The sequence below is a fragment of the Rattus rattus genome, chromosome 4, assembly GCF_011064425.1.
Source record: "Rattus rattus isolate New Zealand chromosome 4, Rrattus_CSIRO_v1, whole genome shotgun sequence".
Lineage (NCBI taxonomy): Eukaryota > Metazoa > Chordata > Mammalia > Rodentia > Muridae > Rattus > Rattus rattus.
Window position 1 is genome coordinate 74604939 of NC_046157.1, and position 1153433 is coordinate 75758371.

The 1153433-nt window shown below is 36.7% G+C and overlaps 2 protein-coding genes, 1 long non-coding RNA gene and 2 pseudogenes across 3 annotated transcripts; 2 read left to right on the top strand and 3 right to left on the bottom strand.

Moving 5' to 3' along the window:
* The first annotated feature begins 33723 nt into the window (after window positions 1-33723).
* Window positions 33724-971927, top strand: Cadm2 (cell adhesion molecule 2). The gene is made up of 11 exons (XM_032899174.1): window positions 33724-34428; window positions 495460-495501; window positions 677222-677248; window positions 752293-752442; window positions 824624-824776; window positions 827308-827445; window positions 859120-859290; window positions 872811-872901; window positions 890256-890434; window positions 968531-968656; window positions 969777-971927. Exons 1-11 carry the CDS (start codon window positions 34368-34370, stop codon window positions 969893-969895), a joined length of 1257 nt encoding a protein of 418 aa, XP_032755065.1. The 5' UTR covers window positions 33724-34367; the 3' UTR covers window positions 969896-971927.
* LOC116897714 (eukaryotic translation initiation factor 4E-like) lies at window positions 94166-94689 on the bottom strand. The gene is given in 2 exon segments (XM_032899173.1): window positions 94166-94330; window positions 94332-94689. Coding segments are annotated over 2 exon segments (393 nt in total). The 5' UTR covers window positions 94560-94689.
* On the top strand, window positions 131944-274888 carry LOC116897716. The gene is made up of 2 exons (XR_004387624.1): window positions 131944-132881; window positions 274741-274888. It is a non-coding gene; the product is annotated as an uncharacterized LOC116897716 (long non-coding RNA).
* Window positions 672006-676460, bottom strand: LOC116897725 (annotated as a pseudogene).
* Window positions 971928-984770: 12843 nt separating the features above from the next.
* On the bottom strand, window positions 984771-985265 carry LOC116898015 (annotated as a pseudogene).
* Between the last annotated feature and the right edge of the window lie 168168 nt (window positions 985266-1153433).

Here is a 1153433-nt window from a genome sequence, read left to right on the forward strand (position 1 = left end):
AGAAGCTATTTGTTTTTGTTGTTGTTTTCTAATTTTAAAAGTTTAATCATGCATTTAAAATTATGCAGTTGCAGCAAACAGCTGGCTGAGATTTAATAGGACCGGAAAGTATCCTCTTGAAGGCAGAATGCAGTTAGTATACAGTCTTTTAGATGCATAGCCTGTGCATCTATGTTTAAATAATGCATCTATGCACTCATATGCATGAGTGAATTCCAAGAACCCATTTGCAATAGATAATTTCTGGGATAAAATATTAGTTTTGTCCAATGGAGTGAAACTTGATATATCAACCCTACTAAACAAGTCAGGTTTGCCTGGGAATAGTTTGCCAATACAATATGGACTTCATTTGCTTTTGGTTTTTGGTTTTGGGTTTTTTTTTTAATCTCTCTCTCTCTCTCTCTCTCTCTCTCTCTCTCTCTCTCTCTCTCTCTCTCTCTGTGTGTGTGTGTGTGAGTGTGTTAACTTAATAGGGCTGTGTGTGTTAAGTCTGTTCATATTTTGTTTATTGGAGTTTTTGTTTCTATTTTAAAGAATTATAAAGAGTGTGAGGTAATGTGGGGAGGGAGTAGGGGTGGATAAAATAGGAATTGTAAAGCAATGTATACCAAAAAGGAATGTACCTTTAGGCATGGAAGACCCTTGCTTGTTTCCACCTCTTAATTTCCACAACCAACTCTTGGTGCCAGTCCAGAGAAGAATGAGTAACAGACATAGTGAAGAAAAAGCTCAGTGTTAGAAACTTTTCATCTCAGATGTACTTACGTAACAAATAAATTAATTAATTTTTTCACTAGTAAAATTGCACTCTTCATTTTATTACTGTTTACCTTATTTTACTTCATATATCCTGTTTTGTTTTAGTTTTAGATCTGGAGGGTTTTGCTTAATAAAATAAAGGTGTGAGTCAAGGCTGCATAAATCAAATCTATCTTCTCTGTTTCCCGATAGGGTGTTCTTTTTCATGTTTTGGAAATATTTGTTGGCTAATTATGGCTTTTTGAGGCAGCCTTTCTATGTGTAACAGTCCTGGTTGTCATGGAACTATCTCTGTATATCAGACTCATCTAGACCTGAGAGATCCACCTGCCTCTGCCTGCCTAGAACTGTGATTTAAGGCATGTGTCACCTGTCCCCAGCTATATTTTGGTAATTTATGCATCTCAACCTTTTACATTGTTATTACATCTTTTATGATAATAAGTGATCAAATTCTTAATGTTACTATTACTGTTATGGGACCCTAAAAACCATATTGTTATGAGAGAAAAATCTAATGATGATTTCTGTTCTGATGTTAATAATGTTCTGAGTTGCTGGTTAGCCATTTTCCAATCTACCTTTTTAATTTTCTGTACTCCCTAAGACTTAAACATGTTGAAATTCGTCTAAATAATTGTGATCTAATAACTTTAAAAGTTGAAGGGCAAATTACTCACCTCTCATATTCATTCAAAAACAAATGGTGTTTAAGTTCACTGAGGAAAGCTTAAACAAGATAGGCTGAAATTTGGCAATCTCATGTGAAGCAGTTGGTAAAATTCTTCATGCAAATTAAACATTTATCAGGAAATAAATCTGCTTAATTGAAAGTACAAATGATAACAAAGGCTAATAACTATATGTATAATATGGTGGACGTAGAAGACCAAACCATCTGTAACATGTTCTTAGGTCAATGTCCAATCCATAGCAATGTCCAAGGACATTTTAATTCTATTGAGAATAAGGAGGTTGAAATGTGGCAGCAAATGCTTGATTAAACCATGCTTAAACATTTAAATATTTAAATAATGGTCCGAAAAGGTTATACCGATTGTGGGGAACTAATTAACATTAACATTTTTCTCAACTATGATTATTAAGTATGGACCCATGACTCATGATCTTAGTAGAGAGGGACACAGTATTAGAATTCCCATTAGTATGCTCATGCCTCTTGATACAGTATGCACTCTGTAGTTCATTGACCAAGGGATAACTGCAATGTTAATCATTATGATTAATTTTTTTCTTTTTACTATCCTTTCAGGTATCCATGCAAAGTAAGTTAAGAACAACAACAATACAAACTTTTGGAAAGTATTTTACATTAAAACGCCAGTGGGGATATTACTGGTTCAGGAAGTGTGATCTGTCTATCAGGAACTAGGAGTTTCAAAGCAGTTGATTTTAATTCTGAAGTATAACTAGGAAGGGTTCATAATTTTTGAAGAAAATGATTCTATGTGTTGCATAATCAATGTGGTATGTAATCTTAGAATTGTATCCTGAATATACACATGTGTGATCGTTAGTGGCTGTTCTTAGCTGTCAACTTGACTAGAGCTGGGCATACCTATAGGATTTTGTTTGTTTGTTTGTTTGTCTGTCTGTCTGTCTGTGATTGGCTCTTTGGAGTGTGAAGATCCACCTGAAATGTGGATCACTGAAGGTGGAAAGACCCCTGCCAAATTGGGGATACACTCTCTGATGGCAGCCCATATTAAGATGCATGGAAGAAGGGAGCTTTGCTTTCCCTCTGTCTGTGTGCCTTCATTTGTGCTGGCAAACTCATCTGCCCTATTGTTGAGGCATTCATTTGCTGGTGTTAGAACATACTTCTTCAGGATTCTAACACAGACCAAAGAGCTGCAGTTTTCTGGAACTCCAGGACCAGAATGGAACTGTTAACACCTTCAGGCACATGAGCTGAAAAACTCCCAGATTTTTGGCCTTTCCTTCAGGAGACATCCATTTGTTGGACTACTGGAACCATATTCTCTAAGCCACTTGAATAAATCAAACACATTTATATTCATTCATCCTATCAGTTACATTCCTCTAGAGAACGCTGAGTCATAAAGACTGATTATGACACCATGATACAATTTTAATGATAAAGAGGTATATCCCATGAGTAATGAAAGAAAATAGTTTCTTGATATATAGTCTACGAATGATAAACAGTGGTAAAATAACGATTTATACTACTACATAAAATAACAGCAGAATCAATTTGAAATGATTCACTCCTCTGTTGAAAAAAGTTTTACAGAAGGTAGATAAAATGTTCCCAAGAACACAACACATGAGACAGAGAAATCTTTCAATAAGACTGACTTCATTGTTGTAATTCTTGGCAGATGTGTGTGTGAAATTTTTACAGTAGGATATAATTGTTTAAGCAGAAGGCTGGTGAGTTTAAGACCAGTATAAACAATAAAATAAAAGTTGATCCCAAATTTTATAAAGGTATGAAAAAATAAATATAAAAAAGTAAGAAATGTGAAAGTGTTACCTATTTTGGCTTAGAGGATTATTACTATTTTTAAGAATGAAGATAATTATAATTAAGGTATGTAAATATTTAGACATAATACTGATGAATTTATAATAAAGTATGGTAGATTATTACCATAAACTGTATATTCATTGTGAAAAAAAAAGAATTGTATGGGGTTTTTTATTTTAATATCTACTCTATTGCTATGATCTAGAATCAAACTTATACTATCTCTGAGGCACACCATTATAATACACTTTCGAGATTATAAGATTTATAGAAGTAGCATATGTAATGGTAATATCATAAAACTTACAAAAAAGGAATAAAGGTAGCTAGATTGTTATGTATCCTAGGAATATCATTAGAATAAATTTGGATCAAATTCTAATAAATAAAAATGTTCATATATAAAGACTTTGATATATACCACATCTTAAAGTAAAAACATTTTGAAGGCTAAAACTCTTGAAAATATTAAATATATTTAAATGCTGAGTTAAAATAATAAAAAAAATGAACTAAAAGTGAGACAGTACACAAATAATCAATAAAAGGGGATCAAAAGTAGAAATGTAGCTACATGGAAACTTTTTAATATGACTGAATCAAACAACTTACTGGAAAGGCATAGATCATCAGACTACACTTAAAACCAAAAATTTTTGAAGGTTACCTGTTGGACGCATTTAGTCTCAAAGAAATGACAAAGGTGAGATAAATTGGATGGGAAAATGAATCACATTATCAGTTTTTCTGACCAATACCAGTTTTTCTGGACTTTTGTGGACTTCTTACCATCTTTTCTGAACTGATCTTTGAATACACATGAGAAAGCTTGCTAATTAGCATAGACTAGTAAGAAAATCAATTTCCAAACAAAAATTTGACTAGGGAGTCTTTTAATAATTAAAAGGAATATTTGGTGGTTATAAACCCATGTAACTAGTATGCTATCTCCAATACTCGTGAAGCAAACACTGGGGAAAAGATGGGAGAAGACAATTCAAGACTTGATAGATGAATTTAGGAGAAGATGAACTAGATAACGATATATTTTAACATGCAATAGATATCTACAGAACCACAAAGATACAAATAAAGATACAATAAAATTTGTATCTTAGCAAATAATAAGGGAATAACCTCAAAGATATAAACAATCATTACAGCAGAAAAAAAGAAAGAAAAAGAAAAAAAGGAAAAAAGTCCACAAATTCTGCTGATTTCCAACTATGTTGAAATAGAAAAACAAATTTGGTTAACTTACTATTTGAATAGTAAAAATGTTAAATTATCAATGAAGCAATTAAGTCCAACATGGATTTACTAAATTTGAATGTTCTGAGAGACATGGTGTGCACGTGAAATTCCAGCATATACGGCAGAAGAGGTAAGAGTATTATGTAGTTTGAAGACATAGGGTAGTAAGATCTTGCCAATACAAATATAATTTGGAAAGAAAGGAGTTGGAAGAAAAGACAAGGGGAGAAGAGGGGAAAGGAGAGAAATAAGACAATAAAAATTACAGCCAAAATATCTTCTAGAGAGAAACTATAGGTATAAACCCTTGAACTCAAAACCTAATAGCAAACATAAAGAGGGGACTGCACTAATTTCCCTTGGATTCGATTCACTTCCTGTTTGCATAGGACATCACAAAATTTGTATTCCTATTAGAAGGCAAATACGTACTTAAGGTTTACCAGACACCAGAATTACTGATCACATGTGTCTCTTTTCAAGCTATACTATGCACTTTTCTGATCAATTTAGTAATGTAAACAATAGTACTGGATGTATTTTAGATCCTGTATAAGGCTCTCGAAGTGAGTCTTAACTACTGGGAGACTCTCCAAGTGAGACAGGAGAACTGAGTTCTATGCAAATGCAAGAGGTTTATTTTTCCAGCATATCAGGGTCGACCTTCAATTAGTACTTTGTGGCGAGTGACTAGAAGACGACCCCAAATGACTATAACAAGCAGTTTTTATACTTTTTAGGGGTACAGGTTACATCAGCAAGTTTACAGTTACAAACTTATTGGCTAAGCATATTGACCTTTGAATCTATTAGCAAGCATATGACAAGCATTCGAACTCTATTTGAGACCAGAGAGTAAAGTGACTATCAGTCAGTACATTCTGTGGTTTTTCAAGAAGGTTCCTGCTTCTCCCCAGAACTGTGGGTGAAGAATGGAACTTGGCCTAGCCTTGACCTGAGGCAGGAAGCTGGCACCTGTCCTAGTCTTGACCTGTAGCAGTGGGTGTAAGGCTGGTGAAAGCCCCTAGGGTCCTTCACCTGTTTATGCTATTTTAATGAAAATTATAAATATTATAAATACATAATAAATGTAATATTTGTAACATTAATATCATTCATCATATATTATTACATTAATAATTATACAATCAACTATACATTATAAATGCATGTAATTTAAATATAATTACATATAATATTAATATATTTAATAATATAAATATAAATATTCAATTATAACTATAAATATATGTAAATGTTCTTTGGTTCAGCATTAGAGTGAAAAAGGAAAAATCATTCATCATGGTGGTAGCATATTAAATGATTTGGGTCCTTATACAAGATCTGTTCCTAACTGTTCCTTGAATAGTAGTCAATTGTGTAACTACAAAATTACAGATCAGAACAGATTAAATACCATCAGCAAGATTGGTGAGGAGTTTGAGTTTTGATGTTAAGCAGCTGCAGCAAGAGTCATTGCATTGATAATTTGCTTATTTATAGGAGACTGAAGGTGACAACTAGATTTATCAACAACATTTAGAAACAAAACCGCTCTGGACATAGAGAGTTTAAAATATAAAAAAGAAGAAGATATTTGAACACAGCCCATGAATGAATCTGTGTAGAAGATTTGTGAGAGTTTGTGAAGAAAATCCAACAAGACAAAATCTTGTAATCTCTATCTCGGCACTAACATGGATTTGTCCCGGGAGTGCACCTTCATGCCCCTCCCACATATCCCGGAGTGTACCTTCATGCCCCGCCCACATGTAATACAAAGCAGTGAGTTCTGCTTCTGATTAACCATCATCTTACCCATTGTCATTCAGAAGGATGCTTCCCAGCACAAGGTTTACAGGACATCTGCAGCCTGTGACTTTGAACTTGTAGTCGCATACAACTTGAACTCAAGTGAACTCTGTTCCCATGACCTTGCTTATCTGCAGAATGTCTTCATAATATAAACTGACTAGTGCCCTGAATAAAATTGGCTATTATATAAAAAAAGTTCCAACTTCTCTGTTTCTCTCCTTCTCTCTCTTCTTCCTTCTTTCCTTCCTTTTTTAAGATATTTATTTACTTTACAGATCTCAGTGTCTTCTCCCTACTCTCTTCCAGGTCACTCCCTCTCACCCCCTTTCTCCCCTACCTCCACTCTCATCCCCTTCTCTTCAGAAAAGTGGAAGAAAAGAAACTGAAGCAAATGGCAAAAAAAAGTGTAAAGAATAAAGTTTGATCAGAAAGTAATAAAGCAATGAATGAAGATCCTAGTAAGAGCACTAGTGGAAGGGGAAGCCCTGGGTCCCTAAGACTGAACCCCAGTGAACTAGATTGTTGGGGAGGGCGGCAAGGGGGAGGATGGGAGGGAATACCAATAAAGAAGGGAGGGGAGGGGGATGTTTGCCTGAAACCAGGAAAGGGAATAACACCAAAATGTATATAAGAAATACCAAGTTAATAAAAAGAAAAAAAAAAAAAGAAGTTAGACTGCAGGAGTCAAATAACCCTATTAAAAATAGGGTTTAGAGCTAAACCATGAATTCACAGCTGAGGAATGCCTAATGGCTGAGAAACACCTAAAGAAATGTTCGACATCTTTAGTTATAAGGGAAATGCAAATCAAAACAACCCTGAGATTTCACCTCACACCAGTCAGAATAGCTAAGATCAAAAACTCAGGTGACATTAAATGCTGGTGGGAATGTGGAGAAGGAGGAACACTCCTCCATTGTTGGTGGGATTGCAGACTGGTACAACCATTCTGGAAATCAGTCTGGAATTTCCTCAGAAGAATTGGACATTGAACTACCTGAGGACCCAGCTATACCTCTCTTGGGCATATACCCAAAAGATGCCCCAACATGTAACAAACACACATGTTCCAGTATGTTCATAGCAGCCTTATTTGTAATAGCCAGTAGCTGGAAAGAACCCAGATGCCCTTCAACAGAGGAATGGATACAGAAAATATGGTACATCTACACAATGGAATATTACTCAGCTATCAGAAATAATGACTTTATGAAATTCAGAGGCAAATGGATGAAACTGGAAAATATCATCCTTAGTGAGGTAACCCAATCACAGAGAAACACACATGGTAGGTACTCATTGATAAGTGGCTATTAGCCCAAATGCTTGAATTGCCCTAGATGCACAGAACACATGAAACTCAAGAGGGATGACCAAAATGCCTATGCTTCACTCCTTCTTTAAAAGGGGAACAAGAATTCCTTTGGCAGGCAATAGGGAGGCAAAGTTTAAAACAGAGGCAGAAGGAACACCCATTCTTTGCCTGCCCCACATGGGGGCCATAATTATACAGCTATCCAATTAGATAAGATGGATGAAGCAAAGAAGTGCAGGCCGACAGGAACCGGATGTAGATCTCTCCTGAGAGACACAGCCAGAATACAGAAAATACAGAGGTGAATGCCAGCAGCCAACCACTGAACTGAGAACTGGACCCCCATTGAAGGAATCAGAGAAAGGACTGGAAGAGCTTGAAGGGGCTGGAGACCCCAATGAAAAATTCCAACCAACCAGAGCTTCCGAGGAATAAGCCACTACCCAAAGACTATACATGAACTGACCCTAGGCTCCAACTGCATAGGTAGCAATGAATAACCTAGTAAGAGCACCATTGGAAGGGGAAACCCTTAGTCCTGCCAAGACTGAACCCCAGTGAATGTGATTTTTGGGGGGAGGGCGGTAATGCGGGGAGAATGGGGAGGGGAACACCAATATAGAAGGGCAGGGGGAGGGGTTAGGGATTAGTTGGCCAGGAAATCAGGAAAGGTAATAACAATGGAAATGTAAATAAGAAATACTCAAGTTAATAAAGATAAAAAAATGTAAAAAAATATTTTCAAAGAACAATTAAAAGGATAGTATACTTAATAAATTCTTAGGGGGCTGGGGACTTAGCTCAGTGGTAGAGCGCTTACCTAGGAAGCGCAAGGCCCTGGGTTCGGTCCCCAGCTCCGAAAAAAAGAACCAAAAAAATAAATAAATAAATAAATTCTTTGGAGAAAAAAAAAGAAAAGAAAACTCACAATACCAGTAAACTCTTTTTCCCCTCACCCAACCACCCACACCTTCCAGTCTTCCTGCCCTAAAATTCCCCTACACTGGGGGATCCAGGCTTGGCAGGTCCAAGGGCTTCTCCTCCCATTGGTGCCCAACAAGGCCATCCCTCTGCTACATATGCAGCTGGAGCCAGGAGTCTGTCCATGTGTACACTCTGGGAAGTGATTTAGTCCCTGGATGATCTGGTTGGTTGGCATTGTTGCTCTTATGGGGTTGCAAGCCTTCAATCCTCTCTTTAATTCCTCCAATGGGGACCCGTTCTCAGTTCAATGGTTGGCTGTGAGCATTTGCCTCTGTATTTGTCATGCTCTGGCAGAACCTCTCAGGAGATAACTCTATCAAGCTCCTGTCAACATGTACTTCTTAGCAACAGCAACATTGTCTGAGTTTGGTGGCTGTATGTACATGGGCAGGATCCCCAGCTGGGGCAGGTTCAGAACGGCCATTCCTTCAGCCTCTGCTCCAAACTTTGTCTCCATATCTTCTCCTATGAGTAGTTTTGTTCCCCTTTCTAAGGACTGAAGCATCCGCAGTTTGGTCATCCTTCTTGAGGTCTGTGGATTGTATCTTGGGTAATTCAAGCTTTTGAGTTAATATCCACTCATCAGTGAGTGCATACCATGTGTGGGTTTTTGGTATTGGGTTACCTCACTCAGGATGATATTTTCTAGTTCCATCCTTTTGCCTATGAATTTCATAAAGTCATTGTTTTTGATAGCTGAGTAATATTCCATTGTGTAGATGTACCACATTTTCTGTATCCATTCCTCTGTTGAAGGACATCTGAGTTCTTTCCAGCTTCTGGCTATTATAAATAAAGCTGCTATGAACATAGTGGAGCACGTGTTCTTGTTATATGTTGAAGCATCTTTTGAGTATATGCCCATAGTAAGGTCTTTTTCAAAGCAAAAAGACTAAGAAATATTTAGACAGGTTAATGAGGAAAAAGTATAAAGACTCAACTCACTAAAATAAAAATGGAAAGAAGCAAAATTACTATTAACCTCCTCTCCCCACCCCACCTTCTGTGTGTGTGTGTGTGTGTGTGTGTGTGTGTGTGTGTGTGTGTGTGTGTGTGATGATTAAGAAGGAATACTGTAGGGTATTTTGTGCAGAATATTAATGAATGTAGAAACATTGCTACATTCCCAGAGCAGTAAGATGAAAGTTAGCCAGCTGAAGTGGGAATAGACAATCCAAAATGCCCACAACAAACACTGTAAGTTATGTGTGGTAAAGATGTACTCATTAGAACCAACCTAGGGCCAGAATTTACATTTCTGAATTCTACCAAATACTTAAAGTGTAAGGGTCCACAAGTCACAGAAGAATGACACCCCTGACTCAAGTAGTATGTAAATTCAAAAAGTGTTTTATTCTGCAGAAGTCCAGCATGCGGGGCCCCCATTACTAAGATAGAGACACTTAAGTGAGCTTGCAGGCCCGATTTAAAGCACATTACAGAATTATGGGGTAGGTTACCTCTATGTTAATCCATTTGGTCTATCTGTACTGACATTCCATTACCTAGGTAGGGGAACTGGAGACTTGTTGGAGAGGTCTAGGAACTATACTGAGGAAGTAAGTAGCTGAAGAGGTCTGGAAACTGCTGTTGACCCATTGTCCTTGCCTTAGGGCTGGTGGCTGGGACATTCCATTACCTGGACGGGAAGGCTGGAGCCTGAGTTTTTTTTTCTATTAGTAATTGACTTGCCTGGACTTGCCCAGTTTTTAGGTCTAGTCTCCATAACTGCCAATTTGAAGTCTGTCATGGAATCAGCCTAGCCTTTTCAAAAGGTGATACAATATCAAATTCTCATAGCATCTTTAAAGATATAGAACAAGAAACATCCTTACAAACCTTTCTAAGCATCAAATTTTCTTCAGATTCCAAAAACAAGACCAGAAACGATAAGAAAACTGATGTTGCTTATTAGTATGGTCATACACAGCATGAACAAAATGTGAGGGAAATAGGAAACACCCCAGGGGTCATAAACAGTGACCAACTGGCATTATTCACAGGAATGAAAGATTTTCTTTAATATCTGAAAGTAATCATGAATACTATAGGAGTTAAATTCAAATGAGCATGGACAACACTAATGAGCATTTCAAGGTGTAGCCCCATTAGGCCTAGCCATACACAGAGAATTATAGATAATGGAGGGAAGTTAGATATGAGAGGTGTGGACCTCTTCCAGGAAAGAGTACACTGAATAGTGTCCATTACCAAATGGTCAGCCCTTAAAACATTTGCAAACAATGTTATGCAGATGGAACAGATTATGTTTAGTAATATATACTAGTATATTTATTATATGTATTTTAGTATACATATATATTAGTATATTTAGTATATATATGTTAGTATAGTTTAGCAATTATATGTATAGATAATACATAATACATAGATAGATAGATAGATAGATAGATAGATAGATAGATAGATAGATAGATAATATTTGCATGCAGTAGTAATTAGTGAAAGAAGAAGCCATCAATTTTAAGGACAACAGAGAGGGGTAGGTGGGATTGTTTGTTGGGTAGAAAGCACAAAGAGAGAGCTGGAGAGGTTTAGAGCATTAATTGCAATTCCAGAAGTCCTGAATTCAATTCCTAGCCACCACATAGTGGCTCACAACCATCTCTAATGGGATCTGGTGCCCTCTTCTGGCATGCAGGCATATATGCAGGCAGAACACTGAATGCACAGTAAATAAACGTTTAGAAAAAGAAAGCACAGAGAGAAATGGAATTTTATATTAATATTAAAATGTTCAGTTTCTTTTCAAAAATAAATAAAAATATTAAATAAATAAATAATAATATACCATATCACTTCAAGAACAATGTGAATGTTTCTGTAGATGTAAATAAACTGAGACAAGAAGTAGCACATTCAGTGACAAAACCACTAAATAAACTGCCTGCTTTAGAAGACGAAAATATCATATTTGAAGAGTGCTTCGCTGCTTTCAGCACCAATAAGGGTGAAGACAATTTTTCTACTTTTTGCCATCTTTATATTGAAGGTGATTCTATGCATGGAAATGAGGCAGTAGAATGATGTTTTATCTGCATTTAAACTTTTGAATGGAGTGTTTCAGACTTCAGAAACTGATTCACGGCACTGTATTGCATCTAATAAATAGACATTAAAGTCCTAGGTCATGGTAGAAAATGCATCACAGCACTTACTGTTCCTGCATAACTTAGCTGCTTACAGGACGAACCTGTAGAACTTTTGTTACGACGTTGACAATGATGACTTCTGAGTGCCATAAAACGTTTAAACTACTACCTAATTATGGACAGTCTTGGGGACACCTGACACAGTTGCTGAAGGAAACTCATGCGTAGGTCAACAACTGTATTAAAAAAATATATTAATTAATTCTGGCGGGGGGATCCTTCCTGCCTTAGACCATTTAAGTTCCCAAATGAAACACACCAGAGAGAGAGAGAGAGAGAGAGAGAGAGAGAGAGAGAGAGAGAGAGAGAGAGAGAGAGAGAGATTTTAATATGTCTTATGCAGCACAATAGCTGGGCAACTTTCCCATCTATGACCCCACAGTTTTACTGACTATTTACTATGTTCTATCTTGGCTATTCCTAACACAACTGGGCAGTCCTCTGGGCCATGTTCTCTTGGTACAGAGGCCACACAGAGACTCTTCTTGTTTCTTTACCCATGGCCACCCTCCCTCCTCTCTCTTTCTTTTTAGATTTTCCAAGCAGGAGAAGTCTAAAACCCCACCTACGACTTTTCTCCCCAGGTATTGGCTACTGACATCTTCATTTACCAATCAGAATTAAGTAAGGGCCCGGTCCCAAAGTCTACCTACTGACCCAAATCTTGGAGGCCGGCACTGAACATTACAATAAAGGGTAAAAGATAAAGCCTTAACAGATAACACCATAAGATCTATTGCGTCTGAGTCACAAAACCTGAACGTAATAAGAACAGGATGTGTAAAGAATCATGTCCATTTTTAACTGGAAGTGACATAGAAATGAAAATCAGACAGTGCCACGCGCTGCTGGATGCGGCATCACAGACGCAGTCTGCCACGGGGACTATTGTGACTACATTTTGCCTGTCAGAAAGAATAACTGTTTGAAATTGATAAGTATATTAAAGTAGTTTTTTTCCTGGATATTTGACATGTGAACCATAAATAATTTAAAATATTCTTAGGGGAAGGATTAAGTTGGTTATAATAACCAGGAAACTAGTGACGACAAAAAGGAATCTTTGAGCAGAAGAGAAGGAAATAATCCACCCTCATCTGAACTTTTAATACAGTCTGACAGTGGGGCAAGGGTGAAGGCAAGATTTCTTTAATATAAATTTCCAGAGATATAAAGCAGACAGATATGGTTGAAAGTTTAATTAGTGTAAAAGACTGAGAAATTATTAAGAAACATTTGAGTTTTATAAATCCTCTGAAAGTAACAGGAAATATAAAATGAACATAGATTCATCAAGAATTTAATAAGTCGAGCTAAAATTGTGATGTTTAAAACAAGTGAGATATTATTCTTGTTATGCACTTTTAGGTAGTAATTCCAAAAAGTTCTATAATTTTCCAGAATCCACATGAGCTTTTTTTTTTAAGTAATATTTTAGCACTTACCATTTTTGTTTATTTTCTGATAATAAATACAATTGAAATTCTAGATTTTTAGGCATTTTAATTTTATATCTCTTATATGCTGACTTAAAAAATGATATACAAATATTTCAGTGGCAACAAGTTTTAATGAGCCCAGTCTTTCTTAACCTCTGAATATTCTTAACACAGTACCTCTGATGGATCTAAAGGATATGTGAATTAAAATCTATTGATTTACAGATTGAAATTCAAATTTGTGTATAATCAAAAGGAAATTGTACATCAAGGGATACTTTCTCATAGAAGCATAATAGGATGGCACAAAGCAGTAATTAAGAAAGAGTTTTGAAAAGTTAATGGTATGCCAAGGGAAAGATAAACTTCAGGATAGCATGGTGCTAGAAGCATTTGAAAACTCTTTAACAGTGTTAATAAAGTTTAGAAATGTTCTGTCAGTAAGCTAGATCATGCAAAATTTACCCCCCTCCACCCACACACAGAGAGAAAGAGAGACAGAAACACAGACACAGAGACACAAAGACACAGAAACAGAGATACACACATAGAGAGACCTATTCTTGAATTCCAAAAACAAAAAACAAAACAAAACAAAACAAGAACATGGCTCATGTGTGAGGAACAGAACTATCTGTAAGTACCTTTGAAAGAGGCAAAGAGAAAATAATAACTTAAGCTTAGGTAACTTTAACATAAAACTGGGGCGGAATGGAAGAAATGTTTGAAAATTGTTGCAAACATGTTAAGTGCTATTTTTAAGAAATGAAGATGCAATTATACCTTTAATTTCAAAGAGAATAATTGACAAAATAAAAGTTGAAGGAATTTCTGATAAAACAAATTACAAAACGGCAAACCTCTCTAAAAAATGCTATTTGCACCAGAACGTTGCCAACTTTGAAATGAGCATAATGATCGTTAAAGATTAACAATTTAGAGAAAGCGCTTTTTTCCTAATCTACAGTTTTTAACAAAAGTAAAAGCTTAATGGAATCCATATAGAATTAAATGTCAACACGAGTTTGAGATCTTTAACAAGAAAACATTATAATACAAACTCAAAGTTCAGCAACAGAGTTTGTGTCTTTTAAAAGGGTTGTCATTCAAATGGACTGGCTTCCCCCAGTAAGAGTATGTTGTGTAGGTAAGATGGTGAAGGGAAAGGCTTTAAACACACATGCGGGTACAAGGATATGTTGTGAAAGTTCTGATATGTTATTTCAAGATGAGCACAGTTGTAATTAACATTAATTTCATTTAGTCATAGACAACATATATTTTAAGTCACAAAACACCAGTGAGAGGGTTCCTGCTCATTCCAAGTTAACATAAAATAAATAAAAGCAAAGCGCTCTATCACAGTTGATAATGTGCTGTTTTCTACTTCTATTCATAAATGATCAGTTATGTATTTTTCATTTGCCCTGTATTCAAGGGAAATTGACGGGGGTGCACGTGATAGTGAACTATGCACATGACTAGAAGCAGAAATACAGTCAATATATAATTTGAGGCTATGTATTAGAATTTTGTACGTTTCATTTGTAAATTTCCAATGGAACCTAATAAATAACATCTACAGGTAAGGTAGAAACATTCATTATCTGGTGAACTGTTTTTATTATATATTTTTACAATTTTATTTTTGTATATATACTAATATATAAGGTACATATACAATGTGTTATGATTACAATTAGCAACCCGTACTCTCTAGTATCCTTTTCCTCTAAAGTCCTTGCTACTTCATCCCTAGGATTATAACAGTAGGGCACCTGACACTCCTCCAGAAACCGCTGCCTGTTACTCGCTGTTCAGGACCGCGCGAATGCCGTGGCACTACCCCTCCACATGGTGAGAATGCCGTGGCGCTACCCCTCCACGTGGTGAGAATGCCGTGGCGCTACCCCTGCACATGGTGAGAATGCGGTGGCGCTACCCCTCCACGTGGTGAGAATGCCCTGGCGCTACCCCTGCACGTGGTGAGAATGCCCTGGCGCTACCCCTCCACGTGGTGAGAATGCCGTGGCGCTACCCCTCCACGTGGTGAGAATGCCGTGGCGCTACCCCTCCACGTGGTGAGAATGCCGTGGCGCTACCCCTGCACGTGGTGAGAATGCGGTGGCGCTACCCCTGCACGTGGTGAGAATGCCGTGGCGCTACCCCTGCACGTGGTGAGAATGCGGTGGCGCTACCCCTGCACGTGGTGAGAATGCCCTGGCGCTACCCCTCCACGTGGTGCGAATGCGGTGGCGCTACCCCTCCACGTGCTGCTTCTTTGGAGAGCTCAATCTTGTTCTGATGTCCACAGCTGCTCTCGGTTTATGATTGCAACAGCGATGTCATATCTGAATTGCCGCATTTCGTGCCACGCTTACCCACCATCTAACTCTTTAATTCTTTTTTCTTTTTCTTCTCTTTGGCCTCTGGAACTTGGCGAGGCGGGATGAAGTGGTCTAGATTTAAGGCTAAATGCTTGCTAGACATTTTATTCTCGGCCTTCTGACCAGATACAAGGCTCAGGATTCAAAATGGGACTTGGCTTCCCAAGAAGTTATAATGATTATAAACATAATCACGTAGAAGACGATTTGGTAACATGTACATTGGTGGAAAGAGCAGTGGCATGTTTCCACCCTGATATATATCCTCCCTCGTCACAGGCCTCCCTAGGTTTATAGTATGTGTACCATGTTGCAAGCAGTGGTCCTGAAGGACAGAGGTAAATGGCTGTTGTTCCTGAAATAGTCATGGAACTCCTGAACCAGGCTTGCCTGCAGCGTAAGTACTGCAGCGCACGTGCTCCACAGATGGGTTAAGACCACTGCTGAGTTTTCGTCAGCAGCTTGCCTCACACCTCTCAGCGCTGTGAGCTGGAGCTAGAAGTTAGGACACTTCCACCTCAGGTCTATCTTGATTTCTCTGTGCACTCCAAACGAAGTATGTGTGCTCTTCAAGTCTATGGTTTTACAAACCCTTTGTTCCGGGCAAGTCCTGTAAGACAGATTGACGAAGCTAAACTTAGACTTTCACATATGAAAAAAAGAAAGGGATTGTCCTAGATGGCGATGCTGTGAATGCTCTAGACATGGTTCAATCAATTTGTCGTGCAAGGCCATATCCAAGTAAGAGTTTTAAAACACAGATTCCTAATCATGCAATGTAGTTTCTATTCTCATTTTTAAAACTGTGTATTTTATGTGGAGAGCACCTGGAAATACAATGCAAATTTTTAAAACTTCTTCAAGGTTGCACCTGATATAATTGACATGTATAATGACTGCTATAAAGTTGTTCTCTTGAAATAGTCTGAAGGAATATCCTTTTTTATGACCTTATTAAATCTTCCAATACAAAAAATATACTGCCGTAAAACATAATTTAATGAAAGGGTCTGTGTTACATTCATAACATCCCATTTCTAGGACTGTACTGCCAGGTGACAGAACATGCAGTTCCACATCTAAGAAGTTTTTCTTCCTTTCATGCTAGAAATAAACCCCCTCTTCCTAAATTTACCTCACTGTGGATAGAATTGATAGAGGCACTACCCCAGTGTGGGAAACACTAACAGGAAGTAGGCACAGGTGCAAAAGGCAGCAGAGGATTTCGGGAAATGCCTTTTATTCTTTTTCTATGACATTATCACCAGATATTCAAACCATCATCAATTATCTTAAACAGGAGGACATGTGTGGAAAGTGTTCATTTTGTTACATTAAGATACTCATGATTCTCTTTTTCCTTTAATTCCTTACTTTGTTCATCGAGAATCTTATAACAAAGAGTGGTAAGCTAGGTATATTATAAAGCAGGCATAAATACAGCAGGCATGTATTTATGTATTATTTGATTTATTCATTTTTTATTCCTTTTATTTATTTTTTTTTTAAGTCTAGTCTTTACTCCTCTCAGGGTCTGCCCTCCCACAGTTCCTCATCCCATTTCTCCTCCTCCCCCTCTCTCTAAGAGGATGTTCCCACCTCCCTATGCCCCACCCGACCAGGCGTTCCCACACTTGGCTGTCTCAAGTCCCTCCAGGGTTAGGCAAGTCCTCTCCCACCGAGGCCAGACCAGGCCTCCTCGAAGCAGCAGGCATTTGTTTCTCACATTTCAGAAGCTGGGAAATTCAAGTCAAGAAACGAGCGTGCTTTGTGGGTGAACAAGGGCATTTTGCTTCGGAGATAATGCTCTCTTACTGTGTGCTCGCACAACAGAGGAGGGGAATGAGCTCTCTGTGGTTTTGTCCATAAAATACTATTTGAACAGGCTCCAGGATCATGGCCTAGTTGCCTCTGAATAGCCTATTTCCAAGCATTGTCATTTGGAACCGTAGATCTCAACCTAGGAATTCCTGGGGAACTCAAACTTAGGTATGTAACAGTTGTTATAACTTCACTGTGAAATATTTTGGGGTGAAGCTTGAATTCAAGAACCTTTGGAGAGAAAAACTACAGAAAGTGTGGTTAGTTATCCTTTTCATTTATCCTTGTTCTACAGTTTCTGTATCCATCCTTTCTGGCTTATTTTTATAAATATTGCTCCTGTGGTGAGAGTCACCACAAAATTTTCACCTGCTGTATCTTGAGCCACTTCTTCCTAATCCTACCCCATCGAGGTCATATTCCTATCTTCAGAGAAGCAGCTCTGAAATGTAAGTATGTTGTTGTAAAAATAAAAAAAAAAGTATAGGTGTCTTTCACCTCGCTGGGTCTGCACCGCGGTGTCTGCTAGATATCTTGGCGGAAACACATCCCAGCCGCACACTTTCCTACACTCAAACCCTCACGTAAAAGAACACACAACACAATAATCTTAGATGCAATTGATAAGATATAATTGCCCACTTAAACATACAAAGCCTCGTACCATCTATCACTTAGGAACATTGATAACAACCTGTAAATACACAGCAGAATCTTAACATCACCTGCCATGGCTTCTCACCCTCCTCTGTCCTGTCCCCTTTCTCCTCCAGTCTCCTCCTCTTCCTTCAAACTTCTCTCCCGCCCATCCTTCCTTCTCCTCCAATGGCAGGCCTCCTTCTATCCTGTGCCTGCCCTCACCTGTACTTTACAAATTCAATGGGGAGAAGGTTCTGGTGAAGTCACCTGATTCCTGAGTAGGTGACTAGGCAGCTGTCCCTGGGGCAGTGGAATTAGCATCAAAATACAGATAACTCAGGGCAAACCACAACATAAGTACTACAAACAGTCGGTAGAAACGTGAGCACTCCTTACTCGAGGTAGATCTACTGCAAGATGACCTTTGGCCTCCGAAGACACCTTATAGTGTGTTGTGTATTCCACGAGGACATCGTCCAACATGGCCTTACTTTTCTCTGATCCTTTCTGTTACATCATGTTTCCTGTATGATTTTACTTAAAATAACTACCATGAGCTAACTTGAGAAGTGAAGGATACATATGGTACAGTACTCTGAGTGGGAAAACATCTTCATTACAGAAAAAAAATCACTTACAATTATTCCGTGTGAGTATAGTATACTTTTGGAGCATTGTAGCTATTCCTTGCTGTGAGTCTGACGAGAGAGTTGATCGTGAGGACTTTGGTCCCTGTATTTCCTCTGTCCTAGTGGAATTTGGGAAGACTAATTTGATCATGCTCAGCCGAGTATCTGCAATCGCTTTTCTTCTGTTCGTTTCTGATAGACACGCGGCAAAAGCATTATTTTTCCATATAATGAGCCATAGATTGTTGCATCATACCCTCCTCTGAATGAACACAAACATACTTCCAACCACGCTCGACTTAACTCTACACAGGTTAACATTGTTGACCTAAGTGATTTATTTCTCTGTTTGTTTCACCCCCAAGCTGATGAACAGCAATACTGAGATACTCGATGTCCCTGCAAATAGATTCATAATTAAAGCATTATAACACACACACACACACACACACACACACACACACACACACACACACACACACACCACACAAAATCCAAATGACAGTTTGAAGCAGATGTACAGTTGAGAATGATTTTGGGGCTGGGCTGAGGGAGGGGTGGCAAAGACACAAGATTTTGAGCTTTGTGCTCTAGGGCGTTTGACCTCAATGTGTACAGCAGCTTATATTGGGTCTATCGGGTATTTGCAGGGATGCTCTTGGCTTTTAGCTTCTGTACACTGGGCATGAGGCTTTAGCATACAGGCTGCCTTGGCAGATGACAGCTATGAGACAGGATTAGCACAAGCGAAGGCATGGGCTGCAAAGGCTTCGCAAAAAAATGCAAGGAGAGCTTTGGCCAAATTTGGAGGACTTCAGGATGCTGGCTACCACATCTTGATCTTGTACTACACTTAGAGTATATATTCTGGCAGCCAGGGCCTTAGCAGATGTCTTGGTGGATGCTGGCAGACCACAGAGGCCTCAGGAAGCAGACACAGCTGAGGCAAACACAGAGTTATTGAGAAAAGAGTGTGTTCACAGGGAGTTTAGGCACAGGACGGCAGAAAAACCTTTGCTAGTGTAAAACTGCACTTATGTTATGCTGGTGATAGCAGTATCAGGAAAGGTTTAGTGGTTAAAAAGATGAGTTCTGGAATTTAAAATACAATAATGAGTGGATTTCTGACTTACTTAATTGTTCTAGAATAGAAGACACTGATGGTACAATAAAAATAACACTGAAAAAAATTAACAAGAACCAACATTCTAGTGAGCCCATCAATATAGAAAATAATAACAATGAAACATAACTAATCTTTGTATACTAACAATGTGTAAAATGTACTCTGTAGGATGCTGCCTCATAGTCTGCCCAGGAGCTTTGATCAGAAACATCAGCTGCAGCTCCTATCATCAGGGATCCTTACAGTCCAACTTGGAGGGTAAAAATGAGGAGGGGTCCCAAGACTTAATGATACTGTATAGTATTTGGAATGAAAGAATGGAAGCTCCCTGGAGTCAATACCAAAATGGCAAGAGGTCAATGTTTTATAGAGAAATTCACATGTTGACCTATCACTTGAGAGAGGTAAGATTTAATGTAGATTTGGAGAGAAGGCAGAAAATAAATCCCCAACTCCAGGGTAATTCAGCATTGACTACAGATTCTCTCATTTGCTGGTTTTTACAGCAATCCTTCATTTTATGCCTTTCAGCACCAAATCCAAGTTGAGAGAACAAAGGGATGAACCATTCCAGATATGCTAGACAGCATCTAACGAAGGGGCGGTTTTGAGTTTTGTGTTAGGAAATGTCACATGACTAAACAACACTTGTAAATAAGTTAGGATGAAGGGGATATGCCCTAAGCAAACATAACTCATAAGAAAAAGAAAACCATATCCATTACTACAAGGGAAAGTTCTCAGAACTACTGAAGGGACAGATTCTGGCATTGAGAACTATTCGGACTGATAAGTTGAACAGGAAAAAAAGTTACACGTTGGGAATATATTATCAAAATAATAGAGGTAAATTTGTGTTGGAATAGAATATATCCCTTTTATGACGCCTTAACATTTGAATTTGTGAAAGTATTTAGTTTTTGTGACTTTAACTGTCTTTGAGAAAACTCACAACTGATTGGAAATTTTACTTGATTTGGAGTGTGTCCTGTTTGATGATATTTTATTGACTATCTCCATACTTTTATTTTTGGCTTTTGGATTATGTTGACTCTTTGCATAGTAGGTCTAAAATGGGCCACACTTGACTCCGTGAATATTCCTATAAACAATGGAAAATTGAACAGGAAGAAAATATTCACACAGTGGATCCTAGGATGGGAACACTGAATTTCAATCCGTTTGCATCCTGCAGTGGTCCCAGGGCAAGGAAGGGATTTAAATCATTGGGATTGAAAGCCCTGAATTGCAAAGATGGAAATAGAAATATGCTCTTGCCAAAAAAGTTAGCTTGAAACCTGTTTGCCATTACAAAGGGTTGCCACATGTAGCAGAGTTTTAATTCAGCAACATGGCTGCCCTGATCATGTACAGAGGCTGTCTATGCCTGTGTGATCCAGGTAGAATGCAGACAAGTCACACTCCTTTAATCCCTCTAGCTGGAAATCAGATATGCCCATAGCGCATGTTTAAACAATGCAGTCTAATTGAGGGTCAGACAAATTAGTGGCTCAGAGAAAGATTTGACAGTTTAGGATACGCCCAACTCTCATGAGTACAGCACAGAAAAGAGAAGCTCATTGAGAGGAGAGCAGGGAGAGTTCAGGGGTTGGGAGTCCGGTGAAAGAGCAACGAAACTGAGCTCCTGGAATTTCATTTGGTGGTTCATGGGATGGAGAGGCCGTTTTTACTGGGACAGTTTTACAGAGACTGGTTGCAGAGAGAGTGAACCAGAGAATGAGAAGAATCCAGAAGGTTAGAACATATTACCAATGTTAGTATGAGGCTAAGCATAATTCTGTCAGAAGCTGAGAGAAGCCAGTTTGAGTCATTCAACTTGGGCAGGAGTTTGAGCCAGAACCAACCAGCCAGAGTTCAGAAAGAACTAGAAAGGAGAAGCAAGCCTATTCAGAAGCAAGTCTCCCAGACGACAACCACTTCTAGCAAATAAAAATTAAATTTACAATGACACCCATTATTTGGGAAAAAAACAGCAAAATGAAACAAAAATAAAAAACTTCCTGGCATTTTAAAGATACTGATAGTAGGAAGGTTGTATTTCCTATGCCTTAAAAGTTTTTACCTGTCAAGGACTCTACTGTACTAGGAACCCTTAGCTTTACCTAGTGAAGGCATTCCAGAAATGTCTTGTTGGGGATCTTCGTGCTCGTATTCTTTCCTGTGTGTGCTGTCTACATCATGCTTGTAGAACAAGCACTTTTATCCTCTGAACCATTTCTCCAGCCCCCAGGATTATATTCTTGATATTATTTTCTTCTTTGTTTGCAAGTTTTGACCCAAATGCTCACAATAAGATAAAGACTTTTCATCTAATTGTTAGCTCTGTGTTCAATACTAGCCAACAGTATATCTCCCCACCAATCTTCATTTTCTGCATTGAAAAGGCTAAGCCTTAAAGTAGATGTGTGTGTGTGTGTGTGTGTGTGTGTGTGTGTGTGTGTGTGTGATATGCATAGACAGTTCTATGTATGGCTAGGTCTCATAGCTATTTTATTTACCAACAAATGATTTATTTGCAAGATAATATTTTATTCTTGCTATAATTTGTAATATATCAAAAATATTTCAGAACACAGGTGGTGATTAAAATTAATTTTTGTTAAAATCATAAATACAAGTATCATTTATACAATGCAAACCACTGTTAAATTTAGAATGCTGGAAATCAACTATAATTCACAGTTCCTCCAATACATAAAGCCAGCAGAAAATGCAACTTTTGCTACAGGCTGTTTCTTCCAAAACACATGGTAGCTGAGAGCAAAATTCGCTCTCATTTAAACCACTGTATCTCAGGTTATAGAGAATGATGTGATAAGTCTCTAGGAGAAATGTGAAGACGTGGGAAAATATTAGTATATTAAATTATATAAACAAGTAGGTATGGTTATAGACACTACTTTTACTCATGCTCCAAAGAACCAGCTGACCACATTTATAGAATAATTCTTTAGAAACATAAAATCATAGTGTTAGCATTGAATCTGTTACCTGAAAGTTATTAATTTAATTATTTAAAACTGAAGCATTGTTTAATAATTTTTGAAAAGTGATGTTCTAGAAAGCCCTCAGGAATGAGTACATTTTTATGTCCTTTTCTTTCAAGTGATGCAAAGTAGTAGATATGTTAGGAATAAAATACCTCTAGGGTATTTGGAATGCATACCAATAATGAAAGCCTGGAACCTAGTTTATGAGTTGTAAGGATAATATGAACTATAGAAATAATAGGAAGACAAGAGGGAAAATGAAAAAAAATATAGAAGCCTTGTGTGCCTAAGGAAAGGCATTGACATTTTCAAATGATATTTGATAATGCCATTTCTGTAAATATGTTTTAAGTACAGAAACCTTTTGCATGAAAGACCTGTGGAAATTTTGTCTTGGGAAATCTTGAGAGACATCTGAAAAATCTTCAAAAATAGTGCCAGGTTTTCACTTTAAGGAATGTTTGTACAGACATTTTAATATATACCGAGGCAGCATGTTGTCCTGGTATTCTGGAAACTTCTTTTCCATCATCTTCACCATCAAAATTATCTTCATCATCATCATCATCACCACCACCACGACCACCATTATCACTAATTTCCATGACAATAGGAAGGACTTTTAAATTGTGAAATTTGAGTACACAGAACAAAGTTTATGTCATAGGAGTAGTAACCTGTGCATACTGAAAAGAAAGGAATCAAAATGCTCAAAGTTCAAAGGCAAAATTCTTGCATCATTTCTTTTACAAGTTGTACAAATCATTGAAGTGTTTCAAATAAGATGCTTTGTTTACAAAATAGTCAATAATATTGGGTATCTTAGAGAAATTTGATAGGATTGAAGATTATGTGGGTGGTATAAAATATGTTATGTAATAACGACTCATAATAATATATTTTTATTCACCTCCATAATAAGTATTTATGGAAAAAGAATATTGTAGAAATTCACAAAAATATTTATGATATTCTTATGTTGCTACTTGCTGAGAAATTAGATCATATAAACTCGATTATAGGTGAAACATTTTAGACTGAATGATTTTAGAAATATTCTAAATTGTCATTTTAGCTTCAATTCAGTTCCAGGTGGACTTGCTTTGTTACACACATTTTTTTTTCTTTTAGAAGAGGCTTTGTCTCTTTTAAATTGAAGTATTATTTTATCCCATGAAGTTGGCTAGATATGTATGTAGGCATGTATGTATGCATCTCTTTCACCCAAAATCACAGGAAAATAAGCAAAAACAAAATCAAAATATAAGCACGACTTTAGAATTTCCTGCATCACAAACTATTTCTCCAGAGATGATCCAAGACAATCAAAATCTGACCTTTTGGTTTAGCAAGAAGCTAACTAGCCACCCATACACAAACTATATTCAGATCAACCTCAAGCTTTTACATTTCTATCTTAAGCACTAAAGCCATTGTAAATATTGCACCCCTCATTTCTGTTTCCACATTGCTCCAATTCTTCCTTGAGCTGCTAAAATCATGGTGGCCATTCTGCTGCAACAATAAAACTTAATAGATATTAAATATCCTCTTATCTTCCTGAGTTGAGGTTTGTCTTAGTATGCAATTTCAAACATGTGGAATGTCTGCCAATAAGTTTCGATGCAAATTATAAACAATTCATTCTACTCTTTTCTGAAGTAATTCCTGGTGAGGTTCTTGATGGCAGTATGCATGACTTAGCTTTTTGAACATATCTGAAGAATATTTAGGTAAAGACTGATATCTTTAAAGCAAATGCACTGTGGTATTGGTTTTTCTCTGGTCTTAGAAGTCCTTTATGGTTCTCTGACAAATTAGAGAAGTAGTAATAAAAAACTGTAAGAAACATAAGGGAGGTAGTTATGGGGGTGACACACAAGGGGGCTTTGTAAGGGTGAATGTGTGAAGCCAGGATATAATTCCAACAGCTCGAGAAATCGTGTTCTCACTATAGGATGAGGAAGCTGGAAATCTGTACTTTATTCTTGCTGCTTTTCAAGAGCTGATTGACAGTGAGATACATAGAATTATGAGCTATCATACAAAGTAGAGAAAAATCCTTTGGTTTCATAAACACCTGAGGATAATCCCTTTCAAAACTGTGCCAGTAATAATAACTTTTCACTTCTGCATGATTATTTCTTCATCATCTATTTAATGAGACCCCATTGTGCTGTGTGAAGTGTTAGAGATTATTGTATGCCACTTTACTCCTAGGCGTATGAGTAATCAGTTGGCATTATTGTCAAGATAAATTTCTTTTCTACCACATTCCATTATTTTAATTGTATTTGCTAACTGACATCTGATTCATCTTGTCTGTCCAGAATTCATTTTTTTTAGAAATTATTCATACCCCGTCTAATAGGAAATTTTCATTGGATTTTTTATTTACATTTCAAATGTTATCCCCTTTCCCCAAGCCAACCAGCCACCCCTTCCCACCTCCCTGCCCTGACATTCCCTACACTGGGGGTTTCAGCCTTGGCAGGACCAAGGGCTTCTTCTCCTTTTGGTGGAGGAGAATTTAATCAAAATCAGCACCTTCAGTGGCACTTAAGGACTATTGGTCAGGCTGTGAAGCATAGTTCTTTAATTTTCAGACTCCTTCCATGTAAGCAGGCGAAAAGGAAGCTCTGATTTCTTGGCTCTTCCCCCTTTCTTACAAGGAGATCTAACTTTGGGGACAAAATAAGTAGATTTTACTTTCTACATTGGGTTTATTCCCTCCTCACTGGCATCTCTAGACTTTAAAATAAAGGAGGCAATGGCATTTCAATATTTTGTTTAGACTAATATGATTTCGTTTATGTAAACTGCAACCAAAGGATTAATAGCTTATCAACTTTGATTACAACATTGGGCCACAGTCTGGCCTTGGTGATCATGTAACAAAGAGAAGATGATAAAGACTTGGCAAAAGAAATCAGTTTCTATACATGTAATAATCAAAAAATAATACAAAATCAATGCATAATGAATTAAAGGCATTTCTGGCAGTCTCCCCTTTGCTGAAACTTTTTTTTCTTCTCTTAAGCCTTTATTCTGAATACACATTCTGTACACTTTATGCTGTGTATGCTCCCACACAGTGTAGTGTCAACACACACACAGCCTCAAACAACAGGGCTCAAATTCACCACCACAAAGCACAGCATTCCATTGCACATACAAAGTTGCCTACTTTTCTAACATGACATGCAGGGAAAATATGAACGTTAAGTATTGTTTTTGCCTGTATTCCATAGTCTAGAAATATAAAATGAACATAGATTTTTATTGTATTGTATTATAATGTTTGTTTTTTAAAACCTCTGTTTTAGTTGCTAAGTTTTTTAATGAATCTTTTGGCTTGGGATAAGGCAGAATTTGTAACATTTTATAAAACAGCCCAGGCCTCACCATCCATCTGACATTTTGTCCTATGTATTTATGTTAAGCATCATTCTCATTATTGATGGCCATAAAATTCAAAGTATCATCCAACTCGATAAAACGCTAACTATATTTTACATCTTTCAATATCAAATATTCAACCAATATTTATGTAAAAACCTACCTCTCTCAGAAGTTTGCTTTATTTTCATCTTTCACAAATGATAAGATTCCATGTATATAAAAAGCTGAGTTAAAATATGTTATTTTGTGTAAATTGTGTATCCAAATACTAATGTATATGATTTTCTACCTCGAGTTAGAGAAAAAATCTTTAGGTAGAAAGGGTCACAACACAAAAAGTTCATGAAGTCATGGGCAGAGAAGGGGTCAGAAGGACTGAAAGACATGTGGGCAGCAGGAGACTACGGCCAAACTATGTTTTCAGGCTGCAACAGGGAAGTCGTATATATGAACTCATATTGATTATAGGAGAATCCCAACATAAACAAAGAAAGAGCTCATGATGCTTAGTCCCCAGGCTGAGAGATTCCTTCCAACTGACAATGACAATTGCTGAGATGAGAAATTGAGAGATTCCTTCCAACTGACAATGACAATTGCTGAGATGAGAAATTTTGTCTTTAAGGGTGTGATTCATGGAAAGGTGACCAGGTCTGGGAGAAGATCATGTACTCAAAAGCATATGGGGTGGACAAATTGAACTGGATGTTTTTTGTTTAACTGTCTTTTGCTTGATTTTTTGGTTTTTGGGTTTTGTTTGTTTTGTTGTTGTTTTTGCTGTTGTTGTTGTTTTGAGACAGGTTTTTTTCTGTGTAGCCTTGGCTGTCCTGGAACTCACTGTGTACGACAGACTGTCCTCAAACTCACAGAGATCTGCCTGCCTCTGCCTCCCAAGTGGACTAAAAGTGTATATCACCATTGCCGGATAATGATCTTTCTTTTAACTAAAAAAAATAGAAATTAAAATATAATTACTTCCTTTACTTCTTCTCCTGTGTTCCTTCAATGCTTCCTATACATCCATTTGCTCTCTCAAATCCATGGCCTCATTTCCTTTGTTAACACACACACACACACACACACACACACACACACACACACACACACACGAATACACATGCTCATGCACACACATGTGCCTAAATTTATACCTACAACTTGTTCAGTCTGTACTTGTATGTATATGATTTTAGGGCTGACCACTCCTGAGTAATGAATTTGGTGGCTCTTCTCCAGGGACAACTTCCTCCCACTCTCAGCCTTCCTTAATTGCATGTAGTTCCCTGTTTAGGATTGAGCCCCCATGAGACTTAAGGCTTACTCAACAAGAGGGAATGAATGCCTAGTACTGGAAACCTAGCCTACTACCTGGCCTTCTTAATTACATCTACTACTGTGATAAAACCCCGTAACCACATGCCTTTGTGGAAGGGAACAGTTTAATTCAAATTACAATTACTGAGGGGACTGAGGGTAGGAACTAAAACAGATCAAAACCTAGAGGCAAGAGCTGAGGCAGAGGCCATGGTGCTGGTTATTGGCTTACTCTTCATGGCTTGCTGATTCCAAACTCATATATTATCCAAAACTCCCTGCCCAGGCCACTGATAATAGGCTAAGCCTTCACGCATTAATTCTCAGTCAGGAGAATGTCCTAGAGATTTGACTACAGGCCAATTCTCTGGGGGGGCATTTTCTTAATTAAGATTTATTAATTAAGAATATTTCTTTTCAAATGACCCCAGTTTCTAAATAATTATCCTTTGCCCACAGTTAAGTAGAGACTTCACCATGGGTTGTGAGGATAGTTGTCGTGTTGTGAGGATGTTGTTGTTTTGTTTTATTTATTTTTGACACTAAATGTGTGGGTAGGGAAAGGGCAAGAATCTGGAGTAGTTGTGGGAGAAGAGGGAAGATGGCCGGATATGGTAACAGATTCTCAGAGCGGGGAGAGCCTGGGGTGCAACGATGGCTGGGTTGGGAAGACTCCAGTGTAAGTACAAGAGAGAGCACCTGGAGTTGCTATAACCAGGCACAAGCTCTGAGAGCCAAAGTCTGATGCCACATGTCGGAATTACATGAGGTCTTACCCTTCCAACCCATTCCTGTTTTATTCACGTCCTAAGCAATAAGTGTAACATCCACCTGCTCTGGAGAGATATAGCTTTTTCATTGAATCTATGAATCTAAACAATGATCTAATTCAGAAATCCCCTTTCTAACAGAATGGAAGAAATGATGTTCCAGATACATGAGAGTCTCTTGGCAAAGGAAGTTGATAAGTACAATGAAACACCAGAAATTGAAACTACAACCATTGTCTTTTGAGGGTCACTATTGAAACTCTTGCAAATACTTCGCTTCTATAGACAGGCAAACCAATTTCTTAGAGTATATCCACTTTGGAAATATATGTTAATAACTTCCCAGTCACAGAGGATAGGCTGTAGGCTACCATAGGCATGATTATAATAAGAAATCTATATACCCTTTTCCAAGTATAACAATGACAAGCATGCATTTAAAGCAATAAATAAAAATAATATATATTGATAATTACAGTGATTCAATCTGGTTGATGTTTATTTAAATATGCACATAGTTCACATTCCACATAAGAGTTTGAATCTGTAGTTGGTAATGGCTCACTGAATCTGTGGAGTGTAGAAGGGAGGATAAGAGAAGATAAAGAAATAAATTCTCTTAAAAATAAACATTATAATACCTAGAGAACCTTTATTGATACTGTGAATATTCTGCATATATGTGTATGCAGTCGCAATAGTCCTTACTAGCCAGTTAATTGGGCAGTTACATTTTTATTTCTGTGAAGAAAATCCATAGTTTACAAATAATTTAATTTAAACTAATTTAAATTGAATGTTAAGTAGCCACTTATTAGTTACTACCTAGTTGGTAACATAGTATCCTAATTTTGACATCACTTTAAAGATACATATCTTCAACTATCCTCTGTATATTTAGTAATTTTTAGGTTAATAACTCAAAATGTTTTATTCAATTTCCCCATTCTCTCACTTGACGATGCCTAGTCTTTCAAATTCTCTGAAAAATAGAATTGTATGATAGCAAGTTATCTTGGAATTACAAAGACTCAAGTTAAATAACAGTTGTTTTTACATTTTTTTTTATTTCTAAGTTATATGAGCTCATAATGCTACTCCTTTAACTACATTAAATGGAATAAAAATATAGAAACCATAGTTTGTTTCACTATTACTCTTCTAGTTGGCTTTTTCCACAGAAGTAACCTATAAAAATTTTAATGGAGGTTCTATTAAACAGTAATATAAAATATAAAGAAAATCTTAAAACAAGATAATTAAATTATTTGCCCTAAATTATTCACTAGCATTTAAAAGTATAAATACTTTTTTTAAAAAATTACTATGCAGTGCTCAGCATCTGGTCCAGTCCCTCATCCAAAGACCGAGTTCATCATGGAGTAGGAAACGGGAAGATTGTAGAAAGCCAGAAGCAGTGAATGATTGCAAAGAAAGAGTATTTTCCAGACACAGCAGGGGAGCTGCACATAAGAACTCCCAGCTATTTTAACAACTTGCACAAGGAAGGTAAAATCCAGCATGGAGAGGGCTGTGGACCCAGTGTTCTACTCTTATTTGAGGAGCCATCAGCAATTAGTAGTCAGTGGGAAAATCCATCTCATTTAGGGTGTTGTCTGTGATAATACACACAGGTCCAAGACTATGTGAACAACACAAATTTAGAGCCATTAAATATATCGAAAACACAAGAGAACACAAATTTGGTCAGGTAAGAAGTGTAGGGTAGACCCGGGAGAAGTTGGAGAGGAAGAGCATCAAACCACATTGTATGGGATTTTCAGATTTACACCAAGTAAGCCCTGTGTAGATAAACCCACTCCTTCATCATGACTATTGGGTAATTACTGTTTCATTTTAGATTTTAACTTTATATCCAGCTACCATGTCCAAGTCTCTACACTTTTTTTTTTTTTAATTTCACATTTAGTTTGGGTGAAGAGAAAACACCATACAAAGGCCAACAATGACTTAGAAAATATGATCTCCAGTTCTAAAAGATCATGCAGCAACATACCAACCAATAGGTACCTGGCGTGTCTTCACTCACTGGTAAGGGGAAGGGGAAGGTCATCTGTAAACTCCTTACTGAGAACATCAAGGGTGAAACATCTTGGTAAATGGAGTTGCATTCATGATGGTCCCTTTCTTGTTGCTGCAATTTACTCTACCATACTCAGGTGTATGTGCACAGTTGGGTGTGAGTTGACAGGCCTGTGACTGATGGTTGCCAGAGATCAGAGACATTGCTCTTTGTGGAGCTGGAGTCAACCTGGGAAGCCAAGGTGGGTGCTGGAAATTGAAGTGCAGACTCCTGCAAGGGACATGTACAATCCCAATCTCTGAGTCGTCTCTCCAGTGGTCAAATAAGAGGAGTTCCAGTGAAGAAAGCTTCACTTTCCAACTATGGACCATTATCAAGCTGTTTTAAGTAGATGTGAAGAAGCTATTTCATTTTATTATACTTTTAAAATAAAAACAATAAAGGTTGTTTCAATTTAATGAAATTCAAGGGTTCAAAAAGTCATTTTCAGGATGTTTCTATTTATCTGTGGCCATTTGTAAAACTTCTGTTTTATATAGTGCATGATTTTAAATTCCAGATTCATACACAGATCATATAAAGCAGGGTGGGTTTTTATTCCAGTTTGGGGGGAAAATCTAGAGAAATTTGTTGTACATCTTGGTGAACTTAAAAATGTACGGATGGATGCACATCTTAAAGCAGAACTAGAATATATGTGGACAAAGGGTTTTTATTTTTTCCCACTCTATTGTGATTGCATAATTTAGGATGAAAGCATAGAAAATATTGATTATGTCGTGACTTAGTATATGCATATCAAAAGTAGAAATGGCCCATCATTAAGTTGTCAGTGGCCGATTACCTGTGAGTTTTTTTTTCCTTCTCTATTATACACCAGTTTTAATATAATTTCAAAACTTGAGTGATAAGCCTGTCGGTGTGGCCTGGAATAAAGACTGATCTTGAAGGAGAAGACAGAATGGTTTTAAAAGACTAACAAAAGTTAAGCAATTGTACATTTACAGGATATTACTGCTGCTATGGCTTCTCATATGACTCCTATGTATTCTGTATTAATACTCTACAGTATATAATGTATACTATGCTCTATCTAATCTATACCTTAGCTATAAATTCTGTAGTGTTTTGCAACAATGGTGGCTAACATCATATATGACACACCAGAGAGCAAGGAGAATAAGAGGAATGCTTCCAATACTCAATGAACTAATTTTCTTCCACAATGGTCTACATTTTCATCAGGCCATGAAATCTCTTTTTCTAGGTCAATTTACTATCAGTCAATTTGCTATGAGAGTCAATTTAGCATGGATTTTTTAGCTTTTGAGTCCTGGGAATCTATAATTGTTGTATATTTAAATGCTTAAATATTTCACATACATTCAACGTCTAAAAAGCGAAACATAAAACTTTTACCTACATCAACTCTCAGGAAATTTCTACATCAGGACAAAATTGAGGTTGCATAATACTTTTTCTAGTTTGTTTTTAATAACTTTTACAATTAAATTTGTAAGCAATTTACTTTGTCCCCAGAAGGAAAAAATAAGCATTATAATCATGATAATTCCTAATTCTTTCTCTGGAAATATTTATAAACTACAAGTAAGTGTAGCTTCTGCTGTGAGGACTATGTGAAGAGAGTTATAACGTCCATAGTACAACTGAAAGAAGAAATTGAATATATCCCGAGACAATACAAATGGACATGGTCATTAACTCATCACAGGGGAGTATTATGAATTTTTCGTAAACATTCCTGGGAAAAACTGAACGAGCCATTTTTCAATTGTTGCTTTCTACTTATTAATCGTTCAAAAAATATTTTACTAAAGTATTTTACTAAGTAGTTTTGTCATGAAATGAAACAAAATATAAAGCTTCACTCTAAAAGGGAATTTCCCTAAGTAGTTTCACATTTAAGATTTTTGCAACTAGGAACACATGAATAGATGTCAATTTTGGTAGTTTGTAAAATTTAATCACTGAAGAAACAGCTAATTTGTGCATTTGCTGTCACAGTGATGCTATATTCCGAGAATAATAGCTATACATGCAAAATGAATATATAGTTGAAGACATTTAATTGTATTGTAGAGTATTGGGTAGTTCAAGAAAAAAAATTATTCATGCTATTACAAATCCATAACATTTGAGAGGGCTTTCGTTAAAGTACTGAAGTAAAAAAAAAATCACTGAATATTTGATAGACTTTAAGTTTTAAAACATATTGTGTATATGTTTTTTGACACGTATGTTTGCATAGTGCGTGTGTGTGTGTGTGTGTGTGTGTGTGTGTGTGTGTCTGTGTCTGTGTGTCTGTGCGTGTGTGTGTGTTTTGTGCCTTTTCCCATACAGGCCAGAATAGTGCAACAGATCACCTGAAACTGACATTACAAAAAGTTTTGAGCTGTGATGTGTCATGTGGTTACTAGAAATGGAACTTAGTCCTCTGGAAAAGCAGTACGTGCTCTTAACTTCTGAGCCATCTCTGTCACTCATGTTGGATACTTTTAGAAAATGAATTAGATTAGATTAATGGCATCTAAGAATACACTACTTTGAAAATGTAGCATGTCTGATTTGGGACATAAAAAATAACCCAATCTCAGTACCACTCACAGTTATGTGGAGAAGTGGACGTGGTATATGTAAACTTTCTGAAGAAAAACAACAAAGTGATTTTTCTCTCACTTCTAAGTCGGTCTCGTCTTCCCCAAGTTCTTGCAGGCAGGTAGGTGTTCAGCGCCCTATACTTAGCCTCTCCCACGCCCTCTGTAATCTCTCCCTTTTGCGGCTGGGAGCGTTAAAGATTGCTACTGCAGCTGGTGAGTGGGCAGGTGAAGCCACCATCTGCTCTAGGAGTCCACATGCTCAGAAGAACTTCGCACCCAGGACCATGCCCAGGCACAGCGGATTCCAGAACCTGGTGGTGTGGGATGGGGTGGTGCTGGGTGTGTGTGTGTTGGGGGGGCGAATACAGTTAACCCCGCCCCCTCGCGGTGGCGATTGGCTGAAATCTTCTCCTGGGCTCAGCACAGGTTCCTGAATAGAGCCGTCTTCCGTGCAAGTTAGCACGTGGCCACCTCTGAGGAGGTGATACCAGTCCTGAGTGCGTGAAAGGGGGCTTCAGAGCTTCCTGCCCGAAGGGTCCTTGAGAAGCCTGTTTGTTTTTCCCGGCGCTTGTCTCCTCCCACCCTTCTCTGTCATTGGCCCGGTGTGGTGGGTGGGTGTGTTCCCATTGGTCAGGGGGCGGGGCCTATCCCTGGCCAGGGTAGGGGCGGGGCCTTCGCCGCGCTGAGCTTGCCCTTGTGTCTGGTGCTCGCTAGAGCTGCTGCTGCCGCCGCCGCCGCCGCCTCCGTCGCCGCCGCCGCCGCCGCTGCCGCCGCCACTGCTGCTGCAGCCGGAGCATCCGGGAGCCGCCGCCGCTGCTGCCACCGCTACCAAGCGCTGCTACCACTACTGCCGCCTCTTCTCCCAGGACTCTGACACCCGAGCGCGAGCGGCGGTGCTGCCAGCTTGCTGCCCCTGTCCCCCACCCCTCCCTTCCGTGACCTACCCACTCCTTGCAGCCCTCGCCTGCACCTTCCCCGACACCCCGGCATCTCTGCATCACCTGCCTAAGCAGCCTCCGGGCGGGCTCTGGGACTTGCCGCGAGCTCCGAAAGGAACGCAAGCTCCAAACCGGTGCCGGGCCGATCGGTTGTCGGGGCTGCACCAGCAGCAGCAGAAGGAGAAGAAACTATTTAGCCCACCGAAACCCCATTCTGCGGGTGCTCTGCCACTGCCGCTTCTGCTGCCGGCAACCAGCTTCCGCGCGGGTTCGAACACCGCAGCAGCGGTATCGTGGGTCCGGCGGGAGCCGGGAGGACGACACCAGCGGAACCCTTGCACTGTGTGGTTCGCCTAACCAGCATCTCCTTGCCCCCTCGATCCTTCCCCCAGACCCTTAAAAGAAGGGACCATGATTTGGAAACGCAGCGCGGTTCTCCGCTTCTACAGTGTCTGCGGGCTCCTGTTACAAGGTAATCCCCGCCCCGCTGTGGGGAGCATCGCTTCACGCCCGTTCCCCATCCTCCCCATTCCACCCCGTATTTCCACTCTCCCCTGGCAATCCCCCAGTGCCCGGCGGTTTCCAGTCCCTCCCCCTCCGCCCCGGTGCTGCAGGGGGCAGTGGCAGTTTGCACCAGCCGTTGCTTCTCTAGCGCTGGCTCAGCCCCGCTCTGGTCGCAGGCAGCTCCTTACCCGGCACCTTTCGCCTTTTCATTCACCTGAGCTGCCTTCCTTCCACCCCACTCGATCCCCGCCAGCATCCCCCTCCCACTCCGGGTGGCTGGCAACTTGTGCCTGTCTCAACATTCCATTCTCCCATTCTCCCACCCACCCTCGCCAGCCACCTCCCACATCACGCTCTTAAGCGACCCTTTCCACCTCTTGTCGTCTCTTTAACCTCCTCCCCTTTTAGGGTCGCCTTCCTCTTTCCCCTCTTCCCACCAGCATCTCATCCATGTGTCTTTAAAAAAGTGTGTGAGAGCCTGGAAGCGAGCTACCGCGACGGCAAGAACAGCAGCAGCGGCGGCACCGTGTGCATTGCAATAACATCCCCGCGGTGGGGGGGTGGGGGATTGTGAGACGTGTCATTCACCTAGGAAGAGAAGGGAGACTCTGTCTTGTCTACAGAGAGAGAGAGAGAGAGAGAGAGAGAGAGAGAGAGAGAGAGAGAGAGAAGAGAATGGAAAAGAAATTTAAAGCGGAGCGAAGGACAATTTAAAAGACATAAATCCACTTTATCAACACATCGACTTTTTATTATCCAGTCTGCGCGGTTTGCTTTTTTTTTTTTTTTAAGCAAAGAAATGTATGCTGTCTGGCAGCTACTTCACTGCTTTGGATTTTCGCTCAGAATCTATCTACCTGTCTGTCTATCTATCCCCTGTCTGCCGCTTCTTTCCGTAATTAATATCATCCTTTCAACGTGAAATGTAAAAGCCCGGCGTCTGCAATGGAGGGAAACCACACAAAACAGTTATGCAAATCACTAGTCCTGATGCAAGGCAGCTAGGGGATTTGGGTTCATTTCTCCCCAGACCTTCTCTTTTGCAGGATGAGGGTGGGGGGACTTATGGAAGGGGAAGAAGATGCTAATTTTGAAATAAATCGCAAGGCGTGAGTTGGAGTGCATGAGAGAAGGCACTTTGGGGTGGTGGAGGAGGCAGAAGAGGCGAGCATGTGCAGGACCGAAAGGCGGAAGACCGTTGCTTTAAAGAGTAGCACAGGGATGCGGCTTGAATGGGAGAAATCGGAAGGATGAATGCGAATGCGAGACGCTGGTCGATAAATTTTATTTTTTAAAGCTGTTTGTCTCTTTTCTTGATAAATCGTTTTCCACCTCCAACCCTTCTGCCATCCATTGGTATTTGACAGAAAGATTAGTTGATTAATTTTATTTGTCTCTGGGTAAAAGGAATGTGAAAGTAAGACACACATATAGACCCCACCGGCGATCCAGACCCAAACATTTTTTATTTTTTGCAGGATTTAAATGAGGTCAATGAACCATCTTTCAGCAAGTTCTTGGAATGTAGCCTCTTTCCTGCTGTCTTCTGGGGGTATATATTGGGACAGTATTTTATTTGTGCATATTTATGAATGTGAGTGAAGTAATGGGGAGGAAATTACTGAATCAATTAACTAACCATGTACAGATGTTTCCTTGAATATATTGTGAAGATTTTTTAAAATGTATTCTACATGGGATATAAATTTAAAATGTCATGTGCGGGAGTCACCAAGAAAGCAGGTAGTGCATTTTCCGGCTAACACCGCCTGCTCCCTTTTCTCAGCACTCACTCCCCCACCCTGTACTAGTACCCAGGTGGCTGACGCTTTACTTGGATTTCTAATCCTGCCGAGAAAACATCCTCTCGGAGTCCCTAGTTCACCTCTCAGTAACTTGGATTTCTCAGCTGTTTTCTCCCTCCTCCCTCCTTCTGTGCGTGCATGCCTGCGTGCGTGCGAGTGTGTGTAAGTGTGTGTGAGGGAGAGTGTGAGTGTGAGTGTGTGTGTGTGTGTGTGTGTGTGTTCGCGGGTGCGCGCGGGCGCGCGCATCCCTCGCGGCACGCCGGCGCCTGCACGCACCGGTTAGAAGAGAGATGTGGGGAAATCAGTTAATTTGGTGATTGCGATGGAAATCCGGAAGGTCTGGATGTGTTTTTCTCTGCCAGTCTCACCGACTGGTCATTGCCCATGCGGCTGGGCTGGTGCGAAGGGATTATTATGGAGCATGTGGCACTGCACTTGGGGGTCGCCTCCTTGCTTCCTTCAACATTTCTCTGTGAATTGTCTATTCAGTGCACTGAAAAGAACTGTCTGCTTGTGCTTCTCTCTCTCTCTCTCTCTCTCTCTCTCTCTCTCTCTCTCTCTCCCTATCTCCCTCCCTCATTCACACACACACACACACACACACACACACACACACACACACACACACACACACACCCCACACACAGGGGCTGTGTGGCTAGCTTCTGGGGAGAATCGATACTTTCTTAACCCAGAAAGGAGACATTCCATCATAGGCATGGGTTTCTTATTGAGTATGTAAACCAGTGACTAAGACAGAGATGCTTTTCCTAACAGACAAGGGGAGATGGGGCTGAGAAGAGGTATGAGTTTGGCAGGAGAAAAATGCACTGCTGTTGCAGCAGCAGCAGCAACCTTAGGTTCAAGTAAGTAAGTAAATAGTAAGTAAATATCCCCTACAGCAGCCAGGGATTGAGCATCAGTTCCATGATGTCTCAGGAACACCTTAGTCCACACTAAAGAGGATTAAAAGGAAGAGAAAGGGGAGAGAGTGCAAGCACACTTGAACTGCCTTCTTCTCTACATGGCTGTCTCCCATCTATCAAACACTAGCTTCTCCAGACACATCATACTTTGTTGATGTTGTCAGTTCTTCCTCAAACAAATTGCTCACGCCTGCCTTTTCTTCCTTTTGGCTATAAACATTGCTTTCAGGTTCTGATTTATGTTTTCCCACCAGCCTGCTGTTTGATTAGGTCTTGGTTAGCCTGGGCAAAGGCAGGCTTTATTTCCTGAACACAGGTCTTTCTCATGTACAGGGAAGAGAGGTTCTGTGGGGATCTAGTGAGGAGCTGATGTTCCAGAGGAGGAGTCTGCCCTGTCTGCTCCTGGTTAGGACTCTGCAAAGGTTACAGTCACTAAGTCTGTAGCTTCCTATTTTCTAGGGCTTGAGGCAATTTGGTAACATTCAATCAGTTACTGCTAATCAACGTCTGTAGTTCTTAAAATGCTAACTCTATTTTTACAGTGTGTACCATGAAAAGAGACTTATACAACCCTATCTTCTCTGTGCCTCCATGTTTTAACTCTTCGTTTTATACTGTCACTATTTTCTTTTTTCACATTTTCTCAAAACAAAGTTATGATTTTATTCCTTAATATGAGGAAGAAGAAGCCAATGGTCACAACCTAATCATGTTAAGATTAAGCCAGGGTTGTTGCAGGGGGTGGCTTTCCTAGGTCTCTTCAAAATCACTTTAATTTATACCCAATGTGTTCATTCAAAACAAATAGATAGAAAATAAATACATTCTAAATCAATATTTGTTTCTGACCAAAATATAACATGGGGAGGGGGGGGAAGCAATGAGATTCAGCTTTAAGGTACCAGCTCTGTTTTCTTATTTTATATCAAGGAATGGGGAAACATGGTAAGCTTCAGAGTAAGAAGTGCAAACGCGCCTGCCTAACACATGTAACTAGGAGCTCCTTGGTCCATGAGATAGATGTTGCTTAGTTTACCTTTCCTGAAACCACATCAGTTCCCATGGTTGGAGGGGCACTGCTGAGATGAAGGGGGTCCTGTGCACACAGAAAACAAACCCAGAAAGAGAAAAAAAAATAGAGAAACAGAGGACAGTCATGTGCAGGGATATCTGGTTTCTCTGAATTCTCAACCCGCCTCTTTCTTGCAAACAGTCTTACAGAAAAATGTTTAACACAAATACAAGGGTTTTAGTAGTTTTCCTGGGGTATTCTAATTAATAATTTGCTATGCTTACTAATAAATACCATCAGACTAGCACTAGGGTGATTATACTTATCCTGCTTTGTGCACATTAGCGTCATGAACGTCACCAGATTCTTATAGATAGAAAGTGCACTGTATGTTAAACATCTTCCTGTCACAATAATGCTTCCTGAATCTCTCTTACCTCTTTTAGATGTACACGAACAACTTAAGGATATCTCTTATGATCAGTGAAGCTAGAAGACCATGCACTCACGCCTCCCTTTCTTGTTCACAGGCACTGGAGAGATAGATGTATGTGTAGGTGGGAGCCTTAGTCTGACTGGGTGAAGCAGCTGCCACCCTAAGGGGCATCAGTTAAGAAAAATCTCCTTGCAAAGCATTCTGGGTTTCTTGGCTGATTTTGTCTCAGGATGAGGATGTTCAGTGCTTGTCTCCTATTTCTGTAACTCTTATGATGCTGGATAGTTTACCATGGCACAGAGAAGCAGCATTCGGGATGCAAAGACGGATCCCCATGTCCTCCACCGGTGGATCTGAAACTTTCAAACGGCTTTCTCTGCAATAAAACAGTGAGGTCGAATCATGTTTCTTAAAGAAAAAAAGATACGTAAATCACTTCAAAAGTAAAATTTAGGTTAAAAGTTGTTGGATGACGTCCTAATTGTGTATTTTAAAGTGGCCCTAAGTATTGCTTGCTGTCACCATCCCCTTTAAGACAGGGAGCCTACTAGTAGGATGCACTCTGATAAAGAACAGGTGAATCACTTAATCAAAAGCCCCGAGGATAAAGAGATAGTGTAACATAGATTTCACATAATGTCGTCGTCGGCATCACCACCACCACCACCACCACCACCACCATCATCATCATCATCATTTTAGTTTTCTGACATGTGTCCTGAAAATGTACTGAGAAAGTTCTTACTTTGGTGCATTTTGTTCATTAAACAACTTGGCAAAGTCAGTCCTTCTACATTGGTGACTGGGTAGGTTGAAGAAACAGGTGAAACAAATCACAAATCCGAGTACCAAAATTCCCCAGATGAAGTAGAAGACCGTTGCCAAATTTGCAGCTATATTTCTAATTTACTCTATTTATTGCTCTAGGAACCAGTGGCGAAAATAACTCTGGTCTCTCCAAGGGCAAAGTCAGTGCACACTTCTGCACAGCTTTCATCCTTGCTTAGCAAATATCTCCTAAATCAGATGGTATTGAACAATGTGTGTTTTCCAGTCAGGCCTGGTCATGTTTGTGTCTTTGCCTCATAATATAGCAGCACACATGCTTTATTACATATATGAAAAAAATCGATATGTTGTAGGTCTAAATTTGTTTTTAAAACAGTGGTGTCTTAGAGAAAACTTAAATGTAAGCAATTATAGATATTTATGGGCATATGTACTGTTCTACGAATTCAATTTAGCTAGTTGTTCTCAACATTCTTTCCTCACACAGGTAGCTATTTTTATTTTTCAAGATTAAAAATCCCCGATAATTTATGTTTAACTAGATCATAAACTCATGCTTTGACAAAAAAAAAATGCTTAATTTAAATTTACTGGCTTAACGTAAAATATTTAAAAGGACAAGTTCAAGTTCATTGCCCACATGTTACTTGAAAATGTCAAGGTTTGGGAGTATACTCCTTGAAGTACCAAAAAGGCATGTTCCCTAAATTCCTCCCTTAAAGAGGTAGTGAGGATCAACCTGATGTTGGAGGCACTGAAGCCCCCTGCTGTGTGAGGACGCTAATGACATCTTAGGATTCATATGTTCAACAGCAGCAAACACAAGAAAGCAGTCATGTGGCAGGGAGGTGTATTTCTTTAGCTTGTGGCAGACGTGAACAAAGCTTTAACCCTTTAAATCCTGAACTATTTCAGAGGGTGTCATCATAACCCTCTCATAGCAATACAAAAGAGGAAACAAGTTATGTTCAAAGATTCACAGGTAACTCCTAGTGAGATTATTGTATCTTTTCATTAAGTTCTGGTGAACATTTCACTTTCTTGGCAACCATCAGGCCGGTGGGTCAATTTAATGAAGATGAATAGTGGCGTTAAAGCAGGAATCCCATGCTTCACCTGTGCACTGACAGAGAAGTGTTCTGGGTAAGGACTCCCCCCCTCAGGTTTAGTCTTGCTGCAGTGGTACACAAAGCAGATTCTGTTTTCTGTTGGTTTATCTGTTGTTGTTGTTGGTGGTGGTGGTGGTGTGGTGGTGGTGATGTTTTAATTTTTACTTCTTATTTTGAGGAGGAACAGGAATTAACCTTTTAATCGGTGTTCAGATAAGTTGCTGCCAATCTGTGCCATATGTGTTCATGAGTCCTCATTATTGAAATGTTGGTTTTCTGTAGGAATAGTCATCAAATGACTTCCTAAAAATAGCGAGGGCTAAGCAACCACTGTTATTTTCAGCACACCATGAGATCCTATCGGATAACAGTCAGAAAGGCAATTCTACTTGCATCCTATTTGCTACAGAACAAAAACATTTGACATATTGTACATATTGATCTTTATCCAAGAAGTGAGGCCACAAGCTCCTCTTAATGTGCTTGCTGGGTCTTCTTAAGGAGATATAAAATTACTTTCCTCTTAGAAAAGGTATTCTTTTTAAACATTATGCGAGTAAATACTCTTCTTAATTAGTCATGAATTAAATAAAGTGGAAGTAAGTGAAGAACTTACTGAGACTGGGAAATAACCCTCACTTACCTAGTCAATGTATACTCATACTAGTTCAAACTGAAAATACACCATTATGTTTAGGAATAAAGGTCAACCTTGTTAGGTTTTAAATTAATTAAAATCTGTAATAATGTAGTTTATGAAGAAAAGATGAGTTAACTTCCTTCTTAGTATTTATTCTCTTCTTCTCTTTTAATGAATATGTTTTCTTCACCAGTGATAAGATGGAATTCTTCCACTGAAAACAACAATTGGAAAATTTCAATGGGGTTGAAGATTTATTCTGAATCTTTCATACTTTTGAGAGTAAACCACTAAAACTTGTTGCTGCCTGACTAGATGAAAGAAGTTATCAGATCTTTCCTAGATAGAGTTGATAATTCATTATTCACAGTATACTTTAGAGGTATGAAGTAAATATTAAGACAGTCCTTATTCACCATTGGGATAACTCTTTGTGAGTGAGCAAATAAATTCCACTTAAATATTTAAATATTTAATATTTATTTCCCACCCATTTCAATACTTCACAGGAAGACTGTGTCTAGTTATAGTTGGGAAATTTACAAAATAAAAATAAACATTCTTTTCCTTTTAGGAATACAAAAAAAAGTGTGATCAAGCAGTGCCAATGATTTTGGGTTATAGGGAAATATAAGGCCCTTTAGAGGCTAAATTGAGTCCCTAATGATGATTTTATACACACACACACACACACACACACACACACACACACACACACACACACACACACACACCAGTTGCATTGCTTATCCTTGGGAAGAGAATGGAGAAACACCATTCCTGACAAAGATATGCTATGAAGCACATGGTGCTTTATTGAATCTATGTAATTTATAAAAACCAATTAAATTCTTCTTGCAAATGCAATATTTTTGGCATCTGGGATAAACCTGTCTGAGCTTTAAAATGCAGGTGCCTTAATAGTACTTATTTAAACATCAAAGCCTGGAACATTTAGTGTGTCATATATACTTGTACTTTCTTCCTAAATTTATCTTTTATTTCAGCTGGCCACTTATTCCTCTTCCTGTAGGAAGTGTTCACGATGCCTCTACTTGATGTTCAGTTTTATACCTAACATATCCTGTTTTCCAAACTACATATATAAGCTGATGCTGAAATGAATAATCATAAATTATAAATCAGAATATATACGTTAAATAAGTAATATGTATTATAGATATCTGAATATCTATATACATGTATTTATATGTGCATCTTTAAAACCAAATTAAAATGTGCACAAGCTTTAAGTGCCACTCCTTTGCTATAGCTTTCTGTTTTATTTGTTGAAGTTTGAATGGTAACCCAGGTTGCTTTGTGCTCTCCAGGAATATAATAACCCCTTTCCATTACCACCCTACGGACCTGGAATAATGCACATTAAAAGAAATGAATGAAGGACGGTGAATCGTTAGAGAAGAGATCTTTTGTGAAATGATGGTTTCTGAGGACATTCCAGCAATTGAGTTTCTCAACTACCAAAGGGCCGATCTCAGTGTTTTGCAGTTACCATTGCATTTTTAAAAAGAGTTCCACCACTTTCGTCTCATAATATAAGAGGGGGGAGAAAAGAGAGGAGGAAAGGAATGTGAGTCAGCCAGCCAAAACTACACAGCAATGCCTGGCAAGCTGAGGAAATTAGCATATGCTAGGCGAGTATTTCCCTCTGTTGTTACATAATCCCTTTCTAATAGGAAATCAGTTCTCATACTTAACCCTTTTGGAAAGATGAGAATTCTCTCATTGTTATGTTTTTGGCTTTGCTTAGATTATTTTCTCACAAATTGCGTAAATCATCTAGTGAAGGGCTTTTATATCAACCCACCCCCCTTTTCAGCCAGTCTCCTGTACACAAATGTTCCATTCTGTGTTCAACTCCAGAATTCAAGGAGCAACGTTTCTATAGCCTTCTCTGAGAGGATCTAATTAGCATCTGAGTCTCCCTTTACTCATGTGCAGGCTTCTTTAGAAAATACATTAGTTCTATGAGGTTTCCCTGAGGATTCATAATACTCTAGTTTGTTACATGTACTCTGATATTCAGTGTGCCTTAATTATGCACGTGGCCTCATTTCAAAGCCTTCTCGGGGATCATATGGGATAGAACAGGGGTCTAGCTGTAAGTTCACTGTCACTTATTAATGTGTAGGTGGTATTCAGAGGAGGATGTTTCTGGAGGCAATTATATATCTATGGAACCAATATAGCAAGCAGTTACATTCTGCTTTTGGTAGTGCCTCTGCCAAGGCAGAATTAAATTTACCACTGTGATTCATACTATAGTATCTATTGTTCCCAAGTAGTTCTTTGCTCTAGGAATGAAAGAAAATAATAATAGAAATGCACATTGTTTAATCGGAATAAGGGACTGTTCATTTTACTCTCCCACCTGACAAGGGGACTCAAAAATGGTTCCTATGTCAATAATCTGCTCCCTAACTAGCCCATTAACACGTTTTGCTGTGGTGGGGTCCTGATGTTTTGCTGGTTGTCGTGTGAGGCTATAGATTTTTAGATAGCATTAATTGCCTGCAATCTTTATGGACTGTCAAATGTCAGTGCAATGCCAAAATTGAGACATGATATTTCCTGGTTTTTATTTGCATGCAAGTGAAACACCCTGTGCATTTAATGAGAGAAGAGAGGGTTTTAAAATATTCTTTTTTCTAAATCTCGTTAAAGAGAACTTGTCTGTGGATGGAACGTTAGAATTAGCTTGCTTTAATGCATGTTATCATTCATAGAAACAGATTGCTTGCTTCACCTGATATTCAGAGTACTTTAATATAAATTGTATTATCTTATGTACATGCATCCCTGTGCTTTATATATGCCATGAGAGATATTGGATTAATCTATAAATATGACTTTTTAAAATTTATACTTAGACAACAAAAAACCTTTTCTAAACTGACCTATTAACTATTTAAGTGAAAAACTGTTTCCCTGTTTTTATACTTGCATAATTGGAGCCATTTACAGATTAAAAACAACTGGCACAGCCCTTTTCCTATAGGGCTTGTCTGACGAGTTTGCTTTAATAGACAAAAGAATGCCGTTTGCCCTTTATTGATTATTATGAGCATTTCTGTCTTTCTAGTTCTTGAAAGATCCAAACCTTTTATTTTGTTCAGCATATGACCTATATAACCCTTTCACATGTTTTTAAAAGAGAATTTAGAAGGTTATGTACTTAGGTCTCCTCTAGGACCCGTAAACCTCCAGAGTGCAAGATAGACGCTATAGTTTTCCTTTTACTGCACGTTTACCTTAGTTGGTCTGTCTCTTTTAAAGAATAATTTCATTCCATTGGCTGGTGAGCTGCCTTCCAATACACTTATCTATGAAACAACTCTTCAATAAGATTCAGAAATTTATGTATTTAAAACTGCCAACCTGCCGATACCGTCTTCTCAATAAAATAAACATTCTATTAGGAAGAAATGTTAAGAATAGTAAAGAATTCTGAGAGCTGATGTACTCTCAAAACTGTAGATTCACATTGCTTTCAGGCCTGGCAGTCACAGCACTATCTGTCTGTCTGTCTGTCTGTCTGTCTGTCTGTCTGTCTGTCTGTCTATCTATCTATCTATCTATCTATCTATCTATCTATCTAATTTATATTTGTACTTCCTACAGATTTCTACTCCCAGTTCCCCAAGTGTTTCTGATGCTAGTCTGTTTAAACGCGTGCACCTCTCCTTATCAGTCTCCTAATAGCTGTCATTTCCAGATAAATGTATCAACAAGGAGGAATTAAAAACTGACCTTGATCCAAGAGATTATGAATACACTGACCTGCTTTTGTTACTGCCAAGCTAGTGAGTGGCATTCTCGGATTAGTCCCTAAGGGGGACAGGGGAATTTAGGTGCATCTCAGACTGCAGAGTTGCTTCACGGAAGTGTGCAAAAGATTGTGTTAAGTGCTTAGTCATGCTTCTCCAGGTGGAGACCCATGTGAGTTATGACGCATCTGGTTAGTTTCTCTTTTAACATCTTAAAAGCAGAGGAAGGGTAGGATGGGAATATTAACTGCTTCTGGAAAAGAATTTTAAATACAGTCATGAGACCCCCAAGAGGAGAGGAAAAAAAGGCTCTAAGATTTGCAGTGACTACATTTCAATGTGAAGTGTTTTAAGAATGCTTTTCCTAAAGGTCCCAGGGAAATGCAGCTTTTCTTCACATTTTCTTCTTTCTTTGCATTTAAAAAACTTCAATTTCCCCAGTGTATTTTAGAGCTTTGACTGTTTCATGACTCAGTGTTTGAAAATAAGTTATTAAGAAAGCTAACTTAATGTTTACCAGGGGCCAGATGCTAAAACCGCTCTATCACACCCTTGGAGGAATATCCATTGTAAATGAATGCTGAAAATAGACTCAAGTTGCTCAGTTTCCTAAGTATTAATTTCACTATGTGAAATTGATATTAACAATTGTATTCTCCCAAAGATTTCACTAGTACTGCAGCCTTACTTGTATTAAAGTGAACCATAGAACAGAACATTACTAATGTAACATGTATTTGGCAAGGGCTGATTCACTTTCCAGACCTGCAGGAAGAAGATGATTTGGGAAGCAATTATTGGTTGATTATTCATATAAAGATTATTTTGATATGTTACTGATTTCTGTTAAGATAATATCAATGTTTTTGGTAAAGATGATATTGGAATCCAATTGTCCTTAAAGAGAAATTTTTGTCAAGTAAAACCCATACCAGATAATTTCCTGTCTGCTTGTATATATATACATAATATATTAATACTAACTAATCTATAATCTATAATATATATAATATATATTAATCTATAATATATATAATAATCTATAATATATATATAGATTAGTTAATATTAATGATGTTTTAATGTTATCATTTATTTCATTCACTTACATGTAATAGTTAAGACAGAGATATTAAAACATGAGAAGTTTATTGGTTTGGGAAACCTTGTAGAAGTGACAAGTGAGTTTAATTTTAAAATTATTCTCATTTTATCTAATTTTTAGGTTAACCTTAGACAAACCCTCATGAATCCAGAATGGATCATCTTAAAGGAAATGCCAGCATATATTCACCTGCAGTACTAAATATGTTTAATGTATGTGGGCAGACTGTAGAGACTTGGGTTTTACAAAAAAGAAAGAGACCAGTGTATGTTTTGGCAGAGGCTCGTTGTGTTTTAGAAAACAGAAAAAGAAGCTAGGGACATGTTTGGTGGAGGCACAGTATTGTGTGGGGGAAGAGGGTGCCTCCTGGGGCCCATGCTGAGGCATCCCTAACCCCTGAGATACCAGCCATATGAAGTTACAGTATAGAATAGAATAGCGTTTGTTTATTTAGGGAGGGGAGTTGAGAAGGAAGGGGAGAGAGAGAGAGAGAGAGAGAGAGAGAGAGAGAGAGAGAGAGAGAGAGAGAGAGAGACAGAGAGAGACAGAGAGAGACAGAGAGAGAGAGAGAGAAGAGAAGAGAAGAAAAGAGGAGGGGGCAAATAGCCCCTTTTATAGTAAGTCAGGCCTACCTGGCTGTTGCTAGGTAACTGTGGGGCGGAGCCTAAAAGCAATGCTAACAAGACTAATTTCTTCGAGTTTAGCAATGGCCTTACTGGCTGGTAAGATAGTTTTTCCTCTGAGGACTTCCTCACCCTGTCCTGTGGTACCGTGGCTGCTTAACAGAGGAGCGAGGCCATAGTGCACAGGACCATCCTTGATGTCAACCGGAGCTGCAGACGTTGCGTAGTGCAGCTGCCATGCAGTGGAGGTGCCGGTGGCCGGTGTGTGTCCACAGTGTTGCAGTGAGACTTGTTTATTTTGCAGAGGAACGGTATTAAAGGTATTACTGTTATGAGTAGGTCGTGGAATTCAGGAACTTCCCCGAAGAGGAACCCATTGTGGAGTTCTGTAGTGTGCGGCTCTCACTCTGCCATTTTAGCAGCCTTCAGTCAGTGAACTTTCCTTGTAGCTGTGTCTGTGTAGATTTAGAGGTTGGGCTGACTATGCTTTGATGCAGGATTGGAACTGTAAAGGTGGGGGATTGGATCCTCCTTACCAAGTAAAGCCACTCTGCAATACAGTGTACATAACATTTATTTGCATTAGCAAAAAAACAAATACAAATAAACAAACAAGCAAAAGAGAAAAGAAAAAACCCCACAACCTTCTGTCTGCCATTCACTATTCTGAGATTAAACATTATACTCAGATATGTGTGTCAATATAAGTTGAAGGGCTTTTTCATTCTCTATTTGTACATTTTGTCAATTAATTTTGTAGACACCAGCCTGAGGTTAAACACACCTCCCTCTTATTACGTTATATGTGCAGCTCATTCCCAAAGTTAGGAATTTCAGCAGTAGAGCGAGCTCAGCTGAGTGCCTGAGCAAATGCTGCTCTTACACTAGACTTAGGTTGGGTTCCCAGCACTCACTGAGCATCTCGCAGCCTTCTGTGCTCCTAGGGACCACACATCCTCTTGTGCTTTCCTCTGGCATCAGATGTGCAACAGAGCACGTAAATTCATGCAAACAACACCTTGGATACAATTTTGAAAAAGTTAAGACTTCGTTTGTGAATTACTTTCATTATTAGAATTAAACTGAGTACCAATTGGTAATTTTGAGTTTAGTATCCCGTTCTATTGACTCAATATTCATGTAGTGTAAAATATACATATGAAAATTTTACTAACCTTTGCTTTTCTTAAGCATAATTTATCCGTCGACTGTTTAAGTCCTGGGCATATGGTTGAACACGGTTGAAACAGTCTCTGTCCTTATGGAAAACACATAATAAAACATCAAGTGATGTAACCTGTTCCTTTTTTTTTTTTTTGAGAATTAAAAATAAAAAGTCCCTTCCTGTTGCAGCATCTTTTCAAAAGTAACTGAATGTGGCCATATCAACCAGGTGTTGAAATCAATGATTTATCAACAATGGTATAAAATTCACTGGGCTTTTAACATTTCTTTATTTAAGGCTGGATTAAAGGACTCATTTCTTCCAGCCCTTTATCCTGAAAACATTCTCACTATGATGCCAGTTTCTTTCTTTCCTTTCTCTTTTTTTTTTTATTAACACAACTTGAAAGAAGCTGACAAGTGAACAAGAAATATTCAAGCACGCTCTATTCTAAGTGATTTGTTCAAGAGGATGATGCATTTAATTTCATAAAGGCACAGCGGGCCAGAACAGTGGATGACCGGGTCAAAGGAGAGAATATGGGTTGCGGGGAGGTCTGTGAGGGGGAATCTATGTAACAAGGAACAATATTTAGGTTTTCAGAGCTGGAGTTCTGCTTGAGCAAGTCTGATGTTACCAACCACAGTCCTTTAAAGAGCTGCTGTGCCTCAGGGAAAACATGTCTAAAGTGCCCTCTCTAGAAACAGTGCTCCTTGTTTGGTGCTGTGCATGCATGTGTGTGTGTGTGTGTGTGTGTGTGTGTGTGTGTGTGTGTGTGTGTGTGTGTGTATGCGTGTGTGTGTGTGCGTGTGTGTGTGTATGCGTGTGTGTGTGCATGTGTGTATCTCTATATATATATATGTGTATTACATCAGCACACACACACCAGCTCTTGCTTACGTTACGAAGCATTCCGGAGTGTTATGCCCGATTCCAACCTGCCCTTCTACAACGTGGTTTTCTGAGTCTGCCAATGAGTCCTGCAGATTCACCTCTGCATTTAACTGAAATCTGAGCCATGCGGAGAACAAAGCTAGGAAGGACATGAACATGCCATTTAATAACTTCAAAAATAAATTCTCATAATAATTCGAAATATAGAAAACAAAATGCATAACCACTAGGACAAACTAAAAATATTCTTGATAGTTTATTACTTCTTTCAACATTGAACTTCCATAACTTGCAAAGAGGAATGACATCATAGTCCTAACAGAGCATGTGTTGTTTCTCAGTATTACTTCTTACTGGCTCGTGCTAAACTTAGACCAGACAATACACATACAATAGATAAGGTCACAGCCTTCTGTTTTTCTTGCTGCATACTGGAGAGATTGTAATGGTAGTGGCCTAGCGTATATTTAGGGACTTACTTATTTGGATTACGTACAACAGTAAAATGCACAGCTAGGAAAACTTCAGCTTACCCATTATCTTTAATTTTACCTTCTTTTTTATTTCATAAGAAACTTTAAAATTAAAGCAATTTAAGTAAATACTGTGTTGCAGGTGATAATTTTCTGGAGTGTAGTTTCATACCAAATGATTTATTTTGAATGTGTGCTCAGTTTTACAGAGTAAGCGAGAGATGCATACCTGGAAACTTTGGAGAGGGAACGAGGTGGTGCTACAGTTTTGCCAGCTTTGTCTCTCCTGACCTGCTTGGCCCTGCTCTGGGGTTGTTAAACACTTTCCTGCAGTAAGTGTTAAGACACAGCCTCAGTCTCCTAGTCAGATATTTTCTCCTAATTGGCCAAGTGCACACTGCTATTAGATCTTTGTTCTCAGACGTATTTTGCAACATAGAGCCATTCTTCTAAGTAGGAAGGTATAGCACACTTCAGGACTTTTTACATGTCTTTAATATTTAAGATACATTAAAATTTGAGATAATCCAGGTTTTATGTTTCATTGTCTTTTAAAAACCTTATACTTTTATGTGTCAAAATCCTTAGAATTATTTGAATTGGAGTTTAAAGTGCTGACATTACGTATACTTTTACACACACACACACACACACACACACACACACACACACACACACACACACCATACTGGAATCCTACTGTAATATAGTTTCTTGTTATGAATCACACCTTATTTCAGATACTATGATATTTCTAGAATTCAAATAAAACTTGGAGTGTATCATAGTTTTTCTTTTGAAAAATATCCTGGTTTTTTTTTTCCATAAGAAACTATGAGTTAAGTACAAATTACAAAATGGCAATGATTTGCTAATATTGTTTGTGAAGTTTATCATCTAATTCATTCAAACATAAAAGTCTGTTTGTGAGATAATGATGATATTCTCTGAAGTCTTCCTGTGTATTGCTGTGTAGAATCATTTCAAGAGAACAGGAATATTTTTAAAAATAATTGTTCCTATTGTCTTTAAGAACTCAAAACAATGAAAATAATTACCTTAGCAAATAATGAGTGTTATGAAGAAAATTCTGCATTCCATCCTACCTTCTAGATCCTTTATCAGTGGCACTCAAAGTCACTATGTAGAATTTGAAATAATGGCTGTCTGTGCTTCCACATTATGATATAAAAAAATAAACTGGTAAAGTGGCATCTTCTACTACGACAACAGTAAGTGACTGTTCACTCGACCTTGGGGCCTTTGTCTGTCTGTCTGTCTGACATTTCTAAATGAAATGAACCCACAATGTTTGAAGATTTGGAAAACTTCAGAAATTAGATCATATACCCATGAAAATGCCACCTTTTTCTGCATGAAAAGATGGACCGAGAAAGGGTTAGATATTGCCTATGACACATTTCCAAATACAATAAGTAAATGCATTATCTTTCAAAGAAGGAATTGTGTTTGGGGTAATTATATTTTTATTAAAATACTTTCTAGTTTTAAATATAATAATTATGAGAAAAAATATTATAGAATAGAAACTTTAAAGATATAGATTTTTTTCAACTCAAAATACTTAAAAAACTAAGAAAGAAAGGAGAGATATGTGAGATGGTTTGGAAAGAGGAAAAGAATGCGGGAACTGAAAAATTTATATTATAATCCTCTAAAATTAAAAAAATATATAAAAGCAAAAGTAAACTGATACTTAATATCAGAACTTTGACACATATTTTGGAAGATGACTGTTTTTCTAACTATACTATTGTTTAGAGAGAGTAAAAGACTTCAGCCTTAGTCTAATAGATTTAGCTTGTAGAGAGCTTCCTAAGACCAATGCAAAAGCCAGTGCACAGTAAGTACCTTCTTTTTAAATCAACAAAGTTGGCTGAAAATTTTCCAACTCAAAATACTTGAAATATTGAAAATACATTCAAAATATTGAAAATAATTTCAAAACATATTGAAATTTACTTTTGGTGGAGATGAAGATTTTTTTATTCATTTTCTTTCTGAAGTATTATTAAGCGTATGAATTATCCAATGATTTTTTTTTATAATGTGGAGGTAAACTTACATGGGAGAACTAATATGTTTCTCCTTGGGATTCAAAGCTATAGCATATCATGACAAAATTCAGGAGATAGGAAAGCATTTCAGAGAATAGAGGAGAGGAGGAAGGAGTTCAGTGGGCGTGGGAGGGAGACGAGTCCTGACAATGAGATGGGGATGAATATGATGGACACGCATCAGATCTATGCCCACAAATGTCAACACGAAACCCATTATATTGTATCCAGTCAGTATATACTGCTATAGCTTTTCAATGCTTGATGCTTTTTTCATCATTTTTTAGGATCAGTCTTTATTTCTTGAAGACCTTTCATTAAGATAGGAAGAAGAATACCACATAGTTATTTTCCATGATGGCTAATCTTTGACAATATGGTATAACCATTGAGTGTGCATGATCAACGACAGAAAGCAGATGGCCCTGGCATGTCGGTTTACTTTTCCAAAGGCTCCTACAGAAACCTCTCCAAAGGCTTCTTTTTATCTTTCTTTGTTTCATCGATGATAAAAGATTCATGTCTCATGGATCTAAAGGTGTTTTTGCTTTTAAAAGTAGACCAAAAATACAACAAAAAAGTAAATACCAAAAATACAACAAAAAGGCAAACCAACAATACGTAGAAAACTTCTGAGTTTCTTTGAGATCAAAAGCCGCAAAGCTGATGACACAACTAGAGAAAAGACTGAGTGGTGGTAATTAAGACCATAAAAGCAAGAATATCACGGGATAGACAGAGATATCTTGTATCTTTATGGATACTTTTATTACTATGATATAAAATTCTCCTAAGAAGATTTGATATATAATTATATGCCAGATCCTCAGGGTTCTCTGACATTGTGACATCAGTGTTAACGATGAAAATGATTCAGTTAGAACTTAGTACAAATTTGGGATTCTCTTTCGTTTTCAATATGGTACCTAACAGAATATCATTGCTACCAAAGAACCTTATGACCATTAGTACATAAGCGTAAGTGTATATAACCAAGTACATATAAGATGAAACCATGGTCAACTATCAAGGAAAGTATCTTACCCCAAACTTTACATACACTCACATGCAGTGTACCTGAATGTGGACACTTTCTAAGTATATTTTCACTGGTTGCTTTTGATTGGGACAGAACCTAAATGGTCTCTAAATGAAGGTACATGGTGAGTAGGCCCTGATAGGTTTTCCAAGTGAATCTTGAAGGAGACTTTTTCTCTGTCTGTATTTTACAAATGGTCAACTTCTGAAAAATAGCTCGTACATGTTAGGATGTATAACTAGAAATGCCTACCTAAATAGAACTGTTCTTAAAATCAGGAAAATAGTTTCATTTCACTGATTTGTTTCCACAAGATAATGACAACCAAACAAAACAAACGTTACAGAAGCAGTCTCTGCATGTATCTCTAAATGTGTCACTTGCCAGGCATTTAAAAGGAAACACTGCCTCGGAGCAATTACAGAATCCTGAAATTTCACAAGAACATGACATTTGGGGAAGCAGCCTTCTTCATCCCAAAGTATAAGTAAGGGGTTGTCAAAAGACAAAGCATGTGACAAAGAAAGACAGGGAGGAAGGAAGGAAGGAAGGAAGGAAGGAAGGAGGGAGGGAGGAAGAGAGGGAGGGAGGGAAGAAAGAAAGAAAGGAAACAGGCAGTAAGGAAGGAAAGAGAGAACAGGTTTCTCTATTCATTTAAGTTTGCATAGCTTAAATGTTAGCTATGTGCAGACATTAAGAAATGAGGCCAATTGCTACTGGAGAGACAGCTCGGTGATTAGGAGAACTGACTGCCTTTCCAAGGGACCCAGGTTTGATTCCCAGTGTTCACACCATGGCTAACAACCGTCTGGAACTCCCAGTTCCAAGTGATCTGACACCCTCTTCTGGCTATTCCATGTGCCAGGAGCAAAGGCACACATGTAGCCCAAACACTCAGACTCATAAAATTACAAAAGGAAAAGAAAATGAAATGTTTAGGCCATCTTTACTGATCTAAACATGAAGAGATGTTCAAATTTCAGACTGCCTCCTTTCCTGTTTTTGCACTGAATCATTATCAGAAACAGGTATACAAGTTTTCTCTTGCTAACTTTGTAAATTTTTTGCTTTTTTTAAACTCGTTATAAGGTACTGTAAGTAAAGATATCCCTGAGTTTTTCTGAAAACTTGGGTGGTTGATAGGTTGACTCTTCTACGTTTTAACAAAATAATCCTTTGAGAAGCTGCACATAGTGACTAGAAATCAAATGAATAGTATTTCAGAGCCCCTAGTTATCATTGTCTACTATTGGTTACAATATTGATGTGTTGTGATGCCTCACGTTCTATTGGTATTTTCTCCTTTAGAATATTTGCTGTGGTGCACATTATGTAGGAATTAAGCCACACCACTACTTTGCTCCTCTTTTTGTTTAATTCACCACTGTAGCAGTTTAGCATATCTACATCCTGCTCACATAGATATGCTTCATAAGGAAACGAAGCTGAAGAAATGGAATTGTGGCTGAATTAAGTTGGAAAAAAAATTCACCCAAGGCTCATAATAGGGTTTGTGGCAAAGTTTATAAAGGATACATGTCTCTGCACAATTCGATGAAAGTTTAAAATGAACTCTACGGCACTTTGGACTTAAAGGTGATCTCATTTCAGCTCTATTTAAATCTTTGTTAGAGGCTGCACAGCGTAAATGGGAAGTACACGTATGAGGAAGACTAAATGTACCAATGACGTCTTTGCCGGCGGCAGTCTCCATCAAGGGGAAGCTCGCTAAGGGTCAGGTGCTCCAAGGGTTTAGGCTTGGATCCTTTCCAAACATCCTTTTCAGCTTGAAGGCTGCCTCAATTTGAGCAGCTAAATCAATATAAGTGGAAGTGGTTGCTAAAGGGGAGGTATGGTTATGTCTTTGCCGTTAAGTGGAACATTTTAATTAGACAAAGGTGTTGTGAATTTATGACTCACATATATAATATGTGTGTATGATGTTTATTAGATTCTGAAGATAAAAATATTTCTATGTATTTTAAAATGTTTTGTACATATATGGAATGTTTCACAGCCGTATTTGTATATAATCATATATATCAATAAATATTGTATGCAATTCTTTGTGTATAGCATGTGTGCGGATGTATATACTTTTTCTGTGTCTTTGACATTTTAATCCTATTTTCTATAAAAAGAGCTGTGATATAGGCATACCTTTGAAGAAGTTCTCATCTGGTAAGACATTTTTCTAAGAAACATCTAAATTACCGGAAAAAAAGTTTAAGTTTGAGGGAAACTAGTTTATACCAGGAGGAAACTCTAATAAGGAAGGGTTATTTTAAACCATTTTCTCTAAATTAACTTTAATTTATTAGGATTCAAAACAAAGACAGTATTCTTAAATTATTCTAAGAATCCTTTCGATTTTTATTTAGAAATTATTTCCAGACTACCATATTATATATTAAAGTGAAATATGGTAAGATATTTCTTGGTGTCTAAAAGAGATGGATTTATACACGTATTTGATGACTTAAAGGTGGACCCTCTTCAAGATAAAACAGAGGAGCTCGATGGCTTCAAATCATGAAACGGTATAGCTTGTATGAAATCCATAATCTCACTTTAACCAAGTAGATATTTTTCCTTAAAAACAAAAAGCCAAATGCTTATTATTTCCATGCCGAGTATATCATTAAATAAAGGTTCCATTGATTGATTTAAAGGAGATTTCATAATACTTTAATCATAATTGCAAAATAAAGTAAAACTCCATTACGGAGCAAGGCGAATGCAGGGAGTCAGCAATGGAGGTCAGTCCTCAACCTAATTCACTGACAACCCCAGATGCTAGGCTAAGCTGCCAACACAGTCGCTTTCCCCTCTGCCAGAAAGTCAGCTGCAGCTGCAGGCTGCTCTTTTATTCCCCCCCTTGTCCCTGCGCCTTGCTGGTAAGCCTGTGGCTTTTACAATTGCTGCAGAGAAGACAGAATTGAGAAATGTAATTCAGGATGGCGATCACCTTACTCCCTCTCTTTGTGGGTTTCAAACCCATTTATTAGGAACAGCAAAACATAAACAGATAAGAGTGGGTATATCCATGTTAAAAAATCTCAGTCATGTTTTGGAGAAGAACATGGTTAACTTTTCTTCTGGTTTTGCATTCTGTCTTCCTCATATGAGGAGTTTCGGATAACGTAATAATAGCAGGACTAGTGAATCACGTGAAGCTTCTGTTCTTACATGGTACCTTTTTCTGTATTTGTGGAAGCAAAGCTGGACATCATGGGTGCAGAGGGCAGTGCTGGATGTCACTATAGAACCCAGTAGGCCTGGCCTTTGCTAATACTTTTCTGTGCAGTATTGAGCAAGTGATTTTCTTCTTTTGGTGTAAAGTTATTTTATGTAATAAATGACAACTATGGTATTTATCTCACGGGGTATGTAGTTTTCAAGGTAAACCATGCACATTCAATAAGTTAATAGAAAGTGTAAGAAGACACTCAACAAAACAATGAATCCAAAATTTTGCATAAAATCCTCAGGATTTTGGCTGCAGTTTGTTCAGTGAGGTTTTTGCATTTTATTTTTAACAGAGCATTCTAGGAGTTAAAAGTAAAACTAATAGAACCACAGGGGGAGAAAATTGAAGAATATTAACACTATGTGCTTTAATTTCAAAGTTTATTTGAGGTCAAGTTGCTACGGAAAGGTGTGGCACAGAAGGGTGGATGGAGGAATCTAGTGCATTGCATTATTGTGAGAGTGGACGGAGGAATCTAGTGCATTGCACTATTGTGAGAAGATATTTAAATACACACTGGCAGGAAAAGCTCAGTCACTTGCACTTTGAACAGCTTCCAGCTACACAGGCACCGTGCAGAGTGTGTCTGCATTCACACTAGAGAGCTTTTCTTCATCTTTTCCTCCTTTCCTTTCCCCTTTTCTTTTTTCCTTTCAACCTTGGCTTCTCTGAAAGTAAACCTTCAGCTGCTCCCTGCGCGCTCTTTCATTGCGGAAATTAGGAAGAATATTCCTGGAGTCTGATTTTGATGCAGGTGTGTTTCAGAAATGAAATGAGCTCTGACATCGACACAGTAGTGAACAATTTTACAGAGATGTTAGTTTCTGCGAAGGGTTAAGAAACACCTGTCGTCTGGTAATACCAGCATCAATGCAGACCTGCACGCCAAGCATCGGGGACAGTTGTATTTTAATGAAATGCATCAATTAAGATGTATGGGAGTCTTTGCTTATGTTTCCTTACTCTCTTGTTTTAGGTGAGCCAACGTACATACCACATTACGTCATATAGATAATATAACCCTTTCTTCCCAGGGCCAGCCTAGGATGTTGCAGCTGGTATGTTTTTATATTTAAGATACCAAACTGACAGTGGTGAGCTGGGGTAGTGTGTAGATTTGTTGGTCCTTCTGATGTTCCACTGGAAGGACAGGTTAACAGGGAGCTAGTAGCTCATTTTAGGATTCCTCATAGAAGAAAGACCATAGGATAGGTACATTGTCCAGATGGTTTTTGAATTAGTAAAATTTTGTGTTCCAAGACATACAGAGGCACAAATTCATTTTTTAATATTTTGAGTTAAAATATGACTAAAATGAATTTTATATGTTCATTCAACGTCATTATAACTTCATACATGTGTTGATATCTGTGTGAATAAATTGTTATAAACCTGAGAGGTGAAACAAATTCCTGTCAAACATTTAAATTAATTTTCTTTTCTCCATTTCTATTATTACAATAATTTCAATGCTGTGAAAACTACCTGAGTAAATGTTATAGAAAAGGCAAATGAATGGATTTAGATAGAGGAAAGGTTTAAGATTGAGAATCTGTGTATATTTTAAATCTGTATGGTAACTATATTATTTTGTTATTTTGAAAAATTTATGAGAATTTGAGGTAGGCCTTAAGAATTTTATTCTGAAGACATAAAACTTGTTTAAGATAAATACGAAATTTACTTTCCTACATTGAGTAATTTGACTATTTATTTAGTATCTGACACATGACAAATGGCAATGGCTGAAGTGCTGAGAGTACTTACAAAGCCTACCTTTGAGTTGTCTTATGAACTTACTGAGGCCTGGACAATTTGATTGTGACAGTTTTCTATTTAAATATGAACACCTTGGAAGTTTCTTTCAATAAAAAGAAACAGTAAAATTGGTAGTGAGTTGCCATTTATGATTTTTTAAAAATTTCCAGTAAATATATTAAATATTATATATTTTAAACTGTCATTTTCATGTCCCAAAAAAAACAGCAATTTCTTTCTGCTCTTAGAGAGTTCCTATTTCTGTCTCTCTCTCTGTTTCTTCTTAAAAATACAAACACACACACACACACACACACACAGAGAGACACACGCACACATACACACAGACACACAAACATACCTTCCCTCACACACACAGACACACACATTCAAATACACACAGACACACATTCACACACACACAGAGACACACACTACACACACACACAGACACACATTCAGACACACACACATAGACACACACACACACATAGACACACACACGCACACACATGCTTCATTGTTACTCTTTATTTAGAATTTTACTATTATGTCCAAATCTTATAAATAACAGTTTTTAATAAAAACAAATAATATGGGGAATCAAATGATTTAAGCGACTGCTGATGAAATAATTCTGGCACATTCCTGGGAAAGCATTGTATTTTTCTCTTGTGCAACTTCTCTGAGGTGTCACCAATCATTGTCTATCTTCCTGTTCTTTCTGCCTAAAGCCAGACAGGGAATTAGGAAAGGGACAGAAGTGCTCTGCACACAGTGGCCTTCGGTGGATAGTACTGGTGACTAGCCACCTGCCAGGGTGCAAAGGCATTTCATCCATATGATTTTGGCTTTTAACTTGTCAAGCGAGGCGTGGCAACCGGAAGAGTTTTTCTGTCAAATATTAGCCTTTGCACTGCATTACAATCTTCAGTTTTCATGCACAACATGAGTGGGATTTGAAGTATCACAAACAATTTTAATTTTTAAAGATGGACCAAGAAAAGTATATTGTCTATTTAAACATTCAGAGAATTCATTATAGTTATCTGAAAATTGTGGATTCAGATCTGTTAGTTGATAGATACAATACCTAATATTTTAAATACTTTTTGGCAATTTTCTTAAATTTTTCCCATTGTGGCTTAACCATATGCTATAAATGCAACCATAACAATTTGGTATGTTTAAAGGGAACTAAAATACAGAATTTCCCCAAATGGAGTATACTATTTCCATAGTTTCAGCAGCTGGAAATATTGAATTCATCTGCTAAAGTAAAACCGAAGTCTCTCCAGCCTGTGCCCCACTGTCTTTCTCTTTCTTTTTTTTTCCTTTTTTCTTTTTTTTTTAAACAGAATTATACTTATCTCCTTTTACCTAGGGCCAAATTATTACATTTATTTCTAAAAGATTCAAGGTTTTATTTTATTTTGTTTTTATTTTTTCCCACTGTCTTTCATTTAAGGCACCAGTGTTTAAACCAAGAAGCCGGTCATTTCAGACATGTTGAGTAAGTAGGGCGGGTGGGTGGTGGCCCACACCCTTAATCCTAGCACTCGGGTGCCAGAGGCAGGCAGATCTCTGTGAGCTAAAGACCAGCTGCTCTACAGAGCGAATTCCAGGAGAGGCAAAATGTCACTAAAAAATGCTGTCTTGGCAAAAAATAGTAAGTTAAACCCGAACCCAAACAAACAAACAAAACCATAAGAAAAACTATAAAACAAACAAACAACAACAGGACCTCCTACGTGTTTATCTACAGTTTTCCCATCTAGGCTAGATGCGTAAGCACTGAGTCAGCTTCTGACATGAGAACAACACATTATATTTTGCACATTAAGAAACTGTTTTGACCTGCATAAGATGTTCCATAAATAGCTAGAAAATTCTTAAAAATTTCTCACAAGTTTAACATAAACTTTTATTCTTTATTCCATGAATATGGAACTAAGAATATTTTATCAATATTTCAACAATACATTATCTGGAACATGTACCACATGAAACACACACACACACACACACACACACACACACACACACACACACACACACACACACACACACACGCACACACACACCCCTGCAAAGGTTTCAGGGTGTTGCTCTCTCACCTATAGTTTTGATTACACCAGCATACCTCTATCATTTCTTCTATTTAGTTTTACGATCAATGTTAAAACCTCAGTATTAAAAAAAAAAACAAAGGATGTTTACACGTACTTAAAGTCTACATTCATCTGTCCTAAGGCCCACACAAGAGCACGGAGGCCAGTACTGATTCCTCAGGATACCCTGCCTGAGCTTGTTCCTTTTACAATGTCTTATTTTTAATTCCTTTTGAATATTTTTAAAATGAAGTACATTTTCATAACCATAACAACCACAAAAGCTGAGCTCCTTGACGATCAGTTATTTGGCCTCTGTAACCCTTGTGTCCCTGGATCTCCGTAGCTGTGTGTGCTATCCTAGCTACCCAAATATCGAAGTTAAGGTAAGAACACTTGATGTCCTTGACTCCTATCCCAGAGAACATTGCATTAGCTCAACACAATTTCCATAGACCATTTCCTTTTTCACACTTGTCCTAACCTCGCCTGCTTCCTTCAAGGTTTTAGATTTTAGTGGATATGTTCTCTTTCAGCCCTCTGTCCCCATTTCTGTCCAGTCTCCCAACTCTCTAGATTCTTATTTGTAAAATCAATAGGAGGAAAAGCCCTTGGTCCTGTGAAGTCTTCATTCCCCAATGTAGTGTAATGCCAGGGCGTTGATGTTGGAGTGTGAGAGAGTGGGAGCATCCTCAGAAGCTGGGGGAAGGGCTGGAGAGATGGCTGGGCTGGAGAGATGGCTCAGCCGTTAAAGGCTAGGCTCACAACCAAAAATATAAGAAGCTGGGGGAAGAGGAAGGGGTTATGGGAGACAGGGAAAGGGAATAACATTTGAAAGGTAAATACTTAAAGTAAAAGGGCAGACATTTTGGCTCATCTACTGCGAGAATAAACACCATTCTCAGCAATCAGACTATCCACGTTCCAGATAATGTAGACATCACTCTGAAGTGGCCCACAGTCATTGCGAAGGCCCTCTGTGGAGGGACTTCAGTTACATCAGTGTAGAGTGAGTCTCCTTGGGGAAAAAAAGAAGGAAGAAGGAAGCAGAGGGGGGGGGAGGGAGAGGGAGAGGAAAGGGGGGAGGAGGAAGAGGAGCAGAGGGGGAAGAAGAGGAAGAGGGAGAGGAGGAGGAAGAGGAGGAAAAGGAGGAGGAAGAAGAGGAAGAGGGGGAGGAAGAGGAGGAGGAGTAGAGGAGGAGGAGGAGGAAGAGGAGGAGAGGAGGAAGAGGAGGAGGAGGGAGGAGAGGGGGAGGAAGAGGAGGAGGAGAGGGGGGGAGGAGGAGGAGGAGGGAGGAGGAAGAGGAGGGGGAGGAGGAGGAGTAGGAGGAGGAGGAGGAAGGGAAGGCAGCGGTAGGGTAATGGTGGTGGCTGCAGCAGCTGTAACAAACAGTGGGCTAACCAAGGAACTGGCCAGTCAGAACCAGCTGCAGTTGTGTTCAGAACATGATCAAGGCGGCTTCCATTACAGGATGAGGTCTGTGTATGCTGGCTTCCCTACCAATGTCATTATTCAGGAGAATGGGTCTGTGATTGAACACTGAAGTGCCATGGGTGAAAAATCCATCCATAGGGTTCAGATAAAGACAAGTGTTGCTTTTTATGCCTCTCAAGCCCAGAAGAATGAATTAATGAATTAAGAATGAATTAATTGATGGAAATGATATTAAACTTGTTTCCACCTGGGCAGCCCTGATTCAGCAAGCCACAGAGTTAAAAACGAGGATATGAGAGAGTTTTTGAATGGTTTCTATGTGTCTGAAAAGGAAAAGTGCATCAGGCTGAAGAGTAAGATCTAAATTGCCCACTGCAGAAACGAGATCCTGATTACAAGTACAGTTTGGGCTCATTGAGGGACAATAAAAGACTTATATAATGGGGGAAAAGTAAGAGACCAGGTTGGTTTGCTATTTAAAGCTCTCTATAGGACCAGACTTTTGAACACCAATTTAAACACAAATTATGTAGTTTGATATAAAGGGCATTGTCCTTGACCCACAAGTGCTGGCCACCAGTAGTTAACCGTAGCTATTCACTGGGAATCCCACCTTCTCTGAAACTGCAGGACTTACAAACATCTACGAACATCTTATGACCTTCAGTGTAATACCCTGCCAGAAAGCGAATGAGGTAATGCTGAAAAGTAAAACACACTTGGTGCACAAAGCTTCATGAGAAAGAACTCTGTGGAGACATTTAATAGGTAGTGAGGTTGTGAATTAATTTCATTTTTAGAAACCAAAAGAAACATAACAAAATCAAAAGAAATATTTGTTGTGTTTCCTAAAGTAATTCATATTACCAGCTAGAGAATTATGTTTCTAAACTTGATCAGTTCTGATTTTAATTGTGTAACTCTTATTTATTTAGATACTGAGTTCTGAATTTTTATCGGTGTGTATATTCTATCATTTTAATATAGTGCCAGTAATATCATTTTATTACCATATGAACTTTGTCACACTTGTAATTTAGTGTTCACAATTAAACTCGTAAGGCATCATTCTGGATAGCAGGTATTTCAGTCCTTATTAAACTCAAGAAATATGAATGAAACTATTGATCGGAAGAATTTTAATAATGTCATAGATAATGTTTCAAATATCATCAGAAATGTCATTGTATAAATATTTCAGTAAAGAAAAATGGTTAAACTACAGGTATATTTCGGTACATCAGTATTTAAATATTAGAAAGATTTTAGAATAAGACTAAACGGCCAAGCTGATATGGTGACTATAGAGAGCAATAGTTTGTTCTTTTTCAGAGAGATTTGAATCACTCTGGAGATTAATTTTTAATCCTGGCTCATTAATAATAATTAAGATGAGTAGAGAAAACTGCACATCCATCAATGGTTGCTTCTTTGATACTAAGTGATTATGCATACTTCATTTAAGATATTTTATATATTTTCCACAGTTCCAGATGTATAGGAAATGAGCCATAATGTCACTAAAAGCGAAGTATTTTATGCTATTTTTCACTCTAATAAAAGCATTTATTTGAGTAGTGTTGCTGACCTGATAATTGCCAGTGAGTCAAAATGGCTGTACTCCAGTTAATGCATCAGTAAGTGACGTACCTTCCATGCAATTAAAAGATTCCAGTCTGAGCAAACGAATGATCTTATCCATATTGACCACTTTAAATTCAGGCTATGATTTCATATTTTTAAAGTGGTCCCTGGCTTGGCTGACCCCATTAGTGGGATACAGCTCTCCTTTGACACAGATAGTGGCTGCTGAGTCAGCATCTCCACGAACGTCTGAGTGAACTCCATCACACGGCATTGCCCAATTCTGGAGAAGTCATCACAGTTCATGAAAATCAGGATGATTAACATGGAGATGAAGGGATCTCTGGAGGGAGGTGAAGAATGGTAAATCATTCAGTAGGGTGAAATGGTCGCTGCAGCTAAAGTGAACTTGATATTAACTTTTGTGCAACAAGATGCTTATTCAAAATTTATCAGATGTGTGACCTGACTTGATTAGTGATTAAGTTTTTTTTTCCTTTTAGTTTTATTCTTGCCATTAATTTTGTCCCTGACACTCTCATGTATCTAACTGTCAGAACTTAATTTATAAGGACCCTATGTCCCTACATCCTCTACTTCTTTTTTTTTTTTTTAAAGATTTATTTATTTTATTAATATGAGCACATTGTAGTTGTCTTCAGACACACCAGAAGAGGGCATCAGATTCCATTATAGATGGTTGTGAGCCACCATGTGGTTGCTGGGATTTGAACTCAGGACCTGTGGAAGAGCAGTCAGCGCTCTTAACCACTGAGCCATCTCTCCAGCCCCCACATCCTCTACTTCTGCTGAAGGAAATGAAATTCTCAGATGAGTGTACAGAGAAGAGTATTGTTGGATGCTCTTAAATGGAAAACCTTGTTATTTTTTAAAGCCCAAGAACAAACACTGGAGAATAGATTGAAATTAAAAAAAATCTTACCCATGTAAAATGGGAATATATAAGCTAATCAAGTCTTTTAATAATGTCACAAGTTAGATTTTAAAATATAACTATGTTTTTCATATATTAGTAGTCAGAAGACAGTATTAAAAATTGAGCTGTAACTACATATTCTAGTCATATTAATATTATTCATATTCAGAGGGTATCACAAGATTTTAAATTGTAACTTTGAGGTTCAGCTGATAGAAATAAAGAGTCTTAGAGTGGTTCGCTAGGTTTGTTTTTGGTTTTGTGTTTCACGTTGGTTTTATTATGAGTAGAGAGAGCTAGTCTCTCAGGTTTGGACTCCAGCATAATGTGTTACCAGAATGACTCCCCAGATCCCCCCTTAAAGTGACCTTTTCCCTTTGCGTTCACTGATGAGTTAGGAGAATCTTCACAAGGACAACGTCTAGCCAGGTGTGTTTTGTGCTGTTCTTTTATTTCCTTTGTTGGTAGAGAAGACTCAGTTCAAATCCATTTCTCTTTTAGAGAATTTTCCTCTCACACCCTAAATTCCTATTTGGCAAAACTATGTCTTATTTTTTTTAATTGGATAATTTTTATTTACATTTCAAATGTTATTCCCTTTCCTGGTTTCCTGGACATAAACTCCCTCCCCCTCCCCTTCTTCTATAAAGGTGTTCCCTTCCCCAACCAACCCCCTTACCACCCCCCCACAATCCCCTATACTGGGGGTCCAATTTGGGCAGGACCATGGGCTTCTCCTTCCATTGGTGCCGAACAAGGCCATCCTCTGCTACCTATGCAGCTGGAGCCCAGGGTCAGTCCATGTTTAGTCTTTGGGTAGTGGTTTAGTCCCTGGGAGCTCTGGTTGGTTGGCACTGTTGTTCTTATGGGGTTGCAAACCTCTTCAACTCCTTCAATCCTTCCTCTAATTCCTCCAACGGGGGTCCTGTTCTTAGGTCAATGGTTTGCTGCTAGCATTCACCTCTGTATATGAAGATATTAGACATCACCAAGTATGTGTTCTATAGGTTAGTTTCCTCTACAGACAAAGTAACCTTTCATTTATCTTCTATGTTAATAAAAAGGCAGGAATTTGTTAGTTCTGCCATTGTTGGTGTGAATGGGTACCATAAATTAATCTCAAACCTGTGTAGGTTTTAACGACCGTTTTATTAACTGTGATTAGTAATATATATTTACTCAATGTTATGGCATAGACAGAACTTCCTAAGCTGTCAGCAACTGTATCTGTTTATGCCTATCCCAGCTGTCTCCGGACTCCTAGACCATGCAGTGCCTTCCTGTCTCCTAATGTACCACAACTGTTCTGGGATGCATCTGTTTTCCTAATTGGTGGAACTGATAAGGATAAATGAGCCCGCCTCTCCCCCTGCAGGGTTGTGTGGGCTGTCACAAATGTACTGAAAGCAGCCCTTAGTTGGGGTTGAAAGAGGAGAGGACCACCAGGGAAGATGGTCATTTGGATCTGTGGCCACAGCTTTGGGGAAACAAAACAGAAGTAAAATGAGACTGCCTGGGTTGCTTTGGCGACCCTTCCCAGCATCCCCATCCACTCCTGAACACCTTTCAGACAGAGTAGGCTTTGTGCTTTCAGCCTATTTGGGAGTGTTTGAGAGGCACAGAGGGGACCATTCCCTTCCCCTAAAGTACATTTTACTGCACCCCGGTATAAAATTCTTTTGGTGCACAGAAGCCTCTCTAGTTTGCCTTTTACCTATGGTTTCTGTTTCCTTTTCCTTCACCAAAGTAGTGATGATACTGGGCCAGGTCAAGTTGCATCCAATGCTTCCGTATGCTAGTTTTGTAAAACCCACTCAGTAGTGTGCGTCAGTATCCACTCATTCGTGATAGCATATTTGTAATGTTTCATTCATTGCCTGATCTACGGCTTGAATCACATTCCATATCGACAAAAAGTATTTAGAAAATATCTATTGTCCCCAACAAATTTGATGCTCAATAAACACAGCTCTGTTTGTATTTTCGTTACATGGATCAAACTGCAGGCCGTTATCACAATGTTTATCCTTTGTTCCGTTGCTTTAAAAACTAATTAGGCATCCACTTGCCTTTAGAATTGCTTTTATCTATGTAACAGCTCATTTCTGACCATCCAGTTCCTAATACTCGGTCATTTAGTATGCTTTGGATAGCTGGTATATTTTACTTTCAAATAACAAGCCTTTTCTGTATTTCTTCAAGTACAATATGTAAATATTACATTGATTTCTTCTTAATTTGTTAAATTATGTATTTCAGGGGATATGCGACATTGGACTTATGTTAAAAACTATCGTTGGTTTTGAAATATGAATGGCAAGGCAGTAGCTCACTTAGGGAGCAGTTTGTAGCTGATCTCGAGTTCCAGATCTGTTTTGCACAAAGAATATGTTCCTAAGTTAGTTTCTTCATATTGAAAATTAGTAGGTAGATTAATCTTGTACGGTTTTAAAATATAATCCCACCTCTATTGTAAAGCAGACTCCTACACAACATTTATGTTTAATAATTTGATGCACGATTATCAGAATGGTCTGAGAATTTTTCACCTTGATTTTATTTTCCTACTTGTCATTAGGGATTTTTTTCCATTATACTTGACCTTAAACCTTCATTAGTCTCCCCCCCAAATTTATCAGGTTGGCATTTTAAAATATGTGGTTATTTAAATAGATAAGCCATTAACTGTAGTAATTAAAATTAATATATTCTGCAAACAGTTGAGTAGCTGCTTTTGTGTTTATAATGGGAAATCTGTGTTGTTATAAATGGTTAAATCACTGTAATTTTACTGTGCATTCCAATGGAATATGAATATTCTTTCACAGTTTTACATAGCTTTATGTTCATATTTTATAAAGCATGGTTGCTTAGGTACTGTACATTATTAAAAATGTTTTCTTGATTGACAATTTGCAAATTTTAGTTCAAATTAAACTCTTAGTAAGCAGTGTCTTCCCACTAAACTGTATATAATTTGTACATTGCATAGTTTTACGTGTGCATCTTGGTTCCACGGCTTTAATGGTGTAAAGTGAAATTAGCAGAAGGATGCAATTCATAGTGCTAGTGACAGAATTAAATGAATTTTTCATGAACTTTGTCACAAACCACCAAGTGGTATTTATTCTTTTCTTCAACACATAAAATTGCCATACCTACATTTTATTAAGGAAAGAATGTAAGTAAAACCCAAAGAATTTGGTTATTTAAAAAAGAAGAAAGATTATTATGAAGATGATTGAAGAATACTTAATACTCTACCTCATTCACTGATATGAATATATGTTAGATATGCTAACAATATCCTGCTCTAAGAGGCATTTAATATTTAATGATCTGATTACATTTAATTAATCATGAGAGAGTATGGATTTAAAGAATATATTCCTGTCCATTAGTAAGGACATTTCATGTAAATGAATGTCTATGTAATTTTTCAAAGAGTGAATACATTTAAAATGTATTGAACATAAGAAAGTATGTCTAATTTCCAAAATATTTGTATTTACTACAGTACTTTACTGAAGTACTGTATGGGCTCTTTTTATTTCATCAGTTGATCTAAGGTAACTTTATAGAAATTTGCTTTGCAAACACTGATGCAATTCGAAGTAATTAAATTACTTGGTACATCACTATACCATATAATTTCAGAATTAAAATATAAACTATTGATTGCAAAATATTTCCTGCATTAAAAATCAAGTTTTAGTGGTTGAGAATGCTGACTGCTCTTCCAGATGATCTGAGTTCAAATCTCAGCAACCACGTGGTGGCTCACAACCATCTGTAATGTGATCTGATGCCCTCTTCTGGTGTGTCTGAAGAGAATGACAGGATATACATACAATAAATAAATCTTTAAAAAATCAATTTGTAAACTTTATTGATGTATTTTAAAGTACTGCTTTAATAAATGTCATTCTCCTCCACCAGTGGAAAGAAACTCCAGGTTTTTATGTGTTTCTTTAAGTTGTTTATCCTACTAAATTAAGATACTTGTCATATTTTTAAAATATGTTCAATGAACATGACTATTAAGGATTATCACTATATAGAAATCAAAATGATTTGGAATTTATACTTAGCCTCTTTTTTCTTGAAAGGTTTTCAATCTAGCTTATATATTCAAATAGAAAACCAAAGGCAGAAATAATTTATGGATCAGTTTAAACTGACCTTCCTGATCCTCAGTTCGCCCTGCTCTCCTGGATGTGAAATTACAAATAAGGAAAACCTTTTAAATTTTGTTATTATTTTCTAGAAAGTGAGTCATTTCAATCTCTGATTATTGTATTGAAGGATGATGAAAAGTGATCCATATATGAATTTAATGAGGTACAGCTTTCTAAAATAACTTCACCCAACCCTGAATTTCCCTGTCTTGAAGTAAGGCTCAAGATGTCATTCAAGATGATGTTTAAACTCTTGGGGTTTGTTTGTTTCATTTCTACATAATTTTGTATTCTGCACCTTTACACCCTTATGGCCTATTCATATCTCTACAGCAATTTTCAAAGTTCTATTTTGTATTTACTTATTAATTTTTAACCTGGGGCTGAGAGTGGTACAGCATGGATAAGAACTAATGATGTGCTTTCTGCAAACAATATTGAATGGTGAAAGAGTGGTGTCCATGCCTTGTAACACTCAGGAGACAGAGGCAAGTAGATCTCTGAGTACCAAGCCAGTCTGGCCTATGTAGTGAGTTCTAGGTCAGCCAGCACATCTGTATTTAAAAAAAAAGAGATCTTGTATTTAAAAAAAGTTATAAAATACTCTCCTTGACTTCAATATTATGCCGACACTCTTTGTTTTAGTTTCATACTAATGGTAGCTACGATCTCCAAATCTCTCCTACTGTACATACTTAGAAGTTAATTCAAAAGCTTACTCTATCCTGACAATAGTAGGGGAGTTTAGGAATGTATCTAAGAAAACAGAGTGCAACAAACACAGTCTTTTCAGCTAGATTTTATGTACGTTAAAGCACAGTTAACCCCTATATTTCAATTAGATATTGTACACTGCCAATTCTAAATACAAGTACATAATTTCAACTCTCTCACTTCTTGAAAGTAGTTGAACCCCAAACAAATATTGCTTGAGGGGAAAAAATTCTCTAGAGTAACTTGACGCTCAGTACTGTAATAACAGAGCTCCACTAACTGGCTATAGGGATACTCTTGGAACAGACTGTTAGGCAAGAAAAAAGAAATTGAAGGGGTGAAGACATGACCCCACATGGAAGTGTAAGGGGTAGTTCCAGGTACCATGAAATAACTACGTATGCCAGGTGTAACTGTGAAGGGTGAGCTGTAAGAACAGGTCTCACTGCACACACTGGTCCTCAGTCACACAGCATTAAGGAAGTGTTGAGCAAAACCTTGTAAAGGTCTGGGTTATCCACAGAAAATACAATAATTCCACAACTCTAAAGTGAAAATCTGAAAGCCATTAGCAGAACCACACTGGGTGATCCGAATTGTCGTTTTTCCCCTTTAAAAAAGACCATTTTAAAAGGAGGTTGAGTTCTTTATTTAGCTCATTCCATGCTTGGTTTCCTTAGGGATCAGAACAAAGGATGCACTGTGACCCTTGTTTCCTGCCATTTTCTCTAAATGCATCTTCACCTGACACTAAGTATTAATGTTATGGTAGCATTAATGTTAACACAAAAGCAGCAAAATTAGGGTTACAATTCCTTTTCTCTTGATGAAATCATATTTCACTAATGATACATACGCCCACCAAATAGGACCTATTCTTTGAAATTGTTATGCATGTTCAAATGCTTGCAAATTAGCGTCAACTCTGGACTTTCTGCCCATCATTTCAGCTTTCTGAGATTCCAGAAAATGAGACAGGATGCTGTAGTTGTTAGGTAATTTCCTAGGTGTGTGTGTGAGAGCATGCGTGTGTGTGTGTGTGTGTGTGTGTGTGTGTGTGTGTGTGTGTGTGTGTGTGTGTGTGTGATCAGATAATTCCAATGGCTTCCTTTCAACACTGCAGGCTTGTCATGTACACTGTATTAGAGTGTATAACTAACAGTTCTGAAGGAATTTGGCACGGGCATTTCATTTCCACTTCTAACTCTCTAAGTCTGATGAGTGCTTGCCAAGATCAGTATAAATACATCCTAATAAATATATTTTCATGAAATTTCAAAGTTCCCTTATTTCAAGTGTCAATATTATATGTGTTATGATAGATTCATTTAGTTAATTATGGTTTTAATTGATATTTTAACAAATACATTTATGAATACATTTGTAGCAAACTTCAATATTTGCAAATGATTGAGACAGACGTGATTCATATGTGATTATTCATTAGGAGACACATTTAAAAGCTTAATTTGATTCAAGATTTCCATGTCCTTCCAGGAACAGGATATTTAAAACTTAGAATTTCATCCTTTTTATTATCAATGCCTGCTCCTTTCAGAGGACACACGAGGAATTCCAGAATTCCATTTAATATATTTCATGTTACTAGAATAGGAAGTGCAAAATGAATATTTAATAAATTGTGTTAAGATAAATTTGTTATTTGGGGTTATATATAATTCTATTCTTTTAATCAGTTAGAATACATAGTGTTTGGACTGTTCATCTGCAGATATTCATTTCCTCCTAAAGATTTAAACACATCTAGAGCTGAGGAGACAAATCACTCATTGTAGGTCTTGTCTTACAAGCTTGAGGACCCGTGTTTGGTCCCGAGAACACCTGCAAAAAAGCCAGTGTGATAATGCTTGCATATTATTGCTCCCAGGACTGAAAAGCTGAATAATAGGTCTTTAAGACCCGATGGGTAGCCAGTATAGCCAAATCAATGAGTTCCAGGCCAATATCAGACCCTATCCCACTGAAAGTTGACACACATATGCTGTTCCCTGACCTACATGTGCACAAGTGTAGGCTCACTAAGACAGGCATGCTTGTGAATTCATATACACATACACATAAAACAAATTCTATCCAATGAGGAGCGTTAACAATTAACACTAAATTTTTATTTCAGTTGTTATGGTAGGATGGTACATGCTATAACAGGGCTATTATTTGTCATATATTTATGCTAATGTGATTTTAAATTTGATATCTAGGGAGAATTGTAGAAATAATTTTTAGATGATAAGTGGAAATAGAGAGGAAATACAGTCTACTTTAACTCAGTCCATCAAGAATAAGTCACGTAACTCTTGGCACATTTCAATTTCTAGGGTTAGTCTACCTTTGAAATGTGTGAGTTAATGGATTATTTGTAAAATTGAAATTTGCATAAAATAAGCATTGCTATTCTACAGCAGTTACAGGAACTCTGTGTGTCAGTATAATTTAGATTGACTCACTGATATGTTTACATTTAGAAGTGTGTTTGTAAGAAGTGTGTTGTTAGAAGTGTGAAGTATCTTTGTAAGCATAAGTTGCCTTTCTGAAGGAAGACCATGTCGTTGACCTCTAGAAACTGCTAGAGATGAAAATCCTGCCTTACACATGTCCTCTGACAGGGAAGAACTATATCCCGAGGCTTCCCAGAATTGTATACTGTCTTTAATCTTTCCCTTGGCTTGCTACTGCACGCATTGTTTTAAAATATGTATGCAACTTTACTTCTATGGCAACCACTGTCTTGGAATACTTTGAGCTGGTTACAGAATAGCTGTAGTTTAAAATTAAGAACAAATGCCTGGTTTATAATTTGAATTTATTTTGATATGTGGATTTTATACATTCCCTACTTATTCTTAGACTAACACAGGATTCTTTTCAGTGTCTATTGTCTACCAGGAGAAGAATTGTGTAACTTGATAAAATCCCATGACAAGAGAGACTGAGTGTATTATCTCAGGTATTAGGAGGTAGGAGAAAGGAGGCTCCACAGCCCTTCCAGAGCAGACAAAGTCTGATCCCTTCGTGTTTCCACTTTTGGTCCTTGAAGTAACTTTCTTCATGAGTACAGGTTTAGATTTTATATATATATATATATATATATATATATATATATATATATATATATATATCTCCTGTGAAGTTTATGACTAAAAAGGGTTTGAATGTTTTTGTAATGAGTAAAATATCTTTACATACAATTTATGTGGAGGATGAAGAGTTTATTTTTTTAGAAGACTGGTAAATGCTTTATTTTTGATGTTAAGTTGGCTCACCAATGTACCAATGTAGGTTATGAGGGTAAATAATTATATAGATAAATACTGTACCTATTTCTCATAAACAGTGCATCATCTTATACACACCTCAATTGCATAAAAAGTGTTTTAGTGTAGTTTGTGCTCAGTTCTCAGCTAATTAATTTAATTTAATTTCTTTAAACTGATTATGGAGACAGTACTTTCTGATAAGAATGAAAGGTAATTCCCATATTTTTACTTAGTTTTGTAGATTGCCACAAGATATTTTTCATCTGAAAAGTGCATTCAGTTTCCTCATTGATAAATTAATTCTGTGCATTATCTATTTTAAATTAATTTAAAGTGATACTTTTGTAGTTTATTCACATTTTTCATAAACCTAGCTGTTCGTCTCACACAGGCTTCCCTTTCGTTTGGTCTAGTGGTTTTAGAATATGGCCAATTTGTCTAATATTAGTGGCTCGTTAATTTGGGATAATAGACAAAATCTTCAACATGAAAAATACTTTAGCAAAATTCCTTGGATCAGTCTCACTCAATAAGTTTAAAGAGAGAACGCTGTGGTCCTCAAAGCTTCCTTATAAAACATTTCATTAACTGAGAGGGAAAGAGATAACAATTAACTTCAAGAAAGTGTTAGAAGACACATGTTTAAAAAAATGCTGGAAACAGTATTAACTGTGTGTCAACTCTGGCACCTCCCCCAGTCAATGAAACTAATGTTCATAAACATCTTTGGATCACAGCACGACACTGCTTCATAACCATGCAGCAGAGTTCTGCCTTGAAATCAAAGACACAACATTTACAAATTCCCTTTATCTTCACAGTATTTAGAAGATGCTGTATGCAGGGTGTTTGCTCAATAAAACTTCAAATTGCTTTGCAGTCTCCTGGGATGGATTTTGACATCTTGTAAGGAAATTCAGACTGATGTGCCCATGTTGAGAATTTGCACAATTAAAGGGTGTCGTTTTCTCTCTTATCCCGAGATTCAAATGATGCCGAGAAATCTTCAATCTGTGTAGTAAGGGTTTGACACACATCAGGATTTGTGCCTGATTTCCCCACAACTTCATTTGCTATTTGATTACAAATTAATGTGTTCCTCATATAATGTATTTTAAATGTATTTTTCTTTTAAATTATTTTTAATTTTATTTTTATATTTTCATCATATTCTTTCCCCACCTTAAAACATGCACGATGTAAACTTTTACTCCTTCCTCATCAACGTCATATCATGAACAAAGAGAAGAAGACAGGGCCCATTTTCAAAAGCAGAATGGTCATCAACCAGTCTATTTTCTATAAAAAGTGACCAATGAGTTTAAGTATTTTTCAGGCCATAAGAATGTTTCTCTATTTACATGTGTTCTTTTGATATTATCATTAGTTTTGTGGCAGTCATATGGGAATGATTAAATTTTATATTTATTTGATTCACATTCCCTGGTTTTACTTTCTAAGAAATTAATTGTTCTACAATAGTATGAAATACCCTTAGCAGTACCATATGATGAGAAAAAAATCTCCTAGCCTTTCTATGATAATAAAAAAAATGAATGATTTCTGGTTTATATTCATTGGTAATGGTCGTCCCTGCAGCTCGCTGAGCAGTGCCTGCAGAGTGGTACTCCCACCATGTGAGAGCCGCTGTTGACAATTAAGGGAAGTCTACTCTGAAACTCATTTCCTTGGTTGTCATTCTCATGGACTTCATGCTATTTGACAGTGGGATTAATTTTTTCCCATGTAAAATTGAAAGCAAACATTTTCCTTGATTTGTTGGGCTCGGTGCTTTTGTAAATGGGCCCTGTCTTCTTTTCTTTGTTCATGATATGAAACGTTGACATGTAGAATTCACAACACAAAAACGAAATCTCACCAAGTCTGGCTTTTTGTGTTTTCCTCCATGAATGCTCATTTCTATGGTACCTGAGAATGCTTTTCTTTCTTTCCTTCTCTTTTAAATGAGGTTCCAGTGACTTATGGAGATGGTTTGTGACAATTTGTCTCTTAGTATAATTTTCCAACAGTCCCCTTCTGGTTTTAGTAGCCTTGTAAACTGAAAGGCAATTTTGCTTGTGTATTTTAAAATGCTATTTAAGGTTTATTATTAAAAAAGAAATGCTTCTACTATCAGCCGAAGTATAGCAAGTGTGTATTCTGGGCCCTGTGATTGCCATCCAATTTTAAGCCCTTCAGGTATCCATTTTAATACCTGTCAAACAGAACTAGATGACAAACATTTAATGATAAGTGAAAGATACAGAAAAACGTATCTTACAACTATCTAAGTATTGAACAAAACACAGTGTGGAATGTTAGTGCTGTTTCTAATTGAGCAGGAGTGTGGCTTCCCCTCACAGCACTGTAAACATTTACAGCAATTTTGACTATCAGGACTAGTGCTAACCATCATTTAGCAGCCCTCCCCGTTTCTCGGGCTGTGTAACAGCCCTGCACAAAGTTTGCCTTCGAGGTTTCCAGGAGCAGCAGAGGGCAGGGAATGTTTTCTTCTGCGATAGGAGGCGTGCAGCCAGGGGCTCAGATCTACTGTTTTCAGCTTGGCATTGAGAGCGAGCCACCTGGTTGACTGCTGGGTCTATATTTCACTACACCGTAGTGAGCACACACAGAAATACAGTCTCCAGACATTTTCCATGGAGGTTGTGAACGTAAGTAGTTGAAAGTTCTAGGTGTATCAGGGGGAAGTCAAGAGGTTTTCCTTCTCAGAGCTAGAACTCTTCCTAACTATGACTACATTATCAGTGTTTCACAGAGAACTTTTACTGTAAGAACACCATGCCGGAAGGTTTCCATTTGTGAAGCTAATTTTAACATAAATCTGTCCCTTCCTAATTGCAAACAGCTTTAGAGAGTTTCAGGCCTGCCACCTCATTATCTTTGTGTGGAGGAGCAAAATCAATCCCTGCTACGTTCTAGGGAGTTTCTGGAACACTAAATTGAATATCGGACAGTACAGGGCTAGTTTCCTCTATACCAAAAGTCTCAACATTTTTGTGAACCAATCAATAAGTAATCTTAATTTATGCCTATGTTTACTTGAGGTACAAATTTTATTATCTGTTGCTGATTTGGTGGGAGAGAACAGTGCTCAACATGAGGAAAACTTGAATAGAGCTTGCCAGATACACTGGTTTTCCCTCCGAGCACACCGTAGCTTCCTGCCCTCGAGGACAGTGTACAGGAGGTTCTTAAGATGTTTGTGGAGATACCTTAAAGAATCAGGTAATCCTCATAACACACCAACCATGAGAAAAACTAGAGGGCACTTGTTTTTAGTATCAGTTATACATAAGAAGACAGAACATTGCTGGATTTGACCAAAGCTAAGAAGGTTTGGATCTGGCAAGTTATTTTGTTTTAGCAGTTTGTACATGGCTAAAGATAAACATGAAATCATTGTGAGTAATGATTTTAGGCTGACTAATAAACTTAACTAGGAATACTGAGGCTAGACTCATATGGTAAATAAATGTGATTTAAAAATGAATTTGAGTCAATGTTGACTCTTTCTCCTGGTATTAATTATAAAAGTCTATGTTTGAAAGAGAACCATGAACCAATCTAGTGTAAAATTCTCCTACATCTGGGAGATTTTTGTACCCAATTTCTGAAGAATTTACAACAAAACATAACAATTTTCAGTATTTTTCATGGTTGAAATATTTCACAGAGTCTGACAGTTCTGATTGTTTTAGCACAGTATGCTTAGTTTCTATTTGTTGTATTTCTTTACTTATATTATAAAAATGCCCAATAATTCAGAAGTTTCCAACATAATACTTTTAAAGTGAAATATCCTTTCTATAGGGATTTTCATTGCTATTTTCACGTTTCATATATATAAAGGCAAAAAGCATAGTTTCAAATTTAAAAAATTAAACAGTTATAGTTGAATAGTTTTTAGCACATATTTCTTCATGTCAATCTACTGAAGATAATTTCTTTTGCTTATTTTCTGTCTTCTCCTGCTTTGTTCCAGTGTCTTTATGAAACTCATATCTCCAATTGAGTGTGTGTGCATGTATAGGTGTGTGTGTGTGTGTGTGAGTGTGTGTGTGTGAGTGTGTGTGTGTGTGTGTGTGTGTGTGTGTGTGTAACCATAATTATAAGTCTGTGGATTGAAACGGGCTGTTTGAAGGTCTCACTCTCTTGCTTTTTCGTTTTTATCTTCTTCGTCTACCTCAGTACTTTAATTCTGTTGTTTTATTGCAGTCGGATGTTTTCAACTTCCTATGAAGCAGTCTTCTATAGCTCTGTAATTTTAAATTTTAAGGTGTTTGCACTGTCAAGCTTTATTTCTATCTTATATGTCTAAAATACCTTTTCTCCCTTTCTCTGCCTTTCTCTGTCCCCCCCACCGGGGAAGGGCACATCAAATATAGGAGCCTAAAGGAGCCTACCTTTCCTACACCTTCACTTTAAGATAATAGCCAATATACCTACCAGTGAGAAAGATGGATTCCTCTCCTTGTGTATTTAGTGAAGCCTCCCTGAGGACCTCTTCTCTCTGCTGACAGTCTCTTCTATAAGGATGCACTGTTGATTCTGCCAGCCTTGTGGAGGAAAGATGCATATCCATAACCATTAGTATTCCAGGAGCCTCGGAACTGTGTATTTGATATAATCTGTTTATTAAGGAGCACTTAAATGTCCTCAGTCCCAACTTACGCACACCTAGCTTTGATGTAGGTAAAGGCCTTCAAATAGTTTCCTAAAAGCTGAAGGATGACCCAAGGGTTCAAAACTGCTGACTCTTACTTTAACTCTAGCCAAACATTTTATAATTAGCCGGTGATTCCCTACATGATCCCTTACATTTCTTTTTTATTCTGCACTATCATAGTTGATTCTGCTCCAAGTCCAATGCATTCTTTATTCTTAGCATGTTAGTCATTTAATTTTATTAACTCGCCAACTAAGCATAGACCATTGTCGTGATGAATACATGTATACATACATACATACATACATACATACATACATACATACATACGTATTTGGTCTGTGTATTTTGCCACTTTTCTTCTCCTGCTACTCTATGTGCTTTCTGTTCCTTCCTGGGGTCTCTTCTATGCCTGTGTGGTATCTTAGGCTTTCTAGTCTTTCTCGAGGTTGTGTCTCCTGCTGTGCACTAGTATATGCATTTATGTCGGTGAGTGGCAGGGAAAAAATTCCTATAGCCTTAATCTTGTCAAAGTCAGTGTTAAAGATCAGAATTAAGAGTCGGCTTCACTTTCCGTCTATCCGAATCAGGAGCAAACACATTGCAATGGCATACAGAGACATTCAGAGCTATCATGACCAGGTCCCAGATCTGTTTTTAAAGAGAGACACTGTGTTCCAGAGTCTGAAGATTATTGTAGAGTACCTCTCAGTGTTTTGTGTGTGTGTGTATGTGTGTGTGTGTATGTGTGTGTGTGTGTATGTGTGTGCATGTGTGCGTATGTGTGTGCATGTGTGCATGTGTGTGTGCATGTGCGTGCATGTTTGTGTGCATGTATGTGTATTGTACATGTGCATGTGCATGTATGTGCGTGTGCATGTGTGCATGCGTGTGTGTGTGCATGTGTGTGTGCATGTGTGTGCATGTGTGTGCATGTGTGTATATGTGCATGTGCAGCATGTGTGTGTGCATGTATGTGTATGTGTGCATGTGCATGTGTGTATGTGTAGTGCATGTGTGTGTGTGTGTGTGTGTGTGTGTCCTTTTTTACAAGTTAGATTTCTAACAACTTAGCAGTGAACATCATATCTGGAAAGTGTCTGGAGTATCATTTGACAATGTTTAGAAATCTTTTTTATCTACTTTTTTTTGGAGAAGGCTGTTATTATCACTAAAATGGCCTTCTGACAAATTCCCCCAAAATGAAGGAGCAGAGGGCCTAGGGACTAAAAACAATATTCTTATATTCTCAAGAAAACAATCTTTTTCCATACTCTTCTATTCCCAGTTAGTATGAGGTCACATGATGTCTAAAACATAAAGTATTCCAGATTGGTTTGGAGCTCCAGGACCACATATCCCATCATGCTACACTGATTTATTTAGCTTGTTGGTGTTTGCAAAGACGAGTTTTGTTTCCCTAAGGAATGGTAAACACTTGGATGTTGTATGGGGAAAAACCACTAGGATGGTAGTTGAATGCATTAAAATATTTGATGCTAGGAGACAAAATTCACCATACTTGGCGAAAGATAAGATCGGACAGAAAGACGATCTATTTTTGGAAGCAGTCTTTTGTTGCAGTCTGTTAGACAGCACCAGTTAGCAAGTTTTATTATTGCCAGTCTGTTAAAATGTGACTACTTAGGAAGGGATAGCTGACTTTTCTGCTGTGCTCTGCTCATTTTGGCAGGGTATTATGCAATAATAAAGAACTTCCAAGGAAATCTTTGATGTATTTTTAAAAAAAAAAAAAACAAAACAAAAAAAAAACCTTCGTTTCTTACTGAAAAAGTTGGAAAGAAGATATAACTAAAACAAAATTTTAAGTGCTTGCTGTGAAATGGAGGTGGGAATTTAGGTATTTAAGATTTTATTACTTAACCATATTGCCTTGAAATAGATGGTTTAATTTACCCGTGCATGTATATTTTCTCTCTGTAATAAACTCAGTTGTAATAAATAACTCTGAGCATAAGTATAGATTTTAATAAGTAAAACTATTACACATTCTCTCTCTCTGTCTCTCTCTCTCTCTCTCTCTCTCTCTCTCTCTCGTGCGTGCGTGCGTGCGTGTGTGTGTATAATTTTCATGTAAAGCATATTTTTTGGCTGTCATTTAGTTTTAAGAAGTATTTGAGTTCCCATTGGTGGTTTTCCATTGTGTCTGGTAACCTGTTATTGTATATAATCAATTATCTGGTAACAATTATGAGTTATAAATTACTTTTTGTAGTTGTCCTTCATTTTCTATGTAATATATTTAAATTATTTTAAACTATTCAACGTCAGGATTTAAAAGAAGAAAGTAAGGAAAGCTTGTTAGGTAACTAACAGAAGTGGTGGTGGACACTCAAACTAATAGAAGAAAACCTAGGGAAGCATCTGGAACACATGGGCACTGGAAAAAATTTCCTGAACAAAACACCAATGGCTTATGCTCTAAGATCAAGAATCGACAAATGGGATCTCATAAAACTACAAAGCTTCTGTAAGGCAAAGGACACTGTGGTCAGGACAAAACGGCAACCAACAGATTGGGAAAAGATCTTTACCAATCCTACAACAGATAGAGGCCTTATATCCAAAATATACAAAGAACTCAAAAAGTTAGACCGCAGGGAGACAAATAACCCTATTAAAAAATGGGGTTCAGAGCTAAACAAAGAATTCACAGCTGAGGAATGCCGAATGGCTGAGAAACACCTAAAGAAATGTTCAACATCTTTAGTCATCAGGGAAATGCAAATCAAAACAACCCTGAGATTTCACCTCACACCAGTGAGAATGGCTAAGATCAAAAACTCAGGTGACAGCAAATGCTGGCGAGGATGTGGAGAAAGAGGAACACTCCTCCATTTATGGTGGAATTGCAGACTGGTACAACCATTCTGGAAATCAGTCTGGAGGTTCCTCAGAAAATTGGACATTGAACTGCCTGAGGATCCAGCTATACCTCTCCTGGGCATATACCCAAAAGATGCCCAACATATAAAAAAAAGACGCGTGCTCCACTATGTTCATAGCAGCCTTATTTATAATAGCCAGAAGCTGGAAAGAACCAGATGCCCTTCAACAGAGGAATGGATACAGAAAATGTGGTACATCTACACAATGGAATATTACTCAGCTATCAAAAAACAACGAAGTTTATGAAATTTGTAGGCAAATGGTTGGAACTGGAAAATATCTTCCTGAGTGAGATAACCCAATCACAGAAAGACATACATGGTATGCACTCATTGATAAGTGGCTATTAGCCCAAATGCCTGAATTACCCTAGATGCCTAGAACAAATGAAACTCAAGACGGATGATCAAAATGTGAATGCTTCACTCCTTCTTTAAAAGGGGAACAAGAATACCCTTGGTGGGAAGAGAGAGAGGCAAAGATTAAAACAGAGACTGAAGGAACACCCATTCAGAGCCTGCCCCACATGTGGCCCATATATATACAGCCACCCAATTAAACAAGATGGATGAAGCAAAGAAGTGCAGAAGTGTAGATCTCTCCTGAGAGACACAGCCAGAATACAGCAAATACAGAGGCGAATGTCAGCAGCAAACCACTGAACTGAGAATAGGACCCCGTTGAAGGAATCAGAGAAAGAACTGGAAGAGCTTGAAGGCTCGAGACCCCATATGTACAACAATGCCAAGCAACCAGAGCTTCCAGGGACTAAGCCACTACCTAAAGACTATACATGGACTGACCCTGGACTCTGACCTCATAGGTAGCAATGAATATCCTAGTAAGAGCACCAGTGGAAGGGGAAGCCCTGGGTCCTGCTAAGACTGGAACCCCAGTGAACTAGACTGTTGGGGGGGAGGGCGGCAATGGGGGAGGGTGGGGAGGGAACACCCATAAGGAAGGGGAGGGGGAGGGGATGTTTGCCCGAAACCGAAAGGGAATAACACTGAAATGTATATAAGAAATATTCAAGTTAATAAAAAAAAAAAAAAGAAGTGGTGGTGGAGAACGTGTAGGCATTTCCAGCACAAGGTCTTGGGGCTGTTGTAGAGACAACGAAAGAATGGTTGTGAGGCAGGGACATGCGGGGCATGCCTCATGGCATGTGAACATTTTTTTCTCTAGCTTAGAATCTTAGCTGATCCTTTGAAATAGTGCTTTTTTTAAGATGGAGAAAGGTTGAGAATATGAACAAGGTACTTGAAACCCCTCATATAAGAAAGGAAATACGAGTAGCCAGTTGAAGTGCGCAGGATTTGATCCAGTTGAAGAATATCATTTCAATCCTTGTTAACATAGTCTTATTTTATCTCAAAGGATAGCAGTGTTGCTCACAGACTTTCAGCACCAATGATTAACTTCGTCATTCAGATCCCCTTTGTCAATGAAATTGATAATTATATGTAGGAAGTATATTGGATAGTTGTGGCCTCGTTATAGAATTCCTTGAAGAAGAAAACTCCATCAGGAAGGTTTGTTTTGACTAACTGTCTAGGATGTGGTATGTTTTGTTGAAGGAACTTTTGCATCCAGAGTTTTAGGCGGCTGCTCCCTTTGCATTGGCTGTCAGGAAGCGTAGATGGATGAAAGTCACTGTCGAGCTTGCTTACTCCGAGTGATCAGTGTGGCACTCAAGGATACAGAATCCTATCATGCGCAGTTAAAGTGGCTATTTCTACTTCAGCCAAACTAATCTAGAGGCTCACTCAAAGGCTTCCTGGGGCCTCATCATGTAGATGATTCTAGATCCTGTTATGTTGATTATTACCATTACTCATCACAGTGTTAACATTATGTACAGAAACCAAAGACATTTGATGTATTGTTTATCCGACTTAAAATGACCTCATACTGACCGAACACTGTAGTTTAAAACCCACCAAAGCTGTTAATCAAATAGTGTGAGAAACAACACTTTATGTTGGTGGCAAATTTAAGGCCTTTCCAATACATACCTGGACTGATAGGTATGCTGAATTTGACAATCAAACATTACATAAAATGTGATGTGTGGCATTCCTGGAATCTGGAATTAGCATATCTATACTAATTGAATGTTCACACAGAAAGCATTTAGTCATCTTGGTTTAACGATTTAGGTGGGCACCACTCAACCCAACTACTACACTTGGAGAAAGACATGGATAACATCTGAAATGATACTGTGGGAATTTTTGTATTCCTATTAAACTATATTCATGAAAAAGGCCAATGGGCCACTGGCGATAGTTTTCTTCATGGAATATTGCTTGTAGAATTGAAATTGCATGGTGCATTTATCTCATAACATTCATTGGACATTTATGGCCATTTGACTTCACTACATATACTAATAAGAAGAAAAATCTCCAGTATGCTTTATTTAATTACAAACAGCTTCATTGAGATTTAGTCCATGAGTCATACAACTCCTCCATTTAAAATATATCATACAGAGGGAGGAAATTATGTAGTTATATTTTAATTAAATTTAGAAATATGAAAATACATTATCCAGTGGTGTTCGCTTGCTCACAGAGATATACAATATTGCCATAATCACTTCTGGATCATTTCATCACGTCCAAAAGAACCTTTACTGTCTCTCCCAGACATTCTGATTCCTCTTCCTTTTTTCCAAGCTCCATTACTCTCAGAAAACCTAACACCAAGCTATTCATCTGTTTTATGCACACACACACACACACACACACACACACACGTGTGTGTGTGTATATATATATATATATATGTATATATATATATATAACATAATGATACAGTAATGAAATATCTATTAGTGAACCTTCAACACCAACACCTTAATGGCTCTAACAGTCACTCTTACAATGTATTCTCTTTATAGATCATCTTAGATTTCATAAGGGAGTGAGCTGTAGGCTTTGTCATTCTCCTTCTATTACTATTTAACAAATATATATTTCTTTAGGTTAACCCACGTAATCACACACACACACACCACACACACACACACACACACTACACACACACACACACACACACACACACACTACACACACACACACACACCAATGTATATCATTTTAAAGACTGAAAGACGTCTACCACATATATATACTGTACAATAGCTCTTTCCCCCAACCATACTCTACAGCATATGCATTATGCATTCTTAGTATAAAATATATCTGCTTACCCATTAGGTTGTTTTCATATGTTGGTTGTTGAAAATAGTAACACATTAAACAATTTTACTTGAAGTAGAAAAAGTCCTAATAAATGTTGTCCTGTGCTAACACAGACATACACATAGACGGTAGATATATGGAAACGTGTCCAATATTGTGACTCATCAGATTAATGCAGATCGAAAGCACAATGTTAGAAAGACAATTGCAAAGTTATCATAGAAAAATAAGAAGTCCAAGAGACATTAATAACAGTAACATTTGAGCGTTTATGCTGATGAGCCGACTGCGTGCAAGGTAATGAGTCTGCAAAAATCTCATCCAGAGCTGGGAGCTTTTATATTTTAAAACAAGAAATAAAAATATAACTGTAGAATCTAAATAAACTTTGATTTTAAAATCCGAGGTGTTTTGTTGTTGTTTCTCTTGGCATTTTGATTGTATTTTTAAACAGGTCCAGTTTTCACCGGCCTGACCTGAATTGCATTAATTCATAAATGTAAGGATGTTTTTTTATTTTTATATCTTTCTAATGGCATTGTAGGCTTTATTTTTCAATTACCAACTCTGAGTGATTTAGCAAAGAAACATTTAATTCCTTAACTTAAAATGGGATTCGATTATGATTTCACCATTAAACTTCTTATGGGATTTTAACCGAGTAGGAGTCTAATATTAATTCTAATTGCACTTCTATTAATAAAAAGGAAAGAATACGTTCTCCTACTAGAGTGTACAGATGCGTGGCCAGGAGAAGTAATTGCCAACAGCTATAGGCAAGGAAATGCTTTTAAGACATCATTGAAATGCAGATACCAACAATGCTACATAGTCAGAGAGCTGTGCAATCGAACCATACAGGAGATCAGTGGTGCAGGCGGCTGTCGGGAATATCCTTGGCAGAAATAAATAAATTAATAAATTAAAAAAGAAACATAAAGCATAGTCTGAGTTTAGTCCAAGTCCAGAAGAGTTATGAACGAGACAGGCCTTTGAGAAGGAGGCTGAAGATTGGAATCAAAGGGCATATTTTGAGTGTGCCCAGTGGGGAAAACACTTTGGCAACTACATTGACTGTTAGAGCCACACAACCTTAGATCACATTCACTGTCAGCTTTTCGGAAAACCTAAAGGAAAACATCAAAAGAGCTCCTTTCCCCCCAGTGCTAGGTGAGCAAAGAAACAAACAGAACATTGGGAGTGTTTTACTTGGAATCACAATTAAACATTTGACGTATTCTAGTACAAAGAAAAATTGAAATTACCATTAGTCTGACATTACAGACTGTCTTTCCTGGATTTGCACCTTTTGTTTTGTCTAAGAATCACGTATGGCTAAAGAAAGAAATATATGTATGTTTTGGTGGCTTGGTTACTCTGTTTAATTAATATTTGTAAGAATAATAGTTACTGAATACACACACACACACACACACATATGTATATGTTGAAATATACCTTCTTGGTATCGCCGCTGATTTTTTTCTTTTTTTTTTTCTTTATTAACTTGAGTATTTCTTATTTACATTTCGATTGTTATTCCCGTTCCTGGTTTCCGGGCCAACATCCCCCTAACCCCTCTCCCTCCACTTCTATATGAGTGTTCCCCTCCCCATCCTCCTCCCATTACCATCTTACCCCCAACAATCACGTTCACTGGGGGGTCAGTCTTAGCAGGACTAAGGGCTTTCCCTTCCACTGGTGCTCTTACTAGGCTATTCATTGCTACCTATGAGGTTGGAGCCCAGGGTCAGTCCATGTATAGTTTTTGGGTAGTGGCTTAGTCCCTGGAAGCTCTGGTTGGTTGGCATTGTTGTTCATCTGGGGTCTCAAGCCCCTTCAAGCTCTTCCAGTCCTTTCTCTGATTCCTTCAACGGGAGTCCCGTTCTCAGTTCAATAGTTTAATGATGACCTTCGCCTATGTATTTGCTGTATTCTGGCTGTGTCTCTCAGGAGAGATCTACATCCAGCTCCTGTCGGCCTGTACTTCTTTGCTTCATCCATCTTGTCTAATTGTGTGGCTGTATATGTATGGGCCACATGTGGGGCAGGCTCTGAATGGGTGTTCCTTCTGCCTCTGTTCTAAACTTTGCCTCCCTATTCCCTGCCAAGGGTATTCTTGTTCCCCTTTAAAAGAAGGAGTGAAGCATTCACATTTTGGTCATCCTTCTTGAGTTTCATGTGTTCTGTGCATCTAGGGCAATTCAAGCATTTGGGCTAATAGCCACTTATCAATGAGTGCATACCATATAGCAGCCTTATTTATAATAGCCAGAAGTTGGAAAGAACCCAGCCGCTGAATTTTAAGGTCAAAATTGATGAATTTTTTATTGACAGCCTACTATATTGATATTATTCAGAAACTAAAATAAAATAGCATTCATACATTTTTTATCCTTTATTTAATTCATATAAGTATACCTCTGTACTGGATATCTTCATAAATATTGTTCAGAATTTAAAATGCTTATTCAAACTGAGTATTAGTATCTACTCCTGTGCATAGATAATGAAACTTATCTATTATAGCATTACATCCTATTTCCTCAAGAAAGTTATTATAATATTAAATTTTATATTATATCAAGTAATATAAAAATATCAATGTAAATCCACTACTGAAACAAGAAAATTTAAATCCATACAAACTCAGGAAGAATTCCACTTTGCTTATTCACAAAAAACTATGCTATAGTCCGTTTAACTATTAACAGTTTAATTCAGTTGGCAGTAACTTTTCTCCGTAAAGGGAAGGATGGAACCTATTTCAGAATCGTAAACTAGAAAAATTCTTGGACTTGGGTAATTCTTTTACTCTGCTCTTGTATTTTGCAGGAAGAATGATGCATAAACAAACGGTTTAGAAGGTCTGCTCATTAAGGCAAAACTCCAAAACTCAATATTTCAAAATCGACCTTTTATAGAGCCATACAGAAATTACAATATATTTCTACAAATAAAATCCTACTATTCAAAGAATGTGTTTTGATTTGTCTATGCAGAAGTTGGCAATGTGAACGCATTCTGAGACGTATGCACAGAGATCAGCAACCTCAAGAAAACAATGCAATGTGTAAAACAAACAAACAATCACATACAGAAAGGAACACACTCTGTACCACTCTTCTATATGTCACTAGACCACACGGTTCATTTCTATTTTGATTCATGCAATACTAGGGTCTTTCAAGAATTCCTAAGGCCAACTGGGACTTCCTACAGATACCCACTGTATGAACCGTTAATGAGTACTAACATGGGAATACAATATATATCCATGAACCTGGTGCCAGTAGCTGCTATGACTGTTTCTCTTGTTTCTGCAGGGAGACATGGACAGTAGGCAGACTCACAGGAGCATATTAAGATGGGGCTAGTTCTCAATTTAGGAGTAATAGGAGGATGCTGACATTGAACACACTTAGACATATACTTGCCAGCATTATCACCAATAATAGTGAATACAAAGAAGTGTATATAAGAGATAATACACGAAGGAAGATAGACATTAAAGCATGCAAGACAGAACGATTTCTGGAGCAATACATCTGATATAGGATGTCATCATTAAAGGTCTCCCCTCACAGCTCAGGGGACTTTGCAGAAGAGGAGGCAGACAGATTCTAAGAGCAAGTAAAGAGGAGGCCCACCCAGGCCGTCCTTGTCTGTAGTGTGGCTTCTGATCTTTCAAGGGGGCAACTTCAAGAGAAAATAGGACTCATGCTCATGTGAACTTGCAGAGACTGTGGTAGCATGCATGGACCTCCACAGGTTCAAGCCAGACTGGATCTCAGTGCTGAGTCAGCGAACTGGATGGACGCTGTCTCCCAGCCCTAACCAGGAAGCTACCTGCAATGGACACCTGCTTGCAAAGGAAGAATTAATTTCTACAACAGAGTCTCACTGGGCACATTAACAGTACATCCCTCGCACAGCAGTAGAAGGCTACTTTTGTCTCATGCTGCTTCGTTTGGGCAATTCCCGTCATAGTGTTCATTTACTAGTGTATATGTTTTCCACTTTTGTGTTTTCATATTTGTGCATGTGTTTCATGTGCTTTGTCTTCCTCTGTTATTATGTTGTTTGTTTTGTTAGCTTTACCTGTTTCTTTGCTTTCAGAGAAAAAGGAAAGGCATGAAATTGTTTGGATGGGGAGGTGGGAAGGACCAGAAAGGAGTGGAAGAAAGGAAACTATGGTCAGAATATATTGTAGCAAAAAAATTGTGAAAATAAAAGAAAAAAATCTACAAGTGAATTTGATAGTTCTGCTTAGGCCACAGGTAAAGAAGAGTCACATGTCCTGATTTTCCTTTCCAGGACGACAATTCTGTAAATGAGTAGCATTGATAATTCAGTTGTTTCTGTGTCAAGAAAGTTTACCTTATCTAGTCCAGGATCGCTGTCAGCTCATGTTGCTCCTGCACCGGCATTTCAATAGCTAAACGTGTAGGCATGCATCATCAAGCCTGAGTCTGAATAACTGTCACTCTAATGGTAAAAGAATAGTGAGAGAAGAAGAATTATAAAGAGAGTAATAGAAAGCTTTCTAAAAATGGAAATTTATGTAAATGATGTTAACACATTTTACAATGTTAAGTAATGTGTAGAAACTATCAATAGAGAAGATAATCCCAGTATATCACCACATGACAACTCCAGTGACTTTCACCCTCTCAAGAACATATTATGAACCATTAAGATAATACAAATAGATAACAGGACAGCAAGAAAATTGAGATCTAATCACACAGTAACTACAATAATTAGTATGCATGATCCAAGAATATCTAAAACTCTTATGGTATTGTGCTCAAGTGCCACCCTTATAAAATTAATAGAATTTCTTAGCTAGACTCCATTATTCTTCGTATTTAGAACTAAGAGCTTGCCTACCTTCAATATTCTCTGATCTGTCATTGAGGTTGGAGCAGAAATAAAATAATTTTGTAATTATTGATTGCACACATTTTAGAATCCTACTAATCATTGTCATTTGACCTGCCTTTAAGATTTCTCTCCCTCTCTCTCTCTCTCTCTCTCTCTCTCTCTCTCTCTCTCTCTGTCTCTCTCAAAGCATCATTTCCGAGTTTCACTTAAAATTATTTCTCACATCATAGCTTGTCCTTAAGGATTATCACATATGTGTTGGGGAAATGGCACTTTTTCCTTCTCTTAATGTAGTTAGAATACATATTTCAGAAGGTATTGAGGGAGTACCTTTTTTCATAGTTTTCACAATATCCCCAAATCACTATGATAAATTTTGACACTCTGACTTGAGTCCTTTTTCCACTTTCACTTTGGCTTGACTATTTACCATAATTTATAAAATATATCTTGTTATTTCTCTTCATACTCCTGCACCACTTAGCAGGATGTTTTCTTTAAAAGAGGCAGTGTAATTAGTTTACTTTTTTTTACATATAGTATTTCATCATGTTTTCCACTCCTCTCTTTCAAGATCCTCTGCGAGTCCCTACACACCAACTTCCTGTTTATTTTCTCTCTCCAAAATAAAAGACAATAGAATAAAAGGAGAAAAGAAAATCAGAACAACCAAGCTGAAACAAAAGTCCAAACTAGTCAAAATAAAAAATGTACAAAAACCATTAAGTCTGTTTTGGATGGAGCAATTCCTCCTGTGCATGGAACCTTCTCTAGAATGTACTTGTTATACCCCAGGGACAATCTTCCTTATCCCAGCAGGTATCAGTTGCAAGAAGTGTCTTGCTAGGGATGGTACTTGTGTCTCTTTTCCCCTCCACATGTGAGCAATATATTTATTATTATTACTATTACTATTACTATTATTATCAATATCATTATTATTATTATTTAGGTATCATGTGCATTTTTCCGTGATTGATGTCTCCTAAGTAATGCTCGCTCTCTCTCTCTCTCTCTCTCTCTCTCTCTCTCTCTCTCTCTCTCTCTCTCTCTTTCTCTCTCTCTCTTTCACACACACACACACACACACACACACATACACACACATACACACACCATTCTTCTTCTACACAAACTTTTACTGACAAAGTAAAAAATCTGAGTAAACTTATTTCGTGCAAAATAACATATGGTAATAGAATAATTCTTTAGTTTCATAAGAATAATAAACACAACAATTATTCATAAGCTATATAACTTTGTGACTTATTTTTAAATTAACATAGGCAATAAAATAGAAAATGTAAATACATTTGTTTAACAAAGAGTCCGTAGAATTTAGCAATCATCTGGGCATCAGAAAAGTAACAGGCAAGTTTGAAAATGAAAGTATCATGGGTTCTTGAGCATGCTGTTTCTAGGAGGATATACACTGCTTATGCAATCGATTTAAATCTGGGTTTTGATCCTACTGAGTAGATCCATCCAGTCCCTAAAGTACACAGAACAATTTCTCACTTTTTGCTTGATATTTTAAAGGATAAATAAAATAATTTTTAGCTTAAATTTAGGTACTTTAGATGCAACTTATTAAGATATTCAATATGGGCACCTATATCTTTGCTACAGTCAATTTTAAAGCTAAAGGTATCTGTTGAGTTTGTTGGAATTTGCTTCTGACAACACTCATAATGTGTTTCTTGAAATGAACTTGTGTTATTTTTCAGATTTATTTAAAATGTTCAATTCTATTAATTTTTTTCCTTTCTTTTCTGGCATTTAAATGTTTCATAAGCACTGCATTTCCAAGATAGCTTACCATCTATTTATAAATATTTATTTGATCATCATAAATTTTTATATGTATAACATTTCTTAAAAAATTTACTTTCTCTAGTATGAAATATTGCATATTTTTTAGCATGTATAAGAATATATACTTACATATTTCCTATCTCTACAACATGCAAGAAATCTGTCTACTTTTTAAACTAAATTTTGAGTTAACATAAAAATTGTGCATATTTAAATATTTCATGCAGACAATATAGAATACTTTAGACAGTTCATATATGTGGACATAGAATATGAACGAATATAAAAGACTTGACTTTCTTCTAATAAAAATATTCCAGATTTGTAAAATGAAGGTAATATTATGGTTATCAAGTTTTTTTGGAATTTATTTTTACATTATTTAGATTATAAGGCATCTGATATTGACCTTAATAAATATGACTAATAAAGTCACAATATAAAAGCATCAGTAAGACATGTAGAACAAATTGTGCTGCTCAAGACTATAAATATATATTATTGCATATATGATGAATCATGATATATATTTGTGTATATATATACATATGTATATATATATAGGTTTATGTTGTTTGCTAAGAATTACAATACTTTTAGAGATATGTAAACAAGGCATGACTATCAGTACATCAGAATTCCCATTTAATTTCCCAACAATTGTTTAAAAAATATTGTCTTTGTTCAATGATTGATTTATAACTCACTTGTTGGTAACCAATTTTAAAAACTTTGTGGTCAAACTTAACTGAGAATTACTGTGGCCTCCAGTGGAAAGGGAAGAAGGACCATGACGCAATGGAGGAAAACTTCTATAGTCTCCTTTTCGCCTGGAACTATTACACACACTGAGTTCAAGAAACAAAAGGGAAATCTGGAGATAATAATTCCTTCCATTTTTATTGATGAGCCAGATGCTGTCCTGCAATGACCGGCTGTCATCACTTTTATATTCCACATGATCATCTAGAGCCCCGAATGTACCTGGCATTCTCATTTTGAGAACTACTAGAACAAATGTAATCAAGGCTTAAGATATCATGGGTTATGTATAGTATACACTAAGTAGTTACAGTTTTAGATAGAAACACAGGATATAAATACACAAACATTATCTTTAGAAAGTACAAAATTTGCTCAGTTGTTGCTATACAAAGTTGATGGATTTATTGACAGCTCACATGACGCCACGAGTGTGTTTGGGAGAAAGAACTGTGAGAAGACTCCATTTATTCAACTGAGATAAGCATCAAAACAAAGTTACAAAGACTTTGTTGGGTTACTTCAAGCAAGTGAGTCTTCAAATGTTCTGCAACAGCGAGGGAGAAAACACATTTATTGATTGAAGACCAAACTCCTAAAGAACGATTAAGGTTTTCTGAGGATAAAGTAGATAGTTCCATGTTGAGAGTGCAAAGAGTTAAGGCACTCTATAGTATATTTGTGGAATTCTAAATTGTCTCACATCAGAAATTAAGAGTACTGTATCCTAAAACTCTAGAGAGTATTGAGGATTATGTCACATGATAGCTTGAAGAGTTACAACATTTTGTGGAAGATCTGGGAATACATCTAGAACAGGATGACAGCAACACACACTTGAGTGTGACTAACTTCACATATTTGCACCTCACATGAATGCCTATTCATATGTACATCAAGAAATGCTTACAAAAGCAGAACCAACAATTTAGAGTACAGAATGAGTAAGGATAAAAATGTAGGAAATTAGAAAATAAACAAGAGCTCCTGGAGAGACTTTAATGAATTATCTTCCAGGGCTGTCTAGGACCTGAATTTAGGTTAAAGACACCAAATAGTCGACTGTACCATTTCAAGGAATAAATTATCTGTAACATACCTTAAAGAAACTTTAAGAAAAATCAGGTGATTTGAATTTTCTAAATGGAAGTTTAAAAGAATATAATTTTTAGAAAACTGAACAATATTAATCTAAACAGAAAATACAAGTGATGGGATGTAAAGATTTGATGGAGGTAGAGTGCACAGGACTGGATTGAAGGAGAGATTTCTGGTGAGTAAATGAATTATGGGCATTACATCCCTCTTGAAGCAATGGAAAATGGAAACTGTGCCAACCAGGGGAGAATATGGAGAAGATTTTAACACCAAGGTTTGAATATTTTTTGAGGTTGCCAAATATGGGAGAAACATATTTGACAATACTCTGTTAACTTAGAGTGTGAGGTCAAGGTTGTGATCTATGAGGCAGTATATTGTACTTTTTTCTTTTATCCTCATGCTTAAAGAAATGTTTCCCAAGTTAAGTTCCCATTTCAGCTATAGGAGAAAATAACTTTTATCCGGATGTAATTTTGCTAAATGTTAATTTTTAAACACCAAGTCTCAGTTCTATATTTTTCTTGCTTCATTTTTACAACATCCTGCCAAACAAGTTTTCATATAGCATTTCTCGCCTTGTCTTGATTTTAAAACTTATTATTACCACTATAACATTTTTCAAAAAAGTTATGAATATAATGAAGTTCTTTATGAAGTAAACCTGTTAACACTCAGACTTTCCCCCATGATATGACAGAGAGACTATTAGATTACTTGAGATTTGTGTTATTGTAAACACAATTTAAGTTCAGTGATAAACAGAGAACTATAATTAGCAATGCAATAACTCTTAAAGACCAAGAACCTGAAAATTATGAGAAGTTCATTGTTTTTTAGAAAACATTTGTTTAATTACATTTCTCTTTCTTGTATAAAGAAATGTTGTTTTCTAGAATAGTAGCATGCAATTTGGCCTTGTAACACATTTCTTTTTTTTTTTAATTAAAAAAGCTAAACAAAGATGTTCATTTTAATAAAATAAATAAAAATATAATTTTTGACAGAAAAATATTTGAATTACAATATGATTAACTCATATGTCCCTCCTTATTCTCTTTCAAATGCATGACTTCTCTTTAACTCTTGTTACATAAATACAACCTTCTTAGTCTACTTTATGTATATGTTTCTGAGGATGAACAAATGAGTATTTAGAATAGGAAAGTAAATTGACATATTCTTCTCTGGGAAGATTATTCCTTTTGCTCTCAGCATTCATTAGTTGCTTGTAGTTCTTTCGGTAACGTCGAGTCCTCTGAACTTTCCCTCATCCCCTTTCCAGTGTCTAATTTGACCTCCTTGCTCAGCTCGTGTTTAGGCAGCCGTGCTAGTGAGAATCTATATGGAGCTTCTGAAATCCGTAGGGAACACAGTCTCACAGCACATTTGCTACTCCTCTGGCTCCTACAATATTCCCCCTTCTCCACAATGATGCATGCACCCCAGGTTCCAAAAGCATCACAGATGTATCAGTTGAGACTCAGCTCCACAACTCTGACTTTGGTTGATTGCTATTTTCTGTACTGGTCTCTACCTGCTGAAAATTTCCCAGTTTTGTTGATGATTTCCCAGTTTTGTTGATAATGCTCTCTAAGAGCCAGAGACTATCTAAGGAAAAAAAAACAAGCAGGAGATATGAGAAGATGCCTTCTTTTGGTCATGGCTGTCTGAAAAGACTATGAAAATATTACAGTTAGTTGGTATTGACCTTGGTTTCCGCCAAGATAATGAAAGTCAGGTCACTTTTGCTGAAGAATCATGTATTTTATACCAAGGACCCAGATACCTCTAAACGTGAACTGAAATGAAAAGTCTCCGTCCTAAGGTCCAGCTTCTATGACATTATACAAGCTTCTCAAGGAGAAAAGCAGCCCACAGTCCTACCCAAGTATGAGGCCTAAGAACCACACCATGATCACTAGGGTGCATGTATCCTGAGGATATTGTAGTGGCACACATAACTTAGTTATAACTAACGGGTGTCTAACAAGAGAAAAATCACATCTTTCACTGGAAAGCTAGCTAATTAGACAGGACTAGTGAAGTCCTAGATCTTGGTGTTGACCCTCTCACTTCCACTTTACCAAAATGGCATAATCCTTAAGTACATTACAAGTATTTCTCCTTATACCCACAGATATGTATATTCTTTTCTCTTCATCAATAAAAGACTTAATAGAATAAGTTAAGGTATAGTCAGTGAATGTTCTGGAATAATTGATTATAGGATAATCATTATCAGGTTTTGTAATTTCCCAATAATTTTTTTCACTGTACACATTTTATTTACAGTTTTGTACACGGTCTTAATATGGATGGGACCGCTTTTCTACTTGAGCCATTGTAACCAAAGCAAAATAACCTAAGTAATACGAAGTGCTAAAGTACAGCATAAAGATACAAAAGCAGACAGCTAATTCTAGTTAGGAATGTAATTATGGTGTTACATTTTTATAGTCCACAATTAGGTTTAGGGATCACACAGACATAGATCACTGATTTGAATGAAATGCATAAATTTGTAGCAAAGCTTTGTAGTTACAAAAAACAAAAAAATTACCAAAAGAATGCACAAATGTAATCTTTATTCCACCTTTCTGTCATATTCCTGGATCTTTTACCAATGTTACATGAGGAAAAAAACAAAAGCAAAACAAATGAAAAACTGAAATCAGAATCACTAATGTTATCAAGGAGGGAAGCAAATAAATTAACATCTAGCAGCCATCAGCAAGAGGACAGCAAGAACGATGCTGTGACAGGAAACAGAAGGTTGCTAGAAAGCTACACTCAGACTCTCACACCAGCAAATCTGCTCCTGCGTGGGGTGGAACAAACCCAGATCTTCTCCTGCTAAGGTGATAGAAATGCACGGTCTTTTTCGAATACTGTGGAAAGGCAAGTGTGTGTTGTGGTAATTCTGCCTGGCTGTTACAGAGCGGGCCAGGAACACATCTGTGGGTTCTGGGGTGGCGTATACTGTAATTCTTTGATTGGGATAGTGGACACACTAGCAAAAATTGGGGTGGGGAGGAGAATGAACACAGAAGTACAAGACAAAGGCGAATGAGACTTCCCTTATATCTTAGCAACACTTGGATGGAATCAGCTTCAGTGCAGTCCACTCTGCCTTGATGAGGCTTGGGTTCAGCTCCCAATCTCGATTGCGTGACGCAGTCTCCTGTGAGAATACTCAGAAGGTGTCTTCTTAAACAACAAACCTATTTTTAGTGGTGGAGCTGCTCTTTGTAGCTGTGTCTGCGTGGGACTGATAACCAATCACTATCTTCGGAGGAAGTCCTAACCTTTCCTCATATACCCTCCCTACGTGCGGGACTGCATCTCTGTTTTCATATTCAGTCATCCATACTGAATATGTTGTCAGCTCTAACACTGACAACAGCTCCACACACGTCATCACTGTAGTCATCAAAAGATTCTCCAATAAGGCACAGCAGTGTCTCTAGCCAAAAGCGATCGAGGTCACTTCGTCTCTGCTGCTTGTTCAATGTAATTAGCCATCGTCCTCCCCGTTTGTTTTTCTCATCTTCCCACATAGTCTCAATACCGTCCTTAAAAAGTGAGTAGTCACAGCCAGACATTAAATTACTAGACAACTGGATATGGTTGTGTAGAGCCCAAAAGTCTTCAACATTATCAAAACTTAGAGATCAATCGAAGGTTTGCTTGCCAAGTTTTGCTTTTATCATTTTTAAAAAACCAGTGTGCCCACCTGTTCTGCAGAGGGTGTTTAATATACTGCTCTGGGCTAGCAACCTCCTGATCAGACTCTGGTTTTTCCTCTTCTGCAGGTGGGGGATTAGTGGTAGGGGTGGTTTCCGGTTCCGCAGTCGACACTTTAGGTCGATCTGATCCCCAAAAAAATTTTGAGTTGGATAATAGCAGGCACTATTACTAAAAGTCTTGCTGCCTGGTCTGTCTGCATTTGTTGCTTCGCATTGCAGTCAAGGTGTTTTGTGTCCGGCATACACACATGGTGGACAGTTTAAAAAGGAAACAAACCTTAGTGTGCGTTCATGGGTATTTCACATTGCATGTCAAACTTACTAGGTTTAGCATGCATCTACGTGCGTATTAGTAAAGGGGCTCCTCACAATGATAAAGAAGTTACTTCTTGACTGATAAGTGGAAGAAGGACCTAAACAAATGGGTAATGCTAATTCTCATGATTCTAGTTTTTCCTTTCATGGACTGCTCGTGGTATCGTACCCTTTCGTAGGTTCCAAGTGTGCTAATCAGACTTGCACCATCCACAGATTACATTTGCATCCACCCATAATTTTTAAGTTCTGATTTTTATTTCAATTAATATGTGTTAATTGCTGCAATGAACAGCTTCTATGTATCGGCAATTTAATGTGGGGAAGTTAATTTTCACTCATTTCTCAGGCTGGAGAGATATGGAAAGCTTTCCTTTCTGAGGTCATTTGGGATACCAGACTACCTTCAGCTCTTTTAGTGACCCTGTACTTTTAGGAGTCCTATTGCCCAGGTTGACCAGTACTAGATGAGAAGAGTAGTGGAAAAATGTATAGCGGTTTCTTAAGTACAGAGCTCACATGTTAACATGTAATGCTACTAGCCAGGAAATGTTACAGGAATCTGCTATTGCAAAAATATGCTCGACATTTAGTTTTTGATTAAAATATGGTTATGGACAAGAAGAAAAAGGCTTTTGGTTATACCTAAAAGTCCTCATTTATCATTGAAAAAATGTATCTTGGGAAACTATTGAAACCTGGGCAACACGGGAAATTTGGTCACTCTGACATTGTCTATTATCGACACCACAATATGGAATGCCTGCTTTGTGAATATATGTTCGCTGTCTTATTAGGGAAACAAGTCTGGGAACACTAAGCCAAAACATTATACATTCAGTACAATTCAAACTTAAAAGCATAGAACCCACTGCTATAAAATTTGACAATAATAAATGGCCAAGAGTGAGACATGGCAATTATAGAATATTACTAAGAATAAAATGTTGTAAAGTAAGTAGAATATTCCATTTGTAGTTTTAGAACTTGAGGTAGAGAAATATTAAATGTCATGTCCAAGTTCACATTGTGATAGAAAGCAGGCAAGATTTTTGTAAAGACACGGATCCTAGGCAGTTGCCCTCACATCACTGATCTTGTGTGATGGGTTTACATGTACAGGAGGTTTACATGTAAGCATATCTGCAAACAAATGTCTTCATGTAATAATGTAAAGACAGCAATGTGGTGTAAGGGTATGTAGAAGAAATTGTCTTCAAAGAAAACTATAGCAGATTTGGCAAAACATTGTGCTTTAAAAAATGACTTATTTTTTTCATAGTGTTGGCTGGAATGAGTCCAATTACTTTGCTAGTTGGACAGTCTTCACACTGTGCTGTGATTTAAATGAGATGAATTCTGAGTGTTTGTTGGAAATCTAAGGGTAAGGGAGCCACTCTCCTCACACTTTGCTAAGTTTAGCTGGTCATTGCTTCACTTGGATAATAAAAACCATAAGCAGGAAAGTGTAGGTAGTATTTTAGGAAACACGTTGAAATAAATCAAGGGGAAAAAAAAAGAGTGTCATAAGGGTGTAAACACTGTAAGTTATTAGGGATTAACCTGGAGTTTCCTCCTTTCCATAACTCAGCATATTCTATATTCATAACATTTTAAGTATCTTCTTCGATGTTAAAGTTCTCAATGTAAGTACTGACATCTTAGTTAGTAGATTATCTTTTCCTTTTTTAAAAAAGCTCTTGAGATTATAATAAAATCTGGCCTTTCCTCTTTCTGAAACCTCCCATATTCTCTTCACTTCTCTCTTTAACTTTCAGGGAATTTCATTTTAACCTTGTGCATAGTTTTTATTCATTTAACTTTGTGCATATATGTATATACATGTGAATTCCTAAATATAACGTGTTCAATCTGTATAATGCTAATCATATGTATGTTTTTGGAGTGACCACTTGATTACTGGATAACCAGTTGATGAGCTCATCCCAGAAGAGGGCTGTCCTAATTTGAGCATCCTTTAGTTGTCAGTAGTCATTGTGCAGATCTCTTGTGCTTTTCGCCATCCACTTCAGAATGTCTACTGCTGTTGTCTTTGCTTGAGAGGAGCATAACACACTTGGAGCAACATGGATCCTCATATGAGGACTGATGCAGTTTCACAAGTAACGTTTTTATAACGCTGCTAACTTTCATGCCATTAAAGTACTGAAGAGGAGAGGAAAAAGGACATAAGAAAATGTCCTTAGGACCAAAAGCTTATTAATATCGCAGGACAACATAAAGGCTGGTTGGCCTGGGACCTAGGAAAAGTATCATGATACTGTAATCACCTTAATAGTTTTCACATTATTTCAAACTCCCCATATGTTTTCCAAGATTCCTTATATGTAAATGTTCTGAACAGCACTGTCTTTATCACACACATTAGTTCTGATTCTTTACTGAGTGTTCTTGGCATGAGCACCAGCACATGTATGCTACTGCATTTTGTTGTTTAAGATTTATTTATTTATTTAATGTGTGTGAGTACACTGTCGCTCTCTTCAGGCACACCAGAAGAGGGCATCAGATTGTATTACAGATTGTAAGAAAGCCACGTTGCTGGGAACTCAGACCTCTGGAAGAACAGTCAGTTTTCTTAACCTCTGAGCCATCTCTCCAGCCCAATGCCACTACTTTCACATTGGGTTATATTCTTCACATTTGCCCTTCCCTGAAGCAAGGTCTCTATGTCACCACTTCATATGTGAGGAACCTTCTAAATTACATTCTAAATCTTGATACACATTGCTGAAGTTGTTGTATTATATGTGTGCGTGTATGCATATATATACATATATATGTGTGTGTGTATATATATATACATATATAGACATGTAAAATTCATGAGCATGTGCACTTGTGTGCAGAGGCCAGAGGCTGCTGTCATGTTCCCAATAATTCATGGTTGTCTCATTTTAGTCATTAGTAGTGGTGACCTGAATTTCTATCCTCATACTTACCGGTTGATCTATCTTGTTGGACAAGCCCTTAATATTGTCATAATTAGAACATTGAAAAAGTCTCAAAACTGCTTCATTGTTACATTTTATAAATTCTCATGTTGCATAAACCAGTTCAAACCTAAAGTCCTTCAATAAAATATGCGCCTGTATATTACCTAAAATTTATATTTTAATCTCTTCCATAAAATTAACATTTTAATCTCTAAAATTAAAAAGTCCCTGGTTGGTGGCTCAGTGTCTGAGAGATATCAGGGGTCCAGGTTAATTGAAACTGCTGGTCCTCCTACAGGGTCGCCCTCCTCCTCTGCTTCTTCTCTTTCCCTTAATTCAACCAGAGGGGTCAGCAGCTTCTGTCCATTGATTGGGTATAAATATCCGCATCTGACTCTTTCAGCTGCTTGTTGGGTCTTGGGGGTAGGAGGTGGGGACATCATCCTGGAGACCCGGGGGGTAAGGGGTAGGATGGGACAAAGTATGGGATATGGAACAGTCAGAGGGTGGACCAGGAGGGGGATAAAGTCTGGGATGTTAAAAAAATTAATAATAAAAATAAAAATAAACTGTCCCCTGAGTTGATTGTATTTTTTTTCCCCAGAATAATTCCTAGTCTAAGCAAAATGAATTTATTCACTGAAGACAGTTTTGGCCTTAGAACTATGACAGGAAGGAGAATTACCGAACCACTAGATACGAATGTGGATCCAGTTGAGAGCGTAAGAAAAGGATATACCAGAGCTTTTACTCGGGCTTTGTTCCTGCTGCGTGATCTTTGTTGTTTTCTTCCGTATGATCCTGCTTCAGCTAGGATCTCCTGTCTATCAGCTTTCCTTATGACCCGCGAAGGAATGGGTTCCGGGCTATTATGTCTTCTAACTTATGGAGCAGGCTTTTTATTTGTGATGTCTCGGGCAGTTTTTCTTCTTTCTCTGTCCCAGAAACCCGGCTCCAGAGATTGCAGCAGTTGTTTTCCTGTGCCTGCCCCGTCACTTCTCCCGTCGCTCACTACCACTCGTACAGATTGGATTCCTAATCTCTTGAGTCGAGGAGAAAAAAAATGTCAGCCTCCCTTTCCTTCCTTTTATCAGAAATTTTAAAGATCAGGACCACCATTCTTTTCAAACCAAGAATATGAAGTATGTGTTGCTAGGGAAAATAACATTTTACAGTTTAAAACATCAAGGTGCAGCCTAGATTGACACTCCATCACAGATTAAGTGACTGTTCTAACAGAATGCACATATTACATCCCGTCTTTTCTATTTACCTTATTTAATTATTTTCCACCTAAAATTAGTGTTTTAAAAGTAGAAGATTAAGGTAGGAATAGTACAATTCTGTCTCATTCATTCATTTTCCAACTTAAGAATGTTTTCACTATCCTTAGCAGATTATTATACACAAAAGTAAGAGTGCAGAACTGACTACGCCAGTCACGTTACACACAAGCAATGTTTTCAGGTACTCTCACGGAAACAATAAGCACTGGCGGACCGTATTTTGTGAATAGTAAGTATGAAGGCAGAAAGGATATATTCACTTGTACAAGTTTCATTATTCTTAAGCATTAAGGAGTTTGATATAAAGCATTTGACTTCTCTTATCAAAAACGTAAAGACAATTTTTGTTGTAGAAGGCACAGGTATCTCATTTTTTTGTACATGTCAAGAGGCAAACCTACACAGTAATGATAACCCCTTTTAATATCTCACACCCGAACCTATATAGTACCACCCACTGTGTCTCTTTCTGTTCTCATATGGTTCTTCATATGACTCTTTCCTAAACAATACATGGTGAAGAGAAACAGAATTTAAATTCAGTTGGTTGATTTATGTAAATATTGGTTATAGAAGGTAGTATTCAAATTCCCAATGCTTGGCTTAGATTCATCTCTTTGACCTTTTTCTTTTATCATATGCTCAAGAATCTAGATAAATATAGAAATATCTGATTGTGTATTAAATGATGGAAGATTATGAGCCAATACCCATGTGTTGTATGCTCTGGTCACAATGAGATTATTTTACTCATATTTATATAAAACTATACAGGCAGAACCATAAAATTATTCTGAGATGCTGATTATATATGGATTCGTTGTGAAGCACAAGAATAAATATTGTGTTAATGAAGTTTGAGTCTTCTCTTTACACACACACACACACACACACATTATTCTTAGAAATTAATTAATTTTGCTATCATTTTAAATGAATTAAATCCCTGAATTGGAACATCTGTGTTTGAAGGTACTAATGAATAAGTATTAAGATAAATATTTAGTTAATTGATGAAGAAAGCATTGATCACTACATAATGCATCATAGGCTTATTAAGATCATCTATATGCTGTAAGATATATGGTCCTCCGTTCCCAGAAGCTATGGAAACCAGTGATTATATCAATGTATCATTACAATTTAGGCCAAACTTTCATTTTCCTGTTTAATTCCTCATTATATAATAAGCCTTGTTAAATAACATTAAAATTTAAAACAGTAGTATGCCATCCTCCAGTTTTTAGAAAGGTTAATGAAAGCTAACTGTTTGCCTGAGATCAAATGGAAGTAATTACAGCATTAATAATCCTTCCTCACTCATCCTCTTCCAAGTCCAGAGGCGCAGTGACCTGTAAAACCACGAAGTAATTTGTGTCCGACTGAAATAAAGTTCTTTCACTTTCCACTTGAGTTACTTAAAATTATGTTAGTTTATGCTCTTTGTTATCTTACTTCCACCTCTGTTCCTCAGGCTCCTGGGAGGTTCTCTGAGAACATCTGGAAGAAGTTGTTTAAAAAAAATGTTTAATTTGGAGCTTAGATATTGGGAATCGAGAGTTCATCTTGATAGATTTTCCTTTGATGAGTATGAAGTGTCCTTCCTTATCTTTTTTTTTTTTTTTTGGTAACTTTTGGTTGAAAATCAAATTGAACTTCATTCAATATTTGAATGGTTACTCCAGCTTGTTTCTTGGAAAGAGATGCTTGGAAATTTTTTTTCCAGCCTTGTACTCTGAGGTAGTGTCTGTTTTTGTCACTGAGGTGCATTTCCTGTATGCAGTGAGGTGAGGGAGGGAGGGAGGGTGGGTGGGGAAGCACCCTCACAGAAGCAGGGGGGAATTGGATAGGGGGTTTGTGGGAGGTAAACCAGGAAAGGGGATAGCATTTGAAATGTAAATAAATAAAATATCCAATATAAATGTTGCCTCAAATTTTAATTTGTCGAATAAAATGGATGTTTATTGATAAACATGAAGAGATAATGGCTAGATGGCAGATTAGAATAGAAGTTGTTGGAATAATCCGATTTGTCATATCAAGACAGCTATATTTTATTAAATACAGATATTTCTTAAACTTTAGTCATGGAAAACAACCAAATGACTTCTGGTTCTAGAAAAATAGGGTTTATTTGACTGCACTAAACTCTTAAATAAACTGAGCATGCACCCTTCTCAACTGGGCTTCATAAAGCATCGCTACACATACTAATTCAACAGCTTCAAGAAGACATTTCTCTGAACTGGACAGGATTCTGCTCCTAACTGTGTTTGTTCTGTGCCAGATGGATGAGCCTCATATCAAATGAATTTCCCAGTTCTAAGCACTTTATATCACATTTTATAAAAACCAAGAGGGATCCTATAAATCCACAATGGCAAGGGTTTTGTACTGTTGACTTAAGCTCTTCTTTTCTGGATGAAAATAGTAAGCTCCATAAAAGTAAAGTGACTTGGCTCAAAGATCTGAGGTTCTCCTGGCCACGGTTCTCACCCTGCTTCAGCTCTCTCTTCAGATAGCATTCACAGACCTCTGAAGGGCTCTGTGCTCAGGGCAATGGGCAAGTGAGGACTAAGTCCACGGCAGGGGACAACCTTCAGTCTCAGATCCTTAAGAGTCATATTAACTCAATCGTGAATAGTATAACTGCTCTCTAGCCAAGTACGTCATAGCACATTAAAATTTCTCATAAATTCCATGCAATAACAATGTAAATACTCTTGACTTCTGTCCATTGCATAAAGGTAATATCAAATGCTCCTGTACTTAGATGAATCAGTTTTATTTTATAGGCAGTGGCAGAGTTATAGAATTGGAACATATTGCTTAAATATTAATGCATTTCTACAAATGGATGCAAATAATAGAGCAATCTGCAACCTCACTTAGAGCCATTACAATGAACCTGAAACAAGTAGGTTTTGAAATATTTCATTTACTTTTCTACTCGATAGTTTATCAAATTTTGAAGTTAATCCTCCTGATAGTTTTTTTTTATTTTATCCAAATGATGGTAATTTTCTATGTATGTGATACCAAACCCCCATGATTCATTATAGTAATTTAAACTGTAAGAGGAATGGAAACCAGGCCTGGGAGAAGCATGCCTTCTGTGCATCCCAAACGGCAATGGAGCAAATGCTGTAACTGTTCTCCAAAACATCATTAATTGAATAAAGAAGTCGCCTGAGGGGAAAGGAGCAGGAAGTTTCTTATTGTAATAGCTATCAACTCTTTTGAAATATCTGCTTCGTATATCAAGTTGAAACCCTGATAGAAATAGAACTTTAGTTTCTTCATTAATCTGGGTTCTTGAAAATGGACACATTTTATGATATTGTAAATAAATGTGAATACTGTGTAAAAGATCTTGGAAACAACTCTCTACTTTTTAAAACTCACTTTTATTTTTGAGATTGAAACATAACTACATTCCCCGCAATCTGTTTATTTACTTTCCCCCACTCTCCTTAAAATCGGTGGCTTCTTGTTTTCACTAATGATTTGTATGCCTATATGAATTTACATACATTCCTAAATATGACACTATATTCCATATTATTTTACTTATGTGTATCTTTTCTGGCCAGACCTTTTGGCACTGAACAAGTAGTTGGTGTGCTTATCCTTGAGAAGGACCGCCTCTCCCGCTCCCAGCTTTCCTCTGTGGACTGTGGCTTTCTGAGCAGAGGCTTTGTGGGTAACATTTTCTGCAGTACTATTTTTCAGCGACATTAATGAGAAACTAAAGCAATTGAATTATCAGGGATTCTTCAGGGTACCTTTCTCTTAATGCATTTTTCTTCTACATGGCATCTTGATATTTAGTCATGGTGCACTTTCATTGTGCTCCCCATCTTAAAGAAGTAGGCAGATGAACAGAAATGTCATCAGAATCATTCTCATGTTATAAATATATAAGTAAGTGTTCTTTAATAACAGCCATCCTATATACATGACTTATGTAATTTAATAGTTCATACTGCGTTGTAAATTTAGTTTTGTAAGTGGAAAAAGGAGCAAAAGTATTCTAACAATTTATTTTTATTTGAAAACCAGACTATTAGAATAATAGTGAGAGTCTGTAAAGAGCTCCACGTAAAATATTTCTACTTAATCCTTAACATAAAATGTTTTTACTTAATCCTTTAATGGAACTTTTGGGACATTATATCTGCAGACTAAGCATGATAAATATGCCCATGGTTGTATATTATCAGTAGAGGTGCAGAACATCTGATGATGTTTTATCCAAATCATATTTAACTCTAATAAAAATATCAATCACAAAAGTATCTCTCTTAAATTTCAGTTTATAAAAGGGTCCTATTTTTAATATGAACATACAGAGTACATTTTCTCCTTTCAGGGTGTATTGCTATTATACAATTAAACTAATACACTATTTTAAAAGAGACCAATCTAGAGAAGCACACTAGAATTTCTAGTTGTGTGTTACTTCGTTGTAAGGAGTTCTTCTTAGAAACTCAATGGGATAGTCTCAGTTGTACATTCTCATTTTGACTTTGCAGAGTAGAAATTCCAATATAAGAAGAGTTGTGCATATGTTAAATCTGCACAATTAATAAATTATAAAAGCAGGATTTAATTTGTCAATTAAATTGACTTACTTTGTCAATATCTTTGTTCTAGTGGTCATGTAATAGATTATTATAACCTTCTCTACCAACTAATTTTCTGATTAAGGACACATTCTTACCTCATCAATTTCAAATTTTTTTTGCAAAGGCATGTGAGGCAAAATAATCACTACAGAAAATCTCTTAAAACTGTGTAACAAAATTTTATGTAATTTATGATAAAACTATTGATAACTTCAATAGTAAATGTATATTATACTAAAACCTCTAAGGAGTAAATATCTGGATTCTTTTGGGGACCCCTGTTAATAAATAGAAAATATTTGTTGATATAAAAAAATAACAATTCAGTGATATGTAACATTCATCATACACATGTGACAGCTGGTTGGGGAAGAGGTCAGAAATCTGTCTACCTGTGAACGAGTTTCAGTTTTCCTAATAACCGAATAAAACCGCAAATAATTAGGTAACAAGGTAAAATTATCTTTGTATTATTAATTTCCATTCTGGTTCCATCACATAACTGTCACATGAGGTTTTTTTTAAAAATCCAAAATATTTTCAGAATCAATAGAATGTGCATAGTTTATTGATTGTACATTCAGGTTTATTCATATAATTTATTACTTAGATTCAGCAATTTAAAAGTGCTACAGTTCCTGGATATAATTTGGCTGATGTCTTAAGCATTACTTAAGGTTTTTAGACCTTAATCTTGGTATTTTATTAAATCTAGTAGTAAAAATTGTATGGTAGAATTCATTTCCTGTCTTAAAATTATTTAAAAGGTGTTTTGAATAAAATGGTAAATATGTCTTTGTTTTCCTCGGGTTAAAATAAATTTGGCATAAAAACAGTCATTTTATTTGGTCATAGCAAATCTTGTTCCATTTATTTAGAGTTATTTATACTCAGAACTGTACTACTCCAAATAAAATTCTAAGTGTAAAATCAGACCTGTTCTTCTATGATATGGTGGGAGGACCTCCAGATATGGGCGAAGGTTCTGGTCCTTAAAGTTGTTCTCTTAAATGTTATCTACTTGATAAAATTTCAGGCCATATTCTTTTAGCTTTATTTTCTTTATTTTGCTATATTTCAATGACCTAAGAGTATACAATGAACATTTCATCTTGAAAGAAGCATAGATCAGATGTGACCAAGGCTTGTAAGGCATGAATGCCTACATCTCAGGAATGGTCAGGGAGTTCTTTCCCGCTGTATCCAGGAAACGTCATAGCTGTTTCACTGAGTTCTGTTGCTCTGTTCATCTGTAGACACTTTAGAGCTGTTCTCAGTCTTCCCATCTCACTTTGAAATATCAAAAGCTTGAAACAAAGTAGTTACAAAGAAACTTCTTTGAAAAGTTTCTGTTTCTCTGGGAGTAAATCTATGCTTGGAAAATGTAAATTCAGACTAATTTTTATAAAAATATTTCAATGAAGCCTTCATTCTTTATCTTCCTTTGTTGTTGTTTGTTTTTTGTTTTTGTTTTTATTTTTGCACTGAAGAGCTGATAAAGCTGATGTATGGATGCTATTTCTTTACTTCTCAAAACTGAGTTCTTACTTGCAAAGAGCTAAGGAATTTTAGTAAAATAGAACTCAAGTTGTTAACATTCAGTGACATAAATGTTTATTCTATTTGTTGCCTCAAGCAAGGGACAGTGTCATTTGTAGCACTTGTGTGTTTTAGATCTATCTATCTATCTATCTATCTATCTATCTATCTATCTATCTATCTATCTACCTACCTATCTATCTATCTACCTATCTATCTATCTACCTATCTACTATCTATCTACCTATCTACCTACCTACTATCTATATACTATCTATCTATCTATCTATCTATCTATCTATCTATCTATCTATTTATCCACCTATCTATCTATCTATCTATCTATCTGGCTCTATCTCTCATTCTATCTCTCTGATTCTTTTTCTCTCATCTCTCAGTCTCCACTCACTTTCGTCCTGTGGTCCATGTGTGAGTCTTGCTTATTCCAGTGTATACTCTTTCAAAGGAAAGCAAAAGACTCAGGGCGTCTTCCTCTACCAGGATCCATCTTATTGCCATAAGTCACTTTCTCTCACTGAAATAAAAATGTGCAGTTGTTTCATTTCGACTGGCTAGCAAGCACATATGCCTATGTACACCACAAAGGCTTAGCTTTAATATTATGCCTGGCTTTTGACACAGATGCGGAGAACTCTGGATTAGGTCCTCATGCTTGCAGAGAGAACTCTTACTTGTCCTCTGAGCCATTTTACTATTCCTTGTATTTAATATATTAAGCTTCTAGACACATGCCCCCACTGTATGTCTCAGTCTTAATATAATTGCTTCTCTTGTCTCGGCTTTTAGAACACATATGCTACTCATGCCTACCTCCTGTCTTTATCACTCAATCTCTCATACATTAAGTTCTTTCCTAGTCACTTATATTGTAAGTTAGAACAGTTCTTTTCCCATGAGAAATTATCATTTCTTTGTTCTCTTTTTGTCATCAGTCTTTCCTGTCCTAGGAGCTAAATTGTGAAAATATTTTTAGAATCTGCTAGAAAAAGTGGCAAGCCATATAAACCAGAATACTTATCTGTGGATAACTTGTGTCTGAGAATGATTATTCATCCTTATCATTGTTAATGATAAAGACTTCATTTTCTATTGTTAATATGAATCATACTTAATTATGAATGTTACTGTAAATAGTATGTTCTCTCAATAAGTTTACTTATTTGAGCAAATAAAACAGCTTGAATATGACTTTCTGTGCCCTCCTTTGCTTTGTCATTGTATTCATTTCTATGAGCTGTGTATATATTTATTTATTTTCTTCCATTCTCAAGAAAAGAACTCCATTTTTATCTGATATACATCCTTCTCAACCCATGTCTATAGACTTGGCTCATGGAATCTGCTATATTATTATTGAAATTACTTTTTCTGAAACTCTATCATTTCCTAATAAATGTTGAACCTAAAATTATCTACTTGTCTGTTAATCCTGTAAGGCAGATATTAAAAAGTAATATGCCAAAATAGTTTAATTTGAGTGTTCTTTCTTAAAGGGTTTATTTAGAGATGTGTAGAGATGATACATGGGTAGGAAAATGTAAGTACAGCTACATTATACATTATCCTGGTATACGGTGAAGGTGCTTGGTGATGGATTAAGAAATAGTGTCACATAGGAAAAGTATTGGCCAGTGATTGATGTAAACGTGGTGGGTAGTGTCCTACTCACAGATGTAGGAATACAGAACATAGCAAGATAATTTAAGAGGTATGTGTTCCCAGTTCATCTGAGCAGCTTGTTCTTGAATGATAGGTTGTATCCCAAGGAGCTGTTGGAGTATCAATAAACATTCTGCAAAACCTCATTGTCTTTGTCTTCTTAAGCTGTGGGACATGATTCATATTTACTAATCCAAATGCTTATTTTCTACCTTGTCATACGGTAGCCTAGCTTTTCTATGTTCTTATGAAATCTCTAGATGGCCAACATAAGAATATTTCTTTAGTGTCAGCTTACACTAGTCTCTGTGGAAGCGGTGTAGCCTGCTTTGTATATGCTGACTCTATGATTTCTTTGTACATATTTGGATGCATACTCATTGTGTAATTAACATTCATTTACATGACATTTGTCTTTCTACTACTGTTGATATTCCTAATGAAAAAGATCTATGTCATCTACATGTCAAAGTTTGTTGAGACTCATATGTTTGGAGTATGAATGAATAGGTGGCTTTGCTTGACTATGTTTGAAGTCTACATATATATTTTTTTTCTAGAAGATTCAATACTCTAAATTTCTGTTTAATTTTTCTAGTTACTTAAATTGGGAAAGTTGACCAGGAAATAATGCCACAAATACCACATAGGCTTGACGGACAGTTGAAGGGAATGCGTGGGCAGAGGACCTTGTAGTTATTATAAAGAAGAAACCTTTCTCTGCTCCATCATCTCAGTAACATACTGGGAAAGAATATACATGGAATATTATGCAGAGGCATTTAGAATCAAAGAAGAAAAGAATGCTACTCACGTAGCATATACAAACCTTATGGGCTTTATTTCAAAACAGAAATACAAAAGTTTTGTCCTGAATTCTGTTTTGAATTTTAGCATGCTCAGTTCATCCTCTGTTTTTTGCTTCGATATTATGTCCTTAATTGATACATTGCCATGGAATATTTGCAAGTTCCTCCTTTTAGCAACGTAAACTAGAGTTTGAGAACAGTGCTGGAGTAGCTTCTGTAAAACTGTTGATGACCATGCTTCAACTGACGGGACAGTGTTTTCTGTATATTTCCATTGCTTATTTCCTCCACAACATCCTGACCTGACACAATTTGTCACCTAAGGGGGTCTATTAAATCTTCTATTGCGGTAACAATAGATCTTCCCTTCTGCCAATTTAACTCAAGACACCCCACCACCTTTATATTAATAATTATGAGAACATAGCAGCTCTTTATTTGATTTTATTTTTTACCTCACAAACCTTACCCTGGTTTTTGTTTCTGTTATTCTGGGATATATTAGTATATGTTCTTACAATAAATATATTTTCATAGCTATTGAAATTCTGTATAAAAGTTTAGAAAGATAAGGAAACTTCTACTCCATTAAATTGCCACTGCATAACTTTTAATTTTTGTTTTACTCATGCCAAACAAAAACCTATGTTTATTTTTCATGCCCTATTTATTTTATATGATTAAATCATGTTTTTAATGTGAATGTAGCTTGTCATAAAGTCTCTATATTCTGCCCATAACAATAATAAAATGGTGGTTTTATTCCCTAATCACACATTTCTTTTCACATTTCGTCATTGGAATTTCCCTCTCCAAGAGCTCACTGCATGGAGTTTATTTTTAGGGAGTCCTTTATGTTTACACAATTTCCTTTCAAACTCTTAGAGACACCTGTAGCTAAACATCATTGTGGAGAATTCTGGCAATAATGATAGAGCTGTTAGGTAATAGAAATAGAATTGAGAGGGAGCAATATTCCATGCAGAGTATGATAAACGCTTAACATTGAATTTCTATGGTATTCCTTTTATACCAACCAAATTATCTATATTTTATGATGTGGTTGTAATGAGTGGTAAAGTATGGAGCAGACCAGGCTATAGGAGACAAGTCACTTAGGATGCATAAAAGTAACTTTTATTTGCCTTATCTAATTACTGTCTCGGTGCTTACTGCCTCTGGCTACTCACCATGTGCTGGGAGCTTTTAACCTCCATGCTATGTTTTCAGCCTCTGAGATTCACAGTCAATATGTTCATGCTTTCTAGTTCTTTCTGAAATCCGGCTCGCTGGTTCAACACTGTTCTAGTTCAAAGTAGTCTCCAAGCTGACTGACACACTCTCAGTTCTCTGTTTCACACTGAATTGCGCTGCTTGTCCTTAAGCCTCTCTGGCCATTCGCTCTAATCTTCTGGCTCCTGCTTATCATCTGGAATGAACTGCCCCAGCTGCGGTTCACACTGAGTGGAGCCGAACTGAGCTCCTCTACACTGCCTCCTCTGCTAACGGAATGAGCAGAACCAAGACCCTAGGCTGCTCACATTTTCTCTCTCCGTGCACTGCTCTTAAATCGCCTCCCTACGCTCTCTGTTCCCATGAGACGTGGGCTTATCCTCTTTCTGACTCATTCTGTAAAATCTTCCTTTGATTCATCACTTTGTCTGCCCTTCAATTGTACAGCACTGTCAAACATGGCCGCTTACTTCTCTAAACAAAGCGTACCTATACTGTTTGGTATTAGAGGTGCATGCTGAAGACCTGTCTACATTCAGCCAGAAAGGCCATGTTGCTGGAGTAAAATTCCTCTAAAAAAAATTCCTGTGTGGTAGGGGACAAGAAAGTAAGAAAGTATGAATAAATAGCAATTTGAGATTTTACGGAACATTTTTGAAGACAATTATACTTTTTTAAATGTGTTGTTTGCTGTAGGGTCAAATAGAACATAAGAACAGTGTGTCTGGATCAAATAGGAGCTGCGTTATGACCAAGGAGTTGCTATTCAGCCATAACTTATATACAGAGGACCCAAAACAAGGTCCCTGATCTCTGTAAGCTTCCATGAGTCCTAGTCAGTTAATTCTGTTCTCATGGTATACCCACAATCCCTCTGGTTCCTCCCAGCCTTCTTCCCCTCCTTCTCAGGACTTTCTGAACTCTATGTAATGTTTGGCTATGGTACTCTCCTGTCAATTGTTGGATGAAGCCTCTCTGGTCTTTCTGATGATGCTAGGCTCTGAACCTAGCATATTCTTCAGGCAGGACAAAGTATAGGATGAAAGTTTGTGTGGCTGTGTTGGTTCCCAATTCTTCTACTTGAGGCCTTGACCGGTTGTAGAAGATGGCAGTTCACGTGCCACATCCCCATTAGTCGGAGTGTTTTCTGGACTCACTCTCACAGGTGTCATGGAGTTTCTATTGCACTAGGTGTCCATCTGGCTCTTTGTTTTCCTGAGAAGAGGCAGAGGGGATTGAATCTAGGGTGAAGACTGGGGAGAGAGGAAAGAGGAGAACTTCATCCAGGATGTAATTTATGAGAGAATAAAATAAATACATAACAAAATCAACAACAAATTACTACTTAGATTCAATATTTTAAAAAAGATATTTTAATGAAACTTACTTTTTTTTTACAGTATACAATAGTTTATTCAGGGCGTGGGGAGGGAGTTGAGAATGTGGTAGAGACAGAGAAAGTCGGGGTGGGGGAAGGAGAGGAGGAGAGGCCGGCCATGAGCACGTGGAGAGAGAGAGAGAGGAGAGGTGAGTTGGGGAGAGAGAGGGGAAGAGGTAAGAGCAAGAGGAGAGAGCATAGCTCAAGAAATAGTTTTAATGAAACTTATTTTGGATTCTCTTTGATCCTTTTATCCAGGAGACCTTGCTGCTTCTATATGTGTTCCTTTGTATATACTGCCATTTCTCTAATGTATCTAGTCATTATACATTAAATAAATTATATTTATATAATTTTTTCAAGTAGTTTTCTTCAACCATTCATTACCTAAAATAAATGTATGCTGCTTTAAGCAATCTAAAATTATAGAATGACTAATAAACTACTATTCATACATTTTACTACATGCAAGGTGGCAAGAGTACTAGGCACTCTACCTGGTAGGCATGATCTATCTCCTTACCCTAGTGGTGGAGTTCTTCCTAGTTTAGAAATCATACAGAAGAAACTACAAGTACTACACTTAACCTGGCAAGGTAAGAATGCTCTATGGGTACCATGTTGTTCTTTTGTAATCCTTAGTTGATTTGTTGTGTAATCTATTTCTTGGTGTCTCTCCTTCTGTAATACAGAAACACTATGAATAGCTCCATGATAAGACAGATATTTTCTGAAAAAACAAGAAATTGGAAAAAGATGGCACTAGAATTTAAAGTAGAGGCCTAGTGAACAAAATCATGGTTCAGAAAAGTGTGTGAGAATAAAAAAAGATAATTTATAATTATTATTATAAGCATTTGGTTTACATGTGTCGGGGAAAAACATGATTTTGGCTTGTCACAGCTACCAAAGAGTATGCAGGCTCTAACAAAGGCTCCTACCAAATGGTCATATCCAGATTGCCTTTTAAAAGGACACAGTTATTTTTATTTATGACATCAACTTAAGAGTGTTTGAAATTTAGGGAAAATAACTTGAGGATAACTCTTTTTTTCACTGTAGAACTGATTAAGGTGTTTCTAGTAAAATCCCAGTGTGGGACCTGCATTGAGGCTTGATTCTGTTTTATTGTCAATGAAAAGCTGGCTGGAGACAAGAGTGCAGTGTACTCTATGAATGGCTTCTGTTCGCGAGCCTCGTATGTTCCCGGGCCTGGTCTTCTGATTCACATTTTCCACTTCAGAGAGTAGGCACGTAGATTTGCCAGATGAATGCAAGTGTTCCGCAGCCGTGAGGATGCTAAGTACTTCTGTGTGGACTTGCCCCAAGTTCACTCTGAAAGCACATGCCCTAGGCCTAGATTAGAGAGCCCCAACTATATGTTACCGCTGCTTTTCTATTTCTGTTCATAGTTGCTTTGTACAGAAATGTTTCTTTCGTTCCTATTCAAGTGCTGCAGGAGGTGCAAGGTTCCTTTGTCAGCCTTTCAAATGATCTCTATAGTGGCCTAGAGGGCGGGAGTCTCCTTCTATGTCTCTCTTAGAGAACATCATCTGGTCAGACTGTGTGGTGGCCCTTTTTTCCGTTACTGAGAAGGCTTTTTGAAGAAAAAAAAATCTTTTCTTTTTATCATATTGCATCATATCTGCCTTAGGACAGAGCCTTGCCTGTGAACTTTAGAGCTTCACATTTAAAACACAAGTCTCCCACAGTCTTAGCATACACAGGAGTGATCCCATTGTGCTCTCTCATCTCTCTCTTTTTCTGTTCATCTCTTCCTTCTTTGTTTGCAACTCTCTTTAATAGGTCAATGTTTCTCAACCTACATTTGCTCATGATACTGAATTTTAAAGACACTGGATTATTATTCACCGATGACCGCACAAGTTGAAAGCATGCTGTCTTTGATTAGCTGTGAAGGATGAGACAGATAACGTTCCTTGAGCAATCCGATTTTAAAACCAAAATACCCCCAAAACGTGAATGGCCACAAAGTCAAAAGTGCTGAGGTTAGTAAATCTTAGTCGGATCTTTACCTTCAGAGCTTTTAGTAGCAGTTCCACAAGGTCATCTATTATGAAAGTATGAAAATTCAACCGAATTGAAGTTCACTAGGAGTAAGTCTGAATGGAAAGGAGCCAAAGAAGACAGTGGCTGAGCAGAATTTTCAGTTTGTGAAGTCTGTGGCAGATTTTTCTTCCTGCTGCTTCTTCATATACAAAAGGAAGTGTTCATACATAAGACCAGAGAATTCAGCCTGAGTGCATCCTGGTGTGTGTCCCTCAACAGAGCATTCAATGCTCTGTTGTAATATGGCTACTTTAGTGACTTAATATTGTGTTTTTGTGCATTTGAGAATATATTATTAATACAGTTCTTAGAAATTATTATATGTGTCCCTTATAAACTATGGTCATGTGTGGAATTTAAGGATATGTGTTCCTCTATCAGATCCCACTGGACTGAACTGTTGGTGGAAAATGTACTTCAGTGGTGAGCAGAATTGCCTTTGGGTATATATACACTCCTGGACTCAAAGTAATATTGACCTTTATTAAAAAGAGAGTGTGGTTGTTTCACTTAAATATCATAGGTGCTCATTTTAATGGTAATAAGTAATATGACTGCCTGACATACAATAAAGTCTCAGCAAAACTCAAACTTTGAATTCAATAAGATTTATGCACAAAGCAATAATTTTATAAAAGTTCTCTGGAGTTGATTATATACAGAGATTGAAAGAGACATGATGTATCATCAGGAGATTTTCTATACTCGTGTGGAAATTTAATAACATTTCTTTACAAACATAGTGAAGAAGCAAATGTGGATATTTGCATCAAAGTTGTTTCTGGAGCATTCTTTCTAAAACTATTCCATTATTTTGTATATTTAATACTGTCTCTACTATATTCCACAAAACAAATAAGTATATACAAGCATAGAGAGGGAAAACTAAAAACCAATTTCAAATGAAAGAAATATTTGAATAATTTCAGAAAGCATTTTTAACAGTAAAGAAACCATATACTAACAAGTAGTAAAATATATTTCTATGGCTTTCAATAAAATAGTCAGCCCACGAAGATGCTTTACTTTTTATTTTTATTCTTAATTTTATTTATTTATTTATTTTTACACTCCAGATTTTATTCCATTCCCCCTGATAGTTCCATATCCCATACCTCCTCCCCACCCATCCACCCCACCATACTTCTAAACTTCCTAGGGCCTCCAATCTCCTGAGGGTTAGGTGCATCTTCTCTGACTGAACCCAGACCTGGCAGTCCTCTGCTGCATATGTGTTGGGGGCCTCATCTCAGCTGGTGTATGCTGCCTGGTTGGTGATCCAGTGTCTAAGAGATCTCAGGGGTCCAGGTTAATGGAGACTGATGGTCCTCCTACAGGGTTGCCCTCCTCCTCAGTTTCCTCCAGCTTTTCCCTAATTCACCCAGAGAGGTCAGCAGCTTCTGTTCATTGGTTGGGTGCACATATCTGCATCTGATTCTTTCAGCTGCTTGTTGGGTCTTTTGGAGGGCAGTCATGATAGGCCCCTTTTTGTGAATGCCCCATAGCTTAAGTAATGGTGTTAGATCCTAGGGCCTCCCTGTGAGCTGGATCCCACTTTGGGCCTGTCCCTGGACCTTCTTTTCCTCAGTCTCTTCTCCATTTCTATCTCTGCATTTCTTTCAGACAGGAAGAATTATGGGTCAGAGCTTTGACTGTGGAATAGCAACCCCATTCCTCACTTGATACCTTATCTTTCTGCTGGAGGTGGGCTCAATAAGTTCCCTCTCCCCACTGTAGGGCCTTTCATCTAGGGTACCCCCTTTGAGTCCTGAGTGTCTCTCACTTCCCAGGTCTCTGGTGCATTCTAGAGGGTCTTCCCATCCTCTTTTCCGCCTGAGGTCACCTGTTTCCATCCTTTCTGCTGTCCTTCATGGTTTCAGTCCTTGTCCTGCCCCCAATAACAGATTATGTTTCCCTCTACCCCCACCCCCAACTACTTTCCTTCCTTGTCCCTCCCTCTCTCCTCCTTAAAAGCTTAACTTTTATAAGAAGCTTGCTTCACAACAAATCACCAGAGTTCAATGATTAGAAATCATTTATAGTTGAAATGACAGATGTTAATGGATATTTTTCTGTCAATCAGATGGTTGACATGGCATGAACAAGCCTGAGCATGTACATATCACATACATTAATAATAATAGAAGCAATAATTATAATGTAATGATGTACCGTTAGTGGAAATAGATTATTAATGAAGGAAGTATCTAAGTACGTTCGCTCTACCTAATGATTTTCCCGTCTACTATCATGTTGGTGCTTTTACAAGGTGATTCATGTATTCTATACATTTTTATATCAACAGTATATTTAAGGCAAACACATATATTTACCAGTACTTTGTTGATCTATCACTAACAAATTTTTGTTTCTGCCTTCCTGTTTCCCCCCTCTTGATCTGAACTTTCTCAGTTTAGTCATATCAGCATTATCTTTATTGAAAGAGACTGTCAAAGGCAAACTGCAAAGGATGAGGCCGTTATGAATGTCTGTTCCATCTTCCATGATGTCTGCTGAAAGGAACTGCTCCACCCACAAGGTTCAAGTGATTCTTTCACTTCCGACTCTTCTTAAGTGGACAATAATCATGCTCACACACACACACACACACACACACACACACACACACTCACAGAGAGAGAGAGAGACAGAGACAGAGACAGAGAGGAGAACGTAGAGAGGAAGGAAGGGAAGGAGGGTGGGAGAGAGGAAGGGAGGAAGCGAGGGAGAGAAGGAGAATATTAACATTGCCCAGCAATAATATAAAATAAAACTTAATATCTCCTACAAGTTTAATAAAGATAAAAGGTTCTAGATTGAGAATTAAATTTAAAAGGCTGATCCCAAACTTTGGGACTTTATGAATGTTCTGCCATGATTCTGAGATCTACTGAAACAAACTGTTGATAAACATTCCATGTGTTATCAGCTGACATATATATGTGTGCACATATTAAATACCCAGAATGTATAACAAGCCCTGCAGTAAAGGAACACTTCAGTCAAATACATTAAGAGAGATATAGGTTGTCTCTCTTTAGATGGGATAATACTTAACATTTGTTCTTCCCCCTACTTTTCATTACATCTGAGAAATTATTAAATGCATGCAACCTTTTGGACAGCAGTTGTTTTGGGGTTGTAGCTGGACAGCACGTCAACTATTCCTTCTGCACATCTATTTTCTTTAAAGTTAGTCCTCTCTGCTTTGACTTCATTAGCCTGTAGGTTTATTTGTTTAAATCAACAAATCTATCCTCATTCTGCCACTGTGTTACCTGAAACTTTCGGAGTAGAGAGATTCATTAATGGACATTATAGTTTGAGAGTATCATCTATAGACAGAAATTGTTTCCCTCTTCAAATATTCTTTTGAGTAAAGAAAAGCTACCAGGCTAATTGCTGGAGGAGAAACAAGGTACCACCCACAAACACAGCTCAAGTGTAACCCTCTTGTGATCTGCCATTGTGGGGAACTGATTATAAGATTTGGAGTAGCTGGCGTTCAGGTTTGCTCTTAGATTATGGTACCTGATGGTAACAGGCAGTATTCAAACACCAAATAATAAGTATGCACGGTTTAGTCTTTACAGAGAAAAGTCATCCCACCCCCCCTTTTTTTTACCAGATTCAGCACTTTAATAACTGTTGTGACATAATACCTTTCTATCCAGAAGCAAAAATATACAAATCTGAATCAATGTGCAGGGAGACTTTGCTGCATGAACATTTTATTATACGATATAAAAATAATATTACAAAGGTTTGGCAAGATGTCAAACCCATTGTACAAAATCAGATTTAAATATAGTATCATGTTTTAATCTAGTTTTCCTTTTGTCAAATTGACAGTCATCTTCTGTCATGTAATTAAGTGTCAGTTTGGACCCTCAGGCCTCTGAGACAAATTGGTTGTATTTTTATATGTTAAACACCGACTTAATTCAGTTCAATCTTTTAATTCTTCTTCCTTTAATTACTTAGTAGCTAAAACTAATAACTGGTTTTGTTTCTTTAAACTTATTACATAGTCTTGCCAAAGCAAATTGCTATATCTGATTTCATGTGAATGCCAAGTTGCTTAGCAACTTAAATCTGCCTTATATTTCATCTTTTTGCTTTCTCTCAAATCTCAAAATCTTTATCAGGATGTAATTTTAGGTCTATATCTCTATTTCTTCAGATTACTTTTTCATACAATAAAGAATATGTTTTCCTTTGAGTTTGCAATTGTGTGCTTCGGCGTGACAAGTGGTGAGGAGAGAGAGGGAGATAAAGGAGGGAGAAAATTGTCCCAAATGGAAAACAAAGAGAATGAAGGAATACACTTATCATATCCTATTTTCTATATTGTTGACTTTAAACTCTTACTCTTTTCCCACTGTAAGCGATTTATTTTACTATGCCTCGTTTCATCTTCCAGGTATCAGTGCACCAGTTTTGAAACTCGAAGTGTGAGGATTTAGGCATCTATAGTCGTCTCTGCACAATTTCATGCATAATTGACATTCAGGCTCAGAAGACTTTTAAAACTGATCCTATTCAGAGCCTTGTGTGCTTTATCCCCAGAGAGAAATTATCCCGTTGGGAGGTTTCTCAACTTTGGCAGGACAAAAATGGTGTTACTATTTTGTACTTTCATGTCCATGGCAGACAGGCAGGGACTTTTCAGCCAGGTCCATAAACTAATTGTTAAAGTGATGGAAGATGTCAGCATTTAAAGGGAAAAACGTCTTAGAATAACTGACAGTTGTCAGTTTGCTTATTTCCTCCTCTTTGCTGCCAAAGGTACCAATCCATAAAGGCGAATTTGAAGGAAGAAGATGTGTTTCACATATCCGTAATATGGAAAGGAGATGAGTTTAAAGAATTAGCGTACATCTTTCCTGCATGTAATTACTCTACATTACTCTATCAGTCACTCTTCTTCATCTGTGGCCAAAATAATATTTAGTGATTATTTTATACCCACTCTTACATATGCATACTCGGAACTGTGTCTCCAAATCAGGAGAACAGACAGTGACAGAAGAGGGCTCATACACTAATTTCATGCTTTCTTTCTGAGTAGATGCTTCAAGCTGGCTAATATTTTTCCAAACATGAAAGGAATCTTCAAATTTAAACCTTAATATTGGATTCTTTGTTTTAACAACACTTCCTTGTTTTGAATGTGTATGTGTATACGTGTATATAAATACACACACACATATCTAATGTTCTGTGTATATCTAATATACTGAGCCTCAAACTCAATTAAAATAGTTTGTTCAGTGAAAACAAAGCTAACTCTAGGTCCCTTTTTTTTAAATTTTTATTTTTTGGCTGTTTTTAGATTTTTCCCAAAAAATTGATTCAACTTTGGATGTACTGCAATCTATGACTAAGTATCTATTGACAGGGCTTTATTTTTCTGTTTATCTTTCTCATATTAAATTTAAAACTAATAACCTCTTTCCAGTTATAATTTAGGAAGGATGACATATGAAATATCTTCCTTATATGTTATACTTTCGTTTTAGTTTCTAACCAGGTGCCTCTTACAGTAATAACTTAATAAGCCCTCCATTCTCCAACTGATCTGAAAAATATGCTTCTGTTTTATGGGATTTCCTGCTGAAAACTGGTCAAGCATCTATTTGCTCCATATATGTTATTAAACTAAAGAATTTATTCTACCCAAGTCTAAATTTCTGAACATAAAAAATTATTATAGGTTTTTTCTCATCAACATGGATCACATAAAGGCAGCCATGTCATGTAGAAAGCAACTATAGCACTGGAGGTTACACAACAGATAGCATCCCTGAAGATTCCTCACCCGCTTACTGGCGGCTTCACCAAGGCTGACCTCATTATGGAGAAGCTACCATGTCCCCCTCCTTATTCTTCCTCAATTCACATCCTCCGTGTTCATTGAATGGTATTATATACATGGATCTATATTTGTCTATTTTCTCAAAAACATGTAAGTATAACCATCTGTTACTTGTGTGTATGTTTTCAGGGAGATGAGTTATTGTTACATCAACAGTAGGGTGGTCCTTTTTGGGAAGGACAGTTATCTACACTTAGCAGCTTCCGTGGTTAAATATCAATGAGGTTACCATTGCCTGTTGCAAAAACGAGCTTCCCTTCCACAACCAAAGCTGACTGCTATGGGTATTTTAATGGACATAAAGCATTTGATCAACAAAACAATGGCACTGGCCCTCCTATTGTAGCCTACATCTTCCCCAGAACAGAAATTTACCCTGATTCATAGGATTAGATAGGAGCTCACTCTTAGGGATCATGGTATAGACCAATCAGAAAGCTGTTGGTTGTACCTGTAATAACTATGATACTATTTCAGCAAGAAAGCTAGTTGTTTCTGGTATTTTGGAAGCTTATGAAGAAGGGTTGTGAAAAGTGTCCCCCAGCAGCTTGAATCACACATTCTGACTCTACAATACCAAAAAGTAGGATCAGCACTGTCAGCTTAGAGTCATCTGGATTTGTCCATGTGCGTGGTCAGTCAATGTGTGTGCTACCTTCTGCACAGGAAAGTAGCGATGCTTACATTTATGGCATCTGTCCAACACCAGTGCCAATAGTGTTTATGTATGGAAGTCAGTCTACCCTGATATTTGTATCTTTATTCATTCAGTCATTTTATGACTCATTAGAATGCTGCTGTCTTTCTAAACACATAAGTGGTGCCTTCTTTAAAGCACTTTGCTTATTATTTTCATTTTCCTTGAAAATTTTTAGAATTTTATATTTTTTGGGTATTGTACGTATTTACATTTCAAATATTATTCCCTTTCCCCCTCTCACATACCCACTCCCCCTGCTTCTATGAGGATGCTCTTCCTCCCACCAACTCTCTCCCACTTCAATACCCTGGCGTTCCCCTACGCTGGCGAAAAGAGCTTTCACAGGATAAGGGCTTCTTATATTGATGCCAGACAATGCCATCCTCTGCTACATATGCAACTGAAGCAATGGGTCCTTCCATGTGTACTCCTTGGTTTGTAGTTTAGTTCCTGGGATCTCTGGGGTGCCTGGTTGGTTGATATTGTTGTTCTTCCTATGAGGTTGCAAAAATCCTTCAGCTCCTTCCACCATTGGGATCCTCTTGTTCTATTCAATGGTTAGCTGTAACCATTCTCATCTGTATCAGTAGGGCTCTGGCAGAGCCTATCAGGACACACCCATATCTGGCTCCTGTCAGCAAGCACTTTGGCATCATAGTGACTGGGTTTGTTGGCTGCCTATGGGATGGATCCCCAGGTGAGTCAATCTCTGGATGGCCTTTTGTTCAATCCCTGTTCCACTCTTTGTGCATGTCTTTCCTCCTGTATTTTGTTCTCCCTTCTAAGAAGGATTGAAGCATCCACATTTTGGCCATCCTTCTTTTTGGACTTCATATTATCTGTGAATTTTTTCTTCAGTATTCCAAGCTTTTGGGCTAATGTCCATTTATCAGTGAATCATACCATGTGTGTTCTTTTGTGATGTGATTACCTCACTCAGGATGATATTTTCTAGTTCCATGCATTTGCCTAAGAATTTCATGTAGTCATTGTTTTTAATAGCTGAATAGTACTCCATTATGTAAATGTACCACATATCCTATATCCATTCTTCTGTTGAAAGACATCTGGATTCTTTCAAGTTTCTGGCTGCTATGAACATAGTGGAGCATGTGTCCTTGTTATATGTAGGAGCACCTTTTGGATATATGCCCAGGACAGGTATAGCTGGGTCCTCAGTTAGCACTATGTCTAATTTTCTGAGGAACCTCCAGACTGATTTCCAGAATGGTTGTACCAGTCTGCAATCCCACCAACAATGGAGGAGTGTTCCTCTTTCTCCACATCCTCGCCAGCATCTGCTGTCACCTGAGTTTTTGATCTTAGCCATTCTGACTGGTGTGAGGTGGAATCTCAGGGTTTTATTAATTTGCATTTCCCTGATGACTAAGAATGTTGAACATTACTTTAGGTACTTCTCAGCCATTCGATATTCCTCAGCTGAGAATTCTTTGTCTAGCTTTGTGTGCCATTTTTAATAGGATTATTAGATTCTCTGGAGTCTAACTTCTTGAGCTCTTTGTATATATTAGATATTAGCTCTCTCTTGGATGCAGGATTGGTAAAGATCTTTTTCCAATCTGTTGGTTGTCATTTTGTCCTAATGACAGTGTCCTTTGCCTTACAGAAGCTTTGCAATTTTATGAGGTTCCTTTTGTTGATTCTTGATCTCAGAGCATAAACTGTTGGCATTCTGTTCAGGAAATTTCCCCAGTGCCCCTGTGTTTGATGCTCTTCTCCCACTTTCTCTTATATTAGTTTTAGTGTGTCTGGTTTAACAATCGTCTCTCCAGGTAATAAAGCTTTTTAGGGAGGGTGGTTAAAATGTCCTAAAATTCACACCTTCTGCTCAAATCAAATGCTCTTTACTGATGTATTTGTAGTAAAAGGGAAACATTAGAGAGGATCAATATGGCCTTAAAGATTTCATCAACTTTATTGTTTCATCAAAAAAAAAAGTGTCATGTATAGTGAAAAAGTAGAGGTGCTACTCCAGTCATCTCTCTATGATTCACATTTCTTCTCCATGACTTATCTCATTTCCTCCTTATCAGGAAATCATGTTCTTTATACCATCCCAAAGGGTTCAGTTCATGGTCAAGGGGAAATCTTGTCATACCCTCCATTTCTGACATGCTTTGTTTGATAAGAGTTCCCATTGTCTTTCCCTCCTGCACATCTTGTTACTGTAAGGCTTCCATGCTGGGCAAACAGTCTCCTATCTGAACTTCAAGAAAGTATATGTTCTTGAAGGGGTCACATGTCCAAAACATACTTGTGGAGGATTAATTTCCGCAGGTGATTTTAATCCTTTCGCTGCATCCCTCTTATGTCTGTTCATTTATGTCTTAAAGTAGCTGTTTTCAGGTTTTAAGTCTTCTGGAGACACTCCAGCATACCATTTTGGCTTCGTTTTAATCCTAAGAGGTTCAATCTTGGACCATAATCTCGGAATAATCCATGAAGATCTCTTCTCTGCGTTTGTCTCCTATTATCACGTCTTAAATACATTAATTTTGTTTAGTGTGTATTCCTCCCGGGGTAGTTTTGTACCCAACAGTTTGCTGTTCCCAGACTTTCCGAGGCAACATCAGTCAACTCCTGGGACTCTTACTCCTGTGAGCACATAGAGAGACCTGATTGCATCCTGTTGGGATAATCTTGTGTACTGTGTAAAGATTGTCTTTGTATTATTTCAAACACTGATTTTTGTTTCAGCAGAGTGCTGAGTGTATCTGAACTTTGGTACTGCCATTTTTAGAAAACATCATCTGTCTCAGTGTTTTGTAGACATTCTTCTCCATCACCTAATGGGTTTAATGAGGAGCTGAGTGCCTATAGTAGGGTAGGAGAGGAAAAGCACACTATTCAAGCAGAGATAGGAACTCTGGGAAAGAATCAGGTGTGTGTGGTGTGTAGGGCGATTTCACCAGCCAGGCATGGAGGAAGGGACAGGTGCTGGGAGAGTTATGGCCACATGAAAGAATGCAGATTAAAATAAATGGGTTAATTAATTTATACAAGCTAGTTGGGAAATAGCCTAAGCTAAGGCCTGAGGCTCCATAAATAAATATAAGTCTCTGTGTCATTATTTGAAGCAGGTCTGGTGATACTATCTACAAATGAGAAGAATATTTTCCTCCTAATACTTTTTTTCACCGCGCATACCTCAGCCTCTAAACCATCCTGAATGGAATGATCTTTCCCAAGGAGACACACAGTGGTTCTGAATTTTGACCAGTTCATCTCAAATTCCCACCACCAGTGAGTGCATGGGCAGGTTCCAGTTCCTCTCATTATCTTGACCTATCTTATTTTCTCGTTGATTGACAGCTCTGCTCATCTGCCTCATTCTGTAAAACATTCTGTGAACCGAAGATGAACATATTCAAAGATTTATTCTGTGTTTCATAGAGAGGAGGACAGTGTGTTTCCTCCTAGTTATATCCGGTTAAAACTGAACTGACTATGGGGATCTATCTAGGGATAAATGGAGTTAATCACCAAAGGAATGCTGTGGGACTAAGAGACTTGCAGTGTAACCACTAAGGGAGTTAAGGCTTTCCCTTTACCCATTAGAGTTCTGAATGATGGAACTCAGTTTTGGCAAAGGATTTCAAGTTAGTTGGAAGGATCTGTCCTTTCTCCATTATGGAGGGATAAATTCTAGAAGAAATTACAGAGGTTGGCAGATCCACTTTCTAAAATTGTGACCTCTCCACAGTGAGGATATTTTCAATCTAAGATATTTTTCTTTTTTATAGTTTCTGCCAAATCTTTTCTGGGCTATGTTACTGCATACTATTCTACCTTTTAGGAAAGCCTTACCAATCAGACAGGGATGGTTCCAAGAAATGCAGTTGCCAAGAAAATCAGTGAAATTCTTCGGAAGATACTTGGCATCAGTGTTAAGAATATCCTATTTAAAAAATTAACAAGTTTTAGTATCTATTTTGTGAAAGAAAAACCAGCTAGTGAATGAATCTGTGTTAAAAAAGAATAGTAACTCCTTGAACTAAAATGTTTCTAAACCTTTTTAAAAGTGGACCCATACAAAGAATATCCTTTGATTCATTACAGCTAGTAATGTATACAAAGCTTGGCACTTCCTGAAACGCCTTTATGCTATGCATAAAATTTATTTCTTAAAAAGACACATAGTTCAAACCTCTCTTATTGCTACAGTAGATTACCGTGTCTGATTCTTAATATATTTAGTATTTACGTGTCATTTATATATGTATTTTCATATTTATCTTCTATTATGTTAGTTTTACTCCTGGTACACTATCAGTAATATCATCGATTGTTACGTTATTTGCATAAGATGCATATTATTTGCTTTAGGATTTAGAGGATCACATGGTTGAAGATATTACATAGCCATTTAATAGTAAATATCTGTTATATTATTGAAAAAAAATTAAAAGAGAACAGAATTGCCTACATTACAGAACAACGTAGGACCAGGTTTTTCTATAACTTGTTTACACACATACATTTCCCACTCTGTTTTCTTGCTTTGCGGTATATGGGTGTGGTGTTCCGCAATGTAGGTTGTGGACAATCTGTTCTGCTAGGCAAAAAGTTTATTACACCCCTTTATTTTATTCACCTTGTCATAATTTAAATGAGATTATTCAGTGGCTTGATTTTGGTGAACAAATAATGCAGTACATGAATCTATTTTAAAAATAAATGTGAACAGATGTAGGGAGGTTACAGACACCTTGCATTTTCATGAATGAACATTCAGATTAAGGTAAGTGGCAGAATGAATTACTTGTTTTAGCAGGATTTTAGAAAAAGGGATATGCTGATAAATGTCTAGACCTCATCTGATACAAGAAGATGTAGTTTAAGTTCTATGAGTAATGGCTATTTTCTCCTTAACATTATATACTAAAAAGTGCTCACACACTTTAAACAAAGTGTATTCTTCTGCTATCTCTTGTGTAATTTAGTGGCATTCTTTTCCACAGCATCTCTAAATACTGTCTAAGAAACATATGATATTGTCTTTCTCTACTTGAGTGCCCCTAAAGATTGAGGGGTGGAAGAATAGAAGAAGTCAAGACAGGTACAAAATATCCAATAAAAAATAAAATGCAAGTATGAGCTCAGTAAAAAAAAGTGTATGATCTGCGTGCTAATCGTAGGTGGTAATTAAATGTGAACAGATGTAGGGAGGTTACACACACCTTGCCATTGGAAGGTTCATTTGGAAATGAACCAGCAATCTTCAGTAGTCTCATTCCTGGGAGGGCCAATTATTTTTAAAGAAATTTAATGATTGCCACTAAATCCCCTGTCATGATTGTTCACAAACACGGAAGCTTTGGTATAGGTTCGTGTAAAACGAGCAGGTGATATTGTTGTGCTACATTATTTCAAAATACTAAAGTTCATGGAACCAAACCTTCGCTGTCTTTGTATGTCGTATTCTGCATCGATTATGGCATTGTTTTATGTTTTAAGACATAGAGCCCTCAGTTCACTGTGTCCCTAGGCATGGAAGCAAAGGCAGCAAAATCTCATGGGGTCAACTAGAGGTATTGGTACTTCCTGTTGACCATGTCCTCTAGAGTATAAGATAGAGTGCGTTAGCTGCCGATGCACAGCTATACTTTAATTTCTGCTCTGTTTTTAGCAAAATAATGCAAACTTGCTTTATCTCTAACTAATAAATCGAATCAAGGCATAACCTTTGTGAAGAGCCACAATTTAAAAACAATACCTTAAAATCCCCATGTAACTAACAATTACCAATTATTAAGTATTACATAAAATATGAAATTACTCTAACTTTTGCTGTTGTATTTCAACTGTGATAATTCTCTTTGGTAAGGAAATTTTCTAAAATGTTTTAGGATTAGATAAATTTCTTAGTGACATTAGCATACATTGTCACTAGGTTATATATTTCCTTATAATGTCTGCACCCCATAGGAGACAAGAATTTCTCCATGATATCAAATGTATTTCATTAACTTTGAACAACAGCTTATGGTATCCTGAGAATGAGAAACCAAGTGTTCTGCAAAGTTCATCCTATGATATGTACTCAATTAAATTAATTTATTTTGTATATTTAACGAGCAAGATGAGCTACAATTATTAGGAACTTTGTTGCCATGTTCCATATTTTGTATCTTTGTATGTCATAGTAATCCTACAGTAAAGTCCATTTGATTTTCTGTTACATTCATCTTTGGATACAGCTCTCTCTCCCTCTGAATGCCACCAAAGGCACTGAGGGAATTTGTCCTGTGGTAATGTCTTCTCTGAACCCCCACTCATCACACTTTTGTTCATTCTTCACTATCCATTTGTGATCATCAGGCAAAGGGCATTGTTGCTAGAAGATGCTTCTGTGTGTCCAACACTACAGAATGGAAATTGCAATTCAAATTCTTTTTTATTGGATATTTTTATTTATATTTCAAATGTTATCCCCTTTCCTGGTTTCCTATCCATAAATCCCCTATTCATGCCCCTCCCATGATGGCTTTGACATTTTTGGTTCTATGTACTGAAGCATTGCAAGAAAATTGATGAAATATTCTAAAAGATCATTCATGAACTTGCCAATGATCGTACTAGAATTTGCATAGATGTGTATACATTTTTCTACCCTATGTAGATTTAAGAAACAGAAGTGTACAATAAGAACTTTGATGGAAAAATAAAAACAAGCAATATAACTAATTGAATGTTGCAGGATATGTGATCCCACTGTGAAGAGTAAGGCTGTGTAATTTACAAGGAAATAAAAACTGTTTCTCATTGAATTGTGACTCAGCCTTAGCACACACTTTTACACTTCTGGCAGGAATACAGACAAGCCCTTAGCGTACATCTTTAATCGCAAACAATGAAGGTAAAGTTCGTTTATAGAAGGAAGCACCCATGTTTGAAAGTGATGTCTAATTGAGTGGCAGTCAAAGTGATGAATAAGACAAAGATTTGTCAGAATAGGATATGTCCAAGTCTCATGAGAACAGAAAGGAAAGTGGGGTGCTCTAAGCGAAAGCCAGAAGGAAAGCAAGGAGAATGCAGTAGTCCTGGAACAGCTTTACAGAGACAGGGTGAAGAGAGAGCGAACAGACATGGGTGAAGACAGAGTGAGCCAGAGGAGAAGGAGCCGGAAGATTAGAACCAACTGCTAGTCTTTGTTTGAGATTAAGCAAAGAAATAAAACTGAAAGCTGGGTGAAGCCAGTTTGATTCAATCAGCTTGTAGAATAGTTAGAGTTGAGTTGAACCCGAGTTTACAAAGAGCTGGAAAGACTGAGTTTATAGCATAAAGTCTTAGAGGCTGAGAACATTCTAGGCCTACGATAGACTGTATGACTGCAAGAAACTTGCAGGAATAGCCCTAGGTTGGCAGAGAGAGGTAGTAAGTTTAGGGAATAACAATTACTATAGAAAAAATTTTTTAAAAAGTTACTTTTACCCTTGAAATTAAACTCTATTCTAGAAATTGCACTAGTGTTTTATCCAAATTATATAGTTATATTTCATAGATGTTTTTACAGCTAACCTTCCTACTGACTAAGTAGAAAACTAAAGCTCAGTAACTTGCAAGAAAATGTAAAATTTTAACGGTTTATTGGAATTCCTCCATTTCTTCATTATAAATTAGCTTATATACAGTCAGCCATTATCATCTTTAAATTGCCAAAAATATGGCCCATAATTCTGACATATATCTCAGAATTTGCATGTCAAGTTCAAAAGAATATATACAAATCCATTTTTAACATACACATGTACAGTACTATGATAGTAAGTGGATTTGGTTTGTGTAATTGATGAACTGAAAAGATGAGTCATAGTTGGTGGAAAGGGGAGTTGGAAATATTACAAAATAAATGGACAATATAAGAGATATAGTATATTTCTAAATCTTTCTTTCTATTTTGTAACATGTACCCTTGGCTTATAGATACAGTGAACCTTCTCAGAACTTACCATATTGAATTTAAGCTACTTAACTAATGGGCTGAGAATTTCTGAAAAAAAAAATAGAATTTTGCTTCTACTTCCCTGTGAGCACATAACAATTTCAGGCATACTCTATATGTCTCACTAATATTTGTATGGTAGATTTTCATTTATGGAAATATGAGTGATAAGCTTCCTAGGTAAACAAATCGAATGAAATATGAAATTCAGTAAGTGCAAATCTCTCAGTGCTTTAATCCCCAGTAATGAGTTTGTTCTATAGGAATGAATAGAAAATTATCATTGTTGCAATAAAGTAATCTTATTCAGTAAACCATAAACATATAGGGAAAATACAGTTTGAAGAAGTACATCAATTTACCTGATATGATAATTGAGATTTGGTGACTGAGGTAAGTAAGTATGCCTTCTTGATAATGAGCTAAAACTCAACCCTGTAACGATTTGAATTTGGACAACTGAGGAAAGTATGTAGGTCAGAAGCCCACGATGTTCTTCAGAAATTTTAAGGTGTGTAATTCTGAGAACATACCTGTGGAGTAGGGAAGCTGCATCCATTCAGGTAGTACCCAAGATTCCATAGCACCATAATGACTTGTACTTGAGGTTTGCCAGAAATGTGCCCAAAAGTGTTTTCTAAAAAGCAAAGCTAAAATTCAGGTTCAACAATGGTTACTGTATGTTCGATTACTGAGTGTCAGCAAGGGGGAGTTTTCAGTGAGAAAAGAGAAGAGTAAGTGTGCATTAAATATGCTCAAATACAGAACTCTTAAGGATATTTGGGGGGGTGGAAGATTCATGTGGTGTTAGTGAGAATGAAGGGATAGAATAATATTTGTGTTGGAGGAAAGGATATGTTTACCTTTAGAGTATTGCAGTGAATCATTTTGACAAGTACAGTGGGTACATAGCTTACTGGAGTTGGCATTAAAATGGTCTTATCACAGATATTCATGGTAACACTTTCTCTGAAGCTGAAGCCATAACTCAACTTCCTAGAGTCTGGAGGGGAAAAGTAAAGTGATGCGTGCATCTATCCTTTCAGTAATCACACCAGACGCGGGAATGGTGACCGATTGTACACAAGCTACACGTTTAATTCTTCCCAGCGCTTGTTTCCTTGTGATCTGAGTGTGTGTTCTTTGAGATTCTACATAGAATCTATATTTAGATTGGAGAAAACAGCTTTTAAAAATACATATTAACACCTTGACGATGTGGTGTTCAGTTGTTCCCGAACACTAACGATATGGGGAAAGTGAGCTAGATAATTAAATTCCCATCCAACTTTTTCGGCAGCACAATCTTCGGTGATCTACTTGTGAGCTTTTCATCTGCTGTATTCATGGATTTCAAAAATGCAATTAGAGAGAGTGTTTCCATAACATAATTTTGCATTTCCACCTTAACTTCTTAGGCTAGAATCACCTTCTATTCTAAACATCTCATTCCAAAGTGAGAAAGAGTTCATCAGCTTCTAATGTGTGTAATAAATATCATGTATTGCACTGTACTTACAATCCTAGTTTATGATCTATTTTCAGAACTAGAGTGGAACATCAGGTGTTATAATAATCAGAATCCACAGTGTTTGATCATGGATATTTTATTATAATATATACTCTTTATAAAGTTCACTTGACCTGTTGTCCTTAAGAGAAAATGAGGCATTGAATTCAAATTGTCTTAGAGTCACTCTTTAAGGTTAAATACATAATTTATATAAAGAATCTACAGAGTTTCCAGAATATAATATATGCTACCTTTTTAAATTTTCTTTTATTTCTCTTTTACATTACGCCAAACACCTGCATTCTAAACTGCAATTGATTCTTTGTTCTTTTTAAGAGTAATTTAAAAATAAATATTATTGTTAGAGCTTTGAGATGTTATGTCATCTAATTTCCATCAGAAGATGACAAACCATAAATTTCAATGTTATTAACTCAAAATTCCATCAAACATGTAGAAAATCATTTGAGTATATTTGATCTACAGGCAAGATAAATAACATAAATAAATAAATAAATCAGAAAACTTTCAATACAATACTGAAAATGCAGCACACACACACACACACACACACCCGGGTTGGCACACACACACCTGCACACACACACACACACACACACACACACACACACAGACTGACATAACTGGAAAATGAGCAAAATTTCAAGCACTGACTACAAAGAGATCTCCCCTATGAATTATCTAATGGGTGAGCACTTATATACACAATGGTTTTGTAGAGCTTTAGTCTTTGAAATGTTATAAACAAGCAACAATAAGTAGCAAAGAAATTAGTAAGACAATTTCACAACTGTAGAAATAGAGAAAAGAAATACAGTATTAGCCCAGATATTAAATAACTAGTCAGAACATTAAAACAAAAATAAAAAACAGATGTGTATGTAGCAGAGACACTTCAAGAATTTAGTTATCTAGCTAAACACAATTTTTTTCGATGCAATTAGAAAGAGCGCTGTCACCATACACACACGCATTCATATACTTCAACTTAGTAATGAGGCATTCAAATTTGGGAAACTATGTTTAATTGTCCCATCTGAGTCTTCCTTCAAATTCCTCTAAAAGAATACAATTATGGCATATAATGGCTGTCTGATGAGAAATGGGGGTGGAGTTGATTTCTCCTGGCTAATTATTGCCAGGTGCATATGTGCAAGGTGGAAGGGGTTGTGCTTCTTCCTCCTGTCTGTCTGGCTGTGGGGAAGGGAGCACGCGGTGTGATCAGAATTTACTCTAGGCATGCTGAGAAGCTTGCCAGGCTGTTTCCTATTATGCTAAGAGCAACAATCACCCCCAAAGCTCATATGGAGTCTTGCCAGACTTCTGGGATTCAACATGGCTTCAGGACTTTATCATCTGTCAGTTAATATGTCCTGACATTCAGAAACTTTGTGCAAGACCTTCTATGTATGAAATTAAGGTCATTAAGAGGCTCTAAATATGGTTTGGAAAATTAAGGCATAACACATGTTAATATCCCCACCCATTATTTTCTTTTATACTTTTTAACCTTGACTAGAGGCAATTTTATTCAATATGCTATTGAGACTCTTCAATGATGTGTGTCAGAACAGAGATTTTCCTCCGTAAAATTGTAGCTTACTATCATATTAAAATTTTGGCTTAAAGCAGGTAACTCGGATGGAATAATACACGGTTACTATTTTAAAAATGGGGGTATTTTAGAGAATCTCTGTGTTTATCAAGATCCAAAGTCTCAAAAGTACACATTCACAGAACGTTTCCAAACCTCATATTATGAAGGGAAATGTTAATTCTGTATCGACATGAACTTAGAAAGGACACTCACCATAGCATCACTACCGCATGATTCTTGAAGGATATAAACCTGGCCATATTTAGTTTTGAGACTCTCTAGAACTTTTAGTAGATGTCTTTGTTCTTTAAATCTTCCTATTTCTCATTGTGACAAACTTCAATAATAATTTTGTTTTACACTGATGGTTTCTCTTTCAGATCATACTATTTGCTTTAATGTGATCTCCTTTTTTTAAAAAAAAGATAAGGGAGACAGGGATTTCGGAACAGAAGGAGCAAGGGCATTATATTATTTCTATGGAACAACTGGAACACAACATTCTTGATATATTTCAATAAAAGGGGCTTGTTGCAATTTTTAGGCTTTCACTATTTACAGTCCATATCAAAATAAAGTTAGTTTGGGATAGCCAGTTTTCTAGAAGTTTGAATGTAATTGGAATGAATAAATTACAGCTGGAACTTCAGTGTAACTGCTTAGCATGTTCCTGCTGAGGACATCATTAAACACAAGATGAGGAACGCTGTGCAAACTAAAATTTCCCCTCCATCAAATTGTATACCATTAAAAATCGATGTGTACAACGAGATTCCACTTTGGAACTTACTTGGGATTCAAGGATATTGAAAAGGCACCTTGTCCCCAAATGATGATGAGCTCATACATGAACTGAAACATGCAGTAACATGGGTGGGAGCATGTTTCCAAATCCCAGCGATTTCTCTTACTTCAACAAGTACTGACCTAAATCAAGTCTTGCCACTGATCTAAATCCATACTATATTTTCAAAATCACAGTCTACTCTAGACTCTACACAGGGGTTCCGTAAATATTTGCCTGAGAAAATTAAACCAGATAAGTCTCAAATTCTAGCAGGGAACAGTGTTGATTTTAGCTATTCAGTTCCGATCTCCCATTCAAAATATACCACGCGTCTGGTATTCAGTAGTTCATCTAGCTGGAGTACTAATTTTATAGAATGTTGTTTTAAAGTAATGCTACTTTGCTTCAATCGAAAATCAATTCATAACTTGAAACAACAGTGACACTTCTTTTTTTTTTTATGTAAGGCACTTTTGCCCTTGAAGTAAACAAATATGGATTTTTCAATCGCTCTCTTGAATTCTTAATTCACATAACATGTAATTTAAAAACCATTCCACTCTTAACCATGTATTTCAATTAGTTTAGATTTGCAAAATGTTTATGTTAAGTATATAAGCAATGTCTTTTATATTACTGAAACCATATAATTATATTTTTCAGACATGAAAAATGAATTAGTCCTGTATTCTAAGTGGTGACAATTTTTCTTGTTTGTTCTAATTTCACTGAAATAGCCACAGTAAGTGTCCTTGGCACCACTTAGAATAGCTCCTTTGGTTCTGAATAATAATAATCATAAAAACCTTTTCCTTAGTGTGAAAAGACTGGCCTCAAGAATTAACACTAGTATGAAGGGTTTTTCTAGGGAAATAGCACAGTTAACCACAGCTACATTCAATAATCATTTGTCAACCTAGAGGAGAACTGATTTACTGCATATAATTTCAGCTAAATTTTTAAAGCTAAACTTAAAAATGTGGATTATTGGATGAAAATAGTTAACTGCATCATAAGACTTTAACAGTGAAATGATGACATAAGGCAACTAGGTGTGTGCTGTCTTTCAATAAAACTGAATACTACTGGTCTCTGATTTGGCCTCTCTGATGACTCCTGCTGTCTGAATACTTTAAAAATCATTTTGATGAACTGTAAAACATGTTCACTGAAGAAGCGAGATCAGAAAAATTAACTGTGATTGAGTTAGGAGAAGCTAAAACTGATAAAGAACAAGACTGTAGTCTTCAACATTCAGAATGTTATACGGGGGAAAAAGGAAGTGATTTAGTAACATAATATTAGTGGGGAAAGAAAATATTTAAACAGTTTACAAGGAAATAGCATATAGAAATTTGAGCTGTTTCTTACATGAAAATGACAGTTTTATAAGTGGAAGTTTCCAGGATGAGGATAAAGTCCAGATCATTTAATTGTTCAAAAGAGAAATGATTCAAATATTGGCTTAATGTCCATGAACTTAAATGTCCTTCCTTACACTGAAGTTCTCTGACTATGTAAAACTTTTTATAACTACGCCTTTACCATCTGGAATGGCTGCCACCCTCATGTTGAGCCAGCAGAGCCAATCAAATTCGGAGGTCTCTGTTCAGATGGAAATGTTTTTAGTTAATTGAATTTCTTATTTTGACAGAACAGATTCCTGTAGTCCTCGTGATTGTAACGAACCTTCTGTGATATTTCTTCTCTTAAAAGAGCTAAGTAATTTCAGAGTGCTTTGTCTTGTTACCACACTTGCCATCTATGGTTCTGTTTTTGTCATCAATATTAGAAGATCCACATATATGAAGGGGACATAAGGTAAACTTTCTTTGTTTACAAATAAAGGCTGAGTTGATGGCATATGATTTAAGCATTGGGAGGTGGAAGAAGAAAAACTAGAAATTCTGGGTCAGTTTTGATTACATAGGGATGAGAGGCCTGATGGAGCTACAGGAATCTTGTCTCTACAAAGGAAGTTGGGAGTTATGCCCTGAAGATATCATAAGTTATCAAGTTGGACATCAGGAAAATCTTTATGGGTAGATCATGGAAACTTGGTATTTAAAATTGACAAGGTCGATATCTATCATATGAATGGGCAGAGACACAAGAGACCTGCTAAGTTTTGGAATGGTTGCAGGAAATGGAAGAGGAAAACCTAAGGCCCACTGTAGATTGTGACTTTAATGAACCGAGAAATAATTCTCAAGATGTGACTCGAGGATGTAGGATATGGTTTTAAATCTTAGACATTTTGTACTTAATCCCACAGGCAGCCAGGGATAAGCAAGGGCATCGGGAAGGCAAGCCAGAGTATTATCGTTAAGCAGGTTAATCTTATGAATTATGTAGCAGGGAATAAAAGGGTGGCAATGCTAGACTTAGAATAACCAGTTACAAAGTTATTAGAATTGGCCGGTGTTAGGTGAAAAAAAAGAGAAATGCGATCTTTTGTTCCTAAGTCATGCTTCGAAATCCTCGAAGGTTATTGGTTAGAACCAGTCAGAAGAGCTCTTAGAACTATTTGACAACCAAGTACGCAGATGTGGGTTTTGACTGCGGAAGGATGTACAAGAACCCCCGATGAGAAATGACACTTGCTTAAAAACACAAAAACGCGCTCTTCTTTGCGATGCCTCATGTACTTGAGAAAATAGCCTCGAGACCATTCAGACAGCAAGAACGCAATATTTATTAAGTATCTGAGAGGCTTCACTGCTGTGAACAATGATTACAAATACCTCAACAAGCAGAGGAAGGGGCCCATGAAGAGAATGTTTAATGTACTTAATACCAAGGGCTGAAAGGGTTTTCACTTTGTCCCTAATGCACTGCAAGTGTTTTAAACTACTGAGTTTGATGGGGCCTGTCACTGTACCGCTGCCATGACCCCATAGGACAATCACTCTGTTCATTTTCAGGCAATGCATTTCTACTTGGAATAATGAGCTTGAAAGCAAGCAGAACAACTGGAGTTTCCTCTAAATGAAAAAGGACTGTATACTCTTAAAACTGAGAGCTCAATTGACTGCTCACGGAACTTTAAAAACTAATGTGACATAAGCTTTAGGGCTTAATCATGGCACATGGATCAAGGACACAAAACTCTTCAAGCGGCATGCTTTTTTATTCCAATAAAGCCATCAGAAACTTTCTCTTCTAAGTCATGAGAAATCTGTTTTCAGACATATCAAGTTAATAAAATGAAATTGCATGCATGCCTTACTTTCCCCCCTATCATCATCCACATTATTAGAAAGTGGGTTTCATCAAGTAGGATTTATTAAAAGCTTGCATGCTCTAAGTGCTTTCATTTGAAATTCAACTGACAATTCTCTTACATATTTTATATGCTTATTTTGCCAGTGTGTCCATTATTGAGCTTTTATGACAGATTTTAAAAATCTGATGCATGTCCTGAATTACTTGCATCGTAGCATGCCATGTCCATTGTGACAGAATGGTATCGCGTCTTGCGATTCAGATATCTGTTTGCATACTATTGATAACTTTTCTTTTTCTAAATTTTAAAGTGACTGATAATGAGTGTTAATATACCCAAGGGTGGTATGCCTTTTGTGTTTAGCAATGTGACATCTAGAGTCCACATGTCTTTGAGTGTTCCCAGCATTCTCTGGTTGCTTCTTAACTGGGCACTGTCCTGTCTCTTCCCCTATAGTTATTAGATTGCATTGTAGATTATCTGGATCTCTATGCAACACTTAAATAATATAAAATATGACCATGTCAATGTAAACTTAAGAATTGGTCATCTAAGGTGATATTTTTGAAAAAAATATTGCTTAGGTGATTCTTTTTGAGTATATATCTAGCACTATCCCCCCTAAATATCCTCTGAAGATTTCCTCTTTCCAAGTTAACCTTTAATATGGCCATCTATTAATCAGAAGCAGTATGAATTCATTAGAACGCAAGGGAGACTGGGACACAGAATTCATGGCGAGGATGGAGGAATGGAGTTTGATCACCTTCATTCTATATTCCCCTAAACATCAGTAATCAATCAAATGTTAAGTACCTAAGTTTTTTCTCAGATTCTTTACTTTAGAGATAAGGAATAATTTGGACTACATCAGATCTAGAGCATGTAATTTTTTCTGTTGCTGTAAACAAAGCTTCATGACTTAAAGAAGAAAGAGTTTACTGGGTCTAAGGTCACGGGTAATTAATATCAATAGGGAGAGCATTGCAGAAGGCAGCAGATACGGCAAGCGATAGGAACAGGAAGTTTGGTCTCATATATTTCCTATGCTACAGCACAAAGAGACAACAAACTACAAATGAAATGAGACATTAGGGTCCCAGAGCCTAGCTCTAGTGTCATATCTCCTTCCGTAAGGAAAGTATATCCTTACATACCCTCAACCACCCCAATGAGCACATCAGTTGTTGACCAAGTACTAAAGGACATGAGTGTATGGGAGCAGTCTTATTCAAATCCCCATTAATTAATTATAAATAATAGTAATTACTATAAATATTCAGATAAATGATTTATTTATAATTTTAAGTATTATAATCTTGTTAGTGTTTCCTAGATATAGGGAAACAAATGAGGTAAAGGTATAACTTCCGGATACAGGCACACCTATTCAGTCCTACCTCTCATAAAACCTGCTTGGCACAGAGCAATTTGGGGTGCATTTTCACCTTACACAGCATAATGATGTGAATTAACATTGATAAAATTTCTGGTACCTTCTATTGTACAGGAGTATACAAGAGATAAAATTAATGATTGGTTATTTTAACTACTTTCTAATTTTCCAATTTTGGTAACTGAAAAATCACAAAAATGTAATTATTAACATTGCCAAATATTACATGATGTGAATTTTGCATAATTCATCGATTTCTGTGTTTCTCAGATAAGTAAATACAATGCATACATTTTTTTGCTTTAAATACCGACTTCTAGTCTCCTGCAAATTTTGAAAAGCATTCTGTGAAGGTGATTCCTGCAGAGAATAGATGAGTCTAGGGCAATTTTTAAACGTTGGGTTTTAAAAAATCTTTACAGAGTTTTACTTGCAAATGTGTTTGAAAATATCTGGTTAGACAATTTTTCAAATTCCTTGTTTGGAAATGTTACAAATGAACAGAATATATTGACAGATTTCTTAAACAGATGAAATTCAAACGCTGTCAACAACTTATATGAGTACACTTATTATGCATAAACACATTCACTCACCAACTCCAAAGAAATATTTGGTAAAATTGGAATGCCACATTTGTAGTAAAAAAAAAATCATTCGACACCAGTAAAAGTCATTTAAGGATACTCACTCCTAGGAAATTCACTACCTCCTGAAATACTTTACTGTTTTGTACTTTGTTCATGAGGTGTTATGCAAACTTCATTTTTTAAACAAGTATTTATACCATTTTAAGTCTTATATAAAATTAAAATTGCTGATCGTATTAGATCATTCTACCAAGTTTTATTAGAGTTACCATTTCAATATTGAAACAGATTTCTAGGATTAAATACCATTTCATCATTTGGACTTTTGTTGTAATCAGCATGCGTTATATTTTCTATAATTGATTGTCCATATTTCCGTGTTAAACATGTTACAAGAGATATTTGCTTGCTTACAAACGGTGCAGGCATCTTCTACATGTTGATGAAAAGACTGAGGAGAATAAGGCAGTTTTCCTATAGCAATGTATTCTCACTACTTCCTTTCAAAGTGGAAGACTCAACCACCCAAGCATATACAGAATGCTCACCCAGACTCAAGATGGGTATATATTCTGAAAGAGTTTCTTTGCATCGCAAAAGACCTATCATGTCTTCCAAAAACACTATTCTTCTAAGGTTTGCTTTTAAATTTTTGAAATTATAGCATGATTACATCATTCCCTCCTTTCCTTGTCTCCCTCCAAACCTTCCCATCTACTCCTCAGTGTTCTCTTTCAAATTCATGGCCTGTAATGTCCTTAAATGTTGTCACATGTGTATGTGTGTATGCATATGTGCATACGTGTATTCCTAAATGCTTCCTGCCCAACCTGTATAACACTTACTTGTGTGTGTATTTCAGGGCTGATCTTCGTGTAGGGTTGAGACCTCATAGTCATGCCCCCGCCCATCGACATCAAGATGTCTGTTTTTGTGGACATTTTTTGGGTCCTGGCTATGCTGTTACCTTAGTGAGATTTTACCACCAAACACAATCTCAGAACAAACTCTATGATCCTTCCTCTGTCCTTTCGAATCTTTCTGCCCTCACGTTACAAATGCACACTGAGCCTCAGATGTGGAAATACAATTATCTGTGGGTATAAACTCAAAGAAAAACTTCCACTAGGAGGCTTTTCCTGCATAAATAAATATTGAACATTTTGCAAACAGTGTTCTGATACTAAAAATTAAAATGAAAGTGATTAGAAGGAAAATTGTCTTGATAGATAAGAAACAACTAAAAGACAACTTAAAATAATTTAAAAAATGTGTTTCATGAACATTTATGCATTAATACCAATAGCAGTTGGTATTATAATTTATAGAATTGCATATATTAATATTTAATGGACTTTTTTGAGAAGTAGAATTTTTTAATTTTGTTTTTAAAGGTTTTTCTTTTATTGAATAAAAAATCATTCTATATGAGACAAATTGGCAAGGCTAATAACAAAATTTTATTTTATTTTTTCAATTTAAATGATTTTGATTATTTAAAGTTTTTAGTTCATGATGTATTCTGAAATATCTAGTTAATAGGAAACAAAATCTAATGAGAAACAGTCTACATTTAACACAGGCTTGCATATTTTTTAATATTCTTACAGTTTTTGAGCACATAGAATTTTAAATTGAAATCCAACAAAGGTGTCTATGAGATGAAATTTCTGACTATTTCATACCTAATAATGATTAGACAGATGTTGACTATAGAGAGATTTTCAATTTGAATATGATTTAGATGAATGATATCATAAATTCATAGGTATTATTTCACCATAATAATAATTTGTAAATTGTTCTAAATTGATTAGATATTAGTGGGTTGCTTACACTCAAACTGAAGTGACATTCGTGGATACACAGCAGAGAAATTCAACATTTCAATCTGGTAAATGAACATGTGAAAATTAAATGATAAAAGGATATTTGAAAATATCTTGTTGGACTTATTTAACCTCTCAATATATTTTCAATTACAAACTACAATTGAAGTTGGCATTGTATTACCAAATTATACTTTCAAATTTCTATGTAGTCACCATGTTGATTAGCAAGCACTTTAAAACATTTATTTTTGCTTTTGTGGTAAACTAATGTGATACTGAGTCAAAAGATGCATACGTATATACATATATATGTAAATTTATTAGTAGCATTCATTAAAATTTTGACAGAAATTCAATTACATTGATTCTCTCTCCTTAACTAATAATTTAGATTATTATAGATGGTTTGATTTAAATTAAATTTGCTCGTAGATGGGAGGCATGCTTCCTGAATTTAATGTCTAAGGAACCAATGACAAACTTTTTACTGCGCTAAAGGGAAATCCTCAGCACAGAGCAGATTTATTAAACACTGAGCTGATGTCATGCGTTTAATGTCATAGGCACAGGGACATGGACTGACATAAGTCTTACTAACTGCGAAGTGGGTATACTTTGAAACATATAATATCTGGATCATAGGACAAGAGATGCTGTGAATGTCAGAATGAAAGCAAAGGGATCTAATAAAGTGCCACCTTGCACTGGGCTTCCTTACTTTAGTCCTCTTTAAAAAGAAATTAATGAGGTGCCTTCAGGATAAAGGGAATTGTATTTGAAGTGGACTATTTTATTAATATTTTGAAATGGAGTAAAGCTTTTTTTCCCCCAACTAGTCAATTATCTGAAAATGAGAACAGAAGTTCCACCTTGACAAGCAGAATGTCTTAAAATAAATACTGGGGGTGTATTAAAACTCATTAGAAAATGCATGGGAAAAAATTTTCCCGTTTCACTTGACAGCTCACTCTAACGCATTAGCAGCTTCCTCCTGGGTGTTGGAATTAATTCTGCCACAAATATATTTAGTCCCTTTCAGGTCCCCTCCACAGTAGGTTTCCACACTTCCTTCTTCAAGACACTGCTTTCTTTTTCTCGTTTCGTGCTGTGCTGAGAAATGACAAGATATTGAAGGAAAACTGATTACTTTGGGTAGTAGACATAATCTCTTCAGTTGTTTTGGATACAGTTGCTTCTTCTTGTCAAAGGGATTCTCGGGGACTTTCTCGCCTCTGCCAAGCTTGCACTAGGAGGCAAGTCGTATTGAGTGTAAAAGCATTGTTTCCAGTGTCACATGCAGTTCGTCTAACAGTGCCACTGTCATTCATCCTTGAAAAGGTGTTTCATATCAATATAGATTAAGAAATAGAAATGCTCTTTTAACAAAAATATTGTGCGGGAACATTTTTAAGTGAATTTCATGATTACAAAGACCTCTTCTCCCACTTTATGTCTGTATTCTTAAACTGATTAAATAATGGACTTTCTTTTTGTGCCCATATATTATATTATTATATATATACATATGAACGTATATGTATATATATTTGATTCGTGTTTAGTGAAGAAAAATGGAATCTTGTATATACAAAAAGACTAGCACAGGCTTTTCCATGTTATGTTCTGAATTTGATTTGTTGTTGCCGATAGAGCAACATATTTTTGTGGGTTGGATTTCAGTCGCCATTTTTCTTAATCTTGTGTCCTTTTATTCTTATTTCGTTTGTGAGAACAAAGGATAGGTAGTGTGTAGGGACAGATTTCTCCCTCAAACTTTAGAGAAGTGGCAGTTTGCAGGGAGGATTTCAAACGGATGGCGATGACAACTGTTCGATTCCTCGTCCCTCAGAGCATAGCTCACTAGAAGAGCTGCGTCACCTCTGCTGGTGACTGAGTAAGATGTGATCTAGAAAGGTGAATTGTAAGTCTTCTTTTTAAAAAATAATATTGTCTTCTAAGAACTTAACAGGCAGTGTGTACCTTGAAGTGCACTGTATGCTGCAACTGACAATGTTGTCAGAAGAACGCCCATCTTTCCACAGCAATATCTCTAAGTGTAGTAGAGGAGAGATTGCAGGGTGCCTGTCATCGGCACATGCACAGGATTTCAAAACAAGACTCCACGTCTCAATTCTTTAATTAACGATGAGGAAATTTGTACTAATTTTTGTATTTCCCCCCATGGATTGGTCAATCAATCTAGTCTTTTATTATAGCACAGAAACAAATAAGATTATGGTGGCTTGGGTTGGGGATTTAGCTCAGTGATAGAGTTCTTGCCTAGCAACCGCAAGGCCCTGGGTTCGGTCCCCAGCTCCGAAAAAAAGAAAAAGAAAAAAAAAAAAGGATTATGGTGGCTACTGTTTGAAATGACCTTATCTTCTAATTTTGCTTCAGGCATTTGCCTTGAATTTAGGTATCTTCACATTAATTTCCATAAGTCTAGTGAACAAAGTCAAGTGTTCTTCATTTCCAAGTTCCTAAAACTACTTAGGGCTGGGTTAACTTGTTCCATTTCAATACAGTGAGGGGTGATTTGTCCTTTTCAGTTTAGAGTAACTTTTATTTATTCTTGGAATAATCAACGTTTAACCATTATTAATTTTTAATTATTGAAAATCACTGCTCTGTCTGTTCTTAAAATCCTCATTTATTTAGTAAATAGACTGAATAAATATCTTAAGTGTACCTTCATGCTCTAAACTTCCTTGGTTCATTATTGTGATTATAAACTATATTAAGCTCATAATTAGCAGTTGCTCTCTTTGTTTACTGAAAAATGACTTTAACATAGATAGGAAATTTTCCTTTCCAAAAATGTTGAATGTTATAAAACTGATCTTGAGTTCTTGATAAAATTGATTATAATGTTTTATTTGTATTTGTTTTTATTTTTTGTTTTTTGCTTGGTAGTCAACCTTAATGGTGTTTACTATAGAAGTGGACTAGAACTATGGCCCAGATCTAGAACACTATTTCTCAGCCTCTGGGTCCCGACCCTTTAGGGGGGTAGGAGAAGACCGTTTTATTGGAGTTTTCTACGACCATCAAAAAACACAGATATTTACATTAAAAGTCTTAACAGTAACAAAAGTTACAGTTATAAGGTAGCAACAAAAGTAATTTTATGGTTGGAGGGTTACCACAATATGAGGAATTGTATTCTAAGTTCTCATTAGGAAGGGTGAGAACCACTGCCCTAGAAAGACTCACGCCAGAGGATGAGATTTCAAGGAAAAGATTCTCAATTCTTAACCTTTTCATTCCTATTGACTCATTCATTTATCTTTTTTTAGTGCTGGTGACCGAATCCTGATCCTGTGTAGTATACATACTTCCCCCAAAGCGCTACTCAACAGCCCCACTTTATAGTAAACTCACTGGGCCTCAAAACCAAAGAAATCTTCTGACTGTTAAGGAGAGGACAAGAGTAATTAGAATCCATTGTAAATACATAAAAAATGTTCAAGAGCAATTTTATTAAATTTTTTCAAAAGAATAAAGTAGTCCGAATCTTACAAAAAAGAACTATGGCCTAGATGATAAATTAAAGTTTATAATTTTGTTTATGAGCCTAGTTTAACAGCCGAGCTATCTTTACAACCTCATAGGAAGAACAAAAATGTCAACCAACCAGATCCTCAAAAGCTCCCAGGAACTAAACCATCAACCAAAGAGTACACATGGAGCAACATATAACTCCAGCCGCATATGTAGCAGAGGATGGTCTTGTCGGGCATCAACGGGGAAGAGGCCCTTGGTTCTGTGGAGGCTTGATGTCCCAGTGTAGGGGAATGCCAGGGCAGGGAGGTGGGAGTGAGTGGGTGGGTGGGGGAGCACCCTCATAGAAGCAGGGAAAGGGAGGATGTGATAGGGCATTGGCAGAGGGGAAACCGGGGAAGGGGATAACATTTGAAATATAAATAAAAGATACCCAATATAAAGATTAAGGAATAACAAAATAAATTACAGTTTACTTTCTACAGTAATTTCAAATTTTAAAACTATAAAACTTAAATTCACCCATGTTAGTGCAGTGTATTGGTCTGAAGGGTAGAAAAGTAAGCAGCAAATAGGATAAGCCCTTCCATTTCATTATGTACAGTTCCGGTGTATTCCAGAGCAATCAATTGAGCAATTAAGAGGTAAAATACTATAATTAAATATAAAAAGGTCTGGTGAATAATTCAGTGCAGTATGATGCCACCAAGCCCAATAACCTAGAAACCCATAAGGTTGTGGACAGAGGCAGGTCCCTCAGTTAACTCTGGATCCACAAGTGTGACACGCATGTATGCCCAAACACACGCCTACACATGGATGTGCCAAGCACATACCACAGATAAACTAATGAATACAATTTTAATAACGTTCATTATAAAACATGCATATAAATAAAATACCTATTTTCATGCAGGTAATAAATATCTATAATAAAAAATAGAAAAGGTTGGGCTGGGGAGGTTGCTCAGTGAGTAAGAAAACTTGCTTTGCACATATGACTTCCTAAGAAGAGCTCAGAGATAAGAGTGTTTGATGATTGCAAGGCCCTGAGTTCAATCCCCAATACTGGGGGAAAAAGTGAATATGATGACCAGCGTTCAAATTTCCAGCACCCACCTAAAGAGTAGACTGTGGCCACATGTATTTATAATCTGTGTACTTGGATAGGAAGAAATGCACAATGATGGGCCTTTGTGTCTTTGAGCTTTCCCCATCTCAAGAGAATAAGGTGGAGAGTGATAGAACCAGATACTAAATATCTTGCTATTGTCTCCTCAAGCATGAGAATGTGGGCCAACCACTCCACATGAGATCTATTTTACAAATGCTTCAATGTAAAAAAGTAAAACAACATTATGAGAGAGGCAATTCAGCAATTTCCTTTGGGGAAGACAGTCTTGGAAGTTCTGAAGATGTGGTTTAAGCCTGTTTGCCAGGTGGCTGGAGGAAAAATCATCACAGGATTCATCACACCCCAGTAATAAACTTACCAGAACAAGATTCAAACACACACACACACACACACACACACACACACACACACACACACACACACACACACACACACACACACACACCACACACACACACACACACCACACACATTCACACACACATTCCACACACACACACACACACACACACACACACACACACTCACACATACACATACACACACATACACATACACACACATCACACACACACACACATACACACACACACACACACACATACACATACACACACACACATTCACACACACATACACACACTCACACACACATACACACACACATTTACTTTCACATCGATGATGATCAATATCAAGCATTAACAAATTTACCCAATGATTAGAAAAGGGAGGCATAGCAATAGAGACCACAAGAGACCTCTAGACAGTAGCATCCACACTTAGAACTCTGAAAGAGAATCAGCTCAATCATTGTAAGGGCCAAGGTGGTTGGCCAAGCACTGGATGCTGTGGTGACTGGCTATCACCACCAAGCATGGTTTCAGTCCGTATACTGTATACAGAGTCCCCTCAGCACAGTGACACAGCAGTAACACACGGCGTCAGTTACTCAGGTGTGTCAAGAGAGTACTTTCACAACTTGCCTGTTACCTCAGTGAAAACACACTTCTCTCTTTCTCAGTACTCTCCCATTGCTTTGTCCCCCCATGACCAGGTTGCTTTCCCTCCCTTTTCTTCTGTGAAATCTCATAAGTAACTCAGGAATTAATATCACCATTTACTCCTATACACAGACTTTTGTCATACTTTTTTTTATTAAAAGATTTATTTTCTATCATGTTAATTGTTTCCTCAAATTAAGACAAATAAAATACATTTTACTTAGAAAAGTAACGGCCCTAGCACTGGAAACTGTGACAGTTCAGAGGAATTGTTTTTCTGATAGGTTTCGAGAATAACAGCTTCAAGGATTTATAATAATCACAATGAGTCCCAGCATAAGAGGTTTATTTTACTAAGTACAAATTGTGGCAGAGCTGAGTCACAACCACATATAATCTTTACTTATTAGTTTCTTCTCATCTGCTCTATCAACACGGTTAGGCGAGCAGCCAATGTACTGGCAAGACATTTCTTAAAAAGTGGTAAATATAGCAAGTTTAATTAAAACAAATTAATACATAGTTTTACGCCATTTTATCACATGCAACAATTCCTGGATATTTCTTGTAAGTTTATTAGGCTCCTCAAGATCACCTATACTCATTTATTTGAACTACAGAAAATGGTTGGATAATTCTTATGACCAAGAGACGAGGCCACGTTCATATGGCTAATCCTCAGTGAGAGAACCCTATAACTTACATTTTCTGGTTACAAATTTATTCTGCTGAGGTGGGTGGTAAAAGCCCTTGCAGTACTTTCAAAGATGAATGGCACATGAAGTTCAACATTATAGCCTAATTTTTCTTCTCAATGTAGTTGAACTGAATTGCGCACATTGGTTTATTTATTTTAATTCATATATTTCAGATAAATTTCCATAACCCAGTTTTGTCCTTAACCATGAAAGCTATTTTGCATAATTAGTAGTTCATTCTTTGAATTGTTTTGTCTTGTTTCTCTTAAAATAGATTCTAGGTAATAAGGAATATAACTCAGGCTGACCTTTAACTCAAAATCCTCCTCTCTCTGCCTCCCAATGCTTGGGATTACTGGCATATATCACCATTCCTTAATAGCTGTTCATTTTTATGACAGCTCATTCTTGTTTCTTCTTGTTTCCTCAGATTCCCCTAAGATTGTGCATTATCATGGAACAAATTAATTTTAGCACTCAATGTTCTTCATCATCAGGTCCAACATATGTAAGATTATGCATTAATCATTTGATTTATGTTGATATATGTAGGCTTAAAATGTTTGGATTGAAATACTCCACTGTTAAATTAAAGCACTAACTTATTTTAAAAATTTATATATTGGGGCTGGAAAGATGGTTCTGCTCTACAGTTAAGAGCACAGAAAACTCTCTCTCTCTCTCTCTCTCTCTCTCTCTCTCTCTCTCTCTCTCTCTTCCTCTCTCTCTCACTCCCTCCCTCCCTTCCTCTCTCTGTCCTCTCTCTCTCTCCCTCCCTCCATCTCTCTCTTTCTGTCTCTCTCTCTCTCAATTAACTTATTTATTTACTTTATATCTTGATCTCAGTTTCCTCTCCCTCCTCTCCTTCCAGTCCGTCCCTCTTCCCCACCCAATTCCACACCTTCTCACCTTCTCAGCAAGGGAGGCCTCCCATGGATATCAACCATTCTTGACAAACCAATTATAGTAAGACTAGGTACATCTTATCCTATCGTGACTAGACAAAGCATCCCAGTTAGGGGAAAGGTTTCTAAATAAGCAATGCAATCAGAGATAGCCCCTGACCCCACTTTCTGAGTCCCATATGAAGACCTAGCTGCCCAACTGTTTCGTATGTTCAGGGCCTATGTCTGTCACATGCATGCTCTCTGGTTGGCAGTTCAGCCTCTATGAGCACTTAGAGAGCCAGATTAGTTGATTCTGTAGGTTTTCAGGTGGTGTCTTTGACTCCTCTAGCTCCTTCAGTCCTTCATCTCCCTTTCTTTTTCTATTAATCAGGTTATTTATTTACTTCCTATCTTGATCACAGCTTCCCCTCCCTTTTTGCCTCAAAGTCTGTCCCTCTCTCTCCACCCCCTCCCCCTCCTTCCCTTCTCAGAAAATGGGGGAGCCCTCCCATGGATATCAACCAGCCTTGGCATATCAAGTTGCAGTAAGACTAGGCACTCCTTTTCTATTAAGGCTAGACAAGGCAGCCCAATTAGGGGAAAGGGAGTCAAAGTCAGGCAGTGCGGTCAGAGAGCACCACAGCACTGCTCCTGCTTTAGGAGTCCCACATGAATAACCAGCTGCACAGCTGTTACCTATGAGTAGAGGGCCTATGTCTGTCCCATGCCCACCCTCTGGTTGGCACTTCAGTCTAGGTTACTTGATTCTGTTTGTTTTCTTGTGGTATCCTTGACCATTCTGGCTTCTTCAATCCTTCTATCCCTCTCCTACAGGATTCCCCAAACTCTACATAGTTTGGCTATGGGTCTCTTCATCAGTTTCCATCAGTTTCTGGGTGAAGCCTCTGTTCATCTCCCTTCTTTCTCCAAGGATCAGAGTTTTGTTCCAAACACCAAAGTCTGGAGACAACACCCACTATGACTCAAGCTCCAAGTATTCTGAAGCTGTTTTTTTTTTGGGGGGGGTGTTCCTGGCCACTGCATTAATGTACAGTTCCTATTACCCCCTGAACACAAGTATGCATAATTTAAATGCTAGGCAAAAATTTAAAATTTAGCCCTATGAATGAAATTAGTTCTTTTAAATTTTCTGAAATTGGCAATTGCTAATGTCTAGGTTTTTATGATATCAGATGGTTTACAAAAGTTTCATTTAACTTACAAATAAAGAAAGTGTTGCTGTCTTCATTTCTTTTCTTTTTTTAAACAAATATTCTGAGAAGGGCAACTTAAGAAAAGATGAGTTTATTTTGACTCATAATTTCAGATGCTGTCTATCATTGCATGGAGGTCCCAGCACCAGAGGCTTGAAGTGGTTAGACTGCATCCACAGTAACAAATTAAACAAAGACTCTGTCTCCTAGAAAAGATGAGAAGTATCACAAATGATACCTTAACAATAGAGCTACTTAAACAAGACTTGATGAATGACAATGTCAACAGACTGGCTAAAGCAGAAGCCAGGAATCTAACAGGGTCCCAGACTTAAACAAAAAAGCCACATGCAATTATTGACAGCAGACAAGGGAACAGTTGGCCTCTCCCAGGGATAAACCCCCAAATTGGTTTTCAAATACAGAGTGGCCAGCCAGTCCAGAAATTATATACATACAAGCCATATTAAAGGGACTCAATAGATTGTATTTATATGTTTATGCATATGTAACAGCAGTAGCAGAAAAGACAGAGTGGAGGTAGGAAAGGGCTGTTTGGAAGACAGGACAGGAAGTCATTTAATTATGTTTTAATTATAAATTCATTTAATTTAAACATATCTCTATAGAAGCACATATAGTGTGTGTGTGTGTGTGTGTGTGTGTGTGTGTGTGTGTCACTGCTCAGATATCTTTCTTCATGTATACAGTCCATGAAAGAGCTCCACCTACAATGCCCAGGTATTTCTACCTGTAAACATACAACCTACAGGTGTGCCCAGAGGCTTGTCAGCACTATAATTCTAGATATTGTTAGGTTGAAAACACTAATCATTACGGCCACTGATATGCATGTTCTGTGTGTTTAAAAACAGTGTTTGTTGTCTCTCTCTGTATGGGATAAACTAGGTGAGATCCATCCTAACTATATGCTGTTGAGAGGAGAAAAGTTTACATGTGTTGTTAATTATAATCTGCAATGGTTTCTTAATCTAATTGTATAGTAAGAGTTTTGATAAGAACTTTTCTTTTTTGTTTGTGAACTTACAGAATGCATTTATAAATTTACCTTACCTTAACAAGCATGTACATAGGGAGTCATGTGGTACAGCTGACCACATGGCGGGCTGTTTAATGTAGCTAGTGTTAGTTCTGTAGACATGAATGACCAGTCACAGGAGAGCTTCCTTTGTATTTTTTTTTATTCAGCATGCTAGTCAATGAATTTACATTCTCACTTGTCATTCCTGTAGGTATTTGTACCAATTAATTCATCTCCAAGTGGGAAAAGAGTTCTGGGAAAACACTGGACACAAATAATTCAGATTGTCTTTGATTTTAAAGATGTAAAAATATTCCTATGCTTTCTTCTTAATAAGTTTAATTACTATAATATTTAATGAGATTGACAGTAAATAAAATACATGTAGGACATATTTGGCTCCACATCAGGATGACAGTCACAGACAGGTGCATTTATTTATTACGTCACCCTCTTGCCAATTCTGTTAAATTGTATATATGTTTGTTTTGTAATTTTTCTTCCTTCCTCACTCTGTCCTTCATTCTCCCCCTCCCTTCCTTCTTCTCTCCCTCCATCCCTCCTTCCTTAGTTTGTAGAGGTGTTAGTAAGACAAATGGATCAACTCAGCTTACAAGAAGACATAGACAATCATAGACGCATGTGTAAATACAAAACTTTCTTTCATTTCTTAATATATTTGAAAATATCAAAAGATCACTGTCTTAGCTATCCAATGACTTCAACTACAATATTTTCATTTCAGCTTAACAATGGAGGCCTGTGACAGACTATCTCTTCACATAGATCCCCTCCAAGAACAAAAGTAGACTCACATTCAGAGTCTTGTTTCTGCTGACTCTTGTTCCATCCTTCAGGTGTCTACTGTCTCTCCTAAGAGGGTTCTGATCACCAACACCACTGAAGCAAGAGCAAGCAGGGGGCACCACAGCCAGGTTCTGCTGTAGATATACAAACCTGGGTCTTTAATGCATGATATCCATCCATGTTGCTTAGCTGTTCAGTGTGATCCGAGACTAGAGGTTTAACCACAATGAAAGGATGGAACCTCTACTATTAGAGATTCAACCATTTGCCAAAGGACTCAGAACAAAATATCCTTCTTATCAGAATTATTTTAAATATATTGTGATTATGAATAATACAAAATAGATAGGGTAGATGTTTCCTATAAGTAGGTTTTCGGGTCATACACACACACACACACTCACACACACACACACACACACACACAAGCACTAATTAGAAGGTTACTTTTGGTGAGGCCTGGTCACCAGCAGACCACTTTCAGAAGGTCTTTCTATGGTAATGAATTAGTCACTTTAATGTAAGCGTGACTCAAGTCAGTGATTTGCAGTAGTAGAGACACTCTTTCATCAGTCTCAGCAACCATTTACTTCTTCTCTGAAGTGCAGTTTTAAGTCTCTTTCTAAATGTGTATTCTATTTTTATATTATGCCAATCAAATATGCTCTCAAAGGAAAGCTGAGTGAATGGTTCAATTATGGCCGTCGATGCCTTTCCCCTCTATTTCAGAAACAGTGCTTCTAAATTACTGTGGGCAAAACTTGGATATTCCCTGTGGGGCAGAATAATGGAAAAGAGGGGGGTTGACACTAGCTGCAGAGTTCACTCTTTAAGTTTTAATGCTGTTCCCCTGGCTATACTTATGGGTTGTATTATTCATTTGTGACATGGCTATGTTTTCGGGACATTGCATGTACTTTAATGCCCATTTAAAAGCTATGTATGCCTCCCAAATGATTTTTTCCATAAATACACTGGTACTTTAGCAGAATATACATGAGTAATCACATTGACTAGCAAACATTGCATGAGATTCATACTTTCATGTTTTGTGCGCAGGAGTCAAGAGACGATTCTTTCATAAACTAAACATGACATGTTATCTCTGTGAGCTGTTTTGAGCTTTCACATGAGCACCAACAATTTCCTCTGCCGATAAATCTTTAAAAAAAGTCTTGAAAATTATCTATGTAAATATGTCTTTTTTGTTTTTTAATAGATTTTTAGTATTTATAATTTTCTTGATATTTTCCACTTATAAATTTTGGTGTGCATTAATATATAAGTGTTCCCACATAATACACACACACGCATATATATGTATATATGTGTGTGTGTGTGTGTGTATTTGTGTGCATGTACACATGTATGTGTGATTATTTGTGTATGCATATCCCACATATAGACATATATAGACATATATATCCTGTATACATTACATATGTACGTATAACATATTAGTAACTACAGCATGCACAGCTTGTTCATAGTTTCTGGGGATCACATCTCTGGTCCTTGTGTTTGGTTAAAGGTCCTTTCCTGGTTGAACCATCTCCTCAGTCCCATCTTGTATTTGTTAGCTACAAGGAAGTGATACAACGGAGAAATAATAGTTCACATATAGATAGACTTACACATATATAAATGCATATATAATACTTCTGGCAAATGAATACTCTGTAGCCTGAAAGGAAAACCTTATAGAAATGGGAAACTACATGTGTAAGTTTTACAAATGATCAGACATAGCATAGCTACTATCACAGTCGTTTTATTTTACTGACAGTGAGTTCATATGTCATGAGACTCCAGTACGATGATATTAACTTCATGATGTCTATTGCATTCTATCAGGCCTACATGTTGCCAAAACTTTGTTTTTATCCACCATTTTAGGCCAAATTTAATAATTTCATTCTTACTGGATGCTAATATTTTCATATAATCACATGACAATGTTATGTTTTAAAATTCTCCTAAGAGATATATTTCTTTTTATTAGTAGTCAATTTCCTCTAAGGGTATTTTATATTGTATAAATGATTGTTACATGTTAAACATTAACATTTAATCATATATGTAAATATATTTTTTATACAGTATACTTGTTCACTACTGGTAGTTTCTTTTTATTTTCTCATCTAAGCAATGCCCTTTAATCTTAACATTGTGAATGTCTGAGCAAAAGAAGTTTACTTTCAGTATATGACAAAATGATTGAATTTGAATTTGAACAAACAAAAGGAAATCGGAATGAAATTCTGCTTTACTCACTTAACAAGTCTCCCTGGTATACATTAGAAAAAAAATCAGTCTTTTTCCAAGTTTCTGGAAACATGGAAAATTATTTTCATTTGTGTGTATGGGGGTGGGGGGGGGGAATGAATGATACCAGGAGAACATGGGCAATCAAATCAACTAAGCAGGGCACACATGAGCTCACAGAACTGAAGCAGCAGGCACAGGGTCTGTACCAGGTCCTCATGTCTATGTTACAGGTGTTAGCTTGGTGTCTCTGTGGGACTCCTGACAGCAGGAACGGGTGGTGTCTGACTCTTTTGCCTGCTTTTAGAACTCCTTTCCTCCAATTTGGTTGCCTTGTCCAGCTTTGATAGGAAGGCCTCTGCCTTGTCTTATTTTGTTTTGACTGACTGTCATCTCTTGAAGGCCTGCTCTTTTCTGAAGAAGAAACAGAGGAAGAGCAGATCCGGGAGAAAGTGGAGGTAAAGGGGAGCTTGGAAGAATAGAGGAAAGAGAAACTGTTGTTCAGATGTATGAGAAAGAATATATTTTCAAAAAAATTTAAAAGACTACTCTTGTATACTCTATCATAAGGAAAAATAATAGGTTTCATTTAAAGAATTTCAGTTCTCGAATTAAAATTTTTTCCATGCTGTGTCCAGTCTTTCATTTAACTCATAAATAAAGTAAAGTTGAATAAAAAGAAAAAAAAAACTGGTCCCCTGAGATGGCTCAGCAGATAAACATCCCCACTCATCACTTGTCACTCTCAGGATGACCTGAATTCGATACATGGGATCCTCATAATTGAAGGAGAAAACTAAGTTCTGTTAAATGGTCCTCTGACCCCGCTGACACACACACACACACACACACACACACACACACACACATACACACACACACGCACAGACACGTACACGCAGACGCAATGCATGCAACACCATCAGTCATACAGACACTAACTCATACATACAGAAATATATAAATAACCAAGTAGTGGGCACTTGCTGTGGTTGATACTGAAGTTATTAAAGATGAAGATTCCTAAGTGTGGCTTAGAAAGAAAATACAATTTAATACATAATCTTCTGAAAGGATTTTAAAACCACATTATTAGAAATGGTTCTCTCTCTCTCTCTCTCTCTCTCTCTCTCTCTCTCTCTCTCTGATATTTTATAATTTATATTTCAAATGTTACCAGTTTCCTATCCATAACCCCCCTATCCTATCCTCCCTCCCCCTTCTTCTATGAGGGTGTTCCCCAACCTGTACACCTACCCCTTCCTGCCTCCCTGCCCTGACATTCCCCTACACTGGGGGGTCCAGCCTTGGCAGGACCAAGGGCTTCTCCTCTAATTGGTGCCCAACAAGGCCTCCTCTGCTACATATGCAGTTGGAGTCATGGGTCTGTCCGCGTATAGACTTTGGATGGTGGTTTAGTCCCTGGGAACTCTGTTTGATTGGCATTGTTATTCTTATGGGGTTGCAAACCCCTTCATCTCCTTCAATCCTTTCTCTAACTCCTCCATTGGAGACCCTATTCACAGTCCAATGGTTGGCTGAGAGTATTGCCTCTGTATTTGTCATGCTTTAGTAGAGCCTCTCAAGAGACAGCTATATCAGGCTCCTGTCAGTAGATTTGGGCTGTTTGAGACACTGGAAAAGAGTGACAATTCAACTAATTTATGATAATCATGGCTATCATTTAATCATTGTAATAGTTTCTTATTTTTAATTTTGAGGAGTAACTACCTGACTTTTGCTGTTAAAGTGTGGGAGTTAGGCATGTTGTTGTGTGTGTCACTATGTTCTCACAGAGACAGCAATGGCTTAGGTGCGTGTGAACATACATTCCCTTGATTGAGAAGGAGAGAACAGCCTTGGATATCAATCCTCAAAGGCTCCCCTCTCTGTTTCTTATCTAGGATCTCTCTTCTGGAACTATCACCTGAGAGTAAACCCTTGGGATCCTTCCACCTCAGCCTCCTCAGCACTGCGATCATAAGTGTAAACCCATGCTCATAGATTTCTGTGTGCTCTGCAGGTCAAGCTCAGGTCTTCTCAGGTAGCAAAGCTTTGCTCACAGATATATTTCGCTAGCTTGAAGATATTATTTTTAAAAGAAGGATTAGACAGTCATGTCAAAATGAAATAATAGTACTTTTTTAGAGTCTAGACTATTTCAAGTTTTACAGAAAATAAAGTCACCAGAGGTTCGGGCTTCCCTATCATAGGGATTGCATGTGCCTCTCCAGGAAGCCTGCTACTGTGCAAGCATCTCTGTTGACAAAGTGTATTTTATTAGTGAACATCACTTTGTGTATAAAAGCATTTTTGATTGCTCATTTTTTAATCACCATGGTCTGAGCACACCGGTTTATATTTTCTTCTTTGTGATATCACTATTATAGAAATCTATATAAATATAACCATACACTGTCATAATATTACATAGTGTCATCTTTAACATATTTATACCAATTTAAAAGAAGTAAATAATATACCTTTGATAACATGAAAATTTTATCTTCATTTCCAAATATTCTTCTTCAACATGAAAATAAGATATATTCTTCTATAGAATATTAACTATGAAACCATATTTGTGAGGAGTGAAGAAAGCCTCCTGAAAACTGAGTGATTTATAACACCAAAGTGATATGTCTTTCAAAGATTAATTATTTTTTGTCCTCTAGTTGTCTAATAGCTTCCACTTATTAAATATCCCCTGATGAGAAATTACTGCTTTTACCATCCAGGATCCTATTTTAAAAACTCTACTTCTCAGATATTAGGAGAGATCTAAGTGAAAAATAAGCCCAATGAATGGCTGTTCAATTAGGGTGTAAAACCTTTTTAAGTGCCATTTCAAAAAGTCAGACTATGTACTTGATAGAACTTAGAGGAGGTTATGTGCCAAAGAATTACTCATAATGATTTAATTCCTTCATTTTATAGATTACAGCTTCCGCTCTTCCATTGATGCGCAATGGATTTATGTGTTTAACTCCCATTAACTCTAATGGGAGCTTTGTGCATTAAACCAAAATATGGATTTTAACAAGTCTGCTCCCATAGTTCTTGTCTAGACCTATGTAAAAAGTTCAAAATTTGATACTTTAAAAAAAAATCTCTATATAAGGATACTTGAATTATTTAGCATTTATTCAGAGGGGTTTGTTTCTCACTTAGAATTTTGTAAGAATGAACACAACCAACCACAGAGTGGCATATGATTTATTTGGGATTAATTTTGCAAGTTGGTATTGAATTACCACAGGGCTTGTAGGTCTTGGAACTGACAAGAACCATACTTGTACAAATAATATCGTTCGTTAGCATTTGCCCTCTTGGCTTTCCATCCTTAGTACATTATGATGATTTTATATTTTGATCCCAGTGTGATCATGGAATTGCAATGTAAAATGTCCAGATTATTTTTTTCCTGACACATGGGTTTCACAGGCAGGTTTAGACATATGTTTGTTGGGAATTTGTACAGAGTCTTTGAATTTTATTTCTAATGATAGCGGGCAATTAAAAAGGAAAGCTCAAAGGTGAGTTACAGTGGTGTATTTGTAGGTGTCATGTTATCTGTCCTGCTCCTCTTTAGGTGAATATGAATATTAGATGAAGCAGATTTCAAGAAAATGAATGATGTCTTCCTGAGTAGTTAAAGGATGTAACTGTGCTACAATACACCTTGGAGTACACATAGAATGCAGAACATAGATTCACTTTCAAGAAAAGCACTCACGACTGCTCCACAGAAATTGTCTACTGAGGAAACCTTGAGGCTGGACTCATGGCTGAGTGCTTTGGTAATACGAACAAGAGTCTGAAATAGGAAGATAAGGTATGAGGACCACAGACATCTACTCACTCTAGATAGGGAGTTTCCGACAGATCAATATAAGCAGTCTTCCAAAATCCAGCTTATAGAACTAATCATTTGTATTGGCGTTATTTATAATTGTCTGGCTTGAGGGTTATCTACTGGAGCAGGATGATTAAATGCAGCTACATCAACAAAAAGACCACCCCAATACAAGTGATGACTTATGAGAACTTTAAACCTAGAGCTTTCTGCATAAGTTTCCTCCAGGTGTGGTGAGTTTTCTGCACCAGCAGTTTACTGCTTCCATCACATAGAGCGTGTACCCTACAGAGTCTTGAAAGTTTCAGCTTTCCCAGGCAGACATTTATTTGTTTTCCTAGACCCAAGAGCCTTTCTCCTGTTTCCTGGAAGAAAAGCATCAATTCTGTGGTGTGCTGTATGACAGACATACACAAATTTATATCACCCATACTGTAAAGGACTAATAAGAACATCATTTGGGCTTACTAGCTGCCAGCCTATCTGTAGACTCAGTAAGAGAATCAGTTTCATGGTTATACTATGGAGGTATATGCAGCAGGAAACTTTAATTCCTCCCATGGATTCAGCATGGCTATGCATAGTCCTATGCATCTGCACACACATGTATGCAAACACCGTGCTCATACGTGTACATAAACAAATAGGAATATGCATGCATTTGCACACACAAGCACATACAAAGACACACACACACACACAATCCACACAACTCTTATTCATAAAAGGTATTTAAGAAACATAATTGCAATTATTCCTATATGTCTGTCACTGAAATTCCTTCAATGAATTTCTATTTTTCTCATAGCAACAAAAATTTTTATCATTACTGCTTATGACCTAAAAGCTGAAATGCAAGTTGAAAAGCATATTATATTATTTTAATATGGGGATAATTCACCTTTATACTTTAATATGCTTTAATGTATTTTAATTAAGTCAATATAGCTATACATTATAACATTCATATATAGCCATGTATATTCAGAAAGATTCTACTGTGCTTATTTTTCAATTGCAGATCCTTTTCATAGATATAACTCCTCCTGATTTGAGATGTAGATTTTCCCCACAATCATTATCTTTTACTATTTTTCATAACATCAACATGTTACAAATATTTTAAATTTACCCCCAAATTGCATAATATAGTACAACTATATCCCCTATAACATTCGAACACATAGTAGCAAAATCCTTTGTCTTCCAGTCTCGAATAATAATTTTGGAGAAAAGAGGCCAACATTTGAAATGTAAATAAAGAAAATATCCAAGAAAAGAAAAGAAAAAAATTCTTCAGTTACATTATCCATATTTTCAGTTTTCATGCTGCAGGCTATCTGTTGGCATGTTGCCGTAGTGTGTGACTTTGCTGTGTTTAATCCCCTGTTTATTTCTCTCCCTTACTTTCTGCTAATGTTTCTCACTCTTCTCCGACCCCGTTGGCCGACTGTACAGTCAGCCCGCACAGGTGCTCCAGCAAAGTTCTTCATCTTTCTCCTTCTCTTTCAATGTGGACTTCACTCACTCCCACAGCTCCTTCCAGGATTCAGACATCATCATTCACGTTACAGCTTCTCGGTGTGTGACTTACCCCAACCCTAATTTTTAAAAATCATCCCAACATCTCTCCATTTATCATGTACTCTGCTCTCAGTTTTCTTCTGAAATTTACCATTTGCAAATATAATTAATTCCTCCGTTTGTAAACTTTCAGATAATTTAACATCACATCCACTTTATTCACTGATATATATCAAGCACACAAATTTTATTTAGTGCACATATAATGTATGATCAGTATTTTTAATATCTAATTTATTACAGTTTAGAATTTAATTTTCTTTTGTAAATTTTATTCTTTTTGGATAGTTTATGTATTTACATTTCAAATGTTATCCCTTTTCCCCTTCTCCCATACTCCGTCTCCCCTCTCCCTGCTTCTGTGAGGATGTTCCCACTCCCACCCACCCACTCCTACCTCAACACCCTGGCCTTCACATTGGGGAAATGAGCCTTCACAGGACAAAGGACTTTTTCTCCTATTAATGCTGGCCAATGCCAACCTCTGCTACATATGTGGCTGGAGTCATGGGTCCCTCCATGTGTATTGGTTGGTGGTTTAGTCCCTGGGAGCTTTGGTGGGGTCTGGTTGGTTGATATTGTTGTTCTTCCTATGTTGTTACAAACCCCTTCAGATCCTTCAGTCTTTTCTCTAACTTTTCCATTGGGATCGCCTTGTTCAGTTTCATGGTTAGCTGCAACTATCCTCATCTGTATCAGTAGGGCTTTGGCAGAGCCTCTCAGTGGACACCCATAATATCTGGCTCCTGTCAGCAAACACTTCCTGGCATCAGATATACTGACTGGGTTTGGTGGCTGCATTAGTGTGTGTGTGTGTGTGTGTGTGTGTGTGTGTGTGTGTGTGTGTGTGTGTGTGTGGTGTACATTTGTATGTGTGTATGTGGTATACATTTGTGTGTATGTGTGTGTGGTGTCCATTTGTGTGTGTGTGTGTGTGTGTGTGTGTGTTTATATGTGTGGATTTGTTCAAGAGAACTGATTGCCCATTGACGTCAGAAGAGGTTGTGTGTTTCACATATTAATATTAGGCTGTTGCCTTCAGCAAGAGCAGTGCATGTTCTTGGATGGGTGAGCCATATCTCCAGCATCAAATCTGAAATCTGAGAATAAAATCTATGATATAAAAATGAGACTATAGATGGGGAGCTATGGCACTATCATTTGGTGTAAATCAGGAAGCTATCTTCAGTATTAAATGTCCATCACAGAACAGATAAGCCCAAGAGACCACTGAAGATGAAGCTTGTAAACTGAATTTATGCTCTCCTATCTGTCACCATGTAAACACAGAGAAAGCAAGTATTGGATGCAGTGTTGAAAAATTTCCCTCAATATCATGAGAAAAATAAAATACATATTTATAAATTCCCTTCAATTTTTACAAACCTATGTTTCTGAGGAAAAGAAAACTTTCCCAAAAGAAAAGTATATTGAAAATGAACTTCCAAAAAGTTTTAGCAAATCAATCTGCTGCCCACACACTGCAATTTGTCAGAGCTTTGTAAGCAATCCGATGCTGTATGAAATTTACAAGTTCTTCACTCCAGGGATCACCATAAAAGCAGAATCTGTAATGAAGAAACAATGAACAAATAAATGGGAGTCGACTGGCCCAGCCAATACTGAAGCCTATAAATAGGACGCTCATGGTGCTGGGGAAGCACATGTTTTAAGACCACAGGTGTGAAACATTTACCAAAAGTCTAATTCAGGCCCTCGAGTTTCTTTTATGTCACGAGGGGTCAGAAAATCCTTTAAATGAACAGGTTTAATTATGCCCGGGAATATGACTGCAAAAATTTCTTTATAAATAGATGTTTCTATAACATTCCAAAGATTATAAAGGATTCAAACAAAAAGAAAACCAAAAGGGAAAAAAAAAAGGTTCACTTCATGAATAGTGTCACAGTGTTTATAATAGTGAGTTACAGGTAATAATATTCCAAATTTCTTCTGCTCTCAATATTTTATTCTGTCTCTCATTTGAAGTAGAACATCTCTAAAATTCATGACTGAGGGGCTAGAACCAACTTCTGGTTTTATAATTATATACTGTATTATGCTATGAACAGTATAGTCCACGTATATTTAAAAACACACATGTATATGACATCCAATTTTATGTTCCATTCACTTGTAATTTGTACTCTTAAAATGTCCTACGTAAATTGACAATAAGTAACACTCCAATCTTTAAGGAAAAGTTAGTTTATTGGTTGATATGGAGAAAATTAACAGTTTATCGATTAGTGAAGCTTATTGATTTGGAAAGTACGGTATTCTTACAGGAAGAAAAATTTATAAGTCGTGAGATTTTAACTCCCGGTGGCATGAAAATAATCACCCATAAAAGCATCCATGTCGATCTTCTGTATATCACCAATATGTGAAAGGAAATAATCTTTGCAGTTAATGGGGAATTTGTGTCCCCAGCAAACCCTCAGGAGGGATACAAAGGCTCCATTTTACAGTCGGCTTCTTTGGTCATCTTTGATCTAGGATAGTTCATTGTAGTGACTGCTTTTTTTTCAACTAATTCGTTCATCGTGGTATTGTCAACACTCTGGTTCCTTGAGATAGAATACAACCCTGGGCCAAGGATCACCTTTTCCAAGACACTGGAATTCCTCTTCTCTCCAGAGGAATCTATGCGTGCATTTGAATGTTTCCATTCAGTATGGAAATGCAGTCGTTATTCTAAAGGCAATTGCATATTTTCATTTTGGAGGTGCTCTTTTTAAATTTTGGATTCTCATTTCTTTTTTTCTATATTTTTAGAAGAATTTTAATATTTTATGTATATTCCAAAGAAAAAGATTCATATTATTTTCTAGTAAATTAGGTCCATAATTACGAAAAACACCAATATTCAAATATTTTTGTGCCCTTTCAACAGTCTCCAACATTTCCCAGTCACTATTTATTTATTTATTTATTTATTTATTTATTTTTACAGTACAGATTTTATTCCCCTCCCGGTCCTCTGTTCCAACAGTTCCACATACCATACCCCACCCCATGTCCCACCCCACCAGACCTCTAAACTTCCTAGGGCCTCCAATCTCTTGAGGGTTAGATGCATCTTCTCTGACTGAACCCAGACCCAGGAGTCCTCTGCTGTACATGTGTTGGGGGCCTCATCTCAGCTGGTGTATGCTGCCTGGTTGGTGATCCAGTGTCTGAGAGATCTCAGGGGTCCAGGTAAATTGAGACTGCCGGTCCTCCTATAGGGGTTGCTCTCCTGCTCAACTTCCTCCAGCTTTTCCCTAATTCAACCAGAGGGGTCAGCAACTTCAGTTCATTGGTTGGGTGCACATATCTGTATCTGACTTAGCTGCTCATTGGGTCTTTCGGAGGGCAGTCATGATAGCTCCCTTTCTGTGAACGCCCCATAACCTCAGTAATGGTGTCAGGTCTTGGGTCTCCCCTTGATCTGGATCGCACTTTGGGCTTTGCTGGACCTTCTTTTCCTCAGGCTCTTCTCCATTTCCATCCCTGCCTTTCTTTCAGACAGGAAGAATTATGGGTCAGAGCTTTGACTAAGGAATAGCAATCCCATCCCTCACTTCTGATTTCTAAATGAATACACATTTTATTTTTTTAATATTCACTATACAAAAGCAATTATATGTGATATTGAATGGGAATTAATCACTATACAGGTAATTTGTTTTGTCTACATATATGAAATATACTTAATTTTTAAATTTTATTTACTTTGGTGTTTTGTTCTTCATCCACATATGTCTGTGTTAGAGTGTTAGATTCCCTGAACTACAATTAGAGGCAGTTGTAAACTGGGAATTGAACCCAGCACCTTTGAAAGAGCCACCAGTGATCTTAACCACTGAGCCATCTCTCCAACCCCTTAAGCCAAGATAGTATCATTTCTTGGAAGTATAGTAAAATAATTTTTTGTCAAAATAATGTCAAACCATAATTAATTTTATTTTATATTCATAAACATTTTTCACATCAAGTGCACTTTTTCCCATATTTCCTACTGAAATGTAATTTAATATAAAATGTTAAAAGTGATTTTAATTATCTCGTGAATAGTTACAGTGCTTATAAAAGAGGGTAGTGTAAAGTTCGATTATTGCACAACAGAAAAAAATGTGACATAATGTCTGCTTGGAAAGACGCCCGTCATGTGTGCTGGGCCACACTTGTCTTCTTAAAACACATGAGATACAGAAGCTCTAGAAGCTTACGATTAGCCAGGGATGCCCATCGAGTTCCAGCCTCTCCTGTATTATAGAGTAAAATCCCTATCAAAGAAACAATTAGAATAAAAAATAAATAAATTCATTTTGCCTCAGAGTTTCTAAACCATCGGTTTATAGAAATGGAAGTAGCAACAGCCTACTAAAATGGTATAAATTTTATGAGAAATTTCATGAGATATTTATATGTCTTACTGTATGTCTTATATCAAAGACCTAAAAAAGGCCAAGAGTAAGTTACTTAATACCACCTCTGCATCTATTCCCTAGGAGATACCTCAGAAAAATGGATAGACCCAAAATCTTCTTGTGAGGAGGTTCTGGTTCAATGCTCAGTGATTAATAGCTCAGGATTGTTTGACCCATTCCTCTATCATGAAGCTTTTCCTTGTGTTTGAAAAGAAATTACTGGAAAGGGTGGAAAACACTAGTATTCAGACATTTTTAAAATATGGATTTTGTTTTCTTCCTCCTGGCCTGTGTTTGGAATCCAAATATTCATCTGTATCCCTCTTTCTATGTAGTTGTCACAATTGTCACAATGAAGTATAGGTGGTTCGATGCTTATTATCTTACCTATTTAGTGTTGTCCAGTGATTGTAAGTGGACACTGTGATGGATATTCCCTCAAATCAACTTGTAATACAAATTTGTGCATTGACTTGTTCAGCAAACGTGGATTAAGCCTTTAAACCTTTTAAAATAATTTCCCATAGCTCCAGTACAAAACAATCAAGCAATTTTTTATACAGGCCTACATACATGCATACCCACATGTGCACGCACACACACACACACACACACACACACACACACACACGCTTTCAGCATGAATGCTTAAAATGCATTATCCAAATAAAACTAAGTGAGGTACATGAATTCTATTAAACACCCGAAAAAGTTATTCCAAAACAACAAGGTGGCTCTTTGTGTGAATAAAAAAGGCTGGCTGCTCATGACTGAGGAATGGAGTTCAATTCTTGGAACCTAGGAAGGAAGGAAAGAACCAATTTCTGAAAGTTGTCCTCTTGCCTTTACATGCGATGTAAAAGGCAATATTTTGTGTAACTTTGTTTAGTATGCCTCGTGATAGGCACCAAACTTACGATGTTAAAACTTGGTCACAATCATAAGCATGCATGCACACACATACACACACAGGGAGATAAGATAAAATATATTTAATTCAATTAAAACATTTAAAGTTACCCACATGGTTGCTAAGTACATATAAACGGTATTTTCCTCTACTATGTATGTCTCATATATATATACATATATATATGTATATATGTGTATATATGTGTGTGTATATATATCTTAATCAAACACAATAACATTTATTTACTCAGAATGTATTTAATATTGTATATTTATGTATTATGTATTCTAGAGATATTTGAGGGGTAAGGTGAATATGAATAACAATAGCAAATATTGATTCACTTTTATACTGGATTCAAGCAACCACAGACCTCTGTGCTGTCAGGGACTTCAGGAGGGAATCAGCACTGATCAATTCCTTCAATTTTTACCTGAAGTCATGGACAGAATACAGCTTAGACAAGCTTCCATTCTTTAATTGACTTATTCAAGAACCACTAGCTAAATAATTCATAATAAGTAAATTTGGCGCCTATCACGAGGCATACTAAACAAAGTTACAAAAAATATCTCGGTCTAGAAAGCACCACATATCTCTTATAACATTATATATTTTGCATTAATCTACAGAAACTTCACCAGTAACATTTAACTTCCCCTTACAACCTCTTGTGACATTGATGACATTTAATTTATAAATGCAGAAACATAGAAATTGTGAGTATGGTTAAAACCAGTAGCACTAATTGTCTTAGTCGTATAAAACTATTTCATCAGTGATAAAGACCCGGGAGAGCTGCTCTAACCGCTTTCAGCTTGTTGTGCCAATAGCTTTCTTTCAATGATCCTATTTTTTACAGGTTGTTTTGCAGAAAGGGGGAAAAAGCCCAGAAAATCCATATTTAGTAGTCAACAAATAGCACATCCGTCATGTAGTTGGATATCTTAGAAAACAAATCTTATTGAACTACGTGGCACTAATACAAATGGGCTCTCTCTCTTCCTGCTGCAGTACGAAGGTTGTTATTGTGATTTAGGATCACACGCTATCCTTTCAGAGTTATGAAGGAGGCAGAGACGCTCGCGTTTTAATTAACAGCATTGTACAATGCACATACAGAGCGAGTTTCCATGTAGCTCTATAGAAATCCAGGGTAAGGATGCTTTGTAGAGTTAGATCATCAGGGCAAAGCTTTACAGCAGTCAATGAGACAAAGAACATTCACATGCAGATTTTTTATCTGGTGAGAGCCCAGAAACTCTTGTTCAGTGTCTCATCCCTAACTTTCATCCACAGGAACCTGGTAAATAGATGTTCTCTAAAAAGGGTCCCATTATTTCTTGCTCTTTTAAAGCGAGCCTTTTGCAATCTATTAGAGGAAGATATAGCCATTCTCCCCCTGGGCATGTTCAAGTGTATGCTGGTCATCACCTAATGCTATTTGCAACCCTATGTTTTTCTTTCCTGTCAAAAGGATTTCTTTCATTTCATTCTTGCCATAGGGCTTTAAAAATAAATTTACTGGAGCCTGCACTTCTAGGGTTTCTAACAACGCAGAAATGTTAACAACTGCAGTACATCCACCTGTACAAAAGGCACTGTTCCAAGGAGTTTAATTTTTATAAAAACAAACTTTCATTTAATTGTTTCATTGTATTACAGATACTGAGAAAAATGTAATAATTGCAAATGAACCAAGTTTAAAATAGATTTAAGTTATAATTTGATTTTTATCCACAAAAATTCATTAGTGATAATATTTTTTCTAAGTGCATCTATTTCCATGACATAGAAATTTCCATGACATAGAAATATTAAAACATTCGTAATTCAATAATTGAATAATAAAAGGCATTTTATTATACACTGCACAACGTGTGCTAAAGCATTGATAAAATCAAACTAATATAGTTTGCGGATTTTTTCTGTTCACAGATAAAATTGATATTTTCATTAAACTTTTCCACTTAAAGATATTTGTGCTTGTACATAGATAGAATAAGTTACTTCCTAATTCACCTCATTGTAAAATAATTACTAAAATTTAAGAACCAATATTGCATATTTAATAGGACTATTATAAAAGGATGTTTAAATATGCATGTTCATTGCTAGCATGATAGACATGAAGGAGATAAATTAGTAGATTAAAATGATATCTAACTACATCAGTCTATAAACTAAGGATCTGAGAATAATGGTAGCCAATAAATGGTCATACCCATGATGGGAAAAAATTCAAATTCTTTTACATCCATTTTTTTTGTTACAATACAACGATTGGACACTATACACTAGGATCATGAGGAATAAACATAGGACCAGTACATTTAACTAAAATTTCTGAATTTATTGATATTTTCTACAAAGTCTTGCTTTTCCAAGCAGCAATCTCACAATGTAATATAAGCCATTACACTTGAAATAACAATTATTATGCTGATACTGTTTAAACTATGAATCGGGGAAGGAAGACCACTGTGGAATGCATGTATTTTGCTGCTACTGTTTTGATATTGTAGTAAAGACTAAAAACTAAAAATCAATAAAATTTTCAAGGTAATTTTGACTTAGTGAGGCAAAAGAAGCGTCACCATATCCCAAACAAATACTGTGTGTGTGTGTGTGTGTGTGTGTGTGTGTGTGTGTGTGTGTGTGTAAAAATCATAGATGTCTTTTTAACATGTGAAAACTGAATGTGAAATCAACTGGGTCAATTACTTTGGGTGAGGCAACATGTCAGAGGTTCACCTGCTCTTCACTGGAGAGGCATTACCTTATAAATTATACAAAGATAGAAGTGTAGCTACATTTAGAAATTTTACTACACGTCACTTGCCTCTTATATGAGCCATTAGCATTTACTTTAAGGCGGCATCCATTGCATTATAGGTTGAAAACCATAGGTTGAAAACCATCACTTGCAGATATATTGTAACAGGCATGCTGCAGTGATGGTCTAGGACTACTTTCTTTACATCCAAAAGCAAAAATGATTTTCTACCTGCCTAACTCTATCCCAAAGGCTACCAGTTCTACCTGGGTCATAGCTCCCATCACCTAGAAGGGAGAGAGTATGTCCTATCCTTTACTGTGGCATTTTCTCTTGAATACTTGAAGTAGTTGAAAACATTCTTTGTTTATGCCAGCTAAAGAGCTTATCAAATTTGACCCAGTTGTTTTAAAAGTATAATAATTATCTTTTATACTTTCCATGAAAGATACTTATTTTCCAAAGAGAAAAACAGAATCGTGGGTCTACTTTTTCATACTTAGCAATCCCACTTATTCCTTTTCTTTTGGGGAAAATAAGAAATTAAGGATATGGCAAGAGTGCACTGACTTAGCATTGGCCTAGTGGTTCTATGCTGACAAGGGCGGGGCTGATAAACTACCACCACTTCAAAAGTGACAGTGACACATGATGGTGAAATATGGCTCAGTGGATCTTCTGACAGCTGGCACCCCATTATCTGCATTGCAGGTGCTTTGGGGGGCTCAATAGGAAATACATTTTTAAATATTTCTAAAATGAAAGAAAAGGAAGCCAAGGAAAAGATCTTTAAGATGTCACCTGTATCTTTGGAAACCGTTGGTAATCTAATGCAGGGGTGTTACAACAGGTGAAAGTGCGTCACGAGAAGTTACATGTATGTCACATGACTTTTCCCACGAATTCCAAGACTATACACATTAAACAGAGCAGAAAGAGGCGGGAAGGTTAAATTCTTTCCTCACTTGGTCCAATCTGTATAGAACAAATTGTGGTAGCAACCAAAGCTTCTAGCTGCACTCAGGTTACTTCTCTCATGTACCACGGAACTTGGATACGTTATGTTTGAGAATCTTAAGAGGGGAACAAGCCTTGTGAAGTATGAAATGGGAAAATAATGATACTGCACAGCAATATCATACTTTGCTAAGTATCTTATTAAAAACCATGAGGTTTGTTTTTCCAGAACCAATTATATTTCATGACCAATTTCTAAAGCATTTGAAAGATTTCCTTTGTACTCATGAACACGACATATTATTTTGAAATATTTGGATATAAGGCAGCTCTTTATGAGGGACAGAGTTACTTCACAGTTGGAAAGGCCATGGTCTTTCTTTAGAACAGTGACTACAGATTGAAAAATGCGAAGCCCTTCGTTCCTCATGGCTGTATGTCCTCTCAGTCAGTGGCACAAATCAGCGAACTTTTCTGAAACTCTGCTTGTTTATTGACCTCCGGCATGGAGTGGACTCCATAGCCTGGTGTTTGGGTGCTCGAGTTCATAACAATGGTGTTCAGATATATGGGACAAAAGTGCGTAGATCTCTTTTCCACTGGCACAGTCCCCAGCTGAAGTAATTTTTCAGTACAATCGAGAACAAGAGTACATTGCAAACAAAAGGGTCAAAACCCAAAATCTGAGAGAAGGAAAGCACTTGAGATTATGAGGATACGTGTAGCAGCTTTGTGTTTCTTTTTCCCCCCATTAATCTCACTCTAGCTGTTCAGAGGAATCTAACTACCTGGATACATTCTAAATATTTTCTTCCAAATCTGTACACACAAAAATTTCCAAGTTGTCGCTTTGGGTTTTTCGATTATGATTTTATGACACCCAAAATGATTTAGTGCTTGTTATATTTTGGCCTCCTGTGTTTCTTTTACTCCAGATTGACTTTTTTTAAATAAAAGAATATATACATATATCGATACTATATCTATACAACATAGTATCAATTATCCAAGTACTAATGTTTATTTATCAATCATGGGGATTGTAAGCATCAATTTTCAACGTTGGTAAGGCTCAGGAAAGGCAGTTTCATCATGGAATATGAATATGCTTCTTGATAAGACGGAAATGAGATGCTCATCTTTCACCTTTGCTTTCCCATTATCTCAGACTAAATCAGAACATAGATAAATTCATTTCATTAGAAGCATGTCTTTTTCTTTTCTAGTCTCTTTCCACTAAATTTTGACAAGGGCCACCTGTAAGGTGATTGATTTCAGAACTTCATTTACTATAAAAGGAATTTGAGATTTATTTATCTTATTATTTTATGGGTATAGGTGCTTTTCCTGCATGTAAGTGTGGGTAGCATGTGCATGGCCCTTGCCAGCAAATAACCAGTAAAAGAAGGAGGAGGAGGAGGAGGAGGAGGAGAAGCAGGAGAAGCAGGAGGAAGAGGAGGAGGAGGAAGAGAAGCAGGAGAAGCAGGAGGAAGAGGAGGAGGAGGAAGAGAAGCAGGAGAAGCAGGAGGAAGAGGAGGAGGAGTCATCAGATACCCTGATACTGGAGTTTCAAGCCAAGTTAGATATCCTATGCAAGATGTTACTGATGTTCTTATCCACAGGAACAATTCTCCAATCAGAGCTCAAATTCTTAAAAAATCGACAATTATTAAGGCCAGGGAGATGGGTCAGCAGTTTAAGGCTCTTCCTATCAAGCTTGGGGACCTGACTTTTTATCCTTAAAGCCCAGAAGAGACAGACACTGACACATTTTCCTGACTTTCACATGCTTGCAGTGATCCATGTCTACCTGCACTCACATATGCAAATGAATTAATATAATAAAATTTTTTTAAAGAGGGAACTCCTTTATTTGGTCCAGATATTTGTAGAAACTCAAAGCCAGCTACAAATAAAAAAATTGAAATGTAGCTTTTTGTAGTGGTAGTAATAGTATTAGTATTAGTAGTATTAGTAGCAGTAGTTAGTAGTAGTATTATTATTAGTAGTAGTAGTAGTAGTAGCAGCAGCAGCAGCAGCAGTAGTAGTATAGTAGAGTAGGAGTAGTAGGATTAGGAGTAGTAGTTGTAAGAAGAGGAGGAGGAGGAGAAGGAGGAGGAGGAGGAGGAGGAGGAGGAGGAGGAGGAGGAGGAGGAGGAGGAGGAGGAGGAGGAGGAGGAGTTGTCGTTCTTGTTCTTGTTTTTGTCGTTTTGTATTCGTGTCCAGGAGAAGAAATACTTTTGAGAAATTTCATTTTTCCCTTACTTTGTGTTTCTTCTTTGATCCTCAAAATTCTACATAAACTATTAAGGAAGAAAAATAAAAGCATCTAAACACCAACTCTTATAGGTGTATGTGCTTCGCTGACACACAGCGCCACAGCATGTGTTTGGGAGAAACAGAGAATGATGCTAGAATTCAATTTAAGAGCCTATGAAAGGAACTAGCCTGTTAAAAATAAACCTATAATGATCGATCGGGTTTCTGCCTTCCTTAAATACTTTCGCTGTTGCACTGGCTTAGTCATTAGCATGCAATGAAGTCCCCAATTATTATCTGCCCTGCTGTTCTCCACTCTCACCGATTGTCAGTTTTCAGTTTTGAAATGTATTGCATGATGTGAAAGGCGTCATTCTTTCCGCCACTGGTCTGTGGAGCTGCTATGCTTTCTGACTTCCTCAAGCTTTTCTTGTTACAAAGTCAGCGCTAATAGCAATGCTGTACTTTGGGTTTTCTAAGCACTCACACTGTGAAAGAATTCACTGAGGTCTTTCTTATGTGCACCAGAGTTTATTTCTTTCTGTTTTCCACTTAGGATATTGAAAATGCTTATATTAACATTTGCCTTCAGCCAAAAAGAAAATTACATTTTGTTTTGTTTCTCAAAAATGGTGCTACTTTTGTCCCCATCGAGACTCATGACTGGCGCTGATTTTTATTTCCCTTCATTATCCAACTAGCATCTTAAACAATTTATTTAAACTAAAGCAAAAGAACCTTAGGTTTTGAGCCTATAATTCGGGGCTCCATGACACAGTAGCCACCAGCCACACAAGTCACTCAACCGTGGCCTTCCAATGTCAGAATCCGATGGCTTACATGAAACAAAGTGAAACCTCTTGTTCATGACTACCGTATTGATTATCTTACAGACTGGTAAGATGCTCTACTGAATTACATACAACATGCTACTGGAAATATCATTGAACGTGTTGTTTCGTGTTTTAAATGAGGACTCCAAAGGAAATTTCTAGTTATACAAGTGCTTCTTTGTAATCTGTTTTAACAGAAAAGCTCATGTACAAGATTAGTGTGGTGTGTGTGTGTGTGTGTGTGTGTGTGTGTGTGTGAGAGAGAGAGAGAGAGAGAGAGAGAGAGAGAGAGAGAAAGAGAGAGAGAGAGAGAGAGAGAGAGGTGTTTTGAGGGTATTTATTATATCTGCATTTGCATGCAGATAGCCATACAGAAACATACACATATCCCGTCCGTGAGATTATGTAAAAGGCATGTTTCATATCCATTCTGACTAGTGTTCTATTTAGTAGTTCTTTGTGTGTTAGTATAAGAGCGTACAAGTAGACATCCGTGTATATATGGCTGCTTGATTATAAAGACTAGAAGACAGTTTCTAGTGTCTTCCCTCAGGAGCACTTCACCTGACCATTACAGTCATGTTCCCGTTCAGAACCTAACGCAGACAAGTATAAGGAGCCGACAGGAACCAGCGATCCTGATAGCTCTCTGCTAGAGTTACAGTCAGGAGATGCTGTGCCTTGATTTTTCAAAAGATTCTAGACTCGTAATTATAGGCTAGCACTTTTAGCATCTCTCCAGTCACAAAAGGCATAGTTTCACAGAACATGCATTTGCCACCTATCTGCTAATTATGTCTCTGTTCTAATTAACATTCTCATCATTTATATTTAATTATTAGTAGAGGTCTAAGCTTTATTTTCAGTAATTCGTAGGTCATGTTTATTTCTCCCCGTTAACTATTGCCACCAAGTTGCATCTTGACCTACAGACGTAAGTTCCTTCACTGAACCTCTGGTCCATTTGCCCATCATCCGCCCACCCCACTTCTCTCTGGTACCTGAATTCCACTTCTTGGCTTTATATGTCTGAATACTTTATGTAGTATAGAGTCTTCTCTATACTATTTGTCTTCGCTTGCACTTATTCACATAGTACAATGTCTTCCAGCTTCTATTCTCTTTTCCCCAGTCAGAATTTTAAGTCTGATCTATATTTTATGTGTTTATCCTCATTCAACTGCCCGATACACGTTTTGCTTCTAGATTTGCTCATCCATGATGTTTATTTTAAAATATGGGAAGACACTGTTATTAATCGAGACGTTACATTGATACATTTTTTTCTCCCTTTGGTTTCTTGATGTCTCTTTTTAATTGGTTATTTTACTTATTTACATTTCAAATGTTGTCCCCCTTCCCAGGAAAACCTCCTAGTCCCCCCACCCCCTGCTTCTATGATGGTGCTCCCCCACCCACTCACTCCATCTAGCCTCAGTGCCCTAGCAAGCCCCTACGCCGGGTCATCGAGCATCCATAGAACCAAGGGGCTCCCCTTACATTGATGCCAGATAGGGCCAGCCTCTGCTACATATGCAGCAGGAGCCATTGGTCTCCATGTGTTCTCTTCAGTTGGTGGCTTAGTCACTGGGAGCTCCGGGAGTGTCTGGTCATTTGATATTGTCATTTAATCATGTATATGCATATTTGTGTGCATGTTTTGTATACGGTTAATTGCATGAGTGGAGGTCAGTATAGACCTGATGCTTTAGATCTGGCAGAGCTGCAGTTTTGGGTGGTTGTGAGTAGCCTGATGTGGGTACTGGGAACTGAAGTCAAATCGCCCTGAAGAGCAGTATACAGTCTTAGGTACCAAAGCATCTCTCTACCCCATTTTGCTACACATTATAATCCAACAACTTTTTATTTAAAACTCTCTACTCCCTCCATAACCACTTCCTACTTCTTTTCTTATATTAGAGCTTTACAAATACGTATGTTTTCAGCTTTTAACAAGAGATAAATCCAAGAGAACCTGGATTTCTGCTAGATAGGCATATCATGTAATCTAACAATTAACTGTAACCTCATAGTAATTTCTCCGGCTGCATGCTTTGTTTTCTATGTACCCATGTAACCACTCATCTAGAGGATTTAGAGCAAAATCTCTGGAAACTGGAGTGTCAGACAGTGAGGACAAAATTTGTGAGAAATTTATAATTTGCAGTCATAAAAGTCCAGATTGAAATTCTTTTAAATCAGAATAGATTTTCAAAACATTCTTCTTTCTAAAGATAATTCTGCTAGCCATAACCAAATTTTGTGGTTTAAAATAGAAAAAAGAATTAGAGAACACTACTAAACAGGAAAATACTAAGACAGGAGATGAAGCTCTGTGTTTACATAGTCTCAAGAATGGGTTTTTAGTCTCAGAAATAACTCAGGGACAAATATGAAATTTGTTAGGTATTTTATATGTAGTTTTTCCTCGTTTACGAGGCACTAGCATTGTATGTTTTCAATCAAACATAGTTTTCAATCTCAGAGAAATCTAGGAGCTCCTCTTAAAGAACAAATTCAAATCTCAGTCTTTTCTGGTCTGTACCTTGTCTTCCTTAACCGGAGATCAGGAAAATCCGCAGTGTTCTTGAGCATTATATTGCACAATGTTTATTTTCAAAGGAAAATATGCACTTGTTCCCTGTAATCAAGTATCAGATCATCAAAACTATTTTTATTGTAAATATGTCAGATGCTCACTTTATGATAGTATATCCAAAATCATATTTTTATGAAGACATCATACTTTGTGCAACTTTTGATGTGTCAGAAATTATAGTTTGCACTTAAAGAAGCTATGAATGATTGTCCAGTTTTTGTGAGATTCATCAAAATGGAAGGGATGCAAAACAAAAGCAATGGTGTACTGGCTTAAAGGAAGAATTTTTTTGCAACGTGTGCATGTAAAATAAAGGATTCAATTGGCATTCCAGAGCCGTTTCTTTAGTGAAGAAACAGAAAGGTCAAAACCTTCTAGTGACAGGAGAAAAGGTAATCCTTTTGTAAGATCTAAAAGATGACCCTTACAACCACAAATTTCAATTAAAAGAAAGGTTAGGGGGAGGTTGCTGTCCTGAAGTCTTCCGTGACATGATGCCAGGAGTCATATTTCAAGATGTTTTATATGAATGGGAAATGCTCTCAATTTAATTGTAGCTTTTTTTTTATCTTACATCTGGAAGAGCTTGTCATATTGTAAACAAACCTTATGTGACGTACAGGCATATTAAAGCTATCCTATTTACATATCTCCAAACAGACAGAGCTATTCTGGCTCAAACCTTATATGGCCTTTTCATGCATTGTAGGGAATTATGTGATAGATTATCAAACAAATATTGTAAGTTTCTATTTAGTTATAAATTTAGGATTTTTTTTTTTACTTTTTGCACCAAAACTTATTCTGAGAAGTAAGGGAGCATGAGGTGTGGGCTTTTTTAATACATTGCTTTGATACAAAACTAATTACTCTAGCATCTATAAACAATGTATTTGCATCTCTCTGGGTACTTCACATTTTTTCACATATTTTGTGAATAATTAAGTGATATTCACCACTGTCAAAGATAAACGTTTTTGCAACTGTATGACGCCATCTTTCTGTTCCTCACACATCTTCACTGTATAAAGAAGCCAACAGAGAGATCTCCTGCTCCCTTTGAAGCTTTCTCAGATTCTCCTTGGCAGTTCCCAACAGTTCCGCCAAGTCTGTGTTATTATGTATAATAAGCACATAAGTGTTTATGCCACTTTGACTGCAGAAATTATCCTGTATTCATTTTTCCATGTTCAATGCACACCATGATTCTCAGTAATAATCTGTTTATCAAGTGATGATTGTTCAGTAAAACAACAAATTTCTAATTTCTTTATAATTAATTATGATTAATAATAATAAATTTCCTTATTCACTTTACATCCTGTTCACTGCCCTCATCCTGGTCTCCCCTTTCCACAATACTTCCCCCATCCCTTTACCCTTTGAGTGTGTGGGGGACCCCTGGGTATCACCCCACCGTGGCACATCAAGTCTCTGTGAGGCTACACACATCCACTCCCACTGAGGCCGACATGGCATGCCAGGTAGAAAAGTATATTCCATGGACAAGCAACAGATTTCAGGATAGCCCCTATCTAGGGATTCAGGACCCACATGAGGACCAAGCTGCACTTCTACATATGTTCAGGGAGACCTAGGTCTTGCCTGTGTAAGTTCTTTGGTTGGTGGTTCAGTCTCTGAGACTGGGTCTAGGTTGGTTGATTCTGCTGGTCTTCCTGTGGAATTCCTATCCTCTTCAGTGCCCACTATCCTTTCACTATTCTTCCATAAGAGTCCCTAAGCTCCATCTACTCTTGGCTATGGGTATCTGTGTCTGTTTGCATCGCCTTCTGGGTGGAGCCTCTCTGAAGGCAGCCATGCTACACCATGCAAGCTTAACAGAATATCACTAACAGTGTTTTTCAAAAAGAGAAGAGTTCTACTGAGGGGCAGGTAAAGGAATAAAATTTTCTGGCTACTTTAGTAGTCTTGCTTTCTTCTTAGTATTTTATCCTAACAGATTCATCTAAGAATCTATGTACTTTCTTATTTGATTTAATCTGCCTGCTTATCCAAATGCTGAATTCATATTGCTACCTGGCACATTCCTTCCCCAATAAGAAGTGGCACAATACTCCAAACAGCTGTGACAAATCCGTCTAAGGAGTGACTAGATTAATAAATGTTCAATTAAAATGTCTTTCAGGATATTAACTGTACAAATTTCAAAGCTGTGAATAAACACTACTGAATAGTGTTAAATACAGACCTGGGATGATTTAAAAAGAATGAAGACTCTAAAATGTATTTTTTTATACTGGATACTTTGCCTGAAATTTTCTTGTATTTGTATCAGAACATAGTATGATCATCAATTGAAGAATGACAATAGAACTGATGGTCCTCCTAAGTAGATAGTAAGTTCATATAAACAACCGTAAGTGTATGTATCTACATAAGAATTTTAAAAAATCAGAGAAAAAAATATCAACATGAGAGTCTAGCTAAGACATGTATGGAATCCAATGTGTCCAAGAAAACACACTATACATTATTAAACAAAATGAAGTCCTGCTGACTGGACTTTAAATTATCTTAGAAAAGGCAGCTAGCCCTGTATTACATTGAGCTATGTGTCTATTAAGAGATAAAATTGACAGGTAATTATTCTCTCCACTGACGATTTCATGATTAGAGGTATTTTAATTGCTGCTCTCAACTGCATTAAACGTGTGCTTCCATAGCATCTCAATCCCAAAGCCGTCATTAGGAGATGTGTTTAGTAAGCACGGGAGATGTGTAAGTCAACTAGGGAAACTTGTCATGAGATGGAATCGGTTGTTGATGGCTTTAAAGGGTGATTTATTATATAGAGCTCTTGACTACCTGAAGTGCCAGACATAAAACTGAATATTTTCTGTGTAATTACACTGAGTAATTATTAATGACAGACTTATTCGGCGACACTTAGACCAGCCTTCCGGGTGATGTGGCAGCAGAAGTGGTGGAGGTTGTCCACAGTCTGAAGGAACCTGATGACACAGTCTTAGAATCTGAACATTAACTCATGTTCTTCAAGCGCAGTTTTCTTTCTTCTTCCTTTATAATTTTTGTAGAGCAAATTTCTCTCCCTCGCAAATTACAGACCTCTCTTGCTTCTCTGGAAAATTGCCCCTATTTTCCTCTCTTGGGTATTTCACAACAGCCTCACAATGAAGTAATTTGAGCATTTACAAACTTGATACAATGCCTCATTCCTCACATCCAAGTCATTTAAATTCTTTCCTCAGCGCCTGCTTCTCCCAGATTGTGTCCAAGTTTAGCAGTGGAGACCCGAAGTTCAGTGATCAGCTGAACTTTTGACTCACATAAATGACTTTCAATAAATTTAATTAAATTTATATTAGCAGATTAGACCTGGGCAGAAAGATTTCCGTTTCTGTTATTAGAGAATATTTCAAGTCTAAAGATGGAAACCATTTTTACCTCTAACTGGAGCATGTTTTGTCTTAATTAGAGCCCAACTATTTACTTTTAGGGCTTCCAGATTCTCAGTGATGAAAACAAGGTTTGGGTTTGAATTTTTAATCCTCCAAAAAAAAAAAAAAAGAAAAGAAAGAAAGAAAGAAAGAAAAAAAACCAAAAATCAAAAACCAAACCAAACCAAAATGAGTGCAGTGTGTGTTGTTCTTGTGCCTGCATGCCCACCGCTTTTCTGTCTACAGTGTGTTTATCTTCATATATTTAAAGCATCTCCTTTCAGGCAGTGAAATGTAGATTGCCAAAAAGTTTGAATTTCTCATTCCCTTCACACCCCTGCTTGCTGAGTTTAGAGCTGTCCCTGGAATCTGTGTCATGGTTGTTTAAATGGATTTTTTTGTCTGGTGACACGATGCAGCATTGTTATGTGATAACCATTCAACTCCATTCTAGTTTACCTCAAAAATATTACCTGTATGTTTATAATGTTGCTTGATAGAGTAGACTTCTCCAAAAGTGTAAAATGTAAATAATACACTCTTAGCTTCATTTCTGTAGTTTGGTGACCACAAAGTATTGAAAGGATACACACACACACACACACACACACACACACACACACACACACACACACACACACACACACACACACAGAGGACAGGGGAGAGAACTGATATTTAACTGAAATAAAATATGATCTTTCTTTCAGTCAGTTTGTTTCTAAAACAGTAGGAATATTCATTTGAGTTAGCTCATAATTTTAAAAAAGAATGGAAAATTTTCAGTTTTAATTTTTTAATCTCTATGGTTACCTTCATTATATGTTACCAGTTTACAACTAACAAAGTTAATTATGTAAGTATACTTAAAACTTTTGTTATTTTGTTATGTTGCATCAATATTTTCTGATAATTCCACCTAAACAATGACACTAACCAAGAACATTCACCGACTGGAAGTTGTAAATGAAGTGTATCAAAGGCATTCACATGTATTTTGCTCTTGTGGTCACTGTGTTTATGTATTTTTAGAGATAATATTATATGCTAACATTATATATTAGTAGGGAGGGGTTTGTGTGTTAAAGATAAAAGCAGTGAAGAAAAATGGTAACTGACTTGTACATTATCTAACATCTCTCTTCAACTGTTGTTAGCTCTGCACAACAACAACATAAAAACATAAACAAACAAACAAAAAACAATAGACTAAAAACCAACACGGTTTCTAACTGCTTGAAGGGATGGACATCTAACTCATGCCATGGTGGAAATGCTACTTCTCAAGTATGTCTGGGGCAACACTAATGACCTAGGCTGCTTGTCAAAATGCACTGTACAGGGAATGGAATAGTTCTCTTCTTTTCACTGAAGATAGAAAACCAGTCTCATGCATGACACTGTGAATATCGAGGTGTAGAAGATCACAGAGTAGTGGAAACTGTGCTAATGTGTCAAGGACGCCACGGGTATTCGAGGTCAAGAAGCTTCAGGAACACTTCTCTCTATATATACATATATATAGATATAGATAGATAGATATAGATATAGATATATTGGGAAGAAATTCTGTATCTGTTTGCTTACCTTAAGTATACTTAGGGACTATATGTTCAATTTAAAGGTAAATAATATATTTAATTCTTTTTTTTTTTGGTTCTTTTTTTCGGAGCTGGGGACCGAACCCAGGGCCTTGCATTTCCTAGGCAAGCGCTCTACCACTGAGATAAGTCCCCAACCTCTAATAATATATTTATTATATAATAATACAAAAATAAAAAGGCATCATATTTAAACATTGCATGCAAGCAGTATCATGAGAAAACACTTGAAATATTCCAAAACCTGAGTGCTATTATGAATAAGAAATGGTCTCTACACTTCAAAATTTTTGATATACTTTAAAATAGGACCTGTAATTCACCTATATTCAGATAAAAGTGCTGAGCTTTCTTATTTTTAATTTTAGAGAGGCTTAAATTAAGACTATCTGTTGATAGTTAATCATAGCATAAAATATTTAGTATACTAATGTTTGGACAAGTTAAAATATTATATCCCAATATTTCTCTGTCTTGTAAATGGCATTACAATGCATGTGGTAGATGTTTCCTAATGAAAACTGATTATAAGTTTTGCTTCAGCAAGTAATTTCCAACTAATGAGTATGAAGAAAAATATTAAAATATCAATTCAGAGAACTGATTATGTCTTTTAATCCTAGGACATGGTGATAATTGATTAAATAGTAATATATGTGACAAGATTCTTAAAATTTAGCCTGTTATTAGATATATTAAGTGTGTAATATTCAAAATAAATTTGTCATATCACAATTATATTCAATGGTAATTAGCAGTTATTATTTCTTACACTTATTGATTTGGGGCTTGATTATAAATAGAGTCCTACTTGACAGATCATGTAAATAATTCAGTCTTTGCACCAGTTCAGAATTTTGGTGGTCGCTAAAAATGGAAGTTCACCTATCCGGACCCGATCTTACATAATTTGTGTGAGCCGAGGGGCACTCTGCACCTTTATAGGGTACGTATTCAAATGTGAGCGAGTGTCTGCAAGCAGAGGCTGGCGAGAGAGCATGCTCTTCTCCACCATGTCTGCTCTTCCCCTGAGGCAGGCTCTCTCAATGGATGTGAATTCCACTGTTACGGCAAGGAAAGCTCACTCAGAAAACCTCCTTTCTCCACCCCCATAGTTGTGAGGTTACACTTGTTTTTGTGACAAAGTATTCTTGAGAATGGTGCAGGGAATCTGATCGTGCATCCTGACCTCTTTGTAGCTGGTGCTGTATTCAGCTAATCCATCTCTCAAGGCCTTGCAGGTCTGTTTGTCTGTCTGTCTGTTTGTTTCGCTTTTTAATTAATTTTTTTCATATAATATACTCTAATCATGCTTTAAAATTTTTCCTTTTTATTTATTCTTCTCTCCTATTGTATCTCAACTCCAGTTTCCCCTCCCTTGCTTCTCCCAGCTCCAATCCCCCCACCTTTCTTCTTTCCCACACCACCCACTCCTCCTCCATTTCCCTTCAGTAAAGAGCAGGCCTCCCAGAGATATCAACCAAACATTGGATACCAAAGTCCACTATGAGTAAGGGCAAACAACCAACACAGAGTGCAGTGTTGCCTAACTTCTGATAGCTTAGGTAACATGGCCAATGCTTTATTATGACATAACCTGTGTTTAGGTGTTGTTTACAATGGAAGGTTACTGTGAGTACTTTTAATTTGTTTGAGGTATTTCGAGATATGGTAGGTTAAGAGCAAATATGCTATTCAACACATGGCAAGAACACGATATATTAAAAATTTGATGGATTTATTAGGATCGAATTCTATCATAAACCCAGAAGCATATGTTTAACTTTATGTATAATCAATCCTTTATGTGAAAGCTAGCTTGATGTCAGCTCATGTCTATATAAGGAAATATTATTTGGGTTCAACATCACATCATTAGCCTCTAACACAGCTACCGAAACCTGGCATTCCGTCTTCTCATAACCTCACAGGAGTCCAGTTTATATGGGTGAGGGAATGGAAGAATGTTAGGATTTTACATGGGTGAGGGAATGAAAGAATGTTAGGATTTTACATGGGTGAGGGAATGGAAGAATGGTAGAATCTTATGCCAGATGCATGGTGATTCTGGATGGAGCTTTAGGCGTCATGGTATCTAATTGGACGCTAACCTTCTGACTCAGATTTGATATATTTTTCTAAAATACAGTGTGGCCTCACTTCAGTAGTGATGGTTTTGTTTGCCCTTCATAATTCTGAGTCAGTTCTCTTTCATCCTAAAACCTCATTTGAAAAAAAAATAGCTGTAACCTTTTACGATGTCAGTTTAATGTTTCAAACTTTTCATTGTTTTCCTGTTGTCTTAATAATTAACATAGCGTTTCCTTGAGATTCCAGCCTGACTTCCCTTACAAAATTCCCTTTCGAAATTGGCATCTGTGAGCTGGATTCAATCTTCATGACTTAATAGTGGTACTGAGTTTTAATTCACTTTAATTGTAATACTGAGTTTTTAATTTAACTAACTCACTGATATTAACCAAAAACCTGAATTTTAAGGACTGTGGAGATGGCTCCATGGTTAAGTGTGCTTTCTGCTGCTCTTCCAGAGACATCAGGTTCAAGTTCTAACCCCCACAGGAAGCTCCCAAGCATCTCTAACTACATTCCAGGGATCCAGTGCCATCCTCTCAGCTCTGTGGGCATCAGGCACACAAGTGCTATATACGCATGCGGACAAAACAACCGCATCAATTAAAAAAGTTAAAAGAAAATAGAATTAGATCATACTATGTTGGTTAAACGAAGAAAAGGAATCTTAGCACAGGCTTTTACAATTTGTGAGGATTTAGTTATAAGCTTAATTTTTAAAACAATATTACAAATTAAAGGAGACAAAAATAAGTCATGAGTGGTTAGGAAAAACTAGATATAAAGAAGAAAAAACTCATAAAAGTTTGACCATTTGCATAAAGTAATGTTTCTAAATTCTAGTTTAAAAGTATTCTTGTGATAATCATTGCAAATTCTAATAAATGGAATATTAACATGTCAAATATCAAGTGTTATATATGCTGTACTCCTTTTTATGAAAGCAAGGGAGTGTTAGTTACTGTTTTTTTCCAAAGCATTTTCTCCCCTGAAGAGCTCACCTGCTAGGAATGAAGCTGACTTTTGGAGGGAAGAGGAGAAAGAGACTCTTCCTGTGGGAGTGTTGTGAGGCAAATGACAGAAGCTCAGGCAGCAATGCTGGGTGGGAGGACAGGTGCTTCGAGGACAGATCCTCTGATGAATATGTAAGTGATATCACCATTTGTGCTCAGAAATAATGGGTTTCCATTTAAAATGAAATTAAAATATAATGAAGCAAATGTGGTGTCTGTCAAGTTCATTACAATAAAGTCCTAAATTTATTCATACTTCTCATCTTGATAAAACGCTGAACTGCAAGATCAATAGTGTGCTTGCAATGTCTGCCCCAATTCTAATAAAACAATGACAAGTTTGTATGCATGAGTGTGTATCTACTTACTTAACTCCAGTCAAAAAACCAATATAGTCTTCACACACACAATAATCAGCTCAAAGTTTTAATGAATTTAAGGAAGTGAGTTAATGCCTACCTTCAGTACTGATATGGTTCAATCATGTAAATAAATTAAATCCTTATTTTTGGCCAACTATTTTACAAATGTTTGTTTTATAGTAACATAAATATATACAATTATATAATTTCAGAGCTGCATATAAACATCATTAATGCCATGGTTTATTGCAAGACAAATGTAAAAGAAGAAGCAAACAAAGTTATACAAGTGTTATCTTTCTATTTATTTTAATATTTTGATTGTGTCTTGTCTAAAAATTATGTTAGTTAAGTAGTTCACAAATGCACATAAAATAATTATTAGTATGTCTGGTAATTTAATGTGCATTTGACCTGAGAAATTTATTTGAAAACTCATATTAAAGAAATTTGCTTAAATTTATTTAATTTGACTTTCCAAAATAAGCAAACTTCTTCATCCTTAACTGTTTTTAAGTCATGGTACACAACACTCAGTGTCTCGGTCTCAGCAGGGAAGCCCTGGGGAACAAGGCATGTGCCATTAATTCACCAGATCACAAAGAGATCCAGCATTCATTTACCATCTCGGCACCACCATCAAACACACAGGAATGTGGGCTGGGAGCTCCCAAAGGTTCTCCAAGTACATTTTTCCTATCAGTTGAATCAGGGGGCGAGCAGGAATTCTACACTGCAGTGGGCTAGAAAGACCTGGCACAAAACAGAAAGTGTTATTGTCTATATGGTTCTCCACTCTGTAATGACATTTAATGTTGCACAGTCCATTATTTCTAACAGATACTGACTCCTTTAAATTCCGTTCATATTTATCCTCCTGTTCTTTCCTTATGATCAGAAAATTTGGACGGTCGAACTTTTGGGCTATTGAATTGACATGTTTTCTTTGGAGATGGAGGTTGCACAGGTGTCTTCCTGCAGTCTTAGTTGTACTTAAAATGTTATCGTGTGTGTGGCTTGATTGTACTTTCGGCTACACTCGACAGATTTTCACTCACAGTAATCACTTCTGCCAACGCTAGCACATTGTCACCTCTTCATTGTCCCTTCTGTCAAATTGACATCCCAGTGATAAAAAGTAAACATAGAGTTATCGAATTCCTTTTCCTCTGTCTCTTTATCCATGATGCCTCTTTTTTCCCCACAGAACCTCAGAGTCATTAGTCTATGAATTTTATTTTGCATCTGAATTAAGGCGTGGGCATGAGCAAAGTGCTACTCTTTAGACGTCAGCAGTGATGTTTTCTATTTTCTGTTATATAAATTATACTTATGGAGACTACACAACCACTTACTTAGAAAACATATATGTGACAAAGGAAATGGCTAACATTTGCAAAAATGATTTCTCCACTTAAGGATTGATCCTAGTTCTTAGGTTACCAAGAACTAAATGGCAGGAGACCTCTTAGCACCATGGTAATACCTTTCTTAGACTTGTTAATGCTGTCATTTCCACACAAACCCCCAATGCAGGGAAGAAATGATGTGACCATAGCATTACATAATGAATTTGGAAGTAAGAGAAAGATTACTGATTGAACACTTTCTCTTTATTTCTTTTCTTTTTTGGGGGTGGGTAAATGGTACTTTTAAATTTTTATTATTTAAGTGTTTCATGTGTATATACAATGTATGATTATCATATATGTCCCCCATTGTCTTGAGCTCCCTCAAGAACTCAATACATTTGCTTCCTATTTTCACATTCTCCTCTTCTTCCTCCTTTTTTCAACCCTCTCTTCTTCTTTCAAATATACCCCAGTTCGTCTGCATCCGATTAGCATTACCCACAAGCACATAAACACTGGTAGTTGAGTAGCCTATCAGTGGCCACACCCCCAAACAAAAAGTGCTTTCCCTCCCTCAGTTGCCATCAACTGCCAATAACCCTTCAGCATAAGGAAGGAGTTCTGAGGCCTCCCACCGCCTTCAGAGCTGGAATAAGACTCCCTTAATCCTGTGCAGGTGACCACAGTAGCTGGAAGTTCATGAGTGTAATGGCCATGCAAAACTGCAGAACAATTTGTTTCACTGTTACCTCATGGAAAATAAAGTACTGTCAATTTTAAGACCTAGAATCTTTATTTATTTATTTTTTGCTATATTATGAATGAGATAGGCTTCAGATACCATCAAGAATAGACCTCACTTGTCATGGGAAAATATCTAACAACACTCAGTTCATAAAGATATAAAATTGACATGATCATAGTAAGTTACTTTGGGAAATTTTGCTGCGGTCAATGAAGAATGCACTGAATTAAGCAACATGCACATAAAATGAACATGCACACGAGTAAACACACAAAACTCCTGCAATCTCTCCATACTAACCACCGGGGGTCTTTTTTCCTCATAAACATAGTATAAAGTCCTATAAGAAGAATTCTAGTGTATCAGATCATGGAATGCACTTAATTACTAATTTAATGAGTTTCTACATCTATTCAGTATTTACAATTCTCTGGTTCTTCTGCAGTGTGCTACTGGTAAACATTTTATTTTTATATCCATAATTTATCTGCCTGAAATATTCTTCAGGTTATCAGACTGTTATTTTAGGGCTACATTTAACAACTGTCAGTATAGCAGACAGTTGGAATACTGTATCCATTTAAGAACATTATTAAGAGTATATGTTCAGCGTCTCACACTGGTAACAGAGGCTTATTCTTCAATCGCTTTATTTCAGGAGCAAATATATGATTCCATAATACAGAAACAACCTTTAAAAATAAGATTTCAGAGACAAATTAACATTGATAATTTCAATATGATGGATTCACTGATAGTGATGAATAGATAGTAAAAAAGAAAGTCAGATTTTTCCAAGATTTATTTTGGCTTTGAGATTTAGCTGAATGTATGTCTGTACACCGCACGCAAGGGCTTCTACCTAGGGAAGCATCTGCCCTGCCTCGTGCCTCACAATCTTAGCATTAGTGGTTAGTTCGCCCATAGGTGTTTATGGGTTCCAGGACAGTTGCTCATTTCATTCATCCAGGTAAAAGTTGTGTACTGAGGAGAAATATATTTTTTAAAGGTGTAATACCCCATATAAGAGTGTCTATTAATCATCTTTGCAAATTGACCAGGCATTAAAAGGAGCATAAAGTTAGCATTATACCGACTAAACAGGCTTTATACCGTTTTGCCTACTAACTGTTGTTGCAGGCATAATATATATATATATATATATATATATATTCATTCAAATGATTTGGTTCAAATAGTTAATGACTAATTTCTTCTCATAGACTACCATCCCTTTTCTGATCATCTTATGATATATTATGATTTAATTATGTTTAGAAATGTAATGACTCATTCCATGCACATTCTGGATATACTTACATAAAGACATAATTTTCATTAATATATTGATGAGGTATTATGTACAGTTATGAAAAATTGAGACTTATATGTAGACTGATAAAAATGGCTTAGGGAAAGAACTACTCTTTGTCATATAGAAAGCTACATGATATTTAAACTATGCATGTGCATTCTTATGTCCACACAGACATACCCAGGACACTGTCCTAGGGATCTCTCTGTCTAGACTTCGTGCCTCAGCTCACCACAAGCCTAATATTGATAGGATATTTCTCAGCCTGAGTAGCACACCAATTTTCAGTTGTGTAATATTTGAAAGAGCATGTGATACTCTTTCTGAATGATTTTGCTAGTGAATGATATTTTTATGAAAAGGATAAGTTTAATCTGGTGTACTCATTAAGAAATATGTTTTCCTTCTTTTATTATTGGTTGATTTTTATTTATATTTCAAATGTTATTCCCTTTCCCGGTTTCCCGGCCATAAGCCCCCTATCCCATCACCCTCCCCTTCTTCTATAAGAGTGTTCCTCCTCCCCAACCACCCCCTCTTCCTGCCTCCCCCCATCCCCGACATTCCCTTACACTCAGAGGTACTTTACATCCTGCTCACTGTCCCCCTTCCGGTCACTCCCTCCCACAATCCTTCCCACTTCACCCTCCCGTTCTCCTCTGATGTGGGTCACCCCTGCATATCCCGCTCACACTGGCAGTTTAAGTCTCTGTGAAGCTAGGCACTTCCTCTCCCCCTGAGGCCGGACTAGGCAGCCCAGCTAGAACATATCCCAGCTTTTGGGATATCCTCCACCAGTTGTTCCGAACCCCATGAAGGTCAAGCTGCACATCTGCTACATGTGTGCTCTTAACGAGAGGGCCACCCCTTCAGCATCACCTCGTATTTGACCCTCAAAGAATTTTCTTAATTCTTTTTCAAACATGAAAACCAGTGGATTGATACTGACCACAATACTTGAATATGATCTGCCTAGAACAGTGCAGTGCAATTAAGAATTCTAGAATAGTTTCCCTGTAGCCTAAATCTCATTCATGCTTTGAATAGCTCCGTAACATTATGAAATATACCAAAGCCTCGCTCATAATCCTATTTCATGTGATTTACTACCCAAGCCATGACTACTGTGTTCAGGTCAAAGTGGCACTGCTTCTTTCACCATAAAAACAAGTTACCACCGCTGTATTAAATCCCAGCCTGTTATCCAAGCCCAGGCAATCCATTTATTTTCATTTTTATTCCACAGTGTATTTTATAACCTAAAAAAGCAGTCCACTCATGAGCATAATGTTACCCCAAAATTTGTAATAACCTCTTTTGTCTCATCTAAATTCCCTAATAATATTTCTTTCCAGCCTAGTTTCAATGAATATTTTTCCCGTCTTCCTCTCACCCTGCTCTATTGATCATGTTATTTTGTATACATACTTTAACCCATTCGCAGAAACCGTCCTGCCCTGGAACCCCATCGGTTCCCTTCCCTGCTCTTAAAGTATGGGGGGAGTCATGGCGTGAATGATAAAGATAACACATTTGGCCACTATCGTCTTGTTTAATTTAAACGATCTTAGTTGCACAGAATGGGCTTTGTTCTATTATTTTTGATCTGCGTATCTCCTGAACATTCTGGATAATAGACCCATTGCTCTCCGCTGTCGTTCCCAGCTCCAGCCGGGTCTCTTTCCCCTTCCCAAATCCATGCTTCCTAGCCTTGTGCCCTACTGATGTTGTAGCAGCTGCTCTGTGTGAATGGCTGCTTCTCAGCCCAGGGAGCGAAACTCTCACACAACAGCGCAGGCTTAGTCAGCAGCATCTCTGAGGAATCTCCAGGAAGCAAGCCAGAGCTTCCAGAGCCAGAGGTGAGTTTATATTAGCGCCTGTCTACCAATTCTCATCCTTGAGGCTCAAAAATAAAGTTTCATTTATTCCATACTGTTTTTCTTATTGTGTCTGAGTCTCTGCTGCTCTCATGCTGACTGAGGAAGCCTGAACCGTTCTGATCTGGCTCTGAGTTTAGTGACTATTGTGTTTTCTCTTTTAAGGTATCTGTTACTCTATATTATTTCCAGAGTAAAACACTGCTCTACTATAAAAAAGTAAATAAATCCCAGTATTAGGTTAATGGTTTTCTTGTAATACTATTTATTTTCTACCTCAGGATGCCAGCGTTCTTTTACAATAGCTGTTGTGCTAATGTGATTTTGTTGCTGCTTTAAATCCCATTTGTTCTGCATGTCTAATTAAGTTCTGCTTGTCTACACAACTGATCAGTCATAGGTTACATGTTAAACAGGGCAAGCAACTCATTCAAGTTTGCAATAATTAATATAATTGTGTGTTCTCTTACAATGTTTTCCTTTCCGTCATTTTTTTAAACATTGAAAATATTCAAAATATATTATTTTTAAAATACTGAGATTACACCATGTTTGTCTTAACCACATCAAAAAAGAGAAAGAACCAAAAGTTTCTGGTTTTGTTTTTTTCTGAGTGTAACAGGTTAGGACCTAAATTATATATTTTTGAGTTATTTTTAGTTTGCTTGCAGCACATATATTTTAAGCATCACAATATCCACGTAAAGAATCTATATCATAGTATAGAATTACGTCATATATACTTTATTACTTCATCATTTTAAGTAATTTCCCTGGACATGACAAAGTACAAGAAACACCAACACTATGTGAAGATGTATACATTTTATACATAAGACTTATCAAAGATGAGAAAATAACAAAAACCCCTTACCATGTTTATTTTCAAAATTATCATTTTAAGTGCTATAATTCAAAAACTTGGAGACTACCTTATACAATCTTACCTAGTGAAAATTGTTGTTATTCAAACAAGGTAATTATAATGCTCTGTCAAATACAATTTATTTGAACTTCTGAACAAAAGTTAAGAAATTATTTAGACTGATCTGTAAGTATATGGTTTTCTCATATATATATGAGAAAGTAAATATATAACTCATTTTGGTTTCATTTTAAACTTACAATTTGAACTCATTATTATAATAATATCACTGATTGTGTTTACTTTAGATATATTATTGTATTTAAGGTTTTCAAAAATAATGAAGTATAATTTGTAAAATGTGTTTGTAAGTCCAGTTCTATTCAAAGGGCATACTTAAAAAGTGTCTTAAATCTTTTTCAGAATTATCCAATTACCACTTGGAAAATTTCTACTCTTATATTTGAATTTAGATATTGGTGGGCAACACTCTAAATTGCCAGTTTTCTGGTTTCTAAAAAAAATAGCCATTATATAAAATGTAAATGGTAGATAAGATTATATGCTCGTTACTTTTGTGACATGCAGCTGCTTAGTACATTCTTCTGAATATTTCTTCACAGTCAAAAATGAAGTCGTGAATGTAAAATTGTCCCTGCATTCGCTTAAGCTTCTCTTAATTTGAAGGCAAGCTTGACCACACAACAGAGTCAATGGCTCATTTTCCTGATTCTTACTATCATGTTCTTACGTGAAAACCACGAAAGCATGTGAAATTCTGAATTGTTTTTGTTCTGCTCAGCCCTGATAGCCATTGATTATCTGGCTTTGTGATGTGCCTTAGTTTAGGAGCTCCCTTTCCTGTCTCCCTGGTCAAATAATGTGGCATTCTGTACCTTCATAGTGTGCTTACCAAGGTAAGAGTTAAATGTTTGCATTATAGAACAATAAGATATTCCATAAAATGAAAAGTATACATTTTTCTAAGGAATCCAAAAACAATATATTTTGCATACACATCATTATGTAATTTGATAACTCACCCCAGTTACCTCCACACAAAACACATGAAAAATAATTCTGATAATCAAGTACATAATCCTAACGAAAAATCAAGGATACTTTCTTCTTATGCTTGGGCTGGTCCCTGCGTCTTTTTTAAGGTGTGTGATCAGAAAACAATCTAAAACAAGTATTTCTTCTGTTTTCAGAGGAGGCTTTTGTTGAGGAACAGGCACAGCTGTGAGGTGTTAAAAAAAGCAAAACAAAAAACCAAAAACCAAAAAACAAAAAAAAAAAAAACCAAAAAACAGAAAACTAGTAGTTACAGAATATGCTCACTTAATATAAAGCATAGCTTTGTAACCTAAAATTATTTTAGTAGATAATGTGACAATTTTTGACATGTCATTGGGATGTCACACATTGAATTTCTTTGTTAAAATTAAAAGAATATGAGGAGCTATCTAGTAATTTTTATTACTGTACCTTTTTGACAGATTTTTATACTTCAAATAATAATGCGTTTCAGTTTTATAAAGAGATACAAAGAAAATGCACACATAAACATTCATACAAAGTTATCAAGACTGGGTTCACCTGAGATTTAAAGATGAGATGATGTAAGATCCATTTTGAAAAAAATAAAACAAATTATAGATTTCAGCCTATGCACATTCTGTCACTGAGTAACAGTGGACAGCCGTGCATTTACTAGAAACCTGAGCTTTAGACAAAACTGTTGGTAAGGGACAGAATAAATAAACTCACTTCTTCCATGAATAATTATGGCAGAACATATATGCCGCTAATCCCGACTTTTAGTCACAAATTTACAAAGAATACAAACATTCAAATGAATAAATTTCATGACCTTCTTTAATGTATTATGTTGTGAGGTATAATGTTATTATATAATATTATATAATACATAATTAATACTACAGAGAAACATTTTAAAATTTTGGACAGTGATTTATAGGAGAAACTGAAAGGTGAGATTATAAGAATCAGATGTTATAAACAAAACATCAACAAAATCTCTGAAATCCTCATACTCCTGTGCAAACAGTTTTTTCCACATGGAGAGGTTTAATGAGAGAAGAAGAGTAGAAGAGTAGAGGAATAGAGGCCGGCCATGAGCACTGGGAGGGAAGGGGGAATGGGGAGAGAAGGGACAGGGACAAAGCGGGCACAAGATCAGAGCAGAGTAAGAGCACAAACAAATAAGTTTTAAACTACCATAGCCAAATGTTATTTTCCAAAGTTGACATCAATACTGTCAATGACTTTTTATTATCAATATCTACAATACCTCTATAATTTGTTTGCCTATTGAAACAACATTGCAAAGTGAATGAAAGTGATACAGCTGTAATTATTACACGACTGAATCTGAGTGTTAAAATCTCACTACCTAAAACAGTGTCCACACCATGTGGGATCAGCTGATGGAGAAAGAAGGAAGGTTTCGAAGGATTTCTACTTGAAATCTGTGGCCATGAATTTACTGATACAATTTAGTGATTCCCAATGTGACCATGTTGATATAATAATTACAATTCAAGTGCCACTGTGAACACAATGGCATTATTCAACATTTCCTGTTCTGAACTGATAAGCTCTAAATAGTTTTGATTTATAGAAAAACAGATACATTTGAAATATTTTTAAACATACATATAATTTTAAATAAATATAACTTGCAATACAATAGCATAATTGTTTTACATATGTGTAAGAATTTGCTTTACCATGAATGTTTGTATGATCAATCAACTTGATCAGTATATTTTGCTAGTATGCATAGGTCTTGTGTCAAGATTGATTATTATATTTCGGTAAAATATTTTTCCTTTCCATTGATGGTTTGAGGTTCTATCTTGGTTTTCAATTAACAAAATAACAACTACCAAAACTAACAACTCTGCATGCCCTACTTTCAGACCATCATGTTTACCTAACACACTATAAAAGTGAGTGGCAGACCTCTGTTACTTCTCTATTGAAGATATGCTAAGGAAAGCCAAGATATTTGTTGACAAGTAGTATATTGTTCTATAAGATACAGACATTGCATACACATCTAGAGAAAAGGGTTTTGAGGCAAAAGTATTTTAATGGAAGAATTGAAAAGAAGAAATGCATACCAGTTGTATAACAAATCCCTGTATTTTCCCGTTTTTAGCAGGTGTATACAAACATCCTATTCCATAGAGCAGAAAGAAAATATTTGGGGAAAATTTGATTGCTGACAGCTTTGTTCTTTTGCCTACCTCAATTTGTAGCTCAACACATATCTGAGTCAACTCAAGAGACACAAAAACCCTCATTTCTTAACCAGATGTATCTGCAAGTGCTTACAATTTCCATTCTTTTATTCGTGTATATTTACTGCTCAAAAATCAAGGACACAGGCTCATCAAGAAGAGGATATCTATATCTATATCTATATCTATCTATATCTATCTATCTATATCTATCTATATCTATATCTATGTCTATATCTATATCTATATCTATATCTATATCTATATCTCTCTATCTCTATATCTATATCTATATCTATATCTAGATATATATATTAGTGATGGAAACCAATGTAAAGATGGACTAAGACTTCTTTACAAAAGTTTTTCCTTTTTAGTCAACAAGTCATGCTTGGCTTCAAAAGGTGGCAATGATGGACTGTCAAAATGAAGACATAGTTAAGGTAATTCAAAGACTTTTCTACTTTGTTTAGTTTGAAAGACAAACATATGCCTTTTTAGGGAGAAAAAAATCTACAGTCATCTGCACCGAGGTATGGGTGCTAATTACACAACTCATTATTTTGGTAGCACAGCACAAAGAGCAGAAGGATATAATAGAAAGGCAAAATAAGAGGAAATACCTCAAAAGATTTTTAATTTTAGATAGTTTCCTGAAATGTCCCATATGGTGTGGTGTGAATCATTAAAGCTAAGAAAGGATGATGGGCAAGCTCGGCACCACTTAAGAATTGTTCATAAACATCAATCACATTTCTCCTATTTTTTCTAGAAATTTCTAGATATAACACATATTTTTGTTGCTATTATGCCTTTATTGTCTTTGTTCTTGCGTTTCTGCTTGCATCCCTCGTGGGCAGATTGTAAACTTTGATGTCAGGTAAACCCCGTCCTCAGTAGGATACTTTTGGTTAATGAATTTATCATGGTAGTTGAAAGCTGATTAATAAAACAGTAAATAGTTTTGATTTGTAAACTTCTTGATATATGTCAAGCTAACTTCTTTTGTTAACATTGTGCTATCTCACTTCATGTGAGGACAGTCTTTCGGAATTCCTTCTACTGTGGAGCTAAAACGTGGGGAAGGAAGTAGTTTAGTATCTTAAAATGTATATTTATTTTGGGCTATTAACTACTACACCAGATGTTTCTTTCAATACTTTCAAACTTTTAACTATGATAAAGAATATGTGTTGATATGGAAAGAGGCCATAGTTTAATCTCAAACATTTGGAATGGTGTCTGCTCCAACTACACTACTAAACACTAAACTCGGTCTATACAGAGAGAGACGTCAGTAGTCTGTTTTGGGGGAGGGAAAAGAACTCTCTGGTCCTTCCGAAGTTCAGGTTTTGAGCTTAGTGTGTGGAGAAGAGGAGGGCAATGATTCATGATCATAGGAAAGGGACAGCATGGAACTAATTGTCAGATATATGGAACGGGCAGATGGTATCTGTCTAACCAAAAATAAAAATAAATAAATAAAAAAGTGGAAAACCTGAAAGTAATTGGTTGTGAATCAGGATATGTTAAGTTCCAATGAGCAAGAAGTTAACAGGTTCCCTGGTCCTCCTACTTGATTTAGTGTATTAGAGAAATTAAGTCATGGATGCATACTGTCTTCAAAGATGGATTCTGGACATGGAAATTACTGGAACAGTAATCAGACAGAACAGACAAAGTTCCTGAACGTTTCCTTCTGAAAATAACCTGGGGACAGTATGATGAATTGGTTCTTGCATTGTGGAACTGTAGTGCTTGTTGTCGATAATTGGCCTAAGTAGTTCAGGGAGCAAGCGAACTCCTGTGAGATAAATTTCTGTTTAAAAACTTGCTCTCCCACCTATTAACTGTGTGATCCCAGACAAACACGTTAACCTTTCCAAGACTTTGTTCTGTGATTTATGAGACCAGGATTAAAATTATTGCTGGTTAATATATTGCTTGGCAGACAAAGGCACACCACACTTTTTGTATCACCATGCATTATCCTCAGTTAGAAATGGACTAGAGGAATCTGGATCATATACAGAAATATTCACATGGAAGTTATCCACCAAATGAGATTCACATAACCAAGGTGGAACATTTTACACAATACCCTTTCGCTATCTTTAAACATTCTGCAAGTCTTAACCAGTCTTAAATGTTATTTCATTTGTATCTACTTAGAATGCTTGAAACTTCAAGTGGGTGAACAGCCAATGATGAATTAATAGCCAATTTACTTCTGATCAATTTCTATTCTATCTTTAACTACTTGAATGCTTTTCTTTTAAAATGATGTCCCACTTTTCTGTACCCTACAAGGTCTGTTCTACCTATTCTGGTAAATGACAGTTAATCTGAGAAGGAAAGTACTTTCAGTTAATAAGCAGAATTTAAAAATGACCCTTGAGAGCAGGAGATGAATTGCTAATTAGAATTATCACTGTTGCCCTGATAACTTTGTTCGAAGGTCTGAATTATTTCAGGACATTAAAGGTAGAAAGTTCATTAATGTTTTTAATGCATATCTATTATTTATGAAGCAAGCATGAGCGGGCAAAGGGATACGAATACAGTACATGTGTCTCTTTGTCTATTTACCAAGTGGGTGATTCTCTCTACTTGGAACAAGATAATCCTCTTAGACTAGATTCTGCAGCAAGATAGATGAGGATGAAGAGTTAAGTCTCAACCTGAGCTCATAAATGTGTGCTCTTGAAGATGTTAAAGGCCTTCACCCGATAAGGTTTTTCTTTTGTATTTGAGATTAGATTGGAATCTCATCATCTCCCACTTCTGTTACCTCCCTCCCAGTCCTCTCTTATGTCCCTCCTTGATCTTTCAAATTCCCCAATTCCATTATTTTAATTAATATCATTTTCATTATAATGACATTGAAATGAATGAACTGTACTCAATGTCGTTTCAGGTTTATATGTATATCCATATACATTTCTGAATATAACCTCCTCCGTCTCTAAAGTATTACTTGTAGGGATGCTTTCAGGGCAATGATTTGGTACTGGATAACAAATATATGTACTGTTCCCTGTAAATGGTTACTTCTCTCAATGTCAACCACTCTTACTTCAGAGTTCTTTATGAAGGGCTGAAACCACTTTGGCATATCTGTTGGTGATGTTCTTTTTCTTTTTTTCCTCCCCCCACCTCCACGCCCTGTTGTTGACATTCTTGTTCAGGAGACATTTAGATGGTCACATTGGTGAGAATCTATGGGTGCGACCTCTTACATTATTAGGATATACTCTCACAGCAAACTCTCTGATCTGGTTTTTACTCTCATTCCACATCTTCTGCATTGTTCCCTGAGGCTTAGGGATAGGCATTGTTTTATAGATGTATCCACTGGATCCGGGTTCTATAACTTTGTAATTAGTTGCAGATATCTGTGATGGTCTTTCATTTCTGATTTCCTTGTTTGTAAAACTCTAGTGTACTTGGTATCTTTAGTATGACCAATTAAATAATGTTAATTTGCATTATAAAGACCTAGATGGTTGGGTTTTTTTCCACATGGAAATGAACTTCTGCTTGCTATTGACAGTGCTTGACTTCTTTCTGAAAGTGTGTTCTTTTCACTTTGTGTGTGCACGCATGCACGCTCACGAGAGAGAGAGAGAGAGATACAGAGAGACAGAGAGAGACAGAGAAACAGAGAGACAGAGACAGAGAGAAACACAGAGAGAGAGACAGACAGAGAGAGAGAGAGACAGAGAGAGAGACAGAGAGAGAGACACAGAGAGACAGAGAGACAGAGAGAGTATAAGTGTGTGGAGGTCAGAAAAGTGGTGTTTGGACCTGGAATTATTGGCTGGTGACCCAATCAGCATTCATCCTGAAAACTAAATTCAGGGCCTTTGTGAGCTCTCCAAGGATGCTTACCCACCTTCCTGTTTCCCCAGCTCCATTTTTTCACCTGATATTAATCAAAATCTTCTCCTTCCTACTGAATCTATGTGAGTTAGTGACCTGGTGCAGCTGATGGTGACCACTATAGATAGACTGGTGGGTGCTGGAGGAGACTTGTCAGCCGCGAGAAGCACAGTGAAGGACGTAGCACCTAGACTGGGGAACAGTAGTGTGGTAGGCACCGGCATTGAGGTAGACCTGAGGAATGGCGACACTGAATGTAGGTGAATTTAAATCAGGAGACATTAAGATCAATATTGTGGCATGTTTGAATAGAACTAAGATAGAATTCTTGGAAGAATAAGAGATATGGTAACCCTGAACCGATATGACAAAAGAACTTAGGACTTCATGTGTTTTATCCATAGGACCCAATGTACCTTGACTTTGTAACTCCTACATGTGTTATTAATAGAGATTTTTATTTTATTTTCAAACATGTAGATTAAATTTCAAGTTTCTGATATGAAAGGTGGATTGACCTTCATGATCACTGATGGTGGGAAGATAGCTTAGGTAGGAAACTATGCAAACGTGAGGAATCGAGTACCATAAAGAAAACCCATGCAATAATCTGGGTGTGGTGGTGTGTGCTGTGCAGCTGGAGACAAGGTTAACAGCTAGCCGGGCTAGACTACTCGCAGACTTTCCCTGAGGGAGTGTTAAAAAGAAGGTGGATGGTACCTAGGAAAAGACACCCAAGGTTGACATCTGGCTTACAATTAGACACACAAATAAAAGTATTCTTAAATCTAATAGTATATGAATCTAAATTAGACAATGAATTAAAAATAATCAACAAAGTAATTTTCATCACAAATATATAACCTTGCCGTAGGCATTGTTTTCTTATAAAAGTTATAATATGAACATTGTAAGTAAAACAGCTACAGGTACAACATTTACAATGTTTCTCTTTCACAAGTTATGGCAGCTATGAGGTCACAATTACACAGTTTTTGAAAAGTAGAAAGAATGCTTTAAGTTTGATATAAATGAAAAGAATCTCAATAAATGTCATCAGTCTGGGAAAGAAAGCCAAATTACTCCTAAGTCTGAATATGGCTAACTTAATTAAAACTCAATTAACATTGTTATTGTGTAACTAATGGCTTGAAAATGGTAATGTCATAAGTCATCAATTATAAATTAGTGTAAAAGAGAGTAGGTACTACAGCCTGGAATGTCAAACTAAGCCTCGGGGTGCCTTTAAAAAATACATTTGTCTGAATTATATTTGTCAGATTATAGCATGGCACTGTACTTGATTAAGAGTGACAAACATAATGTAACTGATGAAAAAAACATTTTTTTTTGCCAAACCGAGTTTGTAGAGTGCTAATGGTGATTAAATACTTTAATCAATATGTATCTTTTTAATAAATTATTTCTTTACCTTAAATTTTAGTAATTGATTAGGAGGTAATATCAGCTAAAAAGTCTTCAATTATAATAAATAACAATAAAATATATATTTTAAATTTAAGAAAATTTTAAAAATTAAATAATAATTTCTTCTTTATTTTCCACCTATATGTGAAGTTAGTGGCTATATTTTATATTCTTAAGAAATGTATTTATATATTCTGACATGACAATTAATTTGGCTTCTCTAATGAACATTTTAAATAGCTTGTCATTGTTCAAAGTCTTTTTATCTCACTACAAATTTGTTTCTTTACATTCTCCATTGTTTTGTGTTTTTCATATTTGTGTGTCAGACCAAGAGTCTGTTGTGGGAATGGTTACCTCTCCTCTAAAAATATCCAATCTGTTTACTTGTAAATTTAACATTTTAATTTATACAATTTTCTCATTTCTTCTATAAACTATCAGTTTCAAGGATTATTTATTAACCTATTTAGATCTGGATTTCCCCAATGTTATATTCCTATGAAAGTATAAAATATTAGCTTGAAGTGATACAGCTAAATATATTGCTTGAAAATCCATTATAATGCAAGAGTGTCTATTCTGTATGACTGTCTTTATGTGAGATGTTGAAACATGATTATGGTGGCATTAATTTATGTGTATGAAAATATTCCTAGATTGTTCTAGTAGATATATGCAATTTTTTAATAGAAAATATTTGTATGTTCATGTTGGTATAAGGGGCAGTACCAGGATTCAGGAGTTTGAGGCAGGAGAATGAAAAGTTCAAGTCTAGGGTGGGAGCCGAGTAAGACTCTAAAAATTAGACAATCCACAGAAATAGAATCTAATAATGTTTCCCTGTTTAAAGTTTAAAGCTCACTCGACACAATCAGAATATTCATCTTTTATATAAAACAAACCAATTTATATCGAGTGTTCTGTTAAATTGACTTAATTTTTCGTTTTCACTATCATTTCTCTGAGAGGCTAGGTTAGTTTGATTGTTTACTTAAGGTTGATGCATTTGGGCTAAGAGGCTTCCTGGTGCAGCCACGTAGCTGTGCAAGATGGATGGCCCTGCGGCTCCGGAAATCTCAGCTGGGAACAGTCACTTGACAAATCTTTATGGTAATAAACAGACAATTCTAGTGGAGCATACTGTGAAGCAAATTCCAAAGTGATTTTTCTGGGAAGGTGTTTAAACCCCTTGACAGAGTCTTCCCCTAGAATTCTGAGGCACTTTGGAATGCAAATACTCCACTTGAGAGGACGATGGAACTCCTGTTGCTCTCCTTGATTGGGTCTTTAGGCCGCCTTTCCAGTAAATGATAGAAAGGAAGAAGAAGAAGAAGAAAAAGGATGTTCTTTTGATGAGTTAGTCCCTCAGTGGAGTAAACCTGGGGAGAAACGCTCTGTGGTACCCAGTCATAATGCCTTCCTTGCCTTGAGTAATTCCAAAGCACTTACCTTTATTGAGACATAAGGGAATTTACAATATGCTTCCTGCTTTCCACTTAACCGGGAACGGGTTTGTGGTTTCTTTGGGAAAAGCATCCATTGGACCTCTATTGAGCTAATCATTGGGTTTTTGGTGTGGTGTTTGTTTGGTTTGGTTTGGTTTGGTTTGGTTTGGTTGTTTTGTCATGTGCTTCTAGAAGCAAAAGTTGAACAAGAGAAAAAGTAGAAGAGGAGGGGAGTAGAGGACCATGAGCACATGGAGAGAAGGGGGCGGGGAGGAATGAGGAGAAAAGGGACAAAGGGGAAGAGAGGATAGAGGACAAGAGCAAGAGGCAAAAGAGAAGGGGGCAACCAGCCCTTTTTAGAGTGTCAGGCATGCCGGGCTGTTGTCAGGTAACTGTAGGGGTGGAGCTTAGACAGAATGCTAACAATGACAGTCTGTGTTAATAAATGCTTATCAATCTGATTTTATTATATAGAATTTACCAACTATCACTATGTATTTTCTTATAAAATAAAATAAAATAGAACAAAATGAACATAAAGAAAAAATCTTGATCAAGTCAACTGGTATTGAACTGTTTTCATTGATGCATTGTTTATCGAAAGCATCATTGTATTTTCTTTGAAAATAGTTTGAGGAAAAACTATCATTAGTATCTAAAGCAAAGGCAGTATTTTGTCAATAATTTGAAAGTCAGATTCATTTTATCCAATGTAGTTCCTCATTTTTACTTGAGAATAAAAAGTTTATGTTTGAAAATATTCAATTACATTATCATTATTACTTTTGGAGGACACACAATGTGTTTAATATCATTTGTTACTCTTAATCACAAAAAATCAATCGAACATTCTTTATCAAGAGGAATATCTAAAAAGGAATACTCCAAAAAGATATCATTGTTTTCTGTAGAAATATATATATTTTGATAAGTCAAAGTGACCAGGAATTTAAATATTTAAAAAATAATAAACATGTATCATGAATTTTGTAGGAAAAGATTTTTTACCTAAAACAAGAGGAAAATATCTTGTAAAATACATTCAACATAGTCTAGGTATTAATAGACAGGGTTTATTTATATATTTTTATAGAAAAAATGAGAATATATATATACACACACACATATATTTATATATATACATATATATAAAATCACAGGACATATGCATATATGTATGTGTAAACATATATTAACATATAACACAAAATAGTCACGTATGTACTGTTTTTAATTATATTTTTGGTTTGGTCACTTATTGTCCCACAATATTATTATAATTATTGTGTTTAAATATTATATATATGTAATATATATAATATATATCAATGTGATATATCTATAGTGACATTTACCAAACTTGAATAAGTAATGGAGACTACTAAAGGCAATAGCCACAGGAAAGAGGAGACATATTTAACAGCATATTCATCTTACTGAAATAAAAGGAGTAAGCCAAATATCTTTTAAATTTATTGTTTTTATTCTTTAATCCTTTTCTACAGTCTAGATTTCATACCCTTCTCAGTCTGCTCCCTGCACCCCAACTGCTCCCCATTCCATACCTCCTCCTGTCTCCAAGAGGATGTCCCCACCCTATCCCTCTTCCCACCTCACCAGGCCTCCCCATTCCCTGAGGCCTCAGTGTCCAAGGTGAGGTTCATGTTCTCTCACTGAGCCAGACCAGGCAGAAGCCAAATATTTTTAGTGTGCTTAGATGAGTTTTTAGAAAGGACCAGACAATATTACAGAAGATGATAAATGGGAAATTTTAGGTACATTGTTATGTTCTAGACTTTCTCAATTTTTTTCCTCTGTCCTTAAGCAGTCAGTGTTTGTTAACCAGAGTTCATCTGACTTAGCATTCCACGTTCCTATGTCCAGGAAGAAAGGGAGATATCTTCCTTCATGATTACCTTTCAGAGTAAGGATCCTAGGTTTTTGAGAAATATATTGTATCTTGTATTGCAAAGGTATTTAAAGAAAGCTTGCATACATCTCAAAGGAATAATAATAGAGTTTCAACTGAATGTTTGCTTTAAAAAAATAAAATGAAAGATCTAAGAAGAGGTCAGAGGCTCCAGTCAGAAGAAATGGAGTTCAGAGAGTAGGCATCTAAGTCATTGAGCATATAAAAATATTCAAATTTCTTAGCATCATGTTGTTTTTAAATCTGGCAGATTTTTAACAGAAATGGATTAATTTAGATTAATAACAAAATGATGGCTGAATATTTCCTGAAGGTTTCTAAGTATAATTTTCAAAGGGTGTATACACGTCAAACCCTAATGGATATGAGAAGGAATTTTGGAGGAAAGAAAACACATGCAACAATGTAGAAGCTGCTGAGCTGCTGTATCACTTTGCCTGGAAAACTGCCTTTGTGTTGATGGCAGATTTACTGTGCAACAATATTTTGTGTTTTAGAGGCTAGAAATTAAATTGACAGAAGGAAACATTGCATTAGATTAACATGAATGACTTCTGTTTTCTAAAGTACTTCTCAGTAATTAAACTTAAAAGTATACTTTTCCACACAAGACTATAAAATAATAAAGAAAAGTACAAAACTATCAATTTGAAGCTTGTATTCTATATGAATATTACACTATTTGTATATGAGAGAGGTGTAATGAATCACTATTATTCAATTAAACATGTCTGGGGGAGAAATTTAATAAAAGAGGTTTTAAAAATTATTTTAAAATATATTATATTATTTTATTTTTGTTAACCTTTTTATAATTTTATTTAATCTTTGTTTTACACTCCAGATTTTATCCCCTTCAGTGTTCACTCTCTGAGTGTTCCTCATCCCATAACTCATCCCCAATTCCACTCCACCTCCTCAACCCCATCTCCACGAGGAAGTCCTCATCCCCATAACCCCCACCCTGCCAGACCTTCCCACTCCCTAGAGCCCCCAGTCTCTTGAGGATTAGGTGCATCTTCTCTGACTGAACCCAGGCCCAGCAGCCCTCTGCTGTACATGTGACGGTGCCTCATCTCATCTGGTGTATGCTGCCTGATTGGTGGCTCAGTGTCTGAGAGATCTTGGGGGTCCAGGTTGATTGAGACTGATGGTCCTCCTACAGAGCTGCCTTCCTCCTCAGCTTCTTCTAGCTTTTCCCTAATTCAACCACATGGGTCAGCAGCTTCTGTCCATTGGTATAAATATCTGCATCTGACTTTTTCAGCTACTTGTTGGGTCTTTTGGAGGGCAGTCATGATTGGCCCCTTTTACTAAGTGCTTCATAGCCTTAGTAATAGTGTCAGGACGTGGGCGCTCTCCTTGAGCTGGGATCCCACTTTGGTCCTGTAGCTGGACCTCCTTGTGATCAGGATTTTCTCCATTTTTGTCCCTCCATTTCTTTCAGACAGGAATAATCATGGTCAGAGTTTTCGAATGTGGGATGACAACCCCATTCCTCCCTTGATGCCCCGTCTTTCTGTTGGAGGTGGGCTCTACAAGTTCCCTCTCCCCACTGTAGAGCACTTCATCTAAGGTCCCTCCCTTTGAGAACTGGGTCTCTGGAACTTCTGTTGGGTCCCCTTACCTCCTACCTCCCAAGGTTGCCTGTTTCCTTTCTTTCTAAAGGCCCTCAGGGCTTCGGTACTTTTCTCCCACTGATCATGTTTCCCTCTTCCCCATCTTGTCCTACCCAGGATCCTCCCTCTCTTCCACTTCCTGTAATAGCTTTCTTCTCCCAAGTGGGATTGAGGCGCCCTCACTTGGGCCCTTCAGTTTGTCAACAGGGATAAATGTAAGGTCTTTAATTTAACACTGTTCTTGATAACATTTAGAGCCAGTTTAGAATAAGAAAGCATTTCTACTGCCCAATATATAAAGTTCTTTCTTTACAACTAGTAACTTATCTATTAAAAAAAATGCCATTTGATTCGTGTTAAGAGAGTTATAGGAGCTGAAGACATCTGTGGTAAAGAATTTCCCCATGATGCATTTGCTCTGTTTTTAATCCTCAGGATAGACAGAGGAGCGAATGAAGAGGGGAGAAGGGGAGGAGGAAAGGGAGAAGGGGAGCAGGAAGCAGAGAATGACACATGTTGTATCACACTTTCTTTTATGTACACTGAATAGAAATATACAGGGGAAGATGATGTGTTTATATCAAGGTTATAGACTGCAGTGGATGTTTGATAAAACAGTCATTTAAGCAAAGAGAAATAATCAATATTTATTATGGCTTTTATGTGTATAGACACAAATTTTCTATAACTTCACTTGGTTAATAGTTTTAAAGAATTTTATACAGATCATGTTTTCCTTGAGATTGCAAAAGGCAAAATGATTTGTTATTTATTATTATTTTCTTTTACGCAGTGTTTCACTATGTAGGCCAAGATTGTCCTGAACTCTCAGAAACATACATGTGAGGAGGTGTATGTCTTTAAAGTGCTTGGAATAAAGTTGTGCATTATTCTAACTGGCTATAAATAATTGTGTAAATCACAATCAAACCATTACTATGTCTGAGTCTGCTAGGAGAAACGTCAGTGACATACAGAATAGATTGATCTAACATTTCTGTGGCTATTGTGTAGGTGAAAGAAACTAAATAAAAACCCCACATCACTTCTAAAGCTCTGTGTTCAAGAGGACAGATAGGAGTTGATATGAGGCTTCCTCAGAAGTATTTTAAAAATGGAACATTAGAAAACATTTCCTGCTTTGAAGTTTGTGTGTGCCTTACATGTGTTGATTCTAATGTGGTCTTTATTTTATATTCGAAAATGTGCAGCAATTTTCCTTCCCCTCAATTATCTGATTTTCTATTAAATATGCTTTACAGAGTCAACTTTAAAAATCATACTGATATATTAAATTTTTGCCATTTTCTTTTTATTTTATAATGTGAGATATCATCATATATTATAAAAAAATTACATTTTTACATTGTGCCAGGTCTCATTCAATACAAGTAAAAGTCAGCTATAATATTGCTTATTATTTGTGTAACTCTCAAATGTGTTGTTATTTTTAGATACTGAATCATAGTTGCCAGATATTCTCTTAAACTATTTATCTCTAGTATAGAAAATAACCAGCTGATTCAAGAAGTTAAAAACCAATTTCATTACGCAAATGACTAAACAGTATTGCGTGCACTGCTTGTTATTGGATAGTAAGTTAGGTATCTGTCAACAATATCATGCTTTCATTATGTAATATACAGGGAGATTTAGAGAACGTTATTCATACAGTTGACATTCAGGAGGTGAATGACAAGTTGTAAATGATATTAGTTATTAACATTTTTCATACTTCTAAAAGTCTGTATATAATGACATTCATAAGATAAATCTAGACCAATGCATATTATATTCTAGAAAAACAGCCATCTGCAATGTGGAGTTTTATATTTATTACATTTCTTTTGATTTGAAGCATTATTCTGTGTGTGAGATGGGCCAACTGAAGCATGTCATTAAAATTCTGATTCTAATCAGGTTATCTAAACTACTACATGTCTTTAACCAAAGCCGTTAGAGTATGTGAGAGATGTTGAAATGTCTTTCTGTAAATGGTCTATATTCTAAACTTTCAATTTGAATGAAAGCGTGTAGGATGTTTGGCTACTTATCTTTAGGTAGAAACATAGCTAAGGGAGAAGGCAGATTTTAAGCATGGTGCACTTTAAAAAGTTTGAAGATGTAGTTCTGAATTTTATTTGAATATAATTATTTAGTTAATTATTCGGTAAACTTAAGCCAAACATCTTCCTTTCTAAATATTCCTTAGATTTAGAATATCCCCAAGTGGTTTCAGCTTAAAATTAATCCTTGTAGCTAGTTCAGACTCATTTCTCAATGGGCCAGGTATCTTTTGGGGCTCTAAATAAACTTTAAGGTTGCTACATAGCTAGCTTTCTCCTAATGTGTTTCTGTATGTGAAATGTGTTTCTAAACCTTACTTAGTTTTAGCACTAATTCATTATTGTAACTATAGTTCTTCAAAACATGGCCAGATACTTCCTACTGATATTCCTACTATATAATAGAAGGTGGCTAATTGAATCTCAATACTTACATTTATATTTAATTAGCCACAAATAGATTGAACAAAGTTTTCCCTATTTACTGCATCCTCATTTTTAGACCTTAGACTATGGCAGGTGGTTGTTGATTATAGTGTTATAAACAGGTATGGAATGTTCCATTATTACAAAAACTGCTTATGTACATCTCTCATTTTTGTTGAATAAAGCATTTCATTTTAATAAAAATGTTTGTGTAAATTCTTCATAGGGTTGTTAAGTAGCAAGCCTAAAACTGGATTCCAATTTATTTAAGAATAAGTAATGTTTTCCTCCTAGAATCCCCTTACTCAAGGACCATAGGCTTTCTAAAATGCCCAGGGTTTTATTTCCTTTTCTTTCATGAATGTGACAACATGATTAAGAAAAGATTTCAACACAGGTCAAGGTAATTCATAAAGGAATGATAATCAGGGGCTCTGAAATTTCCATCTAACTCTTAGATTTAAAGGTATGCATCTAGATTCCTCTATGTAGAGTTAATATTTAATAATGTTCCCCAGTGTAGCTGCATCATTTAGTATGCCTCACAAGCTTAGCGGTGCTAGTTAATAAGCTATGGAAGCAAAGTAGGTTTAATTTGGGTCGTAATAGTCTTAGCGTATTCTTAGAAACCTCGTGACTAGCCAGAAGCAGATGGCATTGTTTAGATAGATCTCTTGTAGCTCACAAAATATACCACTGTATTCTACTTCCACTTTTCTTGTTAGTTAATTTGGAATTAGACTCCACAAAGATTTAATACCTGAATATTAATTATTGAACACCATAAAAATAAAATAACACATTTTCATGGAGGTATAAGTGAAAGCAAAAAATTAAATATCGCTTTATAGTATGCATATCTTATATTGGTGGGAGAAAGAATATTTCATTTATTTATATATTCTCCTCCAAAATATATGGTTTGATGAATATCATTTTGTGATATTGAGTTCAAAATTACATAATCATTATTTATAGACTTCCTCATTTGCATGTTACTGTAGCCCTAAACTACATTTTTTTTTCTTTTGGAATTATTTTTCTCATAGGCACAGTAAGATATATTTACCCTCAAGAATGAGCAGTTCAGTCGTGGTACTTTGATCTGAATTGTCAATAAAATATTATATGAAAGCCTTTTTTCATTGATGATTAAGTGAGAAGAATGTAAGGTATAACAAGATATGTCAGGAGCATCTAGCCATTTTTCAGTAATTTTCCAAGTTACGCTCCACCTACATGCTATACGCTAGTATAGTTCAAAGGCTACACTAAGGAATAAGCCATAAAACTTTCTTATACAATCATTCACATTTTAAATATTTTTCCAATTTGAAAGTTACATTTTCCCATGCTAGACTACTTACTACTTCTACTTATTATCTTCTGGCTTTCTTCCTTTAATTACCTTTATTTATGGAAATACACATTTAAAGAAAAATAGCTATACCACCTGCATTCCCTTATAATACAGTGTATATATACACACTATAATTTTGTTCTTATAATTCAGTAAATTAATTTGAAATTATTCTAAAATACTTCATGTCACATTTGAATAATAGTTCAATTAAAACTTAATACACACTATTAATCACTTACTTAGGTTTTCAATATTCCATTCAAAAGACCTAATAATACTATTGATTTTTGGTCAGCATTGCATCTTTATCCCCTACAAACCATTATACAATAAATGTGAGTGCTAAGATAGTCACCTACTTCAATTAATAAATCTCTCCACGAAATGTGATCATAATTTTTTTACTTGAGCCCTCTTCAAATCTTGGTAAATTGTTTCCTTAATATACTGTGTTTTCATAGTTGTAACAATGTGGCTAAAACAATGAAAAAATAACATCCTTGCAAAGCTGTTATTTACACACAGATCCTTATTCATGTTCTATTCATTATGTATATATGTATGTGTATATGTACTATCACCTATTTATCTATCATCTATCTATCTATCTATCTATCTATCTATCTATCTATCTATCTATCTGCTATAAATGTCAATGCTCTAGCACCCCAACTATAACTCCTTACTTGTGAAATGTTTCAAATAAGTAATGGTTATTGTTTTAAAAATGTGTATAATTGTTGCTTTTCAATTCTTTAATACCTTTGTCACCAGGAACTAAATCTAATAGGAATCAATCAACAGTTGACATAACAGATTATGTTAGCCATTAGAAAATAACTTTAGCTCCTTCAGTCTTTCTCCGAACCCTTCCATTGGGGTCTCCAGGCTCAGTCCAATGGTTGGATGTGAGTATCTACACCTGTCTTAGGTGCTGGCAGAACCTCTCAGAGGGACAGCTATACCAGGCTCCTGTCTGCAAGCACTTCTTGGCACCAGCAAGAGTGTCAGGATTTGGTGTCTGCAGATGGTATCGATTTCAAGGTGGGGAAGTCTCTGGATGGCCTTTTCTTCACTCTCTGCTCCATTTTCCCCCTCTGTGTTTCCTTTTGACGGGGACAATTCTGGATTAAAATTTTTGAGATGGGTGAGCGACTCCTTCCCTCAACTAGTGGCCATACCTATCTACAAAGGTGGTTGTCTCTTCAGGTTCTATCTCCCCTCTGTTAGGTATTTCAGTTAATGTCATCTCCATTGGGTCTTGGGAGCATCTCACATCCCTGGCATCTGGGACTTTCTAGTGGTTCTTCGCGCCCGCCCGCATTGCCACCTATTTCTATTCATTCTCCTGGCCCTCTGAACCTCTCTCCTATCTCTTCCCATACCTGATCCTCCTTCCCACCTTCCCTACCCTGGTTCCTCCCTGCCTCTGCTTCCTGTGGTTATTTTATTGCCCCTTCTAAGTGGGATTTCATCATCCACACTTTGGCCTTCCTTCTTATTAAGCTTCATATGGTCTGTGACTTGTATTATGGATATTCTGCGCTTTGGGCCTAATGTTTAATGTTCACTTATCAGTAGGTACATACCATGTAATGTCCTTAGGGTCTGGGCTACCTCACTCAGGATGATATTTAGATTTGTTTTTAAGTGGGTTGCCAAGGACAGAGGTTTGTTATCTGCAATAAGATCACAGTTTAAATTCTGAATTTTATGGACTGTTTATCTCACAGACGCTATGGTGAAAATTCAGGAATGATGTAAATTCATTATTTTTGTATTACCTATACATAATACACTACAATATAAAATGGTGGTCCTTAGAGAGCCTTTGACAGTCTCATCAAACATTTTTCATGAGAGAAGGTTGATGTCCTACTAGCATCCTTTGGATTAAACTAAGTGGAAAGAAACTTGAAGCAATCCCCCTAAAATTAAAGACAAGACAAGGCTGCCCACTCTAGTCCTATTTATTTAATATATTATTTGAAGTTCTAGCCAGAGTAATTAGACAACAAAAGCAGATGAAGGGATACAAATTGGAAAAGGAGAAGTAAAAGTATCACTATTTGCTATGATATGAGATGATATGGTATGGTATGATATGATATGATGATATACATAGGCAATGCCAAAAATTCTACTAGAGTATTCTTACACTTTATAAACAACTTCAGCTAAGTGGTTGGATATAAAATTAACTGAAATAAATCAGTAGCCCTCCTCTACACAAAGAATAATTGGGCTGAGAAAGAAATTAGGGGAACAACACCCTTCACAATAGTCACAGATAATGCAAAATATCTTGGTATAACTCTAATAAAGCAAGTGAAATATCTGTATGACAAGAACATCAAGTCTCTGAAGAAAGAAATTGAAGAAGAACTCAGAAGATAGAAAGATTTCCCACGCTCATGACTCAGCAGAATTAACATAGTAAAAATGGCCATCTTACTAAAGTAATCTACAGATTTAAAGTAATCCCAACCTAAATTCCAATTCAATTCTTCACAGAGATAGAAAGAGCATATCTCAACTTAATCTGGAATAATAAAAAAATAAAATAAAATAAAAAAGAGAATAGCAAAAACAATTTCCAACAATAAAATACTTCGGCGGGAATCACCATCCTTGACTTCAAGCTATACTACAGAGCAACAGTGATAAAAAGCATATACATCTTTATGCATGACACTTTGTCTAGGAAGAAGAAGCAGTCAGGGAATATACTTAAAGAAAGTGAAAAAATTACACCTGTATATTCTTAAAGTATGCCATTTTATCAAGTCAAATTAGCATTGAAAATAAAATTGTTCACATTTTATCAAACTATTGATTTTTGACCACCACCTTTGGCTACTTCCATGAGACCTTTTCACTTACAGTGGCTGGCATGACATTGAAAACAATGTTCACATGTCCTTTAGATAAAACACATACAAACATAGTTTATTTTAAATAGCTAAATACTCTTTCTCCAGTTTTACCATCTTCATATCTTTGTTCACAAAACAAACAAATTTATTCTCACAATTATGGATTGCCAGGTTCCAGAAAACTGGAGTGTTCAAATAATTTTAACAGAATGTCCAAAATCTCTAATTAAGGTCAATTCCTAACTAAAATGTAAATTTATTCAATTTAATATTCATGAAGTTAGATACAACACAATTTATTATGCAGTATTTCTACAAAGTTTTCAATTTAAAGAGATTAAGTGCTGCTGTGTAAGTAATTGGTCATATGGAGTATGTAGACAAAATAATTTATTTCAGCCCTAATAACTTAAGGGGTAATAAATTAATTATGAGCTCACAAAGAATTGTTTTCATAAGAAGACTTTTTATTTCAACTTCTCATTTACCTTAAATTGCCTGTGGAAATTGCTAGCCATTTTTATAGGGTATAAGCCAATTTGTAGAAACCCTAATAATATCACCTTATTAATGTACCATAATAATTTATCATGGTTTTAACAAGCAATTGTAGAACTTGATTTATATAAGGTTATATATTAAAATTATAAATAATAATAACTCAGCGAATGTTTTAAGAAGTAGGAATTTCTGATAACCCTTAGAATTTTTTTGTCTCAAAAGACAATGTGAGCACATGAATATATTTAGTGAGTCCATACAAATTCAAGCCTTTTGCTTCTGATTCTATTAAATAATGGCCTACATTATACTGAATAAGGACATTATAAATTTAATTTATATTGCAATTTTACATTTTAAACATGTCTAAGCTATGCTCAAAATACCATCAAGTAAAGAAAGCGAATATTCTGAGGAACAAGAAAATAATGTGTATCCTCTTCCATTTTAGGTTATAAAGGTATTGAATTTTGATTGCAAAGTAACTATTCCTATATGAAGGCAAGTGTTTAGAGGAATTTTTACTAGATCTGTAATTTTCATTATTTTCTAGTAAGCAGTAACTCCATTAGTGGTTTACTACAATTAACATATTTTAAGAGTATTCTTATTATGTCTTTCTTTATTTACAGGCCTATTTATGGTAAAAAGAAACCATAACTTTGAACATCGATTTCAAAAGCAATAAATACCCCCATCTCTTTGTTTCCCTTATTTTGTTTCTGTCTCTCTTTTGCCCTCTGCTTCTTTCTCAGTAAGGTATACTGATTGTATATAATTTAGTTTTCTGGAACTTGAACTTAAATCATCTGCAAACTATGAAAATCCTATACTAAATAACTAATTGAAGAACCATAGTTAGCAATGTTATTAGAAAAAAATTAAACAGTTGGCCTCAACTTACAGATATTTTATCTTAAAATCCAAATAAAAAATTTATAACCATACTAGTTGTAAATACAACTGTCTTAAATAAAATATCTACTTTTTAATTCAATTAATTAATTACAACTAGTGTGTGTGTGTGTGTGTGTGTGTGTGTGTGTGTGTGTGTGTGTGTGTGTGTATGTGTGTGGGGCGTGGGGTTGCATGCTTGTTATTGTCACATTCATACCACACCATGTATGTGGAGCATCAGATGAAAATGTGGGCATCAGCTTTCCTCACTCCAAATTGTGAGTCCTAAGGATAGAATTAAAATCATAAGTTCTTGAAGGAATTATTCTAAGCCACTGATGCATCTCACTGCTCCAGTCAACACATTTAGGCATTGTAAAAACTAACAAGTTCACATTTTAGTTGCTGTCCAAATCCTGAACTATCTGTCAACTTGCTCTATTTGATGCCTTTTTATAAAGTCTTCAAATAATTTATTCCAACATGCTACCTTTTGGCATTTTGTTAATTGTGAAATTCTTCTCAAATGCTGGTAACATTAATATGCTGGCATACTGCCACATTTTGTGTATTTTATAAATATTTTGTATCCAACATTTTGCATATTTTCAAAATATGCAAATAAGACAGTTCCCACTATTAAGTAAGAGCAATTTTAGAAATTAAATATTTTTTCTCCCAAAACACAACTGTAGGATCTGTTATCATATCAAAACTTAGTAGCATGAATAATTAATTTGATCTACACAGGAATTCATAGGATTTGTTTTGATTCTTCTTTCCTGAGGGTATATCCTAGCATTAAAACATCCTGTTACTCAGGGAAGCCAGTTTCTTTCAAAGAGACAAGTTTCTTTTAATCGGTATGCTCAAAGAAATGACAATTTGTGATTTGTTATTTATTACACAATTACAAATAAACTATCTTGTGGATATTTCAGTTCTCTAAAGTCTTGACCTTCTTAATTTTATTGTTGTCAAAGCATTATTTTCAAAATCCATAGAATTTTGTTTATTAGAATGTATTTGGATGTAAATATACCACAAATACTTCAAATAATATTTAAGTTGTATATGTAATACCACAGAAGTTGTTCACTCATTATTTAAGTGGGTCTTAGAATTTACAAAAGGAATGTTTGGTATTAGATTTATTTGTAAATATTGATTCCCCTTCTTAAGGGTTTAATGTGACCACTCATAATTAGGCTATATCAGAATATATTCTAATTCATACGCCTTTCTGCTGGGACAGACTGCTAGCTAGTCTGCTTCCAGGAAGTCACCACATCCTGAGGCATCACAGGAGATCCGCTGCACTCAGAGCATGTGACACCACACCCTGAGGCGTCACAGGAGATCTGCTGCACTCAGAGCATGTGACCCCACATCCTGAGGCGTCGCAGGAGATCTGCTGCACTCAGAGCATGTGACACCACATCCTGAGGCGTCGCAGGAGATTTGCTGCACTCAGAGCATGTGACACCACATCCTGAGGCGTCCCAGGAGATCTGTTGCACTTAGAGCATGTGACACCACATCCTGAGGCATCGCAGAAAATCTGCTGTACTCAGAGCATTATCTGCTACCACAGCTAGAGACATCCCACGAGATCCATTGCACCCGGGACACCACAGTCTGAAGACCTCCCAGGGTCTCTGTGGCTTGCAGGGCAACTGACCCCAAAGACTGAAAGCCTCCTTGGAGTTCTGCTTCACACAAGGAAGCAGAAACCACAGTCTGTAGGACTCTCCCCCGCATGGAGAATAGCGTCACACAGGACAATAGCTTGGCTGCTCCTCTGAAGACCCAACAATCTGAAGGCCTCCTAGGAGACCTACTGAAGTCGGGGAACAGATCAACAGCTTCTCTGCTCCTCTGAAGATCCCTCAGTTGGAAGGCCCCACAGAATGTCTGCTACGTTCAGGACTGCAGGCCGGCCAGGAGACCTGAAGCAACCAAGGGACAAAAGAGGCAGACTCCAGACAGATTCATCCAGACCAGCAAACATCAGGGATAATCACATGGCAAAAAGCAACTGCAAGACCATAAGCAACAGAAGCCAATATATGTGGGCATCATCAGAGCCAGTTCTTCCACGAGCAAGCCTGAACACACAACCACACCTGAAAATCAGGAAGCTGACCTAAAGTCCTATCTCATGAAGATAATAGAGCCCTTTAAGGAAGATATAAATAACTCAATGAAAGAAATACAGGAAAACACAGGTAAACAGGTAGAAGCCCTTAAAGAAGAAACAAATAAATCCCTTAAAGAAATACAGGGAAACACAATCAAACAGGTAAAGGAATTGCATAAAGTGGTCCAAGACCTAAAAATGGAAGTAGAAACAATACAGAAAACACAAATTGAGGCAAACCAGGAAATGGAAAACCTAGGAAAGAGATCAGGAATTACAGACATAAGTATTACCAACTGTATACAAGAGATAGAAGAGAGAATCTCAGGTATGGAAGGTACCTGAGAGGAGATTGACACAACTGTCAAAGAAAATTCAAAACATAAAAAACTCCTAACCCAAAACATCCAGGAAATTCAGAACACAATGAAAGGATAAAAATCTAATAATAATTGGAATAGAGGAGAATTAAGATTTCCAGCTCAAAGGACCTGAAACAAAATCATAGAAGAAAACTTCCCCAACCTGAAGAAAGAGATGGCCATAAAGGTACAAGAAGCCTACAGAACACTAAACAAATGGCACCAGAAAGGAAAATCCTCTTATCACGTAACAATCAAAACACTAAACTCAAAGAACAAAGAAGGAACATTAAAAACTGCAAGAGAAAATGGCTAAATAATATACAAAGGTAGACCTATCAGAATTACACCAGACTTTTCTACAGAGACTGTGAAAGCCAGAAGAGCCTGGTCATGTAAATTCTAAGAGAACACAAATGCCAGCCCTGGTCACTATATTCAGTCAAACTTTCAATCAACATAGGTGGAGAAACCAAAATATTCCAGGACAAAACCAAATTCAAAGGGTATCTATCTACCAATCCAGCCCTACAGAGGATACTAGAGGAAGGAAAACTCTAACTCAAAATTTCCAATATTTTGCTTAATATTTTTAAATGATTTCATATTTCTGAATTCAGCTAAATATCTCTCAAATGTATAATCTGAACTATATTAAGTAAAATCATTTACCTTATTGGCTATATTAAGTCATGATTTTTGAATACCAAGATAATTTTGGTTAATTTTCACAACAAAATGATGAAAAAATGTTTGTGAATATATTTGACTAAATATGTGTATTAATGTTTTATTTCAGAATTTTGGATTTTGGTATATACCTTTTAAAGGCTTTCCTTGATATAATAAAATTATCATAGAATTACTTCAAAATCGAAGGGGCATTTGTGATCTTGATCCTTTTCTAAGTGACCAGGGAAAATAAGCTAAGTTTGGCTTTATCATACACATGATAGAGTATTGTAATTATTTCCCTAATTTCTGCACTGGGCCAGAAATGATCATTTACCCAAGCCATGGCAGTTTTTGTTGTTACTATTTGCTTTTAATCATTTACTCTTAAGTATTATTTTGTAATTTTTTATAGATATTATCTTTAGATCTCTTTTCTGCGGTGAATCCTGATCCTTAGGAGGACAGGTGTGGTTTGGACCTCCTGTTTTGATGTAAGCACTCTATCTATACATCAGTCAGTTACAAGGCTATACTTGTCATCTTCTCCTGCAAAAAGACTATTATGATGAGGTTTGAAGATGCACTCATTTATGGGTATAAAACTATGCCTTAGGAGTTAGTTTAATACCCCACTGTCAATTTGGCAGTCATATTAGTATATTCTTCCTGGGGCCTATTGACTCTGTAGGCACAGGATTTTAGCCCTGATAATATTTTCTTGCTACTGCATAGCCTTAAATGAAACAGAAGATAGTTGATTAATCCTAAAACACACCTGCCACTTTTATATAGTGGGCATATCTTGGCAAACCAAACATTATTGCAGCTTGTAGATCACCTGTAGAATAACAACCCCTTTCTGCACTGTGAAAGCTAGCCAGTAGGGGTGAAGTTTCCTGGTCAGTACCAGCTTGATTACTCCATGTTTTACGATGCAAGTATACAACATTTTGAGGAACCGAGGTTTAGCATCAAGAACAGTGGAATGAGCTGTTTGTTGTGATGTGGGTGCAGCAACTTTTAAAGACACAGTGCATTAGTAGCATTATCTTGGGCTTTTATATTTGTAGCGTGTGGTGTTCGGTGGAGGCATTGTCATCCCATTATAGAGTAAAGCAACAGATGGCTAGATTCAACCTTCCCGCCTTTGCTGGGCCATGCACTATTAATAGAAAAACACACGTGCAACATGAAAGTTAACCCGATCCAGTTAACCCGAGAGTCACTAATTGCCTTTGAGATGGAAGGACTAGAAAATGCACAGGTGGTAATTTAATACACATTAACATGCATAACATTTTTATTAGCAAATACTAGCTTTTTCTTTGTGACGATACCAAATACAGGCTAGATGTCTCTCCCCCAACCCCCTAATGTGTGTTTAATAGGCCATAAGGAAACCAAGAAGACAGAGGCAGCAACAGGACCTGCTGAGCCTGAGTGGATTGCATGAAAGGAGCTGTATATCCCAGAATAGTATTTAAACTTCGCTGCATTCTCAAGCACCTTCTTAACAATGTTCTGGTAAATCCTCTCATCACTAGTAACACGCCTGGAAAGGCTCCCAGTGCTTTCCCACCATTATCTCACTTAATTCCACATTGATCCAGCAGTAGCATTATTGTCAGAAGTTGGGAAGATCAGGTTTGGGTGTCTTAGGAGGTTAAATAACTTGTTCACACACACCCAGTGAATGGAAAGTCACTTAATAGGGAGAATGTGGACTTAGAGCCAACAGGTTACACTGGGTCTTATGACTTATAAAATCATTGCCGCCTTCTCAGCTGTGTGTCAGCATATCACAGCTTGTCTTGAACCTGGCAGGATTCTCAGTCTTGCTTTTAATTAGCTAATTATAGACTTTAGTTATCCAAATTATCTGTTCTCACTCCTTAGGGGTGTGGAGCCTAGGGACTTGTCTAGACTCTGCTCCCAAGAAAGCAGGTCCCTGCTGAAACCAACTCACAAATAAGGATCGAGGTACAGCGCTCATCATCTTCTTCCCTCGACCACAGTTCATGGCAGCAAGGGGACCTTTGTGCTAGAAATAACTAAACCCATGATTGATGATGTTTGGTGTGTCACTATCCTGTGTCGCTTTCAGTTTCTTGGAAGCCCTGTAATTCAAGTAAATCATTTTATTTAACACTTTGAAACATGAGTGTTGACAAGTACTGAGCAAGAATATTGTGTTAGAAAGCAGTCATTTCCCCTTCAGAATGGTACAGTTGAGACCTAAATTCTACAGCCTGTGCTTATGGCTCAGTGAGTGAATGTGTCTGCTATCCAAGGGTTAGTACCAGAATTTGACTCGCCCCAAACACACGGCTTGTTAGCACACAGTTCTTGTATGGCAAGATGAAGGATCTAGGCAGGAGTGCTTTCAGGAACTCACAGACTAACAAGCTTGGCATCAGCCAAACAAGTGACCTTGTTTTCATAGCAGAAAAAGGTGAAGACCAACACCCAGGCTTGCCCTGTGATCTCACAGGTACTTTGGGGCACACGTGGATTACACTTACCTGGGCACCAGCTAGCGTATGTACAACTATGGTCTAAGATTACATGAAAAGTAATTTAAATTCTGTTAGTCACTGCTTCCATAACTCAGGGCAAAGTACACAGAAACCTGATTAAATCCCTATTCTTACTATGCTATCCAAGGATAATACCAGTGTACTCCAGATCAAACACCATTATTGGAAATTAATTATTTCATTCATGTAAATTGCTTTGATAGGAAGTTGCATATTACAGACATTAAAAAAAAACAAAACATTTGTTCTGTCACTAGCAGGGGTTGACCATCAACAGGAGTCATCTCATTGATGCCATTACTGACAAAAATGGTGTCTTAAAATTACTAATAAACGTTCCCCCAAATGTCTTAATTGTTGCTTTATATCAAACTTCATTCTATATCCTATTTCAAATATAATCATTATTTTAACCAAACACTTCAAATAAAAATATATCTATAATCCATTTCCAAATCTCTGTTATCCCAGAATCCTCTTTTGAAATATATTTGGGAGGAAATTTACTGAGAAGTCTCTATGAATTAGACACAGACCCACAACGATATGGGATTGTTTGCAGCTTGTGTATATTCCTTGGCGAATTAGCCCATTTTTACAGCTAGTGGTGCCTGTGTTTTCCCAGCCTGTTATCACCTGCTTCTACTATTTCATATAGCCCTTTAAACATCCTAATGGCTGAATTTACTGTTCATGATAGCCCGTACAAGAGTGTTTAGAAGTTATCTTTCATTCTCACTTAATGCCTATTGGGCTCCTGAAAATCCTCCATGAGCTTCTCTATTTAGAGCAAAGGAGGGGTGTTGGAGCACACTTCGTTTGTTGGAACTAAAGCTAACGTTAGTATGCAATTCCTGGAATCCCACTTTTTTATTATGCTTTTGGCTGAAGAAAATCAGAGAATCTCACAATTCCAACTAATGACCAGGGAGGTTATATTTTCTTTTCTTTTTGACAAACATCCACCATCACCTCATTTTAGGAGTAAATCTTATCTTATTTTTAAGACCGTGGCATTACCTATACAGCCCTACGCAGCTACTGCCCTTACCAGGAGACAGTTCAGATTTTTATCCACTCCTAATGAAAATATGTTATATTTCACGTGCTAGGCTCACTACCAAGCATGCCTTAAATTCAGTGCTGTGCAAATAAGAATGGGCCATGGAGTATGTCTCATATGACTTGGCTCTGGTAAGATTTCACCATTCTATATGTGCATGAGTAACCCTGCATTACCCACTGCTTGCTGTGTGTGCATAACTACCATGGTATATTAAAATCATTGTTTCATCAAAATCGTTTAAATGCTATGGCCTCACAGGTATTTTGAAGAAGAAAATGAACTAAACGTTCCAGATGATGCAAAAATGAGTATAAATTGCATCAAATTTAGGAAATGATCCACTTTTCATCCCTGAAAAATGAAGGATCACAAACTATGCACCTTTTAAACAAATCTCTCCATGGAAAATGAAGGGGGCATGGCAGAGTCAATCTGTTAATTTCAGCCACATTAACCAGCAGAGAGCCATGCTGCTCTGTCTTAGCATCACCGAGAGCAGCGGCTCTGATGAATGGATTGTCAACCTCTGAGTGGTGCTCAGTGAGGGGCAAAGGCAAGTTCTGTTGACTTGTTGGACTTCAAAGTATTTTTCCAAATTGCATCATTACATCATTTGATAATATATTAAAATACATACTTGAGAATACTCTTGGAGAATGGAGAAAATGAAATACATATTTTATTTATATTCTGGGTCAAGGCATCTGCCTAAAAGTAAACAAACCCAGGCAAGAACTGGCCAATACTAAGCAGGAGCTTTGCGTGGTTGTAGTCACAGAGTGTCTGTGTGAAAAGGTACCAAATGGCCTTCCTTTCTAATCACAAACAGGTATTGAATGCTGCTCTAGTTGTTTGGCATCTGACAAGTTTTTGTTTTAAAATGAATGGAACCTTAAGCTAGTATTAGCTTCAAAAAGAATCAAATTTCACATTTAAATACTAACTTGGTTATCAAAAAGTTACATTGTCAGATATTTCCATTCTGATGCGGTATTTCCCTAGATTACCACCAATCTTACTTCTTCTGTGCCCCTTTAACTTTAATCTCTTGCTTCTGATAACATACGTCAGAAAAGGCCATTTTATAATGCAGGTCAAAACAAACAAACAAACAAACAAACAAGCAAATAACAAACTAACTAGACTCTTCATGGTGCACGAGGTTGTTTTGTGATCTCGCTAGTTCTTTCTGATGCTGTCCCCAATACTTTCTCTGTGATTATCCTGACTTCTGCTATGCTAGAAAACAGTTTTAGCAACTCCTTTGGTTTCTTAGTTGTTTCTGCTCATGTCCTTATTATTCTTAAATTTCTTTTGAATTCTCTGCACTGAAAATATATCCTATCCTTCAAATGCCAAATCAGTATGATCTTTTAAATAATCCCCCAGCCTACTTACATTTACTATTGTTTATGCACTCAAATCTTCACACACACACACACACACACACACACACACTTTAATGTACACATCTTTTTATCTTCTTATTAATATATAAGGTACAAATGAAAAATATTGATCTGCTATTTCAAAGGCAAAGCAAGCAAGCAAAAGAATGTACTAACCCATGCAAATTATTCTTTAATAATGATTTTATATTAGCCCTCTTTTGACTTTTTATTCACACATCATGGTAATTAAAAGTTTTAAATTATTCTCAAATAACTAATTCTAAATGTTATTCATAAAAGTAAATATTGATTCATAGATATAGAAATTCCCATATAATCATTGATTGCATACTTTTTATTGACTTTGGGGAAAAGTATCTAAACAAAACCAGGACATGTAACATTTTAAAAGTTCAAGATGTTCCTTTTGTAAAGGATATAAAATTTTACTAATGGTTTGTTTGGGTATCTTTTTACCCGAGCAGCATGCAAAAATACAAACACTGGATTCAATGCATTGTTTCATGGAGGATGGAAAAACAGGTGTATTTTTGACACCATAATTTCTATTCACAAAGGTTTGATCTGTGAGTCATTATTTCTTCTATATCACTCTGCAATAAGAAAAAAAAGATGACTTCAAAAAAAGGAACAGAATTTGAATAAGATAGTGTGTTGAGAAGGAAGAAAACATGCATAAGAGACACATGAAGTCCTACTTGTAGGAGCCCTAATTAATACAGTTCTGGGGTCAGAAGACTGGTTATACTGTGACCTTATGTGCAGAGACGGAGCAAGAATGGGGGCATCTGTATGGAAAGAGCTCTGCAAGGCTATCCTTGAAGTTAAATTCTTCCCACAATCAAAGGCTATAGGGAACAGCCCTGGAAAACTAGAGCCTTTTAAACACTATACGTGGGGTGCAGCAAGTCTGATTATTATGTTAATGTTGTCTTTAGTGACCCCTTTCGTCCTCATCATGAGGCTCAGGCTGCCCTCTAGCTTTTGGCCCATGCTTCCCTCTCAAAGCATTCCGATTACAGATGGGCAGTGTCATTTTCTCATCAGGTAACTTTTGAATTATTCACCACTTTCAAAGGTAATCTATGCACTTGCCAAAATGAGGAAGCAGTTGAATTAAACATATATGTAGCTTTACTTTCCGTATTTCTGTAAATTTGCTCATAGTATTAATTAATAAGAATTTCATTTAGGAGATGTGTAGAGATTTCATCTTACAATAGAGATTTATCAATGTTTATATTAATCACAAAATATAAATTAGATACATATAGGAGTAGAATGATACTGCTATTGGATTGAGGAAGAAATGAATTTAGGGACACATATGTATACATCATGTAGCTGTTGCTGAAACCAAGATTCAATATAGAAATTGTCAGCCTATATGAAAATTCTATATTACCTACAACTTACTGCTAGATAAGGGCAACCCCACCTCAATTAGCAAAGTCATGTACTAACTATCGCTACATGTAAATAGACATGTCAATTTTACAAAAAAAAATATTAGCTTAAAACGAGGTTAAAATAGGTTGATTTTCTAAAGTACACAGACAATTCAGTAAGTAAAAATTTCAAGGTCAACAGATATCACATATCCCCACACTACTAACCAGTAACCAGATAATTTTCCATTCAATGGAGAGAAGGAAAGTAGCGTTCAGCTTATTATAATTGAAGAAAGTGATGATTAAACAGAATTTTAAGTTCCCAGTTTAAAAATTCCAACCTTCAGAAACATGGTTTGCATTGTTTGGATATGCATGTTTTCATCCAGGGAGAAAATATACATCTTAATTTTTGGCCACAGGCCTGGTGTTTAAAAATGCACAGCATTGTGACTTAGAATAAAATGATATACAAATTAAAAATATAATTAATACTCTTAAAATGAAAGGTTATTTTTTTCTAGCTACAGACACTGGTGTCAGGGTCCTTGTACGAGCAGCTCTCCTTCCTTAATGCAGCTGCATGTGATTCTCCTGTGTTAGTGTGTGTGTGTGTGTGTGCGCCTGTATGTGTATGTATATTTGTGCATGTGCCTGTATATGTGTGTGTGTTCCTCTGTGTGTGTGTGCCTCTGTGTGTGTGTATGTCTCTGTATGTATATCTGTGTGTGTGTGCCTGTATGTGTGTGTATGTTCCTCTGTGTGTGTGTATGTGATCTGTGTGTGTGTGTGCATGTTCCTCTGTGTGTATGTGTGCCTCTGTGTGTGTGTATGTGTGTGTCTGTGTGTGTGTGCCTGTATGTGTGTGCCTGTGTGTGTGTGTTCCTCTGTGTGTGTGTGTGCCTGTGTGTGTGTGTGTGCCTGTATGTGTGTGTGTGTGCCTCTGTGTGTATGTGTATGTGTGTGTGTGTGTGTGCCTGTATGTGTATGTATATCTATGTGTGTGCCTGTATGTGTGTGTGTGTTCCTCTGTGTGTGTGTGTGGCTCTGTGTGTGTGCCTGTATGTATGTGTCCCGAGCTACGTCTCGCCAGCAGGAACGACTCGGCACACACAGGATCCTTCTGCAGAAAAGCTTTACTGCGTCTTGAGAGGGAGAGCATAAGCTTACAATGCGGAGACGCCGAGTGAGGAATAACCATCCCTTATATAGGAAACTATCCTCGCCTAGGACGTGTCACTCTGTGACTGGTCGCTGCCAATTATGCCAGATGCGTACCAAACGTCGTGTCCCTTTGAGTAGGGAAGTTACCAGGCGCCTCGTGTGCCCTTTTTACTAGGTGCGTTCTGCCAGATGCCGGTGCCATCTTGTAATGGAGTATGTGAGGACAGCTCCTCACATATATGTATATCTGTGTGTGTGCGCCTCTGTGTGTGTGTGTGTGTGTGTGTGTGTATGTGTGTGTGTATGTGTGTGTGTGTGTGTGTGTGTATGCATCCATGTTTGTGCTCCTCCTAAGGCTTCAGCTTTATTCAGATGACCAGTGCAACATCTTCCTAGACACAACAAGTCTAAACAATATAGCAAAGAAAGCCATCCTATTTTCAAGGGATATGTTTAGAAAACAAAGATCATAATTCTGATGTGTCTTTTTTATTAATCATTTTATTCATTTACATTTCAAATGCTATCCCCCTTCTCTGTTAATCCTGGAATAGCCTCCATCCCATCCCCACTCACCTCCCTCTTCCATGAGGGTGCCCTTCCACCCATTCACCCTCTGTAGACTCATCCTCTAACACTGCCCTACGCTGGGGTGTCAAGCCTCCCTCCTCTGCTGTTGATGTCAGATAAGGCCATCATCTGCTACATAGGTTGTTGTTGTAAAATTATAAAAATGGGGCTTTTACCCCTCTAGATCCAACACCACAATTCCCCAAGATATCTGATAGATATCTTAATCTCAGTCAGCAAAGTCTCTCACCCTCTCTGCTCCAGCCCATATCACACTGCCGAAGGCCTCTCTGAGCCTGGCGACAATCTCTCTACCCATCCAGTTCCCAAGGCAGGTTGTCACCATGGCAGAAATATACATCATAATTCCGTGGCCGCTCAGTGTCCCAGCCGCCACATATTCTCTTAAACTTAAATCAATCATCACATGAAAGAACGCACAACACAATAACCTTGATCCAATTGATAAGATATAATTACCCACCTAAACATACAAAATCCTGTACAATCCATCCCTTAAGAACATGCATGACAACCTGTAGAGGTACAGCGTGGAATCTTAACATCAGCCTCTCCAGGGCTTCTCCACAGCCCTCTCCTGTCTCTTCCTCCTTTCCGTTCCAGTCTCCTCCCCTTCCCTCAAACTTTTCTCCCGCCCGTCCTTCCTTCTTGTCCAATGACAGGCCTCATTCTATCCTGCACAGGCCATCACCTGTATGACATCCTCCAATATGTATCTGGAGTCCTTTAGTTCCTGGCAGCTTTGGGTGGTCCAGATAGTTACTATTATTCTTTCTGTGGGGTTGCAATGCCCTTCAGTTCCTTCAGTCCTTTCCCTAGCTATTCCATTGGGATCCCTGGGCTCAGTCTGATGGTTGTCTGTGAGGATCTCCATCTGTATTGGTCAGGTGCTGGTAGAACCTCTCAGGGAACAGCCATATCAGGCTCCTGTCAGTAAGCACATTTTGGCATTAGCAATAGAGTTCGGGTTTAGTGCCTGCAGATGGGATGGATCCCTAGGTAGGGCAGTCTCTGGATGACCTATCCTTTAGTCTCTGTTCCATTTTTCCCACTGTTTTTCTTTGGACAGGAGCATCTCTGGGTTTACATTTTTGAGATGGATGGATGGCCCCATCCCTCGTCTGGCCTATCTACTGGAGATGGTCTTTAATTGAGTATTTTGGCTAAAGCCATTGCCATTGGCTCCTAAGAGTCTCTCGCTTCCCTGGAGTCTGGGACGTACTAGTCACTACCTCCAGCTCCCCTTCCCCCTATGCTACATGGTTCTATTCAATTTCCTGAATCTGTGTACTTCTGTCCCTTCCAATATCTGCTCCTCTCTCCCTTCCCCTACCCCTTCCTTTTACTCCAAAAGCCTTGACTGCGTATCCAGTGTATCTGCTTTGCAGCTTCGACTAGACAGAAAGTATCGTTTTCTTGCAAGCCCTTTCTTCATGTTATTGCAGTGATGCCTCACAAAAAATGTCTCTTGCATTTGTCCTTCAGTTAATTGTCTTGGAGCATCTGATAAGCTTAACGTACTATGTAACATTATCTCTTAAAAATAATGCCCATGAAGTAAGGTGATAGTGGATTTATAGATATGTTTTCTTTTTACAATCCCTTGGGACCACCTTTATTACTTGCATTTTGCTGTTGTTATTATTAATGATAATCCCGGTGTGTTAAAATAGCAAATCAACTCTTGAATCTACCTTATCAAAGAAGTGCAAATCTCTCAATTGCACATACTATTTTCCCCCTTTTCTTTCAGTGTCTTAACAATGGATACTGGTCAGTTGAATTTTTTGATAGCTCAAAAGAAGCTAACATGGTCTTTTCTGGTACATTGGCGTGTATATCTGAGTGAAGGTTAAGGTTAACTTAATTTCTCACTTCAGTTGAAAATCAATTCTTCTACCCTTTTGTCATAATCCTATCAACTACACAGAGAAGCCGCTCTATTCTTGAGTTATATTTGAATTTGCACAGGGAATTAAATTTTAGCTTTCAGAAACTGAAAGGTTTTATAGGATGACGGGACCTTTTTGTCCGTATTTACCTTAGTAAGTAGTGACCCTGAAGCACTAAAGGGGTTTTCATAAGGGGCCTTTCCAAAGAATAAAGGGCATCTCAGGAAGAAAGGGTGAATATGTGGGGAGCCTGCCTGCAGACAGATGGTATACAAAAGCCACTGCCAACCTCATAGAGAAAGAAACAACTGTACTTAAAAAACATTAAAATTGTAGGTATTAGCAGTAAAATAATCATTGAAATTCACATAGTAGTTTTCACGAGTAGGCAGTGATTTTTCCATTTGAAAATCAAACATTCTTCTTATTAAGTTATGCAAACCATACAGGTATGACAAGAGAAATTGCCCTTCTTAATTTCTAAGTTCACATTTCGAATTGGTTTGTTTGCTAAAATTCATTCTACTATAGCATGCCAATCAAATTGCAAAAGATCCATATAAAAGGCAATCAATCTAGGCTTGCCCACCAAAACATATGAAGAGACAATGTGTTTCATTGCATACTGAATTTCACATTCGGACTGTGCTTCTGACTCCCACGAGCAGAATAATGCTATAGTGGACTATGGGAACGTGCTGCAGAGGAAATTGGTGTATTATGTTCTATACTCAGCTCCCAATTTATCATAAAACTAATGTTGATTGTGATTTTTGGAGTGCCACAGAGACTTCTCGGTTATTAGAAAAGCCCTCAAAACTGTGGATGAGGATTAGTGTACTCATGCATAATCTAGTTTATCTATGAATTGTGTTATGGAGTCCGTGTGACATTCATGGTTTTTTACTTTTCATTTGCCATATCTGGAAATCTTTCTTCAAGTATTTCCCCAAAGTAAACCCCCAAGTATGTTTTTTTTTTTTTTTTTGAATCTTAGCACTAGTGAAAACTGTCAGGGTTTACTTATGCTTGGCCCAGGGAGCAGCACTATTGGATGTAGCCGTGTTGGAGTAGGTGTGTCACTGTGGGTATGAGCTGGACTCTCACGCCAACTGACTGGAAGTAGAATTCTCACCTCCTCCTGAACCATGCCTACCTGGATGCTGCCATGTTCCTGCCTTGGTGATAATAGAATGAATCTCTGAACCTGTAAGCCCGCCCCAATTAAATGCTGTCCTTATAAGAGTTGCCTTGGTCATGGTGTCTGTTCACAGCAGTAAACCCTAACTAAGACAGAAATTGGTACCAGGGAATGGGGTATTGCTGTGATAGGCCTGACCATGTTTTTCTTTGGAAGAATGTGGATTTTCAGACATTCGATTTGGAAAGCAGTGGAATGATTTAAATGGGATTTAGAGGGCTAACCTAGTAGGAATATGGAAGACTTTTGTTACTGAGAGTGATTTGAATTGTGCTGAGCTGGGCCAAAAGGTTTCAGTGGTGTTTTTGTGATATTTTGGTGAAGAATGGGGCTTTTTGTTCTTGTCTGATGAATCTGCCTGAGGCTAAGGGGAAGTGACTCTGATTAATTGCATTGAAGAAAGTCTCAGAAATGCCCATCAAGAACAGCACAGCAGTGGAGTGGATCAGCCTGAGCTTAGAGTTGCTTAGAGCAACTGACTGCAGAGCAGGAGAAGGAACAGCGGTCCTTTTGAGGAGTCCAGAAGATCAGGTGTGGATCCCAGACACTGAAATAAGGTGCTGTAACATGCAAATTGCTTTGGAGACCCCAAAATGTTTGAGATGCCAGAGGTATGGGCTATCTTATGAGAAAAGTTGCTAACAGGGAATGAAACCAGCCCAGGAGAAAGAAGTTTGATGCAGTCAACAAAGATTGAAAAGGAGTTGGAGAGCTGACAATCTCTTTGAAATCAGATGCAGATTTTGGACTATGTCCAGGTGGTTTCCTGTCTTGCTTTTGAGATTACATTTAAGTGACTGGATGAATCTCAAAAGAGACCTTGAACTTTGAGCTTTAAACATTGTTGAGATTGCTGTAGACTATAGGGACTTTTGAAGTTGGACTAACTATATTTTGTATTATGCTATCTTTAGGTATGACCCCGATAGACTCAGATGTTTGAATACGCCTATGGGGGCTAGGTATTGGAAAGTCACTGTATATGCTCAGACCAGGGAGTGGCACTATTAGAAGGTGTGGCCCTTTGGAATAGATGTGTCACTGCAGGAGTGGGCTTTAAGACTCATGCTAGCTGTCTGGAAGGTAGTATTCAGCTAACAGCCTTAAGATGAAGATGTAGAATTCTCACCTCCTCCTGCACCTTGCCTACCTGGATGCTGCCATTTTCTCTTTTTGATAATAGAAAAAACTTTGAACCTGTAAGCCAGTCCCAATTAAATATTGTACTTAATAACAGTTGCCTTGATCATGGTGTGTGTTCATAACAGTAAATCCCCAACTAAGACAAAAACTTAATTTTACATAATTAAGAGGTCCTCATCATTTCAATGACAATGTAAAACAAAAACATTTGTTGTTGAGAAAAATTAAACTTATATTGCATTGTCTGATATTATACCAGATCTCAATGCACTGAGAAAGGCACCAAAAGTCATTCTGAGCTTCATGCTAAAAATTCTATACCATAATGATCTAGTTAGCATTTCTTTCTTTTGTCATGGTACTCCATTTTTGTTTGCATTTGCTTGAAACATTCCACCCTGTTCCTCAGAGCTCGTGTACCTTCTGTACTTTCTTATGGAATAGGGACACTTTCCACTATACACGCCTCCATACCCTCACATTCCGCTTGTAATTGTTTCTCATTACTGTAGCTCAGCATCTCACAAGGAAAACAAGACCTTAATTTAGCTCAGATTATTAGAGGCTGGAATGCTATAGAGCATAGCTCAGGGTCTGACAAGGGTCCTTCTTTGAGAAACACATTAGGGCTAAACTCACCATGTGTACCATTCTGGTTTTATGAGATGTTTCTCATCCTCTGGAAGCCACCACAATTACTGTAGGAGCTATGGCCTCTTTTTTTTTTTTTTTTTTTTTTTTTTATTAACTTGAGTATTTCTTATGTACATTTGGCAAACATCCCTTCCCTCCCCCCCTTCCTTATGGGTGTTCCCCTCCCCACCCTCCCCCCATTGCTGCCCTCCCCCCGACAGTCTAGTTCACTGGGGGTTCAGTCTTAGCAGGACCCAGGGCTTCCCCTTCCACTGGTGCTTTTACTAGGATATTCATTGCTAACTATGAGGTCAGAGTCCAGGGTCAGTCCATGTATAGTCTTTAGGTAGTGGCTTAGTCCCTGGAAGCTCTGGTTGCTTGGCATTGTTGTACATATGGAGTCTCAAGCCCTTCAAGCTCTTCCAGTTCATTCTCTGATTCCTTCAACGGGGTCCTGTTCTCAGTTCAGTGGTTTGCTGCTGGCATTCGCCTCTGTATTTGCTGTATTCTGGCTGTGTCTCTCTTAATCTAAGTGAAGCAATTGAACATAGGGTGTCTTTCATGAATGTCACAGTCACATTAAATACCTAACCTAAGAACCTCATTAGAATAATACTAAGCAGAAACTCCAACCTGAGATCAGTAGAACCATCTAGATCAAAACCACCTCATGTACCCTGAAACTCATGTCTTTCTCAGACACAAAGTACAATTATTTCAGTTTCATATAACCCCTAGTCTTCAATTCATTCCAGCATAAATGAAAAGTTTAATGTCTATGTGTCACTGAGGCAAGTAGTATATTGTTTATTCTCTCTGACATAAAGGTTATTAGGTCATTTAAATTATTAAATTTTAAAAATATGAAGTGTTAAATAGGATCTCTAAATGTTGCAATGTAAGTATTGTATATAAAGACTTTAGGAGGAATATAAAACGATATGAATAAGTTGCTTAATGCATAGGATTTTTTCTTTATGAAGGAGGAACATAAAGGTTTGTTTATTGGGGTTGGGGATTTAGCTCAGTGGTAGAGCGCTTGCCTAGCAAGTGCAAGGCCCTGGGTTCGGTCCTCAGCTCCGAAAAACAAAACAAAACAACAACAACAAAAAAGATTTGTTTATTACAGAATAATGCTGGCACTATACATTGGAATTTACTGTTCAATTTCAGCATAGTTTAAAGTACTACACGTTTCAAAACAGCTGGAAAGAACAATTCTGAATGTTCTATTCCCCCCAAAATAAAGAAAACAAATACATACACAAATCTAATAAAATAAGTTTTACTGAATTGACATTTATGTAATAATTAGTCTTCTCATGTAGGACTAAGACTCTGGGGGATTGTATAATGAGCTAAGGAACTTAATAATTTAAGAGCAGCATATCTTAGGGGACATGGAGAAAATAAATGCTACTTCTGTTTCTGAATTTCAATATAAATGATTGAATAATCTGTACCATAACTTTGACATCCACCCTAAATTATTACCCAGTTGTCTGTTTCTAAGGACTAAGACAAAGTGAACTTGTAAAGCAGCAGGATGGATGTGCATCTTGATAGAACCATTTTTAAAGTCTTAGGTTTGTTAAATATAATATAGATGAAACATCTCGTTTGTCCTAAAAATAGTGGGCTATGTTTTCTAATATTTATCACTTTAAGTGAACTAGGAAACGTTTTGTCACAGAACTTATTGGTTGAGTTTTCATAAATAAATTGCTGGATATGCAATTTTTGAGTGTTTGCTTTATAAGTGTCAAAATTATTGAATAGTTTTATTTTAAGAAATAAATGAACAAACTTGGTGTGTGTCTGTGTGTGCATGTGCACACATGTGTGTATGTGTGTGAAATGTGTGTCAAATAGTTCATTTCTAGTTGTTGCTCTCTAAACTATTTAGGGAGACTGGAGGTTTATTCCTCTGTTTCGGGGCTACACTTGTGTACAGTTATGTTCCAGGCATTTTCAGTTGCAAAGCTTACAGCTAAAATGGTACCAAAGGCCTCATTAAATTGCAGAGAATCCGTTGCCAGCACCATGGTACCTACTGTATGCTTGTATATTTATACATATATAAAATAACACACACACACACACACAGACACACACACACACACACACACACACACACACACACACACACTCAAGTGCTGGCGAATTCCATTCATTTTCCCAATATAAATAGAAGAAAAACGTTAGTCAGATCACTGGCACAGATAGGAAAGTGTAATGACTTAGAATGTTGAGGAATAATTAATACTGAGCTTATGATATCATTTAAGTATGTTTTCAGTGCTAGATACTACACACTTGATAGGCAAGGGTTCCAGAACTCATCCGGCAATTTGAAGCATTTTTATAATCTAGTCTTTAGATACAAGTCAAAGTTCTTGTCAAAAGTGATAGTTTAGGGAATTTATTATCAGAGAAATGCTATCACATGCACAGATGCATGGATGACAGACAAATCATAGATATATTGATAGGTAGGCAGAAATGTGATAGATGATGGAGGGTTTAGATGGATGGTAGTGTGACAGGTGATAAATCGCTGAATACATGAAAAATATTGAGATGATAGGTAAATGAGATAGAGGTGCATAGCTAAATAAATGATACATAGAATCGATTATACATGAGTAGATGATGGATAGTTTATAGATAGGTAGCTACATTATATGTTTATAGATGATTGATAAAGATAGTAAACTAGATATACAGTATGTAGTCTTATATAATAACCTAAATCTATTTATGTTTTGAAGACTTTGGTGACAATGTTCATGCTAAAACTGAGTCCTGTTATTGAGCCCATTTTATTTTAGGCAGAACTAATGTGAAATGGTCAGTGGGTCATATTATATTTCGAACTCTTGTTTTCTTTGTTTGTCTCTGTAATTCTTTCCATACGTACTCACAGGTCTGCATCTGAAGGCATACTTAATTACAATGGGAAAAGCAGAAGAAAATGGCAGATATCAAAAAGTGGAATAGTATATATTGATATCCTTCGACGATGTCCTTTCAAACAGTTAATAAATGTATCATTATAGAGATCATCAAATTGTAATTGTAAATGAATATTTTGTACTAGGAGAAAAAGCATAACAGATATATTAATGTATGTTTAGTAAGCCTTTAATCTACTATTTTTAATCAAGTACCAGGCATCTGTATCTAAGACACATTTCATTAGAGAAAAGCATGTATTTCTTTGAATTTTGGTATTTAAAATATTCTCCATTTTTATCTAAATAATGATTTAGGGACATGTCTCCTGAGACTTGCTCAGAATGCAATCAGGCATGTCTTGATTTGTACAGGCAAATCCCTACGAATGCTTTTATTTATTTTAAAATGAGAACATATTGCCAATGAACAGACACATTAAGATCTACTCATATGAGGAAGTTGCACTTCACGTGTTTAAACATGATGAATAATTATTTTTGTGAATTGGCAAATTCAGTATAGCATATGAATTTCCATTTTTAAATTTCAACCTATGTGAAACATTCTCAAGAGATTATTTTACATAGGGGTAGTCAACTTATACTTTCCATGTTAAGACCTATAAATACAGATACATATATGTACACATATTATACCTGAGTAATCCTTAGTTTGAGTAACCACTTATAATAGGACATATAAAGTACCCCAAATCCTGAGGCTGTCAGTAGATAAGCCATAAAGTTACCCAGAATAAGAAGGGATCTATAGTTTTGTATAAATATATCTAGTTGGGACTATACAGCTATGTTTCAAATCTACAAGTTACTTGCTAGTATATATAATGTGACTTAATGAGTTCTATAGCACTTTCATGTATAGAAAGTATGTAACAATATATGGTATATTACTTAACCACTTTTGTAAGATGTTTTCTATTCTATAGACAGGAATTGTTTAATCAGAAGATTGTGACATTCTGGTGGATGAAGAAATATATCTTGGCAATTTTGCTCTAAAATGGACTAGACAACCAGCTCTACAGAACAAGACCATATTAAAAATATAAACAAATAAGCAAACACATAAAATTTATTCTATAATAATGCTAATAACATTAACAATCTTATGGCACAACAATTGAGTTAATGAACTTAGAATTAAAGAATTTAAGAATGAAGTTAAGACGTAGGTCCTAAGTTATTTTAGAAATTATTCTTAATGCTATTCTGCTTTAGGCGTCACTTAATACATTTGCAAGAGAGAAATAAATGCTTTTTCATACTGGTGTAGTGTGTGCTTAGGGGTATACAATTTTAGTATTCATTACATCATAGTGACATATTTCTAATAATAAAAATGGAAAGCTAAATATTTAAAGATCCATTAGTTTTAATATGTCTTAGGGAAAGAATAAATGTGATAAGTTTCTGATAAAAAATATCTCTTAAGACAGGCAAAATTTCTTCTTTCATTTAAAGAAAATATAGGGTGTAGTTTATAATAAGTCTAAATGTTATTTGAAATAATTTACTCTAGGGAAAAAGTGATACAATATTTGTCTTAAACAAAAATTAAGTTGCTAGACAGTAACTTTTGTTCTATGCAGGTAATGTACTCAGTAGACATGTACCACTTATCTTGGAACAATTTGTCATATTAGACACAGTGCCAGGGATACACTATGAATTTTTTTAAAAAAGTCAGCTTAATAGAGTTCGTCTTGTCTGTTGTCTTTGTATAAATTTACTTTATTTTTTACTTTATTATCTCCTCATAATGTAGACTCAATTAAAACAAAACATAATTATTTAAGAACAGAGGTTTAAAAGGATGTTCAAGCCCATATTACCATTTATAAAACAAAAATTCAAGTATGCATTATATGGACATAGACCTTTAGTCTTTCCTATTGAGTCTGCCTTGGCCTTTGACACGTTGAGTAGGAAGGTGACATAAAGGCATAAGTGCGAATCTGGAAATTTTTTTACTTCCTCGGCATAACTACCATTTTTGTTACAAATTTTAGCTTTTTATACTTTGCTTATATATTGAAGTACAAGATGTTAATTAAAATATGACTTAAAATAAATTCAGTGCAATTTCTATCACTTTATCTTTGAAAAGAATGTTATTGCAGAATCTAGACTATGAGATAAAATATTGAAATTGTTTTGTATAACATACATAAACAATAAGAAGTATGTTAGCATTTGAAACCTCATAAGCAATGAAATGTATATTTCTATAGAAGAAGATTAAATTACTGTATAAAATTCTTAATTTTTTTAAATATTAGGAATTTTTAAATCAAAACAATGACTTCTACATGTTAAATTTTTGTTGTAAGTTGTTTTTAATCATAAAATTATTAGCAATGCAAGATATTTTGAGCATAATTTATTTATATTTTCTATGTAGCTTTTGTCTTTCTTAGATGAACATGTGAAAATAAATACGTGAATCATCAAGTCTATGACTTTTATCTTAATCATATTTTTAATCAATCTCATATTTTATATGTAAAATACAAATAGAAATAGGATTGTAAGATTAATATACTTGCATAAAATTTTGTCAGTGTTTTTTAGTTTTCAAATAACTACATGAAGATTTTTTTTAATTTAGAGAGAATATTTTTAAAGTTTCCAGAATTGAGGTTAAATCCAAGAAAAAAGTTGAAGCTGTTTTAAAAATTGATTCATTCAACAGTTATGCGTGATGTGAAAAAGTACAAAATATAGTTGTAAAGATAGACAAGTATTAAATTTTTCTTAAATATCAAGGAATTTTTGTTTGGTATCAAAAACACCAAATGCTCTTACTGTAAGTAGATTGCCTTAATTGAAAAAAATCAATAAAATAAGATGTATAGGAAGCTTCAAATATCTGACCATTTGGAAATTATTCATTTTATAAATCTGATCTTTTATGGTAATGAGAAAACATTTATTATGTGGACAAACAAGGAAGAATTAGAAATTCCATAATCATTTCATGGGGAGGAAGTTTTCCTCCTAAACTAGAAGAGAGTTAGAAGTAAAATTCACACCCTGACCTGCAGAATTCAAATGGGTACTTTGCCAGTACCTTGCCCAAGTTTAAATATTTTATATATTAAGCTATGGCATTTCAAATTCCAATAATTTACTCAGTAGTGCAGAACACCTTTCTTTTTTCTTTTCCTTTTTTTTTTTGATTTCTTTTCTTTTTTGTTTGTTTTTTTTCCATCTTTATTAACTTGAGTATTTCTTATTTACATTTCGATTGTTATTTCCCTTCCCGGTTTCTGGGCCAACATCCCCCTAACCCCTCCCCTCCCCTTCTATATGGGTGTTCCCCTCCCCATCCTCCCCCCATTACCGCCCTCCCCCCAACAATCACGTTCTCTGGGGTTTCAGTCTTGGCAGGACCAAGGGCTTTCCCTTCCACTGGTGCTCTTACTAGGCCATTCATTGCTACCTATGAGGTTGGAGCCCAGGGTCAGTCCATGTACAGTCACTGGGTAGTGGCTTAGTCCCTGGAAGCTCTGGTTGGTTGGCATTGTTGTTCATATGGGGTCTCAAGCCCCTTCAAGCTTTTCCAGTCCTTTCTCTGATTCCTTCAACGGGGGTCCTGTTCTCAGTTCAGTGGTTTGCTGCTGGCATTCGCCTATGTATTTGCTGTATTCTGGCTGTGTCTCCCAGGAGAGATCTACATCTGGTTCCTGTCGGCCTGCACTTCTTTATCCATCTTATCTAGTTTGCTGGCTGTATATGTATGGGCCACATGTGGGGCAGGCTCTAAATGGGTGTTCCTTCTGCCTCTGTTCTAAACTTTGCCTCCCTATTCCCTGCCAAGGGTATTCTTGTTCCCCTTTTAAAGAAGGAGTAAAGCATCCGCATTTTGGTCATTCTTCTTGAGTTTCATTTGTTCTAGGCATCTAGGGTAATTCAAGCATTTGGGCTAGTAGCCGCTTATCAATGAGTGCATACCATGTGTGCTTTTCTGTGATTGGGTTACCTCACTCAGGATGATATTTTCCAGTTCCATCCATTTGCCTATGAATTTCTTAAAGTCATTGTTTTTGATAGCTGAGTAATATTTCATTGTATAGATGTACCACAATTTCTGTATCTGTTCCTATGTCGAAGGGCATCTGGGTTCTTTCCAGCTTCTGGCTATTATAAAAAAGGCTTCTATGAACATAGTGGAGCACGTGTCTTTGTTATATGTTGGGGCATCTTTTGGGTATATGCCGAAGAGAGGTATAGCTGGGTCCTCATGTAGTTCAATATCTAATTTTCTGAGGAACCTCCAGACTGATTTCCAGAATGGTTGTACCAGTCTGGAATCCCACCAACAATGGAGGAGTGTTCCTCTTTCTCCACATCCTCACCAGATGTGTCACCTGAGATTTTGATCTTAGCCATTCTCACTGGTGTGAGGTGAAATCTCAGGGTTGTTTTGATTTGCATTTCCCTTATGACTAAAAATGTTGAACATTTCTTTAGGTGTTTCTCAGCCATTTGGCATTCCTCAGCTGTGAATTCTTTGTTTAGCTGTGAACCCCATTTTTTAATAGGGTTATTTTTCTCCCTGCAGTCTAACATCTTGAGTTCTTTGTATATTTTGGATATAAGCTCTCTATCTGTTGTAAGATTGATAAAGATCTTTTCCCAATCTGTTGGTTGTGGTTTTGTCCGAACCACAGTGTCCTTTGCCTTACAGAGGCTTTGCAATTTTATGAGATCCCATTTGTCGATTCTTGATCTTAGAGCATAAGCCATTGGTGTTTTGTTCAGGAAATTTTCTCCAGTGCCCATGTGGCAGAACACCTTTCTTTTAATGACCTTGTCCTTTTTTATTCTAAAGGAGTACAAACACATTAAAAACTCTTAGTGATGTGGTTTTTACCAATAGTTAATCTGCTATTAAATCACTCATTATCCATACATTCCCTAGATATTTTACACATATAAATACACAGTGAATTAGAATAAGTGTTGGATTTCTTACATCTTAAAATCTTCTGCCTAAAAAGAATAAAGCACTCCAATCATACCATATTCTATTGTGACATAAACACTATGTTAATGACAATGATTACAGTACTCAATTCGCTTTTGTGTATGCTGTGTACACTGTCAAAATTATCAACTGTTCTCACATTAATGACAATACCTGTATGCTATTTAGGGAAATATAAATTTAAGAATTGGTATTTTAATATTCTTTGCTCTACGGTATTTATAGGCATATATCTTAAATAGGTCCAATTTATTTACATTTATATATCTTTATATAGATAGATAGATAGATAGATAGATAGATTCATATACATGGCTGTAAATGTATTCACAGAGAAGGATATTTTGCATGAACTATAATCTCTAAATTTGCATTTGTGACATTTAGACAAAAGCCATCCTTCATTCTACTTTCTGACTTATTATAAATATTTCTCACTTATATTATTAACATGTATTAATCTCCACATAAATATAAATTCTAATTTAACACTCCATGAATGTGTCTTAGATTCTTCTTAGATATTTCTTTCATAAAAATAATGACATTTATAATTTCCTTATATTTATCTTTGGAGTATAAGGTACAGTAAAGCAAAATACACTCCAATTCTTGCAAAGTAAAGCAGGCCTGTGGTACGTACAAGAAATATAAAAAGTACAGAAGTGTTTGAAACTCTTAATAGTCAAAATTTTACACATATACATAGTTAGATTATCTACATATATATTGAAACTCTAGCAAGTGTTTTTTCATTTTCCATGGAAATAATTAAGTATAATTTCCCTTTGGAAAACAAAATGTCCCAATATTGTTATTATTCTATAAAAGGCATCCAAACGAATTTTAAAATAAGATTATTGAGTCTTTCTAAGCATTCCAGGTACATTTTGACAATGTGTGTTGAGCAAGAAGATGAGAGTACTATTTATAGCGGAAGTTTTGAGACAGAATTTTGTGTTCACTGAAACTTTGGAAGATTACTATTTTGTGCCATAGAGAATTCAAAAGATTTTTTTCCCTTGCTGACAGTGTGTTATTGTTGTAAACTAAGAGCCCTCAATAAAAAATGTAGGAAACAAGCTACTGTCAGAAATTCCAGTGTGAGATCAACCATTTAAAAATTTAAATGACTATCTTTTTTTCATTTTGCCTCTCCCTCATAATTGGCATCTATCCAAAAACTCTGAATATGGCTCAAATTATTTACCTGAAAGTACAGAAGAAACCAATCCATCCGGGAGCTTTGTAAAAGTAAGTTGTGCTAAAGAAAATTAGATGTCTTGTGAGTAAAATATTGTAATAATTTCAATGACTATGATGGAAGATTGGCAATATCTGCTTTTATCATATCTGCAAAAATTATTCATGCCACTTTTTGAAGCCCTGAATTTCGTGGCTTTGTGTATTAAATCTACCTTATGTTGGCTGAAGCTGACCCTGGTTAGCATTCAGAGAAAAACACCAGTTGATGTAGCCATCCCTAAGCACATTCCCTGATTTAGGTGGAACTCATTAAGAATCTCATATATATTCCTGAACAGGGAGTTAGATAAGAATGGTATGCTGAAATTTGTAATATATATGTATAATATATATAGTACATATTATATATGACATATATTATATATGACATGTATCATATATGATGATGTATAAAATATATGATATATATAATCATTGCCCCAAATATAAAAGTTCTTGTAAATTATATTCATTTATATAGCCTGCAATATTTAGTTCTGTACCAAGCAAGAGAATAGTAGATCAGCAAAATCATGTGAGAAGTTTGGGCTATGAATTAATTTAGTATATATTGATAATATATAAAAGAAAAAGTTTATAAAAACCAAAAGTATTACTGTATTAAACTTGTTTGAATCTGACACATTTGTTGAATAATTTGTTTTACTCTATAGGGAAACAGCAATACTTTTATGTGAATATTTCCTATGTTATGGTAACAGGAAACCAGCTAGCAATCTTTGAAATACAGTAAGCTTTGTGGTATTAACCACTGAGCCATCTCTTCAGCTCATAAATCTTCATAAATATGTACTATCCTTAAATGACTTTCCCCAAAAGAAAACAAGCATCAAACTTTAGTTTTATTGGTGGGAAACAAAATACTTGCATACTTTTTGTACATAAATGCAATTTACGACTTCAGACAAATCATTTCTTTGTGTTTTTATTAAGTGTGGACAATATATATATATATATAGTGTTATTCATTCTAACATATTTAAATTTAATTAAATGTGTATTTATATATATGTATATAGATATTTAAAACATGTATAGATTTTTTGTTTTATTAAATTTGAGGCTTGCTGATCTAAACTTTATTCTGTAGTCCAGGGTAGGGTAGTCTCTAACATAGCACTCCACCTTTTACACTTTGGGGTGCAGGGATACTTTGTTCTTGATTTCTTGAGTGAAATCACAGTGTTCAGTGGTGTAGCCATTTCTTAAGTGGCCTAAGCTCCAGTAAATAACCCTCATTGTGTTCTCATGCTAACAACTCTAATTAACCTCTCTAAGTCGGTCTCTAGCACACACAGGATAGGGGAGAGGGGGACAGGAGAGATACGGAGAGGAAGAGAGAAGGGGACTTGGAAAGTGTATGAAATGCTGAGTGAAGAAATGAAACAACGACCATTTTACAAATATGCAGGCAAATTTTACGTTGGAAATGATTTAAAACACAAACATAGACGTTTCACTCAATATTGGACATATGCCTGCAGTAAAACAACACAGAGCAACCTGTGGTTCAACATGCAGCACTACCAACAGCAACTGTAAATAAATACTATTTGGTCAACTATCCTACACTCCTACAGTTCTAATTTGTCTAAATTCACATGCAAAGAAGTGTAAGATTAAGAAAATGAATAATAAGTGGTCCTTTTTAAAACTAGTCATATTCACCTTTTGCCTTTCTAACGCAAATTGTGTTATGCCTAAATGAGAAGCCCACTCAAATGATGAATTAGCTCCGTGTTGTTTTCAACATTAAGTTTTTATTTTTGTGCTGCAGTTGCTGTGCACTGCCTACTGTCAAAAAAAATTAGGTTACCGTGGGATGAATATTCTCTAATGATGAGATTGCCAGATTGCAGGCCTGAGTGAGACCCAGTTCCTATTCTTGGAACTCGTGGATAATACTCAGCTTAAACTTCTGCCTGTCTCTTTAACAAGGATCACGCTTGTTTCCTCATTATAAAAGCTGAGTTCGATTTGTTTCAAGATATACACTCAATCACTAGCCAGAAATTTATAAAGGAGCTATATAGAGATTAAAAAAAATAAAATGGAATAATTCTCCATTAAGAAATGAAACATCTAAAAAAGTATTACTAAATAATTATTCTAATAAAACGTATCACTTTTCCTTTAGGGTAGAGGCGATTAACCCTATAGCCTCCTGACAGCTAAGTATATACTTCGGAATTGAGCTATAGTCTAATCAAGATCATTGCATTTTAAAATTTACTTAGCTGTGATTTCTCTCTGCAGGTAAACTCCCGGGCAAGGTTCTTAATGGAGTCTGGGGCTGAGGTGATATTTAGAATTTGAGTAGGAGAAGACAGTGACTAGCAGAGCGGCGCCAGTAGGACTGAGGCTTTGAAAGAATGGGGTGTGTGTCGTGCAATGATAAGTGCAGGTATAATTGAGGTGAAAAGGCTGTTATTCCGGTGTTACTCTATGAAGTATTTTCTACTGATTAGAAATCAAAATATCGAAATTTTTATTTCATGGACAAATAAATCTGTCTTGTGCATATACTTCACTTTTCTTCATTTTTATAGACATCTAGGTAATTATATAATCTGGAGACTGTGTCCATTGTTGCCCTAAACATGGATGTCTGAGCATCTCTCTAAGATGCTACCTTAAATTCCTTTGGGATCTTCAAAGTAAATAATTTATGTACTATTGTGGTACACATAGATGTTTAGGTGTTTACAAGAAAAACCACCACCACCAATAAAAATCCAGAAGGAAGCTATTAAAAGTACAGCTATATTTTATTTAAAGGAAGTCTGTGGAAGTGTGAGAACATGAAGCATTTGAGCCCTTCAGTAACACGAACAACTGAAATGTTGAGGCCGTACTTATGGCGCAATTCTCTGCCCTTTCTTTTTGTCATTCCTGATAATGCCCGATTCTTTTAAACATAATCCATGCCTGCGTACTTTAGTCACATTGCTGCTAGACATCATTTTGTTGACATCCTGACATACATCATTAGTTCCCTAGGATACAAATTGATTTTTACATTTCAGTTCATAGTTAATAAAATTCTGAAAAACAAGAGATGCAAACATGTTCTGGCCAGAAAAAATATATATTAATGATATTCCCAGTTTTTCATGGCTGTAATATACTTGAAGGTCTCTGTGAGTTCTGCTCTTTTTGGTGCTATCTTACCACACAGGATGTCTCAGTGTTAGAAGTTTCATTCTTTAAGTTGAGCTGAGATTTGCCTCTGCCCTAATTTGTACTTTTTTGCTTTTCTAATATGCACACAAATTTAATCATTTTTACCCATAATAAATAGACTTTCAAATATTTGATGTACCCTATTGTGATCGTTAAGCCTGTGAAATAGCACTTGAGCAGTAAATGGTCACATTTATACCTTGTGTTTACTTATTTATATACTTACAGACTTTCTAGCTAACAATCCTCAGAAAACTGAGATTCTCATTTCCTAGGAACACTGTCTATTGTTTTTCACTTGCCACGTTTTCCTATCACCTACTGATTCACTTCCTAACAAGTTTTTGCAATGTGTCCCCAGAACGCCATAGCAGTGACTCCATTGGGTTTGAATGTGATACTTCAGCTGCTACCCAGCTGTATCACTTTTCATTGTTCTGGTTGAGGAATCCCAACTGCATCTTGTGATAACTTCCAAGATTAAGAAGGTTGTTAAAAGGTATGCAGGAGCTGGTGTTGGTTAAGGAAATACAATATACAATGGGTATTACAATACATGGTGGGTATTGAATACATAGCTACTGTGGGAAAAAACAATTTATAGTGCTTGCTCTCTCATATATATAATGCAAATAAATATTCCATCAGTATTTGGTACCATATAATGAATAATGACAAAATATAGAAACGATCCTACTGAGTGGGTTGATAATTATAAGAGGGGATTAGTCATCCTTAGAAATAGGGATGTTTTGACATTTGCAAAATGGATGAACTATGGAAGAAAAGAGTTCTCTAATGTTGATTGCTAGAAGATGGAAGAAAGTGAGAATGAGGAGTGGTCAGTAGGGCTTCCTTTCACTTTCAATGGAAGAAAAACAGTTATGGAGGTGAATGGTGGTGATGGCTGAAGAGCAGCTGTAGTATCACATTCAATTGATTGCTAACAATTACTGTCTGGGCCTGATACTTCATCTCATTTGTCAGTTGAATCCTAGAATCACCTTGGATAAAACTATAGCTCCCGTGTTTGTCCTTGGGATTATCTTGAGTAAGTGAATTGAGTTGGTAAAACCAGTCTACTTTTGGACCTTCAATATAATATGAGCATCTGCTTCATACACTTGCATGATTTGACCTCCAAATCCATGGTGGATTGAACCTTGAACTAAAAGCAAATATAACCCTCCTTCGCTTAAGTTGCTTTTGCCAGGGTTCCCCCAAAGGAATCTTCCAAATATTTCTAGTTGGAAAGTTTGCGTTGAGTATATCTGTCACAAAAGAGATAGTCATTTACAGAGAAGAGTGAATTAATACAATAAGTAGGGTCTTAGAAAAAGAGGGTAAACATGGCCCTGAACAAGTGCATACTCCATATGTTAAACTCATCAATAGTTACAAAGAGAAGAGTTGCTCTGAGTCCTGTTATGTTAGGAGGTATGGAGCATCATGGTTAGAAAAGAAAAACATTTAAAGCTGTGGGCCAATGCAGGTCACCATCTTGCTACCAATGGGTTTAGAAGGGATGCCCTGAGCATCTCCAGAGTAGCCTGTCTTTACTCACTAAGCCCCTGGCGAGTCTGTCCCTTCCCATACTGCGTGCTTCTCTAAGGCCCCACACCTCAGCAGTTGTGCAAACAACCCGCACCATTTTACCTAATTTCTTGCATTTTTTCCCTGCTACACTGCTATTGCATTTATCTTCAAACTGAATGTACTAAAGCAAAATTAGGCCAATTCTCTTAGGGATAATTTAAAAAGTGCTGTCTCTGAGATATTTTCACTCACTGAGGTTCTTAGATGAATGTCAGAAAGCTCACTTCTTCCCCCTATCCGTGCGGTGCAGTTTGCTGTGGGGTTTTATAATTTTGTGAAACTGAAGGCTTGATTGCTTTGGGGAAATTCAGATGCAGATTTTACCTTGAAGAGGCAAAAGCATTGCTAAATGATGGATCAAGTGTAATGGGATTAAGGATTTTTTCCATCCTTTTTATATTAATTACCCATCCATAAAGGGAGAAACTAATCACCTTGTCCCTGACTAATGCTCTGTAGGCTTTTGATATGTGTTAGATGAAACTATTACAAGAGATAATGCTGGGAAAATTATTTCCTACTTTAGATACGGATATAATGCTAGAAATGGCAGGATTTAAGTTTCTGAGTCTAAATGATTATGAAGTCATGAAATGGCACTCCACATAGGGAAGCAAAACTGAACAGGTATCTTTGATGTTAAAAATAAATGTGTTATGGATATAAGTGGACTAGCTACCCATTAGCCAAACTGTGTAATGGCAACACTGTTGCAAATTGAACCTTGGCCCAACCAGTATGTGGCTAATGAAAAAGACCCATGCTCTGTCTTTAGCAGAAGTGTGTTCACTTAGATCTCCCAAAGAAATAAGGTTTACCATAGTCATTACTGTAACAGCAGGTGGTCTGTAGTTAATATTTTCTATATAACATTACCTATTTCAGTTATTTCTTTTTCAAAACAATACCCAAATATCTGGGAATAAGTCAAACAATAGCTACTGATGTAGAGGAAGTTGTATTCCACAGACAAAATAAGGAAACAGAGAATCCATGCTAACATATAGAAACAGGGAAGTTGGGTTGGGGATTTAGCTCAGTGGTAGAGCGCTTGCCTAGCAAGCGCAAGGCCCTGGGTTCAGTCCTCAGCTCAGAAAAAAAAAAATAAATAAAAAAAGGGGGGTTAGGGATTTGGCTCAGTGGTAGAGCGCTTGCCTAGCAAGCACAAGGCCCTGAGTTCGGGTCCCCAGCTCCAAAAAAAAAAGAAAAAAAAAAAAAAAAAAAGAAACAGGGAAGTAACTTTAAGTCTAATTAGGATAAATAAGAAAATGCTAAACACAAAATACACATAATCCATGAAGATATAAATAGGCAAACAAAATAGATGTTTTATATATACTGAATATAGTTAAATATAAAAAATGCCAATTACATATTTCATGAACAAGTTAGGACCATTTACCTTCGTGGCCCTATTGAAGGCAATATGGAAAGTGCATTCAAATTTCTTTAAGTGATATTCCCTATAAACTAATAAAGAATTGTTGTAAACTAAGACACTTTTTTTTTTATTCTTTTTTTTGGAGCTGGGGACCGAACCCAGGGCCTGTGCTTACTAGGCAAGTGCTCTACTACTGAGCTAAATCCCCAACCCCTAAGACACTTTTAAATATCAATATATTATTTAATTTCCTCTAAACTACACATTTCTAGAAATGCTTTGAGCCCATTTACTGATGCACAATGTTATTCCCTAATTAATTTAATTCAAAATTTTATAGAATTAGAATTTTTGAAAGGAGGAAATCTTGTGTTTGTTATAAATTCTGAAGGTACAGAATCAAGGCAGTATACATTTGCATCTAGAAGTGCTATTGGCCTTAGCCAAGTCTAGAAATACATAGGCAGAAAAAATGTATTCTATAGTAGACTATTTCTAACCACAAAAAATTTTAGATATTTAGTATTATTTTCAACTATTTAAATTTTTCTATTTATTATAAAACCATTTTCCTGTTATAAGAAATTGTGAAAACTCATCTCTTTATTGAAACATCAAGTCTCAACTCAGTTCTGACTGTTGTTTGTGGATAATAGAGGTTCTGATAACATTACTTCCACAAGGTTAATGTATTGTCTGTTTGATCACCTATGTTTGGAAAATGCAGTTTATTGATAAGAATAAAACATAAAATCATGCTTTACAATCTCATATACCAACAAACAAACAGGGAAAAATATTTATATGAAACATTTTGACCCTTACAAAAACATAAGACTAGTGTGATTTTGTTATCTCTGAAGATTTCTTCCTGGTTATTAATGTGGTAGTGTACATGTTCAAAACAGAAAATGCTTAATATTAATATTAATATTCAGGAGGGAAGAGTCTAACACAGTCTCCATACATGCAAAAATCTAATGAATACAATTAAATTATATAAATTGTTACTTTAAGATGGCTCTAGATTATACTATGTCTAACTATAAATTCTATGATATGCTCTGTGAATACTATTTTCCAGGTAATGTAAATAAGCCACACCATTTTCCAGAGACATGAAGGAAGTATTAAGGAGGTAGAAGGTAAAAACTACCAAGTGTGGTTTTGCGTCTTTGATTTTTATACTGAACATAGACACAGTGTAGCTTTTTATACCAAAGAAAAATTGCCTATAAAATTGAATACTGTAAATGAACATCAGTGCAGTGCTTATCTTCGGTCTGTAGGTTACTTGTCTCTGACTCTTGGTGACACAAGCAGTGTCAGCCTTAAGTTTGCAGATATTTGCTCCAGTTGGAAATGCAAGAAACACAAAAAGCCGAAGAGAAAGTGTGTCCTAATCTCAGTAGTCCTCTGATGGTTTATTACCTGCAGGTCTGAGAAATTACAATCATGCTATCCTCTTATTAGTTGCAAATCTCTAAAGCTATTTCATTGTGTTTATCATTTTAGTTGGTTTAAACACTTTTGGGATTTCTACTTTGTAAACATAATGGTCTTCAGCAGAATAAATAGATGATAAACTGAACACTGTATACTTCTCTACCTCATAAAAATGCTACCTTGCTTTAGAAAAATCAAACGAGATTTGTAATATAAAACAAATAGTATGAGTGATAAACAGCCTTTGCATTAAAGACAAGGCAAGATAAAATAATTATTTACAATGACAATGGGGGCAGGGCATTTCAAAAGTCTCCTAATCAGATTGGGCAGGACATAAAATTCTGTTCTGAAAAATGAAAAAAAAATATTTTTGTGTAGTTGTTGAATGCATTATCTAAAAAAGCAATAGAGTCTAATCAGTGGATGATGTGTTGGGAAGGTAACAAAAGGTGCCATGAAATGTAATAAACCGAATTAATTTAACCAAAGAGCATCATGTATATGTGGGGAAATATAAACATACATTCTGTCTTAAAATTAACATATGATAATAAAATAACCCTTCATTTAATGCTTGGGCTATGTCAGAAAGACAGAAGTAATTCATCAAGATAAACGTTCTGTTCCCCAGTCTGCTTTCACAACCTAGGGCTAGGCCTTACAGAAGCTGCTCTGGCTGAGGTAGTCTCAGTCATCCTGTCTGACAGCATGAGTAGGCTGGCTTTGTAACAACCTCACAAAGAACTAATGTAGTAAACACTAGAGAAAGCCAAGCTCTAAGACAGAAGAATGAGAACATGGTATGTTTAGTTCTATTCCTCACAGAATATGTAATATGGAACATGGCTGAGTCTTTACACTGGTTATCTAGGGATGTTCTCTCTCTCTCTCTCTCTCTCTCTCTCTCTCTCTCTCTCTCATGTTGGGAAAATTTGTATACAGCTTACAATTCTCAGAAGTAGAATAGCTATGATGTTCTTCGAAAGAATCATGGAATATTTATTTTAAGGTTGGTTTCTAACTATTCTTCTGCTACTTATGAAGAGGAAAGGAAACCACGTTTTCCTCTCTTTGGAAATAGATGCATATGTCTTAAATGATGAACAAACTTCTTTTTCACCATTTAGTCTGTTCACCACTAACCTACAACAATTAAATCATATCCTCATATTTCATGTTATAGTCACGTACTATGTGTAGTTGGAAAAATGGCATCAGAAAGATAAAGCCACACAATCCTATAAATATATAAATGAGCTTATGGAATTAATGTGTGGTGATTTATACAGACACTCAGCACATGTTCTATCAATAACAATCAATAACAATGTTGGTATTTTCTTGACAAAATAAAGAGGGAATACATTAGTCTCGATTGTGTTCGGAAGAACGGGAAATTCCTCCGCAATGGAGCCTCTGAGGATTTGGTAAGAGCAATTGAAGAGCTGTGAACTGCACTTCAGCGTCTTTAAAATAAAAGTCTCTAATAAATGCTTCTTCAGCTGCTCCTAAGGATAGCCGCCCATAAGGACAGATAAAAGAAGACTGAGTGGATGCTTAATAAATATTTGTTGACTTGAATAGAGTAAGTCATTGATTATGCTTCAACCACAGACATATCACAGAGCTTTTAGGAGATGCTACTGTAGCATAGCTTGATCTGAGGAGGAGTCACTAAGTGGGCGGTGGCTAACCGGTGCTAACCGGTCCTATCAATTAGGAAAGAGTTATTGCTGTGAACCTGATGCTACACTTTAAAAAAATATTGTGGACAATAAAGTAGCCTACAACTGGTAGAATTATTGAACTAGAAGAAATGGAGCTTTTCCATGATACGTTTTTTCATTTTCATATAGTTATAAAGACATATATAAATACATTCTTTAAAATAATTTTCTTTGTGTGTTTATTACAATTCATTTTCTACATGGTACAATGATTGATTAGAAGCCTGGAAGTCAGCATGCTTCTGGAAATTATGATTTAGATATGTGGCTGGATAGTCCATAATTCCAAAGGCTTATAATGCATCTTCAGAAGCTTGGGAATGCCTCTGTCCTGTGCACAGTAGAGGCTGCCGTGGAACCTTATTAGTCTAGACATTTAAAACAAGTTCCAACATTACAGTGGTCTCCGAAAAGCAAAGTTTCTTCTGGATAAGAGAATCTGGCTAGGCTGGCTGACAAATTACATACACAAAGCTTTACTAAATTCTACAAATTTACACACACATCTGAAAAGAACAGGCAATTTTTCTTGAAGTATTTCGATACTCATGTTTCAACATTTTCACATGCTTTGAAAAACTTAATCAACCACTGCTGTGTTATCCTTTATTAAACATCTACTTCAGGAGTTTTTTCTTTCTATTCCCTTAATGAAACACACCAATTTACTTTTGAAAACACAGTTAACCTTTAGGACCTAAATTAGAACCTCTATTTGATTATTATTAAATATTATTTCAGATTTAAAATTCAGTATTTTGGAATATATATCTCATGGTCTGAAAGTTCTTTTTAATAAGTCTCAAATAGTCATTCCCTGGTCTAGAGCTACCTTTTAAAGATGTCTCTGACAGAATAGTCCAACTGCCTGATATAGGGACCTGAGAGTGAAAGGCTTTCTCATTGTTAAATATTGGAAACCTCTGATACAAAGGCAAACTCCTAGAATTTAAAAGGATTTTCAGTAATATATTTTCTACATGTTAAGAGTAACAATATTTGGGGTTGAGGATTTGGCCCAGTGGTAGAATGCTTGCCTAGCAAGCGCAAGGCCCTGGGTTTGGTTCCCAGCTCCAAATTAAAAAAAAAAAAAGATTAACAATATTTGTACAAAAACTATATACTCTACAAATTCTTTCTTACAACTTTTAGAAACTTGTCCACTAGACTTGATTACTCTTCAAGGACAACATTAGATCTTACCAATGATCTAAAACTTTGTTCTTCTGTCAACGACCAAGAGTTCAACTTACCGATTTCTTTTCTTTTCTTTCTTTTCTCTTTTAGTATAGAAAAGAGTTTATTCGGGTTATGGAGAGGGGAATTGAGAGGGTAGTAAAGACAGAGAAAGATAGAGTGAGAGAGAGTAGAGGAGTAGAGAAGTGGAGGCAACTTACTGCCTTATTAAATGTATTTGGCTGCATGAACAAAGGAAAATTGCAGTTGGCACTCTTCAAGTTCTCAGTTACTTTCCTTGAATAATATGAAGAATTGAGATATAATTAATGTTTATTAATGTCACTGTGAAAATGTAATTTGTGTTTAAAAAAAGAGCGAATTTGAAGACCATTTTAAAGGCTGTAGAACTGTGTAGACAGGTTAATAAATGTGTGCAGATTAACCGAGTTCCGGTTCTGTCAAGTGAATCACGATGTGTAACTCCAGATCCAAGAGATGGCAGGGTACAGCCATGACAAAACACAAGTGCGCACACGCATGCTTGTACCCGCCCACTCAAAACATAACACACATACACATAAACTCAAACGTTTTAAAAAATCTTAAGATTTATATGAATTTTCCCTTTTTATAAATAAATTACATTAACCATATTTATACTTTAAGTTGTACTTGGAGCATTTTATTTGAGCATGTACAAATGCTGTAACATTCATGATCCGATTTCAATATTCCTGAATACATGGCATATAATTATTAATATATGTCTGCTTTTTATAATTTTTTTCTGTATGAGAGTCTGCATTCCTTTCCATCTGTTGCCAGAGGAATGCTCTCTAATGATGACTGGACAGGGCAGAATACCATTAGGACACACTTTTTTTTTCCTATAGTATTTGTTTTTACTCTAGGTCTCTGGTTCTTTGTTAAACTAGTATGGGAGACAAAGTCTAAATTTGAGGCTTCCATTAAATTCCTCCCTGCTGATTTAAGGAAATCCTGCAGAGATCACAAGGGCCAGGGGAATACCAGGAGAGCAAGGCCTTCTGGATCATTTGAGCAAGGCACATAGGAGCTTGTAGAGACTGCAGCAGCCAGCACAGCAGCTCCCTGGGTCAGCAGAATGGCCTCTGCATATTGCATCTTCTAGTTTAGTGTTTTTATAAGACTCCTAACTGTGAACTAGGGAGTCCCTGACTCGTGGGGCTGTTCTCGGGACTGTTTTTCTTCCGCTGTTTTGCCAGACTCATTTTCAGTATGATAGCTTTTAATCCACCTTTCCGATTTTGTTTTGTCATGTTTGGTTGTTATTGCTTAGAAACCTGTTCTTTTCTAGTGAGACGGAGAATGGGAGTAGATCTAAAAGGGAGGGGAGATTGGTAGGGACTGGCAAAAGTGGGGAAAGAGAAGTAATAATCAAATTATATTATATGAAGAGAGAATCTATTTTCAATGAAAGGAAAAAATCAAGAAGAAAACAAAAGAAAATATTTTCAAACAATTTATTCTGATTCTGGATTCTCCTATCCCAATTCTTTTCAGTTCTTTCCAATCATCCTACCTGCTCGACCACATGCCCCTTCTGTTTCTCTCTAGAAAATAAACAGGCAAGTGCACATATAGCAATAATACAAAACAAAACAAAACAATAATTAATAAAATACAAAAAACATACAGGTACACACACATATAAATATATAAATTATAAACTAAACATACCTTTTTTATGTCATTTTGTTCATCTTAATTTTAACAAGTACATTATGACATTCTTATACATGGATACTTCATTCTTGGTAAGAATGCCCCCTAATATCTTTTATCCATAAAGTTTGCAAATGAGGAGAAGAAGAGAAGGTTACTGAAGTTTTAATATATTGCTACAGAATGTAATCTATTAATATTTTATATATTTTAACTAATCACAGTTTATGAAATTAACTGTGGTTGAAAACATAAAATGACATTTCATGCCTCTAACTACTTCTGATCTGAAATAGGGACTTGACTTTTAGTGGTTGTTTAATTTTTTCATCATAATTATACCCATTCTACCTTCCTTTTTCTATCTCGAAACCCTCTCAAGAAAATTTCCTCCCAGGTCTTTGAAATAAATAACCTTCCTCTTTTAAAATTGTATTTGTCTGTGTGTTTGTGCATGTGCTTGCATACACGTTTGTAATCTCAAGTACAGGGCTGCCTATTTGGTGTTGAATATCTAACTGATGTGCTTTTGCCTAAGAAGGTTTTCTCTCTTACTCATCATCTTTCCTGGGCTGCTATAGTTCTCTGCCTGTGGTTGACGCCTCCTGAACTTTTCTTGCTCGGGTCACGTTTAGGCAGTCATGGATGAGCCCTCCTAGGTATAGCTTTTGGTATTGTCATATTGTAAGACACACTCTCACAGCCAAGCCTCTGCTTCTCTGTCTCTTGCAATGTTTATGCCCTTTCCTACCAATGATCCCTGAGCCTTCGGTGCAGGGAGTTAGGTTATAGATGTATTGGTTAGGACTGTGCTCCATACCTGTATTTGTTATAATGTCTCTGTCTGTTTTCATAATGGTCTCTATATCTTGCAAAGTAAAATTGTTTGCCTAGAGAGTGAGAACTGTACTTATCTGTGGATGTAAAGACAAATATTTAGAAGATATGTAGGAATTATGCTGCCTTTGTAAATTTAAGTTTCAGATTCTCATCTAAGATCCATGAGTTAGGGTTATACCGACAAACATGTCACTTTTGTTGTTCTTAGATATCATAGCCTGCCACTGCCTTGAAAGACAGATGTTCTAATCTTACAGTTTACAAAGATTCTGCTGTCAGCCTCCGATATGTTACATTGAAATTATCAATTGTATATGAGGAGTAGAGAGAGACTTAAAAATTCAAGAACTCATTTTTTTTCTCACTTACAATGAGCTAATGTGAACCAAGGATTCAACAAAATTACTTAAGTAACTGGATATGTATTGTTGTTGTTGTTATTATTATTATTATTATTATTATTATTATTATGAGAAAGAGAGAGAGAAAGAGAGAGAGAGAGAGAGAGAGTGGGAATGCAAGTGAACACATGGTGTAACACACAAATGGAGGCCAACCAAAGCCTCTTGAATTTGTCATCTCTCCGCTTCGCTTGGTTTTATAGGATCTTTTATTTGTATAGGCCAATGTAATGGCACATTAGCCTCCTAGGGTTCTTCACTCTCTGACTCTAGGTGTTCATCGGATTCTCTTGACTACATGCTACCATGCACATCTTCACAGGATTCTAGGGATATAGATTACAGAACTCACTCTTGCGTGTCAGGCTGTTTGCACAATGAGGCAGTTCCACAGTTGGCCATAGCTCATTGTCTTGGATAAGTGCATCATTATACTTATTTTAAAAGGCATTTAAGTATGTACACACAATTACTTTGAAAGTAATCGATGTCCAAAACTTAACAGGTATCACTGAAAGATCTTGTAGAACCTGACTGTTGTTTCAGACTGACATAGTTTGGAAAAAAGAAAGATATAAAACAAAACAAAACAAAACAAAACAAAACAAAACAAAACAAAACGAAAAAGCCCCGCAAACCTCAGGATGCTGAGTATAGGTTAGAATCCATTTGAAATCAGAAGAACACCTTAGCTTACGATCGGAGCTGTTCTCAGAGGATCTTCCGGTTCAAAGATTCTCACGAAGCTTCCCCCGATCGTCTCTTCTGCCACTGTCTAGGCTCCACTTCAAAGTTAACTCAAGAGGTGTCCAACCACAGGGCCTTCCGTGTCCAGAAATAGCATTGACTCTTTCCCATCTGAGAGCCTACCTGGGTAGCTAGAAATAGCAGGCAACCGATTCCCTTCAGAACAACAAGGAAGAAAAAGGCACAAAGTGTTTGCAACCCAATCTCAGAAGTGATATCAAACTACTTGATGTAGGCTGTTTATTTTCTTTTTCTTCAAATAAGTCCTGAGTTCAGAACACAATCAAAAAGAAAAGACTGCAAAAAAGATACAAGACTTCAAGAAGCAAAGACCACTGGGGTTAGTTTTAAAGATTGCTACCTAGCACCAGCTCTCCCGGGGATGTTTCTTCTTTTTCAAACCTAGATTTTTTTTTTCCTGTTTGGACTGTGTCAGTCTGCAGCATAATAATCTTGGTTTGGTTCCCTTTACAATATCTAATTTAGCGTGTGATGGAACTTTCCAACCACATCTCTGTAATACAGGCCTTAGTAGCTAACACTCATTTGCTAAGTGAATGCTCTTGGCCTTATGGGAGGAAAGGCAATGCTTTCAAATGGCAAAGCTGTATGGCAGCTGTACTTAAAAATGAATTGAAAAAATTAATAAGTAAAATTTACCCAGGACACTAAAATATTCCCTACACTCACAAAATTAATACCTGAAGAGGTTTAAGGGGAAGTTAATAATTCTGAGCAGGACATTTTTAGACATGGCAAGCAACAAGAAGTGATGGGAGTCTGCTGAACCAATTAATAGATGTCTACTCGGAATCGCAGGGCATACCGGGGGAATGTACTCCACGTGATGCTGTCCTCCACAGCTAGACGGCCGTGATTATTATTTCTCAACATCCTGCATAAGCTTTAATTTCCCTTGATAAACTAGGGTTTATTGTTCTCATAAAGTTTTCCTAATAAATACAATGAGATTTGAAATTGCACTAATTCATCAGTCAATTACATACAAGACCCATAATGTTTGTTTAACTTCATCTATTTTTCTTATTTTATTGATTATTTTATTTATTTGCATCTCAAATGTTACCCCCCTTCCCAGTTTCCCCTTCACAAGCCCCCAGTCCCCTCAAGGACCATAACATAAATATGTAAAGAATCCTAATGTATAGATTTCTTGAATTCAAAAATATTTCAAAAATAAAATGTATCTATTAGTGTATTTGCTATTAGTATAAAAGTGAGATTTAATCCAATAATATTTCATGAATATCCTCAGAGAAAACAAGACTAGGATCCTCATAACTGTCTTTTTATGGATAATTGCTTTAGTTTGTGTTTAAAGCAAATAAAAGACAATTATAAAAGGAAAGAATAATTTAAACTCCAACTAATGCAATGTCTGCTTTTTTGTTTCTGTTCTATTCCTTTTCTAAATCTTGACTCATCAATACTAAATAACTAATTGTCATATTTAATATACATTACTCATCAAAAACCTTAACTATGTTTAATAAAATGCAGTGAATTTAAAATTTTTGAGCCAGAAGGTTTTCTAAATATTTTGCTGATATGAACATTTTATCTTTCATGCAACAACTATAATAATTATTTTCAAATATTGAGAACTGAAATAAGAATAAATTATATGATTCTTCCAATCTCATAATGTGAAAACTTGAGGTGTGCAAACTTATTTATTTGACATGGATGATGGTTTGGTTATAGGCACAGCTTTCTGGCCATTAGCACAGTAGGTAAAAGGGCTTCATTATATTATACAACATCCTAATGCATGGGAATGCATGCATCAATATTTCCATATTAACTAGCTGAGGTATCAGTTATCACTAAATTAAGGAAGTCTAATAGCAATAATGTTCTAATTTGTTCAAACACCAGTCATGAGGAATCAATACTTGTAAATTTCTAAACACGGTTATTTTGAACTACTTCAAATCTCCTTTGATTTATGTAATACTAAGGGTTGAAACATCTCTTTATTCTACTGAGAGATCTCATTTGGAATATGGAGTGAAAGGACACAGTCATTTTTCCTGTAACATTAAACCTTAAAAAAAATCTATACATAGAAAAATAAGGCATAATGTCTTACAGGAAGGCAAAGATCAGTAGCCTATAAGATCAACTATCTAGTGTACTAAAATGCTGTAATTAAAACCACAAAATTTAATTTTCAGGACCTGAAGTAGTTCCTTCCTAGAAATTTTTAATGTTTCTTCCTATATTTGCATAAAAATTATGAAATAATTATTATTCAATTATTTGGTAAACATGACTCTCATTCCTTTTTTTGCTTAGTACTTAATTTCTAATATTGATATTCAAATAAAAATACATTAGATAGGCACTTAAAGTTTTTATTTTCCTTTTCTTTATTTGTATACTTGGGTATTCATTGATGATTCCCTTAGTCATCCTAAAGTTAGAATAGCACATGCCTGACATATGCCAAGCCCCTTACAACATGCCTTGAAGGACACTGGAAGAAATCCAAAGACAGTAAAATGAGAAAAAACGTATCAAAAGTTGAAAAATAAATGTGTGTTACAATTAGTGAAAAAGTGATAATTACTGTAATGTTCAAAAATTAGATTAATGATAGAAAAATTCAGACCGTCTCACACAGTTAAAGGACGAGGTTGACATGTAGCTGTCTAAATCTTTCCAGATGTGCAGTGATTCAGTTTATCTTAGCTTAAGTGATGGTAGCTTCAGAGCTTCCAGAAACCATTTTAGAATATATATATATAAGTATGGCTTTCTTTCCATGTATCTCCTGTTAGTGCAAAACAAGCATTGAGATGCAGGGTATTCCTGATGGTTACCACACTGTGTGTAGAAATCATTTAGATCACTGGTTCATAGCCTTCCCAAAGCAACACTTTAATACAGTTTCTCATGTTGTGGTAACACTGACCATAAAATGATTTTTGTTGTTACTTCTTATCTGCAATCATTCTAGTCTTCTTAAGCATAACACGAACAGCTTATAAACAGGATATCCAAAATGGAACCTCCCCCTTAAAAGGATCCTTCAACTTTGAAAGGTGATATAACCCACAGATACAAAATTTTTAAACAAATGTACTCAAGGATATGATAACTGATTCTCCTTCTCAAATGGCCTAATTTTGTGCACATGATACTTGATTTTGAGTAGATTTTCCCATCAAAGTCATCAATGCTTCTTGTGGTTAAGTCATTCTTTCTACTCATGATTTGTATATATTTAAAATCTACTTCTCCTATCATGATAGGATTTTCTGACATAACATTGTCATTCACAGGAGGGCAGTCAGTGGGTCATGGGTCCATAATTCCTGTATTTCTTATAACCTCAACTGTCTGCACCTTCATCTAGCATTCATTCTTTCTATACTCTTTCTAACCTGATGCAATTCATTCTTTTCTATTATTTTTACCTACCTCTACTGAACCTACCTCTGAAAATATACCACTCTGGACAACAGAAGAAATCCTAATTTTACTAGGAAATATAACAATCTCATAATATTTAATGTATCCAACAAATGTTGGCACTAATTGTTTAAAAATTATTCAATTCTGATTTGGAGGTTCCTAGGAGGTCAAAGGTAGCCTGTTTGGACCCTTGAAACTTAATATCCAGTTGAGAAGACTGACAAAAATCAGATAATTGCCTAAAATTATGAGCAGCTGCTTCATGAGTGTGAATATTTAATGAGGTTATGATTTGATTTTGCCCATGTAGCATTGTTAGAAGAGACCTCAATAAGGTATTTTAGTAGAATAAATATGAAAGGTAAGCTGACTAAAGGACAGAGGGGTTATAGCTGAAGCCATTATACAGTTAAATATGCTCGGCAAGATTGAGCATCTTGGTTGGTTTGAACCTCAGAATATTTGTCAAAAATTTTCATGAAAAAGTTCAAGGGAGGAAATACAATATGCATAGCTATGGTGGCTAAAGATGCAGTATTGATCACATTGGGATTGAAAATTGATGACAAATTTTATGTAGGGTTACATTTTATTCAGAATCCTTTTGGAAGAGAACATAAAAAAGAAGTGTTGATCAGAGGTAGCACTAAGGTATGTCTCATAAACTAAGTAAAATATATAGAGTAACGGTTGCTTTTCAGAGCAGTTATGATAATAGAAACTGTTGTTCTAAGAAGGCTGAAGAATTATTCAATGAAACATTGCAGATAGCACTATACATCAAGGAAGAATGTGGATATAGAATTAGATGATATCAGCTAGATTTACCCATGGGGGAAAAGTTGCTTAACAAGTCGAGTGAACATCATCTTATACGTTTTGATACACTTGTGGTTCTACGGCTTCATTCTGGGCAGGGAAGCTGCAGAATGAGCATCATATGGAGCCTAGGTAGGAGCAAAGAAAGGACGAGAGAAGGCTTGTGGTGTGTCATAGCCCATTTCATGTACACCTTCTTCACCCTTGGACAACCTACTGGTTCAGTTCCCATCTATTACATGTCCATAGCAATCAAAACTGCAATCAAAGCTTTGGCATAGCTGTCAAAACTGGCAGTCTTGTTTGTAAACTTTTAAAATGTGGACCTAGAGAGGTCATCCTCAAACTCTGAACCTCACACACACCTGAAGAAACAAGCACTGGAACAAAATGACAGGAGGTGATTGGAAGCAACAAGGTCATTAGAGACTATAACCAAAATGTATGGCTGTTATAGGAACTGAGTTATTATTAGAGGCAGTATCCTTGCTAGGACATCACAGATTTCACAATAGCCTGATCACATAACTTGAGAAACTATGTAATCCTATTATACCTATAGAGGGCATTTTCTTCAAATTCTTTTGAATGATTTCTACAATGGAATCATTACAAAGATCATTAAAAATACTGCTTTGATTGGGACATGCCCTGAGGCTATATTGTACAAGTGCTATTAGTTACCCTTATGGACTCTAAAGTATGAGAAGCAGGGACAGAATATTGAAGTCTGGGTTTGCTGTCACTAGGGCTCATTTGCTGCACATGTCACAATGCCCTTGTTCACACCATGTCAGGAGAAAGCCTGGGGTACTAAGAAAGCATCACTTGAGAGGGAAAATAGGGAGTTAATGTAGGTGTTGACTTGTTCCACGACATGAGACTATATGCCCTTTATTCACTCTAAATTCTAGTTAAAGACATTGGAAATCTTTATGTTGGGTGAGAGGGTTCCCAGCAGGTGGTTTACTTATGATTAATGATTTACGGTTTGTGACTATTCACATTGGTAAGTGTGCTGGATATTTTTAATTGCCTACTCTTTCCAACCTTCAGCCTACCTTATGACAGCCTCCGTTCAGTTTAAACATGTTGTTATTGAACATGATTTAAAATGAGTTCCAAAGGTATAAGGTGGTTGCTTGCCTTGACTATTACAGACAAACACCACAGACAAGCTTTTCTTCCATGCTAACAAAAACAAAAACAAATTACAGTTTTCAGTTAGCCTGCTCGATATATTCAGTTTTTGAAAAAGCAGTAAGTACTAGCATATTGGAGCTATTTTATGAATTTGTCATGAATTATATCTCAAAATATAATTTAGTATCTATGTCACTCTAAACAATGCAAAGTTTATAATGTTAGACTTTATCCAAAAGAGAATGTAAGTTTAACATTATCTTTAAGTGTCTGCCCAGGTTATATATATATATATATATATATATATATATATATATATATATATATATATATATAAGGGAATATATATATATATATTCATTCTAGACATGAAGATGAATTAGAGTTCTGCATATTATCTCAAAGTACTTTCAGTTTGTTTTGGTTGATGATGGCCATTAGCAGCCACAGGGTGCCACAGTGTGGAAATAGACACTATTACTAGAAAACCTTGATGCCTAAAATTTATCATTTGAGAAAAAGTCATTTAAATAACTATATTCTTTCCCCTATCCTGCTTATTGCTGCTAAAAATGACCATCTTAATTATATCATAGAGATTCAGAAGAATTGAGATGATTCCATCTCCTGATATGCCTGGGTTGGTTGTATCTCACTTTTTTATTGGGTATATCTCTTTATTTACATTTCAAATGTTATATCTTACTTTTATTATCTTTCATGATGAGCAAAGGTCACACATAAAGTCACATTTGTACAAAGAAAACCTACACTGACTTTAACACAACTTATTCAGTCCCACTTACATATCAACAAACACATGCTCAAGGAAGGTGTTTCCCTAGGGTCATTCATGTGGTCATTATGTTCCATTCTGGGCCAAAATTCCAGACATTCTTGAGTTCACGAGGCTTGTGTTTCTAATACATTTACACACAAGCCTCTTAATATACTTTGTAAATGGTACAGATCAGCATACAGGGATTATGCACCTTTGATTTTATGTTTTCTAGCAATCATTTCTATGTATTTTCAAGTGTAATGTTGTATTATATTTTGTGCTTTATGTTGCCTCTCTTAACAGTATGTACGTCTAGGTTTAAAATTCTAATCTGCCTATGAGTCTGCTTTGCATGCTGGCATAACTACTGTAGCCTGAAATGTGTCTGAGGTGCAGTGGCTTGAAGTCTTGTGTTTGCATTACTACATTGTATTATTACTTTCAAGAATGTCTTCCCTGACTCATGTCAATACTTACTTATAGCTACAGAGATTATTCAAAGTAGCTAATGATATATTTTATTTAATTCTGATTAGCATTAATGTTCATCCTTCTGTATTAGTATAACTCCTTGAACACAGAAATACCCAATCTAAAAGGATTGGAAATATTGGCTTGTTTCATAGATAGAGTAATTTTATAATTATCTTTTATGCCATCATTTAGTCAAGGCTTAATATCCTAATATACCCAAGTACCCCTAAACGAACATCTGGTATCTATTTATCAGCAAAAAATCTCAAATTAAATTTTAGTGTAGAAATTGTAGCTTATAAGAATGTAGCCACAAATGACATTTCTTACATCCTCATGTATGTAAATATGTCTCATTTTTGTACCTGCAATTTAATTTTATTAAAGTCTTACCTTATGTGAATGGTATGTATATTATTTTGTTGAAACAATAGTCCTCAATAAACATTAAATGACACTTCAGCTTTAAGTAGCAGTTTACAATATGAATTAATTAACTTAATATGGAAAAATCATGAGAAAGTAAATTAACCACATGTATAACTTATATTTAATTATATTTCAAATCATAATTGCATATCTAATATATACTCTCATATGCTTACCTTGAGAATTGTAATGAAAAGTCACATCTATGAACTCTACATAATTAATGTGGAATTATCACTTCTTTGTGTTTTTGTTGTATTGCTTTTGCTTTTCTAGATCTGCTTTCTTACTTTCATTTAGCAATTTAGGTAGATGACTCTTAGTGATTTCCCTCTTATTCTCAATAAGCCATTGCAAGAATAAAATCAAACAAATATTAGTTCAGGGATGTAATGATAAGAATTTAGGTATCTGTCTTACAAGTGTTCATGTAGATTGCATGAAATTTTATGCACTAAAAAATTCCAATACAATGTATTAAGAAGAAGAACAAATGTGGTATGATGGTAAGACACGTAAAACCATCTGTGTCATAACAGAACAGTGCAATGTAGTGAGTCGTTAATGATCATGCGATGGAAAGCTAATGTTAGCAATATTGCTAACCAGGCTTCCTGTAGTAAAGGATAAAATGTAGGCACGTGGAAATTAGGTAAGAATGAGAGTGACGTGTAATTCCACATGTCAAAAATAAGGTAAGTCACCTCAGTGCAGTGAAGGATAAAATAACAAAAACATTTAATGTAGAATAACCCTTAAATACCTTATTCCTAAGTGTTTAACATGAAAGCACATACAAATCATGCATTTGTGTACATGTGAAAGACAGAAACTGAGAGAACAAGCAAGGTGTACTGGTGAGGTATGCAGTTAGAAAAAGCAAATGGAAATTTAAGAATGAAATAAAAAATGACAATTCTTACATACTTCTGTCTATAGTTAGCACTGAAAATTTATAATTTCAAAGTAGATACACTGTTTCTTATGCTATCAGAATCTGGCAATAACCATATTCATTGCAAATCTTTCTTGAATCCACTTTTATTTTGCATATGTACTGAAGTAGTGAATAAAATTGGCCTCAGGAATGTAACTCTGGACATATTTAATCATCTTAATAAATAATAAGGCATAGTACATTTCCAACATTAACCTTATAACTTAGAGACTAGTGATTATCTCATGTGCCAATTTTGTGTGTGTGTATATATATATATATATATACATGTATATACTTGTCTGCATCTATGCATATATAGGTGTGTGTGCGTGCGTGTATGTGTGTGTCTATGTACATGTATGTGCTTATGCATGGCACTTTAAAATTACATTTTTTCAGGACTCACCACTAATTCTGAAAGAATCAAATAAACTATACATAAATGACTGTCAGCTTTTAAAATGTGTATTTATGACCTCTATACTATGAAATGCATAGAATCTTGGTCAGATAAGTTTATATGATATGCATATTAGTGCTGAGCAAATACCAAAGACATATACTCATGTGTCGTCTGTTGAAGCTAGAAATAGATCTATTACATCTTAAGTACTCTTTGTTCTGTTGAGTGAAAGCAAAGCTCTGAAGGATTGACTTGGATTCTTCTACATGTCACTCTTTATATGATCAAAGGCAATTTTTTTCTTGATAACTCTTATTCCTGGTATTCTAATATAAGTTATGATAAATGTCCTTATAATCATTACACAAAATGTAAGGAAAAATTATTAGTCTCATCGACTTACTCAACTACTATTTTCTTGGAATTACATTGTCTCCAAGGAATTTTTTTCTAAAATAAAGTTATCTTTATTTAGGGATCCAATGAAGTACTTGAAATATGTGATAATCTCTGGGTACTACACACTCAAGATGTGGAGGGAATGTAGTGGGAGTTCATATTTTGTTGGGCATTGAAGGCAGATTATGTGAAAAACTCTTGAAATCACACATAGGACATATTCTGCAATTGTAAGAAATGTATGACCGTGAGGTTCTGAAGATCTTCAACTAGGTGAAACCAGGCAACCTAAAATATGATGTGTGACAACAAGAAATGAGCCAAGTTATCTTGTAGATTGTGTACTTTCCAGGATTTAGGTTCTGCTGGAAGGTGAGCTCCTGAAAATATCTGTAACAGACATTTTAAGGAGGGTTAGTCTTTCTGCATATCTGGAGGGATTAGCTAGACCAGTTAATTGGTATGACCGAGCTCAGTTTTAATGGGAGCCACACTGCTCTGCGGTCTGGGAAGGGAAGGAAAGGGAGTCAGTAGCTGAGCGCCAGCGTCTGTCTCCCTCTGATTCTGGAACAGAGATGCATTTGATCAGATTTCCAAGTTTCTGCTTCTACACTTCCCCTGGAACGTTACATTGTATACTCAAACTCTTGCCCACATAAGCACGTCCTTCTGCAATTAGACTTTGATGAGTGTTTTCTAGACACGAAGCAACTAAAGCACAAGGCCATGACTCAGGTATGCCAAGACACCCATTGAGGTTATGAGATACGTATAGAACTGAAGAATCCGAAGCAACTGTGTTCTCATCCTGTTATTTGGTAGGATTTAAATCTGTACATTCAGATTTTGTTAACAAAATTTTATAATTTTATACCTTTTAGAACGAGTAAAGGCTAAAATACACTGAAATTCTGGAAACTGAGTATCCCGCCAGAGTCTCTTGTTAAAGAATGTCTGACTTCCTGTTATTGGTGTTTATTTTAATCTAAGTATTTCAGTATGACATAACTAATAACAGTTTTCAATTAGTTATACAAACATGTGCTCTATTACCAGGTAAAAATAAATAGGATTTTATTTTATCAGTATTTCTGTGATTGTCAATATATATGTTGTCATTTTGTTTTGTTGTACTGTCAAGGGAAGGCCTTGGTTATGCTAGGTGAGTGTTCTGCTATTATCCTAGGTCCTATGTCCTAAAATAGATGTAAATTCAAACTACGAATACTTTTTAAATATTTAATAAGTTTTAAATATGTCTAGCAATATCTTGTTACTTTTATGCTAACAAAGTGCTCTGAAGATAATTTTTGTAAAACCTATTCAGAGAACAATTTATCCAAACATTCTAAAGGTTTCTATCATAGCAGTTAATGACAGCAGATGCTTGGCTTTTAGCATTCATGTTTGTTAGCTCTACTCAAGTAAAACAGGTTGTAATTTGAATAGATTTATTAATTAATTTGAATACTCTTAAGAATATCATTCTCTTTCTTAACATGAGGTTGTCAATAAAGTATAATTTAATTACCATTTAAAATGTTTTAGTACTTTTATTTAATCGGAGACATAAACGAATAGTGAGTAAGACAATCAGCTCTATATAATTAAAAATGTCTATAAAAGTTTTAATAATATTATTCAAATACAACAACCAATATTTAAATAATTAAAAGTGATGGCTACTATAGATGGAAATGACAAAGAATTTTTCTTGGATATTAAGTCACTAAAAGCTTAATATTCCTATTTGCAAACTCAACTACACTGTTTATCCCACATTAGGCTACGCACCATATTAGACTTTGGCAACTGAAATCTCATCATGATATTCTAAACATACATCTACATGTAGGGGGTTGTAATAAAAAAATAAGAATTTTCTTCAGAAAGAGAAAATTTATGATTTTGATTTGGAAATAGTCCATGCTAATGGCACTGAAAAATTAATTTGTGAATAAAAATGTTAGAATTGATTATGATATTTACACAAGAGAGTAGTAGTTTTTCTTATAAATATAAGCACACTACTGAAGACATATTTCAGGAAATCTGTTTCAAAAACTTACCTTAGGGCCAGCTGGTTAGAAACTTTTGGCCAGGTCTAGCAACTTGATCTCCATGCCTGTGATCCACATAAAATGTTGGTAGGAGAGAAACAATTCCAAAATATTGGAAGGAGATAAACAGCTCCCACAAATCATCCCCATCCGAGTTGCATGCATACACTTTGTCACATACATGTACACACACACACACACACACACACACATACACACAACACACACACACACATGCATGCACATAAATATATGTAATTAGAAAAATTCTTACGTAGATTAATAAATAAGCATCATCACCAGAGTTAGCTTAAACCTTCCTTTGTTTATTTGTATCCAGTTCAATTGCACAGAGATTAACATTAACATTTTCACTGATATAGGGAACATTTAAAATATTGAGCAACATACAAAAAATTAAAATATTTAATCATGCCACCATGAGAAATCTAGTTTATAAAGAGATAATAGTTTAATAATTTCTGAATCAATAGCAAGTGAATCAAATACTATACATAGATACTTTATTTTGATGAAATCTAATAAAATATTCATGTTTACTTATAATATCTAAATAGCCACATGTTTATTTGGTATGACCATTATTTGATCATTGGATGTTGACATCAGATTGATTGCCCCAATATCTGGATCTGCCTAGGATTTTTCTCTTACACCTATGTGTTTTTCTGTTATATACAATTATTTATTCTCATGAAGTGCAGTTTTCTCTGCATAGTCATGCAATCTAATTAACCTAGCAAACAAAATAAAAATCTTAAACAAACAAGAGCAATGAAACAGAACAGTGATAGCAGAAGCAACAACAACAAAAATTACAGAGAGGATAAGATACAAATAAAACTCAGTGGAATTGTTCCATGCACACTCAGAACCATTTGAGATTCTAAGTCAAACTCATTTTTAGTTTTGCTGACTGCATTTCAGAAATTTTCTATTTTGTTGTAATACATGATATTACTTATTATTTATCAAATGATCTTCTTTTCTTCAACTGTCAATCATACAATCAAATAATACTGGTATAATTTAGGCTGCAAATATCCTTAATTAGGTACCTTTTTTTATGTTTTTCCTGTTTCAACTTGGAAAAATGCTTTTAAATTTCTTTTTCTTTCTTTTAAAGTTGAAAAGTTGATTTACAAATTATATTCTTTGGCAATACATAAAAATACTTTTTCATATTTTGGTATTTTAAAACATATGAACTATTGAGTGAATGGAAACATTGAAAACTAACAAAGGTCCTTTCTAAAGCAATTTGGTGAATTTCCATTTGAAGTTGACTCAGTCAATTTCTTGGCCTCTTCTAGGAACATCACATACACAAGAGTATACTTTAATAATATCAGAGTATTTCACAATTCATAATATTCAGCACATGTAATTCAATTCGCACAAAAATATTTTATATAAGCACAGGACCTCCTGTCAGAATGATGTTCTTCTTTTTATAGGGCTGCACTTTTCAGATCAATATTTCTCCAGTCTGTTCCATTTCCTCCAGCATATGAAAACACAATTGGGTTATCTCAGGCTACTTTTCTACCCTCTGCCTTAATTTGCGTTTTTAGAGCAATTTTTGCTTTGCCCTTTAGTAACTGCAATTTCCATATAAAAGATCTTTAGTTGACCATCTAAACAGCCATAATTTGTTCAAATAAGTTTGATGTCCTAGAATTCTTTTATTTTTTGTTTTATTTCTATCAGCTGCCATAGGAAAAAACATGTTTTGCTGTTTTCAATTGTCTTTTTATTTGTAATTTCTTTTCTTTTTCTTTTTTTTTCTATTTATTCTTTAATCCTTTTTCACGGTCCAGACTTTATCCCCCTCTAGGTCTGCCCTCTGATTATTCCTCATCCCATAATTCCTATCCCCACCCCTGGCTCCAAGATGTCTCCAAACTCCCAGTCCACACCCCACCAGACCTCCTCACTCCCTAGGGCCTCAAGTCTCTTGAGGGTTAGGTGCATCTTCTCTGACTGAACCCAGACCCAGGAGTCCTCTGCTGTATATGTGTTGGGGGCCTCATCTCAGCTGGTGTATGCTGCCTGGTTGGAGGTTCAGTGTCTGGGAGATCTCGGGGGTCCAGGTTAATTGAGACTGCTGGTCTTCCTCTAGGGTTATTCAAAATGTTACTTTCCTCATTTTGATATTATTTATGTTGTTAACATAAAAAGTTATGAACCTGCATTATAGCTATATACCCATGCAATTCTTCCACCAAACTTTAGAGTCTCATAAGGACTATTCTATTAATTTGCTCCTCTTTTCTAAAATCTGAAAAATAAGGACTTTCATATTGTTTATATTGAATTATTTGAATGATTCAGATGTCATTTAAAAGCATCAATGTTTTCCATATCAGAGTAGTGACATGTCTTTTCATAGAAATGCAGTGGGTGTTTAGAGTTTTCTGTCTGTTTTTGATGTATATTTTCCATGAAGGTAATTTCACAGGTCATATGAACAGAAATTTAATTTTTCTATCCTAGGGATTTTTGCATTAATGTACTACTGTTAATATTAATACAAATTTTTAATACAAGTTCAATAGTTAGATTGTCATCAAAAATAGCAAAAGTGAAAGATATATGGCCTCAGATAAAACTTAACCATGAGGAAATTGTGTGTATATATACAAGCACACACACACACACACACACACACACACACACACACACACATGCATACATATACAACTAAAGGGAAAACATGTAGCACATTTTTTAAAAAAGGGAAACTTTTACTCACAAGGTGACCTGGGGAAAAATGATAGTCAGGGGTGATAATTTTTCTGATTTAATAATAAGGAGATATAACTAAATAATTGGCTTGTGACGGCTTTAATGACAACCTAGCCTAGGAAGGCTGTGAGTCTACACATTGAAGCAAGCAGTTAAAATGTTGACTTGAAGAATGACAGAGGTGGCAAGGAAGCATTTATGTGGAGACAGGCAGCTTGTCTAAATATGGCTAATATTAAATACAGGTGATTATAGCATTTGAAATTGAAATTAAAAATAATCTCTGATTCACTTATTTTAAAATTGCAAAATCCTCTCAGCTGCAGATTTCTCCAGGTGCGGGTACAGTTGAAACAACAAGCAGATCCACTGATTTAAAAATAACATCCACGGGTGTCACCTGATGTCACTCCAGACAAGAAATGATGTTCCCAATCAGAGAGAACGCTCTGGTATTCATCCCTACACCTCCTCAACCTGTGCTACATATTTATATCATGAATTTTAAAATCATCTTTTGGATCTTGAACATATTAAATAGATTACGCTTTCTGAAGGTTGTAAACACAGACAAGAAATGGAACCACTTTCATTTTAGAGATTGTATGTGTGCAGAGTCTCATTCAAATGTGCTTAAAAACATAAGATGTTTGGATTCTTTTTCTTCCAAACTACTAGAAACAGTGTCAAATGTGTGTGTGCGCATTCCTCCACTCTGTTTTAATTTATTTTGCTGTTGTTGAAAATAGAGTCTTTTCTTAGACAATACATCCCCACGAGTTTCCCCTCCTTCAACTGCTCCCAGCTCCCATCGCTGAATATCCACTGCCCTTCTGGTTCCCTTTTAGAAGAGAGCAGGCCTCATGTAAGAGATACCATCCCAGCTTCTCAACTACACAGACTGAAAATACATTTGTCAGGGCACTTAGGCAAGCAAGATACTGTTTCCATGCTTGTACTTTTCCCAGTAAAAACTCATGAGGAAGATATTTCATCCACCCATGTATTAAGTAGCTAACACTCTTAAAGGGTTCAGCTTATTTTCAGGGATTTAAAATGAGATGTTTTCACTTCCTTTTCCTTGTCCCTTTGACAACAGGGTATGCAGAAAACGCAGAATGACACAAGCATTTACTAGTTTTATTCTTTTTACAGAACGGTTTCCCTCAAAAAATTTAGACATAAAACCTGCTTTCTTGAAATACATTTCTTCAACTGATGGCCTTTACTCCTAAATAATCTAAAGCTGAACAAACCACTCGTTAGATCATTGCAGGAATTGTCTAACATTATTTGACTGTAAATAACTGCAGGTAATACAAGCTAAAAGACAAAGGGAGGCTAGATAATGAACAAAGATTGGGGTATCATCGTTATTTCTAGATTTTCAGTATTTCCATGTATTAATTCTCAGAAGTTCAGGAAATATGGGTGGCAACAGAAATAGAACTGAAAAGGTTGAAGGGAACATATTGCAGAGATAAAAAGGAGACTTTGGGGCATCAGGCAAGAAGAGGCACACACTGCTTTGTAGTGATTGGTATGCTCCTGGCATTCAGTTGTGTTTATGTATACACGCATGCTACCTGGACGTGTGGAGACAATTCTAGTATATCTTTCCAGCAAATAGCATAAAATTAACCTGTTTTTTAATTCTGTAATTAATGTCTTACACAATACTGCTAGTTGACCTATGATATGAAAATAAACACGTTTCCAGAAGCCAGGCTCCCTTTAAAGTGAATCTCCTATGGTTGAGATGATTGGGTTTTGTCTACTCTTTCTGTTCATCCCACAGCCAAGGTTTCTATCTCCTTGTCTAGCCAACAGCTTTCCTAAAACATGTGATATCGATTTCTTCTGTATCTATCCATCTCTCTCTCTCCCTCTCCCTCTCCCTCTCCCCTCTCTAAATATGTGTTTGTGTGTGTGTGTCTGTCTGTCTATCTATAAAGTCTAAAAAAGCTAAACTGCATTCATATGATTAAACCTCTCTTTTATTTAATATTCTGATACTTTGTGTTAATATGCACCTTGATGTATGTACATATCAATATATGTACATCTCTATCTATATATCTACATCCCTCTATATATGTATATATACAACATATATTATCTATCTATATCTATGTATCTATATATCAATATATCTACATCTCTATATATCTACATCTCTATATATATGTGCATATAACACATATTATCTAGCTATATCTATGTATCTATATATCAATATATCTACATCTCTATATATCTACATCTCTCTATATAGAAAACATATATTATCTATACTTACCTATCTATATCTATGTATCTATCTATGTAAGTATCTATCTATTTGTATGAGTTTTTCTTCCATATATTTGGGAAAACAGAAAAAGTTAATTTATTACTGATTAAATATATAGAGAGAAAAAAATGAGACTCCTATTTAGCTTATGATCCATTAAAAATGGAGACAGTTTTCTGATGCATACTTCAATCACTATTCTTGCGTTCTTAATTATAATACATGGATGTAGACCAGGAAGCTTCTCAGAAAATCATTGATTTCATATCTTTCTCATAAAAAGCTTTAGACCTTGTGTTTCTTGAGAAGTATAAATGTCCTCGTAATATTTACAATCAACTTTCTGGAGTGAGTAGTAAAAGAGAAGTATAGTATATCATATGTCTATGCAGAACTGAATATTGTTTCTCATGAACTCATATAGTGCTTCTAGTGATTGAAGTCTGCATTTTAAGGACAATAGTACAACTAGAACAGGTGCGACAGGACTTATGAGACTCTTTCCAAACTATTGTTTTAATGGAAAATTATTTCCTAAGACTCCAGTGAATATATCTGTAAATTGTTTTATAGCCAAAGCTTGCCAGTTTTTTAAAGCAATCTGTGTAGACTTTTAAATAACTACACCAAGCTCGAGAACTGCCTAGGTGGAGATCTGTGAGGACATAATATAGGTTACACTCTTACTGAGAGACTGAGTAAAATAGGACAAACGTAAAACCTACACAAAGCTCTCAAAAACTAATACATTGCCCTTAATTAATTTTGTCTCAGTTAACCTCTTGATGACAAGGATTCATTAAACTACAAATTTGATGTTCCAGAGGACTCCCTTAATTTGTACAATGCATATCTTCTCATTAAAATGGCGAATTCTTAGCGTTTCATACCTCTGGGTAATAAAAAGATATATTTTATAAAATATACAATAGTATATTTTATATGAGTGATGTATAGAAAAATGATAAAAGTCATTACAATAATCATTTTCCAAATCACAGTATTGTCATCGGTACTTACTCATTAAAGTTCTGCTTTTCCCACAAAAAGTCTTAGTACAGACTAATTGGTAATATTTTACTTCCTGAAATAAGCTATTGGGTAATAGTGATATATATATTAGGGAGATGTGCTTAGCATTACAGTTATACCAAACATAAGTGATGTTTCTGTCAGGTCTGTATGCTTCCAAAACAACAGACTCCCTTCATCGGGAAGGGAGCAACTTAGCTGTTTAGTGCTCTCAATTCAAAATCCATAATAACATTAACATAAATTGTAAAATGTCATAGCACTGTAAAAGATTTTACTGGCTTATCTGCACAAATTCATAAAATTAGCATAGGGAACCTCTTCAATAATAGTGAAAGAATTAAATTTAAAATATCAATGTGTTGAAATGTGTACAGCAGTATGAAATCATGTAAAACAGTTACAAAGGTGTCAAGCATGCCATTCTAAGCATGTATTACCTACCATACATTAAATACTATATCTATATATTAAATAGTAACTACTCAGTCAATTTTAATCCAGAAATATTTGGTTTGATGTTATTAATATATTTTCACCTTCATTTACATATTACACTGTGGGAATTCCTTGTGAATAGAAACAAATTGTCTTTCCCTATTAATATCAGAGTCATTATAATCAACGTGATGTGTTGCAGGTGTTTAAAACATTGGAGTAAATATCAAAAACATTTGGGGGACTCATCTGTGGCTGTTTAGTTATTCGTGTCCTTACAAATTTAATATTTCCAATTATTCCTCTTTTTTTCAGGATTGTTTTAGCTTGTATTTAAAGACCATGGCAAGCATAACTGGAAAGTAAAGATATAATTTAAAAATAATTATGTTAGGATGCTATTGTATTTTAGTTAGTTATTTTCAAATCGATAAATTTATGCTTCAACATTTAGAAGATTTTTGTAAATGGTGGTCATTTTTTCCTCCAACCTCATACAATTTGAGATTAACTATTCGGATTCCCTCATAAAATTCAAATTTCATGTATCTTTCCATGATAAACACTGTAATTCAGTTGTAGAGGCTTTATACTGCAAGCTTGATGTGCTAGCTTTAATTCCCATTTCCAATCGACATTATGATGCAATTGGAAATCTAAAACTTATATATTACATTTTGACATTCAGTAGCAAAATATGTTTATTTTGTATATAATATAATTATTTGTTTAATTCATGACACAATAGATTATACAGTGCTTCAGGTAAAATGTGAGCTAGTGTGTGTGTGTGTGTGTGTGTGTGTGTGTGTGTGTGTGTGTGTGTGTGTGAATGTTACTTGAATTTGAGTCAAACTCCAAGCCTAGTCAAATCTACTATGCTCAGGGACATCATTTGCAATGACATGATTATTGAAATTCTGTAAGAGAACTTAGGATTCATGAAAAGGGGAGCAAATGGCAAGCCTAGGTCATCTGTGATGTACCCAGCACTCTGCTTTCTACAGGAGCACAAAAAACTCTTTTCCAATTTTTTCCCCACATCCTCCTGCTACTGTAGGCTGCCAGTGAAGATCAAGAACAATGTGCTGACATCAGTAACATTTAATCAATTGGACATAGAAAAGATAATATGCCTAAATCATATCTCTCTTTAACTAGCATTCATAACACAAAACTGTAATTTTTCTCTTTGTGTGGATGAGACCAAGTGTATTTTATATCACAATAGAGACTTATGCAGAACAAATATTTTTTAAATTTAAAAGGAATGTTGTTTTATTTTTCGTGTTAGATATAAGATGATCTTATGTCAATCTTGCTTAAGCAAACGTCATAGAAGTGATCATTTTGAATATTTAGTAAAAGTACTCATATGAGAATTACAAAAGGAAATAGCATCGTTGAGCATTTCAATCTAAACAACAAATGTACACACCTAAAGGAAATATATGTTTCCTAATCAGAAACTTTATATTGTGATTTCTTTGCTATCATATATTCCAGTTAAAATTGAGTGAGTTGAAAATTCCATCCACTATTGAATGCAATGCCCTAGGAAACAGGTTCCAAAAATACACTGACCTTGTCACAACCTCAAACACTCACTTCTAAGTGGTTCAGCTAAACAGAACTGCACTTGCTATGTCACAGAGGTACTAATAGTAATTTTAGGTGACTGTCACTTTAAAAGTAGCCATCAACTCTGCCTAAATATACATTATTTTTATATAAAAACCCTGGTATCATCTTTCAACATATATTTCAAAGGCAGCTGATCCAGTGAATAAGCCTTAAAAGCTACTACATTTTCTTGTTATGCTACTGTGAAAGAAAATTGTAGTCATTAGTCAAAATGTGAATAAAATTGGTTATGTGCTACATAGTGACCTTGATATTGATTTTTAAAGAAATATTCTTATAAACTGCATGAGGCCAAAACAACCACTGTTTCACAACCTCACCTCTATAAAGAAACTATTTTCCATTTGAGTACATTATATATTTGACAGTTAAAGAAAGAGCATATTGGCCAAAAAAAAATTGTAGGAGATGGGGGTATAATGGAGTTGAGAACTGATATTATGGTAATGTAACTATTACAACTTTAGGCACAGAGATTCTTTTACATTTATCTTAAGCTTTGTGGAATATTGGATGAGAAGTCCTGCATATAGAGTAACACAGCTAGCTTCAAATATTACAAACTGTATTAGAGATTGATAAAGTTAACCCTTTAATAGTTTCCCTTGTTTCATTGCACTGTTCAGTTAGTAGTTGTACATTTGAATGCATGCACTTGTTTTCTAAATTTCTCAAATAAACTCTAGGTCTATGTAGGTTTTCTAAGCAAACACTAGTATTTTGAAACGAAGACACCCATGAGCCTCAGGCAATCTCTAGGTGGTTTTAATACTTAGGATTTCAACTGAGAAAGGTGTCAATTAGCTCCAATTTTGAGGATGACATTCATGAAGTGGCCTCTAATGTAACATAAAATATTGAGGGAATACTGTGACATGTTTCCTCGGGATATATACAGAATCCAATGTGTGCCACATTCTATACCACTGTCTGCCTGAGACAAAGACTGCCAGAGCCAACATATTTAAATAGAAAATGAAATCTCAATCTTTAAGTTTGGCTTTACAGAGTCAATCATACCGTTCGACTCTTCAGAAGACTGTTGGTGTCTGACTAGTTAAACACATCTTTTGTTTTTAGATCTCTTGTGTGCGTATGTGCATGCAGGCATGCAGACTTGCATGGCTGTTGTTATGGGTGTTGCTGCTTAGCAACTGAACTAAAGAATACAAACAGTATTATAAAATATTTTATGGAGCATTTATAAATGCAAGTAATGTATGTTTGGATAAAATTTATTCAAACCCATTTCCATCAATTTGTGCCACGTCTCCCCATGTGGTTCCTACCTATCTTAATGCTTGTCTTTCTCCTTCCTCCAGCTTCACCCCTCACTTCCCTTTCTTTTTCTCTCCCCTGGGGTATTTAGTGCTGTCTCTATGTATATGAGTGTGGGGTCAAATATTTCAGCCTTTATATACTATCAAATACCCATCTCTGAAAAAAGAAATTAAAACCTGGCTCTTCTTTCCCAAGAGCCATTTGCTTGCAATAGCTCAGATGCAGGTGAAACCTCATTAGGCCCCTTTACCTCAGCCACCTCTAACTTGTGAATTATTGTGCATTCTGTGTTTCAATCTAAGAGCTAACATATAGTTATGTGCTGTTATATACAGTGTCCTCTTTCGTTATACCTATATATCTTCTCTTGTCTTTACATTTTTATCTTCCCACCCCCACTTTGTGATATCCTTTAGTCATAGAGTAAGGGTGAATTATAGATGTCTCATTTACAGTGAGCATGCAGTCTCTTTTGCTCTGAATATTGAACAACTCTGGTACTACTTATTAAATGCCATCCACTGCAAAAAAAATTCTTCAATAGAAGGTGAAGAATTGATTAATCTGTGCATTTAAAGGTAACAAGTTAGGGGGTAGTTTTTACTCTTATGTCTATATACCAAATCATAGTAGTATGTTTTTTTTCTCTATGGCCAATGACGTAGTTTGCCATAGAATTTAGGTCAATTAACGACATACACGTTTCTTGGTAAAGTGATATTTTCTTACAAACAGAAAGCAAACGGTTACTAAATTTTGTGTCACTAATGCACTGGTAGATATAATGGTCTGGGACAGTTATTATCCCAATGTCCAGAGTTGACAGTTGGGTAAAGCTGTTAATGAGTTTCCTCTTCTTACCTCATAGAATTCAGAGGACATTCTAATTCTATGAACACTATCCAGTGGTTTTAAATTTAACTCTACACATAGAAAACAATATGCAAATTATTGTTGAGTTATTCAATCATTATATTAAGAAAAAAACTAGCACACACAAATATAACAAATGGCCAGAGAAGTGGCTGAGAAACATGTAAGGATTAAAAGTAGAGTTATTGAAAATTTAACTTTAGAAGTATCTCAGTTGTTTTAAAATGTTGATACCATTGTCCTAAGATCAATAAGTGAAGTTACTGGGAAATTCAATAATAGAAAAACTTCCATGAAAATTGTCGCCATTTAAATTAGACTGTCATTGTTAGATGACTAATGTCAGGAAGAAATCTCCTTCCTGGAGAATAACAGGAATTAAAGACTGCTATGCAGAATTGGACGTGAACACCTCTCCAGATTGTGCCATTTTGATGTTCTGTGAATTTAAGAAATAATACATCCATTTGTGTAACCTAAAAAGTGTTCTCAAATTGTCAATTTTCCGAGAATGAAAGACACAATTCTTCCAGACTGATTGTACACAATTGTCAGTTCACTCCAAGTTGGTTGAGGCACAGTAAGTTTATGTGGTAATCTGTGCCCACACTGCTGCAAGATTCCTCTGTAGTGAGAAGTGAGCAGGAAAAGAATATACTTACACATTCCATGTGCGTTTATAATAGAGTTGAAAGTGGACTCGGGAGACTTATGTTTTCCATAATTGTCAGGAAAGGCCATAAAATGTAATCAAATCACAAAAAGCTATTTACTAGTGTTCCAAATTTTCTTCATCTACTTCATATTACTTCTATCTATAGTAAAACAAAAAACAACTCATAATAAATTCAGAAGACGATTTAATAATATGTGAGAATCATCTGAAAATCAAAATTGGAGAGTTATGCTTGTCTTTACAGATAATAGTTTTATAAAATTGTGATCAGAATAAGACAAGTGAATTTGGAAGATATTATAGGGAAATTAAAAACAAATAAATGTAGAATTGAGAGGAAAAGGTGATCATATTTTGGAGGAGTCTTAGCAAACATTAGTTGGATCGTCCGAATTCTGCGAAGACCATCACGGCAGCTGTAAATGCTACAAGGAAGGTATAAAATCCCTTCAACCTGAATTATCCCATCCATTACGGGAGAAAAGTGATTTTATTGATCATTAGATACATTTTGAAATTTAAATTTCTACTACTATTTTAAAATAATGCGATCTAAAAATAGAAAGCGTATGAAGGAAGCCAGTGTGTGGATGAGTGTGTGAAGGCGGGAAGCACACTGAGAACCAGGAGGACTACCAGACTCACTGGACGGTGGTGTAGGCGTGTCGGGTGTTGCTTTTGTTTCCTGTCTTATTAAATTACAAACTCGAGTTGAAGACCAGCACACTTACACGCTGTGCTTGTTGTTATGGCGGCTTGTCGTCCTATCAGATGTCTGAGGAGGAAACTAAGTTCCCGATGCTGGTAGTTCCTGGGCTCAGTATAACCAAGCAGCGAACACAGTGTAAGAGCCATTTCTCACTCTTACTGTAAGACACTTATTGAGGGTGACAGGTATTTTCTTCTTTGGCCGTGACATTGGATTAAAACACAAGTGGCGCTGACAAAGTATCTTTGGAATGTGCTGCACTGAAATACTTATTTTTTCTTCCTTCTTTTCGAACAGGGCTTACCTGCCTCCCAGTCTCATTACTACTTTTTCTTGCCTTCAGTCTCTCTGACTGACATGTATCTCTTGAATCACATTTTTTCACAGCTAATCCTATTATGGGTTTGCTATATGTAGGAACTAGAATAATTGAGTGCAAAATCATATTGTTTTCATACTTTCCCTATTTAACTTACTGTAAATTGTGGATAATATATAACTTATTTCGTAATTGTGAAATTAAATGTAGTCAAATAAGATTGAGGAAACTTTTTAAATATTGTTAGTATTTGACATTGTATTCTGGATAAATGAGAAATCATTCAGGACAATTTGTGTGCCATCCTTTTACTTTTTTTTTAGGACTGTTATTCATTATAATTGATGCCTTAGCATAAAGGGAGGGAATGGGGGCTTATGGACAGGAAAGTGGGGAGGGGAAGAACATTTGAAATGTAAGTAAAGAAGCATATCTAATAAAAAATTAAAAAAATAAGATTTAAGTTACAAATGGCAGAGAATGGAGACAAGATGGACTCAAACTAATAGTAATCGATTTAATATATAAATATGTATATATATATATATATATATATATATATATATCACTAATTTGTAAAAATCGAAAGTGTCTTGTGTGCCATCTTTAATACTCAAACTACTCCATAAACTTAAACATGGTAACTATTTCTCATGTATTTACTGTAATCATCATAAGAACTCTTTCCTTATACACTTTTCAAATAGATATAATCAGAACTACCAGAGACTCAATGCACTCCATTATGTTCTATTAGTATGAAGGTACAAGATCATCATCTCACCCATAAATATATTCTTATGAATCTGGGAGTCAGAAAGTTCGATATGTGGTAAAACTATCAGACAAAATTTAAGTAGATTTGTTCCAGAATTCAGATAACAGGTTAAATAGACCGTTGGGCATAGAAAAAGTTCAGAGAACACCCCTTTATAGTGTGGGTTTTCATTTTTCTTTTTAATAATGACATTAGAATCTACTGAATAAATGCTCTACATAGAAGACATTGTGACTAAGATTTAGGGTCAGTCTTAAATCTAGCAGCTAAATGTAATTCCTCCTGTCAAAAAGAAATGCAGGGACAAAGAGTGGAGCAAAAGATGAAGGAAAAGTCATCCAGAGACTGCCCCACCTAGGGATCCATCCCATTTGCTGGCACCAAACCCAGACACTATTGCTGATGCCAAGAAGTGTTTACTGACAGGAGCCCAGTATAGCTGTCCCCTGAGAGGCTCTGCCAGAGCCAGACCAATACAGAAGCGGATGTACACGGCCAAATATTGGGCAGAGCATGCGGAACTTCCCAATGGGGAAGTCAGGGCAAGGACTTTAGGAGCTGAAGGGGTTTGCAACCTCACAGGAAGAGCAACAAATCAGACCCCAGCAGAGCTCCCAGGGACTAAACCACCAACCAAAAAGTACACTTGGGGTGACTCATGGCTCGAGTTGGATATGTAACACAAATTGCCTTATCTGGCATCACATCACGGGAGGGGAGCCCCTTGGTCCTGTGGAGGCTTGATGACTCAGGATAGGTGAATGCTAGGCTGCTGAGGAAGGAGTGGGTGGGCGTGTGGTGGAGCACCCTCATAGAGACTGAGGGGAGGGAGGAGGGGACAGGGGACTTGTGGAGGGAAAACTGGGAAAGGGGATATTATTTGAAATGTAATTAGATACAATAACCAATAAAAACCAATCACATTAAAGAAAAGAGAAAAAAGAAAAAAAGTATAATACAGAAACTATTATTTTTTACTTTGTTAGACTTTCAATTAAAAGTTACATTTAGATATTTAAAAATGAGAAAGACTTTTAAATGTCATGAAAATTTCAATACATAATAAAATACAACAGACTTCCAGAAAAAAAAATGTTGAAACTCTTAGACACCTTACTACTGTAGCTTACAAACAACACATTCTGCCTTTCTAGAAATTAATCCATAGACTAATCTGTGGTTAGGTTTTAGATAACCATGACCTTCTCAGTACTAATCGAGGACCAGTAATTCTAATTGTAGGTAATCAGTTGACCAGTCATTATCAGTGATTATGCAAGGAAAGTTTAGTGATGAAGCCCGAGTGGGATTTTTTGAAAATGGTGTATACAGTGCAGGTGCTACAGATTTTATCTTTGTTAAATGAGTAAATATTTCACCTGGAAAAAAAGCTATATAATTTGCTTACTTCAAGGTACATAGTGTAAAGATCTTGGACAAAGTTAACGATGATAAACACCAAAGCTTGCATATTTGTCTTAAATATGATAGTCCAATTACTTGGATTGATGCACGTTTACACATTATCAATCATGAAAGAAAGAAAACACAAAACATAACTCTTTGCTAAACCTAAATGACATTGTCTATGATCATTTACGTTCCCTACATAAGTAAAAGTAACCGAGTGTTTGAATTTCAAAGTTCACAATTATCGTCTTGCTCTGTTATGGGTAATAAATATGACCTATCTGAGGATGCTGAATTGGTGACTTTATTTAGTATTCACAGTAAGCATAGATGGTATGAAATTGTTGACGCACTCAAATTAAGTTTTTAATCCAGATTATACAACAGATTTCTGCTTTAAAAACTTAGCAAAGCATGTGGGAGGGAAGGGAGCTCCTCCAGCAAATGCTTCCAGAGTCCCCTGACCTGCTGTGATTATTAGTACATCCCATTACCGGCTCAATTCACTATTACATATTGAGTATAGAGGGGATATTGGGAGAAATGAAGTATTCTGTATAACATTTGCAGATATTATATGACATATATTTGATTTTTTTAAATCAAAGGTACTCTGCTCTATTTGGGAACTGCCTTCCCTCATGAATACAAGAAGCAAGATGTATATTAGAATCTTTTCAAATCTTTGTCTGCAATAATACATGTAATCTGTGTAGTTATTTACAGAAACACATAGTGGTATATCATGATTTCTATATACATTTAAGATTATTTTGGAATTCTTTCTTTACAATTACATGTTAAAATTATGATAACCAACAGTCACTGTTGTTCTTCTTTGTTTTCATATCTATCTTAGTTTCCCAGTCAGGTTGGACTTTATGTTATTACTGCTTCAGCCTCTTGCAAAGCCTTGATCACTCACATGTGAAGTCATGCCCCACTCTATTTTGTATTCAATGTTACTTTAATTAATAAAACATCTACATTGATATTGCCTTAATTTCTACAGTAGAGGATATTGCCTTCTTTTAGACAGTTGCTCTTAATAACATGTTTGATTATTAGCTATGCATCTCTAATTAAAGGGAACCCTGATAATATTTTATTTTATTTTCATCTGGGAGTAAACAGTGTGTGTGTGTGTGTGTGTGTGTGTGTGTTTGTGTGTGTGTGTGTACAAGTATGTATTTATGGTTTAATTCTCAAGTTATAGTTTAACCCGATAATAATTTTCATTATACTAGTTTCATGCACACATATAATGTTTTGTATTATAATCACTTATATATCCTTGTATGGTCATCCTTCCACTTTTTTCTGATATTCTTTCTCCTCTTAACTTTCCCTTAGTTTACTTTCACATGTTCTTTGGTGATCCAATGCATTTCACTTAATTGTTTATCAGGGTGTGGGTTATGATTGGTTTTCTGGTATATACGAGGGTAGTAACCCCTTGAAAAAATGTCCCTCCTTCCTCTCTTGCTGCTGTGACCTGCTAATGAATTTTCATGAAATGGTAGAGACTTGGGTCATAGGATGTCTCCTGTGGTAGAATTTTGATGTGTGCAATCTTGTTTTCATTACATTTTTTAAAAGGTGTTTGAGTAAAGGTTAGGGTGACCTATTCATCATGCATCTATGGAGATCACCATGAGGAGCCCTCCGAATCTAATCTAGGTTGTCAGGCTTGGTCAACCATCACCCTAGACATACATTATGTATAGGTTTTGTGCAGGTACTCAGAACTGCTGTCTGTTTGTGAGAGCAAGGGCAAAGTCATAGTCTAATAGTTCGACAACACTCTTCCATGTCCTCCATTTCTTAAATTATCCCTGTCCTCTTTTCCCCAATGTATCTTGAGCAGCAGAAATGGGGCTGTCAAGACTAATTTCTGAACATGCAACATTCACCTGTTTTCAATAGATTTTCCATTTTTGAGTCTCCTTTATGAACAGTACTAAGTTAGTACTGTTCACTGCTATGACAGCAAGTGCGTCTCTCAACCAAACCTTAATCTTCTAGCTTATTTTATTAAAAAAATTTGTAAGTTCAACATCATCAAAGAGAAGCATGTATGGCAGATCAGTAACTCCCATCACAGAGCCACTTTCCCAGCTTCTTGCGATCTTAATTTTACAACTACGTGTTAACTTAAAGTTTTCTTAATTTTCATAACTTTCATTTCATGTCGACTTTTCTATTTTCTCTAAATCAGACTCATGACTCTAATACTTGTTTATAGCAAGAAAAAGTAGGTAAGAACTAGTCTAGAAAGAAAGCTGTGGTCTCAGACCACTGAAGTATAGCAACGTCTACCGGTTCATTCCCCCCAGGCTACAAAAGTGAAGTTTTTGGTTCCCTGGGGATAACCTGTCTTTCCTCTGAGTTCTTGGAATGCAGTAAAGAGCCCAAAGGGAAAAGTCAACTAGTCCAATCAACAGCTCAGATGACAGGGAACAAATGCCTGACTGTGACATTATTGTTAATGAAGTTATTAAAAATCGTGCTATAATACAATGCACATACAGTATTAAAATATTTTTCTCAGGTAGTAAGGGGTATATTTATTATTGATATTTTTCTAGAAAGTTTACTAGAAATTTTTTTGTAAAATCTTAAAACTATAAAATACCAAAATATAATTTACTCTGTTACATGAAATATCCTATCAAACTATTGATAACAGAGCATAATACGGGATATCATGATGTTGTCATGTCAAAATTAACATGCCATATTAATATTAATATACTCTTTTTTCTCCCCCTCTTTTTGTTTTTATAGGTGAGTAACTGAAGGTAAAAAAGCAGAAATCATGGATATAAGTATTATATGCTCCTTTGTTAATGTCCTGTGGGTAAGTAAAGGAAAAAAAACTGTTTAAAGTCGCAGGATAGATACTGTACTTGAAAGGACACAGATTAGCATTCTACGGGGTTCTAGCGTTAAAACTCTCTGACATATTTTAAAGTGATTTGTTTTTAGACACACAGCATTGAGGATTTGTCCCATTTGCTAATGTTTGTAATTGTCTCCTTCAGAATTGTAAGTAAACAAATATGGCTGCTTCAATTTAAAAAAAATATATTTATTTATTTTTTATGTATATGAATATATGTAGCTGCCTTCACACAACCAGAAGAGGTCATTGGATCACATTACAGATGGTTATGAGCTGTCATGTGGTTGCTGGGAATTGAATTCAGGACTTCTGAAAAAGCAGTCACTGCTCCTAGGCAATGAGTCACCTCTCAAGCCCAGATGTTGGAGATAAATTAAAGATTTAACTTTAAAGAGCTAAAGTCAATGGATATGGTGTATGGGAAATATGCATGTAGATATAATTTTAGTTATTTAAACTCCATTAACATTGAGAGATTAAGTTTAGGATTATAAAATAAAATGGTATTAAATATGGAATATTTAGACTTAGTAACTAGAATTCAGATTTAAGAAAAATAAAAATAGAAGAGATTTTCAATTTCAAACTAACTTGAAACAATATATTGTCCTTGTCAAGATTACTATTGTGATCATGCAATGAATAAAGCACCTTGAAGAAGAAGAACTCATTTCCCTGACACTGCACATTACGGTCCATCACTGAGGGGGTTAGGCCAGGAGTACTGTAGGCAGGAGTCCATGCAGAAGCCTTGGAGAGATGCTAGTTCCGGGCTTGCACTTCATGATTTGCTCAACCAACTTTTTAAAAATCAATTCTGTCGTGATGTAAAACATAAAAAGAATTTTCAGACATAAACTTCAGAAATAATGTAAATACAGATATCTTGTTATGGGAAAACAAAGTGTTAGAAAAATACTATAATTAAATATTAAATATAATGGATCATTGATATTATATATTAATATTTTTAACCTGTAAACTTAAAATTAAATGTTTACTGACTTTAACGTTTGATTGTAACATTAATAGATTTTATTACTTTAGTAATATAATTCGGTGAAAAGAAAAGATATTTGTAGTGTACATTAGTTTTTTTGTTTTTTTAATGTGTGGGGTTTTTTTTTGTAAGACTTTTTTTTGCTTTTTCTTTATTTTTTTCTAATTCATTATATGTAAAGAATTATTTATATTAAGTGATATGATAATTGTTCCGGTCATGTCACCAGAATTTAGTGTAAAATGTTGATTGACATGTTAGATAATTTCTTAATTACTATTTTACTTGAATATATTGATATACAAAGAATTTCATTCATGAATTATCTCTAGGTTTAGAAATATTACATGAAGGTTTCTTAACTGGCCAAATTAGTTTTAATAAAAAATACAATTTTGTGATAGTATCCACATAAACTATGACTATTTATTTGTTTTATCAAATAGAAAATGTTTTAAAAGGTCTTGGATACCATTTTAACAAACTTGGAATTTGTTTATATATTAACTTTAAAAATTCTAGTATTAAACTCTTTAAGTAGGTTAACACCAAAAAGATATTAAATCTCATCAGAATAATGTATTGACTTCTCTACAGGATATAATTAAAATGATATAAATTCTTGGGGACAAATTCCACAGGAAATTCTCCTCTGTGTTTACCATGAGAATGGAATTCAGGTATCAGTGTTGTGTTTAGTCTTCATTCTATGCATTTTCTCAATTAATGTTAAAGACTGAAAAGACCAGGGGTGGGGGGGAATTTTATAAGATTTTGCACTTTGGCAACATCTGTGTTTTCAGAATACCTGTTCATAGACATTCGTGATTCAAATATCCAAACTGAATGAGGGACCACGAGTCCATGAAAAAGTAAATCATTGTGTTCAAAATCAATCTTTGTTTATTATTTGGGATTGACATCCAGGGCAACCATGTGTTTAATTTTATAACTAATAGATTTTTCCTGCTCTTGACATTGGCAGAGGAGCTGCAGTAAACTTTTATTAAGCACCATAAACCAAAAAGTATGACCTATGGACATGCTATGTGAAGTCCAGCAACTGAAAAATTGAGAGCACTGCAAAGTCGATTAGCTAAGAACTTGACTCTGCATTGGGGATACAGCAAATGCACCGGAAGGCTATGATTTCAGAGCATCTTTTTGCTTGTTAAGGGGAAATAGTGTGATGAATAGAATTGTACAGCAAACATGCGCTTTAAATGAAAATTTGAAGGACAAATGATGGGATAAGGGACATCTAGATAATTCATAAAATGCAGGTAGATGATAAGATTAGTTTATAATATCAAGATTAAATTTGTGTTTTTTTTCCTCTGAGTAAAGTAAAAAGAAAATAAAATCAATTTAAATAATCAATGGGTCAAAAGTTTAATGACTAAACATAATTTTGGTTATTATAGCCCCATGATAATACAGTTACAATTAAAGCAGAAATGTATTATATGATATGTAGCCATGACATTTATTTGATTTTTTTTAGTGGGAGTGTACGGTTTACAATGACACTACCAAGACTAATGACGTTATTTAGATAATGCCAATTCCTGATATTTTGTTTTGTCCTTGCTTATTTTGTAAAGAACAAAACCAAGTAAAACTAATTTTATACACTACAAATAGACAGCCAATCCCTCAAAAATATTAATAATAGAAAATAAAATTGTCTCACCCTCTCTCTGGTTTTTCCCTTCAGGTATCCTGTGAAGCATTAGTGTAGGGGATTGGAATAAGGCCCTTGTGACCACCAAGACAACTTGAGTCAGAGTATATCTGGGCTGAGGTGATTAAACAATCAGAAATTCAATTATATTATTTATATTCAAATAAAACATTAAAATTTGAAAATTACACCCAAGTGTTCTTATGAAGGAGTATATCCTATAAAATCAAAAGTTCTTTTTAGACCCTGTAAGTATGTTGATAAAAATACTTTAGGGAAATTAAAATGAAGGCCATTGAATTTTCATGTTATTTTAGGGGAAGCTTAGACTTTTAAAATAGTGTTATCATTTATCATCACTACATTAATATCTTTGAGATTCTTGTGTATTATAGCAAAATATACACAAATACACACCATATTTATCTTTGGGGGTCTATGTTATCTTGCTTAGGATAATTTCTTTTTCCAGGTACACCCATTTATCTGTGAATTCATAATTTTATTCTTAACATTTGAGTAACTGCATTCTGTCAATATAGCATTCATTTTTTAACCATTTGCTGTTGATGGACATCTAGTCTTTGTTTATTTCTGGCTATCATAAATAGAGCAGCAATGACCATGGTTGAGCATAGACCCAGATTAGTATAGTTGGACTTCGAGGTAGAGCTATTTCCAGCTTCCTAAGGAAACTAAAGAAAGAAAGGGACCTATAACAGCTGCACAAGTTTGCACTCCCACCAGAAATGGTGAGCACTCCCCTCATTCAACACCCTTACCAGCAAGCTGTAATTTGTATTATTAATCTTGGCTATTCTGACTACAGTAAGATGGAATTTCAAAAAAGTTTTAATTTTTATTTCTGTGATAAACTGTGGTGTGTGCGTGTGTGTGTGTATGTGTGTGTGTGTGTGTGTGTGTGTGTGTGTTTGTGTATGTGTGTGAATGAGTGATTCAATTTCATCATCATGGTCCTCAAACACAATAGTAATGAAGAAAAAATCATGTTAACCTGAATTTGAGGAGGAAAAAACAAACTTAGAGGAGTTGTAGAAAGGAGTGTGGGAGATTGTTGTAAATATTGTGTTCATTTATTACATTTTCAAAAAATGAATTAAAATTATCACAGAAAAATCAGTTCCTCTCTTAAGGACACTGGTGAAGAATTTAGCTTATAATTTTTTTAATAAGTATGAAACTTTAAGTTTTAGAGGAATTAAATTAGATTTTGTTTCCTATGTGAGGTATAAGTAAATTACTATAAATTAAAACCACACTAATTCTGATTCTAGTTCTAGAAGAAGCTGCACACATTTAGCAAGGACACACTTTCTATTTTAAATTTTAGGTTGATAAGTAACTGGAAAAACTTGAAGTTTTAAAAATAAGAATTTTAACTATAATGTTTTCTTCAGTGTTTTATCATATCCATATTAGACTGTAGCCAATGTATTTCAATATCATTTATATTTAACAAAGGACCCAAACATTTTAAACTCTTTTCATATGTATTCTAATATTCTAGATGTTATTTTTATTTTTAATATATCGAGATTACAGCTAAATGATTGCAGAAAGTGTATATCGTTCTTACCTGTACCCTGTTTCAATATATTTTCTTGAATCCTCATCAAGAATGAACAAGAGATTTAAAGCATACTACTTATCACTCAGGTTTATGCCCAGCTGATTAAAGGGTCATTTCCAAAGCACCATCCTTCACACATTAGTAGTGTCAAGTGGCACTTCTTTGTTGTAAAAAAAGCATTAATTGCTTGTCTGAAAGTAATAATACTTTGCATGTCTAAAGTATTTTATGCTCTTCTATGTGATTTTCCATGCATTATATCATTTGGCGCTGAAAGAGATCTTTATCATTATGTTGTCCAGATGGAGTGGGGATATCAGAGTGTTCAGCCAGAACTAATGTCCCCTCAACCAAGGTGAATATAGAAGTGAGAGGGTCTTGCTTATAATGATGGAAGAAAGTCAACGCCTCCGTTTCTAATTTCTATTAGAATTAAAGCTTTGTGAGTCATTATATGTTCCCTGGGTTTCTTACTGTCTGAATATAGACATGAATAAAACTTCGATGATTTACATTGTATTAAATCCAACCATTCTTACAATATTTTTATTTAAACATTTGATCATTGAATGTGTCCATAAATCACTATGAAATAGATTCCTTATATTGTGGCTAATCCTGAAACTTCTCATTAAAAGACTACTACAATAACAATGTTTTTCCAATTTTATAAACTAAATTGGGAAACATTTTTATAGTTAAATATGGTAACCTGAGTCTCCATTTAGGCTAAGAAAACTATTTTAAACCTTCATACATTTATGTCTAAATTTAATTTTTATATGAAAGTTCTAGTGCAAGCTTAAATACATTGAAGGATTCTTCAGTCTCTAGTTTATACAATGGTGTGACCAAAACAAAACAAAACAAAAAAACCAAAATACTTAACTTACCAAGTCTGTGTCCTTGACTAAAGGGTAGTATATCTCTTGGTTCTCTTTGAATAAACAAGGTGAAACATTAGCCAAACCATTACCCAGAAAATCTTTTTAAAGAAATCTTTAACTTAAAAATCCTCTAGCTCGACCTGTTTAAACTGAGTCTGAAAGTCTTTCTGTTCTACACCACTGACAGCTTCAACCTAAATAGTATTACATAATATCTTAGTTCAATTTTCTCAGGCCTTTTTATAGCCTCACAAACACACACAAAAAGGAAATATGGCATAAAAACTGTGTTTCTACAGCAACAATTTCTTTCAGTTGTTTGTACAATTTAACTATTATTTCTCATTAGTCACAATTTACTGTTTTCTAAACCGTGGTTTACAGTGATAACCTACGAGGGAATCTGCAGATACAATTGAGTTCTTTTCATTGGAAGATGCCAACTGCAAGAACCACTTTTATAGGCCCCTGGGGATGTTGGACACCTTTTAGATCATTGAGTCTATTATATCTATTTGTTGTGTAAGTCCTTCATTTTGACCCTTATCAAAACCCTGCAACCAAAACATTAATTTGCTATTATCTAGAAAACTATAGAAAAAGTATTACAAAACTTTGGTCATTATTTGCAGAGTATAGCCAAGAGTTAGGATCTGATGGCAGGTAACAAATCATGGTGAATTTTATGTCCCCCCACAAAGAAAATACACCGGATAAGTCCCCATTATTACATCTTTTTTACAAAAGACAAAAATGACACCTGGAATGAAGTATATTTTCAAGTCATATAATAGCTTTCCACATGATTATTTCCAATCAGGACTCTTGCCAGGAAACCAGACAATCTCCTAAGAAGCTGGGGAAACCTAGGCAACAAAATTGAAGTTGCCATGTGAACCTTCAAAGAAAAGAAAATCCCAGTGTGCCTTTCATAAACCAGGGTCGGTGCTTTGCAGGAGACAAGACAAAGCAATAATACTGAAATACACGTCTAGAAAGAACATCAGCTCGTGGACAACTTATCTGAGGCTATCCTTGACAAGTTTTTCCCATTACTATGAGTGTACTCATATCAAGTCTCTTATTGGAAATGACTACACTCATACACTAGAAACTGTATTCACTACCAGTCACTTTTATAAAAAAAAAACATTTTTATTGGATAGTTTATGTATTTACATTTCAAATGTTAGCCCTGTTCCCCATTTCCCCCTTTCCCATCTTCTATCCCCCTGACTGTACAATGATGATCCCTAGCCCACTCACCCACTCTCACCTCAACATTCTGGCATTCCCTACACTGGGGAAGAGAGCCTTCACAGTACCAAGGGTTTCTCCTTCTACTGGTGCTAGACAATGCCATTCTCTGCTACATATTTGGCTGGAGCCATGGGTTCCTCCATGTGTACTCTTTGGTTGGTGGTTTGGTTGGGGTATGGTTGGTTGACATTGTTCTTGCTATGGGGTTGCAAACCCCTTTGGGTCCTTCAGACCTTTCTCTAACTCCTCCATTGGGGTCCAAATGCTCAGTCTGATGGTTAGCTGCAAGCATCTTTTGTTTTTTAATTTTATTTTAATTTATATATATTTATATATTTATATTTTTTAATTTATATTTCAAATGTTATCCCCTTTCCCCTACCCAACCACCCACCCCTTCCCACCTCCCAATCCTGACATTCCTCTAGACTAGGGTTTCCAGCCTTGGCAGGACCAAGGGCTTCTCCTCCCTTTGGTGCCCAATAAGACCTTTCTCTGCTACATATGCAGCTGAAGCCATGGGTGTGTCCAGGTGTACTCTTAGGATGGTGGTTTAGTTTCTGGATATTTGGTATTGTTTTTCTTATGGGGTTGCAAAATCCTTCAGCTTCTTCAATCCTTTTTCCAACTAATGCGGACGCCTTTCTCAGTTCAATGGTTGGCGGGGGGCATTTGCCTCTGTATGTGCCATGGTCTGGTAGAGCCTTTCAGGAGACAGCTATAGCAGGCTCCTCTCAGGTTGGACGTTTTAGCATCAGCTGTCTGGGCTTGGTGGCTGTATTTATATGGCCTGGATTCCAAGATGGGGGCAGACTCTGAATGGCCATTCCTTCAGTCTCTGCTCCAAACTTTGTCTCCATATATCCTGCTATGAATGTTTCTGTTCCCCTTTACAAAGACTGAAGCCTCTGCACTTTGGTGGACCTTCTTTAGCTTCGTGTGGTCTGTGGACTGTATCTTGGGTAATCCGAGCTTTTGGGCTAATATCCATTTATCAGTGAGTGCATACCATGTGTATTCTTTTGTGACTGTGTTACCTCACTCAGGACGATATTTTCTAGTCCCATCCGTTTGGCTATGAATTTCATGAAGTCATTGTTTTTGATAGCTGAATAGTGTTCCATTGTGTAGATGTACCACATTTTCTGTATCCATTCCTCTGTTGAAGGGCATCTGGGTTCTTTCCAGCTTCTGGCTGTTATAAACAAGGCTGCTATGAACATAGCATGTATCCTTGTTATATGTTGTAGCATTTTTTGGATATATGCCCAAGAGAGGTATAGCTGGATCCTCAGGCAGTGTAATGTCCAATTTTCTGAGGAACCTCCAGACTGATTTCCAGAGTGGTTGTACCAGTCTGCAATCCCACCAACAATGGAGGAGTGTTCCTCTTTCTCTACCTCCTAGCCAGCATCTGTTGTCACCTGAGTTTTTTTTTTTTTTATCTTAGCCTTCTGACTGGTATGAGGTGTAATCTCAGGGTTGTTTTGATCTTCATTTCCCTGATGACTAAAGATGTTGAACACTTCTTTAGGAACTTCTCAATCATTCTATATTCCTCAGCTGAGAATTCTTTGTTCAGCTCTGTGCCCCATTTTTTTCAATAGCGTTATTTGATTCTAACTTCTTGAATTCTTTGTATATTTTGGATATTAGCCCTCTTCTACATCAATAAGGCTCTGACAGAGCCTCTCAGGAGACCTCCATATCAGGCTCCTGTCAGCAAGCACCTGGCATCAGCAATAATGTCTGGGTTTGGTAGCTGTTCTTATCTAGTTCCCTTCTTCAGATATGGTACATACAAATTCCTTACACATAAAGATTACTCATTATAGATGCAGTTGTTATCACATAAATCACTACACTCTAAAGAAGTGTGTTATTAGCTTTACTGCATAGAATTCAGATGCCAATGAGTTTACTAGGAAGATGATATTGACTTGCTTGGAACGATGATGACTTGTGGCAATGAGTGCAAATCTACACCTACCTACTAGGTAGAGTCTAGGACATAACATTCTGGTTTACCAGTTCTTATATCTAGGGTTTCATCATATATGCCATTATATATCTAGATGCTTAATATCACAAATAGATTTATTGTGCAACTATGGTTGGTAAGTCCCCAGGTACTTCTTATTGGTGTGAAATAGTCTCCAGACAAATGAAAACATATTCTTTGAAGTTATGGCTGGTGATCAGTAAATAAGATTGAAAACAGTTACCAAGAATGTAAGTAAAACATACTTAATAACTAAAATTACAGTGATTGAACAGGCTGTTTAAATTTACTCAAGGCATTTTGTAAAGGAAGTAAAGATTGAAATCTTAATGCAGTGGCTTTTAGGTTTAGAAAAAAATATATGACTAAGTGATTTCACTAAAAATAATCTTCGGAGTTCTACATTATTTTTATATTTTTGCTGTTTGTACTTTTGGTCATATGAGAGAGCCACCTTACAGCAACGACTTTTCTTTGTGTTCATTTACCTTTGCGTTTTATTTGTATTGACTGATGGAAAAAAAGTCAATATAACAAATATTGATTTTCTTTCAATACATTGAGCTTTAATCAAATCTAACAATTGATTACTAACATGGATGAATCAATATTATATTAACTGAATAATTTCTTGATTAGAATTTGTATGTAATATTAAATATTATTAAGTCAAGGTAATGGTGAAGACATAAATAATGAATCATAGTGTGAAAGGCATGAATTTGAAGGGTGAGAAGCATTAATATCCACCAACATTAGTTTAGTTCACCCACAGAAAATAACTTACAGTAGAAAGATAGCTTTTCACAGGTACTCCCAAATGGCAAAACAAAATATAAATGTAATAAACTTTATTTGGTATAATTATTATGAATATACAGGCATATATAGATACATATTATTAAGCTTAAGCATACATATCCATATTATTATTTCATTTTCTCTAATTTTTTAAAAATTTCTTACCCATGGGAAACAAGATAGAAAAATTCCAGATCCCCATGACCCCAAATTCCTTTCTATCAGAGTTAGAAACCTGATAAAATGTCCAGTGGAAGTTTGCTCTTAAATTGGAAAAATGACAGGATTTATAAAACATTAATTCAATATTTTATTTGTTTAGTATAAAGAGTGATATTTTCTGCAAAATAATTGAATATTTCTGTAAATGTTTTGGACTAGTAAACCAAGAAATATATTTTGTATTTATTTAGAAATTGACCCCTCATATGAACATTATATATTATATTATCTTTTTTATCACTCATTCAACAAAGGCAGTTTTCGGTGAAAGTTCTTGATAATGATGAAGCTATTTTACTTAATTCTTTATCAGATGTGGTCATGGAAATGTGGAATGAATTAATTTTGATTGAATGAAAAGATGTTTTATATGAGTTACTATTCAAATGACATTAGATATAATATTGATATTAGATCATTGCGTTTCTAAAATTGTATACATGATTTGAGTCTCATTGACAAAAATATACTAATTTTATTCATTAGAAATTTTATTTTATAAATGTTTTAAATTCATTTTTATTATATTGGAAACATAATATTAGTACTATGTTGTTTCTAATATTTAAATATTGAAAATTACTTTTTGAAAGAAAATAAAAATTGTTTTCTTCATTTTGATTATTCATATGTGAGATATTAGTCATGCCCATTCATATTCAAACATGAGTATTCATTCCTCCTGTCCCTTATAGCAATAGGCATTTATAATGGTTATGGTCAACTACAGATGTGACGCAACTAAGAAAATATTTTAAATTATAAATGAATCAATTAAAAAATAAAAAGGATAGTATATTTTGACTCTGTAACATTTATTGAATATAAACTATTACATCAGACCATGGCCCTGGGCTATAAGAGGTCATAGGACACCATTTTGATGTACTTAGAAAATCCATGCTTTCCTTCTGAGTGAATGAGAAGTCATACGGAAGACTGTTTTAATTTACAAGAGTCAACAGTGAAATCAGGCAGCCTACTTTATGTGGGGTGGAGATTGGGAATGCAATGTAATTAAGCACATGGAATGTATTTCTATGCAGAGTAACTAATTTCAAGGGAATTATTTATTATCTTTTGTAGTTAATCTTGTTTTAATACTAAGATTTAAAATTTTCTTTATGCCATGTGGAGAAAAATAAATAGTGTTGGAAATGTATTAAGGGAACTTTATTTTAAAATTTTATTTATACTTTATTTAACCTATTATTCTTCATATGAAGCTATTTTCTGTCCTAACACGTTCTACATATTTAACAACTTCAAACCTTGGCAGTTATAAATGTATCTCATATATTTAATAAACTAAGGTGATAAAATGAGGGAACTTATTAGGTAGGCCAATCCTAATTTTATCAAAACTTCTGTCTACTCAGAACATGTTATTTTTGTTTGTTTGTTTGTTTGTTTAGATTGGGTTTTTGTGTGTTTGTTTGTTTGTTTTTGTCTTTCGAAAACTGTTCATCAATATTGAACTCTTGCAAAAAAACACTAAAATTGAAAAAAATCACATCAGGATTCTGATGGCCTCAATAAATTAAGTAGTAGCATGAGTTGGGTGAATGCTAAGTTACTCAAAGTTGTAGTAAGTCAATATTCATTTATGTCACCACAATATCGTGCTGCCTTCCAGTTGGAAAATGTAACATATTTGAAACCAAAATAACTTACCTTAGGCATTTTGTAACTGAGGATAAATCTTACTACAGCTACATCATATTTTTTTAAAAAAAAATCTATGTTATTTAAATGTATTTAATGTATTTATTTGATATCCTGCCCCTCAAAAAGATAATTGAAAATTATTAATGCTTTGAGTAGACAATCCCGATTAGTATAGTATATTCAGAGTTATTAACCCCTGATTACTTACAAATGAAACAGGATAGCTAATTTTGCAAAAAAGAATCTCTGTGAAGGATTTTCATTAAATTTTGATGAATTACCTAAAAATTACATTGTCAGTCATGTGTAATAGCACACATGAAATAAATTTGCTTTATCTAAAGAGTTCAAATTCAGTCCTAATTTATTTTGTATATATTCCATTACTCATGTTTATGATATAAATATGATATAATATCAACTTGGATGGTATAGTTTTAATTCAATGTCAATCACCATTTCTTTTATTTCTTTATATTAAAACAATGTCTTTTCCAATGTCCTGAAAAGTCTTTCTATCAATATTCATCACCAACTTCAGAAAAAAAAAGACTCAACAGTCCATGGGTTTGTGGAAATGCATATTTTAAACAGGTCTAAATATTACAAGATACAAACATGTATCTATATGTCACATAGCATCTCAACAATTCGGATTATTTCAATGTTTTTAATCATTGGTAAATTGAATGTGTGTGCATTCGACCTTAAACCACACTATACAATTGAAAAGACTTTAATAGGTTTATTTTGATTAAGTGCATTATTTAGTTTACTTTATCTTTTACTTGACAAGCAAATAAAAGTATTAACGTTTTAAGTAGAAAGCAGCATTTTATTTTCTCTATACAAATTACCTTTGTTTTGATGTCTGAAAAGAACACTTCAAAATGAAAGCCTATGAGATAGTATTGCTATGCATTTATAAACTTTCTATATGCTATATAGAGAGTAAATTAATGTATTTTAGTTTCACTAATGATATTCATGTGATGTTGCCAGGCCTCGTTTACACTTGAACCGAAAACCAGTTATTTCTGATGTTTCAAGATATTTAGTCTTTCAATTTAAGGATTACCTCAAAGTAATCTAAGGACACCTACAAGTTGACTGCCCAGCACTTTTATTGACCTATGTTTTTTAAATAAATAAATATTTAGTAAAGCTAAAGTAATACTGAGAATATTTCAATGTTTTTGAGAATATTCAAATGTTTATTTTATCAGCAGATACTCAGTTTTATAATATTAAATTCCAACTATTTGAAACATTTTAATGCTTATTCCACTCTAGTTACTATATTATGACCAACATGCAACATGTATTTAAAGTAATTCTCATTATTTTAAACAGGAAATGTTAAAAGTCTAAAACATATCCTGAATATCTTAAAGAGACTTTTTCATCGGTATGCTCTGGTGTAGGTCAAAGGATAAACTGCCAAAATGAAACGTCTTCCCTGCCTCCCTTGAGCATTGTATGTCTTTTCATAGCACACATTGATCATCCCACAACACGAGAAACTACCATGCTAAATCCCATGCAGCCCTCACCACAACCCACCTTCTCCATCACATCAGATTAGCGAAACAGAGAGAGTAACTTCACCTCCTAAGCGAGAGTTTTCAAGTGTTACTCTGATTCTGGATCAAAGCATCGTATAGTGGTTTAACTTCTAAAGTTTTGCAACACGCCTGACAAAAAAAAAACAAATCAGAACTCATAAAACCACTCATGGACACAGTAAAACAATATATGTTGGTGTAGGGTCAAATGACACTACTACTTTTGGACATACCAACAGGAAAAAAAAATAGAATGTCTAAAGTCGCATGATGTCAGTGCTCATAATGATCATGTGGCTTGAGCGATCAATTTCGTACAGTGAAGAATGGAGCGGTATTAGACTTTTTGAACGCTGAATGTACCACGTGACTAGTGTCGTGTGAATAATATTCTCTATAAGACTTCAAAAGTTACTGTATGAAAAATCGCTACACAAAATGTGGCAGATTTATGTCTTTTGTAATACTAAGTATCACCTGGATTGCACAAGCCATGTTCCAGGTAAGTATTCTTTGTGCATTTATAAATATTATTACACTTAATCCTCATGCGGGATTAAGATTAAATAGATATTATTTTTTAAGTAAGGAAAAGTCACAGATACTTGAACAATACCTCAGCCCAGTGAATCTGGTGTCAGTGAGCACTGTTCTCTGTACATATCATTGAAGATTGATCTAGTCAAGAGCTATTCTGCTCTCGCCCTGTCTTTTTTATCTCACCTTCACCCCATCCTTTGCTAGCCATGGTGTGCTTTTCCAGTAAGACTGCTGATGAATACAGATACAGCCCTAAGTTAATGACCTTGTTATATGAAAATCTGTACAAGTCTAAAAAAACCCAAATTTTCTAATATTTTTGCTAGTCAGCCCATAAGGAAAATAAATGTTTACTTTTAGAAACTGTAAAATGCTTTATCTTTATTACAGATTATGTCCAATCAAATAAACCAAATAATACTTGATGATGGTTACAGTTCCCGTAAGTTCAATCCTAGCAATCAGAGACATAGAGTTCTCTGAGTTTGAGGCTAGCCTGGTCTATAAAGGTTTTCTTGCCAATAAGACCTATATGGTGAGGACCTGTGTCAAAAAAACAATAAACAAAAACTGAAAAACAAACAAAAATCAGTATATTCTAAAAAGAATGCAATTTTACTTTTTAAGATTTTGCTACCATTCAGGCTCCTTAGATTTGCATATTTCTAGCAGAGCGTTCCTGTTCACTTAGCTTGGTTACCTGCTACAATGTACCCTGTCGATACATATACAATAGGGGCATGATTGCAGGGGAAATGTACGCAGGTGTGTGCATACATGCAGCTCTCTTAGAAATCAAAGTTATTGTGTGAATACGATCTGACATTTGGGAAGATTTTCTACTCCCTGCTCCTGGAACGTTTTTGTAGCTCGGTTTCTTAATGATGGATACATTCTCTGCCATCTTGTCCTAACATCTGATTGTCCTTCCACCTTCCCTTTTCAGTAGTCTTGATTCTGCTGCTTTAAGTGGCAGAAAGGAACTATTTGTAGTGTTTCTCATCTTCCTTATCTTATATTATCTTTATTTATTGCTTTCTCCAGTGGATCTTGTCAATTATGCCTTTCATCTGTATTGTGTTGATGTCATTCTAGTGTTTCTGTAACTCCCCAGTAAAACTCTTTACTTCCCCAATGTTTGCTACGTCCTGTTTTGCTCTACCTCTTATATGACTTAGCTAACAACCTCAGCACTCCAATGTTTCCAGATGTATAAACCAGGAATGAAGAAAGAGAACAAGCCAGCATTCTGTCCAGAACCAGTTAATAATTAGGAAAATGTAAGTGTGTAATTTGATAAGACTCTCACTGAGACCTTACTACCTCTACAATAAGATAGGCTGTTGACAAGAACTGAGTATCTTTTAATTTGATTATGACATTTTTGTTAGAACACTCAAATGACAGTGTCACAACTGGAAATGTCCCCTTCAGATGCCACATACATATCCTAGGCTCTGCTTATTCAGACTGCACTTTATTTCCAAAACCGTCCCCTAATATTGAGTGAAATCATTGGATCTCTGTATTATGGTGTGGTGTTGTTGTTGTTGTTGTTGTTGTTGTCTTTAATTTGATGCACATTAAAGTTATCTGAAATGAGAAAACTTCTCCACCAAATGTCTAGTAGTACAATCTGTGGAGGCACCGTGTGATTGATTGTTGACGTAGATGTGAAGGAACATATTCACTGTTTGCTGTGTCAACCCGAGGCAAATGATCCTGCAGTGTAAAAGGACAGAAACTGAGCAAACCTCATGAAGAAGCCTGTGAACGGCAGCCACTCCTGGCCTCTGATTTAGTCTGGACTCCAGGGTCCTGGTTGACTTCCTGCCTCTATTTCCACAGTGATGGCGTGACCATAGATGCGTAAGCTGAAATAAACCCTTTCCTTCTCAAGTTGCTTTGGGCCAAGACACTTTATCACAGCAATAGAAAAAGGAAATTAAGACTTATGGGTATCCTTTATTTACGTTTGTCGATTTTTACGAAGGCTGTTAGGAAGGATATACCAGAAACATGTAAGAGGGAGAGGTGGAGACTGACACAATGTGGGAAGTGCACAGAGTTATATGCTGCTCTCACCCCCTCGGAGGCTGAATTAATACATGTTCTCTGCACTTCGTCTTTGGGTTCTATAGAAGCTGTATTCGTTAGGCACGGTTAATCATTACTCTTGACGCATAATCAGATCAACCTTCAGCAAGTGTGTTCACCCTCCTTGGAGATGGAGAACACTGTTTCAGCCCTAAACTACCTAGCATTCCGTTGTCATTTACGAAGACTCATCACTCCTCTAAGCTATCTGTAACATAGCCACCTGTCATCACGTTATGGTACAAAAATATCCATCACTTCCAAGATTTGTTTTGTTTTTCTCCAGGATTTGTGTGCCTAAAAAAGGGGGATTAAAAATAATTTCTGAATATTGTCATTAAAATATAAGTATGAAAAGGTCATGATGACACAAAGGAAACAGTATCACACAAAGTTAGTAACAATTGAGGTTTGATCACTCTCTTGATAAAATGAAAATGCCCGGCAAATATTCGGAACACTGTCCTCGGGGAAGTGCACAGGGGTGTCAGAGCGGAGTTCCGAATTTCGATCGATGGCTATGCAGCTATCTGAGAAACTACCGACCCACATCTCTCCTTCTCTCTGGTTTTCCTGTTTTCCAACCTTGCTTCCCAGTGGCCAGCACATCCAAGAGTCAGAACCAATATGCAATTTAAATGCAGTATGCACCTTTGACACAACCACTGCATTATTATTTCTTAGGCATTAGGTGAATAATAGTGCAAGTAATTGTGAGTTTTTTTTATTTATTGAGAATAATATTAACTCAGAATTAGCCACAATGAAGATTCTATATTTATTCATCATAAAGTTTAAATCACAGTTACATGGATTTTATTTTCTTAAGTGGGAATGTGGCAATCGTGGTTGGCTCCTCATGTTCTTCATCCCCCATAAATGGTATATTTAACACGACATTTAAGACACAGCCCAGTGTTAAACTCCCCAAGCCCATGCCAAACACTATTGTTATTATCCCAATAGATAACTTTGCGCTCTTAGGAGGAGGCCTCATTCATTGAAAGGTTAGGCACAGCAGGACTCATCCAGATGGAATCTGGCTCTCAGCTCCACTGACACTGTTGACCGCTTCCCTGGGTAAGTGAATGACTGACAGCAGGGCATGAACGTCCTGAGGATACAGTGCCAACCCTCACAGCTAGGTGATTCAGCCTAGTCCCACTGTACACTGTGCAATGCTGGTCACAGAAGCACCTCCCACAGAAACCTTTGGAGAACTGAACAAAATAGAGTTCTTGGGAAAGATCTGGCATGAAAGAAGCAGTATAGATGTCATTTCACAAGCTGAATCTCACGCACAACTTGGCTTCATCATAACTGGTTGGACTCAAGTGTAAGAATAATTCATATTCCTGTCTGTCAAGAAAATTTTTGCCTGTTCTATTATTTGACTTCTTCCCTTTTTTATTGTTACTGTGCAGGTTTTCAATCAACCAATTAATTAATGACTGTAAGATAGGGTATCGCCCTATCATTCTGGCTGACCTGGAAGCTCACCAAGTAAGGCAGTGTAGCCTCAGCTTTGACATTACTCCTACCTTGACCCCTGGTCTCTGAGATTGTAAGAATGAATCACCACAACCTGCTATTTCTGTCCTGTTAATCCAACTTTCCTATACAGAGAAACAGTTCCTATACAGAGATGTATTATTGATGCTGTTTCTAGTTTTCATTACATACAGTAAACACTCTAGAAAAAAACTTTCAATGTAATAGATTGAAAATATTTTTTGAATTAACTTATTTTTCCAAAACACACTAGCTCAGTGTGTGAAAATACCTAGACTGTTCTGAGATGGCATACATCACTATAGGGAAATCTGAGCAGAAAACGTGTGTCAGCACGTTCTCCTTTCCGCTTGGACCGCCATTCCATTTCTTGGCTCAGCTTTCTGGCTCCGCATCCCGAATCCTCCAAGTTCCCATCTTGAGCTCTTCCTCTCCTGCAGTCCCTGTTTAGCAGCTCTCTTTTCTCCTGTGGACCTTGACTTCACAGTTGTTTCTCTCCCAGCCATATTTTGATTTGAATTTTTCCCTCGTGTTCCTGTACCACTGCTCTGCCACTCATTCTAGCAAGTCTACAAGGGACGTGTCGCTTTCGTCTGTCGGAAAGATAAAATAAAGCTTCCTGATCATCGTACCCGTAGGATGGAAAGTCTGCATTTATGAGCTATATAAAGCTTTTATGGGGGATATAAATCTGCCGGAGCTAAGGCACCTGTGGAAACCATGAGTTCCTATTCAAGAAGCACTGCCACTCTGAGGCCAAAGGGCAAATCTAAACAAATACAAGACGAGTTTCCTAGATAGCAACTCTTCCCGAAGTTCTATGAAATAGTTCTGCTTCAAAGGGGGAAGCTGCGGGTCTTCAGCACATCCTTAATTAATTTTTTTATCTCACATCTTCCAGGAATCTCTTTATCCCCAAGCCCTTTAACTGCTCAGAAAGCATATGTTTGATTAATACCAAAGTTTTGTAGATGGTTAAGTCTCATTACAAATATATTAACTGCTCAATGGCATATTTACCTCTCACCCATACTTTATAACCATTCTTCTACTGTATTGCTTTTGTGATTTCCATACTCATACTAAGTGGCTTTTGCCACATTGTAAAAAAACTGTTTGGTTTATTTTCTGTGGGTTATTTGTTTTTCTCCATCTTTATTAACTTGGGTATTTCTTATTTACATTTCGATTGTTTTTCCCCTTCCCGGTTTCCGGGCCAACATCCCCTAACCTCTCCCCCTCTCCTTCTATATGGGTTTCCCCTCCCCATCTTCCCACCATTACCGCCCTCCCCCCAACAATCAACGTTCACTGGGGGTTCAGTCTTAGCAGGACCAAGGGCTTCCCCTTCCACTGGTGCTCTTACTAGGATATCCATTGCTACCTATGAGGTTGGAGCCCAGGGTCAGTCCATGTATAGTCTTTGGGTAGTGGTTTTTCCCTCTGTAACTTACATCTTTGGGCAAATTGAAAAAGATACATTTGTGTTACTGTTTATGAAAATAGCATCTGAAAATGCATTTTCTTTAGCCCACATCGGAGGGAGGTTTACCATAGGTCAGAGGTGGATCTAACCATCTCACATACATTAAATAATTGTGTCTTTTCTAGGTACTTTAAGAGCTACATACAACCAACCACCTTTTATTAATTGGAAAATCGAGAAATTTCTCAAAGTTCATGCAGCTAGTCAATGGTGCAGCTGGGCTTTAATCACAGGAGATGTTCAGTGTCTTAATCTTTCCAATAATTTTGCAGCTTTAAAAATTTGTTTAATTTTGGCTACAAAATATAAATACGCAATTAAATTATCTCAATTACTGTTACAAATTAAATTGTGACATGCTGATGTAACTCTATAGCCTGAAATAATGCCAAGGAGAAAGGGATGGGGGAAAATTAGACATTTTTCCTTCTAGTATATTGTATCAATCTCTTGCCAATTCTGTTAGTTTTCTAGAGAGTGATAATTATGCTTCACATCTGAAGATGTTATTTTGAGTTGTTTTTGTCTTTGGTAGAAGATAGTTAACATGTAGGTATTCAGTGACTGGTCAGTGTGAGAAGGCAGAGGATCTCAGTCTTTGCCAGAAGGTGGGTGTCCTAGGAGATGTGAGATGGACTGCAGGGACCTGTCTCTCCTGTTTTATATCTATCCCCACTCATGTGTGGGACAGACTATTAATGACATAAAGGGATTGGAGATAATTTATGCTTAGAATGTGCATGATGTAGAAAATGTTACTATGACACCAAAACCTGGCAGAGAAAACATACTATAGATGACCTTTGCTGGTTATTAATACCCTAGAAATGTTCAGGGATGTTCTTGACATGTGGCTATTGCTGCTGTGCTGCTCTTCAAAGGGTTCGGTTTTTTCTGAACCCTTTTCTACTTCCTCAGAAGCTTGCTTCTCCAAGTCGTACTGACTAGCTACCAAAACAGGCCAGTTTACGTCTTCCCTGTCATTGGCTTGTTTTACTATTCCATAGACAGGGGAAGTATTCTCAAAGAGAGTAGAAAAATGAAAGGAATGGAACCAAGCCTTAAAACTATGTGCAGATGGGGTGAATAATTTAGACTTCTGGTTTGCAGGAAAAGCCAGAGTAGTTAAGCAAAATCAAGTATGCCTTTGTAGAGTGACTAACACGCCCTACCCAAAAGGATTTGTAAGGACTCAAAATAGTGTTTTTGTTTTTTGTTTGTTTGTTTGGTCTTTGGGTTTTATTATTTATTTATTTATTTTGTTTGTTTGTTTTTTTGTTTGTTTGTTTGTTTGTTTTTTCTCGAAAGTAAAACAGTACTTCATCTAACACTTGAAAATTTGAGCTCTCCCATCTTTGAAGTTTTCTTTGGCCACCCTGTCCCAAAGGTTTATCCTCTGTGCAAGTTGGAACAACAATTAAAGAAGAATGAAAGATGACAGTTTATGTGTGCCAACAAGAGGTTTTCTCCAGACTTTATTATTTTTCATTTTTCTTTCGTATTGGAAGGAGGGAGACGCACAGAACAGTGTTCCAAGGCGAAAGCCGTGGAGCGTGGAAGTGCGTGTCGCTGTCACAGTGATCGAGTGAAGCTGCTGTAGAGATAATGGAAACTTTCTTCTCTGCGAGGGCCCGAGTGAACAGCCGTCCCTGGTCATTCATCAGCATTGATTGCCTTGGCACGTGCCGTGTGGATAGGAACTTTGGGCTTCCAGAGGGCGCATGAAAAAGCACAATGATGCACTTTAGGGAATCGCTTCAGCTTCTGCTAAATACTGAGGCATAAGCACAGCACGTGGTGACCAAAACAAGTTAGCTCACAAGTGTGATGCAGGACAATGCTAGAGAGTTTTGGTTTTGTTTTTTTGTTTTTTTTTTTTTTTTTGTTGTTGTTGTTGTTGTTTTGGTTTTTTTTGGTTTTTTTTTTTGTATTTTTTGCTTCTCCGTGACTTTCTAGTTGTGCATCACACGGTGAATCTAGCTTTTGTAATTCATGATAAGCTTACAGTATTTTTATTTTACCCCTGAATGTTTGCGTTGTTCGAAGAATAAGAAATATGTCATTAAAAGTAATGGTTTGGTGACAATAGCTTCACCGAAACACAATTTTCTGAACATGTGTGAGCCCACATACTGTAATTTGGTTTTTTTTTGTAAAGAGTTAATCAGAACATGTAAATGATGCCTCCAGTAGCTTCCACTTTTATTTTCCCTTAAATATTAACAAATTTTATATGCCGGAAAGTGAGTTATATGGGAGCTTGCATGTTTGCTTTGGACAATTTATACAAGCAAGATGAAGTGGAGAACTGAGACAATTATGGCAATCACTCATACCAAAGGAGTACAGTGGCCCCAATCACTCAAATGCAGAATTTCTATCAAAGTGTTTCTTTAGCCTGAATGATATCGACAATTGTCTTAGCGCTCCATTACTGCTGACTATAGATTTCCAATCTGATTATGGGTTTAACACAAGATGAGAAAAATAGTAGCATGTAATTGTGTTTTGAGAACTTGGCTCATTCTGAAGTCATTGTCCCAGGGTTCCCTACTGCACACAATCAAAAAGGTTAGTCTTTTGAAAAGGAGTTACTTCTTGAAGCCACTTGAATGTTATTCAGACCAGAAGAGGAGAAACTCCTTTCTTGTTCATGTGCCTGTGCAAAGGTCCTTGGGTCTCAGAGCGTTTTAAATATTTTCTCTCTTAGATGAACTATGTTCCCTCATCAGTGAAATACAAAAAACTGTGAGTTTTTTTCCCCAATAAATGTGTGATATGACTTAAATTAGTTTTGCATACATGGATATGATTCTGGCTCATATTTTTACTCTTACTTTTTACTTTATGTGGTAAAGAGAAACAAGAGTATTCAGGCAATAGAGACATAGGATGAAAAAAATCCCTCCCAAATGATTCACATTTATTTTTCTTTTTGAACGTGTCTTTGTCCTTTGAAATTTCTCGAAAAGGTTCAGGTTTTGCTGAAGGACATATTGATGCTTCTGGCACTCTTTTTCTTTTCTTAGAAAAAATAAAATTAAAAATATACTTAATCAAAATTACAGAGTGTAGCTGTAGTGTGAGGGCTGATGTGCTGATGGCTTTAAGTCACTGTGGCTGCTGTGGCGTCACGTCTCATTACTTCCATCACACGGGCACCCACATTCCACGGCGGAATGTGCCCATGGTTCCCTGTTATTTCTAGCCTTTGACATACCACACGTGCATACCACATCTTAAGTAGACTCATCCTAGTACAGGATATCTCAAGGATATGTCCAATTTCTAGTTCATTATTTTCTTTCCTTCCCCTTCCCTCATCAAACAGCCAAATGTACACAGTGTTACTTACGATCTTAAATCTACAGTAGATATGAATTATTTTCAAAACAAGCCATCAACAAATTATGTTTTTTTCAGCAATTACTAGTAAGGTACTTTTTGCGATGCCTGTTGGTTCCATGTGTGTGGAAGTTAAGTCCATGAGGAAATGTCTAACCAGTAAGTTTGCAATCCATTCTCAGAACTGTGACAACAGAATTATTGCTTGGACTATAGAGTGAATTATGGTGAGAAACTGGTTTTGATAGTTTTTGTTTTATTTTTTATGAAGAAAAATGCGTCTTCTGTCTTTGATTACCTATTCTATGATTCTGGCTTTTCCTGGCTTCATTTCAATGATATTTCTGTCACTGATTTTCTAACCTTCATTTCTGAATCAACTTGAAGAGAAAGACTCTTGGGAATCATTGATTGTATATGATCTCTTTTCTATCTAACATATTTAACCTTCTTATAAAAGGTCTATATGTTCCTTGGTAAATACTGTGTTTTATTTTCTATAATACAGCTAGTTTAATGTTTATGCATTCTATACCATTATAGTTATATCTATTTAATAGCAAAAATTATTGCAGTATTCTAAGAGAGTATTCTTCAGAGAGATGGAGTGTTTATGTTTTTATTAAATTAACATACAAAGGAGTTCACAAATTTATTCAGTAACTCAAATAAAACCGGCTAAATACTTCAGATAAAATGGTTTTATCAGGGATGCCACAAACTTTATATTCTAAGATTTTAAAATTGTCTTTATCATTTATGAATATTTGTATCATTCACTCATGGTAATTGACATTTTGAAAAGAAATTTGAAGTAACTTGTAAGAAATCACTTAGGCAGGTCAAACCTTACCAAACCATAACAAGTTATTAGGGAAGGCTTATAACCACAGATGGCAGTTATCATCTTGTGTACCTTCATGGCTTCCTAAAGATAATAACTAAATATGTTCATAAATATACAAATAAAGCTTATTCATATATCTTGTTTTAGAACCAGTATAGTGAGTAACAGTATATTTAGAACCAGTATATTTCACTGTACCAGAGTTCAATGAAATCAAACGTCATATATTTAAACCAAGCCAAATTACTCTTGGATAAAATGACACATTAAATATCTAATATAGTTTCAGATTTTAATGTGATTCATATTAGATATTATAATTTTCTATCAATAGCTGAGAAAATGTTGAATTTCAATCTTGGCATCCAGCAGTCTAGACTCGTAATGACAGGTCTTTCCTGACATCTGTCAAATTATTGATTAAATATTCTGAGGAGAATAGACATCAAATTGACATAAATTGCTTGTTCAATTGCATTAAATTTTGTTTACTCCATAAGACTAAATGTATCTTATTCTTGGAGAATTTTATAGTAGAGCCATTATTAATAATAAAATTTATTTAATAGTTTTATAACATACAAAATGTTTTATAAATAGGCTGTATAATTGTAAGTCAGTATTTTTAAGGCAGCATAGGAATATTTGAAATTCAAGGCCAGTCTCATCTACATAGAGAACCCAAGTAAGCCTGAGCTATAAGAGTTATTCAAATAAACAAAATTCTGAATTAAACACTATTATCCACATACAATGGTATGAGAGTTGAAGCACAGGAAGAACTTCTCAACAATAATATTTGAATTTGTTGGACTATGAATGAATCATCCTGATGATCAAGGAATTTTTCAAATACAATTTGGCCTTTAACAACCTCTCTAAGTTTTAATGGCATATCTGTTATTTTAATTAAAAAAACTACAAAGCGATTATTGCTAAGGTTAAAATTAAAATTTCTACATAGTTTGAATAGATTAAAATGTCTTCTGAAAATAATGTAAAATATTATTACTTAGATGAGTGTGGCCATACACACTTGTCTTCAGAGACCTAGGAATGCATGCAGGCAGATCTCTGAGACCCAGTGTCTAATCAGATTACCCTACTTAATGATATACAGAACAATGAGGGATCATGTCTCAGAAGAAACACACACACACACACACACACACACACTGTGTGTACATATAAGAGTAGCGATACATGTGTATCATACACATAGATAGATAGACAGACAGACAGACAGATAGATAGATAGATATAATTATTTAGAGTAGAGGTATGTATATATGTGGAAAGGTATACTCTATTCCTATATGTATACACGGGACCACATGTACACATTCACATACAGAGATAAAATTGCTATGTATCCAATTTTAGAATTAAAGAAACATATAAAAGTGCATACAATATAGGCATGGTAATCTCGTATTATTAAAGCACAATTCTTTTGTATCCTACAATGCAACAGATGTTTCATATAGAGTATGTTCTTTTCTTATTGTTTTACATTATTTTTTAATTATAGTAGTTACTTAATTTTGAGGAGATGAGCTTTGAAGTTCCCTGCTTAACTGGAATCACTTCTATGTTTATATCATATTGAAAATTTTCTTTCCTAAAAACCATACTGGCAACATTATGTTCTACTTTGAAATAGTTATCATGTTTTATTTTTAGTTCATAGTTTTAACATCCTGATTTTCTAGAATGAATTCTTTCACAGGAGGGATTCAAAGGATTAAATAAAATGTCTGTGTCGATAGTTACAACTTTCTCTGATAAGAATAAATGGCAGGTAACATTATGAATATTTAAATTCATTCTAATGCATATTTGCTTAATTCTTATCTCTAATTCCTTTGAAGTGACATGCCCTTTATTACTTTCAGCTTAAGTTTCTTCTTAAGTAAAGTATGGAGGAGATGGGCCTTATGTTCTCTGATATACTTAATTTTTGAAAGTCTCTCATGGAAATAGTCATAGTTCAGTTTGTAGTTTGCGGTTAGAGGAAAATTATTAGGTTTTCATGTATTAAAATGTCTTCAGAGACTTCTCTACTTGATCTGTGGATGTTTCTTTTGAACTCCAATCCAGATCTAAAGCTTGCCTGCAAGTTATAGACGTTGTTCACTACAGTCCAAATAAAGGGAAATTATATTTGTGAGATTCTTTTCTACCTGAAACGCATTCTTCTGCAATTGCCTTCATTTGAAAGGTCTTCAGTCAGTCATACAAATTACATATTACTGTCTTGTAGAGTATAGGGCAATGGGTTCTGAAAGGCCTGAAATATGAAAATAATCTCTCACTTCTTTGAACATAATTGTTTACTGAACTAATTTCCAGACTCCAGGGCTATTCAACTTCAGGTTTTTCTCCTTTGAGAGTTTTTTTTTCTATATTTTGGACTCATTTTGCTAGACCATTTATTTAAGAACTACACATTTATTCCACAATTATTTTTTAAAACAATCAGCTTGTTGCTGGATATATAATAGCTTCAGGGCTTCCTGTGGAGTTGTGGATACAATCTCTCAATTGTGTGGAAATGTTCTTACTGAACCAGAACACTACTGTTTTTATGTCCACTCTTAAAGCTTTACACTCGTGTTCTGATATAATGGTTCCTAGTATGAATTAATAAATATTGTTTTTGTTCACAGTCTATTAAAATTTCTAGCCTATTTGCCACAGTATGATTCATCTTGGGTGGGTTGGGTATTTTCACTTTTGAAATAAGACATTGTGGCATTGTGAGAAACATGGTCTTGAGGGGAAACAATGTCTTAAACAACTACAACTGTTTTGTTCAAATCATCTGAGGTTGGTGAATGCCTCAGTGCCTTCAGAACTTGAAACACCGGCCTGCTGGCCTGAGATTAATCACTGAACCGATGGTGGACAGAGAAAATCAAGCCTGAACATTTCCTCACATATCTACATTTATGATATCTATACAGCTCCCCACCTCATATACTAATGTTTTAAGTTTAAAAATTATATTATATAAACAACTTGAGTGTCATATATCAATTGATATTAAAGGTTACATTGGATATGTTTTCAATGCATTTGGTATGGATATTATTTATTTTAAATTCTATGCAATCAATTTGTCTTAATAGACATTTTATATTTTTTTCTTGTTCCCATTACTTTCTTTTCTTTTTTCATTTGAAGTTATCAAAATATTTAAGACTTGATAAATGTTTGCAGAACTTTGCAGTTCTTGGTTTAGCCTTCTTTAAAACCCCCAGGATTGTTACTGACATATAAATTGGAACAAACTGGGGCAATGACCCAGTGTCAAATGAACCAGCACACTTTTAAACATGTATAGTTAAAAATGGCACTTATAACCCTACAATCATTGATAATACTACAGGCGAATGCCAGAAATTTGCACTTTCTTCCTGGTTATTTTAAAAGCAATACTTACATTTTTCAAGTCATTTAGTCTTTAATACCATCTATATTTCATCATAAATTTGCTTTTTCTCAATTTTATATAACTAGTCCAAATGAGTCTACATAAACAAATTTCAGTGTCTAACCAGAATAGATTGTGCTCTGATTTTGTCAAACATCTTCTGAAATGATATTTAGACTCTGTGTGTTATGAAGATCTTCATCAATGCAAATTGATTTAAGGTGTATGCACAACGCCTTTAGAAAAACACTGAGAACTGAGGAAGTGCAGACTGGCACATGAAATTTCAGAGAATCTTATTTTTAGAAATATGCCTAACCTAAGTTAATCCACATTAACTTTAAATTTGTATATTATTGTCACAAACATACAATTTAAACTGGTGGAATAGTTTAAAAATATTTCATTAAAATTATTCATGCTGTCTTATCGGGGCTATTTACTCCTTTCTTATACTTTCAAGAAATGTTAGTTTTCCTTACAAATGATATTTATGAACTTTTCTTATTGCAGCACTTTAAACTCTAATGCCTGAGAAGAAGATTCCAAATTATAGTGTATTATGTAGAACACTTTGAAACTTTAAATGGGAAACATAATTCTTATTCATAGCTTTCAGTTTTGCCAAACTACTTTCTTTGTATCATATAATAAATATATGTTTTCCCAGTCTCTTTTCTCTGCCCTCCAGTATTAAGTCTGAAGAAACTTTATTATTCATTCACATGTTCGGAGGTAGCTGTTTCTACCTTAATAGAGCCAAAATTGTCAACTTTTCAAACAGTAACTTGTTTTCTATGCCCTAAGGTTTGAAAGAAAATAGTCTCATAATGGAAAATGGTAAGCAGACTTTCTGAATGCATAAATGTTTCGATTCTTTACCAGGCTGTGCTGTGCTACCTGGGAGATGGTGGTGAGATGGTCTTCTAACAATAGGGAATGGGGTATGTGGATGAATAGGCATAAATAATCATATGTTCTTTTGTTCAGTGAGTGTTTTGCAATCTCAAAATTAATCTTTTCATATACAGACACTACTTTCACCTACATTTTAATTATAAATGAAAGTAACTGGATTTAGAAGTGTTTTAGTGAAGAAGTGATGATTTTTATGACTATTCTATCTAAATATTGTAAATCACTCCTGAAAAAGGAATGAGTTTTAGGTAATAGATTCATTCTTTGTGAGGGAATCTAACAGACAAGTACATTTATGTGCAACAATTAGGCTTCCTAGTGCTAATTATTGGGTTTACCCTCATAGAAACCATATACAAGCAATATCAGAGTTAATGGTTTTTAACTCTGTAATGATTCACTGGATGAGTCAACTTTTCATGGACAAAGATAACGAGGAGGATATTTTCTCTAAACATGCTTATTGAGTAGCCAAGACCAGGGTTTAATGGTCTCTGCAAATATCTCAAAAATATCTGAATAAAATAACTTTAAGTTAGAAATGTAAGAGCATGAATCAGGTATTTAATATTGAATTGTAATTAATGATCTGTTTCCATCACAATCCCTTGGGTAATCCTCAATTCCATTGCTTTAATAGTACAGCACGCTGTTAATTTTGAAGAAGAAATAGAGGAGAAAACCAATAATGGATCAATGACATGGCATTGCTGCTCAACCTAAAGAATTAGTGTTTATTTAACAGAACTAGTAGCTCTTCATTAGTAACCAGCAATAGCACTGTAATCATGTTGAGGAACTCTCTAACTTATGAAAGAATAACTCCTCCCCAAGTAATGAACATGGGGATTTAACAAGGCTTCCCAGTCAAAGACCAAACACCTCTATAGAAAGATGCAAGCTTTTATGTTTTGAAGGGACTTGTATATGTTACAGACATATATCCGTTATGTTCAAAGATCACTCTGTGGCATTTGAAACGTTATGAATAAAGTGACTTTAAACAATAATAAATTCATTTGCATGAAATGATTTTGAAATTGTCTCTTATGTCTGGGTATAAAACCCATGGTTAATGTTCAAAAAATTGTAAGAGCTTTTCCTGGTACACCTTGTGGCCAGGGCTTCTCCCAGCAGGAATTGAGCATCACTGTTCATCAACAACCCTGCTCACTAGTGCAGAAGAAGCAGCATAGACTCTGGATCAGGTTTGAAGATCCTTGCTTCTCTGCCGTGGAGACTCCTCTGTTTTCTTTTTTCCTTCTGCTCATCTTTTAGATCCTTGAGAAGGCTACTGAGTCTTCCTAGGGAAGGGATACAGGATTAATTCAGCTTAATAAAGCACGTTTGTTTGCTTGTTTTTTTGTCTGTCTGTCTGTCTGTCTTGGCCCACTTGAGAGGACAGAGTTAGCCAGAGCAAGGTTGACTCCATGACAGGCTGCAAACTGGCAGTTTGGGAGACTAGGACTAAATTTCCATTTCCCAGAACTGGAAAAGTTCAAAACAAGTTAATTCCAGGAAAAGCACCCCTCACAGTTAGCCAATCAGAAAGCTTCCCTGAGTTCACCTCACAGGTACCCAGTCAAGAGCTGCAGAAGCTGCTCAACTATAGTCTAAGCGCTTGAGCCAAGTTTAGTTAATCACCAAAAGTTCCTAAAATTTACCAGAGCCTTAAACAATCAAAAGGCACCTATACCCCTAGATATAGAGCCACCAATCAAGGGAAAGGAAGGTAAAAGTCACCCAGTCCTATCCTAAGAGGTATTAAATCAACCCTGCAAAATTTACACCTCCATCTTCCATCCCAAATTGTGGCAGAACTCAGCACACAAGTTCTCTGAAGAAGAAATGCTCTTTGCTATTTCATACTATTTGAGTCTTGGTATCATTCTTTGAAAATCACAGACCCTTACACACTTATACTCTATCATGCAATATTTTTAGCTTATTTTTTCTTACTGTAGTCTCTCTATACTCTTTTCTCAACCAACTATGGTGTGATTTCTATGAAAGCAGTGATATATTTCTAGGACACTAGTTTGAAGAATAGAAGCTAGAACCCATTTTATTTTTTAAATGCTTTCTTTCATACATTAAATCCTATCCACATGTTTCTTCCACTCCACTCCTCCCAGTACTTCCCCCTATATCCACATGCACCAGATCTCTTCATCCTCTGTTTGCCCTCAGAAAATTCCAGGGCTCCCAGGGGTTTCAATGGTATAAGGCATAACAAATTACAGTAAGAGTAGGCACATACCTCATATCACAGCTGACTCAATTGCTTTGTCTCAAACTAACTTTGGCAATAGATTCTAATCTTCTGGTTCCTTCTTATTCTCTTGCTTGTTCTGCCTTAACCTGCGTCTATCTTTTTCTCTCGGCAACCTGACTCTGTAAAACTGTCTTGGAATATTGGCCTCTGAATTGAACTCAACTAAAATCAGCTACTGAACTCAACCAATTCCACTGCATTGCCTGAACTCAATTCAAATCCCTTCCTCCTGTCTGTCCTCCTGAGAATTTGGCATATCCTCTCTCTGACTCATTCTGTCAAATCCATCTCTGATTTATTACCAAGTCTACCCCTAAATTATACGTCCCTTTCAAACATGCCTACTTCCCTATAAACTAACCCTACCTACATTGGGATTAAATGTGTGTACTGAGGACATATCTGTAGTCCAGGTAGAGCAGCCATGTTGCTGGATTAAAATTCCTCCATAAAAGAAGATGGTAAAAATTCACACACACTAGGGTTAGGTGAAAAATAAATATTCTTGGTAATATGAAAATTATAATAAATAATAGCCATGTATATGATTGTGTTTGTAGCATTAACAAAAGCTTCCCTGAGAAAATGATTATTAACCTAGTATCTGGAGATGATATTGGTTCCCCCCACCCAAAATGATAATTGTTCTGATATCTAGGAATGATTTGGTTACCTGGAAAAGGAGAAAAGGCCAAGAAGGCTGCTATAACAGTCAACAAGGAAACATCTAAAAAGGTAGTGGCGGTTTGGAACAACTTCCTACAATGTATTCACCTTTATGAATACACATATTTTTATTGAATTTGAAATACATCTACATTAAATTTTTTTCAATAGAATCTAATGATAACATTATTGGTTTATATTGACATTAATAAAAATCAAACTGTGAATCCTTCATTCAAAGTGGAAAAGTTCATTTGAAAATGGTTATCAGTTTGGGATAGCTTCTAAAGTAGGATGGAGGCTTGGGGGTCTCTTTTCTCAGCACTAGAGCCCCATTTGGGCAGCCCCATGCATGTCTTATGCATGCTGCTTGAATCTCTGTGTTTCCATGTGTGCACACATCATGCTGAGTTGCAGCGTGTCATTTCCAATTGTCCCCCATACCTTCTGGATTTTACACTATTTTTGCTTCCTTTTCTGTGGGGTTCCTTGAACTCTGAGGGGAAATTTTTAAGAGATTCCCTATTTAAGGGTGAGTGTTCCAAGGTCTTTTATTCTTTTGTGTAATGTTTGGATACGGGTCTCTCTGTATGTTTCCATTTATTATAGAAGGGAACTTCTCTGACAATGGATAAAGAAGGGACTGATCAGCTTCTACAACCTGTGCAACAAAGTGAATAAATAAATTAATTAATAAATAGTTGTACTGGCAATTTCTTCCACTTGTACACATAAACATCACTAAAGGGAATCCTGAAACTGCCCTATCTAAGCACCGAGACATTCTCTTTTCTCCTGCTCTAGTCATAAATTTGATGAAAAATAAATTAACTAACAACCAAGTTTTTTAAATGAGCATGCCCAGAAAAAAAAACAGAAAAAAGAAAGAAAGAAAAGAAAGTAATGAAGTTGATCATTGGTGTGTCTGACCTATGTATTCCAGCTCTCATTTATGTTTTTCAATTTTCCATTTTAAGCCAGGAAGGTTAATTGCCTTTACCCTTGAATATTTCTTATTACACAATCACACTGATTGAAACACCATATGAAGCTTTAGAACCTAGCAGTGTCAGGTTAAAAGTCACCATGTCTAAAGGGACGAATGATTAGCAGTTGGTCTGGGAAAAATAGCTTTGTGAATGGAAAATATGTTCATGTTCAGGTTTGAATACTGCACAGCCTAAAACACTGCATACACCATTCTGTTGTATGATAATACTATACTTACTTTTACCTGTTTATATAAACTATTTCTAGAGCACAATATAAATTTTAATGTGCTCGTCAGTGACAAAATTTGTAGAAGAATACATCATCAAAATGAGCTACTCAGTTTTCAGACATGAAATTATGACTCAAGCATGTGTCGGAAACACCAAATTTAAAAGTTGATTCTGTCATAAATTTTGGAGGTAAAGTCCAAATTAGGTTTCTCCAGTCTATTTCCTTTGTCACAGATACAAAGTTAGAATCACAGAAAATGTAACTGTGTTTCTCACAATAAAGAACATACATAAAAATCATCTCTCCTAACCTCAGACGGAGGTGTCAAAACTGGGAGAACTCCTGGGTTTTTGTTTTGTTTGTTCTTTGTTTGTTTGTCTTGTTTTATTTATTGCCAAAGTCCTGAGAATCTGAGACTTGCAATAAAAATTAAATGAATGAATGAAATCTCAGGAGTAAGGACATAGATCTCCAAAATGTTAAAGTAGAAAATGATCATTTTCTGATTATCATGTATCACAGCATACTCAATTCCACTAAAAACAGAAGGAAATACACAATAACCAATTAGGGGAAACTTTATATATACTAAATATTATACTAAAAACCCATGCTTTTTCCTTTCCCACTTGTCCCCATATCTCTGGATATCTGATAAAGTTTATTGACCATTCAAGGACTGTTCCTAAGTCATCTAGTCTCAAAACTACCATTGAGAAAGTCTTTCCATAGGGTCCATGCTTTGCAAATGGAAGAAAAATGTTTCAGTGAATGATCCAAGAAGCTAGGCAGAAACTATAGAGTCAGGCATAAACGTGATGGATTCTAAGTCAAAGCCCAATAGTCTTCCCAGTGTATCAAACAACTTCAGAAAGCAGAACACAGTAAATAGCTTTCTCACTTTAACAGTAAAACTTCTTTTAAACGGGAAAAAATATAATATAAAAAAGCAATCATACATAAAATCATCTTGCTGGTAGAGAGCTTATAGAACTCATGCCCATTTTTCCTGATGAAAAAGAACTATGTTATTATATACCATTTTAAATCACATTTACTTCTATGCTGAAAAAAAATATTTAAAATCATGTTATTGTTAAGAGAAAAAGGCAGCTGTTTATATGATTCTATTCACACAGCTTTCTATAAAAATCCTTTTCCCTCTCAAACTTTAGAAAAAGGTTGAAAAGCTGATATCAAATAGAGAAACTTGAGTTTATATCAGATTCATAATTAGGCGGTGACACAAATGACATTTTGTCTCTTCAGTACCTGAGCAGAAAAGGAAAAAAAAAGAATGAAATCATCACCCTTCACGTGATTACTATCCACAGTTATGTTTACAATCACAGATTTGTAAAGTTTAGTAGTTGAGAAGCCTGTCCATTTGATTAGACCACAGTTTCATGGGGCCCCCTCCCTCACTTATGCTTTCAAGAAGCACACATCATTATCAGCCCCTCGAAGGTCGTCCTGCCTTTGCAGATAGAACTGTGAACAAAGCACGCACACACACACACACACTCACTCACACACACACACACACTCACACACAACACACACACACACATACACACACACACACTCACACACACATACACACACACACATACACACAGACACTCACACACTGACACACATACACACACATATCCACACAGACACTCACACACACACACACATACACACTCACATACATACACACATACACACTCACACACCACTCACACACCACACACACACACACTCACACACACACACACACACACACTCACACACACACTCATACACACACACACTCACACACATACACACACACTCACACACACACACACACACACACTCATACAAATCCTTGCTTTGCCTACTTTTGGATGGGGAACTATTAATATTATTAAGGTAAATTGATGATTCCTAAAAGTAATTATGGTGAATAATATATAGACTACAGTAATAAAGATTGTCAGGGATATTGTGAGAGAAACTCTAAATATTGGAAGGTTTTGGTTCAGAAATGGCCTCATTAGACAGAAATACTTGATGCAAATAAATGTGACAGATTTTTTTTTATGTTTCTGATGAAATTGACAGGGTTTGCAAAAATCCGGTAGCTATGAATAAAGTGAATAATTTATTAAAAATTTAAAAGAATGATAGCGGTCATCTCAGTCATGTAAGTGGCATATACACACATAATATATGAGTCCATGTTTTCTTGAATAAACTATATAATCCATATAAACACATAGACCTCTGCATTTTAATGCCTTGATTGGGCATTTAATTACTTATATTTCTACATCCATATGGCTTATGCTCTCAGAAAGTTTTATTTTTACACATTTCCCAAATGTTTTCTATTACCTGTATGTGCTAGATGGTTCCTTTGATAGTGAAGTCATGGTTTTCTTTAACTTTGGTGAAATTCAGGCCACAGTACAAAAATAAATTAACATAAAATTGACCCTAATTTCATAGCTTGAGAGCCATTTTTCTTTTTTGAATACAGGGCAAGCTCATTTTGGACAAGCAATATTTAATGTAAAAAAATAATAAAGGAGTTGAGGGTCATTGTGTGTGTTCTATAGTATTACATAAGAGTCACAGCTGTTGCTGGTTTTTCTGAATAATTTAAATTTCATTTGTTAGGTAGTAAACCCCTGAACTAACATTTTTGTCACTTAGTCAAAGCAGAACACTGTACTCATAAGTACAAAACAAGACACTTGTTTTTAAAGATATCAAAATGGTGTGAATGTTATACGATGAATTAAAACACTATGCAATTTACTTTCTGAGCTGTCTCCTATAAACAAACATGATACAAGCAAGCTATACAAACTCTTAAGTGCACACATAGATGATTTCTTTCTCCTTGATGTTCATTTGGGTTTTGTTTTTCTTGATTTTATTTGAGATGGCCATCACTAAGGAACTTTACCTACCGCTTAATACCACTAGCTATCCCCAGCACTTTTTTGATTCTCCATATATGCACTTCAATGTAATTGGAAGTCATAGCTCAAGATCATTTTGAAAACAATGCTTTGAATCCACAGTAAAATCTTTGGCATCTCTGTCAACTCTTCATCCTGACACTCTCTCAGCTTCTTGAAATTTGACGTTTTAACCACTGGCCCCGTGACTTCTCATTTTATACAGTAGACACTTATCTTGTTAGCTTTTGTTGATTTATAATAGTGTTTCTGGTGTCATCATAGAATGGTTTCTTCTTGGTTCTCATCCTTTTAGGACTGTACTAAAATTAACAATAGCGTGAGACCTAATTTTGCAGTAAAGTAACAGCAGCGTAAGTAACAGCGTCCTCATCGTGTGCTTTAGGGTCCCATACTGGAGTGAAGAGCCTAAAGCAGTTCTCCCAGAAACGTGCAGAGTACAGACTCTCAGGAGAGACAGCAAAATTCACAGAAGCATGTGGATGGAGGATCTCTATTATCTGTCCACATACAAAGAGCAGGACAACCTACCTCGAAGCTCATGAATAGGTTGAGAAGCCTCAGCTTCGAACATGAACTTAAAGAACCATACTGGAAAACGGCTCACGTCAGACCCAGATGTCTGAGATGACTGTAGTACAGATGTAAGAACAGATGTGGAGGGACGAAATAATTGCAGAAAAAAGGGCAAGAAAAAAGCAGCATAAATATATACTTTTAAGGAGTAGAAATATAATCTTTATCCTGAAAATTTGCTAAGTTTTCCTTCACCTGCCATGAGGTTTACAGGATGGAATTCAGATCATCAGGCTGGGTGTTAATCCTCGGTGCCTTCCTGCCTGAGCCGTAATAAGGTCCTACCTTGGCTTCTGATTTTTTTTTCAAATATTACAAATCATTCTGCAGACTTAAGAAAACATCCAATTTTTAAATCCCCATAATTTATAAGTAAGTAATTAGAGACAAGTAGACTAAGTAGCAGGCTATAGTGAAAATTCTGCTTATTATTGTTTGCAGAGGTGAAAAAAGTTTTATTTGAATTGGAAAAGCTGTAGAAATGTACTTGAATATAATATGTTAAGTGGGTTTTTTCTTTTTAGTTATATTAATCTTGACTATGAGGTGCTGATGGTGAATTACTGCAATAAAAATGCTAAACGTTCCTAGACATCTGGAGATTCTTGTAGTGCTAATAACCTTTGCCAGCAAGTTAACTGCTCCAGAAAAATGTAATCGCAACCAACAACTATGTCTTCACAGAGCTAGCCTATTACTATGTTTTCTAAGTGTTTAAAAAGGCAAAATGAAGGCATCATATTACTGGATCCTTCATCTCTTAGGGTCATTCCATCCATATTTCTTATTTTCTTGGAGATGCTTATTTCTTTTTAGGAATATTGAAATTTTATATCATTCAACTAGTTATTTCCAAATATTATAATTAAAGCAATGCATTTGAAGTTACACAAATGTATCTTCTTCACATAAAATCCCAATATTTTCCCCTTTTCTCGCTGGGTTCTTGATACTGTAACTTGTATCTACTATAAATTCATTGATGTATATTCTCATTTGTAGTTGTTGTACGTATAACATCCTTTTCTTTAAATGCTTTACTAGAGTGGAAAGTGAGTTTCCTCCCCGCTGGAGTAATGTAGAATTTGTCCGCACTGTTTCCATTACCAGTGCAATTTATGTTTTCTGCGTTATTATGTTCCTTCTCATTGTCCGTCTGCTTCATCTTGAGAAAGTCCTTTTGGCAATTCTCTTGTATCTGATACGTTGTTCTCTTCTTCCTGTCTCCGACGTGCTAAAACAGACATGTAAAAATATGAGTATGATATTTCATGAGAAAACTTTTAAAACAACCTGTTTAGGATGTTTTAGGCTCCTGAATCCCAGAACTGAAATGTCTTTACCAATTACACTTTAAGTTAAAAATTGTTCTTCTCATGTCTTTCCACTTTCTCTGAGTGATAAATTTTCCTGAATTATTGTCTCTTTCAGGTCATTAAGTTTACTTCATATTTTACCACCTTAAATTAAACACCATCTAATGACTTTTTAATGCAGTCATCCTTTCTGCTATTGAATCTATCTGCTATTGAGCACCTCTTGTCCAACTTTTAGTTCAGTTACTAAATTCTTTAGTTCCATCAAGTTGAGTTAGTGGTAGTGTTTTTCCCTCAATTATTTTTTCTGTCAAGCATTGTTCTCCTGTTTTGGTGAGCAAAAAATAAAAATAAAAAATAAAGTCCATGTTAAAACATTTTGTTTTTCTATTTCATTAAGAGCATTCTCTGAGGATTCTCTCCCTCACTGTAGGCAACATTTTTCTCTTTCTTCATTATCTCCCCATTGCTGGTACTCCCGTACCGCATATTCCCATTACTTCCTCTATTCTCATAGATTGTCCTCCTGTAGGAGAAGAGCATTTATACATTTCTGAGAGATGATGGATGCTTCTTAAATGTTTGTAGGAATAGAACTCAGTTATTGTGGCTTCTGTGTATGCAGGTTGCTGAAGATCCTGATGTTCTAAGTCAGATGAGATTATAGTCTTTAGAAAAATCAAACATGGGTGCTTCCGAACACTTTTGCCCTGTACATGGACGTAACATTTGGGAAATGTTGCCTTTTAATCTGACATGAACTGTTTGAAAAAGTTGGAATAACAAGATGAATGCCAGATGAAATGACTTCTTGATTCTCATGTCTTGGGGAATTGATAACTAGAATGTGCGTTGACTGCCGAGTACTTTGAGCTCAGTTATACAGAAGTACCTATTTGAGAACGCATTAAATATGCAAATGTGGACTATGTGGTACAGTGTTCTATTCTCAATGAGATGCTTTAGGATGAGGATTATCTGTTATTTGACCTGAGTGGTTTTGCTTGGTAGTAAATAGTAATCTCTCTCTACTTTGTGATACTTACCATGATGCTCTGCACTATGCTCTAACACCTTCCTCATCCAGGATGATGGGACAGAGTCCTTTGTTGAACATCCAGTTTTTCTGACAAAAAGATACATGAGCTGCATAACTCCTTAATTCTTCAGATAGATTTTTCTTTATTTACATTTCAAATGTTAATCCCTTTCCTGGTTTCCCACCGTTAAGTCCCCTATTCCACCCCTCCCCTATTTCTTTAAGGGTGTTCCCACTCCCCAACTCCCCCCTCCCTGCTTTCTTGTCTCCCTGCCCTGACATTCCCCTACTCTGGGGATCCAACCTTCACAGGACCAAGGTCTTCTCCTCCCACTTCTTTTTAATTGTACTGCTCTGAGTGGAGAGAAGGGGTTATGGTTTAAGCATGTGCTTCTTTTCCTAATAGCTTCAGTATGTCTGGATTTACTATTTCCGGAATCCTCTCAGCTGACTTGTAGATTGCTCATGAAATGAATTGACCTGTGTCTTACTCTTTAATTAACATGTCTGTGGTGGGAAGAAGAGTGCAGAGCACCAACACATCTTTTATTTTTATTTTTGATATCGCTAATATTCAGAGAGATATTTATCTTAAGTCACCTGACATAATAACAAAAAATATTTAAGAAAATGTCAATTACATGGAGAATGTATGAGTCTACTTGAATATATGACAAAATGAAATAGCTTAATATATATTCAAGTATGGAAAACTAATTCAGAAAAGGAGAAAATCTCTATGGCACCTTAAGAAAAGTACTGTTGTTAATTCTCTGATAGTCCCAGGGAAATTCACATAAAAAGAACCTTGTCAGAGTGAGAGTATAAACAAATGAAAAGGAAAGCAGTAAGTTTATAAAGCGTGGTCCAAAGAGCAGCAGTGTGGTCCAGTAGAGTTCCAAATAGACAACTATACTCTGAAATTAAAATTCAAATAATTTCTCAAGTCCTATGCAAATGCACGGTATTTAATACCAGACTTACTGAAACAGCTTCAAGCTAAGTAATTGGGTGGCTTCCATTTTGAATGGGGAGGCCTATGAGGCATAGATAATGCCCATTTGCTCGGCTTTCACTGTTAATGGTTTGCCATGGAAGGGGAAGATACACAAAGCATGTAGTTTAGAGTCAGCATCTCAGAATGGCCTAAGCTCCCAGCATTCTCCTGTCTCATATTCTTACTGCCAAGTTTAGAGGAATGCACTCCACACCTGGCTGGAATTTCATAATTTCTCACAGTCTCTGCATTAAGCCTTGTTAAAAAAAGAAGAAGAAGAGGAAGAAGAAGAAGAAGAAGAAGAAGAAGAAGAAGAGAAGAAGAAGAAGAAGAAGAAGAAGAAGAAGAAGAAGAAGAAGAAGAAGAAAAGAAGAAGAAGAAGAAGAAGAAGAAGAAGAAGAAGAAGAAGAAGAAGAAGAAGAAGAAGAAGAAGAAGAAGAAGAAGAAGAAGAAGAAGAAGAAGAAGAAGAGGAAGAAGAAGAAGAAGAGGAAGAAGAAGAGAAGAAGAAGAAGAAGAAGAAGAAGAAGAAGAAGAAGAAGAAGAAGAAGAAGAAGAAGAAGAAGAAGAAGAAGAAGAAGAAGAAGACGACGACGACGACGACGACGACGACGACGACGAAGACGACGACGACGAAGACAACGATGACGACTTTTAGGGGAAAGAAGCATATGCAACTGCATACTTTTTGAGTAGTAGAAATATAATTTTACCATAAAATATAGTAAATATCATCGATTAAGTAAATCTAAAGAGTCCAATATAAGTTCTAAAATAAGAAAAGAACCAAACTGAAGGGAGATCATGCACTTCTCAATTTTTTTTGTAAAAATGGTTACTTTAATGAACACTTTTTAGAGCAAAATTGCAGCCTTCATAATGGAAAAAATAAAATAAAGAAGCCACCCAAAGCCCTGACTTCTGAGAATTGTTGAGTGACTGCAGGTTCTGCATGGCAGACCTGACATCTAAAAGATTACTCTAATTATGTCAGAAGTCATGAATAGTCAGGTTAATACAGTACACAAGGAAAATACCAGACTGTGTAGGCTGAGGGAAGGCCTATGAAGCCCAGCTATGCTTGTTTGTTGTTCTGTCTATAAATCCCATTGAGTTAATGTCTCTCAGGGGAGGAAAAGAAAACATATTCAAATAAACCCTACACAAAAGTAAAGTCTCTTCACCTAAACGAAGCCCATAATCTAACCTGTCAACAAATTATTATATATGTGAAGTCTGGAAGTCTGTATGTGAAAATGAACTTAAATATGGATAAGTAACATACATATTAACATTTTATTCATTTAAAGTTTCAGAAAAGATATTTACAATTTAAAATCTTCAACAGCATCACATAAACTAAAGCCTATCATAAGTATTTTTTCCTGCTAGACATATATAACCTTCTGGAATGTTAATATTCTCAGCATAGATTTTTGGAGAAATTTACAGTAAACCTTATTGAATTTTTCAACATACTATTATTTTAAAATGTATTTTAATAGGACAGCACTTAAAAATACAACTATTATTTTTGGTTTCTGTTGCAGATTTTCAGATTATTTAATCAATCAGAATTAAAAGTTTTAAACCTGTCCAAAGTTGACCAAACACACACACACACACACACACACACACACACACACACACACATATATATAATATATATATTATATATACTACATATAATATATGTATTTTACAGGTCCTAATGAAATAACATGATACATTTTCATCTTTATGTGTCAAATAATTTGATTACAAACAAACAAATTAAATTTTGTTTATGGAAAATTATCTTCATTAGTATTCTATAATGGTTATGAATCATATTATTCATTTGTTAGTAATATATTTTCCATTCAGTTAACTTTAATACTTTTATTACTTTTACTATTGCATTTATTAATATTTATGATAATTTAAAATCAAACATTACTGCTCATCCATAAATATTACATGTTCAGTTATATACTTAGAGTACAATCATATTTGCATTATCCAATTCTACAAATGTAAGTGTTGCATATGTTATGCTCATTTCTTATGCATTTGAATAGTAGTAACAGACTTAAATTTACTTAATAAAAGAAACTGAAAAATATAATGCCTGCCTATGGCTTGTAATTGTGCCTTTAATGATTCAGACAATAGAGTACTATGGTCCATGAGTGTGCAAACATTCTATCGAATGAAAACACTTAACTGTGCCTTTTGGTACTATTCTCGGTTGCTAATGTTGTGACTCTGCTGAGACCCCTTCAGTAAGAAAGTTGAACTGATGGATGTAATGTGTGTTTCTCAAAGCTCTGCTGAATAGATCTACAGTGCCTTCCTAGAGAACTATAGTGAGGACTGTGTCCATTTACAACAAAATAGAACGAGAGATATAATCTAGAAGAAATCATTGTACTAGGCAAGAGAGCCTGACTGCGGAGAAAAAACAATAATATAAGATAGTTTTTAAACATCTGCGATTCAGAATAGGCATGTTGGTACATACATTTAACTCAAATACTTGGGAGGCAGAGGCAGGTGGGTCTCTCTGAGTGCTATGTCAGACAAGTCTACATAGCCAAGTCCTAGGAGAGCCAAAGTCACATACAAGGAAACCTGACTCAAACAAAGGCAATACTTCATGAAGGTAACTTTTTAATTTACTAAGATTTTGTGACAATGAAAATACAACAACGTGACTATAGTATACTTAGCAAATTGATGACAAAATTTATAATATGGAACTTAACAGAAAATAAAAATCTCCCATAAATATTGATATAAAGTTTCTAAAATAAACTGTGAAAATAGGATACATAATTAAAAATTAGCAAAAAAAAAAAAGTGAAAAACCCACACCAAAGGGGTTGGGGATTTAGCTCAGTGGTAGAGCTCTTGCCTAGCAAGCACAAGGCCCTGGGTTCGGTCCCCAGCTCTGGGGAAAAAAAAAGTGAAAAATTAGCAAGGTTTTTTAAAACATGTTTATTAAGAACATTATCATCATAGATGCTGATAATACATTTTCCTTTTAAGAGATAACTCTAATCAGCTAAAGACCTGACCTGTTATCAAATACAAATACTTACTTATATTCAGCATTTAGTAACTATTCATCTAATAAAAATATCTTTAAACATCCTTTAAACCTAGAAAACACTTTAGCTCTACATTCAAATGTATCATTTTGTTGCTAAACACTAAATCATTTAATTAATATTGATTAGGCTACTCTTTTACTCTTCCTGTCTAAATACAAATTATTTCTTCTATTGTAATGGGTTTCAAGCTAGAAAAACATTACAGGGGTATATTTTCTGTGTTAATTTATAATTAGGTAAAGTCGTATACACATTTTATGATTTCATAATTTATAGTTCAGTCATTATTCATATAGGCATTTTGATGTCCTCGAAATTTGGTCTGATCAATATTCAGAAAAATGCAGACATATCCTTAAAAGCCTCATTGTACAAAATATGGTTTTGATAGAACTGTTAATATTTGCTATTTGTTGCTTACATATTTTGCAATTAATATAGAATATAATTAAATAAATTCAGATGTAATAGAATCTTGCTATCAGTGAATAAAATGGCAGAATACTAAGGAAAAAATTAAGTGAAAATGTAATTAAATCAACAAGGAGTTAATTAAATCAGTGCTGCAAATAATTATTGCATTATTTTCCTTCTAACCCATGGAGAAATGCAAAACTGTAAGTTACTTATACAAAATGATTTTGTCTAAGCTGTCCTTTACAAATCATTGGATAAACCAATGACCTGATTATTCCACAAAACAATGCCATTTCTTTTTTATTATCACTTTTTATTGGATATTTTATTTATTTACAATTCAAATGTTATCCCCTTTCCCTGGTTCCCCCTCCGGAAATACCGTATTTCATTCTCCCTACCCCTGCTTCTATGAGGGTGTTTCCCCACCCACCCACTCACTCTCTCCTCCCAACCCTGGCATTCCCCTACACTAGGGCACCAAGCCTTCACAGGACCAAGGGAGGACCTTTCCTCCCATTGACTTCCAACAAAGCCATCCTCTTCTATCTCAGCTGGAGCCATGGGTCTGTCCTCCGTACTCATTAGATGGTAGTTTAGTCCCTGGGAGCTCTGGTTGTTGATATTCTTGTTCTTCCTATGGGATTGCAAACCACTTCATCTCCTTCTGTCCTTTCTCTAACTCCTCCATTGCGGACCGCATGCTCAGTATTTGTCAGGCTCTGGCAGAGCCTCTCAGGAGACAGCTCTGTCAGGCTCCTGTCGGCAGAGCACTTCTTGGCATCCACAGTAGTGTCTTGGGTATGGCGTCTGTATAAATTTTGGTATTTCTAGCTGAATCATGGGTAAAGAAATATATTTATTTTGTAATAGCTTTAGATGGCTGTACTTTATATTCCATATTGCTCAACTTCTATCTTCATCTAGAAGTTAGTCATTTACTTTGTTAACCATACACTAATATTTTAAAGTTCCCATGGTTTTTTGTCCCATTCCTTTCGCAATGATAGCACTAAAACATAGAGGATAGTCAAAGCCCTTAGCTACAGAGTGGATTATAGCTCAGTTGGTAAATTACTTGCCTGTCAATCTGAGGCTCTGATTTCTGATGCTAGAAATACATGTTTCATCCTCAAAGCCTCATAAACCATTCAAGGTGGTGCATGCCTGTAATCCTAGCATTTACTAATGTTCTGTGACAATAATGATAGAATATCAGTAAAAAGGCCACAATGCAGATTGTCTGTTAAAATATGCATGAACCTCATTCTTTTGGATTTTACCATCGTTAAACACTGGGATATTCAGAATTATTTCAAGATTAGTAAGCCTATGTCATATTAAAGGGTTTCTTTTAGATCCCTTAAAAGAACTGAATTCATACAATGTGAAAAGTTACAAAATTAATTAGTGATAGTCTTAAGTCTCATGTCAGATTCTTAGAAGTCATGTGTTCTTGACAAGGCACACAAACTTGTAATTCTGTTTTTTCCCCTCAAAAATGGTTTTACTTTCCACCTTGGAAAAGCATGTGAGAATTAGACAGTGCAGGAATGGTAAACTTATTGAGAAGCATAGGCTGGGTTGCTAGTAGTAATCAATGCCTTCTGTGCAAGACAATTAGTAACCATTATTATTTTCAGCCTATGAGATGTATTTTTATTCCTGTCTTTTTCATGTCTGGTTTGCATAAGTTTGCTTTGTTTTCAGTGGTGTTGTATGAAACACCTGTCAAAGAAGCTGTGTGGAAAACCTGTAAGTGTTTCTAAGCTTGGTAAAAAGAAATATAATTATTTTGGATAAATTGATTAATGTCTTAAAATTAAGGAAATGTATTTTTCATGCTTGGCTTGTAAGATACATCTTCAGAATTTGTGATATATTCAATGACGTGCATATTTTAAGTAATTGCATGGTGAGAATGGGAAGCGAGCCAGTCTGTACCTGATGTATATGCTGATGCACGAGATTTAAAGATAAACTTCTAATGCAAATATGACTGTAGCAGCTTAGGTGTATGCTTCTTTGAAGATGCATAACTAGAGTGAGTTTTATTACCTCTGGGATTCTGCTTTAAATTTGCTTATTTCCTATGATGCTTAACTTCTCAGAGAAAGATTAAACTGCCAACCTTGACCATTACTGCTTTCTGTATCATCTCTTGTTTCATTCTAAAATCTACATTCAATATTTAAGCAAACCTCTTTATATGCTGCCACATTGTGAGATGAATACAGACCAAATTTTGCTTGCCAATTTTGAAATTGTATCTTAATTACATCATTTTTCTCTTCTCTTTTCTCCCTGTGTGTATCCTTTTTCAAGTCCTCCCTTTAATATTTTTATTGTTATGGACAGAATCTATATGTTTGTATATCTTTATATTTCTAAATCCACAGGTCAAGTCTATATAGTGTTTCAGAGCTGGCTGTTGTGCCCAGGCCATTTATTTTTGTTGATAAAAGTGCCACATTTGAATGCATGAACAGTGGTCATATCCCACTTACATTTCGGCAGGCAACTGCTACCACTGAAACCTTTCATGACTGTTTTTCAAATGTTCTTGAGTATTTGCTTCATATCTCGAAAGCACTTTTCCTTTCTTACCAGCAGGCAAAGATTGCAGGAAAAGTTTATTTTGATGTTTACACGTTCCTTAAGAGTGTCAAGACAATAGGTGTGACACAACTTCCATTCGAATTACAGCTTGCTTGTCTCCGTGTTACTAATTAAGGAGGGGAAAGCACATAGAGTGCACTTCTTTTTAATTATACCAAGTCTCTATGGAATTTCTTTTTTAAATGAGGTTACTGACAGGAATGTCAATGGGTTAATGAAAGGGAAAGCTGCTGTGCGTTTTGTTTCAAACTCACTTTAGGTTTTAAATACTGTGTGGCACTTGAGTCTAGGACTTGATTCTAGGCTAACAATAAACTGCTAAGATAAGAAATACCAATTATCTCATTAATTTGTAAGTGTAGACAGCCAGTCGAGCCCCAACATGAACCTTCCTTATTGTGTATGATCTCGGTTAACTCTGGACATAGTCTAAATTGATTTGTTGACTGCCAACTTCCCCACCTCTTATTCCTGTACAATTCACTCACAAAAAAGCTATAATTTCACTACAATATGCAGCTTGTTTTCCTTCCTTCTCTAATTATTGTCTGAGGTTTAACTAATTCTGCACAGAAGAAAATTGGTCTTTGAGAGGTAAAGGTACCCAGGACATCAAAACAAACACAGCTTCTTAGAAATGATTTTTCCCCTCATATCTAAATCTGTCAAGTTATGATAACCACTTAGTTCTAATGTTTTTCAGGGTAATTTGCTTTTATTAACCCATTCAGTCCTGTCATTTTAAAGCAATTAAACCACCACATTTTAAAGATCATGGAATAGGAGATGTGAAATAAGTTAAACAGATTATATACCCAGAAAGAAGTAAATCCAGGCTATAATTTATGAAGTATTGTTGAGGGAGTAGCTAAAAACCAGTACAAAAGTCTGTATAAAATATCACTCTTTGTATCTTGTATAAAATATCACTCTTTGTATCTTTGTTTACTCTAACTACTGCCAAAGTAGTTATATTTTAAAATCATGTATTTACTGGAATGTGTGATTAAACTGATCAATAACAATAAGCAGTAGTAAATATAATATTCATCTGGATAAAACTCTTCAAAGATGTAAGTCAATAATAGGAGTTTATGACACTTTGGGTATAGCTGATACCTCAATAATGTTTTAAAGAATATCTGAACTTGAATTACGATGTAATTTGTAAAACATAATTCATAATTTCCAATATTAACAAAGTACTAAGAGATAATATCATTAATAAAGACACTACAAATGTTCTTTTATTTATTTATTATAGGGGGAATCCTTCTAATTACATAGGTATATATACATACATACATGCACATGCACATGCACACACACACACACACACACACACACACACACACACTCGTATACTGTATACCTTGAAAAGAACATGGTTTTAGTAAGATATTTGGGCCCTATGCACGTTACTTCAGTCTATGTGAGTTCATTAAACTTAGTCCATTTTGACTTAAAGGACCTTGTTTTTCTGTCCCTCTAGCTTTTTACATTCTTTCAGCTTTCTCCTCGTTGGGGGTTCCTGAGCTCTGAAGGAAGTGTTTTGATGGACATGTCCTATTTAGGGAAGTGTGTTCCAAAGTTTTTCACTCTCTGTTTAAGGACTGGCTCTAGGTCTCTGTGTTGTTCCCATCTACTGCAGGAGGAAGCTTCTCTGATGAAGGCTGAACAAGGACAGATGGCACTCCCCTTCTTTTCTTATCTTTGAGCGATCATTTCTTCTGGAGCTCTACACTGCTCTCTCACCTCCACAGTACTCAGTCACTGGCTTGCCTGCTTACACAGCATTGTTATCAGATCCCCTTCAGTTCCTGTATGTCTTGGTATCACCCGTTTTCAGTGATACAACTCACTCATTTGTTTCTCTTTTTATGATAGTGAACCATGTTTCCCAAATGCAATTCAACCCTATGAAACCTGTGACTTCCTTATCCACTGTGAACACGTTCTGTCCTTCTTTGAAATGCCCATGCGTGCTAAATGTACATTGGTTGTTGCTTTGCCTTTCATTTGATAGTTATTTCTATAAAGGCAGGAGATTCCAAATCAAAAGAGATAAAGGAAAGCATTTAAAGGGACACAGGAAACTTCTTTGAGCCACATAAAACCAAGGACAGATTCCCCTTTCTAGACAGATGTTTTTTGTTTGTTTTTACATTTTTTTAAATTTTATTTTTCTTGGATATTTATGTATTTACATTTCAAATGTTATCCTCTTTCTCCCATCTTCTATACTCCCTTCCCTCCCCCTGCTTCTATGAGGATGCTCCCACCCCCACCCAACCACTCCCACATCAAGGCCCTGGCATTCCCCTACACTGGGGAAAAGAGCCTTCACAGGAACAAAAGCTATTCCTTCTATTGATGCTGGACGATGCTGTCCTCTGCTATGTGTCTAAAAAAGACAACATTTCATGTTTTATTGAATAATTTACATATTTACATTTCAAATGTTATCCCCTTTCCAGGGATATCCCCTATTCCATCCCCTTACCCTTTCTTCTATGAAGGTGCTCCCCCTCCCATCCTCATCCCCACCTCTCTGCCCTGGCATTCTCCTACACTGGGGTATCAAGCCTTCACAGAACCAAGGACCTCTCCTCCTATTGATGCCAGACAAGGCCATCCTCTGCTACATATGTGGATGGAGCCATGGGTCCCACCATGCATACTCTTTGGTTGGTGGTTAGTCCCTAGGAGCTTGGAGGGGTCTGGTTAGCTGAAATTCCCAACTAAAGGGCGGAAGAACCTGGAGAGACCATATCCAGGGGTTAGGCAATGTCCCTGGTTGGGGGATGGTGCAACCCGCTCATCTCCAAATTTTTAGCCCAGAATTGCTCCTGTCAAAAGGAAATGCAGGGACAAAGAGTGAGCAGAGACTTATGGAAAGGCCATCCAGAGACACCCCCATCTGGGGATCCACCCCATATACAGACAACAAACCCAGATACTATTGTGGATGCCGAGAAGTGCTTTGCTGACAGGAGACTGTTATAGTTTTCTCAGAGAGGATCTGCCAGAGCCTGACAATACAGAGGTGGATGCTTGCAGCCAACCATTTGGACTGAGCATGAGGACCCCAATGAAGGAGTTAGAGAAAGGAGTGAAGGAGCTGAAGGGGTTTGCCAACCCATAGGAGGAACAACAATATCAACTAGTCAGAACCCCCAGAGCTCCCAGGGACTAAACTACCTTATTTCAAATTCAGGATTAGAATCCTATGCAAACCGTGAGGGTATCAATGGTGTATTTATATTTTTTAAGTTATCCTGCACTAAAAATCTGCATTCATGAGAATTGAGAAGATTGTTTCAATTTTATCCACACAAAGCCCTAGCATAATATTGTACTATTTCTTTGGCACACTATTATACTTTTCATGCATCATTTACTCATTTTAAATCTATTCCTATATCCCTTGTTTTCTGTATCTAAAGAAACAAAGAAAAATCGCTTTAAAAAGAACTTGGGGAGCAACGGGATTTTATATTACTTTATAGAAAAACTAATTACTATATGGTACATATAAAAGCCATTTATAAACTGTATTTCTAAGAGATGAATTAAATTGCATATGAGTTAAGAATGAATATATAAATATGCCAGAAACAAATGTAATCTAATTATAACTTCTAGGATTTATTGCCTTTATGTCATTCTTTCACAGCAGATGCTATCACATAGCTATGTCAATTATATACATAATTCTGGTTTCAAAATTAAGTGAAACTTTAAAGCTGCTTCCTGTTTTGTGGAGTTAATGTATGCAATTATTAACATGTTCCATATTGGAAGCTCAATAATGGTCTTTAAAAGAGAATTACAGAATCTGATACAGTTCAATGTATGTCTGTGTTTGACGAAACACGGTTATCTATGTCATTTTCTTGCAGTGTTTTCTCTATTAGAGGGCTGTGCTAGCAGCTCTCCTTCTAATTTATACTAAGTTCAAGTTTGGGAGAATGTGCTATAGTGGTGGGAGGATTACAAATACAGAGCAATTGCCTCACTGCTTCCTGTCTGGTCTGTGCTATTGATTTATGATTGTTCTAGAAACCTATGGGAGCTATAGTTCAGAAAACATAGGTTTTGAAAGTAGGGAGAGCAAATAGTCATTATGTTGCTCCCTTTCCTAACCTGCAGTCCTCTGACTGAAACAGAACCTAAAGTAAAAAGTTTTCTATCTTATCTACCAAATCAGCTGAAAACAAATACTTTTCAAACCTGAATAATATCTTGATAAATAGAGATATATTAAAGGTTTTTTTTAATTTATTCATTTATTATATGTAAGTACACTGTAGCTGTCTTCAGATACACCAGAAGAGGGCATCAGATCTCTTTACAGATGGTTGTGAGCCACCATGTGGTTGCTGGGAATTGAACTCATGACCTTTGAAAGAGCAGTCGGGTGCTCTTAACCTCTGAGCCATCTCTCCAGCCCATATTAAAGGTTTTAATCTTAAATTTTCTATTATGTTTTATTTATTGTTTGAAGTGTATATATATATATATATTGTCTTCATGTATATCTATATATCATGCATATGTATAATATTAATGACAGTGAAGTAATTTTTTCAGATTTCAAATAGAAAAGAATGGAAGCTCATAATTGTAGAATTTCGAGGTTTTGTCTAGTTGCATTCTATTATGTTATATGAGTGTTATTTAAATATTTCTTTTTGCACGAGTTTAATACACTCTTTATCAAACATGGTGTCTGAAGAATACTGTGGAAAATTACAAGTCACAGGTGTACTACACAGCAGCCTGCAGAGCTGGGATCACAGTGCCATTATCGTATATTTATAGTATGCTAGTACTTTATTAAAAATGACTTTCCAAATAGTTCAATTTGAACAACATTTCTGCTTAAACTTCAGAAAAATTAAGGATGTATGTGGTTCTTTGATATATACATTTTAGATGCATGTCTTTCTGTAAGTGAATGTTTTAAGCGATCCTTTGTTTATTCCATTTAAGTGGTTACTTAAATGTTTCTCTAGAATATCAGGTGTGGTGCTGTCCTCTGAACAGTATATTTTATTATGTGTTATTGTCACACACACACACACACAGCTGAATTATTTAGCTAGAAGTTGTGTAGCTCACAATGAATGGAGCCCCTCGCTCTGTTCATTATTTATCCTGGTCATTCAAATGTCATTACGTCCTGTTGAAGTGAAAAATCATGATTTTCCTTTTCATGCTATTTTAACTACAGTTATATCCAAACTCACATCACTCATTTTTCTAATAGTTGTACCTTTTTTGTTTCCAGAATTTCAGACTATTGCCAAACATGCCCAACTTTTTCTTACTTTCCCAAACTTGTTTGTCAAAATGATTTTATCCTCTAAGTAACAGCAAGTAGGGAAAAAGGAGGCCATCCATTTGAAAGAGAAAAAGAAGGGAAAGATAGTGGGTGTCAGGATGGAAAGGATAGAGACAATGAGGTAATTTTTAGTACCAAAATGAATAATTTAGAAATTTAATGTTTTCTAACAAAACAATAAAATCCTTCAGCATATATGTAATGTGTAGTGTTTTAAATCGTTATGTGAATGGTGGATAATTTTATTGTTGAAATATTTATATTTTCAATTTTCACTTAAATACCTGATCAATAGTCATCCAACATGGTTTTCAGACATGAAAACAAAAGGTTAGATTTGGAGAACTGGATTTTGTTTTAGCTATGTCTATGAGATGCTTTAAGAATGTGTGTGAAGAGATTCACATGTACAACAATGACTTCAACAATATATTCCACTATATTCACATACATGTACATCTTGAAAAGCATGTGCTAACTTACAAGAAAAGATCATCTTTCTTAGAATGTTTATCATAGATTTTCAATATAGACATTGGATTTAAAGATTAGATGTAAGAATGCGTTTCCTGTCCACATCATCCCTACACAACCACTAGCAATTCATCTCAGGGTCTTGTGTTTGCTGCAAAAGTGTTCTACTATAGAACTACTTCTGGAACACCTTTATAATTTAAATATTAATAAAAGATATCACCGTACAGACCAGGAGACTCTTAAAGTCATTTTCTTCCTGCCTTGGTCTCTGCATCTAAGAGAATGCCTGTGTACCACAAGGCATGTCTGTGATAAATGTTTTCATTCACAACCATTTGTGTTACAACTACACACTGAAACATGTCAAGTTACATGTAATAATGAGTCAGGTAGAACTTAGAGGTTTATAAAATGAAGTAAAAAAAAAAAGAAAAAAAAGAAAGGCCACCTAGTTCTTTAGTAGCTGTTGGCAATTCTGTAATCGAACCTACCCCTGTCTCTTATTCATTGATTTCTGGAAAGCACTTCTGTATGTTTATATACATGTAAAAATACATTTCTCATGGCAGCAATTGCATTGCCCCAGCGGCTTCCGTAGGATGACATTTTAGACCTCAGATATGGAAGTGTGCGCTGGAGCTGTATATGCTGCCGATCAGGGAAATGTTCTTTCTAACAAGGATGCATTTTATTTGTCTTTCTCCGGAGCTCTGCAGTAGTGTAAGGGTTAAAGCCTGAGAGGTTTCGAAAGCTTCAGTGAATGTGTTAAGACTGTTAATGAAGCTCCAGAATCTAAGGACAAAATTAGCTCTCACACCCACACTGCGCAAAGTACACCAACTGTCTGATAGAATTGCATCATGACTTATACCTGGGGACACGGGTATTATATTCAGCTGAATTGATGAAATTGGGAAGACAGATGTACCCAAAGGACATTTTAAGAAGCTTGTACCTACATAAATTGCTTGTGAAAAATCTCTAACATTTGAATAAGAAACCAATGTAAAAGGTTTTCTGCCTGCAAACTTCAGGTCATACGATATGTATTATCTAGAATATCCTCTAAGAGGAGAGAACATTTGACTTTCTCTTGGCATTAAATGAACTACATAATTTTCAGCCCAATGAATACCCCAGCCTGTGCTTTATGCCTAAGTACTTAGGACAGCAGTTTGATGTACGATTTTTATTCTTTGCTTTGTTTGCCTTAAAGCATTAAGTGTGGGCTGTCTTTGCAGAGTCACTGGCATACAAAATGAGGTGCAGATTTCAATAACTTAGGTAACTAATCACTTAGTCATGGAGTCACAGACTGAGAGGCTGTATCCGTGAACGCCACCCAACACGGGATGACTGGCGGCTTCCGATGCTCAGACATGGGTATCTGAGGGACAGGGCTTCATAATGGCCAGTGATTAATCTTAACAGTTGATTTTTTAAAGTATCCCTAGAACCATTACTTTTCAATTTTTAGGACACATTTAAGCATATTTAAGAATTCTTTCTCACAATTAAGAAATATTTCACTTGCAGCTCTAAAATAAAAGGTCTTGGTAATTTGGACAGCGTAGATGACTATTTATATTTGTTTGTAATAAAACAGATGCCCAAATTAAAACTATTTTGATTGCCAGCACTGAAATAAGGAGATGGAAGTAGGGGATTACTGCTCTCACTTGGGCCTTTCCCGCCGCAGAGATAATCGGTGGTCTTATTTTTTTGTTCAAGAAATTTCAGACACTAATTCTTAATTGCATACAAAGTCATTTTAGTTACGTAGTCCCGGAACCTAAGATTCTTCCTACTGCAAATGTGTAAAACATAGGTATTTAAATTTTTGACTAGTAACCTTTAAAATAGTAAACATTATCTGACACATCTGGTGTCTACTTCTAATGTTTGGTTACTGACCTCTCCATGCATACATAGTCCATCTTCTTGGAAACTTATAAAGCAATCCTGATCCCAAGAGGATTTGTTAGTAGAAGGACAGGGTGCATGGCTATGGGTGGCATTTTTTGACAGGCTACTGTCTTTCTTTTGTTTATTATGATAGAATTATTTTAAATTAATGGCAATGGCATATTTAAAATTCATCATGACCTCAAACTCCTTTTTTCCTACAGAATATATTACCTTTTCCCCCCGTTGGCAGTTCACATATATAACTCGTTCTTCGAAGCTTCCTTGTCCATACTCTGTCTTCTTAATTACACTGTAAGTCCTTGAAAGACTGTCTTTTACTTGTGGCGCTTCATGGCTGTTTAAAATAAACCTTATCCAAGATGTGCAACAAAAGATTAATTAACAGTGAAAATAACGATGGTTTTAAAGTAAAACAAAATTATTTTAGATAGTGAAAAGCAATGTTACTGTAGCAGTTAGGAGTTTACAAAGTATTTTAAATTTGTTACATTTTGAATTTCCAGACAGGTACATTCTCTAATTTCTATGTTCGACTTCTTTAAACATATTCTTCCAATACGTCTGTGGCAGACAAGTATTAGTTGTATAAGAGGAACTTTAAACTGACCTTTTAAGGACCACCGTGATGGCATAGATTTAGTAGAATGCATGGCTCTTGCAGAGGACCAGAATATGATGGACCAGGCTCAGCTGGAGATCTCACAACCGTTACAACTCCAGTCACTCCTGAAGTTGGATTCAGGGATCCAACGTCTGTCCCCCCACAGGCAACTGTGTCAATGTGCGCACACCCACACACAGTATATAAACTGAGTAAATCTTTCAATATGAAATTTCTGTTAGAAAACAGTACCTGCCTACCCACTTCTGAGGGCAAAGTCCCCTTTAAGGGAGCTGCTATTGGATTTTCTGACCCTGCCCTGCTTTCTTAAGCTGTACTTGAAAATCATCATTTCTGATTACTTTTTAATCAAAAGAGAAAATTTTTATGTGACCTTTCTTTTAGTTTACATAAAATCTTGATGTGAATGAATCATACAGAAGTAGATCCAATAATAAAACCTTATGTGTATAGAAATTAATAGAAGGAATTTCTCGTCGAGTTTCAGATATAATAAGCAGGCTTTCTCAAGAAAGGATCAAGGTTTTCAAGAATTAACAACAAATTATAACAGAAGTTATACTTGGCTTGTCAATTCAGCAAATATCCCCTGAAACCAGCAATCTGATCACTAGACCTAATTGTATGATATAGCACCATTGCATATCACACTTTCCACATAGGAACGCAGGCGCCGTAGGTGTCTGGAGTCTTTTTCAGTGGCACAGTTCACCTCCCCAGACAGAGGGTCTGTGCTTGACCTGCAGCTCTTCAGGTAAGTGAGTCTCGATGGTTAGCCAGCCTCAGACATCATTCTTTCTTTCCCTGACAGTACTGGCGTTACTGCCTTGCAACAACGGACATTTTATTGTGGGTCTGGGTATCAGAATTAGGTCCCCATGGTTTCAAAACAGGCACTAGAATGAATTAGCTCTTTCTTAACCCTCTTAACATTTACTTTGTTCTGATTTGTTGAACAAATTTAAATATGTTATTTTGAATAAATTTCAAGTAAACCAATCTAACAAGCCTAAATACCTGTATCGCTCCATGCTTCGCCTTGTGACATGTAAGTACTACATTTAGATTCTGTTTAGGACCTAGCAGTGACTATCCTTCCATAGAAGCCTCTTACTGACCATGATAAAGATGTTGCATGAAGCTTCATGTTTGTGATGTACAGAATGTGACATATATCACACAATGGTTTTGAAACGAGAAGCCCACACTATATTGCATCATGATATTCAAGAAGAAAATACTCTCTGATTTATCATCCACAGGCTACTCAGTACTTGTCTTTGATCACTGATTATATTACAGATTTGCAAATTACAGATTTTCATGATTCACTTCATATTAAATCAGAATTCTGTATATTAATAAAATTTATTCATTTACTATATGACTGCATTCAATTCAGAGTTACACTAAAACATACCCATCTTATCTAAAATTTTCTTTTTTAAGAGCTGAATAATATTCCTTTGTATAAATTCACCATATTTTATTTTCCATTATTCAGTTTATGGATGCTTCCAATTCTGGCTATAATGAATTGAGCAACAATGATCAAAAATGAGCACATGGCTCTGTTAATAAGATTTCGAGTCCTTTCACAGGACTGTGGTAGCATGTACATGTCCTTCACAAATTCAAGCCAGAAGAGCTCCCAATACTGAGAGATAGAAGTTGATATGAGGTCTAATCTTTAACAAAAAAAGCCTTTTCAGTTGACACCAACTGGCAGTCAAGATTCATCCTTCCCAGTGGACGGAACCTTGTTATGTCACTGGTTATAGCAACCACACTGTACAGGAGACACATGCCCAGGAGGAGTTGGCTAATACAAAACCTATTCCATGATTATTTTGTAATGTTTTGTTTTGGCTTTTGTGCCCTTTAGGTTTTGGTTTCTTTTTTTTTTTTGTTGTGCTTTATACTGTGGAGAGAGAGAGAAGAGAGAGAGAGAGAGAGATGGCAGAGACAGAAACAAAGAGACAGAGAAAGTCAGAGAAGGAAGTGACAGTGAACATAGAGTGAGTAGAGAAGTAGGTAAGATTAAGATTAGGAGTTGGGAGAAAGAAAAATATGATAAAAGTACTGTATGAAAAATAAGAAAAATAAAATAACAAAAAATTGTCATGTTGACACCACAAATCTATTGTTATAATATCAGTTCATGGTGAGTAAGCACAAAGTAATTTCCTATGAACACTGGTCAGATACAGAATTATAGTGCATGCATACTTCTGAAAGGAGGTATAGTCTATAGAAGTCTCAATTTGATCAAATATTGAATAATAGTAAATTACACAGGTCACAATTAGAACTTGATTTTTATTAGTTATTTTATTTATTCACATTTCCAATATTATCCCTCTCCCCAGTTTCCCCTCCACAAACCCCTCTTAGGGTAAGGACTGAAGGAGCTGAAGGGGTTTGCAACCCATAGGAAGAACAAAAATATCAACTAAAAGGTTACCCCAAAGCTCCGAGGGACTAAACCACCAACCAAAGACTACACATAGGGGGACCTCTGGCTCCAGCTGCATATGTAGAATTCCAAATTTTATCACCATTGATAAGTATGACATTTTCCCCCAAAATAGTCTGAAAACATTGTGATATAGAACATTTTTATGAGATATTGATATAAGCTTAACTCAATGTTAAGTGTTAATGTTAGGTGTTGGCTGATGCTGAAGATAAAGTCTTGAGAAGACTGCTCAGATGAACAGCCTTGAATCCTTGCTCTTTCCCGACTTTCAAGCTGCGCCTTAGAAGCTGCAATTGTTCTAAAGTGTCTTTGCCGAAATCTAAATAGACTGTAGATGACAAAATAAATACAGATTTACTATGTATTTAATACCTATGGAATATTTACAGTTACTGTCATGTACAGTATAAGCTCACATCTTACACACCCAGCTTACTTTACCCACAGATGCCGACCGCTGCATATCTGTGCAGTTCAGACTTCATGCCTCGCACCCCTATGATGTCATACACAGTGTCTCCTCTTAAAGGCATAACTAATTAATCTTCTCCCTCTGTAGACAATGGACCTATTATTGAACTTCAGATAATAATGATTTTTTTAAAGTTTTCTCACTTTTTTGGTGATACTCAAATCACATGTGGAAATTTTAACCCTGTGACATAACAGATTGTGATATCCTAACAAAGACTGATGCTCGTATGTGTAGAAATGGTTGAATGCTTTCTGTTCTAAAAATGTAAGAACTTGAGTGAATTAAAAAGGTAGATTAAAAAGTGTAGATATATGGAATTTTTTTTGATGTTTTTTAGAATGAATATCAGAGTGGAGTCATACTGAGCAAGGGAAAGATGAGTTATTCAGGCAAACACAGTAAAACTTATGCTTCCTGATTCCTGCACTGAATGCACTCCATGAGAACACACTTCTTCAAAAATGCCTGTATACATCCTATCCTCATCTACACAATAATTGTCTTTATTGCGTAGAAAATCCATGCTTACTTCTCGTTGTGGTGGTGCTTTGTAATCTAGTAGCAAACACTCTGGTTTTCAAGGTCACCAAGTTGCTTCCTTCTGTCATCTTCTCAGAAATGATAGGTGATTTCCCATCATGAATTTTGCAACTCACAAAAATAAAGCATTTCTAGAAAAACACTAGTTTTAGGACTGTTTTTTACAAAAAAATATTACAGTTTTCTTTTGTCATTAGAATTGAATTTCATATACTTATGATTCCAAATGCTAATATTAAATTTATTTTATTGACTAACACATATGTAAATGTTTATATGAAAATTTCAATGTAACATACATATCCACCCCAAGTTATAAACTCATAAGCCTTAATTTTGCAACTTCAGTAAGCTGACTTCTCACCCTGAGCTAGGCAATTAACAATTGGTACCAATTTCAATTACCAGAGTCTTCTCAATGGTCAAGTGACAATGGCTTTACTCCCAAGATTGCCTACCTAATGCATTCCAATGTGGCCAGATATTTATCCAGGGAAATTATTAATTTCCATAGAGCTATTAACACAGTGTTAGGGGATATTTTTAATTGTTAGGTCTTTATTACCACCTGTACAAATAGTATGTATAGGGAAGGGCATTCCTTTCCTATAAAGTAGGATTTTTGTCCTGTACCACCTGCATGCATAAACTTTATGCTACATTAATTTAGTGAACAGGCTTAGTTCACAGATTCCTTTACCCATAATGATCTACTGAACCAGGTTAAACAGAAAATAATCTCCAAAGCTTTCACTGATACTATCTTAGTATTAGGGCGTTCTCAAAACTCCTGAGAAGGTAGACACATTCTGTGTGTAATAATTCTACATGATTGGCAAGGCACAGCAAGGTCTGACATACAGTCCCCACACTCAGAGAATGGATCAATACCAAGAAGTTAAAATTAGTTTCTCGTCCGGCTTATGGTGATAGTTGTAATGATTGTCTAGATGAAGTCTTCTATGACAAATTATATCTCTCATAATTTATAAACAAGGGCAATAAAGGTTACTTTATCTAATTGTTAGAGTTAGGTTTACTGTGCTTCTGAAAATTATGGTTTTCTCTAAATATGCTTACATTACAATATAAAACAAATCTTTGTGTGTCAAATATGACATAAATTATTTTATTTACTAATGAAGTTAAATTCATCGACTGTGACCTAATAGGCATAAGTGGTGCAGAGGGGTGGACTCGATTTTTAACACCCCAACATGTAGTTAATACCTGCAAGCACACAAAACTTATTTAAATTTCCCTTAGGTAACATTGCATGATATAAAAAGCCTATACCATACAATTGCAGGTTGACTTCTGTAAGTCTGAAAAGTCTATTAGTACAGCTGTCAAAACAGCAAAGCTTGTTAATGTCAGCTCCCATGCCCTCTGTGCTGCTGTTCTTCATGGGATTCCTCAGTGTACAACACAGAAAAGGCATTTTAATACTGAGAAGAAAACTCACTTTTCATAAACCTGATGAATATCTCAGTAAAAATCAGCAGGAACTAGATCTCTACGAGAATTGTATTCCTCTCTAGACTTTCTAGACATCATCACTATATCGTCGGGTCACCCGAAAGGTACCTTCCAGACATTTTTCTATAGTCACCTTCAGAGACAAAATGTGAAGATAAAATGATGATATGGCATTGTGCCCTTGGTTCCTTATCAAAGGTCAGTGTAAGAAATGGCTACATGAAGAATGCCTTCATTCTTTCTTTTAAAACCGCTATTCAAGATACTGTCCATTCCAGTGTTTAATGTCCCTTAGACAAAGACTCTTGCCATAAATTCTTCTTAGAGTTAACTTTAATGGTTTTGCTGTATCTGCTCTCTTGTTTTAAAGTATCTCGTCTTTTAGAGAAGCAGGAAGTTCTATAATAATAAACAGAAGACTCCTTCCAACATTCACAGTTTTAGAGAATGTTCTTAGCTGGTTTTCAGTCTCTATCAGTGACGAACGATGTTGATGAAGTCATTCTGCTTTTCCTTTTCCAAACTCTCAGTGCTTTCAAGTTTTTAAAAAAAGTGGATTTTAAAAGTTATCTGGGGGTAGGGATAGCTGCATTAATAATAAGATTTCTGAACATGATTCTGTGGAGGGCAGAGGGTTTCATAGTTTCTGTCAGCTCACAGTTGTAGCAAATCTTTGACAGTAGTGTGTGATGCCTGGGCTTTAAGAAGACGCTGTGAGGGATGAGGGCTACATATAGCTCGATGCAAGCTTTACAGCATCTATTGTTCATCACAACATAATTTTCATGCTAAATTCATCTCTATAATCAGCACCAAGTTTATGAATGGGAAACTCTGACGTTAGTAGTTACTGTTGCATTACTTTGCCTTTAAGAATCTCCCACACATTTGCATGATAGCTTGCAAACCCAGAGCAAGGATATACATGGGACTAAGGAGTGTGTAGGACACCACATTATAAGCATCACATGGCCCATGGTGCTCACTATTTTTTTCCAAAAATAATCACCACGTTTCATTGCCTTTCAGCATTGCTGGGAGTGTGATAATTACCTTTCCAAACAAGGAGAGTTACTAGTATTACATATAATTAGATCACCATCACCTTCTTAGAGTTTGTGTTCTCCAACATGGGATGGGAGAGTGGGCGAGCCATGTTCCTATTTGCTTACAGAAAACAAACAAACAAACAAGTACACTCGAATTCTTATTCATATAAGGAAGGGAGACTGTTGAGTCTATAGAAAAGTAAGTAGCTCACAGCTACACTGGAAGCATAAAATATTAAAAAAAAGATTATTCTGAAGATAGAAAAATGCAACCAAGAATATACTAAAGAAAACTTTTTCAGTTGCCCAGACATTTATATTCCAGTTGCCCATTCCATCAAATTTATAATTAGCATATAGATAATATCTACTAAATGACTACAAAATTCATACACACAAATAGATACTTAGAATTAAATACCATAGGTAATCACAGGCATGGTGACCACTTAATCTAAATACAAATTCTAAGAGGTAGTTATATCTTTTTTTCCCCATTTTTATTAAATGGGTATTTCTTATTTACATTTCAAATATTATTCTCTTCCTGGTTTCCTGTCCATCAGCCCCCATCCCCTCCCCCTCCCCTTCTATATAGGTGTCCCCCTCTCCATCCACCCCCCATTACCACCCCCAAATAATTGCCTACAGTGGGGGTCTAACCTTGGCAGGACCAAGGGCTTCCCCTTCCACTGGTGCCCCAACAAGGCTATTCACTGAGTTAGTTATACCTTAATTTTAAACAGGCCATTTCTCTTTTAAAAACATTCTCTTAGCCTTGAAATAAATGGTGTATATGCATCTATATGCTCACCTTCTGGATAAATGCTCATGCTTCAAATTTTGGATTTGGCCTCTACTTCTAAAAAAAAAAAAAGTAAATCATTACAAAACTCCTGCTATAACAAAATATGAATTGCACAGTAACCTGTGGTTTTGTTTCCCAAGAGGCATTTTAAAGTTTAAATGACTTTCACCAATCTGATGCCACCATAAATTTCCCTGCAGTGAACAGCTGTGCATGATAAAAGTAGTAAAAGTTTCAAAACGTGCTTGTGGCATAAGGCTTGAGATAATCGTCTACTTCACAAGCCAGGCTATACCAGTGCATTTGCCACTAAAGAACAGCAGGATTATTCTTGAAATCTATTGTTTGAAACGTGTGGGGTCCACACTCAGTTCTAGTAACCATTCGTACCTTCCTTTCCTCGTCCATGCTTCAGGTGTCAAGAATGAGGATCTCACCTGGCACTTTTGGATCTTCATCTTTGGGGGGATAAATACTAATAATTTGTTGAAGTAGTTTATAAAGCGAGTAATGTTGTTTCCTAAATTTTAATGGCTTATGACTTATTAATAATAGTAATCGTTTTAAAAGTCAAATAAAGCCATTTTAGTTAATTCAGTGCAATATCATTTCATATTTAAATCCAGCTAATGGGTATTCATTGACCTATGTAGTAAATATAGGTTAGCAATGAAGCTTAACACTTCATTATTTTCCATTTGGGGGTCATAATAATGAAGAAGACTCACTCTGGAAACTCTGTTTTTCATTCTTATCTTCTGGGGGGGAGAATGGGTAATTGTGAATACCATTGAAAGTGACTCAGCTCTATCACGCCACTTCTGTTGAATTATCCAAAGGAATGAAATTTTGAAGACATCATTCTCAACTTACAGTATTCATGGAGGAGTTCAGGTCAATTACGATAGCACATGATTGTTTTCCAAAGTTCAAATTTTGTTAACAATATGAATATCCATGAGGAGGTGTGAATTAACATAATTATCAAAGATTTAAATAAAATCAGAACCTTGACAGGAACTTCAAACATCGTGGAAAATAAATCAATTTATAGCAATGGCTATTTTAGAAGAGATAAAATGAATTATAAGAGTACACACTGGCTCCAAAACCTGAGGACATTATTAATAAATATTGTCTCTATCCTAAGGTTTCCTAAGAGCTAGGAAGCTAGTACTAAATAGTATGTATTAAGAATTAATTTAGTTTTCAACCAGGATTCCTACAGGAGGGAGATTTATGAAATTGTTCTGACTGTGTATTCCCCCTTACGATACTTGATCCCAGAGGCACATTTTAACTAAGTCTGACAGCAGGAGGAGAGTCCAAAGCTAACCAGCGTCATGCAAGTTTTTGAAACAGGTGACAGCTAATGGCCCAAACAGTTCACATTAATAATCAAACGCTGGCTACCCCGTGGATCACAACCGTGAGCTAATGAGGAAAGCCTTGCTTTCTCACTAGGCAAGCAGCTCTCCATGAAGCTGCTAACATTTCTAAAATCTGATGGAAATGCAGGAAGGGAAGGCAAGAGCAGCTGCCAGTCACAGTGCCGATGTGAATAAAAATCGTTTGGCTTCATTTATGTTATTTACTTGAAACATTTTAATAGGACTCTTATTAAGTACTGGGCATTTTGAAAGACTTTTCTGATGAGCTGCCATAAATATTATTATAGTTATTTCTTCCCTTGGTCTCATATTACATTTTTGTTTTCTTTTCAAATAGTTAAAAATTTGTTTCAAAGTTAGAAGGTTGGAGGGAAATGTGCATACGTGTGCCGTAACTGCATGTGTGGAGGTCAGAGATCAATGTGTGAGGCTATCAGGTCTCTCCTTCTAGCCATTGGCAAAGGGGATGGGATGGAGCTATAAGCTTTCCCACAGGTATCTTGCTGAGCTCACTTGTTGACCTAGATGGTTATTGTTGTTTTTCTTTTCTACAGTTTGCATTTTGTTTGTTTGTTTTGAACTGGGACTCTCTGCATAGCCCCCCTCCCTGAAACTTACTATGTAGACCTGGCCTTGAACTCAAAGAAATTCCCTGGGCTCCATCTCCTAAATGCATGTGCCACCAGTTATTTTCTCCTCTAAAAGAGGAAAGGAATAAATTTTGCATGGCTACCAAATCTTTTTGGCCAACTGTAGAACTGTGATCACAATAGACACGTTTTGTGCAATCTTCAGTGAAAGAATGGCATTTCTAAGATGGTGTCCATGGGGAACCAGCTATGATGTAGGTGAATAGTCATCACCTCAAGGTCTGCACTCACCTCTCCTCACACCCAAAGATGGTGGAGCACCTGGGCATAGGCTGAAGACCTTTATCTCGGCATTGGAGAGCAGAGGCAGGTAGCGAACTTAGAGTTTGAGGCCAGTATGGTTTACATACTGGGTCTTAGACCCCCAAGTGGACATAGTGAGGTACCACAGCAAAATCAAACACCCAATCAAACACTCAAATAAATTATCTATAGTAAAAGCTGATGGAATTAGTTCTTCATGAATCATAGTGGTTGGTAAATTTCCTTGAAGTCTCTGGCTTCACTCTTTCTTATTGAAAATAATTAGTATTTTACGAGTGTAAAAGGTATTAGCTGCATTTTTCTTGTGGCCTATAGACACATTTCGGCTATTGTAATTTTCTGTTCATTTCTAAAAATATATAATTGTTCCTATACTACCACCATTCCCTATTATTAACAACTGATGACTTTTGCTAATCAAAATTGTCATTTTATAGCTACATTGAAATAAATTGCCATACTTACTGGTGGAGAGATGGCTCAGAAGTTCAGAGCACTTGTGGCTCTCAGAGAGGGTAGACATTTGGTTCTTACAACCATACATATCCCCATAATTAGGCAATCTATTCCCATCTTCTAGTTACCAGGTACAAGCATGCTCCAAATACATACATTAACATGAAACACATACATAAGAAAAATGCAAAACTTAAAAAGAAAAACACTTTTCTGACAGAACACCTAACAAAGGCAATAACTGGCCAATTTGAAAGTTTTAACTATGATGAATAAATCAATTATCATGTATATTTTGCTGATAAATACCCATGTGTAAATAATTATTTATGTGCTTTTTAAAAGTCTGTTCCTTTATTGATAACTCTTCACAAATGATTTAATATTTTCCAGTTAGCATTTCTCTATAGTGTTTCCTCATAGCAAGTATCACAGTATCATCTGCCATTACATTTAAACTATGATGTAAAGTCCATTGGGTTTAGGAAGGAGTTGTACAGAACCAAACTCTATTGAAGTCAAACTCAAATAGTACAGAAATAAGTTACTGCTGCATTCAATTTTACTGATAATAAAAACAGATGTGCAAACAAAGGTTCTTTTCCTTGCAGTACCTTGCAATGTGTTCTAGGGATACTGTGATGAAGTCTGAAACAGGTTCAAGGAGCACAGATATGGACTAATTCTTACTCACTCACTCAGAGTTGTTTTCCTTTAATTTTTGTACTTATTCACTTACAACCATATCACTGCCTCCCTTCCAGTCACTCCCTCTCACAATCCTTTCCCCCCATCCCATTCTCCTTCTCCTCTGAGTAGGTAGGTCCTCAGTGGGTATCCATTCACCCACCCTGATGCTTCAAGTCTCCACTACATTAGCTGCTTCATTCCCATTGAGGCCAGACAAGGCACTCCAGCGAGTAGAACATATCTCAGGTACAGGGAACAGCTTTTGGAATAGTCCTTGCTCTAGTTGTTCAGGACCCACATGAATACCAAGCTGCACATCTGCTACATATGTGCGGGGAGGCCTTGGCCGAGCCTGTGTATGGTCTTTTGTTGGTGGTTCAGATTCTGAGCTAAAATCAAGAACTGACCAGGCCAAGGTTCCTCAAATTCTCAAAGTCTGCTTCACCTGTCCCCGGGTGGAGTCACATGTCTCTTGGCCTCACATGAGATACTCTTTCTTTCATCTCACATGCATTTGAACAACCTTTTCCTGAATTTCTCTGGTTCAGATAATTGCATCTATCATGAAGGAAAATAGTGGTCATAAGTGTTCCCTAGTGTAACCTCATTTCTAGGAACTTTGCCTGTCATGACCCTGTTCACAAGTAATGTCATATACTGTTTCAATTAATTAAAATTTCAGTCATTGTAGGAACCAGACTAGGACTATAAAATATGAAAGAGAAAAAAATAATAGTGAAAACTCTCAGGCTTCGTTATAAGCAGAAGAGGGATGACTGAAGATTTAGCACCTAGCTGTGTTTGAGCCCAGAGGTGTAGGATGCTTGTGAAGAGAATCACTACTCAGAACAGACAATGCTTCCTATGATGATGAAAATGTTGAATTTTAACTCTTTAATTTGTATTAGTAACTTAATAATATTTATTATATACTAAATACTAAGTAAATATGTAAATTTATTATGACATATTACCTATTTTTTGCTTTAGTCTTTCCTGAATAAAGTGCTATTTTTACAATCTTGAAAACTATAAAATATGTATATAAAAAGGAGATATTTACATTAACAAATCCCAGCACATACATCATATTAACACATTTTAATATAGAAAATTACACATCTAAGTGTCCTTATAGCATCAGAAAGATGCATACTTGATGCATTATAATTATAATCAGAGATAATAGCAAGTATTATTAAAAAAGAAATAGTATAGATTACTATACATTACATCTTTATAAATTTTAAATCAATTTAGGTATATTTTTCTTTTTTTATTAATTTTCATTGTTTATGTCATGATTGCAGTCCTCCTCTCTTCTCCTCCTAGTCCATACCAGACCTTCACAAACCTCCTCCCCCAATTACCTCCTCCCTTTCTCCTTAGAGAAGGGGAAGCCCCCATGCATAGAAACCTCCCCTGGGACACACCAAGTTTTAGGAGAACTAAGATATCCTTTCCCACTGAGGCCAGACAATGCAGCCCAGCCTGTTGAAAGGGATTCAAAGGTCTATGGCAAAGTCATGGATATCCATTGCTCCAGTTGTTAGAGGACCCACAGCAAGTCTAAATTGCACATCTGCTACAAATGTATAGGGGAGGGGTGTCTAAGACTAGCCCATGTATGCTCTGGTTGGTGATTCAGTCTCTGTGAGCCCTCATGGGCACAGATAAGTTGACACTATAGGTCTCTTTGTGGCGTCATTAACCCTTCCAGCTCACTCAATCATCTCTATCCTCTTTTACAACATTCCCTCAGCTTTCCCTAATGTTTGCTGGTGGTGGTCTCTGCATCTGTTTCCATCAGCTGCTAGATGAAGCCTCTCAGATGACAGCTATGCTAGGCTCCTGACTACCAGCAGAGCAGAATATTAATAGTATCAGGGGTTGGCTCTCTCCCATGGGATGTGTTTCAAGATGGGCAGTCATTACTTGGCCATTCCCTCAATAGCTGCTCCATCTTTACCCCTGCTCATATGTAATTTGTTATTAGCCTTCTCTCCCTACCTGGTGAGGCATCAGTGTTTAGTTCCTGCTCTCCCTCCCCATTCTGAGTGACCTCTCTGAACTGCATTTTCTTTATTTGTAAGGTTTTTTTATCCCATGTATGTGCATTCAAAACACATACAAAGTCTTTCCTTTGGTAACCTAGGTATCTAAGAGCTTTAACACAAAATTACTTGTAAATCGATTTTTATAGAATGTGTCATTTCTGGAGATATTTGCCATGTTGCGATTGAATTATGAAGCATTATCAAATATAATCAAGTCGAGGTATTATAATCCACATTCTGTGGAGCTGAGAGGAATGCTCGGCTGAGATTGTTCTTAGCGATGAGCCCAGTGCACTATGTTCAGTGTGCTTTGCTCTACCATTGTCAGCATGTAAAATTCTACATTGTGGATGGTTTGGTGAAATATTTCAGAAGACCTTTCTAACCTTCAATGGTCAAATGATTCCACAGATAATTACTGTGATTTATTTTTACTCATTTAATTTAATCTGTGCTGTATGACATAGTGGTTTAAATATGTGCATATAAACATAGAACAAAAAGGTATTACACTGACATAGATAACTATTAGCATATAAAGCTCCAAATTGTAAAACAGAGTGGGTTTTGGAACGGCCAAACGGCGGGAGCAGGCGTCTCTGATTCTCTTGCCTGCCATTGGGACTCTTTTCCTCCCACTAGGTAACTTCAGCCTCCGTATAAGGAGTTTGCCTTGTCTTAGCATATCTTGCTTTGTCTTGTTTGACTTTTGTCTCTTGAAGGCCTGCTCTTGACGACAGTCTTCTTTCAGCAGAGGAAATGAAGGAGGAGTGGATGTGGGGAGAAAAGAGGTGTGGGGTAGCTGGGAAGAACAGAAGAAGGGAAAACTGTAGTCAGAATGTATTGTATGAGAGAAGAAGATAACTAAGTGAGTGTGTAATAAGGAAGTACAGGAGAAGAGAAGAAACTATTTAAATTACTTGATTATATGAAGGAAAGTGGAGGCCTTAAATACATTTAGTGCTTCTATGAGAAAATTCCTGGTATTTGATTATTTCCAAAGAGTTATTCCCTTTCCTGGTTCGCTATCCATAAGCCCCCATCCTCTGCCCCTTCCCCATATGGGTGTTCCACCACATCCAGACCCCTTATGATCTCCTAGCCCCCCCACCCGCAACATTCCCCTGCTCTGAGGGTCCAACCTTGGCAGGACCAAGGGCTTCCCCTTCCACTGGTGCCTCAACAAGGCTAATCACTACTACATATGCAGTTGGAGCACATGTAGTCTTTGGGTAGTGATTTAGTCCCTGGAAGCTCTGGTTGATTGGCATTGTTCTTCTGGTATTGCAAACGCCTTCAGCTCTTTTTATCCTCCCTCTAATAACTCCAACAGCGGTCCAGTTCTCAGCTCAGTGGTTTGCTGCTAGCATTCACCTCTGTATTTGACATACTCTAGATTTCTCTTTCGGGAAACATCTATATCCAGTCCCTTTAAGCATGCACTTTTTAGTTTCAACTATCTTATCTAGTTTTGGTGGCTGTATATATATGGGCCACATGTGAGGCAGGGTCTCAATGGCTATTCCTTTAGTCTCTGCTCTAGACTTTGCCTCCATATCCCCTCTATGGACATTTTTGTTCCCCCTTTTAAGAAGGAGTGAAAGCATCCACATTTTGTTCATCCTTCATCTAGAGCTTCGTGTGGTATGTGGATCGCATCTTGGGTAATTCAAATTTTTGGGCTAATATCCACTTATTAATGAGTGCATACCAAGTGTGTTATTCTGTGATTGGGTTACCTCACTCAGGATGATATTTTCTAGTTCTATTCATTTGCCTATGAATTTCATGAAGTCATTGTTTTTGATAGCTGAGTAATATTCCATTGTGTAGATGTATGACATTTTCTGTATCCATTCCTCTGTTGAAGGGGATCTGGGTTCTTTCTAGGTTCTGGCTATTATAAATAAGGCTGCTATGAACATAGTGGAGCATGTGTCTTTGTTGTATGTTGGAGCATCTTTTGGGTATATGCCCAAAAAAGGTATAGCTGGGTCCTCAGGTAGCCCTATGTCCAATTTTCTGAGGAACATCCAGAATGATTTCCAGAGTGGTTGTACCAGTTTGCAGTCCCACCAACAATGGAGGAGTATTCCTGTTTTCTACATCCCAGCCAGCATCTGCTGTCACCTGAGTTTTTTATCTTAGTCATTCTCACTGGTGTGAGGTGGAATCTCAGGGTTGTTTTGATTTGCATTTCCCTTATGACTAAAGATGTTGAACATTTCTTTAGGTGCTTCTCAACCATTCAATATTTCTCAGCCGAGAATTTTTTGTTTATCTCTGTACTCCATTTTTAATAGGGTTATTTGTCTCCCTGCGGTCTAACTTCTTGAGTTCTTTGTATATTTTGGATATTAGCCCTCTATCTGTTGTAGGATTGGTAAAGATCTTTTCCCAATCTGTTGGTTGCCATTTTGTCCTAACCACAGTGTCCTTTGCCACACAGAGGCTTTGCAGTTTTATGAGATCCCATTTGTTGATTCTTGATCTTAGAGCATAAGGTATTGGTGTTTTTGGTCAGGAAATTTTTCACAGTGCCCATGTGTTCAAGACTCCTCCCCACTTCTTTTGTTTTTAATATTAGTTTGAGTATATCTGGTTTGATGTGGAGGTCCTTGATCCACTTGGACTTAAGCTTTGTACAGGGTGATAAGCATGGATCGATCTGCATTCTTCTACATGCTGATCTCCAGTTGAACCAGCACCATTTGTTGAAATTGCAATCTTTCTTCCATTGGATGGTTTTAGCTCCTTTGTCAAAGATCAAGTGATCATAGGTGTGTGGGTTCATTTCTGGGTCTTCAATTCTGTTCCACTGATCTATCTGCCTGTCTTTGTAACAATACCATGCAGTTTTTATGACTATTGCTTTGTAATACTGCTAGAGGTCAGGGATGGTGATTCCCCCAGACGTTCTTTTATTGTTGAGCACAGTTTTCACTATCCTGGGTTTTTTGTTATTCAAATGAATTTGCAAATTGCTCTTTCTATCTCTATAAAGAATTTAGTAGGAATTTTGGTGGAGATTGCATTGAATCTGTAGATTGCTTTTGGCAAAATGGCCATTTTTACTATACTAATCCTGCCAATCCATGAGCATGGGAGATCTTTCCATCTTCTGAGATCTTCAAATTCTTTCTTCAGAGAATTGAAGTTCTTGTCATACAGATCTTTCACTTGCTTGGTTAAAGTCACACCAAGATATTTTATATTATTTGGGAGTATTGTGAAGGTGTCATTTCCCTAATTTCTTTCTCAGTCTGCTTATCCTTTGAGTAGAAGAAGGCTACTGATTTGTTTGAGTTAATTTTATACTGTAACACTTTGCTGAAGTTGTTTATCAGTTTAAGTAGTTCTCTGGTGAATCTTTTGGGATCACTTAAGTATACTACCATATCATCTGTAAATAGTGATATTTTGACTTCTTCCCTTCTAATCTGTATCCCTTTGACCTCCTTTCATTGTCTGATTTCTCTGGCTAGGACTTCAAGTTCTGCATTGAATAAGTAGGGAGAGAGTGGGCAGCCTTGTCTAGTCCCTGATTTTAGTGGGATTGCTTTAAGTTTCTCTCCATTTAGTTTGATGTTAGCTACTGGTTTGCAGTTTATAGCTTTTACTATGTTTAGGTATGGGCCTTGAACTCCTGCAGATCTTGCACCCTTAAATGGCCTTCTTGCACACCAAGGTAAGCACACATGGCTTATATTGATAGCAATAGTCAAAACACTCAGACATGTCAGATCAAAATGAATCAATCATCTATGAAGAATCTAATTTTATTCTCACATTTTGTGGGTCTGAAATTTGTCAAGAACCTTCCTCTGCTTTTGATATGTCTGAGAGCCACGTCAACCAGTGGAAGGACACTGTTCTTTACTTCACAGAAGATGAACAGGGTAGACACACTTCAGAACACCCTTTGTACAGTACATTAATTCACTCCTGAGGCAGAGCAATTCTCTGTACATTAAGCTTCTAATACACCATTCCAGAATGGCAGACTCATAAAACAATAATAGTCAGCCAAACATAAAGAATAACCTATAGGGCATAAATATTTGATATGAAGGGACTCAAGCATAAGAATGAAATGATTAAGAAGAATGAATCAAAGCAAATACTATCTTTCAGAAACAAATCTCTACAAGAAAAATTTTAACCCCATCTGTATCCCTAACTTTTGTTATGTACGTTTCCAACCTCATACCCTTCCACTTAGAGATAAAATAAACAAAAGTGAACATAATAATAGATAAAAAGTTAGTGTAGATTAATTACAAAAGAAATAATATCTAAATTGGTGACTTTCCCTCCTTAATAGTAAAAGATGTGCTGGAGAGATTTCTCATTGGTTAAAAACAATTGCTTCCTTTGGAGAGAAATAGGGTTTAGTTCCAAGAACGCACATGTTGGGCCATAAAACATAAATAATTTCAGGTGTAGGGATTCTGCAACAGTGCTGCAGCCTTCCTGAGTATTGCATGCCTATGGTACACATACATGCATGCTTTTTACACATAACTAAATCTTTTTTTAACCAAAAGCATTTAAGCTGATGGACATATGTACTTTTAATCCCACGAGGCCAAGGCAGGCTGTTCTTGTCTACAGAGTGAGTTCCGTTACTGCCAGGGCTAGACAGAAAAACACTCACTTGAAAAACAAGCAAATAAACAAACAAAAATGAAAAGAAAAAGTATCTTCAGAATCCTCAGTGATTCATTTGAACTGCAAATATGACAATAATTAAAATAAAAATGAACTCTTGTAAGAATATTATAACCGCTGCATTACTTAATGCTAAGCGTAAGGAGGTATTGTTGAGATTGATAATCTCATATGCTATCACGGAATGCTTCATACTATCAGCAAGCAAGGAAATCATCCATTCATTTCGTTTTCTGGGTGAAAATACAAACCTAAATTCCTCCTTAAATAATGAGGTTATTGTGCTATTTCATTCATCAAAATGAAAACTTGGATGTACTTATTAATTTTTAGAGCTTTTTGGACTCAGGTAGCACAGTTAATCTCTGTTAGTGTCTCAAATACTATGCCTTACAATGCAAAGAACTTTAATAAATGTCATATATTTATTTCTGCTTACTTTAAAATCAATATTCCACTTTAATATGAATTAGAAAAATAAAAAATGTACTAAAAGCACATTATGCCTGATTTTGTATAAAAATATGATAATGAGTAAATAATATCTGTGATTATTTCACACATGGAGTTTTCAGAGCTTTCGTCACTTATCCTTCATCAGTTTTGTTTATCTCAAACTGTTTATTTCAAAATGCGAGCTGAGTATCTGTGGCATTCCATAGGCTTAGCTCAGGCTACAGCTATAAATGCAGCAACATTTAAAAATGTCTGGATAAATATTGTTATCATCTGTTCTCTCGTATCGATAGTGCTCCAGTTAATCATGTCTGACCTCCCATATTCTCTCAAATATTGAGCAGAACCGAGAGTGTGGGCCAGTAGTGGGGCTCCTGCCCAGTGTTTGCAAATTAATTGATTGGATTCACTGAACGGTCTCCTCAGCTCCCCTCTAACAACAATAGCAAACAAACAAACCAAACACACATTCATTAGTCAAATAACAAAGCCCCAAATTATTTAGATTATATACATATGATATGAATGATACAAGAGTATCACCTTTCTTTTCTACATCTTCTCTGGATTTTGTGAGTGACTGGCATTGAAACACAGGGTAGCTCCTAGGAACAGAAGCTGAGGATGAGGATTCTCTGCAGGCAGTCTCAATAGAAGGATTTCTGCAGCTGCTGGCAGTTGTCCCCGACATCCATCGGTTTGGTTCCAGGAGACAGCCTTGACAAGGTAGCAGACACATCGGGCCAATGGGCTTCGCTTCGCTCCCTCCAGGCTCGCATTCCACCTGCATTTAGATAGAGACGGAAACTATATCAAATCTATTGGCATGCTTCCCTTCAAGTATTAATGCCCGATCTTTTCCCCATGTCAGCAACTCCTCAGCAACAGCTTTGCCTGATTGCTGATAAGGCATATTGTTGTGTTTTTCTGTAACTTCCTTTGGGTGGCTAGCTCATTTAATTTTAATTCCAACTTTCCAGGATCTTTATCCTGTTGATTCAGATACCATGTATCGTGGCCTATATCTCTAACATGGAGCAAAAAAGGAAATGGCGTTCTTCTCTGACCCTTTACATCCAAGTCAATTGTCATTTCCTGTGCTATCACGCTGACTTAAGGATACCCTCTTTAAGTTGTGATATGATAAAACGGGCTACTTCAATGAGAAATTGTTTAACTAAGTCAGGTAAGAGAAAAAGAACACATTGTTTGAAGTCCATTCATGATTTTTCTTTAACCAGTATCATGAAGGGAGAATTTTAGTATGATGTCCCAAATTTTCATTTTTGGCCAAAGAAAATAACTGGAAACAATATGAATTGGGCATATTAACATTTCATGAATTGGACTTATGACTCCGAAGATGTTTTTTCTACTATGAGCTGTGCTACATATGAGGCTTTGATCAGTTCTTATATGAATAAGTAATGTTGCTTTCTGAATTAAGAAGAAAAGATGCCTAAGGAGATCCATTACAGAACAGTAAGTACTAAATAAATCTAAAATTCGCAGTGTTTGATCTTCTTCTATACATGCTTCCAATCCAAAAACTGTATTCTTATATTTAATTTTTTATTTAATTAAAATATAATTACATAACTTCTGCCCTCTTTCTCTTGGCTCCAGTGCACATCCTATATCCCCTGAAATTCCTTTCAAATATGTAGTCCCTCATTACTTACGAACTTACAATTTAAAAAAATTACATATATTACTAGGGTCACTTTTGTTTATGCACGGTAACACTCTTCCCTTACTATATCATTGTAGAGACTTTTATGACACATTATTTCCACTCTCAAATGATACTGAAGTTACAAACGAACGATATCAAATTATGTAAGTATCAGAACCACATTTCAATGTCCCTAATAATCCAAACGTGGCAGGAACATGATTTTAAGCAGCCCAGGAAACAATCCACAGCATATTCCCCATGCTATAGGAGATGCTACTCTCTAATTTTTCCGGTGCTGCCTGCTTTCCGGAGTTATCTGCCTAAAGAAGCTCGTCTTGCTCTTTTCATGTCAAACTGTCTCTGGAGCCGTTGTCATCTTTAATCATAGCTGGCTCGTTCCATGGGAAATTCAAGGCATGGATCTTGAGTTCTTGAGTTGAACACATGTTTATGCAGAGGAATGCTATTTAATTCACAGGCTGTAATGCTTCTCGCAAGGAATCTACACCTTTGGTGAAAAGTGTTTCATTTTTACCTGTTGGCAGCCTGATGACACAGAGTACTTGCTCATAATACCACACTCCCCTGCCTGTGAATTGTCACTCGGCCCAGGAAATTGTTAGTAGAAACGTCCATCCTTGAAGTGTAAATAGACAGCTATGCAAAGCCAATTGGAAAGGAGATTGAGATGGTTTCTGTCCTGCAGATGGTATAAAATTTAAAAATAATTTTTTTAAAAAAATTTCATTTCCTTCTTGAAAGGTTTTTGTCTTCAGGGAACACTCATTAATGATTCTCTTTCCCAGAGTAATTATTTGGGTGATAACCTAAATCAAGTCAAACTTTCTTAGAAACACCTGGAAATTAAAAAAGATAAAGTTCCATGAGAGCAGCCTGGACCAAACCAGGAAGGACAGGATCATTTGTTTTGGCCTGACCCAGTGCTTAGGAAACTAGCATTTCTCAGAGTTAGCAGGCCAGCTGTTGTCATTCTCCCATGGTGACATCTTGCTGCTGAGTGACTTCTTCAGGTCCGCTGATAGGACCTGCTCATAGCTGCACTTTGGAAATGCTAGCGAAGTTCTGGTCCCTCTTTATCTTTTGATCTTCTCTAACTAATTTGTCTGAAGAGATGATTTTCTCAGATAACTGTTCATGCATTTTTTGTTCGGAACTCTCAAATCTTGTGCAATCTGTCTCTTTCACTGCACCCCCAAATTTAGAAATCATCAGCATTTTCTCCTGGCTGAACACAAATGAAGTCTTCATAAACATGGTTACACGATAACTATTGGGTACCTTTTGTGTTTTAAGCATATCTCTGTATTTTTCTTTAAACTCTCTTTTCCACATCTTTTGCCAGATGTTGCCTTCTTCCTCTGATAACATGTGGGTAGCATTTTTCTCCGCTTTGTTAGTATTCCATGAGATGGTGTCAGAGCTGTCATTAATGATTATTTAACATGTCAATCACGTACAGCCTTGTGTCATACAGTCTCTTAGATAATCCCACCTGTACACATCATGGGATATATTTCCCATAAAATATTCTCTTTCTATATTTCACCTACATACCATTATTACATAAATTAATTTGTGGTCCATGAGCCTTTCTCAAGTTTCTCTAAAATTATATAATTTCTTCTCATTCAATATTTCACTAATTATTCTTATCCTTTACTATAGAAAAGTATCTCTTATTACATGACTAAACTAACTTTGACATTTTTTCATTCTGCAATCTCATTCCTACAAATTTGATATTTCTAGAAGAGTCAGTAGTTTTTATTTTTTAATTTTTCAGAAATAAGTATCTAATAAGGGTAGCTTTTAGTTTTTTTGAAAACTATGTGTGTTTGACAAGAGGAAAATAATGGTAGTTAGATAATTAGATCACATAGAATAAGTAAAATTTATCCTAATAGTCATCAGCATAAACAAGATGATTGATTCTAGTGGTTGTACTGTTCTCACAGAAGGAATTATCTGCCTCCTTCTTTCCAGACCCCACTATCTTTCTGTATCAGGAAACCAAGGATTTAGGCTATTGTGTCTCTGCTGCTATCACGGTGATGAGACATAAATTAACACTCATAAAGTGTTTGATCGATACGTGGATAACAAGAAGGATAAATTACAATCGTAAAATGTTTTTGTATCTATGTTTAAGAGAATTAACTGGGTGCTTTCTTGGAATCAAGGAAGATTTCCTGCTCACTCTTCAAAGTCTTACCCTGTGCTCTAGATCAGGCTGAAACCAGCAACTGCATGCAATTGAACCTCAGATCCAAGAAAGTTTTATCTTTGCCTAATTTTCCTTACTTAGAAAATACTCTTGCATCGGAAGCTACTTTATGATCAATGGAGAATGGCAGAATTGTGTGAACTGAGAAGCTGGTATATGTTCATTTAAATGATTATAATATATTACCCCTTATTTTAGGGAGATATGATAAACTCTCATCCTTTTCAAGTCCCTCTTCATTGAAAAGAAGTTGTTTCCCTCAGAATCCTTTCAGAATTAAATAAATAGATTGAATGTATTAAACTCAACTCTTAGTGAATCATATACATTCAACAAATGTCTTTCTCTGTTGCACTGAGAATTTCTTTCTTCTCCTTCAGTCTTTTACTTGTAGCTTTCAAATAGATAGAAAATCACTTCTAAACCATAAGATTAATAGTGAGTCTCTTTTTAGATAGTGTATTGTTCAATGTTACATAAAAAGTGTTGACTTCTTTTTGAGAAATATTCTGCTGGAGCTATGTACAGTATTTAGTTTCCTCCCTTTGGTCCCTTGTAATATAATGAATGTACTCGTATTAATTAAAATATTTTCTTTCAAATTTATTTTAGTATTTATTTACTGACTCCCTGTACCAGACCTCATTTCAGGTACACAGCATCAGAGAAGAAGACAAAGATCCTTTCCATATGCACTTTGACTAGCTCTCAAAAGCTAATTGTCATCTTTGCATCTATTGTTAAACGTAAGAGAAGTGATTAATGAAAACTAGAGCCATATGTTTTAAGCACAGTGAACATATATTATTGCTCTAACCAGTACTTATAAAAAAGTATAATGTCCCTTCTTGACCTCTTTTTCTTCCTTGATGTCCTTCATTTTCAGCAGGATTTTGTAAGAATAAATTGAATAACAAATAGTTTTCAAAGAGGAAAATGCTTTTAACATTGAATAAATGGTTCTTGCTTCCATTTTTGCCTATTTATGTGACTATACAGAATCCATCATAACTTTAAGGAAGGTACTAATTTAAAAATTGAAAGAAGGAAATCCTCTAAGTTTTTCCACGTCAGAATGCTTACATTTGTGTGAAGATAACAAACACTCACAGTTAGGCTAAATGAGTGGAGTCTCACAGACACTGGCATCTTATGGTATTTATATTTTATTAGAAAATATCACAAAGCCTATTTTCAAGGATATTAAATTTGTTTCCAGTAATGTCATAGAGATTAAAAACTTATTAAAATATTTAAAATCTAGTTTGTAAAGTAAGTATCAAAGGCATCAATACCCCAAATTATAATTATTATAATCAACCCTGAATGTTTCATCATATTAACTCTATATTTGACTAAATTGAAATATACATAATTATTAGTCTCTTTTACTTATCAATATTTAAAGAAAAATTATAGTGCTCATCCACTCCTATGCAAAATTCCTGTATGATTGAAAAATATGACTATCAATGTGTGCACCAATGCAAAAAGATTTAAGTATTGAAACTTTGTATTTTCACCATGGTTTAAATAACATTGCATATTCAGTTGGTGGTAGTTCTAGTTAAGGTTAACTTATATATAGTTTTAGTGATACAAACATAGCTCTCACTGAAATTCCCTGAAGAATAATGGACGTTAAGCTTTATAAAGTGCATAAGTTCCCTTAAAACAACACATTATGGTTGATATTTCAATATCTACTATTTTAATGTGTCATTTCTAGCTCATATCAGAAAAATTTGAAGACTTCTTGAATCAGAGATTATCATTCTGTGCTTCTACAGTTCAAAGATCTACTGTTAGCAGAAAACCACTGAACTGAGAATAGGACCCCCTTGTGGGGAATTAGAGGAAGGATTGAAAGAGCTGAAGGAGCTTGCAACCCAATAAAAACAACAATGCCAACCAACCAGAGCCTCCAGGGACTAATCCACTACCCAAAGACTATACATGGACTGACCCTGGGCTCTAACTGCATAGGTAGCAATGAAGAGCCTAGTAAGGGCACCAGTGGAAGGGGAAGCCCTTGGTCTTCCCAAGGTTGGACCCCCAGTGCAGGGGAATATGGGGGGGGGCAATAAGGGAGATGTATAGGGGGAATACCCATATGAGGGAGGGGGGAGGGGAGGGAATGGGGGCTTATGGACAGGAAACCAGGAAGGGGATTAACCTTTGAAATGTAAGTAAAGAAATATATAATAAATTTTAAAAATGAAGATCTACCTTTTGTAAAAAAGAAGAGGAAAAAAGAGGAAGAGAGGAAGAAGGAGGAGGAGAGGAAAAAAGAAGAAGAAGGAGGAGGAAGAAGGAGGAGAAGAAGAAGAAGAAGAAGAAGAAGAAGAAGAAGAAGAAGAAGAAGAAGAAGAAGAAGAAGAAGAAGAAGAAGAAGAAGAAGAAGAAGAAGAAGAAGAAGAAGAAGAAAGAAGAAAGAAGAAAGAAGGAGGGGGAGGAGGAGGAGGAAGAAGAGGAAGAGGAAGAGGAAGAGGAAGAGGAAGAGGAAGAGAAAGAAGAAATGATCCTTTCTATTCCAATCCAAACACTTTCCTGAGAATGGATGAATATTTATGACAGTACTATATAATCCTATATAGTACTTCTGTATATAAATCACTCTATAACCTAAGTTTAAAATCACTACAGATAATGAGTTATTTCATCTAATCATTAATGAAATTTATCAAATTTGTAGATTTTATTCAGCTCCTTACTTTGCATCTCCTAGTACATCTAGTTACTTTAAGCTAAATTTCTATATGCCTCAGTATGTAAGTTATGGGGCACATGGACAGTGTCACCGGAAGAACTGACATGAAGCTGGCAAGGAGGAGTATTTCAAACCCCAGAAATCTCAAAATGAGAGATTTAAATCTCATCCTGGGACCCCAGCGACTCCCAACCAAGTGGTCACAGGTGGTCAGTTAAGTCACCTATCACATGGGATTCTTCCTCATTTAAATAGAGAACAGCATGAGAATCTTAGCCTCAGCCAATAGAATGTATGCATCCCCAAAATTCCACCCTGCTCCCCAAGGATCATATAGTCCCTCCCCACCTAGGATGGAGAACACAAGTTATTTCACCAAGGGTAATCTGATATTGTTTTTAACAAGCTGTAACATGTCAGGGAGGGCTGCTTCCCACCCAAGTCCTCCACCACAGCCTCTTTACTCCTTTTCTAAGGGCTGTGACACTATCCCAGCTTTCCAGACAGATTTCTGCAAATCCCATTCATCCTGGACTGTGCTTCACGCCTCTTGGGCTGATTTGATGTTCCTGCAGGAGAGGTAGACTGCAGACCCTACCCATTCCCACTTTGCGCAGTCCTCTCTCAGCCAGTTTAATGGACACCATAAGAGGAGAGGGGAAACCTGGAACCACGGTAAATGATATTCCTATGAAAGACAATCAAAGATGGACGACATGATGAATAGTCATGTAATCCTCCAGGCCTCTCTGAGCTTCCATTCTCATTTGAATTTTTAGATAACCAGAGGACAGTATAGAACAGAGATATGTTCAAAGCCTTCTACGTGCATCTGTGTGGTTATTGTTTCCAGGGAGACCTCTTCCTTCTTCATCCTCTATTGCAGGAAATTGTCTACTATTTGTCATGTCTGCCAACCTTTCAAAGTAAAGAAAAGGCCTTACTTCTATTCTATGGATGGGTAATAATTAAGTATTCACTTTTTATTGCATAATAATATGAACTCTCTTAATGTCTAACCTGAACACAGTTTTGCAAGGTTCTGCATATATTACAAGCATTAACAGGCAGGCAAGAAACTGCAAAGAATTCAAAAGAATTTTAAATAGTGAAGGAGTTTGTGAGGTATGTATGGTTACTATGTATATTATAATTTATAAGAAATGGATGAAAATAAAATTCACTCTACTTTCTCTTTAATTTAAAATACAGGTATTTTTCTTTTATAAGACAGAAGTAAAATTAAAATTTCACCTTTGATCCACCTACCTGTTGCATGCTTGTTAGGCTGTTCCAGTAGAAATCTGAATGCCCCAAGGACGTGGCACTGCCATAACACTTGGCTCCTTGCTCCATTTCTAGATGCACAAGATGTGCAGGAAGGCCAGTCTGGTGTAGACGTTTACCTCCAAATCAATGAACTGTAACCTCAAAGATTTCCTCACGTCTATCAAATGCTGAAAGTAGAAAAGTTTAAATTTGAGGTGCCGTAATGTCAAAACAGATCCTATAATTTGGTTTAAAAACTTTAGAATCAGTGGTTAATAAGAAGACTGAACAGATCTTGTAAACATTACATGAAGAGAAGAAGATCCCAGAGACTGAGTCATGAACCAAAGAGCGTACATGGGCTGATGCTCCAGACCCTTAGCTTGAAGAGCACTGCCTTGTCTGCCTCAGTGGAAGAAGATGTGCCCCAGGGTGGGAGGGGATATTCAGAGGGAGAAGACAAAGGGGCAAGGAAGGAAATAACTCTGGGAGGAGGGACTGGGTGTGGAGCAACATTTTGGATGTTAAATAAATAAAGCAATTAATAGATAATATAAAAAGCAGTCTTCTGCACTGTCATTGGAATCAATATCTGTGCATTTTGTAATAGAACTGTGTGGTTGCAAAAGCATTCTCATATGAACTTTATTTTTTTAAAAAACGGCCCTCATGGGGTTGGGGATTTAGCTCAGTGGTAGAGTGCTTGCTTAGCAAGCTCAAGGCTCTGGGTTTGGTCCCCAGCTCTGAAAAAAAAAAGAAAGAAAGAAAAAAAAGGCCCTCATTTTACAGGTTTATTTGTGTTCCTTTACACACATGTGCACACACAGACAAACACACACACACAGATACACACACACACACACACACACACACACACATAGGGAGAGAGAGACAGAGACAGAGAGAGACAGAGAGAGAGAGAGAGAGAGAGAGAGAGAGGGAGGGAAGGAGGGAGGGAGGGAGGGAATGAGAGAGGGAGAGCCTTGTTGATTAGGAATATGAATTACTGCAAGTAGGATTTTTATTTATAAAGTTTTAAGTTGAAGTTAAAAAATTGATTCCTAATACAATAAAACTGATATCTGAAAAAGTGGAGTTTAAACTCAGATTTGAAGTTAATTTAACAAGGAAGGTGTAGAAAAATAACAACTATCCAGAAAAGAGATAAAACTCCTGGAAAGAAACAAAATTGTTTTCTGGGGTCTAACTTCCAGACATGTGAAACTACCCTCTTCTGTGCTGAAAGCAACCAGGAAGTGGTGCATCTTTATGACTTCTCTCAAGCATTCAATTCACCTCCACCCAGGCGTTTCTATCTATTAACAGTAATAAGGAGAAGAGAAACATTGATCATAAAAGCATTACATTTTACAGTATAAATATGATTCCAAACCATGTGAGATCTATGTACAGAAAGTTATAAAGCATTACTGAGAATAAGGAAGATAAGGTCACAAAACATAGCTCATGGAGGAAACCATGTGAAGGTACTGAGACATGAGTGTTCTTTAGACTTTTCTAAACACCAGATTTAATCACAGAGAGAATTCCTGTTTTTCTCCTCTGAAAATGAACTGACTGTATCCTAAATTAGTCTAAAGTACAAGAAACAATTAAAAAAAATACGTTTTGAAGAAAGAAAATAGTTGGAAGGTTGACTCTTTCTTGGTTTCCAGAATTAATAAACCTTTACAATAACCAAAACGAGTATGGTATTGCTTAAAGGCACAAAGTAAATTAATAATAAAAAGAGAGTCCAGAAGTAGACATCCATGTTTATAATTGATTGATTTTTTTTATGAGCCGATGGCAGTTGAACCAAGTCTCCTTCAAAACTGCGTCATGATTTCAGATGTTACTGTATTAGAAACAAGCAGCAGTCTTTCACTGCCTTACCAAAAATATTCAAATAAAAACTAAAAACAAACAACAATTTATTTACTTTGCCTTTGATGAAAGTCACTTTTAGCAATGGCAAAAATTATTATCACACATTAACAAATTTAAAATTACACTTTAGCGAATGACTTCAGATTCATTCCTTAGATATTTACTATTATTAGTTATGTATATGTGTCTAAGTGGGCATGCATCCCGGAAGACTTGAAGTGTCACGTTATAAAGATGGAATGACAGGCTATTGTGAGAAATTGGTTTTAAAATGGGAACTTAGTCCTTTGGAGGAGGACTTGTAACCACTGAGTTATTTCCTCAGGCCCTCATTTCATAATTGTACAGTTCATACTTGATCAGGTAATACATTTGTTTGTATTTGAACATATATGTTAAGGAAGTATCAAAGTCTTCAAATAGATACTAAAATTTCAGAATGTATATTTTTGTCACTGAATTTTATTTTTAAGCATGTAAGATATTTGGAAGTTGTAGTATAGATTGAATGTTGATGAATCTAACTAGTGTGATTCTGTATAACATATATCACACAGCAAGGTTAGAGACTAAATTATGAAATAAAAATAAAATCGTAACAATTCATTAAGATAAGTATTAATGTGTAGCTCAGAGGTAAAGTTATATTTCACCAAGAACAGTCTTGAAAATATTTACCTTTAAAAGGAAAAGTAGAGTTAAACTAACCTGCTGACTAGTTCAAAACAATCCTCCTTTTTAGTCTCTGCCTCTAATAAAACTGAAAGCAAATTGACTACCTTTGAAATTCAATTAGATATCTTCATGCTACTATTCTTAAAACAACTGTGTTTAGGGGTCTAGAAATATGACTTTTGCAGACAACCACTGTTCAATGCCTAGTAGCTAAGCAGGTAGTTAAAAATCAACTGCATATAATTCTAACTCCATAGAATCTAGATCTCTTCTCACCCTCCAATCACAGGTGCATTCACGTGCACACACATACACACACACACACACACACACACACACACACACACACACACAGAGAGAGAGAGAGAGAGAGAGAGAGAGACAGAGAGAGAGACAGAGAGAGATGCACACCTATATTCATAACAAAAACTTTAAAAATATTTTAAATTTCAATGAGAAAGTAGCAAAACTTATAAATTGTCTAAAATCTTTTGCCTATAATATGAGGAGAATGAAGCCCTCAAATTCTCAGTGGGATGTTTAAACGTAAATGTTAGATTGTTATCATCAATGAGATTTGAGCTAATTAAATGAATTCCAGAAGAGAGCGTCAATGTGATGGAAACCACAGATAACAGCAATGGTGATACCTATTTCACTAATTGTGTGACAAATATAGGGGATAGAGAATTAGGGTGGCTCATTTAGCATGCGACTACAGTCCCCTATGTTTACTTTTATCATATTTAAGTATATTATTTCATCTTCCTATTTCATAAAAATAAGATTGAGGCACACATAAAGTATTAAACTGAAAACCATACTTTTCAAGTAATTAAAATCGAATATAAAATATGCACTCTGAAGTCTTATAAGCTGAGCTACAACATTCTAATATGAAAATGAAAAAGAAAAACCAAACTTGCTAGAAAAAATAATTATAGAGCAATAAAAAAATGTTGCTAGATTTCAAGCTGAATTGTCAAGAGTGTTTGACACCAAGCCGAGATTTAAGGCATTTTTAATTTTCCTTGTTTCACAAAATGCTTGCCACATAAAAATGTGTATGAATCATTGGTCTCATCAAATATCTTCCAATATATGATATTTTATAAGGGAAAGATCATTTAAACACTTATCTTCTTCTTAAGCATCTTGGAATAATATGAACTCATATGTATAAACGATTATGTATTCTATACTTCCCTCTTGCTTCATGACATGATATCCCTATGAAATTAATATTTGCATTACTCAAAAGATGGATGCTGCTCTACACAGGGAACAGAATAATTAATGGATTAACTATCAAATATAGTTGGAATTGTATAATTTGCAGGACAAATATGTAAGATATACAAGAATACCTACCAGGTAGAGCCATTTGATTTTCATTATCACCTAAAATCGTGCCGCAGCCTACATCTCATTTCTTCGCAAGCATGTATGTCATCATACATATGTAATAGTTTTGGGAATACTGTGTCGTGTTAGAAGTTTACCAACATTTTTAACATCTTCTAATAACTATATTATTATTCCTAATGATATAATAATATATGGACACTGTGAATGGGGGGATGTTTACAAGAAGATATTCTGGAAGGGAGTGGTAAAGAGCATACATTATGTACTTGGTTAGGGACTCAACTTCACATCTTTAATTTATATAAAATGCTTAGAAACAATTTTTGTTCTGATAAAATTCAGCCTATTCATGTAAATTGGGTAATCATGTATCTAATTGACCACTTAGTTTGCAGTTGAATAATTATTGTCATCAACTGCCTGTTTGTACATTAAATGAAGACCAGGTAAAAATGTTAATTAGGTTAATGATTTTAAATATTTTTTTGTTATTGAAGAAATATGTTTTCCTGCACTTTCTGCCTTTTTTTTCAACTGCTAGTAAAAATCATTTTCCCTTGGCCTTCCAACATTGAAGCCCCAGATTACAAGATAAATCTGAACAGTTGATTGGGGCAGTAGCTCTCAATAAGAAAATCATTGCTCAAAGCATCACCATTAATATGTAAGATGCAGTCTTGTGTCAAGGTAAGTTTGAGCTCATAAAGCAGGACAAATATGTAAGATATACAAGAATACCTACCAGGTAGAGCCATTTGAATTTCATTATCACCTAAAATCTTGCCACTGCCTATATCCCATTTCTTTGCAAGCATGCATGTCATCACAGGGCATATTCAAACATGGAACATAAAACATAAAAATATAGAAATAATATACTAAGAACTTCACTCTATGAATAAACTTGAGGAATTTTATATTAACAGTAGCAATACCAAATTATTACTACTGGACCACACAAAACAAATTTAAAGGCCTAGCTCCCTCAGTATTTCTGCTGGGGTAGCAATAGAGGCTTGCTTAGTCAACAACTTGATATCCCGTCGCTCCTGGAGCTAATGCCATTCGATCTTCTCTGAGATTTCCAAGTTACCAAAACTGCCTCAGGTAGTAGGGTCATTAAATAGCAAGCGATATTAACCAAAGCATTCTCGCATCATTACTGCTAATGATGTCTCCCAACCACATCTAAACACCCACATAGGGACTTCAGAATAATTTAGGTTGGCTGCAATGAGAGGGATTTAATTCATGGTACTTTGCATCCCAGCAGGCACCACCAGCTCATGGGAAAAGCATCTTACAAAGTACTCAGAGAAGTGCTCCGATCCCAAAGTAAACACAGCTTTCATTGGCCAACTGACTTTTATGGGGCTTATGTTCTGACAGCCCAGCCCACCTCAGTGAGTCACCGAATTGGCTATTGGCTATAACCACATATTATTTATTGAGAATCCTGGCAAAAATACCAGTAAAACAGCAAAATTTGTGACATTCTAAGAACGATCAATTTTCATGCATTAATGTCCACTCAAGGCCTTCCATTTTTTATAATATATATAGCAACAAATGTTTAATATTGTAATATGCATGAGTTTTAGCTGACACATTTCCTCAAACGTGGAAAGTTGCATCAGAAACAGAGTATAAATTAACTCTTAGAGGTCGTCCTCTTGGATGTGATCTTAGCATGAAGAGTAGTGAAAGATACCAGTGTCCATCCTAAAAGTAACTGTACATTGCATCTCTGTGATGTATGTTTTCAAAACTTAATGAAAATTAAGCTAGCTAGGGAGTTAACTAAAAATGAAAAACGATATAACTAAAATGAAAAACCAGAAAAATATTTAAAATATTTGACTTGACTTCTGAATTAACAAAAAAAGTCAATAAAAAATTGAAAACCTTCCCAAATATATATAATCAATCAACAAGTGAATTTCACCAAACACAATTTATTTACTCAGTGTTCTGTGCAAGCAAGGTGTCCTACCAATCTATGATCACATTTTAGAGATTTCCCTGTTGTACATTCACTGTGACAACTAAATGCATTTCAACTGGCCTTCTGTCTTTGTAACTAAAAGGAAAAAATAATAAACTTTTCTCTAAGCTTGGTAATGATCCCCTGATTGCTAAAGTCATTGACCTCCTATTTAATATTCCATCAAGGCAAAAACATAACTCTTAACTCACAATAGGAGAAAAAACTTAGATCTCTGTGTAAAATCTCACATTTTATACCAGGTTCTAAAGTACATCTTTTTATCTTGCTTTTGACATTTTTCCAAAATTGTCTAAAATAGTCACTATTCTTTCTATTTTGCTATTACACAGACACTGTTTATTACTCTACTCTGTAATTGTAAAATGAAAAAAGAAAGACTTGTTAAGAAAGACTCGTTAAAACATATAACATGTAATATACATTAGACTATCATAAATTGTTTTACAAATTTTCAAATCAGTAATTAGTTCTTTCTAATTACAGTGCTTTATAAAATATGGCGCTTTATTAAAAGAGACCTAAAAATTCTTATCATTGTGAAATAGGATATATGTGCTATTACTTAAACCTTAATTAGTTTAAGCCTTAAATTTGAGGTAAAATTTATTCCATCAAATAGTTAACATTACATTAAAATTATGCATTTGTTTGTTTGTTTATTTAAGTTCCAAACACTGCCCCCTCCAAGAACCCCATCTCCTGGCTCTACGGCCCTCTCTCTGGTGATTCTGTTCCCTATTCCTCTCTCCCATCCCACCCAATTTCTACCCTTCCTTTGCCTCCTATGACCATTTGGTCCCTCTTCCTAAGTATAATCCAAGCAACTATGCTGGGGCCTGCCTTCTTGTTTAACATCTTTGGATCTCTGGGGTCTCTTGGTATTTTGTACTTTATGGTTAATGTCCACTTATCAGTGAGTAGATACCACACATGTCATTTGGGGTCTGGGTTACCTCACTCAGAATGATATTTTCTAGTTCCATCATTTTCTCTGGAAATTTCATGATGCCTTTGTTTTTAATGGCTGAATTGTATTCCACTGTGTAAAGGAGCCACATTTTCTGTATCCATTCTTCAGATGAGGGATATCTGGGTATATTCTTATTCAAGAAGGATATGTAATGAAAGGCTGAGTTTATGTCACTGAAAGATAATTTTCTTGGTTTCTAATTTTAATGTTTTTCTTTTTAGAATGCTTTCCTTCTTGCTAACATCTGTATTTTTTTTGTTCTGAAGTCTCAGTTTCTATAAAAATCTTTTTGCATTGTATTTATACACATGTGTCAGAGGGTTTGGAGGTCAGAGGACATTCTTCTGGAATCAGTTCTTTCTTTTTATCATGTGGAGGTCTGTGATCCATCTATCGTTAGGTTTGGCATCAAGTGTCTGCACTCTATCTTTTTCTGAGTCATTTGTCCAACTCCCTTTTCTTGTTTTATTTCCTTTTATGCCTAGATATGTATGTGTGATATGCATGTTCACATGTATGGGAGCTTGTGTTTAGGCTGAAAGTTATATGAGGAAGCAAGTTAATGTCAGGCATCTACGTTAACTGATCTTCCTCTCACTTATTGAGGTATGGTCTATCCTGGAACCTAAAGCTTAACCCTAAATCATTTTTGTGAACCAGATTGCCTGAGGATATCTTGGGACAACCTCTGAGTGCCGGGCATGGAGGTGTGACCCTGCCTCAAACCTTTAAGTTGGTATTAGAGATTGAGGCTCTGGTCCTCACATTTCCATGTAATGCACGTTATCCACTATCCTGCCTTTCTAGTTCTTAAAGTCACCATTTTAAAGAATGATCCACATGCATGTGCATATTTTATCTGCATAAACATGCATTCAAGACCCAATTTATCTGCATAAACATGCATTCAAGACCCAATTTGACAGCTGAAGTGAAAGCCCAGTATTTTGGGCTTTAGGTCTTCCCTATTTTGTTCAACAACAACAAAAACATCACTTTCCTATGGTAGTCAATTATAATTTCCTTAACAGCCAAAACAACAAACACTGAAAAGCGAGGACAATAAATTTGTAGCATTATTAGACTCAGACTATGTAAAATATTCATTTTCGTATTAGGTGATTTATCTGAGTCCTGATGTGTGGTAGTCTAATGTTATTGATTTAATGAATGTGAAGGATTACCAGATTTAAGTAGTTTGCAGTAGTAAATACTGCTCTGTATTTGTCTACTGTCTCAGGTCCAAACACTCCATGAGGCAAGTTAGGTAATTTTCTAAATGGTGGTATGTAAAATACAAAGATGAATTATTTCTCTATATTGTGTTTAATTGGGATAAAATGATAAGTCTTAAAACCAAGGAACTGAAATTGTAATAGAGTTACCTTATTTGACTTCCACATAACTATTTATTATAGGATTTCTGCTGCCAATGAACCAACTGCATGCTGGAATTGGTGTCTCGCAAGTGAATTAAACATGCTTGCTCTGAATAAATACTGTTTGCCCTTTTTGTCACTCCACCTTAGAGTAAGTAAAGTAGTCAAGATCTAAGTCCCTTTGATTTTTCAATGGGAAATTTATAGACATCCAAACGAAAGTCTACCTTCTACCCCTCAGAATGCTCTGTCTGACATGGTTATTTGTTTAAAAAGAAAATTTCTTTGTGTTTTGTATTTTCTTCTTTGTAATTTCTTTGCCCTATAGATAGAATTCCTAGGTGATGTTGTGACAGCCATATAGTCTGCCATATTTTTAAACTACGGAAGGCATTTTCATGTTGGAGTTCACTGAAATATGTTTCACTTGGTTACAGTTGTTCGGATTACTGCCTTCATCACAGCCTCTGCATATGCCGAGTACTGGAAAGATCTATTATCAGAGGCCTGTTTACTCTAAAACGACATTAGCATTCCTTAGCAGACCGAATTAATTGATTGAATAAGAGTGACTCTTCTAAGAGTGACTTTCATATAAGATGTGGTCTGCCTGCAGGAACAACAAACTGTACCTTCTAGTTACATATAAAAATTTTGCATTAGACATATGTGTTCCACGTCACAGGCAGTTCCTAGTAGTCTTTACACACAGAGGACATCGATTCATTAAACAGATGCTTAAACATTCAGGACTTCAGTGGAAACACTCTGGGTAACTGTTTAACCCGCACCATCTTTGTGCCTAATAGATTTCTGAAAGTACAACATATATATTTTTCATTCAGTTATGTATAGTATTGAAACGGCACAATCTTCTTATGAAGAGATACATCAAAGCCCTTACAAACTGATGGCATTACTGTAACATCTTGTAATCGTGAAATAAGTTTATTTTTTGCAATAATCAATATTGCATTGGTGCAGACAAGTCTAGTCAGATGGGGGTACTGCCCTATATAATAATTTGACAAATGATAACATTTATATCCTTTGGTAGATTTTCTTTTTATATTTATATCTGTGCATGCTGTGTCTGGCATGTTCATATGTTTGTTTGTGCATGCTATTACCTGTGCATATAGTTTCATATGAAATACAGGGCCCCTGTGGCAGTCAGAGGAGAAACTCACTGTCAGCCCTCATTCTTCTTAGTTTGAGACCAGTATCTTTCTTTTGTTGCTCACCACTGACTATAGCAGACTGGCTAGCCTAGAAATGTCTGGGGATATTTACATACATAAACATATGCGTAAAGACACACAGAAACACAGACGCAGACACACACACACACACACACACACACACAGAGGGCGGGGGAGAGATCTGATACTGATTTCTGACTTCTACACAAGCAGACACTGGTTATGTTCCTTGTACTCCTGTACATAAACACATATAAACAGTCTTGTGATATTTAAGTTTCTAAGTAAACAAGTCAACTTGTTTGAAGAATCATGTGATACTCTTAGGCTGTAAATCACCAGAAGCAAAAGAGGTAGCATTTGTAAACTACTGTTATAAATGGCGTCTTCTAAAATTTGTTATGATTTAAGGAGGAGGCAAACTGAGACCCATGTTTTCCTTTCCCATTTTCTTTCCTTTTTCCCCTTATTTCCTTTTTTTGTGAATTAGGACTCATTTAAAATATCTTTATTCTATTCTCAAAAGTTTGACTCTAGTAGATAGAGGATAAGATATTTGATATTACTCAAGTCTATGATTCTTAATTATAAATTTGTACTGTGAAGTTAGCATCTGGATTTTAAAATATGTTCAAGGGACTATACGTTCTTCCATGTGAATTGTAAGTATGCATGAGATGTCATGCATTATAATTGATATAACAAACTAAAAATTAATTTAGTATATTTTAATAACTGTACCAATAGATAGTCCTAGCTAAGGGCAAACTATATTGTGAAACAAACCTTTGAACATGCTCTTGCTCCTTTTCCTTACTCTCTCTCCCCATGTCCCTCCCTCCAACTCATGGCCGGCCTCCTTCCTCTCTCTCTCTCTCTCTCTCTCTCTCTCTCTCTCTCTCTCTCTCTCTCTCTCTCTCTCTCCCCCCCTCCCCCTCCCTCTCCCTCTCTCTCTCCCTCTTGCTCCCTCTCCCTCTCCCTCCCTCCCCCCCTCCTCTCTCAACTCTCCTCCCCATGCTCTGAATAAACTCTATGCTATGCTATGCTATGCTATGCTATGCTATGCTATGCTATGCTATGCTATGCTATGCTATGCTATACTATACCATGGCTGGTACCTGAGGGGGAAGGGAAGACTCAACATGGGCCCACAGAGGCACCCTTCTTCCACACCATACCGAGCCTTCCTCGAATATAGCCTTGGTTTCTCTATCTTTTTATAAAACACATCTTCCAACATCCCTCTGTCCTTATATTGCATACTCTGCCCCCAACCTTGAACTTTCCAGCCCAGCTGTGGGCAGCCTTTCCCTCAGAGTCTCTTCCCTATATGATCTATATGATCTAGACATTTTGGTCTCTCCCTCTTTCCCGTTTCCTCTCTTCTCTCTGTGTGCATGTCTCTCTCTCTCTCTCTCTCTCTCTCTCTCTCTCTCTCTCTCTCTCTCTCTCTCTTTCTTCTTGGGGCCCATGAACTCACCCACCCAAGAGCAGCTTCCCAGCAAACCTGCCTTTTATATATATACATACACCTTTGAACATTAAAAGAACGATGTGACTCTACATAGCATGTGTATTTCTCCTTACACAATTTAAAGGAAAGAGAAAACATTTTTTTGTTTACTTTCATCAGTGTGACAGGGACAAGTCTTTAAATGCTTCTCTTGATCCACTCACACACTTTTTCTGTGCTCTTTCCTTTTTCCTTTGATTCCTGTTTCATGACCATCTCACTAGTTTGGCTACTTTTGACTTTAGTGTCTCATTCTTTCTTTCTAGTTTCTTGTTCTTTCTTTAAGTGTGGAAATTTACTTGCTGACATTATCACATGAAGAAGATAGGTTTCAAATCTATAACATTCTAGTAACTGTAGAGGAATTTTAATCCAACAATATGGCCGTTCTGGCAAGTAATCCTGTCCAAAGAACTTCTAGGTCTGTGTATTCTACTGGAATGGCCCACCTTTAATCCCCCTGGCTGGAGTTGAAACACATACTTACCACACACCTTTAACCCAAGACAAAAAGAAAAAGTCAGTTTTTAGAAGGAAGCAGCCATATTTGAAAGTGACATCTAATTGAGGAGCAGACAGAGTAATGAATAAGAGAATGGTCTTCAGAATGAGTCAGAGATAAATACACACAAGTCTCATGAGAGCAGCAGAGGGGAGAGATGTGACTGTTAAGAGAACAGTACTAGTGTGGGGAGAGGCAATGAGAGACAGAGACAGAAAAAGTCAGAGACTGAGAGGAGATAGAGAGAAAAGGACTGGGGTGCAGAAAAAGAGACAGAGCAAAGGACAGAGATATAGAGAAACACACAGAAACAAAAGACATATATATAGATAGAAAGATAGAAGATAGAAGATAGATAGATGATAGATAGATAGATAGATAGATAGATAGATAGATAGATAGATAGATAGATAGGAACTAATTTTACTGGGACAGTTTTATAGAGACAGTTGAAGGTATAGACAAATTGAGGCAGAGAATGAGAAGACAAGAAGGAACCAGAAGGTTAGAACAGATTGCCAGTGTAAGTTTGTAGAGAAGCAGAGCAATTCACTCAGAGGCCAAGAGAAGATGGTCTGGAAGGTTAGATTGTATGTAGACTGGATGCTAGAAGCTTCTAGGCCTATGTCTAGGTATAGTTGGAAGAGAGGAGAAAAATGCTCTTGGCTCAGCCTAAGTAATATATTCTTTTCATCTATTTATCTGAGAGAATAAATGTAACTTTTAAAACTAGCTACTAGGGAGGTTATTAGGCATCTATGTTACAGAAGTCTTATGAAATTTATCCCTATGAAACAAATTGTGTACACTATTGCTACAGCAAACTATATAAGCAATGTGTCATAAGTTAACAAAAACTGCAGACATGTACACCATGAAGGTGTCATTAGTTGTCAATAAATATGTGGTCTTACTGACCAAATATCTGTCACCTTCAGAATTTCAGAAATCTCTCCTGCTTATTTAAAATTCTGTATTACAAGCTATAATACACCTATAACAGTTAACAATAAAGTAAAGAGAAACACACTATTCCTTGCTTCAGTATTTCTATGGACGATGAAAGTAATCAATACAGGAGAAGTAGGTAAGTAATCAATACAGGAGAAGTAAGTAGTTAGTTTCCACATTGTTATTCAGAAAATATATGAAAGTTTTCTGAAAATGTATGCCTTAATGATATATGCCTTTGACAAAGATTTTCATGCAACTGAAAATTACTGAGGAGATATTGACTTTCTTATTGTTAATCCATCTGGCAACACTATTTCATGAAGGAATAAAACCACTAAAAATTAAAGCCTATGCTGTGGGATGTTTAGCAGGAAATTTCATTACCACATAGTGCTCTCTGTAACTTCCTCAGGAAGATATTTTAGAGAATTTGAAGAACATCATTTTTCTTGTGGTTGTTTTTAGATTAAGTACTAATTCAAAAGAAATTGATTTTCTTCATATGTATATGTGAAGATGATTTTGAACTTCTAATCATATTTTCCGTCTCCCAAGTGCTAGGATTACTGGTGTATGCTGCCTCACTCAGTGTACGTGCTGATGGGGATTCAAACCACAGTCACAAACAATATACCGAGACACATTACCAGTCCTCAGGTTCAGTTAAATCAAAAAACAAAACAAAACAACAACACCCCAAAACCCCCAAATAGGAAAACAGAGCTTGCTGATGACTTTCAGGACTAATATAAATAGAATAATAATAGTTTTCTAAAATTGATTTAAATAATGTGATAATCATAAGTGAATGCCTATACACATGGTCACTGTTCTTTGAAAGTTCATTTAATAATCTTCCAAGATGATTGACTCCAGTATCCCTAAATGAGTAACCCCATCAGTCTCCTTGGAGAGAAATTATCTTGTCATTTTCTGTCAATGATGGAACTTTTAAACTTATTCTATGTATGTTATTTAAGCGTTGCCCCTACTCCTTAATCATCTTGAATGGAAAACTCAAAGTTCTAGAATTGATTTTAATGCCTCTATCATGGTGTGGAAGGACTCACATCCAAATCGTATATAATAGTGGGTATTTATTATTATTCAAGCTCCATTTTTAATATTGTTGACCTCGTTACTGCTTTTATATATTTGTTATTGGCCTGCATTTTTTGTATTTATGAGGTACTTGGGACTGAATCTAGGGCCTTGCTCATGCTAGGCAACCATTGAGCTAAAGGTTGGTTTTATTCTCCAATTCTATTTTATCTGTGTCATCTTTTAAAATATATTTGCCAAGAAGAAGGTTCTATGAATACATCACTAACATACCTAAGCTAAATAAAATGAATATTCTAAACAATTATAAAGAGCATGAAAATATTCTTGCTAGTTATGTTTTAAACAAAATTTATAACTTCTCATTAAATATAAGAGGGAAATGTAGAGAAATTAAAACGCATCTAAAACTCCAAAATATGGTTAAAGCTAATGTGATGCGTGAGAGATATTCAGAACAGTAAGTATTGGTGCAGAAGTCAAGCATTACCAACAGAAGTGGCAAAGTACGAGTCAAGAATGTGGAACAAGTGAACCGCACCAGCAGATTGAAGAACTGGTAAAGTTGAGTAGGCTCAGAGCCCCATGGAATCTCAGAATTAAGAACAGCAAGATGGAGGAAACTCCCTTCCACACTCTACTTTTCCTGGAACAGTTAACCATGACACTTCACTGAAAGGACCATAGCAGTCAGTCATGGTTGCAGAAACACCTGGAGTTCTCCATGCTAATTATGTATTTAGATGAACCCCAAGTGTTTAGCCATTGAGCATCCCTTTTCTGGGTATTCCTTCCTACAAAACGTATTTAATCCCTGGTTCACCCTGAGTTAGGTGTATTCATTCACTTCCACCATCAAACAAAAGAGTTTGGACAAGCAAGATCTGTCGCTTCATCAAGGATTGGCAGCAGGAGTAGTAGCAGTGGTGGAGTTGGCGTTGGTGGTGGTGGAGGAGTTTGGGAGGTGGGGGCTTTGTCTTAAAAAACCTCTTCTAAATCTCCAGAGAGGGACTTCTCTTTCCCAGCCCATCTGTACTTTCCCTTGGAACCAAGATCAAAAGTACAATACCTTGTAATTTACCTCCCCAAATAGGGAATTTAAAGCTCCTTTACCTATTATCCCGATATTTATTTTCTATTTCTTAATTTTATGAACAAATCTACTGAATCTGAGAAAAAAAGTTTGTGCTCTTAAAATAGTGAAAGCTGGAGACAGTATATAATTTATGCATAAGTAAGTTGTCTGATAAGAGACATATTTACTTTCTCCCATGATACAAGGAACAAGTTGAAGAAGACAGAGCGCCATCAGTTGAACAGGTTTGGCATTGGAAGACTAGTAGAAGTGTTATACATACACACGGGGTCAAACAAAATATTTCAAGTCCAGGAATGAATGCTCTCCAAATTATTAAAAAGCAAGATTCAGCTATACTGAACCGAGCATTTGACTTAGGAGTCTAATTTTAGGTTTGTCACTTAGTTCTTTGGAAAAGGTGTAATTAGAAAAATACATGGCTAAAATCACTGACCTCATATTGAAGCCGACCACAAAAGCCGAGCAGCACTGAACTATGGAAAGAAGTCCTCCTCGCTGGGCTAACCTGTGTGATTTACATTTGAAGGTGAAATTCGCCAGCCACAGTTACAAACAAGATGGAGGAATCATTTACATTTTTTGACACTAAAGGTATTTTGTCCAGTCAAATGGGAACATCAAGGTTTCACATCAGAGCGAGCAGCAGTGCAGAGTAACGTGGGGAGAGTGCCGGCTGTCCTTTAGCGTTTTCAGTAGGGCAACTGAGTAAAGACTTGTCACTTGGCTTTTATCCTTAATCCTCAGTTCCATGAACTACAATAAACCTTGTCCCTCCAGTGACCTTGAATATTTAACCACCTGCTCCATTTGATCAGGGAACACAGAGGCTCAGAAAGACTGCTGGCATAGGAGCTGGTGAGGGTGCGCTGCTCACATGTGTAAAGTTTACAGCTCAGGCTCAGGGAATGGGGGAATTGCTCAGCTGCTTGCAAGGACACAGAGTCCTGAAATTTGGAAAAACGCTTCCACATTAGCTGAAGGTTCTGTGGCCTCTGCCTGGCTTTTGCTGGGTAGTCTCATTTTACAGCCAGATTTAGGATCCAGTTCCACACTTAAATTCCTTCTTTGAGGGGAACTGTGTAAAAATTTTAGAAATACAGTTTGGACATACCTGGAAATAACTGATTTCTTTGTTCCCTGAATTAATTATAAAGAATGAATTTCCTGTTTGAGAGAAGTAAGTGCACATGCGCAGACACACACACACGCACACACACACACAGACACACACACACACACACACGAGCAGGCATGCATCCTCGCACATATTAACATACAAACACACAACATGTTCTTTGTGCAAACACAAAAGGACAAAAATCCTGAGAGATATAGAAAGAATCGTTAGCATTACTGATGAGCCAAAATTCAAACTTGTACTTTATTAGTCTTTAGACACTTTTATATATCAAGTAGATATTAAAATTGTGATATTTTATATATTGACACAGATATGCACATTGCACATGACCCACATTTGGAGTAGGTTTTAACATTTATTAAAATAAAAATTATCAGAAAAGTACAATTTACCTCATGAAGATATCTTATTTTGCTCTATCTAAAGTATGATATGATATAAGTATTATAAATAAAACCAGATAGAGTAAGAACTTATAAAACACGAGCAGTTTACTTTCAAGGAAAATGTATGTCTGACGCAGTATGTCTGTCCTGCCAGCTAAAAAGCATAGGAAAATCACTGCGAGTCTCCCAATTGACGAGTTAATAGTGGCATTGTAGTGGTGGACAGGTGAACCATCTGGAAGGATGCTTCAATTGCACAGTCATGGAAAAGTTAGCTTTCCTTTAAAATTTAGAAATCCCTTCACATATTGCTATGTTTGGGGAAATAGGGACGAGTAGGTTTGTGTAGTTCTCAGTTGTTTGTATGGTAGAGCTCTGTTATTTTTGAAAAAAATATGATCTACGTATTATGGTAAGGAACTGAGAAAAGAATATCAAAGTTGGCCTCCACGGTAATTAGGGCAGTGCACTGATGTTCTTAACTATATGTTTCAGTAGTCCATCCACTGACGCAGATGACTGAGTGACATGTCTACTCCCCATTAGCTTCTTTAATAAGCTTTCATTCCCAGTATGTACAGCATAGTGTGGTTAGAGTTGCTAATGGACTGGAATTTTCTTTCCTCAAGTACTCAAACACAATGATATGCCGCTGTTCACAGAATCATGCTAAGCTTTAGAGAGATTTATGTTTAATGCTAGAAAATCCTTAAGTAGAAGTTACTCAAGCCAGTCCAAAATGAATTATTTCACTTGTATCCATCCCTGAATTTAATTTATCTCTATGCACTGTGCACATATTTGCTCGGTTTTTCAAAGGACCAAGTTATAATCAGTTCTTTGGGCTCTTCTAATAAGATGGTTTAATGCATTTGCTATTGTTTCCGTGTAATGGTGTGTGGTTGTTTTCCTTGCTTACAGTTTAGGGTTTAGAATTGAAATGAACAAGAATATCCCACCGAGGAAACTAGAAAAGCTCAAACTACCCTGAGGAAAGTTGAAGTCAATGGCTTTTGTAACAGAGAAGAGAGCAGCAGTTTCTCATTGTATGGCAGCAGTTAACTAAAAAATTATAGTAGCCCCTCCCCCAAAAAATTGCAATGAAGGAAATCTAATGAAAACTACAACTGATGCTATGATTTCTGTTTCTTTCCTCTCTGCTTTACGTTTTCAACTTCCTACCTCCCTTCCTCATTCATATGTAAACATTCCTGACTTACAGAGATTCAGGGATTCATGTTATATTTGATTTCCCACTGCAGTGAATTAACTAAAGTTTTCTCTTGTTAAAGTTTTGTTTCTCTGTGTTTTCAGTCAGATATTTTTATTATAAAGACATTATCTAGGGCTTCTTGTTAGTTTCCTCTTAGATCTTCATGTCCCAAGTGCCACTCATTCCTCCTTGGTTATATGTTGTTGCTACAGAAATTGATTTCTCACTCAATAGTAAACACATATTCATTAGATATCTGGTTTTGTCTTCCATTCCACTCAATAGTTTTAAGTCCTCATTTCCAAAATCAATACACTTGAAATTCTTGAAGGATTAGGTAATTATTTGCCCTTGCTTTATAATGAATTTTTGAGCATTGGAATTACACATGAGTATTATCTGCTTAAAAACCAAGTGAGAATATTCATCTTTTAATTTTAGTCAGATGGATTATTGGCATTGAGGTCTACACACACAGATGCACATTCAAACACACAAATACATATCCATGTATATATTTTCCAACATAATTTTAAGTATCACTACCACCTTTACATGTCAACATAATTTTAAGGGAAAATGATGAATCAATAATTTTTAAAACTACTAAAATCTTGACATTTATATGTATGAATTTTATATTCATGCATGGAAGGAAATGGTTTATTTCTCTAGGAGGGATGGCAAGATGAGATATAGAATTATGTCACAGTGTTTACACAAAGTATACCATGAGAAGGACTATCAAGTAAAATGTTAGAAAATTCATATTCATCCTTCAAAATAGTATATATTGAACCAAACTTTCTATCTACATATCTACATGAAGCACCATGGAATATATATTCCAGGTCGTTAAACGTGGATTTCAAAATTATTTTCATTTTTCCACCTAGTGTATTCTAAATTCCTCTTACTGAAATATTTTTCTCCCACTCAGATCAGCTCTCTTAAAAATGACCTAGTTTGTGTATCTTATAAAACACAATATATTATAAACTAGTACTATAATCAAAACATATCCTATTTATCATACCCATCTGATTACAGAGTAGTACATTTATACATCTTAACAAATGTTTCTATACCACACCTCTAATACTTACCAAATATGCTCCATGCTCATCTTATGACTTATCTGTATTATATTTCATATAATTTCTCTCAATAAAGTAATTCAAACAGCTGAACCCTGAAAATAAGAGTAGAGGCACTGCTCTACCTTTTTTCTTCAGAAAGACTAAGTCTATTATCAGTGCCCAAGGAGTGGACATTGAGTTATTTAAAGCTATTTACTACGGGGAAGTGGATGTGGGGCTCTAAGGCACTGGTAATATCAGACAGAGAATAATTACATACTGATAAACCAGATAGAGTCTTCAATCTCTAGAAAAAAGGGACATTGGGATTATGACAGACAGTAGATTAAGATTTCTCTGTCTTCACAAAAACATTCTATGGTCAGCTTAAATGTACTTGAAATTAAGTTCTTTAAGACACAAGCATACCAATTTATCTCAAATTTTACATGAGTTATATTCTGTCAGGATCATTCTTTGTCTTAGGAGACGACATTATTCATGAGATAACCAAAAGGTTCTAGTTCCCCCCCCCAAAAGAAAAGGTTCTAGCCCTTAACCCACTAGATGACAGTATCGACTCTTCCTCGAATAATGAGAAAATAGAAATATTGGCAGATGGTGACACGTGCAATGTCCACATTGCTGAACCCTGTTCTAAAATCGCTTTCTTCAAGTTCAATTCTAAGTTACTGGCCAAACTAGGCCAGAGTTTACCTGGAGTAGGGTGCTAGATAAATCGTTCCAAAGTAGCTGAGCTAGCTCAGAACTATGGAGGCCATCTTTATAAACAGCACGTGAATCCAGTGTCTGGTCAAATGAAGAGCAGCAAATAGGATAGTCAGTCTGGGAGTGCCGTCAGTAGGTGTGAGCAGGAGTCGGCTACAGGTCCGTGAGCTAAATGTGTGTTTGCTTCTGTCTACTGATTTCTAAAACTTATTTGCTATGATGCATTATACTAGCCAATTTAACGAGTGATTGACCAAAGGAAATAAATTGCATAGCCGATAAAATTGATAACGAAATTGGGAGATATAGAGAACGAATCTGAGGCAGGCTGTTTATTGTAGCATCTGCAAGAAATCCTCATTATGATGACATATTCACTGCACACTGTTCAGTTAGTTTTAAATTAACAGTATAATATACATGTGGTCCAGAAACAAATAATAGCACTACGGCTTTTTAGTGCCTGGTTAACCAAACATTGATTTCAGTGAGAACCACTGGAGCCTTACATAAGAGAGAGAAGCTTGTATGCATTATTCTATACTTAATATAAAACTGTGCAAAACCAACAACTGGGTAGCAATTAGTCTTTTCTGAAGCACTTAATAATGTGACAATAGTTCTGTGTAAACTTAAACAGGAATAAATCACCGTCTCGTGAATCCTAAAGGACTGGGCAGCATCTCTCCACCAGGACGTCTTTCCCGGCCTCATTACACTTGCCAGTGATTCATGGATGTTAGGCTTGGCTGAGAAGGGGAGAGGAGGCAAGAACTCAGTATGCTGTACTTCAACCATGCAAATGAGCATATTTCCCTGGGATAAGAAGGCAGACTTCCTAAAGGAAATTGATTAATCTCTGTCTATTCTTGTTATCCTTTGGTTGAACATTTCAAAGTAATTTGAGTCCACTGGAAGCATCTCAGGAGATCATTGCAATGCACCTTTAAAGGTGGAGAGAACGATTTTAAAGATTATCAAGATATACTCAGACATGAAAGAAAATAGGAACCAAAGACACACAGACCTGGTATGTGTATTATTCTATTAACTAAAGAAACACTTCTTGGGTAACAAAACTATACACAGATGTTTTAGAGCTCAGTATTTGAACAAGTCATGGATTTGTGAGAGTATTGTTTTTTAATTGGGACAGTACAAGGTTTAAGATATAAAATGCACCGTTACTTAGAAATATTTCTGAAAAAGATTTGGGATCCCATGCCTTAGTCATGGTAACTATGGCTGTGATGAAAATGCTATGACCAACCCTACTTGTGGAGTGAAAGTTTTATTTGTCTTACAAATCCATATTATTGTTTATCATCAAAGGGTGTCATAGAGGAACTCTCATCATGCAGGAATCTGTAGTAGGAAAAGTTGCAGAGGCCATCGAGGGCGGCTACTTGCCCAGTTGCTCCGTGTGGCTTGCTCATCCTGCTTTCTTATAGAACCCAGGACCACAACCCCAGCAGTGGCACTACCCACAATTGACTGGGGCCTACCCCATAAATCACTTACTAAGAAAATGCCCAACAGTCTTGCCTGCAGCTGGATCTTATAGAGGCATTCTCTAAAATTCCACTTCTCTTATGACTCTAGCTTGTATTAAGTTGATATAAAAGTTGTCAGTATACATACAATGACTTATATACTGTTCTTACCTAATTAATCCTGAAAGGCGAAACAAAGTTTAACCCTATATGACTCATCTACGTACAGATTAGTGGCTTGATCAAATTACATACCTTCAAAATGTAGCTCTAAATTTGTAAGTAATTGTGAGTTTTCCAGGGAAAAAATGTGGAGAATGTAGAGAACTATTTTTTTTTAACAAAAACTGTTGTAAAAAATTCTTTAAAAAAAAACAGCAAAACTAACCATTCCTAAAGTTTACACATCTCAGTGAATGTCAATATTTTTAGAATAGCCAAATGGAAGCTGGAGAACTTTGCTTTTATTTTATAGTTCAGCTAAGATGAATATTATGGATTTATCAACCACCAAAATATGATAAAACATGTCACTGTTAAATATGTTTAAAAACAATTAAGTTTATAAACTTTTTGTGAATTATGTACCTTGTTCTTAATTTAGAAAAATGAAGTTTATTTGGAAAAGATTGTAATATAGATTTCAATACTACTACAGATGTAAGGAAGAATATGCAGTTATAGAGATAGGAAAGAGAAAAATTGAAAAACAACTTAAGCCAGTTGTTCCCCTCCCTCCCTCCTTCCCTCCCTCCTCCCTCCCTCCCTCCCTCCCTCCCTCCCTCCCTCCCTGCCTCCCTTCCTTCCTTTCTGGATTGGTCTGGGATACCAAAGGCTTGCTTTGTTATCCACACCGACCTAAAGCCTACATGGAAAGAGTGGAAACCATGGAGAGGATGATGACGCCCAGTTATTGTCTATCTTGTGCTTTACAAACCCCATATTAGAATGAGCTGGTCCAAAGGCATATTCAGATCTGAGTACAGCAAAGGACTGTGTGGTATTCTGAGAAGCTATTACACCCAAACTCTCCTCTGTCAATATTCTGTGGATAGCAAACTTCTACAACACGAATTAAAACACCAAAACTGCTCACTTCAAGTAGGATAGATGACATTTTCTTGATTTCAATTATCTGGACAAGATCTTTAGATGACAATTATTTTCATTATTGCTTTTATTTAATTTTAGCAATGCATTCCCTCTGACTCATATGGATACCATCTTTCCTAACTAGTCTGATTCCTACTTCCATATATTTTGTTGTTCACATTATGTATAGGTAGATATAGGTGTTGTGTGAGCATCTTTTGTGTGAACCTCCAACCAGTTGCAGGACTTTCCCAATGAAAAGGATTATGGCAAGTCCCTAGATCTCCCTGCAGTATCGACACCTCCCCTTCTCATGACCAGATGTTCTCATCATTGGCAAATCTGTGTGTTTTCAGAAGCAGGTGCAGTGTCACCAAGTGATTCTACTTTTCTATGTGAGAGGAAAGAAATCATATTTCTACCTTTCAGGATAGTCCTCAAAACTGGCTCATCAACTACATCTTTCTTTTGAGGAAACGACTAGATGTCTTGATATGAATAATAAATACCAGGGAATGCGGTCGCTCACTCGTTCCCCCTCCAAGTACCTGGAATTAAATGAAGTATGTGCTCAATAATGACAGGCAGGTGCTATATAAACACATCTGTAGGTCATTTAGAAATTACTCTCATCACTCTTTTCATTAAAGTGGCATGCATATCTTTAGAAGCTACTTTTCAGAACCCCAATGAATGACTGTCCTTGATAACTTTTCTATATATTCACCTGTAAGTCAGCGTTAAAGTTGTTTACATAAGGAGCTGGCAGATGGCAGCGGGGGCAGGGGGAGAAGTTTTCATTCTCATATTTTAAAATAAATGAAAATTTCAATTTGATCTCATTTGCTTTTAACATTCATGGTTTTACTGTTGCTCCATGCCTTTCCATGTATGTTTCTCCACATTGTGAATAAATGCTGTAGGACTTATCCAATATCACATTAGCACTGGCTCTGAGACGATATTATAGTACACAATGGGAAATATGCAAGCTTGTTAATACATGTATCTGTGGTGATAGATACCTGTACCTATGACAGTAACTGTTGGCTGTCCACACCAACTCAAGTGTGGACTCTTTGTTCACTTTGTAAATGTTGTCTACTTTGCTAACTGTAAACCTCAAGGCTTAAAAGTGCCCAGGCCCTGCCCATCCAAGCTTTCTGAACATCCCTGATGCTTTCACTCTTCCAGTTTCTTATTTATCCATTCACATTATCATTTACATACAGATTGCGCCCCTCCCTATTCTCCTCCCAGTCCCCCTGACAGGGTCCCTCTCCTCTGCTCTCATCCCTTTTACCTCTGAAAAGGGGAAGATCCTCTCTGGGTACCAACTCACTCTGGCACCCCAAATTACTGCAAGAGGAATAGAGACTTCAGAAATGGCCACCTCCTGGATCTAGGCAGGATTCCCCATGGAGGAATAAGGACACCAACACCTCCACCAAGTCTTTGACTCCTGCCTACCAGAAGTGCAGGGATAGCCTTGATGTTTTTCCAGCAGTTGTTCTGGTTATTCCCAGCCCCCAGGCTAAAGACTGGCCAGCCCTTACGCTACAAGAATAATAAAAATTCCCATCATTACCTGAAGTGGAAAAACCACCAATCCCAGAGCTTGCCATAGAAACCAACCCTGGAGCATGAAAACCCACCAATCTCTCAACAGGAAAACCCACAATTTTCTGAGCTCCTCCAAGTTCAGTCCTTCAAATTCCAAGAGTCCTTGACCTGGCAATCTGCACCTTGAAAAGCTATGCCCCCTAAAAATCATATGTAAGTCCTACCTTCTGCTCTGATTGCTGCTGCTTCTCACCGAGTAGAAGTAGCCACACCCACCCGGGGGTTCTGCTCCTTCTGGCATTTTTATTCTTTCTCTGTGTTTTAGACTTTCTCTTCCAGAACAGTGAAATTTACTGTTACGTTCAATTTGGAGATTGTCTTCTTGAGGTCTTGGGTAGATTCAATGTCTGCATTTCTTTGATTCTTCCTTCTTATTTTTTTAAGTAAGACTATGATTTTTTTCTCATATATTTCAGCTTTCTCATCAGTTTTGGATTCTCCTTGATGGGACCGTGGTTTTTTTGTGAAATGCCATGAGTAGAGAATATATCACAGTCTTTGTGTTTCTTTGTAACCTTTGTGAATCTATTGGGGTTGGGTTTTCAGTTTAATTCGGCTTCTTTTGAGTCTCTTGCTTGCTGGGAGTCTTCCGAGTGCTTGTTTGCAAGAGGTTCAGCAATGAGGAATCGTAGTGAAACTTGGTGTTGCCAAATATGTGTGCTGATGTGACCCATTGATGTCTAAGTACTAAATAACCAAGTTATGGTGTGTTGGGGGACCGGGTCTTCATGATGAGTACCAAGAATGTTGTTATAGCCATATTCCAAGTAATGTTTGGGCCACAGGAGCTCCTACTCATGCACTGATTACAGGGTCCTCAAAAGAAAAACCCTAATCAGACTCTGAACTTTGAGACCTCTCGACCCAAATCCTAGACTCCCAGGGGACCTTAGCTCCACTGGAGCTGAGTCTCACCAGCAGCTCTGCCTTCTAGGGCCACTTCAACAGGAGGTCCATCAGACATGGTCAATCATTCGGGGAATCTGGTGTCACCCAAGCAAGAGATGGATACATAGGCGCTATGCTTGCTCTACATGTTCTCCATTAGGGTGTCTGTTGTTGTTCCTATTCCCTCTATGATCACTTCTCTTCATCTTCTATCAGTGTTGTAACTCATCCTCTGTCTACATTCCAGGGCTGGTCTCTCAACACTAATGATTATCCATTCGTATAATAAAGCATTATTTAAAAATGGTATATTAAAGAACACATGGGTTTAGTTTTCATTATGAAAATATCACTGTTTATGACAAACAAAGCATTTATATAGACCCTCTATACAATTCTACTATATGAAATTCTTTATGTTCTGTGAACATTTTTCTTTTTTCCCTAATTAAATCTGCAAGTGCAAAATGACTAACATTCAGAGGTGAGACTGAATTTGTTTACTTTTAGTTGATATTTCTCTTATAAGCTGTACTAACTACATTTGAAGGTGAGAGTACTAGCTGTTTTCGAGATGTGATTTTCCTCAGTAGAATTATGCCATGGGAAAACACTGTGGATATCCATCAAAGTGAAAGCTACAAGGACATGAGAGCCCATTATTAGGGAGCATTGTTTGTAACCTTCAGATGGTTTCAGCACTTCTGTCACAGAATGGCAAGAGATATGAGAGATTAAAGCACATCACCCCTCAAAATTAACATCACTATATAAATGATGGCTTTTGTACAACCTAAAACAGTCTACTTCTTTCATTAAAATGGTGAGTTATTATAGCCTCCAATCCTTGTAATAAAATGTTACAGTGGGTTCAAGTTCAGTCAGGTCAACACACGCTTCAAGTTAACATTATTGATGGAAACTTGCTAAAGCATCCTGGTAGAGAGATGCAGTAACTTTGCTCAGGAAACTAAGCTGGTGAGCAAACTCCTGTGGTTCTTCTGCTGCATGTAGATTGTATGCTCGTTCCCCAAAGAGAAGGCTTCAAGAATTTAGTGATAAATGGATTTATATCTACTGGCATTGGCAAATCGAGGCACAGTGTTGTATAATAGTCATCCAAACCATTGATTTGCACTTAGATTTATTTTCTTACTCACAGTTAAAAAATATTTTGTGAAGTGATATTCTACTTATTCATATTCTAAGACATACGCACATTAAAACCATGAGGTTGGTTACTAGATTTAAAAGCCAAACAATTTCTACACATCCTTTTTTTTTTTATTACTAACTTGAGTATTTCTTATTTACATTTCTAGTGTTATTCCCTTTCCCGGTTTCCGGGCCAACATCCCCCTAACCCCTCCCCCTTCCCTTCTTTATGGGTGTTCCCCTCCCCATCCTCCCCCCATTGCCGCCCTCCCCCCAACAATCCCGTTCACTGGGGGTTCAGTCTTAGCAGGACCCAGGGCTTCCCCTTCCACTGGTGATCTTACTAGGATATTCAATGCTACCTCTGAGGTCAGAGTCCAGGGTCAGTCCATGTATAGTCTTTAGGTAGTGGCTTTGTCCCTGGAAGCTCTGGTTGCTTGGCATTGTTGCATATTCTTGATTGGTCAAATATTTGGGGAAATGTTATTTTTGTGGTTTTCCTTTTTTTAAATTTTTTGTTTGTTAAAATTACTTCCTCCTTTACAGAATACAATGTAGAGGAGTGCTAGAATGAAGGCAGGCTGTAATTTGCTGCAGTAGAAAGTGTTTTCTCTTGCCATCCTGACTGATACAGTTAATGTGTGCATCTGTGACCCTAGCAATTTCCACCAAATGTACTTGAAATAGTGAGAAACTATACACCAGGCAAAATATCACCGCAATAAAAGCCTTTGGCTTTTAAATTGACTAAAAATATTGGCCTATTATTCAATTTATTTCATTTCTGTTTAGTAATTACAATGGTTGACATAGATTACTGGATATTTTCATTAAAAATATGAATAAAATTAAAGATTAAAGAAACAAATCCACCCACCGGTGACTTCATGCAGAACATACAATTTAGCTGATATCTTTTTGGTGGTTTGCTTGTTTGAAGTGCTTGTTTGTAGAACAGTAAATACCATCGAGAAGTGGGTAAGTAGGTGACTGCAGCACATGAGATAGTTTTCGCGATACACCAAGCATGCATGGAGAACCGAGAAACCGCCAAAATGGGCAAACTCACATCTGCAAACTGAAGCAGAGTTGTTGAACTTCCTCTGTGAATAGCTCTCGGGGAAAATGAACATTCCTATAATTGAAATGATCATGTGTTTCCTGACCCTGCTTGGCTAAGTTGTATATTAAGTTCACATCAAGCAATCACTGAAGCAATTATGGTCACTTGTCCTGGGGCTGCCATAGCCACTAGCTGATACCTGATTGTCATTTGGTAATTGCAGTGACACTTCGCAGCAACTCCCCAGCTTCAGCTAAGCATTTCTAGAACTACAAGTAAAGTCTCCTTGGCAGCACAAGTCAATACATAACCACTCCGGGCTTCGTGGAGTTTTGTTCGGCACACCTGAAATATAGAGATGTTTGGTGAAATGTGGTTTCTGAAAGGCCTGCACAAAAGTCAAATTGGAGATGAAATCTTCTCAATTAGCCACTCAGTTCCCTTTGAAATCTTCAAAAAATACCCTAAGTAATTGTGTTGACAGAGGCATTGCCAACTTTTGGAATTTTTCAAGTCTTTGAAGTCTGACTTTGCAGAACAGATTGTAAAGCTCTGGCCCATTACACACCTGCGAGGATTCTGCTTGTTTTATTTCTCCTGGGTGAAACTGCAGAGGCCCAAACTCTGTTAATCACTGTCAGAACCAGTTGTATAAAATGCCAAAATGCAGCGAACCAAGCGTTTTATAATAAATATGACAATGCAGTCAGAGTGTTGTTTGGTTAGGCTTGTTGTTTGTGGTGATTTTTCATTTATAATCTCTGAGAGGAAAGCATTGTAAAGCTTTTATCATAAAAATGTTAACGCTAGGTGGGGATTAACCATATTGTATAATTGAGGTTTTAAGTTATTCCATAAAAATTAAGTCAGGCAAGGTTAACAAACTTAACTTAATGGTAGAATTTACTTTCCAATGCCCTTCAAATGGGTTATATTAAAGACTAATTTCGATATCAATATTTTATGCTAACTAATGAGTATATGCTGAAGAATTATTATTTTATTATTTCATATTAATTGTATATTTTACCATTATATTTTAGTCTAATTGAAAGTTAGAATTTTTATTAAATAAGTATATGTAACAATTGCTATATTACATAAAACAATTTTTGTTTTCTATTAGTGTTTTTAATAGGAATGGAATTGAATTATTGCATATTGGGGTTGAGAGGTAACTCGACAGTTAAGAAAGCCTACAGTTCCTGCAGAGGACCTGTCCTGTGTTAGGTTTCCAGCATCCAATCAGGTGGCATAAATTCTTCTGTACCTCCAGCTCCAGGTGAACACTCAATGACGACATCTGTAGGCAGCAAGCATGCACGTGGCACACATGTATTCCTCTAAGCAATTCACTCGTACAAATACAAATAAGTTGTTAGAAGTAGTCAAAAACTATCACAGATAGCTATGTTCCTGACTTGCCTTAATCATACTCAGACATGCACTTTCAATTAATTTCTGAAAACAAATATTGCACATCAAAGGGAATAAATACACTGTAAACTGTTCTTTAGTAGATCATTTGATATATAAATTCAAAATTCAAAATATTTTTGATGGCTGGAGAGATAATTCAGAGGCTAAGAGCCCTGTCTGCTCTTCCAGACCTCCTGACTCTATTCCAAGCAATGACATGCTGGTTCATGACCATCTATGATGCAATATGGAGCCCTCTTTTGGCCTGTAGTCACACATGCAAGCAGAGCACTGTATACGTAATAAATAAATAAATCTTTGTTTATTCCTACATAGCATATAACAAATTTTTTTCTTTTTCTTTTTTTCGGAGCTGGGGACCGAACCCAGGGCCTTGTGCTTGCTAGGCAAGTGCTCTACCACTGAGCCAAATCCCCAACCCCTACAGATTTTGTTTTCTATTAGTGTTTTTGATAGAAGGGGAATTGAATTACTACAGATTGGGGTTGAGGTAATACACAAATGAGCTTCAAAATAAATAAAATGAATTATCCAGGTTCCAGAAATTGACACGTTATACCAGAACTATCTGAAACCAACCTTTCTGTCTTTGTGCTCCATAATGTTCCTCTAATGCTCTAATGAACTCTTCTATATTTTTCTATATGGTCCCATAACAGTGACCTTGCATACTTACAATTATATTATTTGTTTGCAGGCAATTGCCTACAACATTATATGGGATCAATAAATTTGTATCCCGAGGTATATTTAGGAGACAAGATTGAAGAAATAATTGAAATTAAAAAAACTCTGATGTATTTTGTAATGCAAAACTCTAATGGAAAATTAATTCATATATCTTTTTCTTGCTTCTTAGCAAAGATACCTCTTCATTTCTTTTATTGCAATTATTAAAGCTATTATCAGCTGAATTTTGTATGTGCCTGGAATACCTGCATGCTCAATAGTGTTCAGTTCTAAGTCTCTGGGTTGTAAATCACTAAGAGTTGTTCAGTGGTGATGGAGAGACATCGTGCCTCTCCTAGACCAGCTTCTGATGACCTAATTTTATCTTCATCAACAGTTATGTGGAAGAGCAAAGAGAGTAGCGTTGGAAGTGATGCCTCGGATATTAGACATAGCAGTGATTAGAGTGCTGGGGCTAACACTGTGTGGATTATTATTATTTTCAGATACTTTTCTAAAGTTAGTTTTTTCTGTGGTAATAGGATAAGTAATTGATATCTCACAAGGCGTTTTTCTGATAGATGAGATTTATGTTCAAACTGGGTAAGGGGCAGCTATCAAGAGTGACCTTACATTTATGATGCCTCTCCACACAGTTTTCGGATACATACCAATGCCTTATAGAAATGCTTAATTTGAAAAATAAAATTTTTTACACATTTCTTTGAAACAGTAAATATTGAGTGACTTAACCTTTGTCACAATACAGTTTACCAGCATTCTAAAATGTCATTTCTCTTCTCATACATGCCTTTCCCTTCTAAGGCATTTCTCATAGTAGTTTTTATCCTTCATATTTCACAATTAAAATTTTATTGAAAGAATAGAGGATTTTAAACTGTCTTGATTCTTCATGAAGTCAATGCGTTGTATTAAAGTCCTGAATAGAAATAAATGGCGACTTTTTCAAAGACAAATGATGCAAAATTTGATGCAAGTCTTCATCTAATTCCTTTTTAATGTGTGCGTGTGTGAGTGTGTGTGTGTGTGTGTGTGTGTGTGTGTGTGTGTGTATGTGTTTGTGTCTGTGTGTGACAGTCAGTAGCTCTTTGGATGAAGACTAGTCAGACTTTAAACTTAACTTTCCTTTCTTTCCCTTGTCTGAAGAGCAGCAAAATATCAATCTTTTAAGGACTCTTCAAAAGTATCTGCAAAATTCAGAGACTGTTCCCCAATAAGTGTTTTACATGTATTAATTCTACATTTTAGTGGTTAAAAAAAATCATGTTCAGAGGAGCAGAATCCTGTGTGAAATTCGTACGACTCCCTGTGGTAGAATTGGGGTTTACAACTAAATCTTTGTAGTTACACACACACACACACACACACACACACACACACATAAACCAAACATTTAGAATCAAATACTCATAGAACTAATTTTTGGATTGCTAAAATTGAATGTTCAGAACTTACTAACTTCATTAAGTAAACAAAACTTGGTTCTTAATTTTTGTCCATATAAATTAGCATATTAACCTCTGCACTATAAAATATTCAGTATCATAGTTCTTAGCAAATTAACTATATGAAGTTTATATGCTATATTAACAATATTTGAATAAATGTGCTCAATAAATTCACTTGTTATTTTATTTACTTCAATAACTACTTCTAAAAGTTAGCCATTTAAATATAATGTGCCAATTACTGCATACATGATGAATTCAGCTTTTATTTTAATAACCTAATATATGTTATGTAATTTACTCTACAAAACAACTTTAAAGTTTAGATCCTAGCATCACAGTGATTTATGAGAAGCAAAATAGCCTTCAGCTAAAGCAAACATAAGACTTCCGGTCTGAATACTCATCAGAGAGTTTTACAGCCTTAAAGGGCATGCTCTGGCCAGTCATACCTATCTTCTAAATTGTGTGCCTGGTATCTAGCTGCTCTTGAGAATTAACACCGCAAACAATGTCCGCATTGGGATGCAGTTACTGAAGTTACTATGCAACTTTTTAAACGATCGCATAGAAGGGACAAGGCTTTTGTATAATTATTAGCAGAGTTAACTAAGTGGTTGATTAACTTAAAGTTCTTGAAACATCATTTTATTAATCTCATTGGAAATATAGTAGAAGAAGAAAATTTTGGTAAAACATAGAAATATCTAAATATTTGAGAAGCAAATGAATAGTACACAGTGTTCAAAATATTCTCTAGGATTTTGACATGAGTACATTATTTTGAATTTATGTATGTTTCCTTAGGACAATAGATATGGAATCCTTGTGGTGTTTTGAGGGACACCTATAATTTGTCAATCATCATATAAGATATAGAAATCTCTTTATATTTATCTTGGTTTTATGGTATACACCCTAAAATTTGACTCAGTAATGAATTTTTGCATTTCAAATTATAGGCAATAGAATTTTCTGAAAGTATTTGCATATAAATGTCATACCACAAAACAAGATTTTCCATAAACTCAAAGAAAACTTTTAATATCCTATTTTAGAATACTAATTTCTGTGAAAATAATCTCCTTTTTCCAAATTAATATTTTTTGGCATTAAAATATTGACTGAACCTCTATCTTCAGATAAGAGATGATCTTTCGCAGAATCTGCTCACGTTTCATGAATTTTTTTTCTATAATTCCATTTGGATTTTTGCTCTACCTATAATAAAGTGCTATAACAACAAGCATGATGTTTAATGAGGAATGCACCGAACATTTAGAGAGCTACATATTTATGTGACCTTCTTTTGTTCATAAATGCTAATATTTATTGCTTTCGTGTTGAGATTTTGTTTTGTGTTTTGTGACAAACAAAAGTATGATTAGTGCAGCTGTAAAGTTCTCATGGTAGCTGCCTGTGCTCCCGAGATAGCAGCATTAGTGCCTACAGAAGCAGTTAATACTGTTTATCATTAGTGACACAGGCTAGGAAGGACCTTCGCTGGCTTTTATCTTTCACCTTGCCAACATTTAGTTGATGAGCATTCTGATTTAAATTCATGAGTGATGCTCCAGGATTTGTATGCATTTCACATGAACAATCACACAGGTAAACCCATCCTGCTGATGGAGACTAATTACAGCCACACTCAAATTCTAATACTGGACTTCCTTGGGATAGCCATTACTTTATATTTAATGTCAAAAGTGCCCAATGAAAAATATGCATCAGAATGTAGCTTACCCCCTTCTTGTGTTAGAAAATCTTTACTACAGTAGGGTGCAATTTGTCTAAAGCTTTTACCAAATCCTGAATGCTGCAAGTATTTAATTTTAAACTTTTTTAAAGTTATTGGAAGTTTGAAATAAGACAATTCCAATGGTAGGGCATAGATGAAATGAATTAGTCCCTTGTTCATACACATTTATTTTGGAAAATGAGAAGCTAGGGGATGACACCAAACATATTCAATAAGCACCAAATTTGAGGTAAGATTTATTTGGGAATCTGAGTAAAAATTAAGTTTTTGACGTTGGGAGAAATTTTTGTTATGCAGAATATATTTGACTTTTTAAAAAGAACAATCAGTATAGCATAATATGCCTTGCCCAACCATAAGCAGGAAAGGTTCATTCTGCAGCAGATGGGATCAAAACCAGAGACCTGCAGGTAGAAAATATGCAAAGTAAGGGACCTTGGAACCTTTATTCACAAATGTAATTTCTCCATCAAATCCCTCCAATCAGGGCTCAGAGAACACCTAGGAACTGGAAGTTGAAAGAGTGTAAGAGCCAAAGGGATGAGGGACACCAAGGCCTTCCAAATCAACAAGGACGAAGCTCCTATGACCTCAAAGTGAAAGAGTACCGTGTGCAAGGTCTGCATAAGTCTGCACTGGTCCTCAGTGATTACAAGGTTTCTAGCTTAGTGTTTTATGGGATTCCTGACTTTTGCTAGCAAGTGGGTCTTTGATTTATATACCTTCTTGTGGCTCTTTTCCTTCTGTTTTACTTCTCCAATGTATTTGGGTTTTTTCGAGGGTAGATATATTTTATTTATCAAATTTTATTTTTTTATTATTATTCCTTAGAAATATTTTTATTGGATATGTTGTATTTACATTTCAAATGTTATCCACTTTCACGGTTCCCTGTCCATAATAACTCCCATCTCATCCTTCCTCTCCCTACTTCTATAATGGTGTTCCCCCACCCAACCACCCACCCCTTCCTGCCTCCCCGCCCTGACATTCCCCTATATTCCAGTCTTGGCAGGACCAAGGACTTCTCCCACTGGTACCCAACAAGGCCATCCTCTGCTACATATGCAGCTGGAGCCATGATTCTTACCCTGTTTGCTCTTAGGTTGGTGGTTTAGTCCCTGGGAGCTCTAGGGGTCCTGGTTGGTTGGTGTTGTTGTTCTTCCTATGGGGTTGCAAACTCCTTCAGCTCCTTCAGTCCTTTCTCTAATTCTTCCAATGGGGACCCCGTTCTCAGTTCAATGGTTTGCTGCTAGCATTCGCCTCTATATTTGTCATGCTCTGGCAGAGCCTCTCAGGATACAGCTATATCAGGCTCCTGTCAGCATTCAATTCTTGGCATCAGCAATATTGTCTGGGTTTTGTGGCTGTATGTATATGGGCTGGATTTCCAAGTAGAACAGGCTCTGAATGGTCATTCCTTCAGTCTCTTTTCCAAACTTTGTCTCTATATCTCCTTCTATGAATATTTTTATTCCCCCTTTTAAGAAGGACTGAAGCATCTCCACTTTGGTTGTCCTTCTTGAGTTTCATGTGATTGGTAGATTGTATCTGGGTTAATTCCAGCTTTGGGGCTAATATCCACTTTTCAGTGAGTGCATACCATGTGTATTTTTCTGTGATTGGGTTACCTCACTCAGGATGACATTTTGTAGTTCCATCCATTTGCCTATGAATTTCATGAAGTCATTTTTTTTGATAGCTGAGTAGTACTCCATTATGTAGATGTACCACATTTTCTATTGAGGGGCATCTGGGTTCTTTCCAGCTTCTGGCTATTATAAATAAGGCTGCTATGAACATAGTGGAGCATGTGTCTTTGTTGTATGGTGGAGCATCTTTTGGGTATATGCCCAAGAGAGGTATAGCTGGATCCTCAGGTACTGCAATGCCCAGTTACTGACGAACCTCCAGACTGGTTTCCAGAGTGGTTGTACTAGCTTTCAATCCCACCAACAATGGAGGAGTGTTCCTCTTTCTCCATATCCTTTCCAGCATCTGTTGTCAACCGAGTTTTTGATCTTAGCCATTCAGACCAGTGTGAAGTTGAATTTCCAAATGTGCATCAGTACTTGAGTTCTTTACCTATTTTTTGTTTCTCTTAAGGCAATGGTCATTTGTCATGAAAAGGTATCACTGTGTTTTGGGTCAATGTTTCTACTAATTTTTCCTGAGAATGACCTTACTTCCACATATGCTTAGTAGTTTGTATATTTCGATGGTGAGAGATGTCTCCTTGCAGTGCCCTGGCTCTGAGTGTCCTTGTTTGAATGATGGAAGCACAGCTGATATGCGCTTTCCCCCACCATAGGGTCTTCTTACTTCGTCATTTCCTTTACTAGGAAGGAGGTTTGCTAAACTCTTAATAATCATTTTTGTTTGTTTTGGAGATTTTCTTCAAGCATTTCATCTTTGTTTTTTTCTAGTCCTTTTGAAGTTTCATGTTTTACATTAAACTTTTTAGTCAATGTCTTGATTTCTTCTAATACCCAGAGGATTGTGTTTTTATTCTTGCTGACTGTTACATTAATATTCCTAGAATCATTCATCAAAACCTCACAAAAATCAGATGAAGGTACATATGCTAATCTCTAGGCTATCTATTGTATTATGTTGGTTTATTTGTACAGATTCATCATACTCATCCAGATGAATATGTTATATATTGTATTTGTCTGATCTGGACCCTAGGTATTTGAAGTTAATCATCTTTTAAATGGTTCGGTTTTCTCACATTAGGTTGAAAATTTTTTGAATCTATGCTCATCTATGACATTGACCTATATTTTTCTCTTTTGTTGTCCTTTTACTAACTTGAACTTCAGGATAAAATCATCCCATTATGATAACTGTATAACAAATTCCCTTTCTAACATTTTAAAAGTCAATTTAATAAGGATCTGTGTTTAACATTATTATTACTGAGCATGATAAAATAGAGCAAAGCTAAGGAATAAAATTTAGGTCTGTGGTACCAAATAGTGCAAGTTACTTATATTTACAGCAGTTGTGATGTAAATAGGTTATTTGAATATCCCAAATGTAAAAAGTATGTGGCATTTACATTCATGTATGTGTACCACGTGTTATGAAGATTTCTTAAGGGTTCCTGACAAAGACAGGTTTTTGTTTTTGCTTTGCTTTGTTTTCAGCTGGCATCTTCGGTGGTTTTAGCCACCCTAGGTAACACTATATCCATCTAAAACTTATTTTGGAAGTAATCCATTCTCCTTAAATCAAATGCTATTTGTTCTATACTGTTGATTTTAGATTAAAGCAAAATGAATGTTTTAAACTTTCCTAAAGTACTAAAGAAAATAGACTTTGACAGTAGAAGTCAAGTGTTTCATTTCCTCTTGAAAACTGATCTGAGTTCACTGAAAATGTTTTCCAAGCTTGAAAAATTTAGATGCGGGGGGACAAAAAAATCCTTGACTTTCATGTTCAAATCTCAAGCATTGCATTTTAATGCAATTTTGCTCTTACTTTAATGATATCAGCTGGGTAATCTCATTTCTTTCTTGCAAAAGAAAAGCCTCAGCGTGAAGGGAATAGCCTTTCATAATAACAAGACACTCCATAAATCAATATAATAACCTTCAAAGAGATCTGAATTCACAGGATCAAAACACTGTGACCTGCAAGATTGTTTTCTTTTTTTCATCAACAAAAATGCATTTTATTCAAGTTGTTGTGTTTTGGGGGCTCCATTAAATTCATTTTGTGTTCCACTGGCAACAGTTACAACTGTAAAGACAAAAACACGGGCTTTTCTTCTGTAAGTGGAGTTGAGGCCATTTTCAGCTTTCGTCGCTTTCTGCCTCCCATCCTATTCTCTGACATCTTTTGAAAAATGCACGTTCTATGCAAGAAAGCTTTGGCAAACATTTCTATTTTTCAATCTGTTTGCAGGAGTCAGCAACGGCTGAATGAATGCTTCTAGAATACGTGTTCAATGACAAACAAGGTGTTCAAGCCCTTTCCAAAGGATAGAATTAAAACGTCTCCCCATTTTCTATAAAGTGTCTGTTGTTATAAGCAAATTTAATAAATATTGGCTATACTATCAGATGTGTGTCACTTTAAAGGGAATAAAGATTTATTGGGTAAGAGGAAGAGGAAAAAACATGCCAGACAACAGAGTAACAATGATTTAGAGTAAAGACAGGTTTGCCTGACCTCACTAAAATGTGAAAGCTAATCAGCCTTTCATACACATTATTTCATATGCATCTCTATTTTGCTTTATACAAAATACAACTTATGAAACTTTATTCTTCGTTAACTTCATACAAGTCAATGTTGCTGGATTAATATCATCTATGTAGCTTTGAATTAGAATACCTACCACAGAAATAAGAATAATATCATTTAGCATTTTATTTCAGTTTTAGATTTTATCCTGCTTTCTATATATATCTAAACCTTACTTTTTAGTTTTAAATGAATTACTCTAAGGAGCATGTTTACTCTTGATGTTTCCTTGAGTACAAAGATGTGGTTGATTTGTGCCCCTTGCTACACTCTGGTCCATATGGCCACTGTAGGCTCCACCTCAAGATGCCCACTCCCCTGTCAATCACATGCGTTTTATTACTCTCCTCAGCTCCCCCTCAATGTTTCGCTGCTGCCATCTCATAATATGCATATGTTATATATAAATGTGCACTTATCATATAAATGTTGATATACAGTATATACACACATTAACTGATAGGTGAGAAGAATCACAGATATGGATCATTTACTAATGTTTAAAGTGCATGTTCTTCAATCCTATGGAAATAAATATAATTTAATCATGGATATATTTTTGTAAATAACTTGTTCACCTGTGCTTTATGAGGCTGGCTATGATGTCGTAAAATCTTTCAAATGAATAATAGCATAGGAAAGAACTGATTAAGGGGCAGTTCCACTTTATTGAGAGCTGTTTGAGTGGTCCAATATATTTTTTCATCTAGCGGAAAGAAGACTTTTTTCTTAATTATATAAAATATTGATGTTTTATATAACTGAAAATAATGTTCAAGAAATTCTTTATTATTTTACAGATATTTCTCATGATGATTCAGAGGAAAACTTTGATGTCTAGATGGCCAAAGATTATGAAAAGAGAAAAAGTGTTCAATTCTGAGTTAAAATAGGATAGGTATTCTGACATTTTTTCTATTAGATGCAATAAATATAATTTGTCACATTTATTCTCAACTTTTATTAAAACATTAACTTTTATTTTATATTGTTTGTATTAAAACAATACATTATATGACAATGGTTACCTTGAGAAAGAATAGAGTATGAGATTAGTTCTTTTTGATTAGCAATAATTTAAATCATTTTTCTTTGAAAGAAACCTACATATTAATGAATTGCATATGACTTGGTGCCTACCAGGTGGCAACAGTCACCATATAAACATTTCCAGAATGATTCCTTAATAGGAGATGTATCTCAAAAATATGTTATGAATTTGTAAGTCATTTTAGAAAGTGTTTACATGGAAGAATATTTATTTAGTCAAAAACTTTCCATAACTGGCATAGATCACATTCAGTGTCCTTCCATTCTATCAAAGATACTAAGTCATGGTCAGAGCCCTAAGGAACAAAGCCCTCATCTAGAAGCTAGAGTTGTATGATGAGGTAGGTGAGACATAGGAGTTGAGTAAACTATGAAACAACAGATCACGATGGCTGGTTGAGTCCTCTGTATATTATCCATTCCTAAATGAATAAGTTGTCTGAGAAACTGCATTATTTGTCCATAAAAATACTTGAATACATGCTATCAAAGCCTGACCTGTTATTTCTAGTTTCTAATGTATTCGTGGATATCACAGTTTAATCATTCAGTGTATTCACTTTTCTATCCATTAGCTAAGGTAGTGGTGACTACCCAGGGTTTTGACAACCAAAGGAGGTAATTTCTAAAGAGTACCTAGCCCAGCTTCTTTGGCATAGTGAAGATTATTGATAATGGTTGGGGATGTGTAGGTGAATGAAATGGTGATGTACCGTCAGGCTGATTTAGTATACTATTTAATGGAGAATATTTTGACATTTTTCACATAAAAAAAGCCAGGAAAATTTGCTTCCTTATTTTCAGTGTATGTAAGAGAGAGTATGAGAGAGGAACAAGAGGCCTCTAAACCAAATATGCCATGGAAAAGCTTCATGATTTGGACAATATTCAAAGTCTATTATCTTCTACTTGGTCTTCATACTATCAGTGCAAACAAGTCTTGCCTACAAGCAGGGTTTTAAAGTTCATAAAAGCTATCTCTTCAGGTGATGCTGGTGCCAGAATGTATATTATGGGAGAAGATGGTATCATTTTTCTTTTTTTTTTCTTTCTTTTTTTCTTTTTTTCGGAGCTGAGGACCGAACCCAGGGCCTTGCGCTTGCTAGGCAAGCGCTCTACCGCTGAGCTAAATCCCCAACCCCTATCATTTTTCAATAAGAGCCTGAAGGACGACTGCAAGAGGAATAGTGTTTGAAGAAAGATGAGATTTAAAAGTTGAAGTAGGCAATAGACACGACCAATATGGCATTTGAGTTGTTGATATGTGAAACACAGCTCTCTTCTCTAAAGCTGTAAGATTTTCTTCATTATGGAGACAAATATTACAGACCATGGCCCAGGGTCAAAGTTTTAGTTTACCTTCAAACAGTAGGTTTCTTATGTAGTCACCATTTGATGAAACTTTTTTCCCTCTTTCTCTCTCTGTCTCTGTCTCTCTGTTTCTCTCTTTCTTTTTTCCTTTTTCCAATTCTTCCATTTTCTTTCTTCCTTCCTTTCTTCCTTCCTTCCTTCCTTCCTTCCTTCCTTCCTACCTGTCTTCCTTCCGTCTCCTACCTCTCTTCTTTCCTCCTTCTTTTCCTCTTCCTATTCCTCTTATTTTCCTATTTTTATTTTTGTAATAAAACAAAGAAAGTCATAAATGAAGGTCTTTTCAATCGGAATATCAGATTGATAGGTTGCAGCAAATATGGGAATTTTGTGCTGTAGGCCTCAGATGTCATATTAATAACTTTCTTAGCTGTTGAGTTAAGAATATAGGGGGTCTGTTCTCATATTCTAACATTTGTTTGGTTGAGACAGATTTTTGGGTCACAATAGAAGTAGGCAACAAGGCTATTCATGGGGCTGAGTATAACCTAAAACGCTTTGGTTGTGTGCACAGAGTATCTCAACCTTTCCATATCATTAAAGTTTCAATCACTACAGTAGCTTTCTAGACACATCTTCTTTTAGGAACTTTGTCCATATACAAAGTGTTTGGTAACATATTTTCAACCTCTTTGTGATACCACATTAGAGCTGACTAATTTACTTTATACTTTTATTCTTAACATTTTTAAGGAGAAAACAGTATAGACAAACAATATAAATTAGTATGGATACTAATTTATACTAATTAGTATGGATACATACAAACCCAATGTATTTCTTTAACTCATTGTAAATTGTCTATTACATTGTGATTCGTAGACATTTTATCCTGTTTAAGTGCTCAGTTTCATGTTTATATTTAGCTAAATATATTTATATTATTTTTAAGTAGTAAATACCAATTATTTTAAGTGTTTGTCTTTTTCTTATGAGAAAATAAATAAATATAGAATATATTAAGTACAGTGCAAATCTCCAGTATTCAGTCATAATTTTATATCTATATAAGTTCCTCAAAAGTTCAGTATCATTACAGAATAGCAGGAAGAAATAATATAAGATTCAGAGACTGGGCTAGAGTTCTGTAAAATTCTGTCTTCCGGACATGCTATGGCGGTTACACTGATAAACACAGGCAAGACGTGTTCGGGAGAATGAAGGTCTCCACATTGCTGGTGCTCACTATAAGAAGCTTCTTTGTCTAAGGTGATGAGTAGGGTCAATCTGTGGGCATATTTAGAAGACAGTTTGACAACTCTTCTATTTAACAAAACAACAGTAATAAGTTTGCTCTCAGGACCTATGATCTTCCCAGTCATTGGCTTTCACCAGGTTTAGAGTTTCAGATGTGAATTCCCTCTATTACATGTGCTTTGAGATCCTTCAGAAGACAGCTGATTATCCCAAAAATAGCCATGATATTATCATACTCGCCGGCACACTTTTCATGACAGGTTGGTACTTTTGCAAGTAGAATTTAGTATTGGATGAGTAAACTGATAAACTTTATTAATCAGTAATCTGAAACTTCCAGAATTATACACAGTAAGTTTAGCCAGTAAGAAGGAAATGTCTAGGTCAGTCCAGCTTGATTTGTAACCAATGTATGTTCTTTTTTTTTTTTTCTTTCTCAATAATAGGGTTTGGCCATATATTTTTGATTGGTAACTAAGAAAAAAATGGGTCTCCATAACCCATAGAGTTGTATCTCATAGCTACCATTGAGAATTGCATTTAATAGCCTGTGTAAAATAATGTCCACTCATTTAAGCAGGGTACAACAGTTCAAGCATTTTTAAAAACAGAAATTCACAAATCTAAAATTCTAAAATCAGATTCACCTATGAAAAGAACCTGTAGCATTTCTCAATTTTATAATCATGTTTGTCAAAACACTTTTTACATTGCATTTTAATTTACTTATTTAACAGAGATTTGATATGGTAGCTATATATAATATATAAACTAGTGAATTATCCAAAACATATTTGACTTTTCATTGTAAATTTCTTAGGTAATCAGGCTTAAAGTGGTATATCTGTTTACTTGGATCATGGTACTGCATGCCTGGATAGCATTTTAAAATAACAGAATTTATTTTGATTTTTTTCAAAATGTTAAGCAAAGCTTTCTACAATAGAACATTTCACAACCGATATGATAGAAAATACGATTTGCCAGAGTGACTGACATTTTATTTTGTCCATCCTTAAAATAACTGGGAAATTCTTGTCAGTTAAGGAGGAAAAAGGAGAAATATCAATCAAATTAAGTTGGCAACTCCATAGCTCTTATCATTAAAAACAGAAAAAAATTATATATGTTCATCTAGACTTACTCTGCAAGGTAGGAAATGCTACATTTTCACCCCTATGGATCTACTGAAAGTTAGATGGTTCGCAGTAATACATGACCAAGATGTATATTTAACCTTGACATAGAAAAGGGACTGGTCAAGTGGAAGTTATGAATTTGGAGGGCTGACAATTTCCCAAGATATTGCCAAGTGTTCACAGTAATATATATCATTGAAGTGTCTATGCATGTATCATACATGTCTTTCCATGTATGTATCTTTCTAGCTCTCTATCTACCCATCTATCTCTGCATGTACAAGATGTGCGTGTATACATGTGTCTGTGTGTGTGTGTGTGTGTGTGTGTGTGTGTGTGTACGTACATGCCATGACACATTTTGAATGATCTCATTCTAATTTTGTGGCTTTAATTTTCTTTCTTAAACATTTAAAACAATTCAGGGAATCATGCTCAAGTAATTATAGGTTTGAGAGGGAAATCTCTTTACCTATAAAGCCATTTTACCAGTCGCTCACCCACTAGTTAGTATAGAAAGGAATATCCACACACTGACATTTATGCTGAAATTTTAAATTGTTAAATCTTTATTTAACATACAATGTGTCACCAATGCAAATAGACATGTGTAGTGCTGGCTAGTAGCCAAATATATTGATTGTTTTAAAACAATTCTAAATGTTCATATTTGTGACCATAGTTTTGATCAGTGAGTAGGAACTAATAGAAAATACCATTGCATCAATAAATATGGTTATAAATAATATACATGTCTTATTGCAAGTTAAGTACCTATGAGGATTGTACAATATAAATGATATTTACATCTGAAGAAACCACTATCTGCAGAAATTTTTAGTAAAACCTAAGACCTAGAAGTCTTGATAAGGCATTTAAGAGGCAATTTGTATAACTTGTCAGAGAGCATGCTAATAGTTTCTGTACTTTCAAAGTTTTTGCTATCTATAAGATTGTATTCGTGGTTACATATTTTATATACATTCTCTTTATAATATACTCTAACATAATCCCAACCACAGCACTTGGTTGTTTTCTGAGCATCTTTAACAATTATTTTCCAGCAAAATATTTTCTTTATGACTTACACTGGATAAAATGCTAGATCTTTTGTAATAAATGTGCAATCAAATAGAAGAATAAAAGGCTGTGTTCAGAATGTCAAGGCCAGGCATGCAGCACGCACTACTCATTTGGTATTTGCAAAGTATTTGAAAATAACTGCGACTCATGTTATTTCTGCTCCTCCTATTTAATGACTTCTTCTGGAGAGAGTGTTGAATAAAAGGGCAAGTAAATGTTAAAAACATGGGCATGGCTTACAAATTCCTGCAGAGGAAAAGACTGAGTCAGAGCCCAACCAGGAAGTCACAATTGAAACAATGAGTCTAATATATTACCTCAGAAATGATCTCTAGTGTTGCGTTTGTACATCCATTCACTCGGATTTTGCCCTGTGATAAGTTAATATGATAAATGCAATGACAACGTCTGAAAATGTAAAAGGAAATGTATGAATATAGCATAACTCTTCACTACAGAAAAAAATAAGGCATTTAGAATGATGACGTGTGAGATCAATATCTCTTTTAAAAGCATCCTAAAATAATTCAATAATTCTCTCTCTCTCTCTCTCTCTCTCTCTCTCTCTCTCTCTCTCAATGTGTGAATATCAGGTGTCTGTCCTTGCTTTTACCTTGTCGGAGTCGCCTTTGTTGTTCTTTGGGCTGCTTGTGCCAAGTTTGCTGGCCAGAGAATTTCTGGGATTTCTCCAGTTTCCACTGCCCATCTGGCCACAGGAACACTGGGCTTACAGACACCTGCTCCCCTGCCTGGCTTTACATGGGCTTTGAGAAGCTGAACTCAGGTTATTACACTTACATGGCAAGGTACTTACACACTGAGCCTTTTCCCTAATTCCTCAATGTTCTTAGCTCACTAACCAGTCAAACATCAATGAGGCATCTCTCTGATGTTTCTGTTCAAGATTTTGTGAGTAAATTACAACATTCTGAATACACGGTAATTCTTAATCTTTTTTTCACTAGAAGTGTGCTGCATTCTCAAATTATTTCTCATGTCTCTGATTCTTTTACTTTTACCTAGATCTAAGAGGTCGGAACTTTATGCATAATTCAAAGATTCTTCCTGCCTATTCCTGCTTATCCTAGTTGTTTGAGTTTACCTAGAGATAGGAGCAAGCATCTTTTCATATCATAGAGGACCCTGAGGATAGAACAAAGCAATGAAGTCATTCAAGTCCATGAATACAGTAAAGATGCGTACAGGAGCAAAAACAAAGAACAAAACTAAAAACAAACAAACAAACAAAAAACCCATATTATCTGGGTGATTATATGGTTAGCATAATGTCATCCCTTATGCTCCCTGCACAGCATACCAATTGCTTAAGCATAGCCATCCTTCTCTCCAGCAGCTGTTTGTGCTTATATGTCAACGAGGGTGCAGAGGGTGCCTGGAAGAGAATGGGGGACAAGAGACACAAAGAAGGACGCCAAGACAGGAGTCTGATCAAGGCAACAATTTTATTTTTACCCAAGGCTGAATTTATACCATAACAAGGGTAACAGAGAGATGGAGCAAGTGGGAAACATTTATGCAGGCCAAGGACACAGTATTCGTGTGGTTAGCTGATGTCAACAGGATGTTGGTTTTTCAGAAAGGTTATACAGGTCATCACATTGGGTATCTTGATGTAAGATGCATTTCTCTGCAAGGTCAGAACTTTATTACATCATTATTCATCCTGACCACCAGATTTGTATTAGTCTTCTGCAACTGGCTGGGGATTTTCCATGAACCCAGTCATACTTAACTCTAACCATAATATTAACATCAATAATGGAGGGTTTCAAGGGCATCGCTCCCAACACTTATATACTCCTTGGGAGGATCTGCCTTGAAAATTATAAGGAACTTTCTGGGTTTTGTCAGTTTTATGAACTTCCTAAGTCTTGCTTGTCTCTTTTCAGTTTTTCCTGAGCCTTAACAGTTGTTTCTTTCCTCTCTCTACCAAGAAGGGTTTCACCTTAGAGGAAATTTAACTATAGTTAAATAGCACTCTTTACACTCTACAGGGATAATTTTTAATTAATCTTTTCTGGATTTAGTACTTTCTTTTTTATTGGATATTTTAATTTACATTTCAAATGCCATTCCCTTTGCCCCACCCAACCACCCACCCCTTCTTGCCTCCCTGCCCTGATATTCCCCTACACTGGGGGTTCAGCTTTGGCCAGACCAGGGGCTTCTCCTCCTTTTGGTGGCAACCAAGGCCATCCTCTGTTACATATGCAGCTGGAGCCATGGGTCTATCCATGTGTACTCTTTGGATGGTGTTTTAGTCCCTGGGAGCTCTGGTTGATTGGTATTGTTGTTCTTATGAGTACTCTTTCTTTTTTCTCTATTTATTTACATCCTGATTATAGCCCCTACTCTCCTTCTAGTCGCTCCTCACTGCTCCCCTTCCCTTTACCTCTGAGAAGGGGTAGGTTCTTCACAGGGAACCAACCCACCCTGGGATCTCAAGTAACTGCAGGACTACATAAGTCCTCTCCCACTGAGGCCAGACAAGTCAGGCCAGTTAGGGAAGCAGGATCCACAGGCAGGCATAAGGGCCAGGGTAAGCCCTGCCCCAGTTCTTTGGGATCCACATAAAGACCAAGTTGAGCATTTACTACAAATGTGCAGGAGGCCCAGTTTCGACCCTTGTATGATCTTTGGTTGATGATTCAGTCTCTGGGAGCCCCCAGGTGTCCAGGTTAGTTGACTGTGTTGGTCATCTTTGCACCTTTCCTTAACTAACATTTTCATCATCCGTAAGAAATGAACTGTCGATACTAACATACAAGCTATATACAGTCTTCAGATTATTTTTCAACCAATCAAAAGATACTTTGGAGAATAAGCTTCTGCTATGGAAATGTGTGTGCAGAAGTGCCCCCTCATGGTTAAGTTGTAAATACCACATCACACTTGCCTGTTCATAGTCAGTACTATATAAATAGGGCAGGTACCTAGCCTCATGTTTATGTAATGTAAGGAAGCAAGAAAAGAGGACATTCAGAAAACTGTTCAAATCCTCTTTTGAATAAACTGACTTGGTTTAAATGTGTATTAAGATGTATACTGCACATGTCTTTAACTGACTTCAAGGAAATACAGTTGGTCTTCAGTACCAACTCCAAGTTAGCTAGTCATTTGTTTCTTCACAAACGACTAAACAATGTGTTTCTGTCTCATGTTTATGTAATTTAAAAATATATTGAGTAGTGAGGAGCTCAATTAATGTCAGCTGAAAGATAAAAGATAAAATGGAATGCCACAGAAGATTTTTTTAGTCTTTTTAAGTAAGATATGAATGGTAATAGTGATGAGTTTCTTTCTTTTAGTGAAAAACAAAAAGAAATATCTTAAGTTGTTATTATAATGTTTCTATGGACATGTAATAAAGAAAATAATATAATTTATTTTATTTTTGAGATTTTAAGTATATCTTTTCTCTCTTTACTTCCAAACCATACACTACACCTAATTTCTCTCTTTTGAATTTATGCTTTCTTTACTTATGGTTATTATTATTCATACACACACATATGTATATGTGCAAACATTTTACTAAAAAGATTTCATATGGAAACTGAATTTTAACTCAAATTTTAGAAAACGTGATATGATACATGGTGAGAAATGAAGAAGAGTTTTCAAGTGAAGTAAGAGAATGCCGTCTCATTTGCAAGTGGCACGTGAAATTCCCAGTCCCAATATGGTAAATGAAACAAATGCAAAGATGAAGTGTACTAGAGACCATACCATAACTTTTTTTTTTTGACAAGGACATTGAAATAATCTTGGTGTTGGTTCCACATTTATTTTTCTCTTTGCCTGAGGAAGTGAATTGCTGCGAGCAGACCTTTCAGAATCCACACATGCAGAAGGATGGAGATGATAATGTTGTCCATGAAATCAGAAGAGCTGATTCAGAAGTGATGACCAAACACTGAAGAAGTTGTGTCCAAGGATTCCCTCTGTGATGAGTTCCAGGACAAAGCAGTCCTCTCTGTTCATGTACCTGCAAATGACAGAGAGGCTCTGCCAGCTTCCATCATGTTGTCACAGTTTGCAGCGGGAATTACAAATTGGGAAGGCTTGAAAGAGTTAAAAAAGAAAAGGAACATGTTTAGTTAGAGCATTGTGTTTTGTTCTTAAAGACTTTTAAAAAGAAAGAAACCCAGAACCAAAGACCTCAGTGTTTTGGAAGCTTTAAAAACTGATAAGGATTTAGAGAGTGAGCCAGTTAGGTGTGCCTTGAAAGATTCCATTGGAACCTAAGAGGACATTTGTATTGTGGGAAGGATGAATCTCATTAGCTGCAGATTGAGGAAAGTGATTGCAGAAATCCTGTTCCCTCATGCCAGTGCACGCCCTCCCGTCTGCTCTAATTGAATTACTCTCCCCAGTAGACATTGGTTGGAAACTTTTCTATCAACATAGCCATATAATTGTGTGACACAGGCCACAGAAACACTTAAAACTGCTAACAAAATTTATCTCATATTGTCACAAAAATATTGCCAATATAATAGTATGTTCTTTCAGATAAATGTAATTTTCTTCTTCAGATAGCCTTTAAATATTTCAGCTGTCACTATGAGTGTTCTCTGTTTCTCTTGAGGGAAAGCTTACATCATTCAGAGTCTAATGTCACATCTACTGATGATCATCCATTATAATTAGATTTTTTAAAAAGAAATATCTTTCCAAGTGAAGATAATCATCTGGATATATTCTGATCAGTACAAAAGAACAAAGTTATGTCCCTAGACATAATAATTATACTAACTTTTCTGTGTGCCAGTTTTCTTTACAGTGACACTTAAGAAACTTAGAATTAATCTAAGTCCTATGCTATTTCACATTGTAATGGGTCAAAATGTGCGTTCCTTTTCAGCCAAGTTCTATTTACTGAATTACTGAATTCTTAATGATGATTTGTTTCATCTGGATGGATCTCTTCATATTTATCCATATCAGTTATTAGAGTTTTAAATTTTGTAGGCTCCTAGTATCTCCTTGTAAGGTTAAATGTCCTGAAAAGTCCCAGGCATAAAAAGGGTGAAATTAATTGAGATAAATGAAATGCAGGGACACAGTAAGTTAAGAGAACCTCTTTGGTTGACTTGGAGTTGTCAGTGATAGCGAGAACCGTGACAGAACAGTTAAAAACTGCAATGCATTACTTTAAATATAGTTAGCACTCTGTGGCTAACAAAAAGAGATTAGACAAAATGTAATTACTTAGATTTGGGTATTTAGAATTTGACATTAAATTTGCAAGTATGACAAGGCCCTAAGGCAAAGGATTTTGGGAAACCATGGTGATTCCACATAGATATGTGAGGTTTGCGGCACTAATAGTATAAACAATTAAGAATTACCAAGTCCATATGAACAGTTAAAGAGTTCAGAGGCTCAACCATTGTCTTAAGTACAGAAATAGATGACAGCTTTAGCTTAAAGAATGGTGATTTCTCCTATAGAATCACCACACTCCTGGGTAGTTGTAAAATTATATTAAAAAAGGGTTTCTCGTCCCCCTGCACTAGATCTGGCAGCAGAGTGCCCCAAGACATCTGTAAAATATCTTCATCTTGGTCAGCAAAGCATCTCACCTGCTTTGCTCCATCCCATTTCCCACTGCCAATGGCTACTCTCTAAGCCTGGCAGCAATCTCTCTACCCATCTAGTTCCTAAGGCAGGCTGTCCCCATGCCAGAAATACACATCCCAATTCCATGATGGTCCAGTGTGTCCAGTCATCACACACTCTTTTGAACTCAATTAAATCACATGAAAGAACACACAACACAATAACCTCTGATCCAATTGATAATATATAATTTCCTACCTTGTGTATACACATGTGTGTATGTAGACACACAAAGCCCCATACACATCCATCCCTTAAGAATATTCATAACAACCTGTAAATGTGCAGAAAGGAATCTTCACATCTACCTCCATGTTCTCTTAGCTTATCCTCTCCCCGCTCCAGTCTCCTCCTCCTCTCTAAAACTTTTCTCTCATCCATCCTTCCTCCTCGTCCAATGACAGTCCTTGTTCTATCTTATACCTGCCTTCACCTGCATGATGACATCATCCTACACTCCTGGTGACCTAGATGAACATCCAAGGGTTTTTTAGGCCAGTGGTTGGATCTGTATGTTGGAGACTAGAAGACTGCATGGGTAAAGAACCCAAGGTTTCTTCCTCTAGATCTGAGGAGTGCCATCTGCATTCAGGAGCAGTGTGTAAGAGGAGACACTTCATAGGGAGAAGACTCATTGAATTTTGCGAATTTGTCATTTTCCACAGCTAGCTTTAAAAGTACAGGCTCTTCACTAAAGCCTTTGGATAAACCTTTGGCCTGTCGATGTTGATCTAATTCAAGAGAAGAGAAAAATGCTCATCTCAGGACCATGAGATCTCTCTGACTTGTGACCTTCCTCTAAGAAGGAAGAGAGAGATGCTCAGGAATCTGGGGTCAGGCAGGCTTGAAAGAGCTGTCACCATAAGTGACCTGATCAGGCAAAGTCCCGGAAAGTCCTCCTGTGTATTTTCTCTTGTTATAGTAACTTGAGGCTGAAAAGAGCTAAATCAATAAAGCACTTGCCTTGCTAGCACAAGGTCCTAACTTCTGAGTCCCAGAAATCATATGTGAAAGGCCAAGTGTAGTGGCATGTGTCATTACCCCATAGCTGAGAAGGCAGAAGCAGGCAGATACCTAGAGTTTTCTGGTAGCCAACCTAGTCTTATTGACAAATTATAAGCCAGCAAGACACCCTGACTCAAAAAAGGGAGGTGCCACCAGAGGTCGACCTTTTGACCTCCACTTGCATATGCATAAAAGTGTACAAAAAAGTGTACATAAGCACCTGCACACATAATACACACTAGCACACATACCATACAAAAACAAAACAAAATATATCTCTTTAGCATAACTTCTGTTATTTCATTGTACTATGACTGTTTTCTCAAATTTGTTATTACATTATACCTAATTTTTTAACGTAGTTAATATAGTTCTTGAGAAAGCAGATGACAACAATTTTGAAAGAATTTAAAGTGATGCAAATGAGCAGTTGCTCAGATAGGTCTTGTTATGCAGTTGTATTATATAAGTGAAGGTCATATGAGATGTGTTGGACGTCTGTTTTAATACCTGCTGTGGGCAATGATGTAGCAATAGAAGGCAGCCATTTTGCAGTTGAAGCTAGGTAAATTGTTAGTATCAATTTAAACATTTCCAAGAGCTGATAACATAATACTTGGGAACCTGATTGCTGGTTACTGTCAGATCTAATCTTTGCCCATGTTCCCACTGTGCGTTCAGTCAGAATTCATGGTCCATTCAAATGTCTTACCTGTTATTTACTCAAATTTTCATCTCTTATACCATAAAAGACTTCATGGATAAAGCTAGTATTATTTATTGGTGACACAAATACAGATGTTTTCATACTATTTTCCTCTTCCTGAAAAGCGCCTAAAGGCTTGCATATTATCCCATTTTATTACTATGGTCTTTATTAGCCCTACATTGCTTCTGAGATTGAACCATCCACGATGCCCCCTAGTGGTGATAACGTAACTTGCTTTCCAATTGCTCAAACTTAAAAATTGTTAATATTTTCAAAGATGTCATTGGCTCAAATTATTTAGCCAAATTCAAGAATCAGTTTTTTGTCCAATGTTGACATTTCTCAAAAGTAATAATGAAACTAAAGTTCTCCCAAAAATTCAGTTTTGTCATGATTTTCAAGTACAATGCACAATTTTTAATGTTCTATATCAATTACTCCATTTCTCTATCTATCCTCTATTTATCATCTATCACCTTTGAATATATCCTTTCCATCTATATATAAACATGTAAATATATGGAAACATATGTGGAAACTATATTGCATAAGGTTTTCTATATAGAAAGGAAACATTTCTCACATACATAAACAATTACATCATAATTTCAGTACAAAACAACCAAAACTCTTTAAAGTACTTGGTCCTCAGGCATAATTCTGTCAAATTTATCAAGTTTCAATATTTAAACGAAGTCCATATTCAGACTCCATCTTCTCTCTCATTCTATAATTATGTTTGAAATGTGAAATATAAACGTAGAAATTTTTTGACATAAAAAGTCAGTTATTGGCACATTTAGGGAAAATACAAGGTAATAATGTATCACTATTATCTGAGAGGCTGTAGCAAAATGATATAATAATTTATATTTATATTTGAATAACTCAAGACTATAAATGTATTTATATGCACTTTAACAAAATAAAAGAGCTAATACTAAACAGGAGATGGTAAAGATATTCGTCATAGAATAGAAGTAAAAATTGTCATTATAAAATGCAGAACTCCTTCAGAGAGCCCAGTGGATTGATAACTTTATAACTTATGTGTCTTTTTGTGGAATTTACATGAGTAGTAAACGCCTTGAAAAAAATTTTCTCCCATACAATCTTTGCATTCTTCAACCAAGTCAGAACTAGATCACCCACAGTTCTTTGTCCCTGATATGTATGCGATCAGCGCATCCTTAGAGGAGTTGTTCTCTTCCTTGACCAAGCATCTTCACCAGGGCGTCTTCGGGAAGCAGAACATTGGACCTCTGTATATCTTTATTTGCCCTGTAAGCCCTTTCTTTCTTGCTGCTTTTTGTTTTGTATTTCATATAAACTATATTGCTTTCACTCTGCATTCACACAGGAAGAGGAAAAAAAAATGAAAACTCCTCGAGAAAGAACCTTTGTCCAATTGTCGTTGCCGCCTTCTTATTTGAAGAACCTAAAAAATAAAATACAGACAATACATCTTTTATTGAGTTTCAAAAAAAGCACAGAAAGGCTGGATGCATGTCATAGCAGTGCAGAGCAATTGCTGTTCCTCCTGTGGAGTACCTGAGTTAATTCCCTAACACCCAAATGCCGTCTCTGAATCGTTTGTCCTTCCAGCTCTAGGAGAATCAACAACCTTTTCCATATCCTCCAATATTAGTGTACAGGAACTGAAATACCTTATGGGCCATCAGGGTGTGCTGCAAACAAAGCACACCGTGTCACAGATCTCACGTGACAGGCTCATTGGTGGCAGGCATATAGAGGGTGCCTTGGACTGAGGGTGGAAAGGAGAATCAAGTGAGAATAGAAGCCACTGGCATTTTATATGGTGGTATATTACATTGTACTGGCTAGCTTTGAGTGTTAACTTGACACAAGCTCGAGTTATCACAGAAAAGGAGCCTCAGTTGTGGAAACGCCTTCATGAGACCCAGCTGTAAGGCATTTTCTCAACTAGTGGTCAAGGGGGGAGAACCCAGCCCATTGTGGGTGGTGCCATCCCTGGGCTGCTGTTCTTGAGTTCTATAAGAGAGCAAGCTGAGCAAGCCAGGGGAAGCAAGCCAGTAAGTAACATCCCTCCATGGCCTCTGCATCAGCTCCTGCTCCCTGACCTGCTTGAGTTTCAGTGCTGACTTCCTTTGGTGATGAAACAGCAATGTGGACGTGTAAGCTGAATAAACCCTTCCTCCCCAACTTGCTTCTTGGTCATGATGTTTGTGCAGGAATAGAAACCCTGACTAAGGCATACATTAAAGTGTTATATATAGCATGCACACTGGGAGACTATGTGACTCATGAGATAATGGACATGTGTCCCATATTGATACCTAATGATGATGTGCCATGTTGATAGATTACTAAAGAGGGTAGGATAAGGGTTGGGTTCTCCAGCATTCCTCCCTCTTATTTATTATAAAAGGTAAGGAAATGTTTTGGCATGAGTGATTAGGCAGGGGAGGGAGAACCTTGCTTTTTAGACTGCTTGCTTTAGACTCTCGGGGCACAGAAATCTTCAGGACATTGTTGATCCTAACCACCAGGGCATATTGAATAGTCTTGAGTCTCCAGAACTGTGACTAGTAGTTGGTTGCCTTGTAATAATAATGAATTTCATTGGTGGATTAGAGGTTTTTAAATTCGGCTTTGGATAAACATAGAATAGAAATTGATAAAGCAGGGTGTGATTAGTAAAAGCAGGAAAATGAACAGGATCGGGGTTAGAAAGGAAAGATCCCTTTCCACATGGGGTGTTCAAAGGCCCAGGGGCTGGTGTCCCTTACTTTTTTAGAGGCCTGTTTAAAGTTGTTGGATTTGGTTTTTTACCATACCCGATTGGTTGACATAAAACAGCATTCCTCTCAGAGGAAGAGACCAAGGCCATCTTTTCGGCTATAAGATGGTATAGTCAGTCCCCATCCACTTTAGAGAACCACCTCTGCCCAGGAGTTACTCTGTCCAAGTCAGGAAAGTAGTCTTGCTGTCTTGGTAGCAAAGCTTGCAGTTATTCCTGCAACAGCCAGGAAGGGCAAGACTAGACTCACCCTTTTATTTTGTTGGGCAGCTGTTGAGTCCAAGATTGAATCAGAGATGCTCTTTTCTGTCTATCACCCCCAACTCGGGGAACAGGAATACTAGTGTTTAATTTCCTGACCAACTAGCAGGTAGGAGATGGTATAATTGTGTATAGCAAAGAATCAAGGTGATATGGATGGTGGGGCACTAGAGCTGAAGTGGGGTATCAAGGGTAAAGCTTTTGTTTGCTGCTGTTAGGGATGCCTCTGTTTTGTTTGCTGCCCCTGATGCCTTAAAGCAGTTTGGCACTCCAAAGAGGGTGATAGGAAAAGGGTAGGGAGTTGTGGCAACATCAGGCTCAGGGCAGTTAGTGAATGGAGAGGTATGCTTATTTAGACAAGGTCACAGGAGAAGCTCTAAGAGGCCATTGTGAGTTAGTCCCATGAGTAACACTCAGTCAACAGCCCCAAAGTGATAGTGAGGATTGGGCTTGGTTGACATACTGTATAAGGTTCTTTAATTGGGTGATTAAGGGAGAATGGCATTTGGCAACAGAAGAGTTTTAGGTGCCCCAGTCATGGGGCAGGTCACCTAGGAGACTAGCAAAGGAAATGCATGTTGGAACAAGTAGGTTTCATGGCTAGAAGAAAGGGGGTATTGCTGATAAGCCTGAGGTCAGGTGAATGGAGGCAGATAGCAAAAGAAATAAGGACTTCCACTTTGGGTAGAAGATTCCTTCCTAACTTACTAGGAAAGGAAAAGTTGGCACCACCAGGAAATGATTAGTGACAGGAATACCCATGAAAATGAAATTGAGTGGTGGGGTTGGGCAAGTTTGATAAGGCTGTCCCTATAGCCCTACAGTAGGAAAATAGAAGGAGAGGTGGGTCCCCAGAACTTCATCAGGACTGAGTAAGTAGTCCCAGTGTCCAGGAGGAAGGAGATGGATCTCGCTGATACTCTAACGACTACCCAGAGTTCTCTGTCTGAGATGACAGTTGTTGGATCAAGGGAACCCAGTGCCCTTCAATTTTCCATGACCAAACCAAAGAAGTCCATGCTACAAAGGACACTGGCGTAGTTCCGGTGTCCCTCTTGATGGCACTTTGCGGATGACAAGGTTGGCATGCCCAGGCCAACCAATTCCCTTGACCACAATTGAAGCAGGAATGTGGTGGTTCATGAGCTTTAAAAGGCAAGGGAACCCAGGCTTTGCCAATGCTAGCTAAATAGCCTTGGGCAGCATTTGATATTTTTGTTCAAGGGTTTTTTATCTCTCCCATGGTACACCTTCTAGGACGGCACTAAGGCTCTGCCTGCAGAATTAGTAGTCTTCTCTCTAAGTTCACTTCGGCTCCCATATCAGAGAAACTCTGAGAAAAGAAATAGACCATGGAAAGATGCTTACTTACCCTTGGTATCTAAATTGGTATATTGTAAGGTGGCCTTTGTGAGGTATTCTAGGAATTGAACAGGCTTTTATATTTGTCCTGGGTGACCTTTTGGAGTTTCTATACTTTATTGGTTTAAGATCAGCATTACAGAGACTGACCAGGAGGCGAGTTGTAAATAGATCTCCAACTAAGGATACTCCCTGAGTTATCGTAGTCCCATTTAGGATCCAAGTCAGTGACCCCCTCAGCCTCAGGAGCCGGGGGTGTGCTGCTTTAGTTCCCGATTTTTTTCTGCCTGTGCTCTAGCCTGTGCCAAACTGTCAGTAGCTCTTAGGAAAGTAGGTTAGAATCATTGATATGTCGTGAAAGGTGAGACCATAGGACTGGGTAATATATTTAAATTCTTTAATGAAAGTACAGGAGTTAGAGGAGTATGGTCCCAGTTTACTTTGGTTTGTTTGTTTTTCTGTTTAAGAGAGTTCACTTAATGAAAAGAGGTCATGTATGTCAACCAGGTTATCTACCCTGAAAACCTGCCACAAAAGCAGAACTGAGGCTGTGTTAGGGGAGAAGTAGAGAGGTTCTGCCATGGAGCTGGTGTGCATAGCCAGGAGACGAAAGGCTGCTAGTCTGGTAAAAGTGGGTACCAGACCAGACGGGGATGGTTGCAGTAGGGAGATGAGGAGACCTAAAGAGCCGAAGGAGGAGAAGGAGCTCTGGGTTGAGGCCAGTAAAGAGAAGGTGGGGGGTTCATTCGCAGAAACAAGAGTAGTAGACTTCAAAGCTGGAAGGAAGGCTTGGAGCAAAGTTAAGAGAAAGCTTGGCCATGGAATATCAGACTCCTATTTTATTTCTTACTGGATTTTCGTACACAGTTCTCATGTTCCCTAGAGGTGCTCTCTGCTGCAACTCCTTTCTCTTTCCAGTTGAATGATTCTCCTTGCATCTCCCCTGGTTCATTCATCACTGCTTGATGTATAGAAGAAGAAAGACAGCAAGGAACACATGGTACCAAGTTTGATCCAATCGACAGAGAAAAACAATACGAGAGCATACCCAGTGCAATACATTTTCTGCTTTCAAACTCCTGCTACAATGACATACTCATCATATGTAACCCAGCCCTTGAAGCATCACAACTCCTGCTCTTAAATTTTCACAACATGATTTTAAAAGTATGTTTATTTATGCTCTTGCTGGGGTCATGCTAACCTAATCTGGAGATTATTAGCATTAGAGAAACATTTAGATTAGAGCACCACGGAGCACTATGGTGACTTGAATTCACTTCCACTTTACACCTAAGTCTTCCTTCGATTCTGACAAAACCCTATCTGCTGCCTTTGTTCTCTCCTCATGGTTCATCCTATGTTTGCCCCTTTTAGGACATTTGCGTGTAGCGCTCTTAGACACCCCTCATAATGTCAGTCTCGACCTAAGTAACGTGGCCTTGAACTTGAATGATTTTAAATGGGTACAGTCATTTGAAGCTTTCATTTAAAACAGTTTACAAATGGTTAAGATCACTTGTATACCACAAGAAATGGCCAAGGGTTCTGTCAAATGCCTGCTAACTACTACATAGAAGAGGGAACTTCAGCTAAGGAACTGCCAGCGGTCATGTCTCTGGGGCTTTTCATGATTAATGACTAATTTGGGAAGGCACAGACCATTATTGATGGTATGGTCTCCTAGGCAGGTGGTCCCTGCTGTTTTAAGTAAGGCTGTTAGCTGAGCAAGGCAGAAGAAGCAAACCTGGAAGCAATGTTCCACCATGGTCTTTGCCTCAGTCTCGGCCTCCACATGGCTGCTTGAGGTCTTTGCTTTCATTTCTGGATGTTGGATTCTAGCCCGTAAGATATAATTGTAAACAAGATCACATTGAAACCACCAAAATGGCTAGTCCATAGATGGGAGCTATCTTTTTTTTTTTTACTGTACATATGAGGGGGGGGATGGGAGAGAGGGAGAGAGGGAGGGAGGGCAAGAGAAAGGAGACAGACATATAGGCACACACACAAGAGAGAGAGAGGGGGGAGGAAGGGAGGGAAGAGGAGCAAAGAGAAGAATGGTGGGGGAAAAAGAGAGGGAGAAGGAGAGGGATAGAGAAGAGAGAATAGCCAGTAGCATGTGAAAGAGTGCAGAGCAAATATGACTACCTCTGGGAGGGTAGGTACAGACAGAAAGGAAAGTAGACTGGCCAAGGCTAAGGCCAAGATTATCTCTCAGAAGCACGAAGAAGAGACAGATGATGAAAAAGAATTCACAAATACAGGTATCTGCTCAAGGTGGGGTGGGGATGGGGGAAATCTTTGAGATAGCATCATAAAGAGGGAGGGTAGAGATGAACATGATATAATTGGCTCCTTCTGGACCTAACAATAATAACTCCTTTACTCCTCAAACTGCATTTGGAAAGCAAACTAGAACAAAAAAAAAGTGTCATTCTGAATGAAGAGGAAAACTATTTCACAGATATTAAAATAAAATAAAATTAAAAATTCTGCAAGTGATAATAATAAACACAAGAAATAGAAGGGCCCTTGTGTTCATATTCATGGTGGGAGAAGAAAGACCACTGACCCGAATCATCGTCACAAAATTAATTCAAGCAAGACTTTTTAATTCATGCACATTGGCTGTTCCTGCCTTAGGGGCCTGTGTACATGAATAACAGGGTTCATATATAAGTATTGGACTGGTTGTGACAAAGACTAGGCTTTTCTAGATCAAGAGTAGGGAGTTCCCAAATAGGTGATTTGGTGGGCAAAATAGTTGGGGTTACAGAACATAAGCATAACAGGTTAGAGTTACACAGGTTCCTGAATCAAAGACGTGGTTTTCAAGGTGGACATAGAAATGTAGCCATAACAAAAGAGAGTCCTAACAAAGTAGTCAGAATAACAAGGAGTCATAAGAAGGCAGCCATAGGTAGTCATATGCATTTTGAAACAAAATTGGTGTTGCAAAAATGGTTATGAACAACTTTTTGGAGCTAAAATGGGATTGTCTTTCCTGGAACCTGCAGTATAAAACCATTTGTAGTTAAGGTTACAGGTGGAGCATGGTCCGATTCATTGGAAGAAGATGATTAAGTATAAACAGGAATGAACTTGGTTTTCTTTACTATAAGATGGCTTAGGCCTACGATAAAGGCAGGGTGGCTTTTCACTAGGCTTCTGAAACATCCTGGGTAGAGAATGAGAACCATTTTTAAGAAAGGTATCCTCAAACACCACATTTCATACATATATTGTGTTTATTCTAAGGACAGTCAAGGTTAGACCAGAGGACTGATTTTAAAAAAAATCATACTGTAGGCCACAGGAAATTTAGAGGTCTGGTGGGGTGGTTGGGGTGGGAACATCCTTGTGGGGAGAAGGTTTGGGGTGAGGGAGAGGAGGTATGGGATATTGAACTCTCAGCGGATGGACCAGGAGGGGAATAAAATCTGGAGTATAAAAACCAAATCAAATCAAATCAATCAATCAATCAATCAGCTTCATTCTAAGCATGGAAAGGTATCATTTTCACATACAACATGCATTCAAGCAGTCCTTTGATAAGGGCAACTGGATATGAAGTAATGCTTTCTGCCTTTGAACAAAAATGTGTTACTGAAAGGTATATAAATTTCGACTTAGTATGAGGAAGACATGTTGTGATCTGATCATGGCTGACAGGGTAAAGAGGCAATAAAATTAAAAGAAAATTTCCTCTGGAGGTCATTTAGTTTATAAAGGATTAGAACAGACTACAGAAAGATTAATTTAAACTTAAGGCTGGAGAAAGTTGAATTTGAACTCACCTGCAGTAGACTTCATGAACATGCCCGAAACTATTCATAGAAACACCTTATACAGATAACCTACTGGGCTGAATGTTCACGGAAATTTCAATTGTGTTAATAGTCTTCTGAATTTTGTTATGATGCAGAAAAGTTAAGCATGTTATTTGTTGTGTTTAATTATAATATAACCACTTAAATAAGAAGGATAATTCTTCACAGAGAATGTGCTCATCAAATTGCCACACAGGCTTACAGGTGTGAGAAGACAAAGTGCCCCAGATCTCCCTACTGAACAGCATAACCAGCATGATACAGGTCAAAGCCAAGTGTTATGTTAGGACATTAGTAGCAACTGGTTCTCTGGGAGAAGAGAGGTCTTCATACGTATGGCATTCCCGTCTCTGTAGTTAAAGACCCAGCAAATCTGGTTATACACTAACAATTGACCCTGCTGAGGATGGAGTTAAGGATCAGTGCAGGTAGTAGGCTTTTTTAAGTGACCTGGGAGCTAGATTCCCAGCGCCACCATCAGATTTTATGAATCATATAAAAGGAGCAACTTCTTCCTATAAGATTCCATAAAGAGTCAGATATTTAGACTCAGAGTAATTACTGAAAGTTAGGTCTGTATGTTTTGGCAATGTACTCTGGTTTATTCAAGTAATGTATGATGAGTCTTCATTTCCTTAATTCTGGAATGGAATGTTATAAAGTGTATGTAAGATAACCTATCATTATTATAGTACTAATTTAATTAATAGTAAATCACAATTTACTTTTCTTTTGAATATGCTTTCATTAATGTTACAATTCTAAAACCTGCATTGGCTCTATTGTCAGGTATCTGAAAGTCAATAAGAAGCACAGTGAAAATCCATTCACTTTTAGTTTTTTTCTTTTTACTTATGTGTACGTGCGAGTGTTTGGGAGGAGTGTGCATTTGGGAGAACACCTGACCAAGAAGAAATCCTAGAGTCCCCTGGAGCTTTAATTAAATGCAATTAATTGTTAGGTGATCCATATGGGTGCTGGAAACTGAACTCAGATCCTCTACAAGAGTAACATATATTATTAAATTGCAACTTTCCAGGCCTGTGTAATTAAAGTTATAGAATATTAGAGCTGGACATTCTCTAAAGTTAGATTCTTAAAGCTGTAATGTCAATTTTCTCAATAGCTATGAACGATTTGCATTGATTTCACAACTGAGGTGACCTATTTCTAAATACACCATGTTAATTCAGCCTCGTATTAAACAGTTAAGAGAAAACGATAGATACATCTACTTATAGTCTCTGTCTCAAGGTTTCTAATGTCATGATAAAGCACTATGACTAAAAGAGACTTTGGGAAGTAAGAGTTTATTTCACCTTCAAATTTATAAATTCATTGTTAAGGAAAGCCAGGACAGGAAGCAGAAGGCAGAAATCAGAGCAGAAACCAAGAAGTAACACTGATTACTGGTTACCCCTCAATGCTGCCTCCCTCAGATTTTATATTACACAAGAGAAGTGGTTGTAACACTCAGGATGGATGATCCTCACATGCCAATAATGAATTTGAAAAAGGAAGTTCCATAGACTTGCCTACAGGCTATTCTGGTAGGTGTATTTTCTCAATTGAGGTTGCCTCTTATCAAAGGACTCCAGCTTAAGTTTAATTGTCACACAACTACTGAGCACGGCCTCTAATAAAGGGCTACAGGAAGATTTAACATGAGTAAAAAGTACCTTGCTCCAATATCACTGGGCTCTTGGAAAGTAAATGAAAAAAAAATCATTAGTAAAAGGTAGTAAGAGCTTTCAAATAACATGCTCAAAAGTGCCTCACTATAATTGTGTACAATGTGAAGAAAGATAGCTACAGCTTTGAGGAAAAGAGTGGGGATAGTCTGTTTGTTTGGTTTGATTTGGTTTGCTTTGCTTTGCTTTTTTTTCCTGAATACTGGTTGATTTAAAAAAAATATTTAAGACATCAATTTCTGAGAACAAAGTATATATATATTGCTTAATTATTTACTCTTTGGGTTCATGAGTACTATAGCTGGAATGATTTGGAAATGAAATTGTTTGCCTTAGTTTGTATAGGTCAAAGACTTTTTAAGCTTGTTGGGACACAAAATGAACTAAGGTAGTGAAAGCAGCATCAGGGGATGAGTTTGATGAGTTAGTGTGAAAATGCAGTCCCTGTCTATAGTTAAGGTGCTGGAGGGGACTGGTCTATGGATAAATTAATTTATTTGTGCAATTAATTCATGGGAGTTCACTGCTGACCATTCATGTTTTCCAAGAGACCTCCATTGTAATATTCTCCAGTTAATTAGCCAGGTGACAACATGGTATCGAACACAAATATTCCCTTCTTACTGTCAATAAACAAGTGAAGTTGAGTTTGAGAAATGTATATAAATCTCCTTTTTATATAGAAGGAAGAAACAAGTGTTGTTAGGATTTGGATCTAAAGTGTTTCACAAAGGACTATAGCCTGTTCAACACGTTTACATTGGCTTTTTCTTTTTCTTATTGCATTTTTTATTTACATTTTAAATGTTATACCATTTCCTGATTTCCCGTCCAGAAACCTACTATTTCCCATCCCATGCTTCTATGAGGGTGCTCCCTCACCTACCCACTCCCTCCCTCCTACCTCCCTGCCCTGACATACCCCTACATTGGGGCATTGAGCCTTGACAGGACAAAGGGCTTCTCCTCCCATTGGTGCCCAAGAAGGCCATCCTCTGCTACATATGTGGATGGAGCCATAGGTCCAACCCTCTGTTCTCTTGGGATGGTGGTTTAGTCCCTGGGAGGTCTGGTTGGTTGATGTTGTTGTTCTTCCTATGGATGGCAAACCCCTTCAGCTCCTTCAGTCCTTTCTCTAACTCCTCCATTGGGGACCCTGTTCTCAGTTCAATGGTTGGCTGTGAGTATCAGGTTCTGGCTTTCTTTCATTTTGCTTTCTGGATTTTCTGAAATGCTTCCTGGTTCTTATAGGCACATCACAAATGCTTATTCATAGGTCTGTCCTAATAAGACAGAGACTGTTGAAACAGCCAAAATCAGTCATTCATCCCAAGTTGTTATGATCAGGTCTTTGTTACCTCAATAAGAAGCTGCAAGCTCTGGATTTCTTTTTCTCCTTCTCTTTTTCATCTTCCCTCTTTCTCTGCATCCTGAGCAAGTTGAGCAGTGTTTGTGTGTGTGTGTGTGTGTGTGTGTGTGTGTGTGTGTGTGTGTGTGTATTTTCTGCTAGAGGAGTACTGTTCAAACCCCCAGCTCTTTCTGCTGGGTAAGCAATCCAGAGGCAACTTTGATTTACATTCTTATCATGGAATTTTTTAACCTGATAATTCTAATAAGCACTTTACCAGTCCCCCTAAGGATTTTCCAACCACCTCAAGGTTATTACATTTTTATTCAAACTTAACTTTACATTGCCTGCCATTTCTCATGAATTTCTGAAACTTTCGTCTTCCTATCTCTGTGTTATTGAGGGAAAACCAGGAGTGGAAGAGCCACTTCTTCTTAAAGTATAAATTATTGGTTTCAGATACTGTATAGTCTTACCCCTTTCCTGAGAAGCTACCTAACCATTCTGGCATTTCCAACTCAATTTTTTTAGAGCCTTAAGAATTACGTTAAGTACTGCACAAGATTTTTTAAAATTAAAAACTGATTTTCCAAAGTCTGAAATAAACTCAAATATCTAAAATTTTCAAAGAGTGTGGCCAGGACATTTTGACCTTAAAATAATTTGAAGGAACATGTGATTGAACCATTTATAGCTTTATGTATACACTTTAATGTGCATATATCTCATGTTTAACTGTATTTACACATGTTTTAGCAAAAGAGCAATAAATTCTGTTTTTCTCTTATTCATGAATCCTTTACAAATGCAATCTAAGGTATTATTCTCCAGTTATTATATGTGAGAATTAACAAGGGTTTTACTTGAATGTATTTCTAGAAACCTTCATTTAAATTTTTTGATTGAAGTCTGCAAGGTCTTAATAACTTACATGTTCACTTTTAATTTGTGCTCTAAGTGTTTCTAATAGAAGTGGGAAAATTCTTTTAAAACCACAGCTTAAGAAATAGTAAAATTCCTACATATAAATATCTACCAAAGAAGGCATTTTTTACTACAAATAATTGACAAAACAAAGTGGTTGGTAAGAATATCCCTTTGTAATGATTCAAATGTAGTACTAATTTAATAAATGTACCCATATTTCATTAACATTGAAAATTAATAACATAACTTCAGAAGCTTTTAAGTACATTTATGATTATATTTCTTCCACTTCAAAAGATATTTTTAGTCAAATGCATTGATTTTAAAGTTATGGTTTGTAAAGGAATAGAATATAGACTGATCTGAAATAAGATTAAAACTTATGGGATAATTTGTATTGTCAACATCAAACACACTTTCTCTTAGGGATTAAGAAACAAGAATATTTAATCATTGTAAATTGTAGGAGAGTACTGTATAATATATTATTTATTGTGACATTTCATGCTAGATTAAGCAACATCAAAATAATGCCAATGCTATTCGTTATGGGGAAGTAAGACTTCCTAGAGGAGAGGCATCAGAATCTTGTTTTCTGTGATAAGATATAGTAGTGAAAACCTCACTTTCCCTATAATTTTAACTGCCTAAAAATGGCCAGATTATATTATAGTATATCTTATATTGTATATTACATTATAGTATATCTTTTCTTTTGTAGTATGGATAATATTCTAAGATCAGATGTTTGAGATCTATTTTTCTCTATAAAATAATATATTTCTAGGGATGTCCCTCTAAAACTGTTCCTGTATAAAGGGCTAACTTCTGTATGTCTATGTGCTTTAATAGCATAGAGCATAGAGCCTTTACACAACATCAGGCTGGAGTTATTTTATCAAGCTCTGGCTTGGAAGTCATGCCTTCATACCACATTCCTGTTCATTCATTCCTCACTCGGTTTTCTAAGCTACCGTTTTTTTCTAGCTCTTGAAATACAAACTGAATACAAATGAGCACATAGAAAAATATTTAAAAATTAAAGTAGGCGAGAGCAAAATCCCGGTATTTGATTATCTTTTTGACTTTTAAACTTAGTCCACTTTAAAATGATGATAATAAACTCTATTAAAAATACCTGATAAAACCTAGAAAGGGTGATATCACACAGAGTGCTAAAGACTCTAATCATGTCTTTCAGATTAGCTGACCTTATCACTCCACGTTTACTCTTAGTATTCTCTAGTTGTTGCTTCTAGGTGCTAATCACACAGGGATATACAGACCTGTTCAATCTCTCAGTCTCTAAGCACATAATGGCGTGCACAATCAATAGTGTCATTGTCATAAAACATGGACTGTATTTTTCCAATGTCCTCTGAAGCCTTGAAAGATGTTTTTAAATTCATATACCTCTAATATATATTTTCAACCATCTAGCAATCTCAGAACTTAGAAAACCATGGCTATTATTTTAAAACAACCTGCAGTATATTGGAAATACTATAATTATACTAAGATATCTTCTAAATTTTCTGAATTTGCCTTAGCACAACAAGTTCTTGTCCTGTAACATGATTGGGGCAGAAATGAAGAAATACATGTTAAAAAAAAATAGCGTGTTTGCTGTTAAACAATGCTTGCCAGGTACCGCTTGCTGTCTTGGTGTAAGGCTCTACTTCAGGGTTTCTATTTTTAACAATGGAGGCAATATTTAGGAGCTAATTTAAATTATGGTTGTCATCTCTTCCTATTAATTATTTAACATGTAGAAATTAATTCATGCAGAATAATCATGTTTTCAAAGCTCATGCAGGATGGGAAACCTTTTTTCTCTTACATTCTGTCTTAGGTTGAATATTGATTACTAAAAGTTATTATTTGAACTAAGTTTACCATATGCCCTAGAAATGTACATGAAAACTAATTACTGGTTACTGATGACCTTGCAGCTTTCCTTTTTCACATGTCATTCAGTAGATTTGAAACTCAGTACGTGGAATATTGTTAATATTATAGTGTTTTGCTTCATTTACTGTTCTTACTCCTGTATTGCTTGCAATTGAATAATTATTTCGTGTAGACTTTTGTATAGGTTAAGTTGAGCTGAACAGCTTACAATGCAAAAACGAAAAGGATGCCAATCAAACGAATGAACACAGTATGTGATTTCCTTTCTTTTTAACCACTGTGGAGGCAATAAGTATCAAAACAAAGACAAACAGTGTTTTCTGACTTTTCTGTTGGTATCATTTAACAGAAAAAAAGAGGGCAGAAACAACAAGCAAACAACCTAGTGAATTTCTTTATCATTCACTACTGTGAGAGAAAAAGGTTGACTCTTATTAACCCCAAGAGCATGAAATTATATGTAAGTTTGTGTGTGCAAACATATAAATATATATGATATATTACATATTGTTTCTACATTTAGACTAATAAGATTATTTATTTGTGAAATAGAAACATTTAAACCCTTTAAAATTATATTTTATAAACAGATACATATGTATCTTATGTTATTTGTATAATTTATTTTATTTAAAATTTTTTAGTTATTGTTAAAATATCTGAGAATATTCACAAGTCATTCATATTATCTAATAACAGAAGCAGCTTTACCATTCACCTCTTAAATGAAACATCAATCTTTATTTCTATCTCTATCTATCTATCTATCTATCTATCTATCTATCTATCTATCTATCTATCTATCTCTATCTACCTATCTCTCTCATATAAAATTACATGGATAATTTTTGAATTTTGGCACATGTTCTTTAGTAAGTTGGTAGGCTACATTACACATAGAACATCAGTAATAAAAATCTGAAGTCCAGCTGTATAGTGGGATATGTCTTTAGTCTCCACACGTGGGGAGTAGAAGCAGAAGGTTTTCTATGAGTTTGTAGTAGCCTGATGCATATAGTCAGTTCTCAGACAACTATATGGGATAATGAGATCTTACATTAAAAAACAAACGCTCAAACAAAACAAATAGCATCAAGTATCTGAAACCTAAAATGTTTTATAAGCTGTGATTTTTTAGAACAAATGTGACAAGAAGTAGAAAGTTCTGCAGTTTTTGCTGTGTCGAGTAACATTCAAAGCACATGTACATTGAAAGTGTTATATACATTTCTGAGTGTCTATGTAAGTTTATTTGATATAGATAAATATAATATCTAGACTCGCATCCCCTTCCAAAGTAATCATTGCACTGTATATATTCAAATATTCCAAAATCTGGAAACAATTCCAATGTGCTAACCTCTCTGGTTCAAAAGCTTTTGGAGAAGGGATACTTGAGCAGAACTGTGATGGATTTGATTGAAGTAAGCTAAATTACCAGAAATACTCTGTGGATGCTCTCACAGTCAGTTACTTAATCTGTTTTCACTTTGCTTTAGTTTGTTACATAGAAATAGATCTCAGTATCAGTGTAAGTGACAAGCTGACAATGAGTTACAAATCAAATCACATTTGACAATACACATGGGCAATGTACACTAAGCACGAAGGAGCATGCCCCATTGCAAACCTTAGAGAGGTGATATGGGTAACCTTAGACTAGGAATTTGGAAGGGACTCTTCTTTTTATTCACTTTAATAATGGAAAGCTGTGTGTGGATGAAGATGAGCTCAGTGTGGAAAGGCTAGCCACGTTGGACATCAGTGTCTCACATAAGAGCCAAGTGCCATCCAGACCATGTCTCCTTGGGGAAAGTTATCAAGTATAGGGTTTGCTACACATGAGGTCCATATAAAGTAAGGGAATTTGAATAGTGAACTAGCAAAATTCTTTTGAACATTTGCATTAATTTTTCAGGGGAAAGAAACCCAGGCCTGGTTATAGCCATAAATTATTAAACGCCCTCCCTTCCAACATTTGCCATCTTTTTATTCTTTAAGCAAAAAGAAAGTAAAAATGCATTCATCATTTTCTTTTTAGTGCTCTCTTTCTAATGTTCATTCTGATTTTAAGGAATAGAGTGCAAGAACGGCAGGTTTCTCATCATATAAAAATGTGTATGAATAGTGGGCTCCTTATTATACTTCAATATTCTAGGAGAGGTTCAATATATTAGTAGCCAAGATTCCTTTTTTTTTCTTTTCTCCATTTTTACTAAATTGGTTATTTCTTATTTACATTTCAATTGTTATTACCTTTCCCAGTTTCCAAGTAAACATCCCCCTAACCTCTCCCCCTCCCCTTCTATATGGGTGTTCCCCTCCCCATCCTCCTCCCCATTACCGCCCTCCCCCAAACAGTCCTGTTCACTGGGGGTTCAGTCTTGGCAGGACCAAGGGCTTCCCCTTCCACTGGAGCCCTTACTAGGATATTCATTGCTACCTATGAGGTTGAGTCCAGGGTCTGTCCATGTGTACTCTTTAGGTAGTGTCTTAGTCCCTGGAAGCTCTGGTTGCTTGGCATTGTTGTACATATGGGGTCTCGAGCCCCTTCAAGCTCTTCCAGTTCTTTCTCTGGTTCCTTCAACGGGGGTCCTGTTCTCAGTTCAGTGCTTTGCTGCTGGCATTCGCCTCTGTATTTGCCATATTCTGGCTGTGTCTCTCAGGAGAGATCTACATCCGGTTCCTGTGAGCCTGCACTTCTTTGCTTCATCCATCTTATCTAGTTTGGTGGCTGTATATATATGGACCACATGTGGGGCAGGCTCTGAATGGGTGTTCTTTCAGCCTCTGTTCTAAACTTTGCCTCACTATTCCCTCCCAAGTGTATTCTTGTTCCCCTTTTAAAGAAGGAGTGAAGCATTCGCATTTTGGTCATCCTTCTTGAGTTTCACGTGTTCTGTGCATCGAGGGTAATTCGAGCATTTGAGTAGCCAAGATTCTTAATTAGCATGCGTGAGGACATTGCTGAGAAAAACTCTAACCTTCTTGACATATGGCCCTAACATGATGTCCTTTGTTGGACTATATTTGCCTTTGTGAATGCATTTTGACACCGTGTCCTCTGTTGAAAAGGATGCTAATGTATCCTCTATAATCCCATTATGATAATATGCCCAACTACAATGGAAAATTTAAATTATTAAATATAAATGTATAACAGTCTCTTTTAAATTGGGATAAATAAATATTTCTATACCTACTTAAGTAGCTTGTATTTCCTATTTTCTATACTGTTTGAAATGTTTTATTTTCTATGACTTAAATGTTATACACTTATTATTTATAATAACTTAAGTAGTAAGAATTATATTATTTTTATAATATAATAATAAAGTATAACAATGTATTTTAAAAAATAATGAACGTTAGACCAAAGATTATTTCAAATAATATCGATTTGTTATTACAGTTGCTTCCCTATGTCAGTCCTGATATCATATTTCCAGATATTTGATGCATAGTGAATCACTTGTATTCCATTAGTAATAATCATTTTACCTTACTTGTCTCCCAATAAAGGGTAATATTTATATACTTAAGAATTAAAGGTAAGAGGTTTCAAATGCATTCCCCTTACCGTAAACAGTAGTTGGTGCATTTCTAATCTGAAATGCAGCTCTTTTCCCCACCTTGTCTATCATGCCTGCTTAAACCAATGAATTCTAAGTAGACAAAATGATAGAGTTGGAAAAAGAACGGGCAGCTATGCATTGCTAGACTTCATGATTCTTTCTTGGAGAAGGCAATGTCTAGTGTGCGGAGCGAAAGCAATACCATGTTTTTATCTTGCTCTTATGCTCAGTTTTGAGCTTGTGAAAATTACTAGGCACAGGCACAATGCAGCAATGAGATCTTGGTATCAGATTATCTTTTATGAGTTCAGTGAAGTGGGATTTTTCAGTAAGTTACTGCAGAGCCAAGGATGGTTATGAAAAGATCCAGCATGGTGTACAGAAAGAGGACATAAATATAGCTCCAAGAGAGAAGTTTAGTATCATGTGAGGGTTATAAAAAAGGAGGTAGATATCATGTTTTCAGTTGTGATAGACTGCATAACTTCATTCACAATATTGTTTGAAAATTTTAATGGCCCCTTTTATTGAAAATTATAACACGCCACCAGGATGTCTACATTATTTTTAAACTGAAAGTGAGGCATAGCTTGTATCCATATATGTGATCATTAATACATCAAAAAAGTGTCTATAACTAAATGTTTGGTGTGAGGGATATTCCAAATCTTTAACTCCTGGGTGGCATATACTGGATGAATGAACTGCATGTGTTAATAGGATTTGACCCTGAGGATCAAAAACCTCCTTGTCTCCCTTCGCATTTGTTTATGAAATTTTAGATGTTGATCATCAAAACTCTACAATAAAGATTTTATCCAGTATGAAAGGGCAATATCTGACTGAACAATCCATTAAATTTCACAAATGTCACCTGACACATAATAAGTCCTTTTATTAAGATATCCAGTTTAAGATTCTGCAATCTCTGAGCTCATGATACAGTATTAAGTTATGATGGGACAGGTATTGTCTGTCTGAATTCCTTCATTTGGAATTCAGTAGCTGCATTGTCAAATCATCCTTGGAAAGTGCATCTATCTTTCAGTGGTTTATGTAAGTCATAATAGCCCACCATTATCCCCAACAAACAATCATTTTAATACAAAAATATCTGTCTTCATTTTGAACTAGGTTAAGCCTCCATATGAACACTATTGAAAGCAACTTCCTTCTGGAGGTTAAAAACCTTTTATTGACAAATTATAAAATTAAGAAAGACATAATTTTTTTAGTTTATAGGGATTCCATATGGAAACCTTAAAGCTTTTTACCTATGTCCTCTTTGCTATTGCAAGATTTGTGATGAGCCTTCAAAATCAAAATTTGTCCCCTTTTTACTCCAATTTTGGAAAGGCTTAGCACTAGCCGTATCCACAATATGTGTGTACCCAGTCCTACTGTGCTTGGTGAGTAATTTCTAGGTTATGATATACGAAACGAATCATTATTAATATCATGGTAATTATTCAATCATGAGACTCCCAAGACTTTCATCCTATGAGTTATAACATTTATGCTTGCCGTAGATATGTAGTTCAATCATACATAAATTCAAATAAAAACAGTAAAAATAAGATAAGACTAGATAATGAAAAATATTTGTTCCTGCATTTATTCAGTCGTTATAGCTGAGGAATAGTACTCAATATTCTATATAATTCAAAGGCAAAGATGTATGCATCAATGTTACTAAAGTTGGAATGGGTGTTGTAGAAAGCTAGCAGAAATGCAGGGACGCACCGTCATCTTCACCGACCTCTGCTTTGCTTAGTTCTAAGGAGTTTTCCTTAACATTGCCTTGGCTCTTCCGGTCACTTGCTATTGGTGAAATTATGAACCAACATAAAGCACAATCCAGGCAATTTTGCTAATAGCTGAGTGGAAAAGAAAGTTCAGGAACATTAGCAGTACTTAGATTCTATTATGAATACTTCAAACTATAACAGGGAGAAAAATATTCCACAGGGAGGGTTAAAGTCCTAGTTTAATTACTTTTCGTTTTACCAGGAAAATGTCATTTTAATTTTGAAAGAACTTTATTTGGGAATTCAATCGATGTCTACTTTTGATATGGAGAAAGCCGGTTTATAATGAGATCTGGTATTTCTGATGAGAGGACAGGGACAGTATCCCGAATGTCATGCTCTGGCTTTGTTATCTGGTTAGAGAAGTCACATGACCTTTCTATGCTCAGTTTTATCATTTATAATAGTAATATAATATTTATCATGATTCAATTACATGATGAAATAATTTATAAAAATATTACAAAATACAATGATGTAAAATTTGCAAAGAAGCATCAAACTCATACCCTGTTGAAACTAATAAGATGTTTATAGATTATGTTTTGTAGGCTGTGGCTTTGGAGAATGATAACACAATATTTGCCCCATTAAATAATCTATATACACAAATAATAAATAATGCATTCTTTTTTTTTTAACGAATGAATATTTCTTATATACATTTGAGTGTTATTCCCTTTCCGGTTTCAGGCAAACATCCCCCCTCCCCTTCCTTATGGGGTTCCCTCCCCACCCTCCCCATTGCCGCCCTCCCCCAAAAGTCTAGTTCACTGGGGTTCAGTATTAGCAGGACCCAGGGCTTCCCCTTCCACTGGTGCTCTTACTAGGATATTCATTGCTACCTATGAGGTCAGAGTCCAGGGTCAGTCCATGTATAGTCTTTGGGTAGTGGCTTAGTCCCCTGAAGCTCTGGTTGCTTGGCATTGTTGTACATATGGGGTCTCTTCAAAGCTCTTTCCAGTTCTTTCTCTGATTCCTTCTTGGGGTCCTATTCTCAGTTCAGTGGTTTTGCTGCTGACATTCGCCTCTGTATTTGCTGTATTCTGGCTGTGTCTCTCAGGGCGATCTACACTTCTGCACTTCTTTGCTTCATCCATCTTGTCTAATTGGGTGGCTGTATATATATGGGCCACATGGGGCAGGCTCTGAATGGGTGTTCCTTCAGTCTCTGTTTAATCTTTGCCTCTCTCTTCCTGCCAAAGGTATTCTGAAATTCCCCTTTTAAAGAAGGGTGAACATTCACATTTTGATCATCCGTCTTGAGTTTCATTTGTTCTAGGCATCTAGGGTAATTCAGGCATTTGGGCTAATAGCCACTTATCAATGAGTGCATACCATGTATGTCTTTCTGTGATTGGGTTAGCTCACTCAGGATGATATTTTCCAGTTCAACCATTTGCCTACAAATTTCATAAACTCGTTGTTTTTTGATAGCTGAGTAATATTCCATTGTGGAGATGTACCCCATTTTCTGTATCCATTCCTCTGTTGAAGGGCATCTGGGTTCTTTCCAGCTTCTGGCTATTATAAATAAGGCTGCGATGAACATAGTGGAGCACGTGTCTTTTTTATATGTTGGGGCATCTTTTGGGTATATGCCCAAGAGAGGTATAGCTGGATCCTCAGGCAGTTTAATGTCCAATTTTCTGAGGAACCTCCAGACTGATTTCCAGAATGGTTGTACCAGTTTGCAATCCCACCAACAATGGAGGAGTGTTCCTCTTTCTCCGCATCCTGGCCAGCATTTGCTGTCACCTGAGTTTTTGATCTTAGCCATTCTCACTGGTGTGAGGTGAAATCTCAGGGTTGTTTTGATTTGCATTTCCCTGAAGACAAAATTTATATAAACTTTGAAAGGGCTCTTTAGCATTTCCTTTAATCCACATTCTCCATTTATAACTTCAAATGTTGGTTACATTAATTGTTTGGACTCAGAAGTTAATTATCATTCATTTTGTATTAATTTTCAACTTATAACTAGCTAGTTTACACTAAACATTGGAATAACCACCAAAATAGAAAGGCTATCTTATGCTTATATTCACATAATAAATTATATAACAAGAATAATCTGTAAAAACATTAATACATCACTTTCCTTGTGTCAAGAGCGAGCTTCTGCTGCTTTTTATTTCTGAAGTCTAGGGATTTTTCTTTTACAGATGTAAAGTAAGAAAATCATATTAACTACTATAGGAACAAAATTACTTGGTTGTCTATCTAGACGCCTAAAGTCTAAAACACTATCTGGGCCTTTGGGAATAGTTCAAAAGTGCTTCGATTGTGATATACTTGCACGTTGCATTTTGAAGGAGCGAAAATGGAGGGAATTAGAACAGGCATGTGATGTGTTCTGAAATGGGACAGTTGTTACCTGCGGAGGGGACAGAGACAGAGGGAGTGAGAGTGATAAGGATATGACAGAAGTAATACATTTGGAAGCAAGAATGCTTAGATTTATAAAACTGAGACAATAAAGATGGCTGTGTGAGGATTTTAGCTAGTAATGTGTATGTGATGTGAGGACAAAGAGAGGTTGAAAGTAGTGGTGATTTTAGGAATTTGTTCATTTAGTGTACTATGGTCTCGTGTGCATCAACATACGTATGGGCTCAGGGGACTTCACGGAAGACGGTGAGGAAAATGGCAGAGCCTGAAAGGAAAATTAGCAACAAAAATTATATATGTGTATATCTGTAGCTATCATTATGCATATCACCTATATCTAAATCTATTCATTCCTGTGTCTATATGTATATTGCATAGTCATTACACGCACAAGCTTATGGAAACTATGGTTATCAGAACAAGTTTGGAACCCTTAAAATTTCATTATATAAGGGAAGGAGCTCAAGAGACCTCAGCCTTTCCAGAAGATGATTGACAGTTAAAGTGGTGCCTGGGTGGTAGGGCTAGGGTCACTTTCTTCAGTGGCAAAGTTGATGATAAGTTGACAACACTACAGTAAAAAACCTTCTGCCAATGCACATGCAAAGATCCCTAAACACATACACTCCGTCTCTCTGCTTCTCTTTCTTACACACGCACGCACACACACACACACACACACACACACACACACACACACACTCGTGCACAAAAACATGAAGAATTTTCAAAGAATAAATGTCTCGTGAGGAGATGGGGGAAGACTGAGAAAAGGTAATAGGCGTTTTTCTGATATGAAAGCCTCCTCCCTGAGGACAGTTTCATAATACCAGAGGCATCGCACATTCTTCCAAAAGAGAGAAGCCACGAACAGTCCAAAGCAGCAATAACACACCTATGAACCCCGACAACTACCATCATGGCACAGTACTCCTCCAGGTGCAATGATGGCAGTCATACAACAGCAGTGCCCAATACATTGCTAATTGGACATCAGGCCTGCAAAACATAAAAGCGGCTACCAGGAACCAGGATGGTACGGGTAAATATTTGTTGCTGAATCAGAGTATTAATGAGTGGACAGAGTAGATGACAGGTCTTTTGAGCAAGTCCCAGCTTCCCTCCACATAACAGATTGAAAATGCCTTGTTGTCTCTATTGCTTTGTGCACTTTATTTTGCTCATGCTCTTCCGATTTGCCTGGGAAGAAATAAGCAACCGAAAGACTAGAAAATCTTCCCCAGATTGAAAATGTAATTGTTGACAAATAGAGTTATGTAGGCACTTGCCCCAAGCACTGATAATTGACACTAAGGACAGCAATACAAATGTCAGAGTCACTTTACTTTCTGACAGAGGTTTTAAAATTGTGTTTATTTTAGTTGGTACAAAGCTACATAAAATTTTACATATTTATGGAGGTCAGCCATACTTTTTGATACATGTATACATTCTGTAACACGTAAATAAGGTTAAACATATTTAACTTCTCAGTTTATCACTGGTGCATGGTAAAACTTTGAAAATCCTTTCCATCCTGTATTTGGAATATATTGCTTGCCCCTGTTGTCGACAGTCATGGGCCATTCAATAGCACACTTGGATTTCTTGTTTCAATCTATTGAATCTTGTACCCATTCATCAGCTTTTTCTCTATTGCTCTCTGCCCCGGCCTTCCCAGTTGTTAACATCTGTTCCACACAAACAAAACTAAGTCACATGCTGCTACTTGTCATTCTGTGGCTGGCAGATTTTGTACCATGATCTCCAGTTCTCATTCATGTTGTCACAAATGATAAGGTTTCATTCTTTTATGGCTGAACAATGTTTTGTTGTGTGTATCCAGAACATTTTCTTTATCCATTCATCAACTGATAGACACTTAGGTCTTTCTATATCCTGACCACTGTGATTGGGAGTGGCCATCTATCTTTTCAACACACTGATTTCATTGACTTTGGATGTGTTCCCAGTAAGGGGATTATGCTGGGTCATATAATAATTTCTTTTATATTTATTATAAAAAATCTAAAATGCCTCACTAATTCACAGGACAATGAATTCTCATTCCCTAGCCAGCACTTTAAGTACAGCCAAAGAAGTTACCATTCAGTGAGCTATGCTGACCCAAACAAACGGCTGAAATGTAGTAGGAACTGTGGCAGAGGGAAGGAAGGCAAGTGACTTGAAAATATCTGACTGAAAGACTTCAGTTTGCAAAAGGGTCAGAGATTTCGGCAAAAATAATGATTACTTCATGGGTGCAAACTGTAATTTAAAGCTTATTCCTCCCACCACAAGTTATGAGATTGCTGTGAATAGTTGAATTCAGTAGTCATTCCTTGTTCTAAGAGGCCTTGTTGCTATGTTTGCAACTACAGCTTGCTATTGTAACTCCCTGAAGGAACAGGCAAGCACTAGAGGCATGGATGCCTTAGGTGGTGGAAGAGTAGAGCTGACTTGTACGGTATATGAAGCAATATCTAACATATATATTAAAATGCAAATAACAGATCTCAGCCCTCTGATAGTGCTTCCAGTGCTTTGAAGGGAACACGACATCTTAGAAATCATTTTTATAGCCATTAATAAGTTCACAGTTTTTTTTAAAGCAAATTGAATCCTCAGACTGTTAATATAACATTCCATTTTGTTTTTTGTTTTTGTTTTTGTTTTTCCGTTTTGTGTTCAGTGACCAGTGACCTCCTACTACTTGGCACCATTTGGCCTGAGTGGAAAAAGATGATCATTGGGTTCTAGTCATAATGTTTGCTATTCCTGTGACAGACTAAAAAATAATACAAAACATTCCTGGAAGATAACCTAAATTGTAAAGGTGATATATTTATTGTAGTAAATTGGAAGCTTTTGAGTATATATTTTTATATTTATCATAGGGCAATTATATTTGTATATATTGTATTATACAATATATTACACACACATCTATATACATATATATATGTATGTATATATAGAGAGAGAACCATACATTTTTAAATGAACATGCTTTTCCTTTAATAAATTTGAAACTAATTATAATAGATACATACGTATTCATGACACGTTAAAACAGCTGTAACTCCTTGAGTTCCACACTAAGAAAAGGTCTAGGTAGCATATAGATGACCACTATGACCTTTTTATTCAAGAAGGCTTTATGTATTGTTCATATCATTTATGCACTTACTGATTTTGTTTCAGAATAAGGAATGAGTATGTGCTGTTCATGCATGTACGTGTGTGCATACATGTGTGTGTGTGTGTGTGTGTGTGTGTGTGTGTGTGTGTGTGTGTGTGGTGTATATGTATTTACCAGTGTGTGCTTCTCTTTAAAACGGGCTGTAAGATCATTCCCCCTACCCCTCTGGTTGGAAAAGCGACTCAGTGAGGAAAGCTATTAGGAATTGCCTCATTAGAGGATGGCTGACATTGCTCACTTGTGAGTGCTCGCCTGGAAAGCAACCTGTGCTCTTGGTCCTGTGTGAGAGCACCAGAGAAGTGGGGTTACTGAACTCCTCAGGCAAGAAGCTTGCAAATAAGGATAGGTTACACTGAAAGAAACCATGAAGCCCCACTGTGAAGATGAATTCTGATTTGCATATTGCCCCCTAGACCCACAAAATGGAATTGTTTTCTCCAATTATAGGTTACATAAAATTAGGGCTAGACTACCAATCAGTTTCTCTCAGAGCAGTGCTTCAGAGTTATGAGTTTCACCACTGTATCTGGATTTCATTGTTTTGATGAATCAAAAGAGAATTTGAGCAGGAAACGATGCTTGGAATCACAGCAGCACAGAGGCAGCACAGCACTCAGAGATTACAATGTGAAGAGAATTAAATGTATTTTCCTGCTGTGGTAAAAGCTGTTCCTGGGACCTGAGTTCTCCCTTATGTCTCCACGGCCTTCCGTAACCTTCACGTATAGGTCATCGTTGGATTCTTGCTTAAAAACAGTGAATACCTTTATCTGTTAATTTTATCAATTTTTATTCCTAATTTATCTAAATCCTAGTTATTATGATTCTTACTATCTTTTCCAAATGTGGCATTTTTTCTTCAATTCTGCAGTCAGGTGATAATACTTTTTTATTTCTTATTTATTTAATAGTATATTCTTAAATTACTATTTATTTGAAGCTCTTATGTCCATTTATTGGTATATTCATTTGGTTTCCTAAAATAGTGAGAATTCTGGTATTGTTTCCACAGCAGGGAAAATCATTGTGTCACTAACTTACTTTTTTATGTACAAATTTGTTGATACATTGCAAGACTTCTCTTAAACTAAGATAATATTTTTAATCATTCTTTTTTCTGAGTTATAAACCCCTCAGTGGCAAATTTTCTTATCAACTGTTATTTAAATTTTTGTCCTCCTGAGACTCTTTTAAAAACCTCAAAAAATATCTTATTCATATATGTGCTTATAATTTTGAAGTAATGATCTGCAATACCTTCTCATTTTAGTACTTTCTATGTTATACTCATGAGGAACACAATATGTAAAAAAACCGATGTGTTGTCTTTTTATTGTAATATTACCTGAGCTTGCAATTCTCCATTCTTATGAAGATTGTTCAATCCCTTTATTGTATACTATCACTATTTTTTGCTTGGTTCCAGGTCTCGTGTTCTGTCTTTCTGTGTCACGAGAAAATTTGATCTCTCTATGTACTTATAGTATCTAAAGTTAAAAGTCACTTTGAAGTATAATTTTTATAATATCCCTGAGATGCTAGACATTCTACTTAATTTAGCATTATCTAAAAACAAAAATAAAACTGCTGCGCTAGGATCTCTCAGTGCTAAAAGTACTCGTTCATGTTAACGTGACCCACTTAATAGCTAAGCAGGGTCATGCTGTTTTTGCTGAGTCTGCATCCTGTCTGGTGGCATTTTCTCCCCACTGAGCACTGGAGATGATACACGGTGGATATAAGATTCAGTAGGACACAGGGCTGTCGATAGCTAGATGGTAATGTCGCTTTGGAAATCATTTACATATCTGAATTTTAAAATAATTCCATGTTTGAGTACTTATTTTAAATCTACTTTTACAGTAAGCATCAGGCACTCCTCACTTTATTCATCTACAAGACACACTAACAACTCTATACTGGTTATCTTCGTCTGCGTCTTGAGGTCTTCATCTGTATAAACTCTGTCGCTGCTTCCAGTCAGCGGATCCTGAGACGGTGGTTGTGCACTTCGCCGTACACAGGATATACATCCTTTGGTAGAAGTGTTTGATCTTTCCTACTCACAGGAATCTTCAGCTGTTATCGGTCTGGGAGGACCAAGGAAAGAGAGAAAACAGAGGGACGTTCAGGAGCCCTGTGAGTACAGGGACCAGCTTCAGGGAAATAATTTAAGGGTTACATCGTTTTGTGGTTAGAAGGTAGAAATATCCAGGGTGAGCAATCGTCACTGTCTGAAGGTGTAAGGTACCAAGGTACCTGATTTCATGGGGAGGCATTTCAAGAACTTCATGGGGTAGCTGAAGAGGTTCTATTCAGGAGTTAGGAAGGTTAACCTGTAGTCTAAGACTATGTGACATTCCGCAGGTATAGATGTGTGTGAGTTTTGGAACTCCCCACACAAGGTCGGAGAAGGATAAGCCTATGCAGGCAGTGGTAGAACTTTACATTCATTATCAGGGAAACAAGTTGACATCCAGGGAAATCTTATCTTCCTAAATAATGCAAATTATATTTTGTAAGAAAATGCAATCCTTCAATCCAATAGTAGGTTTAAGGTTGGATGTTGAACCTCACATTGACTTAAAGTAATGAGATGTTTACTGTATAAAGTTTAATAATTTTATTTATTTATATCCAAAATGCTGCTTCCCCCACCATCCTACTCTTCCTCTCCCAGAGTTCTTCACCCATCACTCTTCCCTTCACCTCTGAGAGAGCGCTCCCACCCAGGCAAACCCCCTCTCTGGGGACTCAAGTTTCCACAAGGTTAGGGACATCCTCTCCCACTTTGGCCAAATTGGAGTTATTGTACCTGAGAGAATTTATGATTGTTGCACAATTGTTTCACACCTTCTGAATGTGTCTTTTAAAAGAATGGATCTATTTGTTTCTATATTTCTCTTTCCTGCTTTCATTTTCTTCCTCTTTTTTATCTTTCCTTCCTTCACATTTTAATATAATTATACATATATATATATACATACACACACACACACACACACACACACATATATATATATATATATATATATATATATATATATATATATTCCAAAGATTTTAGCTTGGCAACCATGCTTCATGCATCTCAAATTTATTCACTAGTAATTATCTATGGTTGAAACAGTGGCTGACAATAAATATATTTACCCTCTTTAGGATTTATAAATAATTTCTATTCATTGGTACTCTCTAACTGATCTATAAAATACTAGAAGTATGAAATTATTTACGAGAAAAGTAAATGTTTATTAAAATTTAAGTTCCAAAAATTGAAGGAAATACATCTACCTGAAAAATTCAACATCCAATAATGTCATTAAGTGTGGACTGCTTGATTACTTCTAAAATCTTAATTATGCAAATAAAACTGTATTTTGAAAAACTAGTAATTGCATCTTTAGTTTGAAAGTCTTTCTGTTTTTCTTCCTTTCTTCTACCTTTTAAAATCAGTTATGTGAGCTAACTGTTCAACTAAGGCTGAAGCAGTCCTCCTCTTTCGGTTTTCTTAGCACAAGACTCTTAATCAGAACATTGAGTTACAAGTTAAATAAAGTAGGAAACTATTAATAATTCTTAAAGTAAACTCATAGTCATCTCCTGCTTATGAAATGTAAAAGCAAGATTCCCTTACTTAATGTAAAGCATTGCTTTGAATCAAACTAATTATTTCTTTTTAATATATTTCTTTTGGTGACGTTCTAAGTAATAAAATTATTAATAAAATTACATTAGGAAAATTGCTTAGGTGCAATATAATTTAAGACTAAAGGTTAAAATTACTCATATAATATTGATGAAGTAGATGCCATGGATTTAATAAATTTTCTTTAGTTTTCTCAAATGCCCTTCATCCAGATATATAAATGAGACAAATACAACAAACAATGGCAGAAGACCATCACCTGTGTCTGAGTCAAGGAGTGATATGAAAGCAATAACCTTTTCCTTGATGGAAAATAGCATGTTCATTGTAGTCATATTTGGAAATATGGGGCTTAAAAAGACTGTAAGAACCAAATGATGACTGAACCATTTCACTTTTAGTCTCCGTTTGATTTCAGAACATGCAGTCCTTAGTCTGGCCACAATTATACCCCTATTCATAATACCAGTAGTTTAAACTCAACAGTTTGCAGGAGCATTTTTTCCATCTAAATAGCATATTGAGTATAAAATTATATTCAGAAGATGTGCAAAGGTGAATGTATATACTCTGATCTGATTAGTTAGAATCTGTGACATCTTACTCTAACAGTGAACTTCTATGTTCTCCTCAGGCTCTAGACATAATCTTGCATTAGGAACACAATGCCACCATTTGATTTTCTTAGCTAAAACACAGCATAAATAATTTGACTTCTATTTTTAGTTTCATTACAAAATATTGCTGTCATTTTTAAAATTAATCTACTCTCTAAAGTGCTACCATTTAGAAATACATTGTTTCTCTTGGCGGTACTGATATATGCCTGCAATTCTCAAACCTGGCTTCATACTTCATGTTTTCTATATCTTCAGTTTTCTACTCTTCTTCAATTGTTAATAAATCCACTTTTTAAATAGTCCTAATAATCTTGTAATAATTAAATAATCCCAATTTTCAATATCATGTCACTGCAATTTAGTATTATAAAGAAGAATCCAATTCATAAAGCCATTTTATATGGTCATATAGACTTGCAAATCAATGTATTTTTCAATGTGAGTCAAAGTTACATACATAGTTATAATTGAGATTTTTGTCAATATTCTAAATACATAAATGCATAAATATTATAATTGAATTTGCTTTCAAATTTATGTTGTATTTAACAATATGAACACTCTTTAAATATCTGCTGTCTTATTTAGATGGAGTAATTTTTGAAACATTCCTTGCCATATGTCATTTTCATCATTATCTTTCCTTCAACTCTTTTAGAAGATTAATTTAAAAATTATATCTGTTTACTCTTTATTTGCATTTAGGATTAATAGTCTTTATCAAATAGTTAAAATATGACAAAACAAGTGTAAAAGAAATCAGATTTACAAAAAGAAATCATTCTAGGAAATGATTAAAAGCTATGTGGTTGCATTAAATATTCTCCAATCCATTGATTTGATATGGAATTTTACTTCAATAAATGCAACCTATGCAGACATTAAGCTTCTATGAACATTTACCAATTTCTCCATTTTCATATTTAAAGTTGAGAACTGTATACTCTAGATAGAAATTTTAGTTAATTTTATTTTTTTATTAACTTGAGTATTTCTTATGTACATTTCGAAAGTGTTATTCCTTTCCGGTTTCCGGGCAAACATCCCTTCCTCCCCCCTTCCTTATGGGTGTTCCCCTCCCCACCCTCCCCATTGCCCCCTCCCCCCGACAGTCTAGTTCACTGGGGTTCAGTCTTAGCAGGACCCAGGGCTTCCCCTTCCACTGGTGCTCTTACTAGGATATTCATTGCTACCTATGAGGTCAGAGTCCAGGGTCAGTCCATGTATAGTCTTTTAGGTAGTGGCTTAGTCCCTGGAAGCTCTGGTTGCTTGGCATTGTACATATGGGGTCTCAAGGCCCTTCAAGCTCTTCCAGTTCTTTCTCTGATTCCTTCAAAGGGGGTCCTGTTCTCAGTTCAGTGGTTTGCTGCTGGCATTCGCCTCTGTATTTGCTGTATTCTGGCTGTGTCTCTCAGGATCGACCTACATCCGGCTCCCGTGGTCTGCACTTCTTTGCTTCATCCATCTTGTCTAATTGGTGGCTGTATATGTATGGGCCACATGTGGGGCAGGCTCTGAATGGGTGTTCCTTCAGTCTCTGTTTTAATCTTTGCCTCTCTTCCCCTGCCAAGGGTATTCTTGTTCCTTTTAAAGAAGGAGAAGCCTTCACATTTTGATCATCCGTCTTGAGTTTCATTTGTTCTAGGCATCTAGGTAATTCAAGCATTTGGGCTAATAGCCACTTATCAGTGAGTGCATACCATGTATGTCTTTTCTGTGATTGGGTTAGCTCACTCAGGATGATATTTTCCAGTTCCAACCATTTGCCTACGAATTTCATAAGGTCATTGTTTTTGATAGCTGAGTAATATTCCATTGTGTAGATGTACCACATTTTCTGTATCCATTCCTCTGTTGAAGGGCATCTGGGTTCTTTCCAGCTTCTGGCTATTATAAATAAGGCTGCGATGAACATAGTGGAGCACGTGTCTTTTTTATATGTTGGGGCATCTTTTGGGTATGTGCCCAAGAGAGGTATAGCTGGATCCTCAGGCAGTTCAATGTCCAATTTTCTGAGGAACCTCCAGACTGATTTCCAGAATGGTTGTACCAGTCTGCAACCCCACCAACAATGGAGGAGTGTTCCTCTTTCTCCACATCCTCGCCAGCATTTGCTGTCACCTGAGTTTTTGATCTTAGCCATTCTCACTGGTGTGAGGTGAAATCTCAGGGTTGTTTTGATTTGCATTTCCCTGATGACTAAAGATGTTGAACATTTCTTTAGGTGTTTCTCAGCCATTCGGCATTCCTCAGCTGTGAATTCTTTGTTTAGCTCTGAACCCCATTTTTTAATAGGGTTATTTGTCTCCCTGCAGTCTAACTTCTTGAGTTCTTTGTATATTTTGGATATAAGGCCTCTATCTGTTGTAGGATTGGTAAAGATCTTTTCCCAATCTGTTGGTTGCCGTTTTGTCCTAACCACAGTGTCCTTTGCCTTACAGAAGCTTTGTAGTTTTATGAGATCCCATTTGTCGATTTATAATACAAACCATTACAGAAAAATACAAAATCATTCCTTGAGTTGAACTGGTCTTTCAAGCTGTAATTTTGATCTTCAAATAGTAGCTTTATGATTCAAGCAACAAGTGTTAAATGCTCAGGACAGGGGTCAAAACAAAGTTTTACATTTCCCTAATAGCAATTCAAATGGCACCAAACGGAGTTGTTGAGATATGTGAGAGAAGAGTTTAAAGTCAGGACTTTCAGATTGCATTTAAATATTGTAGGTCAAGGTTACTGACTGTAATGTTAATTCTATACATAGTGCTTGATTTTAGTTTCCTTTTAATATTTCCATTTACTAAGCGAAATTTAATTGGTTTCCAATGGAGTTTTAAAAATATGATTGCTCCGTGCAGAATAATAAAAATTTGGCCCTTATACATATACAGGCAATGTTTTCTGTACTCTATATGAAGAACAAAAAGCAATGGTTACCTTTCCCTTCATCCATCTTGTTATTAAAGATTGCATTCTATCTGCACAGGCGCAGACCATGAAAAACCGCTTAAACATTTGTACTTTGAAAACATGAATAAGGACTTTATTTTTTACCTACATGTCCCTGTGCTGCGAGTAAGCAAATGACATTCAGCCATAGATGACAGGGTGTTATGCTAAATTGAAACCACTTTTGTTTCTGGTTTTGAGGAGTTCAAACATTTTCTTAAGGAACAGGATAAATGTTCTTTTGAGTATCTTGGGGAAATTTTGGTCAAGTCTAAATTCAGTAACTAATTATGCCAATATATGTCACAATGTGATGATTCATATTTATTATTAGTTAAGACAAAAAAATGAGCCTTTCTGTTTCATGCATCATTTAAAATAGAAGATGATAAAATAAAATACAGGATTCCCTTTAAATTGTGCACTATCCTAGCAAACATATCTATGGTCTATTTCAATGCATAATTGTCATTATAGATATATTATTGAGATCTCTAGAAGACACTCTAACTAAAAGAGACACTCTTAGACTCGGGTGTACAATGAGTAGTGTCACACTATTATATTGAGTTACTTCAATTATGTGTTTAAAAGGATAATGATATTCACACAAGCTCATATTTGGTTAGTTGGGTTTACAGATCATTATACAGATATTCAACTTGTTGACATGTAGTAGCCTTGCCTGATGTTTCCTATGTATCCATGAAAAACACTCATTTCTTCCTAATAGAAAAGAAAAACACAGACCAAAGAAAGGACTGGGTTCCAGTATCAATGTATATGGGTGAACCAATGACATTTTGGGTTATTACTCTTATCGTTGTGATTGTCCCTTATGGAGGACTGGAGGCTCACAGGCAGCTCCATCTTACTTAGACGGCCACACCACTTAGAAACCCTACCAAGATGATTAGTTATAACTGTAGTAAAGAATGGGGCTTAAGAATATCTACCGATGGTTTCATACAGTTTTCCTGAGCTTCTAAGCTTTATTAGTAAATGCCAATTATACTGATTTTGTGAGAATCTAATTCAGGTCATCTCAGCTCCTGTTTCAAGATGGTAAGGGTCATGTTCAACATGAAAGCACAGCTAGCGAAAGGCGACCAATCTTGTATGTAATTTCTATAGGATTTAAAGTTCATAACTGAAAAGAGTCAATATAATTTGTCAGTGTGATTATTCACATCATGGTCAAGTCTAAGACTACCATTTGAAGTAGAGTCAATGTCTACCTGAGATCTACGTATGCATGGTCACATACATCTATGTATGCATGGTCACATGTATGCATTGCCCTTTGGTCACTAGCAAGGGGTGTATGATCAGGGCTGTCAGTTATGTCCTCTGTATAGTCATTTCATTTATATAGAAGAAAGTGAGGACTGAACGCTCAAGTCTCTCACCTAGTATATTAGGCAAGTAAACACCAAGGGAGGTAAATTAGATACAAGACCATATAAACATGATTAAAGCAAACTATTTCAACATGTCAAAGTAATACAATGAAATCCACTGACTGGCGTTTATTGTATATGCTAATAATTTTATTGACAATACCGGTGATAGAAACAAATTCTGCAATAGAATTTTTCTCCACAGTATAATACCATGAACTCTTTACTGAAAAATGCCAATTATTTTTTATTATTTCTGTGTAAATTGGCATCAGTATTACCAAGTGTTATTAAGGACACAATATTTTACCTGAAGCAGTGCACATATTTTATGGTAGCCAAAATTGATTTGTAAGGTCTGGATGATAAGAAAAGAGAAAAGGTAGCTTTTCCTAGTGGAAATCCACATGGACTGATGGAATACATTCCTTTTGTTAAGTCAAGTTGCATAAGTATGAATTATCAGTGCTATGAGAAGCACTGATTTCCCAATATCATAGCAAAGTTCTTTTAACATACATATTCCTAAAAGGCTCCAATAAAAATTCAGACTCAATAAGTTTTAATCCTCACTTAGCACATAGTGAGTGCTATAGCAGGCTTCCAGAATCAAAGCCATAAAAGAATGCTAGTTAAATACATTTGCATTAAGGGGTGTATGGAAAACCAAGTCTCAGTGCCAAAGATTAACCTATTTTCAAAGACTATTATAGAACAAATGTAACCATCAAGGATTACAGATGTAGCCTCTCACCAAGGAAAGAAAAATTAAAATGTATACAGTAGATATCTACGACATTCTATCTGACTGAAAATGGCTTAGACAGCAGACATTTTTGTGCCAGTCCAATGATCTTGTTAGGACCCCCATATCTGATACAAACTGGTTCTAGTGGATTAATTTTCAAGTGAGTACTTGTCTTGTGGATGCTAAAGGGCCAGGAATTCATAGCTGGACTAAGAAACAGTAATCAGAAGACTGCACTGTCATTACCAAAAGAAATGAATTATCCCCCTCGTTTGTCAGAAAGAGATGGAACATTATTCTTTCTGTTCAAGGAAACCAGACCACGGCATAAGAGACGGGAAGCTTATTAAGCACACACGGCAGCTCTGCAGATCTGGACTCCATCTTACAAGGGAAATAACAAAACATCTGGAGTAAGATTTAGAAACATACATCACAGCACGATCTATCAACAAACAAATGAAAAGAAATACAAATCTACTTAGAAGAAGACAGGAAAAGTTGTTTCAATCAATCCTGTATATCAAAACACTAAAAAAGGATACACATCTGGGTATACAAAACAGATGTACAAATGTGAATTTCAATTTTAAATTATTAAAAAGATGGTACTCAGTATTAAATATAGGTTTACCATAGATATTAGCAGTTAATTTAGAATTTTGATTCAAAGTGAACAAAGAAGATATTAAAAGTAAACTGAGAGTCCATGAAGTATATGAAATAATATGTAATAAATATATAGAGGAAGTGTGTGCTAGAATAGATAATTATTTTAGTGTATGTGCATAAAATAATTAAGAATTAAGGTGATAATTAAAATTAGTATTATTTAGATTTTTGAAACATGGATCAATGGATTTGTCAGAAATCCTGCTACTTTTATTATATTTTTATTTTAAAAAATTGTCATATAAGTCAATTTAAAGAATTTTTGTCTTAAATTTTTTTGTAAACTCAAAATTTCTATGATTTATATTTAGAGAAACATAAAGTAAGAGTCTTATGAACTTTAGAGACAAACCTGTCTGGATTTGAATTAGTAATGTACTACCTGAAAAGATTAGCCATTTTCTTCATTCCTAGTAAAATAATCTTGAATTGCACGGTTTTGCACATTAAGTGTGATACTACAAATGGGAGTACTCATGATCTATTTTTTCAATTTTCCCTCTTTCTAAATATGTTTTTTTTTCTTGGCATAATTAGTGATCAAACTCCAGGATTCTATTTTCACAGAAGTTCACCCTTTTACGTTTCTGTCTATAAGTTTATAAATAGCTATATAGGTTGATAAGCATTGTGGAGGCAGAGGCAAGTGGACCTCTAAAAATTCAAGGCTAGACCAGTTTACATTGCAGATTGGACTGGACTATATATTTAAAGCTTATAACACACACATACACATACACACACACACCACACACACCACACACTCAGGGGCGGGTGTTGTGATCTTTTAATTTACTTGTTTTTGCATAGCAAGCATTTAATATATTTCAGTTTAGAGAAAATGATCCTTTTAAATAATTTATACATTAAGCTTGTTGGCACATAATTTTTTATCACAACTACTGTTGAAGCAAAAAGTATTTTAAGTTCAAGATTAGACCAGACAACTTCGAGAAATAAATGTGACAAAATAAAAGGAACAAGAAAACTTGGATTCTAGCTCAAAATAGAGTGCTTGGTTGCTCTCTCTCTATCAAACTTCTTACACACAACAGTATAATAGTTACATTCCTTGTTGCTCTGACAAAATACTCGATAAAAGCAATTTAAAGAAGGAAGAATTTATTTTGGCTCACAATTTGAAGATAAAGTCTACCACAACTGAGGAAGCATGTTAGCAGGAATGTAAGGCAAGCGATCAAGTTGAATCCGCCATAATGGAACAGAGAGAGACGAATGCTTGCTCGCAGCGGTTGGCTCTTACTTAATGGGATCGGGCGATCCATAAATATGGTGAGTCCACCCGCAGCGGTTATACCGCTGGAAACCATCGCACAACAGTGGCCAGAAGTTCTTCCAACCCTAAACCCAAGTTGGAAATCAAGATTATTACATATACAAAATGTTGATCTATATTTCTAGCCAATAAAACATTAACAGAATTTTTCTTTTGTTAATTGCCAGAATTTGGGCATTAGTCCACAATAACTAAGTCGCATAATGCTCATATGATTTCCGTTACTAAGGAGTACTATTTCAGAAAAAGAAGATATGGAAGTCATTCCTGTGCTCCTTTGTATGTGTGTGTTTCAGAGAGCACTCTGTTTTGTGTCACAGGAGAATTAGCAATACTGATTTTCAGTCTCCCAAGAGATCTCGCTGCACATCTCTTTTAGAATACCCATTCGCTTCTTATAATACACTGGAAAAATTCAGAGATTCTAGTGCAGTATTTTGTACAGTGTGGGCTTATGAAAATTCACCAAGTAAATGAGTTTATAGAATTTGTTATATTTTTATTCTATGCACAGAGCAGATACCTTTAATGGGATATTATATTTACATTATTACCTAGCAGTGTTATTCTAAAAAAATCTTTAAATCTATTTTTTTATTTAGGAACACATCAACAGTGGTCAATAATTTAGCTATAAATGTGAAGTGTCATTTCACCTGGGATCCATCCCGTGAACTGGATGATAAGGAGGCATTTATTCAGAAGATTTTAAAGTACTTATATGCAGTCCAAAGCACTCAATTTCTGAGTGAAATGCTTCACTAGTTCAGTCTCTGGCAAGTCTATATAGCTTCAGCTTTAAATAGGGAGATTTCCCTTCCCACTTGAAGTATCATTTACATTCCATGCCTTTTCACACCAGGCTTCATCACTTAATAATATAAAGCATTATCTTAACACGTGGCAGTTTCGAAGTGTATTCCAAGCTTTCTGTAATTCTCAGACACTACTGATATTGTTGGTAAAATTTTAATGTCTACTAAAAAAGCATTAAAATTTCAAGACTTACAGCACGTCCCAGGTTATCTGGATTTCCATATACCAAGTAAGTGGCCAAATGTTGATTGGTACTTAAAACTTCCAATAACAAACCAAGTGTTTTGACCTTGCCTCTCAGTCCCCTGAGATGTTGTCATAACAAAACCATTATAACAGTACCAACAACGAATAGAAGATTCAATATAAAATTCAATACAAAGAACAGCTTGTCTTCAAGGAAGCTTCATAAAGTGATCAAAGAACTACAAAATGACACCAGTGCTGTTTATGTGCTCACTTTATTTTTTTTCTATTTGTTTTAATGCACGGATTTGTCAAACATGCTAATGCCTTCCTTAACTCATTGTTGCTCTTTAAGGCAGTTTTAAAAACAGAGACGAAAAGCTGTTTCAAACCATCAGTCTTTGAAACAAGTCTTTATACTATTGATTCTTTAAGGTTCCATGGAAATTTTCTCATGCATTAGTCTAAGAGATGACCCTTAGATGGGACGATCATGGTAATTGTTGTTTTACAGTAGATATGATTTACTGTACTTTAATTTTTTTAAACAATGACCCTTTAAGCAATTGAATGAAAGTCTCTGCTTACTTCTGTGAAATGAAGTCTGGTATTTTTTCTAGGCACATGTAAAGACATGCAGACTGCAAAGATTTGTGTTAAAAATCCTAATTTGGAACTAAAACTCAGCTAAAATAAACATTAACATTTAAAGTTACGAAGTGTTTCAGAGATTTTAACAATGTTGTTTTTGCTAAAGGTCACATGATTAACTTTGAAACATTCAATGTTTCAAACTTTAAAACTGTGAGACATTTGAAATATTAGTAAGTTAAATAGAAGATTATGTATGAGGAAAAGCTATATGTGAATTTCAGAATTTATACAGTCCATTCTGTTCATATTCACACCCCAAATTCTTTCCAGTTCCATCCACCCACATACCCACAAAACTTTGTGTGTTTTATTTTAACCCTTCATAACAATTTGTGATGCCCAAATATTCTTGCATATGTGATCTTTGATTGAAACACTCAACTTACCACCTGAGACCCTCTTACTAAAAATATAGTCTTCTGTCTCCCAAAAGCTAACAATTCAGGAATGGGGTGGTATGGTCCTACACAGATTTCCTAAATGTTGTCACAATTATCGTGAGCTTATGCATGTAGCTGTCTCGATGAATCCAGAACACATTTCCTTGTGCTTATCTACCACATCTAGCTCTTAGCTCTTCCCATCCCTCTCCACTGATCCTGAACCTTAAAGAGGTAGCGAGGTATATATGTTCCCTTAGGGCTAAACATTCTACAGTTCCTTATTCTCTGCACGTTGGTGGTTGTAGCTTAGCATTCCTGAAAATAGAAGCTTTTCAGAAAAGTGCTCAGAAACCTATGGGTAAAGCCATACGTATTTCTCTCTCTTTTAAAAGTAATGTTACTTTTTTTTGGACTACTTTAGACATAATTTATAACTAGCAATTGTGTGTTGACTTTTGTGCTTTGTTCCGAGTCCTCAATTTCTTTTGAACTTAATAAAATATTTGCTGTACATTATATATCTGAATCATATATTTTGTATGCATTTTATTAATGTATTTTTCTTGATTATCATGCTAATGCTTTATATAATTTCATATTTTGCATCACTAAGGGCAGATTTCTAGGTTTGCATAAAATCACAGTTATTATATAAAGTATTAACATTTTATTTCATTTAAAAATGACTATTTCTTTTAAATTCACTCTAGAATGATTTAACTCAATATTTTCAGTTCAGCTCATTGGAGTCTGTGCTTAGACATTGTTAGCAAATGATGTAACTCCAAGCTGCGTCCTCTGTTTCAACCCCAGTTTTTTGTGGGTGATTTTATTTCAAATGATAGAAAGGTAAGCAAAGTGAAAATATGTAGCTGTAAGTAATATGAGGCTTCCAATGCTATTTTCTGTAGCTATACACGAAGTGAACACTGGGTATGTAACTTTAAAACTTGTTGGAAGTTTATCAGTGAATTCAGTTGAAGATTAGCGATATGAGCTCCAATGGCAAAGTGATACTGGAATATAAGAAATGTAACTGTCATCATTTTGCATAGAATATGTAATCTGCTAATTCAGATTTTTGCTATTTTCCTCATTTTAGTGTAACATTATAATTGTTAGAACATTATTCTCAATCACACAAATTAAAACTGAAAAATACCAATACTTAACAATTTAAAAGTTATTATACAAATATATAATATTAAGCATTTTAAAGAAAAAGAACAAAGCATTTATAGAAACAACTATAAAAATAACACTAAACATGATGATTTTTGTTTAAAATGTAAAAGACAGATAATGGATTCTTGCTGCATCCAGAATCCTACAGAGCAAACAGGAAATCCCATGAAAGAGTATCTGAAGAGTTGAAGGGCTTTTTAGAGAGCATGAAGCAGCTTCCGTTAGCACCACTCTGAGCTCTTGGCTAGTTATAGTAATATCTCTAAAGGAACCAAGTGCTTTGTCATGAAAGCCAGACCTATAATTAAAACGTCCAATCATATAAGCATTTAGGCACAGAATTACACGTCAAATAAACATTATATAATCAGAACACTTCACCTACAAACAGTATGCAGCTTCAATGGAAATATGGAAAGCTCTTGCCATGAAACAACCATAAAGCCACAGATAAATATGGACCCCGTATGTGGAGCAAGTTGGGGTGTTAACGTGCTAGGTTTAGCAGCCACTGATTTTGCTTCGTGAGTTTCTGATGATAGCAAACATCTTCCTTATTAAGACAGCATTACAGATATATGTGAGTATATACAACAGTAGCCTCAGAGTCGCCATAGAACCTCCGAATCGCTAGTTAGAAAGGACTCCAGTGTTGTGGCTCTGGTGCTCATGAGCGACCTCAGGTATCTAGTGTCATGTCTCTGATGGTTTCAAGGCCAGCATTAGTTTCTGTCAGATTACGCAGCATAGGTTTCTAATCAAAACAGTTCTGGTCTGTTCAAAAACCTACACTTTGCTCAAATGATATCTTCCAAATACCTCCTATTATCTTGATAATACTGATAATGATTTCACAAAATTCCAAACGCAGAACTTTAAAAAAAAATTAAACATTTTTTTTTTACACTCCAGGTTTTATCCCCCTCCTGATCAACCCTCTGACTGTTCCACATCCCATACCCTCCCCTGCTGTCTCCATGAGGATGTCCCCACCCCTCACCCCATCAGACCTCCAGACTCCCTGGGGCTTCCCAAGGTTAGGAGCAAATTCTCTGACTGAACCCAGACCCAGACACGGCAGTCCTCTGCTCTATGTGTGTTGGGGTTCTCACATCAGCTGGTGCATGCTGCCTGGCTGGTGGTCCAGTTTCTAAAAGATCCCCGGGCGTCCGGGTTAATGGAGGCTGCTGGTCCTCCTACAGGGTCGCCCTCCTCCTCAGCTTCCAGCTTTTCCCTAATTCAACCCAAAGCAGATTTTACATGAGGATAATCTCTTGTGTTAAATTAGACGGAGTAAAGAAAAAGAAAAAATATCCCTTAAAAATTAAAGACACAATAAAACATAAATGCAAAAGCTCCAAAATTCCCTTTGACTTGGGAAGTAAAAAGTATTTCGGGAAACACTGCTAAGTAACTCAGTCCATGTTGCTAATTGCGCTAATGACTATTTTGTCTCGTTTATTACCTTCATCGTTCCCAGCAAGAGTAATTAAGTGACAAAAAGAGGTTTTATACTGCGATCAAAAATTATTCTGTCACCACCACCCTACTGATGTCTTCAAAGAACATGCTGTCGCAATTTTCCCAGGAGAGAATTTTTAAGTTGATAAGTAGAAAAATCTCTCGGTTTGAAGAACATAAGCCCAAGGCCTGGATGGACTTGATAGCCTATGTAACGATATGTAAAGAAAGACTTCCGACGGAAAGTAATTGAACACAATTCATAGTGTCTGTGGCATACGGATGTTCTTTTATGGTCTGTCCATTGTAACTTTTACTTAATATCACAGGATCCCGGCGTTGCAACTGGAAGCTGCACAAAGGCTCCTCTCAGCAGAAGGGGATTCTATTAATGACTGAGTTCTCTTTTAAGTGCTGGACAAAAGCCAGCAGACATACAAAGTGCAGAAGCCTCAAACAATTCTATGTTGGCTATTGACAGTGCCCAACATGGTGTGTGTGTGTGTGTGTGTGTGTGTGTGTGTGTATTTAAAATATGTTAGCCATTCTCTAATGACAGCTTTCAGTGACTAAATTACCATCTGCCTCCTGGTCAACATCATTAAAGTGCGTGGGGGAAAAACAAAGATTGCGCATACACAAATCCTAACTAATATTAAATGATCTTTGTTGCCATGTTAAATAGTGCAGAACTCCATATCTTTAATTTTTCATCCTTAGGAAGACCAGGCATTACTTTCATAAGAGTGATTTTGGATTTCCCTGACAGCATCTGAGCATGTCTGTGCTGATATTGGCTGACTGCGATTTTAACTGTCTTATAACAAAAAGCCAGTGTTGTCTGGTATCAGCAGACACCATTTTGAACCTCCATTATCTTGACAGCTTCATTGAGACAATTGATACATGAGATTGATAGTCTGTTTGGCAGCCGTTCCTAGACGATCTCTGAGCTCTAACCCCTATGCCTACTTAACTAAATAGAAAGCTAGGTTTCCAGACCACACAGTACTAGATCATGTAACAATTAACTATTAAATGTTTCAAATGGGAGTAAAAGTGGCTATATAAAGAATACTCACACAAAAGACTAACTTGAAAGATATTTATAAATCTTTTGTAAACCTAACTTAGGCACTATGAAAAATATTATCTACTGCTCCTTGGATATTAAGAAGGCAGCAGTGTTGCATTGAATGATAGTTATGCTAACTTTATAAGATGTATTTCCCTCTTTGCCTTGGATTTCAAGGTCCACAGGAATAACTGTAATCTAAATCAACTATTTTGTCTGGTTTCACTTCTGTTTCATTAATTTCTAATACTTTGTATTTCACACTGCTCTGTCTTGAAGAGCTAAAACCATTAAAATCTTGTGAGGCTATGCATAGCATAGGAATAAATTTGATATTTAAAAATAACTTTATCACTCATAATAACAATAATGATAATGATAATAACAATATATTAATTCTCTAATAAAAACTCACAGCAAAGATTTTAAATCTTGATTTAAATGATATTTGTTATATTTTTAATTTGAAAGCAGTTTCAAGTAATCATTATCTTTTAGATTTTTAAATTTATAATATTTTATTTGCTCATCGTTTCTCAATATAAATTCACTTTATTTTAATTTCTAATATTAATTTCATCCTAATGATTTTTTTAAAAACTTAGAATAAATAATATGCTTTGAACCCAACTCTGCTGAGATACAGGGCAATGCTGGAGGAGGTGGATAAAAGGTATTAGAGATAGACTGGGGAGATATCAAAATAAAACTACCCATTAAACAGGTACGACATTGCAGAAGAGCAAACTCATTTTATAGGATTGTTTTTAAAGATATGTCCTTAATTAATAATATTTGATTCTCTGTATGAGTCAAATTGATTACAATATTATTAGAATACCTTACTTTATTAATTTTGATATCTTTGTCCTAATATAACATCTCAAGAAAGCAGACACATGAGTTGATCGTGATATTTATTTACATACTTTATAGAAGCAAACTTCTCGGTGCAATAGTTGTGGATTAAGGCATATATGATATAAACCAGCATAATGTGTTTTCAAGCTAGATAACCTTCATAGCCTTGTCTGTATGATGTTCAAATTTGACAGCAGATGCCTGAAACAAGCCTAGTGCCTAATGCTACATAAATGGTTAAAATGCTATTTTAGATAGAGATTTAGATTGACAATTAAAATAAGTTAAATATGTAAATGACTACGTCAAAGCCTTAAAAATACATGGTGAACATAAGCTGACTTTGAGAGCACTATGTTTTAGGTACCTATTGAAACATAATAACCAAATATGTTTCCATTCATTTCCGAAATCTTTCTACATACTCAATAGGTAAAGAAAATTGAGCTACTTTAAATGGTTCAAAATCCCTCTATGAACTTTTTTTTACTCAACACCACATTTGAGACTCATTCTTTCCGTGCCTACGCCTGTTGCCACATTTTGATTCTTCTTACATATCCAGACACGTGTTTTGTTTTGGGTTTGAGCTTCAAATCTGTTTTTATTTTCTGACTGTGTCCTATCTCTCTTTGGACATTGATTTTCTGCTATCTTGCGGCCATGCAGTTTACTACTCTGTCTCTCCCACTGCCCAGTTCTCATCCGTGCCACAGACCAGTTCTATCATAGTCCTTGTTCTCTGGAAATGACATGTTCTCTGGGGGCCATGTTTCCAGCAGCACAGGGAATCAGTAAGCACATGTTTATATTACTCTATAGCTCACCACTCCTCTGCCCTTGGGCAGAGACTTTTGCATGAAAGAAAACACTTGTGCAAAACAGAGTAACAATTTATAACACAGTGCTCTAAAAGTTTGTTCTTGTATCCCACAGAAATGCATTGATCTACTATGGTTCTCCATATACTGACTGCGCTAAAAGGCAGAGACTTAGAAAAGGTCATATTGACCTGAATTTTACTATTCTTTCCCGGAAGATAGAGAAAAGATTGATCTTATTTTTTCTTCTTCTTCCCTTTCCCTAGGAGAGGTTTTAACATGTTTTCCACAGTATTTACTGTTTATATATTTTTGGTTTGTGTATTTTTGTTTGTGTTTGTTTATCTGAAGTAGGGTTTGCTGTGTAGCTCTGGTTAGCTGGTTAGCTTGGAATTCATTATGTAGAAATGTCTCACCTTGAACCTACAGCAAATACCTTTATATCTGAGGGCTGAATTACAGGAACAGGCCATGTCAGTTTCTTTTCCAGTCTTCCTAGGAGTTTTAGAAGCTATTGAACTAAAGAGATGTATGCCCAGAGGTAGACAAGGTGTTGGCCTTTTGGACCAAAATGGCTACGTAAAGTGCGAAGTATTCTGCGTCCTGTGAGGGTGTCCTGAATCAAAAATGGAAATTTATCTTCTCCTCATCTTGACAAAAATATTTCTACTCAAGTTATATTGCTCAGCGGTTGGTATCTGCCCTCGTTTTTACTGTATACAGAAAATTAGCCATTGGAATGCACAGCATGATTCAATATCTGTATGTTTCAATATCTATATCAATATCCCTCTGTTACCGAAGGGAGCAAGAATCCTTGACTTCTCTATGTCAAACTGACTGGAGAAAGATACCTAGGAAGAAGGCTTTTAACAGTCTAGGTTGTCAGAGATATTAAATTAGCCTTACTATAATGCAATGCTGAAAGAAACTAGACTTAAGCCGCTATTTTGAATACAGACGTATCACTTCACATTTCCACGTTAGGTGTCTTATGTAAAACTGCAAATGGTTAATTGTGCATCTCTTGTTTCCGTGCTGATTCATTTCCCGTTTGTTCCTAGTCGGTTGTCATGCATCCCTTTGCCTTTTGCAGAGAGATTAAAAAGCAAGTCTGTTTGAACTCTGCATGCAGTTTCCAGTGTTGGTGCCACTTACGAGTAGTGTGAATTGAGATCTGCCAGGGCTGTCCTCCCCTCTCGTGCTGTTTTCATGTCCAGGAAACACGACCCTTTATTACTGCATTCTTCAGTGACTTTATTTCTGTCTTACATGTGCAAGAGAAAAAAAAAGACTAACATGTTTTGAAGAAGTTGACTTAACCAAAGACAGATCATTTTTCAATTTTGTATGAGAACATCTTAGATACAGTAGAAAATATTTTCATCCCTTTTTCCTCAACTGTTCTCTGTCATATATTAACATTTAAGCTCTAGAAAACCAGTTGGTATAATTTCTACCTGATAAGTTACTATATTTCTTTTTTCTTTTTTGTGTAAGGTTTACATTTCACATATATGAGTCTAGATTTTCCAACTAACTTTGAAATTCTTTCCATAGTTCATTTACATTTCTCAACATAGTAAAATCTTAGAAATAGCTCAGAAAAAATGTGCTATCTGCTTAATATCTTATCTGAAATCATGGATTACTCTGAAGTCAGAAACCAACTTTATAAAATATACCAATTTTTTCAGCTTACATAAATTAATAATTGATTTTGCACTCAGACGTACTTATTGATCTATAATTAAAAGACCTCCAAAAGCTATTTTCATGCTGCCCTGCATTTCAAAATGCAACTTAGGTTTTAGAAGGAAAAAAGCAATTTAAAAATATGGGCATTCCTCTAATTTTTTTTTAGGTGTTATACAAATGGCTTTGAAATATCTGTTGTGAAATGTTATTTTTATTTTAAAACTATGAATGTCTTAATGTAAAGAAATAAAATGTAGCAACACGTCAGAGGAAATTAAGCACAGTTGGACATTAGTCTTGCCTTCTACACCTTACACTGCAGCCAGTGAGTGTGCACATACCCTCTAGCAGGTCCACACACAATTGTTCCCATTTTCCTGAGAGGAATGCACTATTTTAAGATTGCAATTTCCCCATGCTCCATTCATATTTGCTGTATGTGTTATGGTTGAAACAAACAACAAGTTCACAATCCTGCAAATTCATATTTGAAAAAGTAAAGTACAAAAGTTTCCCTCTAGAGAAAAAATAAGAAAGCAGAAGACAGATGCTCCTTGTTTAGCTAAATTGTAACTCCTTGTCAGAAAAGAACGAAAAAAAAGTACGTCTGGGTCTGGGAGAGAGAAAGGCTTCTCTCTTGATCCCCTGTATTCACTTTCAAATCATATCTGACTTTTTTAATTAACAAATTTGGGAGAGTAATTGTAGGTTCACAGCAAAACTGAGCAGGAGGTGCAGAGGTCGCCGGCCCCCACCGCTCCACTGACTTTCAATTATGATCAAAGGGGCACTTGTTCCTGCGTCGGTAGGATGGGCCGCATGCACAAGTCGGGGAGGAGATGGAGTACAACAGTTGAAAAGCTGAAAGGGGCATTCTTCCCTTACTCTGCCAACCCAGGAACTGTAATATTACACTTTGATGGGCAATCTTTATGAGATTTCAGACGCAAGTCAGCAACTCCAGCTAACGACTAGCAGGTATCATATTAAGATAAAATAGAGCGAGAAGCACCTGAAAACCATCTGGACTCGGTTCTCCTCCCATCCTCTCCTCCTATGGCTACACAGCATCTGCTTTTGTTGAAAATTCACATCAGTTTTTCAGGTTTGTACAATTAACTAGACATTTAACTTCAATGAAAAAAATCAAGGGATATCTTAGGAAGAAAGAATTTATTCTTCTGGTCACCAAGTTGTGTCTGACCCTGTTTTAGCTCTCACCTTTAATTATCATAACAGCACAGATAAAAATTCTTAGTTACTTTGGTCTGAACTGTGTGGCAACATGTGTGCCCCATGCCTGGCACCCAGATTCATCTTAGTTAAGAATATTTACGCGTCTTCACATAACACAGCGTTTGTACTGCCAACAAGTGTGCACAGTCTTCAGGGTTTTATTTTGTCCTCAAATTCAATGCTATGTTTTGTATTATAAAATATAAGAGTCAATTGAACGTCTGTGGAGCAAACATGAAATTCTGGGGTCGGGAGAAACTGAGCTGAAGACAAGTCCTTTGACTTCCCAGGACCTTGGCCCAGTTATTTGGATAGAAACATCAGCAGAGTAGTCAGGAAGGGTAATTAATCAGGTTACCACTGTCTGATAAAATAATCCCTTAAGACCATTAGCTCCCTTTTTCCTAATTCTGTGATCTCAAGAGAAACATCTAATCTATAATTTTGACTCCTCAGAGAACCTACCTACCCAGCAGGGTATGCCCTTGCCAAAGTCTTGTCCCAGTTGGCAAGCCCTAGAATGCGCCTCTAATATCATTTGAAATATTGGCAAACCTGCTTATGTACTAGCCTTTTGTGAATTTAGCTCTAATGAATTTATCCCCCAGGACTAAGACACCTTTAGTAATCCGTCAAAACCACATTTCTAACTCTACACCAACACCATGACAATTCCATTAAAAATATTTCTCGAGGCATTTCCTGATAAAGTAGCTTAACTACCCTACATAATTTATCGAAAATGTAGTTTGACAGGAACCTGCTAAATATTCGCCTATCTTATTCGATGATGGTTCTTAGTTGAAACATCTATCATACTAACTTCAACCAGCTTTCTCTTCAGGCGCAGACACAAATACTTTTAACTTTATTTTCCAATATCTGGAATCTAAAAAATGAAACAGATAGAGATAGAGACAGACAGACAGACAGACAGACAGACAGACAGACAGGTAGACAGATTAGTGGATGGGTGGGTGGATGGGTGGTGGCAGATAGATGGATGGACAGACAGATAGACAGATAGAGAATTGCATATAAACTGAAAACTTAAATCTCCAGGAGCTTTGTTACTTATGAATTTCTGTGAGGTCCTCATCTCTGATTCTGATTTGGGGCATTTTGTTTTTGCCTTCTTCTTCTTCTTCTTCTTCTTCTTCTTCTTCTTCTTCTTCTTCTTCTTCTTCTTCTTCTTCTTCTTCTTCTTCTTCAGTTTTGTCTGTAAAGAACATAATAGAGACAAAATTTATGAGGATTTGCTTATATCATTTTGGGATTTGTTGTTTATTTTTAAAATAATTTCTTAGAATATTGAACAGCAAGCTTTAATACCAAGGTGATATATTTTCTTTTGTTACTGTTATCATATTTATTTGAGATGGGGTCTCAGTAAGTCAGGGTGGCTTAATCACCCTGAGCTAATATTCATGCTTTTATGTCATAAATCTTGGCCATGAGCCATAACCAATTTATAAAAATTAATTTTTCCATATGATGGCTCACATTCAGAGAAATGTGACATTTTCTGTTATTTTCTTGAAAATGTATGAGTTCTTTCCACATCATATACCTTGTTTATGAAACAGGTTTTTGATGTTATGAAGGTAAAATATTTCCCCAATGTTCCTTCACTGGTTTTCATTGAATATTACCTTACACTGGCGGTTTCCAAATGCCAACAGTTACAATGCACTGTGAAAGCGATCGTGAGTTTTCTATATTTGGCTGTCACCAGCACTGATTGGTACTAAATCCCTTCTGGGATATTTTGCCAGTGTTCTTAGTCACATTTCTTCAATAATTTTCTTCTGTGTCACCGTCAATCTAGAATAGGACATACAGAACAAGCTGAGATCCACCGTTAGGAGGTTACCGTCAATCTAGAATAGGACATACAGAACAAGCTGAGATCCACCGTTAGGACAACCAGGGGAGTCACACCGTCCAGTGTTTTGATTTCATTTACTACGAACAACTTCTACTAATTTAAATTATGTCCAGATGCATACAAATAAATATATTCTTTCCAATTATATAAGATTATCCCTACCATGGTCGTGTGTGCATGTGTGTATGTGTGTGTCCATGCAGGTGTGTGTATAAACTAAAAAGGAAAACAATTTACCCTTAAGATGATAAAGGATGCAGCTGTGCTACACCGATCAGCATGTAAAGGTATCAAAATTCAAATTATCCCATACATTTTAACTTTAGGAAAATAGCTGCTAGGCTATTAAACTGCTGTCTTATTATATTGCTAAAGTGTACAGAAAACATGAAATTGAATAAATTTTGTCTTTAACATGTTCTCAAAATTTTAAATATGGCAATGTTGATAGCTCATAGGGTTATTGGGGACACAATATCTGACAAAAACTTAAGCTGTCTATGACGTTTGTAGAATTACCTTTCTTCCTTTTCTTGATAGCATACACTTTTTTAACCCCAAGATGCTATTTCAGAACCTAAGGGTACAATTTCACTTTCCCCTAGTAAAAAACTTATTCAGGAGATCAAGATCTCAGAATTTTCATGAGTAATGAAACCTAGTTTTTAAGCTTTTATATATTTATAAATAAATGATTATGCTAAGCTAACTGTCTCCTTTCTTTTATTTATACATAGAGTGCAAGAGAAGTATTGTCATATTTTCGTTTTCAAACACTATTATTTGCTTTTCTATTCAGATCTGAAACCAATCCCTTCACTTCAAGCTCCCAAAGCTTTCTTTATTCCTCTCCATCTTGAACTTTTTGCTTGAGACATATAATGAAAAGGATAAAAAAAATTCTATGTGTCTCTTTGGAAATGCATGCTTCTTGAAGATCAGGGACAGTACTCAATAGATCCTCAGCGTTTAAACTTTCTGAATATGACATGATTTGTAATACAGAAGTAAAGACACTTCAAAGCTGGCCATTCAGAAATGTGACCTGTCTTTTGTACTTAGCTTTCAGGTGAGTTCATGAGCGTCTCCCTGCTGTGCCCCTTCCTGTCCCACTTTGGGAGCTCAGAAGAATAGAAATGATATGATCGCTCCTCTGCCTAAGCAGCACAGTTTATACAAGCATGTTATTAACATCATCATCTCATAGGCCATCCTATTTCAAATTGAATGTATTCATGGAATTTAATTAAAAGCTTTAATGGAAAAAACGAAATTTTCATCCTAGTGCACTGCTTTAGTTTTGTGATAAGTTGTCACAAAGAAAGAAACCTTTTTGTCTCTTTCACTAGTCTATACTACATATAAACAACCAATTGTCTCCAAATCTTTCTCATTCTTTACATATACTCATGAGCTGATAATTACAAACAAAGCATTCTCTGTCACAGGAGAGATGAAATGCATTTTTACATAATTATGAACTTGAAAAACTGTGATTAAAATAATTAACAAGCAGTCAAAAATACATATCAGTCAAGTAATCCATAAAATATATAGCTAAATATCTTAGTTTTATGACATTTTACTCCCGCCTGAATTTGAAGACTCATTTCTCTCTTTTATATGCTTTACTTTCACTCAGAAGAAATGCAGTTTTAGATACTTTCTGTTGAGCATTGTGATGTTAGGAGTCCTTTGCATGGATTTTAGTTTGCACTAATGTATAGCTACAAAGCTTACAACTATAATAGTTTCATGTTGAAAACCTTCACAAGTATGTGAGGACTGGCCAAACGCTTTGTATTACCAGTTATAATGAGAATTCCATACGTTAAGAAAGGAGAATTAGTTTCAAGAATCAAATGGACGCACAGCCCCGGTGTGACATACATGCATAGACCTTGGTTGAACATGTGAAGATTGTCTAGATGCATGACCCTTATTTGGAGGCCACCATGTGTGAATCGAACAATAGAAACATTTTTGCAAACACAGAATTGTGCAGAGATGTGACTGTGTTCATTTGATAAATCAAGTGATACCACATTCCCTAGAGCAGGGCATTTTTGATCTCCCCCCAACTATCTTACATCCTTCTGGATAAATCATTTTCTGTATGAATAGATATAATTCTAAATACCGTGTGCTTGTCAGATCCATGAAGTGACTTCGAGAAGGCCTTATTTTCAAAATTATCTTGTCAATTTCATTGTGACAGCAGCAGCGGCAGGTAGCAGCAGTTTTCTTCTGATTATGTTAAAATCTCATCTATTATTTAGTTCAAAGCTGACAGCATATATTAAGGCTTAATGAAGGCTTTCCGTAATTTCAGACTAAATTTATCTTGCCCGATTTTATATGTTTTTTTGTCATTTAAGGGTTATAATTTCATCAAAGGTTAATTCCAGGAGGAGTTTTTTTTTCCAAATCATTCCAATATTAAATAAGCAGAGTGTGATTTTGACATGGGAATATACCGTGTGAAACTATTTTTAACACGAGGAGGGAGGTATCATGGGCTTTACAGAATGCTCGACGTTGTTAGTCAATGTGTGAGCTAGCGCTCATTTCTGTCTACATTCTCCATCTATTTGTCATCAAGTGTGGCTTGTCTGCTGCACCCCCTTGCCAGGCGCCTTATCTCATAGAATTTAAGTAGCTTTCTCAATGATAGCCCTTAGTCTTCACTTACATAGACAAACACAAGAAGCCAAATATTTACATGATGACAGACGTAGGAGATGAGACACGTGTTGCTAATGAAGTGATGAAGAATCCGTCTTCATTTCTCTTAAGCAGAATTCGTATTACTCTCTTTAGGTTCTTTTCCCAACAATTTTTCTTTGTTGGATTTTAACTGGTAACAGACAGTTTTCAGCCACTTGTGGAAAATGTGAGTTTCCAGTAGCACTGGGAGATGGGGGAGGATTGCTTCTAATTTTCTCTTGTTTCTCTCTTGGAACTAACTTTATTTTGATCCAGCAGAGAATTGGCCTCCCGTAGCCAAGACTGGGAACGATTGCCAGTTTCATTGCTTTTCTAGAACTTACTAAATGTTATGTGGAAAACAAGGTCACAGGACATATGTTGAAGTAAAAGCTTCTCCCCAGACTGGGGAGCCACATACCTTCTCACTGACACCCTCTGTTGGCAACAAGTATGGAGTCTCATTTGTATGGAGGGTGATAGCAACCTCACATTAGTGAGATTTGAAATCTCTGAACTCCATGACAAATGACAGAGGATTTGAATATTTATAACTGACTGGTTACTGATGCAATTTATCATTTAGCCTGGCATGTCCGTAGAGTTATTCCCACGACAATCTTAAGCGTTTACAGCCTGATATTGCAACTCATTAAAACTTTTTTTTTATCATAATGTCACCTAGTTGAATACTTAGAAATAGTGCAGAAATGTGGCTGATATTGACTGTTGTAAACCAATTATGTCATCGAAAACAAGGATTCCCCAATGCTGGAAATTTAAGTTGATTGGTGATAACTTAAGAAGCTAATTTGTAAATTTTAATTTTATCTTATGCTCACGATACCCAGGAAAATGTGACCTACAGCCAAGAAAAGTAATAAACACAGTAGAAAAGTCAAATATAGGCAATAGTACCACATAATATAAGAAATTGTGACATTATTTAATAATTATTGATTGTTTTAGGAAAATGATAGTTATTAGTAGAGTTAATAGTTAGATTGAACGGATTATAAAGGATTGCTCAAATACTTTTTACACGCCAGCAATTTAATGTTCAACAGTAATTTAGTTTGGATTTTACAAGAACTAACCTGGATATATAAATATATATCAATGTTTAGATAAGAAGTCACAGAAAAAAATAAATCAGGCAGCATTAGCACCAAGCATGTGTATGAGCAGATTGCTACCACACAGGGTGACTGAATCTCCTGCAGCTCCTGCAGTGACCTGTTGGCAATATCTGGGGATATACAGAGCCGATTTCACATAGATTCTACAGATGGGGAAGAAGCTGGGTGTCGGTGGGTATACATATCCAAATGTTCCTGGTTAACACTTCTTACAAAGATATACGTTCACTCATATCATGCTCCTGGGAGTTGGAGAATGAGTCTCAGCCCTCTAGATGAGGAGGAATGGAAAATACCTACTGGAAGGGAATTTAATAGATTGGCTAACACAATATCATTGCTGTAGTCAGCAATGACTCTTCTGACACTTACTAGACTAAGAACAGAATAACTACTCTGTCCACTACTCTGGATGACTCAACAGTCCCAGTGTGGTGCAGAGGGCCTGACAGATTGCCTAAGGTTTCCTTAATGTGCTGGGTTGTAATGTCACTATAACTTCGTGGCAGCAGCAGCACAGCCACGGTGACAGTGGCAGCAACTAGATGCCCTCACCAGTGGAGGCAAGCTGAAAGAAAGCAAAAACCTTCCGTTCAGACCTCCTAATATCTGGACCTCTGTTGAAAACACATACCACTCTGAAGGGTATCTTTTGCTTTCGGTTAATCTTCTGGAAAAAAATTACAGATTCACCAAGAATATGCTTCTGTTGAGTCCAGATCCAGTCAATTTGCAAGTCAAGATCAGCCATCATCTATAGAATACATTAAATATTTTAGGCATATTAAATTCAAAGATAGCTTTTATCTTAAAGTTGTCAGAGTTCCCAGAAAAAAACCACAAAGATATGAATAAATAAATAAATAAATAAATAAATAAATAAATAAATAATAGCTTTGAGGGACCATGGATGTCGTGAATAGGACATCAAGGCTTAAAGTAAATATGGAATATGAAAGTATTTGATGAATGGGAGGTAGAATGAGAATAATCTATAAAACTACCTATTTAGCAGTAATTCAGTAAGAACGTGAATTGCAATGATTAGTGGGAGTGGATGTAATCGTATATTTTAAATTCAAATTCTATAATGACACTTCCAGTACATGTCTATTCAAACAGGAGGGAGTTGGGGTAATAGGAGACCTGTTTAACAGTATAAACATATAGAGAGAGAGCAAAAGAAAAAGACTGTCCTTTGAGCACAACCTGTCATACGGAAACAGTTTCTAAGCATACCTACATTTTAAAGTCAGCTAATATAGGTGAATACATCTAGGTTTATTTGTGTTATTAAATATGATGCATGGGTAATCACACTGGGGTTTTTATAAAGGGAAAAGGGAGAGAACACAACTGCAGTAAAGTAAGCACCTAAAATCTATCAGACGAACGCTGATTCAGAGAGGAGCTGAAGTTCTCAAAGACACAGATATCATGACGCTTCACAACATGACTACACGTCAAAGAGAAACTTCCGGACACAGCAGGGAGGATGCACCCATGAACTTACAGACATTGCAACAGCAAGCACAAAAGCTGTGCCATCCCAATCCAGATCAAATCCCAGCATGGAGAGAGCCGGACACACAATCCCACTCCTAGCTGTACCTCGAATGGCAATAGTTAGCAGCTGGGAGAGACAGTTTTCTCTAAGAGTGTAGCCCCGATGTCTTGTTTCACTCCAGGGGTAGGTCACACAGTCAAGAATCCTTGGACAACACAAACTGGTCTTGAAATGTTATGCACTCATTGATAAGTGGCTATTAGCCCAAATGCTTGAATTACCCTAGATGCATAGAACACATGAAACTCAAGATGGATGATCAAAACGTGAATGCTTCACTCCTTCTTTAAAAGGGGGAACAAGAATATCCTTGGCAGGGAATAGAGAGGCAAAGATTAAAACAGAGATAGAAGGGAACACCCATTCAGAGCCTGCCCCACACATATACAGCCACCCAATTAGACAAGATGGATGAAGCAAAGAAGTGCAGGCCGACAGGAGCCAGATGTAGATCTCTCCTGAGAGACACAGCTAGAATACAGCAAATACAGAGGCGAATGCCAGCAGCAAACCACTGAACTGAGAATAGGACCCCCGTTGAAGGAATCAGAGAAAGAACTGGAAGAGCTTGAAGGGGCTCGTGACTTCTTATGAACAACAATGCCAAGCAACCAGAGCTTCCAGGGACTAAGCCACTACCTAAAGACTATACATGGACTGACCCTGAACTCTGACCTCATAGGTAGCAATGAATATTCTAGAAAGATCACCAGTGGAAGGGGAAGCCTTGGTCCTGCTAAGACTGAACCCCCAATGAACGTGATTGTTGGGGGGAGGGCGGCAATGGGGGGAGGGTGGGGAGGGGAACACCCATAAAGAAGGGGAGGGGGGGATTAGGGGGATGTTTGCCCGGAAACCGGGAAAGGGAATAACATTCGAAATGTAAATAAGAAATACTCAAGTTAATAAAAAATAAATAAAATGTAAATAAATGATATCTAATAAAAAAGAAAAAAGAAAGAAAAAAAGAGAAATGTTCAGCTATAGAGGATACAGCACTGGGTGTATAGGGGTGGGTAAGTGTGAATGTGGAAAGTGTGGATCTGAATTAGATCAAAACATGCTTTATGAAACTTGAAATTCTCAAAAGAATTAAAGCAAAGCTAAACAATAACAACCCCACTAAATCCCATACGTGATATAATACATAATATATACTTCAGTATACATTACAATAGCTGAAAGAGGTTATGTGGTCTACTTATTCATATAGTTTACGTATGCAGATCTGTATCTTGCTTGTAAAAGGAATTTAGAAAATATTATTAAGGTGGACCAAATAGAGGTTCTACAATGTATTTGTGTGTTTGTGTGTGTGTGTGTGTGTGTGTGTGTGTGTGTGTGTGTGTGTGTGTGTGTATGCATTAGACTCTGCCCCATAATGTGTAATGCACAAAGAACTATTTTGATAGGTTGGGCAATATTTAAGGAACATATTAGGAATCTGAGTTTACTCATCTCTTTGTATTAATACTAAAAGGTAACTTTATTAAAATAAAGGATAGAAGTAACAACATCTATCTATATTTAAATTGCATAGACCAAGTAGAAAGTTGTAATGGCTTTAAATTTCCATGACTTGGAAAAATGTTATGAACAGTTTCTTCTGATGACTCTCCAACTTTTTATGAATGCAAATTATCCATTTTACACTCAAATAATGAGAGAGGTGTGTAAATTATTCGGTGCTAAAATAAACATACATGATGACTTATAAAGAATCACTAGTCTGTAGTTAATGCTTTAGGAACAGAAATAAAACAGTAAAATGATTGGACAATTCTTACAACTATAAAACTATGTCCGTTTGTTGAGATATAAATAAACTCAGTTCAGTAGTAGAAGAAAGCACCAGGGTTAGGGTTAAAGGACCATGTTCCCAGGGGCTTGGTTTCCTATCATTTCTGGAAAGGCCTTAGCGTCATAGTCTGAAAAGTAAAACGATATGAATACCTGGTAATCCTGACATTGTAGAAATATTCAAAGTATGTATGTAATGATTATACAAGTAAATAATTGTAGATATTGTAGAGATTAACTATGGGACATTTTATTTCTTAAAGGCTATCTAGAGTGCAGTGAGCACTTTGCAGGCATGGATACACTGTGTGCTTTATTAGACTTCAGGTGAACTACCCTGTAGGAAGGACAAGCATATGCAAGCCAAGCCAAGACTGTGAAGGATAAAGGAAGAACTAAGGCCACATTTCTTCACACCAACTTAACATGTTCCTCATTCAAAATTCAAGTCCATATCGTTTCTCTTGGGGGAAATTAAAATGTTTCCCATTATAATTAGCATTTAAAGTTAACTTCTAATTTAATATGTCTTACTATGATGCTTAAATAAACATGAGTCTTCATGCAATTGGTCTAAGTCACCCACAGCATGTTCTTCTATGTACTTTCCATCCTATCTGACTGGCTTTTTTCCTGTCCTTCAAATAACTTCATACTTCGGGATATATTAAAGAGCAAATAGAAGAGACACAAGAATGTCACAGCTATGTGCTGGATCAGTGTTTCTCAACCTGTTGGTCCCAATTTGGAGTCAAACACTTTCACAGGAGTCACCTAAGGCTATCAGAAAAACCCAAAACAAAACAACAAACAAACAAACCAGGTATTCACATTACAATTTATAACATTAGAAATATTGCATTTCGAAGTATCACCAAAATAATATTATGGGTGGGGTTCACCACAACATGAGTAATTGTATTAAAGGGTCGCAAAATTAGGAAATTTGAGAACCATTGTACTATAGGTTTATCATTATATTCATAGTCTTTTGATATATTTTATTAGATAAAATATTTACACAGCTTAGGACATAGACAAAAGCTAGTCTGCATGTCTTATTTTGATTGATCCATCATTCCATAGTCGAATGGGAAAACATCTTGTAAAGTCACAACACTTAAGTGCCGAACTACAAACTGCAAAGTGGTACACGTTTTCTCAGTTCTATAAACACAAACTTAATGGTCAACCAACTTTGAGGCAACCTGGCAGCTCGCTTTGCTGCTAAGACTTACTAAAGCAAAAGAGATAGGATAAGTGAAAGACAACTGGTGCCCCAGTGAAGGACCAAACTCGATTCCAACTGTTCACCTCCTGGCACTGGTTGGACTCCTTATTGTCAGATTTCCTTGTAGTAGTTGTCTTCCCATGGCCAGAAAGAAAAGGAGTTAAAACTCTGCAGTAAATTTAAGGAAAACCTACCTACATTTACAGATAATTATTACAGTTTCAATGATCTATTATGCTTCTTGGGCACAGTTTGTTCCACTGATGATTGACAACATATAGATAATTGACAATGGAACCATAAAATTTAATATTTTAATAAAATTTATCATACTACCAGTACTTATACACTGGAGGTGTGAATTCCTGGAGGTGGACTGAAGAGGCATGATGAAAAGTGGAGAGCGCAGCTCAGTCTACAGATTTCCTGTGGTTTTTTCTGGTAACATCTTCAAGCTGAAGAACTTACTCTCAGTCCTAAACCACGGTGTTCAATTTTTAATAAGTAATTGCTTCAGAACTTAGTCTCTTGTTGAATTTTACTTTTAAGCTGTGTATTTTTTTCTATTTATCTCTTGGTTGAAAAACTATAAAATTATGACAAGTCTTTTTTCTTAAATATTTTTTCTTGTTTTGGAGAAATGCATGGGATTTAATTATTATACAACCACACAGACTGATAGAGGCACATATGTTTGCTAACATAGAAGCAGAAAACACACAATTGTGTTGCATGTAACCACACTTTATTATACCATCTTCATTTACTATTGTAGCCCCATGTCCTGCTGTAAATGCAGTAGTATTTATTGCAATTAATTGTCTAAGTTCAAATATTATGAGTAAGTTCCAAAAGATGTTTAAATGTTAATTATTTGTATAATTTGTAATTGATGACATGTTATCTCTTCAGAGATCCATGAATTACATTTATTTGTACTTACTGCACCCCACTTAAGGTGATACAGCTTCTTCATGGTCACTAAAACATGAACTTGAAGATACTGTTGCAGGGTTGGGGATTTAGCTCAGTGGTAGAGCGCTTGCCTAGCAAGCACAAAGCCCTGGGTTCAGTCCTCACCCCCCCCCCAAAAAGAAGAAGATACTGTTGCTCTTCTCCCACTGTTCTTCTCTCTCATTTTTCCATCACTTCTTCTGTTCCCTCCTTACAATATATGAGAAGAATCACTCTTAAGGAAAGTCAAATATCTTAACAATATTATTGTATTAGCAAGGGCATAATAATCAGACTGGAAGATTGCACCCTCTATCACTGTGTAGGTAAGCCATTTGTACAAAGACGCCAAATTTCCTTCTCTATTTTTGAACCATTGATTTCTTACAAAAATGATAATTATTGTATCATTTCTGTCTCTTACACACACGCGCGCGCGTGCACACACACACACATAATTAATATGGTGTATATTTTATATATTCAGAATAAAATCAAACCAATAAGCAGAACACTTAACCTGATTAACTAAACATTTATTTTATTGGATTTCTAAATTACCAGTTTACTACAAAGACTTACATTTCTCTGGATAGTGAACATTATTCGTTAAAGCTTCTGCTGTTTAAAATGGAACATTGATGAGTGACTGTATTCATTATTTTACTGGGCACACTGAGAGATAATGAAGGAGGTAACAATCATGGCAAGAATGCATTAATATTAAATATTTGCTGCATAACTCATCCTTATTGGACACAGCTGTCGATACAATATGCCCTCCCTGCTGACAAGTTGCTCCTGTGTTTTGCGTGTGGATTGGCTTGCAGGCTGCTCTGTATTCCTTATCTTCATCAGTGCACCAGCACTTTAATTAGGCAGTGCAATCTTCTGCATACCGATTAGGAAATCACACTTAAGAAGTGTTACAAAGACTTTTTTTCCCGGAAAGCTGCACAAAATGACTCAAGTGTTTGTAAGTTACTACATGTAGATATCAAAAGTAAGTGACAACCGACCTTGTGTCCATCAGTTTTAGCAAACTATTTCTTTTGTGAAACATTGCTGGAACTAGAAAGTCTTGAGCACTGGTTGACAAATACAGCTACTTCGTTATTTAATCTGTGAGAAAGAGGGGCCAACCTATTTCTGTGTTAGAGTATCAAGTGATGTTGGAGCCCAAAGTACATCAAAGTAAACATTTTTGTTACTATTATAAGGTAACATTGAAAACGCAATTCAGAAAATGACAAACTGATCTATTACCATAATTATTTTATTATGAGCATGTAACTATCTTTTGAATAATGGGTTTTACATGCTTTCAGAAGGAAAACTATGACACCACAAGGTAAATGTAATTTGATGACACCAAAAGGATTAGAGAGCTCAAGATGCAGGTCACATCCACAGATAGTTTTATCACTATAGAGAGACTATTTTATTAATACCTGAAGTGTAACATTCAAAGTTATTACTTTTATAAAAACCAAAGAATAAGAAATATTAATTTCTTGAAAAAGATGTTCAATTAAACATTAAACATTAATAATATTAGCAAGAAAACCCAAAATACCTTTGGCACACTAATTTTTGATATTTTTCATCACTCCTTTTGCTCAAATTTGTATTAGAGAAGACTTTATTTTGAATTCACTATGGATAGATGCACAATTTATATACTATAAACATATAAACATTTTAGGTGAAACACTACATTGCAAACTTTTATATGGAAAGAATATATACACAGTTACATTTGCATGAACATATAGATCATCATCACAATTTAATTGCAGTTAATTTTTATTTGATTTCAGTGCCTTCCAAGCAATCCAGGTTGGTCTCAAACTTGCAATTCTGTCACAGCCTGTGGACTGTATGCATAATCTACCATGGCAATCTCTAACTTTGACATTTCTCTAATATTAACTTAATGATCAATAATTTATAAATGAATTACAGCATGTCCGATAATGAAATATTCAGTTTCTAACTTTGGAAGTACTTTTAGTCACAAAATAAAATCAGTTATTAGTTTTTGTTTCTCGTCTAATTTTATGTTTGATATGATTCTAGGAATGTATTTTGTGACAAAGCATAAGTTTGTCACATACAGTGTAAGTTTGTTCTATATTGGTTATGCATATAAATGTTGTGATTAAAATATAGCCCACTCTATTTGAGGAAGCTATATTTTCTCTCTAGCCTGTATCTTTCACTGGAAATATAAATAGTAGTTTATGCTTCATGCACTAGTGATGGCAAGATGGATTAATATATACTAAATTTTTTTGAAACAGTTCATGCTACTGGCAGTCACTCTCAATATGGTTTCTAAGAGCTAAACAATGGGCTGCTTACATGTACTTTTCTGATGCTTTTTGCAGTGTAATTGGGCATCACCCATCAATATATGTGAAATATGTAAAAAAAAAAAAACAGTGAGACCATATCAATTGGTCAGCTAACCCTTTTAACTCCAAGTTTGAACTCCTGCAATGTGTATAAATCAGCAGTCCTTGGCCCTTTCACAATGCTCCCAAACTGTCTTGTTCAACCTTTCTAGAGAATAAAACTTTAGATTTTATTGTATTGTTTTTTATTGTTTTGCTGTTTGTTGGTTTGAAGGTTGTGTGTCTGTGTGTGTGTGTGTCTGTGAGAGAGAGAGTGAGAGAGAGAGAGAGAGAGAGAGAGAGAGAGAGAGAGTGTTGGTTGTGGTTGTAGGGTTGATGGTGGTGGTGATGATTTTGTTGGAACAGAATACAAACCTGTGACTATTCTCAATAGACCATGAGTCCTAGTCACACGATTTATAAGATAATAATTCTCCTGTGTCCAAGCTTTAGAGACAATTGCTTTGTAATTCTGTTTCGATTCTGATTTTCCCAGTTCTAGACTATGTTGTTTTGATGAGTATGGTGATGATTCATGGGACTGTCTGCTTCCAAGATCATAAACATTCCACTTTTTCGCTTCTGTCCACTTTCCCTGACTGAAGATGTATGGCTCCTAGAAATCTCATATACATGTACCATAAATACACCATATATATTAATCCATATACATTAATATATTAATACTGCCATTTATCACATGACTTTAGGAGTTCCAGAATATGCATGTGCTTAAACACTGTGATTGGAAATTCAAGAAAATTGGCCATGTTTCAATAACACATATCTTGGGGGTGGGCAGGAAGGGGGTTTGGATGGGGAGGGGAACACCCTTATACAAGAGAGAGGGGGGGATTGGATAGGGGGCTTATGTCTAGGAAACCAGAAAGGGGATAACATTTGAAATGTAAATTTAAAAAAATCCAATAAAAAATAACACATATCTAGACAAAAACATGAAACAGTCAAATCTATGTCAATACTTGGTAAGTAAATTTAATTAGACTGTGAATGAAAGATCCCAAGCCACAAACACTGGAAATAAGCAACATGGTTTCTTTAGTTTTTGCAAAAATTTCTACTGATCTTTTAAGAACTTATTTTCCTTATTTCAAATTATTCAAAATCTTTTTATTTTGTTCAGAAATGTGGATATATTTCGAGGTAAGATATTCAGGCACCTAACTAAGATTTATTTCAACTAAGTACAGGTAGGAATTAAATGCATGGGCTAGATACTGTCTTCAATAAATCGAATAATGGGCATAAAATATGACCTGAAATCTGTTTCATTTCTGTGACACTGTAATAATGTAAGAGAGACAGACAGAGCGGAAGGAAGGAAGGAAGGAAGGAAGGAAGGAAGGAAGGAAGGAAGGAAGGAAGGAAGGAAGGGAAAAAAGCATATCTATTTCTGTTCAAGTCTTAGTTCCAATAATGAAATAATTCATTCTCTAAGAATAACTTGAGCCACAAAAATGTAATGTGCAGAGGGCTGGGAAAGGTTATTCTTCCTTCTTCTCTAATCGTGACTGGGGATTCATGAAAACGTTGCATTGTGTATTGACATTTCGTACATCAATGGAAAGTAGTCATTACTTATCATGCATCCAAAATAGATTTAAGATGTTGTTAAGCTTGTATTTGTTTTATAATGTAAATTCATTGGATGGTGCAAGAAAAAAAATCCTCTAAAACTAGGAAAATTCTACAAGCCATTTATAAATATTTTATAAATATAATGCATTCATCTAGTCACTTAAATGAAATTTATGACTATGAAGGAGATTTAATAGCCGGGCATGTTTTTAGGTGTGTAGTATTTCTAATAAATTACTATTATTTCATTACTTTAATTAAAACTATCCAAGAGGCTTGATTTTTCTTGATAACTGGAAATAGAAAATATTCAAATTCTAATGTGGTTTATGAATTATATACAAGAACTTAAAAGTAATCATAAGAAGTGGCAAAATACATAATTTTTTCTATTATTTAAATAAAACAAAAGGATGAATCATTGAAGAACATTATCTGCAAGTTGTCTATATTTTGGTCTAACTGAACACTATCTCAAATGATTTTATTGAGATGTCTGTTATTTTTTCTAAATGTGATTTGCCTCAACAGACCTGACACACTGATACATAAATTGCATCTATCTGGTGAAGTTGTCCGGGCATGGTGACATCCAAATTTTGAGGATTGTTACAATAGAGAGCCTCTTTATACACCTTGACAGACACTGGTAGACTAGACATACATTAACACATTTTGAACCCTTGATTTCTTTCTAGCCATGCAGCCACAGGCAAACTTTTCCCCAGTACTAACCTCTATAAGCCAGAGTTTACTTACAGTACGGCATCTAATTTACTTCCCACTGTACGTGCACTGAAGTAAACTTTTCCCACTTAAAACGATAGTTTATGACAAGGTAAACAGCAGAGTGACAAAGGAAAGTAGAAAAAATATCGAAGACAGCGGGATGAACTCTGCCTGTATTTAATTTGTTACTCGTGTCTTTTATGAGTTTTTTTTGTGCCTGCACACTGCCTATCTCAGCACAAGGTCAGGTTTTTGTCAACACTCTATAAAGATAGGAGAGGGAAGCCAATTCTGCAAGGCACTCAGCCTGCTGAAATCTATCCTTTCATGTTCAGTAATCAGTTTCCATAGACGCACACACTGTTCTCTTCAATGCATGTCTTATAAAGTAAGTTTCATCCGTAGAAGCAGGACGCACTTTTAGTTTCGGCATCCTGGAAAAATAATTAGTTGACCCAAAAGTTTTTATTGTGCTTATTCATTATCTATGCTTAAGTAGCAAAATATACCTAAAGGGTTTGGATATGTTTTTTTGCCATAGGTGAGATTGGTAACTGCACAGAGAAGGTTTTTGTTGTTGTTGATAAATAATAATTTCCCTCTTTTGTCATATTCAAAATGACCATATTGTAAACCTCTTTAATAAGTGCTGCTATTAACTGCTGTGTTTTGAAGAAAGTTGCCCTGTAAAACAGATTAGTCACTTGATTAATTAATACTTTCCCCATAGGCATATCCATTAGTAGGTTTCTAAAGTCGCAAGAGGAGGTCTTAGAAGCCTATTGTCAAATAAGCATGTTTCTTTATTTGTAATGACTGCAGAACTTTAAAGTTTGACCATCCGTGGTTAAAGGTCCTTTTTTCTTCTCTTTATACAAAGGTATTAGATATGTAGAGTAAGTAGGTATTATTAGCTGTTCTCATCAATACCTATTCTGTCAGCATTTTTACATATTCAGGATTGTCAAGATTTCTTGAAAAGATGAATATAAGAATATGTTAGATTATTTATTTACAAGTAAAAGTAAATGCTGAGAATTGAGGCTAATGATAGTTTACACTTAATATATTGTTTCCTAGATTGCAGAAAAGGAGAGTTAGAGCCTCTACCTGTATGTTTTACTTTTCCTTCTCTAATGAAGCTTACATTTTAGAAAAAGATAAAACATGATTATATTGGTCATTGATAAGTGTATTAAAATATCAGTCCCTTTAAAGAGTTAATCCAGTGAGTCTTTGTGTAGCACAGATCTATGTGTGACGGTTTTAGTAATTAGTAATTTAGTTTTAAGGACCTCTGTGCTCAGTTGCTATTGTATTTGATATTCTCCATGGGGCTGATGGGAGAGCCCTGGCCTGGGTATCCAATTCAGAGATCAGATATTTGGACTCTAAGACATTTAACCAGAATTCCAGTTTTCTGTGCCTCATAAGCCAACCCAGTGCTGTTTGGTATTAAAATATTAATATGTATATATTTTCAAAATAGAAGATTACCAAGAAATTATCAGTAAAAATCTCATTTGGATGTAAAACCTTGTTTGGTGTGTGTGTGCGTGTGTGTGTGAGTGTGTGTGTGTATATGTGTTTACAAATGCTATGGTATTGAATACCAATATTAGTTCTATAAGAACTGTGAGATCTTTGAGCCATTTGAATTACAAACAATATTAAATGAAGGCTCAATTTAGCATATCAGAATCATTCATGCCCATATAAATATAGAGTTGTGCTATACATGTAACTATTATCTTACATTCTTCCTTGTGGCTGTGATGAAATTCACTGACAAAAACACTTAAGAAAGAATGAGCTTATTTTCTCAAGGTATACTTCTTCAAACAGAAGTTAAACAACAAGACCTTTCAGCAATTCATCAAGTAAGGTCCACAGTCAGAAAAGAGCAGTGGATGAGCGATTCTAATGCCCAGCTTCCTTTTCCACCCATTCTTTAATGGCCCATGATTCTCTTCTTAAGGGTGGGTAAGAAAAGCAGAGGATAAGCCTTCACACCTCAATTAATTTAACTAAGATAATCACCTCAAGGTCAGGTGATTCTAGATTCTGTCACACTATAATACTAACACTCACAACTACATGTCATAACTTGTAAACATTTTCACTAAGTAGAATTTCCTCCAAAGGCGACCTTCTCTATGATCTGAGGCTCCCTGTTTTGATATTTCTTGATGGAAGGCAAAAGACTTGCAAAATGCTGCAAATTTTAAAATTTCAACCTATGATGATGATGATGATGATGATGATGATGATGATGACGACGATGACAATGACAAAGATGCTGAGGACGACGACGAAGGCATTGCATCATGAACAGCACTTCTTCCTGCTATTCAGAAAGGATGGGTCCTTGCTGCTTGGGATTTTTTAGAATCCTGAGTTGTCCTATCTTTTCTCTGAAAATATGACCATGACAACATTCATCTCTGAAAGCTCAAACACTTTTAGTGATAGTGAAGTTATGCTGGGTTAAGTCACAGGTGTTCAAATGGATCAAGGAGATAAGAGCTAAACTTTTTCACTCACGGGAACTTACATATGTTCTAGGATATAGCGCATAATAGAGAATGTAATCGTGATACAAAAGCTTTAATAAAGGATGGGACCTATAATATTTTATTGAAAACTCCAGTTTTCCAACAGGTTGAACGATAACATCAGGAGAGGAATAAGAAATAAAATTTGTACATTGCCGAGAGGAGCAAATTGTAGAGGAGATTGGCATATTGTTGTGGTTGAGGGTATTAAGGACATCTGATAATTCATGGCCTAGGCTGGGATTTTCAACCAGTTTTCATTCCTTAGACTACTTCCTCAGAAAGGCTTTTGGTCCCCTCTGCCCAAAGCAAAAGGTGACTGTTTATATTTAAAAAAAAAAAGAAAAGAAAAGAAAAGAAAAGAAAAGAAAAATTATTAAGACCTAGGTAACAGTTACTTGCTTAGCCTGCATTGTAAGGACACTTTCTCCTATGTTTATGCTGCAGCTAAGGAACTTTCTAAGGCCAAAATTGATTTCATATTCTGTTATGTTCTGTACCCTTGGAAACCAATTGCGACAGAAGTCAGTGCGACTGTTTTGTACAGTCACCTATAAGCTTGGACCTGAACCAGCTGCCCAACAGCCCTTCCTGTACCTCTGTATTAGCTTTCATTGCATTTGCCTTTATAAGCTGCCCCTGGGATGGACCCAACATAAGAGAGACACCTGTATCAATATAAGAAACTATTTGGAATATGACCTCCATTTTGAGTAGTAATACAGTAAAATTTAAGTTCCCAAACCTTCCTGGGAAATGATACCCTACTTGGCAAGAAGAGACATGTATGTGACTAACTGACATCCTGGTGGGCAAGTTAAGACACAAATATTAGACATGTCCCATCCTAGTGGATAAATTAGAACATGAATATTAGACAAGACAAATCCTGTGCCACAAAGGAATACCCTAGCCAATGGGAGCATGATAAGTGTACATTCTGAGGAAAGCTTCAACCCTAAATCTTATTGGTGTAATAACTTGGCACAGATGTTCATGGATTTTGGGCTTAAAAACCCTATAGAACATTTTCTCAATGTCATGGTTAAATTGCTGAATCCGGACCATGGTCCTTGTTAACCAGGGCATATGCTCAATAAACTATCCTTGTCTGACTGAGAAAACAAATTCCCAAAAACAAAACATAACAAAACAAAATAACAATGGCAACAATAACAGCAATACAAAAAACGCTATCACCTAAATAAACATCAGAAAAAGTTCACTAAGGCGTTGCTTAAGGAGAACTTACCACTTTTATTATCTATAAATTGCTGTGTACTTTCAGCAATGAAATATTATTTTAAAACCCCGATGACAGCCTATGTTTGCACTATTGGGTATTGACTGGATTATCATGGGAATGAATTTTGTACTATGAAGCTGTAGTTTCTGTTTCCTTTTTCTCTTTACTCATTTACTTTTATTTTGAGACAAGATCATTATAAATTACCCAGACAGGATTGTAGACCAGGCAGGCAAGAAGATGGCATCTCCCAGCTTCAGTCTTTTGAGTAATTGATGTCACAGGTCACCAGGCCTGCTAACTTTTTAAAGACAGTATTTTTACTTTCTAATACACACACACACACACACACACACACACACACACACACACACTATCTTTTTCAACACTGAGTATTGAACCCAAGGTCTGACATGCTAAGCAATGAGCTATGACCAGATCCCTGATCTTTCTGGCAAAGGAATATAGAAATAATAGATTCAAAGACCTTAAATTATTTTTATTAATCCATAAAGCAAGACTCTACTGAGCAAGGGTTCAAATCTAGATTTCTTTTTTTCTGCTGTAAAACGTAATGTAGTTTCATGACAGCTGAATGTATTTCCATCCAGCCTCTTCTCTTGAATTGATTCTCTCTTCCCAGATATCTGAAATGTCAAGTTTCATCCTTGGAATTTAGTAGAAAGCAAAGACTTGGTAAAGCTTACTCTGTTAAAGTGTCCTCGTTACTCAGATAAATGGGTTATCTTTGCCCCTAACTAGCCTCCATTTTCACAGGAACTTAGATTCCGGGCACTGAGAAACTATATTTTATTTTACTTCAAGTTCCCAAATTACAGACTAAAGCTCAATTGCAAATAAAAGCAAATAAAAGTTAAGCAGCCATTGTTTTTGTTTGGTCTAAGGTCTTCATCATGTGAGTATTTCTATAGGGGAGGCATATCTCAGAGGACATTTGAACATTTTATACTAACAACCAATTTTATATTTGAGTACCTCCTTTAAAAGAAAATAGAGGATAATTTCTCATAAACTCCCCCTTTCTGTATAAACAGATCAACATCTTAAGCCCTTGATATGCCAGGGAGTCGCAAAGAAATTTGAATGAAAAAGAAAACTGGTCTTGCTCCTTCTTCATACGCTGATAGCTTTCCAACACACTCTATAGGTAATTGCTGTCTGTCTCAGTGTAATCATCACGGTGACGGTATTGAAAATCCACAGATGATAACATAAGAGGTAGTCAGGACATGTGCTGTGTTCACATCCATACTCTGTCGCTTCTAATAGTGTGCCAGGCACTTTGCCCTTCATATTTACACACCTCACAATATTTTGCAGCAAACCAGCAGAGAATAGTACTAACTTGAGTGAATTTATTACTAAGCCTGAAAGGGGCATTTTGATTTTTTTTACAACTTAGTAAAGCTTTTGTGATTGCCGTTCATAAACAAGGATATGGGTATGAGGGTCAGAAGAGAGGTCATTATAATAATGACAGAATCCACTGAGGATTCAGGCAAATGTTTGTCTCCCGGCAAGATTTCAAGTCCTTTCATGCATATTTTAATTATGTCATAATTAAATGTTCTGTCAGCATGAGAGAACACCCAACTGAAACTTTCTTTTCAGCTTTTCAGCATCCCTTTCCCATTCCCTATTTCCTTACACTTAAAGTATAAACAGTCACCAGACACTCTGCTGACATCGCTTTGTAATTTGTGGAGAACAGGACTCTAGGAAGAAGACAGGAAGAGTCAAAAGCAACAACGTAATAGACAAAGCTCCCTCAGCATCATGTGTCGTGATTCGCCCGACTTCACTACCTAGCAAAATTTCACTAGGTTTTGCCACATTCTGATGTATGGGGGAGGGACAAATTAGCTTTAAAAAATGTTTACTGGGATTCAGTTTATTGCCATTTTTCTTGGTTTCTATTTGGTACTCAGCAATGTCTGTAGCTTCCAGAGCATGTGGGCGTTTTTTACAGGCATCCTACCAGGAAATCCCATAGTGCAAACTCCCTCTAGACTGAAAGATGAAAAACAGGCACTTTGAAGTTTCCACTCAATGTTTAATTAAACACCTAGAGCTTGTGTTACAATCTAGGTCCAGGCTCCAGATAGTCTACAAAAATTACGTAGAGTTTATTTTTAAGGGATTTTAAAGAATAACAAACAATAATATACATTGTTTTTACTCCTCTAAATTGACTTTAAAGAGCATGATGTCTTGTGGTAGGTTCTAGACCTCTGTCTCACGTGGGAGGACGGATTCTATTTGATATTAGCGTATTCCCGGGGTATATGACTAGAGTAAGAGAACTGCAACCAAGATGTTTTTTATTATTATTTGTTTAAACATTCTGGGTGCCATGTTTAGACTGATATCTCCAAATAGAATTTTAGATATATGGTGGTATGCCCTGCTAGTAACGTCTTCTGTAAGTTAATATTTGTGACTATAAATTTCTAGCCACAGAGGATTCTGTTTTAAAAGTATGCCTTTTTCATGGTTTTGATGTGTGTGGGTAAATGTGGGTATGTGTTTACATATGTACATATGTGTGTTATGAGTTCTGAATTTAAACTAAAAGTGGGCCTGTGTGTCTCACTGACTTTAAAACTTACTGATTTGCCTAGACAGGCAGGCCAAGGAGCTCCCAGAATTACCCTGTCCCCACCTCCTTAGTGGAAGATTTGAGAAGCTAGGCATATGAACTCAGATCTTTATGCTTGCAGAGCAAACACTTTACAAACAGAGCCACTCTGCTGCTCTTAAGGAATATGATTCTAATCCATGCACTCTAGGTCTTTTTATATAAAAAGATATATTTAACTGTATTAGAAGTATTAATGGTTACTTCTGATAGTTTGTTGGAGCTTTTTATAATTTTTTTAGGACAGGGTTTACTTTTGTAGATATTCTGATCTTGAACATACAATCTAGTCAGCTACAATCCAGATTATACAATCCAGCTACTCCAGGCCTGAATGTGAAGATTAATTAGCCTGATTAAGTTCCTGCCTGATTTGTGAAGATTAAGATTATAAATATACATTTGTGGGAGGAGAAATGGCATTATTGTTGAGAATAGTTTATGCTATCCTAGGTTGTTTGTTAATCCAGATGAATTTGAGAATTGCTCTTGCTGTCTCTGTGAAGAAGTGAGTTGGAATTTTGATGGGGATTGCACTGAATCTGTAGATGCTTTTGGTACTCTCTTCTTAACTGCTACCTTTACTATTGCATTCAAATATCATATACCACACAAAACTCCTATGTAAACTACATCTCTGTCTCTGAATAATCACAAAATTTACCAAAATGATGATGATTTTATATCAGTACTTTACAACTGAAAAATGCCACAATTTCTATGCATATCCCTATTTCAGTGATTCTATTGTTCTCATGGATAGTTTTGTAAAACATTGCTTTGAAAATCAAATGCAGGCCTGGCAAAAGAACTTGGTCATTAAAGTATTTGCCTTACAAGCACAGGGACCTGGGGGATGACATAGACAGCTCCCATGTATGTAGTGTGGAGGCAGAAACAGGCTGTTCCTGGAGGCTCTTTAGCCAACTAGACAAGTTTAAGTTTTGAACTCTAGACAAATGAGAGATCTTGTTTCAAAAGAGTAGACAGTATTTCTGACAATTACACAGAAGGTGGTCTCTGGCTTCCACACACTTACACATACATGTGAAGGTATACACTAACATACATGAATAAAACTAACACACATGAACAAGATAAAATGTAATCTAACTCATATTCATATAAATGATATCTAATTTTGGGTAATTAATGGAGACAGAAACTCATTACCATTCATGTGAGTTTTCAGTGAAGTGTATATATTTATACACAGTTGAATGCCTATAATCTTTGTACAAATAGATTTTTAAAAGTAAGCATACGCAGAAAAGTTATAGAAACTTCTAAAGATGTGACACTGCATGTTAACACTTCATGAGTTATATTATGAAATTCAAAGTTAAAATGTTGTTTGTCTCTATCTGTAACCTCTTAATTTAAAAGTACGTGTTGCTGTAATGTGCATATTTGGGGAATATTAGTACTTTATCACAAAATCAGCATCACACAGAGGAATGGAAACCTCATTACCCAGTAAGTTACATTCAGCTGTATAAATTTCTAGATGTTAGTTATTATAAAATTGAAAATTGTTCTTCTTTTTTTTGGAAAAGGGTGACTATGCACAGTGAAAGAAAGATACGTTGGCTTTAGAACATCTTGAAGAGGCCTCTTTATTTTAACTCATCCATGAAAATCAGCTCAAAGGATAGTCATCTTCCATTGCTTCAAGGTTCACCATCCATATTCACACATAGGCTTCTGAATATTCCTTATGGAATAGCAACCGATGATTGAGATGGGCTAAAATATATATCCAATGTAATGATCCAAAAACTCCAATTACCTTATATTGTATATTTATTCCACTGGCATCAGATTTCAAATTGACATATGAATAATTACTCCTGTACACACATCCTCTGTGAAGATAACTATTTTAACATGAAAAGTAACTATGTATTACACTGAGCAAAACCCCTAAATCACTATTTTTTTAATCATTTTGTTCACTTCTCTAAGTCCTTATGAGAAATGAAACGTTACTCATACCTCAGGAGGCACGGGTGACTCTGTCTTTGTGGTAATTCATTGGAACTTCCCTAGTGTGTGTGGAGAAGAGGCGGTGTGGCTATGCCATGCGTACTTTACACCCTGCTTCCGAGGTCAGTGGCTCGGCTGGAGTCAAGACAGACAGCTTCTATTCATTACTGTCCACGCTTAAAGTTAAGGGTGACCTCCTTCCAAACTTGTATTTCATTTATTGCTGCTGAGTTAAGAACAGAATAACAGAGTGGAAAATGATGATATCAGGGTCACAGCGGGTAACTCGTTCATTTGAAGTAAAGCTCATTTGCTACTCAGTGAATATACCTCTTATCTTGTTTATAAAGTAATGCATTTGAAGGGTCTAGACATTAAAGAACCATCTCTAGAAAATCACTCCTTTAAAACACCTTTTATCTCTAAAACCATCCATAAAATGAATTATATTTAACTTTTTATGGTATGTAATTAATATTACAAAAATACATTTTAAAGGCAGTTATTGCAAAAAATTAAGAGGCAGAAAACATTTTAAGAATAATTGAAGCATTATTTCATAAAAATCAAATTATTAGCATAATATCTTTACTTAAATTAATACTTTTTTATGTTGTAAGTGTGTTTTTATAGACAGGAGGCAAAGCCATATCAATACCTAAATGTATGTAATTTAACTTTATTTTTATCTAAGCAGTCAGAAAGAAATGTAACTTTCATAAGTAAAAGCATATTTTTTATTTTCCAATTTTTGACACCAAATAATGTACAACAATTGAGTCTCAAACAGCAAACTTTTTTCCATTAGTTTTTTTTAAACAGGCTTGATCATTTTGTAAATAAATGTATACATTACAGAATTTACAATGAGTTACCCACAGAGTTAAACATGCCTCCCGAAGTGGAACTTTACATATTATTTTATGCACTTTTAAGGACTAGGAACATAAATTTCATTTTACCAAAGCTTCTTATAAATTTCTAATATGAAATTTAGAACCCGACACCTGTGTTTTTATGAAAACAGAGCAATTAATTTATAGTCTATCTTACTGAGAGTGAATAAGCAGAAATTAATTCTGTTCCTATTGGTCAGACCAAAGGAAGAAGGCATTTCTAAAGCAGAGGGATTCATGTGTTTTTGTAAACTATGCCTTTTGACCGCTACCATGATAATATAATAGTTTAAGTCTGTAAATACATATTCAGTAGGTAGATAGGAAGACGCAGTCCTGTAAGAGCATCATTCTCCATCAGAATTCCTCCTGGAAGCACGGGGTCTAAGGTTTGTAGTCCAGCCCAGTTTACCTGGAATGTTCAAGCTTATGTTATGTTATGAAGACAGATTCTCAGAACTCAGCATTTACAGATTCAGATAAACAGAAGACTCCAATTCAATATGAACACAACACCATAAAAATAAATGAACTTTGGCTTTTCATTTAGACTGTTGAAATACTAACTTGTAGATTTTAAACCTTAATTAATGCATCTTTATTACTAACTTAGAAGAAAAACCATGTTGGAAAATCTCTAAATGACATGACATGAATATATAAAAGAAAGAGGGAGAAAAGAAATGAAAAATCTAACTGAATTTAGATGTTTTATTTAACATAATGCCAAGGCTTTGAGAAAGTACATAACTTTAAAATCCATATATTTATTTAACAGTGATATACGTAGTATGAGTACAATGGCACTCATAATTTTAAAGCAAATGGCATACCTGAAACAATTTAAATAAATCAGTTGAATGTTCAGAGCTTACTTTCCAAGTATACCCTGCTTTTAATATCACTCCATATTTCCTTATTTAACTGTACAAGCATATATATATATCATCATTCTTCTTACACAGAAGACAAAACTGAACTAATGTAGTCTATATTGTTTGTCTAGAACCATAAAACCAGTATCACCCATACAACTAAAAGGCTGAAAATCAAATTATTTGGGTTCAAATCAGAAGTTATTCTTTGTTTGGGAATATGTTTTCAAGTGTTAGAAATTGTGTGTCATTTAAAGTGAATTTAAGAAGTCAGGGACTAAAGTATTTCTTTAACTCAGTAATCTCCCTAACAGAGAAGCCATGTGTATTTGAATAGCTTGCTTGTGTTTCTGACCGGTGTGTCACTGGCTTTCTACATGAACAGCTTGCAAGGATGACTGCTACTCAGAGGCTAAAAACATGAACATGTAGTTTTATCTTTGTTTAGTTAGAGAAAACAAAACAAAACAAAACAAAACAAAACAAAGCAACTTTTAGTTTTGGAAACAAAGCACTTCACCCAAGTCTCCGAAGCTTGCCCAGTAACCTTTGCATAGGACCAGGCTACTTTGGATTGCATTATTCTGCTCTTTTTACAATGATTATGGAAGGCCCTTCTCTGGTACCTAGCAAGTAAATGAAAACTTTGAATAAGAGCATGCTCACCTCATGTAATGACAGGTGAGAGGTAAGGCCAAGCCAGTATGAATGTAATGGGTACCTGAATGCTGTTTAGATCTAGAAAACCAAAACATTTAACAGGAGTAAGTGTTGAAAACAATACAACAGTGTAACAGCACTGCTGAGGGAGGTACTTAACGTTTTTAGTTTAAATCTGTCGCCCTAAATTAGAACGTCTAAATTATGAGAAATTAATTGGTCTCGTAGAATTTTTTTCCCATAAAAACAACATATAAAATCAAGAAGAAATGCAGGATCACATCCTGAGAGGGTTGCATGGCATAAATAACTTGTGAAGTTACACTGGGAAACGTTCAGGAAGTTTATTTTAAACTGTGAAAATCACCATTTATGCATCCTCCTTTAGCCATCTGTTCTTGGCGCTACACCAGCTGGGGTCACCCTCAGTGTCTCTGACTTACAGGATGCTTTCTTCAAATCCCACAGTAGTCATCCACAAAGCTTGCCAGGCTACACCAAAAAAGGGCAGGCGGGGGACGGCTGCCCTATATTAGGAGTTCAGTGTTTACTCCGTAATCTTTGCACTTGGATTTTTAAGAAAATGGTTTTAAAAGAAAGAAGTAAACAAAAGTCTCTTACAATTTCAAAACGAGTTCCCATATATTTCACAAACACAATTTAAAAATTAATAAAACTTAACCCAAGAGATTATACCTTATTAAAAATTGAAATTAGACAGCATTTTATTTTGTTTACTCATTTATTTTTCTTGGTTATTTTGCTCATTTACATTACAAATGTTGCCCCCTTTTCAGGTTTCTCCTCCGAAAGCCCCCTATCCCACTTTCCCTCTCCCCCTGCTTCTATGAGGGTGCTCCCCCTCCTACCACCCACTTCCACCTCAACACCCCTGTCTTCCCATACACTGAGGAAACGAGGCTTCACAGGACCAGACAATGCCGTCCTCTACTACAAATGCGGCTGGAGCCATGGGTCCCTCCGTGTGTACTCATTGGTTGGTAGTTTAGTCCCTGGGAGCTCTGGGGGGACTGGTTGGTTAATATCTTTGTTCTTCCTATGGGGTTGCAAACCTCTTCAGCTCCTTCAGTCCTTCCCCTAACTCCTGCTTCCCCTCTCTTCCATAGAAACTTTATTGTTTTTATTTACAAGGCTTCCCTCTGTCTTTATTAGTAGAACAGTGGCATGTAAAATAAAGCCACTAAAAATAAAAATGTCTAAATATTCTTTTATATACATTAAATTATATTAAGATAGTGTTTCTCAGGGAGATTGTACCATATTAATACATGGTGTCAATGTGAGTCTATAGGGAGAACTTTAAGTTAGTATACAAATAAAATAAAATAAAATGAAATAAAATAAAATAAAATAAAAATGTCCATGTTTCTCACATGTCCTCAACAGTAAAGAAATCCACTGGATAAAACAGCCGATAATAAAAAAAAATCTCCGAATAACAACCATTGGCTTTTTATGTATTTAGTTACAGGTTTTCTATACTTACATAGCACATAGATTATGGTACATGAGGTGGCCATAAGACCACCAGTCAAAAATATTTCAGGCAATAAAATATCAGACTCATTATTTTGTTTGGTTATATTCTGATTGTTATTAGATATAGTATCATGCATTCATGTAAATGTTTTGATTATGTACATAAACATAAATTGTTTTGGTATCATCCAAGAAAAATAAATTCACCTAGTAAAGATGCAACACAGTAATCAGACTTATTTCAAATGTCTTTATGAAATTTCAGTTTTTTAAAATAAATTTTTAGTGACTAGCACTTCAAATTTGCAGTGCTGTTTCATTAAATACATAATTTCATAGTGCATTCAATTGCCCTTAGGTTTTTTTCAGTTATCCTGAATGAAGCACTAAGTACACCCTGCAGAAAAAGACTATGAGCATGATATGAATGGCCTTCAGGTACTCGCAGCGCTTACGGATACACACATGTAGTTCTGGAGCTCCACAGTCCTGTGCAATCTTCTTGGTATTAACTATAGAAGAACATTGTCTCATGTTGAGAACAGAACTCCCCCACCCACCCAACACCGACCCAAACACAAGTGGGACGTTGTCAGTCAAACTGAAGCATTATCAGACAAAAACACTTTAATCTGTCTCAAATGATTCAGCTTCCGCGTTGCCCAAGGAGACTGTTACTCACACCCGTCTTTAGGGATAGGGCCACTTCAGGCAGGTTTACTGCCTGTGAGACAAAACTAAACATTCAGATAACTTGTCCAACATATTTTTGTACCTTAGACATGAACAAAAGGAAACATATCACCTGAACATGTTTCTGTCTGAGAAAGAGCCATTTAAACGGTTATGACAAATTTTATCTCATAGATAAGTATATCTTCAACGTAAATAACAAGTAATTTGTAAGATGTAATTTACCACTTAAATAGGCTATGGGTTTTTTAGGTTGAATACATTCAAGTATTTGTGAAGTACAATGAAAATTAAGTTTATTAAAAATAATTATTATAAATTAAACTGTTGACTCAATTACATAATAATCAGTTCCAGTAAAGTTAAAAGACAGGACATGCCTCTTATCTCAGAATTTGGGTGCAGAGGCAGATATCTGTGAATTTGAGGTCTTTTTAGTTACCAGACCAGTGAGGGTGACATAGAAGAGAAGGAGGAGAAAAAAGAGAAAGAGGAGGAGAAGAATTAGTTGGATTTTATTTAATCCCTAACATTAAATTAAAAGAAAATTATATTATTTGAATCATTTGAATAATCTTATCATTTTAACTTTATCAGCAAAATATGAACACATGTCCCTAAAGCCAAGAGTTCCATTATTTTTTTTTTGCATTTTTAAATCTGTTTTAGAAAACAAAGTTGCAGTATCTACACCCATTGTCTCAAACATGAATTCAATCCCTAGGGGACCTTGTAGTTCGTACACGGGAAGAGTAAGAAACGAAAAGCAAGCCGAGGAAATAGCTGTATTACACACACAGGAGGATGAGGTGGCACGTTAAGCCATCCCTCCCGCTGAGGACTGTATTGACATACTGAATTATTTTAATCTTAATTAAAAATGATTGTACTGTCTGTCTGTGCGTGTGTGTGTGTGTGTGTGTGTGTGTGTGTGTGTGTGTGTGCGCGTGCGTGCTCTTTCTTAACCCTTAATTAACATAAGCACTTCAAAAACCAAAGTGGCAATATAAAAATCCATTCATCATTTATAATGTGAATGGTAGCCCTAGGGAATATGTATTGCCATGATTCCCTTGTAGGTCTGTTTATGTCACGTTGCTGATGAGAGTGTCAATCAGTTTGAAGATGAACAGGAAGAAAAGCATTAGCAAGATATATACTATTTGAAGTACTGTGTTTTCGTGTGCTGTGTGTATAAATTACTGAGTGATGGTGCACTTTTTCGCATGCCTTTTGAAAGTTTCCTTTCTTTCTTCATGGTATAGAGTGGCGGGTCTCCTAATCAGTATAAATCTAAGGGTGACTGACCATAGTAGGTTTAGTTCAAGCAATGAGACTTTAATTATAATTTCCTCTAAATTTTCTAATGTGAATTACCCTCCCCCGAGACTATCCTCATTTGTCCCTTCCTTGATGATCTACATGGCTGTTCAAGATCAATGAGGCAAATAATTTAAAATAACAGATACTACCTAAATAATACATCCCCAACTGCGTTCGGATTTATGAGTCTTTGTAAGGAAGGGCTCACATCTTTGATTCATTTTCTTGAAAGTACAAGATGAAGGAGTTCAAAGAAATCCAAGAAAGAAAGGGATGTGTTAGAATTAGCAATTTCTGTGATTCTGTTTATTTATCTAACTATAAAAATTTAATGCAAGCTTGGTATCTGTTATTTTTTCATATTATCCTGAATACATGACTCTGGGCTTGAAACTTAAGTGTCAACAACTAGCCAGTCATTGATAATTTATATCTATATCTATAATATATATCTGTGTGTAATATACATATGAAGACCAGTCATAAATTATTGTATCATTATTAATATATTTAATAAGATAAGAAAATATTATCATTATTATATCATGAATTAGTATTTAATTTACTTTTTAAAGTAATTGACAGGATTGAGTCATAATAAAATCACGTTTATTAAACCATAAAAATTGCCATATATATCTTGAAGTGTCGCTTGGTTATTATAGCTGGCAGACATAACAAGAAGCTGCCAAATATATTGTCTTCAGTTTCATGGCTCGTGTCTATTTCCAGAATTATCCACACAGGCCTGCGCCTTATCAACATGTAAACAGGAGATGAGTTAAACAGTCCAATGGTTCAGGATGACTTCCTGCTATGCACAAGCTGCCTACTGAGCCTCTTTCCAAGTTTCATTTTGATATTTTCCTCATTTTTGTGAGTTCTTTGAGAGTTCCATATGTGTTTTTATAATATTCATTCTAAATTCATTTGTGTTCAAAATATACAAGAATAAATATGACCTAAGGGTGACTGTCAAAGGTTTAATCATTGTACATCGTCTTGGGAAATTGTGTGGGGCTTTTTGTTTTGTTTTTTAGGGGAATTTTGTTTTGTTTTGTTTTGGGTTTTGGTGTCAAAGATAAGAACCAGGTTTATTTATTTACAATCCAAATGCTGCCCCTTCTTAGTCCCTCCTCCCAGAGTCCTTCACCATATCCCCTCCCCCTTTGCCTCTGAGAGGGTGCTCCCTCACCCCCTACCCTCCACCCACCTACCTACCCTCCTGCATCTCCCTTCCCATGGGCATCAGGTCTCTACAGGAATTGGCACATCCTCTCCCACTGACAAGGCCGTCCTCTGCTACATGTGTGGGGCCCACGGACCAGCCCATGTATGCTCTTTGGTTGATGCATTAGTCTCTGGGAGCTCCCAGGAGTCCAGATTATTTGATACTCTTGTTCTTCCAATGGGGTTGCCATCCCCTTCAGTTCCTTCAGTTCTTTCTCTAATTCTTCCATATGGGACCCAACCTCAGTCCAATGGTTGGTTTTAAGTATTTGCATCTGTCTTAGTCAGGTGCTGGGTAGAGCCTCCCAGAGGACAGCCATGCCTGCATCTTGATTAGACAAGAAACATTCTGAGTCAAAAGTTTGGAAGGTAGGTGGCTGGCCCCCTTTCTCCAGAGGGGGTGTCTATCTGTTGGAAGTGCTCTCTTCGGGCTCCATCTCCACACTGCTGAGTACTTCAGCTAAGGTCGTCCCTACCGAGTCCTGGGAGTCTCTCACATCCCAGGTCCCTGGGAAAGAAAACATGCAGCAGCGGGGATGGGGTCAGGGCCGAACCGCTAGAAGCTGTGTCTTTAGTTTAACACTATTATATCACAGAAAGTCAGGTTCTCTTGAAAATTATCTCATTTTAGAAACTTCTTTATAATTTGTATTAATTTCTTCTGAAAATGTTTTCTTATAATTTAATTTTTTGTGCATACGTAAAAGTGAGTCTGTTCAATTCTTACTGTTTTAGAGATATTATGTATTTCTTTTTAAAGATTTATTTACTAATTTTACGTATATGAGTACACCAGAAGAGGGCATCAGATCCCATTACAGATGGTTGTGAGCCACCATATGTTTGCTAGGAATTGAACTCAGGACCTGTGGAAGAGCAGACAGTGCTCCTAACTGCTGAGCCATCTCTCCAGACCCAATACTTTTATGATTTCACTCAAAACACAGTATGTATTCATAACACTTGTTTGGCTAATATGAGAATCTGTATTGCCACATAGCTGATCACTTATAAATTATTTATGGATTCTGTAGAGAGTTAGGAATATCATTCATTTCAGCAGAGCATCAAACATTCAGATGCACATGAGTGTGAATTAGTCACAGATGTTTAGTAGAAGTAAAACAATCTCTTTTTTGAGCAGACTTTGAAGATCAATGGGGAAAAAAAAACTGAATTTTTTTCCTGACCTCATTGGGTTGCTGAAAGTGATAGTCGATATCCATGACTACATATTGAAGCAATGAACTTTCATTCAAATGGAAATATGAAGACAGACAATATATGTGAAATATGTATTTACTGTTAGAAAGTATTAAGGATGTAAAAGTGAAGCTCCTCAAATTCTGTGGTAATCTTTCAAAAACTTAAAATATAATTGTTCATTGTTTTTATTGAATTAGAATTTAAAAGACACCGATATATTTGATGTAGAATAAGGAAGATTTGCTGAAACTATTGTTTTTACTTCAATCCTTAACTTGGTTCAGAAACAAGATGGAATATCAGAGCAATGTAGGGTAGGAGAGCAGGAAAGAAAACCAGAAGGACAAGCAGACAGATGGCTTAGTGTGTAGGCAGCTTGCTGTGAAAACATAAGGGCCTGAATTTACATCCCCAGTAACCAAACAGATTTGATCTCCTTAGTGCACATCAGTGACCAACTAGGGGCGACACAACTAGATCTCTGTAGCTCTTTGACTAGAGAGTCCAGGCAAGTTGATCTGGTTTAGGCTCACCGGTGGGATCCACACACAATTTTGTGTAGGGATATTCACACACACTAAGATACAGAAAAACAAATGTACAACACATATTAAATAAAGCCAAAGAAATTTGGTTTTTAAATATTATTTCTCATATCTAATGATAATGGGAATTGAACTCAAAACCTTTATTATATTCCAGCACAAGGTCTACAACATAATTGCATGTACAGTTAAGTATTACGATATGAAAGTTTAGTTTAGCTACTAGGAAAGATTATCTTTCTTCTATTAATCTGTCTATAATATTTTTATATTTAATTATTTATCTACTAATCTTTCTTTACTTTCATATATACAAATTTTTTATACATTTTATCATTATTTGTTGATTCTATATTGGTAATCTATTACATTGGTTACTTCAAATACATAGGTTTTGGGGGTATCTTCAAGATCGACAGTGGGTTAGGGCAGTGGATCAGTTGGTAAGGTACCAGAATTCAGATAGGCGTGATGGCCCCATGTGATCTCAGAGACTGGGAAGCAGAGACAAGGAAATCTGGGAAGCTAGAGCAGAAAAGTTAGTGAGCTCCAGGCTCAGTGGTTCTTGGCCTCAGTAAATAGATAACAATTGAGTAGTACCTCTGAGTACACACACACAGACACACACACAGACACACACACACACACACACACACACACACACACACACACCTGAAGGCATGCGTGCCCACCCCCCCCACACACAAAGACATTCATATTCATACCAGACACACACTCATGCACACATGCTCAGGTATGCATTCATGTGCACACACAAAGTTCCTATTTCCACAACAGTGAACACTCATACCTATATTCGTGCATACCACACACACATATGCAAAGCATAGAATCTAAACAAACAAAAGTTCACATGGACAATGTCAAACAATTTGACAAACAGTGACAATCAATTTGACTTTTAATCTTCAACTAGCAATGCCTTTTTTTAAAAAATATACATTTTAATTAAAATAAAATTACCTTATTTTCAGCCCTCCAGTTCTTTCCAGGTCTCTTCCTTCATCCCTCCCTGGTTACCATCACCCCAGATTCTCAAATTGATAGTCTCTTTTCCTTGTCATTGCTATTCCTATTTGCAGTTGTTCGTGTGTGTGTGTGTGTGTGTGTGTGTGTGTGTGTGTGTGTGTGTGTGTGTGTGTGTGTGTGTGTGTGTGTGTGTCTGTGTGTGTGTGTGTGTGTTTGTGGAAGCACAAAGTGTAAATACGACCAACCAACTCATTTTGTTGCTTGCACATATGCTAAATTCCAGAAAATATGCATTTTTTAATCAGTTGAGTGGGAAATACTCTGTCTCTTTGTTAAGGTTTAATCGTTGCTCATTTATTTGCTTAAAATGTCTCCCAATGTTATTTTGAAGCTATCTGGTATTTCTACCTTTAACCAAGTTGTGACTTCTCTTGTGGAAGGAAAGCATGCCAAATAATATGGGATAAAGATGAAAAGGGTTACGTTTCTGAATTAATGAGGCTGCAAAGACTGAATAAAGTCTAGCAGTTGGCCTGACTGTGAAGTTGAAAGCCAAAGAAAGGTCTAGTCAAGTAACTTCAAATCGGGAAAGTGCTATTTCTTCCACAGCTAGAGATTTATTATAAATAAATACTGAAAATAAATATTTTAAGACATAGTCGTTATATAAGATGGATTTTAACAGAAACACATAAAACAAGGTCATGCTGACCAAAAACTTATGTGCCAAAGCTTCACAAAATTCTTAGCTTTTTTTTTTTCAGTGAATAATGACTCAATAGACCTTGTGTCAGTGTCCACTGTGACTTTCGTAACTACAGTGAATATAAATTTGTTTGGATGTGAATATAAATTGATTGGATATACTTTTTACCTACACATTGAGTTTTATTTAACTTACTAGCATTTCAATATGTCATTTAAAAGGCAGCGATATTAATAACTGATTTCCATATTAATTTTATTAATACTATAAATATTAAGTTTTAAGCTATATTGTTGTATAACATCTTAAAGACTTAAAAATATTTTTCATGTATTAAGAACATATGAATTTTCATGTTCCTGACACTCGATTTCCATCGACTCCCATCAATATTTCCACAGTGTCAGGTATAATATAGTAAGAATTAATATTGCAAGTGATTTCAAGTAAAGAATACACATGAGTCATTGATTGAGTAGAGGACACATTACTGAAGTGGAAATACTATAAACACAGAATTTATACACTTATTTTTTCAGAAATTCATTCTCTAACTTTTTTTTCACTGTGAGGACCATATCTTGCTGTCTTAGTGAATAAAGTTCATAACCTTGTGCATTTCAGGGGCTTCTGAAGAAAAAAAAATCCACTTAGACTATGATAAAGGCTTACATTGTCATTTTCAGTGACTTTGGACACTAGCTAGTCATTGGCTGAGAAGGAGAAAGGAACAAGAGATTGTATTCTAATGATGAAGTCACCCTACATCCTTCAGATGGGTTCCTGATGTCATACATATCATAGAAAGAAAGAAATATAAGGAAAAAAGAAAAAGAAGAAAGCTTCCAAAGCTTATAACTTAATTATCTGCCACCATCAGTTTAGAAGGGCTTTTAAACATGTCCCAAATGTCTACCAAATTTTTAGCAGGAGTGACAGCAGATTTTTAAGTGAGGCTAAAAAAGCAGCATTCTTCCCAGAGTAAAAGTCTGACAGACTATGATGAATCACCTTATTATCGTGGCTCACATGACAAATGTACTTGATCAGTCTTCTTCCTGGGAATAGTTGAGCTTTTCCAGAGGCAAAAGTTAAAAGGAAATGAAAACTAACTTGTAATTCTATGTGTGACACATCAGTATTTATTTAAAACTATTCAAGAGAACTTTATCGATGACTGTTTATGTCAACAGAAAATACTTTGCCCATTCCTTCAATGTATAGTGGTTTGGTTTTTTTTTTTTTGAAGATTTATTTCGTGACTTTTTTAAGAAATGGAATACAGATCAAAGAGGAGGTATTTTAGCTTTTCTTTTTTAAGTCCCTCTGGTTATGTATCTCACAAAAGATCCTTAGATGTAGTGCCAGTGCCAATTTTCATAACGCAGTGGCTGCACATATATTCTTCGACGCCTAGTATAAAGAGTGCTCCATCTCGCATATTTTATATGAGTTTGGAAGTCAGTGCATTTAAGCCAACTTGGAGAACTGTTAGTATAGTTACACCATAAAATAATAAATTTCTTGTTTATTTAAATGAATAATAATTTAGAGATCAAGGTTTTTATTGTATTATTTTATTGTATTTCACTGGGTAATATTACTTCTGCTGGAAAATATATTTAAAAAAATCAATGTAACTGCCAAAATAATTGTGTTAATCGTGATGTTACTACTTAGAACAAGTTATAAATATGGATTTTGGTTTCAGAGTTTTAAATACATACCTACTGAGTGCTAAAATTTTGGGTCATTATTTATCACTTAACTATGGAAAGTTAGATACATCATTAGATTTATTCATAATTGCTTAACGTGGATATAATGCAAGAAAAACATTATGGCATTTCATAATTTTCTATGGAGTTATTCTAATCTCAACAATTTATTTTTACTGGATCATTAGGTGATATATTGTAATTTGTACACTTATAATACTAATGGGTTTAATACTTTTGGGACCTACTTGGATAGCCAGAGTTATTCAGGTTTTCCTCAAATGTTCTGCCACTTTTGAGTGTCCTCTATCTATGACAATGTCACTATAGGCAGGAGAATGCACTTTCTCATTCAAGGTTGGTTTTGAAATATTGCTTATGGTGTATATAAGTAAGAAAATGAATGGCTATTAACACATCTAAATTTTGCAAATTTTAGTAGAATATACAAAATTTTATTCGAACACTATATATACATATATATATATATACCGATAACATAATTTTTAAAAAAATATGTATGAAGAATGTTTCTCAAAAATAGGCTGTAAGTAAAATTTATGCTACAATTAATACAAACAGAAAAGAAAATAACCAACACAAGGAACCTTAGAATAAATCATCTCCCTAATTTACATGAGAAGGTTTTGAAAACTGCAGAGGAGTAATTTTAATCAGACAATTAAAAGAGAAGCAGTGAGTCTATGTTAGTGTTTTCTTGTTTTTTTGGTTTTTTTTTCCAGAAGTTTTCAGCCAGTTAGGGCATCTAGTCACCTTAAAGAACTTCTGCAATGGAGAACTAATGGTGACTATATACAGTTTTGTTTTCCTTGATTTTTGTCATTATTTTTAGAGCTTACCTTATAAGATATGAGGATATAAAACAAATATAAATGATATATTGGAAACCAAGTATAAAAATAAAAACTGACTATATATTATATTATCCTATATATTGTAGTATATATGTTTATAAATATTTGCTTGTCTACATGTGAAAGGAGAAAACCATCATAGAAAGAAGAAGTCCTACTAGATAAAGAATGTAACTAGTGTCATGTCACTAGTGCAAACAGACTAGTGCCAGCTCTCAGGAGGGAGAGGCAAGGGGATCCCTGAGACTTTAAAGACAGTCTAGTCTACAGAGCTAGTTCCAGGATAGCCAGGAATAGCAAACCAACAGCAGCAACAACAACAGAACGAAAGAAAGAAAGAGGAGAGAGAGAGAGAGAGAGAGAGGAGGGAGGAGAGGAGGAGAGGGAGGGAGGGGAGGAGGGAGGAGGAAGGAAGAAGAAAGAAAGAAAGAAAGAAAGAAAAGAAAAGAAAGAAAGAAAGAAAGAAAGAAAGGAACTAGAATTTATCTTGTGACACATCACAAATCAGCAGAGCATTAACTGACTGAGTATTCTCTCTCAACAAGTTATCTTAAATCTAATTAAATGGTACTAAAATTGTTTGTATTTATTGTTGCTAGGTTTTATTCACTAATTGTTTGGTTTATTTATTAACAGTTTGGTTTTTCTGTTTTGTTTGTTCTTTTGATTTGATATAGAATTTCTCTTTGAAATGAAACCTTGAATTTGAGATTCTTTTTTTGCCTCAGCTTCTGAGTGTTAACTTTATATATATTATATTAATATATATATATCACTTTTATAATCCAGACTTTTCATTTATTCACACATTTCTTTCTATTTCTTCTCTCTTTTGATTATAATTGCTCCATCGTTTTTCATTCGTGTCGAATGACATGTTTAATGCAGTAGTTATGGAACTTGGAGCTTCATGGCAGAACTGCGAAGTGAAGTAGCAACACTTCCATTTTTCATGAGCAGTGCTATCCAGGACCAATTATTTTGAGCATCTGAAGTAGTCAGAGAAGAACACAATCTGACAAATAAGCCAGTCGTCTTGGACTCCTGTGCTTCATTTCTTGAATGTTCCTTGTATGTTCTGCTTAGTTTAGCTGTTCTTTAGTGTGTAACTTTGGAAGTCAGCGAAAAGTCAAATTCAGAGAGGATCTAAATGGAAAACTCAGGGTTGGTCACGCCTGGTGATGGGAGTAAGTCTGACAACTATTTAGATTGTAAGTTGGAGCAGCATGCATTGTACTCCCCTCACAGCTTCCTTCCTGATGCTTTCTACAGCAAAACATCATCAGAGCACGTCTAGAAATATAAAACAACATATCGGGGACTTTGAAAGAGAAGATTTTAAAGTTCGCGTTGTAGTTTGTACATATTGAAGTTCTGATACTTAATCTAGAGTTTCCTTTGGCTTGGTGTTTTTGGAGCAATGTTCAATATACATTGATTGGCATATGCTTTATGAAAGATGAAGTATTGGAATATTTTTAATAACTAGTGCACTACAATATATATCTTTTTAAAAAGATTTACTTATTTATTATATATAAGTACACTGTTGCTGTCTTCAGACACAACAGGAGGGGGCATCAGATCCCATTACAGATGGTTGTGAGCCACCATGTGGTTGCTGGGATTTGAACTCAGGACCTCTGAAAGAGCAGTCAGTGCTCTTAACCTCTGAGCCATCCATCTCTCCAGCCTCCTACAACATATCTATATATGTATGTGTATGTATATATATATATGAATGCAATTACCAATATATAATTAAGCAGCAAAATGTAATAACATTTGTAATAACATAACACAGCAAATGTAAGCATAGGTGAAAACACTCAAAGATTTGACTTAAAGCACTTTACCACACAATAATTTATCACGAAATAGTTTGTGAGTTTTAAATACATTAATTATTACTAGGAAGATAGGTGCATAAAATTAAACCAAGATGACATATTTCTAAGCTTTTATTTGAATAACACTCTACAGGTAGAGTTGTAACTTACTTACTAATTCTGTTAAAAAAATGATGTGTATCTACTTTTTAAATGGAACAGGATAAAAACCACTATGAGGTGTCAATTTCCAAGTCACCAACTTCAACCATGGACTCTTGATGATGTTTGATTTGTATAGTTCCTGCTCCTCCCACAGGGCTTGGCTAAGTGAGACAGGAATTCCGATCACTCCCTTCTTCAGTGATATCTCATGATTTAGATCACTCCATTTTTCAGCGATATCTCGCGTACAGATTCACATGTGCCAATGCATTTCACAGTCCCAACCTACTGAGAAATACAGCTCTCTCAGGAGTGACCAAGGGGTTTTAACTGTAAGACCCCAACTATGCCTGTTACAAATTAAATGTTATAGTATATATTTTAAGTGGCATTATTGCTAACAAGAGTCTCTTAAATCTGCAAACATTGCTTGAAACGTGACTTAGATATGATTATCACATTGCCCGATATGCCTATGTAAAATAATATGAAAAGTTACTTTGCAATTATTTAATTACATTACCCTTAATATATAACAAGAGATAATACAGTAAGTGAAATCACAGAACTATTTTCAAGCCCATCTCAGAGTAGGCTTCCATGAATATGTTTTGTTTCCTGATTTGCATCTTTTGAGATTTGTAACGTAATATGATTGTAAAGTTGCCTATTAGAACTTTTCTTCGTTTTCCCGGTAAAGAACCCATCGCAGAGGTCAGCACTTCCAGGAACGGCATGGTTCCTGTGACCTGATTGCTCCTACTCTGGGGACATCTTATCATGGAGTGATCTGTCCTTAAGGCTTTGCTGCTAGTGGAATCAGGATGATTGCAGGCTTAGGACAATTCCTGGTGACTTTCAGGCATCTTTAGGTGATTTGGAACAGGACGATCGTGGGAACTGCTAACAGTAGGAGACATAGTTACTCTAATGTTAGTACTTTCAGGTCTGGGATAATGTAGGCTAAGTATCATGCATTTTAAGCAGACTCTATTTGCATAATTGTCATGCCTATATGCAGAGCAAAGCAGATATCTGCCCCCAAAGTAAAGGAGATAAACACAAAATAAAGGCAGTTATGCCATTCCAGGCTTCCTCTTTGTTACCTTGTGGGCTAAAGTGGAGGGTCAGTGCTTTTCTACAAAATGAGTTTCTAAGCACCCACTGTAATTGGACTTGAGAGCCATGCAGTGACCTTACAAGCCTTAATTAGAGTTAAAAAGAAGATTGCAGGACAGAAGAATTCTAAAGAGAAAAAAAAACAATAGCTTTTGATTGAGGCTAGTATATCCTTATCTGAGACTCTGAGTCCATTGAAAGCAGAGAAAGATACAATATAAAAGTCATTGAGCTTGTTTTGAAGTTAAGAAGAGATTTCAATTTAGTAGTTTAGATGTCAGAGATTCTAATGCATGAGCACAGAGTCGAAAAGGAATTACATAGGTGAGTAGAGTAATTCTCAATGGAAATAAAGCCTTTTACCCTAACATAATGTGTGTGAGTGTGTGTTTGTATGTGTGTGTGTGTGTGTGTGTGTGTGTGTGTGTGTCTATATCGATACCTGTATGTTTAGCAATAAAAGTAGCATCAGACCAATACCCAAAATCAAGCCAAATCATTGTTGTTTAAATTTTTACATGTGATTAGCAAATCCTAAATTAAAGCCACGAGATCCTTAAGACCAAATTCTCAGCACAAAAGTAGATTTAATTGTCCTAGGGAGACAACAAACAGGGAATAGGAGACAAGGACAGGAAACAGAGGACAAGGGAGAAGATTCAAGGGAGAAGATTCAAGGGAGAGGAGTGAAAGGGATGGATGCACAGGGATGAAGAGCATAAGACAGCCTCTGGGTAGAGAGCAGACAGAGGAGATTCATAGGCAAATGGCAGTTTCTAAAAGGATCAAGGGGAACTCCTTTAGGGTCAGTTGGTTTGTTTTGTTGTGCTAACAGTTGGTTGGTGTACTTCAGTGCACTGATAGCTGAACCTTGTTTGTCAGCTTCATGGGAAAAAAAAGTAGCCCCAAGAGGAAATAGACATTGGTCAGCTAGCTTTAGAAATGGAATGTAACCTTCTGGGGCAAAGGATGCAGAAGAAGGGCAAGGCCTGTCAGAGCCCTTCAATAAGGATGTTTCATGTATTAAATCTCACTGTAGTTGATGTTCTCATAAAGAGTGTGCTTCTTTTGAAAGAGAATAAGAAACACTAATCATATAAGAGGTAAAAAGAACATTAAATAGAATGTAAGAATTACTTGACCCAAACAAAATCGTTCTGAACTTTACCTTTTCAGGTTCACCTGTAGGCTGAAAACGCCTGAACTTTCTCCCCATCTTTTTCCCTATTCCCAAGCCTTGATCTTATACATTTAAGCATCAAGGAATTAAGGTGGAGAGGTGAGGAATTTATATAAACAAACACTAAAGAAAACAACTAGATATCACCACGCAGGGTTGACGCAAACTTTCACTAAATGCTGGGGCACACAGGAAACAGCTCTCCTGATCTCACTGTCATAGTCCAAATAGCAATGGTTTGTGTCCTGGGAAGCTCAGGTTGTCTGTTGAGAAAACTGGTATTCTGTTCCACTGAAGAATTCATGTTTCATCTTAGGTAAACACTCAATAAATGTGACATGTTTAGAAGATTCAAGTCACAACCATTTTACGTATTGGAGTCCACATATAATTTAATTTTAATTGTGGTTTTCTGCAATCTGAGTACTGAATGTGTCTTGGGTTAAAGGTGGTGGTTTGTTAGCAACATTCTATTTCACACATATCATGCAATGGTGAGCCTTTAATGAACAAATTGAAAGTGAGTTAAAGCTCATCTTAAATAGACTTTTAATTTTGAGCATAAACTGGCACAGTTTAAAATGATGCAATGGCCTGAGCAGTCTCAATATTCAAGCAGTGCTGAAATTAACATACTTTATCCTCATAATGAAGTACTCCAAATATATGGTAGTCAGTTTATTATAAAATAATGGCAGAATTTCCTTATACTGAAGTCACAGAGTGCCAATCTCCCTATAATTATGGTAATAACTTACAAACGTGCCCTCTCACGAGAATCTATGACAGTCTACAAATAAATAACAACAATGACAAAATGAAGCAATCTGGGCTCACTGCCCAGATTATCACAAAATATATATATATATATATATATATATATATATATATATATATATATATAAAAGGGAACAAAGAATGAGAATAAATACTTTGAGGACATATGAGTCTATGGATGGGGAGGGTAGATGTTACAAGTCAAGACCAATGTAGAAAATAACAATAGGATATAAATCTCCTTTATATACGCAGTGCATATCTGAGATCCCTGCCCTGTTCTGTGTTCTCTTAGAGAAGTTACAAAGGAAAACATCTGTTTTCCATTTGTGTGTCTGTAGGACACAAACAACTAAAGGAAACTGAAATTTACCTAAATTGTGCAGATATGCCTCAACCATGTTAATTAGAAAATCAGCAACTTCCAATTAGAAATTCTACCTCTCAAAAGAGACATTATGTAAAATGAATTACAGCTTTATTGGTAAATAGCAGTGTAGAATTGTTGTGCTATATGCCCAAAATTGCCAAAAATTGCTCCTTAATGTCCTATTGATGTAGCGTTCCAGTTTATTGAACTACAAAACACTGTTGCTTTCTTCCAGTTTTAATTTTAAAAAAGTTTAGTGAAATTTTTTTGTGCTTTGACTTGGCAAAGCATAACAACCAATCATTAAAAGAAAAAACAACCAACCAACCATACAAATAAGCAAACAAACAAATAAAAAACAGAAGAAAACAGTGAATCTTATACTTTTAACACACAGCCTTCTGGATTTTATTGAATATTAGTTTCACTAATAGTTTTTCATTATTTTATGTGATTGGCTCCATTATTTACTCATTGCAATCTTACTCAATTTTTACTACATGGATAGACCTTGCTCCAGACACAGTAGGACCGATGCATGCATGACTCACTCAGACTGCTACAGAAATGAAGAAGGACTGGACAGGTACAAGCCCCACGGGGTCAGAGTGCCGAGAGAGAGAAATGGAGACTGGTTTCCACATCCAAAAGCTACCTGCAATTGGTACCTTCCATCAAGGGACAAACTAATCTTCTACAACAGACTCTTACAGATCAGATTCACTTCACTTCTCTGTAGATAGCTACCGTGCCCAAGACTAGATGGATAATATAAAAGGAACTAAATGCTCTTCCTTTGTATCACTTTTGGTTTTGTGTGAACTTTTCTTTCTACTTTTGCTTATGTATTGCTTTATTTCATTTTATTTTTTCTAGGATATTTTATATGTTTACATTTCAAATGTGATCCCCTTCTCTGCCTCTCCCATTCTCACTCTGGCTTCCCCCTGCTTCTGTGAGGATGCTCCTACTTCCACCAACCCACTCCCAACTCAACGCCTTTGCATTCCCCTACATTGGGGAAACGAGCCTTCACACGATCAAGGGCTTTTCCTCCCAATGATGCTGGACAATGCCATCCATCCTCTGCTACATATGTGGCTGGAGTCATGGGCCCCTCCGTGTTTACTCATTGCTTGGTGGATTAGTTCCTGGGAGCTCTGATGCAGTCCGGTTGCTTGATACTGTTGTTCTTCCTATGGTGTTGTAAACCATTTCGGCTCCTTCAGTCTCTTCTCTAACTCCTCCATTGGGGTACCCTTGTTCAGTCCCATGGTTAGCTGCAACCATACTCATCTGTATCAATAGGGCTCTGGCACAGCATCTCAGGGAACACCCATATCTGGCTTGTGTCAGCAAACACTTCTTGGCATCAGCAACAGTAACTGGGTTGGGTAGCTGCATATGGGATGGATCCCCAGGTGGGGCAGTCTCTGGATGACATTTTCTTCAGTCCCTGCTCCACTCTTTGTCCCTGTATATCCTCCGGTGAGTATTTTGGTCTCCCTCGGAATGAAGCATCTACATTTTGGTCTTCCTTGTTTTAGAGCCTCATATGATCTGTAAATTTTTTCTTACGTATTCCTAGCTTTTCCGCTAATATCCACTTATCAGTGAGTGCAAACCATGTGTCTTCTTTTGTGACTGGGTTACCTCACACAGCATGATATTTTTTTAGTTTCATCCTTTTGCCTAAGAAATTCATGAAGTCATTGTTTTTAATAGCTGAGTAGTGCTCCACTGTGTAAATGTACCACACTTTCTGTATCCATTCCTCTGTTGAAGGGCATCTGGGTTCTTTCCAGCTTCTGGCTATTATAAATAAGGCTGCTATGAATATAGTGGAGCCTGTGTCCTTGTTATATTTTGGAGCATCTTTTGAGTATATGCCCAAGAGAGGTATAGCTGGGTCCTCAGGTAGTAATATATTTACTTTTCTGAGGAACCACCAGAGTGATTTCCAGAGTGGTTGTACCAGCTTGCAAGTACACCAGCAATGGAGGAGCGTGTTCTTTCTCCACATCCTCACCAGCATCTACTGTCACCTGAGTTTTTGGTTATAGGCATTCTGAGTGGTGTGAGGTAGAATCTCAAGGTTGTTTTGATTTGCATTTCCCTGATGACTAAGAATGTTGAACATTTCTTTATGTGCTTTTAGCCATTCCTGTGTGTGTGTGTGTGTGTGTGCTTGTGCATGTGCATGTGCATGTGCAGATAGAAATGCCCACAAACAAGAAAGAGAGAGAGAAAGAGAGATTGTGAGCTTCTTGAGTTTTTGTTGTTTTAGGTTTTTTTCTTTACAAACAAGCAAGAAAAAGAAAACAAAGTACATGAGTTTTGTTGACAGGAAATTGAGAAGATCTGTCAGGAGTTGGGTCTGGGCAGGGGAATAGATGTGGGTGGTTTATTTGTCTCAAGGCGCACAAGACCTAGTACACAAATTGCATAGACTCTAAGGGATGCTTGCTCACGAACTGTAGTTTGAAGGATTCCATATAAAATACTAAGGGATGTATTAAAATGTACATGGAAATTTCTTTTTCTTTTTTAAATTCATTTTCAGAAGAGTGCCTCAGTTCCCATTACAGATGGTTGTGAGTCACCATGTGGCTCTCGCAGAGTAGTCCATGCTCTAAATGCTGAGCCAATTTCAGGGGTCAAAGTGCAACAGGCTTTATTGTGCACTTGCCCACTTATAACACTTGTAAGGCGTTATGCTGATCCTTCCTTTTAGAGTTGGAATGTCTAATCTCATCTTTCAATCACCATATGTTGCATGTGGTTCCATCTCTAACTGGGGCTTTAAGTCAGTGGTCTACTACTTTCTCTACATGTTTAAGACCATGCGTTCAAATTCCCACATCAGCAAACAGTTAAGAAACAGCAAGAATAAAAGATCACAACACCCACAGGTTCAAATTCTTAGAAATATTTCAGCTGCTCTCTCTAATCTGGAGGTTTGTGGGGGGAAGGAGAAAAGTTCTGTTTTCCATTACAGTGCATGCTCTCCAGTATCATGCTAATAACTTAATTACTCAGCTGTACCTTTTATTATTCAAATATTATTCTAAGCAGAAATAGGAGGATTTCCAGACCTACTCTAGGTCTGTAGATTTCCACGTGATTCATAGCATAATTCCTCAGATATTTTGTCAGTAATTATCCTGCTTCTAACTAAGCCTGCATTGTCATATTTCCAGGCTAATGTGTCTATGTTGATTCATCTCATCGCTTCATTGAAACAGTGCTTTATTAATTCTAGAGGGTACGGTGATATCCAGATCTTAGTAGAAATGATACAATAACACCAAACATTGATGACATGTTATATTTGATTGATTGTATGCTAATGATAGGAGATAATTGACCAGTATTACTGTCTTCAACTCAATAAAAATATACGTGGAAGGACTGTTTTGCCTATGTGATTTTAGATACTGCTTGCCTTGTTTGATTTGGTCTCATCCATAAAGATCTCTGGGGAGCATAGTAAACTAGAGCTTGCCAAGACAGATGTGTTTTGTTTTGTTTTTGTCTACCCTGCCTTCTTCTGTTCATTGCAGACTTTGAAATGGTATCTCTTTGAAACTAACATCATGTTTTCTTTGTCTTCTTTCTTTTCATTTTTAGGTAAGCACATTAGCCATTCCTGTGTAATCAGACTGCATCAAGGTAAAACAAGAAAATGTGATATACTATACACATGTACACATCGCAAGTATTATATGGAATCAATGTTTAATATGTAAATGCATAAAATGTATAAGAAAATTATTAAAAATTCAGACTTCTTTTTTGCAATGGAGGCCTGAATATATGAATAGAAATATCATCATTAAGTTTTTTGTTATTCTTTTGTGATGCTGACACTCAAAGTTCATATACTGGAAACTCTTTTATCATATATACCATTAAAATTTTTTCATAGCTCTATACTTTATTCTGGCACTAGCTATTCAAAATTCTATTCTACCAGCATATGTTTTAAATATAAAATGCTTTATCATCACTGTACAATTTAATATTTTACAGCACGTTTTGGACAGAAATATAAACAGAAATATAATGAAGACATTTTCAAATTTGAATATAGTTCTTACGTACACTCTATGTAAATGAATGGGTTTGTAAAGAGCACATGCGTGACTTGAAGAACAAATTTGAATAATATTAATTGGTATTATTTATCATTCTGAAGATTCCTTATCAACATATATGAGATAAGCCTTTCAGGAAAAGAATTAATCATATTCTTAGGAGGAATATGACTAGTCTTTAAACTTTCTAATATAGCTTTCCCACCAGTATATCAAATTCACAGATAAGTTTATTTTTTGTCTGTCCATAGTAAGAGAAAGAAACAGTGAAATAACATTTGTGACAGAACACATGTTCTAAGAGATAATATGTAATGTTTATGGAATTCTAGGAAATTTTGTGGAACTCCAAAATAAAGGAATCCTTTCTTTACATTCACATTGATTATTCCATGTGGACTAGGAATCTAGAAGAATGCTTAAGTTTGCAAGGGTTCATTCACTCATATTTTTGTGTACTATAGGCAAAATTTTCAGAAGCCAAATTAGATCGATTTGGAAAAAGGCAACTATCTGAGAGTTAAATATCATTTATAGCACCAGAACTAAGAGCACTGGAGCTTCTGCCTGTGAGGAAAGAGAAGTAGGAGGTGAAACCTTACTAACTAAAACAAACAAACAATCCACAAAGATCTTTTAATTAGAAGACCTTTCATCATCATTTATAATTTTATGAAAAGAAGTAATTTTATAATTGATGTAACAAAGGCATTGTTTTTCCCCCTAGCACTTGAACCCTGTCATTCATGGGTAGAGTAGTTACATTTACTTTCATTGTATAATAATTTTGTTAAAGGGATGGGTTGCTTTTCTAAATGTGATAATTTCATACCAATTTTACGTTTAAAATTCTGTGTACATATGGCATGGGTAAGTATTTATAGCATGTCATTGAACTAGGAAAATAGTGTTTTCATCTCTGCCATTGTGGTGGCTCCTTATGTGCTTGCCTTTGCTTCACATTGAAAGACATTGGGACTCTGTTAAGTCACGTATGTTGTAGTTACTGTTTTGTGTCAAATTGGGAATGAATATTCAGTTTACTAAATACAGTCAACTTCTGTCAGTATAAATAGGTGTCTACAGATTAAGCAAATATGAGTTAGGGCCTTAGTATTTTCAATCATGAGTCTATGAAAAGACGTAACATCTGTCTGGTTTGACTAAGAAGACCAATGTCACATGGTCTCTCTTATCTTTAGATTTGAAACTTTTGTAAAGAATAACAACATTATTTAATGTTAGTTTTCTATACCTTATCATTCTACCAGATGTAAAACTCAAAGATCCGTGGTGAACTATACATTTTAATATGCATATATTTATTACACAGTTTTATAAATATCCACTATGTGGTCTAGCCATTTCCTCCTCCCCGGCTAACACAGTCCTATCATAGGTTCTTCCTCCCTGTAAATGTCTTCCTCTATTTATTGGGTTTGGTAGTGTGAAGTATTCAAGAGATGTTGATGAGAGCATATGTAAAATTTGATCTTGGAAACTAACTATTGGGACCTGGTGAGCTCACGCCAGTGTGCCATACCTCCCACTCTACCATAATCTTTCAGTTACAAAAAGGTCATCAGTATGAGTCATTGAAGGACTCATTGCTGATATCGCTGACAGGTCGTGTGGCCTGACTTCTCTGCACCCAGTGCCAGCGTGCACAGCTGCTGTGAGTCTGTGATTGTTCGGCAGTGTCATGCTTAGAAGATGATGTTTCAGTTCCACCCCTCCTTCCTGGCTCTGCCCTTCTTCCTACTCCTCTTCTGCAGTGTTCATGGATTCTTAGAAGGATTATAAGATGTTTGTCTTGAGTCAAGCCTTCAGCTATCTTTTATTCTCAATATTTCTACAGTCATGGGTATTTGAATTTACCTCCATTCCCAGCTAGGCGAGGCTTCCTGGTTTAAGAATGAGGCTAACCTTTCTGTGTTGGTATCAATACAGATGTGCTGGGCCTATCGGCAGGCTAGCTAAGCAGCCATCTTCACTAAAATGGATGGAACCAGAAAAAAATAATTCTTACTTAGATAATTCAGGCCTACAGAGACAAATACTGTGTGTTATTTGATATTTGGATTCTTCACTAGAACTTCGGTTTTGTAAGCCTACCTTAAAGTACTTTAAAAACACAAGAACCTACAAACAGGATAGTGCACTGAGAGGAGGGCAACAGAGACCATACCTCAAAGGTTAAGTGAGGGTGGAATAGGAAGAAGGTTGGGAGATGATGGAGAGTGAGGAATTTGGAAGAGTGTCAAAGAAAGCAAAGAGTGAGCAAAATCTCGGTAGCCTACTATTCAGTAACCAATTAAAAGGCATAAAAACGAATTTGAAGGCAAAACCTGGCACAACTTGATCTTACAGCTTCTAGAAGCAATGGATGATTAAACAAAACATCCCATGCTATGTGTATGACACCTATGTAGAAGTTGTTGGTCTGGTGAGCTCCAAAGGCTTAGAAAAGATACAGGCTTATAAAAGATGTAAAGCAATTAACCTGGACAAGGGTTAGAAGAGTTTCACTGCCTTGTAGCTCTCATAGTGCTGCATGGTATCTACATAAAGCTATGATAGTGTTATAGTATAAAACCATTCATGGAATAAATCATTGAACAATAACAGCAAGTATACAGGCAAATATAGGCATAATTATAATAATATCTTATAGGGGTAGCCAATCAATTCTTAGTCTGTTTTGGCCTTGTCCTATGGGAGGTAATCCTTGCTGTGCTATAAACCAAGTCTCAAATTCAAGACTGATGTCATTCATGTGTGTGTGTGTGTGTGTGTGTGTGTGTGTGTGTGTGTGTGTGTGTGTGTATTATATGTACAAATATATAATGTTGCTTCATGTCGGATTATTTGTATATTTTAAATAAAATTTTCAATTTTTCACTGTGCTTCTCATTCATAATAAAAATGAGGTAAATTTCCAGAAATTGACCAGAACAGAATATAAAAAAGTCAAGTAATTTGGAATTATTATCCACATGTAAAAACATGCAAAAGAAGTCATTGAGGAATTTTAAACAAAAATATTTGATTTTAAACCTTTGTGGCAAGCAATAGCTTTAATTTTTACTGCCATATTTATGCTGAACTGAAATTGAAAATTTAACTTAATGATCTTTTGATAATTTTAAGACATAACTTGTGTCAGATGTCATCACATGAAATGACCTAACAAAATACTCTGTGAAAAGGCTTCTAGATATCCCCTTCCCAAAAGAAGCTAACATGGAAGGAACTGGAAACATTACATAAAATCTTATTAACAAAATATTCACCACTTCCTTCTGTATCTCCAGGCTTTATTATCACATGGCATTTTCTCTTAAAGACTACAGTAAAGACCTTGACATTGCATGTTATTTAGATTCTGGTTCACTTACACTTTACTTAATCCAAGTGTCCAAGAGTACAAGATCCATGTGCTTCCATTTTAAGCCAAAATTTGTAAGTGAACACCAACAATGATATTATGTGTACAAGATGGATGGCTATTTGGTTTAGCAACATCTGTTATTTGATGTACTCCAAGCAGATGTTCTTTCTTGAAATTCCACATGCAATTTGATTTACTCTCTTGACATGTAACCTTAGCAGATGAATACTATTGCTACTTAGGTAGAGGAATTAGAATTAACAGTTGTATATGCCTTTGTTCAAACAAATTTCTGTAGACTGGGTCAAACATCATTAACTTTTATAAGGCGCAAAGTCTTTGAATCACTTGCTCTGTATACTGACGTAGAGTTCTTTCGTTTTGCAGGGCATCTAGAGTCAGATTTTTCAATTAGCAGTTCTTTCTTTTAATGCTCTTGGAGAATTAATGAAAACACAACACTATACATTCACAGCCTGTTCTTCCCTATGCCTGCTGCTGTGTTTCAAACCTGTCACATTATACAGAGTTGAAATGAGGAAAACACACAGAAATAGACACGACTGTTTGAGTCCCTATTCACATTTGTGCTTCAACACACACACACACACACACACACACACAACACACACAAACACACACAAATATGATTGCAGCTGATCACACTGGTAAATAATTTATTGGGGAACACTGTTTATTGGGGGGACAAATTTAGGGCAAATTTGAGGGAACACACATATTGGTATTGGAGTATTCTGATCAAAGATTTTCTCTCAGTACAAATGATCAATGAAAGTTAGTTTAAAACATGTGTCTTTAAAGGGTTATACAATTACTTACTATCATAAAAGATGACATTGTAATTCTAGGAATTCAGGGTTTCCAGTAATGGCACATGCTTCTTCAAGGGAATCTCTTCTTCCGTGTTAACAGTACAGTGATGTCTAGTGACCTTTGCAGTGCAAATATGAATAATTTGAGGTTATCCTGATCTTTCAAGCATTGCTCCTTAAAGGGGCAACCTTAATTGCTTTTATAGTTTCAATTTTATTTTAACCTCCATTACCTATAATGTCTTCTTTGAAGCTTGAAATTAACTTTTTTTTTCCTTTTCCCCTTATTTTGGTAAGCAATGATTTTTTTTCTATGTCACCAAACTTCTGAAAGTTATCATTAAGCACAGACATGACTAATCAATATGATCAAGTACATCTTTCCTACATTAGTCCAGTCATTGCTCTCACTGAAAAAGAATAACCTTCTTTTTCTGCAGAGATCATCCAAAGATGGATGGTCCTTTACTTTTTAGACATACTTGGTAATGAAACCGTTTGTGAATCATTGTTTTTCGTCTCCCATTAACTCAATACTTTTGTGATTAGCTGATAGTCATCTATGAGAGATTTGACATATAGAGCAAAACTGTAACTTTAGTGCACTTAGCATGATGCTGCAAATAGTATGTGTAACCGACCCAATTTAGGTTATAGAGACAGACAGAAGTATATCAGTTAACAATACCTGAATTAACTTTGTATTTTCTCCCTCTACCAAGTCCCAGTGGAACAACCTGAATACACCCTACTCCACATTTCTAGAGTTCAACGTTTTGTTTGGTGACAAGCTCATATCGATAATCACTGAGTTGTGAGACAATGCAAATGCCCACTTCTTTACTGGAACAGTGTTTTGTTGACTTAAAAATTGTCACAGTTTTGTTGTTTAGACAGTATGAACTTATCATTATGGAGTGTGAATTAAATGTAATTGTAACAAGTGTGTGAGCTCACAGGTGGGTGCTGAGTTTTTATTCAGAACAAACCTTAGGACGCACTCATGGGGATTCTCTGACATGGACATCCGGTGACAGGGCATTCCCTGCACTGCTGTAGCCTACTGCATTGAAGTGAAGCATGTTCCACTTCTTAAAGTCCAATTACTCTGTGAAGTAATTGCATATATTTAAGAAAATTATATATGGTTTTATCGCTGCTAATGTGTTCATTTAGTTGAGTATCTTACAGAGAAAAGTCATGTTTTAGCTACATATTGAATATTATGCAATAAAGATTGATACCATTTGACTATAAGAAAATCATCTGCTTGGTTCTCTTCTATGGTATAGGGCAATATGGATAGTTTGTAAACAGAAGGAAAGACAAAATATACCGCTATTTTAAAAAATAATTTTGTTTTGTGGCAGTTTGCTAGGTTTAAAAATTTAGATAGATTTAAAAATATAATCGTTTCTATCCTATATTAATCTTTATTTAAAACAACTTATTTTTTCTTCTAGAATCTGTAAATAACTTTTAGATATAACAGAGATATAATTGGAAAACTGTTTTCTAAATAGACACAGCATATTTTATAACTGTTTTTATGAGTTACAAGAAACATAGGTCAAATATACATACATACATACATACATACATGTATATATCTCAATGATAGGATTTTATTAATTGGGCATTCAATACCCCACTCTATAGCTTGATGTTGACTACTGAGACCAAGAGTCAAATTTCTTTGTTTTCTGTTCACATTTTCTTCATTTTTCTTCACTCTTATGATTTTGTTGGTTGTCATATTTACTTTAACAATTGCACAGGTAACATAGATACAATAACAATAGATTCTGTAATTTTGAAAATGTTAATTATAGTAAGAGAATATGTAATTTTCAACATTAAAATATACTTGTTTATTTTAAAAACTTTGTTTTTATTAAAATAAAATTATATCACGTTTCCCTCTCTTTCTTCTTCCAGCATTTCCTAAGTCCCTCCCTCCTATTCCTTCTGCAAACCATATGCACACAAACAAGAAAACTGGACCCAACATGTTTAACTTACGTATTTGTGGACATACACAGATACACACATATTTACATACATATGAGTTGATGTAGCAATAATAATTGAAGAAAAAGAGACTAAGTTCTCTAGTCCTTACTAGTCTCCTACAAACACAATCATAACTACATAGTCCTACCAACATTCTATTTAAAAAATAAACTGCTTTCTTTCCCCTTATTTAATATCATTGAATCTCTGAGCTTTGGTGGTCCACTTGACCAAAGCCCTTTTACCATAGAGACATGTATCTGTAACAGGACGGTAATCCACAAACTTCTTTATTAAATAAACAAAAAATATCATCTTTCACAGTTCTTATAAGTCTAACTGGCTTCTGGTGCAGATGGAGAGCTCTCCTCTGAGTCTGTAGACGACGTGGTTGGCGCTGCTTCTCCCTTTGCTGTGGCTGCTGGCGTGCGTTAGTTTCAACGTCTTGGTTTATGGTAGCTCGCACGTTCACCCTGCCACTTACTCTGTTCCCCACCTTGGCATCAAGACCTGCTCAGATAACTCAGAAATCTCTGAAGTATTTCTCAGCTTACTCACCGGAAGCACAAGCTTTTGATTAACCCTACCAGGCTTTCCTTTTCTTTTCTCATAAGACAGCATATAAGGTCAAGGAATTCGGTCCTGATTCCCTTCTTAGGGTATTTTTCTCACTAGTCCTGGACTATGTTGTCATTCACCTGCCATGCCCTGTACCTCTATAGCCTAGATCTAGAGGCATCTCAGGACTCCTCCATTTTCTTGATTATTTTTTATAATCACTAAGTATAATCAGAATATATTTGACAGAGCATTTTACCGTAATCTGGAGTAGTAATTGAAAATTGTTCCTATCATTGTCAGCAATAGATTATAATAATTTCCTGAAGAAGATATTTCAAATGTATATCCAGGATTAATTGAAAAGTGTAATGGTGAAGATGAAAGCCCTCTCATCCTGCATTTATCTTTCAAAAATCCACTGTACTTGATTAATGACACTAAAGGACCACACAAACTATATATGTTCCTTTGATCTTAATATTTGGACATTTTTTCCTTGAATGATTTAGGTTACTCTCTGATGGTTACAACTTTGTTTATTGACCCAATACGTTGTTTAGGACTTGTTTAATATTTGCAAACAATATGACTCTCTGAGAGCAATTTCTTTTTGTAAATGTGCACTTTGAAGTTGAAATGCAATTAAAGATCCACAAAAGTAAGGAAAATGTTATTTTAAGCTCCTAATTGTTATTTCAAGCCCTATGGGCATTTCAGATAAATAATCACCTGCACAAAACTTTAAATCCTGTATGTGATTTACATAATAAACAAGCTCATAGTCCTTATCATAATAGACAGGTGAAGAACTTATGACAGAGGGAACCTGAGATTTATGGATGGTCCCTGAAAAAATTGATACAATGAGGCATCGACCTTATACATTCATGTGGAGATACTCAGTTTCTGAAAAGGAGTATTAGCTGGATCCATTCTTTTTTAAACATTTATGTTTTTTATTTATTTACATCTTAAACAATGTCCCCTCCAGTTCCCTCCTTCACAGAGACCCTCTCCCTCTCTCCCTACTCTTGTCTTCTGAGAGGATGGGGCCACCAGGCTGTCCCCCACCTTGACAGATCAAGTATCTGCCAGAGTAGGCACATCCTCTCCCATTGAGGCCAGACAGGCAGCCCATAAAATAATCTTCAAGAAATTAATACTGAAACCAAAATATGACATAATATGCATTGACATATTAGAAATCTATGCTATAATTGATTGGTGTGGTTATGATTTGCTTATTTTCATGGAAAGATAAATAGAAGAGAAAGTGTGGAGGAGCACTGAGCACATGGGCACTGGAGAAAATTTCCCGAACAGAACACCAATGGCTCATGCTCTAAGATCAAGAATCAACAAATGGGATCTCATAAAACTGCAAAGCTTCTGTGAGGCAAAGGACACTGTAAATAGGACAAAATGGCAGCCAATATATTAGGAAAAGATCTTTACCAATCCTACAACAGATAGAGGGCTTATATCTAATATATACAAAGAACTCAAGATGTTAGACTCCAGAGAATCAAATAACCCTATTAAAAAATAGGGTACAGACCTAAACAAAGAATTCTCAACTGAGGAATCCGAGTGGCTGAAACGCACCTAAGGAAATGTTCAACATCCTTAGTCATCAGGGTAATGTAAATCAAAACAACCCTGAGATTCCACCTCACACCTGTCAGAATGGCTAAGATAAAAAAATTGTTAGACAGCAGATGTTACAGGATGTGGAGAAAGGAAATACCCTCCATTACAGGGATTGCAGATGGTACAACCATTCTGAATCTGGTTCTGAGGTTCCCAGAAAATTGACATTGAACTACCTGAGGACCCAGCTATACCTCTCTTGGGCATATACCAAAAGATGCTCCAACATATAAACAAAGACACATGTCCACTATGTTCATAGCAGCCTTATTTATAATAGCCAGAAACTGAAAGAACCCAGACGCCCTTCAACAGAAGAATGGGTACAGAAAATTTGGTACATCTACACAATGGAATATTACTCAGCTATCAAAAAAATGACTTTATGAAATTTAGGCAAATGGATGGAACTAGAATATCATCCTGAGGAGGTAAACCCAGTCACAAAAAGAACACAAATGGTTTGCACCTCACTGATAAGTAGGTATTAGCCTAAAAGCTTGGAATACCTAAGAAACAATTCACAGACCATATGAAGCCCAAGAAGAGGGAAGACCAAAATGTAGGTGCTTCATTCTTTCTTAGAAGTGAGAACAAAATACTCGGAGGAGGAAATACAGGGATAAAGAGTGGAACAAAGACTGAAGAAAAGGTCATCCAGAGACTGCCCCACCTGGGGATCCACCCTATAGTCTGCCACCAAAGTCAGTCACTATTGCTGATGCCAATTGTGACTTGCTTGTTGACAGGAGCAAAATATGGGTGTCTCCTGAGAGGCTCTGTCAGAGCCCTACTGATACCGATGAGGATGATTGCAGCTAACAATTGGACTGAAAAGGGACCCCCAAAGGAGGAGTTAAGAAAAAAAGATTGAAGGAACTGAACAGGGTTTGCACCACCATAGGAAGAACAATGTCAACCAACTAGACCCCACCAGAGCTCTGAGAGACTAAATCACCAAGCAATGAGTAAACATGGAGGGACCCATGACTCCAGCACCTATGTAGTAGAGGAGGCATTGTCTTGTATCAATAGGAGGAGAAGCCCTTGGTCCTGTGAAGGCTGTAGGTAATGCCAGGGCGTCCAGTTTGGAGTCAGTGGGTGGGGATGGGAGTGTCCTCATAGAAGCAGGGGGAGGGGGAGGGTATATAGGAGAAGGAAATAGGTGGTAACATTTGAAATGTAAATACATAAAATATACAAGAATATTAAGATTAAATAAAGTTTTTCAAAAGATTCTCCATGTTGCTGAAAAAATATAATAAATATGGCTCTCAAAGGAAAAGAGTTACCATTATTTTCAGACATCCTTTATGATCGAACATAAATTTTAGTCACACCTGTTTCTTGTCGACAATGTCTAAAAGCAGTGTGGTAAATGCCTGGCAAATACTGTCACCACCTGGAAAGTCGTGAGTTACCTTCTTGTGACAGTATTTTAGAATGTTTTACATTAGTCGTACTTTAATCATTATAGGCAGGGTTATACTTTTTTTCTTCCCAAATGGTATCTTTCTCTGCTCTTTCAGTGTGACCTTTTCTTTTAGTCTATTTTGGGTTGATCTCCCTTCCTGTCAAATATTCTTGCTAAAATGTTTTTAAATAGTCCATATTTCATCTGTGATCTTTTAAGGCTGATTTCTGTCTCAGTACTTTTTTTTTGTCCTCACCAGGCATTGGTTGCCACAAGCTCACAAGCACAGAAATCCCTCTGAGTTATCTTGATAGCTTCTGTACTTTCCACCTGCTAGGTTCTCAGGGATGCACCTTATTTCTTCCTTCTCCCTCAGGAAATGATGCCAGCTGTGCTCGAGCAGTCACTGCCTGACCCTGAGTGACATAAAATAGTTTCCCTTTGCCTTTTTTTAAATTTAATTTTATTTTTTACTTATATCCAGCTCAGTGCCCCTTCCTAGTCACTGCCTCCCACAGTCCTTCCCCCATCCCCCTCCCCTTTTCCTCTGAACCTGTGAGTAGGTGGATATTCTCCTGGGTGTCCCCCTCCCTGTACCCTGCACCCTGGCAATTCTAGCTGGGCTCCCTATGAGGTTTTTTTTTTGTTGTTGTTGTTGTTTTTGTTTTGTTTTTTCCTAGAAGAAAATCCTGATAGCGCTTAGCTCTCAGCTGTGGGTGGAAGCATCAGTGTACCCATGTAATCATTAGCATTGTGTAAACATAATACAGCTACAGTCAGGGGAACAAGGATGCCCTGAGAGCATATCTGTGAGGCTTCTTTTTACTCGATAATTTATGTAAAGGACATCAAACTGTTGTGGGTGGGGTCAATCTTAGGTAGGTGGGGCTGGGTTCTGTAAGGAAAGCCACTGAGACAGCTCTAGAGATCCAGCTGGTAAGCATCATTCCCCTGTGGTCTGCTTAGTTCCTCCTTCCAGGTTCCTACCTTGACTTTCTGCCCTGACTCCTCTAGGCGATCAACTATAAGCCAAATAGAATTTTTACTTATGTCAATTAGGTTTGGTTAAACTACGACATCCCCCAAATACGCATGCTTATGCTGCTTTGTTTCCCTTTATTAATTACTTAGTAATTACAAACCTAGAATTTAAAAAATGACTGTGATTCTGATGGCCAATGCTCCAGTAAACGCCGGAATGGAATTGGTAAACTGTTTGACCTTTGCATTTCCATCTTCTTGACGATAGAACAGAGGCAGTTATAATACGTTTTGATGATTGTAGGTGCACTTACATACAATCTGATAAATCTACCGGACTATCACAAACAGAGCGCAGTTCACGTTACTGCTAGGTATTTACTCAACCAATGCTATTGCCAGTTTCTAGCTCGTATACAACATGGTTGTTCTTTCGTATTGATGCTCACAAAGGTGCGACTTGCTTAGTAGAACTAATAAGTCTGTGTGTGTGTGTGTGTGTGTGTGTGTGTGTGTGTCTGTGTGTGTAGCCTTTGATACTTTGAATTTGTTTCTAAGCTCTTTCAGTGACTATGTATTTACTGATTTACAGTCTGTCACCTCTTGCTGTCTGAGATTCTGCTGCATTGCACCCCCATAAGGAGGTCATTGTCTGACCTGACAAACTACTTGGAGCACATATGAATCTTAGGGTCTCCATATATATTTATGTTCTTTCAGCCTATGACACGCTATCATGGCTGATTCAGAATACTGCATAGATATTAACTCATAGAAGCATCATATCCAACTTTTAAGTATCCTATGGATTAATTCAATGCTTTAGCTTTCTCCTTTTAACTTTTCCTCATCTGTCTGAGGCTGCACATCTGATTGTATTTTCTTCTATACCGATTTGATTTTAATGTCACCTATCAGGGATAATGTATTTCTTATTTATTATCAAATACTCAATGTACCAGACATTGAGTGTATGATTAGTAACAAGTAGGTGCATAATACAAGTAAGCATGGCATGTTAGAAAGTAGCATGAGGAATTTTAAATAAATCAGCTTATGTTAATACGAATGCTTCACTCCTTCTTTAAAAGGGGAACAAGAATACCTTTGGTAGGGAATAGGGAGGCAAAGTTTAGAACAGAGGCCCATTCAGAGCCTGCCCCACATGTGGTCCAAACATATACAGCCACCAAACTAGATAAGATGGATGAAGCAAAGAAGTGCAGGCTGACAGGAACCAGATGTAGATCTCTCCTGAGAGACACAGCCAGAATATGGCAAATACAGAGGCGAATGCCAGCAGCAAACCACTGAACTGAGAACAGGACCCCGTTGAAGGAATCAGAGAAAGGACTGAAAGAGCTTGAAGGAGCTCAAGACCCCTTATGAACCACAATGCCAACCAACCAGAGCTTCCAGGGACTAAGCCACTACCCAAAGACTATACATGGACTGACCCTGGGCTCCAACCTCATAGGTAGCAATGAATAGCCTAGTAAGAGCACCAGTGGAAGGGGAAGCCCTTGGTCTTGCCAAGATTGAACCCCCAGTGAACATGATTGTTGGGGGGAGGGCAGCAATGGGGGGAGGATGGGGAGGGGAACACCCATAAGGAAGGGGAGGGGAAGTGTTAGGGGAATATTGGCATGAAAATCAGGAAAGGGAATATCAATTCAAATGTAAATAAGAAATATCCAAGTTAATAAAGATGGAGGAAAAAGAACTGAAACTAAAATACCTCAATATTACATGACAAAAGGAGGATTCATTTATGAAGTGTATTTTTTTATTTATAGCATGAACACAAAATGAGTCTTCATCAGAACAAAAGTTTCATTCACTAAACTTCTGACTTACACTTTCTTTTTTTTCTTTACTATTTTTATGTTAACAGACAGTACTTTTTCCCACTTACAAAGCATCAGGCTTCATCGTGGCCCTTTCTTTTATTCTCTCCATCTTTGTCCCACTCCCTTCCTTCTCCCGCCCCGCCTCCACAACCTTCTCTCTGCTCTCATAGCACATGGTACCCTGTGACCCACACCTGCCTTCAACAGCTCTCGTTCTCCCCTCATGATCAACTATCTGGTATGACGGCTAAAAGCTGTTTCACAACCCTTATTTCTAAACAGTGTGTGTGTGTGTGTGTGTGTGTGTGTGTGTGTGTGTGTCCATTGCTACTACAAAATCCTTGAGATAAGCAGTCTAAAATAGGAAAGATACATTTCGTCCACCATTCGAGAGGTTTTAGACTGTGATCACCAGGCCCCCTTGCTGCTGAGACTGAAGTGAGGCAAACTAACGTGAGATCTATCTAGAGACAGGAGGAAACTTACTTCATAATGTGTAAGAAACAGAGGGAGAAAAATGAAGGGGGACAGGAGACTGCCGCTGACCTACTTTCTCCAGAGTTTCAAGCCCTTCAATGACTATGAACTTCAGTGAATTAAAAAATGTCGCTCCTTGCTCTCTGGCTGCTCTCGTCTCTTTTGAAGCATGGATTTGTTAATGGATTAATATATCTGTTATCATAGCAGCTTCACAATCCAATCACTTCTCAGCAGTGCCATGAGCTGAAAATAAAGCTCTCAACTCATGAGCCTGTTAGGCCATTCCACCTACACTATATATAGCATATATGGCCACTGTCCGAACTTCTTTTTGCCCAAGTCATAATGACCTCACAGAACAGATTTTCCCATTTCCTCTATGTAGTTACTGCTTAGGTTCATTTCTATTGCCCTCCACCCCAGCAAGTGAATGACGAGATATGTTGTCAATTTCCTGGTTTCAGTAAACTGTTTAATGATTATAAATGTTTTCCCTCAGCTCTGATGATGACCCAGGAAGGGATAATTAGGTCTTTTTGGTGGTTATGCCTTGTTTAAGCAATTTACTCTTTTTGGCAATCTGAACTCTGAGAAAAGATCTGGAGATAACTTTTGTTGCAGTCTTAGGAAGATTTACCACTGGAAGAACAGCAGCTCTATAGGCATAAACCAAAGAGAGTAAGAGGTTGTAAATTAGTGCACATAAGCTCTGAGATTTTACTCAGAAGGATTATGTTATTTTAAGTAACTCTTTTAACAGTCAGGAGAATATGCTAACCACTCTTCCTACTGTGAGGTTAAACTTACTTAATGTTTTCATTTTTACATTACATTTTGCCCTCATTCTTTCCCATCCCCCTCACAGAGAATGGACAAGAAATATAAGACCAGAAATATTTCAAACCAGACTTATTACTAGCACTGAGAATAGGATGTGGACTTGGGATTCCCAGTCTTAACCAACAAGCTACTTGCAATGGGTACTTTTTGGGAAAGGGACTATTAGTGTTTTCAGTTGGTGTAAACTGTGGAATAAACCACAGTACAATGCAAGCTGTGTCCACATGACAGCATAGTAAGGACTCCAAGATTTTTTAATACGTATTTTTTGTATTTTTGTCATATTAATTTTATTTCCTTTTAATTTGTTAGTTTGGTTTGGTTTTTGGTTTGGTTTGGTTTGTGGTGTTGTTGTGTTCTTCCTGTGTTTTGTTTGTGTGTGTGTGTGTGTGTGTGTGTGTGTGTGTGTGTGTGATTGAATTTTCCAATCTGTTACAATGGTCTTCTGTCTCAAGGTTACTCAAGTTATATTCAAGTATACTGATATTTATTTGATAATATCTACTTTCCTCATCATACCATGACCCCTAAACAATCTAAAAATTTATACATGATTTGTAAAGAAAGAATAAAACATAGGGGAGATCTGAAGAGTATGTAACTGTTCTCCACATAAATCAGTCAGCTATTGCTTGTAATTTTCATTACTTCATCAGTTTTTAAATGGTGCATGATTATGTTTTAATATTTTATAAATGACAAGAGTAAAAATAGTCAGGGTACCAGGCAGGGTGCACGGAGCATTTTGATGCTAAACTGAAGAAACTGCAGGAAGTCTTTTCCTGGTTTGGATTTACTTGCTAAGTGCTGACTGAAGTTCATGAGGTAGAAAACATCAATAATCTCATAGGCAAGTATGTGCCATTCCAGTCCTACAAAACAAAACAAAACAAAACATCATTCTCTCTGTCCTTAAATTAGTTGAACATCACAGAGTATTTGCTGTTAAGATAACCTAAAGTAACTTGGTAAAGCAAATCACCAGTTTTGAAGAGTTTTTTTGTTTTCTTTGCTCCACTACCATCCATTTAACTTTATATGGAAAAGACAGCAGAGTAAGGAAACAAAAGCAAACAAACACAAGCAGAATAATAATAATAATAATAATAATAATAATAATAATAATAATAATAATAATAATAAAGGACATCATTGTGTGGTTAATAGCAGGCAGAACGGGACTTGACTGTTTCTACAGTCTGAAACCATCCTGCCTGATGGCCAGTCTGAATGACTCAACCCTGCAGCTCGTTTTTGTAGTCTCGTTTATAACGGCAAGCAGAAGGCAGTTCCCGTTCTATGACATCAGAGAATGGAGGTCGTCTTTTCTGAGGCAGACACTAGAGCACAGTAGATAAGCCTGATAAATTACTTACATAAAAACTATAGGGGTTGGGGAGTTAGCTCAGTGGTAGAGCGCTTGCCTAGCAAGCGCAAGGCCCTGGGTTCGGTCCCCAGCTCCGAAAAAAAGAAAAAAGAAAAAAAAAGAAAAAAGAAAAACTATACACAATTGTAAAAGCCCATCTTTAACACCTAAACGAAAATGAATTTTTAAAACTTTTCTTAAAACCCTGACTCTATCGGAATGTAGATTTTAAAGGACTCTGTTAAGAAATTTGTCTTGCACAGATTTTATTCAGAAGACCAGTGGCATTAGGTGAAACAATGTCCCATTTCTATAAGGAAAAGGAAAATGAAGAAGTTTTTTTCAGTCGTTCTGGTTAAGTGCTTTCGTTCATGGGAAGTCCTGAGGGTCTAGGCAGCAGAGCACTAAGGTTAGTGCAGTGTGCAATTGTTCCAGTGGAGGGTCATTAGCCGTAATCAGGGCTAGCTTAGCTATCGTACCGGAGGCAGAAGGAGGCTTTGAACTTTAGCCAGATGAAGAGCCGCAGACTGCGGAGGCCATCTGGATGCCTGAAATCAGCCGAAATCCCGGTCAACGCTTCTTATTTAATTTAGAATAAGTCTTTAAATTCCACTTCCGGAAGAACTCTTTCTACTTAAAGGCTGTGACTATCTCTTCATATATCTCGTTACTAGCATAAAGCATTCGAAGCTTATCAGTCCAGAAACGCCACTGTCAGAGACGCTCAAGTACAGAATGGCATACTGTTCAACCCAGCAAATCGGAAATCTCCCTATTTACTCAGATGTGTGCCATATGTTGACATTTCCCTTTTGTCTTCTGAACAAAAAAAAAAAAAAAAAAAAAAAAAAAACTTTCTATCCACTTAGGGATATGCTGAATTTATTCCATTTAACAGTATTTGTTGAAATCTGTGATGTCTGAGTCCTTAAATGCAATCTGTCATTCGCTACTTGCTGTCGTATAGAACCTTCTTCACTTTCATTATCTAGTAAGTTAACCATTGCCCATGGTTTGATAAATTTATATTTAACTTAGCTCAATAAAATGTATTACACATGTGTTTCCATAGTAAATGTGTCCTGTTTGAAATCCATAGGTGCCACAAGTGCATGTACAGAGTACTTTTGTTATCAAAGACAAGAATGAACAATGCTATGGTTGAGTAGGTGTTGAGAAAGTGTATCTTTTGGCTCAGATATACTTTTAGCAGGTGTACCCCACTGCCTATTATTATGCTTACCGATTTACTGGTGTGCAGCTGTGCTCTGTTTTGAAAAATTCTCTGTGACTGCCTCACTCTACTAGGGTACAATTCAGTCCTTTACTAAAATAAATGTATCTTTCTAAGAAATGTAAATTTTTGGAATATAAATAGATGATAGATAAATTGTAAACATACAGAAAAATAAATAGATGTTAATAGATAGATAGATAGATAGATAGATAGATAGATAGATAGATAGGTAGATAGAAGATAGACAGTCAAATAGACAAATAGGAGAGGATAGCTAGATTGAGCAAGCAATGATAGATATAGATAGATAGGTAGATAGAGAGGTAGAGAGATAGATAGATAGATAGATAGATAGATAGATAGATAGATAGATAGATATAAAATATTTAAAAAAAGGTAGGTGACACACAAACAGATAGGAACTCTTGCACCACAAATCTAAATTATTCTCCATAAAACCTTTTTATAGTGATTACAGTGAGTTCTCTTTGACTTTTGATTGCCAATTTTTAATTGTCCTAGTAGCCAGTATTTTTGGGTACATTTCTATTAAGGTCCCCATCTTTTACCTTGGGCTTTCCTTGCAGTGGGATAGCCTTAGTCGTCCTTTTCAGATCTAGGTAGGACAACAGTTGTCAGGAGTAGTTATCTTTGTCTTCTGTACTGGAGTCATATATCCTCTCCATGTAGGATACTGAGTATAACAGCCTGTGAGGTCAAACTGTCAGCTAAAAGTATATTATAACTCAACTTGAAATTGAAAACATTGTCAGTTTTTCTTTATATTTGTTTGTAATTTATAATAATATATAACCAATGCTGTTCCCTGTGTTCCTCAGCGTTTTAAAGTTCATTATATATTTACAGACTCGATTGTACTTTATATGCAAATGACTCATTATACTTTAGAAAAGCAATATGTTAATTTGATTAATTTCTTACCTTAATTTAATCTTCTGAAATGTCACCTGCCATTCAATCTACATACCAGCTATAACAAAACAACAAATATTACAAAGACCCGAATCATTAAACTTCTCCTACTCAGATGACAGATTTGACAGGACTCATTTCATGCACATATGAATACCGAACATTTTAGAGATGTAGAGTTAGTTCTCTGCCTCCAATCCCTTCGTGAGCTCTAAATAATGAACTCTTTACAATAAAACTGTTCATCTAAATTAAACACCTGGGAATGGTGATTTCATTTTTCTATGTGCTTCGCAGATTTTTTTTATTTTTGAATAAAGCAATTTCCCTTTGAATTGCTGAGGTTAGCCATAAATAAATCACAGCTTCACAAGTATCTTTTGTAGTAACTCCTTGTATCTAACGTGATGCCACTCCTTTGAAGGAGCTTGTTTCCTCTTGTTGTTGCCTCTGGTCTTGGGGAATGATAAGGATAATTCTGCTGTCTACCCCGTGATATTTGGTGTCGTCTGTGTCCCTGGTAAGAAGCCATATTACCTCTATTCAAAGCAGTTCCGTCCCTTCTGTCCACTGACACTGCGCTTTAGGGGAAGGAAAATGTACAGCATGAAACCGAAGGCGAGAATTTATTCCTGAAGGCACAGAAGGGAAATTAGCATGGTTGGTTGGAAAAAAAACTCAACCCAGGAACAGAGAAAGCCTGTAGATCAGGTGCTGGTCATATACTGATGCTGGCTGTATAGATATTTTAGGTTGTATCCTTCTGTGATCCATTAGCCACTCTTATTATGCAGAGTGACACAGGGCATTTTGTATATCCCAGCAAGGCTTTCGGAAATAGTGGCCTAGGAGAAAGGTAAGGGTGGGAAATGTATCACTAGTTTGTATGAAGTCTGGGAGTATTTAGAGGAAAAGGCACACAAAGAAAGGAAACAGACATGTTTTGCATTTCAGAGATTAACTGTTAGCAATGAAACAATATTCTGAGGGCAAATGATCAAAGCTTATGGAAGTTGGAAAGATTAGTAAAAAAGATTGACATGGAGGAAATGATAACAGATGCCTGAGAGTCCTCAGGAAAGTGTCTGCCAAACAAACAACAACAAATAAAATAAATAAAAAGAATTAGTAACACAAATCATGCGAATTGCTTTGATAACTCTTTAGCAATGAAATATAGCTTTAATTTTCACTGATAGCCGTGTTAAACATTGGTTATATATAATTACAACTGTGACATTTCCCCCTTTGGTTTTTTGAGATGTGCTTTCTCCGTGTGTAACCTAGCTTTAGCTAGCCTGGAAGCCATTCTGTAGACCAGGCACGACTCGAACTCATGGAGGTCCTCCTGGCTCCGCTTCCCGAGTGCTTAGATGAAAGCCGTGCATTGCCGCTGCCCAGTTAACTCGTACGTTTTAGAATACAGCAAACGTAGGTTTTTTCTGAGTGTCTGCTGCTCGGTGGCTCTACCCGGCACGTGTTTCTCACCGTGCTGCTGAACGAGCCTCCGTGGCTGTATTTCCACTGAGAAGCTGCCCAGCGGCCTTGCATTTACTGCAATACAGAACCAGGCATCAGCTGAGTGGAGATTTTCTGTCTTCATATAAAGATTGGGAAACTTTTTTAGTAAATATGGGAGATATGTGTAACCAGATTACTTGAATATTATTAATGAGTTTTGACTACAGTATATCTTTTAATTGATGTTTATAAATAGACACACTCCCTGTGGTTTTGTAATATAACATTTACCAAACTTCTTTTTTGATGGAATTTACATATGGCACATCAGGATGATTAAAAGCCAGCAGTCTTTTCACAGCATGGCAAAAAAATAGGATTTGATTTATCTTCATGCTTCACCTACCGCTTGCTGTGACAGCACTTTTGAAATTTTAATATTCTCATTTCTCATAAAGAGTTTGTTATGTAAAGTATTATGTAAATAACTTTTTTACATTTCTAAGTATTGTTTCTAGTATCTTGTGATAAAACAAAATTTATGCTTACTTCTCTGAATCGTTAATAATTTCTCAAGGGCACAGTGCTATCTGTTCTAACATTTTGGGGTGTAGAAATTACTAATGCCAAGGGCATACAAATATTTTAAGTTTCACAGTATTTGGCGCATGTAGAATGATCTACGATGGTATATATATTATCATTATTGAAATGCCTTTTAGTTGAGAATTTAGTAGAATTCAACTTGCTATTCCAGGAACAAGATGAAAGCTGATTCTATTTAAAAAATGAGGTGGATGGAATTAAATATATGTGTGCTACACGATTATAATGGCTGTTCTTGAGAGTAAAATATGCATGTCTACTTGTGTAGGAGAGTGTCTATGTGTGAGGGCTTGTGTAAAATTGTCTTTCTGTAAGTAACTGCGAGAAAACATCTGCATCTGCGTGGGTGCCTGGGTAACATAGTGTTTGTGTGTTTGATTATGTATGAGGTAGTGCTTATGTGTGACTACTTTTAGGTAAGTACCTGTGTGTGATTGCATGTATGTGATGGTGCTTATATGTGAGTACCCGTGCATGAGGGCCTGTATGATGGCATATGTTTCAGTGCTTCAGTAAGACGATGCCTGTGTGTGACTGTTGTGTGTGAATTTTGGTGTATGATTGTGAACTGCAATGCGTATGTGAGTGACTCTTGAGTCCCTGTGTGTTAGGGCCTTGTGTGTTAATGCCTATCTGTGATGGTCTATGTGAGGACCAATGTGTTCCTATGACCAGACAATTTTTCTTCATACATAGAATGATATTACTTTGGCATTCATGTTTTAACATATCAGAAATATAAAGAGTTTAAATAGATTGAAAATAAAATTTAGGTAAAATAGACTATAAATAGTTTTAATAATTTTCTTTCTAATTCAGTATAAAATATGACTAGTTGTCATGAAGTAGGAGTTAATTATCACCAGAAATTTCATGCTAGTATACTTTAAGCTTATCACAGCTAACTTTATGTTCTGCAACTGAGAAAAATTTGGACAAAGAGAATTTATTAATAGGTCAGTAATTAAGGACTATCAGAAATGGTATTAAGTTTTGAATATATATGAATATAATTGATGTGTATTGTAAATTTTATTAAAGCTCTATTGTGTTATGAATTAAAATTTAGATTTTTAATATTACTTTTAATACTGATGTTTAAGTAATTTCCCATGTACAACGGTGTTCTCATAAATGACACCATGCTGATGTCATTCACCATTAAGGGAAAATGAAAGAAGTGACTCCTTTAAATGACGTGAGGCACTATTATAATTAGAACTCTGGCACACATTGTGACTTTCCTAGTGAACCAGTGACCCCTTTTATTTATAGTCTCTAAATCACTTTCACGATCAACATTCTACATTTGTCCCATAGGTTGATGAAACCTCCATGAAATGACAGTGTTGTCAGAGCCACAGGGCAGGTTGAGATGCTATGGCTCCTTGTGAAAGACACCATGTGCTGAGACACAGCTTTAGTCATTCCCTCTCACTGAAAGAGAAAAAGCCTTCTTTGCTCATGTTTGCTTTATCTCATGGGAGGAATATTCACGAAATGATGGTAGACATTAATATTAATAGCCATAGTTAGAGGTCAGGGACAGATACAGACTGTGGGTTATATAAATGTTTTATCAAGAATACTGTTGTCAATATGATTGTTGATGCAATTTCTAGTCTTTTCATAATGGAAATGCAGTGTGGGAATCACTCCACAGTCACTGTTACTGCGAAAGATTTCAGCCCATTGAATGTTCTTAGGCTACTGCCATTTGAGTCTGATGTGGGAAGAGTGGGGTGATGGCTGGGATGCAGGAACAAGTGCTTAATCAGCTACACTGACCTTTAAGGACTTTAATGTCGTGAACTGAATACATTATGTTGTAGAACTATATATAACATTGTGTAGAAAAGATATAAGCATTTGATTTATAGGCTTTTTAAGAGGGGAAGTATTTGTAAAGTGGAAAATCTTCCTAATACAACAGTAAATTTTGAGTTACTTTGCCTACTTCAGAGAAGTATGCCTTACTGGGAAGTCTGAATTGAATGCTCCCTTGAGGGATTCACAGCACAACATCTTTGGATTTGTTCCATTTCTCTCTCTCTCTCTCTCTCTCTCTCTCTCTCTGTGTGTGTGTGTGTGTGTGTGTGTGTGTGTGTGTGTGTGATGATGATGATGATACAGTGTGTATATAGTAGTCAGAGGACAACTGCAATACTCAGTTCTCTTGCCAGTATGTAGGGTTGGAGACTCAAAGTTGGGTCATCAGGCTTGGAAACAAGTATCTTTACTTGCTGTATCATTTCAGGGATCCCAGATTAGAGATAAATTATCTATGAGATTCTTCCAATTCTTCAATAGACATAATGTAATTACATTTACTAAGTTTGATCTTGCATAAGAATGCAATGAATCAATATGACTGAGAAATTATTAGATACACATGCAAACAAATCTCAAAAGTTCAAAAATCTCATTTTATCAAGTAGAATAGTATAGTTTATCATGATACTAAAATGAAAAAACTTCCTATTCTATTTCCATCAAATATTTTTAAAACAGCTGAAACATCTGAAGTTTCTAGAACATTCCAAAGTTCTTTTGTATTATGTAAAATACCACTTACCTAGCTCTTATAGTCCTTGCCTTAAACAAGGTTATGTGCTTTTATACTGTGATTTTTTTAATTCTCATTTCTTTTAATATGTTTTCCTTCAGTTCAATTGTTTGGGAGTTCCTTCATTAAAATTGAATCAAACCCACACGAATAGTTCAAGCTCTTGTCAATAACAGATATTTTGTTACAATACGTCTTTCTTCAAGAATTTTTATTATTGCATAAGTGATGGGGCTCACTTAAAGATAGGCTGTGCTGTAGATTCATTTTCTAGTAGATGTAAGTATTCTAAGATAGGTGAAATTGAATAACAGTATTTTGGATAAAAATCAAGATTTCAACTTTAGAAATAGTTTAAATTGCTTCTACTTCAACATCAGAATGGCACACACACACACACAGAGAGAGAGAGAGAGAGAGAGAATATAAAAATCTAAAGTTAATCTCTATCTGTACTACATTTTTTTTGTCCCTACCTTACCTTTACACAAGAATAATTCTGGGTTAAGAATTTCGAGACGGGTTGGTGATCTTATCCCTCAACTGGGGACTGTGCCTCTCTGCTGGAGGTGGTCTCTATAAGTGCTATCTTCCCTTTGTTACCTATTTTGGTTAGAGATTGAAGGAAAAGCCATCCAGAGACTGACCCTCCTAGGGATCCGTCCCATCTGCAGACACCAAACCCAGGTACTATTGCTGATGCCAAGAAGTGTTTGCTAACAGGAACCTGGTATAGCTGTCCCCTGAGAGGCTCTACTAGCACCTGACTAATACAGATGCAGATACTCATGGCCAATCATCTGACTGAGTCCAGTGACCCCAGTGGAAGAGCTAGCTATCGGAAGGACTGAAGGAGCTGAAGGTGTTTGCAATCCCATAGAAAGAATAATGTCAACTAACTGGATCTTCCCATCCAGAGCTCCCAGGGACCAAATCACCAACCAAAGAGTATGCCTGAAGGGATCCATGGCTTTAGTTGCACATGTAGTGGAGGATGTCCATATCTGACATTAGTGGGAGGGGAGGCCCTTAGTCCTGTGGAGACTCTAAACCTCAGCTTAGGCAGATGATAGAGCAATGAGGCTGGGGAGGGTGAGTGGGTAGAGGAACACCCTCATAGAGGCAAAGAGGAGGGGGTGTTTGTGGAGGGGAGACCAGGAAGAGGGACAATATTTGAAGTGTAATTAAATAAAATGATTAATATTTCTTTTAAAAAATATAATGTTAGGATGAAAATGAGATGGTTATATTCATGCCCGATTCATAAAATAGATGTAACTATTTTGAGATATGGGTATAAAAGGATCAACCCCTAATAGTAGACCCAAAGGGTGTTTGTCAGAATATCTGTATTTTCTGATTAAGTGTGTTTTCAAGGAACTCTTACTTGCAAACTTCATGCTGCCATATTATTCACATATGATAATACAAGTAAAATTTCTGGGAGTGCTTACATTTTAGACAAATCATCAAGATACAGGTGGTTGCAACCATTAACTGTAATGTAATCAATAAATAACCCCAGATCTCTTTAAATTCCAAGGAACTAACAAAGTTGAAGTCCTTCTTATGCCAACTCATCTACTGTGTAGACAGATCAGTTTACAGAAACTCCTCAAATATCTCACTTTTATCCTTGTGAATCTAGTCTTTTTATATGAGACATAAGACAACTCAAAATAAACTAAGTATAAGCCAAGTTAATGATGTCTCATACTTACATTCATGCTGCTTTCCTCACCTTTCACATTAGAAATAACCATACTGAATTTTAGGGTGTGGCATTTGATCCTAGACGTGATACCCCTCTCTGCTGCTGCAAATATTAATTTTATAATTGTTGTAACTCTGAATGTTGTTTTTCATTCATGGTATAATATTCTGAAATTATCAAACATTTGTAAAGGCTTTATTTTATATAAATCGTTCATTACAGCGGGGACTATAACATAGTATTGTGCTAGATATGATGTAATGAAATTAAACAAAACTATTTTGCACAAATGCAAGATGAAGGTACAAATAGTTGGGTTATACTAGGAACAATTCTTCTGTGCTTGTCAATGACCATATTTGACCCATATCCACATTTATCCTTTCTGTTCACATCACTCAAGCTCTTTTCCTTCTACCTTACGGATGGCAGTTCCTTTGAATAAGGACATAATCTGATTAAAATTCAACCCTGATTATCTTTATTGATTGATCTGTTTATGTTATCATACAGAATTTTGTTTTGTAGTACAAGCAGACATTGAACTTGTGCTAAGTGCTAGCCCTGCAGACGATCCTGAAAGAATTCCCTCTTTCAATAATGAGACTAGTTTTTCTAATGACCAGTGTGTCCAAACACAGTTACTTTCAAGGTTAGAACTTCTATATATTAATTCGAGTTAACAGGGAGACACAATTTAATCAATCTAATACAATAGCATGGAAAATATGTAATCTTAATCTTTTAGGAATTCTGAGTTAATTTTTATTGCAATATATACCTCTATTTGTTCATGCATTTGAATAACTATACATATGATATATTACTTTATAGAAAAATGTGGTATAGTTCTCTAAATACAAATAGACAAACACATACACAGACCTTATTAACCATTATATTTTAAGACTACTAGAAGCAGAAATACTATAATTTCTTTACTATAGGTTTGAAGTATGCACAGAGTATTTAAACTCTGGTGGACACATATATCTTTCAGGTAGAGCGCTGAGAGTAGATGCAGAGAGCTTAGAGATGAAATGCTAAACGCACCATGTGTTATAGCATGTACAGGCATAGTATTGCTGTGGCAGTTTAACTACTGAAATAATGTAGCTACTGACTAAAACTTGTAGGTTGAATATAAAATACCCGTTTTATGAATTTTCCTAAGTTATGGATAAAGAAAAATGTGTAGATTATATTTTCTGTATCCATTAAAGTTGGGGAAAAGGTTAAAAGGACAGATGACAGAAAAGGAGAAACAGACTGAAAGACAAAAAAGAAGCGTTGACAGACAGGGAGTCAACCAAGAATTGCTATAGTAAAATCATTCAGAAATTAAAAACAAATGGGAAATGGAAGGAAAATATAGGTAGGAAGGAGGAAGGAACACAGAAAGGCATAAAAATAAAAAATACTGTGTACTCCTAAATCTCTACTTCTACTCTTTCTTGAATCATCCAGCTTTTACTCAGACCTATTTTTAATCAAAGCCTCCACAAAGACCTTTCCTTTCCCTTCCACATCTAATGACTCTTATTGTCTTAAGGATTTGTCTCTGTGCTGAGACTGCCCCACAGAAGAAGCCATGGTGCTATGTTGCTTGGAAGTCTAGAGATGTTTTATTGTGTTTTCTAGAAAATCTATTTATATTCACCTGGGATTAAGAGTTTACTGATAGCCCAAAGAAACAATTTCAATCCCTATAGCATGAGGAAACACAGAGTTTAATTGAAATTAATAACAGAAAGAGGGCATCTGACAGACAACCATACCACTGAGAAAACATTTATTATCCTACTGTACATCCTTGGGAGAGATGTCATGTGTCCCAAGTCTTCATCCCCCTAGAAGGGAATATTAACACCTCAAATCTTGTGAATGTCTCCTGAGGTCAATTGCTGACTTAAAGTCAGGAAGGGCAGTCATGTCTGAAGGATGGGGTTCCATAGAAAATGTATGTATATTTTTAGTTTCTAGATTCCATGACTACAGGAAATGTCAAACAATTATTTAGGACTCCTATTATGTTGAGTAAGTTTGAATGAAGACAGAAGTGAGCATTTAGTAGAAACTTAGATTGGATTGTAGGAACTACAGCAACTGCATTCCATGCATAACTTAAAAATCTCATAACACTAGAATATAGAAAATAAAAAAAATCATTTTTCTTAAGTTGGAAAACCGTAACATGAAACTTCCTATATTGGTTTATAGATCTGCTTAATTCTAAAATCAATGATCTTAAGATAAATTCTATACTTCTATCTTTAACTGTACTTAATATCAACCTCAAGCCTCTGACATAATCATTAGATACTAATTCCTTCTCATATTTCCTGAGTTTTGTGAAACTTAGTTGTTGTCAAGACTGTTCCTTACATGCAGTATATACAACTACTGTTCATCTCCCATCCATATCTCAATTATAAATAAGGACCGTGCCTTAGGACTTTTTGTGAGAGCTGATTTCCAAGTCTTATTTCACATGTGCACTCAATTCTGAAAAGAAAAAAAAAAAGGAGGAAGAGGAGGGGAAAGGAAAGAAGAAGGGGAGGGGATCAATGAGGCGAGCCAAAAGGGAAGAGGAGGAGGAAAAGGATATCTGAACAGGACACAGCCATAGCCCTCAGAAACTCAAGCAACCAGGCTACCTGTATAAGATCTGAACAAGATTTTCCCTTTAACATTCCTTCATGGATGAGGAAGGGATTCAAGCTATTGAAGCTATTGGCTGTTACTGGTTGCTAGGCTGCTGGGCACAGTGACAGCATGCTATGGTAGGCTTTTTACAGCCACTGTGTGTGTGTCTTCTTAAGTGAATATTTTCCCTTTTATCCTCTTGTAAGAAATCTTAATAAAATTCAGTGAATCAGACAAAACAAACAGAACTCAGAGAATAAATCACCATAAAGGCAGCTGAGGAACTATTTCAGAAGCAGAGGGGAATCGTGGGAACAAGAAGGGATAAGCAAGGGTAACTGAGGTGAAAAACATCAAAATACATTCTATGTATGTTTGAAATTGCCTAAATAAATAAATAAGAACATTTCAAGATTACCTGAAGCTTTACTTTTTATCCATTACCTTAGATAAACTAACACTAGGACCCTGTTTTATTCCATTCCAATCCATAATATTAAACCTAGATTTACCTTTCATTCAGCTCCCAGTTCTGGGAACAACTCATACTCCTAGGAGAAGTATTTATTTTCTTTTAATTAGATGGGATTATACTATAGACTTTCCTAACATGGTCATGTGAACCACCTACCTGCAGGAATGGCTCTTAGGGATGCACTAAATTGTATTTCTGTTCTGCCTTTATGCCCAAGTCCCAGAGATATCGATTTTTCCATACCTACCTGGTGATCTGATGAGGATGTTCCTCCAAACTCTAGAATTCTGTTGAGCAAATCTCGGGACCCATTGTTTTTTAATCTTGCCTATTCTTTCATCTTTTAAGGTAATTAATCACCTGCAGAGATATTGAAGTTTGGCTGGAATGTCTAGATTTTGAGTTGCTTTATTGACTTGATTTAAATGGAAATTCGAAGAAACAATTAAAACTTATAGTCGTGACTTTCCATTTTATTTCCCTTCATGAAAGATGGGATGCAGTCGAGAGTTTGCTCAGTGTTAATAGTACTTACTATAATGGCAGAGGACCTTCAGGTCTGCATTTCTTTGAAATAGATCACACTCACTGCTAACCCCAATTCAATGGAATCCGAGGATCCACAACCATGGATTCATACACACGTGTGCACAACCCTCCCGCCCCTCTCCACACACACTTAAAATTAAACATTCAAATGCAAGAACACAGGAAGCTTATTTTTTCACTTCTCATCTCTAGTCTCTGATCCGTTTATGTTGAGGGGAGACCAGGGAATACCATACTCTGAGGATATGTTTAAATTAAGTAGCATTCATGAACAGGACCTACTTAGAGAAATAAAAAAGAGCATTAAACTAAACACAAAGGTGACAATAATCAAATATAAGACCAAAGAGCTATAGAGAGTTGCAGGTATTACCAGAAGTTCCACAGATATCCTAATACCCGTCACATCAGACCTGCTGCAGCTCCATTATTTCTGCTTAATGACTGTCTGCTCTAAGTGTGAGGCACTGATCTGTGTTCAACAAAAAGAGAAGGTAAATAAAGTCAACAAGGTGAATGGAAACTTATATAATTCACAGAATATTACTTAGATCAAGATCACAAAACTCATAAGGCAAGGCTTCATAATTAGTAGAATGAAGTCTGTTGAATAGCATTTTAACACATTTTTAGAATACATAACATTGCCCATATACAACTTGTGATGGATAAAATGTCCAATATAAAATTAACTTTTCATTTTTTAAATTTAGAAATAGACATGCCATTGAGAAACAAACATGTTACATTTACTTTGATGAATATGTGTAGATCAAAGTTACTTAGCCCGTTGGAACTATGTTTTGCTATATAAGGGCAAAACTGCATTTGATAAATGCCTTTTCTTCAAGCTGGTGATAGCAGATCTGTAATATAATATCTGACAAATGGGTAGTGTAGTTCTTTGCAAATATTTGTTTAGTGCTAAGCACTTAGAAATTTTGGCATGGTGATTTCATAAAATTCAAGCTGGTATTTATGATTGTTTGAATTATACAGTGCAATGGATGGCAGCAATTAACTGAGAAAATATGAAGTGAATTATCCAAATAATTAAATCAGAGGCTAAGCTGTAATTACATAGTAGAAATCCACTTGCAACATTTATTAATTCAGCAACCCTTCCTTTATTTTTATCATCAAATGCACTCTGACATTATGGAAGAAAAGCTGAGCTGGCAATCAGGAATGGCGGGTTCTTCTGTCCTCTGAGAGCTAACGAACTCCGAGTATGACCTTACTGTACGTGTGTTTTGATTTCAAGATGTGAAGGGAATTGATGAGAGCTTGTATCCCTTCCTGCTCACAATCCAAGGAGTGTTTATAGCAGCTGTTAGAGTTTCTAGGACAGAGACATGCAGAGGAAAGCGACACACCCCTGAATATCTATAGGTGACACAAAGTTGTTATGATAGGTGAAAAAGTAAGAGAGCAGAAAGTTGTATTGGAGAGGAAGGGATGTACAACTGGGAGGAATCGAAATAGGGGTCAGGGAGTGTGGCTGTCAATACCACCAAACTCACTGGGTGTAATTCTGTAAGAACTAACAAAAACCCAAATAGGGTAAGAAATCAAGGGATGTGTTGAACAAACACTTTAATAGCATGTGTCTTTATGCAAGAAATTGTTGCTACCATATAAGATTTGGAAAGTTCATCTTGATAAATGTTGAAATCCCCAACAGAATCATTAATATATCGATCCTATGGCCTCTGTTCATTGTGCTGGCTCCTAAAACATATAACCAAAGCAGGTAGCATCAGATGCTCAACACCCTTCAGTAGGAAAAGCTGGGACTGTTGAATCATAGGTGAATGATCACCACATAATGTGGAAATCAAAAGAGACCTTACTTTTATGCTGTTTGTGAACCAGGTGTTTGCTTTCCTACCCTTGTTGTAGACTAGTCCCTGATACTATGCTTGAAGGAAATGCCTTCCTCACTCTTCTAGAATTCGTCTATGTATGAAAATGGATAGAACATAATAAATAAAGAAATGGAGGTTTTCATCTTGTTCTTAACACTACTGTTTCCAGGCATGCCAAATATTAGAATTCGTTATTATTTTGGTAAACATGTTGCTTATGAGTTTAAACATCCTGAGAGATAAGGAAGGCATGATGTGGATAAATTAATCCAAATGAGCTCTCTTCATATCCTCTCAATGATTGCTTTGCTAAGGAGTTAAATCCCCCAGGGTTTTCAGTGGTTTTGTTTGTTTGTTTCCCACAGGGAACTGGCATAATTCCATTTGTTTGCCTTTTGTGCTTTAACAAATATTCAAGAGTAAACTCTTAGAGTCTGGTAGGTGTGTGCTTGCTCAAGCGTCAGGCATTCTTTTTAAGTGAGACCAAACAGCTTATCTTTGTTTCACAGAACACCACAGAGTACATAGAGTGCAGACTAGTACAGAGAAAGCCTCCAGTGCTGCTTGGGTAGATTAAGACAGCGCTGAAAAATGAACCCTTTGTCTAACCACAGACTGGAGTGAGCACAGTGCTAGAAAATTCCCTCCCTGCTGTCTTTGCTCTCACTCCGTGGCCTGCCCGAAGGGCACCGCCACTCACTTACCATCAAATGCTGCTGTAGTCTAGTTTCTGAAGCCGCACTGTCCTGTGATATTGATGCTCTACTGTTGCAGACGAAGGGGAGCATCCCACTGCACCCAACTGCCTCTCTAGTGAGAAGACCGACGAACTACACTCCCCTGTTGTTGACACATAGCCAATAGGATACAGGATGGAGGTTCATTTTAGACATCATCTACGGGATTTTAGTTTATTTTCCTTTTAAGATTTCCAAAAGTTACATAATGAACGTTTCTAAGCTTTTAAAATAATAGTATTTTAATCTTTGCTTCATTGGAGCAGTATATACAGTGGGTTCAGGTCCCCAGACTTCTGTATCACTGTTAAAATAAACAAGTACCACCCTTGTAAGAATCACAAGATTTAGATTTCAGTTTGTGGCAGCTGGTTTGGCAATCCCATTACTCCTCACAGTGATCCTGAAATTCTGTAGATTCCATCGGCTCTCATTGGGTTTGAGCGACTTCATGTTATGACCTCAGAGATAAGATGCTATTTTCTAAGATGCTTAACTAATAGGAAACTTGTCGCCTGTGGCTCTGCCTAAGGATGAATGTGTGAGCCACCCTGGCCAGCGAGAGGGGGGGTTTGCAGCCATGAGAGTTCTACAGTTTAATTCATTATTTAGAAGGTTTGAGGAGAAAAAAAAGAAGAAGTCTAGACTCCTGGTGTTCCCATTTGTAACGCATTAAACAATCAGAATAATAAGATAATGCAGACAGTGGCTGTCGTGGGTGTCTAGAATACGTAGGTTGAGAAGCCATGTTAGAAATAACCTAGGATCTTACAGACAATTTTAAGGCTGAAGATTACAGGAAGACACATTTTTCTAGAATTGCAGCCCTATTTTCTGCTCCTTTGTCTTTATTTTTGTATCTTGAAATGTCGATGGGGCTTTGCTTCCTTGCTTCCTAAATTGCCTTCGTGTATTAAAAGTCTTTGGCTGAGCATATAATTAAGAGAGTCCAAATGTGAGCACCGAGGAGAAAGGTGTCTAATAAAGTAAGTGGCAAATGTGAATTTATTAAAGTAGGTCACGTCATACATTGTAATAACCTTCCTTGGCATATCTCTTAACGTGGGAGATAAAGTAATGAAAGCATTAAAGCTGAGAGAAGCAGTCCTTGTAGCTCTGCATAAGAGGTGCCTATAAATTAATTGGCTAAATACCTGGACAAAAAGCTGGTCATCTAAATCTAATAAGCCTAATCGATAACTGTGCAGCCTCTAAGCGAAAGAACCTCAGGTTCAGTATTTGCATGTTTTAAGTATTTTGGTAATAACATGCTCACATCTGCGGACAGTGGTTTCTGAATCAGAAACAAAAATCACACAGACCAATCTGCAGTTAACACTGGTGGAATGAAAGTAGTGATGGATACCTACTGATTTTAAGATATAGGGCACACAGAAGGCTAACGCAATCAGAAAAGACAAGCTACAAAACACTAAATTAAAATCATGTTTGCGACATAGGTGTCACATTTTAATTTTTAATGATTCTTTTGTTTAGAAGCAATTGCATGCTGAGCGGTGTAAGAGGGACAGTAGTATATGCACACACTCACAGTCTTTTGGCATACTGTTCACCATAAAATGTTAGATGCAAGATCCATCCTGACAAATCAGAAGCAGCATCGGATGTAGTTAGATACTGAGTGAGAGAAAATACACAATAGCTAATAAACATGTTTTTAATTTTTATACCCTTGACTATTGAAGAATCTTAAAGGTCTTTTATTGAGCCATAAGGGGGCAAAAAGGGTAGTCAACAACAATAGCAATTGCAATAGCATTATAATGGGAGGTATTGTGCCAAGTGCAATGATACATTAGCTTATTTCATAGTGTCTGTGTAAGTTTGGCTATAAGGAAAAATTATATCAGACTTTTACTGATTTAGTAAGGAGTAGTCGATAAATATCTCAAATAAATATGAAAAAGAGACAAGATGCCAAATTTCTGTTATTTGCAATCCCCTGATTCTCCCAGTGTGGTCTGGAACTCTAGCACGGAAACAAGACGAGTTGGCAGAAATAGATGTCTCACTCCCCATCCCAGACTGGTTGCTTCCTAAGTTTGAGTGTGGGGCCCCTACAATCGGCTCCTATTTTGCTCTGGGTGACGGGGTTACATCCACAAGTTCAGCAATCAGAGCTGAACTCTGCAAAGCAGAGGTTACTCCTTCCTAAGCCTGTATGCAGGATTTACAAATGACTCACTGTGTTAATGTTCTTATAGACTATTCCTACCTGAAACGCTGTGTTTATTTTAAACAAAAGGGAAAGTCTCCTAATTTGACCTAAAAACGTTCCATTGTTTCATCTCCACAATTTCCTGTCAGACTCCAAGCTTTAAGCTCCACCCTCACCCCCAATTTTATATTCCAGTCATAGACTCCTCAAACTTTCATGGCAATAAAACTTACTCTATAGGATTTCTGTACCTGCCTTTATCATGGTTGAAAATAATTTTGGTTTTCTTTTTTTTTTTTTTTTTTTTTTTTTTCGGAGCTGGGGAAAAGGGCCTTAACTTCCTAGGCAAGGCTCTACCCACTGAGCTAAATCCCCAACCCCTAATTTTGGTTTCTCTACAAAAGCTTAATTCAATCTTGACATATGAAATTAATATTCATTTCTGCAGAAATGTTACAGCTTTAAGGATTTCTAATTTGAACCTTTCTTTCCACTAATATTTACATAATTATTGATGTAATTAATATCTCCGTTCCTGCTGGACTGTGCTCGCCCTTGGGAAAATCATAGTACCCTGTGATCACATGTTAATTTGCTGAATTGATAAATACAATGTATCTATTTCTTCCATTTCATTTCTTCACAGTTCCAATAGCATGTTTTGACGTGAGTTGAAAATCTCATGCATTTGTAAGACTGAGATGAGGGATGGTCTATGTAAATGATGTTTTTCTATGCTTTATTATCGACCCATAATTGTAGCTACCTATCTATGCATTAATTATTGAAAAGTTATTATGAACAATGTATATCCAAAAGCTTAAAAAATTATCCACTCAGATATTTTAGCCAAAAAATAAGTTCTTCACATTGATCCTAGAAGGAAAAGAAGGGCATGGTGTGTCTTAGCACAGGATCCAATTGGGTGGGTACATAGGGTAATCGTTCCCTGATCCCTCATGAATTCTTCAGATCTGTGACCTCAGATGCCTCTTGACATATCTTATCAAAAGTTAGCATCTGAGAAAATCAAACATACCAAGAATGAATGAAAGGAGCTTAACACAGTTTGGAAGAGCTTTATTTATTTTTTTAAAAATTCACATTACATATGGAAGCACAGGATATGAACTGTCATATGTTTGCTAAAATATGCATCTGAGTAAAAGGGCAAATGAGGACTGTTGCCATATGATCTGCTTTAAAATGGAGAAGATTTTATTCTTATTCTATTTTGTCTTTCAAAATATCATCTCTGGTGCTGTTTTTCAACTTGGAATCTGGGACTTTATTTTCAAATTCTAAGTGTGCAACTGTTTTCAGTGTTTCTGTACATACATTAAAATTTAGAGTGTGAGAAGTTCACTATAGGATAACAATTATACCAATGGTACTAATGTCTTATATGCTAAAAATGAATGATAGATGTGTTATACTATATCAAGTGCATGCTGGTTGTCTTAGATAACTGTGATTACATATATATATATATATATATATATATATATATATATATATATAAAACTTCCGACGTTTTAAAATGCTACATGATGCTTCTACCACACTCTGTATGTTGGTTGGCATTTACAATGCAAAGTAAGACTTTCCTACAAGAAATGAAATACTTTTGTTTGTGATTTTGGCAGTTATGATACTGCCAAAAATAGTGACAAGCCAGGGAAGTTGAATAGGTATCAGGATTTCTCGTCTGTCTGTAGTGTGAACCAACTGATTTAAGATAAACATATAATACAAGGCAATGATCAGTTGTGAACTAATGTGAATAAAAGCAAGAAAGAAATGAATCTACGTTGAAATGTGGAATTGACTTTTACCCTAATTCTGCCTCTGCCTTTTAAATTGTTCAATACATTTCCAGGGCGAAAAAAAATATTACATTATATGAAACATCGAAATGCTTTATAATTTCCTTTTAAATATGCCCTCAGGTTCCTATTTGATTTGAGAGATCTTTCAAACTATTCCTTTAAAGTTGCATTTTAGAAAAGTTTAATACAGGGACATTAAAGTTTAATTTATCTGGCTGGTGGATGGCTCAGTGTGTAATGAACTTGCCCTGTAAGCAGAAAGCTGCTAGAACCCATGTGAAGCTGAAGATGGTGGCAAACATTCTTTATCCTGGTGACGCCATGGCAGGGCAGGGTGTAAGATCCATGATATTCTCTAGGCTACCCATTCTGACATGAAGGCAGGAAACAAGAATCGATGTGGAAGGCCAGGGCTAACGCGCACGCCAGGTTGTTTCCTGGTTTCTGTATGCACACATCGACCTACCCGTACTTCCCTCTCAGAAGAGCACACACATCTCTGCACACTGATGTCAACACATGCACACAAGAACAATAATGCAATCCCTTTGTCAACAAAGCTATATATTTACATTACAAATATATACACAAATTTACACAAATGCACTCACAAGGTCATGTGGGTGTTTATGGATCACAGTGTAATTTTTACTTCAGAAATTGATGAATAAGTTGAGTAAGTACAGAAAACTAAAATCAAGTGTACTGAAAAAATTACCTAAATATTTATGCACTTTATTTATAGTATATATGTTATGATTTCATACCAAGTAATTTAAAATAAGTCAAAAATACTGTTACTTTTAAAAATCCTTGATCTTTTAAATTCAATCTTTTAAATTCAGATTACTGTCAGAACGCCTTCAACTAAATTAAAGGAGTTATAAAATATCAGTAAATCGTGAAATTCTTCGTATTTTACAATGAAATCATTGAAAATTAGATTTTTTTTTTTTTTTTTTTTTTAGAATCAATGGGATCCACGACTTATTTCTAAAGAGCACTGTATTTTTATCAGCTCAGTCGAGAGAAACCACAGTTTGCTCTAGGTCAGAAGAGAAATGATTTATTACACAACTGTAGCTCTCTGAATAGCTTTACAGTCTCTCATTAAGTGCGACAGTACAGAGAATTATTTACTGATCATTTTACAAAGCTTAGAACGGCCGCAAGAGCTTAGGCAGCTGTACAGCAACTGCAGAGCAGGACAGGCTCCCAGATTACTGAATGTAGAAAACAATTCACAGCGTCAATGTGAATCAATGTTCTGGATTTTGACAATGTATTTAGTCAAACAAAATCAGGTTCTTCTTCATGAACACATTTGAAAGGTATTCAAGCAGGACTCCAAAACCATTTATTCTGAATTATTTGCCTTATTATTTCAATAACATTTTCATGTCACTTTGCAGTAACCTTGTGATGGCATAACAAAACAGGAATACGTGACCAGACAAGGACAGGATGAACCATACAAATTAACACTTCTAGTTCTACGTCAGACACTGATAGATCAGATGTGTGGGAGCATCCCTTCGATGACTTCTACACCAGCATCGTTTACAAAGTGAGAGCCTGCCTTAAAACATACAAAAAAGTTTGCGATAATGGAAATTCACAGTACAGTCTGATTTTTACCTCATAAATATGAAAAATATGACAGCTAACATAATATATAAAATAAAATATGCATGTTATATAAAGATATACAAATGACACATTTCACATATCCGGGCTGAATCCACAGATAAAGCCAAGCCTGTATCTGAAATATTCAGGGAAAATATAGTCTATACTGAACATGTACAGAATTTTTTTTTCTTTATTCTGAAGCGATAAACAATTGACACTCTACTTGCAAAGCCTTTACATTGTATTCAATGTTATAAACTACAGTCATTATTTAAATATACGGAAGACACTTCACATGGTCTATGCAACATTTCACACAGGGTCTAAGGATACACGTATCCTGGTATCCGGGATGCTGAGAAAAGTCTTGGATTTAAGATGCATGAAGTCTGAAAGACTATTCTTATTCACTCTATCTGAATAGAAATTTATATGTGATGCTGGTGAATATAGGACAGCAATAAGAGAGAAGAAAAGAATGAGAAGAACATCAGCAGAATAAGCTCACACTCAAGGAAAGAGCAAACATTAAATTTAAAAAAAAACAAAAAATAAATATTTTTTGTTAAGTAAAATGTTTTGATTCCAAAGAGTCAAGTAGAAAATGAATTTTTAAAATTCATTTTTAAAAAAGAATCAAGAAGGAAAACAAGAGTTTGCATTTTTTTAAAATTATAGGTCTCTGTATGGAAGTAAGGAGGCCACACATTCCTATCACATGTGTAATAAATACATCTTATTGTGACAGGGTTTGTTACATGTCTGTTTATACTGGCACATGAAACTATTGATGTGGCAGTAAGAAAAAGCAAATCCTTATTTTTAATCATTAATTCTCACCCTAACGTGTTCAGGTAATTTTCAACTGTGTCGTCTTAAGTCTCATGTGGCATGGTTCAGGATTCGATCCCTCTTACAGACACATTCGTCAACTGTGGCATGATAGAAGTTGACTTTGTAACTCAATGTCAATGTAATTCTGAATTCTTTTTTTTTCTTTTATTGGATTTTTTATTTACATTTCAAATGTGATCTCCTTTCCTGATTTCCCTGAGATAAGCCCCCAATCTCATCTCCCTCCCCTTCTTCTATAAGGGTGTTCCCCTTCCTACAGTCCCCAGCATTTCCCTACATTGGAGGGTCCAGGCTTGGCAAGACCAAGGGCTTCTCCTTCCATTGGTACCCAGCAAGGCCATCCTCTGCTCTATGTGGCAGGGGCCATGGGTCTGTCCATGTGTACTGTCTGGTTGGTGGTTTAGTCCCTGGGAGCTCTGGGAGGCCTGGAAGGTTGATATTGTTGTTCTTCCTATGAGGCTGTGTCAGGTGTCTTTTTTCAGGTGCTCCTGTTTCTTGCTCACCTGAGATATACAAATCACAGACAATACTCATTTGAGCAGGGTTGAATGTCTCATAATTTGTGAGAGGAAGGTAGGAAAGAAAATAAGGGAGAGACAAGTTACTGTGCTTCCTTAACACCACAGCAAACCTGTAAAGTACTTAAATGATTCACATCTGCTAGAAATAAGTTATTATCATAAATATAAAAACATCTTAAGGAAGAAGGCTGTCTTTATAGCTTAATATTTACATTTTGTATGAAATGTATTATGAATCAAATTGTTTCTATCATACTATGGCCAGATTAAGTACTTGTCTTTGAGAAAAGCAAAAGAAAAACAATAATTATATTAATTGCATGACATAAACGTAAAATAAACTTATTTCATTGTGTCTTTCAAAATATCAATGTAGGGAGTTAATGTGATGGTATTTAGTTTTGTATCCAGAGACTACTTATAATGAGTTAATTCAAAATACTAAAAAATTAAATTCATAGGTTCAGTCAAGCCAGAACTTTCCTACAGTAATGTTTTAGAGTTTTCCTCTATCTAATGTATGGATATTTGTACATTATCATCTGGCAGCTACATGATAAATATAACTGAGCTTTTATTTCTACTTTTTATTTGGATTGAAATGTGATTCCAGTATTTAGCATGTATGTGGTTCCATGCCGGGTGCAGATGGCAACTTAACACCATGCAAATGTTTCAAACATCTCTTCCATTCAGAAATTTCACAGGTACCAAAACAATCATGGAGAGAAGTGGTCTTTCAATTTTAATTTTATCAAAATAAACCAGATCTCTTGTATATAAAACCTTTGCCAACTACAGATTTTTCTTCAATAGACATCAAGCCAAGCACACTTGTAAAAGCCAAAAAAAAGCAACCTTGGTGTGAATGCATTTACTCAAGGCAAAGTCTGAGTGCATTATCTTTGCTTGGGTTGGAGTACTTTTGTCGACATGTGTGGCTTGTATAATATTAAATAATTTTAATATAGTTACAGTGATTTTCTAAAAGCATTTGGATCTTTTATACATATTATCTGGTATGTTATTCATTGTGTATTGAATTCATGAACATATTTTGAATAAATACATACTTTTAAGAAGGTATATTTATGTTATAAATATGTAGATTTATGTTAACATATATGTGTATATTTTTAAATATTCATATCACGCAGAGATATGCACATATGTGAATGTTTTTGCTAAATTTCTAATTAATAGTTTTATTTGTATATGTAATGTTAATAAGTATTTTTCATTTGGTTTATTATCATTCTTTTTTTGAGACAGGGTCTCATGGCCTGAAACATGCTATGTAGCCTAGGCTGGATTTAAATTTACAGGCTCCTTCCTGTGTCTGCCTCCCATTTTCTGAGATTAATGACACTTACCACAATACCTGACTGTAACAGAGTTTGAGAGTTATATCTTTGCCTTTTCTTATTCGAGTCTTTAGTGAAAAGCTTTCTGATTACTTCTTTGTTTATATTCTTTATAAGAAACCAGCCTATATTTTAGGGTGACCTGAGAAACAGTTTCATTAGGTTCCTAATTGAACGTAGAATAGCTGTCTTAAATCCATAAAAATGAGATTCAATGAGGATTTAAATATCAAATATATACTTAGCTGAGGTTCTTGTAATGTGAGCATAAAACATCCAGAATACATATAAAACACGAGCTCGAGCGCCCGTGCAAACACACACACACACACACACACACACACACACACACACACACACACACACACACACACACACACACACTTTCTATGCCACAATTCACAAGTGACAAACCAAAGTTGATTTATCTGCAACTTGAGAAACATGCATCTTGTTAGACTTGGGCCTTCCCGGGAGGCAGAGCGGGGTAAGGACCTTGGTGGAAGAGAGGAGGAGGAGGCAAAAGAGTGGGAAAGGGGGCAGTATCAGGTATGGGGGCAGCAGAAGCCCAGAGGGCCACAAGAATGAATAGAAAGATACATCGGTATGGGGCAGGGAATTGGGGGAAACACTAGAAAGTTCCAGACACCAAGGATATAGGAAACTCCCAGGACCCAATGGGAATGACATTAGCCGAAACGCCCACCAGTAAGGAGACAGAACCTGAAGAGACCAAGTCTAGTACACAGACATGGCCCACAGTTGAGCAATGTGGTCACCCACCCATCTTAAAATTGCTAACCCAGAATTGTTCCTGTCTAAAGGAAATACGGGGACAAAAATAGGAATGGAAACTAAAGGAAAAGCCATCCAGAGACCGCGGCCCCACCTTGTGATCCATGCCATGAAGAGACACCAAACACTGACACTATTTCTGATGCCAACCCATGCTTGCAGACAGGACCCTGGCATCGCTGCCTTCTGAGGGCTCTACCAGCAGCCGGGACAGACGCAGATACTCACTGCCAACTCTTAGACTAAGCCTGGCGACCCCTATGGAAGAGTTAGGAGAAGCACTGGAGGAGGAGAATGGCAACCCATAAGAATAACAACAGTATCAATTAACCAGAACCCTCAGAGCCCCAGGGACTTAGCCACCAGACAAAGGACGTACTTGGGCTGGTCTGTATGCAAAAGAAGACTGCCTTTGTGTGGCCTCAGTGGGAGCGGAGGCACTTGGTCCTGTGTAGGCTTGATGTCCCAGAGAAGGGGAAAGCCAGAGGGATGATGTGGCAGTGGGTGTGTGGGTGGGGAGCACCCTCTTAGAGGCAAAGGAGAGAGAGGATGGGGTTGGGGACTCGTAAAGGGGGGGACAAGGAAGGGGAACAACATCAAAATGTGAATTTTTATTAATAAAAAATAAAGAAAATCTTGTGAGAACACTAAGGTGTAAACTTTATTTGGTGATTGCCTTAAATTTTATCATATTTCTTTAAACATGTAATTCAAGAAAAACCAGTCCCTGATCAGTATAAGTTTCCTATTAAATTATGCCACAAACATCTTTAATAGGTTCTTCTAAAAAAAATAATATAACTAGGCTGATGTTGAAACCTGAGGACAAGTATTTTGAATTACAGCTTTAGCTTGAAATGTAAGACAGCCCTGCGCTGTTCTGAAATGCATAAACGTGAGCGTTTGTGGTTTAGAGGTATGTACGAGGATTCTGGGGAGGAAGAATTATTCCTAGAGATATCTTTCACTCCTGACACAAATTATTCTTTCCCGCTTTGGGTATTTTTCATGGCTAAGCTAGTAAAGCATGAAGAGATTACAGTTTTTATCAACAGCCTGATTCTGCATCCCCAGCAGCTGCACCAGCTAGATGACCTGCTAGGCCACCGAGGCCAGGGAACTCGAGTTTCTGGCAGTGGTCACTATGTTACCGCCATTATTGATGGCAGTCCAAGCAAGACAGAAATTGCCAAAGAATGAGCTGAAGTGCTAGATGTCACTTTAAAAACACCGAGGACGGCAATGAATGAGTGAAAGAAAGGAAACAGATTCAGACACTTGGCGTACTTCTTATATTCCTTCTGCCAAATACAGCCACCGAGGCCATGGGAGCTGGCACCGCCCGAGAGGCAGGCAGGCTTGTGAAGGCGTTGGAAGGAAGGACAAGTCAAGGCTGACAGGAAAACAAAGATCACCAACGCTAATGCTGAGCTGTGCGAGCCGCAGCACCTCTGCCTTTCCTTTCTTTTATTTGAAGCATTTCTTCTATCTAGCCATTCCTATTTTCATCTCAGAGGAATGCCCAGATGATAGAGCAGTACAAATACCCTTATTTATGTGTAAAACACTTCTTTTTCTTTTTCTTTTTTCTTTTTTTTATTGAATATTTTTTATTTACATTTCAAATGTTATTCCCTTTCCTGGTTTCCTGGACATAAACCCCCTATCTTATCCCCTCCCCTTCTTCTATAAGGGTATTCCCCTCCTCATACATGCCCCCTTACTGTCCCCTACGACATTCCCCTACACTGAGGGTCCAACCTTGGCAAGATCATCTGCTTCTCCTTCCATTGGTGCCCAACAAGTCCATCCTCTGCTACATATGCAGCTGCAGCCCTGGGTCAGTCCATGTATAGTCTTTGGGTAGTGGCTTAGTCCCTGGGAGCTCTGGTTGTTGGCTTTGTTGTTCTTATGGGGTTGCAAGCTCCTTCAGCTCTTTCAATCCTTTCTCTAATTCCTCCAACGGGAGTCCTGTTTTCAGTTCAGTGGTTTGCTGCTATCATTCACATTCACGTCTGTATGTGACATGCTCTGGCTGGGTCTCTCAGCAGACATCTGTAGCCAGTTCCTGTCAGCATGCACTTCTTAGCTTCATCAATCTTATCTAGTTTTGGTGGCTGAATATATGTGGGGCACACGAGGGGCAGGCTCTGCTCCAAACTTTGCCTCCATATCCCCTCCTGTGAATATTTTTGTTCCCCCTTTTAAGAAGGAGTGAAAAATCCACACTTTGGTCATCCTTCTTCTTGAACTTCATGTGGTCTGTAGATTGCATATTGGGTAATTCGAGCTTTTGGGCTAATATCCACTTGTCAGTGAGTGCATACCATGTGTGTTTTTCTGTGATTGTGTTACCTCACTCAGGATGATATTTTCCAGTTCCAACCATTTGCCTACGAATTTCATGTAGTCATTGTTTTTGATAGCTGAGTAGTATTCCATTGTGTAGATATACCACATTTTCTGTATTCATTCCTATGTTGAAGGGCATTAAAAGGGCAACTAAAAAAAGTGGGTTTTTTTTGTAAAACACTTTTTTTCAGTTGTCCTTTTAATTTACTTTTATACTTGTTTCTTCTATATTTGGGATTCTAATAGAATTACATAATTTTGTTCTTCTCATTTCCCCTTCTGAACCTTCAGATTTACCCTATCTTTCTCTTTCCAATTCATGGTTTCTTTTTTTTTTAATCGTCGTTACATACATGTACACGTGCATATTCATATATATCCCTAAATATACCTGCTGAATCTGTGTAAGGTTACTTGTATGTGTGTTTTCAGGACTGATGGTTCGATACTGGATTATCAGACTGCATGTTATTCTTGGGAAAGATGTTTTCCCCAGCTCTCAGCATTCCAAAGTAAATGGGGGAAATCTCAGGAGGTGTCAAGATAATTACATTTAGTGTTGTGGCACTACAAGGATGATTCGGCAGTGAAGAACCCTTGCTGCTCTTGTAGACAGTCCAGTTTCTGTTACCATCATTTGCTTGGCAAATCATAAGTGCGTATAATTCTAGTTCTTGGAGATGAGAAGCACTCTTCAGACCTCTGCAGACACCATGCATGCACATGATGTACATAAAATAAAATGAACCTTAAGAAGAAAAATTTTGAATCACATAGAAAATAACACGACAGTTACTCCCAATCCCAGCTATAAACACCACCAATCCATTGCCACATATTCTTAAGGTTATGTACGCAGTTGGTTCTTATGGCATTAGTACTCATCCATGCCTACGTGAAAAAATATTTTTGTTATGATCTACTCGTGTGGTTGTTTTCATAGCTGTTTATCTATTTCCAGAATTAATGCTTAGTGCATAGACTATCTCCAAAAAAGGGTTACCAAGATTACAGGCAGAACGGGGGCCCTGTGGGATAGGCTGCCACTACAGTCACTTTCTCCTGCGGTGTGTTTTGTATTTTTTCATGTTCATGATGGTTGATGCCAGGTAAACTTACTGACCCTATGTTATACTGAGTTTCATCATCCAATGTTCCTTTCTTGTGCTTTCTTTTTTCCTTCTTTTACACTTAAAGCAATATTTAATAAATGTTAAATAAAAATAACATGTTCCTTATGGTCCCCTTTTCCCATGTTTAACACATGATAATTTGGTGCTCGAAAGGAGATTTTCAATTATTTGGATGAAATGGCATTAATTGTGTCAAAAGACATGTCAGTCAATCTAGTAACATGGACTAAAAGAATTCTAACTTCTTAAAATATAGACAAATCAAGAGGAAGAACTATAGTTTTTCTCAGATGAGTTCATAGCTTCTGATTAGAATCCCCACAAGAGGAAAAACGAGGCACATGCATGTCAACGTGACACGTATGAGAATGTCCGTTCATATGTGGGTTTTGGAACTAGATCTGTGAAAAAACTAATTTGCTTATACATTTGTTAAAGATACAATAGACCTGTCTTCTCTGGGACAAGCAGTTTACTGTGTACTAAAAATATTTTGAAGTGAATATTGTTAGGCACTTAGCACTTACGATTATTTAACGCTCTAATTAAATTTACTAAATGCTTTTGCTCATTTGTGTCAGTCCTATAAATTAAAATCATTAAAAGCAAGCAAGAGTCAAGAAAGAAGACAGCCTTTTTTAGGAAGAGAGTAATTGTCAAAAGAAGTATAAAAGTGATGTTTTAAAACTGACAGAGATTCTAGGAGGGATAGAGAGGTTCAGAGGGCTAAAGATGTGTACAGGAGAGTGGGCCAGACCACCACTCAAAGCTGAATCATGCTCCAAATGACAAGATTATCATGAATTGTTCGGAAGGGGAATGATCAAAATAATTTATGAGAAGTTTTATAATTCTTCTCAAGATGGTGAACTATAAAATTATAACTCTAGTACCTATTTTCAATGAAAAGATATTAAATTTTTATTGTTATATAGTTTTAACAGTTAGCCAAAGCAGGGATAACTATTTAAGAATGCCAATAAAATAATGCTAAGTTGTGATTCCATTATACCATTTGCTGTTTCCCCCAATCATTCACGTGGAAACTTGTTCAAATATAAATATGCCGTAGTCTCCATTTTATCTTTCCTTGCAAGAACTTGCAGACTACAAATATCTAATTTGAACTTCATTAAATTCATTGTAAGATGGTTATAATATATGAAGAGTTGTGTACTTTCCTTATTCCCTTTTCTTGAGATGTAATTATAGCCCCACAGTGTAAATTGTTTTACGAGTAGCTGTGAGGTAGGTTTGTGAGTGGACATGCTTGCCTTGCTACTCTGCCAACCTGAATTTGATTCCCGGGAAGCACCTAGCAGTGGAGAAACCAATTCCACGACATCGTCCTCACATACGGTCCTGAGCGACAATGTTAATATTAACAGAAGTATAAACATTGGTTTATTAAAATTAATGAGACTTTGCTTTATTTTTTATTATTCTCAATTCATAAATTGATAGTTAAAATAGTTAAAATGTGGAACAATAAAATACCCTTTATAAGGGGATTTTTAAACAGTACTGCTGTAATTAGGGGTAAATGTCACTTATCGATTGAACTTAATAGTTTGTTTAAACATTAAAATTATTGAGGACTAGTAGGACAGTACTAAGCTAAATTTTTTCACAACTGAGGGAAATCTGGCAGTGCATCTACTATAAATCTGCCCATATTGTTAGTTATTTTGCTGAGGTGAATGAAGAGAGAGAAGTGAGGGTGTGATAGGAACTCAATGGACTACCATTCCTGAGTATTTTGTGAGTTAGAAGAGGGTACTGCACACTGCAGAAACAGGACATTTGAGAGCAACTGAAACAACTGATCAACAACTCGGGAATGGCACTGAGCAAACCCATCAATACTGCTCAATTGTAAGGAAATGATCATAGAAATAAAATACTCAACACTGTCTCATATTCATAGACATAAAGGTATTTATTACATGTGTATTTATTATCAAATAAAATGTTTAGGGATGAGCCATTTTTGAAAGTTTCATATAATTATAACTATGTCAAAAGATGAGAGAATTTAAGAAGGGAACCACAAAATTATATTACTCAAATAAAAGTATGAAGAGATTACTTGGGTTAACATTTTCTAGTTTCAGAGTGCATGATCAATACTGTATTTGAGTTACTGTGTGATGTATATTTCAGGGAGGTTACAAACCCCTAGTTTCCTTTCAGCTCAACGTATTAAAAAGTAAAGTAGTAACACAGAACCAGTAAAAAAGACCATATTAGATATAAGTACTACTATTTCCTTCATGTACTGTAGTAGGTCCATATAACATCTTTTTAAAAAGCCCAGATGTATACATGATCACCAGAAACACTAATGGTGCTTCTCACCTTTCTAGGAATGTAAAAGTAGTAGTGTAATTTCACAACGGTGAATCAGCGTCTTTGCTTACGCTAGAGCCACAGAAGACAGAAATAGCCATTAAAACACAGCGCTAAAAACAGAAAAGTACAGGTATTCCTGGTTTACACTGTTGGCAGTTAGCATCAGAAAACGAAGCTAAAGTGTTAAATCAGTCATTAGTCTAACCCAAAGGACAGCCGTGCACGGTGATTGACGTAACCTTCTATAATGAGCCAGGAGTCAGCAGCGAAGGAAATGACTCCACTTCTTCAGAATGTAGTTTCTGTATCCAGAGAAACCAGGCTTAGATGAATCACAGAATCTGTATCTATTCAAATATCAAATCTTCCCAAGAATAATTGAACAATGTCCTCTTTGTTCTTTTTTAATTGGTTAGGTTTTTAGTTTTTTGTAAATTATTTTTCATATGTAAAACATATTTTCATAATATGCCCCTTTCTCCATTCTTCCTATGGTGTCAGGGACCTAAGATATCTCTAGGAGACTGACATTTGGAGTTTACCAGAATTCATGTAAGAAGTTTGTTATTTGGCTCCTGAGGCTTCCTGTTTACATATGAGAAAAAGTAGAATGCAATATTTGCTATTAGCGTCTGCCAAAGGAATGCAAGCATCTGCAGGGAAAACCTACCACATAAATTATGTCAATTAATAACTTTATAAACAACACCATTTTGGAGCTTAAAGCCATCTTTTATACTAAGGGCATTTATTACATTTGATGGCTGTCAATTTTTCATCCTACAAATAATCTTTAGCTGTTACCAATCTTCATCAGTCTTTATAAATCAGATCCTATGTTTCATAAAGTCACAAAAAATTAATAATGCAGATTATTACCAGCGAGTTGTGGCACAAAGTTGTAGATGTATATGATCTAGACATCCTTCATAGTTTATCTACCAAATCATCTTACATGGGAAGTATTCTAAACGGTCTGTAGGTCTAACCGGATCTGTGATGGAGTAGAAGGGTGGCTGTGAAGGAGAGAGACTGACGCCAAGCTTACCTGAGTACTGTTTCATCATCATGGGAGGTGGGTAATGGGTAGACTCACAGGCCCAGATGTTTCTGAGACTCTCCGTGTCCCTGTTTTTTTCATCTGCCGTACTAGTCACCTACTGTGTGAGCATGTTCCTATCCCTTCTTTGGATCATTCTACAAACTAATTACACACAACATTCTTTATTAGACATAAAGTTCTCAGATTCAAATCTATACAGTAAGATAGAATTAATAAATTGCTTTTCCTAATGTATTTTCAAGGTGCTCACATTTTATGGGAATAACTTTCCTCAATTTTTTCAGTTGAGTTATAAAATTTAGAAAAATAGAATAATGCCCTTAGAGTCTGACGTTTATTTATGAAATTTTGACTTATATTGCTTCCAATTGTTTCTTGTGTGCTGAGTGTTTGTAGGTCCCTAATCTGTGGAACTGTTGTGTGTCTGTACCATGCACTAGGGACAAAGACGGAAGAAACTGAACAGTAGAGGTTAATTAGATTAAAATTGTTTTAATGTTTTATTTTTAATTATTGATGATTTTTTATTCATTTCTATGTTGAAAATTTATAGATAAACAGTCATAGCATATAAAATTCTTATATCAGTGTGTTTTTTCATACTTTGTTGCAAAATATTGATGATGAGCACATATTATAGTCATCTACCTTTCTGAACTTATTGTCCCTTTAATGTAGACTTCTGTAAGTCACCTATCATTTCTACTGTACTGTACTATGGTCCATTTTACACTATGCATCTATTATACAACTAAAATCAAGCCTGGTTTATGAGACCATTATTAAACATTTTATAGGAATTCTTATTGTATTAAATTTCAAATAAAGAATATAAAAGCTTTCTGAATATAGTTAAACAAGCATACATGCATTCAAATGAATCTAAACTTAATGACTATAGATATAGAAACATTTCTGTTAAGGAACTATTTTATTATATTTATTTACTTTTCTGATGCTTAGGGCTGAACTCAGGACTTTGTTAAATACTCTTCCATTGAGCTAAATTCCCAATCACAATAAAATATTTTAATAGAAAATGTCTCATGGCAGAAATGGGAAAGGTATCACATTTAACCAAAAGCAACAATGACTTATTTAAATATCAAAATGTCCACAACAATACAACCTATAAATGTATGCTTTTTGTGTCCTTTTCAAACGACCCTTTTAGAAACCCTCCTTTTATAGCTAAGACAGTTTTCAAATTTAGAACCTTTTTTTTCTCAGTCTTCAGATGCTGGAATTGTGAATGTTTGTAACTTTCCAGCTAAAATGTCTATGATTTTAATGACTGCATTTGCATTATTTGTGACCATTATAATATCATGAAAGCCAATAGATTAGAAATATATTGAAGATAATCCAAGCTTTGAACTTGGGCAACACGTTTCTTCGGCTTGTTATTTGTTATAAAACAAGCTCCCAGGATTAATGTTTAGAGATAAACTGCTTCTATGGGTCATTATTACATTGTCTCTTGACTTATTCGATTGAGAATGTCTGTTCCCACTCAAACTTAATAGCTTTAGATTGACTGTCTTTATGCCATGTCTACTCACAAGGACAAGTTTCCAATAGTTCCACCGTATCCTAGGTACCAATTAAGTCTATTCTGCTAATGCACGTGGAAAATACTTATCTGTTAAACCTCTTCGACTCTCCCCAGCTGTCTAAGGTGGTGATGGATTCCTTCAGATCACATCTGCTACACAGTATCCGTCAAAGAATCCCAGGCATTTGTCTATGCAGTCCTTTGCTCATCTTTTTACCTAATTTCCAAAGCCATGAAAGATTCCCATTAGAGCAAACCTTTGAAACCAGCCACATTGTGTGTGTGTGTGTGTGTGTGTGTGTGTGTGTCTTCAGTCCTGGCAAGTGTGTTAAGACTGGATATAACCTTTATATCTTAGTGGTAGACATGGGAAATTGAACCTTCATGCTCACTCCCGTCAATCAATGTTTAGTCGTAAACATGGAGAGTTTGCTTAGAAACACGTTTCGCATCTGTGTCTAATTAATGCATCCTTGGCTGAAATGCTGCCAACATAGTAAAAATTTGGCTCTTTGCTACTCATGAGGATTTTTAATTTGCTTATTTATTTATTTTTACATCCCAGTTTACTGTCCCCTCCTGCCCCCCATGGGAGTCTCTCCCCGATACCTCTTTCCATTTGCCTCTGTCTGCAAGTATACTTTGCCTGAAGCAAACAGAATAATCTCTTCATTTTCAGCCCACTTGTCCTCAGTTTATTACAGCTTTCCAGTCCTGAGAAGAGACGTGTAGTTATGAGTATGTCTTCCTGTTTTATCTTTAGGAGCTGATCACAGAAATATGTTCTCTGAGTGAACCATGCCCAGATCCACAATCTGTTATTGTCTAGTGGCATTGCTAACCTTAAAAGACCTACTTACTTATCTTCTTTCAAAGCATAGAAATGTTAGACAATGGCTAGATGAAATAACAACCAACAATATTCAACTTGGAATAATGTGTAACCAAGTACTTAGAAGATACTTTTACAAGAATTTCTTTTCTTTTATTCTAGAGAGGTGCAAAGAAATTGCCCATCTTTTATGCTTTCCCTTAAAAGGAAGTGGTAACTTATGCCAAGCTGTATACATTCAAAATCTATTCATTCAGTGAAAACCCATGGCAGAAGCTGGGCCTGCTAGTCACTCCTGTCAGTCATAGCATGACTTTCAAGTTTTAAATGACACTGAAACGTAACCACAGTTCAAAATACAAAGAGCTCTGCACATCTCTAACTTCAGGTCTCTCATTTCTAATGTTCATGTCAAGTTCTGTTAGATCTTTGGGGTTTAAAATATAATGCATGGGAAGCATCTACATTTAAAAAAAATGGCATTTACTTATATGGATTTGTGTGCATAGTGACTCATGTGAAACCAAGTAGTAAGACTTCTCACATTGTCAACTTTTAAAACCTTGTTAGATGTTACCGAGACCACTAATGAGAGCACAAACACAATTCTTTTCAGCAGTTGCTTCTTTAGAGATAACTTTAAATGGTTTTATAATTACTTGCAACTAGAGGCAGACAAGGCTGTCATCTAGTGTCTGTACATCAGAACTGCAGGCATACCGTCCTCAAACCTGATAAAAATTACTGCTCCTACCGCCAGAACAAATGGATTTGAGAACCAAGCTGATCTGGAAATTACTAGGCAACATCCAATGTGGATATCTCTTTTATGTTCTGTTACGCTTGCTAATCATCTGACACATCTTTAACGATGAGTTTGAAGCGCTCCTTCCCAAACTCACCTTAAATGGTGCTATGTAACACACACACACACACACACACACACACACACACACACACACACACACACATTGTGCATGCACACCACCACCAACACACAGACACACTAACGCACAAAGACATATAACTCATAACCAGGAACTAATTTTCCTTTAGTGTAGTAGAAATTTTAAATAAAATAAAAGAGGCATTATCACCTTTATATTTACCCTCCTGGGTTTTCAAACTGAAGCATTACAAATCCTATTTTGTTTCATATTTGCTTCCAATGTTTTATTTTTCTGTATATGTCAAAATTTTGAAAAGATATGATTTAAAAGATTTATTCAAGCCTCAGAAAACTATTAATTCCAGCTGGCAGATAACTACTAAAGTAGGATACACCACTCTCTTTCTTTATTTATTCTTCTCATACAAGATAACCTTCATTGTATTTTAAAATAGACTAGTATTCACCAAAAGCTACTGAGAGGAGACTCCGCTGAAGGAAAAATATTGGAAATTAGTTAATTAAATTGTTCATAAAAGCAAATCTTGCTAGATAAAATAACTAGGGAAAGTATATGTCTATCAGTAACATGATATGTAGTAAAATAAACATGCCTAATCTGAGTATTTTATGAATTATGCCTGTATTTTGGACTATTAGTGAGCCATGTAATTTACATTGTTAATTACTTCCTCATAAACTACTTTATACTGTGGTATATTTTAGCTATATGTAAAAGATGAGTATTTTTGAAAATATTAAAATTACTTGCCATACTATAATCTGTGAATTGTATTGTTAAAGAGAAATTTAATGTATTTTAATAATCAAATACTGTCAATTCTTGACAGAAGTAGTTCCCCGGGGGAGAAAAAAAAGGCAAGAGTCTAATAGGATTTATAGTTTGAAAGGATACATTCCATCATGAGAGGAGAAAGGATGGTGGCTAGATCAGGAGTTCACCTACTGGTCACACTGCCTATCAGTCAGGAGTCAGAGAGTGGACTGGAAGTGTGGCCAGACTATTAACCCTCTCCTTCTAGTGAAGCTCCCACGTTTTAAAGGATTCGTTACCTCCCCCAAACAGCACCACCTGAGGAGCCTAAGGGCCGCATTTTGCATTCAAACCACACCATGTGTTCTGTTCCTATTCTTTTATTGAATCCTCCACGAGACCAGATTGCTAAATGGCACTTGTAAAGAATACCTGTGTATTGTGTAAACGAAATGCGTGTTCTGCTCATTCTCACACAGTCAACGATTCTGGTCCATTGACATCTCCTTCGCTGGTCATAGGATCCGATCAAGCTTCTCTAGTCGCCTTTCCTCATTTTCCACTGTTTATAGATTTCAGGTTTAGAAAGGCACTAAGATAGCACGTGTTCTGTTACGTTCGTACTGCCAGTTACACCAAAGCTTACAAACATCAATAAGGACACTGGAGGATGTTCTAAGTGATAAGTCAGCAGGTACCACAGTTACTCATGCCCTGTGCAGGGGCAGTGGAAAGATGATTTGAAACTTCATATGCAAGGTAGGGATTTGGTTTTCCTTTAAAATTGGTTTTAAATCTGATATGGTGAAGATGTACTGTAATGGGAGTTAAATGAAGTTAAAAACAGGGCAGAGGTAAAGCTGTTCTTTCTTTCTTTTATTTTTTAAATACTCTAAGTAGATCAAGACTCTGGAGTTTCTTTTTCAATAGCATTTCCAGAAGGGACATTTATATGCAGCTCAAGTATTTGACTGGGTAATTTATTCATCAGCATCACTTTCTCAAGCTATTCTTCATAAAATAGCACCGTGATACTCTGCAATGGAATTTGATTGTGCAAACTGATATTACTCGCCTGCACTGATAAAAAATGAAGCGATGATTGTATTCTTATTCTATTGCATAATATGAATTTAAATTTCAATTACATCAGATTAAATATTCGGTTATATGCCATCTTTATTTAACAATATTTCTGATTAGTTTCTAATTTCTGTTGCTATTGATAACAGCTTCATACCTTCTCATCTGTAAAGACCTTCATGTATTTCCCATCTATTTATTTGTGTTTTGAATTTAACAGAATTTTGAAACTCTTAAAAATTAAATAAGTTTGAAGCATTTCAAATTATGAACCACAGTTTTATAAGTATGAAAGCACAGTCTGGCTTACTGAAGTCTACAATGGTTAAAATGTGAAGAGAATTTCAGTTTTATTTTGTTTTCTCCTAAAAAATAAATGAGAAAAGAGATTGATCTGCAGATAAAGTACTTTCTACACAAGTACAAGGACTGGAACTCTCACCTCAGCCTACCCAAAACTCTGGGTTATTATCATTACAACAACAACAACAACAACAACAACAACAACAACAACAACAACTACTACTACTACTACTACTACTACTACTACTACTACTGTCTACAGCCAGATAAATCAGAGACTCTTATCACCTCAATGAATGACAGTGAATGAGGCAGAGATTGATCAAAGACTGTCAGCTGTAGTTGTATCTTGTGCACACACACATACACACACACACTGACACAAATTGGTTCACATGCACTCATATGTGTGTCCACACACATAAACACACAGGCACACATCACACAGAGATACATAAAAAGAACAATCAGTAAGTAAACTCATTAAAGATTTCCTAGGTGCCGTTAGAGGATCAATAGGAGGAGACGCCCTTGGCTTGTGAAGACTCAATGCCCCCATGTATGGGAATGCCAGGGTAGAGAGGGAGTGGGTGGGTGGGAGGGGGACCACTCTCATAGAGGCAGGGGGAATGGGAAGAGATAGGGGGATTCCAGAGGGAAAATCAGGAAAGGGGATAACATTTGAAATGTAAGTAAAGAAAATATCCAATAAAAAGTAAATAAAAGGAATAAGGTACTTAAGTACTTTTCAGCAACTAAATTTGAGTGATGAACTTATGTCATAAACCTTATAATTCACTAAACAAACAAACAAACAAACAAACAATGCTCTGGTAACTTCGGTTCTCTCCATTTGTTCTTTTTCTCATCGTTCTTATCGCATCTGTCTTATCTATGTCCAGTTCTCTACTGACCATGACTTTTTTTCTCAGATCTCCTCCATTCTTCCTCTAATTCTATTGTGTCGCTAAAGACACTGTTCTCCTTTAGATTCGAATTGTCTCTTCCTGAGTCCTCTAATGGCTTTTTAGGTAGTCCTTGTCCCCAGCAAGCTCATCCTTCATGAGAATGTTAGACTATTATGTCTAAAGTGTAGATTTAGTGAATTCATTCCATGGTTTCTTGTTGCTTAATGGTTAGTGTCAAGTTTGTTAATATGTAATAGAAGAGCTATTGATTTATTCTGGATAATTAAACCTTTGATTTTCTTAGGATAATGGTAAAATTTGCACAGTGAAACTGATATTATAATTTAGACTGTTTTTTACTGAAGATATTTAAAATGACGAATGACTTTGTCTTAAAGAACATGGGGTCAGAATTTTTATTTGCAACACATATACACATAAGGATCTATGCATGTGTACAGGTAAAAGAATATTTTTGATCCACGTGGACTTGATCTTTGTACATGGTGATAAGAATGAATCAATTTGCATTCTTCTACATGGTGACCTCCAATTGAACCAGCACTGTTTGTTGAAAATGCTGTCTTTTTTCCATTGGGTGGTTTTAGCTCCTTTGTCAAAGATCAAGTGACCATAGAAGTGTGGGTTCATTTCTGGGTCTTCAATTCTATTGCATTGATTTGCCTTCCTGTTTCTGTCCCTATACCGTGCAGTTGTTTTTATTTGTTTGTTTGTTTTGTTTTGTTTTAATCACTATTGCTCTGTAATACAGCTTGAGATCAGGATGGCCATTCCCTCAGAGGTTCTCTTATTGTTGAGAATAGCTTCTGCTATCCTGAGTGTTTTGTTATTCCAAATGAATTTGCAAATTGCTCTTTCTAACTCTATGAAGAATTGAGTTGGAATTTTCATGGGGATTGCATTGAATCTGCAGATTGCTTTCAGCATGGTGGCCATTTTTACTAACTAATCCTGCCAATCCATGAGCATGGGTGATCTTTCCATTTTCTAAGGTCTTCTTCGATTTCCTTCTTCAGAGACTTGAAGTTCTTGTCATACAGATACTTCACTTGCTTGTTTAGAGTCACACCGAAGTATTTTATATTATTTGGAACTATTGTGAAGGGTGTCGTTTCCCTAATTTCTTTCTCAGCTCTTTAATCTTTGAGTAGAGGAAGGCTACTGATTGGTTTGAGTTAATTTTATATCCAGCCTCTTTGCTGAAGTTGTTTATCAGGTTTAGTTCTCTGGTGGAGAAGGAGTATCCAATAAAAAATAAATAAAAAATACTATTGTTGTAAAATATTTACCTGTTTTCATGCACATGAGGGAGGAATTCATGATCTAGATTGGTTAATCTAATTGTCCCAAATAGAGTACCATTTTCACTTAGCTAAATAATCATCAGGGGCTGTCCCCTAATGTTTTAGAGATGCCAGGAAGTATCTTCCATATTTTTATTTATATTACTTATTATAAATTAAAATTATTTATATCATTCATAATTGTGAAACATTGGAATCTGTGTGATTATTGCTAGGTTTTTTTTAAGTCATGGTTGAAAATAACAACCTACATTTAAGTTACAGTTTGCCCCAATTTTGCATAAGAGAACAATGTGAGTAAAGGAATGTATACAACAGCTTAGTATCACTCATGCTAAGTATTTCATTTGTTCTACGGAAGAAAGGGCTGAAGGATCATCTATGTGGTCTGACTTAGTTTGTGGAAAACTGTGGGTGGTAGTTTAAAGGGTGGTTTGAAAATTATCCCCTAAGGAAACTTTAGGTTAAACAACTTTTAGAAGATGATTGGAACTAACCCAAAGGTGTTGGAAAGAAAGGTTGATGTGGGTGGTAAAAGGTGGCTTGTGGCTAGAAACTAATTAGTATTGCATAAATTACTAATCAAATTTCCTTTTTCAAATAGAGATATGATTTATTCCAGAGAGGGTCTTGGTATAATTGACCTAAATATTGACCTATTTTTGCATATCTCAGCATCAAGACATTTGATAAATGAGATTTTTGTCTAGAGACATTTCTAGTTGATTTCATTAATAAGTTCATATTTTTGTCAAACTGTAAAGCATTATGATTCAAGTAAACATTTTGCAAAATACTCTCCAAAATTTAAAATTCCTTTATGTATAGCACATCTAGATCATAAAAATGAGATTCATGTACATTGAGCATTTGTACAACAAGGTAGGTTGAAGTCTAAATACTCAGAATGCATTCTCTATTATTTTTATTTCTCTAGTCATTCTAGTGTTGTAAGATATAAATTTCTGGACATATATGATTTAAAAGATTAGTTATCTATGAGAATTCCAGCTTGGCTATTATTTGTTCTTATTTATTTTCCTCACTTTTAATTTATTACTAAGTATGTTGAAAATAAAATTTCACTAATTGGAGTGTTCTTAGTTAATTTGAACATAATATTTTTTCACATTATTAAAGAAATATTCTTTAAATTAATTCAAATCCCATGAATTTATATTTTATATGAATTTACTAGAGCTAACTAATATTCATATTTGAATGCTTAGAAAAACATTTCAAGATATCGTTTCATTCTTCAGGCTAAATAAAAAACAACCAAGACCTTCCTTATTGAAAACTGGATCTGTGCTTAAATATATTTAAGACCCCTTTTGGCAGGACACTGTTATCAAAAATTCAATTCAAAGGATAAAAATGAATCATTTTCTTCTGCCATAAATGGTAAAAGTAGACAAGAAAGAATTATAGTGAAATCTTGTGTGTCAAAAAAAACCACCCAGGTAATATTGGATGAGTAAAAAGTTATGAAATAAAAGAATAAAGACTCCTTGGTGGATAAAGCAAGCTTTAAGATAACAAAGTATTTATAGAAGGCATCCCCCACCCCTTTCTCTTTGCAGAACTATGGAAAACAACCCACGTTAAAGTAAACCCACGTTTAACTTAGCAAGGAATTGCCATTGAAAGTTGAAATGCTAGAGAGGGCTAGCCAGAAGATGAATAACTTGCTTATTCAAGGAGAACTAGGCTGGCAGATCAGTATCCCCTAACGGGTTTAAAATTACTCAAGAAATTTCTCCAAAAACAGATGCAAATAAATGTGTGCTATGGAGGATTCACACGCTTTTTATAAGCTGAAGGCTTTAGCTATACAATCCAGTATAATAAAATTTAAATCGCATTATTTAATCTCAAGTTATTCCTACACAATTACTCAGTATTCTGGGAGAAAAAAACAAAACAAAGCCAGTAAGATAGAATAGAGCATGAAAAGCCACAATAGGCCTGAAATTATAGTTAAGTGAATCAAACACCCTTTAGAAAAGTTGTTTAAGCAAACTGTAACTGATTAATTAGGCTCCTTGTTAACACTGGATATGCACCATGATTCACAGCAATAGGAATGTATGGGTGTCTCAGATAGCTCATATTAGTGCTGAGAGAGAAGACACCCATGTTCTCGCTGGACATCTTTCCAGGTCAGGTGTGCAGAGGATGGTTTTGATGCACATCGTGGTTCTCTGACAGCTGTGGTCTCTCTCGGCAGTTTATGAGTTAATAAATACCCCAATTCTGCTATGTTTAATGGCGCTGAGCCATCATGAAGCAATACTTGTTTATCCAAACCTACATTTCAAGTTCATCTCTTCAAGGGCCATCACGATTTTCCATGCACACTGGGGATCCACAGTTCAGATCATAAAAAAAAAAAAATATAGTAGGATCATCAACTATCATTTGTGGGGAATATTGGACAAGTTCTGGGAATTTAGTAATAAACTCCACAGTTTGTAGATGTTCTTCCTCTCCAGCCCTTCTGGACTCTATTGATAGGTTATTTTTCCATCTCCCTTGAATACACCTTCCTTTACCTGCAAAGTCACCGTAACGATGATCAATAAACCATGTTGGTAAGACAGCCAAGGCCGCGTGGGATAGAAACCCGTGTGTTCTATTATAAATGCATTGTCTTACAGATTGTTTGGTTTGGTATGAATTTATTACTTAACATGGGAGTCCTGGCAGTGTCTTAGTCTTGTCTCTCTCTACCATAGCCAATGCACCTGATGCAGGATCTTCCCATTGTCTGAGGTGTGTGTGTCTTAGCATATCTGAGCCTCTATGGACTTAATGATTTTACTCATTCTGTCAATTTGTTTAATTAGTATTTAAGAGTCAGAATTTGATACTCTCATAGATTTTAAGTGAATTTATTTAAATTTAGTACTAATATGCAGCCTGCAAAACTACATAGACTCCACTGTGAAGAATTGAATGCTTCTAAATTTTCTAAGTTAAAGAATTTGTATGCAGTGATTTTTCCACTAAAGGAGTAGTTAGTGACCCAAATTGGAACAACATTAAAATACTTTTGCATATTTTAAGGATTATTATCATGAAAACAATAAAGATTAAAGCCTTAGAGAAAGTAAGACTAGTGCAAAGGTTCATATTTCAGAATCAGTATAGTTGACTGAAATTAAAGTCTCAAGCCTTAAATCTTTTAAGTCTTATAATCTTGGGATTATAAAGAAAGGTATTTATTTTTGAAGATAATTATTAAATGTGAAAATAAATGAACTTTTCAATGACACATAAGAGGAACAACGAAAATTCTTGTAAAGGGTCATATATCAAGGCATAGCCAAATTTCTAATCATTTCATATATTAAGACACCTGAAATTTATGTTTAATGAAAATCATGTTTAAAGGAAAATGAAAGGAAAGTGCTTCCTTTTTCAATGGAGCTATTGAACAAGAGACTAATAAGATAGGAAAGGTGCATATAATCACAGTACATCATATACCTAAAGATTTTAAAATATAAATACAAATGAAATGATATCTGAAAGCTCCACATATTTTCCAATGTATTGACTGTCCTGATTTTAAGTTATATATAAATTTAGATAGCAGCTTACTCATGGGAAGGTCTTAAACATCTCACATATACTTTCTTGCTCCATACTTGCCATTTTATTCATCATATAATTGAAATTACACAAAACATCATTTAAGTGTATTAATTTATGACTATGTTTAGGATAAATTCGGCCAAATGAACACTAGGTTTCACATGCACACCCAAACCCATAAACACTACTAGGTGAATTATTCCTTTTGTTTTGTGTTCCTTTTTGAAGCAAGGTCTATTGTGTAGCCCTGTTTGACTTGGATCTTGCTTAATAGACCAGGCTGGCCTTGATATCATTGAGTTTTTGCCTCCTGCCTCCTTAGTGCTTGGATTAAATGCATGCACCACCATACCTGGTTTGTTGCAATAGTCTTAAACGACCCCTCTTAATTTTTTAATAAAATATAGTCTGATCATGGTTTCCCCTACTTCATCTCCTCCCATGATCTCCCTAACTCTTTCTCTCATTTTAGAAAACAAACAGGCAAATAAAAAGAGACAAATCTGAATTTAAAAAGATATAAAGTATGAATCACATACACACTCTCTCTCTCTCTCTCTCTCTAAAAACACAAACTTTGAAACCATAATACACAAGAAAAAGACATGTAAGGTAAAATAAATAAATAAATAAATGCTCAAACATAACAATATGAGACAAAGAAAAATCTCACAAAACACTGTTGAGATTGTTTTCTGTTGACCATCTAATAATGCTAGTAATGGGGCTGGCCCTTAAATATGTTTTGTATATCCAATAAGCTCATATGAGAAAGCTAACTTTTCCTTTCAATCAGCTGTCATTTTTTTAAGTAGCTGCTTGGTTCAGGGTGGGAGACAGGTCCACTTCCTCTCTTAGTGCTAGGATACTAACAGCATTGAACCTGTGCAGGTCCTTGGAGACTTGCACTGACTGTGACTTAATATATGCTTTTGTCCTGTTCTGTGTGAAAGAAGCAGTTTTCTTGGTACTCTCAATCCCCTCTGGCTCTTATAATAATTCTGCCTCCTCTGCTGCAGAGTTCTCTAGCCCTGAGTGGAGGGCTGCGAGTATTTCATTGAGGACTGAGTATTTCAAGGTCTCTCGCTCTATGCACATTGTCTACTTGTGGGACTCTATATTATTTCCTGTCTGCTGCAGGAGGAAGCTTCTCCGATGTAGGCTGGGCATGACACCGATATACGGGCAGAGCAGAATGTTATTAGAAGTCATTTTGTGTCTCCTCCTGTTTAGCAGAGCAGTCGTATTCCCTTTCCCCTGGGTCCATAGCTCTCTAGGCTCAGGTTCCTGGGAACTGAGCAGTAGAGCGATGAGCTTTATATGGTGCCTCATGATTGAAAAAAATACTAAGGTGTCAGGAATCCAGTTTAGATAACACTGATAGTATGACACTGTACACACTGTCTATACTTTAGTCTCTGGGAATTAATCTACCTACCTTGCTTGTATCTGAGAATATTTTTATACTAAATTATACATTTTTAAAGTGAAATACAAATAGTAGGTAAATAAAATTCTGCCAATCATTTAGCTGCATGAATGTGAAGTAACTTCAGAGCTCAACCAGTTATTGTTATTAGGACTCTAAATGTTCGGGAATCTTATATCAGAAGAGAATGAGAGGGCTTCCCAAGTTTTCTAAAGACGTGGTATTGGAGCCTGTAGTAGCTGACAGGTCTTAGGAACATCTGTGTGAAAACGGCAGTATTCTTTTTTGTACTACATGTTCGTGTGAGTGCAGTTTGAAAAGGGAAACAAAAGACAGACAGGAAGACCGAGTGACGTCAGACAAGAAGCATTAGTGGTGGCTGCATACAGTGGTTGAGTGACTGTGTGCGTAAGTTCGCTGGTGCCCTTTGGCATGCATTTGGAGATCAGAGGAGAACCTTGTGTTGATCTTTCCCTTCTGCTTAGTTGAAGCACGTTTTCCTGCTGTATGCCGCTGTCTGTGCCATGCTTTATTGTGATAGGATTCCAGAGAAGTTCTGGTGCTCTGTGACTTCAGACTCTCGCTACCGTTCCCGGCTTTGAATGACTTTATGAATTCGAATTCAGAACCTGCCTCCCGAATGGCAAGTATTTTACACACTGAGCCATCCCCTCCTCTACTTTGAATCTTGTAAAGCGTCTGGAAGACATTGACTCTGCCTTCCTCTCTGAAAACTTAATCCTGGGAAATCCCGAAAACTGTAGCAAGTACCAGTAATTTTATGTCATTATTTCTGCCATTCAATGTTTGAGCTGCTTCTCAGCTATGTCCTTGTGGGGACTCTAAATCTCTTAATCAATCGCATTTAATCTTTATTGGAGAATGAACTTGAGAAAAGACTTACAAATCAAACACAATTGTTTTCAGACAGTTATCAAAAACTGGGGTGTGGGATATCATGAATTGGAATAAAATTATCCCTAAAATGATATTGGAAGTGAAATCTTGGAAAGATTTGGAGTTCTAAGCATGACTTTGGTTCCCTACTCTTAATTACCACGTTGGATAAGTCGCTTAGCCCAGCTGAGCCTTATGATCTTATAATATGGGAGAAAATAAATGCCTCATTTATCCTGCAGTGCTGTTGTTAAGATCAAATGAGATAATGCATGTATGAGAGCTCAGTAAAACTTCACCCGTGGAAACATAAATGTTATCACTTGTTTGGTAGATATGATACTGCTTAATGAATCATATCTAAAATGATGTTAAAACCGGCTATACTTTTTTTTTTAATGGATCTCATTCTGCAGCTCAATATATGATTTTCTTTATTGGGAAGGCACTGCTAATTAAAGTTGGTTGATGTTCACGCTGTTCACATTTGTCCGGCTTTTTCACCTATCAGCTACTCTCAGTAATTCAGGAGCATTTAAAATGTACGGCAGGGTCTGCTACAGAGCGGCCTGCCTCACATCTCCCTGCCTCATGCTGTGCCCCCACAATGGCGCCTGCTGAGACAAAACAGTTTCACAGCCTTCTCGGGGTGAATTACGCTCCATTTTTCCTGGTTAAAACAAATTTTCAGCGATTCATTGCAAAAAGCCTAGCCTAAAAAGTGGAAAACAGAAAACAAACAAAATCAACCAGATAACCCACAGCACATGAATTTTCTCTGAGAATTATTTTCCCTTCTGTTTCCCTTAATGGAAATCTGAATGTATCGAGGTAAAATAAAAAGAATAATTACAAATGTAATATTTTCTATAATACCCACTTGTATTCATGAGTTCATGAGAGAAAAAGATTCAAAGACTAAATAGATTTATACACATGCACACACATATTCGCCTTGAGGCAGCATAGATAATCTCTTCTGGATATGCCACTGTCATAAAAATGAATATAACACAGGTAAGATTAATTAAAACCAGTATTAAAGTTAAAGGGCAAAAAGGAAATTTGGAGCCACGATTTCAGTGGGTAGTCATTAAAACTCAAATAGGAGATTGTTTTAAAATATAATGATAAGTATCACTTATGGATAACCAACTTGATTTATTATAAAATATGTTATTAAAGAGATTATAACAATTGCCCTGAACCAATCCTCTATTTCCTGAACTTCTTCTTCTTTTTTCATAGGTCAGGACTTAGGATTGTCCTTAACTCACCGTAAGGACACTCCTGAGAATGGACTCACAAAAGGCAAAATATTTGCCACATGAATGCTTACTATATAGAAAATATTAATTAACAATTGAGAGTGACAAAGAGAACAGCATGTCACGTGAATGAACATTCTATTTTTAGGTCCCTGAACTTGCTTCTAGTTTTATAATAGCCACAGTGACAGAGAAGCATCTGTTTTATTTAGATAATTTTAGGGGTGAAGAGACTTTTCAGATCGTGTCTTTGGGTACATAAATGGTCAACAGAATGTACCCGAGGTGTGTCTCTGTGAGAGGCTAAGACATTTGATATAAACTAAAGCCAGGGGCTCATGAGTTGACCTTGTGGCTAAAGTTGTTGATGGACAACATGAGAACTTGGTGTCAGGTACTCAGTACCCACGGCTGGTGAGAGGTGGGTAGCTATTGAAGCCCACATGTAATGGCAGACCAGAGTAGGAAAGTCAGTAGATCTTTGATGCAATGTAAACACGTAGACTAGCCAAGTCAGTGAACGTTCAGTTTAAGTGACAGACCCTAACTCAATACATGGGTGAAGACGGATGAAGGAAGACGCCTGATCAATATTGGATTACTTTACTTGTATGCTCAATAGCACATATGTGCTTGCATACATACATGTTCACATACACGAAAATATGTACATTAACACACACTACACACAAACAATAAATGGATGAATGAATGAAGAATAAATAAGTAAATGACTGGACTAAATAAATAACATTTCAAAGCCAAAATAACATGAGCACAGCTGATATTTTTCCATTGTTAAAAACAATCGAATGTGTCTTCAGGAAAAATTAATGTATTACAGCAAATTTAGTGTAAATATAAAAATTATATTTTGATTTGATTATTAGAATCTAATACCTGTTCTACATGATAGTTAGGGACAGAACTTAAATCGCACATTAGGGGGGATGGCTGTGTGTATGTGTGTGTGTGTGTGTGTGTGTGTGTGTGTGTGTGTGTGTGTGTATATGTGTGTGTTTGTGTGTGTGTATGTGTATGTGTGTATATGTGTGTGTATATGTGTGTGTATGTGTGTGTATGTGTGTATGTGTATGTGTGTGTATATGTGTGTGTATGTGTATGTATATGTGTGTGTATATGTGGGTGTATGTGTGTGTATGTGTGTGTGTTTGTCCATGCATTAGCGTTCTTGATGATTATACTATACCATCAAGCCCTGATCTCAGGTGTGTAAAGATTTTCTTATCTTTTAAACCAACCTATTATTACCAAGTGGTTGTCTTCACTTTATGTGATTATTTTATGTTCATCAAATGTTTCTGCTGAGAAATATTCACGAAATAAAAAGAAATAGTGTTGTAGTACAAATATGTGAGTGGATCACAGGTCAAAAAAGATTTTAAGAATAGGAAATTTGTAAACAATGGCACTGCTCAGAAAATGCATCACAGAAAATTATAAATCCAACACCAATAAAAATTGTCACAATATTATTTTGAAAGAAAGTTCAAATCTAAGCAACAAAAATAGAAATATTTGTTAAATAATCTGATCACTGTTGATGATTCATAGAAAAAATTCTAAATATATTTTTAATATTCCAGTAGAGCTGGGAGGTGACCGGACTATGGTTAAGGATGCAGAAATGATGTCTAAAAAGCATGCCTTCTAGTTGATTGGAGAAAGAATGCTCATCCCACACTGACAGTTAAGTTTATGGCTCCAATATTGCGAAAAGGGAGGAACGCCGGCAAGCATCAGTAAGAGCCCGTGGATCTGCATTAACATTTTATATGCTGAATTTAATAATGTATTCTTCATGCTAAATAACCTTCTGAAACTTATTTCATTTGATTTGAGATGTGATTTGAGAAGTGCCAATATGTTAGGCAATCTGTTGCAGAATTGTCGGTTTTCATCCCAGTGCTTCTGCATCACTCCTAGCGGCATTGCCTACCATTATTATTTTTTTTTAAAGTGCAGCACTTCCCAGCAAGTTGGAGAGCTTAAAGCTCTTCTTCTAGTGAAAACAATAAGCTACAAGTATTGTTTTTAGGTACATTGGAGGTCACTAAGAAAGCATCAATAACAGCATCAGCCTGGATACAAGAATTTGCTCAAATGTGTTGCCTGAACAGAGAACCAATTAGATTCAGCTGCAGAAGCATGAACATTCAGGGACCATTGTCTAGGCAGTAGGATTTCTAGAGTCGAGCGGACATCTCTTCAGTCTATGTTCTGTTGCTTTGATCGCTGAAAGCTTTACTGGCAAAACAACAACAACAACAACAATAACAATAAAAGCATTCATTTTGCCTTATGTTTCTGAAGCACTTTTCCAGTCCATGAAGATTTTGAAGAAGGTAATGGATAGTGGATAAACTAAAGGAGAAAAGCATATTGACAGAAAAGGTGGACCTATTTACCAAACATTCAAATTTACTACTTCCCCATTCGTTTGACTAACTTCACACAGGTGAGAGTTACAACCTCATTTATGAATCCCCCAGCCCCCGTGTGTATCTACTTTTCTAGACATATATGAATTACTAAATTTAGATACAATGGCTGAATTGATTAATTTTTCTCTGGAAAGCAATGGTGATAGAATATAAAGTGCAAGAAGTATTCTTGGTGCTGACCTCATTTAGAGGCATCCATACTTAATAAATATTGAACTCCTGACTGGGAATTTCCAAATGCCACACCCATTGACATTTGAATATCAGTGAGTGAGAACAAAGTTATCAAAAATATGCTTAGCGCAGGAATGAGAAAAATGTAGCAACAGAACTATACTGATTGAAGACAGCTCTGCTCACTAACGGTGTTAACTGCACTTTAAATTAAAAAAAAAAAAACCTTACAGAATACAGGAGCAAATCCCAGTAGTTATTAGTTTGGACCCAGATAGAGAACTAACAGCTATGAATATATTCAAAGCTATGAGTAAGACAAAATAACATGGCTTAAAGTGTGCCTTCAGAGAGTTCCATGAAGGATACACTTAGAAATAACTCACAGGCTACATATTTTGCTTAGATGAGAAGACAAAATAAGAAGACATTACCTTTCTGGCTGTTGGCCAACCATATTTCAGAACATCATTCTGGAGAACTTACCAGATCCATTAAAAACAAGCTGCAGAGATGGCCAGACTGACAACCAGGGCGATTTACTTTGGTGGTTATTTTTACCTGCAGTTATTCTTTGGTATATATACAATGACCATGTTAATGTTCAATATAGTTTCTTAAGAACATCAGGGGACGTCTTGAGGCAACAGGTATGGAGGTATTAAGAAGGTGAATGCCTTCCAGTGTAGACCACAGAGATCCATTCCCTAAATAATTCAGAACTCCAGATTGAAAGCAAGAAAATCGTGCAGACAGGTAAATGGACTAGAAAAATAAACACACAGAATAGAAGATTAAGCTGAATAGAAGTAGCAAAGACAGTCTCTTATTAAGAAAACACATGTTTCATTACTGAGAATCCTGACAACAAAAGAGTAAATTATATAAGTTGCATTTTGTGTTAGAATGTGTGCTTTTAGAACTGTTATCGAACGAACAAGTCCTTGTAGGGACAAAAATTTAAGAGAAGGCATTGAGAGCTAACAGGTGACAAGGGTCTGGAATTCGGGTGATAAGAAATAATTTGTGAAACACAAAGGAAATGTACCATATGAAACAGAAAAAAAAAAGTGGTCTGCCAACAAACACAGAGTCCTGGAAAGCTAAAATAATTATTTTCAACAGTAATGAACTTGAAAAATTGAGGCATCCTCATCGTATAGTGAGACCTAGGAAGAAATTCAATGCAGTGTACGGCATCTTACAAAATAAAGATCAAAACAAAACACTTGGGAACTTAAATTTCTTTTTTTATTTCATTTTTTGTGGTCCTTGGTATCTGGTAGCTTTAAAACAGAGGTATTTACAATGGGGGCACAGTAGTTCCATGTGAGGTGATATCACATGTTTGCTTGTACTGAGTAAAATATCACTTCAAAATATTATTTTTCATCAAAAACCAACAATCTCGGGTGGAGCTCCTCAGATGTGTGCCCTCTACATGGGGGCAAAGCACAGCAAACCATCCAATAACCCAGGATATACACTCAATTTCCAAGGAACTCTACAAGGGAGCTATTTGGCTGTTTTCCGGTTTTTAGTGCGAAGCTTCTGTGATGAGTGCAACGTGTTGTTCCTGCCTCCCAGTGACCCTGAACCCTATTCCATGCTAAAATCTGTGTACTTTGCATATCCGTGAAAATTAAACAGAGTTGAAGATTATCTGATTTTTAGAGTATGTACTTTTGGAAGTCTGGACAAGTAAGGTATATTTAAAATGCAAATATTATACTTGAGATGCTGAAATAATTTGCATTCTGAGACTTCAGTTTAAATAGAATTGCCTCACATTAAAGCACAGTTGGGTTGATCGTGTGATAAAAAACTTGGTTTATTTTTTACAGATCTATGTGACTAGGATTTTTGTTTTGATCTTGTGGTATGTACGGAAATTTCGCAACCATCTTTATAATTTGTGAAGCTTTTGCAGCAACATTTGTAAACACAAGGGGATGTTTTCACTTTTTAGTAGGGGAAGAGCAGATGGTTGGGACTAAGGGAATCGCTCCTCCGTGTTTAATAATGCAGCAGGGAATGCAGTGGCAAGCTAACGTTTCACCAAGACAGGACCATTTTGTAGAGCATCATGGGATCTCTTAAGCTAGAATGGAGCTCCTTCAGATGTGTACCATCTGCATGGGGGCAAGTCACAGCCAAATATCTAACAATGCCCAGGAAATACACTCAGTTCCCAAGGAACTCTACAAGTGGAAAGTGATTTTCATAAGAGATGGAAAGCAGAGGATAAATACAGGACCTATGGATAAAATGTCAGTAAGTCAGGAAAAAGAGAGACAGCACTTAAATCATAAGAAACCAGATTCAAGGAATGAAGACACTTTTGGACCCATTACCCTGGCTAATTTAGGTCAAATTGATTCAGGCCAGAGACAGATAAGAGGAGGGAACCTCAAATGAGGAACTGCCTCAATAATATTGTGTGGTAGGTAGCCTATAAGGCAGTGTTTCCCAACCATCCTAATGATGTGATCCTTTAATACAGTCCCTCATGTGGTGGTGACCCGAACCATAAAAAGATTTTCATTGCCTCTTCACAATTCTAATTTTGCTATTCTTATGAATCCTAATGTAAATTATTTTAGAGATTGAGTTTGACAAAGAATTTGTGACCCGTAGTTGAAAACCACAATATGGAACATTTTCTTAATTAGTGACTAATATGACAGGGTCCAACCTATTGTGTGTAGGGTCACCCTCAGGCTGGTGCTCCTTCTAGGTTTTATAAGAATCCACTCCTGGGCATACACCCAAAAGATGCTGCCACATATAACAAAGACACATGCTCCATATCTATATCTATATCTTTATCTATATCTATATCTATATCTATATCTATATCTATATCTATATCTATATCTATATCTATATCTATATCTATATCTATCTATCTATATCTATATCTATATCTATCTATCTATATATATATAATTCCAATTTATAGTAGCCAGAAGCTGGAAAGAACCCAGATGTCCTTCAACAGAGGAATAGATACAGAAAATGTGGAACATCTACACAATGGAATATTACTCAGCTATCAAAAACAATGACTTCATGAAATTCATAGACAAATGGATGGAACTAGAAAATACCATCCTGAGTGAAGTAACCCAGTCACAAAAGAACACACATGGTATGCACTCACTGATAAATGAATATTAGCCCAAAAGCTTGAATTACTTAAGGAAAAATTTTACAGATCATATGCAGCCCAAGAAGAAGACCAAAATGGATGCTTCATCCCTACTTAGAAGGGAGAAGAAAATACTCCCAGGAGGAAATCCAGTGACAAAGAGTGGAGCAGGAACTGAAGAAAAGGCCATCCATAGACTGTCCCACCAGGGCATCCATCCCATATGCAGCCACCAAACCTATTCACTATTGCTGATGCCAAGAAATGCTTGCTGACAGGAGTCAGATGTGGGTGTCTCCTGAAAGGCTCTGCCACAGCCCTACTGATACAGATGGAGATGGTTATAGCTAACCATTGGACTGAACTAGGGGACTCCAATGGAGGAGTTAGAGTAAAGACTAAAGGAGCTAAAGGGATTTGCAAGGGGATGGGGATAGGAAGAACAATGATATCAACCAACCAGACCCCACCAGAGCTCTTAGGGACTAAACCACCAACCAATGAGTACACATGGACCCATAACTCCAGCCAAATATGTAGCAGAGGATGGCACTGTCCAGCATGAATAGGAGGAAAAGCCGTTGGTCCAGTGAAGGCTAGTTTCCCCAGTGTAGGGTAATGCCAGGGTGTTGAGGTTGGAGTGGGTGGGTGGGAGTGGTATCATCCTCATAGAAGCAGGGGTAGGAGATAGGGGTATGGGAGGAGAGGGAATGGAGAGAACATTTGAAATGTAAATACATAAAATGTCCAAGAAAAATAAAGTTAAAAAAGAAAGAAAGCAGTCCGAGCAAGCCAAGGGAAGCAAGCCAGTGAGCAGCCCACCTTTATGCCATCTATGTCAGATTCCTGCTTCCAAGACTCTCTATCCTGACTCCACTACGTGATGGGCTAGGATGTAGAAGTAAAAGCCCAATAAACCCTTTCCTTCCCAGCTTGTTTTTGGTCATGTTGTTTCATCACCGCAATAAAAAAAATTCTACTCTAGACACTATTATTGCATATAATAAGAAGTAATATAAATGAATCATTGCATTAAGAATATTTTTATTTTCTTTTGAGACAAAGTACTGTTTTGTTTTTCAAAAATAGGGGAAAAACCAACATTTTTTTTCTTTTTAGATATAGATTCTTTAAGAATGTAAGCTGAATATTGTTTCCTTTCCCTGTGCTCCTCCCAGTTCCGGTCCACTTTCCCTCCCGCCCAGTTCTACTCCCTTTCTGTCTCTTAGAAAAGAGAAGGCTTCTAAAAGACAACAACAAAACATAATAGGATTAACTACAATGGTGCGTCCTACCAGATGACAGGGCAAGCCCCAGAAAAAGAGAGACCCCCATTTACACGTTCAGTAAACCATCCATGTTCTAAGATGAAAGCTACAGTATGCATCCATAGGACCTGGTGCAGACACATGCAGGCCCTCGCTAGCTGCTTTAGACTCTGAGGACAGGAGCTTTGTCAGTTGTTTTAGAAGGGCATTTCCTGGTGCTCCCCGTGCCCTCTATGGCTCCAATCCGTCTGCCTCCTCTTTTGCAATGTTCCCCGGGCTCAGAGGGGAGGGATTTCATGGAAACATCTAGTTTAGAACTGTGTGTTCCAAGGTCTCTGCCTATTGTCTGCATGTGTGTCTCTGTACTTTTCCTCATTAACTGCAGGAAGAAACGTCTCAGTTGATCTCTAAATAAAGCATTGGGATAAGGGTATGGTGGGATATAATAAGGCATCATTTTATTGCTTTCTATTTTGGGGGTTTTTATTTCTTTTATTTATTTATTTATTCATTCATTCATTCATTCATTCATACTTACTCACTTTATATCTCGCTCACTGCTCCCCTCTCAATCACCGCTACCCACAATCCTTTTACCATCCCCTTCTCTTAGCAGGTACCCACCTCCAGCCTAGCACATCATGTCTTCTCTGAGGCTAGGCACAGCCTCTCCCATCGAGGCCCAGCTAGAAGAACATATTCCACGCTCAGGCAACAGTTTTTGGGATAGCTCTTACTCCAGTTGTTCAGAACCCACATGAAGACCAAGGTGCACATCTGCTACATATGTTCCAGGAGGCCTGGGTCCACACATTGTGTGTCCGTTGGTTGTGGGTTCAGTTTCTGAGAGCTCCGAGGGTCCAGGGATCTGACTCTGTTGGTCTTACCTTAGAGTTCCTATCTTCTTAGGGCTATGGTCCTCCCTCCTGCTCTTCCCCGAGTCCCATCTAATGTTTCGCTGTGGGTGTCTCTGTCTAAATCAACCTCTCAGAGGACAGCTATGCTAGCTAGACTCCTGTGTTCAAGTATAATTGAATATCATTAATAGTGTCAGGGATTACTGCTTGCCAATGAGATGGGTCTCAAGTTGAGCCTGTTATTGGTTGGCTCTTCCCTTAGCTTTTGCTCCACCCCCTGTCCCTGAATTTCTGGTAGACTGGATAAATTTTGGGACAAAAGTTTTTTGGGTGGGTTGATGTTCCTATCTCTCATTTTGATTTCCTACCTAGTTAAAGGAGGTGGCCTCATCAGGTTTCGTATTATCAATGATGTCAGTCACAGCTAAGGACATCTGCATTGTCAGGTCCATCTTGGCTTTGGTGGGGACAGAGTAACAAGGTTCCTGCCCCTGGGGCAGAGCCAGTGAATGTGGGCCTCCACAGATGTCAATGGCTGGCCATGACATGGCAAAGGCTTGTTTATATAATTTACATATTCTACATTTCTCCTTTAAGGAATGTCTTCTCTCTTAACATTAATTACTCCATGATAATCAGACAGCAGGAGTCCAGCACAAAAATGTGGTTAATGTCTTAGCAAAATGATAAACACTGGGACCTTTAGAACAGCCTCTAACATGAGTTCAAAAATATATAATTTCTCAACTATGCAAAGAATAAAGATGCAATATGAATTATGAGAATTGAAAGAATTGAAAGAAACAAAGACCGCTGCGTTAATGAGCCAGTTTGTCAGAAAGATAAAAAGGCAGGCAGACTCCTGAGTTCAAGGTTGCTTTGGGACACAAAATCCAGTCCCTGGTGTGGTAGAAATGAAATTTCAGGGTGGCGTCCCATGCAGCTAGTTTACATCCCTGTTTAAGGAGGCGGGCAGATCTCTGAATTCTTTTGCAATGTTGAAGAAAAAAAATGTGTTTGCTGTCTCCTAAGAAAGAGCTGGGTAACCTGATGCTGAGCCATAGGATAATCAAAAGGAAACCTGGAGTAAATGACTAGGTTGGTATTTAAAATAAAAGACTGGCCTTATAAGCTGCAGGAGAAGGCTTGCAATGGCAAGAGAGGTGCTTGGAGAGCTGCCTTGAGCAGAGTAAAAAGAGAGAGAACTGTCTGGAGATTTTGAGAGAAAACAAATCTAGAAAAAGCAGATCATAGAGAAAGAGAGCAGAGCAGACAGGAAAGCTGTCTCCAGCAGAACATAGGCTCCCAGCTTTGACCCACAGATTAACTTTGCATAATTTTTTTCACTGTTCCCAGACACCCTTTCCTGAGAACACCTCTCTGAGCCAAGACTGACCACATGGCATCCCTTATCCCAGTTCTCTGTCTCTTCCTGGAGTTGTCCCCTACCTCTCCATGCCAAACTGATGCAGATTTCCACTTATTCTCATGGCCATCTGGCTATACCTCTCTCCCCTGACCGCCCTCCCTCCATTTACACACACACACACACACACACACACACACACACACACACACACACACACACACACACACGAGAGCGGAAACATAGAAGAAAGAACAGTGTTGGTTTCCTTAAAAAGTTGTTGTGGATATAATGCAGAGAGGCTTGAACTATGTACAAAATTTCAGTTATTACCAACAATTTGAGACTTTGTGTTAGGTGGTTGAACGCTCAATAAAATGATAGGTTTGAATTTGATAATCCTCGAGCTCCGGTGGAGGTTAAAAGACTGTAATTCCAACTGCAATACAGAGTTATAATTCTGCCCTTAAAATATAGCAAATTCCGAACAGTGGCCTCTCTTCTCTAATTGCTAACCTTTGCTCTGAAACCATGAGAACTTTTATATCACGTAATTCTAACAGAAAGAAGCATGAAAACCGAAAGAAAACAAAATGAGTAGGTTACATTGCCAAAAGGTGTATGGCAAATCAGGTGTCTTCCCTAACCGTAGTGTGGCCGTCAGAAAGGCCACTCCTATTGTGAGATGCACAACAGCAGCTAATTGGAAGACAACAGTTCTCCATTATTCGACTCAGTAATTCAAATGTGAATTCAATGTGACTCTTTAGGGTTGGGTATGATTTGCTATGTCAAAGCTAGCAAAGAGATTGGATATTTCTTTTGATATTAGAGAGGGGGACCTAGATATATACTGACAATATTATTGGTCAAAATGTAAATGCATAAATATGTGTACATGAATAAAGTATAGGTAGCTGCTAGTATTTGTTGAATACATGGATAAAAATTATTTATTCCCTTATATCAGTACCAAAACATTGCATTTTGAGCATTTTAAATATAAGTGACATTTTGCTGTGGGAGGATGAATTTCTTTTCTTTTTGTACTAATTTATATTGTTATTCACTTTACATTCAGATTACTGTCCCTTCTCCTTCTGGCCCCCCATCATACAGTCAGTCCCCCATCCTCTATTCTGAGAGGGTGGAGCCTCCCCACCACACACACGTCCCAGGAACCCCCTGTCCCTTACATACCATCTCTACAGTGCTGGGCATATTCTCTCTGCTGAGGCCAGACAGGGCAGCCCAGTTATGAAAACTGGGAACATTTTTAGGTGAAAACTGAACGGACTATAACAGGTTTTAGTATCAAAACCACAAGAACAGAGTTTTGCCATCAATACTTCAGATTCATTTTGAAGGGATCTTTTTATTAAATTGATTTTGTTTCCAAAGGAAGGCTCTAAGAAACCAATCCCTCCCTTTTCTTTGTAACAGGATATAGCAATAGAACTTATAATTGAGAGGAAATGTGGAAATAAAGGTTGTACAAACATCATAAATGTTATGAATATTAGGGTCTTCAGAGACTTCACTCTTCGAGGAGAAAGTGAGGAAATACTGAGTTTCTATGTTACTGTAAATCTTGAGGTCTCCTATGTGGGGACAAGAAGACAGGAAAGCACGTGAGTATAGAGGTAAGGTAAAATCCAATCTGAAAGCTAAAAGGAAAGCCTTTTCTAAGTGCTGATACCATAGCTAGCTGGGTTTTTCGTTTGTTTGTTTGTTTGTTTGTTTGTTTTATTTGATTTGTGTTCTTTAGGACAGAGAAAGGTTTCAATGTAAGAAAAATAACAGCAGTGGATACCTCCCAGTGTTACATGTCGCTTTTAAAATGGATAAAGTTACAAAGAATCTATGATGGACAGACACAGGTAGGATGGCATTTCTGTGGGAAATAGCAAAGGTGGAATTACAAAACCAACCAAGCACCAAGCAAAAACCCAGGATCGTGAGTATATCTCACTAAATAGTCATTCCTGTAAATATTTTCTGGTAAATGCTTAGATTTCATCTATTCTTACACATATTTCTTTCCGAAGCGTATAACCTAAGGATAGATGGCTTTAAGGAATATAAATTTATTACATGACATATTATTTGAGGTTTTGGCAGATAATGATTATGTGTATACTGTTATTATCAAAGAGAAGAAACACGTGTCTAGTCACTCTCGCTGCTTTTATGTTTTTATTAATTGAAGTCCAATAAATCTTTCTGATAGCTTCACATATGAAGACACACTTTTGACAAAAAAGTCTTTCATTATGATTTAAAATAGCACATTCTAACAGCTTGATTGAGTACCTGAAGCCATGTCTTCATTTCAAGAGTTGAAACTAATAATTAATTTTAAAAGCACAGATTTTTAGCTCTTGTAGGTATGAAAACATTTTAATTGCTTTGATAATTTGTTTCCCACTATCTTGCAATCTCTGGAGAGTGGGAAACTAAAATACAAGCACTGCAGACTCTGCACACAGACGAGAAGCAGAATAAAATTGATTAACAAAGTGAAAGAGGTCTGCATTTTATACAGATTTATATTTATAAATAATGCTTGAGATTATGTACCTACATCAGGTCAGCCCATCAATACACAGTTATCTTAAATGGTACAGCATGACTATAATTTTAGGTTGACTTAGGTGAATTTGCAACTGTGTCTACCCTTTCAAGTGCCATATATGTTTAAAAGCTTTACAAGTTTCCTATATTGAATTGCTTCTTCTATAAAGTAATTTTTAATCTTCAGAAATCTTGTACTCCTTTATAAAAACTTCAAATTAATTACCTTTTCTTATCTGCCCTCAAAAAATATCATCCACAATATTTTATATATCATAAAAATACTGGTCAAAGAGGGCCACAATTAATATACAAAGGAAACCTTTCTTCATTCTAATTTAAATATTAAGAATACATTATATAGAAAAAATAGAATTAACAGCAGAAATAGCACACATTATTCTTGTTAATAATATCAATTTATTATTATTATTACTGTGTATGTATGAGAGACAGAGGCAGAGAGAGAGAGAGAAAGAGAGAGAGAGAGAGAGAGAGAGAGAGAGAGAGAGAGAGAGAGAGAGAGACTACTACAGAATCTTGATATATTTCCCAGGCTTATCTAGAATTTTACTATGTATGTAGCACAGGCTACCTTCAAGCTCATGACCTTCTTGCTTGACCCTCTCTGAGCCTAGAAAAGAGTCATGTCTCTATGACTTGTGGATGGACTAAGTTTTATTCAATGGCTAGAATATTTCAGTTGTACATGCAGACAGAGATCTAGAGATCTGCTGTACAACATCTAGAATTTGGATATATGGGCCTCCCAGATATTTCCATTCCAGGAATTAGAATTGAACACAGTCCATACTGTATTTGGATTTTTTTCCTTTAGTGATAAACTCAGATTAACATCGGGTAATATCAGTCATAAAACACACTAAAAACTTACTCTTGGGCGGCAGAGTGGTGCGTTCTTTAATTCCCACTCTTGAATACAGAAGCAGGAAGATCTTTGTGATTTGAACCAACCATGTTCTACACCGTGAACCAGTCTCAAAATGAAGAGCACTCACAATTAGACCCTATTGTCTAAACTTTAAGTGAAAAAAGGATTAAGATACTATATGTAGTTAAGTCAACAGAAAGATAAAGTCATAGTCGTACTAGAATTGCATATTTATTTTTCAGATGGTTAAATAAATATGCTCGAGACAAAAAAATCAAGTAATTATCCCAAGAGAAATCATAAGCAAATGCTCTAGATAACAGTAATATTTACTTTACAATGAGTAGATAATGCAAGCAGTATTAGGCATGGTGTTTTTACATCCAGTGATGGAGAGAGAAAACACACAAATTGTTTTACTATTCAATATTTGCTTAACAATTCATATAATTCTCTCAGGGGAAGGAGAAAATGTTAGATCCTTCTAGAAAAAGAAATGAAAAAGTTTGAAAATCTCATTGATGAATAGGCACACAATTTTCAGAGTTACTGAAAGAAGATTGGCACATAAATATCCTTTGTTCATTCAGTTTAGACTGCATGATCCATGCTTATCATCAGATCCAACTATGGCAACATCATGATCCAGAACCTGAAGGATAATGAGATTGACTCCCATAATGCACAGCTCCTGGATTTTAAGCATGGTAGCTTATTTTTCTTGCTTCTTTGCTTAACCATACTAACTCCTCAGGAACCATTTTCCAAGGACCACACAGAAATTGAAAACATAAAGCATAAATTCTTAGATATTCACATAACTAAGAAAATATTCCGTGAATCAACAGAATACCTAAGCTAAGTACTGAGATTCCCTCCTATAGTTCTATTCCTTCTGTGACCAAGGCAGGAATACTACCATGTATTTTACATTTCAGGTCAATATGTACTATACACAATGAAAAGCTAATCTCAAGCTATACACCTACTATTCCAATAGCAATGATAATAACAATATAATTTTAAACGTATTTCAATGTATTTGCATATTTAATATGAGTAAAATTGACTCCTCAGAATAGTTAAAGGAAGCCAGTGAAGATAAAATTAAAGAATACAAAGATTTTTCACGGTGAATCCGAGAGCATTCAATACCCAGTTGGAACTTTTCACACCCTTCAAACCTTGTGTTTTCAGCTGTAACTGTCAGTGTTCCGTTCAGGCCCAAAACAATTTGCTAGGCACTTCAATAGTAGTTCCTACTGTTACTAACGTTATAGCCAGCTGAATAAATGCATGTAGAAGGGGCTTTGAGATCCTTCGGAGACGTACTTGTTAAATGTAACCTGAAAGCCGACTTGAAATGTTCCCCTTTTAAATTTATTTTCCCAGGGTCCTAATAAATGAGAGCTGGGCTGCCGTCCAGGTTTCTAAGCCACTAGAGCCTGATTGTTTTCTATTTGTTTCAGTGTTTAAAGCCAACAAAAGCTGCATTAAAACTGACGGTGCCAAGTAGTAACAAGCATACTTTAAGCATAGCTAATGTATAAACCCGTAGCCCCAGGTTGTAATATTTCAAACACCACAGAGTTCAGCGACTACCTTCTTTGTCACAACATTTAATGAACAGAATACTCTTAATGGCTCATGCATATAAAAACATTATATATATTTATATGTATATATCACAAAGATAACACTATTATGCACTCTATATATTTCTAGTTACGTATTTACTTCATAGACACTTGTAGTCTATAAATAGAGTAGACCCTCTATGAAAATGCGTTCTTTTTTGTATTCTACAAAAGCACTCCTAATTACAGTCATTCACACCCCAGCCTGCTACATGGAGGGCACTAAAACACAACAGCTCTCCAAAACACAAACTATGTGATTATGTATTTGTGATGTCAAACGACATTCACTAACATACCTGCTTACATATTTTAAATGAATTAATTAAATAATTTTGCTTAATATACCTTAGAACTCTTTATGGTACTAATGTTTTGGAGACAAACTTATTCTATCCTAACATGACGCTCCTTTGCTTTTTGTTTTTGTTTTTGTTTTTGTTTGTTTGTTTGTTTTTTGTTTTGTTTTTGTTTGTGAGTCCTGTTCTTTTTTTTTTTTCTTTTCTATACTATCTTGGTTGTTCTTGAGCTCAGAGTCATCCACCTGCCTCTGCCGCTCACGTCCGATTAAAGGCATGCACAACCAACCCAGACCTGATATTCCTTCTTTATAGATAGAGGAAGATTCTGTAAAATACATGCTAAATTTGTATCATTATAACATTGTCTGTTTGGGGGTTCCATTTGCACTATTCTCTCATTAACAATGAAAGTATTCTAAAGAGTATACATTTTAAAGTTAAGAAGTCTGACATAATTATTACTTTTAGAATTTACATAAGTAACTATGTAGGGCATGAAAGGGAGGGCATAAAATACATCCCTGGGATATTTAACATTAATCTGCTCTGCAGTTCTCTCTGCACTGTATTGAGTTGATACAACTCCAGTGTTAATCATCAATTAACCTATATTAATCTATCTAATGATTAACAGAAATAATCCCCATTGTGTTTCTGCAGTTTTGTCTCCCTGTGTTCATGGAAAGAAATGGGCGACAATGAGAAATGTTTCAAATATTTGGGAAGAGTCCTTGACCCAGTTTGCAGATAATGTAAATTCTCTCATTTTATCTCCTCCTCTTTAGCACTCCAAATACAGAGGTTCAAAGCATTTTTTATAGAAAGTCTCCATCTGAATGTAAAACATTCGAAGGGCCTCCCAAGTATCACAGAATTTAGAAAATAGTAATATTTTTAATCACAGCAGCAACAATGCCTTTACATATGTGCAGCTGTTAATTCTGTTTACAGATCATGCTTATTACTTGTTTGGATTTGCAAATTTAAAATGGCACATGTAACAATTCTAAACAAGTACTTTAAACTCTCATGAATTTCTCATGAACATCAAATCATGCTTTCTAAAGGTATTAACACTAGGTATGTTAGTGGTTCCCATGCTGACTCTGCACATCGCAGAATCAAAACTCAAGTTTCTATAATCTTAACCAGAAGCATTAGTGCTCAAAGGCTGTTCTGGCTTGACCTTTTCTACTTGTTTTCTTTATTTTCACACAAATAAAATATTGGGTTTTTTTTTAAAGATATATATCGCACGGGAAGGAACATGAACAACTCAGGGGCATGCCCAAATGCAATAGGAAAAATAAAGTGTGAAAATAAGAATCAAAAGATCACTGGCTGATAGTAAAGTACTTAGAGTTAGAAAGGGACTATGAAGTTCTTTTGAAAACCATTGCTCATTAAATTCTTATTAAGGCAATTCCTATAGCTACTGTCTTGCTATGTCCAGCATTATAAGTACTTTTACTTGTTGGTTTATCTTAGCAGTCCTATTAGAAGAAAATTTCTGAAGTTGGGTTATAGTACCTCTTATCACTTCTGTGTTAAAGGCATAGATGAATTTTAATAAATTCAAGACCAGCTTAGTCTGCATGGAGAGATCCAGAACAGCCTTGTATCAATCAATAGATTGTTCTCCACAGATAAACACAATATTCCATTGCTGAAGCCAACACTCATACAACTCACTGAATATGGAGAGATAAAACTAGTGTCTACATTAAAACTTTCACCTTTATGTTATGCTGTCTTTGACATGGGAAGATACACTATAGAGTAGCAAAAGTAGTAATTAAACTCTAGTTTATTCATAAACAACATGCCCTGCCTGCAAAATATGTCAGGGCAATGTTGGCACAAACATCATGGGAGTAACCAACCAACGTCTGATTTGACTCAAAGTTTACCCCATGTTATGGAACCAATACCTGAAACTGCTTTGGTGAGCAAGAACCAGAGTCTAGGTAGGCAGAAACATAAGACAAAAGCAAATATCAGTGAAATAAATATATATACATACATAGAGAGAAAGTTTTACACAGCCAGATGTCAATGCTGGAAAGTGAACTTGGGTCCTCTGAGACAGTAGCTCTAATTCCAGAATGGCTTGGTCCAGGAATCCTGACTGGATAAGGACGGGAATGAAAGGACCACCGTACAAACACGCATACAGAAAAGCTCGAGGTGAGTGGCCTGTGCTCTCTAGGATGGAGGTACCATTATGCAGCACCCTGCAGCAAGCCAGGACCTCAGCAGGTTTATTATGAGCAGTACAAGAAGGTGGAGAACTTAGCTGGTATCCAGATGTCCTACCCATGAGAGGAAGCTGAGGCCCATGCTTCTTGAACACTTCTCATCCTCTCCACACAGGCATGGAGAAGACCCTGTGTCTGATGATGTGTAGTGGTTGTGGGAAATACACGTTTTCTAAGACCTCATCCATTCCTTACACATTCACTCAAAGATTTCTCCACGTCTCACTCTATAGCATATGGTCTTGACCTGGGAGCCATCTCTCTAAGCTCTCTTCTCACGCATTCTTTAAAAATTACTTACATGTGTGTTTGTCTGTGTAAGGATATATCTGATACATGTGAGTTCAGGTACTCAAAAAGATCAGAGACCTCTTATCTCCTTGTACTGAAGTTGTAAGTTTTTGAGAGCTCAAGGTAGGTGAAAGCTACTGAACTCTGGTCCTCCATCCATTCAGTATGTCCTCATAACTAATTAGCCCTAGTTTAATCTTACAAAATAATTCATTCTATGTATTGAAATAACAACACATTTAATTCAAGCCATTCTTTTCCAGAGCTATGACTTTAATAACGTGAGACTTCATTTGACATAAAATTACTTTGTTTTCATAGTTTGACCGATTCCACTCTATAGTGAATCTTGGTAGCCCGTGTAAAACTCGCGGTTGGGAGAGAGAGGCCGAAGTTTCATGCCATTCAAGCTCTATTTTGAATCTGAAGCCTACCTGATCTACGTGACACCTTGTTTAGAAAGGAAACAAAGATGATTTCACTTATGTATAAATGACTTCATAGGTACCACTTAAAATAAACATTTGTACAATGTAATTTTCAGTCATCATTCCCTCTTACTTCAAGTTGTTATAACTCTTATTTTGACCTTCCTTCTCAAACTTAGATTCATCTCTTTGGAAATTTTTCACTATTTCTGTCCTGAAATTCTCATTGTATTCATTCATGTACTTGACTCAGTGGTGTTCATGAACCTATTTCTTTGTTATCTTATACTTTCTCCTTACTTGTGTCAAGTTTTCTGTTTTTATTTTCTTTCATCACTATGCTCAAATCTCCTATTTGTGTATTTAAATTTGTTTAAGCAGAAGTATGACTAAAAATTATGCCTTGTCTGCTGAAATTTGAGTGTGTCCAGAAGAAATTCAAAGCTACTCAAATTAAAACTGCCAGTGGGAAACAGATTCAAACCTGGTTTGTTCAGTACTATCGTAATTCAAACTTTCACGTGGAATTAATAGCACTTGTGATTAAAGGCATTTAATTTTGATTTTTTCTTTCTTCTTTTTTTTTCTTTTGCTTATTGAAATGAGTTACTGCAAGCCTGTTAATGCTGCAGAGGTAAATTTGTTTAAGAGTGTGCAATTGGGGATTCAAGTAAAATGTGGTTATATAAAACCTTTTTAATCTATGTTCTTACATTCCCTGCTGTTAGAATCTGATTCAGAACTTAATTATCTGCATAACTACTATAAAATTCTGTGACAAATTACCTTAGGAAATACAAGAACATTATTTAGGACAAAAAAAGATTTTAAATTAGCTAACTTTTGCTCAACGGAGTTATACCAGGTAATCTTTACTTTGAAACAGAATTTTGATTTAAGGAGAAGTAGAAAAGATCATAGAAATCATTAGACATTATTTAATAAGTGATAGGCACCCACCTCCCATATCTAATAATAGATTTCATAATATTCTTTTAAAATTAAGGCACATATTTTTTTCTATATTTCCTATTTTCTCTAAAATTTTCCATTATTTCATATTTGAAGTTCAATAACAACCTGGCCTTTCAGGTTGGTGCCCAAATGCACAAAATTTATAACTGGATATGTGGAATAGACTTTTACTGTTTAAGTCTCATGAACCAAATTAATCTGACTTCAATAGCAGAAGTTGATAGATGTGTCAGTAACAGTAGCATCGAGATCAGCAAAGGCACTTTTAGAGGTGATATTTTGCAATTAATTCTGGCAGAGGTGTTCATTCACTTTCTCCCCCAGTACAATTTACATTTGACCTTTGGCAGTATTCTTTTTCTTATGTTTCTCTCTCAGTGTCTCTGATAAACTACTTTCTTGTCATCTTCAACTACTGGTCTCAATTTTACAGTACTTGCTTCTAGTCTTGTTCTCTCTTTAAAATGCAAAGTTCCAGAAAAATCACCTTATGCTCCAGGTTACGGTGCCTAGTATAGCAGTAGCTATGATATTGCAATATTTGGTTCTTGTCCTTTCCCCTAGCTGACAGATGAGTGACCTGAAGAGCCGAGGGTTTGTTTAGATGTGTATCCTTGGCAACTAGTGCAATTCCTGGTACTTAATAGACCCCAGACATATTGTTAAACCCTGAACGCATGACAGAGGTTTTCAGAGCTGGGAACCGAACCCAGGGCCTTGCGCTTCCTAGGCAAGCGCTCTAGCACTGAGCTAAATCCCCAACCCCTTAGGCAGAGTCTCTTAGGCTCTATCAACATGCTGAAATTCAGTACCTACTGAACCTTGGTGCCAATGGCATGGTTGTAGAAATATCGGAGAAGACATAGCTAATATCACCTGCCTTTCAGCATCCACTTCACAAATCTTTCCCTCCCGAATTTCTCAGGGAGATACTGTTGTGTTTCATCACATTTAAGAACAAACTCAAGTGTCAGCTCACAGGAGTCTGTCAGAATTCTTAGATAATTCCCTTTGGGGCTCTCTTGCTGTTACTGGACTAAACATTTCTGTTTGGGGGGAAAAAGAGTTGTGCGTTGTTAGTCAGTGACCTCTTCCTATTCCCAAACAGATCAATTACAGCTTTTTAGCACCCTCTGTGTTCCTCCTAATTTGATGTCACTATGTGTTGTGATTTGGTGCTTTTCTAACAGATTTTTGCTTGTTTGCTTTCCCAGTCTCCAGCAATTGAATTTTCAACAATATACTTAAACACATGCCTGAAATTATTCCTACAGATTTTCTGGTATGCTCTCTGGAATTCATCAGCACAACCAAAAAATGACCTGGCTTCTTATATGAAAAATACTTTATGTACATTTAATTAACATTTTTATCGACCTTTGAAATAATTATGGTGTAGAATTATTTTAATAGTTTCCTTTCTTCTTATTTATCTTTGGAGTTTTAGTTTTGAAAAAGACTCAGATTTAGAAAATATTTTCCCAAACATAATTTGTATTTGAATTTAAAGATATCAGAGACTTAAACTGAGACTTCTGGCATCGCTGGTCCCCTTTGGCTGTCCTGAGTTATTTGTGCCGTGAGGACAAGTGATAAACAATGTATAATATGCATAAACTAAATTTACATAATGTTTACATGTATTGTAATCTTGAAACATTTCATTGAAGACTCATTATTCAGGAAAATAGGCTGAGCTGATGACAATGTTTACAGTGGAGGTCAAATTTAGAGGTCGTCTAGATAGGTCTCTTGAAGTACTGTGACTTGATCCTAAAACGCCTCCAATCAAACCATGTTTGCTCCTATGGTGAAATATATTCATCACAAAATTTTTGATTTCTTCATTAATGTAGTTTCACTTTTTACTACAGTAACAGACAATGTAGATTTCAAATTTCCTTCCATGCATGCTATCGTATTTATTCCTCTGAAATCCTTGTGGATGTGAAGGTTTCTAACACCAAACAGTAATATAAATGTTAATCTTTAATTTTTAAAATAAATATTTTAAAAACAATTATAGATTATCATTAGACAAAATACTCAGGTGAATTCCTGGTCATTTATACTTTCAGAGAGTTTATTGAATATTTTTCTCTCTCCTTGGTTCAATTGCATACCATGGTAAAGATCAATGCTTGGATCATTTATTTTTGCTGTGATGTTAATTAATTTCTGCCAAGATTCTACAATGCTTATATATCCTCCTAATGTCATCCATCACGGTTCTAAAGCAAGGGGAATTCAATCCATCACTTCTGGATTCTGATAGAGGGCTAGGGGACACAAGTCATCTTCCTAGCAGTAATCAAACAGCTGTGATACATGCCACTTTACGCTGGGACCATCTTATAATAGATGGCTTTGCTGTTCAGGGAAACTTGCCGCAAGTTTTTCAGACAGATGGACTCGATGCAAAGGTTTCATTTTGTAGAATTTAAGGCTGAGAACTAGTTATTGACAAATACTGCATCATCAGTTCCAGTTGAAGACACAGCCTAATAAGTAGAACATTGGCACTAATCCTTATTTAATCAGCCTTAAAATGGTAATTTCAAATTGATGAGGGCACAGGGAATAGATTTTGAACTCATAAAGTGCTTCTAAAAATACCAGTAATATGTGTATACAACCCAAGGATGAAATTAGAGAACCCCCAGCACATATAAGAAGAAGAATAAATTAAAAGGCACATGACAAAAGTAGAACTGAAGGACTTCGTAAAAACCAGAGAAGCAAATTCCTCTGGTCTTTCCAGTAGCACACGTTCATGTTTATATTCTCAAAACTTAATCCACAGCACAAATATTCACAGGATTAAACAAGAAGCGTCTTTTAAACCAGGTGTAAGTGCCATTAAGGACTCTTTCACTTCTGAAGACAATGTAATCAGACAACGAACACATTTTAACGCTGAAAGGAGGTTTAGAACACTTCGTGTCCAATTCTTTCATTTGATCGGTTAACCAAGTAAACAAAGTTAAATTATAGATAGAGAGAGTGAGTTGTAAGGGAAGGCTAGAATGCAACTGTCAGCCCTTCAGCCCTCTTTTTTTCCTATACTTCCTCTAGGGAAAAAGAAGAAGAAAAAGAAAAGGAAAGGAAGGGAAAGGAAAGGAAAGGAAAGGAAAGGAAAGGAAAGGAAAGGAAAGGAAAGGAAAGGAAAGGAAAGGAAAGGAAAAAGGAAAGGAGAGAAACTTCACTGTGTCTACCTGGTAGTATGAACCCCATTCCCAGCTCCTTGCTATCAGCCCTCATACAGCAGTTAACCATAATGTTATAAGGCGTACCAATGCATCTTTTTAATAATTTTCAATATTCTCCATCCTCTATGCATAGTTCTTTACAACACACTGTTCCCATACTTCTAAACATCTTGCTGAAGTAAGACACTAGACAAACCTAACCCCTGAGACACGTGAAGCCCCAGGGAGCGGGAAGGTGTGGCAGGACAGAGGGGATGAGACATCCTCTTGGAGACAGGAGAAGGAATGGAATGAGGAACTTTCAGAGGGTAACCAGACCGGGAGGAAGATAACAACTGGACTGTAAAAAAAAAAAAAAAGATTAAAGATAATAAATAAACAAACAAACACAGCGCGCGCGCGCACACACACACACACACACACACACACAGGAGTCTATGATTCTACTTTCTTAAGTGCAAGATTAAATTGTATGAATGCTGGTTGTATCAGGTAAAGATCAAGGATGCTTGTGGATTCACAAATATACAAAAGACATAGATTATGGGGTAGCCAATGGAGATCTAGCAAAAAATTATGAAGAAATTCTAAAGAGAATAAAAGATTAAAAAGTAATTCTTAGAAACTTTACATGAGTTTTAGAAAAACCAATAAGCAACCATTAATAGATTTGTAATTCTACTATTCACAAACTAATAATTAAATTGATAATTTAAACTGATCCTGTGCAGTTATTTTTCAGTTGCTAAGTAGAAAGGGAGCACCAAAATTTTCAAATAGTGTTCGTAGATATGAATTCTATCCAATTATTGTCTGATTAACTCTTATTTTAAAATAAAAACGTTTTCAATATTAGAGTTTGCAAAGCATCATAGTTTGTATTAATAGTTTGGACTTGAAGTGATGTTTTATTGAGGAAGGGTGAGACACCCTTCAGTTAACACTTAAGAGATAAACTGGAGGTTCACAGGGGGTCAGCTCATAATTTTAGCTTCATGCTCTTAAGTTAAATGATAAATATGCAACATTTTATCTCATTACCATGTATCTTATCCCCTGTATCTTATCTGTTTAAATTTGGGGAACCTAACTATTGCCTGGTTCTTAAAACTCTAGTGCTGACAGGTAAGTCAACTATAATCACAAATTTATACATTCATGATACATAACAGCCATACATGAACAGATTTATGAAAGAAAGAATACAATCATAACCCCTACTTCAGTTGAGAAAATCAAGGTAATTAAGTTATATGCTATTATTTAACACACATCAAGATCTTTTGGATCCTGAACAAACTAATTACACACTACAGAATTCTCTTTAGGATAATTGAAGGTCTATCTTATAGTTTTTCTCTTGCTTTGTAGTTTTCATAGTAGTTAAATCTAATTAGAAGTTACTTTAGGATAAGTGATAATCTTATAAACAAAACCACCCCCAAATGAAGGGGAAAAATTATAGAGGCAGGAATTTAAGCATTTTCTCATTTGCTTTAATTTTTTCCTATCATGCCCAAGTCAGATTTACATAAAATATAGATGTTCTTGCCATACCTGTTACATTAATGTAAATTTCATACTGTTAAGGACTTCTAATCCCACAGCATGCCTGCTCTGGCAAGGGACAATATCCAAAGATCTTCACAATGTGTGTGAACTGGCGGTAGGGCAGACTTTAGTCCATCTCGCTGGAATACAGGCATGCCCTCAGTATACAATTTAATCCCCCAAAATATAAGTAATAACAGTTTGTAGAAGGAAGCAGCTGTATTTGCAAGTTACATGCAAGTTGCATGCCTAATGGAGGGGCAGACAAAGTGATGAATTAGAGAAAGATTTCACAGAATGAGTCAGAGATGGAATATGCTCCACTCTCATGAGAACAGCACAGGAAGGAGAAGCTACTTAAGCAGCACAGGGAGGTAGAGAGAGGAGGGGAGGAGGAGAGAGAGGGAGAGGGGAGGGAGAGGGAGAGGGAGGGGAGGGGAGGAGGAGGGGGAGGGGGGGGAGCGGGGGGGGAGGGGGGGAGGGGGGGGGGGGGGGGGGGGGGGGGGGGGGGGGGGGGGGGGGGGGGGGGGGGGGGGGGGGGGGGGGAAGGGGGGGGGGGGGGGGGGGGAGGAGGGGGGGGGAGGGGGGAAGAGGGAGAGGGGAGGGAGAGGGAGAGGAGAGGGAGAGGAGTTTTAGAGGAACAAAAAACAGGTTGCAGAGAAAATATGCTAGACTCAAGTAAATACAGAACAAGCCAGAAAGAGTAGTTTTGAGCCAAAACAGCCAGGCAGAACCAGCCAAGCTAGAGTTCAGAAAAAACTAGAAAGAGTGATCTTATTCAGTAGTAAGCCTCTAAGACAACAGTCATGTCTGGCGATTAAAAGAAACATTTACAGCATATATCATTCTATTTCAATCCAATTGTTACAGAAATACTCCGCTTACCAAATTTCCTCTATGCTTTCACAACTGCCTCTTTTGTTTTCTTTGTTCATGTGTGTGTGGCTGTGCTGTGGATATATGTTTACATGTTTTCATATGTGTAATGCATGGATTGTGTAGATGAACATGCACATGTATGGATGTGTAGGCATGTATATAGAGGTGATTGGTTGGCCCCAGATATGAAGCACAGTCTTCCCCAATTGCTCTGGCGTCTTAATTACTGTGGTAAGAGCTCTCAGTCAACTCTAGAGCTTACCCACGGTTCTTGTCTCTATCCACTTTGCTGCAGGCACTTCCTGCCTCTATTGTCTCAAAGGAAAACTACAGGTAAGTGTAGATCTATACCCAATTAGCATTTAGGCTTCATGGAAGTTATAGGAATCTGAGTTCCAGTCTTCTAAATCATATGACAAGTACTTTGCACTGGTTTCCATTGTGAAGCAAAAGTCTTAACCGTTTTTTATAACATAACCAACATTTCTGATTTATTGGATACTGAGAATAATTAAGATTATGGAATACATCTACTTAGCACCTATAAGTATTTAATAAATTTATTGAACACAAATTGACTTACAAAACTATTTAAATTCAAAATATTTTTCTGTGTGTGATGATCAAAATATCATGCATGGTAATTAGGAAGCCTCTTGACAAGGCCTTATAGAACTTGGAAGCACAATACATTTATCATGAAAGATGTTCAAAGAGGATAAAAGCTATGAAAAATTTAAAAGATCAAAAATAGACATTCACCAGCAAAGTCATATTTTCTTGACTTAATTCTCAAACAATATATTAATCATATATTGATGTATGCTTATCATTAAATAACTGGCTTATTACATTGAAATCAGGTTTTTTAACATTCTTAATTTTCACTGTGACCAGTAATCCTGTTGATTATATGTATAAGAGCAGTCCTAATTGATCATGGCATCTTTTGCTATAAATTACAGAGAGGGAATGATAGATTTCACAGGTTGGTTGTGCCTTAATGATAGATTTCACAGTGTGAATAGAAAAGGGATATAAACACACACAGGAATAAGGTAGTTACATGGATTCCTGATGCGTAAGTTCTTTTCTAATGCATGGAGGTGCATTGATAAATCGAATGTGAGACACAAAGAGAATATTAAGTATAGAGAAAGCCAAAGAGTCTATCCACTGCGGCATTACACAAATTTCTTTTATAGGGAGGGTGTGTGTGTGCATGTGTGCGTGCATGTATGTATGATTTAAGCTTAACAATTAAAGCATAATGTTTTAATATAAAATTGCTTACAGTTTTATTCATAAAATTTGTTCATAGAAACTTGAATTTATATGATTTTTATAGTATACATTTCACGTATGTGCATACGTATTTATACTGGTGTTTTCTCCACATGTTGACTCTGAGTTTAAAAAAAGAAACTTGTTGAAAAGATGTAGCAATTGGCAAAATTCATTGTGCTACCTTTATAAACCATAATATATTCACAAACTTTAAAGAGAAAATTTTAATGTTCATAAAGATGATAAGTTGCTATGACCAAGTAACCAAATTTAGGAAACCCTAAAACTCTGTTTTAGGGTTTGGTCAGCAGGTAGAATCAAGTTTCAGTATTTTAGTTGTTTTTTTTTCACCTAGATTTGTGTATCTTGAAAGTTAATAATAAAATAAAACTTCTAAGCAATCTATAAGCTGCACCAGAGAATAGAGGAAACAAGAAATATTTTGAATATTTTCATTTTCACAGAATGAGTAATATATAGTCTGACGCTAGGCACATACCCTCATATCAAGGTTGGACGACAGATCCCGGTAGAAGGAAAAGGGTCCCAATCATAGGGGGAAAGTCAGAGGTAGCTCTTGCTCTAACTGTTAGGAGTCCCACAAGAACACTAACTCCACAGCCATAACAAATATACAACGGACCTAGGTCAGCCATGCAGGCCCCCTGGTTTTTACTTCAGTCTCCATGACCCCTGTGAGCCCTGCTTAGCTGATTCTGTGGGCCACATTCCTGTGATACCTTAGACCTCTCTGGCTCATACATTCTGTGCCCCCCTGTTTCCCCTAGATTCTCTCGTTCTACCTAATGCTTGTCTGTTGGTTTTGGCATCAGCTTCTATTTCTTGCTGTACGAAGCCTCTCTGATGAAGACACCTATTTAATCGCCCAAAATGACTGTGCACAAGCATTTATGTGTTGAAAGTCTATGTAAGTGTACAGATGCATGGACTCTTAACTTCTCTGTCCTTTTGGCCACCTTCAAGTGAAGGAGGCAATTCCTTTTTGAGATGAACTTGTGAACTTGGTGCCATTTTAGAGAATAGGGGAAGTGAATACCTTTATTCTACAAGATAGTTATAGATATAATCATAGCCAGTCAAAGATACTGATACAGGTGCCTTTTACTTAAGCAATGCATCATTAGTTTAGGCATTTATAGTCATAAAAGAATAAGGGTAGAATTGCACTTGCTATGTGAGTGGTCAATTAAACACACGTGTAGATGTTTATAATATCTCATGTCCTTATTTGCTAATGCCATGTTTTGGTTTACTTGATGTACTAATCTTTAATTGGAATATTTATGTGTACGTGTGTGTGTGTGTGTGTGTGTGTGTGTGTGTGTGAGTGTGTGTGTGTAGAGAGAGAGAAAGTTTGAAGGAAAAGACAGAGACATAAAGAAAGACAGAGAAGAGACCAAGTAGAGAGTCAAGAGAGGCATACACAGATATAAAGAGAGAAGATTAGAATTTCTAGAGCCAGCATCATTTCATATATATATATATATATATATATATATATATATATATATATATATATATAATGTTTTGAAGACTGAAATTTCTTTCTTAGACTAAGATAAATTACTTTCTTCCTAAACACATTGGGTTTAGTGGCAACAGTAATTCTGCAATTCCCATGCTGTTACTCTGTGGGTGTAAATCTGGAAATATCTGAGTCTTCACAGAAAGCACATCTTTTATCTAGCTGAGCACATGAACACGCTGCCTTTCACATCTTCTCAGATCATGTAGAGAGAGAATATTCTCAATAAAAATGTCAAGAAAGCATCGGATCAGGACATATCAAGCAATAAACTTGGGAGAAACCATTTTATGGAGAGGGCTTTATGCAGACTGTATAGAAAAGACAGACTAGTATGAAGTAAGAACAGATTGTGTCAGAGTTGATTACAAAATTCCTTTATACAGAAAGAGTTCTTACATACAATGTGATTTGTCAGACACTTATTACTGAACTAATGAAATTTTAAAGAGTGATGATATATAATAAATACTTAATAATGATATATATCAGATTTGATTAAAAGATAAGCAGTGGAATAAAAACTGATTAGAACACATTTATATCCTTCAAATTAAATGAATTATATGATCCTCTTATTATCATCCAAATAGTCCAAATCCATTCTGAATTTTCAAAGCAAATTCTGTTTTGCTTTGGAGACAGGGTTTCATTTTTATCTCTGGCTATCCTGAGACTTGCTTTGTCATTCGTGATGGCCTCCAACTCACTGATATCCTCCTGCCTCTGATTTCCAAGTGCAGAGATTAAAAGTTTGAGCCACACCACCCAGCTATAATTTGCCTTATAAAAATATGTAGCAATACACTGAGAACCATTTCCATATTATAATAAATACTGAAATGTATCGAGATTAGTAATTTTGAGTGACATTTGTCTTTGTTGTTTATGTTTGCTGTTTACCTGATGTGCTAAGCTTTCATTTATTTAAATGTGTATGTGTGTATGTGTGCATGTGAATGTATGTTTGTGTATAGAGAGACGGCGAGAAGGGAGTCACAGACAGAGAGACAGAGAAATAAAATGAGACAGAGAAGAGACACACAGAGAGACAGAAACAGGGAGAGAAAGAGGACAGTGACCTACTAGAATCTACATAATTTTTTGTTTTGGTGAAACCATGTCACGTTAAGCTATATTGATTATTTTCTCAACGATTTCTCAAGCTAAATATTTAAGGGGGAAATTTTTGCTTTAATTTGATGCTTTATAATATTTTGCCACTCTGTTAGAAGACTTTTCAGCATTTAATCTTCAAACAATTGATATAATTCTTTCTGTTCAACAGATTATATAAAATAAACAAGGAATTCCTTCAATTTTTTTTTGCTTCAAAACGCAGTTACTTCAAAACTCAATTGAGTAACTTTAACAACAACAACAACAGATTTGATAATTATAGTCTCAATAACAAAACTCAAAATAAGTCTTAGTATCTGTCAAGATAATGTATTTTGTTAAATCATTCAGGGAAAATAAGTTACTATTGATGGTCGAATGAATCGTTATACAGTAATAGTAATAATGGCTTTGGTTCTGGGAGCTGTTATAGGTCCTGGACGATATTCAGTGCACCAAACATGGAATCGCCATAGCAGAACCAGATAGAAAGCCTAACAAATCCACCAAGCGACAAAAATACAGAACAGGCATATTTGAGTTGGAAATTAGGATGGAATCAGCCATATGTAACATAAAGTAATAAAATCATCGTGTCTGTCCAGGAGTAGAGCATGGTATGATTCTTTTGTCCCACATGATGCAGTGAAAGGAGCAACTTCTGTAAGTCGTCCTCAGCCTTCTACGTGTGCCCATGGTATGCATTGCAAATGAGAATACTCAGAGAGGAGGGAGACAGAGAAGAGAGATGGGGTGGAGAAGAGGAGGACAGAAACGGGGAAAAGGAGAAAGAAAGTCTAATACTGCAAATTATAATGAGTAAAAGGAAAGATAATCTTTTGATATTTGAAGAAGAATCTTTTACTCTCTATTTAATTATTTTTCTTTCTGTTTTATTTTGCTTATCCATTCTTCCTTTAAGAGAAACATCCTCAAATTTAGGAATTGATTTTTAAAAATAAACTATATTATAAACAACATTACATAGTTATGAGATAATTTTGACTGCTTGATGAACAGATGCAATTTTATGTATTTTATGATTTACAAGCTAGATTTCTGAGATATTCTGTAAGTACTGATACTAATAAGGCTTTCTCACACTAAGCCATGAAATACATGAATAGAATTAAATATGGTATTTTAAAATATAGTGGGGAAGTAGCAACCTGGCCTCTCTGAGCTCTTATTAAGCAAAGTTAAAATAAAGATGAGTCATTTAAATAGCAAATATGCAGCATACAATATTTGTTTATGAGATATTAATTGGTAAATTACCATTTCTGTAGGTTTTGTATGCATGAATTTCATAACATTGTTTAAAATGCTTACTGTCATAAATATTACTCTTTGTTTTATTTACAGTTTTACAGAATTAATTTCTAAAAAATAATCCCAAGGCAAAGGCTGGCTAACATACCTAGCTTTATATTTTGATAAGAGAGAGAGAGAGAGAGAGAGAGAGAGAGAGAGAGAGAGAGAGAGAGAGAGAGAGAGAGAGAGATACATATATGTTTTGGTAAACAGAGACCTAAATATATATATATAGATGTTAATATTTATCTTCATAATTTTGTATACATAACTTATTTTGAATAACCATTTTATTTTCAATAAAACTTCTATTCAGCCACATATGTGAGAATAATGGCTGTTTCTTTTTTATTTTCCCTTGATTGAGGCTTCCATATTGTCAGTTCTCAATGTATAGGAATCTGAGAGCTGAAAATTTTCATTTCATTTGAAAAGTATTTTCTCTATTTTAAGGCTTCTCTTTTTCTGTAAACAATGAAATCTCAAATTGTTTGTTAGTATTTTAAACTTTCAAATGTTGAGGGTATCATAATTCCTTGCCGTTTAGTGTGCCACCATGACACATCGTTTTAGTTACACTGGAATTTCTACGACTCTCCGCAATGGAGAGTCCTGGGAAGCAGCCCCACAGGTCTTAGCCCTGTGTGCTGGGAGCATTCAGTGAGTCCCACTGTTGTTCATAATGTCACGGTGACACAATTCATACCCAAACATGTGCACATGAACTAGTACGCAAATTTAATAATATAAATTATAACGTTTAGTTATTATTTGTGAATTTGAAGGAACTCTATCTCTTATATATTCTTTAAAACATATGTTAATATACAAATATCTTGAGGGAACTAACTGCAGTTTTAAATATATGCATATTAAAGGAAATTATACCCATAAACAATGATAAATTGCCTAATAGTTTCCATGAAGGTTCATGGAATGTAGAATAATTACAGTTTTTTTAAAAATGAAAAAAAATTGAACAATAAAATATTCTGCAGATGTTGCACTGTAATTATTTTATTCATTATATGTTTTAGATATTGTAATTTAAAAATGTCTGGTACCAGTAAAATTTTAATTTTCAAGTTATGTAAGCAGATGTTTCAAGTTTCTGAGACTCATGAGGATAGTCATTGACGATGCATAATTGTGTTTCTAACTCTCCCTAATTGTTGGGTAGCAAACTTCAGTGAAAAGGATGAATCCATTGAAGTTTCATGGAAAGGAAACATTCCATGACAGTGTGCTTGTCCTGCTTTCCCGGGAGATAAATTATGTCTTCTTTCAAAGCGGAAGGATTCAGCTCATGTTCTTGAACGTGTTAGTAAAGCACTCACTCCCTAGTGACACCCACAAGAAGATGGCATATTAATTTTAAAGAAAATAAACAAAAAGACACTGCATCAATTGATTTTTCTTTCAATTTGTTTTTAAGCCATGGGAATTTATGTTATAAAAGCAACTGTGCACCGACAACATTGTATGCGCGTCTTCTGAACACTTTGGCCGAGCTTTCGATCTTTAGCATCAGAGTAAACACTAAGACAGTCACATGTGAGTCATATGCGCTTGAGAAAGACGGGCACCCGCTGACAGAGCCAGTTCTTCCTGATATTTATATTTTCCTCTTATCATGCATTAAACCATCGCTTGCCATTTTCTGTGTGGTGTGACGTGAACCCTAGCCACTCATTAAATCACACCTTTTAGTGTTTAACACGGTCATTAAAAGCCCACAATCCAGCAATTACGGCAGGGTCCTAATCCATTTATAAGTTGTTAATTTTACGTAATTTATTTGACCTCTTGCTGTTTTAACATCCTGCTTGGTAAGATGATGAGAGGAATGTTGTAATACGGTGCCTGATATATAAAGTGCTCAATAAGGTGAGCCTTGATTATCTCTCCACACATGTACCTGTGCCTCATTACACAAATATGAAATGAATGAAAATAAAGCAACACCAATCATTGAACATTACAAGTACCAGCCTAGGTTGTAAATGAGACAAAATACAAAACATGAATTGAATGTCTTGATTCAATAGGAACACACAAAAGACACTTAAAAATATCAAACCCCAAGCAAAGGATCCTGTGCTAACAATGTGTAGTGTCTGTTTAGTCACTGGTGTTCACAGCCAGTGGATGAAAATATAAGCATCTTCTGAGACAACATGTTTTATGAAATTGGAGGATTGGCTATAAAACCATGAGTTTGACCAGGGCTTTAAAATAGACATGTTCTCAATGGCAATTAGTTTGCTTAGGAATTAGTTTGCTTGTTGAACTCTAAATCATCCAGCAGGAAAGAAATCAAGAAGTGAGGGAAGACAGAATCTGGTAAAGAAAGATCAGGAGAGAATTCTTTAAACAAGTTTTACCTTCTTGTAAAACTCATTCATGCTGATTGACTCACGAAACTACCCAGGTTGTGAAGCTCCCAGCCTGTGGATGCACCACTTGCTTGCTACCTGCTGTCAGATGTTGTGTTTCCCTTGGGTCTTTGACTCGCTACTCTCTGAGGAGGGGACGTAACTTCTCTAGATTTGCCCGCTAAGTTTTACTTCTAGAGTTAGTACCCAAGGACCTGTGTGAATTAAGATAGCCTGAGATGCTTTTACTCCCCGTCCCTGCTGTTGATGTCAGTTTGTTTTTCATTCTCAAGGCTGTTAGACTTCTTTTCATCCCATGAAAGACAGATTCAGAGAGTGTGTCCTTGTACCTTACCTTCCAAGAAGAATTCTCCCACAGTTACCCCACTTTTCCCATTGTATGACATTATGTGGGGAAAAAATAAATGACAGCAGAATGTATAGAGGAAGCAAAGCAGATTTATATGTGGACTTCCAAATCCCAGATTGTCAGATTTGTAAAGGGACAAATGCAAACTAGTCTACAAGTCGACAAAACCCGCTTTTCTAAGACTTATTCAAACGCAAAGTGTGATTAAATAACTTTTCATAAAAGATGTTCTGCTGAAACATGTGAGCAGATACCGTGAGAAAAACGTCAGAGCTTCTTACTGTTGGCAAGTCACCTCGGTTTCTGCCCAATAGTCCAAAATCCTCGTCTTTGTCAAGTTGCTGGATACTGAAAATTTGGATGCACATGGCTTGGAATCAGATAAATAAAAGTTTTAAAATGAAGAAGTAGAGACGCTTATATCATTTACTGTTTTGAAACACGGGATGAAAGTAGGTCGATTTGATAAAAAAAAAAGAGCTTTATTATTTTGATTTTATTTCACTGCGCATTATAAAATTTGGCAGAAAATTATATATTTTCACATGCTGCTAATAAGGTAATCACTAAATCTGGCCAAGAATATAAACACAGGGTTAACTGTGATCAATAGATGATAGCAATATTATTAGGGTGATTGGAAAGGGAAGATAAGGTTCATGAAATTTTCTTTAAGAAGTATCCTTGGTTTCAGTTATAAAATTAGAAAAAGTGATTCCTTATTATTTTTTTTTTATTATTAACTTGAGTATTTCTTATATACATTTCGAATGTTATTCCCTTTCCCAGTTTCCGGGCAAACATCCCCCTCCTCCCTCCCCTTCCTTATGGGTGTTCCCCTCCCACCCCTCCCCCATTGCTGCCCTCTCCCCAACAGTCTAGTTCACTAGGGGTTCAGTCTTAGCAGGACCCAGGGCTTCCCCTTCCACTGGTGCTCTTACTAGGATATTCATTTGCAACCCTCTGAGGTCAGAGTCCAGGGTCAGTCCATGTATAGTCTTTGGGTAGTGGCTTAGTCCTGGAAACTCTGGTTGGTTGGCATTGCTGTACATATGGGGTCTCGAGCTCCTTCAAGCTCTTCCAGTTCTTTCTCTGATTCCTTCAACAGGGGTCCTGTTCTCAGTTCAGTGGTTTCCTGCTGGCATACGCCTCTGTATTTGCTGTATTCTGGCTGTGTCTCTCAGGAGCGATCTGAATTCACATTTTGATCATCCGTCTTGAGTTTCATTTGTTCTAGGCATCTAGGGTAATTCAAGCATTTGGGCTACTAGCCACTTATCAATGAGTACATACCATGTATGTCTTTCTGTGATTGGGTTAGCTCACTCAGGATGATAGTTTCCAGTTCAACCATTTGCCTCAATTTCACAAAGTCATTGTTTTTGATAGCTGAGTAATATTCCATTGTGTAGATGTACCACATTTTCTGTATCCATTCCTCTGTTGAAGGGCATCTGGGTTCTTTCCAGCTTCTGGCTATTATAAATAAGGCTGCGATGAACATAGTGGAGCACGTGTCTTTTTTATATGTTGGGGCATCTTTTGGGTATATGCCCAGGAGAGGTATAGCTGGATCCTCAGGCAGTTCAATGTCCAATTTTCTGAGGAACCTCCAGACTGATTTCCAGAATGGTTGCAGCAGTCTGCAACCCCACCAACAATGGAGGAGTGTTCCCCTTTCTCCACATCCTCGCCAGCATTTGCTGTCACCTGAGTTTTTGATCTTAGCCATTCTCACTGGTGTGAGGTGAAATCTCAGGGTTGTTTTGATTTGCATTTCCCTTATGACTAACGATGTTGAACATTTCTTTAGGTGTTTCTCAGCCATTCGGCATTCCTCAGCTGTGAATTCTGTTTAGCTCTGAACCCCATTTTTTAATAGGGTTATTTGCCTCCCTGCTGTCTAACTTCTTCAGTTCTTTGTATATTTTGGATATAAGGCCTCTATCTGCTGTAGGATTGGTAAAGATCTTTTCCCAATCTGTTGGTTGCCGTTTTGTCCTAACCACAGTGTCCTTTGCCTTACAGAAGCTTTGCAGTTTTATGAGATCCCATTTGTCGATTCTTGATCTTAGAGCATAAGCCATGGGTGTTTTGTTCAGGAAATTTTTTCCAGTGCCCATGTGTTCCAAATGCTTCCCTAGTTTTTCTTCTATTAGTTTGAGTGTATCTGGTTTGATGTGGAGGTCCTTGATCCACTTGGACTTAAGCTTTGTACAGGGTGATAAGCATGGATCGATCTGCATTCTTCTACATGTTGACCTCCAGTTGAACCAGCACCATTTGCTGAAAATGTTATCTTTTTTCCATTGGATGGTTTGGCTCCTTTGTCAAAAATCAAGTGCCCATAGGTGTGTGGGTTCATTTCTGGGTCTTCAATTCTGTTCCATTGATCTATCTGTCTGTCTCTGTACCAATACCATGCAGTTTTTATCACTATTGCTCTGTAATACTGCTTGAGATCTGGGATAGTGATTCCCCTGAAGTCCTTTTATTGTTGAGGATAGTTTAGCTATCCTGGGTTTTCATTATTCAGATGAATTTGCAAATTGTTCTGTCTAACTCTTTGAAGAATTGGATTGGTATTTTGATGGGGATTGCATTGAATCTGTAGATCGCTTTTGGTAGAATGGCCATTTTTACTATATTAATCCTGCCAATCCATGAGCATGGGAGATCTTTCCATCTTCTGAGATCTTCTTCAATTTCTTTCTTCAGAGTCTTGAAGTTCTTGTTGTACAGATCTTTCCCTTGCTTGGTTAAAGTCACCCCGAGGTACTTTATATTATTTGGATCTATTATGAAGGGTGTCATTTCCTAATTTCTTTTCGGCCTGTTTCTCTTTTTGTGTAGAGAAGGCTACTGATTTATTTGAGTTAATTTTATACCCAGCCACTTTGCTGAAGTTGTTTATCAGCTTTAGTAGTTCTCTGGTGGAATTTTTGGGATCACTTAAATATACTATCATATCATCTGCAAATAGTGATATTTTGACTTCTTCTTTTCCGATCTGTATCCCCTTGACCTCCTTTTGTTGTCTTATTGCTCTGGCTAGAACTTCAAGAACTATATTGAATAAGTAGGGGGAGAGTGGGCAGCCTTGTCTAGTCCCTGATTTTAGTGGGATTGCTTCAAGTTTCTCTCCATTTAGTTTAATGTTAGCAACTGGTTTGCTGTATATTGCTTTTACTATGTTTAGGTATGGGCCTTGAATTCCTATTCTTTCCAGGACTTTTATCATGAAGGGGTGTTGAATTTTGTCAAATGCTTTCTCAGCATCTAATGAAATGATCATGTGGTTTTGTTCTTTCAGTTTGTTTATATAATGGATCACGTTGATGGTTTTCCGTATATTGAACCATCCCTGCATGCCTGGGATGAAGCCTACTTGATCATGGTGGATGATTGTTTTGATGTGCTCTTGGATTCGGTTTGCCAGAATTTTTTTGAGTATTTTGCATCGATATTCATAAGGGAAATTGGTCTGAAGTTCTCTTTCTTTGTTGGGTCTTTGTGTGGTTTAGGTATAAAGAGTAATTGTGGCTTCATAGAAGGAATTCGGGTAGTGCTCCATCTGTTTCAATTTTGTGGAATAGTTTGGATAATATTGGTTGGGTCTTCTATGAAGGTCTGATAGAATTCTGCACTAAACCCGTCTGGACCTGGGCTCTTTTTGGTTGGGAGAACTTCTTCTATTTCCTTAGGAGTTATGGGGTTGTTTAACTGGTTTATCTGTTCCTGATTTAACCCGGTGCCTGGTATCTGTCTAGAAATTGTCCATTTCCCCAGATTGTCAAGTTTTGTTGAATATAGGCTTTTATAGTAAGATCTGATGATTTTTTGAATTTCCTCTGAATCTGTAGTTATGTCTCCCTTTTCATTTCTGATTTTGTTAATTTGGACACACTCTCTGTGTCCTCTCGTTAATCTGGCCAAGGGTTTATCTATCTTGTTGATTTTCTCAAAGAACCAACTTTTGGTTCTGTTGATTCTTTCTATGGTCCTTTTTGTTTCTACTTGGTTGATTTCAGCTCTGAGTTTGATTATTTCCTGCCTTCTACTCCTCCTGGGTGTATTTGCTTCTTTTTGTTCTAGAGCTTTTAGGTGTGCTGTCAAGCTGCTGACATATGCTCTTTCCTGTTTCCTTCTGCAGGCACTCAGCGCTATGAGTTTTCCTCTTAGCGCAGCTTTCATTGTGTCCCATAAGTTTGGGTATATTTTATCTTCATTTTTCATTAAATTCTAAAAAGTCTTTAATTTCTTTCTTTATTTCTTCCTTGACCAGGTTATCATTGAGTAGAGCATTGTTCAATTTCCACGTATATGTGGGCATTCTTCCCTTATTGTTATTGAAGACCAGTTTTTAGGCATTGGTGGTCGATACTTACGCATGGGATTATTTCTATCTTTCTGTACCTGTTGAGGCCCGTTTTTGACCAATTATATGGTCAATTTTGGAGAAAGTACCATGAGGAGCTGAGAAGAACGTATATCCTTTTGCTTTAGGGTAGAACGTTCTATAAATATCCGTTAAGTCCATTTGGCTCATGAGTTCTCTTAGTCTGTCTACGTCTCTGTTTAATTTCTGTTTCCATGATCTGTCCATTGATGAGTGGGGTGTTGAAATCTCCTACTATTATTGTGTGAGGTGCAATGTGTGTTTTGAGCTTTAGTAAGGTTTCTTTTCGTATGTAGGGTGCCCTTGTATTTGGGGCATAGATATTTAGGATTGAGAGTTCATCTTGGTGGATTTTTCCTTTGATGAATATGAAGTGTCCTTCTTATCTTTTTGATGACTTTTAGTTGAAAATTGATTTTTTTTTATCTGATATTAGAATGGCTACTCCAGCTTGCTTCTTCTGACCATTTGCTTGGAAAGTCGTTTTTCCAGCCTTTCACTCTGAGGTAGTGTCTGTCTTTGTCTCTGAGGTGTGTTTCCTGTAGGCAGCAGAATGCAGGGTCCTCGTTGCGTATCAGTTTGTTAATCTATGTCTTTTTATTGGGGAGTTGAGGCCATTGATGTTGAGAGATATTAAGGAATAGTGATTATTGCTTCGGTTGTATTCATATTTGGATGTGAGGTTATGTTTGTGTGCTTTTCTTCTCTTTGTTTTGTTGCCAAGGCGATTAGTTTCTTGCTTCTTCTAGGGTATAGCTTGCCTCCTTATGTTGGGCTTTACCATTTATTATCCTTTGTAGTGCTGGATTTGTAGAAAGATATTGTGTAAATTTGGTTTTGTCATGGAATATCTTGGTTTCTCCATCTATGTTGATTGAGAGTTTTGCAGGATACAGTAACCTGGGCTGGCATTTGTGTTCTCTTAGGGTCTGTATGACATCAGTCCAGGATCTTCTGGCCTTCATAGTTTCTGGCGAAAAGTCTGGTGTGATTCTGATAGGTCTGCCTTTATATGTTACTTGACCTTTTTCCCTTACTGCTTGTAATATTCTTTCTTTATTTTGTGCGTTTGGTGTTTTGACTATTATGTGACGGGGAGGTGTTTCTTTTCTGGTCAATCTATTTGGAGTTCTGTAGGCTTCTTGTATGCCTATGGGTATCTCTTTTTTAGGTTAGGGAAGTTTTCTTCTATGATTTTGTTGAAGATATTTACTGGTCCTTTGAGCTGGAGTCTTCACTCTCTTCTATACCTATTATCCTTAGGTTTGATCTTCTCATTGAGTCCTGGATTTCCTGTATGTTTTGGACCAGTAGCATTTCCCGCTTTACATTATCTTTGACAGTTGAGTCAATGATTTCTATGGAATCTTCTGCTCCTGAGATTCTCTCTTCCATCTCTTGTATTCTGTTGGTGAAGCTTGTATCTACAGCTCCTTGTCTCTTCTTTTGGTTTTCTATATCAGGGTTGTTTCCATATGTTCTTTCTTGATTGCTTCTATTTCCATTTTTAATTACTTCAACTGTTTGATTGTGTTTTGCTGGAATTCTTTCAGGGATTTTTGTGACTCCTCTCTATGGGCTTCTACTTGTTTATTTATGTTTTCCTGGAATTCTTTTAGGGATTTTTGTGACTCCTCTCTATGGGCTTCTACTTGTTTATTTATATTTTCCTGGAATTCTTTTAGGAATTTTTGCGATTCCTCTCTGTAGGCTTCTACTTGTTTATTTATGTTTTCCTGTGTTTCTCTAAGGGAGTTCTTCATGTCTTTCTTGAAGTCCTCCAACATCATGATCAAATATGATTTTGAAACTAGATCTTGCTTTTCTGGTGTGTTTGGATATTCCGTGTTTGCTTTGGTGGGAGAATTGGGCTCCGATGATGCCATGTAGTCTTGGTTTCTGTTGCTTGGGTTCCTGCGCTTGCCTCTCGCCATCAGATTATCTCTAGTGTTACTTTGTTCTGCTATTTCTGACAGTGGCTAGACTGTCTTATAAGCCTGTGTTTCAGGAGTGCTGTAGACCTGTTTTCCTGTTTTCTTTCAGCCAGTTATGGGGACAGAGTGTTCTGCTTTCGGTAGCGTAGTTTTTTTCTTCTCTACAGGTCTTCAGCTGTTCCTGTGAGCCTGTGTCTTGAGTTCACCAGGCAAGTCGTTTGTAGCAGAAAAGTTTGTCTTACCTGTGGTCCCCAGGCTCAGGTTTGCTCGTGGGGTGTTGCCTATGGGCTCTCCCGGCCTCAGCAGCCAGGAAGATCTGCGCCGCCCCTTCCTGGGAGTTCGTGCACCAGGTTCCAGATAGCTTTTTGTTTTTCCTCTGGGGTCAGTACTGTGTGCAGCGTGCAGTCTCTTCTGTTTTTTCCCAGGCGTGTCCGCCTCTCTGAAGGTTAGCTCTCCTCCGGGATTTGGGTGCGAGAACTGTTTATCCGGGTCGGTCCCTTCAGGTGCGGTGTCTCAGGCGCATGGTGGATCTGCTGCTCTGGGCCCTCCTCTCCCCAGGTACCCAGAGGCCATTGTATCCTCCTCGGCCAGGGATGTGGGCAGAGGTAGTGGTCTCCTCCGCTCTGCTGCCTCAGGAGTGCCCCGCCCGACCAGGGGGCAGAACTCCCCTCCGGGGCCTGGGAGCAGAGAAGGGCAGGGGATCCCACGCTAGTCCGAGGCGTGATTCCTTATTATTTATCAATTAGTTTAGGTTTTCTGATTTTTAAACCATAATGAACAAGTCAGGCATAAATCTTTATTTTGCTGTTATTTTCCTTTATTAAACTGACAGCATCCTGAAAAAATATTAAACACTAAATGTTTATTTTCCCTAAATGGCATCTTATAAAAATATTAAAACTAATGTTTCTATCAAAACTCTTTAAAAAAAAGAATAACTTTGAGATCCATAATTCAGAGTTCTCATATTAAACCCATGTATTCAGGCTACTTTCAAATTCTGAATTTTTTGTGAAATTAGCTGTAAAAATATCTGCTCTTGAATGAATTATTTTAATTGAATTGTGTGGGGAGGAAATAATTATGTGAGACATGTTTTCCTATTTTGATTACTTATTAGCTAGCATTTACTAGTCAGAATTGTTAGCTAACTTTCAAGATTTGAAATTAATGTTATATTTATTTTGCCCATACGTGTAATGAGAAATCCATTTGGTTCTCATTCATTAATGTGTGTTTTCAGTAATTCTTGAGGATATCATTTAGGTTTGCTTTTATCTTTTGCTTTGAGTAAATTTCTCACATGACCATTGTTTTTTTAATGCAGTCTGAAATAAGAGTGAATAAATAGAACAAAAATCATCTCATGTAGAATGGCAGGAATCGAAAGGACAGAGGCCAGTCTTACGAGTATATGTAAATTCTGTGGTGCCACAGGTCGTTTAAGTTTTCCTTATATTGGGATCTCATTTTGGTTTTCAAATTCAGGCATTACAAATCAAGTACAGCATGAAAGCAGGCTCAATTTGTAACAAAGTCAAGGGTCTTAAAGCTGAGTATGGGCAAAGGGAGGATTATAGAACAGAACACTTCCCTGGCTTCTGTGGGAATGCCAGCCTTGGACATCATTATACCCAGGGTCACTTTAAGCAGTTTCTAATGGAGATGGATCAAATAACTTTCCAAGGTGCATTTTCACTGTCAGGTGATTGACACATTCGTCTGAAGTACATCTTGTAGGAAAGCACAATGGTGTGTTCCTATATTTTATCGGAAGTTCATTGCTATAAAGTAAACTTATAATTAGTGCAATTAGTGCTGAAATGTATTCCTGAAGAGACCTCTAAGGCAACTTACTGGTGGGGAGCAGCAAAAGAAAAGTTACTTTGCTTCCTTAGCCATCAGCTCATTGTGGTTTTTTTAAACTAGAAGCTCCTGTACTCCTATGAAATTCATGATAGAATTTTGCCTGGCTTGGGCATTTTGGAAGACTAAGACAAGTAAATAAATGCTGTGGTATATAGCTTTCTGTTTTTCTTTTTTATAATTATTACTTTTTATGAGTTAAAACTTTTTATTGGATAGCTTATGTATTGACATTTCAAATGCTATCCCCCTTCCTGTTCCCCCCTCCCATACCCCTCCACATGCTCCTATGAGGGTGCTCCCAATCCTACCCACCCACTCTCACTTCAACAGCCTGGCATTCCCCCACACTGGAGAAAAGAGACTTCACAGGACCATGGGCTTCTCCTCCCATTGACGCAAAACAAGGCTGTCCTCTGCTTCATATGCATCTGGAGCCTTGAGTCCCCAATGTGTACTCTTTGGTTTGCGGTTTAGTCCCTGGGAACTCTGAGGGTTATGCTTGGTTGATGTTGTCCTTCCTATGGGGTTGCAAACCCCTTCAGCTCCTTCAGTTCTTTCTCTAACTCCTCCACTGGGGTCTCATTGTTCAGCCCAATGGTTAGCTGCAACCATCCTCATCTGTATCAGTAAGGCTATGTCAGAGCCTCTCAGGAGACATCCATATAAGGCTCCTGTCAGCAAGTACTTCTTGGCATCAGCAATAGGTTTGGTGGCTGCATATGGGATGGATCTCCAAGTGGGGCAGTCTCTGGATGACCTTTCCTTCAGTCCCTACTCCACTTAGTCTTTTTATTTCCTAACATGAGTATTTTGTTCCTGTTTCTAAGGACTGATGCATGCATATTTTGGTCTCCCTTCTTGAACTTCATATGGTCTGTAAATTGTATCTTGAATATTCCAAGCTTTGCAACTAATATCCACTTATCAGTGAGTGCATACCACGTGTTTTGTGTGTGTGTGTGTGTGTGTGTGTGTGTGTGTGTGTGTGTGTGTGTGTGTGTGTTTGGGTTACCTCACTCAGATGATATTTTCTAGTTCCATCCATTTGCCTATGAATTTCATGGTCATTGTTTTTTGATAGCTGAGTAATATTCCATTGTGTAGATGTACCACATTTTCTGTATCCATTCCTCTGTTGAATGGCATCTGGGTTCTTTTCACCTTCTGGCTATTATAAATAAGGTTGCTATGAACATAGTGGAGCATGTGTCCTTGTTAGAGCATCTTTTGTGTATATGCCCAAGGATGCTATATCTGGGTCCTCAGATAGCACTATGTCCAATTTTCTGGGGAACTGCCAGACTGATTTCCAGAATGGTGGTACCAGTCTGCAATCCCACCAACAATGGAGGAGTGTTCCTCTTTCTCCACATCCTTGCTAGCATCTGCTGTCACCTGAGGTTTTTACCTTAACCATTTGACTGGTGTTAGGTGGAATCGCAGGGTTGTTTTGATTTACATTTCCCTGATGACTAAGGATGTTAAACATTTCTTTAGGTGTTTCTTAGCCATTCCTCAGTTGAGAATTCTTTGTTTAGTACTGTATCCCATTTTTAATAGAAATATTTGGTTGTCAGGATTCTAACTTCTTGAGTTCTTTTTATATATTATTTATAATATAAATTATAAGATATCTTGTCCTCTTTTAAGTTTATCAAACTTTTCTGTTATTCATCTTTAGAGACCATATCCAGAAGTTAGGCACAGCCCCGATTAAACGATTGGGCCACCCAACCTTCCCAAAATTTCAATCCAGGATTCCTCCTGTCTAAAGGAAATACAGGGACAAAGAGTGGAGAAGAGAATGAAGGAAAGGCCATCCAGAGACTGCCCCACCTGGGGATCCATCCCATATACAGACACTAAACCCAGACACTTGCTGATGCCAAGAAGTGCTTGCTGACAAGAGCCTGATGTGGATGTCTCGTGAGAGGCTCTGCCAGAAAAGACTTACCAATACAGATGAGGATGATTTCAGTCAACCATCGGACTGAGCATGGAGACCCCAATGGAGGAGTTAGAGAAAGGATTGAAGGAACTAGAGGGGTTTGCAACCCCATTAGGAAAACTATACTATCAACTAACCAGACCCTCTAGGGCTCCCAGGGACTAAACCACCAACCAAAGAATTCACATGCAGGGACCCATAGCTCCAGCTGAATATGTAGGAGAGGATAGCCTTGTCGGGTATCAACAGGAGGGTCATGTAAAGGCTTGATGCCCCAGCATATGGAATAATAGGGTGGTAGGGAGGGAGTGAGTGGGTAGGGGAGCACTGTCGTGGAGGTAGGTGGAGGGGGTAGAATGAGAGGATTTTAGAGGGGAAACTGGGAAGGAGGATATTATTGAAATATAAATAAACAAAAAAACAATAAAAATAAAATATGTACATAAGGCATTAGTCTTTAAGACTACACTGTATTTAACCATAAGGTAAATTATGACTAGAAATATTATATTTCATCATGAATGTGTCTTTGTAGATTCTAAGACACTTAGAAATAAATCATTTATTGATAATTGACTTGCAACAAAGGCTCAATAAGAGACTATTATTTTCACAGAACAAGACATTTGAGGTTTGGAATTGTACTATACGTTGTAGTTAAGCTGAAAGGTCATAAGGAAGAAAAGAGAATTAAATAACATCATTGTGACTGTTCACCTCATGACAATAATTACAAACATACCATTTAATATTAATATAACTTATCTTACTATTAGTCATCACTGATGGCTCTTCAGTTGCAGGTATTGCTGGAAATATTAAATTAAGCATTTTAATTTACAATGAAATGGAATGAATCTCAGTAGAATAAATCAAATGTCTCACCCATGAAGGGTAATTATCTTTCTTTTTTTCTCAAAAAAAAATGAAGATATTCATGACTGACATGTGTCTTGTCACTCTTAAAAGGTAATAGAAGCTATTTCTAGGAACACTTTCCTATGTCTTACCTGATTTAAAAATGTTGTCAATAAAACAGTAATTAGTCTGTCAGTTACTATCTACAGCAGGTGGTTTAGTATATAATTGAAAAATATCAATTATTACTTCAAAATGTGTAAACTGCAGGGGTTGTAATTATTACAATGAATACTTTGCTTCTAACCTTTAGCATTGTGAATTGTATGGTTAATGATACTACATTTTTCAACCTTTCTTCTCTCAAAAGCAGCTAGGTGTATATAAAGGAAGTTGAAAGTGCTTGCTAGCAGAGATTGTCTCTGTGTAGCTTGGCTTCAATCACACAGGGCAGCAATGAAACCCATTATGGCAGATGAATATTTAGCTGTCATAGTGAAAGGCTGTGGTCATTCAAATGGTTTGCAGAGACCCTGGAGTCAAACTGGAGCTTTTCTTTGAACTGCATGTAGGGATTTTATTAAAATTGCTTCATTAGCCTTAGTAAAAGCTTTGCTGTATGATTTTAGCTCTTGGAAACAATGGCAATAAAAGAAATTGTTATTAAGATACTTTTAGTAAATATTACTTCATTACATTGTGTTTAGAAGCCTTATGTTCAGAAAGGCACTAATGGGTTATTCCTATTGACTGTAGCTCCGTTTGAAAATAATGTCACTCGCTTACAGACTCTGGCCTTTCATTCTAATGTCTCTCGAGAAGCATTTCACCTTCCAAACGGCATCTCATGTTCCCTAAAACGAAACACAGCAATGAGCACTAATTTGCAATTGGAGTAGTTTCTATCCTTCACAATTTCCATTGAGTTTGTTTGTGTGCACAGGTACATATGGAATGCTTTGTTTATATAGAAATATGATACCTATGTGCAACCATACATGTTGTGATATATATATATATATACACAAAAAAAAACCAAACTCAAAAAGTACATACATGTACATATACATTCTCATACACCTATATAAATGTATATAAAGTATATTACATATATCAATATATTTATATATACTGTATGTGCATATATATATGTGTAAATCGCTCTATATATAATATATACATTAAAATAATTTATTGGTAAATAAAATGTAAATTAAATAATCATCAAAAATAGAAAGAAAACTACATGGACAACAATGATTTATTCAGTCGTTTTTTGTACTCTGAGGTATACAAAGTACATATACCATGTTAGATGTAATTTCTGCAAACACTCAGAAATAAAAATTACTATGGGCTAAGTGTCATAAATTCTGTTATGTTTTAGTGTGTGTGTGTGTGTGTGTGTGTGTGTGTGTGTATAAAGTCCAAATTCAACAAGAAAAGAATTCAAAAGTATAAAATTCAAAAAGTAGGACATACAGTCATGAAATGTCAGCCTACCAACCACCAACAGTTCATTTCTTATTTTGCTTTGAAAAGAATTTTAGATTTCTCATTGACAATATGAACTGGTTAGAAATATGGGGCAATTGTGAGCAATCAAATCTACTAACATAAAGCGAAGTCACAGCACGTTGGTAGGACTCTTCACTATATTCTGTTTTCTCGTCCTGATGAGGTTCTCTGCTCTATTTCAAAATAACCACTTGCTAACGCTTCCCCAAGTACTGGAGTTGTTTGAGTGTGGGGCCGAACAGTATGAATCGGTAGTAATAAAAGCATCAGCAGGATTCATTTGCAGCCTCCTGCCGGGAGACACTTTACCTTAGCCGCTCAAATTATATTGAATTGTAATGAATGAAGAAGTGGATCCCTGCCAGGGAATAGTTTGTAACTTGGAAAAGTGAATATAATTACACAATAATTTTGCCTTTGCGGAAGGCGCCTGTACTTGAGGAGTACCTGACGTTATTTACAGCTGTTACTCACAAGTCTGTTTAGTCATCATGTTGACGCATCAATCAAACCCAAGGCTTTTATGTTCTTTTTATTTCTGCTTTACTGCTAAGCCAAAAATACAGTCGCGTCTATTTCACTCCTAAAGCCTAGCTAGGATTTCTCCACCTTAACTTCTAATACCCCATTGCAGGTTATATTTACAGATCACAGAACTCTATATTATTGAAGGATTTTATAGTCTCTCTTCACCTCCCCCAATATTTTCTGTCCATATCTGTTTATTATGAGAAAGTTCTACGGGGTAAGTGAATCGATGCCTGTGCAGTTATACCATTCGGGTAAATCGTTAAACAAGAAACAGTAACAGAACAAAGGATGGTTTCATAGGAGAAATAGTCTACTTTCCTTCCATTGACATGAATACACATTCTATCTGAACGCGATTTAGGAGAGGAAAAAGGTTATTTCACCTTACAGGTTAAGGACGATCACTGAAGGTACAGGAACTTAATCAGGAGCTCCGAGCAAAAACCATCAAGGACGGCTGCTTGGCGGCTCACTCGCAGCCCTACACTTCCTTTCAGGGTCCTAGATTAGGAATGGTGCCATCTGTAATGGACTGGACCCTTCTACTGAGCATTTTAACAGTTCAGATAAACCCCCATAGGCCAATCTAATGCACCCGGGTGAGCTAGTTTTCTCCAGGAATTCTGTGGTGTGCAAGGTGGCAGTTAAAGATAACAAGGAAAAATACCGTAACTGGGCCCACACAGTTCTTTAAAACATATGTCCAAATCAGTTTGGTCTTTGTTTTGCATTATTTTTCTAACTTTCTTAAACTTAAAAATCATAGTACTATTTTATATTGTATATAATTATTAATATATATTATATATGAATTAAATATATAAGAACTATTTTTACTTTTTATTTGATTTTGAGATTATAATATAATTACATTAGTGTTTTAATGCCTTGAAGCAATGTAATAGTATATTAATTACAATGAACATGTTTATTTGAACTACTATGGTCTATCTTAGAAATAAGTATATAAATTTAAGTTTAAGTTTATTTTAAGAAAAACAAATTCAAACACATATAATAGCTACCCTTCATTCAACTACTGCTGAATACTGAGAATACTTGAAGGATTATGACTTTTTGATCAGATAAAAGATATTTCAGAAGAATTACTTTTCAATATTTAACAGGGAAACATGTTTCGGCTCCATAACACCATTTTTCAAATGAAAACAATGAGTAAATTATCTTTAAATAAAAAAAGTGAAGTGTTGACTGATATTAGAGAAAAGAAAACTGATTGAAAAAAAAGAGAAATGAACTAAACTGAAACACTGCAGACAATATATGAATGGTTGAAATTTTATACCTAGATTAGTATGAATTATTAATGGGTAATAATAAATACATATGTGAAACCAGTATGATTACTACGGCCTTATTAGGATTAAGTATGTTGGGTGGCTTACCAATAGTTTTATTACTGAATCTACAAAAGCTAAACAAGAGAAAAACAAACTACATAAAAGCCCGTAATGGTTTAAGCATTTCACAATAGTTTTAAGCAGGTGTAGAGAGCATAGACAGGCACACTAAACCGGGAAAGGGAAATGTAAATTTAAAAAATCCAATAAAAAATGAAAAAATAAACATGGAACAATGACTGTTAGTCTATTCAAAAACTAGCTAATATCACCATTTGATACCTGCTTTCACCAGACTTGGTAATTGCATCCCAAAAATGAGCAGACTGGTTACACACTGTTATCTTGTTTCCACACATACATTAGAACAGTGAGGGAAGCTACTTCCCAGAAGAGCTATGACATTTCAGTGAGTTATTTATGCCAAGCACTCCCCATTCATGCTTTTCAGCTCCTACTGTCCCGTCTTTCTAGAGATTGGTTCATTACCTGAGCTAACCTGAGGACTGGAACAAAACCAGGGGAAATGATCTGGATGTCATACACTTTTCCCTGTGATAGTTTATCCTTTGTTACTGATGGGGGTGTGGCTTATGTGAGAATCATGAAACTGGCTCTTGCAAATTGATGCCTTTATGAGAGTCAATTCCAGGTCAATCTCTTTCACCTACTCCACATCTTCTTCCCTAACAACCTAGGAAAAGCTATGATTAATTTCTATCTAGCCACAATCTTTAATCATGAGTCGTGTTATACAGGGAGGAGTTGACCTACTCTCATTCTCTCAATGCACACTGACTTCTTCACGTAGAGGTCATTACATTTCTATATCGGCGGGACGCTGTGTCTGGGATCACCAACATCGTCTTACTGCAGAAGCAACTCTTCGGAACAATGAATCTTAAAAGTTCATGTTCATAAAAATCACCTTGCTATCTCATTTTAAAGTTGTATGTCCCAAAATTTCAGCTGCAGACAGCAATTACGGTCTCAGACGACATCCAGTAACCTTCATAAAAATGCACATAGCTAATGAAGCAAATTTATCCTGTATAGTCCAGGAAACAATGTGAACATGCTACTAGCAGTAGAACTCTAAGGTTTCTTTCAAGCATCACGTTAAGAGTTTCTTAAAGGGGCTGGAGAGATGGCTCAGTGGTTAAGAGCACTGATTGCTCTTCCAGAGGTCCTGAGTTCAAATCCCAGCAACCACATGGTGGCTCACAACCATCTGTAATGGGATCTGATGCCCTCTTCTGGTGTGTCTGAAGGCAACTACTACGGTGTACTCATATACATTAAATAAATCTTAAAAAATAAAAGGAGTTTCTTAAAGGCTAAGTGTTTGAGTGTAGGATCCTGGATTTGATACTTAGCACCATGAGAAAGAAAAGGGTAAAGAAGAAGAGTCATACTTGAGAATATCTCAGTTCATACACTATGTGCAATATTATACTTAGAAATTGCTTTTTTTTTAATAAAGTAGCATTTACTCTTGGAAATCTCTTAATGTGTTAGGATTTTTTTTATCTTTAATCACAATTCTTTCATAACCCTCTCCCCACTCTGGAAGAGAATAGTCAGAAGTCTTTTAATATCTCCAGCAGATCTACTGCAGAGCCTTCTGACAGCTCCCTGCCTTGCCTTGAAAAAAATTCCCAACTTCCTTCCCACACCTTTGAGGCAGGAGTGGGAATACTACCTTACTCACTACATTTTTCCTACTTGCTGGTGGTTTAATATGGAAAGCTTTTGTTAACTTGATCTCTTTTCTTATTATTCAAAGCACTGAAGCATGAACACTTTCCTACCTTCTTTTCTCTGAATACCTGACATTATTCATCTCAAACAATTGCCCAGGCTCTTTACCAGAAGTCTCTCTTCACCCCTGTGTGACGTGCCCCAAACCCCTCTGGCCCCTACTTGTCTATCCAACAGCATCTACATCATGTGGAAGAGCTGCACCTCACACACACACACACACACACACACACAAACACACACACACAAACACACAAACACAAACACATACACACACAAATACACATACACAAACACACACAAACACACACACACACACACACACACACACACATACACACACAAATACACAAACACAAACACAGACACACAAACATACACAAACACACACAAACAAACATACACATAAACCAACAGACACACAAGCAAGCACACAAACACAAATACACAAACACACACACACAAATACACATACACAAACACACACACACAAATGTCTTGAAAAACAAATAAATTTTCTGTCATAGAAACACTACTGCCACTATTATTCTAGTGATGTAAACATAAAAGAAAATATTTTCATTTGTTTATTAAAATGAATGTTACTGATTTTGAAAAACAACAATGTAGATCACAGAAACATCTGTATTTTATATAAGTAGATGTCTAATTTAGGTAACTTAAGTGTTCTAAAACAATAAGTTGTCGTAAATGAATATATATATATATTAATTTTGTAAAGTACAAAAATAAATGATTTCCAAAAATCTACTGTGTATAAGTGTTCATAACTTTTCTGAAATCTTTTCTACTCATTCATAGTAAATAATAATATTCTTTTAACATTATAGAATATATGATTGCATGTTATTAATACTTTCTTTTTAATTTTTTATTATATATTTTTTACTTACATTTCAAAGGTTATTCCCCTTCCCGGTTTCCTGTCCATAAGCCACCATTCCCTCTCCTCCCCCTCCCCCATATGAGTATTCCCCCAATACATCCCCCTTATTTCCTTCCCCCCATATTCCCCTGCACTGGGGGTCCAACCTTGGCAAGACCAAGGGCTTCCCCTTCCACTGGTGCCCCAACAAGGCTATTCATTGCTACCTATACAGTTGGAGCCCTGGGTCAGTCCATGTAGTAGTGGTTTAGTCCCTGGAAGCTCTGGTTGGTTGGCATTGTTGTTTTTATGGGGTTGTAAACTCCTTCAACTCTTTCAATCCTTCCTCAAATTCCCCCTAAGGGGGTCCTGTTCTCAGTTCAGCGGTTTGTTGCTAGCATTGACCTCTGTATTGGACATGCTCTGGATGTGTCTCTCAGGAGAGATCTATATCTGGTCCCTTTCAGTGTGCACTTCTTAGCTTCATCAATCTTATTTAGTTTTGGTGGCTATAAATATATGGGCCATATGTGTGGCAGGCTCTGAATGATCACTCCTTGAGTCACTACTCTAAACTTTGCTTCCATATCCCCTCCTATGAATATATCCCCCTTTTAAAAAGGAGTGGGAACATTTGCATTTTGGTCATACTTCTTCTTGAGCTTCCTGTGGTCTGTGGATTGCATCTTGGGTAATTCAAGCATTTGGGCTAATATCCACTTATCAATGAGTGCATACCAAGTGTGTTTTTCTGTCATTAACTTCACTCAGGATGATATTTTCTAGTTGGCGTCCACAATGTGGCGAGTACTTGGATTTCCTTAGGCAAGACTTGAAAAACTCATGTTTTAGCCTTAGTTATGTCTTGTTCTTAATTTTTCCTCTAAGTCTCTTAGATAACTGCAGATGTTAATGAGTAAATTAGCAGTAGTACCAAAGTCAGAATAATGCACCATTTAATGTGCCGTTTTGAGCAGAGTCACTCTATTGGAAGAGGTTCATAACATCTAATAAACAGAGAACCGTTTTGGACAGTTCCTTGAGGTATGGAAACTGTTTTACCGCCATATGGTTTGAAACTTCGGGCATAGCGCATAAATGATGAAGTGCTAAATTTAGGTCGCTATCATGACAGCAGCGCATCCAGAGATTCCCATGAGGTAAATGTCTTCATTTCATTATTCTCATAATGGTATGCTTTTGTAAGCAATTTGGAGATTTTCCAGTGTTTATAATATGTCCCAAGTTCACAGTCAATTTGTTTAGATTCACAGTAGGAATAAGACTTTATCTTCATAGAAGGCTGGCTGAAAATTATATGTCTTGAAAACATAATGCACTGTTTATTTGGAAATTTAATAGGAGCTATCATATATTTTGAACCTAACAGAAAATAGAGTAACTTGACTGTTGTCTTTATTTTAGGCTTTGTTAATTCTATGGAAATGTGTGGAACTTTAGAAACTTGGTGTAGTAAATATTCCTATGTATGCATGCTATCCTTTAAGTCGATTGACAACACCTATGTAATAGTCTAAGGTGATAACAACGTAACTATTTGAAATCCATTGTTTCTTTCATTTAGAGAATTCTTATTAAACCTAATCTTTGTGTTTGAAATAGATCTGTGGTGGTTTAATACTACTTACTTGTTTGTTAGTTATAATTTGAAAATGAGAGTGAATAGCAATTTATGACTTCATTTAGCTTTAAAGTCACACTTTAGCTTAAGCGTCTTTGTGGTGATTATCCCGTCTCTGGTTCGTACGTTAGGATCTGGAACCGAGCAGTGCTGCCCTCAGATTCCACCACCTAATATGAGGCCCTACGTCATTGATGTATACACACATTCTATATTTACTCTGTGGCTCTCCTCATAATTTTTAAAACAGTTTTTGAGATTGAGTTTCTCACTGAAACTTGAGCTTGCTGGTTGCATCTACTACAGGATTGGCGAGCACCTGGGGTCTGCTTGTCTCTGCCTCACTAGTCTAGGTGTACGAACATACTCCTAAGCTAGGCCGCTTACCTATTTGAGAATCCCAATCTATGCGGGAGAGACAAAGACTTTACAGACTGAGCACTCCTTGGCTTCTTAAATGATTTCAAATTATTTTGTTTCTTTTCTATATCTTTGATGTTACCACAGGTAATTGTACAAAGTGCTGATTACAATTTATATTTCCAGGAAGAATTATCTCTGCCATTTTGTACCTAAAACTGATTAGAAAATAACTCTAAAAGAAAGATAGTAATGTTATATAGTGAGGCTATTTGGAGAGTTTCTCATTCCACTGTATCCTGTGAATCATATATTATGACCAACTAAGTAGATTTTAATCATTGCTATTGTAGTTATATATTTTGCATGTATATGTCACATGCATGATCTTCCATAATCTTTGTGTTGTAAATAAACCAATCACTGTGACTATAAACTCACACACACACGCACACACACACACACACACTCACACACACCTGTGTGTTTGCATGTGTGTGTTTATGTGTAAATTTGTTCACTTTTAAAGAAACAAGATTAATAAAAAATCTGACAGAAGGGCTCAATTGGCAAAACCAATTGATTACAACCAAGCCAGGAAACTGTTTGATCAAAAGAACTCACAGGATAGAAGAAAAGAACTGACTTTTGAAGATCTTCATCTGACTTCTGATGAGTGTGCTTCATGACACATGTTCCCTCCCACATTATAAGGAAATATAAAATAAAATAAAAATACTATTACAACATGAGTATGTCTATTTAACAATTAAAAGAACATTTTACTGTTGTCCTTTAACCCTACCCTAAAAAAATTAAAAATTTTCGGTAGTGGGGATGTTATTAAAATCAAATCACTTAGTTCGTGAGAATTAAGGCACATAGCAACTCTATCATTTTAGGAATAAATTCACACTAAATTCACAAAAGTGGTAGTGGGTGTCCTTAATTTCCTTCTTTGGAGATTATTATAAAAACTAATTCAAGTGTTTTATCTGTTTTAAAACATTTTGATTGAAATAATGAAAGTTCTTTCATACACAGTGCACAAATTTTTTTGCAGGTATAAAGGAATAAAGGAATGTTCCAGGAATAAAACCTCAGATGTTTCCAACATTTAAATAGATATAACAAAATATGTTCTGACACACTGCCTTTAAGATTCCATATAATAAGACCATGTATGGATATGTAAAATCTATTATTATAAAAGTAAATGTAACTTCTCCTTGTCCAATCCCTGTAATGACATAGAAGTACTTTAAAAGTCACTCTTCCAATGCTGGATTAGAAGAATATAAAAAATTTAAAATATGTCCTTTAATCTTATTTAATAACTTCCACATTGTAAATGCTAAATCCAAAGTTAACTAAAATGCATTTTAACTAACTTGCTTTTGCATTGTAATTTTATTAGTGTCTTAATGAAATAATTTCATAGTCATTTAGAATTTAAAATATAGGAAAAATAAGTGCATACAGAGTGAGCAATAGTATATAAAATAGTGTGTTTATAAGGTACAATAATTATTTCCATCTAAGACTGGAAATTGTGTTACTTAAAATTCATTTCTATTTGTTAGTTCATTCAAAAGATAATGGCAAAATATCTGCTCTACGGCTTTAGAATTACTACTAGGTTAAAAATAAAACAAAACAAAAGTCAAAACAATCACCTTCAAAGGCAAATATTAACATGAAACTCAGCCACTTTTGGTCTATTTCAATTGTAAATCACTTGCGAAATGTTAAGCTGTGTATTTTTGTCCTTTAAGTAAAATGTAGCTATAGATGTACACAGTGATATTCATTCTGAAATGGAAAGATAAATTTTCATCAATAATTAGAAATGAATCATGTATTGTACCTAAATTTTCATAGTACTCAAGCAGAATTACTAACTAGTGTAATTGAAATCATATTTTAGTATTTTGTTCTTGACATCCTTAATCTTTTTATTTTATTTTATTGAGACTCGCAACAGGTGTCAAGTTTATCATTTAATTTGACCTCCAAATGAAAGGTATCTCATATATTACTGATAAATTTTAATTACCAAATTTTAAAAATGTTGAGAATAGATATTGATTTATATGCAAATAGTGCTATATGAGAGACATTGTTTCATAATAGAGTCAAAGGGTAGCAAACTTTCAAACACTGATTTCAGGAATCAAACTATAATTCTATCCTCAAAGAGGCCATGAGAAAATGATAAACATAACATTAAGTATTGAAAAACAATCTATGTGCCTAACCACAACAACCCCTTACCCTCTGAAAGGTTGACAAAAGCTTAGACAATAAATAGAAATGAGATGACTAGATTAACATTCACTTTATTAATTCAAAGGAGGTTTAATGCACATCTACTAAATGCTAGCAGCTCCAGAACATTCTAGCATTCTTTGTAGCATGTAGAAGTCTTCTACCTTTCTGTCTTCCCACCACATTCTATGTAATTTTCTGTACATCTGTTAATTTTATGTTTCTCTACCAGTAGACTGCATTATAATATGTGTCATTTTGTAGGTATATTAAATGTACTGTTCTAAACATTGTTTTCTAAAGGCTTAATTATTGGACTAAATACAATCCTTGTTTCTGTAGAGAATTCAAGAATCATATACCCTTTCATAAAGTTTAACTTACTTAGGATGAGAATAAGATAATTAAACATTATTGAATTTTGATTTAATTTGTAATGATTATATACAGGAGATGTTGTATGCATTATTATTAATTTCAATCATATATTCATAAGGACTGGAGAACTGTCAAAACTCCACACATTAATATGGAGACTACAGGATATATGAATGTAACATGTTAAGAAACCAGGAAGAGGAGGTTGTGACTGTGGCTGGAGCAGACCTAAAGACATGATGTTGGGATCCATGTGTAATGCCATGATTTCCGAAGTAGATAGTGCCATAGTGTCAGTAATGGGAGCCCGAGGCCGGTAAAGACATTTACCTCCCTCAATGCTTAACGACGGGAAAGGGACTGTTGCAGAGGACGATTGAGAGTTTGTAACTAATTCAGTGGGGAGAAGAATGTAGTTTGATTTAAGATTTGGGCATAACTTTTATCAAATAACTGTAAATTTAAGATCTGTGTGTTATATTTCTGTTTGGTTTTAGAAGATATGCCTTTGCTCTTTCTAGATCTTGCATATTATTACAAACAGTCCTCTGAACAATCAGGCCAAACAAGAAACAAAATTACCCTGAGAAAACAACTGTAGTATTTTGTTTTGATTGATAAAATTTTGGTTTATAATTTGTTAAAATTTAAATTAGAACTTCTGCCATTTCATTAAATTTCATAGAATATTGCTTTAATGTATTGTAATATATTCTGACTTTTAAGCGAAAGCTGATGTTCATATTTTTAAAAAGATAACTAGAAATAGAAAATGCAGCTTTATCTAATCACCCACATATGCATACATGTATATATACATGTTAAATGTGTGTTAAATATTATGCATGTATATATTTCTCTAATGTTCATTCCTAGAACCATAGAAAATTGAGTTACAGGAAGTTTTTTCTCTTAATATGATATTAAATAACAGAATTTTCCTGTGAAAGAAGCTCTAAACAAAGGTAGGTGTTTTGGAGAAATATGAAGTCGGCTGAAGCAGTCTTCATCTGCTGCCTTAGTTATGAAGCCTCATAGAGATGAGAGGTGAGAGGACTCAATGCAGTTGGAGGATGTCTTCTAATTGGCCTGCAGAACAAAGTTGGTCAATGTGCTCCCTAGAGACCAAATAGCAATAAATACACAAAAGGAAGGAAGAAAAAAAATCAGTCATATACTTGCCCAACATCAATAGGATTGAAGTAATCTCTCATGTGGAAATCATTTCTTTACATTTAAACAGGCAACATTTTCCCATATAATTGTATAATGTATATACAAAATAGATGTTGATAAAGACATTCAGAGAAATATTAAAGAAAAATCTTAGAATTTGAAATAATAAATATAAATTTTATATATAAATAATATAATATTAAATATAAATTATATATATATATATATGTATAAAATGTTTACCTATGTAACAGTATTTGGCCTACAAAACCCTGACTGACTTAATACTAAAGGTAGAAAATGACATCAAATGAAATACAGAGTATAAATATTGTAATTTTCAAGTACAAAATTTAAATGGAAGCAAATCAAAAATATTAAATTTACAGAAGAGAGGAAGGTGGAAAAGTTTCAAACATTCTTCAGAAAATAACTATGGTGCTTTTCATTTTAATTAGTTGAAAGGGGAAAAATAAAAATAAATTATGTTGACAAAAATTTTAATAAAACTTTATATTGTTTCCTCAGATAGCTTGACTTTATATAATAATCACCCAAACTTTCATATGACTTTCTTTTTAAAGACACTAGTTAGAGATGTTATTGATGAAAGACTCATAATGAAGAGAATCTTAAAGACAAGTGATTTCATTACTCAAAGCAGGGTGTTTTAGCATTGTTCAAGTTGTATTATATAAAAAGGAACAGGAAATGACAAAGATAGATCGGACTGTCTTTAGGGTACCATTTAAATATAGCTCTTGGAAGTGACTTTGAAAGATATTTTATTTTTTTTCCTGAAGATACAGCCAACTCGTTATCTTCTCTGAATGCTCACGTTAGTGTTCTTTCTCATTGAATTTCAGGAGTTGCAGCAATAATTTTCCTTATCTTATGACATTTTTCCAAGGAGATTTTTAACTACATTAATAATACTTAAATGTGTTTTGAAAAAAATGGCTTTAATTGTAAAAACAATTACATTGATCATTCATGGTTCTTGTTCTTGCCAGGTACTTCCCCTGCCAGCTATGGTTCACCATAAAAACAGGAATCGTGTTCTGAATTATATTGTGCTTGTTTAATGTAGCACATACTCTTCCTTGGCGGGACGTGGGCTCCTTCACAAAACTATAAATTGGGCTTGCTGTTTGTCCTCCAGGATAAGATGGTAGGACCACATGTATTATTCAGCTTCTTGAAGCATCACAGAAGTTTTCCCTTTATTGTTAAAATTGTAGCAACGAGGAGAAATTAATTATTTGTTATCACACAAAGAACTTTCATGTTATATTTCCAATTTCGTTCTACACTGAAGTCTTGATTTGCAAATGTGAATGAGAGATTGACTTTAAACTTCCACAGATGATTAGCTGCCAGCTTTAATCAAATTGAGAAGTAATTAGCAAATCAAAACTTGATTAGCTCTTTGCTTGATTTACTAAAATTATAGTTTATGCTGTTTAAATAATGGGGGAGGGGAATTGAATGTACTCCAGATACAGCACTAAGTTTTGACAGGAGCACATTCCTGAGTTTTAAAACTGGAAATATTGCTGTTTCTTACTTAGTTACTTTAATTCTTTGTTAAATGATATCATACTACTTTTCTTCACTGAGAGCAATCTTCATAATTCATGTAAAAATCATGTAAATTCACAATCTGCGTGTGTGTTTATGTGCATGTGTGTGTTTATGTGGGTGCATACCTGCACATGCAGTTTTCTTGTGTCTCGGTTTACACACATTTGTTAAGGAGGTATCGCACCATCAGATGTGTGCCCCAGTCACTCGGTCTTCATCTTCTTTCTTGGGTGTTTGTCACTGACCCTAGGAGTTCATCCATTTGTCTGGGATGGCTTGCCAGCAAGCATCAAAAACACACTTTCCCAATTCTAGAATATTAACCACTCTCCCCCGACTTTTACACAGGTGTAGGGTTCTGTCACACGCCCAGATGAGCGTGTAGCAACCGCTCTGTAGACTGATTCAGCTCTGTATCCTCTAAATGAATGCATCTTTAGAAGAACAGTGTCTAGTACATCAGAGCGAATGTTTAGTCATTATTGTCAGTTATATCCAGATTTTCCAATGCCTGGCTGTTGATGCTGTTCATCATTCATGGTCTATGTATTAAATTCTTATATATCAAGATACACAGAAAAACTGAGGCTGGGGTCTATTGGTAGAAGTTTGAATGGAAATGGAGGTGTGGTTTGTTGCAATAGGCATAGCTTTGTTGGAGAAAGGGTGTCATTAGGAGGTGGGCTTTGAGGTCTCACATGCTCACGCCATGCCCAGAGTGGTAGTTTTATTTCCTGCTGCCTGCCCACCTGGGTGTGGAACTCTCAGCTCCTTCTTCAGTACCACGTCTGCCTGCATTCCACTATGCTACCTGCTATGATGATGATGGACTGAATTTCTGAAGTTGTAAGCCTGCAAAACTGAAGCGTTTTCCTTTATAAGAGCTGCGGTGGTCACGGTGTCTCTTCATAACAATAAACCCTAACTATGACAGAAGGCAAGACTACTTGAAGTGTACTTGGTATACTTGAACTTAGTCTACCACAAGCACTGTGTTTCTGTGCAAATCAAACGTAGCAGAACTTGGCACTGTTGCAGGAAAAGCAAACTTGCTATGCACAGCCATCATGGCCCAAGAGCTGTTTGGAAGGACACAAATCAGGAATAAGAAACAGAAAGTATCCCTAACAACTCTTGGTACAAAACTCCACGGGAAATACACTAGCCCTTCTGGTTCCCACCCTTATGCAACGGGTTTTCATGTTTGTTTGCACAGGGCCTTCGTTCAAAAAATTATACTTGAAAACACGTAGTGTTGGGTGTGGATTTCATTACCCCAATCATTCTTGTAACTCCTGTCAAGTGTCACTCTAGCAGGGCCAGATTATAGGAAATGAGGAATTGAGTGATTTTGTCATTGTCTAAATATCAACAGCTGTCATCGTCTTAAGGGTCCTTCTTTATGTACATGATCTCATGGGGGGGGCGGGAAACTCTGGGACTATACATATAGGCATACATTTTTTTGCAACCTACTTTTAGTAGGAGTTCAACCTCTCCTCTAGTCCACCACCCAGAAGAGAGCAGTTACTAGGGTGTGTGGGAAGTCGACCTGCTTGGCAATAGTTCTTTGGGGGTGAGCTTTATCTTCTTTCTCATCTCTTCAGTCCCATAGCCAATATGAGATGTGACTCAGCAGCTGCAGGCTAGTCAGTGACCTGAGCAGGCAGATGCCACACAGGAATCTGCAGCTACAGTCCAGTTCTCTGACAGGCAGACATCAGGCACGAACCAATAGATGTAGTTTATCGGCAAACTGCTGCACGAACCTCACAGGCAGGCCTTAGGAGAGTTTCTTTCAAGGGTGGCTTTGCCATAAGCTGAGCTCAACAATGCTGTGTAAGGTGAACCAAGACATGGGTGTCCTTACTGGAGTTTAGCGAGGGTGAGCAAACCAAACCAATGCTAGGTGCTCGTCTCCCACTGTCTTTGGGTCATAGTTTTACTCCTTCATCACAGGCCCTTTCACCTGTTTGCTATAGCAAACATTCTTTCACCTGTGTCTCTTTCAGGAAAGCATTCTTTCCTGTGTCTGCACCAGCAAAACATCTTTTCACCTGTGCACCACAGCAAAACACCATTTGACTTTCCAGAGAAACTAGATGTTTCCACTTCACATATATTTCGTATCTATGTCAGTGCCTGCACCGACACGGTACCAAGAATAAGGTGAAAGTCTGTGGGATTAAAGAAACACACACACAGGTTATTCATGTCAAGCCAGAAGAGGAAGGGCCTCCTGTAACTTTATTCACCAAAATATATACCCCAAGTACACCAGGTAGAAAATAACTGGGAAGCACAGTGGGAAACCCTGGCTTGAGACTTTGGTAACAAAAGACCGACTATGTGACCTGAATAAACTAGGGAAATATCCAGAAAGACCAGCCTAAATCTTAAAGACAAAGACCGAGAAGACAAAAGGCAGGAACGAGTTGACCACCACCTAGGTCTGTGGTCTGTACCAGGCCAGACTGCTCCTTTGTTAGGAACAAAAGGCTTCCACATGCATCAGCAGGGCTCAGCAGGGGTCAAACACTGCAACAGACCCAGAAGGGTCTGACAAGGGGGGTGAAACATTGCAGGGGACCCAGGAGGCTCTGACAAGTCCCCCTATTTTATTTTCAAGCAGCAGCCTGTCTTAGGTCACTTTCAGATAACAAGCTTCTTTCCCATCATTGGAATATTCTGCCAGCCTAGAATTTCCTGCCTTAGGCGAAGCCTGGTCCCAAAGAGTTGCCCATCGTCAGCTAACTGCTTCTCGTGAAGGCTGAGCCCAATTTGGGTAGAAGGTTTGTCTCCTATCAAGGAGAACATCTGCTTAGTTGCTGCCCAGGACTAGAAGTGCTGTTTACGCATGTGATAAGAAGCACAAGGGCCCTAAGGCCAAACTCTGAGGGCCATAACACCAAGGGCCTTAGTCAAGCCACTCCTGTAATAAAATTTAGAATTCCCAATCGTCAGCAACTACTCCAGAAAGTTCACCCACTGTGCTTGCCTAACAATAGATTGGGGGAGGGTAACTCCAGACACTGCAGACACAATGGCTGCAGCAGTAATGGCTGCTACAATAGCAGCGAAAATGCCAAGGTCTTTCCCAGGACAGTTCAGGATCGGTCATTCTTCTCCGGAACAACCAGCAGACAATGGAACCATGTCTGAGATCTGCACAACCAGGGCAGAGTTCCCCAGTCCACAGCAGCTTCACGCAGATGGCATTCCTGTGAAGCTACAGACTGCAAAATGACAACACCAGTCAAGGCGGCAAGAGCTGCCAGGGGAATGGGGAGGGGAGGAGGCAAGAGTAACGGCTGGAGTCCAGTCTTCTCCAGCAAGCAGCAGTGCACAGAGGGTCTGAGCATAGGCCACAGTGGGACGGGACACACGCAGTGGTAACACTGACTGCAGCAACTCCAAAATCTCTGTGATGACAAAAGATGAGGGGGAATCCTCCATCTTTCTCTAAGGGCACAGGAATGACTCCAGGGACCTGAACCACGAGAGCTGAATCTTCATGCAGTCAGGATCAGCAAGTCTCAACAACCACCTCTGGCAGCTGGCACACTCCTGCAGCATCCTGTAGAAAAAACACAAACATTCCCTCTTCCCCATATAAAATATCTGAACAGGATCATACCAATACGTGAATCTTTCTATTTCACCTAGGCAGAAGTATGCCTAGTTGTAGGGTGCCATAAACACTCAGACTGTTCCTTGGCATACAAATTTTAAAATCGAAAATAAAAGGAGTATTATTAAATAATTGTATAGCATACAAGGATCTATCTATTTCTCTAAATTTGCAGTATTTAAAAGTGTCAACCCACCAGCTATTTTTGTCTAGCAACTTTTGTTTTAGGTACCTTAGTTATTTCTTCTCTTCCGAGGAAAACCTCTGAGATTCCAAATATATATAAGATCCCCTTCTTGGGCACGCAGGCACAATAATACTATTGAGGGAATAATTCCCCTAAAGTATCCTTTTTGAGTATTTGGTTTTGGTTATGTTTTCAGCATTCTAACTTTTAAGGTATATTAAGTCTGTTGAAAATAGGTATTTTCAGACACAGCATTTTCTTGATATAATAAAATCGTAATTTGTAGATAACAGACTTTGAGGACATTCTTAGTTAATGTTCAATAATTCTACATTTCATATATGCTTTAGATTTTTCTCAAGCAAAATACGTAAAATACCCATCAGTTTTGGAAATGAAAAAGCTGGTGAAGCAGTTAGAAACAGCTACATTTAAAAGTATTTTAAACAGCTGTCTTTGTTTGATGTAAAGTAATAAAATTATAGAAACCCCTAAGTAGCAAATACAGTTTTCAAAACATATTACTTTCAACCCAACAGGGTTAGAAGCAAACATTAAATATTTGATGAAAGAATAATGAGTATTGTGGAAATACATACTTGTCTTGATGTTCTGCTATTGATTCCTGGCTGGCATGAATTAACTTTTGCCCAGTTAGCCTTAACCTTGTGCCCCCTTTCCTGCCTGTCTCCTTAGTCCAAAGATCTATTCCCACCATGGAAAGGAAAAGTTAAAAGATAATATTATGAATAAAATTTAAAGAATATCTTTACTACATGTAGAATTTTTAAAATTTAATGAATAGAATATTGCACAATGACCCTGAAATAAAAATGTGAACATATCAAAGAAAGAAACAAAATATTTATTTTGAATAGTTGATATTCGAAGAAATTAAAAAAGTATATGTTAGAAAATAATGTTCAAATGAGATCAGTGTTCTTATCACTTACCTCACTACATCCGAAGTGTCTTCTGCCTTGTGTTGGAACTGTCTACTCTCACTGAGTAGACATGTGAAGTAGCCATTTCAGTTCATTCTTTTATCCATTTCCCTGATTGGTTGTAGGACTCACCCCTAGGTGTACCTGTTTTTATTTCATTCATTTATCAGTAGTAATCAGGGCATTCTATACCACAAGTTTTCTAAACAAAAATCTAATCTTGGAACTTTTACTAATTCAGGTTATAGTATCAGCCTATCATGAGGACATCACAGTTGGAAAAAATAAGGAATAGATTTCTCAAAATATCCACCTCAATGAATAGCCACGAAGACATCGATATTAATTTTCATATAATCTTCTCCTATTTAGTTCCAAACATGGAACATTTCTCCAGAAGTGTATCAGGTATATATTGTATACAATCCACAGTGTGAGAACTTTCTGTAATGTGAAAAACTAGCTATAATCAAAGTCGTTTTTTTTTTAGCTGATTGCTTCTCATTGGCTCATTGATTATGCCAAGAATAGTTCCTGTTTCATAATGGATGCTAGTAATATATGTACAGTGTACATTTTATAGTTATTGTAGAAGCTACTAAAATACTAAGATAAATGAATATTTGATTAAAACCATAAAACTTACTCAGAAAAAGTAACAGAAAGTATAGAAAATTACTCTGAAATATATTCTAGATTTTATCACATATTATGAAAAACTTAAAAAGGGTTGAAATTTTGTTGTATTTTATAAACATCTTGGATTTATTTTATTTATAGCTAAAAATTTATGTGATACCACTTATTTAAAAAAATAGATAACTAGAGCCACAAATGGATATAAATTTAATTACTATATATTGTATATGATGTCTTGTTTGTTGAGTCAACAAAATAGAAACAAGAATCTGATTCTCCACTCAGTTGATTAATGCTCCTGTACTGAAGGTCGCTCCAGAGCTTCCATTAGCCTGCCTCTCTGATTCGCCCAGTGCTGCACATGTTTCTTCATTTATTTTCAACTGTTATCAATTTACTTTGTATCATCACTTTGTAATGCAATTGAGATGATTTACCTCTTCGCCACTATGGAATTGTTTCCCATCAATCTGCTCTGAACTTGAATACAGATTTTTGTCCACGTTTCTATGGTGTAATTGAGGTAATTGGCAGAGACAAAGACGGTTCACAAAGTTAATTCGGATTTCCCATCATTTCACTTTCAATTAGTTTCATTGATACCATGCTTTTTCCTGTTTCATATCTCACCATTATCATCATGTAGTACACAGGTTATGCTCTTCTGTCAAATATGTAGTGATTACTAAAATAGTCTTTAGTAGACGCTATTTTGATGTTCTAATTGTCCTCTTGTCTTTACACAGCTGTGTTGTAATTAGTGTTTATTTCAATTTTGCAGCCATTTAAATTTATTCTTGATGCTATCTTTTAATTGTCCCCTCTTAGAACTGTAAAGGTCTTCATGCCATACAAATGAAGGCAGGATGACAGTAGAGTGTTCTTATCTAGAGAGTCAGTGGAAATGAGAGTTTAAAACCCTACACTCCTTAAGCTAACCCTAAGTCTACACAGCACCTCATGTTTAAAACATGCTTTATGAGTGTTCTCAGGGATAGCCTTCTTCTTATGAGATAACCAATAGGTGTACTCTTCCGTGGGACGACAATTTCTTCCTCTCTCAGCATTCTGAGTTGTCTATACTTTTCTGTGTACAATGAAGCCTCCTGTGCTTTCCCATCCATACTAGCATGTCTGTACTAGTAACATTTTACGGATTGAACAAATTATTTTTATCTATTTAAGTGTGTGTATGTGTGTGTGTGTGTGTGTGTGATAACAAGTGGAAATGATCTGATATGAGTATATATTTGTTGAATTCTATTTAAACCTTTAGGAACTTTTACAGTAATTTGAGCAAAGAAATTATAGGGGAAGGTCAGCTGGAAAAATTAGTTTTACATGGATGCATGCATATATATCACATAGTAAAGGTGGTGCTATTTTTTTCCTTTCTTCCTTCCGTCATTCCCCCTTCCTTTCTTCTGTCCTTCCTTCTTCCTTCCTCCTCCCTTCCTTCCTTTCTGTTTTTGGGATAGGGTTTCTCTGTCCTGGACCTAACTCAGTAAAGCAGACTGTCCTCTAACTCAGAGTTCCTTCTGCCTCCTGAGGGGTGGGACGCAATGTATGTGCTACCACCACCTGGCTATGTTTTCTTTTGATGTATTTTTGGAGTTTTGATTTTTATGAAGAAAAGTCATATTCATTAAAATGAATCACCTGTCAAAAATAATAGTTTCAGTTCTTATCTTTTTACTCATAAATTCAAAATCATCAAAAGCTTTCTCTGTCTTTCCTCTCCAGTGTCATATTTTATGTCACATAAAGTGAGGCAGTTGTTTACATGTGATTTATATTTGTGCATATTCTTCCTGTCCCATGCTCAGAAGCAACATTAAACACACTAGGCAGACAAAGCACTTTATAGTATATAGTTCTTTGTGGATACGAAGAAAGAAGTTTCACTTGATAGAAATTTAGTTTTTAAAGCAGTAACACAAACAAGTTAGATAATAAGAATATTACAAAATGTGTGCTTTCGATTCAGACACTTCACCAGCATTGGTATTAATTCAATTTAGAAAATTTCAACATCCTCTTAGAGAAGAGCTTCACTTCACTTTAAAAAAAAATACAATGGCTACTTCAACAATAATCTCTACTTCCTCACACTTCATTTCTTCCTTAGTTTTTATACTTTAACAAGAATTGCATATATTCATTACTTAATAGAATTTTGATGGAGTACTTTAATGATAACTGTAATTATTCGTAGAATAAGAAAAAAGCTAATACAATAGCCACGTGAGATGTTTGAGTAGGCCTTGAGTCTGAATCTCAATCGGTTTCCCAGAAAAAACAACTTCTGTGGTTTAAGATACAGGACAAAACCTTGTCCAGAAATAAGTAATGCTTAGTTTTCTGTTCTGATACAGCACAAAATATCTCTATTGTGTGGGGTTTCTATTATGTTAGAAAAAATATTGGAAATGTGGGGAAACAGTTAATAGGAACATGCATTACATGTAAGTAAGCCTCACCAGTGAGCTATACAAGGATAGGCCCTGCGGTGCCTTTACTCACCCAACCATAACTTCTCTACTATCTGTAGAGAACTCTACCTACTGATATTTCTAAGGTCTTCCTTGTGCTTCATTTAAACTTTCGAAGTTGGCCTGGCCCCCAGGAGGAACCCACCTTTGTTGGTAATTAGTTGGCCCCCTTCAATTCCAAATTTACTTTCATTTTGTGAAAGCCTTGGACAACTATGACCCAGTGAGATTGTGACACATAAAATCAGACAAGCAGGTCCATAGGAGATGGGCTTGTGGAAGAGGGCCAAATAAAAGTGATTAAGATAGGGAGAATAAGGGAAAAATTAATACCCAATGTATAACCTACACACCCAGGCCTTGCTAGCGTCTCAGGAGCGCCATGCATTTTCTGAAGACTCTTTATTTCCCTTCACCTTTCCTTGTAATTCTATGAAGCTCTTATTTCTATATCTAGGGATCTGGAGACACGGTTCATTTGTTAAGAGCATTTTCTCTTATTACATGAGAGTTAGGTTTGAGTTTTAGAACCCAGACAGCACATGTTGCCAATCCCCAGAGCTTGTTATATAAAAAAGCAAGTGGCTTTCTGTTGAGTTCCAGGCCAGCTACCAGCTAGTGCTGTAGAGTGAGGACCTATCTGAAACTATAAATAAATAAATCTAAGAAAATTTAAATTCTATGTCTCTAAACTCACTTTGCTATGCTTTGTGCTATAGGGCATCTAATCAGAGTGATGACTTGCTTTTTCTTTAACAGTGTTCAAGTAGATGAACTTCCTGGCTCTGAGAGAAGTCCATTTCAGGTTTAGCTATTCTTTTCTCCTTGATAACAAAGTTCTTTCAGAATTTTATCTCTATCAGTATGCCTATTTCATTGGAGATGCAGTAAAGAATAAATATTTATATGGAAAATGCTAACAGGTTTTCTGATTGGAATTGATATAGCAAGAAAACTCTTGTGTAAAGGGAAAAGGAATTTTGGAGGAAGTAATTGTAATTACTTTTATGCTACAACATTAAGACAACTTGCATGGTGAGGCAAAACTTTTAAACAAGAAAATCTGCAACATTTGGAGTAAAAAATAATAAATCATAAAGGCCAAGTGTCAAATGACAAAAAATGCTTCAAACATAATGGAAAGATCATGGCTATCAAATATCTCTGTAGCATTAGTATGACATGAGCCAGCAACAACAACAAAAAGTCTTTAAGTTTATCAGCAAAAAAGATGATGGTGTCACTTTTGTGGCTTAAGTTTCTACTGTGTATCTTGCAAAGATTTTCTTCCTTATAAGGTGGTGTTGACCAATGGGTAAATGAATAGAAGGGGATCTTAAATAGTACCTGTTCATTGAGAGGGAGCCTCTGTCAGCTTAGTTGCCTCTTGAGTGCAGTGTCTATGACCTAGCTCAGGGTCAGGCATACCGTACCATTCCAACCAAAGGTTTGCTTGTTTCCTAATAAACATTTAGGGTCAATACTGGGCACGTTGGGACTGAGTTAAGCAGTATGTGTATTTCATAAAGGCTAGCAGACAATGTGTATCAATGAATTCATCATTACTGCAGGACATGTGTGAGACTTGGACAAAAAGTGGACCTGTCAGGTACTGGTTTGTGGGATTCTTTTGTAAGAAGAAGAGGCAAAAGTATTTGGTAGGCCCAGGAGGAGGACAGTTGGGAAATATAGACATTTTAAGTAGAAAGAGATTCATCAGACTGAATTTAAGGAAACAGAAATGGGGAAACTATGGAATGGGTAATAATTACTATTTTATGGAGTTTTGTGACAAAGGGAATTGGAGAGAGAGACAGAGACAGAGAGACAGAGACAGACAAAGAGACAGAGACACAGAGACACAGAGAGAGACAGAGAGACAGAAGAAAGACAGGCGGCAAGAGGGGTGGGAAACTGCATTCTCTAGAAGAGAATTAAAGTCAATGAAGGGGTTTTTTAAGGCAAAAAGTCAAATGTGTTTGTAAACTGATAGAGTGCACCCAATTGCAAGAAAAATGTGGTACTACAATGATGATAGGTGTTAACTGCTGAGTGATAGCCTTGATTTCAGCAGCAGAAAAGTAGAACATATTCATTCCAGCATTAGCATAAAGAGTTAAGCAATACTATCTGCTAGAAGCACAGATATGTGTGAAGTGACACAAATGTTCTCTTTGAGTTCTTTCCTATTTTTAGTCAAGTCATGAGTCACGGGTGCAAGGCAGAGTCAAATAACAAATAGAGGATGATGATGAGAAAGTCAAGTCATCTAGGTTGCAGTAAATTGGATGACCTAGAGAAACCTAGGAACACACACACACACACACACACACACACACACACACACACAGAGAGAGAGAGAGAGAGAGAGACAGAGAGAGAGAGAGAGACAGAGAGACAGAGAGAGAGAGAGAGAGAGAGAGAGAGAGAGAGAGAGAGAGAAAGAGAGAAAGACAGAGAGAGAGAGGGAGAGAGGGAGAGAGAGAGAGACAGAGAGAGACAGAGAGAGACAGAGAGAGACAGAGAGAGAGAGAGAGAGAGAGAGTCATTTAAGTTTAGTAACTATGAACTAGAGGGTTGTTGTGAAACTTTTATATTTCCCTCTCTCAGATATAATTTTTATCCTTATCTTACTTAATACCCAGAGTGCTAGCGAAAATTTCATAGATTTATTTCATACCTAATTGTGCTATCAAGGGTCTTGGATATTTTAAGTTTTCCATTCTTTACATAATCAACTGTCATGGTTTAAACCTATTTGTTAACAGACTGAGTGATGATTTTAATGGTAAATGAGGGACAATCAAAGAGCATGGTGTTTTGTATTTATTTTTTACACATTTATAGATCATTTATAGTGTTTATGGTCATACCTTTTAGTACATCTCTCTTGGGGTTTCTATTATTTTCGTTGAAACTTAGATCAAAGAAAACTTGAATAAGAAATGGTTTACTTCACATTGCAAGTTACAATCTGTTATTGATAGGCATTATTGTTGGAAGTTAAGACAGGAACTTAATGCAATGAACTAAAGGCAGGAACAGAGTGGGAGCCTTGGAGAAATGTTGCTTCCTGGCTTCCTTATCATGGCTTGCTCAGCCTTTCTTAAATAGTTGAGGACCATTTGTCCAATTGTAGTACCACCTGTTGTGTGGTTGATCCAATCACATCAATAACTAATCTAGGAAATGACTTACAGACTCAGAGATTCCATTTTGGATGAAGTAATTTTCTCAATTGAATTTCCTTTCTTCTTCTTCCCAGATAATTGTACCTTGTGTCAAGATGACAGGACTTGACACAATTAAATCTATGTCCATTAAGACAATTAAATCCATGTTCATCTGCAAACCAACATGTAATTATTAAGCCAAATCCCTTCCTACATGCTTGTTCCCAAGATCTCATAGGAATAGTGCTATTTTACCATAAACATGTTTCAAAATTTAAAAGCCTCGCAGTCTTTAAAGATTCAAATATTTTTTTAAAGATTTATTTATTTATTATATATAAGTACACTGTAGCTGTCTTCAGATACACCAGAAGAGGGCATCGGATCTCTTTACAGATGGTTGTGAGCCACCATGTGGTTGCTGGGAATTGAACTCATGACCTCTGGAAGAGCAGTCAGGTGCTCTTAACCACTGAGCCATCTCTCCAGCCCAGATTCAAATATTTTAAAAAGTTAAATATCTTTAAAAGGTTCAAAGTCTTTCTATCATAGGCCTATAGGACCCATCAATTACAATAGTAAAGTTAAATATTTTAATCCTCTAAGAAGGAAGAACCAAGGCACAAATCAACAGAAAATTCAACAGCAGGGTCCATTTATACGACTTACTGATGAAGATAATGCTCTACAAACTTGCCTAACTGGCAGCACTGATAGATGCATTTGGGGTGGTCTTCATTCTTTTACTTTCCTAGTCAATGACTATAAAGCAGGAGTGGGTAGGTGGATGGGGAAGCACCCTCATAGAAGCAGGGGGAGGGAGGATGGTATAGGGAGTTTCTGGAGGGGAAACCAGGAATGGGGTAACATTTGAAATAAAATAAATAAAATATCCAATGAAAAAGAAGGAAAAAAAGAAAATGGAGTTCAATGATTTACTTTTATAACAGTTTACCATGTTGGGATTTTGGAACTGGTTAAAAGCTCTCCACTTGCACTGTTTTCAGAGTGTGTTCTCGTTTTTTATTCATGAGGCCTCTTTCTTCATTCAGTTTTCATGGTAACTGGTCCTTTACCATATAGTTTCGGGATTTACTCATCGTATTCTTACATATACCACAGTTCAAACATCTGTCTCTACTGTGTCTTTGATACATTTTGAGACACTGCTATATACTAAAATGTCTCACAAACATACCATTGTAGCTTATATATTAATAAATGAGTTACATTTGCCAGTCATAAAATCAAGTTGTAAACTTGACCCTTTTATATCTGTGTGTTTTCGTCGATTTCGATTTCTTTGTAGCAGGGTGAAGATTTTCTTTATCTTTCAAAAACAATAAAAGTAAATCTAGAATAAATAAAACTATTAGGCCTATTTTAGTGTCTTTCATCATAATAGTTTATTTAAAGCTTTAGAATACTTACGGAAAGATTATGATAGAATTCCCAAATGTTTGAGAGAACATTCATGGATGGTTGCAGTGACTTTCTAATCCATCATTCTGCAATCTGTACATTTATACATGTATCCACATGTCTACATGTCTTACAGTTAAGGGCTCTAATTTGAAACTACCATCAAACTGTGGATCAGCTTAAAATTCTTTTAATGATTCTCCTTTTCCTTATAAGTTAGGTGAAACTGAATGACTTAATATTAGATACATAAAAGTACTATTAACTAGTAGGCTTAACGTGACAAGTTTCTAAATATGTCCATACTATAGTACCGGTAACCACTGTGTATACTATTTTTTTTTCTTGAAGTCGTGGCTCTTTTGTAATTCTATTATTTTCCTTTGATAAAGATGTTACACATATCCTTTATAAATTCAGTTCTATATTAGTGGATGGCTAGGTTTTATTAGTCTTGGTTGTCTAAAGAATTGTTCCATTTTTCTCATTGAATTCTCAAGGTGACATGGCAGGAGACAACACAAACAAAAATCGAATCTAAACTTAAATCTCAGTAATTATTTTTACTTAGATAATCTCTCCTCATTGATTTTTCTTTTTTTAATAACATGAGAAAATAGTATTTAGGAATATAGAAGCATAGTAGGGATTAAATTTAAGAAGCTACATCATACTTAGGTCTGATAATTATCAAAAACCGCCAAATTCTATACTGTAGAAAGGTCACTAAAACAACCTTGAATTAAAATAATGCTCCAGTAACTGGCAGAAATTGACTCCATTTTAAAGAAGGGTCTGGACCCAAGTGGACAAATTATTTGATGAGAATTATTTCCTGTTTCTTTGCTCTTTCTAGTTGGCTTTGTTGAGGATGGGTGATTTATTTTGGTTTTGTTAATTTTGGAGAGATTCTACCTAGGTAGCTCACTGCAGCCTCAAACTTGTCATATTCTTCTTCTTACCTCACGGGTGCTAGGATTGGATGATGGTCCCACTCTGTGTGAAGGCATCTGTTTATAAGCTTGCTGGTAGGTATTGACGCTCCTATAACCATGTAGTTGCAATATGGTACCCCTGATCATCCCTGATAGATTTCTTACTGTGGGACAGGGTTAGATTCCAAGCTCAAAATCAGTGGTGCCCTCGGTTTCTAGTAAGAGCATTCATTTCCTCATGAAGGTGTTTTGGGTTACCTGAAATTTAAACAATCCATTCAGCACTTAGGTATATTTGAGATTTGTTACCGAAATTAGTTCATTGTAATCTGGGATTTCTACTCCACCTTTGATCTTTAGTTTCCACATGAAAGCCTTTATAGTTACAGCGAACATTAATCAGCAGAGGAGCTGGGCAGATCTACTACTGTTCATGCTGTTAGGTTCTACTTTCCTATTGATAACCCCGAGTTATTACTATGTTTTATCTGTGCTGGTCTTAAGTCCAATTGGCCAGCCTTCAGGGCTTTGTCCTCTTGACTCCTAACCCATGGCGGCTTCTCCTCCTCCTGCTCCTGCACCTTCCTCCCTCTTGTCATTTTATCTCCAACTCCCAAGCCTGGGGAAACCTAAAGCACAACTATGTCGCTTCTGCCCAGCTGTGCATTGTTGGCATCTTTATGTACCAGCCAGAAATAACGGGACCAAGGTGTACATGCGGGCTGTCTGGTTTGTGGGACGACCAGGTCTTGTGGGCCCACGCTTAGCATTACAATAAATAGCAAAGGACCAAACCTCAACAGAGATGTGTTGTTGTTGTTGTTGTTGTTGTTGTTGTTGTTTGTTTGCTTGCTTTCAGGACAGAACCCAGTCTCTCACATAGGATAGGCAAGTGTCATACCATTGAGCCACCTATTGACCCCAGTATGTAAAATTGGTTGCCTGTTTATAGATCCTCCCATTATGGGAAATGATCTGAGTGCCTATTTGTATATGTTTCTAGTAGCATCTATTCGTGAGACCTTTGTCTCTTGGAGAGGCAAATGTTAAGGGAGTTCTGTATGTTTACCTAAAAATATTTGAGTAGCTTTAGATCTTACTTAAATCATTACTGGTAGTTTCTATTTCACCAAGATGGATAGAATATACAGCACATTAGGGTAGTGGGTAGGAGGGAGGGGAAGAAATAGGTGATGGAATTTTTTATTCTAATTTTCAGAGACCAGCAGACAGTCTGCGACCTTTGAGACTTTCTCTTTAAGAACTTGCGATGTCCAGATCAAAGGAATTTATTAGGCTTTTAGCACTCCTGGTTTTATACATATATATATATATGTCAAAATGAACAAATTTCCCAGTACAAAAGAAATGCTTTAAAAGAGTTCTTTTGGTCTGTATTTGGAATCTCCTGCTCTTCTTCAGTTCACAGATGGGTCCCACACTGAACGGAGGGACCAGACTACTACGCTTTGATCATTTCACTATCTTGTTTGATTAGTGTTTTCAAACTATGGAGTTTATCAGTAGGGGGCAGGTTGATCCCTATGGCTTATAATGGGCAAAGTATGGGGGAAATAGGTTTTTAGAAATCGTTTAAGATCAATCGGTTTCCTCCTTCTTCAAGGTTTAAAAATAACATCATGGACAGGCAGAGCTTGACACAGAATAAGATCAGATGCTTCCAAAGGGGAAACTGACCAGCATGTATGGCATACGCCTCGCTTCCTCTTGCCAGTCGTTAGGTTATTAAAAACTATAATCAAACTCCTTTTTAAAGAGGAAAAATAAAAAGGAAGCATGAGGTAGACCTGTACAATTTTAACTTTCATTTACTGTGCAAAGAGAACATTCAGAAGGAAGGTTAAGGTTTTTAAATGGAATTTTAAGAACTCAGCTCTTTGGGGGAAAGTACTGGGCTATGTTGCATGCAGCTGTTTTAACTATTGTGGTGAACTGAGTTATTCATCCTTCTCTAGGGGATGGCTAATTTGCAGTTCCACAGTCTGATACCACAGCCTATCAAGAAAATTACTGTTGCTTCAGATCTAATGAATGCACAGGGGCACATGGACCACTTTTTTTTCCCTGGTTTGCAAGGTGTCCTGATTGGCAGTGCCCTGCAGTTGGTCATTTGGTTGCAGTGTACTTCCTAGGGCTGGTTCCATTTTTACATCGAGGGAATTCTTCCTGAGAATGACTACTTTTTATCTTTGGGTAAATTAGATGACATGAGTAATTTCAATTTAAATGTTTGTTAGTTTTCAATATGACATGAAATTGTACAGAGGAGAAGAAAAAGAAAAAAAGAAGCCAAGGGCCCAAACCCAGTCTTGATTAATGTACAAATCCTAACCTCCTGAGTTTTGGTTCTGATTGGGTTTGTTTGTAGTTATTCAAAATCCATTCTTTAATTTTTTTTTATTTGAGGTGGAGTATTTAGATAAACTATCTAGGAATTAATTCTGTCAGCATTAGGCTGCCATACAGTTGTGTCGATATTTCTTTTTACTTTTCTTTTTCTTTCTTTTTGTATGTTTTTTCTTTTATTGGATATATTTTTTATTTACATTTCAAATGTTATTAAATTTTCCGTTTTCCCGGACATGAACACCCTATCCCATCCCCTTCCCCTTTTTCTATAATGGTGTTCCCCTCCCCATTCACAGCCCCTTCCCCCCACCCCTGTTAATACCCTACACTTGGGTGTCCAGTCTTGGCAGGACCAAGAGCTTCTCTTTCCATTGGTGCCCAACAAGGTCATCCTCTGCTACATATGAAGCTGGAGCCATGGGTCTGTCCATGTACAGTCTTTGGGTACTGGTTTAGTCCCTGGAAGCTCTGGTTGTTGACATTGTTGTTCTTATGGGGTTGCAAGCCCCTTCATCTCTTTCAGTCCTTTCTCTAATTCCTCTAATGGGGGGTCCCGTTCTCAGTTCAGTGGTTTGCTGCTAGCATTCGCCTCTGTATTTGACATGCTGTGGCTGAGCCTCTCAGGAGACGGCTATATTCGGCTGCTGTTAAGCACTTCTTAACTTCATCAATCTTATCTAGTTTTGGTGGCTATATATGTGGGCTGTATCCCCATGTGGGGCAGGCTCTGAATGGCCATTCCTTCATTCTCTGCTCCAAACTTTGCCTCCATATCCCCTTCTATGAATAATTTTTGTTCACTTTTAAGAAGGACTGAAGCATCTGCACTTTGATTGTCCTTCTTGAGCTTCATGTGGTCTGTGGATTTTATCTTGGGTAATTCGAGGTTTGGGGTTAATACCCACTTTTCAGTGAGTGCATGCCATGTGTGTTTTTCTGTGATTGGGTTACCTCACTCAGGATGATATTTTCCAGTTCCATCCATTTGCCTATGAATTTCATGGTCATTGTTTTTGATTGCTGAGTAATATTCCATTGTGTAGATGTACCACATTTTCTGTATCCATTCCTCTGTTGAAGGGCATCTGGGTTCTTTCCAGCTTCTGGCTATTATCAATAAGGCTACTATGAACATAGTGGAGCATGTGTCCTTGTTGTATGTTGGAGCATCTTTTGTGTATATGCCCAGGAGCAGTATAGATAGGAGCTTCAGATAGTGCAATGTTCAATTTTCTGAGGAATGTCCAGACTGATTTCCAGAATGGTTGTACCAGTCTGCAATCCCACCAACAATGGAGGAGTGTTCTTCTTTCTCCACATCCTTACCAGCATCTGCTGTCACCTGAGTTTTTGATCTTAGCCACTCTGACTGGTGTGAAGTGGAATCTCAGTGTTGTTTTAATTTGCATTTCCCTGACAACTGAGGATATTGAACATTTCTTTAGGTACTTCTCAGACATTCGATATTCCTCAGCTGACATTTCTTTGTTTAGCTCTATACTCCATTTTTAATAGGGTTATTTGGCTCTCTGCAGTCTAACTTATTGAGTTCTCTGTATATTTTTGGATATTGGCCCTCTCAGACGTAGGATTGGTAAAGATCTTTTCCCAATCTGTTGGTTTCCGTTTTGTTACTCTAACCAAGCAAGTGAAAGATCTATATGATAAGAACTTCAAGTCTCTGAAGAAAGAAATTGAAGATCTCAGAAGATGGAAAGACCACCCATGCTCATGGATTGGCAGGATTAATATAGTAAAAATGGTCATTTTGCCAACAGCCATCTACAAATTCAATGCAATCCCCATCAAAATTCCAACTCAATTCTTCATAGAGTTGAAAGAGCAATTTGCAAATTCATTTGGAAGAACAAAACACCCAGGATAGGGAACTGTATCCTCAACAATAAAAGGACTTCTGGGGGAATCACCATCCCTGACCTCAAGCAGTATTATAGAACAAGAATGATAAAAACTTCATGATATCAGTACAGAGACAGGCAGGTAGGTCAGTGGAATAGAATTGAAGACCCAGAAATGAACCCACACACCTATTGACATTTGATCTTTGATGAAGGAGCTAAAACCATCCAATGGAAAAAAGATAGCATTTTCAGCAAATGGTGCTGGTTCAACTGAAGGTCAGCATGTAGAAGAATGCAAATTCACTGGCAATAAATCCTAACCTTAGGTATTACAAAGACAAATGTGAAGAGAATACCCTTTAAAGGCATAGAAGAAATTGGCCTGGGGGTGTTTCTCATTGGTAGAGCATTTGCCTAGCATACATGAATCTCCATGTAGTCTCCAGAACTAATAATTAATTAATTAATTGATAATTATTTAATACATAATTAATAATTCAAATACTTATTAATTTATTGGTTAATTAATTGTTTAATTAACTAAAGCTTCACAGATCAATTGATGCCATGGAACATAATGAGCTCTAGGGCACATATCCCTAAAGCTGTGTGTCTGTGTGTAAGACAAATGGTTATCAATAAAATCAGTTTTATTTTCTTCCTTAAATAAAGAAGAAGAAGAAGAAGAAGAAGAAGAAGAAGAAGAAGAAGAAGAAGAAGAAGAAGAAGAAGAAGAAGAAGAAGAAGAGAAGAATGCAAATCTTATCACCCTGTACAAAGCTTAAGTCCAAGTGGATCAAGGACTTCCACATCAAACCAGATACACTCAAACTAATAGAAGAAAAATTGGGGAAGAGTCTCGATCACATGGGCACTGGAGAAAATTTCCTGAAGAAAACACCAATGGCTTATGCTCTAAGATCAAGAATCAACAAATGGGACCTCATAAAACTGCAAAGCTTCTGTAAGGCAAAGGACACTGTCAACATCCATTCTATCCTCACACATTCTGGTTTTCTTCCCAAAGAATTAAAGATTTTTAATCTTAAAAAAAAACATTATCTCTCAACATTCATGATATTTTCATACATATTACGCATATAATTAGTAACACTCGGATACTCTTATTTCAACATTCTGTATCCCTGTTCCAAACCCTGTCACCTTCCACTCCTTTTTTACAAGTCATTTACTTATATATTTTATTTCCTTTTTTATTTTTATAAATATAAGGTATATTTATATACTTTACTTATATTCATGTCTTGATATTGTGTCTTTTGACTCATTGATTTTTAACCAAGAGTTTGTGTGTGACTTTGAATTTCAAATTTTCCATTTGAGATGATGGTCTCATCTATGAATGCATAATGACTGCGTCACTCAGAATGTCCCGTGAACCCGTAGTCTATGAGTCGTGGGTATGATTCTTTAACTCGTTCCTTGTTCAAGCTTACCTCAGAACATGCCTACCTTTGTACAGATTCAGTGCAAGCAAGCTTAACTCCTCTTAGATTGCGATTGAAATGGCTGCGTTATGCCGACATGGAACATTGCACAGCCATTCTCTCTGTTGTCTCTCTTAGTCTTTATGGCCCTCCTCCACAGTGTTCCCTGAGTAGGTGGCATACATGACATGTTTAACGCTAAGCATTCACCTTTCCCATCTTGAGCATCCGGGAAGCCAAAGGCTCTGCACTGGGTTTTCGTTGCTGTTGGTGGTTTTGGGGATCTGTTTCCTTTCTTCATTTCTGATTCCAGTAAAGAAGTGTTAAGAGTATGCTAAGTAAACTACTTTATACGAAATTCCATATCAAATGGCAAAATTGACAGAATTTAATTCAGAAGAGATTCTGGGAAGCTTTGCAAAATAAACTACCTAGAATGCATGCGTTAGCTCCTTTTTTTCGTAGCACTGACAAAACACCTGACCAAAGCAACATTAAAACGTTTTCAGCAAATGCTGTAGGGAGATCAGCTATCGGGCCTTGTTGATTCGTCTGGGTGGATAAGCTCTCTCGGTTTGGGGAATCCCAGGTTTTTACTTTTCAGGCTTTAACATAGAGGCCGACAGCCTTTCTCATCTGATGTTTTCATGTATCCTGGCATATAAAATCCAATCCTAGTGTTCATGTGGCAAGTGCTTTAACCTCTGGGTCATCTCCCCACCCCAAAATAAAAAATTTGAATATAGATACGTCTATTACTGTTCTTTTTGTATTTAAATGAAAGTAAGGGCTCGTATGATTTATACCTTGGGAAACATACAGAAAATGTTTATTTACATTTTCACTGGTTTATACAGCTTCATCTACCTTTATTCATAAATAATTTGTCATATTTGACTTCTTTAAGGGCATTTAAAATGATTGACAAAATAAACATGTACCAAACTTTTATGTTGTAACTCTTCCAAGTGGAATTTTTACTTCCTTACATATAGCAAGTTGGTAAAAAGACTTTGATATGTATTCATTGATTAACTTATTACTATTTTTGCTTTTAGTTGAAAATTTTGAGAATTAAAGTGGTGTTTCTGAGCACAATATATACCAAACGTAAAAGGGTACAGTAAAATTGGAAGCAGAAGTTCTGTACTCTTCTGTCATTAGGTGTTTGTCACTGTCATGACTTCACAGTTGCCTCTTTGTCCCCAGTTCTAATAATCACTAAAACATTCTCTTCACTTTACCTATTACCTCCCACTTTTGTTCTAACACGTTCTCCAAATTGAGTGCGATGGTTGCTTCACAAGTGCAAATGAGCTCTTGCCACTCCCCTTCCTCTGACTTTTAAATAACTCCCCAGCTGTTCCCACCCCACCTTTCCTCTGTATCTCTCCCTGCTTCCAGCCTCCCCCAGATGGAACATGTTTACACCCTTTCAAATATATTTTTCTTATTCGTTGGTACAAGCTGTTCTCAGCCCAAGGACTTTGTTTTCTCTCTTTAAGAATCTGTCTGACTGTTTTGCCATCTGGGAATGTTTGTGGATACCATTTCATCCCACCTTCCCCAGTAGTCTTCAACACCACCTCCTCCACTATTCCCTGAGGATCAGTGGGATGGCTGGGCCTGGCATACTGTGATGGCTGCATCACATCCTTCTCTGCTGAAGTATGAGTATTGTGGAATCCAGGGCAATGCTTTATCTCTGGAAAATCACAATTCTCATCCACTCCACAAGCTGAAGAAAAATCACAATAATTGCCTAGTTCTCTTGTTACTAGTTAGGAACCCTCTTGTTCCTTCTGGAGTTCTTATTGTGGAAAATGGTACTAAGGCTATTCAGTTGTCCTCAAGAGCTATTTAGTTTATTCATAGAACTTACAATTCATGGGAACCGGAATTGTAATGATATCAGCTTTGTATAGGTCTGAATCCAAAGGTTAACTCTTAGTAATGATATTAGTCATTTCTTCAGGTTTCACTGTCCCTATAAGTTTTGCATCTATAAAGGTAATGGACGATACAATTAATACTTACTGTCAAGACTACCGTTTATCTCATGAAGAAAAACAGACATAAAACATCAGAGGTATTTTGTTTCCTGCAGTATTTTAAAGCTCATCAGGCCTGATGATTTGTACACATCGAACGCATCTCTAACCTGCTCGCCTTTTCTTCCTTCAGTCGTTGCCACAACCAGGAAATTCCCATTTCTTCTACCATGTTTCCTGATAGAGATGATTTCCCTTAAATATATTCATCTAATTTTTATTTTCTGTCTGCTGACTAATGTATAAGCTCCACAAAATAGCGAATTTTTCTTGTTTTTGGATAGCTAAATTCTCAGAATCACAGAGAGTCGAGAACATTGTCAGTAGTTATTGAATATTTGTGAATATTTAAATAAACAAGGATTATAGGACATGTCGATGGTCCAGTTGTTAAGGGCATTGACTTGTCCAGAGGAAGTTTGATTCCTGTCATCCACATGATGGCTCACAACCATCTGAAGCTCCAGTTCCAATGAAATTGAAGTTGTCTTATGGCTTCCATGAGAACCAGGCATGCATGGGGTACACAGATATGAAGGTAGACCAAACACATATACGACTAACATAAAATTGATTAATCAGTTTTAAAGTAAACTTCTTATTACTTTCCATTTGAATGCTGTCTTTAATTAATTATACATTCTACACTCTCAGTAGTTAAAAAAAAGAAAGAAAGAAAAGAAATCCCAAACCAACCAATCAAACAAAAGCAACAGTGTAACCTGCATGAAATGGTAATTCCTGAAACCATAAGATACATTTTATACCATATCTTTGCTACATATAGTTTTTGATAAGACTAAAAGCATTTTGAATGCCTTGATGTCAGAATCAAAACTTGGTGTGCCTTTTCTTTTAATCTTTATTATCATTATACATTAGAAATTGTGATAGAAAATGGATTACTAGTAGTTAATTCTGGCTTCACATTACTCCATTCAGAACAAAGAAAAAGGCAGATACTTACCTCTAATATTCTATTGCATTACCCAGCTGCCAATAGTTGTTAATGGAAACAGAAGGATCCTTTTACCAAGTGAGTTTATTCCTTTACAAGATCTTTTGTGTCTTTAAAAAAAAATCTTTCTTGTAACTGACCATTTCTCTTCAGGTTTCACTGTCCCTATAAGTTTTGCAGAGATGATAAATTTCACTTTAAATAAATTTCATTGTTTCAATAGCAGAGATGATAAATTTCACTTTAAACTTTTGTTTATATTGTACTCCTCATCTCAACTTTTTCAAACGGTGTCCATTCTCATTTATAAAGAAAGTAATATCATCCTGAGGAGCTAACCCAATCACAGAAAGACATACATGGTATGCACTCATTGATAAGTGGCTATTAGCCCAAATGCTTGAATTACCCTAGATGCCTAGAACAAATGAAACTCAAGACGGATGATCAAAATGTGAATGCTTCACTCCTTCTTTAAAAGGGGAAAGAATACCCTTGGCAGGGAAGAGAGAGGCAAAGATTAAAACAGAGACTGAAGGAACACCCATTCAGAGCCTGCCCCACATGTGGCCCATACATATACAGCCACCCAATTAGACAAGATGGATGAAGCAAAGAAGTGCAGACCGACAGGAACCGCATGTAGATCGCTCCTGAGAGACACAGCCAGAATACAGCAAATACAGAGGCGAATGCCAGCAGCAAACCACTGAACTGAGTATAGGACCCCCGTTGAAGGTATCAGAGAAAGAACTGGAAGAGCTTGAAGAGACCCCATATGTACAAAAAATGCCAAGCAACCAGAGCTTCCAGGACTAAGCCACTACCCAAAGACTATACATGGACTGACCCTGACTGACCTCATAGGTAGCAATGAATATCCTAGTAAGAGCACCAGTGGAAGGGGAAGCCCTGGGTCCCTAAGACTGAACCCCAGTGAACTAGACTGTTGGGGGGAGGGCGGCAATGGGGGGGAGGGTGGGGAGGGAACACCCATAAGGAAGGGGGTGAGGAAGGATGTTTGCCCGAAACCGGAAAGGGAATAACACTAAATGTACATAAGAAATACTCGTTAATAAAAAAAAAAAAAAAAAAAAGGAAAAAAAAAAAAGAAAGTAATACAATTAGATGCCCCATATTCTCGCACTTTTGCCTACTTATGGGACGATGACTATTCAGCAATGATACTGAAGGTTTCTTTTTCATGAGAAAATGCAATTTGTTAGAGGTAACAAATTTCATTAAGTATTTCAAGATTAATATTCAGTTTGTTAGGCACTGGTTATCCCATCAATTCTTCATGTTTGGGAATGATCATATCATATCTGAGAAGTTTAGCTTGGGTTTTCCCTCCATAATCCATCAACATTTATAATTCAGCTGGTCCGCATTCAAACTATCTATCATGTATATATGCATATATGTATGTATGTATGTATGTATGCATCTATTTATCTACCTATCTATGAATCTTTTTATTTTTATTTCTATCTATATCCCTGTCTCTAAGTATCTACTTAACGACCTATTTACCCAGCATTTGGTATTAGAGACAAAAGAGCACTATCTCTTTTGCTCATTTAATGCAAAGGTCCTACTGAGACCTCTAAAATAAACTAGGAAAACCGCAAGAGAACTCTAGTGGAATCCAAATCTTCCTCTTGGGACTTTCTCTCAGATTAGCAATGTGGCAACTGATGCAATGTTGTTTTCAGAAAGCCCATTAAGCGAATCTACTTGCCTCCACCCACTAAAATGTACGAGGAGAGTAGCAAAATGGGAGAGATATTTAAAGTCATGTAACCTAAAGTCTGATGCCCTGAAATCTGTGTTTTCCTCATCCATAAGCTGAGGTTCTCATTTAATTTTCCCACAGACTTGTAGCAGAAATAAAATACCATGAAAACAAAATAGTTATCCTTGTAACCTTATATAGAATTATTGGTTAGTAAACGTGAAGTCTTCTGTATGTTGCTAGGCTATTTAAAAACACATATACCAACAAGGTTGGCTTATTACTAACCTGCAAACCTGCAACAAACTGTGCTTCTGAAATGCATGTGCACTGTAATTAACAGTGGTGGCCTCATACTGGGAATGTGTGTGTCCCAGCCCTGTCTCAATGCTGATATTTGCAAGTTTAGGCACAGTTTGTGGCTTAAATATCAACCATTTTTTAATGCAAGTTTGATATTTTCAAGTCTTTAGAACCTTAGGAAATTATCATGTGAATGCTGATAGTATAGGCAGTGCCAAGGTGGTTGTTTTCCTTCGTTCTCTTTATTTTTCTGATAATAAAAAATAGAAGAAGAAAGAAAAAAATGACAAAAAAATCCCTCAACAAAACAGATACACAAACATCAGTCAACCAGCTTCACTGTTTTCTGTCCCAACAGTGGGAAAATAATCACATTTTGGATGCTCAACCAAAAATAAAAATAAAAATTGAAAATAATAATAACCAAGAACTAATGTTTAGAAATAGATTATTGAAAATACTTTTTAAATTGAGTATAGTCATTTACAACTTATGTTGAATATGAATGCACTCGACATGTAATTTATATCTTTTGTGTTTTGTGTATTACTTTCATTCTTCTCTTTGTTATAATAGCCATTTTTTCCCAGAAAGAAATTAATGGGAAATTCAAAATTATAGGCTTAATTAATCTTTTCCCTCTGATAATAAAATTCAGTTTTCCTTTCATATTTTAAAACCAGGAACATTTTCACTTGAAATTTTGCCTGTAAATGTAGGAAAAAAAAAAAAAACCTTGCCTGTCCCTGTTTCATTTAGTAAAGAGCTTGATGCCTTCAAACAAATTAACTGTACTCATTGCTACCTACAAATTCATGCCTTGTCATTATTTTTCTTTTAGTTTTAGTATTTTCCTTGAGCTCGGTAGAGTTTCTTTCTTCAATAATTGATAATATAAAGGAATCTAAGCCTTCAGATCTCACTTCTGTTTTTCTGAGATGATTCTGCAGCCTTCATCTCCAGTGGGCAGCAGGTTCTTTCCCTGAAACAAACAAAGAAAAAAAATAGTTATCTCTGACATCATAGAGAAATTTAGCCAGCAAGAATGAAAGGTTCTTGATACATTCAGTCAAAGAGCAGAGGAGGGTTAAAAGTCTTTTGTAAAAGGTATTGGGCATAAAAAGAACAGCCATCTATAATGTGAAGACATTCCATTTTGAAACAGAGAACATAGTTTTACTGAGATTTTAAAATCTGAGAAGTGACGAGTTAAAGGGCAGGTAGGAACTACACAATCAGTCTGGCAGTTCCTTAGAAAATTGAACCTGAGAATCCAGCTATACCACTCCTGGGCATATTCCAGAAAGATGCTTCAACATATAACAAGGAAACATGCTCCACTATGTTCATAGCAACCTTATTTATAATAGCCAGAAGCTGAAAAAAGCCCAGATGTCCTTCAGCAGAGAAATGGATATAGAAAATGTGGAACATTTACACAGTGGAGTACTACTCAGCTATTAAAAACAACGACTTCGTGAAATTCATAGGCAAATAAATGGATGGAACTGGAAAATATCATCCTGAGTGAGGTAACCCAATTGCAAAAGAACACACATGGTATGCACTCACTGATAAGCAGATATTAGCCCAAAGGTTCGGAATACCCGAGGTACAATTCACAGACCACATGAAGCTCAAGAAGGAAGACCAAAATGTGGATGCTTCAGTCCTTCTTAGAAGGGGAAACAAAAATGCTCACCGGAGCAAATATGGAGAAAACGTGTGGAGCAGAGACTGAGGAAAGGCCGTCCAGAGACTGCCTCACCTGGGGATCCATCTCATGTACAACAGTCAAACCAAGAAACTATTGTGGATACCAAGAAGTGCACGCTGACGAGCCTGATACAGCTGTCTCCTGAGAGACTCTGCCAGAGCTTGACAAATACGGAGGGAGATGCTCGTAGCCAACCATTGAAGTGAGAACAGGGTCCCCAATGTAGAAGTTAGAGAAAGGACTGAAGTACCTAAAGGGGTTTGCAACCCCAAAAGGAGAGCACCAATATCAACCAACCAGAACCCCCAGAGCTCCCAGGGACAAAACCACCATCCCAAGAGAACACAGGGATGGACCTATGGCTCCATCCACATATATAGCAGAGGATGGTCTTGTTAGGAATCAATGGGAGGAGAGGCACTTGGTCCTGCCAAGGCTGGACCCCCAAGTGTAGGGGAATGTCAGAGCAGGAGGTGGGAAGGAGTCAGTGGGTGGTGAGGGAGCACCCTCACAGAAGCAGGAGGTGGAGGTGGTATAGTAGGTTTCTGGAGGAGAACCTGGGAAAGGGGATAACATGTAAAATGTAAATTAAAAAAAGAAGGATGTGTTATTTCTCCTGGGAAATATCTAACAATAATATGAATGCATCTTTTAGAGAATCCCAAAGAACAAAGCCACACATGGACAAAACAATGATACATCAAAAGCAAGTAGATTATTTTTTTTTATGATGATGACCTTTTCTTGTATGCATCCTTAGAATCATGACTCTCTTAGGCAAGGAAAAAGATAAAGATAACAAATTTATGAATTATTCAATGTTGCAAAGTACAGGATCCAGTTAGTATAGCAATTTACCATTGGGCAAAATATCTGTTGCTTTTATTATTTAACGCATAGCTTAATTCTTACTATCTTATTTCCTTGTACTTCTCTTTGGTGAAGTAGCTGCACAGCATAAAGATAGTTTTGTCTTGGAACTGAGTAATCCAAGATCTCCTCTGCTGGGCAATAGCTGTGTGATCTCAATCCAGTCAATTTCTCTCCTTGGATTTCAGTCTCCCCATCTACAAATTGAAAGAATTGCATTGTGTGCTCACTAAGGCCTCTTCCTGCTCAAATTTCTCCCAATTCTATTTTGTACTCTAACCTCGTGGTCTCAGTGGAAGAACTTAAAACTTAAACGCTACCTTCCATAAATAGAAAGCAGTAAACGAGCAGAGCTGTCCACATGCTTTCTCTGCTTCCTCTTCTTGTATGAATTATCTTTCCAATTAAACATGGAACTATATCGTTTTGTTGTTCAGCAGTGCATAACTAAATAGAAATGAATCATACACTAACTACTATAATCCTTTTATTCTATTAACAAGTAGGAGATGTGCCTTAAGTGTTCTTGCTTGTTGCAATCTCAAGTATCCCAGACATTTATTACAAAACAATGTTACTCAGGGTTCAATAGCCATGATTTTGAAATACCTGCTCTTTCTGTTTCTGGAAGTGTTTCAGAATCCCAACCTTTCTAATTATTGTTGTTGATACTTCTGCAATCCGTCCTTTCTTCAGATCCAAGCAAATCAAATTCATGAGCTCAGTAATTTGCACAACAATGTACTAATGGCATAAATTAATACAAATAAAAGGTAAATTTGTGATGTCCATGTAAACAGAAATAAATGTGATGCTAATGTATAATCTGAAGTTGTGTCCTGTATTCATTTGGAGGCTCCAATATTGGCTATAAAAAGACAGCTGCCATGACAGGACCATTGTGCTCTGAATTCATAACAACTGTGGCTACTGATTCAATTACTCAAGTGTGAATAAGGTCAGGCCACTCAAAATTTCAGTAAGAGGAGGAAGGGACTCTGGATAATCCACCATTGGCTGGATGGCTATTGACAGTTGATGACCTCTAAGAGAAGAAGACTCAGTTATCTTTGTGGGTAAGGCCCCTTGTAAGTAGAACATGCTCCAGTGAGTGACACCCAAGTTCAAAGTGGATGACAGATTGGAGATAGAACTTGGAAAAGTTGGAGTAGGAGTGGGTATAGGTGATTATGATCAAAACACATTGAATGAAATTCTCAGAGAACCAATTAAAACATTATTGTTGAAACAGGAGGGTAGCATACTGTGTGGGCATGTGAGCTGCTATTTTAGCAGACAAGGGAGTGGTTATAGTATGGGCTCCTGTAGGCCTTGCTATTTTCCTCTCTATCCTCTGACCTTTCCGAATTAAGTTCTTTGAGCTGTCTTCACTCATAGACTGATCATCGCTCTCAGTCGGTCTCATATGAAGCTGAAGGTCAGTAAAATGTGATTTATTGTGACACTCACTGATCCTTTTGCCCAAGTAGCAGCATTTGTGCTAAGTTGTTGAAAGATTTGGCCTTTCATAGCTAAAGTAAGTACTGGAGTGTTTTGTTGAACAAAGGACATCAGCTACTGCAGCTGAAATAATTCTTCTCCCATAGAAGGAAGAACCTTTGGTGTTTCTATAAAATTGGATTTTTCTGCCTCTACACATACAATAAATCTCTCATCACTTGGAGCGATATAAACAAACGCTCTAACTTGCATCCACACAGACAGATGGAAAGAATCAATAGTTGGTGCTTGATTTCATAGGGTATGTGTTCTGGAATGAAGGGGTTGGAGAAATGGGGTAGATCATTCTTCTCTAGATGATTTTCATTGTTTGAGCATTATGAAAGACCAGAGAGTCTGCTTTGCAACAATAAACTGGTTGTCATTCTCCTACTTTCACATGAGTTTCTCCTGTTTCAGACATAAAGGTGACAAATGTCAAAAAATTATTAAAATTAGGAACAAACCTTTCAAAGAAACAACTCCTTGGACTCTTCACTTCCACTGGGCACTACCGTTCTTGAGAATATGACATGACATTGACTTTTTCTCTTCTTAATATCCTCTCATTCATCCAAAAAGACCTATTTTCTTTTTATATCTTGAAAATATAAAATTACTCTTTAGCAAAAGAGAATCCCTATTTCTGTGGTATATGCTTGGAAATTCCCTTCAAATCCATATTGCTAAGCTCATTGCATTTATACTTCTCATTAAAATCTATCTTTTTCTGCATGGCACCAATCAATTACATTGTTTTCAATTTTTACTGTACATTATTCTCTAATTCAGGCCTTCTGGCTATCTGACATGGTCGTATATGATTGTTGTAATAACTTAATGTACTAAAAATGCTCTTTCTGGAAAGATAGCTTAAAGAGTGGAGAAAATGCATTGTTCCGTGCATCTAGAAAAGTGTTACTCTGTAAGCATGGGTGTTCAATAGCATTTACTGAATGAACAAATAAAAGAAGGTGCTACTGAGGAAATGTATCCAAAGTCTCAAACATAATTAGAGAGGAAGGAATAGATAGAGAGCCTGCATGATTTTAAACCTTGCTTCTAAGTCAGGTGATGTGACATACAACTTTAAAGTGAGCATTTGGGGGGCACAGGCAGGGGATCTGAGTTCAAGACCCACCTGGTCTAAAGACTGACTTCCAGGACATCTGAGCTACATAGGGAAACCTTGTCTCCTCCAAAAATTTCTTCTAGATTATTTTAAGCAAATCTTAGTAAATTTAGGTAAAGGCAAATATAGGGTAATGTTACCCAGTATTGTGGGCAAATAGGACTCATCTTGTGACCAATTTACTCTCTCTCAAATCATGATCTCTTTTTTAATTGTGATAAACACACATACAAACAATTTAAATACACACACATGCATATATACATTTATGTGTGTGTACATATGCATAGATATATGATAGATAAACACACACACACACACACACGTGTTTATGTGTCTCTGAGTCCTTTTTGTGTTATTCATAAGTGTATTTGTTTGTGCTGACCACTTGGGCCTGGAATGCCTATTTAAGAAGCTCATCCCTGTAGATGATCAAATTGCCCCAGCTCAGCAGTCAGTTATTGTCTGTAGCTCTTATGTTTCTCAAAGCAACATCATGTTAAGATTAATAACTGTTATTTGAATTTCTCATAGTTTGTTCAAATCAAAAATATTATAATATGGTCTTTAAGTATAGCTCAGTGACAGAACATGTTACTAGCATGAATGATGACATGGATTCAATAAATAACAAAAAGGTAGTATTTTTCAAAACTATTTACCTCTTACTGGCTTGAATGTCTTAAATCACCAAAAAATTATGCAATAAGAACAAAAAAGTATTAAGTACATATTCTTTTGACAATGAGTAGCAGAATTTTTATAAGCATATAAAAGTGTTAAATCCATATTATTGTGCTGTATTTACAGAATGCAGATCTTTTTCTTTATCAAATCCTCTACATTCTATAAGATTTCACAATACTAGTGTCTGTCTGAAAGTCTGGCAAAAACAGATTGATTAGAAATTGTTATGATAGCTTGTGGTCCTATAGTCTTCCCCTTGACTTCATGTAAGAGCTGTGCTAAGTATTTTGAGTATGCCTATTTATCAAACATATTGGGATCAGGCTTCCTAGGGGTAAAATTGTAGCTTTTGACCACATGAAGTGTCAGGTAAATGGACGTAAATTATCTGTCTCTTGACCTAAGAGCTCAGCAATAGCTGTGAGGGACTAATGTTGCCCAAACCCAGGCCCTTACCTGGAAGCCCTCTGTCTGTGCATAGGGATAGAAAGTTACAAAAGCACTCAAGGGGAAAAATCTCATTGTTACTAAGTTACAATTTCTCTTTCAAGTGTGAAAAAATATACTTGGTGAGTCAATATTATTCTGCTTGCAAATTTTTTTCTGCCCCATCCCAAGGCACTTACTATGCACCTAAAAGTCTGATTAAGAAGAAAAAAATAGGGTAGTCTCCAGGGGCATAATAATTCCAAGCTTATGTGAGTGTTTTCATAGATAAATTCAGCAAGGTTACAATGTGCTTGCCTGGCAATTCATCTAGATTGCAGAGAAGAGCGGGCTGAAGAAAAAAAAAAAAACACTTCCCCCAAAGCTAAGAGAAATCTTCCCCATTAGATATGAAGAAAGAGTAACTTAAGAAACACCAATTTAAACAGAAGATAGTTTCACTTTCTCCTCAGGCCTGTTCTAAGGTGGTTGTCAGACAGAAGAGGGATAGAAAGAAAGGTCAAAAGAAGTAAGAACCTAGGACACAGAGAGAGGGAAGACAGATGGGAGGAGGAGGGAGGGAAGAATGGGAGGGAGAGAGAGAGAGAGAGAGAGAGAGAGAGAGAGAGAGAGTTTATTAGAGAGACAGAGACAGACAGAAAACAGAAACAGAGAGACAGAGACAGAGAGACAGAAAGGCAGACAGAGAAAGGGAATATATATATATATATATATATATATATATATATATAGAGAGAGAGAGAGAGAGAGAGAGCAGGGAGAGAGAGAGAGAAAAAAGCATAAACATGGAGGATGGAGGGAGGGAGACAGTGCAGGAAAGTAAGCAGAAGGAGAGATTTAGACAACTTTAGATTACTAGGTTACTGGCTCATTTAAATTCATGATAGTTTGCTATATGCTTTTGGTTTTGATAGTGTGGGTTCTCCTTTTATTTTAATTAATGTAAGGATTGTCATTGAAAGATTTTTTTATTTGTTTGTTGGGGTTATTTATGTATTTATTTCAAAGAAAACTGGTACATGTAAAAATCCAGAGATCATTTTCCATCACAGAATCATCAGTTCACATAGGAGCCAAGTGGAGCATTCTGACTCATTAGTCAGCATAGTGAAGGGAGGAAGCAGTTAGGCTTGGAGAGCAGTAGTCCCCAGTAGTGGGAAAATGCTTTTCCTTTGTGAAGATTGTGTCTTAGTAGGACCTTTGAAAATTAATGAAAAGGAATCTTTCTGTCTCCGTCTCTTTGTCTTTATTGTCTCTCTGTCTCTTTGTCTCTCTCTGTCTCTGTCTCTGTCTCTGTCTCTCTCTCTCTCTCTCTCTCTCTCTCTCTCTCTCACACACACACACACACACACTAAATAAATAAATGTAAACAGGCACATAATCTAATCTACACCTAAAAAGCACCGGCAAATAGAATGATAGAGAAGATCTCATTGAATAAGTGCATTGCATTTTAAAATCAGGGAAAGACTTAGATGTTATTTACGAAAGGAGAAAACAGAATTTATAGAAGAGTTGAGCAAAGGAAGGCAGGAGAAGCAGAGTGTACAGGAGAGAGGCAGGAAGCTGTATGTATAAATTTAGCCTGTGTCCCGAAGGCACAGGGTTTTGGTCCTAGATAAGGGTGAAGATCTCCTACCAGCATAGGAATCAGAGCTATTTCCTTCCTATCAAAACATGAAGGTCTTAAAGAAAAATATAAATGAAAATAATACCACACTCTCAAGTACCTAAAATAAGTATCACTTAAGAATACGAAACTAGTTGTTTACCAGTGATTACAGGAAATTCAGAATTTGAGGGTTTTTTTTTTCCATTACTGAAACTAGAAATGTACAAATTCAAATTATCAGCAATTGAATTTTGGGGCAAACATTTTATAAAATATAGAACCATATTTTCACTTTGTACATTGAAACTATAAATATATGTTTTGAATTCAAATAGCCATGTAGATGTTATCCTATTGACCTGATATTCTTCTTGTCTAATGAATGAATTATTAGGGTTATAATCTCTAATGTGTTTTGCAAGTAGTCATCAGAAATATAGACAAGTCAAAAGGAAAAAATCTCTATGAACATAGCTGTGTTAAAGGTCTTAATGGCTTTATATTTAATTTATCGTATTTACTATGCTGCCTAAGATGTAAAAGATTAAAAATGAAATAACTTGAGTAGATGAAAGCAAACCCTTTATTGGTTTGTGAAGTACATATTTCTCATGTCTGTAAAGAGCAGGAATGTTCAAGTATGAAGCTACCATGTTTGTTAAGAGTGTTCCTTTAGTAACACGTTTTGACTGTGATATTGAATGCCTTCTTCATATGTATCTTACAATAGTTCATAAGATCTTTTCTATTCTGCCCTAAATACTTGCCTAACATTCATAGGAACTGAGGGACTCTGAGGCATCTATCTGAACAGCGTACTTGAACTGAACCACAGAACAATTTTAGTCTGACTGACAATTGATCTTAATATATTTGGTCTCTTGCCTTCTCAATTTAGACAAAGTGAGATATATCGCCTCAGTATACTAGTCTTGAAGGTGAGCATTCCAGAAATCACCTTGGAGAGGCTGACAGAGATAAGTTCTGGACTAACCTGGTCTACACAGAGGATTCTATGCCAGCCTGGGATACATAGTGATATCCTGATTCAAACTTCCAATATTCAACAAATTGTCCTGCTTTGCTGCTGAATTTATCTGCTGAATAAAGTATAATGGAGCAGTAATCTATATCTATTGCATATAGCCTGACAGTAATATTTATCCAGAATTGCAATTGCTAGAGATTTATAAGCATTATGCTGAAATTGAACGAAATGTGCCTACATTTCTTTTCATTTACTTCTTAGATAAATTATGAAATTGGCAATTTAAGATTAGCACACTTGGTCTAAAATGAACACAGTGAAAACCAATTATCAGCTCATTTATCAATTACTCATATAATACCTATGACACCTCCTATTAGTGCAGGGCTATTGATGTAAATAAAGGAAAATGTTGCCTCCTAAAGACAGTTAGTAGTCTGTGTAACATTTATGGTTGTTATATGGAACTCAGCTCATGGCAGAGTTTCAGGAAATGTCAGCCACACTACTGACAGTAGTGCAAGCAGTGTGCTTCGCAGAGTGTACTGCACACAGGAAAGGATGATGTAGCCATAGTTGTCAATGGGACTGATGTAAAGAAATGATAATGTAAGGTAAAGGGATGTATTGTCTAATAAACCAGACAACCTCTGTCCTCTAGTATTCATGTCCTTAATTTAGAAGGTGGATTTTTTTAAAAAATGATTTGAAAGCATAGGATAAAAAATGCATAAAAAAATGCACGATCCTACAAAGGAGTAAAACTGAAAGGATCATTGTAACTTCTGTTAAATGTAAGTGCCTGGAAATTTCCCTGTGAAAACAACGTTTACAATGAGATCTAATAGAAAAGTAGGAATTCTCCAGACTAACACTGTTCATGAGGTCTGATCATTGTGCTTCCCGAGAATAGAAGAAAAGCCAAGGGAAGTGGGGCACAGGGAGCCAGGGTGTGTGGAGTGAGAGAGGAGATTGAGTTCCATTGTCTCATGGATATAGGTCTTTTCTTTCTAATAAGAATGTAGACTCCCGCGAGAAGAACATGCCAAATACAGTATTTATTTCCTTTCTCAGGGAGGGCTCTCAACAATATTGAGACATAATAGGTATACAATAACATCTTGCTAACCCTGACTTATGAATTTCCTTTTAAGAAATTCAATTTCTAGACTGTATTGTGCCTTATCCCAGATTTGGGGAAGGGTAGAAGGCTTGAAACCTTTCTGATTAATTCAGGGATGGCTTCTAATCTTAGACCTAGCAGGCATGCTACCATTTGTCTGAATTTTGCAGGATGCCTGAGGACTCCATGGCACATTTTATGTAACCACTCTTAGGAAACCAGTTGTCACTGCTGCAATTTGGATAAAAATCATAGATGTTGTTATTCTAGCTAAAAGTTTTCAGCTGACCCTCTGTTTTCCTCTCTACCCTTAACTCATAGGTAAAATGGTCATACATGCTGCTCTCTAAATACTGATTATTTTTCTACCCTGTTGATATTTATTTAATACCAAGTTTAATGTAACATAAATATGAGTAAAGTATAGAAATATATCATAAAGAAGAAAATAACCTTTACAAACTGAAATTTTTCACTGGAAAATATTTCCATTTTTATTAGTATTTGAATATATGTTCTCAAATGTCTCTTTAGACATGAGGATATTATTTATAAAAATATTTATTTACTCAAAAAACTCTGAAATTTATATTACATATAGATTAAATATGATCCATTAGTAAGTGACATTTTTCTTTTTCATAACCATGACAATGATTTTGAAATAGTTTTTAATTATTTAAATAAAGACAATCATCTTTATTTTAATTAGGAATTCTGACTATGTTTACAGAAAAAATACAGATGTTTAAATTCTGCAGGTTTTAAAATCACATAAAAAAAACCTAAAACAGAAAACAATTGTATGAGTGGTTATCTAACCTATATTCGATTGGCTTCTTATTAAATATACTAAGGTTAATATGTTCTTAGATGAGTTCACTATTTTTTCCTGTGCTTAGCATATAATAGAATCTCTACATGTTCTATAAATTATTACTGAATGACACTGAATGGTAGGATGAATAAATAAATACTAGGAAACTAACTGTGTGATATTCCCTGCAATAGGAATGTGGCACATTGGCTCTGTAAGTAGAGACATAATATATATGTGTATGCACACGCAGAGAAGGCCTTTTCAGATCTTGCAGGTGAGATTTGCCTCAGGCAATATTTAAATTATGGAGAATTAAAAAATACCTTTCTAATTAATATTTTGCTCCTTCTCTGGATTCACAAATTACTTGCTTTGTGAAACCAGCTTACTCTTCTTCCTCCAAGGCCGCAAAAAGGCACAATCAAACTTATCAAAAGGTCAGTTCAAGCTCGTGTTCCTTTGGCCTCTTGCCACCCAGGAGATAAAGTTCCTGATAGAAGACTATGTAATCACTTCTGAGAATATTGGTTTTAGAGGACTGAAAAAAGAACAAATGAAAAATTTGAACATATGAAAAATTCATGGCCTTCGTTGACATGCACGCTGCTCTTCGATTTTCATCAGACAGTAAATGAGAAGAACCTGAAGTCCTGTTTGTGTTAACAGAGTCCTTCTCCGTGCTGGACAGCTCCTGTAAATAAATGTTCCGCCTTGTCAGGGAAAACCTCAACGCTGCCTACAGGAACAGACTTTGTCACATTGGGACCTGAATGTAGACGGTGCTTTTCCTGACTGATCACTCTTATTAAACAATTTACCTTGATAATGAAATGCACAGAAGGGAAATGCATCATGAGATGAGGGTTAGCATGTAGTATGCAGAGGCAGGTGTGAGGGTTACAGTTCATTAGGCATGCTGATTGCATGCAGTATAAAATTCCTACAGAGAAAGAAGGGGACAGATACCACTTTGCAAATATATTGTGAATTGCACATTCCGTTTAATCTCTATGCCGTATGATCCAAATAAGGTGAAACTCCTCCCCCTTTATAACAAACTGTAATGAACATACCGTTCAGTCAGCGGCTTGCTTTAAGTCATGGATGTGTGAATTAGAGCCACTATGTGATTTAAGACCTTAGAGTGGCACACCTCATTGGAGCTGAAAGTGACCTTAGAAGTCACCAAAAAGCATCTGCTTCGTTTTGCAAGAGACGAAATCGACACTCGTGGAGTTGAGCGATATCTCTGGCTTTCAGGATAGGTACTTGAAAGAGATAACCACTGTCTTGTCTCCTCTACCAATCCACTTTGCATTTTATTTTCCGAGGAAGAAAAGTAAATAGATATCATGTTTACTTCTGCTATTAGCAACTGAGATTTAGTGCCTGCCTTCGGGACAGTTACTCTAGTGAGCAATTTCCCGGTTAAAATAAGTTGATAGTTTTGATTAAGACACCTACAGAACTGAGCGGTGGATGCAGAACAGCCGATCCGTTTTATGCAGTTGGTAGCTTGTTTGGGAATGTGATAAAAAAAAATGCTGAAGGGCTCAACATGGATTCGAGACGTCGGAGAGGCAGACGTTTTCATTTAGCTGTTGATCCGTTGCTTTTAGCCATGAAGGGATGAATGTAGTACGCTTTGCTGTTCTCAGAGCTGCATTCCTCCTGTGTCTCAAGAGTGACACAAATAGACAGGCTGACAGCAGATTTATTACATAAAGCTCTGCTGAAAAATTAAATGATACAGCAAAATGCCATAGTCGTCCTCAACAGCTGCTTGTCACAACAGGAGGGAGCGAGAGAGCACTGAAACCCCAGAACATTAAAGTGGTGAAATAGATGAGAGGGGGAAGGGAAGAGCTCACTAAACTGATCAGCTCTAATGGCAAGCACAGGGAAGCATAATAAAAATATACCTAAAGGCTTTGCCTCCTAAACCCAACACTGTCCTGTGTAATCACCACCAGTCTATCTCCATTTGGTTTTCCACAGGATAAATCGCTGTACCAGAACTCACCCATATTTCCCTAGCTTATCTTTTAGTATCCACACAAGAGTATTTGAAGATGTACAAAGAGCCAAACTCTGAGGCGTGAAGAATTCTGGAGCCATAATGGTCCCTCCATAAAGGTGAATTTAAGAAATAGCTTAACAATACAAACAACAGAACAAAACAAACAAAAAAAAGCATTCTTGCAGCTCAAAAGAAAAATTTTTAATTTTTAAATTTGTATTTTATATTTCAACAATTTATGAAATAGGACTAAGTCTAAGGGTTTATTAAAAATGAAAGCCACATTAGTACACTCTATAGAATACTAACAGGGACTTGGATTCTAACTTTTTAAGGACTCATTGTATGTCCACTTCTATCACCATTTTAACAGGGTGATATAATGACTCCTGTATTCCCTTTTTTTCTTTCTGTCTTTTCCACATTCAGAGCCAAATAACAGGCAAATAAATGTGTCTTCTGAGTTGAGAGTACTTTCATGGACATGAATAACATGTCTAAAGGTAAAACTCATCTCATGTTCTTTCAAATGTGGGCTAAAGCTTTCTCTTCTTTATATTTAAGGAAAGGAGTTATTATAAAAGGGATGTATGGTTCATTACCTCAGCATCTATATGCAGTGATTGAAATATTATGAGGATAATAAACATAGTTTTACTGTGAGAACTTTCTAAATAATGTGTGTGTGAAGTCCTGGAAACACACTTTGTGAAGACTTACATTCTAAAGTTTAACTTTCTAGACTTTTTGTGCCCTCAGTAGAAAAAAGAGAAGGGAGAAGGTAAATTTATGGATTCTTATTTTATGCAAAGGCCTCAAAGTTTCATAGTGTGTTTCCTCAGATTACATCAGTGTGGCATTATTCTTCAAAGCTGTCTGGTTTGCTTATATTATGCTTCCTCTGTCTTAACAGGTAGAAGAATGAATGTAATGGAGATAGATACGCAAGTCTTTTTTGATAAGTAGAACCCCTGGTGAAAATCAAATAACTTCAAATATAACATATTAATCCTGCCCTAATTATTTCTCATGGATGCTTTAAAATAGCATCTCAGATCTTCATAATTACTGGAAAAACAAATTAGTGTATAAAATATGATACAACTTTTTGCTACCAAACATTACCGATCTACTCTTTGTAGTGCTGAAGGTCAACTACATTTTGTGGATAATTATAGTGCATTTAATGTGACAATAAGCTCAAATTACCAAAGATAATGCATCTCCCCAATCTCCCTATAACGGAAAAATAAACTATTATGTGCACATCTAAATATATTCTTGTCACTGCTGGGTACAAAGGAAGCAATTGAAGAGTTGGCATAAATCATCATTTTACTTTGAGATATTCCTGCCCCACCCAGTCAATAGACAACTTTCAACAGATAAGTTTTTAAAAAAGTAAGTAACTAATATTTGTATTACCATTCAAGCAGTAAAACCTCAGCTGGCCAAGGTATGCTTGTCTCTATATTTTGTGTGTCTATAGAGCAGTCCAGTTAGCTTCCTACCAACAGCACACTAACCATTGCAAATAACCAACCAAAGAGCGTACATGGGCCATACCTAAGCCTACTGAATGTATGCAGCTCAGTTGTCATGGGGGTATCCTGACAACTGGAGGCAGGGCTATCCTAAAATCTGTAGCCTGCTGGCAGACCCCATTCTCTCAGAGAAGGGGAAGGAGGAGCTGCTGTGTGAGTGTGGTAAAGGGAGGGTGGTGCTGTGATCAGGATGTAAAGTGAATAAATGAATAAATTAAATTAGAGCCTATTTATATAACCTTTGTTAATCTTTCCATACCAGTCTAGAACTTCTGCTATAATACGCGCATGTAAGTGTGAGCACCCTAGATCCTATCTACATGCTACCTCTCTTTCCCTACAAATAACACATCTATTTATTTAGTAGTGAGGCAAAACCTGTTCTTAGGGAATGAGAGATGGGTGATAAATTGCTCCGAAGACATTTGAAAAGAGTTCTAAAGTCTAATGAACTTAAACCAAAGGTAACTTTGTATCACCAGCCACATTCTCAAACCTGGATACTAATAATTGAAACCAGATGTCCAGAAACATGGCTGCTACAGACACAAAATGGGTATTTCACTGAACTGTCAAACTTCTATCTCAATGATGTCACAAACCTAGGCAAGAAACACCATGAGAATGCTCTTTTTTTCCACCACCACCCCCTTCCAAGAAGAATGTTCTTATTTAGTATTTTAGCTGCTACAATTGCTTTTGAATGAGAATGTTGTCTAAAAAATATGTTAAACTGGAAGAATTTGGTGATGGACGATACTGTTCTTGTCTGGGACACAGATCACACTATCTTCCATTGAGTGAGTCAAAACCTCTATGAAGTTATCTTTAATAAGAGAAACATTCTGATAAAATGATTTAAGTATATGTGCTACTAACATCCTATCTCTTACAAATAAATGAGTATAATTGGAGTCCCAATTAAATAGTCTTATGATTTTGTTTGGTTATGGAGATTTTAATATAAACTTAGTAATGTTTGTTTATGCTTAAAGGCATCAGCAAGTACAATTCCATCCATTTTAATGCACTTGTTTTTAGATACAGGCGGCTGTTGACTGTAGCCCAAGAGCTAGCTACATAAATACAGGCAAAACTCCTTCTATTATCAATTCATTGTATTTCTAACACTAAAAGGACAATGTTTTATCTTAGCCCATTTTTGCTTAAATCACTCTTTAGATCTTGTGAGTTTTAAACATGTGTATAATGAAATGAGAAGCTGCATTTTCTTCCTCAGCTACTTTGTGTGTTTTTACAGTTATTAGCCAGCTGTAGTGATGTGTGCCTGCAGTTCCAGGCTCATTGAAGCCTCGTGCAGGAGGAGCAAAGGTCCAAGTCCAGACTTGGTTTCAGAGTTTGGTAAATGTCAGGAGATACAATTTAGTGAAAACCTATTTCAAAATGGAGGTGAAAAATGACCTATGCATATAGCTCTAAGGTAGAGTGACTGCCATATGGATGAAGTTCTAGGTTTGATCTCAAAAACCTGAAAACGTAATGGATACATACAAACATACAGGGTTACATACACAGACAGATAGACAGACAGACAGACATCATACACAATAAAGTCAAGGACACATATTGTACTTTGATTCATGACAAACATACAAGGCCGTGGTTTAGATGCAAGCCACATACACATTCACATAAAATTTTATCCTACTGATAGGTATTCTGAAAATGACATTTGAAGTTAAGTACTTTGATATGCCTTTGAACAATAATCTTCTAAGTTCGTATTCTTGGTAACACCATGTTTTATAAAAATTCTGATTTATACCTATAGAGAATTTAGTATATGAGAGTCAGTATCATTTTAACCCTAAAATTGTAGGTTATCCCAATTATAATGTCCTTGTATACAATATACAATGTCAATTCTATAAATATTTTTCTTTGCTTTGTGACAAAAAATTTAAATATGGGCAAATATGTTAATAGGTCAACAAAGTGTTTAACTCTTTCATTTTGTTACTGACCTATAGATTATAGCATTCAAGAGTATACTTAGGAAACATTAAACTACAATTATAAATAAAATGTACTTATAAATATTTTGTAATAGTTATGTGTAATAACTAGCAATAATTAGTAAGGAGAAATTAGTTAATAAGAAAAATAGAAATGAGCTAATGGGAAACATATAATGAGATTGAGTTTTACACCAACTATTACTGGGTGTCTTCTTAACAATTAATATAAGAAATGAAAGGTGTTAGCCATAAATTTTAAGAAGGAAATAAGTATACAGATAGTATGGGCAGGTTGTTAGCAATAAGTGATATATTTCATTTCTTCAACTTGATATTGAAAGACAGGGAGAGCTACTTTACTGAGTCTTTGTGAAAATATAAGATGTAATGTGTGCGGGGCCTGTAGGCCTCAGAATTCTTTTCTGAATAAATCTACCTGAAGACATCAGCCTGTTAGAATTCATTCCTCAGGCTAATTTCAACAAAAGCAAATAGCTATGAATAATAAGGATTTTATAGTCATATACTTCATGTATATATGTAAAAAATACTGAAAACTGAAAATTTACTATTTAAAAATATGCAAAAACAAAGGAACAGTCAGTTCACCAAAAGAGGTAAGTGCATAAATGCTGTACAATATTACGGTTGAAGAAAGTACAAGTTAAAACTACACTAAGATGCATTGCATATCTAATACAATATCTCAGTTGAATGGTGCTGGTTACGGTGAATATTGATAGACTCGGAAAAAATCTACCAATAATAGTACAAATGATATGACCACTATAGAAAATTCCATGACAACTGCTTGAAATTTTAACAATCTGTTACTACATCATACAAAAACTAAGTGTCTGTCAAGACATGAATAAACAAATTGGGATAAACTTAGCAGTGCACAGCGAGGGGTATCAGTATGCAGCAACAATTATATTTCTCCAGCTTCATAAGGCGAAGGCTGCAGGAACAGAACAACAAAGGTTTGGCATCTAAAGATCTAGGGCCTTGCCTGAAGATAACTGATAGCTTTGAATGTAGACCGGAGTAAAGAAACAGAGGAGGGTGTGATCACATTGTATATTTCAAGTATATATGGAATATTTAGAGTTATTTCATCTTAATGAAACTAGGTTTCAAATACCGTAAACATAAAATAATAAAATGTTTAAAATGTAAGGAAAATGCAGCAAACATATATATGTATATATACATGTGTATTTGTTGCACATATATATTGTGAAAACACATACTGTGCACATGTATGTGTGCATATCAAGACAGAGAAAAATGTTTAGAACTTTTTGCAGGTGGAAGTGCTATAAAGGTCTACTGATGGCTGTATTGAATAGTCCATAGAAGACAGCATAAATCGGAAGACAGTGTCAATTTTTATCTTGAAAATAAAAAGAAATGGCTGGGCTCTGACATGTTTGGAGCTGTTCTTCAGAAAATTTTAAGACATGCTTTAGAGATTTGATTATAAAAGATAGTATAAATGAAAATATTGTTTATGAGGCAATTATTAAAGTACAGAACAGCCTAATAAAACCAAATGCAGTTTAAAGGTAGTGAGAGAGGACAATATAAAAAAGTGCAAATTTTTCCTAGGTAGGATGCAGTACATGTTTGATAGTGTAGTGCAAATGAAATAAACAGATAAAATAATGTCTGAGTCTAAAAATAATTGGAAATTTACATTTCAGATTCTATCTTGGAAAAAAAGAAAAGAACAAGCCCCGTGCTGAAAATTACTTCAGAGTGATGCAGGAGAGAAGCAATAAGCTATTGATAAGGCTTGCATTCCTTAAGATTGTGTTCCGTGGGAACGGTGGTAACAGAGCTTTGTCGGGTTTTGGATTGATAGATTAGTGAAGGGTGGAACCAGAAGGCCTGTGGCTTGCAGGTGACCCTGAATGACCTGCCCTCCTAGGAGATACAAATTGAATGTGGTAGCATGTGCTATAATTGTAAGCAGAGTGTTTTGGTGGAGAGTAAAAAGTAAAGAATTTCAAGAAAAATAAATGGTATGGAATGATTAGCAAATTCTCAGTGTTTCTAACTCGGGAAAGCAATGACTTATAATAGATGGAGTTGCCACCATTATAGGAGATTACAAAACTCAGTAAACCCCATAAGCCAGTGCTAAAGGCTCAAAGTGATTGGGAAAATTAAGAGAGAATTGAATGCAAGTGGTGCAAATAGCTATAGAGAGAACTGAGGGTGACAAAGTGGAAATCGATATCACAGCATCTTAGCTGAGGAGGAGCAGGACTTTCTAGATAGAAGATAAAACAGAAGCCATAAGCTACCTAACTTCTCTTAGCCTATGAGTAGATTGTATAGCTGATTGTCAAGAGAGACAATTTTTCCTGGATCACTGGGCCATGATCCTGATGACTGATTTTCACAAAAAACCTGTGCTGTCTGTGTCGTTTACACAGAACAGTTACTGCCTACTACAAGTGACTCTTTGTTGTGCTGCTATAGGTGGTTAGGGATAGTGCTTGAGTGAGAAATTTGGACTTTGGGAGAGAAAAAGCCTCCCTTCACAGGCTTGGCAGAGCCCAGAGCTAAGACCGTGTTTTTGCAGATTATATATGCTGTTTTTCAGTCAGCATGGAAGATACATTTTGCAGGTCAATAAGGCTGTATTATTTGGTTTCACTTCACACACAAATTATGTGAAGTCTGGAATTCATGGTACTAAAAGAAATATTTGGCCATTAAAGAAATGAGGATAGCTATGAAATCAAGTAGGGAGACAATGAAAATATTACAAGTCATTAAGCATGTTAGACCCCAATAATTCCATTCAAACTGAATCTAATTATATCCAGTTTTATTTTATTAAATCTTGTATTTGTTTTTTAATTTGCTTTGTTGAAGTTATCAATTTAACTCACAATTAATAAAAATATCTATTGACATATAATATTGATATACAATCAATCAGTTATTAAAAGATTTTCTCCTTAGTAATTCACATCCTCTTATTGATTTTCTTACTTCTATAAGGAATTATGTAGCATGTAGTCTTGCCATAACATTGACCTATTATAATTCACTTTAACTGGAATGAAGGTCATTGGACATCCTTGAGAATGCAAGAGAGAGCCTCCTATCACTCTCTCCCATTGAACTTGTTCTGAAAAGCAAAGAAATATTTCAAGACATGTCACTCATTTTAGAGAAAGAAAGAATGGCATTTAGTTGGTTTCTACAATTTTGGAATTGCTTTGTAAATCTATATACTTTAAAATTATTGGTTCTTAAAAAGTTAACATTTTTCTTTTAACTAAGTATGTATTTATTTACCACTTATTAGCAAAACAACTATCAGCAACAATGAATTAAACTGATAACAAGACAGCAAACCCTGGCGATTTTACAGACTAACTTCAGCTTCTGACCTTCACATATTGAGTTTCTTTTGCCCTGAATCTATTTGGAGACAAGCTTTAAAAGAGGAAATTAAGGTTAAGTGGGGTCATAAAAGACATGGCAGGGGCTAAAAAGTTGCAACGATGCCTTTATGAGTGCAAGAAACTCCAGAGCACAAAGAAGCGTCTACCAGAAGATGGATACATGCTAGCTAGAGACAAGAGAAACCAATGTAATTGCTAACTTTGCCTTGGCCAACCAGTCTGTAGACAGTCTGTCCTATAAATAAGTGTTGTTTCAGCTGTGGTATGATGTAACCGTAACATGACTGACTGCCATGGGGTATATTTTGAAATATTCAATGTAAATATAGCTATGGACATATCAAAGCATGACTCTGTTTTAAGGGTTATGATATATTGCATATCTAAAAAATCTAAAAATTCAACGGAAAAAAACATTTTTATCCATTACAGTAAAGACGCTTTTTAGTTTCTTATTTTCCTTTTCCCTAACTTAATACATTTGAGGACTCCATCACATCGCCTGGCATAATAAAAAGCACATCTTCATCGGTTTAATTTCCTTCAAGTTTGATTGATTCTGCCTGATAAGCCATAGTGCCCTCAATATTATGCCTCGCTAAATAATAAGAAAGAAGATATGTTCTAGTCTTTCAAACACAGTTCTAATTAGTTATTTAGTTCTAGTTATTAGTTATTAGTTCTAATTAGATATTTCTCATTTGTTATGTATATTTGACCTTCCTTGCTGCATCCTTATACAGCTTAGAGAACATGTTAAAAGTGTCTATTCATCTGAGACTTAAAATGAACTCCTACATCATTTCTGAGATTACATGTGTGGTATGAATCTAAAGTTTATTCCATGCTTTACTTTCTAATATAAACTGATCTATATGATTCATCTATCCTTTTGACCCTTTCACTCAGGACATACAGCCTTGGAATATTACCCCTGTTCACTCTCTCTCTTTTTTTTTAATTTTATTAAGTTTTTTTCACTCCAGAATTTATTTCCCTACCGGTTCACCCTCCAACTGTTCCACATCCCATACCTCCTCCACATACATCCCTGTCTCCACGAAGATGCCCCCTCAACACCAGACGTCTAAACTGCCTGGGGTCTCCAGTCTCTTGAGGGTTAGGTGTATCGTCTCTGACTGAACCCAGACTCAGCAGTCCTCTGCTGTATCTGTGTTGGGGGTAGCATATCAGCTGGTGTGTGCTGCCTGGTTGGTGATCCAGTGTCTGAAAGATCTCGGGGTCCAGGTTAGTTGAGACTGCTGGTCCTCCTACAGGGTAGCCCTCCTCCTCAGCTTTGGTCAGCAGTTTCCGGCCATTGGTTAGGTGCAAATATTTATCTGCATCTGACTCTTTCAGCTACTTTTTTGGGTATTTCCGAGGGCAGTCATGATAGGTCCCTTTGTGAGTTCTCCATAGCCTCAGTAATGGTGTCAGGTCTTGGGGCCTCCCCTTGAGCTGGACCCCATTTTGGGCCTGTCGCTGGACCTTCTTTACCTCAGGCTTCTCTCCATTTCTATCGCTGCAGTTCTGTACGCCAGGAACAATTATGTGTCAGAGCTTTGACTGTGGGATAGCAACCCCATCCCTCACTTGATGGCCTGTCTTTCTGCTGGAGGTGGATTCTACAAGTTTCCTCTCCCCACTCTAGGGCCTTTCATCTAGGCCCGGGGGCCAACAGAAAGAATGGAAACAGGCAACCTCCAGAGATAGGAGGTTGGGAGGATTCTCCAGAATGCACCAGGACCCCTGTTCTCTTTAAGAAACAAACATTTCTTAAAAGTTTTAGTTTCTGTGCAATGATGATAGAAAATAGATTGTATTTGCATAAATTAATTTTAATTTAAGACATAGCCTGCATTTTAAAGACTGATATTCATCCTGTATACTTGCATGTTCTCTAAAAATGATAAAATTAACCCAAATTTCAGGTAGGCTTTATTACAGGATGTTAAAATCTTGTAGTTTATCTCATGCTTGATCATTGCAATTCCTTGTGGTTCATACATTTATTACATATTTTAATTCTAGTATATTCTTTCGTCTATTGTAAGTTATTTATAGGCTAATTGTCTACCAAAGTATTACTCATCCATAAGTATTCTCAGAATTTTCCATATTTATATTGGGGTGTTCTATAAACTAGACAGCATATGACAGCCAGAGTGTCCAGTAAATTGTAGATGATCTTTATAAAATATTGCATATAATTCTAGAAATATCTGAAATGTGTTTCATGTTGATTTTCCTGAAATATTTTTGTAGAAACTTCATATAAGTCTTCATGGTCACATTTCGAGTTAGATATTTTCAACATTAATTTACATCTTACTGTCATTATTCTTGATTAGGATACAGGTTTCTGACTGCAGATAGAGAATGGCGCCATCCTGCTTCTCTGCACATAATACTGATGATAGTGCTGTTTGATCATCTCTATCAAAGTTTATGTTAATATCCTAGATTCATTTTTTCCATTCATTCAACCAACCATTCATTTGTTTATTCATTCATAATTTGCCAGAGAATAAATTTATGCAGAGATCCCAAATAGCTTCACATATATGTATATATAATTTATTTATATATAATATTTATATATATAATAAAATTCCGTGAAGTTACATAATGTAACAATGTTGATGAAAATTAAACTGTTGTGGTATATGTATAGTAACATTAAGGTAATCCAGTCACTTTCCCTCCTTTAATAATATGTGTACTAAATACTGTTACTTAGTAACACTAAAACAAATGGTCTTAGAATATATGTAAAACAAGACACAGAAAGGTTTAATAAGTATAAGTGGAAAGTGGGTTATGTTTCCTCGCTATTAACTGTAAGCTCTGTGATCTGGGGCCTCCTGACGGTATAGTGGTGAGTAGATATTTGCATGGACTTCGCTTCCCTGAGGGTGTAAATAGGATGGGGAGAGAGTGTGGAATAAGTGACACACATGAAATTAGATTTGAATTCATGTTATGTTCCATTATGGGATGCTTCTGAATCCCTCTTAATTATTTTGTAATATTTTAACTCATATACATGAGTTTATGTATTATAGTTTGATACCTATATAGTAGGGGAAATGGAGAAATGGAAAGTTCTATTTGCTTATTTGTTTGTTTACCTTTTCACTGCAATAACCGAGAGAACTAAGAGAATCTGTACTGAGGAGTAATTAGCTTTGTGTTGGGGATCCCTATTTACCCCATCCCTTTTATCATTTTTCTCAATTACAGATACTTAAGGTTAAAACAAAACCATTACCAGTAAATTAGACACATTATTCTTATTGATCAAATCTTATAGCTAAAATAATTAAATATATTTTATTTTCAGTGAATATTTTGCCTGCATCTATGCATAGAAACCATGTGTATACTTAGTGCACAAGGATGTCAGAAGAGGGAATTGGAATCAGATACCCTGCATTGGGAGTTATGAATGGTTATGAATCACTGTCTGAGTGTTCAAAATCAAACTGAGTCCCCTGCAAAAACATCAAGTACACTTAACAACCAAGATGTTTCTGTAACCCACAAATATGCACCTTTGCCTGCAGTAGTTATGTACCTAAAAATGGAGAGTTTTGAAGGAACCGTTTCAGTGGATTTTAAGATCATGAGTATTAGCACTTTATTCAGACCACATCTTCATAATTCTGATTAACGGACTCAGTAGAAGTTACATATTAATATCTAGTTGGCACATGGATGGTATATAGTTTAAGGAAATCTCATTCATGAATGACAGGCATGCTGTTTTGGGGCATTACAAGTTCTGGGAGAAAGCTTCCTCGTGTTCAGAACTGCAACTGCGTGATATTTTTAGCTTTGAGCATTGGGTGACATTTTCTTTCTTCTGTTGATCGACAGTACAAGTCTTACACAAAGGAATATAGAAATATCTACCAATAATCAGTGTGCACAGAATATATAGCTGTATTCTAAACCCAGCACACACAATAACTACGTAAGATATCTCAGTTTATGCCACTCTTTCTACCCACAATATTTTGTCACATTTGCCCTTGTAGTCTCTGTAACTTAGTTGATCTTAGTAAGTTCAGCTGGAATAATGAAGCTTAGGACACATTAGTCTTTGTGTTCCTTTTCTTTGTGTGTGATGCTATCCCCCAAACCTCCTTCATTTGTCTAAAGGAGGGCAGTATTCTATTGTAGATCAACAGACAATATGTATTGACCCTCTTCCATTTGATGTGCTTAAGACCATGCTACGTGCAAAGCTCTGCATTTCCTACTTCATTTTCCTTTTATTTTTTTCCTGAAATTTTCTCTAGAAATAGTCATCAGTCATCCCTTACTTTATCTTGTTGTTGTTCCCTGCTGTCTTCACACACAAACTAATAATCTTTGTTATAGTTAAAAAAAGCTAATAACTTTTTACGGTATGATGCTTTGTTCATTGTTTTACTTCTTGAATTAATTTCTTATATTTATTCCAATACCCCTCTGAGCTATTCTTCACTCTCTTTTTCTCATTCACATTCCCTACATCTCTCTGATTTATGATTAAAAAGAAGCTCATAAAATATTACTAAAAGCGAAGTAAATCCATTGAAGCTCATACCTTTGCAATAGTTATCTTACAAATACCTTTTTGAAATTGTTGTTTTGTTTTCATTGGAGGCAAGCTAACACAGTATTTTTCTGTAATGTTCTTTTCACATAAGATTAAATAAAAGATGCAGAGATGGACCAGTGGGTAAAATTTTTACCATGGCATCATGAGACCCTTACATGAATACCCAAAACCCAAATAAAGCTGGATATGGCAACACATATGGATTTCAAGCTACAACATACAGGTGAGGAAGAGAGACAGATTATTCCCTGAGTTTAAATTCCAAGTACCCAAAGATACATAGGAACAAACAAGTTATCTAACCCCCACACGACACCCTCAACACACACACATACACACACACACACACACACACACACACACACACACACACACACACACACAGGCATGCACGCATGCACTCATGCATAAAGAGAGAGAGAGAGAGAGAGAGAGAGAGAGAGAGAGAGAGAGGGAGAGAGGGAATGAAATAAAGCATCCTTAATTTTTCCATACATTTCCATTGTTTTTGTGTGGTTTCAGTTATACAACACGCTCAGAAAGTTATCTCTTAGTTACAGACATGTAGGACCTTCACATATATGTTTTTGAACTTTCCAGGTTGAGCCATTTAACTAGACCTTGTTTTCATGACACCCCCTTCCATTGTGAGCATAGCTTATTAAATATTTGTTAACAGCGTGAAAAGTCTATATTTTGATCCCTGAAAATTCCCAATCAAAAAGTTCTAACAAGAATTGAGTCAATAGAATATAATTTAAATAGAGAGAAACATTCTCCCTTCACAATTAATTCATTAATTCTAATGAATATCTTCTCATTCATATAATTTTTCCATTGGGACAAAAGCCCAGGTAGTTTCTAGAAAATCTGTACCTGACCTAGTACTATGATCTCATATTTATTTCTTAAAAATATTGGTCAGGCATCCGTCTACAAAAAAAGCTCCTCTTGGTCATTTTAATTTCTGCAGTAAATCTAATAACATGATTACAGTTGCACCAATAATCTTCCATCTCAGGGTTTTAGTCATTTCTGATTCATGGTGTCTATTATTAAACCCAGCTGTTGATGTTTTTGAACAAACTGATTTCTGAATTAACTCTACATTGTGTTCTGTAATAACCCTACTTCAGTATTACCATGGGTTGCTCCCAATTTACTTTTAGATAATTAAAGCCTCTCTTTATTTCTATCCAAGATGTCTGTTTTATTTCCCTGAACACAAGGATGTGATTTCATTCATGTTGCTCCAGGGGTCTAAAGTTGATAATCATTTCTCTGCATCTGCCCTCATGGTGTATTCTTGCAATATACGTGCCTGTATTCTCGCCCTACAGCTTCTCCTCATTAGCTTTCACTTTCCTACTGATGGGTTAAGTTTTTGCCACAGGCCTTCCCTTGTTCTTTTCCTATAAAGTCAGTCCCTTTGCATGAGAATTGTCCTAACTTCCCTAGCAAATGAGATATTTTCCAAATACTGACTTGTTTACGATGATTTGTTACATATGAATGCATCTGCTTCAGAACTGATGACATCTATAACTATAACACATAAAAACCAGATATATTTCCCAGTACCTAAGAAAGCAATTTACAAGTTGTTGCAGGAAGACAAAGAAATCTAGGTCATCAAGCAAACATCTATGCTTATTTAGGTGTATTTTATTTTCATAGAAGGAACTTTTCCTATTGTAAAGTTGTGCATTCTTTTTTAATAAAACCTATAAAAATGTTTAATTAATTTATACTATTAAGTATACTGTAATGGAGATTTATTTTAGATTCATATACTTACCTATGATCATACATATGTGCCTGGATGTATACATAAGAATGTACTTCCAATTCTGTCATTTATTAGTTTATTTTATGTTACATATAATTTGTATTTCTGATGACACAGTACATGATTCCTTTCCAAATGCCTACCTCTGAAGATGCTAAATTTTTGAAATATTTTTGAAATTTCTAGGGTTTTGTTTATTAAGTTAAACTGATTTGCTTCACAGATTTCTCTAGAGCTAATACATTTTTAAAAGATTATATGTAGTAAGATAAACAACTACCCTTGAGATATTGAATCATATTTATGATTTATTATGAAAAAAACTATGGAAAACAGTTGTCAGAAGCAGATCATTCTTATGAAACGCAATTCATTGTCTGTTTCAGGTTTTTTTCAACACTGTTTTTATTTCAACCAAGACGTAAAAAATATAAAGAAAAATCTTATTGCCATGAGAAGAGTGTAATTTTGAGATTGTCTATGAATTTCATCTTTCAGCAATGCACAGTGTTAGCGCTTGAAGAAACCCAGCCCACTATAGTCTACCACAATCTTCAGCATGCAAACATGTATTCTGTGACACAGCATCCTTAAAAATAGAGCAATTATGATTTCTATTTTTCTCTTAAGTCTTTCTGGTTGGAGGCACTTTGAAGATTTTAGGTAAATTCATATTTTCCTCTCCCCTGCCAATTCTCCCTTCCATGTAACTACATCAGAAGCATCTCTAGTGCTTTCCCTTTCTGAGTATGTGTAATATATTTTTATGTCCCTACATCCGAAGAACACAAAATAATCTCTTAAAATTTCAGGTCTCCTTTCATCAGCTGGAAGGATAAGACAGCCAGAGAAGCAGTGTTGCCTTTACAAGTTCAAGCAGCTAAGGAATGTGAGTTAGTGAAAAGGAATTTGGTGTTGGCATTTCCTATCTAGATGTTTTAATGTCAGGCACCGACGTGCCAAGCATGTCTCTTGCTAGAAGCTTCTGAACTCTAAGTGTAAGTAAGATGTGGATGCAGAAAAGCAAACTTAGCTTTCATAGCCTTTGTCAAAATACTTCTTCGTCAAAATGCAAACTGTAGTGTTTGCTTCCTTGAAAATACAAACATGACCAAAAATAATTAGCTAGCATTTGAACAAAACTAGATTGGCCTACGTTTAAAACTCTGGATCTAAGGAACACACCTTTAATCCGAGCACTCTGGAGGCAGAGGCAGGTGGATACAGAGTTCAAGGCCAGCCTGGTCTATGGTCTACAGAGCAAGTTCAAGGACAGCCAGGGCTACATTGAGAAACACTGTCTCAAACAAACACACAAACAAATAAAAGCAAAAAGAAAGGACAAGCAAATGTTTTTAAAGTAACTGTGCAGTTAACTTTAAAAAAAAAATACCAATTCGGTTCTTGTTTATCAGTGTTTAATACAGCTCCCGCATCCTCAGAATTCTCCCCCTCTCTCAGTTCAGTTATCAATTTAAGTTCAGTCAAGAAGAACTAAAACTTCAGTTAAAAAAAACCTGTTTATGATCTTCAGTAATAAAAGGTATTTCTAAAGCACAAGGCTCTCGAGAGGTGTGCGTCAATTTTCCCAAGTGTTTGAGTTTCTAACGTCTCCACAGCAGCCCCTGTTCTTGACTCTCACTCTGCAGAAGCCGGAATTAAGTTGGTGAGTTAACAGGCAGCTGCTCTTAACTATGTAAGCATCCACAACCCTGCTTCTAAACCTGATTTGCAGTTTACATTTGAAACAAAAGTCATGTTTGACCATTTCTCTGAGCGCTGAAATAGGTTAAAATGTTTTCTGTGCTCCTCTGTAAATGTCAGTGAAAGATGTCAACTTTGAACGGCTGCACAATGTGTGTTTGTGCATTTGCTTGCTTTACACACGAGGCTCTCCTGTTCGTGTGCCTCTGCCTAAGAGGCAGTGCTTTGTTAATGCGGCGGTGTACAATTTCCTGACAAGTGCTGAACCTATGCGAACAAACACAACTCTTATTTATGATGTGTCAAATTACTGTTCTGAGAGTAGACCTTTTAGGTTGCATCCAGCCTTTAATTTGACTGAATTTAAATGGCATAAAATGCCTTTTATTTAGGCTTTGGCTGGCATATTATATATCTCATTTCAATGAAAAACATTCACATGCAAATACGGTTTGTTTGGAGTGAGGACAAATGCAACTATCATGACTGATGAAGGCTTTTGATCACAGTTCTACAAACGGAAACCTTGAAAAAGAAGAGGCTATTTGGACAGGCATCTGCAAGCCCATGAATTATTTACTTCACATTATTCATAAATCTCTTTGAAGAGGAGGTCTTATGAGGTTCTAAGGAGGAGAGAATCACAGCTTCAGTGTATGCTCTAAGTCCTGCCTACATGGGAGCACTTGGTTTAAATGTTAAGTCCTCATCAGCCTGGGAAGTGCGTCACGTGCCTGTGCCAGCAAGTCTTCCCTGGAGCTCCTAGGAGCTTGAATCATGTTTCCCATCTACTTAGTATTTCTTCTTTCAGAGTGCACTGGGCTGCGTGGGAAAGTAAAATAGGGCACCGTGGGGTGAGGCTCCACAGGCAGGCTGTATGTATAGAATAAGCAGTTGCCATCCCAACTTTATAACAGAACGAATAAGCAGTGCACCCCAGAACTCTCCATCCAATCCTGTCTTGCACTATCGCTTAAGTTCAAAAAGATTCCTCTCACTTATGATTTCGAATGAGCATTGTCATTCTCAGGAATTGATTTTCCAAAATGTGAGTCCCTACTGGTCACACCGATCTAGTTTCATACTTGTTTGTGAATTTGTTTTGTTTTGTTTTGTTTTTAGCTAATAAGTTTCTGATGTTGGGAGTAATATTAAGGATGTGAACCATGGCTCCAGATATATATATATATATATATATATATGCATATATATGTATGTATATATGTATACACAGACACACACACACACACACACACACACACACACATATATATATGTAGCAAGGACCGCCTTGTCTTGACATCAATGGAGGGGAAGCCCTTGGTCCTGTGGAGGTTTAATGTACCAGCTTAGGGGGATGCTGGAGAGGTGGGGTGGGAGAGGGAGCACAGTTATAGCGGCAAAGGGGAGGGGAAAGAGGACAGATGGGATGGGGGGGTTGAAGAGGGGTAACTAGGAAGGGAGATATTATTTGAGATATAAATGACAAGAATGATTAATTGTGAAAAAGAAAAGAATCTACGAGCATCGTTCACGCATCCCGCGGTGCATGTAACTAAGCCACTAGATTAACTTCCATCACTTGTGTCCCTTACATAGAACAATGTTTTGTGCCGTAGTCAGTACAGACAAAGAGCTATGAATTTCAGAATCATTTCTTCATTTCTGCATTTGACCCACTGTGGAAAGCTCACTACTAGATTTCTAAGAAAACCTTTCTTGTACACGTTTTGCAATGTCTTTTGGCTGGCACAGTGGGTGTCTCGCTCAGACCTGGTTTTCAACGAGTGGGTGGAGTGCTCATTTATAATTTGTTCACGTGAACCTCTAAGCAATATTCTAAGCCTTAAAGTTAATGAACAGTTGCCATCTATGCTGGTGCATTGCTCGTCCTGCCCTCCAGTTTCAATTATGCGGTATTAGATAATCAATGCCGAGAAGGAAGTTAGACAAGATAATCCTTAGCAATATCTTGTAGTTACAGGTTTCCCTGATTTGTCTGAAATGATCCCAGATGGAATTTTAGCTTTCACGTAAAATTCAAGTGCAAACAACTTACCTAAGTTGTGACACAGTTTGACGATTTGAAAATCCTGAGAGTAGGGGTTGAGGATTTAGCTCAGTGGTAGAGTGTTTGACTAGCAAGTGCAAGGCCCTGGGTTCGGTCCTCAGCTCCAGACAAAAAAAAGAAAGAAAGAAAATCCCGAGAGTATATTTTGCTTCTTTTCTTTCATATTTATTGTTTTGGAAAACTATTGAGATTTCATGTTTAATTTATATGCACAAAGTGACTTATAAAATTATAAAGAGTGGTATTGAAGACCAAATTTTTCTGCTGTTGGATATGTTGTTGATCCATAAGTCCGATGAAACAGAACATAGCTGCTGGAGAGCAAAGGGTGTGTGTCCGGGGCATTCCCTCCTAAGATGACCATTAAGACTGAAGAGCCCTGTGGACCTCTTCTCAGTGCAGTGCTAATAGATTTGTTTAGTAGCCCCACAGTGTCGATTTCTGCATGCATAGTTTGGAACCGGTGGTTTCTCATCTCAGTGTTCCTATGAATCCTTATTCACTAATTCAGAGGCATGAAATCTTTAAAAAGAGGCAATAAATGACCCATTTACCTGTGAAATTTGTTAACCTAATCTTACACACTCTAGGATATGAAAATTATCTATAAAGGTAGCTTGTTTATTTTAAGAATTCATTTTCTATTTGATTAATGAAATTATTAGTTATTCTGGCCTTGTTATCATTTGAATGCAGATTCTAGATCATGCAGGGTGATCATCACATAATAGCCAGAAAATGTAGAGCAAAACATATCATTATTAGCATCATTCTATGTACAGACTTAGTCCCCAGGTGGAATGGAACACCTTAATGGTAGCAGGAGAAAAGTGTAACAATGAATTATAGACTTTACATTTACGTATTTCATGAGAGTGTGAATTATTCATATATAGGACTTACCTGAAAAAATGATCTCTATTAGAAACTTAAGCTCTATATGCTGTATGTTGTGGTACATAAATGGATATAATGGTTTTATTAGCCAAAACTGTTACGGAAGTGACTCACAGACCAGCAGGATATAATCTCACCTGTGTGCAGCATTAAGAGGCCTGGGAGTGTGAAAGGAGACAATTTGTATATAATTTACTTGTGCTGACCAAATAATGTCTTGTCCCTTTCTTTAGTCATGTAAGACTATGTCAATTACTAACTCTTTAACTTTGATTTCAAGTTATCTGAATATTATATAAACATCCAGTTCATGACATTTGTCCCCATGAGGAATCATGGCTGCTTTGTGTTCATAATTGTTTTGCATTGCTTTTATTCCAGATAATTTGTACCACTCCTTAGACGAAAAACTCCTATTTCAACTTTACAAATATCTTACTTCAAGTTATTTGTGACCTAATTTGCTTCCATATGTAAATGCTCGGGCCCTGTTAATTACATTATAATCATGCCATTTGTAATTACAAGAGCTTTTAGCTGTTTCTGCAACCTCCTGTGTGTTCTGTAATGGAGTTGTAATAATGGACACTATTTGAAATAACTTCTCCCTAGAAGACATTCATCCTGGGTTAGTGATAAAATTCCAAAGAAATTTCCCTCAAAGCTGGTGTACAGCAATTTAGTTTTGTCAAACGGATTTTCTGAAAGGAGTCGCCAAAGGCTGCTCTCCATGTTATTTCTGCATGGCTCAATTAATGTCCCCTGTTGGGTTTTTACCAACTAAGAATAGATGTTAGTAAACTCTTTCACTCCACATATCTACAGTAACAGTGTAATGACCCACATAAAGATAATTGTAAAGTCAAGTGAATTCCCAAACATAATCATTGTTTAATATAATCTTTTAATATAATCTTTATCATAATCATGATGTTTGGCATGGAAATCTACATCGTTTTCATCAGCAATTTTATTTATATGTCTTTTATACCAAAAATATCTCATGTTGCTGGAGGGCCAAACTCTGGTATGTTTACCTAATATATTTATTTGTTTTGATATCCAATCAGGTTACCTTCATTGTATCATTGTATCATATATTATGTTTCATAGGGAAGATGTACACATAGGGAATCCCTAAGGGTCTAACATATTTCTAATGAAGTGTTGTCCATGCCTATTAAAACACAGTACATACTATAAATATGTTATAAGCAGTATGATGTCAAATTGATTAAGGCACAATAATTCCTACTTACAGAGTATTATGTAACATACTGAGCTACAATGTAGCTGATAACTACATAATATTATATATCATATATATCATTACCAACTACACTAGCATAAAATTGTTTGCAAATAGGAAGTTTAAGAACATAGGGAAGATGATACTACTGACGTGCTCTATAAGACAATTACCTACGATAGCTTAGTTCTCAGCTATCTATATTTGAGTTAGTCATGTGATTTCTTTGCCTGTCATTTGCTAAGCTTTCAGATAACACTGTACATCTGTGTTGTTAAATATTAGTCATAATCTATTACAACAGAAACCACCAGACACCTTGATTAAATAGTCTGAAAAACTATCCAATTTCTAAGTCACATTCTTTCTCCTTCACTTTTTTTTATTGTACATTTTTTATTTACATTTCAAATGTTATTCCCTTTCCTACTCACTGATAAGTGGATATTATTAGCCCAAAAACTCTCAGTCACTTTTTAAGTGAAACTTCCATTTGCATTCTGGAAAGGAATAATATTAAATGGGGGTGGGGTAAGTGCTCTGTGGATCAGGAAATTTTAGTAAATATTCAGTTACCTGTGTCCCCTGTTCCTGAGTTCTTTGTTTCAGTTTCAGGGGATCATGACCCTAATTAGTGAAATGACAGAACTCAACCAAGTAGCTGTGGCTCTTGGGTAATAATCTGGATGTCACCTTTGACCTTGCTCAGTCACTTCCTTGGGAAGAATTGGGAAACTTGTAAATGTATGCTTGTACACTGAGGACCTTGACTCTGCCTGCTAAAATGATTACCTTTTGGTATCCTGGGTATAAATGGGTTATCTGAAACCACACAAAGGCAAATTAAACAGAGTCCTTTTACTTATTCCTAACCATGAACCTTTGTTGCCCAGATTCTACAGAATTAACTCATTAACTCTAGTAATTAGAAGTTAGGGAACATTGACTTCACATTTCTTGCATGATTATTTACTGAACAGAATTGGCCTAGTCAGTACGTGGTCCTTAGCCTCATATCTCTTTCATTCTAGTTGTACTTTCTTCAAAACCAATACCTCTCCCAAGAACCCACCTATAATTCTTTGTCTTCTGTGCATCTGTTTTTTATTGGAAACATTGCTCCTTTGTAAACCAGTTTTTCTCTAAGCCTTCATTGCGCCGATGCAGTTTGCTTCAACGTAAGATTCGGGAAGATATCGCAAGCATCGATGGTGATATTTGTCAAAAGCTTACCAGCGGCTTTACACATTTACCATAGGACACACTGATTCTCTAACTGAAAATTAGAGGGAAGAAGGAGAACAAAATAAGGAACAAGAAAGGCGGCCATCTAATACAGTTAGGATTTTAATACGTTGAAGTTGTTACTGGCTTTTGCGGTGCATAAATTACATGTAGTAGTACTTCCTTTTCCCAAATCTGTACTTTCCTTCTTTGTCGTAATTTTCTTTTTATTATTGTTTAAAACCTTTATTAACAGGTGCTTGCAGTTTATTGAGTGGTTTTTTTTTTGAAAAAAAAAGTTGTAAACTTTATTACAAATTAAAAATGAAATTCTAAAAAAAAAACTCAACTTGACCAGATATGAAAAAATTTAAAAATCGTTAAAGGTGTATTGAGAAAAACCAGGCTTTTTTTTACCTTAAAAAATGTTTGTCATTACCAAAAAGAGACATCCTTAGGTAAAAATAATAAAAACCCCACGCTGCATAGATAATGCAGATAGTTCTAGTGGATCTGGTCAACGGGTAAAAAGGCAAGCACTTAAGGTCTTCAACTCCGATCTTTGTTCCTTTCTTACTGCTGGAATTTCATATTCATTTCTTCTTGTTGGATGACCAAACCGGATGATGGTGAGATGGTAGCCAGCGTTTACTCAGCCCCGTCCTGCTCAGCCTTGGGAGCAGACGAATTCTCACCTGCTGGATCTTCTCTCTTTACCATCTGTGGCTTAGGGTTCTCCGGGCGTCTGTGTCGAAACCGACTTTGAGGTGGCTGCTGACCTTGAGTCTCATCTCCTTGATTTTCTCTGTCCTCTTCATTGCCATCCTCTCTAGGCTGTCTTTGGTGTTGAGGGCCCCTGCAGAATGTGGTCTGTAACCCCCATACATATTCTGTCTCACTGGTCCACCTTGCTCTCCTGTACCCTTGGTAGTCCGCACCTTCTATTACTTCTCCTTGCACAGGGGTTGAAATACTGTGGTCGACACCCATAGGGTCTCCGCATGTAGTAAGATGGGAACCTTCGCCTACAATAGGGTCAACATTGTTGGGCCTGGCCCTCAGGAGCGCTTTCTGATCCCTCGTTCTTTTCCCCACTCTCACTATTCTGGTAATTGCGTAAAAGATCGTGAATAGCGACTATAATGGTTAGTATTTGCTGTGTATTGACTCCCTTGAACTCTACCAGGGCCTATAATATTTGCTGCCTCTGCATCCTTTTCTCTTCAATAACATCAAACTCCACAGTCTCTCCATCTCCTGTAGTGTGAAGGTACTTCCTGAGGTTATTCTTCTTTATGGCAGTCTGGTGTACAAATACGTCATTCCTTCAAGACAAGGTCTTGCTATGTAGGTAAGAGCAGACTCATGGCAAGCCTAACCTCCTTGAGTACAGAGATTACAAGTATGCATCACTATGTTTTACTATAGTTTTTTTTTAATTAAAGTAAATAAAAGTGACTGGCTATAGATTAAGAGTAGTGAGTTACATCATAAAAGCATTTTGACTTAGTGGGTTTAAAATTTATCTGATCGGGAAAGCGTGGAGTATAGAATTGAAAGAGCTGGAGGGGTCAAGGACACCAAAAGAAAACCTACAGAGTCAACTAACCTGGATGCAGAGAGCCTCACAGAGACGGAACTAGCAACCAAGCAGCATGTAGAGTTTGGACCTAGGCTACACATTTGTAGCAGATGAGCAATTTGTTCTTCATGTGGGTCTCCGAACAATTGGAGCAAAGGCACTCTGACTCTACTGCGTCCCATTGGTACCCAAGGAGGGATGTGCTTCCACTTTTCTGAGGAGAAGGGGAAGCAATAAAGGACTTGTAACAGAAGGACTGGGAGAGAGGAAGCAAGAAAGGATCGGCTACAATCAGGGTTTAAAGTGAATAAAAATAAATATACTATTGAAAAAAATTATCCGAAAGTCCATGTAGCATATTGGTTGTGAATTTGTGCCTGAAAATTTTATGGCAGGCCCAAAGTCTTTTCCTTCTTCTCTTCTTGGATCTTTGGAAATTCCACTCTTATTGTGCTTCTTTGAGAGTTAATATCACTATCATCATTACTTATCTTTATAATCTGTCATCTATATCATAAAGTAGTATTCCTAAAAATTGTATTGTACAGGATTTACCAATAGCAATGATTTTTATTTAATTTCTGCTGATATGATTATATTGTGGATGAATAGATTCAGAAAATGTCTCCTTAGATATCGCAAAGTCTAACCTCAGCACTTCTTTTTTAATAAACAGCCTTCCATGGATACTAATTTAAACATGGAAGGAAGAATTTAAAATGCAAGGCAAAACCTATCAAAATATTTCAGTAACAAGCTCATTAGATTAGAGTAGAAGAATCAACAGTTCTCTACCAACAGTTCTTAATGAACAATACTCATACTATTCCCACTTACTTAGTTACCTTAATAACTTTAACAGACGACCTCAGTGCATCCCTAAATCAACGAGCACTATCCCTATATTACTAGTAAAACATGCCAGAAATGAGAATGCTATAAATGGAAGAATACAATAAACACAATTATGCATTCCAAATAAAAAGATGCAAAATTTTCTATTCTGTCTATTCTTTCCTTCATAACATGTTATAAGTCCTGAAATATCATTTGAGTGATTTGTTTTAGAATCACCAATTCCTTAAGTAATCGATAATGCCTTGTCCAAGGAACTAACCAAGTGCTTCCTTCAATGGGAATAATAAAACAAATTGATAACACAATAACTTAATATTTACGTTAGAATTATTATAAGTTGGAGGATTTAGCCTCCCCAATTAGTATAACTTTTCTTAATAATTTTTTTCTGGACTCATATAGGAAGATAGTTTTGTTCATATTATTCTAAAAATTCTATGCTTGTTTCCCATGGTATAACTTTAATTTACAAATACAACATACAGAGTCTTATATAAAAATGACTGTGAACAACAGAATTGGTAGAATTATAACTTGCTACTTTTTTACAGAAGTAACGGTCTTCCCTGGCATATCTAAAACTTTTCTGTGGTCAAAACACCTTTAATTCTTTCTTTTTATTTTAACTATGCACAACTAAAATTGCATTTTAAGGTAATTTCTGTCTCTTTTGGGTGGTGTACAACGTGCACTTTACAATTGACTTATAATTGGACTGTGCTGACAGTGGAAAATCTTACAAGTATTGAACATGACATTTATGACAGTATTGCTGTCATCTTGGCTTCTTTTATTGAAAATGCAGAGAATTATAATTGGGCTAACAAGCCTGGTAGTCTGGCCTCTTTCCAATTATACTAACCAGGCTGGTCTAGTGTTAGCTGCCTACACCCAGAAAAACAGACATTTGTTTTCCTTTCTATTTAATTTTAGTACTTTCCCAAGAAACTAAGAATTAAATCCTTTCTGCCTTTTATAAGGTTTAGTTTCTTAATTTTAGTAAAAGTATTATTATTTTTTATACCAACTTGCTTGTTCCTCTTGCAAAGTAAATGCTTATTTTCTCAATACTTTGTGTGTTGAGCATACCTTATTATTTGAATTCATGCCCAGGTGACGAATTTAAACTTACATAAAAATTCTCTTCTCATAAACAAATTGCTGTATTGATATATCGGAATGTTCCATTTGAAAGTTTGGCAGAACTTTAGAATAACATGAGAGAGTATAATTTTCAATAAAAGTGAGCTATAAGAAGATGGTAATATCCCTTAGTTATCATAATTCTAAAATTCAACCAGAGTTAAAATCTGGTTTGTTATTCAAAAGCAACTAGTAAAAAAAATGCTAGCAGCCAGGCACGAGAGGCTCCACCAAGTAGCTGATCGAAACTGACGTAAGAAACCCACAGCCAAAGATTAGGCTAGGGAAGCCTTGTGTAAGAGTTGGGGTAGGACTGAGGAACCTAGAAAGGATAGGGATTCTGTAAGAAGACCAACAGAGTCAACTAACTTGAACCCTTGGGGGCTCCCAGAGATGGGACCACTAGCCAAAGAGCATACAAGGGCTGGACCCTTCACCTCATACGCATATGTAGTAGATGTACATATGGGTCCACAACTAGAGGAAGGGCTTACCCTTATCTGATACCTGCCTGTGGATCCTGTTCTCCTGACTGGGCTGTCTTCCCTGGCCCCAGTGGGAGATGATCTACCTAATACTGCAGAGACTTAGGGTTCCAGGATGGATTGATAACCAGGGGAACCTCCCTTCCTCAGATGTGAAGAGGAGAGGGGATGGGGTAGGGGACCTGTGGAGTAAGGATTGGGAAAGGGAGCTGAGCTAAGGATGTAAAGTGAATAAATAAATTAATTAATAAAAAAAAAGAAATGCTAGAGCCCTACCTTTCTATACTCAAATTTACCTTTACTAGTCGTTTTTTTCTTTGAAAATAAACCTAGAAATTTGTCCTATGTAAGTAAAATGTTACTACATTGTATCTCCTCTGTGGTATCAAAGACTTAAAACCCACTAAAGGTCCATCCCCTCAACTGGAGACTGTGTATTTCCAAACTAGAGAAAGGACTACTTCTTTTAACACTAATCAAAGCAAAAATGCACCCACCCTCTTTGAATATCCACTTCTGATTCACAGCTCACAGGTAAAGGAATGGCATTTTCAAGTTTCACAGTTATGTAGATAACCGGCTGCCCAGATGACTTGCGTAGGTTGGTCTGAGCTCTGTTGTAGAGTGATGCTATCAGGTTAGCTCATGCCTGAGTCCCTTCACCATAGTGGAGCATCTTAGATACAAATTTCAACATCGAAATGAAAATATAGTTTCCCCACCTCTCTTCCCCCTCCTACCCACTCCTATGAGCCTCCCTCACCCTACTTCCACCTCAAATGCATAGGTTCTTTCTCAGTCATTGTAATTCTTACACACACACACACACACACACACACACACACACACACACACTTTCTTTGTCTGTTTAGTGTTACATGTAGGCATACAATTTCAGGATGACCGATTTTATTGGCCAACCAATTATGAGCCTGTGAGCCTTTTTCCTCATCCCTGCTTTTGCTAACCTTACCAGTCCTTAGCTATCCAGAGTTCTTTTCTCTGGCTGCGACCCCATGTGATTTCCCCTCCCATTTTAGCAAGTTTATGCTGTTACACTTGTTCAGGTTTGTAGCCCTACTGTTGAATTATCATCTTATGAAGCTCCTGTCATTTATGGAGTCTTCCTCTTCTGACTCTTGCAGTGTCCCCTCTTCTGAAATATTTCCTGAACCTTAATGTGGTTGTGCTGTGGCCCTAATGGCTGAGGTTGAATACCCTATCCTCAGTTATTCTCAACATTGTGACCAGTTGCTTTCTGTAATGAGCTATCTGTTGCAAAGAAGTCACATATTCTGAGAATAAAAGAATAACTTGTGTTCTTGAAGTGTGGTTACTTAATAAGGTAATTAGAGTTGTATAAATTCAAGTTTCCACATCTACACAGCATGGACAAGAAACCAAAGTGTTCCAGAATCTCTTGTGAATTAGACGATGAATATTGTACTTGTTGATAAATAGTATGAAATATACTCACTCTATTTATGCATATTCAATAGAATAATTATAATTAAAATATAGCATTTAGGAAAGAACATAGAAATAAAGTTATTTGATCCTTAAAAGAAATTTGGTGACTTATGCTTAGAATTTCCATTAGGCTACTTTTTTTCCCTAGCAATAATTCAAGAATCCTATACTAACAACATATAACAATCAAGTCTCTTTCTCATATTATATAGTCTTTCACAAATGTGACTAATGATATAAGAAGATCTTTTCATTTTCTACCTGAGGTCTGTCTCACATCTAATGTGTCTCTTTCTTCTTCTTGTGCACCCTTTCCTTGGTACCAGCGGCTGCTTCAAAAAGTAAAGTCAAAGGTGAGGTCTACTTATTTCTGCATGATGTGTGATGGTTTTGTTTTCACTCAGCATCCTGTTGTCCTTTGAATGGTGCTACTTTCTTTATGCTTAGTGTTTCTATGCATTTCTACAAATATAAATAAATACCTCATTTAAAGATTTAGTTTCCCATGCATGTCTGTGTTTGCATGATTGTTAGAGTATCTTTCATGCACATTCTTTTATGGATTAAAGTGCTTTAGTTCTGTTACATTTGATTTGATAAATTTTGGGGATTTTGGTAAAATTAAGAAATGGATAAAATAAACCATGAAGTAATATTTATAGAATTTTGGAAAATAGTACATGCCTTCATAGAATTATGTGAAAATCAAATATTCTAAAAAATATGTAGTATTAACTCTGGGGTTGGATTTATTAGCTTTCTTTCATTTTATAGGTGAGTTATGTTTGTGTCTAAGATATATATGAGATACAATGTTGTTGGTGAGATACATTTGATTAATACATAAAAGATTGCCTTGAAAGAACAAAATTTTGGCTTAATGTTCCAAGCATTAATCAATTTGAAAGAGCCCAAATATGTATAATAGAGTAGGATGAAAATAAAATTGATCTGTTTTATTATTTCTAGGAGAAATCTATAATATCTAGAGCACTGTGTGGGCTGCAATATCACTCTAGTGTGCTTTACTAACAGCCACAGAGCTCTTCCAGTTCCAAGTATGAAGGAACATAACACAAAAGCAAAACAAAACAAACAATTCCCCCTTATTTTCCTAAATGCTGACTAGTTTATTTAAATTTTGGATCCAGATTCTCATTCTCTAGTTTTACACTTAGGTGTAACAGCATTACAAATTCCTTCCCGTGTTTTAGGTCAAGTAAGTTTTGCAACTATTTTCTGAAGATGCATTCATTTATAGAATCCTGTGCATATGCAGGCGAAAGACAAACCATTGCATCGATTGCCTCAACCCTTATCCTACTTCCTTGTCCCCAACAAAGGCAGCAAAGGAATCAATGATGTTACTCACATGATTTTTCTGGCAGGTTGGTGAACAGTAACAAAAACAGTCATAATCTAACAAAATATATGCTTATGAGCTTATGTTTGTACATTTATAAGCATTATGCATGCATGAAACAGAAGAACACAAAATGTGCTTTTAAGAATGAGTAGTTAAGGCAACTTATAGCAGCGTGTAACTCTAATAGTAGGGAATAGGCAGTATTGGTTATTGATGAAAGAATTGGTATCATCTCAGGGCACCCCAAGACTATGCTCTCAGCACAAAGATGATTTATTTACACCATGAGCACAAAGGGCAGGGAATAAGCAACAGAGATAGAAAATAGAGGACCAGGGAGAAGGGGAAGAGAACAAGGGAGGAGGGCCAAGGTTATTTGTCTAGGATGGGGGACAGAGGACTGCCTCTGAATAGAGAGGAGATGGGTGTGATGTCAAAAATGGTAGTTTATAAAGGTAAAGGGGAAAAACCCATGTTCAGATGTTTAATTTTAATTGGATATGTTAATTAGGGCAGCCAAACCAAGCTAGCTTTAAGAATTCAATCTAATGGTTCTTTGCAAGACAGACAGCATGGGGAGGCCTGCCAGATACACATTTCCCATGCTCCAGCTGGTTAGGGTCCCTTCAGTGATGACGAGGTCCTGAACAGCATATCATGAAATGGTTCTTGAAGACGGTCAAGATATGCACAGACAATAAAGTGTAGACACAAAAGGTTAGGGTAATGAAAGTTATGGAAGCAGGGATGAGAACAGTATATTTTAGTAGAGGGAAACTTATTTTGAGCTACACATTTTATGCTTAAGAAAATACAGGAACATAAATTGGAAGGAAACAATAAGATGTTAAATGATCAGGGGCAGATCACTGCTACATTTCATGACCAAAATAAAACTGTATGGTACTAATCACCTCTACAATGATTAATAATAGGATAAGTCAAGGATAGCTGAGGTTCTGTTACAGAAGATGCAAAGCTCAGACATAAGAGAAGAAGAAACACAGGGCTGAGAATCTTGGCTGTAAGCCATGCTGCATACCTGCTGCCCTTTCATCACGCAGGCATATTTCTGTGCTTAATTTAGTGATTCTTCTTCCTTCTTCTTTACTGTTCTGCACTAACCATTTATTTCCATCCCCTCACACCCATTTCTGTACAACTCTGCATGGAATTTGTATGCAATTTACACTGTGTCCATGTTTGCATGTACGAGGTGTTACAAATAGCAAAAATGATAATTTTTAGGGTGAATTATAATTTAGTCATAGAAAAGTATTTCTAACCATTGTTTAAGAAAGACATACACCTTGCTTATGTTAACACTTTACGTATCACATTATATTTAAAATTCCCACTCGAATGGAAGTACTGCCACCATCTGATTTGTGTCCCCTGTGTTACCACTCACAATCATAAGTTTTGATCCCAGCGAGGAAAAAGAAATCCCTAAATCAGAACTACTGATAACATGGAGAGGATGGATTTTTTTCTTTTTAAGAATGAAATATTTGTCCTCAGAGTGGACTCTTAAGCACTTTCTCCATGTATGCAGCATGCTAGCTGGATACCTTTTGGCCCAGTTGTTACACATGGGCCACACATCAGCATGGATAGCATACATATTGATATCTTCAAAAAGGCTATCCTATAGACCTCACTCCCACAAAACATCAACAGCATACTCTGGGTGCGCACATCTGTTTTGAATCCTGAGGATTTTCTTATACCAGAAGTTGAAGGGGAGTTTGGAATCAGGTCAGTGACATCCGATAGTCTGACTTCAGAGTGCCACAGTACCAGTCTTCAACAATCAAACTCTACAATAATTATAAATCAATCAGTTACAGGTTTTCTGGACAATGTCAGCATTCTTTTAAAGAAGTATAATTCTATTTCTTATTGATGGCAACCAAATGGTGCTTGCAAGCATTTTTTATCATACAGTAGATTCCATCCATTCATTGTACTTTTCATACAAGTATACGTGTGTAATATTCTCTGTCTTTTGTGCTGTTCCTGCAAGTTTGATATTAAAATAGAGTAAACTATTTACAAAAGAGAGAGAGATTCATTAAATGAAAATATCTGACAGACGTGCTCCCAAAAGGTAGACAAGCTTGAAGACCCACAAAAGTCTCCTTTGTCCTACTGCATACAAACCCATACCTGTACACATACAAACATGTGCACAGACTAGAACACACACACATGTACACTTTTGAACATATATACAAACTAAAATACACAAACACAGAAGAGAAGACAAAGAATGAGAGAACAAACATAGAACTGGGGTCAAGCAACTGAGGGGCAAATTACAAGACTAAAGAGATAAAACGACACAGTAACTCGGTTCTTTTTACTTTCCATAGCGTTAGTTTTGTATTGATTTAATAAAAAAGACAAAAGATCAAATCAGGAAGTTCCCAAGTTAAAATCTGGGAAAACACTAATGACTTTAGGTCCTGTGTCCTAATGCATTTCTGAGGCGATATTTTTATTCCTGGGTTGGGGATAGAGATGACTTTTAATTTAAGCTTTTCAGAAAAGTTTCCCTTGTTTACATCCATAGCAGCCAATTAATATAACTACTGTCTTTAAAGTACTTTAAATTAATGTTCTCTTTTCTGATATCTCCATCTCCATGTTGAATATTTCCACTGTAATATTAAAAACTATTTTTATTGTTGTCTTCGAAAACAGAATTTGTCACACCTTCCGATAAGAGCAGTATCTTCCTCCTTTCCCAATTGCAAATGATTTAAAACAACTCTCATTTCCCCTCCCCTTTATCTCTCATAGGCACTTAGTTATCAAATTGTCCTGATTCTGTCCTCACAGTAGCTTTTATGTGAATCTCTCGTCTTCAAAACATTCATTCCTCTGAGCTTGCCTGGAGTTGTTTTTAACTAGTTTCCTGCCTCATTCTCAACCCAGTCCAGTCTACTCTGCATTTGTATATCATACTGAATTTTAAATACGATCATCATCATTTTGTCACTGAGGAAGATGGAGAAATACAGCACCCAGGCATACTCTTGAAATGTTTTGTGTAAAATAATTTTCACCCTATTACTGAGTTACAGAAATAGACTAAATTTATCTTAAATGGATATTGTTTCATAAATTTACAATTTTAATCATCCTGATTTAGCAAAAATATGTTTCTGCTTCAATCTTGATTTCTTTTATTCTATTCAAAATTTTGCAAAAATTTATGCCATTTCTAGCACATCAGTGTTTGGTATTCTTTTTAAAGTGGGTGCCTTGACTCTTAGCATCACGTTACCATTATAAAGTGCTCAGCTGAAAATTAACATAATAATTCTGAATTTGAATAGAATGAAAAGGTAGAGCAGAATCCTTACTACCTAAGTTACAATGTATTTAGTAATGGAAGGGGATAGTGGAATCAACATTTAGATTTAGATTATTTGCAATATTCATACTTAAGATAATTTGATAGTCTTAGTCAATGAATATGTATTTAAATATCATATGCAAATAATAGTTAATATTTAAACATAAACTGAAGGGGACATCAAAGTCAAACGTTAGACATTACTTTACTGCACTTATGCTTTAGTTTAGATGAACCACCAATATTTTATTTTGTGTTTTAAGGGGATTACAGAGGTTTAGACATTCATTTTCAAGACAAACGTAGACTGAATCCTATTTATAAAATGTAGAAGATGTGGTGACCTTGAATTTGTTCTAAGTTTTTGTAATAGTTGAAAAAACTATCCTGGATCATCTAATAAAAGGGATTCACATTGATGATTATGATACCACTTAATAAATTGTATTTATTTATATTATTACTATTCTCACTCTTTATTTCTGTTGGAAACAAACAAATATGAAAGCACAGTTGAAGACATGTCTAAAAAAATATTTTCTTTGAGTATCAGTTGAATTTCATTGTCATGGAGACATTCATAATGTTATGCTAATTATAAATAAAGGCAAGTTCAAAACATATAATGTAATAAATATTGCAACTAGAAATTTTAACACAAAGAAAAGTTAATTATTAAGAAAGTTATTATAGAGTGATTTATATAACACCTAAATTTTAGAAGTAACTTGTCTTCATTATCAATGAGGGAAAATATTGAGGAAGAACTTAATCAGGAGAAAATGCTTCCCTAAATCTACAGAAGCTACGCTTAATTTTAAATAAAATGAACTCTTAAACAGTTACAAAATCTTCATGAGAAATGAGTAATTGATAAGCAACTCTTGAGGCTAATGTTTATTTATCCTTTATAAGGCTGAGCTAGAGGAGCGAATGAAGAAAACAGACATACGTAAAAGAGTACTAAGTGTCAGGAACTTTTTTACACCCAGGACTCCAGGTTCAGGACATGAAAGTGGTAACCCCTACAAGATTGTTTACCTCATCTACGTTCCAGTTTATGTTACTCCTCTAAATTGTTATTAAATAATACACTATACACGATGGGGAAATAGTTTCTATAAAGATGTAATCGTTACGGAATACTAAATTGTTTCGTCAAGTAGAAACTAAAAATAATTACAAGAACTACTAATCCTCTTTCATCATCATGTGGGTCTCCACTGCACATTTCGTGTCTCTTAACTAAGTCGATCTTACAAAGCCTACTGAGGTGGATGGCTTCTTGTTCTTCTTAAAACAGTGAAAATAAAAGCAAGGATTTACAACACTTGTTAAAGATCCCAAGAGATTGAGACAGGACACAGATGCCAAATGTGAAATGCTAACTAAAGACTTCAAACTCTAATTGGCTAGAAATTCTAATGAGACAATGCTAATTATCACTCCAGTTTTCCTAAGTATTATTTACTATTCATATAGGTCTACATTTACCCAGAGAGAATTAGAGTTGAAAGTGATGATGGATTGTTTAGCACAACACCCTAAAGGAGACAGTTGTAGAGAATATACTCTTCGTGTAGGTTCTCTTGTTGTTGCTATTGTTGTTAATGGGAGTATGTGTTTCTCTCTATATGAATGTGTGTACGGGTGACTGCAGAAAAGCTGTGCACAACTTGTATGCCTGATACTCAGTAGTAGAGAAACCGAAGTTCTGTATATTTGTAACTTCTTTATAGATGCTGGGAATTAAATCAGGGTCCTCTGGGAAAACAGCAAATCCTCTTAACCACTGAACCATCTCTCCAACTCTTCTATATATTTTTCTTATTTATCATTCTGTTGTTACTCTATTTTCTAGATGCCTCATTCACTTACTTCATAATAATTATGGTGAGAAATTAAGAAGGCAATTTCACAATTAGATGAGAAATGTCCTAGAAACACTTCAAGCAATGATAATGTGAAATGCTAAGCTCAGAGAATCTGAAGTGTAGACACATGAAGAATCAATCACAGGTTGACTCAAAGGGTCAAAAATAAACAATCCAAGTTTATTTTAAAGTGCAGCTTCATTCAATTCGGTTTGTTTTGATTTCTTGCTGCGTGGAGATTTTGACATGTATTATTTTCTCTGGTGTTTCTCATTTATTGCTGTTGTGTAACTGTTCATGTTGCTTAATACAAATTAGTCTGGCTCCTGAAAGATAGAGCCCTCCAGGTAGTCATTCCATTTGCAAGTCTAAAACAATATTATATTTTACAGGAGTTAATAGAGCTCTGATTCCTCATCTTTTCTGTCTTCTTGAACAAATGCAAACCTGATCTTCCCTGTACAGTGGCTGAAGCACCTGAATTTGACACAAACTAAGACACAACTTTATATAGCATTTGTATACATTTAATCATTTTCCTTTACATTCTCACGAAAACCATAAACAAATCATAAAAGCTTCTGATATAGTCTAAAGCTCTGAATGTGACAGACATGATCTGATACTGTTCAATTCCAGTTAGATTATGTCATTCTATTACACTAAAAATTATATTGCTTTTTTAGAAAGCCTGTAATTAAAATCCTGTGCTTTGTGAGGTTTTTAAACTTATGGGTTTCTAAACAGAAATAGTCTATAAAGATAAGAGAAACAGGGAAGGAGTCTATAGCAGTTATTTGGGGTTTTTCTCTTTGCAACATTTAGAAAACAATGTAAAGTCAAAAGTTAAGTTATATTAAAATTAAATGTTGCTTTTTACTTTAAATTTAACAGTGTCATTGTTATATATTTTAGAGGAAATAATTTAATGAAATGCCATATTATATTTATCACTAGTAAAGCACCTTGTTATAAACTATGGAGAAAGTTGTTCTGCCTAACTTCTAGTATTTGATCTTTTATTTACTCTTCTTCAGTCATCTGTAAAATAGAGATAAATGTATCAACACAGTTCACTTTATAGATTTACACTGGTGCAGAAAAATGCATGATTTTTTTAACAGATAACCAGAGAGAAATAAATGGGACATAATCACGGAGACAAAAGCCTGAGACTCAGTGTTGAATAAACTATGGCCTCTGAATTGTATACCTATCAGAGGCTCATAGGCATGGTAGACTTTATAATAATGAAATACTTTTATGCTTTTACTTACTATAAATACCCTAAACAAGGGAGCTAATATGTTCTTTCATTTGGCAACTCTGTATTGAAATCTTTCTTGATGCATTTTAGTCCATTCATGCTAACATATGTAAATTTCATAAATTCTAAGCAATAATAATTTATATCTTACAATAATAAGAATGGAAAAGCTTATCAAATATAACCAGAGCTTGAGAAAAAACCAAAAGCCAATGACTGAGGTTTTAGTAGAACAATGAAGAATTTAGAAGATGGGAAATTCTAACAGGAGCTAAAAACAGAACCATAACGCAAGCAAAGAAAGCATTTCCTGAAAGGACAAATGATCCTTCATTAAGTTAGATGCTCTTTGTTGCTTAATAACTCAGAATGGAGAACTCACTACTGGGTTTATTGAGTGGAACTAATAATGATGTTAGACTTCAGGGGAATTCATAGATTATATGTTTAAAAAGTAATAATTTAACAATTTAACAACTCTGAAATAATGTTAAAAACACCTAATGAAATTTAGTTTTAAGGACCTATAAATTTGTAAGTGAAACTTGTGGAAATCTTTTGGAGGAAGTATTACTCAGAAAATATCATGGCTGGGTATAAAAAGTTTCCCCAGAGCTACTGCACAAAAGTTTCAGTCACCAAACTATGACATTATTGAAAGGTGATGATGCATCCTTTAGGGAGTAAGGCCCAGTAGAACAGCAGAAGAAAGAAAAAAATCTTCACCATAATTTTGGTTTCTTGGCCTCTCTATATATATCTCAATTTTTTCCCCAGTCATCACTGTCTGGTCAGCCATACTCATCCCAAACATAATTTTCATTCAGCTTCATAGGTTCAAAATGTCAAATGTGACAGAGAAAAGTTGCCATCCATATATGGACACCTTCAAACTGTGAATTAAAATGGATTTTTCGAAGTATATTTCTGAATTTTTAGATATGTGATTCTCAACCTTCCGAGTGCTGTAACACTTTAATATAGTTCCTCATGCAGTCATGACTCCCATACTCATAAAATTATTTTCATTGCTGCTTCTTAACAGTAATTCTGCTACTGTTATGAATTGTATTGTAAACATTTTGGGCAGAGAGGTTTGCCAAACGAGGGGAGTCCAACAGCTTTAGAATCACTGTTTAGATTACATTACTGATACAATTACATCATTTCTACTCTCCCTTTTCTTCCTTAAAGCCCTCCCATCTTCTCCTCTGTGCCACCTCTCAAATTCAATACCTTTTCACTAATTTTTGACACACATAAGTATGAAATGCTGTCTCTATATTATTTGTATGTCTGTTTTAAGGGATGGCCATTTGATATTGGATAACCAACCACTGTGCTCTTCCACAGGGCTGGGTACCACAGAGAGGAAGGTGATTTCTTCCCTGCATGGTGTTTCTTATTTAACTTGAGACTTGTACAAGGAGACAGATATGGGTCAACTTGCATTCTTCCTTATACAGACTGCCAGTTAAACCAGCACCATTTGTTGACGAAGCTTCCCTTTTCTACTGTATGGTTTTAGCTTCTCCATCAAAGAGCAAGTGTACATAGGTGTGTGGATTTATTTCTGGGCCTTCAATACTATTCCACTGATCTACCTGCCTGTCTCTGTCTCATTAGCATACAGTTTTTATCACTATTGCTCTGTACTGTAGCTTGAGTTCAGAGATGGTGAATTCCCAGGAGTTCTTTTACTGTTGAGAATTGTTTTAGCTATGATAGTTTTTGTTTCTTCCTTCCTTCCTTCCTTCCTTCCTTCCTTCCTTCCTTCCTTCCTTCCTTTTCTTTCTTTCTTTCTTCCTTCCTTCCTTCCTTTCTTCCTTTCTTCCTTCCTTTCTTTCTTTCTTTCTTTCTTTCTTTCTTTCTTTCTTTCTTTCTTCCTTTCTTTCTTTTTCCATATGAAGTTGAGAATTGCTCTTTCCATGTCTATGGAGAATTGTGTTTGAATTTTGATGGGGATTGCATTGAATTTGTAGATTGCCAACTCTTGGTAAATTGCCAAATATTGGTAAATGGCTATTTTCACTATGTTAATCCTACCAATACATGAACATGGGAGATCTTTCCATCTTCTGAGATCTTCTTCAATTTCTTTCTTCAGAGACTTGAAGTTCTTGCCATAAAGATATTTCACTTGCTTGGTTAGAATTACACCAAGATATTTTGTATCACTTGTGGCTATTATGAATGGTGTTATCTCCCTAATTTCTTTCTCAGCCCACTTATCATTTGTATAAAGGAATGTTGTTGCAGTAAATAATAAAAAATGGCCAAACCTTTTTTCCCATGCTAACTCCAGCATCTGTAGGGCCACATGGCACTGCAGGGTACTTTTATCTCAGGGCTCCATATTGCCCCCAAATAATCTCAAAATCTACAATCAATTCCAGCTTGGCACCTTGCATAGTAGTCCCTAGAGTTAGTTTTGGCACCAAAGGTCCATATGGAAGTAACCATAATTTATCTCTGGTTAGTATCTTTCCTGGAGGCTCTCTGCTAGCCTTAAACACTCTGGTTCCAGCTACCTGGTAAAATCAGGGCCCCACAAGTCCAGCGTGAGGCTGGCCTGTCATGGCTCTCTGCCACAGACTTTGTCCACACTCCCAACCACTGACCCCTGGTAGTTAAAGTATAAACTCCCAAATACCCACTGAAATCATGACGCAATAAACTGTAAATTTTCAATCAGATTTATATGTTAAATTCTCAATCCACAATACAACCACATGATAAACTCAAAACAAATTGATAAAGATGTAAACTGCCCAACTAGATAAGATAAATTGACCTATAGAAATCCATCCCTTAAGAAATATTCATAACCACCTCTATCTATGTAAAGATGTATTTCGATAGATCGTTTATGTCTGCCTCCATGTTGCCTCTCCTCCTCTTCTGCTTCTTCTTCTAAAACTTCTGTTTCTGCCTCTCTTCCTACTCATCCAATGATAGGCCTCATTTTATCTTGTATCTGTCTTCACCGGCATAAAGACATCAACCTACACTTCACTCCTGTCTAATTAAAAAAAAAAAAAAACAAAAAACTTTTCTCTTAAATGAAGGCTGAGCACAACTATTATCATTTGGAATTTATAAAGCATAAAATACACCTAAGATGCTGTCCAACATTTTATCAGTTAAACAGAACATTTAGTTATCTATTCCAGCTTAAGACAGGCTTAAAATCTATGTTATGTCCTAGCTAACTTGTATACTATCTGATAACCATCTAATTAAATGTCTATTCTCTAAGTTAAACAGCCTTGGTAGGCAATGAGACTATATCTAGTTTCAACCCCTTCAAAAACTCTAAGAATGACCAATATTATCTGAAAAATATAGAAGCCTAACATTACTTCCTGAGCTAAGGAACAGGTTGAAAAGACAGTTGTCTACCTGTTAGTAACGTGTGAAAGCAAGTGTTCACCCTTCCAGTCTGAGATCATCTGACAGATTTTAAAATGCAGAATTACAAAGGGCTGATCATTCTGGCTCAGCAGAGATTATCAGTTGACTATTGTGCAACTTTTGTGTCCTTTTCTGAATGATATTTTGTCTGTAGATGAAATAGGCAATTTCTGCTCAGTGGCTAACTAGCCACAATGTACTACCTCATCTGGAGGTAGAGATGTTCAGTTTCTTCCTTACTTCACCAAAGAGGAGCTATTAGGAGCAGACATGTCTCTACAAAGATAAGTAACCATAAATGTCACATTTTGTGGATTTCTGATGTTTTTGAAAACCATCTAACTATATAAGTAATCTGGGCTGTTGTTCATTAATTATCTTAATAAATTATCTTTCAAACACTCTAACAATAAACTTAGAGCCATCAATTTACTATCTAGCCCTTAGCTCACATGTTTAATCATCTCAGATTAGTTTTCTAATAGCAGTAAAAGAATGGATATAAGCCTTGTATACTTACATGTGTTATATAGGCACAATGCCTATATATGAGAGTAACAATATTCATTTCAATTTTAAATCGATGAGAAATTCATACTAAAGAAAATCTTAAACTTGTATCAAATAAATTTTTTACCAATGTCAAAAGTTATAACTTTAGCTTAGTAACAAATATAAAGATTTCCACCAAATGAGTTTATGGCTGTACAATCGATTTGAGCTAATCCCTCCCTGTTAAATTATGGCCATTTCTAAATTCTCTAGAAAGACAACCTTAGAATAACCACTTTCAGCCTCCCAAAGTTTAGGGTATTGGGCAGTAACTCTTCAATAATTTCTTTAAGCTGTATGTGGGCGTTGAGATATCCTTCATGATGGTAGGGAAAATGGGGGACTTGTAGCCTGGTGCTTGTTTTGACTGGACCCAGCTGAAAGTCCCTGAGATCAGGAATGCAAGCAGGCTAGTTCAGCATTCTGATGATGAGCTTCACCAAAGCTGTACATTCTGCAATATATAAATCTCAAAACAAAATGTTTAGTATCATCAAGATATATTTTGTTTGATTCTCTTGAATCTAGTTTTTCAGGAGGTCTCCCTCTAGCAAATCTAATCAATATAACTCTGGAATGGGTCTGGAGCCTAACCACTTTAAAAAAAAAAACACAAAGACAAAACCTGTCTCCCAAAAGAGTGTGTTCTTTAGTCTGTAAGCAGAAAAGCTTGTATCTTGCACTCTCTCCCAAAGAAATAATATAACCACAAAACTCAAAATCACATCCATTGTGAAAATTAAATCAATTTAAGAAACTGAAGTAAACTAAACAAGCTGGTATAAGCCTGTTAGGCCTTTTTAATCTGACATGTCAGAAAATCAACTGATTTGCTTGACTTAATTTTATATCCATCTACTTTACTAAAGGTTCTTATCAGCTATAAGAAATCTCTGGTAGCTAGAACATCAAGTTTACTATATTGAACAGTTAGGTAGAGAGTGGGCAGCCTTGTCTTTTCCCTGATTTTAGTAAAATTGCTTCAGGTTTCTTTCCATTTAATTTGATGTTGGCTTTTGGTTTTATTATGTTTCGGTATATGCCAAGAATTCCTGATCATTCCAAGACTTTTAACAGGATGGTAGGATGGGGTGTGTTGTATTTTGTCAAAAGCTTTTTCAGCATCTAATGAGATGATCATGTGATGTTTTTTCTTTGAGTTTGTTTATATAGTGGATTATGTTGATGGATGTTAGTACATTGAACCATCCCTGCATCCCTGCATCTACGTGATCCTGGTGAATGATTGTTTCAATGCATTCTTGGGTTCATTTTGTGAGAATTTTATTGAGTATTTTTGCATCAATATTCATAAGCAGAATTAGTCTGAAGTTCTCTTTCTTCATTGAGTCTTTGTATGGTTTAGGTATCAGAGTAAGTGTGTCTTCACAAGACGAAGTAGGTAGCGGTCTTTCTGTTTCTATTTCGTGGAATAGTTTGAGGAGTATTGGTATTAGCTCTTACTTGAATCTGTTAGTATTCTACAATAAAACCATCTGGCTGGGCCTTTTTTTTCCTGCAAGGTTTTTAATGACAGCTTCTATTTTCTTAGGGGGTATGAAGCTAGCTTAGATGTACCAAAGTTAAATCAAATTCATGTAAATTATTTATATTTTAAAATCCTGACTAATTATTGAGTTTAGGCCCTAGTTGAAAGTAGGAACTGTATATTTTAGATTCTGTTATCTAATAAAAACTTAATAAACATATGAGCCTTATTCATTTAGAAAAATCCTAGATATTTCTTCTTACATGAATTTATGTTTAATATCTAACTAAAACAATATGTACAATTTTTGTCTAAGTCACTCCAAATTAATAAGAATTACCACATTGTTGTTCTTTGAGCCCTCTGTCATTGAATGTTTGATTCCAAATCAAACGAGGGTTGCATCATTCATCTTATATTGTATTGTGAGATTTTGACCTGTTATTTACATATTCAAATATGTTGAACAATGAGAACAATACTGCTCTGGGAGTTAAAGCTTATCCTGTGGCCTAATAATATTATATAATATTTTATGTTAAAGTTGAGTAAAACTATTATGTACCAGGAAAGCTATGAGAAGTTTCTGAAGTGGCAAGAAGATGAACATTGCCATGCATCTGTGTTAATGAGATTTAGAAAAATTCATCATGATCTGTTTTCTTTTAAAATCGTCTTACTCTCTGAGCTTCATAAATAGGTTCTGTAAATATAAATAATTGATCTAAGATTAACTTTGATATAAGACTGAAGGGAAGAAAAAGAACTACTTAAGTAGTTATGATTAAGTATTTGCCTTCTGTTTGTTTTGTCCAATTCTGATGTGTAGTTTTGTTTTATTTTACTTTTTTTTGTTATTTCTTATAAGCCTGTTTTTTCTCTAATGAGAGACAAATGGGAATGGATCTGGGTGGAACGGGAGAGGGTGAAAAGCTTGAAGAAACTGAAATCATGATATATTATGTGAAAAATTGTTTTCAAGAAAAGGTTAAAAATTTAAGACTGAAAATAAATAACTTGTGGAGAAATAAAATGATGCAACCATTAAAAATTTGCATAAGATGCAAGTTGAATTTATTGCAATGGACGAATTATTAGACTGTGCTTTTATTTTAAAAAACAATAAACTCCTAATTTTAATATCAAAGCATTAGCCAGGAATAAAGCCCTTGAAAAAAATGTAACAATGTGTTTAAATATGAATATAAATATCAGTTACACTGTGACACATCTATTATTGGCAATTTTACAAACAACAAAGGGAGGCCTTGAAACAAGAATATTAACATATGGATTTTTATGATCCAGTGCTGTGACATGTCATATCCCAGTCTGTATTTATCACAATTACTGTTTTCCCTTGAGATGCTGAGAATCTTATGCAAAGGAGAGATATGAGATGCAATATTGAACACTTAGACTGTGAAAATGATATAGCATCTTTATCCAGTTTTACCCCTGAAACAAATGCATTATGACTTACGTTGTCACATGAAATGGAGTAGACAAGTACAGTTGATATCAGGGCTCAATAATTTAAAGGAACACCATTAATTACAAGTATATTTTAGATGATCACATTTTATTTCCTAAGGAATTTGATAAGCAAGTCTATGAATTCTTTGATATTTGTTACTATAGTAAACCTTTTGTTCACATGACATCGTGGAATAGTTTCATCTTAAATAGCTAAGCTGACTTATGCGTTTTCCACTGGCATGCTGTAGTGCCGTGAGTGCCATAATAAAACTCAGCCTGATAGTTTCGATAAAACACAAGGTATAATGAACTCTTTGTGCAGTATGCAGATGAAATAACATGTTTTTTAACATTAGTTCCAAAGTCTTGCTTAAGTGAGCAATTCTTTCAATATAACATGAATAATGTCTCATTTTTTCTTTTATGGGGGCTTTAGTTTTTGCTTTACGTTGACAGCCAACATTATCATTCTCTTCTTCCTCTTCCTGTTTTGCTCACGGCTGTAAATGTAGCACACTCATCGCCCTCTTTTTGTACGTCTGCAGATTACCAATAGATCACTTGGGTTTTCTTTTCTTCTTTTTCTCTCTTTTTAAAAATTTCTTTAATCTTTTCTTTTTTTACAGTCCTGTCTTTATCCTCCTCCTGGTCTGTCCTCTCACTGTTCCACATCCCATACCTCCTCCCTCTCCCCCATCCCACCCTCTGACCCTCTCCACCCCTACCCCATATCCAGGAAGATGACCCCACCTCTGCGCCCCCACCAGACCTCCCCACTCCCTGGGGCCTCAAGTCTCTTGGGATCTAGGCGCATCTTCTCTCACTGAGTCAAGACCTGCCAGTCCTCTACTGTATATGTGTTGGGGTCCTCATATCAGCTGATGTATGCTGCCTGGTTGATGATGGTGTCTGAGTGATCTCGGGAGTCCAGATTCGTTGAGACTGTTGGTCTATCTAAGGATCGCCCTCTTCTTCAGCTTCTTCCAGCGTTTTCCTAATTCAATCACAAGGTTCCCCAGCTGTCCTTTAGTTGGGTGTAAGTATCTGCATCTGACTCTTTCAGCTGCTTGCTGGTCCTTTCGGAGGGCAGTCAAGCTAAGCTCCTATTTTCATATTCCTGAAAGAGTTTTCACACTCATGTCAGAGTCCCTACGACATGATCCACCACAATTCACTGGTCTTTGCTTGCACAAAGGATATCATTGCACCATCTACGTCAAGAAATCTGGACCTAACTTCCTTCTCTCTGACTGACTCTTAACATGTGTGCTAATAGGTAAGCTTCCATTTCAAGGAGTTTTTCTTTTTTTTCATTTAGAACTCAACTCTGTGCTCACATGATCAAGCATCATTGTCCTCATTCATAGCATTAAAATGAATCATGCTGTGGGCTTTAATTTGACATGGATATAGGGACATTTAGATTACTTGACAATAAAAACAGTGAAATTCTATACCCATTTGACTTCCACATCTAAGATATTTTGATATCATCTTCTATTTCAGCATAGTGAGTTTTATCTTCAACCAACATTGGCCCTGTTTCTTTCTGAAAACTCGGTGTAATTGCAAAGTGCATTAGGACAATATCACTCGTTCCTGTCTCAGATGATTTAACTCTCCCCAGGAGAAAAACAAAAATAGAATGACTCTTGTCATTTCATTGCCAAATAAGAAATTATATTACTTATTTTAAAATCCCTATCCCTATATCCTATCATAACATAACATATATCATATCATAACATGTCATATCATATCATAACACAACATGTCATAACATATCATAACACAACATGTCATATCATATCATATTAAAAACCAAACAAAGATGTTAGTTTTCCTTTGGTTGTTGGTTTCCTCTTTCAGTCTCTTAAAATTTAAACTGAGACCAAAGGACATGCATCCTATTTCAAGTTAAAAATAATTAAAAATTACTAATGCAGTATTTGTATAACACATAGTAAACATATAGAAAACATGTAGTGAATTTGTTAATGTATGCAAATGTCTTTGTAAATTATTACCATAGAAATACTAGATGTTTGTGAGATACATATGTCTTAAGTACATTTGCTAAGCGGAAGTCAAGCTACAGCTTTTGATTTTCTTACCAGTATGTAGCATTTTCATCCGTGTTTCTGGAGGGCAATTATAAGAATATCCATTTTCATTATCTAAAATAAGTCTTTTAGCATATTGTATCACTGTCTTTTCCTTCTTAGAGGCCTTGAATATTTATTTACTAGAATTAATCTTGAGTGTGGTTCCTACGCCACTTACAAGCATTTACTGCAGCAATCAGCTTTTACGCTCAGTGAGTGGATTTCACGTCAGAAAGCATGGTATAGATTGTATGCAGTCATCTCTTTCTGCATACGTTAACCTTTCCTTAGAGCTGACAACAAAAGTTACTACACACAATTCTCCATGTGAGTGACTCCAGCAATCAGTATGTTGCTAACGCCTCAGTCTATCACCTAAAAGCACATTAAAATCAAGCACAAGATAAATGATGGAATAAATAGAACCAATCTGTCACTGACTTCAATCTTAAAGCAAGTCCTCTGATTTTTAATGACAATATTACTGAGTAATAGCTTATGAACAAATTAAAAACATAGAGGACAAATGAAATATATTTTTGCAAAGAGATCTGCTGGAATGATATTATTTCATTTTAATAACACTTATGTGTATCCTAGATATTCTATTCAGAGTTCATCTTTTCCACACTAAAGAATTACTATTCGCTAATAGAATTCTATTGATTGGGTTAGCAATCTTGTGATAGTCTTCCTTATGAAGATAAATGGATATCTGTGTTACACATAGGGGCCTCCCATATGGAGCTTATTATGGTATATTTTCTGTATTAATTGCAATGTATACTTATCTCTTGTGGTACTTAACGTGTAGCTCAGGTTGGCCGTGAGCACACAGGAATCATCATCCCACCTCATGCTTCTCAGTGCTAGGTAGGATTCCAGATTAGATCTTCCATGCCTGGGTAGAACCTGTCTTCAGTGCCTACCCCCACACCCACACTTCACCATTTGTTTCATTTTAAAAGCGGACTTATTTTTCTGAAAGGATTTGCATCACACTGCTCATTCTCTACATGGTTTTCATTACCTCAGTTTTTTCTATAATACAATTGCACTTTTCTTTGTATAAGTCATTTTATACCTATTGCTGCAAAGTTATGGACAGGATATTTCACATTATCTTCTGGGTGGTTTATGTAAATAACAATACTACTACTACTACTACTACTACTACTACTACTACTACTAATACTAATACTAATAATAATAATAATAAACCCAGGCTTCAACCCTGTTCCCAGTAGTATCCAACTGACCCCTTTTCAGTTGAAAAGGTTCTGTCTATTGCTGATTTTTCCCCTTCCCATTGACAGTTTTCTAAACTACTGTGCTTCTTCATCTGATTTCCTGACTCTTCCTTGACTTAAGAATTAATTATTGAAATGTGTCCGATGCACTCTGGACATGTCAGTGTATTTGCTTGGGTTTACTAAGCAATGGGGCTTTGCAGCTAACTCGAGCTGAATTTCAAGCAGTATGCTTTCCACGCATCCTTTGAGTGGGACCGCAGAGCAGGATGCAGCCGATCTCTCCTGTCTCCAAGAAGGCGCGGCTCTAGAAGGCCGTTTGTCTTTATCATTTTAAAGCAGAATGTTTACCTTTGCATTTAGAGCCCTTCTTTTACTTTGTTTTTAATCTCATTTAAACTTTAACAGGTTTTTTTTTTTTTTATTAACAGTGCTTGTAGAGTCTGTCTCTATGCTCCTGCTTCCAGAATGGCCCATGGCTAATTTAATCTGTCCAATTCAGACGGATATTGATCTTGGTATAAAAAGAATTCACAAGCTCCCTCTGTATTTGCCAGAATATTCTACAAGCCTTATCCTAACAAAGTCAGACTCAGGAATTCACACACTGAAAAGCAAATGTCAGGTTAAGAGTGAAGCACTTTAAACAAATAGATTAAAATATTCCTGAAAAAAGGTTTGAAAACATTTCTGCATGAGAGTTTTGAACAAAAATGATGATTTTCAAAGGATAGTAAAAAGGGCAGAGATATCCGAGGTTGCAGGGTGACTCATTAACTTGCTTCTTCATCTGATTTCCCGACTCTTCCTAGATGACTGAATAATTAGTAGTCATCTGTTCCCTGCCGAGCTCTGCTTCAGTTGTTTCTAGTTCACTAAAGCACAAGTAACGAAAGAAATCAGAATCTCCTGAGTAATTAGCACATTTGGTACAGATGATATACGCACTGAGAGCTACTAACACACACAAAAGGATTAACAAAGTGAGTAGGGTCAAGCCTGGAAACGAGAAGAGTGATATTTTAGATAGAATTCCCCAAACACGGCATCATTGACAAGGTGACACTTGTTCAAAATGAAGGTAACACTTGAACAACCTTGACGATGACGAGAAAAAATGGTTATGGTAAAGAATCAACTCAGTGCAAGATGCAAAGGCAAGAGGAAGGCTGGAGTGAGAAATACGGGAAGAGTCTGCTGGCACGAAGCTCAGGAGGAAGGCTGGGATGATAAAGATGGGAGGAGTCTGCTGGCACGAAGCTCAGGAGGAGGAAGGGGGGATGAGAGGCTCAGGAGATGAGAAAGATGGGAGGAGTCTGCAGGCACGAGGCTCAGGAGGAAGGCTGGAGTGAGAAAGATGGGAGGAGTCTGCAGGCACGAGGCTCAGGAGGAAGGGGGGGGTGAGAAAGATGGGAGGAGTCTGCTGGCACGAAGCTCAGGAGGAAGGGGGGGTGATAAAGATGGGAGGAGTCTGCAGGCAGGAAGCTCAGGAGGAAGGGGGGGGTGAGAAAGAGGGGAGGGGTCTGCGGGCAGGAAGGTCAGGAGGAAGGCTGGGGTGAGAAAGATGGGAGGAGTCTGCAGGCAGGAAGCTCAGGAGGAAGGCTGGGATGATAAAGATGGGAGGAGTCTGCAGGCAGGAAGCTCAGGAGGAAGGCTGGGGTGAGAAAGATGGGAGGAATCTGCTGGCACGAAGCTCAGGAGGAAGGCTGGGGTGAGAAAGATGGGAGGAGTCTGCGGGCAGGAGGCTCAGGAGGAAGGGGGGGTGAGAAAGATGGGAGGAGTCTGCAGGCAGGAGGCTCAGGAGGAAGGCTGGAAGGGGAGAAAGATGGGAGGAGTCTGCGGGCATGAGGCTCAGGAGGAAGGGGGGGTGAGAAAGATGGGAGGAGTCTGCGGGCACGAAGCTCAGGAGGAAGGGGGGGGTGAGAAAGATGGGAGGAGTCTGCAGGCAGGAAGCTCAGGAGGAAGGCTGGGGTGAGAAAGATGGGAGGAATCTTCGGGCATGAGGCTCAGGAGAACAAACAAAACAAAAAAAAAAAAAAAGGGCAACATTGCCAAAGAGATATCCAGCAGGCAATGTAATCTAATTGCCTTATTTCTACTTTCTAGTCAGTTCACTTCCCTACCCAGATTTCTGATGGGTATTTGTGTTTGTGGAGGAAAGCCACTTCTGCTGTAAGCTCACTTATCAGAGGCCAACAAAACCAGGGCCCTGGATGCAAATGGGATAGAGATGGGGAAGAGCAAGACTGCACTAGACACACTGCACTTGGCTGATTTATGAAAGTATGGCAGACTTTCCTTACACACATTACCACAGATGATTTCGTCCACTGGGATAGATTTGCATGTTCAGCCTGTGAGTCGGCTAACTTTTAAGATAAGATAATATCTTTGACTTGATGTTCCTTTATATTCCCAAGGCTGTTAGGAACTTTGCTAGGATCTAAACATGAACCAATCTCCCTGAAATTATTGCATAAGTGGCTGGGAAGTAAATGAGATAATTCTGAAAGCTATTATGCAGGGTACAAAAGTGGAGGTAACCCAAGACATGCTGTAGGACAAAACTGATGAGCAATGTCCAGACAAATGCAGTCTTAGTAAGTTTGTTAAGTAGAGGTGATTTTCAAAACACAGTTTGCTTTTCATCTCATTTCAAATTCATTAGTTTAGAAGAAAATACAGTCATTACATGTTTAATTTCTACAAAAATAATTTGCATCATAGTTATTTTTCTGATAGTTTCCTTTCTTAATTTTCTCTTATATTTAGACTATTATATTCTTTATGTTTTGCCTTTTTTTCCCGTCTTTATTAAATTAGGTATTTCTTATTTACATTTCACATGTTATTCCCTTTCCCAGTTTCCAGGTCAAAATCCCCCTAACCCTTTCCCCTCACCTTCTACATGGGTGTTCCCTTCCCCATCCTCCCCCAATTACTACCCTTCCCCCAAGAATCACGTTCACTGGGGATTCAGTCTTGGCAGGACCAAGGGCTTCCCCTTCCACTGGTGCTCTTACTAGGCTGTTCATTGCTACCTATGCAGTTGGAGCCCAGGGTCAGTCCATGTATAGACGGGGGTCCTTTTCTCAGTTCAGTGGTTTGCTGCTGGCATTCGGCTAGGTATTTGCTGTATTCTGGCTGTGTCTCTCAGGAGAGATCTACATCAGGTTCCTGTCAGCCTGCACTTCTTTGCTTCATCCATCTTATTTAGTTTGCTGGCTATATATGATGGGCCACATGTGGGACAGGCTCTGAATGAGTGTTCCTTCAGGCTCTGTTCTAAACTTTGCCTCCCCATCCCCTCCTAAGGGAATACTTGTTCTGGTTTTAAAGAAGGAGTGAAGCATCCACATTTTGGTCATCCGTCTTGAGTTTCATGTGTTCTGTGCATCTAGGGTAATTTAAGCATTTGAGCTAATATCCACTTATCAATGAGTGCATACCATGTGTGTTTTTCTGTGATTGGGTTACCTCACTCAGGATGATATTTTCCAGTTCCCTCCATTTGCCTACGAATTTCATAAAGTCATTGTTTTTGATAGCTGAGTAATATTCCATTATGTAGATGTAACACATTTTCTTTATCCATTCCTCTGTTGAAGGCCATCTGGGTTCTTTCCAGCTTCTGGCTATTATGAATAAGGCTGCTATGAACATAGTGGAGCATGTGTCTTTTTATATGTTGGGGCATCTTTTGGGTATATGCCCAAGAGAGGTATAGCTGGGTCTTCAGGTAGTTCAATATCTAATTTTCTGAGGAACCTCCAGTCTGATTTCCAGAATGGTTGTACCAGTCTGCAATCCCACCAACAGTGGAGGAGTGTTCCTCTTTCTCCACATCCTCACCAGCATCTGCTCTCACCTGAGTTTTTGATCTTAGCCATTCTCACTGGTGTGAGGTGAAATCTCAGGGTTGTTTTGATTTGCATTTCCCTTATGACTAAAGATGTTGAACATTTCTTTAGGTGTTTCTCAGCCATTCGGCATTCCTCAGCTGTGAATTCTTTGTTTAGCTCTGAACTCCATTTTTTAATAGGGTTATTTGTCTCCCTACAGTTTAATTTCTTGAGTTCTTTGTATATTTTGGATGTAAGGCCTCTATCTGTTGTAGGATTGGTGAAGATCTTTTCCCAATCTGTTGGTTGCTGTTTTGTCCTAACCACAGTGTCCTTTGCCTTACAGAAGCTTTGCAGTTTTATGAGATCCCATTTGTCGATTCTTAATCTTAGAGCATAAGCCATTGGTGTTTTGTTCAGGAAATTTTCTCCAGTGTCCATGTGTTCGAGTTGCTTCCCCACTTTTTCTCCTATTAGTTTGAGTGTATGTGGTTTGATGTGGAGGTCCTTTATCCACTTGGACTCTACCACTGAGCTAAATCCCCAACCCCCACAGGAGGAGTTTCTTTTCAGGTCCAATCTATTTGGAGTTCTGTAGGCTTCTTGTATTTTTATGGGCATCTCTTTCTTTAGGTTAGGGAAGTTTTCTTCTATGATTTTGTTGAAGATATTTACTGGTCCTTTGTGTTGGGAGTCTTCACTCTCTTCTCTACCTATTATCCTTAGGTTTGATCTTCCCTTGTATCCTGGATTTCCTGTATGTTTTGGGCCAGTAACATTTTCTGTTTTACATTATCTTTGACAGTTGTGTGGATGATTTCTATGGAATCTTCTGCTCCTGAGATTCTCTCTTCTATCTCTTGTATTCTGTTGGTGATGCTTGTCTCTTCCTTTGATTTTCTATATCCAGGGTTGTCTCCCTTTATGCTTTCTTTATTGTTTCTATTTCCATTTTCAATTCCTTCACCTGTTTCATTGTGTTTTCCTGAAATTCTTTCAAGGATTTTTGTGTTTCCTCTCTAAGGGTTTCTACTTGTTTACTTGTGTTTTCCTGCATTTCTCTAAGGGAGTTTTTTATGTCTTTCTTGAAGTCCTCTACCATCATGATCAAATGTGATTTAAAATCAAGATCTTGCTTTTCTGGTGTGTTTGGATATTCAGTGTTTGCTTTGGTGGGAGAATTGGGCTCCGATGATGCTGTGTAGTCTTGGTTTCTGTTGCTTGGGTTCTTGCGCTTGCCTCTCGCCATCAAGTTGTCTCTGGTGTTACCTTGTTCTGCTATTTCTGACAATGGCTTGACTGTCCTATAAACCTGTGTGTCAGGATTGTTGTAGACCTGTTTTCCTGTTTTCTTTTAGCCAGTTATGGTAACAGAGTGTTCCTCTTTTAGGCTTGTAGTTGTTCCTGTGTACTGGCTTTCAGCTGTTCCTGTGGGCATGTGGTCCTGAATCTACCTGGCAGGTCACTTGGAGCAGAAAATTTGGTTTTACCTCTGGTCTCAGGCCTGAAGTCCCTCCTTCAGGGTTGGGTTTCAGCTTTCTGTGAGGGCAGCAGCCAGAAGGGCCTTCCCCTATTTGTGGGTCCCTGTGTGCAGGGGGCCCTGAGGGTGCTAGGTGTTTTCCTCTAGGTTAAGAAATGTGGGCAGAAAGTTTCCCAGGCGTGTCTGCCCCTCTGAAGGTCTAGCTCTCCCTTCCAGGGGATTTGGGTGTGGGGAGCTGTTTGACCATATCCCTTCAATCCAGGCACAGTCTGGACCACAGGACTCCTGTAGCTTGCCTGCCCCTATCTTCCTGTGCCCTGAGACTATTAAATTCTTTAGAGAAGTGTAGATTGGCTTTGTAGAAATTACCAGTCGCAATGAATGTAGTGTGCCTGCACTGTGTGTCCCTGCACTGTGCACAGTTTAGACGCACCTGTATCCCACACCTTTTGTGAAGTATCACGTGGAAAATGCCTACAGGGGGCCTGTGTAATGAAAAGTATATGCTTTTGTGCTGTGCGGCTACACATGTAGAAGGCATACTGTAATGGTATCAACCATCACTGTGCCTCGAATTATTTATATAGACATATTCATGATTTAATTTGATTTTCTATAAATCAAATACCTTATCTTCTACTATTATTTTCTTCACTTCCAAGTACAAATACTTCCTTCTATTTTGATAATTTTTGATTAATTGGAAATATTGTCTATTAGTTTGCACATTGTTATTACCAATGGGCATACCCTTTGTGTACTGTTGTAGATTATTTGGGTTTAGTTTTCATGCCTGCTCAGAAATGCTCTCCTTTCTCATGATCAAAGGACTGTACAAGGCTGTATTATGATTAATGAGAACTTTCATATGGTTGATAATATTATTTTGCGATGTATATTAATTATTATCAGTAATAAAACAATATATATGAACAATTCTTATGAAAATAGGGTTTGATTGTGTAGACCTTAAGCGTCAGCAACTCTCTTGGTAATTGATTGGTCTTGAAAGTAATTGTCCCTTTACTTTTGTCTCTTGTCATCATTGGTATGTGCCACCACACACGATTGACCACATATTTACATATTGTCAAATAATTATTTTTCAAAAAGTCTATATACCTTGGTGTATTTATTTTTCTTTTGAATGAGTTTAATTTGACATTCAGGTCAGTATTTGGAGAATTTTGAGTAGTTCACTCCCTGCCATTTGATGTGTTGAAGTTATCCTTCTGTTTTCTATAGGTTTGATTGGTCTTTCTTTAATGTGAACTTAAAATGTGATATAACTAGGATTTTATGGATGACAGGAAATACAATCCCCCACCCTTTCCAGATCTATCATAGTTTACACAAGGCAAAATTCATAGACAACTTCTTTGCTGAGGACATCAGCAGTAGTCGAGTATTATATTCTTGATTCTTACTCACTTCCTTAATTCTTGCATCATAAAAATCAGACTAATAAATCATGTTTAGTATATATTTTTCTTATGGTAAAAGTAAACAGGCTCTTTAGTAAGAAATTTTTCACTAAATAAGTTTAATAAGTCAACTGTCATGATATAGAATCATTAGCATTTTGAATGTCTGAAGTTATAACACACAAATAAAAATTTACAGTATTCATAAATATCCTTTTTCTATTAGCTTAATAATCTTGAGTTCTTCATGATATCCTTAAACCAAAGGAGCAAAAATATAAGTTCATGGGAAAAACCATTTATCTCATCTTAGACTTCAAGGAGTTTAGTAAGAACTTGATTTATGAAAAGTAAACATTCATAACTTTCCTTCTCAGAAGATTAAACATTGGATTTAAGACTTAAACAAAGAATAGTTCAATATTAACTAAAATAAGCAGGAAAGATCATTCTGATCATTTTCAGAAATAATTAGCAAGGAGCCTTGAGACTAGGAAAGACTGAAACTGAGTTGAGCTAGAGGAAGCGGGACGTGGAGGCATCTGCTGGGAGAAGCCATGGTACCCAGGCAGAGATAAGACAGTGTCTGAGGGTGGTGGTAGATATGGTACAAGGGCATCTAAGATAAAATACAATTCATGAGGAGGTCTCAAAGAAGAAATATGGCAAAGAAAGGAAGATCTTACACATAAAATTAGTGATGCAAGTTGAGGTTCATTTTTTCCAAAGAAATCAATTTCTCATGTGTTTCCAATATTTTGAAATGAATCCTTTGCAGAATATTTTTGACACAGGGAAATATATTGTTGCAATTTCTTTATCTTTTTGATAATAAACAAATTTAAATTAGTATAGTTGATGAAATACATCAGTCAATGAATGCTATCTCATTTCTAGTCTCAATTTATGAAAATTTTATTTAAAATTCTCACATATAGTTTTGACAGTGGAGTCTTGCTGTCATAAAAACCAAATGCTGAAACATTTAAAACATTTATAGAGACTATATTCATTTTAAATTATCTAGGATAATATAAATTTGATTTGCCCATTATACTAGAAGTGGAATTTTATTGTAAGTCTAGAATATCCCTTTGCCATACACTAACTATATATAAACTATATGTCAATCCGGGTTTCAGCAGGAATAAGATAATTTGCAAAGAGTTTAATGGAGAAACTCACCACAATGCAAATCTAGCTTGTAGGAAGGCCATGGGCAGAGCACTTTGTCACTGTTGAAAAAAGAAGACTCTTACCAGCATTCAACATGAAGATGATAGAGGACATATATTATGATAAATGATGATAAAGCGATGATAGATACATAGACAGATAAGTAATAGATGATATATACATAGACATATAGATGATAGATGAAGATAGATAGATAGATAGATAGATAGATAGATAGATAGATTAGATAGGCAGATAGATTAGATAGGTAGATAGATAGATTAGATAGATAGACAGATAGATTAGATAGGTAGATGATAGACACATAGATAGGTGTGTGTGTTTAAGAGAGGGGGGGTGTAAGAAAGGGGAGAGACAGAAACAGAAAAGCAGACACTGATAGACAAAAGGCTACCTTCCAGTGTGAAAGTTGACCACTTCAATGTGATGCCTCTTCTCTCACGGTTTTTTGAAACATGAACAGAGTCTAACACATGATGCTCATGAGGTAACTCAGATTGTAAGACCTAAGCAGATGGAAGGGATTGGAGTATGGAGTTTGCATCTTTTCAGAAGAGTAGCAGATAGCCAACTCAGAGAAGGCTTTTATTTGTCTCTTTTTCTACACACACACACACACACACACACACACACACACACACACACACACAAATTAGGACTTTTCAGAATCCATGATGCTGATTGTGTTGTGTGAACTTTCGCATGGTTGCCCAGGAAGAATGAATGTAAAATTTTGTGGAGAATACCATCCAGCAGTGTCACCAATCTCCTGAGCCATCCATATCTCCCGAGTAAAATTAAACATTGACATAAAGTTACTCCATCTTTGGGAAAAAAATATAGTCTTCCATACTTTGAGAACAAATGCTAGTCTTCATGTAAATGTAGAATTAAAGTGATAAAATAATCATATAAAGAACTTAGGCCTTCATTCATTGACTAAAAACAACAGTCTGGAACACTGGAGAATTAAAGAGTACAAGGGAAAAAATATATAAATCAGAGGCTAGTGAGCAGAGCTTATTAAAATCATCCAAAGTAGAATCTCCAGGAGCCATGGATAACTAGCTTCTGACTTGGTATAGACAAATAAAAGATGTTTGCTGAAATGTTTTTGTAATGCAGCTGCAGAGGTAGGCAGGTTTGCTTAACATGATTGATGGCATTGTTTTACCTTTTAGCATGACAGAATGTGCTTTAAAAAAAGAAACAAAAGCAAAATAAAACAACAGGGCTTACAGATACATTGGATGCTGTCCTACATACAACAGATGCAAAATGTTTACACAATACTCATATGTGGTGAAAATATTGAGTGCCGTAATTGTTAGAACAGAGGGAAGGTAGCCCTGTGTTGGGAGAGGCAAGAAAAAGACCATTATCAAACTACACGTGTGGAGACAAAGGGACGCAAGAGGAGAGGAGCATGTCTGCTAATTCACTGTGAAGAAATGGTTTTCAGACTGAGTTTAAAGTGAGAAAAGAAAAAGAATCATTTGCAAGAATAAAAAGCAATAGCAGGACCCCTGATATTTTGCATTATTTTATATCATCTTAGTAAGCAGTAATTGCATTTCTCTTTTCATAATGCCCAATATTTTATACACATTCACACACACACAAAGCCTGTGTATTTATTGAGAACATAGAAAAGCCTTCTTTTTCAGAGCTAGTGTCTCAATAATTGTCTTCTTGTTTAGGACTGGTCTGGAGCTAGCTAGGAACAATTTACTTACAGGAAAGAGGATTTGGAAGTTGATAAGCAACATGCATACTAAGGGATACAGAACACCTGCATACCGTGGTTTCATAATTATCTGTCACTGCTAGCTCAGCCTGTAAAGCAGCGTTTGCCCTGGAGACCAGTCTGAGTTTTCTTACTCTTTTGGGTATACTGGCATCCACAAAATCCGAGTAACTTTATGGGTACATTTTGCTAAGTTTACAGTATATTTCCACTTGATAACAAAACACTACAAAGTTCCCCCACACCATTTTCAGGGAGTGTATCAATTTGGTAGTAGTGTGTATATGTTCATATGTGCACTGTGTGTGCTCTATGTGCATTTGTAGGAGCCAGCGCTGGCATGGCTGTGGTCCTCTATGATTCTCTGTCTTCACTCGTACTGTGAGATGGAAAGCTCACTCAACCTGAAACTCACCACTTTGGTTAGACTGACTGGCTTATAGTCCGCAAGATCCTCCTGTCAGTTCTCTCGGCACTCAGGTTATGCAGTCGTGTAAAAGCTTGGCTTTTGACTGATTGCCAAGGATGCAAACTCAGACTATTCTTGTGTAGAAGGCTCTTACTCCACTGAAAAGTCTCCCTACCCTTTATTTGGAATGTCTTTAAGTAAAACAAACTTATTGCAATTGCCACACCTTCCTAAATGTGTTTTTAAAGGATTAAAATTTAACTAAATTTGTGTTAGAGTATTGATAATTTAATTAGTATACAACTTCAAAGTGATAACATATTACAAGGGAAATCTTTATGAGAGCCAAAAAGAACCTGTTGATAAAAATTAGCAGTAAATTTTGATAGGCCGAAAGATAGAAACTTTTTAACTAAGTGAGATGCCCAATTTTAATAGTTTATTCAAACAATTCCCTGAGAGCAGCTGAATGCCTGGTTAATGAAATGAGTTAAGGTATTTTCTGAAGTTGGCAGAAACACCCGTTAGTATTTGGTGGATGGCAGTATTCACACAATTCAGAAAAGAATCAATGATTACAGTTTTATTTTAAGAGATATGACACAGAAATGAGCAAGTTATTTAATGTTGAGAAAGGTAGGCACAGAGACTGGTTCTTTCTAGACATGCCACCCTGCCTGCAAATCTTTTCACCAAACCTTGGACTCCCAGTCATCATCATTCACTGGTTTTATAACAAGAATCAAAAAGTGCAACAATGAATCTGGAAGGGCAAAGAAAGGGAAAGCACACGGGAGTGTTTGCATGAAGGACAGAGGAGGTGAAATGATATAATTATATCGAATGTATTTATGGGGAAAAAAACTCCAAATTCCTTTTACAAAGGGATCATCATCATCATCATCACCACTACCACCACCACTACCACCACCACCACCACCACCACCACTATATTATTATTATTATTATTATTATTATTATTATTATTATTATTATTATTATTATTCCCTACTTATTCACATGACATCCTGCTCTCTGCCCTCCTCTTGGTCACCCCTCCCATAACCCCTCCCCGACTCTCCCTAATCTGCCCTGGTAGGGCCCCCTGGGTATCCTCCTACCCTAGCACATCAAGTCTCTGTTAGGCTAGATAAATCCTCTGCCACTGAGGCCAGACAAAGTCCAGCTAGACAAGCAAACCCCATGTACAGGCAACAGCTTTTGGAATAGCCCCTGCTACAGTTATGGGGGTCCCACATAAAGACCAAGCCGCACATCTGCTACATATGTTTAGGGAGGTCTAGGTCCAGCCCCTGTATGTTCTCTGTTTGGTGGTTCAGAGTCTGAGAGACCCAAGGGTCTATGTTATTTGATTCTGTTGGTCTTCCTGTGGAGTTCCTATCCCATTAGTGGCTGTAATCCTTCCTTCCTTTCTTCCATATGAGTCCCCAAGCTCCACCACAATTTGTTCATGGAGTCTGCATCTGTCTGAGTCAGATACTGGGTGGAGCCTCTCAGAAGACAGCCGTGCTAGACTCCTATCTGCAAGCAAAACAGAGTATCATTAATAGGACCAGGGATTTGTTCTTGTCCATGGGATCGGTCTCACGTCAGGGCCCGTTTAGGGTTAGCCACTGCCTCAGTTTCTGCTCTGTCTCCAATCTCTGCATTTCTTATAGACAAGATACGTTTTGGAATTGAAGTTCTGTGGGTTAGTCTCCCTATAGCTCCACCAGGGCTCCTGCCTGGCCATAGGAGGCAACCTCCCCAGGTTTCATATCCCCCAATGCTGTGCGTCACATCTAAGGAAACCCCCATTATTGCTTGGGTGCTCCCCAATCCCAGGTCTCTGTCTCTTCCTGGAGACGCTTCCTCCCTCCCCAGCCTTGTCAGCTGCAAATTTCAATTCATTCTCCTGCTTTTCTTGGTCAGCTCTACTTTTAGATTGTGTTAGACCGTAAGGCGATTATGAATTCTAACGGTGGATTCTGGTTACCCCAGATCTTCGTCGGCATATGTGTATACTATGCTTCCATATCTATCTCAATCTTCAACCTAATCTAAGGTTGAATGTGTAGGTGGGTTAGTCGTTGTGTGTTATTGAAGTAGACTTTGAAGGACAGATTTGATTATTTTGCATTCTGTTACTATTTTAGGGTAATTGTCACTTCTGAGGAATTGTCCATCCGTAGTTGGGAGTCTGACTCTTAGGTTCATTCACCTGGATGAGGGAATCAGAACCAATGGATTGGTTTCCCACACCAGCCCCTTCTACTTACACGGAAGTCTGTGATTCTGATAAATCTTCCGTGGTTGTCAGTTGGAAGTAGACGTCTACTGCAGCCTTGTGCTGCTCTGTCTTTTTGGTCTCATTTTTCATAAAGAGAGGAACATGATAAGGTTTTGAGCACATTGTGGATCTCGAAAACTAAAGAAGCAAAGTAAAGCCTGAAGTGTCAAAGCTAGTCATTAAATATTACTGGGAATAAATATTTCAGCGCCCTGGCGTATTTTTTCAAGATTTATTTTATCGTTTTCTTATGTTTATTTTTTTTAACTGCCTGAGCATGTCATACATTTTTTATCGAATTCCCTCCCTCCTTCTCCTTCGATTCCAATGCCTCCTGTATGTCCTACCTAAAATTTCCCACCCAGGTTTTTGTGTTCTTTTCAGTCCTATTGAGTCGTTACTCATAGTAACACATAGTAGCATATAATGCAAAAACAACTACTGGAGCTCAGGCAGCCTCCTCGGAGCTGCATTTCTGAACAAAATTGACCCTCCTTACCCTAGCACTGATCAGGTGACAGTAGCTTCTGAGCTGGGGGTGGGATTTTGTGACCGAGTCTCTCAGCCATGCTGGGCATTTTCCCTGGCTTGACCCTGTGCGGGTCTTTCGCATGCAGTCACAACTGCCGTGAGTGTGTGCAGTGGCCCTGTCAAGTCCAACAAATATGGTGTTCCTGAAAAAAAAGAAAAAGGAGGAAAAAAAACCAGATATGTCTGACTCACAATATGTTTAGAAAATTTCTGGCTGGTTTTATTTGTTTTTGAATTAAAAAATAAACACATAAAGTTGTGCCTATTGCTTCTAAAATCTAACTGTCCACAAATTTTTAAATTTCTAAGAAGGTAAAAATGGCCCTTTTATGCTTATGTTTTGTAATATGTACAGCAAAATTCTTAAGACTTTCATTATGACCAAATCCTGTCCGAAAAAAAAAAATTTAAATGGCAGAAAGAGTAAGATTTTTTTTTCATTTTGATGTAAATTTAGTAACAGCAAGGCATCCTCACAAGCCCGAGGCTTATAGTCTCCTGTCTTGCTTCTCCCCTTTTATTCTTGACAGGTGAATCATGGGTTGTAGTCTACCCTTGCGACTTCATTTTCTGATTCACAGCAAAGCATCAATTGAAGTGATTTTTGTATGAACTGTAGAAGAGAAGAAGAAACTGTGTCTATGTGCTGAAAATTAATAGAAATTGAGTCAGATACTTCAGTGAAGTTTGAATGTTCATCAATAAACTAACTGAAAACACAGATTTATATGTTTTAGAAAACTTTTTTTATTTTATAACCTAAACATATTGTAAAGAGAAAGAAGTGTTTGGGAAATAAGGCCAGCAAGAGAAATGATTCAAATGTTGATGGAGAATTCCAAATTTAATCTTTTGACTTTTTGGTTCTTTACTTGGTAACCGCCAAAGACCAGCCTAGGCTAGGTCTAGGATCCTGAGAGAAGTGGTGTCTGGGAACCTTGAAAACAAATAACTTGAAGTCAGATTGTGGGACCAAGCCGGCAGCCTATGTTCTGCTGGAGACAGCACCTTAGATTGTCTGTGTAGATAGCTCTTTGCTCTGTAGTTTGCTTGAGAAAGCTTTTGAGACCTGCTCTTTCTGTTCTGCTCTGCCTTAGACAGCTTTTTCTTGCTATTCTAGAACTTCTCTGGTTGAGGCAGCTAGCTTTCTGCTCCCTGTAGTTAAGAGAACTCTCTCTGCTAGCAAAATTTCTAAAAGGTCTCTGGATAGCTCATGGGTTCTCTGACCAAATTCAGAAGAGGTGCTATAAAAAGTCTTGGATCTTACAACCAATCAGAAATCCTGTTAGGAAAATTCTAAAAGTAATTCTTGGGTTTTTCCAATCAAAATCAGAAAGCCAGCTCTCTTAAGTAATTCTTGGGATTCCTGACCCCAGAAATCCTGTTAGAAAAAGGTCTGGAAGAGCTGTCTTCACTCTCCAAAGATCTCAGATAGCTCAGCTCTCTCTAGAGGAAATACTAAAAGAGAACTGCCATCACTTTCCCTTTTTCCTGCCTCACCTCCTGCAGACCAGAAACCCAGGTTTTTATTTACATGTCAATTCATTATTTATTCCAGGCTCCCTCTTGACCCTTCCACAATTCAGCATTTCATGATCTTAGTCCTTTGACTCTTAAAAGACAACAAGCAAACACATTTTTATTTTTTTTTAAGACATTGCAAAAGAATTCAGAGATCTGTCTGCCTCTGTTAAGCACAGAGGATAAACTATCTAGGTGGGACCCTGCCCTGAAATTCCCATTTCTACCACAGGTGAGCCTAACTTTTCTCTGTCCTAAGCTCACCTTGAACTCAGCAATCTCCCTTTGTATCTGCCTGCCTCTGAATCTTTCTGACAAGCTGGCTCATAGTGTGGCTGCCTTTCTTCCTTCAGACCTGTGAAGGTCCTTATACAATTTATATTGCATCCTGATTTTTGCATAGTTAAGAAATTATGTGTTTTTGAACTCATGATTTTAGAGTTCCTTTCCCCAGTCTTAAGGGCTGTCCTGAAGGTCCCAATGTTTGCCATTTTGCTGAGACATTAGCCAGACCTTTGCCTCCCAGACTCTTGTTGACCCTGATAATCATGAAGTCCTTAACATTAACAGAGAGGACACTCTTTGAAGAAGGAACATAAAAATATGTACACTACCATACCAACAAGCCTTATGCCGACTATCACCAACAGTCCTGGAGGCCCACGTCCTATTGGCCTTGTCCTGGGGCGGGAGCCATGGCATTCCACCCCGACCAGAGCCATGCTGGACTCTGCAAGTAATTCTTCAAAATTAAGGTTCAGTAGACTTTTTTCCCTGAGCAGTGGTATTTCTTTCACATAGAGTGACTTGATATACTGAACGGAAGTTTTCGATATTTCACCAGGGCGTACAAATAATTTAAAGTGCCGCAGACCAACAGATGGCAGAGTGTGCTGTTGATTTGCTTCGTGTGTTCTTAATTACTGTGGGTATGCTATTGGCTTGGCAGTGCTCACCTAGAGACAAAGGGAAGTAGAACAACAATAATGAGCAGAAATAGCTGTATAAACTGGGTTTTATCCTTTTTTTTGTTGGCGGTGGTGGTTGCTCAGAGTGCAGAGATCAGTAAATTAGCGCCGGGTTGGTAGTGTCACATAACTTGCTGGTGGGAGCACAGCCGAGCAGCTTGTGAGAACAGATGAGCCCAGACACACATGAAGCAATGAGCATAAATCAGAGAAACTTAATTTAGCATTGGACGTTTAGATGATGGTCAGTGATGCTGAACGTCGCCGAACCACCCCGCACGGAGGCGACACACAAAAAATATTTGCTGATGCTAATTGTGAACTCAACAAGAAACTTGACTAGCGCTGACTTTTCTCCTCGTAGACCACTCTTCCCAGAAAATATAAAGCAAAAGATTCATTGAGAGGATTAATTTAGCCATGATCTAGGCACTGAAATGCTTGAAATTATTATATTTATGTCCAACACACAGGTAAATTTACTTACATGTGTGTCCTATTTCTAGTGTGATTCCAAATGTGTGCCTATTGTTGATAACTCCATACTTAGTTTGGTTTTATTAAAAAAAAAAATGAAGGCTCGAGTAATAATGTTGCATAGCATTGAGCTTTCCCAGACAGGGCCGAAAAGAACCCTGACGACTCCTGTTTTGCATTACCAATCTCACTTGAACGTGTCACAATCACACAGATGCCTCTCATTTTGGCCCCCAAAGTTTACTTGACTATGACTACATGTTTATTTTCCATCAAGGGAAAAACAAACAAGTATAGTAGCACCCTTGACAAGAGAGGAAGACAGAACAGCAAAACAGATACCTTATTTACATACCATAGCTCCAGGTTTTGAGAATTCCTCTTTTTATCTACTTTAATGAGAGAGGCACTGTTATCCTTGTATCTCAGCTTATAATTTAGGATGGATTTTTGGTTTCTATCAGACATTGTATTAGTACCTAAGCATAGACAGATTGCATTGTTTCTGAAATAATGACTTTAATATACAATTGATGTTGTGTTATTCTTCTTATGGTTGTAGATTTTTTTTTCTCTGAAAATAAGAGGCCCTCTCTTCTAACCTTGAAAAATAGTCAGTCATTCTTAGGCAGTTGTCTTATGCATCATTCTAGTTTCTTTAAGCCACTTAAAAGGTTGATACATTGTTCTGGTTTGCTCTCTCTTGCTATTATGAACAAAAGCAAATTTGGTGATTGGGAAAAATGGGACATTTGGCTTAAGTACATCTCCAGTCCATCACTGGGCAAAGCAATCCAGGCAGAAATGAAGTGCAGACCACCAGGAGGGATCCTGCTGACTGGTTTGTTTTCCTGTCTTATCTGCTATCTTTCTGATAAACAGATCCATCTTTCCAGCAAGTATTGTCCCTACCCACAGTGAGCTAGGCTTCCTCTATATTTCAACAACAAACACAACAATGACAAAAACAACAACAAGAACAACAACATCTCTATAGACAGATTCACAGGCTGATCTGGGGGAAGCAATTTCTCTACTGAGATCTTCACTTACCAAGGATGTAAAATTAACAACCAAAATTAAATACGGTAGACATAACAAAACGGTGAAGAGAAATTAGAAGGCTCAATATTCTAAGATAGGTATCAAATGAAATAGAAAGTATTTTTTGATGAAATACATCAAAAAATGGATTCTCTTTTATACCTGATACTCTGGAGATTTGTCCTTTCTCTACATTAATAGTTGTTCCTTAGCGTCTAAGCAATAGAATTCCAAATCATCCATGTTCCCAGTACAAGTTCTGCAATAAATAAATTCTTTAAAAATGAAAGTTTTAGAATTTATTTTTATGATAAATAAGTTTAAGCAGCACACATGGAGACTTAAATAATAATATGCACATTTGTGAAATAACACTAAATGCTTTATAGTTATAAAATATTCAAAGGATCTTTAGTGCTCTCTGAGTGTATTTGTAACTCCATTATTATATAAAATCCATCCACCATAATTTACACCAAATGGAAATGCAAAGTTTCTTAACTCTGACCACTCTTAAAGAAGTGTTTTTTTCAAATTATAAAATAACCATGTTAGGGAAATGTTCAAATCAATAAGATCATTGTTCTGTACAAATCCCAGGGCTATTAATGAGATTTGAAGCCGATCTTCCAAAGTGGGTTACACTGAATTTTTTCATCCTGCATTCTAGAAAAACAAGGATACTGATTTTTGTCTCTTAGAAAATCAACTTTATCTGAGCTTTTCAACCTGCCCAATTGTGCACTCAGTAGCATTTAGTCCATACAAAAAATTTGGACTTCTCTGTAAAAGAAAAAATAAGTATTTGTCCACCACATCCATGTGAGTCACAAACAACTCACAGACATGAACTCTTAGCACCTTAGCATAGTTCTGGAATGGAGCTTCTGCATAATTCATCACAGAGAACATGAGGCATTCAGAAGTCACCGTTCATTCACAGATATTCTGCAGGGTGAACAGCACAAGGAAATATGCCTTCTTATACATAATTTACAATAAGCAACAGAATTGCTTCTGAATCATAATAAAATTGTTTTGATTCATTTATAACTACGTACAGATATTTTTAAAGTTATACATTGAACTACATCAAAATAGAGTTTCTTATCATATTATGTTATTTTCATTTTTGTGTCTCACTCAAAAGCAATTAATAGTAGTTATAACCAAATTTCTTTTTTAACATGTTCTAAAAATACTCAATACGTTAACATTAAAAACAACCATGTAAAACAGTGTAAGAAATATGTAAGAATTGTTAACAGGTTTTTTTTTATCTGATTCTCTCCTATACCACACAGAGTTGCTACTTCATAAAAAATAGAAAATTGGTTTATATCATGCACAACTTCTGTAGGCAATATATTTTTTATTATCAGTGTTCTTGCCTTTGGCCATTTCCTTTAGTTAGATTCTGTAAAAGGGAGGAAAGACTGCTAGGATATTCAGAGAAAACTTTGGGGAAGGAACCTTGACCCCACCTACATTCGCAGTCTGGCTTATTGTACAACTGAAGTATCATTGATAAGAATTTTCTTTCGTCTCTCCTTTGGGCACAAAAATAAATAGACATTCCTTTCCTAGAGTCTAAAACACAGTTTAAATTTCTACATAAAACTAATGAGCCTCTCAAGGGGTAAGAGCTCTTGTATCAGTTCCCAAATACATCGCTATAATACGATTATAAATAATACCAAACTCAACTTAAACGCAATGTAAATAATGTACTTTATTACTTAGAGAAGAGTCAAAAGAGAAGTGTTTGTATGTGCTTGATGAAGACACATTTTTTTATGCCCAGTTAGTTTAATCTGGGAATATTGAGCCTGGAGATACAGCAGGATAAGATACAGAGACTGCTAAGTGGTAGATAGTGATGGTGGATGCTGATAGTGGTCCATTCAATAAATAAATAGATGAAAGGTAGATAGATAGATAGATAGATAGATAGATAGATAGATGATAGATAGATCGATGATAGATTGATGATAGATAGATAGATGATAGATAGATGAGAGATAGATAGATAGATAGATAGATAGATAATAGAAGATAAATAGAATAGACAATATAATAGATAATAGATAATTTGTTGGTACACAGTAAAGGACAATATAATTGATTGGAAAACATCCTAAGCAAAAACATATCATCCTATTAATAAAGTATGTTATGATACAGAAACACTTATTATAAGGAAGAACATTAATAACACAAAATAATTAAAATCTCAGTGAAAACATGTTCTTGCTTCTGTTTATGGGTTAAAATCTTTTGCTGTCTTCCACACCGATGAAGTTGAATGTCCTATGGAACTGGCCCTCAAGTATCTTGTCATCCTCAATAGTTTTGTGTTGGAAAAAACTAGACACAAAGATGGAAAAAAATAATGATCATAGTTTTTATGGCTGAGAAAATAACTAGGATTTTTAAAAAATGAAGTAAGCATGTTAATACCTATAAACAACATAATGGGAGTCATAAATGAAGAGATTCATGCAGAAGAATTTCCACCCATTGTAGAGTAGCCCTTTAATTCCACCACTCAGAAGACAGAAGCAGGAGAATCTGTGAGTTGGAGGTGGGCGTGACCTATACAACAAATTAAAAAAGTAAAAAAAAAAAAAAAAATTGCCCAAGAACTAGGCAGGATTCTGAAGCAAAAGACACCAAGACAGAGATTTGAATACCAAAGTAATGATGTTGGTGGGATTGACATATTAGCTGATTTTCTAGGAACATTGGAATTGAGATGACTTTGAAAGGAGGTCCTCTGTTTGAGTAGCGGGGAAGTACTGAGGCAAGGTGGTTTTCTCTGCATAGGGAGTGCAGCTAAAATATAAAAGTGGACTAAGGCATACTTGGTCCTGAAGGAGAAGCATGTATGCTCACTCTTCTTAAAGCTGACAAGTTTAGTGCACACACAGAGGGTTTTGTGGAAACACGGAATGAAAGAAGTGATTTATCTTGGCACTGGTCAGAGTGGTTGTGCAGATAACTAGGAGGGAACTTAGGCATAATGAAAGTCTTTTACATAGCTAAGGAGTAAGAACACAGTGATCAGTGGTTGAAGAAGAGCGTGTTAAACTACAATATGAAATCCCCATTGCATCAATGAGGTAGGAAGACTTATTGACAGCCTGATGGTAGCCTGGTTATAACCTCCACCCGCTCGAGGCTGTCCACCACAACACACCTTACCTTCTCCTTATTTATTTTGGCAAGGGTCCAAGCTTTCTGCTCATTTAAGGTTTACTAGCGTTGCAGACATAAAAGAGTTCTCACTACGCCTTTCAATTTTCCTCTAAAGCACTTGGAAGATTCAAGCCACTGTGGGAAACCTGGATCTCGAAGCAAGAGCCTCTATCTTGTTTGTAGCTAAAATCTACTATGCAGAAAGTGATTCCAGCTACATTTATTTATAATCATATAAGAATTATTCATAAAATAAGCTATAACAAGAAGATTCATGGTGCCTTCTTTATTTGTGTGGGAGTCATTCTGTGCCATCATTTAACTGATGTGTCCTTTTACTGGCAGGCTATAACTGATTGGAGTAATTTCCTCTTAACCTATACAAAGGTACCTTTGCATTAATCTCCCTTCTAGGAACTCATTGGTAGAAGTTGATGATTTGCTGCAATCTTGCCAACTGACTGAGAGTGAGGGAAGTATCTCTTCATTCACCTGTGTCTCCCTGGCCTCACTTCTTAGAGTACTTATCAAGTCTGTAATGTGGCCATCTCTCACTCTGACCATTACATAACTCTTCCTGATCTTCTGCTATAAAAGCTGCCCTCTGCTAATCAGTTGCCAATCTGCAGCTGCCACAGTGATCCTTGACTCTCATTGACTTGGCTGTGATTGTTCTTTCATTTATATCCTCCAGTGACTTCATAATCTAAACATCAGACTGGAAAATGTCAGGGCCTGCTCCAATCTTTTCACCCAAGCAATCTGTGTTTCTTCTCTCTTCATCCTACACAGAATTTTCTCATGAATGTTACTTGGGACTGGCACTCACCATATCCCACTGTTATAATCAGCTGACTTTGCTTCCTTTTTAATTTTGAGAAATATTCTCAACTCTTGTTATATTGTGATGGATATTTTATATAATCATATAACTTGTGAAAAATGGGAGGCATTAATGGAATAAAAGGTGTTACCTGAAAATGCAATCTAGAGTTGATTTATTAATTTATTAATAAAACATATTTTAAAATTTGTGGGTACATGGTTAGGGGAGCACCCTCTCCGAGGCAAAGAGGAGAGGGGATGGGGTGAAGAACTCTTGGAGGGGGCACTGGGGAAGTGCGCAACATTTGGAATATAAATAAATAAATAAAACACTTAAAAATTTAATCTTAGTTGTATATGCAGTTTGTATTATTTTTAAATATATTATATATATATATATGATAAGAAATGTACAGATACTAAAATATTTAAACATTTTTCCTCTAGAGGAAACACAATCGTTCATAAGATCTGCAATTGGAAAACTAACTCATTAAAAGCATAAATATGGAGCTAGAGAGATGGCTCAATGGATAAAGTGCTTGCCAGGCATGTGTCAGAATGAGAACTTGGATCCTACCTCTTACGTAATAAAGCCCTGTAGGCATGGTGCTTTGTCTGTGACCTAGCACAGAGGCAGGTAGACAGAGCAGTGTGGATATGTGCTTCAAAGATGCACTGGCTAATGGAGAGGAAACTTTGGTTTAGTGAGAAATGACTGAGAAATAAACCTGGGTGTCATGAATGAAGACACTAGCCTTGTGCCTCTGGCATCCATACCCTTCCATGCAAATGTGTGCATACACATGCATGCACACCATATTGTGTATATGTTCATTTGTACAATGATAAAGAAGAAATCTTTCACTTCGAAGAATTATTGGTGACAAGTGTTATATGAACTGTTATGTTTGTCGTTGCATAACCAAATTTTTATTCAGCATTTGAAAGTATCAACAAGGAAACTTATTCTACATGGCATGCCCAAGTCTTTAATTCTTTAGTCATTAACAGATACCACCAGGCCAGGAGCAGGGTCACTCTCAGAAACTAATACGGAAAACACAGTTGTTCCTTCTGATGTAATTACTGCAAGATCCCTAAACGATTAATAATCACTACACGTTTAGGCCACAAAAGGATTATTAGATCACTTGAAATTTAATTATCTTCTTTTATGTTCACAACAATGCTGTGAAGTTCCTAACATAATCATTCTGTTTACTAGTGTAGGAGCTGAGACCCATGAAGTTAAGTGAAACCATAAGGTGGGACAGTTAGCAGATTTTAATTATGTCAGTTTCCAGGACATTATTGAATATTTTCTTCTTATATATGTTTAATCATCATCGTCGTCATCATCATTGTCATCGTATTTGTTGTTATAATCTAAAGTTTCTTGGGTTTTGTATGGGAAACAGCATATACATGAAATGGTGTCCACATGTGCACATGTACAATTTGTGTCTGGATGAGGTACACATGATGTGGCACATGCCTTATACAATGTATATATGAACGTGAGAATAACTTTAAGGGATCAATTCTCTCCTTTAAAGTGCATTCAGGGATCAAAGTCAAATCATCAGATTGGCACTGATCCTTTTTTTTCTGCCTAATAATGCTATAAAATTAAGCTTTTTTTCAGAGCTGACAGAGAATTCAGAAAGCTCAATTCTTAACATTTATTACATTTTGGATGTTGGGTATTGTTCTTGCAATGAATGCAGGGAATATCCTTTCTAAGCCTTCACAAAGAAATCATGCTCTTGAATACTGAATGCCTCTTCAGCTCATAGCTATTTAGTTTGATGCCCTCTGACAATTAGAGTTGAAAAGGAGTCCTAAATGTTTGCATCTTTTGAGAATGATCTACTTGGATGCTATTAAGATTTTAAAATATACTCTCAAAATCCAGAGCTTTTCAAGTCATAACCTGAGGGCTCATAATGTTTTTTGTCTATGAGGTTATAACTATTCTCAGTCCTCATGGAAAATCCATTTATTTTCAATTTTTACATTGCATCGTTAGAGTCTCAATTATACTGAAGTTTGCTGTAGTGTACTCAACTAGTGCGTACTACATCTGACAATATATTGCTCGTTATTTCAGTTGTGTTTTGTTCAGTGTGTGTGTTTGTGTGTGTGTGTGTCTGTGTGTGTGTGTCTGTGTGTGTATGTGTGTCTGTGTATGTGTGTCTGTGTGTGTCTGTGTGTGTCTGTGTGTGTGTGTGTGTGTGTGTGTGTGTGTGTGTGTGTGTCTGTGTGTGTGTGTGTGTGTGTGTCTGTGTGTGTGTGTCTGTGTGTGTGTGTGTGTGTGTGTGTGTCTGTGTGTGTGTGTGTGTGTGTGTGTCTGTGTGTGTATGTGTGTGTATGTCTGTGTGTGTGTGTCTGTGTGTGTATGTGTGTCTGTGTGTGTGTGTGTGTATGTGTGTGTCTATGTGTGTGTGTGTGTGTGTCTGTGTGTGTGTGTGTGTGTGTGTGTGTGTGTGTGTGTGTGTGTGTGTATGCCAGCGCCTTATGTTAATCCAGTTGTGTGTGTGTGTGTGTGTGTGTGTGTGTGTGTATGTGTGTGCGTGCGTGTGCGTGCCCGCCCCTATGCATGCTGCAAGAAGAATCTAAGTTTTCACATATATTAACCGTAAGTTTTCACATATATTAACCATAAGCTCTGACACTGGGCTCTGACATCACCATATCCAACTGAGATTTTACATTTCCAATTTTTACATTTCCATTTGCTTGTTTGTTTATTTATTTATTTTACAGCATCTCCTGTTATCTTGCATTTGTGTGTCATTATGTTTATGTGTCTCTTACTCATACGTTTCATCCTTATATTTACACGTATGCTTTGCTGTTTGAGGTCTTGTGAGTATATTACTAAGAAAACCTCATAATTATTCCTGTTGAGGTGACTTTCTGTGCTTCTCTTCTGCTCATTCATTCATAAACTTAGGGATTCTTCTTTTATTTGTAGTTTCCAGTGAAGTGCTAAGGTTTTATAGACTGTACCCTTCATCAGTCTTACAATTAATTGCTTCTTATACCAAAGGGAGGGAGCAAGTAACAGATACAGCTTCTGGTCCTACCCCTGATTCATAGGTAGTTAAACTTATCAATGTATATTACACAAGACACAGTCTTTCTGTATGCAGCTTCCTTTGGTGTATTCTTCTGACTAGACGTGGTATAAAAACAAGAATAATCTCCAACCTAGAAGAATAATATCCAAATTAATTATCTGAATTTTACATTAAAATGTCATTTTCTTTTGGGTGCTATAGCCCATTGCTATTTTAGATAAACTGCAGTATATAATTGTATCTAGAGCATATACATTCTAGGTGGGATATAAATGCTAGATAATGTCCCTAAGAGAAAATTTGACATTGTATGAGAAGCAGATGCAAACTTGATTGCCCCAAGAAAACTTGAAAGTATGTTCATTCAAATCCTAAGGCTTGACAGTGGATGCAAGACAGATTCATTCAAGAATGGCGTTGCCTCGCATTGCTCTGCTTAGTGCTAATCACTGGGTAGGATTGGAAATGCTGTTTTCACAGTGGCAAATCTTGTCATACTCAGAGAAAAGAAAAGATTCATTAACGTTTTCAATCTGTAATGGCAGAAATTTGTTTTCACAATTGCACTAGAAGAAACAATCAACTTATATTTCAGTTTATTTCTCTTACTCTTTTAGATCATAGCCATTTTCCTGAAATGCTTGTACTATACTGACAAGTGTCATTTACTGTCGGTGAGAAAAATTTCTCTTTTTCTCTGTCTTCATATTAGTTTCTTTGAATACCAGGAGAAAGTGAGCCATAGTGCTACAGCCAAATTTTACTTAAATTTCCGTGTCTACTCTATCTAACACTATGCATCCTTAATCATGTGTTGAAATCTAGTCCACATTAAATTTTTATGGATTGTATTTAATACATATGTATTGAATAATGTCCATCACTTTTGGTCATAGATTAGCAACGCCTACAGGACATTAAATAACAAATTGAATCAATAAATATTTATAGAGAATACTTACTAAAGGACTATAATTTCTTAACTTGTTTTGAATGTTTTCAACATTACCCTACAGAGTCTCTACAAGATATCTCTTGGTAGTAAAAATATATACTATAAAGTAAAGCAGTTCTTCCTATCATACTTGCTTCTGTGAATAAGCAATGAAACGAACTCCGTTATCAAATATATTTCCCAATGAACCTAGACTTACAACTCCTAACTTCTTGATGGGTGAATATCAGTAGCAAACAATAGTTTTTCTAATATATTTAGAATCTGGGTGGCTGCCTTGTCAGCTTTTGGTGAATATATAAAACCTGTGAAGCAAAAGGAAATATCAAGATGTAAATTTATACCTTCACCATAGTAATTTACTGTTAAGCAATATGCTTTTATACAGTAAAATCTTTGCTTATTTTCATTGGTAGTTAGAAAAAAATTACATAGTGGCAAGAACAACTTCGCTCATAAAATCTTCCCCTGTCCTTGAACCTATGGGTAATTGAAATATTCTATTTATTTATTTATTTATTTATTTATTTATTTATTTATTCATTCATTCATTCATTCATTCATTCATTCATTCATTCATACACTCCAGATTTTATTCCCCTCCTGGTCCACCCTCCGACTGTTTCACATCCCATACCTCCTCCCTACCCCACCTGTCTCCATGAGGATGTTCCCACTCCACCCACCCAACCAGACCTCTAAACTCCCTGGGGCCTCCTGTCTCTTGAGAGTTAGACAGATATTCTCTGACTGAACGCAGACCCTGGAGTCCTCTGCTGTATATGTGTTGAAGACTCATCTCAGCTGGTGTTTGCTGCCTGGTTTGTGATCCAGTGTCTGAGAGGTCTGGGTCGGGGGGCGGTCCAGGATAACTGGGACTGGGGTCCTCTTACAGGCTTGCCCTCCTCTTCAGATCTTCCAGCTTCCCCATAATTCACCCACAGGGGGCAGCAGCTTCTGTTCATTGGTTAGGTGCAAATTGCTGAAATACAGCAGATTATAATTGGAAATCGTATTCTCCACATAGCGTCAAATCCTCTGCATATCTTTGTGTACAGCTACACAAATCACGAAGTAAATGCTGTGCTTGTGGATATTGTTGCTCATGACACGTTTTATTGTGGACTGGAGGATTGTATTCCCTTTATGTGGAGAAGCTTCCATGGTAACAATTAAATAAAGTCCTTATTCATTGCTTTACTCAAAACTCACTAATAAGATTTTTTGGTTGTATGGACAAATGCAAAATAACTTGTATCACTAAAGTGCATAGATCTCATTAATGTGCCATTTAAACCAGCAAACCATCATTATTGAAAAATGTACCTGAGATGAGAAATCTGTAATTACAAACTAGAATATAAAACTACCTCTGGTTGCATGTGGGATTATTAAAAATAAATCTTTTATCATTGCTAACTGGGAGCAGCATCTACTAAAGAAAACCTCATATATTCATTGATAAACAAATATACTACTGTATGTTTGTTACATAAATATATAATATATATGTATATACTTTTAATTTGATCTCTATATCAGACACTGTGTCTAGATATCTTTATGATACTTAAGGAAAATTATTTGTAATTTATTGCCAATTTTCTTCAAAGTAGATAAGATTGTTCTAGAAAATTGATAGTCCTGAAAGATGTAGTAAGTTCTAATTAGAAATATGACTTTGGGGCTGGACAAATATCTTAGTGGTTAAAAGCTCTTGAAGCTCTTTATATGAATGTGAGTTCAGTTCTCAAAAACAGCGTGCTGGTTTTCAGTTATCCTTACCTTCAGTTGAGGATCTGAGACCTTATTCTGAACTCAGTGAGCACAAGCATGTGCACGCTATAAGCAAAATAGTTATACACATAAAATAAATATATAAAAAAATAAAAACTCATTTTATGATTATTTTGTTCTACATGTTATTAAATTGTTTATATTTATTCAAATAAATGAACTTATTATTTTTAAACAATTTTTTACTATAAAAGGGTAGCATTTTGAGACATTTGTATTACCATACTAGATTTTAATGAAAAAGCAAGGGGAAGAGGTAGCAATTAACTCTTTTTTTTTCTCTCCTTTTTTCCTTTTTTTCTTTAGTACTTTGATGATGGAAAGGACATATAATAGTAGTGACTTATTTGAAAAATGAGTGAATCAATCTATTCTAACTTTATATATGATTCATTAAACAAAGCAAAGCCAAACAAAGACTTGGTGACCCTTTTCCCTTGACTCCTACAGAACTAGTCACTGGAGTGGGCAGCATAGACCCCAGTTTTCCTGTCAACTTCGGGTCCCTAGCTGCTCAACAGTGGATGTCATGTCACTATGTAATTTCAAATTTCTCCATAGGCTCCTATGTACATTAACAGGTAACATATTTTGGCTTTTATTTATCAACTACAGATCAAAGAAGCCCACTATAGCTGGATATGTGAGATGGCTAAAACTTCGAATATTTTCTTAATGGTGTAAAATTCATTCATAATGAAGCACAATTAGCATTCAAATATGAGGATTTTTTGACATCAACGGTAAAATATGAAGATAGGTTTATGATTGTAATTCTAGAAGTGTGGTGAGGGTGGGAAATTTATAGTTTTGGGGTCTTATATTATCTGTCATATCTTAATCAGACCCATGTCTGACAGAAAATGCTTTCCAAGCCTTTAAACCCAGCATACTTTTCCATATGCTTAAAAAATTGGCTGCATGTCAAGGGAAGACAGAAAACCCCCAACTTCATACTGAAGAAGGCAATGATGCATCATTTCTCTTTATGCTGTGTGATAGATGCCATTCATGATGTGTCCCTTCATGGGTATAATTTACAAGGTGTCTCACTGTGACTCCATTAACCTTTCTCTCATATGGATTATGGCACCCTCTTCTTTTTATGAATAAGAAAACAATAATTCTCCTACTGAATCTGTGTTATCCCTGCCAATGAGCACTTTATCAATCTAAATTAGACTGCAAGCATCTTGTTCAGTGAAGCATAGGCTACAGTTCATTGGTTCAGTAACATTAAATAATTATTATGTTAGAATCACAGCACTTCCTGAACTTCTTAAATGCACTGGTCAATCCCAAATGCATTCCATGGCTTTCTATGATGGTGTCAAATGGAAATCTCTACTCATAAGAATGCAATAAAAGGGTTGGGAAGCACAAGGCCCTGGGTTTGGTCCTCAGCTCCAAAAAAAAAATGCAATAAAAGGAAGCACATATATTCATAAAAGTAGGATTGACTATAACAGGCTTTTAAGAAAAGCTTTTGAATTCAGTACTTTTGTACAATCTCATGGTGATAAATCTAGTTTGTTTTGAAATGTCATACATTGTTTAATTGAAATACAGATACCTACTATGATATACATGTTATCATTTTAAATTTCTCTCAATTTTTCATTTTTCACCTTCATGCATGCATTTTAAATAATGAATAAATGCAATGGAAAATGGAAATATTTTGAGAAATTGCTGATGACCTTTATATAGTAATGAACAAAGAAAGCATTTTAATTGTAATAGAGTTTTTGTAGACGAATGATGAAGAACATGGTAGATTATTGTGACATATTCACAGAAACCACTTTTTTTCCCAAAAAATAACTTGACATTTTCTAGGTGCATCATTCTGCAGTGAATGAAGAAATGGATTTTTATCTTTCCTAGGAATATTTCTCAGAGATCAGAGAGCATTGCTAGAATTTCTCCCATTTCTTTCTAGGTTGAACTGAAAATGTCACAAATGAACAAAATTTTTTTGTCTTATCAAAAGAAATAGTAAATGCCCTGGGCCTTTAAAAGCTGGTATAACAATGTATTTTGTGTGATCTGTATAAAATATATTGATAAAATAGTTTGTACACTTTGCAGCTCATTAGAGGCAGACAAAAGCAAGAGTGGAGAACAAAGGTTAGGTTAACAAGCTCACTCTAGAACAAACCCTTTACAAAACTAGTTAAACCAGCTTCAGAGTAACCCAAGAAGAGATTGCAGGACTAAGTCAAAGAACAAAGAACACCCCTTGTAGATTAACATATGCGTTAAAGCAATTCTAACCATTTTCAGGTTTGGAGGTGTTCTTTTTTATTGACCTTTTTATTGATTGATTGTGTGTGTGTGTGTGTGTGTGTGTGTGTACATCATATTGTGCACACAATTCCACTCATCTCCCTGCTCTTCTCTATCTGTCCTTCTCCCTTGCAACCTCCATCCCAAAGGAAAGAAAAGATAAAAATAAAATAAAATAATGTCTCCCCATGGAAGCTGCTGTGTGTCACAGTGTGTCCCACCGTGTGTCCCACAGTGTGTCCCACCGTGTGTCCCACAGTGTGTCACAGTGTGTCCCACAGTGTGTCACAGTGTGTCCCACAGTATATGCTTTTGTCTGAACAGCTTTACTTGCAGATGCTTGTTGCAGTGAGTCATTGGTCTGGTTCAAAGACTCTGTCTTCAGACAGAGGGGGGTTGCAGTGGCTAACCCCCATTTATATTCTTATATTTTAATAATTTAGATACTCAACATAATAGTGTTGGAAACTAGGCTTACCCATTGTGTGAAAAAACTTTCCCAGGGAGATACAACATATACATCTACCTACTCCATGTAAGGAACCTATAACAGACCCAAGTATGGATACCACCAAATTTCAGTTTGGTGAACCAATGGGTTTTATTGGTGTTACTTACAGGAATATGGAGGAAGGGTTACTTGCAAGAATACACATGATTCAAAGACAGCTGCATCACCAAAGCCTACATCAGCAAAGGCAACAACTCCCATAGCTGAAAAAGTGGAGCATGGCGAACAGCCTGCGTGAAACTCCACAGTTGATGAGTGTTCTTTCTAGGTGTTTCGATTGTTCTAGTTGTTTTGATATCAGAGTCTTTGAATCCTTTCTGCCCTGAGAGCCTTCTCTGTAGTTTAGCTTCTTTATATCTGAAAAGGGGACTCTCAGCATTTTTGGCTTCCTCTGGCAGGGAGGGCCCTAGTGAATTTACTCAGTTTCAGGGACTTGGGGAAGCTAGGTTGAGTGGTTTACCTTCCAGTTTAAGGAGTTTTCTGGAAGCTGGGAGTCTCAGTGTTGGAGAAAACTGTTATGCAATATTACCACAAAGCCATGTGAAAGATTAAGTTTGTTAATTTAGTTGTGTTCTAATATTTGTAGATATACTCATCTATGAAATGTAGTTAAGTCCTTCAGTGTAATATTTTAATGTGATTTTTAAGTTATATCAAAAATATGAGGTGGATGAAAGTGAAAACAGGAAATATAATGTTTAAAGAACTTGCCCAGCCATACTGAGCGTCTGCATTGAGCAGTCCTATCAAACCTTTTCTTCAAAAGTGCATCCAATTGGCTAGTTTTATAAAGTTTATAATCTTAATACTATGTACATGTCATTGAAGCAATTTTATTTATCCCAGTTTTATAAGCTTCTATCACTGAATAGCTTTTCACTATCTTCTCTGGTTTTATAAATATAGAAATTAATATTGTATAGATATGTAATTCAGATATTAAAGATATATGATTCAAGAAATTTTCGTTAACAGTCAACATGTTTTGCTATCCATGTAGCATTATAGCCAAGAAGTGTAGTATTGTCTTCAAAATGACTTCATTATTCTCCATCAGATTCATGTAATTTGCATTTCATATTTGCTGATAATAATACTTGTTGATACCTACATATCTTTGTATCTTTCAAATTCAGGCCTATCAAATAGATTTGGTGCTGCACTCATTGCCTTTGTGTTTTACAAGAGCACAAGAGATTGATCTTCTATTATTTCGGTTTCTTGCAATCTGATAAAATAAGCGGATTCACTGACATGCAAAGCGAATTATGCTCTCCTTTATGAGAAAACCATGCTCCAACACACAGTTGCTATTCAGATAAATCCATTCAGGGATACATGTTATTAGGTACTAAATTACCTTTAAAATAATTCAGTAATATAAAAAGTAGATGATTTTTATTAAAAGATTTTAAGAGCCAAAGAAGAAATATACACTTAGTACAAGAAACCATTTCTAACATGAATTCACTGATCTAGAAAATTACTTTAATGCACATATCAATATCCGTGCCAGATGCTTCTATTTCAGCAATTAAAAAGTCTCTAAATCCCCTTCTTGTGTGTATAATGAAAATCTACAAGCATTTTGTAGGGGAAAATTGTACTTCTTTTTTCATCGTTACTATCGGGTAAAATAAAATTATAGATAATAAAAAGGTGAAATGGGGAGAATAAATCACATTGTATGCTTAACCTGGTCTCTGTGCCCTTGACCTGTAGTGACAGAAGAGTCTTCGTAGACATGTATGTAACTTTAGTGTGAAAAATTAGACTATTCAAATCTTAAGGAAATGTGAAAAGGCCTGAATGGGAGAAAGAGCAGGAGAGAGAAGGAGAGAGACAGAGGATGGCAGGGAAGGTTCTATTTATTATTTAAATGTACATGACTGAAATCAAATTATCATTTTAATTTTAGTATAATTTTCTCGAACTCTGGACCAGTAGTATAGTTTGTTATAAAGAACACATAGCATAAGGTATACTTTAGAAAAATATTTTAATATTTAATAAGATTAATATAATTTTCTTGTCTGCCCCTAGCTGTTTACATTTCACCTTATTACTTGAATATAGATATTACTGATGAACACAATATTACTGTTGTAACTCAATGCAATTCAATAGATTTTTATGCACCAGAGGACTCTTACACTTTGGGAGGATGGTAGTATATGTTTGATGAAATAATTGGCTTGCAGTAACTTTCAAATGTTAGAATTTAATCCTAATTTTTCTTTTCATTTCCCAGTTACATGATTATCACTGTATGACCAAAGTTTCCTAAAAGGGAAAGAAAAACTGACTTTTGTACAACTTTAGTTTAATATGATTGGAGAAGCAGAATAGGTCTGTGACATGTCAGAAAGGTCTACCAAATAATACGAATCAGTTGAGGATAATCTTTGAGTAACAATTTGTAGAAAGAATTGTAATACAGTAACCTGGCTGCTCTGGTGATGGATCACATTCAAAGATCTATGTCTGTATGATTTAACTGGAAAGCAAACGTGTCACTTACTTTCAATCCCTTTGTCTGGAATACAGATGCATCCATAGTACATACCCTCAGGGTAAAATTAGTTTGTAGAAAGAAGCAGCCATGTTTGAAGGTGACATCTAACTGAGAGGCAGACCAAGTGATGAACCAGAGAAAGACTTAGCAGAATGTGTCAGAGATAGGACATGCTAAACTCTCTTTAGAACAACATAGGATAAAGAAGCTATTTGAGAGCAATGAAGGGAGAGAAAGTCAGTCAGTTGGGAGTTAGTACAATGAGTGCAGTTCAGTGGGGGTAAGTTTGTTCATGAGTTCATGTAGTTCAGGGCAGGTCAGCAGAGGTGAATCCAGAAACTAGGAAGTAGCCAGAAGATTAGAACATTTGTCCAGGGTTAGTTTGAAGCCAAGCAGAGCAATTCAGTCAGAAGCTGAGAGAATCTGGATTGAGTTGGTCAACATGGAGAGGAGTTTGAGCCAGAAGAGCCAAGTTGAATCAGCCAGAGGTCAGAAAGAACCAATAAGGGTGAGCTTATTCAGTAGTCAGTATCAGAGGCTGAAACATTCTAGGTCTATGTCAGATTATACAGAAGTTAGAAGCTTCTAGGCCTAGCCCGAGGGATAGTTAGTACAGAGGTAGAAACATTCTGGGCTCTGTTCAATCCATGTATTTGTATAGCATGGGTTGGGCACTCATCTCATCCCTTCCTCTAAGGAAATAGAAGTTGCATTTACAAAAATGTAATCCACTCCTGACTTTACTTCCTCTAGTATCAAATATGATATACATTATCTAGTTATATTTTCTGTAAAATATCTCAAATTCATTATTTGTTACTTTTCCAAAATATTCATGAGTGTGCATGTTTCTTTTCTGTCATATGTTTATGCAAATGCATCATTTTATATTTCTAAATTATCATTTTTATAAATGCATTACACATACAAATTTTTCTTATGACACTCTAGTATATCTATTGGTCCTGAATATATTTGAACACTTCAGTTCCTGTTTAGTTGATTCTTCTCGCATCTTTTCCTATAATCCTCTGCTATTATATTTTGCTATTTTTCCTAATATCGCTAATTTCAAGCGAATTACCTTTGTAAGGAATTTTTCCACATCATACATCTTTTTGTAGAAGTGCATTATCTCTATTTTCAGTAATTTCTTCTCTCATTGACAGAAGTTACAGAAAAGCTATTTAAGTGTATTTGGTTACTATAAGAATAAAAATCCACTCTGGACCATCAGAGAAGATGACCAGTCTTTCTGAAGCAACTTCAAACTGAGAGATGAATTCATGGCTATCACACTACCTCATTTTCATATGCATAGTTGAGGGAGGTGTATGTTTGTGTGTGTGTGTGTGTGTGTGTGTGTGTGTGTGTGTGTGTATGCCTGCACGCATGCGTGCATGTGGGCGTGCCATTATTCTCTCTACTATCTGACTACATAATTCTGTACTGATACCTGTGTGAGAGCAAAGAAAGGTGACCTAATATGCCCAAACAGGTGTGTCTGATTTTCCTTTTGTCTGAAATAATAGTAACATGAAGGAAATTTTGAAAAGGGTCATTGAAGAAAAAATAAGAAAACAGTTATTCGTACATTCACAGTTTCTTAGCATTTTAATTTTTCTTGTATTTTTCCTGTTGATAGAAATGTTGACATGTTGGCACACATATATTCAAAGTATGAATAGTTATTGTTTTCAGAGATGCTTTAACTCTTTATAGCCAGTTCCTCTTGTGGCTGTGCTCAATTGTCACTTGTTCCCACTCTTCCTCTTCAGGCTACTTTGATCCCTTCTAACATGTTTACTTCCCTATGTCTTCCTATCAGAAGAGAAGCTTTCAAATGCTTTCTACCAATTCATTATTCATGCATTTTATTCCTACATGACTTACAAAGAGCTGTTGGATATCAGCAGTGAACAAAGAAATCCACTGTGTCAAATGCATGGGAAGAGATTTGCTTACTTCGAGCATAAGAGGGCTAAGATAGTTAACTTTGATTATCAACTAAATCAGCTGTATGAAGAATATGGGAGATCTGTACAGAGACCTCTGCGTGTCCTGGAGAACAATTGCAAGGAGGATTAGTTGTGCAGGGAGAGACTTCCAGTAAATGAGTGCGGCACTATCCTACCGGATTCTAGAGAGGATTCCAGAGAAATAAATGCTACGGATCAGAGGGAAAAGGGGGAAGAATCCCTTCCCTCTGCTCCCTGTTTGCCACTTATGGTGCAGGCCCTTCTCTTCGGTCAGGTCCTGACAGTTCTGACTCTATGTCAGAGAAAAAAATCTCTCCTTTTTCAAGTGGTTTATCTCAAGTACATTGTCACAAAGAAACTCTTTCAAAATACAAGTACTTAGCAAATTTTATATTTAATCGACATAAAATTTGAATATAAAATTTTATTCTCACATAGGTACCACATATAAAATTATTTGAAGTATGACAATCAATATGGTTGAACAGTTTTGTGCTTGCAAGTCTTATGGGTCAACCTTTTGGTCACAGAAAGAATAGCATTTTTTCTGATTAAATTGATACTACTGTTCTGTGCAGTCAGTGCAAGAACTACTGAAGTCCGCAATCCAGTCGACGGTGTGTGTTTTTGTTGGATCTTTAATTGGTAAAGGTTCACTCAGAAATGATCATGCCTTGCCTTATTCTCCACAGTGTGAATCTGATTGGTTGCATGCCTTACCGATAAGGTTTCTTTCTCAGGTGGATCAGAATTCACATATTAGTTGCAGAGTTGTAGGATACCTCATAAGTGGGAAGCAGAAGAGCTCTTTTTTCTGTCTTTGATTTGCTTAGACTTTTTTTTTTCTTGGCTCATTTACAAATGAGAACAGAGAGTGCAACTTACAACATTTGGAATGTGTTACATGAGTAAGTCATAGGCAATAGTCCAGTGATATTTTATCAACACACCATAAAAAGGCTGCTTCTTCCACTTCCACAGACCTTAAGATGTGACAATATCAGGTTAAGGATTGTCTAGATGCTTGAAGACAATACACCCTTTCTAAAACCAGATAATGGAGACTATATAATCAAAATCTTCAACTGGAGCTGAGGAATACACTCTCACAATATCTTACTCTTTGATTAATTTACTTTTGTTTGTTAATTATGTCTTCAGAACAATAAGGACATTGCCCTGAGTTGGACACTGTTGCCGGAAGAAGAGTCTGCTATGGCAGGCTGATACCAAGTGAGCTCCCCTGGTATTAAATGCTTCACAGAAGTGTCAATCACTGGGTTTTCATCTCACTCTATTTCTCCATTGTGCTTGTAGAGCAAAGAAAACATTGAGGGAAAAGTTGTTAGTAGACTGCACAAAAGACAAACTGAGTCATGGGGGGGAGATAGCACTATAAGCTTTGGGGTCTATAAAAAGAGACATAAAATAAAAATAATAAAATAGAATCACTGCTTCTTTTAGTTATACATTCCTTTTAGTTATACATTTACTTGCTTTTCTTGTTTGCTCTACTAATCCTCCTGTATTAAAGACCTTGCACCATGATTTAGTTAGTTCACTAGGATATATTTTTTATTTTCTATAAATTTTATTTTTCTGCAACATATACAGCACAAGAAAAGCTTTTATATTCCTTGCTTCAGGGTATATTTATCAATCTTTATAAAAAAAACAAGTAATTGAGTCCTGTTCAATATCACCTACTTTGTTCCTGTGCTCTTAAACTTTTCCCGTAATTAGTTATTAACTTCCTTACGGACTTCAGCCTTGTAGACAGAACATGTTGGCTAATCAAACAACTGCAAATGTATGAAGCTCAATAACTCCCTGTCCCTCTAGTTGAAGATCAGCCGTCCCCCAAACAGAGGTCCACTAACCAGACGGCTGACAACTGCTCACTGCTGTAGTAGGAAGAACAGACAAGCCGAGCACTGTATGGAGTAAAATCTGCATGTCAGGGATGTATGAAGTGCAGAGTCTGATGGGATATGCCATTGTATTTTGCACCATTTACTAAACAGCACAATGTAACAAACTACTGTGCCTGCTGCATCCATGTCGGGTTTTTTAAATATTTATTTCATTATATGAGTACAGTTTAGCTGTCTTCAGACACATCAGAAGAGGGCATCAGATGGTTGTAAGCCACAATGTGGCTTCTGGGAATTGAACTCAAGATCTCTGGAAGAGCAGTTGGTGCTCTTAAGCTCTCAGCCATCTCTCCATCCCCATGTATTCATATCCTAATTAGTAATAGCATCCATTCCATCATCTGCCTGGCAGGATTATTCTTAACAGTTTCCTGATCAATTCGTCCTTCATTGGACCACATTAGTCTACTGCTTTTCAGCTCTAAATTACCATTATTATGGATTAACTTTTCTTTACTAAATATGAATTATGTTTATTACACTAGTCATTAGACATAAAGCAAATCATTAGTTTATCTTCTATCATCTTCTCTTATTTTATTTTGTATAATATTTTTATTGTCTATGCACAAGGTCATAAGCTAGTTGAGGACCTACTATTAATAATTGGATTTAATCTATTGCTTAACATTATAATTCTTCAGAAAGTCCCTCTGATAGTCCTTTATAAAGATAGCATACAAAATGAGGGACATTCCTCATTATTTTATAATTAAGAATAATATATTGTACCAAAAAGCAAAATACCAATCAACTTGAATCTTTATTCAACTGAAGAGTGACATTTGCTAAGAATACTCTCCTGGAAATTAAGTCTGTGTTGTGCTTCTATGCCATGCTTTCTGGCATTCTGGTCAGGAATTACTATTTGTCCTAAAAAAGATCAGTGATGTCAGTGTGGTCTTTGAAGGTTTACAATTAAGTTTCTGGCAATTAGAATGCATGGAAGGGAAACTAGGAGAATTTTGGCATTCAAAATTCATACGAGTGAGTGTCTTTTCTCCACACTTTTCACAAATGTTATGAGCATAACAAGTTGCAGATACTGCCAGCAATTCTTAGCCACTTCTGTCTGCTCCTTTGCTCAAACGACATGCCCTTTCCAAAGTAATCATGGAAACAAATGAAAACCAGGCTTCTGCCCAGCAAATACTTACTGGAGTTTTGGAATTGACTGAACACTATTAATGTTGTTATAGAGCAGTGTTTAGTGTTAACCTTATTAAAACACCTCCCATGAATGCTCATGCTGCATATACAAGTTTGGGCATTTGGGCTGTCTTTGCTTTTGAATGGAATATACCTTACTCATGGTAGTTATGCAACAGATAATATTAGAAGAAATGAAGATTTAACAAACGGAAATTTGTTTGAAGTTGGTTTGGTTCCCTTCGTCACCTACTGGCTCTTTGTTAACAGATTATGTACACCATGGTTCCGTTGTAAGTTTCAGAGTATTGGGATCACACTTTACCTCTTTTAGGTGTTTTTCATTCCTGTAATTAGCTGTAGGCTAGAGGAGAATCCTGCTCTGGGAAACAGAATTTTTGCCCACAGAACATGGATATAGATGATTAGCATAAATCTTGTACAATCAATGAATATCCCTTTGTACTAGTGTAGTGGAGGGCAAGGTAATAGAGGAGACATGAGAAATAGCCAAATTTAATTAGTCAAATTTATTTTTCAGAAAAATGTTTAATTTTAACTGAATACAAATACTATTTAGTAAATGGGAGATGACTACATTTAATTCTAAAACATTTTCCAGATTTATAAAATTCTGGGTCTAATACTGTTACATTGATGAAGTTTATATCAAGTTTTGATGTATTCACTACAAATGAATGGTTAGGCACATTGTTTTCATTTTTATGAGAAAAATAACATAAGTGAATTGTTTTCTTATTTTATATTCTCAAATTGTATTCTTTGTATTTTGAAAGAACTCTTGCATTCAAAGATTGGCTTTATAAGGCTTGCATAAATACTATCAAAAAGGATGGGAATTATACAAATTTGGTAAATGAAGTAGCAAATGCACAATATAAACCATTAAAGATGGCTTAATAGTCAATCCAAACCACTGATGACCACTATTTATGGAAAAGAGCGTACCCTACTTTTTCATCAACCCTTCTGTTTCTCATTTGGCATGCATCCAAATTTCTACTGTGTCAACATTTGCTCCTGGGAGAAAATGAAGGAAAAGGGTCCATAAGGTTCCTATTGGCCTAGACAGTAGAAACATCTGCTGGATTCACAAGCAGCTTGCTAGCCCAAGTCTGCAGGGACATTTGATGCTTATCGACCCTGCCATATGAGTCAATATTTCCTATGCACCGGGGCTATACAATCTAATTTTAAAAAGGCAAGACTGTACATTACATGTCAAGAATTCATTCATTAAATAAGTATTATGTGTTTAAAACAACTGTCACGACATTATGCTTGGTGAGCTTAATAATAGCAAAATTCCAGCTCTAAACAAATGGCAGTTTATTAGCTAGTTAATGATATTATTCTGATATTGACTGATCCTGTGAATTTGTAAATGTGCTTGTGGAGTTTACGCTTAAACATCATTAGTTAGCCATTCTTTATTTTGTCAGGAATATGTGTACCACTTTTTCTGTTAGTTCATAAATGTGCAATTTGTCTATGTCCAAGTTCTGTTTGGGAAAATTCTGTGTTACCTGAAGTGAGATTTCTCCTCTAACCCACAGCTAAGTTATGGGAATGAAAAATATGTGGAAGAAGTGGAGTGTGTTCCTATGACTACCAGATTTAGAACGTAATAGATACATTTTCTGTAATTTATGATCTTATGAAACTATAGGACACATTTCCATAAAATCTACTACCTTTCAGTAGACTACTTTGATATTAGCTAACAGAGTGGTGAGATCTGATATTATAGCAACAAAAATGAGGTTCACCATTTATTACCTTTACTGAATGTTAATTATTTAAATTTATGTATTGTATTTGTGTCTATGTGTGTGTGTGTGTGTGTGTGTGTGCGCGCGTGTGTGTGTGTGCGTGTGTGTGTGTGGAACATGCATGTGGATACACATTTCCTTGCCCTTCCATGGATGTGTGAGGCAAGAGATCTATGCTGTGTGTCTTCTAACATTCCATCTTAGTTTTTGAGACAGAATTTTTCTCTCAGCCCTGGAGTTTGCCCATTGGGCTAGACTGGCTGGCCAGTGAGATCTTACCCTTCTCCCTCCCAATGTTCCCGGACTGCATCGCTAGGCACAGTTTTTATCTCATGCTGTGGATCTGAACTCGGGAACTCTGACTTGCATGACAAGCATTTTACTCACTGGGCCTTCTCCGCAGGAAATTATTGATTTTTAACACACAGAGTTGGTCATTTCCTGTGAGAGTCTTCTGTCATGAGTCTGCCAGTGTCTGCACACTAGGAACCTTTTCAGATCATTCCATTCAGTGACTGGAATTGGAAAGTGCATCTATTTCGATACTTCATTTAATTTTTAAGGAACAACTAAAAGATATTTGAAAACATATAGGGTGTATTTTTAAAAGTTATAAAAGAGAAAATTAGAAACAATAAAATGGATTTTTTTATTTGATTTTACATTAAAATGTATTTTTATTGTTTCTTTGAGAGTTTCATATGTTTTGATCATTTTCACCCATTTACATCCTCCCATGTTCTTTTCCCCAACCCACCAAACTGTGTGAATTTTATTTTAAATGCAAGTCCGAATGGTGATCCCCAGGTATTCTTAGATTTGTATAGTCCACTTCATAGGACTATACTCTTAGAGAAAAGCAACTCTTAATCACCCACCTATCAGTTGCCAATCGCTCCTTTCCTAGTACCGAGACTTCCATGTGCAGCTCTCCACTCTAATGTAATTCAGGAAGGATTGACCTTACAGAGGTCTTGTGCCTGCTGTTTCAACCACTGTGATTTCATACATGTAGCTTCTCTGCTGTGTCAAGAAGACACTGTTTCCTTGCGGTTATCTATGACTTCCGGCTCTTCCTCTTTTTTCTGCCACCTCTTCTACAATGATGCCTGAACCATTTAGGGATATATAGTACTTAAAAAAAAAAAAACTTTATTCGATATATGTCTTTACATTTCAAGTATTAAACTCTTTCCTGGTTCCCCCTCTCAGGTTCCCCCTCCCCCTTTTTCTATGAAGATGATCCCCCTCCCGCCCACCCTCTCCCACCTCAACACCCTGGCATCCCCCTACACTGGGGAAATGAGCCTACACAGGACCAAGCGCTTCTCGTACTATTGATGCCAGACAATGCCATCCTCTGCTACATGTGCAGCTGTAACCATGGGTCCCTCCATTGCACTCCAGGGTTGGTAGTTTAGTACCTGAGAGCTCTGGGGGTAAAGGGGTCTTGTTGGGATATTGTTGTTCTTCCTATGGGATTGCAAATCCCTCCAGCTCTTTCAGTCCTTTCTCTAACTGCTCCATTAGGGTCCCCGTGCTCAGTCTGATTGTTAGCTGTAAGCAACCTCATCTGTATCAGTAAGGCTCTAGCAGAGCCTCTCAGGAGACATCCATATCAGGCTTTACCATTCATTTGCTTAATAATTTCATGAAGTCATTGTTTTTAATAGCTGAGTAGTACTCCATTCATTTGCTTAAGAGTCCAGTATGTGGTATCCTCAGGAACAGGGTCTGATTGTGGTTTTGTTTTGAGACAAGGTCTCTCTATGAATGTCTTGCAATCCTGGAAGTTGCATATAGTCCAGACTGGCCTTGAACTCACAGAGAAAAGCTACTGTACCTGAAAATTAACCAAGAGCACTGCTAGGAGACTATAGTGTGTGCTTGGGATAGGCGGTATGGTACTTTAATATCAAATATCTTTAAAGGAAGTAACCAATTCCTGACATTGAGATTTTTATTGGTTACCATGTGGGGTCTAGTAGTGACATTATCATCTGGTTATAGCAGGACTACATTTTAACTTTTCTATGTGTGTACATCAGTAGAATTTCCTCGAGAGAAATTTTCTATAGATGACAATTTAGTAGAAATTATAATATAGTTTTTATGCATTAACTTGAAAACCTACAATATGTGTTAGCTACTGCATTCGTTACTATTCTATTGCTGTGAAGAGACAGCATGTCCGAGATAACTCTTATAAAAGACAGTGTTTAACTGGAGACTTGCTTAGAGTGCTTAGAGTCTTAGAGATATATTCCATGATTGTGATGGGAAGCAGACAGGCATGATGTTAGAGCAGTAGATGAGAACTTTACATTCTGATATGCAGACACACACACATACACACACACACACACACACAGACACATACACACACATACACACATACACACACACATACACACATACACACACACACACACACACACAGACACACACACACGGGAGGGGACAGGACGGGGAAGAGCAGGAGGGGGAGGTGAGAGCTACCAAGAGGGCGGTGAAGAAACTGAAACTGGACTGGAGTGGAATTTAGAAGCCCGAAGCCCACTCTCAGTACACACCTCCTCCACTAAGGCAATACCTGCTTTACAAGGATCCCACCTACTCCACCAAGACCACACCTACTTCCACCTAGACCATACTTACTCCTACAAGACCACACTTCCTAATTTTACCAAACAGTTCCACTCCCTGGCCACTAAACATTCATTAGATGAGCCTGTGTGGGGCATTCTCATTCCAACCACCATAACTTTAATGAATATGACATTGCAATTCAGAGAGAAACAAAAACCCAGTTTCTGTGGATCAATAATCTATCATATATTCCCTTATTAACCTAGCAGCAATATTTTATTCACCTAGAAACAGGCATGTAATTTTAAAAAAAAAAAAAGTCCTCTGTTTTTCTGCAAATTAGATGTGGAACTCACGTTTGTTTTCCAAACGTATTTTGATCTTATCTGACAAAGAAGAAAAAGAAGACAAATCAGAACAATTTTGAGTGTGAATAATATAACTTTTTGATTAAGTTTAAAAGAGGCAATGTTTCTGCTAGTAAATTATGCAGATGTTGAAGTTTGTTATTTTGTTGTCGTTGTTATTGTTGTTTGGTTGGTTGGTCTCTTTTTCTCTTTCTCTGATATAAATAAACTTCAGTGTTCATTTTGTTAATAATAAACATCAGCCCAATTCTTAGCTTCATGCTTATAGTAATGGCCAGGGAATACACGGAGCTTATCTACCACTAAACTCACCTAAAACTAAAGGAAGTTAATAAATCATGGATTTCAATAAGCCAACAGATGTGCTGTGATCTTCTAAAATGTTTTTAAATGTGTACAGTTCTACATCACCCCAAAGTACTGAGTTCAGCTCCCAGTAGGGCTGGATTACCTCACATATTCACCATCAGCCACCAGCAGCTCTGGGAAGCCTCCTACTTCCTGTTGGTTATATATTTCACTTATACCATACAGCCTGGTTTCATGATCCATTTTCTGGCACAATAACTTGTAATTAATCCTGACACTTTACCTTTCAGTAAATGACATTTGGGAACTTAATACAGTACCTCAAAATCACCCTGAATTTTAGTTACTTTTGATGCAATATACAACTATGAATTTCCGAGTGCAGAGTAAGGGCCAGCATCATCCGGGACTGCTTTCCTTCCGGTTTTCCGGTTTGCCAGCCTTAACACAAATGCTTTTCATCTGGCTCCCATTTTCCTATTATTCTCTAGAATTCAACTTTTAAAATTGTAAAATCAGAAGATTGCCAAATATCTTAATTTTTAGTAAGATCTGTTTTGTTAATTAAAATATAAACATTTTACTCTTATTATCTAGCCAAATAAAAATCCAACAACCACCGTAAATGCACGCATTGGTAATCTCTAGCTCTTTTTTTCTTTAGAATCAGAAGTATAATTCTTGAAGCTGGCTTGTCCGCACAATTCTACACAAAGTATCAACTTTCATTTTTATATTTTCTCGCATCAGTTTGCACTTGCTGTAGCAGGGTAATGTTCCCCTAGATCTAATATGGCACTACAAAGGGCTTGTACATCAAAGCACATAAACATGAACAAGATGGGCGAAATCAACATTAATGAAATCTTTGTGCATTCAGAAATGATCAAACAGCGAAAAACACATCCCATTAGCCACTGTGTTATTACACATTTCTTTTCAAAAGGGAGATTGTTCCCCAGGGAATATTCTGTTGATTCGTATGTTACTACATATTGATCTCCACTTTAAATAATTAAAGTGATATCATCTGAACACAATGTTTATTTGTTTAGAAATTGTGTGCCCGTGGTTATAAGACACAATTGCATGAATTGTCAGGAAATGAGAAGTAAACTATATGTATAATTTCTTAATCAATAATTTTTAATCAATAATTTCCCATCAATAATTTATGCCAGTTACTACCTTGAGGGCTAAAATTCTATACCTAGATGATATTTATGTTATACTATTCAAAGGGTGAATTATTTATAAAGCTATAGGATAAAGTGAAAAATATCAAAAATCTTTTTCTTTTTAGAAGAACAATATTCATATGCAGGGGTACTCTGTTTAGCCACTAGGAGAAAGGCTCTGAACAAAGAAAACTCTTTTAAACATGAAATTTAAGTAGCTATTTTCCTTTCTCCCTAATAACTGATTCAGCCTTTGGAATAGCTGGCAGGATGGTTCGTCAATAAAGGTGCTTACCTTCTTGTCATTTAAAGCTTGTACTCTGCCAAACCCCCAAACTTAAACTCAATGCCTAGGACCCACGTGGCAGGAGGGCAGAGCTCATTCCTACAAGTAGCGCTCAGCCCTCATACTTGACCTGAGGTACATGCATCTCCACCCCAAAAAGATGTATTGCAAATAAATAAAAATGAGCATTAAAATGAAGATGCATCATTGTTAAGGACAAAAAAACCTAATATGGCCATGGCATTTAGAGTGGAAATGCGTGTTTGTTTCTCTCTCAAAGGGGACAGAATCTGGGCATATGAGAGACAATCGTGTTTTAGTAAAAGTGCAAGTCAGGAAAACAGAGCTAAGCGTTTACCAGAAGGCTATTTATCATATAAATCAAAACAGCAGCAGCAACAACAATAACAAACAAATGAAGGCTTGCCACCTTTACAAACCTTTAATGAACTCTGATAGAATTCAACAAAGTTTTTGATCTTGGGTTCAACTTTCACAGTGTGCACAATCAAATTCTTGGATGCAGAGTTAATATTAAAAAATACAAAAAACAAACAAAAACCCTCCTGTTTTCTGGGAAGGTAAGTGAATCACTCAACTTCTATTGATAGTTTTCCGTTACATGCAAGTGGCTTAGTGAGTAAAGGTGAGATCCTGAGATCTTTAAAACATGAAGAGTTCTGTGTGTTCTGGCTTAACCATCCTTCCTGGCTCCCCTTGGACCACCCCTAACTGCCTCACTTTGGACATCAATCTTATTGGGTTGTTTCCCTTTGTTGTGTGAGCCTTTCCTGTAGTTCCTTCAACTGCCAAGCCTTTTTGGCTCTGATCTAGAGACCTTTACTTATAGCTGCTGGTTGAACGCGGCTGGCTCTGCACCATCCTTGCCCTAAGGCTATTTTGGAACTGCTGGCTTTTCCTTGAAAACAGATAACAGTTGAAATGTTACCATTCCTAACTGGGTACTTTTACTATTTGTCTTCTCGATTTTGCTGCTTTGTCCTCATTGACAATTCTGAATGGACAACTGTCATTTCTAAGAGATCCATTCAAATTATAGCTGTGGGAGGTCTACTGTCACCATCAATCACAGATGTGACAAATAAATTCATGTAATTGAAGTTCATTTTATTGAAGAATTCCACTAAAATATTAAAAATATGTTCGGAAAACATTGCACTATAATTATAGTTTAGTTGCTCAATATGAATTGAAATTATTCATTAAAACATGTACATTTTATATGTTTTATAAATACTTTTTTTCACAATTCAAAATTTACAGAAATACTATTCAAAAAGAAATGCGAAGGCTCCTTGAAATATAAATAAGTATATTGATTGCTTTAATGAAATTATTTATATTAAGTAAAGAGAATAATAAAGACAGTATTAACATAAAGGCAATGTCAATATTCTTATTTTTCAGAAATGTATAAAATATATGACAATTCTAAAGAATACTAGCTCCTGAATATAGATGTTAAATTAAATCAATAACTAGTACTTTAAACTCAGTACTTTAATTAAATCTAATAAACTTTATTTTCTGTTTAAAGTTAAAGAAAACAACAAAGTCAGATTAAAAACCTAGGATATTTGTATTTGTAATTTGCCTATAATCGTTATCTTATTTTGCTATGGAACATTATGGCACATAGGTTTATGTATACTAGTTGTATATTATAAATTAATAGTTTAATATTTAACCACTTTTCTGTACTTTAAATTTCATATTTCTTCAAAAAAATAGCGAGTAGTTCAAATTTCTGTTGTATTTGATATTTAAAGTGTATTAAATTTAGTATTACTTATTTTTCTAATATATGAACCTTCTTAGAAAAATATGTATGCAACTTACTATTCTTTTAGATTCTGATTGAATTTTCTGCCAAGGAAATGCAATTTTAAATGATTATAACACACGAATTTTTCCTTCCAGAGGAAAATTGACTTTATTAGATGGAACTTTAAAAAAATACTAAATTTTTAAATATCAAATGATACTAAAATATAGGTTAATGAACTACAGTCTATACATAAGAACAAAAAACATTTAAGTTCCTTAGGGGTCCATAAATGCTCGCTAAAAATTAAAAATTATAATAAAGAATATATGGATTTAGTGATAATACTGAGTGTTAAAAGTAATAAAACAGGCTAGAAAAAAATTATTCTATGTAGATAGAGCAACTTTGGTGTAAATTCTCTAAAAGGTTACAGTATTTAATATGCGGTTTATGGGATCACCTAGTCAGAGTCATTGTATGGATAAATTGGAGACATGGTTTTCCATAAGTTCTAAAGTTTGCTAAATATGAATGACCTAGAAACCTCATCTCGCATTCTGGAAAACAGAAAGTCACACAGTTTCTAGAGGAGCATTAGGATTCTGTGCCTCGGGAGCTGCACGGCAGGGGCCATTGTAAATCTGAAAGAGCCTTTTGTCAGGGAGCAGAGCCAACAAGAGGTGAGGTCCAAGCTTTGGGTATGCTGGAGTACCCGAGTGTGAGGCTCACAATGGCCACCGTGAACTCCAGGATCTGGTCTACAGGATTGTAACTCCCGAGGCTGCCAGTTTGGCACTGCTCTACTTCGATATCAGTTAGAGAAAGCCTCTCCAGCCTTTCCTGGCCTTGCAGGACCCGCTGTCCGCCAGCTTTGTCTCTTTCCGGCTTTGGTCTGGCAGTTGTAATGGAACATGGGTCCCCCATGTGCATCCTGTCTCTATGGAAACTGGCAGGCAGCACGGGCTGATGGCCATGCTCCACAGTGGCTGGGATGAGGGATGGCAGAGAAGGTGGAGACCAGGTGTTATACTCTAAATGGAAAGTGGAATGCAGGGAAAAGAAAGTTGACTCAAAGAAAAATAAAATTATTTGGTATAAGCCAATAGCTTTTAGGAATTTTCTAAAATCTAGAATCTAGAAAACAAAACAGAAAAGAGAAAACAAGACAAGGAAAATCTCTATGTGAAAGAAGAGAGGGTTACACCAAAAGGAGAACCAATTTGCACTTAGTTATCAGTCTTAATTTTTCCTTCAATTTCCCACCTCATATGATAGAGCATTCACTATGGTTCCCTCGGGAATTGTAAACCTGCCGTCATGACATTAGTGTTTTGCCATCTAATAGACTTTAGTATGCGATGTGTTTCGGTCCACACAACTACCGAGCCACAACTTCCCCATTAGAAGGCTATTTGTTTTGAGTGCCTTTGGTAATTTAGTGGAAGTAATAACACGCTGTGTATGCACTTAGATGTATTTTTAGACTCTAATTTAGGCAACATGAATGATCTTGAACTTTTAAGATGCGCATTCTTTATTTAAACACTCCCCAAACTAGTTGAGAGAAGGGATCACAGAGGAAGAGAGATAAAAAAAGAGAAGAAAGAAAGGTTGGAGAACTGAGAGAGGAAAGAAAGAGAGAGAGAGAGGGAGAGCTGAGAATAGCACGAAGGAAGTTTAACTAGAGTATTTCATCGTTGCACATCATTTAAAAATGCACAACCTATTTCTTTCCATCTTTTTGCTGGCTTTATATTTCACAACAATTAGCATATTTTACATGTACTGATCCACTTGGCATTTGTGCTTTTTGTCAACCAATAAATAAGAACCTCAACACAGGAAATGTATTTTGCATTTAATTATGTTTCTGAGAGAAAAGAAAATATTTTTAAAACAAACTGAAAAAGTATGCATGTCATTTAACTCTGGTAGCAGGACCTTTTCGGAATCAGATAACTATACATAAATTTAGCAGATGTAGGAACATGTAGCCATACCTTCAAACGTTAAATTGCAGGCCACTTTATAACTGGGGTTTTTGACACATTTTTATTGAAAAGCTGCACCTTCCCATATTCCCTTGACTTCTTTTTGTTTTCTGTTATTATTTTTTAAGTCTGGGTGTTTCTTGCAAAGAATCTTTCTCATTTTTAGGAAGAGAAATATAATGAGAGATGCTAAATTACTGTTAATTTGCCCCCCAAATTTGATCCTTTGTCCTTAAAAATCACAGACTGATAATTATTCCCCCTCTCAGTGGTACAAACCCCAACCTCATTCTGTCTGTCTGGGACTGTCTCGGGTGGCCACTGCTCTCATAGAGGAAGCAGCCATGCATAGAGTGGACTGGTGCACTTTTGTGGTTTATGCTTAATCTCTAGCTCAGGAAAAGATGGAGAAAACCATCGTTTCCACTCAGGCATTGAAGAGATAGCAAAGCTGGAAATGTATTGTTTGTGGGAGTGCAGGCATGTTTGGTGGTTAGTGCTAAAACATGCATTTTTTTTCTGCCTCCTCTATTAACTCCACTCCTGTATTTTCTTCATGCTTCTTGGTTCTCATGGTTCATACAGCCTCCTAACCAAGTTACAGTGTCCATTATTTAAGAATTGGCTACTTTGTGTCCTCTGGGATTACATGCTACTCATTTTTGAGGTTTGATAGTAAAAAAGAAGGGTAAAACTTGTGAGAGTGGGACAGCTTTTAAATAACTCAGGCCAATAGAAGAAAGGGCTCTGTTTATTTCCCCTTTAGCTTGAGGTTCCTTTACAACAGACAGAAGGAAATATTAGAGAAATTAAAAATACTAAAGAAGCTACTTGGTCTATGTCAAGGCATGAAGGACATTAAGCATTTCAGTATATGAATTATTCTTTTTAAGTTCTTCTCTTAGCTAGGTGTTAGCAAATCATATTTGTAACACTAGTAAAAGTTTATAACCACAGATGGCAGGTTGGTGTGAGCTGGACAGTCTAAGAAAACCTAGCACTTCAACCTCAGTCAACGAGGAGGAGGGAGCAATGGGAACTTGTATCAAAATTTTTAATTAGTGTGATGATGGGTTAGAGGAATCAAAATCCAAGTGGAAAAGCTTTGCAGTTGTTGTAACCAGAGACATCAATGATGGCTTTCAGTGGCGAACTGTAAATATTTAACAGCTTTCTCTATGGGGGGGACATCGTGGGCCTGTAGTGTTTGCCAATTTCTATGGTGAAAATATTCCCTCCGTGGTCAATTTCAAGCTACCAGCTTATGTCACTGAGTGCGGGTAGTGAGTCACAGCCCACGGAGACTCGGAAGCTGCTCTAAGCCAGTTTGTACTCATCACCCTTAAACTGAATTTCAAGGACATTCTTCACTTGCTAAAAGAGGTGAGAGGGTTGGCATGTCTTTAACATGCTTGACTGCAAACTACAGCCTTTTAAAATCATAGTTAAAGAAGCACATTCCCATTCCGTTCAGTTCATAACCAGTCAATGATTAAGCAAAGAGTGCTTAGAAGACAAAAGTTTAAAATCTTGCTTCTATCTTTATGTCTGTATGAGTTTTAAGGTTTCCATATACCAGACCCCTAATCTTCAAGGGGGAGATGATGCCAAGATTACTTTTGCAGATTAAACCATGAATTCACCAACTGCACCTAGAATTATATCTAGTTTCATAAAACCCATTAAATTCCCCACTTCCTCTATATCTATTGGCAGTCTCTGATAGATGACAGAAAATAATACAAAGAAAAGATAGGAAAACAGATAGTGAGACAAGAAAAAGGAACAGAATATCAAAATTCAGAGTGATCCTCCATCCAACAAAGCTGAAGAATGGCTTTCACTTACTTCAAAATTAAGGAATGTTGTGAACTCTTTTCCTGTGCTCTAGTGTATACATTTAGTACGATCTTTCCTCTATTATTTTCTGCCCCATCTTAGGGTTGTAATAGTATTTGATGTATCTGTTCTCAGTCATTACTTCCATATTCTTTCATATACTCCTAATAATGTTTGGAAAGAAATAAAATGTGCCTTCTAGTATTTTTGCTAATATGCCATTTCTGATATTTGTCCATTTATTTTCATGTAGTAGAAGTCTATACATCTCCACCTTGATATCACCATGAACAAATTTAGCACGTCTGAATTACATTTAGGTCGTTCTACTCTCACCAGCTCTCCGTCACATGATAGCAAATGTGCTAAGAAAATATACTCACTTAGGCTGTTGAGTATCTCCTTGGAAACTTCCCTTTAAAATAGAGAACGCTATACAGTATAACTGATTCACAGGAAAAATACACTGCTACCAAAGTCTTTTATTATTTACATTATTTTCTTTTATTGAAAAGAGATTCCTTTCTCAAACAATATATCCTGATTATAGTTTCTCCTCCCCCTTTTCCTCCCAGTTCATCCCCCCTTCTCTCTCCTTCATATCAATAAAGAACAAACATCAAAAAGATAACAACCGAATATAAAAAGTAAATACAATAACATAAAGGAAAAATACCATATTGGAAGTTGACATAGCAACCCTACAGGAGGAAAAGAGTCCAAGGAGCAGGCACGAGAGTCAGAGACCTGCTTGTAGCACCATGAAACATGCAGAACCACATCACTGAGTGATACCCCATTACATAAATTAACAACAATCTTTTAAATTTATTTTTCTGTTGAGGGTTATCTAGGTTGTTTCTAGGTTTCTGTCTATTATGATTAAAGCTCTAATGACATGGATGAGAAAGTATCCTTGTGGTAGGACAGAATGTCCTTTGGGTGTATGCCTGACAGCAGCATAGCTGAATCTTAAGTTATATTGATTCCTCACTTTCATAGGACATATGGTATTGGTGTCCATAGTGGGAGTACACATTTGCAATTCCATCAGCAGTAGAAGTATGTTTCTTTTATTCCATACCTTTGCCAGCATGAGCTCTTACTAGTGATTTTTGTCCTTAGCCTTTTAGACAGGTGTAAAATGTAATCTCAAAGTAGTTCTGATGTGCATTTCCCTGAGGGCTAAGGACACTGAACATCTCTTTAAGTGTTCCTCGGTATTTGAGTTTCCTCCACTGAGAATCTGTGTATATCTGTAGCTAATTTTAATTGGATTATTTGTTTTGATGTCTAGTTTCATGAGCTCTTTATATATTTTGGATGTTAATCCTCGGTTGAATGGGGAATTGATAAAAATCTTTTCCTGTTCTGTAGACTGTCTCTTGTGGAATGCCTATGTCCTGTGACTTTCAAGAAACTTTTCAGTGTTATCAGGACCCGCTTCGAAAGTGTTGACATTATGGCTTATATTATTGGTGGTCTGTTCAAGAAGCTTTCTGTGGTGCCAATGACTTCTAGGATCTTCCCTGCTGACTCTTGTATCAAGCTCAGTGGATCTAGTTTTATATTGAGCTCTTTGATCTGCTTTTACTAGACTTTTGTTTAGGGTGATACATATGGATTTATTTGTATTTTTCTACACACAGACACCCAGATTGAAAACACCATTTCTTTTTCCCAGTGTGTATTTTTTGTTTCTTTATAAAAAATCGTGTGTATCTGGTGTTCATTTATATTTAGGTTTTCAATTTTATTCTGTTAATAAATATGGTTGCTTTGTGTCAATATAATGCTATTTCTGTAGTAAAACTTGACTACAGAGAAGACTATATCTCTGTAGTAAAACTTGAAATAGTGAATTGTGGGTGCAGGTGGGATGTTGAAGTCTCCCACTATTATTGTGTGAAGTGAAAGGTGTGCTTTCAGCTTTATTAAAGATTTTTTTAAAAGAATGTAAGTTCCCTTGCATTTGGAGAAGAGATGTTCAGAATTGATAGTTCATATTGGTGGATTTTTACTTTAATGAAGTGTCCTTCCTTACCTTTTTTTGATAACTTTTGGTTGAAAGTCCATTTTGTTTGATATTAGAATGGCTACTCCAGCTTGTTTCTTAGGACCATTTGCTTGGAAAGTTTTTACTAGCCTTTTACTCTGAGGTAGTGTCTATCTTTGTCACTGAGGTGTGTTACCTGTATGCAGCAAAATGCTGGGTTCTTTACCTATCCAGTCTGTTAATCTATGTCTTTTTATTGGGGAATTGTGTCCATTGATGTTAAGAGATATTAAGGAATAGTGATTGTGGTTTTCTGTTGTTTTCGTTATTAGAGGTGGATTTATGTTTGTGTGGCTATCTTCCTTTGTGTTTGTTTAGTTTGATTAGTTTCTTGCTTTTTCTAGGATATAGTTTCCCTCCTTGTGTTGGAGTTTTCCATCTATTATCCTTTGCAGAGCTGGATTTGTGGAAAGATATTTATGTGAATTTGGTTTTGTCATGGAATATCTTGGTTTCTCCATTTATTTTAATTGAGATTTGCTGGATATAGTAGCCTGGGCTGGCATTTATTTGTGTTCTCTTAAGGTCTGTCTGACCTCTGCCCAAGATGGACTAACTCTCATAGTCTCTATTGAGAAGTCTGTTCCAATTCTTATATGTCTCCTTTTGTATGTTACTTGACCTTTTTCCCTTACTGATTTTAATATTCTTTCTTTGTTTTGTGTATTTGGTGTTTTGACAGGAGAAATTTCTTTTCTGGTCTAATCTGTTTGGTTTTCTTGTAGGCTTCATTTATGTTCATAGGCATCTCTTTCTTTAGGTTTGGGAAGTTTTCTTCTATAATTTTGTTGAAGATGTTTACTAGCCCTTTAAGTTGGGAATCTTCACTCTCTTCTATATCTATTATCCTTAGGTTTGGTCTTCTCATTGTGTCCTGGAATTTCTGGATGTTTTGGGTTAGGAACTTTTTGCATTTCCTTTGATTATTGTGCCAATGTTTTCTATGGTATCTTCTGCCACTGAGATTTTCTCTTCTATCTCTTATATTCTGTTGGTGATGCTTACATCTATGACACCTGATCTCTTTCCTAGGTTTTTCTATCTCCAGAGTTGTCTCTCTTTGTAATTTCTTTATTGTTTCTATTTCTGTTTTTAGATCCTGATGATTTGTTCAATTCCTTTACCTGTTTGGTTGTTTTCCTGTAACTCTTAAAGGAACTTGTGTGTTTCCTCTTTAAGGGCTTCTACTTGTTTACCTTAGTTCTCCTGTACCCTTTAAGGGAGTTATTTATGTCCTTAAAGTCATCTATCATCATCATGAAATGTGATTTTAATCTTGTTTTTCTGGTGTGTTGGGGTATCCAGAACTTGCTGTGGTTGGAGAAATGGGTTCTGATGGTTCCAAGTAGACTTGGTTTCTGTGGTTTAGCTTCTTGTGCTTGACTGTTGCCATTTGGTTACCTCTGATGTTAGTTGGTTTTGTGGTCTGTGACTGGAGCTTATCCCTCCTGCCGGCCTGTGAACCTGTGACCTTAGAAATGAGAGCACTCTTGGGAGACCAGCTCCCTCCAGGCAAGTTTTGAGTCCAGAGGACTGTGGGAGCAGATAGAGACCAGAGGGAGATCTTTGCATCTTGATATCTTTTTAATTTCTCTATTCAGTGACTTAAAGATTTTATCAGTTAATTTTCCCTTGCTTGAATAGAGTTACCACAAGTATTATAAATTATTTGAGGCCTTGATTTCTTTCTCTGTCTGTTTGTAATTAGTAGAGGACTACTGATTTTTGTGAGTAAATTTTGTATCCAGCTATTTTGCTGAGTTTTATCAGCTCTAAGAATTCCTTGGTGGACAATTTAGGTTCAATTTTATATTCTATCCTATCATCTGCAAATAGCAATACTTTGAGCTCTTCCATTACAATTTTTGTCTTGTTGATCTTCTTCAGTTGCCTAGCTGGTCTACTTAAGAATTCAAGTACTATGTTGAATAGATAGGGAGAGAGTGGGCAACCTTACCTTGTTCCTGATTTCTTGGAATTGCTTTGAGTTTGTTTCCATTTAATTTGATGTTGAATATAGACACTGTAAACTGTCTTTATTATTTTTAGGTGTATCCCTTGTATTCCTAATATCTCTAGGACTTTATCATGAATAAGGTGTTGGTGTTTTGTTTCTTAGTTTCTATTTCCTCTCTGAATATGTTGGCCAATGTCTTCTGTTGCCTATTTTTCTGGCCTGCTTAACTGGTGTATTAACTGGGAATTCCTGGGGAAGGGGCTATTTCAGGCTGAAATACATGAATAAGTTGGGAGAAGGAAATTTGGAGAAGAAGGTTTTTGTGATCCCTTATGGTTAATGTTAGAAAAGAAAGGGAAACCTCAGCAGGTTTCCAGCTACAGAGCAAGGGATGCGACTGGGGGTTCAGGAAGTGGAGAGACTGGATTTCAGGAGCAGTAAGAGAGCTGTGAGTCTGTCTTCAGCCTACTTGTTACCCTGGGAGGAGCAGCCCTTGGGTTAACAATGGGTGCCTGCTGGAGTTTCAGCCACAAGTTGGGGGAGGAAAGATAGAAGATAATATTTTGTCAGATGGACAGAAAATGGGGTCTGGCTGGACAGATGGCTGTAGTTGATGTTCTGTTGCAGCTCAGGTACGAGAATGGGGATTGAGTCTGAAGAAATAAAGTGAAAGTAGAAAGTTTGTGAGCAATTTACTTGGTTTTTCTGTTAGGCATAGCCTGTGGCAACTTAATACTTAATTCGTTTTGAATTAAGGAAGTTAACAGATACTAATACAACTAAAAGTATAAATTCAGTACAAAGAGAGGAGTTAGTAAATTATGAATAGTAGTTGCCTGGAATAAGTTTTCTCCAAGATGGTTGAATACATTGAAATCAGTGCTGACTGAACCAGATTTCCTTTCTTTACATCAGTTTTTTCTCAGGTTTGAGGTTACCTTGCTGGTTCATTAGCAGGTTTCTCTTCCTCTATCCACCCTGTAAACGTGGATGCCTGAAAGACAAGGAAGTAGTATGCTTCACATCATATGCACATAATAAATGAAGTCAAGATGCATCGCTCACTTCACCTGATGTTTAATTTTCCCACTGAGGAAACTTCTTTGGAAAGATGTCCTGAGATTCAAAGGCAAAGTTGAGTCATGAGGGGTTAAAAAGAGAAAGGTCACAGTGACTCAGTATTCTATCGTGTTAGAAGCAGCAGTGGTAAATGGCAATTCAGACGTCTGAGAAGAAGTTTGACTGCCTGCCACACAGGCTTTTAAATTGATTTTGGAAACCACATGTCCTAAGGGTGTTTAGGATTAGTCGATTTGCCACATGAGTTTGCTCTGTATTTGTAAAACTAAATTATTTGACTTTCAAGAATTTAATGCTGCAAGAGTAAGAGAACTGAAATCATACTACCTTAAAGTCAGAAACTGAGAGAAATGTTGGAGGGATACAGTTCTTATATCCACCCTTGAAGGGCCTGATGCAGGGGTGTGGATTCATATTAAAACCTAACATGGAGATAAACCCTTAAATAGTTTGTTCTCTTTCTCTCTCTCTCTCTCTCTCTCTCTCTCTCTCTCTCTCTCTCTCTCTCTCTCTCTCTCTCTTTCTCTCTCTCCCTTCCTTCCTTTTTTCTCTCCCTTTCCTTCTCTTTCTTCCTGCTTTTTGTGGACCAACAATATTCGCATTTCATGATACAGTAGAACAGTTATTATGACCCAGCAGCTACTGTGGAATGAGAAGAAGAAATGTTGAACTTTCAGAATAAACCTCCAATGGTTCATTGACTTTGTTTCACCATGGGAAAAGAAAAAAAAATCACTTAACCTCCCAGTGTCAGTTTACCCATCTGTGAAATGAGAAGGATAATATTTTCTTATCGGGATGCTTTGAAATTTATTCTTCAAATGTAGTAGATAAAATTGTTGCAAGCATCGCTAACTTTTCTCCCTGAATTCTTTAAAGAAACAGACAGTATTGTTCATGTACTTGTTGATAGTCAAAGCATCATCTGGGTTGAGCCATGTATATTTATTAGCAGTTGTGATACTTGGAGAGTCTCCCCTGGATTGCTCAACTTATGCATGTTATTAACACCAGGGGGTCCAAGCAAAGTACCTTAAAACCATACTGAACTCCATATTCATGAACTGATAATCCCAATCACTCTCGGTTTCTGAGCAAACTCCTGTTTGCTTGGGCATGTTTTGGTTTACCCCATCTCACTTTACAAGACTGATAGTTCTCTGTGCTCCCTGCTAGCGGTCATCTCTGAGCAGAAGTCAAAATACACCTCATGTTTTCTGTTGAATTTCGAGCAAATTATCAAAGAATATATTATTCAAAACTCCAATGTCAAATTCAAAATTCATCTTAAAGCTTACAGGGAAGTGTCCTGGGGAGTTGTCATGATGACTTGAAGGGGCTGGCAAGGAGGAGGTAATGCTCCTGATAAAAGATTTTAATACTCCAAAGTCTTAATTATGGAATGTGGTCATGAACTTCTGTGATCCTGTCATTTAAGACTGGAAAAAATGCTTCCCTTCAGGCCCTTTTGTCTCTTCTGGTGCCAATCAACAGGCATCTTGGTAATAAACTTCTTTATGCCAATGACTCCCATATAACCTCAAGTGGTGCTTGGAATAATGACAAAATCATTACAAAGGAAAGCAGAAGAGAGAGATACAATTCCTGAGTGTGATTAAGCCACCCTAATGTCCTTGAATATGTAAATTATTTTGACTTAATGAACTACCTTGCTCACATGATAGTCTTGTAACCTGACTCTAGTACATCCTTTTCATCTCTGTGAATGTTTGGTATCAGACTTGACGGGGTTTTTATCCAGATCAATGCAGAAATGAAATGTATAGATTGGTGCATGCAGTAACTGTTTAAATTGTTAGAAGTGTGCCTGTTGGGTAAATTCATTGCATAGATTGCATTAATAATTAATATATACATGTGAATTAGAAATAATTAATAATTAATATATACATGTGAATTAGAAAACTTGATTGTATACCAACTCTATACAAATTGGCAATTCATTTAAGAAACCAAGATGATGTTTTTCCTTAATTATGAAAAAAAGATAATTATTACAGAAAATTTGACAAAACAGTCATAAATATCTCCTTGGGTAACTGCCATGTATGTGTGCACACATGTTGGAGCCTGTATAGTTGCGGTTGCTAGGGAGAAAATATATCATCGTTGTTAATCAGGCTGAGCACAAATTCCTGGAGTACAGGGGCTCTCTCTGCTTACAGAGTCACTCGTATGACGACAGGTGCATGCCACCACACCAGGATGTTGAAATATTTCAAGGACTATTCTATAGGACAAATATTCCATTTTTATAGAATAGTCACATTGCTTTGCCAACATTTTGTATTTTTGAAAAAGCTCTATAAGGTTTCCCAGTAAAGTGGGATTCATTTTTCATCTCCCTTATCATAAATTCACTCTAAAGTTCTAGTTTTTATATATTATGAGCTTTGTTCTACATCATAAAAAGCTACCAGGAAAGTGTTTTATGTATTTCCTAGGCTCCTGCAGAGAGGTTAATTCATGCAACATCATTGTCTGCCTTACCTTCAACAATGACTCCATCTAATAACACACAACCAACTCTAGGCCAAGGGAAATTAAAGATTATTGTATTAGTATTGGAATACATCTTCCTGTGTGCCTAAGAGAGATACATATTCTGAGAAATAGAATAAAATATAAAGAAAACGAAATGGTGTGCCAGTAGGGTGGGCTAATGATTTTAAATTGTTTTTCTATATTTTGTCCTCTATACATTTGGTAGCTTAAGTTTTATTTTGAGGAAATCCTGATGTCCAATGTAGAACATGGAAATTAATCATTTTATAACTTTCATTTAATCAACATTTTCTTTAATCTTTTTTTAGGCAGCCAAGGGCAGTTCCCACTAACTCAGAATGTCACGGTTGTTGAAGGCGGAACTGCAATTTTGACCTGCAGAGTTGATCAAAATGATAACACCTCCCTCCAGTGGTCGAATCCAGCTCAGCAGACTCTGTACTTCGATGACAAGAAAGGTGAATACATTCGCTTGGGAATGGTTTAAACGAGTTCTGAAATACCCTAATTATAATGAATTTATTCTCCTAAGATGATTCAAATTATTCCTTTTGATTACTAAACTGCTGCTGCTTGTCCTTAAACATGATAAATATTAAATACTTTACTTTGCAAGTCATAAACACCAAAGACAACCTGTGTCAACTTCCTAATAAAATAAACAGCTTCAATTCTAGTTGAAAATGCTTTCCCTGCCTGCTTCTCACACTCACCCAAATGCCGCATTCTTTCACTTTTGGGAGATTCCTTGTTTGTAGAGTGAATTTTTTTTCTCATGTTGGGTAATATGCTGCTATTTTATATCTTAATTTTACATATCTAAAGGTTGCTTTCAATAGAAAAAGGTTTGTCTTATAGATTTATTGTTATGAATTAGATCAGCAAGAAAAATACTATAGAAATTATTTATCTAATAAGGATAACTAGAGTCATGTTCAAAAAAACAAAAATTCATTAAGAAACTGTATTATGTGCATAGAGGGAAAGTAGACTTGGACTCCATTAATTAACTGGAGGCTTCCAATTAGAGAAAACATAAATTAGGATTTGAATGTTTTAGTGGTGACGAAACCCATACTCTGAAACTCAAGCAAAAATCTAATAATGTGTCAAGTCGTTAATTCTCCATCCACAATTATAACAGTAAATAAATTAGTGAGTTTGTGAATTGTAATAAAATATGGAAATATTATAAATAAATTTTCGTTATACAAGATACAAAATAGGATTTAGGTATTACATAATTAAAACATTTTACATATATTATACATAGGTGGAATTTCTCTGTCTTTAATATTATTGATAGAAAATATTTTGAAGGTATTACATTTTTAATATTTAATGAAACAAATATGTAATTAGATAGGTGAGATGAGTTGAAGTATATTGAGCATCTCTTGTGAGTGAATAGACTGATTGGAGTATCTGCTATGATACATAGTCAGTAGTGTAGATCACAAATAACTAAAAGAACAGAATATGTTAGATGGTAAAGGTCACTCGTGACAAAACATAGATGTGGATTTAAGTCTGTGTTAGTTAAGATTCTATGAAGCGGGGCTGGAAACATGGCTCAGAGATTCATTGTGTACTCTTCTCCCAAAGAACCCAATCTGAGAATCCCCAGCGAGAGAAATAATAGGATAGATGAGTGGATAGTTTGACTTTTGTTTTGAGTGATTGTGGTGGAAGACAGGTTTAAAATACTCAAGAGCAGGCTATGGAGCTCCAGACACTAGGAATTTTTCCCTCATAGCCTGTGCCTAAAAGTAGAACTGCCTTCCCAACAGTTGTCCTCAGAACGTCTCTCAAGGATTTCATCAGATTGAGTGAGACCTACTCATGAGAATATTCTCCATTAACAAAACTAAAACATTCAATACTGGCTTTTAAACAATAGTTTTATGGCAACAATGTAAACTTTTGTTTTACCAAATATTTGAAGACAATAGTTTCCTCTTTCCAGCTAATGAGACATTTGATATTTCCACAGATATTTGATAGAAATAAGAATATAGATGGTGGCATATATTAGTGTCTGCCTTTCCAGCACCAGGATTATAAGAAGGGCACCACCACACCAGGTTTGTGGTGGTGGTGGTGATGGGGTTTTGTTGTTGTTGTTGTTGTTGTTGTTGTTGTTGTTGTTGTTGTTGTTTTATTAGGATGGTTTAGCACTTTATTGACTTAGCCATCTCCCAGACAGTAGGGTTTTTTTAAATGTACAAAATACTACCAAAGAAAAATTTGCCACAACTGTTTTCCATGGATAAAATAACATTAAATCTCTCTATTGTTGCGGCTCAATCATCACGTTGTTGAATGCTAGCAAGCTCTGCTTTTAAATGGGTCTCATGCTTTTTCAAGATGAAGAGAGTATGCTTACATCTGACATTTACAATTGACAGGTCACATCCTCAGGCACAAAGACAAAAATCTATATTAACTGCCCTTGCCTTTCTTCCTGTGGTTCTATAAGTTATCCTTTACAGAGCATCTAAAACTGGAATTGATTCTGAGTATTTCTAGCTAATGCAGTTGTCCTGTCATAAATAGAGCAACTCGTAATACAATATCTGCAAAGAGTTGCAAGTAGGCAACGCTTCTTCTGAGTGATAAATATGCAGTGCAGAAAGCCCAGACCGTATTTTCAATATCTACCTACCTATTATTGCATCTTTGGACTTTGGTTAAATACACAATGTAACTGATCATATCAATTCTTGAAGTACATGTTTGATTCACTGTTCCTTTCTTAAAGGAACACTGCAACGGCCCAGATCCCAACCCCCACCCATTACACCTCTCTCATTGCATAACAGATCTCTGTCTACTCTTATCAACTAAAATACCAACTGGAATACTATTGTAGAGAGAAGTTTGCAGAGAAACTCCTCCGTAAATGCCAGTCAAACATGGTTATTCCTTCACCTGTCATTGATTCAGTCCATATATGATATCCTATTTGAATGAGTATCTATTAGTAATGTTCCTCAAATATATGCATTTGCAAATGAAGTGTGTTTGGAAAGGCAAATCCCTAAATGTTTCTATTTGAGAAGAGTGAAGAATCCAGAAAGGTGGCCCAATTCTCCATTTGGAATTAGAGAAAACCTGCTCACTGAGAGTGATGAGCAAAGCATACCTGAAGATGGACAGGTGATAATCAGTTAAAATTAAACTGAAAATTCTTTGGTGAGGATATCTATCAAATGTGAGGATCCGGAACCATCTTTATGGAGACAAATGTTAGACTTGAGGGAATTGGTTAACATGACACTTACCTGACCACATTTATAACCAGAGTTAAGTAAAAATTATGATCTGGTCTACATTTTGGCATGTTTATTGTAATAACATAACATTCCACAGATATTTGAATAAGAATAACTTCCACAGATAGAAATAAGCTATTCACAAGCTAAGGAACCTTATTTCCAAACCTCCAGCTGAGGAGAGGAGTAAAGAGATTTTAATTCTGACATTTTTGCCTTGGTTGCAAGTAGGAGGTCCACATAGAGGAACACTTCAGCACATTCTGACTTTGATTGTTTGAAACAACTTTTTATATATGCAGGACTGTTCTGCAATTCCTAGTGAAGGTGAGGAATACCTTGAACCCCTGTCCTCCTCTCGAGTGCCAACAGATGTCAACTTTTTGCCTCCAACTTTTTCCTGAAAGCACAGATACTCCCTTCACACTGTTGAGAATAAGACAAAGGGACATATTTCAAGTGTTTCTACAACGAACAATTACATGATAAGAGAAATGTCTTGTACCTGATTTGAACAATTCAGTAGCCAGATGCACATAACTGTACTTAGACTCTTTGAATAGATACTTAAAATTCCAGTGCTTAAGCGCACATTCATCACATACCAAATATTATACAGCTGACAGTTACTCTTTGGAAAGATGGTTCCAGAAATAGATTGTTCTTTACCTGGCATAGCAACATTGTTGAATTAGATACAGGTAGTAGAATATAAAGCCTGCAAAGAAGAATCACATGGCTGTCACAAACTAGGCATTCAATGTTAGACAAATGAAAATATGTTGTTGAAATGATAAGCATTGGGTCAAAAATGATTTTTGATCATGCCATAGACTAATAAATAGTGATTATTGACTCCTCTCCAAATCAGGTGGTCTCGGGCAGTTGGATTAGAACCTCATTTTTAATAGGTTCCTACCTGTTCTGTTTATACCTGAAGATAAGAAGTCATTAACCTTGGAAGTAGAAATTCACACTCCCATTCCCATTTGCACTGCTACAGATAAGTTATTTTGTTTTAATATCTAGGAATTTTTAAAAGATTAAATGAAAAATAAAATCAAGAAGAGCATGCAGGAGTGCACTGGGTCTAGAGAAAGCTCGGCTCCTACTGCCCAGCAGCATCTCCTCCTCCCTCCATTTCCACAGAGCTCATCCCCACTGTTCCACATGTTTGGGTTAGCAAAGACAGGAAATGTGGAGCAGAGGTCATTATAACTCCACAGGAATGTTGCGTGGTATTTGACAATAGAAATAAAAAAAATCAATTAGATCATGGTGTCTTTCTCTGCAGGCAAAGGATAAAACAATTGAAGTAGCAAAAGCTGATCACTTCATTTTCAGCAAACAATTCTATCCGTTCCTATTTCCAATTACCTTAGCAAGCGTCTTTAGGAGCACATAGTGTGCACATTCTACAGTTACATCTCTGTGTGCTTGGACTTAACGTTATATAAAAATGCGAAATACATTGCTCAGTGGTATTTTAATTTACCGGATTTTTGATGGGGGGTGGCTTTGCCTGCCCTAAAAGCATAAAGACTTTATGTCGTTTAGATCTCTAGTACTCTTGTAAAATGCCAACTGGGTATGGAGGCTTCCTAAAATCCCAGCATTTGGGAAGCAGACATAAGAGATCCCTAGAAAAAGCAACCAAATCAAAAAATCTCCGGATTTCTGCATAAGACTGTTATAAGTAAAGCACAGTGGTGTAGGTAGGCACTGAGAGCAGCCTCTTCACAGTCGTGCACAAATGCTCCTTACATACACATAAGCATGCAGACATATGTACATGCACACTTTGTTCACAACCACATGCACAAACATTGCCTGATACTTCCAAAGGTTTCCTAAAGGAGTGCAAGCAAGTATCTCCCAGGAGCAGAGCTCTAAGTCACTGGTGTTAATTACACAATTATTCTGCAGATAATTTTACACTAATATTGAGCACAAAGGGTAGAGAAAAGCATGAATGAAGTTTCCTAAAACAAGAGTGATAAAAAAGAAGAGAAATGAGGTGAATTTTAGATGAAGGTCAACTTCTCATGGCTCCATACCAATCATTGATCCCAGTGTCTGTACATGCACCTGGTGTCAATCACTTTGACAAGGTTTAAAATATTAAAGATGAGCAGAGCAAAGCAGGTATCAAGGTGGACAATATTAAACTTCCCTTTGCTTTCGTCCAAACACCCAGCCATTCTATTTGCTCACAGTAATCAACAATTAGTTTTTGTCTTGTGCTTATAAAATGACATCTAAGTCATGAAGGCCTCATGTTTTACATAAACAGACTCTTCAACTCTTCAAGACTTGAGATTGTGGACAGTAACCTTGTGTGGGTTAATTTGTGCAACCACAGACTGTTGTGGTTTGCCCTGAAGTTACTGTATTTTGATGCTAATTCCACTGCCCCAAGGACAGCTGCCTAGTCAAGGACTCAGAACTCAGGTGACTTCACCAGAGCCACCTCTCCATTGAATTTGTAAAGTACTGGTGAGGGGCAGGTACAGGATAGAAGGAGGCCTGTCATTGGAGGAGAAGGAAGGATGGGCGGAAGAGAAGTTTGAAGGAAGAGGAGGAGACAGAAGGGAGAGAGGGGAGAAGCCGTGGCAGGACAAGATGGCAGATGATGTTAAGATTCTGCTCTGTGTATTTACAGGTTGTTATTAATGTTCTCAAGGGATGGATGGTACCGGGCTTTGTATGTTTAAGTGGGCAATTATATCTTACCAATTGGATCTAAGATTACTGTGTTGTGTGTTCTTTTATGTGAGGGTTTGAGTGTAGGAAAGTGTGCAGCTAGGCTGTGTTTCTGCCAAGACATCTAGCAGATATCTTGGGGCACCGCGGTGCGGACCCAGCAGGGTAAAAGACAACCATACCTGTTTTATTTCTGTATTTTTACAACCGCAGACCTCTAATCTCTTTTGTTTACTCTGTAGGGAGGACTTCTATTTGTTGCCTTCACTTATTTAGTCTTCAGAAAGCACAACTGACTCTAGGACCCTGCTCCAAAGACAGCTTCTGTGGAGCTGTTCTCTTCCGTGCAACTCACATCTCAACCCTACAGCACCACAATAGTTTTACACTAATTAGGAAATCGTGTAGCAAATCCAACATATTGAACAAAAGGAATCAGGTTCCCACTTGGAAATTAGTGTTACACTTAAGTAAATAGAAGGTAAAAACTGCAAGTGGAGAGACAAACATACTTAGGGAAATCAACAGCTATGAAATATCAAGGTCCTAGCAACAGTGGAAAATGGTCTGATCTTTGGGCTTAAAGACCTTTCAGTTCCAGCTTTGTCCTACAACAGAGTAGCAAGGATGCGGTTTGTGGAGATAAGCAAGTTGTATCTCTCACTTTTCTGACACTATAACATCCTCTTTGTGTCTTCCCCAGGATGAATATAAGTGGAAACTATATGCCAAGGCTTCCTGGGTATATTAGTACCTCAAGGCAAAGAGCAGGAAAGATAATCCGAAAGTAGCATGCCCAGTATATAACACACATAAATCCACTAAGACATTGCATTATGTTGTGTTCATAACCGCCTTCAGTGTTCACGGATTCTTTAGAAGGAGAGAAAAGGTTCAGTAACATATTGCATTCTGCAAAATTAGGTTGATGTGACTCCATACTTCAAGAAGGTGATATGCATGTTAAGCTTCCATTTCTGTTAGTGGGGAAGCCATTTGGATTAAACACACAGAAAACATTCAGTTATACAATAGATAAATATTGCCTCTACATCTTTATGATGATATGACTTGAGCCCAGCACTTTCAGAAAACATATCAATGTAGTTATGTGAATGCTAACCTATAATAATATCAATAATGAAGATGTGATAGTACATGCACATAGCTGAATGCTTCCATTTAGGGAAATTATGGCATTCCTTATACTTTAACATATTATAGCTGTTAGCTTTTATTTACATAGAAGAATTCTATAATGCCTTTTAAAATCTTTCACTTAAAAATTGATATTCTTTGTAAATAAGTCAGATATTAGAGCCTTAAGATGGTTTGAATGAGAATGGCCCCCATAGGGCCATTTCAATTCTTATTACTATTTCGTAGGATATGTAGTTTTAATATATATATTTCTATAGTATAAATGCATCATAGATGGTTCAAAAACCTATCATATTACATATATATACATATATATATATATAACTATATATATGCACATGTGTGTGATATTGTTTGCCCTTAAGAGTCAAGTTGTCATATATCAACAGTATAGGAATAATAAATTAGATATTAGGTAGAAAAGTAATACCAAGGGCATACATTGTATAGATAGGAAACTAAAATTCTATTATTTGAATAATTAACTTATTCAGAGGAAATAAACTTCCTCGTGGGAGGTATATACTCACCAAGTGCCTCACAAAAACATCCTTTCTGATTCTAGATTTTATTTTTTATTAGGAAGATTTTTTTAACATTGTAACTGTTAATCATATAAAATATTTCCAGTAAAAGAGTAAGAGTTACTGTTGGGCAGCCTGCTTGCCTAGTGGCCAAGTAGCACTTTATCATTGTGGCATAGCCTGTCCATCAAATTCATGTGTGAACTTATGAAAATCTAATGCTTTGAAAAAAGTTTCACAATAGCATTATTACTGAAGTTCTGTGTATATTCTGGAAATACTAACAGTATCAGAAATACTAATGAATGTTGAATAATTTTTTTTCTTTTAATAATACCATGATTCATACCTATACATTTTATTTTAGGTAAAACGTACTAAGGTTTTAATTTTTAGTTTATCGTGGTTTTGATCAGTCTTATTTTCTTAACAATGAAATATAAGCAATGTTATATAATAAATAATAAAAATTAATATATTTTATAATACTTTCTAATTTTATAAATTTTGATGGAATAGATTTAAATATACAACATTATAATTACCACTGCGATTTTTATTTCTATTTTCAAAATTCTAAGAATAGATATATTCTTGGTTGATGATATATATCACTATTGTATTTTATACTTTAGGCAGAAGTATGTGGTCATTGATCCAGATAATATCTACAATTTTAATATTCTATTATTCAGTGGAAATCCCATTAGATAGTTCTGTTTGTAAAGTATATGTAGAGTAACCTTTACTTGATAGAGCTTTTAAGCTTGTGCTTAAAATATTATCACTTGAATATCCCTCAAAATTACTGCAGCTAGGGGTTGGGGATTTAGCTCAGTGGTTAGAGCGCTTGCCTAGGAAGCGCAAGGCCCTGGGTTCGATCCCCAGCTCCGAAAAAAAGAACCAAAAAAAAAAAAATTACTGCAGCTCTTTTGAAACCCAGTGAGGTTCTCATATATGAACTGAGAAACATAGACTTGAGAAGCAAATGTATATTAAACATAAGCAAAACAAATGTAGGATGCATACAGTTAGAGGTTATTGTTACAGCAACTTATAGATGTATGAAGCCATAATTTTGTTATGGTTAAACATTCATAAATATGGGGATCTACTTTTCAATTTTTCAACCTTATTTATATTCACGTTTTCACTCCCATTTCTTCTACATAAGTATTTTGAAATGTTCATACAAAACAATAATTTAGAATGTATCTAAAAATATTATAATATATTTTAATTTTGAGCATGAAGATTATAGATTAATATTAACACTTTGCTTTTATTATATTATTTCTGTAGTTCCAGCAGACTCTTTAGTACAATCATTGGAAATAGCCATAAAATATTACTAGAGGTTTAGACTAAATTACAGGAAGATGAGTACATCTCAAAGTGTTTGTATTTGTAAGAGCTAAGAGTCAGGTGTCATACTTAGTTTTATTACTGAATACTGTGGGAACTGATGTGCAACTGGACCATTAGCCAGAAGATACTAATTGTTTTGACTCTCCATATTGCTTATTTCTGTCTTTCAAAATATCCAGTGTTGATTTAAGAAAAACGTTTTCTTGCCAAACTTCATTAAGGTTGAACTGTTGAATCTCCTGAAAAGAGGGTCTTTATTTTAGTCATGGAAAAGGCGTATAATGAGGTTCAGTGGACTATTTACTTTTTATTGGGTTTTTAGATTGGCTTATTATTTTTGGTTGACTGGTTCATTTTGGGGGTGTTACTTGTTTTATGTTTGTTATTTTTTGTTTTCTGCATTGCATTGTGTTTTGTTATTTTTGTATTGTGTTTGAAGACAAGATTTCATATAGTTAGGATGGCCTTTAAATCGCTAAATGACCTCCAGTGCTCTCGAACTCCTGGTCTGTTCCACTTCACGAATGCAGACTCTCTATTCTGAGACACCACACTTGCTGAATGAACTAACGGTGTGCTGTCTGTGAGTCAAGTGGGAAAGGGTTCCGAAATAGGTGCTGAATGTCTGGGAAGGAAAGTCAGCTACTAAGACCCGCAACAGAGCACATGAAGAGGTCGCGAAGACAACGAGGATCCAGATAGACTGAACATGGGGCTTTGACAGACATGGAGGGATTAGGACAAAAAAAAATTTTGGAGGGTGTAAGACAAGAAGTACGGTACTCTTAAATATTGCCATATAGTTCGGAATATCATAAAGAGAATCAACATTGAAGAAAGAAGAAAGATCTGAAGCTAGGAAACTGTGTGCAGCTGTTCAGTCTCTCACACCAAAAAAAAAAATGTGGAAAAAGACAAATTTTACTTAGATTGCAGACACAATAAGGAAGTTGATGAGAATTGAACTCCCTGTCTTTGTGACAGTAGACTGACTACATCACAGGAGAGCTCAATTCACTACCTGATGTGCAGAATGAAGAATTAAGAAATGGATGAGAGAATATGCATGATTCTTGTAGCTTCTAGCTTAAATATTTGAAAAAAGGAAAGGAATTCATTGGGAGAGGAGATCTGGATCTAAGACCTAAGAAGAAACAGTTGTGGCTGTGGAAGACAAGGTTTGAACTTGTTCTCATTCCATCTGAATGTATTAAACATGCAGAGGGAGTCTGTAATAAAACTGATCATAAGCGTGCAAAGACACTAATCTGATTAAAGATCTTGACACTAATTAAGCAAAATCTGGCTTTATAGTTTTGACAACTGTTAGAACAGTTCATAATGCCAACTTGACACTATCCAGAGACATATGAAAGGAACAGGAATTTTTACATGATGTATTTCCCAAATCAGACTGGGTATGCTTTTGGAGAATTGCCTTGATTGTTGATTGATGTGGGGAGGCCCAGCCCACTGTCTGGGGTGATCCTCCTGGGCTGGCTGTTCTTGGCAAGTATCAGAAAGTTGGCGGGGAATGATCCAGAGAGGGTGCATCAGTACACAGCTCCTCTGCAGTTCTTGCTCCAGGATCCTGCCTTCAGGCTCATTTTCCCCAGTGGATTGTGATGTGGAAGTATAAGATGAAATAAACATTTCTCCCTGAAATGCTTTTGGCTATAGTCTTAGGCACAGTAAACCAAAACAAAGATAAAATAACAAGGAGCTTTGAGTGGAGCAGTGTTCTGAGAGAACCCTAAGAAAAACAGAGTAAGGAAGTAACTGAAAAAGACATTGGAGCTGTGACCCTATTAACTTCTTTTCCTTTTTGTCCTTGCTGTTCAAAACGACTCTCTAAGTTGGCGGATATTTGGCTCGAAGAATATTTATGAGAAGTAGGAACAGACAGGCTGAGGGCTAAGATTATTCATGTGATGACAAACCCCTGAAATGTTTAGCATCCTTATTTTTCCTTTGATTGTTATGTATCCTAGCGGGCACATAATGACAATAACCAATCAGCGCAGTGTAGTTCTCTGCATATGTCATGCTTTTCCTATGCTTAGTTCATATGCATAAGTTCTTTCTTAAGATTTCTGTGCAGGTTTCCTACCCTCCAGATCTGTGACAGGACACTTAAACTTGTTTCTAGTTAGGGTGCGGCTCAGCCCCTTAGCACGTGATCCCTCTGGCTGGAATACAGACATGCCTTTAAGCCCCCCAATGAAGGCAGTTACTTTGTAGAAGGAAGTAGCCATGTTTGAAATTGATGTCTAATTGAGTGCCAGACAAAGCGACAGATCAGAGCAAGATTTGACAGTAGGATATGTCCAACTCTCAGGGGACTAGAGAAGCAAGGGAAGAGGCGTAGGGAAGATACATACATACAAGAGGAAGTTAGTGCAGCACAGGGATACATGAGAGAGAGTGGAGAGGAGGGCAATAGAGTTGAGAAGGAGAGTAGAGCAGCACAGAGAGGGAGAAGGAGGCAGTCTTACTGGGAGAGGTTTACCAAGACAGATTAAAGAGAGAACAAGCAAACTAGACACAGGTAAAGACAGAATGAGCAAGGGAATGGGAAGGGGCCATAAGATTAGAAAAGATTGCTTGAGTTAGCTTGAGGCCAAGCAGAGCAATTCGGCAGCTAAGAGAAAGGGCAGATTGAATAAATCAGGCGGGAGGGGAGATTGAGCTGGAATACCTGAGTTGAACCAGCCTGCTACATTTCAGAAAGAACTAGGAAGGGGTGAGTTTATTCAGCAGCAAGTCTCAGATGCTGATAGCATTCTGGCCTACATTAGATCGCACAGAGGCTAGAAACCTTCCCCACCAGGCCTAGGTTAGCAGACAGAGGCCCTAAGCTTCTGAGAAATCAATTACGAAAGGAGAATAAAAGTTACATTGACACAGATCTTTTATAACAGAACGGGAACCATTCCTTTCTTTACCTTTAGAGTTAACAAGGACTGGGGGAACCATTCCTTTCTTTACCTTTAGAGTTACCAAGGACTGCGACTGGAAGTTTAAATGTAGGGGGGATGCATTTCTTCCTTAATATTGCTATACAGGGTTTCCATTTCCAAATCTGTTACAGGCTAGTTAAAGCTGTTTCTAGTCAGGGTGCGGCTCAACCCTTAGCACACCCTTTAATCCCTCTGGTTGGAACACAAACATGCCCTTAGTACTTAACTTGAATCCCAAATGACGGAGATAAAGTTACTTTGCAGTTAGAAGCAGCCATCTTTGAAAGTGAATTCTTTCACTGAAGAGAAACCCTATTTCTCCTCAGTTTAACCCAGCTTCTGAGAAGGAAACAGAAAAGAGGAACATTGTTTATTTTCTCATGCAGAGGGAGTGCCCTGCATCGTTTTTACATAAGATGCTGTATCAGGGACTGCTTTTCCCTTCTTGTCCTTATCTGAACAGAAGCTTAATTATATCTGTGATGATGACCATGACCCATAACCTCAGTTAGGAAGCTTTTCCTTTCCCTTTGATTTTCGTGCATTGATATTTGGCCTTCAGATATGTCTATGGGAGAGAGTCAAATCCATTGGAATTTGAGTAACAGACAGTTGTGATCTTCATGTGGTTGCTGGGAATTGAACCCAGGTTCTCTGAAAGAGCAGTCAATGCCCTTAACCACTGAGACACCTCTCTAGCCTTGAAGCTTTTTGAAAACTCTATGAATCATTGAAAGACATAGATTATTCTCTGAAGCACAAAATATGTTCATAATTATAAGTGGAGTGGTTTATTCCATAACCAAATAAAGGCATGCTAAAATAAGACATATTGTTTCATTATTACTTTCTACATATGCAAAAGCAAGACTACTTAGCAAGAATAATACAATGAGCTATTATTAAACTTATAGTAAACAGTAAGATATCAGATAGTAATTGTTTATATTCCAATGGTTTAAATTTTAGCTGAAGATATGTGCTTCTTTCTTGCTTATTAATATATCTAAGCTCTTTGGATTGACAACAACATTTGTGGTAGGATGACAGGAAGTGAGTTTCAAGTTAAATTATTGCTATATCTTATATCAATAGCAGGTATAGTAGAAAAATGAGTCTCAGACAAGTGCATCGGCAAAAATGGAAGAAGAGATTTTGAAGCAATTTCAGCAAGCTTAAGTTCTCATTTTAAACTTTTATACAAAGTGAGGCAAATTTTGATACATTTTCAAAATTCATCTTCAATCTGGTGTTAGTAGCCATTTCCAGTATTTATCCTATAAACGTGAGGAAATGCAGTTTTGTATGAAAAAAATGATTCAAGATTCATAGATTTCTTCATAAATGTTTATCCTTATAAGGAAACATAAAGTTCAAGGTATCCTATCCATTTCCTTCCAAGAAAATAGTTTAAATAGATAATAAAATAATCACCGACCTTAGTAATAAGTGCACTTAATTTACAGATGGCCTGTGTTAAACAATTATTGAAATTTATTATACCAAGCGTCTACATTTTTTCGCCCTTTGATCCTACCATTGCCAAAGGTACTGCATACTTTTCTTGAAAAAATTAAGATTTTTGAAGATATCAAATATATCATAATAAGAGAAAATGCAAATCTACATATATAAAAGTAGAAAATTGACTGGTAGGCATTTGATTAAAAACAGCGTTGAAAATTAATATGCGATTATACTTCATTTAAAGCCTACTTTGTAGCAAAGGTAATAAAGTGTGTGAACTGAAAAACTAGACAATCTTGTGTAAAATTATCCTATGTCTATGATTTGACACTTAGGCCAAGGTACAGATATACACTTCTAATAAGTAGTTCCTATCCGAAAGACGAAGAAACTTCTAGACAGTTCTAAATCCATGTGGAAAAACTTCCAGCAAATTGGAATCATTAACTCAAAATTGGAAGAGGATTTTGAGAGTGAGTTTAAAGAGATGGCAGAACAATTTGCTGTAGTTTCAGGCAGAGCTGGGAGAGTTCTATGCATTTCATTCTTAAGCTCCCATCTGATACTTTTTTCATCTAACAGAATATTCTGGGGAAATAACAACTAGTGTATTTTAGTTAAGAGGGCTCAAGGAGCTTTAACGCTGAGTATTCACAATGGTGGAATTGTTACATGCATTTCCACAATCTACAATGTCTGAGGTAGTGCAAGAGTATTGCACTAGGAGGTTTGACAAAGGAAGGTGCCCGTGAACTCACAACCATTACCAATTCCTTCATCAGTGCAGTGTACCATGAGAAATTCATTGTCTGTCTGTCTGAATCTGCCTGCACAATACCAGGTAAGGAGTTACCAAGAGAAACTCCCTTTGTGATCACCCTGTCGGATTAGGAACCACACAAAATAACCGGATTGAAAATTGTATGACGTATTTCAACCAAGATGAGTAACAAGCTTGTTTATAGAATCATCTTAAAGGATCTACAGTCAAATACGGCCATTCTACTTCACTCTCCAATATAAGTTTTAAATTACTGCATATAGATATTAGTTCCTAAGTCAGTTATTGAAATTCATTCATTGCAGGCCTATATAGATCAATCATGTGTGGGGGAATATGTGTGTATAGTATTTGAACCAATTTCCATTGAGAACTATTTTAATTAATAATTGCTGTGCTTCACAATTTTGGTAATATATTTTGCAAGTAAAATAATGTAACTGAGATTGGTTTTGCAATCGTATCACGACAGCATAATTACTGACCTCTTTATTATCACATACTTACCGACATTGAAAATAATTATCAAAACCTTTCTCAAACTATGTGACTCATTTGTGAGCTTTTTTTTCAAGTACATTATCAATCACTTTACTTGGAGCATTGTGCACTGCCAATGAGTTAATTATTGGATTTGTGTAATTATTGGCAAGCTCACTCTACTTGGTCCAAATCGCTGCCACTGTACTATTTAATGAAAAAAGTGCTCTCAGATTTAATCATTACTTTGCATTCTGCTTCTGCTAAAATAACCACAAATCACATGTTCACATTTCAATCACTAAAACAACAGTAATGAAGTGAATGGTTTTTCCCGATTGTCGGATTTTACGATCCTTTTTGTTCAAAGCATTTTTATAACATTTATTCTTTCATGGTTAGCAAAATGCAAATTATAAGGGTTGTTTTCAAAGGCAAAATTGTTAAGAAGTGAAATACTTCCTGTTTCTTGAATAGCACAATAAAAGAGTCCCCCTACAGTTTATAAATGAGGCTCAAAAACAGAAGGAAAGTGGGGAGGCAAAGAATAAACATTTTCCTTTGAATTGAACCATGGGGAATGTGTGGAAGATTTACAGCCCTGTCGGCTCATTGATTACTCAGATGGTAGGAAGACATTCTCAGTGTGTGCTCTCCTATCCTAATGAAAAAGACAATTAACCCACCTCAAAATGAATATTAAAAGTTTTATCTTTAAAAATAGGGAACTCTGTTTAACCCATTTGGAGAACTGGAGCTCTATGTGCAATTTGCAAACACTTTTGAAGGACTATCACTACAATTACCAAGCAAGGGGAAGACAGAATTGGCAAAATGTTATATTTTGATTGCATGATGAATGTAGTTAGGAACCACTGACATATTCATTGTCCAGAGATTATCAGAGAAATATAATTTCACTAAGTTATCCAAATTGACCTTAAAATGGGAAGTCATAAATTCAAGCTATAAACTTGATCAAGGATACTTTAAGAAATTTAGTACTTCTATTTTTCAATGACCTTAAAGAGAGGGTCTTAAGGAATTCACAATAGGTTTTATTGAGACCATTTAATATTGAATAAAATCACACAGTTATGTAAATGAATAATCACTTTTGGAAAATATAATATGAAAATGTGTGATCATAAAAAGTGGATAGCCCTCCAGCAGTTCTTATAGAAATTGTAATCACTTACAAATGTTGAAGTGGGTGGTAAATTGGGAGAAAATTATTAAGGCTGTGTAAATTCTAGTACATTTTGTAAAATATGAATTTTATTACTTTTAGTCCACACAGTAATATATATGGGCTGTAGTGCATAGTGGGGCATGAGCTCTAGTATTGATATACTTTTTAATAGCACATAATTTGATAAAGAAGTTAAAGTAAAGGTATAAAAGTTAATCTCAGTAAATTTTGGTATGGAAAATTACAGGTTTTTTTAGAAATATTCATTGTTATCTTTTTTTAAAAAATTATTTTATTTTGTAGGAATCAGACTGAAAACTTCTAAAAAAATCAAATGCTAAGAAATGTTAAAGTATTTGTTTTAAAGTATAATTTTCTTGTAGTTTATTTTATCATAAGTGTTTACAAAAGATAATGCTGCACTGTAATTTTCCAAAATGTATTTAATCATAAGTATAAACCCCCATAATGTAAGTGATGGACATTTTTAAAAATAAAATAGCGTGCTTTCACGGAGTATAGCAGGACAATTTGTCACACACACTGTGCAATGGTTGCTATAATTAAAGCAATTATCACATCCATTGTCATCCATATTATGGTAAATTCCAGAACTTCATTTTCTACCTTAAGCTTATATTTAATAGAGAAGCTAATTGCCTAGACTCTTAGCACTTGTTCGATCATATTCGTTTTGTGCTTTTCTAAGTTTAGAACAGTTAGGCGCCACATGTAAGTGAGTTTATGTACTGAGTTTGTTTGTTTTAATTTGTGTTCCTATGATAATATAGTTGTTCATATGTAAACAGACATATATTTGTGAGGTCAGAAGATAATGTCAGGTATTTTCTGTTGTTTTCAACATTATTTACTATCATCTATGTATGTATGTATGTATGTATGTATGTATGTATGTATGTATCTATCTATCTATCTATCTATCTATCTATCTATCTATTTCTCTACCTACCTCTCTATCTATCTATCTATCTATCTATCTATCTATCTATCTATCTATCTATCTATCTATCTATCTATCTATCTATCTATCTATTTCTCTACCTACCTACCTACCTATCTATCTATCTATCTATCTATCTATCTATCTATCTATCTATCTATCTATCTATCTTGAGAAAAGTTGTCTCATTGATGCTCAAGGAATGGCAAGCCAGCAAGACTTTGACATCCTCCTATCTCTACCTCCACATCACTAGGAGGACTACAGTCATATCTCTACACTTTGCTTTTTACATAACTGATGGATCCTTGAAGCTCAAGACCTCATGTTTACCCAGGCAATATTTCTCAACCATGCTTTCTCTATCTCAGTATATTTCTTTCTCTGTCTGGCTTATCTGACCTCACATAATGTCCTCAACGAAAACCAAAGTTAAAGAATTAGATTTTTATTAATATAAACAGTATTTATCCTTGTTTGTACATCATATTTTCTCTTATTAATCTACCCATTCCAGCCCAGGTTATTTGCCTATTGTGTTTTGTGACTAGTTCTGTGAGGAACATGGGTATGCACTTATGTCTGCCATCGCTGGTTACCTTAACAATATTTACATTCCTTGGCGCATACAGCAGGTGGTTTATGAGGTCCCTCCGTCCCAGTTTCCTTATTGGTTTGATCTCCTTCAGTTCGCACCAATAGGCTCACTGTTGCTCTACCCTGTGAACGACTTCTTACCTCTTACCTTTGTGGTAAATAACTTAGCAGCTGTGAAGTGATTTAATTGTGGGTTGAATTTCTACTTTCTCATTAATTACTGATTGTTAACAATTTTTTAAAAAACTTGGCCGAAGTTATGTCCTTCAGGAAAAATTCAATTAACATTTTGGGAGTTTTGTTTTTCTTTGTTTGTAGCTATTTAAAAAAGAGGCTATCTCTTTCACACTTTCACTGAGTCTGTAAGTTTTTGATATTTGGATACTAGCACTTCATATGATATGAATATTTTCCCTTTCCCATCTACACCCTATAGTTTGTTGGTTTCCTTTTCTCTAAAAGAAAATAGTCTCATGCATCCCCGTTTGTTTATTTTGTCTGCTTTGCTTGGACCTTTTGTGTCATTTCCAATACCAATGTGTTTTTTCCTACAAACTTTTGTAATTTCAGATGTTACATATATTATTATTTTATTTGTTTACATTTCAAATATTGTCCCCTTCCTGGTCTCCCGTCCACGAACCCTCTACCCCAATCCCTTCCCCTTTGCTTCTGAGAAGGTGCTCCCCCACCCAATCTCCCATTCCAGCCACACCCCTCTAGCATCCCCCTTATCTGGGGCATCAAGCCTCTAAAGGAAAGCGCCTCCCCTCCCACTGAGGTCTGACAAGGCAATCCTCTGCTACATATGTAACTGGAGTCAGACCAGCCTATATATGCTCTTTGGTTGGTTGTTTAGTCCCTGCAAGCTCTGAGGGATCTGGTCGGTTGATATTGTTGTTCTTCCTATGGAATTACAATCCCTCCAGCTCTTCCAGTCCTTCCCTAGCTCTTCCATTGGGTTTCCTGTCTCAGCCCAGTGGTTGGTTGTGAGTATCTGCATCTGCCTTAGGCAGGTGCTGACCGAGCCTCTCAGAGCACAGCTATGCCAGGCTCCTGTCTGCAAGCACATCCTGGTATCAGCAGTAGTGTAGGGGTTTGGTGTCTGCGAATGAGATGGATTGCATGGTGGGGTGGCCTCTAGATGGTCTTTCCTTCAGTTCTTCCTGTGTTTCCTTTAGACAAGAACAGCTCTGGGTTAAAAACTGTTAATATGCTGCAAAGTATTTCCTTGTATATGTTATGTGTCACTTTTCCAAGTTCATTGTTTTGCATACAGTTTTGCATACAGATATCCTGTTTATATAACATGATTCTGAGCATCCTATAAAAACTAGTCCAACGCCTAGTCACATTTTTTTTTTTTTTTTTTTTTTGCTCTCGGTTCTCTCCCAAAAGTCTATTTGCCTTTTTCAGTTGCTCTAATTACTATAGAAAATTAGTGTCTACAGTATTGTGCTTTACCTGCATATGTGTAGGCTATGTACTGTGTGTAAGCTCCACATGAAAAAATTTAAATTAGGCTGTTTTCCTGAACAATGCCACTTAAGTTCTGATACATATTACATTGAGTTATACTCACAGGATATCTTTCAAATTATTGATTGCTGTTAAATTTTTCTTGGAAAGTTTATTTCAGTTAGAAATGGAGCATATACAAAATTTCAAGTTTACTAAGAAAATCAGTGCCTAAAATAAAAATACTTATCATTACCAAACACTTGATTAATTGAAACAAATAAATTCATGGACTTAGCATTTATTTAATTTTTCCATTTGACTTGATTTATAATGAAAGAAATTTGTATCACAAATTTAAGACAAATCCTTAAAACTTTGCAGGCATTATTCTATGAGCTCTTAATAAATGTAAATATAAGAAATATAAATTAACAAAATATCCTATATGAAAAGCAAACATTTCTATGGAGTTTTTAATTGATTATTTAAACAACAAAGACTAGGAACATTAATACATATATATATTTATATTTATACATATGTGTATATGTGTTTGAATGTGTTTCTTAGGTGTATATTACAAAGTTATACTTGGGAATATAATATATTACAAAGTTATACTTGGGAATATAAATAAAGAAAAATCTACTTTCTACATCTCAATACAATCTCTATACTAGATTTAAATTATATTAGGGTATTTAAATAGTTTTCCAATTCCCTGTTGAACATTTATTTTTCTAGATATAATAATGTATAATCATTGTTTGGTCCTCTAGACCAGTTCTAGTTATGACTTGTAGTTATACTTCTAAAAAAATGGCATGCTGAGTTAGCTAGTAAGAAAGTGTCAGTAGTGTGAGCTTTGATGCTTCGTGCATATGTTTAATATATTGTTCTGCATACACAGTGGCGGGATGTGTCCTAAGCAAACACTGGCATTACTCTACACTGGGTTGAGAAATCCTGGGTGGTATCTTTCTCAGTCTCTTCCACTTGGGTTAAGTAGTTCCATTTATCTGCTGGTTCATCCGTGGTTATCTAAAACTAAGAAATGGAGAATTCCAGAGCTTCAAATCCCATGCCTTTATAAGTAGCCCAGGGAAATTTTACTTTCCCTGCTTTATCCTAGGATCGCCAATCCTTTGTCCACTGTGACCGTGTGGACACTTAACAAAAATCACTTATCGTTTACCAGGATCTCCCATTCCTTTTTCCTTAGATACATGTGATAAATATTCCAATAGTTGTATTTTGATAGGTTTTAAAATCTGCTCTTCTTTCTACATTCTGAAATATGTGAGCAATCATTAAAAATAATAACGGTTCCAATTTTATTTGTTTTGTGAGCTCCTTGGTCTTGAGTTGATCACTATTTATTCCAAGGCCAAGGGAAATAATCACGGCTGCCTGTAAGTAAAACACAGAGGGCATTTTTCATCTAGGAACTTTGGAGAAGCTGTGCCTGGTACTGTGAACCTGTAGGCTAATCAGAATTACAAAACTTCTCATTTCGAATTCTCAGCAAATTTTGCCTCTCCAGTTGGTCAACTTTACCAGAAAGAATCGTGAAACTTTTTGTTCCTTTGCTTCATTACTGATGTTTTTCCTAATGTACCCCACATACCTCACCGTTTATTGCTTTTCCTGGGAAAGAAATTTGCAATTTAATCCCCACAGTGAATTATACAGCCTCCACCTTTGCTCGTAACAAGTATCACATATAAAAGTAACTTATTACTAGCGTCAGGACACAGATTTGCTGCTGTGATCACATTCCCTCTCACACCTTAGACTATCATGCCTCCCTTTAATTAGGTCTTTTTATGTTGTTCCCTTAGATTTTCTGCAAGTCGCTGTATTTCTATTTAATTCCCTGCTATAAAGTACTGTATGTGTTTAATAACCACCAATGACAAAAACAGATCTTGTTTTAGTGTTATTCATACTGACATCCCAAATGTCATAACTGAAGGCAAATTATCAGCTGGTGTTGTCTTGTAGCAAAGGGACTACGGCATATTGGTAGCACCTGGTATTGTTTGATCATTTATTTAAAGAGATTTTACAGGTTTTATTGTTGTTGTTGTTATTGTTGTGATTGTCTTGTTTGTTTGTTTGTTTGTTTTGTTTTTCCCAAGGCAGTGAAGCGATCATAACAGTCAAATAAGTCCAGCAGGCTTGACTGTACATTTGACCACTTGCTACTCGTACAGATAGATGATTCTTTACTCTCATGAGAGAAATATATCATGAACATGCGGGGCCTCAAGTTCTGAGTTTTCTACCTTCTGCTGACTGTTGCCAATAATTAGAGACTTTTAGAGGCAAACTAATCAAGACCTATCAGGTCAGGCACCTTTATCAGTCAGTAGTAGCGGTCAGTATTCATTTTGTTTCTTTAAAGCATGGAAATTACTGTCTGTGACTGGAAGCAATCTGTGGCACTACTTAACTATATGATAAAAAGGGCCTTGGACTGCACTGCATGTGTGTCACATGAAGGACAGCTATTTAGAAAGACTTAATGGGCCTGGAATATAGCAATGGAAGCTGAATCGTAGTAATTTATGTTGTGCACCGAAGGGGATGGTCAGAGAATCTTCAAAGAACATTCCTTCTGCATGGTTCAAAATGAATAAGCATGTGACATGAAACTCAGCAACAATGCCTTGATTCCGTTTCCATATTTAATGTTTTAGTTAGATACAGGGCAACAGCAATATAGATATTTCAGTAGGCAGCTAAATATTTGAGAAAAAATATAGTTTGGATAATAGGCAAAATCATATCTAACTCAATGAGTAGGAATCTGAAATTAATGCACGTGTATATCACAGGAGAGACTGCCAACTGATTTCACTGTAAACGATTTCTACAGTGTGAGTTCAAAAAACTCTGAAATGGCAATAATCTATATTGGGCTGTATTATAAGTGATATTTTTCGGTTCTGAGATATGATTAAGAAAATTCTTACTGTAAATGAAAAGTTGATGTGAAAATGACTTAACCTTTTATGTATATGCAGTTAAATTTGGGGAATTTGCATTGAACCTGAAACATCACTAAAATAAAGGGGCTTAAATAAGGGGATAGTGTATGCTCTTGATTCTGAAATAGAAGCCCACCTATGCACTTTTCATTTATCTTGTTACTGAAACATTAAAAATATTTTTTCCTTTTTGTCGGAAATTTTACTAGAAATTTTGAACAACTAGCAATTGGAACAGCTAGGCACATATCCAACCGCCATCTGATCACTTAAGGAGTCCGAGTAAAAGGATAACACACGCTTTTTCCATTGCATTGGGAAAAATTCCACTGGAGACAGAAAAGACAGAGATATAAACCCTAAGCCAGTTCGATGAGTATTAAAATACTTATTTTGTAGATGGAGGACAGACAGGCTTTCTCTAGCACAACCCAACTTTTGCATGCCAGGCCAGTAAGCACACGTGAGCTCCTACACCACAGTAAACTACTGTCGGACTTGTTTTCTTCCCAGCACCATCCATAGGCGTTTGCAGAAGTTTTAATTCAGCAGAAGGTGACCAACAGTCATCAGGTTAACTGCATCTACCACAAGGCATATTATAATTCATATTATAATTCAGCTCGCAAAGACGAAAGGGGAAGGGAAATTCTCCAAGGTAGCAGGAAGAAATAAGAATAATACGTAATTGGGGCCAATTAGCTTGACAGCAGGCTTTTCAACATGGCTCCTGCGAGCCAAGAGAAAGTGGCAAGATGTTTTCTCAGTAATAAAGCTCTGCAACTGCCAACCCCAAAGACTGCGCCCAGCAAAGCTGTTCTTAAGAAGGAAAGGAGATAAAGACTTTCCAAGTCAAAGTTCAGAGAACAAATCACTATCAGACCTGTCCTACAGAAAACTCTACGGGTACACTCTACACTGAAGAAACGACACTAATGAGTAAGAAAATACATGAGAGCATAAACCTACATAAAAAATCAGAATGCTTCCTAATATAAATAGTGTGCCTGGGCCTATGTAACTTCAGTATGAAGACTGAGGCAGAATGATTAAAGTAGTGAGGATATTAATAATGGCAGAGGTAAGAACATAAAATGATGAAATGAGACTTCAAACTGTAACCTGACATGGGGTGTAAATTTAAGAAATTCAGCCAAAAATTTTCTCAGTTTGTTTGTATTCTTCCACTTCAAATATTTGTAACCATATTTTATTATTATCATTTTAAAACACATTATTGCAAATACCCAAAAATAGTCACAAAGGAACAATCTATTATGAATAGACCAAGACTTCAAACGAAAAAAATCAAATCACTACTGAAAAAAAATTACTTAACCACAAAGATAAGCTTGCACTGAGCCAAAAATCCAATAAAACTATAAATCAATGTGCCTAGATTTATATTAATGCTATTTCAGTTAGGACTTCCATTCTCTGAGAAGATACCATTACCATGGAAACTTGTATAATGGAAAGCATTTAATTAGGACTGGCTTACAGGCTCAGAGACTTAGTCCAATATCATGTTGAGAAACATGGCAGCATGAAGCCCAACATGGGGATGGGGAAGGGGCTGAGTATTCTGTTCTTGATCTGCAGGCAGCGGAAGGAGACTATGCATAGCTTGAAAATATAAGAAATCAAGCTCACTCCAACAGTTACACACTTCCTCCAGGAATATTCCTATTCCAAAAAGATCACACCTTTTAACAGCGAAACTCCCTGTGGGCCAAGCATTCCAACACATGGTCTACAGGGGCCATTGCTATTCAAACCACCATGAATACCTTCCCTATCAGTTATCATGTTGAATGTAAATTCATTAGCTTCTCTAATCATTTAAAGTCATTGAATAGTGTAATAACAGAAAAAGTATCCATTGGTTTACTCATCAATGTTCCTAATGAAAAAAATCACTTCACCTCTGATAGTGGGCATATATGAAAGAGAAGAGCTTAAGTAAGATGTCCAAACTTCTCCAAAAACAGTGACAACAGTGACATTTCAATCAGCTAAAAGCAGTATTTGGTCCATAGCAGAGAAAAATGACAACGAATGTCATCCATTACACCCTGAAGTGAGTGCGAGGGACATAGATGATGTCAAGCACCCAAATATAGAAAAGGAAATATATATATGGAGAGAGAGAGAGAGAGAGAGAGAGAGAGAGAGACATTGACAGAGAGAGAGAGAGAGAGAGAGAGAGAGAGAGAGAGAGAGAGAGAGAGAAGATTAAGAGAAAGACAGATAGACAATTGACAAAAGTAGTAGGAAACCTTTAACAAAGTGGCATAAAATTCAGGTCATACAGACAGAAAACACCAAGGGAACAGCAGAGATGTCGCCTAGTAGACCACAGTGATCTAATTGACTTCTGCAAAGCTTTCTGTGCAGTAATGGAAGATCCCACATTCTTCTCAACAAGACTTGACACACTGTATACTATTAAGCAAAGCCTTTTGAGCAAGTGATGGATCAAGCCAGACACAGAAGAGGAGACTGATCACCAGATACTAAATTAGAGTTAACTAGGAGCCAGAGACTACAGTGTGCTATCATTAAATAAGGTAGATAATAATACGCTGAGCATTTTTAAAAATCTAGAAAAAAAGTAATGTTTTTATCAAAAATTTTATATAAAACAATGAAAAGCCTTATTCTTATATAAACATCAATAATATGCACTATCTAATCCACTTGAATAAGTGGGATTTTTGTTCCTTTTGTATCAGTTAAAATGAATTTACATGAACTGAAAGAAGGAATATAATTTTCAGAAATGATGTTTTAAAAATCTTTAATATCAGTTGTACCAAAGCTAGAAAAAAATTATTCAAGCCTAATATCATAGTCTACTCGAGAGAAAATGTAGCAGAAAAAAAATAATATACTCTGGTAATTATATGTACCCAATTCAAAAATCTCAAAGTTTCTTATTAGAGGATTAAAATCAGTGACAGATTGTTTAAACTTTCATACTGCAAATCATCCTCTACTGTGCCCCAGTATCGTCTGTGCCTGGGTTAAAATACACAGACAAAGCTGTGGAGGAAGCTTCCGGTATAATGCTTGCCTTGCAAACATGAGGTCTTGAGCCCAATGCCCAGGGCCAACATTAAAAAGAATTAACAATTAAAGCCAGGTACGTTGGTTCATGCTCGCAAGCCCAGTGCAAGGAGATGGGAAGAGCTTGTCATGGAGGGGTCTGGTGCTTCCCAGGTGGCCTTGTTTAATTTTTGAGTTCCAGGTCCTGAAAAGTCCTGTCTCAAAACACACACACACACACACACACACACACACACACACACACACACACACACACACACACACATTTGCAGATACACAAAGCTCAGCTCATGAGATGAAGTTAATGATACGTCACATTCTGGCTTCTGCAGTAGTGTTTGAAAAAGAGAGAGCATGGTTAGTTTGATTTTCAGCCAGTATGAAAAGTATTACTTTAATAAGTTATTTCTTATCATCTCTGAGGAGTGTTGTTATACGTTTACAATGCATGAGACGGGCTGTGTGCCTGTTTATTTACTTTTGCCTGGACTTAGTAATCTAATAGGAAAAGCGTTATTGCTGTGACTGATGTGTCAAAGTTGAGCCAGGGGAATGAGCCATGCTTGCCTTTAAGGAATGTTAAGAGTCCAGAGACCACAATGGAATTGCAAGGCTCCTACTGCAAATTCACTAGTGGTGCTTGCTAAGATTTTAGAAGCCCCTAACTAACCTCGATCTATACACTCAGAACCACTGGCTAGGTCCCAAGCATGCATTTGACCAATCTCCTCTTTGAAGCATGTGACCATAGACCTTCAGGAGCCATGGTCTACACCCAGGTTGCCTGATCACAGCTATTCTTTCCAAAAGCAAATTTAAGCACATAGCAACCATAGGAAGAACAACAATATCAACCAACCAGAACCCTCCCCTCCGCCAGAGATCCCTGGGACTAAACTACCAACCAATGAGAACACATGGAGGGACCCATGGCTCCCGCCTCATATATAGCAGAGGATGGCATTGACTGGCATCAATGGGAGAGGAGGCTCTTGGCCCTGTGAAGGCTCTTTTCCCCAGTGTAGAGTAATGCCAGTGTGTGGGGTAGGAGTGGGTAGATGGGAGTGAGAACATCCTCACAGAAGCAGGGTGAAGGAAGAGGGGATATGAGAAGGAGGGGAAAGGGATAACATTTGAAATGTAAATACATATAAATTACCCAATAAAAATAAAATTAAAAAACAATAAAATAAAGAAGGACCCTAACTAACAGAGCTTAGGACTTGGGGATTCACATGTGGCACTTGCATGGGGAGTGGCACACCGTGCCCTGTGTCACCCCCCTCCAACCCCCTTACGGTTTTCTCTTCTCTTTTCATTTGCTGTGCCAGCAGCTTTCACTCTCTCAGTTCTGAAATAGCACAACCCTTCCATGTTCAGTTAAAGGCCTTCATTCTTTCGTTATGCATAAAGTGCTATTTTTATGTAATCTTGACTCCTGCCCCTTTTGAACTGTTTTAATTACTCACCGTGTATTTATTTTTCTCCCCTGTGCCTAGATCACGTGAAAAAAATCTAACAGCACATAATAATAAGTCATAAAAGCACATTGTAATTTGTGCTCTACTCTACCCACCCCCATTTCTTTGCTCTGTTTTAATTCTGAGTTAATTGTTCTGTGCTTCTTTTTACCCCTTCTGTTGGAGCAAAATGAGTGCATTTTACATAAATAAGCACACAGCATTTACCTTGTCTGTTATATTGACTGTCAAGATGAGGGGAGCTGAAACTGAAGGAGAAAAGGCAGTGACATCCATCCCATAGTAACAAACATTGATGGCAGCTTAAATAAAAAAGAAAGCATCAGAACCCTAGGTCCTTATGTTACTCTCTCAGGAAAAACACTGAATTTAGTTCCTGTATCCTAGATTAAGTAAATATCTATATGTTCCTACAGATTTTATGGAAGAGTTCATTTAACTAAAAACTATGGTAACATTGTCACTTGAGAGCTGCACGTAACTGTGCATCATAGACAAGGAACAAGGAGAGAGATCACTTATGAATCTTATGTTTGCCGTGCAGATATTCTCAACCTGAAGTAAGACGGCATTGGAAACTGCACATTTCAAACAGCTCTTACCTCAAAGCAATAAAATGATCTATTCTGGAGCTCACAGGAGTAAATGTAACCCGAGGACATGCATTCAGGTTTCCCGAATCTAAACTCCAACATGGAAGGTATTTGGTGGAGTTCTAGAGTGACAAAACAAAGTCATAAATCAAAGCAACTTTCCAACACATTTGTGGGTGCATGAGAGAAAGTGATGTAAGATTGGGAAATCCCTTCTCAGGGTCTGAAGGCTGTTTTAGGGCATTGTTACCTTTTGAGTTGGTGGAAAGTATATGGTCTGCTAAAGGGTTTATTCTATTCAACACAGAATGTCAGTATCACTGCAGACATGAGCAAGTAATGACTGTTGGTAGGATGGTGGCTAAAACTAGTCCAAGATAATGAGGCAACTGGACCAGAATCATCCCAACCCCTGCACACAACTGCAATTCTTATCACTCAGCCTTTGCAGGTACAACTGACTTCCAGGAATTCTTATTTTTAATTCATATGTAATATAAAATTATATCTCTTCTCAGCCTTTCCCCTTTAATTATGTGAATTTTATTCCACACATGTCCACTGACAGCCATGTCTTTTCAGTTCAATAAATGTTATCAAGTATTCTTTGACTGTTCCTATTGCATCAACCTTAATTAGCTTTTGATTACTGTTAATTTCACAGCATTTTCCCTTTAATAAGTTGCAGCAAAAATGCTTTCATTTCTGAAGCAGCAAGTTTAATTAGTTTTTGAGGCTTGTTTTGCTTTCGCTTCCATTTTTAGGGAGAAATGTCAACACCCCTTCCTTTGTTTCTGAAAGAATAAACACTTCTTACAACTTTCTGTTAACTAAGCCCCCTCACCTCAGACCTCTAATTCTAGAACATAGTTTCTTGCCTCCTAATCATTTACAAAAGGAATATGGTCATATTCCCAAGTAATTACATTTAATTCTACTTCAAATATATGATGTAATTTTTATTTTGAGAGAGGCCAAATGACTTATTTAAACAATGAGGATTCTAACTGGTCAATCAGTCCAGTTTAGCGACTACTTTGAACTTTGTGCCCTCGATAATGCATATTTGCATTTATTTTCACTGAGATCTGTGAGACCTTGGTACAGATTGTCATAGTGAACCAAGCAGGGGTCTGCAATATTCCTTAAAATGAAAAGTTATGCAAACTGCTTTTTAAAAAATTAAAATAATAACCACAATGGTTAGGCATACAATTATTGCTTTATTTATATTTTAAAATGCGATTATTATTATCACTATATTATATAAATAGTATACCAGATATAATTCAGTGTATTACATAAATTAGCTAAGACGCTAATAGGATAAAAGTTAACTTTGATGTTTGTTTATGTGAATTGACCCATAAATGGCACACGTATAAAGATTTAAGACTTTCAGTTTCTTAGCACCAGAAAACAATAACGAATGACTTTAAATAGCTGTGCACACAGTGCACACAGTAGTGATAGATGCCTCTTGCACATAGCTTTGGACAGCACGACCAGCCCCGCCCTCATGGATGAAAACAGACTCAACCTGTCTTCTCGGCACGACTGCTGGGCACCTCCAACTACCTCAGCTAATGTGCCCTTCCCAGGACCCCCAGATCAGCACCCTAAATCCGCACTCACTTTTAGCTGTTCAGTTACCTTCAGTTCCAGCTCAACATCCCCAACATTCTGCCTGTAGAAGCATTCTGTGGCCACTCTGCAAAAGATCTCCCATAGCTGTTGACTTTTCTCCCCCCCAAATCATGGTGAAAACTTTCTCTCTCCTCATCTTGAATCTACAGTTTGCCTGTAGAGACCCACAAGTCCTGTCTACTGCTTCTGTCCAGCAATTGGCCCGTGACATCTTTACTGATACATCAAGAACCAATTTGAGAACAGAACCTCAGCACCAGAACTGCCCCTCCACACACTGCTTAGATACCAGCATTTCTGAATGTGTTTATAGTAACCAGTGTTACAATTCACATTGTGACATCATAGTGGAATACCCAATATGTCACAGGCCATCAGCTGAAGAAAAGTAAATGCTTGATTCCGGAGTAGATTAAATCCAATATTATTATTCTCACTTGATAACACAAGTGTTTCAACAATAATATTGACAATTACAAAGCCCAGAATTGAGTTTTACAGGTAATGACTCAGACTTGAAAGCAATTTCCTGTTCAACTGTAAAACAGCTGTGCAACTAGGGGTGCTACGGGGGAGAGAGAGAACTAGGGAACTTAAAGGGCTACAGAGAAGAAAGGGGTTTCAAAGCTAATAAATGTGAATATTGGCACCTAAAGGAGGTAAAGTTTATCTAGACATATTCTTTTTCCAGTATTGCCTTCATGGCCATGTTGCTTTTTTCCAAAAGTTTATCAGTAATTTTGTAATTGGTACCAAAGCTTTGCATGTAGAAGGGCGGGGCATGCCCCCCTCTACTTGGTTCTGATGATAACTTAACAGTCATATGCTGACTCCATCCAGTCATTGCACTGGTTGATGAGGTAAGGCGATACATAATGAATGAGGTTCAAATGCATTAATGAGGTTTAAATAACATATACATGTTTAAACTAACATCTCTGATCATTACTGCAGAGCAATAAAAATATTATATAGTCCCAGAGGTTCCTGCATCTAAAAACATCTCTTGTTTCATATTAAGACAGAGTATTATAAAATTTACCATGCTTTCCTTGTTCAAATGCTTACACTCATAATTCACTAATACACATGTATGAAGAAGCCCACATTATTGTCAGGAAAATTTCAGGGCTTTTTGTTTGTGAAATCATAGTTTCTGCCTTGTAGCTAATTTTAATATATGTTTATTTTCTGCAATAAACCTTACCAAGCACATATTTGCTAGTATGTTATGCCTCTTAATTTTTTCATATTTAATTGCTTTAATGCATATATTTTGCAATCCTCCAGCTGCAGCAGAGGTTGAAAACTCTATGAAGGAAACATTCACGATGCACCCTTATGATTAGTTCCTCTGCGTATTGCTCCAGAGAAAAACAAATTAGTGGGAGAAGGGAAATCTGTTCTGGGAAGTCCCTCACTGCTAGTGTAATGACCTAACCCCACATGAGGATTGAATAGAATAGATCCATCGTGGCTTCCCAAATGGCTGTAGCTGGGAGTCTCTGGAGATGAGGAGCCAAGCCAGAGTGATAGAGAAAATAAAATGTTCTGCTTGAGTGCAAGTTATATTTGCTCCTTTCCACAACCTTCTATTTTAAAAATGCTGCCTTCTCACACCAAGACACCTGCTATTTTTTTCAGTGCTTTGTGGGAAAAGTAGACTTAAATCAATGAGCTTTTTCTTTTCTTGGGTCAACTCATTTCCTCACTTAAATCCTCTGAAATCTAAATTTCCCTCTGAAGGGTGTCCTTGAGATAAGGCGCTTACGTCTGTCTTCTGGCCAAGATCAGGAAAGCACTGGCCACTTTCTCTCATCCTCCTCTCAACTGAGCACACTTAAGAGCGAAGAATGAGAGGTCGCACTGTGTGTTTTCATTTACATCTCAAGATACTAATTTGTCCTTCTGTTTTTCTGTTTACCTGTCTTGGCCTTTACTGTTTCCTTATAGGATCATGTCTGTAGTGATGTGTAAATGGTTACAGATTAATACATTTAGGTCTAAGATTTATAAGCTTGTAGACTGTACACAAAAAAAATGATTTAGCATTGATCTCTGTCTTAAATAGCAGGTTAAAAATAGAGAATAGTTACCAATTATAGGTGTTCCTGTGATAGCCACGTCACAGGTGTTATCAGTAACAGAAAACAGTGGGTAATAGTAGTTATATACCACTAGTGTCTGTGTATATTTATATTAAAGTTAGTAAAAGTAGCTTATGAAACTGTGATTAATATTTGAGGAATGGATTTGGAATAGCCTGCCGAAATGAGCAAAGTAAAACATTCCAGGGTCATGTTTAAGTTATGGTGTTTGTATTGAGAAAGTTTTGTTCTATGTAAGTGGTGTTATTTTTTTATTTGATGCGAGGTAGTCTTTCTATATCTCCCTGTTGATCTCAAATGCATTACCAGCCTCCTGCTTCAGATTTCATTGTCTATTCTTATTGCATTAAGTACATGATCTCAGTAATAGATTCACTGATTTTTTTTAGCTATAAAATCAGTCATGGATATGTATTTTGGGGTATGAAATTAGTAGTAGGTTGTTTTCATATTTAAAAGGAAAGTTAATAAAAATGAAACTTAATAAAAATGAAACATAGTAAAAAACTTGTTTCCAATAATAATTTATTTTTGGTTTCCCAACCATTCTATTATCTTGATTTTCCAAAGTACTGTATATGAACTATGGCTTTCTCTCATCGGTTTAATTAAGTAAGGATAAGCTAACCTGAATACTTTTAAAGAGAGGGAAGTGTTGACTGTGCCCGAGATTATCACTAATGAACATTTAAGCTGGTTCTCCTCTCACATTCTCAGCAGTACAACCGAGGAGCAGCTCAATATTCCTGGTAAACAACAGAAGCCAGAACACCAGGTGGGGGCTCTCTAAAGTCAATATTCTCCCTGACCTACCAAATGTGGTCCAAGGGGAGAGAGGCTATTATAAATCGTTGGTTTAAAAAAAAATTGCAATAGCACAAATGCAATAGTGGGGTGTGTGTGTGTGTGTGTGTGTGTGTGTGTGTGTGTGTGTGTGTGTGTGTGTGTGTGGCAAATAGGAGGGAAAAAAGCTTAGTTCAACTGTTGTCCACGTATAAATATTCAGGAATTGCAGGTTGTTTAAATAACAGATTCCGCTTAAAGACCCTGAGATCCAGACGTAGTTGCAAATAACTGGGCAAGCACTGAAACTTTTGAAACTCTACTATCCCTTAGGCATTAATTACAAATGGCCCCATAAAGTTTTGAAAGGAGTACCTGTGATAATTCAGCTTGTGGAGTTTCTTTCAGAGAAAGTTCTCCATTCACAAAATGTCAGGCAGATGGCGAAGCACTCTATGAATTTGTCATCCCGAAGAATGTATTGCTTGATTGGAAGAATTTAGAGCTATATTTTGATGTTCCTTTATTCATTTTAACTATTCTACTTTATTTTTATCTTCGGGAAATAAAAATAATCACAATTTATTTTTAAAACGTAATGGAAGCCACTGAAAATATGAATGGTATCTTGATGACCTGCCTTAAAGGGTTCACGTCACATTCCTGAAATGAAAGTATATGGAAGAAAAGGGAAATGTTCAATGAAAAAAAATAAATCTTTCTCATCAGTTATACCTGGCACAAGGTCACTGATGAACTTTCTGAATTATAAAATTCAATTGGCAATGGTGAGTACTAATATTACTTTTTACATACTGCTATAAAATAAAAGCATGTTATAAGCAAATGCTAATTATATGAACTAAACTTGAAATTTTTATTATCTTTGTAATACTAGCATACTAATTATTCAAAAATACATGCATGATATATAATTCTCACATCAGAATTGTGTGCTTGTGTGTGTGTGTGAGAGAGAGAGAGAGAGAGAGGAGAGAGGAGAGAGAGAGAGAGAGAGAGAGAGAGAGAGAGAGAGAGAGAGAGAGAGAGAGAACTAGTCTGTTGAAAGGTTGTGGTAGTCTTGGTTTTCATGTCCTCTTGGAATAATTTATACCAACGTTGAATCAGACACCACTTGATCCTCAGGACTTTATTCTGGAGGCTCTTAAGTAGTGTGGAGAGTAGAAACAGACCAGTGGAATGAGACGGAGTATCAGAGATCAACCGACATCATGACAAGTATGGTCTCCACTTGGATACTATTCTTAGTGTTAGGATTCGTCTTCTTTCCTTCTTCAACTGAAGGCATTGTAGCTATCAGCTTTTTTTCTCATAAAGGGGTTTGAGCTATTCTTATAAGAATCTGTTGTGTTTTCAAATTTATGAACAGTGTGTTTATGTTGAAATGGCTTGTTACTAAGGCAACTACACATTTTTGTCTCATTATCATAGTGACCAAGTAATTCCCAAAACTGCATTAGAATTTTGCAGCCAAGTTAATAATACAGTGACATTTAGTGAAGGCCCTGTGAGATATCTGAAGCAGACCAACAGGTGTTATTAGTCTTAGGGACATTCCTAATCCATTTCTAATGGTATATGACAAAAATATGCACAAGAGATAGTTTACAAAAATAACAAGGGACATAATTACTTTTAGAACTTTATAGGATACACTGATCTCAATCTTTACGTGTGCCCTAGATTCATGATGTCCACTCTGGGTATCAAGCCAAAATTTGAATGGGGGTGGGAATATGTTTATCTAGACAACATTGATTTCTACCTTTGCCACTGATTCAAAGTAAAAGGAATAAATAAGGGGCCGTCCTTGGGGAGAGTTAGGTTAAATGAGAAATTCTGCAATATGGCCAACATTCTTAGTTCATTTTGAGTTAGACATCAAGTTCCCAAACAAATGAATAGAAAGAGAAAGCTTTCTTATAGCCATTTGAATTCCTCATTGGTTCAAAATAGGGTTTCTTTAAATTCTTATGTTCTTTTACTTTAAATCTCAACTTCTCATTTTAGAAAAGTGAGCATCCAGTACTTATTGAATTAGTAGAAGATGTATAAACATGGACTACACTCTAAAAAGATGAACATGTTCTGTGTCAGTATTTTACATGTTAGTGCAAGACTAAACTGAACATATCAAAATTATATGGCCATAAAAATTTGGGAACAGGCAATGAAGGGAATGCTTGGTTACTGGAGTTACATTTCTGTTGGACATCCATACTTTCAGTGATGCAAAATTAAAACAAAGTTGAAGATGATTTGTATATTTTTACTTGAGTCATTGTCTTCTCAAATGAGTTGAAAGCCATGCTCACAGTCCAGGCCACATGAGTTTAATAGTTATGAGGAGATCCTCAAAGTTGATAAGTTTCTCAAGTCTGCAGCCATAGTCTCAGGGATAAGAATATTTTGAATATCCAACTCACGATATATTCCATATCAATACAGTAATATTCAGAACACTTCAGATTGATAATAAGGGTGATTATTAGCACTTTACCTATCTATAAAAAGCAGCTACTCTGAGACAATAACTTAAACATGATTTAACTCATAAACTCACTTCTTCCAAGAAATGGGGGAAACTTTGAAGTAACAACAAAAGAAACAACATCTAAAATGAACACTGATGTGCTCTCCATGAATCCGGTAACTTTACATCTTTATGAATCTCCTACAATGCAATGTTTTCAGTGATACGGTGTACGCTCACTAGCTGGTAAGTCGAAGGATCTTACGTACACACTATGACACAGGCGGCTTTCAGAAAAGCAAGCACGTGGAAGTTGGCTGTCTAGACGTCCAGAAGTATTTCTTTAGGAAAATGTTCCTTTGACTAGTAGTGTATCATATTGCTGAAACTTGAAAGTCTGTGGGAGAAAACTGTTTCAACAATAAAGTATCTCATCTTTCCTCTGATGACTTTCAGGTTTCCTGTAGAACACTGTTGGAGTAGTTGACAATGTTCAGATGCTTTGCTGAACAGACAAAATCCACCCAGAATCTCACAAAAAAACTAGTGTTATACTTTAAATTAATTTCATGTCACAACCTCTGGGAAGTAAAAGTTTAGATTATTGATTATTTTCTATTAAGAAATATAAGTATGTTTCTATTCCTGCGTTGGCTCAGTTTGTTTCATTAATTTTTCTTTTTCATTATTACATTTATTTACTTTTCCCATGTGAAGATCTGCAAATACCTTGCAAACATCATGTCTCTTATTCTACTCTATGTTTCCCAAGAACGAAACTAAGATAATGAAAAATGAAACAAATGCCTTCACCTGATGAGTTCTTGCCAACCTACTAATTAAAGCATTTTCATTTTAGAATGTCCTATGCTACTGAATTAGTATTTGATTAAAGTCAAGGTAAACATTTAATTGCCATCTTGTTTCATTTTCTGCACAGAATCAATACATTTTCCTTACATTTAGTAGTTTTTCTTTTTTCACATAAACCCATAGAAAGAATTTTGTAAAAACTTTAGCTGTTTTCACTTTCAAAACATTTTTCTAATTATATATTAGTAGGTCCTATAGTAATAATGTATCTAAAATGTCCCAAAATAATGAAAAATATATAAAAAAGAAAGTTATTGTTAGTCACCATTCTATTGCTTTGTGGAGACACCATAGCCAAGGCAACTTTTATAAAATAGAGAATCTGGGGTGGGGGATGAAGGAAAGGATTTAATCAGCTTACACTTCCACATTGCTGTTCATCACCAAAGGAAGTCAGGACTAGAACTCATTCAGGCCAGGAAGCAGGAGCTGATGCAGAGGCCATGAAAGGATGTTACTGGCTTGCTTCCCCTGGATTGCTCAGTTTGCTTTCTCTCTTTTTTTTTCTTTTATTGGATTTTTAAATTTACATTTAAAGTGTTATCCCTTTTCCAGATTTCCTCTCCAGAAACCTGCTATCCTATCTCGCCTCCCATTGCCTCTATAAAAGTGCTTCCTCACCCACTCACACATTCCCATCTCCCCGCCCTGACATCTGAGGCATCAAGCCTTGACAGGACCAAGGGCCTCGCCTCCAACTGAAGCCTGACAAGTCCATCCTCTGCTACATATGAAGCTGGAGCTATAGGTCCATCCCTGTGTATCCTTGGGATGGTGGTTCAGTTCTTGTGTGCTCTGTGGGGGACGGGGACTATATCATTGTTGTTCTTATGAGTTTGCAAATCCCTTCAGCTCCTTCAGTCCTTTAACTCCTCCCTTGAGGACCCCGTTCTCAGTTCAATGGTTGACTGCAAACATCCACCTCTATATTTGTCAGGCTCTGGTAGCACCTCACAAGAGACAACTATGTCAGGCCCCTTCAGCATGCACCTCTTGGCATCCGCAATATTGTCTGGTTTTGGTGGCTGTACATAAGATAGATCCCCAGGTTGGGCAGTCTCTAGGTGGCCTTTCCTCAGTCTCTGCTCCACACTTTGTCTCCATATTTCCTCCTGTGAGTATTTTGTTGCCCCTTCTAAGATGGTCTAAAGCATCCACACTTTGGTCTTCTTTCTTCTTGAGCTTCATGTGGTCTGTGGATTGTATCTTGGGTATTCCAAGCTTTTGAGCTAAAATCCACTTATCAGTGAGTGCATACCATGTATGCTCTTTGTAATTGGGTTCCCTCACTCAGGATGATACTTTTCTAGTTCTATTTGCCTAAGAATGAAGTCATTGCTTTTAATAGCTGAGGAGTACTCCATTGTGTAGATGTGCCACATTTTTTGGTATCCATTCCTCTGTTAAGGGACATCTGACCATTATATATAAGGCTGCTATGAACATAGTGGAGCATATGTCCTTCTTATATGTTGGAGCATGGTTTGGGTATATGCCCAGGAGTGGTATAGCTGGGTCCTCAGTACTGTGTCCAGTTTTCTGAGGAACCGCCAGACTGATTTCCAGAGTGGTTGTACCAGTTTGCAATCCCATCAGTATTGGAGGAGTGTTCCTCTTTCTCCACATCCTCACCAACATGTGTTGTCACCTGAGGTTTTAATTTCAGCCATTCTGACTGGTATAAGGTGGAATCTCAGGTCTATTTTGATTTGCATTTCCTTGATGACTAAAGATGTTGAACATTTCTTTAGGTGCTTCTCGACCATTCGATATTGCTCAGTTGAGAATTCTTTGTTTAGTTCTGCAGCCTATTTTTAATAGGGTTATTTGTCTCCCTGCGGTCTAACTTCTTGAGTTCTTTGTATATATTGGATATTAGCCCTCTATTGGATGTAGGATTGGTAAAGATCTTTTCCCAATCTGTTGGTTGCTGTTTTATCCTAATGACAGTATCCTTTGCCTTACAGAAGCTTGCAATTTTATGAGATCCCATTTATTGATTCTTGATATTAGAGCATAAGCCATTGGTGTTCTGTTCAGGAAATAAAAGAGAGAATTTAGTTGTGGGTTTGCTTACAGTTTTAGAGGATCAGGCCCTTGTCATTATGGTATAGAGCTTGGCAGCCTGCAGATTGATACCATCCTGGAGAGGTAGTTGGATTACATCCTGATCCACAGCAGAGAGGAAGAGAAATCCTGGATCTGGGCTGGGATTCAAAGCCTTTCTTCCTTGGAATACTTCCTCCAACAAGGCCACATCTCTCCATCCTTCCAATCATTTCAAATATATCCATCATGTAGTGATAAACTGTTCAAAAATATTAGCCTATAGGAGCCATTATAATTCAAGCCACTACAAATATTTAGTTCCCATGATCCTTCTATCAAAACATATAGGTTTTCAATGTATGGGACAGTTAATATATTAACATGTATACTATGTGTTACACCTGAATAAGAGCACCCAACATGAGTATCAAATACTCAGCAGCAGAAATCTCAGACTATTAAATGACGATGTTTGAGGGCTTGTTAGTGTTCATTCTTTTATTGTGTTAACATTTCTGGGCATTATTTTCATTTAGATGTCCTGAAATAAGGCATACACAAATTTAGAAAATACAGTATCTAAGAGAATACAAAAAATTGAACACTCAATACTGCCAGCTCTGATCTCAGATCTTGTATAGTCTCTCACAAAAATGGGTTAATGCATAAATATTTCAGAATGGAATTCAGTAATTGATATTAGTTTAACAGAAAATTATTTCACTTCAAGATACCACAGAAAGATATTAAAAAATGAATGAAAAAGTAGTATATTTTCTATGCATTCTGTCAGTGATTCCCAAGTACTTCTTTATCCTGGTAAATATAAAACACAGAATGTCTACTGCAGATGACACCTCATTAAGAAGGGATGACAGGGAAAAAAGGTAGAAGTCCTGAGGCCTTAAAAGGAGTGAATGGTTCACCTGTGCCTATGAGTCACAAGTAGAGCAACTTATAAAACACACAAGTGTCAAGGTAAAGCCAAACACTGGCGACATAGCTGCTCTGTCTTCTGGCCTATTTTAATGTCCGTCATAAATTGTGTCCTCCTTCTCTATTGCTTCAAAGATGCTCATCTTATATTTTGTGTTGGCATCTCTCAACTCTGAATTATTTTGATTTGCAGAAAGTTTTTATATACTGCTCCTCAACTGATTCAAGGTCTATTTAAAGTATGCTTTACTGTAATGTTTTGGGCAACCATTGTGGATCCAGATATTTCTTTCCGAGTGTTCATCCTTGCTTGGCCTGCTGTAAATCGTTAGGAATTAGGCTTAGTCACTAAGTTTTCCATGCTGGTCTGAACTAATATTTGCTTTTTTAACCCCACCATTTTGTTTCACAAACCTGAAAGCTCCTTAGCAAAGAAAAGAATATTAAGAATCTCTTCTGGATGGAGCTTACATGTTGGTTTCTTCTTTTTGTTGTGGTTTTTTTTTTGTTTTTGTTTTTGTTTTTGTTTTTTTTTTTTTTTTTTGTTTTTCTGTTGTTTCCCCAATCCATGATTTTGTTTTTAGGATTTCAGCTAGATATTTTCAACTTTTGTCCAAAAAAACTATATGCAAATTCAAAAAAAAAGAATTGGTTAATCTGAAATTCTGATAAAATATTGTGATGTTCTGCTCTATGTTTCACATGAAATGAACTATAATAGACCCATCACACAGTAGATTATACATTAGTTAATCACTCACAGCTCTCTCAGTTTCAAGCAACTGAGTATTGAACTGTTTAACTTCCAGTAGGTACTGCTTAGGTTGTTAATAATCCTAGGAGCAAGAGAGAGAATTTAGGCAATAGGGATATGCCAAGAAGAACCTATAAAGAAAGTCCTTTAAATGAAAGTGTAAATATTAATGAAAATTTATACTGATATTGCTACAATGTATAGTCAAAGATGAGTAGGGAAAGTAGTCGCTAGCCAAAGGGAGCCATGCTGGGCATGCTTCCAGATATCCCCTCAGGATGGGTAAATTTTGGAGGGCTTTTGAAATCGATTTTTCATTGCTGTATCAAAATACTTGAAAAAATTTAGAGGAAAATATATCCTTTGGCTCAGGATTGCAGATTTCACTCCAGTTTTCTGGATGCATTGCCTTATGAGTCAGGATCAAATCAATATCTTTGGTAGTAGGAATGAGTTGCTTGGAAACAGAGAAAGGGGGGAGCTGGCATAGGCATGACCCCAGTGACTGACTTTCTTAAGATTTGGTGTTTGTAGCACTGCCCAGTAATGATATTAAATTACTATACATACATGGAACAATCTATTAATCTGTTAAGTGCCATACAATCCAACCACCTTTCTATAGCTGGAGATGGACCAGCTGCAGGCCAAGCCTCTGGGGGTGAGACTCCTCCTCACCTGCAGACCGTAACAAACGCTCCATTTACAGATAAGGAGGAACCATTGTGTGCCTCTAGGAATTATGCATAAGGTGCTCACAGCATAAGCCTCAAAGTAGTGTCCTTCCTGTGGATTTTTCTATTTTATGATCAGTATTTTATACAACAAGCAGAAACAGTTCAGTCAGGTCTGATGAAAACAAAATTATGCTCAGATTAATTTATGTCATGAAATAGAGTTAGCTGCCTACTCTCTGTTACAGTTGGAGTCTGGAGGACAGTTGTGACAGTCTGAAATTGAATTTACGATGATTAATTGAAATAGGTATATGACAGTGAGGATTCCTTCTAGGAACACCTTCTCAATCAGAATGATCTTGTTTATGGTATTCATGATTGTTCTGGTCTTTGTCATTTCAAGGGAATTCTTTAATAAACCAGGTAGAAATTCAGCCACTTCCCAAGTTCCAAGGTTGGAATATAATTTATGCATCTTCCTCAGATCTAGAGAGATTTTACTACTAAATTTTATTTCACTTTAAAACGTATGAAAAGCTATTCTATCATCACAGATAATTTATATCTGTTGTAAGTTTAACTTTCAATGTAAGCACAAAGTAACATGAATCATTGGAAATCAATATGGCACTATCAAAGGTGTCATCAAGCTGGATGCTGTCCTCAGGGTGGGGCTGCGTCTCTGAAAAGGAAATTTAACTGAGAGCAGACAGAGAGACACGTAACACCTAAACTCGAAGCATGGCAGTGGCAGACTGAGTAATAAACAGAATTAAACAGAATTGAAAGAGATTTGGAGATAGACCCCATAAAAATTTATATTGACAGGAGATGAAAAAAAAGATATGAAGAATTTCTATTTAGAACCAAATAGAAACACAGGAGTTCCAACTCAGTGAGGTAATGAAAAATGGAAGAAACCAGATGTGTGCAGAGAAGGGGGCGAGGTGTAAACAAAGCCGGGTGGGTCAGTCATTTATTTTGGGGGTCTAAATTTAAGATTCCTGGCAAAGTCACATAGCTACATGAATCTGACTCTCACATGCACAAATAGAATAGCCTTGGAAATGACCATGTTTTCCGTCTGTCTGTAATTTTTCTGACCTCCCGCAGTAAGTTGGATTTTCATTTTCTCTATCCACAGAGCAATGAATGCTTACCATACTGGTTTGTTTATTAAATATACTATTCCTATGTTGTGTGTTTTACCCTCTTGACTGCTTTAGTGAAAATAAAATATGATTCCCATAAGAGTCCTAAGTACATAAGAGGCACTGTGTAAATGTTCTTTGTGTGCATGAATGAAGGAATGGATAGATGGATTATAGACTTCAATGAGACATGCATATTCTCCTTTCTTTCTTCAAAATTCTGACAACAGATTTCAGACAAGAATCTCATTTTTATCTTCCCTACCTTCTTTTAATACTGTGTAACCATCTAATGGCCATTGTGTAAATACTAATTGATTCATGGATATTAAAGTAGGATATAGTGCCTTGACTGAATATTTACAGAATTCATCTGCAAAAAAAAATTCAAAAAGTTAAACTTTTTCAGAAATGTTAAAAATGCATCCATATACAGGAATAGGGACAAGTATATAGGATAATGAAGGTAATACAAAAATAGGAAGTGCCCTTGTTAACGTATGACAAAAGGGACCGACTTGTGGTAGGATCTCTACATAAAATTGTGGTTTGTGACATTATTACAGCGAAAAGAACCTAGTTATCATTGCACGTTGTATGCAGATGAAATCTTGTGTGTGCACACTCATTTATTCTGTTACTCTGTCCTTTCTTCTAGTCTACTTGGTAGACAGCATACAGTCAAAGCTTGCTTCCTTTTCTTTGATATCGTGTGTGTGTGTGTGTGTGTGTGTGTGTGTGTGTGTGTGTGTGTGTGTGTGTGTGTGTGTGCGCCTGTATGCCATGCATTGGATTTGGGGAAATTTTGGCTGTAAAATGCTATTAACTATTCTTTGAAGATTCAGAAAACCAGCATTTGTATGAACCCAATTATTAAAACTTATTTAGGATTTTAAAAATTATAAAAATCCCAAGTATTTTATAAATACCTAGGTAAAAATGGGTTGGGGGGTTCTGTTTGTTTGTTTGTTTGTTGCGTGTTTTTTATAAAAAGCCCAGCTGGGGCCAGTAACTTTAATTTAGAAAAAGTCTTAAAAAATGGCCTTTTTCTGCCAGCATTGTCATTAACACATTAGTGGTGATTAAAACCATAAGTGGAAGTTCTAGATGACTGTGCAGCTGAAAAGAGCAATTAGGCATCCAGGGCAGGAAGGGATTTACATCTTCTACATAATCAATTGTGTAGATATTAAAATAGACATTGGAGACCATAAGGAGCAGTAGCATAAGCACGAGAAAAATAATAAAGAAGACAGGAAATAAAATAATGAGGAAGATACATTTGTTCACTTTCAATATTCCAACTTTTGCATTTTTCATGAATAGAAGAGCATAAGTAATTCAGCAAATATACTTAAAATTATAAAATTATAAAACAAACTAGATAATTCTCTTACCCTCATGGTGGTTTATTAAATTGCCAGAATGGCTTGATAAAAAATAGTTTTGACATGCATGGCTACTTCCCTTTTATCCTTCTTTTGAAATATGCAATGTGCCCAAAATAAAGAAAACAAGAAAGAGTGAGTCATTTGCAACATAAAATACTTTCTCAATGAAAACAAAGCTTGGGCAGACTGCAATTCAAAGAAATGATATATATGCATAGAATTACATGTGGGAGAAGATGCACGGCCATGCATTTATTCAACTTTTTAATAGAATGTCAAAATGCATGTGACAATAAAACAACACATGGCACTGTTATTAATGACAAGAATATAGTGCCACTAAAGTCACAATCGTAGAAACAAAGAGAAAAGATGATTCTCGTGACATTGTTCTTGGATGCACTTCCACTGAGCCATCCTCTTCCTCTGTGGTTAGTAGATATTAATTTCCATAAATATAAAGATGCAGCCCCAACCTCCAACAGAATAATGAGGCTGTGCTTACTAAAGTCTTTACAGTCTAGAGAGGGAAACCAATGCATATACATTGAGCACATATATATGTAAATGGCTTTGAGGTGATTAATATATGTAGCACTCTATATGATATTGTTTTGTTAGTTCAATCTAGCTCTTTTATGAACTAAAGTTCCTACAAAGGCACCATATTATATTAGCCCTCTAAATGTGCTTATGAAAATACTGTTCATAATGGCAACTCTAACAAGTATCATCTACCTGAGCTCCTCTGAGGTTTTGCCCTTTACAATTGTTCTTCCCTGAAACTAACATTGACGAGACCTTGGTAACTCTCACTGTTGACTTAAAACATTCTCCCTTCGAAGACACTGTTTTGTGTTTGAAAATAGATTTTGAATAATAAGATTAATATGTTGATACTTAGTAATGCATTGACAATTCACAATGCCATTAACTGCTACAACTCACACATAAATTGGAGAACAGTGTTACTGATGCTTTCTCAGAGATAACTTCCCTGGAAATGACATTTAATGAATGAGTAAATAGATAGGAAAGGAAGTAAAAGTCTGTTTGCCCGTCTTGTGCTATGGTAGGACAAATAAAGTGTGTCCTAAAAAATATTAGCAACTGAGGTTATCTTAGTGTCTCTCTTCCTCTTTGCCAACTACTGATTTCTTATTTTAATTCTCATGCGATAAGTAAGAGAGCTCTCAGTTCTACTTCAGAAGGATCCTATATCATTCAGTTACACTCACCTGTATGACTCATCCCTTCGCAATGATAGTCTTTTCTGAAATCCCACATCAGCAAATGTAAATTTCAGGGAACACAAATATTTAGCTCTTTGCAGAAGCTGAGTTCAATTTCATGGCAATATAAATATACCAAGGGCCTGTGAGTTAAGGTAATAGACAGAATTAGGCAGAAGTGTCTATCACGCCTAGGGTTTATAAGTAAAATTCAGGAAAATATTGCAGCACAGCACGCTAATATCTAATATAAGCCACCTCTTCCTTATTCCTTAATTAAGTACATGATGTACTTAATTGAGTTGGTATTCTGAGTTTACTGGAAGGCAGAGAATAACCAATAGAAAGGTGACAAAATTATCATCACTTCTTAACATGGCATTGTCACACTTGGATCCTTAGAAAATTGTTTGAATAAAAGGTACCTGGTATAATTTCTTCATTATGAAAATATATTAAACCTAATTACATTTCATTTTTTTCACTATCAAGTTAAAATAATTTCAAAAAATAGAATAAGTAGCATTGTTTATTTTCATTCAAATTTTTAACTAAACAAAACAAGATGAAATCTAAATTTAGTGTCTGGATTTTGGTATTTGTAGACAGTATGTTACCAAATGCAAAGAATAATAGGTGGATTATTAATCCTACTGCCAAATTCGATGTTAGCAGTGGACAAGGAGAACCTATTGACTGCAAATAAACTTATTTCAGTTGTAAAATTGTACTGTAGTGCCTCATGTAACTTTCTATTCTTCACCCTCACAAGCTAAATTGGGAGTATTCTATGCTTTGGAAACTAGTACTTAACTGCAAAGTAATAGAATCAAGTGTTTGTTTGTATTACTCACAACCCTGCCATCCCACACCCCCAGTCCCCTTTGCCTCTATGATGGTGTTCCCCCACTCACCCTCTCCTACTCTACCACTCTAACATTCCCCTACACTGAGGCGTCAATCCTCCACAGGACCAAGGGTCTCCCCTCCCATTGATGTCAGATAAGGCCATCCTCTGCTACTTATGTATCTGGAGCCATAAATTCCTCCCTTTACAGTCCTAGGTTGGTGACTAGACCCTGGGAGCACTGACTGGTCCTGCCAGCCGACCTTGTTCTTCCTACAGGGTTGCAATCCCCCTCTGCTCCTCCAGTCCTGCCAGCTCCCCCATCAGGGTCCCTGATCTCTGTCTGATGGTTGGCTCCAAATATCAACATCTGCGCTGGCCAGTTGCTGGCCGAACCTCCCAAGGAACAACCACACCAAGTTCCTGTCAGCAAGCGCCTCTTTGCAACAGCAAACCAACAGTGGAGGGTTGGTGTCTGGAGACGGGATGGGTGCCCAGGTGAGGCGGTACCTGGATGGCCCTTCCTTCAGTCTCTGCTCCAATTTTTCTTGTCCCTGTCATTCCTTTGGACAGGAAAATTTCTTGGTTAAAAACTTTGAGATGGGTGGGTGGCCCCAAATGTCGACAAGGGGCGTGCCTATGTGTAAATGTACCACCTTTTCTGTATCCAATCGATTGTTTCTTAAGGGTGCACGAACTACACATTTTAAAATATAGATTGTCTCCGATCAATTGAAAGATGGTAACTTCTGAAAATTTTATTATAGTACACATTTTAAAATATCCTAATTTAGATGACACCCGAGTAGTCATTTGAATAAGACCACTAATGGATGTGGGTTAGGAGAAGTTGAAGGCTTTCTAAGGTCAACAAACTTGCAGGATTACTTGTCATAAATAGGTAACATAATTGCGATCTGTCCCCTTAAGAGAAAGGGGAGGACAAAGCTGAATCAAGTCACATATTTCATCCACGTATTTTGCTTGTGTGCCGACTGCCCTGTGGAAGCCCAGATGCCTGAAATGTTGGCAGGATTTTGCACCTGCGATGATAATAAACTGTTCTGTTATTACCTGAGGTACGTGAGTTGAATATAGTGATGATTCGCTCCAAGCTAAATGCACTGGTGAATTCGCAGTTTTTACTCTGGGTTTTAGGGCTGGCAAATGCGTTTCACTGGACTCCACAGAGTTCACCTTCAGAAACAGAATAACAGAGGCCACTGAAGCCTATTCACGCTGACACATCGTGCTTGGTCAAGGCTTGAGGAGCAGTAGCCGTGAGAAATAAGATAGGCATGTTATGTATGTTGATTTCGAAGACTCAGAGAAAAAACGCTTTCAATATTTCATGCTATTTCAATGCAATAATAAAGAACAAGCTTGTCTTGTTACCTACTTCGGAGATCTTGAAATAAGGGGGAAAGAAACGAGCATCAGTTTCGGTAGCAATATCACACAGCCTTGCTTCAGGCACCGTGTGCTTTTCCTGTGTAGATGTAAGTGGGGATACATACAGAGCTGTGCCGTATTTTCCTTAAGAGACATCCACATTTATCTACGTTCTAAAATATCTGCAAATCCTTCTCACATCATACACGTCCTTCACTTCTTTGCTGTAGTGAGGTGTTTCCACACATTTGAGTGTATAAGCCTTTGAATACGAGTTTTACAGTTGGTGAAACTGTTCGGGGAAGCATAGATGTGGCCTTACTGGAGGAAGTGTGTCACTAGAGATCAACCTTGATGTTTCAAAAGCCATACTCCATCTCCAGTTTGCTTTCTCTGTTTGCAGCTGCGGTTAGAGTTGTAAACTCTCTCCTGACATAAACCTACCTGTTGCCACTCTTCCCTGTCACAATGATGATAGACTTAGATCCCTCTGGAACCATAATCCCCAAATAAACTTCTCAGGAAGTTGCTCTGGCCATGATATTTCATCACAGAAATGAAGAAGTAACTGATCCAACTTCCAGAGTGTATGAGCCTTTTGGCTCTTAATCTCCTGTTTTCAATTGCAGTATCGCTGTCTCAGGAGAGGGCTTCCTGGCTTCCTTTGATTAAATGTCCACACAGCACTTCAAACATTTCCTTCCATATGTGCATACATATGTATGTATGTATCGTGTCCATTCTTCTTATTTATATTAATTTTAGAACCGAATTGATTGTACTGTAGCTGGAATCACATTAAACTTACAAATTAAGTCATCACTGCTGAGTTTATATTAGTCCCTGTGTCTAATAAAAAGTGAGTTGTTGTTTGAAACTTTATTTAAATTTCAATTGACACAGATACATACTAAAAATGTCAAACTTCTTAGTTTTAACAAAGTATTGACTAATAAGATGGTAGCCATATTATTATATATATTATATCTGGTTATTACATATAATTACTATGTACAGGTTATATTTGGTTCTGGTTCAGATTGTTACATCGTGAATTTACTGGAATGTGAATATAGATTTTTTTCAGTGTACAAAAGTGGCTGAATGCTCTGCGACTTTAAAGAGCTTCACATAGTACTAGTGTAACTTAGAAGCAAAATCAATCATTCTGAAGTGATTAGTGAATTCTCATATATGCCCTACATAATCCATTTGCAAGTAGTAAACTAGGGAATAAAAACAATTCATGGAACTGGAGAGATAACACAGTGGTTATCTCTTTAAAAGCAGGAAATTTTGGTTCCTAGCACCCATACCTAGCAACTTACATCCAATTAGCTCTGGCTTTGTAGGTTCATATGTCCTCTTCTGGTTTTTCTGAGTACACATATGGGATTCATTTCCATAGGTCTCTCTCTCTCCCTCCTCCCTCTCTCCCTCCCCCTCCTCTCCCTCCCCTCCCCTCCCTCTCCCTCCCCCCCCCCCACACACACACACACACACACACACACACACACACACACACACACACACACACACACACACACGTGCTATGATGCGGTGAGGGAGTTGATCTAGTTGAGCTGCCGGGTCTCTTCTGTGGCTACTGCTGCTCCAGAGTCATGACTGTGGTAGGCTTGAGTGGCTTCCAGTGACAAGGGAATTTCTCTTCCCCAAAACGTTACAGCTCTATTCAACAGACGCTCTCAGATGGTCTTTGATGAGATAACTCATGTGTGCTTTATTCCTTGTAGATAGGGTTTTGGGGTGGGTAGGAGACGCTATCTATTGGCTTAGTCTGAGATGTTGGGAATGCCTCAACTGCATGTGGAGGGACTTCCGGCACTTCCCCTATATGACTGATTGTGACAGTCCTCTCCATGGGGTGTCACGGTCACATGTTCCAGGACAGGAACCTAGTCGGGAGTAGAGGAAACTCCTACTGTCCTCAGGCTTGATGGGACTCAGACTTCTGAATCCACTCAACCTTACCAAGTTTTTCTCTGGTGACGTGATTCCACTTACCCCACAGAAGATAATAGAAGACTTAAAGGTATCCTGTTTTTATTGATTAACAAAATTAAAATTGTAAAAATAAACATATCCCGAACATTGATGTGCAAATTTGATATAATTTATCAAAATGTCAATGAAGTAGGTCACTGAAGTAGAAAAAGAATTACATTTCATATGAAACATAGAAGACCTCCAAGAATCAAAGGACATTACAGATGAAGGGTAATGCATACTGTGTAAATCTTGACGCACCAATGTAAGTTTTGCTTTTTGACAAGTAGGCAGAGGGCATTGGATGTGGCATATGGCTTACATGTAGAATTTTTCCTGCTGGGGCTGGATCACTGAGGCAGTTATTTTGAGACTGAGCTATAAAAGGTGACATAGCCATCAGAGACTTGATGTTTCTTGTAGAAGATAATTTCAGCCTAAAGTACATTATTAGAACTAGAAGTTGTGGAAAGAGCTTACACTGCTAACCCATAATAAGAAACAGCTCAAAGTTCCAATTAAATGCTTTCCTTTGTATGAGTTGCTATGGTCATGGAGTCTCTTCAGCACAATAGAATATGAACAGTCTTAGTTTGGGTTTCACTGCTGTGAAGAGATACCATGACCAAGGCAACTTCTATAAGAACATTGAATTGAGGCTGGTTTACAGATTCAGAGGTTCAGTCGATTATCATCAAGGTGAAAAGTATGGCAGAGTCCAGGCAGGCACAGTGTAGGAGGAGCTGAAAGTTCTACACCTTCATCTAAGGTTGCTAGGAGAAGACTGGCTCCCACATGGTTAGGATGAAGCTCTCATTACCCACCCAGTGGTGCAATTCCTCCACCAAGGCCACACCTACTTCAACAAGGTCATAGCCTCTAATAGTGCCACTCTATGTTCCAAGCATATTCAAACCACCACACTTAATAAGACATGCACCTCTTAAACAATTAGTAGATGAGACAAGTTATTTGAATACATGGGCCATGGCTCCAAAAATTGATCAAAGTTAGGAAAATGAATATGGAAATTTTCAGTATGTTAATGGCATTAAATCTTTGTGCTGGAATGTAATGGTTTTGTATGCACTAAGCAAAACAGGAATGGTTCTAAGTTCAATTTTACCCAAGGATGACAGTGACTATATTCACATGATAAGAGGTAAGGAGCTTAACTGAGTATATGACAGTGATTTTGCTTGCAGATGTGTCTAGAGGGCGCAGAAAACTCTTGGTTACATATATTTGGTGCCTGGATGAACATGACTGACCAAGAAACCAAAGCTGAGCAATACTGTGACACTGATATAAGGTACATAGATGGCAATGAAACAGCATCATCATCAAAGGATAATAGCTCTGGTTAGATTAAAGGAGTCCTAGGGAGAGTGGACTGAGATGTGAGTGGGTGTCCAGAAGGAAGAAGTGTAGAACATGAAGGGCTGTAAAGAGTACCTTAGCCCTCAAGAGGCATCATAGAGAATGGAACATGAACAGGAAGTCAGAGTGCTGCGAAAAAAGTCACCAGCACAAGAAAGTCACTAGTTATTCCTCATTTACAAAATTGCTAAGACGTTTACCATGATGACTAATAATTAAAAAAAATCAAAAATATTATGTGCTCTTTCGAAAAGAATTACAGTATTTTCTATCTTTGCAAAATTTATGGATTAATTTTCTATGTAATTATAAACTCCTTATATATTTTAAATTAATGAAATCCAATATGTTTATATCACGCTTTATACATGCCACTGAATTCAGTTGCTCAGTTCAGCGCTGAATTTGTTTTATTTTACATTGTATTTTTAGGAGATATTTGTCTGTAATGGTCCCTTTTATAATTCTTCCAGATATGATTGGCATGTGTGCTAGATGCTCTCTTAATTTACACTCTGCTCAGATGTTGTTATACTTTAAAATGTGCCCATCTATATTTCTATATGTATAAATGTAATTAAGTAGGATATGTATATTTACATATGTATATACACACATATATGTATTCTAATGTTCTTACACTAATTTTCACTTACACACAATAGATAACAGGTTTTTAGCTTCATTTAAAAATCTCAGTTCCTGAATTTTCTAAGGCTAAACTATTCTTTAACATTAATCTTTTTTTATTTTTGAATGTTCTTTGTCAATTTAGGTTAATGAAAATCATTTCTTTGTTACCTAAGACGTTTCTAACACAATCACTTTCTATTCTCCGGTTGATACATGGTATTACTTCTACCTTTTTGTTGCTTCCATTGTTTTCCTTAGCCATTGGAAGTGAGTAGTGTTTGTTGTATCTTTTTAACAGCATCCCCTCCCCTTTCACCTCACCTACTGTTTTCACAGAGCTGTGATCACTTAAGCCTTATCTCCTGAACCTTAATGCTATTCTACTCACTGTCATTTAATTTTGTACTTTTCCAGTACAGAAACCCTCCTTTATGGGGAAGGAAGCATTTCAAGAGCTGGTGATGCAACCAGACATGGCTTCCGTCCACCCTTTTCATTGTATTCATCTCTGTCTCTGTCAGTCTCTCTTCGTGTGTGTGTGTGTGTGTGTGTGTGTGTGTGTGTGTGTGTGTCTTAGGAGTATGTATAATTGCAAGTCAGAGGTGGCCACTGAATGTCTTCCTCATTCACCATTTATCTTATATATTTAAAGTATGTGTGTATTTTTCTATTGCTGGTTTTGCGTATATGTATGCTAGTGCTCACAAAGATCAGAGCCACTGGATACCCTGGAGCTGATGTTTGCAGTACCTGTGAGGTCTCCAACCAGAGTTTGGGGAGCCCATCTCAAATGCATACCAAAGTACTGCATACTTTTAACTATTGAGTCATTTATCCAGCCCTCCCCTCGTTATTGGATACAGAGTCTCCTACTTAGACTGGAGATGGCCATTTCAACAAGACTGGCTGCCTAGCAAGCCCCTAGGTTGCTCCTACCCTAACAATAAGATAATAGACATGCCCCAAGACTTTATTTTTATGTAGCTGCTGGGAATCCACCCTCTGATCCTTCAGGTTACAGGACAAGCACTTGACTAACTGAACCAGCTTCCTAGCCTCTTGAGTCTGGCCTGTCTGACAGAGAGCAGTAAGCTATCTGAAACCACAGCTCACATGGAGGAGTTTTATTGTTAGCTTTCTTCAAAGAGTTAGAAAGCTGTATTGCTGGTCCTTACTTCAAGAACATAGTGTCCCCGGTGTCCTGCCTTTTGCCAGCATCTCTGTCCCCTTTGCCATAATGAAGTTGAGATGTAAGGCTAGGCAAGTCTGCAATTACGTACCCCTTTATCTCTTCACTTGATTCTTCCCTCTTCTTTTTATTATGAAGGTCAACTTGTCTGTATTTGTTTGCAGTATTTTTTCCTATTTTATAATGTGTTTGTAAGTATTTGTGTCAGAATATCAACATGCCATCTTTTTAAACATACTGGTAATATCTGAGTATGCTTTCCTCGATAGGGCATGTTTTTATTCAAGTAATGTAAACTGGAATAAAATCTGATCATCTCAGTAAAGTTTGTATTTATTTATTAATGTTTGGAGTTCAGAGTAAGAAGTCATTGTTGCTAAATAATAATTTGAAAAGGTTACTTTTCTTTATTTTTCACTAAGCTGTGAGGTGGGCACAGTTACATCTGTAATGTCACTCTTATGAAATATGAATGATATATCCTGTGAAATATGAATCATGGAGATTAACAAATTGTACTTGAAAACTATATTTAAACAAATTCATAAAAGTAGAACATCTTGAAGAGGCATCATTTCTACATCAACGACTATGAGGAGTTATTCTTTTAGAGATGAATTGGTTTTGGAGATGGTAGATTTCTACACAGAACATTGAAGAGGATTAAAGATACATGGGTTTCTTTTTCAGAAATGCCAGGATGAATTGTATTTTGCTAAATACAAAGAAAAACAAATGAGGGTAGGCAGAAACCAGGACATGTGTGCGTATGGGAATGACCTGTTTCCTTCCAGACCTACTCGCTGTTACTAAGCTCATCTTTTCCTCTGTCAGAATTATCTAACCGTTAATATCTTGCCAATCTTCTCAGTCAATCAATGGCCTAACTCTATTGCATGTTACTAAAACAAGTCTCCTGACTCATTAGATGCACTTAGTGACTTTCTAGCTTCAGTGCTGATTGATCAATTATATACGGAATTATCAACTTGTTCACATGTGGATTTGTAGGAATTTGATATATCTACATAGAATCTTGAAATGTATTTGAAACTTTTAGGAATCAGTGCAGACATTTTCAAGCTTCCTCTACACATATTCGGGGTTTTAAAGAGTATTAAACATTATGTGCCTGGAAGAAATATATACAAAAACAATTCTTAGTTTAAGTATTGTTTTTCTCTCTTATTCTTAACTTTTTCCTATTTTCTTTTGCTAACTTTCGCTAAAAATCTCTTACATTCTCTCTGTAAATATACATGTACAGTACAAAAATAAATATTTAGTATATGAAAGCACATCAGTGCCATAAAAATAACACATGGAAGCTAGTTCTTTCAAAATATATAACATATATTGTTCAAAAAGCAACACATAACGTTCTTATTTCTTCATCTGAGTAAGGACAGCATCTTTAAAGTGTTGCAAAGGCATGATTCGGTCTATCACTACCATCCATTTATGTATGTGTAAAAGATAACCGTTGTGTGTCTAAGACAGTGGCAGAGCTGATCTGCTGTCGATCACATCCATTCTTTTATTAGTCTCCCACAGAAGAAAAACAATGTGACTGACAGCTCTGTGTCCTTTGCCATTCCTTGTCACCACCACAGACAAGGGAACATTATGTCATCACTCAAGGTTGTCACATCTGCTGTATGCACCAACGTGTCCTAAAGTCATTTCCACTTTCAATCCCTATAAATGAGTACAGGGACTGCTTATTGATTTCATGTTACTTTGTCACGAAAATATAACCCTCTTCTATAATATCATGCACTTTACATAATGACTTCTATGTTGTCATCAAACCCTACAGAATATGGAGGGTCTTTGTTTTATAGAGAGGTTCATTAAAAATGAATGGTAAGTATTTTTCATGTTTTTTCAGATCACAAAGCGATACTTTTAAATTCTTAATTGTGTTTATCTTATAGGTGATAATCTCCGCGAGTGTGGCATACTATTTCTGATGTCTGAGCTTTAAAAATGACAACAGCTAAAGGAACACACATAAAAAAATACTTCAACGTGGAGAATATCTTAATTAAAATTCCAAACCATATTAGATTATTAGACTATCCTTCTAAAGATTGGATTACTGAGCCCCTTAGATTCCTCTGTATATAGATAGCGTTATTGTTGTAGGATTATTAATTAAAACTTCTTTTTCTCAGCTCCTCTCCCTCTCCTCTTGTCTTCTCTAAAACTTCTCTCCCGCCCATCCTTCCTTCTTGTCCACTGACAGGCCTCATTCTATCCTGTACCTGCCTTCACCTGCATAATGACATCACCTACAAATTGTATCTTCTCCATGTAGTAAAGCTCATGCTCCAATCATGATGGTTTCTGGTATGGCACGAGAGATGGTTTATTAGACAATTATTGAAAGTGTTTGCAGTTTTGTTCTTATAATAAATAACACTATGATTATTATTTTTGCCTGCAATTCTTGGTAAAAATTGAAATGTCTTCCATTGGAATGGGGCAACTATGCCAATACTTTCTTGTACCTGACAAGTTAATTACTTTTATTTTTATTCTGCAGTATTTTTAAAAGATCTTTCTCAAGAAAAGTACATAGCTTCACGGCTTCCATCCCATTCTCCCCACTCCAAAGCCTCAGATACCATACAATTTCTTTCTCTGTCAATATTGTGATGAACAATATTTTCCCCCTTAAATATAACCTTTCTTTTTCAAACTTGTGACTAAATTTATTCTTTGTTTGGGAGTTTTAATAACTTTCAGAATAGAAATAGACGTTAATGGTAGTAGTTAAAAGTATTCTACTGGTCTTCCTTCAATTGCATTCATCATTGTGTGATTTTTCTCAGTAGCTTCTCTTCGTGGGTGTGCAATGACTCGTTTCCCTTGTTCCTACTGACTTTTCTTCCTCTTTCACAGAAGCCTCAAGCAACCCACTGGTATCAGTACTTTCATTTAATGCAATATTTTTTATGGCTTTGAATTCTTTTAGTTTGGAGTTCAACTCTTTAGAGCTCCAAACTAATCTTGAATCTGTCTTCATATCATTCTTATTGTTTATTCCTTTTTATATTAACTTTATATTTTCATTGGTTTCATGATAGCAGTAAAGAGTAAAGTTTATATCTTCTTGCAATATTCTGAATTCTAAACATTTGAGATGTTTTTCTATGTCCTATAGATTTTTCTATAATCTTTTAGCATTATGCGCTTTTATTTTGAAACATAATATTTTCAAAGGACCCACTTTACTCTCTATTTAATCCAATTGTTAACACTAACTTTATCATTAAATTCTTAATTTTTAAGTAATAAGTTGTTAATTCAGAAGCAGTATTTGGCCATTGCAATATGATGGCCTTTTGGTAAGTCAGAATTTTATATGACATAGATATGTAATAACCTCTGTTTCCACCATTGACAGAGAGTATAAACATTCCACCAGCCTTTAAAATTCAGCACTGAAATGAGTTATATAACCACCCTACTGATCCCTTGACAACCCTTCCCAGGAAATTGCTATTGAACTAGAATGTGAAATGAATTTTCTCTTTCCCTGTTTTTCTGTTTAATCTTATTCTATGTATGCATATGTTCTCTGTCAGGGTATATATGCATATTTATAAGCATGCACAAATACATATGGATATATATTTCTATGTGTAAATTATCTCATTAAAGAGAACAATTATCTATTCTATCCTTTTATCATTGAGTTGGGTGAATTTACCTTTCTGAGATGTGTTCTCTTTGCCAGATAACTGATTGACCCATCTGAACTTAACTCTTTTTATGTCTTAGACATCTTGGAGTGATAAGTCCTTATTCAGACCAAAGGCATATCACATGCTCTTGACCAGGAAGAGAACCTTAAACCCTAAACCTTTCCCTTAAAACTTTTCAGCAGACCCCTGGTGAATGTAATTGTTACTTTCCCGTCTCTTATGATCTAACCCTTACATCATTTAGGAGAAAGGTTCAAAGTGGGAAATAGATAAAACCTATTTCTGCCATGAAAATGGTGATCTCCTTTCACTAGAGGAAATTGGATGCTGTATGAGAGTTCCGGTTTACTCTTGAGGACACTGCAGCTCATTTAAGAGCAGATAAACAAGCAGAATTCCCTTATCCGTTCCTGAATGAGAACCAAGGACAGTCACAAAAATGTTGAATGTCCAGATTTTATCCCCTGTAATTATCAGTGTTTAAAAAGAAAAAAAACCCACATTAATTGGCATTAATACCTATTTTGCTTATTAAACTTATATAGTCATATTGTGAAATTCATAGCACATAAATGTTACTTTCTTATACAATACCCAATTTAATAACAAGGATCCTTATATATCTCACATAGGATTCAATTTTTTTAATATTTGTAGGTACTCAGTGTCTTATAACAGATTTCCTTAACACACATATTCTGCATCTTGGCATGTTGCTTCAAATGGTTTCCTGATCTCACATCTGACTAAAGTTTGTTTGAAAATACTGAACGCCCTTGTACACAGTGGAAGGTGTCAGTTTCAGATCACATTCCGATGCCTTTGGACTGCCACCTTCCTTACTACAACATACACACTCAGGGGCTGGCTGGGTGAGAGGATTCCAGTTGCTTCTTCAAACAACTCTATCTTGGAATTCTCTGCCTGCTCAATTTCTCAGTCAAAAGAAAGAAAGAAAGAAAGAAAGAAAGAAAGAAAGAAAGAAAGAAAGAAAGAAAGAAAGAAAGAAAGAAAGAAGGAAGGAAGGAAGGAAGGAAGGAAGGAAGAAAGAAAGAAAGAAAGAAAGGAAGGAAGGAAGGAAGAAAGGAAGGAAGAAAGAAAGGAAGGAAGGAAGGAAGGAAGGAAGGAAGGAAGGAAGGAAGGAAGGAAGGAAGAAACAAAGAAGCAAAGAAGCATTACCTTCCTTGTAGGTCGTCTGCTTGATTTATGAGCCTAGTTGTGTACTTTTCTTACAGTAATGAGAGACATCCAGATATTCGCTGCAGAAGTTCCATGAGTCTTATTAAACATTGAATAAGAAGTCATTTGAATGTAAATCTTTGAGAGACAAAAGTTTCTATAGACAGCCTACGTGAAGATCCCTCTGTGTCCTGCTATGTGACTACAGTTTTTCCTAAACTGTCTATTGTTTTGAAATTTTATCTTGGGAAAAGAAATAACACTAGTATCTATAAGCCAGTTTATTTTAATGTATCTGTAGTCTCAGAAACTGAGTCAAGAGTTTGAGGACACCTTGATCAATATAGAAAGATCAAAAGGAAAAAAATCATAACTGTCACATGTCCCTAAAAGCTACTGTCATAGAAGGACTATCAGTGTAAACAGTTAATTAGTTTTTCATAGAGTGACTAGCACAAAATTGGTGATCCAATAAACAGCACAATGTCATCATCAGCATAGTCATCATCACCATTGTCACTCTCTTCATTATGATGTAATCTTATTATCAAGGTGAAAGCACATTAACGTAACAACCTTTAATGACACAAGTCTGCTGCTCCTCCATTGAATATGTGTTTGGTAGTTTACCTGGCTCTCTAAGAAGCTCTTCATTCGACTCCAATAACTTGATTTGAAGATTGTTTTTTGTTTTGTCTAAAATTCTAGAAAGCATTTGCTAGATGATCTTAGTATGCTTTGGAATACAGGAAGAAACCATTTCTGAGACATGCCTCGCATCTGTCTTAACTCTTCTCTGAATTGGAAGGGTATCATCCATTCTTCCCTTTTCAGGTCACCTTTATCACCTTAGGGGAAGCACTCAATGGGAGACCTGGGGTCTCTTCAGTAGTGTAGGAGAGATAACTGTTAAGGTCCTGATACATCCAAAGGCAAGTGGAGCTCAAAGCCTGCAAGTCCAATCTCAAAGCTCAAGTGAAAGCTATGGAGTCAGCAAGAACATGCACCTTTGAAGCAGGACATACATCACAGTATGGATTTTCCTCTTGAGAATTTGTAAGAGAAGTGAAGGTTCAGAGCTTTCCCTCTGGGTTTCAGAACCGCTCTTTTCAGTATGTCTCACTTCAACCAAAATACAGAGTAGAAATTGAAGGTAACCGCTGAATTGATATATTCAGCGATAAAATGCAATATACTCTTGTATTTTACATATCATGTAGACATTTAATTTGATGTATATTTTCCTCTTTTCTTGCTTTATTTATTTTTTTATTGAAAATAGATTCTTCCCTCATACAATACATCCCAACCAGAGTTTCCCCTCCACTTCTCGTAGCTGCACCCACTTTACCCTCACACCCACTGCCTCCCTGATCCATTTCCTCTTCAAAAAACAGCAGGCTTGCAAGCAACAGCAGCCGGGCAGGACAGAAATACAAAAGAAAAGGGCAAAACCCTTGGATCTAGGTTGGAAAAGTCAACTCTAGGAGGAAAAGAGTCCCCAAAGGAGGCATAAAAGTCATTGCTATGCTTACTCCCACCGTACGGTATTCCACAACACCACCAACATTACAGCAGTAACATACATGTCGTGCCGAGGACCTAGCACAGACCCATGCAGACTCAGGGCTTGTCCCTGCCGTCTCTGTAGCTCATATGAGCCCTGCTTAGTTGATTCAATGGGCCATATTCTCCTGATATCCTCCATTCCTTGTATCACCTGTAATCTTTCTGTCCCCTCTTTCATAGAATACCTGAGCTTCGAGGGGAGGGACCCAGTGAAAACATCTAATTTATATTCTCTCCCCGTAACATCTGGCTATGGGTCTTGGCACCCACTCCCAATCTGCTGCCTGTGGAAGCCTCTCTGATAACGACAGAAGAGAGCACCAATATATGAAGTTCTCTGTGGACTTCTAAATATATTGAAAACTAAATTAGAATATAAAATCATCAATCTTGAAAAGTTAGAAGAAAAACCTAATACATCCATGTTATACTCACACTCAAAGATTTTTATACGATTACTTCCATAAACTCCTCTGTTCTTGGTTCATATCCACTAACTAGATTACAAACGTGCCTTTTGTTCCCTTTTAAATGTCCCATCGCATTTATTCTTGCTGTAGGTGGTTATTTGTGATCTCATACAATTACTTAGCAATAAAATGGATATATATCTTAAATAATAATATGAAACATACATATTGAGAAAATGATAAAAGACAGTAGTGCTTTTATTATCGGAAAATTTAATGGTAGCATTATTTGATGAATTCTGCCTCTTCTATTTATTCACAGAATATATTTGTATTTTCTTTAATTTTTATAATTAAAGTTTGAATGCTATAGACCTATAAGAAATAGCATAGAATTTATTACATTAGAATTTTTGAAAAACAATTAAGTTTACTGAAGTAAAATATGAATATTGTACCTTTTCTTTTCTTCTTCTTCTTCTTCTTTTCTTCTTCTTCTTCTTCTTTTCTTCTTCTTCTTCTTCTCCTTCTCCTCCTCCTCCTCCTCCTCCTCCTCCTTCTCCTTCTCCTTCTCCTCCTTCTCCTTCTCCTTCTCCTCCTTCTTCTTCTTCTTCTTCTTCTTCTTCTTCTTCTTCCTCTTTTTAATGAGCTCACTGTGCTGTCCAGATTTATCAAAGCTCTCCTCAGTCTTACCTTCTTCCTTTTAATTTTTTTTAGATATATTTCTTTACTTACATTTCAAATGTTATTCCTCTTCCCAGTTTCCTGTCCATAAGCCCCTATTCCCTCCCCTCCCCCTCCCCATACGGGTATTCCCCCATACATCCCCCTTACTGCCGCCCCCATATTCCTCTGCACTGGGCGGGGGTCCAGCCTTGGCAGGACCAAGGGCTTCCCCTTCCACTGGTGCCCTTACTAGGCTATTCATTGCTACCTATGCAGTTGGAGCCCTGGGTCAGTCCATGTAAAGTCTTTCAGTAGTGGTTTAGTCCCTAATATTGTACTACTTTCCTTTAAAAAAAGAAAGTTCAAAATCGTTTAGGAAATATTTCAAGTGTTTCCTAGAAAGTACCAGCTTCAAACTTTTATCTTGAAAATTATGAATCTCAAAAGTTTTGTCTTGACATCCACTAGTTTCTTTTGAATTTAAATGTATACTTTAGATTCAATATTTATAATAGTAACCATTTTATTTGTTAAGAAAGTATTCTCTTTGTGAAATAATTGCCTCCCCCTTCTCATGATAGAAATAAATTATGAAGCAACAGAAGTTTTGAAAAAAAAGAAAAAGCACAACAATTATTTGAACATTTAGTGACAGATTTATGTAGGAAATGAAAACTATTATACAACTGAGATAGAAAGATAAGATCTATTGGGGAAAAGTCTGTGTTTCTTTATAATTTTCTTGAATTTTGAAAATGTAAAAAATGAGAAAAGTTTCTTAACTTTATAACAGGTTCCTAGATTCCCAGTGTTCAAGTAAGTTTTTGTGAGCAGTAAAATTCCACTCAACTCATAATTTTGCTTTCACCTTAACAAGCAGAGAACTAAAATATTAAAAAAAAATGAAGTTCTAGGAAGTACATGTTTGGGATTCTTGTTTATAGGACATAAGTCTACAGTAAACTTACCTTCCAAATTTACAAACACTATCTGAAGGCTCTCAGAGAACGTGGGTGATGCAGAGTTTGAAGATGACAAATTCTGCTAGTTGATTTTCTTGTTCAATTAAAGTGGATGGATTTCTTCCCAAAGCACCATTTTATATGCATTTATACTTCAGCATGGCATGTAGTTTTCTTGTCCCTTTGATATAAATGCCTTATGAAAGTTATACTTCATGATTGCAAAGGGTAGTTACCTAGGTAGATGTGCTATGTCAATCTCTTATGTCTAGGAGATGACTGCTGCATTGTAGGGTATTGGACAGAATAAGCACTTGTGATCTGTTCACCTCAAATATCACATCATTGGTTATTCTATAAATTTAGACCAATAGAGAAATATATCAAATTCAAAGTGTTTCAAATTTAGAAAAAAAATGTTTTCTCAGGAAAATAAGAATATTAGAAACATCTAGAAAAATACTGTTCTTAGATATTAAACAAAATATTTATGATTAGTTGTGAAGAACAGAAAAAATATGTCATGCTTGTATATGGCCTGAAAAATGTGTAAAACTTTGTGCTTAACTTTGGGGATTTTTCTATCACTAGTCTTCCCTAATAAAACTACTCGTATTAAGAATAGAGCAGATATGTGTTGAACACAGGTGTGATGCATTTATCTTTAGGGAAAACTGAAGGTAAACATGATTTTTATTCAGCAAGTATGACTGTTGCTGCATGTGTCAGAGCATTTGGGCATCTGGCATACGTAATAAATCATAATTGACATTTTATGCTCATGAGTTATTTAACCTTCAAGGCTTAAAAAATATCCTGAAGTCTAAGAATGTCAAACTGTAGTTCCCTATGTGGTCTGCTGTACATATTTTTATTAATATTTACCACTCTTAGGAGAGACCCCTTTCTTTTATTTCAAATGTTCAGTGTTTGAAATCGCAGATCGCTGAATACTTCTCATTTTACGTCAACATTTCATAAGGTTGCCTGTTGTACTCTCATGTCACCTGTCAAATGACATGTTCTTTCCTTCTTGACACAGAGTTTTCTATACAAACAACCCACACAATTAATAGAAATGAAGTTCATTTTATTTTCGCCAGGAGAAGATAATACTGAAAAAGGGATCATTTAGCGTGAATGTATTTTCATTTGCAAGCAATACGTGCATGCATGTCTCTATTGCTGTGCTGATAAACTGAAATATTAAGAAATGTACTTCTATTTCCTCCGACTCGTTCAGAATTGATCCTGTCATCCAACATTCTGTCTCATTCTTCATCAAATAAAATTAATTTAAGATCAAGCACACAAGGAAGCAGGTGTTTCTAGCTATTTCCCAGACTGCATTGGGTGACTTCACCGCCACCTTGGGTTTGAACTCACATGCACAATCTGAAGTGGTCGTGACTCAGACTGAGTGGAGCTACTGGATTCTCTCTGGGACAGCTGGGCTCTGACTTGATGTTACATTGAAGTTTTTGGGTTGCTAGGCTTTCTGCTCATATGGAAATATGATAATTTCATTATGGAAATCAAATATTTCAAATATTGACCCAAGATCACTCATTGGCATCTAAGTAGGACATTAGTGTGCCTTTGGAATGTTTGGATTTTTAAAAATCAATGATTGAGTTGCTGACTTGAGTTTCATTTAAAGAGACATAAAATGAATTTTAGACTAGAATTAGAATAGATTTTTTTCAAACAGAACATAGAAAATCCCTAGACATATATTTCCTTGTAGTATTATGTATTATGCAGAACATTCTTTTTACTTATTATAAAATCAAAGTATAAATCAGACCTGACAAATTTTAAAGATTCTCTATTTCCTGCCACATGAAATATACCAAAATACTTATTTTTATGTAAAATTAAGCAATATATCCATCCCATCAGTATGCGTGTGCTACTGGATTGTTTTTTAAATGTGTTATGAATTATTATCAGTAAATATTTGATTTCTATACCTATTACATAGTCCTGTTACTTAGAGTTGCATTAAAATTTCTCGAACAGATAGGAATCATGAGCTCTCTGACTCTTCCAACCTTTTCTCCTCCCTCTCTATGGGATCTCCACTTTCTGAGGGAGACACCCTGTAGAGACCTCCAATTTAGACTCATAGATTCAGCATGTGGCCACTCCCATCTGCAGCTGGAGGAAGCCTGTGATGATTACAGGACAGGGCAGCGTTAGGAATCCCTTCATTGATTCTTTCCTCCAGTTGTGTTTGGTTCTAACCGAGGGCTTTGTGCTTTCTAGTCTCTTGTTCCTGGCTGTTCAGTCAGTGTAGGCGATGGGCTCCCTCTTGTGGCATGGCACACAAGTTAAACCAAACATTGGTTTGCCACTGTTGTCCTCCACATCTTGCAGGCCCGCTAACAGGTAAAGAGTTCTGTAGAGACCATATTCAGTGGATAGGCACTGCCGCGGGTTGAGGGATGGGGCCACCCACTCATCTCAAAAATACTAATTCAGAATTCTTCCTGTCAAAAGTGGAGCAGAAACTGAAGGAAAGGCCATCCAGAAACTGCCCCACCTAGGGATCCATCCCATTTGCAGACACCAAACCCAGACACTATTGCTGATGCCAAGAAGTGATTACTGGCTGGATCCCAGTATAGCTGTCCCCTGAGAGGTTCTACCAGAGCCTGACCAATACAGATGCAGACGTACACGGCCAAACATTGGGCGGAGCTGGGGGGGGAGCGGTGGGGGGAATCCCCATGTGGAAGTTAAGGCAATGACTGTAGGAGCTGAAGCTGTTTTCAACCACATAGGAAGAGCAACAATATCAACCAATCAGACTAGCCAAAGCTCCCAGGGACTAAACAACCAACCAAAGAGTGCACTAGAAACTCATAGCTCCAGCTGGATATGTAGCGAGGATGGCCTTATCCGGCACCACTGGGAGGGGAGCCCCCTGCCTCTGTGAGGACTTGATGACCAAGGACAGGGGATACTACAGAGGTGGGCAGGTGGGGGAGTACCTTCATAGAAGGGGTGGTGGATAGAGCGGCTTGTGGAGAGGAAACTGGGAAGGAGATAACATTTGAAACGTAAATAAATAAAATAACCATTAAAAAATGAAGAAAAAAAAGTTCTGTGGCTGGGTTGGTGTCCAGGTTTCTCTTTTCATAACTTTGAAAACACCTTCTCACTCCAAAGAGAAAGCATTTGGAGAAAGTGGCCCACTTAATCAAGTAAGCAGAGCTCACATTGGCTCAGAGAGAGTGAAGCAGTAAACACAGGGCCTGTGTGGCTCTGTCTGTATTAGGTCCTCTGCTGTTGTGGCTGTTAGCCTGCTGTTTTCCTGAGACTCCCAGCAAGGAGAGCAGGTGTATCTCTAACTGTTTCCTGCTTTTGGAACCTTTTTTTCTCCTACTGTGTTTCCCTTTTCCAGCCTGGATGGGAGGGCTTTTTTCCTTGTCTTGTTATAACTTGTTTTGCCCTGTTTGGTTGCTGTCTCTTGGACAACTTCTCTTTTCTGAACTAAAAACTGGAAGGGGAATGGATTTGTGTGAGAGGGTAGGTGGTGCAGGGGGAGTAGGAGAAATGGAGGGAAGGGAAACTGTGATGGGAATGTATTGTATGAAAGAAGAATTTATTTTTAATAATGAAAAATGGACAAAAGGAATCATGACCATGAAATTTTAAGTATCACTGTTCTAGAGAGTTGAGAGACAGAGATTAAAATTTGTCATTGCAACGTTCTTTCCCCTTCTGTTGTCATGAAAGAGACTATGAAACAACCTTACTTACTTTCTTTTGGAAGATAAATTTGCAATGTCTGAATATATGATGTGAAGATTTTTAAACGTAGATCAATATAAAGTAACATTTTATAGTGCATTTAATGTTCCCTTCTATATTTTAGTTAAGTAGTTAGAATTAAGTTCAGATATTTAGAGACATTTACATTTAGTCTAATGAAATTAGGTTATAAGGTGATACATTCTGAAATATACCTTATCTTTAATTTTTATTTCTACTGATTGTAATTGGTATAATATGAGCAAAAATAGTGAAAGATCTAAAACAAAAAAAAATGAAAGCATCAAACCTCCTTTAAGTCTAAATTTTATGAATTTATTAAGCAGGATCTGTTGCAAACGAAGTTTCTAAGGCATTGTTAGTTGCTAACCTGTCATTGGTTCCTGGGTATGCTGTTGTTGCTATTTTCTACTATGAGGTGGCTTAGTCTACAGCACTGCCATTTTATTTATGCAGTCACTTATTAGAGAGCATGAGTACTGTATTTAGGGCACTGTGTTAATTGTTCTGGGCAGTTGGAAGTTTCTTCTTCACAGCTACACAGCTCAAAGTTTATCATGCAATTCAGAGACCACATGAAGCTCACAAAGGAAGACCAAAGTGTGGAAGCTTCAGTCCTTCTTAGAAGGGGGAACAAAAATACTCACAGGAGGAAATATGGAGACAAAGTGTGGAGCAGAGACTGAAGGAAAGGCCATCCAGAGACTGCCCCACCTGGGGATCCAGCCCATATACATACAGCCACCAAGCCCAGACAATATTGATGAAGCCAGGAAGTGCTTGCTGACAGAAGCCTGATACAGCTGTCTCCTGAGAGGCTCTGCCAGATCATGACAATACAGAGGTGGATGCTAGCAGCCAACCATTGGACTGAGAATGGGGTCCCCAGTGGAGAAGTTAGAGAAAGGACAGAAGGAGCTCAAAGGGTTTGTAATCCCATAACAACAACAACAATATCAACAAACCAGACCTCCCAGAGCTCCCAGGGACTAAACCAGCATCCCAAGAGTACACATGAAGTGATCCATGGCTCCATCTGCTTATGTAGCAGAGGACGGCCTGGTCGGGCATCAATAGGAGGAGAGGCCCTTGGTTCTAAGAAGGCTGATGCCCCCAGTGTAGAGGAATGTCAGGGCAGGGAGGTGGGTGAGAGTTGGTGGGGTAAGCACCCTCATAAAAGCAGGGGAGGTAGTGGGTTTCTGGAGGGGAAGCCAGGAAAGAAGATAATGTTTGAAATGTAAATAAAAATATCCAATATAAGAAAGAAAGTGATTAAAAAAAAAGAACAGGTGGAAGCAAGACAAGGCAAATAATGCGGAAGAGAAAGCTGACCTTGGACCTCACATTGCCATAACTCTGGGGACCTAACAGAAGACACAAATTGCTTCAAAGTAGACAGGGAAGCAGGATTCATCAGGAAAGGACAACATTAATTAAGTTGAAAGACACGCATGAACTGAAGACATTTGAAAGATAATGTCGGACTTTTCAAAGAAGCACTTTCGTCACAAGAGAACAAATACGGATGAATTTCTCTCAAGAAAGAGGGGAAAGCCATCAAGGGAAGTGGATGTCAAAGGCACACATGACAAACGGCTTAAACGCTATCTTGCAGAGAGTGATTACTGCAAGGATACGCGTGTGCTAGAGCAGCTGTGTGAGTTTACAGCGTGATGGATCTGATGTGGGAGTAGAGGGGTTTCCTTAGGACTAGTCCTGAAGGCCGGGGCAGGGGAGCAGCTTTTATCAAAGGAAAAGAGGCTGAACAATAGACATCAGGAAGGAGTTTCGTATCATTCTTCAAACACACTGCCCTTTCAACATGTTTCTTTGTGTCTAGTACATTTTGGTTTTGGCAACATTTTTCTTTTTCAAATGTTTTATAATAAGCGATTGCAAGTATTGGAGTGAGTCTGTACTGCCTCAGATTTTATACACTCTCCATGAGAAAGGCAAACGTTTAAAATCTCAGATTCCACTGTTGAAAACCTGCCATCGAATAGCTACATACTTCCCAGATTTATTGCTAAGGCTTGGTTCACATTTCTACTCAAAACTTCATTTACTATGGTTTCAGCAAGGATTCAGCACAGCCTAAAATGTCATATACCAAATAGTAGTTCTGAAGTAATGGTTGTTTTTACCAATTTTCCAGAAGATTGATTTAGATTGTTTTATGTTCTCTGGCTGCAAAAGAACAAAACAGGCAAGGAATCACTGGCTTGATCTTTCATCTGTGTGCTTTAGATGAAACTCCCTGGTTCCACTTTCTACTACAAAGGATGCAAGCATTTTAATGTATCAAACAAGATTGTAGAGCTCTAAACAAATAAAAACACCAAAAAAAGACTATCATAGAGTAGATTTTCCTTCTTCTTTTACATTATTATTTTTACCTCATTTATTTTTGAGATTATAATACTATGACATCATTCTTCCTTTCCATTCTTCTCTCTAAATCCCTCCATATACCCCTCTTACAACATAATTTGATTCCACCCTTCCCTTTTCTGCCTCCAAATTCCCCCATATACCCGTCCTTAGCATCATTCAAATTTCTTACATCTGTTTTTGCATTAATTATGGTTACAAGCATATATGTGTATGCATATCCATGTATAATCATAAATCAAACCTGCTCACGATGTTACTCAGATGTATGTTTGCAGGACTGACCACTTGGTATTACATAGTCAGTTAGTGTGCTCTTTTATGGAAAGAGTATTTCTCCCTCCCTCAGCATTTCTTAATTTCTTGTTCTTTGTACAGGATGGAGGCTTCTTAACCACAGTCCCCAGCCGACCCTAAACTGCTCCCAGTATACCCTCAGTTCCACTTGAGCATGTCTGTCATTAGTGTCCTGGTTCAGCTCCTATTCAGTCATTTAGGCGAGACTTTATGGGTGTGGTTTTTCATGTTACTAGGAGACAAATATCGATAGCAAATTCCCTTGGTCCCTCTCTTTTACAGTCTTTTCTTCTTCCCCCACTTCCACAATGATCTCTGAGCTCCAGATGCAACAATAGATTTGTGCTCCATGGGAATGGGAACGGGGAGTGGGACAGGGACGGGGATGGGAATGAGCTTCAACACTCTGCATTTTGACAAGGACACCAATAACAGATGTGCTAAAGTGGGTGGGGCAAAAGATCACAGGGCCTCGGTTCTACATAAAGAACGGCACATGGAACTAAAGAAGGCTGTTTGATAGAAATAGCCTTACCCACAGAAGAGCATGCCATTTGGATATCCAATACCAAGAGGTCAGCCCTAAAATCATACATAAAATATCACTAAAGAGCCTGGGCAGACTGTATTTATGCAAGAATATGTATGATATATGTATACAACAACAATTAATGAAAAGAAGAGGCCAAGAAGTTGAAAGACATTTAAAAATGGTCAATAGGAGGACTTGCAGAGGAGTATAAGGGAGGGGAAATAATATATTATAATCTCAAAAAATAAATAATTTTTTAAAGGTATGTGGTCACTTACAATAAGCACAACATTAAAGGAGGGGAAACTGTAAAGTGCGTATAAATTGTTAGCTGTTTCCTTTTTTGCTAGTTTTTAATATTTATATTTCTTTAAACGTGAGTGCAAATGCTGGTTTTCCAACCTAAGGTTTCATGTTTAATAAGTAGGTGCTGTACCACTGTGCTGCCCCACGAGCTTTCTTACCAGGTTCTTGCTTAAATGATGGTAACTAATAAATCCACAGGATCACTGCTAAATCCATTTAGTTTAAAATTCAATTAATATATAAATGGCTAAATATTCCAGTACCTCTCCACCCCATGGGAGGGGGAGCCTAAAATTCTCCAATTCTAAGTATCTTAGGAATTTTATTTTACCAAGCATGTAAACTAAATATGCATTTGTGTAATTGATGAACCATTTAGACTAATGGTGAATTGGGGAAATAATTTTATCCACAGTCAAGTACTATTTAATAGACTTTCACTCATTGGCCAGTGCTTATTCACAGCTAAGATTAAATTCTCCAGAACGTGGAGCTCTGAACCATTTAATCACATTCTGAGCAGGTGGCAGGCACCTAAATGTTGATGAGGTGTGACCTGAGAATGCCTTACTTAACACATTAGCTCACGTTTTAATCTCCATGAAGACTCACTTTTGTTCTTTTATTACAAACATACATTATTCTTGTGTCATTGTTCCTAGGGGATAATTTAAGTATTTTTAAGCTAACTATCTGAGTTCTTAAAAAAAAAAAAAAAAAAACAAACCACAAAACAAAAACAAACAAAATCAAAAATAAAATAAAAACAAAGCAAAAACAAAAAAAAATCGCGCCTAGCTTGTGTTTCAAAGGAATTATTTTTAAACGCTAAATTCACTTTGAACAAATAATACCACATTTACTTAATCACCTTGTATTTGGAACTTACTATCCACAAAGGTAAATAATTATTATAAGGTCTGGTTAATTACCAGTTTGTGTTCACTTGGAAACTGGGGGTTTGAGGAGGTGCGGGGAAGTAATATTTTTAAAGATCATTTATTCAGCATTATAGGAAGCTATAAACTTGATAAAAAATTTTACTTAGCATGATGTTTATGTTCTTTATGTTCATCACTGTCTAAAGGGAAAAGAGAAATTTTATTTTAGCTCAGGTCCCACAGGTATCCTGCGGAGAGATACGGAAGAGGACTCTACAGTTCGGTCGTTTTTCACAGCGTTCTTATCATATATAGGCAGAGTTTGGCTCTCAGGGTCAATTCAATAGGCACTCACTGAATGCCTACAGCGCAGATAACTCCGACTCAGGGCGCTGAGACAGTGAGACCAGCTTCCTGCTCACAGGAAGCCCATTCAGTTGCTCAGCATCCCTCTTTGGACTACTGTGGGTCTTTCTTTATCCTCTCACTCTTGAAATGCTGTTTGAAAGGAAGCTTTAGATAAACGTCATAGAATTCATGGACTTGAAAAGACAACACTGTGGAGGTACGGTTTGCCTGAAACATTTACTGAAACGGAAACCTCATGTGTCAGCTTTAATTGTTTAGCAAATAAACTTACAGAGGAGTTGAGTAGGGAAGCGGCAGCAAGGGGACAGGTTGTTAATCAACATTTCCAACCAGGCAAGCTGGGGGAATGTTACAAGTTCCTGGCCCCAGCCTGGTCTACGGAGTGAGACTCTTTAAGGGATGGTTGTGAAGATGGCAAGAGGGCCTTTGTTTTGAGTATATGTACGTTTACTTATGGATATATGTTCATGCATATCAGTTATGAAGTCCTAAACCAGATTTCTTTTTGCTCTTCCACACAGAGTGTCGTCCTTAGTGTTACTTAGTTTAACAGAGACAATATTGTCAAGAATTAAATGTTCAAGTTCATTGATAAATACCAAAATTTACATTAAATATTATTTTTTGGATCCTAGATCTAGATAGATGTCAAAGGAAGTAAAATTTGTAGAGCGAATATAATCAAAGCTATGACATGCTGAGCAGATTCAGTAAAGGAACTGACTAAGGTGTTGTGGAATTTAAAACATTCAATTTATCATCAAGATGATGAACTCAAAATAGTTTCAAATTGTCACTGTAAATCCATTGTGAAGAAATTGAAATTCCTGCTGATACAGTTGATTCTCCATGACCTTGCAAGATGGGAAGAAACCAACCATCATCCTCTGGAAGCCTGTGCCCATGCAGGTTCCGGTGAGGGGTTTCCGAGGAGTTCCGGTTTCACCGGAGCGCATGGTTTTAATGAGCAGGTTTATATGCATATTTGAGGAACAATTTAGTGTTATCACCAAATATCTTTAAACGTTAGAAGTTTTATTTTAACATATGTTGAGTTGGATTGTAGACTTTTCCTATTTCATGGTCTTCAGTGTCTTGATTCTGTACAATTATATTTTTTGCCAATTTGGGAAAGATTTGCGACCTTTTCTCACTATTTTTACAACCTTCGTTTCTTCTCAGTTTAGTAGCAGCTGGGTTGGATGTTGGTTGGTGACGGGGTCACCAACAGGTGCATTCTTCTTGATCTTTACATTACTTCCAATCTATGTTCTCTTGGTTGTTTTTGTCTGAGTATTTTGATGTTCTGACTTTATTTTTTATTTTTAATTAATTATTTTACTTATTAACATTTCAAATGTTTCTTCCCCCATCCCCTCCCGGAGATCTTCACCTCACCACCCCTCCCACTGGGCCTCTGAGAGGGTACCCCCTGTGCTCCCCCCACCTCCATTCCCACCCTTGCATCTTCCTTCCCTGGGGCATCAAGTTTCTACAGGATTAGGCGCATCCTCTCCCACTGAGGTCAGACAAGGCAGCGTGCTGCAGTTTGTGCCTGGTGGCCTCAGCCAGCCTTTGCTCTTTGGTTGGCAGCTTAGTCTTTGGGAGCTCTCAGGGGTCCTGATTAGTTGATACTTTTGTTCTTCCTATTGCCATCCCCTTCGGCTCCTTAAATTCTTCTCCTAATTCTTCCATAGAAATCCCTGACCTCAGTCCAGTGGTTGGCTCTAAGTATCTGCATGCGCCTCAGTCAGCTGCTGGTAGAGCCTCTCAGAGGACAGTCATGCCAGGCTCCTGTCTCAAGCAGAGTATCCAATGCTCTGATTTTAAATCTATTGTCTTTTAAAGTACTGTATACTGAGTTTATTTAGTAAAGGTCTGTTTATGTTGTTGATAATTTCAATGGTATTGTTTTGATTTACTTCAAATTCTGTTTAAGTTGTGTGTGTGTGTGTGTGTGTGTGTGTGTGTGTGTGTGTGTGTGTGTGTGTGTGTGTAGGTTAGAATAAAGTGTAGTGGGTTTCATCACATCAGTGCTGTTAACAACAAAAATCAGGTCTGACCTCAGAGGAGATCGGAGAGGGTTTATTTGATGTGTACATTTTAAAAGCCTTAACTGATAGTCACAGAATGCTCATGTACACAGAGCTGGGTAGTACTGTGGCTAGCAAGGGGCTAAAGGTAGCCAAGATTATTTGCCTGTGGACCTGTAGCAACACCGCAATCATAATCACATGATGACCAGTGTGGCTTGTAGCCTGTTGCATATGTGAGGAGGTTTTTGTGGGGATGTTGGTTTAGAGCATGTTTGCACACATGCACCATCATGTTTCACTCACTCCTGCCCTGCACCCTGGTGGGCTGTCCTTCATATGGTCCCGACTTCCAGCTGGTTCCTTTAACTCCTGTCTAGTGAGTTTCCCATCCTGCTTTCATCCCTGACCTCTCCAGCCTCTACCTTCCTTAATATCTCTTCCTCTCCTCTTCCCCTCTCATGATTGCCTTTTAAGTTCTGAACATACAAACACACACTCAAATGCAGTCACATGTACGTTTACAAGTTCACATTTAGATTGTGCCTTTGAGAAAAAAAATAAACATTGTCTATCTGAATAAGGCTTATTCTAGAATATAATGATTTTCAATTGCTCTAATTTTCCTGCAAATGTTGTAATTTAATTTACTTTAGATCTACATAAAGTTAGACTGTGTGTGTATGTATGTATAAATATATACATATATATATATAATTTGTTTTTTTAATGCATTCATTTGTTGCTAAACAAATATGATGGTTTCATTTTCTGGATTTTGTGACTTTTTTAACAAATTCATTTTCTTACTAACTTTTTTTTTAATTTATCCCATTGTAATTAGTTACTGCTTGTTAAGTTGTGTTTAGAGTCATGATAGCTGCTTCAAAATCTTTATGAGAAAAATCTTAGTATCTGATTCTGATTAGTGCTGGTTCCTTGGTTCCTCTCTTCACTAAAATTATGACTTTCCTAGTATTTTTATGGCCAGTGCCTTGGTTCCTTAGTTCCTGACAAAAATACCCAACAAAAGCAACCTGAGGAAGAGAGGATTTATTTGGCTCTCAACTCCAGGGAATATTGTGCATCACAACAGGGTACACAGTCAGAGATGCGCTCAGCTGCTTTTCTCCCTTTTACTGAGTACAGGACATGCACCCAAGGACATGTGACACCCACAATAGATATGGGTCTTCTTGTCTCAACTAACATGATTTAATCCCTAATAGCCCTGTGCCAAGCTTTGTCTCCTAGGTGATTCTAAATCCTGTCAAGGGTATATATGAATCAGTAACCTTAAGTGACGTTAGTGAGTTTTACCCAGGAGTCTTTGTGACGTCAAGGCTGAGTACCTAAGAATAGAAGATCACTTCTGGGTGATGTTTTGTTATGGTGCAGCGGGAGCCGGTGTTTAGCAGACTCGAGCTGAGACATCCCCCACGTCCTGAGGTACCAACCAGTCATAGTATAAAATGAAGTTTATTTGAGGGCATGGGAAGGGGAAAGAGAAAGAGAGGGTCAGAGACGGAGGGGGAAGGGAGGGAGGAGGAAGAAGAATGGGAGGAGGGGAGAGGAGAAGGAGGAGGAGGAGGAGGAGGAGGAGGAGGAGGAGGAGGAGGAGGAAGGAAGAGGAGGAGGAGGAGGAGGAGGAGGAGGAGGAGGAGGAGGAAGGAGGAGGAAGGAGGAGGCGGCTGTGAGAACACACGGAGAAAGGGGAAAGCAGGACGGAGAAAAAGAGGACAGAGAGAAGAAGAGGAATCAGAAAGAGAGAAAAGGGTCAGAGAGCACAACAGAGGCTAGTCTTTTTATAGCAAGCCAGGCTCATACCTGGCTGTTGCTAGGTAACTGTTGGGCGGAGCCTAGAAGAAATGCTAATATGCTAACAATAGATAGATTCAGCGTGTTTTAAAGGTAACAATCAGATCCTGGTCTGCAGTTATATTTTATGTATGCTTCACGGAAGAGTCCAGTTTTTGTCAGACTTTGTGGTATTATCTGGTCCAAAGGACTTATTCAGTTACACATGAATGGACTCTAATTTCTACCTCAGACTTGTCACTTTATGAAGTAGATATTCCCCTGGCAAGACTTCCGGGTGGTGAAGGTGAGGGACCGCACTCCAGCTTTGTGCTGATTGTTTCTCTGCATTTCTGATGGAAACAAGTCACAGAATACAGTGGGGATTTGTTTGTTTTCTGGGACTGCTGTCAGCGAGAAAACTCTTAGCTCTTTCTTGCTTCATTCTAGATTTTATTGCTTTTCTTAATGAAATACATAATAAACTTTCATTTTTTCCTCCCGACTGAGTGAAAAATGTACAATATTCTGTAAGATTCTAGCAGATACCCTAGAAGTAGTTGTAGTAGAAAAGAGGTTTAACATAAGACTATATTATTATGATTTTAGCCTAGGGATATATTATCACAATATACTACCCAATCAGTGCCAATGTAAGCAACAGGTTAGACACGGGTACTTATCAGCTAAATGTCAGCTCTGGTGTAAATAATGTTCAATAAGTGTCTCTATGACAGGGACTTCTTAATATACAGAAATTATTTGTTGGTTACTTGTAAGATATCTGGCAATCTCAGTTCCTCAGATGTATTTTATTCATTTTCATAGTACTTTTGCCAATATTATTCATTCTATAAAATGAATGTACATGGAAATCACTTACCATCGACCATCGACCTCTTCCTTCCTGAAAGTATTACACAGACTTTGATCACTTGATTAAATGGTTATTTCTTTGGTTGTTAAGTAACTCCTAATTTTTCTATGCTTCTAAATATAGATACTTGAAATATTCTTTACTGTGTCTTAAAAAAATTTAGTGTTTCACTAAATAAAATATCCATCGTATTGTGTCCCAAGCTATGTTTTAAGTATGCTTGTTGTGTATTGTGTTACTCACATCTTCGGTATTTTCCTCTTTCCAGCTTTAAGGGACAATCGGATCGAGCTGGTTCGAGCTTCTTGGCATGAGTTGAGCATCAGTGTCAGTGACGTGTCTCTCTCGGATGAAGGACAGTACACCTGTTCCTTATTTACAATGCCTGTCAAAACCTCCAAGGCCTATCTCACTGTCCTGGGTAAGTGTTAGACACGAACACCACGGAATCGCACTCCCTGAAAAATGTGCCCTGCTACGGCATGGTTCAGTCAGAAAATATTTATTGAACGTCAAATCAATAGACATAATTTAATTTATTGCTGCCTCACAGAAAAACACCCTGAAGAATCACTTAGTTGCTTTTGTTTTAGAAATGGACAAAGGCAGACACGAAGGTTAGAGTGAATGGGTGAATGGTAGAAAGAATGATGCCATTTTGTGTCTTAGGTAGTAAATTTATTCCTCTTCCAATTAATTTTATATCAAGGTCATATATATGCAGTGTGATTTGAAGCCATTTAAAAACTGATCGAATACTGAGCACAATGACCCTACCTTATGTGCAAAGGGATGCTCTTTATCTTATTGTTTAAGTCACCCCACGGGGTCCTCCTCTAATAACCCGTGGCTTTCAAAAGTGACCTCTCTTTTTTTGTACTCTAGTGTATCTAAATGGCCCTGACTTTTCCATGTGTCTCTATTTAAAAGAAGAAAAATGTGTATTTTCTAGATCCGCAAATGAAGTACGTAATGTCACTTGTGCATGCAGCTTGTAGCTTCCTTGTGCTTTTATCCTCTAAGTATCAGGCCATTTTCCAAAAGGTTAAAGTGACATAAAAAAGCAATGCATTCGTAGAGATTCAGAGGCAATAAAGCCACAGCTCAGAGCTCATCGACTCCACGGGGCCCAAGTCAGCTGAAATGGCTGCAGTTCATTGAAACGCACCTGTGTACTGAACAAGTTTGAGAAATTTAAAGATTGATTTTTTTCTTTTGCCCCTAGCTTGCCTTCCTTTTTAGACAGATAAAGGCACAGCGTTGCATTTAAAATAGCCAATGCATAACATCCTTTTGGGTAGGAATATTAAAGTTAATCCAGCTAGCGAATTGGTTCTGTGCTTGGGATGTGAAATACGTTTCATTGCAAGTCCCTCTGGAACTATTTCATAAAAATCTTCACAAGTTTGCCGTTAAGGACAAGATACTTCCACTAAAGTGGAATGTTCCAAGATAACAATTGCCTAAAGGTTAATGCATTGTTCTGCAGAGCCAACTCAAGACTCACAAAATAAATGACTACAGAGTGCAGTTTATTAAATTGCAGTACGACATTGATTTTTTTTTAACGGGTTTGGAGGTGAGCCCACACAGACCAACTAGCTAGTTAAGAAAAGTAAGCTTATTTCTGGTTTATCCTGTCATTTTTTCTTTGTATTTTTCATGCTGGAGCTTTCTAATAGTCTTAGGTTTTAAAATCCTCAGAAATTAAGTTAAAGTAGGAAAGTAAGGACAACTTTCGGGCCAATCTGTTACAGAATAATGCTACACGATATTTCAGCAAACCTCCAAGAGAATAATTGAATAATATAGGATAGGAAATGTGTGATTTTTTCAGGCTGTGGGTATGGCTCTGCAGGTAAAAGCACTTCATGAATAAGCTGGATGAGCTGAACTCAGACACTTGGACCCACGGAAAAGCCTGGTGAGGGGGCCTAGAGAGATGGCTCAGTGGCTAAGAGCACTGAGGTCCTGAGTTCAATTCCCAACAACCACATGGAGGCTCGCAGCCATGTGTAATGGAATTTGATGCCCTCTTCTGTTGTGTCTGAGGAGAGACAATGTAATAAATACATTAAATAAATACCCTGGGTCTTTATACCCAGCATTCCTGCAGCGAAGTAGATGGAGAATTCTTAGGAAACATGTGGACCAGCTGCTCAGAACAGCCATTGCAGTGGCTGAGAACAGGAAAGAGTCTGCCTCAAACAAGGTAGAAGGCAAAGAACAGCTCAGGAGTTTTCCTGTGCTCTCCACATGCTAACCAAGGCATTTTTACAGCCTTCCTTCCACATGAACTGGTACACATTCATTCACATGCCTACATATTATACAAACGAATGCAACAAAATCTATTTTAAATGTGCATTATGTTTTCACATCACATAAGGTGATTTGAAATAGGACAAAGTAGAGATGATTAAAATAGTAGGTAGATAACATGATTCTCCAAACACAATTGAATTTCTAATGGAAAACATTGAGATGAATTCTCTACTTTAAAAGGATCAAAAGTCACCATGGCTGTAAGCATACATGAATCCCTTATTCACAAACTAATTTTCTTGAATAAAATACAGGGAATATAATGATTCCTTTTAAGGTTTAAGAATTATAAAATCGGGAATGAAAGTCTTTAGATTAGATAAATCATAATGCTTACAAAAAGGAAATATGTTTTATGAATATACTTCTTAATGCAGTTTAGTGTCTTAGATTGCCACACTGGTAAATCACATGTATTTGTATTGCATGTTAAAGCTTACGAAGACTGTGTTTGCAGGTGAAATTGTATAATTCTTCCTTAACAACTTCTTTGAAGTGTGTACAATTTGAAACTCTTTCTGAACGCTGTGTATAAATATTTGCCACATCCAAAAAGAGGCTTATTTCAGGATACAGAGGCTGGGTCATTCCTGGAGACTGACACTCGTTTCCGGTATTAAATTGTAGGTGTTCCAGAGAAGCCTCAGATTAGTGGATTTTCATCCCCAGTCATGGAGGGAGACCTGATGCAGCTGACTTGCAAGACATCCGGCAGTAAGCCTGCGGCTGATATAAGATGGTTCAAAAATGACAAAGAGATCAAAGGTAAAGCTGGGGAACGTTAATGAAACTATCACTATTATGCAGGGTCAGGACGAAGAATTCCCCATATGTCTCAGACCACAGCTGCTTACACTATTCAGTTTATCTTTAATGAGATTTAATAGCTTCATATTATAGAACTTTACAAAGTGTATTACTATCTTTACTATGAGGCAGCAAGATGGCTCAGTATGTACAAAGGTTTGGTATCAGGTCGGCTGACTGGGGTTTTTCCCAGGAATCCACATGATGAGAAGAAAGAACCCACCCCTGCAAGTTTTCTTCTGAACTCTATGCACACATGCATATATGCGAAGCCTGAAGCACACACAAACTAAATAAAAACTTTAATAGAATCACTGTCTACTTCAATATACATATATATATATATGTATATATCTCCCAGTTGTAAAACTAATATATACTTCAAAGAAGACCAAGCCAGAAAGTAAGTAAATGTAAGGGGGAGAAATGTTAGATTTATACTTGAGGACATAGAGTGCAAACAAACCACTATTTCAACTATCATAGGTTATATATTATAATCTGGGAGATGGTATGAGTTATTTCCTCATTTTCAAGACTTCTGGAATTATAATGTCTTTAAGAAACCCCTAAGCATCATAAATTTGATTTCTAATGATTCTTAAAAATGTAAGTGAAGTGGTTTGTTTCAATAAAAGTTGATAATACTTTAGAGGTACTGTACTGCTTCTAGGCTTTCTCTCTCTCTCTCTCTCTCTCTCTCACACACACGCACACACGCGCACACACACACACACACACACACACACAAAACTACATAATCTAAGGTTTTCTCAGAAGGGAAGTTTAAATAGGAAATGGCTGGTTTATGATGGATTAAGTAGTTCATACTGTGTGATTAATGTGTCTTGAACTTCATACGAAGATGTTAGACCTGGTATCACACGTACATTAGTAATGGTTGATTGGTTGCTTTGTGGTGATTGTTAGTTGATAGTTAGATGATAGTTGTTTGTGGAGGCTGCTCAAACAAGTTGCCTATGACATGGTAATGGTATAGTATTTGGCATAATTTTCTATATTACATGCTATACCAACCACTCTAATTACTTTTACATGTAGTTGTTATTTTGTATCCAATTATTTCATTCTTTTTAGTGAAAACTCAGTCCTGGCTCGTGGGATTGTTTATCACACAAGATTGCAATATAAAAAATTATTGTCATGTGTATTCTATCTTATTTTCTACATGTGTACTCTTCTAATAATAGCTTATCAATAATTTTAACCTTATTGACCATCACCTAACTACTAGTTTTAAGAGTAACTAGAAGTATGACATAAGATTTAAACTGGATACTTTATCATTCTAAAGTTAACATTCAGATTGCAATGCACTCTGAGTTTTGTTTTGAAGCAGGCTCAATAATGTCCATCCTAATACCGACTTTAGAATGTATGTAATAGATTTTTCTAAGCTAGTCATTCATTCTGCTTCCCCAGTAATCTGACTGTGACAAGCATTTGTTCTAGTCAGTGTTGTGTTAGGCACCTCTCATGGAAAGCCCTCTACCGTAGATGTATAAAATTCCTTCTGCAGCTTACAGAAATACTCTAGGCGGCAAATTCTGAAGCCTCATAGTAGTCTTTTTCTGCGACTTGGTTTAGGATCACAAGAATTTCCTAATTGTATTATGTCAATGATTTTGAAAGGACTTTGTACTTGTATTTAGGTGTCTGTGCATGTCCATGTTCATGTGCATGTGCTTACACATGTGCATGTGTATGTATGTATTTGTAAGAATTGTAAAATACACATATTGGGATGCCTGTGGAGACCAGAAGAGGATGTCAGAATTATAAGTAGCTGTAACTGCCTGGTGTGTATGCTGGGAACTGAAGCTAAGTCCTCTGAAAGAGGAGAAAGTTCTCCTAAAGGGTGAGCTGTTCCGCCAGCTGAGTGAATTATTTTTATAACTGGTATCTCTTCCCTAACCTTAATAGAGTGAACTAGTTTGTTGAATACAAGTTCTTAGTATTTTCTCAATGTTCCAAGGATTAGTCTTTCCTGACTCCTCAGGATAGTTAAAGAGTTAACACATTAGATAGTTCATTAATATGGACTGACTGTACTTAACATTGTAATCTCATGAAAAAACAATAATATAATAATATTTTATTCAATAGATTCTTTTTGAAAAAATCTGGCTTTCCCTCATGGAATAGAGGTGGTATTCTATTTTGCATTCTGAAAGTTACGAAGCCTCCTTTTCTTATGTTCATCAATGTAATAATGGTTTATAGAACTTTTATGGCACCCCCCACATACACACATACACTTTAATTCATCTATACATCATTCAGTTTATAACTCTTGTATGTCTAGGTCATTTGTCTTCCCAACAAGATGACGAGCTTCCTGAGTGTTGTAAACTTCCCTTTGACAGGTGTCCATGTAAATAAAATAAGTGTAGTAGTCTGCACAGAGCACACATTCATTTTGCCTGCTGTCCTCCGAATTTGCTAAGTGCTATTTTACAGTTATTGTAGCCAACACTATACTCAGCAAGGAGTGGTCCATCATCATTGTACACTACCTTGTCTATCCAGAGATAAAGCAGTATGGCTTCCATTACCACCCGGCAGAACTTACTACAGCATTACCTGCAACTTTGAACACATACACATAAACCTTAGTATAGCACAGAAGAGCAAGTGAAGCTACTAAAACCCAATCCAGTTCAGATCAGTAAGAGTTTTCTGTTGTGCCTCAGCTTCCCAGGATGTCAGGGCATGTGAAAGAAGTGTCACACAAAGAATCCAAGACCATTAATCTGGAAATGTTTTTTTTTTTTTGTTCTTTTTTTTTTTTTCGAGACTGGGGACCGAACCCAGGGCCTTGTGCTTTAGGTAAGCGCTCTACCACTGAGCTAAATCCCAGCCCTAATCTGAAATGTTTAAGGTGACTACAGTTATTAAATAATTATTATTAGAATCTTTTCTATGAAGATGAATGTGCATAAAAATAAGTATGTTTCTTTAGATAACTTGTCATGTGGATTCTGTTTTTATGTTTCTGGGTGAATTTTTTCTAGAGAGCATTACTTGATCACATCTGTCTATAGAGGACTTCATTCATTTAGACAACAACATAAATATCAATTTCTTGTTGTCTTAGTTAGGGTTTTATTGCTGTGAACAGACACCATGACCAATGCAAGTTTTATAAATGACAACATTTAGTTGGGGCTGGCTTACAGGTTCAGAGGTTCAATCCATTATCATCAAGGCAGGAGCATGGCAGCATCCAGGCAAGGAATGATGCAGGAGGAGCTGAGTTCTACATCTTCACCCGAAGGAAGCCAGGAACAGACTGAGCATCCTCAGGCAGCTAGGAGGAGGGTCTCCAAGCCCAACTCCACGGTGACACACTTCCTCCAACAAGGCCACAACTTCTAATCCTGTCACTCCCTGGGCCAAGCATATGCAAGCTCTCATACATGTGTAGAAGTCCTTCATTTTTGAGATTTTTTTCTTCTCATATAAAACTTCTATAATAATGTTTTCTTGCTACTGCTGCTGCAGATAACATACAAGATGAAATGCACAGAAATTGCTGCCAGGAGCAAAAGCTCACTAAACACATTTTAGATTTTAATCATTTCTATTCTTATTTCTACATTTAACAAATAATTGTTAAGGTATGGGAATCTCTAAATTAAAATTATAAATAAAGCAGGAATGACAGATGATTGTATAAACCTGCGGTCTCCCAGGCTCAAATACATGAATTAGCTGTAGTGTTTGTGCAAAGGTAGCAGATACCAGCCCTAATGTTTGGCAAATCAAAACCCCACAGGTGCTCATTCATACACAGACATTTAGTAAATATCTAACCATTAAATAAACAGGGTTTAATAAACCCATTATTAGAATTGAACTAGGAGTAACTTATAGGGCATTCTACAGAAAGGGATTTAATGTATCCCTGCAGTTAAGGTTAGTGGTTCAAATACTGATGAAATTTTATAGAAGGTATGCTTAGGGGATACAAGCAAAGAGGTAGGATTCAGATATGCCTTTGAAACTCTTCTAGTCTAGACTAGGTTTAGGAATGTATTCTCTGAGCTGTAGTGAAACTTACTTTTTCTAAAAGCTTTCAAGGGTAGAATGAAACCATCACAATTCCATCTAGCTCAGGGTTCCCTGCCCCTCCAGGCATTGACTCAGACACCCTTTTGGTGCCTCTGGGCAGAGCTACATCCGAACCACAGGTGTTGGCGGCAGCCTTTAATCTTCTGGGAAGTAGGGAAGTCTGAGTCTCTGCCATTTACTGTGCAAAAAGATGTGCACTGCCTTCTTAAATCATTCAGCGCCCTGAGAGCTGGCAGCTGCATTAAAGTTTTCATTCTATTTATATGCTTGGTAATTTGCAGTTTGAGCATTTCTTATTACCAAATCTTGAGATTTTCTTTTCTGGATAACTAGCTTTTACTTTAACGCATTAAGCAAAATTTGTGATAACCCTCAAGGACCCAGCATCCTTATGTAACCCCGCTCCATAAGTGTAGGAGGAAAACCTGAATTTAAAGTGAGGTAGCTGTTGTGATAATTTTACCATATATGGTATAAGAAGTCTGGCATGCATATCCATAGTTGCCTTTTGCACTATTAGAAGGAAAATTAACAAAAGTAAATCTGGAATAAGAAGGTAAGGTCTTCAAAAGAAAGAGTCAGGAAGATATTTTCCCGTCAGTCTTGAAGAAAATCAATACCTGTTTAAACAGTTTGAAGGAACCAAGTGCTAGAGAACTATTAGTAAATTCTAGGAGCATACATACATCCCTCCAGCAATAAGAAAGCTGAAACCTCAGATTCACAGAGTCAGAAACATGAACTGCTGACCACCAGTGAACTTGAAGAAGCCTGTGAGGTTTACAGAGAACTTTAGGCTTCTACAAAGACTTTGATTTAGTAATGGGAAAACCAGACTAGGCTTCAAAACCCACAGGATAGCAAATAGGTTTTGTTTTCGTTCACTAAGCTTGTGGTAATTTATTGCATGGCAGTAGGGGTAACAGATCTACCGAGGAATTGCCGTGCTATATCACACATCTGAAAGGAGGGTATTTTGAGATTTAGCCCTGAAATTTAGGGTTTGGAGTAGGAATATGAATGCTAGAAGATTAGGAGATACCCAGCATGAAATAACAATGTACTAAAGAAATAAGAGTGGATTAATTTTTATAGTGATAACAGTCTCCCCTTCCCATTCCCCCAGCAAAAGATTAGGCACATTTCCAAGAACCCTACTTAGAAAGATTCTGATGATGGAGGTTATAAATTCATGTACTGGACAGTAGCATTTGCCCCTAAAATAAGATCAGAATAAGAAATTAGTTCAATGATTGGTCATTTTTTAATTATTTAAAATCTGAGATAAGAGAGTCCCGGACCAGCGGAGGATCCCTGCCTTCAGCAGCTCTCTGCTCCCAGGCCCCCTGGAGGGGAGTTCTCGCCGCCTGGTCGGGCGGGCACTCCTGAGGCAGCAGAGCGGAGGAGACCACCAACGCTGCCCACCCCTGCCCCACATCCCTGGCCCAGGAGGCTGTATCGCCTCTGGGTACCCGGGTAGAGGAGGACCAGGAGCAGCAGGGTCCACTGCATCTGAGACACCGTACATGAAGGGACCGACCGGATAAACAGTTCTCTGCACCCAAATCCCGTGGGAGGGAGAGCTAAAGCTTCAGAGAGGCGGACACGCCTGGGGAACCAGAAGAGACTGCACGCTGCACGCAGTACTGATCCCAGAGGAAAACAAAAAAAGCTATCTGGAACCCTGGTGCACGGAACCTCCCGGAAAGTGCGGCGCAGATCTTCCTGGTTGCTGAGGCCGTGGAGAGCTCATAGGCAACACCCTGCGAGCAAACTTGAGCCTCGGGACCACAGGTAAGACCAACTTTTCTGCTACAAACGACTTGCCTGGTGAACTCAAGACACAGGCTCACAGGAACAGCTGAAGACCTGTAGAGAGGAAAAACTACACCCCCGAAAGCAGAACACTCTGTCCCCATAACTGGCTGAAAGAAAACAGGAAAACAGGTCTACAGCACTCCTGAAACACAGGCTTATAAGACAGTCTAGCCACTGTCAGAAATAGCAGAACAAAGTAACACTAGAGATAATCTGATGGCAGAGGCAAGCGAGGGAACCCAAGCAACAGAAACTAAGACTACATGGCATCATGAGCCCAATTCTCCCACCAAAGCAAACACGAATATCCAAACACACCAGAAAAGCAAGATCTAGTTTCAAAATCATATTTGATCATGATGTTGGAGGACTTCAAGAAAGACATGAAGAACTCCCTTAGAGAAAACACAGGAAAACATAAATAAACAAGTAGAAGCCAGCAGAGAGGAATCGCAATAAATCATAAAAGAATTCCAGGAAAATATAAATAAACAAGTAGAAGCCCATAGAGAGGAGTCACAAAAATCCCTAAAAGAATTCCAGGAAAACATAAATAAACAAGTAGAAGCCCATAGAGAGGAGTCACAAAAATCCCTGAAAGAATTCCAGGAAAACACAATCAAACAGTTGAAGGAATTAAAAATGGAAATAGAAGCAATCAAGAAAGAACACATGGAAACAACCCTGGATATAAAAAACCAAAAGAAGAGACAAGGAGCTGTAGATACAAGCTTCACCAACAGAATACAAGAGATGGAAGAGAGAATCTCAGGAGCAGAAGATTCCATAGAAATCATTGACTCAACTGTCAAAGATAATGTAAAGCTTTGGAAAAGCTACTGGTCCAAAAACAACAGGAAATCCAGGACTCAATGAGAAGATCAAACCTAAGGATAATAGGTATAGAAGAGAGGAAGACTCTCAGCTCAAAGGACCAGTAAATATCTTCAACAAAATCATAGAAGAAAACTTCCCTAACCTGAAAAAAGAGATACCCATAGGCATACAAGAAGCCTACAGAACTCCAAATAGATTGGACCAGAAAAGAAACACCTCCCGTCACATAATAGTCAAAACACCAAACGCACAAAATAAAGAAAGAATATTAAAAGCAGTAAGGGAAAAAGGTCAAATAACATATAAAGGCAGACCTATCAGAATCACACCAGACTTTTCGCCAGAAACTATGAAGGCCAGAAGATCCTGGACTGATGTCATACAGACCCTAAGAGAACACAAATGCCAGCCCAGGTTACTGTATCCTGCAAAACTCTCAATTACATAGATGGAGAAACCAAGATATTCCATGACAAAACCAAATTTACACAATATCTTTTTCTACAAAATCCAGCACTACAAAGGATAATAAATGGTAAAAAGCCCAACATAAGGAGGCAAGCTATACCATAGAAGAAGCAAGAAACTAATCGTCTTGGCAACAAAACAAAGAGAAGAAAAGCACACAAACATAACCTCACATCCAAATATGAATATAACAGGAAGCAATAATCACTATTCCTTAATATCTCTCAACATCAATGGCCTCAACTCCCCAATAAAAAGACATAGATTAACAAACTGGATACGCAACAAGGACCCTGCATTCTGCTGCCTACAGGAAACACACATCAGAGACAAAGACAGACACTACCTCAGAGTGAAAGGCTGGAAAACAACTTTCCAAGCAAATGGTCGGAAGAAGCAAGCTGGAGTAGCCATTCTAATATCAGATAAAATCAATTTTCAACTAAAAGTCATCAAAAAAGATAAGGAAGGACACTTCATATTCATCAAAGGAAAAATACACCAAGATGAACTCTCAATCCTAAATATCTATGCCCCAAATACAAGGGCACCTACATACGTAAAAGAAACCTTACTAAAGCTCAAAACACACATTACACCTCACACAATAATAGTAGGAGATTTCAACACCCCACTCTCATCAATGGACAGATCATGGAAACAGAAATTAAACAGAGACGTAGACAGACTAAGAGAAGTCATGAGCCAAATGGACTTAACAGATATTTATAGAACATTCTATCCTAAAGCAAAAGGATATACCTTCTTCTCAGCTCCTCATGGTACTTTCTCCAAAATTGACCATATAATTGGTCAAAAAATGGGCCTCAACAGGTACAGAAAGATAGAAATAATCCCATGCGTGCTATCGGACCACCACGGCCTAAAGCTGGTCTTCAATAACAATAAGGGAAGAATGCCCACATATACGTGGAAATTGAACAATGCTCTACTCAATGATAACCTGGTCAAGGAAGAAATAAAGAAAGAAATTAAAAACTTTTTTAGAATTTAATGAAAATGAAGGTACAACATACCCAAACTTATGGGACACAATGAAAGCTGTGCTAAGAGGAAAACTCATACCGCTTGAGTGCCTGCAGAAAGAAACAGGAAAGAATATATGTCAGCAGCTTGACAGCACACCTAAAAGCTCTAGAACAAAAAGAAGCAAATACACCCAGGAGGAGTAGAAGGCAGGAAATAATCAAACTCAGAGCTGAAATCAACCAAGTAGAAACGAAAAGGACCATAGAAAGAATCAACAGAACCAAAAGTTGGTTCTTTGAGAAAATCAACAAGATAGATAAACCCTTAGCCAGAATAACGAGAGGACACAGAGAGTGGGTCCAAATTAACAAAATCAGAAATGAAAAGGGAGACATAACTACAGATTCAGACGAAATTCAAAAAAATCATCAGATCTTACTATAAAAGCCTATATTCAACAAAACTTGAAAATCTGCAGGAAATGGACAATTTCCTAGACAGATACCAGGTACCGAAGTTAAATCAGGAACAGATAAACCAGTTAAACAACCCCATAACTCCTAAGGAAATAGAAGCAGTCATTAAAGGTCTCCCAACAAAAAAGAGCCCAGGTCCAGACGGGTTTAGTGCAGAATTCCATCAGACCTTCATAGAAGACCTCGTACCAATATTATCCAAACTATTCCACAAAATTGAAACAGATGGAGCACTACCGAATTCCTTCTATGAAGCCACAATTACTCTTATACCTAAACCACACAAAGACCCAACAAAGAAAGAGAACTTCAGACCAATTTCCCTTATGAATATCGATGCAAAAATACTCAATAAAATTGTGGCAAACCGAATCCAAGAGCACATCAAAACAATCATTCACCATGATCAAGTAGGCTTCATCCCAGGCATGCAGGGATGGTTTAATATACGGAAAACCATCAACGTGATCCATTATATAATCAAACTGAAAGAACAAAACCACATGATCATTTCATTAGTTGCTGAGAAAGCATTTGACAAAATTCAACACCCCTTCATGATAAAAGTCCTGGAAAGAATAGGAATTCAAGGCCCATACCTAAACATAGTAAAAGCCATATACAGCAAACCAGTTGCTAACATTAAACTCAATGGAGAGAAACTTGAAGCAGTCCCACTAAAATCAGGGACTAGACAAGGCTGCCCACTCTCTCCCTACTTATTCAATATAGTTCTTGAAGTTCTAGCCAGAGCAATCAGACAACAAAAGGAGGTCAAGGGGATACAGATCAGAAAAGAAGAAGTCAAAAATATCACTATTTGCAGATGATATGATAGTATATTTAAGTGATCCCAAAAGTTCCAAGAGAACTACTAAAGCTGATAAACAACTTCAGCAAAGTGGCTGGGTATAAAATTAACTCAAATAAATCAGTAGCCTTCCTCTACAAAGAGAAACAAGCCTGAGAAAGAAATTAGGGAACGACACCCTTCATAATAAACCCAAATAATGGATGGTTGGGGATTTAGCTCAGTGGTAGAGCGCTTGCCTAGCAAGCGCAAGGCCCTGGGTTCGGCCCCCAGCTCCAAAAAAAAAAAAAAGGAAAAGAAATTAGGGAAACGACACCCTTCATAATAGATCCAAATAATATAAAGTACCTCGGTGTGACTTTAACCAAGCAAGGGAAAGATCTGTACAATAAGAACTTCAAGACTCTGAAGAAAGAAATTGAAGAAGATCTCAGAAGATGGAAAGATCTCCCATGCTCATGGATTAGCAGGATTAATATAGTAAAAATGGCCATTCTTAAAAGCGATCTACAGATTCAATGCAATCCCCATCAAAATTCCAATCAATTCTTCAAAGTGTTAGACAGAAGAATTTGCAAATTCATCTGGAATAATAAAAAACCCAGGATAGCTAAAACTATCCTCAACAATAAAAGGACTTCAGGGGGAATCACTATCCAAGAACACAAGCAGTATTACAGAGCAATAGTGATAAAAACTGCATGGTATTGTTACAGAGACAGACAGATAGACCAATGGAACAGAATTGAAGACCCAGAAATGAACCCACACACCTATGGGCACGTGATTTTTGACAAAGGAGCCAAAACCATCCAATGGAAAAAAGATAGCATTTTCAGCAAATGGTGCTGGTTCAACTGGAGGTCAACATGTAGAAGAATGCAGATCGATCCATGCTTATCACCCTGTACAAAGCTTAAGTCCAAGTGGATAAAGGACCTCCACATCAAACCAGATACACTCAAACTAATAGAAGAAAAACTAGGGAAGCATTTGGAACACATGGGCACTGGAAAAAATTTCCTGAACAAAACACCAATGGCTTATGCTCTAAGATCAAGAATCGACAAATGGGATCTCATAAAACTGCAAAGCTTCTGTAAGGCAAAGGACACTGTGGTTAGGACTTCCCTGGTTCATGTGGTTAGGGGAAAACTGCAACCAACAGATTGGGAAAAGATCTTTACCAATCCTACAACAGATAGAGGCCTTATATCCAAAATATACAAAGAACTCAAGTTAGACAGCAGGAGACAAATAGCCTATTAAAAATGGGGTTCAGAGCTAAACAAAGAATTCACAGCTGAGGAATGCCGAATGGCGAGAAACACCTAAAGAAAATGTTCAACATCGTTAGTCATAAGGGAAATGCAAATCAAAACAACCCTGAGATTTCACCTCACACCAGTGAGAATGGCTAAGATCAAAAACTCAGGTGACAGCAAATGCTGGCGAGGATGTGGAGAAAGGGGAACACTCCTCCATTGTTGGTGGGATTGCAGACTGGTACAACCATTCTGGAAATCAGTCTGGAGGTTCCTCAGAAAATTGGACATTGAACTGCCTGAGGATCCAGCTATACCTCTCCTGGGCATATACCCAAAAAGATGCCCCAACATATAAAAAAGACACATTACTCCACTATGTTCATCGAGCCTTATTTATACAGCCAAGCTGGAAAGAACCCAGATGCCCTTCAACAGAGGAATGGATACAGAAAAATGTGGTACATCTACACAATGGAATATTACTCAGCTATCAAAAACAATGACTTTATGAAATTGTAGGCACTGGTTGGAACTGGAAAATATCATCCTGGTGAGCTAACCAATCACAGAAAGACATACATGGTATGTACTCATTGATAAGTGGCTATTAGCCCAAATGCTTGAATTACCCTAGATGCCTAGAACAAATGAAACTCAAGACGGATGATCAAAATGGGAATGCAGATCGCTCCCTGAGAGACACAGCCAGAATACAACAAATACAGGCGATGCCAGCAGGAAACCACTGAACTGAGAACAGGACCCCTGTTGAAGGAATCAGAGAAAGAACTGGAAGAGATTGAAGGAACTCGAGACCCCATATGCACAGCAATGCCAACCAACCAGAGCTTCCAGGGACTAAGCCACTACCCAAAGACTATACATGGACTGACCCTGGACTCTGACCTCATAGGTAACAATGAATATCCTAGTAAGAGCACCAGTGGAAGGAAGCCCTGGGTCCTGCTAAGACTGAACCCCCAGTGAACTAGACTGTTGGGGAGAGGCAGCAATGGGGGAGGGTTGGAGGAACACCCATAAGGAAGGGGAGGGGAGAGGGATGTTTGCCGGAAACCGAAAGGAATAACACTAAAATGTATAGAAATACTCAAGTTAATAATAATAATAATAAAAAAAGAAAATTTCCAAATTAAAAAAAAATCTGAGATAATTAGAAATTAGGTCAGTGGTTGGTCACTATTTAATTATCTAAAATCTGAGGTTGAATTCATTGATTTGCATTCCCATCAAAGTTTGGCTTTGCAGAGTATTCTTGACCATTGCCAGTAACTTAGTGCATTCCTTACAACCTAACTGTCCCTATTTCGTCAACCTACCTGCATCCGATTTTCACCCAGAGTTTAAGGGGATTTTAGCTACATTTCCTTGTAAATCAAGCAAATAAACAATAAGAGTGGCAGTCAATTCTTGAATTGGCTAAATACATCCTGATTTTATTTGCACTTCTTAGTGTATGACTTGTTATTAATTACACAAGTAACAGTGAACTGCTTAATGTTTTGCTATCTAAATGTGAATATTAGTCCATTTGGATTAACATAAACCCAGATTGCAGTTTTTTTTTAATTCCCCACGATTACTTGCCTTATGACAGATGTACTAAACCAAATTCTTGCTATTTTTAAAATATCACAATGCTTTAATACTATTAAAATATATTTACCGAATCCATAGTCTTGGATGAAATAAAAACAATGTCTTAATAGGTGTTTAAGAAAGTTAAGAAGATGTTCCCAAATCCTTCATTTAGAAGACATCTTTGCTTTTTAATGAAAGTTTTTAGAAAATTAATTGTCTTATTTATTTACATCCCAAATGCTACCCCCTCCAGATCCCTCCTCCCAGTCCCCCTTTGAAGAGTTTTCCCCCTCCCCTGCTCCTTGCTTTAACCTTTAAGAGGTCCCCTACCTTATCCCCTGACCCTGAGGCATCAAGTCTCTACAGGATTAGGCACCTCCTCTCCCAACTGACAACAGACAAGGAGGACCAGTCAGTGTATGCTCTTTGGTTGGTGGCTCAGTCTTGGGGGCCATTCAGGGATACAGGTTAGTTGACACTGTTTATCTTCCTATGAGGTTGAAATCCCCTTCAGCTCCTTCAATCCTTGCCCTAACTCTTCCACAAGGGTCCCTGGCCTCCATCCCGTGCTTAACTGTGGGTATCTGTATTGTCTCAGTCAGCTGCTGGGCAGAGCTTCTCAGAGAACAGCCATGCTAGGCTCCTATCTGCAAGCATAACATAGCATCAGTAACAGTGCTAGGGTTTTGTGAGATAGATCCACTGGTCAGTCATCCCTTCAGTCTGCTCCATTTTAGTCAATGCATCACTCTTAGATGGGAGCAATTTGTGTTCAAAAATATTTTAGGTATGTTGGAGTTCACATCCTTCTAATGGGGGCCCTGTCCCGCTACTGGAGGTGGTCTCTTCAAGTCCCATCTCCCAGATGTTGGGCATTTTGACTAACATCACTCACATTGAGTCCTGGGAGCTCTCACAATCTTATGTATCTAGGACTGCATAGAAATTCCCCCTGCCACGAACCCTCAAGAGCTGAATATTTCCATTCATTCGACTAGCCCTCTGAGCCTCTCCCCTGTCTCTCTCCTCTCTGTTGTGTTTTAGAAAAAGATAAGAAAACAGGGATAAGTGTGGTGGAAGAGCAGTGTGGTGTAAAGGAAAGGGATGCCTCTGTGGGTCCATGCTCAGGCATCCCTTCCCTCCGAAGTACCAGCCACAGGAAGGTATAGAGTTTATTTAGGGCACTGGGAGGGGAGGGGATGGAGTAGAGACAAAAAAAGCAGAGAGAAAGAGAGAGAGAGAGAGAGAGAGAGAGAGAGAGAGAGAGAAGAGTGGAGAGAGAGAGAGGAGAGAGAGAGAGAGAAAGGAGGAGAGTGGAGAGGAAGAGGAGGAGAGGAGAGGAGAGGAGAGGGGAGGAGGAGAGAGAGGAGAGGAGAGAGAGGAGAGGAGAGGGAGAGAGGAGAGGAGAGAGGAAGAGGCTGGTCATGATCAAGTGGAAAGAAAAGAGGAAGGGGATGGGGATTCAGAGGGAAGTGAGTAAGGGATCAAGAGCAGAAGAGGGGAAGGGAAGAGAGTGAGGAGAGGAGCAAGCCTTTTATAAGGAGTCAGGTAGACTTGGCTGTTGCCAGGTCACTGTTGGGTGGAGCCTAGACTAAATGCCAACACCCATACCTGATCCTGTCCCCCTTAATCCTCCCTCTCACCTCTCTCACCCTGATCTTTCCCTCTATCTGCCTCTTATGACTATTTTATTCCCCCTTCTTAGTGGGATTTAAATATCCTCACTTGGGTCTTCCTTCTTGTTTTACTTCTTTGGGTCAGTGGGGGTGTATAATGGGTATTCTGCACTTTTTGTCTAATATCCATTTATCAGTGAGTACATACCATTCATGCCCTTTTGGGTCTGGATATGAACCTTTTAAATCTGTTCTTAATGAGCTATTATCTAAAATTAAATCAAAGTGCACTTCAGGATTTTAATGTTTCTGAGAATGATGCATTGACCTACATCTTAGAAATATTCTTTGGTCATATAATTACTTTTCTTTCCTCTTTATTCCTTCATTTTTCAATCAAACTTATATAGAGGATCAACTTTGAGAGATGATGGGTTAGGCATTCAATGTCACATTGATTTCAGAATCTGCTTTTCATATAATGACTTAGTTAATGCTGGTTACCTAAATATTCTAATTTGAATTAGATATTAGGTTGTAAGCCAGGGATTGTGCCTTTATAAAGGTTGAAGAAAATAAATAAAACCTTTTTGTATCATTTGCATTAAATATATACATATCCACTTAAAGTATATTCATTTCAACTTCCAGACTACAACATCATTTTAGGTTTTTTGACAGTATGCATTCACAGTCTTTAGGAAGATACTCAGCTAGAGTGATTGTGCTAATTTCTAAAGTTCAAATTATTATTTTTTTCCTGAGTTACCCTTTGGAAGTTCTTAAAACATTTGCATAATCTTGGTAATAAAATTATTGCATTAACTTATATAACTTAAGTTTAGGTTTCATTTAAATACTGAAGTAGTTGTGTATATTTTATGTGTTTGTCGTTTCTGTCAGCTGTGATATTTCAGTCTCACTGGTTGACCCTCCTCTTATTTTTTAATAGAGTTTTTCAGGGCATGGGGAGTGGAGTTAAGAGGGTAGTAGGGGCAGAGAAAGGCAGAGACAGAGAGATAGTAGAGAATTAGAAGAATTGTAGGCTGGCCATGAGTGTGTAGAGAGAGAGGGGGAAAGGAATGGGGAGAGAAAGAACAAAGGGGGAAGAGGGTAAGAGCAAGAGAGCAAGAGAGAGCAAGAGCTGACTGACCTCTTTATTAAAGGTACATATTCTTTTTTCTTTGACTATCGTCAGTTTTGGTGATCACTTTTTGACTGTATTCCAAATATTGTTAGTTTTACCTTTTATACTTGGGAATATTATAAATCCTCTTTTACTTTTTATTTTAAATATATTTTATTAATTAAAGAGAAGAATCTTAAACTCTCCTCTGGCCAGTAACTTATAGTAAGTCTTTCACTACAATAAGTCCTCTTAATTTTCCTAGTTTGGTCTGCTAAAGTCTTTAAGTTCTAATATTTCTTTAATACTAATTTAGAATACTGCTGGACACCCCGTAGTATAATTTAAGTCTTGCATAGCCGCCCATGTCTAAGCCCCTTGTAATATTCTGCTCATCTTTCACATGGCCTTCGCCCCAGGCTCAGTTACTGCAGACACAGTGACTAGTACTTACTCTGTTGTTAATAAGAGGTGGTAAAAGCATGTAGTACTCTCTGCACAGCTATCTTTGATCACGTGCCTGCCAAGGTGACTTGGCACTGGCAGAAGCTTCGCATCTCTCCCTCCTACGCCAGCTAGTTCAACATAAATCCTTCCATGGGTGACATTTTGCCAAGCTTTTACCTCACAGAGATGGTAGTGCTCAGCTCTTGTTTTTATCCCTCGTACATTGAAGTTTTAAATACTGGTTCCAAGTGAGAAGAAAATCCGGCCCTGTTACTTCAACAAGGCTCGAAGCAGCAGATGTTCTCGCGATGTCCAGTGAAATAAAGATTAGCACTTGCAATAAAAAAAGTATTGTGATTCAATTTTGTCTGTTTGCTTGTTTCCAAGACATATAATAAAGGAAGGTAATGAGTTAGAATGAAGTATATCTGTACCCACTTTGATTGACTATTGTCTATTTAATTTCAGCTAATTTTGAAGATTTAACATTCTGTGAGAAACAGCAATTTTTATCTATTGTGAGGGTTCGAAGTTCTAGTCCAACTTTAGTGAAATATAGAAATCTATACTTCCTTTTATAAATTATTTCTTTTATATTTGAAACTACAATTACATCATTTCTCCTTCCTCTCCTCCCTCAAACCCTCCCAGATACCCCTCCTTGCTCTCTTTCCTATTCTGAGTTCTTCTTTCATTAATTGTTACATTTTATATGCATTTATGTATATACATATTCATAGGTATACATATATAAATACAGATGGCTCAGTGTATATAATGTTACTTCTCACTCAAAAATATATTATTTTTGTCATTCTCAAGAAGAAACACCCTTGTCTCTTATCCCTGATATTGTCTGCTTTCTGGGATGTCAGACACTTCTAAGTGGTCTTGCAGTCATGACAGTTTTTGACTTGCTTTAGAACCAAAGTAGCAAGTCAGGGAGCTATGGATGTAATGCTGAAACCCCTAGCTATGACACCCCTACCTTCCCAAGGCCTTCCTATTTTGTCATAGTCGTGGAAGTGCAATTGCATAGTATCTTGAAGAGGGCTGATGATTCCACGCCTGTTGTCTCCATCCATCCTTCCTAGTGAGTTAGAACAGGGTGAAGACAGACCCAAAGCACATTCTACCAGTTCTTTCTAAATTTCATGGATTTTCTCAAACAATGGTTGTGGACAACAGCCAGTTTTTATAGACTTTAGTGTGTATATGTTTGTGTGCAAATGTGATTATTATCTTGGAGAGAAAGCCTGTCATTCTGAAAGCCTTCCTAAATGTGACTTTTCAGTCATGGAATTTTTCAGTGTCTTCTATTTCTACTAATTTATCTTACCATATGTTTATTAATTCATTTGTAATATTTTGCTATTTTATAGAAGAAACATATTTCCTTGGCAATTTAAAGTTATTTTCCCTCAATAAAGATTGAAATTATTTCACCATTTTTTCTTCTTGTAATATTAGGTAATTTTTAGATACTATTTTTTTATGAATTTTATACAGAGAAAAATTGTGTATGACTTTTAAAGATTTAATGGTTGAATACACTCTAAGATTTTATATACTTTTAGTTTACTTTAGTATTTTTCTCCTCAATTATATTGCCAATTTCATCTGCCCTTGTAACCTAGAGTTAAATAGATTAGACTTCATTTTTTGCTTCTTGCTTATATGAGATTTTTAATAACCAAATGCCTCCAGGCTGGAGAGGTGGCAATGTTAATTAAGCATACTGGCAGCTTGTCCAGAAAACCTGGGTTCGGTTTCAACATTAGCTCAAAGCTATAAGTATGTCCAGTTCCAGAGAATCTGATGTTCCTTCTGACCTCATTTACACCAGGCACATATGTGGTCCACAGGTATAACATGCAGACAGAACATCCATACACATCTCAAAACACACAAATAGATCACTTAAAAATATACCTCATATACAAGGAATTGATGAGTTTTTAAATTAAGGATTAGCTAAATGGTAATTTGGAATTACGCAGTGAGGGATGGAGCATTTGAATTTGATGAGGTAAAAGAACAACAGGAAAAAGACATGTGTGAACAAGAGAGATGTCTCAGTGAATAGGAAAGATCTTGCTGTACAAGTGTAATAGTGAATCTCAGCATCCTGAGGTAAAATGAGAGGTGAAGTCAGGAAAATCACCCCAAAGTCACTCACTAGTCAGCTAGCTTGGTAATCCAGCAACAAACAAAAGACAGTTTCTTAAATTATGTAGAAAATGTGACCAGCATCCAAACATTACTTCATATGTATAATTATGTTTATACATACACATGAACACACAACATTCACATATACCCCTAAATACATACACACATATACAAAACAAAATATAACCCTCAAATCACCCCCCTCCCATGTATCTCTTAGTTAAAGAATTAAACCTGACAATCATTATAGGGTAAAATGGAGAGAAACTAAAATGAAAGATGGGTCAAATTGATCTAAAATAAAAGGAAAATATTTAGCACTAACCAAAAATAAGAAAATATATTGAAATTGAACTGTTTTACATAAATCTTGCTTACATGCATTTTGTCTACAGATATGCCCATGGTTAATCATCTCTGAATTTTTATTCTGCTAATATAGGATACAATCATTTTGTGAGACTATCCACTAATGACATCTTCAGTTTTGGAGGAGAATGATAATTAGATTGAAGAGAGATCTACTATAAAGAAAAAAAAGCCAGAAGTGGCTTCCAAATCACTCACACACTTTGAGTGAGTAACTTACCACAGGGAAAGAAGGCTTTACCTGGCTTAGTATGCTTATTCTTTTAATTAATTCAAATGGTACATAGTAAGCATCCATGATAGTCTGAACAGTATCCTCAATTTGCAATATACACATTATAGGCACATCTCAAAAAATACTCAAAAAACCAAAGATCAGAAAAGAGAAGATAATGTGAAAGAGAAATAGAAAAAAAGTAAAAATTGAAGAGGGAAGCAAAATTCAAATTTCATTGTAAGCTTAATCTGTGTTAAGGTATAGGTTAGTCTAATTGTGTAACCTGTGTATTCAAAAAGAAAAGGGGCACAGAAATCCTGGAAACTTTTCTTGGAAGACGTGTCAAGTAGAAGCCAGTGCTTCATATGCAGCTTCTTGGTTAATAGCTTAAAAGTTGCTCTGAAGTTGAAATGGATATTCTGACTGAATGGAGCAAAGGGAACATAATTACAACCACAATGGTCTTCCCTAAAGCATAAGGAATTCATATACAGAGAAGCCTCATGGTAATCTAGCTCATTTTAATATCTGAAATTGTTAGATATTGGCTTCTCCTCTTTTAGTCATCGCTTCTTGTTGAATCATGCCTTCTCAGTACAGTGGCAAAATATGGCGTCTGCAGAACCCATTCTGGAATGGACATATGTGTATGTGTGTTCAAGTATGTTTAAAGTTTTAGCTTCTTTGAGCTCTTCAAGTGTTTCAGTGAGGATTATGGTATATGATGATAGATCTTGGATATAAGATAATTAGTTAACATTGTTTATACTTGCTGATAAGATTAGATTTTCTTGGTCAGGTATCTCTACAGGAGAAGTACTAACTACTCACAATGAAACACAATGGAACCTGACAAGTGATGGGCAAAGAGTGCCTAGAAAATAAACCATTAAAGAGCAACCATCCTATGTATGTCGGGCATTGTGAACTTACATTTATTGAGAGTACACATGGTAGTGCAAAATGAAACCCAGCTTTACACTCGTGAATGATTTTAAATGCTTAGGACTTCTTTTAGAAACTTTTAGAGTGTACAAGATTAAGAAATCCTACATAAAACACTTTTTATCTTAAAATTTATTTCTATTTCTTATCTTTATTTTGGAAAGAATAAACCAAGCAGGATACAGCCGCATAGGTTGCAAATTACTAAGTCAAAATGAAGAGATAAAGTGACTACTGATGTCATAAGCTCATTATACAAATATAAGTGTAAGTGTAGGTAGTGTCACTGTTTCTATGGGACTGTTTTCAAAACAGGGTGTATTTTTAAAAAGTTTATCTTGACAAAATGCTAGTCTGTCTCCTAGATACTCCTAGCCAATAATTAAGGAATTTCTAAGTTAATATTTCCCCTAATATCTATATCTCATTCTGCCTTAAAAGATTTTTCCATGTATTTAATGAATTCATTAGACAAAATTAATCTGAGGCATTATTTTCATAATTTTTGAAACCATTAACTGCTTACTGGATGCTTCTAGACTGAACAATAGTTCTCAACCTTCTAAAGAACTGAAAACTCAATCTGGGTTAAAGAAATTGCATTATGGCATTATGTTACTCTGACAACATAGGTCCTTTGTTTGGGTTCATATTCTCAGTAACAAACTTATTTAACAATGACTCAAAGCTGGCATGGTGAGTGTATCTTTAAACAAGCACAGGAGGCAGCAGCAAGATTATTTCTGGTTTTGAGGCCAGCCTTATCTACAGAGCAAGTTGCAAATCAGCCAGAGTTACACAGAGAAAACTGTTTCAAAAAGAAACCAAATCTAGATAGATAGATAGATAGATAGATAGATAGATAGATAGATAGATAGATAGATAGATAGATAGGTAGATAGGTAGATAAGTAGATAGGTAGATAAGTAGATAGGTAGACAAGTAGATAGATAGATAGATAGATAGATAGATAGATACATACATACATACATACATACATACATACATATAGATAGATACATACATATAGATAGATACATACATACATAGATACATAGATAGATACATAGATACATACATAGATGATACATAGATAGACAGACAGACAAAAATAAAGACTGGATTTAGAAGGAATCTCTAGAACAATTGTATTAGAGTTTAAAGCAAAGATCCCAGGGCAAGCAAGTAAAAATATAGGCAGATATCTTGCAGACAAGATGGAGGAATGGAAGTCATTTGTACGCAGTCACATAGCAGAAATGTGGATGGATGCATCAAAGGGGGAAAAAGCAAAAAGATCAAAGTATCAGGGAAAAATATTCTCACGTATGAACAAACATCTGAAAGAAAGAAGAAATAACAAAGGGGAAGTTGTGCTCTTCTAAGTAGAGAAAAGTTGGATTTCTGGGAAAGAAACATACATTATCATAATAAAGGGACAATTGCTCCTTCTTGGGTTTAGCTCAGTGAGTCTCCTTGGGGATTAAGTCCTAGGTTATTGATAAGTTTATCTGGAATAACTCTTCTGGTTTGAGTGTTAGGTCTCAGTTCAGGCCAAGATAGAATTTAGATTTTATTCTTTTGACTAGAAGGAAATAGCTTTTCCTTATAGGATTTTTAAAAAAAAATTGCCAGACATCCGACATCCTCCAAGACAACCGTACCCTCTCTACATACCAAAAACCCAAAGATAGAACCATCACATTCTAGAAAATGCATGAGATCTAATCTTGAGCACTTTTCTAGAAAACATTAGTCTCTACACTGGAGTTTAAATCACGTGCTTACATTCAGCCTCCAAAGAAGGATGCTCATTTAAGATGTGACTAAAATAAAAACCAAAGCTCCTTTCTAACATTCCTGAACTCCAGCAAAGACATTCTGAACCCGCTGCTGCTGTTCCTGGCCCTGACCTACCCGTCCATTTCATAGCTTCGCGCTTATCAGTTACATGCAGAAAGTGACCTGAGTTGAATTGGAAAATTTCAAAGATGACTTTAATCTTGATAGGGTCTCCTAAAATGAGTCATAGAGTTCTTAGGGGTTCTCTAGAGTCCTAAGTCTCAATAGTTATTTAAATGCTACTGTTTTCACTCTAGCCGGAAATCAAACCAGGTGTGATATTTTTGACAGAGTCGGACTTGACTTATAGCTCATTTTTTGTTCTCAATGGATTTTCACATGTCCAAAAAATATTAGGTAAACTATCATAAAACATAATTCTACTGAAAATATAACAATTTACATTAGTCAAATTATTGTAGAAACAAAAATAAAACCTAACATAAGTTTATTAGCAGCTTGCTTATATAAATATTTTCACATTTAAAAGTGAGAAATCACCACCAGTTTCTGTGCATTGTTCTCTCTTTCCTTGTCCGTGGACTTTCACTACTAAATCAGAGGAACTATTATCAGTTAATTAACATGTGCTTAAAGCAATTGGGTTGTCAAATTTAATATTTTTTGGCCCAGAGGCAAAAGAGTTTCCAAGTCCTCACTCTTAAACAAATGATTATAGTGAGTGCAGCCATATTTGATTTCCAAACCAAAATTCATGTTGCTGGTACTTGTAGCACTCATATTAGTAATACAATTCATTCCGCAACACTTTCAAACAATATTGTATATTCTAGTTACCAGCCCAACCCATGATATTTTATTTCTCTCCTATTCATGTAAGTGCTTCTTTCTTCCTGAAATTTCCTGAATTTATTAGTTTTTGGGTTTTTTTCAGTATTCCACAGAGTTTAACTATGGCCATCTGTGTGATCCGGAATTTGGAATCACCATCAGAGTCTGGTGGACTCACTATGCCTTGATCTCACTAGGAATCAGTTGGTTGCCAACAGAGCAAGTGAAAGTAGTAAAGTCACATGAGTCCCTTCTCTCTAAAGAGCTGACTGTTAGGATTGTCCAACTGGTGCTTGGTGCCAATAGTGACAGCTTTTGTGAGCGCATAATTGCTATGGAGATATCATGCTTAGAAGATGGCATTTCTCAACCCTCCTCCCTACCTTCTGGCTTTAACATAAATTCTGTACCCAATTCTGCAAGGTTCCCTGAGCTTGAAGGGGGTAACGTTAGTGTTTTATACAGGACTGGGCCCTGAATCCTTCCATGGTTTCAGCATCATGTACAGCCAAGAATCTTTGCACTCACCTCAATTTACTACGAGAAACCAGGGAAAAAATGACAAACACTTATTAACCTTCCACTGGTCAAGATAAATTGGACGCAAGATTTAAAAATAAATATATAAAGAACACTTTCCCATCAGTCCTCTCTGGTACTTATTTCTCTAACATGGTATTTTCAGAGATTTTAGATTTTAGATTTTAGTTTCAGGAATCTATCTTTCTCAAGAGAACCTTTAATCTCAGGTGCTAATTAATGGCTATGGCAAAAATCAGGATTTTATTGGCTCCTTTGTAGAAGTTGAATCTGATGAGGGTTTTAAACTCCATTTCTTATAGAATGGAGCATTCCTAACGTGCTTTTTCTGGAGAGTTCCTCTTCAAGATATTTTCAAGTAAATCAGAGCAAGTAGTTCCAATTTTGAAATTGTGTTATGTGAGACTGGGTCTCAGTTGGTCTCTGTATTTTGCTTGGATAGTGTTTGAAGTTGGTTTAGAATGAAAACTTCCAAGTGCAGGCCAACAGGAACCGGATGTAGATCTCTCCTGAGAGACACAGCCAGAATACAGCAAATACAGAGGCGAATGCCAGCAGCAAACCACTGAACTGAGAATAGGACTCCCGTTGAAGGAATCAGAGAAAGAACTGGAAGAGCTTGAAGGGGCTTGAGGCCCCATATGAACAACAATGCCAACCAACCAGAGCTTCCAGGGACTAAGCCACTATCCAAAGACTATACATGGACTGACCCTGGGCTCCAGCTGCATAGGTAGCAATGAATGGCCTAGTAAGATCACCAGTGGAAGGGGAAGCCCTTGGTCCTGCTAAGACTGAACCCCCAGTGAACGTGATTGTTGGGGGGAGGGTGGTAATGGGGGGAGGATGGGGAGAGGAACACCCATATAGAAGGGGAGGGGAAGGGTTAGGGAGATGTTGGCCTGGAAACTGGGAAAGGGAATAACAATCGAAATGTAAATAAGAAATACTCAAGTTAATGAAGAAAAAAAATGAAAACTTCCTCTTGAACAATAGAAAATGAAAAGGGTATTTGATTGCTTAACATTAGCATAAGAATGCAGCAAGTCTTAATATTCCTAGTTTCAAATTTTAAACTTTATATTATTAAGTGAGCCATACAGTTATTTTTTCCAAAGGCCTGTTAGCAATTAACAACTGTAGGGAAGGAGAGTGTCATTTTCTTCAGCTGTGTAGCCACTAATAAGTTGCTCATGCTCAAGTAAATAACCTTTCACCCACTCGGAGGCAAGGAAATCTAATTAAACTCAGTAGATCAGTATAAAATCAAAGGAGGACTTATTTGGGAAGTAAAAGGGTTTCAAGGGGAGAGGAAGGAAAATGAGAGAAAAGAATTGTGGTGAGTTAGAACATTATATACAAATATTACATTTCCAAAACATTTAAAATGAAAATTGGTTATTCCAAAAGTGAAGTTTGAAGTTTTAGAAAATGTGATCTATAGAATCATAGAATCATATAACCATATCCATCAACATCTCCATGTGACTTCTAGGTTCTGACACTAAAGACAAGTCTCAGTCACGTCTGTACATTCTGCTTCTGTGTAGGAACAGAGAATGTATCCGGTTTACTTCTAGGATATCAAGCCATATTTGTATTGTGAGAAACATTTAGACTGTATAACTTGATTTTCTAATTGAGATTAGATCCATCAAAAATTGCTTTCACATATCCTATAGATAATCTAATAAATGTTATCTATTAAATGTATGACTATATGAGGTTCATACTGAGTCCTGCTGATCTGTTGATAACTAGAGGATGTAAGGCTGAAAGAGAAGAGGCTCTTTCAGATCATGCATATTTCTGATCAGGGATCGCCAAAAGGTGGAAAAGACAACACTCTCCACATGGAGAGGCTATGTAAGACCTGCTTTGTTCCCAGTGTGACCTATTAGTTCTTCGAGGTAGGAAAAGAGACTTGTCCAATTTAAGGTGCTGGCTGGGATGGAGGCCTACATCAGAATTCAGGATAATGAATTACCTTCACAAAAGTAGAAGTACCTCATTTTTATGACTGTCTGAAGGGTATCCAAACCACAAAAATGAGGAAAGCATATGAATCAGAACAGGTCAGACAGAACTGCTTAGGGTGTGTTGAAACACTGCTGAGACAAGGATCCTTTCCTAGGGACTTCCCTCAAGATGATTTTCTTTCTGAAACTCCAGTATTGATCAGAATGCAGACAGAGAGGTGGGTAGCAAACTACTATAAGCCAAGTAAAGGCGAGGTCTCTTGAAAACTGGTATTTTATGGGGGAAAATGAATGTTTAAAAGACTGAGTCTTTGTTTTGTCTCCTAGATAGTATAACTCAGCATGTAAAGTGCATTTATTTTGGGTTCACACTCTCTACTTTATTCTCCTCTGTGGTTCTTTCCAATCTTTATTCTTAGACAGAAGATCTTGCTTTCTGAATATATGGAGATTACCATTCCACAGTCAATGGTCAAAGAGCACATTCACAATATGTGATGTCAATGTGTCTATTAACTTCTTATTCTTGAAAATGTTTTCTCTGAACCATCAGAGAATTTTCAGGCTCCACCCTGCCTTCTATGATGTATGACTTACTTAAAAATAAAATGTTTACTCCTACAGCCTTTTATTGATTGGGTTGTTTGGTTTTGGGTGGTTGGCTTCTTGAGTTCTTTATATATTTTGAATATTAGCCTTCTATCAGATGTGGGGTTAGTGAAGACTTTTTCCTAATCTGCAGGTTGCCAGTTCGTCCTATTGGCTATGGCCTATGCCTTACAGAAGCTGTCCAGTTTCATGAGGTCCCATTTATGAAGTCTTGATCTTGGAGCCTGAGCCATTGGAGTTCTGTTTAGGAAATTTTCTTCTGTGTCAATGAATTTGAGGCCCTTTCCCATTTTCTCTTCTATTAGATTCAGTGTACCTGGTTTTATATTGAGGTCCTTGATTCACTTGGACTTGACCTTTGTGCAAGGTGACAATTATGGATCTATTTTATTTTCTACATACAGTCACTTAGACCAGTTCCATTTTTTGAAGATGCTTGTTTTTTTTCCATTTATACTTTTGGCTTCTTTGTCAAAGATCAAGTGTCTCTAAGTGTGTGGTTTTATTGTAGTGTCTTTAATTTTATTCCATTGATAAACGAGTCTGTCTCTATACCAATACCATGCAGTTTTCATCACTATTGCTCTGTAGTAGATCTTGAGGTCAGGGATGGTGATTCCTTCAGAAGTTCTTTTATTGTTAAGAATTGTTTTCGCTTTTCTGGGTTTTTTACTTTTCCAGATGAATTTGAGAATTGCTCTTTCCATGTCTTTGAAGAATTGTGTTGGAGATTGCATTGAATCTGTAGATCGCTTTTTGATAGGATGTCCATATTTACTATGTTGATTCTGCCAGTCCATGAACATGGGAGAGCTCTTCATTTTCTGAGATCTTTAATTTCTTTCTTAAGAGTCTTGAAGTTATTGTCATATAGACCTTTCATTTGTTTAGTCAGAGTTACCCCAAGATATTTTATTTTATTTGTGACTATTGTGAAGGGTGTTGTTTCCCTAATTTCTTTCTCAGCCCTTTTATCATTTGTTTACAAAAAATTAGTGATTTATTTGAGTTAATTTTATATCCAGCCACTTTGGTGTAGTTGTTTATCAGTTCTCTGGTAGAATTTTTGGGGTCGCTTATGTATATTATCATAGCATCTGCAAATAGTGATACCTTGACTTCTTCCTTGCCAATTTGTATCCCCTTTATCTCCGTTTGTTGTCTTATTGCGTTAGCTAGAACTTTGAGTAGTATATTGAAAAGATATGGGGAGACTCGGCATCCTTGTCTTTTCCCTTATTTTAGGGATTGCTTCAAGTATTTCTCCATCTAATTTGATATTGGCTGTTGGTTTGCTGTACTTACTTTTATTATGTTTAGTTATAAGTCTTTAATTCCTGATCTCTCCAATGCTTTTAACATGAAGGGGTGTTGTCTTTTGTTGAATGCTTTTTCAGCATCTAAGGAGATGATCATGTGATCAATCAGAATAGTGTAGATCAAAAACTCAGGTGACAGCACATGTTGGCAAGGATGTGGAGAAAGAGGGACACTCCTCTATTGCTGCTGGGATTGCAAACTGGTACAAACCACTCTAGAAATCAATCTGGAAGTTCCTCAGGAAATTGGAGATAGAACTACCTAAAGACCTAGCTGTACCACTCTTGGGCATTTACCCAAAATATGCTCCAACACGCCAAAGGGCCATGTGTTCCACTATGGTCATAGCAGCCTTATTTGTGATAACCAGAAGCTGGAAACAACCCAGATGTCCCACAACAGAAGAATAGATACAGAAAATGTGGTCTATTTACACAATGGAATACTACTCAGCTATTAAGAATGAGGACATCATGAATTTTGAATGCAAATGGATGGAACTAGAAAATACCATTCTGAGTGAGGTAGTTCAGACCGAAAATGACATGGAAGGTATATATACTCACTAATAAGCAGATGTTAGCCAAAAAGTAAAAAGACATAGCATCAAGTAGAGGGTTGGGTTGTCATCCCACATCCAAAGCTCTGACCCATAATTGATTCTGCCTGAGAGAACTGCAGGAACAAAAATGAAGAAGAGCCTGAGTTCAGTGACAGGCCCAAATTGAGATCCAGCTCAGGAGTAGGCCATAAGGCCTAACACTATTACTGATGCTATGGTGTGCTTACAAACAAGGGCCTATCATGACTGCCCCCAAAAGGCCCAACACGTAGCTGAAAGAGTCAGATGCAGATATTTACACCCAATCAATGGACAGAAGCTGTTGACTCCTGTGGCTGAACTAGGAAAAGCTGGAAGAATCTGAGGAGGTGGGCTTCCCTATAGGAAGACCAGCAATCACACTAATCTGGATCCCTGGGATCTCTCAGACACTGAGACAACAGCCAAGCAGCATACACCAGCTGAGATGAGTCTCCCAACACATATACAGCAGAGGACAGCTGAGTCTGGTTCAGTCAGAGAAGATGCACCTAACTCTTGAAATTTGAGAAATTTGGGGCCCCAGAAAAAGGACAGATCTGGTGGGGTTTGGGAGGACATCTTCTTGGAGAGGGGGAGGAAGGAGGTGTGGGATGTGGAACAGTAGGAGGGTGGACCCAGAAGCCGATAAAGTCCAGACTGGACTGTCAAAAAATATTAAAGAATAAAAAAGAAAAAGAGGAAGTGGAAGAGAAAAAAGAAGGAGGAGGAGGAGGAGGAGGAGGAGGAGGAGGAAGAAAAAGAACAACAACAACAAAATATATAATGTTTAAAATATGAAAACAGAATGGCAAAGTAATTGTTGAGACAAGGGAATACAAACTCTAAATATAGAATATGCAAGAAAATGACATTGAGAAAAATAATTAAGCCACACAGTGGAAAGAAAATTTATATTGGCTTTATAACTCTGTACGTTATTACTTATTTGCAAAAACATAATAATATTAGGGGTTAAAGATGACACAATCGATATTGGTTCATGACCTTCAAGAATTATGAATTGAGTTCAAATTCTCAGCATCCATTTAAAAAAGCTGGCATTATACATAGTCTGTAACTCAGACATGGAGGGGTGGAGATCAGTGAATCATGGGAGCTTATTGGCCAGGCAGTACAACCTAAATAGCAAGTTTTCAGAAGACCGAGAAATTCTATTTAAGACTATAACATTGAAAGTGGCAGAGGAAAACACCAAATTCTAAGCACAGTGAGCTTTTGCACCAATACATTCATGTGTGTTTAACATATGAGAGAGAGAGAGAGAGAGAGAGAGAGAGAGAGAGAGAGAGGAGGAGGGGGAGAGGGAGGAGACAGGGGACAGGGGACAAGGGACAGGGAGAGGGAGAAATGAAAGGAGGAGAAAGAGGGGAGGAGAGGAAAAAAGAAAAATTGAAATATTATTTTACATTTTCAAATCCTCTTTGTTTGGAGAAAGTAAGCATCTAATAAGGAAAAGGTATGACTGGCTTATCTAAGTGGTTAGATCTGTTCACATTGTGACTTGAATTAACACTGTAAATCAATATATATACATATATATTATTTATTATTATTAGTAGTAGTAGTATTATTAAAATCCATAGATTATAATAATGTGTGTTTTACTAGAATGATTCTCAGTAAAATTTGTTTTGTGCGATTACTTTCAAATTTTATTACAAATTAATATTGCATTATTAATATTTTGTAAAGAAATCAACCAAATGAGGCAGATGGGTGAATTTTTAAAATGCAGCTGTTTAATTAAAATAATTAACAATGCTTAAGACAAATTTTTCATATGTTGTATAATATAATTATAAAAATTGTCAAGAAGTCTAAATGGTCTTACTTCGTTACTACTCAGAGGCAGGAGTCAGTAGTCACCAGACATAGATGGACAGGGTGGGACATAAATCTGATTGTAGGTGACAATCATGAGAAATCCCCAAGATCATAAAAACTAAAGTGCCTCATACATTTTTAATGGCATTAAATAGCCATAGTCACATTTGTACACATCTGTATTATCCTGATAAAACTTGACTTAGAGGTGGTCATTTCATTCTTATATTTTAACTGAAACTGTATTAGCTTTAAATGAAAAAATACTTTAAATGCTTCAAGAAAAGCAGAAATGAGAGTCATGAGATTCATTTATGAAAAGTAATTCACTTGTCATGGTGTCCTACTAATACGTGTATAATTAAAAGACAATGTTACTCCACTTCAAACTGGTAGATGAGATGTTGGTGTGTGTGTGTGTGTGTGTGTGTGTGTGTGTGTGTGTGTGTGCGCACGCGCTTTTGTGTTAAAAATCTTGCATTTTTTCATGTGAATAAAAAATAAACACAACTTTCAAAACAAAATATGTAACAATTGTGTACCTCTATCATTTATTAAGATGTATTTTCAGTTTTCCAGAAATAAGTAAAAATCAAAATTCAATTCACATAGCACATCAAGTCTGGTAATATTTTATAAGTAAAGTATTTCCAGAAAGTTGAAAAGTAGAGAAGTCTGTTGTTTGTTGCTAAAATATTTTACCTATTTTTAAAATTTTAATTGTTGAATAAATAATAATGGGTTATACTGCCTAAAAGTACTTGGGAACATCAGACTTCCTCAGGAACTAGATATCCTCAAAGCTAGAAGATAACTAAACTGGCTAACTAAACATAGTACTGGCTTTCAGGTTCTTGTCTCATGAATTAAAAGAATGGAGTTCACAGACCACAACACCACGGAGGTTGCATTTTAGATACTTATGACGGATTCATAGGTAGGCGGTTAAGAGAGATGAAAACCATGCCAGTTGACTTACTAAGGCCTGAAGGTCTGCCATGAGGTGGGTCAAGGGAGGGAGGGAAGCATCAGAGAATGTAAAAGAGCAAAGTACCAGAGAAGCTAACTCAGCCTCTGGCCAGTACAGAGAGAGAGAGAGAGAGAGAGAGAGAGAGAGAGAGAGGCTGAAGAGAAAGAGAAGAAAATGTATTCTGAACAAAGACACAGAATGGTGGCCAAGCAAACACAACTCAAGCAGCTCATGGGTAGTGTGCTCAGGAGGAGAAACGCAGAAAGAGTGATTTTGACCTCACTTGTATCTTTAGCACGACTTAAGATGAACCCGCCTTGGCGAGATTTGGTCTTGGCCAGATGATGACATCCCAATTGGATTAACTCTTCAGGGAGGAGGCAATGACTTTTCCCCTCCAGATTTAAATGCCATTCTTTTGCCTAGGAAGCAACAAATTCCCTTTAGCCAGCCTCCTATGTTACTGTAACTTATGCATCTTTAGTGACAAATTAGATTCCCCAAATCATTGTTTACTGGATAGCTGAGAGAAAGGAAAACAAAGAATGGTGTAGAGAGAACACAGAGTATTATCCTCTCTGCCCCACACAAAAAATCTTCCCATAACGGTATGTTTACCTTAGCGAACTGATTCTGACTTCTTCAACCCTAAGAAATTATGGATTAAATGAATACAAAGCTGTCTTTCAACACAAAACAATTCCAGAGGGACCATTTTACAACAAACCAGACATAATAGAAAACTAAAATTAAAAACCAAAAACAATGAATTAACATCTTGAGCAAAGTACTTCATTTATGTTGAAATGAGTTCTTAACCAGGGAAAGAACAATTTCTCCATGTAAATATCAAAGCAAATATATGTTAAATAATTTCAACATTCAAAAATTTACTTCCTCTCTAAAAAGGGGTTATTTTCACTGTTAAATATTTTTAGCATTTAAAAAAGTTTTTCCCTTGTGTTGTTTGAGTGAAAACTAGAGTGTACATACTTTTCACACTCTAAGCCATAAACAGATAGTAACTGCTCCTTGAAAGTGTGTTTACAGCTAAGAGAATTTACATAAAGTTTTAGAGAAACATAAACATAAGCAGGAGGAGAGACTGCCTCTGTAAATTGGTGCTTTGCAGGTTGAGGACAGAAAAACATGCCCCTGATTATAACCTAGGTAAGTCTGAAAGCAGCTATAAAATACTGTACCCACCTACCCTTCCGTTTTAAATTCTCTACTTGTCTTAGTAATGGTTTTGGAGGTATATTTTTGTTATCAAACTGAAATACTTTTGTTGTCTATGTCTCAAATTATGAACGTATCCATAAACATATTTTCATAAACAATATACAAAGCAGTCTTCTAGTGTTATTCCTACCTATCATGGTCTTAAAATTCTACCAGTCAATTCATAGATTTGCTCTTAAAAACTGACGAATATTGGAAGTGATTTTTATGTTGCCTGTGAGTAAAGTGTGATGGGTTGTGGAAAATGTCACACGTTTTCTTTTCTTTTTTCTTTTTTTAATTGGATTTTTTTAATTTACATTTTAAATGTTATTCCCTTTCCCAGTTTCACATCCATAAGACCCCTAACCCATCCCCCTCACCCTTCTTCTATAAGGGTGTTCCTTCTGTCCAACCACCTCCTTTCGTGCCTCCCCACCCTGACATTCCCCTACACTGGAGGGTCCAGCCTTGGCAGGACCAAGGGCTTCTTCTCCCATTGGTGCCCAACAAGGTCATTCTCTTCTACATATGCAGCTGGAGCTATGGGTCTGTCCATGTGCAGTGTTTGGCTGGTGGTTTAGAGTCTGGGAGCTCTGGTTGGTTGACATTGTTATTCTTATGGGGTTGCAAATCCCTTCAGCTCCTTCAATTCTTTTTACAACTTGTATTTTCAGATGTGAAGTACTTGAAGGAGGAGGATGCTAACCGAAAGACCTTCACCGTCAGCAGCACGCTGGATTTCCGAGTGGACCGTAGCGATGATGGAGTGGCGGTCATCTGCAGAGTAGACCACGAGTCCCTCAATGCCACCCCTCAGGTAGCCATGCAGGTGCTAGAAATACACTGTAAGTAAACACAGCCCCCAAAACCTTTGTATGTACAATGTCTTTCTTTATTTGTTTTTAAATCCGTTTTTTAAATTACATGAAGTTACAGCAAATGTGCCCAAAATGTACTGTCTCCAGTCTCAATTGCATTCAGTGGGAATAGTGACGTATCTGAGTGTGTCCTAACAATGACAGAAGAGAAAAATCCTCTCAGAGTTTAATTATGGTTGGAGCTGTAGAAGGACATACAGGACAACATGCAGGAGAATGTTGGCGAGAACAGTGGAGTGACATCGAAATAACTTTAGGTATTTGCAACCTTCCAAATAACTTAGGTATTTACAGTTTTTCCCCTTACTTTTGACCTTCTACCTGACATGTTGTAGTCTCTTTGAATGGGGGGGTTGGGGGAGGGGCACCTCCACTATATACATAATTACCATTTACATTGGCAGGCACAGTGCTAGTTGAGGGCTGCTCATGTGAGGGCAGTGCTGAAGTGTTAGGAGTCTTATCTCACACAACTTCATGTCAAATGCGTGTCCCTAGTTGCAAGTGCATAGGGAACTGTGAAGTTCAGAGGGGATAACTCTCTTGCCAGTAGATAGCAGCTTAATAATCTCTTAGGAAAGTCTTAGCCATGCACAAGATACAAAGGATGGAGTGAAAAAAAATAATTTTTTCTGAGTTGTATGATTGATTCTTTGGTATAATAAATTTAACATTTTGGCTGCTTTTTTGGACTTGAATTAAAACTTGAATTAGGAATTGTGTGGGAGATATAATTGCATTAAACCCTAAGATTCTGAACCTTGGACTCTACTGTTCTAATACACCTTGTTGCACTCTGCTTTTATTTATTAGTCAGTGAAGTGTTTGGTTGTTATTATATAACAGCCACAGTTTAGGGTCTTGGACATACGAAGAAATATCCAAAGAACAAAAACAGAGCAAACCTACTTGTCCCCAATTTTCATCACCACCACAACCCCATATCACTATTATGAAAACATTTATCTTAAAAACAGTTTTATTGGATTTTTTAATTTACATTTCAAATGTTATCTCCTTTCCCAGTTTCTTGTCCATAAATCCCCTATTGCAACCCCCTCCCCCCTTATTCTATGAGGGTGCTCCCCCAGCCATCCACCCACCCCTTCCTGACTCCCTGCCCTGATATTCCCCTACACTGGTGGGGTCCAGGCTGGGCCAAAGGTTTATCCTTCCATTGGTGCCCAACAAGGTAATGTGGCTGGAGCCCAGGGTCAGTCCATATATAGTCTTTGGGTAGTGGTTTAGTCTCTGGGAGCTCTGGTTGGTTGGCATTGTTGTTCATATGGGGTCTCAAGCCCCTTCAGCTCCTTCAGTCCTTCCTCTTAACTCCTCCATTGGGGACCCAGTTCTCAGTTCAATGGTTGGCTGCGACATCCTCCTCTGCATTTGTCACGCTCTGACAGAGCCTCTCAGGAGACAGCTATATATTTTTCCATGTCAGCGAAAGGAAGTAAACGTAAATAATCTCTGCAGGAAAGACAACAATGAGGGGCGATTACTATGCGAGAAAAGTAAGCGCAGCAAGATGCCGAGAAGATGAGAACAGAGGTAAAATCAGTTTTGATGAGCTTACCCACATGCAAGCTGAGGAACGGATGACACAGAGCCCTGAATTAGGAGCACACCTGTGACATTCACTTCTAGAAAATTCAAGGCAATCAGAAAGACCATAGTAGAACACACTGGTGCAGAATAAAGAGCGTTAGGATGAACTGCCAGAGACGTGTACGAAACTATTGCAATTCGAAGCAATTTGCATTGTATTAGGTTAGGTTTACTAGATTTTCTCCCACTCTCCTTAAAGCAGATTCTGACCCAAGCATACATATGACCATATGAATATTATTTCTAGTTTCAGCATTTACATATAAATGATTCTGTGTAGGTTACTGAAAGTGCTTAGAATGATTGTAAACTAAAGTATCAATTCCTGTACTGATTTGATTAAACACTACATAGTTAATTCCTATGAGCTGGAGACAATTTAAGCCAAGTTTGTGCCATTTAAAAGATTTCAAATGGATGTCAATGCCCATCTCATTATATTGCTTATTTGATCATGAATCTTCAAGTTACAGGGAATAAAGTCAGGTGATTCATTTAGAAGACCAGTACTGCCAATGCAATTGTTGGAAGTTTTAAATATAGATGTTCTATGTGAGGTAACAGTGGTTGGAATGGGATTATGGGATTTATCATTTATTTAACTGTCGTCCTAGCATGTGATGAGCAACATTAATGGAAAATGAATCATAATAATTGTTGAGAAACACCATAAGGGCGAGGTCCTTCAGATAGTGTAGTATTTTGATTTAATCTATTTAGATTTCTGTGTTTATGGCAGAGATGATTCAACAGATGAGCTGTTGAGCTCAGTTATGAAAGAGGAGAATGTTTTGAATGAAATCAGGCTTATGGGTCTGGGTATTTTCCTCAAGGGATGTTTGTTGCACACCATGAAGATGTGAATTTGGATTCCCCAATATCCACAAGAAAGACAAGCACAGCAGTGCGCACCTCACATTAGTGCTGAGAAAGCAAAGGCAGGCAGCTACCGAGTGCTTGCTGTCTAGCAAAGAAAGATTAATCAGACATCTTTGGACTCAGCCAGAGACCAGGTATCAACAAACAAACAGACAGACAGACACCCCCAAAACCCAAGATGAAGTGTGAGACACCTGCAGAAATCTACCTCTAGCCTGACTGAGAGCAGACACAGGTGTGATTTCCTTCGAACACACAGACACACAGACACACAGACACACAGACACACAGACACACACACACACACACACACACACACACACACACACACACGTGCACACAAACTGTAAAGTAAGGCACAGAGAAAAACATTACGTGAATGAAAATCAAAGGCAGGCTTTGCCTATTTATTTGCAAGAAGTTCCAGGATTTGGTGTTGTCAAGAATAAAGTCATGCCAGGGATAGGAATTTCCATAACTTGACTTTGAAAACAGAAATTTTATATCAGATTGCATTTGTTATTGTAAGACACACTAACCAAGCCAATCTTCCAATTGCTGAGTATCCTGCCTTCTCTTATGTCATTGCAGTTTGCATTGACCCTGCTTTGAGCACGTCCGTCCAACAGTCACAGAGCACCTTTACTGCTCACGCTTTAAGAATGCTTGTAAGAGTTGTAAATATTTCAGCTTAGCTGTTAGTTTTAAACATTTACAGCCAAGCTCCTTTTTACTTCCTTCCAAACTCAGAATGGTGCTAAAATAACCCTAGCCACTTATTCATTTTTATTTGTGTATTGTTTTGCAAAATGTCATGGATGGAAGTAACTAAATTCCTTTACTTTTATAAAGTTTTACATGAAAGAGTTCACACTCATACTGACTGACGAATTAAAAACACCATCTCATTCTACTGTGGATTACTATGTAAGTGTCCGGAAGCAGAAACAAGATCCATTTAAATTATTTTTCTTAGACTCTATTATACCAACATTCTAATATGTGCAGTAACTAAAAACGACTGACAGTAATGCTAAATGTTCTTTTAAGGATGCAGAGCGTTCTCCAGAGATGGAACAAGTTTAGTGATTGGAGAGAGATACAGTTAGTATTAAAATTAGGATAAAGACATCAGCTAATGTAGTCTTCATAAACTCCCAAGGGCAATACCAAAATGACTATATTTTTCACATAGAAACTGAGGATACTCACCTCGCCCGGGTGTGTATATGGAATGCATATGATGTGTGGGTTGCTATGGATTCAAACAGTGGAGGATAGATAACAGCTTTGGCAAAGGCTGAAATGGAGTGATTGGCAAGTTTAGGACACTCCAGTGGTGTACCAATATTCTCATTATGTTTGACCTCAGGAATGCTCCAAAAGGAGAAAGACTTAGAGGAGGTATCAGTGTTTTCTGCAGTGCATGAAAAGAGAACATAATTATTTTTAAAACACTATACATAATAATAACTGCACAAGACAAAAAATTCTGTTTGTAGGAAGTTGGGGTGCACACACACATACACACACACACACACACACACACACACACACACACACACACACACACAGGGAACATCATGAAAAAGCAGCAGTAAAATAATAGCAAAATAAGTTATAGAGGGGAGCTTCGACTCTGTCCATGATGAACGATCTTAAAAGACGTTATCCTGTGAACTGTATCAGAGCAGGATTTAGTTTTTATAAAGTATTAATCATCAATTTAAATACTGCCATTTTGATGAAAGGTACTCTTTTCATCAGGAATTTAAGAATGGAGAGAAAAGATTTTAAGTTCCTGTCAACCATAAATGCTTCAAATTTAACATATTAGGTAAGAGAGTATTTATCAGCTGAATAGCATAAAGGCCGCTTACCTTTTATAGATGAAGACTCTTATTTATCCCTCTGTGTCTCCACATATCTCTTTGAAAAAAATCTTTTTATTAGGCTGATTTAATTCTTAGAAAAACATTGTATGAGTCAGATTTTATTGAATGGTCAGTAGAAATTATTTATGCGCACCAACAGAAAACTTCACAGTACCCAGAATAGAAGAAAAACAGAACAACTATTTCCTGCACATGACATTGTATTTCCATAATTATATTAAAATGTAAGTTCTTATTGAAAATGAAAAGCACACGGTTCCTGGTTGAGGGACGGGATCTCCCACCCTCTTCAAAAATATTAAGCCAGAATTCCTCCTTTCAAAAGGAGATGTAGGGACAAAGAGTGGAGTAGAAACTGAAGGAAAGGCCAGCTAGAGACTGCCCCACCTGGAGATCCATCCCATCTGCAGACACCAAACCCAGACACTATTGCTGATGCCAAGAAGTGCTTGCTGACAGGAGTCTGGTATAGCTGTCTCCTGACAGGCTCTGCCAGAGGCTGACCAACACAGATGCAGATGTACACAGCTAAATATTGAACTGAGGGCGGGGACCCCAATGGGGAAGTTAGGGCAGAGACTGTAGAAGCTGAAGGGTTTTGTAACCTCATAGGAAGGATAACAATATCAACCAATCAGATCCTCCAAAGCTCCAAGGGACTACACCACCAACCAAAGAGTACACATGGAGAGACCCGGGCTCCAGCTGCATATGTAGCAGAGGATGGCCTTTTCTGGCATCACTTGGAGGGGAAGCCCTTGATTCTGTGGAGGCTTGATGACCTAGGATAGGGGAAGGCCTTGCCACTGAGGCAGGAGCAGGTGGGTGGGGGAGCACCCTCATAGAGGCAGGAGGAAGGAGCAGGGGTAGGGGCCTTGTGAAGGGGAAATAACATTTGAAATGTAAATAAATAAAATAACCAATAAAACAAGAAAATTAGAAACACAAGGGTAAATAAGAAATGTGAGAGTAATGTTATTTTTCTGAGATAGCACTGACGTTCTAGAGTAAGATGAAACTTAGAGTCTGAAGCTGTAAAATGTCTGTGTATGCTTCAAAATAGCTTATACACTTTCCACACCAAGTCATAGAATCGTATATAATCTTACGCTCTAATATATTTTATACTTGTACCAGAGTGTAATATTTTACCTATAAAATTATTAATTGCTACAAAATGTATATCATTAATACTTAAGTGGTAAATAACATAATTAAAATGTGTCATGAAGTAGGTGTTCCATTTAGGCGCAAACATTTATCTGAGCTATAGTGGAAGGCAGTAAGTAAAGGACAGGAATAGAAGAGGGGAAGGGAGAGGAGGGGAGAGGAGCAAAGCTTAGTGGAGGGGAGGGGAGGGGCGGAAAGACTTGGGAAGAGAAGGGAAGGCAAGAGGGAGCTTCAGGGTAGCTTAATGATAGCACTGTTTTTAAATGAGATCAGCTAAGTTACTTATGAATGAAAATGTATGCATAAAGTCCATTTAAAATAGGACAAAACACATTATTGTTTTTTAAAGGAAATATCTCTAATAATGAATTAACAGCTATTTCTATTCCAGTTCTATATGTTTGGATATTTGTATTTCCATTCTAGTTAGCTGGACAATGATTAACAAAGATATTGCATTTCCCTCTTACTACCTTGCACTGTAAAACTTACCATAGTGTTTCTATGGTGATTCTACTGTTATTAAATCTCAAAAAAATTACTTTGGGCTGGAGGAACAAAACTCACTATTATAAATTTTTCCTACATTTATCAACTATGTAACACACTTCAACAATTCTCATGAATTGATTAAAAATACAGTTCTGATTATTAAGAAGAAACCCAATGTTAGCTTGGGTAACATTGGTAAATGCTTGGGTGTTACCAACTGTGTTTACGCACTCTGCTTCTCATGGCTACACACCAAACAAAATATTTTCAAATGCAACAACGATTTTTTTCATTTAATGTACGTTTCAATGATTCTTCTCTTTAAGACTAAACAACCATTAAAGATCCATAGATTGCAGAGCAGAGTGCTTAAGATCCTATGATGCAAAGGACCCAAGTTCGAATCCAAGCACCACATCAGTTGGTTCTGAGCTCCTTGAAACTCCAGGGACCCAGTGCCCTTTGTTGCCTCTATAGGGACCCACATACACACATAGAGACATATGCATAGATACACCGCAAATGCAAATAATATTAATGGAGATGTAGCCTAATGAGTGAATCTTGCACAAACCCATGCGTTTCTAAAGTGTAAATTTATTTCAAATCATCCTCTATAAATGTTAACAACTGTGTTCTCACAATTTTTTCACTGATTTTAGAAAATGTGGTTGTTTCAGACTTTACAGACTCCTAAGAAAGGCAGGTCTATGTGCTGTATGCATTTAAAAAGTGTTTCTCACTCAACTGACATCTTTGAAGAGAGCTGGCCATCTAGACATCATATTAACAAAAACAGCTAATTCAGGACCTCTATTACAAAACCGACCAGGATTATAAATATCTTCTAGGAAGCTATAGCTATATTAATTAACCTGAAGTGTTACAGATATATTTTTCTGATTAGATTATTAAATGATTTTTCCATATAATTGATATACATATTTTACCTACACCTTTTCATATCAAATTATTTAAAGTGATTGAATTATCAAATATTTTACTCTTTCTAAATGTGATAATTCAAATTATCACTATATCTTATGTAATCGATCATAAGTTCTTTTGTTTTATGAAACCAATCTCTATATCCATCCAATTACCTTTAAAAATTATAAATTTGAAAAATGTGAAGTTATTTGAAAGTAAAACGTTGTCTTTGAAAGTGCTTTATTCTAATCGAAGCTTATTGAAAAGCACGTGGTTTTACAACTTGTGCTTGAGGTAGAACCCAGAGACCGTGTGAGTAGCAAATACTCCACAAAAGCACTTCCCTGCTGCCATAAAGAAAGGGTTTTATTGAGAAATAGAGTAACAGATGCCTTCATCATGGAATGGTCCAAAATGGGTTATTCGAAAAGTTTTAAATTATTTTAAGCATGGAAATTAAACACATAAAGAAGAAAACATATTAGCAAAAGTGTGATATGCATATACACAGTATAGAGGATACAGATACTAATGTATTTTTAAATTAAAAGTTCAATACATCACAGCAATGATACATTTAAAGAGGTCAGGAATCGTTCGTGGTTTACCTCTGCATTTCTGTCATCTGTATTCTTCCTCGCTACTTCTGTTTTGTGGGTAACCATGCAAGGGTTCTGAAACCTCAACTTAGTTTAAACAGACTGAAACAATACAAAGGAAACAAGTGCAAAGATAGTGGAGTTAGATACATATCAGACTTAAAGATGTTATAGTATAAAGTGTATACTATATAGTATAAAGATGTCTTTAAATTTCTACAAAAACAAAATATGCTGATTGAATCAGGATCAAGGAACAGCAGTGACTGATGTCACCCTTGTCCCAGCACGTTTATGATAACTCTGTTTTATTTTATCCTCAGATAGTAGTCGCCCAGCACGTATTGCTATGACTGCTCAGCAGTTGAGATAGGCATCTCATAACTAGAAATCACACAATTCATTTCACTTTAAATTTAAATAGCCACATATGCATTCAGCAGCACTGCTCTTGGTGATGTCATCATACTTTCCTCTAATTCCATTAAATCTTTTACTCATGACAGGGGACATAACTGATGAGTTAATGGTGCAGTAATTCCTAGGATGCTGAGGGAGCAGCATTTTGTACAATACAGAAAGCATAGCAAAAAAGCATAAGTGTGTACCACGTAATATACCTTAAAAGGGTTTAATGTTTCCACAGTGTAAGCACAAGGCAGTACTGCTGAAATCTCTTTTGAAAATTAAATTTTGCTTTGTCGTTTGTTAAGACTTTTCAGAAAAAGAATCAAAAAACAATGTTTTTAAAAGATGGTATTCTGATAGATGTGCTTACAATCATCTGCGGCAGCATTTATAATCATAGAAAGTATGAATTATAAGGAAGAAAATGTTGATGCACCCACTGTCCTCTCCTACGGCTTCCCTTTGCTTCTTCAGATCTTCCTCATGACTCAGCCTCATGATAAAAGCATATCGCTCCTAAGGCTTCCTTAATCCATTCAGTTTTGCCCGTTTACAAGCATTTATTCTGAGCCTAATGTTCATGAAAATTGTAAGATTATTTCTTACTATATCTTTTAGAATACCCAAATTCCCCAACCTCACATATGGTGCTTGGAAAACATAGCCTCCTTTTTTTTCTTTTTCAGAAATTATGCAGCTAGTAAATTCCAGTTGCCTCAACCAAATCTACCCTTTCTTTTTTAATTTCCACATGTTGGCTCACAGCAGTCTTTAAGTTCATTTCCAGAGGTTCCAATGCCCTCTTCTGGTTCCAACACTCTTGTGTCTCACACATATGTTACAATACACATGCACACATGCAAGACATACAAAACAAAACATAAAAATAAACTGTTTTATTTAGATGTTAGGAAAAGAACTCATAATCATTGAGGAAAGAGTCGTAGATTAAAAGGTTTTTTATATCAGTCAACAAAAACAGTGACACGAAGGGAAGCAATGGGAAGTATGAAATGAGACACATAGAACAGCTGTGCACATAATCCATCAGCATCAACAGACAGGACTTAGAACATGAGAATCACAGAGGGCCAAAGCACACCTTACACTGTTCTGACTGAGCTAGAGAGGTAATGAGTTAATTTCATAGCCCAGTAAATAGCCCAGAACAAAAGACAAAGCACCCCTGTACATGTCAATCCGTATGGTAATCAAAAAGACAAGAAGAAATAGAAATGTGTCAAAGCATTTGGTTTGATCAGCTGAGATAGGCACTGCATTCACTGTGGCACTTTGGGGATTCGCTCTTTCTAAGTCTTTGTTTCATAACAAATCACAGTGAGAACGGCAAAACTTTCCTTGCTTGCTAATGTGGTTGTTGATTGTATAAATTGGACTGAGTGGTTTCTACCAAAGTGTACCTCCAGAGTTCCTTTAGTTCCGTCTAAAAGATTCCAGAGAACAATATATACAGTGGAATACATAAATCAAGGAAAATTATGTACCAAGTACATGATCTATATTTATATTTGCTAGGAGATAGTTTAATAAGAAACGTTGATTTTATAAAGTATTCTCAAATATTAAGTTAAAAAAGAGCATTCCAAAAACTTGTTAACTTACCAAGAAGGCATTGAGATCAGGTCCAGAAATTGCATTCACTCTGATAATACAACACTTTGTAAGAAAGAAATGATCTCTGATATCATTCGCATAGTTTCTGAAAGCCACAATAAGAATCCTGTAGCCTCATTTCTAAAAGCTAGGGCTAAAATTGAAAAGGGAAAGCAAGACATTACAAAGCATGATGTTATTATGTTACATTTTTAAAATTTGCTTAAAATAACTGATAAAAAATATACTATCACCATGTCTTATAAGTTTTAGGAACTATGCAGATATTTATTATATGAGTACATAATTTGTGGATAGTCAGAGGGAATATTTTTGTTAACAAATAATGTTATCAAAATATGTTATTTTAATGAAACACCTGAACACCATGGATATACTTGAACAGTGTAATTGACTCTGGCTCACTCAATATATTACATGATATGGATTGACATATTAGGAGTTTCTTTCATGGCTTATCCAACATCCCTAACAGAAAAATGTTGTCAGTATATAAAGTCAAATTCTTATTTATTTTTTAACTACAGAAGGAACAAAGTAGGTTTGGCCTCAATGAGAGAAAATAATCCTAGCCCTCAAGATACTTGAGGCCCCAGGGCATGGTGAGGCCTGGAGGGGTGTGTGTGGGTGATGGGGATGGGGACGTCCTCTTGGAGACAAGGGAGGCAGAATGGGATAAGGAACTGTCTGAGGCCAGAACAGGAGAGGATAGTGACAAAACTGTAAAAAAGTGATTAAAGATAATAAAAAAAGGAATTCATAGGTAAAATATTTGATTCAAAGGATCCACTTGTTATCCTGCAAAACTGTCAGTCATAGACAGATGTTGCTGAACGACGAATATTGAATGGTTCAAGGGTTGTACTTTGAAGTTGTCCGTTATGTGGTTTCATAGTAGTTTTGTAACAGCTCCGCTGTAAAACCTTTCTTACAAATACAGAAAATCCATCCCACTGGATCAATGTTTTCACTTTGATATTTATCAGATGGAACACAGAGTATTCTTACTTCACAAATTAATACAATGTTACAATTTTTATTTTAAGATGAATGTCTTTTCATGTTTCTGTTTTAACCTTGCTATCATAGTATACTCTTAATGAATGAACCCCAGAATTTTTCAAATAAAAATAATATATAAGGGAAAATCCATTTCCTCATATTCACACACCTTAAGTTATGCCCACAGGTATATTGCTTTTCTAAATATATAAATATATATACTTCTTTCTGACTTCTACCCTTCTACTTGTTCAAAGACACAATACTCAACCAAACTCATAATTGAATTGTGAAATACCCTACAAATACATTATTCTTTGCCCATTATTCTTTGTGGGTCTGTGAAAGATCTAAACAAAAAAGTATTCACAGGCAATATGTTTCTTAGAAACATCCAGCAGAGACCCACTGAGAAAGCTGAGGGTCTCAATAAGAAAGAGTCTTGGTTCACTGTATGATTCTGACCACCTGGAGAATCAGGATGACTGATGTATAAATGGAAAAAGAGATTTCCTTTCAAGAACTCCTCCTGAAATTGTCAAAGGTCCAAGATTCCACAGAGTGAGCCAGCAAGGTAGAGACTGCAAGGGTCGTGGTCATGCTTGTCTTTAGCCCACGTGTAATGGCCTCAGAACCAAATGCTTCTCATTCCCCTTACTTCAAAGTCTGTAAGCTTAGGATTTAAGAAAACCTGTGTCCTTTCTAGTTCTGAGATAGTCATAGTATATTACAGCCAAATATCTACAATATTTATCCTCCTCAGGATAGTCAGTAAGCATAGACGGGTGGCAGGGGACTGTGTCCTGGTACATAACAGCATGCCCCACCTACATAACTTCTTTCTTATACAGCTATGCTTCTGATGTGTCAATCACATCCCAATGTTACCACAGATTCTGTACAAGCTTTGAGTAGCTGATATTTGAAGTACATTCTAGATTCAAATTTTACCAAATCCAAATCAAAAGAAAATTCAGACCCTTCTAATGATTTGGGTAGGATTACTCCTTTATTCTCTTTAGGAATCTGGTTGTGTGGGGCCCATCCACATTTTGGAGACCAATCTGCTTTATTCAGTCTTCCAAAGTAAATCTTAATATAATATTAAATCCTTGTTAAATAAATTTCTAGAATACTCTTATACCAAATTTGATAGACACCTTAGAATACAACAAATTAAATATATTTCCTAGAAACAAACTTTTCTGCATATTGCTTTCCATTCTTTTTCCACTAGAGATGAATTTGCTTTAATAAAAAAGAATGATGTATGTATAGGTTGAAGGTCAAAAGACAATAAGCTTCAATTTGATTAGAATAATACTGGGTCATACCTACGACACTGCACAGTTATCTAAAATTATTCTATAAATGGCTTCTTATTTACAAATGAGTAGATAACATTTAAATCTTACATTATTTAAGAAGTACAATGACATTTTTATTTTTTTATAGTTTGTTTCTCTTAGAGACATTTTATAATATGATAATTTACCAGGATGCACATGGGCAGTCTATTTGCAACCAGAATATTATCTTTATGACATATACTTTGTGTTTCGATGACAGGAATTGAATTCAGGGCCTTATATGTGCTAGGCAATTGTTTTGATACTGACATGCATCTCAAGTCCTGGACTTGAGCAAGACTATAACCAGGACCACTTCTGTCTTTGTATCACACATGCTGAGATCATAAGCATCTATCTTTCCCCAAATCTCTCTTATATTCTTTATTATTTCATACATATAGTCCTGTTTATAAGATTGAGAAAGTTTGTATTTGAAACATAACTTCCATATATAAGATCATCTATAAGATTATTGTTTTATATAAGAGAAATTTTAATACTATGTTTTATGGAAACTAACTAACTTAAATATTGCAGAAAGGTCTGATGCTGACTGAGCTTGTGTCCAAGACGGGGCATTGAGATGACATCACATGTGTGCAATTCTTCTATTAGGTCTAAGCAGGAGTGGAAAGCGACTGAGTCTGAGAAGTCAGAGCTGTTGTCTCTGAATTGCACAGTATATAGTGATACGAGCTGAAGAACCTGGTCACAGGTCTACACAGACTATAAGAAACTACTGTGCTTATACTATCCCTTTACTCTAGTCATTCTTTTTCATTTTCTCTATGACATATGCACTTTCCTCTCAATTAAAGGATATCATGTACCATGTAGTTTTTAAACCTAGGTGTCCTAGTTTTGTTTCTTTTTAAAATCTATTTCTACAAGTGTTGATTTTATTAAAAATGAAATAATTACCTTCTTGACAATTATATCACTGCATATGAAACCACATGTTACCTTTCAGGACTATTATAAGTAGCTATCTGATGTGTTTTGTCCACTGTCCTTGAAGGAAAGCAGCGTGTACTCAGAGCTGCAGGGCTGCCTCTTCAAAAGGACTCTGCACAATGCTTCTGAGGCAGTAGTTTATCTAGAGTTCATTTGGGGGTTCCTTATTGTGAGTCCCTGGTAGTCCTGTGACAATGAAAGTGTTGTTATTCAAATGCACATGAATGCATTCAGTCCACAATAATAGTATTCATAGCTATCTATAAATAGTTGAAGAAACAATTGTGTGAAATACTTGATATTCATCTGAATCACTTTTTTTTGCAATGTCACATTTAAATTCAGATTTCAGAGGTACTCCTATGATATTCAGATATTTTTGTTAAATTGCACAGATGGCAAAGTAGCAGCCTTTCATATGTATATAAGTAGCAGCCATATATATATATATATATATATATATATATATATATATATATATATATATATATGCTGAACATAGGTGATTCAATTATAAATTGTATCTTTACATGTGACTAATGATTTTTCTATTTTTTTCCTAGATACACCATCAGTGAAAATTATACCATCCACTCCTTTTCCACAAGAAGGACAGGCTTTAACATTGACTTGTGAATCTAAAGGAAAACCACTGTAAGTGATTGAATGGTAAACATTTTATTCTTACGTAGTTCAATTTTTAATAGCAGGATGTAACTGTAGACATCTACATTTTAATCCTTGCTTGTCAAACAAGAGAACAGGTTCTTTTGTATCACCTCTTTCTCAGTCAAATTTCCCTAAAATTAATATGTATAAATTTAGAGTATAAAATACAAGGTGTACAATCAAATGACCTGATTTTGGGCACAATGATGTCTGAAATGCTTACAAATAAGACAAGTTTGTTCAAATAGAATACAATAGTCTGCTGGATATCTTATGCCATGCCATCTCTCCTGTCCAATGGTAGAGACATTTTATGTATGGAAAAAATTAATTGTGGGAGTTATGGGATTGTTATTCTAGAAAATACGTACCACTTCTCTTAGGAATGATTCAGCAAGTGAGCATCAGTAAATCTTTGGGATTCTGCTCTACAGAAATAAGCTTGGATATAATATCCATTCTTGCATTAAGATGACTTCCAAAGTGCAATAATCCCTTATTTTATTGGAAAACACCAAGTCTTAGTAAGTTTAACAAGTTGAGAATTCCGTGTTTCTCAGAAGATACTGACTAATCTTTCCCAGAGGATGCTGATGAATGGCAGCCTGCAAACAGAAAAAGGAAATAAGAAAGTTTCTTTATGTTACAGGAGGGAAAATTTAATCTCAGAAATGTGAGTTATTTTTTTCTTATTCACAAAGGTTTTAGATTGGTGAGGCAGGATTTACTCACACTTCAGCCCTGTGCAAAGCTTAGCAACTTCTTCCTACTCTCTGCTACTTCAGCTGCTGAATCTAAATTGTCACTCTGTTAGCTGGATTCCTCTGTAAATTCAAGAATGAGGCTCATGGCAGTTTCAGCACTGAAGTTGTTCAGAAAGAGGAATGAGCCAGGCCTAGGAGAGATGGACAATCGTCATCCTAGTTAAGCTGGCTTGTCTATTTCTATTTATATTATACTTGCCAAAATAATACTTACCTGACATATGCAGCGAGAGTCCATGCCTGTATGTTTTTAAATTATCCCAATCCATGTATTGTCTTTGAACTTTAATTCAGAGGTCAGTAATGTGTCAAAATAGTCATGGTTGGCATTTCTCCATGTTGGTTCCAGTGTCATAACAAATATGCTAGTCTCATTTTACAGAAGATGTTTTAATTTATTTTCTCTTGTATTATAGACCTATCATCGGGGATTCTCATTTGTGTTCTTTCCCTATAAACTCTCATGGTAGGGGTAGTAAAGTTAGAGTCAGCATCCTTGATTCCTTCTTTCCTTTAGAATGCTACTTTCCTTGTTCTTCACAATTTGTTTCAAAAGCTGCCCAATCTTTCCTATTTCAAACTATCATTTCCAATAAATGAAGACATTAACTTCTTTGAAGAAGATTAAACTTGTAGGTCTCTGTGGTTTAAACAAAACCCACAATGGTGTCAGATGAAGCAGACAGGGCATAAAACAAGGGAAGACGGGAAAGAATCCATTTGATTCTTTTCAGAAGAAATCTTCAAGTTCATAAAGAGAATGGTCTTCACTAAAGCACAGAGAAGAGACGGAGAGTTGACGAGCGTTCATCAGGAAGTTCATCACTGGAGAAAGAACAGAATCATTCATGGGAAGAGACGGAGAGTTGACGAGCGTTCATCAGGAAGTTCATCACTGGAGAAAGAACAGAATCATTCATGGGAAGACCACTCCAGAAGATGAACATAAATGTGGGAAAGAGATGATAAGTTAAGTTGAAAACAAATTTCAAAGTACGGGATAAATGAAAGCACAGGGAGACTGACCATGTTCTTAAAACAGATTCAAAAGAGTGGGAATGGAAATGAGGAGTGTGGTATCCCGGGTACCCACTAGGCACTCTGAAATTGTGTCATTTATTCTTGTAATCACCAGCAAAGTTCCGCTCCATTACTTCACAGCCATTGCACCTGATTCCCCACTTTGTTATTTTGGCATCAGTGAGAGGCAACACTATTGGTTTTGCATTCAATAGCTTCCCAAGACAGTTAATTCCTATTATCCTTTCTATTTACCTGATCCAGGTCTAATGAGCCAATGGGAATCAGGAATACATAACATAATAAAATTTATTTTCATAGTATATGCAATCTGAACAACACCCTTAATTGATGCTCAAATCCCCATTGTTTCTTTCAAACGTACGTTTGACCAACATACGATTTTCCTAAAGAACGAGCAATTCATCATTATTACGTGCATTGTTTATGTTAAAAATCACACCACTATCTTTGCTATAAATCATAAAACTGCGGCGTGGCTCAAGTTGCAGTGAGACCCCTGTTTGTAGCCTGCCAGCCAGAATGCTAATGTTGTTTTCCTTGTTGTCAATGTGAGGACCCCAGTGACTGTTTATGAACAATCATGCCTTATTTGCCTGCTTTGTACAGGAGCCTTTTGCCATTTTCCTGTAGAACAGCTGCATAACTTGGGCCAGGACCAAATTGTTCCACTTGACATTACTATAGAGGCATTGTATTCTTTCCTTAAAAGAGAGATTACCGTGCATGTCTATTGTTTTAATTTTTGTCTATGGCAAGGACCAAGCTAATGCCAGCCACTTTTCTTTCAAGTCCCCAGAGATTCAACAACCCTCTTTTGTCTTTGGCTGAATTCCCAGACAGCTTTTAGGCATCGCATTTTCCATTTATAAAAATGGAAGAAGAAATATACCCTTTATATTACATTAAAGTCACAACCTTAAAAGATGCAGGGTGGCCCCTGCGTGCTGTGACAAATGAATCAGCATTCATTTTAACCCAAAGTATAGTACATTGTGAATTTACATTTTAAAAAAAAGGCAACAAGACAATATTTTTTTTCTAGTGGAAAAAGCGTTTGGCACTTATTCTATAAGAAGAAAATAATTAAAGGATCTGATGGATTTTTCTGTGTACACAGCACAATGTTTGTGTTGTAGTTACTATTTTACCTTCTAGTAATTATAATTTTTCTTCTTTTCTTGGCAGAAATCTAGCATGCATAATTGCACAGAGATGAACGTCCTATTATGTGTAAAAAGAAAGATTATAATCTTTAGAAAGACAGATCACATGCCAGCAAGCAGCTAGTGAGGTGTTGGAAAGGAGCACTACATATATACTGTGCATATGATCGAAACTTAATGAAGAAACCTGATATGTACATACGAATGCATTCCCAGGGGAAATAGAATCTTTTCCAAAGACAAAAAAGTGAAGGCAAAACAGGTCTAACCTAGTCAGTTTCAACCTAATGCTGCCTCCTCTTATACAGCACAAATCATACGTCATTCTCCAATCGTTACACAATGCAATTAGTGAGGAAAAATTGCAAAACAAACCAGGAGTTAATGAAGGCAAGTTATCATCACAGTGAAATATCGTTGACCAAAACAGAGAAGATATGATATGGATATAACAGAATCAGTTTATTATCTTGGCAATTTCAAATCATTCCATCTAATGCATAAAAGTGTTATTAACCTTATTAACCAACATTTGTATTTCTCCTGCAAATCTGAAATCCTTCTAATTAACCACCGTATCTGTATCAGTGTTCTGGTCGGATGCCTGTGGTACAGCGCTCTGAGTCGTTGTGGTGGTCAGCCTTGGACCTGAATTATAAATGTATTGGTACCCATGTCCTGGGTTGTCTTGAGCCAGATTCTTAGCCAATCAATTTCATTTACTCTTTTAAGTTAATAAACTTTGATCTTAGAACAATTTTAGATTCACAACTAATTGAGCAGATAGCCAGGAAAATTCCTATATGCTACTGCTCTATGTCGGGGCCTGAAAGATGCAATGCTATTCATGACGCACAGCAGCGTTTAATTGAGCCATGATGGCCAATCATGGTAGCAGTGTCATCTTTCATTTACACAGGTTCATTCTTTTCATAGCAGTGATTTTTATTGCTAAAATTATGTAAGTCATATTTAATAAGCAATTTATGTAAGGATTAATGAACATATATTAAATACATACATAATATGCACATATGTAATGCCTCCCACCAAATGACATCTTAATACATAATGAGCAGGAGAACTATAGAGTGTCTTTTGGTGAAGCAATTAGCTACAAAGTACCTAAGACGTTTATTCAAAGACTTAAACATATTTAGTATTGAATCGTTAGTAAGTTTCTGTAGCAAGTCCAGAAACTGAGTTTGAGTATAGATTTTTTTCCAAGTATCTCAAATGTAAGAGTTTGACCAGAATAAACAAATTCCAGGAGAATGGTTCATAACTTTATAAAAACACCTAGAAGACAAATGAATCAATACTGAAGTCAAATAAAAGCTGTTAGGGCACCCAAATTACTATGGTTAAAATATAATGATTAGTGTTAATAATAAATGATATTAATATAGAGAGAATGCAGAGGCAAGAGGCCATTTTAAGGTAAAATTTCAAATAAAGAGAAATGGGTGACTGCCAAATCTGAATCCACAAAAATGGCTCCTTCACAAATACCTGAGCAGTTGCGTAGAAAATATTTTAGAAAACTTGAAAGAACTGGGAAGAGAAAATAAATAATCCTTGTTCCACAAGTTTGGAAGTAGCTGCCCTTTCAGGCACTCACTGTTACTGGCATAAGAAGAACAGTTATCCATTAGCAAGTTTTCACAGCAATAAGTGGGAAAAAATCAGTTTTGTAAAACTCAAACCTACATACGGGCATGTCCAGTGTGTTCTTAAAAACACAGGGTCAGGTTGGAGAAATGGTCCAGTGGTTCAGAGTACCAACTCTTCCACAGGTCCTCAGTTCATTTCCCAGCAACCACATGGTGACTCACAGTCATCTGCAATGGAATCTGATGCCCTCTTCTGGTGTGTCTAAGGACAGCTACAGTGTACTCACATGAATAAAATAAATAAATCTTTAAAAAAAAATGCAGGGTCTGTGTTATATAAGATGTTGTTTTGTCAATACTTTGCAACCCTTTTTGATTTTTTTGAATTCATTCATTTAAAAATATTAGAATTGTATGTACTGTACATGAGAGTGTGCACGTGTGTGTGTGTGTGTGTGTGTGTGTGTGTGTGTGTGTGTGTGTGTGAACAGGTACTGTTGTCTGTGGAGCCCGGAGGTTTTGGACTTCCTTAAACCTGTAATTAAAGGTAGCTGCAGCTGCTGTATGTTGGTGCTGGGAATTGCACCTCAGTTCTCTGCAGGAGCAGGACCTGATCTGAGCTGTTAAGACATCTTTCCAGCTCCAAACTTTCTTATGTGTAGCTGTCACATTAAATCATACAAATATCTTGGGGTAAAGTTTTACACACTCTATATTTTCTGTTTTATAGATTAAAAACAGTTACCTTGTGCAGCATATACGACTAGAGCTAGATAATACTAGAACTGAGAGGACAATGTATAATAAAAATATTGGTGGTTGTATTGGTTTGTTCATTCAGTGTTCTGAGCCAGGCGGGAGTTAGCATTCATAAACTATGAATTTGAATGTTAATCAAATAGTTATAAAATAGTAATGTAAACTCAAATGTTGTCTTCTATGTCTGATATCTACAATATATAGCCAGGTAGAAGATATAGATACCTGAGATACATAGATAAATACATATAACGTTTTATATATATGAAACTTGTACATAGACCTAAATATTATCACCAATATAATGTAAAATAATGGATGTCAGAAAGCTTAACTAAAATAAGCAAGAAATTTAAAGAATATGTTCTCCATGAGCATATCTCTCATGTTAGATATAAATATCCCTCAGAAGCAAATGGCAGATAAAGCATGATATAAATACATCTATCATAGGAATTGCTATAGGAAAAGTATGAATAATAGAAGTGACATATTTAGATATTTCTCTTTGGTTGAAATATAGAATTTTTTGAAATTATTATAATTAATTAACTCAAATTAAAAGCAATACAACCACTTTATTCATAGGGTCGTTTCAGAGGTATAATACTAGGAAATCAGTTCCAAATTTCCATAATAAGGATAAGCACCCCAACCTGTCCTTCCCTTGCAGAAACCCATATGGTCCTGTACTTCCCTCTCATGGCTTCAAATCTTAATCACACATTTACTTTCTGGAAGCACACAAGTGGTTATCTTGGAAATGAGACTGAATATTTTGGTTTTGTTTGTGCAACATGAGGCTGACTCTTAGTAATCTCCACGGCTGTTATTTAGGCTGGGCATCTGTGGTGTGCTGGGCACTCAATCATTTTCAATTAAATGTTGCAGTGTCTTGTAAAAGTCCCATCAGAGTCTGCAGAACCACGGTTATAGATCCACAGAGAATATGCACTTCTTGAACATTTTCCAGGAAGCCAGTTTTCTTATAAAAAAAAGCCAATTATTTTGGAGGATTATGTAAATGTTTAGCTGGAAGTCTAACTCAAAATGTCTCAATATTTAAGACACCATCCTGAACAAGCTACCGTCACATTTATGGATGAGACGTTGCAGAAAGGATGGCTTTTTGGCTCATATATTTAAAATATCTGTCATGTGTGAATATATTGAAACATGAGATCACACTATTTTTAATCTTTACCTAAATATTACTATAGATATTTTGTGTGTGCTTATGTACTAAAAAAATTATCATGGGTAATTTTATGAAGATATCAGTAACAGGAATTACTCAAATTCTTACTCTTATTAGTATGTTAAAGAAAATAGGAATCTAAGGAACAATTCACTAAAGCGTAAGCTGGTTTGTCTTTTTTTTAAAAGTTCTACTCCATGGTATTTGTTTTTTCTCAGTCTTTTTTCTACAATATGTATTATACATTTGTAGATAATATTCCTCTCATACTTACTACTATAATTTACAGAGAAGTTTTTTAACTGCCTGTTACACTGCCTGTTAAATATTTTGATGATCACTTTTGTGTAAATGGAGGGGAAAATATGTAAACATAATTAATTTAAAATCTTTATAGAGGTTATGTATTTTAGTCAATGACAAAGAAATGTTGTGTACTGGAGCAGTGCTTTATCCAATTATAACAGTAAAACAAAATTTCTTGCATGAAGCTTGGTCCATACATGCAGTACACTATATACAACAGCCTCAGTTACCCAAAACAGACATTTTCATGTTTAAAGTCAAGGAAAAATCAAACAGAAAATAATATCCCAAAGTTTTAGAAAGATGAATATTTGCAAATGGTTTCAATACAATAGGCAGATTCAATAAGCGATTGGTGAGAGCCTAGAACTCCAAGTCTTTCAAGTCAGAATGCCAGAGGTATCCAGGGTGCTTGAAGGAACAGATGAAGAAGAAGGGAAGATACATTTTTTTCTCTTTTAAGGCAGAGCATGAGAACAGCAAAGGTTTTGTCTCAAGGACAGCAGAACATATTGCCACTTGGAAGTGCATGGAAAGGCTTAAGAGTGGTGGGGATTTCGACAACGTGAGCTGGTGACAGTGCAGGAACAGAGAACGCAAGAGCCCTGTTGTGTTAGAACTGGAAGAGCTTGAAGGAGCTCGAGACCCCATATGTACAGCAACGCCAAGCAACCAGAGCTTCCAGGGACTAAGCCACTACCCAAAGACTATACATGGACTGTCCCTGGACTCTGACCTCATAGGTAGCAATGAATATCCTAGTAAGAGCACCAGTGTAAGGGGAAGCCCTGGGTCCTGCTAAGACTGAACCCCCCAGTGAACTAGACTGTTGGGGGGAGGGCTGCAATGGGGGGAGGATGGGGAGGGGAACACCCATAAGGAAGGGGGATGTTTGCCCGGAAACCGGGAAAGGGAATAACACTCGAAATGTATATAAGAAATATTCAAGTTAATAAAAAAAATAAATAAATAAATAAAAAAAAAAGAAAATCATTTTATTAGATGTGATATTTACAGCCAATCAGAGTGTTGGGACACTTGCAAAATGAATGTGTTAAATTTTAGTCATTTAACTCATTATAAGGAAAAAATTCTTTTTTCCTTTTTATTTGATATTTTTAATCTACATTTCAAATATTATCCCCCTTCCCAGTTTCCCCTCCGGAACCCCCTATCCCATTCTCTCACCCCCTGCCTCCGCGAGGGTGCTCCCATGCACACCTACCCACTCCTTCCTGCCTCCCCGCCCTGACATTCCCCTACACTGGGGCATGGAGCCTTCACAGGACCAAGGGCCTCTTCTCTCATTAATTTCTAATAGAAGAAATTTTAGTTTTAGAAAAATTAGAGTGGCGCTAAGCATGCTCTCTTTAATAATGCAGAAAAAATATAATCCTTTGAGATTAGTAATGATTAAAATATACTTTCAAAGTTTTAAATTCTAGATTCAACTTTTTTCAGCCTTTTTTTACATAAAGCATTTAATCCCCAACTACCATATACATGAGCAACACCTCACTATCACTTTCCCCAAGAAGTTTTAGATTTAGACACCCTGCAAGCCATGGAGGAAAAGAAGCTTATAGCAGGCAGTGATTAGAATGAAAGCAGATAGACACCTTTAGTTAGTGGTATTTTCTAGTACTGGAAACAATGGACTTAACTTTTTTTATTAAAGATTTATTTTAACTTACACATATAAGTACAGTGTTACAGTCTTCAGACACACGAGAAGAGGGCATCTGATCCCACTATAGATGGTTTTGAGCCACCATAGGGTTGCTGGGATTTGAACTCAGGACCTCTGGAAGAGCAGTCAGTGCTCTTAACATGAGCCATCTCTCCAGCCCCCTGGACCTAACTTTTTAAGGAAAGAGAACGCTATCATTTCAACCTTACTGTAGACTGAATGGATTTAAACTAAAGACTGACTCTGACACTTGAAGTATGTGCTCTGGCTTCAGATTGTCCTGACACTGCACAGCCTGAGAAACGGGCATTATCTGAGAAATTCAAATTCAACACTTGCCTGATGTGAAAAATAAAATGTGAAAATATTCCAGAGGAAAGCTTGGGGAGCTTATGATTTTTTTTAAAAAAACAAGCTTAGAAAACTCCTATTTGAGGATGATCACTGTTAAACACATCATAGAGATTTTATGCTCAATGTAAACACATAGATACTCATATTTGTTGTTGATGGAATGAATATTTACTCAAGGTTTGTTGAATTTTAATTAGAAATTAATATTCTATTCTTATCAAACAGAAAAGTGTTAAATGTAGATAAGGCCTGGGTAAATATTTTTCCTTCATTAGAAACCCCTAAGAGATTAGTTTAAGCATTTTCCCGACTTTGAATATTTTGAGTTCAGTATAAAATTCTCTCTTCTTTAGGATCACAGAATCTTATCTATTTTAGGGATAATCTCTGGTTTGTTGTGGCATAAGTTGGTTTGAATTATACAATGTGAAGTATAATTATTTATATCTCAGTAATTTAAAATAACCATCAGTAAATACCACATTAAGAAATGAAAAGTAAGTCAGAATTTCTCAGTCACTCTAATAAGATGCCATTAGCAGCAAGCTTTCTGAATGACATAATTTCTCATTTCAACCATAAACCTTCAGACTCAGGGCAAAAAGTGTCTTAGAACATAAAACTCATGACTTAGCATATGAGGAGGTTGATCAGAAAAGTCCATATCTTACTTACTACTTAAAATTTAAATATAATGATAAAACTGATGTTGATTTCATTATCCCAACCAAATGTGTGCATAAATGTAATGGAATTCCTTTTAGTTGATGCTATAAGACTGTAATACATTTGAGGAGTGTTATTTATGGGAGTGAAGAAATTGGAATCAGATCTTAACTAAAATCTGAAAGGAGTTCATAGATTTAAATTTTGCACTTCAGTCTGACTTCATTTATGACTGCTTTAAGATGTCTTTGTCTCTGTCACATACAAGTAAGAACAGGGACTTTTACGTAGAAGTTTTCATTGTTGAGATTTTCAATAGGAATATTTGTGAGGATAAGAACCATAGATAGATAGAACAAATAGAACATCACTTTCACGAAACAGATATATGTGTGTGTATGTTTGTGTGTGTGTATGTGTGCACGCACACATATATATAACTGTTCTCGCTAACGACAATAATATATATTTGGAATATATATTAGATTCCAAATTGCTAGCTGCCATACCTAGATAATCGCCTGCTTATCATTCATGTCTGGAATCCATGCAAATGTAGAAAGATAAAAAGAGACACTGATTCCAGGAATTGTCATGTGATATTGATATGCTCATAATGGCATGCAACACTCCTTACTTGCACTGTTCATACCATGCGTGTATAACAATACCAGCAGCAGCATCACCCTCATCATAATTATCATAAAAAATAATAATAAATTAAAAGTTGTTAAACTCCAGAGAAAGGACAACTGATATTGGTCTCAGATTCTCACAAACATATACATGAACATGTATACATACCTGTGAACATGTGTGTTTACAGAAAAACACACAAACACACATATGTACGTACACACTTACAAACACACATAAATACATTCACACAAGAAATTTAAAATATGACACATGAAAAGCATTTCTTTTACCTTTAAATAATACAACAGTTAAATTTGAAAAATAAATGACTCTCATATTTAATCCAAATACACAGATCAGTACAATAATTTACATATATAATGTAAACATATTATATGAGAAACATATTCTTTGAACATCAGTAACAAATGACTATATGTGTTTTAAGTTTACGATGACCAGCCTGAGAAATACCTTTGAAGTAATCGTATTTTGCTCTTCCTGCTAAACATGTTCAACCTCTAACAGTTTAAGCATTTAAATAATACTTTTCTCTTTGTACTTTTTCTACATTTACTTTAAAGGTTTAGGATACTAAGCAAACGTGTTTTATCATTTCCCTACTCTACGTGTCCCCTCACTCCTTTTCCCTCTTCTTTCTCTTTCCCTCCTTTTTTTCTGTCAATTAAATGTTGGGTTTGAGTTTAAGAAGTGACCTCAGTCTATGCTGTGGGAGAATATGTGGGTGATGGCCTGCTTAAGATCCTCCTCTTCTGAATACAACAAAATTAAAATTTCTCTACATTTAACAATTTCAAACTGACCTCCAATTCACATACTTTTCATATTCATTGAGGTTTCCCCTCAAACCTGGTGGCATAAGCAAGACATTTTCCTACAACATTATGAAATAATTTCATTATCTAAAATGCTTTTCTTAATTAATTCATAATTTGGAATAGGATGTTTATGAAAATCATACTTTTCCCTAATATCCTCTGGAAATATTACACATAGTAAAAAGTAACTGTTTTAAAACATCTCTCATAATTAAAACTTTAATCAAATCTATTGACTAACTATGGGGTTTCTAATGAATATGAAGCCAGTGGGTATTCCCATGATTACCTAATACATAAAGCAGAGAACTATTGGAAGTTCCCCTTTGTCATCAAGAAAATATTAGACGTATATAATCCTGAATTTCTGTGTGTCAGAACATGCTGCTACTTGAATACTATTATACAGATCTTTTTCATCTAGAGAAATGTTTAAAGGTCCTAAGGATTTTAGTGTTAGATCTCAACATATATGTGACTGTGACAGAAAATTATAGAACACAGGGAAGGATGTAAGTATTAGTGAAGAGGATCAACCTTGATAATTTTCAATCTCTTGGATGTTCTTTTTTGTTTTTTCCAACTCTAAAATCAGCAGAAGAAAGCTTCAGCAGAGCACTCTGAAACATGGGAGTCGCTATTGTGTAGCTAAATTACTTATTGATTCTTTATTCTTCTCCAAAAACATATGCCTAAAGCAGAGGCTAATTGTGAGGTCCATGAAAAAGTTCCCTGCCCAGGGTGCACACAGAGTGCAGCAGGAATGACTTCACTTGCAGTTGGATGAATTAGAAGAATTGCTATTATCCCAAACAGCACAGAGCAACTGTCCCAAAGACAAAATGAAATAAGTAGAAGTTAGTGATCCACTATGATTTCTAATCTGGATTATCATATCAACAAAGTGGCCATCATAAAGAGCGATAGCAATTCTTACTAAAATTAACTTATAAATAACAATGTGTGGACGACACTGGAAACCTCCTCTCAAATTTGTACAGTTCACAGGCTGTACACATAAAGAATTACCATCATGACTGCCCAACATTTTGAGCTGAGCAACAAAAATACCAGTGTCCATGCCAAACTGGACAGGGAAAAATCCCCAAGGCCTCAGCCCTACACAGAGAATTATAGTCAACTCAGCAGTTCTAGGAATGGGAGACAATCTTCCCCAGGGAAGGGCACAATGGTCATTTGTTCAGTGCCAAGCTATGATCCCTAAAAATCTATAAAGTTATAATCTATAAATTATACAGTTTATATTTAGTATTTAGGAATATATGTTTACAATACACAAATGGTCATGCAATAGTAATTAATTGGGGAGGTAAGGCCATGAATGAGAAGAGTGGGAAAAAGTATAAAGAATTGATTTGGAGGAAGGAAAGAAAAGGGGAAAGTGTTGTAATTAAATTATAATTTCAAAAAGGCATTCCTTGGGGCTGGGGATTCAGCTCAGTGGTAGAGAGCTTACCTAGGAAGCGCAAGGCCCTGGGTTGGTCCCCAGCTCCGGAAAAAAAAAAAAAAAAAAAAAAAAAAAAAAAGAGGCATTCCTTGAAGAGAAAAGAAACAATGAAGCAACTTTTTAAAAATTTTGGTAAAATTTTATTCTATTACACTAAGACTTTAAAATACAGGAAAGAATCCAAGAGGGTGTCTGATTACTATTCTTATTTCTACAACTTTTTATGTTAGAAGAGCTGGGGAGAAAATGCCTTAGGTGTCCCCCTTAGAAAATCTACTCTGAGTTCGGAGAGTTAGTAGACAAGTACCATGAAGTTTTACCTCATGTCGGTTGTCTAAAATGTCTAAGAACCTTGTAACATAAAGGGGAATTCTGTATTGACCATGCTAATGCTCTCCCTGTAAGGCTGGTCTGTGGCATATCCATTCTGCTGATCTTTCTCCTGTTATTCCTGATTTCTCCAGCCTGTTCTTTTTTAATCTTAGCACATGAAAACCGCAGGCCAGAACTCCTCTTATGGAGGGAAGAGTGTTATTCATCAAAAGGAAGATACTTAATCATTTGTGGGTTCCAATTAGAAAATGCCTAGGGAACCTCTACATTAAGATGAATCGCAAGCTGCAACACGGCATGCTAAAACACTTGATATTAAGTTGAACATCTTGATACTAATCAAGAATGGGTGTAGGTTATTCATAAGATGTGCATAAACTCTAATGTCCATTTCATCAAGTTACATCTTGTGAAGTGAACACCTTTGTCACTGTGAAGACTTACCTCCCAGAGTGGAATCCTGAATACCTAAGAGCTTACCTTGGGTCTCTTACTGTTACAACATGTACAAAGGTTATTTCTGCTTTTCTTTGTTCTTTCTTTTGTTATTTTATTTTTCTCTCATTTATTAGAAGAAAGTTGTCTGTAGAAGAAAAGCTTAAAACACAGACTGAGCACTTACATTTCCACAATTCTTTAGATGTTTATGCTTCTGTGCAGCTTTAAAATACAAATCTAAACTTAATTATGTATTTATGTAACTGTGTGCTTAAGACATATATGAAAACATTTTAACCAGTTAGAAAAATTCCGTTACAATTTAGGTTTGAGGTGTCAATTTTGGGTATACAGACAATTATATCTCTGTGTTTATCAATATTAACTTGTGCATCAAGAAAACATTGCTCTGTAATTAAAAGTACATCATTTGAGAAGAAGTAAACAAGTTACTGGCCTTATGTTTATTACTGTTTTTGTATAGCTTTGGGAAAACCACCAAAATTCTACTACTTTAAATCTGATACAAATCTTAGTTTCATTTGACCTATTTTTACCATTTCCAGAGATGCCAAGGATATGCACATGTAAAATTATACAGGGTGTTCCAAAATTCAAATTATTAAATTCTAAAAACAGATAGCATAAGTATGATATACACAGCAAATAGAGATTTACTAGCATTAGGTTTTCTTTTACTAGATATATTATTAAAATGATCTATGCCTTTGGATGAGAAAATAATGTTTTGAATTGTTTATAATTTCCTATACTTAGTTTCTTCTTAATTTTTTTCATATAAAGATGTTCTTTTAGAAACTTCATGAATATAATCCTGGTACCTGGTAAAATTGCGTTTATTTCTTTACTTTCTCTTTCTGAAGAGATAGGAAAAAACAAAATGCTCACTATTCTCTACTAACACACTGCAATAATTCACCCTATTCACAAAAATATATGTGGCAGCCAGTTCCTCTCTGCCAGCCATCAGTCCTTCCTGAGACATCCACAGAGAAACCTGTAATTCACTTCAATTCTGCCTCTGTGTAGCTGGAGATAGTGTCAGATGCCACAGTAGGAAGGTTCAATCCCAGGAAACTGCTACTATGTCTTAGGCCAATTACCCTTAGCAGACTGTAAAGCATCCTTCAGATCAACACACTGTGAGTCAGCGATGCCCTGACTCCCTCCTGGGGTTGGATTAATTTGCCAGAATGCCTCAGCGAAGCACTCTACTTTTCCCTTTGCTACAAAGGTTATGGAAAAGAATACAGATGAACAACTGAATGAAAAGATGCAGAAGTGTAGAGGAAAAAGACAAACTAGAGTTCCGCAATCTGGGGTAAAACACACACACACACACACACACACACACACACACACACACACACACACGTATCATTTACGTTTGTCCTTTACAAACCATACATGTTTATAACATAGTATATTATGACATTGTGCCTCCCTTGCTTATCTCCCTCCCATCTCTATTAACTCTCCCTCATCCCTACCCATCCCTTTTCCAGATTCATAACTTTCATTTTCTTTTATGACACACTGAGTTTTCACTTGGGTTATATGTGTGTGACTGGTTTGGAATTACCCATGGCATCCTGGTAATGTCATCTGTCATATCCCAATAAAGGCAATGACTGCATTCTCCCAGTAACTAACAAATAGAAACTTGTTCAGCAGTGAGGTATAAGTCACTGCAGAGTACCTTCTCCATCCTTTGCTGACTGTTAGTGGGTCCATTCCTGAGTAGATCCAGTGCAGATGTCCGGCTGCTTGTGTGTGTACCATTATGATGGCTATGCCTTGACCAGAAGATGCTGGTTTGTAACTCTTCTCCCTCTTTTCAATCTCTTACATTCTTCCTGCTCAGTCTCTTATAGTATTGACTAAGCACTCATCTACCACTTATTCTGGGTATCCAAGAAGTCTCTATCCAATGTCATATCCTGTAAAGAAGTTTTTCTGATTAAGGATGAGAGTAGCATTTTTCTTTCCACACAGATATAAATATTTAAAAGACAAATTGATGGTAATTCAATTTAGCTAAGTAACAATATTAAATTACCTTCTAAAGCAGTGGGTTCTCAACCTGTGGGTTGTGACCCGCTTTCGGGTTACATATCAGATGTCCATGATATCAAATATTTACATTATGATTCATAACAGTAGCAAAATGACAGCTATGAAGTAACAACAAGATAATTTTATGGTTGGGGGTTACCTCAATGTAAGGAATTGCATTAAAGGGTCTCAGCATGAGGAAGGGTGACCACCACTGTTCTGCCCCCTAGGATTCCCACATGTGGTTATGATCAGGTTTATACTCTAAGTCATGCTATGAGGCATGGGTTCCCTCTATGGAACAGGCCTCAAAGTCAGTCAGAGAGCTATTTTACTTCCACAGCAGTTGTACCAAAACTCCATAGATGGGCATATCGTGCCTGGCAGATTTGTTCCGTAGTTTATAGGACTCAGAGCTGAGTAAGACTACAGATACCTTTTCTGTACCAGCAGACTGCATCACACCTTCTGAGGTTTGAAATGTAGGTGTCAGGAGGGAAGCTTCCCGCTCATTTCTAGTCAGATAGCTCAATAGCACGCAAGTACGGTGTGTGAGGCGACTTCAGCAAATGCTTTTAGTATCTAATTCTCATGTACAACCAAGTGGATGAACACCAACCGCCTGCATTGTTTTGGGGAAGCCTCTGGAACTTACCTGACCGACAACTCATAAGGGGTGTCCTGTTTATACCAGTAGGGTTTTTGTTTTCTAACTCACAGCTTCAAGGAGCAGTTTTTCTACTAATGAATTTTTCCACAAGACATCGGGTCTTAGGAGTTTTCATGGAGGCTACATAGTGTATTCCTGACTGATTACATTGTTGAGCATTACTATTGACTCAACATTAACCTCTGTCCCCTCATAAGGAGTGAGAAGTTAAAAGAGGAAATCTCTGTTTTATATCTAAGTAGCTGTCTTCTGAGGCTCTTCAGGAACCAATGGAGAGCATCTCTTTGCAGAATTTCATAGGTGGACCTCCTTGAAACATAAGACTTTTTTTTATTACACAAGTATTTACAATGGATTTAGGAACATTATCAGAAACTGTGTCAAAGCCTAACTACTTTAGCAGAACCCTTAAGAAAAGCTCTTCAAGAGTACCATGTCAGCAATTTGGGCAGAAAGAAATGTATGTATTTCATATTGATCAATTCTGGTAAAACGGAAAGAGTACCTCTCATTTACAGTGGATATCATAGATTTCAGTGAGGAAGAAATGTCATTCCGTATCTGACTACAATTTTTTATAGTTTAAAGATATTATATAGTGTGTGCGCACGTGTATGTCTGTGTGCGTGCATGCGTGTGTGCGTGCATGCGTGTGTGCGTGCGTACATGCGTGTGTGTGTGTTTATGCATGCATGTGCATGCGCCTGTGTTTCCCACAATAGTATGTACCGTGAACATTGCTCTCTTTCTACCAGGCATGGAATTTATATTCAGGGCTGTGTATCAAGTGCTCGACCTGCTAAGCCATCTCCTTGTTCCTCTGAGTCCACTTTGTTAAAGGAATGCATCTTGACAAATTCCTTAGGAGAATAGAAAAAGTGGTAGCTACAAGAGGAAGAAGGGTAGCTTCAGTAAGAATCATGCCATCATGCTGGGCCAATGCTACCATAGTATAATTTCAGGTAAATCTGAGGCAGAATTGTCTCAATAGACCAAAGAAAATAGTTCAGGTGATACGCAAGTCTTTAACAGCAGCATCTGGACACAGAACTGAAATAATCAGAGCTCTAGAAGTGACAGCTACAGAGACGCAATGAATCTGTTCCTAAATACATATTTTATTAATTAATTGAGTAGAACAGATTTAAAGCATATTTATCTTGCCTCCAATGCTTCTGAGTTAATGCTTGATGGCTTATTGCTACCCTGTCAAAGCCAACACACAGTTAGGCGTGAGGAAGTTGTCTTGTTTGATTTTGTTCACAGTACATTTAACATTTCCTATTTTTTCTCTCTACATGCATGCCTGCATCCAATAGGCCAGAACCTGTTTTGTGGACGAAGGATGGGGCAGAATTACCAGATCCTGATCGAATGGTTGTGAGTGGTAGGGAACTCAACATTCTCTTCCTGAACAAAACGGACAATGGCACTTATCGATGCGAAGCCACTAACACCATTGGCCAAAGCAGCGCAGAGTACGTCCTCATTGTACACGGTAAGTTCTTTAGGAAAACGTTACACACAAAAGGAAGAAAATGGTTCAAATCTATCAAAGAGTTCAAATCTGTTACAATTGGCTAGAAAAATAAGTTAAATAGGTCCTCTTTTTCTTTCAGAAGGACTTCTCATGAGTATAAATATCTCCAAGATATACATTTGATATCTTTCAAGTTTAACTATTAGAAGATATTAAAGCATTTGTAGAAAATAAAATTATTTTTCAAATGCCTGATAATAAATTTGATACTTGGTAGTGACTTATAAATTATATGAGTTGATGTCTTAAATTTACTATAAGTGATTTTATGTTACCAGAGCACTGAAAAACATTTCTCTTAAACTAACTGTATTTTACTATCATCAAATATACTTTTTAAATACTGAATTGTGTGACCCAAAAGATAATAATGCCATTGAAGATTAGTAAGGACAAAAGTTTGCAGTATTAATGATTAATTTCCTATGAGTGATAATTTGAAATTATTTTCTCTTCACTGTGCTTAATTCAAAATTGGTTTGAATGCAAAAAAGGCAGAAGATGATTATAAGAAAAGAAAATGATTGTTTTACTCAACTTCCTAACATCCTGTCTTCTTCATAAGGTAGCTTTAATCTATGACTAGAAGAAGTCTTCTTGTAACATGCATAAATACTGTAATAAATGCAGTTAGATTGCTTTCTAGAATAGCCTCTGGCAATTTCTCATAGATGCCAGACTCCATCATGGATCTCTATGAGAAAGAATTAGCAGCAATGTTTCCCTCATATATTGCACCAAGACAATTTTTTTCTGATCATATTATTTTATTCATTGAACACTTACAAAAAGTGAGCTACAAGTAAATAAAACAAAATGTGGTGATAAATTCAATGGACCTTAAGAATCATGGGAAAAATGTATTGACTTTTCATCTGAGTCAATGTATAAATACTGCTAGAAACAAGGATGAGCCACGCAGTTCTCAATAGAAAAAGGTAACAAAACAATTAAGTCTCTTTGAAAAGATTTAATTTTCTGAAAAAAAAGCTTGTTTTGTTATATTTCCAAGTATTCTTTTGTTATAATATTATAGGGATAAAAAATAATATAATAAATTATAGTTCTCTTATTTTTAAAATTGTCATTGATAAAATCTCTTTCTTAAATTATATTGCTATAGTAAAACAATGGGGACACATAGTTAATAAGACTTTCATAAATAAACACACTAGATATTATAGAGTTCTGTGCTTCATTTTTAATATATTGTGAAGAGTTAAAGAATCAACCTTGAGAGAGGTCCTTACCCTTATTGTAATAATTAGGCCGGAATTAAGTGTGGTGAACTTGTGTAAATGAAATGCCACCTTCATTCCTAGCCAGATATAAGAACTACTGCTTCAGTCACAAAAATTCCTCAGAATTTAAAAGCAGGATCCAAGAATTCATATCTGTACCACATGTGCACAGTCTAGTGTACCTGGTTTATCTTAAGTTTTCTAAGTGCTACTCTCAAATAAGTGAGACTTCTGCCTGCATGTTATATAGCATGACAGGTTGTGCTGACAGAAATGCACCTTAAAACCTTGGAGAATTGAAAGACGAGTGACTGAAGAAATAATATGAAATATATACCCAAATGAAAGTATGTCAGTTGTTTCTTTAAGGCAATTCAAGTGGGGAAAATATCCATGCTATCTTGGTGTTTTCAAGTTGGCAACAGCGTGATTTTGCCAAGAGCCAAGCTCCCTTTAGGTTGTTGGCAGTTGACATATTTCTAATAAATACTTCTCTAAGCACTTTTCAAGAAGTCATTTTTGGCTTTTACTTTTGAACTCCAATTCATCAAAAGCGCCCCATAGATTAATGCTATTCACGCTGCTAGATAAATACTGTGAGGCTCGACAGCAGTTTACCTAGTGTTACTCAAACAGTGAAACCATATTGCCCTGTGTTTAAAGGGGGTTCCAATTGGGTTCATTACAAACTAAAGGGTACTTTTCCCCTTTGCACACTGGGTATAATGTTTCATTAGTCACTGGTTGTATAAATGTAAAAGCTACACTCTTGAGTTAATGGTTTGGCTGTTTCAAAACCCTACTAGATGATGAAATTTGAGTGGCATTTTGATCTATAATGAGTGCTGCATGCAATCACTTGTGATAACTTTACCCTTTCATATTTTACACTGAGGTTGATTTTTACATCAGTTGTGATGAATTAACAGAGCTCTTATACAGACGGTGTTTAGTGACTCAGGACGCATGTCTGAACATGTCTACCACAGTTGCCTGCCTCTATTGATTCCTAAATTGATGGAGGTTGGAATATGTTCCTGTAAAAATATCACAACACAGATGCTAGGCTTTGGTTAGATAGTATTTCTCGAATGCCAATAGGAGTGAGTGTTGAAGTTTTATGTTATTTAGTTGTCATATCCACCCTGTAGTTTTGGGTTATGTGCACAGAAGGTTTTCTTTGTTTCTTCTATGCCATTACATTTTGAAAATTTCAAACTTAAGAATGCAGGTGGCAGCTTAAGTTGCTGGTTTAAAACTTTCCTTCAATGAGAGTTATACTGAAAGTCAGTATATAAGGACCTGTATGAGGAAAAACTATGCATATGAAGCCTCTGCTATGCCTTAAATACACTAAGGGATGCAGGAGTAATTTTCAATAATAAATTAAGTAATGAAAAAATTATCCTATTAGCTTAATAGACAGCTGTTTATCCTAGTCAATGTCTGTGAGAACCATAATTCCTTACATTTTACTTCTTGAGACACACAGGGTAGAAGGAGAAAACTTATGCCCAGTAGTTATGTCCTCTCTCTACACCTGGGCACTTAGCATTGCTTGTACCTCAATAAGTAAATAAAAACAACAGAATTTTTGAAGTCTATATTCTGTTTTTAAAAATCACAATCACATAAGATAGAAAGGTTTTGAGATACAATATGTATGGAAAGTGAGAAATAAATCCATACATCCCAAATCTCAATTTATTCCTTCTCAGATTTCTCCACGTATTTTATTTCATAAACTCATGTTAGAAAGATTTATAACACACACATATGATGACAATGAACAGTACACCAAAATGCACAAAACACACATACGCACACATAGACAGATACCTGTATATGTGTTTGGGGGGGGGAGAGAGAGAGAGAGAGAGAGAGAGAGAGAGGAGAGAGAGAGAGAGAGAGAGAGAGAACAGGAAAAGTAAACTTATTAAATAATCATATAGGAATGTCTTGGCTCCAGATTTTACATTCGTAAAGAAGAAGAAATAGTGCAAGATAGACAGATCAAATGGCCAGCTGTTTTTTTTTTCCTACCAGAAGCTGCAATATTTGAACAGGTACACATATCAAGCAAACACTTTGGGCATCAGTGTCAAAGCTGCAATGGAGAAATGGTAATAGCTTGGAGCTTGTGTGGTAATGGAGACACAATTCCTCTTACTTATTCACATTTACCCTTCGTTTCACCAAAACAGTATTTACATATAAGTTAAGTTCTTTTAACATTTTTCCAATTCATTCTACTGTGTTCTTATTTTTTTTCTACAATTCATATTTTAAAGATTAAATCATTCCTTTATCTTAACTTACACTGTTATCTTTTAACTTACTTTTGAATGAAATTACACACTATATACTCATCATGTTTTTAACTTTATGCATAAATGTATTCTTTTCTAGGAATTTTAATTTTTATAACCATGTAAAACAAGCAAAATTATCTACAACATTTATTTTGGTACCACAGATTAAAATAGAATTGCAACTTGCTTCTATTTTTATTCTTCCAATCAAGGGAGAATGGATGAGTTGCTGATTTAATAGCCCTAAAATACTACTGTGCGTTTTAAGTTCATTTGTATTTGTAGGTGTTTATTGATAAAGATGGTATTGCCATTGTTTGCAAGACAATTACTTCAGTAATAACAAATCTAAATGTGTGTAACATGTGATCTGTCACACTTTATTGCTTGTTGAAAGAGCCATTATAAAAAGTATATTTTACAAACTTAACAGTAAGAGAGTATTTCTACTGTAAATGTCTGTATGCGTTAGTCTAATGAAGGGCTTCAAGCTATTCAATGTTCCTTTCCAGTTTTAAGAATCAGCTACAACTGCTATTTTCCCTCATATTTATTGTTAATAATAAATATCAAAAATGTTCCAAGACCAAGTATAGAGAAATTATAGAACATCATGACAAAGGAAACTTCTAAGCTTTGTGGCCCAATATCCCCCTTCAAACTGTAGGGAAAGTAGCTCTTCTCCACTTGGATGCCGGACACCCAAAGCAGAGGACTTGCTCACTACTGTAGAAAAGCACATTAAAACATGGAAAATAAACTTACTCTCACTGCAAGACACATTTCCAGTGTTTCACTGCTTTCAAATATATTCCTAATATACAAAAAATAATCACAAACTTTAAGTTTTTTATTACTTGATGATAAATTTAACAAAATAATGCATGTATAATTGAGTGATGTAATTGATTTCCAAACAGATTGATCGTCATAATTTTATATCTTAAAATCCCTATTAAATTCTTGTCATAGATCTGAAATATACTACTATCATATGCACATACCTACTGTGGGAGGATAAATTTTACATTTCATAGCAGGAATAGCCATGATTAGTAAGTAAAAGAGTAGTCAGCACAATAAAATGAAAAGGGTATTTCTGGTCATCACAGTAACTAGGCTGAAGGTTTAGAGTCTTTTTTGACCTATGGTTAAAATTATTATAAAGGAAATATTTAGAGGCATTGGAAGATTATATGTTTACTTATTACTTGCCCAGTTGTCGGGTAAGAGGATTCTTATAGATCACAATGGCAGCTAGAGAGCGAATTTTGTGTAGATTAGGAAAGAGAAGACCGGGTCATGAACAGATGTATAGTGTAGCAATCATTAAAGAGCTGTTCAACTAAAATCTGTCCTGTCATATAGAGACAGACCTAGACAGCTGGTAAATTAATTATGTGTGCTAATAATGAGTATTTTTCCTGGAAAATCATTCTTTAGAAACATAAATGGAAAGCGCGGGTCATAGACTTAAAAGGACAGAGCAGACATCCCTATGCAACAACAAACACTAGTAATGGAAAGCTCAGAGTTGCTGTCTCAGCAACGCTGTGTGAGACCCTCCCACACAGTCACTGGTGGGATGGCCTTTTAACACATCACCTCTAGACATGAAACAGTGGAGCAATCCCTGTAGGAAATGCATGCCTCTGACTGTTTGAATGTGCTGCAGAGACAAGCGGAGACGAAGGCACTGTCTTTTATAACTCGTTTACAAGTATGTGCGTGTGTATGTGTGAGTACTGCTGTGTGAGTTTTGGGTAGAACACTGAATACACTTGAACCGAATTCCATCTTTGTAAGATGAAAATGCAGTGGGTAAATTGACTTTTTTTTTCAGCTGTCATGGGACAAAAATCCATGCATCTATTTCCCACAAATATAAATGTTCCTCCAGATCTAGATGGATGAGGGGCTGAATATCAAAGGACAAAGACTTTTATTTAGAATCTGTAGTTCAATTTTTTTAACATCAGTAATATATTTGCTCAACTTCTCTAAAACCTTTCTCTAATACAGCAAGCACAGTGATGAAATAAATGCCACTAAAGTCTTCTTAGTTGCCTTACATGCAAAACTAGTTTGGCTCCAGTTTTCCCTCTGTATATAGAGTTCTTTTACCAAAAAAAAACATGGTCCTGAGTTGTTTGATAACTCAAGCCTTACGTCATGGCCCTTGAAGGAGAGTTTTGGGTCTGCTTTTCAGAAACTATAGATTTTTACATAAAATATACTTATGGCATCTTGTATTGTAGATGCCACAAATAATGTATTATATACTGTTTTAGAATCTAAAATAGCCTTGGCCTCATTTCTACTCTTCTACCACCAGCATCCTGTGAATGCTACTTACAAGGGAGGCTCCCAGCATGTTTTTGCCTTTGCACTGACCTCTCGGGACTAGGCATTGAAACACTTTCAATGGGCAGCCTAAAATCATGTGTGTAATGTAAGGCATTCACTAATATTATTTGTGTTCAGAAAACTGGAGTTCAGTTTAGTTATAGATTTTCAAGCGTTTTTGGAAAACTCAGTTACTCTTAAATTTAAAAACAGTTGACAAATAAGTAATATGCTACTTGTAGTGTGGTGACTAAATTGGTAACCTTTTCAAACCAATTTCTATACAATATATTTGTGTGTGTATGAGAGAGAGAGAAATGGTCACTTCACCAATGTAATTCTACTTCTAATTATGAAGTATACGACTGCTGGAAGCTACCCCAGCAGTCAAGAGGCATGGGTTAATGCTTAGACTCATAGATATATAGATGATAAATAGATAGATAGATAATAAATAGATGATAGATAGATGGTTGGGTGGATGAATAGATAGATAGATAGATAGATAGATAGATAGATAGATAGATAGATAGATGATGCAAGATAGACAAATAGATGATACATTATTGATAAGTAGAGAGATAGATTATAGATACATAGGCAAATAGAGTAAACAAATAGATGAATAAATAAATAATTATAAAAGGATAAATGGGTATGATGTCATCTACCTGTGATCCAAGTACCCAGGAAGTAAAGGCAGCACATTAGAAGTTCATGATCATCTTCAGCTACTTGCAAATTCCAGGTCAGTCTGAACTATGTAATTTCTTGTCTTAAAAAGACAAAAACAAAACAACAACAAAGCATCCAAATCAAAACTGTAGATTTCTAATCAATGAAAGAAACATCTCTAGAGAAGTCATTGTCAGAAATCCATTACTGTGTTGGCAAATGAAAGGGGAGCAGTGAAAGTCATTAAAGAGAGGTTCGAACTCCAGGCTTGTTAAAGTGATACATGGATGTCTTCGTAAGAACAGCGATTTTCCTATCCTAAAAGTACAGATCGATGTTAGCATTTTATAACATCAAGTCTTTTCAAGTGCCCGAACCACTTTTTTAAGGTTACAGATTGGTATGATTTGTAGTATAGGCTACCATATGAATTTACTTCATTTCACTTCAAAAGCAGTCTTATATCTTTAGGAATGTTGCCTCTTAAAATCACATGCACAAAGGTTAGATGGATAGTTGTCAGAATGCCTTTCTTTCACGCCAGTTTGACTTATCAAAATCATGAATCAGCTTTAGAAGGAATTATTTACATTACCACACCAAATTCTCCACACTGTTAATAAAATAAATACACGTGGCTAAATTAAATAACGTGCAAAGCACCTCTTGATCCCTTTATCTTAGAGTCCACATCCAAAACAATTTCTGCTTGCTCAATATTTTTCACACTTCCTCCTTGTGTCTGCTACTTCATTTTTCTTTTAAAAATGGCAGTAACGTACCTCCCATCCAATCACGTTACTTGCTTTGGGTAAAATACTTCCAAGCAAGGACTGAATGTGGAGCTAAATGATGCAGGAACATCCCTGCAGAAGGCATGTTACATCCTGCCTTAAGTTTCACTTTACTATGTCAGTTTAGAAAGTAATAAATGTGTTTGAAAGGGAAAAATACATATCTCCATCCTTCACATAAGACATCGATTTTATTCATAAACTTTCCTTGTAATTTTACACAGAACTTTTGGCTAACACATACCGTTCAAAATGGCAGGAGTGGGTGGGAAGCCACAGCCTTGGGGCTGCTCCTGTCACAGGGGCAAACCAAAGGAACCCGTGCCTCTGGCTGGGCGGGGTTTCGTGCTTGTCTGCTTCCTGTTGGGGTCCCAGTTACTCCGGGAGTGTTGGGGCAGATGTTGTGGCCTCAACTGTGATCGTGGGTGTGTCAGATTTCCTGGGAGTCGAGCTTCCTCTATGATCCTGTGACCACACAGTTTAAAATCGCAGCACTTTTCAATTTTGAGAGGCAAGAATTTTTGTTGTTCTTGTTATCTTTGTATGAGGATTCTACTCAACAGGAAGATACTAGGAAGACGTTAAGAGGTTTAGAGAGGGGTCCCTTTTAGGGAACAGATGGGTTTACTGTAATTCTCTTGTGGAGGGGTGTCACAATTGAGGTCCTGTCAGCCTGGTGTCTACCAATTAAGTGAGTGGCCTGGACTTGTCATCCCTTTATGGCAAGTAGGACTTAAATAGGCTGCCACATATGACTGAGAATAATGTAGGCAGATTAATGCCCTTCTTTACACAAAACTAAAACCAGTAAACATGCCTCCCCATAGTTCTCCCGATAGCTGCAGAATGAGCAACATAACAAATACTAAGGATTGGGTATTGTTTTGTAAGTCAAAGAGATATGAACTCTTCCTAATACAATAACTCTTACCTTCTGTTCTCTTCAACATCCTATGCCTTTGTGTGCACATCTGGCAATAGCTCTTAAAGTGAACTGATTACCCCTCGAGAATGGGATGTTGGGTACCATCAAGCTCAAAGTACATAGATGTGTAGAGCTCAGACTAAATGATGGCGGCTTCTCTCCCTCTTTGGTCAATGGAGAAAAACAAGCCAACTCTTCTAAGCTCTTTAGCCTTAATTTTGTTTCCAATATCCACCCTGAATGCCATTTTCAAAAAGGGAAAGTGCCAGAAAAGAAAACGAGTTGACAAGTTAGAAATTACACACTACATTTATAGACAGCACAAATACCTTTAACCTGAAAAACCCCTTATTAGAAAAAAAAAGTGTTGCACCACACACACGGCAGCTTGTTGTATGCTGTGCCTGCTGGGAGTGGGCACAGGGCCATATAGGATCTGCTGTGCTCTAATTAACCCCCTTAACAAGATCAGATTCCCATGTTTTCTAATTCCTTCATTAACATTTGAAGGAAGGGACACTTTCCCACTATTTTGATTGGCACTTATAATTTAGGATTCTAACAATTCTAAAACGCTGACGCCAGCATTCAGAGCCGAAGCTTCTTCAGAATGCTGTAGTTTGATGTCATGGACTCGTCTTTCATTCCTTAGAGGGAATTTCCACCGCATTTTCTGCAAGCCGTGCAACTTTGTACCTAGTGTGTTTAAATATTGGTTACATAGTTATGGCCTTAGAAGCGATATATTGCTTACATACCAACATTTTATTAGCATCCGTAAAACTAATATAACTAAGAAGGAGCACCAAAAGCACACCATTAAGTAAATTATCTGTTGTATTAAAATTTTCATTTCATTAAAAAATAATGCAGTGAATGATAAATGCCCGGTGAACACTGTATGTTCCTCAGCCTTGCAATCGGGTTGAGTTATTGTTCTGGGGCACAGAGGTGGCAGTGGGGGGTGGGGCGACTGTATTTGTGAATAAAGAAGACATGATATTGTGCAAGGCCAAGGGGGTTGTTTGTGATGTGAGTTGGAGAACAAAACAGGTGGTAATAGATAGTAAAGAGATACAGAGTTCCTGAAAAGCTTTTGCTGATACAGAGAAAGAAACATGAACTAGTTTCAGAATGGGAGGATGCTTCTCAGATGCGAGCCCAGAAAGGGACTTGACGGACATGAAAGAGACGATGCTGAGAAGCCCACTGAGATGACGAGAAGATGACAGCACGGAGAGTACAAATAGTTGTTGGATCTGGAGTTTGAAGAAAGCACCTGAGGCAGGAGCAGATGTCCCTTTGTGTGTCCAACTCAGAGCTCTTTCTGATCTAAAACGGGCATAATGGGCAATGAAGTAAAGACACCGAGCATGTAGGCGCTGAGGCCCTCCAGTCCTTGATGGAGGGCATCCACACTCTGGCGGCCTCAGAACCATGGGGACGTGGTGTGGAGTCCTGAGCACAGTTAATGGAGCTAAGAAGGAGTGGTAATAGGCTGATGTATTTATTATAAAACAAGCCCTTCCACACAGAACTTCTTTAGTTCAAACTGTTTTATGCCTGAGCTGACATGGTTCTTCATATGAATAGGTTGTAATGAATATTACGAATTAGCATGCATTTGTTTGTAAGTCGGCATTGGCCTCACAGATCACACTTGGAACTTACTTCAAGTTCTGCACTAGTGTCTGCACTAGTGTTCAGTAATCAAGGTATAGGGGTTTGTCTGGCATGCTTAAAATATCCTATTTTATATATTTATATGATTATTTTAAATTCCTCGCAATGCATAGATTAGATGCACACAAACTCATAAACCAAATTTTGTGACTTAAATAAATCTTTTTTCTCAGTGCCCTATCAATGAAAATGCCACAATTTTCCTTATAGGGAAACCTGTGTTCACTGTATAATATGTGTGTAGAATTATAGAGACCCTTACTTGATTATTTAAAATTTAAATAATTATGTACACAGCATACATCACAGTACATTGTACAGCACTAGAATATTTGCATACTATTATTCAGTAAGTTGGGTTTGCATTTTTAAATTTTAATGATTCCTGGAATTCAATGAATTTCTTTAACAACCCATGTAAAGTAATGGCATGTAGACTGTTAGCAAAAGAAAGCTCAAGTCAGTCACGTTTGTGGAGAAATTGGTGTTCTATATTTCTCTGTATTATAATCAAAACAGTTTTAGAAATTGCCATCAGCTAATGTCGCATTCAAATAAATTCACTCATAGGTTTGTCTTAATATCTGGTTATTAAGAAAATAACTGAGGTGTCTCTTGTTTGAATTAAAAGATGAGCTTAATAATTTCTGTGAAGTTACCAATTTTCATGATCAGATCTAAACAAAACATAATTACTTTTACTTGGTACAGTTTCCCAAGTAACTTTTTTAAACATTCTAAATATTTTTAAATGTTAATTCTCCATTAATTATGATTTAACTTCTGGAAGAATATGCACTATACACACCTCGTCTCTTTTGTAAATTACTAATGCTGAACTTACTATTATGCTTTGTTCATATGTTTTAGCTACATATTTTGTGTGTACTTATACCACTACACATATGCAAAGCTCAGAAAACAAATTATCAGAGTTCTTTCCTTTTTCCCACTGTGTTTGACCTGGGTATTGAACTTAGGTCCTCAGTGTTGGCATCAGAAACTTTTACATGCTGGTCCATTTGGCTCCATAATTCTTGTTTCACGTGAATATCTCAGCAACTGATTAAGTTAATATATAGTACACTGGGACAATGTTGAGTTAAGCGTTGACACTGTACAAATTGTAGATAAAGCATTATGTGAAAGTTTAGTTGTCATTTTATACTTATACTACTTCTAAGTTATAGTTATATATTATAAATTTGACTGTTGACCGTCACTTCACATGATTGATTATGGGATCCATGTTCCAATATCCTATAAATAATCACGTAATGTTAGTACATTTGTATATATAAATGTGTGTGTGTGTGCGCGTGCATGTGTGCCTCAAGATCTTAAATTAACATATTCAGCATGTAATATTATGCAAGATTCTGAAAAGAAGCATAAGTAACATACAGAAAACAAAGGACTACTTTGTGTTATAGAAGGAATTAAGAAATTAAATTTATACTAATATTTAGTATTATATCATATGTGTATATAATTAACTTGTATATAAAAACGGTATTTTATTCTTTGAAGAAAATAAACAGATAAATAGTAAAAGAGAAATATGGCTGTGTTTTATACCTTGATGCTTTATTGGATTATTTCATAGTATAATGGTATAATAGTTTTAAAAATGTATCTCATTCTAGAAACATCACAAATATGCAGTGTAGACATGGAGGAACTTGAGAGGCAGAGACAGAAAGGGTTTCATAACACCATTCAGGGTAGCCAGGGCTGCACAGTAAAAACTTGTCTTAAAAGTAGAAGGCAGGTGATTCAGAGTTTTATATCTCATATTTCTGGGAGAAAATGTGAACCCATTTTTGTCATCATTCTTTAAAGGTTCAAAATTAATACTTTAAGCAATTATTACTGAGGTGTTTGTTTTCCTTTATCAAGCATTGCTATTCATTTATAAAAGCAAGGCATTTCAAAAGCAATATTGAATTTTATAAAGAGGGGGAAAGAATACTTAGGAACACTTCTCAGAGTCATTGATAATGTCTCATTTTTCGGATCCTAATCAAGCCACCATGCCAGTAGATCCTGAGCTGTTAGTACAGCAACCTCTATTACCAATATGTGTCCTATTAACAAGTCGTCCTTAAGTCACACACACACACACACACACACACAGATATATATATATAATATCAAGTCACTTTTAAATTAGTAAATATTTGTTTCTATAATGTTTTGATTATTATCTTACATATCTGAAAGTATTAAAACATATATTGTGGCTCTAGAAAGTACCCTTCAAAATATTATTTTTGCTGTATGAAGATAAAAAAGGTGTTTTGAAGGAAGTGTTTCATTTTTAATTCTATTATAATTAATCTATCCTATTAGACATGGACATTTTCTAGTTTTCTTTAGTCACATTTTTATACTGAGCAGTAACTGAGAGTTCTTCCTTCTAGAGTGAATTATCAAGTTATACAAGACCAGAATCAAATTAGTTTAAGTTAATATAAAGTTTAAGTTTGTGACAGAAGTTTCACCCAATTTTTGCAATCTTTCTGACATTTCTAACTAATTCCACCTAATCTCATATCATTTATTTTACCTGTTTCTAATTATCTTCTAGTATTTTAGTTTATTTCAACTTTTACTGTTCCACAACAGAGATGAAGTAATTTAAATCCAAAATTACTGACGACTAAAAGACCAGGGCGTAGAGTCATGGACACTAAACATATTTAAAAAGCTACATAGCTCATTGGCTATAAAACATATTAAAGCACAGTGCATGTTAAAAACATGTAATTGTGGTAGAAATATTTCTTCTCAGCACACCTGTTGTACACATCGGTGCCACATGATTCTTGAAGGGAGGGTAGAAGAACATGGCAGGAGACACTTAACACCCAGCAAGTGCTGAGCCTGGCATGCTTTCTCTTCTCTCTGCACATTTCTCAAGGCTTTTATAAGGAGTTTCTTAATTGGATCAATGAGGACTGAAATTACTAATTCATTAAATAGTAGATAATGCTAAAAGATTCTATATTTATAATATTGGACACGTGTAAGAGATTTGATTGCTACATTCTTGAATGCTTTGAAAACATGAATAACTTTAGGCTCCCAAATAATCCAGGATTTCTATTATTGCTGAGATGAGAAATATGAAAACTAATATTTTATTTGGATAACCCAAGCAAATAAATATAAGCCTATTATATTGGGCCAGATTTTACAGTGAAATAATAAAGGTAATTTTGAAAGGTTGCTTTTTTCTAGGAAATGGTTAAGAGAATGTCTTTCTATGTTACTGTTTGTTAAAAAAATAATCTCATAGTCTGTGATAAATTTAATAATATCAGACTCCATAAATAGACTTTTAAAGAAAAAGTATTTTTGTTCTTAAATACTGTTGTACTAGATGTTCATTTTACAGTATTTTTACAAAAATAAATTTGAGATCATTCTAATAAAAATATATTATTTTATATTTTATGTAGGCATAAAAAGTTAACCTATATTTTATCCAGTATGTTTCCATTTATTTCTATTTCGTGTAATTTTTTAAAAATATTTATAAGGAGTAAGAATATAGAATAAAAATACTAAATAAGAAGTCTATGGGCATAAATTCACACTTTTTATTCATTCACAATATTCTTTCTAAACCAGTGTCACCTTATGATCATGATAAATTGCTCTCCAGGCAATACCCATTTTCCCTAGTGATTAATGTAACACCATTGAGTTTTCAGGGGTTGTTTTCTTAATTTGACTGGCCAGGAAGCATTTTCCCTGTTGAAAAACAGATGTAAACATCAATATTCAAGATAAGAGAGTGATCTCACGCTGTTTTCAAAGTCTCCAGTGTGGAGAATTCAGCGGGTGGAGTCAGCAGATGGAGTAGAGCTATTTATCAGGGTAAAGTGCTAGAAAAATGTTTGGTGAGGCTCAAAGACTTTAACTGAAAGAATGACAAGCAATCTTTCAACAGCCAAATAATCCGTCAAGAATTGTGAATATTTGATGGTTGCATGACAAACACATGAAACCAAACCCCAGTAAAGTAATTACAGGTAATTGGGGAAGTGTTTCTAATTCCCTTACTGTGTAAATTATATGCCTGTCTGCTGGGAACAAAATTTCTCTCCAAGGATTATCCGGAGGTTTTTCATAACCTGACACTGGAAACACTGCTTGAGGTCTCTTTGCCACTCTGAACGCTTTAGACTTATTTAATGAAATCAAAGGAAATTCGGCCATCGAACACCGCGAAGTGGCTCGTTCTGCTCACCATTTTATCTCTAGATTTGAATCGAATTTTAATTTCTGACAGCTTAACTAATTATGGATTGGAGACTGACTGGTATTTTTTCAAATTCTTATCCAGTAACTTCTCTTTGGTGTCTTGTACTTAAATAAGTCATAAACCTGTCTGAACATCACATCGTGTGCCATGCTAGTTGACTTGATACTTGTTAAAGACCCTAGGTACTGCAAATTTGTTAGAAGGCGTTACCAGCTAATTGGGGTAAGAATTGCAAGATTTTAAACTGTACATTAACATCGTTTGTGAAAACAGGAGGAGCACAATAACAATTATAACAATTGGCTTCCTATGTTTGTTTGTTTCTAAAGATTTCACTCATCCTATTTCCTATCATTTCCCTGAAAGGAAATACAGAGGCATTTAACATGCATATACATACTCATCGTTAACACTTCTTTAATCTTACATGGCGGTATTTGTGTTTCTGTATGTGGTGTTTCGTTGTTTACTTCTTTGACAAAGCATGTCATTTTTATTTTACATATATGTATTTTGCTACTGCATGTGAGTTTTCGAAGGCCTCAAAGAACAAGTGAACTCTTGTCATTTTAAATTTCACTCTAAATGTTGCACGCGATTTACTTATTCTCAAACATAGCTCCCGGATTACTCTGTTTTTTGGGGGAGCATAAAAGAGAAGTGAAAGAAAAATGACGGAATGTGTGTGTTGCAGTTGTTGTGTTCCTGTTATTCTGTTTCACCTTTAAAAGATTATGCCTAAATAAGATGTGTGTATTTATAATTTGAATCATTTGTGTTTCTCTTTTGTTTGCATGATATGATTTTATTTTATATTTTGTTTCTTTCCACTCACCAGATGTTCCCAACACTTTGCTTCCCACTACTATCATCCCCTCCCTTACCACTGCACCAGTAACAACCACTGTAGCCATAACAACCAGCCCAAGCACATCTGCATCAAGCAGCAGCAGAAGAGGTACGGTATGCTTCCTTGTTATAGCCTCCGAAGCCCAGTAAGTGGAGCTGTGTAGAGGATATTGTGTACAATGGAATAATGAGGTCCAATTTACATAGCTATCTTATCTTAATAGTGGGATGTGATTAGGTCAACGAGATTAGTATGAAGATTACTAAAGCAGACTATGAGTCAAGTGGTTTGTTTTATTTTTAGGGTCACATATAGCTAGTATCCAAATGCTGCATGATGTCGTCTAATAATATATGCATCTCCACTACACTGAGCAAACTTGAGACGTGAAGCTAGGACACGGATTCTGACTTGTCTTGAAATATAAAGACATAGCATGCTCAATGATGTGGAGATAGCATTTGGCTGTAAACGGTCTACTTTAATATCATGGACTTGATACTCCTCTACAAATTGAAGTTTTCACAGTGTTGAATTTTTCTAAAATGAACAGTCATGTGTGATTCACCACTAAGAACTCTCAAGTAAATACTCAAAATGAATTTTACCGTAAATTGATTCCACTGACAGGATATTCTAGAAAGGACTGTTATAGAGATTTCTGACCTAATAGAAATTTATATTTTGGCTTAAATACTCTGTAATTAGTATTCAAATAAGCACTTTATTTCAACCCAAAAACAGCAACATTACATAAAGGAGCTGAGGTAGCAACACAACGAAAATTTATTATTATTATTATTATTATTATTATTATTATTATTATTATTATTATTGAAATTATAGAAATTATAGAAAAATATGCCTTAAATTTAATATATCCACAACAAAGTGAAGTGCAGAGAAAGCTTCTTTTTAACCCTCCCTCTCCTTACTTATATGCATTTTGTGTCATAAAGCTATACTAACTTATTAAGTGTAACAATTTAACTAGATGTTCATGGAGATTGTATATTCCCACAATTATAAAAAGAATGGTCTATTTCTATCTTTTTAATACCTGGCCTGTCGTGGTTTTCTGGTATAGTATATGTTTCTCCTTGAAAATTTGTTGTTAATATGAAAATGGGTTATAGTCTTACACAACAGTTTCAAAAACCTGTTTTTCTCTTGTTGCAGAAAAAAAATGTCTGATCAGTGTGATTAAGAGTCATATTCAGGGATATCATAACATGCCAGTTTATGGCAGCAAAGTAATTTGATGTCAGATGCAATGAGTTTCTTAAAACTATCTTGATTATTTGTCTCTAATGAATGAATTTATTTTCAGTGGTATCTGTTAATTTATGGAAGCAGGATTTAAGTGTTTTCCTATAGATGCTTGTATTATGAGCGAGGGGGAAAAGCCAGAAAACTATGGGACAAAGTATAATTTTATTTAAGGCAAAAAATAGGAGAAATCTAAAATTCTCCTTTTCTTTATTCCAAATATCTTTTCAGTAATATTACAAAGTGTAATTTATATATTTATATTATCTTTATTTATAAAAGTATATATGTGTATATTATGATACTAAAGCGAGAGAACTAATCTTATTTTCTCACAAGCATACAGTTAAACATTAAAAGATATGCATATGTGGTCATGTTGGTGAGGCTTCGCGGGCTTAGCAACATGGTCACCCAAATGTGAACAAGGATGATGATAATGGGCATGGCATACTACATGGGAAAAAGCCCATCATGCCTCAACCTCTCACTAAGAATTTCAGGTAAATGAGGGATGTGGGAGTGGCGAGCTGGCCTCCCCAGGGAAGAGTACTACAATCAATCATCCGTGAAACCATACATACAAGCGACATTACATTTACTGAGTAGGTTATACATGGGGACATATGTGCATACAAAGTCATATAGCAGTTGATGAAAAAGGAGGCCAAAAATTTGAAGACAAGCAAAGTACAAGGTACATGTGAGAGTTTGGAAGAAGAAAACAGAAGGGAGAAATGTTACATAAACACGATCTCAAAAGTAAGAAAATTGAAACGATATTCATCCACACACGTAAAATACCCTTCTTTTATTTTCCTATTTAAACATAGAAATAAACATTTAGAATGCAGAAAGATGTAAAGAAACAGAATATGTGCTTGATTGTGCCATATTTTTATGTGGCATTAAAACACACACACACACACACACACACACACACACACACAGACACATATGCAGAAGGACGTGAATGGTAACTTAATCCCCATTTTTTCTTTTTACTCTCCAACTAACATCAGAAGATTAGAGAAATAACAAAGGTCACCTACAACACTAATACATTCAAGTCCATATTTGGGGGAGAAATAAATAATTCAGTATATAATCAATGCTGTGAATGTTTTACTCTGTAAGTTTTGTGATACGGAGTTCTTGTACACTGACAATCAGCTTTGATGGATTTTTATGCACATATGTTTGTGGGTGATTTATTATTCAAATTTTATTATTCAAATTTTATGAAATGTCTCAATATTGCAATTAACAGGATTGACAATAAAACTATATCGTCTAAGAAAAACTGAGAACCAAAGGGAAAGAGTAAGGTCCTTCTGCAAAATTTCCTCTTATTTATCATTTCATTCCTTTCACTGAATGTAATATGAAATAAACTGAATGCATATCATTTTATGAGGATTAAACAGAATTTCTTGAAATCTCATAAATTGTAGCATTTATCTTTATATGTATAAGAAGTTTTAACAAGTTAATCATGGCTAATATCTACACTATTATATCCAAGATATGATATACATGAAATTATAAATAAATTTAAAGGACTATAACTGTATTCAAATGAAATATACCAAAACCGTCTCCAAGTCATCTAAGTCACAGCCTTGAGATCTTCTTTATCTCTTGTTGTGGCAAATGCATTACCTATGAGAAAAAGATTGGAAGCCATTTTTTTAAGATTTATTTATGTTATGTATGTGAATAAATTCTGTCACTGTCTTCAGACACAAGAGAAGAGGGCATCAGGATCCCACTACAGATGGTTGTGAGCCACCATGTGGTTGCTGGAAATTGAACTCAAGACCCTGGAAGATCAGACAGTGCTCTTAACCTCTGAGCCATCTCTCCAGACCGGAAACCATTTTAATTATACAGAGAAAAGCTTTATTAGATGAATCATATACCAGCAAAAGTGTTATACAATAAAGAAATTAATTCCTTTGAGTACCTGTAGAAAAGACAGGGAATAAAGACTGGAGTTGCTTTGGGGGCTTAGTGGTGGGTCTTTTTTTGAAGAGATTTTGGGATTTGAACAGAGAACCAAACCAATTGTCATCCAAACAAACAGACAAAGACATAGACAGATAGACAGACACAAAACAGAAACACATTTTCCAGGAATGCCTTATGAATTCAGTAACTTAAATTTTTTCAATGAATTAATATTACAAATTCCTTTCAGAAAAATATCAGTAGTGACCTATATTCAGAAAAGAAATTGAAAGTACCCCTCATCCATCTCTCCTGGTTATATTTGTAAGCAGAGAAAAAGAAATAATATATAGAAACAATCAGAATGGCAAAGCACCATTCACATTATTTGGCTCAGATGTGAAGACACATTGGATTCTATTCTGGTCCATTAGGAGCCTTTCTTGGCTTGAGTGTGACTACTGCATTAGTTTACACAAGTTTTGTGTTAGTAAAATGTATTCAAATCACAAGTTTGTTTTCCTTCTAGCTATGGTTGCAGTTCAGATCTTACTTCTGGAAGCAAACTCTTCAACATAACTCTATGACCCTCCAAGGTCCATGATGTCATAGCTCTGGGAAGTTGCCTATGTTTCTGATACCAGGGATAATTTGTGTTTTAATATATTAGAAGTTTCCATAAGATCTCAACAGTGTCACTGCCTGAACATGGAATAGGAATGCTAATGTAGGCAGCAGAATGCCCAAGAGGCATCATATCTACAAAACTAAAGGAAGCTAAGAAATGTGGAGAGCCAGAGAACAGGCTTACCCACACAGAAACACACGGACTAATTATCCAATAACAGTGATATATGCGAGCAGCACTATAGAGACAAAACAAGTTGTTTATATATTCAGGAGTGTATATATATGCAAGAAGGTATTCAACAGCAATTAATAAAAAACAGAGACCATGAATTTGAAAAGAGAGGAAGGATGACTTATGGGAGATTTTGAGGGAGTAAAAGGGGGGGTAATATTTTGTTATAGTCTCAAAATCTAAAAGAAATAATTGTAAAAGTTCTATCACTCAAGAAAAGATGTAGACTTAGGTCAGTTCCATCCACTTAATATGTAACTATAAAGGTAAAGTTTTGAAAAACTGATTCTTTTATTTAAAGAAAAAAAGAAGGCTATGTATACTTATGCAGTATATATTTATTATGATATCTTAAATGAAAATCATAATCAATCCTTCAAATTTGAAACAAAAGTTTTCTTACATATTCATACCTCTTTCTCTGAAGTGTCCTATAAATATAGGGATGACTTACTCAGTATTAAGATGTCTGTGTTCAAACATTCTGTTCAAACAAACACATAGTTGAAAACCTAAAATAGTAATTAAATTATGTATATAATCAATCTAAACATCAGAATTTTAGGTTTCATTCTAGAGAACTTTATAACAAATTTTGTAGTCCATATTTTTAGGTAAAATCTCAACACATGGAAGTTAGAGGCATAACCAGTATGTCTTAGGATTGATGTTTTACCTTTCTCAAGATAATTCCCCTCTAAAGCATAGTTTTTATGGTAAGGGCCTAGTTCTTTTTTTTTTTTTTTTCTTTTTTTTCGGAGCTGGGGACTGAACCATATATATATATATCCCACCATATATATATGTGTGTGTGTGTGTGTGTGTGTGTGTGTGTGTGTGTGTGTGTGTGTGTGTGTGTTTTCAACCTCATAGCTGAAAAAACTTTAGCATGCATCTGAAATTAAGGTAGCATCAGCATGGACAAGTATTTTTTTTCTTTTTAAACCAAAATGCTAAAATTAGTTTTTGGAATTTGAGAATTATTCAAAGGGAAAGAAAACCTTAATTTACTAAATATACTAAATATAGCTGAGTGTATAGAACCATATATGCGAACACATTCTTCAAATATGAGTTTTAAAACATTTTAGCAAATGACTAGTTTTCCTCTCAAAAGACACTAGAACAATCCTAATGAAAGTTCATTTTCACACAATCGCACTGCATCTTTTGAAAATAAAATTTACCTCATCGTTTACTTGTGCAAGCACAGAGAATTTGAGACAGATTATCAAGTTCTACCCATAGTGCTTTACTATAGACCATAAGTCTTCAACCTGGAGGTCACATGCCCTATAGGGGTCAAAAGATTGTCAGAAAGCAAAGATAGTCACATTAAGATTCATGACAGTAGCAAAAATAATTTTATGAAATGACAATGAAAATAAAATCTTCTGGCTTGGGGACAACGTGAGGAAGGACATTAAACAGTCAAGCACTGGAAAGTTTGAGAACTGACATAGACAATTTTAATGACTACCAGTTGTCTAAGATGTATATCCCAAAATGGCATTATTCATCTACATATTCCTTCATTTCAGCTGATTTGAGATTTAAAAAAATGTACAGGTATGATGAACATAAAATGTTATGTGCGCTTGAAACCAGCACCAAACGCATTTACTCAAAACAGGTTTGAATCAATCATTTTAAATGTGCTTTGTGTTATTTCTATATGTGTGCACTATATATGATATGTGGGTGTGCATAGGCTCTGAACCCCGTGCACCTTCAATCATTTCTTTGTTTTCACAAGTATCTGCTTGTTCCTCTATTATATAGATGGCTTTAAATAGAAGAATGTAATGAGATAAACATTCATCAGGATAAGAAAGAAGGAATTTGAGTCATAACAAAGAATGATTGTCTCACAATCATGACTGTTCTGAATCGTCAAGATAAACTCACTCAAATAGAGCATTAAGAATGTCGAGAATATATCATTGTGACACAGTTAAATCTCAAAGTGTGCAAATCAAGAAGTTGTTTATGAGCTTTTATTATGGGTGTTTAGCTATTAAAAGTGTTGCTGGTTTTATGGTAGTAATAAAAAACGATTTGCATGGTGTTGTGAGCTTTTAAAAATTAAGTGCCAATATGTTGGGTTTTATTTTTCTTTACTTGACAAAAATTAAGTAATAATTTCTTATCCAGACAGTCTTCCTGTGTCTAAAAACCTGTTTATGGGGAAAAAAGACAAGTTTGGGTATTTTGTCTACTATAAAAGGTGATGTTGTTCCTTCAGCCTTTGAACTGCCTTTATATTATGAAGTTGTTACATTTGGATGTTTTATAAAGAAAACAAAATCATATGTATATAATATATATACATGTGCAAATATATATTCATGTATATATGTATCTATATTTGTAATTCCTCACTTGGAATGAGCAAGTATACAATGCTTGCATTCTGTTGTTGAAGATACTTTCTTTCATTATGACCACATCACACTGTAACTCCTCTCTGCTTTGTTAGGCTTGCAAGCTGATGGTTAATTGCTGCCTTTGTAGCAGATCTCATATGGAAGAAGGATGCATGTCACTTTTTAAACTAATAATTTCTAAAAAAAAAAAAAAAGAAGAAGAAGAATTTAATTCTGATTCATATGAACTTTTCCTCTGACTAAGTTTTAAAGTTTCAGTCTTTACTGGCTTTTACAAACTATAACAGAGCATATAACACAAGAGTTTACAAATTATGATATAGGAAACTCTGTGTCTATATTTTTTCCAGTACCATTTTATAAGGACATTGAACATATAGGCTATGTCATACTTTCTCAGACTGATCTTATGGGTTGCCTCCTGTAAGTCATTAAATGCTTTAAGACATGTTATTTTAACATTGTCTCCTTATTTGATTTACATAAATATAAACCAATTCTTGTTACAGTAGTTCATATATTTTAAATTAATAGAAATAGTTTTTTTCATTTTTATGTATATCTTAAGCAGTTATATGGTAGTAAATTCTTGATTTAATACAATCTAGTAAGTTACAAGTATTTCTTCCAATACAACCTCTTAAAAACAAAATTTTCCTTAATAGATTTTTCTTAAGTTCAATGTAAGTTCAAATTGTGCATATAAATATAAGAATATATATGCTTATTTGTATAAATATGAAAGTTATGCCACAATTATTTCAGAAAGCACATTGCCTTTAAAGACCCAGTGCTAAAAGGACTTATATGTGAGCCACAGTTTCACATTTGAAATGCATGACTCATATATGAATATATATTTCTAGACCATCTCTGAAATTACTTTTAAAGTCATTAATAGTTATACAGGCTGCATATTTCGTACTAACGGATGAATTAAATTAGGAGCTGTGCCTTTGAAGCTGGAGAGATTGGCAGCAGTGCCCCTGTTGCTTTGGCACTCTGCATGAAGGATAGTTAATAACTGCAATGTAAGCTCCGTGAAACACTGAGTTGATACTAATTACACCAACTTCGGGGAAGAAGATGACCTTGGCTTCGGCTGAAACTTTCAGCCAGGACAACAAATAAATCCAAATGCCACAAAGCATGACTTCTGAAAGGGTCTAATAAAATCTATTAACTTTGGGGAGTTTGTGGAATTGCAATAAGTGCCCAGATAATTGTAGCACTTTAAACTGCTTTTGCTTCGATAATACAGTCGTTTCCTACTGCTCTAGATCTCAAAGACGCTCCTATGCTCTTCCGATATTCATTTAGGTTAGTCTGCGGTCAGAAAATTAAAGGCTTCTTGAGCTAGCCGGTGTGAAGCACCTGTAAGGTGATTGCAGAGTGAGAAAAAATTGGAAATAATGTTTATACAATTTTAGTCTCATCAGTACTTATGTGGAAATTCTGAAAATGCTGATTATGACACAAATAAAAACCTTTAGAAAATGATTAAGTTATTTTAGTAAGTATATGGGGAGAGAGCAGAAGAGAATCTCCAGTAAAAAATAGTTAATAAGGCTTTTTTGGAGAATATAACTTAATTATAGCATTTCTTCCTTTACTTTCTCCCTCCAAACCTTCCCATAAATTACTCAAGGTCACTCCCTTTAAGATACATATATTCTTTTATTATTATTATTCTTTAATATGTTTTTACAATCCAAACTTCATCCCCCTTCTAGTCCTCTCCCTGACTTCTCCCCATCCCATACCTCCTACTCCCCCCATCTTCAAGAGGATGTCCCCACACCTCCACCCTCACCCCCACCAGATGTCGCCACTCTCTGGAGCCTCAGGTCTCTTGAGTGTTAGGTGCATCTTCTCTCACTGAGGCCAGACCAGCCAGTCCTCTGCTATGTATGTGTAGGGGACGTCATCTCAGCTGGTGTATGATGCCTGGTTGGTGGCTCAGTGTCTGAGAGACATCAGGGTCTGGGTTACTTGGAACTGCTGGTCTTCCCATGGGGCTGCCCTCCTCCTCAGCTTCCTGCAGCTTTTCCCCCAATTCAACCGCAGGGGTCCCCGGCATCTGTCCATTGGCTTTAAGATCTGCATCCGACTCCTTCATCTGCTTGTCAGGCCTCTTGTATATTCTTACTTATATAAGAATAACAAATATTCTTAATTATAGCCTGTTCAGTTCATGTAATGTTACTTCTATGTATATTTTCAGGGCTTATCCCTACACAAAGAACTATGGACAACGGAGAAAGGCTTAGAGCAGTGTTGGGTTTTTCTAGAGAAGACCACAACAATTGATTTGTCCAGTGACACACAGCCTGAATGCCATTTGGTGTTAGCCGAAGTGTGTACCTAGTTTGGAGAGACAGTACAGGTTGAACAAGTGACAGCAAAGTACTTTTAGAAGCACGTCAAAATGGCAAAGGGCTTTGAAAGAGCTTGAGGCAGAGAAAGTCCACTTTGAATAGCACGGTCATTACCAGAGGCCACAGGTAGTTTCAGAATCTTCCCTCATTGAGGACCTTGAGAGAAAGTAAGATTCAAATAAGACCTTTGTTCTGCCTTCAGTGCCTTTCCACTTACTGGACCACTGTGATTCCCAGAAGAATCATAGTGCAGTAGTGTAGAGACATCCTGGGGGAAACGTGATGTAGAAAGAACTGGAGATTCCACTGGGAATCGAAATCAGGGACAAGTTCTGAAGTTAAACTTGTTTATCAAACAGTAAGAGTAGTCAATAACTGTGTTCATAGGTTGCCTATGTTGTTTCGTTTTATACGCTATAATTGTGAAAATACCAGCACTCTAGATGGTGGTAGATAGATTGATGATCTACCAAAGTTTGTCAGACTGGCTAGTTATTGAACAGAGGGACATTTACAAAAAAATGTGTCCTTTGTCATTTTAGTAGTTCACTTTCCAAGAAAAACTAATGTGACTCTTTTTACATACAAAATTCACTGAGTAGGGAGAGCACTGCCATTAAAATACCTTCAAATCTACCTTTCTGAGGGTAAAGTCTCTAAGCCTCAGCTTCCTGTATTAGTTTGTATGTTTATTTATTTACTTGTTTGTTTATTTATTCATTTCTTTACCTGTGTGGAGTAAATGGTTGCTAAATCTTGACAACAGGAAGAGAAAGGATCTGAAAATTAATTACCAGTAAATTAATACAAAATTACGCAAATATTTCTTATTAGTTTATTTTCCATTAAGAGAATTTCAACATCACACAGACAAATAATTTTCAGCTCTGAAATAATAGCTTTTCAGAAAATGCAATCACTCTCTTGAAAGATCTTAGCAACAGCAATCATAACACTTAGCACACAATCTGATTTTTCTCTGATGCTCTTAAAACTATAGGCATGTTATTAATCCAGGCGGGCTGCCCACTTAAAAAAAAACACATGTAAATAAACATGTAAACTGTGCTATTTGTTTTCCCTTTGGTTTCTGTTTGGTATAAATTGTGACTATGGCATTTTACCTTAGAAAAGCACAAATGGATTTTACCCAGAGTAGAATTTTTAAATATTTTTTAAAAGTCTGGAAATGAAATAAAATTCTCTGACATTTTTGATGTTCTGATACCAGAGAATGAGCTATTTTCTTTTTTTTTTAACTTTTATTTTTCTTGGATATTTTTTGTATTTACATTTCAAATGCTATCCCCTTTTTCTCCTTCTTCCATAATTCCTCCCCCTCCCCCTGCTTAGATGAGGATGCTCCCACTCCCACCCACCCACTCCAACCTCAATGCCCTAGTATTACCCTACATTGGGGAAATGAGCCTTCACAGGAGCAAGGGCTTTTCCTCCTATTGAAGCTAGAGAATGCCGTCCTCTGCTACATATGTGGTTGGAGTTGTGGGTTCCTCCATGTGTACTCAATGGTTCGTGGTTTAGTTTCTGGGAGCTCTGGTGGGGTCTGGTTGGTTGATATTGTTGTTCTTCCTATGGTGTGGCAAAGCCCTTCAGCTCCTTCAGTCCTTTCTCTAACTCCTCCACTGGGGTCCCATTGTTCAGCCCAATGGTTAGCTGCAACCATTCTCAGTATCAGTAAGGCTCTGTCAGAGACTCCCAGGAGACACCCATATCTGACTCCTGTCAGCAAGCACTTCTTGGCATCAGTAATAGAGACTGGGTTTGGTGGCTGCATATGGGATGAATCCCCAGGTGGGGCAGTCTCTGGATGACCTTTTCTGCAATCCCTGCTCCACTCTTTGTCCCTGTGTTTCCTCCTGTGTTTTGTTCCCCCTTCTAAGAAGGAATGAAGCATCCACAGTTTGATCCTCCTTCTTGGGCTTCATGCGATCTGTGAATATTTTCCATTAGGGATTCCAAGCTTTTGGGCTAATATCCACTTATCAGTGAGTGCATACCTTGTGTTCTTTTGTTCTTTTGTGACTGGATTACTTCACTCAGGAGGATATTTTCTAGTTCCTTCCATTTTCACTAGCTGAGTAGTACTCCATTGTGTAGATGTACTACATTTTACATATCCATTCCTCTGTTGAAGGGCATCTGGGTTCTTTCCAGCTTCTGGCTATTATAAATAAGGCTGCTATGAACAGAGTGAAGCACGTGTCCTTGCTATATGTCGGAGCATCTTTTGGGTGTATGCTCAGGCGTCATTTTCTAATAGTGTTAGTAAGTTTATCTGGACATGACCTCACAACATTTTTGGGGGGAACTGTATTGGATAGTTTTAAGTTAACTCTACACAAACTAGCATCATCTAAGAAGAGGGAGCCTCAAGTAAGAAAACACTTTCATAAGATCAGGCTATGGGCAAGGTTCTTCTGCATTTCCTTAATTAGTTATTGATAGGAAGAGAGCCCATCCCACTGAGGGTGGTGTTATCACTAGATTCTATAAGAAAGAAAACTGAGCAAACCCTGAGGAACAAGCCAGTAAGCAGCACCTACCTCCCGGGTCCTGCCCTGACTGAATTCCTGTCCCGTGGAAGTATAAGCCCAATCTGCTTTTGGTCACCGTATTTTGAACGTGTCTGTCTGTCTGGGCATATATTCTTGAGCAACGGTGTCTAAGGAGGCCAGAGGTGTAACTTCCCCTGAAGCCAAATTAGGGTGCTAGAAAACTGAGCTCACAACCTCCGCAAGAATATTATTGGCTACAAACCAATGAACCTTCAGCGTGTCTTCTTCCTTTAAACTGGTTACCTTCTCACTGTCAAAATATTTGACAAAAGTAATGAGGAAAGGAATATTGGAGCTATTAGTGAGCATAGAGATAGAGTCCACCGGAATAGGGGTGATCTCATGGGAAGAGATGCTCCAGCTGTGACAGCAGGAGGAGGCAGCAGGCTACACTGCCTCTCAGTAAGGAAGCAGAGAGGTAACATTTGGTAGACAGCTCCCTTCCTCCTTTGCTTTGTATCCGGTCTTGGACCAGAGCACAGGGGAACTTGTCAGCAATATTTTGGGTCTGCCTTCCCTCCTGAGATACACAACTCTGTCGTTGCTCTCCTGACAGCCGTTGATTCTTGAATTCTACAAAACATGACCTGTCTCTCGCTGACACACGTGGGTTTCATTCAATCTCAGAGGCCAAAATATTTCAGTTGAATTCTTCAATTGGTAATTTGGGATGCAGTCTTTCTGCAGTGTGGAAGGATTTGAAGAATTTCTAAATTCTGCAACACAGCTAAATTTGAAAACACTTGAAAGTTAAAATGAATGAAACCTGGGAGATTATTGTAAGCCAACTTCACTGTAACTTCTCATGTGTTTGCTTTTCATTGTCTGCTTTTATTTATGTCACCATTTCCCAGACATATGCCCACTGTTGTTCCTGTTGCTACCATCCGTGTACTTATTTCCCTGTTAGTTTGTTCTCATAAATGTATGCACCTAAACACTCTATAACACTTCACTCATGGGAAATGCAAATACTGACCTCCAGATGCGATGACAAGGCACTCGTGACCCACTCTCAGATTTCCGAAGCTCTGGCCTTGCAGAGGAACAGAAATTTCATCATGGCTAAATCAAAGAATACCTTTTTAACAAACATTATCTTAAAGTCCTGTTGAAATCCAGAACTCACCCATTTTATAGAATATTTTAACTTATTCTCTAAAATCTTTACAGACATATACAATTTATCTTGTTCATATCCAACACTGTGCCCCCTTCTATTCTTCCTTATGCATCTCTAATCCTTCTCTCTCCCATCTTTAGGACCTTCCTTTCTTTTACTGCAATAGCACACCAAGTCCAATTAGGCTGGCTTCATGTATAGAGGTAGGGAATGTCCAATAAAATGTGGGCACCCTATCAGTAGCCACATTCCAAAAACTTTCCTTCTTATGAAGTCATCAATTGCTAATGGCTACTGGTAATGAAGTGAAGTCTCCTTAACATCTCTGCCATTCATATTGACATTCATGATGACTGACCTGAGCATGTTTGGGTCTTATATCTTTCTCAATATAACCACAGTGAATTTATGAATTCTAGTACCAGAATATAACAGTTCATTACATTCCTTGTCATCATTTTGTCCTTCCTGCTTTCTCCTAAGATATTCATTAAGACTTGGCAGAGAGGAGAAGTTAATATAGACACCTTTTATGAATGATCACTCAAAGTGACTTATTCTCAGCACTTTGACAAGTATCAGACTGACCACTACAAACGCTATCCTCTTTGACTAAATTGAAAGCACTAGTAATCTATTGATATAAAAATATTTATGGGCAGTTTGATAAGATCATTTACCAAATCAACTGTAGTTCCACCTTGGATCTGTCTGGTTCTTTTTTGGTTTGGTTTTGTTATTTTTCCAGTAATGGGATTTTGATCCAGTTTGGGTTGCCAGGCATGCCTTAGCTTTTGTAAGGAAAATGTCAAATACAATCAGAAAGTAGTTAACCCATAACAATCAAGCCACCATGGCACCATTCGAAACATCGTTTCTGGCTAGGTAGCTTTGTTAACCATTGAGTAAGCATGTTGTGACTTCTGATCTTCAGTGACCTCTATAGATTCTTCAAACACCATGAAATGTGGACAACTGGGTGGGGAAGCTTCCAGGTTATAGGAGATATCTTTTTAACTGGATGAAAATGGCTGGAGCAAATGAATCGACTGAAGGCCTGGCTACAGGGCACCTGTCATCTGGTTTCCAGTTAGGTTTTCCCTGATAGCGTACAATCTCCAGCAAATTACAGTAGTACCTGCGAATGCGACCCAACACAAAACCCAGCATCTGCTTCAAGCATTATGAGCTTTTTTTTCTTAGTTTGGCTTGTTTCATAAATTCTCCCACAAAATTTGCAGATGGCAGTGTTGTATCTTAACACCAGTTAGATTCATGGGAGTAAAAAGAATGATGCCAACGTTGTAATGATTAATGCAATGTTAATATTTAATATTTCAAACTTACTTAAAATAAAGGCACACTCTCAAGAAGTATTAGCTTTGATGGGATTTCTCACAACATTTTTAGAATTATCTAAATGATACAATGGCTTTGTTCCTTTGTGCTTTTTGAGGTAGCTGGCAACTGTTTAATAGCAATATTCTGCACTGCTTGACCATCTTTTTTTTTTGCAAATAAGCAAAAATTCATGTGATCCAGCTATATTTTTTAAGAAGAATCCTGTAGGAGCCATATTCTGCCACAGAGATACTAGCAAAACTATTTTCAATCTCTGTTCACAATAGCAAGACAGGGGGTCGGTCTTGATGGCAATCAACAGATAACTGCGAATCAACAGATGAATAGATGATGTAACTCTAATATATGTACAGGACCCGATTTCATTTATCTTAAATATGAAATTAAGAAATTTTCAGATACAGATGAATAGGTCTAGAAAGTTAGTACTGACTCAGATGATTTAAATTTCTAAATACAATAAGTTCTGTTTCATGCGCAGTTCCTAGTCTATAAGGTGTGTGTTTTTGTTTGTGTGAAAATGAATATAAATGTAAACAAAGTCATTTCTATCCTGTATCATTTGGATAATTATAAGATATAAATATTAGAAAGGAGACCAAGAGATGATAAAATACATGTCTTGTTATAACAGGGGAAAGGCAAAAGAATATGTGTAACACAAAGAGGAAAGACACTGAGAGGAGGGTTACAATTTGGAATATATGAAGTAAGAAAGGAAAGCATAATTATTTGAAGAATCCCATAATGAGATAGGACTCCCCAAAAAGACCAAAAGAGTCACTAACTTGAAGCCTAGGGGACTCCCAGAGACTGAATCACTACCCAAAAAGTACATGTGCAAGGCTTAGCTCTGTCTCTCCCTGCATATATGTAGCAGACGTGAAGCTTGGTCTTAATTCTGGTACCCAAAACTAGAGTGTGGTGGGGCTGGAGGTTTGTTCCTCACTCTATTTCCTGCCTGTGGATCCTTTTCCCCTAACTGGGCTGTCTTGTCTGACCACAGTGGAAAAGGATGTGCCTAGTCCTGCAGTTATTTTATGTGTCCAAGTGGATTGGTCTCTAAGGGGGCTCCCCCTTCTCAGAGAAGGGGAAAGAGGAATTTAGGAGGGTCTACGTGAGATTGGGAGGAGAGAGGGAGACTGTGATTGCGATGTAAAGTGAATAAATTAGTTAATGGAAAAAGAATAGTCCCATAATGATATCTAACATTTTGTATGCTAATTTTAAAATGGTTAAAAACATTTCTGTCATTATAATAATATGAAAGATTTTTGTATAAATAGGAAGATCTTGTTATAAAAGTATGTTGATACTCCACATTTATCTTCAATGATTTGGGCTTTTAAAACAAGTGACTTGACCTCATTTTTATATTAAACATATTTGATGATTTGCTGTTATTCCAAAGTACAATTCCATATTCACATTTGGTATACTCACCTGTGAAGCTGCTTAATGATCATAAAATTAACTTGATTAAAATAGATTTAAAATCATCTGGTAAATTAAACAGCTGTGTGAGACTTTTGATATAGTTTCTTAACACATTCAAGACAAGCTAAACACTCATTATTACATCTCACTATCAAGAGTTACCAGTGCGCACCTTCATCATTATAAATAATCCTCCTGAAAACAGGAATAGGCTTCATCAAATTATATATGAACACAATTTCCACATTCTTTATTTAATATAGTAGGTGTGAGACTATAGTGAAACAATATGACATACCTTTTTAATGTTTTGACGTATTTATTTAAAATACAGAGGGCAGAAGAAAGTTGGTGGTGGTGGTTTATTGAGAAACAATGGTATTATGTTACCTAAGCTGTCATGGAAGTGACTCCTAACCCAGACTGTCCTGGAATGCAGAGTAATCCTCCTACTTCAACCTTGAATAAACATACACACACATGCACATGCACACACACACACACACACACACACACATACACACACACAGACATTATGTATTTATGTGTGTGTGTATATATATATCTATATATATAGAGACATATATGTGAGAAATTAAGGCAATTAATGAGCACATGCTATGTATTTAGTGGATTTAAGCAAAATTTCACACTGAAAAAACCCTCATATTTTAACAATTTATATTTTAGTGTGACAAAGTATAATTATATTTGTTAAAATCATTCACCATTGCGTCAAAATGTGATAGGTCTGCATAATCGCAATTGAGAACCAGGAAAACGGGGTAAATGGTCCACATAATTTTAAGTTCTCATCTTTTTGCTTGCTTTATTTATTTATTTATATAAATTCATTTCATTTTAATAAGCTCACTAATAAAACCATCAGTTGTCTTCAGAAAGTCACTTAAATGCTTGTAGGTCCCCAAAATTCACATATCAGTGGAAGTCTGTCCAGTTAGAATTGCCATTCTGGTGTCACCAAGCTTCACTAAGGGTGTGTGTCTTCTCCATCAGTTACATTTGTGTTCGCTAATCCATCACAAACAAGTGTAACTATGAGGACTTTTAAACTAGGAGAGGAAATAGCTTCATATGCTCTTTTATGGCTCATGTGTCCTATACCAGAATGATATTCTTCCCCACCTTGAAATATTATTAATTAGCTTACACTTGAGAGCGTATTGCTGCATCAATCAAATACTAACAAACACTATCTTTGCCATTAAAATTATTCAGAATTTTAAAGTAATAATATTCAGAATGACAGAAGCAAAAACCGTAAGGAGTGAGACCTTTTATGAGAAAACATGGGATCACAAGAAAGACCTGCTGTGAATGTGACCACGCAGTCAGAAGGCTTGACACAGCGCCCTGTTACCATGCTTGCTTCTGCAAACAAATCCATGGCAGGTGTTCTTTTCCATCATAAATAAGCATCAGCTTGAAATTTCTAATTTTGTGCTAATTAAAATTCCATGATTCAGAAACAATAATAGAGAAAACAACAGATAATGTTTTCTTGAAATATTTTAAGATTCTCTTAATTGAAAACATTGGAGGATGACAGCACATATCTTTTTTTTTTTTTTTTTTTTTTTTTTTTGGTTCTTTTTTTCCAGACCTGGGGACCGAACCCAGGGCTTGCGCTTCCTAGGCAAGCGCTCTACCACTGAGCTAAATCCCCAACCCCGACAGCACATATCTTAAGAGGCTTAAATTTGAGATTCCTTTAATTCACTTTTTAGAACTACCCCATACACATTGTTCTTTATGAATTTATCAAGCAAATGTTCCACTGTTCTCATAGATAGAAGATATTAGAGGTAGTTGTAAATTAGAACCAAAATTCACAGACATATTCTGTATTATCTAAAACATGCTCGTATCTATACAACACAAACATTAATTTAGTAAATCAAATTGAACTGAAAAGGAAATTCCAGGCATTTACCACTTACATATTTTAAAGCCTGATGATCTGATCTCTAGGTGTTAGAAAAGAACCAACTACTAAAAGTTGTCCCCTGACTTCCATGCCTGTGTCCCTAGGCACACACAGATACACACACATGTACATGTACACACACATACACACGCACATGAATACGCATGCAAATAAAATGTTTTTAAAAGGAAAGTAAATCAGATCAGTAAAGGTAATAATACATGTTCCTCATGGAAACACCCAGGCATGTGCAAATCCCCTCCGCACATTCATAAATACACAGAGACTGGAGGACTGAGTTTAAATTGTACTGTAAGTATACTGAGAAACTTCATATTTCATCATTATAAAATCCAACAAATATTTTATACATGATTTCTATGTACCACATTGAGGCCTAATTGGAAACTCATTTTTAATATATATTTATTAATATATTAATATATAATATATAATATATGTTTTATATATTAAATGTATATTTACAAATGTATATATTAAATATATATATATATATGGAAAGAGAGAGAATGTGAGAGAAAGAGAGAGAGAGAGAGAGAGAGAGAGAGAGAGAGAGAGAGAGAGAGAGAGAATATGTCTTTACAGTGTTTTCTTATAGAGCCAAGAAGGCTAGCCTATACTTGTGTTCTTGATGCCTCAGCCTCCCATATTCTGGGAGGGATTACAGGGTCTCTGGAGCATTTTTAAGTCTAAAAGACATCTATGATGATTTTAATGGCCTTTCCTACATGTCTGATTTTAGAAATTCATTAGACAGGTCATAACACCAATGATTCCCTAATTCGGGATCTTTAAAATTCTTTTCTTTTGTGTGTCGATGATGCGTCCTTACTTAATTCCCTTTTCACCGCCCTCATACGCCAGCTCTGAGAGCCTCATGTAACCAGAAGAGCTGCATGGTGCGTGGTCAGTTGGAGCTGTGACAACTTTGCCCTCTGCTTCCCTGAGTTGATTCAACGTCAAAGTTATCATTTTCTTCTTTTCATGCAGGTTCACTTTAAAATGAAACCATTTTAAGTTGCAGCTGGAGTCTTAGGTCTTCAAAAACACTGAAGCCATGTGACACCAAGTATATAGCACAATTTAAACTCTATTAACTAGGCATAGACATATTTTTAAGACTTATTATCTCAGTGAAAGTGCTTCAAAATATTTTCATAACCATAACGTAGTTTTTTTTTAAAGAAACATGAAGTTTAGCATTATCTCCTTGGTCATTGTTCTGTTGTTGTTTAATTTTACATCTGACTACAGTTTCCCCTTCTTCCTCTCCTGCCAGCCTATACTCACCCCCCAGCCCACTCCTCCTGTTTTCTTCAGAAAAGGGCCAGCCTTGATGAATATCAACCAGCCATGTCATGTATCAAGTTGCAGTGAGACAAAGTACTCCTTGTCTCTTAAGGCAACCCAGTAGCGGGAAAGGCCCCAAAGGTAGGCAGCAGAGTCAGAGACAGCCTCTTCTCCCACTGCTAAGGGTCCCACGAGAAGACCGAGCTACAGAACTATTACCTATTTTCAGAGTCTAGGTCAGTACATGCAGGCTCCTTGTTTGGTGGTTCAGTCTTCTTCCATAAGGCTAGATTTCTGGGTAGATACTGCTTAAATTTCATTTGTCGCAAAAGAGTTTGTTTTCTCTATGTGATGATTGAACATGTTTCTGGTTATAGCAGTCTGGACTGGTATTCGGGTTCTCTTATAGTCTGCAAGACACCTGTAAATATTAGAATTTCTAAGAGTCCTTATATGTTGAACTTGATAGTAGATACACTATTAACATATGGATAGACAGTAATAAGGAGTAATCAGTATCTGTAGATATTGATATCCTAATTCAACTGAAGACACTTCCTTGTTGATCTTAAACTACCTGGAACAGTAATTATTAACACAAAGCTCTGTACGTAAAGGAAGGGAATATATAAAAGTAAGGCATGTCTCATCAAGTGTGGGTTTGCCTGGAGAGTGTATCCTTTCAAATCAGCACCTTAACCACACATTCCTCCGTCTTTCAAACAGGCAAAGCTGTGGATTCATAGAATCAATGTTGCTGTTTATTGGATTCTCAATTATCATGCAGGCTTTTCATTCTTTGACCTCCCCATCACTGATGCTCCTTTAGCAGCCTACGATTTGTTAGCACGCCATATTCACAGATTAGAGTTGTATTAAATTCATGCTTTCTTAATTACAATCACAGTTTTTTTGTGACCCACAGAGGTGTTCCACTAGCTCTTTGATTGAAGTCTAGTTGTTGGGAAAAGAATTACCCACCTACCTAATGAGCTCCCTTCTCAGATACATGGTCTTTATTCTTTTATCACCAAGGCAGACTGTCAGAGTCAATGTGAACACCCTAACATCCTTCAATGACAAAGCATTTCAGTATGTAAATTGCCTGCCTCCAAGACTGATAACCCAAATTCAACCCCTGAGATATACATAGGAGAAAGGCAATATTCATTCCTGTAAATTGTCCTTGGACGTATTCATGTGGTCCCACATAGACACAAACAAATGTACACAGATTCACACAGACACACATGTGCATACACATACAGGTGCACAGACACACAAACACACAAATGCACATGCACTAAGTAAAATATAATTAAAATTGAAATTTAGTTTTTTAACATGGATACTATCTCAGATATTTATATACAACACTATAAAGCTTGCCTTAAAGGCCTAAGCTCTCTCTCTGAAACAGAAAGGCGTGAAAAGCCTTGTGCTCCCCACTGTTAGGTAATGTATTTTGTAACAGTATCTCACTACTTTTTATTCCATTCTCAAAGTTTAAGATGTTTGTGGTATATCATAGCTTACTGTCATCGTTAATCTTAATATTTTTTGTAAAGGCCTTCTTATTTACATTTGCATGGAGTTTATATTTATTGGAACAAAGCAAGTGTTACTTGAAGACAAGCATTAGGAAGTCAATGAGTCTTATCAGCTTATTCCTTTTATTCAATTCAGCTGTTTGTGAAATGAAAAACCCTTCCTCTCCATCCCCTTCCCCCTCCTTCTCTTCCTCAACCTCCTTCTCCTCACTCTCTCCTGTTGGTCTCTTCCTCCTTCTTCTGATCCCCTTCACTTCCCGGAGCTCTTGTTTATCAGTCCTCAGAAATTGTTACTAGCAACTATGCTTTTAATCACTCAGGGTTCTATCTTGGTTCGGCATCTGATATGTGACTCAACACCAAGGGACTACTCGACATTATTCCTTAGGGAATAGTTTAACCATCAGTGTTTCCAAGTTTCTTAAAGCAATACTTCTCCAGTAAACTAACATAGTATTAGGGATTATTGTGAGGTATTTTTCTGTCTAAATAATTTTCCTAACAGAGGCCAGCCAAACGTTCATGTTTTTAACAAGGTTTTCTGATGAGAGAATTGTTAACCTGGAAGCAGGAATCAATGGATAGTTCTGGAAGTACATCTGCCATGTGTTATATATTAAGTCAGTTCTTCACTGTCCCGTGAGCTCTGGTGAAGGATGTTTAGCACCTAGTTTGTTGAGGTTTAAACTTGTCCTGCGCTACAGGTTAATAAATGAGAATATAATGAATATTTTAAAATAGCTAAGGATGGTTATTTTGTTTGTAAATATTTTTTCTCCATTACATATAAGGTAATTTGCAAGAAGTAAAAGTTCAGACTCATGCCTGGGGACTACCATCACCTTGTTAAGTGTTGAGCAGGGTATTTTGAGGACCACTGTGCTTGAAACCCATCTTTTTGAGGCCTTACAGATTTGAGACTGTGGACCGAAATGGCTTTGTAGGTGTCCTCTCTTCTCTCTGCTGTCCTCTACTTCACTCTTACATACCCTATGTCCCTGTGGCTGCTCAGACACAGTCTGAATGACACAGCCTCCCTATTTTAGCAACCACACTGATGTTTAACTTTGCCTGTATTGAAACTGAATTAGCGGGATTTACCAAACTGAACATAGCACAATAAGAAAATACATAATGAAGATAAAACAAATCTGAAAATTAGCCCATTTTTGAACAAAAAAAAAGGACAGAAAGAAGAAAATGTCATTGTTAAGTGTTAATAGATTTCTCTATGTTCTCTATGTTCGCTATGAGTCCTGAAGTACATATTTAAATAAAACCATGAGAACACATAACAGTGAAAGAAATATTCATATAAGTCCTAGAGAAAGGCTCCCCCTAATTGTTCCAACACATCAAATTGTATATTGCCAGTATTACCTTGTCTTTCTTTCTGAACCAATACTAATCTTTTGCTAAACAAATGAGCTTAAAAAGCAAATGGGAACTTTCTTAAATGAGCAAATGAAAGATTTAAACATGATTAAACTATTTGGTTAGAGTGTTTGATTTTTTTATATCTCATATAATCATAAGAATATCATACTCTTAAGCAAATGAAATTCTAAATTACTACAGAAATAAATTGGTTCTCTAAAGACTTGATTTTAACATTATATCTTCAATATGTGAAAATATAACACACAATCACCAGAAAACATGGTCAGGTTCTTCACAGCAATAAGTCACTTTCTGGTAGGAACTTCTACATGAGTTATATTCTGTTGCCGTGATAACGTAAGATGAACAAAAGTGACGTAAGGAAGGGTTCATTGAGTTCCAGTGGTGGTCAGTGATGGTGGGTAGCAGTCATGGTGAGGCTTGGTAGCAGGAGATAAAGTAGGAAACTGAGACATTACATTTTCAACCAAACCTGAGGCACAGCTAGTGACAGGAAGGGTGGAAGGCCTATACCTTGTCAAAGCCATCATATTATAATGCACTTCCTTTGACAAGAACACACCTCGAAAAGATTACACAATCTCCACAAACAGCATCACCAACTGAGGATCAAATATTCAATATGTGAACTGCGGGGAGAACTTATTCAAACTACACCATGGGAACCCTACCAGCAGACACACATGCCTGGATAAAAATAAAATCTCTACTCTAGAAACTGTCAATTATCAGTATTCCTTCAGTTAGTGGTTAAGTCTCATGAACCTCTCTTCTCTCCATGCTGAATATTGACTGGATTGATCTTGATCTTAGGTAGATAATCATAACATCTGGAAATTCATGAGTAAAACATACAGAAAACATAGAACTTATCCAGGTCTTACAGTCTTCTACACTTTCTCTTCTGATGTGCCCTGTGCCTCAATGGAGTGTTGATATAAAAGTCCTATTTAGAGCTGAGCACACTCTCTACTTCTTTAATGCAATAAGTTTTTAAATGAAATAGAATTACTTGACTTTCCCTTCTCTCTTTTCTATATAGCTCCATTTAGTTACAATTCCTCAAACCCATCTCATTCCTCACCACAAACTCAAGTTAATAGACCTTTTTTCTTTGATTATTATGTGTTTATATATGTTTATTTACACACACACATACATATATTATAATACTGAGTCCATTTTTGTTGGTATGTATCTGGCTTATTGGCTGACCACTCTTTCTTGCACAATCAGTACGTGAGCTTATCCTTAGGAGATGCTTTTAAGAACTTCTTGGTTCAGTATCTAATGTTTGGTTCAGTACCTGTTAATGCAAGTCCTATTCCTAGGAGACTTATAATCTCTCCTAGAAATTGCTGTATAACCAAGACCCAAACAATAGCAAAACCAATAGGCATGTAAACATGGAAGTGGGCAACATTTATGAGCTCCTACCCCTGACAAAAACTACATGTAACTATTATATATACTGATCAATTATATTGCTCTACATTGGTAACTGCCCACCACAAAAAGAAGTTTCTCTCACCAGAGTTCACAGAACACTAATTTTCTTTCTTGGTGTTTTAGTATGAAAAATTCGTATCTGTTAAAATTCAGCAACATAATTAACAATTTCAATAGGTTTGTTGACTTATAAATGTAGGTGCCTTAAGATATTAAGCAAATATTTAAAATTTGACAAGCTCCATCAACTTGTAAAAAGAAAAATAAATATGTACAAGAAAAATAAATATTGTTAAACCTTAGTGCCCACAACTGGAAATGTATATAGGAACGTTCTCAAGGTTGGGCTGATAAGGTAATTCTTTTTCCATGACAGGATAGCATATCACAATGTTTAAAAAAGAATTTCTTAAGATTTTAACTGGAAAATGAAAGTCCATATGTTAGATATAGAGGAATTTTAGTTTACCCACATGGCTGTTCTCATCACATTCAAAGACCTTCTAAGTCTGAGTGATCCAGCTGGAATGCAGACACACCCTTAGTACACACCTTTAATCCCTCTGGCTAGTAAACTTTAATACACACCTTTATTCCCAAACAATGATATCTAATTGAGGAGCAGACAAAGTAAAGAACAAGAGAACGATCTCATAGAATGAGTCAAGACCATAAGCCCAACTCTCAGAAGAAAAGGTACTAAAGAGCAGTTCAGGGCTGAGAGTCAGTTGGTCAGCTGAGTGTAGTTCAGTCAGGTCAGTCACTGAGCTGGGAGTGGAGTCAGTTGTCAGTGCAATGAGTGTAGTGTAGTCCAGTTGGCTCTCTTCAGGAGTTCATGCAGTGCAATGCAGGTCAGCATAAACAATTGAAGCCAGAGAATAAAAAGGAGTCAAAAGATTAGAACAAATTGCCAGGGTTTGTTTGAGGCCAAGCAGAGCAATTCTGTGAAAAGCTGAGAAAAGGCAGTTTGAAGAAGAGCATGGAGAGGAGTTTGAGCCAGAAGAGCTGAGCTGAGCCAGCCAGCCAGAGTTCAAGAAGGAGAAAGGGTGACTTTGTTCAGCATTAAGGCTCCCATACAATTACAACATGTAAATAAAAGTTACTTTTACTGTTAGAAAGTTAGAGGCACAAAATCAGAAGTTAAGAGATTGGTAACACAGTAGGGAGATAACAGTTTTGAATTGTAACAAAGTCTATATGTTTTATCTTAAAGGAAACATGGTAGAGTATAAATATAATTCAAAATATAAAGTTAAATAGGAAAGCATACTGTGGTGAATAGAATACAATGTATAAGATTAATATACTTTCTTCTGATATCAATGCGTACAAGTCAGTCTTAGAACAATATGTATTCACTTAAGATTTATACATGTATATGAATAAAATATATATGATAAGCTTTGTTTTACATAGTTTCTTTAGTAAATCAATGAAATGAAATACATGCTGTATATAAATAAAGAGGTTCTGGGTGTCATTATATAAGTATGATAAGTTTAATTTTATGCTCATGTTTTGCTGTTGCCCTGGTTACACACAGTAGTTTAAGTTTCCTCTCCCCCTAGTATCATTTTACTGTCCTAAGATAAAATTTACATTTCTTGAGCAATTAAGTTGCATACAAATTAAGAATGGGCTAGAGTATGTTAGGGTCTAATTTTCTCCAAACAGCTTCAGTGAAAGTAGTCTTCAGGAAGCAATGCCCACTTTCTATTGTCTTGTTTAAATTAACAGAGTAGAGTTCCCTTAACAGATCCAAAGTAGTTACACAAGTTCTAAACTATTTTCCTTGATACAGAGCATCTGTGGTCTGGTCTATATTTTCTTCCTGAGTAGCCAAGATTTGTGGTTCATATTTATAATCCTAGAACACTGGAGACTAAGGTGGAATGGTTGCTTCAAAGTAGTGATCAACCTGAGATATCTAGTGAATTCAGGGCAAGCCTGAGCTACATCAAAAATTAAAAAAAATTAAAAATATAATAAAAAATGCAAATAATCAAAACCATCCTCATTAAACACACACACACAAACACACACACACACACACACACACACACACTAAACTTTACTTTTCACTGTTCTTGCTCAGAGCATCATTAATTTAAATCATCCTCTCAGTCACTTATAAGTTATTATTATCATGTGACCAGAATTTTTTTAAAAATCAACACTTTCCTCTTACAAAGATGTTATTCATAGTGTCTTAGTATATTACATCTTCAAGCACAAATAATGTATCACATGTCTGTGGTTTGCACAAACTAGGACACTATGAATAATTTGGAGCAATTATATTTTGCATTGCCTTTAATGTATTAACTTCACAGTTATTCATGATATGAATCTCTAACAACAATAAAAATGGCTTAATGCCTTAAATTAGATACCAAAAAATCTTATTAATTTTGCGGCTTTCATGAAAACTGTTTGCTACAAAGCATATTAAAGACACTGAGAAGAATGAAGTGCTTTGACAAAACAAAAAATAGAAGAAATTCTGTTTATTTCAGTTTTTTTAATACTGGCCTAGAATAAACACTTCCACTTAGAGCTTACATGTGAATCCTTCCATTTTAGGTAAAATGATGACTAGAATCAAAATACATATTCTCTAAGGATTTTAAAATATACATATTTTCTAGGGATGTTAAGATTTAATTGTATCCTCATAGGCACCCAACTTGAAGATCTTCTTTCTTTACATACACTGCACAATTGTCTCATATCTTCTCTTCAGAGAGTGTTACCTTAGTAACCTTTTCACACTGCAGAGACAGATGCTCGATTCTGGGGCTATGATGATCTAATGGCATCTTAGGCAACAGGCAGACCTCATATTTGTTACACTTATTAAGTAGCTGACCATCTAAGTCAACACCTATGGATTAGAGTGCATGGTTTTTATGTAAATAACATTTAGTCTTTTCAAATGTATTTTTCGTCTTTGAAATAAGCATGGCCCTGAACACTACAAGAAAGCACAGAATTGAATAATTATTTCCAACTGAGTAACGTAAGGATTCATGGGAGAATGGGAGAATTATCCTGACTTGGTAATACAATCTACCAAGGTTTGAAAGAGGTTTCAATTTTTTAAACCCAACCTCAAAATGTAGTATGGGAGTGACATGATTACATTCAGGTTAATATAAAATATCACTAATAATTCTAATCAGATGCCAACAGTTTTAATCAGAGAATAATTGGCATGTGCCTGAGAAATGTGGTGTACCTGCTATTCTCTTTGATTATAAATCAGAGATGTGCATTAACTGTGTTGAAGTAGAAACAGTTTACATGAAATAAGGCAACTTATTCATATTCTGTTACCTAAGGTTAAAACTGCAATTAAAACCCAAGCTCTATTTCAGATTTTTTCCCCTATTACATTGAATGTGTCTTTATTTAAAGTATGTAGTCCTACTGCTTCTCTATTCTCTGTACCTTGTCAATGCTCCTTGTCTCCCAAAACCTCAAAAGTGGGAGGAGATCCTCACCCACATCCCTACATCATCATCCCATGGTCACACATCGCAGTGTTCAAAGAAAGAGCTACAAATCTTATCCATTCTTTTCAAAGCGTGTTATTGAAGAAAACGCTTCTTTAATTCCCCAGTGTGTCCTGCGGCTCCTTCTCGTTTTGACATCGCAATCTTCTTCACCAGCTTTCACCAGCTTACACTTTAGTAATTTATCACAGGCCTTTTACCTGTTGACTTCCTTGCCTCTTCCTAGAACTACATGCCACATCGCAGAACACAAGAATATTTACAATGCTACAATAGCTTTGCAAAGACATAGCAATAGTTACAAACAAAAATCCCAGTCATACTACAAACAAAAACGACATTAAAGAGAAAAAAATCTATCTTTTTTCGTTTAGTTCTCTCTAAATCATTGTAGAACACACTGTCTCAATGCCTAGCTGCTGTTAATTAGATCATCACACTCGAAGGCACTTTGGTTTTCCATTTGAGTGTTGCCAACATCTGCAAAACATCCATTTCTTCATAATTGATTCTCGTTTTAGTTGCAATGTTCATGAGGCGTCCCCTACTGAAATGACTCATCATGCTTATGGGAACAACGTAAGAATAAAGGTTAGGTCTGAATACTTTTGCCATATTAAATTTAGACTAAAAACATAGTTTCTTGGAAGTTAGTTTAAGCCAGCTTTTAAATATACAAATTTAATTAGATTCCAATTTTAAAATAACTTTCCTTTATGAGAAGTAGTCAACTCCAAAAGTCTTAAAAGGAAGGCCTACTTAAGGTAATGTCTTGTCTCAGTCTTACAAATAAAACAGTAAATAAAAGTCTACCTTCACTCTCAGGAGTATCCCATAGAAGTGCACTTCTGAGAGTTGACATCTGGATCTATACCTTTTTAAAAGTGGCATGGGTATTGAATTCAGATTGAGCAGCAGAATAGTATTTTATGACTTGTAGTTGTCTATGTGTGTTTAGAAACAAATGTCTGTGAAGAATTAGATTGCTGGTGTTGTTGTAAGACCCCAGAGTGGCCTTACCTCAGGACTACAACCCACAGAGCACAGATTGACAAAGTGACCACTGCAATAGCATGAGGGTTTAAGATTTTTAATCTACGTACGTGGGGTTGCTCATCAGGCAGGGAGAGGCAACCCTGAACCCAAAAAGCACACAACTTTTATTCATTACAGAGGGCAGACTTCAGCAACAGGGTTAGCTGGCCTATTCGTGATACACTGGACACAGTGGTCAGGTATTGGCTGGCCTGCTCAAGGGGCCGTTCTTGGCTCAGTTGATCACTTTCCTCATCCAGCCCTACACCTGGCCTTGGAGAATCACTGGGAAAGGGCTAAGTTGGCATGTCTCTTAGAGTGGGGAGGAACTGGGTGGTCGGGCAGGGTCAGGATGACATCTGCGGTTGTTCTCAGAAGTTACCACAGGGAGGGGTAGGGGGTCTTTCCGAGAACAGTTGTTATTGCTTAATTAGCTTAGTCAGAATCTTGATCACCAAAACTTTATCATATCACTGGGCATCCTGATGTCAGATGTATCTCTCAGAAAGGTCACAAGTTTGTCATAGGCATCCTGATCATCAGATATATTTCTCAAAACTTTGTTTCTCATATCTATGAAACTATGAAACTTTATTTCTTCAGTGTCCACTTTAGAAAAATGTACTTCACTATTCTGTGATCATTCATTTATAGAAAACTATCATTTAACTGACAAATATTATTTATTTATTCATTTGTATATACTAAAGAATTACATGTTATAAACTCACAGTCATGCATGTGTGTATGTATATGTATGCATGTATGCTGTGTAGGAATGACATCAGGAATCTTGTTCTATTATTCTTCACCATATTACCTTTAGCCAAGTTCTCTCGCTACACCCAGAGCTTACCATATTAGCTACAATGGCTGTTCTGTGAGTCCCTGGGATCTGTCTGTCTCTGATGCAATAGCTGTCCAGTTTTTATGTGGAATTTGAGCTGAGGTTCGCCTTGGTCAGTCAGTGAATTTTCTTATCCACTAAGAAATCTCCCCAGCCTCTTAGCTGCCACATTTTAATAGGGAATTTTTTCCCCTTGAGACACTGTGTGGTTGTAAAATTGAAATCTGTGTGTTTACCTTGTTAAAGTAAGGTTTATACTGTCTTTAATTTGAGCAGCAGAATAATATTTTGTGATTGGCATTTGTAAATTAATGCTGATATGCAAACTACAGAATTACATGTGGAAAATAAGTGGATCTTAAGCTTTTCCTTATCCGTAGCCCTCATGAAATATCAGATACTAACATAGAGAAGCAAATCCATACAAGAAATATTTGAGTTGTCAGTACTCTAATCAGCACATAATCTAGTAATTTATTTTAAATGTTTTCCTTGTGTTTACCAACGAATGAATAAAAATTGCTTAGAAATTGCTACAAAATTACACCAAGGGTCATAAGAAAAACATCTCCAAAATGTATCATCAAATTATGTAAGAGTTTTAAGTTCTTTCTCATAACTTTCTTCCTTTAGATTCCATTTCTTTTAGAGAATATCTTTACTTTGGAACTGTAAAATAAGTTATAACTCGAACACTTATTTTGTTCCTGTCCCTTTGGCCTAAACTCTGATTTCAAATGTAGAAATAGTTTAGAAATAGTTATTTTAAATGCTACATACAACTTTGTTTTTAAAAGATCTACAATGACTTTGAAGTAAATATCTTCTTTGGTTTTAAATTTCAGGTGAATGAACTAGTTATGTAATTTTATTAATCTTCAGTTATCACACCTATAAAATAATCTTTCTGAAATAATCATATTTGGTTTACTTCAGATCATCATATCTAATGAACATTCATATCCTAATAAAATATCCAGTATGTTAAACATGCTCTCTTTTTAGAGCATGGTTTCTACATGCGAAATGAAGACTTGAGTGATGATATATTTACAAGTGCATCTGGGCTAGATATAAATGGATGACTAGAGATACAATGAGCTGTAAATGCTTATGGTGACAGCCAGGAGAACAAAGAGTATAGTAAACTCTTCATGCTATAGTTTAACTAAAGGCAAAGCAGTGGTAATTGAGGAAAATACAGCCAGTACATTGGCTAATTTCTGAAATATGCCCTAAACACCAAGCTAAAGAGACACTTTGCCGCCACAGGAAACTACTGAGTGATTTGAATGGAGCAGTGCCTTGAGAATGAGCGATTATAATTAGAGTGGGTCTTTGAAAGATGGTAGAGACACCCTTGAGCATGTCTTAATTTAATTAGTGGATATCCAAGTCAAGGACGGCAAGATTTTGTGTGTGATTGGGAAATTCCAGAGAAAGGGAAAAGCTGGGAGTGTTGTCACAAGGATGTATATGTTATCTTTTGTAGAAAGCAAATGAAGAAGAATAGATTCAGTAAAGAGTGATAAGGTTTGAGGGAAGAGATGATGGGAGGATGTATGTTACACAGGAATATATTTTTGGATAAAATATAACAATATGTCTGAAAAATTTCATCTCATTTTCTGGGCATTGGTAAGAAGACTGAGAAACATTGCGTATTGTATTAATTTCTGACTCAATTGAGAGTTCATGGGGTTAGAAAGATGAGGGAATATTCACAGTCCTTCAGCTAAGAATATACACTTAAATTTTTGGCTACTGGATTACAATTCTATTAGCTACACTGTGCTGGGTATTTGAATTTCAGGGAAGATCTTGGAAGATGCCCAGACTTGGTACTTTTGAGAATAGTACTGGGACTTGGGAAGGGTAAATTATTATGAGTCAGCAAACTAGAAACCTCAGTGACAGGAATGAACACTAAAAAAAATGGTCTGAAGTGCGACTCTCCAGGAAAAAGAATTACATGCTGCTGGAAGATCAAAATTAGAAAAGCATGCAAAGATCATTGCTCCAGGCAGGTTTACTAATAAAGCTGTCTGCCGTGTTTTGTTTGGCTAACCCCTGAACTCCTTTGAGACCATGCTTTTATTGTAATTATGGGAAGTGAAAGAAACCTTTAGCTCATGTTGTAATTAGCTGAAACCTGATGACAACGACTAGCATGGCACTTTTCTGTGACTCTGGACATGCTTGTGGTCTCACAGCGAATGGAAGGACAAAGGCATTGCTGGATTCTTGAAGTCACCAACCAAAATGGCCCACTTGATTTTCATCTCCTTTCTGGATAAATCTCTGATGCCATTGACAGAGAGTTATAGCTCTGTGGCTGAGTGCGAGTTCTCTTTTGGATTGCAATATTTGTGATTTATTGAACTGATTAGCTAAATACTTTCTTATTTGCTTGTCATTAATGTATCTGTTTCTATAATGTGATAGGCCCTTAGATTACAAAACCAAAAGAAGTTCAGTTGGCTTCCTCGGAGTCAGGCACTTTAGAAGTAAACTGAGAATTCAGTTTTATTTTTTTTTATTAAAAAAAGGTTTTATTTTCATTCAATATATCCTGATTACTATTTCCTGTCCTTCTGTTCCCTCCCTGTCTTACTTTACACCTAGATCCATACACTTCCTGCCTCTCAGAAAATAAACAGTCTTCTAGAGGCTAGTAATAAAATAAGGTAGAACATAAAATAATAAGACAAAACCAAATACAACAAAGAAGGACAAAACAAACAGAAGGAAATGAATCCAGGAAAAGGCACCAGAAACAGATATACACGCAGAGACTCACTTACAGCATACTCAGGAATCCCACACAAACATAAAATCAGAATCATCATATATACATATAGATAGATAGATAGATATAGATATAGATATGAACTAATGTAAACTAATGTGAACTAGTGTATAGTTGTATGATTGCATTCTAGCATAGAATTCACACAAAACAATTATTTTAATGTTATATTAATTCCAAATTAATTTATCTTTATCTGCCAAATTATATTAAAACTTTAACTTGAAAAAATATTTTTATTAAAGACATTGATCCTCTTAAAGAATGAGGTTGAAGTTACAATGTATAAAATAGGTGAACATTTATACATTTAGGAAACAATGTTGTAAAATATAAAAAAGTCTTTCAGAGGATAAAGGGTTCTATGTCTAATGGTAACAAAATACATCTAAAACAGTAGGTAAAAAGAAAATCTTTAATGCAATTCAAGTTTATTGCTCATGTAACAACATATATTACTAGCTTTAAAGAAATTAAGGTCAAGAAATTATTCATATATCCTTGTAATAAAAGTATAAGGTACAATTACCTCAACTATGTATTCATATAAATACAAATAGGCAAAGTTTTATTATCAGATAATTCAAGTGTGATTAAAAAGTTATATTGTAACTGATTACTGTTTGGAACTACAATTTGAAATGAAATCCCTGGGCAACTTATTTTAACAATTACAACCTAGAATTTGACAGAAAACTAACAGAGGAATTAACGCTATGTAAATATTTGACGAAACATTTGTGCAGAACTACCTGCTTTCAAAGCAAGAGACATAATTTTCTGCATCAAACTTTCTTAAAACCCATCCTGCCTTTCTCATTCCCTTCAGATTACCTTTGTTTTCTTAAAATATTTTAAATTTTATTTTCTTCCTATTTAAAGATCACTCAGCATGAACATCTTTCTATATATTTGCATTTACATCTTATTTGAATATTAATATGTCCTCCAAAATTCCAAGCTGTAATTCACTCATTATGTATTTATTCATAGACAATTTTACTTCATCTCAGTTGCTGTACACTTGTTCCTGAAATCAGATGATGACAGGCTTCCAGGCCTCCCCAGAAAGCCACTTCACTAATCAAATAAACTAAGTCACCTGCAGTGCTGCATGTTAGGGTCCTTACAAGAAAGATATTTACCTTTCTCTAAGGATGTGCAAACTTTCATCAAGTCAAATATAGGCTAAATCTTCTCCTAGAAAACCGTAATATATTTTCATTACCACTATGTATTTATTATGTATATGCAGATCTGTTGCATATGACTGCTTTCACTCAAGTATAGATTACATTGTAAGAAAATTCTCTTCATACACCCTGCCCTGCCTTTTTCACCTCTGTCTCCTATTAGTTCTTTTTGTTTCCCTTAATTTCTACTTTAATGTAATATATACTATTTATACATGGATTTAAGGATCTTGAAAAAAATCTAGAAACAGAAATGAGTGAAAACATGCAAATTTATCTTTCTTAGACTAGCTTAACTCAATATGACTGTATTCAGATGTATACATTTTCAAGAAGAAACCAAATGCTTACTAGGCACTGACACTTCCATCTCCTTGCTCACAGAGTTTAATGTTATATCTGCTAGGATTTATGATGATTCGATCCATTATTGTTAGCCTCAAATTATCTTCTGATTTCTCCTGCTCCAAAATGATTTCAGTAGGACTCAGCGCAAGATACTGTTACCATATTCTGTAGACTAGTGGCTTACATTGTAAATACTTCAAAACTCTAAGATATTAGTATGGAGTATAAGTAACTAGTCTACAGAATACAGTCATAAAGGCTGGGAAATCCAAGATTAATGTATCCACAGGTTCAGTTATTGCTGAAAACTCTCTTCTGTTTTATAGCAGATAACCTCCACTCTCATAAGGAAGGGAGAAAACTTTGCTATCTATTCTCCTGGGAATGTAGGTATTAATCTCATTTTGGGACTTTGGAAATTGTTATCATAAAGTTGATTATCTACTAAAAGTATTAATTCTGAGCAGGGTGGCATTGTGGTTTAGAATTCCCACATATAAATCAGGGTGTGTATGTACCTCAGTGTATAATATGTCTTCTGTTTTCCACGTCTTTGATAAGCATCAATATTTAAAAATGGCTATTTTTTATTGTTAGCTGGATTTTAAATGTCTAGACAGATAATTCAGCTCATTCATGAATGTATCTGTGGTTACCTTTCCAGCTATGAGCAGTTCCTGAGGATTATGAACTAATGACTGGATTTGTAGATTCTGAATATGATGATATTTTTATAGGGGCTAAAAGGTGGGAGGCTGGGCATGGTTGGAAGAATTATATAACAGAAACAATTTGCCATAATCCACTTTCTTAATCTAGTTTTTCATGTTTCCCAGATGTTATTGACTGATCAACTAACTCTCTTCCCCAAACCACCACTGGTCACAGTGGTTGACACATCTGAAACTAAGACAAAATGAGTATTTTATCTTTTAAAATACCTTTTATGGCTATTGTCCAAATGACACAAAGGTGTGACTAGCACTTGGTTTAGGATTGCTTTGCTAATTATACATGATTTTGTGGTTGCTAGGACTAGAATGACATAAGTTTGGAAAATGTCTGGAGGTATGGACCCAAGAAGCATGTAATAAGCAGAGACAACTCTGAAGTGTATGTATGTGGAAGACTAGACTGTTGTTTAGGGCATCATGATGGTTTTAACAAAAATGTCATCAGATGGACTAGGTACCTTCTGGTAAATAATGTGTACACCTTCTCTAGATAGTGAGATTTTGAGTGATGTTTAATTAAAAAGTGAGAGACACATTTTTGTGGAGGAAATTGTAAAGTCCCTAACATTTGAACTCTGGCTTGCCTGTTGCTGGCTCTATTAACCAGACTCACAGGGACACTGAAAAGAAATAATGGAGAAGAGATGTTGACTTAGTTAGGGTTTCATTGCTCTGAAGGCACAACATGATCAAGGCAACTCTTATAAGGGACAACATTTAATTGAGGCCGGCTTACAGTTTTGGAGGTTCGGTCCATTATTATCAAGGCAGGAACATGGTAGCACCTAAGTAGGCATGGTGCTGAAGGAGCTAAGAGACCTACAGCTTGTTCAGAATGGAGCCAGGAGGAGGGTCTCATTGTCCACACATATAATGACACACTTCCTCCAACAAGGCCACACCTTCTAATAGTGCCACTTCCTGGGCCAAGACATTCAAACCACCACATTGCACTTTCTAGCACCCATAGGATTGTTCAAGCATATGAGTCTATTGAGGCCACATCTAGACATAAAATAATGCAAAATACATGTGGTTGAGTTTCAAAATTCCTCTAGAGTATAACAATCTCAACAATGTTAAAAGTCCAAAGTTCAAAGTCTCTATGACTTATCCGAGATTTATCTAATACTTAACTGTAATATCCTCTAAAATCAAAAGGGAGATCACATACCTCCTACACCAAAGGATGTACATTACCATTTCAAAACATCATAGTGAGGAAATATTGGTCCAAAGTAAGAACAAAAAAAAAAGTTTAGTAAACTCCAAACTCTGCATCTCCATATGTCATAGCACTCTTCACATCTCCAACTCCTTTCATTTTTATTTATGACAACAATCTTCTTTCTCTTGAGACTGTTTCTAATCCATTAGCAGCTTTCCTAAACAGGTACATCACAGAACTGACATCTCTAGCATCTTGGGGTATGTAAGGCAACTTCAACTTTTCACCACTTTGTTCCATTGTCTAGGATCCACTCATGATGTTCTGGGTTCCTCCAAAGGGCTTCGGTCACTCACTTCTCCAGCTCTGCCCTCTGTAGCACTCTAGGCTCTGATTGACTCCACTCTACTGCTGCTGTTATTCTTGGTGGCCATCCATGGCACTGGCATCTCCAATTTGTTGGAGCCTTGTACTGCAACTAGGCCTCACCAATAGCCTCTCACAGGCTCTCTTAATGGTGCCACGCCTCAACTTCTTTGCATAACTCCTTCAGGCCTGGGCTATCAACTGCAACTGAGGCCGTAACTACACCAATGGTTGTTCCTAGCCTCTCACAGCCAGTGGCATTCTTTAGCTGTTCTCCATGACCCCTTAATGTCCTCAAAACTAGTACCACCTAGGTGACTTTATACATTACCAAGTCCAGCTGAAGCACAAGTTACAACCTTGAGTATCTCTAGAGTACAGAGTCTCTACGCTCTCAAAAACACTTCCCAGAAGATTTCACCTTAGTGATGCTGGTCTCTTCTTAATCACTGCTAATTTCTTAACTACAACTAATCAGCATCATTAATTTTCCTAGTAGGCTCCTTCTGCTCTTGATTCTAAAGCCAGAGCCACAAGGCCAAACCTGCTGATTCCTATTGCTTACTGGATCTGGAACATGCCCCCTTGTTCTACTGCATTATTACCAATTTTCTGTTTTCCACTTCTTCATTGTGTATGCTTGACTGTCCTGGAGCTTGCTTTTGAAATTGACCTTGAACTCAGAGATCTTCAATACTCAGTTTCCTGAATGCTGGGATTAAAGGCATGTAATATGTACTACCATGCTGGGACCTAAACTTTTTTTTTTTTTTGGAACTTGCTCTGTACCAGACTGAGTTCAGAGATCTGCTTACCTCTATCTTGTGAGGTTAAAGGTGTATACCACCATGCCTGGGCTTTTCATTGTCAATCTTCCTTAAGATCTGGATCAAAAGCCTCTGTCTTCCCAGCCTCAGATGGTGCTCTCCATATCCAAATGTAGTTCATTGCAGATTAAAAGTCCAAATCAAAGCAATAGCCAAGTCACTTTTTCAACTGCAAAAGCCTAAACAATAAGCATAGCAGGGTAGGATCTTATGTCAAAATCACCTTAATCTGTTAATCTTCTTGAACATATGATTCTGCTCTATTCTACTTCTTGGGCCCTTTCATTATTTGAACCATACATTTTGTACTTTTCCTTTCTAAGCTTGCTACTCTTCATCAAAGCATTCTTCGTGAGAGTAAGCAAGAGTACAAAGTCTGTGCTGGACTTTCTTGAGACTTCCTTTGTCAGTGCTATTAATTGAAATCTCTTTACCTTAGCCTCAGGTGGACTCTTTAGAAAGGGCAAAAAGTAGCCCCATTCTTCACCAAAATATTATAAGAACAGTCTCTAGGCCACATACTAAAATTTTCTCCTCTTAAACTTCTTGAGCCAGCAGGCTTACACAGTTCAAATTACCTTTAACACCACCATCTTCCATAGTCCTAAGAATATGGTAGATTAACCCCCCACTTAAAGCATTCCACTGCTTTTCAAATTCTCAAAGTCCACGTTCCTCCAAACAAAAGCATGATCAGGCCTATCACAGCAATACCAATTCCTTATATCAACTTCTGTCTTAAGTAGGGTTTCATTGCTGTGAAGAAGACCATGACCAAGACGATTCTTATAACGGACAATGTTTAATTGGTGCTGGCTTACAGGTTCAAGATTCAGCTTATTATCATCAAGGTGGGAGCATGGCAGTGTCGGGGCAGCATGGTGCAGGAAGAGCTGAGAGCTGTACATCTTGTTGGAAGGAAGCCAAGAGAAGAGCATTTCACAGGCAGCCAGGATTACGTTCTCATTGCCAACTTCTATATACTTCCTTCATCAAAGCCACAGCCTCTTCCAAAGGCCACACCTCCAAACAGTGCCATTCCTTGGGACATGTTCAAATCACCACAGATGTTCAAAATGAGTGGTATCTGGATTAAAAACTACAAGTTGAAATTTCCAAAGTAGGCATTCTTGTAAAGTAAGTTGGAACAATTAAAAAAGGAACAATAGGAAAGATGCTTTGTGCCCATTTCAAGAACCTGTAATATCATTTTATGCCCCGTGTTTGAAGCATTTCCCCCTGAGAGGACAGCAATGCATGGGCACACATCTTCTATCAATCATACTCCCTATCACAGTATAATTTTCAATATCAATTGCCCTCCAACTCAGGGCTTCACACTCCTTGGACTGAGAAGGCATGGACTGTACCTGAGTGTATGGACAACTTTGATATCATATATGTGATGTTAGTTTTGGAGACATGCAGCCTCCGAGAATCATAGAAGCAATGAGACTTCCACTCACATTTCAGAGTAAAGCATGGGTGACCAATTCATGTGTAGTTTGGTCATTTTGTCAACAAGCAGCCTCTGAGAGATCAGGGCATTAACCTGGGAAAGTGAACCCAGTAATAAACTAGTGGCCACATTCCACCCAGACTCCTCTACAGCATTCAGAATTCCTTCATACTCTGTGATAAGTATTCCTAGTTTGTTTCACTCAGTTACACTCTAACCATCACCATGGGTGATACAGTTCCTAATTCCCTCTGCCTCCTTTTGGTAGGATTTCTTTCCTTTCTATGTTTTTATATTTTAGTTACAACTATCAAAAAGTAAGTAAATTTTATTTCTAAGTTAGATTCAATTTCTAAAGCTGGACAAATAACTTCCAGAACGACAAGTTTAGAGTTGGTAAATTGCATAGGTAATATTCTCACCCATGTGATCTTTTTTTGTTAGTTTTCTACCACTGGCAACATATATTTAAGATATTCCAATGAGGGAATAAAACATTTAGATTAAGAATCTGTAAAACAGAATAGGAATAGGAGCATTATATTTTTGTTTCTGTAATTTCTAGTTTTGGTTTTTTTTTTTTTTAAGAATCTTCAAGGAAATGCTGCAAATGTACTAAGTTCCATAGAAACAGCCTATAGGGAGGGGCAACGGGGAGGGGAGCCAGTTATCCTTACTATTTTCTTGGTGGTACACATTGCTTACTGTTCCAACAGCCATCCTGGAAGCGGGAGGTAATTATATTGCTCTGTAATGACTAAGATTATCCCATTTCTTTCCTCTTTGTAGAGACTGGAATAGCCCTGATATCTTTACAACTAAGTTACTGGAGCACTTGCTGAGTATACTGTTAGATCAAGCCCCAACCTGCTGGGTGACAGCTGATGTTAAACTGAACAGTGTGTTTGAATGCTTGTGTGTGAATGGGAATGTTAAATGCTTGGTCTATGGGGAGAGGCATTTATAATAGTTGTGGCCTTGTTAGAGTAGGTGTGGCCTTGTTGAAGGAAGTATGTCACTGTTAGGGGGGCCTTGAAGTCTTAAATTCTCAAGCTATGCCCAGTGTAAAACACATATAATCCCTTTTGGTTGCTTTTGGATCAAGTGTAGATTTCTTATCTACCTGCAGGCTGCCCTGGTTCCTGCTGTGATGATAATGGACCAAACCTCTAGAAGCCAGCCCCAATTAAGTGGTTTGAACTTTTGGTTTGTTTGTTTGTTTGTTTGTAAGAACTGCCATTATTATGGTGTCCTCTTTATAGCAAGGAAACCCTAACTAAAACAGAAAACAACAAAGGCAAACTTTTGAATCAAGCTTTTCTCGCTTGTTCATTAAAACTTGTTCTTTGCTATAGCTTTATTCCAGAAAAGAAATGTTTTTCTGCTCAGTTGTTGTTAAACCTAAGTGGGATTATTTGCTGCATAAGCTTTTTTCTTGCTTTGACCAATATTTAATTTCAAATATATTTTTCTTCAATAGCAATAGCAGCAACATTAACAAAACTAGAATACTGCTATTATGATGTGTTTCAACCATGTTCCAGCCTTTAAACTCTCTCATTAACCCAGCAGAGCAAATACTACTATTATTATTACTATTATTACTATTACTATTATTATTATTATTATTATTGTTTTCCTTTTACTCAGAGGAAGATCTTTATTGTCAGTTTCATTAAAACTCTGGACTGGTGAAATGACTTAGCAGGTAAAGGCACTTGGTGCAGCCTGAAAAGCTGAACTCAATCCCCATCATGTACATGGTCTAAGTAGAGAAAGAGTTTTACAAGCTGTCCTCCAACCTTCACATCCACACTGTGGTACTCATCACACTGCAAAACTAAGGAATAAATACATAAGTGCAAATAAAAAGTCAAGTCAAAACACTATATTCTCACCAACACAGGTTAAGTCCGGATGTTCTTGTTCAAAGTCCAATTCATTACACAGGATGAAATTCAGTTCAATGCTGAGCAGAAATTTGAGCATGGTGAAATGAATACAGTTTGGTTAAGAATATTTATTACAGAACATTATGTTAAAAAACTTTAACATACTTGCTAAGTGTTTAACATACTTGCTAAGATAGGTAATATTTTTCTTTTGTCTTTTAAACTCCTACACACATGTATTTAAAATTTTTTGCATCTGACCTTTGTAAGTGTATTTTCATAAAATTTAGTATGATTTTTAACTGTAATCACTCGTTTTAGCAAATATGAACACTATTGGGTTTTACCATTATATTTTCATACAAATGAACTACTCAATGTTGTTTATATTTGCTTTGTACATGTTTCTTTTACAACCTCTCCCATTCTAATGGTACCTTTCTGTCCTCTTATGATTTCTTGTCACACATATTCCATTTCCCAATCCTGCTGTGCTCCCCATCACTTGAACCCTTCCTGTAATATATTCACGTATGTAAATATAAATGTAATTTCACCTATGAAAGACAACATAAAATATTTTTGAGTCAAAAAATTATCTAATATATGCCGTGTTTTACGAGCTTTGTATTTCTCATAAAGTATCCTCCGCCATAATTAAGCAATTTTTCTTTTTTGAGGAAGGGATGAATAATAGTGTGCGGACAAAGATTTGGGTTCCTCAGAGATTTGGCTAGCACTTGAGAAAGGTCATTCCTCAGAGTCACTATCCTAGACTAGGTATTCTGGCATGTCATGAGTGAAGCAGAGGTGTTATAAAGCCTCCTGCAAGCATGGGACAGTACTCGAGACAACAAAACCTTTCCCCCCGAAAAATGTATTATTCCTGCCAAGAGAGCGAACTTCCCAGCCTAGGCAGCCTTAGGTGACTTCACATCATCATGAAAATGACTTCTATGCTGTTTTCCTTTTAACAGAGCAAAGTGGTTTCTTTTGGTTTTATTAGTCTCCTATTTCACTCCTACTACCTATTATCACTGTAAATGAAAATTGATATATTAAGTTTTCTTATTCTTTAAATCCTAAAACTATGCTAATGGCAACAGCTGACAGAACCCTTGGGAAATTTTCAACCAAGTGTTTCTTAGTTTTTAATACCCTCATTACACCGTTGGCATTTTTGTAAAATAAATATTCAGATTTCATTTATCTAAGTTCGACTATTGTATTATGTAAGAACACATCTATGTGCTATGTTAATTTCCAGTCTCTTTAGATGTAGTTTTCTGTCATCAAGAACAAGTTACTGGCTGAGACAAAATTGAGTTTGCCTTCTTCAAATACTTTGCGTGCAATTGTCATTTAGTAAAATAAACTTGGCTCCATTATTTCTTAATGTCTTCCTTAACAAGTGTAAGATTAGACCACATCTTACAAATTCCCATTGGGTAGCACTTAAGAAGTGAGTGATATTTCTGTCTGCCTAAGTCAAGTAATCCCAAATGTAAGTAATTTACAAGACGGCATCAGGGACTGTTAGAATAGACATATTGCAATATGTCTCCGGAAATCAGCATCTCCCCACATGTTTGATCAACAGCCAGATGGAAGCTTTTATCACATTTATTTAATCTGAAATACACATGGTAATTACTGTGGACCTTTGATTCAAGGCCTTATTAGTGTCTCAGGAGAAGTCGGAAACTGAGTTTGTCAGTTGCAGACTGTGGTAGTCGTGACCCTCTGGGTAGAATCTACATCTATCACTGCCTAGGGGAAATGCTGCTGCAGTTCACTTGTCCCTCCAGGATGGAGCAGTAAAACAGAAGCTCAGTTAGCTTGTGTGAGAGCAGAATGGGGCCAGTGAGGAGTTTGTGCTATTCCACAGTGCTCTCTCCCGCGCTTGGCAAGTGAGGAGAGTGGGATATAAACGCTCTGCACAATTGATCAAAAACTAAATGTAGACAAACTAAAGCTTTGCTGAAACAAGATGCTCAGAACTCTCTGGCCTCCAACAAAGCGTTCTCACTCCTTCTACTTATGGAAATTAGTGAACATAATTTCCCGAGTCACTGATGGAAGTAGGAAGACATTGACATGTCTGAACTTTAAACTCTTCTAGCTGGGAAAATAATAGGCATAAACATATTGAAATAAAATGCCTATTACAAATATACATGAATGCTGACTAGAGAGGAAAGAGAAGCTTGAATGCAGGTGTCCAGATGTAGAATGTTAAACTATGTTTTATGTTACATTTATTGTCATGTTAACGCTATTTATTTGGGTAATAGCACACATATTCGTTCTACATACATACACACATACGCAGTTCATTCTATAGCTGATATTTTCAAGGAAAAAGTTAAGCCTTATTGAAAACTAAATATAACAGGTTTCTATATCTTACTAGAGCTTATGAATCATTCCATAGTCCTGGAGAGACGACTTAGTGATTAAGAGTACATATTGCTCTTGCACAGGACACGTCTTTACCACTGTTCTGAGGAGTTCACAATCTCCTGTTACTCCATCACTAAGGCATGCGACTCCCTCTTATGTCCTCTGTTAACAACAGCACTCACATCATTTAAAAGAAAGCAAACAACAGATAATGTTATTAATGAGAAATAGTCAAGTAATAATACATTCTGAAATGACTTCAAATGTCATTACTTGGTCAAAATTATATTAGAGGCTATTAATATTATCCTAATTGAATTGCTTTGGATTTTACTCTATTTATTAAAATAATAAATTAAATCATTAAAATAATATCCATTAAATTGAATTACATTGAAACACTAGTTCAAGAGCATTAAAACATTCTGCCAATAACATACATACATACATTTGTTTATTTGTTTTATTTCTTGTGTTTATGATAGAGAGAGAGACAGAAAGAGGGAAGAGGAAGATGGAGAGGGAAGGAGAGAGTGAGGGAGGGAAAGAGAAAGATTGAGAGAAGGGAGGGAAGGAAGGAAGGAGCAAGGGTGGGAAAGGGAGAGAGAGAGCACAAAAGGACACACACATCACATGGTAGCTCTGGAGTTTAGAGAACAACTTTTATGCCAGTTCTGACCTGCTTGACTTACTCCAGCATTGAAAAAGTGATGAGGGATTAATATAAGGAAAAATAGAATGGGTGAAAAATTATTATAGAGACAAGAATAAATAAGCATCCTAAATGTGGAAGCATAAAATAAATACACAATATGTTCAGTGGCAACTTTGGTGTGATTTTGAGTGTTTTAAATTAAGTTTAGTGTACTTTGTGGATGGGTATACTCCAAAGCGTGCATCTGGAATCAGAGGACAACTTCCAGAACTCGAGCTCTCTCTTCCTGGGTTCCGGTTATCAAACTTGGATCCTCAGGTTTGCTGGTGAGCATGTTTACTTACCTACTGGGCTATCCCTTTGCCCCTACCAAAGGGATTATTTGAAGTTATAGATTTTATAACCCTCTTTCACAGAGTTTTTTCCTCTAAGCTGCATTTGTATTGCTAAAGCACAGATAATATAAAGGATTTTTATCATCAAGTCTCTGCAACACTCCTGTGTAATAGGTATGACACCAAAAAGGTTTTACAGCCCTAATTTCGTACTGAGAAAATAGTTACGACCATGGTGTAGAGCTATTTTAGTATTGCCAGTTAACAATTTGATTTGATATATTATAAGTGGTCTCATTCAGTTACGACCTTTAGCATCAACATTTGGTCTACAAAGTGCTTTGTAACAAACATTCAAATTAAATTATTAAATTTCATGCATATTAGAAATTTAGATCTAGCACTGTTTAATAGCAAGACAAAAAATTAGATACATCCTTTATAGAAACTTGTAAAGGCAGAATTAATTTATTGGCATGTCTGTGACTTATCAATATTTAATGCCATTTCCCACTAAGAAAGAATTTGTTACAGAGTTAAATGACTGCATTTTGCATAGTTCTGTCTTTTTTTTAAAAAAACTCATTTTGTTTTTATTTTACGTCTATGCGTGTTCTGTGTGGGTGGGCACATGCGTCGAACGCATGCCTGGTCCTCAGGAAGGTCAGAAAGAGGAGTTCGAGTCCCTGCAACTGAAGTGACAGAAGTGAACCAACATGTCTGAAAGGGCTGTGGCCAGTGCTCTTAACCTCTTGGCCATCCCTTCAGCTTCCACCTTCTTACTTGTTGCATTAGTTAAAAAGTCACACGCTACTGATGTACGATGTATGCAAATTCATTTTCCACTTAAATAAAAGAGCTGTCACAATAAAGATATTCCTTATGAACTTTCATTAGCTTGGAGAGTTATGGACATTATTATTCTCCCATAAACATGAGTTCAGCTACTGTTGTTCTAATTAGCGTCAGTGTCATTTGAATACCTGTCTAGTTATTAAGTTTTTTAATGTTAAAGACATTGTAGCTTCTAAGATTAAATACCTAATATAGTAAATAACTAAATAAGTGAATTTAAATATTTTTTCTCAAAATATTTTCAGAATTTATGTTATAAAATTGACTATATTCAATTATTTACACTCATTGTTTTCCAATTTTGGCAGAATTTAGATGACTACTTCTTTTATTTTTTTTTTTTAAAAATTATTATATTAAGTATTATTCCTCAGATACCTCATCGGATCTTTCCAATGGTTTGAGTACCAAGTTTAATGAACTCAGGACCTTTATAGACTGAGAAATGACTAGCCCTTCTTGTATTTCTTATTAATCCAATTGCATTGATCAATTTTCATTACATAACAAAATGCCTGCGGTGGGTTAGCATTATAACAAACTATTTATGACTTGTTCATAATTCTGGAAATGTAAGCTATGAAGCCCTATTGCTGATTACCTTAGTGGCATCAGATCCCCATATGGTCAGAGTGTATCACATGTCAGGAAACTACGAGCTCACATTGACGTGCTAATGTGTCTGTTCTTTGTCCCGTTTTTAAAAAAGCTGCTGGGAGTCAATAATAGAGATCCTTCTTTATGGACCTCACCTAAACTTCAACACTTTCTAAAGGCCCACTTCTAAACACCTTCGTTGATTATATTCCCATCCTTTATTTAATTTTTAAAAATTTTTAATCATTTTACTTGTTTACATTTCAAATGTTATCCCCATACCCAGTCTTCCCCATGAACTCCCACCCCTTCCCTCTCCCATTTGCCTCAAAGAGGGTGCTCTTCCGCCCACATCCACTGCTGCCTCAACCCTCTAGAATCCCCCTTCTGTGGAACATCCAGCCTCCACAGGACTAAACACCTCCCTTCCCACTGATCCCAGATGAGGCCGTCCTCTGCTACATCTGTAGCAGGAATCTTGGACCCATCCATATTTACTCTTTGGTTGGTGGTTTCCCTGGGAGCTCTTGAGGGATCCGGTTAATTGTTACTGTTGTTCTTATAGGGTTGAAATTCCCTTCATCTCCTTCAGCCCTTTCCCTAACTCTTCCACTGGGGTCCCTGGGCTCAGTCCAATGAATGGCTTGGCTGTGAGTATCTTCATCTGTCTTAGTCAGGTGCTGGCAGAGCCTCGAAGAGGACAGCCATACCAGGCTCCAAGCACATCTTGGCATCAACAACAGTGTTGGGGTTGGTGTGTGTGGATGGAATGGATCAAATGATGGTGGGATGGTCTCTGGATGACCATTCCTTCAATCTCTGCTCCATTTTTGTTTCACCATTTCTTTTAGACAGGGACGATTCTGGGTTAAAACTTTTGAGAGGGCCATTTCTATCTACTAGAGGTGGTTTCTTCAGGTTCTATCTCCCTGCTCTTGGGTATATAAGCTAATGCCATCCCCATTGGGTTCTGGGAGCCTCTCACATTCCTTGGGGAACTTGGGGGACTTCATAGTGGTTCCCCAAGTTCCCCAACCCCCACTGATACTTATTTTTATTTTTTCTCTTGGCTCCCTGGAATTCTCTCCTGTCTCTTCCCATACCTGGTCCTGCCCGCCCCCTTCCTCTCTCACCCAGGTCTCATCCTCCCTCTGCCTCCTGGGATTATTGTTTCCCCTTCTAAGTGGGTCTGAAGTGTCTACACTTTTCCTTCTTATTAAGTTTCATATGGACTCTGAGTTGTGTCATGGATATTATGAGATTTTGGGATAATTAATATCCACTTTTCAGTGAGTATATACCATGCTTGTCCTTTTGTGTCTGGGTTACCTCACTCAGAATGATATTTTCTGGTTCTATCCATTGGCCTACAATTTCGTGAAGTCGTCATTTTTAATAGCAGAGTAATATTTCATTGTGTAAATGTACCAAGTATCTGTATTCATTCTTCTGGTGAGAGACATCTAGGATGTTTCCAGCTTCTGGTTATTATACATAAGGCTGTTCTGAGCATAGTGGAACATGTGTCCTTGTTTTATGTTGGAGCATCTTTTGGGTATATGCCCAGGAGTGGTATCTCTAATTTCCAGAGTAGTTGTACCAGCTTGCAATCCTACCAACAATGGAGAAGTTTTCTTTGTCCACATTCTTGCCAGCATCTGCTGTCACCTGAGTTTTTTTTATCTTAGCCATTCTGACTGGTATGAGGTGGAATCTCAGGGTTGTTTTGATTTGCATTTCCTTGATGACTAAGGATATTGAACATTTCTTTAGCTGCTTTTAGGCTATTTGGGATTCCTCAGTTGAAAATTCTTTTTTTTTTTTTACTTTTCATTATTTACTCTCTATTAATTTAAATCTGGGATGGGTACAGCATCACATGGATTCTGTGTCCAATGGCCTTCGGAATTTGGCACAAACCACACCACTGTTTCCGTGGGCCTGAGTTACTTTTCCCCAGATCACTCTGGTTTTGTTTGGTTTGCCCCCAGGAGTCACTGTACTGTTTTTTGCTTTGTGCACATAAGCACACATATCTTGCCTAAATAGAACTCAGTTTCGTCTTGGGCACAAACACCTTCAATTTTAAGAAGAGCCGTGTGCTCTGTGCTCTCTTTGGTTCTGGAGACCTCACTTATAGCCAGCAAAAATGGCCTTGCACTACAGCCTTCCAGACAGACATTTTTTTTGTAAGAGTCCTGTTCCCAGAGGGCCTCCAAAAGTGCCAAATAGGAGGAAAGAGAGAAAATTTTTTGTTTAGCTGGTATTCCATTTTTTTTTTTTTTTGATTTAGCTTATTTCGTTTTTTGGAGTCTAACTTCTTGAGTTATTTATGTTTCTTTGAATATTATCTCTCTATTGGATGTAGGGTTGTTAAAGATCTTTTCTTAAGCTGTAGGTTGCCATTTTATTCTATTGACAGTGTCCTTTGCCTTACAGAAGTCTTTCAGTTTCACGAGGTCCCGTCTTAGAGCCTGAGCCATTGGTGTTCTGTTCAGGAAATTTCCCTGTGCTGATGTGTTCAAGGCACATTCCCACTTTCTCTTCTATTAGATTCAGTGTGTCTGGTTTTATGTGAAGGTTCTTGATCTTGGACTTGAGCTTTGTATAAGGAGGTAAAAGTAGATCAATTTGCGTTCTTCTACATTGCAGACCACCAGTTTGACCAGCACCATTTGTTGAAAACACTGTCCTTTTTCCACTGTATGGTTTTGGTTTCTTTGTCAAAGACCAAGTGACCATACATGTGTGGGGGTTTTCAAGTCTATTCCATTGACCTGCCTGTCTGTTTCTGTACCAATACCATGTGGGGTTTTTTTTATCATTATTGCTCTGCAGTACAGCTTAAGGTCAAGGATGGTGATTTCCCTCAGAAGTTATTTTATTGTTGAGAAGATGGAGACATTCCCCATGCTCAGTAGAATTAGCATAGTAAAAATGGCCATCTGACCTAAGCAGTCTACAGATTCAATGAAATCCCCATCCAAATTCTAACTCAATTATTCACAGAGATAGAAAGAGCAATTCTCAACTTTCCATTCTTTATTAACAACTGACTCTTTGGGGGAATGAAGCAGTACCTAAGTACTATGACCAAATTCATACCGACATTATATGAAATTTTATATGCATTAGACAACTTACTAAAAGAATGCACTTTGTGGATTTCAGAGTAGTTTGTAAAGGAAAATTTAGGCAAATTTGCTGTTTTGGTGTTCTGTTGTATCTTCTTCAGTAAATCTTAAAGATAACACACTGTAGAGTGAGCTCACATTCTAATGACAAAAATCTCCTTTGCAATATTCTCTGCTATCTGCTAGTCAAGCAGCTAAATTTTAATGCACAGTATACATTGCCTACCCTGTTAATAGTGTTTCCTCCCATAAAAAATTAGCTTATTCTTATTCAATTCAGTTTAAGATCTGGGTTTTGTTTTATTTTTAAGGCATGCTCTCCCTATAGAGCTCTAGCTGGCCTAAAATTCACTATGTAGACCCATTTTACTTCAAACTCAGAGCATGCTACCTGCCTCTGCCTCTGCCTCTGCCTCTGCCTCTGCCTCTGCCTCTGCCTCTGCCTCTTCCTCTCTGCCTTCTGTGCTGTATTAAAGGTATATCTCACCTCACTGGCCTGCTTCAAATTTTAAGTTGAGAAACTCTATTCTAATATATAAGAATGGAACCATTTACTATCCTCTTATACTTCAACTAAATTATCTATTAAACTAGAAAATACATAGTATAGTTACTGTAGTTTGATTGATAGGTACAATTAGTTAAAATTCTTTTTAAAACTTTTCATTCATTCTTTGAGAATTTTGTACATGTATAGAATGCATTTTGATGTCTGTCTCTGACTCCATTTTCAGCACCCTCCCACAGAAGCTCACAGCAAAGACTTCTCAACTTCATGCCTTCTTTTAATTGCACAATGAGTGAAGCCAGTGCTGTCCTTATGGGCTTATGTGTAGGGCCACATACAGGAGCATGAACAATCTAAATGGGGCCACTTCAATTGATAAGGACAAAATTGATGAATACATATCATCATTCTTATAGAACATGTGTTGAATGATACTTAGGATATGCTACCTTAACTCACCTCTCCTAAGCTTCACACATGTGTTTCTTGTGATACGTCCTTTATTACATTTGATATATGTACAAACTGAGGTAGAAAGAGACTAACTTATTGGGTGGACAGCTGGCATGAAGAAGACTGATGAGGACAGAATGAGGCAAATTTAATTTCTATTAAAGATATTCTACAGATTAAAAAATTTTTAACAGTTAATTTAAGACTTTAATATTAAAAAATCAAGTCTCTAGATCATGTGTAAACTCTCTGTAATGATACATAAAGTCCATATAGCCATGCTATTACTTTGAATATACATATATATATATATATATATATATGCCAATCATAATCACTTTTAAAAATTTTATGTATATGAGTGCTCGGTCTACATGTACACCTGCATACAAAAAGGAGGGCATCAGATTCTAATTTAGATGGCTGTTTGGTTGTTGTTACGCTCAGTTCACAAGACCCCCCAGGAGACCATCAGGGACCCCAACTCTGATGATAGCAGAAGAGAGTCTTTATTCAAATTCAAGCTTGGGCCAAAAACCTTCCTGATGGGACAGGAATTAGAGTGACCCCGAACTCTAGGTGATGGGGGTTTAAAAGAAAAAACCCACAAGCAGGGGTTTCTAAGCCTTGGGATTATGTAAGAGGGTGAAGGAATGTTGGCGTCTTTCCCAGAGCCCAAGGGTGGGAGCCATATTACTTCAAGGACAGCAGACAGTAGCTTTCCAGACAGTAGCTTAAAATAGAGTGTATTCTGTCACCACACAGCCCTCTGTAAGAGCAAGCCAGTGTTCTTAACCACTGAGCCATCTCTTTAGCCTCTCTCAGCCTTTTAAATCTTTGTGTAATTTAACTTCCTAATGTAGTTAATATCACGTTATCAAAATAAACCATACAATCAACATAATTTAATTTATTTAGCTGAATCAATTGTACTCATTTCAAAAATGACTGATTTTTGAGGGCTGCCATTTTAGTTAAACAGATGTTTCTGATTTGTTCATCTGTTAATAATATAATATACTTCCAACAGGTGGCATTTTCCTACATTTCCATGGTTTAGTTTCCAAAGACAATCGTTTCCACCAGTAGACATACATAAAAGTCCATTGGTACAAACTTATGCTTTGGAGTAATGTGGGGTGAGAAAAATTTGCCTGCTCTTAACCATTTAAATTCTCTCCATCCCTTCTAAGTATTTTTAAATTCAGTCTTATTATCATTGCTTATTTGGAGAGCCTTCCTAGCTTAATTAGAATTATTTGTGGATCATCTGAGTATTTTTTGTTGAATTTTAGGAAGGTACTTTGTCCCACATTGTATGGCTTTTAGAATTACTGCATTCAATTTATAAAAAACCACTTTGCTTACAAGTGTGCTCATTAATCTATTTAAACTTGCATAGATTATGTCGCCAAAATAGACATATGCCAGCACCATTAATTTATCATTTGTCTTCCTTCTCAATGGTTGTTTGCATTTATTGATTTTGTGTTTGTAAGCTAAGGCTATTCACATACAAAGAGTAAGCCGCAGTTCATTTCAAAGGCAGAAGAGCCCTAGTTATGAAAAAAAAAAATCGGGAAAACAGTAAATATTTTAAAAGAGTCAGTTTCTAACAGTAAAAGAAATATTAAGGTAGAAAATGACTTTGAATATTATCTTCCCTCACAAAGCCAGGTAAGGTTAGTAAATATAGGTATGCCAGTAATTTCTAATAATAGGAAGATTATTATTTTATTCATGCTATTCACTGAGTATCGATGAAATACATAGATACTGTCTGTGAAAACTCAGAGTCCAATAACGGAGTATAATATTTTGGTATTGGTTGTCTAATCAAAAATGGGAATATGTTCTTGCAGCTCTGCAGCCTTATAGGAAGGTTATGGTTATGGTGCCCTGTCTGTTTCATAGCTGGGATATTCTCACTGGATTCTCATGTTGGAGCCGAAAGGGAGTTCTGTGATATCATTATATAAGGGTGCTAATTCCACTAAAGAACTAACAGCCCTTGGGATGCAATCCCCTCCAAAATTCTTCATTTCCCACTGCCATGATAATAATGCTTAAAATCTTAGCACTTGCATTTTAAGAGGATACAAACGTTCATATCATAGCAGATTGCATATAAACTGTTTTTAACAAAACTCTTTTGAGAAAGGCAGAGCAGATACGTCCTCATTTGTAAATAAAGAAACTTAAAGCAGTGTCAAATCTAAACTGGAATTGGATCTTACAACTCTGAGTGAGATGTCTTTTCAAATCATTGATTTTTAAGGGTACTAGTATTTAATTCAGGAAAATTAGACTTGGATCAGGTGCTTAAAGGGCAGTTTATCTGCCATCTCCCGGCAGCAAAAGGCTTTCCCCTTGATCACCTAGATAACCTGAAATGCATTCCTTTCTTTGGCTCTCGGCCCCTGATCACAGAGGCAATCTTCTGGCAGGTTCTCTTCTCTTCTGGATGACAGTGCTGAAGAAGGTGAACCATTCTATGAAGGGCCCTTGGCACTAATGGCCGCACTCCTCTGCAGGTTGAGAGTTCTTGCTGGAGATGCACGGTTCTTCAAAGCTGAGATATTTCCTCCCTTAAAGAAGTTAAAAAAAAATACTACCTAGAGCTCACCAGAGAGAAAGGGCAGTAAAATGAAAGGAAGGATGCTGGAATATTTATTTTCTAAAGATACGAATAGTATTCGATGAATCATTTCTCACTTAAGTTTTTATGCTCGTGGCAAATAGAGTCTATATTTTATCTGTGCCCCAGAATATTCCTGTTATGAGGGAGAGTGAATGAAGTTAATTGTTCTATTATTAAGATGACAACTCACACAAAAATGTTAAGAAAGTGCCATACTTAGAGAGAGAAAGGACACCTATGTGTGTGAAATTAGTATAGATCGTAGTAGCATCTTTTCTGAATTTCATTGTCTTAAAAAGCCCAAAATCAATCATATAGAAGCTAACCAGCGTGTTGCTCTGAAATGCAGTGAAATTAATAATAATAATAATAATAATAATAATAATAATAATAATAGTGAATAACTGTCACAATCCCTCTGGATAGGAAGTCTAATAGAGAGAAACGCATAGATATGTAACACTTTGGGTATGTAATGCCGTAAAGTGTCTTGTGCATAGATTTGGCTCCTAGGGCAGGACGACCCAGGAGCTGTGCACGTTTCCAGAGTGAAGCCTGAGTAAGTGAAGGACTCTTTCTCCAGCCCACACATTCTGCCTTTGCCACCACAGCATAGAGCAAGGAATCTCCTCCAACTTAATAGAAGTTTTAAAGCCATGCTCGAGAATTAACCTTTCCTCTTCATAAAATCATTATCTCAGCTATTTTCTGATAGTGATAGAATACTGACTAACACTGGAAATTTCCCTTATATTAGCTTGATGTGGAAATCAGCTTGTAAGCAAATGTGGGGGGTTGGTGGAGGGGAGACCGGGAATAGAAATAACATTTGAAATGTAAACAAATGAAATGAATAATAAATTTTAAAAAGGAAAAAGAAGAAAAAGGCTAGTGTATCTATTCCTAAGACTTACTTTGTCTAATGGTGAAAATCTGTTGCATAATGTAGTATCAATACAGAATTCACAAATTTAAAGTCATATGTAGCTTTCATTTCTTTGTTCTGTTTTTGAGATAGGTTCTTTCTTTTGTAGCCCGGGTAAACTTCCTGTTTCAACCACCTAGCTACTGGAATTATAGGCATCTGGCACCATTCCTGACTCTGACACTGTTTCTGAGATTAATTGTAAACTATGGGTGCAAAAGTTATGTTCTCTCTTTAGAAGTTTATCTCAAGCATTTTGTCAGAAAGCACAATCGCAAGTTAAATGAGAAAATAATAAATAGCCCTTTGTCAAAAAAGAACACAGTATTTTAGGGACTTTATTTTTATGAATTCCATATAGTGCCAAATAACAATGTACTTTATCTATAACAATATATAATTATTCCTTATTTTTTTTAACATGATGAGCCTCTTTGTGAAACATCATTCTTTTTAGAGAGGGGAACATAGGGTTGTAAGTACATAGGAAATGCATATTTACATTTAAAATCAACCTATAATGAACAATAATTAAATGAACATTCTGATGAGTCATATGAACATAACTTTTGAAGCAGTGCAAATAGAAGCAGTATTACTATGATTTAATATCAGGAAAGGGCAATAAATACTTTTTAGCTCTCAGGACAGTACACTGATACATAAATCTCCTTGGAATTCAGCAAGAATTTTTTTTTTCTTTATTAACTTGAGTATTTCTTATTTACATTTCTTTTTTTTCTCCTCCCCCGGAGCTGGGGACCAAACCCAGGGCCTTGCATTTGCTAGGCAAGCTCTCTACCTCTGAGCTAAATTCAAAACCCCCTCTTATTTACATTTCGATTGTTATTCCTTTTCCCGGTTTCCAGGCCAACATCCCCAAAATCCCTCCCCCTCCCCTTCTGTTTGGGTGTTCCCCTCCCCATCCTCTCCCCATTACCGCCCTCCCCCCAACAATCACATTCACTGGGGTTTCAGTCTTAGCAGGACCCAGGGCTTCCCCTTCCACTGGTGCTCTTACTAGGATATTCATTGCTACCTATGAGGTCAGAGTCCAGGGTCAGTCCATGTATAGTCTTTAGGTAGTGGCTTAGTCCCTGGAAGCTCTAGTTGGTTGGCATTGTTGTTCATATGGGGTCTCCAGCCCCTTCAAGCTCTTCCAGACCTTTCTCTGATTCCTTCAACGGGGGTCCTGTTCTCAGTTCAGTGGTTTGCTGCTGGCATTCGCCTATGTATTTGCTGTATTCTGACTGTGCCTCTCAGGAGAGATCTACATCCAGCTCCTGTCGGCCTGCACTTCTTTGCTTCATCCATCTTGTCTAATTGGGTGGCTGTATATGTATGGGCCACATGTGGGGCAGGCTCTGAATGGGTGTTCCTTCTGCCTCTGTTTTAAACTTTGCCTCCCTATTCCCTGCCAAGGATATTCTTGTTCCCCTTTTAAAGAAGGAGTGAAGCATTCACATTTTGATCATCAGTCTTGAGTTTCATTTGTTCTAGGCATCTAGGGTAATTCAAGCATTTGGGCTAATAGCCACTTATCAATGAGTGCATACCATGTGTGTTTTTCTGTGATTGGGTTACCTCACTCAGGATGATATTTGCCAGTTCCATCCATTTGCCTATGAATTTCACAAAGTCATTGTTTTTTATAGCTGAGTAATATTCCATTGTGTAGATGTACCACATTTTCTGTATCCATTCCTCTGTTGAAGGGCATCTGGGTTCTTTCCAGCTTCTGGCTATTATAAATAAGGCTGCAATGAACATAGTGGAGCATGTGTCTTTTTTATATGTTGGGGCATCTTTTGGGTATATGCCCAAGAGAGGTATAGCTGGGTCCTCAGGTAGTTCAATGTCCAAGTTTCTGAGGAACCTCCAGACTGATTTCCAGAATGGTTGTACCAGTCTGCAATCCCACCAACAATGGAGGAGTGTTCCTCTTTCTCCACATCCTTGCCAGCATTTGCTGTCACCTGAGTTTTTGATCTTAGTCATTCTCACTGGTGTGAGGTGAAATCTCAGGGTTGTTTTGATTTTCAGCATAAGAATTTAATACTATCCTACCACTAGCTTGATTTGCTTGGTTCTTAGAAGTGAGTAAAACTGTTGAGGTTGCATTACAAATACATGGTAAAACCTTTAAATTCATGAAAATTTGCATCTTCAATGATGATCCTACTTAAGTATAGGAATTAATGCCTAGGGATAAGCTCTTGAACTAAATAGTTTGCTGAAAGTGAGGTGGTTGAAGTAATCACTTAGACCTGGAATTTGCATAAGGAGAAAGAGAGAGAATGTGGTGTAGGATGAAGCAAGCCTAGCAGGAGGTCACTGATGATGGAGAGACATCTAAAGATGGACAGACATCTGAAAATACATCATGAGGAAGGATGCAAACCCACCCCAGACCTCCGCCAAATCTTTCCAAAGTGGGCAGAAGCTTAGCCGTCTGAAACTGAATTTAATAGTTACTGGTAAATGTTACAAATATTAGTTCACAAAGGGGTCCCATAGTTTATACAGTTTTGCATCTAAAATTACTGTGAGTTGCTTAGTCAACAGCTTGAGTGAATTGAATAAAACATACATTCATAATCTATGGCCTGAATGATTTAAAGCTCAACAAAATATACCCTCCCGTTCAATCCTAGCCATACAAATTTCCATCAGGTTATTTGCAACACTGTCATACCCTGCTATTAATACTTTCCCATCTTTCGACTCCTCAGCCATTTACCATGGTACTCAGTTGCCATCGCAATGTCAAAAGTGCTAAGTGACTCTTTTAAGGGGAGGCTATTATTTTCCCTCTATGCATCTTATCCCATCAGTTTTTTCAACATAGTTCTAATATTTATGTAATGTTTATTTTTAGATACTTTTTATGTTGTTTCATGGGCGTTCATACATTTGCCTTTGTTGTTCTTATATGATAAGAGTTATTTATATTCTAAGCCTGAGATTAAAAATCTGGAGAAAACAGAAAATCACACAAGTTGTCAAAACACAGAGAATCATTGTCACTGGAATGTTGGCCCAGAATGGACATCCACATCACTGAACGCCCACAGCTTTGGAACAGTCACCAAAGAGGTACCATGAAGATTGTAAGGGCCAGCAGTCTTGGCATACCAAAATAATATAGTGTTCTCTAGACACAGTGAGAACAGTCCATTGATCAAATCATATCATCTGTGGCTACTTACATTGAAACTGTGCAGTGTCACAGCAGGCAACATTCTAACATAGACGGTAAGTGGTTCAAGAGCCTCCTGTCCTCTAACTGAGAAATTTAGACAATCAGTGCCCTCTGGGGTAGGGACAAATGGGGTTTCATAATGGTATGGTCATTGGTTGTCTCAACATCTAGGATTATGAAATCATCACAAATTGGAATAAATTATTATTATTATTATTATTATTATTATTATTATTATTATTATCATATCATTTTTACAGTCCAGTCAATATCCCTCTCTCGGTTCACCCTCAGACAATTCATCATCTCATTCTTCCTCACCCATATCCAAGAGGTTGTCCCCACACTCCAACCCACCAGGCCTCCCCACTCCCTGGGGCCGCAAGTCTCTTGATGGTTAGGTGCATTTTCTCTCACTGAGGACAGACCAGGCAGTCCTCTGTTGTATATGTGTCAGGGGCCTCAGATCAGCCAATGTATGCTACCTGTTTGGTGACTCTGTGTATGAGAGGTCTCAGGGACCCAGGTTAGTTGAGACTGCCCTACTCCTCAGCTTCTTCCAGTCTTTTCCTAATTCAACCACAGAGGATCCTGGTTTCTGTCCATTGGTTGGCTTTAAGTATCTGCATCTGACCCTTTCAGCTTCTTGTTGGGCCTCTCTAGTTCTCCATTAGTCCTTTGGTATTCTAGTGATTGAGGTAGTGAGCCTTAATGAAAGACTAGTTCGCATTACCAAAAGCAGTTCACTGACTCTGAGAAGCTCAATGTATCCAGCACAGGGTCTAATCTGTCTGAAGTAGAGATGCATAAACCACCTGGCCTCCCACATCCTCTTGACCTAACACTTTAGACTTACCTCACGCTGTACTTTAATTTTAATTTATCCTGCTTATTTTTAAACATGGAACATGGTGGATTTAGAAACCCATACATGTTTGCAGTGCTGTATTTGTTTTAAAGACATGTGAAACTAAGCACTTCATGCCCAGCCATGATTTTGCAAATAGGACTTTATAGTTTATGACTTTTCCAGATTGTAATTTCAAATAAATTTATAGTGTAATGTGATCATCCACATTTTAATATCAAGAATTACTTATCATAAATATCATTTGACATAAGTTTCTCTTTAGAATATTTTATTCTAAAAGCATCAAAACCCACTGTAAAAAGATGTTAAGCTCAGAAATCTTTAAACTCTTAGCTTCCATTTCCTGTTCTCTATCCATTGCTGGTGGACAAGAATTTTAATGCAACACAGCAAAGTCTGGTTGCATTTACTCACTTCCATGGTCACAGACTACCTTTGGAAAATCATGAGCTAACACTTGAGGACAAATAATTATCTTTAAGGATAGATGATGTATTTATTTGAATAATAATGCAAATTTAGGCATCTATAAAGAACTGTGGAGGCTACACTTTATCTTTTATTTCTCTGACAGTAGGAGATGAATTGAAGGCTGTATAAGACATCCTTGCTGGGATTTATCCATTTAAATTATGCATTATCCCTGCATTGCTCAGATGGTACTCACCTGATCCTCATCCTCTTACTTTAGTTGCTAAGATTAGAAATCACAGAGAGATTTTTAGTCTAACAGATGATAGTGAAATAAAAAGCAAATCCAATAATTCATAGTGAATGTCAAGTTTTAAACATATTTTTGGCAGGAGAGATATAAAGAAGCTCCATATCTAAATTATCATTAAAATATTTAAATCAACAGGCTACACCTGTATTTGTTTTCTTGAGATGAAACCTGCAATATTTTGCATTAATTATAAAGGTAATTGGAGGGGGGTAATAATTAGTGCTGTGGAAAACTGTCCCAAAGTTATAAGGGATCCGTAACTGGTAAGACACCAAGTCATAATGGAAAGGAAATGATGAACCTTTAAATTTCAACTCAACAGTTACCAAGAAACTCCCCCAAAAGTACATTCCTAGATTCGGGTTGCTCCTCTCCCTGAGTTCTGACAATGATCCTTGCCTTCAAGTTCAAAGTTGTCCTAGTTCAGGCAAAGAAAACTAACTAAAATTCTTTGAGACTAATGATAATTGGGCCACCTCTTACCTGTTGCTGTCTTAAGGACCAGGTATACTGCATGTTGAGAAGTTCTGCCCACATTTCTGACCCAAGAGGAACCTGCCTTTGGGCACAGGGACCTAGAAGCAGTCAGGGGCAGGACCTTTCTGGTTTCTTCCTGCACTGAGAACCAAAAACCAGTCGCCAGGAGTGCCTACACACCTGAGAGCAGAGGTGAGACCAACCCTTCTGCACCAGGCTTCAGGTCACACAAACCCAGCAGCAGATCTCCGTTCCCAGATCCAGCTGAAAGAAAACAGGTCTACAGGCCCACAGGAGGGTCAAGCCACTGTTGGAGACAGCAAGACAAGCTAACACCAGAGACAACCTGATGGCGAGAGGCAAGTACAGGAACCTAAGTAACAGAAACCAAGACTACTTGACATTATCAGAGCCCAGTTCTCCCACCAAAGCAAATACTGGATATCCAAACACACCAGAAAAACAATATTTGGATTTAAAATCACATTTCATGATGATAGAGGACTTTAAGAAGGACATAAATAACTCCCTTAAAGAAATACAGGAGAACACAGGTAAACAAGTAGAAGCCCTTAAAGAGGAAAACAAAATTCCCTTGAGAAGTTCATAAGACAAATTACTAAACATTCCCTCTTCAAGTCCTTATAGGGCCATCAACAAACTCAGAAGACTGTTCATCACAGAGTGCAAGAGGCTACTCCCTCACCCATGTCTGAGTATATCTATAAGTTCTAACCTGGCAACCCAGAGCCTGGAGACAATATGGAAATGCAAATACCCTGTGGTCTGCACACGCCTCCAGAAGAGATCATTAGTGTTACCCCATGTATCCACCATACCCAGCTGAAGGGCGCTACAGAGACAGTCAGATGGTTCATCACTAGGTCTCCTGCAGTGCAATCTCTGGGATAGTGCCAGAAGTTCAGCCCTTTGTGATGAAACCCTTTGCTGAGGGACTAGGCCAGTACTGTCCTGTCCAAGGTGACAAATGTGGAACTGTCATACCTGATTACATCGTAAACACAACATCCCATCAGTATTTGGAACCTACTTTACTTCTTGTAGCAGGACATCTGTTCAGTCTGCCATATTGGATTACATCAGTCACTTTAAGGAAGTCATTGAGAGGCCCTATCACAGTATCATCTAGCACGAGGCTGGCTAGTTCAATGGCTAAAGTTTTACAGAATCAGATACTGGGATGGACCAGACAAAGTGCCAGGTAATGCATTATTTGGGTGTTAGATATCCACCCCTCTTGTGTCCCCCTCAGGAGGGCCTCTCCAGAGTGCAGGGCAGTCCAAAGTCTGTTTTTTAAAGCTTAATTTATTAGCATGGATAATGGCAAGGGTCTACAAAAAATGCCTGCCAACTGTTAGAAACAGGATCAAGCTTTTTTGAAGATAAGCTGCTAGCCTTTGCCAACTACCCAATGCCCAGACAAGATCCCCTTTGCAAAATCTTGTTTAAGATCAAAAAAGCTCTGACTTTAAGTGATGAAGCTGTCAGAACCGTGAGCAAACACTCTAGGAGCAGAAAAGCAAAGGATAGTTTCCTCTGGTGCACCTCAGAGGTGGAGGTGTGGGTTTCGGCCAGCAATGTCACTGAGCTGAAAAGATTAATGTTCCCAACAAAAAGGCAGATGTCTTAAGCCAGATGAGACACCACACGATAGAAAGCCCCTGGTCAAGAGAGCCAAACCGGCTATGGTTGCTGAGATATAATAGCTACCAGGTTTCAGATGGCCTGAACCAAAACGGGCCAGTGTCCTACAGAAGAGGACCAATGGATTTCACAGAGGCTATAGACATTTTCATGGATATCATAACTGTCCTCATCTGCAAAACCTTCCTTAGGCTGTGGAAAGCCATTCCACCATTGCTGCCCGGAAGCCCCCCACCCCTGGTGTCACCAGAGCAACAGCGGCCTCCACAGCCACAGTTGCTGCTAGAAGGGCTGAGAGGCAGATAGATGTCAGTCTGCAAGAAGTCATGTGCTACTGTGGGACAGTGACTGACATATTCCTGGGGTGGCCCCTTCTATTTTAAAACTTTTTCCAACCAAGAGACATAAAGTGACACATAGTAAATACAACCAAACAGATTTAGACTAGGTGGTTGGTGAGATCCCAGTTGGACCCAAGATACCATCATTTTTGGCTTGTTTCCCCTACATGTCCTATGTGGAAAGTACCCTAATGATCTAGGTGACTCTGTAGTTTTCTGGTTTGGGTGGAGGCATCAGGAGTTGACAGGAGGCAGCATCTCAGGGTACACACTCCCTAGGAACTATCTATTCCTTACAGCAGCACCATTTATCAAAGATGCCTTTTTGTCCCATTGTATATTTTTGGCTTCTTTGTCAAAGATCAAGTGTCCATAGGTGTGTGGTGTTATTTCTGGATCTCCAATTCTATTTCATTGGTCAACCTGTGTTCTGTACTAATACCACGAAGTTTTTACCACTATTGTTCTGTAGTACAGGTTGAGGTCAGGGATAGTGATTGCCCCAGAAGTTCTATTGTTATGAATTGTTTTTGCTATTCTGTATTTTATGCTTTTACAGATGAATTTGAGAATTGCTCTCTCCATGTCTTTGAAGAATTGTGTTGGGATTTTGATGGGAATTGTGTTGCCTCTGTAGATTGCTTTTGGTAGGATGGCCATTTCTACTATCTCAATTCTGCCAAGCCATGAGCAAGGGAGACCTCTCCATTTTCTGAAATCTTCAATTTCTTTCTTGAGAGACTTGAAGTTATTGTCATATTGATCTTTCACATGCTTGGTTAGAGTTACCCCAAGATATTTTATATGTTTGAGGCTATTGTGAAGGGTGTTTTTCCCCTAATTTCTTTCTCAGCCCTTTTATCATTTGTATAAAGGAAGGCTACTGATTTATTTGAGTTAATTCAGTGAGAGAAGATGCACCTAACCCTCAAGAGACTTGAGACCACAGGGAGTGGCTAGAGCTTGTGGGGTAGTAGTGGGAGGTTGGGGAGGGTGGGGATATCCTTAGGAGATGAGAAGGGGGAGATATGGGATGTGGAACAGTCAAAGGGTGAACCAGGACGGGGGAAACGACTGGACTGTAAATGAGATTAAAGAATTTTTAAAAAGTAATTTAAAAATAAATTTTAAAAAAGGAAATCGTAATTTGCTAGCATACAGTGAACTTGCCAAAATCATGTAGCCTCCCCATTCTTTGCCTTTTATGCACAAAAGAAACCACATCCCATTTGAGACACTTCAGTTAGCAAGAACAGTTAGAGAAAGCAAACTTTCAGGGGCCAGAAAGCAAGGTTGGTACATTCAAGGACTCTTCCAGATACTAAGACTATGGATTAGATCTTTGATGGATTAAATTTTTGCTACCAATTTGGAAAGTATCGGGGCCTACTGACTAGGCTCTAAAAAAGGTGCCTCTAAATGGCATTAATTGTGCTAAGGCCTCCTGGACTACTAAAGTCTAAGGGCCTGTTCTAAAAACTCGTTAATAAATTAGTATACATCACATAAAATGCATTATACATATGACTTGTAAATTGTTAAGATGATAATATAAGTTACTGTGGTTATCTTTTGTTATGATGTAGTATTTTACATTGTTAGCCATAAGCCTTTATGTCATGAGGCAAAAGTTAGACTTTATTACATAAAATTTTAAGACTGGCCTATGGTTGAGAAGACTGCAAATGACAGAAAAGGGAAGGGGAGTTATTTATAAAGTATAATACTGCTTATAAAGTTAGCATTCTAAACAGAAAATGCGAACATAAAAGGCTTCTCCAGCTTTGACTGCAACCACGAGTAAGGACTTCAAGGCTTCACTATTGAGCTCACCAAAATCAAACCTAAGCACTGGTCACGCCTTACAGCTCATTGAAAAACTAGATATTCTCTACTGAAACATGTTCTATAAAACAGGGCAAATCACTGACTAATATACGATATGCAAATATCTGTAAAGTGATATAAGCAACATGAAGAAAATGAAGGATAATGTAGGTCTCCAAGGGAAAGATAGCAAAATATACAAAAATCTTAAAGGAATAAATAAAATTCTTGAAAAGATATCAAAGAATTAATGTAAGATAACTCAAGGGTTGAAGAGAATGTAACAAGACTGTAGTATAAAGTTAAAAAAAAAGAAAAAAGAAAGAAAAAAGAAAAAAAGAAGCGACTCATGACATAAAAGGAAAAATCACGAAAGAAATTGAGACGTCTTGAATCTCCAAAATTCTGATGGTGAAATGCAGAATACAGATTATGAACTTTGATGTCGGAGTGGAGCGAAAATGTCTTTTCTCTTTTCATTTTGTTCTTTTTTTAAGGTGAGCGGGGATTGCTACAAATATATAGATATTCGAATCTGTATAAAATGCTAAAGGTAGCTGATTGGCAGATTGTGGTGTTGGTTTTTCAAAGTTGAGGTCTTCGTACCCTCCTGAGTGATCTTTCAAGCACTTCACGGCACGTTCTCCATATTACAGGCGTGGTATCCACTCTTTAATTATCATTGTTCCTACATACGAGCTAAGGGAAAACCACTCACGACAGCGTGTCAGACTAGAATCACAAGATCCTTCAGCTTTGACGATACGGTTTTCTCTTTGCTTTCAACCTGGAAGGCCCTATGCCAGGATGCATTAGAAGCAGGCGCTGTAAAGCAGGACCGTCATCGGCACAATTCAGCTTTTATATTCCATTTCTTCCTTTCACACGTTTTTGGTTTCTATAGATTGTTCGAACTTTTAAACCCAGGTTGTTATTTTCGTTTGGTTATGATTCTTTGACAGGACACTGGTTCCATTAAATATCGCACTCCTAAATCTATTTGTCAGGTACCTGTCTCTACAGCCACTCTTTGAGATTTTGAAAGCATTAGTGCCAGCCGTAACTTATTTGTTGCCTTTCTCCTTCTGAATCCTGCCTCTAAAATATCAGGAAGTACATGGGGATCTTTGCAAGACGACAGTTGGGAGAGGAAACTGACCTTTGCCAGAGAGCAGAGCCTTAATGTATTTTCTTAAGTCAAAGTTTCTTTGGGTTTTGTTCCTTGTTATGCGACTTTCATAAATGGCAATTTTCAAACATTTGCTTATCTAAACATCTACAATTTTTTTTATCTTTTTATCCTTTGCTGGTTACCTCTTTCCAATAAAATCGTACTAACAGCAGAATGTAAAGGTTCTTGATAGTCCTTTCCAATCATTGTTTGGAAAAATACAAATCCAATGAGCATTTCATTCTCAATGTTTATTCATGTTTCGCCTCCTAGTGACATTTACGGTTGTGCAAGCCTGTCACACACTATATTACTCCATCAGATTCTGAGTCATCTCTCCAAAATCATCCTGCTCTCTCCTTCTCAGTTCCCTCTGATGAAATTATTTGTTATGATTATCTGGACTTAAACTTTGATCCTCCCAAGGTATTATTGTTAGATTTATCTTAAGAGCATTCATCAATTTTCATAGCTTTTAATATTATTTGTGTAGTGATAAATAGCAAATTATTGTACTAGACTCCAGGTTTTCCATCGTAATGATCTTTTTTTAAATTTACCTATGAATTTTCTATATCATGAGTAAACATATATGTATATGTACATATATATATTAAAGAGGTTCACATATACATTTATTCTTCCAAATGTGTATACTAAGTAAAAACATGTAACATCAAAAGCTTATATATATATATATATATATATATATATATATATATAATTCATGTCATATTTTCCTTAAACTGTAAACTCCACGGTAGAAGTTATTAACATGTCCAATCTTCTATCTCCAGGTGTTTTTTGCACTGTAGCCATACAACCAATGTTTGTTGACTGAATGATTGACACAATACATTTCAATGCAAATTTGTTTTAATAGAAACATGCTCTTTTAAAAGGACTCCTCCGGCTCCAGATCGGTACTTCAGGAGAAAGTAACCGACTAAAACACCGCTCTTCATTCTCTTGCAGATCCCAATTCTCTGGCTGGTCAGAATGGCCCTGACCATGCTCTCATAGGAGGGATAGTGGCTGTGGTTGTATTCGTTACCCTGTGCTCCATATTTCTGCTTGGCCGATATCTGGCAAGACATAAAGGTGAGCAACAGTTAGAGAAAGCCCTCTTGGTTTTGATAAAAATCTTGCAAACACTGATTTTGACATATTATAGGGTGTATGTTTCTTGAGTGATTGAAGGCAGGGATGCAGATTAGAGGGATTTGCAGATGTAAACTCCATACTAACTCAGGGAAGGGGTGATAAGTGTTATTTCGAATGGGTTAACAGTAATTTTATTAACTCTACTATGAGGTAAATGCTGTGCTACCTTTAAAAGTGGAAAAAATGTCTATATTTTTATAAATAAAAACATGCAGGGGGGTGGGAAGGGGGTGGAAACACCCTTAAGAAAGAAGGAGAGGGGAATGGGATAGGGGACTTATGCCTGGGAAACCGGGGAAGGGAATAACATTTGAAATGTAAATTAAAAAATCCAATAATAAAAAAGAAATATTAGTTATATTCTCCTCACGATTATGTTAGCTTTCAAATACACATAAATTATGATTGAGTATTTTGGTTTACCTTGCTTATACAATTTTATTGAAAGATATAAATGAATAGAGGGAGGGAGGGAGAGATTTATGAGTCAGGAAATTATGATTTTAACAAAGTAAAATTTTTAGAAATTTCATTTTTATGATATTCCAATCTAAACATTATTGACATACATTAGCTCAGTGAGATTTTCATGCCCAGGAGTATTTGGCCAAAACAAAGCAGACTTCTATTCTTTTCTTGACCTGTTTTGTCTTGTTTTGGTGTTCTTTGTCATATTGGTTTTTATGTTAAGTTTCATTTTCTTTGTTTTGGAAGTTCAGATGTGAGTAAACATGATAAATCATGGTAAAAGATTTAAGACTATTGTCAACTATATGCATCTTAACAAAGAACCCTAATGGTTTCAGCTAAATTCAATCCATCATTAAAGAATCAAAAGTTACATAGTGGTCATTTCAGTCTCCCTCCTGCCTCAGTTTCACTTGAAATACATCTCTTCAAATAAGAAAAGAAGATAGAATTTTAAATGTTTGAATTGTGTGGTTCTATCGCTTCTCAGAATATTGTCCATTTCACCAAGGCTGGGTCAAGTTTTTCTCTTAACGCTAGTTATTTTGTGAGATGCCCAGAACTAACACCCTTCTTCCCCCATCCACAGGAACATATCTCACAAACGAAGCTAAAGGAGCCGAAGACGCACCAGATGCCGACACAGCCATTATCAATGCTGAAGGCAGCCAAGTCAATGCCGAAGAGAAAAAAGAGTATTTCATTTAAAATTCAGGCTCCAAGTTCTGAGTTTTACCTACCAGGCTGACTGCTGGAGAAAACTGGCAATCATCTCTCAAAAATCATTCCAACCATCTTCTCCTACTACTTTTATTAACACCCATACTGTACTGCTCTCAGTAGCCAGTGTATACCAACAATCAGCAGTTGAAAGCATCATTCTTTAATTACTGTACCATCCATAATGCAGGACATTTCTTATTGCCTAAATTTTACACCATTGCTCTTTTAACATACAGTGCTTGAATATACAGCCTTAACAATGTTAATCATCTCACTGGATCATGATACTGAGTTGTTTTTATACATTGAAGAAATGTATGCAGAGCCCCGCCCCCACATTTGTTTTCCATTAAGCCACAGACTTTATCGTTTGCCATTGGACAGTTATCACAAGTCCCAGGATTAGGTGATGACCTACTATGTTTAAGCTTAATCGAAGATTAGAGGTTTACAAACAGTGTTTTCTACCTGTCTATCTTCAAAGATAACATGTTGTAGAAACATACTCCCTAGAAAACACAAACTGAAAACCACCGTAGTATACTTTCTGGAATGTTTGAGGTTATACTGGTAACACTGTATCAAGTTGCTACTTTAAAATTTAGTGTTTGATACAGGCGCCATGTGTATTGATTATACTCATGACATGACACCTTATACTATTATATAGATCCTACCATTAGGTTATTGTAGCTTCATTTACCAATAAATTATTACAAACATTTAACTGCTTTGGGAATCATAAAGATTTCATTCATTTCTCTATTTGATTCTATAATTTATTTGTTCCATATGGATTCACCTGCCTAAACAAAACTGAAGTAGGGCACAATTTTGAGACATTTTAGTATCTGTATATAGTGCATATAATAAATCCAATTAAACATTATTTGATACATATTTAACTTTTTTGGCTGTAGGTTATTCAGTCATAAGTACGCATTTTCTAACGTTCATTATATCCCTTTAGATATTACATAAACTGATATTATAAGTAGATAACATGTATTAGTATTTTTGTCTGTATGTCCTAGCACTGTCAACAACAAATTTTTGTAGTTCTTGTTAATTTTATTTGTTATACAATGGAAGCACAATGTTACAAGGAAAGGTAATTTTAAGCTAAACAACCAGTGCGCAGCCTCAGGTTTTAAATCACAACCACAGTTGAATAATAACCTAAAAACCAACTCTTAGTTTGATTTAATTAAAAAAAACTTTACACATTTTCATTTGGCAGGTTTCAGAGCTGCTTAACTACATTGATTTGCCAAAAAGGAAGTGTTTATGATATTTTTTCTGCATAAATGAGCTAATTCTTTGTATTAAATTCCTGTCTATGCATTCTATGAGGTACAAACTTATGAAACAGAGAGTGATAGAGAACCCAGGCCATGCTCCTAACTCCAAGGTGAAAGTCTCTTTTTCTGGATTATTTTAAATTTTTGGTACATTGAACTATTATAAAATTCTGTAATCTTAAATATATCACAAAGCCAATACAAAGTCTTCTTTCTTTGGATGAAATATAACATTGGTAGAATAGTTTTTATTACATTTATTGGAAGTTAATGAACAAAGATCCAGTTAGATGAAAAAAATTATTTTCCCACTTATAAGCATTGCACCTTTAAGAAGAAAACAAAAATTACGATATGGTAGCTGTACTTGTGATGTCTAACAGCCTGGTGGAGTTTTAAAAATACCTTGGAACTTATTTGGGGGCGGGGAGCAAGAATGATTTAATACACTATCCTATGTTAATAACAAATGAAAGGCAAAGGGTGCTGTATATTAGATTATTTATCAGAAAAGTATCAAACATTTAAGGACAATGTTAGAATTTTTAAGTTTCTTTTTTTAATTGTATAGCATTTATCTTGTTGATTTCTTACAAAAGAAAAAGGACGATGTCCGTCAAGCAGCACTTTTTCAAAATATACAGAGCATAAATAATATGATGTGGTTGAGTGTTAACATAATAAATCATATACAGTATGACATTTTAAGGAAATAAGTCTGCATTGATGTGATTGCATGCTTGTTTTTACAGTTCACTCCATACCATCTGTGAAAAAATGCAATAATATGTTAATATAGTACGGTAGTTGGAGAGAATCAGGTAGGTGCCTCTAGACACATTGAAACTAGAATAGGTCTATAAACTGCTCATATCTTTCCATGCATAATCTTTAGGAAGACTCCACACAGCAAAATTCATCCCGTTAGTACAGAATGGAAAGGTTCTTACTGCTAAGTGTGTTGTATAACGGCATCATCAATTGCTATTTAAAGCCTAATTCAGGACACATTTACAAAATTGCTACTCTTCATCGATGCTGTATTTATATCCTTCTTCATCTATATTCTACTTGGCTCCAACTGCTAAAATTGTTGCCTAAATAACACAAACATTATTTATAACACTGTAAAATTAGAAACCCCAAATCATTTGTATTTCAAGACTTTGACTCTTTTAACCCTTCTGAGGAATACACAAACCCATTGGAGTTTGTAAAATGAAAATCGCTGGCAGATAAAAATTAGTAGGCTCTAATCGAATTGTTTTCAGTTAAATGTAGCTAATTTGGATTGAGTGACGTTTCCTGACATGGAAAAAAAAGTGATGGAGTTATACTTTCCTGCATTGAAAGGTTATCTGGTTTTCACGGAAGGAAACAAGTTAGAAGAACTGTGGGCATTCCCCATTCCAGCAAATAAAAAATAAATGAAGTAAGATTTCTAAGTTGGACTCATGTCAACTGAGAAGCCTGAAATGTGCCCAATTGTATGCACATGGAGCCTCTCTGTCTCTGCTAAGGGAGTTCAGTAGGTAGGACACGCAGTGAAAGGAACGTGTGCACGCACTGCTCAAAGACTTTGAGCACCATTCGTTACTAAAGGATGTCCTCTCTGCCAGAAGTGTTTGCAGTGTGCACTGATTGTCCTCCAGCAGTAAGATCTAACCAACATTCTTCTTCTCTTCTTTTCCTTTTTGAATGTCCTGGGAAGAATGGTGACCAAGACTATAAGAAAAAAGGAAATGTTATGAGTAATGACAAAATACCCCATTGGAAAATGTGTGTGTGTGTGTGTGTGTGTGTGTGTGTGTGTGTGTGTGTACTGAAGAGAAGAAAGATGAAAACAAACACAGAGAAAGAGATTCCAACTTGTTTTCTTTGACCAGAAATTGCAAGAAGCAATTTAAGGAACCTGATATTGGGATTTAATGTAGAAACCGGATGATCTCATTAAAGATGTTCAGTCCTTCATAGAAACTTTCCAATCATAATAACAAGTAGAGAAAGGAAGAACAACTTTCCTGACTATGGCAAAGAAACTAACACCTCATTGGTTTTGCTCGGGTTTTTGTTTGTTGTTTTTTTGTAAAAAAAAATATAAATATTCAAGTAAAAAGACAGGCTCACCTGTAACTATGTACTCATGACTGAACAGCAGTGAGATGCCATATCGGTACACGTACAGCAGCTGTTTGACAGCATGGCTCTTCCGTGTAACATAGCAGTTATCGTGTGATTTAGTGCCACTTACTGCAAAGTGTTACCAACGGGCACATCGAAAATGCTTTCCCTTCCTCACCCTTTCGATGCAATTATAATTTAAAAGATAAAAATAGAGAATTTCACACCTTTTTCCAATGGTGGGGAAAAAAAGACTCTTTGTATCAGTCTGTAGCCTTCCCATAATATTTTGGTCCCAAAAAACTTTTGAAAATGCCCAATTTTATTTCCTTTAATGGACGGTAATCTGTAATGAGTACAGACAATGAGATGATGACTCAGTGGTCACAACTGAAATAATTGGAAAACCTAAAGGAAATGACTGACAAGTAATGCTTTTTGGTAAGCGGCACCAAGTACACACTAAAAACTATGCAAAATATAGGTAACTACACTGTATGTACATGTAAGTATCTTGTACTAGCTGTGTATGGATGTTGGAAACCCATGTAATTAGAATATGCATTTTGAATTCTGGGAAAGAGGAAATCTTAGTGTAGATAATATAATTTGTTTTGAAATATACATTGGCAATATTGAAATATACTCAGTGCAATATCTCTAATTCTATTGCTGGATATTTAATGCAAAGGGTTTTTAATATACTCTTAAAGGACACCCAAGAGTTTGCTAATTCACCTCACATGTGTGAAAGTACTAACTACAGCAAGTTTTATTTTTTTCTTACTTAATTATTGAAGTGACAAAGGACACTTATTTGGTTTAGTGTTCAACATTACTGCAGAGGATGAAAAGACATGGATTTTAATCTTTGATTCATAACTAATCGAATTTGACATTCTTAAACTTTCTTTGAAATGTATGTTCTTTAATAGATTAATATACTTTGATTATGAGTAAAATGTATTCAAAGAACATAAGGTACATTTAGTACTTAAAGTCACTTATGTTTTAATGAGGAGATCTTCCTCTGTATATTTCCTTTTGTCTCCCTATCACAACCCAAACATGCCCTTTGCACTTTGATATACCCTTCCAAAGGCAGTGGATTGAGCATAGCAAGATAATCACGAGACTTGAAGGGGATGGTATATGTGAATGGGTTCTAAAAGCATCAGCATTTTTGTGTACTGAGATTACTACTGAATGCAATAGTATTGGATATAGCTGGTAATTCTCTGCCATGCATACTTACAATAATCCTTCTACCTCTCTCACTTTTAACATGGGCTATGATACTTCGATATAAATAGCGGAAGTAAATATTTACAGGATATCCCAGGAAGCACCATTTTACGACCTTCATAACAATGCACTCCCCACTCCCTGGGAAATCTCAAAAGCCAACTTCTTGTAGTGTATTCTATGGTGTGTGGACATGTGTTTCTTTAGCTTCTCTATCCTTAGCTGCACATAGGTAACCTATGAAACTTTGGTGGGGACAGTCCTTTCCATGCCTCGTTAATGTTTTGCTGTTATGTAATTGTAACTTTTTAGAAGTAATTTGATGGCAGCAGTTTGCAATCCAATCTGACATTCCATTTTATTTTTAATGTGTAAGAATTTCCTCAGATCCAGTGCTGTATTTTACATACAAATCATGTATACGATTTAATTTCCAGAGAAGTATTATCTATATAAATGAAAATTAAGTATTTGAAAACTGCCTCCTTATGAACAAATAACCCCAATAATTCAAAATATTGCCTCAGAAGCCCACTTTTTCTGCCTAGGCATGATAGGGACTTTTCAATAATGTAATTTAAATATGTCAAAATAAAATGCCATTTTAGCGTATTTTCCTTCAGGAAAAAAAAATAGATTACATAAATTTATTAAATACTGATGGTGAATCTGTAAAATACGCTTAAAATTAAAGTAAGATGTCTTGTGTTACATAGTTATGTTATAAATATCATGTTTTAGTCTTCAACATCGTTTCCATATATGTATATGTAATATATATGATCATATATATTATATATATAAGAAATGTGATTATTTTGGAGAAAATGGGCCCAAATGTGAAAAAGTTGTAAAGAAAACACTATACCCCCTTGGAAATATGATGTATATTTCAAAGATGTTCAGTTAAAAGAGAAGTGACAATTGCAGAGGCACAAGAAAAATCTTCCAGGACTCAGCACTTAAGCACTTTTCCCACATCCAGGGTCAAAGCAGTAGCGATCCCTACACGGACTTTTAAGCGCAGCATGAAATGCAGCATTACACGAACACACAGTACTGTCAAACCTCAAATGCTTTCTTTCTTTAGATGCTTTCCCTTGTACATGATCCTCGTAGACATGTTTTTATATTTGCTGATAGTGAAAGTCACGCGCAATAAAATGTCACGGTTGGAAGCAGTAGTCACTAATCGGTTAAAGACAAGTACAAATGTAAACAGTTGTTATCTTTCTCCGCTTTGCTTTTCTCTGTGGTTCCGATGTGTTGACTGAATGTCATAAATAGAACAAAAAGCAATCTAGAAGCTTTTCAAAGCTAGGAATATTGCTCCTTATAAATATGTAACATTTTAATCTTTTTACAAACTTACTTCGCTGTACTCGCTGTACGTGTTGTCGATTGATTCAATGATGCGATTGGGTAGTGAATTATGGACTTCTGAGTCTGGAATGGCTAATCTCTTCTTCACATTCAGTTCACATCAATATTTGTCAAACGGTTGTTTGGCTTTTTATGTAACCGTAAATATTCCTTAAAGATAGCTCCATTCTTATCGTAAATATTTCAGTGTAAACAACCTTTGCAACAAGTTTGCCGTGTTAAAAAAAAATTTAAAGACTTATCTCTGAAAACTGTGTCCAGAAATGCAGGCGTTCCCACTAATGTAGCTTCAAAAATAATGTGTTCTATTTACCTGACATGAAATCCATATCTTTTGGAAGGGTATACTTATGACAGCACTCAAATGTATTCTGTGCTGTAAAGAAAATCCATCAAAATGAAGCAGATCGCACAGAAAACAAAACACAATTATCGAATCTACTCTTATCATGAACATTTACACAAAACAAAATGCATATTGTAATATTAAGTACATGACACTTGCATGTTGACATGCCTATATACTTACAGAGTATTCAATGTGTACTGAGTGGCGCTTCAAATATGTCATGTACAACACTCCTAGACATGCCTACAGGGTTCCCACTTCACTCCACCCTTTCAGTGAAGTCTCCTCAAAAAAGACGTCTGATAAATATGAAAATAATAAAATTTGATTTTTAGTTATATGCTGGACATTACTGAACTTTTTCTTCATTTACTGTATTTTAGGCTTAAACTCAGACATTGGAAATAAACTTTCTTTTCTCCAGTGAAAAATTACAAAAGGTGTTGTGAAGCACATTCTGTTATGCCAAACACATTATTTTGAATACCTTTTCTCAATTGCATTTCATATCCATCTATTTGAAGTTTTCTCAATGACATACAATTTTCTTGTAAATTTCTAGAGGGAACTTTTTTTTTAAAAAAAAATGAGAGCTACTAAAAATGTTATCTTTCTGATATAACATTTAATCATTACTCCTTGAAATGTATGAACCTTGTAATATGCTGACTAAGGGTTAAAAAAGTGTCGCTGACGAAAAGAATTTTGCTTGAGATTGCCAACATTCAAAATTTTGTAAAAGTAATTTGACATCCACTTATTTGTGTTTACTAATGTTGACTAGGAACAGAAGCAAAAATATCTAAAACAAGCTTCATTTTTATTTCTATACTCTAACCGATATATTCCAACTACCTAAGATAATGCAATTAACCATATATACACCCCAAGCTTATAACAATAAGAATTTGAGATAAGCTTTTAAATTTATGGAAGATTTTCTTTGTGTCTTTGGAAGTTCACTTATCATGAGATATTTTGTAGTCTACTTTAAATAACAGATTTTGTTATACAGGGTAAGCCAAAGGCTGTACAAGAATTAGTGCCATTGGGTCTGATATTTGTGTTGGACCATGAAATATTCCATTAAAATTTGTCTGTAAATACAAGGCAAGATTTTGTATCTGGTTTATTTTTATTAAGTAACCTGTTATATTATTTCCCATTTATACTTTTTTTCCAGCAAAAGAAGGCATGCAATATTTGGTAATTTGAAGCTTTCTTAAAAATCCACATATCCAAAGGAAATGAGAACATTTTCAGGGAGACATTCATGAAGGGGCTTTTGTTGTGGCTGTTTCTTCTGATGATACCCAGCATGCCTCTCCACATAAGCTCCAAACCAAGAAGGCACGTGGCCATCATGCTTCCTAAATGGATAAACTTGGGATAATGGCAAGTTTAATCCTGATAATTTATGGCATTATAAATCCAACATTTCAAACAAACAATTTATCATACAATTCACAATGAATCTTTGTCAATTCATATGTCCTTAATTTTATAATGCCTTTGGTACATGAAAGCAGCCTTTTCTGTATAAAACTTCAAATATAACTTTAATATATATAACAAGATGTGTTTTGGAGCTGAAAGAGTCTAAGAAATGTTTAAATTTAGGGGAAAAAATTCAGCGATAATGCTTTGTAAAAGTTTAGATATGCACATGTCCCCAGATTTTTGAAAACTTGAAGTAAAAGCAGGGAGACAATTCTACACTTGCATTTAAATTCAGTTTAATACTAATTTAGGCTGCATTATTTAACCAAAACATTACATAAGATTTCCAATAGGCCAAATTAGTCTACACCCAAAAGCTAAACATAATACTTTAAGCCTTGCTCTAGAAAACTCATTAATACAAGAGACTAGCCTTACAAACAGTAGTTACTTTAAACACTTTTGACATTGTTATGTTTGATGGAAAAGGAGATAAATTCAGTAAAAATATGTATATTAAGAAACAATTCCCATATTTTAGAAAACTAAAAACCAAAAACATATTTATCTTTCAAACATTGTGTATAATCTTAAATACATGTAACATTTTTCTGTTTGTATCTTATGCTAACTTTTTAAGTGGATCATGTTAATAAATGCTTTATTATAATAATGACTATAAACTTTAGTAATCTTCTAAAGAGTGCCCATTACCACAATCAGATTCAAGGTATTTTGAAACCCTGAAAACACACATCTTGACTGTAACTGCAAAAATTTCTAATTTTTTATTTGTGTTAATATAAATCCTTACCCATGATGTATATGCATATATATATATATATATATATATATGAGGTACATGTATGTGTACACCCACATACCCATATATATAAATTCAATAGATGAAAGATTTTAGAAATACAATACTGGTTTATAGAGGGGTGGACACCAACTTTAAAGATTGAGGATGGACATATAGACTTTACATATAGCCCAGTCAACACGCTGAACCCCAGGGTCAAAGGAGGGAGAAAAGAAGAAAGAGATGAAAGAGAAAACAAAAACAGATAAGGCATTTCCAGATATCTTGGAGTTGATATACAGCAGTAAGTACTCCAGACACCGTTAACTCTGAAACATTGCTGATAACAATACAATGTCCTTGGTGTACAGACATTCTAAGACTTATAAACATAAGTAATGGTTCTGATAAGTAAAGAATTTATGTCTCTTTAACTTCCAATTATGTGTGTCAAGAAATGAATGTTTTCCAGTAAACTGGAAGATAAAGAGGACTAGAAAATACCTAATGCTCTGTTTTACCTATTTGGTAATTTTTACCAAAAATCAGGAGCACATTTTAATATGTTTCAAATAGGATCAGAAAATTTTGTGAATTTTAAACTCACAATGTCCAAGTTCCCACAGATCTTTCTCCTTAAGATTAGGATGTAGTCGTCTAAAGACTTCAACTTGTACTAAACAGCCAAACAATGGGTATTTATTTGCTTCAAAATGCATCCTTTGATCTTAGATTTTTCCATTGAAACAAAATTTTCAGTTATGCAGTTTGTATTATTAAAAAATCTCCAATTTCTTCTCTCAAGGTATATGTTGTTCCTAAGCACTAAATGACACAAAGACTGCCTCATGGACTGTGGATTCCCTCAAGAATAAGGGAAAGCAGGCATGTTTTAAACCCTATCTTGGTTGTAGAAGTCCCTGCTAAACTGATGGAATAAAAATATTGGACTGAATTAACATCAAATCGAAACAAATTCATAACTTACTAGGAACCCTAGGCTGAGTCTCTTCCTTAGCCTTGCATTAAGCATCAAGTCCCCAAGCTCTGCCAACATTTTTTTCCTCTCTGAACCTGGCAGTCATCTTGATGATGCTGGGTACTGACTTCTGTCACCCCCAGATATCTACTACTTTCTCAGAGAAACACTGGGAATACAATTTTCCCATTAGAAGGTAACTTTGAAAAGATCTCTGAAGCCAGTGCCACTTCTTACAAGAGAGCAAACTTAAGTTAGTGGTCAGAAGGCCACTTGTGGAATTGGAGGGTCAAAATATGAATCCACCTGCTCAAGTGGATCCCTTCTGTGCTGTGGAATTTGTACCACTGGAAGCACACACAATCTGATTCTTCTTCACTCGGTGTTATTTATAGAATATTTTTCACAGAATTCATCAGACATAGAATTAATCTATTTTCCTGGAATTTGAGAGTGACAATTTTTAAAGCTTCTATGCTTCTGTTCTACACTGTCATCAGAAAGGAACGACTGAAACACCACTGTGACAGACCTTGGCAGGAGTCTCTGAGAAGCATAGAGGGGCATCTTGAGGTAGGATAATTAATTAACACAATAACTGAGTGACAGAGCTGAGGAAGTTTTAGAAAATGCTAAGGTATGAAACCTCAGGAAGTTGCTTTGCGTTCATAGCCTTGAGACAGGGTATTACTAAGATGCCCAGGATGATCTAACATTATTTAATGCCTCAGCTTCAAATATCTGCTATTATAAAGTGGCCCTAGTAGGCCCTTCTGAAGCTTTCGCTCTAAATGTAGAAAGACTCATTAATTGAGCAGTACTCACCATCTGGGTAGATCTCATAGTCAGTGATCAGGAATATTCGCAGGGTCCCATGCTCTGAATGACACTCCACAGCCCGGCTTCATGGCAGCCAGTGGTCATCTTGAACTTCATAATTTCACCTCAGACTTTGCATTCTGTAAGAGAAGTCTGGTCAACCAACAAGGCTTGTTCTGAAATGACATGCTATCGTGCTAAGCAAGCCTTTAAAATAAATAAATCTTATAAAAATATAAATCTTGTAAAAAATAAATAAGAGTTGTAGGTAGGGTTACTTGTTAGTGTGAAAGGGCTCTGGTCTGGATCTCCTCACTGAGAGTAGAACAATTATGAAATGTAGTCTGTAGGTGAGTGACAAAGGATAAGAAAGACACACTTCTCTTTATCACTGAAGGCTGTTGGAACTTCCTTTGACTCTTAAGTAAAAACTTAAGTAGAATTGAGTAGTAGTGTGGAGTAAGTAACACCATTGGGATCTCTTTTAAAGAAATGTTGACAAGATTTCACCCATTTCCAGGTAACAGACTTCAATAATGCTTAGTATTTCAGAAAGAAGATGCATAAGTCTTTGTAACTTTCAGTGCCCATCAGCTCAGACATTCTATTGAATACCACATCATCCAATATTCTTAAAATATTGCTGCCCGTGAGAATCTCAGGCTACCTTCTTTTGTTTTTTAACATGAACATTAGCATCTTAAAACATACCAGGCCAGTCTCTTGAGCAGTTGATTCAAGGACTCTGAGCGTTCCACGTTTTACAGAGTACACAGAGGAGAACAGAAAAGGAACAGACCCGATGGTTTATATAAACGCCAATTCTAGCGAGTGCTGTGACCACCTACGCAAGAAGACGAAGGATAAAAATAAAACTACTTGCCCTTTGAGAGTGACATGTTCTTGGGGAGAAATATTGGAGCAAATATTTGATGAGTTCACAGTTATTAGCCCAGAAAGGGTAGATAAAAACAGAGCTGAAGCAAAGGAGACTCCAGCTGTCAGGGACTGTCGGCGGTAACCAACAGAAAAGATACCAGGCAAAGTGACTTTTAGCCAGATTTGTCTCATCACAGGCATGACTTGTGAAATAACTAGTAAAATGTATTTAAGAAATAGAAAGGCAGAGTCTTTGCACCAGAAGGGAAGTCATTCTGGATTTTGAGGGAGCCGTGACTATCCAGGTAGGAAGCCAAGCACGGTGGCGAGACTACACAGGAATCACACATCTCATGAGGCTGCCGTCACACTCTGGCTCGGAAGAGGCCGGACCTCGTAGGCTTGTTCACTTGGCACACAGTACATCCTGCTCGCTTGGCAGAACAGTGCGGGTAGCTGACTTTAACAGCAAGCTTTCACTCAGCAACACTTGAGGATACATTAGCTGTGCTGAGGCCCTGCGAAGCCCAAACAGGATCTGGTCCTGGGGAGTAAAGGAGCCCTGACTGCTGTGCTTCTGAGTAATGAAAAGGATAAAGGCAGCCCGGATGAGAAGAGTGTTTTAATCAGTTCAGATCAGAGTAACAATATAATAAATGGAGGGATCTGTAACCAGTGTAAATGGGCGACTCACTCACTGCCTGGAGAGTCGGATCAAAGCTTAAGCTCATAGACTGTGGGATGAAAACTCACAGTGCTTCACACATGCTAATTGGTGCCCATGTTTTCTCACAGAGCAGGAGGAGCTAAAGGAGCTCTTTTTGGCCGCCTAGATGGGGCACTAATCGGTTCCTGGTTCCTAGGGAATCTGCCCTTGTGATTTGAGAGCGTCCCTAAAGATCACTTTTGTAACGCTATTTAGAGGAAGTGTTAGTTAGGAAGCAAACAGCAATTGTTTCCTTCCTCGGTACCATTAGGACTCATGAATGACAGTAGGTCCACATCATCTGGCATAAATAGTGTGACCTGTGATCAGTTAGCACCTTTCTGATGTAGACTGGGTGTACTTTTCCAGTCCAGGCAAGATTAAGATTCTTCCCGCATCAAAGAGGAAATCTGTTGCACAGTGGAAAGAAGACCAAACTAAACCAAAATGGAAAAAGACAGGACACACATGAACCAAAATGAGGGGGAACAGGAGAAGGACTGTCCCCACAGTGATAAAACGTCCCCAGATCTCAAAGGCTTCCCCCAGGACAATTCCCACAGATCGGTACTGTGTCTGGATGTGCCGTGACATAGCTTCTGCTTTTTTCCTCTTTCCTTCTCTTTCCTCCTAATGGTATCAACATTGTAAGCTCGCCTCCTCCACCACCTGCCCCACCCCCAGTTTCCATTCTCTCCCGGACTATAATAAACCATCTCTGAGGTCCCTTTCTGTTCTGTTTTCATGTAGGAGACAAAGAATCTGGAGACTTTGCTCCTCTAGATACCAGCCATACCACTAGACTAGGGAATCAGTTTGAAGGTGTTAACTCAAGGGCACATGCACCTTTAGGTTAAAGCAAGTGAAAGCTTGGCTTCTCTCTTTTTCTGCCCTTGACTCTTGGAGCCAGAGGGAAGGAACCATAATGAAATAGCAGAGAAGAACTAAGAGCTGAGAAGGAATTTTCTAACACTACATCCTTGTGGTTAAGATTTACAAGTCAATCAGAATCATCATCCTTACTGATGGGACCCCAGGTAGCATACATCTGCTTAACCCCAAGTTCTTGTGGTATATGCATAATCAATCAGTAAGCACACTACAAGAAGTTAGTATATAATGGGTGGCAAAATATTAGATACTTTAGGTTATATACTATGTATTTTGAAAACTCTAGTTTTTACTTTATTCTTTGTGAAAACTCCAACTATTTTTGTATATTTAACTATGTTCAAATATTTTGAGATGTCCTCATATCCCCCTTTCATGAGACTGTAATTATTTTTGTTTTATTGCAGAAGTATTTTGCCCACATGTATATGTAGTATGTACAGAGGTCAGAGGAGGTCAGATCCACAGAAAGAGAGCTATCCTCTGTTGTCAGCTGTCTATCCATGTCCCCTGGAAGAACAGGCAGTGCCCTGAACCCATCTTTCCATCGTGCTCTCTAAAATTTATGCGAGAACAAATCACGTTGCATAACTAAACTGCTTTGCAGATTGGACAGCGTGTCTCTTACCGGAAGTTGACAAAAACAGAATGCACTTTCTGCAGACATCAGGAAGGACTGGTGCTGTTTAGCTAAACCATGACCCATTCTCCCTGTCTCCAGGAACAGTCAAGAAAGTATTCTTCAATAACCATGAGAAGAATAATTGTGACTGAGTAATGCTTCTATAAAATAGGGGAAAAAACCAGCCAGAAGACATTCCAGAACAAATGAGAGCATAGCGAAAAGGAAGAGGAAATTGCTTTCCAGGCTTAGGAAATGGCAAACAGAAAATCAAGGATCTGAAATGATTTACTGGCAAGCGACAGGGGTTGCACCGCATTCCTGTGAAGTATTTGAGGAAAGTTTAGCTAAGGAGGGACTCTGGTTCATACTTTACAATAGCCAAATGCTGAATTTTAGTGCACAGAGCAGTGAGGCCGTTGTTACTTGGGATGTGGAACAGTAAGGAATTGCTCGCTCTTATTCACGACTCTTTCTTTTTTTCTTTTCTTTTTTTTTTTGGCCATCTTCAATTTCATGGGAACTGATAGAATGCTATCACCACATATTATTGAGTCTATATATATGTATATATAATATTTATGTTTGATTATATAGTTATATATATAGTTATATATATATATAATAAATAGAAAAGTTTCATAACATTTTAAAGGAAAGTTCCATAGCAGCAGAGAAAATAATGGAGGAAAGACGTAGATTGTTTGAGATGCCATCTGTTTTGTCCTGATAATGGTGAAAATCTGTATCATTAAGCTATATCAACAGTTTTGAGAACAGAAAAAGAAAATACTTAGTAATTTTTTTTTGTCTAGAATGGCATTGCTTAGGGATTACAGCCAGTGCATTTTAGAAGTATTCATGATTTCTAGAGTTTTGTGTTTTCACACATTTTGTAGGTTATTGAAAGAGGATTTAAAGACGTGTGTGTGTGTGTGTGTGTGTGTGTGCACGTGTGCATGCGCTCATGTGATTTAACGCACCTTTGGAAGTTGAAAGAGGGCATGGAGTACCCTGGAACTGGATTACGGGCCGTTCTTTGAGAGCCTCCTGACACAGTACTGAGATCAGATTGATTAGGAGCTTAGAACAGTACACATTCTTTTCTTTTTTTTTTTAACTAAGAGAGCTGAGGGTTTCACTTTTACATTTCACAATATAAGTGGAAACCGCACATTTTTGTGTCACTTTTCCCTCCAGAAGGATTCTCTCTGTTAGGAAGAGAAGTTCCTTGTCATGCGTCTAGTAAACACTCAGGCTCCCCCAAGATCTCCTGGTGAACCCACGAGACATAAAAAACGATGAAGAGCGCTTCTGCTCTTATCTGTCTGGCTGGGTCATGCCAGGCCGTGTGGGCACCATCATAGGGCAGGCAGGAGGTCTCATCATTGGAGGCCCTGGCATCATGGGCAGATGGCCTCCCATGGGTAGTCTGATCCCCAAAGCTGGTCCCACAGGCATCAACCCAGGAGGAGGAGGAGGAGGAGGAGGGCACCATCCTTGGCATCATGGGAGGGCCTCCCTTGTGGAGTGCAGGCATCATGCCAGGCAGAGGAGGATCTGGGAGACTAAAAGGGGAGGGGAGTGTCAGGGCCCCCGCAGGCGGAGGAGCAGAGAATAGAGCTAGAGGGATCTTTCCTTGTTGAAATGCAGCCAATATTTTGTCAGTCAGGCTCTGGGCCTTCTCTTCCATCCATTTCTGGTAATAGCCTTTCCATTCTCTTTGTGTTTCCGACCACTGCGGTGTGTCTTCCTCACAGACCGAGAACGGTGGCTAAGATACATATCACAGTAGTTAGAATTTAACTCAGCCATGTTGCTCCACAGGCGGTCGGCTAGCCAGGTCCGCGCAGCCAGCAACTCTTTCCCTTCCTTCCTTCCTTCCTTCCTTCCTTCCTTCCTTCCTTCCTTCCTTCCTTCCTTCCTTCCTTCCTTCTTTCTTTTTTATTTTAACTAAAAGACAATCCACATTCTTAACTGCTGAGCCATGTCTCTAGTCCCTGCTGTGACTTCTGAAAGACAAGTATTTGCTGCCTAGCTTTGGCTAGCCTAGAACCTGTCTCTACGTCCCCAAGTCTGGTCTTGCAAGTGCTTGGAAGAACAGCAGAGTCCACATTGTTTTAAACAAGAGTATTACTTGATGAAGGGAATCAATCATAATGTAAGCTCAAACACATAGAGAGGATGTGCCTAATCCTTCTCCCACTCTATTTACTTGCCTTTCCTAAAGATAATCTTACCTCCAGAACAGTAATCCATCTGCCTTCAACATCTTATTTATTAAATAGACTTCTTTCCAAAACATTCTCAGTGGAACTTCATTACCCTCATGTGAGTATAATGCTAATTTTATTAATGCAATGCATTTTCCTCTGGACTGTGAGAGCAGCTGAAAATTTCATTACATGTGAAAGGATTTACATGAAATAGAGTAGATTTTAATGCAAGGGTGTAGCAAAAACTGAGTTTCTAACTTCAAACAGAAATTATGAGTATCTAAAAACTTAAGAGATGCTCAATAAATAATTTTCTATTGATAAAGGACTTTTCAAATTGTTTCCTGAAGTTATGATGGACAGAATTTTAACAATCCCTAAATTCAGCGTTCACCTAGTGCCTGCCATGTCAGACTTCTGAACAGTTATAATGCTTTCGTAATTGTCTTTTAGAAGATAAGCCTTGCTTTCCTGGTGCTCTGTATTAGTGGAAGATAAAATAATTCATAAACTAAGACGCATTCTCATCAGCTCATGATGAGATATACGGAGGTGAAAACCACAAGGCATTTCTTTCAAGGTTTATATTTCAGATAGAATCTTGCTCTTTATACGAGCTTCCGTTTCCACACTCTATGATCCAAACTGTTTCTGCACTTGTAGACTTCCTGCCTTATTCTCCCAAGAACAGAGACATGAAATGTGAACCACCACAAGGACGGGACATTAATGGGTGGGTGACTGAAGGACCTCACTGAGCATGTGACTTTTGAACAGAGAGAACGTAGGGAAAATGAGACCTGGGGACCAGGATAAGATGGAGGCAATGTTGTTCAATTTGAGTGAACTGACAAGTCCATGCTTTAAAGTTAAAATCTATGCTCTATTTGAAGACAAATAAGGAAGCATTTGGTAGTGATTAGAGGGAAGTAAAAGGGAAATACTCAAGGATCCTCCTGACCTCCCCATGAGTTCAGATCCTCTGTGCATCCCTGGCTATCCTAGAACTCACTCTATAGACCAGGCTGGTCTGCATATCAGAGATCCCACCTGCCTCTGGCTTCCAAGTGCTGGGATTTAATATGTGCGCCATCACTTCCGGCTTATTCTAGAGGATGTGGCAGACTGTGTTCAATCTTCGTTTTTTAATAAGAGCAATATCAAGACCATAGGACACTTTTGAGCAGATGATTAAATATTCCAACATGATTAAACAGAATTATCTTAGAATAAATGGATAGAATGGAGTATGGTTAGGGAAGGACAAATGAAGTTGCAATGAAAAAAGATTAGTAAAGGGGCAGATAAGATCGCTCAGTCAGTAGCATGTCTGCAAATTTTGACCCCTCGCATGCATGTAAAATTGTCAGGTGCTGTCCTGAAACTTCGGCAGTGCTGTGTAGGCTAGAGGTGGAGGCGAGGGAATCCTTTGAGATCATTGGCCAGCAAGTCCGGCTGAAATGTTAAGCTCTAGCTTGGGTGAAATCCATGTCTCAAAATTAAGGTGAGTAGCCCGAGAGATGGCTCAGAAGTTAAAAGCAATTGCCTCTCTTACAGAAAATCAAAATTCAGTTCCCAGAGTTCAGGACTCCAAGTTCACCACTACTAGTTGCACAGTGAGGATCCAATGCCCTCTTCTGGCCAACTTGGGCAAGGGCAAGCACGTACATTTGCACATACTCCCTGACCTATGAAATAAAATTAAAATGACTCGAATAATATAAAGTAATGAGGAATTGAGGAATGCACGCAACATCAAAGTTTGGGCTGCACACTCACAAGGATGAACACATACACACACATGCCTGTGCTCCAGAACACAAACCAATGAATACACATATTCACATAAATATGGGCACACACAGACATACACACATATACACAAACATTACTACAATGTTTCTCATTAAACATGATGTTTGGTTATTTAATTGTGATATTACATTTACATTTTGGTAAGAATTTTTAATCAAATGGGAAACTTCATCTAAGGATACTTTTTAGAACACATTACAATTTTTCAACAAGAACTGATTTATTGTATCATCAGAAAGCCCAGTAGAAGTATACCTGTCTGAGAAGTATTAAAGCACACGTCTACACCAGTACATGAATATTTAAAAGGCAGCTTAGTTCATAGAACGAAAAACTAGAAATAAAACAATGTCATCGATTACCAAAAGCTTTAAGACATATAGCCATATTATCAATAATTCAGTGACACAATCAATTCTACTATGGTATTTCTGACATAGTATAATACTAGTGAATAGATACCAAAACTTTTTAATTAAGGGTAAGAAGATTTAAATAAATAGTACGCATTTTTCAATTCCCCTTGAGTGTTGGAAAGAACTTTATGAAATATAAATATCACAGTGGTAAAAGGCCGTCAGTGAGTTCTCAGTAATAAAGGGAGAAGATAGATGAAGGAAACATTATAAAAGGGAAAATTCAGTTATCTATGTGGCCTACATCCTAACTACTGTGAAGGTCACATGACCGCTATGCTTGCAAATACAAATTAAATATGCGAGGTTGATAACCTCTGTCTTTTCATATCTCCATAACACTGACTGGAATCTTAGTAGGAGGACTCAGGATATGACTATGTAGGTTGGTGTAATATTTTTCTGTATAGAAAAACAATTTCTAAGTTCTAATTTCAGCTACAAGTATATTAAAGAGAAAAGATAATGAGACTTGGGAAGAATCTTGAAAATAATGATCGAAAGTAAATAAGTGAGAGATAGGAAAATACCAAAATCACATTTCAGACATGCAAATATTCATCACAAAGTATATACCATAAGCCTTTGCAATTTCTGTGCATGCCAATATTGAAACTGAATAAGAGCTTTGCAGAGTAATAAAGAGAGGCAGAGGTTCAAGTGCATAGGAATTTGAAGAAAAAAAGAAAATTATGATTAACTAAAAGAACATTGATAACCAAAAAGAAACTTCACAAAATTATTAGCTCTCTATTCTCAAACAATCCTTCTTGATATGTAATTTTAGAATAGTACTCTAGTTTCATTTGCTTTGTTACCAAGTGTATAAGAAGAAAGTGAGTGCCACCCACCCATCTCAAACATTTTAACCCATAAATATTCCTGTCCAAAGAAAAGACAGGGACAAAAAATAGAACAGAGACTGAAGGAAAGGCCATCCAGAGACAGCCCCACCTAGGGATTCATCCCATCTACAAGCAGCAAACCCCTACACTGTTGCTGATGCCAAGAAGTGCTTGTTGGCAGGAGACCGGTGTGGCTGTTCCCTGAGAGGTTCTACCAGCACCTGATAGATGCAGATGCAGATAGAGCCAACCATCGGACTGAGCTGGGGAACCCCAAAGGAAGAGCTAGGAGGAGGACTGACAGTGTTGAAAGGGATTGCAATCCCGTAGGAAGAACAATTTCAATTAACCAGACCACCCAGAGCTTTCAGAGACTAAATCACCAACCAAAGAGTATATATACATGGAGGGATCCATGACTCCGGATACATATGCAGCAGAGGACGGCCTTATTTGACATCAGTGGGAGGAGAGGCCCGTGGCCCTATGGAGGCTTGCTGCCCCAGCATACGGGGATGCTAGAGTGGTGTGGCTGGGGTGTCTGAGTGGGTGGAGGAGCACCCTCATAGAGACAAAGGGGAGAGTATGGGATGGGGTGGGAGGTTTGCGGAGGGGTAACAGGGAAGGGGAATATCCTTTGAAATGTAAAGGGATAAAATGATTAATAAAAAAAGATAAGGAAGAAAGTGGACTGAGTGGGAAAGACCATGTCCACGAATCTTCCTAGTTTATGCAGTACTGGAAACGACAACTGCTTCTTTCTCTGCATCTGGAAGGAGGCCAGCCCAAGACTGCGCCAGCCCACAGAAAGTGAAGTTAATGCAGGATGTGCATTCCAGGGACGGTTCCCAGGAAGCACACAATTTTGTCTGATGACTTCCCCTTGAAACACGGACTTTGGAGGCTGAGTCTCCGATTGGTCATCCAGCTACCTTGAAGCTTCTGTGCTAGAAAGAAAAAAAAAAAAAAAACAAATCAAAAAAACAAAAACAAAAACAAAAACGCATAGACATAAAGATTCCCAAAGACTTTTGGCTGTTTCACATTTCAGCAAAAGCTTTTAAGCCCAGGCACTAACATGTGAATCAATGAGATTTCTTACGCTCTCAGAACACAGGCTTCCAGCAACCCTAGCTGACAGACCAAAGTGAAATCAAATTGTGCTGAGGCAGCAGATCTAATACCAGATCCAAAGGTAGAAGAAATGTTTCACAACATTAAATTTTAAGGTTTTATTTCCATGATGAAATATTCAGAAGATCTGTCTAAAAATGTAAGTGGGAAAAATAACCTTTTAGATGGATTCACCTGACTTGATTTCATAAGGCAGTCAATATTTGATGGATGAACCACTAAACAGCAGACCCGACCCAAACAGCTGCTAGCAAAAAGATCTGAACTCTGTAGATTTTGGAAGCGCTAACTCAAAGTATAGTTGTCTTATAGAAGCCTTTTCTTTTAATTCACCATTTCTCACATGTTATCTTCTGTCAATGTATTTTTACATATTCTGGTAATTCTTTCAGGGATTTTTGTGATTCCTCTCTATAGGCTTCTGCTTGTTTATTTATATTTTCCTGCATTTCTCTAAGGAGTTCTTCATGTCTTTCTTGAAGTCCTCCATCATCATGATTAAATGTGATTTTAAATCTAGATCTTGCTTTTCTGGTGTGTTTGGATATTCCGTGTTTGCTTTGGTGGGAGAATTGGGCTCCGATGATGCCATGTAGTCTTGGTTTCTGTTGCTTGGGTTCCTGCGCTTGCCTCCCGCCATCAGATTATCTCTAGTGTTACTTTGTTCTGCTATTTCTGACAGTGGCTAGACTGTCCTATAGGCCTGTGTGCCAGGAGTGCTGTAGACCTGTTTTCCTGTTTTCTTTCAGCCAGTTATGTGAACAGAGTGTTCTGCTTTCAGGCGTGTAGTCTTTCTTGTCTACTGGTCTTCAGCTCTTCCTGTGGGCATGTGTCCTGAGTCCACCAGGCAGGTCACTTGAAGCAGAAAAGTTGGTCTTACCTCTGGTCTCAGGCCTGAAGTCGCTCCTCAGGTTTGGGTTTCAGCTCTCTGTGAAGGCAGCAACCAGAAGGGCCTGCCCCGCCTTTTGCCCGGCCCCTGTGCACAGGGGGGCCAGATAGCGCTAGGCGTTTTCCTCTAGAATCAGAAATGTGGGCAGAGAGTAGTCTCCTCTGGTTTCCCCTCTGAAGGTCTAACTCTCCCTCCCACAGGATTTGGGTGCAGAGACCTGTTTGACCGGGTCCCTTCAGATCCGGGTGGTGTCTGGACTGCAGCATTGAGTGCCTGTTTACACTGTTCAATTCTGAATCACGAGATCGAGATTCATTTTACTGGATCCAGATTTTGTAACCTCAAGGTACCTAAGAATAATAGAATTAAAATCGGAATTCCAATGACAGTACTGATTTATTTTCCTTCTGCAAAAAAGAAAAAAATTAAATTGTCTTTATTTCTTTAGCTGTAATATGAGAACTGAAGAAGGAATTACTGGGTATGTGCCAGGTTAGGAGTCATCACGTAAACTTTCGAGAAGAACAGAAAGAACTGAGCTTGCAGAAGAAAATAAACAGGGTCAGCAGATATGATTGTACAGGGCAAACATACGCCACAGTAATGCAGATGCATTAATAGGAGTACAAACGAATATGGCAATTATCAGAGGAGGAGAAAGGAAAGTAATATTTGTCTACAGCCATTGGAGGTGGTATGCTTTGGTGGTAGGGTTATAAGCACCTGTAACTTGTTGATTGACCCATACAGAAATTTAGACATAGCGTCCTGAAACCCGAGTAAGATTAAGGAAACACAGAGCATGACTGTTGAACCACATGAAATCACATTTACTTCAGTATGCACGTACACTCACACGGGATTATGTTTTTAAAAAATTGTTTTGGACTTATTTAGGATCTAGTTTATATTAAAATAAAACCAAGGATCTGGAAGTATATTTATCCATATTAAGTATGTATATATCTCGAAGTTAAAATATAAATTAAAAATCAGGAATACTGGTTTGTAATCCCAACACTGGAGAAGCTGAGTCATGAGAAATATCCATTTTGAGTCCAGACCACCTTACAAAGTAGATCCTTGTTGGGGCTTGAAATAAGAATGACCCCCACCCCCACCCCAATAGTCTCAGATATTTGACTGCTTAGTCACCAGGAAGTAGAATTATTTGATTGAATTATCAATTATTAGGAGATGCGACCTTGTTGGAGGAAGTTACATCACACACATTTGGATGTTTCAAAAGTCCCATTCTCTCTCTCTCTCTCTCTCTCTCTCTCTCTCTCCTTTTTCTCCCCTCCCTCCCCTCCCCCTCTCCTTCCCTCCTCTCTCTATGAGTGTGCATGTGCATGTGTGTGTGTGTATGTGTGTGTGCTTGTGTGTGTGGGTGCATGCATGGATGCTTACGGATAAGGTTGTCTAACTCTCAGCTACTTCTTAAGCACCACACCTGCCTGCATGCTGCCATGTTCCTGCCATGATGAGAATGGGCTAAGCCTCTGAAAGTGTAAGCAGGTTCCTACATACATGCTTTTGATTATAGGAGTTGCCTTGGCCATGTTGTCTCTTCACCGCAATAGAAGGGTGAGTAAGACAGAAATTGTAGGTTTTGGTTCTGACAGGCCCGATCATGCTGCCTGAAGGCAGGATGTGAACTTTGGGACTTTGGACTAGGAAAGCAGTTGAACATTTAAAGTGAAGGCTAATGGACCATCCTAGAAGGAGTGAGGACCACAGAGATGAGGGCGATGTGTGCCATGGGGGCCCAGCATGAGGTGTTTCAGAGGGGAAGTATTTCTTAAAATAGAAGTAAGCCCCTTTTCACCTTTTTACAATTTTATGGAACAATCTAAGTAGTATTGTTCGCCTTTCTTTGAATTTCTGGTAGAATTCTGTGGAGAATTCCACCTGCTCTGGACTTGCCTATTTGTTTGTGGTATTTGAGAGACTTTTATTACTAGATCAATTTCATTGTTGGTTATAAGATATTTTTTTTTTTTTTGGTTCTTTTTTTTTTTCGGAGCTGGGACCTAACCCAGGGCCTTGCGCTTCCTAGGCAAGCGCCTACCACTGAGCTAAATCCCCAACCCCAAGATATTTTTAAATTATTTATTTCAATGTGTTTTAATTTTGGAATATTGTCTATGTCTAGAAATGCATCTATTTTCTTTTTTTGGCTTTCCAATCTAGTGGAATGGGTTTTTAAAATGTCTTTATATTTTTCTGAATTTCGCTGGTATTTATTGCAATGTCTCTCCCTTCTCTCATTTTGTTAACTTGGGTCTTTGCTGTCCTTTTGTTTAACTTGGTTACAGACAGGTCAGTCTTGTTTATGAAAGTATATATAATTGCTGTCAGGAAAAGAAGATGAGAACAGACTTTACCAGTGCTAGACCTTGTGTTCTACGATATTGTCAAACAAGATGCGCCCACTGGGGCAATAGTGGCATTGTTGTTATGGGGATAATCAACTGCTCTCTTAAAGGGGTTGAGGCCTGCTTCACAGACAAGTACTACAGACATAGACAGTATACGTGACTGGAGAAGTCAGAAGCCCTGAGGGACAGGCTATTCATTTTCCTCTAAATGCCCAAGTCATCACACTGTGTTTTATACATTTATGCTTATTTTTAGAAACTCATGCTTCTCCTAACCCTATTCAGACAAGGTTCTTATTGTACAATGAATAGAAGCATTACTCTTAAAACTGCTAAGAACAAGGATTACAAGCATTTAGATGTAGATGGGGTCCTCCTCCTGGAGGTCCCAGAGAGCATATTGGAAAATGACATTAAAAAATAAATTAACTAGAAGCTGGGGAGAGGAGTTCTGTGAAACGTGTTTCCTGGGTATGACAAGGGACATGGGTATAGCACATATGATCACCTTCCAGCTGTGGTTACTTATACACAGGAAATACACAAGATCCATTCAATTTCTAATTTCAACGTGAAGCAGAGAGGGGCCCAGAGTTTATCTAGCTGGGACAGTGCTAGTAGTAGATGTTTGCTGAGAAAACTTTTCTTTCTCAGGGTGGTTACTTCAAGAACCCATGGCCAGTAGGTGAACCTTGACTGTGTGTATAAGGGCAGGAATAACTTGACTCAGTGGACTAAACAGCAATAAACAAAACATTAGAAAAGAAGAACATGACATCGGGAGGGAGATATGATGGAAATCCTGGGAGAAGTTCATGGTAGGAAGTGAGAGGTGAATACTTCAAAACACTCTATGCATATATAAACTTTTCAAAACATAAAAAAATCCCAAGCAAAACACAAAAACATCAAATAAGTTGGAAGTATAAATTTTCACAAATATAATTAATATGTGAAATGTGGGAGGGGAATTAAACTGAGTTTTAAAGACCTTTGTCTTTAATAATTTCATTAATTTTATTTTTAAAATACAATCTGGAGATTTTGCATATTTATTCATTACAGAGTAAGGCTATTGAATTGCAATATTAATCAGGATAGTAAGGTTTTCTGCTTTCCTCCTAGGTGATAAAATAGTGATAAGAATAACAATAACAGAAGATAAAATAAAATAAAATAAAGAAATATGATCAAAACATTTCATCTTAGACAGAATTAAAAAGCATCAACACATGAAGCTGCAGCAAAGACAGAGCAAAACCACCTTCCTCTGAACAGATAAACGTGTTGAAGCAGATTCACACACACACACACACACACACACACACACATGCATACATACACACACATGCACACACACGCAAACATACACACACATGCATACATACACACACACACATGCACATACATATACATGCACACACACATCCAAACACACACACATCCAAACACACACACATCCAAACACACACACATCCAAACACACACATCCAAACACACGCACACATGCATACATACACACACACACGCATGCACATACATATACATGCACACACACATGCAAACACACACATCCAAACACACGCACACATGCATACATACACACACATGCACATACACATACATGCACACACACATGCAAACAAACACACACACATACACACACACACACACACACACACACACACACACACACACACACACACACACACACACACCAGGAGTCGAGTCACCTTGAGGACTGGTTTTACATTTTCTCATATTTACTGAAATACCTCTTTTTTTTTTGGTCCTGAAAGTAACTTCTTTTTAAATACATTGTATTTTATCCTTTTATTTTAATTGTAGTCTGTGTGGTTCATATATAGAATTTATTGTTGACCTGGTTTTAAGCTATGAATTAAAGTCTTAACTTTCCTACCACTAGGTCACTGATATTGTTTTAATTTAGGAATAAACATATAAAACATAGAAGAGAATAAAACTGAATTTCAGAAACTTTAAATTCGATCCTGAGAAAGTAAAATGAGTTTTCTTTTCCCTTCCTTTCTTCCTCCTTTCCCCATTTCTTTCTTCCTTTCTTTTTTAAGTTTGATGAGTTTTCTTTAACATTATGTATATTCAATTCTAACTTTTAGCAAATATGTTTTAATTTTTTTTCAAAATAAGAATAAGAGAAAGCATTGGTCATACAGGAAACAGACTCAATGAGGTCTCAAGCAGCCACTGGACCAAACCATCAGTCAAAGCAAAATAAAAAGAATATTAAAAAGGAGGGAAAACCTAAAGGCAGGCCAGGGCTACACCCAGACTTTTTCAGAAAATCTGATTCATCTACAGGTTACTCTTATGCAAAATGGTAAAGCCCAACACAAGGAGGCAAGCTTCCTTTTTTCTAAAGCAAAAAGACAAATTAACAAACTGATAGCAGAAGGGAAAGAGCGAAGAAGCAAGCTGGAGAGGCCAGGGGCATCTCAATCTGATGGGTCATTCCACCAAGATGAACCACATCCCTTTATGCCCAGTCAAGGGTTTTCTCAAACACACATTTTCAAGAATCCTAGTAGGAGTTCTACTTTGCCAACAATGGACACATTCTGGAAACAGAATATGAATGTTCAATAAGTGGGCATATTGAACATTTTAAAACAAGGATATACCTCTTTACCTCAGTAGAGATGAAGATGCGGGAAAAACAGACATTTGGAGAATTAATTGAAGACACAACAGCTCGTAATTTTCTGCCAGGTCAGCAGCTTGACTACTTTCACCCAGAAAGAAGGGTCAATCAAAAATCAGAGTCAACCAAGTTAAAAAAGCCCAGAACAGTGGGGAATGAAAGTGAACAGAAGGAAAATCACATCAGAAGAGGTCAAAAAAATACCTTCTAAAAGTCAAGAAACTTGCTCTGTGATCATGTTTGAGAACAACCCCATTCTGCCTCCTGTGAACTCTGAGAATATCAATTTTCCAAATTATTCAAAATTGAAAAAGATGGAGTAAGATGAATCCTAAACCACACAAAGATTCCAACAATAGAAGAGAAATCATAATACAAGAAAATCAACAAAATTCTCTCCCTCTCCTTCCTCTTATCCTAGTGATGAACTAATATGAAACCATGTGTGTGTGTGTGTGTGTGTGTGTGTGTGTGTCAAAAAATGTGTGTGTGTGTGTGTGTGTGTGTACTATTTGCAGATGATATTAGTAACAGGCCCAAAACACAGAGAACTACTAAAGCCACTATAAACAAAGTTGGGCAATCTCAGTAGTTCACACAAAGAGTCACGGAAAGTGTCATAGGATCCAAGATGTTCCTAAGGGAAAATAATGAAAGATTGAAGAAAGAAATGTAACCTGACTGGATCAGGATTAATATAGTAAAATCATTCCCATTACCCAATGCAATCCCTAATCTACTTTCTTCCTGAACATTCAACACTAAAATTTCGTCAATGCAATTGTTGAGGAAGTCTTTGAATTAATATAGTTATGCATTACATATGTATGTATTAATTTAAAGATATCTAATCCAAAAGCAAAAATGAAATGTGAAAATTGGCTTGGCTTTACCTTTGAGAATTTTGTGAATATTCTACAAATAAGTCAGAAAAGACATAACAAGAATATTCGCATATCCTGTTTATACTTGTGATATTCATCTCTATACCTTAGTATATCAAATAAGTTTAAAGAAATGTCACCAGGATAAAGGGAAATATAATGGTAGTCTGAGGACTGAAGCAAAATGAGGAACTTGAAAACTTTAAAACAAATTATCAGAGTTAAGTAAGGACAAAGGCAGAAAATAACAAAACAAAGGTTACAGAGGAATTCAATAAAGGGAAATCAAGACCAATCAGCAAACCAAAGGCAGAAAGAAACTGAACACATAGACCCCTTGGAGGGAGTATACCTACCCATGCTGTGTGAACTAGCACATTGCTTGATAGAGTGAAACGCAGCAAGCAGATGGGATAAACAGGAGCAGGACAGCATTTTCATAACAGGAAAAGTCTAAGGGAAAAAAACTATGTATGCTAACTAGCACAAGTATACTTTAAAAAGTAATAATTGTAAATTCTCTATAGGAAAAATCAGTTTACACTGTGGAATAAAGAAGCCTCATTTTAGAATCTGACTATTGTGTCAAAGCTAGAAAGTACTAAATAAATATTGTCACAAAGTCATCTGTGTATAAGGGTAATTTAAGAATTTTAATTAAACCAAAGTTTTATTCAGCTACAAGTGTAAGATCTGGATGCATAATTGAATGAACCAACTAAAAGGTTAAACTCAATCAAAATAATGAATGGGCCAGCTTGGCAATTCTATTAGTTTCTAAAATCTTTGTAAACTCCTATTAGACACTAGAACTCTGCAATTAATATTAGAGAGGATAGAACAAAAACATTGGTATAATCTCAATGATTATAAACTTGATGATGTGAAAGTTACAAAAATAAGCCTCAAACAATAGTTTTCCAGATTGGAAAGTTTTGTTTAAGCTGTATGTAAGTCTTAATATATTTGCACATTCTTACATATATTATACTTTACATAAATAGTAATACAATTATGTGATGGTGTGTTTATGCTTAGCTTTGGCAGCAACTCTATAAAGACGGGTATCCTTTTGGAGGAATCGTATCACTGTTGGATAGGGCTTTAAGATCCTCATTCTAGCTGCCTAGAAGCCAGTCTTCTGTTTGTCTTCAGAACAAAATGTTCAACTCTCAGTTCCTCCAGCTCCTCTTTTGCCTGGACACTGCCAAGCACCCGCCTTGAGGATAATGGACTGAACCTCTGAACCTGTAAGCCAGCCCCAATTAAATGTTGTCCTTTATAAGAGTTGCCTTGGTCTTGATGTCTGTTCAGAGCAGTAAAACCCTAAGACAGATTATTTGTGACTTTTTCAAACATCCTTACTGTTTTTTAGACACTGCCTTGCCTTTTCTTCTGTGTTGATGCTCTTCCCTAATTAAAGCTCCCTATTTTTCCCAGTCTGCATTCATTCATTCATTCATTCATTCATTCATTTATTTATTTTACACTCCAAATTTTATTCCCCTCCCTGTCCCCCCCAACAGTTCCACATCCCATACCTCCTCCCCAGTTCCCCTGTCTCCACTAGGATATCCTCACCCCACCCACTCCATCAGACCTCTAAACTCCAGTCTCTTGAGGGTTAGGTGCATCTTCTCTGACTGAACCCAGACCAGGGAGGGAGTCCTGTGCTGTACATGTGTTGGAGGCTTCATCTCAGCTGGGTTATGCTGCCTGGTTGGCGGCTCTGTGTCTGAGAGATCTTGGGAGTCCAGATTGAGACAGCTGAGTCCTCTTACAGAGTCTCTCTCCTCCTCAGCTTCCTCCAGCTTTTCCCTAATTCAACCAGAGGAGTCAGCAGCTTCTGTTCACCCGTTGGGTTCACATACCTGTTTCTGAGTCTTTCAGCTACTTGTTGGGTCTTTCAGAGAGAGGGCAGTCACAGTATGTCCCTTTGTCTGCTTTCAAATCCCATGTATCCAGTTGTTCTCTTCCCTAATGCTCCTCCCCCACCCCACAGTTCCTTTTCTATATCCTGTTTTCAGAAATTACTCAGGTTGTATACTTACGTCTGAAGATTTGGAGCTAGGAGCTGCAGACATACTCCTTTCTAGCTCTGCTTAACCTCACTCAGTATGATCCATGCATTCTTCTGAATATTATTCATTATAATTTTCATCTGGATAGTATCCCATTTTCATTATCTGTCTGTTAAAAGATAGTTAGGTGAGTTTCATTTCCTAGCTATTGGGAATGCTGCCACAATGAATATTGCTGAACAAGTATGGGTTAGAGTCAGCCCTAAAATCATAACTAATATTATCCATCCTGAGCACGTTCATGAATTTGGGTGAGAACAAGGAGGTAGACAGGAGGACTTGCAGGTAGAGAAAGAGAAGGGTGGAATGTTGCTAATTTCAAACAATAAACATAGAATCATTTCTATGGGTAAAGAAGAAGATGGGGAAGAAACTGTGGGTTCTGTGGCCATTTGACAGATAAAAGCATTTCAGTGGTTTTGAACATAAGATTTAGGTACAGAGGTGGGTACCAATCTCCTCTGTGAAATATTAGCTTTGTGTAGTGTTGGTTCTGTAACCATACACAGAATGTCTCCCTGTGGCTCTACTCTCTAATGACATAAAATTTGATCTAGTGCTACTATTGAATCTGATTGCCAGGAGCATCAGGGTAAATGATTATGCACTGGTAGATTGATCTAAGCACTGCTTATATACACTAGCAGCCAGTTTTTAGACTGGGAGTTCTGTCTTTGGATAGAAGTATCAATCCATATTCAGTGTTTCACAGACTTTTAAGAACAAGGGAGGGGGCATAAGCAAGAAGCTAGATTTCTAGAGTTGATATTTATATGTATGTGTGTACATTATCAATATATATGTAAACACACACATACATATTCTAAAACAAGAAAAAATATAAACAGATAATTAGAAGTGAGTTACGTTTCCTCTCTACTGTTTATGTTTGAGTAAATTCTCAGTACCTCAGCTTCTCACTAAGCACACATGTCTCCAGGGTGAGACTGCCCCCGGCACTTTGTTAGTCATTGTTGGTTTTGGTATGGAACTGTTTCCACAGTTTGGAACTACAGAATGCATCTCCAGCAGAAGGACATTCTCTTGTAATTCTTCTGAAAACAAAGACAATCAACAAAGAATTTTAGTCAACATAATGTTTAGTTGAACAAAGAACACGAGAAGGTTCAGACATAATAGTGTTGTGTCTGTTTTTTTTTAATTACATTTAACCACACAAAATCTAAATAGATCATTTGACAAATTCAAGTCATTTTTTTGCTTCCTTCTAGAGGAAAAGCTACATGAAGCTGGCAAGACAAATATTTACAAGTGCTGATTGTCTTAATGTACTTCCTAGATTAGCTTCGGGGGACACAGCAATTCACTCAACAGATCTTGAAGCCAGACGTGAACATCAGTACCACGATCTATAAAACAGCAACATAGATGGACTAGGAATATGGATTAGTTAAATGACATCAGATGGCGCCAGAGGGAGAATTGACGGTAAAATTCATGGTTGCCTTCACATAAACATCAACATTGCAGGAAGGAAAAGGAGATTTTGACCTTGTGAAAATGGGAGGGGAAAGGCATAGGAGGTACAGATGTTGAAAATGGTGAACACCGTTTGGCCTTAAGAATTACCATTTTTCCAAAATAACTTTCCTGTTAGCTACAGGACAGGAACAGCTACATGCACATGGACAGTAGGTAGATGACAGGCCAATTTCCCTAAGGTGAACTTGTATATAACAGTTCTCCAGCTAGGAGAAAGATGGATTGTGACAAGGGCCTTAACAGAATGGAGCAGTGATATGAAAGATGTTCACTTCAGTGACCTCAATGTGGATGGAGCCATAGGCCACATTAATAGTAACAGAAAATACAAAGTTCAACTACTAAAGATGGATTCTGACAAATGCCTTATGGAAAAGAGCGTAGATATGAAAGATGTTCATCTGCTCAAGCCCAGTGTTTAGGAAGCCATAGCCAAGTTAGTAATAGCAAAAAGAAAAAGTCTAATGAGAATAAGATTTTGATAGTGCTTCTCAAACTGTTATGTGCATAGAATTATCAATTTAACTGAATGGGTTTTAGTTCATTATATACACATAAATCAATCATTTTAATTCTCTGTTGTATAATAATGCAGTTGGTCTACTGCTCATTTATTCATACATTTATGTCACCCGTGCTTTCGTAGTTCATCATCATTTCTCTTATGAAGGTTGATGCATAGCACAGAGGGCTTTGGGTTATTGTATATTGGAAATATTTTCATATAAAAGGAAGTAACGTCAGAGTATTCACCAACTGCTTCTGTAGCCTTCCCCATGTGTTAAAGTGTATGGCACGAGTGTAGACAGTTTGGCTGCCTTATACAAGAGTTCTGAAATTTGCCATATCGTGTATGAATGAAAGGTAAGAATAACTAAATACAGTTTGGGCTTGAGTTAAACTGTGTTTTGCTAATTTTGTGTGTGCTCAGAATCCAAATTTCAAGTGTTCCTACCTAACCATAACATAATTGTGTATATGGAGGTTGCATCAAAGAGTTGGCTACATTTTACAGTAGTCAGTGGCAGATACTCTATAGGTCAGCTAGACTTTGGAGAAAATATTAAATCAAAAAGTCATTAGACTCTTCAGTTACTTTTCAGTACAAGAGTACCTACAATCCATATGGAATGGTTGTATTGAAATTGTTGAACAAGCTAATTGTCTTGGACACACAAAAAGTAGGTTAAAAAGTATGTGCAATTATGTAAATCCCTGAAAGAGAACAAGTTTACATCACTTATTTTCCCTTCCACTCTTTCTCCGTCATTTAGTACATTTTATACACTAGATAGATCTGGGGGAAGGACCTCTGCAGTGCTCAGGTTGATCATCTCCTAGCTGTAAGTATATTTAAATACTGCATCGAAGCATTCACTTTTCTTTTATAGAGTTTGGGCCATCATGCTTAGATTAAATCAAGTACATAAAAGATTTTGGATGGCTCAAAAATGATATACAATGTGAGGTACAATTATATCAAAGACAAAATGATATTTATAACCCAATAGCTCATTCAAAAATCCCCTAGTAGATTTAGACTAAGCTATGGAAGACTCTGGTTCAATCCTCGAGAATGAAATAGGCTGTACATTGCAAGCAGTGGGCAATTGTTATATACCATGATCGTATACACTACATTTGCATTAGACTGAAGTTTTCATTTTAAAACTAATCCCAGTATAAAAATAGCTAATGTTTTATTAGTTAGTAACCAATCCATTTACCTGTGGACTTTTTTGTTTGGTTGGTTGATTTTTATTTGTTGTTATTCTGTTGGTTTTTATTTTCATTAAAAAGTGTACAGCTAGAGTGTTCACTAGACAAGATTCTGTGCGTATCTGTCAGTTTCTGAATGTAATCAATACTTAAATTGGTGTATTAAGCAATGTGTCTAGTCTTTATACAATCTTGCAACAACCTGACCCAAACAAAAATCTAAGAAAGAAATCTATCCAGACTGCGTAATTTAGGAGCCTGATCCTCAGAGTTGGCTGCGCACTGACTTTCCTTGGTTTGGATTTTTCCAGCCTTGACTTTCTCATCTCTTATTCTCTACCTGGTGGGTACTTGGCAAACTGACTTTGACACAGCTAAGCCTCCATATGTGATACATTTTCATATAACAAAGCTTTCTACAAACAGACAGATAATCAATTTTCAACCCTTCCCTGTTATATCCTTACCCTGCCACCACAGGGCCAGATCCCTTTATAAAACTGAATTACAAGAAGGATGACCAAAATGCGAATGCTTCACCCCTTCGCGAATGCTTCACTCCTTCGCGAATGCTTCACTCCTTCGCGAATGCTTCACTCCTTCTTTAAAAGGGGAACAAGAATACCCTCGGGAGGGGATAGGGAGACAAAGTTTAGAACAGAGGTAGAAGGAACACCCATTCAGAGCCTGCCCCACATGTGGCCCATACATATACAGCCACCAAACTAGATAAGATGGATGAAGCAAAGAAATGCAAGCTGACAGGAACCGGATGTAGATCTCTCCTGAGAGACACACCCAGAATAAGGCAAATACATAGGCGAATGCCAGCAGCAAACCACTGAACTGAGAACAGGACCCCCGTTGACAGAATCAGAGAAAGGACTGGAAGAGCTTGAAGGGTCTTGAGACCCCATATGAACAACAATGCCAAGCAACCAGAGCTTCCAGAGACTAAACCACTACCCAAAGACTATACATGGACTGACCCTGGACTCTGACCTCATAGGTAGCAATGAATAGCCTAGTAAGAGCACCAGTGGAAGGGGAAGCCCTTGGTCCTGCCAAGACTGAACCCCCAGTGAACCGGATTGCTGAGGGGAGGGCGGTAATGGGGGGAGGATGGGGAGGGAAGCACCCATAGAGGAGGGGGAGGGGTTAGGGGGATGTTGGCCTGGAAACCGGGAAAGGAAATAACAATTGTAATGTAAATAAGAAATACCCAATTTAATAAAGATGGAGAAAAAACTGAATTAAACGGAAATCGCTAGGTCAGTAATAACAGACATGCTTGGAATGCACAAGACTGTAGGTTCAATCCCATAATGCTCACAAAAATTGATAAATAAATGAATAAATCAATAAACAATCATTTTTAAAGTATTGCCAATTCAAAAAGTATTTTTCCTAAGGAGGTATGAAGCTTAAGAAGAATATATAAACTAATGATGTATTTTATGTTGAAACGTATTTGTCCACATCTTTACTTTCTCTCAACAAATGCCTGGTGGCTCTAGGCTATTCTCAGCAGTCCTGGTATCTTGTAATTTGTCCTTTCATCTATTCCTGTAGAGAAAATGATGATCTTTTATTTTTAACTTCAAAAAACATATTTCTAACATTACTATCCCCAGGTAAAAATTACACAAAATCTGCCAGGCTATTACTGGTGAGAGAAAGACTGATGAAAAAGCCATTAGCTTCTTAGGCCGATCCTCTTGTTATTGTGTCCATATTCATAGTTCAAACGATGCCAAGCGCAGGTTTACAGCAGTGGTGGGCACAGAGATTCTTTGCCCGTAGCAAAATAATTCAAGTGAGTTGTAAAATCTGCGTGGTCAAATTGAATTCAGAGAAGTCTGACTTAGTCCTGGAGGCAATGATTAATTTCATTGGGAAGAAAAATGCCACCAACTTAGTCTGCCAGACATTTTTGTGCAATTTCACTGAAATGCTTAAAACGTTATAAGATACAAAGTTTGTTTCCATGTGAATTCTCAGATAAGATAACAGTACCAGAAAACAGAGTGTGTCCCGGCGGTTTGCTGCATCTGGAGAATGCATTAGGAGTTTTAGTTGTGTCCAAACAAATGTTGTCTAGACTTAACCACTAAGCAAAATTTTCAAAGAGTTCTCCCTGGAGGCTAATGTCTGCAGGAATGCATCCAACACAGATCTTTTCTGAAATAATGTATGATGGTTTTGAACATTAGCTGAGCTTAGAGTTTTGAATCACTGTCAAAGACCAAGAAGAGCTAATTTATGTAAAGCAAGCCTTGGGTAAAAGAAAGAAGCAAGGCTAAAAAGGTTAGAAGATCATTTACTTCTTATTTATTTATTTATTTATTTATTTACTTATTTATTTACTGTTAAACATTATTCTGGTCTTTGTATCAGCTAAACACTGGCCTGAAAATGCAGTCCTTACTGCCTGCAGGGAAGAGTTGTGAAAATCCTGTGTCATTACAGTGCAAACGGTAGTATTCCTGATATCTAAGGAATTCCTATTGTTCTTAGCATCTAGAACTTTATTACAATGGAAAGGGCAGTGCTTCCAGCCTTCACTTACGATGTCTACTCTCAAATAATTGTTTATATAACAGAGCTTATTCTTGGCTTAAAGATGATGGCAGCCTATAAACCAATGGGAGCCTTATGCATATTTTTGTCATGTGTGCAGAAGCACATGTGGAAAGACTCACACAAGCTTGACTGTAACGACACAATTTTTATATGATTATAGTTATGACATAGTTGCCTTCCAAAATTCAGAGGGAGGTATTCACAAGCTTATCTAGATTCAATCACGCTTATTTGTTTAAGTGAGTCCTGCATGTATGTATTTAGTTTAGATTCTGTTTAGTCATTTCACTAGGGAACATGGAATAAAAGAGTGAGAAATATCAAGGTTGAGAAATGGTTTCATATCTCTAATTGTAGTACAAAGGAAATAGTTCATGTAGGAACATATAACATGTCTAGTAAAGTGTATAAGTAAGGTGGAAAGAGGGCTCATCAGATAAAGGCAATGGCTACTTGCTCTCTGAAACTAACGGGGTGGAAGAAAAGACCCAGTTCGTACTAGATGTCTTTTGTCCTCCACAATGAGCACAATAACACACATACTCACAACATAAATGTGCACACACACACACACACACACACTCACACATGCACACTAATACTTTAAAAAAGAAAACTTATGATTGTATGGATTTGTATTGTGGTAGAAATTACGATAAATTAGGTACAAAAATAGCAAGAATTCTAAAACCCAAAACTAAATGTCTACTTATCTTTTTCTTGCTTTGAAGTCCTTCTGGCACTGTTAGTTTGCCTCTAAGTACTTCTTACCTTCTATGAGGCACTTTTGAATTGTTATAATTATAATCTATTATTTCTTAATATTTGTGTGTTACATTATGCTTTTCAACAACATACTTAAATTTGAATTGTTTAAATGATGCATTTTAAAACTGTATGCTCCAAATTTTGTAGCTTTGTGTGCTAATAAACAAAAATACAGAAAGCAAAGCAAAACCAAAAACAAAATTACACATTTGGATATAATTCTTTTTTCATTCTTTTTAAATTAGATTTTTCTCCCAAACAATAGATCCTGACCACAGAATCTCCTCCTGTCACTCCCCCTCCTTTGCCCTTCACAGAAGAGCTGATCTCCAGAAGACAACGACCAAATATAAGATACAATAAGGCAGGACAAACACCGTCATATTAAGGCTGGAATAGAAGAAAGAGACCCAAGAGTAGGTAAAATTGTCCCAGACACATTATCTCCTACTCTTAGAAATCCCACAGAAACGCCAAGCTAACAGCTACAAGATATCCACAGAGGACTTGCTGCATAAACATTCAGACCCAGTGCTTGCCAACTGAGCCTCTGTGAGCCCACATGAGCCCATGTGAGCCGTGCCTAATTGATTCAGTTGTCCATGTTATTCTGGTGTCTTCATTCACCTCTGATGCAAACAATTTTTCTTACTCCTGTTCTGCAGTTCCTGGATCTCTGAGGAGAGGTACCTGAGGGAGATGTAGATGTTCAATGCGCTCTCTCTCTCTCTCTCTCTCTCTCTCTCTCTCTCTCTCTCTCTCTCGCTCTCTCTCGCTCTCTCTCGCTCTCTCTCGCTCTCTCTCGCTCTCTCTCGCTCTCTCTCGCTCTCTCGCTCTCGCTCTCTCTCTTCCATGTCTGACTGGGTCTGTGTAACCTGTCCCATCTGCTGCTGCAGGAGGAAATCTCTCTGACAATGACTTGAAAAGGCAACAATCTATGAATATAGCAGAATATCATTAGGAATATTTTTTTCTTTTGACAGTTGTGTTTTGATTCTACCCTAGTTTTCTAGTCTATCCTGTCTCCAGTTCCTTACCATCTATGCAAGGCATACACCAGGCTTCTCCTGGTGTCGTCTTCAGGTTTAACTAGACATTGGTTGGACACTCCCATAAATTCTGCACCAACAAGGCCATAGTATGTCTTGCAGGCAGGACAGATTATAGGTCCATGGCTTTACCTCAGTGTTGGTGTCTTTTATTCTTAGCCTAAATTCTTCTAAAGCAAAAACACGTTAAATTTACTCTAATTGTATTTTATTTACTTATTAGCATCTTCTTACATAGAAGGTCTGTCATCTGAAGAAAGGGGAATCTTTCTTTACATCTAAACTAGAAGTACTTTTTTTTGCCTAATATCTGTGACTAAAACTTCTAGCACAATTTCATATATTTACCCTTGATATGATAATTACCATTGGTCTTACTAGTCTTACCTGGGACATCCAGTGTTTATTATTGATTATGAAGAAGCTTGTGGATTTTCACTGGTGCTCTTTTTAAAGCAGGGTATTTTCTTTTATATCTAGTCTGTAAAGAGATTTTATTATTTAAAGGTGCTCAATTTCATTCAATGTTCTTTCTGCTAGTAACATAATTATATAATTCTTATTCTTGGTTCTATTACCATGGGGTAGTATAATTGTGAATTTTCATATATGAAGCCAAGCTAACATTGTTTGAAAATTATCACATTTATTTTTGTTATCCTTTTTGAATGTTGTTAAATTTGTTTCCAACTTCTTTGTGCTGAGAATGGTTTTATATAACTTATAAGGGATGTATATTTCTATGATCACCATTGCTTGTTCTATAAAGACTTTTTCTTTACTTGTTTCTCTCAGGATGTCCTCTTTTAGTTTGGTATCAAAGTACTATTAATTTCATAGGATACATTAGGAATTGCTCCAAAACCCTTCTTCTTGAGCCTCTTCTTTATCCATTAGGAAGAAATGTCCAAGAGGCCATTCAGACCAGCCTTTCAGTTTAGTACAAAGTTTAATATTAATGCAAACCTTTCAAGTGTAAGTCTATTTCAGTTTTGTCTTTCTTCCTGGGTCATTTTCAGTAATTTGGTTGATTTTTCTTTAAGAATATTTTTTCATTCACCTATTTGTTGTCACACTATTGTTCCTGGTGTTCTGCTTCTGTCCTGGAAACTTTGGTAAGATAGACAGTGAGTGGGAAGACCTCAAAGCATACATGCAAGAAATGTTATATGGGCTGAGCAAGGTTTTATTTATATGTGTGTGTGTGTGTGTGTGTGTGTGTGTGTGTGTGTGTGTGTGTGTGTGTGTCGGGGAGGAGGTCTGGAGCATTCACACAGTCCTTACTTGTATGCCTTTTCAATTTCTAGAACTACATTAGAATAACATGACATATTTTCCCAGCTTTCTTTTTAAGAGTTATTAAACCCCTAGTTTGTTCCAATTATTAGTACTATTCCAGGTATCAGCTAGATGGATGATTCTTTGCAGAAATCACAATAGAGCATCCTATGAGACTACCAGTCAGGTGGAATTGTGGCAATTATTAGAGCTAAGGCCTTGTAGATATATTTTCTTCTTTTTCCAATAGTTGTTATGTCATTTTTATGGGTATTGTGGTGCTTTGAATATGCTTAACCAAGAGAGTGGCACTATTAGAAGGTATGGCCTTGGAGGAAGTGTGTCATTGTGGGCATATGCTTTAAGACCCTCGTCCTAGCTGCCTGGAAGCCAGTCTTTTAGCAACTTTCAGATGAGAAACTAGAACTCTCAACTTCTCCTGCACCATGACTGATGGGATGCCATCATGTTCCTGCTTTGACGATACTGGACTGAACCTCTGAACCTAAACGTTGTCCTTATAAGTATTGCCTTGGTCATGGTGTGTGTTCACAGCACTGAAATCCTAACTAAGACCAGTATCATGGTTAAAGGACTATCAGTTTTTAAAACAGAGAGGAATGAGATTAAAGATGAAGTCACACAATGCTTAAACTTCTTTCTGAATTTGGGCTCCCCACTATTTCCATATCAGATAATACAAACCATGTATTAGCGTCCAGAGTTTGAGAAGAGTTACTAGTGAGGGTTTAATAAAATTCTTATTGCTTGTAGAAAAACTCTGGTTTTCAGAAATCTTTATTCCATTTGAGTCATTCTGCCTTTTCTGCTTCTGAAAAACAGTTAATTAAATGCCTTGGTTTAGAAATACACAAGGCCAGACATGGTGGTACATATCTGTGATTCCCAAACTCTACTAGGTGAAGCAGTATCTTCACATGTTTGAATGCAGGGTTAGGCTACATAAAATATTTGAGCTGGGACAATGAGCAAGGTGCTCACATTTTTTAATGAAACAAAACTTTTCTCAATATAATACAGAAAATTCAGATTTGATAACTGAAGATAGTATAATAGTTGCACTTCACTGACCAAGAAGTGCTATGGTATTATGTTCAGAGAAATGGTAATGCATTTATTGACAGAGATTTAGAATTAATACCTGATAGCTATATAGAAACCTGTGTAACTATAAATGTAGAAATACTGAGTGCTGTGTCCTGAATTAGCCAGAGGCAAAATGCATTTATGACTATAACTCACTTTCAACAAGTAATTCAAAGCAATTCAGTAAATCAGAGGGATAAAAACATAGACAGAGGACAAAGAGATATGTTTTGATTGAACAAAGCAAATAAAATAAATATTTGATATATTTTCTATTGAGCATTCTCAGTAACTTTTTTTACATAATTTTGCAATAAACTCATACTGATAAGAAAAGCCAAATTTAAAACAAAAACTGATCATTTTAAAATATTATTTTTGTAAAAAAAAAAAGTCACTGTCTTAATGAGGAGTATTTTTTCCATAGCTGAAAAAAAAATTCTAGAATCACTGGTAGAATGTTAAAGAAATAAAAGTCAATACTTGCCAAAAGGGTATAGTTAAAATCCCTCCAAAATTGAGAGTATTAAAAAAATAAATAAAGCTACGCCTCTTCTAACTTCGATTAGTATCATTTTCGGCTCCATGGAGGTGCCATTTTAGAAGATTTTCTGTGATAGAATAAGAACATGAAACACTACTTTTCATTTCTCAGTACCATTTCTATAAAAATAAGCGAAGTAGCAGATGAAACAGATATCAAACTTTTATGAGAGCAGTGAGCACAATGGTTTAGTTCAAAGCTGTCTAAAGCTAAAGTTTCCTCATGGAATCCTGTGGGGTGAACGCTGTACATAACAACACAGAAACGCAATCAAATTGGCCTATACAGGGAGTGCCTTTTCTTCCTCGGAAACTTAATTAGCCCATAGTTTAAAATCTCGCTTGAAGTAAAATGCTTTGTCATCCAGACGGGCTTTTTCACCAGTCTTTGGCTGAACTGAACTGCTGGATTCTTATTTAACACGATTGCAAGATACAAAGCTAAGCTATTCATAGTAAAAGAAGTACCAGCAATTGCCGCAACAGTAGAATCTATTACACAATTGGAAGCACAAAGTAGTACCTTTGGAGTTGAGGGGAAGAAATTGAATGGCTGGCTCATCATGCTGTTTAACAAAGCAGAAATCGGGACTGTAGGCAGGAGCAAACTGACATCACAGGTCATCCCGGCTGTGGAGATGTCTCTACCTGAGACAGTAAATGGAGCTCCCGTCCGCGGTTTGCTTGAGGCGGTTTGCTTGAGTGCTGTTTAATCACCTCGGGAGACGTCTGGGCTGTGTTTATCTTGCTCTCTTTTATGGACAAATAGGAATTGTTAGCACAATAAATGTACTGAATCTCGGCCTATAATAGAGAAAAGAAGAGAACTTTGTGATAACCAGAAAGACATTTTAATTCCTAGTATCGAGTGCATGGGTCAGCACATGGAAGAAGCCATGTTTGTGGGTTAAATAAAACATGAATGAATTAAGGTTTTAGAGCACACGGCTGCTCAATTTCTAGTATATTCCTAACATTTTGACTTTACAGTATTTTAAAAGCTACACACATGCAGGAAAACTCCAAGTCAGCTTCTGAATTTTTACCTTTTCCCAGATTGGTAATCGGAAATAGTGCTCTGATGTAAGTCTAATTAGGAGCAGTGAGCCCAGTTCCCAGTCAGCCAATGGGATCCCGACGGTAACCAACCTGTACCTGACAATATACAATGTCGCTGAGCAGGGGAGTGTGGTACGATAGGTCGCTCAACACACTCTAGTCTTAGTTTTCCAACTCATTTGGAATTAGCATTAGATAGCATATATCTAGAAAGATGTGATTGTAGTATATTCAGTTTTCTTATTTAAGATATATTCTGGTACTAGGTCTCCACAAGCCTGTCCTCTACCAGAAAGTATGAATTCTTAAGCAAATCTAACCCACAACTCAGAAAATGTTAAGACCTGTATGAGAAATGCCATAGGAGTGGTTGGAAAGTATAGGAATCATTTGGATTTAGATGCATCTTAAAAGATTCTAAGCAACTGATACGAATAAATATGTGAGCATGGGAAATTGGAATATAAATGATAGCTATAGAAGAAACACTGAAAATATAATAATCTTCATTTTTATTTTAATTTAGATTTATGTGGTTATATACAACCTTTAAACCCTGGCTGAATAGTGTGTTATGTGTTTATGTAATGATAATAATACATTACTAAATGATAACCGTTACAGTCTTGACATGCAAAAGTAACCCTGGTTTTAGATGTAATTGTTATCTTAGAGGATTACTGCTGAGTCATCGTTGTTCCTTTGGGAACTCTGGCTGGCTGGTTCAACTTGGGCAGTTCTGGTTCAAAACTCCTCTCCATGCTAACTGATTCAAACTGCCTTCCCTCAGCTTCTAACTGAGTTGTTCTGCTTGGAAAAATCCACCTCAGAATTCCACAAACCAAACTATACTGATTGTATGGACTGAACTAGCTGAACTGCACTCAACTGATCTGCAGAGTAGCACTGAACTGAGCTCAATGGAACTTCTACATTGCCTGTACTCAACTGAACTGCACTCGCTCTCCTCCCCCTCCACTCTCCCTGTCCACTGCTCTCTTAATATCTCTTTCCTGTCTTGTTCTTATAAGAGTTGGGCAAATCCTATCTCTGACTTATACTGTCAAATCTTTCTCTGACCCTTCAATTAGATGTCACTTTCAAACATGGCTGCTTCTTTCTAGAAACTAACTTTACCTTCAATGTTAGAGATTAAAGGTGTATATTAAGGGCATGTCTATATTCCAGCCAGAGGGATTAAAGGTGAGTCATACCAGCCAATCACACAGACCTAGAAGTTCTTTGGATATGATTCCTTGCCAGAGCAGCCATGTTGCTAGAATAAAAGTCTTCTACATTGACACAGGCCACTTATATAGTTATTAAAATTGTCCTCATTTTCAATGTATATATACAACTGCAACTCAAATTTCACAAAATAAGTGCTTTGAAGTAGCTGATATTTATTATGCTACACTTGTAGGTGTAAAATGTCCAAATTAGGTGTCAAGGGAAGAAATGCTACATGCTGCGAGCAGTTTCTGTCTGAGGGCTCTAAGGCAGGCAGCATCCATCTTTTCATTTCCCGGAGTTATCAGTGTCCCCTGGTTTGTGGCTCCATCTCTACTACCTCTACACGGTCAAAATGCCCATGTCTTTGATCTCCTGAAGATCTACTTCTAACTACTTCTGTGTCCTACCCATGGTAATGACAAAAGTCTCCCTTGAATATTGCAGATCATGAATGCTTAATTATACATAAAAATTCTTCTTTATCTTACATATTACAACACAGGATAAAGAACACAGGGAACAGCATGTATTTGGTTGGATCAGAATGCTTTCGATATTCTTTCATTGTGAAAAAAGAAGCATTTGTTTTCTTTTCTTTGGTTGTTTATTCTATATTATTGTCCTGTTGTATCAGAGCTTATCAACTTACATTTTACATTCACCAGAAGCTGTTCATTTGAGGATTTCTCCCCTAGGTTTTACATACTGTGACTGAAGCTGCTATGGATACTTTCACATAATTATTTTTTTACTGGCTATTTTATTTATTTACATTTCAAATGTAAACCTTCCTGATATCCCCTCCATAGACCCCTCCCCCATTCCCCCTCCCCCTGCTTATATGAGGGAACTCCCTACCTACCAACCCACTTCCTAAGTTGGGCATCAAGTCTCACAGAACCAAGGGCCTTCCTCCCACTGATGCCAGACAAGGCCGTCCTCTGCTACATAAGCAGCTGGAGCCATGGGACACTCCATGTGTACTCTTTGGTTGGTGGTTTAGTCCCTAGGAGCCCTAGTGTGTGGAGGTGGGTTGGTTGATATTGTTGTTCTTCCAATGGGGTTGCAAAACCTTTCAGCTTCTTCAGTCCTTCCCCACCGTGCTCAGTCCAATATAGACTTTATTGTATTGCTGCGGCATGATAAATATAATATATAATGTATGCAATATTTATATGATATGTATAGTATATAATATATAGTACAGTAAATAATATTGTATATTTTAAACAAATATTCTACTTTATGTAATATTTTAAATAATATACAATGTACATATATGAGTTTTAATTGCATACTATGTACCGAATTCTATTATTTTTGTTTCTATAGATTATTGGCAGGAATAATGTTTCTAGAAGATGAGAATGGCAACATTGAATTTGGAGGGTTTTTGCAGATTTCGTGAAATAGATTCTCTAAAAAGACCAGTTTTAAAGATAGCTGGTAATACTTCCAGGACTGAAGAAAGAACTACTTATCCATGATGTGCCTCATAGTATTACATGGAGATTACCTCACTTAATACTTCCGATTCATCTTTTATAAGGAAGGAAGGTAGGATTTGGGTTGACTGCATTAAATTTAATTTTATAATATATTCTCCAGAGTAATGAACACTGGGGAAAAGGGAAAAATGTGTTCTTTAAAAGTTTGCTTATTGGCTCTGAGACTTTCGATTATAGAAGATGTCATGTGATTGACTGGTTGTTCTTAATGTACCTGAGGAAATCAGGCCATGAAAATATGGATTCAGAAAGTATCCTGGATGAGGCATCGGCGCCTACATAAGTGTGACACAGGCCTTTAAGTCTTACAGCAGCAGCGCTGCTACTGCTGACACTCAAGCAGCCCGTGTCTGCCTGAATTATAGCACACACTGAATTCTTCATCTACCATTAGAATTAATGCCTCCCTTAAATTTTAAATGAAGTACTGTGGGATGTTTTATTAATCTGTGGACTCAAGGTCCAAAATTTTTCCTGAGAATTTTTTTCTAGAGGAAAAAGACTTCTGGTGCAATTGGTCTGGCTGTCCCCTGACTGAAGCAGTATCCTCCCCTACTTTTAGTGGTCTTAAATAACCTAATCTCTGAGGTGTAAGACTCCATTTCCAGCCAGAAGGGATAAATCTTAAATAATCCAAGGATTCTGCACTGAACAAATGGGAGCAGTTGCCATTCAAGGTAGTATTGGCTTTCCTCAAAACCAACCTGGGTGTCACCTCTTTCCTTGCTACTCTACTTAAGTTGCTGCTGGTCTCTCGGTGAAGCCTGACTGGTGGAACAGAGGAACAGCTTACATTTTCTAATTTGTACACATAGAAACAACGAGACAATGTATGAATAATAATGCTAAGCATCTGAAATAGAAAAAACACATAAGTTAATCAGTTTGAATTTAAATAACACTATATATATATGTATATATATATACACTTTGTATCACTTCATTAACTGAGGTGGTACATTTAATGTTCTTGCTTTAGAAATTGCAATGAGCCCTTCTGTTTGCTTATATTTACCTTGTACATTGAAAAATTATAGGGCGAAGTGTGCAATCTTGAAATCCTGATTCTTCTTAATTTAAAATAGAAAGCAGGATTGAGAGATGTAAGCATATTAAGATCTGGTGTTATATGGTCAATTAAGACACAAACTTTCTCATAGTAAGAAAGGCCAGAGAATGCTTTAACAGAGAATTTCTACTCTGTTAAAGACATTTGTGGGCACAACTCCAGCACTGTCATTTTCTGCTGTGGGTCAGAGCTCAGGAGGAGCTGAAGCTGCTCAACAGGAGCATCAACGTGCAGTGGACGTACCTGGGTCTTGCACTGGCAAACAGGAGAACAGCTGACTGGACAGCAGTCAAAGCAGCAATCCGAATACCCAGAGTAATGAAAAACCATGTTGTTGGTTAGGTTATCCTGGTATTCAAACATAAATATAAAAGATACTAATTCCTTCCCTTAACTTTTGGAGAAAAAAATAACCTTCTTGATCAGGAACTTTAAAATTTAAGTTCAAAAATAAAAATTCTACTTAAAAATGATACAATTTACAAAATAAGGTTACACATTACTTTAAGTTTATACTGTCAATTTATGTCCTAACTTTTAACATCAGGAACTTTTTACAAGGATAGTCATGCCTTGGAGGAAAGCAACGCTAGGTCCATTTATAGATGATTGGATGTTAGCTTCAAACTTACATTGATTTGAAGAGAAGCCAAGTATCACTAACATAGCAGCTAGAGTAAAGTGATCAATAAAGTTCAGGTTCTGTCCATATTACAATGTTTGTAGTGAGTCCCTGAAGTCATCACAAGGTTTTAATTCAAAATCTATGATGCATAGTAAGAATATACAAAAGCTGACAGAATTTTCATATTGGTTGCTTGAATGATAAACTTAATCTTAGATTTTAAGAAAAGACCTTGTACAGCATTCTATAACTGTTTCTTCCTAAGAAAAGAGCAATTAAGCAGTAGCACATTCTTGTAAAGATGAGTTCAGCTCACAGAAATCCCATAGTTTTACCTAGTAGACATCAACTTGGAAGTAGTATTAATAAAGCAAAACCAAACCAAACCTTGAGATTATATAGAGGATGCTATTTGATTAAGGCAAGCTGAATGCAGAGAGCAAGAGAACATCCAGGGAACCTTGAACTTTTGTTTGCATTTTACTCTATTGGGATTTAAGCTGATAGCCTCATACACGTATGCGAATATCCTACCTCCACTCAGCTATATCTCAAGCCCTTTGCTCTCAAATTCGTGATTACTGGGACTCATATGTTCAAATGTTCACTGCACATTCGTTTCCATCTGTAGCCCACTTCCTCCTATTTGTCTATTAGTATGGCAGGAAATATGCACTCGCCCATCTCTGTTCATCTTCCATGTCTTTGTTTCTTAGGCATGGTAAAACTGGTCGTTCCATTGGCAGACATAAGCTGTGACTTAGTGCAACTCCGTATCTTCAAAGATAATCTAGATAACCCAGAGCTATTAAGTATCCTTATTAGTCCCATCAATTCTGCAAAGATACAGAATATAAAGAGGCATGGTTGAGGTACTCCCTGTGGAGTAGCAGGCTGTGGCTGATAAGGGGACATTGTGTAGTCATCGCTCTCAAAGAAAGAGAAATACAACATTTATCAGAAAAGGTTTTTGTCCTACCAGAAATAAGCCAGGCTAGGAAGATGGATTTCTATTCAATTATTAACAAGTGAATTAATAATGTTTTACTCTCTCTCTTCCTGAATTGATCAGTGTTGTTTGGTGAGTTCTGTTTCCAACAAGCTTTCCAAAGGAAAGGAATGTTTTGAGCCACATGCTATGCCAACATTTCTCTAAAGTGGTAATGCTGTGCTTTAATTCTGTGTTTTGCATTGAGGTTGGATGAAAACACAACTAATGATGATTCTTCAAAATAGGTCACATGATCTGTTATTAGAGAGAATGGACTATTAAATGTTCTCAGAAGGAGCTTTAGATACAGTCTTTAAATTTTTTGCAATATTATGTTTCTTGGGAAGAGTGTATTAATATACAGCTTGAATATTCAAGGTGAAATTTGGAAAGAATTCTCCAGTAGACAATTATTGAGCTAAAAAACATAGTATTTCATACTGACAAGATTTTATAAAAGTATATTCATAAGAAAGAAGTGATGCACTTTTAGAATACTGTATGTACAAAATAAAAATCCAGAATTTTTTGTACTCAGCTGGATGATTGGCACTGTAGAGTTTACAATTAATATATAAGGTTTCAGGAAATTATGGACAAAGACTACATAAAACAGTACAGTGACCTTGAGTCCTATTTTCATATAAGCTTTCTTATGAAAATCAACAATCATTCAAAATTTATTACTTGAGAATAGATAACACAAAGCATCTACAAAGTTTGCACTGTGGCATCATGAGGCTTCAAGCTTGTTGTAAGAATTTTCAACATATGGTTCTGGTTCAACTGGAGGTCAGTATGTAGAAGAATGCAAATCGACCCATTCTTATTACCCTGCACAAAGCTTAAGTCCAACTGGATCAAGGACTTCCACATAAAACCAGATACACTCAGACTAATAGAAGAAAAAGTAGGGAAGAGCCTGAACACATGGGCACTGGGGAAATTTTCCTGGACAATCCCCAATGGCTTATGCTCTAAGATCAAGAATCAACAAATAGGACCTCATAAAACTGCAAAGTTTCTGTAAGGCAAAGGACACTGTCATTCGGACAAAATGTCAACCAACAGATTGGGAAAAGATCTTTCCAAATCCTACATCAAATAGAGGATTAATATCCAACATATCCAAAGAGCTCACGAAGTTAGACTCCAGAGAGCCACAGAACCCTATTAAAAACGGGGTACAGAGCTAAACAAACAATTCTCAGCTGAGGTATATCGAATGGCTGAGAAGCAACTAAAGAAATGTTCTACATCCTTAGTCATCAGGGAAGTTCAAATTGAAACAACCCTGAGATTCCACCTCACACCAGTCAGAATGGCTAAGATCAAAAACTCAGGTGACAACAGATGCTGGTGAGGATGTGGAGAAATAGGAGCACTCTGCCATTGTTGGTAGGATTGAAAGCTGTTACAACCACTCTGGAAATCAGTCTGGAGGTTCCTTTCAAAATTGGACATTCCACTACCTGAGGACCCAGCTCTACCTCTCCTGGGCATACACCCAAATGATGATCTAACATACAAGGACACATGCTCCACTATGTTCATAGCAGCCTTATTTATAATTTCCAGAAGCTGTAAAGAACCCAGATGCCCTTTAGCAGAGGAATGGATACAGAAAATGTGGTACATCTATACAATGGAATACTACTAAGCTATCAAAAAAAATGACTTCGTGAAATTCGTAGGCAAATGGATGGAACTAGAAAATATCATCTTGAGTGAGATAACTCAATCACAGAAAAACACACATCGGATGGACTCACTATAAGTGGATATTAGCCCAAAAGCTCAAATTACCCAAGATAAAATCCATAGACCACGGGAAGCTCAAGAAGAAGGACAACCAAAGTATGGATGCTCAGTCCTTCTTTTTTTTTTCTTTTCTTTTTTTTTGGGGGGGTAGGGGGCTGGGGACCGAACCCAGGACCTTGTGCTTCCTAGGTAAGCGCTCTACCACTGAGCCAAATCCCCAACCCCTCAGTCCTTCTTAAAAGGGGGAACAACAGACACGCCTGGGAAGCCAGAAGAGACTACACTCTGCCCATATTTCTGACTCCAGAGGAAAACACCAAACGCCATCTGGGACCCTGGTGCACGGGGGGTGGGTGGGTGGGGGAGGGCTCCCGAAAAAGGCTGCGCAGGTCCTCCTGGTTGCTGCCCTCACGGGGAGCTCAAAAACAACACCCACAAGCAAACTTGAGCCATGGGACTGCAGGTAAGACCAACTTTTCTGCTGCAAGCAACCTGACTAGTGGTCTCAGGACACACAGAGGCAAAATTCCTCTGGGACCAGACACTTCCGGTTTTTAGCTGGATTCCCAACCTCGCTGATTCCCCCCCGCCCCTCAGCTCACTGCTCCCAAACCCCTTGGGAGAGAGAGATCATCACTCGGACAGGTGGGCACTCCTGAGACTGCAGAGCAGAAGAGACCATCAATACAGCCCACCCCTGCCCTCATCCCTGGCCCAAGAGGAAACTGTATACGGCCTCTGGGAACCAGAAGATAGGGGCACTGGAACTGCATGTCCTCTGTGCCCCAGACACCACTGGAACCTGAAGGGACCAGATCAACAGTTCTCTGCACCCAAATCCCGTGGGAGGGTAAGATAAACCTTCAGAGGGGCAGACAGGCCTGGGAAGCCAGAAGAGACTACACTCTGCCCACATATCAGACTCCAGAGGAAAACACCTAATGCCACCTGGGACCCTGGTGCACGGGGTCTCCCAGAAAAGGCGGTGTAGGTCCTCCTGGTCGCTGCCCTCATGGAGAGCACATAAGCAACACCCCACGAGCAAACTTGAGCTTCGTGACCACAGGTAAGACCAACTTTTCTGCTCCAAGCGACCTGACTGGTGAACTCAGGACACAGGTCCACAGGAACAGTGGAAGACCTGTAGACAGGAAAAACTACATGCCCGAAAGCAGAACACTCTGTCCCCATAACTGGCTGAAAGAAAACAGGAAAACAGGTCTACAGCACTCCTGACACACAGGCCTATAGGACAGTCTAGCCACTGTCAGAAATAGCAGAACAAAGGAACACCAGAGAAAGCAAACGAGAGGCAAACACAGGAACCCAAGCAACACAAACCAAGAATACATAGCATCATCGGAGCCCAATTCTCCCACCAAAGCAGATACTGAATATCCAAACACACCAGAAAAAAAAAGATCTAGATTTAAAATCATATTTGATCATGATGCTGGAGGACTTCAAGAAAGACATGAAGAACTACTTTAGAGAAACGCAGAAAAACATGATTAAACAAGTAGAAGCCTATAGAGAGGAATCACAAAAATCCCTGAAAGAATTCCAGGAAAACACAATCAAACAGTTGAAGGAATTAAAAATGGAAATAGAAGCAATGAAGAAAGAACACAGGGAAACAACCCTGGATACAGAAAACCAAATGAAGAGATAAGGAGCCGTAGATACAAACATCAGCAACAGAATACAAGAGATAGAAGATAGAATCTCAGGAGCAGAAGGTTCCATAGAAATCATCGACACAACTGTCAAAGATAATGTAAAACGGAAAAAAGCAACTGGTCTAAAACATCCAGGAAATCCAGGACTCAATGAGAAGATCAAACCTAAGGATAATAGGTATAGAAGAGAATGAAGACTCCCAGCTGAATGTACCAGTAAATATCTTCAACAAAATCATAGAAGAAAACTTCCCAAACCTGAGGAAAGAGATGCCCATAAACATACAAGAAGCCTACATAACTCCAAATAGATTGGACCAGAAAAGAAACTCCTCCTATCACATAATAGTCAAAACACCAAATGCACAAAATAAAGAAAGAATATTAAAAGCAATAAGGGAAAAGATCAAGTAACATATAAAGACAGACCTATCAGAATCACACCAGATTTCTTGCCAGAGACTATGAAAGCCAGAAGATCCTGGACAGATGTCATACAGACACTAAAAGAACACAAATGCCAGCCCAGGTTACTGTACCCTGCAAAACTCTCAATTAACATAGATGAAGAAACCAAGATATTCCATGACAAAACCAAATTTACACAATATCTTTCTACAAATCCAGCGCTACAAAGGATAATAAATGGTAAAGCCCAAAATAAGGAGGCAAGCTATACCCTAGAAAAAGCAAGAAACTAATCGTCTTGGCAACAAAACAAAGAGAATAAAAGAACACAAACATAACCTCACAACCAAATATGAATATAACAGGAAGCAGTAATCACTATTCCTTAATATCGTTCAACATCAATGGCCTCAACTCCCCAATAAAAAGACATAGATTAACAAAATGGATACACAATGAGGACCCTGCATTCTGCTGCCTACAGGAAACACACCTCAGAGACAAAGACAAACACTACCTCAGAGTGAAAGGCTAGAAAACAACTGTCCAAGCAAATAGTCTGAAGAAGCAAGCTGGAGTAGCCATTCTAATATCAAATAAAATCGATTTTCAACTAAAAGTCATCAAAAAAGATAAGAAAGGACACTTCATATTCATCAAAGAAAAATCCACCAAGATGAACTCTCAATCCTAAATATCTATGCTCCAAGTACAAGGGCATGTACATACATAAAAGAAACCTTACTAAAGCTCCAAACACACATTGCACCTCACACAATAATAGTTGGAGATTTCAAAACACCACTCTCATCATGGACAGGTCATGGAAACAGAAATTAAACAGAGACATAGAAAGACTAAGAGAAGTCATGAACCAAATGGACTTAACAGATATTTATAGAACATTCTATCCTAAAGCAAAAGGATATACATTCTTCTCAGCACCTCAGGGTACTTTCTCCAAAACTGACCATATAATTGGTCAAAAAACGGGCCTCAACAGGTACAGAAAGATAGAAATAATCCCATACGTGCTATCGGACCACCACGGGCTAAAGCTGGTCTTCAATAACAATAAGGGAAGAACAACCACATATACATGGAAGTTGAACAATGCTCTACTCAATGATAACCTGGTCAAGGAAGAAATAAAGAAAGAAATTAAAAACTTTTTAGAATTTAAAGAAAATGAAGGTACAACATACCCAAACTTATGGGACACAATGAAAGCTGTGGTAAGAGGAAAACTCATAGCTCTGAGTGCCCGTAGAAAGAAACAGGAGAGAGCATATATCACCAGCTTGACAGCACACCTAAAAGCTCTAGAACAAAAAGAAGCAAATACACCCAGGAGTAGTAGAAGGCAGGAAATAATCAAACTCAGAGCTGAAACCAATAGAGACAAAAAGGACCATAGAAAGAATCAACAGAACCAAAAGTTGGTTCGTTGAGAAAATCAACAAGATAGATAAACCCTTAGCCAGACTAATGAGAGGAAACAGAGAGTGTGTACAAATTAACAAAACCAGAAATGAAAAGGGAGACATAACTTTAGAATCAGAGGAAATTCAAGAAATCATCAGATCCTACTACAAAAGCCTATATTCAACAAAACTTGAAAATCTGCAGGAAATGGATGATTTCCTAGACAGATACCATGTACCAAAGTTAATTCAGGAACAGATAAACCATTTAAACAACCCCATAACTCCTAAAAAAATAGAAGCAGTCATTAAAGGTCTCCCAAACAAAAAGAGCCCAGGTCCAGACAGGTTTAGTGCAGAATTCTATCAGACCTTCATAGAAGACCTCATACCAATATTATCCAAACTATTCCACAAAATTGAAACAGATGGAGCACTACCAAATTCCTTCTATGAAGCCACAATTACTCTTATATCTAAACCACACAAAGACCCAACAAAGAAAGAGGATTTCAGTCCAATTTCCCTTATGAATATCAATGCAAAAATACTCAATAAAATTCTGGAAAACTAAATGCAAGAGCACTTCAAAACAATCATCCACCATGATCAAGTAGGCTTCATCCCAGGCATGCAGGGATGGTTTAATATATGGAAAACCGTCAATGTGATCCATTATATAAACAAACTGAAAGAACAAAACCACATGATCATTTCATTAGATGCTGAGAAAGCATTTGACAAAATTCAACACTGCTTCATGATAAAAGTCCTGGAAAGAATAGGAATTCAATGCCGTACCTAATCATAGTAAAAGCCATATACAGCAAACCAGTCGCTAACATTAAACTAAATGGAGAGAAACTTGAAGCAATCCCACTAAAAGCAGGGACTAGACAAGGCTGCCCACTCTCTCCCTACTTATTCAATATAGTTCTTGAAGTTCTAGCCAGAGCAATCAGACAACAAAAGGAGATCAAGGGGATACAGATTTGAAAAGAAGGAGTCAAAATATCAGTATTTGCAGATGATATGATAGTATATTTAAGTGATCCCCAGAGAAGTACAAAAGCTGATAAACAACTTTAGCAAAGTGGCTGTGTATAAAATTTTCTCAAATAAATCAGTAGCCTTCCTCTACACAAAAGAGAAACAAGCTGAGAAAGAAATTAGGGAAACGACACCCTTCATAATAGTCCCAAATAATATAAAGTACCTCAGTGTGACTTTAACCAAGCAAGTAAATGATCTGTATGATAAGAACTTCAAGCCCCTGAAAAAAGAACTTGAAGAAGACCTCAGAAGATGGAAAGATCTCCCATGCTCATGGATTGGCAGGATTAATATAGTAAAAATGGCCAATTTACCAAAAGCGATCTACAGATTCAGTGCAATCCCCAGCAAAATACCAATCCAATTCTTCAGAGAGTTAGACAGAACAATTTGCAAATTCATCTGGAATAACAAAAATCCCAGGATAGCTAAAACTATCCTCAACAATAAAAGAACTTCAGGGGGAATCACTATCCCTGAACTCAAGCAGTATTACAGCGCAAAAGTGATAAAAACTGCATGGTGTTGGTACAGAGACAGACAGATAGACCAGTGGAATAGAATTGAAGACGCAGAAATGAACCCACACACCTATGGTCACCTGATTTTTGACAAAGGGGCCAAAACCATCCAATGGAAAAAAAGAGTATTTTCAGCAAATGGCGCTGGTTCAACTGGAGTTCAAAATGTAGAAGAATGCAGATCGATCCATGCTTATCACCCTGTACAAAGCTTAAGTCCAAGTGGATCAAGGACCTCCACATCAAACCAGATACACTCAAACTAATAGAAGAAAAAGTGGGGAAGCAACTTGAACACATGGGCACTGGAAAAAATTTCCTGAACAAAACACCAATGGCTTATGCTCTAAGATCAAGAATCGACAAATGGGATCTCATAACACTGTAAAGCTTTTGTAAGTGAAAGGACACTGTGGTTAGGACAAAATGGCAACCAACAGATTGCCAAAGATCTTTACCAATCCTACAACTGATAGAGGGCTTATATCCAAAATATACAAAGAACTCAAGAAGTTAGACCGCACGGAGACAAATAATCCTATTAAATATTGGGGTTCAGTGCTAAACAAAGAATTCACAGCTCAGGAATGCCGAATGGCTGAGAAACACCTAAAGAAATGTTCAACATCTTTAGTCATAAAGGAAATCCAAATCAAAACAAACCTGAGATTTCACCTCACACCAGTGAGAATGGCTAAGATCAAAAACTCAGGTGACAGCAAATGCTGGCAAGGATATGGAGAAAGAGGAACACTCCTCCATTGTTGGTGTGATTGCAGACTGGTACAACCATTCTGGAAATCAGTCTGGAGGTTCCTCAGAAAATTGGACATTGAACTACCTGAGGACCCAGCTATACCTCTCTTGGGCATATACCTAAAAGACGCCCCATATAAAAAAAGACACATGCTCCACTATGTTCATCGCAGCCTTATTTATAATAGCCAGAAGCTGGAAAGAACCCAGATGCCCTTCAACAGAGGAATGGATACAGAAAATGTGGTACATCTACATAATGGAATATTACTCAGCTATCAAAATTAATGTCTTTATGAAATTCATAGGCAAATGGAGGGATCTGGAAAATATCATCCTGTGTGAGGTAACCCAATCATAGAAAAACACACATGGTATGCACTCATTGATAAGTGGCTATCAGCCCAAATGCTTGAATTACCCTAGATGCACTGAACACATGAAACTCAAGAAGGATGACCAAAATACGAATGCTTCACTCCTTCTTTAAAGGGGAACAAGAATACCCTTGGCAGGGAGTAGGGAGGCAAACATTGAAACAGAGGCAAAAGGAACACCCATTCAGAGCCTGCCCCACATATGGCCCGTACATATACAGCCACCCAATTAGACAAGATGGATGAAGCAAAGAAGTGCAGGCCGACAGGAGCCAGATGTAGATCTCTCCTGAGAGACACAGCCAGAATACAGCAAATACAGAGGCGAATTCCAGCAGCAAACCACTGAACTGAGAACAGGACCCTTGTTGAAAGAATCAGAGAAAGGACTTGAAGAGCTTGAAGGGGCTGGAGACCCCATATGAACAACAATGCCAAGCAACCAGAGCTTCCAGTGACTAAGCCACTATCTAAAGTCTATACATGGACTGACCCTGGACTCTGACCTCATAGGTAGCAATGAATATCCTATTAAGATCACCAGTGTAAGAGAAAGCCCTTGGTCCTGCTAAGACTGAACCCCCAGTGAACATGATTGTTGGGGGGAGGGTGGTATTGGGGGGAGGATGGGGAGGGGAACACCCATATAGAAGGGAATGGGGAGGGGTTAGGGGGATGTTGGCCGGGAATCCGGGAAAGGGAATAACAATCAAAATGTAAATAAGAAATACTCAAGTTAATAAAGAAAGAAAGGAAAAAAAAAGAAGAAAAATACAAAACATTATTTAAATCATTAATGTATAATAAGTCAGTTATAATTAAGGAAAAGCTGATACATTTGTTTGGATTATAATTAGAAAATTATATAAAAAATATGATGTCAAACTTAAATTTTTGCATTATAAAATAATTAAAATCCTTTCCATTTTTGTAATAAAAAAGGGGGGTGGAACAATAATATTCATAGTAGGGGATACGGAGACAAAATTTGGAGCAGATACGGAAGGAATGGCCATTCAGAGCCTGCTCCAACTTGGTATCCAGTCCATATATGTACAGCCATCAAAACTAGATAAGACTGATGAAGCCAAAGAATGCATGCTGACAGAAGCCTGATGATACAGCTGTCTCCTTAGAGGCTCAGCCAGAGCCTGTCAAATACAGAGGTGAATGCTAGCAGCAAACCACTGAACTGAGGATGTGGTCCCCATTGGAGGAATTAAGGAATTGAAGGAGTTGAAGGGGCTTGCAGCCCCATAAGAACAACAATATGAACCAACCAGAGCTCCCAGGGACTAAACCACTACCCAAAGTCTACACCTGGACTGACCCATGTCTCCAGCTGCATATGTAGCAGAGAATGACCTTGTTGGGCACGGATGGCAGAAGAAGCCCTTTGTCCTGCCAAGGCTGGACCCCCCAGTTCGGGGAAAAATCAGGGCGTGGTTGGGAATGGGGAATACCCTCACAGAAGAAGGGGAGGGCGAAGGGAGGGGGGGCTTATGGCTGGGAAACTAGGAAAGAGAATAACATTTGAATGTAAATAAAAATATCCAATAAAAAAATAATTCTATTGTTATAAAGAATTATGGTGATGCATCCCAATGTCTAAATGTCTACTATTGTGCTATTCATATTTGTGTCACTTTAACAAACCACCTGAGTTTGTTAAGTCAGGGTAAAGCTAATATGCACTTGGTCTCAGTTTTGGAGTTAGCATGAGTTGACCTTCTCACTTTGTTTTGTGCTGAGGCAGCAAATGATGGTAGAGGGCATTAGAGGGTGACGCTTCTTTCCCATAGCAAGGGAGCACAGAAGACACAGAGGAAGAGAGGAGCTAACATGTTTCTACCCCCATCCCCTTTGAACATGTACCCACATCCCACCAAACCACATCTCCTTATAACGGTTTTTCAATCAGTTAATGCTGGTATGGACGTGGGAACAATTTTTTAAAAACTGATGCTTTGATAAATAGGTATCAAAAGTATAGCAATTATGGAGCACAAAGAAGAGATTTTTGTGAAGAGATTTTAAAACCTACACAATATTAGTATTCCTAATTCTTTAGCAAGCTGGATATGAAGCCTAAAAACGTCAGTGTAAGTAACACATTAATGTTTGAGGGATTTCTTTCATTCTGTTCTTATTTGAATGAAGCCTGTGAGGCTTGTTTCATTTTCACCATGAACACTTTTATTACTTTTTCTTTATATTTTTCTATTTTGTAACAGAATAACTTGCATAATATCCAATGATGCTCTGCTAATATCTTTTCTTCCCTAGTGTTGACTTATATGTCTTTAACACAACAGACTTGGGATAGTATACCAGAAGATGTAATTAAAAAGAAAAGTCATGTTTAGTGTAGGGTTCAATATTGGAAAACTAATTAATATGTGTTCTACTATAAATATCCCTAAAAATTTTTATGTTAAAAATTTAATGTCCCAGATTTTAAAAAAAGGCTGTTTTAAGGGATATCATCCTGGTGTTGGGTTTCTAATCAGCAGGATCAGTGTTGCCTGTCAAGACAGATGTGCCCAGCTGTGGTACTGTTGCCGTAAGACTAGCCAGGTTCTCTGCTTGCATTTTACATAAACCTAGTAAAATTCCTAGTGAAAATAGCTTGAGATTCTTCAAAGTTCTAATGGTGCCCCTCTGGTTGTGGGCCATTTTTATTCAGACCAGCATAGATACCCTTTATAAACTGTTTTCTTTGTTAGTGTGTACAGAGCTGCTTTGTCTCTTTCAACTTTGGTTTGAAATCTACTTTCATTAGACATAAGGATCACTAGGACCTCTTGTTTTGTGCTTTCAAGTCCTTGTTATATTTCCTTAACCCTACGTCTCTGTGATAGTGAACCTTGTTTCTTAGAGACAGAGTCAGGTCATTGTTTCTAAACCATTTGTCTAGTCTTCATATTTTAATTGGACACTGAAGATCATTTGCATATTCAGTTCTGACTGAAGGAGATTTGCTGTAATTTTATCAATTACTTTTCTGATTGACTAGATTATTATATAGTTTTTTCTTTCTCCTTTCATCATATTAGGTATTTGCTTGTTTGCAGAATTGGATATGAATTTTCCCCTCTGGATCACATTCACTCAGTTCTTCATCTTATGAAATTAACCTTTCCTGTCCTATAGAGACCCCTCTAGTCCTCCTCAGTGTAATGCAATTAGGATATAATGTAGGATACTCTAAGTACCTCCTGTAGCACTAGCTCGGTGGTCAGGAATTGCTTTACTCTGTTTGTCATGTGAAAATGTCTTTAGCTCTCTGCCTGTCTAAAACAAATCTTACTTTGGGATAACAGTCTTTTTGGCAGTTATTAAATTTTAGTCTTTTAACTACATTGTCCCACACTGTCTTGGGTTTTAGGGGCTCTAATGTTCTTCTTATATGCTTGTCTTTCTGAGTTGTCATTTTACTCTTAGAACAATTAAAGTTCCTTCTCTGTGTTACAGGATTTGCATTATGGCTATCATGTGTCACATCAAGGTTACTCTGAACATATCTGCTTGGGGTTTTAAATGCCTCTTGTGCTTGAATGTTCACTGATTTTCCTGTAATTTTCTGTTACAAGTTAATTGATTATACTTTCTGTGTCTCTAGTCTATTCTTCAGCTTGATCAAGTGTATTCATCAAGCTTTCTGTTGTCTCTTTCATTTGAACCATTAAATCATTTAATTTAAAATTTTTTATTTTTGCCAAATTTCCATTCTTTCTCAATGAATTTCTTATCCATATTGCCAATATTCTGCTCAAGCTCCTCAGCTGACTTTCTACTTACTCTTTGGCTTTTTATTTTTTTTATTAGATATATGTCTTTATTTACATTTCAAATGTTATTCCCTTTGCCAGTTTCCTGTCCATAAGCCCTCATGCCCTCCCTCTCCCCCTTATGGGTGTCCCCACTCTGAAAGTGCCCTGCACTGGGGGTCCAACCTTGGCAGGACCAAGGGCTTCTCCTTCCATTGGTGCCCAACAAGGTTATTCTCTGCTACATATGCAGTTGGAGCCCAGGGTCAGTCCACGTATAGTCTTTGGGTAGTGGTTTAGTCCCTGGAAGCTCTGGTTGGTTGGCATTGTTGTTTTTATGGGATTGCAAGCCCCTTCAGCTCTTTCAATCCTTCCTCTTATTCCCCCAAAGTGGGTCCTGTTCTCAGTTCAGTGGTTTGTTGCTAGCATTCACCTATGTATTGGACATGCTCTGGATGTGTCTCTTAGGAGAGATCTATAGCTGGTCCCTTTCAGCATGCACTTTTTAGCTTCATCAATCTTATCAAGTTTTGGTGGCTGTGTATATATGGGCCATATGTGGGGCAGGCTCTGAATGACCGTTCCTTCAGTCTCTGCTCTAAACTTTGCCTCCATATCCCCTCCTATGAATACTTTTGTTCTGCCTTTTAAGAAGGAGTGGGAGCATCTGCACTTTGGTTGTCCTTCTTGAGCTTCATGTTGTCTATGGATTTTATCTTGGGTAATTTGAGCTTTTGGGCTAATATTCACTTATCATTGAGTGGTTTTTTTAATATTGTATTTATCATCTGAATTTTTGCCCAATATCATGATATTTGCATTTAGTAATTGAGGAGTTGTGGTCTTTTAGGCATACTGCTTTTCTTACACATACATGTTTGGTTTTGATTTTGTGATCTGGGACTCTGTTAGGATGACTGTGTCATCAGGATTTCTTTGGAAGCACTGTTGGTGAGAACAACATTCATGGAGGGCTCAATCTCCAGTATCACTCGGATTACACACTGCTGTAAAAACAATATTTAAAGAAACTAGATGGGAAAGTGTACCTAAAATTAACTATTTTTAACTACTATGCCATAAAGCAAAATTGCAAATGTATGTATTCATCTATGATGAAATGAATGTTCAAAAAAATCTCTAAGCATAAGGGTTTAAAGAAAAATCAAATTAAATAAAGGAAGACAATAAGAGAAATGGTGGAAAAAGCATATAGATTAAAAATAGAATTTGAAAAATCATTAGACAGAGAAGAAATATTAGAGAGGGAAGGAACAAGCAACACAAAATTTCACAATAGAAAGAAAGAAAAAACGAGTAAACAAAATTAGATAAATATAAAGGGACACAAAGTCAAACCATGTGTTGCTTTAACAAAAATAATAGTTTGAATATCCTAAAGGAAAACTCTCATGGAAAGAAACAAAAGAAAAGAAAACGGACACAATGTTTCGAGCCATTTCTTTCCCAGTTATCTAATATAGGAGCCTGCCAGGAAGTGATGCAGTCAGCTAGTGTTGGAGACTTCTTTCGGGCTCTGCTTCCTCGTGAACCAGTACTGAGCCTGTAGAGGCTGGGTGCTCTGTGATGCTGCACTCACTTCCTGTGGTTTTTTAGTCTTTATGAATCACCAAGTGTCTGACCTCTGTATTTTAGAACCTTGGCTAAGCTAGGTCCCCCCACTTCAAACACTGTCCTGTCCGTCTACTTTTAAAGACTACTGTCTAGGCTAAGGTGTCCCCTGGAGAAAGCAGAGCTACACAGAACACTGAAATCTGTTGAATGGGATGTCAGTACTCTGTGTTAAATGCTCTGAGAGACAGAAGAGAAGGTGTGGCATATCCCCCTAGACCAACGCTTCACTGCCAGCTTCACAAAACAAAACAAATCCACAAATTTAGAGATGTACCCTGGATCAAGGTGACCTGGTTGAGCAGTTATTCTGTTTCTCCACTGCTTGAAAAGCTTATGGCTGTTAAAGCCACTTGCTTTTGAGCTTTAAAGGGCATCTATCTCCAGCAAGCCCTTGGTCCATGATTGTTTTGATGAATTGTTTCCAACTTAGGGCTTATGCCTGTTTACCTCCAGGCTTTTTAAGTTGCGATCATACCTTGTTTCCAGGCCTTCACAGTAGCTGAAGGTCAAGATGATATTGCGCTTCAATCTGTCAAAAGTGCCAACCAAGATAGACCTCTCCATTGCTGACCTGATATGCAGTAGTATGTTTGTAATAAATACTGCATGGATGTAAGCTTGTGAGAACTTTGGGTTTGCCCTGTGTTAGGACCAACTGCTTATTCCATTTTAAATCAGGGACACTGGCTTCCCGTGGAAGACTTATGCTGCCTTTCCCCTCTGAAATAGAGCCAGACAGACTGGTTTCTCTTCTGTAATATTGTGCTCTATGTTTTTTTTCAGTGTCCTGTAACCACTTCAGTTCTTTCTTATGCTCTTTCTTTCTTCTTTTACCTTTTCTTACTCCAGATGTCAGAGTTACATCTAAAGCTTGTCTTAATTTTCTCATGTATATGATTAAATTTGGAGACGTAGGTTTTAAAGCTTTGTGTTCCTCCTAAACTCATAGAATAAAAACATAACATCTAAGAAGATGATAATTAGGAAAATAATTATAGGGATAGGTTTATCATATCTTCCAGAATTAGATGGTTCCCAATAATACAGAAATAATGGTGGCAAGAATTTCAGGTTGCTGACACCTTTCTGACCCATGTCAGGAAGCAAAGAGAAATGAAGGCTTGTCCTCAGCTTCCTTTCTCTTCGTAACAAGTCTACAGCCATAGTCTGTGGAATAGTGTGACACCAGGTGAGATGGAACAGTCTTGCTCAATTAACCTGATTTCAAATCTTTCTTCACAGGCGTGCCCTTACGTTCTTTTAGATCCGATCAAGAAACTGAGCATCGCAGATTAGTTGCCTAAAAAGCGAAGCCTAGGTAGTTGATTTTCTTCTTCTACAGTGGGAGAGCACAGTAAAGAGTTTCCTTGAACAATCAGAAAAATGGCACCCTACTGGACTTCAGTATTCCAGGGTCTTCATATTGGAAATCTCAGTTTCCAAAACCATGAGAAATAATTCTTTCATTTTGGAAACTATATCCTCTGAAGTATGTGGTTCTAACATCCTGAGTGTTCAGAATGAGAATACCTGAAAAGAAGTAGAGCCTACAATCACTGGCTGAGTAAAATTTCAAACACTGTAGAAAATTTGTAATGTTCCAGGTCCAGTTACCTAATTCCAATTTCTATCTTTAGCTCCTGAAAGAAACATTTATTGTCTATTTCAGTGGAAGACCTAACATCTTGATAACTAAAAGCCTTTGGAATGTATTAACATAAGAAAATCTTATTCTTCAACAATGGAAAGGCCAAGAGAGCTATCAGATAACATCTGAAACTAATAGTTGAGACACACAACTTGGTGTAGTCTGCCTCTCTGATGTTTCCATAATGTATTTTGAAAATCTCTTGATTTAGAAACTCTTTTTTTTCCATGAAAACCCCATTAGACTGCTCCCACATCAGAACACTCTATTTGGGGAGGTCTAAATCTATATTTCTTGACTACAATCGTAATTATATTATTAGCAAGAAGGGTTACAACAAATATTACATATAATAACTAAAATAAAACTGGATACAACAAATATATTAGAAACGCATTGTAGAGTGTGATTGGTTGGACATTCTGTTTTTATAGTGCAGTAAATACAATTAAGTTTCAGAGAGCTTTTACTGTAGAAATTTAGTTACTGCCTTTAAAGAACCATGCAGTACCACAGAGCAAGGGATGGAGTTGTCTCTGGTCCCTATAAGCAGCTGGCATGGAAGCATCTAGGTTGGTATACTGGTCTCTCTCTCTCTCTCTCTCTCTCTCTCTCTTTCTCTCTCTCTCTCTCTCTCTCTCTCTCTCTTTCTCAGAAATGCTGGCACACATACACACACACACACACACACACACACTTTACACTATTTGAATTTGATGTAGAAGAAAATGATTTTTTTCTCAAAGAAGGACCAAATAAACATCTTATCATTATTGGACAAATTGTACAAAATTATGCGACTACTCAGGAGCTAGTATTAGAACTTATGCTAGACTGGGCCTCTGATCCCATTTACATGATAGAATGGATATCAAATAAAGCATCTCCTGTAGATGAAAGTGTTTGTTAAGAAGTTTCCTTAAGCAGCAAAGAGGAAAGCATGACCCTTAACCCTGTTAATGCCCCCTAGCTTTCCATAACCAATTAGCGAATGTCTATAATCCAGGACTCATATGTTGTAAAGGTTCAGACTCACAACAGCATGGCACACACATTTAAGAAGCCGGTGACAGGAGCTGATCATAGGGCGAGTTTTCAGAGACCGGCTGCTTCAGCTGAAAGTGGATAGTTGTTTCATAGGTAATTAAGAAACCATTTAGCAGAGTTTGGGGACTGCAGTGGAACCATCACCGTAATTCTAAAATGCAAATTTCTTTATATTTTATACATGGGTCAGATGAGTGGGAGTAATCAAGAATTCTCAATCCACATACTTAACGTTACAGTTTTTTTTCTTTGTTTTAATTAACCTTCTTAACAACATGGAACAAGCTCATCTATTTCAGGAATGTCTAAGGTTACTTGGAGAGAGGAACATAACATAGTATGATTCCACCCAACTAATTAGTGGGGAAAAAATCCATAAAAATTGGAAGGAATTGCTGTAATGTATGATGAAACCATTACTCTGTACTCAATATTAACTTGCCAAAAGATACTTTACTGAGGGTTATAAAAAAATAACATATAAATATTAACTCAGAGGGGACAGGTGTTTTAGGAGATGAGGTTACACATGAAAATAACCACAATGCTAAGTACTTAAAGTGGTAAAGTTGATTGGCACTGTGGCCAAAACAAATATGTTTAGTAATACAGACGGTAGATGGAGAATTAATTAAATTCAAGGTGAGGGGAGCAAAACAAATTATTAAGATATTTTGGCAAGATTATGATTAGTAAGATGATACAATTTTGTACCAAGACCGATCTGACCTTATAGAAATTATAACTTCAGTCTCCTAATAGGAAAGAAAATATCAGGTGAAAAGTGAATTAGCAGTCCGTGTCTCCTACTGGCACCTCTACTGTGTCATTAAAAATACGTTCCCTGATACAGTGCAGGGACTCTTTACAACAGTGCTTGGAAAATTTACCGAGTACCTACTATTTAAAAACTGTTATGTATTGACAGATACGTGTCCAACTCTAACTTACATATACAAATGCTCAGTCTTTAAAACCCATTCACTAGTGTACAGAAGGCTTATTTGTGATGTACTGCCTTTGACATATAATCAGCATCTCATCTCTTTCTCAAATAATTATTTAATATCACATGGCTTTTGAGTGTTTGCATAAATATATAACAGTTTTCTATATGGTCCTTTAATGTTCTTTCTAAAAAAAAGATACTTTACCACAAAAACATTGTCTATTTTTTCTACAAGGTCCAGAAGCCTGCCACAGTGGCTAAGATAATGTGTTACAAATGCAGAAGACTGGGATTCATTTTCAGAACCCACATGGTAGATAGCAGCCATCCAGGATTCAAGTCCTAGTAGAGTCATTGTCCTCTTCTCTGGGCATTGGACACATATGGTGCATCAACTATACATAAATACATCTAATAGAGATTTTCAAGAAGTTATTTTTAAAATATAATGTAACTTAGACTTAGGATGTAGCTTGGCATTCGTTTTATCAAGAATGCCTCAAGTTCTAGGTTCCGTCTTCAATACCTTTAAAGCAACAACGACAAAAACAACCAAAAGACAAAAAACGAAAAACAAGCTACCTAAGTATCTTTAACTTAAACATAGCTACGGCAATGGCCAAATGTACAGTTTTGGAATTCTACCTTGGTCTTGAAATTCCATCGCAATAAAGCAGGTCTCCATGCATTTAGAAGACTTAAAGCAATACAAAGGATCATCTTATAAATTTATAGATCAGAAGCACCGTGGATATGTTGGGTTTCACTTTAAGGTCAAAATCTAGCTTTCCTCAGAATTGTATATCTTTCAGCAGGCTCTAGGGATGAGTCTGTGTTTAAGCTGATTTAACAACATTCACTTCCATCTGGTTTTAAGACTGACCTCTTCTTTCTTCCTGTCTGCCATTCATATCTTCCATAAGCTGTCTTCATCTTCCTTCGCATACCCTATTCTTCCATTCTTACGGAGTTCCTGAGAAGTCGCTTCTCCTGTGACTCATGTTAGCTCCATCCCTTTTGTCTGTCACAAATTCCTTAGTTAGCCCAACATATTGATTTTATAGCTTCAGCATTGGATGGGCAATGCACAATGCCCTCCTTATTTCTTTCTGTTTGTTTGGCCACTTTTGATCATCTGCAGAGTATTTTCAGTAGAATCTTTGTTACTGTTGGACGCAAGTGGGTGGTGGGAATCTGTGCATAATTCTTCCTGCCACAGTCATAATAGTTGACCTGACTTCTTTTCTCCATTTTCTTCTCATTCTACATTTGTTCTCTCTCCATTTTCCTCTTCCTCCACTTTTTCTCCTGCATCCTCCTTCCTTTGTGCCTTCCTTCCTTCCTTCCTTTTTTCCTTCCTTCTTTTCTGCTTTGGAACAGACAATTGAACATAAGGCCTTGCATGTGTTACACGTGCATCTACCCCAACATATATGCTCAGCTGGTAAATCTGATTAGTTTTTTAAAGTGTGTGTAAACCTTCATATAAGTACCACTTCTTATTTCATTGCAATGACGTATTTTACAGCTAAAATGCTTCAACATAAGCTGATTATGAATATTTCTCTCTCAATACAGAAATTTTATCTTATCAGGATTTGAAAGTCATAGCTTTGATAAGCAATAAAATCCCACTGAGGCCTATGTACTTACTTATAAAAACAACAATATATTTCCTCAACATTATGAAAATGATATTTAAGAAAATAAGTTACGACTCTTTTTCTCTGATCATTTTACTGTCTTCACTAATGGCACAAGTTAACTTTAAAATTTATCCAGGTTTGAGTGTGTAACGATTTCAGTTTCTAAATCCCATGGTTCTTACTAATTTCATCACTGAATTTCTCTATGTTAAAACTCAAAACGTGGGCTGGTGAGATGGCTCAGTGGTTAAGAGCACTGAATGCTCTTCCAGAGGTCCTGAGTTCAAATCCCAGCAACCACATGGTGGCTCACAACCAACTGTAATGGGATCCGATGCCCCTTCCGGTATGTCTGAGACAACTTTGGTGTACTCATATACATTAAATAAAAAAAAAAGCTCAAAACGTGAATGATTTGCTCAAGATTTGGGCCTTGTATTTATTTACATGCCACAATTTTATTGGCATAAATTATTTATTTTACTTATTTTCTGATCTTACATATCCTGTTGGTATTGCTTAGAATTGACAAATATTGATAATTATTTACTAGCCTTAGCAACACTATCTAGAAATGTTTTAAGATTGATAAAATAATATAGTCTTGGCTTGCCCTCCTTCTTTGGTGCTGATAATGATCAAAGTTATTGAATGTGTTTTATTCAGTTGTCAAGATCACTGAGCCTGACTAAATCTGACAATGATAAGTAACACTGAGACTGACCTTGTCACTAATGATGTAACTTATTAAAGTGATAGATTTACTCTTTCACTGCAGTTACTTAGAAGAAATCCTACTGAGTGTGGCTTATTAGTGCAAAACTTAGGACATGGAAGTAAGACCAAGGAACAAACCAGGAACCATATATATATATTCCTAAATGTAAATTACAACTTAATCAGTCTCTCTCTATATAATGTAACTTGTAGGCATATATTTTCAGGGATAACCATTTGATATTGAAATGAGCATGCTATTTTCTGGGGGAAGTCTATTTCTCTTCTTCTCAACATTTCTTAGTTGCCTATAATTTTGCTTAGAGTCGAGGCCTTCTATACTTTCCTCCTTCTACATTCACATGCGTGTCATTGTTATCCTTGTTTGGGTCTTATTTAGAAGGACACGTTGGTAAGATTTCTTGGGTGTATTATCTCCTACATTTCTTGGTGGCACAATCTCATCAGAGAAACTCCCTGTGCTTCTGACTCTTGCAATTTTTTTATCCCCTCTTCCACAATAATCCCTGAAACTCATGGACCCGAGTGTTATGCAGATGTCTCCACTGGGCCTGGGACCCACAACTCTGCACTTCAATAGATTTGAGTGTGTCTATCCTTGCATGTTGGTCCAGGAATACTCACTAGACCTGTTGAGGGAATGGTGGATGGCAGACACAAGCAAAGGAACTGGGATCATGCTCGTGTGGCACCTGATGGAGAAGCCGCAGCACTTCATAAACTTAGCATCTTTATTTTATACAGTTAAGTGAGAGGCAAGACTGTTATATACAGACGAACAGGTAGGTGAGCTATTACATATGCATAAAAAATAAAGCAAGGTATTATATGCATATGACCAGAGAGGTATGCTTAGATAATCTTAATAGAAGTAGTCTCTGTAGGTAGCAGTCATCAGCTCATAAGTATTCAGGGATTAGAGAACTATGGTGGACATTTTTTTTCATACACTATTAAAATTTGCACTTGGACCCCAGGAAAAGTTGTCTCCATACAGTGATGTTCTGTGATGTGTTCTGTCTGTTAAAAAGAGAAATTTCCTTAATCAAGAGCTATAATTACACTTTTCTGTGAATGTAAGGATGAATATTTAGAAGGTAGTTAGAGATTATGCTGGCTTAATACAGCATTAGTTGTAGGTTCCCTTCCAAGAGCCATGACTTCATTACCACTGGGTAATTGTCTAGGTTTCCTGTACCAGACATAATTTCCATCTTACTGAGAAGAACCTAAGTCTAATTAGAAAGCTGTTGTTACTGGTGAAATATATTACAAGAAGAGTTACTCTACAATACTGATAGCGGTTCAGAGATGCCATACCTGGGTAGGATCACTGGTTGCTTCCTTTGTTTGGATATGTGAATGGCACTTTCCATATCTAGGAGACAACAATGCAAACTGCAATAACCTGTGATATTTTGACCAATAGCCTAAAAGAGTGCTTCTTTTGCCTTGTGTTGAGGACTTTGCTATGTAATCTATGGCTCTTGAGCATTGCATTATCAGCAGGAAGACTTCATTTTACACACACACACACACACACACACACACACACATAGATATGTGTACTCACATGTGTACATGCATACAGACATACACACACATATATATGTACATACACATGTACATGCATATGCATACACACATATACACATACATACATATTCGCGTGTGTGTGCATGCATGAACGCGTGCATGCATGTGTGCGATGTGTCCTTCTGGGTCTGGGTTACTTCATTCAAAATGTTTTGTAGTTCCTCCATTTACCTGCAACTTTGAAGATTTCCCTTTTCTTTATAGCTAAATACACTCCCACACAGTACATGCACTGCATTGTTAGTGGCTATTCATCAACTGAAAGACATTTAAATGGTTTCCATTTCCTAGATATTGTGAATAGAATAGCAATATCATAGCTAAGCATGTATTTGTGGAATAGGAGGTCAAGTCCTTTAAGCTTATGCCAAGGAGTGAGATAGCTGATTCACAGGGTGATTTATTTCTGTGTTTTGTTGTTCTGTTCTGTTCTGTTTTGCTTTGCTTTGCTTTCAAAATACATTGATTTCCAGAGTGGATGGGCCAGTTTGCAATCTCTCACCAGAGTGAATCAGGGTTCCTTTCCCCCAATAGCCTGTCTAGAATTTGCTGTCTGTTATTTTGCTAATCTTTAATTGTGGCGGGATAAGATGAAATCTCAAACGTTGCTTTGTTACTTTATTTTTGGACACAGCTGGGCAAGTGCACATAGGAACGTACGATGATTATCATTGCATGCATAAGGCCAAGACAGTCTCAAGCCCAACCAAAGCTCAAGAGGGAGGAAGGAGGCAGACCCAAGGTCTCATCCCTGGTGAGGAGCTGTTAGCCACAGATCTGAAGATTAAAAAACAAAACAAAACAAATAAACAAGTACACACACACACACACACACAATCACATTGTACTACCTCTTGAACTTAAACTCTCAACTTCTTGCTAACATTTAAATTTTTATATGGACAGCAAGCTATTATATGTAATATAATACACATGATACATTATGTTATATAATGTACACTGTGTGTATGTGCATATGTGTGTATTTACCTTTTTTTCCTTCAATAATTTTTTTAACATTCTTCAGTGACAACACAGACACTTATTGAGTCATTATGTGTTCCTAATTCTTTATATTTAGAGATTGTTTAAACTTCTTTCTACTTTTTTCTCTCTCCAACAGAAAAGGTCATGCCCGTCTCTGTTCTCGCAATTACTCCTTCCTTTATATGCATCTTGATGCCGTGGTCTTTAAGAAACTTTTCCTATAGCTAGTGTTCTCCTTTGACTCCATGATTTCATCATCCTACGTCTTCGTATTTGTGTATATTTTCTTCGTAATATTTATTACATTATTTAAATACCTTGTTTTCTATTTTCCATAAAGGATTTAGCAGGCAAAAGGTGGAATTCAATTGTTTCATTAAATATCAAATGCTGGTATCATGTCATTGGTACTTAATGAATGGATTCTGAATATTTAAGTGAGAAAGGAGAGCCTTAGATGCCCCCATTCCGGGGCCACGGGGCTGGGAGAGGGAGCAAGCCTGAGATGACCACCATCCCAACTCTACGCAGGTCTGGGAGAAGCAGGAGCAGACCATGACTGAGAGTACCCCTTCCCTGTCGCCATAAGGAATGAATGGGTATTGCATGTCTGACGCCACTGCGGCGTCACCCATGAGACTTCAGACACCCAGAGATCCCAGGTGCCTCTGAGAGGAGCAAGTCGGTGGTAGAGAAATGTAAGAGAAGGCCAAACAAAAGGCTGTGGGCACAATGAAGACAGGCAGAATTAGATCCTCAAGGGTACAAAGGAACAGCCTGATGTGAGTAGCCCGAAGCCACCCAGGATTGTGAGGTCTGGGCTCTTGCTGCCAATGGGGGCTACATCTGGGTCGTGGCTCTGCAGCAGCAGGGGTCTGTTACCACCAAAGGCCAGACAGACATTCCTGGTTTAGGCTGCCCCCACACTGTGACACACTACAACTTCCACAAGGACAGATGGCCAATTTGAGGGAAGGGGAAAATGAGTGGGATTGGGATTCCTGGTGTGAAATTCTCAGAGAACCAATATGAAATTATAAAAGAAAAAAAGAAAAACTCAAAATTGTTTAATTCAGAAAAATAAAATTTCCGGGTTATTGGACGAATAGCATAAATGATCAGGAATTAAAGAACCAGTTAGACGTGATGTCTGTGATCTATACCGCTGCTGGAGAGCAGGTTGACTTCCGTTTTCTAAGCCTTTACTGGAAACTCTGTTGACGTCCCCAATCTGTGCCGCTGCTAGAAACCATGTGTGAGTCCATGGTTCTTGGTCTGGGGCTGTTAGGCATAGAAGCTTCTTTTGCAGTGCTATCAATGCCTGTGGACTCTTAACTGAGAACAGGAGACATTGAAGGCCATTGTGACCATGCCGCCCCCACCCCAACACAAACAGCTTGGACAGGAAGCTATTGAAGAGAGTCCTTATAAACTGAGATAAAGATTGTTGAAGTGTGTCTCTTCATAGTTGATGGTGTCTGACAGGGTGCTGGGGGCAGACTCAGTTTTCCACTGGCGACAGGGAGTTTGTTTGACTAGCCTCCAGTAAATGTATGGGCTCCATAAATTGGACTTTGTGAGGTAGGTGGGGGGTGCATGGTAGGACTACAGGGGTGGGAGAGTGAACCTTCGAGAAATGGGAAATGAGTTTGATGGGAGTACATTGTATAAAACTCCCAAATAATGAATACAAATATCATGTTGGAGAAAAAAACAAAAACAAAAAACAACCAAGTGAGCATAGGAGATTGGGACCATTTCAGGTACGTTATGAATAAACCAACCATCAAATACTTTACTTATTCTGTAACTGTATGCTTACATTCCAAATCCATTGCCTCTGCTTGGTTTTGTGTACTTCATAGGCTTTGCTCTCTGGAGATGGATATGCTTTGAGAGAATTTACTGCTTTTCTTCTAACCATTTAGGCACAGGGGTTTTTAGCTCTGACCAAGTAAAAGACACAATTACTTCTCCACAATGTTAGAAGCCTTTGAGGATACTAGCCATTCTCAAGTCATAAACCTATACTGCATATATTATGGTATCACTGCCACAATTTTGATCAACAAAATTGTAATGACTTTTATTTGGTTCTTGGCACAGATTAAACTCACATAAGAATGAAAATCTGTAGTCATAGTTTATCAAGTGCATACCCTCATCGCTAAGTTTCCAAAGCCTCAGCTGACAGAACGCCACATCCTCAGGCTTTCCTGAGGAAATGTCCCATGAGTAACGCTCACTGTGAAACCTACACTAATCAAGCAGTTTACTTTACTCAACCAAGAGTTAGGGCAGCTACCACAGAGCTCATTGTTCCTAGCTGATGGAGCCGGTCTCCTAACATACTAATTGATCACTGTAATAAGTGAAGAAAGTGTTACAGAAATAACAGCTGAGCTTGGACCCACATTTGAAACTTTTCTGCCATCCAAATGGGTAGCAAAGTTTATAATGGCTCTGAAACATCCGGTTAAACTATCAATGATCTGTGGACTGATCTCAGCTTTAGTGATAAACTACCATTTCTTCAGGAACATAGTTATGGTCTATGAAGTTAAATATATTTATATATTTAAATAAATATAAATATTTCATAGAAGGGTGCAAAATATAAAATTGTACACTACCCTATGGCACTTTCCTGTGCACTCCCCTTACGTAAATTAAAGGATAAAACATAATTCAAGTTACTTAGCATGAGTTACTTCTTAAAACAGTCTTGAAGACGTTGCCATTTTCTTCAGCTCGGCAGTTGGCAAATATTGCTTCTTAATAAAGCATAACAATAATTTCTTCGGAGTCTGAATGAACTGCATAATAGGCATAAATCAGATAAATGCTCCTCTACCCAGGAGTCCTCTTCAGGGGATACCTATCGATGAAGATCTGAAACAACAGACACACTCCAGTAGCTCATGAGTCTTATCTGCTAAATATAGTAGGCAACGGAGTCAAAGATCAATAAAGAGATTAATGGTTTTAATTACCCCTCTGTACCCAGTTGCGGGTAAATTTTTACTGGCTGTTTTCACCGAGGGTAAAACACCACCGTCATCTGCCCAGTCAGCCTAATTTGACTTTCTGTCTGGTAAATTGCTCATCGACAATCTTGTAATGAGCCCTGCTCTGTGTGTGACTGAGTACTGAGCATGCTTCCACCTCAAATCATAAGGAAAAGAAAAAAAACACTATAAAACTGATGAATGATGCATAAACATTTTCTTTACGAAAAAGACTTAGAAAATAAGACAATTTCCAAGCAAAGTTTTCCAGCCTAGCCATATGGAGCCAGTTAAAGAGTATGAAATAGATTTTTTTTTGTATTTATGGAGTTGCATGAGCAATGCTAATAAATACTGACAAATGCCTTCTGAAGATAGATGGAATGACTGATGAAATTATTTTCTCTATGGCAAAAGAAAGACAAAGAGAAGAAATTTCATCTACATGAGTAGCTCGTGATTATTAATGCTTCAAGAAGAAAACTAGTTAATAGCATGCACATATATTTTTAATTCATATTCAAGAATAATTGGAACTCTGAACATTTTCTAATATTTCTTTCTAAATTATGCCCTGGTATGCCACCACATTAATCAGGATTTTTTTTTTTTTGCAATTAGCACTTCTGTAGAGTGAATCAAGACACTACATAATAACTAGCATTTGTCAAGGAAAAGTGATTGGCACATAGGCATAACATTTTATTACTTAAGTTTTAATTTAATTTTGGTGGTGCAAAGGACAGTGTTGTCATGTATTTTTAAAAAGCCATCTTAAAATTATTCATTTTATTACATTTGTCTGACTGTAATTTGTGGGTTTTGTCCTCTTCTCTATTAGCATGATTAGAAGGTCCCCAATATAACACTAAATTGGTTTGTTACTGTCAAATGTTAATATTCCGTGAATGCTAATAACTACCAAGGTCCTTGTTAAGGGCATAAGTTCAGAGGGCCATTCAGACCAAGAGAGATGAAATTCCAAGGAATTGTGTCAGGCAAATGCATGTATAATCATTCTTATACCGCCTTAAAAGGAAACAAAGACACTCCACAAAGCAATTTAATGATTTCCCAAACTGTTGCTTTATTTGCTCGACAAACTGTTTCTGATGTCGTTGAAACTCTCTTTTGTTATCTTAACACAAGAAACAACTATTCGGAGTGCTATGCTCTGTGAATGCAAATTTTTAATTAGGATTCAGGTTTAAAATATTTATTAAGGCTTAATTCTCATATGAATAAGGAACAATGTCACAACTGATGAGAAGGAAATGCACACATGCAAGGCAAGCCTTCAGAGTTAGCTACAGTTGTGGGAAGATGTGTGACAAGCAGTTTCTTCTGTGATTTCTGTCCATCTCATAGCCTAGTTTTGTTCAGTCACCAAATGTGTGCTTTCCGAGGAAGTGCCTACCCTTGGGTTGTAGACCATGAAGGAGCTAAACAGTAGTAATAGTCTCTGGATAATACTTCTAGCAGCCGGGTAAATGGTCCTTACTGGGGAATCTGAATGGGACATTTTTCACAGTCCACCACTTGTAGTGTCCAAATGTATTTCCCTCCACTGGTTCAGAGTTTCAAAAGCATTCCAGTGGACTGTCAATGTTGAAGTGGATTGTTCAATATTGAAACAAAAAAGCAGAAAGCATCAAGATGGATAGCAGATATAATTGCTAAAATTGGCTTTGTCACTACACTTGGTTCTTATCGCTGTGCCCTTTCTTACTGTCTTCTCTGTCTATTTAAGAGAGAGGGAGTCAGAGACAGACACAGATGGCAAGGCAGAGACAGAGAGCATATGTAATGGGCATGCATGATTATGAAGGCTAATAATTCTTATTTTATGTCAGTTTAAACTAAACAATAAGGAGTACTAATGATCCAAAATTCTGAGAGTTCAATAACTAGAAAGTCTAATAAGTCAATGAATGTAGATAGATGTCCCAGCTCAGAAAAAGAGAATCCACACCTCCTGTATTAATCGAACCCTCAATGGATGAAATGGTGGACATTTTATGCTACTCAAAGCATGTTTTGCATATTTAGTCTATTAATCAAAATGCTAATGTCTTTGGAAGCTTCCTTGCAGACATTCATAGAATTAATATGTTTCTCTTTTGATCTGTTTAAGCATCACAGTAAACTTGACATGGAAAATTGACCATCACAAACAAGAAAATTGAGTTCTTCCTCCCTATGTGATCTAAGCCTTCCTGCCATCAGTAATTCCCTCCCCAAACTTGCTCACAGCAAGGCAAGAGAATACCAAATCTGACATCCCATGTTATTCCTGCTTCCATTGCACTGAACTAATATTACCTATATTAATGCATGAAAATATGCTGTCAAAGGGTGACTCCTTTATGTTTCATGCAAAGAACATGATGGTAGGGATAGTTTTATTTCAGTGGGTCATTCTCTGTTTCCTGTCCTGGGAAAATGTCTTTATTTGGGGTATCAGAACTCTTAGAACATTATCCTATACTTGCAAGGGTGTGTGTGTGTGTGTGTGTGTGTGTGTGTGTGTGTGTGTATAATAGATTTGAAAAAGGCATGGATAAAATAGGAAGATTTTTAATTAAACACAAAAAACAAACCAAAGAAGAAAGAAAGAAACAAAATCCAAGAAAATGAGTGATTAAAACATCACAATTTTAGCATGCATGAGGCCAAAAACACTTGATGGCATGCACATCTTTTCATGACCTAAACATTCAAAAAGACACATGCAGAAGAAACATGGCACACTAAAGGCTATTTAGAAACAAAGCCTATCGTTGTCATCATGCTCAATCATGAGCAGCTGAACGGTCTTTTCCTACTATCGCAAATGAATCAGGTCTGTTCAGAACACACACACACACACACACACACACACACACACACACACACAATGAAAAAATGTAAATAACAGCAAATAAATAAAACCATCTCATCCAACAAGTAGTTCAGGAGGAGTTAAGTCTTTTTGCTCTCTTTGCAATGATTTTACTTTAGGTATGGAAAGCCATATATACTTTACTGATAAAATTCTTAATTAATGAGCAAGCCAACTGAAGATTTGCTATACAAATTAACTTTTCTAACTGTATATACTACCTGTCTTAGGGTTTTACTGCTGTGAACAGACATCATGACCAAGGCAACCCTTCTAAGGACAACATTTAATTGGGGATGGCTCACAGGTTCAGAGGGTCAGTCCGTTATCATCAAAGTGAGAACATGGCAGCATCCAGGCAGGCATGGAGGAGGAGGAGCTGAGAGTTCTACGTCTTCATCTGAAGGCTGCTAGCAGAATACTGGCTTCCAGACAGCTGGGATGGGGGTTTAAAGCTCACACCCACAGTGACACATCTACTCTAAGGGGCCACACCTTCTGATAGTGAACTCCGTGGGCTGAGCATATACAAGACATTTCCATAAAAAGTCCTTTTGTTTTTCTTTCCTTTTTTTCATTTAACCTCTTCAAACTGCTGTTAGTGATCTCTGCAATGAATATTTTTGGGGAGTTTTGTTTCTTTGTTTGTTGTGTTCTTTTGTTTTGTTTGCTTATGTGAACACAGTGGTGACAATTCCCTAGATGGTCACACAGGCAGTCCATAGACCACTGCATTTGCATGCCTGCAAGGAACAATTTGTCCTAACATCTATAACTGTGTCATGTTTAGGACTTTGTTTCAAGTTAGAAATTTGTTTCTTCACTTGACCACATATGTTTTTAATAAGAAACCAGTGCCCTCTCTAAAAAACACCCCCCTTTTTTACATCTCAAAACAGCTTTAAGGGATCTCTGCAGTGGATGTGGTTTATTTGCGACTGTGAACACAGTTCTTCATACTTTTCTGGACTCACATGGGCAGTCCACAGACAATAAATTATTTCTGTCCGTGAGGAAGTTGTTATCCTAATGTCTAGAATCGTGTCATGTTCAGGGTTTGGTTTGAACTTAGAGATTTGTTTTTTCACTTGACCCCATGTGTTTTTGATAAGAAGGCAATGAACTATCTAAAAAAATAGTTGGGGATATTAGGGGCACATAGTCCAAACCATGGACTTGGAACCTTGGCTCACACGATCTGTGGAATTCAATCAAATATTTTTTAAAAATGAATTAAAGGTTTACATAACATGAAAGTCTTTGGAACCATAAAGTGTTTTTTGTTTTTTTTTTTTCACATCTGAGCAATGTGTTTTCGTTGGCTATGACTCCAAGAGCCCAAGAAATGAGACATAAAAATTGATAGAGTGAAGAATTCTTATTGATGTTTCTGAACAGCTTGAAGAGATCTAGTGAAAACACAGAAGACAAGAGTGAAAAACAGAGCTGACCAAATTGTGAATTCAAAATATCTAGGAAACAGATTCAATCACTTGGAAGGAAATATATAATTGAAAAAGAACTGAAAGACTTAACAAAATGATTCTCAAAAGAAAAAAATGCATCTAACAAATATTGTCCCCCCCAATAACAACAACAAAAGATTCAACATTACCACATGGCTGACGATGAAGTAAATAGTAAAAAAAAGCATCATAAGATATCCTCCACATCACTAAGAATGGCTATTAAAACAATACATGATGATGGTTGAGAAGGCTATGGAGAAAATGGAATGCCTGCCCAAAGTTTCAGATTTAACTTTTCACAGTGATTGGCTAAGTGAGTTCAAAGGCCCTCTACAAAATTAAAACTAGAAATAATACCCAAATGAAAAATTGTAATGGTAACTTTGGAAAAAATAACATTAGTGGAAAAAAATCCCGTACTGCCGCTCATTACAAAATTATCCAGGAGTTTCTAGATAAGGAACCAACTTTAGTGAACAATGGCAGGTAGGCAAATTAAAAAGAATTATATTATTGAATACGATTCAAGTGTAAAAGTGTATGATGAGACAAACAAATGTTGATAACATCGTGCAAAATAATCTATCCACTGAAAGATTAATATTACACTTCATTTCTCATTTACAGAATCTAGAGAAGTTGACTTTTAAAAAAAAGCAGAAAACTGAATGCTGTTTAGCAGGCATTGGGGGCATAGAAAATGAGAAGCAAGTTTTAAGATGAAAAACTGTAGATTTTACAAATTTATGAAAATATCAGAATGAAGTAAATGTGAAAAGAATATCTATTGACAAGCTATTGAATTCAATAGTTACTACAAGTTAATATTATCAGAGTTGTCAAAGGGTGTCTATGCTGCTTAGGTTTTATGAATTTAAACAAAGAAGAGGAGGGAGAAAGACCCTCAAGAGAGAAATTGTTTGTATCAGAATGGACTGAGGGCTTGACCGTGCTGTATTTTCGTGATTAATGATTGATGAAGGACGGCCCAAACCACTGTGGGCAGTATCATCACTGGTCAGCTAGACCTATACTGTATGAAATAGCAAGGTAAGCAATTTGTGTGATGCGAATCAGTGTGTGTTCCTTATTTTGGTTTAAAATTTAAGAACCGTAATGGTCCTTATTTTAGTTCTTTCTCCAGGCTCTTGCATTGAAACCCTTGACTTCCCTGGATAATGAAATATGACTTGTAAACAAAATAATCTTCCTGCCTATCAAGTTGCTTTTGTTGAGTGTTTTATCACAGGAATGGGAAGAAAATTAGGATAGTAAGTATGAAGGTAAATGAAATATAAATGTAGAGAAAGCCAAGGAAAAATACAATATAAAGCTAAAAACTCAAAGCTGAAGTTATTATAATTGACTATGATCAATATCTTATATAAGAAGTAAAGTGTATGTAGGGGACCTAGGTCCAGTCCATGCATGCTCTATAGTTGGTGGTTCAGTATCGTGAGCTGTAGTTGGCTCTGGACGTCTTCTTGTGGCATCCTTGACCCTTCTAGCTCCCTCCATCTTTCCCCTGACTCTACCCAAGCTACACATAATGTTGGGCTGTGGGTCTCTACGTCTGTGTCCATCAGCTGCTGGCTAAGGCCTCTCGGATGACAGTTGTGCTAGGCTCTTGTCTGCGAGTATAGCAGAGAATGATTAATAGTGTCAGGGGTGGCTCTCTCTCTCCATGGGGTCTCACCTGGGCCGTCATTGGTTCACTCTCCTCTCAATCTCCGCTCCATCTTTATCCCTGAATATCTTGTAGGCTGGGCAAACTTTGAGTCAAAGTTTTTGTGGGTGGAAGTCCTGCCTGGCTACGAGAGGTGTGCACTTCAGACTCCATGTCCCCAGCTTCTAGGAGCCTCATTAGGGTCATCCCATATCCTCCTCTAAGCCACCCCGTCCCAAGTCTCTGGTTTGTCCCAGAGACGCTGCACTAACAGTTCTCTCACGCACAACTTAGCTCCCCCCATACCTGATCCCCTGATTCCTCTCTTACACCCTCTCCCTCTCCCAACCAGTTCCCTCTTTCCATTCATTTCCTGTGTCTATTTTACACATATGTAACAGATGTATAGCTTGGTCTTCATGTGGGTTCCCCCAATAATTGGAGCCAAGGCTGTCTCTGTTGACTACCTTTGGATCCCTTTCCTCTAGCTGGACTACCTTGTCTGGCCTCAGTGGGAGAGGTCGTACTTAATCCTGATGAGACTTCATGTGCCAGACGAGTTAGTAGGAGAGTAGGGGGAATGGAACAGGGGGATTGAAGGGCTGCAGTCAGGATGTAAAGTGATGGTAAAATGAATGGAATTAGCACTAAAAACTTATAAACATTCAAATGTAAGTAGAAACATATATACAGCAATATACTATAACCCAAGTAAATTTTAGATTTTTGGTAAAACTAAAAAAAAATTACCAGTGCATTAATATTTCTGTAATGTTAAAATCTTCATAACTAGTCAACAGTCTTAAGAACACACACACACAAACACACACACACACACAGAGAGAGAGAGAGAGAGAGAGAGAGAGAGAGAGAGAGAGAGAGAGAGAGAGATTTTAAATAAGAGCAGAAAAAATGCTCAGGGAACAACTCAGGAAGCTGAATGTTGGAGTATACATTCACAGACAGCTGGCAATTGACTTTATCGTTTCCATGTCTGACAGTGATGGAGGTAACTTTTCCTGTCGTATTTCAGTTAGGTGGACCACACTGATAGGACCACAATTTAGATGTTTGAATGACTAGAAATGGAGCAGTTACATTATGAAGAGTTTTATTCATTCTACCAAATCTACAGGTTACTCATATTCAATAACACTTTCATGGCAAGATTTAATCACATCTTCAAACCATGTCCCAGAAAAATGGAACTAATGTTACCCATACAAATTTTCTATCCACCAAAAAAAAAAAAACCACAAACAAAAACAAAAATAAAAAACAAAAAAACGCCACCAACCCACCTTACTTATGAGTGTGATCCAGATGCCATCTATCCATAAAAGAAAATAAAGGTCGGGTTGCAATGGAGTATACTATGTAGGAGTGGGGATTCTTTTGGTGATGCAGCCCAGAATGCTAAATAATTCAACATTGTGGTAAGGCTATGAAGTAGGACAGGAGGGTAAAATTTTAAGGTGGACAAAGGCAATGCTTTGAGACTATGTGATATTCTATGCCTGGATGATACATATGATGTTTCTTGTCTTAAATATTTTTCTCTAGATATGTACATGTTGCACATATAATTATACACATACATATAAACATCTATTGCATTATCTTTTACCAATTATATTATAGGAATATCTATAGCATGCTGAAATAAACATGGGGGTTTATGTAGTAAAGCCTTATCAGACTTTTTTGCTATGGAATTTCATCCTACTTTGTATCAGATGCAAATTTTATATTTTCTTAAATGATTTATATCACTTTGAGAGACCTATGTTTTCAAGCCAAATCACAGAGTCAGAACTGAGAAACATTCATTAAACTAATATGAACACTCACACTCACGTGTTAACATGACATCGCTACTACATTTTACATAAAATACTTTAAATACTTTCTCAAAGATATCATCTTTACTAATTAGATGGCAAGTGTAAACAAAATAGTCACATTTTATAACAAGAATTATAATCTTATTAATGAAGTCTTGTTCGAATCAAGAATGACACCAAATATCTGTTCTAACAAAAATACATTTGCTATGTGTACTGGCTAGTTTTGTGCAACTTGACACAAGCTGGAGTTATCACAGAAAAGGAGCCTCAGTCGTGGAAATGCCTTCATGAGACCCAGCTGTAAGGCATTTTCTCAACTAATGATCAAGGGGGGAGAACCCAGCCCATTGTGGGTGGTGCCGTCCCTGGGCTGGTGGTCTTGGGTTCTATAAGAAAGCAAGCCGAAGGGTTGGAGATTTAGCTCAGTGGTAGAGCGCTTGCCTAGGAAGTATAAAGCTCTGGGTTCAGTCCCCAGCCTCAAAAAAAGAACCAAAAAAAAAAAAAAAAAAAAAAAAAAAAAAAAAAGCTGAGCAAGCCAGGGGAAGCAAGCCAATAAGAGATATCCCTCCATGGCCTGTGCATCAGTTCCTGCTTCCTGACCTTCTGGAGTTCCAGTCCTGACTTCCTTTGGTGATGAACAATAGCATGGAAGTGTAAGCTGAATAAACCCTTTCCTCCACAACTTGCTTCTTGGCCATGATGTTTGTGCAGGAATAGAAACCCTGACTGAGACACTGTGTATAGCAATATATTGTATTTACAATCATAGCATTTAAAACCTAAGGGGTACATATAAATTTACATACTTGCAGATAATTTATTATTCATTTAAATCTGACATTGATTTATCTATCACACATTATCAAAGGGAGTGGATCTAGAGGGGAGGAGAGGTGTGAAGGAACTGGGAGGAGGAGAGGGATAGGAAACTATGATCAGGATATTTATTTTGTATGTGGAAAAATATCTGTCTTCAAGAAAAAAAATTAAAATTAAGAAGTGATAGTCTTTTAAACCCTCTGCTTTTCTCCAAGCCATTCAAAAGAAACAGAGAGTGAAACAAGAGATGTGTACATAATTGCATTCCTTATTATATGCATATTTTCATGGTCTGGGCCTTTTTTTGAGTAAATGAATAACTTCATACTTATTCATCCATCGAGTTTAGTAACTAGGGAATGACTCAAAACTGTTTGGCTACTATTTGTTTCATCCTGACAAAGTAAGTAATATACCTTAAAATGTGTTTACATTACTCTTTGAAAAAACAAAATAACAAAAAGTAGTGTATCATTGAGCTAGAAGTATGAGTCAGAGGGTAAAGGCATTTGCAGCCAAGTCTGATCATGTGAGTTCAATGCCCAGTACTCAAAGCACATGCCTGTATCCATGGGCACATGCATGCGAGTGAGTGTACACACACACACACACACACACACACACACACGGCATATCAATATAGCAATTCACATCGACTGAAATACTATTGTGCACAAGTTCTATCCATGGCTTAATAATACTAAATTTGAAATAAGATCTCAACAAAATGAGTAGACACAAACCCCTCAGACTTCTTTGGAACTAAATACAGCACAATACTATGCACATTGTAAGAATTTGGACTACATCACAAGGATATTATTATAATACAGGATACAGGGATGACTTACATGTAGCAAGCAGAATGAACACTGTTATGACATCTTGCTAAGATATGAAACAAAAATATTTAAACATAAGCAGTTTTCATTCTTATTTATTCTGTTTTAATGCCTATAGATGCAAACATCTGTGAAATGCATAGAAACAGAATGCTATAAAGATATTGCTCATAACTTCCGGCATAATCTAAAATGAGGATTCCTTGTTAACATGAGAGGAAGCTTTTGCCTGTTCCCTTTTCATTATTTCATATCACCTGTAGAAAATGTGACTTAATAGACCAGTCTGTCAAATAAAGCATTTTGATCACAGACCCAGTCACAGAGATTTGCATCTGCTTGAGACACATTTGGAGAGCAATCTCAAGGGTCAGTGACAAAGGTCAAACAGGGAAAGAGATAGTAGGTGACCTCTGGACACTGCCACTTGCATGATATTAAACACCGTGAGTGACAAAGAAGTAAGCTCTTTAATATTTATTGAAAATGTGGTAGATGATATTCTCTCTGTAACATTCCAGCCTGCTTGATGAAGATGCGGGTGCTGGTTTGAGTTTAAAGGGAGACATCGTAGGAGAAAATGAAAATAACCACGAGATCCTCTGCTCCAGACAATTGGTAGGCATGTGAAAGTCAGGAAATTTTAGTCATGTGACATTTGGATTGACAATGGAAGTGAAGCTGTCAAAACTTAGATTAATTGGAACTGTAATAACATTGGAATTGTAAGTGTGGCAGGAACCAGGATTTGACGAGTGCCACTGTGTATTAAGTGTGCATCTCCTTTAGGGCAGCAGCAGGCAACGGCAATGGGTACGAGTTCTGACAAATACCAATTAAAAATTTGATAAGAATATGGTAAGCCACGAAAAGGAGGAATTTAGCCATGCTGCTTTTCTAAAGGCAGGATTGGACTTACCGCCTGGCAATCTTCTCTATTTTAAGGAGAGGTTGGTGCCCAGGGGGGAATGACTGCCCACGTCATACAATTCACCAGTGGAGCTCACATCTGGATGATAAACTCAGAATTTATATTCAGATTTCTTTTAAGATTTATTTATTTAATACACACACACACACACACACACACACACACACACACACACACACACAATGTAGCTGTCTTCAGACACCACCAAAAGAGGGCATCAGATTTCATTACAGATGGTTGTGAGCCATCCATGTGGTTGCTGGGATTTGAACTCAAGACCTCTGGAAGAGCAATCAGTGCTGTTAACCACTGAGCCATCTCTCCAGCCCATACTAAGGGTTTTTAAATTTCTACAAAATTGGGCAAAAATCATTCTGTTTTTCTCTTTTTTTGTTTGTTTTAGATAGCAGATTTAAACATACATCTATCCTTTTCCTCAGAAATTTTCTGTATTTTCCAAAATTTGAGGCAAATATATTACTTCATAAATAAGCAAGATTTTAGAAAAATATGATACATGACTAATTATTAATTCAATTAATACCCATATGGTATATACATATTTTCATCACAGACCAATGAAATAGACATTGGTTCTAAAGGAAGCTAAATTAAACTCAGATTTTGGTCCACCACTCCTTCCCTTCGGCAGCCTCTTTCCCAAATTCAATACCCTGCGTGACTGCAAGCTGAACATTTGAATATATGTAAATGTATTTATAATTTGAATATGGAAATAATCACAGAGGAGAGCAGGAGAGAATGGAAGGAGAGGATTTTTTAAGTGAGGCACTGTGCACACAAAGCTTCAGACAGTGGGTACAGATTTACTGAACAGGAGAGAGCTCTCAGGAGTGAGCAGTAAACGAAGGAAAAGACAGGGGGTGGTGGGCAAGCTTGGCAAAAATAACATTTTTTTAGGTAGATCTTGCTTCTGCTTTATCCTCTAAGTGACTTGCTGTGTAAACTGCATTGTATATTCTGTCACAAATGGAATCACTCATGTCACAACCTGTGTCAATCAGCTTGGACTCCTCACTACCTCCTTCCATAGGAGAACTACTTCAGAGTTGAGAGCCGAGGGAGGATTAGTGGCCCCACTTGAGGAGATGTTGGTGGGATATCAAAATTATTCACTATAAGACACCTAATTTAGGAAACCATAATATTCTCTTTTGTTAAAAGAAAATACAGAAAGAGGGAAAGGGGGTAGTTTTTTTTATAGAGGAAAGAATACATCTTACTGAATTGATCTTAATGGAAATTACAAAACCATTCTACTGTTTGCAAAATCATTCTGCTCACTAACCTTCAATAACCCCCAGTTGTAAGGGTGTCAGAGTGGCATTTAATGGGTGGGAGGTGCTATTTGCCTGCACCGATGCCTCCTTGGAAGTGGCTTTAATATCCTTGGAACTCAGTAATTTGTCATTTTTTCCACACTTACCACTTGCATTAAAGTTATTACGGCCTATATTGGTAGATTTTGTTTGCTTTCCTGTAAGCATCAGATGACTTGAATATTAAAAAAATACATATTTATTGAAACGAGGCTTGGCGGTAACACACCTGTGGTCCAGCACCTGCAGGGCACAGGTATGGAGGGAGGTCAGCAGTTCGATCCTCAGCTTCAGAGCTGTTAGCATTCTGTCTAAGCTCCACCCCCACAGTTACCTGGCAACAGCCAGGTATGCCTGACACTATAAAAGGGACTGCTACCCCCTCTTGTTCTCTTGCTTGCTTGCATCCTCACAGACCACAGCAGGCCAATGCAGTTCCACATGAGAGAAGTTTACTGTGGGGGGAGGGGGCATGGAGACAAAGGGGAGAAAAGAGAAAGAAGAAGGGCGAAGGTCAGGAAGGGTCTGCCTTTTATTTGAGCTGTGACATAACGGCTTGCAGGTAAAAGTGGGAGGTAAACCAAATGGATGCTGGGAATGTATGGCGATTGCTTATGGGTGACATCACTGTCATCCACAGTCATCGCTGGGTTCAGAAGGGATCTGCAACCAACCATAAAGCCTTTTCCCGACACCAACAACAGTGAGTGTCAGACTAGTGCCAAGCACATGAGACTGTATCCAGACTGTATCCGAAGAATCACACACACACACACACACACACACAGATGGCGGGGAGAGAAAGGGAGGAGGGAGGGGGAGGGAGGAGGGAGGAAGGGGGAAGAAGCAAGGAAGGGAGGGAGGAGGGAGGGAGGGAGGGAGGGGGAGGAGGAGGGAGGATGCAACAACAAAACATGTCTCAGTTAGAAACCATGCTGTTCTTTGTTCTTTGTTTCCTCTTTAGTGGGTGAGCAAAACGAATTAAAAAAAAAAAGACTATAGCTAATGAATTCTATTAACTGTATACTTCAAGTAGACTAGTAAACCCCAACTCTAGCTGCCTAAAACACCAGACATTTTGTATCCTACAATTTCTGTGGGGCCAGGTTCTGCTTCTCTCAGTTTTCTTCTTCGGGATTTTTTAGAAAATTGAAGTCCTGGACCTGGCCCATGTCTGTGATAAAGCTCCAATTTAGATGTTGGGAGGAGAAGCTATCTCACGGTAAAAACCTGGCCAAATCCACTTCCAAGTTGACTGCGTGGTTCTTGTTTGGGAAGGGAGTTAACTTTGGCTTTGATATATTGGTTCCACCAACATCACCACAAAGGAGGATGAGAATCAGGCAGAAATTGCAGAAGGAAGGGCGAGCCCTGTTTTTATAACCTAATTATTAATCTTTTTACTTTCATTCTCTATGATTTCTTAAATAAAACATTGTATGCTCAGAGAGTACTCAGGAGGAGTTTATCAAGATAGTGGGCTTTCCAGAAGGAGGTAGCTGTGGACCACGTCAGAAGCTGCTCTGGAAATAAAGACTATTATTGCCACCACCAACAAAAACACCACCACCTCCAAACAGGTTTTTGCTTTTTTCCCTTTCACTCTGTCTGAAGTCATGCTAGTGTACAATATAATGAACAATGGCTTTAATATAGAGAAATTAGTAGTGTTCTTTTCGTTTTCGACAAAATGGAGAATATTGATCTACACGGACCGACCTTCACAACATTGCTAGCATGCGTGATACCTGGAATCAGATTGCCTTTTGCACACAGAATGCAAGGGTGACAGGATGGTGGGTGAACAACCCTCTGATCTCCCTTTGTGTTCTGCAGAATCCTGTTTTACAAAGTCAGTCTTCAAAAGCGTTAGCGTACGGAAGTGATAAAAGATGCTCCACAAAATTAAATTCTTCTTCATCTTCTTCATTAACCTTATTGAGCATCTAAAGCGAACATTGCCAGACATGGACAGCAAGTAGACAAAATAAACGAAATTCTGTTAAGAATTAGTTATCGTGATAGTTCCTCCTAACCCTCCCATATGCTATGGAGAAGGGTTGCCTTGTAGCCATAGAGTGAACTAAATTATGCTGTTTGTCAGCACTTGGCATTACTCTATAAGGTAAGCACATGTCACTAATAACTTCTCAGATTTAAATTACTATGTAAATTTTCATAAATACACAATGCAAAGAGCATTAGTTTAAAGGCATCTAATCTTATTTTCATAGTTAGATAAGAAACATTCAACACTTTAAAATGAAAGCGATACCCCTGAGCCGGAAGGAAGGACTTACAATGTTATCTAGACTAATCACCATAAGCTATGACAGTCATAAGAATTGCAAAGCAGAAACACTGGTTTAATTAATTATAACACCTGCAGGAATTGAGATTCTGCCTCTTATGGAAAAGCAAAGGCTGTCTTCATTCAACAATTATATACATTAATCAAAAAAGTACAACAATGTGAATTAAAATGTCATTGTGATTTTGAATTCTATTCAGCCTTGCTTGTTCTTCTGGTAGCAAATGAATGGGTTTTTGTTGTTGTGTTTGTTTGGTTTTCTACTATTTCTAACATTCTTTTCTTTTTATATAGTGTTGACATCATTTTAAATTCAATTGTTTTTCTCAACCCACTCATTTCAACACAGGCTGCCATGCTGTGTTCATTAATATCTAAAAAAACAACAAGGGTAAATAAATTAAAATGTAAAGTATTTTGTTCAACTTGGAGTCCTGTGAATGCCTACTTAATATTTTGCCAAAACCCATTTAATGTGTTACTTACACACCTACATTTAGACCTGAATCAACAATTTGAAATTAGGGAATGAGTCTCTTTGATTTTTTTTTCCTTCCAGCATCTGACATAGAAATTTCGTCTTGAATCAGGACAATGAAAATATTAAATAAAGTGTATTCTGTCGTAGATAAAATGTTGATAGTGGCTATAAAACTTACAGTAAACCACAATGGAATAAGTAGATCATTTACATGAGAATAAAATGGCCTGGGTGGTTCAGATGTCATATACAAGAGAGTCAAAAGAGAATGATTTTATTTTTTCTCCTGTGTTCATGTGGGATGTGAATACATGTGTATAAGTAAAATTTCAAGTATGGTACACATGTTGTGTAGATGTGTATGCACATATATGTCTATGCATATGGGGGCCTAGGAGTTGATGTTGAGAGACTTTCTCAGATGCTGTTGACTGTATTTTGTGGGGCAAAGTCTCTCACTTTTAACCATAGCTCTCCCAACAGCTAGTCTCCCTTGCTAGCTTGCTCCAGCATCCTTCTGGGCATGGAATTATAGCAAAGGCACCAAACCTTTAGGCTTTTGAATCAGTTCTGAATATCTGAATGTTAGTCCTCATGCTTGCAAGACAAGTGCTATAATCAATGGTCAGCTTCTTCAACCTTATAAAATGGTAGTCTAAAGTATAAGAGATACTTAAATAAAAGAATTGATCCACATAAATACCTTTACATATAAGGCACATGACCATATGGTTGGATTTCAGTTAGTTTCTGAAAGCTCTTCTGCAATTTTCAGAATAATTATTAGTTTGTAATGCTAACAAATATTTTAAAATCTGCTACCTCAACAATAATTAAAGACATTAAAAATTAAGACACACAATCTTTACACCTACAAATTAATACTTAAACTAAAAAAATTCAGAGTTAAAAATGTCAAGAAATCATACATACTCACATGCACATCTTAACTACATGCTACCAAAGCTTCAATAGGTCAGGCATGTACAAAATATTTGTTTATAAATTTATAGTGTAATGAAGTGATTGCAATGATGAGTTTTTAATTATACAGGAAAATTTATATTTCAATAAAAATTCAAGGTTAGAAGCTTATCAATATGCTTTCATTGTTAAAATTAGACAAGTACAAAAAAATCCAAAATATTTTCAAAATTGACTGTAGATGGTGAATTTACTAATTGGTATTAAATCATTTCCTATCAAACATTATTTTAACATTGGATAATGAAAATACAATACGAGAAAAACTCAGGCTGCATATAATTGTGTTCAACAAGTTGTTCATTCAATGTTTTTGAAATAAGTTTAGTTTGGACCATTCTTGCTCTTATAAAATCTTAGGAATTGTATACAGGGAACAATTGGTAGCAGACAAGTAAATACTGTGATATTTTATAAGAAAAATGGTTATTTAACTTTAAAATTATGATTTGAATGAGAGATGTCTGTCAAATGTGCTGAAAGCTAAGTATGGAGGTGGAGTTCACAGGGGCTCAGCTTGTGTTTGGAACATGAGTCACCTCATGACAAAACCGTGGAGCGTGAGATCTAAGACGAAAGCTTTTTTTTTTTTTTTTTTTTTTTTTTTTTTTTTTATAGATTTTTTTTTTTATTAACTTGAGTATTTCTTATGTACATTTGGCAAACATCCCCTTCCCTCCTCCCCCTTCCTTATGGGTGTTCCCCTCCCCACCCTCCCCCCATTGCCGCCCTCCACCCGACAGTCTAGTTCACTGGGGGGTTCAGTCTTAGCAGGACCCAGGGCTTCTCCTTCCACTGGTGCTCTTACTAGGATATTCATTGCTACCTATGAGGTCAGAGTCCAGGGTCAGTCCATGTATAGTCTTTAGGTAGTGGCTTAGTCCCTGGAAGCTCTGGTTGCTTGGCATTGTTGTACATATGGAGTCTCAAGCCCCTTCAAGCTCTTCCAGTTCATTCTGATTCCTTCAACGGGGGTCCTGTTTCAGTTCAGTGGTTTTTGGCAAGCCTCTGTATTTGCTGTATTCTGGCTGTGTCTCTCAGGTTGATCTACATCCGGCTCCTGTCGGTCTGCACTTCTTTGCTTCATCCATCTTGTCTAATTGGTGGCTCTATATGTATATGTGGGGCAGGCTCTGAATGGGTGTTCTTCAGTCTCTGTTTTAATCTTTTGCCTCTCTTCCTGCCAAGGGTATTCTTGTTCCCTTTTAAAGAAGGAGTGAAGCCTTCACATTTTGATCATCCGTCTTGAGTTTCATTTGTTCTAGGCCACTAGGGTAATTCAACATTTGGGCTAATAGCCACTTATCAGTGAGTGCATACCATGTATGTCTTTCTGTGATTGGGTTAGCTTCACCAGAATGATATTTTCCAGTTCCAACCATTTGCCTTATTTCATAAACTGTTGTTTTTGATAGCTGAGTAATATTCCATTGTGTAGATGTACCACATTGTATCCATTCCTCTGTTGAAGGGCATCTGGGTTCTTTCCAGCTTCTGGCTATTATAAATAAGGCTGAAATGAACATAGTGGAGCACGTGTCTTTTTTTTATATGTTGGGCATCTTTTGGGTATATGCCCAAGAGAGGTATAGCTGGATCCTCAGGCAGTTCAATGTCCAATTTTCTGAGGAACCTCCAGACTGATTTCCAGAATGGTTGTACCAGTCTGCAATCCCACCAACAATGGAGGAGTGTTCCTCTTTCTCCACATCCTCGCCAGCATTTGCTGTCACCTGAGTTTTTGATCTTAGCCATTCTCACTGGTGTGAGGTGAAATCTCAGGGTTGTTTTGATTTGCATTTCCCTGATGACTAAAGATGTTGAACATTTCTTTAGGTGTTTCTCAGCCATTCACCGGCATTCCTCAGCTGTGAATTCTTTGTTTAGCTCTGAACCCCATTTTTAATAGGGTTATTTGTCTCCCCTGCGGTCTAACTTTTTTGAGTTCTTTGTATATTTTTGGATATAAGGCCTCTATCTGTTGTAGGATTGGTAAAGATCTTTTTCCCAATCTGTTGGTTGCCGCTTTTGTCCTGACCACAGTGTCCTTTGCCTTACAGAAGCTTTGTAGTTTTATGAGATCCCATTTGTCGATTCTTGATCTTAGAGCATAAGCCATTGGTGTTTTGTTCAGGAAATTTTTCCAGTGCCCATGTGTTCCAGATGCTTCCCTAGTTTTTCTTCTATTAGTTTGAGTGTTAAGACGCAGCTTCTAATCACCCTTCAGTGCTACCTGACCCTGTGATAGAACCACAGAGTCACTTAAGTTTCACAGTAAGTTTCCGTGGAACGTTTATGTAGAACTGCTTTTTTAAATAATGCTTTTCTAAACTTTTTTTCTTTTTTTTTTTTTTACATTAATTTCTTTATACATTTGAATGTTATTCCCTTTCCGGTTTCCGGCAAACATTCCCCCTCCTTCATGGGTGTTCCCCCTCCCAACCCTCCCCATTGCTGCCCTCTCCCCAACAGTCTAGTTCACTAGGGGGTTCAGTCTTGCAGGACCCAGGCCCCCCCTTCCACTGGTGCTCTTATTTAGGATATTCATTGCAGCCCTTTAGGTCAGAGTCCAGGGTCAGTCCATATAGTCTTTGGGTAGTGGTTGAAGCTCTGGTTGGTTGGCATTCCATATGGGGTCTCGAGCTCCTTCAAGCTCTTCCAGTTCTTTCTCTGATTCCTTCAACAGGGGTCCTCTCAGTTCAGTGGTTTCCTGCTGGCATACGCCTCTGTATTTGCTGTATTCTGGCTGTGTCTCTTGAGCCATCTGCACTTACATTTTGATCATCCGTCTTGAGTTTCATTTGTTCTAGGCATCTAGGGTAATTCAAGCATTTGGGCTAATAGCCACTTATCAATGAGTACATACCATGTATGTCTTTCTGTGATTGGGTTAGCTCACTCAGGATGATAGTTTCCAGTTCCAACCATTTGGCTAATTTCACAAAGTCATTGTTTTTGATAGCTGATAATATTCCATTGTGTAGATGTACCACATTTTCTGTATCCATTCCTCTGTTGAAGGGCATCTGGGTTCTTTCCAGCTTCTGGCTATTATAAATAAGGCTACGATGAACATAGTGGAGCACGTGTCTTTTTTATATGTTGGGGCATCTTTTGGGTATATGCCCAGGAGAGGTATAGCTGGATCCTCAGGCAGTTCAATGTCCAATTTTCTGAGGAACCTCCAGACTGATTTCCAGAATGGTTGTAGCAGTCTGCAACCCCACCAACAATGGAGGAGTGTTCCCTTTCTCCACATCCTCGCCAGCATTTGCTGTCACCTGAGTTTTGATCTTTAGCCATTCTCACTGGTGTGAGGTGAAATCTCAGGGTTGTTTTGATTTGCATTTCCTTATGACTAACGATGTTGAACATTTCTTTAGGTGTTTCTCAGCCATTCGCATTCTCAGCTGTGAATTCTCTGTTTAGCTCTGAACCCCATTTTTTAATAGGGTTATTTGTCTCCTTGCTGTCTAACTTCTTCAGTTCTTTGTATATTTTGGATATAAGCCCTCTATCTGTTGTAGGATTGGTAAAGATCTTTTCCCAATCTGTTGGTTGCCGTTTTGTCCTAACCACAGTGTCCTTTGCTTTACAGAAGCTTTGCAGTTTTATGAGATCCCATTTGTCGATTCTTGATCTTAGAGCATAAGCCATTGGTGTTTTATTCAGGAAATTTTTTCCAGTGCCCATGTGTTCCAGATGCTTCCCTAGTTGTTGTTCAAAACATTAACATGCTTTTTATTAAAAGCAAAGCTTAGCTTTCATTCCTGTAATTGAAATAACTGAAGTTGTTATTCATTTGCTGTGTTGATTCTTCCGTCCCAGGGTTCTGCCCTTGGACATAAGTGATATGCATTGAACCACAAGGGTGGAAAGGAAAGTCAGAACATTTGAACAGAAGGAAAAGGACAACCATTGCTGACTTGTAAATGCCTGTTAGGTCAAGGTTGTTCTTAAGAAAACCTCCCTCTCCTACACTGTCAGAGTCTCTGACTGATGTCAGCTGAGTTCCACATCTGCACATAGAACCTGCTTACAAAATCGGCTTGTGCTGTTCATTGATCCCTGATTAAGTAATAATTGGGCCAGCTCAGTAGCGTAACGAGCCTTACTGTGTGTTATTGTTTGATTTCCTATAAAATTTTTATTTCACAAGATGAGAGAAGGGGATTTCTTTTTACAGTAAAGCTCTTTTATTTATTTCTATTTTCTTATTTAGGGCTGGCAAGGTATCTTGTAGCTCAGGATAGTCTAGAACTGTGTAGCCAGGTAAGACGTTGGACTTCCGTTCTTCCTGCTTCTGCTTCCTTTTTTGGAATGTTGAGGTTATGTGTGTAGGCCACACATGCTTTAATCTATTGGCTACTAGGTATCATAGCCAGGGCTTCCTATATACATGTCAGTGGACATAAGATAAATGATCAAATATGGGATTCAGTAAAAGTTGTCTGTGGAGATTACCTGCTCCTGCTATAAATCTGTAAATATAAGTTTTATTCACCAGTTATAATTGTCATCTCAAAGGCTTCCTGCTGAATAAGCTCACCCTTTCTAGTTCTTTCTGAATTCTGTCTGGCTCATGAATGACTGTACTTTATTGACTGTACAATTTAGCTACTCTGGTTAAAATTCCTGTCCAAGGTAACTTATTCAAACTGGTTTTCACTGAATTTCTCTGCTTGCCCTCAAACTAATTCTAGCAATCTGTTCTAATCTTCTGTCTCCTTCTTGTTCTCTGGCTTATTCTTCCTTGAAGACCTGCAACCTGTCTCTGTAAAACTGTCCTGTTAAACTGCCTGCTCCTCCTCCTCCCTGGCTCTGTATAGCTCTCTTAAGTTACCTCTCTTTCCTGTGTGTTCTCATGAAATCTGGGTATATCCTATCTCTGATCCTTTCTGTCAAATCCTTCTCTAACTTGTCACTTTGTCTGCCTCTTAATTAGATGTCACTGCCAAACATGGCTGTTTTCTTTATAAACTAAGCTCACCTACACAGTTAGAAATTTAAGGTCTATACTAAGAGTGTGTCTGTATTCCAGCCAGATGATCATATGATAATCCAGGGCATTTTTTCATTCCATCCAAATCACATGATCTAGAAAGACTTAGAATGTGATTCCTTGTCAGAGCAGCCATATTGCTGGATTAAAATTCCTCTAGACAAAAATCCTTCATTTGCTGCATTTTAGTACCTATGTGAATGAAGAAGGAGTTTCTGTAAGTTCACATTTCCTACCTACTTATGTACATGGCAAAGGTTAGAGGAAAAGGTATAAGGAGCCAAATCGAACGTGGGTGGCACTATTTTATGAACTGGGGTTCTACAATGAAAGAAAAAGGAAAGGCCTGAACAAGTCACCTTCGAGCTTGAGGCTGTCAGTTTGTCATGTAACATTGTGGGTATTGGTGCACATGACCTCATGTTCTCCCCATCTCCTGAATAGGCTCCTCTCTTTGTCACTGAGCTAAGCCCTTAGGACATATAATCTTTGGCCCTCACTTCCTTCCAGCTTTATTTCCCATCTGGCAGGCACAAAAACTTTGAAATAGACCTAGGGTGATAGGGAATGAGGTGAACCTGAAGGGTGTCAGTAGTGTTTCATCCCTGGTTCATAAGACGTACCCACCTTGCCTAGAATGTCCCCCTTTCTTCTGAAAAATGTGAGTGTGACTGATGAGTCACCCGGAGAAATCAATCCACTCTCAACTGTCATGAGCTTCAGCACCTCTAGCCATTTGTCCTGTCTCAGTGTTTGCCAAGATGCCGGATCTAGCTACACGTTATATCTAAACAAGGTGTGCTACTGATCAGCAAATCGCTCATTTGGGGGACAGGGGGAGGATTCCATTTTGCTCAACGGCTAAGCAGAATACTGAAGAAAAGTGTTGTGTTATATTTCCCCATCTACACATAATCACTCATTTTGTCCCAAAGCAGCCATATTGTCTTAGACATAGCAGTCACTGAACATTTGATAAGACCACCTGAGGTTCATTTACTTTTATTGTTTTTTACAATCTCTCTCTCTCTCTCTCTCTCTCTCTCTCTCTCTCTCTCTCTCTCAATATTTATTTAAAAAGTCTACATCAATAAATATCCTTTCTAGGTCATTAGCTTTACCCCACTTCCTGGCTCCAATTGCTTTTCATCTTTAGGTAGGTATCCATTATCACACAAGTGATGCAAGCAGAGAGGCATTGAGCGCACCGCAGGGGGAGTGCTTATTTGCTTTCTCATTTACAAGCTAGACTGCATGGGGTAGAGTGCAGAGTGGCCCCAGCTCTTGCTGTCCAACATTCACGAAGTGTGAGACAGTGTGCTCCTGTTGAACTCAGTTGCATAACTCTATAGAATTTCACAGTATTTAGAGATGTGTTAAGTATATTTAGTTCAAAGGAGAGGGGGGCTGTCCCTAGAAACGGGCCGATCGCTGTGCAAGGAGTAATCAGTTGTGACCTAGATTTCTGAGTTGGAAGGAACTCCTGCAACATGCAGTCTATTAACAGTGCCCGTGGGGAAAGCAAGCACAAGCAACACCTGCGGTTCAAAGAAAGGCTCTAAGCTTAGACATTTACGTCCCAGAAAGCTTCATTTTAAGAGTCCTTTTTCACTGAACTTAGAGGTAAACTTACGGCAGCCTGAACAGGAGAGGTCCTATTAGCACTTTCAAAGGGACATCAGTCCTACTAGGAAGAAGAGAACACAGAACAATCTCTCTCCAGGAATTCCTAATGAGCCTCACGCCTCTGAAGATACAGCCACCGAGATTTGCATTTCTATTTCCTCACTAATGTGAGAATCAAGAAGAGGCAGAAAATGAAAGGAACTGGCTGATTTTCCAAGTGGCACTGACTTTGTTACTTTTCTGAGGACAGCAGAGGAAGGCAGGAGTTTATAATAAATCCAGTCTTGCTCTGCCTTCTGAGAGACAATATTACTGTGCTGAGCGTTCTGGAGGCACAATCCCATAATGCAGTGCTTTCCCTCCAGTGAGTATTCCACTTCTTTTCCCCCTGAGCTCATTTGCTGTCCCAAACAGTTTCTTCCTGTCACTTCCCATTTGGCTGTCGCTTTCCCTGCTTTTTCTCTCCTTTAGAGATAGGCCCTGTCACAACCCATCTTATTTCTGCCCTCTTGCCATCTTTCCTTAAACTGTTTCAGTCCCCTTTTCTCCCCTGTCTCCTTGACCCGGATCACGTAAAGGTTAATGAGGTAGGCCTTTGCTAGCGTGTGAAACACTGTAGTGACTTTGTGTAGCTTCGCACATCATGGCCTTTATCCTTCCCCTTGGATTATCACAGGCTACAGTATCAGGTGTTGGGAGCAGATTGAGCCTTTAGTTACATTTATCAAAATTACAAAGCTAGATTTTGAAAAATCTAAACTACTCAGTTGTCCTTCGGGGAATAATTTTACTTGTTTTTGCTATAGTGAAATTGATGGTCGTTTCTGTGCTCAACCAACGGTCAACAGTTGAGGAACGGCTATAGGCAGCCACTGCTCCGGTCAAAATCACTTAATGCATGTTAAGGAATGGTTTAAGAATAGCCAGTGTCAGAAGGAACACCCATTCAGAGCCTGCCCCACATGTGGCCCATACATATACAGCCACCCAATTAGACAAGATGGATGAAGCAAAGAAGTGCAGACCGACAGGAGCCGGATGTAGATCGCTTCTGAGAGACACAGCCAGAATACAGCAAATACAGAGGCAAATGCCAGCAGCAAACCACTGAACTGACTGAGAATAGGACCCCCGTTGAAGGAATCAGAGAAAGGACTGGAAGAGCTTGAAGGGGCTCGAGACCCCATATGAACAACAATGCCAAGCAACCGGAGCTTCCAGGGACTAAGCCACTACCTAAAGAGTATACATGGACTGACCCTGGTCTCTGACCTCATAGGTAGCAATGAATATCCTAGTAAGAGCACCAGTGGAAGGGGAAGCCCTGGGTCCTGCTAAGACTGAACCCCCAGTGAACTAGATTGTTGGGGGGAGGGCGGCAATGGGGGGAGGATGGGGAGGGGAACACCCATAAAGAAGGGGAGGGGGAGGGATTAGGGGGATGTTTGCCCAGAAACAGGGAAAGGGAATAACACTCGAAATGTATATAAGAAATACTCAAGTTAATAAATAAAAAAAAAAGAATAGCCAGTGTCATTCATAGATTTTAGCTATGTATTCATTTGAGGAAATAAAAATTCTCCAAATCCTGATTTGTTCTTGATCTACCAGCTGTTAAAGCAATGGAAATATCTCATTATGAAATAGGTACATAGAATTGCTGCTACTGTTATATTCTCAATTCCTGGGAAAATTATTCGACATTATAAATGGGGTAAGGGGAAAGATGGGTAGGTGATAGAAGCCTCCCTTTTCACACTGGAGTAGCAAAAAAAAAAAAAAAAAAAAAAAAAAGACTCTCATGGAATCAGGCACGGCCTCGGAGATCATAGTTTTAGGTGATCCACTTTCCAGGCAATTTCTCAGCATGGAATTCCTGTCAAACAGATGATGGCAGCCCGGACTCTCAGTGTTCAGTACGAGAAAGTTGGCTCAGTTTTAGCTTGGTCCACAGTTTTCTAGCCATGAAAACTCATCTGTGTACACGAAGGTCATGCAAACAGGGCAGTCCAGATGACCCACTGGCAGATCACGGACAGAGGCTCAGTTTTCAGGATTAAAAGACGACGGCATCATGACTGTGTCCTCTAGAATTCTGTGACTTCAGTCAAACTACACTGTAGATTTCTCTGTTTGGGGAATACACAATCCACATTTTGAAAGTGCATGATTCAGTCTCTTAATTGTGGGCTTGTTGCCAGGAGAAGGTGATGTTACTTAAGGAAGTTATCCTTAAACACATATGGGTGCTTTATATTTGAAATGTAAATTACTGTGTACATATTTTGAAAGATAATAATAATAGTGGAAATAAAATCATAAATGTTTTTAAAATTTTGATGATTAGGGCTAAAGAACTGGCTAAACACGTAAGGGCACTTGTGGTTCTTACAGACGACCCAGCTTTGGTTGCCAGCACCCACGAGGATGAGAAGTCCTGCAAAGGGAGCTCACAGCTGTCTGTTTTCCAGTTCCAGGGGCCTGCTCTTCTGGACACAGAGCACACCTGGTGCACATACATACATGCATAAATACTCATAAACATACAAAAGTAAAATCTAAAAAAATGTGGGAATTATGGTTGGCATGACTATTGCAAACTGTTTGCATAGCTATGTGGATGTGTGTGTGTGTGTGCACACGTGCATGCATAAAACATCTTTTAAAATGCCATATGCTAGTTTTAAACCATTTTACATAGAAATGTAAGAAAACATGCTTACTCTCAATGTCTTTACTATCTGAGGATTTACTGAGAGGTTTTCACGTCCACAGAACACTATAATCAAAAGCATTGAAGGATGCATTCTTAGGCCCAAACTAGCTTTGAAGCTGTTCTATATCTTCAGTCTCAATCTTCTTACCTTACAATAGTAAACTTCAAGTCACATTCAGTTTGAGGAATATTATGAATTGAATTTTTAGTGATATTAACATAGTAAGCCTAGTGCTTTATAAAGAGCAAGTGTAGACCTGTAGACCTTTTCTACTACCCCTCTGCTATCATGAGAGCTAAACTGGGCCTTATTAGCATTTACAAGGCCTCATTTATTTCCTCTTATATTTTTGTATAATACTACGATTCTTGATTCCCTTTTGTCAGCTATTCGTTGAAGATGCATGTTACAGTTGGCATTTATATTCAATCCATCTCCTGAGTTGGAAAATGAAAGTTTCTGGATTAGTCCTTCCTTCTAATATAAAAAACCCTGAACTCTGTCATAGATCTCCAGCAAGTATGTCTCAGTCTATCCTCATCACTAATGTGAAAGACTTCCAGACATAATGGTGTCATAAACATGCCCACTGGAAATAGGACCCAATTAGCAAATAATCATTATCTATTTACCAGCAGCAGAGTGGAGAATGGGTGGAGAAACACGAGGGGATCTTGAGCTCAGTGGTATGTTGGCATCAACCCTAATCATATTGATGAACGAATTCCATTCTATTGTTTTTCTCCGAGGTAGACAGACTGATTTTGGAGCTGGGGATTATCACTGTGTCAGTGGGGCCTCGGCAAAGTTCTCTAACAGAAAGAGGCTAAGAGGACAGGCATCTCACTGCCTGTAATAGCTTTTGTTTATTCGTGTTCCCCCACCCCCAAGCCCTTTCAAACCTTTCTAAAGGAAGCCTTGCAAATAAAAGTTAGAACCAAATGGAAATGGGCTTTTTAATTCTCCCGTTTTATGATCCTGAAGCTCCAACTGACCCTCCTCAATCTGGTCTTCCTTTTTAACATTAATTACCTTGTTATCGGAGAGAGGCAGCAGCTCCCCTGTCTGCGTAGGAAGAGTGCCAGCAGGGCAACAGTTGGAAGTGAATTACGTTGATTGTTTGGGGCTTTAGAAAGCCAGCCCTGCTGTCTATCTTCTCAGACTGCAGCTAGAGTCACTTGGGTATGTTTTCTAATTCGGGATTTCTGTGTCCACTGTCCAGTAAACCTATGTTTATACAGTATGTATATAACCAATTATACTGTGGCTTGGGGCAATGTCTCTTCTGGATTCTTCATACGCCAATGATTACAACACCTGGTGTAGGGCTCCTGGGCATGCCCTCAGTCAAGAGGTAAAGGAGGTTTATTCCATTGGTCCATCTATTCCTTCGTATTCAGATGACTGTCTATGACCACTGGGCTGATCGGGAATCTTACTTTGAGTTGGCTAATTTTAACATTCTCCCACTTCTCTGAGAATAGAAAGAGCTTCCCGAGCAAGTGTGTTAGGATGCCGAAGCCTTAGCAGGATAGTGAAGTGAGCACCCCCATTTACTTAGCTTGATTATTTTGACTGCATCCATTTGTCATTCAAGCTTAAGGCCAGTTTGGCCAATTTGATTAAATTGACTGGCTCTTTCACCGAAGTGACCAGTCAATGCTAACAAATTGTTGGTGTTTGTAGAAACTCATTAGGCTTATCTCCTGCATTGTGTCTGCAATAGATACAGAATCAAGAATTTGATACAGACTCTCTGTTTAGGTTATATGGCAGGGATGTGGATAAGAGGTGTCTAGAGCTTCACAGATTTGAGATAAGAAAAGTAACTAGTATAGACTTGGAATAACTGGCTTGCCCCCAGGTATTAATTATCACCAAGACAATCATGTTTATAATATGTTTTGGTTTCCTGGAAGTTCTTTTTTTTTCTTAATTTGTGTTTGTTTTGCACTTGGTGCTCTGGATAGTCGATTGGTGTGTAAGTGTAAGGAGGGTAATGTTTACACCAAGGGTCATGCAAATCATCTATTTGAAGAATAAAAACTGCCTTCTTGCTAAAAGGGCAGTGCTGACCATCGTCCTAATTCAGTATTTAACACTCACTTCTTTCAAACTTCCTGTTTGTTTTCCCAAGGGACTCCTATCTTCAAAACTGTAATGATAATCTGGTATAAGAGTCGGTAGTAGCTTTTTAACTTTCCAGAAAATGAAGCATTTGTGTTGGGACCAAGAAACAGTTTCAAACACTAGCTGCATTCATCACAAGGAATAATTGATAAGAATGAATTAAAGGGTGAGTAGCACACCATTTTGTGCTATTTTCCATTTGAAATAAATTATTCTTTTCCTGTTGCCTCTTTTCTGGCAGTAGCTGGCATGGCGAATCTACTGAGCATTGCTGGGAGAAAAACCATGCACACTGATTTAACCCCAAGAAACTTCCCAGATCTGGTTTACACTATCCAGAAAGATAATAGAATACTGTGAATACACAGGCAGGTACGTTCCAGGTAAGGCTTCAGGTAGCTAGACATAGTATCGAGCTCTCCAGGTACACATTACTGTAATAAATATGTCATTTGCTTTTCCAGTGGCCTTTAGATCTTAGTCATACCAAAATAATATATCAGAAGAAAGGAGATACTTCCCAGCACCTTGCTTGGATAGTTACAAAAATAATAGAAGAATAGTATTTGAATATTGGATAGAAATTCTCATTCTACATGGTAATAGGCAAAGCTCGTGAGTGGATACATTTTATATTATCTAAATTGAGCGTGATTCTCTCTACCTTTCTCTCTCTCTATCTATTTATCTATCTTTCTATCTATCTGTATATCTCTATCTTTATAGGTGTGTGTTATGTCTATGTGATCTCTTTCTTAAAGAATTAAGAAGAAACCATTTATGTATATAAAATTTCAATCACATTTAGCTGTGACCCCACAGTTTACTAAGAGTAAAGATTCCAATGCTCCAAGAAAGGTTTCTTAGCTTTGAAAACCGCAAGTTGAGGCTGTAGTTTGAGACAAAGAACATCTTTATATCTGAATGTTCACATGCCTGATATTCTGTCCTGAAGAAAGCAACTTTCACATAATATTAATGATATGTGATGACTGATATATGATAATAATATACCTGGAGACCTGCGTACCTTAGGCACCTGAACATTCTGTCTTATGGAATGACAGAAGAATCACTCCTGTCTTAGGTACTTTTCTATTGCTATAAATAGACACTGTGTCCAAGGCAACTATTATAAGAGAAAGCATTGCACTGTGGGACTTACAATTTCTGAGGTTTAGTCCATTGTTATTATATCAAGGAGCATGGCAACATGCAAGTAGGTCCTAGAGCCATAGCTGAGAGCTATAGTGTCATTAATAGGCAGAGACACTAAAGCTTGGCAAGAGCTTTTGAAATGTCATAGCCCACTTTCTCTGAAAGGGTCATACCTCCCAATCCTTTTAATCCTATCAATTAATGCTACTCCCTGGTAAGAAAGCATTCTAATACATCAGTGTAAGCAGAGGACTCCTATTCAAACCAGCATATCTCCCAAGGATGAGGTATGTCATTAACAATATAGTAAATCCCTATGTTAGCATTGCTGTGTATTAGCATGATGGCGGCTGATGATGAGCAGCATGATGAGTGTGGAACTTAGATTAATCTTGAATGACATTGTGAAGAGTTTGCTATAGAACTTAAGGTGATCCTGAAGCTTGTCTTACTCTCACTAATGGAATGCGAAACTATCTATGTCTCCCAAAGACTTAGTATCTAGACATTAACACTCTTAGGAGTCAATTGACTGTAAGAGGTGAAGTATAGTTTGATGGTCTTCTGTTCATTGGAGAATTCCCTTTAAGGGAATTGTATAGGGGGTGATTCAGATGCTAAGGTCCTCTTCCTCAATTGGTTCTTGATCCTAATGGATCAAGATGCTAGTGGTCAATAAGCTGTGCAGAATAGGTGGGAGTTCCAGGTCCCCACAGGAAAATTAGCAAATGCAGGGGAAAGAGAAGAATGTTGTCATACTTTGGCGGAGGGAGAAAAGGTGACCAGCCATATGAGATCTCGGCAGAGCAGCCGTAGGCTCTTTCCCCAGGTGGGAGATTAGAAACATAACTACAGCCGAGGGCAGTTTTTGGGTGCTGAACAAGGAGAAGGTAACTGAGCAACTAAAGTCGAGGGCAGATTTAGGCTGCTGAGCTAAGAGTATTGGGAAGGACACGCTAGCAGCAGGAGATTAGGAGAGCCCAGCAATTGTGTGTGTGTGCGTGTGCGTGTGCATGTGCGTGTGCGTGTGCGTGTGCGTGGGCGTGTGCGTGTGCCTGTGTTTCATCCAAGAGAACCTGGTCAGGGCTGGCATGGTCCAACTAGGGCTTAAAGCAGAGGTAGCAAAAACTACACACTACAGAAGAGTAGAACTCATTCCCTTCCCTCTTCCATCAATCTGCATATTAGCCCCAAGTTAGACAATCTCCCGCCCCCACCTCCCCACCCCCACCATACAGGGATGCTATTATGCACTACTTGCTGCAGACACAATTGCAATACTGACCAGTTCTGGCCTGAAACTGCTAAACTTGAATTTATTACTGTATTCAGTGGAATTAGCACTACATTTCTTGGATGAAAAGATAATATCATTTGTTGACGTTGTCTTCATTTTAAGCTGAAGGATCTAGGACTCCAGTATCATTACTGGATGTTAAAGGAAAAACAGAACATCTAGGTATTTACTTTTAAAATAACTAGTTGATTGTTACTGTTCTTTGCTTGGCTGGGTCTACCTGCCTTATCTCACTCCACTTTAAAATTCACATCAACTCAAGGAGAACTACTACAGGAAGGGATGTCCTCCATTGTGAAAATATTCAGCATTAGCTCAAGTTTGTGATTGCTCACAGAAGAAACACAGCAATATCTATGCAAAAACATGGTGTTCAGTTTTCAGGTTAAAATTATTTCCCTAGGGTATACATTGAACTTTTCCTTAGACTCTACCAAAATTTAATCACGATTTTTAAAAAGCAATTTATATGAGTGAATTTGTTTCTATAAGTTCTTATAAATATGTTTCTTATGTAAAGTGATACATTTCCTTCAGAAAAAAAGAAAAACCTGTTCACTTTCCTAGGTGTTTGTTACAAAAACGAAAAATTGGCTAACAATCATAATAACTGAGAGAGAAACACTGGGATTGAGGAGAAAGAAACTGTTACTAACATCTCTGAGAGGATATCACATGTGTTCAATGCATTTCCTTAAAAAAAAAATCCCATACATTCAGCTGTCTGTTTGTTTGTTTGTTTGTTTGAGTCAGGATGTCTCTGTAGAGTCTTGGCTGTCCTAGGTCTTAGACTCCTAGATCTGCCTGCCTCTGCCTCCTGAGTGCTGGGATTAAAAGCATGTACCATCATCACTTCTGTGTTGTTGCTGCTGCTACTGCTGTTGTTTTGTTTTGTTTGTTTTGTTCGTTGTTTTAATACTTTGACTTGTTTGAGAGATGCAACTTTGTTTATCTTAAATGCCACAGTTTGGCTTATTGCTGCTTTAAGCCTTAAACAATCTGCATTTCTGCTCGAGTTTGTCCTCTTCTCTCTTCAGAATGAAGTCTCCATAGTGAGGCAGATCTTCCCGGCACCTGTGTGCTTCTTCAAACACATCAGTTGTCATTGTGTCCTCTTTAGAATTCACTGACTTAATGACACACTTTGGCAGGTCTGCATAATATTTTCTTTCAGTCAGGTACAGAATTACAAATAAGTTCTTGTAAGAAAAAGAATATAAAATTCCCCGAAGAAAATGTTGGCAGTGAAATCTGAAACTTCATTTTCAAAATATGTTTTACAGTAAAATTCATGGCAAAAACAGGACATTTATGGTGTTTTGAGTGAGAATGGCTCCCATAGATTCATGTGTTTTAATACTAGACCCCCATTTGGTGGGAGGATTTGGACATATGGCCTTGTTGGAAACGGGGTATCATGAGGTAGGGGTAGTTTTGAGGTTTCAAAGGATTCATATAATTTTTGATTAACGTTCCTTGTCTTGTGGTTAAGGTTCTGCCCTCTTTGCTGGTTTTCCCATCATGCTGCCAGGTTCCCAACATGACACCCCGCCCCCTGCAAACCATGAGCACAATAAAATGTTTTCTTTTTAAATTACTCCAGTCACAGCATTTATCAAGCAGTAGAAAGTAAGTAATGCAACATTTCCCAGCAAATATATTCTCATACTACTCTTCTTTTTTAAGCATTTTTTTTCTTCATCTGAATCACATCTTAACAGAGATACATTTCGCCTCAAAGAACACAAGTTTCTTCATCTTTTTACTGTATTTTAAAAGAACATTTTATTCAAAACATGCTTTCAGCACTTACATATATGTATAGTAACCTATGAACAGCCTTTGTTAATTCATGGACATTCTTCATATTCACCATAAAGATAGGTTGTTCTAACATTAAGAGGTCAATCCAGGTCTGTCTGTTGAACTGAAATTTTTTTCTCATCTGTCAACTAGTGTTTACTGAGTTTATAACACTCAATTTTAGAAAAATCAATAAAAGAATTAAACATTCCTTGAGCCTTGACATGATTCACAAATTGCTATGCATTCCAAGTGCATGGAGTATTCCCCTCAAAATGTTGCCTACCATGCCTTTGGTTGTAGGTTCTGTGCTCTCTCTTCATTCATACTAAATTATTTTTATTAGAGTTCAAATTAATTCTTTAATACTAAGTGATAAGAGAAGATTCTCTCCTTGTATTTTTATAAATAAAATGACCACCTGGGTACCAGAATATTTTTGTTATGAAAGCAGACAATAAACCATATTCAAATTAAAATGGTAGCAAACTAAGATTAACACTGGCCAATTAGGATTGGTCACCTGACTCTAGCAAAAATTACTACAATGGAAGTTTTTAAATGTTCATGCAATATATTTTCCAATCATAGAGCTTCCAATCCACCAACTACTTCCCTGCACTCTACCCACTCAACTTCAAGTTCTTTTTGTCTCTTTAAAAATAAAGCAAAACAAAACATAACAAAAAAACAAACAAACAAACAAAAAAGAAAAGAAAACCATCACCAACAACAACAACAACAAAAATCCTACACAAATAAACCAACACAGAAAATCTATTTTCTGTTGAGGCCCACTCTGGAATGTGGTCAATACAAACAATAATAGCTGTTGGAAGAAACAAACAAAATGGGATTCTACTTGGGGTATTTACGAAAGAAAGAAAGAAAGAAAGAAAGAAAGAAAGAAAGAAAGAAAGAAAGAAAGAAAGAAAGAAAGGAAGAAAGAACAAATATTACTCATGCTTTGAAATATTTACGTGATATCTCCCTCAACATGCCTAGTTGAGCCTTGACTCTAACTCAACAAATCTGGTTCAGGCTTTTAAAACCTAGTCAATAAATTGCAGTCATCATTAGCTAAGAAGACACCGTAGACTGTCTTATCTTGCCAAGTTGACACCCCCACCCCAATGTTTGCATTGTGAGCCTAGGCTCATTAAAATCTGGTGACTAGATGGTCAGCTAAGTACTACTAATATGAACTATTTACTCTATGGAAATATTACATGCTTTTCTCGGCAGAGCTATCAAAATAGACCCTAATTTTTTCTACCATAAATTTATTTTGAAATTGTAGAACATGGAATGATAAAGCTTACAATAATTAAATTTTTAATTTCCCTTTTTATTTTAAATCATAAGATTTTTTGGGAGGTTCTTTTTTTTTCTTTTATTGGAAATTTTTTAATTTACATTTCAAATGTCATTCCCTTTCCCAGTTTCCCAGAGACAAGCCCCTTATCCCATTCTCCTTCCCTTCTTTTATAAGTGTGTTCCCCTCCCCAACTGCCCCCCTTCCTGCTCCCCGGACACCCCCTTACACTGGGGGATCCAGCCTTGGCAGGACCAAGGGCTTCTCATTCCATTGGTGCCCAACAAGGCTATCCTTCTGCTACCTATGCAGCTGGAGTCATGGGTCTGTCCATATATAGTCTTTGGGTAGTGGTTTAGTCCCTGGGAGCTTGGGTTGGTTGGCATTGTTGTACATATGGGGCTGCAAGCCCCTTCTGCTCTTTCAATCCTTTCTCTAATTCCTCAATTCCCTAATAAAAAGATATAGACTAACAGACTAGATACGTAAAGAGGGCCCAGAATTTTGCTGCATACAGGAAACACAACTCAGAGACAAAGACAGACACTACCTCAGAGTGAAAGGCTGGAAAACAACTTTCCAAGCAAATGGTCCAAAGAAACAAGCTGGAGTAGCCATTCTAATATCAAATAAAATCGACTTTCAACTGAAACTTATCAAAAAAGATAAGGAAGGACACTTCATATTCATCAAAGGAAAAATCCACCAAGATGAACTCTCAAGCCTAATTATCTATACTCCAAATGCAAGGGCACCTACATTCATAAAACAAACCTTACTAAAGCTCAAATCACACATTGCACCTCACACAATAATAGTAGGAGATTTCAACACCCCATTCTCAGCAATGGACAGATCATGGAAAAGAAATCTAAATAGAGACATATGGAAACAAACAAAAGTTATATAAACCAAATGGATTTAACAGATATCTATTGAATATTTCATCCCAAAACAAAAGAATATACCTTCTTCTTAGCATTTCATGGTACCTTCTCCAAAATTAACCATACATTCTGTCACAAACTAAGCCTCAACAGATGCAAGGAGATTGAAATAATACCACGCATCCTACCATATCACCACAGACTAAGGCTGGTCTTCAATAACAACAGAAACAACAGAAAGCCCACATATACGTGGAAGTTGAACAACATTCTACTCAGTGATAACTTGGTCAAGAAAGAAATAAAGAAATTAAAGACTTTTTAGAATGTTATGGCAATGAACGAACAAAATTATGGGACACAATGAAAGCAGTGCTAGAGGAAAACTCATAGCTCTGAGTGCCTCCTAAAAAAAACAGAAGAGATCATATATTAGCAGCTTGACAGCACACCTAAAAACTCTAGAATGAAAAGAAGCAAATATACCCAAGAGGAGTAAAAGGCAGGAAATAATCAAACTCAGGGTTGGAATCAACCAAGTAGAAACAAAAAGGACTGTACATAGAATCAACAAAAGCAGGAGCTGGTTCTTTGAGAAAAATCAAAGATAGATAAACCCTTAGCTAGACTTACCAGAGGGCACAGAGAATGTATCCTAATTAACAAAATCAGAAATGAAAAGGGAGGCATAACAACTTAATCTGAGGAAATCAAAAATATCATCAGATCCTACTACAAAAGCCTATATTCAACAAAACTGGAAAATCTGTAGGAAATGGACAATTTTCTAGACAGATACCAGGTACCAAAGTTAAATCAGGAACAAATAAACCACCTAAACAACCCCATAACTCCTAAGGAAATAGAAGCAGTTAATAAAAGTCTCCTAACCAATAAGAGTCCAGATGGGTTTAGTGCAGAATTCTATCAGAACTTCTAGAAGACCTCTTACCAATACTGTCTAAACTATTCCACAAAATAGAAGAAGGTCCTATAAACAAAACATTTCAGGCCATTTGATTGGAACACTGCAAAGTAGATCAAAGGCTTACTAGTGGATAATAGTTCAGAATCTAAAATATGGGTTTTAAATTTATTCTGAATTTGCTGATGCTCTTCATCTAGAGGTAGAGATTTGTGAAATCTCCCCAAATTCTGTTGTCGGGTCTTCTGCTGTGGTCATTGTGCAGATACTATTTGGACAACTCTTTTGTTCAGAATCCTTATCTTCCTCATCATATCAAGAAAACATTATCTTATATCACATGTTTCTATTCACTGGATCCTACAATCATTTTGCTCCCTTGTCTATAATGTTCTCTGAACATTATGTATACTATCTGTGTTATATATTCACCAAATTGAGTTGTGCATCCCATGGTTGCTAATTTCAAACAATTATAGATATTTGTAATGTTCCTCCCATCTGCTGCAAAGAGCAACATCTCAGATGAGGGGTAAGACCTATAATTACCTGTGGGTATATGCATACATATTTGGAATATAATTAGAAATTATATGGATTTTAAAATTTCAATAATAAATTCACTTTTAGGGTCCTTCAATATACTTTTTCCCCTTAGGCCCATAAACCATTAACAAGAAATTAAAATATTCAAGGGTCTTAATAAACTCAGAAAGCAAATGATGGTAAGTGTCTGAGAGCGTAAAGTGGTGGAATGGCTAGTTTGTACTTTTGTAGAAGAGTTGCTCATGTAAGATGAAATGAAATGCAGACAACACAGGGAACTGGACTTTCGGGATTTTACTATCCGTGATGAGCTACCTGAACAAATCCATTCCAGACATCTTCATCTGCGCATCTTCAATGTCGTTGGGACCCCAGAGGGGTTCCAATGAATCCATAGTCTTGTCTAAGTTAGACCTGAGTTAAGTGCTACTCAATAATTACTGAACTCACTGCTGATTGATCTATAATTTGAGCAGTTCCTTCTCTTACGCTTGCCTCTCCACAGCCTCTGTCTCCTTTATTTGAGAGGATAAATTATCATGTCTTTAGCATTAACTGCATTGTATAAAAATAGAAGCCAAATCAGCTTTGTTCACTGTTAGAATCTTAGCAACTGAGAACACACAGTGAAGCATATTAAATATAAATTTACAAAATTCATGAATTAATGGGAAAATGAATATAATCACAAAGGAGCACACATTGTTTTATTTTGCTTTCTACCCAGAGAAGAGGAAAAAACAAACCCAGAAATTTAGGTATTACACAAAATATCAACTTCGAGGGACTTCTGACAACTTACAAATATTATTCCTTCCCCTGTAAACTAAATCTTTTTCTCAGGCTTGCTTGCTTGCTTTCATACTCACACACAAACAATTGGATTTTCTTGATTTCTGACTCCAATAGAATCAGGTCAGCAGTGAGGACAGAAGCAATAAATCTCTTTATCTCTGCTGACTTTTATAGAACTGACATCTCTTAAAATATTTTTCTTGACTTTGGTGCTTCCTTCCTGACTGATTAGGCAGTAGAGCACAGCAGTCAATTGAATCTACCCAAATCTAATATTAAAAGCGGAAAAGGAAAGACCTGAGGGGCAACAGAATATGTGAACGGCGATGAAGAAGGTCCAATAATTCCTTTCCCCCAAATCAGAAATTGCATTTAAGTGTTAGCCTTTCTGTCGGCCCAAGTTACTGTTGTGGCTGCTCTGACATTCTCTGTTTTCCATTCAGACAGCAGTCCATTGTCTTATGTCGGCAAGACACGCGAGTCTTGAAAATTGATGGATGATAAATGTTTTACTAAATAAAATGTGCATGCCTAATGCCACATTGGAAGGAAAACATTTCTACTTTGTGATGGAACTGACAAGTTAGCTAAGATGATGGAAAATCGGCAGCAGAAAGTGTTATTTGCATGGTAAGGCAGTTTGAGATTGGGGCATTCTAGTATTGGCAAGAGTGAAGAATGAGAACAACAGACAGCCTCTAGTTGGAGCAAAGCAACACAGGGGCTGTCACATCCCACCCCCAGGAAGTACAGATTCAGGTGACACCAAGGCCAGTCACTAAATTATACACAGATGCTTGAAGTTACAATTAAATTTTCAAATGCTACACAGGTCTTGCTAAACCATCTCTGTCACATTTGTCATATCTTTATAAATAATTTCCAAAGTAGCCTTATTTAAATTTTTGGAGAACACAACAAATAGAACTAGTGCATAACAAGAAGGAAAACATATAATACTGCATAACATTTAAAAAATGGCAGCGTCATCTTGAGAATTCTTAGATGAACTTCTAATTTCTTATTTTATTCAGCTGCTTTTTACTCTGAAACCTTTTAATAGGGCTTTACTGGGGCTGTCAAAACACTTCTTAGCTTTTGGTTTATCTTATAAATATCCAAGAGGGCTTAGAAACAAACCATTCAATTCACTTTCCTTATCTTTTATTCTACTGGCATTCCAAGAAATGTCCAGTAGGTGAATATCCACGAAGAGATGCTGAGGCAGGAGAGTAGATGAGAGAGCAGTTTGGAGAGCCTTGGGAAATGCATTACAAAATTTAGTTGGCAAAGAGAAGTAGTAGAAAATGCCCCAGCCAAGGCCAGCTAACTCTGTCCCTTTAGTTCAGGACCATATAGTCCCTAGAGTATAAAAAAAAAGTGACTTTTGTTTCATTGTAATAATAAACTACTGAATGCTGAATGAAGCTTCAAGATGCAAATGAGAGATATGCACATAAAGTTGCCTGTAGCACTAAATAAAACACAGAGAGCATGCACAGCAAAGTCTGCTGTGCAAACAATCCTGAAGCCCTATGCTGTGTGATAATCTTTTCAACAGCATTTGAGTTGCTAAATTCTCTCTTTGCTTCAGCATACTTCTACCCATAGAAGAGTATATTTTTTTTAACCAAGTGTATGTTTCTATTTTTCTCCTTAGACTGTGGAGCTCTGTTCAAGGATTTTTGCTATGCCACAAGACACTGGAATGGCTCTGCATATAGCCAAAGAATTCTCATTTTAACTGATACACAGGCAGCATTCCTGTATGAAAATAACTTGTATTTTATATGTTTTATGTTTGTCCTAGGAAAGTTTTCCTAGGTCTTCCCAGATTCAAATTTAACCTACCGAACAGGAAAGGTGAGCATCATGTAAAAGAGTCCAAGACACTAGACTTAATATGAAGGTTGCCTAGGTCAGTAAATAAACTTAGTCTTAAACTGGTTGTCATACAAATAGATTTAGATGATATGTAGGCTTAGGTTTTTCTCTCTAAACCTACTTTATTTAGGGTTCTTAAACATTTCAACCTCCCTTCTAGCCTAATAACAGAGGGAGCAGAGAATGAAGGTTAATAGGAGAAGCAGGTTGTGGACCTGTTAAGAAGTAGTTCTTTGTGATGATTCCAATCTTTATCAGGACATCAGCAGTCAAGTCCAATAGCAAACATCAAACATGAATCAGTATCTGCAATCCAGTACAATATCAAACAGCAAACATGAATCAGTAGCAGCAACTCCATCCAGCAGAAACTGCAAGGCTCTACCAAATTGACACCTGGGAAGCAGCAGTTGGAATACCATAAGAAGTTCTTTGATGCATTGCTGTCTATGAAGTAAAGGCCAGCAAAAACCAGTGAGGCATTGCATGACTATTGTAGATGGCTGAAATGTTGCAGAGAATAGGAATGGAAGAGTGTTGTCTCACTGTGGAATTATATGCTTTCTGAACATCATGAGTCTTCTCAAGCATTTGCTCCTCAAAATATTGCTGAAGGCCCGACATTGGTCTTCTTTCTCATGTTGGTTCTTTTTTGAGGCAGCAGAGGGGGAAGAGCATCAGCAGAGGGTAGGACTTTGTCTTACGAGGTATGGGGGTAAGACTTTGTCTTACGAGATATTTAGGGTTGCTGTATAATAAGTGTACTTATCTAAGTCTAAGTTACTGTAGCTGATTTACTTATTTATGTCTAAGTTGCTATGCTCTGCTACTGTAACTCACCTTCTGTGTTCCTCTGAGGCCAGAAACTGCAGCCTCTGGCACTTAGCACCTCATTCTAAAACAGCTGGAGATCAGGTAGAGGATTACTTGCTGGAGCTTCTTCCCTTTTGTCCCTATGCCTCTTGCTTATCAGGGCAGGGGGAAGTTTGGAGCAACTTCTATTGAACCAAGATAAGTGAAGAGCGCTTGCAGAAGGAGAAACTTCTATATAGCCAAATATGCATAAACATATATAATTTCACACATGGATTCATAAATGCGCATTTATACATTTCCACTAAAAAATCAGTTGGGTCCTGCTTACATACATTATCACAATTACATTCTTACACACACACATGCATACATTCTCACAATCACATACTTACACACATCCATACTTACATATGCCTATGGAGCAAAAGACCAAGCACCAGTGGGGAAAGATGAGCTCCAGTCTTTATTACATAGAAAAAGAAATCGCTTCTACCCTTTTAATGCTAAGTGAAGTAAACCCACGTTTGTAAGAGAAAAGGCTTGTTCCTTTTAATAAGACTAAGCCTGCATTGCTATTAAGAAATGACCAGTTCTGTCCCGCTTTCTGTCTCTCTGGCTTCTTCTTTTTTTCCTCTTTTCTTCTGCATTCTGCACATTGCTCTCTTATGTTACCTATAGTCTCTAAGTTATTCCTCTCTGCATTTCTTCTCAGCCCAGATCTTATTAGCTCAGTTCTCCTTAGCTCAAACCGGACTCTTCAGCTCTCCAGCCTTTCCTTCTGTATCTGTCCTTCTGTGAATCTTCTCTTTGTCCTCCGCACTTAAACGTCTCTCAGAATACATGATCACATGTTACAAAGTTCATCACAAGTTTATATGAAAGATCAAAGCATAAATTGAAATAGAAGTTTACAACAGAGAATGTTTACATGAATATCCATCAGGAGTAATTATCTGGCTAAACATTCATCACCAGTATCAGCTCTACAGGTTCACAGAAGGTCTAAAACCATAGTTGTTAGTGAAGTTATATATAGATAAAACCAGTCAATATCTTATCCTCTGTCCTTGCACCTATAATAAATCATTTGTTCTCTTTTTATGACCCTTGATAATTGTCTTACAACCTCTTGGAATGTACTCTGAGTAGGAGAAAGTTTGGTTACTAAGAGCAATTAACTGGTGACACCTGGGAGACTGGCCGAGTTCTCACTGCAGTTTTGACTATCAGAAAGAGACTTAATAGCAGTCCCACTATAAAAGAGCTTAATAATCATTGACATAATTTTAGAAATTCTTATAGGATCATCATTAAGACTAAAGAAGTCATCTATTTGTCTATATAGCATCACTATGAGACAGTACATCTTTGTAGGTCTGCAGAGATCTGCTCCAAAGGGGTGTGCTATATGATTGTTATATATGCCTAATAATAACAACAGGAAAAGCATTTTAATAGCAGGAATCTTTCCCAAAATGAATCCCTCACAGCCTTGCTTAATAAGGGTGAACCAGTCGCAGATTATATAATAATACGAGGCTGGCCATCTCAGGATGATCACCTGCTGGTTATTAGCTTGTCCTGTTATGGCTCCTGACAAAATATCCTATGGCCTCTCACATGTCTACTTCAACAAAACATCCTCTCATTTGTCTGCATGAGCAAAACATCCTCTCACAAGACAGTCTCCAGAAAAGCATCAGGTGACACAAGTGAGTCTCCAAAGAAACCAGAAATTTATACTTCAAGGATAGATTTTTTTCCCCCTGAAGATTTTGACAGAAGTGATGTTTAATGTTTGATAATTCAAAACCAAAGAGAATTTTCTAATTCAAATTACAAGTGTTTAAAAAAACATTTTTATACTTGTGTCACTTACATTTGGATCTATATTGTGATATATAGTCTGTGCTTCATAAAGAGAACTCAGTAGAAGAATTCAACCTAGAAAGACCTATGAGGGAAGGGATCCAGAAAGACATTTTCCTGTTGCTGCCATGTATATAACAAATAAATAACAAAACAATAACAAAGCCCAGCTCTTGCTTCAAAGGGAATAAAGGTTTTCTGGAGCAAATTTTGAGTGGACATAGCCTTGAAAACCCAAGACCAGGTTACTCTAGGTTCCATGTTCCAACATGAAAGTGTTGTCATCGAGTTTTTATAGTAATGACACTATGAAAGTTTTGAATCAAGGCAGTGTAAAAATACATTGGTGGAAACATTAAATGATCAATCATAGCAGAGAAATCTCAGGTACATTGTCAGATGTTGTATGGTAGCATTCATAGCCATTCTATTGGGTGGAGAAAAGGGATTTGTTACGTCACTACATTCCAGAGGCTTTAATCTGTTTATTGAGATGGTAGATCTGATAGAGAGGTAGGCAAGAAACAGCTAAGTGGCTAGAGAGAGCCCCAAAGAAATTGTAATTAGTCTGATTGCTAACATTTCAAACTCTTCATCTACCTTTTATCAATCAACTTATGGAGACAGCTACTTCCAGCAATTCTTCACAGTGCTATTGGTGTGTGTGTGTGTGTGTGTGTGTGTGTGTGTGTGTGTGTGTGTGTGTGTGTGTTCCTAAATATATATGAGTAATCCCTCAGTTGGTATAATGGTACTTGTATGTATGTTTTCAAAAATGTCCATTTACTATTGAATAACCAATCGGTGTACTCTTCCCACAGGAAGACTGTTTCCCAGCTCTCAGCATTCCTTGGTTGTCTGTAGTTCTTGGTGTAGGGTTGAGGTTTCCTGAGATTTCCCTTTTCCACAGGAGCACATCTATTGTTGGCTAGCCTTATTTATGAAGCCATGTTGGTAAGACTTCATGGGGATAGTTTCTTTGACATTTCTTGGAGACATACTCTTACAGAAGACTCCCTGTTCCTCTGGGTTTAACAATATTTGCACTCATTCTTCCATAATGACCCCAGAGCCTGAGGTGCAGGTTGTGTTGTAGTTAGTTGAGACTGGCTTCACAACTCTGCATTTTGATCAGTTGTGGTCAGCAGTGATACATTTAAGTGGAACTTTATACCCTCAAGAACTCTAGGGTGCATTATATTCTTCTAACCTGCTTAGGTACCCAATAAGTTTTCTATTTCAACTCCAGTAACCTGGAGTTTTTAATTTAAGTAACCAGGAAAAGCAAAGATTTGCAAAAGAGAATTTTTGCTTTCTATCCTATGCATGTGTCCTAGAAGTTAGACACTTAAATAAAAGTTAAACACAACTCTACTTAAAAACTATGCTGGGATTTGCTGAATTCTCCTCCTATATTTTTGTCCTTTCAACTGTGATACAAAAATGAGTTTAGGAAAAAATATTCCAATATCTTTTCTTTTGCAGAAGTCTGTCTGTGGAAATGTCAAAAAATTTGAATTCTAGACTATTATCTGGAAATTAATTTCTAGCAAGATTTTCAGTTTCCCAGTCCAGTCTCTAATTTGTAATATTTTTGTGCATCCCTTCAATTTTATATTACCATTGCAATTTTTAAATTAACTGTAAAGAACAGCTTATGATATAATAATTGCAATGTTAATATTAAATGCAAATAAAAATCACACTGTAGATAGTCATTATTCCTTGGACATTTGCATACGTATTTGCATAATAAACTTGTATTCCATGTTCTGTTGAGAAACAAGTGAGTAATAGTTGTCAAATTAAAGATTATAATCTTGGGAGGAAAAGTTATACAGTATAAATTACTGATGTCAATTTGTTATCTAAACTCATGACAAATGTTAACATTGAGGTACAGGTAAGTCATATTATATTTGCTTTGTTTTTAAACTGATGAAAACAATTTAGCAGTTACTAGATCTGCTTTTATTGATACTATATTTTATAACAATTAGAAGGATTCATAATACCGAAACGATCCTTACCACTTATCAGATTGTATATGCCATCAAAGTAAATATCCAATTTCCTTTTCTTGACAGATGAACTCTATTATACCAGATTCTTCCCCTAGTAATGCTCACGACTGTTGTTAATTTTAGCCTGCTAGCAATTAAGAATGCTAGATTCCCACCATCTGCAGAAGAGCTATTCATTAGGTAGGCCACCAGGAGAAACAGACAAGTGTCTAAGGATAGATAATTGAAAGTCACTGCAATTCCACTCAAATGCTCTGCCCACCTGCCAGGCCCCTTGGCATAACAAAATTATCTTTTTCTGTCAATTTTTACTTTTCCAGTAGCTCAGGAGATTCTGAGACATTATCAAACTCTTAAACTCTCACAAAGTAAGTCTGAGCACATCCAAGCGCTGTTTCTCAGCAAAAAATGACTCGTTTGCAAAATATAAATAAAAGTCAAATTTGCTTGACACTTTGGAGTGTCTTAAAGTAAATATGTAAATTGGAAACTTGTCTTCCACAGAGTTGCTTGCTAAGTGACTAGAGGGTTTTAAAGAGAAGAAAGAAGCAGTGAGCCTAGAGCCATTTAAAGGAGTTCCTCTTAAGTGGGACCCTGCCAACAATAACAACCCCTCTCTGGTCTTTCTTTTTGTCCCTTTCAACCTTTCTGTCTTTGTGTTCTTTCTGAGTATCCTCTGTTTGTCCAGTGTTTAGGTCAAACCCTGGCAGTGGGCAAGGCAATGGAGTGGTCTTTCTCAGTGGTTATCATACCACAGCCTAGATAGAATCTTGTCACTGTGTCCCTATCTTCTCAGAGACCCTGGGAGTGAGGGTGAAGAGTCACTGTTAGGGTTTTGGAGTCTCTGTCTGTCATAATAAGCTTAAACATTTACCATTATGTTCAGCAGATTTTAGACAAGATTGAGGGTTATTATTTCTTAAGCACCTCTGAGTTAAACAATCTGTGTTTTTAATTATATAGCGTATGTTGTAATTCAATTAAGTAGCAAAAACAAGGCTTAACATAGCTTTAAGGCAGTGATATTTAACCTTTTTAATGTTGCAAATCTTTAAATTAATATTAAAATTATTATTTATCAAGTCAGGATAGAACGTATATGAAAATCTTAACTTATTTGAAAAGTGTCTTTGGAGAACTTAAATCAGGCTGTTCTAAAGTAAGAAGGCAGTGAAGTATTAACTGCCCATAACAAAGATGGTGGATAGTCATGAGATTGCCTTTAACCAAGATGGCACTGATGCTAAGCAGTGCTCTTAGCTTAGAGGGCACTGAAGTGATATGATAGTTCCGCCTGCGGCGCAAAGTCACAAGTTTGTTATTCCTCAGAAAGGAATGGCAGAAGCATGGGTTTGTATCAGCAGAGGAAAAAAGAAAATCATACAAAGACAAATAGACCTGTTTTGTTGCTTTCTGCAGAACAGCAGGATGGCAGGACTGAGTGATGCCCAGCGTGGCTTGGCAGCTCCTTCTCGCACCACAGTTGGTGGGGGCCAGAATGGAGAGAAACCAGAGATAACATTTCCCGGGAAGCAGACTTTTAAGACTGTCTACCGGAGCAAGGAGCTGGCAGTAGCAGTAACTGGCTGGGGCCACAGGAGTACGGAGGTGGTGTGAGCGTCATAGGCGGCAGAGCAAGGTAAGTCTGAAACAAGATCTGGAGAGTGCAATTGAGAGTTAAAAGGGACAGGGAGCTGACTGTGTGCGGGGGAATAAAGTGCGAGTGAAGGTGGAGAAAAGCCTGCATGTAGAAATCTTTTCATTTTTTCGGATCACTGGTGAGAGTTGTTAAAAAAATAAAGACCCTTTAAGTAGCCATTGACAGTTTTTATTTAGTGGGTATTACGGCCATATTTAGCCTGTGAATTCAGAAGCCTTTAAGACTGGGAGGAGTCCCATTAGGGAGCCGGAAGTAGCAGTGAAGACATTCCCTTTTGAGTGATAGTAGTAACCCTACCAGCGTACTGAGGATAAATTAATAACTAAATGCGGACAGCCAGGCTAGATCCCTAAGTCATCATGAGGTGAAACTAGGGTTAGAGCTCTGTGCCAGCGCCCACACGGCCAGAGAACAGTTTACCTAGCCTATTATTTTCCAGCAGTAAGAAAAAGAAAACATCGTGAGAAAGATCGCATCCAAGGATAGAGGTGCTAAATGGAAGAGTCAGCAAGGAAGGCCAATCATGACTGTGAATACCTCCGTCCCTGTCCCTGTCCCCAAAGACACCAGAGGCTGGCTGTGAGCTCATCAGTCCTCCCTTGGGACCTGGGAAGAAAAAGAGACAGAGACAGAGACAGACACAGACACAGACACAGAGAAGAGGCTGGCCAGGAACACGGAGAGAGGTGAGGAGGGGAAAGGGGAAAGAGTGTAAAAGGGGTAGGGAGAGGAAAAGGAAAGAGTCAGAGTCAGAGTCAGAGAGAGAAGCAGCCCCCTAACAGTCCCTTTCATGGTAAGCTAGGCCTACTTAGCTGTTGCTAGGTAACTACTGGGCGGAGCATAGAGCAAATGCCAACACTCAGGGAGGTCTATGCCCTGCTGGCTCTGCTCCAGGGGTGGGAACAGTGTCACACCATCTCTTGGGCAGTGACCAAGCAGGACTCTGCAATGGCTCAAGTCATTGGCCATCAAGTTTTATTGAAAGATAATGATTCCAAACATATGGAATATGCTTCCAAACACATAGGAGACAAGAGATTCTCTCTATAAGACTATATTTAGGAAATAGTATTTACATTCTCACTGCTCAACAGAATTGGGGTCTAGGTGAAATCTGCAAGGTGCAACACACAGAGAAACCTGAAAGATAAAATTCAGAGATGTAAAGATGTAAGTGTTTCTATTTGTGTTACTTGACCAGAAGATCTTATAGGAAAGTCAAGACATAGTTTTACCACAAGGCCTAAAATTTAGAACTAATATTGTGAGCTATCTGCAGGCCCTTGAAGGCATACCTGCTATGTTTCTTCCCCACTCCACTCCTATACAGACATAATTTAACAATTCTATTTATCAGGACAATCATATTTCTGTTGCTCATTGTTAAGCGTCAAGCTTCACTTTCCTGACAGACCCTATGATTATTAAAGAAGTCCATCCCATCTTCTGTTGGAACAATGAAGTTCTTCATTCTAAGGAATCTACAAGGTTGCCACCCCCAGACTCTTCCCTTTGTTCCTGAGGAAAATAATGTTTCTACATGTTTGGACTAGCATAACCACTGAATTATAGAAAAGCATGTCTAAATACATTCCTGCTGGTCCCACCTCACCCTGGACCTAGGAAATAAATTGGCTAACTATACTGCTTGAGTTGGAGAACTGAGAACTTCACGTGGGGAGTCTTGCATGGTTCTTTGTATCCTTCTCCTAAGGTAAAGAGTATATTTGACTAAGAAAAATATTTTTGTGGAACTGGTCACTTCATGCCCATCCATTTCTATAATACTAGGCCAGAAAGAGTTCATAAATAGGGTGATTAAGAGATTTGGAAAACACCATCTATTTTTTTTCCAGTCTGGAGGCTGTCAGCAACAACTAAAAGAAGTTATTTTATGTGAAAAATACATGTCAAGACTGCAGGTAGCCATGGGTGGTACATTTATGAGACAAATACAAAATCAACCTACAAACACTAAAAGGTGCACTTTCAGGAGTAAATTCACTTAAATAGTTGCACTGAGCTACAAGAAACATTTCAGGAACTAGGTTGCAAGCAATGCGACTTCACAGAGTATTCAGAATGAAGCACATGAGAAGATGAGAAACTCGGTGCCAATGCGGTTGAGAGCACCTGCTGCTCCTGCACAGTACTCAGCCTGGTTCTCAGCATCCACACGGTAAGTCACAATTATCTCTAACTCCATTTCCAAGGAGTTAAGTTTTAAAACCTCAAAGCCAATCTCATAGGCCATCTTTTGGATGGGCTCTTCTGACCTCCACCCTCACTTCAAATATATGCAAATTACGTACATGCAGGTAAACCACTCTTAAAAGAAAGAATCTAACTCTTCTATGTATATGAAAAGTAGAACATCATAAAAGTTCCCAAAGTATTGGACATTCCAGTTCTCTGTCTCATTTAGGGCTGAGTATCTACTTCCTGCTTCCTGTAACTGAGTCATGCCAATTGGATCTTTACATTCACATGTTCAGCTACATTTCATCATCCCAGTAAGTATTCTTAACTTGTAAAATAAAATGTAAATATGTTTTAGACATAATCATACTTATGAGAATTGGTTTGGCCAGTACAGTGGCTGCTGTGCGATAAGTGTAGGTGCTGTGGGATCCCTAGCACCTACACTAAAGCTGGGTGTCATTGTATATGTTGTGTAGTTTTAGCACTGGCAAATGGGGACAGACAGATCTCTTTAGCACCTCAGTTATCCAATCTTGCTAAAACTGTGAGTTCCACACTTTGACACTGTCTAAAAAAAAAAATTACAGAAAAACTGAGGGAGGCTGTCATTGTCAAATTGTGCCCTCTATGTGCGTGAGTACATGTATACATACACATCTATTCAAAAGACCACACAAACACATACACAGGCCCAGAACACTTGCACTCATGCACGTGCACACACACACACACACACACACACACACACACACACACACACACACACACTATTTATCTTAAAAGAAGTTTAGTGGTTTCACAATCACTGACATCTAGAAAAGGAAGCTGCATGTTTCACCTGGTTTTTTTGTTTGTTTGCTTTGGTTTTTAAGAAATCATATTGTTGGGAGCTGAACCAATCCCAAGAGCTCCCTGCACCCAAATCCCTTGAGGGAGAGAGATGAACCCTCAGAGGCACGGACAATCCTGACATCTCAGGGGAGACTGCCACTTCTACTCCTATTCCTGGCCCAAGAGTAAACTGTCTAGTGGCCTTGTGGAAATATAGGAATATAGAAATATAGGAATATAAGAGAAGTCATGAGCAGGAACCTGCTGGTTTCTGACTGTACCCAGAACAGAACTGTACCGGTCCCACAGCTCCCTCCAACCAAATCCCTTAGGGGAGAGAGCTGGACCCACAGAAGTGTTGACAATCCTGAGATCTCAGGGGAGACAACTATTTCTGCTTACATTTCCTACACAAGAGTTTCCTCCTAGTGCCATCTGTGCCCTCCAGGCACAGGGACGTAGAAATAGTCAGGGGCAGGACCCTTCAGGTTTCTGCTTGCGCCTGGAGCTGACCCTGTCCCACAGGTCACTGTACCCAGATCCAGCTGAAAGAAAACAGGTCTACAGGAGTACTGAAACACAGGCCTACAAGGTCAAGCCACTGTCAGAGAGAGTAAAACAAGCTAACACCAGAGACAACCTGATGGCAAGAAGCAAGCTCAGGAAACTAAGCAACAGAAAACAAGAATACTTGGTATCATCAGAGCCCAGTTCTCCCACCAAAGCAAATACGGGATATCCAAACACACAGGAAAAGTAAGATTTGGATTTAAAATCATATCTCATGCTGATAATGGAGGACTTTCAGAAGGACATAAATAACTCCCTTAAGGAAATAGAGGACAACACAGGTAAACAAGTAGAAGCCCTTAAAGAAGAACCACAAAAATCCCTTAAATAAATAGAAAAAAAACACAAGTAAACAGGTGAAGAAATTGAGCAAAACCTTCCAGGATTTAAAAATGGAAATAGAAACAAATAAAGAAAGCAAAAAGGGAGACAACCCTGGAGATAGTAAACCTAGGAAAGAGATCAGGAGTCATAGATGCAAACAATGTCCAACAGAAAAGAGAATCTCAGGGACAGAAGATACCATAGAAAACACGAACTCAAGCATCAAAATAATGTAAAATACAAAAAGCTCCTAACTCAAAAGATTAAGGAAATCCAGGACACGATGATAAGATCAAACCTAAGGATAATAGGTCTAGAAAAGAGTAAAGACTTCCAACTTAAAGGGCCAGTAAATAACTTCAACCAAATTTAGAAGAAAACTTTCCTAACCTAAAGAAAGAGATGTCCATAAACATACAAGAAGCCTACCAAACTCCAAATAGATTGGACCATAAAAGAAATTCTTCCAGTCACATAATAGCCAAAACACCAAACACACAAAACAAAGAAAGAATGTTAAAGGAGTAAGGGAAAAAGGTCAAGTTACATATAAAGGCTGACCTATCAGAATTACACAAGACTTCTCCCCAGAGACTATGAAAGACAGAAGATCCTGGGCAGATGCCATATAGACCCTCAGAGAACACAAATGCCAGTGAGGGCTACTATATCCAGCAAAACTCTCAATTAACATAGATGGAGAAACTAGATATTCCATGAAAAAAACAAATTACACAATATATTTCTACAAATCCAGCCCTACAAAGGATAATAGATGGAAAATTTCAACACAAGGAAGGAAACTACACCCTAGAAAAAAGCAAGAAAGCAATCTCCTTGCAATGAAATGAAGAGAGACACACAAACATAATTCCACCTCTAACAACAAAAATAACAGGAAACAATAATCACTATTCCTTAATATCTCTTAACATCAATGGACTCAATTCCCCCCCCAAAAAAACATAGACTAACAGACTGGATATGTAAATAGGAGCCAGCATTTTGGTGCCTACAGGAAACACACCTCAGAGACAAAGATAGGCACTACCTCAGGGTAAAAGTCTGGAAAACAACTTTCCAAGCAAATGGTCTGAAGAAGCAAGCTGGATTAGCCATTCTAATATCGAATAAAATCGATTTTCAACTAAAAATCATCAAAAAAGATAAGGAAGGACACTTTATATTCATCAAAGGAAAAATCCACCAAGATGAACTTTCAATCCTAAATATCTATGCTCCAAATACAAGGGCACCTACATACACAAAAGAAACCTCACTAAAGCTCAAAGCACACATTGCACCTCACACAATAATAGTAGGAGACTTCAACACCCCACTCTAAGCAACAGACAGATCGTGGAAAAGAAAACTAAACAGAGACATAGAGAAACTAACAGAAGTTATGAACCAAATGGATTTAATAGATATCTACCGAACATTTCATCCCCAAACAAAAGAACATATCTTCTCAGAACATCATGGCACCTTCTCCAAAATTGACCATGTAATTGGTCAGAAACCAAGCCTTAACAGATAGAAGAAGATTGAAATAATACCATGCATCCTACCATATCATCACAGACTAAGGTTGGTCTTCAATAACAACAAAAAATGACAGAAAGCCCACATATACGTGGAAGTTGAACAATGAACTACTCAGTGATAACTTGGACAAGAAAGAAATTAAAGACTTTTTAGATTGTTATGACAACAAATGAATATCATACCCAAAATTACGGGACCCAATGAAAGCCAGGCTAAGAGGAAAACTAATAGCTCCGAGCGCCTCCTAAAAGAAACAGGAGACAGCATACATTAACAGCTTGACAGCTGTAGAAGGAAAGAAAGCAAATACACCCAAGAGGAGTAGAAGGCAGGAAATAATCAAACTCAGGGCTGAAATCAACCAAGTAGAAACAAAAAGGACTATACAAAGAATCAACAAAACCAGAAGCTGGTTCTTTGAGAAAATCAACAAGATAGATAAACCCTTAGGCATACTAACCACAGGGCACAGAGATAGTATACAAATTAACAAAATCAGAAATGAAAAGGAGACATGACAATGGAATCTGAGGAAATTCAAAAAATCACCAGATCCTACTACCAAAGCCTATAGTCAACAAAACTAGAAAATGTGGAGGAAATAGACAATTTTCTAGACAAATACCACATAAACAAGGTAAATCAGGATGAGATAAACCATCTAAACAATCCCATAACTCCTAAAGAAATAGAAGCAGTTATTAAAAGTCTCCTAATGAAAAAGAGCCCTAGAGCAGATGGGTATAATGCAGAATTCTATCAGACCTTCATAGAAGACTTCATACCAATACTGTCCAAACTATTCCACAAAATATAAAAAGAATGAGCTCTAACTAACTCCTTCTATGAAGCCACAATTATGCTTATACCTAAACCACACAAAGACCCACATAGAAAGAGAACTACAGACCAATTTCCCTTATGAATATCAACACAGAAATACTCAATAAAATTGTTGTAAACCAAATCCAAGAATACATCAAAACCATCATCCAATATGATCAAGTGGACTTCATTGCAGGGTATCAGGGATGGTTTTATATACAGATATCCATCAAGGTAATACATATGTAAACAAACTCAAAGAAAAAAATCCACATGATCATTTCATTAGATGATGACAAAGCATTAGACAAAGTTCAATACCCTTTCATGATAAAAGTCCTGGAAAGATCAGGAATTTTAGGTCCATACCTAAACACAGTAAAAGCAATATACAGCAAACCAGTAGTCAACATCAAACTAAATGGAGAGAAACAAAGTAATTCCACTAAAATCAGGAGTTAGACAAGGCTGCCAACTCTCTCCCTACTTTTTCAATATAGTACTCAAAGTTCTAGGAGAGAAAACAGACAACAAAAGGAGTTCACAGTGATACAATTGGAAAGGAAGCAGTCAAAATATCACTATTTTCAGATGACATTATAGTATACTTAAGTGACCCCAAAAGTTCCACCAGAGAACTAATAATCTTGATAAACAACTTCAACAAAGTGGCTGGGTATAAAATTAACTTGAACAAATCAGTAGCCTTTCTCTTCTCAAAGGATAAACAGGCTAAGAAATTAGGGAAATGACACCCTTCACAATTGTCCCAAATAGCATAAAATACCTCGGTGTGACTTTAACCAACAAGTGAAAGATCTTAATGTTTCTGAAGAAAGATATTGAGAAGATCTCAGAAGATGAAAAGGTCTCCCATGGATTGGCAGGATTAAATAGTAAAAATGACCATCTTGCCAAATGCAATCTACAGATTCAATGCAATCCCCATCAAAATTCCTACTCAATTCTTTATAGAGATAGAAAGAGCAAATGCAAATTCATTTTTAATAACAAAAAACCCATAATAGTGAAAACTATACTCAACTATAAGAGAACTTCTGGGAGAATTACTATTCCTGACCTCAAGCAGTATTACAAAGCAATAGTGATAGAAACTGTATGATATTGGTAGAGACAGGCAGATAGATCAATGGAATAGAATTAAAGATCCAGAAATGAACCCACACATCTATGATCACAAAGGAGCTAAAACCATCCAGTGGAAAAAAAGATAGCTTTTTCAACAAAAGTTGCCTGTTCAACTGGAGGTCAGCATGTAGAAGAATGCAAATTGATCCTTTCTTATAGCCGCATTGATCCAGGACCTCCACATAAAACCATGTACACTGAAACTAGTAGAGAATGTAGGGAAGAGCCTCAAACACATTGGCATGGGGGAAAGTTTTCTGAACAGAAAACCAATGGCTTATGCTCTAAGATCAAGGGTCTTCAAATGGGACCTCATAAAATTGCAAAACTTCTGTCAGGCAAAGGACACTGTCATTAGGAAAACATGGCAACCAACAGATTGAGAAAAGATCTTTATTAATCCTACATCTGATAGAGGGCTAATACCCAATATATACAAAGAACTTAAGAAGTTAGAGTCCAAAGAATCAAATAACCTTATTAAAAATGGGGTATAGAGATAAAAAAATAATTCTCAACTGAGGAATATCAAATGTATGAGAACCTAAAGAAATGTTCAACATCCTTAGCCATCAGGGAAATGCAAATAAGAACAACCCTGAGAATCCACCTCACACCAGTCAGAATGGCTAAGATCAAAATCTCAGGTAACAGCAGATGCTGGTGAGGATGTGGAGAAAGAAGAACACACCCCCCCCATTGTTGGTGGGATTGAAAGCAGGTACAGCCAGTCTGGATATCAGTCTGGAAGTTCCTCAGAAAATCCAACATATTACTACCTGAGGACCCAACTGTAACACTCCTGGACATATACACAATAGATGGTCGAACATATAGCAAAGACACATGCTCCACTATGTTCATAGCAGCCTTATTTATAATAGCCAGAAACTGGAAAGAACCCAGATGCCCTTCAACAGAGGAATGGATACAGAAAATATGGTACATCTTCAATGGAGTTTTACTCAGCTATTAAAAACAATGACTTCTTGAAAATATTAGGCAAATGGATGGAACCAGAAAATATCATTTTGAGTGAGGTAACCCAATCAGAAAAGAATGCACATGACTGATAAATGGATATTAGCCCAAAAGCTTAGCATACCCAAGATACAATTCACAGAGCACATGAAGCTCAAGAAGAAGGAAGTGTGTAGTCCTTCTTAGAAGGGAGGTCAAAAATACCACAGGAAGAAATATGTAGACAAAGTGTGGAGGAGATCCTGAAGGCCATCCAGAGACTGCTTACCTGGTGGTTCATGCCATATACAGTGAACAAACCCAGACACTATTGGGATTACTAAGATGTGCATGCTGACAGAAACCTGATACAGATGTTTCCTGAGAAGCTGTGTCAGAGCCTGCCAAATCCGGAGGAGGCTGCTCACAGCCAACCATTCAACTGGGGACCCCAATGGAGGAGTTAGAGAAAGGGCTAAAGGAGCTTAAGTGGTTTGCAACCCCACAAGAAGAGCAACAATATCAACCAACCAGAACTCCCAGGGACTAAACCACCACCCACAGAGTACACAGGGATGGACCTGTGGCTCCAGCTCTGTATGTAGCACAGGATGGCTTTGTTGCACATGAATGGGATGAGAAGCCCTTGGTCCTGTCAAGGTTTAATGCCCCAGTGTAGGAAAATGTCAGGGCAGGGAGGTGGGAGGGAGTGCGTGGGTGTGAGGGTGTCCCCTCATAGAAGCAGGGGGAGGGGGAGTGCATGGAAGCAGAGGGAGGAGAAATGCATGGAACCAGGGATCGGGCGATGGGATAGGGGTCTTCTGGAGGGGAAACTAGGAAAGGGGATAACATTTGAAACATAAATAAAAAATATCCAATAAAAGATAATATTGGTCTTGGATTAATGAGCTTCCCACAAACAGAGAAAGAATAGAGGGAACAAAAATAAAAATAAAAAAATCATATTGTTTCAAATTGGGAACCTACATTAGATAACTCAGTTTCTTGGTATTACTGTGCAGGGTGGAACAGAGTAGATTCCAAGGTAAACTTTTTTCTAATTCTGACTTCTCACAATACACTCCTGCTGTCACTGACACGAACAGAGAAATTCTAAAATTACCTCCTCCCAGGTGAAAGGTGTGAACTAGCTGTACACTGATCGAAGCTTATAGTGAACTAGTGGATATGTGTCACCTTTACATCGGCCTGTTCCGAGGCTTGCTCTTTACGTTTGGAATTTGAACATCTTGGAAGGTTATAAGGACCATCGGGTTCCCAATGCTGCTGACTTAAGCTTACATTTTGAAATAATTATCACAGAAAGGGTTTTGTAAACAAGCCCTTCCTTCCCAAAGCTACTTTTCTGTTGCACATGACTCTGTAAAGCAAGAACCTCTGCTGTAGTCAGTTGCTCAGTGGAGCACGTGATTTCATGGGCTTTCAGGTTCTTCACGTCTCCTCACATTTGTTCTAACTGTTTTATCCGTAGATACCAGTGTCATTTTAGACACAGATGAAATTCAAAATTCAGGAGCTGTACCTGTCATTTGAGAAGGTTGGTTGGATCTCTGTTTTGTTCTCTTTTTCTTGTTATTGTTACTTGGTATGAATAAACACAGTCATTGTCAGAAATCAGGCACCCTGGCATATGAAAAGGCATCCACCTTCTATTATTTTTATTTGAAATATGGCTTTACAGCTTGAGATACTGAATATATTTTGGGAGGTATTCAAGTGCATGCTATCTGTTTTCTTTCTGTGTATACCAGAATCACAAAGTTGAGTATCATATTAAGGTCTGCATTAGTTATTCAGGTGATGTGATTTTTTTTTCCTTTACACTAAAATGCCCAGAAGCATTAAACCTTTTCTGCATTCATGTTAGTAACTGGGAAAAGGAACTTTGTAGTGGTCGCTTGAAAAACCGCTGAGAAGTGAGGGAAAGGAGATGCGCACAGTTCTTTGTGCTGAGTCTCAGCTTGTGGGGCACACAATTCTACCATGAAGAATGCGTTCTGTGCGACTTTGATTCCTTTATTAGAGAAAATAGCAGTCTGAACTTGGGGATATTTCTCCTTTTTTATGACATTGTAATGTTCTGGACAGATAAATTCTAAACTCTAAAGAGCAATCTAAGACCTTTGAAACATAAAGATTGGAAGTGACAATAACTTACAAATGAAGGGAGCTTTTGCCCTCTACAGAGGGAAGGTAGTTGATCACATTACTTCTCAAATTTCTCTTCAAAGCAGAAAAAACTTCCCAGTAGGAGGATACTGCTAATAAACTATAGCTCCAATTTCCCTGACAATATACTGAACTATACTTGCCTTCTGTTATTACCAGAAGACTTCAAGCACCTTTAATCCTAGATGCCACATGCTCTTGGAGGTGGGTAGGGAGGACTTAAATAGGATAGAGAATGCAATGCAGGGATAGTTGTAGAAACTAAATACCAGTTATAGCTAAGGACATAAAGGGTGGCACTGACAAGTGAATATTGCCCAAGTGGGCGCATTAGAAATAGGAAGTTGAAATAATTGCTCAGTCCAACCTGGTAAAATATTCCTTTGTCTTTTGATACATTATTGACTGGTATTTAAGTATGTTTTTACATTTGTCTTTGAAGACGTGAATGAAAGATAAATGAGAGAATGCTTTTTCTGTTGACTGCGATAGAATGTTTTTGAAGCAGTAATTAGTTAACCTTCTCTGAACACCCAAGTGGGTATGCATGTGCTTCCTGCCATCCACCCAAATATTTTGGATCCATAAATAAAAGACATACACACACACACACACACACACACACATACACACACACACACACACACCACACATACACATACACACATATACATACACACAAACACAGAGAGAGAGAGAGAGAGAGAGAGAGAGAGAGAGAGAGAGAGAGAGAGAGAGTCATATTTTAAATTCCTTAAACAACTCAATGGTTGGGCCACTCCCTAACTCCACAGGGTTAACACACACTCCCCTCCTGTACTCCTGAGTTAATATTTACTAAATCTATATTTTATCTTTGTTGCCCTGGACCCTGTTGAGCAGCCCTCTTGGGGCATATTTCCTCCTGTACCTACCTCCATGATTGCTGTCTCTCCTTCCTGTGCCTTTCCAGTATGCTCTGTCTCCTATACCCTTATCAAGGCGGAATCTCTTCTTCCTCTTTCCTGAGTCCCTTACCTGGAATCCTTAAAGTCCCTCCTCTGTCGCTCTGCCCAGCCATTGACACAGGTAACTTTATTGACCAGTCAAATACCAACTTGGGACAGGCTTCCTTCAGTCTTACATGCAGGACACTGCTAACAGGTTTTTGGGTAACCTGATTAGCATGAAAACACAAGCCGTTATATATTTTCATAGCATTTTAAAAGAGTTCATTTTGGAATATCAGTTGTTGATAACGTTAGGAAGGTCCAGAAAGCACCTTTGGTGGCATAGCTCCATTAGGCAGTGCTATCAGTGCCCAGGTTATGGAGATTTGGCTTAAAATAAATGTTAACCATGCACTCCCGGCAGGAAAGGAGAGCAGAGCCAATGCCTCTGGAGACCACTTTTCCACACGGTTTGTTAAAAATAGAAAGTACTCTTTTGAAATGTTCATACTTAACATAATCAGACTTATGTTTAAGAAATCACAATAGCTGTAGGTTTTAGGGGTTCACAAGTAGAAGAGAGATGAATCGAAATTTTCCTTTAATCTCCATTTTAAACATTCCAAACTTGATGTAAAATAATAGTAATAGTAATATGACTATCCCCTTGATTTATGAAGACTGAAAAGGGGTTTGAAACCTACCCTGTCTTTTAACTTATATTAGCAAATTAAAACAAATAGGGTCAGAGCACAAAAAGTTGAAGAGATTTTGTTTTTGCTTGTGAAACAATAAAACAATGAGAAAAAAATGATAGTAGGGCTTATGAGCAGACACTGTTACAAGAATTTCCACTGCAATCTTGAATATTGTTGCATTGCTTTTATTTTTGTCTGTTTGTTTATATTATTTAGAATGGTGGGCACAGTAGGTATCTTGGGCATTCTATGGCACTTACATGATGGTCACAGCAACTCACATTGCTCATTTCTCTTTGTACATCTGGGTTCTACAGATGAAACTTATGTCATCAATCTTTGCCCTCTGAGCCTCTCACAACTAAAAAATTTGTTATTTCTACTACTCCTATCTTCTATTGTCGGTAATGTACTCTTGTTTTTTCATAAGTAAATGAAGTTTGTTTCCTTACCAAAGGCTTACAAGGAAAACAGAAACACCACTAGTTCTTGCTCAAGTAATATTGCACTTGCAAAAGTCAGGTATTGTTGGCCTACGATCTTTGAAAAATAAATATGTGGCCCTTCTAAGACACAACATGTCGAAAATTTCATTCTTTACATTGCGGCATTCCATAATTCTCTCAGTCAAGATTTAGTTACAGGTCATTTCACAAACAATGGCCAGCTAGAAAATTGTTACTAGTTCTTCGTGCTACCTTTGAAGGTGAGGGCAGAGTGAGAAACTAAGAAACATAAAGTACAAGTCAATGAGCACTTCCTAATGAGTGAAGATATGGCGTCTTTATCAAAAGTATTTACTAGACTTTGTGCTTCCCCAGGCTTTCAGTGGTTCCACATTAAAAAACAAAACAAAACAAGAAAACAACTTTTTAAGCAAGAATCAATTTTGTGAATCTTCTTCCTGAGTTATCATATGGGAATTTGTCTTCAATATCTACTATGTCAAGAAAATTTCTCTGAATAACTTACCAGGATTCATGAAAAGGCTTTACCTCTAGATTGTGATATTGTTATTATGAAATATATTTTGTGGTATTGAACATAATATCCTAGCACCTGGTACTCATGGTGAACATTTCCCTCACTCTCTCCTGCTCCGTGGTTAATGCTACAGAATCTGTCTACTAAGGAAGGAACTTCTTGTTGAACCAAAGTATCCAGAGAATCCAGGGTTTAGAAGATTGAAAAGCTTTTTGCTGCTATTTGAAACTGAGAAGTTCCTGCATAGAACCTCACCTGAACTCTTGGTCCACAGCTGCCAGTCTTTTCTGGAAAGTAGTTTGGGAAACAGAGACTTATGGGAAGAAGTGCTGCATTCAGGACAGACTTTGAGGTTTTGTAGTCGGAGCCCTGTAACTATTAAGACCTTGCTTCCTGATTTGACAAGACAAAAGGAGATGAGGTCTTATAGAATCACACTAATGTTAACACCATGGAGCCACCAGTTATAAGCCCTCACTCCACCAGGACAAGGACCATGTTACAAGCACTTGAACAGGTCATGCTTTTGTGTTCATCATGCGGAACTGTCATAGAACTAAACTGAAGAGTCCCAAGTCCTAGGTTGATAACCAGGAACTAGAATCGATTCTAATTCTCTGAGCTGAGATTATAATAGAGGAAGACTTTGGGGACTTGATAATGAAATGTTTTTCATTTCTATGTTGTATACACTCTATGGTAGATTGTGGTGGGGAATGTATAGAAAGTCATCATACATTTTAGAAACAACAAGATGCTCTAGTTTTTCAAATATTTCTTAGAGTACCAGATGGAACGACCAAATTGTTATTAAGAAACTAGATACATCAAGTTTATGGAATGTTGCTTCAAAGATTAAGTTTGTAAAGATTGTGTCTCACTAATAAGCCCTTTATTGTCTTCTGAGTGAAACTATTTTGATGAGGAAAGATCCTTTGCTAGACAAAAAGTGCTAGGAAAGTTCTGTGCGGTCGGTGATGAGAACCTAGCAAATCACAGAGATATTTAACTTTTACAGTTGCGGATCATGGTGTGAAATTGTTGCAAATAACTAGTTTTGAAAGCCAATCCTTTCTTCATTGAAATGTGTGATGGTTTATGCTCACCAACATTTTCTTTGCCATGTATGAGGCAACCTGAAAGAGAGATCCAAGAGAAGTTGTGCTGGATTGCTGTCATACTGGAGCATTTGAAGTGACTCATTGTGTATTAATAGTGAGTACAGAACCTATCTTGTCTGTCATTGTCTCTCTGATTGCTGCGATTCTTTTGCATTGTAGCTTCATATCTACACACTTTGATGCCATGACTTAAAACCACTTCTTCTTCTTTTTTTTAATCATCTTTATTAACTTGAGTATTTCTTATTTACATTTTGATTGTTATTCCCCTTCCGGGTTTCCAGGCCAACATCTCCCTAACCCCTCCCGCTCCCCTTCTATATGGGCTTCCCCTCCCCATCCTCCCCCCATTATCACCCTCCCCCCAACAATCACATTCACTGGGGGTTCAGTCTTGGCAGGACCAAAGGCTTCCCCTTCCACTGGTGCTCTTACTAGGATATTCATTGCTACCTATGAGGTTGGAGCCCAGGGTCAGTACACGTATAGTCTTTGGGTAGTGGCTTAGTCCCTGGAAGCTCTGGTTGCTTGGCATTGTTGTTCATATGGGGTCTCAAGCCCCTTCAAGCTCTTCCAGTCCTTTCTAAGATTCCCTCAACAGGGGTCCCGATCTTAGTTTAGTGGTTTGCTGTTGGCATTCGCCTATGTATTTGCTGTATTCTGGGTATGTCTCTCAGGAGAGATGTACATCTGGTTCCTGTTGGCCTGCACTTCTTTGCTTCATCCATTTTATCTAATTGGGTGGCTGTATATGTATGGGCCACATGTGGGGCAGGCTCTGAATGGGGGCTCCTTCTGCCTCTGTTCTAAACTTTGCCTCCCTATTCTCTGCCAAGGGTTTTCTTGTCCCCCCCCCCTTTTTTTTTAATTAACTTGAGTATTTCTTATATACATTTCTTGAGTGTTATTCCCTTTCCCGGTTTCGGACAAACATCCTCCTCCCCCTCCCCTTCTTTATGGGTGTTCCCCTCCCATCCTCCCCCCTTGCCGCCTCCCCCCAACAATCTAGTTCACTGGGGGTTCAGTCTTAGCAGGACCCAGGGCTTCCCCTTCCACTGGTGCTATAACTAGGATATTCATTGCTACCTATGAGGTCAGAGTCCAGGGTCAGTCCATGTATAGTCTTTAGGTAGTGGCTTAGTCCCTGGAAGCTCTGGTTGCTTGGCATTGTTGTACATATGGGGTCTCGAGCCCCTTCAAGCTCTTCCAGTTCTTTCTCTGATTCCTTCAATGGGGGTCCTGTTCTCAATTCAGTGGTTTGCTGCTGGCATACGCCTCTGTGTTTGCTGTATTCTGGCTGTGTCTCTCGGGAGAGATCTACATCTGGCTCCTGTCGGCCTGCACTTCTTTGCTTCATCCATCTTGTCTAATTGGGTTGCTGTATATGCATGGGCCACATGTGGGGCAGGCTCTGAATGGGTGTTCCTTCTGTCTCTGTTTTAATCTTTGCCTCTCTATTCCCTGCCAAGGGTATTCTTGTTCCCCTTTTAAAGAAGGAGTGAAGCATTCACATTTTGATCATCCGTCTTGAATTTCATGTGTTCTAGGCATCTAGGGTAAGTCAAGCATTTGGGCTAATAGCCACTTATCAATGAGTGCATACCATGTGTGTTCTTCTGTGATTGGGTTACCTCACTCAGGATGATATTTTCCAGTTCCGACCATTTGCCCACGAATTTCATAAAGTCATTGTTTTTCATAGCTGAGTAATATTCCATTGTGTAGATGTACCACATTTTCTGTATCCATTCCTCTGTTGAAGGGCATCTGGGTTCTTTCCAGCTTCTGGCTATTATAAATAAGGCTGCGATGAATATAGTGGAGCACGTGTCTTTTTTATATGTTGGGGCATCTTTTGGGTATATGCCCAAGAGAGGTATAGCTGGGTCCTCAGGCAGTTCAATGTCCAATTTTCTGAGGAACCTCCAGACTGATTTCCAGAATGGTTGTACCAGTCTGCAATCCCTCCAACAATGGAGGAGTGTTCTTCTTTCTCCACATCCTCGCCAGCATTTGCTGTCACCTGAGTGTTTGATCTTAGCCATTCTCACTGGTGTGAGGTGAAATCTCAGGGTTGTTTTGATTTGCATTTCCCTTATGACTAAAGATGTTGAACATTTCTTTAGGTGTTTCTCAGCCATTCGGCACTCCTTAGCTGTGAATTCTTTGTTTAGCTCTGAACCCCATTTTTAATAGGGTTATTTGTCTCCCTGCAGTCTAACTTCTTGAGTTCTTTGTATATTTTAGATATAAGCTCTCTATCTATTGTTGGATTGGTAAAGATCTTTTCCCAATCTGTTGGTTGTTGTTTTGTCCTAACAACATTGTCCTTTGCCTTACAGAAACTTTGCAGTTTTATGAGATCCCATTTGTCGATTCTTGATGTTAGAGCCTAAGCCACTGGTGTTTAAAACTACTCTGATCATACTTCTTAGACCTTGCCTTCATTGAAATATTGACACTCTACCTTGGACTAGCCCAAATAATAATTTCAAAGGATTGAACTTAATATGGCCACTCCCAGTTGCCTTCCTAAGTGTAAAATATGAGCTTCCCATAGAAAAGGAGCTTTCACGAATATTTTTTTCTTTTTTTTATTAACGTGAGTATTTCTTATATACATTTTGAGTGTTATTCCCTTTCCCGGTTTACCGGCCAACATCCCCCCTACCTCCCTCTCCCCTTCTTTATGTGTGTTCCCCTCCCCATCCTCCCCCCATTGCCGCCCTTCCCCCAACAATCTAGTTCACTGGGGGTTCAGTCTTAGCAGGACCCAGGGCTTCCCCTTCCACTGGTGCTATAACTAGGATATTCATTGCTACCTATGAGGTCAGAGTCCAGGGTCAGTCCATGTATAGTCTTTAGGTAGTGGCTTAGTCCCTGGAAGCTCTGGTTGCTTGGCATTGTTGTTCATGGGGTCTCGAGCTCCTTCAAGCTCTTCCAGTTCTTTCTCTGATTCCTTCAATGGGGGTCCTGTTCTCAGTTCAGTGGTTTGATGCTCGCATACGCCTCTGTATTTGCTGTATTCTGGCTGTGTCTCTCAGGAGAGATCTCCATCCAGTTCCTGTCTGCCTGCACTTCTTTGCTTCATTCATCTTGTCTAATTGGGTGGCTGTATATGTATGGGCCACATGTGGGGCAGGCTCTGAATGGGTGTTCCTTCTGTCTCTGTTTTAATCTTTGCCCCTCTATTCCCTGCCAAGGGTATTCTTGTTACCCTTTTAAAGAAGGAGTGAAAAATTCACATTTTGATCATCCGTCTTGAGTTTCATGTGTTCTAGGCATCTAGGGTAAGTCAAGCATTTGGGCTAATAGCCACTTATCAATGAGTGCATACCATGTGTGTTTTTCTGTGATTGGGTTACGTCACTCAGGATGATATTTTCCAGTTCCGACCATTTGCCTACGAATTTCATGAAGTCATTGTTTTTGATAGCTGAGTAATAATATTCCATTGTGTAGATGTACCACATTTTCTGTATCCATTCCTCTGTTGAAGGGCATCTGGGTTCTTTCCAGCTTCTGACTATTATAAATAAGGCTGCGATGAACATAGTGGAGTACGTGTCTTTTTTATAATGGGGCATCTTTTGGGTATATGCCCAAGAGAGGTATAGCTGGGTCCTCAGGCAGTTCAAAGTCCAATTTTCTGAGGAACCTCCAGACTGATTTTCAGAATGGGTGTACCAGTCTGCAATCCCACCAACAATAGAGGAGTGTTCGTATTTCTCCACATCCTCGCCAGCATGTGCTGTCACCTGAGTTTTTGATCTTAGCCATTCTCACTGGTGTGAGGTGAAATCTCAGGGTTGTTTTGATTTGCATTTCCCTTATGACTAAAGATGTTGATCATTTCTTTAGGTGTTTCTCAGACATTCGGCATTCCTCTGCTGGCTTTCACGAATATTTAAAGTTATTTCTTAAACACACACACACACACACACACACACACACACACACACACACACGCACACAGTCATAATTTAGTTTTGTTTTACATTCCTTTTGTAAATTGTCCAACAACAGTTTCCTGCCTCTCTGTTTTGCTTTACCTCTATAAACTTTCTATATATTATTGGATGATATTCTGAAATTAGTGTATTTAGGTACATATGTACCTAGTCCGTGTTATCTTCCTATAAGTTTAACCTGAACTGGACTAAGAGCTTAGTCTTTTGATATATATATATATATATATATATATATATATATATATATATATGAAAATTTTATTAAAATATACAAAAAACTGACTGTTAATTTTAAGTAAGATTGGATTGCATGTTCTACTACTGTTCAGAATAGTTTTTAGTGATGACTATTTTTCAATTCATTTATTTATTCACTTTACATCTTGATTGCTGTCTCACCTTCCTCCTCTCCTCCCAGTCCCACCCTCACCAACCCCCATACTCTCTTCCCTTATCCTTAGGGAAGGGAAGCCCCACTCCCATGAGTGCCAATTCTGCCTGGCACATCAGGTCACATCAGGACTAAGTGATTCCTCTCCCACTGAAGTCAGACAGGGCAGCCTTGCTAGGGAAAAGGAATCCAAAGGCTAGCCACAGAGATTGTCTGTTCCCACTCCAATTCATAGGGCACCCGCATGGAGACCAAGATGCACAACTGCTACAAATGTGTATGGGACCTGGTTCCAGCCCATGCATGCTCTTTGGTTGGTAGCTCATTCTATGTGAACCCCAATGAGCCCAGGTTAGTTTACTCTGTAGGTCTTCTTATAGTATTCTTGATCTTCCTGCCCTTCCAACTCTTCCACAAGACTACCAGAGTGCCACCTAATGTTTGGTTGTGGTTCTCTGCATCTGTTTCCATCAGCTACTGGATGAAGTCTCTCAGAAGGCAGTTGTGCTAGACCCCTGTCTACAAGTATAGGAGCTGTCATTGATAATGTCAGGGATTGGCTCTCTCCTATGGGATGGGTCTTAAGTTGGGCCAGTCATTGGTCGGTTATTCCCTTAATCCATCTTTATCTCTGATGGATTTAGCTTTAGGTAAATTTAACCTTACTTACTTTTCTACTTTCTTAATAAATCACCATGATGGGGGTAACTTCTACAGAAAAGAATCTACTTGAGGCTTACATTTTCAGAGGGTTGAAGTTTATGCGATCGTGGCAAATAGCAGAGCAACATTAGGGAGGGAGGCAGGGATGGTGCTGTAGCAGCATTTGAGAGGTCACATCTTAAGCAAGAGGCAGAGAGAGCTAATTAGGAATGACACAACTCTTTTGTAACTTCAAAGTCTGCCCCCAGTGACTCCTCCAATAATGACACACCTCCTATCTTTTCCAAATAGTTCTACTAACTGGGGACTAAATATTTAACTATATGAGCTTCTGAGGGCCATTCTCATTCAAACTACCACAGGTTGTGAGTTTTAAAAGAACTTACAGAAATCTACATACAAGAGAAAGGATAAATAGACATTAAGCCTCCTAATCAACTGAAGTATGATTTAATATAATGTCAATATTCTTGTGTAGAGAATAAAATTGAAACCATGGAATAAATAAAATCTTCTACATAGAAAATGTAGAGAAAGTAAAATACATTAAGAAAACATGTTTTGCAATCATTTTTTAAATAAATGCCTGAACAAGAAAGAAAATTTCAACAAATGAGACTTAAGAGTGACCAGAGGTATAAGAAGAAACCCATAGGCAAAAGTGAGGGGCAACAGGATTTGGAGGAGGAAGTACAAGCCAAACCAGTTCAAGAAGCAAGTAATGAAAAAGGTAAGTACAAAAATTAAAACATATATTTCAAATTCATTTACATTATTGAATTCTTTCCATTTGTTATTTGATTGTGTGTGTATCTGTGTAATTCATTTTTCTCCTGTGGGATTTGGAGTTCAAGATTTGACAGCGAATATATTTATCCACTGAGTCATCTTTCTGGCCCGGAAATTTTAATGAAAATATTTCTGTGAAATAAGGAAATAAAGACAAAGAGTCAAGTGATTTGAGGAATGAATGGATAAAAAGAGAACCAAAACAGTGCATTTGAGGAACATCTGAGGTAAGTGCAGATCAACTTGTTGGCGACATAGTGTTTTATATTTTTAGTTTTTTGATTTACGGAAGCCTATTACAAAGGAAGAAAGTTTGAACATTTTGTTTAATCTCCATATGCTTGAAGCAAATTCAAGCTTTGATGTATATTTTTATCTGAATTCTTTTTTCCCTTGCATTTAATATTCTTTGTTTCATAACATCTGTTTTCTCTCTTTGACGCTTTAGTAACAGACAGAGAATAATGGAAATCATCTAGGGACTGACACTGAATTTAATTCAACCAGGATTGAGACTCCAAATTTGCCTTTAATTTGAACTAGCTGTGTCTTTCTGATGAGGTTGCTTACCTATAAAATAAGCAAATAGTACAAACTCTCTAAGTATTCTTCACTGCTTCCAGCAGCTTGGTGCCATCTGCATTCCGTTTTCACTTCTATAATATGGCATAGATGAGCAATTAACTAACATTCTAGGAACCTTTATAATTTAATTATTAGAAATCTATTTCTTTAAAATATACAGTCACAGAAAATAATTAGCAGACTCTATATTTCTTATATAGATTTAATGTTCTTCAAATAAGTTGACTTTTTATTCAGATAAGCATCCTATTTAGATTAAAGTTGATTGATTTAAGCAAAACCAGCTAGGAGCACATTGTTTTTTAAATAAAATCTATCATTTTATATATTTTATATATTAACAATGCTACAAAAGGCTACTATTGTAGTTTCTAAATAAGAAAAACTACTGTTATAACGATATTCACCTGAGATTGTATCCTTAATTATGAGCTTCATAACAAGAATGATTTTTTTCTGTAATGAATAAAGACAAAGAAAGACTTCTGTGGAGAGCACATTGTGATATCTTTTTTAAAGCTATAATTTGAAATCTCTAACATATCAAAAATAAATATATGTGTATGAGATAAGAAAAACAATATAGCCACCCACTTTTTTTTGATGCCAATAGCATTCTTGAAAATTTCTTTTTGTGTAGATAAAATTAAAATATATGGCTAAATAGTCATCAGAAGTATATTTCACTTTTCTCATTGTAATTTCCTTTCACTTTTCAAAGAAATAACAGTCAAGTTCAGGGAGGCCTCCTTCTTTCCTATGGTCTGTAGTTTCCATGAGACCAAAATAAAGCCAGGGGTATCTGCTACTAAAGTAATTTGTTGCATAACTCAAAGATTTTTCCCATGGACTAAATGATATTGCTTAAATGCTACATTACAGAATTGAGTATATTTATTGCAATAATGAATTATACATAGACATTTTCCATGTGAAATGTGTTAAAGATGATAATGAGCAAAATGAGCAAGGAATGTTGCCACTGGACTCGGAAGGATCTGCCCTCTGGATGGCTTTGTGTAGACCTGCTATAGCGGGGTTACTGTCATTCATGAAATACATTGAGAAGAGTGAAATATATTTCTGGTAAATATTTAGCCATACCTTTCAATTTTACCTACACAGAAGGAAATAAAACTATATAATTTTAATACCTTTCCAAAGACCATCCCATTTTAGAGAGCCAGGACTAGAATCTAATTTAGCCATTTCATACCAGTAAGTAGCCACAGCAAAACATCAAGTAAGTCTTATGTTCTGTTCCACAATACAAATGTAGACAGAGTTCCCTGTATTCTCTTCAGTAGGCCTGGGAAGTATCTTCTGCCTCTGATAATGAAGTAGATGGATAGGAGGATAATTCTCCAATGGTCACTCGCTGTTCATTACCAGAGGTTATTCTTTCTTGGAGTGGATTTGGTTGGCTCTTTCAGGATTCATGAACAGCCTTCTGAGAGCCTGCCATGCAGGGTGTGGGATTCTATATCATCTTTAAGGGCTGATACTTACAGAAGAGTGAAAGGGTTTGTTCTTACAGCTTTTACTAAGCATAGTTACTATTCCTAAAGAGTGAAGCCTGGATAGAAAATCTTAGTGTAATGTGAGATGGAATTTATGTATCTATGTGTATCTATATTTTCTCAGTGTCAGTGTTTCTACTGAGAAAAGCCTTAACACATCAGGATTACTTTTTCTAAAATTACAAACTGCAGATTTTTTAGCCTCTTTTCAAAGCAAGCAGAGGTAGAATGACATTGTGTTTTTTGCATTAAATAACCCAATCCAAACTCTGATGAAATATTTCATGTTTTCTACAAAATTGATACTGACAGAGAATATTTTAACATAAATATCCAGTATAATGTGTTCTGTGGAGACCTGAATAAAAATATTAGAAATTATATATACATATGTTTGTACACAAGTCATATCAATATTTTTTTTACCAGAAATCATATGGTGAAACCACTAAGTAAATTAATAATGATGGAATTAGAAAGTGCAACACTGAGTTGATCCCTCTGCTCTTCCTGATGCAGTTGGAATCTTTTGAAAGAACAGCTTCCCACTAAACAAGCACATGGCCCAAAGGTATCATGTATAAACCAGTAAATGGGTTTTTATCAAACCAAGTGTTGTGGCACTCCGATGTTGAATCCCTCAGGATCTAGATCTATGATGAATAAATGTCTGTGGTATGTCATTTACCTAGTGTGTGATATTTTGTTATGGCAGAAAAACAGTTACACATAAGGATATTGTCTTAGGGTTTTAGTGGTGTGAACAGATACCACGACCAAGGCCAGTCTTATAAGGGCAACATTTAATTAGAACTGGCTACAGGTTCAGAGTGTCAGTCCATTATCATCTAGGCAGGAACATGGCAGCATCCAGGCAGGCATGTCATAGGAGGAGCTGAGAGCTCTACATCTTCATCTGAAAGCTGCTAGAAGAGAATACTGTGACTTTCAGGCAGCTAGGAGGGAGGTCTTAAAGCTCATGCCCACGATGACAAACCTATTCTAACAAGGCCACATCTCCAAATAGTGCCACTCCCTGGACAAACCATATACAAACCATTACAGATATTTTTGAAAATACATGTACAAGTATAAGTATTCATAATTGCTGTCTGCAGCTTGGTTAAATAGAGGCATAGATTATGTTCCTCTTTTGATTCTTACTGGATACTTTATCCAAGTTTCTGAAGCTATACAGGTCTTCATTATTTAATGCATGAAACTCCCATGATATTTTTACAGATATTTATAAGCATTAAATGAGAGAAAAAAAGGTAAAACTGTTGATATCATTCTTAGGAAAAGTCTCTTGATAATTATTATTAATTGGTAAATGAGATTTCATTTTAGACTGAGTCAGTGCAATTAGTGAGGGGAATCATTACATTAGGAAGATAGAAACCCCACTACAGGGTAAGTGCTAGTGAGAATAGCCCAGTCCTGGAATCAGAAAAACTTCCTTTTATTAGCAAAAAGCTTAATGACAGTCTTTTTTCTCTTTTAGTATTTTACCCAACTAACTTCCATATATTAATGTGGACAAGCAACTCTTCTGAAAGAAACAGTATGTTTGTGCACCTGCAAGAGATACGGTCTGCAAGCGTAGAGGGGCGGAGAGTGCAGAGTAACAGAGTAACTAATATTTCATGGGGCACACAGTAAGGTAAGGACTGCTCCAATACGTAAAACATTCATATTATTGTTGTAATTGGAATGAGAGGATGGTTATAAAGGAAAATCTACTGTAATAATGGCTAGCTTATGACAATAGAACACAGTCTCATATGCTAAAAGTTCTCTAGGTAGAATGTAAAGTATGTTCATTGCTCCCAACTTATTTAATTGATATTTTTCTGTGATCAGGTTCTTGAAGCCCCCTCATGAACATAGACACAAACACACAACACACACACAACACACACACACACACACACACACACACAAACTTCCGTGACTAACTGTCCCAAAAGTAGCCATCTCAAATATTTACAGAGTACCCACCTTACTGATGTGACAATTGAAACTTTTGTAGATCTTTTATAGATCAAGCCTATATATTTCAGTTCTTTTACTGATGGCATAATACAAACATCCTTTTAAAATGATTTTCTCCCTAATCTACCCAAGGCAGAGCTAACATTGTATAGGGAACAACAACAAAAAATCATGATCTCCAATTCTACTGTGCTAGGGTCTTCTAAATTATCTAATTGTCCTTTGTCATTTTGTTCTTTTATTGCTACAAAGCCATCTAGCCAACACACCAACATATACGTTCTTCATTTGCTCAATGGCATAAACTGTCCTTAATAACCAATTCTTGGACTCCAAACCATGGGACCACTATGTTTAATCAACTAATAGAAAATGTCTATCCTTCAGTGCATTAACATTCCATCACTGGGTAAAATTATTGAAATAGCAATAAAAAAGACTTCAGTGCTTACGTGTCCACATTTTCTAGTCTATAATTGCTTTGCTCTGTTTCTTCGGCTCTGTGAGAACACAGGAGAGCATAGTAAGAGTGTGTTACAGATAACATTTGTTCATCTGATGATGATCCAGAAAGAGAAACAAAAACACACTGGAAACCCAATAATCATTTAGGGACATGCCCTAATGACATAACTTGCTCTCACTAAGTGCCATTTCCTCTATGATCCAGCATCTCCCAATGACACCACACCCAAGCATTTAATCACTCAGTCTTTGGGAGATATTTCCTAAATGAAATCTTTTTCTTTTATTCCCTAAAAGTTTAAGTTATCCCCTTCGCATAGCATTCATTTTAATCTACCTCCGGGAGTCTCTAAAAATCATAGCCTGTTTGACATTGTTCAGAAGCACCTTCTGAGGCTAAAGTCAAACTGGGCTGTGAGCCAGTTTTAAAAGCAATTATGTACTTTCTGAGAGTTTTTAGCTGGTGGAACAGAACAAATATCCCCAATGTGAAGGAAGGGAACACTAGAACAGTAATTAGAATAGACAAGAGTTTAACACACCACAGAACTAGACTACTCTAGTACTGGGTGGAAGAATGAAGTTTATTTGGAGACAAAGGCTGAGTTATCTCATGAGACTGGAAAACGTTTTCAACTCTACAGGAAAGTAAGCAAATGTTATGTGATAGTAGATTTTGTGTGTGATGCGTGCATGAATGTGTGTGTGTGTGTGTGTGTGTGTGTGTGTGTGTGTGTGTTGCAAGTTTTGTTGAGGCGTGTCTGATGATATTTTTGAGGTAGTGCAGCCTGTTTTCAGTAATTGGAAACTACATGCACTTTGCTTCCCTCAGTTGACCATCAGGGACAGAGCTTTTAAAATGGAAGTAAGTTTTTTCTGACAAATATAAATTCACATTATAAGGTTTCTGAGGAACATTAAATTCAGGTTCCTGTCTTTGTTAGGGTTTCACCACTGTGAACAGACACCATGACCAAGGCAAGTCTTATAAAAGACAATCTTGATTGGGGCTGGCTTACAGATTCAGAGGCTCAGTCCAGTGTCATCAAGGCAGGAACATGGCAGCATCCAGGCAGGCGTGGTACAGGAGGAGCCGAGAGTTAGCAGAAAACTGCTTCTAGGAAGCTAGGATGAGGGTCCTCAAGCCCACACTCACAGTGACACACCCACTCCAGCAGGGCCACACTTTCTAATAGTGCCACTGCCTAGGCCAAGCATATACATACAATTCTTAACAATTACATACAGTTCTTAACAATTATCCTGTTTAACCTGTAAGAATTTGGCCTGGGGTTTTCATCTTGGAACAACATTAGCAGCCCTGTCATTCAGGAACCTGTGTTGTTACTTGAAAATATAGAGGAAAATACCAAAGCAGAACTGAAACAGAGAAAAACCAACAATAAATCTAGGATCCAGGGCACGTGGGAGTATATTAAGCTCCAATTGGCTTGGGCAATCCTGCTCCTGGGGACTTAGTGGTTACACTATACATGGTCAGTCTCTTAGGCTGGTTTTACTCATTGTCTACAACGTCTAGCTGCCTGTGTTCCCAATCATGTCATCTCTAACTTCCTGGGGTCTTTTCTGCAACCTCAGCTTCACTCTTGCAGCTTCCCATATCATCCTGCCAGGAGCAGATTTTTGGGTTCCTAATGGCCTGTTCTCCCAAGCTTACCTTTGAAAAGCTCTGTGTAAACTCTGAGGAACCCCAAACTTCAGCCTTTCGAATGCCTTCAAAACCAGTATCATGGAAAAGATTACACAACACTTCTGTGTGCTGTAAAGGGCCTGCTGGAAACAAGCATCTGAGTGCCTTTACAGCAAATGTGGATAACAAATTCTCAAAAAACAAATCTCAAGGATGTTCCTTTGGAGTAGCATACCCTGGGGCTTTCTTATCAAACGAAAGTACTTGAAATGAGTTTAAAGCTTTGTACCAGTGAGCCTGCCTTAGAAAACAACCTACCGAGTCTAAAGATGACCTCAAGCTCTCTTTTTTCCTTGTCCTGGTATAAAGTATCTGCTTCCTTCAGTGGTGTTCATCTTTAGTAACTGCTAATTTACTTTGCTCCTCATTACACAGCATGTTTTGTTTCCCAATATTTTCCACTCTGAAGTTTTTTTGGTCCTTGCTATCTGTTGGATGCAAAATGTCATCTCATAAAAGACTCAGGTATTGAAAGCTTGTTTTCTCAGCTGATAGATCCAATTCTTAAAACCTCATGAGGGCTCTTACTGTGAAGGATGAATACAATGATGGATGCATAGCATAATCTCATTGTAGAAAGATAAGACTAGTTAGAAAAAGGCTACCCTGAGGGCATTCCCTTGACTTACACTTTGCCCATGATCCCTTTCTATCTCATATTCTCTGCTTCTCAACTTCCACGAGGAATGATCCTCTGCTTCAACTCAAGTCCAAAGGAAGGGGAGAACCATGCTGCTAATTCTAGTTGTAATCTGATTAAAAAAGCCAAGAGTATGTGCTTTCCTCTGAATGATGTTTTGCTCAGAAATGTCTACTGAGAGATTAGTTAGGTCATGACTTTTAAAAGCATCTATTCAGGAAGTATTAGGGCAGTGACATAATGTAACTAAGTTCCTTGTCAGAATAGCATCTAGAACCTTTCTATTCAATTTCCAATAATGTATAAATTTCCATATGCTGTGCTTTGGATAAAAGTGGTCCTCACGGGCTCATAGAAAATAGCAGCTCTATTTGAAAGAATTAGGGTTGTGTGACATTGTTGGAGAAAGTATGTGACTGGGGGAGGGTTGCGAGGTTTCAAACTCCCAATCCAATCCCAGTGTCTTTATCTTCCAGCTGCCTGCCAATGTGAAGGTAGTAATCCCATTTTCCTCTTCAGCATCATGCCTGCCTCTTATAGCCATGCTTCTTGCCATGATGACAGTGGACTAAACCTCTGAATTCAAGCAGGCCTCAGTTAAATGCTGTGCTCATGCTGTCTCCTCACTGCAATAGAATGTTGTAATAGAATGTCAACTAATGCTGACACTGTGGGCTCACCACAAGCATAACTTAGGTTTTCTACAGTTCTGCCACAAACTGGTCTTTCAGCTACACATGAGAATTCTTACATAAGCTCTGTTTACACGATTCTAAGATTTCTGCAGCCTATGTTTAAAAATCTTCCTACAAAACCACCTCAGAATTTTTTCCTTATTACTTCAGTTATGATCAGAGCAGAAAGTATATTGATCTGTATCAATTTTCTGCATTTTAAGATTTTTGTTATAGTGACAGGATATGTGATATTATCAATTTTAAAGGGGGGGGCAAGATTTATCTTGGTTCATGATTTCAGAAATTTTAGACCATAGGCATTTGACATGGTTGCCAATGGCCTACATTCATATGGTACATCATTCTAGATGTATATTCAGAGGGAAGGTTATTTATTTCCTGATGATGGGGAGGTGAATGGGAGAGGCATGAAGCACTGGAATCCTAATATTTACCTCTTGGAAAGGCATGAATCTAAGACCCAGATGTGACCTGTTTAAGTTCATCATTTCCCAATACCATAGGCTTGCCATCGAACCTTTACCCAATGAGTCTTCCACAGACACTTCTGTATTGGTTACTCTTCTCACTTTTGTGACAAAGTTGTAATGTGAGACAAGTGATGGGATAAGAATGTATTTTCTCATTGTTTGAGGGGACACAGTCAATTATAACAGGGGTGTTGGTGTCCTTAGCAGGTGAATTATGAAACTGCTTGTTCATACCTTAGCAGAGAAGAAAATCAGATAGCTTTGCTGAAAATCAGAGACAGGCTAAAACTTACGAGGCCGACCCCTTAGCACCATGCTTTCTTGTCTTAACCCTATATCCTAAAATTCTACAAGTTCCAGATAATAGTGCCAGAAGTTGGGCACTAATGTTCAAAAACACATCTAAGGGGACCCTAGATGTACATAAAATTCTGCCCCAACAGTATTTTGGCTTAATTGAAAATATAGACTAGACTGCAACCAGAGCTGCCTCTACCCATGATGCACACCCAACAACAACCTCCTTTCTCCCACCATGAGAGTTGTCCAAACCGAAAACACCACCAGATTACAATCCAAAGCATCCAAAATATGAGCCCATGAAAGATATTTCTAAATCACATCTGTTTCAACCACATGCTAAATAATTTAGTGCATCATGTGACATTCCATAGGACTAACTCTTCATAGTTGACACAGCAGATGATAGGAGAAAATTCAAAAGATGTAAGCTATTCTACTTTTGCTGTTCCATATTCTAGACAAATAGAGTTCATTTTAGGCGTCATTCCATACAGACCTTTCTCTGTTAAGCAAAGTCAGGTCAGTTAAGACATTAAATTATTGTACATGTCTTGACCTTGTTTAGCTGGTTTTCTAGACAAACCTATTTCCTAAAGTTGTAGGAGACTGAAATTCTAAAATCAAGAGGTCTCAGGAAAATTTCAGAATATGGGCTAGCTTCTCTGTGTTCCTAAGTTTATATATGATATGAAATTTAAGCTTGTAGATACTGAAAATGGAGAAGGTGAGAGTAAACTTCAGCTCAGCCATATCAACAGCTTATATCTCATTTTCTTCACTCTACGTGAAATGGATTCCTTTATATAACTCATCCCTGTGTGAAACTTCTTAATGAGAATTTCCCTTCTAAGTGAGGCAACAGATCTAGGGGAAAGAGATAATGCTACTCAGTTCTGCTTACAGGTACACAAAATAAAACAAAATTCTACATATTTTAAAACAATTCCAAAATAAAATCCATAGACATACACTTGTACTGAGATATGGTAAAAAAAAAAAATTAGAGCCACATTGTGATTTGTCTCAAGGCTTTTCAGAGTTTAATTTTTAAAAATGTAATGAAGCATCATTGAGATGATACTCTGGCTTGGGATAGAGTTCTTTGATTATGTAAATAATGTGGAGAATGAGGGGAGGGCTCAGGGGTCAACATGGGGGATGCTCTTTCAGATTAAAACAGTTCTTTTTTCAGAACCAAAATTGAGTGACCCATAACTACTTATAATTCCAGTTCAATGGGATACAATACCCTTTTTTCGGTGTCTATCAACCACAATTATATGCATAGAAACCTATACACTCACACATACTACTATATACTATATACTATATAGTTATACTCATATATAAATATAACTAAAAATAAAAATAAATTTTACCAAAAGAAAACATAACATAAAGAATATATATTGTAAAATTTGTTAAAATTAGCATTAACTGTCTATTCACATTTAATCCACATTCTTGACTCTGAGAACAGTAATGTTAAGTCGATAAGAAATTTTTTATGTTTTTCTTGTTAAAATAGAAATCGTGTTTATACTTTTCAGTAGTTAGTTTGCCCAGTAGTCAGTGGAAAACGGGACATTTTGAAAAATAAAATAAATCAATGTGTGTCTTATCTCTCCTGTGGAAGGATTTCCACAGGCTGTGTACAATCTTGAAAGGAAGAAGATTCTGTACTCTCCATGTATGAATGTTTGTGAGAGATGGCTGAATAACTCGCAGCATATCTTAAGTCTCTTGAGGTTCATGTCTGAAGCCAGAAATGGTGACTTTGTTGTATTTGGCCATTTGAAGTTCATTTTCCCAATGATCCACCACAGCCTTCATGGATGATAAGGGAACATGTGATATTGTTCAAATCAAGCCTGCTTGAGTTAAACAAGGAAAACCAAAAGCTAAACATGAACACCGAGCTGTTTGCCTTTAGTCCCCGCAGCGTATATTTTGCCATTTTATTTCAGTCAAAATAAATACTTGTCGTATGCCTTATTGTTGTGGGGCTGAGAAACTTTCCTACAGGTAAGACAACAGTTGATTTTAGAAATTAAGTAAATGTTTCATGGTTGGAATGAGGCTGCTTTTTGTCTTTATGTCACTTATGCTTTATAAATAATTTTATTATGAACAGTTTTATGACTGAGAATTAGCATACAGAAAATGTCACAAATTCTTCTTGTCTTTAATCCCAGTATGTGGGAGATAGAAGCAGTGGATATCTATGAATCTGAGGCCAACTCTTCTACATAGCAAGTTCCAAGTCTGCCAGAGCTACCCTGTCCTATATAATAAATTGAACTAAGCTTTTACTAGTTATGTTTAAACTCATATTCCTTTTTAATTTATAAAATTTAAAAACTTAATAATAAAGCAATACATTTCACTTATGAGAAACAAAGATCTAAAATGGGCCTTGGTGAAGCAGATCTTTCAATACAATTAGTGTATCTCAGATATGGTTCATATTTGCATTGTAGACTCAATGGCAATTAAATAATTCTCACCATAAGCAATAGAGAACTGGAGTCTTTTTAAGAACACAGGAAGAAAATAAACTTACTGGTGCGGGAGATGATGAAGACATTTTCTGAGCATCATTTTGACGTGTGTTGAGACAGGGAATTATACTTATTTTCTGAATAACATTTACAACATCCCTTATGACTTCTTTATTCTCACCACCAGCATTTTAAATATTAAGTTCATCTGCTAATTGAATTTATGCCTCCTAAGGTAACCTTCGCTTTTACTGTTTTCCAACTTAATGTAATTATCTTTATATTATAAACATTCTTTTCCTTATAATTGTATAGTTTATTATTTACTCTCCAGGACAGTTTCACACTATAATTATATTATGTATGTCATTTTTGTTCCCTATTGCCCTGAAGAATGACTGGCCTGTTCATCCATCCTTTGTTGGAATATTTTAGTTAAAATCCAACAGAAGAGTGAATTAAACGTCGAATGCACTGAAATTAAGCTATTCTTCCACATTCTGAATTTATTATGGGAAGAAAGCACAAGTACCATGATGACAAAGAATTTAAGTAACGCATAATAAAAACATGTAAGGGCATATTTTGAAAATATGCCCTTACATATTTTTAAAAGTTTCCTCTTATAAAGGAGTCACTTAAATTGCATTAATTTACAGGTTTAGTTGCTCAGGAAACACAAAGCCTTAAAAATGCATATGTTCTGATGTTATCAAGAAATACATTGAATAATAAAATATGAAAAAATACTTAACCCTGACCTGTTTAGATTGTGCAGGTATAAATCAGATTCATAGATAGTGTAACTACACACTTCTAAATAGCATTCTATTGTTTTTAACATATATAACATGCTTGTATAGATGTAAAGAAAATATTTTCTTAAATATATATCATTTGTATAAATGTGCACTAAACTCAGTTACTTTTTGTTTTGTTTTGTTTTATTTTTTAAAGTTTCACTATGTATTCCTCACTGGCCTAGAACTTGTTGTGCAGACCAAGCTGACCTTTAATTCATAGGAATGTGTCTTTATTCTGAGAAAGATGGGATTAAAGGTGAGCACCACCACACCTAGCTTCCAAAGACTCAATGATTAAAAAAAATACTAGTAATTTAAAACTACACAACAAAGTTATGGTCTATAAACATTTAACAAATGTTAAGAAGTAGTTTGTCTTAGGTTGTGTAAGAAAAGTAGTTATTTATGAGCCTGTGGGGTGATGATGATTCAGACAATAGGCCAGCAAGAAGCATTTCTTCACGGTTTCTTCCTCCAGCTTACTGAGTCCTGCCTTGACTTCCCTACATGATAGAATGTGCCTGCCTCCCTTGACATCTTGGCTCACTTGGTAGACCAGGCTGGCCTCAGAAATGAAGAGCTGCTGACCTCTGCTCCCAAATTCTGGGATTAACAGTGTGTGACATCACTGCTCTTAATAGTATATAAATATATATGATAATATTTTAATCTTCCATATATATGTGTGTGTGTGTGTGTGTGTGTGTGTGTGTGTGTGTGTGTGTGTGTGTGTGTGACTTTGAGTACATATGAAATAAACCCTTACCTTGCCAAGTTGTTTTTGGTTGGTGCTTTGTCCTAGCAACAGAATAAAATTATGACCCACTGTAAATCATTTTTAGCAAAGCAATTGAAGATTAGTAACCTGTTTTCTTAAAAGGTCATGTCAAAGTAAGGTGCAAAGGAAAAGAGGAACAAATATTCTTTAACGTGACATTGTAAGAGTTTTGTTTTGTTTTAAGAAATGGTATTTTCTAACTCTTTAGATCCTTTTATTTAATGTGTTTATCACTCAACAATTCTTGACATTGGGAAGTAGGGTAAATAAAAAATGAGTTCCTCTTGAAAGTATACAAAAATAATTTCTATCCAAAGTTCCTAAGTGCTGCATTTTTTAACAGAACGTTCATTTTCCTTACAAGTATACATAAAAATAACTGAATACATATCCTCCCGAAACAGTAATTTTTAGATTAAACATAGACTGAATATTACTCAATTTTATTCACCAAAACCAAAGTTTATTTCTACTTTCATAAGGAAATGCTACCACAATTCTTAATTACCTCATGTTGATGGAGGACTAAATCTTCCTAACTCAAATGGTAAATTTTCTTAAGAGCTTACCATAGAAAACACTGCTATTGCATTTCTTAAGAGAATGTATTAACAGAGGACCTGAAAGCACTTTATAAATGAATGAGTAGAAATAGTAATAAAATTTTGATTATGAATCAAAGACTAATTCTAACAGAGAAGATGACAAAAATATGTCAAACAACATGGCAAATTCTGTCCTCTTCAGTGAAGAGTTCCTCTTGAGGAAATACTATTGTTACAAAGGCCTTCTATAAACTAAGAAAACAATTTCTGTGTCTTTAATAGATAATTGAGTTTGTGGACTTTGTTGTGCGGTGTTAGAAACGAGCTCCTTGAATGTCCCAGGCCATGTGCCCTGCCCTGAATGACATCAGCAATCTCAACAAGTTTCTTTATTTAAACGTAAAGCATTGCTTGGACTAATGCAATATTGCTCCCATGGAAAGTCGGATCTTTATTTGTAGGTTGAGGATAAAAGAGGGAAAAAATTAAATGAATATGACAAAGGTCATACAAGAGTAGACCTTGAGAGAAGAATCACAGAAGGCAACAGGAACCCAGGTGGTAAACAAGGTACCTTGTTAATGGCTAACAGAGAGAGGTCACTGGAAAATGAAAATAAAGGAGACAGGTAGCAAAACGTATAGGATGAAAAAGAAACAAAAGGCCATTTTAAAAATTATTGAGTTCTGTAACTGCCACCTTTATTTACTTAGTTATTGATTAATTTGGCTGTACTGTAAATGTACTGTACTGCAAACACTCTTCCCCACTGAGCTCTATCTCTGGCTGTATCTGCCCTATAAACTGCTGAAGTATATATTGTAACGAATAAACAAATAAGATGAATCACCTATAGTGGTATTAATGTTAAAAGTGTGTCACATTCTAAGTATCCTTTAATACAGTATGTGATTCTACTTCTTTTGAGTATACTAACTATCTCTCTCAGTTACATCATAAATTTCTTTTATATAAATGCAATAGCTGTTGCTACCAGGGAAACTGCAAATATCACAGGAATGAACTCTCTTTCTACACAGTAGATAGTCTACAGTAGACCATTCACTGCATAAAGGGTTTTCTGTTTGCAATTAAAGCTGCACTTTTTCATGCTGATGTGTACATGAATTCACAAAGCATTCAGTTGACTAAGAATATTTTTTTCTTTTCTTTTCCTAATTTCTTATTGTTTATACCATGAGCCTTGAGAATGGGACTAAGCAGAAGTACAGTGTGGAGTTGCTGTATGTTCTTCATTTTAGATATCACTCGAATTGATTTTAGCCATACGTTTTGAAACAAAGGAAACCAATGTGTTCAAGATGTCATAGTTTAGAGTTTGATCACATGGAATGGTGTTTTCTCCTTTTCCCACTAGGTAAGCACTCAGAAGGTGTGAAATGAACATCGGGGTGGCACTTAGTGATGTCTGTGCATCCCTTGTCATCCTTGGTCAGAGGTAAGCGATAGGACGCGGGGAAATTGCTATAATCATTCCTGAGGTTGTGATGTGGCACATTTACAGGTCTGCATGAACAGCTGGATGCTTTCTCAGTTCATCATTCATGAGTTGTTTCACAAGCCTTGTCAACAGTTATTCCTCTAAGGGGCAATCATCCACATCCTGCAATCCTCAAGGACTACAAAGTGATCTCGAACTAGCACTTACATTGATGCTGCTTGTTTAAGCCTCAAAATGTCTCCTGTGCTATGATACAGCCCTGCAGCAGGCAGACACGAATCTGGTGCTGGAGGGACTGGGTAGACACAAGTGTTGGGCAGTGTTTTATTTTGGGGCATAAACAGATACCTTATGACATTTCTCTGTGTTGCATCATTTGAAAATTAATATTTTTCACAGGGCATACAAGATACACACCGTAATAAATTGTGGCATTCTAATGTTCTTGAGATTACAAACTAGAGAGGGTGGAAGGGACTCTAGGCAGGTGAATTTATTTTCTTTCCACTAAGAGGAATATAATTGCCTCTGCAGATACTGATCACGGTAGATAGATGTTTCTTCAGGTCTACTTAAACACTAGACATTTATTTTGTACAAATTTATCAGAGTATGTCTTGCCTATTTGCTCTAAATCTGAAATAAAACCATGTCTGATTTGAAGAGAAAAGTTTCAAATGCAGGTCATTTTGAAATGGATAATGTTACCATTTGATGACACTCAGAAAATCTTTGTTTGAAAATAATTCTTCTTGCTTTTGACTTGATAGCTAGAACCAGTCAGCATGTGTGATTTAGAAAAATGGGATAGTTTGTGAAAGGTTTAAAGGTGATGTTTAATTGTAAGATATGTTTGCACTGCTAATTACTCGATAGTTTTGTTTTTCACAAGTTTGTTTCTCTAATGTTATCAACCATCTTTCTTTTAACTATAAAAAAGTATACGATTGTGGTGAGTATCTGAGTTTTTTTTCCATTGCTGCAAAGAGACATCTTCATGAAGAACGTCATGGCAGGATGCATGATATCAGGCAGGCAAGCATGGAGCAGTAGCTGAGAGCTTATATCTGATCCAGAAGCACATAGCAGAGGTTGTGATGTGGCCAGGGCTTTTGAAAACTCAAAGCTCACTACCTAGTGACACACCTCCTAAACATCCCTAAGTAATCCATCAATTAAAACCAATATTCAAGGACATGAATCATGGGGGTCATTCTCATTCAAACCACCACAATGATTAATATTCTTAACTTCCCAGAAGGTAGAATTGACAAGGAAACAAGCCTCCGGATATGCCTCTGAGAGATTTTCTTAAATAAATCGAGGAAGAGGTTTCACACTATCTGTGGACAGCACTATTCTCAGAATGGATAAAATGGAGAATACTAACAAGTCATTACTCTAGGCTTTGTGATTTCTGATCCACTGTGACTGGCAACCGTACCTTTCCGGATCCTTCAGTGTCTGTTTCCAAAGTGCTGGTGGCAGAGGCATGTACAACTATGGCTCCAACTATGGTTAGCTTTCTTTCTCTGATTAGGTTAAAAAGATTTAAATCCATCTATCCACAGATCCTTCGTTTCGTTTTCCCTCTCTTTCAGTTCACTTTTACTCTATGTGAGCCACTACTGTTAATGTGATCTTCGCATGTCTTAGTGTTTTCTATACATACCTTTTGAATAAAGAATCAAACTGTTTTCAATTAACAGTAGAATTGACAAATACTTTATCAGTATAGCAGTGGTGATAATATATTATTTATTTATGTATGCCTTTGTATATTGTCTGTTTTACTCTGATATAACTGCGAACCTTTTCTGAAAGGAGAATTGCCTGTTTCAGCTAATGGAATCAGGAGCTTTTTCCTTCTATGTAGAAAGCCGTCTTTGGCCTCCAAATATTACAGGGCTCCCTATCTTGACATTGTGAATCTTGTTGCTCTCTAGTTAGCACCTCAAATTACAATTATTTAGTTGTTGGGTAGGCTGTTTCTTAGAAGAAAGAAAGGTCTGATAAATTCTTATTAATCATCCTGAACTATATTCTGCCTCAGTAGCTATCATAGATGTCAATAATACTTGCTTTTCAATTGTAGAACAACTGTTGTGTGCTGTTTTCCACTTCCCTCTGGGGCATCAGGTATCTCTGTACACCAACTGAGGAGCTGTAATGGAGCTGGGGGACAAATAGATTCAGTAGGGCTCCTGCCCAGCCTATGAATGCCAGGAGTGTTACAGCCATTAGAAGAGAAATAAAGAGGTTTGAGAAGACCATAGCCCAGGTCCCAGGTCAGTTACAGTGACAGGGGCAATCCCAGTGGTGTGAGCTGCCACTGCTCTGATTTGAGGCTCTGCAGGCAGCGAAAGCCTGAGATCCAGTGGAATGCTTCAGGAGAGAGAACACTTCCCCAAGTGTTACTGCTCTGTAAAGACAGCCACTCTTAGATGATCCTTGGAGAAGTAACTTGTGTGCTTTATTCCCTGTGGACAGAGACTATATGAACCTTGGGGAGTGGGATGGGATGTGGAGGGTAATGTGGAGGGCTGTCCTCACATTCTCCATTGTAAGATGGCGCCGATATCCGGCAGGATGCACCTAATAAAAGGGCAATACGCAAGCGCCTGGTAAATTCCTCACTCAGGGGGACACGTATGCTGTGGTACGTCATTTGGCACGTCTGGCAGCGACCAGCCAGAGAGTGACACGTCCTAGGTGAGGATAGTTTCCTATATAAGGGATGGTCTTTCCCTCACTCGGGGTCTCCGTATTGTAAGCTTATGCTCTCGCTCTCAAGATGCATTAAAGCTGTTTCTGCAGAAGGATCCTTTGTGTCCTGAGTCATTCTTGCTGGCGAGACGTAGCGTGGGACAGGGTAAATGTTTTCTATTGGCTGAATTTGAAATATTAGTGATGCATTATTTGCATGGTGAAAGACTGTAGGTGCTACATTATGTGACTGACATCCCATGGTTCTCTTGGTAGATGTCTGGTTTTGTGTTCCAGAGCAAGAACAGACAGGTAAGGCATGGGTTCACTTCTGCCATGCTAACATCTCTGAGACCCTGGGGTCTGGGCTCCCTCAACCTTACCAGTTCTTATGCCTTTCCAGTGGCACTTTCCACTTGCCCTGCAAACAACTATATATGAAAGTATTTATCAAATTTTATGTTATAAGCATAATAAATATAAGGATAAAACCAGGAAACTGCAATCATTGAGTCAGTTATTTTGTTTTGATTTTGTTGTTTTTGTTTTGTTTTGGTATTTAATTTTTACCTGATGGCTGTGTCTTTCATTTTATTGGAAACTAGTAGCTGAATTTTTTTAATATTCAGATGTTTAAAATATTTTTAAATTATTATTTTTATGTGCATATATTAGTGATTTATCTGCATGTATGTCTATGTGAGCATAATAGATTCCTTGGATTCAAAGTTATAGACAGTTGTGAACAGTAATATGGGTTTTGAGAATTGAATACATGTCCTGCAGAAAAGCAGTCAGTGCTCTTAACTGCTGAGCCATCTTTCCAGCCTGAATTCAGGTTTTTATTTTCATTTTGTAAATATAATACTTCTATGCTATAGAATAATACAATATGGATTACACACTTTTACACTTGAAGTATCCTCATATTTTATATAATTTAATATTTTCATTTCTCATTAAATATTTTCCAACTAGCAACTTAAACACTGCTTACAAGACTCGGTCCCTTGCCCACAGCTCTCTGTACCAAAATCCTGTGGGGAAGAGAGCTAGACTCTCAAGTGCTGAAAATCCTGAGAGCTCAGGGGAGACCTGCACTTCTGCTCACATGCCTGGACCAAGAGGAACCTGCCTAGTGTCCTCTGGAACACAGGTGTACTCATGGGCACTACCTTTCTGGTTTTTTCCTGTACCAAGAGCCTAAAGCCAATCACCTGGAGCACTGACACACCTGAGAGCAGAGAAAAGACCAACTCTTCTGCTCCAAGAATCCCATCTGGAAGCTTCAGGACACACAAACCTAGCAGCAGCTTTCTGTTCCTAGATCCCGCTGGAAGAAAACAGGTCTACAGGAGTGCTGACACACAGGCTTATAGGAGAGCCAACCCACTGTCAAAGACAGCAAACAAACTAATACCAGAGACAACCTGATAGAAAAAGGCAAGCTCAGGAACCTAAGCAACAGAAAACAAGACTACATGGCATCATCAGAGCCCAGTTCTCCCACCAAAGCAAATACTGGATATCCAAACACATTGGAAAAACAAGATTTGGATTTAAAATCACATCTCATGATGATAATAGAGGACTTTCAGCAGGACATAAAAAAACTCCCTTAAAGAAATATAGGACAATACAGGTATCTGAGAAGTACCTAAAGAAATGTTCAACATCCTTAGTCATCAGGAAAATTCTCATACTAGTCAGAATTTCTAAGATCAAAAACTCAGGTGACAACAGATGCTGGCTAGGATGTGGAGAAAAAGAAACACTCCTCCATTTTTGGTGGGATTGTAAGCTGATACAACAACTCTGGAAATCAGTCTGGAGATTCTTCAAAAAATTGGACATTTTACTACCTGAGGATCCATATATGCCACTCCTGGGCATATACTCAAATGGTGCCCCAAGATACAACAAAGACACAGGCTCCACTATGTTCATAGCAGCCTTATTTATAATAGCCAGACTTTGGACAGAACCCAGATGCCCTTCAACAGAGGAATGGATACAGAAAATGTGGTACATTTATGCTATGGAGTACTACTCAACTATCAAAAACAATGACTTGTGAAATTCATAGGCAAATGAATGGAACTAGAAAATATCATCCTGGGTGAGGTAACCCAATCACAGGAAAACACACATGGTATGCACTCACTGATAAGTGGATATTAGCCCATAAGCTCAAATTACCCAAGATAAAATCCATACAGCACATGAAGCTCAGGAAGAAGGGCAACTAAAATGTAAATTGTTCATGGGAGGGGATATGGAGACAAAGTTTGCAGCAGAGCCTGAAGGAATGAACATTCAGAGCCTGCCCCACCTGGGGATCCAGCATATATGTGTATATATATATACACACATATATATACATACATCGATACATATATGTATACATATATACATACACACACACACACACACACACACACACACACACACACACATATCTCTACCAAATCCAGACAATATTGATGAAGTCAAGAAATGCACACTGACAGCAGCCTGATATAGCTGTCTCTTCAGAATCTCTGCCACAGCATGACAAATATAGAGGCAAATGCTAGCAGCCAACCATTGAACTGAGAATGGGGTCCCTGTTGGAAGAATTAGAGAAAAGATTATGGGATCTGAAGGGCTTGCAACCCCATAAGAACAACAATGCCAACCAATCACAGCTCCTAGCGACTAAACCACTACCCAAAGACTACACATGGACTGACCCTGGGCTCCAGCTCCAGCTGTGTATGTAGCAGAGGATGGCCTTGTTGGACTCTAATGGGAGGAGCAGCCCTCGGCCCTGCCAAGCTAGACCTTCCAGTATATGGGAATGTCAGGATGGGGAGGCGGGGAGGGGGAACCCCTTATAGAAGAAGGGGAGGGGAGTGGGATAGGGAGCTTATGGATAGGAAAGCAGAAAGAGGATAACATTTGAATGTAAATAAAAAATATCAACCTCCCACAAAAAAAAAAAAAAAAAAAAAAAGGACTGGGTCCTTCAAATACTCTACACATACCTCTCCATAGACCAAATTTGATTTATCAAAACTTTTGAGAGGATAGTCAACATCCAAAGCATAGTACCACCTCTCTGGATCTCCAGGTCCATGTGTACTTTCTAATTCAAGTCCATTCATTCATCTGTCAGAGTTTTAAATGTTGTGTCATTGTTCAAAAATCCAAGTTCAAAGTTTATGAGGTACAGTCAGAAATGACTGCAGGGCTCTAACAGGCAGTGCACCTTCTCACTTTAAATGTGAGGAAGAGGAAGATAGGGATAGGCTGCAAGCATGTCTAAACCAAACAGAGTTAGCATAAAATTCTAAAACTCTCTGCTTGTAAATTAGAGGTACTGTGGAGGGAGATGGGGCTCTCAAGGTCTTCTATAACCCAGATCCCAGCAATGTCCTACAGATAGACCCTATGGACCTGTGTCTATAATACAGATAATGCTGGGGTCCCCTTTGAGATTCTTAGTCTCATTAATGCAATAGTTTAAGAGTGGAGTTAATTGGAAATGCACGGAAAATTTTATTGGAGCTTATAAGAAAATTCTCACGGAAAATGAGCTGGAAGGAGGAGAATAAAGGAGATAAAAGCCAAGGCTGTGATAGGGCAAGATAGTACAGATGCTTCTCCATCTTTTATTCTTGCTGCAGCTGGTTCAGGTTGTGGTGTATTCAGTAGGTATGGTTTCCATTGACTCATGTGTTGGAGTTCTTTCCCAAGGGGAGTGGCACTTAGGAGTTTTTGCCTTGTTGGAGTAAATATGGCCTTGTTGTTGAAAGTGTGTCATTCTAGGGTTTGGGCTGGAAGTCTTCTATACTAAAGCTCTGCCCATTGTATAATCCAGTCCCCTTCTGCTGCCTGTGGATCACGATGTGGCACTCTTGGCTTTTTCTCCAGCACCATGTCTGCTTGGACACTGCTGTGCTTCCCACCATGATGATAATGGCCTAAACCTCTAGGCCTATAAGCTAGGCCAAATTAAATGTTTTCCTTTGTAAGAATTGCCTAGGGAATGGAGTCTCTTCACAGCAATAAAACTTTAACTAGAATTTGGTATCGTTGATGGAGATCCCATGGAAAATACCAAACAGTATTCCAGGGAAGTGAAGTGAAGATGCCCTAGCTCTGTTGTACTAGCGTCTGTGAAACTGCATGCTTGTGAGGAACACGCTCCGAGCAGTGGCTTCTGCTCAAATGCCTGTTTCTCTGAAGCTCCCCCACAGCTGCCTGATAAGGTGCCAGCACGTGAGTTTGACATTCCACAGCCCTGCTGCTCTGGACATTCAGATCTAAACCCCAGTTCCACAAATACCCAGATGTAGTCCGAGCTAGGTGGAATAAGACTCTCATTTGGCTACAAACTGTGTCTGAGTGTCATCCCTGTTGGACTTCCCAAGGTAAAATTGGAAGGAACTGCTCGTCAGAATTTCTGAACTAAGCACAATCTCTGGCCTGCATGGGGACCTGATATTCCAGCTGTGCTGGTTCAATCACTTGGGTCAGGAAGGTGGACTCATCTTAAGCCATGTTAAACAGACAGGTAGAATCATTAGTTCATTGATGAGATACTGTATTTCTTCTTCACAGATTATTCCCACCTCTAGTGTAAAAGCTATAGTGACCATAGGTTGTAAGGTCCTAAGTCTGCATGCTTTTCTGAAATATGCAAAACAAACAAACAGACAAACAAAACCAAAAAACAAAACCATAACTTTTTTCTTTCTACTTCTTTTCTAAGCATGTTTAATTATGTTTTTATTAACACTTTGGACACACACACACACACACATACACACACTTGAAGTATGTTGGTATGTTGGTTTTCCTTATTCTTTGCCTAGAGTTTCCCTCTCTGGTGGATTACTGTGTGTCCCACTTCCATGCCAGCTTCTCCTTCATTCTAGTTTTCCATGTGGTGCTGAGCTTTTACAGCTTGTCTCCCTGCTGCTTTTCTTTTAGATCCTAATATGATTGTCATAGTGTTTTTATTTGAATTCATCCTTAAATCATTGTCTTAATGAAACTAAGTGTAGGGGTCTGCACAACAATCTGCAGAAAGTCAAGAATGAAACTCAAGTCAGTCTGATGTTCGTTAGCCACCATGGATTCAAACTTCTGGAGTCAGACACCGAGTGGTTTATTTCAACCATATATAAGGACAGCACAGATTAGTTAAAAAAAAATCCTGCTGTTGACAACTAACACATTACTAAGCTTACAATAAAGCTTAAGATATGGTAACATTGAAATTCTTTACAAAGTACATATGACTTCTTCCAAAAACCGTGCTCAACATAAGGCTCTAGAGAGAATAACTAAGGGAAACATCATCCCTGTATGAGTCAGTATTGGCCTGGTCTTAAGTTACTTGAGCTGTTGTAAAGTACCAGTGATGTCTGTCATAAGGATGGGTTTTATGGTCTGAGAAGTAATGCTCAAGATTTAGCAGGGGAAAGTCCAGGATAAATAAAGACAATATTCTGGAGGATCTGAGTGAAGCCTGACTCTGCAGATATCAACAGATAATGAAGTGTTCATAAAAAGATAAAGAGGGGGGGCATATTCTATGGAAGTGTGGTAAGGTATAGGGAAAGGGAGTGCCTCAGTGAGCTCATGTTGAGACACCCCTTCTCCTGAGGGACTAGCCACACGATAGTATAGTATAGAATAAGGTTTATTCAGGACATGGGGAGGGGAGTTAACAGGGTAGTAGGGGCAGAGAAAGGCAGAGAGAGAGAGAGAGAGAGAAGAGAGAGAGAGAGAGAGAGAGAGGAGAGAGAGGAGAGGAGAGGAGAGGAGAGGAGAGGAGAGGAGAGGAGAGGAGAGGGAGAGGAGAGGAAAGGAGAAGAGGCCAGCCATGAGTATGTGCAGGAGGTGGGGGACTGGGGAGAAAAGAAACAAAGGTGAAAGAGGGTAAGAGCAAGAGAGCAAGAGCAAACAACAGAGTGATGAGAGAGCAAATAGCCCCTTTTATAGTGTCAGGCATACCCAACGGTTTCCAGGTAACTGTCAGGGGGGAGCTTAGACAGAATGCAAACAAAAATAGCCATAAACTTTAATCATTCCCAACATTCTGTGTGATACATAGATAAACATCTTCCTTTGAAGAGACATGCATGGGTATTTTATTTTTCCTGGTTTTCTTATTGCTTACCTGTGTGCACAAGGACCTCTTACCCTCTCCCACTAAGAACCCCAGAATTGACCTTGATTTTCCTTTTATCATATTCAGCAGGATCTGAATGTTGCCTGTGACTTCCTTCAGCAAGCTTTAACTGCTGGCTACCCTCTCAATGTCTATCCTAAACCTTGAGCTTCACTCCTATCGCTCCCATACAGATCCTTATCATAGAGTTGCTTGTGGGGATTTCAGCATTTCAGGTCAGTGCCTAGCCTCGAACATGTTCCTTTAATGGTAAATTTTACATTCTTCATGGCTTAAAAACCAGGAGGATCACATGTGTTAGCAAAGGCCCAGCAAAACCACCAAACTAAGTACTAAGAACATTTTATTGAGGATCCAATTTTCAAAGTTATCCTACAGAGGGGTAACAAGGGTTATACCCAAATTGCAGGTACCCCAAATACCATCATGGAGCTCATGTAATCCTTCCCAAAACTCAACTAAAACTCATGTAAAACCCAGCTTGGCAGAGGTCTTTGATCAGTTACAGTCTGTTTTGATTAACCAAGAACGGGATGCTCTTATCCAAGGTCGTTGAGTTTTGGGGAAGGGTTAAAGAATAATCTAGTAAACACAATTTAGGAGATCTGCTTTCCTATAGAAACCCACCTTATGAGAATCCTGCGGAATGCTGGATTTAGGCTTTTATTTAGCAATCCTGTTACCTGGGCCTGAGACTTCAGTTTAGGTCATTGTCACCGGTGTTGGGGTAGAAATCTCGGCTCGTGTCCAGACAAACCACATTGGGCCAACATGGTTCCACATTGAAAGGTTTAACGAGAGACGAAGAGTAGAAGAGTAGAGGAGTAAAGGCCGGCCATGAGCACATGGAGGGAAGGGGGAGGGGGATGGGGAGAGAAGGGACAAAGGGGAAGAGGTCAAGAGCAAGAGGCAAGAGAGCAAGATCAAGGGAGTGAGGAGGGGGCAAGCAGTCCTTTTTATAGTGAGTTAGGTATACCTGGCTATTGCCAGGTAACTGTGGGGGCTTAGACAGAATGCCAACAACTGGTGTTGCCATTTGGGTGCTCACTTGGACTTAACAATATGGATATTCCAAAACCTTGAACAGTTTTGGGCCTAAAGTAGCTTCTCAGTTCTATCAGCTGTGTTGATGGACTACTTGACAGGATATAGTATATCTTTAAAGATTCTAGCAAGCCTATTATAAGACCTGCAAGGCTTCGGTGTCCTGATTGTGTTAATTGAGATGGGACAAGTCACAGTAGTAGATGGCCCCCTTCCTTAAGTTAGGTCCTGGATGGCCTACAAAGGAGAAAATTAAGTTAGTGCACTTACCTCTCTCTGCTTCCTGAGTGTGGATCAAGCGCGATCACTTGCCAGTTGCCTCAAAGCCCTGCCTCTTCATCTCCTCACCATAGCGGCTGTACCCTAGAACTGTGAACCAAAATAAACTCCTTTGCATTAAACTTTGCATTTGTCAGGGTGTTTTACCCCAGCACCAAGAAGACTAAGGTAACAGCTAAGTACAGAAAAATGAATTCCAATAAAATGTTTCTGTGGACATTATCGGGTGAGCAGGGAACCCTGGGGCTTTTTTTTTTCTGAACTACTTCTTCTCTGAAATCTTTGAAAGAATTTTGCATTTCTACAACTCCTAGTGTTCTGGCTGTGCCTTTGTAAATTCCTGAGATACCCTCCAGGCACTTTTCCTTTGTCCTTGTGAAAGCTCTTGGCTTGTTTTTATTGCTTCCGATAACTTCACTGTCCTTATAAAGGGTACACTTTATATACTTTCTCTGGCCAAACCCTAATTGAAAACAAACAAACCAAAACCGGAAACTTTTTTATTCATTTCCTTTGTTTCTGAGGCTCCCAGTCGCCAGTTGTTGTTGTGTGGATGTTATTTATTCAATACTCACTGGAAAACAAGTCCATTTTTTTCCATTGTTGCCCCACAGTGTTAGAGCATAGACAAGATGCATCCTTATTGTTTGTCCCTGTATAAAAAAGATTCCTAATTATCTAATTCCTAACCAATTTCTTATTCTATATGAAACCACATCTGAGTGACTTTCAGTGAGCATGGTGGTCTTTTGACTTCTTGCTGGAGTTTGCCAGTAAGCTTCTCTTCCAACATGCTAGGCATCCATCCTTCAGTGTGTTTCCTACACGTGGTTCACTATCAGCAGTAGCCCCATGTAACCCCAAAGAGTTCCTATGGTGTTTATTTATTTTCATTAATAAATGTATATGCTAACACCATATATAGTCTTTTCACATAATTAATTTTTTTGTCATGAACTGAAAAAATTGGAGAAAAAAATTAATGGATAATGACATTAAACTGAGAAAAACAGAATATTTCATCAAATGACTGAATTATATAATATTCTTTATCCAAAACAATGTAAAGGAGAAAATTATTATTAGGTCACTTATAGTGACATTTTATATTTTGAGATGTATATATACATTGTTCTTCTTTAGATATTTGGGTAAATTAAATGGAATGCCATTCCTGTCTTGTAATATTGATTTTGTAGATGCAAACGAATGAAGTTAACCCTTACCTAAAGTCATTTTTGCTCTTGTGTACAGGCCCATCATAGGCTACCTCGCTGTTGCACTGAGTTCAGAATAACCCAAATTATACTGTCAGTTGAAAGTGCATGAGGAGGAGGTCCAGATTCTCAGCACAAAAAAATGTATTTGCTCCAGAAGGACAAAGGGAAGGGAATAAGAGACAAAGACAGGAGACAGTGAGGGAAATGGAACAAGGAATTGGGAGGAAGGGATGTTTGCTTGGGAGGGACAAAGGACTAGGTGTGGATAAAGAGAGAGAAGTGGTCCCTAGGCAGATGGCATTTTACAAAGGGAAAAAATGGGAAACCCATTGATTGAGTGAGTTGGTTTGTTTTGCTGGGGAATTTTAATTAGAGTAGCCAAAGAGGAGCTTCTGACTGCTGTGCTTTGATAGCTGGATCTTAGTAAACATCCCCAGGAGGAAAAAAGGGCCAAATAAGGGACCTTTCCTTGAGGTCTAGCTTTAAGAACCCAATAATCTCTAGTTGAACACAGAAGAGGAATTGGGGGAGAACAGGATGTGCCAGAGCCATGTTTACGGTCAACTATAAACTGTTCTTACTGAAAAGTTACTTATTTCATAGTTTTGTAACCTATTGTCTTCAGAAGTAACACATATTTTATAATTTGGAATTGCAATAGGTCTTTTGAAACTTTTGCAACTGGGGTTATTCAGAGATTCACTAGTCTAACTAGAAGTAAATGTTAACAAATAAGAAGTACCCAAGATGCATGCTCAGATTATGGCTGTGAATTACATTGGTCATAGGCTTAGAAGGGGAAACATCATGAGGGTATGTACTTCTAGCCTCTGTCTAAGCATATACTGTGATGTACTTCCTGTCTATGTACCTGGTGCCTATGTGTGATCAAGCACACATTCTGTAAAAGTGGGGCAATCACCCTTGCTTCCAGAAGCAAACACACGTAGCTTGTTTTCTTATATAAACAACAACCCCAAAACTCTAGGATTATCTGCTCTTAGGCAAGTAGGGCTAACTGGTGAGAGGAATTGTTGTTTTACAGATCTCTTAAGCACATTAATTGAAACAAACATAACATTAGCCATCACAAAACATGTTTTATATTTTTGAAGCATTTGTTATGAAAAGCAATTATTTACAATTCAAATTGTGAATTAAAAATTATAAAACATCATGGTGAGAATGATTTAACACTTTTATGTATTGGTACCATAAATTCATTTACATTTATATAGATAGTGTTACATTTTCAGATCTTACTAAGCGTTATTCAGAATATAAGAGTTTAACCCAGGAATCAATGTATCTGTTTTTCTGATCATCAATGTAGGAATGCATTTGAGTGGAAGAGAATAACTACCACTATTGTTATTGATTACTTTGGCCTAAGATGGTGATTAATACTCACAGAACTTGAAAATTAATTTAAAATAATCTATATTCTCTCACCATTAATATTGAAAAAGCATTAATTCAAAATTAATGTATGTTCATGTAAATTCTTACATTAAAATTGGTCCAGTCAAAACATTGTTCTTTAACATTTTTAAACTGCTCTAATGAAAGGTATAAATTTTCACTTCCATTGCATAGGTGTTATATTTATATAAAATTTGGTTCCATCTTCAACTTAATTTTCAATACTCTTTCTCCCTAACACCCTGGATTCATCCTGAGCATAGCATTTGGTGAACATCATCTTGAGGATGTCTGTGGAACACAGCTTATTTAAGCAATTTCATCCTCCCCTGTCTTTATTTGGAAGAGCGATAGATAGTTTAGAGATCTGAGGGAACAAAAGCCACTTATGATAACAAGTTAAATAAGTTTAAAAACAAAAGGATAACATGTTTCCACACATTAATTTAACTTTGGTTATATAATGTGAGAAAATATAATGCACTACCATTATCAAATATGTGATTACGGAAGAAAAAGACCTTAGGAAATATGTTTCTCCCTATATTTCTCTAAGTAGATGTTTAAAGCAATAACAATCAAAGAAGCAAAAAGTCTGCCTATAAAAAAGAGTTTTCTGAGAAATTAGAATTATGTTACTCAAACAGTAATATATAAGGTGTTGCAGGAATGGACTTAGAGTTCTGTGTATTTCTTGCTTTGTATGATAGAATGATATTAGAGTGAATATTATTCAGTAAATAGCAAAGCCCATACGATGACTAAAGAGCGAAATACATACAAAATTTCAGCTAAGCAGAATAAGATGTGCCAATATTTTTTACTGTATATTATAATTGAAAAATTGAAAGACAGATGAAGACATACACGAGATTATGACTTCAATGAGAAAAGAAAAATAATTTTTTCTACGGTTCTGAATTTTAAACTATAATCTCCGTTTCAAAAGACAAATTAACAGAACAAAATGTACAAGATTATTATTATTATTATTATTATTATTATTATTATTATTAATCACCATGTGTTTACATAAGGCAGTCACTTAGTCTGTGGCCAGATTTACAGGTTCAATTACCTCTCTCCAGATGAGAACCCACTTGGCAAGTTCTTGGAATGCCTCTTCAGATAAATGAAACATTCCTGCCCTATCCAATAATGTATATTCATTCTGAATATCCCTACCCACTCTCCAAGATCTATATAGTCCTTGTTCACCCCAAATAAATTGATCTGTCTCACTGAAGTCAATCCATTTGTAAGTACTCATGGCTACTGAACCCCACCCCCTACCCACCACTGCCTCTGCTTCCTTTGTCTTCCTAGGTCTATGACCAAAACCTCCCAGAGAGAAGGGAGTGTCAGACATACCCATATGAATAATTTTTAAAAACATGGCTCATGTGTTTAACATAGAAAATAGATTCAATATGGTTTTACAACAACAAACAAACAAACAGAAGGAAAATTGTAGAAATATGTGAAGACAAAAAAGATACCTTAAGTCTTCCAGGATGGGAAATTGATGGAAGGCAAGTGCATTTGGGAAACAAATAAACAAGTTGCATATAAAAGCTAGTCGTTAAAGTTTGTTAATTGTCGATGGCTATGGTGCTTCCTCAGGGCTGAAATAGCCTAAAATTGTCTTTTCTCCTTAACATTTGAACTTCACAGAAGATAGGAAGAGGGATGCATTTGTTAGCTTTTGGCCTGTCTGTAGGCAAATAGAGAAGGGAAGATTATTTTTCTTGTGTCTTCTCTCAAATCTTCAGTTTAGAGTAACTTTTATGTGAGGTGGCATTTTGAATCTTGTTTTGGATGGGGTTTCATTTACCCCAGGATATTCTTGAACTCATTCGGTAGGTAAGGGTGATCTCTTGATTATTGTGCCTCTTCTTCTCAAGTGCTGCGATTACAAGCATAGAACACCAAAATCGATTTATTATAAGATGTTTGTGATCAAACTCAGGTTAGTCTGGATGCTAGACATCAATCTATCAAGTAAACTGTGTACTTTTATTCTCAGGTTCAAAGTGGCTTTTTTGAAGCTTAATGTTCAGTATCCTCTTCACTAGATCTAGAATTACTGAGAAGACACTCTACCAAGATCCTGTTACCATCCAAGATCCAGAATACATAAAAGAGGAAAAATGAGAAAGCCTGACTATCTCTATGTTTTTTTTAAGACGATGAACTGTACAAACCACAATAACTCAGCCTCTTTTAAATGTCTCTTGTCAGGTAATTAGTGTACAGTAATAAGGGAAGTAACTAATACAGAAAATTGACATTGTGTCTGAAGATATTCTTATGATATACTTCACCCTGTATTTTGTCAAACTTTGTAAATGATTTGTTGAAGGAATGTGGAAAAGTTTTGTGCTTTTGATCAACCAAACTGACTTCAACTTAAGTTCAGAAGCCATCTTGCTACAAGGTCAAAATACATTTATTTCTGACTTCATTTATACTTTAATTTATATTTGACCATCTTGACCCATTTTTTGGAATTTGACATGTTACACACATACATCCTGACCTGATGAAGTAAGGCGTTCTGCCAAGTCGATTTGAGATGCTCTGCTAAATTTCTATATAACAAAAGCTTTTCCAGGCTTTCGAACTATATTATTCCCACTTTCTTCAATCTTCAGTATTATTTTCTTAAACCTGCTCCAGAGAGAGAGAGAGAGAGAGAGAGAGAGAGAGAGAGAGAGACCAAAAAATTTGTATTGGTGGTCTTCGTTCTCATTTGACACGATTAACGTTTTAGTTAGAGAGGCCCTAGATTGGCATAAGCAATGTACAATGGGTCTTCCAGGCCTAAGAGTCCTGCCAAAGTCCAGAATCATAGTAGAAAGCAAGAATAAAGACTGCTGTATAGAACAAGAACTTAGTAGGAAATGGGCAAGAGGCCATTAATGTTGCATACTTTAGTTTGATTTTTGTTTTTTAGTTTTAATCAGGTGTGAATGCCTGTGTATCTGTTTGTGGGTATATGCATGTTAGTATGAGTTCCCTACAAAGACCAGAGCTATTAGATTATCCTCGATCTGGAGTAACAGGCCATGGGAAGATGCCAACCTGAGTACCTGGAACAAAACTTAATTCTTTTGCTCTTATCCACTAAACTATCTTTTTTGTGCTTTCCTGTTGCAATCTTACAGTCTGGGTGCATTCTATTTGTATTCTAAAAACTAGGGTAAGGCTGACTTTAAAAGTATTGGTCTTATACTGGTACAACACTCGGGCTTTGCAATGATTAATTTTCACTATATTTATCCATCTATACAGTGAGATAACAAAAAAGAGAAAAGAGGAAAAATACATTTTCTTGTTTTTTCCCAAGGGGCAAAAGAACATTTATTTGTAATAGTTAAAATGCCAAAGTGTGAGGAGTCTAAAATATTTTTTAGCCTCTGCAAAATTGGTTGTATTCATTTGATTACAAAATCAGACATATATTGTGGAAAAAGCTGATAATACACACAAAGAAGACAGGAAATTCACATAAAATGTATCACCCAAATTTAAAAGGCCATATACTTTTCTTTTGGTGTGATCTTTCAGGTTTTTAATACAAATATGCTAATTTATTTTAAAGGATTTGAAATATTCTGTTTTTTAAATCTGTCCCCTTTGGCAGACTTAATAAACTTTCCCTATGTGGATTGGCATGCTCAATGGTTACATAATATTTTATCACATGGAGTTTTGGATTTATTTTTAAACCACACTTAACAAGTGTTCTCATTTAAGCATTATTTTTTTTCCATCTTTTTTAACTTGAGTATTTCTTATTTACATTTCAATTGTTACTAATCCTCTTGGTACCCAGATGGTGTTCCAAAAAATGTAGGTGATAGACATGAAGACTTACCTGTCTGGTTCTTATCTATGTCTGTCTGTCTGTCTGTCTGTCTGTTTGTCTGTCGGTCTGTATGTCTGTATGTATGTATGTCTTTCTATCATCTATCTATTCATGAATATCTATGTATCAATCAATCTGTTTATTTATTATTTGTTTATTTATGTCTCGTTTGCACTAGATATGACTCAGTGGGTATAAGGAAAGGTTTATTGGGGGTCAAAATGACAAGAATATTTCCTGGATGCATGGGAAGATGGGGGTATGTGGTGTGCTGATAGAAGAGCAAATTGGAGGAAAAGCAAATTTGTTCTATATGAGTTACCATGGTGAAGTCTTTGAACTGACACAGGTTTTTTGGATTGACTGAAGACTAGATGATCTTGCCCAAGGTAGTTGACCTTTGTGAGCAAATTAAGGGAGGTTTCTCATGTTTTAAGGGAAGTTCTAGATAAACAGGAACTTTCCTTAAGCCTCTACTGACCTGGCCAAAGTTCTTCTGTTAGGTCAATGTTACAAGCAGTGTCATTTTGGAGTGCTGGATCTAACAGGATCATACTTTAAGAGACTATTTTGTAGCTTAAACTTAGATTTTTATTTAAATTAATGTTGAAAGTTAAAGATTTAGAAGACTCCAAGATATAAATTAAATATGCATTGCATTAGGTGGTGACATGGCACTTTGGAGGAATTGGTGTATTATGTTAAGGATTAAAATTGATGTTTTTGTATATTTACTTGAGAAGGGTATAGTCTTCATTGTTTTTTTTTTAATCTTTATTAACTTGAGTATTTCTTATTTACATTTTGATTATTATTCCCCTTCCCGGTTTCCGGGCCAACATCCACCTAACGCCTACCCCTCCCCTTCTATGGGCTTCCCCTCTGTCCTCCCCCCCATTACCACCCTCCCCCAAAGAATCATGTTCACTGGGGGTTCAGTCTTGGCAGGACCAAGGGCTTCCCCTTCCACTGGTGCTCTTACTAGGCTATTCATTGCTACCTATGTGGTTGGAGCCCAGGGTCAGTCCATGTATAGTCTTTGGGTAGTGGCTTAGTCCCTGGAAGCACTGGTTGGTTGGCATTATTGTTTATATGAGGTCTTGAGCCCCTTCAAGCTCTTCCAGACCTTTCTCTGATTCCTTCAACGGGAGTCCCCATCTCAGTTCTGGATTGCTGCTGGCATTCGCCTATGTATTTGCTGTATTCTGGCTGTGTCTCTCAGGAGAGATCTACATCCGGTTCCTGTCAGCCTGCACTTCTTTGCTTCATCCATCTTATCTAGATTGGTGCCTGTATATGTATGGGGCACAAGTGGGGCAGGCTCTGAATGGGTGTTCCTTCTGCCTCTGTTCTAAACTTTGCCTCCTATTCCCTGCAAAGGGTTTCTTGTTCCCCTTTTAAAGGAGGAGTGAAGCATTCACATTTTGGTCATCCTTCTTGAGTTTCATGTGTTCTGTGCATCTAGGGTAATTCAAGCATTTGGGCTAATAGCCACTTATCAATGAATGCATACCATGTGTGTTTTTCTGTGATTGGGTTACCTCACTCAGGATGATATTTTCCAGTTCCATCCATTCGACTATGAATTTCATAAAGTCATTGTTTTTGATAGCTGAGTAATATTCCATTGTGTAGATGTACCACATTTTCTGTATACATTCCTCTGGTGAAGAGCATCAGGGTTCTTTCCAGCTTCTGGCTATTATGAATAAGGCTGCTATGAACATAGTGGAGCACGTGTCTTTGTTATATGTTGGGGCATCTTTTGGGTATATGCCCAAGAGAGGTATAGCTGGGTCCTCAGGTAGTACAATGTCCAATATTCTGAGGAACCTCCAGACTGATTTCCAGAATGGTTGTACCAGTCTGCAATCCCACCAGCAATGGAGGAGTGTTCCTCTTTCTCCACATCCTCGCCAGCATTTGCTGTCACCTGAGTTTTTGATCCTAGCCATTCTCACTGGTGTGAGGTGAAATCTCAGGGTTGTTTTGATTTGCATTTCCCTTATGACTAAAGATGTTGAACATTTCTCTAGGTGTTTCTCAGCCATTCAGCATTCCTCAGCTGTGAATTCTTTGTTTAGCTCTGAACCCCATTTTTAATATGGTTATTTGTCTCCCTGCGGTCTAACTTCTTGAGTTCTTTGTATATTTTGGAATAAGCCCTCTATCTGTTTTAGGATTGGTAAACATCTTTTCACAATCTGTTGGTTGCTATTTTGTCCTAACAACAGTGTCCTTTGCCTTACAGCAGCTTTGCAGTTTTATGAGATCCCATTTGTTGATTCTTGATCTTAGAGCATAAGCCATTGTTGTTTTGTTCAGGAAATTTTCTCCAGTGCCCATGTGTTCGAGATGCTTCCCCACTTTTTCTTCTTTTAGTTTGAGTGTATCTGGTTTGATGTGAAGGTCCTTGATCCACTTGGACTTAAGCTTTGTACAGGGCGGTGTCTCTCGTCTTCATTGTTAATATCCAGGATATAGAATCAACTTGAAAATGTGTCTAGAAGAATGTTTCTAGTAATATTTAAGTGGGTCAGGAAGACTTACTCTCTGCATGAATGCACTATCACACCTGATAGTGAGCACAGACTGAATAAAGTGAGGAAACTGAGAAACAGTAAATTCTCTTCCCATTAGTCTGTTTCTTGTCGTATTTGGTTAAATCAATGAGAGGAATGGTGTGCATTGTTGATATTTGCATATTTATTTAGACCCCATTGAGATGTAAACGTCTATAAATTACTTATATTCATATTTCATAGAAAAAATAAAACCAGAACCAATTTTGAATAGTTGATTTTCATTTTTAGTATAGTTCATATTTTGTTAAAATATTAATATATATTAAATAAATAAAATCAGTTATTTTTGATAATGTTACAAACAATATACCTGACTATTCCTTACATTATTTCTTGTTTAATTATCTATGTTTGAAGACAAGGCAATATTTTATAATTCGTAGCAAAGTGGGATGGACAGAATAATAAAAACCAAAGCTGCTGACACTTACTATATGTACATGTTCAAACATTCTTGTCTGCAGTATAATTTGATATAAATGATTTGCTTATGTTTATAGGAGGGTAGGGTAAAAAAAAACCCACAGAAATCAAAACAGCCAGAACTTAAATAAGCTGCTTACAGAAAAGAACTAGAAGACATATGAACACACCGAACTATAGGCAGCCTGATTTCACTGATGTAATAACACAACCTTTCTAATTTACTAAAAATTACAGATAAAGCAAAATCATTAACTATGTGTCAGATCGCTTCAACATTTAATGCTGGATTCCCTATTATCTCTCATGAGGAATTGTTGTTCAGGCTCCCAGACTAACTTTGCTTTGCGTATCTTTAATCTGGGGGCTATAGAACTAATCTTCCAAACAGACAAGGTCTTCCTGGCTTTTTTATGTTTAATCAGTATCGTTATTTATCTTATGCACCTGTGAGTAGATAAACAAGTTCACAGAGGCTGGAGGACAAATCGTGGGGTCAGATCTCATCTTCTATCATGTTGGTTCTTGAAATTTAAAGAAATGCAGATGAAGATTGGATATAATTTTCTTGACCTGCTGAGCCAGCTTACAGGATTTTCAAATTTACTTTTATGTTGTTCGAGGTGCAAACATTTTTAGGATGTTAACTTCCCGTCATTTTAAAGATAATTTCAAAGTATACACGAATCATAAATGTAACGCACGCTGCAAAATTCACGTGCAAGTCATACTTAAAGTGCATCAGCGATTTTGATTTTGACAGGCCATGCTTCCAGTTCGAAGGAATAAATGTTTAAACCACAGAAGAACATTACCATTCACATTTTATAAGCATAGTTTAGGTGCATGGCAATTTATATTTTTTATGTTTTGATTAAGTTTTTATAAGAATGAAGGTGACAAAGGTTTTTGGAAACTCATGTACATTTGATAGTGAATTCAAATATCTGGAAAGCTTTAGAGTAGATCATAAGTGATGACGGAAAAGGGTTACTGTTGTTAAAGAAAATACATTTACGTTTGAGTCATTTCTTTCCTATAACTACAATTTACTATGATTTTCAACACTGGTTGTATAGTTTATGATGAGATGTTTTCTTTTTGGAATTAGACCTGTTTCTATATATTAAATTCTTCTAATTACTGAACGACTGAAACTCAGTAACAGAAAATATTCTCCTGACTTTTGGAGAGGCCCCCAAATCCTTTCCAGTGGTTTAGTTCACTGAACACTTAAAAGTTGGTCCTGTTTGAAGTTACCCCGTGATGTGAGAGAGTTCTGTCCTCTCTGAGGACTTGGATAATTTTCTCTGGTTGTCATTTTGTTACAGTAGAACATTCAGGGCACAGAAACATAAAAGCTCTAGTCATACTTTCTCTTAAAATATTAGCTGCAGGAAATGGACCTTAACTGTAGAAATGAGTAATGATGGCAAAATCAGGGACCCCACAAGGGAAACAAAGCAAAGCAAAACCAAACAAAAAACAAAACTAAAACCAAAACAAACAACAAAACTCAAACCTGCTTTGTAGATGAAGAATTTCACTAGAAGTCAAGCCATTTGAACTCACCGGTTCAAAACCAGTAATGATAAGGCTGGCATTTGCTTTTGCTGGCAAAATGAAAGATTTTAAATATATAGTCTGTAGCAATTATGGAATAAAAACCCCAATCTGATTTACTCCTCTTTGCCAGACAACATAAAAGTGCATGCTCAGAAATGCCGAGTTCACACAGACAACATAAAGGCGCATGCCCAGGGACGCCGAGATTTTTGTGAAGAGAACTGTTGAAGTTTCCAAAGTAGAAGTTGTAACTGCATTTCCCCATTAATCCAAACAGTTTAAATCAAAGTTTTAAGAAAATTAGGCAAAAGTACTCTTTGTTTCTTCCTGAAATATTAAAATGCAAAGTCTTAGAGAGTTAAAATTCTGCGCCTACAGGCAGACCTACATGGTTGATTTATTGTCTCCTAGAAGACATTCACTTATGGATACCTCAAAAGAAACTAGCAAGCATGTGAAGGGAAACTGTGGTATAGCGATCTAAGCACAGATGTTGCTAAATATCTTGCAAGAAATCATATGGCAAACAAGGTAATGATACTGCCTTGCTATATACATGGTTGAGACTAATCCTACAGTGTGCTACCTCACAAGCCTGTAATTTAATTTTATAACTGAAAATGTTTGATCGTTTGAAGTTCCCCATTTTGAAGTTTGATTAGCTTAAATCATAAAGATCTTTGTTATGTGTCCATACATAAACCACTGACAGGTACTACATGTGCTGCGAATGCTAGTCACCCACAGATTTGCATTTTAAAGTTTCCAAGCCTTAAGAAGCACTTACCTGCATAGGAGAGGACCTGATTCAATTCTGGTGAATTGATGTACATGTCTTGTTTGGACCTAGAATTCTTTTAGTTTTATTGAAAATACAACAAAATCATATCTGAGAGAAACATGGTGAGAGGTGAGAGTGGCTTCCTCTAATATTCTTTCTGTGTATTTAGGAAACAAAGATAACAATCATATTCCAAAGGACTTCAGACTTCATCTATTCCCATTCTGGTATTTGAGATGGAGAGAATTATACTTAAAGAAAAAAGTCAGTCCACTACTGCACAAGTTGTTGGTGATGAAATTAGATCTGCAGCTACTTTGGGTGTCACTATCAAAATGAGGTCACAATTTGATGACTCTTTGAAATTGGTTTTTCGTATATTGAGATGTTATAGTGGGATGATGTATAATGGAATTCTGCTCAGCTGAAATACTTAAGAATTATCCTTCATGGCTGACATAACCTCCTAGACATCTAGATTAGATGCAACTTACCACATAATTTTAGTCCTTCTCTGGCATGTACTCTGTGCTAATATTCACTGCTACTCAAAGGATTTTCAAGATGCCATATGCCAAATATAATATTCTACTTAAATCATTTTACATTTCGAACTTCATAATATTACACACTTCATGGCATAGAGATTAGAAGGTCTCTAAAAATTCATGCATATCCACAAATGTGAAAATCTTTAGGTTTGTAACAGAAAGAGACTTCCTGTCCTTTAACTGTAATTTTCATGGAAATGATTAGCCTTGTTTTGTTCTTTCCTCTGAGCGGATTTCCTTGGACTTTGTACAATCGTATGTTTATAAGACCATATAATCAAACAATTTTCTTATTACAAATACCATTGATATTGTCTTTAAATGTAGAACATAAAGTTAATCAGGATAAACATCTTTTCTCTAAAAGCAATTTATGTCACACCAGTGTGAAATAAAACCCTATGGAAGTTTTACAATTATTTTTAAAAGTATGTCTAATTGTGTTACAAATAACACTCTGAATTATCAAAACATTACATAATCTAAATAATGTCATACATTCAATGCTTTCTTTGAAGTCACTTGACTGAATTGAAGCTTCATGTACAAAGTGTTTCGAGAAAATGAGTTCTTTATTTAACATACTCTCATTGAGTACATTGTGGTAAGATTTATTTCAAGAGTTAGCAATTACAACTTACTTGGAAAGATCCAACGTGTTAATGATCCATTGGGTCAATATAGAGATCCTGATATTACAGCAGTTGCTTCATCAATAAATAAAGTCTCATTTATAGAAAGCACATTTTGCTGTTATTAATCATCTAGAAATAATTTTGAAAAAGACTACAAATTATACAAAAGAATTAATAATATATCTCTGTCTCTCTGTCTCCCTATCCGTCTATAAGAAATTTCCCAGTTGTTACACAGTTGATAGCTCTATACCAAAAAGAGGTTCTAACATCACACCTGGTGGATTCTCTGTCAACATCTACTGCTTCATTCTTTTCTTCTTAAATTTAAAGTAATGTTAAAGGGAGGCACAAGAGATCATTGGGTATACATAAAATTCGTGAATTCTGATTTCTGCCTAAGATTGGTCAACTGTTAACCCTTACTCCCAGTCTCCTTTCCTCTCCTGTTCTTGTAAATGCCTTAGGACCACTATCCATTCTAGGGGAAGGTTGAGTCTGAAAAGCAAGTCGAATTAGAGAACTCTGACTCTCATGGTTTGATTACTGAAAACCATTAAGAACATATTTTAAATTGGAAATGATCAATGTTTAAATTGAACATGGCTGAGAGATAAAAACCAGTCAGCGAATGCTGGTCACATGTCATCCACTAATCAAATCATTGGTTGAAAGAAAACGAAATACGAGTAAGAGGAGTAAGACATGGCATTCTAAAACTGCCATCCATTTCTATATGAAACAGGAACATGTTCCTATCACACAATATATATAATAAAATATATTTCAGGTCCTAAATGGTTATCCTGTTACTAATGAGACACTTTTGTCAACCTGATAGTGGCCCATATCTCTTGCAGTTTTGCCCCCAAATTAGATATACATGTCTATACGTTCTCAAAAATTTTGTAGCTTTGCTCTTATTTTAAAAGAAAATAGAAAACGTAGTATGATTCTAGGAGGAATGTGGAGTTATATGGATGAGAAATTAGTAAAAACTGAGTTGATTATGAGGTGTAAAATATTTACAAGAATGTGCTGATTTTACTCTGTGTTTAAACATTATAATGAGAATCAAGAGTAGTCTTGATTAAAGACTCACTTTTGTTTACATCTTACAGCATTTTTGTTAACTTCTGAGCTATTCAATTATGCTAATGAAAATGCCCATTGTGAGGTGGTTTTGGATTAACGAATCTGAACCACGATTATACACTGATAATCCACTTCCATTGATGCGAATTCAGATGGAATATAGAAGTGGGTAAATCACATCCTGTGTGCTTTCTTGTCTAAATAATTGAAACTATACACAAAATTTAAAAGAATAAATATGAGAAAGTAAATATTTTTGTTTTACTTTAAGGAATTTGGATTATACTAGTGAAATATTTCATTTCAGGATCTGATGGGAGATAATTACGGTGTTAAACTGTCTTTACATAAATATTTTGTAGGAGGCAATAAATAAATAATATAGAAGTAGTAGTTGAAAACAATACCTTTTCATTAATGCGGACAGTATATTGGTTACATTTGTACGGTTTAGGAGAGAAAAAGACATAAGCCCACTGTAAAAGTGAGATATTGGTTATATGCTTAGCACAGTAGCCTAAAGTGAAATTTGGAAAACAACATAATAGTTTTCCTTATAATCACAGACAGGTCATGTGGGTGAACTCAGTTACTGTTCTTATCCATGACAGATAAAAGGCCCACAGCCAGAATATCGATAAATCGTTGTCCAGAAGTCTCAGGTATTTTCTTTGGGTACCAGGTGCATTTTATGCATTCAGATGAGTGCTTTGAAGGTTTTGTAGCAAGGATTAAAAGTAAAAACAGTAGAGCTTTAATAATAATATTCGAATACAACTTTAAAAGGTACTGAATGAAATATCCGTTGTCTATTCATTTATCTATTATTTATATCTATCATTGCTCTATTTGATAGAAAATAGAAAGATGATAGATGTATATACATCTATCATATTATCTATATATCATGTATCATCTATCTATTTATATATCATTTATATATTTATGTATTTATCGACCTATCATCTATAATCTATATATCTATTTATTTTCTACCTATATATACATATAATAAACAAAATACTGTCAAATGTTGAATTATTTCCACTGGAGAAACAGAAATAGAAAAATAAATTACAATCACCCCATCACCTTTGTCATTCTCTCTTCTTACTTCTTGGCAAGAATTTCTCTGTCATGCTCCTGCACAGGACAGTGACAGTTCTGGCCAGACAGAAACAAGTGTTTCTTGGCAAGGCCACCACTTATTAAATAAAGCTCTTCCTTGAAATCTTAAACTTAACATAAACCAATGCTGACTTTGTTGGAATCTGTCCTCTCTGGTTTTTCCTAGTGCTTTCCTCGGAAATTCTGTCAAATTTCGTCTTCTGATAACGAGCTGCCTTCTCATCTTTTTTGCATTAAATGTAAGTCCCAGAAAACATTTCAAAATACAGTGAAAAACATAGAGAAGCCTGAAGTCTACAGAATGCAAGACTTTTGTTATTGTTGTTGTTAAGCAGTGCTTTTACTCTATAAGCAATACTTTCTCTATGCTTATTTTTAACTTCTGTTCTATATTAACAGCATCTAATTAATGCTAATTTTTGCCCAAAATGATAATTGAAACAGAAAGTTAGGATCATACAGAGGATTTGCTTTACGATTACTCCACCTACTGGAATTGCCAGTCTCTAACCACAAATTTCTAGGACAGAGAAATGCTGAAGAATGACAAAAGAAAAGGAATTAGAATTAATATTCACATTGGATTATTTAATAGGCATCAAATATAAGATGAAACAAGTAAATTTTTGGAGTTTTCAGTGAGATTTTTCTCTAATTGGTCCAGTGCTCTGTTTTATGTTCTCAGTTATGACCACATCCTGTAAGTCATCATACTGATCTTATGGTGCGGCACTGTGTACACATCTTACAGGATGGACAGTTTGCTTAACAAGGAGACTTGAATTGTTTTCTTATCAAAAAAATGAAAGGGAAATGTGGTCGATGGTCTCCGACATTGCAGAATCGTATCCATGCAAAACAACTTAAGACTGACACTGACAAACTCTGTTTCGTCGTTCTCTATACCAGGATGATTCAAATAGCTTTTTTCTTTTCTTTTCTTCTTTTTTTTTTTTACAAACATTGTAGATTTTGAAATATTACAAATCAAACATAATAACTTGATAGATTTTAGAGATCACTTAGGGTCTGCCGTGGATTGCTCTACTGAAAAATATATTTTCATTTACTTTAATAACTAGTCTACCCAATTCCAGTCTTAGAGTATAATATAATTTTATTACATGTAATTGCAGTCAGATGAAGAATGACATTTGTCTGGAGCATCTAATTGAGCAAGTAATTTACAAATGGCCCCACATGCTTAACAATTGTTCCTTAATGTGATAAGGCAGCATATTCCAAGATATGATAAATTATTAGGCTCAAAATCTTTTCTTCTTGATGAGCGACTCAAAGTTGGTTGAATTTGTTTTTAAAAAATTGAATATGACATCTTCATATAATAATGTGGACATAAATGAAAGTAAACTGACCCTGAATTTTATGTGCTTAATAAAATAATGCATGCATGTTTATGAATGCTAATGTATATGTGTAGGCAGTTTCTACCACATTTTTATGACCTTTACTTTTACATAAATATAAAAATAACAAGTGACATTGTATCAGTATTTAATGTGATTTGGAATCCTTCATCTTATTACATCAATGTGTGACTTAATATAAAAGTGGTTAATATGAAAAATGATTTCATAATAAATCTTAGATGAAATATATCTGTTTTTCTAGCTAACATGGGTAAAATATGTATTTCAATCAATTGTAGGCTAATTACATGTGCACTGCATGCATAATACCATCATTCATAACTATTGCATTTAGTGACAAAACTCAGAATGATTTTAAGTTGTTTGTGATAAAAAATATCTTTGTCTGAGCACAAAATGAAATCAAGCTCTTTCCCTCTGCAGCACAATAAAACATGTATTAAATACAAGTGCATCAACACAGCTGGTTACTGGCGCTGTGGTTAAGGATGCAAAAGTTTGGACAAAATAAGAACTGGCTTGGATCTTTGCCCAAAGTTTGAACTGAAATGGTCCTAAAAGAAATTTACATATTTTGTTTAACATATTTTCCTTCTCTATTATGCTCTGCTGTCACAATGAGGGACTGTGAGACATCTTACTAATTGATTAATCTAAATAAAAAAGCTCCAAAAAAGGTAATAACTAAATATTCAACTATGGATCAAAACACACCAAATACTAATTTTTATACAAAGTTGATTCAAAGAGGTTTTCTTCTAGGTAAACTTATGTTGGGATCCTTGTGTATTTTTTTTCAAGTAAACATAAAACAATGTTTGGTTAACCAATAGAATAAAAATTTATATTTAATTCTGCATTTTTTGAGAAAGAAAATTGACTGTACAATTATTTTGTGGCACTCCAAAGTATGGGTGAATTATTTCTTGTTTCAGTAGTCATAATAACACTATTCAGAAAGAGTTCATATTGAATAACCTGAGTGAATATGTAGTTTTCCATTCTGGGACTGGGTTAAAGTAAAGATACAAATATTAATGAAATTGAATGTATTCATATTAGCAGCAGGGATGTGTATGATCTTTAGATATCCTAACTAACCCTTGGAACATCTTTACATTCATATTAGGCTTCCATAATCTCTATGTCATTTGCATTACTGTTGTCTTAATATTTCTGAAGCAAAGCAGGCGGCAAGCATAGAATTCTATCTTTACACTTATATAAGGTGAGCATGGTATCGACCAGAGACTGTAAGACTAGAACAAGATATAGATTAATAAAAGTTAGGGGAGGGTGTTACAGAGAAAGAAATGGAATACCAAACAGAAAATACATTGAAAATATGATTCAGATGATAGGAAAGCACAAGAAAATAGAATAGAACAGGCAAAGAAAGGCAATATTTTAACTGAAGACCCATGATTAAGAAGCTGAAAATAATGGAGGAACAATAAAGGTGCCCGTGTCTTCCTCTGCTGCCTTTTTTTTTTTTTTTTTTTTTTTTTTGTTTAGGGCTCAAGACCGTCAAGGACTTCCCCTCTTCTAATCCTCTGAGACCAGGTTTATGAGCCAAATCTTCCCATGACAAAGACTTAATTCCTTTCTCTTGATTTCTGCATCTTTAGGGACTTTGAAGCAAAAGTTGCCAGTGGGTATGGATTTTAGTTATTGCTGTCAAGAACTCATAGCTGCTTTGAAAAATTCTTGGATTTTCTAGACACAATCCTAAAAGAGCTGTACTCACTCTTCAACCAGTTCTCTCTGGGTAGCTGCTAGAAAAAAATCTAAAAGTTTTATATAAACTCTGTAAGTAATTCTTGGGACATCAGAAATCCTGTTAGAAAAAATCTAAAGAAGCTTTGAAAATTCCTCAAAGAGCTGTGATTCCTCTCCAGAGATCTCCAGATCTTTCAGCTCTTGTCAGAAAAAAAAATTCTTTAAAAACAAAACAAAAAAAAACCCCAAAAAACAAACAAACAAACAACAACAAAAACAACAATATAAAACCCCTGCTATCTCTGTTAGCTCATTTCATGCAGACCAAAAGTCCAGTCCTTTATTTATATGTCAAGTAAGTTATCTACTCTAGGTTCCTTCTTGACTATCCCACAAATCATCATTACATGACTGTAATCTCTTGATTCTTAGAAGAAGATAGAAAATACAGTTTTTTAAAACATGGCAAATGAATTCAGAGATCAGTCTTTGTAAGCACAAAAAATAACATTAGCTGGGTAGAATCCCATACTGAGATTACAATTCTGACCACACCTGGACCTAAATTCACTCTGTCTTAGGCTGACCTTGAACTTAAGAATCTGCATGCTTTTGTATCTACCTACCTCTTGTCTTTTTTTTTCTGACAAGGTGTCTCATAGTGCAGTTGACTCTGCTTTTCTAGGCTGGTGAAGCCTCTCTTATAATTCATATGACATTCTGATATGTTGAATAGTTGAGAAATTATATAATTTTGAACTCATGTTTTCACAGTTTTTTCCTACAGCCTAAGGACTGTCCTGGATGTCCCATTGTTATATCATGTTGCTGAGACATTAGTCACACCCTCACCTCCTAGAATCATGCTGTGTCTGATTAGCATAAAGTCGTTAACCTTGGCAGAGAGGATATTGCCCCAAAGGAGAATTGTAAAGAAACATATACAAACAAACCTTATGTCTAGCAATCATGAGTATTCTTGGAGGCCCACACTCTGTTGGCTCTATTCCAGGAGCAGAAAAACATGTGACACCATGTCTTATACACGGTCAAGCAGGACTTGGAACTTGCCAACTACCCATTCTTAAAACTATTTCTGGTCATGTGTTTGAGTTTTAGCCCCAGTGTTATGATAATAGAGGTGACCCCTTTGGGAAGCGCTTACATGTTGATCACATCAAAATGACATAATTTAATTGCTTTTAAAATAGAAAAAAATACCTAGACCCCTTCTTGCTTCTGAAGACATTGAGTGAAATACATCTGTAATCAAGGAGAAAGAGTTTTCTTACCAGAAAACAGACTATCCAGCACCTTGATGGTTGCCTCTGAAATTGGTTCAGGGAAAGAGTGTGTGCCATGTTGGTATAACCAAGCATGCCTCTTCTTATAATACATTCTCTGTTTCTCAAAATAAATACAAATAAATAAAAATTAAATAAAATAAAACGTAACTAAAAGTTAGATCATGAGAGAATTTCTGAGTATCTTGCCTTCCTTCCATTACTATAAACATATAAATATATCTTGAATTTGCACTCATGTAGGAAAGAAACTCAGTATTCTTTCAGTTTCTATTATGATACTTTGCTTTGTCATTTCCTTCATTCAAATAATTTGCTCACTTCTGACTTCAGTCCCATACTGCTTTACTCCACATACTAATAATGACACACACATTAGAAAACAAAATTCATTTACTTGGGATGCTACCCTTAGTGTTTTAAGTGAAAGACCGAACTGTTCTTTCAATTTTGATATTTTTATAAAGACTGCTTGCTGGTATAATAACAAATGTTTAATTTCCTTTGGATAAATATGCTCTATTTATCTGTTATAACTATATAGTTCTTGCTGAATGAATTTAATCAAAATATTTATTTGTGTTTTAGACTCTTGATTATTTTAGCTTGAACCCGAAGTCTTGTTTATATGTTGTTGTCTTGATGCTAATTACATTTTGAAAACATTTGCTCATTTACTGTGTTCCTGATTAACTTACTAGAAGTTGCAATATTAAGTAGCAATATGACTGTTGATAATCCTTCAAATGTCTTGTGGGATAATACAAAATACAATCTGGGATAACCTACTTTAAGCTCACAAAGCATGAGCATGAATATATAAATTACATTTGGGAATCTAGAAAAATTTGAATTAGCATATTTATTCTAGGCTATTGTTCTAATAAAGGGCAAGTATAGGTTTTAAATTCAAGAAAAACATGTGCTGATATCTACTATTCCAAGGCCTATGTATTGACAAGGACAAAACTTGTCATTTTTAGGCACATGTCAACTGGATATATTAAATGGTAAGTACAGATTGGCATAGAGTTTCTACTGCTATGACAGAAGACCATGACCAAAAAGAAAGTTGGGGAAGAAAGGATTTATTTAGCTTACATTTCTTCATTGGAGTCCATCACTGAAAGAATTCATAGGACAAGAACCAGAGGCAGGTGCTGATGCAAATGCCATGGAATGGTGCTGCTTACTGGCTTGCTCCCCAAGGCTTGTTCATCCTGCTTTCTTATAGAATACAGGACCACCTGCCCAGGGATGGCCCTCCCCTATCTATGTGTTCATGTATCTATGTATCTATTTATCCATTATGTATGTATGTATGTATGTATGTATGTATGTATGTATGCATGTATGTATATATCTATCTATCTATGTATCTCAGTATCTATGTATCTATGAATGTATCTATCTAATCATCTATATATCTATTATGAATCAAGAAAGTCCTTACAGCCAGACTTTATGACGGTCTTTTCCCCATAGAGATTTTCTTCCTTCAGATAACTCTAGCTTATATCGAGTTGACATAAAGTAGCTGGCACACAGGTGAAGAAAACATTTTCTTCACACTTCTGATTCAAATCTTCTGGTTTTAAGATAGATCTCGAGCTAAATTTGAAAGTAAGAGCTGGAAAAACAAATGTTTTACAAAATAAAAAATTTAAAAAGCTGCTCTTCATACTAAAGAAAGAGAAAAGAATATAAAGCTTATTAAGGTGTTTTACAGGGAAGAGAGATTACATGTGTACATATATTACATCTCTTTTGCTTGCCGTATATATATAAAATACATATATATAATATGTATTTTTTTATTTGTTTTGGTTTGGTTTTGTTACTGTCTTTAATTTTGTTTATATAGTCTGTGTATTTGTTTGTGGTTGTCTTTATTTTTATTTTGTTTTGTTTTAGTTTAGCGTGCTTCATTCTGGTTTGCAGTGCTAAGTGGATACAATATAATAATCTGACTTGGTCATTCCAGGTGAAAGTGATCTGTTATTGCTGTTATTTCATACATTAATGTGTAAATGACAATATTCCAACGTAGTTTCAGTGTAATTAAAATTGATAAACAAAGCAATGTCCAGCAGCTAAATTCTTGATTATTTTGTGAATATGTGAGGGATCCAGATAAATGTTTTAAGTGCTATAATAATAATCTAGCATGTTTCAAAAATATGACACAGAAAACTGAATTATGGGAAGTTTAGTTAATGACTCGTATTTATAGAGAGGGGCTGCTTTATGTTGCATTTGTAGGTTTCTGTAAAATTCCAAGAGATGGAATGATTTTATGTTGGGCAATTTACAGTCTCAGCCCTGGGCTTTGGAAAGAAAAATGTTCATAAATGTAAGCAGACAATGGAATTGTGTGTTAAAACCTCAAGAAACTGATGAGAATTGTGGTTCAGAAAACATATTAGAACTTAATCAAGGGCTGTTCAAAGACTAATTCAGGCCATTTTGGCATCACTTTGTAAACATTTGCTTTCAAAGTATTTGTTGCAAAGTATAGCATAACAAACATTGCATAATTTAATATTCTCCAAACACTAATTACACTAAAATGGACTGCCTTTTTCTGGTGGGGCAAGGAGCTGAGGAGGATATTTAACATATCAAGGCACACCTGGCCTCCAGGTTCTCCCAGCATCTTTGGGTCCCTAAAAGGAATACCAATTTCTAGCCCAGTGGCTGAGTTGGTCTCCCCCCAGTGGCTTCTCACAATATAATCCAGACATTTTGAGTGCTCCCTCTCCTTCTCCCTCTCCCTCTCCCTCTCCCTCTCTTCCTCCCCCTCTCCCTTCCTCCCCTCCCCATTGCAACTTCCTTGGCCTCAGTCCTTGGGGCCCACCATCAGAAAGCAGCTTCCTAGTAAGCCTCCGTTAATATATTCTGGTCTGGCTTCCTTCAGCTCACTTCACTGATGGAGAAATAAACCATCACCACTGCTGCTAAGATGAGGGAAGCTTCCTTTGTAGGGGAATCAATGACTGCAGATTCACAACTGAGAATATGTGAGTGAGATTATAGTTTAAATTTAATTAAATGTCTTAAGTTAATCTTCAATTTTCTCATGCCTATACCTCAGTGAAAGGTCTAGTAAGACTTTGGCAGAATTTTTGAAAAGTATTGGTCTAGGTGCTATTTTATTTATCTAAAGAATCATATATTAACATCACTGAAAAAGAGACAAAGTTTTAAAACGTGAAATGAGAATATTTACTGCCTAGTTGATAGTTCCTCAAATCATATACTGTTAGGATTCAAACAGCTGATAAATAAAAATTTATTGAAATTTACAATTATTTATAAATTAAATTAAAAGTGCATATAAAGTTCTCAGCAAGACACCAAATCCTGCTGCTACGTTTATTCTATTAATTATTGATTAAACTATGTAATGTTTATGGCTTTACATTCTTGATTCCAATAGATAATGGAACATTTCCTAACCTGTAAGACTTACTTATTGGGTTTCTATGTGTGTGGGTGACAACAAATGGCATTCATAGTTTTAAATTGTATACTTTTTTATTATTTCAAAATACTCTTTGTCTTGTATCTAACAGAGCTGGATGTTGAGCCCTCTATTCAGACAGTTAGTTGTGGCCAGAAAGATGGTGCAGTAGTTAAAAGCACTGGCAGAAGACTTGGGTTTTGTTTCCAGCATCTACATGGCAGCTCTCCGCCTCCTGCAATTCCAGTTACAGAGAATCCAATACCCTCTTCAGGCAGATGCATGCACATATACACACATGCAGGGATAACACAAACATAAAATAAATAAATCTTAAAAACAATTAGGCAAGTGGTGTCTGTTGATTCAGGTGTGATGACGCTGCCTCTGATCAATGCTCAGCGGGGCTGGACTTGGGAAGGGGTGGGGAAGCAGCAGATGATAAGTCTGAGTGTGACTAAGGCTATGCAAGGAGATACTGTCAAAACAAGCAGAAAACAGCACAAGTATTAACTGAAATTGTGTTATTTCCAAGCATACTCCAGGAGCTGAATGCAGATGCAGACTGAGGGTCAAGAGTTTTGTTGTAGT

What these genes read in the sequence shown, in the direction of transcription:
- Cadm2 (XM_032899174.1), top strand. Translation starts at nt 34,368, where the DNA reads ATGATTTGGAAACGCAGCGCGGTTCTCCGCTTCTACAGTGTCTGCGGG. An exon ending in AAATGACAAAGAGATCAAAG is followed by an intron (nt 827,446 to 859,119) that starts GTAAAGCTGGGG and finishes TTGTATTTTCAG; the next exon opens with ATGTGAAGTACTTGAAGGAG. An exon ending in GCAGGTGCTAGAAATACACT is followed by an intron (nt 859,291 to 872,810) that starts GTAAGTAAACAC and finishes TTTTTTTCCTAG; the next exon opens with ATACACCATCAGTGAAAATT.